The 1153433-nt window shown below is 40.0% G+C and overlaps 3 protein-coding genes and 1 non-coding gene across 11 annotated transcripts; 2 read left to right on the top strand and 2 right to left on the bottom strand.

The window, feature by feature from the left end:
* The first annotated feature begins 306649 nt into the window (after positions 1-306649).
* NALF2 (NALCN channel auxiliary factor 2) lies at positions 306650-352108 on the top strand. Its single transcript, XM_049872765.1, has 3 exons — positions 306650-308413; positions 348558-348729; positions 349139-352108. Exons 1-3 carry the CDS (start codon positions 307559-307561, stop codon positions 349522-349524), a joined length of 1413 nt encoding a protein of 470 aa, XP_049728722.1. The 5' UTR covers positions 306650-307558; the 3' UTR covers positions 349525-352108.
* A 137688-nt stretch (positions 352109-489796) lies between these two features.
* EDA (ectodysplasin A) lies at positions 489797-1127488 on the top strand. Of its 8 annotated transcripts, none has more exons than XM_049871681.1 (8): positions 489797-490484; positions 974497-974602; positions 1110671-1110694; positions 1115666-1115845; positions 1117613-1117647; positions 1118563-1118614; positions 1121331-1121446; positions 1123262-1127488. In XM_049871681.1, exons 1-8 carry the CDS (start codon positions 490101-490103, stop codon positions 1123511-1123513), a joined length of 1149 nt encoding a protein of 382 aa, XP_049727638.1. In that variant the 5' UTR covers positions 489797-490100; the 3' UTR covers positions 1123514-1127488. The 8 variants fall into 8 exon arrangements, 7 of the variants coding, with proteins under 7 accessions (XP_049727638.1, XP_049727637.1, XP_049727639.1 ...); XM_049871680.1 differs by having other exon boundaries at positions 1121331-1121452; XM_049871682.1 differs by having other exon boundaries at positions 1121322-1121410.
* On the bottom strand, positions 863613-863704 carry TRNAS-AGA (transfer RNA serine (anticodon AGA)). Its single transcript has one exon. It is a non-coding gene; the product is annotated as a tRNA-Ser (tRNA).
* A 2317-nt stretch (positions 1127489-1129805) lies between the features above and the next one.
* Positions 1129806-1138898, bottom strand: LOC126068762 (acyl-CoA wax alcohol acyltransferase 2-like). The gene is given in 11 exon segments (XM_049871474.1): positions 1129806-1129960; positions 1130180-1130236; positions 1130239-1130310; positions 1130313-1130377; positions 1130953-1131045; positions 1131229-1131452; positions 1131700-1131770; positions 1132338-1132466; positions 1132748-1132909; positions 1136781-1136892; positions 1138791-1138898. Coding segments are annotated over 11 exon segments (1248 nt in total).
* Positions 1138899-1153433: the final 14535 nt, after the last annotated feature.

Genomic DNA, 1153433 nt, shown 5'->3' with positions numbered 1-1153433 from the left:
AGGGCTCCAGTAGCATGGGGTATGTAGAGATATTCCTTCTAAAGTGTACAGTAAGTTATTGCATCTCTTCCCTCCCACAAATGAAAAAAAAGACACAACCCCTAGTGAACCTCTTTGGATTTTGGAGGCAACATATTTCTCATTTGGATGTGCTACTCCAGCCTAGGAAAACCCTGGTGGCATAGTGGTTAAGTGCTACGGCTGCTAACCAAAAGGTCGGCAGTTTGAATCCGCCAGGCACTCCTTGGGAACTCTACAGGGCAGTTCTACTCTGTCCTATAGGGTCGCTATGAGTTGGAATCGACTTGATGGCAGTGGTTTAGTGGGTTTACTCCAGCCTATTTACCAAGTGATTCGAAAAGCTGCTAGTTTTGAGTGGGGCCTAGAACAAGAGAAGGTTCTGCAGTAGGTTCAGGCTGTCATGCAAGTGGCAGTGCCACTTGGACCATATAATCCTACTGATTCCAAGGTGCTTGAAGTAACAGTGGCAGACATAGATGCTGTTTGGTGTCTTTGGTAGGGCCCTATTGATGAATAACAGTGCAGACACTCAGGATTTTGGACCAAAGCTATGCCATCGTCCTGTGCAGTTATCTACTGTCCTTTTTTTATTATTGTGCTTTAAGTGCAAGTTTACATTTCAAGTCAGTTTCTCATACAAAAACTTATACACACATTGTTACGTGACACAAGTTGCTCTCCCTACAATGTGACGCCACACACCTCATCTCTACACTGTGTTTCCTGTGTCCATATAGCCAATGCCTGTCCCCTTCTGCCTTCTTATCTCACCTGTGGACAGGAGCTGCCCATTTAGTCTTGTGTATCTACTTGAGCCAAGAAGCACACACTTCACCAGTATCATTTTGTGTTTTATAGTCCAGTCTAATCTTTGTCTGAAGAGTTGGCTTCGGAAATGGTTTTAGTTCTGGGCTAAAAGAAAGTCGGGGGCCATGTCTTCTAGGATCCCTCCAGTCTTAGTCAGACAACCAAGTCTGGTTTTTTCACTACAATTTGAGTTCTGCACCCCACTTTTCTCCCACTCCGTCAGGGACTCTCTGTTGTGTTCCCTGTCAGGGTGGTCATTGGTGGTAGCTAGGCATCCTCTAGTTCTTCCAGTTTCAGGGTGAATGGGGTCTCTGGCTTATGTGGCCCTTTCTCTAGGGCTCATATCTTCCTTCTGTCTTTGGTGTTCTTCATTCTCCTTTGCTCCAGGTGGGTTGGAACCAATTGATGCATCCTAGATAGCCACTTGTTAGCTTTTAAGACCCCTGATGCCACTCACCACAGTAGGCTGTAGAACATTTTCTTAATAAACTTTGTTATGCCAGTTCACCTATATGTCCCCTGAAACCATGGTCCCCAGACCCCCACCCCTGCTACTCTGTCCCTCAAAGTGTTTGGTTGGATTCAGGAAACATCTTAGCTTTTGGTTTAGTCCAGTTGTGCTGATTTCCCCTGTATTGTGTGTTGTCCTTCCCCTCATCTAAAATAATCCTTGTCCACTATCTAGTTAGTGAATACCCCTCTCCCTCCCTCCCCGCCCTCATAACCATCAAATTACATTTTCTTCTGTGTGTAAACCTTTTCCTGGGTTCTTATAATAGTGGTTTCATACAGTATTCGTCTTTTTTTAAAAAAAAATACTGTATGCCACTGACTAATTTCACTTAGCATAATGCCTTCCAGATTCATCCATGTTATGAGATGTTTCACGGATTCATCGTTGCTCTTTAACATTGCATAATATTCAGTTGTGAGAATATGCCATAATTTGTTTATCCATTCATCCATTGATGGGCACGTAGGTTGTTTCCATCTTTTTGCTATTGTGAACAGTGCTGCAATGAACATGGGTGTGCATATATCTATTTGTGTGAGGGCTCCTATTTATCTAGGATATATTCCAAGCAGTGGGATTGCTAGATTGTATGGCAGTTCTTTCTAGCTGTTTAAGGAAGCACCAAATGGATTTCCAAAGTGGTTTAACATTTTACATTCCCGCCAGCAGTGTATAAGTGTTTCAGTTTCTCCACAACCTCTCCAACGTCTATTATTCAGTGTTTTTTGGATTAATGCCAGCCTTGTTGGGATGAGATGGCATCTCACTGTAGTTATGATTTGCGCTTATCTAACGGCTAATAATGATTGTGAGGGTTTCCTCATGTATCTGTTAGCTGCCTGAATGTCTTCTTTGGTGAAGTGCTTGTTCATATCCTTTGCCCATCTTTTTATTTGGTTATTTGTTGTTGAAGTTTTGCAGTATCTTGTAGATTTTAGAGCTTAGACACTGACTGGGTTTGTCCTAGCCAAATTTTTTTTCCCCAGGTTGTAGGTTGTCTTTTTACTCTTGTGGTGAAGTCTTTGGATGAGCATAAGTGTTTGATTTTTAGGAGCTCCCAGTTATCTAGTTTCTCTTCTGGTGTTTGTGCATTGTCAGCGATGTTTTGTATTCTGTTTATCCCATGTATTAGGGTTCCTAGTGCAGTCCCTATTTTTTCTACTATCATCTTTATCGTTTTAGATTTTATATTTAGGTCTTTGGTCTATTTTGAGTTAGTTTTTGTGCATGCTGTGAGGTATAGGTCTTGTTTCACTTTTTTGCAGATGAATATCCAGTTTTGCCAGCACCATTTGTTAAAGCGACTGTCTTTTCCCCAATTAACTGACTTCAGGTCTTTGTCAAATGTCAGCTGCTCATATGTGGATGGATTTATGCCTGGATTCTCAATTCTGTTCCATTGGTCTATGTATCTGTTGTTTTACCAGTACCAGGCTGTTTTGACTACTGTGGTGGTATAATAGCTTCTAAAGTCAGGTAGAATGAGACCTCCCACTTTGTTGTTCTTCTTCAGTAATGCTTTGCTTATCTGGGGCCTCTTCCTTTTCCACATGAAGTTGGTGATTTTTTTCTCCGTTTCATTAAAAAATGACTTTGGAATCTGGATCGGGATTGCTTTGTATCTATAGATTGCTTTGGGTAGAATAGACATTTTCAGAATGTTGAGTCTTCCTATCCATGAGCAGGTATGTTTTTTCACTTATGTAGGTCTCTTTTGGTTTCTTGCAGTAATGTCTTGTAGTTTTCTTTGTGTAGGTCTTTTATGTCTCTGGTTAGATTTATTCCTAAGTATTTTATCTTCATTTTTTTTTATTTTATCTTCATGGGGGCTATTGTAAATGGTATTGATTTTGTGAATTCGTCTTTCATGTTCTCTTTGTTGTAGAGGAATCCAACTAATTTTTGTATATTTACCTTGTATCCTGATACTCTGCTGAACTCTCTATTAATTCCTTTAGTTTTCTTGTGGATTCTTTAGGGTTTTTTGTGTATAAGATCATATCTGCAAATACAGATACTTTTACTTCTTCCTTACAAATTTGGACGCCCTTTATTTCTTTTTCTGGCCTAATTGCTCTGGCTAGGACCTCCAGCACAAAGTTGAATAAGAGTGGTGATAAAAGGCATCTTTGTCTGGTTCCCGTTCTCAAGGGGAATGATTTCAGACTCTCTCCATTTAGGATGATCTTGGCTATTGGCTTTGTATAAATGCCCTTTATTATGTTGAGGAATTTTCCTTCTATTCCTATTTTGTTAAGACTTTTTGTCATGAACAGGTGTTGGACTTTGTCAAATGCCTTCTCTGTATCAGTTGATAAGATCATGTGGTTCTTGTCTTTTGTTTTATTTATGTGATGGATTACATTGATTGTTTTTCTTATGTTGAACCGTCCCTGCATCAAAAAAACCAAACCCACTGCCATCGAGTCGATTCCGACTCATAGGGACCCTATAGGACAGAGTAGAACTGCCCCATAGAGTTTCCAAGGAGTGCCTGGCGGATTCGAACTGCCAACCTTTTGGTTAGCAGCCGTAGCACTTAACCACTACACCACCAGGGTTTCCTGCATAAAAAAATTTTTTTTTCTGGTATTAATTCCACTTGGTCATGGTGAATTATTTTTTTGATATGTTGTGGAATTCTATTGGCTAAAATTATGCTGAGGATTTTTGTATCTAAGTTCATGAGGGATATTGGTCTGTAATTTTCTTTTTCTGTGGTGCAATCAGCTGGTTTTGGTATCAGGGTTATGCTGGCGTCATAGAATGAGTTTGGGACTATTCCATCCTTTTTTGTGCTCTGAAATACCTTTAGTAGGAGTGGTGTTAACTCTTCTGTGAATGTTTGGTAGAATTCTCCAGTGAAGCCATCAGGGCCAGGGGTTTTTTGTTGTTGTTGTTGGGAGTTTTTAAATTACCTTTTCTTTTTTTTAAATTAAGTGAAAGTTTACAAATCAGGTCAGTCTCTCATACAAAAATTTACATACAGCTTGCTGTACACTCCTAATTGCTTTCCGCCTAATGAGGTAGCACAGCCTTCCCTCCACTCTCTCCTCATGTCCCTTCGGGCAGCTTCTGGCATCCTCCACCCTCTCATCTCCCCTCCAAACAGGAGATGCCAACCTAGTTTCATGTGTCTACTTGAGCCACGAAGCTCGTTCTTCACTAGTATCATTTTCCATCCCATATTGCAGTCCAATCCCTGTCTGAAGAGTTGGCTTTGGTAATGGTTCCTGTCTTGGGCTAACAGAAGGTCTGGGGACCATGGCCTCCAGGGTCCTTCTAGTTCCAGTCTGACCATTAGGTCTGGTCTTTTTATGAGAATTTGGGGTCTGCATCCCACTGGTCTCCTGCTCCCTCAGGGGTTCTCTGTTGTGTTCCCTGTCAGGGCAGTCATTGGTTGTGGCTGGGCACCATCTAGTTCTGGTGTCAGGCTGATGTAGTCTCTGGTTTATGTGGCCCTTTCTGTCTCTTGGGCTCATAATTACTATGTATCTTTGGTGTTCTTCATTCTTCCTTGCTCCAGGTGGGTTGAGACCAATTGATGCATCTTAGGTGGCCGCTTGCTAACGTTTAAGACCCCAGATGCCACTCTCCAAAGTGGAACACAGAATGTTTTCTTAATAGATTTTATTATGCCAATTGACTTAGACATCCCTGAATCTATGGTCCTCAAACCCCCACCCCTGCTACACTGGCCTTTGAAGCATTCAGTTTATTCAGGAAACTTCTTTGCTTCTGGTTTAGTGCACTTGTGTTGATGGTTAATTACCTTTTCAATCTCTTCTTTTGTTATATGTTTATTTATTTTTTCTACCTCTCTTTGGTTAGTTTAGGTAGGTAGTGTGTTCCTAAGAAATTTGTGCATTTCCTCTAGGTTTTCAAATTCGTTAGAGTACAATTTTTCATAGTATTATGATTCTGTTAATTTCAGAATCATATCACTATTGTGATATTGCCCACACCATTTTTTAGTCAGATTACCTGCTTTGTCTCCTGTTTTTCTTTTGTCAGTTTGGCCAATGTTTTATTGATTTTCTTGATCTTTTCATAGAACCAGCTTTGGGTCATGTTAACTCTTTCAATTGTTTTTCTATTCTCTATTTCATTTAATTCTGCTCCAATTTTTATTATTTACTTTGTTCTAGTGCCCAAGGGCTTCTTTTGCTGCTCTCTTTCTGTTCAGATTAATGCTTTGATTTTAGCTCTTTCTTCTTTTTGGATGTGTGCGTTTATTGGTATAATTTGACCTCTGAGCACTGCTTTTGCTGTATTCCAAAGGTTCTGGCAGGATGTGTTTTCATTCTCATTTGGGTCTGTGAATTTCTTTATTCCATTTTTAATTTATCTATAACCCGGTAGTTTTTGAGCAAGACATTGTTCAGTTTCCATGTGTTTAATTTTTTTCCTTGCTTTCTCTGTTGCTGATTTCTACTTTTATGGCTTTATGGTCAGAAAACGCACTTTGTAATGTTCCAGTGCTTTGGATTCTGTTAAGGCTTGTTTTATGGCCTAATATGTGGTCTATTCTGGAGAATGTTCCATGTGAGTTGAAAAAGAAAGCATACTTGGCTGCTGTTGGGTGGAGTGTTCTGTATATGTCTATGCAATCAAGTTGGTTGATCACAGCATTTAGATCTTCCGTGTCTTTATTGAGTTTCTTTCTGGATGTTCTGTCCTTCACTGAATGTGGTGTGTTGAAGTCTCCTACTATTATTGTGGAGTATCTTTCTTTTCAATGCTGTTAGAGTTTGTTTTATGTATTTTGGAGCCATGACTTTGGGTGTCTATATAGTTATTATGGTTATGCTCTCCTGGTGTATTGACCCTTTAATCATTATATAGCGTCCTTCCTTATCCTTTGTGGTGGATTTTACTTTAAAGTCTATTTTGTCAGAAATTAATATTGCCACTCCTGCTCTTTTTTGATTGTTGTTTGCTTGGTTTATTTTTTTTCTATCCTTTGAGTTTTAGTTTGTGTCTTTAAATCTAAGGTGTGTCTCTTTTAGGCACCATATAGACGGATCATGTTTTTTTATCCATTTTACCACTCTCTGTCTCTTTATTGGTACATTTAGTCCATTTACATTCAGCTTAATTATTGACAGGTATGAGTTTAGTGCTGTCATTTTGATGTCTTTTTTTATCATGTCATTGACAGTTTCCTTGTCCCACTTAATTATTCTGTGCTGAGTCATTTTTCTTTATGGTATTTTCTTTTCATCTTTTTCATTGTTGTTGATTTTGTATTTGCTGACTCTTTATGTTTTTCTTGTTTTTTTATTTTGATGTGTAGGATTGTTAGTTTCCTTTGTGGTTACCTTAATATTTACCCCTAGTTTTCTAAGTTTAAACCAGTCTTTTATTTCTTTATATCGTCTTGACTTCCTCTCCATATAAAAGATCTATGACTACATGTTTTAGTCCCCGTTTTTTTTGTTTTAATGTTGTCATCTTTTACAGAATGAGTTCTCTGTTTTCCTATTTTCAGTGCTTCAGTTTTGAATTTTTTTTTATTTCACTATCTGGGTTGCTATCTGGCTGCTGTGCCCTGCATTTTAGTCTTGGGTTATTATCTGATGTTATTGATTTTCTAACTGGAGGGCTTCCTTTAGTATCTCTTGTAATTTTGGTTTGGTTTTTCCAAATTCCCTAATCTTCTGTTTATCTGGAAGTTTCTGAATTTTCCCATCATATTTGAGAGACAGTTTTGCTGGATATATAATTCTTGGCTGGGATTTTTTTTTCCTTCAAGGCTTTGTATGTATCATCCCATTGTCTTCTTGCCTGTATGGTTTCTGCTGAGTAGTCCGAGCTTCATCTTATTGACTCTCCTTTGTAGGTGACTTTTAATTTATCCCTAGCTGCTCTTAAAATTTTCCCTTTATCTTTGGTTTTGGCAAGTTTGATTATAATGTCTTGGTAACTTTACTTTGGGATCTACCTTGTGTGGGGTTCAATGAGCATCTTGGATAGATATCTTCTCATCTTTCATGATATCAGGAAAGTTTTCTGCCAACAAGTCTTCAACAATTCTATCTGTATTTTCTGTTATTGCCCGCTGTTCTGGGACTCCAATGACTTGTAGATTATTCCTCTTGATGGAGTCCCACATAATTTTTAGGTTTTCTTCATTTTTTTTTAAATTCTTTTATCTGATTTTTCCTCAAATATGTTGGTGTCAAGTGCTTTGTATTCTATCTCACTCATTCTGAGTTCCATTGCCTCAATTCTGCTTCTATGACTTTCTGTTGAGTTGTCTAATTCTGAAATTTTACAGTTAATCTTCTAGATTTCTGTTTGCTGTCTCTCTGTGGATTCTTGCAGCCTGTTCAATTTGTCATTATGCTCTTCTCTGATCTTCCTAAATTCCTCTATTGCCTTGTCTGTGTGCTCCTTGGCTTGTTCTGCCTTTTGCCTGATCTCCTTCTTAACATCTTAAAGAGTTTCTATATTAATCTCTTGTATCCTACCTCTGGTAATTCCAGGAAGTTATTCTCATTCAGAGGATTTCTTGAAGCTTTGTTTTGGGAGCTTACTGAAGCCATCATGGTCAGCCTTTTTATGTGACTTGATATTGGCTGTTGTCTCTGAGCCATCATTAAGTTATTGTATTTGTTTATTTTATATTTGCTTACTGTGACCTAAGTTCTTGTTTGTTTTGTTTTGATATGCCCAAATAGGGTGCTCGTGTGAGCTGGTTTGATTATTGGTGCCTTTGAAACTCTAATGTCCTGTCACCAGGTGGTTAGAGCTGTTACTAGGTATGTGAGCCCAGGAGTCCATTTACTTTTCTTGTATGGATTCTGCTCAGGTGTTCAGGTAGTTGGTCATCAAGTGTGTGGGGTAGGCTCTCACCTATGGTTCTGGACAGACAGGGGTGATTGGTGTAGGCACAGGTGTCTGGCTGCAGTAGCGGGTCACAGGCTGAGTAAGACAGGGTATTGACTGCTGCCCCTGAGTGCTGGGAGGAAAGAGTGTCCTTGTTCCCTACAGCATGTAAACGGGTGGGTTTTGTACCTGGAGTATGGGCACCCAATGCTGTTGGCTGTAAGACTGGGAGGCACTGCTTTTTCTTGGATCCCTGTCATGGTGACTAGGTGGTGTGGGTAGAGCCACCAGTGCTTAGGACCCTGATGTGGGCGGGTAAGGACCCTGCTTAATATGCAGAGTGTTGTTAAGTGTCACGAACTTGCCACAGCTGTTGAATTGGGCACATACAGGTCTCTACAAGGGTGAAGGCATTCAAAGTTTGTGTACCCCTTATGCCTGTGCCTTAGCAAAGGAGCTGTGCCTGCCCAGAGTTCCTGGCTTAGGGAAGCTGGCACATTATTTTTTCCTTTTTGTTAATTTGTTCCCTCTCCAAGGCCAGGAAAATGGCTTAGGGTGGATGGCCAGTCCTACTTCGGGCCCAGGGGACACAACGATCTTTGAAGCTGTCTCAGACCCAGTGTGGAATAGGAAGGGGGCAGGTTAATGGGAGAGAAGTGTTTCCCAAATGGGTGTTTTCTTGATCAACGCGGTAGATTAGATGCATGTATTTATCATTTGCTGATTTAGCGCCACTTTTCACTTATTTTGGAGGTGTGAGTGGACTCTCCACTGCTCAGTCTCTCCCGATGTGGAAAATACGTCCTGAACACCATTGCTTCCCTTACCGCACTCGTGCCAGCAAACCCAGCCTGAGGGGTGCCGGTTCCCGCCAGGTCAGGTCTGGCAACTCGTTACTGCTTCTGAACTGCCTCTCCCTCCCCCTGTGGCTCAGTCCAATTCCTCAACTTTGCCTTTGATGTTCAGGGCTCCTAGATTGGCATATATAATTGATTTCCTTGTTTTGGGGGGATTTTTGTTGTAAGAGGGACCATGGAAAGTGTCTGAGTACTCCACCGTCTTGGCCCCACTCCCTCTACTCTCCTTTTGAGAAACAGTTTTTGCATTGTTACTGGGCGTCAGTGGAGACTGAACACTTAACCATGTGCCAGCAAGTCACCATGTGTCCTGAGCTGCCCATCATGAACTGAGTATTGTCTGACCCACAGAGGCGTAAATTTGGACATGCACAGCAGCACTCCATCATTAAATGGAAGTAGTACATACTAGACTGGGTACGAGCAGGACCTGAAGGCACAAGTAAGTTGCATGAGGAAATGGCCCACATGCCCATGGTCTCCACTCCTGTCACATTACCTTCCATCTCCCAGTCTGCACTTATGGCCTCATAGGGAGTTCCTTATGATCAGTTGACTGAGGAAGAGAAAATTTGTGCCTGGTTTACAGGTGGTTTCACCCAATATGCAGGCACCACTCTAAAGTGGTCAGTAGCAGCACTCCAGCCCCTTTCTGGGACCTCCTTGAAGGACAATGGTGAAGGAATATCCTCCCAATGGGCAGAACTTTGAGCAGTGCACCTGGTTGTTCACTTTGTTTGGAAAGAGAAATGGCCAGATGTGCAAATGTACACTGATTCATAGGCTGTGGCCAATAGTTTGACTGCATGGTCAGAGACTTGGAAGGAACATGATGAGAAAATTGGTGATAATAGGATATGGAGAAGAGGTATGTGGATAGACTTCTTTGAGTGGGCCAGAGAAGTGAAGATATGTGTGTTTCATGTGAATGCTCACCACAGGGTGGCCTCGGCAAAGGAGGATTTTAACAGTCAAGTGGATAGGATGACTTGTTTTGTGGAAACCTCTTTCTGTAGCCATCCCTGTCATTGCCCAATGGGCTCATGAACAAAGTGGCCATGGTGCCAGGGATGGACATTATGCCCTGGCTTAGCAACATGGGCTTCCACTCACTGAAGCCAAATTGGCTACAACCCCTACTGAGTGCCCAATCTGCCAGCAGCAAAGACCAACACTGAGTCCCCAGTGTGGCACCACTCCTTGAGGTGATCAGCCTGTAACCTGGTGGCAGTTTGATTACTTTTGACTGCTTCCATCATGGAAAAGGCAGTGTTTCGTTCTTATTGGGGTAGACACTTACTCTGGATCCAGATTTGCCTTCCTTGCACGCAGTGCTTTTGCCAAAACTAACATCTGTGGACTTATAGAATGCCTTATTCACCCTCATGGTATCCCACACAGCATTGCCTCGATCAAGGGACTCATTTCACAGCTAATAAAGTGTGGCAATGGCCTCATGCCCATGAAATTCACTGGTCTTCACATTTTCCCCATCATCCCGAAGCAGCTGGCTTGACAGAACAATGGAATGTCCTTGTAAAGGCACAAGTATGGTACTAGCTTGGTGGCAATACTTTGCAGGGTTGGGGCAATGTTCTTCAGGAGGCTGTATATGCTCTAAACTAATGTCCAATATATGGTGCTGTTTCTCCCACTCTTTTTTTTTCTTTTCTCCCACAGCCAGAATTCATGGTTTCAGGAATCAAGGGGTGGATATGGGAGTAACACCACTCACTACTACCCCTAGTGACCCACTCGAAAAATTTTTGTTTCATGCCCCCATGATCCTATGCTCTGTGGATCTAGAGGTCTTAGTTCCAAAGGTAGGAATGCTCCCGCTTGGAGACACAACACTGATTCCATTGAATTGGAAATTAAGAAAGCCACCCGGCCATTTTGAGCTCCTCATGCCTCTGGATCAACAGGCAAAGAGGGAAGTTACCATATTGGCAGCTGTGACTGATCCTGACTACCAAGGTAAAATTTGATTGATGTTGCATATTGGAGGTAAAAAAGAGTTTCTGAAATACAGGAGCTCTGTTACTGCATCTATTAGAACTACCATGTCCTGTGATTAAAGTTAATGGAAACTAAAACAACCTAATTCTGACATGACTACTAATGTCACAGACCCTTCGAGAATGAAGGCTCGGTCACCCCACCAGGCAAAGAACCGTGAGTAGCTGAGGAGCTTGCTGAGGGTAAAGGGAATATGGAATGGATTGTGGAAGAAGGTAGTTCTAAATACCAGTTATGACCACATGACCAGTTGCAGAAACAAGGACTGTAATTGTTATGAGTATTTTTACCTCAAATGTGTGCATCAAATATTTTTGTTTTCTTCACTTTTAAAATATAAGATGTAAACAGGGCTAATGCATTTTCAGTTGTATATGTTATTTGTATCATGTTAGGTGCAAGTATGACTTTATATTTGTCTTTATTCAAAGATTATGTATGGTTTAAGATGTGTACAGGTGACAAGTTGAGAAGGGGTAGGCTGTGATCTTTAAGGTTGTGTGTCAACTTGGCAAGGGCATGATTCTCAGTGGTTTCGCAGTTATGATGTATTTTGACAGTTGTATAATGATGCATTTACTTCCATGATGAGATCTAATATAATGTGATCGCCTCCATGATGGAATCTGCTGTGAGTAGCCAATCAGTTGAAAGGGAATTTCCTTGTGGGTATTGCCTGCATCAGTATAGGTGGACTTTCTGGCAAGGTACATGGGCTTTTACTTGCTCTGGATCCTGCAGCTAGCTCCTGTTCATCTGATCTGCAGTTCTTGGGACTTGAGCTAGCAGCTTACCTGCTGATATTGGAATTTGTTGGCCTCCATGATCTGTGAACCAGCAGTCTGCTGGGTTACTTGCCGACCTTGGGATTCATCAACCTCCGCAGCCTGTGAGCCAAGAACCTGCCAGATTACCTCCCAATCTTGGGATTTGTCGGCCTCTGCAGCCTGTGAGCCAGAGGCCTGTTTTCTGACCTGCCGATCTTGGGTTCGCCAGCCACTGCAGCTGCATAAGTCAGAAGAAACCTCTAGCCGGACCCATGGACTTGGGACTTTCCTGCCTCTACAGCTGCGTGAGCCATTTCCTTGATATAAATCTCTCTCTCTCTATACACACACACACACACACACACACACACACACGTAGATGCTTCACTGGATTTGCTTCTCTAGAGAACCCAGCCTAAGGCACAATCCATCATATTGAGTGTTTCTCTTGCCTTTGCTGGCCCTTCTCTTCTATGTCCTTCTCCAGCAATGGTCCCCTCCTGATGACGTGTCCAAAGTATGTGAGTCGAAGTCTCAGACAATATTTTGTGATCCATAGGGTTTTCTTTTGCTAATTTTCAGAAGTAGATTATCAGGCCTTTTTTCCCCAGTCTGTCGTCATTTGGAAGCTGTTTACCATGAGTAGCCCTGCTGGTGGTATTTGAAATGCCAGTGGCACAACTCCAGCATCACAACAACATACAAGCCACCACAGTACAATAGACTGATGGCCAGGTGCCCTGAAAGGTAGGTATTGTCTCTATTTTATAATTTATGAAATTGAGGCTCAAAGTTGGTTAATGAACTTGCCCAGCTAGTGAGAAGTAAGGCTAACATTCAAACCAATGTCTGATTCATTCCAAGGTTTATAACTTCTTACTGTATTCTACAAATGAATGTATGGTTAAAAGAATGAGAGAGAGAAATGAAAGAAAGAGAGAGAAGGAAAGAAGGAAGGAAGAATGAAAAAAACACAGACAGCCAACTCTTGAAGGGCCTTCAAGAAAATACTTGTTCTGAGGACAGATTGGTCTCAAGTGGCAGCTAGAAGCATCCAGATTGGAAAGAACAGAGGAAGTTAGATGTGTCTAGGTGGAGGGACCAGTCCCTGGAGAAGGACATCATGCTTGATAAAGTGGAGGGTCGGCGAAAAAGAGGAAGACCCTCAATGAGACGGATTGACACGGTGGCTGCAACAACAGGCTCAAACAGCAACAATTGTGCAGGACCAGGCAGTGTTTTGTTGTTTTTCACAGGGTCACTATGAGTCAGAATGGATTTTATGGCACCTAACAACAACAACAACAGGTGGTGGATGAGGCCGGACTCAGTTTTCCTCAGGCCCTGTGGGGTTGTCCAGGCTGGTGAGTGCCAGGTGAAGCTTGGGAGCAGGACCGGCTTCATGGATGTGAGCAGTCACACTGGGGTCCCATGCTTAGGAAGGTCCTGTGCTTGGCTTGATGCTCTGCTGTCGCTGTCTTAAAATTCTTACCAATTTTTGAACAAGAAACCCTGTATTTTAATTTTGCTTTAGGCCCTGCAAATTATGTTGTTGGTTCTACTTGGAGTTTTACTAAGTCTTGGAAAAATGGCCTGCCACCATGCTTCCTGGTCATTGGTCTTTCCCCGCAAACTCCATCACGCACAACCTTTGCTATAACCATAACCTGAGATGCCCCCACTTATAATATTCATGCCTTCAAATTCAAGCTATTTTCAAGACCCAGCTCAAATCACATCTCCTTCATGAAAACTCCCCTAAACACCACAGCTGACAGTGACCTTTCCCTCTAGACTCTCGTGTTGATACTACTCTTAAAGCATCTCTCAATTTTTATAGTGTCACAGGAATCAGACTTGGGATCAAATCTTATTTGTACTGCTTAATAGCCATGTGACCTTGGACCAGATATTCCTTCTCTGAGCCTCAGTTACTTCAACTATAAATTAGACTTAATATTAGCACCTACCTTATTGGATTGTTCTATGAATTAAACAAAACGTTACAGTGCTAACCAAAAAAAAAACCAAACCAAACCCAGTGCTGTCAAGTCGATTCCGACTCGTAGCGACCCTATAGGACAGAGTAGAACTGCTCCGTAGAGTTTCCAAGGAGTGCCTGGCGGATTCAAACTGCCGACCCTTGGGTTAGCAGCTGTAGCACTTAACCACTACGCCACCAGGGTTTCCTTATAGTGCTAAGTGCATTCAATAATAATTGTATTAACAACAATAGCAAAATGTGTCAGAGGGCTTTCTATGTATCCCCACAACAACCCTATGAGGCAGACACTATTATTATTATGCCCATTTATAGACGGAGAAACTGAGACACAACAGTTTAATAACTTGCCCATGTATCCCCACAACAACCCGATGAGGCAGATACTATTATTATTATGCACATTTATAGATGGAGAAACTGAGACACAACAGTTTAATAACTTGCCTACAGATAATAAGTGGCAAAACAAGGATTGAGAATCCAAGCAGTCTGACCCCCACCTCAACTTTAAAATTCCCTTTCTTTCATCCTCTCATCCTTATCTCCCTCCAGGCCTCGGGGGACAAAGTCCTGCTTTCTCAGGGCTGAGTGTCCCATCCCAGCCCAGCCCCACCAAAAGAGACTGCATTTGGTCCAAATCATGGGTGTTTTGTTTTGAAATGCTAATCATTTGTAAGTCAGGGGGAGCAAGATAGAAATAGATGCTTCTCTTTCCCTAACAGAAGCCTCCAGCGGGGCTTACCTGAAAGGATTTTTTTTCCCTTTCTTTTTCTTAGCCCAGAGGAGGGCATGGTCTTGTGTGGTCTCAAAGAGGTCTAAATAAAAGTAAACAAGGGCTAATTAAGAACCTGCTGGTTTTTTTTTTTTTTTTTTTTTTTGTCTTGCCAGGTGCACCCATCCCATTTCCTGCCTCTCTGCCTTACTTTCCACCATTCTGGCCTTGGATTGGTGACAGCCCAGTGATACCCCAGGGGAAATCTTAAGGGTGTCATGAAACTCTCCTCTAATTCTCTAAACAAAATTAATTTGGACCTGATTTTAGCTGAAAAATTAATGGAACCCATATCATTGTTGCCTGAGAGGGGTCAAGGAGAGGCATGCTCAGAAAATCTCCAGACAGCCAGAATTGTACACATAGGTGGCATGGAGAATTGAGGCAATTTACTGAATTATTAACCCCCAAACCACCTTGGCCCTATCTGGGCTGGAGACCACAGTCACCAAGCCATCCTCTGCAGGGATTTGTTCCTCAACTTCTGTTCCTCATCCCTGCAACCCTCCCCCCACCACCCCCACACCAAACACCAGAGGTTGAGGTCACACTCATAGGTTGCCACTAGCTGTCAAAACTCTCTTCTCTCAAAATGTGGAACAGAACTTCAAATTCTTCAAGAATCCAGACTTGCTGGACCCATTAAGTCTGGGGGAATCCCTGAGACTATTACCCTGAGAAACTGTACTCTATAAACCTTGAACTGAAACTATTCGCTGAAGTCACCTTTTAACTAAATACCAACTTAGCTCAAAAAGTAAAGAATCTCACCCTTGAGTACTGCATTTTATTATTATTTATTCTGACTCATGGTGACCCCATGTGTGTTAGAGAATTGTGTTGCTCCATACAGTTTTCTTTCCTTTCTTCATTTTCTTTTTTTATTTTTTCAACATTTTATTGTGGTTTGGGCAAAAGTTTACAGAGCAAATTAGTTTCCCATTGAACAAATTTATACATATTTTGTTTTGTGACATTGGTTCCAATCCCCTCAATGTGACACCACTCTATCCACTTCCTCTCTGGGTTTCCCGTTTCCATTTGCCCATCTTTCCTGCCCCTTCCTACCTTCTGAAATTTGTTTTTGGGTAAATGCTGCCTTTTTGGTCTCATATGGTTGATTGTTCTGAGGAGCACGTTCCTCGCGGGTGCTATTTTTTTAAATTGTACTTTAGATGAAGGTTTACGGAACAAACTAGCTCCTTATTAAACAGTTAGTACACATATTGTTTTATGACATTGGTTAACAACACCACGACATCTCAACACTCTCCCTTCTCGACCTTGGGTTCCCTATTACCGGCTTTCCTGTCCCCTCCTGACTTCTAGTCCTTACACCTGGGCTGATTTGCCTCTTTAGTCTCATTTTGTTTTATGTGTCTGTCTAATCTTTGGATGAGGGGTGAACCTCAGGAGTGACTTCATTACTAAGCTATAAGGGTGTCCAGGGGCTGTACTCTCGGGGTTTCTCTGGTCTCTGTCAGGCCAGTAAGTCTGTTCTTTTTTTGCTTCACCGGTGTTCTTGTTCACTTTATAGGCCTGTCTATTGTTTGGCTGAAAGGTGATCTCCAGGAGTGGGTTCAGTTCCAGATTTGAAGGGTGTCTAAAGGACATAGTCTCGGGAGTTCCATAAGTCTTTATCTGGTCTTTAAGTCTAATCTTTTTTATGAATTTGAATTTTGTTTCTACATTTTTCACCCACTCTGTCTAGGACCTTCTATTGTGATATTGATCAGAGCAGTCGGTATCGGTAGCCAGGCGCTATCTAGTTCTTCTGGCCTCAGGCTAATGGAGGCTGTGGTTCATGTGGTATTTTGGACTAATTGTTTCCTTGAGCCTTTGATTTTCTTCACTCTTCTTTGCTCCAGTCAGGGAGACACAATAGTTGTATCTTAGATGTCCCCTCACAAGCTTTAAGACTCCAGTTGTTAGTCAACAAAGTTGGATGTAGAACATTGTCTTTATGGACTATGTTATGCCAATTGACCTATATGTCCCCTGAGACTATGGTCCTAAGCCCTCAAGCCCAGTGACAAAGTCCTTCAAGGTGTTTGGTTATGAATAAGAAATTTTCATAATTTTGCCCCTTGTGTGCTCTACTATATACATGAATATATTTTCAGCACTTACAAATACGTATGTAGAAATATCCTCTGCCAAACCTATATACGCTCCCATATGCCACTCACACCTGTTCAGCTTATACATCTACCTATGTACCCACTCATAAGTTATTGTTTGTTGTTACTGTTATTGCAAGATTGTGTAAGTCATAGTATTTACTGTTGTTGCCTTTTACTCTTACATACCTGCCAGTGCCCTCCTTTGCCTTGGTCGGGTTGTACTACCATCCCCCTTATTGTGTATTGCCTTTCCTTTAACCCAAGTTAATAATGTCTACTATCTAGTTAGTGATTTTCCCTCCTGCCCCCTCCCATCCCTGTGTGTAAACCTTTTAGTAATAGAGGTCTCATACAAAATTTGTCCTTTTGTGATTGATTTATTTCATTCGGCATGATATCCTCCAGGTTCACCATGTCATGAGATGGTTTGCAGATTCATTGTTACTCTTTAACGTTTTGTAGTATTCTATTGTATGTATGTACAATAGTTTATTTATCCATTCACCTGTTGATGGGCACATGGGTTGTTACCATCTTTTTGCTATTGTGAATAATGCTGCAATGAACAAGTGTGTGCATATGTCTATTCGTGTCACAGCTCTTAATTCTCTAGAATAGATACCAAGTAGTGGGACAGCTGGATCATATAGTATCCTTATTTTTAACATCAAGGAAGTGCCATATAATTTTCCACAGTGATTGTACCATTTTACAATCCCATTAGCAGTGCATGAGAGTTCGTTTCCCACACATTTGCAAACATTTGCTGTTTTCTGTTTTTTGATCATTGCCATTATTGCTGGGGTGAGATGATATCTCATTGTTGTTTTGATTTACATCTCTTTAATGGCTAATGCCCTGGTGGTGCAGTGGTTAAGTGCTACTGCTGCTAACCAAAGGGTCAGCAGTTCGAATCCTCCAGGTGCTCCTTGGAAACACTATCGGGCAGTTCTACTCTGTCCTATAGGGTCACTATGAGTCGGAATCGACTCAATGGTGCTGTGTTTTTTTTTTAATGGCTAATGCTACCACTCGTCTGTCAGTTTGTCACACTGAACTGGCTTGCATGTTGCTGTGATGGTATGTCAAATACCAACAGGGTCATCCATGGAGGACACGTTTCAGTGGAGCTTTCAGAATAAGACAGACTAGGAAGGACCCGGTGGTCCACTTCTGAAAAAATTGACCAGTGAAAAGCTTATGAATAGCAGTGGAACATTGTCTGATATACTGCCAGATGATGAGCCCCTCAAATTGGAAGACACTCAAAACATGACTGGGGAAGAGCTACCTCCTTAAAGTACAGTCAATCTTAATGAGGTGGATATAGCAAAGCTTTCAGGATCACCATTTGCTGATGTGGCATGACTCAAAATGAGAAAAACAACTGCAAACATCCATTAATCATTGGAACGTGGAATGTACTAAGTATGAATTTAGGAAAATTGGAAGTCGTCAAAAGTGAAACAGAGGTGGGGCCATGGCAGCGGAATAGACAGACACTTCCGGTGAACCCTCTTACAACAAAAAAAAAGGACCCGAAAAAAAAGTGAAATGATTATATTGATGACAAGCCCTGAACATCAAAGGCAAAGTTAGAAAATGGACTGAATGGCAGGGGGAGGGAGAGACAGGTCAGAAGCAGAGAGGAGTTGCCGGACCTTAATTTCCAGGAGCCCTCATTTTTTTTTTCTCAGGCACCATCCCAGAGAGTGGTTGTGGTGGGCTGGTAGTTGCATTTGGTCGCAGTTTCCTCAGGGAGAAACAGCCAGCTGCACAGCCTACTCACACCTCCGGAACCAGAGAAGAATGGCGCTCTCGGCAAAAGCTAAGTACTTGCATGTATTTAATGGTGCCCCCAGCTGCCAAGACAGCTTCAGTGGCTGTCGATTTCCCTGGGCCTGAGATAGATCCTGCTGTGTGCTCTGAGCCATTCCCCTGGCCTTGGAGAAGGAATAAATTCACAACCGGGGGAAAAGATAATCTGCCAGCTCCACTAACCTGGGGAGCTCAGGACAGAAGCGGCTCCTGTCCAGGCAAAAATGGTCCATGGGCTTTGAATATCTTTCTCCCCTGCATGGATCTGTGTGGGCCTATGTCAGGAGAATAGGCCCTTGTTGGCAGATTACAACTGTTTCAGCTGTGTGGTAGAGAGGTGGGTGTTTGATGTTTGATGCCACTTTGCCTATTAAACAGGGTCCTTTTTTTTCAGCTACCCACATCAGGGGCCTATGGTCTGGTGGCTCCACTCGGGTCACCCAGCCACCTACGACTGGGATCAGAGGATAACTGGTACCTCCCAGTCTTTATAACCAAAAGCATTGGGTGCCCGTGGTCCATCTGCAGAACCCACCCACCTGTGCGCTCTAGGGAACAGGGATGCACTTTCCTCACAGGCACTTGGGGAACGGTTTTCAGCCCCCTGCTTTGTTCAGAGCATGACCCCCTGCTGCAACCAGATACCAGTACCTACACCAATCTCCCCTGCCCCTCTAAGACTGAAGGACAGAGCCTGTACCACACACTTGACGACCAACTACATGGATGCCTGAGCTGAATTCATACAAGAAAAGTGAATGGACTCCGAGGTTGATATACCTGATAACAACTCTAGCCATCTGGTGAAAGCATGTTAGAGGTTCAAAAGTGAAAATAAACAATTTAGCTCACTCAAGCAACCTATTTGGGCATATCAAAATGAAACAAAGCAAGAAGCTAGGATACAGTAAACAAACATAAAATAAACTAATATGATAACTTATAGATGGCTAGGAAACAATAGTCAATATCAAATCACATAAAGAAGAAGACCATGATTGCTTCAACAAACTCTCAGAACAAAGAATCTGGGGATCTTCTGGATTAATGTGCCTTTTTGGAATAATCAGATGAAGAATACAAAAGATCAACATAAAGAACTCTTCAAGACGTTAGGAACCAGATCAGGAAGGAGATCAGGCAATACACAGAACAAGCCAAAGAACACATAGATAAAGCAGTTGAAGAAATTAAAAAGGTTACTCAAGAACATAATGAAAAAAATTTTAATAAGCTGCAAGAATCCATAGAGAGACAGCAATCAGAAATTCAGAAGATTAACAATAAAATTACGGAATTAGACAACTCAATAGAAAGTCAGAGGAGCAGAATTGAGCAAGGGGAAGGCAGGACTGGTGAGCTTGAAGATAAAGCAACTGGCACCAATATATTTGAAGAAAAATCAGATAAAAGAATTTTAAAAGATGAAGAAACCCTAAGAATCATGTGGGGCTCTATCAAGAGAAATAGCCTACGAGTGACTGGAGTACCAGAACAGGGAGGGATAACAGAAAATACAGAGAAAACTGTTGGCGATTTGTTGGCAGAAAACTTCCATTATATCCTGAAAGATGAGAAGATATCTATCCAAGATGTTCATCAAACCCCACATAAGGTAGATCTCTTGCTAAAACCAAAGATAAAGAGAATTTTAAGAGTGGCTAGGGATAAATGAAAAGTCACCTACAAAGCAGAGTCAATAAGAGTAAGCTCAGACTACTCAGCAGAAACCATGCAGGCAAGAAGGCAATGGGATAACTTATATAAAGCATTGGAGGAAAAAAATTGCCAGCCAAGAATCATATTTCCAGCAAAACTGTCTCTCAATTATGAAGGTGATATTAGTACATTTCCAGATAAACCGAAGTTTAGGGAATTCGTGAAAACCAAACCAAACTACAAGAAATACTGAAGGGACTTCTCTGGTTAGAAAATCAATAATATCAGATATCAACCCAGGATTAGAACAGGGGACAGAGCAATCAAATGTCGACCCAGATGGGGAAAACACAAATATAAATCAAGACAAAAAATGCTCAGAACAGGGAAACAGTGATGTCATTATGTAAAAGAAGACAACATTAAAACAATAAAAAGGGACTAAGAGGTGTAGTCATAGATCTTTTATATGGAGAGGAAGACAAGACGATGTAAAGAAATAAAAGTTAGGTTTAAACAAAGAAATATAGGGGTAAGTATTAAGGTAAGCACAAAGGAGACTAAAGATCCTACTCATCAAAACAAAAGAAAAGAAAAAAATAGAAACTCAGCAGAAACAAAGTCAACAACAGAGGATAAGAGGAAAAAACAATATATAAACTACTCAGCACAAAAAATTCAGTGGGAAAAAGAAACTGTCAGCACCACACACACAAAAAAAGACATCAAAATGACAGCAGTAGACTCACACCTCTCCATAATTACGCTGAATGTAAATGGACTAAAGGCACCAATAAAGAGACAGAGAGTGGCAGAATGGATTAAAAAAACACTATCCATGTATATGCTGCCTACAAGAGACACACCTTAGACTTAGAGACACAAACAAACTAAAACTCAAAGGATGGAAAAAACTTTATCAAGCGAACAAGAATCAAAAAAGAGCAGGTGTGCAGTACTAATTACCGACAAAATATACTTTACAGTTAAATCCACCACAAGGGATAAGGAAGGACACTATATAATGATTAAAGGGTTTTATACCAGGAGGATATAACCATATTAAATATTTATGAACCCAATGACAGGGCTGCAAGATACATAAACTCTAACAGCATTGAAAAGTGAGATAGACAGCTCCACAATTATAGTAGGAGACTTCAACACACCACATTCGGTGAAGGACAGAACTACCAGAAAGAAGCTCAGTAAACACATGGAAGATTTAAATGCCACAATCAACCAATTTGACCTCATAGACATATACAGAACACTCCATCAAACAGCAGCCAAGTATACTTTCTCTTCCAGGGCACATGGAACATTCTCTAGAATAGACCACATATTAGGTCATAAAGCAAGCCTTAGCAGAATCCAAAACATCGAAACGTTACAAAGCATCTTCACTGACTATAAGGCCATAAAAGTAGAAATCAATCACAGAAAAACAAGGGTAAAGAAATCAAACACTTGGAAATTACACAATACCCTGCTTAAAAATGGCTGGGTTATAGAAGACATCAAGGATGGAATAAAGAAATTCACAGAAAACAATGAGAATGAAAACACTTCCTATCAGAACCTTTGGGACAGCAAGAACAGTGCACAGCGGTCAATTTATAGCAATAAATGCACGCATACAAAAAAAAGGAAGGGCCCAAATCAAAGAATTATCCCTACAACTTGAACAAATAGAAAGAGAGCAACAAAAGGAACCCTCAGCCACCAGAAGAAAGCAAATAATAAAAATTAGGGCAGAATTAAATGAAATAGAGAACAGGAAAACTATTAAAAGAGTTAACAAGACCAAAAGCTGGTTCTTTGAAAAAATTAACAAAATTGATAAACCATTGGTCAAACTGACAAAAGAAAAGCAGGGGAGGAAGCAAATAACCCAAATAAGTGATGAGATGGGCAATATCACAACAGACCTAATGGAAATTAAAAGAATCATATCAGATTACTGTGAAAAATTGTATTGTAACAAATTTGAAAACCTAGAAGAAATGGTTGAATTTCTAGAAACACATTACCTACCTAAAATAACACAAACAGGGGTAGAACAACTAAACAAACCCATAACAAAAGAAGAGTTTGAAAAGGTAATCAAAAAACTCCCAACAACAACAACAACAAAAAGCCGTGGCCCAGAGGGCTTCACTGCAGAGTTCTTCCAAACTTTCAGAGAAGAGTTAATACCACTACTACTAAAGGTATTTCAGAGCGTAGAAAAGGACGGAATACACCCAAATTCATTCTATGAAGCCACCATATCCCTGATACCAAAACCAGGTAAAGACATCACAAAAGAAGAAAATTGCAGGCCTATATCCCTCATGAACTTAGATGCAAAATTCCTCAACAAAATTCTAGCCAATAGAATTCAACAATATATTAAAAAAATAATTCACCATGACCAAGTGGGATTCATACCAGGTATGCAGAGATGGCTCAACATTAGAAAAACAATTAATGTAATCCATCCTAAAAATAAAACAGAAGGCAAGAACCACATGATCTTATCAATTGATCCAGAAAAGGCATTTGACAAAGTTCAACACCCATTCATGATAAAAACTCAACAAAATAGAAGGAAAATTCCTCAACATAATAATGGGCATTTATACAAAGCCAATAGCCAACATCACCCTAAATGTCTCAAGAGAGCCTGAAAGCATTCCCCTTGAGATCAGGAACCAGACAAGGGTGCCCTTTACCACCACTCTTATTCAATATTATGCTGGAGGTCCCAGCCAGAGCAATTAGGCTAGGTAAAGGAATAAAGGGCATCCAGATTGGTAAGGAAGAAGTAAAAGTATCTCTATGTGCAGATGACATGATCTTATACACAGAAAACCCAAAGAATCCTCAAGAAAACTACTGAAGAGTTCAGCAGATTATCAGGATACAAGATAAACATTAAAAAGTCAGTTGGATTCCTCTACACCAGCAAAAGAGCATTGAAGAGGAAATCACCAAATCAATACCATTTACAGTAGCACCCAAGAATATTAAATACTTAGGAATAAATCTTACCAGAGACATAGAAGACCTATACAAAGAAAACTACAAGACACTACAGCAAGGAACAAAGAGACCTAAATCAAAAAAAACCAAAACCAAACCCAGTGCCGTCAAGTCAATTCCGACTCATAGCCACCCTATAGGACAGAGTAGAACTGCCCCATAGTGTTTCCAAGGAGTGCCTGGCAGATTTGAACTGCCTGCCGACTTTTTGGTTAGCAGCCATAGCACTTAACCACTATGCCACCAGGGTTTCCAAAAGAGACCTACGTAAGTGGAAAAACATACCTTGCTCTTGGATAGGAAGACTTAACATTGTAAAAATGTCTATTCTACCAAAAGCGAGCTATAGATACAATGCAATCCCGATCCAAATTCCAATGACATTTTTTTTAATAACTTTTATTAAGCTTCAAGTGAACGTTTACAAATCCAATCAGTCTGTCACATATAAGTTTACATACATCTCACTCCCTACTCCCACTTGCTCTCCCCCTCTTGAGTCAGCCCTTCCAGTCTCTCCTTTCTTGACAATTTTGCCGGCTTCCCTCTCTCTCTATCCTCCCATCCCCTTTCCAGACAAGAGTTGCCAACACAATCTCAAGTGTCCACCTGATATAATTAGCTCACTCTTCATCAGCGTCTCTCTCCCACCCCCTGACCAGTCCCTTTCATGTCTGATGAGTTGTCTTCGGGGATGGTTCCTGTCCTGTGCCAACAGAAGGTTTGGGGAGCATGGCCGCCGGGATTCCTCAAGTCTCAGTCAGACCATTAAGTTTGGTCTTTTTATGAGAATTTGGGGTCTGTATCCCACTGATCTCCTGCTCCCTCAGGGGTCCTCTGCTGTGCTCCCTGTCAGGGCAGTCATCGATTGTGGCCGGGCACCAACTAGTTCTTCTGGTCTCAGGATGATGTAGGTCTCTGGTTCATGTGGCCCTTTCTGTCTCTTGGGCTCTTAGTTGTCGTGTGGCCTTGGTGTTCTTCATTTTCCTTTGCTCCAGGTGGGTTGAGACCAATTGCTGCATCTTAGATGGCCGCTTGTTAGCATTTAAGACCCCAGACGCCACATTTCAAAGTGGGATGCAGAATGATTTCATAATAGAATTATTTTGCCAATTGACTTAGAAGTCCCCGCAAACCATGTTCCCCAGACCCCCGCACTTGCTCCGCTGACCTTTGAAGCATTCATTTCATCCCGGAAACTTCTTTGCTTTTGGTCCAGTCCGATTGAGCTGACCTTCCATGTATTGAGTGTTGTCTTTCCCTTCACCTAAAGCAGTTCTTATGTACTGATTAATCAATAAAAAACCCTCTCCCACCCTCCCTCCCTCCCCCCCTCGTAACCACTAAAGTATGTGTTCTTCTCAGGTTTACTATTTCTCAAGATCTTATAATAGTGGTCTTATACAATATTTGTCCTTTTGCCTCTGACTCATTTCGCTCAGCATAATGCCTTCCAGATTCCTGCATGTTATGAAATGTTTCAGAGATTCGTCACTGTTCTTTATCGATGCGTAGTATTCCATTGTGTGAATATACCACAATTTATTTACCTATTCATCCGTTGATGGACACCTTGGTTGCTTCCAACTTTTTGCTATTGTAAACAGAGCTGCAATAAACATGGGTGTGCATATATCTGTTTGTATGAAGGCTCTTGTATCTCTAGGGTATATTCCCAGGAGTGGGATTTCTGGGTTGTATGGTAGTTCTATTTCTAACTGCTTAAGATAATGCCAGATAGATTTCCAAAGTGGTTGTACCATTCTACATTCCCACCAGCAGTGTATGAGAGTTCCAATCTCTCCGCAGCCTCTCCAACATTTATTATTTTGTGTTTTTTGGATTAATGCCAGCCTTGCTGGTGTGAGATGGAATCTCATTGTAGTTTTAATTTGCATTTCTCTAATGGCTAATGATCGGGAGCATTTTCTCATGTATCTGTTGGCTGCCTGAATATCTTCTTTAGTGAAATGTGTGTTCATATCCTTTGCCCACTTCTTGATTGGGTTGTTTGTCTTTTTGTGGTTGAGTTTTGACAGAATCATGTAGATTTTAGAGATCAGGTGCTGGTCTGAGATGTCATAGCTGAAAATTCTTTCCCAATCTGTAGGTGGTCTTTTTACTCTTTTGGAGAAGTCTTTAGATGAGCACAGGTGTTTGATTTTTAGGAGCTCCCAGTTATCGGGTTTCTCTTCATCATTTTTGGTAATGTTTTGTATTCTGTTTATACCTTGTATTAGGGCTCCTAATGTTGTCCCAATTTTTTCTTCCATGATCTTTATCGTTTTAGTCTTTATGTTTAGGTCTTTGATCCACTTGGAGTTAGTTTTTGTGCATGGTGTGAGGTATGGGTCCTGTTTCATTTTTTTGCAAATGGATATCCAGTTATGCCAGCACCATTTGTTAAAAAGGCTATCTTTTCCCCAATTAATTGACACTGGTCCTTTGTCAAATATCAGCTGCTCATACGTGGATGGATCTATGTCTGGGTTCTCAATTCTGTTCCATTGGTCTATGTGCCTGTTGTTGTACCAGTACCAGGCTGTTTTGACTACTGTGGCTGTGTAATAGGTTCTGAAGTCAGGTAAAGTGAGGCCTCCCACTTTCTTCTTCTTTTTCAGTAGTGCTTTGCTTATCCGGGGCTTTTTTCCCTTCCATATGAAATTGGTGATTTGTTTCTCTATCCCCTTAAAATATGACATTGGAATTTGGATCGGAAGTGCGTTAAATGTATAGATGGCTTTTGGTAGAATAGACATTTTGACTATGTTAAGTCTTCCTATCCATGAGCAAGGTATGTTTTTCCACTTAAGTATGTCCTTTTGAATTTCTTGTAGTAGAGCTTTGTAGTTTTCTTTGTATAGGTCTTGTACATCCTTGGTAAGATTTATTCCTAAGTATCTTATCTTCTTGGGGGCTACTGTGAATGGTATTGATTTGGTGATTTCCTCTTCGGTGTTCTTTTTGTTGATGTAGAGGAATCCAAGTGATTTTTGTATGTTTATTTTATAACCTGAGACTCTGCCAAACTCTGCTATTAGTTTCAGTAGTTTTCTGGAGGATTCCTTAGGGTTTTCTGTGTATATAATCATGTCATCTGCAAATAGTGATAACTTTACTTCTTCCTTGCCAATCCGGATACGTTTTATTTCTTTGTCTAGCTTAATTGCCCTGGCTAGGACTTCTAGCACGATGTTGAATAAGAGCGGTGATAAAGGGCATCCTTGTCTGGTTCCCGTTCTCAAGGGAAATGCTTTCAGGTTCTCTCCATTTAGAGTGATATTGCTGTTGGCTTTGCATAGATGCCCTTTATTATGTTGAGGAATTTTCCTTCAATTCCTATTTTGGTAAGAGTTTTTATCATAAATGGGTGTTGGACTTTGTCAAATGCCTTTTCTGCATCAATTGATAAGATCATGTGGTTTTTGTCTTTCGTTTTATTTATGTGATGGATTACATTAATGGTTTTTCTGATATTAAACCAGCCTTGCATACCTGGTATAAATCCCACTTGATCAGGGTGAATTATTTTTTTGATGTGTTGTTGAATTCTATTGGCTAGAATTTTGTTGAGGATTTTTGCATCAATGTTCATGAGGGATATAGGTCTATAATTTTCTTTTTTTGTAATGTCTTTACCTGGATTTGGTATCAGGGAGATGGTGGCTTCATAGAATGAGTTGGGTAGTATTCCGTCATTTTCTATGCTTTGGAATACCTTCAGAAGTAGTGGTGTTAACTCTTCTCTGAAAGTTTGGAAGAACTCTGCAGTGAAGCCGTCCGGGCCAGGGCTTTTTTTTGTTGGGAGTTTTTTGATTACCGTTTCAATCTCTTTTTTTGTTATGGGTCTATTTAGTTGTTCTACTTCTGAATGTGTTAGTTTAGGTAGGTAGTGTTTTTCCAGGAATTCATCCATTTCTTCTAGGTTTTCAAATTTGTTAGAGTACAATTTTTCATAATAATCTGAAATGATTCTTTTAATTTCATTTGGTTCCGTTGTGATGTGGTCCTTCTCGTTTCTTATTCGGGTTATTTGTTTCCTTTCCTGTATTTCTTTAGTCAGTCTAGCCAATGGTTTATCAATTTTGTTAATTTTTTCAAAGAACCAGCTTTTGGCTTTGTTAATTCTTTCAATTGTTTTTCTGTTCTCTAATTCATTTAGTTCAGCTCTAATTTTTATTATTTGTTTTCTTCTGGTGCCTGATGGATTCTTTTGTTGCTCACTTTCTATTTGTTCAAGATGTAGGGACAGTTCTCTGATTTTGGCTCTTTCTTCTTTTTGTATGTGTGCATTTATCGATATAAATTGGCCTCTGAGCACTGCTTTTGCTGTGTCCCAGAGGTTTTGATAGGAAGTATTTTCATTCTCGTTGCTTTCTATGAATTTCCTTATTCCCTCCTTGATGTCTTCTATAACCCAGTCTTTTTTCAGGAGGGTATTGTTTATTTTCCAAGTATTTGATTTCTTTTCCCTAGTTTTTCTGTTATTGATCTCTAGTTTTATTGCCTTGTGGTCTGAGAAGATGCTTTGTAATATTTCGATGTTTTGGACTCTGCAAAGGTTTGTTTTATGACCTAATATGTGGTCTATTCTAGAGAATGTTCCATGTGCACTAGAAAAAAAAGTATATTTTGCAGCAGTTGGGTGGAGAGTTCTGTATAAGTCAATGAGGTCAAGTTGGTTGATTGTTGTAATTAGATCTTCCGTGTCTCTGTTGAGCTTCTTACTGGATGTCCTGTCCTTCTCCGAAAGTGGTGTGTTGAAGTCTCCTACTATAATTGTGGAGGTATCTATCTCACTTTTCAATTCTGTTAAAATTTGATTTATGTATCTTGCAGCCCTGTCATTGGGTGCATAAATATTTAATATGGTTATGTCTTCCTGATCAATTGTCCCTTTTATCATTATATAGTGTCCTTCTTTATCCTTTGTGGTGGATTTAAGTCTAAAGTCTATTTTGTCAGAAATTAATATTGCTACTCCTCTTCTTTTTTGCTTATTGTTTGCTTGATATACTTTTTTCCATCCTTTGAGTTTTAGTTTGTTTGTGTCTCTAAGTCTAAGGTGTGTCTCTTGTAGGCAGCATATAGATGGATCGTGTTTCTTTATCCAGTCTGTGACTCTCTGTCTCTTTATTGGTGCATTTAGTCCATTTACATTCAGCGTAATTATAGATAAATAAGTTTTTAGTGCTGTCATTTTGATGCCTTTTTATGTGTGTTGTTGACAATTTCATTTTTCTGCATACTTTTTTGTGCTGAGGCGTTTTTCTTAGTAAATTGTGAGATCCTCAATTTCATAGTGTTTGACTTTATATTAGTTGAGTCGTTACGTTTTTCTTGGCTTTTATCTTGAGTTATGGAGTTGTTATACCTTTTTGTGGTTACCTTATTATTTACCCCTATTTTTCTAAGTAAAAACCTAACTTGTATCGTTCTATATCGCCTTGTATCACTCTCCATATGGCAGTTCAATGCCTCCTGTATTTAGTCCCTCCTTTGGATTATTGTGGTCTTTTACCTATTGACTTCCATGATTCCCTGTTATGTGTATTTTTTTTTATTTAATCTTAATTTGTTTTTGTGATTTCCCTATTTGAGTTGATATCAGGACGTTCTGTTTTGTGACCTTGTGTTGTGTTAATATCTGATATTATTGGTTCTTTGACCAAACAATATCCTTTAGTATTTCTTGTAGCTTTGGTTTGGTTTTTGCAAATTCTCTAAACTTGTGTTTATCTGTAAATATCTTAATTTCGCCTTCATATTTCAGAGAGAGTTTTGCTGGATATATGATCCTTGGCTGGCAGTTTTCCTCCTTCAGCGCTCTGTATATGTCGTCCCATTCCCTTCTTGCCTGCATGGTTTCTGCTGAGTAGTCTGAACTTATTCTTATTGATTCTCCCTTGAAGGAAACCTTTCTTTTCTCCCTGGCTGCTTTTAAAATTTTCTGTTTATCTTTGGTTTTGGCGAGTTTGATGATAATATGTCTTGGTGTTTTTCTTTTTGGATCAGTCTTAAATGGGGTTCGATGAGCGTCTTGGATAGATATCCTTTCGTCTTTCATGATGTCAGGGAAGTTTTCTGTCAGGAGTTCTTCAACTATTTTCTCTGTGTTTTCTGTCCCCCCTCCCTGTTCTGGGACTCCAATCATCCGCAGATTATCCTTCTTGATAGAGTCCCACATAATTCTTAGGGTTTCTTCATTTTTTTAAATTCTTTTATCTGATTTTTTTTCAGCTATGTTGGTGTTGATTCCCTGGTCCTCCAGATGTCCCAGTCTGCATTCTAATTGCTCGAGCCTGCTCCTCTGACTTCCTATTGCGTTGTCTAATTCTGTAATTTTATTGTTAATCTTTTGGATTTCTACATGTTGTCTCTCTATGGATTCTTGCAACTTATTAATTTTTCCACTATGTTCTTGAATAATCTTTTTGAGTTCTTCAACAGTTTTATCGGTGTGTTCCTTGGCTTTTTCTGCAGTTATCCTAATTTCATTTGTGATATCTTTAAGCATTCTGTAAATTAGTTTTTTATATTCTGTATCTGATAATTCCAAGATTGTATCTTCATTTGGGAAAGATTTTGCTTCTTTTGTTTGGGGGGTTGGAGAAGCTGTCATGGTCTGCTTCTTTAAGTGGTTTGATATGGATTGTTGCCTCCGAGCCATCACTGGGAAACTAGTTTTTCCAGAAAATCCACTAAAAAAAAATGCAGTCAGACCCCTATCAGAGTTCTCCCTCTGGCTCAGGCTGTTCGGATGTTAATGAAGCCGCCTGGGGAGGGTGGGGGAGGGAACAGAGAGATAGGAGAGTAGCACCTCAGAATATAGCCAGAGTTGCTTGTCTTGCTTGGAATGACTATTATATCTGAGATTCCCGCGGGCGCATCGCCTATGTGTGCTGGCTGTGTGGAGATTGCCCCCGGGGGCTCTGGCCCGCTGGAGTCACGGTCAGATCCTCCGCTTCCAGCCCCACTCCCAACGTCAAGGCTCCCCTACTGGGATGGTGCACTCTCGACTCCAAAATCAGTCACTGCCTCCCGGGGACTTCTCGTCCCTCCAGCCGCGTGGCCGTGCCGCCCCCGTGAACCAGGTGGGCCCCCTCCCGGGGTTAGTTCAGATGGGTGGAGCAGCTCCCCGTGCTTGTGCCGTGACCGAGAGTCCCGGCTGGGATGCTGTTCTCCCCGCTCCAATACCAGTCGCTGCCTCCCGGGGACTTCTCCTACCGGCTGCGTCCCACGCCACCCGTGCGACCCAGCTGGGCCCCTTCCCGGGGTTAGTTCAGGGGGGTGGAGCAGCTCTCCGTGTTTATGCCGTACCTGCATCCAGTCCAAATCCCGGCGAGACGGTTCCCTGGCTGGGACGCTGCTCTTCCTGCTCCAAGACCAGTCACTGCCTCCCGGGGACTTCTCCTACCGGCTGTGTCCCACGCCGCCCGCGGAACCGGCTGGTCCCCCTCCCGGGGTTAGTTCAGGGGGGTGGAGCCGCTCTCTGTGCTTGTGCCGTACCTGACTGGTACGCTGGCTCCAGGCTCTGGAAACAATCGCTGCTTCCCCGTATTAGTTCGCTCTCCGTCTCTAAATCTGTGTTTGTTGTTCAGGGTTCGTAGATTGTTATGTATGTGATTGATTCACTTGTTTTTCCGTGTCTTTGTTGTAAGAGGGATCCGAGGTAGCGTCTGCCTAGTCCGCCATCTTGGCTCCGCCCCCCTCCAATGACATTTTTTAATGAGATGGAGATACAAATCACCAACTTCATATGCAAGGGAAAGAAGCCCCGGATAAGTAAAGCATTACTGAAAAAGAACAAAGTGGGAGGCGTTACACTGCCTGATTGTAGAACATATTATACTGCCACAGTAGTCAAAACAGCCTGGTACTGGTACAACAATAGATACATAGACCAATGCAACAGAATTGAGAATACAGATATAAGTCTATCCACGTATGAGCAGCCAATATTTGACAAAGGCCCAAAGTCAGTTAAATGGGGAAAAGACCGTCTTTTTAACAAATGGTGCCAGCATAACTGGATTTCCACCTGCAAAAAAATGAAACAAGACCCATACCTCACACCATGCACAAGAACTAACTCAAAATGGATCAAAGACCTAAATATAAAATCTAAAACGATAAAGATCATGGATGAAAACATAGGGACAATGGTAGGAGCCCCAATACATGGCATAAACAGTATACAAAACATTACTAACAATGCAGAAGAGAAACTAGATAGTTGGGAGCTCCTAAAAATCAAACACCTATGCTCACCCAAAGACTTCACCAAAAGAGTAAAAAGATTACCTACAGACTGGGAAAAAGTTTTTAGCTGTGACATTTCCTATCAGCGTCTGATCTCTAAAATCTACATGATACTGCAAAAACTCAACTACAAAAAGACAAGTAACCCAATTACAAAATTGGCAAAGAGTATGAACAGGCACTTCACTAAAGAAGACATTCAGGCAGGTAATAGATACATTATACAGGTACATTAGCCATTTTTTTTTTACCCATTAGAGAAATGCAAATCAAAACTATAATGAGATTCCATTCTACTCCAAAAAGGCTGGCATTAATTCCAAAAAACACAAAAGCCCTTTGGGCCTTTGGTCGGGAGTTTTTTTAATGTTTGTTCAAATTTTCTGCCTTAGTTTGTGTTAGTTTAGGTAGGTAGTGTCTTTCTAGAAATTTGTCCGTGTCTTCTATGTTTCCAAATTTGTTGGAGTATAGTTCCCCAGTAAAGGGCGTTCTGTTATTATCCTTTTTATTTCAGTTGATTCTTTTGGAACATCAATGTTATGGATTGAATTGTCTCCCCCCGAATACGTGCGTCAACTCGGCTAGGCCATGATTCCCAGTACTGTGGGATTGTCCACCATTTTGTGATTTGATGTGATTTTCTTATGTGTTGTGAATTCTACCTCTATGATGTTAATGAGGCAGGATTAGAGACAGTTAAGTTAATGAGACAGGACTCGAGCTACAGTATTAGATTGTATCTTGAGTCAATTTCTTTTGAGATATAAATGAGAGAATCAAGCAGAGAAGATAGGACCTTCTACCACCAAGAATGAAAAACCAGGAGAGGAGCATGTCCTTTGGACCTGGGCTCCCTGCTCTGAGAAGCTCCTAGACCAGGGGAATTTTGATGACAAGGACCTTCCCCCAGAGCCAACAGAGAGAGAAAGTCTTCCCCTGGAGCTGGCACCCTGAATTGGGACTTCTAGCCTCCTGAACTGTGAGATAATAAATTTCTTTTTGTTAAAGCCACCCACTTGTGGTATCTCTGTTTTTTTAGATAACTAAGACAATCACCCATCTCATTTCTTATTTGCGTTATTTGCATCTTCTTCTTTTCATTTGTCAGTTTGGCCAGTGGTTGGTCAATTTTAATAATCCTTTCAAGGAACCAATTTCTAGTCTTGTTGATTCTTTCTATTGTTTTTCTGTTTCATTTATTTCTGCTCTAATCTTTATTATTTCCTTTCTTCTGGTGATTGTGGGCTTTTTTTGCTGCTCTTTTTCTATTTGTTGGAGTTGTAGGGTTAAGGTGTTGATTTTGGCTCTTCTTTCCTTTTTGATATGTGTGTTTATCACTATAAATTGACCTCTGAGCATTGCTCTTGCTGCTTCCCAAAGATTTTGGTATGTTGTGTTTTCATTCTCGCTTGAGTCTAGGAATTTTTTAATTTCATTTTTTATTTATTGTGGTTTTTAAGCAGTGTTATTCAGTTTCCATGTATTTGATTTTTTTCCCTTGTTCTTCCTGTTATTGATTCTTAATTTTATAATGCTGTGATCCGAGAAGATGCTTTGTATCATTTTTATGTTTGTAGATTTATTTAAGCTTGCTTTGTGGCCTAACATATGGTCTATTCTGGAGAATGATCCATGTGCGCTGGAAAAGAATGTGTACTGTGTTGTTTTGGGTGAAGTGTTCTGTATGTGTCTATGAGATCAGATTGGTTGGTTTTGTTGTTTAGATCTTCTGTATCTTTGTTGAGTTTCTTTCTGGTTGTCCTGTCCTTCATTGAAAGTGGTGTGTTAAAGCCTCCTACTATTATGGTGGAGCTGTCCATTTCTCTTTTCAATTTTGTTAAAGTTAGTTCTATGTTTTTAGGAGCTTTTTCAGTGATATATATTATGGTTATGGCCTCTTGTTGGATTGATGCTTTAATCATTATATAATGCCCTACCTTATCCTTTATGATGGATTTTGCTTTAAAGTCTATTTTATAAGAGATTAACATTGCCACTCCTGTTTTTTTTTTTTTTTTGGTTATTGTTTGCTTGATATTTTTTTCCCCATCCTTTGACTTTTAGCTTATTTTTGTCTTTGTGTCTCAGATGTGTCTCTTGTAGGCAGCATATTGATGGGTCATGTTTTCTTATCCATTCTGCCACTCTGTCTCTTGACTGGTACATTAAAAATCCATCTACATTCAGTGTAATTATCGATCGGTGTGAATTTATTGCTGTCATCTTGTTGTGCTTTGTGTGTGTGTGGTTCTGATGATTTCTTTGTTCCATATACTTTTCTATCTTGTGTTCTTTTTGTTTATGGGTTTTTTTTTTCAGTTCCTCTGTTGCTGTTGATTTTGGATTTACTAAGTCTTTAAGTCTTTATGACTTTTTTCTTCTGGTGAGAAGATTTGTTAATTTTCTTTTCGGTTACCCTGACATTTACTTTTAATGGCACTGGGTACTGGGTGGTATGTTTGCAAAAGGCTGTTCTATCTTGATATCTCCTTGACTTCCTCTCCAAATGGAAATTCTGTAACTACACTATTTATTTCCCTCCTTTCTATTTGAAGTCGTCATTGTTTACAGATTGATGTCCCTGGTTATCTATTTTCAGTCACGTAGCTTTATTTTATTTTTGAAAATTCTTTATATGGGTTGTTTTCCAGGTGATACTGTCATGTGTCTTAACCTCAGGTTGTTGTCTGATGTTGTTGGTCTCTGTCCGAGGACTCCCTTTAGTATTTCTTGTAATGTTAGTCTGGTTTTTACAAATTCCCTTAATTTCTGCTTCTCTGGAAATGTTTCAATTTTGCTATTACATCTGAGGAACAATTTTGCTGGATATATAATTCTTTTTTATAATTCTTGGTTGGCAATTTTTTCCTTTAAGGGTTTTATATATGTCTTCCCATTTCCTTCTTGCCTGCATGATTTCTGCCAAGAAATCAGAGCTTAGTCTTATTGGTTCCTCTCTGTAGGTAACATTTCGTTTTTCCCATGCTGCTCTCAGGATTCTTTCTTTGTCATTGGTTTTGGAAAGCTTGATTATGATACGCCTTGGTGATTTTCTTTTGGAGGTCTCTCCTATTTGGGGTTGTTGAGCTTCTTGGATGGGTGTCTTATCTTTCATGATATTAGGAAAGTTTTTGCCAGCAAATCTTTGCAAATTTTGTGTGCTTTTTTTTTGTCTCTTTCTGTTTTGGAATTCTGATCATATGTAAATTATTCCTCTTGATAGTGTCCCACATAACTCTTAGGCTTCCTTCAATTTCCTTCATTTTTTTTTCTGACTTTCCTCTAGCAGGTTGGTATCTAGGGATTTGTCCTCTATTTTGCTGATTCTGTCCTCCATGGATTCAATTCTACTCCTTTGTCCTTCCAACATGTTATCTATTTCTTAAATTATAGTGTTAATCTTCTGGATTTCTAGTTGCTGTTTTTGTACACTTTCTAATTGTTTATTTATTTTGTCATTTTTTTCTTGTATTGTTTTCCTGAATTCTTCTAGAGTTTTGTCTGTTTTCCTTGATCTCTCAGAGAGCCCAATATATAAGTATTTTGAATTCCTTATCAGGTAGTTCCATTACCATTTCTTCCTCAGGGAGGTTTCCTTTTTCTTTATTTTGATTACTTGCTGGCGCCATCTTGTCTTACTTCTTTAGGTGATTTGATATTGTCTGTTGTTTCTGAGGCATTAAGGTGTTATTACATTTATTAATTTTATGTTTATTGCATCCTGATTTCTTGTTGTTTTGTTTTGATGTATCCAGGCAGGTGGGACAGGTATGCTACTCTGGTCGCTAGTCTGGCCACACTAGAGCCCTTGCCACCTGTCTCCAGGTGGATGGGGTAGCAGATGGGTGTGTGATCACAGGTTTCTGTTTGCTGGTCTTGTGGGGCAGCTGAGGGTAGGTTGGGAGGCTGAGGGGACGTTGACTGCCATCTATCATTGGTCCAGTGGTGCAGGAGCAGGCAGTGGCACTCACCGACTGCACGAGGTGGCAGGTGCAGCAGGTGTGGCTGGCTAGTGGGTGCGTGGTCATTGCCTCCTGCTGGATGGTGGGGGTAAGTGGTGGGCGGGTGCTTGCACGGTCATGCTGCCACTGCCTCTCACACAATGGACGGAGTATGAATGATAGGCTGGCGTGCATTCAGTCATGCTCTTGCCACCCCTTGCCAGGTGGGGGGAGGAGGGGGGCATGGTAGGCGGGAGGAGGGGGGAGGGAGTGGTAGGCAGGCGAGCAAGAGATCACGCTGCCACTGCCTCTCTCTGAGCAGGTGGGGGGGGGGAGAGTGGCAGGCAAGAACATGCGTGGTCACACTGCTGCCACTTTTTGCCAGGACAGGTGGGGAGCAGGTCATGGGTGGGCACATGTGCTTGTGTACAGTTGGCACACTTCACCTTGTGTTGGGGGAGGGGCTGAGTGGTGGACAGGTGCGAGCATGATCACACTGCCTCCACCTCTCACTGGCAGGGGTAGGGGGTAGGGAGTGGTGGGTGGGCACATGTGCAATCATGTTGCCACTGCCTCTCACCAGGTCAGGTGGGTGCAGGTCATGGGTAGGCATGCATGTGTGCATGTGGTTGCTCCCTCACCAGTTGGGGGGAAAGGGGGTGAGTGGTGGGCAGGTGTGCATGTGATGCCTCTCTCTGGGTGGAATGTGTGGGGTCAGAGCTTGGCTGGATCAGTGGGCAGAGGGGCCAGGCAAGCAGCTGAAGCCATGTTGGGGCAGCCTGCCTCTGCTCGTCTGGGTCAGCAGGTGCAAGGGGCAGGCAGGCAGCCAGTGCTGTGCTGGGGTGGCCTGCCACCACTGGGCGGGGTCATCGGGTGGGGAGAGGGTGGTCGGTGGTCATTGGGGTAGGATTGGGAGGGTCTCTGGGGGGGAAAGGGGGTCGTACCTTCATCCTCGGCAGTTGGGGTTGCAGGGATGGGGTGTTCTGCAAATCATCATAAAGATGGCGGGAGGGGTAGCGTGCTACTCTGGTCACTGGACAAGAGTGCCTGAGCTCTTCCTGTTGGCTGCAGCCAGCAATCAGGACCTTATTTCACTCTGGGTATATCTACAGGTACTCTGTGGCCCTTTGGGAATTCCATTAAGTTGCCTTCTCTGTTCCTTACCCAGGATTGCTGCTGTCTTTGTCTCAAGATGGCTACGCCCTGCTAGGTTAGCTGGCAGGGCCCCTCTTCTCCATCTCTTCTCGTTTGCTCTTTTCAGTCGGTTTCTTCTTCCAATCAGTGTTCAGTCTAGTTCTTTATCCTGTCATTTGATGCTCAGGGTTCCAGGATTGTCTTCTGTATCTGTTTCATTTGGTTTCTCAGGTTGTTCCTATAGAGAGACAGTGTGGTGTGTTCGACTAAGCCGCCATTTTGGCTGCAAGTAACCCTGAGTACTGTACTCTTATAAAAAAATATCCATATGAAAGCAAATGGATGACAGTTACTCTAAAGTATAGATAAGAAGTCTGGGGGGGCACTGAGTCTAAGTTAATGGGAGTGAAACAACTAGAACAGAAATAATGAGAATATTGACACGATGTGAAGAATGTAACCAGTGTCACTGAACATTATGTGTAGAAACTGATGAATGAGAATGTGTTTGCTGTGTATATCTTCACTAAAAATACAATAATATATACATATATATTTTTAAAGCTCTCTTCTTTCTATAGGCAAGGAGATAATGAGAATCCATTCCACCTCCCAGAGTTCCCTTCTCTGTATGGTCCCAGGTTGTTATTTTTGTTGTTGTTTGTTGCTGTCAAGTCAATTCCAACTCCTGACAACCCAATGCATTACAGAGTAGAACTGCTCCATAAGGTTTTCTTGGCTGCGATCTTAATAAAAGCAGATCACCAGGCCTTTTCTTCCATGGTACTGATGGGTGGGTTCTAACCACCAACCTTTAAGTTAGCAGTCAGGAGCAAACCATTTGTGCCACCCAGGGACTTTGGTTCCAGTTTCAGATAGGCTATAAGAGAAATTTGCACAAGATTTGGAAGGTAAAAATGCAGCAGCAGTCGTTATGCTGTTAAGGCTGATACAGGGCATGAGGTGTTGCTAATGTTCACAAACATTATCATGTGCTGGCTCACCTCCCTGGCATGGGCCAGCGGTCAGTACCATAACCCTTCTAGCTCCCACTGGATCTTTTTCAGTTTTGAGTTCTGGTCCAGGGGTATGTGCAGCTCTGTGGCAAAGGATGCCAGCTTCTTCTGCAGGGTCATCCACATAGTTGAGGTTGGAGGTGGTGAGGGAAAGATATGGGTTCTAATTTTTCCCCACTCTCTCCCACTCCATGTCCAGCTTTTCTTCCTGACTTCCAGCCCTGCTGACCTATAGTAGCTTCAGTCCCACCACCAGATACAGAGGCCACAGCTTTCCATAGACTTCTTCCTCAGCACCTAAGATAGTGTAAATTCTAATCCCTGTAATAAATTTCTTCTTCCAGTGGTCTGGTTCCCTGATCAAACTCTAACTGTTATGATTTTCAATTAATGTTATTTTATTAGTATTATTAGATTGAGGATTTCCCAGGCTGGTACTAGGTCTTTGTAATCCACGTAAGTACCAAAGAGCCAACAGAGAATCTCTGAGTTGCTTTTGTGCTGTTTGCTGAATGGAAGAGCATCAAATGAAAGGAGCTGGATTTTTGACCAGTACATGCTGTGGTCCATTATGAGCTAAGTTCTAGAGAGGGCAGGATGGATATGCAAATGTAATTAGATGCAGTTAAATCTCTCCAGCCCAAGTGAATATAGAAAGCTAACAAATAAGTAACAACTACTAATGGCCGATGATAACAATAGCTAACACAGAGAACAATGTGTGTATCACCCCATTTAATCCTCACACTAGCTTCTGAGGCAAGAATGATCCCCATTTCCCAGGTAAGGAAATATGAACCTCAGATTCATTAAGTAGCTTTCCTGTGTTCACACAGAAAACAGAGCTGGGATTCCAAACGAAACAATCAGGCTCCACAGCCACACACCTACTGTAACAGCTGTTCTGCACGGGGACTCCCCTAGTGAGGGAGTCCCTGACATTAAGGGCAATGAAGAGTTAGGAGCAAACCCTGGTCCAAGGCTGCCAAGTGCTGTAAGAGCTCAGAGGCTGATGAGAAGGAGCCCTGGGCAGGGGATAAGGGTCAAAGGAAGCTTCCTGATGGGATCACAGGACCTGAAACAGACCTCAAAAACTACAGAGGACTGAGCCAATCCTCCAGGCTAGAAACCCCAGCCTCCTTCCTAACATGCCCTCTCCTTTGCCCTTTCTATTCATCTGTCACTGAGTTCTGTGAATGCTTCATCAGAAATGTCTTTAATAATTCTCCACTCCCCTACTTGCAACTTCACTGCCTCTGTTGGCCTTCAGACCTTCCTTAGCTCTGGCTTACCCCAGGCCCAGCCTCTTCCTCTCTGGTCTCCTGGCCTCCAGTCTTATCTGTTCAAATCCACAGTGGCTTCCTGAGCAATCTTTTCCAAACTCAGCTCTGGACATGACGTGGCTCTACTTGAGATCCTACAGTGCTGCACTACCTATTTGGGTCTGAAAAGATAAAATAATAACATTAAGACTGAACCAGGACAGAACATCTAGAAATAAACTCAACAAAGATACAGAAGAGCTAAAGAGCACAATCAGCCAACTCAACCTCATGGACATATATATTACACTCCACCCAACAGCTGCAAAGTACACATTCTTTTCCAATGCACATGGAACATTCTCCAGAATAAACCACATCTTAGGTCACAGGGCAACCCTCAACAAAATCCAAAACATTAAGATAATACAAAGTATCTTCTTTGACCACAACGTCATCAAGGTAGAAATTAACAACAGGAAGAGCAAGGAAAAAAAATCAATTACATGGAAATTGAATAACACCCTGCTTGAAAAACCACTTGGCAATAGAGGAAATCAGAGATGGAATAAAAAAATTCCTAGAATCAAGCGAGGATGAAAACACATCATACCAAAACCTTTGGGACACAGAAAAGGCAGTCCTCAGAGGTCAATTAATAGCAATAGATGCACACATCACAAAAGAAGAAAGGGAGAAAATCAAAATATTAGCTACAAAACTTGAGCTAATAGAAAGAGAACAACAACAACAACAAAAAATCCCACAGCCACCAGGAGAAAGGAAATAATAAAGATCACAGCAGAAATAAATGAAATAGGGAATAGAAAAATAATAGAATCAAGAAGACCAAAAGTTGGTTCTTTGAAAGGATCAACAAAATGAACAAACCACTGACCAAACTCACAAAAGCAAAACAGTAGAGGATGTGAATAACCCAAATTAGAATGAAATGGGGGACATTATAACAGACCCAACTGAAATAAAAAGGATCATAACAGAGTACTATGAAAAACTATACTCCAACAAATTTGAAAACCTAGAGGAAATGGACAAGTTTCTAGAGATACAATACTTACTCTAACTCAAAAGGAGATCTAAAATCTGAACAGACCCATAACAAGAGAAGGGATTGCAAAGGTTAAAAAAAAAAAAAACTTCCAACAACAACAACAAAAAGCCTTGGCCCAGATGACTTCACTGGAGAATTCTACCAAACATTCAGAGAGGAGCTTACATAAATACTACTCAAACTATTTCAGAATATAGAAAAGGAAGTGTCATTTCCAAATTCGTTCTATGAAGCCAGCATAACCCTGACACCAAAACCAGGCAAAGACACCAAAAAAAAAAAAAATTATAGACCAATATCTCTCACAAATATAGATGCAAAAATTCTAAACAAAATTCTAGCCAATACAATTCAGCATCATATAAAAAAAAATAATACACCACGACCAAGTAGGGTTCATAACAGGTATGCAAGCATGGTTGAACATTAGAAAATCAATCAAAGTAATGCACCACATAAATAAAAGAATCACATGATCATCTCAATCAACATAGAAAAGACATTTGACAAAGTCCAACACCCATTCCTGATAAAAACTCTCAATAAAATAGATATAGAAGGGAAATTCCTTAACATAATAAAGGGCATCTATAGGAAACCCTGGTGGTGTAGTGGTTAAGAGCTATGGCTGCTAACCAAAAGGTTGGCAGTTCGAATCCACCAGGTGCTCCTGAGAAACCCTATGGGGCAGCTCTACTCTGTCCTTTAGGGTCTCTATTAGTCGGAATCAACTCAATGGCACCTGGTTTGCTTCTGGGTTTTTGTAGAAAACCAACAGTCAACATCATTCTTAATGCAGAAAGGCTGAAAACACTTCCCTTGAAAACAGGAACAAGACAAAGGTGACCTTCATCACCACTCCTATTTAACATTGTGCTGGAAGTCCTAGATAGAGCAACAAGGCCAGAAAAAGAAATAAACGGCATCAAAATTGGCAATGAAGAAGTTAAACTGTCCCTATTTGTGGGTGATATGATACTATACATACAAAACCAAAAAGACTCCATGAGACAACTACTGGAACTAATAGAAAGACTCAGCAGATTAGCAGGATACAAGATAAACATACGAAAATCAGTTGGAGTCTTAAACACCAATAAAGAGAATGATAAAAAGGAAATCAGGAAAACAATAGCATTTATAATAGCCCCTAAAAAAATAAAGCACTTAGGAATAAATCTAACCAGGGATGTAAAAGACCTATACAAAGAAAACTACAAAACACTACTTCAAGAAACCAAAAGAGATCTACATAAATGGAAAAATATGCCATGCTCATGGATGGGTAGACTCAACATTGTGAAGATGACAATTGTACCCAAAGTGATTTACAAATACAATGCAGTTAATGAATCATTAACTTTATGTTGAAAGGGAAGAAGCCCCAGACAAGTAAGGCACTATTGAAGAAGAAGAATAAAGTAGGAGGACTCGCACTACCTGGCCTCAGAACTTACTACACAGCTATGGTAGTCAAAATAGCCTGGTACTGGTACAACAGAGACGTTGACCAATGGAACAGATTTGAGAACCCAGACACAAATCCATCCACTTATGGTCACCTGATCTTCGACAAGGGTCCGAAGACCCTCAAATTGGGGAAAACCAGTCTTTTTAACACATGGTGCTGGCAAAACTAGATGTCCATCTGCAAAAAAGTGAAACAAGATCCATACCTCACACCATATACAAAAACTAATCCAAAATGGATCAAAGACCTAAATATAAAACCAAAAACTATGAAGTTCATAGAAGAAAAAATAGTATCAACTCTAGAGGCCCTAATACACGGCATTAACAGGATACAAGCCACAACCAACAACACACAAACTCCAGAAGATAAGCTAGATAACTGGGATCTTCTAAAAATTAAACACTTATGCTCATCAAAAGACTTCACCAAAAGAGTAAAAAGAGAACCCCCAGAATGGGAAAAAATTTTGGTTATTACAAATCAGACACAGGTCTAATCTTTAAAATCTACATCAAAATCCAACACCTCCACAACAAAAGACAAATAATCCAATTAAAAAATGGGCAAAGGAAACGAACAGACACTTCACCAAGAAGACATCAATGTGGCTAACAGACACATGGGAGGAAAAGCTCTTGATCATTAGCCGTTAGAGAAATGCAAATCAAAACCACAATGAGATACCATCTCACCCGGACATTACTGGCATGAATCAAAAAAACAAGAAATAATAAATGTTGGAGAGGCTGCGGGATGACTGGAACTCTTATGGTGGGAATACAAAATGATACAACCGTTTTGGAAAACGATATGGTGCTTCCTTAGAAAGCTAGAAATAGAAATACCATATGATCCAGAAATTTCACTCCTAGGTATATATCCTAGAGAAACAAGAGTCATCACTTGAATAGACATATGCACACGCAAGTTTGTTGCGGCATTGTTCACAATAACAAAAAGATGGAAACAACCTAGATGCCCATCAAGAGATGAGTGGATAAACAAACTGTGGTACAGACACACAATGGAGTATTACGCAACGATAAAGGACAAGGACCAATCTGTGAAGCATCTCATAAGATGGATGAATCTGGAGGGTATTATGCTGAGTGAAATAAATCAATCACAAAAGGACAAGTATTGTATGAGGCAACTACTGTAAAAACTCATCAAAATGTTTATATACAAAAGGAAACAATCTTTGGTGGTTATGAAACCCGATGAATGGGTCTGTGCAAAGCGTGCAAGAAGCCAAACTCTCAGATGCTGTCTTAGACAGGAAGACTTTATTTTGCAGGCTAGCAAGCGGGAACTCAGAGGTCTTGACCTCAGATTGAGTTCCCTGATCTGTGCGAGCAATGTACGATTTATACTTATACATATTCATTTAGGGGTGGAGGGAAACTGTAGGCAGGATCAGAAGGTTTTACCTGTTCATAGTTTCTACTGATCATTTGTTATGAGGCAGGGCTAAGACCCTGCACAGAAGTGGCCGACAGGCCAAACGCTTTTGAAATGGGCTCGACTATTGTTAATAATGCATTTCACGTAATTTTGGTTCCTTGAAAAAAAAATAAAGTGCAATAATAAAAAAAAAAAGATTGAACCGTATGTAGTTGGGAGGGAAGATGGTGAGATTTCAGTTCACTTACTGTGATGATTAAGATTGTGTTTCAACTTGGCTGGGCCATGATTCTCAGTGTTTATATGTGATCACTCCCATAATTGAATCTGCTGTGAGTAGCCAATCAGTTGAAAGGGAGTTTCCTTGGGGGGTGTGGCTTGTATCCAAATATAAGGAGACGTTCTGGCTTTTTTGCTCACTCTGGATGCTGTGGCTGTCTCCTATTCGTCTGACCTCCGGTTCTTGGGACTTGAGCTATCAGCTTATCTGCTGAATTTGGAATTCGTAGATCTTCACAGCATGTGAGCAAGAGCCCTACCATCCGACCTGCCCCTGCAGCTACGGGAATCAGGAAAAGCCTCTATCCTGATCCATGGACTTGGAATGTTCCAGCCTCTACAATAGTGTGAGCCATTTCCTTGATATAAATCTCTCTATATATTTATACCCTTTACTGGTTTTGCTTCTCTAGAGAACCCAGCCTAAGACGCTTACTTATGTTGGATTCGTCATCAGGAAAGACCAATCACTAGAAAAGGACATCACGTTTGATGGAGATCAATGAAAACGAGGAAAACCCTCAATGAGGTAAAGTGACACAATAGCTATAACAATGGACTCAAATATACAAATGATTATGAAGATGGAACAGGACTGGACAACATTTTTTTCTGTTATACACAAGGTTGCCATGAGCTGACTTGGTAACTAACAGCATATGTAGTTGCCAATATTCCACCATTTTTGACCTACAAAAAATGGCAATTCCCTAGTGTTCATTTAATATTAGTAATAATAATAGCCAGTTTATTAAGCCCTTATACCATGTTAGAGGCATTGGTGGTTCAGTGGTAGAATTCTCCCCTTCCATTTAGGAGACCTGGGTTCAATTGCCTGCCAATATACCTCATGTGCGGCCACCATCTGTCTGTGAATGGAGGCTTGCATGTTGCCATGATGCTGAACAGGTTTCGGTGGAGCTCCCTGACTAAGGTGGACCAGGAGGAAAGGCCTGGCAATCTTCTTCCAAAAATCAGCCAATGAAAACCCTATGGATCACAACTGTCTGATCTACAACTGATCATGGGGATGGCAAAGGACCAGGCAGCATTTCGTTCCATTGTGTGTGGGGTCACTATGAATCGGGTGCGACTTGATGGCAGCTAACAACAACAACATACCATGTTAAGGCTAGACATATGCCTCCGAATATATCATTCATTCCCATAAGTTTTCCATTCTCTTCCTCCTCATGGTTTGTCTTCCTCTTTGGGCCTTTCTTTGTCTTTGCTTCTGCATGTTTTCCTCTGTATCTCCGTCTCACTCCCTCTGTTGCTGCCTCTCTCTGTTTCACACTCTGTCTCTGTCTACCTCCCAATGTTTCTTTCTCTCCATTTCTTTGTTTCTGTTTCCCCTATTCTCTTTCTATTTCTGTCTCTGTCTCTATCTCGGTTTCTCTTAAATGTCTTTGTTTCGGCATTTCTCCTCTCCCGTTCACTGTTTCCACTTTCTCTGTGTCGGCCTTTTATCCCTTCTTCCGTCTGGTCATCTATGTCTGTTTGTTCCTCTCCCTTTCTTCATGAGTGTGTGCATTTGTGCGTGTGTGTGTCCCTAATCTGCTTCCCAGCCTGCCAGGATGCTTGTGTCCTTAGGCCCTCTTAAGGCTGAGGACCAAGGCTGCCTTGCCAGAAGATGGGAGCACAAAATAAGCTGGAGGAGGAAGCTGGCTCTGAAGGGTCAGTACTGTTCTTGAGTCAGAGCATCATTGCAAAAGGAGTTCCAGGAGCTTGTGTCCTGCCCTGGGGCTGCAGAGTCACCCTGCCTGCAGCCAGCAAGGCAATTGGTGCAGATGGCAATGGCCCAGATGTAAAACCCAGCTGTGCAAATTAGCCGAAGGCCTGTAAGAAATTAGGCTGGATCTAAAAGAGATCAGGCTGTGGAAAAGAAAAAATGTTAGTTAAAAGCAAATATTCCTGCTTCCACCTCTGGGTCATAGATCACAGAAGAGAATCTTCAAGCCAGGAAGGACTTCAAGGGGCCATCTGGCTTGGCTGCACCTCCGAACAGGTCAGGCCCCAGCCAGTCAAGACAACGGCTATCTTTCCATCTTTCAAAAACACAGAGCAGAGATTTTGCAACTTGTTCTGAGGATGAATCCTTGCACTGTGAAGAAGTTTGAAGAAGCAGCCCTGGTGGCCTAGGGAGATCCCAGGCCATTGGAGCCACCTATACTGAGGCCCAAATATATACTCTGACCTCAAATCTGCTCCCTTCCAGTCTTGCACATGTCAGCACCCGGCTGAGCACTACCATCCACCTATATGGCTTTGGCCTGAGCACCCTCCTTTCTTTTCCTTACCCTCCATGTCCAGTCCATCAACAATCTTGACAGCTCCAACTCCCAAATGCATGCCCAATCTGACTCCTCTCAAAACAGCTACGCTTACGGCTGTGGCCCAAGCCGCCATCATGTCTGCCTAGACAGCTACATCCCTCTCACTAGTTTCCCCTGCCTCCACTCTTGCTCCCTACATCCCATTCTCCAAAGCAGCTGGAGAAATATTTTAAAAGGTAAAGTATATCACGCCATTCCTCTGCTCAAAAACCTCCTTTGGCTTCTAATCACACACCAAACCCCAAGCCTTCACTATGACCAGCGAGGCCTTGCGATGTCTAACTGCATCTCCTCTTCCTCACCCACTCTGCTCTAGCCACACTCTTCCTTGAACATACCAAGGTCACTTCCTCTTCAGGGCCTTTGTCCTTGCTTTCCCCTTTGCCTGGGATGTTCTTCCTGCAGATTTTCACATGGTACCCTCCCTCACTTCATTCCAACCTCTGCTCACAAGTCACCTCCTCCAAGAGGGCTGCTCTGACCATGCGAGCTAAAATAGCCCTTGCCTCACCCCGACCCCGCAACATTCTCAGTCCATAACCTTCCTTTATTTTTCTTCAAAGCACTTACCAAAGCTTGGCATTGTATTTTATATTTGATTATTGGTGCCTCCATCACTGTTTCCCCAGTGCTTAGAACAGTGTCTAACACTTGGTAAGTACTCAATGATTGTGGAATGAATGAACAAAATTCTGTCACTTATGCTGTGTGACTTTGGGCAAGTTACTTAATTCTTCTGAGTTTTAGTTTCCTCATCTCTAAGATGGGAAGAATTACATCTACCTTGTTGGATTGTGTTATGAATTGAATTGTGTCCCCCCAAAATATGTGTTGTAAATCCTAACTCCTATACCTGTGGTTATAATCTCATTTGGGAATGGGTTTTCTTCATTATGTTAATGAGGCAGCATTAGTGTAGTGTGTGTCTTAAGTCAATATCTTTTGAGACATAAATGAGCAGATTAAGCAAGCAGCAAGAAAACACAGATGGGGGAATATAGATGCCACACCACATGAGATCTCCAGGGAACCAAGAAACAGAAGCTGAAAAGAGAAATATCTTCCCCCAGAGCCAACACAGACAGAACGCCTTCCCCTAGAGCCAGTGCCCTGAATTTAAAGTTCTAGCCTTCTAATTTGTGAGAAAATCAATTTCTGTTTGTTAAAGCCACCCACTTGTGATATTTCTGTTTTAGCAGCACTTTTTTAGATAACTAAGACAGGTGGCAAAGAGTAAATGAATGTAATGATTACAGAGCCTAGCACTAGAACGTCCCTGGGTGGTCCGATCAGTTAAGCACTTGACTGAAAAGTTGGCAGTTCAAACCCACCAAGAGGCACCTTAGAAGAAAGACCTAGTGATCTGCTTCCAAAAGATTACAGCCTCGAAAACCCTATGGAGTGCAGCTCTGTTCTGTGCGCGTGGAGTCACCATGAGTTGGAATCAACTCCATAGCAACTGGCTGTTTTTTATTTAGCACTATAAATTACTCATTATTAAAATAACCAGTATACTTTCCACCCAGTTTTTCTGATCTGTCTTCAGCAGAATCAGAGAGCACCTGATCACGCTTCTCCAGTTCAAATAACCCCAATCCTATTCTCTTTGTGTGATGTTGGACACGGTGGTACATGGAGGCAAGGGATGAGTAGGGGTGGTGGTAAAAGAAGAAGCATGGGACCTCGAAGCCCACCCAGGGCAAAAATATGCTCCAAAGATGCTGCTTTTCCTCTACTTAGGGGCCATAAAAAGGTGGCTAGGGCCTCTGAGTCTGAGGTGCAAATCCCCTGAGGTTCCAGAAGAAGAAATTTCATTGCCATTAAGAATACAGGCTCTGGAGTCATACAGACTTGAGGTCTAATTCCAGACCTGCTGTGTGACTTTGGACAGTGGCTTAACTTCCTTGGCCTCAGCAACGGTGATCTAGCATCCTGCCAAGAGGAAGAAATGAGACAATGCATGTAAAGTGCTTAGGCTAGTGCCTGGCACGTGGTCAGCAGTTCCTAAATGGTAGCTATTATTACAAGTATCATGATCTCATCCATCCCCGTCTCCAGGCAGCTATGCATTCCAACCATTCTCCGGAGCTCTGGCTCAAACACTTTCAACCATCCCACCCTTTTGCCAAGGAAATTACCCCAGCTTCAGGCCAACTCCAGCACGCAGAGATTTTGCCCTGCATAGAGCAAAAGGCACCAACTTTCCTCATGCAAGGGGATCCTGGCTGGAGACACTGACCCGCTGGCTGGTACCTATGGACAAGAAGCAGAGATTCTTCTGCCTTTGTCTGAGCAGCCTGGTGTACTGGGAAGAGCCTGGTCAGTGGAAACCCATGTTCTATCTCATCTTTGCTGTTCAAACTTAGGCATCAGTGGATCTCTCTGAGCATCAGTGTTTCCAAAATGGGGTGATAATAGCTAGCACCAAACCCACTACGTTGTTGGGGGGATTAAACAAAACAATGCAGATAAAATACTAGGGAGAGAACGTGCTTATGAATTTTAATTGAGGGCCCATAGAGGCCAGATGCTCTTGGCAGAAAATTCTGCTGTCCCTCTCCTGGCTAGGGAGGCAGCTGCTCAGACTGGGTGAGGACTCTAGACACCCAGGTCCCCCAGGGTGTTTCTCTCCCTCAGAGGGCCCTGCCAGTACCTTTGCATTTCATCGTTCTTTCTGGATGGACCTCAGCAGTGGCCTGGCTTTCTGCTGGGAACGTGCTGGGAAAGTTCTCCACATTTTTTTTTAATTGTGCTTTAAGTGAAAGTTTTCAAATCAAGTCAATCTCTCATACAAAAATTTACGTACACCTTGCTACGTACTCCTGTTTGCCCTCCCCCTAATGAGTCAGCACACTCCTTCTCACCACCCTGTATTCCCCGTGTCCGTTCAGCCAACTTCTGTCCCTCTCTGCCTTCTCATCTCCCCTCCAGACAGGAGCTGCCCACATAGTTTCACGCGCCTACTTAAGCCAAGATACTCACTCCTCACCAGTATCATTTTCTATCTTAGAGTCCAGTCCAATCCCTGTCTGAAGAGTTGGCTTTGGGAATGGTTCCTGTCTTGGGCTAACAGAAGGTCTGGGGACCATGCCCTCCGGGGTCCCTCTAGTCTCAGTCAGACCATTAAGTCTGGTCTTGTGAGAATTTGGGGTCAGCATCCCACTGCTCCCCTGCTCCCTCAGGGGTTCTCTGTTGTGTTCCCTGTCAGGGCAGTCATCGGTTATAGCTGGGCACCATCAAGTTCTTCAGGTCTCAGAATGATGTAGTCTCTGATTTATGTGGCCCTTTCTGTCTATTGGGCTCACAATTACCTTGTGTCTTTGGTGTTCTTCATTCTCCTTTGCCCCAGCTGGGTTAAGACAAATTGATGTATCTTAGATGGTCGCTTGCTAGTGTTAAGACCCCAGACGCCACTCACCAAAGTGGGATGCAGAATGTTTTCTGAATAGATTTTCTTTTGCCAGTTGACCTAGACGTCCCCTGAAACCATGGTCCCCAGACCCCTGCCCCTGCTACTCTGGCCTTCAAAGTATTTGGTTTATTCAGGAAACTTCTTTGCTTTTGGTTTGTGCTGACCTCTCCTGTATTATGTGTTATCTTTCCCTTCACCTAAAATAGTTCTTCTCTACTATCTAATTAGTAGATAGTACTACTACTACTCTCCCTCCCTCCCTCCCCACTCTCGTAACCATCAAAGAATATTTTCTTCTGTGCTTAAACTATTTCTTGGGTTCTTGTAATAGTGGTCTCATAAAATATTTGTCCTTTTGCAACTAATTTCACTCAGCATAATACCTTACAGATTCCTCCACGTTTTGAAATGTTTCATGGATTCATCATTGTTCTTTATCGATGCGTAGTATTCCATTGTGTGAATATACCATAATTTATCCATTCATCCATTGATGGGCACCTTGGTTGCCTCCAACTTTTTACTATTGTAAACAGTGCTGCAATGAACATGGGTGTTCATGTATCTGTTTGTGTGATGGCTCTTATTTCTCTAGGATATATTCCAAGGAGTGGGATTGCTGGATCGTATGGTACTTCTATTTCTAGCTTTTTAAGGAAGCGCCAAATCGATTTCCAAAGTGGTTGTACCATTTTACATTCCCACCAGCAGTGTATAAGTGTTCCAATCTCTCCATAACCGCTCCAGCATTTATTGTTTTGTGTTTTTTGGGTTAATGCCATCCTTGTTGGAGTAAGATGGTATCTCAATGCAGTTTTGATTGGCATTTCTCTAATGGCTAATGATCCTGAGCATTTCCTCATGTATCTGTCAGCTGCCTAAATGTCTTCTTTGATGAAGTGCCTGTACATATCGTTGGGCCATTTTTTTAATTAGGCTATTTATCTTTTTGTTGTAGAGGTGTTGGATTTTCTTGTAGATTTTAGAGATCAAATGCTGATCAGAAATATCATAGTTTAACACTTTTGCCCAGTCTGTAGGCAATCTTTTTACTCTTTCAGTGAAGTCTTTGGAGGAGCATAGTTGTTTGATATTTAGGAGCTCCCAGTTATCTGGTTTCTCTTCTGCTGTTTGTGCCTTGTTAGTAATGTTTTGGATACTGTTTATGCCATGTGTTAGGGCTCCTAGTGTTGTCCCTATTTTTTCTGCCATGGTATTTATCATTTTACATTTTATATTTAGGTCTTTGATCTATTTTGAGTTAGTTTTTGTGCATGGTGTGAGGTATGGGTCTTGTTTCTTTTTTTTTTGCAGATGGATATCCAGTTATTCCAGCACCATTTGTTAAAGAGACTGTCTTTTCTCCATTTAACTGACTTTGGGCCTTTGTCAAATATTGGCTGCTCATATGTGGATGGATTTATGTCTGGATTCTCAATTCTGTTCCATTGGTCTATTATCTGTTGTTGTACCAGTACCAGGCTGTTTTGACTACTGTGGCAGTATAATAGGTTCTAAAATCAGATAGTGTGAGGCCTCCCACTTTGTTCTTCTGTTTCAGTAATGCTTTACGTATCTGGGGCCTATTTCCCTTCCATATGAAGTTGGTGATTTGTTTCCCCATCTCATCAAAAAATGTTGTTGGAATTTGAATCAGAACTGCCTTACATCTATAGATCGTTTTTGGTAGAATAGACATTTTTAGAATGTTGAGTCTTCTTTTCCATGAGCAAGGTATGTGTTTCCACTTATGTAGGTCTCTTTTGGTTTCTTGCAGTAGTGTCTTATAGTTTTCTTTGTATAGGTCTTTTATGTCTCTGGTAAGATTTATTCCTAAGTATTTAATCTTCTTGGGGGCTACAGTAAATGGTATTGATTTGGTGATTTCCTCTTCGATGTTTTTTTTGTTGGTGTAGAGGAATCCAACTGCTTTTTGTATGTTTATCTTGTACCCTAACAATCTGCTGAACTCTACTATTAGTTTCAGTAGTTTTCTTGAGGATTCTTTAGGGTTTTCTATGTATAAGATCATGTCATCTGCACATAGAGATACTTTTACTTCTTCCTTACCAATCGGGATGCCCTTTATTTATTCATCTAGCCTATTTGCTCTGGCTAGGACCTCCAGCATAATGTTGAATACGAGTGGTGATAAAGGGAATCCTTGTCTGGTTCCTGTTCTCAAGGGAAACGCTTTCAGTCTCTCTCCATTTAGGATGATGTTGGCTTTTGGCATTATTATGTTGAGGAATTTCCCTTCTAGTCCTATTTTGCTGAGAGTTTTTATCATGAATGGGTGTTGAACTTTGTCTAATGCCTTTTCTGAATCATTTGATAAGATCATGTGGTTCTTGCCTTTTGTTTTATTTATATGATGGATTACAGTGATTGTTTTTCTAATGTGGAAACATTCCTGCATACCTGGTATGAACCCCACTTGGTCATGGTGAATTTTTTTTTTTATGTTTTTGAATTCTATTGGCTAGAATTTTGTTGAGCATTTTTGCATCTAAGCTCATGAGGGATGTTGTTGTTGCTAGGTGCCGTCGACTCAGTTCTGACTCATAGCGACCCTATGCACAACAGAACGAAACACTGCCCGGTCCTGTGCCATGCTCACAATTGTTGTTATGCTTGAGCTCATTGTTGCAGCCACTGTGTCGATCCACCTCGTTGAGAGTCTTCTTCTTTTCCGCTGACCCTGTACTCTGCCAATCATTATGTCCTTCTCCAGGGACTGATCCCTCCTGACAACATGGCCAAAGTATGTAAGACGCAGTCTCGTCATCCTTACCTCTAAATGGAGCATTCTGGCCGCACTTCTTCCAAGACACATTTGTTCATTCTTTTGGCAGTCCATGGTATATTCAATATTCTTCACCAACACCACAAATTCAAAGGAGTCAACTCTTCTTCAGTCTTCCCTATTCATTGTCCACCTTTCACATGTGTATGATGTGATTGAAAATACCGTGGCTTGGGTCAGGCGCATCTTAGTCTTCAGGGTGACATCTTTGCTCTTCACACTTTAAAGAGGTCCTTTGCAGCAGATTTGCCCAATGCAATGCATCTTTTGATTTCTTGACTGCTGCTTCCGTGGGTGTTGATTGTGGATCCAAGTAAAATGAAATCCATGACAACTTCAATCTTTTCTCCGTTTATCATGATGTTGCTCATTGGTCCAGGTGTGAGGATTTTTGTTTTCTTTATGTTGAGGTGTAATCCATACTGAAGGCTGTGGTCTTTGATCTTCATTAGTAAGTGCTTCAAGTCCTCTTCACTTTCAGCAGGCAAGGTTGTGTCGTCTGCATAACGTAGGTTGTTAAAGAGTCTTCCTCCAATCCTGATGCCCCGTTCTTCTTCATATAGTCCGGCTTCTCAGATTATTTGCTCAGCATACAGATTGAATGGGTATGGTGAAAGAATACAACCCTGGCGCACACCTTTCCTGACTTTAAACCAATCAGTATCCCCTTGTTCTGTCCAAACAACTGCCTCTTGATCTATGTACAGGTTCCTCATGAGCACAATTAAGTGTTCTGGAGTTCCCATTCTTCACAGTGTTATCCATAGTTTGTTATGATCCACACAGTCAAATGCCTTTGCATAGTCAATAAAACACAGGTAAACATCCTTCTGGTAATCTCTGGCAGTTCCCTGTTGATATACTACTGGAGCCGTTTTTGAATGATCTTTGTTTGCATGCGATATTATTCTGTAATTTCCGCCTTCTGTTGGATCACCTTTCTTGGGAATAGGCATAAATATGGATCTCTTCCAGTCAGTTGGCCAGGAAGCTGTCTTCCACATTTCTTGGCATAGACGAGTGAGCACCTCCAGCGCTGCATCTGTTTGTTGAAACATATCAACTGATATTCCATCAATTCCTGGAGCCTTGTTTTTCGCCAGTGCCTTCAGAGCAGCTTGGACTTCTTCCTTTGGTACCATCAGTTCCTGATCATATGCCACCTCTTGAAATGGTTGAATATCGACTAATTCTTTTTTGTATAATGACTCTGTGTATTCCTTCCATCTTCTTTTGATGCTTCCTGCATCGTTTAATATTTTCCCCATGGAATCCTTCACTATTGCAACTCGAGGCTGGAAGTTTTTCTTCAGTTCTTTCAGCTTGAGAAACGCCGAGCATGTTCTTCCCTTTTGGTTTTCCAGCTCCAGCTCTTTGCACATGTCATTATAATACTTTACTTTGTCTTCTCGAGAGGCCCTTTGAAATCTTCTGCTCAGTTCTTTTACTTCATCAATTCTTCCTTTTGCTTTAGCTGCTCGATGCTCAAGAGCAAGTTTCAGAGTCTCCTCTGACACCCATCTTGACCTTTTCTTTCTTTCCTGTCTTTTCAGAGACCTCTTGCTTTCTTCATGGATAATGTCTTTGATGTCATTCCACAATTCACCTGGTCTTCGGTTACTAGTGTTCAATGCGTCAAATCTATTCTTGAGATGGTCTTTAAATTCAGGTGGGATATACTCAAGGTCATATTTTGGCTCTCATGGACTTGCTCTGATTTTCTTCAGTTTCAGCTTGAGCTTGGATATGAGCAATTGACGGTCTGTTCCACAGTCGGCCCCTGGCCTTGTTCTGACTGATGAACATCGTCTCTTTCCACAGATGTAGTCAATTTGATTTCTATGTGTTCCATCTGGCGAGGTCCACGTGTATAGTCGCCGTTTATGTTGGTGAAAGAAGGTATTTGCAATGATGAAGTAGTTGGTCTTGGAAAATTCTATCATTCAATCTCCAGCATTGTTTCTTTCACCAAGGCCATATTTTCCAACTACTGATCCTTCTTTGTTTTCAACTTTCACATTCCAATCACCAGTAATTATCAATGCATCTTGATTGCATGTTCGATTAATTTCAGACTGCAGCAGCTGATAAAAATCTTCTATTTCTTCATCTTTGGCCCTAGTGGTTGGTGCATAAATTTGAATAATAATCGTATTAACTGGTCTTCCTTTTAGGCGTGTGGATATTGTCCTATCACTGAGAGCGTTATACTTGAGAATCAATCTTGAAACGTTCTTTTTGACGATGAATGGAACATCATTCCTCTTCGAGTTGTCATTCCCAGCATAGCAGACTATAAGAAAAACTATATGATTGTCCAATTCAAAATGGCCAATACCAGTCCATTTCAGCTCACTAATGCCTAGGATATTGATGTTTATGCATTCCATTTCATTTTTGACGATTTCCAATTTTCCTAGATTGACACTTCGTACATTCCAGGTTCCGATTATTCATGGATGTTTGCAGCTGTTTCTTCTCATTTTGAGTCGTGCCATATCAGCAAATGAAGGTCCTGAAAGCTTTACTCCATCCACGTCATTAAGGTCGACTCTACTTTGAGGAGGCAGCTCTTCCCCAGTCATCTTTTGAGTGTCTTCCAACCTGGGGGGGCTCATCTTCCAGCACTATATCAGACAATGTTCTGCTGCTATTCATAAGGTTTTCACATGTCTGTCAGTTTGTCGTACTGTGGGAGCTTGTGTGTTGCTGTGATCCTGGAAGCTATGCCACCCGTATTCAGATACCAGCAGGGTCACCCATGGAGGATAGGTTTCAGCTGAGCTTCCAGACTAAGACAGACTAGGAAGAGGGACCCGACCGTCTACTTCTGAAAAGGATTAGCCAGTGAAAACCTTATGAATAGCAGCAGAACATTGTCAAGAGGGATATAGGTCTGTAATTTTCTTTTTTGTGGTGTCTTTACCTGGTTTTGGTATCAAGGATATGGTGGCTTCATAGAATGAGTTTGGGAGTATTCCATCCTTTTCTATGCTCTGAAATACCTTCAGTAGTAGTGGTGTTAACTCTTCTCTGAGAGTTTGGTAGAACTCTGCAGTGAAGCCCTCTGGCCAGGGCTTTTTTTTTTGGAGGGGGGGGAGTTTTTTGTTAACCTTTTCAATCTCTTCTTTTGTTATGGGTTTATTTAGTTGTTCTACCCTTGTTTGCGTTTTTTTTTTTTTACCCTTGTTTGCGTTAGTTTAGGTAAGTAGCGTGCTTCCAGAAATTCATCCATTTCTTCTCTGTTTTCAAATTTGTTAAAGTACAATTTTTCATATTAATCTGATATGATTCTTTTAATTTCAGTTGGGTCTGTTGTGATATCACCCATCTCATTTGTTATTTCAGTTATTTGTTTCCTCTCCTGTTTTCCTTTTGTCAGTTTGACCAACGGTTTATCAATTCTGTTAATTTTTTCAAAGAACCAGCTTTTGGTCTTGTTAACTCTTTCAATTGTTTTTCTCTTTTCTATTTCAGTTAATTCTGCTCAAATTTTTATTACTTGCTTTCTTCTAGTGCCTGAGGGTTTCTTTTGTTGCCCTTTTTCTATTTCTTCAAGTCATAGAGATTATTCTCAATTTTGGCCCTTCTTTTTGGACATGTGCATTTTTTGCTATAAATTTGACCTCTGAGCACTGCTTTAGCTGTGTTCCAAAGGTTCTGATAGGAAGTGTTTTCATTCTCATTGTATTCTATGAATTTCTTTATTCCATCCTTAATTTCTTCTATAACCCAGTCATTTTCAAATAGGGTATTTTTCAGTTTTGATATATTTGATTTCTTTTCCCTGCTTTTTCTGTTATTGATTTCTACTTTTATGGCTTTATGGTCAGAGAAGATGCTTTGTAACATTTATGTTTTGGATTCTGTTAAGGCTTGCTTTATGACATAATATATGGTGTATTCTAGAGTATGTTCCATGTGCATTGGAAAAGAAAGTATATGTGGCTGCTGTTGGGTGGACTGTTCTGTACATGTCTATGAAGTCAAGTTGATTGACTATGGCATTTAGACATTCCATGTCTTTATTGAGCTTCTTTCTGGTAGTTCTGTCCTTCACCGAAGGTGGTGTGTTGAAGCCTCCTGTTATTATTGTGGAGCTGCCTATCTCACCTTTCAATGCTGTTAGAGTTTATTTTATGGTATCCTGAAGCCCTGTCATTGGGTGCGTAATTATTTAATATGGTTATATCTTCCTGGTATTTTGTCCTTTTAATCATTATATATTGTCTTTCCTTGTGCTTTTTGGTGGATTTCATTTTAAAGTCCATTTTGTCAGAAATTAATATTGCCACTCCTGCTCTTTTGTGATTGTTGTTTGCTTGATATATTTGTTTTCCATCCTTTGAGTTTTCGTTTGTTTTTTGTCTTTAAGTCTAAGGTGTGTCTCTTGTAGGCAGCATATAGATGGATCGTGGGGTTTGATGAGCATCTTGGATAGATATCTTCTCATCTTTCATGATATTAGGGAAGTTTTCTGCCAATAAATCTTCAACAATTTTCTCTGTAATTTCTGTTATTGCTCCCTGTTGTGGTACTCCAATAACTCATAGGTTATTTCTCTTGATAGAGTCTCACACGATTTTTAGGGCTTCTTCATTTTTTTAAATTCTTTTATCTTATTTTTCTTTTTAAATATATTGGTGCCAAGTGTTTTATCTTCAGTCTCACTAATTCGGACTTCCATTTCCTCAATTTTGCTCCTGACTTTCTACTGAGTTTTCTAATTTTGTTATTTTATTGTTAATCTTCTGAATTTCTGATTGCTGTCTCTCTATGGATTCTTGCAGCTTATTAAATTTTTCATTATGTTCTTGAATAACTTTTTAAATTTCTTCACCTGCTTTATCTGTGTGTTCCTTGGCTTGTTCTGCATTGTGCCTGATCTCCTTCATGATCTCTTGAAGAGTTCTGTATGTTCATTTTTGTATTGTACATCTGGTAATTCCAGAAAGACATCTTCATCCAGAATATTCCTTCATTCTTTGTTTTGAGAGCTTGTTGAAGCAATCATGGTCTGCTTCTTTATGTGATTTGATATTGACTGTTTTCTCCAAGCCATGTTTAAGTTATTGTATTAATTTATTTTATGTTTGCTTATTGTATCCTAGTTTCTTGCTTTCTTTCTTTTTTTATATATGCCCGAAATGCTGCTTGAGTGAGCTAGCTTGATTATTTGTGCCTTTGAAACTCTAACGTCCTGTCACCAGATGGCTAGAGCTGATACCTGGTATATGAACCTAAAAGTCCATTCACTTTTCTAATATGAATTCAGCTCAGGGGTCCAGGTAGTTGGTTATCAAGTGTGTGTTACAGGCTCTGTACTGCAGTGTTAGAGGGGCAGGGGTGATTGGTGTAGGCACAGGTATCTGGGTGTTGTAGAGGGTCACGCTCTGAAGAAGGCAGGGGGCTAACAACCATCCCCCAAGTGTCTGTGAGGAAAGCGTGTCCCTGTTTCCTAGAGCACACAGGTGGGTGGGTTCTGCAGCTGGACCAAGGGCACCCATCGTTTGTTTTGTAGGGACTGGGAGGCACCACTTATCCTTGGACCCCTGTCTTGGGTGGCTAGGCGACGTGGGGGAGCCCACAGGCCTCAGGCCTGTGATGTGGGTAGGTGAGGACACTGTTTAATAGGCAAAGTTGTGTCAAATGTCAAAAACCCACCTCTCTACCACACACCTGAAACAGTTGAAGTCAGATTTCAAGCACATACACAGTCTGCCAACAAGGGCCTAATCTCCTGAAATGGGCTCACACAGGTCCATGCAGGGGTGAAAGGTATTCAAAATCTGTGGACCATTTGAGCCTGGACAGGAGCCTGTTCTGTCCTGAGCTCCTCAGGTTACTGGAACTGGGAGATTATCTTTTCCCCCAATTGTTAATTTATTCCTTCTTCAAGGCTGGAAGAATGGCTCAGAACACTCAGCAGGCCCTATCTCAGTCCCAGGGAAATTGACAGCCACTGAAGCCAGCTTAGGAGTTGGGGCATGGTAAAATAAATGCAAGTAGCAGTGGGTTTTTTAGTTAAGTTTTGCTGAGAGCACTGTTCTTCTCTGGTTCCGGAGATGTGAGTAGACTGTGAGGCTCAGTGTCTCTCCCTGAGGAAACTGCATCCCAAATGCTACTGCCAGCCCTGCTGCGGTCGCTCCAGAGGATCGTGTCTGAGGGGATCTGGTCCCCGCTGAGTCAGGTCCAGCAACTCCTTACTACTTCTGAACTATCTCTCCCTCCCCCTACTGCTCAGTCTGACTTCCTAACTTTGCCTTTGATGTTTAGGACTCCTAGCTTGTCATAAACATAATTGTTTGACTTGTTTTGGGGGACCTTTGTTGTAAAAGGGATCACCAGAAGCATCTGCCTAGTCCACCATCTTGGCCCCACCTCTGCTGCATAGTTTTATGAGGAAAGAATGAGATGGCCATAAAGAAGTAGACTGAGACAGGCCTTGGTCAGGTGATGGAAAAGGACAAGACTCCCTGCTCTGTGAACCTTTCTGGTCCTGCACCCCAAAGACTATAGTCATGCACCAGGAGAATGCCACAGCCAAAACTGCCCTTAAAGACCAAAGTCCACCCTACCCCATTTTACCAATGGGGAAGCTGATGCCTAGAGATGGGAAGGAAGTTATCCAAAGTCGCACAATAGTTGAGCTCTGTGAGTTATAGAACTATAGGGCTGGGAGACAAATATATTTTAGCTTTCCCACCAATCATGCTCTCAACAGTATCCCCAATGACAAGTGATTTTCAGGCTATAGCTCAAACACCTTCAAAAACAGATGCTTACTTCTACCCAAGTCAGACTTGTGTTTCTGGCCTCCTGGGGACAAGAGGGCTGGTTGAGAAAAGTCAGGCCCTCTTGGTTAGCAAGCCCTGAATGATCATGTTAAGGGCCATCTTATGGTATTCCTACAGAGAGTCCCGGGTAAGTCCTGCTTCTCACCAACCCTTATCCTCCCTTTTTCTCTGACCCTCCTTTGAGTACCTCTTCATTTTCCTCATGGCTGGAATTCTTCAATTAAAACAAAAAAGGATCTCTGTTTCCAGGAGCAGGCTCAATATATACTTTCTGAGCATCACTAACTTCTAAATGCAGCTGAATGGCTATCCTCCCAAATCCCCCTTTGGGCAGAGACTAGAAATGGAAAACTTTCAGGATCCTTTGGGTATTTGTGGGGCCTGCATCCAGTAGCTTGAATGCAGTCAGAACTCACAGCCCCACAGCTGGGCTAGGGGAGAAAAGTGTTCCAGAGCCCCTGGGACTCTGGAAATAGCACCTTCTGGCCCCACCTTTACCTGGAGAAGGACCCCTCTCTCCTTTCCCCCGGTTCCATCTCTAGAAGGCTAATGTCCCTTATCCCTGCTCCCCCACCTCTCCCCTACCAACACCTCAGTAACAAGGCCCATAGTCTGCTCTAGTCCAAACCCCTCCACCATTTTGTAGGTGGGAAAATTGAGGCCCAAAGAGGGGTTTAGTACTTCAATCCTCCTAAAAGCCTGCAGGAATGCTTCCCTCACTTCCACCCTCTCCTGAGTCTTGATAAGACCAACTGGCATACTTTGGGCACACTGTCTTACCTGACTCTGACATGCCTAGGGTTGGGAAAGGACTGGGGAAAGCTCAAGGCTTGGGCTCCAGGGAGGCCCTGCTAGTGGCGGTCCTGGTGATGATAACCATCATCATCAGAGGCCTTTCCTGTTTGTATTTGCCCATAGCCCATACTGTCATCCACTTGCTTGGCCACCATGACGGTGACATCAGTGCCAAGGGGCACACTAGGATCCATCCTAGCCCAGCCCAGCCTGCTAGGCTACCACTGCTCCTGGTGAACTCCCACTGATGCCAGGTCTGCCTCTGCAGCTGGTGTGAGATGGAGAGTAGCTGGCCTGTGCCCCTAGCCCACTCTTCTTGCCCTGTTCTGAGCTTCCTCCTCCACCTCCATCCTTTACTCATGGAACTTGCTTATAAATTCTGAAAACCCAAACTCCCATAAATTCTCAATTCATTCTGCAGATATTTCCTGTGTTGGGGTTTTCGGCAGTGTCTGCTGGTTTGAATTTCCCTCTTTATTTGCCCTGGGAGCACTATTACTCTCAACTTTAGCAGTTTTCCTGCTCTGTAGTCCTTGCCAGACTCCATCAGAGGAAGAGAAAATTGGTGAAAGAATAATAATTATTATTGTTATACATATATATTTCATTTTTTTCCCCCTGTAGGCCATGATGAGAATCTCAGGTGAGGGCTAGCAAGGAGATGGCTTCTTTAAGGACCTCAGGGCAGTGGGCTTGCCCTACTGGATCTTGGTGCTGTGCCCTCCTGATAAAGGCCTCTGCCAAAAGACCATCCCCTGCTAATCTGCCCAACTGTAGCCAGTTTTCCAGCAGCTTTCTTCCCACCAAAAGCTCCTGGCTCAAGTTCCCAAGTCTCCAGAAAGCCTCCATAAGCAAAAAGCTTGATTATTTCCCACCATATCTTTATGAGGCAGGGATTTTTTGTCCCATTTTACAGAGTAGGAGACTGGGCTCAGAAAGGAGAATTTAGTGGTCCAAGGTGATGCAACAAAAGTGGAATAGCTGGAATTTAAATTCAGTTCTGTCTGGCTCCAAAATCAGTACTTAATTCCACTTGACTACACTCTCTCCTCTGCCCCAAAGAACTTATTTTATGAGCTAGAGTATCTCACACTTAGAATCAAGTTGCCTTAGCCTGCTCTTTAGTTGTTCCAAGAGTCCATATGACTATATAGATTCTCAGAATTTGAGAACCTCACAGATCAATTAGTCTAAGAACTTAATACCACAGATGAGAAAACTAAGGCTAGAAAGGACATGCAGCTGACACGTAGCACATTAGTGATTTTCTTCATTAGATGTAAGCCTCTTGAGGACAGGAACCATGCCTTCCCTTACATTTCTTATACATAACCCTACACACACACACACACACACACACACGCACACACGACACTTGACACAGCATTCAGCATAGATAAATAAAAAACTATTCATTAAATGACAGCGACTACTGAGTGCCAGACACTTAAATAATTTACTTAACTGTCATAGTAACCCTATGAGGCCCAATTTCTAGGTGAGATAACTGAGGCTCAGAGATGGGAAGTGACTTGTCCAAAGTCGCATAGTAAGGAAATGGCAGAACCAGGATTAGGATCAAGAGTTCAACAGACTCTGGAACCCATGCTCTTTCCATCATTCCGTCCAGCCACTTTAACAACATAACAGCAGCAACAGCTACCACTTATTGAATGAATAGTACGTGTGAAGGATGGTGCTAAGTGCTTTATATGAATAATTTAATCTTTGCAATAACCCTATGAGGTTTCCTCATTTTACAGGTGACAAAATGGTGGTTTAGAAAAGCAGAGAAACTTGCCCAGAGCCAAAAAACTAGTGAGTGATTGAGCAAGATTGATTTAATTCAATGTTGATTTTAACCACTGGATAGGACCATACGAAACCATCTTTATCTGCAGATATTGATACTGTCATGTGTCAGTGGCTTTTCTGAGATTCCAGCAGTTTTCCAATATCACTTTTGTTGACTTCATGAAATCCTGAATCTTTTCCAATATTTGCAGTCTCACTTTGCAAACTGATTGGCACTGTATTTCCTCTTTACGGGCTGATGTTTATAATATCCAAGAATCAGAGAAGATTGATCTAGATGCTAGTGTTAATGTGGGAGGGATGCTGGAGTAATTTTATAATTGTCCAGTTCGTTAATGAATGTCTTAATGGTCTATTGCTTTCCTACCCAAACTTCTGACTGTAGGGACTTGGAAAATGAATGCTTAGATAATAAAGATGACCTCATACTACCTGAGTAAGCACTTGGCAATTAACAAGTAATTAAATAATTAAAAAAATAGCAAAATAGGAAAGCACTAGATTTACATCTCAGTTCTCTCACTTACTAGGTGTGTTACTTTGGGCAAGTTACTTTGCTATTTCATCTCATCGAACCTCAGTCATCTCATCTGTAGAATGAGAACATGGTAGTATTTTAACATCCTTTCTTCCACCCCAAATAATTAAGTTAATCCAATCATATCCTTTTCATTCCCCTTGCTAGTGATCGGTTCAGCAATGAACACGTGACTCAATCCTGATCAATGAGGCACAAGGAGAAGTCTACCTGGGGACCTCCTGGGAAAGGTTTCCTTCCTCCTAATGAGCCCCTGGATGGCACAAAGGGTTACTCACCTGGCGATCTGCTTCCAAAAGGTAACAGCCTTGAAAACCCTATGGAGTAGAGTTCTACTTTAATCATGAGTTAGAATCAACTCCATGGCAATGGATATTTATTTATTTTAATGAGACAAAAAGATAGTTTCTCTTCTTTCTCCAGACAATATTATGCCTGAAAGTGATGTTGGAACTGTTACATCCAGCAGAACAGCTAGATGGAAAGACCCAGGTCCCTGATGACATTGTTGAGCCATTAATTTTACCATTCCTGGAGCCCGCTCTACCTCTGGACTGCCCGTTATTTGAGATAAGAAATTTCCTAATTGTATGTCAACTTGGCTCAGCCATGATTCCCAGTATTGTGTGATTGCCCACCATTTTGTCATCTGATATGATTTTCCTATGTGTTGTAAATCTTACCTCTATGATGTTAATGAGGCAGGATTAGAGGCAGTTGTGTTAATGAGGCGGGACTCAATCTACAAGATTCGGTTGTATCCTGAGTCAATCTCCTTTGAGATATAAAAGAGAGAAGTGAGCAGAGAGACAGAGGGGCCTCTTTCCACCAAGAAAGCAGAGCCAGGAGAAGGGTGCATCCTTTGGACTCAGGGTCCCTGTGTTGAGAAGCTCCTAGACCAGGGGAAGATTGATGACAAAGACCATCCCTCAGAGCTGACAGAGAGGGAAAGCTTTCCCCTGGATCTGGCACCCTGAATTTGGACTTCTAGCCTCCTAAACTGTGAGAGAATAAATTTCTGTTTGTTAAAGCCATCCACTTGTGGTATTCCTGTTATTAAAAAAAGAAAAACAGACCCGTTGCCTTCAAGTCAATTCCAACTCATAGCGACCCTATAGGACAGAGTAGAACTGCCCCATAGAGTTTCCAAGGAGCACCTGGTGGATTTGAACTGTTGACCTTTTGGTTAGCAGCTGTAGCACTTAACCACTATGACACCAGGGTTTCTGCTCATCATCATAGCAACACACAAACCTCCGCTGACAGATGGGTGGTGGCTGCGCATAAGGTGCACTGGCCAGAATTCGAACCACAGTCTCCTGCATGGAAGGCGAGAATACTACCACTGAACCACCGCTGCCCTCATTCCTTATGCCCTTAGGTGCTAGAGCCAAGATTACATCCCTGGAAGCCTGCTCTAGGCCTGCACTCCTAACGACTAGTCTATGCTGCTTATGAAATGGCAGTGATAATACCTATCCTGTAGGATTATTGGGAGGATTAAATTAAACCAGATAATGCTATGAGATAGCATTAACACAAGTACATGACATCTAGTACTCAGAAGGTAAATAGTGGTAGATTTTGCCAGTCACATAGCTGTCATACCAGCGCTAAATAACTAAGACGTCATTTAAGCTAATTTGAGTCACGTTTTCTCTTACTTGCAGCTAAAAGCATCCTAATGGACACAAGTATTTATTTCACACATATTTTAGAATTAAATAAGATAATTCATAAAAGGCTTAACACAATGCCTAGCATATGCTTAGCACTCAATACATATTACTTTCAAGAACTTGGAAATGAAAAAAGTGCCTGCTTGTGATTTACTGGGGGTCTCTGTTAGTCTGTTTTAGAGAAGGGAAAAGGTAATAAATGTACATCTTCCCAGAAATTTCCATGGTTAATATTTTGCCAGGGTTGGAATAGGAAGAGCACTTTGGCCCACTCTATAACAATCAAGGGTTGATGTCCGTCTGAGTAATTGGATGAGTTTAGTGCAACTTGACTGTTTTGACACACCAGCTGAGTCACTAGCAAGGGACTGAAGAAATAAAGAAGTTAGCAAGTCTTCTGCCGTCTAGAAACTTCTCAGTCAGGACCTAGTGCATCTCTAAGAAGTTCCAGAGTTTTCGAAACAGGCCTCATTAGGAAGAATTTATAAAACTGGAATTTTTCAACCTAGGGAAGAGAAAGCTGGTCCTTCTCTAGAGTTCCCCATCTCAGAGAATGACACCACCACTCATTCAGAAACCAGTAGTCACATCTGAAGTCTCCCTCTCCCTCACCATCTTCCCCCATATATAGTACAACCCCAAGTCCTGTTAGAGAAACTCAGCAAAATAATAATTCCTTAAAGTAAGTGCTCAATAGGTGCTTGGCACATAGTAAGTGTTCAATAGTTGGTAATTGCTGTAATTATTATGAAACATACCAACCCCAGGACTGGCACCAAGCTATTCCCTTGGTTGCCTTGAGCATATTGGTACTGGTTGACATTTTCACATAAAGCTGAATTAAACAACAAAAAAAAAAGGAGGAGAAAAAGGAAATGGTATAATTTACAAAAATACAGGCAGCATAAAAACAATTCATCTGGATTAATCCCAGTGAAAAATCTGATGACCTTGGTGAGCTCCAAAACCTGTCTTTCGAGGTCACGGTACTCTCATTCTTGATGAGCTGACACAATCCTAAAGTCATCTTTGTCTAGTGTCTCCCCCAGTTTCCTGCCTGTCTCAGCCATGGGGCCTTCCAGACCCAGAAGCTTGTACTCTCATCTCATTCTAGTACAAATGACAATTTCCCAATCCTTCCATTTCCAACCTCCCAGTAGCTCTGGTTACTGAGACACACTAATCTCGTAGCTGATTGGCAGAGCCATGGGGATTAACACCCCTGAGCATCACAGAAAGAGGAGGTCTTTAGAAGTCTAGGATGGCAGCTCTACTTAGCAAATGATGTTGGTGCCTAGATCAGATCCCCTTTTCCAGCTGGTGCACCTATCCCCCAGCTGTTGCGTGTGCTACCACTAACAGCAAGACTTCAGAGACTTGTCCTTGACCAATGGGAGCCTCCTGATCCAGAGTTGCTTGGAAGGTTATACAGAGGTACAAAAGTCCAGCCCCTTCCCTCACGATGAGACAACTCTGTGGTATGACTTATGTTCCAGAGCCCCCACATTCAACCTGGATCAGGTCAAGGCTTTACTAGAGGTCAAATCCTTTCTTAGCTCCTGTGATCATTGAGGTTGTGTGTCAGCTTGGCTGGGCCATGATTCTCAGTGGTTTGGCAGTTATGATGTAGTTTGCCAGGCGTATAATGAAGTAATAACCTCCATGATGAGATCTGATATAACATGATCAACACCATGATGGGATCTGCTGTGAGTAGCCAGTCAGTTGACGGGGAGTTTCTTTGGGGGGTGTGACCTACATCCAGTGTGGGTGGACTTTCTGGCAAGGCTCGTGGGATTTTGCTTGCTCTGGATCCTGCAGCTGACTCCTGTTCATCTGACCTCTGGTTCTTGGGACTTGAGCTGGGAGCTTACCTGCCATTTTGCCTGTCAGTCTTGGGATTCATCAGTCTTCGCAGCCTGTGAGCCAGAGCCCTGCTGTCTGACCTGCTGATCTTGGGTTCACCAGCCCCTGCAGCTATGTTAGTCGGGAGAAGCCTCCAGCTTGACCCACGGGCTTGGGTGTTCTACCCTCTACCACTGTGTGGCAGTTGTTTGAAGAGAGCAAGGGGAAACTGCATGATTTAAAATCAAGATAGGTGTGTGTCAATGTTGTATCCTTTCACCATACTTATTCAATCTGTATGCTGAGCCAATAATCTAAGAAGCTGGGCTATATGAGGAAGAATGTGGCATTAGGATTGGTGAAGACTCATTAACAATCTGCAATATGAAGATGAACCAACCATGCTTGCTGAAAGTGAAAAGGACTTGAAGCACTTACTGATGAAGATCAAATACTACAGCCTTCAGTATGGATTACACCTCAACATAAAGAAAACAAAAATCCTCACAACTGGGCCAATAATCAACATCATGATAAATGGAGAAAATATTGAAGCTGTCAAGGATTTCATTTTAATTGGAGACACAATCAAGGCCCATGGAAGCAACAGTCAGGAAATCAGACGATGTATTGCCTTGGGCAAATCTGCTGTAAAAGACCTCTTTAAAGTGTTAAAAAGCAAAGGAGTCACTTTGAGGACTGAGGTCCATCTGACCCAAGCCATGATATTTTCAATCACCTCATATGCGTGGTAAAACTGGACAACAAATAAGTAAAACTGAAGAAGGATTGATACCTTTGAATTACAGTTTTTGGGAAGAATACTGAAAATACCATGGACTGGCAGAAGAACGAACAAGTCTGTCTTGGAAGAAATACAGCCACAGTGCTCCTTGGAATGGAGGGTGGAGAGACTTTGTCTCACATACTTTGAACATGTTATCAGGAGAGACCAGTCCTTGGGACATCATGCTTGCTAAAGTAGAGGGACTTTGAAAAAGAAGAAGACCCTCAATGGGATGGATTGACACAGTGGCTGTAACAATGGGCTCAAGCATAACAACTATTGTCAGGTGGCACAGGATCAGGTGCTGTTTTGTTCTGTTGTACGTAAGATTGTTATGAGTCGAAAATGACTCAAGGGCACCTAACGACAACAATGGCGTGAGCCATTTCCTCGATATAAATCTCCCTGTATATACATATTTATAAACTTACTGGTTTTGCTTCTCTAGAGAACCCAGCCTAAGACAGCTCCTTTGTTGTTAGTTGCCATTGAGTCAGCTCTGACTCATAGTGTCCTTATGTATAACAGAACACAATGTTGCATGGTCCTGTGCTATCTTCATGATTATTGGTATTTTGGAGTCCATTGTTGTGGCTATTGTGTTAATCCATCCCATTGAGGGTTTCCTTCATTTTTGCCCACCCTCTATTACCAACCATGATGTCCTTTTCTGGCAATTAGTCTTTCCTGATGACATGTCCAAAGTAAACGAGTCAAAGTCTCACCATCCTTGCTTCTAAGGAGCATTCCAGGTGAGTTTCTTCTAAGATTGATTTGTTTGTTCTTCTGGCAGTCCACTGTATGTTCAATATTCCTCACCAACACCATAGTTCAAATGCATCTAGGCCTCTACCCCTTCCCTACCTTGCTTTCCTGCCCCACTTGCAGGCTTTTGTAGAAGGGCAGGCCTTCAATAAATCATATGCCTTGAATCCCTGCCTCAGGCTCTGCTTCTAGGGAATCTGACTAAAGACATACATCCACTGTTGGAACTTGCATAAACACTTACTAGAGCAAGCCCCATTTTCCTCCTCAAAAATAGGAATGCCTCTTACAGGAATCCACATGTTCCAGGTCTAAAATAGAACCTAGTCTTAATCACACAGCAACCTAGACATGCACACAATCCACAGGAAGAAGGACAGGCTTTCTTCACACTACTACACTACTCTGCAGGCTCCTGGCTTCTCACAGTTGGATAAACTACTATAGTCAAAGGCGCCAAAGCAAGGACTCTGTCCTGAAGACGACTGATCAAAGGAATGGAAAAAGCAGATTTCTGAGGAGGTGGTGGAGGAAAGAAATGTTAAGAGATAGTCTGAGCTTCCAAAGCAGGAAGGATAATTCCTTGGGTCAATATCCTCTGAGTGCTATATACATATTTGGTAAATCAGTGGTAACTTGAAAAGATCTGGGAGAATGAAGGAGAGAAATAAGATTTGATTCAGTAGAGACAGACGTCCATCCATTTCAATACAAACTTTCTTTTAATCTATGACATCCATATGGTCTTGTCAGGACAAACTAGTATCATCCATCTCTTATACCTATAAGCCATCTGACAATCTTAATAGAACATTATACAAAGTATATGTTCAACAATGGTCTGTTAGAGCCATAACTGACATCTAGATTGGCCCTAAGAAAAGATTTCCTGACATTAGCAGGAAATTGTTCTGTGTTATCTAGTTGTCGGACCCCGATGGCACAGTGGTTAAGAGCTTGGCCGCTAACTGAAGGGTCGGCAGTTCGAATCCACCAGACGTTCTTTGGAAACCCTATGGGGCAGTTCTATTCTGCCCTATAGGGTCGCTATGAGTCAGAATTGACTCAACAGCAGTGAATTGTCTTTTTTTTTTTTAAAATCTAGTTGTGTTTGTTCTTAGGTGCCATGGAGTCAATTCCAACTCATAGGGACTCCATGGAACAGAGTAGAACGGCACCATAGGGTTTTCCAGGCTGTAATCTTTACAGGAGCAGATTGCCAGGTCTTTCTCCCATGGAGCCGCTGGGTCAGTTCGAACTACCATCCTTTCAGTTAGCAGCTGAGTGCTTAATTGTTATGCCACCAGGGCCCTTTTGTGTTATCTAGAATGATTGGTTAATGTCATGTTTCAAATAATGAAAACATGAACAATTCACCACCTTTACCAATTTTCAAGTGTTAGCAATTTGAGTCACAAAATCAATCTGGAAAGATAGTGTCTTAAAGAAAAAACTCCTTTACACCTAAACTTGATGTTTTCTGAATGCTTTATCCACTATTCATCATTGCCAGCTGTCTGCTTAACATTTGCTATTTGAGAATGCATCTCCTGTAAGTCTTTGATGGCCCTTCTTTGCTATTTTCTCCACCCTTCTTGTTATCCAATCCTGCATGGAACTAAGAATGATTGTAGTAGGAGGAATTTAGGTGAGACCTAAGGAATGACTTTCTGGTTTTAAAAGATGTGAGACACTGATAAAAAGTAGTGGACTCCAACCCACACAAAATCATAGATTCATGGAGTCTCAGGGTTGGATTGAACTTAAGGGGCATCCAGTTCAACCCCATATCCAGAGCTTGCACCTTCTCTGCAGCATTTCTACCAAGTGCTCATCTTGACCTTGTTTACATACCACCAGTGATAGGGAGTTTACCCTTTCTTAAGGCAACCAGTTTTATGACAGCATATCTTGGATTCTGAGAAACTGCTTTCTTGTACTGAGTCCAAATATGACTTTCTATATAGCTACCACTTCTTACTTCAGTCCCTTGGGTCCACACAACATGCCTGCCCCCTGTGCCCCTCAGAGATCTGAAATCTCTGAAGTCATGTCTCCTGAGCCTTCTTGTCTCTAAGCCAAATAGCTCCAACTCCTCCAGCAGTTCCTCTTGTGACTGGGTTTTAAGCCCCTCTCCAACCTCCTCACTCCCCTGTAGATGTGCACCAGTGTTCCCTCAATGTATGGGGCCTAAAACTGGACACGTAATCCAGGGGGCAGAGAAGAGCAAGGCTGTTACTTACTTCATTTGGTCTCTACCTCTGTTGTGTGACAATTTGTGTTTATTGGCACATTCCAAGTTCACAGTAGCTTTCAGGATAGTAGTTCTGTTTGGTGTTTCCTCTCAGTCCTCAGAAGGGCTTCCTCTGCTGGGGAGGTCAACTCATAACATTGGGATTTTTGAACCTGCTCTGTACCTGGCTTGGTAGTTGTGTGATCTTGGGTAAATGAGTCCAGCTATCTGAACCTGTTTTCTCATCTGTGAAATGAGGATTGTAAGTGTACCTATCTCACACAGTTGTCATGAAAAGTAAATGAGATAATGGATGAATAATGCCTGACACATGGCACGGATGGATAATGTCTGACACATGGCGAGAGCTCAGTGTATGTTAGCTGTCTTTCCCCTTCCTCATTTCTCAGCCCCAGGGCCTGGCTAACAGCTGGGAGCATCTCCAGGCCTGTGTGTGAAGAAGCCAATGGGTGGAGTGATAGGACAGTACCAGATGGCCCATATTTCTGGGAGCAATTCTAATTTCAAATATTCTGTTCTGTGATCAGATCTTGCATTAGACAGTTTGTCCTGATGTTTTAGTATGAAATATGTGGTCACTTAGAGATGCCCCAGCTTAGACCAGCAGGTCTGAGATGGCAGAGCTTGGGTCTTGGTCAGGAAACAATGCGTCCTCCTTATGTGATGAAATCAGGCAGCGATCATATAGAAAGTGGACAGCTGAGGTAGAAGAAAATCAAGGACTTCTCTTCAGCTCCATGATCCAGCCAGGCCCCTTTTTCATGTATCTAGTCCCCACTCTAAGGTAGGTGGGGCTTGGGCTAAGGGGGCAGTGCCCCCTCACAGTAGGCTGGCTGACTAGCCTTAGGTGAAGCCCTGGAGGGCAGGCCAGTGGCAAGGGGAGTTTGTCCAAATCCTTCCCCCACCTGCCTTTGAGGGCTCTGTTCCTTCCTGCTGTCTCCCTTCTCTTCTCCTCTTGTACCATCTCCCTGTACTAAGTAATCTATCTCTATCTCTGGGTCTCCCCCAGACTCTTTGAGTCTGTGGCAAGCTGTGGGTAGATCCTCTGATAGTTGTCCTGTATACTGTCCAAGGGGGGTTTTCTATGAAAGAACTGCAGCCTGGGAATCAGGGAAGGAATCAGGTTGGGAGTAGACCCTGCTTGATCGCAAACTTGCTGTGTGACTTCAAGCAAGTCACACCTTCTCTGAATCTCAGTGTCCTCAACTGTAACATGGAGCATTTGGACTAAGTGGCCTCTAAGGGTCCTTCCAGCTAGAAAGTTCCAGGATTTCAGCATGTTTGTGTATATGTATCCCACAGAGTCTGTACGTCTTTGTGTTTCTCTGAACTACCAGCTTATTTCTGCCTCTCTCTCTGCAGGTCCCCCTCTCTCTTAGGCTCTGTCCACTCCCCTGCCTCTTCCTCCTCTCCCTCTCAGAGTTTCTGTCCTGCCTTTCACTCTTGCTCAGGACACTGCTCTTCAGTAAACTCCCACTTGTTCTGGTTCTGAGTGCCCTGGGCCCCCCAGCTTGGTCTGCTCTGCCACAAGAGCCTCATATGCAATCAGGATACTAACCTGGCCAGCTTCAGGCCTGAAGAAAGGGGGCTGGGCTGGCCTACAGTCAAGGCCTAGGTTACCTACCGTGGTCCTCTGCTGCCACCTGTTGTTAGTCTGGAGTGACACTGCTCTGGGCGGCCTGGACCCACCGGGGCCATGAATGCTGCTTCAGTGAACAGGAATCCATTACACACAGTGTCCTGCCAGGCCTGATTTAAAGTTCATTCTGTAATCTGTCTTGTGCCCCCCCGGACCTGTCTCCGGTTTCCTTGCCTGTGAAATCGATGGAGGTTGTCTTCAGTTCTGGCAAACAGAGGTAGGGAGTGGAAGCCCCAGAGACACCTGCCATTGTATCCTGCCCCTGCCCTTGGCTTTGTGGGTGACCTGGGGTAAATTCCTCCCCCTTTATGGAGCCTGAAGTCTTTTGAAATGGATGATATGGGGAGACACAGTTGAGAGAAAAGGGGTAAGACAGATTCCTGTCTATTTCAGGCAGGCAGTACAGGGCTGAGAAGTTGGAAATGAACATACCCACTCAGTCTACAAACCTCTGGCCAGGCCACAACTCCATCTTTGCAGCCAAACTTTTCCATTAATTGGTCCACTTAATCACTTACTCACCCACTCGTTACACCAGGCAGCCGGGGGCTATGGGAAACAGCACTCAGCTGGCAATCAGGAGTCCTGCCTTCTCATCTCAGCTCTACCATTGGCTCCCCAACTGTGACATGAGGGGGCTGGGCTCCACCAAGGTTGTAGGTGCCCTGCCAAGCACGCTGAATGATGGAGCAATTACACATCCCCGGTCAGAGACCAAGGATCTCCTGCCTCATACCTCCCAGACTCCCTAGACCTCTGGCTGGCCTTTTCAAAACCCACCAGTAAGCAGGCCCTTCCTGAGTTCCCCCTTCCTTTCCCCAGGGAACTTCGCTGGTGCCAACTGTCGGGTCACATGACTGGCACAGAGGACTAGATGTTATCTAGCCCTGCCCATTTGGGTCTATGAAGCTCAGCAGTTTTTGGCACCAAGTCCTTTAGACTTCCTTCTGGCAATCGCAGTCCCAGAGTCCCTGGAGACTCATACTGGGGCCAGGATGAGCTGTCTAGAGCTAGTCTGAGTCAGACCCAGAGTCCCAAACTCTTCCTGCCTCAGGTTTGAGGCCATTGGAACCTTTGCTGCCCAGCAATTGGTATCTAAAACAAGGCCTCCTTTGGGTACAAAGAAGTCCAGCCTGGGGACTCATGGCCTCCCGGCCCAAGCGCTGCTTCCAGAAATGCTTAGCTGAGGTCAGGGCCCCAGACCTGCTGTGGTTTCTGTCATCCTGGCTGCTATTCCACTGGCAAAGTCCCGTGTGTGGAACTGCAAGCAGGTAGCAGCCTCCTGACTGAGGAGCTGCCTGGTGATGTCTGGGAGCTGTTCCTCATCTCCCCACCCCTGCAAGGCACCACCCCTCAGCCGTCCATCGGGGAGGTCCTGCCCACATCTGCTGCTAGCCATCACATCTGCAATGGATTACAGGGCTGGCCCTGGCTCAGGCTCATCCCAGATGTGGATTCCTCTGGAATGTGCCTTCTCTCTAATTGTCCAGCCTCTGCAAGGTCCTGGTCCCCCTCCTCTTTGTCCGCCTCTGTTGCACCCCAGCAAGCATGCTGGGCCCTTCCTCCTTTCCCACAGTTTGTGCCGGAACAGCCACAGCTGGGAACAGGGCCAGCTTAGTGGGGAGCCACACTCGCCTCCAGCCTGGCCCATGGCGCTGGGGAGCAGGAGGTTTCAGCTCAGCCACACACCCCCCTTTTTTTCCTGGGGCCAGGCACTGGAGGGCAGAGGGGGGAAACTCTGGAAAACACACTAGAGGTGAAAAAAATTGGCTCTGTAGTATAGGCTTCCCTAATCCCTGGCCCTTCCTGGGAATGCCATTAACCTCCCCAGCCTCACTGATGGAAAGAACAGTTCCTCCCTGGGCTAGGCCAGCTCCTTAGAGGCTCCCAAGTGACAGTCTGGCTGGGCAAAATGGTTTCCCCGGATCCCAACCAGCATCTTCATGCCTGGGCAGTTGCAACAGCCTCCAAAGTGGTGATGTGGGCTCCAGCCTCTCCCACTTTAGGCTGTCTCTTACTAGGGCCTTTGGAGAGATTTTCAAGACACGAATCTTAGCCCAGACTTTGGCTTTGAAACCTAGTTTTGCCACAGACTGGGCCTAGGCAAGTGACTTCACCTCTCTCCGTCTCAAAATCCTCCTTCATAAAATGAAGAGATCACCATCATTACTTCTGGCTGACATTTGTTGAGTGCTTAAATACATGCCAGGCTCTGTTTTAAACACTTTACATGTCTTACCTCAGAAAAGTCCTATGAGAAAGTGTTATTATTACTTCCATTTTACAGATGATGAAACTGAGCCTTTGAAAAGCTACAGCACATGCCCAAGGTCACACAGCCAGTGAGTGGTGAATCCAGGATTTGGACCCCAGGCTGACTGATACCTGAACCTGCAGACAAGAATTATTCCATTAACATAACCTAATATAATCTATATTATTATTAAAAATAATAATCTGATCATCTCCCTGTTCTCTAATAGCTCCTTATTACTTAGAAGATAAAGCTCAAATTCCTCAACATGACTTTTAAGGTCCTTCAGAATCTAGTTCTAATCCAATATCCTTTGCCCCAACCCCCCTTCACTCTAGCTATTTAGACCCCCATTTACCATTTCTTCCAATTTACATGTGATACCTCTGCCTGTGCACATTGTGGTTTTCTCTGCCTGGAATCCCTTTTCCTTGTATACTTGCTCTTCTCCTACTCATACTTCAAGATTGAGGGCAACCATCAACACCCCTCTAAAACTTTCCCAGACAGCTGATTCCTCTTCTGGTCAGCCATAGCATTTTGTCCATATATCTATTAGCATGCTTTTTACACTGTATCCCAATGCTCAAGTCTCCTCCCTCTCTTGGCCTCAGTATCCCCAGGGGATGGCTTCTGAGGACCTTTCCAGATTTGCCTTCCTATGACCTTGAGGTCAGTGTCTGAGTGAGCTCTAAACTGGATTTGACATCAGCCAACAGCTTGTTGTTATTGTGTGCCATCAAGTCAATTCATAGCAATCCTGTAGAACAGGGTAGAGCTGCCCCATAGGGTTTCCTAGGCTGTAATCTTTAAGGGAGCAGATCACCAGCCAACAGCTTGAGGAGAGTGAAAAGAGAAGAGAAAGAGATGGTTCAGGCAAGATCCTGAGCACTGATATCACTTCTCCCTTTCTCCCTGCCAAGCTTTTTTTCTCCCCCATCAAACCCTTCTTGAAAATCCATTTCCCTCAAATAGTCTTTTCTGCCCCTTTACCAGTACCATAAATGGATCACCCATTCCATAAAACTCCAACTGCAGGAACAACTCCCTCCATAAAATCTAGTTCAGGACAGATCAACCACTGTAGTTTGTTCTTTAGCTGAAGGCTACCCCAGCCAGGGATCTTGGCCCATGCATCTGTGTGTCTGTATGTTTGCCCATATTTCTGTTAGGATTGGAGGGTCCATGCCCAGAAAACTGACCCAGGCCAGAAGCCCCAGTTGGAAGCTCCAATCATGCCTCTGTATTAGAGTCCTTTCTTCTCCCAGACATGAACTAGAGAAAGAGCCAGGGTACGCCAGTCATTAGAGTACTTTTAGGGCTCATCTGGTCCATTGCTGCCCCCCACTTGTCCCTCAGTGGTGTAGATGGGGAACTGAGGCTTGGAAAACTTGTCCAAGGTCCCACAGATAATCAGTCAGAGGCAGACCTGAAAGTAGAGCTTTCTCCGCTAAACCCTCAATTCCCAATCTTCAATCCTTTATCTCAGGGTCATACACTGAACTGCTTTGGTTAGATTCAAGGATACAGCCTGAAAAATCCCAGTCCAGTCAAGGCTCTTTGGGCCTCCTTCAAATGCCTTTCCTCTAGGAAGCCTTCCCAAATTAGCCCTGTTCCCATTTTAACCACTTTTCCACTGCAAGTCTCCTCAGCATTTACGCCTCCACAGCACTCTAGGTGATGAGGGTGGCCTTGGTGCCCCTGCTTCCTCCTCTTTCACACGGCATGGGATATGTCCTTACTCTGGGTTGTGTCCCATCTCACCTTCTAAAAAAACTGACTGACTGACATCAGATGGACAGTTTGACTGACTGGCTTATTGCCTAGCTGGCCATGACTAGTTGACAGACCGAGGGACTGTCTGGCTGTCTGACTGACAGGCTGTCCTGCTAGCTAATAGAGACTGATGGTTGATGGACAGGCTGACTGACAAAGACATGACCTGACAGACTGATCAACTATGGAAAGACCAGCACACCAAGAAGGGGGACAACACATATTGAGAACTCCTCAGCAAGGCTTTTGCCAAGACACCTTCAGCAGCCTGTCACCAATGAGAATGAGAGGGAAGTGGTGGAGGAGTAGTGGGGGAGAGGGGCTAATGGAAACCAGATGTGCTGCTGGTGTGCCTCAGTGAGGGGACCCAGGCTGGGACCTGACCTAACTCCTGAAGCCAGGACATTCCTGGTGGGCACCTTGCAGAAAGGCAGGAAGGAACCAACAGGCTGGGCACATGGGGCACCTTGTCCTGAGCACGCTGAGCTTTATCTGGGCTTTCAGGAAGAGGATCCTCATCCTTCTCCCTGTCAAATGCTCCATCCAGTTGACGTTTAAAAATAATAGACCCTGTCTGGCTTTTTACAAAGTAACAGGGCCTTCAGTAGGTTCACAGAATTTTGAGCTGGTTCCTATTAAATTCTTTGCAACTGGAAGGCATTCCACTTTCCAGGCAAGCCTCTGTCATTTTATTGACAAGTGGAAGTGTGTTTGGGGGCTGCTTTCTCGTGTTTTCTAGGGTTGGTCATTTCATCCCCTCAGTGTCTGTCACTGCTGTCTTCCTGCACTCCTGGAAGGGGGCAAAGATACATATTGGAGAAATGAGCAGGGATTCCTTCCCTCCTTCCTTTTGAGCCTTCTCTAAAGAAGCCTATTTGCTCACAGGAGAAAAGACTCAGGCCTCATGGGTGAAAGCACTGGGTGAGCCTCTGAGAATCCCACTGCTCTCGACATTCTTTCTCAGGGACCAGACTGAGGCTGCAAGAGAGGCCCCTGGAATCTGGCAATACAAGGGAAGGAGGAAATTTTGCCTTCAGATTGCTGGGCCCATGGTCAGTCACACATAATTGCAGTCATAACAAACACATTTGAAGCTCACAGGCTTGTGCAAAACAATGTGATTAATAAGGAAAGACATAAAGCAAATTGGCACACCAGACAAGCGAATTGTTTTCAGGGTGATGGAGCCAACCGGAGGCCAGGCTTCCCTGCTGGCCACCTCACTCCCCACCCCACTCCTGCCCTACAAACTCCTGGGCTTTCCAACTTACCACCCCCTGGCAAGGGCCAGTTGTTACCCAGAGTCTAGAGAGAAGGAGGGATCAGGCCATGGGCAGTATTCAGTGAGGGACAACAGAAAGGACCTGGACTGGTAGTTAAGAGACGTGAGTTCTGGTCCTAGCTCTGCAATGGATCAGTTCTGTGGCGTTGGTGTGTTCACAGGACATACATTTCAGTGCAACATGAGGAAGAACTTTCTGATCATCTAGTCTGAGCTGACCAAAAAGAAGTAGCAAACTCCTACACTAGAGGTGTGAAAACAGAGCTTGGGCTTATCCCATCCTTTGGAATATTGTAGAAAGTGTTCAGGTATAAAATAGGGAAGTGGGGGAAGCCTTCCCATGTTGTGGTTCTATGGCTGTATGACCTTAGGCAAATCACTTGAATCGTCTGAATCTTGGGTTCCTCACTAGGAAAGAGAGAATAATTAAAAGCCTTGTCCCACCTCCCTCACAATGGTGTTGAGAGGCTAAAAAGAGAATATATGCACAGTGCTATAAGAAGGACTAGAGACCAATAAGGATGATTCTTGGTATCATCCAATTCCATTCAAATCAGATTCAGGGAGCCCCCAATCCAACACTATAGCTCCATCCCCTTCATGAATCAGCCTCTCCCCAGAATAGCATCCACACCTCCACTTTTCTAATAATCTCATTAAAAAAAAACTCACTTTCACTACCAGAGTACTACCAGTGCAGCCAAGAGAATTGTTAGGAAGGAAGTTGGTGGAGGAGGGGATGTTGGGTAGATGGCCAACAGCGGCCACTCTACTTGGGTCAAATGTTGCTCATAAGATGATTGCCATGGCTCTATTTCTACTTTTACCTTTATCTGAAGCTCCACTTGCCTTGGGGAATAGTGCCTGAACTTGCTGGAAATCTATTCCAGAAGGAAAGTCTTAGAGTAGCCACAGAGGAGTGAACCCTTTGCTGCCTGAGACTTACCTACTTCCAGCCTAAGGCTCCTTCATACTGGGTGGGGGCCTTCTCCACATCTAAGGTAAGGGTTTCCCGATCCCCACTGCCTTTAGTGTAGCTGCCAACCATCCCATATGTTTCTTTTTAGCTACTTCTGCGTCAACCACCAAGGGTTAAGTTTGGGCCTAAGACGTAGGCTCAGCTGCCCCAGGCTACCTCTGACCATTTGTTATAGCTTCCACTTCAACCCCCAGCACCAAGTATTTGTATCAACAGAGATAATTCCAGTCAGTTGTGGCAGAGACAGTCAGCTGTCCACTAAAGGTTTGTGCTTCTCTTTCATAAAAACAAAACCAAACTCGTTGCCATGGGGTCGATTCTGATTCACAGTGATCCTATGGGACAGAGTAGAACTGCCCCACAGGGTTTCCAAGGAGCAGCTGGTGGATTCAAACTGCCGACCCTTTGGTTAGCAAGCTGTAGCTCTTAACCACTATGCCACCAGCGGTCCTCTCTTCCATAGTATAGAGATTTTGCTGAAAACCAGCTGCCCACATAGAGACTACATTTCCCAATATCCTAGCATCAAAGCTGGGCCACATGACAAGTTTTTGGCAATAGGATGTGAACAAAAATGGTGTATATCGATTACAAGCTGAGATGGTTAAATATTAGGTGTGACTTCCTCACACTCTCTTTCCCTTCCCTTGCAATCTTTGGGACCTGTGTTAAAGATGGCAGCATTACAAGATGGATGAAACTGGGTCTCTGAATGACAATAGGGAACAGAGCATCCCCATCCCCACCCCTGAAAACCAAACTGGGCTGTGACATAAAAAAGTTAGCATTAAATTTTTCCTATGGTAAGCATTTGAGATTTCAGGGTTGATGTTGTAGCAGCTAGTCCATCCCGACAAATACCTTAAGGCAATCATGCAGCCTAGTGTTATCTCCTGTAGCCTGGTTGTGAGAGGCTCCAGCCAGCAGTGTTTGAACCACGCCTGATTCTTTGCAGGGCTTATAAGCTCCCTTCTTCATTGCCTGATGTCTATAGGTATCTAATCTCATAAAACAAACAAACAAAAAACAGAAGTTTGGATCCTGTTTCTGCCAGGTGGCCAAGAACTTGACATATGTTTCCCCAGCACTTCTCTCCTCCAAAGAACTTAGGCTAAACTCAATCACCAACAGTGGCTGAAGGATTGTGTGCCTTGAATTCACATACCATCTCATTGTGGGACCTTGCAAGCTCTCTAACATGCCTCCTTGTCATAGCCTCCAAGACATTTCTTCTAAAAAATCCTTTACATATTCAAGACATTTCTCAAACTCCTTCTCTCCCAGGAGGTGATCTGATGCACCTCACCTTCCTATAGCATCAAACCAAAAATCAAACCCAGTGCCGTCAAGTCGATTCCCACTCATAGCGACCCTATAGGACAAAGTAGAACTGCCCCATAGAGTTTCCAAGGAGCACCTGGCCAATTTGAACTGCCGACCCTTTGGTTAGCAGCCATAGAACTTAACCACTACGCCACCAGGGTTTCCTCCTATAGCATACCCAACCCCAAACCTCCCACAAAGCTTCAGAGATTTTGGTGCCTGGCAACATCCAACACAGGATGCATCCCTTGTTCTGTCACCTGTCCCAAGACCCTGTGTCCCACTGGCTCTTCCAATTAATTCTACCATGTCCGTCGGGGAATATGGAGGGCTTCATCTCTCCAGAAGCAATCTGATTGCCTTTAAAATTGTGTGTCTGTATCTGATTTCTTGAAGGAAATCTTGGGCTTGACCCAACCCAGAAGATTTCTAACACAAACAGAGCCCCATATATTTGGTGAAACACCCATTCCCAAACATGACCCTCCTCCAGGGACATTAGTGCTGAGGTCACAGGTGTCTCCACCACAACCCTCTCCTACTGGGAGGGGATCCCCAGGACCATTACTGCTGTGCTGCATTCACTTTGTCTCCTCAGTCCCAGGCTCATTCTACTAACAGTTTAAGAGTCACTCCTTGACTCAGTTCCATACTATGCTTTGTTTTGGGTCCGGCTAGACTCCACATCACACTTAAACAATCCCCGACAGGGCCTATCCCCTATAACATCAGAAGGGTGGGCTAGTATAAGTCCTTCATTTGGGGGGAAAGTCTTACTATTACCTGGTTAATAACACGCACAGAGTCCAGAACAGTGTGAAGAATACATCTCTACTCTCAGCTCCAGTTGCCTACAGAAATTTGAAGAGTGCCCCTTTTCCCTTCCCCCCTCTTGAATTAGCTCCTCTATAGGAATCAATGACCTCAACAAGACTTTGTTCTCCCCTTTCAAGGCAACCTATGGAGTTGCCCTCTCTTAGTGTCTTAAGGGGCCTTTTCTCTGAGACTCCCTCTTTCCTCCCTTCCCTGCCCAGGCTCATTGGCCTCTTAAGCTCCTTGTCCCCTGAAGATCTCATCCCTTCTCTTCCTTGGTGTTATGCTTGGGGTGTTAGTCATACTGTTCTATCTAGTTTGTCCCTGGATGGAGTAGAAAAGGCTTTGGACCCTTGCAGGTGGAAAGGGAGATGAAAGAAAATACCTTTCACTGGTCCATCTTCAGGGTCAAGCAATTACAAGACAATCAGGCCTTTCACACTGACAAGAATGACCGCTTCTTAGCATGCCCCCTGTGTTTAATGCTGATAAAAGAATCTCATACTGATTTTCTCCCTTTTGGCTGCATCACAAAAGGCCACTTTCTGTTATCCCAACTTGGTATGTTCCAGAACCCAGGAAGAGGGTGGAGTGGGGGGAACTCTTCTAATCACACTGGAGAACTTCTTTCATGAGGTATTCCCATGTGTTTCTTCTCAGCTTCTCCAGACTTCAACTCTGCCTCCCTCTCCATCATTCATTCATTCATTCATTCATTTATCAACAACTCACTGTGCCAGGCCCTAAGTAAGGTGCTGGGTATACAGAGGCAAGTAAGATGTGGTCCCCACTTTCAGGTTGCTCCCAGGCCTGTGGGAAAGACACAAAATGGAAACAGACAAGTACAATATACTGCAAACAGTGCTATGAAAAAGGAAGCAAAGGGGAATGTGGGGATACAAAGAAGGGTCACCTCACACAGACTGGCATAGTTAGAGAGGACTTCCCAGAGGAGGGGGCACCTGAGTTGAGGCTTAAAGGGTCTAGAAGGCAATCAGGCAGAGGTAACAGCTAGAGTAAATGTCTAGGGGGTGAGAATATCATGCCACAGGCAGGCGACTCTGTGTAGTTTAGTGTTGCTGGAACAGAAAGTGCAAGGCAGGGCACAGCAAGAGATGAGACTGGGAAGGCTGGCAGAAAGCAGGCTCAGGGGATCCTTGGGACCAATACAAGGAAGCTGGAATTTCACCTGGATCCTATAGCCCAAGGGTGGTGGTCAAATAACAACTGGAAGAACACACTCTGTATCCAGCCAGAATGAGGTAATGACCAATCAGAACAGAGGCTGGCTGTAAACTACCTATTTGGACCTGATGACTGGTGAGAGGAGGAGTCTCACCAAAGCGTTTGCTCCACATATGTCCCCAGGATTTGCCTAATCCTGTGGTGGAGGAGAAGACCTGGTTATAACTGAGATTACATTTCCCAGCAGTCTGGAGGGTGGGGATAAAAATCAGATTCAGGCTGATTGAATGAAAATAAGGAAGCTGACTATTTCTTGCACATCTAGGATTTTCAATATAACAGGGTAAGGCAGTTCCTAACAGGAGTTATACTGGCCTTGGTGTCCTCAGGTTCTCTGGGTTTGCCTAGTCGAACTAGTGTGAGGTGGGCTAAAACCTCTGGAAGCACCCGCAACCTTGCTCCTCTCCCTGGCTTGGTCATTCAATTAAATTATCAGAGTGCCCTCTGCTGGGCTGTGGGGGCCCCAAATGCTTACCAGATCAATTTCACATTTTTTCACCACAAGAGATTCTGCTTCCAGGTATGGCTGGCATCTCTCTTCCAACCCCACAGCACCTTCCTACAGACTCAAAGCCTCTTTTCAAATTTACAATCCTTGACAGGGGCAGATGACCCAGTAAGGAAGGTAAGCACGGGCTTACTTTTGCTTACTTACTAATCTGTAGTGAAATTGCTCACTACAGATGACCTGGTAAGCAAGGCAAGCACTGTGCTTACCTTGCCTATTAGATAATCCGCCCCTGCCCCAGGGCTAAGGATCTTGGAAATCAGCTTGCTGGTGTGCCTGTTGCCGGGCGATGCTCTGAGCTGAAGGATTGGCGTATAATTTCTGAGTTCTGGCCTTCTGCTGCTGACTTCATAACTGGGAGGGACCAGTGTCCAGGGGCAGAAAATCACAATTATAGAAGATATATGTGGTGGAACAGGCCACTTTGAGTCACTAGGCTGTGGGGAGCTGAGTGGGTCAATGGTCCTCCTCATTATGGAATGCCTGAGGTTGCCTCCGGTGTCCTGGTGTCCTGTTACACTCTCCGGCTGGTTTCGCACATGAGCTTGGTGAGCAGTACAAAGGGATATTTGCACCTTTTAGAAGCTCCTCCCCAAATGAGGCCATCACAGAAATGCAGATGCTAGAAAAGTGTTTAAGAGCACAGGCTTTGGAGTCAGACTGTCAGAGTTCAAAGCCCAACTCTACTACTTCCTTAGCTATACCAACTTGGGCAAGTTACTTAACCTCCTTGTGTCTCAGATTCCTTGCCTGGAAAAATGGGGACCACTATCTCTGTTGTTGTTGGGAGGATTAAATGAGTTAAGATGTATAAGAGCTTAGCACAGTGTCTGGAACATAGTAAGTACCCAATAAATAGCAGCTGTAACAAGGGGTACAAGGACAAGGGTGGTCCTATTTAAGGAATGGTAAGGACCGTTTTTGTGGAGAGATTATCTATGGGAAATGTGGCATAACGGCTTGAAGGGAAGGGGTCAGGGTTCTTCTTATAACATCTATCCCTATAGGAAGCTTGAGACTTGGGTGTATGTGTAGTGGTCCTTCTGGTTGCCAGGGCACAGCTTTTGCTCTTTCCCTTGGCCTCGTGTCTCTTATAAGAGAGTGCCACATCACAGGCATCTTGTCAGATATCCCAGACAAGCCAGGACAAAGAGGCCTTAGGAGTCCACAAGGCTGGTAAGGTCACACAGTTGTGGTGCTGGCTTCAGTCTTGCCAGGGGAAATTTGGTGTTGCTGGGATGATGCCTAAGGCCCTCTCTTCCTTCATTCACTTCTAGGCCTGTGGTGGGGTGATACTGGAATTCTGCCAGTGCCCAGCAGACAAAGGGGCTGGCCTGCTTCCGGTGCTGAGAGAAGCTTGCAAACTGCAGCTGGGACCCATCTCCATGACATTTCCCAGGTAGTCAATGCCCTGAGGCAGGAAGCCACTAGAGAGCTCTGAGTCCTCTGACTGACAGGTGTCAGCTCAGCAGTTCTGGCTTCCCCGCATGGTTAGAATCTGCGGCAGTAAAATCCCTGGGAATACAGGCCTGCTTCTTGGAAGTCTGCTGCTCTTCTGGGCTGTAATTGTTGCTGCTCAAGTCCACAAGCTTCCAAAGCCCTTCCAAGGTGGTCATGAACTCTTCTTTCTGATGAGTAATTATAACAATAACCATAATGATGGCAGTGCATTTATCAAACACCTCCTGGGATGGCAGAGGAGTTTTGTGAAAAGTGTGAGCTTTGAAGTCAGACAAACCCCAGTTCAAATCCATATGCTAACAATGTGTTTAACACATTTATTGAGATATAATTCACAAAGCAAACAATTCATCCATTTAAAGTGTACAATATAATAGTTTTTAGCACATTCACATTATCATGCAACCACCACCACAATTAATTTTAGAACATTTTCATCACCCCACTACCCCTGTTCCCAGAAGCTCCTGCAACCATTAGTCTATTTTCTGTCTCAAAGGATTAGCCTATTTTGGACATTTCATATAAATGGAATCATATATGGCCTTTGGTTTCTGGCTTCTTTCATTTAGAGTCATGTTTTCCAGGTTCATTCATGTTGTAGCATATATGAGTACTTCATTCTTTTTATGGCTAAATAATATTCCATTGTATGTATATACCATATTTTGCTTATTCATTCATCAGTTGATGACATTTGGGTGGTTTCTACCTTTTGGTTATTATGAATAATGCTGTATGAATGTATGTGTACAAGTCTTTTTATGGGCATGTGTTTTCATTTCTCTCCTGTATATACCTAGTTGTGGAATTGCTGGGTCCTATGGTAAATCTTTTTTTTTTTTTTATGGTAAATCTATGTTAAACCGTTTGAGGAACCACTAGGATGTTTCCAAATTAGCTGTGCCATCCTACATTCCTACTAGTAATGTCTAAGTGTTCCAATTTCTCCACATCCTTACCAACACTTGTTAATGCTTATCTTTTTTATTATAGCCATCCTAGTAGGTTGGGGAAACCCTGGTGGCGTAGTGGTTAAGTGCTACAGCTGCGAACCAAAAGGCTGGCAGTTCAAATCCACCAGGCGCTCCTTGGAAACTCTACGGGGCAGTTCTGCTCTTTCCTCTAGGGTCGCTATGAATCGGAATTGACTGGAAGGCAACTTTTTTTTTTTTTAGTAGGTTGGAGGCTTGAAGCTACCCAGAGGTGCTTTGGAAGAAGACCCATCAATCTATTTCCAAAAAATCAACCATCTAAAAACCCTGTAGGGTACAGTTCTACTCTGACATACATGAGTTGAAATAGATTCCATGGCAACTGTTTTAGTAGGTGTGAAGTGGGATCTCATTGTGATTTTGATTTGCATTTCCCTGATGGCTAATGATATTGAGCATCTTTTCACATGCTTATTACCCATTTTTAAATATCCTTTAGAGAAATATCTATTTAGATCCTTTGCCAGTTTTTTTTTTTTTTTAATTTGGGCTGTTTTTCTTTTTATTATTGAGCTGTAGGAGTTCTTTATATATTTTAGATACATGTCCTTTATCAAATTTTCTCTCTCATTCTGTAGGTTATATTTTAACTTTCTTGATGGTGTACTTTGAAGCCCCCAAATTTTTATTTTGATAAAGTCCAATTTATTTATTTTTCTTTTGTCACAATGCTTTTGGTGTCATATCTAAGAAAGCTTTGCTTAACCCAAGGTCGCAGAGATCAACTCATGTTTTCTTCTAAGAATTTTATTGTTTTGCTCTTATGTTTAGGGTTATGATCCAATTTGAGTTAATTTGTGTATATGGTGTGAGATAGGGGCCTTGCATGTTGATTTTCAGTTGCTCCGGCAACATTTGTTGATAAGTCTATTCTTTATTCTTTCCCCATCGAATAGTCTTGGCACTCTTGTTGAAAATCAATTGACCATAAATGCAAGGATGTATTTCTGGTCTCTCAATTGTGTTTCATTCATCTCAATGTCTATCTTTATGCCAGTGCCACACTTTCTTGATTACTGCAGCTTTGTAGTAAGTTTTGAAATGGGGAAGTGTGAGTTTTCAAAATGTTTTTCTTCAGTGTTGTTTTGACTATTCTGGGCCCCTTGCATTTCATGTGAATTTTAGGATCAGCTTCCTAATTCGTCAAAAAAAAGCCAGCTGAGATCTGAGATTTTGATAGGGATTAGATAGAATCTGTAGATCAATTTGAGAGTATTTACATCTGTCTTAGGCTGTGTTCTCTAAAAAAAAAAAAGCAAAATCAATAAAGCATATATGTATATATAGATTTATCTCAAGGAAATGGCTCATGTGGTTGTAGAAGCTGGAAGTCCCACGCCTGAGAGCCAGGCATCAGGCTGTAAACTTCTCCTGACTCATGTAGCTGCAGGGGCTGATAAACCCAAGATCATTAGGTCAGATGGCAGGCCACTGGCTCATGAACTACAGATGCTGATGAATCCAAGGTAGGCAGGTAAGATGGTAGGCTGCTGACTCACAGGCTGTGGAGGTTGATGAATCCCAAGATCAGCAGGCAATAGAGCAGACCAGTGGTTCTAGTCTCAAGAACTGGAGGTCAGATGACGATAGCAAGATGCAGGATCCAGAGCAAGCAAGCAAGCTTGCCAGAACATCCATATATATATTGGATGAAGGCCACACCACTGAGGAAACTCCCCTTACAACTAATTGGCTGATCTCATCAGATCACATCATGGAGGATGACTACATCATTACCTAATTGCCAAATAACATCATTACATAACTGCCAAACTACAACATTACATAATTGCCAAACCACTGAGAATCATGGCCTGGCCAAATTGATATACAACCTTAGCCATCATAGTCCACTCCTTGTCAACATGGCACCAGTACACATCTCCCTAAACTATACCAAATGTCTAAATAAGGACAATTGCAGCCATACTTGCACCAAACATGATACAACTAACATGCATACAACTGAAAACCTACTAGTGCTATTTACATCTTATATTTTATAAGTGAAGAAAACAAAAATATTTGATGAACACATATAAGGAAGAAATACTCATAACAATTACAGTACTCATTTCTGCAATTGGTCACGTGATCATAACTGATATTTAGAACTACCTTCTTCCACCACCCATTCTGTATTCCCTTTGCCCTCGGCAAGCACCTCAGCTGGTTGTGGTTCTTTGCCTGGTGGGGTGACCCCAAACCATCATTTCTGAAGGGCCTGGGACATTAGTAGTCATTTCAGAATTGGCTTGCTATAGTTTTCCATTGACTTTAATCACAAAGCATAGTAGTATTAAGAGACACCCTAAGGGAGTGTCTGTATTCCAGACATACTCCCTACTTTTTTTTACCTCCATAATGCAACATCAGTCTGACTTCCCCTTGGTAGTCAGGATCAATCACAGCAGCCAATATGATAATTCCCTTCTTTTGCCTGTTGATCCGGAGGCATGAGGAGCCAAAAATGGGCAGGTGGCATTCTTAACTTCCAGTTCAATGGAATCCATGTTGTGTCTCCAGGTGGGAGCATTCCTCCCTTTTGAACTGAGACCTCTAGACCTGCAGCACTTAAACTCGTGGGGACAGGAAGCAAATATTTTGTTAGTGGGTCATTAAGGGGTAATAGTGAATGATGCCACTCCTGTCTCCACCCCTTGATTCCTGGAACCATGAATCCTGGCTATGAAAGAAACAGAACCATACATTGGACATTAGTTTAGAGCATATAGAGCCTCCTGGAGAACACTGCCCCAACCCTGCAAAGTATTGCCACGGAGCCAGTGCCATAATAGTGTCTTTAGAAGGCCATTCTATTGTTCTATCAAGTTGGCTGCTTCAGGATGATAGGGACCGTGGTAAGACCAGTGAATTCCATAAGCGTGGGCCCACTGCCACACTTCATTTGCTGTGATGTGAGTCCCTTGATCCAAGGCAAAACTGTGTGGGATACTATGATGGTAGATAACACATTGCGTAAGTTCACGGAAGGTAGTTTTGGCAGACGCATTGCATGAAGGAAAGACAAATCTGGATCCAAAATAAGTGTCTACCCCAGTGAGAATGAAATGTTACCCTTTCCATGATGGAAGCATTCCAGTGTAATCAACGTGCCACCAGGTTGCTGGCTGATCACCTCAAGGAATGGTGCCATATCAGGGACTCAGTGTTGGTCTCTGCTGCTAGCAGATTGGGCAAGTAGCGGTGGCTGTAGCCAAGTCAGCCTTGGTGAGTGGAAGTCCACCCACGTTGCTAAGCCCATGCATGACCTCTATCCCTGCCACCAAGGCCACTTTGTTCATGAGCCCATTGGGCAATGGCCAGAGTGGCTGGGGAAGGAGGATGACTGGTTTCCACAGAATGAGTCATCCTATTCACTTGATTGTTAAAATCCTCCTGTGCTGAAGCCATCATTTGGTGGGCATTCACATGAGACACAAATATCTTCACTTCTTTGGCCAGTTCAGAGAAGTTTATCCACATACCTGTTCCCTATACCTCCTTGTCACCAATTTTCCAATTATGTTCTTTCCAAGTCCCTGACCATGGAGCCAATTCATTGACCGCAGCCCACGAATCAATATACGATCACACATCTGGCCCTTTCTCCTTCAAGGAAAGTGAACAACCAGGTACACTGCTTGAAGTTCTGCCCATTGGGAAGATTTCCCTTCACCATTGTCCTTCAGGGTGGTCCCAGAAAGGGGCTGAAGTGCTGCTGCTGTCCACTTTCAAGTGGTGCCTGCATGTTCTGCAGAACCATCTGTAAACCAGGCATGAGTTTTCTCTTCAACTGATTATAAGGAACTCCCCATGAGGCCATAGGTGCAGACTGGGAGATGGAAGGTAATGTGACAGGGGTGGAGACCATGGGCATTTGGGCCAGCTCGCAATGTAACTTACTTCTACCTTCAGGTCCTGCTCAGGCCCGATCTCATATATACCACTTCCATTTAATGATGGAGTGCTGCTGTGCACGTCCAACTTTATGACTCTGTGGGTCAGCAACACCCAGTTCATGATGGGCCGCTCAGGCTGCACAGTGACATGGTATCCTGTGGTTAAGCATCATTCAGTCTCTACTAAGGCCCAGTAACAAGCCAAAAGCTGTTTCTCAAAAGGAGAGTAGTTATCTGCAGAGGATGGAAGGGCTTTGCTCCAAAATCCTAAGGGTCTGCAGTGTGATTCACCAATAGAGGGTTGCCAAAGACACCAAACAGCATCTCTATCTGCCACTGACACTTCAAGCACTATTGGATCAGCTGGGTCATATGATCCAAGTGGCAGAGCAGCCTGAACCTGTTGCAGAGCCTTCTATTGCTCTGGGCCCCACTCAAAACTAGCAGCTTTTCAAGTCACTTGAAAAATAGGCCAGAGTAGCACACCCAAATGAGGAATACGTTACCTCCAAAATCCAAAGAGACCCACCAGGCTTTGTGCCTACTTTTTAGTTGTAGGAAGGGCCAGATATAACAACTTATCCTTCACTATAGAAGGAATATCTTAACATGCCCCACACCACTGGACCCCTAAAAATTTCACTGAGGTGGAAGAAGCCTGAATTTTTGTGGGATTAATTTCCCACCCTCTAGCACACAAATATTTTACTGATAAATTCAGAGTCATTGACATTTCTTCCTTGCTAGGTCCAATCAGCATAATGTCATCAATGTCACAGACCACTGTGACATCTTGTGAAAGGGAAAGGTGATCAAATTTCCTGTGGACTAAATTATGACACAGGGCTAGAGAGCTGATATACCCCTGAGGTAGGACAGGGGCCCTGCCAGCTGAAGGCAAGCTGCTTTTGGTGGTCCTTTGAAACATCTGTGGAGAAAAAGGCATTGGCCAGATCAATAGCTGCATACTAGGTGCCAGGAGATATATTAATTTTCTCAAGCAATGAATCCACATCTGGAACAGCAGCTACAGTTGGAGTCACCACCTGGTTAAGTTTACAGTAATCCACTGCTGTTCTCCAAGGTTCATCTGTTTTTTGCACAGGCCAAATAGGCGAGTTGAATGGGGATGTGGTGGGAATCACCACCGCTGCTTCCTTCAAGTCCTTGATGGTGGCAGTAATTGCTGCAATCCCTCCAGGAATGTATTGTTTTAGGTTGACTGTTTTCCTAGGTAGGGGCAGTTCTAATGGCTTCCACTTGGCTTTTCCTACCATAATAGCCCTTACTCCACTTGTCAAGAATCCAGTGAGGGGATTCCGCCAGTTGCTGAGTATATCTATTCCAGTTATGCATTCTGGAATGGGGAAATAACTACAGGATGGGTTTGAAGACCCACTGGACCCACTGTGAGATGAAACTGAGCTATGACTCTATCAATAACCTGACTTCCACATGTCCCCACTCTGACTGTTGGGCCACAGCGACGTTTTGGGTTTCCTGGGATTAGTGTCAGTTCACAGCCAGTATTCAGTAATCTTCAAAAACTGTGATTATTTCCTTTTCCCTAAAGAACAGTCACTCTTGTAAAAGGCTGTAGATTCCTTTGGGGAAGATTGGGTGAAAGGCTAACAGTATACATTTTTGGCAGGGTAAGGGGCCCTTCCTCAAGAAGGCCCAGACTCCCCTTCATTCAAGTGTTTGTAGGTCTTCAAATTGGGTCAAGTCTGGTAATTGATTGAGGGGCTGAGACTCTCTATTCTGGAGATTCAAATTAGACTGCCATTCATTTGACCTAGAATTCTGCTTTTACAGATCAAGTAAATATTTACTAGATTTCCCATCTAGTTCACTCCCAGGGACACCATGACTAAGTAGCCAACACTGTAAGTCCACATGAGTCAGACTATTCTGATTACTGCTTTGACTCTGCTGTCCATTACAGTAACCATGCCCACCTTGTCTTTGTCTACTGGGTACTACCACTTGGCCTCTACTACCACAGGGTCCAATCACAACTTAACAAATGGGAGTTTCTTTTATTATTCCTGTACTTAGCACTTTATTCATACACCTAGCAATTATGATTCATGATTTATTGCAAGAGTAGAGTCAATTATAAGATTTTAAAAAATTTTGTCTTACAGCCAACCAAAACATACTTGGAATCTAGAAAATGGCACAAACCATTTCTCCACTGTTGCCAGCTGATAGTTTTTTAGTCCATAGAGCCTGCCTCAGATGGGTGCATGGAAAGCTCTCATCCTTTGGTCCTCCTTCCTTCTTTTGTCACTCCTGTGCTCCATTTCCCACCCCCAGAGTCCTGGCCCCATCTTGCTACCACCTTTTATGGTCAAGCCTCCCAAGATCACTGGGAAAGGCTCCTGGCTCTAGAAGGACAGATGAACCTCCCATTCTTCAGAGGAAAGCACCTTCAAGACCAACATACCTTCTATTACTTCTATCTATCCTTTCCTCTGAAAAAAAGTCAATGCATTATTATGATAAATGACCTACTCCCCATCTCAGATGAAGATGGGGAGGAACAAATGAGTGACTTACCATGCAAAAAGACTCCCTCCCTTTTCACCAAGAGTGAAGATGATGAAGAATAAGCATCCTAGTGGAAGCCTTTGCACCCTACAAAGAAGAGTGTTGCTGCCTCCCCCTCCAGTGAGTTGGGACAGCCTGGGGGGGCGGAAGCAGGAGTCTCTGCACACCAGAAGCATTTAGAAACATGAGATATATTTTTCTTGAGCATACTCAGCTCACTTCAGGTCAGTCATCATGCTGGATTTCCCAACATCCTTTGGGGAGCACTGTCTCTGAATCCTTCATTTCAGACACTAAGAGTTCCCTCTACTCAAAAAACACTAGCTGCATTCTTGTCATAAAACACCTCCTGGTTCCACAGGTTTAAACTCTGACATGTCTGGACAACATTTTGTGAGAGGAGGCTTGCTGACTATTAGTGCTTTGGAGGGAGCTGCCCACTCCTGTCAAAGATTGAGGTAGTGGGGGTACAGAAGAAGATTGCGAAGTGAGTGGTTGCTCCCATCTACTCCCCCAGCAAATGACGCAGTGAACAATGAATAAAAACAAGCACAAACTGAGATCTCGGAACTCCAGACAGCAGCTGAGCAAGTGGAGAATGGAGGTGAGCCCAGCAGAGGGGGAGAGAAGGAACCTGGTCAACACAGAAACTGAGAGATCCTACCCACTAACATCGGGAGTATGAGCTCAGATCAGCTCTTTTGGGACAGAACTGGGTAACAACCCAAGCAGGGAACACAGAAAGGGAGCTTATCTGAAGAAGTTCTAGCCACATGTTTTTTTAAGGTGGTGCAAACTGGCCGCAGGAGTATGCAGGCTGTGCAAGTGGGAGAGGGTGAAGGAAGACCTTAAGGTATGAGAGTATTGTTGAACCTCCCTGAGGCCTGGAACAAAGGGGCACTAGGACCCGGAAGAGCTGCTAGGGCAACAGGACCAGGAGACCGTCTGGACAGACAAGCAAGCAGGCGGCTGCCCCCAGCAGGACACTTTGGGTACTGGCAAAGACTAAAAGAAACCCTGACAGTAAAGTCAGTCCCCACCTTGCACACCAGCTGAGGAATCCAGCAACCTCCCCCTCCCCATCAAGCGCATGTGTATTGAATCACGGAGGCCAAGCGTAGAAATCTCTTAAATAAACTGGGGAGGAGGGGAGGGAGCAGACCTAAGGATAAGAGTGCCATCTGGTGGTTCATAGGAGAAGATAGCAATCCTGCCGCCGCGGACATTCTATCTAACAGGGAACTAGAGGGGCTGAAGCATACTACCTCCTGGGGTTCCCCAGCCTATAAATCTTGGAGGGAGTGATCTGCTGCATCCTTCTACTGCGGAGTGGCTGGGTGTGGGCCCTGGCCTTTCAGTCCGCAACTGGAAAATCGAATGCTTCCCCACCAGGCCATCCAACCAGAAAAATTTCCCGCAATAAACAGAATAAAAAATTTAAGGAGAAGATTACAAAATGGCTCAAATTCAAAAAATAGTAGAAAACACAAAAGCACAAGAGAAGAAGGAACACTCAAAAGTAAAACATGAAGAAGAGGATATATCTCCTATGGAGGTCAGAAACGCAAAAAATCAATAATTTTCAGACTATAGCACTAAGCATGTTTAAAGACAGCAAAAAACAAACAGAAAACAAACTAGTGGCATTGAGGAAGTAAATGGAGGAACAAAATGAGAGAATCAACAAAAAATTTGAAAACATAAAAAAAGAGAACTGCTGGAACTGAAAAATAAAACATCTGAATTAGAAAAACCAAGATAAACACTCAACAATAGAGTCAAAGAAGCAGAAGATAGAGCATCTGAATTGCTGTTGTTGTTAGGTGCCATCAAGTTAGTTCTGACTCACAGAGACCTTATGTACAACAGAACGAAACACTGCCGGTCCTGTGCCATCCTCACAATCATTGCTATGCTTGAGCCCATTGTTGCAGCTACTGTGTCAATCCATCTTGTTGAGGGTCTTCCTCTTCTTCGCTGATCCTGTACTTTACCAAGCAGGATGTCCTTCTCGAGGGATTGATTCCTCCTGATAACATGTTCAAAGTACGTAAGGCGTAGTCTTGCCATCCTTGCTTCTAAGGAGCATTCTGGTTGTACTTCTTCCAAGACAGGTTTGTTCCTTCTTTTGGCAGTCCATGGTGTTATGATGGGATTGAAAATACCATGGCTTGGGTCAGGCGCACCTTAGTCTTCAAGGTGACATCTTTGCTTTTCAACACTTTAAATAAAGAGATCTTCCACAGCAGATTTGCCCAACGCTATGAGTCTTTTGATTTCTTGACTGCTGCTTCCATAGGTGTTGATTGTGGATCCAACTAAAATGAAATCCTTGACACCTTCAGTCTTTTTTCCGTTTATCATGATGTTGCTTATTGGTCCAGTTGTGAGGATTTTTGTTTTCTTTATCAGGATTTTTGTTTATCTGAATTAGAAGACAAAATAACTGAACTTATCAAGTCTCAAGAGAAACAAGAGAAAAGAAAAAAGATAAGCGAACAAACTCAAAGACAAATGTGGGATTCAATTAAGAAATCTAATATTAGAATTATTGGAATCCCAGAGCAGCACAACAATATAGGCATAGAATCAATTTTCCAAGAGATAATCAGAGAAATTTCCCAGACATGAGCAGAGAATCAAGCCTGCAAATATGGAATGTTACAAGAAACCGAATCAGAAAAGATGCAAAAAGATGTCCACGGATTTGGCATCTTGGACTACAGGCACCAAGGAACACAGACACGGAGTATGGAAGGCAACTTCATGGAGATTCCAACAGGAGGCAGAGCACCTAGTAATCAGGGAAACACACTTTCCCACTCCCCACCTTTCTTCCTGTACATGCAACGTATCCTAACAAAATTCTTGAAAACCAAAGACAAGGAGAGAATTTTGAAACCAGCCACAGAAAAATACAATTTAACATACTAAGGGTCTTTCAGATTTCTCCCCAGAAACTCCAGAAGCCAGAAGACAATGGAGTGACATATATAAAATACCAAACCAAAACAATTGTCAACCAAGAATATTTTACCCAGCAAAATTGTCATTCGAAAATGAGGGGGTAATCAAGATATTCCCAAACAAATAGAAGCTCTGGGAATTTGCCACTACCAGACTAGCTTTGCAAGTATTACTCAGGGGAGTACTCCAAATGGAAAGGCAAGAACATTGAGAAATAAGTACAAACTAAACCTATTGAATATAAGTTATATATTGATGTTAGTGAAGACACACCAACAGAAGTGTGGGAAGGAGGAGCATATCAGGAATACATTTATTATGTTAAGGTTGTATGTCAATAGTTATTCATATGCTAGATGCTGTAGTAATTGTAAGTCATGCAATGTAACATATGTGGTGACCACTAGGAAGAAATACTTCGGAGAAAAGAAGTAAGTTAACAGCAAGGCTCATCACAAGAAAGTACCCAAAGACAAACAAAAACAGAAAAATCAGTATAATAAACAAGATACTTAACACTTCAAAAACAAATAACAAAATGAGTGAGGTAAGCAATTCATTTTCAGTAATAACCTTAAATGTAAATGGTCTGAACACCTATGCAAAAGGCAGAGAGTGGCAGGATGGATTTTAAAAAAAGATCCATCTTTTTGCAGTCTATAAGAAACCCACTTTAGACACAAAATGACTGAAAATAAAAGGATAGAGTCTGGAGGCGGAGCCAACATGGCACTATGGACAGAAGCATCATGCTGTCCCTCCATAGCAAAGACCCAAAAAACTAAGTAAAACAGATACAAACGTCAGCTCTGGAATCCTAAGCACCAAATGAATGAATAAAGAACTCGATCAAGCACTGAATGGAATAAGAAACTGACAGAGAACAGAGAACAAAGAGAGCTACAGAGTGGAGGTCCCCTACCAGCTAACACACCACAGATTCTCCATCTTGGACTACAGCCACCAAGGAATGCAGACAAAGAGTACGGGGAGGCAACTTCATGGAGATCTCAACATGAGACAGAGCATCTGGTAACCAGGGATACACACTTCCCATCTCCCACCCTTCTTCCCTGTACATGGCTTCCGCTGCTTTCCAGTGGGCCGTGGTTGCTCTGTCAGGGAGACATCAGCTCACTGCCACCAGGATTCGCCATCTGGGACCTCAGTCACCTGGGCCTTGCACTGCCTCGGCCTATTCCTGACAGACTGATCACGCTGCCCGGTGAGAGACATCAATTCACCACCATACCAATTCTGCCCCTCCCCCAATGGTCAGCTCCCCCACCACCATATTTATTTTGTTATTCTTGTTGCTGTTTTCTGTTTGTTTGCTTATTGGTATCTACTCTTTCTTTCCCTTCTTTCCTTTCCTTTATCCCACCCTCCTAGCCCATGTGCCACCAACACACCTTCTCAACAGATGAAGCAGAACCACTTGACCAGAGAGCCACTGGCACACAGCCTTGCTGGGACTGTCCTGCCTCCGCCCACTGAATCTTGCCTCATAGCCATTTTATTTTCTTTCTTCTTTTCCTTCATTTTTTTCTTATTTTTTCCTTTTGTTTCTCTCTCTTCTTTCCCTTTCTTCTCTCATCCACAAAAATAAATACACAAACAAAAGGAATTCAGCACAGAAGAGTGCGAGAAACAAATGAAACATCAGCATCACAAAAAAAAACTATAAAATGACAGCAATAAACTTATAATCAACAATCACACTGAAAATGTAAATGGTTTAAATGCACCCATAAAGAGAGAGAGAGAGTGACAGAATGGATTAAAAAAAAAAAACAGGACCCATCAATATGCTGTCTACAAGAGACACACCTTAGAAACTAAGACGTAAATATATTAAAAATCAAAGGATGGAAAAAAGTACATCAAGCAAAAAACAACCAACGAAGACCAGGAGTGGCAATACTAATCTCAAATTAAATAGGCTTTGAAAGAAAATCAACCATAAAAGATAAGGAATGACACTATATAATGATTAAAGAGACAATTGACCATGAGGACATATCATAATAAATATCTATGCACCCAATGACAGGGCTCCAAAATGCATAAAACAAACTCAAACAGAACTGAAGATAAATTGATAGTTTCACAATAATAGTAGGAAACTTCAACACACCACTCTCCATAAAGGACAGACATCTAGAAAGAAACTCAACAAAGATACAGAAAAGCTTAAGAGCACAATCAACCAACCTGACGTCATAGACATATATATAGAACATTCCACCAAACAGCTACAAAGTACACATTCCTTTCCAATGGACATGGAACAGTCTCCAGGATAGACTATATCTTAGGCCACAAAGCAACCCTCAACAAAATAAAAAAAAAATTGAGATAATACGAAGCACCTTCTCTGATCACAATGCATAAAAGTAGAAACTAATAACATGAATGAGGGACAAAAATCAAATACATGGATACTGAAAAACACCTTGCTTAAAAAACACAGGGTAATGGAAGAAATCAAAGATGGAATAAAAAAATTCCTAGAGTCAAATGAGAATGAAAACACATCATAACAAAACTTTTGGGACACAGCAAAGGCAGGGCTCAGAGGTCTATTTATAGCAATAGATGCACACACCAAAAAAGAAGAAAGTGACAAAGTCAAAACATTAGCTATATGAGCCAAACAAATAGAAAGAGAACAGCCAAAGTAGCCCACCGCCACCAGAAGAAAGGAAATAATAAAGATCGAAGCAGAGATAAATGAAATAGAGAATAGAAAAAGAGCAGGAGCAAACAAAACCAAAAGTTAGGTTTTTGAAAGCATCAACAAAATCGTCAAACCACTGGCCAAACTGACAAAAGAAAAATAGGAGAGGATGCAAATTAACCCTAATAAGAAATGAAATGGGGGACATTACAACAGACCCAACTGAAATGCTAAGGATCATAACAGAGTACTACGAAAAACTATACTCCAACAAATTTGAAAACCTAGAGGAAAAGGACAAATTTCTAGAAACACACTACCTACCCAAACTAACACAAAATGAGGTCTAAAATCTGGACAGACCCATAACGAGAGAAGACACTGAAAATGTAAAACAAACAAACAAACAAAACCTCCCCCCGCAAAAAAACACTGGCCCAGATGGCTTCACTGGAGAATTCTACCAAACATTTGGAGAAGAGCTTCCAACAGTCACTAGTACTACTCAAACTATTTCAGAGCATAGAAAAAGAAGGCATGCTTCTGAATTCATTCTATGAAGCCAGCATAATCCTGATACCAAAACTAGGGGAAGACATTACAAAGAAAGAAAATTACAGACCAATATCTCTCATGAAGATAGATGCAAAAATTCTCAACAAAATTCTAGCCAATAGAATTCAGCATCATATTAAAAAAAAATACCCCACAAGCAAGTGGGCTTCAAACCAGGTATACAAGGATGGTTCAACATTAGAAAATCACTCAATGTAATCAACCACATAAATAAAACAAAAGAATCACATGAGCATCTCAGTCAACATAGAAGACATTCGACAAAGTCCAACACCCATTTCTGATAAAACCCTCAGTAAAATAGCTATTGAAGGGAAATTCCTCAATATAATAAGGGGCATCTATACAAAACCAATAGCGAACATCATTCTTAATGAAGAGAGGCTGAAAACATTCCCCCAAGAACAGGAACAAGACAAGGGTGCCCTTTATCACCACTCCTATTTAACATTGTGCTGGAAGTTCTAGCTAGAGCAATAAGGCAAGAAAAAGAAATAAAGGGCAGATAAATTGATAAGGAGAAGTAAAACTATCCCTATTTGCAGATGATATGATACTATATATAGAGTACCAAAAGGACTCCACAAGAAAACTACCGGAACTAAAAGAAAGATTCAGCAGAGTAGCAGGATACAAGATCAACATGCAGAAATCATTTGGATTCCTATACATCAATAAAAAGGACTACCAAAAGGAAATCAGGAAAGCAATACCATTTATAATAGCACCTAAAAAATAAAATACTTATGAATAAATCTAACCAGGGACATAAAAGTTCTATACAAAGAAAACTACAAAACACTACTGCAAGAAACCCAAAGAGACCTACATAAATGGAAAAACATGCCATGCTCATGGATAAGTAGATTCAACAGTGTGAAAATATCAATTCTACCCAAAGCAATCTACAAATACAATGCAATCCCTATCCAAATACCAACAGTATTCTTTAACAACATGGAAAAATGTATCATTAACTTTATGTGGAAAGGAAGGAGGCCCCGGATAAGTAAAGCACTATTGAAGAAGAGTAAAGTAAGAGAACTCGCACTACCTGATCTCAGAACCTATTATACAGCTACAGTAGTCAAAACAGCCTGGTACTGGTACAATGACAGACACATTGACCAATGGAACAGAATCAAGAACCCAGAAGTAAAACCATTCACCTACGGTCGTTTGATCTTTGACAAAGGACCAAAGTCTACTAAATGGGGAAAAGACAGTCTTTTTAACAAATAGTGTTGGCAAAACTGGAAGTTCATCTGTAGAAAAATGAAACAGGACCCATTCCTCTAACCATACACAAAAACTAATTCAAAATGGATCAAAGACCTAAATATAAAACCAAAAACTATAAAGATCCATAGAAGAAAATATAGGGTCAACAATATGGGCCCTAATACACAGCATAAATAGGATACAAAACATAACTAACAATACACAATTTCCAGAAGATAAGCTAGATAACTGGGATCTTCTAAAAATTAAACAGTTATGCTAATCAAAAGACTTCACCAAAATAGTAAAAAGAGAACTACAGACTGGGAAAAATTTTTTGGCTATGACAAATCCGACAAAGGTATAATCTGTAAAATCTATGGTAAAATTCAACACGTCTACAACAAAAAGGCAAATAATCCAATTAAAAATGGGCAAAGGATATGAACAGACACTTCACCAAAGAAGATATTCAGGCAGCTGACAGACACATAAGGAAATCCTCGCCATCACTACGTGTTATGAATTGAATTGTGTCCCCCCAAAATGTGTGTCAACTTGGCTAGACCATGATTCCTAGTATTGTATGATTGTCCACTATTTTGTGATCTGATGTGATTTTCCTATGTGTTGTAATTCCTCCCCCTATGATGTTAATGAGGCAGGATTAGAGGCAGTTATGTTAATGAGGCAGGACTCAGTCTACAAGATTATGTTGTGTCTTAAGTCAATCTCTTCTGAGATACAAAAGAGAGAAACAAGCAGAGAAACAGGGGGACCTTATACCACGAACAAACAAGAGCCAGCAGAATAGTGTATCCTTTGGACTCAGGGTCCCTGTGCTGAGAAGCTCCTCGATGGGGGAAGACTGATGACAAGGACCTTCCATCAGAGCTGACAGAGACAGAAAGACTTCCCCTGGAGCTGACACCCTGAATTCAGACTTCTAGCCTCCTAGCCCATGAGAGAATAATTTTTTCTTTCTTAACACTATCCACTTGTGGTATTTCTGTTATAGCAGTCCTATATAACTAAGACAGAATTTGGTACTGAGAGCTGGGTGCTGCTCTAACAGACGCCTAAAATGTGGAAGTGGGTTTGAAACTGTGAACGGGTAGAGGCTGGAAGAGTTTCCAAGTGCCTAATAGTAAAAGCCTAGATTGCCTTGAAGAGACTATTGGTGGAATCATGGATGTCAGACAATTCTTGTGAGGACTCAGAAGGAAATGAGGCGCGCTCTTACACTGGGGATGGCGCAGATGACAAGAAGCAGCAGCAGAGAAATGGCAGCAGCAGAGAAATGGTAGCAACAGAACCAGGAGACCAGCATGAGACAGTGCTGGAGCCGACCCATGGAGTGAGAGAACTGAGTGTCTTTGCCCATGAGGCTTCCTGGTGAAGTGGGGTGCCTATTGGCACTTATTAGTGGAGCTAGGTTTGTCAACCCAAGGAGCAAGAGAGCTAAGTGCCTTCCAGCAGAAGTTTACTGGTGGAGCGGGGTGCCTCAAGGCACTTATCGGTGGAGCTACAGAGCTTTGGAACACTTGCCCCAGCAGGGCAGGTGCAGTCAGTGAACTCCAAGGGGCTGAGAGGCCAATGAAGCAGAAGCTGAAGAGACAAGGTGCACAGGAAGCAGAGCTGCCTTAGTCTCAAGGGGTGGAGTTGTCACTCAGATGGACTAGGAAAATGGGGCTGCCTAAAGCCTAGACAGCAGAGTTGTTGTTCCAGTGGGCCAAGGGGCCTCCAATCAGAATCCAGAGAGTGTGGCCAATACCTAGAGCCTGGAGGGTAGGGCCATTGTGTAAATGGTCTCAGTGAACAGAGGATTATTTTCAAGCCTTGAGGGCTAATGTTGTGTGTTCTACTGACTTGCTTGGAACCTGTTATCCCTTCTTTTCCTTCAATTTCTCCCATTTGTAATGTAATTGCCTAGCTTCTGCCTCTTCCACCATTATACTTTGGAAGCAGATAATTCGTATCCTAAATTCACAGATGAAGAGGAATTTTGCAGAAGATGAGATTTTGGACTTGGAGTTGAATTAAGACTTTTGCTATGATATGATGTGGTGAATATGTTTTACATGTGGCAAGGATATGAATTTTGGGGGGGCCAAAGGGTAGAATGTTATGGATCGAATTGTGTCCCCCCAAAATGTGTCCATTTGACTAGGCCATGATTCCTAGTATTGTGTGATTGTCCAGCATTTTTGATCTGATGTGATTTTCCTATGTGTTGTAAATCCTACCTTTATTATGTTAATGAGGCAGGATTAGAGGGAGTTATGTTAATGACACAGGACTCAATCTACAAGATTAGGTTGTGTCTTAAGTCAGTCTCTTTTGAAATATAAAAGAGAGAAGCAAGCAGACAGACAGGGACCAGGATTCAGGAGAATAGCGTATCCGTGTGTTGAGAAGCTCTTTGACCAGGGAAGATTAATGACAAGAACCTTCCATTAAGCTGACAGAGAGAAAAAGCCTTTCCCTTGAGCTGGGACCCTGAATTCGGACTTCCAGCTGCCTACACTGTGAGAGAAAAAATTTATCTTCGTTAAAGCTATCCACTCGTGATATTTCTGTTACAGCAGCCCTATATAACTAAGACACTGGCCAACATTACTGGCATGAATCAAAAAAACAGAAAATAACAAATGTTGGAGAGGCTGCAGGGATTTTGGAACTCTTATCCACTGCTGGTGGTACAACCATTTTGGAAAACAATATGACGATTCCTTAAAATCTGTAAATAGAAATACCATACAATCCAGCTATCCCACTCATAGCAATATATCCTAGAGAAATATGAGCCATCACATGAATAAACATATGCACACCCATGTTCATTGCAGCATTATTCACAATAGCAAAAAGGTGGAAACAACCTAAGTGCCCATCAGCAGGTGAATGGATAAACAAGCTATGGTACATACACACGATGGAATACTATGCAACAATAAAGTACACCGATGAATCTGTGAAACATCTCACAGCATGGATGAATATGGAGGACATTATGCTGAGTGAAATAAGTCAATCACAAAAGGACCAACACTGTATGAGAGCCCTATTATAAAAACTCATGAAAAGGTTTACAGATAAAAAGAAACAATCTTTAACGGTTACTAGGGAGGAAAAAGCACTAACTAGGCAATAGATAAATGGTAAATTTGGTGAAGGGTAAGACAGTAGACAAGACTGGGGAAGTCAGCGTGACTTGTACAAGGCAATGTCATGGAAGCTTAATAGACACATCCAAACTCCCTCAGGGACAGAATTACTGGGCTGGGGACCATGGCCTCAGGGGATATCTAGCTCAATTGGCATAACAGAGTTTATAAAGAAAATGTTCTACATTCTACTTTGGTGAGTAGCATCTGGGTCTTAAAAGCTTATGAGTGGGCATCTAAGATACTCCACTGGTCCCACCCTGTCTGGAGCAAGGGAGAATGAAGAAAACCAAACACACAAGGGAAAGATTAGTCCAAAAGACTGATGAACCACAACTACCACAGCCTTCACCAGACTGAGTCCAGTACAGCTACAGGGTGCCTGGCTACCACCACTGACTGCTCTGACAGGGATCACAGTAAAGAATCCTGGATAGAGCTGGAGACAAATGTAGAACACAATTCTAAACTCACAAAAAAAGACCAGACTTACTGGCCTGACAGAGACCAGAGAAAACTCGAGAGTATGGCCCCTGGACACCCTTTTAACTCATTACTGGAGTCACTCCTGAGGTTCACCCTTCAGCCAAAGACCAGACAGGCCCATAAAACAAAATGAGACTAAATGGGCGCATCAGCCCAGGGGCAAGGACAAGAAGGCAGGAGGGGACAGGAAAGCTGGTAATGGGGAACCCAAGGTCGAGAAGGGGATAGTGTTGACATGTCATGGGATTGGCAACTAATGGCACAAAGCTATATGTGTATTAATTGTTTAATGAGAAATTAATTTGCTCTGTAATCCTTCACCTAAAGCACAATAAAAAATAAAATAAAAGGATGGAGAAAAATATTCCTTCCAACCAGTCAACAAAAAAGAGCAAGAGAGGCCATAGTGATATCAGATAAAATCAAAATCTGTTACAAGAGATAAAGAACATCACATAACAATAAAAGGATCAATTCAACAAGAAGACATAACAATTATAAATGTATATGCACTTAACTGCAATGCACCAAAATACGTGAAACAAATTCTGACTAATATGAAAGGGAAAATAGACAATGCCATAATATTAGCAGGGGACTTCAACACTCCACTTTCACTTATTGACAGAACATCTAAAAAGAAAATCACTAAAGACATTGAGAACTTAAATAAAATCATAAGCCAATTAGACTTAACAAAAACATATAGGACACTCAACCCAACATCAGAACAATACATATTCTTCTCCAGTGCATGGGGGTCATTTTCCAGAATAGACCATATGCTAGGTAACAAAACAAGTCACAACAAATTTAAAAAGATTGAAATCATACAAAGTATCCACTCAGACCATAACAGCATGAAACTTGAAATCAACAACAAGATAAATAAGGGGGGAAAATTACTTGGAAACTAAATAATACGTTATTAAAAATTATTGGGTTACACAAGAAATCAAAAGTGAAATTTAAAAATTCCTAGACTCAAACCAAAAATGAAAACACAACATATCAAAGCTTTTGGGACACAACAAATCAGTACACAGAGGGAAATTTACAGCAGTAAATGCCTACATTAAAAAAGAAGAAAGATCCAAAATCACTAACTTAAAGCAACAGCTTGCTCAAATAGAAAAGTAAGAGAAAAAGAAGCCAAAAGCAACCAGAAAAAAAGGAAATAATAAATCAAGGTGGAAACAAATGAATTAGAAAATAGAAAAACAATTGAAAGAGTTAACAAAACCACGAGTTAGTTCTTTGAAAGGATCAACAAAATAGACAAACTACTGGCTAAACTGACAAAAGAAAAAATCCAGAAGAGACAAATAACCAAATCAAAAAATGAAATTGGTGACATTACAACCCATCCATCAGAGATAAAGAAGATCATAACTGATTACTATGAAAAATTATACTCCAATAAATTTGAAAATTTAGAGGAAATAGACAAATTCCTAGAAACACATTACCTACTGTCTTAGTCATGTAGTGCTGCTATAACAGAAATACCACAAATGGATAGCTTTAACAAAGAGAAATTTATTCTCTCACAGTCTAGTAGGTTACAAGTCCAAATTCAAGGTGTCACCTCCAAGCAAAGGCTTTCTGTCCCTGTCTGCTCTGGAGGAAGGTCCTTGTCCTCAATCTTCCCCTGGTCAAGGAGCTTTTCAGGGGCAGGAACCCCAGGTCCAAAGGACACGCTCTGCTCCTGGTGCTGCTTTCTTGGTAGTATGAGGTTCCCAACTCTCTGCTTGCTTCCTTTTCTTTTTATCTCTTGAGAGGTAAAAGGTGGTGCAGTCCACACCCCAGGGAAACTCCCTTTACATTGGATCTGAGTAAGGGTGGTGTTACAATCCCACCCTAATCCTCTCAACATAAAATTACAATCACAAAATGGAGAACAACCACAGGATACTGGGAATCGTGGCCTAACCAAGTTAGTACACACATTTTTGGAGGACATAATTCAATCCATGACACCTACCCAAATTAACACAAACAGAGGTATAAAATTTAAACAGATCCAGCACAAAAGAAGAGACTGAAGATGTCATCAAAAAACTACCAACAATAATAATGAAAAACCCAGGACCAGATGGCTACACTGGAGAACTCTACCAAACATTCAGAGAAGCGTTGTCACCAATCTACTCAATCTCTTCAAAAACATAGAAGAGGGAGGAACACTACTGAACTCTTTCTATGAAGCCACCATAACCCTGACACTGAAACCAGGCAAAGAGATCACAAAAAAAGAAAACTACAGACCAATATCCCTTATGAACATAGATGCAAAAATTTTCAACAAAATTATAGCCAACAGACTAGAACAACATATCAAAAAATCATACACCATGATCAAGTGGGATTCACGCCAGGATTAAAAGGGTGGTTCAATATCAGAAAATTAATCAATGTAATCCACCACATTAAAAAAAAGGAAAAGAACCACATGATGATATACATTGATGCAGAAAAGTCATTTCCTGATAAAAATTCTCAGCAAAATAGGGATAGAAGGGAAACTCTTCAATATGGTTAAGGGCATATATGAAAAACCAACAACCAACATCATACTCAACAAAGAAAGGCTCAGAAATTTCCCTCTGATAATAGGAATGAGACAAGGATGACCATTATCACCACTGTTATTCAACATTGTACTGGAAGTTCTAGCCAGAGCAACAAGACAAGAAAGATAAATAAAAGGTATCCAAATTAGAAAGGAAGTAAAATTGTCACTATTTGCAGATGACATGATCCTGTGTATATATTAAAAAAAAAGACCCTTGCCGATGAGTTGATTCTGACTCACAGCGACCCTATAGGACAGGGTAGAACTGCCCCATAGAGTTTCCTAGGAGCACCAGGTGGATTCAAACTGCTAACCTTTTGGTTACCAGACGTAGCTCTTAACCACTATGCCACCAGGGTTTTTAATCCTATATATAGATGTGTTGTGGATTGAATTGTGTCCCCCAAAAATGTGCATATCTATTTGGCTGGGCCATGATTCCCAGTATTATGTGATTGTCCACCACTTTGTCATCTGAAGTGATTTTTCCATTTGTTGTAAATCCTGCCTCCATGATGTTAATGAGGGGGGATTGGCAGCAGTTGTGTTGATGAGGCAGGACTCAATCTATGGGACTGGATTGTGCCTTGAGCTGGTTTCTTTTGGGATATAAAAGACAGAAGTGAGCAGAGAGACAGGGGGACATTATACCACCAAGAAAGCAGAGCCGAGAGCACAGTGCATCCTTTGGACTCAGGGCTCCTCTGTGGAGAAGCTCCTAGTCTGAGGGAAATTGATGACAAGGACCTTCCTCCAGAGCCAACAGAGAAAGCCTTCCCCTGGAGCTGACGCCCTGACTTTGGACTTTTAGCCTACTTTACTGTGAGGAAATAAATTTCTCTTTGTTAAACCATCCATTTGTAGCATTTCTCTTATAGCAGCACTAGATAACTAAGACAAGAAGACTCTGAAGACTACACAAGAAAACTTCTGGAACTAACAAAAGAATCTAGCAACATTGCAGGATACAAGATGAACACACAAAAATCAGTTGGGTTCCTCTACACTAACAAAGACTACTCTGAAAAACAAATTAAGAAAACAATACCATTTACAACAGCCACCAAATCAATAAATACCTAGGGATTAACCTAACCGGGGACATAAAAAACTTATACAATAGGACTTATAAGACACTGCTACAAGAGACTAAAAAAGACCCTAAAAAGTGGAAAGACATCCCATGCTCATAGATTAAAAAAAAAAATAGTGAAAATGTCAATACTACCTAAAGTGATTTACAGATTTGATGCGATCCCAATACAAATGCCAACAGCATTCTTTACTGAAATGTAAAAACTAATGACCAGCTTCATATGGAAAGGAAACAAACCCCAAATAGCCAAAGCAATATTGAAGAAAAAGAATAAAGCAAGAGACCTCACACTCCTTGATATCAAAACATACTATACAACCACCATAATCAAAACAGCCTGGTACTGGTTCAACGATGTACTCATAGACCAGTGGAATAGAATTGAGAACTCAGAACTGAACCCAAACAACTGATTTTCAACAAGGGGTCAAAGTCCATCCAGTAAGGCAGGGACGGTGTTTTTAATAAATGGCTGGCAAAATTGGATATGCACCTGCAGAAAATTGAAATGGGACCCATACCTCACACAAAACACAAAAACTAACTCGAAATGGATCAAAGATCTAAACATCAAACTTCAAACCATAAAATTCCTAGAAGAAAACTATGGGACCTAATCGTCTGTAAAAATAGGAAAACAAGCATTACAACAAAGGCATGAATAGAAGAAGACAAAATAGATAAATGGAATCTCATAAAATTCATAAACTTCTGATCATCAAAAGACATTATCAAAAGAGTAAAAAGAGAATCTACAGATTGCGAAAAAAATCTTCAGAAAAGATATCAGATAAGGGTCTAATCCCCCAAATTTATGGAAAAATTCAACAACTCAACAACGAAAGATAAACAACCCCTTTATAAAATGGGCAAAGGACATCAACAGAACCTTCTCCAAAGAAGACATCCAAGCAGCCAACAAACACATCACAAGGTGCTCACGATCACTAGCCATTAGAGAAATGCAAATCAAAACTACAATGAGATACCATCTCACGCCTACTAAAACGGCACTGATTAAAAAAAAAAAAACAACAAATGTTGCCAAGGATGTGGGAAGATTGGAACCCTTATTCATTGCTGGTGGGACTATAAAATGTTACAACCACTATGGAAAATGATTTGGTGCTTCCTCAAATAACTAGAAATAGAGCTACCTTACGATCCAGCAATCCCACTGCTAGGAATATACCCTAGAGACCTGAAACTACTGACAAGACCAGATAAATGCATTCTTACGTTCATCACAGCTTTATTCGCAAGAGCAAAACAATGGAAACAACAAAAGTGTCCATCAGCAGATGAATGGATAAGCAAATTGTGGTATACACACACAATGGAATACTACACCACCATAAAGGACAATGATGAGTCCTTGTAACATGGATGGACCTGGAGGGCATAACGTTAAGTGAAATAAGTCAAACATACAAGGACAAATATTGTATGACCCCCGTTTTATAAGAAGACCAGGCCAAACCTGTGGCCATTGAGTTGATTCTGACTCATATTGACCCTATAGGACAGAGTAGAGCTGCCCCATAGGGTTTCCAAGGAGCAGCTGATGGATTCAAACTGCCCACCTTGTGGTTAGCAGCCAAGCTCTTAACCACTTTACCACCAGGGCTCTTTATAAGAAGATCAAAAAAAAATAAGAATAGATAAATATGAAGAGACCAACGTTCATTGGTGGTTACCAGGGAAAAGAGGGAAGGAGTGATGAGCACGCTTTAGAACTAACAGACTTGTTACTTTTGGTGATGGGAAATGTGGCTCCAAGCGTGGAAGTAGTGAACACAGCACAACCATAGTAAAGACGAATGTCTGAGCACAAATAGAAGGCTATAGACATAAGAGAATGCTGACAAATTGTGATAAATGTAACTAATGTCAATGAACAATTTATGTGAAAATTTGTAAAAAAATTCATTGAGGAATATACAATTTTGCAACGACTAAAAATATGTGTTTGGTTACATTGATCTATAAGTATGCATAAATATGTACAGGAAGACTTATATGGATAACTGTAGGCATATGTATATACATGTTTATATGTGCTGCATATATTTTCAAGTATAAAATAAAGCACATAGGTGGCACAGTTATGAATACTTCCTAGACACAACCAAACACCTCACGGGATTGGTCTACTGGGTTTGAGGGCTTAGGACCATAGTCTCGTGGGGCAACTCAGTCAATTGACATAATATAGCCCATAAAGACAATGTTCTACATCGTAGTTTGGTGAGTAGCATCTGGGGTCTTAAAAGCTTGCAAGCAGTCATCTAAGATACAACTGTTGGTCTCTACTCATCCAGAGCTAAAGGGAAAGAAGGAAAGCAAATACTCAAAGAAGAAACTAGTCTACAGAACCAATAATCCACACTAGCAACGGCATCACCTGCATCGAGACTGGAAGAACCAGATGGTGCCTGGCTCAAAAGTTGTCACGCACACCCCACTAGCCGTCCCATGTTCTCCTCTCTTCAGCAGCTTAGAGAATCAACAGCTAATCTAACCATTGTGATTATTGCCCAATTACTTTCCTTGAGGGGTGACAGTTGTTATGATGCATTATGTCAGTGGTTCTCAAAGCGTTGTCCCCATACCAGCAGCATCAACCTCCACCTAGGAACTTACTGGAAATGCGAATTCTTGGCCTCATCCCATACCTACTCAATCAGAAACTCTGGGGTGGGCCTCAGCCACCTGTATTTTAACAATCTCTGCAGGAGATGTCGATGCCCTTTGAGTTTGGGAACTATTGCATTATGGGTTCAGCTTCCGTTGCAACTTCCAGCTGCAATTTTTAAAGCGGCAAGCATCCTAACCAGTTTACTATCAGATACAGAATTACTCTCTAGCAGTAAAGTAACTTATGTCTAGCCAGGATTTTCAAATGTTACAGCAGAACCTTATCTATGAACAGTCATTTGGGTGCCTTATACAGGTGTCACAGTGTATTTCATTTGTGTGGGGTGCTGAGCTGACACCACCACCTGTGCATCAGCAGCTGGGGACTTGATCTTTAGCTTATCTGCAAACTGGCTGAAGTTCTGACCATCTGGGCCCTTGCCACTGATCCCAAATAATCAGGTAGGGCTCCCGTCCAAATGTTAGGCACACCCTCCCCCCATAGCTTTACGTGCATAGACTTCAAAGTCCACACACCTGCTGTTCTGTTATGGCTAGAGGGTCCACATCATGTTTATTAAAGTTCTTTTTCTTTTTAAATAATATTTCATTGTGTTTTGGGCAAAGGCTTACACAGCAGGTTATGTTCCCATTCAACAATTTTCTACACAAATTGTTCAGTGACATTGGTTACATTCTTCACAATGAGTGAACATACTCAATACTTCAATTCTGGTTGTTCCATCTTCATTAATTTAGTTTCCCTGCCATCTTACATTCTCATCTTTGTCTTGAAGTAATTGTTGACCACTTGGTCTCATATAGATGATTTTTGAAAGGAGCACAGCACTCAGGGGTGATATTATTTGTGAGCCAATCAGTTATTTAGCTAAAAGTTTACCTTAGGGGCTAGTTTCAGATCAAGGTTTAAAGAGTATCTTAGAGCGATAGTCTCGGGGAGTCCTCCAGTCTCAACTGGTCCAGTAAGGCTGTTTTTTTTTTTTTTTTTTTGGAATTTGAGGTTCTGTTCCACATTTTTCTCCCATTCTACCATGGTCCATCTATTTTGGCCCTGATCGGAATGGTTGGGAGTGGTAGCCAGGTACCATCTTGTTCTTCTACCCTCAGGGTAGATGCGTCTGTGATTCATGTAAACTATTAGTCCTGTAGACTAGTAATAAAATTCTTTAAATCTCTATTCAGGTGTTCTTTGGATAGTGATAAGGAGCATTTCTCACCTTTTGAGTCCTGCCAAATGAAACAGTTCTCCTAACAAGCACCTCTCAACTCTTTCTTGGGCAGAATGAATCCAAGTGAAAAATGCCTCCCAGAACACCTATGTCAACACGGATACTCTGATGCCAGGTAAGGCTCACTGGGTGTAACAAGTGGCACTGTACCAGTATGTTGCCCAGGTGATGACTATCTTATCCTAGAGAAAATAACAATAATAATAATTCTAGGAGTTTGGTAGGCTGAATCATTTCCGAATAGGTCACTTGGGTAAGCAATGATTTTATTGAATGCTTAGGATGCAGTTGCCACATTTTTCCAAATGTCCTTGATTATTTTGTCCAGAGAAACTTAATTAGTTCTACATTCATTCCCTCCCCCATGTGTCCAGTGTCATACATTGCCTCCAGTACCATAAGGTCATATTTCTGGAGTCATTCCTCCATCTTCTATAGTCCGTTCAAGGGCATTGTAGTGCCTTATGCAATACCCCATTTATTAAGGACACTTTGATTTTCCTGGAGCCTAGGACTCATGCTTAAAAAGGCAGCTCTCCCATTCCCCACCCTGAGTAGGGTTTATTCTCTTACGTCCTTACAGCCTGAAGCTCTAAATTGTGTCACTAAGATGTGCCTCCTTCCCACTAGAGGAAGTAAGAGTGGCTTAAATTGATGGAATTCATAGCTGCTCCGAGTACAGGCTGCAGAAGTAGCTTAGGCTTGGAGTCATGCCCTCCCAATTGAGGGGAGTAGCCTTTTTTCCATCACAGATGGCTTGTAACCCTGGGCTTAGTGACCACTAAGTGAGTTTCGTAAGATAGAGTCCCTACATCTCTGTTACTTACCTAATTGATAATTAATATTTCTAAAGCAGCCACCTAGTAGCATTTAATTTAGGAGTGTTAAGGATATATGCAAGGAGCCCTGGTGGGGCACTGGATTAAGCACTCGGCTACTAACTGAAAGGTTGGCAGTTTGAACCCACCGGCCACTCTGCCGGAGAAAGATGTGGCAGTCTGCTCCGTAAAGATTTACAGCCTTGGAAACCCTATAGGGCAATTCTACTCTGTCTTATAGGGTCACTAGGAGTTGGAATCGATTCGATGGCAATGGGTTTATGGAAAGACATGTGCTAGAGGGTCGATACCCTTCCAAACCTGGAAGAGTAAGAATTTATCCATGATTTTTCACTTCAGGCTAAAATCTCAACTTTTTCTAGTTATTTGAGTTGTATGCTTTATCCATCTGTTTTCAAACCTCCTTGTTTTCTAATAAATGTCTTTATGGCCATAACTTTATTTCTGAGACCAGCTTTGGCCACTTCCCACAGGTTTTGATAAGCAATGTTTCCATTACCATTGGCTTCCAAATAATTTGCAGTTTTCATTTTTATTTCCTTCTTAACACATGAATTATTTAGAATATGCTTTTAAATATCCAAATATATGGATATTTATGTTTCTATTTTTGATTTTTAAAATTTTATTTCATTGTGGTCAGTAAATATGGCCTATACGATATAAATTTTAAAAATGCAGCAAGACAATTTATATAAATATTTCACATGTATTTGAAAAGAATGTGTATTTTTTAACTGTTAGGTACAAAGTTTTACATCTATAACATAAATGCATACAAACTGTTTACATAATCAAGAGTGCTAATATTGTTAGTCAACACTTCTCTATTCTTAATTATTTTTTATCTAGTGATCTTTCCATTTCTGAGAGAGGTAAGATAAAGTCTCCCACTTTGATTGTGGACTTGTACATTTCTCTTTGTAAATTTTGCTTATATATTTTGAAACTACATAGGTGCATATGACTTTCTGCCTCCGTTACATATTCCTGGTGAATTGTTTCTTTAATCAATATGAAATTTCCCACTTTGTCCCTTATAATGCTATCTCATCTTCTACCAATAATGCGTACCGGCTTTCTTTTTGTTAGTATTTGCCTGGCATATCATTTTGTATTCCTTTATATTTTCAACCTCCTTGTGTCATTTTGTTTTAGCTGTTATTTAAACCTCTGTGATTTAATAAGTGAATTTAATCTCTCCACATGTATTTTGACTGCTGATATATTTCGGAGGTAAATCTGCCTTATTTTGTGGTTTCTATTCACCTTGATTTCTCTTTGTTTCTTCTGGACTAAAGAAACAGTTTTATTTTCTCATTATTATCTTTACTTATTTGAAACCTAAACATTTGGAAAGAAGGAAATGGGTGCTTAGAAAGGTGAAGTGATTATTGCAAGGTCACACAGTTTAGTGTTACCTTAGTGACTTTAAGTGACTTTGCCAAGATTAAAACTCAATTCTGACTGACTTCAAAGTCAACTATCTCAGATACTTTCTGTAATGAGGCAGAGTATAAAAAAAACTCAAAATCTGGGCTCTTTCTAATTTGGGTAATAACAGCTAACCTTAATTGAGAGCTATGTGTCAGGTACTTTTCAAAGAGCTTCTAATTTTCTGCACTTCACTGTCATCAGTTTGCACAGAAAGTAAGCACAGTGTATCTGTGAGTTATGCTGGTCAAGACTGCCCCCTACCCAGTAATAGAAGTATCCATCTGCTCTGCATGGACATAGCAGCCAAAGTGAGCTCATCTGCCCAAACACACTAGGTAATCTGTCAGTCTCCATCTGGGGAGTCATTCATTCTTTCATTTAACCAATATTAATTGAGCACCTGCTATGTACTATGCACTAGTCTCTTCCCTCTTGGAACTTACCTTCTAGTGGGGAAGGTAGTTAATAAATGAGAAAAAAGAGAGAAACATTAAGTTTTCAGATAGAGATAAATCCTATGAGAAAATAGAGTATAGTACTTTAGAGTGACCTGAGAGTGGGGATTACTTGAGATAGGATGGTCAGGTAAGGCTATCTATGGGAGAAGGTCTAGCTATACCTATATGTAGCCATATGTCATAGATATGTGTCTCTCTGTCTATATTAAGAGATAGTCAGAGAAGGCCTCTCTGAGAAGAGAACATTGGATCTGAGATCCTGACATTTCTTGTATATTCTCAAACTAGCCTGGCTAGAAGCCCAAAATCCATCTTCTGCTAGTTAACCCTAGAGCATGTGACATGCTCTGTCAGTAAGCTTAGCAGGCACACAAGCCAATTTATCTGCCTTGAAGGTACTTGGGATACTAACCAAGGACACAACCTTCCAGGACAGTAGGACTTCTCAATATAAAATACAAAAGAATTGTGTCTGCACTGAGATTTCAACTATCCCTCATGCTGATGTATATGTCAATGAGACAGCATGGTAGTGCTATTTACCAGTTATTTCTGGCTTTCCTCCTTCAGGCACATGGTAGAACTTCAGTTTCCTATGCCCTTTGAAGTTGGAAACCCCAGTGGCATAGTGGTTAAGTGCTACGGCTACTAACCAAAAGGTCGGCAGTTCAAATTTACCAGGCACTTCTTGGAAGCTCCATGGGGAAGTTCTACTCTGTCCTATAGGGTCGCTATGAGTCAGAATCAAAGTAAGAGATGGCCATATGACATGCTTTGGCCAATAAAAAATGAGCAGAATTAACATAGGTCACTTCTGGGTGGAAATTTTGATAATGAGTGATTGATTCATCAAGTTCCTCTTCCCTGATGCAGCAATCATTGAAATGGGCTGAAATGACACCTCTGTCAGTTTGAGTCTCTGACGACTATGAGGGGCAGAACCCTCAGCTGACCTGCAATGAACATGTAACACGAGCAAGAAATAAACCTTTGCTGTTCTAAGCAATGAGTTTTGGGAGTTGTTTGTTACTGCAGCATAACTTAGCCTATCTTTTTTTTTTTTTACTTTTTATTGTGCTTTAAGTGAAAGTTTACAAATCAAGTCAGTCTCTTACACAAAAACTTACATACACCTTGCTACATACTCCCAATTGCTCTCCCCCTAATGAGACAGCCAGCTTCCTCCCTCCACTCTCTCTTTTCGTGTCCGTTTTGGCAGCTTCTAACCCCCTCCACCCTCTCATCTCCCCTCCAGGCAGGAGATGCCAACACAGTCTCAAGTGTCCACCTGATCCAAGAAGCTCACTCCTCACCAGCATCCCTCTCCGTCTCATTGTCCAGTCCAATCCCTGTCTGAAGAGTTGGCTTTGGAAATGGTTCCTGTCCTGGGCCAACAGAAGGTCTGGGGGCCATGACCACCGGGGTCCTTCTAGTCTCAGTCAGACCATTAAGTCTGGTCTTTTTATGAGAATTTGGGGTCTGCATCCCACTGTTCTCCTGCTCCCTCAGGGGTTCTCTGTTGTGTTCCCTGTCAGGGCAGTCATCGGTTGTAGCTGGGCACCATCTAGTTCTTCTGGTCTCAGGCTGATGTAGTATCTGGCTTATGTGGCCCTTTCTGTCTCCTGGACTCATAATTACCTTGTGTCCTTGGTGTTCTTCATTCTCCTTTGATCCAGGTGGGTTGAGACCAATTGATGCATCTTTGATGGCCGCTTGCTAGCGTTTAAGACCCCAGATGCCACTCTTCAAAGTGGGATGCAGAATGTTTTCTTAATAGATTTTATTTTGCCAATTGACTTAGATGTCCCCTGAAACCATGGTACCCCAAACACCCGCCCCTGCTATGCTGGCCTTCAAAGCATTCAGTTTATTCAGGAAATTTCTTTGCTTTTGGTTTAGTCCAGTTGTGCTGACCTTGCCTGTATTGTGTGTTATCTTTACCGTCACCTAAAGTAGTCCTTTTATGTATTATCTAATTAGTGAACACCCCTCTCCCACCCTTCCTCCCATCCCCCTCCTGTAACCATCACAGAATATTTTCTTCACTGTTTAAACTATTTCTCAAGTTCTTATAATAGTGGTCTTATACAATATTTGTCCTTTTGCAACTGACTAATTTCACTCATCATAATGCCTTCCAGATTCGTCCATGTTATGAAATGTTTCACAGATTCACCACTGTTCTTTATCAATGCATAGTATTCTATTATGTGAATATACCATAATTTATTTATCCTTTCATCTGTTGATGGGCACCTTGGTTGCTTCCATCTTTTTGCTATTGTAACAGTGCTGCAATGAACATGGGTGTGCACATATCTGTTCATGTAAAGGCTTTTATTTCTCTAGGATATATTCCAAGGAGTGGGATTGCTGGATTGTATGGTAGTGAAGCACCAAATCGATTTCCAAAGTGGTTGTACCATTTTACACTCCCACCAGCAGTGTCTAAGTGTTCCAATCTCTCCACAGCCTCTCCAACATTTATTATTTTGTGTTTTTTGGATTAATGCCAGCCTTGTTGGAGTGAGATGGCAACCAAGGTATTGGCCCAGGACAGGAACCATTCCCAGAGCCAACTCTTCAGACAGGGATTGGACTGGACAATGGGATGGAGAGGGATGCTGGTGAGGAGTGAGCTTCTTGGATCAGGTGGACGCTTGAAACTATGTTGGCATCTCTTGCCTGGAGGGGAGATGAGAGGGTAGAGGGGGTTAGAAGGTGGCAAAATGGACACGAAAAGAGAGAGTGGAGAGAGGGAGCAGGCTGTCTCATTGGGGGAGAGCAACTGGGAGTATGTAGCAAGGTGTATATAAGTTTTTGTGTGAGAGACTGACTTGATTTGTAAACTTTCACTTAAAGCACAATGAAAATTAAAAAAAAAAAGAACTGAAATAGGATACAGATAAGACCTTAGGATTTGAGCTTCTGGTCCTCCGCATTCTCCATTGAGACCTCAGAACTTTACTTAAAGGAAAAGAATGGAAAAGATATGACTTTGGCAGAATTACTTAGCCTCAACCACTTCCTGTTTGGATTAATTTAGTCTTCTTGGGACAACTCAGAGGGTTGTTCACAAAGCTAGACCTGTGATATGTTTATGAATATGGGCAGGTGGTTAGTGGAACACAGCCTTCCGTTTATCTTTGGGGACCTTGTACCTTCAAATCAGTCTCAATCACCCATGGAGCATGTGGCCAGCAGCCAGTAATGGTGGTCCTTAGTGCTCTGGCTCTTATTTTCTCCCTTTCAGCTCTGCCTAGTTTTCTATTTGACTTTGTCTCCCATTTCCAATCTTGCTCTTACTCTTTGAACTTAATGACTGAACTTGACTTTCCTGGGTTTTTTGACCCTTAGCATTTACTAATTGGCTGTTGTCACTCCTGGGCACTACAAATTAACAGCAGCCACAACAATATTTTCCATTATTGAGCATCTATTATGTGCCAGACACTGTGATAAGCATTATCTCAATTAATTTGATTCTCACAACAGCCGTATAAATATTATTATAGTTTCCATTTTACAGATGAGAAAAATGAGGCTCAGAGAGGTTACAATTAGTGAATGACAGTTCCAGGATTCCAGTCAATTGCATCCCAGGCCTACCTAACACAAAAACCATGCTCTACCACCTCCCCATCCACCTAGCTCTGGTTTCTGGGCCTTAAACTACAGCAGCTACTCAACCACTGTCTATCTTCCCAAAGACACCCATCCCAGCCCTCACTAAAGGATCAGACACTACAGACACTTGAGACAGTTTGAGGAATCAATGCTGTTGTTTGGCTCATACAACTTATATACTGACTTCCCCAGCCCTTCTGAACCGTGGGGCAATAGTGGAGCTGGATCACATTCCGATTGACTGTCCAAACCTCACCTGACAAATGCTTCTAGTCTAGAAAAGCCCAAGTCATCTCTGGCAACATTGCCCCTGAGCCAATCCAACTGTATACCTGAAAGGCCAAAAATCCTTTTCCTAGGCTTGTGCCTGTCATCCAACTACACAGACCATCCAGGGGACATTCAGGGTCTTTGGGTTTGGTGGGATCATAGAGGTTCACACCCCATCTCTCTGTCTTTCCAGATTTTTGCTGTGATCTACACTACTGAGATGGGCTTGCCAGTACTGGCAGGAGGTTCTTTCTATTACAAGGGGCCCCTGAACCCTGGTACAGGGTACTTCCACCCTTGTGCTTGTGTAACTAGGAAGCTGACTGCGACCAGGATAAGCTCCACAGGATGTGAAAAAGAATTGCTCACCTTCAAGGAAGCTTATGATGCCTAGAAGAATGCTATGGGCAATCCCAGACCACAAGGTCAAAACACCACAGCCTGGAGCACCTTCCCCTTAGCCTACATCAGTGCATTTGGCCCTATTTGGAGATTTCAATTGCAGATAACCACTTGGCTGTGAGTTCCTCCTTCCTAAAATTATGGCAGAGCCCTGGTGGCACAGTGGTTAGGAGCTCGGCTTCTAACCAGAAGGCCAGCAGCTCAAATCCACCAGCTGCTCCTTGAAAACCCTGTGGGGTAGTTCTACTCTGTCCTGTAAGTTCTCTATGAGTTGGAATTGACTCAAGGGCAACAATCGCTTTTTTTTTTTCTTTTTTTAAAAGACACAGGAAGAGCAATGTGACAAGATATGGGATATTTTACAGCCAGATACCTGCACCATCAAAATAAGGTCCATGGCCTCCCAGAATATATCCCAAAGACTAGAAGAATGGGAGGAAAAAGGAGCTGCTGCACCAGAAGACCACAGCCCATTCCGTTGCAACAAGGGAAACCTTCAGGCATCTCAATCATTATAAAACCCTAACAGGCTACTGAGGTCCTTTTGGGCACTAGCTGTGCCTCTTAGGACTTCTGGTGGCCACAGATAAAGCTTTGTACCTTACCAAATGTTCCCATCCACAGAGGTTTACAAGTCAGGAGGTCATTTGGACTATTAAGGTACCATTGAGATCAATGGTGCCCTTTCTAAGAGGGAATACTCACCCTGTGATCTGCGTTGAACCTGACTCCCATCACAAGGCTGTAGGGAGTTATGGTAGTGATAGATACCCTCTTTATGGTGACGTACGTAATTCCTCGCTCCATAGTTTCATCTACCACAGCCATTGCTGCCTTGTTAAACAAGAACTTCAATTTTTTACTCTCAAGTATGTAGGTTTTACAGTCTTCAAAGCCCTCTCTGTCCACATTAGATTATCTACCACCCACTAACCACAAGCCAGATGATAGTCTGAGACCAACAGCAGGACCATAGAAAGGCATCTCCTGGTCTAGATATCACAACCACAACGAGGGTCCCACCTACCACCCCACCAAAAAGTCGCTAATAACTCCTTGTTCCACTCCACCCAGAGCATGCCCTCGCCTTGTAATTACAGGCTATACCCTCTGCTTTCTCAAACCACAGAGTACTACCACAGCTCCAGAACACTCAGGAAAACCTAACAGAATCTCTGTGTGGTACAGCAGGAAAGTATATGAAGCTCATAGAAACAGGCATCAAGCATCAGCCAAGGCTGGGCTTCTGGGAGACTGCAGTTCCACTCATAAGACTAAGGGGATAGTCCTTTAAGGCACTGGATCAGATATGACTTCTTGAGAAGCATCCATTGTGCAAGTCCCTCATTTAGTCATATCCTCTGGCACTAGGTTGTACCTACCACACTTTTGGAGATGGCACTTTTATTGAAGTGTGAAGAGTCAGGTTGTGGTACTTCAAGATGGGGGCCTGGAACACATTTCTCCAGCCACTTAGAAGGCTTCTGCTTCTGTGGAGGACCCACAGAAGCCTTGAACTTTCTTAAGAAACCCCAGTAAAGAAGAGCAGTTTGGTTAGAGAGAAAGGGCTATAAATTTGTGGGTACACCCTGCGATCCCCCACATCCTCCATGGTCCACAGGTCTGGCCTTCTAGAAATTAGAATAATGTGCTTGGAATTTTCTTACTCCCCCTCTCCTATCCTGAATGTTTTTCTCTAGATTCATCTAGAAATGGTGGCTTGAGGACCACATGGACAAGTCAAAGTTGGGATCCATCTATCTCCAGTCCTTCAACTCACAGGAAAATAATTGCTCAGAGTTCCCATGGGTGATAGGTCTGGGAGTGTATTAAGATATCATGGATGTGGTCCATCACATGGAGGATGCATTCTGCCTTTTGATTGGAGTGTTTAATGTATTCGCATTTAATGATATTATTGATATGGTAGGATTCACGTCTGTCATTTTGCTATTTGTTTGTATACATCTTATGTCTTTTTTGTTCCTTTGTTCTTCCATTACTGCCTTCTTTTATATTAAATATGTATTTTCTAGTTTAGCATTTGTTTTGTTGTTGTTGTTTTTAAGCTATTTTTTCAGTCATTTTCTTATTGTCTGATCTGGCCATTAAAATATGGATTTTAACTTAAAACAATCTAGTTCAGATTAATACTAACTTAATTCAAATAGTACATAGAAACTATATACTCCAATATATAGCTCCCTCCTAACTCCCTTTTTTTGTGATATTATTGTCATACAAATGACCTCTTTATACATTATAATCAAATTGAAACAGTTTTGTAATTACTGTTTTATGCAGTCACCTTTTAAGTTAGTTATGAGAGGAAAATATATATGTACATACTGTCTTTTATACTTGTTGTTGGATGCCGTCAAGTCAATTCTGACTCAGCGAAACTATAGGACAGAGTAGAAAAGCACACAAGTTTTCTTAGGCTGTAATTTTTACGGGAGCAGATTACCAGGTCTTTCTCCCATGGAGCCACCGGTGGGTTCAAACTGCTGACCTTTTGGTTAGCAGCTGAGTGCTTAAACATCGCCTCAGTAGGGCTCCTTCTTTTATACTTACCTACATAATTAACTTTGCCAATGCTCTTTATTTCTTCACATGGATCCAGATTACCATCTAACATACGTTCTTTTCAGCCTGAAGGACTCCCTTTAATATTTCATGTAGTGCATGTCTGCTGGTGACAAATTCTCCCAGTTTTTGTTTATTGTGAATATACTTATCCTTCATTTTTCAAAGATAGTTTTGCTGGATATAGGATTCTTGGTTGACACTCTTTTTCTTTCAACATTTTGAATATGCCATCCCACTGTCTCTGGCTTCCTTTGGTTCTAATGAAAATTTGGCTGTTAATCTTATCAAGGATCCCTTGTATGTGATAATTTTTTTTTTTTTTTGTCGTGCTGCTTTAAAGATTTTCTCTTTGTCCTTGTCTTCCATCAGTTTGACCATGATGTGTCTAGGATTGGATTTCTTTATATTTATTCTGCTTGGAGTTTGTTGAGCTTCTATAATGTGTAATGTTATTTTTCTGCCCTTTCCTCCTTCTCCCTTCTGTCTGAGACTACTATTATGTGTATGTTGGTACACTTGATGGGGTCCACCAGGTCTCTTAGACTCTGTTCATTTTTCTTCATTCTTTCCTCAAACTGGACAATCTTAAATCTTCAAGTTCACTGATTCTTTCTTCTGACAGCTCAGATCTGCTGTTGAGCTCCTCTAGTAAATCTTTCCTGCAGTTATTGTACTTTTCAACTCCAGAATTTCCATTTGGTTCTTTTTAATAATGTCTATGTATTTATTGTTCTCGTTGTTAGGTGCCATCGAGTTGGTTCCAACTCATAGCAACCTGATGTATGACAGAATGAAACACTGCCTGGTACTGTGCCATGTTCACAATCATTGTTATGCTTAAGCCCATTGTTGCAGCCACTGTGTCAGTTCATCTCATTGAGGGTTTTCCTCTTTTTCGCTGACCCTCTACTTTACCAAGCATGATGTCCTTCTCCAGGGACTGATCCCTCTTGATGATATGTCCAAAGTATGTGAGACGTACTCTTGCCATCCTTGCTTCTAAGGAACATTCTAGTTGTATTTCTTCCAAGAGAGATTTTTTTTTGTTCTTTTGGCAATCCAAGGTATATTCAATATTCTTCTCCAACATCACAATACAAAGGCGTCAATTCTTCTTTGGTATTCTTTATTCATCATTTACCTTTCTCACACATAGGAGGCAATTGAAAGCACCATGGTTTGGGTCAGGCACACCTTAGTCTTCAAGGTGATATCTTTGCTTTTCAACACTTTAAAGAGGTCTTTTGCAGCTGATTTGCCCTATGCAATGCATCTTTTGATTTCTTGAGTACTGCTTCCATGGGTGTTGATTGTGGATCCAAGTAAAATGAAATCTGTGAAATCTTCGATCTTTTCCCTGTTTATCATGATGTTGCTTATTGGTCTAGTTGTAAGGATTTTTGTTTTCTTTATGTTGAGGCGTAATCCATACTGAAGGCTGTGGTCTTTGGTCTTCATCAGTAAGTGTTTCAAGTTTTCTTTACTTTCAGAAAGCAAGGTTCTGTCATCTGCATAAAGCAGTTTGTTAATAAGTCTTCCCCCAATCCTGATGCCCCATTCTTCATATAGTCCACCTTCTCAGATTATTTGCTCAGCATACAGAGAGAATAGGTATAGTGAAAGGATACAACCCTGGTACACATCTTTCCTGACTTTAAACCACACAGTATCCCCTTTCTATTTGAACAGCTTCCTCTTCATCTTTGTACAGGTTCCTTATGAGCACAATTAAGTGTTCTGGAATTCCCATTCTTCGCAATGTTATCCATAATTTGTTATGATCTACACAGTCAAATGCCTTTGCATAGTCAATAAAGCACAGGTAAACATCTTTCTGGTATTCTCCGCTTTCAGCCAGGATCCATCTGACATCAGCAATGACATCCTTGGTTCTGCATCCTTTTCTGAATCTGGCTTGAATTTCTGGCAGTTCCTTGTTGATACACTGTTACAGCTGCTTTTGAATGAGCTTCAGCAAAATTTTGTGTGTGACATTAATGATATTGTTCAATAATTTCTGCATTCGGTGGAATCACCTTTCTTTGGAATAGGCATAAATATAGATCTCTTCCAGTCGGTTGGCTAGGTACCTGTCTTCCAAATTTCTTGGCATAGACAAGTGAGTATTTCCAATGCTGCGTCTGTTTGTTGAAACAGTTCAATTGGTATTCCATCAATTTCTGGAGCCTTGTTTTTCGCCAACACCTGCAGTGCACCTTGGACTTCTTTCTTCAGTACCATTGGTACCTGCTCATATCATACCTCCTGAAATGGTTGAATGTCAACCGGTTCTTTTTGGTATGGTGAGTCTGTGTATTCTTTCCATCTTCTTCTTTTTTTTTCCTTTATTTTATTTTATTCTTTATTGTGCTTTAAGTGAAAGTTTACAACTCAAGTCAGTTTCTCATACAAAAACTTATGCACACATTGTTATGTGACCCTAGTTGCTCTCCCTACAATGTGACAGCACACTCCTTCTCTCCACCCTGTATTTCCCATGTCCATTCAATCAGCTCCTGTTCCCCTCTGCCTTCTCGTCTTGCCTCTAGACAGGAGCTGCCCACATAGTCTCGTGTGTCTACTTGAGTTAAGAAGCACATTCCTCACCAGTATCATTTTATGCCTTATAGTCCAGTCTAATCTTTTTCTGAAGTGTTGGCTTTGGGAATGGTTTTAGTTTTGGGTCAACAGACAGTCCAGGGGCCATGACTTCTGGGGCTCCTCCAGTCTCAGTCAGACCATTGAGTCTGGTCTTTTTTACCAGAATGTGAGGTCTGCATTCCACGTTTCTCCTGCTCCATCAGGAATTCTCTGTTGTGTTCTCTGTCAGGGTGGTCATTTGTGGTAGCCAGACACCATATAGTTCTTCTGGTCTCAGGCTGATATAGTCTCTGGTTTATGTGGCCCTTTCTGTCTCTTAGGTTCATATTTTCTTTGTGTCTTTGGTGATCTTCATTCTCCTTGCTCTAGGTAGGTTGAGACCAACTGATACATCTTAGATGGCTGCCTGCTAGCTTTTAAGACCCCAGACACCACTCACCAAAGTGGGATAAAGAATGTTTTCTTAATACACTTTGTTATGCCAATCGACCTAGATGTCCCCTGAAACCATGGTCCCCACACCCTTGCCCCTGTTACTTTGTCCCTTGAAGTGTTTGCCTGTATCAGGAAACTTCTTAGATTTTGATTTAGTCCAGTTGTGCTGACTTCTCCTGTATTATGTGTTGTCCTTCCCTTCACCTAAAATCATTCTTGTCTACTATCTAATTAGTGAGTACCCCTCTCCTTCCCTGCCCACCCTCAGAACCATCAAAAAATGTTTTCTTCTGTGTTTAAACCTTTTCTTGAGTTCTTATAATACTCGTCTCATACAACATTTTCCTTTTGCAACTGACTATTTTCACTCAGCATAATGACTTCCAGATTCCTCCATGTTATGAGATGTTTCACAGATCCATCGTTGTTGTTTACCGTTGCGTAGTATTCCAGTGTGTGAATATACCAAAGTTTGTTTATCCATTCATCCATTGATGGGCATCTTGGTTGTTTCCATCTTTTTGCTATTGTAAACAGTGCTGCAATGAACGTGGGTGTACATATATCTATTTGTGTGAGGGCTCTTATTTCTCTAGGATATATTGGGATTGCTGGATCATGTGGTAGTTCTATTTCTAGTTTTTTAAGAAAGCGAAAAATCGATTTCCAAAGTTGCTGTACCATTTACATTCCCTCTAGCAGTGCATAAGCGTTCCATTCTGTTCACAACCTCTCTAACATTTATTATTTTGTGTGTTTTAGATTAATGCCAGCCTTTTTGGGATGAGATGATATCTCATCGTAGTTTTCATTTGCATTTTTCTAGTGGCTAAAAATGGTGAACATTTCCTCATGTATCTGTTAGCTGCCTGAATTTTTCTTTGGTGAAGTGTCTGTTCATATCCTTTACCCATTTTTTAATTGGGTTATTTGTCTTTGTGTTGTTGAAGTTTTGCATATCTTGTAGATTTTAGAGATTAGACGCTGATTGGATTTGTCATAGCCAAATTTTTTTTCCCAGTTTGTAGATTGTCTTTTTACTCTTTTGGTGAAGTCTTTGGATGAGCATAAGTGTTTGGTTTCTAGGAACTCCCGGTTATCTAGTTTCTCTTCTGGTGTTTGTGCATTGTTAGAAATGTTTTGTATACTGTTTATGCCATGTATTAGGGCACCTAGCATTGTCCCTATTTTTTCTCCCAAGATCTTTATCATTTTAGATTTTATATTTAGGTCTTTGATCCATTTTGAGTTAGTTTTTGTGCATGGTGTGAGGTATGGTCTTGTTTCATTTTTTTGTAGATGGACATCCAGTTGTGCCAGCACCATTTGTTAAACAGAATATTTTCCCCATTTAAAGGATTTTGGGCCTTTGTCAAATATCAGCTGCTCATAGGTGGATGACTTTATGTCTGAATTCTCAATTCTGTTCCATTGGTCTGTGTATCTGTTGTTGGACCAGTACCAGGCTGTTTTGACTACTGTGGCAGTATAATAGGTTCTACAATCAGGTAGTGTAAGGCTTCACACTTTGTTCTTCTTTTTCAGTAATGCTTTGCTTATCGAGGGCCTCTTCCCTTTCCATATGAAGTTGATGATTTGTTTCTCCATTGCATTAAAAAATGCCAGTGGAATTTGGATCGGGATTGTACTGTATCTATAGATCTCTTTGGGTAGAATAGACATTTTCATAATGTTGAGTCTTCCTATCCATGAGCAAGATATGTTTTTCCACTTATGTAGGTCTCTTTTGGCTTCTTGCAGTAGTGTCTTGTAGTTTTCTTTGTATAGGTCTTTTATGTCTCTGGTTAGATTTATTCCTAAGTATTTTATCTTCTTGGGGGCTACTGTAAATGGTATTGATTTGGTGATTTCCTCTTCAATGTTCTTTTTGTTGGTATAGAGGAATCCAACTGATTTTTGTATGTTTATCTTGTATCCTGATACTCTGCTGAACTCTTCTATTAGTTTCAGTAGCTTTCTTGAGAATTCCTTAGGGTTTTCTGTGTATAAGATCATATCATCTGCAAATAGAGATACGTTTACATCTTCCTTACAAATCTGGATGCCCTTTATTTCTTTATCTAGCCTAATTGCTCTGGCTAGGACCTCCAGCACAATGTTGAATAAGAGTTGTGATAAAGGGCATCTTTTTCTTTTCCCGATCTCAAGGGGAATGCTTTCAGACTGTCTCCATTTAGGATGATGTTGGCTGTTGGCTTTGTATAAATGCCCTTTATTATGTTGAGGAATTTTCCTTCTATTCTTATTTTGCTGAGAGTTTTTATCATGAATGGGTGTTGAACTTTGTCATACGCCTTTTCTGCATGCATTGATAAGATCATGTGGTACTTGTCTTTTGTTTTATTTATAAAACTGTATTACATTAATTGTTTTTCTGATGTTGAGCCATCCCTGCATACCTGGTATGAATCCCACTTGGCCATTCACCCTCATCCTTGAAGGTCATTTTCACAATATATAATATTCTTGTTTGACAGTTCTTTCTTTCAACACTTTAAATATGTCATTCCCTTGCCTTTGGTTCTCTAAGGTTTATGAGAAAAAATTGGCATTTAATCTTATTGGGGATCCTTTGTATGTGATTGTTCTCTTCTGTCTTGCTAATTTTAGGATTATCTCTTTATCTTTAGTCTTTGAGGCCTGATGATAGTATATCTTGGTGTGAAACTCTTACTTAGAACTAATTGAGCTTCTTAGATATGTAATTTTATATACTTCATTACATTTGAAAAGTTTTCTGCAATTATTTCTTCAAATATTCTTTCTGTTTCTTTCTCTGTCTCATCTCCTTTTGGGATTCCCATGATGTATATGTTGATTCACTTGATGTCCCATAATTCATTAAACTGCTCAGCAGTCTTGAAACTTTTCCCTTGTTGCTCTTCACCACACCCATAATTTCAATTACCTTATCTTCTAGTTCACTGATTCTTTCTTCTGCCAGCTCAAATCTATTGTTCAATCCTTCTAATAAGTTTCTCATTTCAGTCATTGTCTCTTTCACTTCCAGTATATCTTTTTGTATTCTTTTTATAGTGTTTATTTAAATTTCTCATTTCGTTCTTACATTATTTTTCTGATTTCCTTTATTCTTTGTCTGTGTTTTCCTTTAGTTCTTTGAGCTTGTTTGATATTGTTGTATTATATTCTTCCAATGTGTTCATTATTTGTACTTCCATAAGTATGCTGTCTCTTCCTTCATCTTGCTCATTTGGATAAGCCATCATTCCCATTTTGTGTGTGTGTGTCTTGTAATTTTTTGTTGAAGCTGGGTTATTAAAATTTTACAAGATGTTAGCTTTCTTAGTTCTCCCTAGTATTTGTTGTTTTTGGCAGCACTGTTTTCTGCAAGAAACCTCTAGGCAGGCAGAGCCTTCTGATTTTGCTGATCACTCACTGTCCCTCTTTGTGATAGTTCCCTCTCCCTCTTTGAAAGGTTGGAAAAGTCCAGACCAAAGCTTTAGTCTTTCAGCATCTCCCATACAGGACATAACATGACCTAATCTATCTGTCTACCAGAGTGCCCAACCTTCATTCTTTGGTTTTTGTTCTCTTCCCTGCTCTACTGTTTTTAAGTATTTTTGCGACTCCTGAAACTTATCAGGAAGCCCACACTGTATGAACCACTGGCAATGCTTGATGAAGACTTTTGTCCTCGTTTGTGAGGGTCTGTTTATCTCATAGCCAGAGATTCCCAAGTTTAGGCAAGCCTTGGGATGACTGAGATTGCAGCAGCTATAAGTCCTTCTCACCACAAGGGGGAGCAGTGGGCACAGCCTAAACAGACCACCACAGAAATCTGTCTTGTTAATTTTGGCCAGAACTCGGGGCCTTTCTCTATGCACAGGCAAACTGTGTGTTCCCTGGGGGAGTGGGCTTTACCATAGTCATCAGTTTTCATGCCCCATTGCAGCCAAGTGGAAGTGTGCTGTTCCAGGAAGGAGAGGAGAGGTGTGGGACAAAGAACTAGATTTGGACTTTTATATCTGTTTTTTTGAAAACAGCCTTAGTAATTAAGGTGTTCTTTGTCTTTCTAATGGAAACCCTGGTGGCATAGCGGCTAGGAGTTTGGCTGCTAACCAAAATGTTGGCAGTTTGAATCCACCAGGCACTCCTTGGAAATCCTGTGGGGCAGTTCTACTCTGTCCTATAGTATCACTATGCGTCAGAATCAACTCAGTGGCAATGGGTTTGGTTTTTGGTTTTTTTGTCTTTCGAAAATAGCCAGACAAGTAGGGGCTATGCAGGCCCCACACCTGGAGAACTTGATTCAGTCAATCATGCATATTCATTGATACCCCAATGACTAGGAGGCTCTGGCCCTTGGAGCCCTCTCTTTGGGGCCTCCTGAATCAGTGAGAACATCCATGCATGGGAGAGGGAGTAGCATGTCCCTGGGGACAATGGAGGTCCTATGCCAGAAACTCTCCCAGACCTTGCTTGATGCATCTCATTGCTTACATCCTTTCCAGTTATAATAAACGGGTAACTGTAAGTATAGGTAATAGTCTCCATGAATTTTGTTATAGAGAATTAATGAACCCACGGGGCAATGAGTCAGCAAGCGTTGGCAGCACAGTCAATTTTTGTAGATCCAGCACTGGATGGCTGGGTGATACGGAAAGGCTGCATGGGCAGTCGATGAAGAAGGATAGAGTCCTTCCAGCTTGTAAACTAGTCCCAGGGGACTAGAGAGAGAGGGACACCAGTTGGTGTGAAGTACAGAGGGTCGTGCAGACTTCTGAGCCTACAGCTGGTCCCTAGTGACCTGGCCTTGGGTGGTTGGGAATGAAGTCTGATTGAACTCTGGGTTGTTAGGGTCTGAGAGTTTTTGCCACAGAAGTGGCTGCTGATAAGGAATGGAAATGTGGGAAGGTGGAAATTGGATTCATGCTGATCCCTGGCACTCAGTTAGTGATAATGGTAGGATTTGCCCACCTTACCTGTTTGTTAGCATCACTAGTGATGACAGTGGGCAAAAGCACTTCTCCTACCGTATGGGGCTCATCATTGACTTGGGTCCATCTGCAGAGGCTTGCTGCTGTCCACTAATTCAGAATCTCTCTGGGCTGGGCACATATTTCTTGTTGATCTTTTGTGGAGTGTTGGCAACTTAGACCTGCTCACACCACCATCTTCCCATAATCCCTATAGAAAATTGGAGGTAGGGTTTTGTTCACAGAGCTGAGCTTGAGTCAAATCAAATAGCTACAACACCCTGGAATGGATATTTTCCAGGGAGCCACTAGTTCAGTCAAAATACTCTGGGTATGAGGATTTTAAAGGCACTCCAAAAGCGGTCAGTCCTCTCCATAGGCTGTGAGGCTAGCTTTTCAGGGCTACCACACCATTGAGCTGGGAATGGAAATAGCCCCAAATTAAAACACCATAGACTCCACTGTTCTTACTGAGATTCAGAAGTTTTTCTTGGATAGATGCTTTCCAGTTCTTTCTGTGTGTTCTGTGCCTTTGGTTAATTACCAGAGTTTTTAAATGGTTTATTTTTATTGTACCAGTATTTGTATTGCCTTTGTGGGATAGCAGGTTCACTGAGGTCCTCACTCAGCCATTTCAGAAATCAATTTCCTATGTCTCATCCTTTTTATCCAACGCGCAAAGTTACTTAGTATGCATGTACCATAGTTATCTATACCCCTTTTCACAGACATTTGTTTCATGATTACAAAGCAGCAAAAGGACATATTTATTCCTCTTTGTGCATGTATGTGAATAAAGTGGTATTCTGAGGTCAAAGAGTAAGCACTTTTTTATTTTATATAAAAAAATTATATATACTGCTAAATTGCTGTACTAATTTATATTATAAATTACAGCATAAAAAATTTGTATTACAAATTACAGCATATTAGTGCACAATTCTCCCTGTATCCTTTCTAACATCAGATATTACCAATATTTTAATTTTTGCTGATCTGATGTACAATCGTTTATATTACATTGTTGTTTTAATTTTCATTTCCCTATCAGTGAGTTTGAGCAACTTTTCATATGTTTATTAGTAATCTGTGTTTTCTCTTTTGTAAATAATTTGTCTAATTCTCTGTTGGACTATTTGTCTTTTTTGTTGATTTGTAAGAGACCTTTATTTATTTTGGATACATATCCCTTTTAATGTTGTATACATCATTACTATTTTCCCTATTCTGTTGGTTTTCTTTTATTTTATTTATAATGTCTTAAACTGTACATTTTAAAAAATTGTAATGCAGTCAACTTTATTAAGCTTTTCCTTTAGGACTTCCGTATTTTGTCTTTCTGAAGAAGGCCCTCTGTCTTAGTTATCTAGTGCTGTTATAACAGAAATACCACAAGTGGATGGCTCTAACAAACAGATGTTTATTCTCTCACAGTCTAGTAGGCTAGAAGTCTTAATTCAGGGTGCCAGTTCCAGGGGAAGGCTTTCTCTCTCAGTCGACACTAGATGAAGGTCCTTGTCATCAATCTTCCCCTGCTCTAGGAGCTTCTCAGCAAAGGAAGCTTGGGTCCAAAGAACATGCTCTGCTCCCGGTGTTGCTTTCTTGGTTGTATGAGGTTCCCTGGCCCTGGGCTTCCAGTGGAACAGCAACTTTGCTCCCTCAGTTCTGGGCAGCCTCATTCTCCTAGTCCATCTGAGTGGTGACTCCACCCTTTGAGGCTGAGGCAGCTCTGCTTCCTGTGCTCCTTGTCTCTTCAGCTTCTCCTTCCTGGTTCCTTGGCCTCTCGGCATCTTGAGCCTCACCACCCATGTCTGCCCTCCTCAGGTAAGTGTTCCAAATCCCTTTAGCTCCACTGATAAGTGCCTGGAGGTACCCCACTTCACCAGTAAACTTGGGCCAGAAGGCACTCAGCTCTCTTGCTCTGTATGTCAGCAGCCTAGCTCCACCGTTAAGTGCTCAGAAGGACCCTACTCCTCCAGGAAGCCCCCTACCAAAGGCATTCATCTCTCTCAATCCGTGGCTTGGCTCCAGTGCTGCCTCACACTGGTCTCCTAGTTCTGCTGCTGCCATTTCTCTGCTGCTGCTTCTCACCGTCTGTGCCATCTCCAGTGTAACAACTCTCCTCGCTTCCTTCTGAGTTCTCAACAGAATTGTCTTTGATGTCCATAATTCTACCAACAGTCTTTTCAAGGCAATCTAGGCTTTTATTACTAGGCAGTTTAAAACTCTTCCAGCCTCTATCCATTCACAGTTTCAAATTGCTTCCACATTTTAGGTATCAGTTAGAGCAGCATCCTACTCTCCTGGTACCAAATTTCTTAGGCTGGGTTCTCTAAAGAAGCAAAATCAATAAAGCATATAAATATATATATGAGAGATTTATGGCTCACGTGGTTGTAGAAACTAAAACGTCCCAATTCTGTGGGTCAGGATAGAGGCTTCTGATTCTCGTAGCTGCAGGGGCTGGCAAACCCAAGGTTGGCAGGTCAGAGAGCAGGAGTCTTGTTCACAGGCTGTGAAGATCAACGAATCCCGAGCTCGGCAGGAAAGACTGCAGGTAAGCTGCTAGCTCAATTCTCAAGAACCAGAGGTCAGATGAACAGGAGCCAGCTGCAGGATCCAGAGGGAGCAAAAGCCCATAAGCCTTGCCAGAATGTCCACTTATATTCAATGCAGGTGACACCCCCAAGGAAACTCCCTTTCAACTGATTGGTGGCTCACTGCAGATCCCATCATGGAAGTAATCACATTATATCAAATCTCATCATGGAAGTGATCACAGCATCATACAACTGCCAAACCACTGAGAATCATGGCCCAGCCAAGTTGACACACAACTTATCACACCCTCTCTACCCTTAAGATTATAAACAAATTTCCTTTTGTTAGCTTTAATCTTTTATAGCTTCATCTGTTTACATTTTGTCCTTTAGTCTAACTAGAATTAATTGACATATCACGTGAGTTACAGATTTAACCTAATTCTTTTCCAAATGGATGAACAACTGGCTCAACGCCTTTACTTGAGCAGTCCATCTCTCAGCACAAATTGCCACTTGCATTATACACAAAATTTCCAGAAGTACGTGAATTTGTTTCCGGACTTTTATTCTGTTCCACATTAATCTGCTCAGCTATTCCTATACCAATTCCACACAATTTTAATGAATTAATTAAATTAGTAGGCTGTAAGTCTTTCTTCTAACTCCTGCTTATTAACATTTATCATTATTCATTTCTAAATAGTTTGCACTTTTCCTTTTGATTTAATCTTGCACCCAGTATTGCCAGTAAGAAGTCTAGTGTCCTTCCCATATCTTTGTGGAAAATCTGTTTTTTTCTCTCTGGAATATATTAGGATTATTTTACTTCTTTACATTCTAAAATATCACCAGAATATTTGTATCTGTCAGCATTCCAGCAGGAAACAGATGGCACACTTAGAAGAGGTAATTGAAGAGAGTGTAACGAAAGGACAATTTATAAAGGTATGGGATGACTTAAGGGGAACAATAAAGGATGGTGAACCTTTCAGGGACTAGAACTAGCAAGAAACAGTTATCAGCTGTAGGCCTGAAGAGGCAAGGGCAAAGAACTACTTTTGAAATTGGTGAGACCTGTAGCTATGTGCCATTTTTTCTTTCTGGAGTCCTGGTGAGGCAATGGTTAAGCCTGACTGCTAACAAAAAGGTCAACAGTTCAAATCTACCAACTGCTCCTTGGCAAACCTATGGGGCAGTTCTACTCTGTCCTATAAGGTCATTATGAATAGGAATCAACTTGAGCAACAGGTTTTGATTTGGTAGCTATGTGAGAGGGACTTCCTACCAGGAACTGTGACTTAGGAAGAGTAATGCAGTCATTGCTCAACCATGGCTCAGTTGGAAGGGAGCTAGGGAGATATACACCCTGACCTCTCTGTTCTCCTTCTCTCTAATCTCCTGCCATTGCCTTTCGCTAACTAAACCCAAAAAGAAGCTAGAAGGCAAAAGAGCCCCATTGATACATTCCATAGTGGTCAGCCTCCAGGTACATAGAGCAGGATGGAGAAGGATGATCTGGTAGTGCCAGATGCTATGATTTAGCACATTATAGTGAATAAATAAGGGAAAAGAAAAAAAAAACGCACTATTGTTTGCAGAAGATATTATTATCTACATGTTTTTGTTGTGGTTAGGTGCTGTTGAGTCAATTCCAACCCATGAAGCAACCCTACGTATAACAGAATGAAATGTTGCTTGGTTTTGACTGGCTAATTTTTTTTGTTTTCAAAAGCAGATCACCAGGTCCTTCCTCTTAGTCTGTCTTAGTCTGAAAGCTCTGCTGAGACTTGTCCATCGTGGGTGACTCTGCCGGTATTTGAAATACTGGTGACATAGCTTCTGGCATCACAGCAACATGCAAGCCACCACAGTTATGATAAACTAACAGACAGGTGATAGCATTGTCTACATAGTGTACCAAAATAAGAAGGTTGAGAGAAGACCAGGATCAGGGTGGAGATAAGGAGGCCATTACGTTTCTACGGCCTGGGGTTCTGGTTCCAGGAAAGATGGACTCAACACATTCACTCTACCCTTTTTCTCCCACTGAATGCAGCTATGAAACATGTACAGAATACATGGGACAGCTATTTGAAAATTATGAATAATAAATAGCCCTTAAATTGGAGGAAGAAGACTAGAATTCAAAGTAGCATCAAGGTGGTGATAAGTTTACCATTTTGTTTCCTCTGGTATCCTCCAGCCTGGACTCAAGGCAGCCCCAAAACTCAGAAGTTGGTTTCAGTGCAGACAGAGTGATGTCCAGGAAAGGCCCTTTAGTTCAGGATTCAGGATTAGCAAAGAGGCCTCCTGGAAGCCATAGTGATGCCAGTGGAGGCCTGCAGTCTCTTAAAACTCTTAAGGAGGGGATCTCTTTCTATGATCAAAGGTACTGTGATGTCAAGATGGTGGAGTAACCTCCATTGCTTTTTTTTTCTCTCTGTCATGCCACAATTGAGCTCCAGATACAGACATAGTCATGGGAAGTACATGGCAGAGTGGGATAAAGTCCCAGCTTTCTGGCTGGAGTACCAAAAATGGGAGCCCAGGGAACTGGAAAGTACTGAGGAAATTGCAGAGAGGGAACAGTTCAGGAATGCAACTGTATAAAATTGTTTATGTACTCCTGGGCTAACCCTCAAGTTGTGAATGCGTGAACCCAATACTAAACAAAGTGTCAAAGCTATATCACACAAACATTAATTTTAAAAAAAGCAAGAGTGACTATATTAAAATCAGAAAACGTAGACCTCAGAGCAAAGAAAGTTACAGATATAAAGAGGAACTAAATGTGCATGCAGCTAACAATAGAGCCTCAAAATACATAAAGCAAAAACTGATATTATAAGACATTGAGAGGAGAAATACACAATTATAGTTGGAAAATTCCACACTCCTCTATCATTAAACATTAAATCAGCAAGGATAGAAGAAATGAACAACACCATCAACCAAGTAAATCAAACTGATATTTATAGAGCACTGCACTCAAAAGCAGCATAATACATATTCTTTCCAAGTGCTCATGGAATGAGCATTCACCAACATGTACCATATCCTGGATCATAAACAAAGGGTTAACAAATTTAAAAGAATTAAAATTAAACAATGTTCTCTGAATACAACGGAAATCAATAAAAGAGAGAGAACTGAAAATTTTACAAATGCTTGAAAATTTGAAAACACACTTTTTAAATAATGCATGTGTCAAAGAGGAAGCCAAGGAAAATTAGAACACAATTTAAACGGAATGAAAATAAAACACATTAAAGTTTGTGGGCTTCAGCTAAAGTGGTACTCACTGGGCTATTTATAGCATGAAATGCTTCTATCAGAAAAAAAGAAGGTCTTAAATCAAGTAATCTTTCACCTTCTGACTCGTAGCCACCCTGTAGGACAGAGTATAACTGCCTCATAAGGTTTCCAAAGAGTGGCTGTTGGATTTGAACTGCTGAACTTTTGGTTAGCAGCCCAGCTCTTAACCACTGCACCACTACTGTGTCACCATGAGTCGGAATCCACTTGACAGCAATGGGGTGGGGGAACGGGTAAGCTTCCACCTTAAGAAACTAGAAAAAGAAGAGCAAAATAAACTCAAGCCAATCAGAAGGAAGGAAATGAGGAAGTAATAAAGAACAGAAACCAGTGAAATTGAAACAGGAAAGCAATAGAGAAAATCAATAAAAAACAGAGGCTGAGTTTTTTTTTTAATATCAATAAATTGATAAACCTCTAATAAGACTGGCAAACAAAAAAGGATAGAAGACACAAATCACCGATAGCTGGAATGAAATATGGGCTATTATGGGTATTAAAAGATAAAAAGAGAATATTATTGTTATGGATTGAACTGTGTCCCCCCAAAATGTGTGTCAACTTGTCTGGGCCATGATTCCCAGCACTGTGTGATTGTCCACTATTTTGTCATCTGAGGTGATTTTCCTCTGTGTTGTAAATCCTACCTCTATGATGTTAATGAGGCAGGATTAGAGGCAGTTATATTAATGAGGCAGGACTTAATCTACAAGATTAGGTTGTATCTTGAGTCAATATCTTTTGAGATATAAAAGGAAGAAGTGAGTAGAAACAGGGGGACCTCATGCCACCAAGATTAAGGAACCAGGAGGGGAGCACATCCTTTGGACCCGGGGTCCCTGTGCTAAGCTCCTAGACCGGGGAAGATTAATGACAAGGACCTTCCTCCAGAGCAAACAGAGATAGAAAGCCTTCCCCTGGAGCTGGTACCCTGAATTCGGACTTCTAACCTCCTAGACTGTGAGAGAATAAATTTCTCCTTGTTAAAGCCATCCACTTGTGGTATTTCTGTTGTAGCAGCACTAGATAACTAAGACAACTATGAACAACACAAGAAGACCTGGTGGCACAGTGATTTATGCACTTGGGTGCTAACCATATGTCGTGGATTGAATCATGTCCCCCCCAAAATGTGTGTATCAATTAGGCTGGGCCATGGTTCCTGGTATTGTGTGATTTTCCTATGTGTTGTAAATCCTGCCTGTATGATGTTAATGATGGAGGACAAACAGCAGTTGTGTTAGTGAGGCAGAACTCAGCCTACAAGATTGGATTGTCTCTTGAGGCAGTCTCTTGAGATATAAAAGAAAGAAGTGAGCAGAGAGACAGGGGGACATCATACCACCAAGAAAGCAGTGCCAGGAGCAGAGCACGTCCTTTGGACCTGGGGTTCCTGCAGAGAGAAGCTCCTAGTCAGGGGAAACATTGAGGAGAAGGCCGACAGAGAGAGAAAGTCCCCCCAGGAGCTGATGCCCTGAATTTGGACTTTTAGCCTACTTTACTGTGAGGAAATAAATTTCTCTTTGTTAAAGCCATCCACTTGTGGTATTTCTGTTATAGCAGCACTAGATGACTAACACACTATGGTGTGAATGCTTCTTGTGAATGCTGGTGAGAGTCATGATTATGCTTGAGACATGGCCTATAAACTTTCAGTGATAGCCGCTAAGCCCCAAGCTTGTCTGTATGTCCTTGATCTCTTGGGGGTTTACTAAAGACCTTTCGTCCACTATCGACTAAACCACGGGTTCCCAAAAGTCAATTGCACCAGAAGTCTTTTGAAAAAATTAATCCGTGCCCCCATCCCTAGAATTTCTGATCAAGAGGTCTGGGTGAGGCCTCCACATTTGTTTTTTTGTTTTTGTATTTTGTTTTGTTTGTGTCTTAGTCATCTACTGCTGCCATAACAGAAATACCATAAGTGGATGATTTTAATGAAGAGAAATTTATTTCCTCACAGTAAAGTAGGCTAAAAGTCCAAATTCAAGGCATCAGCTCCAGGGGAAGGCTTTCTCTCTCTCTATCAGCTTTGGAAGAAGGCCTTGTCCTCAATCATTCCATGGTCGAGGAGCTTCTCAGGCACAGGGACCCCAGGTTCAAAGGATGCGCTCAGCTCCTGGTGCTGCTTTCTTGGTGTTATGAGGTCCCCAACTCTCTGCTTGCTTTCCTCTCCTTTTATCTCTTGAGAGATAAAAGGTGGTGCAGGCCACACCCCAGGGAAACTCCCTGCACATTGGATCAGGGATGTGACTTGGTAAGGGTGATACAATCCCACCCTAATCCTCTTTAACATAAAATTACAATCACAGAATGGAGGACAACCACACAATGCTGGGAATCACGGCCTAACCAAGTTGATATACACATTTTTGGGGGGACATAGTTCAATCCATGAAAGTTTATTTGTTTTTAGTTCTCAGTCATTCTGAAGTATGGTAAAGTTTAGAAAATACTAATCTAGATCTCTTAATCAGAAATTTATGTTCAAATTCCAAGCAATCAAAATACTCATTTCCCTGGTTTGATCTGCAGGTGGTACTGTTATAGTATTCCAATATAACTCAGACCAAGAGCTGAAGGAAGATCTAGTTTGGGGAGAAAATTAATATAAATTCAGGGTCCTAGATCTTACAAGAATAAAAGCTATCATCCTTTAGATGATAGAACAATGGAAGTTAGCTCATAGCTGAAAGGCATAATTTGGTCCTTATGTTACCTCCAGGTGGATCTGAAATGCCATTTTCTACTCTTCTGTAACTCAAGCAAGGCTATATGTAGGTACCCAACAGGTCATAAATACCTGGGTTCCTCCTATAACAACACTGCTTTTAACCATTAGAGAACTGCCATCACCTAAAATTTCTTCTCTTTTACAAAAAGGGCCAGTGCTCAGCACAGGAACTGAAGACTTGATGAACCTCTGCCATAGATTTATACGTGGAGTCCTAGAGTCTGGGCTTCTGAATCAGAGAGTGAGAATATTCACTTTTCAAGGATGAACAACCTGACTACATGACCCAAGAATCAATTGAAGGTCTCATACTGGACAAAAATTTCCATCTCCTGTTCTGAAGGTGACAATTCAGGTAGGTAACTATTTATTTGGCAAGGTGGATTATCTGGCCACAAGCCTGGCCCAAAGTTCATGTCGGCAGTACTTATCAGCAGTGAAGTTCAGGGTTCCAATTGCTCCAGGAGATGATAAATTTATAGGTCTCACATCAAGCAGAGAGTGGTGTATATCACTATGATGGTTAAGCTTGTGTGTCAACTTGGCTGGGCCATGAGCCTCCGTAATCACCTCCATGATGAGATCTGATATAAGTAGCCAATCAGTTGAAAGGGCGTTTCCTTGGGGGTGTGGCCTACATCCAATGTATATGGACTTTCTGGCAAAGCTCATAGGCTTTTGTTCACTCTGGATCCTGCATCTGGCTTGATATCATCTCACCTCCCGTTCTTGGGACTTGAGCCAGCCACTTGCTGCATTGCCTGCTGATCTTGGAATTTGTCAGCCTCCATAGCCTGTGAGCCAACAGCCTGACATCTTACCTGCCAATCTTGGATTCATCAGCCCCTGCAGCTACGTCAGTCAGGAGAAGCCTCCAGCCTGATGCTTGGCCCATGGACTTGGGACTTTCCAGCCTCTACAACCACATGAGACACTTCTCTGATATAAATCTCCCTATATATACATACATGCGTACACTTCACTGGTTTTGCTTTCTAGAGAGCCCAGCCTAAGCCAATTACTTAGCTCTGAGTTGTAAGATGAGCGCTTCATGAGTATAGGTGCCTTCAGAAGTAAAAGTTTTCAATAAAGCAGAGCTTCCCAAACTGTGTGCTACAATGCAGATATTAATCCCCTCAGCCTTAGGTGTCTGAGCAGAACCTGAGGCAGCGAGAGCCTGAGCCAACTACTTCTGATCATAAGAAGTCTCCATTTACCACACTGTGTTATACAAATGTTATCATTTTCTATGTGTGCCATGGCATGAGAAAGGTTAGGAAGTTCTGCAATAAATTCTGTCGAGACTGCACCAGGCCTAGGCCAGGTTTAATAGCTGGGCCTATTGGATCCAATTCCCCAATGTTCTCCAATACTAACCTAGATCTCTTAATCAGAATTCTAGATTCAAATTCCAAAGACCATCAACGCATTTGTTTTAATTGGGTACCACCACCCACCCACACAATGTACACACCTTAATTTAAAAATGCTTTATTGTTAAAAATGCTAATCATCATCTGAGCCTTCAACAAGTCGTAATCCTTTTGCTGGTGGAAGATCTTGCGTCGATGTTGATGGCTGCTGACTGATCAGGGTGGTAGTTGCTGAAGGTTGGGGTGGCCGTGGAAATTTCTTAAAATAAGACCACAATGATGTTTGCCACACCGATTGACTCTTCCTTTCACGAAAGATTTCTCTGTAGCATGCAATGCTGTTTGATAGCATTTTACCCACAGTAGAACTTCTTTCAAAATCGGAGTCAATCCTCTCAAACCCTGGCACTGCTTTATCCATTAAGTTTACGTAATATTCTAAATTCCTTGTTGTCATTTCAACAATGTTCCCAACATCTTCACCAGCAGTAGATAACATCTCAAAAAAACACTTTCTTTGCTCATTCGTAAGAAGCAACTCCTCATCTGTTAAAGTTCTATCATGAGATTTCAGCAATTCAGTCACATCTTCAGGTTCCACTTCTAATTCTAGTTCTGTTGCTATTTCCACCATATCTGCAGTTACTTCCTCCACTGAAATCTTGAACCCCTCAAAGTCATCTGTGAGGATTGGAACCAACTTCTTCCAAACTCCTCTTACTGTTGATATTTTGACCTCCTCCCGTGAATCAGAAATGTTCTTAATGGCATCTAGAATAGTGAATCCCTTCCAGAAGGTTTTCAATTTACTTTGCCCAGACTCATCAGAGGAATCACTATCTGTGGCAGCTATAGCCTTACAAAATATATTTCTTAAATAATAAGACTTGAAAGTTGAAATTGCTCCTTGATCCATGGGCTGCAGAATGGATGCTGTTAGCAGGCATGAAAACAACACTAATCCCCTTGTACATCTCCATCAGAGCTCTTGGGTGACCAGGTGCACTGTCAATGAGCAGTAATATTTTGAAAGGAATCTTTTTTTCTAAGCAGTAGTTCTCAACAGTAGGCTTAAAATATTCAGTAAATCATGTTGTAAACAGATGTGCTGTCATCCAGGCTTTGTTGTTCCATTTACAGAGCACAGGCAGAGTAGACTTAGCAAAATTCTTAAGGGCCCTAGGATTTTCGGAATGGTAAATGAGCATTGGCTTCAACTTAAAGTCACCAGCTGCATTAGCCCCTAATGAGAGGGTCAGCCTGTGCTTGGCAGCTTTGAAGCCAGGCCTTGACTTCTCTCTAGGTGTGGAAGTCCCAGACGGCATCTTCATCCATTATAAGGCTGTCTCATCCACGTTGCAAATCTGTTGTTCAGTGCAGCCCCTTCATCAACTATCTCAGTTAGATCTTCTGGATGACTAGCTGCAGCTTCTACGCCAGCACTTCCTGCTTCACCTTGCACTTTTATGTTATGGAGACAACTTCTTCCCTTAAACCTCATGAACCAAACCTCTGCTAGTTTCAAACTTTTCTTCTGCAGCTTCCTCACCTCTCTCGGCCTTCGTAGAATTGAAGAGAGTTAGAGCCTTGCTCTGGATTAGAGAATGTTGAGAGAATGTTGTGACTACTCTGATCTTCTACCCAGACCACTAAAACTTTCTCCATGTCAGCAATAAGGCTGTTTCGCTTTCTTATCATTCGTGTGTTCACTGGAGTAGCATAGTATTTTTAACTCCCTTCAAGAACTTTTTCTTTACATTCACCACTTGGCTAACTGTTTGCCACAAGAGGCCTAGCTTTTGGCCTATTTCAGCTTTTGACATGCCTTCCTCACTAAGCTTAATCTTTTCTAGCTTTTGACTTAAAATGAGGGATGTATGACTCTTCCTTTCACTTGAGCACTTAGAGGCCATTGTACGGTTATTAATTGGCCAATTTCAATGTTGTTGAGTCTCAGGGAATAGGAGGGCAAGAGGAGAGAGAGAGAGACGGGGGAACGGCTGGTCAGTGGAGCAGTCAGAACACACACAACATTTATTAAGTTTGCATCTTACATGGGCGCTGTTCATGGCACCCCCAAACAATTACAATAGTAACATCAAAGATCACTGATCAGCATGACAGATATAGTAATAATGAAAAAGTTTGAAATAATGCAAGAATTACCAAAATGTGACACAGAGACACGAAGCGATCACATGCTGTTGGATAAATAGGGTTGCCATGAACCTTCATTTGTAAAAAACACAATATCTGCGAAGCAAAATAAAGCAAAGCACAATAAAACAAGTATGCACTGGAAGTTCCAGCCGGGTCAATTAGGCAAGAAAATGAAATTAAAAATCCAGACTGGAGGGGAAGAAGTAAAATAATCTCTATTTGGAGATGACATGATCTTGCAAAGAATTCACAGAAATCCTAAAGAATTCACTAAAAAACTATCAGAACCAATAAAGAAGTTCAACAAGGTTGCAGGAAGCTTCAAACGGGACAAGGGATGGTAGTGGTGTTTCCTGCCCCTCCCAGGTACCATTTCCATGGAATGAGACAATCCAGACTCATAAAGGCTCTTTCTGTCTTCCTGCAAGCCCTTCCTCTGCCTCAACTTTCCATTGCCCCTTTATGAAAAGTTTGAAGGATTATATTCTCAGATCCTGTGTGCTCTGTGAGCTGTGTCTGGCAAACCAATCTGCAGACAGAGTGTAGTTATCTTAGAATAAGGAATCAAGACTCCGTAAATACATCCTTTCATAAGCTTTTGTATTCTCACTTCCTCTCTCTGGTTTTGTTTTTCACTTGAATTCCTAGCACATTTCCTTTTGAGAAATTCCAATATTGTCTCATCTGAACCAAGGGGAACAGATTTGTCTACATCTCAGCTTCTGCAGGGCTAGCTTGGGAGGTCAGAGGTCCCTTGAGGCTAGGTGTGGGAGTGGCTGCAGCCAGCACAGCTGGAGATACTGGGAACCATTGGAACTGTGCAGATTTTTTTTTTTGAACGATGGCCTAAGATATTGGAATGATAGACTCTTGGCTGAGTCTCAAGTGCATCTCACTAGGGAAGAATGTGGTTGCCTGGAGACTTGCTGATCTGATCAAGATGACTTTAACTGGAAATTGGGGCGGAGGGGGGAACACGCCTGTATCAAACTATAAGGCCAGATACTATAGACAACAGCATGCATGTCAGAGACAGGAGAATAATAGGAGAAAATGACTTGGAAGGAAATTGGGAATGACGCTTCTAACCTCAACTGTCAATATGCCAGTGAGAAGAATAACAGCAGAAAACAAAGCAAATTGAGATTTTTAACACAAAAAGCTAAAAAAAAAAAAAACCAAAGATATCAGAAAGACTTGAAGGAAAGGGATTCACAACTGAAATATACTCATGGGAATTTCTAAAGACATGAATCTGACAGAAGTTACCCACTAGTAAGAAGGGGGCTGTTTGCCCATCTGCATCAGCTTTGTAGCCTTGTTGGGGTCAGGTTAAGAACGAAGAATCAGGGGAGGGAGTACTAGGGGAAATTAACATGAACTCTAAGAATTGTGAAAATTCATCACGTGCTCATTCATTCAGGAAATATTTATTGAACTCCTACTATGTGCTATACATTCGTGATAGAGCAGTGAACAAGTCAGACATGGCCCCTGCTCTTATAGAAGCTGATGGTGAGGGTAAAAACAGTTGCTGTAGGGTCAATTCCAATTCATGGCGACCTCTTGTGTGTCAGAGTAGAACTACACTCCATAGGGTTTTCAATGGCTAATTTTTTGAAAGTAGATCACCAGGCCTTTCTTCCAAGGCACCTCTGGGTGGACTCAAACCTCCAACCTTTTGGTTAGCAGCCAAGCACATTTATACTACCCAGGGACTCTGATAGACAATAAACACATAAACAAGTAAATTAAGAAGATAACTTCAGGTAATGAAAAGAGTCATGAAGAAAATAAAACAGACAGTGGATGGAAGGAAAGACTATTACAATTTGGGTAGTCTTGGATGTCCTATCTGCTGAGATGACATTTGAGCTGAGATATGAACAAAGTGAGGAGGTGAGCCGTACAAAAATCTGAGGGAAGAGTATGCAGGCAGAAAAAACAACAAAGGACATGCAGCTGGAACAAGCTTGGTCTGTTGGAGGAAATGGAAGATGACCATTATCTCATTTTTGGTACCCCCAGAACGTGAGACAAGGATTTGAGTGCAGGTAGTTTATTGGGAGATGTAGGGAATACCAGTAGGGAGGGCAGTGGAGAAGTGACACAGGAAAGGTAAGGCAGCCGGTAAAGGGCGTATTAATATGCCAGCTACACAGTGGGTGACAGGCTTAATACCTCAGGGAAACTCTGGGAAATGGAGCCAAATATATGTCTCAGAATTACCCTACCCAAGAGGTGAGAAAGTTGAAGTTCTTATATTTCAACTACCAAGAATCATTAGTTGATGTCTGTTCCTCATGAACAGAGGAAAGCTTCTCAGCTTTCAGAAAAAGCAGCCAGACACAAAGATGCAGATACTAGTCACTGGAAGGTGGAAGTGCACTGAAATACCAAAGCTAAGGGAATTGAGAAGGTAATGACAGCATCTGCTATAGCTAGGAATCCTGGAGCAGAGGCAGAGAAAAGGCAAGCTGGAGGGTAAACTGGGGGCCCAATCACCCAGAGTCAAGGTCTGTTGCAAACTAGTAATCCATAGAAGTGTTAGATTTGGCCTGCACAGTGTTTTCTCTTGTTTTTGTTTGTTTTATTTTATTTTTGTTTTTCAATTGCCAACAATTAAAAATCAGGAGATTTCACATATAAAGCTAGATTTCTAGTTCTCTTAGAAAAAAATCAAAAGATCTAACAACGGTAGATCCTTATTTGGCAAGGTGACAATTTATTGGAACTGAGTAGTACATGTCCCACTTAGAAGTGTCATGTGTTTTCCAGTTAACGAGTCCTCTCCGACTTTTTAATCAATAATCTAAGGCATTGCAGGCCATCATAAGGAGTTAGCGTTTCATTCTAAGAGCATGGGAAGGTTTTAAGCAGGGGATTGATGCAATCTATCCACTCTGTGTGCAGAAGGAGTTAAGAGTAGAAGCAGGTAGACAAGTAAGGAGGATGTTGTAGTAGCCCAGGCAAGAGATGATGGAGTCTAGGAAATTGGTTACAGTGGAGATGAAAAGCAGCGAAGGAATTAACCATATAATTTGGACTGGATTTACCAGGGCGTGCTGAAGTAGGGAGTGAGGGAAAAGGATGCATCTAGGATTATACCCAGATTTCTGGTTTTAGTGTATGTGTGTATAGTACTACAATTCACTGAGATGGGGAAGGTTGAGGGAAAAATCAAAAGTTCTCTTTTGGATATAGTACATTTGAAATGCCTGTTAGATATCCAAGTAAAAATGCGATATCCAAAATAAGCACAACCTGGACAAGGCAAGGTCATGGCAGCTCCATTAAAAATAAAAACCAAACCCAGTGCTGTCAAATCGATTCCGACTCATAGCAACCCTGTAGAACAGAGTAGAACTCCCCCATAGGATTTCCAAGGAGCGCCTGGTGGATTTGAAGTGCCGACCTTTTGGATAACAGCCAAACTCTTAACCACTATGCCACCAGGGTTTCCTGTAGCTCCATAGACACATTCAAACTCCTGAGGGACTGAATTGCTGGGCTGAGGGCAGTGAGGACCATGGTGTTGGGGAACATCAAGCTCAATTGGCATAACATAGTTTGTAAAGAAAACTCCAAAAGAAAGGCCAGACTTGCTGGCCTGACAGAGACTGGAGAAACCCTGAGAATATGGCCCCCAGACACCCTTTCAGCTCAGGAATGAGGTCACTCCTGAGGTTCACCCTTCCGCCAAAGATTGAACAGGCCCAGGGAACAAAACAAGACTAAAAGGGGCACACCAGCCCTGGGGCAGGGACTGCAAGGCAGGAGGGAACAGGAAAGCTGGTAATAGGGAACCCAAGGTTGAGAAGGAAGAGTGTTGACATGCCGTGGGGTTGTTAACCGATGTCATACAATAATGTGTGTACTAACTTTTTGATGAGAAACTAATTTGTTTTATAAGCCATCATCTAAAGTACAATAAAAATATAGATATTAGGAGCTCGGGGTGAGGTCAGGGCTGGAGACATGAATTTGAGAGTTTTCAAAATATAGAAATGGAACTACACCTTCCATTTCTAGCAATATTGTGTACGAGATATTGTGAAAATAACTTCCTCCTACAAAACTCCTAGAAATGCTGGATAAAAGATAGCAAATATGCTTTTAAATACATTACTGAGCTTAAAAGGAAGTAAGTGAATCCCTAAGAGCCAAAAGAAAGAGCTGAGTTTAAGTGAAGAGCACTGGGCTAATGCTGTTTTATCAATGCCCTGGAAGTAACTGCTAATTACTAACCTAGTAGAGTTTGAGCCTTGTTTTGGTTTGTTTATTTGGGCCTTCTTTTATTATGGGAGGAACCCTGGTGGCGCATGAGTGAAGAGCTCTGCTGCTAACCAAAAGTTCTGCAGTTCAAATCCCCCAGCCACTCTTTGGAAACCTTATGGACAGTTCTACTCTGTCCTATAGGGTTGCTATGAGTCAGAATTGACTCCCCAGCAATGGTTATTTTTTGTTTATTTGTTTTGGTTTTTTTTATTATAGGGGGGGAAGGGTAGAGACATGCCACCAAACATCACATTTATTATCATAAAAAAGGCCCTATCATGATGAAGGAAACCCTGGTGGTGTAGTGGTTAAGAGCTATGGCTACTAACCAAAAAGTCAGCAGTTTGAATCCACCAGGGATTCCTTGGAAACCCTATGGAATCGACTGCACAGCAACGGGTTTGTTTTTCATTTTGTTTTTGGTTTATCATGACGAAAAAGTTTTGGAAATAAAGAGTGGTGATGGCTGTGTGACACTGTGAATATAATTAATGCCACTGAATTATACTCTTATAAATGGTTACAATAGCAAATTTTATATTACATATATTTTATCATAATAAAATGAAAATGCTCTATGCAGTTTCGTCTCTTGGATTTACTTTTAACATCATCTATATTTTATTACATAATTAATCAGCTTTAAAGTAAAACATCAAAAACTAAAAAACAACAAATAATTTAATACTAAAATATCAATGACCTCTCATGACTTATTTTTCCATATGCAAACCTAGAACCTAGAGCACACTCATATTTCTATTTTCCAATCCAATTTTTTTACTAATTTTTATTGAAGTACAACATCCCCAAAACCAAACCTGTTGCCATCGAGTTGATTCTGATTCATAATGACCCTATAGGACAGAGTAGAACTGCCCCATAGGGTTTCCAAGGAGTGGCAGTTGGCTTCAAACTGCCGACCGTTTGGTTAGCGGCTGAGCTCTTAACCACTGTGTCACCAGAGCTCCAAAGTAAAACAGAAAAATGCACATGTCACAGATGCATGGCTCAAGGAATTTTCAAAAATGAGCACACCCATGTAACCAGCACACAGATCAAGAAAAAGAACGTTAATCAGCGTCTCAGAAGCCCCACTCCCACCTTAACACTGTTCCCAGTCACTATCTTCTCAATGTAACTATATCCTAACTTCTAACATCATAAATTAATTTTATCTGTTTTGAAATTTTATAAAATAGAATCATATTATATGTACTCTTTTTGTTTAGCTTTTTTCACCAATATTGCATTTGTGAGATTCATCCATGTTGTTGGATGTAGGTATATTTTATTCATTCTCATTGCTGTATAGTATTCCAGCATATGACTATACACAATTTATATACCCATTCTACTGTTAATAGATATTTGGATTATTTCCAGTATGGGCTATTATAAATGTTGTTAGTTGCCGTCAAGTAAGCTCCAACTCATGGCGACCTTATGTATAACAGAACAAAATGTCTGATCCTAAACCATCCTCGCAATTGTTGGTACGTTTGAGCCCATTGTTGCAGCTGTTGTGTCAATCCATCTCACTGACCCTCTGCGTTACCAAACGTGATGTCCTTTTCCAGCAGTTGGTCCCTCCTGATGACATGTCCAAAGTAAATAAAATGAAGTCTTGCCATCCTTGCTTCTAAGGAGCATTCTGGCTGTACTTCCTTCAAAACAGATTTGCTCATTCCTCTGGCAGTCTGTAGTATATTAAATATTCTTCAACAACACCACAATTCAAATGTGCCAATTCTTCTCTGATCTTCCTTTTTCACTGTCCAACTTTCTCATGCATATGAGGCAATTGAAAATACCACGGATTGGGTCATTGGCACACCTTAGTCATCAAAGTGATACTTTCGCTTTTTAAAAATTTAAAGAGACCTTTTGCAGCAGATTTGCCCAATGCAATACAGGTAGTCCCTGACTTACACCATGTTCGAGTTATGACGAGCTGCACTTACAACTGTCCTTTATATATATATAAAATTGCTAATATGTACTACATACTATGCTGCAGCGTGTAATTTTCTGATGTTATCATTCTCAGATGTTCACTCACAGATGTTCAATGCTATGATTTACGTTCAAAACACTGCTGTAAAGTAGGCTCTGGCAATAATAATGAAAACTAAAAAAAAATGACGTATTTGACTTAAGTCAGAACCTATTTACAATGGAGTCTTTGGAATAGAATCCTGTCATAAGTAGGGGACTACCTGTATGTCTTTTGATTTCTTGACTGCTGTTTCCATGGGCATTGGTTGTTGATCTAAGTAGAATGAAATCCCTGAGAGCTTCTATTTCTTCACCTTTTATCATGATGTTGTTTATTGGACCAGTTGTGAGGAGTTTCATTTTCTTTATGTTAAGGTGTAATTTGTATTGAAGGCTATAGTCTTTGACCTTCATCAGTAAGTGCTTCAATCTGTCTTCACTTTTATTACAAATAAACCAAAACCAAACCAAGCCCATTGCTGTCAAATCGATTCTGACTCATAGTAACCCTATAGGACAGAGTAGAACTGCCCCATAGGATTTCCAAGAAGTGGCTGGTGGATTCAAAATTCCGATCTTTTGGTTAGCAGCCATAGCTCTTAACCATTGCACTACCAGGGCTCCAAATAGTGTTAGTATAAACATCATCTTTTACACGTCTTTTGATGAACATATATACGTATTTCTGTTGGGGGTATATCTAAAAGTGGAATTGCTGGGTTTTATGATATGCGTATACTGAGTTTAGTAGGTAGTGCCAAACAATTTTCCAAAATGGTTGTACAAATTTACCCTCCCGCCATCAGTGCATTTGTAAGAAATAATACAGAGAGATCCTGTGTAGCCTTTATCCAGTTTCCGCAATGGTGACATCTTGCATAACTATAATACAATATCATAACCAGGATATTGACATTGAAATAACACACCAGTCTTACTCATATTTCCTCAGTTTTACTTATACTCGTGTGTGTGTGTGTGTGTATTTCACTCTATGCAATTTGGTCGCAAGTATAGTTTCATGTATTCAGCACCACAGTTAAGCTATAGGACAATTCCATCACCATAAAGATCACTTGTGTTGTCCTTTTATAGCTATTTCCACCTCCTACCACCCTCCTTTCCCATTTCTCATCTCTGGCAACCACTAATCTATTTTTCATGTCTATAATTTTGTCATTTCAAAAATGTTATATAAATGGGATCATACAGTACATAACCTTTAGCTTTTTTCACTCAGCACAATTCCCTGGATATTCATACAAATACTTGTGTTTGTTAATCGTTTGCTCCTTTTTATTGCTGAGTAGTATTGCATGATATGGATGTACCACAGTTAGTTGTTTAATCATTTACCCATTGAAGAACATTTGAGTTTTTTTTTTTTCCAGATTTTGGCTATGTTAAATAACACCATGAACATTTGCGTACAGGTTTTTGTGTGAACACAAGTTTTCTTTTCTCTGGAATAAATGCCCAGGGGTCTAACTGCTTGGTCACGTGGTAGTTGCATGTTTAGTTTGATAAGAAACTGCCTAACTATTTTCCATTGTGGCTGTACCATTTTACATTTGCACTAACAATGCATAAGGGATCCAGTTTCTGCACCCTGACCAGCACTCCATGTTGTCATTATTTTTTTATTCTAGCCATTCTGATAGGTGTGTGTGGGTCAAAGAACTTGGTTTGGCCCTTTGACTCTGATTTCTGAAAATAACCTGGACAATCAAGATGACTTTATTTTCAAAAATAGGCAGCCAAGTAGGGGCTACACAGGCCCCACACCTAGTGAACTAACTTCAGGAAGGAAAAAAAAAAAACTTCAGGAAGGGGGGGGTGTGTAATTCAATCATGCATATTCATTGACTGGATAGATCATAACTATGCATTACGGCCCAAGTCATGCATATTCATTGAGGTTCTAATGAATAGGGGACCTGGGACCTTGGAGAGCTCTCTTTTGAGACGTCATGGATGGCTGAGAACATCTACGCACAGGAGAGGGTGAGGCAAGTCCTTGGGGACAATGGAAGCCTCGTGGTGCCATGGTGCCAGGACTTCTGCCAGACCTTGCCTTGTATCCCTTCTGGTTATAGTAAATGGATAACTGTAAGTATAGGTAATCTCCGTGAGTTCTGTGAGTCATTCTAGTGAGTTATCAAACCCACCAGGGGCAGTGAGAGCCAATAGAAAGGCTGGTGTTCGCCTATTTGGCAGGGGCTTGAAGGACAGAGTCCTAATTTGTGGAGATCCAACTCTGGGTGGTTAGGGTCAGAGAAAGAAAGTGCCATGTGGGTGGCTGGTGTTAGAATTATGAACTGGGAAAATTGGGAAGTGTTATCCTCACATTTTGGAAATTTTATTGGCTTATTCATACAGTGTGTAATGATATTTTATTATGGCTTTAAGTTTTCATTTCCCAAATGGCTAATGAGTCTGAACATCTTTTCATGTGCTTCTTTTTCATCTGAATAGCCTCTTTGGTGAAATGTGTCCTCTTATCTTTTGTATGTTTTCTAATTGAATTGTTCGCTTTTGTACTGTTGAATATTGAGAGTTCTTTATATAATCTAGATGCTAGCTCTTTGTCAGAGATACCATTTGTAAACATTCTTTCCCAGTCTGTAGCTCATCTTTTTATCCTCTTAACAGGGTCTTCTGCAGATTGGAAAATTTTAATTTTGAAGAAGTCCAATTTATAATTTTTTTCTTTTATTGATTTGCTTTTGGTGTTATGTTAAAGACTCTGCACCAAACCCTAGGTCCTGAAAATTTTCTCCTATGTTTTATTCCAATCATATTATAGTTTTGCATTTAAATCTATGATCCATCGTGTGTTATTTTTTATAAGGTGCAAGGTGTAGGTTGAGGTTCATTTTTTTGCCTATGGAAGTCCAGTTGCTCCAGCACCATTTGTTGAAAAGACTGTCCTTATTCCATTGAATTGGTTTCACATCTTCATCAAAAATCAATTGGACATAGGTGTAAGTCTATTTCTGGGTTCTTTATTCTCTTTCAATGATATATGTGTCTATTCCTTTGCCAATACCACACTGTCTTGATTACTATAGCTATATAACCAAACAAACCTGTTGCCATCGAGTTGATTCTGACTCATAGCGACCCTGTAGGACAGACTAGAGCTGCCCCATAGAGTTTCCAAGGAGTGGCTGGTAAATTCAGACTGCTGACCTTTTGGTCAGCAGCTGAGCTCTTAACCACTGCACCACCAGGGCTCCATAGCTGTATAGTGAGTCTTAATATTGGGTAAAGTGATTCCTCCTGCTGTATTCTTCTTTTTCAAGATTGTTTTAGCAATTCTAGGTCCTGTGCCTTTCCATATAAATTTTAGAATAAGTATGTATATATCTGCAAAAAAAAATCCTTCTGATATTTTTATTGAAATATTGTTAAATCTACAAATCAGTTTGGGAAGAATTGATATCTTTGTTGAGTCTTCCAACTCATGAACATGGTATGTTTCTCTGTTTACTTAGGCCTTCTTTGATTTCTTTCATTGGCATTTTGTAGTTTTCAATATACAGATCATGTACATGTTTTAAGTGCATAACTATTTCCTTCTCTCTGGAGTGATTGTAAATAGTATTGTGTTTTCATTACAGTTTCTACATGTTCATTGTTAGTATATAGATATTCAATTGATTTTTGTGTGTTGAACTTGTATTCTGTGACCTTGATGAACTCACTTATTAGTTCTGAGAATTATCTTTTTTGCAGATTTTTAGTGCTTTCTATATAGACAGTAATGTCATCTGCAAATAGGGACAATTTTATATATTCCTTTTCAATCTGTATGTGCTTTATTTCATTTCCTTGTCTTATTGTGCTGGCTAGAACTTCCAGTACTATATTGAATAACACTGGTCAGAATGGCCATCCTTGCTTTGTTCCTGATTTTAGAGGGAAAACATTCTGTCTTTCACTATTAAGTATGGTGTTAGCTGTAGGTTTTATGTAGATACTCTTTATCAAGCTGAGATAGTTTCCCTCTAGTCCTAACTTGCTGTCGGTTTAAAATCATAAATGGGTGTCAAATTTTAGAAAATGCTTCTTTTGCATCAATTGATATGATAATATGAGTTTCCTTCTATAGCCTATTATATGGTGGATTACTTTGATTGATTTTGGAATCATGGACCAGGCTTGCATCCTTGGAATAAGCCTCACTTAATCTTAGTGTATAATTCTGTTTATAAATTGTTGAATTTAGACTACTAACATTTTGTTGAGGATTTGTGTCTCAGCTCATGAAAGATATTGATTTGTAACTCCCTTGTCTTGTCCTGTCTTTGTCTATTTTTGGTATCAGGGTAATAGTAGCCTCATAAGATGAATTGGTAAGTGTGCACCCCTTTTCCATTTTCTGGAAAACATTGTGTAAAATTGGTGTTCATTCTTTTTTAAATGTTTGGCACAATGATCAAGTGAAACCATCTGAGCCTGCAGATTTCTTTCTCAGTTTTTTAATTAGATTAAAATTTATTAATAGTTATAGGACTATCACATTATTTATTTAATATTGGGTGAGTTGTGGCAGTTTGTGGTTTTCAAGGAGCTGGTACATTTCTTCTAAGTTGTTGAATTTATGAGCACAAGGTAGCATTCCCATAGTATACTTTTAACAGCTTCAGGATTTATATTGATAACCCATTTCATTCCTGATTTTAGTGATTTCTGTCCTGTTTTTATTCTTATCAGTCTTTCTAGAGGTTTATCAAATTTATTGTTTTTTTTTAAGAATTAGATATCTGTTTCATTGCATTTCTCTACTGTTTTCCTGTTTTAATTAATTGATTTCTGCTCTGTAATCGTTAAGGTTGTGTATCAAATTGGCTGGATCTTGATTCTCAGTGGTTTACAGTTATGATGTAGTTTGGAAGTTGTATAAAGATGTAATCACCTCCATAATGAGATCTGACATAATGTGATCACATTCATGAGGGGATCTGCTGTGAGTAGCCAATCAGTTGAAAGGGAGTTTCCTTGGGGGTGTGGCCTGTATCCAATGTAGGTGGACTTTCTGGCAAGGCTTGTGGGCTTGTGCTTGATCTGAATTCTACAGCTGGCTCCTGTTTCATTTGACCTATGGTTCTTGGGATGTGAGATAAGAGCTTACCTGCTTCTTGCCTGTCACTCTTGGGATTCATCAGTCTGCACAACCTGTGAGCCACAGTTCTGCTTTCTGACCTGCTGATCTTGGGTTCACTAGCCTCTGGAGATATATCAGTCAGGAGAAGCCTCCAGCCTGACCCATGGGCTTCGGACATTCTGGCCTCTAAAATCACTTGGGCCATTTCCTCGATATAAATCTCTCTCTCTATACATATTTTTATGCTTTCCTGGTTTTGCTTCTCTAGAGAACTCAGCCTAAGACATTTGGTATTGAGAGTGGTTCTAGATAAACAAAATTGTAAGGATAAGTTTTCTCAATTGGTTCTTAAGTCTGGTTAGTCTTAAAGATGTTGATGGCTCTGCTTCTGGTAATAAAGATGGCACTGCTAATCCATGGCATGAAGTGGCAATAGAAATACACAAATATTACCACCAATAGGCTAGGTATTGGTGAGAGGTGAGGCTCAGGTTGACCGCATGTTTGGTAGTTTTCTACAATTTTGTCATAATGAAAAGTATAACGAAGCTGGTTGGTTGGTCCTACTTTCGCTAGACAAACTTGTGAAAGAAAGAGATGAGATCAGGGCTTCAAAGTCAAAGCTTAAGCACTGCATAAACCACCTCAAAGTTTCCACTTGTGCCTTGAAAGAAAGCCTTATTTCTTGTAGTAACAGAGCAGATATTGCCAAAAAACAAACACAGGGTATTATTGTAAAAGTGGCTGAATTACAACACAAACTGAATTCCCAATCTTGAGAAGTGTCTGAAGTTAAAGTGAGGGCATTGATTGGGAAGGAATGGGATCCTGAAACTTGGGAAGAGGGCATATGGGCAGATACTCAGGAAGCTGGGTGCGCTGAGCCCCTAAATTCTGTTGATTCACTCCTGCCAACAGGACCAGCCCTTTCACTCCCATCTGCAGAGATTGCTCCATCTTTGTCTGCTAAATCACTCTTCCCAGTAAAGCCATTACTCTCTCCACCCCCAACTGATGAGATTAACTCAACTGTGTCTGAAGAGATTTTGTCAGAGTCATTGCCTGGGGCATTGCCGCAGGCAGATGCCTTACAGGACACTGTTGAATGTTCTCAAAGCGCATCTCCACCACCTACTTTGGCTGTTAGACCTATAACTAGACTTAAGTCCCAGCGAGCCCCAAAAGGTAAAGTACAAAATGTGACCAAAGAAGAGGTACACTATACTCCAAAAAAGAATTGTTTGACTTTTCTAATATGTACCAACAGAAACCTAGGGAACATGTGTGGGAATGGCTATTAAGGGTGTGGGATAATGGTGCAAGGAACAATAAGGATGGATCAGTCTGAATTTATTGATATGGGCCCACTAAGCACAGATCTTTCATTCAAAGTTTCATCTCAAGAGGTTAGGAAAGAATCTAATCGTTTATTTGGTTGGGTAGTTGAAGCATGGATTGCGTGGTGGCCTGAAGTAAAAGAAACTGAAGTACCAGACCTGCCTTGGTATACTGTAGAAGAAGGCATCCAAAGGCTTAGGGAAATTAGCATGTTAGAGTGGATTTATCAGGTTCGACCCACAGATCCACACATGAGTGCCCAGAGGACACACCTTTTACCACAACTGTGGGGAACAAATTTGTGAAGGGAGCCCCAGCATTCTTGAAGACTGCTGTGATTGCTATTTTATGTAAGTCAGATTTGACAGTGGGAACTGCCCTAACTGAATTAAGACACCTAACTACAATGGAGCTGATTGGACCCTCCAGTAGTAGGGGCCATGTGGTGACACTCAATCGACAAAGACAAGGTGGAGTAGTTACTGTAATGGAAAGCAAAGCCAAAGCAGTAATCAGAATAGTCTCACTCATATGGACTTATGGCATTGGCTACTTAGTCATGGTGTCTCTAAGAGTCAAGTAGATGGGAAATCTATTAAATATTTACTGAATCTGTGCAATTGGAAGAATTCTAGGTCAAGTGAACAGCAGTCTAACTCAAATCTCCAGAATAGAGAGTTTCAGCCCCGCAATCAATTCCCAGACTTGACCCAGTTTAAACACCCACAACCCCTTCAATAAAGGGGAGGCCAGGTCCTCTTGAGCAAGGACTCCACCACACTGCCGAAAACTTATACTGTTAATCTTTCACCCAGCCTTCCCCAAGGGGTCTACAGCCTTTTACAAGAATGACTGTTCATTGGGGAAAAGGAAATAATCAGACTTTTGGGGGATTATTGCATACTGACTGTGAACTGGCACTAAATCCATGAGATCCACAATGCCACTGTGGCCCACCAGTCAGAAAGGGGGGAAGTGGAACTCAGGCTATTAATGGAGTATTAATAAACTGACCTCCAGTAGGTCCATTTGGGTCCCCAAACCCATCCTGTAGTTATTTCCCTAGTTTCAGAATGCATAATTGCAAAAGATTTACTTAGCAATTGGCAGAACGCCCACATTGGATCCCTGAAAAGTGGAGTAAGGATTGTTATGGTATGAAAAGACAAGCAGAAGCCATTAGAACTGCCCCTTCCTAGTAACCCCAAAACGATACTGCATTCATGAAGGGATTGCAGAGATCACTGCCATCATCAAGAATTTGAAGGATGCAGGGGAGCTGATTCCTACCACATTCCCCTTCAACTGGCCCATTTGGCCTGTGGGGAAAAACAGATGGATCTTGGAGAAAAACAGTGGATTATTGAAGATTTAACCAGGTGGTAACTCCAATTGCAGCTGCTGTTCCAGGTGTAGTTTCTTTGCTTGAGCAAATTAATACATCTCCTGGTACCTGGTATGCAGCTTGGATCTGATCAATGCCTTTTTCTCCATCCCTGTTTTGAAAGACTACCAGAAGCAGTTTGCCTTCAGCTGGCAAGGTCTTCAGTGCACTACCTCAGGGGTATTATCAACTGTCCAGCCGTATGTAATAATTTAGTCTGCAGGGAACTTGATTACCTTTCCCTTCCACAAGACATCACACTGGTCCGTTACATTGATGCCTTTACGTTGATTGTTCCTAGTAAAAAAGAAGTGTGATTGACTCTGGGCTTATTGGTAAGACATTTGCATGCTAGATCATGGGAAATTAATCTGACAAAAATTCAGGCACTTTTCCACCTCAGTGAAATTTACTGGTGGGGGCATGTCTACATATTCCTTCTAAAGTGAGGGATAAGTTATTGCATCTGGTCCTTCCAACAACTAAAACAGAAGCACAATACCTAGTGGGCCTCTTTGGATTTTGGATGCAACATATCCCTCACTTGGGTGTGCTACTCAGACCTATTTATCAAGTGACTTGAAAAGCTGCTAGTTTTGAGTGGGGCCCAGAAAAAGTGAAGGCTCTGCAACAGGTTCAGACTGCCGTGCAAGCATGTCTAATACTTGGGCCATACAATCAGCTGATCCAATGGTGCTTGAAGTGTCAGTGGCAGATAGAGATGCTGTTTGGGGCTTTTGACAGGCCCCTATTGGTGAATCACAGTGCAGACCCTTAGGACTTTGGAGAAAAACCCTGCCATTCTCTGCAGATAACTACTCTCCTTTTGAGAAACTGCTTTTGGCTTGTTACTGGGTCTTAGTAGAGACTGAAGGCTTAACCATGGGCTACCAATTCACCATGTGGCCTAAGCTGCCCATCGTGAACTGGGTGTTGTCTGACCCACAGAGTCATAAAGTTGGACATGCACAGCCGCACTCCATCATCTAATGGAAGTGGAATATACCAGATCAGGCCCAAACAGGACCTGAAGGCACAAGTAAGTTTCATTAGCAAGTGGCCCAAATGCCCATGGTCTCTACTCCTGTCACATTACCTTCCATCTCCCAGTCTGCACCTATGGCCTAAGGGGGGTTCCTTATGATCAGTTGACTGAAGAAGAGAAAACTCGTGCCTGGTTTACAGATGGTTCTGTGCGATATGCCAGCACCACTCGAAAGTGCACAGTGACAGCGCTGCAGCACCTTTCTGGAACTCCCTGAAGGGCAGTGGTGAAGCAAAATTCTCCCAATGAACAGAACTTTTAACAGTGTACCTGGTTGTTCATTTCCTTGGAAGGAGAAATGACCAGATGTGCAATTGTATACTGATTCATGGGCTGTGGCTCGGTGGTCAGGGACACTGAAAGAATGTGAGTGGAAAATTGGAGACAAGGAGGTATGAGGAAGAGGTATGTCAATAGACCTCTTTGTATGTATCAAAGAAGTGAAGACATTTGTGTCTCATGTGAGTGTTCACCAAAGGTGACCTCAGCAGAGGAAGATTTTAACCATCAAGGGGATCAGATGACACATTCTGTGGAAACCAGTCATCCTCTTTCCCCAGGCACTCCCATCATTACCCAATGGGCTCATGAACAAAGTGGCCATGGTGGCCGGGATGGAGATTATGCATGAGATCAGCAACATTGACTTTGACTCACCAAGGCCGACTTGGCTACAGCAACTGCTGAGCGCCCAATCTGCCAGCAGCAGAGATCAACGCTGAGTCCTGGATATGGCACCATTTCTTGAGGTGATCAGGCAGCAACCTGGTGGCAGGTTGATTATTGGACCATTTCCATCATGGAAGGGCAGTGTTTTGTTCTTATTGGAATACACTTACCCTGGATATAGATTTGCCTTCCCTGCATGCAACGCTTCTGCCAAAACTACCATCCGTGGACTTACAGAATGCCTATCCACTGTCACGGAAAACCCCTCAAATCAAGGGGCTCACTTCACAGCAAATGAAGTGTGACAATGGGCCCAGGCTCATGGAATTCACTTGTCTTGCCATGCTCCCTATCATCCTGAAACAGCTGGCTTGATAAAATGATGGAATGGCCTTCTAAAGACACAATTATGGTGCCATCTAGGTGGCAATGTCTTGCAGGTTGGGGCAATGTTCTGCAGGAGGTTCTATATGCTGTAAACCAGCATCCAATATATGGTTCTGTTTCGCCCATAGCCAGGATTCATGAGTCCAGGAATCAAGGGATGGAAATGGGAATGGAACCACTCACTATGACCCTTAGTGACCCACTTGAAAAATTTTTGTTTACTGTCCCAACAATCCTATGCTCTGCAGGTCTAGTGGTCTTAGTTCCAAAGGGAGGAATACGTCCACTTGGAGACACATCACTGATTCCATTGAACTGGAAGTTAAGAATGCCACCTGGCCACTTTGGGCTCCTTAGGCCTCCGGATCAACAGGCAAAGAAGGGCATTACTGTACTGGCTGCTGTGATTGATTCTGATTACCAAGAGAAAATCAGATTGATATTACATAACAGAGGTAAACAAGAGTATGTCTGGAATACAGGAGATCCCTTAGGGCATCTCTTAGTACCACCATGCCCTGTGATTAAAGTCAATGGAAAACTACAGAAACCCAATTCCAACATGACTTCTAATGGTCCTGAACCTTCAGGAATGCAGGTTTGGGTCACAGCACCAGGCAAATAACCATGGCCAGCTGAGGTGCTTGCTGAGGGCAAACGAAATACAATATGGGTGGTGAAAAGGGTAGTTCTAAATACCAGTTATGACCACGTGATCAGTTACAGAACCCAGGACTGTAATTGTTATGAGTATTTCTTCCTTGTATGTGTGCATCAAAACATTTTCTTTTCTTCACTTATAAAATATAAGATGTAAACAGGGCTAGTGCTTTTTGTTTTCCTCCTTTTTATTGTACTTTAGATGAAGATTTACAGAACAAACTAGCTTCTCATTAAACAGTTAGTATGCATATTGTTTTATGACATTGGTTAATAACTCCATGATGTGTCAACACTCTCCCTTCTCGATCCTGGGTTCCCTATTACCAGCATTCTTGTCCCCTCCTGCCTTCTAGTCCTTGCCCCTGGGCTGGTATGCTCCTTTAGTCTTATTTTGTCTTGTGGGCCTGTCTAATCTTTGGCTGAAAGGTGAACCTTGGGAGTGACTTCATTACTGAGCTAAAAGGGTGTCAGTGGGCCAAACTCTTGGGGTTTCTCCAGTCTCTGTCAGGCCAGTAAGTCTGGTCTTTTTTTGTGAGTAAGAATTTTGTTCTACATTTTTCTCCAGCTCTGTCCAGGACCCTCTATTGTGACACCTGTCAGAACAGTCAGTGGTGGCAACTGGGCACCATCTAGTTGTACTGGACTCAGTCTGGTGGAGGCCATGGAAGTTGTGTTCCATTAGTCCTTTGGACTAATCTTCCCTTGTATCTTTAGTTTTCTTCATTCTTCCTTGCTCCCGAAAGGGTGAGACCAGCGGCGTATCTTAGATGGCTGTTCAAAGGCTTTTAAGACCCAGATGCTACTCACCAAAGTAGAGTGTAGAACGTTTTCTTTATAAACTATGTTCTGCCAATTGAGCTAGATGTTCCCTGAGACCGTGGTCCCCACCACCCTCAGCCCAGCAATTCGGTCCCTCAGGGAGTGTGAATGTGTCTGTGGAGCTTCCAGGACCTTGCCTTGCACAGGTTGTGCTGGTTTCCCCAGTATTGTGTACTGTCTTATCCTTCACCAAAGTTACCACTTATCTATTGCCTATTTAGTGTTTTTCCATCTCCACCGCTCCCCCCCTTGTAACCATCAAAGATTTTTTCTTTTTGTGTAAACCTTTTCATGAGTTTTTATAGTAGAGGCCTCATACAATATTTGTCCTTTTGTGGTTGACTTATTTCACTCAGCATAATGCCCTCCAGATTCATCCATGTTATGAGATGCTATGCAGATTCATCATCATTCTTTATCGTGGCATAGTATTCAATTGTGTGTATGTACCACAGTTTATCCATTCATCTGTTGATGGGCATCTAGGTTGTTTCCATCTTTTTGCTATTGGGAATAATGCTGCAATGAACATGCGTATGCATATGTCTTTTTGTGTGACAACTCTAGGATATATTTCTAGGAGTGGGATTGCTGGATCATATGGTATTTCTATTTGTAGCTTTCTGAGGAAGTGCCTTATTGTTTTCCAAAATGGTTGTATCATTTTGCATTCCCACCAGCAGTGCATAAGATTTCTGATGTCCCTGCAGCCTCTCCAACATTTGTTATTTCCTGTGCATTTTGATTCATGCCAGTAATGCCAGGGTGAGATGAATATCTCATTGTGGTTTTGATTTGCATTTCTCTAATGGCTAGTGATAGAGAGCATTTCCTCATGTGTCTGTTAGCCTCTTTGATGTCTTCTTTAGTGAAGTGTCTGTTCGTTTCCTTTGCCCATTTATAATTGGATTGTCTTTTTGTTGTAGAGGTGTTGGATTTTCCTGTAGATTTTAGGGATTAGATCTTTGTCTGATTTGTAATAGCCAAAATTTTTCTCCCAGTCTGTAGGTTCTCATTTTACTCTTTTACTGAAGTCTTTTGATGAGCATAAGTGTTTAATTTTTAGAAGATCCTGGTTATCTAGCTTATCTTCTGGAGTTTGTGTGCTGTTGGTTATGGTTTGTATCCTGTTAATGCCGTGTATTAGGGCCTCTAGTGTTGATCCTATTTTTTCTTCTATTATCTTCACAGTTTTTGGCTTTCTGTTCAGGTCTTTGATCCATTTTGAATTACCTTTTGTGTATGCTGTGAGGAATGGGTCCTGTTTCATTTTTTTGCAGGTGGACATCCAGTTTTCCCAGCAATATTTGTTAAAAAGACTGTCTTTTCCCCATTTGGTGGACTTTGGGCCCTTGTCAAAGATCAGGTGATTGTAGGTGTGTGGATTTACATCTGGGTTCTCAATTCTGTTCCATTGGTCAGTGTATCTGTCCTTGTACCAGTACCAGGCTGTTTTGACTACCATAGCTGTATAGTAGGTTCTGAGGTCAGGTAGTGTGAGTCCTCCTACTTTATTCTTCTTCTTCAATAGTTCGCTACTTATCGGGGGCTTCTTCCCTTTCCATATAAAGTTAATGGTTAGTTTTTCCATCTCTTTAAAGAATGTTGTTGGTATTTGGATCTGGATTGCATTGTATTTGTAGATTTCTTTGGGTCAAATTGTCATTTTCACAATGTTGAGCCTACCTGTCCATGAGCATGGTATGTTTTTCCATTTATGTAGATCTCTTTTGGTTTCTTGCAGTAGTGTTTTGTAGTTTTTTTTTTTTTTTTTGTATAGGACTTTTACATCCCTGGTCAGATTTATTCCTAAGTATTTTATTTTTTTAGGGGCTATTGTAAATGGTATTGTTTTCTCAATTTTCTTTTCATCATTCTCTTTATTGGTGTACAGGAATCCAGCTGATTTTTGCGTGTTTATCTTGTATCCCGCTAACCTGTTCAACATTTCTACTAGTTCCAGTAGTTTTCTTGTGGAGTTGTTTGGGTTTTCTACATACAGTATCATAACATCCACAAATAGGGACAGTTTTATTTCTTCATTACCAATTTGGATGCCCTTTATTTCTTTTTCTTGCCCTATTGCTTTAGCTAAGACTTGGAACACGATGTTAAATAAGAGTGATGGTAAAGGGTATCCTTGTCTTGTTCCTTTTCTCAAAGGGAATGTTTCAGCCTCTTTCTATTGAAAATGATGTTGGCTGTCAGTTTTGCTTTAGCTAAGACTTGGAACACGATGTTAAATAAGAGTGGTGGTAAAGGGTATCCTTGTCTTGTTCCTTTTCTCAAAGGGAATGTTTCAGCCTCTTTCTATTAAAAATGATGTTGGCTGTCAGCTTTGCATAGATGCCCTTTATTATGTTGAGAAATTTCCCTTGTATAACTATTTTTATTGAGAGTTTTTATCAGGAGAGGGTGTTGTACTTTGTCGAATGCCTTTTCTGCGTCAATTGAGATGATCACGTGATTCTTTTCTTTCCTTTTATTTGTATGGTGGGTTACATTGATTGATTTTCTCACGTGAACCATCCTTGCATACGTGGTATGAACACTACATGGTCATGGTGTTATTATTTTTTTTTGATATGATGCTGAAATCTATTGACCAGAATTTTTTTTTGAGAGTTTTTGCATCTATATTCATGAGAGACACTGCTCTGTAATTTTCTTTTTTCTGTGGTGTCTTTGCCTGGTTTTGGTATCAGGGTTATGCTGGCTTCATAGAATGAATTCAGAAGTATCACTGCCCTTTTTTTCCATGTTCTGAAATAGTTTGAGTAGTACTTGTCTAAGCACTTCTCTGAATGTTTGGTAGAATTCTCCAGTGAAGCCATCTGGGCAAGGGCTTTTTTTGTTGTGAGTTTTTAAAAAAAAAATATTGTTATTATTATTTTTTCAATCTCTTCTCTTCTTATGGGTCTGCTCAGATATTCAACACCATTTTTTGTTAGTTTGGGTAGGTAGTATGTTTCTAAAAATTTGTCCATTTCTTCTGGGTTTTCAAGTTTGTTGAAGTATAGTTTTTAATAATCTGTTATGATCCTTTTTATTTCAGTTGGGTCTGTCATAATGTCCCCATTTCATTCCTTATTTGGGGTTTTTTGTGTCCTCTCTTGTTTTCTTTTGTCAGTTTGGCCAGTGGATTGTCGCTTTTGTCAATCCTTTCAAAGAACCAACTTTTTGTTTTGTTGATTCTTTCTATTGTTTTTCTATTCTTTATTTCATTTTTTTCTGCTTTGATCTTCATTATTTCCTTTCTTCTGGAGGCTGTGGCTTTTTTAAAAAAATAATTTTTATTGTGCTTTAAGTGAAAGTTTACAAATCAAGTCAGTCTCTCACACAAAAACCCGTATACACCTTGCTACACACTCCCAATTACTCTCCCCCTAAAGAGACAGCCCACTGTCTCCCTTCACTCTATCTTTTTGCGTCCACTTCACCAGCTTCTAACCCCCTCCACCCTCTCATCTCCCCTTCAGGCAGGAGATGCCAACATAGTCTCAAGGGTCCACCTGATCCAAGAAGCTCACTCCTCACCAGCATCCCTCCCCAACCCATTGTCCAGTCCAATCCATGTCTAAAGAGTTGGCTTCGGGAATGGTTCCTGTCCTGGGCCAACAGAAGGTTTGGGGGCCATGACCACTGGGGTCCTTCTAGTCTCAGTCAGACCATTAAGTCTGGTCTTTATGTGAGAATTTGGGTTCGGCATCCCACTGCTCTCCTGCCCCCTCAGGGGTTCTCAGTTGTGTTCCCTGTCAGGGCAGTCATCGGTTGTAGCTGGGCACCATCTAGTTCTTCTGGTCTCAGGATGATGTAGTCGCTGGTTCATGTGGCCCTTTTTCTCTCTTGGGCTCATAATCACCTTGTGTCCTTGGTGTTCTTCATTCTCCTTTGATCCAGATGGGTTGAGACCAATTGATGCATCTTAGATGGCCGCTTGCTAGCGTTTAAGATCCCAGACGCCACTCTTCAAAGTGGGATGCAGAATGTTTTCTTAATAGATTTTATTATGCCAATTGACTTAGATGTCCCATGAAACCATGGTCAGGGGACGCTGCTACGCTGGCCTTCGAAGCATTCAGTTTATTCAGGAAACTTCTTTGCTTTTGGTTTAGTCCAATTGTGCTGACCTCCCCTGTATTGTGTGCTGTCTTTCCCTTCACCTAAAGTAGTTCTTATCTACTATCTAATTAGTGAATGCCCCTCTCCCATCCTCCCTCCCTCCCCCCCTCGTAAGCACAAAAGAATGTTTTCTTCTCCGTTTAAACTATTTCTAGAGCTCTTATAGTAGTGGTCTTATACAACATTTGTCCTTTTGCAACTGACTAATTTCACTCAGCATAATGCCTTCCAGGTTCCTCCATGTTATGAAATGTTTCACAGATTCCTTACTGTTCTTTATCGATGCGTAGTATTCCATTGTGTGAATATACCATAATTTATTTATCCATTCATCCGTTGATGGGCACCTTGGTTACTTCCATCTTTTTGCTATTGTAAACAGTGCTGCAATGAACGTGGGTGTGCATATATCTGTTCATGTAAAGGCTCTTATTTCTCTAGGATGTATTCCAAGGAGTGGGGTTGCTGGATCGTATGGTACTTCTATTTCTAGCTTTTTATGGAAATGCCAAATCGATTTCAAAAGTGGTTGTACCATTTAACATTCCCACCAGCAGTGTACAAGTGTTCCAATCTCTCCACAGCCTCTCCAACATTCATTCTTTTGTTTTTTGGATTAATGCCAGCCTTGTTGGAGTGAGATGAAATTTCATTGTAGTTTTGATCTGCATTTCTCTAATGGCTAATGATTGTGAACATGTCCTCATATATCTGTTAGCTACCCGAATGTCTTCTTTAGTGAAGTGTCTATTCATACCTTTTGCCCATTTTTTCATTGGGTTATTTGTTTTTTTGCAGTTGAGTTTTTGCAGTTTCATGTAGATTTTAGAGATCAGGTGCTGATCAGAAATGTCACAGCTAAAAACTTTTTCCCAGTCTGTAGGTAGTCTTTTTACTCTTGTGGTGAAGTCTTTGGATGAGCATAGGTGTTTGCTTTTTAGGAGCTCCCAGTTATCTAGTTTTTCTTCTACATTTTTATAATCTTTTGTATACTGTTTATGCCATGTATTAGGGCTCCTAACGTTGTCCCTACTTTTTCTTCCATGATCTTTATCGTTTTAGATTTTTTATTTAGGCCTTTGATCCATTTTGAGTTAGTTTTTGTGCATGGAGTGAAGTATGGGTCTTGTTTCATTTTTTTGCAGATGGATATCCAGTTATGCCAGCACTTTGTTAAAAAGACTGTCTTTTCCCCCATTTAACTGTTTTGGGGCCTTTGTCAAGTATCAACTGCTCCTATGTGGATGGATTTATGTCTGGATTCTCAATTCTGTTCCATTGGTCCATGTATCTGTTGTTGTACCATTACCAGGCTGTTTTGACTCCTGTGGTGGTACAATAGGTTCTAAAATCAGGTAAAGTAAGGCCTCCCACTTTGTTCTTCTTTTTCAGTAATGACTTATTTATCCGGGGCCTCTTTCCCTTCCATATGAAATTGGTGATTTGTTTCTCCATCTCATTGAAGAATGTCATTGGGATTTTGATTGGAATTGCATTAAATGTATAGATCGCTTTTGGTAGAACAGACATTTTTATAATGTTAAGTCTTCCTATCCACGAGCAAGGTATGTTCTTCCACTTATGTAAGTCTCTTTTGGTTTCTTGCAGAAGTGTACTGTAGTTTTCTTTGTATAAGTCTTTTACATCTCCGGTAAGATTTTTTCCTAAGTACTTTATCTTCTTGGGGGCTACTGTAAATGGCATTGATTTGGTGATTTCCTCTTCGATGTTCTTTTTGTTGGTGTAGAGGAATCCAACGGATTTTTGTATGTTTATCTTATATCCTGATACTGTGCTGAACTCTTCTATTAGTTTCAGTAGTTTTCTGGAGGATTCCTTAGGGTTTTCTGTGTATAAGACCATGTCATCTGCAAATAGAGATACTTTTATTTCTTCACTGCCGATCTGGATGCCCTATATTTCTTTATCTAGCCTAATTACTCTGGCTAGGACTTCCAGCACAATGTTGAATAAGAGTGGTGATAACGGGCATCCTTGTCTGGTTCCCGATCTCAATGGGAATGTTTTCAGGCTCTCTCCATTTAGGGTGATGTTGGCTCTTGGCTTTGTATAAATGCCCTTTATTATGTTGAGAAATTTTCCTTCTATTCCTATTTTGCTGAGTTTTTATCATGAATGAGCGTTGAACTTTGTCAAATGCCTTTTCTACATCAATTGATAAAATCATGTGATTCTTGTCTTTTGTTTCATTTATGTAGTGGATTACATTAATTGTTTTTCTAATGTTGAACCATCCCTGCATACCTGGTATGAGTCCTGCTTGGTCGTGGTGAATTATTTTTTTTTGATATGTTGTTGAATTCTATTGGCTAGAATTTTGTTGAGGATTTTTGCATCTACGTTCATAAGGGATATAGGTCTATAATTTTCTTTTCTTCTGGTGTCTTTACCTGGCTTCGGTATCAGGGATATTGTGGCTTCATAGAATGAGTTTGGCAGTATTCCGTCCTTTTCTATGCTCTGAAATACCTTTAGTAGTAGTGGTGTTAACTCTTCTCTGAAAGTTTGGTAGAACTCTGCAGTGAAGCCATCCGGGCCAGGGCTTTTTTTTGTTGGGAGTTTTTTGATTACCTTTTCAATCTCTTCTTTGTTATGGGTCTATTTAGTTGTTCTACCTCTGTGTTAGTTTAGGTAGGTAGTGTGTTTCTAGGAATTCATCCATTTCTTCTAGATTTTCAAATTTGTTTGAGTATAGTTTTTCATAGTAATCTGATATGATTCTTTTAATTTCAGTTGGGTCTGTTGTAATATCACTCATCTTATTTCTTATTTGGGTTATCTGCTTCCGCTCCTGTTTTTCTTTTGTCAGTTTGGCCAGTGGTTTATCAATTCTGTTGATTTTTTTTAAAAAAACAGCTTTTGGTCTTGTTAATTCTTTCAATTGTTTTTCTGTTTTCTATTTCATTTAGTTCTGCTCTAATTTTTATTATTTGTTTTCTTCTGGTACCTGTAGGTTTCTTTTGTTGCTCTCTTTCTATTTGTTCAAGTTGTAGGGATAATTCTTTGATTTTGGCCCTTTCTTCTTTTTGGATGTGTGCATTTATTGATATAAATTGGCCTCTGAGCACTGCTTTTGCTGTGTCCCAAAGGTTCTAATAGGAAGTGTTTTCATTCTCATTGGATTCTATGAATTTCTTTATTCCATCCTTAATGTCTTCTATAATCCAGTCTTTTTTGAGCAGGGTATTGTTCAGTTTCCAAGTGTTTGATTTCTTTTCCCTGTTATTGATTTCCACTTTTATGGCCTTATGGTCAGAGAAGATGCTTTGTAATATTTCAATATTTTGGATTCTGCTAAGGCTTGCTTTACGACCTAACATGTGGTCTATTCTAGAGAATGTTCCATGTGCACTAGATAAGAAAGTATAGTTGGTTGCTGTTGGGTGGAGTGTTCTGTATATGTCTACGAGGTCAAGTTGATTGATTGTGGCATTTAGATCTTCCGTGTCTTTATTGAGCTTCTTTCTGGATGTTCTGTCCTTCACCAAAAGTGGTGTGTGGAAGTCTACTACTATTATTGTGGGGCTGTCTATCTCACTTTTCAATGCTGATAGTTTGTTTTATGTATCTTGCAGCCCTGTCATTGGGTGCATAAATATTCAATATGGTTATATCTTCTTGGTGTATTGTCCCTTTGATCATTATATACTGTCCTTCCTTATCCTTTCTGATGGATTTAACTTTAAAGTCTTTTATTTTGTCAGAAATTAATATTGCCACTCCTGCTCTTTTTTGATTGTTGTTTGCTTGATATATTTTTTTCCATCCTTTGAGTTTTAGTTTTTTGTGCCTCTAAGTCTAAGGTGTGTCTCTTGTAGGCAGCATATAGATGGATCTTGTTTTTTAATCCATTCTGCCACTCTCTGTCTCTTTATTGGTGCATTTAGTCCATGTACGTTCAGGGTAATTATGGATAGGTATGAATTTAGTGCTATCATTTTGATGTCTTTTTTTGTGTGTTGTTGACAGTTTCTTTTTCCCACTTGATTTTACGTGCTGAGTAGATTTTGTTTATACATTGTCCTTTCCTCATATTTCTTGTTGATTTTGTTTCTGCTGAGTCTCTGTTTTTCTCTTGTCTCTTGTTTTGATGAGTAGGATAGTTTGTCTCCTTTGTGGTTACCTTATTATTTACCCCTATTTTTCTAAATTTAAACCTAGCTTTTATTTCTTTGTATCGCCGTACCTTCCTCTCCATATGGAAGGTGTATGATTACGTTTCTTAGTCCCTCTTTATTATTTTAATGTTGTCTTCTTTTTTATAGTAACTTTGCTGTTACCCTATGTTGGGCTTTCTTTTTTTTTTTAATCTTGCTTTGTTTTTTTTGGATTTCCCTGCCTGGTTTGACTTCTCTTTGCTCTGCCCAGTGTTCTAGTCTTGGGTTGATACCTGATATTATTGATTTTCTAACCAAAGAACTGCCTTTAGTATTTCTTGTAGCTTTGGTTCTGTTTTTACAAATTCCCTCAACTTGTGTTTGTCTGGAAATGTCTTAATTTCATCTTCATATTTAAGAGACAGTTTTAATGGATATATGATTCTTGGCAGGCAATTTTTTTCCTTCAATTTTTAGAATATGTCATCCCATTGCGTTCTTGCCTGCATGCTTTCTGCCGAGTAGTCCAAGCTTATTCTTATTGGCTCTCCTTTGTAGGTGACTTTTCTTTTATCCCTCGCTGCTCTTATAATTCTCTCTTTATCTTTGGTTTTGGCACACTTGATTATATGTCTTGGTGACTTTCTTTTAAGATCTACCTTATATGGAGTTTGATGAACATCTGGCATAGATATCTTCTCATCTTTCACGATATCATGGAAGTTTTCTGCCAACAAATCTTCAACAATTTTCCCTGTATTTTCTGTTATCCCTCCCTGTTCTGGTACTCCAATCACTCGTAGGTTATTTCTCTTGATAGAGTCCCACATGATTCTTAAGGTTTCTTCATTTTTTTAAATTTTTTATCTGATTTTTCTTCAAATATTTTAGTGCCAAGTGATTTATCTTCGAGTTCGGAAATTCTAGCTTCTACTTGCTCAATCCTGCTCGTCTGACTTTCTATTGAGTTGTCTCATTCTGTAATTTTATTGTTAATCTTCTGAATTTCTGATTGCTGTCTGTCTATGGGTTTTTCCAGGTTATTAAATTTTTCATTATGTTCCTGAATAATCTTTCTAATTTCTTCAGTTGCTTTATCTGTGTGTCCCTTAGCTTGTTCTGTGTATTGCCTCATTTCCTTCCTGATGTCTTGAAGAGTACTATGTATTAAACTTTTGTATTCTGCATCTGGTAATTCCAGGAATGCACTTTCATCTAGAAGATCCCTGGATTCTTTGTTTTGAGAGCCTGTTGAGGTGAGCATGGTGTGTTTCTTTATGTGACTTGATATTGACTGTTGTCTCGAGCCATCTATAAGTTATTGTATTAGTTTATGCTTGCTCACTGTGTCGTAGCTGCTTGCTTTGTTTTGTTTTGGTATACCCCTATGGGTTGCTTGAGTGAGCTAGCATGATTATTTTCGCCTTTGGAGCTCTGGTGTCCTGTCCCCAGCTGGCTAGAACTATTATCAGGTATATCAGTCTAGGAGTCCATTCAGTTTTCTTGTATGAATTCAGCTCAGGTTTCCAGGTAGCTGATATCAAGTGTGTGGAACAGGCTCTGTCCTACAATCTCAGAGGTGCAGAGGTGATTGTCATATATACCGGTATCTGATTGCAGCAAGGGGTCATGCTCTGAACAAGGCAGGGGGCTGAGAACCAACCCCCAAGTGTCTCTGAGGAAAACGTGTCTCTGTTCCCTAGAGCATGCTGGTGGGTGGGTTCTGCAGAGGGACCATGGGCACCCAAAGTTTTTGGTTGTAAGGGCTGGGAGGTACCAGTTATCTTTGGACCCCTTTCACGGGTGGCTGGGTAACCTGAGTGAAGCTACCAGTCCTTAGGTTCCTGATGTGGGTAGGTGAGGACCTTGTTTAATAGGCAAGGAATGTCAAATGTCAAACACCGACCTCTCCACTGCACAGCTGAAATGGCTGGAGTCTGCCAACAAGGGCCTATTCTCCCGAAATAGGCCCACACAGGTCCATGCAGAAGGGAAAGGTGCTCAAAGTCCACACACAATTTATGCCTGGACAGGAGCTGCTTCTGTCCTGATCTCCCCTGATTAGTGGAGCTAGCAAATTATCTTTTCCCCCAAATGCAAAATTTTTCCTTCCCCAAGGCTGGGAGGATGGCTGTAGGTGTTCAACAGAGCCTTTCTCAGGCCCAGGGAATTCAGCTGCTGAAGCCGGTTTGCGGGTGCAGAGGCACATTAAAATATACGCAAGTACTTAGCTTTTGCTGAGAGCGCTGTTCTCCTCAGGTCCCGGAGGTGTGAGTAGGCTGTGTGGCTAGCTGCTTCTCCCTGAAGAAACTGCCGCCAAATGCTAGTACCGGCCTGCCACCGCCACTCCAGGAGTGTTGCCTGTGGGCTCCGTGTGATTCAGGTCCAGTAACTCCTCTCCATTTCTGATCCGTCTCTTCCTCCCCCTGCCCCTCGGTTGATTTTCTAAGCTTGCCTTTGAAGCTCAGGGCTCCCAGCTTGTCACAAATATACTTGTTTCACTTGTTTTTTCGGGTCTTTGTTGTAAAGAGGGCTCGCCGGAAGCGTCTGTCTATTCCACTGTCTTGCCTCTGCCTCTGTTTCATGTATTTTAAGGCTCTGGTGTTGGTGTGTGCACATATGGGATAACTATGTCTTCTTGGTATATTGATCCTTTTTTTCATTATGTAATATACTTTTTTGTCTTGTAATTTTCTTTGCTGTAAAGTGTACTTTAGCAAGTATTAATATACTACTGCTTTTTATGTTTGCATGATATATCTTGTACTTTCAACCTACCTGTGTCAGTGAATTTGAAGTAAGTTTCTTATAAACAGTAAATAATAAGGTCAGGGTTTTCTAAGCCACTATGCCAATTTCTGCCTTTTAATTGGTGAAATTAGACCACTAATATTTAAGGTAAGCATTGATATGTTTGGGCATATATGTGCCATTTTATTATTTGTTTCTGTTTCCTATTTTCCATTACTCTGTTTCTTGCTTTCCTGTATGTTACCTGAAAGCCCTGGGTGGTGCAAACGGTTAAGTGCTCAGCTGCTAACTCAAGATTGGCAGTTCAAGTCCACCCAGGGGGGCCTCAGAAGAAAAACCTGGCAATTACTTCCAAAAGATGAGCCACTGAAAACTCCATGGAACACAGTTCTACTCTGACACACATAGGGTCGCCATGGGTTAGAATCAATTAAGTGGAAACCGTTTTGTTTTGTTTTATATTCACATTTTTAAATTGTGTTTTAGGTGAAAGTTTACAGTGCAAATTAATTTCTCATTCAAAAATTTATACACAAATTGTTTTGTGATATTGGTTGCAATTCCCACAATTTGTCAGCAGTCTCTGTCTTTCCCTTTACACCCCAGCTTTCCCATGTCCTTTTGTCCATGTTTCCTGTCCCTTCTTGCCTTCTCATCTTTCCTTTTGGGCAGGTGTTGCCCATTAGCTTTCTTACCCTTCATTGAACTAAGAAGCACATTTCTCACGTGTGTTATTGTCTGTTTTATAGGCCTGGCTGAAAGGTAGACTTTAGGAGTGGCTTCTGTTCTGGGTTAGCGGTGTGTCCAGAGGCCATAGTCGCAGTTCCTCCAATCTCTGTCAGACTAGTAAGGCTGGTCTTCTTTTGTGAATTTGAATTTTGTTCTACATTTTCTCCCACTCTGCCCAGGACCCTCTATTGTGATCTCTGTCATAGCTGTTGTTAATGGTAGCCTGGCAGCATCTATTTCTTCTGGGCTCAGGCTGATGGAGACTGTAGTTCATGTGGTCCCTCAGTCCGCTGGACTGAGATTTTCCTTGCACCTTTGGTTTTCTTCCTTCTCCTTTGCCTTAAAAGTGATGGGACCAATAGGTGTATTTTAGATAGCTAATTGCAAGCTTTTAAGATCCCAGATGCTGCTCACCAAAGTAGGATGTAAAACATTTTCTTTATGAACTATGTTATGCCGGTTGAGCTAGATGTCCCCTGAGACATGGTCAGTTGTGCTGACTTTCCCTATATTGTGTGTTGTCTTTCCTTTCACCAAAGTTAATTAACACTTATCTACTATTTTTTTACTATCTAGTTAGTGATTTCCCCTCCCAACCCCACCCCCATAACCATTAAAGATTTTTTTTTCTGTGTGTAAATCTTTTCTTTGGTTTTTATAACAGTGGTCTCATACAATATTTGGCCTTTGTGTTTGACTTATTTCACTCAGCATAATGCCTTCCATTTCATCCAAGTTGTGAGATGTTTTGCGGATTCATCAATGATCATTATTGTTGAGTAGTATTCTGTTGTGTGTATGTACCATAATTTGTTTATCCATTAATCTGTTGATGAACACTTAGGTTGTTTCCATTTTTGCTATTGTGAATAATGCTGCAATGAACGTGAGTGTGCATATGTCTATTCATGTGATGGCTCTTATTGCTCTAGGATATAGTCCTAGGAGTGGGATTGCTGGATCATATGGTATTTCTATTTCTAGCTTTTTAAAGAGGCACCATATCGTTTTCCATAGTGGTTTTACCATTTCACACTCCTACCAGCAGTGAATAAGAGTTCCAATATTCCCACAACCTCTCCAACTTTTGTTACTTTCTGCTTTTTTTTTTTTTTTTGATTCATTCCAGTAATGTCAGGGTGAGATGATATCTCATTGCAGTTTTGATTTGCATTTCTCTAATGGCTAATGATCATGAGAATTTCCTCATGTCCCTGTTAGCTGCCTGGCTGTCTTCTTTGGTGAAGTGTCTGTTCATATCCTTTGCCCATTTTTTAACTGGATTATTTGTGTTTTTGTTATTGTGGTGTTGAAGTATTCTATAGTTTTAGAGGTTAGACCCTTGTAGGATGTCGTAGTCAAATTTTTTTCCCAGTCAGTAGGTTCTCTTTTTACTCTTTTGGTGAAGTCTTTTGATGACCATTAAGTGTTTAATTTTCAGGAGCTCACAGTTATCTAGTTTATCTTCTGGTGTTTGTGTATGGTTAATTATGGTTTGTGTTGAATTTATGCCATGTATTACGGCTCCTTACGGCTCCTAGCATTGTCTCTAATTTTTCTTCCATGATCTTTATCATTTTAGGTTTTATAATTAGGTCTTTCCTCCATTTTGAGCTAGTTTTGTGTATGGTGTGAGGTATGAATCCTTTTTCATTATTTTACCAATGGACAGCCAGTTTGGCCAGGGCCGTTTGTTGAAAACACTGTCTTTTCCCCATTTAATGGATTTTGTTCTTTTGTCAAAGATCAGCTGACCATACGTGGATGGATTAACATCACTGTTCTTGATTTTGTTCCATTTGACTAGTGCCTGTCGTTGTACCTACTGCTACCAGGCTGTTTTGACTATTGTGGCTGTATATTAGGGTCTGAGGTCAGGTAGTGTAAGGCCTCTTACTTTGTTCTTTTTCTTCAGTAATGCTTTGCTTATCCGGGACCTCTTGCTTTCCATATAAAGTTGGTGATTAATTTTTCCATCTCAATAAAGAATGCTGGTGGTATTTGAATCAGGATTGCATTATATCTATAGATGGTTTGGGATAGGATTGACATTTTCACAACGTAGCAGAGCCTTCATATCCATGAGCATAGCATGTTTTTCCACTTATGTACGTCTCTTTTGGTTTCTTATAGTAGTGTCAGATTTATTCCTAAGTATTTTACCTTTTTATGGGCTGTTATAAATGGTATTGTTTTCTTAATTTCCTTTTTGAATTGTCTTTGTTCCTAATTTCCTTTTTGAATTATCTTTGTTCCTAATTTCCTTTTTGAATTGCCTTTGTTGCTGTATAGGAATCCAACCGACTTTTGTATGTTGATCTTGTAGAAGATCAGGTGACCATAGGTTTGTGGATTTACATCTGGGTTCTCAATTCTGTTCCATTGGTCAATGTGTCTGTCGCTATACCAGTAAAAGGCTGTTTTGACTACTGTAGCTGTATAGTAGGTTCTGAGGTCAGGTAGTGTGACTCCTCCTACTTTTTTCTTCTTCAATAGTGCTTTACTCATCTGGGGCTTCTTCACTTTCCATATAAAGTTAATAAGTTATTCCATCTCTTTAAAGAATGTTGTTGGCATTTAGATCTGGATTGCACTGTATTTGTAGATTTCTTTGGGTAGAATTTTCATTTTCACAATGTTGAATCTACCTATCCATGAGCATGTTTTTCCATTTATGTAGATCTCTTTTGGTTTCTTGCAGTAGTGTTTTGTAGTATTCTTTGTATAGGTCTTTTACATCCCTGCTTAGATTTATTCCCAAGTGTTTAATTTTTTAGGGGCTATTATGAATGGTATTGTTTTCCTGATTTCCTTTTCATCATTCTCTTTATTGGTGTATAGGAATCCAACTGATTTTTGTACATTTATCTTGTATCCTGCTACCCTGCTGAATCTTTCTATTAGTACCAGTCGTTTCCTTGTGGAGTCTTTTGGGTTTCCTATGTATAGTATCATACCATCAACAAATAGGGAGAGTTTAACTTCATTACCTATTTGGATGCCCTTTATTTCTGTTTCTTGCCTTATTGTTCTAGCTAGGACTTCCAACACAATGTTAAAGAGGAGTGGTGATAAAGGGCATCCTTGTTCCTGTTCTCAAGGGGTATGTTTTCAGCCTCTGTCTATTAAGAATGATGTTGGTCATTGGTTTGCATATATCCCCATTATTATGTTGAGACATTTTCCTTCTAAAAAAAAAATTTTTTTTCTACACGTGTTTTATTGAGAGTTTTTATCAGGAATGGGTGCTGGACTTTGTTGAATGCCTTTTCTGCATCAATTAAGATGATCATGTGATTCTTTTCTTTCTTTTTATTTCTGTGGTGGATTATATTGATTGAATTTCTAATGTTGAACCATTCTTGCATACCTGGTATGAATCCTACTTGGCTGTGGTGTATTATTTTTTTGGCTATGATGCTGAATTCTATTGGCTAGACTTTTGTTGATAATTTTTTTCATCTATATTCATGAGAGACATTGGTCTTTAATTTTTTTTTTTTTTTTGTGGTGTCTTCGCCTGGTTTTGATATCAGGGTTATGCTGCCTTCATAGAATGAATTTGGAAGTATCACTTCCTTTTTTATGTTCTGAAATAGTTTGAGTAGTACTGGTGTAAGCTCTTCTCTGAATGTTTGGTAGAATTCTCCAGTAAAGCCATCTGGGCCAGGGCTTTCTTTTGTTGGGAGTTTTTTAAATTACCTTTTCAATTTCTTTTCTTGTTATGGGTCTGTTCAGATCGTCATCATCATTTTGTGTTAGTTTGGGTAGGCAGTGTGTTTCTAGAAATTTGTCTATTTCCTCTAGGTTTTCAAATTTCTCAGAGTATAGTTTTTCATAATACTCTTATTTTTTATTTCAGTTGTGTCTGTGTAATGTCCCCCATTTAATTTCTTATCTGGGTTATTTGCATCCTCTCCTGTTTTTCTTTTGTCAGTCTAGCCAGTGGTTTGTCAATTTTGTTGATCCTTTCAAAGAACCAACTTTTGGTTTTGTTGATTCTTTCTATTGTTTTTTCTCCTCTCTATTTCATTTAGTTCTGCTCTGATATTTATTATTTCCTTTCTTCTGGTGGCTGTCAGCTTCTTTTGCTGTTCTCTATTTGTTCAAGTTGTGTAGCTAATGTTTTGATTTTGTCCCTTTCTTTTTTTTTCATGTGTGCATCTATTGCTATAAATTGACCTCTGAGGACTCACTTTGCTGTGTCCCAAAGGTTTTGGTATGATTGTTTTCATTCTTGTTTGATTCCAGGAATTTTTTTAATTCCATCTCTGATATCATCTATTACCCAGTGGTTTTTAAGCAGAGTGTTATTCAGTTTCCATGTAATTTTTTTTTCCTTACTCTTCCTGTTAATTTCTACTTTGTTGGCATTGTGGTGAGAGAAGATACTTTGTATTATCTCAGTGTTTTGGATTTTGTTGAGGGTTGCTCTGTGGCCTAAGATGTGGTCTATTCTGGAGAACATTCCACGTGTGTCGGAAAAGAATGTGCACTTTGCAGCTGTTGGGTGGAGTGTTCTATATATGTCTATGAGGTCAAGTTGGCTGATTGTGCTTTGTAGCTCTTCTGTATCTTTGATGAGTTTCTTTCTAAATGTTCTGTCCTTTACAGAGAGTGGTGTGTTGAAATCTCCTACTATTATTGTGGAACTGTCCCTTTCAATTTTCAGTGCTGTTAGAGTTTGTTTTATGTATTTTGGAGCCCTCTGATTGGGTGGTCAGATATTTATTATGGTTAAGTCTTCATGATGGATTGCATCTTAATCATTATATAGTGTCTTTCTTTGTGTTTTATGGTGGATTTTGTTTAAAAGTCTATTTTATCTGAGATTAGGATTGCCACTCCTGCTTTTTTTGGTAGTTATTTGCTTAATGTATTTTTTCCATCCTTTGATTTTTTAATAAATTTATGTCTTTGTTTCTGAGGCGTGTCTCTTGTAGACAGCGTATTGATGGATCATATTTCTTTATCCATTCAGTGACTCTGTGTCTCTTTATGGGTGCATTTAAGCCATTTGCATTCAGTGAAATTATTGATAAGTGTGAGTTTATTGCTGTCATTTCGTAGTGCTTTTTTTTGTGGTGCTAACATTTTCTTTGATCCTCTTACTCTCCTGTGCTGCGTTCATTTTGTTAGCAGATTCCTTTTGTTTTTATTGAGACTTTATGTTTTTCTTCTTTATTTTGATGAGTAGGTTTGTTAACTTTCTTTGTGGTTACCTTGAAATTTACCCTTATCTTCCTAGGTTTGAAACAGTCTATTATTACTTGGTATTGCCTTGCCTTCCTCTCCATTAGAAATTTCTATACCTACACCATTTATTCTCTCTTTTATTGTTCTGACATTGTCATCATTTACAGATTAATCTCTCTGGTTCCCTGTTGCAATTCTTTTGGTTTTGGATACTCCTTGAGAGTTCATTTCCTACGTTGGTATCGGGCTGGTACAATCTTGACTCCTAGATTCAGGTTGTGTTCTGATATTGTTTGTTCTCAGATCGAAGGACTCCCTGTAATAATTCCTGTAGGTTTGACTTGGTTTTTACATATTCCCTTAATTTCTGTTTATCTGGAAATGTCCTAATTTCACCACCATATTTGAATGAAAGTTTTGCAGAATATATTATTCGTGGTTGGCAATTTTTTTCTTTCAAAGTTTTATATATGTCATCCCATTGCCTTCTTGCCTGCATGGTTTCTGCCAAATAATCAGAGTCTTCTTGTTTCTCCTCTGTATGTGACTTTTTGTTTTTCTCGAGCTGCTCACAGGATTTTTTCTTTGTCTTTGGTTTTAGAAAGTGTGTTTAGGATATGCCTTGGTGTTTTTCTTTTGGGATCTATCCTATTTGGGTTTGTTGAGCTTCTTGGATGGTCAGCTTTTCAGCATTCATGATATTAGGGAAGTTTTCTGTCAGCAATTCTTCAATGATCCTCTCTGTGTTTTCCTTTTTCTCGCCCTGTTCTAGAACTCCCATCACTTGTGAATTTTTGCTTTTGATTGCATCCCACATAATTCTCAGGGCTTCCTCATCTTTCTTTGTTCTTGTTTCTGATTTTTCCTTAAACAGTGTTGTAGCCAAGTGTTTGTCTTCTATTTCACTGATCCTGTCTTTCATCATTTCAAACCTGCTCCTCAGCCCTTCAATGACTCTGTCCATTTCTGAAATCTTGTTTATCTTTTGGATTTCTAATGGTTATTTTTGTATGATTTCTAGTTGTGGATTTATTTTGGCATTTTGTTCCTGTCTTATTTTCCGGAATTCTTCCTTTTTTTTTTTTGTTCTGGCTTTTCCATGAATTTGTCTGGCTTTCCCTTGAATTTGTCTATTTTTTCCTCATTTTTTCTGTTTTTTGCTTCAACTCTTGGATAGCTCTGGATATTAGAGATTTGAATTCCCTGTCAGGTAGTTCTAGTGCTTTTTCTTCTACTGGAAAGTCATCTGGTGTTTTATTTTGGGCACCTACTGGAACCATCCTGTCCTTTTTTAAAAAAAAATATGTTTTGATATTGTCTGCTGTCTTTGGGACATTCAGTAGTTATTTTCTTCCTTTCTTGATTATAGATTTGTTCGTTTCATCCTGTTTTTTTGTTTAATTTGATTATGTCTGAGCAGGCGGGCTGTGTGTTCTTTGTTGTTTGCTCATCTGTAGTCATGATACTTTTCACCTCCTTGTCCAATGAGTGTGGCCAGTTACTCAGCTATGGTGCAGCAGGGCTGGTCCAGCTGAGGGGGAGGGGATGGGATGGGTTGATTTTAATACGTACTATGGCCGACAGGGTGGGCCAGGAATCAGTGTTAGGCAGGTTCTGGTAGGCAGTGCCTCTTCTGCTCAGAGGTGTGATGTTCAGCGCATGGTGCAGATAGGCAGGATAGAGGGGGAGGTTGCGATGCATGGAGGTAATATGGGTATGGGAAAGAGGAATGAAAACAAAAGCCAAAAATAAATGAACAAAGGGAAAAAATAATGCAAAGAGAGCTTGCCATTTGAGTGGAGAGATGAGAAACCAAGAAATGGAGAAAAGCAAAAGTGAAAAAAAAGGGGGGAAAGAAAAAAGTAACTAGATGAAAAGAGGAAAAGAAATGCCCCCAATGGTCTCACCGGTGCAGTCTCAAAGACCAAAGAAGTCTCCCAGACTGCACAGTATAGCCTGGCTAGAGGGGGTATAGATATCACACAGCACCAGGAATTCAAGAGACAGGAAAACAAGGTAAGTATAGACAGGTGAGAACTGAAAAATGAAAAGAGAAAAGGAAAAAGAGAGAAGAAAAAAGAAAGAAAGAAAAAGAAATGCCCCCAGGGACCCCTCCTATGCAGCTGCACAGATTGGAGGAGTGGTTTCTAACCCGTGAAGTGCAGCCCAGCTAGAAGGGGCTCCAAAGTTTTAAAAGAGAAAGCAAACAAAATAGAACAAAGCAAAACAAAATAACCCAAAAAAAAAAAACACCAGGGATCTGACCAACATGGTGTCGTGGGCCAGGGGAGTGGTTTCCCAGTCAAGCGGGGCTTCACAGCCTTTCAAGAAGAAGCAAAGATGGCACACAGAGCCAGGTGTTTGAAAGAAAGGAGGGGTAGGTGGTGGGTGGCATGGAAGAAACCAAAAGAGACAGAAAGAAGTTACACCAGCTCAGGGACCCGGCCAGTGTGGGTGAGGTGCATCCAAGCTGCTTGGGGTGGAATCAATTGCCTCCTGCCCAAGTGACTGCAGCTGGCGGGAAGCAGAGGAGGCCAAAGGGTGAGGGGAAGAATGGTGGAGATAAAAAAAGTGTATATCACTCCTTACTGGGTCCTCTGTCTCCTGCTGGGAGCTTTGTGAAGCTACTTTCCTGTATTCCCTGTCCTCTGATCTAAAAAAAAAAAAAATTTTTTTTCCTGATTTACAATGTGGGTGGGGTGAATCCAAGTGGCACAGACACTGCGCTTCCCAGCCAGCCAAGCCACCACAGCCAGCCAGGAAGCTCAGAGGTAGAGCAGCAGGGAGAAGATGGGGGGCGGGAAAGTGTGTATCACTGGTTCCCAGGTGTTCTGCCTCCTGCTGGGAGCTCCGTGAAGTTGCTTTCCCGTGCTCCCTGTCAGCCAATCTCTGACAGGAGTCCAAGAGGGCGAATCCCTTCTGCATTAACTGATAAGGAACTTCTGCACGTATCTGTCCACACTCTCTGTCCTCTGTCAGTTTCTTATTCCATTTGGTGTTTGGTTGAGTTCTTTATCTCTTCATTTGACACTTTGGGTTCCAGGAATGACGTTTGTCTCTATTTTACATAGTTTTTCAGGCCTTTGTTTTTTTTGCTGTGGAGGGAGGGTGTGGTGCTTCTGTCTATGGCGCTTTGTTGGCTGGAAGTCCTTGTTCTTCTTTTTTGATGTGTGTGTTTATTGCTATAAATTGACCTCCGAACACTGCCTTTGATGTGTCCCAAAGTTTTTGGTATGATGTGTTTTCATTCTGATTTGATTCTAAGAAATTTTTGATTCCCTCTTTGATTTCTTCCATTAGCCAGTTGTTTTTAGTAAGGTGTTGTTCAGTTTCCACGTATTCAAATTTTTTTATTCCTTGTTCTTCATGTTACTGATTTCTACTTTCATGGCATTGGGATTAGAGAAGATGCTTTGTATTATTTCTGTTTGGGATTTTATTAAGGGCCGCTTTGTGGCCTAAAATGTTAGCTATTCTATAAAATGTTCCATGTGTGTTGGAAAAGAATGTGTACTTTCCTGCTGTTGGGCCGACTGTTCTATACATATCTATGAGGTAAAATTGGTTGATTTTGGCCTTTAGATCTTTTGCATCTTTGTTGAATTTCTTTCTGGATGTCCCATCCATTACTAACAGCAGTGTGTTGAAGTCTCTCACTAGGATTGTGGAACACTCTGTTTCTCTTTTCAGTGCTGTTAGAGTTTGTTTTATGTATTTTGGAGCCCTGTCATTGATTGCGTAGATATGTATTGAGCTTACATAGGTTGGTATCTGACTGATGCTGTACTGCGTCCTAAACTCCAGTTGTTGTCTGATGTTGTTGGTTCTCTAACCAAAGAACTCCTTTTAATATTTCTTGTAAATTCGGTTTGGTTTTTACTAATCCCTTATTTTCTGTTTATCTTGGAATGTCCTAATTTCACCATCGTATGTGAGAGTTTTGCAAGATATATTATTTGTTTCAAATTTGCTTCTAAACCTTCTATTGAGTTGTCCATTTCTGAAATTTAGTTATCTTTTGGATTTCTAGTTGCTGTTTTTGTATGATTTCTAATTGTTTATTTATTTTGACTTTTTTCTTGTATTATTTTTCTGAATTCTTCTATAGCTTTGTGTTATTCTTGATTTTGACTATGTTTTTTTCTGTTTCCATATTTTTTTCTGTTTTTTCCTTGGTTTTGTCTGTGTTTTCCTTGATCTCTTTCCTAACCTCTTGGAAAACCCTAAATATTAGTTCCATATCAAGTAGTTCCACTGCCTTTTCTTCTACCAGAAGGTCATCTGGTGGGGTGGCAAATGGGGCTAGATGGGAAGGAGAAAGAAAAGGAAGACAGGGGAAAAATGGCATGGTAGGAGGCAGCAGGTCGGGGTGGGGTGAATCCAGGGTGATCATAGGTCAGTAGCTCTCTAGTCGATCAGCACAGTGTTGCCCATCAGGAAGGGGTGGGGGTGGCATATGGGCTAGGTGGGAGGAAAAAAGAAAATGGTAAAAAAATGGCACCACAGGAGCTGGTGGGTGGGGATGAGGTGGACCTAGTGTGATAGCACGTCAGTAGCTCTATAGGCAAGCAGCACAGCTTTACCCATCTGGAAAGGGTGGGCATGGTACATGGGGCTAGGTGGGAGGGAGAAAGAAAAGGAAGTAAGGGGAAACAAAAGAAAAAATGGCATGGTAGGAACTGTCAGGTTGGTGAAAGGGTGGACCCAGCGTGATGGCAGGCCAGTAGCACTCTAGCCAAGCGATGCAGCATGGCCCGTCAGGAAGTGGGTGGGGGTGGCAAATAGGGCTAGGTGGGAAGGAGAAAGAAAAGGAAGGTAATGGAAAAAAAATAAAAACATGGCACAGCAGGAGCTGGCAGCTGAGGGTGGGGCAGGCCTGAGCAATAGCAGGCTGGTAACTCTCTATCTAAGAGGCACAGCATTTCCCATCAGGAAGGAGTGAGGGTGGCATATAGGGCTAGGTGTGAGGAAGAAAAGGAGGAAAAAAATGGCAGGACAGGAGCCGGCAGGTGGGAGCTGGGCAGACCCAGAGTGACGGCAGGCTGGTAGCTGTCTAGCCAAGTGGCACAGTGCCTGTCTGGAAGGGGTGGCATATGGGGGTAGGTGGGAGGGAAAAAGAAAAGGAAGAAAGGGGGGAAATGGTGGGGCAAGAACCAGCAGGTGGAGGTGGGGCAGACCTGGGCTGATGGCAGGCCAATGGCTCTCTAGAAGAGTGGCACAGCAATGGCCCATCAGGAAGGGCTGGGGGTGGCATATAGGGCAGAAGGATGAGGAGTGGGAAAACATGTTCCTCTCGTTACCAGGTGCTCCGTCTCTTGTTGGGAACTCCGTGAAGTTGCCTTCCCCTACTCCCTGTCCTAGGTCATTTCTGGCTGTACTCCAAGATGGTGAAGCTGTCCTGTGTTAGTCGGCAGATGTCCTCTACTCTGTATCTCTCCTCATTCTCTGTTTTCTTTCATTTTCTTTTTCCATTTGGTGTTTGATCTAGTTCTTTATCTCTTCATTTTATGGTTAGGGTTCCAGGATTGATGTTTGTATTTGTTTTACTTAGTTTTTCTGGTCTTTAATGCATCTGTTAGGGTGCCATGTTGGCTCCACCTCCCTGTTTTGTTTTTAAGTGTATCAGTTTGAGTAGTTATCTTACTGATTTCTCTTGGCATTGCAATATATATATATATATATATATATATATATATATATATAACTTATCAACATTTTATCACTTTAAGTAGTATCAACATTTTACCACTTTAAGTAGTATCAACATTTTACCACTTCAAGTGAAGTGTGGAAATTTTACTCCTATTTATTCATATTTCTTCCCATCCCCACTTTTAAATATCATCACCTTGAATATCAAATGGTGCTAATTTTTGTTTCGATCATCAAAGATGATTTAGAAAACTCATAAGGATGGTTTATTGTATGTTCTTTCTTCCTTCCTGCTGTTCTAAGAGTTCTTCTTTTATCATTTTCTTACTGTTTGAAGAACTTCCTTTAGTTATTCTTTAACAGGAGGTGGGCTAGTGACAAGTCTTTTCATTGTCTTTTACCTGAGAATGTCTTTATTTCTGAAGGATAGTTTCACCAGATATAGAATTTACAGTTGATAGCTCTTTTCCTTCAGCACTTGAAAAATGTTCTACTTCCTTGTGGTCTCCATGGTTTCAGATGAGAAATCTGCTATACTTGAACTGATGTTCCCATATAGGTAATGTGTCATTTGTCTCTGGCTGCTTTCAAGATTTTTTTGTCTTTGGTTTTCAGAAGTTTAATCGCGATATCTCTCTGTATGAACTTTTTTTGGGTTATCTCTTGTGAGGTTTGCTCACTTTCTTGAAAGTTTGCAGCCATTATTTCTTCAAATACTGTTTTTCCTTTCTTTCTGGGACTCTGTTGTTATGAACGATGGATTATTGTTATTGTCCCATAGGTATATGAGTCTCTGTTAATTTTTTCAAGTCTATTAGTTCTCTGTTGTTCTATTTACTGGTCCTCAAGTTTACCGATTCTATCCTCTGTCATCTCTACTCTATTATTTAGCCAATCTATCAAGTTTTTACTTTCTGTTATTGTATTTTTTAGTTCTATAATTTCTATTTGGTTCTTTTTTTTAAAATAACTTCTATTTCTTTAATGAGATTTTCTATTTTTCCATTTGTTTCAAGAAAATTGTAATTGCTTGTTGAAGTATTTTTATGGTGGCTGCTTTATTCTTGTCAGATAATTCTAACTTTTGATTCAACTCAGTGTTGGCCTTGTTTGATTTTCTTTCCTTATTCACACTATGGTCTTCCTGGTTCTTGTTATGACAGCTGATTTTTTTTTATTGTATCCTAGACATTTTGTCCATTATGTTAGGATACTCCGAGAACTATGTAATTTTTTTTTTTTTTTTAGCAGGCAGTCATCCTGTTTAGATATAGCACACAAGTCCTGTTCTACCTTTGTGGACTCTGGTTCCAATGAAAATTTGATTTTCATAGACTTTGTATCTGGTGCTGTGGGGGCTCCCACTGGTCTCTGCAGGTGATGACTGAGTGGAAGAAGGAATTTCCACAGGGTGTCCCATGAGGATGAAGTGTGCTTCTTAGGTCACACTGTGGTGAGATCCCCCTTGCTGATGCTACCCAGCCACCAGTTTCTCTTGGTGGGGCAGGGGAGTGTGAGGTCTAACAGAGAGAGATCTTCTCCTGGCTGTTTATTGTCAGTGGATCTCCTATTTGATCTCCCCTGCTGATGCTTCCTTTTTCACCTGGGGGATTATCATTGGGATTCCTATTCTATTGAGGGGAGGGAAAGGAGCCTACCTATGCCATATGAACTGTGTTCTGTTACTAGGTTGGGAGTCAGTAGACACTAGGCGTGGGTAGCCTTCTTCTTTTGAGTTAGAGATCATAAAATGTCCTGTTGCTATGTTTTTCCTCAAGTCCTGGGGTCTGTAGCCATTCCACCTTTCTCTTTCCATTATTCAGAGTTCTTTGATTGTCTCTTGCATTATTTCCTGAGTTTATCTTTGTACTTAGCAGGGAGGAACAGGGAGAAATGAGTCCATGCCATCTTGTCCAGGAGAAATAGGTCTATGCCATCTTATCTGGACCAGAAGCCCCCATTTCTTTTATTTTAATAATTTTTTTTTTGAGATTCTCCATCTGTTTGGTCATTACAGCCATCTTTTCGTTTCTTATTTATGACAACTGCTTTAAATCCAATTCCTACATATGAGTTTAAAGTACAAATTCCAACATATGGGTTATCTCAAGTTGGTTTATATTGACTGCTTTTTCTTTTGAAATTGGGTCATATTTTTCTGGGTTTTTTATGTCTACTAATTTTTTTTATTTTATATTTGACCTTGTGGATTACGCAATGTAGACATGGTAGATTGTTTTATTTTCCTCAGAATAGTGTTTATTTTTGTACTAGTGGGTTGATAAATTACTGGTTGATAACACTGAACTCATGGGGGATTGGTTTTACACTTTGTTAGGGTAGATCTGTTTCAATTTTGCCCTCAGTCTTAGGACAAGTCCCTTCATCTTTGGACACAGTCTTTACTCATAAGTCAAGGGCCTTCTGGGGTTTCAGCGGAAAGCTTGAGATATTTACCAAGCCCCTTTTACTTGGCATTACTCAAATTCTTAACTCTAGATCCTCTGCAGTGGGTGGGCAGCAGCTGAAATCTCTCTTTTTTTTTAACCTTCTAGCTGTTGCTTTCTGCCAGATCCTTGAAGTCCCCCCCATGCACATGAAGTTCAGGCTCTCTCCACAGTTCCCTTTTTTCCAGACTTCTCTCCTCAATTTCCAACCACTCTGGTAGGTCTGAGCACTGTCCTCTGACACTTCAAATGAAAAATAAGGCAATTTTCTGCTTAAATTTCAGCTTACTTGTGATACAAGCACTGGGGACTTCTTTCAGGGGTAAAAGCTATGGATCTCAACCAGTGAGATTAACATCTTTAAAGGTCATATATCTTTCAGTTTCTGCCTTTTTTGGTTCTATTTCCAATACGTTCGAATAGTTGGAGTTTTTTCAAATAATAGTTTAAAAAATATTTTGTCCAGAGTTTGTAGTCGTTATCTTGTCCAGAGTTTGTAGTCGTTATCTGTGGGAAAGTTAGTTAGAGACAACATATTCTGCCATTATTGGAACCAGAACTCCTCCCGATCCTCTCTTTTAACTCAGAGCCTCATGATTTCTGATCTAGGCTATTGCATAGACTCCATACTGGCTTCCCTGCCTTGAGTCTCATGCTCCTGTAATCCACACTATGTACTGCTGCCAGAGTGATTTTTTGAACATGGGAATCTGATCTTGGTATCCTCTGATTACAATTCTTTAGTACCCCTCCTTGCCTAATATATGCAGGATAAAGTCAAAATTCTTCATCATGACTACGTTACTGCCTACCTCTTCAGTTTTATATTTGAATAACTGCTCATCGCCTTGAAATTTATGCTGTAACCATAAACTGAATTACTTGCAGTTTCTCTAATATGCCATGCTATCTTGCTTTGGGGTCTTTACACATCACTCCTCTCCTTGATACTAAAGTGAAAAAGAATTGAAGAGAACATACTGTGATGATAATGATAACAACTAACATTTATTGAGTGCATTCTATGTGCCAGGCACTGTGCTAGGTGCTTTCAATGTATTTTCTTATTTACTCCCAGGCACTGTGCTAGGGTCTTTCAAAGTATTTTCTCATTTAATCCTCACAACAACTTTATGAGGTAAATACCTTTGTAATCTTCACTTTACAGATGAGAAAAAATGTGGCTCAGAGATGTTAAATGATGGAGCAAGGCTATGAAGTTAGATATAAAATATTGCTCTATTTTCTCCCACTCAAGAAAAGTACACTTATAGGATTTGGAAATGAAAGAACTAAGATCATCCTTGAGAGTTAAACTGTTGAATATTAACAGAGATATGCAAAGCCACTTTAATAAGACAGAATAGCTACCTTGCCAGAAAGACTTCACTGTAACCTGATGGAAGTCATAGGCGTACCTAAGAAATAATATGTCAAACAGAAGGGTAGTTCTTCAATTATGGATGCATACACAGAAAGGACCAGAGACAAAAATGAACAGCTCCCTCCAGCCATTTTCCAGGGAATATGGTGCCCTCCCTGTCCCAGGGATTTAACCCTGATAACGAGCATATTTAATGTGGAGAAGAAAACTCCCGGTTTTCTTGGCCATTTGTTCTTACATGTTTAAATCATACAACTAGTTCCCTTTTTTCTTATTCCATGCACACTAAACAAGCTTCTGATTATAATTTTGACTCCATCTGCTCCTTGCCTATCGGTAAGAGAATACACAGGTAAGGTTTACATGCATGTCTTGCAACCAAGAGGAAAACCAGCCTAAGAGAATACGCTGAGGATGGCATCATGCCTAGAAGGAATGGCAGAGAAAAAGATAGAAATATCCTAAGTCCTACATGACGCTATAGAGCCATGGAATTAAGAAGTCTGGAACATTCCCTGTCACTAGAGTTCTTATTATGGATAAGAAAATACATGTTCTTTATTGTTTAAAACAGTCAGGTTAGGGCTTTTCTGTTATGTGCTGCTAAAAGCAACACAAGTTATAGAGTGAGCCAGGTGCCAATGTCTTTAATGAATATAGGTGAAGGTGCAGGGGCAACTACTGGGATGCTGCTAACTGACAGCAGTGAGAAGGGAGAGGGGTGGTATTATTGATGGCAGGAGTTTCATGAGCAAACATTTTTATACAAAGATTGGTGAGTAATGGCCTGTAAGTGAAAATGGAGAGCAAGAAGGACACCTACCTCACATTCCTGATGTATAGAGTATGAAAGAAAAGCCACTCATGGAAGAAGTGCTATCCTGAGGGGCCATCTAGATTGTAGTTACCAAATCACACAAAACCAGTTGCCATGGAGGTGATTCGGACTCATGGTGACCCTGTATGTTACGTACAGAGTAGAACTGCTCCATAGGGTTTTCTTGACTGTAATCTTTACAGAAGTAGATCGCCAGGTCTTTCTTCACACTCCACTTGGTGGGTTCGAACTGTCAGCCTTTAGGTTAGTAGTTAAGCGCAAACTGTTTGTGCCATCCAGGAATCTAGATTGTAATTACAGCAGGAGGTTAAAGGAATGTTTCAAGAAGAGGTTAATGATATATATGGAGGATTTTGCTAATCACAGAGTGTGAGTTCCAGAGGGCACAGCAGAAGGGTTTAGGCTGGATGAAAAGAGAGGAGGAGTGCAAGGTCTGGTCAGTTAAGAGGAAGTATAGAATAAGAGGAAGTATAGAGCGTCTTGGTGATAATGAATGCTATGCTAGGCATTACCTGTTCGCTTTCAGATTCATTCCCTGCTCTTTTTATATAAATGATGCTACTCAAATGTCCTTGCCAAATGGTTTTGATTAATAAGAAACACTGGCAGAAGATTGAAGTATGGAAAGAAGTATAAGCCAGGGTATTTCTCCCCCTTTTCCCTTCGGGGGCGATTTTCTGTCAGTGGCTACATCTTCCTCCATAGATTCGGCGCCCCACTGGACGTCTCCTCCGTCATGATCCCAAATCCCACAAGCTGGCCTTGTATTTACCTCTTCCTTATTTTTGTGTACATCCATTGCTAGCGATGGTAGAGGCTTCCTGTTGTGCCACCTCCTGCTTGGCTTTTCAGCTCTTCCATAACCTGTGTTATCAGTTCCTTATGTTCAATTTCCTCTGTTTTAAATGTATGTTGTTGTTAGGTGTTGTCGAGTTGGTTATGACTCCTATGTACAACAGAATGAAACATTGTCTGGTCCTGCACCATCCTCACAATTGTTGCTCTGTTTGACCCCATAGAAAGAGTTGTTTATATTTTCCTGTCTTGACTCTGATACAAGTGCCTACAGTGGCTTTCATATCTGACTGTGGCTGGCACTGCACCCTTTCCAAAAACCATGTTAGACATTGAATACAATGTTTTAGTCCTGGAACTCCTGCCACATGGATTAGCCATGGTCTCTCTGACTTTACTTTCATAGGGAGTGCAATGGTTAAGGTTGTGTGTCAATTTGGCTGGGCCATGATTCTCAGTGGTTTGGAAGTTACAGTGCAGTTTGACAGTCATGTATGATGTAATTTGGTAGGTATGTAACGATGTAATCAACTCCACAATGACATCTGCTATGAGCAGACAATAAGTTCAAAAGGGGCTTCCTTGGTGGTGTGGCCTGCCTCCAGTATAAAAATGGATGTTCCAGCAAGACTTTCCCTCTGGATTCTGCATCTGGCTCAACATCATCTGAACTCTGGTTCAAGGTACTTGAGCTAGCAGCTTAACTGCCAATCTAGGGATGCATTGGCCTCCACAGCCTGTGAGCCAGGGCCCTACCATATGACCTGCCATTCTTGGATTCATCAGACCCTGAAGCTATATGAGTCAGGAGAAAAATCCAGCCTGATGCCTGACCTGTGGACTTGGGACTTGCCAGCCTCTACAACCATGTGAACCATTCCCTTGAGATAAATCTACTCTCTCTCTCTCTCTATATATATATACATATGAACATACATATATACATAGACAAATATTTGTCTATACATAGATATTTTAAAAATCCGCTGCCGTGGAGTCAATTCTGACTCATGGCAACCCTGTTGGACAGAGTAGAACTGCCCCACAGGGTTCCCAAGGAGTGACTGATGGATTCAAACTGCCGACCTTTTGGCTAGCAGCTGAGCTCTTAACCACTGTGCCACCAAGGATCCATATATTCATACATACGTATATATATATATATATACATGCATATACACATGCATATATATATATATACATGCATATACACATGCATATATATATATATATACATGCATATACACATGCATATATATATATATATATAAGATTGTTGTTGTTGTTGGGTGCCGTAGAGTCAGTTCCAACTCATAGAGACCCTAAGTACCATAGAACGAAACACTGCCTGGTCCTGCACCATGCTCACAATGGTCTTTATGCTTGAGCCCATTGTTGCAGCCACTGTGTCAATCCGTCTCGTTGAGAGTCTTCTTCTTTTCCACTGACACTGTATTTTGCCAAGCATGATGTCCTTCTCCAGGGACTGACTCCTCCTGACAACAAGTCCAAAGTATGTAAGACATACTCTTGCCATCCTTGCAAACCCTGTTGGCATAGAGCTACAGCTGCTAAACAAAAGGTCGGCCATTCAAATCCACCAGGAGTTCCTTGGAAACTCTATGGGGCAGTTCTACTCTGTCCTATAGGGTCACTATGAGTCGGAACTGACTTGACTGCAACAACATATATATGTATATATATATACACACATACATACATATGTATATATATGTATGTTCACTGGTTTTGCTTCTCTAGAGAACCCAGCCTAAGACCTCTGGTACCAACAGTGGTTCTGTTCTTGTTGTTGTTAGGTGGCTTAGAGTCAGTTCCGACTCATAGTAACCCTATGCATAACAGAACGAAACACTGCCCGATCCTGCGCCATCCTTACAATCATTGTTATGCTTGAGCTCATTGTTGCAGCCACTGTGTCAATCCACCTCGTTGAGGGTCTTCCTCTTTTCTGCCGACCCTGTACTCTGCCAAGCATGATGTCCTTCTCCAGAGACTGATCCCTCCTGAAAACATGTCCGAAGTATGTAAGACGCAGTCTCGCCATTCTTGCCTCTAAGGAGCATTCTGGCTGCATTTCTTCTAAGACACATTTGTTCATTCTTTTGGCAGTCATAGTATATTCAATATTCTTCACCAACACCACAATTCAAAGGTGTCAACTCTTCTTCGGTCTTCCTTATTCATTGTCCAGTTTTCACATGCATATGATGTAATTGAAAATACCATGGCTTGGGTCAGGTGCACCTTAGTCTTCAGGGTGACATCTTTGCTCTTCCACACTTTGAAGAGGTCCTTTGCAGCAGATTTGCCCAATGCAATGCATCTTTTGATTTCTTGACTGCTGCTTCCGTGGGTGTTGATTGTGGGTCCAAGTAAAATGAAATCCTTGACAACTTCAGTTTTTTCTCCATTTATCATGATGTTGCTCCTTGGTCCAGTTGTGAGGATTTTTGTTTTCTTTATGTTGAGGTGTAATCCGTACTGAAGGCTGTGGTCTTTGATCTTCATTAGTAAGTGCTTTAAGTCCTCTTCACTTTCAGCAAGCAAGGTTGTATCATCCGCATAACACAGGTTGTTAATAAGTCTTCCTCCATTCCTGGGGCCCCGTTCTTCTTCATATAGTCCAGCTTCGCATATTATCTGTTCAGCATAGAGATTAAATAGGTATGGTGAAAGAATACAACCCTGACGCACGCCTTTCCTAACTTTAAATCAATCAGTATCCCCTTGTTCTGTCTGAACTACTACTTCTTGATCTATGTAAAGGTTCCATGAGCACAGTTAAGTGTTCTGGAATTCCCATTCTTCAGTGTTATCCATAATTTGTTATGATCCACACAGTTGAATGCCTTTGCATAGTCAGTAAAACACAGGTAAACATCCTTCTGGTATTCTCTGCTTTCAGCCAGGATCCATCTGACATCAGCAATGATATCCCTGGTTCCACGTCCTCTTCTGAAACCGGCTTGAATTTCTGGCAGTTCCCTGTTGATATACTGCTGCAGCCATTTTTGAATAATCTTCAGGAAAATTTTGGTTGCATGTGATATTAATGATATTGTTCTATAATTTCCACATTCGGTTGGATCACCTTTCTTGGGAATAGCATAAATATGGATCTCTTCCAAACAGTTGACCAGGAAGCTGTCACCCATATTTCTTGGCATAGACGAGTGAGCACCTCCAGCACTGCATCTGTCTGTTGAAACATCTCAATTGCTATTCCATCAATTCCTGGAGCCTTGTTTTTTGCCAATGTCTTCAGAGCAGCTTGGACTTCTTACTTCAGTATCATCGGTTCCTGATCATATGCCACCTCTTGAAATGGTTGAATATCGACTAATTCTTTTTGGTGTAATGACTGTGTGTATTCCTTCCAGCTTCTTTTGATGCTTCCAACGTCCTTTAATATTTTCCCCATGGAATCCTTCACTATTGCAACTCGAGGCTTGAATTTTTTTCTTCAGTTCTTTCAGCTTGAGAAATGCTGAGCATGTTCTTCCCTTTTGGTTTTCCATCTACAGCTCTTTGCACATATCATTATAATACTTTACTTTGTCTTCTCGAGAGGCTCTTTGAAATCTTCTGCTCAGTTCTTTTACTTCATCAATTCTTCCTTTTGCTTTAGCTGCTCGACGCCCAAGAGCAAGTTTCAGAGTCTCCTCTGACATCTGTCTTGGGCTTTTCTTTCTTTCCTGTCTTTTCAATGACCTCTTGCTTTCTTCATGGATGATGTCCTTGACGTCATCCCACAACTCATCTGGTCTTCGGTCACTAGTGTTCAATGTGTCAAATCTATTCTTGAGATGGCCTCTAAATTCAGGTTGGATATACTCAAGGTCATATTTTGGCTCTTGTGGACTTGCTCTGATTTTCTTCATTTTCGGCTTGAACTTGCACATGAGCAATTGATAGTCTGTTCCACAGTCGGCCCCTGGCCTTGTTCTGACTGATGATATTGAGTTTTTCCATCGTCTCTTTCTACACATATAGTTCATTTGATTTCTGTGTGTTCCATCTGGCAAGGTCCATGTGTATAATCACTGTTTATGTTGGTGAAAGAAGGTATTTGCAATGAAGAAGTCATTGGCCTTGCAAAATTCTATCATTCGACCTCCAGCATTGTTTCTATCACCAAGGCCATATTTTCCAGGTACTGATCCTTCTTCTTTGTTTTCAACTTTTGCATTCCAATCACCAGAAATTATCAATGCATCTTGATTGCATGTTTGATCAATTTCCGACTGCAGCAACTGATAAAAACCTTCTATTTCTTCATCTTGGCCCTAATGGTTGAGGTGTAAATTTGAATAATAGTCTCATTATCTGGTCTTCCTTGTAAGCGTGTAGATATTGTCCTATCACTGACAGCGTTGTACTTCAGGTTAGATCTTGAAATGTTCTTTTTGACAATGAAGGCAACACCATTCCTCTTCGAGTTGTCATTCCCAGCACAGTAAACTATATGATTGTCTGATTCAAAATGGCCAATACCAGTCCATTTCAGCTCACCAATGCCTAGGATATTGATGTTTATGCGTTCCATTTCATTTTTGATGATTTCCAATTTTCCTGTATTCATCCTTTGTACATTCCATGTTCCAATTATTAATGGAAGTTTGCAGCTGTTTCTTCTCATTTTGACTCACACCACATCAGTAAATGAAGATCCTGAAAGTTTTCCTGCATCCACGTCATTAAGGTTGACTCTGCTTTGAGGAGGCGCTCTTCCCCAGTCATCTTTTGAGTGCCTTCCAACCTGGGGGGCTCATCTTCCGGCACTATATCAGACAATGTTCTGCTGCTATTCATAAGGTTTTCACTGGCTAATGCTATTCAGAAGTAGACTGCCGAGTCCTTCTTCCTAGCTTGTCTTAGTCTGGAAACTCAGCTGAAACCTGTTCTCCATGGGTGACCCTGCTGGTATCTCAATACCGGTGGCATAGCTTCCAGCATGACAGCAGCATGCAAGCCGCCACAGTATGACAAACTGGCAGACACGTGGACAGATGGATTCTGGCAGAGAGCAGAGAATACCAGAAGGGTGTTTACCTGTGTTTTATTGACTATGCAAAGGCACTCGACGTTGTGGATCATAACAAATTATGGATAACATTGAGAAGAATGGGATTTCCGGAACACTTAATTGTGCCCATGAGGAACCTTTACATAGATCAAGAGGCAGTTGTTTGGACATAACAAGGGGATACTGATTGGTTTTAAGTCAGGAAAGGTGTGCGTAGGGGTTGTATCCTTTCACCACACCTAGTCAATCTGTATGCTGAGCAAATAATCCAAAAAGCTGAAGTATATGAAGAAGAATGGGGCGTCATGATTGGGGGAAGACTCATTAACACCCTGCATTATGCAGATGACACAACCTTGCTTGCTGAAAGTGAAAAGGACTTGAAGCAGTCACTAATGAAGATCAAAGACCACAGCCTTCATTATGGATTGCACCTCAACATAAAGAAAACAAAAATCCTCACAACTGGACCAATGAGCAACATCATGGTAAATGGAGAAAAGATTGAAGCTGTCAAGTATTTCATTTTACTTGGATCCATAATAAACACCCACGGAAGCAGCAGTCAAGAAATCAAAAGATGCACTGCAATTGGGGAAATCTGCTGCAAAGGACCTCTTCAAGGTGTTGAAGTGCAAGGATGTCACCCTGAAGACTAAGGTGAGCTTGACCCAAGCCATGGTATTTTCAATCACATCGTATGCATTTGAAAGCTGGACAACGAATAAGGAAGACTGAAGACTGAAGAAGAGTTGATGCCTTTGAATTGTGCTGTTGGCGAAGAATGTTGAAAATACCATGGACTGCCAAAAGAACGAACAAATCCGTCTTAGAAGAAGTAAAACTAGAATGCTCCTTAGAAGCAAGGATGGACATGTTGTCAGGCGGGATCAGTCCCTGGAGAAGGACATCATGCTTGGCAAAGTAAGGGGTCAGCAGAAAAGAGGAAGACCCTCAATAAGGTGGATTTACACAGTGGCTGCAACAATAAATTCAAGCATAACAATGATTGTAATGATGTCACAGGACCGGGCAGTGTTTTGTTCTGTTGTGCATAGCATCGCTATGAGTCGCAACCACCTCGAGGGCACCTAACAGCAATTGTGCAAGGAACATAAAGTTGGATCAGCATTTATTTATTGATATGGGCCCAGTAAGCACTGATCCTTCATTCAAAGTTTCAGCTCAAGAGGTTAGGAAAGGATCTAATACTTTATCTGATTGGGTCACTGAAGGACAGATTACGCAAGGCCCTACATTAAATGAAGTTGATCTACCAGACTTACCTTGGTATACTGTAGAAGAAGGTATCCAAAGGCTTAGGGAAATTGGCATGTTAGAGTGTATTTATCAGGTTAGACCCACTGACTCACACATGGAGTGCCCAGAGGACACAGCTTTTACCACAACGTTGAGGAACAAATATATGAAGGGAGCACCATCATCCCTGAAGATGGCTGTGATTGCTATTTTATGTAAGTCAGATTTGAGAATGGGAACTGCCTGACTGAATTAAGATACTTAAATACAATGGGGCTTATTGGACTCTGTGGTAGTAGGGCCCAAGTGGTGGTGCCCAGTTGACAAAAAAAGGTGACAGTGGTTAATGTAATGGACAGTGGAGTCAAAGCAGTAATCAGAATAGCCTGAATTGTATGGACTTATGGTGTTGGATAATTATTCCCAGTGTTCCTAGGAGAGAACTAGATAAAAAACCTACTAAATATTTACCTGATCTGTACAAGCAGAAGAATTCTAGGTCATTGAGTGGCAATCTAACTGGAATCTCCAGAATAGACAGTCTTGGCCCCTCAATCAATTCCCAGATATAGTGAGTTTAGAGACCCACAGCCTCTTGAATGAAGGGGAGACTGGTTACCCTTGAGAAAGGATGCCTTTATACATCCAAAAATGTACACCGTTAATCTTTCTACCAGCCTTCCCCAAAGGGATCTATGGCCTTTTACAAGAGTGACTGTTCATTGGGAAAATAGACATCACCAGACTTTTGGAGATTATCGGGCACTAGCTCTGAACTGATGCTAATTCCAGGAGACACAAAACACCACTGTGGCACACCAGTCAGGATGGGGTGTACAGAGATAAGGTAGTTAATGGAGTCTTAGCTAAGGTTCATTTCACAGTGGATCCAGTGAGTCCCCAAAACCATCCTGTAGTGATTATCCCAGTTCTAGAGCACATAATTGGAATAGATATACTCAACAACTGGCAGAACACCCACATTGGATCTTTGAAAAGTGGAGTAAAGGTTATGATGGTAGGAAAAGCCAAGTGGAAGCCTTTAGAACTTCCCCTACATAGGGGAATACTAAACCAAAAGCAATACAGCATTCATGAAGGGATTGAAGGGACTAGTGCCACTATTAAGAACTTGAAGAATGCAGGAGTCATGATTCCCACCACATCCCCATTCAACTTGCCTATTTGGCCTGTGCAAAAAATATGATGGATCTTGGAGAACAACAGTGGATTATTATAAACTTAACCAAGTGGTGACTCCAATTGCAGCTGCTGTTCCAGATGTGGTTTCATTGCTTGAGCAAATTACTACATCTCCTGGTAGCTGGTATGCAGCTATGGATTGGGCCAATGCTTTTTTCTCCCTACCTGTTTCAAAAGACCACCAGAAGCAGTTTGCTTTCAGCTGGCAAGGCCAGCAATACACCTTCAGTGTCCTACCTCAGTGATATATCAACTCTCCAGCCCTATGTCATAATGTAGTCTGCAGGGACCTTGATCACCTTTCCCTTCCAAAGGACGTCACACTGGTCCATTAATTGATGACTTTATGTTGATTGTTCCTAGTGAAAAAGAGATGTGACTGACTCTGGCCTAATTGGTAAAACATTTGCATGCTAGAGGGTGGGAAATTAATCCCCAAAAATTTCAGGCACCTTCCACTTCAGTGAATTTCTAGAAGTCCAGTGGTGAGGGCATGTCAACACATTCCTTCTAAAGTGAAGGATAAGTCATTGCATCTGGCCTCTCCACAACAAAAAAGGAGGCACGATACTTGTGGGCCACTTCAAATATTGGATGCAACATATCCCTCACTTGGGTGTGCTACTCTGACCTATTTATCAAGTGACTCAAAAAGCTGCTAGTTTTGAGTGGGACCAGAACAAGAGAAGGCTCTTTAACAGGTTCAGGCTGCTCTGCAAGCCACTCTGCCACTTGGGCCATATGATCCAGCTGATCCAATGGTACTTGAAGTGTCTGTGGTAAACAGAGATGTTGTTTGGAGTCTTTGGCAGCCCCCTATTGGTGAATCACGCCACAGAATCTTAGAATTTTGGAGCAAATCCCTGCCATCCTCTGTAGATAACTACTCTCCTTTTGAGAAACAGCTTTTGGCTTTTTCCTGGACCTTAGTAGAGACTGAATGCTCAATTATGGGCCACCTAGTCACCATGTGGGCTGAGCTTCCCATCATTAACTGGGTGTTGTTGACCCACAGAGCCATAAAGTTGAACATGCATAGCTGCACTCCATCATTAAATGGAAGTGGTATATGCAAGATAGGGCACGAGTAGTACCAGAAGGCATAAATAAGTTACATGAGGTGGGGGCTCAAATGCCCACGTTCTCTACTCCTGTCACATTACCTTTCCTCTCCCAGTCTGTACCTATGGCCTTATGGGGTGTTTCTTGTGATCAGTTGACTGAGGAAGAGAAAACTTGTGCCTGGTTGACAGACGGTTTTGCATGACATGCAGTCACCACACACAAGGTGATGACGGCACCACTGCAGCTCCCTTCTGGGACCTCCCTGAAGGACAGTGTCAAAAGAAATCCTCTCAATGGGCAGAACTCCAAGCAGTTCACCTGGTTGTTCACTTTCCTTGGAAGGAGACATGGCCAGACATGTGTACTGATTCATGGGTTGTGGCAATTGGTTTGATGGGCTGGTCAGTGACTTGGAAGGAACATAATTGGAATATAGGAGACAAGAAGATATGGGGAATAGCTATGTGAACAGACCTCTCTGAATAGGCCAAAGAAGTGAAGATATTTGTGTCTCATGTGAATGTTCATCAAAGGGTGACCTCAGCAGAAGGGAATTTTAACATTCAGTTGGATAGGATGATGTGTTCTGTGGAAAGCAGTCATCTTCTTTCCCCAATTACTCCCATCATTGCTCAATGGGCTTATGAACAAAGGGACCATGGTGGCAGGAATGGAGGTTATGCCTGGGCTCAGCAACATGGACTTCCACTCACCAAGGCCAACTTGGCTGCAGCCACTGCTGAGGGCCCAATCTGCCAACAGCAGAGACCAATGCTGAGTCCCCAATATGGCACCATTCCTTGAGGTGACCAGCCAGCAGCCTAGTAGCAAGTTGATTACATTTGACCACTTCTATCATGGAAAGGGCATTTTTATGTTCTTATAGAAATAGACACTTACTCTGGATACACGTTTGTCTTCTCTGCGCACAATGCTTCTGCCAAAACTACCATCCATACACTTACAGAATGCCTTACCCAATGTCATGATACCCCACACAGCATTGCCATGGATCAAGGGACTCATATCACAGCAAATGAAGTGTGGCAGTGGGCCCATGCTCATGGAAATGTCTGATCTTACCATATTCCCATATTTCCCATCGTCCTGAAACAGCTGGCCTGACAGAACTAGAGAATGGCCTTCTAAAGTCACAGTTATGGCACCAGCTAGGTGGCAATACCTTGCACGATTGGAGCAATGTTCTCCAGGAGGCTTTATGCGCTTTAAACCAGAGTCCAGTATATGTTGCTATTTCTCCCATAGCTAGGATTCATGGGTCCAGGAATCAAGGGGTGGAAATGGGAGTGGCACCACTCCTTATTACCCTTAGTGACCCACTCACAAAATTGATGCTTCCTTTTCCCGTGACCCTATATTCTGCAAATCTAAAGGTATTAATTCCAAAGGGACGAATGCTCCCACCGAGAGAGACAACACTAAATACATTGAACTGGAAGTTAAGAATGGCATTAGGCAACTTTGGGATCCTCATGTCTAAGGATCAGAAGGCAAAGAAGAGAGGTACTGTATTGGCTGGTGTCTTAGGCTGGGTTCTCTAGAAAAGCAAAACCAGTAAAGTGTATAAATATATATATAGAGAGAGAGAGAGAGATTTATATCAAGGAAACAGCTCACGCGATTGTAGAGGCTGGAACTTCCCAGGTATGTGGATCAGGATAGAGGCTTCTCCTGATTCACGTAGCTGCAGGGGCTGGCGAACCCAAGATCTGCAGGTCAGAGAGAGAACTCTTGCCCACAGGCTGTGAAGATTGATGAATCTCAAGATATACGGGTAAGCTGCTAGCTCAAGCCCCAAGAACCAGAGGTCAGAGGAACAAGAGGCACTTGCAGTTTCCAGAGCAAGCCAAAAACATTGGCAAGGCAAGCAGGAAGGAAGTAGGTGGCAGAGGGTGGAGAGATGAAGGCTGAGGGGGTGGTGAGCTGCCACAGGCTCTGCTCCTGCTGATACCACTCAGCAGATTCCATCATGGGGGTGATCACATATCAAATTTCAACAGGGAAGTGATCACATCATTATAAAACTGCCAAAACACCGAGAATCATAGCCCAGCCAAGTTGACACACAATCTTAACCATCACAGTATACCCCTTGTTAACTTGGCACCTACACACATCTCCCCAAACTATACATAATATTTGAATAAAGACAATTACAAAGTCATACTTGTGCCTAACATAATACAACTACAAACGAAAACACACTAATCCCGTTTACGTCTTATATTTTATAAGTGAAGAAAACAAAAATATTTGATGCACACATACAATTATTTCTTCCACCACCCATTCCATATTCCCTTTGCCCTCAGCAAGCACCTCAGCAGGTCGCGGTTCTTTGCCTGATGGGGTGAGCCAAACTTTCATTCCTGAAGGATCTGTGCCACTAGTAGTCATGTCGGAATTGGGTTACTGTAGTTTTCTGTTGACTTTAATCACAAGAAATTGTAGCACTAAGAGATGCCCTAAGGGATCTCCTGCATTCTAGACATACTATTCTTTACCTCCATTATGTAATTTCAATCCAATTTCCTCTTGGTAATCAGGATCAATCACACCAGCCAGTATGGCAACTTCCTTATTTGCCTGTTGATCCAGAGGCATAAGGAGCCCAAAGTGGCCAGGTGGCATTCTTAGCTTCCAGTTCAATGGAGTCAGTGATGTGTCTCCATGTGGGAGTATTCCTCCCTTTGGAACTAAGGCCTCTAGACCTGTAGAGCATAAGGTCACGAGGACAGGAAGCAAAAATCTTGCGAGTGGGTCACTAGGGGTAATAGTGAGTGGTGCCACTCCCATTTCCACTCCTGGATTCCTGGACTCATGAATCCTGGCTATGAGAGTAACAGCACCATATATTGGATGATGGTTTAGAGCACATGCAGCCTCTTCTAGAACATTGCACCAACCCCGCAAGGTATTGCCACCTAGCCGGCACTGTAATTGTGTCTTTAGGAGGCCATTCCATCATTCCATCGAGCCACCTGCTTCAGGATGATGGGAAACATGGTAAGAACAGTGAATTCCATGAGCATGGGCCCACTGCCGCAGTTCATTTGCTGTGAAGTGAGTTCTTGGTCAGAGGCAATGCTGTGTGGGATACCATGACGGTGGATAAGACATTTTGTAAGTCCATGGATAGTACTTTTGGCAGAAGCGTTGCACGCAGAGAAGGCAAATCCACACCCAGAGTCTCTGTTCCAGTAAGGACAAAAAGCTGCCCTTTCCATGATGGAAGTGTTCCAATGTAATCAATTTACCACCAGGTTGCTGGCTGACTACCTCAAGAGATGGTGCCATATTGGGGACTCAGGGTTGGTCTCTGCTGCTAGCAGATTGGGCACTCAGCAGTGGCTGTAGCCAAGTCAGCCTTGGTGAGTGGAAGCCTGTGGTGCTGTGCCCATGCATGATGTCCATCCTGGCCACCATGGCCACTTTGTTCATGAGCCCCTTGAGCAATGACAGAAGTAGCTGGGGTAGGAGGATGACTGGTTTCCACAGAACGCATCACCTTATCCACTTGATTGTTAAAATCATCCTCTGCTGAGGTCACTCTTTGGTGAGCATTCGCATGAGACAAAAATATCTTCACTTCTTTGGCACATTCAGAGAGATCTATCCCACATAACTCTTCACCATAAATCCTTGTCTCCAATTTTCAAATCATGTTCCATCCATGTCCCTGACCATCCAGCCAAACCACTGGCCACAGGCCATGAATCATATACAATCACACATCTGGCCATTTCTCCTCCCAAGGAAAGTGAACAACCAGATGCAATGCTAGAAGGTCTGCCCATTGGGAGGATTTCCCTTCACCATTATCCTTCAGGGAGGTGCAAGAAAGGGCTGTAGTGCTGCCACTGTCCACTTTCAAGTGGTGCCTGCATGTCGTGCAGAACCATCTGGAAACCAGGCACGAATCTTCTCTTCTTCGGTCATCAGATAATAAGGAACTTCCCATGAGACCATAGGCACAGACTGGGAGATAGAAGACAATGTGACAGGAGTGGAGACCATGGGCATTTTGGCCACTTCCTCGTGAAACTTACTTGTGCCTTCAGGTCCTGCTCAGGCCCAGTCTCGTATATACCACTTCCATTTAATGATGGAGTGCTGCTGTGCACGTCCAACTTTATGACTCTGTAGGTCAGACCACACCCAGTTCACGATGGGCCGCTCAGGCTGCATGGTGACTTGGTGCCCCATGGTTAAGCATTCAGTCTCTACTAAGGTCCAGTAACAAGCCAAAAGCTGTTTCTCAAAAGGAGAGTAGTTATCTACAGAGGATGGCAGGTCTTTGCTCCGAAATCCTAAGAGTCTGCATTGTGATTCACCAATAGGGGCCTGCCAAAGACTCCAAACAACATCTCTGTTTACCACAGACACTTCAAGTACCATTGGATCAGCTGAATCATATGGCTAAAGCGGCAGAGCGGCTTGCACAGAAGCCTGAACCTGTTAAAGAGCCTTCTCTTGTTCTGGTCCCACTCAAAACTAGCAGCTTTTCAAATCACTTGATAAATAGGCCAGAGTAGCACATTCAAATGAGAAACATGTTGCCTCCAAAATCCAAAGAGGCCCACTAGGCATTGTGCCTCCTTTTTTTGTAGGAGTAGCCAGATGCAATAGCTTATCCCACACCAGTGGACCTGTAGAAATTTCACTGAAGTGGAAGGTGCCTGAATTTTTGTGGGATTAATTTCCTACCCTTTAGCACACAAATGTTTTAACAAGAAGTCCAGAATCACTCACACTTCTTCCTTACTAGGTCCAATCAGCATAATGTCATCAACTCAATGGACCAGCATGATGTCTTGTGGAATGAAAAGATGACCAAGGTCCCTGGGGACTAAATTATGACACAGGGCTGGAGAGTTGATGTAGCCCTGAGGTAGGCAAGTGAAGGTGTATCACTGGCTGAAGACAAACTGCTTCTGGTGGTCCTTTGAAACAAGTATGGAGAAAAAGACATTAGCCATATCAATAGCTGCATACCAGGTACCAGGAGATGTATTAATTTGCTCAAGCAATGAAACTACACCTGTAACAGCAGCTGCAGTTGGAGTCACCACCTGGTTAAGTTTTCGATAACCTACTGTCATTCTCCAAGATCCATCTGTTTTTTTTGTACAGGCCAAATAGGCGCGCTGAATGAGGATATGGTGGGAATCACCACCCCTGCATACTTCAAGTCCTTGATGGTGGCAGTAATTTCTGCAATTCCTCCAGGAATACAGTAATGCTTTTGGTTTACTATTTTCCTGGGAAGGGGCAGTTCTAATGGCTTCCACTTGGCTTTTCCTACCATAATAGCCCTTACTTCAGTTGTCAGGAATCCAGTGTGGGTGTTCTGCCAGTGGCTGTGCATATCTATTCCAATTATGCATTCTGGAACTGGGGAAATCACTACAGGATGGGCTCGGGGACCTACTGGACCTACTGTGAGATGGACGTGAGCCAAGACATATGCTCCCATTCTGACTGGTGGGCCACAGTGTTGTTTTGGGTCTCTTGGAATTAGTGTCAGTTCAGAGCCAGTATCCAGTAATCCCCAAAAAGTCTGATTTTTTCCTTTTCTCCAATGAAAAGTCACTCTTGTAAAGGACCATAGATCCCTTTGGGGAAGGCTGGGAGAGAGACTAACAGTATAAATTTTTGGCAGTGTATTGGAGTCCTTCCTCAAGGGGACCCAACCTCCCCCTTCAGTCAAGGGGTTGTGGGTCTAAACTCACTCAAGTCTGGGAATTGATTGAGGGACCAGGACTCTCTAATCTGGCAATTCGAGTTAGACTGCTGTTCACCTGACCTAGAATTCATCCATTTGTACAGATAAGTAAATATTTAGTAGATTTCCTATCTATTTCAGCCTAGGGACACCATGACTGACTAGCCAACACCATAAGTCCATACAAGTCGGACTATTCTGATTAGTGCTTTGACTCCGCTGTTCATTACTGTAACCACGCCCACCTTGTCTTTGTCAGTTGAATGCCACCACCTGGTCCCTACTACCGCAGGGTCCAATCAGCCCCATTGTAGTTATGTGTCTTAATTCAGTTAGGGCCTTTCCCACTGTCAAATCTGATTTACATAAAATAGCAATCACAGCAGTCTTCAAGGGTCCTGGAGCTCCCTTCATAAATTTGTTTCTTACAGCTGTAATAAAAGCTGTGTCCTTTGGGCATTCTATGTGTGAGTCTGTGGGTCTAACCTGATAAATCCACTCTAGCATGCCAATTTCTCTAAGCCTTTTTTTTTGGATAGCTTTTTCTACAGTATACCAAGGCAGGTCTGGTATATCAACTTGATTTAGTGTAGGCCACTGAGTAATCCGTGCTTCAGTGACCCTACGAAATAATCTGTTAGATCCTTTCTTAACTTCTCAAGCTGACACATTGAATGAAGAATCTGTGCTTAGTGGACCCATATCAATAAACTCAGACTGATCTATTTTTATGTTCCTTGCACCATTATCCCACACCCTTAATAGTCATTCCCACACATATTCTCCAAGTTTCTGTTTTGTACATATTAGAAAAGTCAAGGAGCTCTTTTAAAGTGTAGCATACCTCCTTCTAGGTCACACTTTGTACTTCACCTTTTGGGGCTCACTGGGACTTAAGGCTAGCTATAGGTCTTTTTTTTTTATAGGTCTAGAAGCCAGAATCAGTGTGGAATTGTTTTGAAAGCATTCAGTATTGTCTTGTAAAGCATCTGCCTCAGGCGATGCCCCAGGCAATGACTCAGCCAAGGGCTCTTTAGAGGCAGATGGGCTAGTGCTAATCTCATTAGATGGGAGTGGAGGGGCTAATGGTTTTTCTGGGCAGGGTGGTGTAGCAGACAAACATGAAGTAATCTCTTCAGATGGGAGTGGTTCTTTCGGCAGGAGTGATTCAATGGAATTTAGGGGCTCAGTGTCTCCAGCTTTCTGATTATCTGCCCATATGTCCCCATCCCAAGTTTCAGGACCCCATTTCTTCCCAATCAATGCCCCTACTTTAACTTCAGACACCTCTTGAGGTTGGCAATTGAGCTGGTGTTGTAGTTAAGCCACTCTTACAGTAAGACTCTGGGCTTGGCTTTCGGTAATATCTGCTCTGTTACTACAAGAAATAGGGCTTTTTTTCAAAGCACAAGTGAAAGCTTTCAGATCATTTATGCAGCACTTGAGCTTTGACTCTGATGCCCTGAGTGCATCTCTTTCTTTCACCAGTTTGTCTAGTGAAAGTAGGACCAACCAACCAGCTTCCTTATACTTATCATATATGCAATCACCCAGAGCCTCGCTTTTCACCAATACCTGATCTATTGGTGGTGATATTCAGCATATTTGAATTGTCACCTCACGCCAAGGATTAGCAGTGCCTTCTTTACTACTGGAAGCAGAGTCATCAACATCTTTAAGACTAACCAGACTGGAGAACCAATTTAGAAAGCTCATCTTCACAATTTTGTTTCTCTAGAACCACTCTCGGTACCAAATGTCTTAGGTTGGGTTCTCTAGAGAAGCAAAACCAGTAAAGCGTAGAGAGAGAGAGAGATTTATATCAAGGAAACAGGTCACGCAATTGTTGAGGCTGGAACGTCCCAAGTTTGTGGATCAGGATAGAGGCTTTCAGGGGCTGGTGAACCCAAGATCAGCAGGTTGGAGAGCAGGGCTCTTGCTCACAGGCTGTGAAGATTGACGAATCCCAAGATTGGCAGGTAAGCTGCTAGCTCAAGTCCCAAGAACCAGAGGTCAGATGAACAAGGTGCTGTTGCAGGATCCAGAATAAGCCAAAAAACTTTGCAAGGTGAGCAGGAAGGAAGTAGGCAGCAGAGGGTGGAGAGATGAAGGCTGAGGGGGCGGTGAGCCACCACAAGCTCTGCCCCCACTGGTTTCACTCAGCAGATTCCATCACGGGGGTGATCACATATCAAATTTCAACAAGGAAGTGATCACAATATTATACAGCTGCCAAAACACTGAGAATCGTGCCCCAACCAAGTTGACTCACAATCTTAACCATCACAGCTGGTGTGATTGATCCTGGTTACTAAAGGGAAACTGGATTGATATTACATAATGGAGGTAAAGAAGAGTATGTCTGGAATACAGATCTTTTAGGATGTCTCTTAGTGCTACCATGCTTTGTAATTAAAGTCAATGGAAAACTACAGCAATCCAATTCTGACATGAATACTAATGGCCCAGACATTTCAGGAATGAAGGTTTAGGTCACCCCACCAGGCAAAGAACCATGACTTGCTGAGCTGCTTGCTGAGAGCAAAAGGAAGACAGAATGGGTGGTGGAAGAAGTAGTTCTAAATACCAGTTCTGATCACGTGACCAATTGCAGCATTTATTAAATTTATTTAATATTTATTAAATACAATTGTAGTATTTGTTCCTTGTATGTGTGCATCAAATATTTTTGTTTTCTTTACTTATGAAGTATAAAATGTAAGTGGGATTATTGTATTTTCTGTTGTATGCATGTTAGTTGTATCATATTAGGCACAAGTATGACTTTGTAATTATCTTTATTTAGAGATAGTGTAGTGTATAGGTGAAGGAGATGTGTACAGGTGCCAAGCTGACAAGGGGTGGACTGTGATGGTTAAGGTTGTGTGTCAACTTGGCTGGTCCATGATTCTCAGTAGTTTAATAGTTCTGTAATGATTGTAGTTTGGCAGTGTTGTAATGATGTAGTTTGGCAGCTACGTAATGATGTGATAAGGATGTAGTTATCCCCCATTTTGTGATATAATGTAATCCCCTTCATATTGTGACCTTCTGTGATCAACCAATCAGTTGTAAGGGGAGTTTCCTCAGGTTTGTGGCCTGCATTCAATATATATGGATGTTCTGGCAAAGTTGACTGGATTTTGCTCATTCTGGATCCTGCACCCATCTCATCATCTGACTCCAGTTCTTGAGACTTGAGCCAGTGGCTTGCCGTATTGCCTGCCAGTCTTGGAATTCATCGGCCTCTGCAGCCTGTGAGCCAGCAGCCTGTTGTCTCACCTGCTGATCTTGGGTTTGTCAGTCCCTGCAGCTATGTGAATCAGAAGAAGCCTCCAGCCTGATGCCTGACCCACAGACTTGGGACTGGCCAGCCTCTACAACCGTGTAAGCCATTTACTTGAGGTAAATCTCTCTTTCTCTCTCTCTATACACAAATATGTGTACATGCATGTAAAACATATATGTATGTATATAAGTTTGTATATATAAACCTATTGCCATAGAGTTGATTCCAACTCATTGTGTATATACAAACACACGTACACGTCACTGCTTTTGCTTCTCTAGAAAACCCAGCCTAAGATGTCAAGCTAGCTCAGTCAGCTAGCGCCAGTAATCTGCTGGATTGTCATCAAATTCTCAAAACTGGACATGATAACTCTGACCCACTGGCCATGCCAATACTTAATTATAGTTTTACACACTTGGGGTAATGATTTTCCTCCATATCTCTGATCTAAGCTGCCTAAGTAAAGGTCTTGCGCCAAGAGCATTCGCTGATAAGGAGGCTGGGAATTGGGTTGCTTTCTATCTTCCAGTTCCTTCTCCTTATGAGAGAAGTCTTTCCCCTGTTCTGAGCACACACGGTAACTTTCTCTGTCTCTTGTACATGCACAGGCACCATACAGCACCTGGCCAAGCCTACTTTTATATCTGTTCCCTGCAACACAAGAGGGGGAGCATGCCAGATTGTAACAGCTGGCCTGAGGGGTGGATTGAAGGGAAAACAGGCTTTGAGAGGCCGAACATAAGCACCCTCATGTGGTTCACTACTGTTTGTGGAGTCATTCTTATGTAAGCCCCTGGCTTGCAGCCACTGTTGTCCACTACCTCTATAAAACCTCTGCCTTGCCAGTGCTGGGTATGGAAATCTGCTTTGGTCCCACAGCTGCCCAGTACTTGGCCTTACCTGTAAACCTCCCTGATGAACTCCTTCACTGCCACACTGGAACTTCCTACCTCTTTGGTTTCTCGGTGCCCTCCATTTTTGGAGGCAAATTTAAAGTTATTGGTCCATGCCTGGACATACACCCAGTGCTATGGTAAATGCTAGTGCTATTGCCAGAAGAGCTATCCATGTTAGACTATGGTGTCCAACTAACTTCCCTACTTATCCCTCGGTACCCTGTTTTTCCCTTTCCTATGTTTGGACAAATCATGAAGTTACTTATAGTGATGGACGCCCTATTCCTTTTGTTGGCAATGGCTGAAATGAAACAGCCTGAGCAGATTCTTGTAATTATGAGAATTAAGATGCCCCAATTTGCCCCCGTTTAAAGGAAAAATCAGAGTTAGGTGGATTGTCCATTTGTAGCAGCTCTCTTACTGAAAAATGGCTTGAAGAAGCAAGCCAGGCTATCCCTTTCCCTGATATTCAAACTGGAACAGGAACAATTTGTGTACCCCTAGGATATGTACATCTTACAAAGGGGATCCACTTATTTAAAGGAAGAAGATCATATTTAACCTTATACTTGGTTACTACTCTGCCTAGATGTATGGAGCATATATGACCAACGTACCTTAGGGACTCTTGTGGTTCCTTTAAACTACCATTTCTATGATGAAAGCACACATTGGACTAATGATTTGAAACTTCTTACCAGAAAAAAAGAGAAGCTAGTAACAACCCTGTAATGGATAAACCCAGAGATGGATGGGCATTTCTCTGAGGTTTTTTTTCACTTGTTGGTTTCCTTGAACTTGAAAAATCTATTCAAAATTTATGCATCAGGATGTTGCAGATAACTAGTGGCCTTGATGATAGCATAGAAGCTCAACAACAGTCCTTAAATTGCTCTTGATTTCCTTTTAGCCCAACAAGGTGGTGTATTTACAGTTGTTAATATCTCTTCTTGCTCTTGGATAAATACTTCAGGAAAAGTAGAACAAGACTTTAAGCAGGTAAACCAAAAGGCAACCTGGCTTCATGTACCCCCTATGTCTGATTCACCCTTCCTTGGCATTTTAGCTGATTACCTAAAGGTGATGGATCATGGATTTGATCCATATTATTTACTGGTCTACTAACACTTCTTGCTGTAAAAATTGTTATTGGACTATTCAAATGTTGTGTGAAGTGTATGACTAATGTTATTACTCAGAACACCAATTTAATGCCTATGAGAAAAATAATGTACATCGACAACGTTCATGTTTCAAACGGATTCAAGCTTACTCCCTGAAACAGAGCACTTAGATGCCAGGTTATTCCTCCAATGTCGCCAAGCCCCACACAGACCCTAACGACTAGACCACAAGAAGCACGAGGCAAAAATTACAGCATGGTGAAGACATTGGATGGTGCCTGGCTACTTTTCACATCTGTAGTATCTGGGGTCTTAAAGGCTTGTTAACCAAGTAGCCATCCAAAACAACCACCTGGAGCCGATGTGCAACAAGGCACTCTTTTTATTAGTGGTCAATGAAACAATCAAAGAATTTCTCTCAGAATTGTTGATCAGAAGGGGAGAATGTGTAAGCGTTCCAAAAATGACATGCCTCGCATGCCTAGGGTGACTGGCTCAGGTATAGGCCCGACTCCATTTTGTGGCTTCTCCTTCTGCATTCCTGAAAATGTAACCCTGACTTCTTCATATGTATATGGCCCTGGGCCTCTGGCTGGGTAGAAAGAGCAGACTCACTTCTTCCCATTCATATGCATATTGATCTTGGACCTCTAGCTGGGCAGAACCAGCAGACCCAGGCCCCCTATCAATCAGCTTGTGATCCCCTTGCAAGCATGCACTTCCACAATTATGTGAGTGTAACCAAGCCCCTTAAACCACATATACTCTGTTAACTAGTTCCAACCAAAGCCCCACTTTGAGCTATCCCGTCTTCCACTTTACCGATTGCTCTCCTATCAATCAGAATATTTTAAGCTAAGTTCCTGATTCAACCCTATAACTCTGCCTGTGTGACTGAAGCTTTTCAGAGTGCTGATTTTCACTTTGTGAGAACCAGTGTGTCCCTGGCTCAAGCCGCCTTTGCTCTCAATAAATCTCTTTACTTTCATTTTAAACAGAATGCAAGCTGTCACTCAATGACATGAAAATTTAGAATATTTAAACCAACTTTATTTCAACTGTAATTATGTTTTGTGGTATAACCAAAAATAAATGAATAAATAAAACCTGTTGCTGTCAAGTCAACTCCAACTCATAGCGACCCTATAGGACAGAATAGAACTGCCCTGCAGGGTTTCCAAGGAGCGGCTGGTGATTCCAACTGCTGACCTTTTTGGTTAGCAGTCAAGCTCTTAACCATTGTGCCACCAGGGCTCTGTTTTGTGGTATATAGGCTTAAGAATAATTTCCTAGAGTTTTAGGTACTTACTGATATTAAATTGAATTAAAGGACATTCATTATAATTTACATTTATATACTTTTGCTTTTTATGCCACAGAAAGAATGTATCTATCTATGTATATCTATATCCATATCCATTTATCTATCTGGGTTTGGTAATAAATGCATCATTTTTGCCACTTTAAAAAGTTATACTATGAGAGATATGTGATAAAGACAGTAAGTTTTAAAAAACAGAATTTTATAAAAGGAAATTTTATTTCATAAGATCAGCGTTTTTATACATCTTGGCTAAAGTTTAATGGGTTGATTTATGAGATTTTTAAAGAGCTTTAATATCAAGGAGTATATAAAAAATTGGGTTTCTCTCTGTTAAAGTGACAAATTTTTCTTTAATTACTGGACTAAAGGTGGTAAATGGTTAATTTCTGTATAATCTGCCTAAAAGGCAAAGGTTCTGGTCGTCATGAAAATAAGTTGAGTTCATCATGTTCTTGAAAACCAAGCCTCATGACTTAAAAAAAAAAAAGCTATGGTTTTTACTTTTAAAATCTTTTATTGTCACTTTGGTTAAATAGCTATCTAAGTATTGTTTCTAAGGAACTTTATGATAAACTCCTGACAACTTTGAAACTCATGAAAATCCACAAGAGATTTGCTTCTGGCTTTACAGGAGAAAAGTGCTCGAAATAAAAAGGTTCATTTAATGTGTTGTGAGTTACATGAAACGTGTTGTGAAATCAAGAGAAGAGTTTAATTTTCACTAGGTTAAAAATTTGTGTCAGTCAGAAAACCTCCCTGACATCATGAAAGATGAAAGGATATCTATCCAAGATGCTCATTGAACCCCATTTAAGATTGATCCAAAAAGAAAAACACCAAGACATATTATCATCAAACATGCCAAAACCAAAGATAAAGAGAAAATTTTAAAGGGAGCCAGGGAGAAAAGAAAGGTTTCCTTCAAGGGAGAATCAATAAGAATAAGTTCAGACTACTCAGCAGAAACCATGCAGGCAAGAAGGCAATGGGATGACATATACAGAGCACTGAAGGAGAAAAACTGCCAGCCAAGGATCATATATACAGCAAAACTCTCTCTGAAATATGAAGGTGAAATTAAGATATTTACAGATAAACACAAGCTTAGAAAATTTGCAAAAACCAAACCAAAGCTACAAGAAATACTAAAGGAAATTGTTTGGTCAGAAAACCAATAATATCAGATACCAGCACAACACAAGGTCACAGAACAGAACATCCTGACATCAACTCAAATAGGGAAATCACAAAAACAAATTAAGATTAATTAAAAAAAATGCTCAAAACAGGGAATCATTGAAGACAATATGTAAAAGATCACAATAACCAAGAAGAGGGACTAAATACAGGTGGCATAGAACTGCCATATGGAGAGGGATACAAGGCGATATAGACAATACAAGTTAGGTTTTTACTTAGAAAAATAGGGGTAAATAATAAGGTAACCACAAAGAGGTATAACAACTCCATAACTCAAAATAAAAACCAAGAAAAACGTAACAACTCAGCAAACATAAAGTCAAATACTATGAAAATGAGGATCTCACAATTTACTAAGAAAAACGTCTCAGCACAAAAAAGTAAGTGGAAAAATGAAATTGTCAACAACACACAGAAAAAGGCATCAAAATGACAACACTAAACACTTATTTATCTATAATTACGCTGAATGTAAATGGACTAAATGCACCAATAAAGAGACAGAGAGTCACGGACTGGATAAAGAAACACGATCCATCTATATGCTGCCTACAAGAGACACACCTTAGACTTAGAGACACAAACAAACTAAAACTCAAAGGATGGAAAAAAATATATCAAGCAAACAATAAGCAAAAAAGAAGAGGAGTAGCAATATTAATTTCTGACAAAATAGACTTTAAACGTAAATCCACCACAAAGGATAAAGAAGGACACTACATAATGATAAAAGGGGCAATAGACCAGGAAGACATAACCATATCAAGTATTTATGCACCCAATGACAGGGCTGCAAGATACATAAATCAAATTTTAACAGAATTGAAAAGTGAGATAGACACCTCTACAATCACAGTAGGAGACTTCAACACACCACTTTTGGAGGAGGACAGGACGTCCAGTAAGAAGCTCAATAGAGACACGGAAGACCTAATTGCTACAGTCAACCAACTTGACCTCATCGACTTCTACAGAACTCTCCACCCAACTGCTGCAAAGTACACTTTTTTTTCTAGCGCACATGGAACATTCTCTAGAATAGACCACATATTAGGTCATAAAACAAACCTTTGCAGAATCCAAAACATCGAAATATTACAGACAACAAGGCCATAAAAGTGGAAATCAATAACAGAAAAATTAGGGAAAAGAAATCAAATACTTGGAAAATGAACAATACTCTCCTGAAAAAAGACTGGTTATAGAAGACATTAAGGAGGGAATAAGGAAATTCATAGAAAGCAACGAGAATGAAAATACTTCCTATCAAAACCTCTGGGACACAGCAAGCAAAAGCAGTGCTCAGAGGCCAATTTATATTGATAAATGCACACATACAAAAAGAAGAAAGAGCCAAAAGCAGAGAACTGTCCCTACAACTTGAACAAATAGAAAGTGAGCAACAAAAGAATTCATCAGGCACCAGAAGAAAACAAATAATAAAAATTAGAGCTGAACTAAATGAATTAGAGAACAGAAAAACAATTGAAAGAATTAACAAAGCCAAAAGCTGGTTCTTCGAAAAAATTAACAAAATTGAAAAACCATTGGCCAGACTGACTAAAGAAATACAGGAAAGGAAACAAATAACCTGAATAAGAAACAAGATGGGCCACATCACAACAGACCCAACTGAAATTAAAAGAATCATATCAGATTATTACGAAAAATTGTACTCTAACAAATTTGAAAACCTAGAAGAAATGGATGAATTCCTGGAAAAACACTACCTACCTAAACTAACACAATCAGAAGTAGAACAACTAAATAGACCCATAACAAAAAAAGAGATTGAAACGGTAATCAAAAAACTCCCAACAAAAAAAAGCCCAGGCCCAGATGGCTTTACTGCAGAGTTCTACCAAACTTTCAGAGAAGAGTTAACACCACTACTACTAAAGGTATTTCAAAGCATAGAAAATGACGGAATCCTACCTAACTCATTCTATGAAGCCACCATCTCCCTGATACCAAAACCAGGTAAAGACATCACAAAAAAAGAAAATTAGAGACCTATATCCCTCATGAACATAGATGCAAAAATCCTCAACAAAATTCTAGCCAATAGAATTCAACAACATATCAAAAAATTAATCCACCATGACCAAGTGGGATTTATACCAGGTATGCAAGGCTGGTTTAATTTTAGAAAAACCATTATGTAATCCACCATATAAATAAAACAAAAGACAAAAGCCACATGATCTATCAATTGATGCAGAAAAGGCATTTCTCAAAGTCCAACACCCATTCATGATAAAAACTCTCACCAAAATAGGAATCAAAGGAAAATTCCTCAACATAATAAAGGGCATCTATACAAAGCCAACAGCCAACATCACTCTAAATGGAGAGAGCCTGAAAGCATTTCCCTTGAGAACGGGAACCAGACAAGGATGCCCTTTATCACCGCTCTTATTCAACATTGTGCTAGAAGTCCTAGCCAGAGAAATTAGGCTAGACAAAGAAATAAAGGGCATCCGGATTGGCAAAGAGGAAGTAAAATTATCTCTATTTGCAGATGACATGATCTTATACACAGAAAACCCTAAGGAATCCTCCAGAAAACTACTGAAACTAATAGAAGAGTTTGGCAGAGTCTCAGGTTATAAGATAAACATACAAAAATCACTTGGATTCCTCTACATCAACAAAAAGAACATAGAAGAGGAAATAACCAAACCAATACCATTCACAGTAGCCCCCAAGAAGATAAAATACTTAGGAATAAATCTTACCAAGGATGTAAAAGACCTATACAAAGAAAACTACAAAGCTCTACTACAAGAAATTCAAAAGGACATACTTAAGTGGAAAAACATACCTTGCTCATGGATAGGAAGACTTAACATAGTCAAAATGTCTATTCTACCAAGAGCCATCTATACATACAATGCACTTCCGATTCAAATTCCAATGTCATTTTTTAATGTGATAGAGAAACAAATCACCAACTTCATATGGAAGGGAAAGAAGCCTCGGATAAGCAAAGCATTACAGAAAAAGAAGAAAGTGGGGGGCCTCACTCTACCTGATTTGAGAACCTATTATACAGCCACAGTAGTCAAAACAGCCTGGTACTGGTACAACAACAGCCACATAGACCAATGGAATGGAATTGAGAACCCAGATATAAATCCATCCACGTATGAGCAGCTGATATTTGACAAAGGCCCAGTGTCAGTTAATTGGGGAAAAGATAATCTTTTTAACAAGTGGTGCTGGCATAACTAGATATCCATTTGCAAAAAAAAATGAAACAGGACCCATACCTCACACCATGCACAAAAACTAACTCCAAGTGGATCAAAGATCTAAACATAAAGACTAAAACGATAAAGATCATGGAAGAAAAATAGGGACAACCCTAGGAGCCCTAATACAAGGCATAAACAGAATACAAAACATTACCAAAAATGACGAAGAGAAACCCGATAACTGGGAGCTCCTAAAAAATCAAACACCTATGCTCATCTAAAGACTTCACCAAAAGAGTAAAAAGACCACCTACAGACTGGGAAAGAATTTTCAGCTATGACATCTCAGACCAGCACCTGATCTCTAAAATCTATATGATTCTGTCAAAACTCAACCACAAAAAGACAAACAACCCAATCAAAAAGTGGGCAAAGGATATGAACACACACTTCACTAAAGAAGATATTCAGGCAGCTAACAGATACATGAGAAAATGCTCTCGATCATTAGCCATTAGAGAAATGCAAATTAAAACTACGATGAGATTCCATCTCACTCCAACAAGGCTGGCATTAATTCAAAAAACACAAAAGAATAAATGTTGGAGAGGCTGCGGAGAGATTGGAACTCTTATACACTGCTGGTGGGAATGTCAAATGGTATAACCACTTTGGAAATCTATGTGGCGTTATCTTAAACTGTTAGAAATAGAACTACCATACAACCCAGAAAATCCACTCCTCGGAATATACCCTACAGAAATAAGAGCCTTCACACAAACAGATATATGCACACCCGTGTTTATTGCAGCTCTGTTTACAATAGCAAAAAGCTGGAAGCAACCAAGGTGTCCATCAATGGATGAATGGGTAAATAAATTGTGGTATATTCACACAATGGAATACTACGCATCGATAAAGAACAGTGACGAATCTGTGAAAGATTTCATAACATGGAGGAACCTGGAAGGCATTATGCTGAGCGAAATTAGTCAGAGGCAAAAGGACAAATATTGTATAAGACCACTATTATAAGATCTTGAGAAATAGTAAAAACTGAGAAGAACACATACTTTTGTGGGTACGAGGGGGGAGGGAGGGAGGGTGGGAGAGGGTTTTTTACTGATTAATTAGTAGATAAGAACTGCTTTAGGTGAAGGGAAGGACAATACTCAATACATGGAAGGTCAGCTCAACTGGACTGGACCAAAAGCAAAGAAGTTTCTGGGATAAACTGAATGCTTCAAAGGTCAGCGGAGCAAGGGCTGGGGTTTGGGGACCATGGTTTAAGGGGACTTCTAAGTCAATTGGCAAAATAATTCTATTATGAAAACATTCTGCATCCCACTTTGAAATGTGGCATCTGGGGTCTTAAATGTTAACAAGCGGCCATCTAAGATGCATCAATTGGTCTCAACCCACCTGGAGCAAAGGAGAATGAAGAACACCAAGGTCACACGATAACCAAGAGCCCAAGAGACAGAAAGGGCCACATGAACCAGAGACCTACATCATCCTGAGACCAGAAGAACTAGTTGGTGCCCGGCCACAACCGATGACTGCCCTGACAGGGAGCACAACAGAGAACCCCTGAGGGAGCAGGAGATCAGTGGGATGCAGACCCCAAATTCTCACAAAAAGACCATACTTAATGGTCTGACAGAGACTAGAGGAATCCCGGCGGTCATGGTCCCCAAACCTTCTGTAGGCCCAGGACAGGAACCATTCCCGAAGATGACTCATCAGACGTGAAAGGGACTGGACAGTGGGTAGGAGAGAGATGCTAATGAAAAGTGAGCTATTTGTATCAGGTGGACACTTGAGACTGTGTTGGCACCTTCTGTCTGGAGGGAGGATGGGAGGATAGAGAGAGTTGTAAGCTGGCAAAATTGTCACGAAAGGAGAGACTAGAAGGGCTGACTCATTAGGGGGAGAGCAAGTGGGAGTACCGAATAAGGTGCATATAAACTCATATGTGACAGTTTGACTTGATTTGTAAACGTTTACTTGAAGCTCAATAAAAGTTAATTAAAAAAAAAATTTTGTGTCAGTGTCTCTTATGTTTTGCCTGACATTAGGCAGCAAAGATTCTTGGTCGCAGTTTTAACTGGCAATTCACATAATTTGCCTATGGAGTTTATTAATATTCAGATGTTCAGACACTTGATAATCTTGGTAAATTCTTGATATGCTATTTTGTTATACCTGTAATTCTTTGAAAATAAGGTTAATCATTGTGTTTAGAGATATTTTGCCTTAAGTTTTTTTTTAATTGACTTTATTTTGCTTTGCATTATTTTACAATGAGTTCTTCTCAGGTTTTTTATTTATCGGTAATAAGTTAACCATGGCCATTTTACGGTTTTGTCATCTACAGATAGTTTTTACTTTGCTGACTCCTTGAAATCACTTGGCCAGAGTATTTCAACCAAAAATGGACTATATCAGAAACTCACGGAAAGCACCCTACCAAGTAATGTTGGTCACCCACTGCGCAGTTAACCTCAAGGGAGTCAAACGTTGGGTCCACATCTCTCAACTCAAGTAAGCCGCCTCCATCCACCTGGACTGCAATTCCAACAGATGACCTCAAGATAAAACTTTCTCGAAGTCACTCAGAAACAGACAGTCTTCAGATGTAGACAACTTTCCCAAGACCAACAGGAGAAGTAACCCAATAGACGTTTTAAACATTCCTTTGATAGTAAATAAGTTCATTGTGTTTCTTTGCCTAACTCTGCTTGTATTTAAAGCCCAGACATGGAGGGACAACGCTTTTGTTAGATTAGTCCAGGCAGTAGCTTCAGCAGGAAATTTGATGGATTGTTGGATTTGCAACCCTTTCCCCATTCAATACATTCTACTTCAGAACTTTTAGCTTTACCCATCTAGAATCACAGTGGAATCGCAAACGCCACTGTCAACTCGACCATCCAAGTAACTTGTAGAATTCAAATTACACTCGGTTGTTGTAGTTGTTAGGTGCCGTCGAGTTGGTTCTGACTCATAGTGACCCTATGTACAACAGAATGAAACACTGCCCAGTCCTGCGCCATCCCCACAATCCTTGCTATGGTTGACCCAATTGTTGCAGCCACTGTGTCAATCCATCTCAATGAGGGATTTTCTCTTTTTTGCTGACCCTCTACTTTATAAATCATGATGTCCTTCTCCAGGGATTGATCCCTCCTGACAACATGTACAAAGTATGTGAGATGCAGTCTCGACATCCTTGCTTCCAAGGAGCATTCTGGTTGTACTTCTTCAAAGACAGACTTGTTTGTTCTTTTGGCAGTCCATGGTGTATTCAATATTCCTCGCCAACACCACAATTCAAAGGCGTCAGCTCTTCTTCAGTCTTCCTTATTCACTGCACAGCTTTCACGTGCATATAAGGCAACTGAAAACACCATGGCTGGGGTCAAGTGCACCTTAGTCTTCAAGGTGACATCTTTGCTTTTGAACATTTTAAAGAGATCTCGTGAAGCTGATTTACCCAATGCATTGCATCTTTTGATTTATTGGCTGCTGCTTCCACGGGTGTTGACTGTAGAATCCAAGTAAAATGAAATCCTTTACAACCTCAATTTTTCTCTGTTTATCGTGATGTTGCTTATTGGTCCAGTTGTGAGGATTTTTGTTTTCTTTATGTTGAGGTGTAATCCATAGTGAAGGCTCTGGTCTTTGATCTTCGTCAGTAACTGCTTCAAGTGCTCTTCAATTTGAGCATCTAAGGTTGTGTCATCTGCATACTGCAGGTTGTTAATGAGTCTTCCTCCAAACCTGGTGCCCTGTTATTCTTCATATAGTCCAGTTTCTTAGGTTATTTGCTCAGCATACAGATTGAATAGATACGGTGAAAGGATACAACCCTGACGCACACCTTTCCTGACTTCAAACCACACAGCATCCTCTTGTTCTGTTCGAACAACTGCCTCTTGATCAATGTACGGATTCCTCATGAGCACAATTAAGTGTTCGGGAATTCCCATTCTCTGCAATGTTATCCCTAATTTGTTATGATCCACACAGTCGAATGCCTTGTTGTTGTTGTTAAATGCCGCCGAGTCGGTTCCGAGTAATAGCGACCCTATGTACCGCAGAATGAAAGAAACACTGCCCAGTCTTGCGCCATCCTCACAATCATTGTTATGCTTGAGCCCATTGTTGCAGCCACTGTGTCAATCCATCTAATCGATGGTCTTCCTGTTTTCCACTGACTCTGTACTTTACCAAGCATGATGTCCTTCTCCAGGGACTGATCCCTCCTGACAACATGTCCAGAGTACGTAAGACACAGTCTCTCCATCCTTGCTTCTAAGAAGCATTCTAGTTGTACTTCTTCTAAGACAGGCTTGTTCGTTCTTTTGGCAGTCCACGGTATATTCAATATTCTTCGCCAACACCACAATTCAAAGGCGTCAATTCTTCTTCGGTATTCCTTATTCATTGTCCAGCTTTCACATGCACATGATGTGATTGAAAATACCATGGCTTGGGTGAGGCGCACCTTAGTCTTCAGGGTGACATCTTTGCTCTTCAACACTTTGAAGAGGTCCTTTGCAGCAGATTTGCCCGATGCAATGCGTCTTTTGATTTCTTGACTGCTGCTTCCATGGCTGTTGATTGTGGATCCAAGTAAAATGAAATCCTTGACAACTTCGGTCTTTTCTCCATTTATCATGATGTTGCTCATTGGTCCAGGTGTGAGGATTTTTGTTTTCTTTATGTTGAGGTGTAATCCATACTGAAGGCTGTGGTCTTTGATCTTCATTAGTAAGTGCTTCAAGCCCTCTTCACTTTCAGCAAGCAAGGTTGTGTCATCTGCATAACGCAGGTTGTTAATGAGTCTTCCTCCAATCCTGATGCCCCATTCTTCTTCATATAGTCCAGCTTCTCATATTATTTGTTCAGCATACAGATTAAACAGGTATGGTGAAAGAATACAACCCTGACGCACACCTTTCCTAACTTTCAACTGAACGATGTCCCCTTTTTCTGTTTGAACACTGCCTCTTGATCAACATACAGGTTCCTCATGAGCACAGTTGAGTGTTCTCAAATTCCCATTTTCCTCAATGTCATCCATAATTTGTTATGACCCATACAGTAGGATGCCTTTGCACAGTCAATAAAACACAGGTAAACATCTTCCTAGTATTCTCTCCTTTCAGTCATAATCCATCTGACATCGGCAATGATACCCCTGGTTCCATGTCCTCTTCTGAATTCAGCCTAAATTTCTGGCAGTTCCCTGTGGATATACTGCTGCAGCCACTTTTGAATGATCTTCAGCAAAATTTTGCTTGTGTGTGATCTTAATGATACTGTTCGATAATTTCTGCATTCAGTTGGATCACTTTTCTTGATAATGGCCATAAATATGGATCTCTTCCAGTCAGTTGGCCAGGTAGCTGCCTTCCAAATTTCTTGGCATAGATGAGTTAGAACTTCCAGCACTGCATCCGCTTGTTGAAACATCTCAATTGATATTCGGTCAATTCCTGGAGACTTGTCTTTTGCCAATGCCTTCAGTGCAGTTTGGAATTCTTCCTTCAGTACCATCAGTTCCTGATCATATGCTACCTCTTGAAATGGCTGAATGCCGACTATTTTTGGTATAATGACTCTTTGTATTCCTTCCATCTTTTGATGCTTCCTGCATTGTTTAATATTTTCCCCCATGGAATCCTTCACTGTTGCAACTCGAGGCTTGAGTTTTTTCTTCATTTCTTTCAGCTTGAGAATCGCCAAGTGTGTTCTTCCCTTTTGGTTTTCTATCTCCAGCTGTTTGCACACGTCATTATAATACTTTACTTCATCTTCTCGAATCACCCTTTGAAATCTTCTGTTCAGCTCTTTTACTTCATCATTTCTTCCTTTTGCTTTAGCTGCTCGACTTTTGACAGCAAGTTTCAGAGTTTCTTGTGACATTCATCTTGGTCTTTTCTTTCTTTCCTGTATTTTCAATGACCTCTTGCTTTCTTCATGTGTGATGTCCTTGATGTCATTCCACAACTCATCTTGTCTTCAGTAATTAGTATTCAAGGCATCAAATCTATTCTTGAGATCATCTCTAAATCCAGGTGGGATATACACAAGGTTGTATTTTGGCTCTCGTGGACTTGCTCTGATTTTCTTCAGTTTCAACTCGAACGTGCATATGAGCAATTGATGGTCTGTTTCACAGTCAGACACTGGCCTTGTTCTGACTGATGATATTGAGCTTTTCCATCATTTCTTTCCACAGATGTAGTCGATTTGATTCCTATGTATTATACCTGGTGAGGTCCATGTGTATAAAAAAAATATAGTCACCATTTACGTTGATGAAAAAAGGTATTTGCAATGAAGAAGTTGTTGGTCTTGTGAAATTCTATCATGCGATCTCCAGCATTGTTTCTATCACCAAGGCCATATTTTCCAACTACTGATCTTTTTTCTTTGTTTCCAACTTTCACAATCCAATAATCAGTAATTATCAATGCATCCTGATAGCATATTCGATCAGTTTCAGATTGCAGAAACTGAAAAAAATCTTCAATTTCTTCATCTTTGGCCTTAGTGGTTGGTGCATAAATTTGAGTAATAGTTGTATTAACTGTTCTTCCTTGTAGGCATATAGATATTATCCTACCACTGACAGCGTTGTACTTCAGGATAGATCTTGAAATGTTCTTTTTGACGATGAACGCAACACCATTCCTCTTCAAGCTGTCATTCCCAGTATAGTAGACAATATGATTGTTCAATTCAAAATGGCCAATACCAGTCCATTTGAGCTCACCAATGCCTAAGATATCGATGTTTATGCCTTCCATTTCATTTTTGATGACTTCCAATTTTCCTATATTCATCTTTGTACATTCTATGTTCCGATTATTAATGGATGTTTGCAGCTGTTTCTTCTCATTTTGAGTCATGCCACATCACCAAATGAAGGTCCCAAAAGCTTTACACCACCCATGTCATTAAGGTTGACTCTACTTTGAGGAGGCAGCTCTTCCCCAGTCATCTTCTGAGTGCCTTACAACCTGGAGGCTTGTCTTCCAGCACTATATTAGACAATGTTCTGCTGCTATTAATAAGGTTTTCACTGGTTTTTCTTTTCAGAAGTAGACTGCCATGTCCTTCTTCTTAGTCTGTCTTAGTCTGGAAGCTCAACTGAAACCTAATGGCTTTTTTTTTAATGGCTAATGGCTAATGATTGAGAGCATTTTCTCATGTATCTGTTAGCTGCCTGAATATCTTCTTTAGTGAAGTGTGTGTTCATATCCTTTGCCCACTTTTTGATTGGGTTGTTTGTCTTTTTGTGGTTGAGTTTCGACAGAATCATGTAGATTTTAGAGATCAGGCGCTGGTCTGAGATGTCATAGCTGAAAATTCTTTCCCAGTCTGTAGGTGGTCTTTTTACTCTTTTGGTGAAGTCTTTAGATGAGCATAGGTGTTTGATTTTTAGGAGCTCCCAGTTATCTGGTTTCTCTTCATCATTTTTGGTAATGTTTTGCATTCTGTTTATGCCTTGTATTAGGGCTCCTGGGGTTGTCCCTATTTTTTCTTCCATGATCATTATCGTTTTAGTCTTTATGTTTAGGTCTTTGATCCACTTGGAGTTAGTTTTTGTGCATGGTGTGAGGTATGGGTCCTGTTTCATTTTTTTGCAAATGGATATCCAGTTATGCCAGCACCATTTGTTAAAAAGACTATCTTTTCCCCAATTAACTGACACTGGGCCTTTGTCAAATATCAGCTGCTCATAGGTGGATGGATTTATATCTGGGTTCTCAATTCTGTTCCATTGGTCTATGTGGCTGTTGTTGTACCAGTACCAGGCTGTTTTGACTACTGTAGCTGTATAATAGGTTCTGAAATCAGGTAGAGTGAGGCCTCCCACTTTGTTCTTCTTTTTCAGTAATGCTTTGCTTATCCGGGGCTTCTTTCCCTTCCACATGAAATTGGTGATTTGTTTCTCTATCCCCTTAAAACATGACATTGGAATTTAGATCGGAAGTGCGTTATATGTATAGATGGCTTTTGGTAGAATAGTCATTTTGACTATGTTAAGTCTTCCTATCCATGAGCAAGGTATGTTTTTCCACTTGAGTATGTCCTTTTGAATTTCTTGTAGTAGAGCTTTGTAGTTTTCTTTGTATAGGTCTTTTACATCCTTGGTAAGATTTATTCCTAAGTATTTTATCTTCTTGGTGGCTACTGTGAATGGTATTGATTTGGTGATTTCCTCTTCGGTGTTCTTTTTGTTGCTGTAGAGGAATCCAAGTGATTTTTGTATGTTTATTTTATAACCTGAGACTCTGCCAAATTCTTCTATTAGTTTCAGTAGTTTTCTGGAGGATTCCTTAGTGTTTTCTGTGTATAAGATCATGTCATCTGCAAATAGTGATAACTTTACTTCCTCCTTGCCAATCTGGATACCCTTTATTTCTTTGTCTAGCCTAATTGCCCTGGCTAGGACTTCAAGTACGATGTTGAATAAGAGCGGTGATAAAGGGCATCCTTGTCTGGTTCCCGTTCTCAAGGGAAATGCTTTCAGGCTCTCTCCATTTAGAGTGATATTGGCTGTTGGCTTTGCATAGATGCCCTTTATTATGTTGAGGAATTTTCCTTCAATTCCTATTTTGGTAAGAGTTTTTATCATAAATGGGTGTTGGACTTTGTCAAATGCCTTTTCTGCATCAATTGATAAGATTATGTGGTTTTTATCTATTGTTTTATTTATGTGATGGATTACATTAATGGTTTTTCTGATATCAAACCAGCCTTGCATACCTGGTATAAATCCCACTTGGTCATGGTGAATTATTTTTTTGATATGTTGTTGGATTCTATTGGCTAGAATTTTGTTGAGGATTTTTGCATCTATGCTCATGAGGGATATAGGTCTCTAATTTTCTTTTTTTGTAATGTCTTTACCTGGTTTTGGTATCAGGGAGATGGAGGCTTCATAGAATGAGTTAGGTAGTATTCCGTCATTTTCTATGCTTTGAAATACCTTTAGTAGTAGTGGTGTTAACTCTTCTCTGAAAGTTTGGTAGAACTCTGCGGTGAAGCCGTCCGGGCCAGGGCTTTTTTTTGTTGGGAGTTTTTTGATTACCGTTTCAATCTCTTTTTTTGTTATGGGTCTATTTAGTTGTTCTACTTCTGAATGTGTTAGTTTAGGTAGGTAGTGTTTTTCCAGGAATTCATCCATTTCTTCTAGGTTTTCAAATTTGTTAGAGTACAATTTTTTGTAGTAATCTGAAATGATTCTTTTAATTTCATTTGGTTCTGTTGTGATGTGGCCCGTCTCGTTTCTTATTCAGGTTATTTGTTTCCTTTCCTGTAGTTCTTTAGTCAGTCTGGCCAATGGTTTATCAATTTTGTTAATTTTTTCAAAGAACCAGCTTTTGGCTTTGTTAATTCTTTCAATTGCTTTTCTGTTCTCTAATTCATTTAGTTCAGCTCTAATTTTTATTATTTGTTTTCTTCTGGTGCCTGATGAATTCTTTTGTTGCTCACTTTCTATTTGTTCAAGTTGTAGGGACAGTTCTCTGCTTTTGGCTCTTTCTTCTTTTTGTATGTGTGCATTTATCGATATAAATTGGCCTCTGAGCACTGCTTTTGCTGTGTCCCAGAGGTTTTGATAGGGTATTTTCATTCTCGTTGCATTCTATGAATTTCCTTATTCCCTCCTTAATGTCTTCTATAACCAGTCTTTTTTCAGGAGGGTATTGTTCATTTTCCAAGTATTTGATTTCTTTTCCCTAGTTTTTCTGTTATTGATTTCTGGTTTTATTGCCTTGTGGTCTGAGAAGATGCTTTGTAATATTTCGATGTTTTGGACTCTGCAAAGATTTGTTTTATGACCTAATATGTGGTCTATTCTAGAGAATGTTCCATGTGCGCTAGAAAAAAAAGTATACTTTGCAGCAGTTGGGTGGAGAGTTCTGTAGAAGTCAATGAGGTCAAGTTGGTTGATTGTTGTAGTTAGGTGTTCCGTGTCTCTATTGAGCTTCTTACTGGATGTCCTGTCCTTCTCCGAAAGTGGTGTGTTGAAGCCTCCTACTGTGATTGTGGAGGTGTCCATCTCACTTTTCAATTCTGTTAAAATTTGATTTATGTATCTTGCAGCCCTGTCATTGGGTGCATAAATATTTAATATGGTTATGTCTTCCTGATCAATTGTCCCTTTTATCATTATATAGTGTCCTTCTTTATCCTTTGTGGTGGATTTAAGTTTAAAGTCTATTTTGTCAGAAATTAATATTGCTACTCCTCTTCTTTTTTGCTTATTGTTTGCTTGATATATTTTTTCCATCCTTTGAGTTTTAGTTTGTTTGTGTCTCTAAGTCTAAGGTGTGTCTCTTGTAGGCAGCATATAGATGGATCGTGTTTCTTTATCCAGTCCGTGACTCTCTGTCTCTTTATTGGTGCATTTAGTCCATTTACATTCAGCGTAATTATAGATAAATAAGTTTTTAGTGCTGTCATTTTGATGCCTTTTCATGTGTGTTGTTGACAATTTCGTTTTTCCACATACTTTTTTGTGCTGAGACGTTTTTCTTAGTAAATTGTGAGATCCTCATTTTCATAGCGTTGGACTTTATGTTAGTTGAGTCGTTACGTTTTTCTTGGCTTTTATCTTGAGTTATGGAGTTGTTATACCTTTTTGTGGTTACCTTATTATTTACCCCTATTTTTCTAAGTAAAAACCTAACTTGTATCATTCTATATCGCCTTGTATCACTCTCCATATGGCAGTTCAATGCCTCCTGTATTTAGTCCCTCTCTTTGATTATTGTGATCTTTTACCTATTGACTTCCATGATTCCCTGTTATGTGTATTATTATTATTATTTTTAATTAATCTTAATTTGTTTGTTTTTGTGATTTCCCTATTTGAGTTGATATCAGGACGTTCTGTTTTGTGACCTTGTATTGTGCTCGTATCTGATATTATTGGTTTTCTGACCAAATAATATCCTTTAGTATTTCTTGTAGCTTTGGTTTGGTTTTTGCAAATTCTCTAAACTTGTGTTTATCTGTAAATATCTTAATTTCGCCTTCATATTTCAGAGAGAGTTTTGCTGTATATGTGATCCTTGGCTGGCAGTTTTCCTCCTTCAGCGCTCTGTATATGTCGTCCCATTCCCTTCTTGCCTGCATGGTTTCTGCTGAGTAGTCTGAACTTATTCTTATTGATTCTCCCTTGAAGGAAACCTTTCTTTTCTCCCTGGCTGCTTTTAAATTTTTCTGTTTATCTTTGGTTTTGGCGAGTTTGATGATAATATGTCTTGGTGTTTTTCTTTTTGGATCAATCTTAAATGGGGTTCGATGAGCATCTTGGATAGATATCCTGTCGTCTTTCATGATGTCAGGGACATTTTGTGCCAGGAGTTCTTCAACTATTTTCTCTGTGTTTTCTGTCCCCCCTCTCTGTTCTGGGACTCCAATCACCCGCAAGTTATCCTTCTTGATAGAGTCCCACATGATTCTTAGGGTTTCTTCATTTTTTAAAATTCTTTTATCTGATTTTTTTTCAGTGTTGATTCCCTGGTCCTCCAGTTGTCCCAGTCTGCATTCTAATTGCTCGAGTCTGCTCCTCTGACTTCCTATTGCATTGTCTAATTCTGTAATTTTATTGTTAATCTTTTGGATTTCTACATGCTGTCTCTCTATGGATTCTTGCAACTTATTAATTTTTCCACTATGTTCTTGAATAATCTTTTTGAGTTCTTCTACTGTTTTATCAGTGTGTTCCTTGGCTTTTTCTGCAGTTTGCCTTATTTCGTTTGTGATGTCTTGAAGCATTCTGTAAATTAGTTTTTTGTATTCTGTATCTGATAATTCCAGGATTGTATCTTCATTTGGGAAAGATTTTGATTCTTTTGTTTGGGGGGTTGGAGAAGCTGTCATGGTCTGCTTCTTTATGTGGTTTGATATGGACTGCTGTCTCCGAGCCATCACTGGGACACTAGTTTTTCCAGAAAATCCGCTGACTGGTACGCTGGCTCCAGGCTCTGAAAACAATCACTGCCTCCCCGTATTTGTTCTTTCTCCGTCTCTAAATCTGTGTTTGTTGTTCAGGGTTTGTAGATTGTTATGTATGTGATCGATTCACTTGTTTTTCCGAGTCTTTGTTGCAAGAGGGATCCGCGGTAGCGTCCACCTAGTCCGCCATCTTGGCTCCGCCTGTTCCATCTTCTTTTGGTGCTTTCTGGGTCATTTAATATTTCCCCCGTGGAATCCTTCAGTATTGCAACTCAAGGCTTGAATTTTGTCTTCAGTTCTTTCGGTTTGAGACATGTTGAGCTTGTTCTTTCCTTTTTGTTTTCCATCTCCAGGTCTTTGCACATGTCATCATAACACTTTACTTTGTCTTCTCAAACCACCCTTTGAAATCTTCTGTTCAGCTCTTTTACTTCTTTTCTCACTTTCACTTTAGCTACTGGATGTTCAAGAGCAAGTTTCAGAGTCTCTTGTGACATCCATCTTGGTCTTTTCTTTCTTTCCTGTCTTTTTAATGACCTCTTACTTTCTTCATGTATGATGTCCTTGAGGTCATTTCACAACTCATCAACTCATCTGATCTTCGGTCATTAGCGTTCAATGGGTCAAATCTATTCTTGAGATGGTCTCTAAATTCTGATGGGATATATTCAAGGTCATACTTTGGCTTTCGTTGACTGTTCTGATTTTGTTCAGTTTCATCTTGAACTTGCATATAAGCAATTGATGGTCTGTTTCACAGTCAGCCACTGGCTTTGTTCTAACTGATACTGAGCTTTTCCATCGTCTCTTTCCACAGATATAGTACATTTGATTCCAGTGTATCCCATCTGGCGAGGTCCACATGTATAGTTGCCATTTATGTTGGTGAGAAAAGGTATTTGCAATGAAGAAGTCATTGGTCTTGCGAAATTCTATCATTTGATCTCTGGCATTATTTCTATCACGAAGGCCATATTTTCCAACTACCTAGCCATCTTTTTTTTTTATCCTTCTTCTTTGTCTCCAGCTTTCACATTCCAATCACCAGTAATTATCAATGCATCCTGATTGCATGTTCAATCAATTTCAGACTGCAGAAGCTGATAAAAATCTTCAATTTCTTCATCTTTGGCCTTAGTGGTTGGCGTGTAAATTTGAATAATAGTTTTATTGACAGGTGTTTACCAATATTTCCTTGTAGAGAATTAGTTTCTAGGTGTGTGGATTTTGTTCATGACACTAGATATTCAGGCTATATTTCTTGCAGGATACTAAATCTATATATTAATTTAGCCAAATTAACCAAAACCATGATTGCATTATATGATGGGTATATTTTTCTCAACCAATACTTCATAAATCTGCTGCAAAAGACCTCTTTAAAGTGTTGAAAAGCAAAGATGTCACCTGAAGACTAAGGTGCACCTGACCAAAGCCATGGTATTTTCAATTGCATCATATTTATGTGAAAGCCGGACAATGAATAAGGAATACTGAAGAATTAACGCCTTTGAATTGTGGCGTTGGTGAAGAGTATTCAATATAACATGGACTGTCAAAAGAACGAACAAGTCTGTCTTGGAAGAAGTACAACTAGAATGCTCTTTAGAAGCAAGGATGGAGAGACTGTGTCTTACGTACTTTGTACATGTTGTCAGGAGGGATCAGTCCCTGGAGAAGGACATCATGCTTCGTAAAGTACAGAGTCAGCGGAAAAGAGGAAGACCCTTAACAAGATGGATTGACACAGTGGCTGCAACAATGGGCTCAAGCATAACAATGACTGTAAAGATGGTACAGCAGCGGGCAGTGTTTCATTCTGTTTTGCATAGGGTCGCAACATACCAAAAATTGATATGGTATAAGGAGTGAGACATTGATCCAGCTTTATTTATTTTCTAAATATTTAGCAAGCTGTCCCAATAGTGTTTATTGAATATTTTTTCCCCAGTAAATTGAAATGACTCTGGTATAACACAATCAATTCCACATTTGGGTTTATTTCTGGATTTTCTATTCTGATTCTATTGTTGTATCCCTCTCTTCCTGAGGTAGTGCTACAGTACAATACTTTAATTATTGTAGCTTTGTAAGAAATTTTAAAATCTTCTCATTAGTTTTCTTTTTCAGAATTTACTTGCTATTTGTTAATATTTATTCTTCCATTTAAACTTTAGAATAATTTTATAAAGCTCCAAAAATTTAAAACAACTCCCAAAAGTCTTAGAATTTTCGCTGGGAATGTGTTTAATTTATAGGTTATTTATGAGAGAACAGGCAGCTTTTACATTATTGAGTCTTCCTATCTAAGCACAATGTATATTCCTCCATTTATTATCTTCTTTTATGTTCCTCAGTAGAGTTTTGTACTTTTCTTCATACTAGTCTGTACTTTTTTTGGTTAAATTTATATTCCTATGTATTCTATGATTGCTATTGATAATTGATTTTTTTTAACTGTCATATTTTCTAATGTTTATTGTTGGTATATATGAAACTATTGATTTTTGCATATTTATTCTGTAACTCAGCACCTTACTAAACTTTTCTTACTCTTTTTAATGCTTTTTCAGCCTATTTTCTTGGGTTTTCAAGGCATACAACCATATTGTTTTCAAGTAATTATAATTTGGTCTTTTTAATATTCACATCAGCATATTTTATCTGTTTTAATCACACTGAGTAGTGTTCAATGATAGTGAGGATAGGGGTCATCTTTCTCTGGTCCCTGACTTTAATGGGAATGCTTCTGATGTGTTGCTATTACAGTGAATTTTATTGTAGCTTTGACATACTACACTCACTTTTATTTTCCATCATGTTAATAAAAAGTACTTTATATTCCTACTCTACTAGGATTTTTTTAATTAATAGGAATGGAGTGCATACATTTTTGGCATCTATCAGGATAATCGTATGGTTTCTCCTTTGACCTATTAATATGATGAATTATATTAGTATGCAGCCCAGATTCCCAAAGCTCATCAGCTATCACTTTAATGAGATTACATCTACTTTTACCACCCAAATTACATTATATCAGGACACTAGCCCAATTGTCAGAAAATAACACTCTCTTTCTACCTCAAATATTCCCACAGTATTTCTGAGAGGTCCCAGGATCCATGTGTTATCAAAAAGAGTCCCTCGTATTATTTTGCTCTAGGTTTTCCATCATGCTCCAAGCTTCTGCTATTGACCCTTAGGAGGATTCTAGTCCTCTGGGCTACTGTCATTCTGTTATTGGAAGAGGAAATTTTTTTTTCATTCTGCCTAAAGGATGAGACACTAATTCCCCACAACACATCTGAAACCAGATGTATCAGTTAGGATTAGGTTTGACTACAGTAATAAAAAGTTGAAAAAGAGTGGCTTAAACAAATGAGAATTCATTTCTCTTTCATGTAAAAAAGCCTAGATGAGACTCAGGCTCTAGGGTAGCCAACATTTCCTGGTTTTCCTGAAACTGTCCAGTTTTAAAACTGAAAGTCCTGCATCCTGAGAACTCCCTCAGTCCTGGGCAAACTGAAACGGATGATTCCCTTGCAAGGGTCCTCTCATTTTCTGCTCCATCAATCCTAGGATGTGGTGTTCATCCTTATGGTCCAAGATGACTTCTGAAGTGCCAGTCATCATGTCCATATTTTAAGCAGCAGAACAAAGGTAGAGAGGAAGGACTTGTCCACTTCCATTTAACAAAAATTCCTGTAAATCCCACATAACATTCTGATTATAGCTCCTTAACCATAACTTAGTCAGATGACCACCTGTAGCTGAAAGAGAGGTTATGAGATGTATTTTAGCTAGGAAGCAGTGTGTGGTTCTTTCGAGAGACGAGAAAATGGATATTTGGAAGGGAAGTAGCACTCTCTACCATACCAGGCTGTAACTTTAACAAGACTTGGCTAAAGGTTCAGGAATAGTGGAAGGGAACTACAACATTAGAACAATTTACAGTCACTATTAAAAAAAAATCCATTACTGTCGAGTTGATTCTCACTCATAGCAACCCTATAGGACAGAGTAGAACTGCCTCATAGAGTTTCCAAGGTGCACTTGGTGGATTCAAACTGCTAACCTTTTGGTTAGTAGCCGTAGCACTTAACCACTATGCCACCAGGGTTTCCACAGTCACTACATAGGCCCAGTGTAATCTTAGGGTTATCCACTTGGGCCAGGTACTGCCTTGCTCTCTGCCTTCCTTCACATTGATAGTGGAAGCTCTCTCCCTCAACTGAAAACCACGTGTGATGGTTAATTTTATGCATCACCTTAGTTAGGCTACAGTTCCCAGGAGTTTTGTCAAAAACTAGACTAGCTGATGTTCCATAACATAATCTAATGCAATGTAATGTAATCGCTTTTCATAATGTAATGTAATGCTATCAATCAATCAGTTGAAAGGGGACTTCCTTAGGGTGTGGTCTGCCTTCAGACTATAAATAGATATTTTAACAGAACCTGGGCTCTCTCTCTCTCAACTATCCACTTTTCCTGTCATCTGACCTATAGGTCTTGGGATGCAAGCTTGGTGGATTCTGAAGTCTACCTCCTGACGTATAGGTTTTGGACTTGTCATTCCCCCACAATCCCATGATCCAGCAGGAGTCTCCAGCTTGTCATCTGACCTATAGACTTTGGACTTTCCAGCCTCCACAACTGCCTGAGCAACTGCCTTGAAGCAAATTTCCTCTCTCTCCCCCTCCATATATATATAAAGGTGGAGGAGAGAGAAAGGAGTCCTGGTGGCACAGTGGTTAAGCACTTGGCTGCTAACCAAAAGGCCAGTGGTTTGAGCCCACCAGCTGCTCCATGGGAGAAAGATGTTGCAGTCTGCTACCATAAAGTTTACAGCCTTAGAAGCCCTATGGGCAGTTCTACTCTGATTGATAGGGGTCGCTATGAGTCAGAATTGAGTCCACGGCAATGGGTTTGGGTTTCGTCTCACTGGTTCAATTTCTCCAGAGAACACTGACTAAAATACCATGCCACAGAGTTAGAGCTAAATCAGCCTCAAACTCAATAGAGAAGAAAGTTTTCCTCCACTCCTGTCTAAAGCCCAAATCCCAAGCCTTTCTTATCTGCCCCACAGTTGACCTCTTCCCAGAATAAGATATCATGAGAAATACCCATTATCTTCTGGAAAAGCTGGTCTGACACTTCTGTGTGGTCTGGCCCTATGTCCCCAAGGAGACAAGACAATCATAAAATAGGATGACATCAACACATTTCCCAAAGCCTGGGTCTTAAATAACACAGAGCGTTTTTTTTTTTTGTTGTTGTTGTTGTTATGGGACACCAAGAGCTTATTCTAGGTAAAGCTACAATTGGATCAATCAAGGTTTTTTGTTTGTTTTTGTTTTTTAATTTTCTTTTCTTTAAGGTTACAAAAAGTCTTGGGATCCAGTTTCACATATGGTCATATATCAGTCAAATCCAGTCAGGAAAGCAGAAACCACTGTAGAGATTTCCCTTTTCTGTTACCATTTCATGATCCCTTTGCTTTTAGCCAGTACCCATAAGGTGATTCAAATGTTTATCCCTGAGACCTCTGATCCCTTGGTGAGCCTTCTTGTATGAGATTACATCAGTTTTGGCCAGGGAATATGGTAATATGGAGAAGTTCTCTGGGTTCCTTAAAACCCCTCCTCTCCTATTGTGGAGAAGCAAGCCTAACTAAGGATCTATTGCTCCAGCCAACCGTTAATCTTGTTTTTTGTCTGATTGTCCAGTGGCATGAGGAGCCCCATCCAACCCACATGGAATTCAGCAATTGGTTGGTTATTATAAAATCAGACATGTTAGGCAGACACAAAATGCAAATGCACTATAATTTCCTTTGACAATTTTTTTAAATGGGGTTTTCCTAGCTGCCTGAAATAGTTTCTGAAATGAGGCAGGGATAAATAAATAAGTTTGCATACATGTGTATATATGCATTAATATATGTACCCATACGCACACCCCATTGAAACAGAAACCTCCAACCAAGGGTTAGAGACTGCTTTGTCCCTAGAGTATCCAGACTCCTGGTACTTCCTCCCCTGCATGTAGTTCTTCAGCTGAGGGCAATTATCTCAAGTAGGAAAGAGAACTATTAACAATCAAGACTACCAGTGCAGTGATTAAAAGAAAGGACTCTGGGGTCAAACTGCCTGCAATCAAATACAAGCTCTACCACTTCCAAACTGTATGATATTGGACTAGTAACTTGATAATTCTATGCTACAATTCTCACATATGTAAAATGGGATGATAATAATATCACCTTACCTCACAGGTAAAGTATTTAAAGCAGTGTCTTGGAATAGTGACTATTATCTATTTTTAAAATTACCTTGAGTGCCCTTCTTCTCAATACACCACTGTCCATTTCATATAAAATATTTTTTAATTCATGACAATCTAAAATGCCTAAATTGCAAAGGTGCTGAAAATTAAATTGCCATTGGAAACAAAACCCACAAAAGTAGGCCAGGGGTGGGACTTCCTGCATGATAAGTGAGGAGCTCTGTGGACCCACTCCCAGGCAAAACTTGTAAAAATTAACTTTTTAATTATTTAAACATGGGAGGAGCTTGAAGACATTATGTTGATTGAAGTAAGTCAACCACAAAAGGACAAATATTGTATGACCTCACTTACATAAAAAGACAAGAACAGGCAAATGTATAGAAACCGAAGTTTCTTAGAGGTTATCAAGGCTAAGTGGGAGGGGGAAAGGAGGAGTTATTGCTTATGAATCACTGAGTTTCTGTTTATGGAGATGGAAAATTTGTATTGAGGGCAATGGCTACATAGCCGATTAATGCAATTGATGTCATTAAGTTGTACACCTGTAAAAAGTAGACTTAGCAAATGATATGATATATATTTTTGCAACAACAACAGGAAAGACCAACTGCTGCGGCTGCTTATATACAACCAAACAGCTCATGGGATTTGTGTCCTTGGTTTAGAGGTTTAGAGTCATTCTTTTATGGGGCATTCCAGTTAATTGGTCTAATATTGCTTTTAGTGCTTCTTTTCTACCTCCTGTATCATTGCATAGTGCCTGGGGTCTTAAAAACTTGCAAGCATTCGACCAAGTCACCACAGTTGACCTCTATTCACCTGGAGCAACAGAGGAAGAAGAGTCAAGAATAGGACAAAGAAATGGAATGTGTGGCTAGTTGCCTTTATAAACAACTGCAACCTTTGCCATGAGACCAGAAATGGGTGGTGCCTGGCTATCATTACTGAACCTTTTGATCAAAGATTCTATAGAAGAATCCTGATCAAAAGGGGGTACATGCAGAATAAAATTTCAAATTCCCTTGGAATCCAGACTTTCTGAAGCCATTGAGGCTGGATGAACCCCTGAAACTATTACCATGAGATAATCTTCAAACCTTAAACCAAAAATATTCCCTGAAGTCTTCTTTAAATCAAACACTAGTTTAGCTTAATTAGTAAAAAAAAAAAAAAAAAAAAAGTCTGCTTTGACAATTGTAATCTTTTAAAGAACTATCTATATGGGATCGAATTGACAACAGCAACTGAAAAAGTTAGGAAGCTTAGGCAGAGCAAGTTTATGTTAATGGAGGGGGAACAATTTGGAAATGTGGGTGAAGAATGGTTGCACAACTTGAAAAATGTAATCAATGTCACTGAACCATACATGTATAAATTGTTGAACTGATGTCCGTTCTACTGTGTATATTCTCAACAACAACAAAAATAAATGACTTAAAAATTATTTAAAATCTCTGGATATGGTGTGAAGAAGATCCAGGAAATGAAGAAACATCTATTCAAAAAAATCTAAAATTCAGTAAAAACAGTGAAAGCCTGTGTATTTGAATGAAGACTGCTTCCTCCCTCTTCCTTCCAAGCTCAATGAGACAGAAAGTCCACTCTTTGATGTGGTGAAAAACAGGTGAAATTGTTCCCTACAGATTAGTAAGTAAGCACAAGTAAGCCCGGGCTTACCTTGCTTATTGGGTAATCTGTCCCAGCACTGTGTCAATTCATCTCGTTGAGGGTGTTCCTCTTTTTCACTGACCCTCTACTTTACCAACCACTGCGGGGGAGGGAATAGACTTCACTAAAATAATCCAGCCAGTATCTAAAGAGGTAAACAGGCAAAAAATAATAATAAGCCCCAGAGGAAGGGGGGTGCCAGTACCCAGAGTCAATACATTATCTAAAATGTTCAATAACCAACAAAAAATTATGAGACATGAAAAGAAATGAGAAAGTATGACCCATACTCTGAAAAAAAAAAGCATATAACGGGAACTGTTACCTGAGAATGACCAGATATCAAATCATCCATAACCTTCCTTACTGCCGTTGTGTAGTACCAAATTAATTTCCCCTTGGTAATCAGACAAAGATTTCAAAATAGCCATTGTAAGTATGTTCAGAGAATTAAAGGAAAACGTGATTAAAGAAATAAAGGAGAAAGTGACATCAGAAAGGTGGTGGCACAAGCAGCTCCATGCTCCCATCCCCTGACAGAAACACAGATACACACACAAACTAAGCAGAATCTGGCAGAACCAACTTTGTCAGGAAGCCTGAGAACAAGTCAAAGGTTTACTGCAAGTAACTGAGTGATGACTCAAGAAAAAGATGACTTAGTAATGATAGGAAGGCTTTGATATTCTATGGGCGTTTGTCCCACACTTCCTCAGCTTGGTGCGTCATCTTAAAGTGGTGGCAAACCAAATTCCCAGAAAGGGACATTGGCGCCTGGATCCAGAAGGAACAGAGCAGGCCTTATTCACAACTTATTATGTGCGTCTGTTCTAATCTGTCTAGAGGCTACCTGAAAGATTGATGCAAGGTGTTCATCTCTGTTTTGCCTACCTCAGAATTCAGACAGTGCAGAAAAACATCTCTGAAAAACTATAACTTCCTGCAGCCAACAGGGACTAAATAATAACATTGAGATGTACAATAGAAGCCTGAAGACAGGGAAGAGAAACTGGGGAAAGAGTTTCTTTGGGATATTAGGGCACTCAAAAACACTTGTTTATACAGGGGAATTTAGACAGTCACATTCATGCCCAGGGCAAGAGGGATGCTCACAAAGTACTGGAGAAGACCCTAAAGTTTCACCTCAGACTGATCTCTAGACTCTGTGCAAATGCCTGGCACAGAGTCAATGTGCAAGGACTGGGAGAGGGAAAAGAAAAAAAAAAACCCAGGAAGTGGGGAGATCTGACTTTCAGAGTTGCCACATTATGATATTAAAATGTCCAATTTTCAACAATAAAACAAAAGAGAAACCAAAAAACAGTAAAGGACAGTACATTCAAAAGAAGAAAATAATGTGAAGTAAACCATCTGTCAGGAACCCTAGAAAATGGACTTACGAGACGAATACTTTAAAACAACTGTGTTAAATACGCTCAGAGGGCTAATGGAAAACACAGGGGAAGAAAACTAAAGGGAAACATGAAATAAACATGCATAAACAAAAGGGGAATAGCAAGAATGAGAAATTACAAATAGGAAACAAATCACACACACACAAGGCTGACTATTATTAAAATACACACACACAGAAAATAACAAGTGTTAGTGAGGATGTGGAGGAATTGGAACCCTTGTCCACTGCTAGTGGGAAGGTAAAATGGTGCAGCAGCTGTGGAAAAGTTTGACAGTTCCTCAAAAATGTAAACAGAAATACCATATGACGTAGCAATTCCAATCCTAGTATATATATCTGTCTTAGTTGTCCAGTGCTGCTATGACAGGTATACCACAGTGGATGGCTTTAACAAAGAGAAATTTATTCTCTCACAGTGTAGGAGGCTAGAAGTCTGAACTTAGGGCATCAGCTCCAGAGAAAGGCTTTCTCTCTCTGTTGGCTCTGGAGGAAGGATCTTGTCATCAATCTTCCCCTGGTCTAGGGGCTTCTCCACACAGAGATTCCAGGTCCAAAGGACACACTCTGCTCCTGGCACTACTTTCTTGGTGGCATGAGGTCCCTCTGTCTCTCTGTTTGCTTCTGTTTTTTATATCTCAACAGAGATTGACTTAAGACACAATCTAATCTTATAAACTGAGTCCTGCTTCACTAACATAACTACCTCTAATCCTGTCTCATTAATATCATAAAGGTAGGATTTACAACACATAGGAAAATCACATCAGATTACAAAATGGTTGACAATCACACAGTACTGGGAATCATGGCCTAGCCAAGTTGACACACATTTTGGGGGGACACAATTCAATCCATAACAATACCCAAAAGAACTGAAAACAGGGATACAAAAACATATTTGTACATCAATGTTCATTGCAGCATTATTCACAATAGCCAAAAGGTGGAAACAACTCAAGTGTCCATCAACAGATGAATGGATAAACAAAACATGGTATATACATACAATGGAATGTTATTCAGCCACAGAGAGAAACGAAGTTCTGATACATGCGATGACATGGGTAAACCTTGAAAACATTATGGTAAGTGAAATAAGTCAGACACATAAGGACAAATATTGTATGATCCCACTTACATGAAATATCTATAATAGGCAAATGAATAGAGAAAAAAGTAGGTTAGTGGATACCAACAATGGCTGTGGGAAGAGGGCGTTAGGGAGTTATTCTTTGATGGGTACTGAGTTTCTGTTTGGGGTGGTGAAATAGTTTTGGAAATAAATGGTATTGTAATGTTTGCACAGCACTGTGAATGTAATTAATGTCATGGAATTGTATAACATCATTAAAATAGCAAATTTCATTTTATGTATATACATATAAATAGCCACAATAAAATAAAAAAAAATGATAAAGCAACCAAGCAGAAACACTGAAAATGAAAAAGTACAATAATTGAAAAGAAAAATTCATTGGAGGGAATCAAATGCAGATCTGAGCAGGCAGAAGACAGAATTCACAAATTTGCAGATAGGACAATTGAAATTATCCAGCCTGAGGAGAAGAAAGAAAAAAGAATGAAGAAAAGTGGACACAACTTAAGGGATCAACATGTGAAGAGGACCAACATACACATTTATGAGAGTTTCAGAAGAAAAAATAGAAAGGGGCGGAAAAATATTTGAAGAAACAATGGCTGAAAACTTCCAAAATTTGACAAAAGACATGAGTATACACATCAAAGAGCTTCATGAACTTCAAGAAGGATAAATACAAAGATATCCACAAGAAGACAAATTATAATCAAACTGTAGAAAACCAAAGACAATCTTGTAAGCAGCGAGAGAGAAGTGACTCATCACATACAAGGCCCTCAATAAGACTAAGCAGTTATTTCCCCTCAGAAACTACACAGGCCAGAAGGCATATATATTTAGAGTGCTGAATGATGAAGATGATATGTTTAAAGGAAAAAGAATAATATATCTGAAGTGCTGAAAGAAAAGAACTGTCAATCAAGAATTCTATATCATGCAAAACTGTCCTTCAGAAATGAGTACAGAGTTAAGGCATTTCCGGATAAACAAAAGCTGAAGGAGTTTCTTACCACTATACGTGCCATACAAGAAATGCTAAATGGAGACTTGCAGGTTAAAATGAAAGGTCAGTAGGAAACACAAAGTTGTATGAAGAAAAAACGATTCCTGGTAAAAGAAAACATAAAGGCCAGTTTCATTGTATTTTTGGCTTGTAACTCTACTTGTTATGTCTTACAGTTTTAAAAGACAAATGCATTAAAAATTATAAATTTATATTATTCATCACATTATGTGTAAAGTTGTAATTTGTGACAACAACAAAAAGGAGGTGGGACAGAGCTGTATAGGAGCAGAGTTTTATATACTATTGAAGTTAAGTTGGTATTATATCAAATTAAATTATTATAAATTTAGGATTTTAAATGTAATTCCAATGGTAAAAATAAAGAAAATACCTTAAAATAGGCACAAAAAGAAATGATAGGGAAATCAAATGTTTCTCTACAAAAAATCAACTATACACAAAATAAGGCAGTATTGGATGAAATGAGGAACAAAAAAGGTATAAGAAGCAGAAAACAATAAGTCGTTCCCTACTGATGATTACTTTAAATGCAAATGAATTAAACTTTCCAATAAAAAGACAGAGATTGGCACACTAGATTAAAAAAAAAACAAGATTCAACTACAGACTGTTTAAAGAGACACACTTTAGCTTCGAAGACACAAACAGGTTAAAATTGAAAGAATGGAAAAAACATTCCATGCAAATAGTAAATAGAAGAGAGCTGGCATAGCTAAATCAATACCAGACGAAATCAACTTTAAATAAAAATCAGTTGCAAGAGACAAAAATGGACATTATATGATAAAAGCGTCAATACATCAAGAAGATATAACAATTATAAATACATATGCACTTAACAAAAGAGCCCCAAAATATATGATGCAAACATTGACAGAATTGAAGAAATAGACAGTTCTACAATAGTAGTTGGAGTCTTCAATACACCACTTTCAATAATGAAAAGAATATATAGACAGAAGATCAACACAGAGATAGAGTACTTTAACAAATCTATAAAACAACTGGACTTCACATACACATATGTAACACTCCAACAAACAACAGCAGAACGCACAGGCTTCTCCAGTACACGTGGGTCATTCTCCAGGATAGACCGTATGTTAGGTCATAAAACAAGTCTCCGTGATTGTGTGTGTGTGTGTGTGTGTGTGTGCTTTAGGTGAAAGTTTACAGCTCAAGTTAGTTCCTCATTCAAAAATTTATACACATATTGCTTCGTGACATTGGTTGCAATCGCCACAATGTGACAGCACTCCCCCTTTCTACCGGGGTTCCCTGTGTCCATTAGTCCGGATCCTGTTCCTTCCTGCCTTCTCGTCCTGCTTTTGGGCAGGGGTTGCCCATTTGGTCTCGTATATTTGATTAAACTAAGAAACATGTTCCTCACGTGTGTTATTGTTTGTTTTATAGGTCTGTCTAATCTTTGAAAGGTGGGCTTCAGGAGCATTTCAGTTCTGAGTTAACAGAGTGTTCGGGGGTCATAATCTCCAGAGTTCCTCCAAGTCTCTGTCAGACTAGTAAATCTGGTCTTTTCTCGTGAATTTGAATTTTGTTCACCGTTTTTCTCCTGCTCTGTCTGGGACTCTCTGTTGTGAGCCCTGTCAGAGTGGTCTGGGATGGTGCTGGGCACCATCTAGTTCTTCTGGGCTGAAGGTGGTGGATGTTCTGATTGATGTGGTCCTTTAGTGCTTTGGGCTAATATTTTCCTTGTGTCTTTGGTTTTCTTCATTCTCCTTTGCTCCAGACAGGATGGAACCAACAGATGTATCCTAAATGGTCACTCGCAAGCTTTTAAGACCCAGACTCTACTCTCCAAAGTAGAATGTAGAACATTTTCTTTATGAACTGCGTTATGCCAATTGACCAAGTAGTCCCCCCACCCCGCCTGAGACTATGGTCCCCAGGCCCAGCAACTCCGTCCCTCAAGGTGTTTGGATGTGTCTAGGAAGCTTCTATGCCTTTCCTTTGGTCACCTCAAGCTGACTTTCCTTGTATTGCGCATTGTCTTTCCCTTCAAAGTTGACACTTGTGTACTATCTGCCTCTCCCTACCTTCATAACCATCAAAGAATGTTTCTTTTTGTATGTGTAAACCTTTTCTTCAGTTCTTATAATAGTGATTTCATACAATATTTGCCCTTTTGTTACTGATTTATTTCATTCAGCATAATGCCCTCCAGATTCATCCATGCTGTGAGATATTTCAAAGATTCATCATTGTTCTTTATCATTGCATAGTATTCCATTCGTGTGTATGCACCATAATTTGTTTATCCAATCATCTGTTGATGTGCATTTAGGTTGTTTCCATCTTTTTGCAGTTGTGAATAGCGCTGCAGTGATCATGGATGTGCATATATCTATTCTTGTGACTGCTCTTATCTCGCTGGAGTACATTGCTAGAAGTGGGATTGCTGGAATTTACGGTATTTCTATCTTTTTAAGGAGGTGTCATACAATTTTCCATTGCAGTTATATCATTTTACATTCCCATCAGCAGCACATAATAGTGCGAAACTCCCCACAATCTCTCCAACATTTGTTGTTTTCTGGGTTATTATTATTATTATTATTATTAATGCCAGTATTGTGGGGGGTAAAATGGTATCTCATTGTAGTTTTGATTTGCATTTCTCTAATGTCTAATTATCACGAACATTTCTTCGTGTGTCTGTTAGCTGCTGAATGTCTTCTTTGCTGAAGTGTCTGTTCATATCTTTTGCCCATTTTTTAATTGGATTATTTGTTGCGGAGATGTCTAAGTATTTTGTAGATTTTAGAGATTACAACCTTGTCAGATATGTTGTAGCCAAAAAATTTTTTCTGAGTCTCTAGGTTCTCTTATTACTCTCTTGGTGAAGTCTTTGGATTAGCATAAGTGTTTAATTTTTAGGAGCTCCCAGTTATCTAGTTTATCTTCTGGTATTTGTGCATTGTTAGTTATGCTTTGTATACTATTTATACCATGTATTAGGGCCCCTAGTGTTGTCCCTATTTTTTCTTCCATGATCTTTATTCTTTTAGGTTTTATATTTAGGTCTTTGATCCACGTGCCCCACCCCATGGTGTGGGATCCTGTGGCCCTGCTCCCTCCTTCCAGCCCTGCCTTACTGAACCACCCCCTCCATCCCTCTGTATGGGACCCTGAGAGCATGTTGGGACCGTGGCAGGTGGAAGAGTGAGGTGGCATGAAGGGCTGTCTTTGCCGCAGCTCCTGGACCTGCCTCGTGGACCTGGAGGGGCTCAACATTTGGCACCTGTGGCGGCCAGGGGTGAAGGCCCTGCTGCAAATGATCGAGGTGGTGGAGGACAACTACCCTGAGACCCTGGGCCGGCTGCTCATTGTGCGGGCCCCCCGTGTCTTCCCTGTGCTCTGGACACTGGTAAGAGCGGGAGCCGGGGCTGCGTCCCCCTCTGGTGGAAGCTGATGATGGGCAGGGGGGTCCCTCTGTGAGCTGCCCTGCCCCTTTGTCCCATTTCATTTCTTTTTTGGGGGGGTGGACTTTAAAAATCTGATATATGATGGGGTAATTAATTTACCCTAACACGATCTTGTTTGTCAGTACATTCTCACTTCTTTCTCTTTTTTATTTTTTTGTTGCTGTCGAGAATATACACGGCAAAATGTACACCAAGTTTCTACATGTACAATTCGGTGGCACTGATTACATCCTCTGAATTGTGCAACCATTCTCACCTTCCTTTTCTGAGTTGTTCCTCCTTCATTAACATAAACTCACTGCTTCCTAAGTTTCCTATCTAACCTTCCCAGTTGGTGTTGTCCCTTTGATCCCATATAGATAGCTCTTAAAAGAGCATAATGCTCAAGGCAGTTTTTTTTTTATTATTATTATTTAGGTCCTTGATCCATTTTGAGTTAGTTTTTGTGTATGGTGTGAGGTATGGATCTTGTTTAATTTTTTTACAGTGGACATCCAGTTTCATCAGCACTCTTTGTTAAAGAGACTGATTTTTCCCCCCATTTAACACACTTTGGGCCTTTGTCAATTATCAGCTGCTCATTGTCTGTGTGTCCATTGTAGTACAGTACCAAACTGTTTTGACTACCGTGGCTGTATAATAGATTCGATGATCAGGTAGTGTGAGGCTTCCCATTTTATTCTTCTTCTTCAGTAATTCTTCCCTTTTCACATAAAGTTGATTATCATCTCGTTAAAGAATGCTGTTAGAATTTGGATTGAGATTGCACTGTATATGTAGGTACTTTTGGGTAGTATTGACATTTTCACAATGTTGAATCTTCCTATCCACAAGCATGGTATGTTTTTCCACGTATGTAGGTCTCTTTTTGTTTCTTGCAGTACTGCTTTGTAGTTTTCTTTGTATAGGTCTTTTTTTTTAGCATTTTTTAAATTGTACTTTAGATGAAGGTGTACAGAACAAACTAGCTTCTCATTAACAGTTAGTACACATATTGTTTTATGACATTGTTTAACAACCCCACGATATGTTGACACTCTCCTTTCTCAAACTTGGGTTCCCTATTACCAGCTTTCCTGTCCCCTCCTGCCTTCCACTTCTTGCCCCTGGGCTGGTATGCTCCTTTAGTCTTGTTTTGTTTTATAGGCCTGTCTAATCTTTGGATGAAGGGTGAAACTCAGGAGTGATTTCATTACTGATCTAAAAGGGTGTCTGGGGCCATACTCTCAGGGTTTCTCCAGTCTCTGTCAGGTCAGTAAGTCTGCTCTTTTTTTTGTGTGAGTTAGAATTTTGTTCTACATTTTTCTCCAGCTCTGTCCAGGACCCCTCTACTGTGATCCGTGTCAGAGCAGTCAGTGGTGGTAGCTGGGCACCATCTAGTTGTACTAGACTCTGTCTGGTGGAGACTGTAGTGGTTGTGATTCATTAGTCCTTTGGATTAATTTTTCCCTTGAGTCTTTAGTTTTCTTCATGTTCCCTTGCTCCTGAAGGGGTGAGACCAGTGGAGTACCTTAGATGGCCACTCACAGGCTTTTAAGACCCTGGATGCTACTCACAAATAATCCAAAGTAGAATGTAGAACATTTTCTGTATAGACTATGTTATGCCAATTATGCTAGATGTTCCCCGAGACCATGGTCCCCGCAGCCCTGAGTCCAGCAATTCAGTCCCTCAGGGAGTTTGGGTGTGTCTATGGAGTTTCCATGACCTTGCCTTGGAGAAGTGGTGCTAGCTTTCCCAGTATTGTGTACTGTCTTACCCTTCACCAAAGTTACCACTTATGTATAGTCTATTTAGTGTTTTTCCATCCCCATCTCCTCTCTCCCTTGTAACCATCAAAGACTGTTTCTTTTTGTGTGTAAACTTTTTCATGAGTTTTTACAGTAGTGGTCTCATAAATATTTGTCCTTTTGTGATTGACTTATTTCACTCAGCATAAAGCCCTTCAGATTCATCCATGTTATGAGGTGCTTCGCAGATTCATCATTGTTCTTAATCATTGTGTAATACTCCATTGTGTTTATGTACTAGAGTTTATCCATTCATCTGTTAAGGGGCATCTAGGTTATTTCCAACGCTGCAATGAGCATTGGTGTCCATATGTCTATTCGTGTGACGACTCTTATTTCTCTAGGATATACTCCTAGAAGTTGGTTCACTGGATCATATGGTATTTCTATTTCTATCTTTCTAAGGAAGTGCCCTATCATTTTCCAAAATGGTTGTATCATTTTGCATTCCTACCAGCAATGCATAAGTGTTCCGATCTCCCCGCAGCCTCTCCAACATTTCTTATTTTCAGTTTCTTTCATTTTTTTTTGATTTGCACCAGTAATGCTGGGGTGAGATGGTATCTAATTGTGGTTTTGATTTGCATTTCTCTAATTGCTAGTGATCGCGAGCCTTTCCTCATGTGTCTGTTAGCTGCTTTAATGTCTTCTTTGGTGGTGTCTGTTCATTTCCTTTGCCCATTTTTTAATTGGATTGTTTGTCCTTTTGTCGTAGAGGTGCTGGATTTTCCTCTAGATTTTAGAGATTAGACTTTTGTCTGATTTGTAATAGCCAAAAATTTTTTTTCCCAGTCTGTAGGTTCTCTTTCTACCCTTTGGTGAGTCTTTTGATGAGCATAAGTGTTTAATTTTTAGATTTTTTAGAAGATCCCAGTTACCTAGCTTATCTTCTGAAGTTTATGTTTTGTTGGTTATGGTTTGTATCCTGTTAATGCTGTGTATTAGGGCTTCTAGCATTGATCCTATTTTTAATTCTATGAACTTTAAAGTTATTGGTGTTATATTTAGCTCTTTGATCCATTTTGAATTAGTTTTTGTGTACGGTGTGAGGTATGGGTCCTGTTTCATTTTTTTGCAGGTGGACATCCAGTTTTGCCAGCACCACTTATTAAAAAGACTGTCTTTTCCCCATTTGATGGATTTTTGGCCCCTGTCGAAGATCAGATGACCATAGGTGGATGGACTTACATCTAGGTTCTCGATTCTGTTCCACTGATCAATGTATCTGTTGTTGTACCAGTACCAGGCTGTTTTGACTACCGTAGCTGTATAGTAGGTTCTGAGGTCAGGTAATGGGAGCCCTCCTACTTTACTCTTCTTCAATAGTGCTTTATTTATCTGGGGCTTCTTCCCTTTCCATATAAAGTTAGTGATTAGTTTTTCCATCTCTTTAAAGAATGCTGTTAGTATTTGGATCAGGATTGCATCGTATTTATAAATCACTTTGGGTAGAAATGTTGGGAGTTTATTTTTTTGCTGGGAGTTTTTTTTTATTATGTTTTCAATTTCTTCTCTTGTTATGGGTCTGTTCAGATTTTCAACATCATTTTGTGTTAGTTTGGGTAGGTAGTGTGTTTCTAGAAATTCCTCCTTTTCCTCTAGGTTTTCAAATTTGTTGGAGTATAGTTTTTCATAATACTCTGTTATGATCCTTTTTATTTCCATTGGGTCTGTTGTAATGCCCTCCATTTCATTCCTTATTTGGGTTATTTGTGTCCTCTCCTGTTTTTCTTTTGTCCATTTGGCCAGTGGTTTGTCAATTTTGTTGATCTTTTCAAAGAAACAGCTTTTGTTTATGTTGATTATTTCCATGATTTTTCTATTCTCTATTTCATTTATTTTTGCTCTGATCTCTATTATTTCCTTTCTTCTGGTGGCTGTGGCCTTTTTTTTTTTTTTTTTGCTGTTCTCTTTCCATTTGCTCAAGTTGTGTAGCTAATGTTTTGATTTTGTCCCTTTCTTCTTTTTTGATGTGTGCGTCTATTACTGTAAATTGACCTCTGAGCACTGCCTTTGCTGTCTGTGTCCCAAAGGTTTTGGTATGATTTATTTTCTCTCTCATTTGATTCTAGGAATTTTTTATTCCATTTCTGATTTCTTCTACTACCCAGTGGTTTTAAAGTGGGGTGTTATTCAGTTTCCATGTTATTTATTTATTTTTTTTCCTTTCTCTTCCTGTTGTTAATTTCTACTTGGATGACATTGTGGTCAGAGAAGATACTTTGTATTATCTCAATGTTTTGGATTTTGTTGAGAGCTGCTCTGTGGCCTAAGATGTGGTCTATTCTGGAGACCGTTCCATGTGCATTGGAAAAGAATATGTACTTTGCAGCTGTTGGGTGGAGTGTTCTATATCTATGTATGAGGTCAAGTTGGCCGATTGTGCCCTTTAGCTCTTCTGTATCTTTACTGAGTTTTTTTTTCAGATGTTCTGTCCTTTACCAAGAGTGGTGTGTTGAAGTCTCCTGCTATTATTGTGGAACTGTCTATTTCTCTTTTCAGTGCTCTTAGTTTATGTATTTTGGAGCCCTGTCATTGGATGTGTAGATGTTTATTATGGTTAAGTTTTCATGATAGATCATCCCTTTAATCATTATACAGTGTCCTTCTTTGTCTTTTATGGTGGATTTTGTTTAAAAGTCTGTTTTACCTGAGATTAGTATTGCCTCTTCTGCTCTTTTTTGGAAGCTGTTTGCTGGATATATTTTTTCCATCCTTTGATATTTGGTAAATTTACATCTTTACTTCTATGGCGTGTCTCTTGTAGACAGCATATCGACAGACCCTGATTTTTATTTTTATCCATTCTGTCACTCTCTGTCTCTTTATGGATGCATTTAGACTGTTTACACTTAGTGTAATTATTGATAGATGTGAGTTTATTGCTGTCATTTTGTAGTGTTTTTGTGGTGCTAATGTTTTCTTTGTTCATCTTACTCTCCTGTGCTGAGTTCCTTTTCTTTGTGGATTCTTTCGTTTTCATAGGTTTTTTTTTTTTTTTAGTTGAGACTTTATGTTTTTCTTCTTCATTTTGATTCATAGGTTTGTTAACTTTCCTTTTGGTTACTTTGAAATTTACCCTCATCTTCCCAGCTTTGAACCGGTCTACTATTACTTGGTATCACCTTGCCTTCCTCTCCGTTAGAAAGTTCAATACCTACAGCATTTATTCCCTCTTTTATTGTTCTGACGTTGTTGTCATTTACAGATTAACCTCTCTGGTTCCTTGTTGTAACACTTTTGGTTTTTGATAGTCCTTGAGAGTTCATTTCCTAGGTTGGTATCTGCCTGGTATAATCTTGCATCCAAGATTCAGGCTGTGGTCTGATGTTGTTTGTTCACAAACTGAAGGACTTCCTTAAATAATTCTTGTGAGTTTGGTTTGGTTTTTACATATTGCCTTGATTTCTGTTTATCTGGAAATGTCCTAATTTCACCATCATATTTGAATGAAATTTTTTTCCAGGATATATTATTCTTGGTTAGCAATTTTTTTCTTACAAGGTTTTATAAATGTTGTCCCATTGCCTTCTTGTCTGCATAGTTTCTGCGGAATAATCAGAACTTAGTTGTATTGTTTCCCCCCATGTGTGACTTTTTGTTTTTCTCAAGCTGCTGTCAAGATTCTTTCTTTGTCTTTGGTTTTAGTGGGTGTGATTATGATACACCCTGGTGATTTTCTTTTGGGGTCTATTCTATATGGGGTTCGCTGAGCTTCTTGGATGGTCAGCTTTTCATCTTTCATTACATTAGGGGGAAGTTTCTGTCAACCATTCTTCAATGGTCCTCTCTGTATTTTCTATTTTCTCCCCATTCTGGAAATTCAATCACTTGCAAATTTTTGCTTTTGATTGTATCCCACAGAATTCCCAGGGTTTCTACATTTTTCTTTGTTTTTTGATGTTTCCTGAAACAAAGTTGTAGCCTGTGTTTGTCTTCAATTTCACTGATCCTAGCTTCCATTGTTTCAAACCTGCTCCTCAGCCTTTCTATGACACTGTCCATTTCTGAAATCTTGTTTATCTTTTGGATTTCTAATTGTTGTCTTTGTATGATTTCTAGTTGTGAATTGGTTTTGGCATTTTTTCCTGTGTTATTTTCCTGAATTCTTCCATTTTTTTTTGTCTAGCTTTTCCAGAAATTTGTCTATTTTTTCCTCATTTTTGTCTGCTTTTTGCTTCAACTCTTGAATAGCTCTGAATATTAGAGATTTGAATTCCCTATGAGATAGTTCTAGTGTTTTTTCTTCTACTGGAAAGTCAGCTGGTGTTTCATTTTGGATGCCTACTGGAACCATCCTGTCCTGTTTTTTTTTATATGTTTCGATGTTGTCTGCTGTCTTTGACACATTCAGTAGTTATTTTCTTTGTTTATTGATCGTAGATTTGTTTGTTTCATTCTGTGTTTTTGTTTTATTTGGTTATTTCTGGGCAGGTGGGCTGTGCGTTCTTTGCTGTTTCCTCATCTGTGGGCACCATAATTTTCACCTCCTTGTCCAATGTGCATGGCCAGTCACTCAGCTATGGTGCAGCAAGGCAGGTCCAGCTGAAGAGGAGGGGCTGGGATGGGTTGTTTTTCGCACATACCAGGGCTGACAGGGCAGGGTAACAGTCAGCACAGGGCAGTTTCCGGTAGCCCATGCCTGTGTTGCTCGGGGGTGTGATGTTCATGGTGCAGGTAGCAAGAAGGAAGGGGGAGGCTGTGATGTGTGGAGCTAAGATGGGTATGGGAAAGAAGAGAGAGAGGAGAGAGAAACAGGAGCCAAAAAACAAAAAACAAGTATACAAAAAAAATGGAGTGCTAATGGAGCAGGTGGTCTGTCTCCTGCTGGGAGCTCCATGAAGCTACTTTCCCATATTCACTGTCAGCCACTCTTTGATATGCATGGGGCAAATCCAAGTGGCACATAGCCCACAACTCTTGGCAGGCCAAGTGACTGCAGCCAGCTAGAGAGTGGCAGAGGCCAAACAGGCAGGAGAAGGTTGAGGGGCGGGAAAGAGTATATCACTGGTTTTTAGGTGCTCTGCCTCCGGCTGGGAGCTCTGTGAAGCTGCTTTACCTTACTCTCTCTCAGCAGTTCTCCGACAGGAGTCCAAGATGCTGAATCTGTGCTGCATTAGCTGATAGGGAACCTCCACTCATATCTTTCCTCGCTCTGTGTTCTGTCAGTTTCTTATTCCATTCAGTGCTTGGCTGAGTTTTTTTTATCTCTTCGTTTGATGCTTAGGGTTCCAGGACTGATGTTTGTCTCTGTTTTACTTAGTTTTTTAGATCTTTGCTGTGGAGGGAGGGCATGGTGCTTCTGTCTATAGTGCCATGTTGGCTCCACCTCTTTATAGGTCTTTTATGTCCCTGGTTGGATTTATTCCTAAGTGTTTTATCTTCTTGGGGGCTATTCTAAAAGGATTGATTTGCTGATTTCCTTTTTGAAGTACAGAGTTTTGTATGTTAAGCTTGTATCCTGATACTTTGCTGACATCTTCTATTCATTCCAGTAGCTTTCTTGTGGATTCTTTGGGGTTTTCTGTGTATAAGGTCATATCATCTGTGAATAGGGATAGTTTTACTTGTTCCTTACCAATTTGAATGCCTTTTGTTTCTTTTTCTTGCCTTATTGCTCTAGCTAGAATTTTCAGCGTGATGTTGAATAAGCATGGTGATAGACAGCATCCTTTTCTGGTTCCCATTCTCAAGGGGAATGCTTTCAGTCTCTGTTTAGAATGATGTTGGCTGTTTGTTTTGTACATGTTTTTATTATGTCAAGAAATTTTCATTTGTTCCTAATTTGCTGAGAATTTTTATCAGGAATAGGTGTTGGATGTTGTCAAATGCCTTTTTTGCATTGATCATGTGATTATTTTCTTTTGTTTTATTTGTGTGGTGGATTATGTTGTATGATTTTCTAATTTTGAATCATCCCTGCATGCCTGGTATGAATCCCACTTGCTCAATATATTTTTTTAATATGCTGCTGAATTCTATTGGACAGAATTTTGTTGAAAGTTTTTGCATCTGTGTTCATGAGGATATTGGTCAGTAGTTTTCTCTTTTTTGTGGTGTCTTTGCGCTTTGGTATCAGGGTTATGCTGGCTTCACAAAATGAATTTGGAAATATTCTTTCCTTTCCTATGCTCTGAAATAGTTTGATTAGTATTGTTGTGAGCTCTTCACTGAATGTTTGATAGAATTCTCCAGTGAAGCCGTGTGGGCCAGGGTTTTTGTTTTGTTTTTTGGGGGGGAGCTTCTCATGTCTTCAATCTCTTCTTTTGCTATGGGTCTGTTTAGTTTTTTTACCTAACTTCGTGTTAGTTTAGGAAGGTAATGTGCTTCCAGAAATTTGTCCATTTCCTCTAGGCTTTCATTTTATTGGAGTACAATTATTCATAGATTTCTATTATGATCCTTTTTATTTCAGTTGGGTCTGCTGTGGTATCACTCATCTCATGTCTTATTCAGGTTGGTTGTTTCCTCTCCTGTTTTTCTTTTGTCAATTTGGCCAGTGGTTTTGGGATTTTGTTGATGTTTTCAAAGATCCAACTTTTGATCTTGTTGATTCTATTGTTTTTCTGTTCTCTATTTCATTTGCTTCTGCTCTGATCTTTAGTATTTCGTGTCTTCTGGTATCTTTACAATTCTTTTGCTGCTCTCTGTTCAAGTCATACGGTTAATGTTTTTATTTTGGCCTTTTCTTCTTTTTTCTTTTTTTTTTTCAATGTTTTCTTCATAGACTTTATTATGTCAATTGACCTAGATGTCCCCTGAAACCATGGTCCCCAAACCCCCGCTCCTGCTATGCTGACCTTTGAAGCATTCCGTTTATTCCAGAAACTTCTTTGCTTTTCATTTAGTCTAGTTCTGCTCACCTCTCCTGTATTGTGTGTTGTCTTTCCTGACACCTAAAGTAGTTCTTATCTACTATCCAATTAGTGAATAAACCTCTTCCATCCTCCCTCCCTCCCTCCCTCCTCTCATAACCATCAAAGAATATTTTCTTCTCTGTTTAAACTATTTCTTGAGTTCTTATAATAGTGGTCTCATACAGTATTTATTCTTTTGCAACTAATTTCATTCAGCATAATGCCTTCCATGTTATGAAATGTTTCGCAGATTCATCAGTGTTCTTTATCAATGCGTAGTATTCCATTGTGTGAATATACCATAATTTATTTATCCACTCATCCATCGATTGGCACCTTGGCTGCTTCCATCTTTTTGCTATTGTAAACAGTGCTGCAATGAACATGGGTGTGCATATATCTGTTCGTGTAAAGGTTCTTATTTCTCTAGGATATATTCCAAGGAGTGGGATTGCTGCATCATATGGTACTTCTATTTCTAGCTTTTAAAGGAAGCACCAAATCAATTTCCAAAGTGGTTGTACCATTTTACTTTCCCACCAGCAGTGTATAAGTGTTCCAATCTCTCCACAGCCTCACCAACATTTATTGTTTTGTGGTTTTTGGATTAATGCCAGCCTTGTTAGAGTGAGATGAAATCTCATTGTAGTTTTGATTTGCATTTCTCTAATTTTTTTGTTTGTTTTAATGGCTAATGATCATGAACATTTCCTCATGTATCTGTTAGCTACCTGAATGTCTTCTTTAGTGAAGTGTCTGTTCATATCTTTTGCCCATTTTTTAATTGGGTTGTCTTTTTGCAGTTGAGTTTTTGCATTATCATGTAGATTTTAGAGTTCAGGCACTGATTGGCAATGTCATAGCTAAAACCTTTTTCCCTGTCTGTAGGTAATCTTTTTACTCCTTTGGTGAAGTCTTTGGATGAGCATAGGTGTTTGATTTTTAGGAACTCCCAGTTATCTAGTTTCTTTTCTGCATTGTTAGTAATCTTTTGTACTGTTTATGCCACGTATTAGGTCTCCTAACATTGTCCGTATTTTTTCTTCCATGATCTTTATTGTTTTAGATTTTATATTTAGGTCTTTGATCGATTTTGAGTTAGTTTTTGTGCACAGAGTGAGGTATTGGTCTTATTCTGTTTTTTTGCAGATGGATATCCAGTTATGCCAGCACCATCTGTTAAAAAGACTGTCTTTCTCCGTTTAACTGTTTTGGGACCTTTGTCAAATATCAGCTGTTCATATGTGGATGGATTTATGTCTGAATTCTCAATTCTGTTCCATTGGTCTAAGTATCTGATGTACCAGTACCAGGCTGTTTTCACTACTGTGGCAGTATAATAGGTTCTAAAATCAGATAGAGTAAGGCCTCCCACTTTGTTATTCTTTTTCAGTAATGCTTTACTTTTCCTGGGGCCTCTTTCCATTCCATATGAAGTTGGTGATTTGTTTCTCCATCTCATTAAAGAATGTTATTGGATTTTGGATTGGAATTGCATTAAATGTACAGATCACTTTTTGTAGAACATTTTTATAATGTTAAGTCTTCCTATCCATGAGCCAGGTATGTTTTTCCACATATGTAGGTCTCTTTTGGTTTCTTGCAGAAGTGTACTGTAGTTTTCTTCGTATAAGTCTTTTACAACTCTAGTAAGGTTTATTCCAAAGTACTTTATCTTTATCTTCTTGCGGGCTACTGTAAATGGCATTGATATGGTGACTTCTTTGATGTTCTTTTTGTTGGTGTAGAGGAATCCAATTGATTTTCGTATGTTTATCTTGTATCTCAATAGTCTGCTGAACTCTTCTATTAGTTTCAGTAGTTTTCTTGAGGATTCCTTAGGGTTTTCTGTGTATAAGATCATGTCATTCTGCAGAGATAATTTTACTTCTTCCTTGCAAATCTGGATGCCCTTTATTTCTTTGTCTAGCCTAATTCCTCTGACAAGGACCTCCAGAGCAATGTTGAATAAGAGTGGTGATAAAGGGCATACTTGTCTGGTTCCCGTTCTCAAGGGGAGTACTTTCAGACTCTCTCCATTTAGGATGATGTTGGCTGTTGGCTTTGTATAAATGCCCTTTATTATATTGAGGAATTTTCCTTCTATTCCTATTTTGCTGAGAGTTTTTATCATGAATGGGTATTGAACTTTGTCAAATGCCTTTTCTACATCAATTGATAAAATCATATGGTTCTTTTGTTTTATTTATGTGATGGATTGCATTAATTGTTTTTCTAATATTGAACAATCCCTGCATACCTGGTAGGAATCCCACTTGGTCATGATGTATTATTTTTATGATATGTTGTTGAATTCTCTTTGCTAGAATTTTGTGGAGGATTTTTCCATCTACGTTCATGATGGATATACGTCTGTAATTTTCTTTTCTTGTGGTGTCTTTGCTTGGTTTTGGTATCAGGGATATGCTGGCTTCATAGAATGAGTTTTGGGGTATTCCGTCCATTTCTATGCTCTGAAATACCTTTAGTAGTAGTGGTGTTAACTGTTCTCTGAATGTTTGGTAGGACTCTGCAGTGAAGCCGTCCGGGCCAGGGCTTTTTTTTGTTGGGAGTTTTTTAATTACCTTTTCAATCTCTTCCTTTGTTATGGGTCTATTTAGTTGTTCTACCTCTGTTTGTGTTAGTTTAGGTAGGTACTGTGTTTCTAGGAAATTATCCATTTCTTCTAAGTTTCAAATTTGTTAGAGTACAATTTTTCATAGTAATCTGATATGATTCTTTTAATTTCAGTTGGGTCTGTTGTAATATCACCCATCTGAGTTCTTATTCGGGTTATTGGCTTCCTCTCCTGTTTTTCTTTTGTCAGTTTGGCCAATGGTTTATCAATTTTGTTGATTTTTTTGGAGAACTACCTTTTGGTCTTGTTAATTCTTTCAATTGTTTTTCTGTTTTCTATTCCATTTAGTTCAGCTCTAATTTTTATTATTTGTTTTGTTCTGGTGCCTGTGGGTTTCTTTTGTTGCTCTCTTTCTATTTGTTCAAGTTGTAGGGATAATTCTTTGATTTTGGCCCTTTCTACTTTTTGGATGTGTTCATTTATTGGTATAAATTGACCTCTGAGCACTGCTTTCGCTGTGTCCCAAAGGTTCTGAAACGATGAGTTTTCATTCTCATCACATTCTATGAATTTCTTTATTCCATCATTAATGTCTTCTATAATCCAGTCTTTTTTGAGCAGGGTATTGTTCAGTTTCCAAGTGTTTGATTTCCGTTCCCTGCTTTTTGTGTTATTGATTTCCACTTTTATGGCCTTATGGTCAGATAAGATGCTTTGTAATCTTTCAATATTTTGGATTCTGCTAAGGCTTGCTTTATGACCTAATATGTGGTCTATTCTAGAGAATGTTCCATGTGCACTAGAAAAGAAAGTATACTTGGTTGCTGTTGGGTGGAGTGTTTTGTATATGTCTATGAGGTCAAGTTGGTTGATTGTGGCATTTAGATCTTCCATGTCTTTATTGAGCTTCTTTCTTGATGTCCTGTCCTTCACCGAAAGTGGTGTGTTGAAGTCCCCTACTACTACTGTGGAGCTATCTCACTTTTCAATGCTGATAGTTTGTTTTATGTATCTTGCAGCCCTGTCATTGGGTGCATAAATATTCAATATGGTTATATCTTCTTGGCATATTGTCCCTTTAATCATTGTATAGTGTCTTTCCTTATCCTTTCTGATGGATTTAACTTTAAAGTCTATTTTGTCAGCAATTAATATTGCCACTCCTGCTCTTTTTAGATTGTTGTTTGCTTGATATATTTTTTTCCATCCTTTGAGTTTTAGTTTGTTTGTGTCTCTAAATCTAAAGTGTGTCTCTTGTAGGCAGCATAGAGATGGATCTTGTTTTTTAATCCATTCTGCCACTCTCTGGCTCTTTATTGGTGCACTTAGTCCATTTACTTTCACCATAATTATGGATAAGTATGAATTTAGTTCTATCATTGTGATGTCTTTTTTGTGTGTTGTTGACAGTTTCTTTTTCCCACTTGATTTTATGTGCTGAGTAGATTATCTGTATATATTTTCCTTTCCTCATATTTGTTGCTGATTTTGTCTCTGCAGAGTCTCTATTTTTTCTTGTATTTTGTTTTGATGAGTAGGATAGTTTGTCTCCTTTGTGGTTACCTTGTTATTTACTCCTATTTTTCTAAATTTAAACCTAAGTTTCATTTCTTTGTATTGCCATATCTTCCTCTACATATGGAAGGTGTATGATTACATTTCTTAGTCCCTTTTTATTGTTTTAATGTTGTCTCCTTTTATATAATAACATCACTCTTGCCCTGTTTTGAGTTTTTATTTTCTAAATCTTGGGTTTTTTTTTTCCCCCGTCTCGGTTGACTTCTGATTGCTCTGCCCAATGTTCTAGTCTTGGGCTGATACCTGATATTATTGATTTTCTAACCAAGAACTCCCTTTAGTATTTCCTGTAATTTTGGTTTGGTTTTTACAAATTCCCTGAAACTTCTGTTTATCTGGAAATGTCCTAATTTCACCTTCATATTAAAGAGACAGTTTTGCTGGATATATGATTCTTGGCTGGTAATCTTTTTCCTTCAGTTTTTTAAATAAGACAACCCATTGCCTTCTTGGTTTCTGCCGAGTAGTCCGAGTTTATTCTTATTGGCTCTCCTTTGTAGATGACTTTTTGTTTATCCCTAGCTGCTCTTAAAATTCTCTCTTTATCTTTGGTTTTGGCAAGTTTGATTATAATATGTCTAGGTGACTTTCTTTTAAGATCTACCTTATGTGGAGTTTGATGAGCATCTAGCATAGATATCTTCTCATCTTTCATGATATCAGGAAATTTTTCTGCCAACAAATCTTCAATAATTCTCTCTGTATTTTCGGTTCTCCCTCCCTGTTCTGGTACTCCAATCACTCGTAGGTTATTTCTCTTGATAGAGTCCCACATGATTCTTAAGGTTTCTTCATTTTTTTAAAAATTCTTTTAGGTGATTTTTCTTCAAATATATTAGTGCCAAGTGATTTATCTTCAAGTTCAGAAATCCTGCCTTCCACTTGCTCAATCCTGCTCCTCTGACTTTCTACTGAGTTGTCTACTTCTGTAATTTTATTGTTAACCTTCTGAATTTCTGATTGCTTTCTGTCTCTGGATTTTTCCAGGTTATTAAATTTTTCATTATTTTCCTGAATAATTTTTCTATTTCTTCAGTTGCTTTATCTGTGTGTTCCTTGGCTTGTTCTGCATATTGCCTCATTTCCTTCCTGATGTCTTAAAGGGTTCTGTATATTAAACTTTTGTATTCTGTATCCATTAAATTCAGGAATGCACTTTCATCTAGAAGATCCCTGGATTCTTTGTTTTGAGACCTTTAGAGGTGATCGTGGTCTGTTTCTTTATGTGACTTGATATTGACTGTTGTCTCCAACCCATCTATGTTATTGTATTAGTTTATGTTTGCTTACCGTGTCGTAGCTTCTTGCTTTGTTTTGTTTTGATATGCCCAAGTGTGTTGCTTGAGTGAGCTAGCTTGATTATTTTCACCTTTGAAGCTCTGGTGTCCTGTCCGCAGATGGCTAGAGCTGTTATCAGGTATATCAGTCTAGGAGTCCATTCACTTTTCTTGTATGAATTCAGCTCAGGTTTCCAGGTAGCTTATCATCACGTATGTGGTACAGGCTCTGTCCTACTGTCTTAGAGGGCAGGGGTGATTGTTGTAGGTAACAGTACCTGGTTGCAGCAGGGGGTCATGCTCTGAACAAGGCAGGGGGTTGAGAAATGATCCCCGAGTGTCTCTGAGGAAAGCACATCCCTGTTCCCTAGAGCATGCCAGTGGGTGGGTTCTTCAGATGGATCATGGGCACCCAATGTTTTTGGTTGTAAGGACTGGGAGGTACCAGTTATCTTTGGACCCCTGTCATGGGTGGCTGGGTGACCTGAGTGGAGCAGCCAGTCCTTCGGCCTCTGATGTGGGTAGGTGAGGACCCTGTTTAATAGCCCAAGAAATGTCAAACATCAAACACCCACCTCTCCACTGTACAGCTGAAATGGTTGGAGTCTGCCCACAAGGGCCTATTCTCCTGAAACAGGCCCACACAGGTCCATGCAGACGGGAAAGGTGCTCAAAGTCCACAGACCGTTTATGCCTGGGCAGGAACCGCTTCTGTCCTGAGCTCCCCCGGGTAGTGGAGCAAGGAAATTATCCTTTCCCCCAAATGGAAATTTTTTCCTTCTCCAAGGCCAGGAGGATGGCTCTAGACACTCAACAGTGCCTATCTTAGGCCCAGGGATTTCAGCTGCTGAAGCTGGGTTGGGGGTGGGGGTGGGGCATGTTAAAATAGACTCAAGTACTTTGCTTTTGCCCAGAGTGCTGTTCTTCTCTGGTTCCAGAGGTGTGAGTGGTCTGTGTGGCTGGCTGCTTCTCCCTGAGGAAACTGCGGCCGAATGCTAGTATCAGCCTGCTGCCGCTGCCGCCACTCCAGGAATGGTGCCTGAGGGCTCCCTGCAATTCAGGTCAGGTAACTCCTCTCCGCTTCTGAACCGTCTCTTCCTCCCCCTGCCCCCCCTTTGTTTTCTAAGCTTGCCTTTGATGCTCAGGGCTCCTAGCTAGTCATAAATATACTCATTTCACTTGTTTTTCAGGTCTTTGTTGTAAAGAGGGCTCGCGGAAGCATCTGTCTATTCCGCCATCTTGGCTTCGCCTCTTCCTTTTCTTCTTTTTTGATGTGTGTGTTTATTGGTATAAATTGACCTCTAAGCACTGCTTTTGCTGTGTCTCAAAGGTTTTGGTAAGATGTGTTTTCATTCTCATTTGATTTCTTCTATTACCCAGTAGTTTTTAAGCAAGGTGTCATTAAGCTTCCATATATTTGATTTTTTTTTTCTTTGCTATTTCTGTTATCGACCTCTACTTTTATGTCATTATGATCAGAGAAGATGCTTTTGTATTATTTTGGTGTTTTGGATTTTGTTGAGGTTTGCTTTGTGGCCTAAAATACTGTATATTCTGGGGAATGTTCCATATGCATTGAAAAGAACGTATACTTTGCTGCTGTTGGGTGGAGTGTTTTGTGTTATGTTTATGAAGTCAAGTTGGTTGGTTGTGGCATTTAGATCTTCTGTATCTTTACTGACTGTCTTTCTAGATGTTCTGTCCTCCACCAAATATGGTGTGTTAAATTCTCCTACTATTTTTATGGAACTGTCTATTTCTCTTTTCAATGTTGTTAGAGTTTGTTTTATGTATTTTGAAGCACTGTCATTGGGTGCATGTATTTTTTTTTATGGTTATGTCCTCTTGGTCTTGGTATATTGACCCTTTAATCATTATATAGTGTCCTTCTTTACCCTTTATGATGGATTTTGCTTTAAAGTCTATTTTAGCAGAGATTAATATTACCACTCCTGCTCTTTTTTGGTTATTGTTTGCTTGATATATTTTTCCCACCTTCTGAGGTTAAATCGTTTATGTCTTTGTGTCTAAGGTGTGTCTCTTGTAGACAGCATATAGATGGATCTTTTTTTTCTTAATCCATTCTGCCACACTGTCTCTTTACTGGTCATTTAGGTCATTTACATTCAGTGTAATTATTGATAGGGATGAGTTCACTGCTGTCATTTTGTTGTTTTGTGTGTGTGTGTGTGTGGTGTTGCCAGTTTCTTTGTTCTGCTTAATTTTCTGTGCTGAGTTATTTTTGTTTATGCATTTTCTTTTCATTTCTTTCATTAAAGTTGGCTTTGTGCTTCCCGAATATTTATATTTTTCTTCTTTTTTATTTTGATGAAGGGGTTTGTTAGCTTCCTTTGTGGTTACCTTGAAATTTACCTTTATTTTTCTAAGTTTAAATCAGTCTTTTATTTCTGGATATCACCTTGACTTCCTCCCCATATGGAAGTTCTATGACTACACCATTTATTCCCTCCTTTTTGTTTAGATGTTGGCATTGTTTACATATTGACATCTCTGGTTCCCTATTTTCAGTCTTCCAGCTTTGCTTTATTTTTGAGAATTCCCAGTCTGGGTTGGTATCTGGATGATCTGTCCTGTGTCCAGGTTTTGGATTGTTGTCTGAAGTTTTTCATTCTCTAATTGGATGATTCCCTTTCGTATTTCCTGTAACTTTGGTCTGGTTTTCACATATTCCCTTAATTTCCGTTTATCTGGGAATGACCAAATTTCTCTGTCATATTTGAGAGATAATTTTGCTGGATGTAAAATTTATTTATTTATTGTGCTTTAGGTGAAAGTTTACAAATCAACCAGTCTCTCATACAAAAAGTTATGCACACCGTGCTATGTACTCCTACCTGCTCTCCTCCTAATGAAACAGCACATTCTCCTCTCCACCGTGTATTCCCCATGTCCATTCAACCAGCTCCTGTCCCCCTCTTTCTTTTCATCTCGCCACCAGACAGGAGTTGCCCACATAGTCTGAAGTGTCTACTTGAGCCAAGAAGCTCACTCCTCACCAGTATCATTGTCTATCTTATCTGGTGTTCATATATATTATATATAATACATATGTATATATATATATTTTTTATATGTATATATATATACATATATATACAGTGTTTGTATATTGTTAGTAATGATTTGTATACTGTTTATGCCATGTATTAGGGCTTTTAGCATTGTCTCTATTTTTTCTTCCATGATCTTTATCATTTTGAATTTTGTATTTAGGTTTTTGATTCATTTTGAGTTAGTTTTTGTGCATGGTGTGAGGTATGGGTCTTGTTTCATTTTTTTGCAGATGGATATCCAGTTATGCCAGCACCATTTGTTAAAGAGACTGTCTTTTCCCCATTTAACTGACACTGGGCCTTTGTCAAATATTAGCTGCTCATATGTGGATGGATTTATGTCTGGATCTCAATTCTGTTCTATTGGTCTATGTATCTGTTCTTGTACCAGACCCAGCCTGTTTTGACTACTGTGGCAGTATAAGAGGTTCTAAACTCAGGTAGTGTGAGGCCTCTCACTTTGTTCTTCTTTTTCAGTAATGCTTTACTTTTTTTTTTTCTTTACTTATCTGGGGCCTCTTTTCCTTCCATATAATTTTGGTGATTTGTTTCTCCATCTCATTAAAAATGTGACCGGTATTTGGATTGGGATTGCATTGTATGTATAGATTGCTTGGGGGTAGAATAGACATTTTTACAATGTTGAGTCTTCCTCTCCACGAGCAATGTATTTTTTCCACCTATGTGGGTCTCTTGGTTTCTTGCAGTAGTGTCTTATAGTTTTCTTTGTATAGGTCTTTTATGTCTCTGGTTAGATTTATTCCTAACTATTTTATCTTTTGGGGGGCTATTGTAAATGGTATTGAGTTGGTGATCTCCTCTTCGATGTTCTCTTTGTTGGTGTAGAGGAATCCAACTGATTTTTGTGTGTTTATCTTGTATCCTGATACCATGCTGAACTCTTCTATAAGTTTCAGTAGTTTTCTTGAGAATTCATTTAGTTTTGCTGCATATACGGTCATGTCATCTGCAAATAGAGATACCTTTACTTCTTTGCCAGCTTGGATGCCCATTATTTATCTAGCCTAATAGCTCTGGCCAGGACCTCTAGTACAATGTTGAATAAGAGTGATGATACAGGACATACTTGTCTGGTTCCAAATCTCAAGGGGAATGCTTTCAGTCTCTATTTAAGATGATGTTGGCTATTGGCTTTGTATAAATGCCTTTTATTATGTTGAGGGATTTTCCTTCTTTTTCTGTTTTGCTGAGACTTTTTATCATGAATAGGTGTTGGACTTTGTCAAATGCCTTTTCTGCATCAATGGACAAGATCATGGGATTCTTGTCTTTTGTTTTATTTGTGTGATAGATTACATTGATTGTATTTCTAATGTTGAACCATCCCTGCATAAACCAAACCAAACCCAGTGCTGCCGAGTTGATTCCGACTCAGAGCGGCCCTACAGGACTGAGAACTACCCCATAGAGTTTCCAAGGAGTGCCTGGCAGATTTGAACTGCCGACCCTTTGGTTAGCAGCCGTAGCACTTAACCACTATGCCACCAGGGTTTCCCATCCCTGCATACCTGGTATGAATCCCACTTGATCATGGTGAATTATTTTTTTGATATGTTGTTGAATTGTATTGGCTAGAATTTTGTTGAGGATTTTTGCATCTAAGTTCATGGGGGATATAGGTCTGTAATTTTCTTTTGTTGTGGTGTCTTTACCTGGTTTTGGTACCAGGGTTATGCTGGCTTCATAGAATGAGTTTGGTAGTATTCCGTCCTTTGCTCTGCTCTGAAATACCTTTAGCAGTAGTGGTGTTAACTCTTCTCTGAAAGTTTGGTAGAATTTTCAAGTGAAGATGTCAGGGCCAGGGCATTTTTTGTTGTTGTTGTTGTTGGGAGTTTTTAAATTACCTTTTCAATCTCTTCTTTTATTATGGGTTTATTTAGTTGTTCTCCCCTGTTGTTGTTATTTTAGGTAGGTAGGCAGTGGGTTTTAGTGGGTTAGTGTGTTTCTAGAAATTTGTCCATTTCTTCCAGCTTTTCAAATTTGTTAGAGTGTTGTGATATTGCCCATCTCATTTCTTATTCGGGTTATTTGCTTCCTCTCCTGTTTTTCTTTTGTCAGTCTGGCCAATGGTTTATAGATTTTGTTAATCTTTTTAAATAGCCAGCTTTTGGTCTTGTTAACTCTTTCAATTGTTTCTGTGGTCTCTATTTTATTTAATTCTCCTCTAATTTTTATTAGTTTTTATTATTTGCTTTCTTCTGGTGCCCGAGGGTTTCTTTTATTGCTCTCTTTCTATTTGTTCAAGTTGTAGGGATAATTCTTTGATTTTGGCCCTTCTTTTTGGATGTGTGCATTTATTGATATAAATTGACCTCTGAGCACTGCTTTAGCTGTGTCCCAAAGGTTCTGATAGGGAGTATCTTCATTCTCATTGGATTCTATGAATTTCTTTATTCTGTTCTTGATTTATTCTATGATCCAATCATTTTTGAGCAAAGTGTTGTTCAGTTTCCATGTGGTCGATTTTTTCCCCTGTTTTTTCTGTTATTTATTTTCTGGTTTTATGGCTTTATGGTCAGAGAAGATGCTTTGTAGTATTTCAATGTTTTGGATTCTGTTAAGGCTTGCTTTGTGGCCTAACATGTAGTCTATTCTAGAGAACATTCCATGTGCATTGGAAAAGAAAGTATACTTGTCTGTTGTTGGGTGGCATGTTCCATACATATCTATGATGTCAGGTTGGTTGATTGTGGCATTTAGCTCTTCCGTGTCTTTATTGAGCTTCTTTCTGGATGTTCTGTCATTCACTGACAATGATTCATTGAAGTCTCCTACTACTATTGTGGAACTGTCTATTTTGCTTTTCAATGCTGTTAGAGTTTGTTTTACATATTCTGAAGCCCTGTCGTTGAGTGCATAAATATTTAATGTGGTAATATCCTCCTGGTATATTGTCCCTTGAATCATTATATAATGTCCTTCCTTATCCTTTGTGGTAGAGTTAACTTTGAAGTCTGTTTTGTCAGAAATTAGTATTGCCACTCCTGCTTTTTTTTGATTGTTGTTTGGTGGATATATATTTTTTCCATCCTTTGCATATTAGTTTGTTTTTGTCTGTAAGTCTAAGGTGTGTCTCTTGTAGGCAGCATACAGATGGATTGTGTTTTCTTATCCACTCTGCAACTGTCTGTCTCTTTATTAGTGCATTTAGTTCATTTACATTCAGAGTGATTATTGATAGGTATGAGTTTAGTGCTGTCATTCTGATGTCTTTTTGTATGTGTTGTTGACAGTCTCTTTTTTCCCTTTAGTTTTTCTTTGTAAATTGTGTATCCCCCTTTTTCATTGTTGTTGATTTTGTTTTTGCTGAGTGTTTATGTTTTTCTTGTATTTTACTGTAATGTGTAGGATTGTTAGTCCCTTTGTAGTTACCTTATTATTTACCCCATTTTTCTAAATTTAAACCTAACTTTTGTCTCCTTATATCACCCTGATTTCCTTTCTATATGAAAGATCTATGACTACTTTATTTAGTCCCTCTTTATTGATTTAACATTGCCATCTTTTACATAATGACATTGCTGTTTCCCTGTTTTAAGCATTTTTTTATCTTGATTTATTTTTGTGATTTCCCTGTCTGGGTTGATATCTGCTTGCTCTGTCCTGTGTTCTAGTCTTGGGTTGATATCTGATATTATTGATTTTCTAACCAGAGAATTCCCTTTAGTATTTCTTGTAGTTTTGGTTTGGTTTTTACAAATTCCCTAAACTCCTGTTCATCTGAAAATGTCCTAATCTCACCTTCAAATTTGAGAGAATTTTGCTGGATATATGATTCTTGGCTGGCAATTTTTTTCCTTACAGGCTTTATATATGTCATGCCATCGCCTTTTTGCCTGCATGGCTTCTACCGAGTAAAAAAAAAAAAAAGAGTAGTCCTAGCTTATTCTTATTGACTCTCCTTTGTAGGTGACTTTTTGATTATCCCTGTCCATGTTTAAAATTTTCTGTTTATCTTTGGTTTCTGTAAGTTTGGTTATAATATGTCTTGGTGACTTCCTTTTCAGATCTACCTTGTATGGGGTTTGATGAGCATCTTGGATAGATATCTTCTCATCTTTCATGATATCAGGGAAGTTTTCTGCCAACAAATCATCAACAATTCTCTCTGTATTTTCTGATAGAGTCCGACATGATTCTTAGGGTTTCTTCATTAAAAAAAAAAAAGCTTTTATCTTATTTTTCATCAAACATACTGTTGCCAAGTGTTTTATCTTCAATCTCGCTAATTCTGATGCTCATTTCCTCAATACTGCTCCACTGACTTTCTACTGAGTTGTCTAATTCTGAAATTTTTTGTTAATCTTCTGAAGTTCTGATTGCTTTCTCTCTATGGATTCTTGCAGCCTATTAAATTTTTCCTTATGTTCTTGAATAACCTTTGCAATTTCCTCAACTGCTTTATCTGTGTGCTCCTTGGCTTGTTCTGCATTTTGCCTGATCTCCTTCCTGACAACTTGAGTTCTGTATATTAATATTTTGTATGCCACATCTGGTAATTCCAGGAATACATCTTCATCCAGAAGAGTTCTTGATTCTTTGTTTTGGGAGTTTGTTGAAGCAGTCATGGTCTGCTTCTTTATGTGATTTGATATCGACGGTTGTCTCTGAGCCATCTATAAGTTATTGTATTAATATATTTTATGTTTGCGCATTGTGTCCTAGCTTCTTGCTTTGTTTTGTTTTGATATACATGAATAGGCTACTAGAGTGAGCTAACTTGATTATTGGAGCCTTTGAAGCACTAATGTCCTGTCACCAGATGGCTAGAGCTGTTAACAGGTATATGAGCCTAGGAGTCCATTCACTATTCTTGTATAGATTCAGCTCCGGTGTCCTGATAGTCAGTCACCTAGTGTTTGCTGCAGGCTCTCACCTATGATCTTATAGGAGCAGTGGTGATTGGTGTATGCACAGGTTTCTGTTTGTAGCAGAGGGTCACTCTCTGAGGACGGCAGGGGGCTGAAAACCTTCCCCCAAGTGTCTGTAAGGAAGGTGCATCCCTGTTCTCTAGAGCACACTGGTGGGTGGGCTATGCAGCCATAACATAGGCATGCAATGCTTTTTACTATAAGGACTGTGAGGCACCACTTATCCTTGGACCCTTGTCGCGGGTGGCTAGGTGGCATGGGTGGAGCCACTAGTCCTCAGGCCCCTGAAGTAGGTAGGTGAGGACCCTGTTTAATAGGCAGAGTGGTGTCAAAATTCAAAAACCCCGCCTCTCCACTGCACAGCTGAAATGGTTTCAATCAGACCTCAAGCACATTTACCCTTACAATTAAATAGCCAGATCCTATCTGCTGAATTGGGGCCATCTGTGTCCATGCAGGGGTGAAAGACATTCAAGTCTGTGGACTACTTGTGCCTGGACAGAAGCCACTTCTGCTCTAAGTTTCCAGATTAGGGGAGGTGGAAGATTATTTTTCCCCTGTTTGTTAATCTGTTCCTTCTCCAAGGCTGGGAGAATGGCCCAGGGAGCACAGCATGACGTATCTCAGGCCCCAGGAAATCAACTGTCACTGAAGCCGGCTAGGGCAGAGGGAGAAGGGATCAGAAAGACGGGAGAGAGTTCTTTCAAAAGGAGGCGCTGTTAGATTGTGTGTGTTAGATATGCACTGTAAATTACACAAAATCACTTACGTTGTGTTAAGAGTGCCATTTTATTCTGCATCCCACTTTGAAGTGTGGTGTCTGGGGTCTTAAATGCTAACAAGCGGCCATCTAAGATGCATCAATTGGTCTCAACCCATCTGGATCAAAGGAGAAAGAAGAACACCAAGGTCACATGATAACTATGAGCCCGAGACAGAAAGGGCCACATGAACTAGAGACTTACATCATTCTGAGACCAGAAGAACTAGATGGTGCCTGGCCACAACTGATGACTGCCCTGACAGGGAGCACAACAGAGAACTCCTGAGGGAGCAGGAGAACCGTGGGATGCAGACTCCAAATTCTCATAAAAAGACTAGACTTAATGGTCTGACTGATACTAGAAGAATCACAGTGGTCACGGTCCCCAAACCTTCTGTTGCCCCAGGACAGGAACCATTCCCGAAGACTACTCATCAGACATGGAAGGGACTGGACAATGGGCTGGAGAGAGATGCTGATGAAGAGTGAGCTACTTGTATCAGGTGGATTCTTGAGACTGTATTGGCATCTCCTGTCTGGAGGGGAGATGGGAGGGTAGAGAGGGTTAGAAACTGGCAAAATGGTCACGAAAGGAGAGAGTGGAAGAAGGGAGCAGCCTGACTCATTAGGGGGAGAGTAAATGGGAGTATGTAGTAAAGGTGTATATAAATAAGCTTATATGTGACAGACTGACTTGATTTGTAAACTTTCACTTAAAGCACAGTAAAAATTATTTTAAAAAAAAGAGTGCCGTTTTATCTCAGATTCTGGATGTGTGCATACATTCTGTGCACTGGCTAGGCCCTGCTGTGGTTGTGGCAGGATATCGGGGCTGCGTCACCTTGCTTACCTTCTTTTGCTAAAGTAACCATGTCCTGAATGCCACCACCAGCCCCACTGTGGTCATGCCAGGGGATCAGGGCTGCGCCACTTCGCTTGCCTTCTTTTGCTGAAGCAGCTGCGTCCGGAACTCTACCACCAGCCTCACCACAGTCGCGCCAGTGGATAGGGGCTGAGACACTCCTGCCGAGTAAGGTCCAGCAACTCCTCACTGCTTCTGCAGCATCTCTCCCCCCCTCCTGTCATTCACTCTGATTTCTTAACTTTACCTTTGATGTTCAGGGTTCCTAGCTTGTCATATATATAATCTATTCACTTGTTTGTTGGGTCTTTGTTGTAAGAGGGACCATCTGACTACTCGGCCATCTCGACCTCGCCCATCTGGATATATAATTATTGGCTGGTAATTTATTTCCTTCAAGGCTTTATATATTTCATCTAATTACCTTCTTATTTTAAAAAAATTTCATTGTACTTTAAGAGAAAGTTTACAAATCAAGTCAATCTCTCATACAAAAATTTATATACACCTTGCTATACACTCCTAGTTGCTCTTTCCCTAATGAGACAGCACACTCCTTCCCTCCACTCTCTATTTTCATGTCCATTCGGCCAGCTTCTGACCCCCTCTGCTCTCTCATCTCCCATTCAGACAGGAGCTGCCCACATAGTCTCATGTGTCTACTTAATCTAAGAAGCTCACTCTTTTCCAGTATCATATTCCATAGCCCAGTCCAATCCCTGTCTGAAGAGTTGGCTTTGGGAATGTTTCCTGTCTTGGGCTTACAGAAGGTCTGGGGACAATGAACTCTGGGGTCCCTCTAGTCTCAGTCAGACCATTAAGTCTGGTCTTTTTATGAGAATTTGAAGTCTGCATCCCAATGCTCTCCTGCTCCCTCAGGGGTTCTCTGTTGTGTTCCCTGTCAGGGCAGTCATTGGGTTGTAACCAGGCACTACCTATTTCTTCTGGTCTCAGGCTGATGTAGTCTCTGGTTTATGTCGCCCTTTCTGTCTCTTGGGCTCATAATTACCTTGTGTCTTTGGTGTACTTCATTCTCCTTTCCTCCAGGTGGGTTGAAACCAATCCATGCATCTTAGATGGCCACTTGCTAGTGTTTAAGGCCCAGAAGCCACTTTCCAAAGTGGGATGCAGGATGTTTTCTTCATAGATTTTATTATGTCAATTGACTTAGATGTTCCCTAAAACCATGGTCCCCAAACCCCCGCCCCCGCTACGCTGGCCTTCGAAGCATTCAGTTTCTTCAGGAAACTTCTTTGCTTTTGGTTTAATCCAGTCGTGCAGACCTCTCCTGTACTGTGGTTGTCTTTCCCTTCACGTTAAATAGTTCTTATCTACTATCTAATTAGTGAAAACCTCTCTCCCTCCCTCCCCGCTTTCATGACCATCAAAGAATATTTTCTTCTCTGTTTAAACTATTTTTCGAGTTCTTATAATAGTGGTCTCATACAGTATTTGTCCTTTTGGAACTGACTAATTTCACTCACCATAATGCCTTCCAGATTCCTCCATGTTGTGAAATGCTTCATGGATTCATCATTGTTCTTTATCAATGCATAATATCCCACTGTGTGAATATACCATAATTTATTTATCCTTTCATCCATTGATGGGCACCTGGGTTGCTTCCATCCTTTTGCTATTGTAAACAGTGCTTCAGTAAACACGGGTGTGCATGTATCTGTTCGTGTAAAGGCTCTTATTTCTCTAGGATATATTCCAAGGAGTGGGATTGCTGGATTGTTTGGTACTTCTATTTCTAGCTGTTTAAGGAAGCACCAAATCGCTTTCCAAAGTGGTTGTACCATTTTACATTCCCACCAGGAGTACATAAGTGTTCCAGTCTCTCGAAAATCTCTCCATTTATTACTTTGTGTTTTTTGGATTAATGCCAGCATTGTTGGAGTGAGAGGAAATCTCACTGTAGTTTTGATTTCCACTTCTCTAATGGCTAACGATCGTGAGCATTTCCCTGTCTGTAGTTTTTTTTTTTTTTTTTAGGTAATCTTTTTACTCTTTCGGTTAAGTCTTTGGATGAGCATAGGTGTTTGATTTTTAGGAGCTCCCAGTTATCTAGTTTCTTTTCTGCATTGTTGGTAATCTTTTGTATACTGTCTACGCCATGTATTAGGGCTCCTAGTGTTGTCCCTATTTTTTCTTCCATGATCTTTTTCATTTTAGATTTTATATTTGGGTCTTTGATCCATTTTGAGTTAGTTTTTGTGCATGGTGTGAGGTATGGGTCTTGTTTCATTTTTTGCAGATGGATAGCCACTTATGCCAGCACCATTTGTTAAACAGACTGTCTTTTCCCCACTTAACTGAATTTGGGCCTTTGCCAAATATCAACTGCTCATATGTGGATGGATTTATGTCTGGATTCTCAATTCTGTTCCATTGGTCTATGTATCTGTTGTTGTGCCAGTACCAGGCTGTTTTGACTACTGTGGCGGTATAATAGGTTCTAAAATCAGGTACAGTGAGGCCTCCCACTTTGCTCTTCTTTTTTCAGTACTGCTTTACTTATTTGGGGCCTCTTTCCCTTCCACATGAAGTTGGTGATTTGTTTCTCCATCTCATTAAAAAACGTCATTGGTCTTTGGATCAGAATTGCATTGTATATATAGATCGCTTTTGGTCGAATAGACATTTTTACAATGTTAAGTCTTCCTATCCATGAGCAAGGTATGTTTTTCCACTTATGTAGGTGTCTTTTGGTTTCTTGCAGTAGTGTCTTGCAGTTTTCTTTGTATAGGTCTTTTACATCTCTGGTGAGATTTATTCCTAAGTATTTTATGCTCTCAGGGGCTACTGTAAATGGTATTGATTTGGTGATTTCCTCTTCAATGTTCTTTTTGTTGGTGTAGAGGAATCCAACTGATTTTTTTCATGTTTATCTTATACCCTGATACTGTGCTGAACTCTTCTATTAGTTTCAGTAGTTTTCTTGAGGACTCTAGGGTTTTCTGTGTATAAGATCATATCATCTGCAAATAGAGATAATTTTACTTCTTCCTTGCCAATCTGGATACCCTTTATTTCTTTATCTAGCCTAATTGCTCTGGCTAGGACCTCCAGCACAATGTTGAATAAGAGTGGTGATAAAGGGCATCATTGTCTGGTTCCCAATCTCAGGTGGAATGCTTTCAGATTCTGTCCATTTAGGATGATGTGGGCTGTTGGCTTTGTATAAATGCCCTTTATTGTGTTGAGGAATTTTCCTTCTATTCCTATTTTGCTGAGAGTTTTTATCATGAATGGGTGTTGAACTTTGTCAAATGTCTTTTCTGCATCAATTGACAAGATCTGGTATTTCTTGTCTTTTGTTTTATTTATATGATGGATTACACTAATTGTTTTTCTAATGTTGAACCATCTCTGCATACCTAGTATGAATCCCACTTGGTCATGGTGAATTATTTTTTTGGTATGTTGTTGAATTCTATTGGCTATAATTCTGTTGAGGATTTTTGCATTTAAGTTCATGAGGGATATAGGTTTGTAATTTTCTCTTTTTTTTTTTGGTGTCTTTACCTGGTTTTGGTATCAGGGATATGCTGGCTTTATACAATGAGTTTGGGAGTACTCGGTCCTTTTCTGTGCTCTGAAATACCGTTAGTAGTAGTGGTGTTAAGTCCTCTGGGAAAGTTTGGTAGAACTCTGCAGTGAAGCCATCAGGGCCAGGGTTTTTTTGTTTGTTTGGATTTTTTTCATTACCTTTTCAATCTCTTCTTTTGTTATGGGCTTATTTAGTTGTTCTACCTCTGTGTTAGTTTAGGTAGGTAGTGTGTTTCTAGAAATTCTTCCTTTTCTTCTAGGTTTTCAAATTTGTTAGAGTACAATTTTTCATTGTAATCTGATATGATTCTTTTAATTTCAGTTGGGTCTGCTGTGACATCGACCATCTCATTTCTTATTTGCGTTATTTGCTTCCTCTCCTGTTTTTCTTTTGTCAATTTGGCCAATGGTTGATTGATTTTGTTGATTTTTTCAAAGAACCACCTTTTGATCTCGTTAACTCTTTCAATTGTTTTTTTGTCCTCTATTTCATTTAATTCTACTCTACCTTTTATTATGTCCTTTCTTATGTTGCCTGAGGGTTTCCCTTGTTGCTCTCTATTTGTTCAAGTTGTAAGGATAATTCTTTGATTTTGGCCCTTTCTTCTTTTTGGTTGTTTGCATTTATTGATATAAACTCACCTCTGAGCACTGCTTTAGGTGTGTTCCAAAGGTTCTGATAGGAAGTGTTTTCATTCTCCTTAGATTCTACGAATTTCTTAATTCCATCCTTAATGTCTTCTATAAGGCAGTTGTTTCTATGTAGGGTATTGTTTAGTTTCCAAGTGTTTGATTTCTTTTTCCTGCTTTTTCTGTTATTGATTTCTACTTTTATGGCCTTATGGTCAGAGAAGATGCTTTGTATTACAATGTTTGGATTCTGCTAATGCTTGCTTTATGACCTCATACGGGGTCTATTGGAGAGAATGTTCCATGTGGGCTAGAAAAGAAAGTATACTTGGCTACTGTTGGGTCGATTGTTCTGTATATGTCTATGAGGTCAGTTTGGTTGATTGTGGCATTTAGATCTTCCGTGTCTTTATTGATCTTGTTTCTGGATGTTCTGTCCTTCACTGAAAGTGGTGTGTTGAAGTCTCTTACCATAATTGTAGCGCTGTCTGTCTCACTTTTCCATGCTGTTAGAATTTGTTTTATGTATCTTGAAGCTCTGTCATTGGGTGCATAGATATTTAATGTGGTTATATCCTCGTGGTATATTGTCCCTTTAATCATTATATAGTGTCCTTCCTTATCCGTTGTGGTGGATTTAACTTTAAAGTCCATTTTGTCAGAAATTAATATTGCTACTCCTGCTCTAAAAAGATTGTTGTTTGCTTAATGTATTTTTTCCATCCTTTGAGTTTTAGTTTGTGTCTCTAAGTCTAAGTTGTGTCTCTTGTAGGCAGCATATACATGGATCATGTTTTTTTATTCATTCTGCCACTGTCTGTCTCTTTATTGGTGCATTTAGTCCATTTATATTCAGCATAATTATGGATAGGTATGAGTTTAGTGCTGTCATTTTGATGTCTTTTTTTGTGTGTTGTTGACAGTTTCTTTTTCTCACCTAATTTTTTGTGCTGAGTAGTTTATCTTTATATATTGTCTTTTCCTCTTATTCGTTGTTGATTTTGTTTCCTCTAACTATTTTTTCCTTGTATTTTATATTGGTGAGTAGGATTGTTAGTCTCCTTTGTGGTTACCTTATTATTATTTACCTGATTTTTCTAAGTTTAAAGCTAACTTTTATTGCTTTATATCGCTTTGTCTTCCTCTCCATATGAAAGATCTATGACTACATTTCTTAGTCTCTCTTTATTGTTGTAATGTTGCCTTCTTTTACATAATAACATCTCTGTTTCCCTGTTTTGAGCATTTTTTAAATCTTGGTTTATTTTTGTGATTTCCCTGTCTGGGTTGACTTCTGATTGCTCTGCCCAGTGTTCTAGCCTTAGGTTGATACCTGATATTATTGATTTTCTATCCAGAGAACTCCCTTTAGTATTTCTTGTAGTTTTGGATTGGTTTTTACAAATTCCCTGAACTTCTGTTTGTCTGGAAATGTCCTAATTTCACCTTCATATTTGAGAAACAGTTTTGCTGGATATATGATTCTTGGCTGGCTATTTTTTCCTTCAATGCTTTATATAAGTCATCCCATTGCCTTCTTGCCTGCATAGTTTCTGCTGAGTAGTCGAGCTCATTCTTATTGGCTCTCCTTTGTAGGTGACTTTTCGTTTATCCCTAGCTGCTCTTAAAATTCTCTCTTTATCTTTGGTTTTGGCAAGTTTGATTATAATATGTCTTGGTGACTCTTTTAAGATCTACCTTATGTGGAGTTTGATGAGCATCTTGGATAGATATCTTCTCATCTTTCATGATATCAGGGAATTTTCTGCCAACAAATCTTCAACAATTCTGTCTGTATTTTCTCTTATCCTTCCCTGTTCTCATACTCCAATCACTTGTAGGTTATTTCTCTTGATAGAGTCCCATGTGAATCTTAAGTTTTTTTTCATTTTTTGAATTCTTTTATCTGATTTTTCTTCAAATATATTGGTGCCAAGTCCTTTACCTTCAATCTCACCAATTCTGCCTTGTACTTGTTCAGTTCTGCTCCTTAGACTTTCTGTTGAGTTGTCTAATTCTGTAATTTTATTGTAAATCTTCTGCATTTCTGATTGCTGTCTCTCTATGGATTCTTGCATCTTTATTAAATTTTCATTATGTTTTTGAATAACCTTTTTAATTTCTTCAATTGCTTTATCTGTATGTTCCTTGGCTTGTTCTGCATATTGTCTAATCTCATTCCTAATCTCATTCCTGATATCTTGAAGGTTCTGTATATTAATATTTTGTATTCTGCATCCGGTAATTCCAGGAAGGCACCTTCATCCAGAAGATCCCTTGATTGTTTGTTTTGAGAGCTTGTTGGCATGATCATGGCCTGCTTGTTTATGTGATTTGATATTGACTGTTTTCTCTGAGCCATCTTACTGTATCCTAGCTTCTTGTTTTGTTTTGTTTTGATGTGTCCAATTAGGTTCCTTGAGTGAGCTTGATTATTTTCTCCTTTGAAGCTCTAACGTCCTGTCACCAGGTGGCTAGAGCTGTTACCAGATATATCAGCCTAGGAGCCCATTCACTTTTCTTGTATGGATTCAGCTCAGGTGTCTAGGTAGTTGGTCATCAAGTGCGTGGTACAGGCTCTGTCCTACAGTCTTAGAGGGGCAGGGGTGATTGGTGTGGGCACCGGTATCTGGTTGCAGCAGGGGGTCATTCTCTGAACAAGGCGGGGGGCTTACAACTGTCCCCCAAGTGTCTGTGAGAAAAGCGCATCCCTGTTCCTTAGAGTGCACAGGTGGGTGGGTTCTGCAGATGGACCATGGGCACCCAGTGCTTTTGGTCGTAAGGACTGGGAGGTACCAGTTATCCTCAGACCCCTGCTGCGGGTGGCTGGGTGACCTAAGTGGAGCCACCAGTCCTTAGGCCCCTGATGTGGGTAGGTGAGGACCCTGTTTAATAGGAAAAGTCATGTCACACATCAAACACTCACCTCTCCACCGCACAGCTGAAACAGTTGCAGTCTGCCAATAAAGGCCTATTCTCCTGAAATAGGCCCACACAGGTCCATGCAACAGGGAAAGGTATTCACAGTCCACAGACCGTTTATGCCTGGACAGAATTTACTTCTGTCCTGAGCTCCCCAGTTTAGTGGAGCTGGCAGATTATCTTTTCCCCCAATTGTGAATTTATTCCTTCTCCAAGGCCAGAAGAATGGCTCAGAGAGCCCAGCAGGGCCTATCTCAAAAAAATCTCAAGCCCAGGGAAATCAACAGCCACTGAAGCCAGATTGGGGGTGGGGCGCACGATAAAATATATGCAAGTAATTAGCTTTTACCGAGAGCGTCGTTCTTCTCTGGTTCCGGAGGTGTGAGTAGGCTGTGTGGCTGGCTGTTTCTCCCTGAGGAAACTGCAGCTGAATGCTACCACCAGCCCATCACAGTCGCTCCTGGGGAATGGTGCCTGAGGATTTCTGACAATTCGGTTCTGGCAACTCCTCTCCGCCTCTGAACCATCTCTCCCTCCCCCTGCCACTGAGTCCATTTTCTAACTTTGCCTTTGATGTTCAGGGCTCCTAGCTTGTCATAAATATAATCATTTCACCTGTTTTTTCAGGGTTTTGTTGTGAGAAGGATCATCAGAAGTATCTCACTACTCCACCCTTTTGGCCCTGGCCCTTTCTAATTGCCTTCTTGCCTGCATGGTTTCTGCTGAGTAATCAGAGCTTAGTCTTATTGGTTGTCCTTCGTAGGTGACTTTTCATTTTCCCTAGCTGCTGTCAGGATTCCTTTTTTTTCTTTGGTTTTGGCAAGTTTGATTACAATATGTCTTGATGACTTTCTTTTGGGGTCTATCCTGTATGGGGTTCTTTGAGCTTCTTGGATAGATATCTTCTTATTTCATGATATTAAGGAAGTTTTCTGCCAGCAAATCTTCAACATTTCTCTATGTGTTTTCCATTATCCCAGCTGTATGGAATACCAATCACTCATAGGTTTTTCCTCTATATAGTATCCCACATAATTCTTAGGCTTTCTTCATTCTTTTTTTTTCTGATTTTTCCTCAAATTGGTGTCGTGTTTATCTTCAGTCTCACTAATTCTGACTTCCATTATCTCAATTCAGCTTCTATGATCTTCTGTTGAGCTGTCTAACTGTAAAATTTTATTGTTAAACTTTTGGATTTCTAGTCGTTGTTTTGTATGGTTTCTAGTAGCCTATTTACTCTCATTTTGTTCAGGTGTTGTTTTTCTGAATTCTTCTGTTGCTTTTTCTGTGCGTTCCTTGGTTTTGTCTGTGTTTTCCCTGATCTCCTTATTGATCTCTTGCACAGCTCTGTATATTAGTCTTTTGAATTCTTTATCAGGTAGTTCCATTGCCTTATCTTTCTCTGGAAGGTTTTCTGGGTCTTTATTGTGGTTGCTTGCTAGAGCCATCTTGTCCTGCTTCTTTGTGTGATTTGATACTAACTATTGGAAGCCCTGGTGGCGTAGTGGTTAAATGCTACAGCTGCTAACCAAAAGGTCAGCAGTTCAAATCCACCAGGTGCTCCTTAAAAACTCTATGGGGCAGTTCTACTCTGTCTTATAGGGTCACTATGAGTCGCAATTGACTCGATGGCAATGGGTTAATGGGTTTTATTGTCCCCAAGGCATCAAGATGTTATTATATTTATTTATTTACTGTATGTTTGTTTACCATGTCCCGAATTTTTGTTTTGTTTTGTTTTGATATATACAAGTGCTGGGTTTGCATTCTACTATTGACATTAATCTGGCCCTGTTGAAGCTCTCACCTACTGACTCTTTAGGTAGGTGGAGCAGCTACTATGTGTGTGAGCCTGTGACTCTGTTAACTGTTCTTGTGAGGCTCCTGAGTACTTAGGTGGTGAATTTTATGAGGTGATGTACCTGTCCTGCTGGTTACCTGGTCGCTTGTATAGTGAGTGTTCTCCCCGGTCATTGGGTTGGGTGTGTGCGCTCTACCACTTGCCAAATGGTTGAAGTGAAGATGACTGGGTCTTCAGTTACTGAGTGTGTGGTGCAGAGACTCTCATCTACAGTTCTGGGTGGGCAGGTTCTCAGGCCCTCATCATGGGCAGCTGGAAGCAGTGGGTGGTACTACTGGCCCTTAGGCCCCTGGTGTGGGTGGTTGAGGCTCCTTCTTAGGGGGCAGGGTGGTGTCGAATGCCACAGATCTGCAGCTCCCACTTGGATGCTGAAGATGAAAATGGGCTTCAGCTGGTAACTGCCTGTCTAACGCCAAAGTGTACTTGCTATGCTGACTCAGCCAGCAAGTCACTGTGCAGGTAATCAGAAGCAGTGGAGGGTGCAAAGGAGCCGGTGCCTTCAGACCAGGACCAAGAGTTCCTGGCTTAGTGGGCATGGTGGGGTTGAATGCTGCCAGACTGGTCTTGGAGTTGGGAGGGGTGCGAGTGAGGTGTAGGGAGTGCTCTTCAGCCCGTGAGGCTCTGTTGAGGGGGGCTGGGCTGTGGTATGCATGGTGGATTGGGAGCCTACGCTTAACTTTTTCAGGTCTGGTATCACTCCTGTTTGATTCTAGAAGTACATGCAGCTTAGCTGCACTGGATGGGGTGTGTTTCAGCGTGGGATGCTGCTGCTTGCCTCAATATGTCTGTGCTGTGCAGGTTCAGCTAGCAGGATGCCAGCAATCTGGTGATCCGTAACTCCCCACTTCCATTGTTTTTGAATTGTTTCTCCTTCCACCTGTTGCTCAGTCCAATTCTTCAGTTTTGTCGCTGGTTCTCAGGGTTCCCAGATTGTCATATATATCTAATTTGCTTGCTTTTTGAGATCTTTGTTGTAAAACGGATGACACGAAGCGTCTATTTTGCCATCTTGGCCCCTCTCTCAATGAATTTTCAGAAAATGAAATAATTCAAAGAATCTTCTCCAACCACAGTGGAATGGAACTAAAAATTAATACATAAGGAAATTTACAAATATGCAGAAATTAAGAACACACTCTTAAGAAATTAATGGGTCAAAGAAGAAATCATAAAGGAAATTAGAAATACTTAGAGACAAATGAAAATAAAATCAAAGCCTACCAAAATATGGGATACAGTGAAGGCAGTACTCAGAAATTTAAAGCTATAAATACCTACATTAAAAAAGAAGAAAAATCTCAAATAAATAACCTAACTTTACACCTTGAAGAGCTAGGGGGGGAAAAAAAAAGCACACTAAATCCAAAGGTACCATAAGGAAGAAAATAATGAAAATTAAAGAGGAGACAAATAAAAGAGAATAGAAAAAAAAATGCAGAGAATCAGCAAAACCAAAATATTGGTTGTTTGAAAAGATCAATATAATTGACCAATCTTTACATTGATTGACAAAAAAAAGAGATAAGATGCAAATAACTAAAATTAGAAATGAATATGGGGATATTACTACTGATCTTAAAGAAATTTAAAAAAGGGTTATAAAAGAATACTATTCTATGGTATTAAACAATTGTATGTCAACAAATTAGACAACCTAGATAAAATGGATAAATTCATAGAAACACACAAACTACCTAAACTGACTGAAGAAGAAATAAAAAATTTCAAGGCACTGGTGGTTCAGTGGTTAAGCATTCGGCTGCTACCAAAAGGTTGGCAGTTCAAATCTGCCTTGGAAGCCCTGTGGGGTAGGTCTACCCTGTCCTGTTGTTGTTAGATGCCATTGAGTCGGTTCTGATTCATAGAGACCCCATGCACGACAGAATGAAACACTGCCCAGTCCTGTGCCAGCCTTACAATCGCTGTTATGCTTGAGTCCATTGTTGCAGCCACTGTGTTAATCCATGTTGTTGAGGGTCTTCCTCTTTTCCGCTGACCCTGTACTCTGCCAAGCATGATGTCCTTCTCCAGGGACTGATCCCTCCTGACAACATGTCCAAAGCATGTAAGACGCAGTCTCACCATCCTTGCTTCTAAGGACCATTCTGGTTGTACTTCTAAGACAGATTTGTTCATTCATTTGGCAGTCCATGGTATATTCAATATTCTTCACCAACACCACAATTCAAAGGCGTCAATTCTTCTTTAGTCTTCCTTATTTGTTGTCCAGTTTTCACACGCATATGATGCGATTGAAAATACTGTGGCTTGGGGCAGGCGCACCTTAGTTTTCAATGTGACATCTTTGCTTTTCAACACTTTAAAGAGGTCCTTTGCAGCAGATTTGCCCAATGCAGTGTGTCTTTTGATTTCTTGACTGCTGCTTCCATGGGTGTTGATTGTGGATCCAAGTAAAATGAAATCCTTGACAGCTTCAATCTTTTCTCCATTTATCATGATGTGGCTTATTGGTCCAGTTGTGAGGATTTTTGTTTTCTTTACGTTGAGCTGTAATCCATACTCAAGGCTGTGGTCTTTGATCTTTATTACGAAGTGCTTCAAGTCCCCTTCACTTTCAGCAAGCAAGGTTGTGTCATCTGCATAACGCAGGTTGTTAATGACTCTTCCTCCAAACCTGATGCCCCATTCTTCTTCATATAGTCCAGCTTCTTGGACTATTTGCTCAGCATACAGATTAAATAGGTACGGTGAAAGGGTACAACCCTGACGTACACCTTTCCTGATTTTAAACCACTCAGTATCCCCTTGCTCTGTCCGAACAACTGCCTCTCGATCTATGTACAGGTTCCTCATGAGCACGATTAAGCATCCTGGAATTCCCAGTCCTTGCAATGTTATACATAATTTGTTGTGATCCACACAGTCCAATGCCTTAGCACAGTCAATAAAACACAGGTAAACATCCTTCTGGTATTCTCTGCTTTCACCCAGGATCCATCTGACATCAGCAATGATATCCTTGTTTCTCCATCCTCTTCTGAATTCATCCTGAATTTCTGGCAGTTCCCTGTTGATATACTGCTGCAGCCGCTTTTGAATGATCTTCAGCAATATTTTGCTTGCGTTTTATATTAATGATATTGTTCTATAATTTCCACATTCGGTTGGATCACCTTTCTTGGGAATAGGCATAAATATGGATCTCTTCCAGTCAGTTGGCCAGGAAGCTGTCTTCCATATTTCTTGGCATAGATGAGTGAGCACTTACAGTGCTGCGTCCATTTGTTGAAACATCTCAATTGATATTCCATCAATTCCTGGAGCCTTGTTTTTCACAAATGCCTTCAGTGCAGCTTGGACTTCCTCCTTCAGTACCATTGGTTCCTGATCATATGCTACTTCTTGAAATGGTTGACTGTCAACTAATTCTTTTTGGTATAATGACTCTGTGTATTCCTTCCTTCTTCTTTTGATGCTTTTGCATCGTTTAGTATTCTCCCCATAGAATCCTTCACTATTGCAACTTGAGGCTTGAATGTTTTCTTCAGTTCTTTCAGCTTGAGAAACACCAAACGTGTTCTTCCCTTTTGGTTTTCTATCTCCAGCTGTTTGCACATGTCATTATAATAGTTCACTTTGTCTTCTAGAGCCACCCTTTGAAATCTTCTGTTCAGCTCTTTTGCTTCATCATTTCTCCCTTTTGCTTTAGCTGCTGGACGTTCAAGAGCAAGCTTCAGAGTCTCTTCTGACATCCGCCTTGGTCTTTTCTCTCTTTCTTGTCTTTTCAATGACCTCTTGTTTTCTTCATGTCTGATGTCCTTGATGCCATTCCACAACTCATCTGGTCTTTGGTCATTAGTGTTCAATGCATCAAATTTATTCTTGGATGTCTAAATTCAGGTGGAATATACTCAAGGTCATATTTTGGCTCTCATGGACTTGTCCTATAGGGTTGCTATGAGTTGGAATCAGCTTGACAGCAATGGGTTTTGTTTTTTAGTAACAAGTGAAGAGATTGAATCAGTAACCAAAACCTCTCAACAAAGAAAAGTCCTGCACCACATGGCTACGCTGGTGAATTCTACCAAACATTTAAAGAAGAATTAATCCCAACCCTTCTCAAATTCTTCTATAAAATAGAAGAGGAGGGAACACTTTCTAGCTTATTCTATGAGGCCAGCATTATCCTGACATCAAAGCCAGATAAAGGCACCATGAGAAAAGACAATTACAGACCAATATGCCTTATGGATATAGATGCAAAATTCCCCACAAAAATCTAGCACACCAAATCTAACAGCATATTAAGAGGATTATACAGCATGACCAAGTGAGATTTATCCCAAGAATGCAAGGGTGGTTCAACATAAGGAACTCAATCAATGTAATACACCACATTAACATAACAAAGGAGAAAAGCCACATGATCATCTTGATTGATCCAGAAAAGCATTTGAGAAAATCTAACACTCTTTTGTAGTAAAAATACTCAGGAAACTAGGAATTGAAGGGAAAATCCTCAACACGATAAACGGCATTTTTGAAAAACCCACAGCTAACACCATACTTAATGGGAAAAGACTGAAATCTTTTCCCCTAAGATCAGGAAAAAGACAAAGATGTCCATATTCAACACTGCTATTCAACATTGTGCTAGAGGTTCTAGTCAGGGCAATTAGGCAATAAATAATAAATATATAAAATAAAAGTTATCCAAATCTAAAAGGAAGAAGTAAAACTGTCCTTATTCACAGATGAGATGATCCCATACATAGAAAATCCCAAAGAGCCACAAAAAGTCTACTGAAGCTAATAAGCAAATTCAGCAATACTGCAGGGTAAAAGAGCAATACACAAAAATCAATTGTTTCTGTACACCAGCAATGAACAAGCTGAAAAGGAAATTAAGACTACAATCGGATTTACAATATTATCTAAATGAATAAAATACCTAGGAATAAATCTAACCAAGGAGGTGAAAGACTTGCACACTGAAAATTATAAAACGCTGCTGAAAGATATTAAATAAGACCTAAGTAAATGGAAAGACATCCCATATTCATAGTTTGGAAGATTTAATATTGTTGAGATATCAATTCTACTCAAGGCAGTCTATAGATTCAACACAATCCCTACCAAAAGTCCAACAGACTTTCTTTGCAGAAATGGAAAAACTGGTTCTCAAATTCATACAGAATTGTAAGGGGCCCTGAACAACCAAAATAATCTTTGAAAAGAAGATCGAGGTAAGAGAACTCACTCTTCCCAATCTGAAAACTTACTACAAAGCTAAAGTAACCAAGACAATGTGGTATTGTCATAAGGATAGGCATATAGATAATGGAATACAACTGAAAGTCCAGAAATAAACCCATGTGTCTATAGACAATTATTTTTTAACAAGGGTGCCAAGTCCATTCAATGGGGAAATAATAGTTTCTTCAACAAATGATGCTGGGACAACTGAACTGCCACATGCAGAAGAATGAAACTGAACCCCTACTTCATACCATATATAAAAATTAACTCAAAATGGATCAATGATGTAAACATAAGAGCTAACACCATAAAACTCTTAGAAGAAAATATAGATGTTAATCTTCAAGACCTTGTATTTGGCAATGGACTCATAGATACAACACCTACAGCACAAACAACAAAATAAAAATATCAATAAATGTACCAAAGGAAATTAACAAAAAATGAGGAGGCAACCAACAGAATGGGAGAAAATATTTGGAGGCCATATATCTGATAAAGATTTAATAACCAGAATACATAAATAACGTCTACAACTCAACAACAAAAAGACAAGCAACCCAAATTAAAAATGGACAAAAGACTTGAAAAGACCTTTCTCCGAAGAATATATACAAATGGCCAATAAGCACATGAAAAGATGCTAGATGTCATTTTCCATTAGGGAAATCCAATCAAAACTACAGTGAGATGCTCCTTCACACCCATTAGGATGGCTATTACCAAAAAAACTAACAAATGTTGGCAGGATGTGGAGAAATCAAAATCTCATCCATTGCTGGTAGAAATGTAATATGGTACAGCTGTTATGGGAAACAATTTGGTGGTTCTTCAAAAAGCTGGACATAGAATTACCATATAACCAACCAATTTCACGCCTAGGTGTATACCCATAAGAATGAAAAGCAGGAACTCAAACAGATACTTGTACAGCAATGTTCACTGATGCATTAATCACAATAGCTAAAAGGTGGAAACATCCCAAGTGTCCATTAACAGATGAATGGATTAACAAAATGCGATACTATGTATTATTACTCAGCCATAAAGAGAAATGAAGTTCTGATACATGCTTCAACATGGATGAATCTTGAAAACATTATGCAAGTCACATAAGCAAAAGAAACAGTCAGCAAAGGCCATATACTATATGATTCCATTTATATGAAATGTCCAGAATAAGCAAATCCATAGAGACAGTAGATTAGTGGTTGTCAGGGGCTGGGAGAAATGGGGAATTAAGAGTGATTACTTAATGGGTATGGAGTTTACTTTGGGGGTGATGAAAATGTTCTGGAATTAGATAGTGGCGATAGTTGCACAGCTCTGTAATGAAAAACTAGGTTGTTCTTTAAACCTTCATATAAAGTACAATAAAAAAATTAATTTGAGATGTATCATAAAGATTAAAATTGTAAAGCTTCTAGAAGAAAAGTTAGAATATCTTCACAATCTTGGGATAGCAAATATTTCTTATAGAAGGCACAAAAGGTCCTAAGCATAAAAAGAAAAAATAATAAATTGTACTTAAACCAAATTACACTTTCTGATCACCAAAAAGCATCCCTAAAAACATAAAAAGGTAAGCCCCAGACTGGGAAAAATATTCTCAATAGATTATGTGAGAAATGACTTTTATCCTAAAAATATACATACACAAGTCTCCTACAAATTAGTGGTTTTCAACTGGTGGGGGGTATTCTACTGGCATCTAATGGATAGAGCCCAGGGAGGCTGCTAACCATCCCACAGTGCACAGGACAGCCCTCCACAACAAAGAATTATCTGACCCAAAATGTCAACAGTGCTGCTATTGATAAACCCTTTTATAAATCAATAACAAAAAGACAAACAACCCAATTTTAAAATGGGCAAAGGACTTGAATAGATTTTTCTCCAAAGAAGATATACAAATGTCCAATAAGCACAAAATAAGATGCTCAACACCGTTAGTCATTTTTTTTTTAAAGTTACCTTTGACTTCAATTCTGACTCATGGTGACCCCAGGTATGTCAGAGTAGAACTGTGCTCCATAGTATTTTCAAGGGCTATGATCTTTCCTGATCACCAGGTCTTTCTTCGAAGGTGCCTCTGGGTGGACTAGAACCTCCAAACTTTCAGTTAATATCCGAGTGCTTAATTATTTGTACCACCCAGGGACTCCAACCAGTAGTCTTGGGTTGATTCTGACTCCATTAGTCAGTAAGGAAATGCTAATCAAAACTACAGTGATACACCACTTCACACCCATTACGATAACTATAATAAAATAAAATGGAAGATAAATGTTGTCCAGGATGTAGAGAAATCAGAATCCTGGGCTGTGAGCCACCTCTGACTTGCCACAGCTACCTGGCAAAGGGCAGTAGAAGCTGAGTCATGGTCCCTGGGTTGACTTTAAGGTATACTTGGACAGGTCATGGGCTCAGATGGGTGCTTGGGGATTTTAGAGACTTCAGGTTGGTGATTTTGAGCCTGAGAACGCTCTGAGAGAAATCATCCCCTTCCTGGTATCTTGAACCCCTTTCTTCCCCCTTCTAGTCCCACACTCCCAAAAGAGCTCTGAGGTGGGGAGTCTGGATGCAGTCCAAAGTGGGGCAGCGGCACCTCCCTGTCATGGCCAGAATCTCACCAGTCTCAGGACTCGGCCAAGTTGTGTCCTGCTCCTGTTTCCTGAGAGAATCATGTTCCTGGAAGCACCGCAGAAAGGGTGGGGGCGGCTGTAAGGAGCTGAGAAAAGTGGCTAGTAAGGCTGAGGTCTAATAGCCTTTCTTCAGAAGTCACCTCAAGTGAAGAAAAGTAACCTCAGTTACCATGGGGGGGCAGCAGAGGCCAATTTACAGAAGCCAGAGCCTAAAAGTCAGGAACTCCTGGGTTAAAATCTGTTTGGGCTTGTCCATCCAGAGTCAACTCAATCCCTACCGTACCACCTCCCTGTAGGTCAGTACAGATCTGGCCCAATGAAGAAGAGAGGAACTGTCCAAAGAGCAGTCAGAGAAGCCAAAGAAGAGGAAAAGCTCCAGGATAGTAGAACAACCTTGGGGGCTCAAAGTGACACAACAGTGAAGTCAAAGCAAGGTAGTGGAGGATGGCAGTGATTTGCATATAATACAGTTCAGTCCTTATTGTGTAAACATAAATTCCTCCCACCCCGACTCTCACACAGATAAATTCTCCCTCATTTTTTATATTCTAAGCTGAGCTCTCCCAGTTTAGAATTCCTGCTCAGAACAGTTGCTTCAACTTCTGCTCCAGATCATCCAGCAATACATTTTTTCCATGTTCACCATGCTAGCTTCTTTGGCCAGGAAGAGACATCTTCTTATTTTTACGATTCATGAACTCAGGATATCCAAATATTATACGAATGAAATGCAGAGATTCTGGAAAGAGTTTCAACCTTCCCCTGGGTACACCAGAGGGGTGAGTCATAGGTGATTTCTTGGGAAACAGTTCATGGCTGGTAACCAGGGCTAGCTTGATTAGTTACTAAACTCAGAGGACATTGGTCATCCAAGTTCTGCAAATGAGCTGAAAGCCAGGAGCACTTCTGTAGGATGGGGTCTTACTGGGGGAGTTCAGAAGTGAACTGAGACTTTAGATCAGAAAGTGGCAGAGAGCTTGTTAACTAACATATAAGAGATGTGTCAAAATGGCATCCGCTCTGTAGAGACCACATGGCAGACAGAGTAAACAGGCCCAGATATGAGTTTAGACCAACTAGTGAAGGTGCTGAGCTTCTTTGAGGAATGTACTACAGAAGCCTTATGTGTCTTTCCTCCTAAGCTCCCAGACCATGTCCCAGGTTCAGACCAACTCCAAGAGATCTCCTGGCTTCCTTATTGCAGGCTTAGAGACTCAGCCTCCTTTCCTTTCCTCTCTAAATCTATCCTGTTGTGTAGAGGACAGCTTTCATTTGGGCTGGCCAAGGAATGAGATAAGTTGTCCTGGCACTCCCTACAAAACAAATCTAAAGAAAACCCTCAGATAAAGGGTTCTACTGACCACACCAATGCAAAACAGAGCAAATGTAACAAAAGCAACACATCAAATTTGCACTGTAAACTCTCAACTAAAATGCAATTAATAAAAAAAAGCAACACATCATACACACTAGGTTTGGTGAATTGTTACAGTGGAATAAACGTAAAATGGCAAAGACTATCATTTTCCAAAGTTCCTTGATACCTGAAGGTTGGGTTCTAGCTCCTGACTCCCTTCTGAGATGGCCACTGGCTTTTTCCCTCTGCTTTTCTTATCCTGAGAGAAGAGATCATTTCCCCTAATACCTCCCACACCCTTCCAACCCTTATCTTAAGCAAGGGCATGCAGGCCCCCTTTCTCTGCATGGGTAATTTGTAATTCTGAGGATGTTCAGCCTGGGGAGGGGAGCACTACAAGCCTCTACTCCACACAGAAATGTTCCAATCTGGGAATTTCCTCCTAGCAGGGAACCAGACTTAAAAACCTTCTGGTGAATGTGTCTCAATCAACAGAACAGACCAGAAAGAGATCAGGAGAGATGAAAAAGGGAATGTTTATTCTGTCCTACAATGAACCATTCAAGGGGTACTCACATGTATTGAGGGCCGTGGGTGAGGCACTTTAGAGCCATCATGATGTTTCACCTATACAAAAAAAAATACCCTGTGAAGTAGGTATTTTTTCCCATTTTACTGTTGCTCAGAAAGGTCACTGTGCTAGGAAGTGCTGGAATGGGATAAGAACCAGGCCTGCCTGACTCCAAACTCTATACTGCCTCTGTTACCAATGTACTGCTTCCTGAAGATGGTAGGAGGTTTGGGACTTTGAGAGCCATAGACAAGACCCTACAAGGCCTATTGAAACAGGCAACTTCTAGGTCATTGTACCATGACCCAAACCACAGGAGGGGAAATGCAGGTCCCCCACGGGTAAGGCGGCTACAGAGCTAAAGGACAGCCCATGCCAGGGTATGACACCCCCCCACCCGCCCCCAGAAATCAGTTCAGGAGCAGGTTGTGGGAGGGGCTGAGTGGGAAGCCTAAGAGTTCAGGAAACTCAGGCCTCCCTTGGGTCAGAATTCCCAGGTCATGCATGGATCAGCATCCAAGGTGACTCTGACTCTTATGTTCAGCCCAGTTCTGTTTTAAGACCTCTTCTGAGTTGTGGTGAACAGAGCCCCTTTCCTGCTCACTAGGCAGCTGCTTCAATCACAATAAGACAAAGCAGCAGAGAGGAGCTTTCTGGCCTTTACAAGCAATCTGCACCAGATCCCAGACCAGGAACTTTTTGGCCAAGGCCCCATCCTGCCTGGAGGGCTGGCTCCAAGGAGGATCTGAAGAGCAGTGCTTGAGGTGCCCTATCTTCCCACTGCCAGCTGTGAAATCTACCTCTGTCTCTATCGGTATGTAGGTCTCTTGCTAACCCATGAGAAAGTATCCAGTGAGTCAAGAAACTAACTCCCTTGTTAGAAGAAGCCCATAGCCTTCAATGTTTATTACTAAAGAGGGAACTTCCAAGGTGGAGGAAGTTGTGGTCACACACACCCCAACTTTGGCCCTTTGAATCTCTCCTTCCCACATAGGGGCCCAGGTTTCACTCTAACCCTATCACTGTCACTTCCTTGGTAAAACAGGAATTTTACTAGTATCTCCCAGATTGGGCAAAGAAGACCTTAGGAAGGAAGGTGCGCAGAAGGGAAGCTGTCATTCCCAGTATCCCCACAGTGGGCCCCGTGGCAGGGCTCTGTCTCTCTTTTATTGCCCCTGCCACCACATACTCTGCCTCAGGCATGTACCACTCTCTTTTTAACACTCAGACCTGAGAAGGCCACAAAGCCCATCTTTGGTTTTCCTTGGGCACAGTAGAGGCAGAAGGAAATATCTGTACAAATAACTTCCTGAAGCACTCTGGCAGAAGTACAGGGCCGTGCCAGAAGCCCAAACATCCCGGTCTCTACAGCATGAAACTCTGAGCTAACTGTCTTGGGATCACATGCTCAGTCTATAATACATCCAGTCTCCAAAGCATCAGAGGCCTGGCTCCTTCTCTCTCTGCCCCCAGTTTGTGTTCACAGGGCAGGCATTTCTTACCTCCCACCTCAGGTAGCAAGTGTTTGAGGTCTGGGTTTTCTCCCCAGCCAGTACCAGAGAAAACTGAGTCTCAGACCTCCATGAGGCCTCACTCTTAGTTTTGGTTCTTTCTCTGAGGAACACATTTCTTTTCCAAGTGATCCTCAGGGCTCTATGGTGATTGATACCATTTATTATCCCACCACTCATATGAAATACTACCCCCTACATTGAGAGGCATGGTTTTGATCTTTATAGGCCCCGCAGTCTGACAAAACCTCAGCTTTACAAGACATTCAACATCCAAACACCAAGAGTTACTCATATACAGTATAACAAAGAGCTGATTCTGTCACAGATGGCACATCAATTTTCTGTACTGTGTATTGTGAGGGCTTGTACTCAGCCCCAAAATAACAACCTTTATTAAAAACTTCTTGGATACAGCTGGGGCACTTCTATCCTTGCTATGAGAAATATGAGGCAATAACTTTACATTTAAGCAGGAAAGATGAAAATTAGAAACAAGGTTCCCAATGAAAGATGGAACCAAGAGAGCTTCAGAAGTTATAGAACCTCTACCCCATGGCAATCTTTAATATAGGAAAAAATATCAGTCCTCCCTCAATAATAGATTAGGAGAGAAGCTTCTGTTGGAAGGGAAGGAAATGAATGAGGTGATCTCAATGGGGCTAGGATCCTAAAATGATTTCTTCTATGGCTTTTCCATCCCTGAGAATGTCTTAATCCCCTTTTTTCAAGCCACCCTCTCTATGCAACAAGCCCTAGAATCACAAAGCCTTTGGCAAAAGCTTTAGAGATCATCTAGTCCAACTCTTATTGGCTATCTCACCACAAGCAGTCATTCAACTCCTGCTTAGGTATCTGCCTGAATACCTTTATTGAAGGAAATCCACTACCTGTGGAGGCAGCTATGAGGAAGCGACCCTCTGTTTCTACATGTTGAGTTTTACATTTGGTATTAAAGTACAGTCATGCTAGCAGGGTCATCAAGGTAAAATCACACCCTGAGATGGGGTGGGGATGGCCTCAATTGAAGAATCTATCCATTCCCTCATTAATTCATTCAACAAATACTGAGCACTTATGTGCTAGACACTGTGCATGATGCTAAAGAAACAGGGAGGAACAAAACAGACATGGTTCCTGCTCTGGTAGAGTTTAGAGTGTAATGGGAGAAACAAAAACTAGCCAAATAATCACACAAATAATGATGAAGATGCAACACAGATAAGGGCAATGAAGAAAGGAAGACAGTTCTATGAGACATATAACAAAGGAACAGGACCTAGCCTGTACTCACTGGTCAGGGAAGCCTTCCCTGAGGAAGTGATGCTGAAACTGAGATCTGAGTATTAAGTAGGATTAGCCAGGCAAAGCAAATGGGGGTGGGGGAGGAATTGGAGAGTGTTCCAGGAAGATGAAACAGCATGTACAAAGGCCCTGTGGCCTAGGAGGCATGGCACATTTGAAAATGAAAGAAGGTCAGTGTGGCTGGAGCACAGAGCATGAGGTATAAAGTGGTGTTAGCTGAGGCTGGAGAAGTCAGCTGAGGTTAGGCCTTGGAGGACCTTTTAGGCCACATTAAAGATTCTTCTTCCTTTTAAGGATAATAGGAAATTATTGAAGGTTTTTTTTTTTTTAATACAAGGTGATAACATGATCAAATTTAACTTTTGACATCACTCTGGCTGCTGTGTAAAGAATGGATTGAGGGATCCAGCATGGATGTGCAGAGACCAGTATAATGTAATAGATCAAATGATAGTAATGTGGACAAAGTGGTGGCTATCAGTGTAATTGGAAAGATGTGGATGGACTAAGAGACATTTAAGATGTAAAATAAATAGAGCTTAGTGATGGACTGGATATGAGGTATGAGGGAAAGAGGGTGATAAGGATGACTCCTGGGTTTCTAATTTGCGTAACTGGGTAGTCTCACTGAAAAGGGGGAAACTAGTAGAAAACCAGATCTGAGATAGGAGATCATGGGTTTGGTCTTGGATATATCGAATTTGAGTTGTCTTCCAGGCATCTAAATAGATATATAAATATGAGATAAATACCATGGGCATGGATGAGATTTCCTAGGGAGAGTATAGTGTGAGAAGAGAAGGCAGCCTTGAGGAACTCCAACACTTAAAAGCCAGTTAGAGAAAATGAGCCCAAAGGAGACCAATAAGGAGTTGTCAGAGAGGTAGAAGAAAAACAAAGAAAGGATGTTAATGGAAGAAAGTATCTCAGTAAAGAAGAAGTCATAAATAATATCAAATGCTGCTGAAAAGTCAAGTAAGATAAGGGTTGAAAGCATCCTTTGGATTTAATGACATTGGGTATCTTAGTAAAAGCACTTTCAGGGTAGTGATGGAGGAAGAAGCCTGATTGAAGTGGGCTGAGAAGTGAATGTAGACAACTCTTTTGAGAAGTTTATTGGGAAAGGGAGAAGAGAGATTCAGTGATAACTGGAGAGGAATGCGGGGTTAAAGGGAAGTCATTTTAAGTTGGGACTTAAACATGTTTACCTGCAACTGAGAAAGATCTAGTTGAGAGAAAGAGGTTGAACACATAGGGGAGATAGAAGATAGTTGATAGTGTAGGGTTCCTGAGACAGTGGGAAGGGTTAGGCTACAAAACACCAGTGAAAGGTGGCCCCCATGAGAAGAAAGGATACCACCTCTCCTGTTACAGGAGGAAAATCCTACAGAGGATGTAGATTAGGTAGTATGTAGATACGGTAGCTGGAAGTGGAGTCCCTGCCTGATGCTTCAATTTTCTCAGTGAAGTAGGTGATGAGGTTATCTGCTAATAGTGAAAGGATGGGGCACAAGAGTTGGAAGTTTGAGGAAAGAGTGGAGAAGATTTGAAATAGTCATCCTGGAGTGTGAGAAGTACTAAAGAAACCTAGTACCTAGTCAGATTGTGGAAACCCTGGTGGTGTAGTTGTCAAGAGTTCAGCTGCCAGAGGGTGGGGCCAAGATGGTGAAGTAGTCAGACGCTTTTGGTGGTCCTGCTTACAACAAGACAAAAAAAAAACAAGTAAATCAATTATATATATGACAAGTTAGGATCCCTGAACATCAAAGGCCAAGTTAAGAAACTGGACTAAGCGGCAGAGGGAGGGAGAGATGGTTCAGAAGCAGTGAGGAGTTGCTCAGTGGGAACCAGCACCCCTCAACCACGATCTCCTGGCAAGACTGTGGTGAGGCTGTCAATAGCATTTGGGACGCAGTTTTCTCAATAAGCGTGAGTGGCGCAGGCCTGATTCCCTGGTGAGACCATGGTGGAGCTGGTGGTAGTGTTCAGGACGTGTTTTCCATAGCCAGAGAGAGCAAGTGGCACAGTCTACTCACGCCTCTGGAATCAGCGAAGAACAGCACTCTCAGCAAAAGATACGTGCTTGTATCTAATTTACCGTGCAGATCAAAAAGCACCCCTTTTGAAAGCACTTTCTCCCAATTATCTGATCGCTCCTCCCTCTGCTCCAGCCCCCGAGCCAGTTTCAGTGGTGGTGGACTTCTTTGGGCCTGAGGTAGGTCCTGCTGCAAGCCCTGAGCCATTCTCCTGGCCTTAGAGAAAGAAAAATTAACAAAGGGGGAAAAAATAATCTGCCAGCTCCCCTAAGCTGGGAACTCAGGGCAGAAGTGGCTCCTGTCCAGGTACAAGTGGTCCATGGTCTTTGAATGATTTTCACCCCTACATGGACCTGTGTGGGCCCATTTCAGCAGCTTAGGCCCTTGTTGGCACTGTGAAACAGTATATGTGCCTGAGGTCTGTCTTCAGCTGTTTCAGCTGTGTGGTAGAGAGGTGGGTTTTTCACATTTGACAGCACTCTGCCTATTAAGTAGGGTCCTCACACACTAACATCAGGGGCCTGAGGACTGGTGGCTCTACTCATGCCACCTAAGCACCCGAGATAGGGGTCCAAAGATAAATGGTGTCTCCCAGTCCTTATAGCCAAAAGCATTGAGTGTCCATGGTCTGGCTGCAAAGCCCATCTACCTGTGTCCCCTAGGGAACAGGAATGCACTCTCCTCACAGACACTTGAGGGATGGTTATCAACCCACTGCCTTACAGTGTGACCCCCTGTGGCAACCAGATACCTGTGCCTATGCCAATCACCTCTGTTCCTCTAAGACTGTAGGTGAGAGCCTACCCCACACGCTTGGTGACTGACTACCTGGACACCTGAGCTGAATCCATACAAGAAAAGTGAATGAACTCCTAGGCTCATATACCTGGTAACAGCTCTAGCCATCTGCTTACAGGATATTAGAGCTTCAAAGGCACCAGCAATCAAGCTAGCTCACTCAAGTAACCTATTTGAGCATATCAAAACAAAACAAAGCAAGAAGCTAGAAAACAGTAAGCAAACATAAAATAAATACAACAACTTATAGATGGTTTGAAGATAAGTCAATACCAAATAACATAAAGATACAGACCATGATTGCTTCAACAAGCTCCCAAAACAAAGAATGAAGGAATCTTCCAGATGAAGATATATTCCTGGAATTCCAAAAGTAGAATACAAAAGTTAATATACAGAATTCTTCAAGAGATCAGGAAGGAGATCAGGCAAAATGCAGAATAAGCCAAGGAACAGACAGATAAATCACTTGAGAAAATTATGAAGGCTATTCAAGAACACAATGAAAAATTTAATAGGATGCAAGAATACATAGAGAGACAGCAATCAGAAATTCAGAAGATTAACAATAAAATTTCAGAATTAGACAACTCAATAGAAATTCAGAGGAGCAGAACTGAAGATAAAACACTTGGCACCAATATATTCAAAGAAAAATCAGATAAAAGAATTAAAAAAAATGAAGAGACCCTAAGAATAATGTGCAACTCTATCAAAAGAAATAACCTATGAGTGATTGGAGTACCAGAACAGAGAGGAACAGAAAATACAGAGAAAATTGTTGAAGATCTGTTGGCAGAAAATTTCTCTGATATCGTGAAAGATGAGAAGATATCTATCCAAGATGCTCATCGAACCCCACACAAGAAAGGTCCCAAAAGAAAGTCACCAAGATATAATAATCAAACTTGCCAAAACCAAAGATAAAGCGACAATTTTAAGAGCAGCTAGGGATAAACGAAAACTCACCTACAGAGGAGAGTCAAGAAGAATAAGCTTGGACTACTCAGCAGAAACCATGCAGGCAAGAAGGCAATGGGATGACATACATAACATCTTGGAGGAAAAAAATTGCCAGCCAAGGACCATATATCCAGCAAAATTGTCTCTCATATATGAAGATGAAATTAGGACATTTCTGATCAACAGAAGTTCAGGAAATTTGCAAAAACCAAACCAAAACTACAAGAAAAAATAAAGGGAGTCTTCTGGCTAGAAAATCAATAACATCAAATAACAACCCAAGATTGGAGTGCAGAACACAGCAACCAGATATCAACCCAGATAGGGATATCACAAAAATAAATCAAGATAAAAATATGCTCAAAACAGGGAAACAGTGATGTCATTACGTAAGAGATGACAACACTAAATAAGGAGGGTCTAAAAAATATTGTCATAGATCTGTTATATGCAGAGGAAGTCAAGGCAACATAAACAGATAAAAGTTTATGTTGGAAAAACAGGGGTAAATAATAAGGTAACCACAAAAGAGACTAACGATTCTACACATCAAAATAAAATACAAGAAAAACATAAAGACTCAACAAATAACAAAATCAACAACGAATAAGAGGAAAAGACAATATAAAGAAAAACTATTCAGCACAAAAAATTAAGTGGAAAAAAGAAACTGTCACTAAAACACAAAAAAGACATCAAAATGAAGCACTAAATTCATAGGTATCCATAATTACACTGAACGTAAATGGACTAAATGCACCAATAAAGAGACAGAGAGTGGCAGAATGGATTAAAAAACATGATCAGTCTATATGCTGCCTACAAGAGACATATCTTAGACTTAAAGGCACAAACTAAAATTCAAAGGATGGAAAAAATGTATCAAGCAAACAATAATCAAAAAAGAGCAGGAGTGGCATTATTAATTTTTGACAAAATAGACTTTGAAGTTAAATCCACCACAAAGGATAAGGAAGGACACCATAAAATGACTAAAAGAACAACATACCAGGGGCCAACTGTGGAACAGACCATCAGTTGCTCATATGCAAGTTCAAGGTGAAACTGAAGAAAATCAGAGCAAGTCCATGAGAGCCAAAATATGACCTTGAGTATATCCCACCTGAATTTAGAGACCATCTGAAGAATAGATTGGATGCATTGAACATTAGTGACCGAAAACCAGACGAATTGTGGAATGACATCAAGGACATCATACATGAAGAAAGGAAGAGGTCACTGAAAAGACAGGAAAGAAAGAAAAGACCAAGATGGATGTCAGAGGAGACTCTGAAACTTGCTCTCGAACATCCACTAGCTAAAGCAAAAGGAAGAACTGATGAAGTAAAAGAACTGAACAGAAGATTTCAAAGGGTGGCTAGAGAAGACAAAGTAAAGTATTATAATGACATGTGCAAACAGATGGAGATGGAAAACCAAAAGGGAAGAACATGCTCGGCGTTTCTCAAGCTGAAAGAACTGAAGAAAAAATTCAAGCCTCAAGTTGCAACAGTGAAGGATTGTATGGGGAAAATATTAAAGGACGTTGGAAGCATCAAAAGAAGATGGAAGGAATACACAGAGTCAATATACCAAAAAGAATTAGTCAATGTTCAACCATTTCAAGAGGTGGCATATGATCAGGAACTGATGGTACTGAAGGAAGAAGTCCAAGCTGCTCTGAAGGCATTGGTGAAAAACAAGGCTCCAGGAATTGATGGAATATCAATTGAGATGTCTCAACAAACAGATGCATCGCTGGAGGTGCTCACTCATCTATGCCAAGAAATATGGAAGACAGCTTCCTGGCCAACTGACTGGAAGAGATCCATATTTATGCCTATTCCCAAGAAAGGTGATCCAACCAAATGTGGAAATTATAGAACAATATCATTAATATCACACACAAGCAAAATTTTGCTGAGGATCATTCAAAAAAGGCTGCAGCAGTATATTGACAGGGAACTGCCCGAAATTCAGGCCGGTTTCAGAAGAGGACGTGGAACCAGGGATATCATTGCTGATGTCAGATGGATCCTGGCTGAAAGCAGAGAATACCAGAAGGATGTTTACCTGTGTTTTATTGACTACGCAAAGGCATTTGACTGTGTGGATCATAACAAATTATGGATAACATTGCGAAGAATGGGAATTCCAGAACACTTAATTGTGCTCATGAGGAACCTTTACATAGATCAATAGGTGGTTGTTCGGACAGAATAAGGGGATATTGATTGGTTTAAAGTCAGGGAAGGTGTACGTCAGGGTTGTATTCTTTCCCCAAACCTATTCAATCTGTATGCTGAGCAAATGATACGAGAAGCTGGATTATATGAAGAATGGGGCATCAGGATTGGAGGAAGACTCATTAACAACCTGCATTATGCAGATGACACAACCTTGCTTGCTGAAAGTGAAGAGGACTTGAAGCACTTAGTAATGAAGATCAAAGACCTCAGCCTTCAGTGTGGATTGCACCTCAACATAAAGAAAACAAAAATCCTCAAAACTGAACCAATGAGCAACATCATGATAAACGGAGAAAAGATTGAAGTTGTCAAGGATTTCATTTTACTTGGATCCACATCAACAGCCATGGAAGCAGCAGTCAAGAAAGCAAAAGATGCATTGCATTGGGTAAATCTGCTGCAAAAGACCTGTTCAAAGTGTTGAAGAGCAAAGATGTCACCCTGAAGACTAAGGTGTGCCTGACCCAAGCCATGGTATTTTCAATCATGTCATATGCATGTAAAAGCTGGACAATGAATAAGGAAGACTGAAGAAGAGTTGATGCCTTTGAATTGTGGTGTTGGTGAAGAATATTGAATATACCATGGACTGCCAAAAGAACGAACAAATCTGTCTTGGAAGAAGTGCAGCCAGAATGCTCCTTAGAGGCAAGGATGGCAAGACTGCGTCTTACATATTTTGGACATGTTGTCAGGAGGGATCAGTCCCTGGAGAAGGACATCATGCTTGGCAGAGTACAGGGTCAGCAGAAAAGAGGAAGACCCTCAATGAGGTGGATTGACACAGTGGCTGCAACAATGAGCTCAAGTATAACAACGATTGTAAGGATGGCGCAGGACCGGGCAGTGTTTCGTTGTGTTGTGCACAGGATCGCTATGAGTTGGAACCGACTTGATGGCACCTAACAACAGCAACAACAACATACCAGGAGGATATAACCATATTAAATATTTATGCACCAAATCACAGGGCTTCAAGATACATAAAACACTTCCTATCAGAACTTCTGGGACACAGCTAAAGTAGTCCTCAGAGGTCAATTTATATCAATAAATGCACACATAGAAAAAGAAGAAAGGGCCAAAATCAAAGAATTATCCCTACAACTTGAAGAAATAGAAAGGAACAAAAGAAACCCTCAGGCACCAGAAGAAAACAAATAATAAAAATTAGAGCAGAATCAAATAGAGAACAGAAAAACAATTGAAAGAGTTAGCAGGACCAAAAGCTGGTCCTTTGAAAAGATTAACGAAATCTACACACCATTGGCCAAACTGACAAAAGAAAAACCGGAAAGGAATCAAATCACCCAAATAAAAAATGAGATGGATGATATCACAACAGACCCAACAGAAACTAAAAGAGTCATATCAGATTACCACGAAAAATTGTACTCTAACAAATTGGAAAACCTAGAAAAAATGGACAAATTTCTCAAAACACATTATCTACCTAAACTAACAGAAAAAGAGGCAGAACAACTAAACAAACCCATAACAAAAGAAGAGATTGAAAAGGTAATTAAATAAAACTCCCAACAACAACAACAACAAAAACAGCCCTGGCCCTGACAGCTTCACTGCAGAATTCTACCAAACTTTCAGAAAAGAGTTAATCCACTACTACTAATGTTCTTTCAGAGCATAGAAAAGGATGGGATGCTTTCAAATTCATTCTATGAAGCCTACATTTCCCTGATACCAAAACCAGGTAAAAATACCACAAAAAAGAAAATTACACACCAGTATCCCTCACGAACTTAAATGCAAAAATACTCAACATAATTCTAGCCAATAAAAAAAAGAACTCAACAAAATATCAAAAAAATAATTCACCATGACCCAGTGGAATTCATACCAGCTGTTTTTTTTTTAATGCAGGAATGGTTCAGCATTAGAAAATCAATGTAATCCATTACATAAATAAAACAAAAGACAAGAACTACAAGATCTTATCTATTGATGCAGCGAAGGCATTTGACAAAGTTCAACACCCATTCATGATAAAAACTCTCAGCAAAATAGGAATAGAAAGGAAATTCCTCAGCATAATAAAGGGCATTTACATAAAGCCCACAACCAACATCATCCTAAATGAAGAGTCTGAAAGCATTCCTCCTGAGAATGGGAAGCAGACAATGATGCCCTTTATCACCACTCTTAGTCAACGTCGTGCTGGAGGTTCTAACCAGAGCAATTAGGATAGATAAAGAAATAAAAGCCATCCAAATTGGTAAGGAAGAGGTACAAGTATTTCTATTTGCATATGACATGATCTTATACACAGAAAACCCTAAAGAATCCTCAAGAAAACTATTGAAACTAATAGAAGAGTTCAGCAAAGTATCAGGATACAAGATAAACAGGAAAAATCAGTTGGATTCTTCTACACCAACAAAGATAACCTCTAGAAGGAAATCACCAAATCAATACCATTTACAGTAGCCCCCAAGAAGATAAAATACTTAGAAATAAATCTAACTAGAGACATAAAAGACCTATACAAAGAAAACTATAAGACATTACTGTACAAAACCAAAAGACCTATGTAAGTGGAAAAACATACCTTACTCAGGGATAGGAAGACTCAACATTGTAAAAATGTCTATTCTACCCAAAGTGATCTATAGATACAATGCAATTCCAATCCAAATTCCTATGACATTTTTTAATGAGATGGCAAAACAAATCACCAACTTCATATGGAAGGGAAAGAGGCCCCGAATGAGTAAAGCATTACTGAAAAAGAAGAACAAAGTGGGAGGCCTCATACTACCTGATTTTAGAACATATTATACCACCACAGTAGTCAAAACAGCCTGGTACTGGTACAACAACAGGCACATAGACCAATGGAACAGGATTGAGAATCCAGACATAAATTCAACCACATATGAGCATATGATATTTGACAAAGCCCCAAAGTTAGTTAAATGGGGAAAAAGAGTATCGCTTCAACAAATGGTGCTGGCATAACTGGATATCCATCTGCAAAAAAAATGGTACAAGACCCATACCTCAAATCATGCACAAAAACTAACTCAAAACGGATCAAAGATCTAAATATGAAATCTAAAGATCATGGAAGGAAAAATAGGGACAATGCTAGGAGCCCTAATACATGGCATAAAAAGTGTACAAAACATTACTAACAATGCACAAACACCAGAAGAGAAACTAGATTACTGGGAGCTCCTAAAAATCAAACACTTATGCTCATCCAGAGACTTCACCAAAAGAGTAAAAAGATTACCTACAGACTGGGAAAAAGTTTTTGCCTATGACAAATCTGATCAGCTTCTGATCTAAAAAATCTACATGATACTGCAAAAACTCAACAACGAAAAGACAAATAACCCAATCAAAAAATGGACAAAGGATATGAACAGGCACTTCACCAAAGAAGACTTTCAAGCAGCTAACAGATACATGAGGAAATGCCCATGATCATTAGCCATTAGAAAAATGCAAACAAAAACTACAATGAGATACCATCTCACCCCAACAAGGCTGGTGTTAATCCAAAAAGCACAAAATAATAAACGTTGGAGGGGTTGTGGAGAGACTGGGACACTTATACACTGCTGGTGGGAATGTAAAATGGTACAACCACTTTGGAAATCAATTTGGCACTTCCTTAAAAAGCTACAAATAGAAGTATCATATGGTACCATACGATCCAGCAATCTCACTCCTTGGAATATATCCTAGAGAAATACGAGCCTTTACACAAACAGATATATGCACACCCATGTTCATTGCAGCACTGTTTACAATAGCAAAAAGATGGAAGCAACCAAGGTGCCCATAAACAGATGAATGGATAAATAAATTATGCTATATCCACATAATGGGATACCACGCAATGATTAAGAACAATGATGAATCCGTGAAACACCTCATAACATGGAGGAATCTGGAAGGCATTATGCTGAGTGAAATTAGTTGCAAAAGGACAAATATTGTATGAGTCCGTTATTATAAGAGCTCAAGAAAAAGTTTAAACACAAGAAAATATTCTTTGATGGTTATGAGGCTGGGGAGGGAGGGAGAGAGGTATTCACTAACTAGATAGTAGACAAGAACCATTTTAGGTGAAGGGAAAGGCAACACGCAATACAGGAAAGGTCAGCACAACTGGACTAAACCAAAGGCACGGAAGTTTCCTGAATACAACCAAATGCTTCAAAGGCCATAGTAGCAGGGATGAGGGTCTGGGGACCATGGTTTCAGGAGACATCAATGTCAATTGGCTTAACAAAATGTATTATAAAAACGTTCTGCATCCCACTTTGCTGAGTGGCGTCTGGGGTCTTAAACGCTAGCGAGCAGCTGTCTAAGATTCATCAATTGGTCTCAACTCACCTGGAGCAAAGGAGAATGAAGAACACCAAAGTCACAAGGTAAATATGAGCCCAAGAGACAGGAAGACCACATAAACCAGAGACCACTTCAGCCTGAGAATGGAAGAACTAGATGATGCCTGGCTACAACTGATGACTGCCCTGGCATGGAAAACAACAGAGAATCCCTGAAGGAGCAGGAGAACAGTGGGATGCAGACCTCAAATTCTCATAAAAAGACCAGACTTAATATTCTGACTGAGACTAGGGGGACCCCGGAGGTCATGGTTCCCAGACCCTCTGTTAGCCCAACACTGGAACCATTCCCGAAACTAACTCTTCAAACAGGGATTGGGCTGGACTATAAGACAGAAAATGATACTGGTGAGGAGTGGGCTTCTTGGCTCAAGCAGACACTTGAGTCTACGTGGGCAGCTCCTGTCTGGATGAGAAGACACAGGGGGACAGAAGTTCGTTGAATGGACACGGGGAATACAGGGCGGAGAGGAGGAGTGTGCTGTCTCATTAGGGGAAGAGCAGCTGGGAGTACATTGCAACATGTGTATAAGTTTTTGTATGAGAGAGTGACTTGATTTGTAAACTTTTACTTAAAGCACAATAAATTAAAAAAAGAGTTTGCTAACAAAAAGTTCAGCAGTTTGAATTCACCAGGCATTCCTTGGAAACCCAATGGGGCAGTTCTACTCTGTCCTATATGCTATATGATTCCTTTATGAGTTGGAATCCTCTTGACAGAAACAGGTTGTTTTTTTTTTTATGGGTTTAGTCACATTGTTTAGGCAGTGTTGAGGATTCAACTGAGATTGGTGATTTATAGTGGAGCAGATTGAGTTTATGATGATGGGAGTAGGTGGCTGAAGTATAATGGAAGAAACAAGGAAGATTAGGAACTAGGAGCCTCAGGCAATGGCTACATTGTCAATATGAACACTGGAGTGCCTTAGGATGATGACAGGACTTGAGGTGTGGGTGAGGTGGGGAAGAGAAGCCAGTGAGACAGAAATCAAAGCCTTCAATGAGAAAAGGGGGTTACCAGGAGGTTTTGACACGACAGCAATGAGGAGGAGTAAGTGGTATGTCAAAATTACATGTGTCTCGGAGGTGGGACCAAGGTGGCAGAATAGACAGATGCTTCCGGTGAGCCCTCTAACAACAAAGACCCAAAAAAAAAAACAAGTGAAACGAGTATATTTATGACATGCTAGGAGCCCTGAACATCAAAGCCAAAGTTAGAAAATGAACTGAGTGGCAGGGGGAGAAGAGACAGTTCAGAATCAGAGAGGAGTTACTGGACCTGAATCGCCGGGAGCCCTCAGGAACCATTCCCGGGAGCGGCTGCAGCGGGCTGGGGCTGATACTAGCGTTTGGCCACAATTTCCTCAGGGAGAAGCAGTCAGCCACACAGCCTACTCATACCTCCAGAACCAGAAAAGAACGGCGCTCATGGCAAAAGCTAAGTACTTGTGTATATTTTACTGCGTCCCCCACCCCCAAGCCGGCTTCAGCAGCTGTTGATTTCCTGGGGCCTGAGATAGGCCCTGTTGAGTGCCTAGAGCCATCCTCCCAGCCTTGGAGAAGGAATAAATTTGCAATTGGGGGAAAAGATAATTTGCCAGCTCCACTAACCAGGGTAGCTCAGGACAGAAGCGGCTCCTGTCCAGGGATAAAAGGTCCGTGGACTTTAAGTACCCTTCCCCCCTGTACGGAAATGTGTGGGCATATTTCAGGAGAATAGGCCCTTCTTGGCAGACTACAACTGTTTCAGCTGTGCGGTGGAGAGGTGGGTGTGTTTGATGTTTGACACTGCTTTGCCTATTAAACAGGGTCCTCGCCTACCCACATCAGGGGCCTAAGGAGTGGTGGCTTCACTCAGGTCACCCAGCCACCCAAGACAGGGGTCCAAGGATAACTGGCACCTCCCAGTCCTTACAGCCAAAGGCATTGGGTGCCTATGGTCCATCTGCAGAACCCACACACCTGTACGATCTAGGGAACAGGGACATGCTTTCCTCAGAGACACTGGGGGGATGATTCTCAGGCCCTGGCCTTGTTCAGAGCATGAACCCCTGCCGCAATCAGATACTGGTACCTACACCAATCACCTCTAAGACTGTAGGACAGAGCCTACACCTGAGCTGAATTCATACAAGAAAAGTGAATGGACTGATACACCTGATAACAGCTCTAGCCATCTGGAGGCAGTACGTCAGAGCTCCAAAGGTGAAAAAAGTCAAGCAGCTGACTCAAGCAACCCATTTGGGCAAAACAAAACAAAGCAAGAAGCTATGATATAGTAAAACCAAACCAAAAAAACAAACTAAGCAAACATAAAATAAACTAATACAATAACTTATAGATGGCTCGGAGAAAACAGTCGATATCAAGTCACATAAAGAAACAGAACATGATCGCCTCAACAAGTTCCCAAAACAAAGAATCAAGGGCACTTTTAGATGAAAGTGCCTTCCTGGAATTACCTGAGGCAGAATACAAAAGTTTAATATACAGAACCCTTCAAGACATCAGGAAGGAAATCAGGCAATACACAGAACAAGCCAAGGAACTCACATATGAAGCAGTTAAAGAAATTAAAAAGGTTATTGAGGAACATAATGAACAATTTCATAAGCCAGAAAAATCCACAGAGAGATAGCAATCAGAAATTCAGAAGATTAACAATAAAATTACAGAATTAGGCAATGTGATAGAAAGTCAGAGGAGCAGAATTGAGCAAGTGGAAAGCAGAATTTGTGAACTTGAAGATAAAGCACTTGGCACCAATATATTTGAACAACATTCAGACAAAAGCATTGAAAAAAATGAAGAAACCTTAAGAATCATGTGGGACTCTATCAAGAGAAATAACCTACAAGTAATTGGAGTGCCAGAACAGGGAGGGAGAACAGAAAATACAGAGAGAATTGTTGAAGATTTGTTGGCAGAAAACTTCCCTGATATTCTGAAAGATGAGAATATATCTGTCCAAGATGCTCATCGAACTCCACGTAAGGTAGATTTTAAAAGAAAGTCACCAAGACATATTACAAACTTGCCAAAACCAAAGATAAAGAGAGAATTTTAAGAGCAGTTAGGGATAAACAAAAAGTCACCTACAAAGGAGAGTAAATACCAATAAGCTCAGACTATTCGGCAGAAACCATGCAGGCAAGAAGGCAATGGAATGACTTATAACAAAGCATTGTTGGAAAAATTTGCCAGCCAGGAATCATATATCCAGTAAAGCTGTCTTTCAAATGTGAAGGTGAAATTAGGACATTTCCAGATAAACAGAAGGTTAGGAAAATCAAAAAAAACAAACCAAAACTACAAGAAATGCTAAAGGGGGGGTCTTTGGTTAGAAAACCAATAATATCAGGTATCAACCCAAGACTAGAACACTGGACAGAGCAATCAGATGTCTACCCAGACAGGGAAATCACAAAAATAAATCAAGATAAAAAAATGCTCAAAACAGGGAAACAGCGATGTTATTATGTAAAAGAAGACAACATTAAAACAATAAAGAGGGACTAAGAAGTGTAGTCAAAGATCTTTCATATGGAGAGGAAGACAAGGCGATACAAAGAAATAAAAGCTAGGTTTAAATTTAGAAAAATAGAGGTAAATATTAAGATAACCACAAAGAAGACAAGCTATCCTACACATCAAAATAAAATACAAGAAAAAAATAGGGACTCAGTAGAAATAAAATCAACAACAACGAATATGAGGAAAAGACAATATATAAAGATAAACTACTCAGCACAAAAAATTAGGTGGGAAAAAAGAAACTATCAACAACACACAAAAAAAGACATCGGAATGATAGCACTAAATTCATACCTATCCATAAATTATACTGAATGTAAATGGATTAAATGCACCAATAAAGAGACAGAGAGTGGCAGAATGGATTAAAAAACACGATCCATCTATATGCTGCTTACAAGAGACACACCTTAGACTTAGAGACACAAACAAACTAAAACTCAAAGGATGGAAAATAATATATCAAGCAAACAACAATCTAAAAAGAGCAGGAGTGGCAATATTAATTTCTGAAAAAATAGACTTTAAAGTTAAATCCATCAGAAAGGATAAGGAAGGACACTATATAATGATTAAAGGGACAATATACCAGGAGGATATAACCATATTAAATATTTATGAACCCAATGACAGGAGTGCAAGATGCATAAACCAAACTCTATCAGCATTGAAAAGTGAGATAGACAGCTCCACAATAATAGTAGGGGACTTCAACACACCACTTTTGGTGAAGGACAGGACATCCACAAAGAAGCTCAACAAAGACTCGGAAGATTTAAATGCCACAATAAACCAACCTGACCTCATAGCCTTCTGCAGAACACTCTATCCAACAGCAACAAAGTATGCTTTCTTTTCTAGTGCATGTGGAACATTCTCTAGAATAGACAACATATTAGGTCATAAAGCAAGCCTTAGCAGAATCCAAAACACTGAAATATTACAAAGCACCTTCTCTGACCATAAGGCCATAAAAGTGGAAATCAATAACAGGAAAAGCAGGGAAAAGAAATCAAAAGTTTGGAAACTGAACATTACCCTTATCAAAAACGACGGGATTATAGAAGACATTAAGGATGGAATAAAGAAATTCATAGAATCCAATGAGGATGGAAACACTATTAGAACCATTGGGATACAGCAAAAGCAGCACTCAGAGGTCAATTTATGTCAATAAAGGCACACATACAAAAAGAAGAAATGGCCAAAATCAAAGACCTATCCCTACAATTTGAACAAATAGAAAGAGAGCAAGAAAAGAAACCCTCAGGCACCAGAAGAAAGAAAACAATAAAAACTAGAGCAGAATTAAATGAAATAGAAAACAGAAAAACAATTGAAAGAATTAACAAGGCCAAAAGCAGGTTCTTTGAAAAAAATTAACAAAACTGATAAATCATTGGCCAAACCGACAAAAGAAAAACAGGGGAGGAAGCAAATAACCTGAATAAGAAATGAGATGGGCTATATTACAACAGACCCAACTGAAATTAAAAGAATCATATCAGATTACTATGAAAAATTGTACTCTAACAAATTTAAAAACCTAGAAGAAATGAATTCCTAGAAACACACTACCTACCTAAACTAACACAAACAGAGGTAGATCAACTAAATAGACCCATAACAAAAGAAGAGATTGAAAAATAATCAAAAAACTCCCAACAACAACAACAAAAAAAGCCCTGGCCCTGAAGGCTTCACTGCAGTTCCAGTAAACTTTCAGAGAGTCATTAACACCACTAGTACTAAAGGTATTTCAGGGCATAGAAAGGATGCAATACTACCAAACTCATTCTATGAAGCCAGCATATCCCTGATACCAAAACCAGGTAAAGACACCACAAAAAAAGAAAATCACAGACCTATATCCCTCATGAACATTAGATGCAAAAATCCTCAACAAAATTGTAGCCAATAGAATTCAACAACATATCAAAAAAATAATTCACCATGACCAAGTGGGATTTATACCAGGTATGCAGGGATGGTTCAACAGTAGAAAACCAATTAATGTAATCCATCATATAAATAAAACAAATGTCAAGAATCTCATGATTTTATCAATTGACGCAGAAAAGGCATTTGACAAAGTTCAACACCCATTCATGATAAAACCTCTCAGCGAAATAGGAATAGAAAGAAAATTCCTCAACATAATAAAGGACATTTATAAAAAGCCAATAGCTAACATCATCCTAAATGGAGAGAGTGTGAAAGCATTCCTCTTGAGATCGGGAACCAGAAGAGGAAGCCCTTTATCACCAACTTCTATTCAACATTGTGCTGGAAGTCCTAGCCAGAGCAATTAGGCTAGATAAAGAAATAAAGGGCATCCAGGCTGCCAAGGAAGAAGTAAAAGTATCTCTATTTGCAGATGACATGATCTCATACACAGAAAAGCCTACAGAATCCTCAAGAAAACTATTGAAACTAATAGAGGAGATCAGCAGAGTATCAGGATACAAGACAAACATACAAAAATCATTTGAATTCCTCTACACCAACAAAAAGAACATCGAAGTGGAAATCACCAAATCAATACCATTTAGAGTAGCCCCCAAGAAGATAAAATACCTGGGAATAAATGTTACCAGAGATGTAAAAGACTTATACAAGGAAAACTACAAAACACTTACACTTACGGTATTCTCTGCTTTCAGCCAAGATCCACCTGACATCAGCATTGATGTCCCTCATTTCACATCCTCTTCTGAATCCAGCTTGAATTTTTGGCAGTTCCCTGTTGATGTACTGCTGCAACTATTTTGGAATTATCTTCAGCAAAATTTTACTTATGTGTGATATTAATGATTGTCTTAGTTATCTAGTGCTGCTATAACAGAAATACCACAAGTGGATGGCGTTAACAAAGAGAAGTTTATTCTTTCACAGTAAAGTAGGCTAAAAGTCCAAATTCAGGGCGTCAGCTCCAGGGGAAGGCTTTCCCTCTGTCAGCTCTGGAGGAAGGCCCTTATCCTTGATCTTCCCATGGTCAAAGAGCTTCTCAGATGCAGGGACCCTGGTTCCAAAGGATGCACTCTGGTCCTGGTGCTGCATTCTTGGTGGTATGAGGTCCCCAACTCTCTGCTTGCTTCTCTTTCATTTTATCTCTTGAGAGATAAAAGGTGGTGCAGGCCACACCCCAGGAAAACTCCCTTTACATTGGATCAGGGATGTGACCTCGTAAGGATGTTACAATCCCACCCTAATCCTCTCTAACATAAAATTACAATCACAAAATGGAGGACAACCACAGAATACTGGGAATCATGGCCTAACCAAGTTGATACACACATTTTTGGGGGGACATAATTCAATCCATGACAATGATATTGTTTGATAATTTCTGCATTCCACTGGACCACCTTTCTTTGGAATGGGCACCTATATGGATCTCTTCTAGTCAGCTGGTCAGGTAGCTATATTCCAAAATTCTTGGCATAGACTAACGATTGCATCCAGCCCTGCATTCATTTGTTGAAACATTTCAGTTGGTATTCCATCAATTCCTTTACCTTGTTTTTTGCCAAAGCCTTCAGTACGGTTTGGACTTCCTCCTTCAGTGCTGTTGGATCTTGACCATATGTTATCTTCTGAAATGGCTGAATGTTGACCAGTTATTTTTGCTACTGTGACTCTGTGTATTCCCATCATCTTTTTTGATGCTTCCTGAATTGTTCAGTATTTTGCCCATCCAAACCCGTTGCTGTTGAGTCAATTTCGACTCATAGCAACCCTATAGGACAGAGTAGAACTGCCCCATAGGGTTTTCAAGGAGCGCCTGGTGGATGTGAACTGCCGACCTTTTGCTTAGCAGCTGTAGCTCTTAACCACTACACCACCAGGGTTTCCTTTTGCCCATAGAATCCTTCAATATTGCAACTCAAGGCTTGAATTTTTTCTTCAGTTCTTTCAGCTTGAGAAATGCCTAACATGTCCTTCCCTTTTGGTTTTCTAATTTCAGGTTCTGGCACATTTCATTACAATACTTTACCTTTGAAATCTCCTGTTCATTTCTTTTACTTCATCATTTCTTCTGATCACTTCAGCTACTCTATGTTTCAGAGTCTCTTCTTACATCCATTTTGGTCTTTTCTTTCTTTCCTGTCTTTTTAATGAACTTTTGCTTTTTCATGTACGGTATCTTTGACGTCATCCCACAACTCGTCTGGTCTTCGGCCGTTAGTGTTCAACGCATCAAATCTCTTCTTGAGATGGTCTCTAAATTCAGGAAGGATATACTCAAGGTTGTACTTTGGCTTTCATGGACTTGTTTTAATTTTCTTCAGCTTCAGCTTGAACGTTCATATGAGCAATTGATGGTCTATTCCGCAGTCTGCCACCAGCCTTATTCTCACCGATGATATTGAGCTTCTCCATTGTCTCTTTCTACAAATGTAGTCAATTTGATTCTTGTGTTTTCCATCTGAGGAGATCCATGTGTATAGTCACCATTTATGTTTTTGAAAAAAAGGTATTTCCAACAAAGAGGGCATTGGTCTTGCAAAATTCTATCTTGCAATCTCCAGTGCTAATTCTATCACCAACGCCTTGTTTTTCAACTACTGATCCTTCTTATTTGTTTCCAACTTTTGCATTCCAATCACCAGTAATTATCAATGCATCTTGATTACGTTTGACCAATTTCCAGACTGCATAAGTTGGCAAAAATCTTCGATTTCTTCATCTTTGGCATTAGTGGTTGGGACATAAATTTGAATAATAGTGGCCTTAACTGGTCTTCCTTGTACGCATATGGACATATGGATATTATCTTGTCACTGACAGCGTTCTACTTCAGGATAGATCTTAAAATGTTCTTTTTGACAATGAATGTGACACAATTCCTCTTTAATTGGTTATTCTTGGCATAGTGGAAACCCTGGTGGCACAGTGGTTAAGTGCTACGGCTGCTGAACCAAGGAGTTGGCAGTTCAAATCCACCAGGTGCTCCTTGGAAACTCTATGGGGCAGTTCTACTCTGTCCTATAGGGTCGCTATGAGTCGGAATCGACTCGACGGCACTGGGTATGGTATGGGTATGGTATGGGTATGGTATGGTATGGTATGGTATGGTATGGTATGGTATGGTATGGTATGGTATGGTATGGTATGGTATGGTATGGTATGGTATGGTATGGTATGGTATGGTATGGTATGGTATGGTATGGTATGGTATGGTATGGTATGGTATGGTATGGTATGGTATGGTATGGTATGGTATGGTATGGTATGGTATGGTATGGTATGGTATGGTATGGTATGGTATGGTATGGTATGGTATGGTATGGTATGGTATGGTATGGTATGGTATGGTATGGTATGGTATGGTATGGTATGGTATGGTAGACCATATGATTTTTCCATTCAAAATGGCCAATACCAGTTCATTTCAGCTCACTAATGCCTAGAATATCGATCTTTATGTGTCCCATTTCATTTTTGACCACTTCCAATTTTCCTAGATTCATTTTTCATACATTCCATGTTCCAGTTACTAATGGATGTTTGCAGCTGTTTCTTCTCATTTTGAGTCGTGCCATATCAGCAAATGAAGGGTCCTGAAAGCTTGACTCCATTCACGTCATTAAGGTCCACTCTACTTTGAGGCAGCAGCTCTTCCCCAGTTGTATTTTGAGTGCCTTTCAACCTGAGGGGTTCATCTTCCAGCACTATATCAGACAATGCTCTGCTGCTAGCTAGAAGGTTTTCACTGGCAAATTTTTTCAGATGTAGATTGCCAAGTCCTTATTCCTAGTCTGCCTTAGTCTGGAAGCTCCACTGAAACCTGTCCACCATGGGTGACCCTGCTGGTATTTGAAATACTGGTGGCATAGCTTCCAGCATCACAGCAACACACAAGTCGCCACAGTACAACAAACTGATAGAAGAGCAGTGTCCATATGACACAGTTCTAGCCAAAGAAATTTAAGTGGCTATTTTTTTATTACTAGGAGAGTGTTCCATTCTGAATAAAAAGGCAAAACCTCTCTGGAAGCCCCTTTGCCCTTAGCCTTCTTGCCCCTTCACTCTTTCTCCTTCTTCCTGTCTGGAATACGGACATGAGGCCTGGAGTTGCAGCAACTATCTTGTGACCATCAGGTCAGAAGTATGTGGATTAAATTCTACACTCTAAGGATGGTTAATATTAAAAGCCAGGGTCTTGATGGCATCACTGAAGTGCCATGCCAGCCCTGGACCATCTATCCAGTGAATTTTTGTTTCATGAGACAAATAAACCTCTATCTGTTTAAGCCACTATTGTAGAGATGTGTAGCACTCCTAACTGGATATAGGGAAACCCTGGTGGCTTAGTGGTTAAGTGCTACAGCTGCTAACCTAAAGGTCAGCAATTCAAATCCACCAGGTACTCCTTGGAAACTCCATGGGGCAGTTTTATTCTGTCCTGTAGGGTTGCTTTGAGTTGGAATCGACTCGACGGCAACGGTTTTTTTTTGTAACTGACACAGGGTTACAACATAAGAAAACTGGGAATCCAAGTGGAGAGCAAAACATGACTATAGGAATCCAGAAGGAGATGATATTTAGAAACACAAGTAAGCAATTGGGAGAATTGGGTCACCAGGTTTCAGCTGCCAGGTTGGGGTTCAAGGTCAGGATTCCCTTCCTAGATGATGGACTAAAATAGCATGACTGGGCCTAGGCCTTGACAGGGGGCTGATGTACCAGGCCGGATTTCTGACTGAGGGACTCATACACAAGCCATGAGACAGAAGGCCAGGGATCAGAATTGGGCAATGAGGTAGAGGCCCAGTGGAAACTTAAGATCAGACTGAGACTAACAGCAAAGGGACTACTTGATGCTGAGTTCCAGCATGCAGGCTTGGGTAACTTCAATTCTTCCTGTTTTAGGACCGGCATAGCCTGAAGGTGGAAGGAAAGTTACCCTGGTGGTGCAGTGGTTAAGCACTAGGCTGCTAACCAAAAGGTCTGTGGTTAGAACCCAGCAGCCTCTCTGCTGGAAAAAGATGTGGCAGTCTGCTTCCATTAAGATTTAGAAAACCAAAATCCAAACCCATTGCCTTCAAGTCCAACTCATAGTGATCCTACAGGACACAGTAGAACTGCCCCATAGGGTTTCCTAGGCTGTGATCTTTACAGAAGCGCATCTTTATGGAAGCCACATCTTTCTCCTGCAGAATGGCTGGTGGGTTCAAACTGCTGAAATTCCTATTAGCAGCCAAGTGCTTTAACCACTGTGCCACCAGAGCTCCTTCCCAAAAGATTACAGCCTTGAAAATCCTATGGGCAGTTCTACTCTGTCCTGTATGATCTTTACGGGCCAGAATCAACTCGATGGCAATGGGTTTGGTTTGGGTTTGTGCAGGGAAGAGGAGGGCAGAGGGTGGGAACCGGGTTGGGTCTGACAAGCTTCAGCTCAAGCTGTACTTCAGCCATCCTGACATTCTGCTTAAAGGGTTTTAGATTCATCCTTAATTGCATGCCCTTCTTTCCATCTTTTGCCTATGACCTTTTTAAAATCTGAGCTTACCAGAAAGCTCCCTCTATATCCACACTGGTCTCTAAATGGCTCCCACTTTTTCTTCTTGCTAATTGTCAGAATTTTACCGTGAATAATCACCCCCTTTCCCCTCCTCTCCGAGTTGTCTTTTCCCCACCCCACCACACCTTCCCACCCAATCGGAAGGCACTCTGTCTCTCTTCCTGGGCAGTCTGGGTCTTTAGAAGTGATCCAGTTTGATCCTCCTGCTTTATCCTCTGCTGATCTGGGAGCAGGTAGAAATAAAGGGTTGGGAGGAAGGCTGTCCAGGACCCATCAGCTACCCTAATCCCCTCCACATCTTGGCAATTTTGCTCCAGGGGCCAGATTAGATGTCAATATCTTCCCTTCCCCCATCCGAATTTCTTATGTCATCTAGAGTGAGAGAATGAGAGCCTCCTCAGACTGCTGGTGTGCTACCACCTCTTCTTTGTGTGTAGCAGGTACTGTGTGGAAAGTTATTGTTATATTGTGCTCCCGTGATAAATGGACCTTTGTGAGACACTTTTCACCCTGTATGTGCCGGGGGAGAGGGAGGGAGACTTGCCTGGCTGACTTCTCACAGAAGACTCCAGAGTTGCTCAGAACTAATAGCCTAGGCCTGGCAGGCTGCTCTTTCATTGGCATTCAAGAGTGTCAATCACTGTGGCCCTGCAAATCATCTCTGAACTAGGTATCTGGTAAGCCATTAGCCTTCTTTGTTAAAATAGAACACTGAATCTTCCAAGGACTAAACAAAGGATGGCCCTGGAAAGACAATTCCTAGGTGGGCAGGGGCAGTCATGCCAGTATCACTGACCCAAACCCTTTGGTTTTATACTTCTTCTTTAAGTCCTGTCTCTACTTTATTCCTTACATCTAGGCCAGTCCCAAATTCCTTCAATTTCACCTCTTTCATATCTCTCCCATGTACATCTCTTCTCTCTACCCCCACTGCTGTTCCTTTTGTTCAAATCCTCAACATCTCTCACCTGAATTACTAACTCATCTTCTAACCAGGCTCCCCACCCTCCAGTCTCACTCTCTCCAATTCAGTCTCCATCCTGCAGCCAGAACAATCTTCTAAAAATACAAATCTGAAAGATTAATCTAAAGGACTAATGGACCACAACTACCATGGCCTCCACCAGACTGAGTCCAGTACAACTTGATGGTGCCTGGCTACCATCACTGACTGCTCTGACAGGGATCACAATATAGGGTCCCGGACAGAGCTGGAGAAATATATAGAATGAAATTCTAACTCAAAAAGAAAGACCAGACTTGCTGGCCTGACAGAGACTGGAGTATATGGTCTCTGGATACTCTTTACAGCTCAGTAATGAAGTTATTCCTGAGATTCTCTCTTCATCCAAAGATTAGACAGGCCCATAAAACAAAAAGAGACTGAAGGAGCACACCAGCCCAGGGGCAAGGACTAGAAGGCAGGAGGGGCAGGAAAGCTGGTAATAGGGAACTCAGGCTAGAGAAAGGGGAGTGTTGTCATGTCGAGGGGGTGTTAATCAATGTCAGAAAACAATATTTGTACTAACTGTTTAATGAGAAAAAAATACGTATCTGATCATGTCACCTCCTGCTGAAAAACCTTTCAACCCCTTTAGTGGCTCCCTATTGCCCCTGGGTAAAGTCCAAACTACTTAGCATGGCACCCAGGGCCCTTCATGATTTGGCTCCTGCTGAATCCTCAGCCTCATTTTTGGCAGTGTTCCCACTTCACACTTAGTCACAATAAAGTACTTTGTAGGCTTCTGAATATGCCATGCTTGCCTTTGCTTCTAGATCTTTTCTTATGACCTTACCTCTGTCTGGGACATCCTTATCACATACCATCTTCTCAACTATCTGCTTAGCCAACTTCTACCTACTTCTCAAGACTCCAGCTAACTCCCTCAGCCCAAGGCACATATTTTACTCATGTCTATATCTCTCGCCTAGTACAGCTCTTGGAACATAATAGATCCTCAACAGATGTTTGCCAAATAAATGAATTAATGAATACCCCAATTCAAGTGGCTGTTTGTAAAACCATCTCTAAGGGCAGCTGGTGGAGTTGATTGTTTCCTCCTTCTCTGGGAGGGAGATGTCTCTTCAATCTTATGCTTATTGCACTGTGTTGCAATTCCTTCTTTAACATATCTGCCTTCCTAATTCAACAGTGAGCGTCTTGAGGCGAGGGGCCATATCTGCTTCACCTCAGTATCCTGCCAAATTCCCAACACAGTGTTTGGTCCATAATGAATGAATAAGCCCCCCCCGAATGCCTGACAGTTTTGTCCCTTGTCTCATTTCCCTCCATGCCCCTCCCCACAAACTCTCACCACCAATACAGCCAAAGTGTCACACTCGAGGTTTCACAAACATGCAAGGCTCCTCTCCATCCCTGAAACTTTTCACCTATATTCCTCTTACCCAAACGTGTCATTTCTTTAGGAATCAGTTCAAATTCTCCCTTTTCCAGAAACCTTTCACGCACCACCCGCGCTCCACCTCTGAGTAGTGTTAGTGATTTCCAACCATCTCATTTAACCCTCAGCAACTCCTCATGAAACCCAGGAAAAAGCCAAGACTCAGAGAGGCAAAGGCCTCTCTCAAGAGTTCACAACATGTTCAATGGTAGAACTATTACCAGAACCCAGTCCTCAGTCCACAACTCTTCCCATTAACCTATATGTCTTGTCTCTTCATATAGACTGTGATTTCCTGTAAGGCAGGACTGTGTCTTCCACCCTTCTATTTCTCCAGGGCTTTACAGGAAAGTTAAGAAAGCTCTAGAGCAAGGCTGCCTGTGTTTCTATCCTGGCTTCACAGGTGACTAGTTGTGTGACCTTAGACAGCTAAACCATTCTAAACCTCAGCTTCCTCATATGTAAATAGAGATAACAGTAATAGCTATCTCATGAGATTGTTGTGAAGGTTAAATGAGATAATGCATGTGCCTAGGCAAGCAATAAAGGCTATTTTCTGTTATCGTCATTATTCTTAATATTAACAAATCCTTGTTGGCAATGATTGATTAAAGATTGTAATGTGGCAGTTACTGGAAGTGAGAGGGAGTGAAGAAAGGAAGTAGACAACTAGACCAGTTTTAAATTTGGAGGAGTCCAAACAAGGTTAGTGGCGCGGCAGGGTGTTTGTACGTCTGAGTTCCTAGTGCCATATGACTGTGAGGGCCCCAAGCACATGGTTCCATCCTGGCGGTGCAGCTTCACCAACTCTCGCTCAGCTATTCTCAGCAGCCTGTAGGGGGAGCCAGGAAGCTAGGACGGCGGGAAGGAGTTGGGGGGGCTACTGGAAATCTAAGGGCAGGAACAACACGCCACCACTACTACCCATCTTAGCCCCCAGGCTTGCACCCTCCAGGGCACTCTCCACGCTCAGTGCTCTACCACAGCTCAGCGGGAGCTGTCCTTCAGCACCAGGAGCCGCCTTAGCCTCGGGCAGGACAGTGAAGGAGACAGTAGAGTTGGGGACAAGGGACTGGTCCGATCGGCAGCCGGCTCCAGCGTCTCCTAGTCACAGGGACGGGGGAGGCGACTCAGGGATGCAGCGAGACTCTACGGAGCTGCCTCCTGCCTCCTAGAATCAGCCTTATAAGTCCCCTAGCCCTTGGCGGGAGTGAGGGGCAGCTCTCAGGAGGCAGGCTGGCGCCTGGGCTGGCGGGGGAGGAGGAGCGCAGAGGCCTGGAACTCAGCGTGTGGCGTGTGCACGCGGGGAGCAGGCGAATGAACGGAGGCGCTGAAGTGAATGGAGTTGGGGGTGGACCGAAAACATCCCCAAACAGCACAGGCTGCGGGGGTGCGGGGGGGCGGGGGGGGGAGTCCTGAGGCGCAGGCGCAGTTGGGGCCCCAGTCCGGCTCCCTCCTCCTCTCTGTGCCTGTTTCTCCGCCCCGCTCTCCCTCAAATACACTCACACACGGGCTCAAGGTGTTCTCCGCACAGCGGAAGATGGCGACAGACTGAGCGGGCATGGCCAGCAGGAGCCACCGGGCCGTGCAGCTTGGCGGCTGTAACAGCAGTGTGAAAGAGAAGCGGAAGCGAGAGGCGCACTAAGTAAAGCCCGGCGTACGCGTCCGGCGCCTGTGGCGCCGCCGGGAGCCAGGTGGCCCCCCTGAGCCGGAACTCCGGGAGCAGCCGGCGCGGCGAGGGAGCTGAGCCTGCCCGGGACTGGCCCAACGCACGGCCGGAGCGCGAGCGAAGCCCTAGGAGCTGGGCGGCGGACAGGCTGACTGGCCTAGGAGGGCGCGAGATAGGCAGGGAGCAACACGGAGCGCGCAGCAGGCGGGCGGACCGGCTGGAGAGGAGCGGCGCGAAGCTAGCGAGCGGAGCGGAGCGCGGAGGCCGAGCCGGCACCGCGGCGCTGAGGGGGCGCAGAGCAGCGCTGAGCCGAGACGGCGGGAGCAGAGTGCAAGCCCGGCAGCCGCCGGCGCGGAGTGGAGTGGCGAGGAGCCGACAGGAGCTGAGGGGCCAGACACTATGAGGAGTGCTGCACCGCAGCCGCCACCGCCCCAGTGCCCCGCACCGCCCCCCGCTGGGACGCCGGGCAGCGCCTAGCGGGCGGGGCGGCAGCGCCCGGGCTGCAAGCAAGGGAGCGCAGGAGGGGCGAGGGGACCGGACGAGGGCACCCAGCGACTCCGGCCTGAGCGGGACCCCGGACGGGCCGGCCTGCATCACCATGCGGCCCCCGAGGTAGAGCCTGGACGGCGCCGAGGAGCGCGGAGCGGCGCGCATCCCGCCCGCCGGAGAAAACCGTCCGGCCTCGCGCCTGCCTCCCCACTCCAGCCCGGATCCCCCTGAAATATGTTCAGGGGCGCTTGGATGTGGCCCGGGAAAGACGCCGCTGCGCTGACTATTTGCTGCTGCTGCTGCTGCTGGGCTCCCAGGCAGAGCGACAAACCTTGCGCCGACTCCGAACGGGCGCAGCGATGGCGACTGTCCCTAGCGTCCCTGCTCTTCTTCATCGTGCTGCTCGCTGACCATTTGTGGCTGTGCGCGGGGGCCCGGCCCCGGGCCAGGGAGCTGAGCAGCGCCATGCGGCCGCCTTGGGGGGCTAGCGGTGAGCAGGAGCCTGTGCCTCCCAGCGCTGTGCTGCCTTTGCCGTCGCCGCCTGGCGAGCCCATCCCGCCCCTGGGTACCTGCGGCCCCAGATACAGCAACCTGACCAAAGCCGCCCCCGCCGCCGGCAGCGGGCCGGACTGCGGCGGCGTCTCCGAGCCCATGGGGCTGGACGCAGCTTGCGCCAAATTGCAATCTTTGCAGAGACTTTTCGAACCGACTACTCCAGCCCCTCCTCTGCGGCCCCCCGGCTCTCCTCGTGCCCCGGCCGAGTTCCCTTCCGCCCAAAAAAACTTGCTCAAAGGCCACTTTCGGAACTTCACTCTCTCCTTTTGCGACACCTACACTGTCTGGGACTTGCTGTTGGGCATGGATCGCCCTGACAGCCTGGACTGCAGCCTGGACGCTCTGCTGGGGGACCTGCTGGCCATGGTGGCCAGTCCGGGCTCTGGGGCCTGGGAGGCATGTAGCAACTGTATCGAGGCATACCAGCGGCTGGACCGACATGCTCAGGAAAAATATGATGAGTTTGACCTCGTGTTGCATAAATACTTACAAGCAGAAGAGTACTCAATTCGGTCCTGCACGAAAGGTTGTAAGGTAAGAACTGGCGTCCGCGACCAGAGTGACTGCCTCAGCGGCGGCAGCAGTGACAATGGGACTGGGAGAAAAAAGGTGGTTTCTCCCCCTACCAGCCCATCCCCCCACCCGCGCGGTTCTTGGTGCAGCTCTATGAGTGCCACCCTGGGACCCTCCCCACAAAAGGGGCCTCAGGGATTCAGGTCAGGTAACCACCTGACCAACTTCTATTAATTCCGGGTTTGGGCACCTTACAGCTGGGGCTTCCTGACGCCCTGCCTCCACATGTAAGGTGGGAGGGGTCACAGGGCCGGGGCTGGCAAAGGGGTGGAAAGAGGGATTGAGTTCCTTCAGCCTCCATTCTCAGCCAGTTGTGCCCCCTTCTTTTTCTGGACTGGAATTGAGAGCCCTGTAGGGGCCAGGGGACTGGCTGGTGCAGGAGGAAGGCCAATGGGGGAGAGAATATTTGGCAAACTAGCACTCACTGCGTTGGCTCCTGCCAGTGAGGGGTGAGAGGAGGGGTGTTCCTGGTGGTGGGGAACACCACACTGTTGACCTTATACAACCTGAGATTGACTGGCCAGAGCCCAGGCAGGTGGAGCCCAAGAGTGCCTGTATCTTCCCAAGGAGGGAACCTGCTGGCTCCTCTCCCCTGCCAGAAGAAGCTGGGGCTAGAGCACAGTGGCCTGTGGGAAGGCCATTAAAGGGTACATCACAAATCTCCCTCCCCAGTGCCTTCCCAGTGCCCTGGGATGGCACTGGAAGAAAGGCTGGGCTTCTGGCTGCTGGGGACATCCAAAAGAGAGGCAGCTGCAGAATGGCCTTCCTAGGGCAGAGCTGAGTGTTAAGAAACTTCCTGACCCCCAGCAGGGTCATTCTGGACAGTAGGTGGATGGGGGCTGGGGTAATGTGGGATGTGGTGCTACTGCCCTGTTTGCCCAGCCGAGCCATGTGGCCTGCCTTTGGCAGGAAAGGGAACAGCAAGGTCAAAGGGTCAAGTGACAAGGAGACCAGTGGCCTTACACAGCCTCGAGCTTGGGGCTAAGAATTGGAGAGGGAGACAGTTGCCTCCAAGCCTAGCTCGTCTCCATCCAAAGCTTTGGGGAGGGGCAGAAAATGTCTCTTCCTATCCAGCACAACCCCTGTGGGCTTCTGTAGGGCCTCCATGCTCTTGGTGAGCTCCTAGGGATTTGGGGCAGGAGGTTGGGGAGAGAAAGGGTAGCTCCTTGCTCCTGACTTCACTTTCCCTTCTCCTTTTCCTGTTCTCGTAACCTACCAGTCTCCCTCCCGCCTCCCTCAGCCTCAGCTGACTCACTGCCTCACTCACACTACCAAATGAGATATTCCATTTCTTAAAGGTGTACAAACAGACAGACACACACATTGCCATACACCACCCCCCCCGGGCAAAGTCACACACAAAGAGGTCATCACACCCACAAACAGTGCCATAGAGGCAGACACCCTGTCACACATATGTACACCTCCTCATGGTGTCACAGACATGCAGACAGAAGTACTGTCACATGAAGAAAGACACAGTTTGTCATATAGAGGTACACACTCTCGATGTCAGTCCCAGACATATACACCCAGTAAGAGCAGAGAGACATAGTCCACTAGTAGATGGAACAAAGGATGCCTGTCTTTTATGACCCTCCCTCTGACTCCATGGCCCTGACTGGGTTTTTTTCTCAGTCACCTAGATGAATGAGATCACACCACAACTTTCCCGTAGGGTTTGCTTCATGTTATATTCAGCTCTAAGCTCTGATCCCCCACTAAATAATAATCCTTCACGTTGATTGTTTTTACCAAGCAGTTTGATGTAGGAGAAAGACAAAGGATCTCTCAGAGTCAGGAGTCCTTTTCACCTCTACTGCTTGTTAGCGGTGTGACCTTGGGCAAGTCACTTCACTTCTCTATGCTTTTCTTTCCCCATTCATAAATGCTTGCTGTGCCCACATCCTGGGTCTTGTGAGATTCAAATAAGAAGAGGTGGTTGATAGTATTTTGTAATAATAAAATAACACCTGAAATTGATGAAATGTTTCATGGTTTTCAACCCCTTTCATATACATTTTGAGATGACAACTGCCCCAGACAGCGCCATTACCCCCATTTTACAGATGAGGAAACTGATGTGCGGGAAGGGTCAGACAATTTGTACCAAGGTCATTCAGCTCATGAGCAGTAGTGCCAGCACTCAAACCCATGTGTTCTGGTGCTAAGCCCATGCTTTTGCCATGGCCCCACATCAAATTCTCAATGGCCAGGGCCCTCCCTCCTCCCTCCTCCCCTTTGTCTCCTAGTCTCTCTCAAGAGAACTCCTCTCTTGCTGTCTGCTGTGCCAGGAGAAGGGGAGTACCAACTCCACAGCTCTCTTCCTGGCTTTCCCACTGCTCTTCCTGTGTCCTCTCCCTCAACTGAGGCCCAGACCTACAGGGCTCTCAAATCCAGCTGTATTAAAGGCCACTATGGGAAAAAGACAGTCCTGCTCTCCTCTGTCCTGCAGCCCCTTCTCTCTTCAGCCCCTCACCTCACCTCCCTCCCAGGCATTGTTGCCTTCTTCATCCAGACCTGAGCCTGCCTCTGGGCTCCAAGCCCTTCTGTCCAGCCTCTGCCCCAAGTGGGACCCTTTGGAGATGAAGCCCATCCTCAGAGATTCTACTGGGTGGAGAGTCCACAGCCACAGGCCAGGATGAGGAGGCTTCCTGTACTTCTGGAAACCTAGGCTAGTGCCTCTGCTCCAGGGCCAGGTGACCTCTTCCTCCCAGGGACCTGTCCTAAGTGCCTCAGTCACATCCTTTCTGGGCAGCCCCAGAAATTCTTCTCTTCCTTTGCAATGTCTGCGCCTGTTTTGGGCCACGCAGGACCCTACGAATCATACCTGTCCTCACTGCTGCCTGTGACACCTCCCAATTTAGTACCAGCTGCAACATTTTCTTAATGTGCGACTGACTTCCTCTCACACAGCAGGGCAATGTTAACTTAGGCAGAACCAATGCCCATCCCCACCCTGGCCTCTCCCAACCCCTGGGTTCATGCCCCCCTCCTCCCTTATTGCCCGGTGGACACTCCCAAGCCCTACCCCCGCTGTGGCCCTCCTAGCCCTTCTTAGGATTACTGCTGGACCATTGGGGTTTCTCCCCCACAGCTCTTCATCCTCCCAACCTGCCATGCCCCAGCCTTGCTTCTGATTGCCTCTTACCCTCACTTCTGCCTCTTTCCTGCACTAAATTCAGAACATTCAGACTGGGGAGAGTGGTGGAGATGGGAACAAAACTTTGACCTCTTCTCTCACAGCTCTTAATCCAAGAAAGGATAGAGGCCCAAGGGAAGGACAGTTCTCAACTCTCCTTTCAGCATAGGGTCTCATCAATAGAGGTTAATACTCAGGAGGGATATGATAATTCTACTCTATTTTGTCGTGGTTCTGGGTCTCATGCTGACGAGGTTGGGGAGGAGGCTGCAACCCACTTCACAGGAGAGATAGTTGAAGGAACAGGGGCTCTTTTATATGAAGAAGAGGAGTCTGGGGAGGATGTGATCTCTGAATTCAGACCTCAGAAGAGCTGTCATGTTGAAAAACAAGAGGTATGTCCTGCTTGGCACCAGAGGGACTTCAGAGTCAGAAAATCTTGAGTTCAAACCCAGGTCTTTTATTTATTACCTGTGTGACCTTGAGCTAGAACTCCAACTTTCTGAGCCTCATTTTTCTCATCTGTAAAATGGGGCTAATGCATTGTAACATCTCTTTGAGGTCATTATTAATGAGATGTCTGCACAGCACCTAAGTCTGGCACCTCAGAGGTGCTCAGTTAACACTTATTTCCTGTCCCTTCTTCCAGAGAGGGAGAAGACTGCCTTAGGAGGAGGTGTGCTTCTGTTTCCAGGAAATGACTGGGCTGATATGGACCGACCCCTGGGAGAAATGCTGTATAGGTGACTCTAATACCAGATTAAAGGAGGAGTTGAACCAAGTGGCCCTTGAGGTCTGTTTCAGCCCAGAGTTTAGTCCTGTAAACAGAGCCTGCTTCCTGAACAGCAGTATTGGATGGGGAAGGCTGGGTAAGGTTGGGCCTAACACCCACACACTGGAGGGGGCGCTCTGCACTATGCCAGAACCAGTGCCTTGCCGTCTGCCCGTACACGCTGGGGCCCTGCTCTTCCTCCACTCAGGCTGGCAGCTGTTTCTGCCTCACTGCCTTCCTCTCTCCTCCCACCTGCCACAGCTTTCCTGCCAAGCAGGACTCCTCGGCTGAAGCTGGGTATGAGAGGTGCTGAGAGCAAGGCGCTCAGGACACGGGGCATAGGGCAGGAGCCCCAAGTTGGCCAGTGGCCCTGTTGTCACCCAGGCTCAAAGGCAAGGAGCAGTGCCCTGTGGACAGCCTTCCTGACCCAAGATCTTTGTAGCCAGAGAAGGTGCCCTGGCCCCTGTTTAGGGGTGGAGGAGGCAGTAAATAAATGGCTCCTGGGAACCATGGCATGGCTCCCCTAGAGGAGGAGCCTTTAGATCCACAGAAGTTCATCTCCTCATCACCAAGGAATGTGAGGACAGGGCCCTGGTAAGGGGAAGGAATGAGAGATCCTGAAGCAGGGACAGAGGATATAGTGAATGAAACATGGAAGTAGGAAAATGTCCTCATGCTATTCACACCACTCCTAACTCCCTCACCCCAAACCTGACTCAACCCTGCCCTCACTCTTACCCTTATATTCCTCCCAAATTTTAGCCCACACGCAACAGCCCTCGTCCACATACCAGCAACCCCATAACATTCCCAGTCTTCTACTGATCACCCTAGACCACATTCTACATCTCACTCTCTAATCCTTACCCCTAAGCTACACTCCTTCCAACCCCCACCTTTCTCAGCAGCTACCTCCACCCACATTCAACTCTTATCCTAGGTCTGGTACTACTCTTTGCCCAACCCACACCCAAACCTCCTCCTACCCCAAACCCTTACCCTATTTTCCATACTCCCTCCTTTTCCAAACCTTACCTTTTCTTACCACACGCCCCACTCCCCCCCACTCCACTTCCTCGCCTCTTCACTTTTCACCCAAACACCCCTCTTGGCCTTTTCTGCTCATCCTTTCCAATCTTTATTCCGTTCCCATATCTCTCCCATTCCCCTTTCCCACATCTCACCCCAGGTCCTTCTCCCTCCCATCTTGAAACATCACCCCACTCTCCATGTCTCACTGCCTCTCCCTCAGACAACTAACCCCTCCCAATTTACTTCTCCCCCTCCCACTCCACTTCCTTCTCATCCCACTATCATCCATATTCTACCTCTCACCCTGGGGCAGATTATCCAATAAGCAAGGTAAGCAGTGGCTTACTTGTGCTTACTAATCTGTAGTGAACAATTTCACATTTTTCACCACATCAAGGATTCTGCTTCTAGGTATTGCTGGTATTTGTCTCTCTCCCAACCCCACAGCACCTTCTTACAGAATCAAAGTCTCTTTTCAAATTTACAGTCCCTGACAGGGGCTGATGATTCAGTAAGCAAGGTAAGGGGCTTACTTGTGCTTACTTACTAATCTGTAGTGAACAGTATCACATGGGTTTCACTTTGAAGTGGCGTGGTGAAATCCATGTGAAATTGTTCATCACAGATTTGTAAGTAAGCACAAGTAAGCCTGTGCTTACTTATTGAGTAATCCACCCTACCCCTTACCGACTCCTTTCCCCATACTACACACACTCTTTCACCTATCTCTGCCCTTATTCCCACTCCTAATTCCTGTTTGCCCTAGCTTCTCTCCCTATTCCTCACACCCCCTCTCTTCTGACAGCCCACACCTTTTCCTCTTACTTCACTCCCTTCTTCCCACTTCTCAGCCCACACCCCCGGCCCTTACCCCACACTCTTCCCCACTTTTATCCTATTCGTTTCACTCTCCCTTCCCACGCCTACCCACTCCCCACCCTGCTTCTAACAGTTGGACACCCCCATCTCACGTCCCACTCCACTCTCCTCACCTCCCACCTCTCGCCTCACACCCCTTACCCCATATCCCACATCCCTCTCTGCCTCCTTTCCCTTTATCCCCCTGGCACTGCACCTTATTCCCTCAATACCTCCATACCTCCTCACCTCACATCCCTCACACCCTACTCACACTTACCTCCATTATTCCCCATACTGCCTCTTGCCCCCTTTTTATCTTCTGGTCATCACTTCTCCTGTCCCATTTTCTCCCCTTCTTCCTGTCTGTGCCCTCTTTCTCCTCTCTCCTTTCTCTCCTCCACCCTCAGAGTGGACATGTGTATGTGTGCATGCACACATATTCAGACACCTAGACACACACTCACAGACACACATCCCCCAGTCTTCTTCATGGCTACTTCTCATCCTTTCCATAGGCTGGTACCTGACTACTATAGTCACCATAGCAACAGGAACTTCCAGGAAGGCTACACTGGTATCTCCTGAAGGTGGAGGTGGGGGGACTTAGGTGGAGGAAGGGAGCCTAGCAGCCTCCCACCTAACATCATAGTCTGGCTGGAAGAGTCTACTGAACAATGTGGATGTGGGAGTTGATAGTGAGAGACAGTGGGAGGGAAGGGGAGACAGTGGGCGGGTAAGTTGAAAGGAGAGTCAAGAATCTCTGAACAGAGCACAAGCATGAGAGGGTGCTTCTAAGCCAGTGGGTGCGTGTGGGTACCCTCCCCAGGACTCAGCACCTCAGGGGAAGGATACATCCATACTTCTGTGTGTGGGTGGGGATGTAGGCCAACACCTCAGGCTAGGGGATAGTTTTCCCTAGAAAAACTCCCTGAGGGCAGTTCTTTTGTGCTCCTGCCCCCCTAGGCTCTTTACCAGCTGTCTGCACAAACATGCCATCCTCATCTTATTTCTCAGCCACACGCAGAATCCAGCTGCAGTTCCAAGAAAGCACAGCTGCTGCCCCCAACTCTCCCCCAGCCCGTCCTTGCAGCTGGCTCTGAGGTTGGGCCCCAGCCACCTAGACCAGCAGTGCAGGAGGGTACTTGCTGAAAAGCCATGTGCAGCCATGGCTTCTGGAGAGTCTGGACAGATCTGGGCCCCCAAAAGCACCGTTCTCCAATGCTGGCCTTGTAGTTCTTTGGGAAATGGGTACGTTTGTGTTCTTGTGGTTACAGGCACAGAGACCAGAGTGAGTACAGGTGGCCAGGGATGTTGAACCAGCATTTCTCCCTGGGCATAAGAGGGGGTTTAGAAAAGCCTGAATGTTTGAGACCTGAGGCAAGTAGGTACTTAGTGGGGCTAGCTGAGGCTAGTTCTAGGGAGAGAAGGAGTTACTGCAGAGCGACAGGGACTGCCAAGGGCTGAGGCGCCAACTCGAATGGATTCTGGAGAAAAGCTGGAGGCTGAGCCACAAGTCTCCAGGCCAGAAGACAAGGCAGGCTGTCTCCAAGAGGAAAGGGAAAGGGAGAACAAAACTGCAAGCTTTTGAGTGCCTGGGAGAAGACAGGGGCTTTATATATGTCCTAACAGTTATTCTAGGAGGGGGTACTATTTTTATCCCCATTTTACAGATGAGGCAACTGAGGCTTAGCAAAGGGAAGTGACTGCCCAGGCCACATAGCTAAAAGGGGAGCTGGGATTCAGGCTCAGGTCTGTCTGATTTCAGAGCCTGTGTTCTTTCCCCACTGCACAGATGTATAAAGAAAATGTTAATAATCTCCTCCAGCTATCAGAGGCAATACTGGCGTGAGAGACTGGACTGACTGGAGGGGAGGTCCAGCAGAGTCTATTGCCAACTTGTAGGGGGTACCTGGAGTGGCTTAGACCCAAAGTGGGCACCTACCAATGTCCTCTTTGTTCAACATCCCGGTCTCTTGCCCTTGAGACCCAGTGACAACCATCAGTATCTTCCTAGGATAGAAACAGGTATTTGCTCCCTCCTTTATCTGCAGGCTTCTACAAAGGAAATGGGAGGAGCTGGCCTCCTCTTGCCTTCTTCCTCCAGTCTAGAGGTTAGGTATATCGGTTATATATTCAGCCCCAATCAGCCCAATGAGCATAAAAGGAAGGATCAACCTGGGCAGGAGGCCTAGTGCATACCTTAGCCTGGCCTGGCATCTGTTGGTACAGCTGGAAGAGAAAACAAATGCAGTGAGACCTTGTTGCTCCAGAGCCTGCTGATGCCTGGCCTGGGGTTTGGAGGCCCAACTCTCATGCCAGGGTTTAGGCCAGCCCCTGTCCCTGGACTGTTTAGGCTTCTCTTGGGGGTGGAATAAAGTGCTAACCCACCAGGTCCTGTTTTGGAGGAGAAAGATTGGTGGTTGTGGGCATTCCCATTGTTTCCTGCCTTTGGTTTTAAGCAGACAGCATGGCTGACTTGCTGATCTATGAAAGGTAAGGATGTCTGTCTAGTATTGAGCTCAACTAAAACTTCCAACCAAGTTAATCCATCAGAATTATTATAGACTTGGAATCTTTTTAAAATACTTTTTTTCCAATTACCAAAAAAAAAAAGTCTTTGAGAAATGTTGGAAAATAGAAATATAACAAGAAAAAAAGTCCCAGAGACACTCTTAAGGTTATAGTGTATTTTCTTCTAATTTGGTTTTCTGTGACTATATACTTTTACTTAGTTGAAACCATAGTTTTTTATCCTGCTCTTTTTAACTTACTGTTACACTGAGTATATTGCCATGTAATTAGATATTCATAAACATCATTCTTAATGAACGTGCAATATTCCATCACAAGACTATAATTAATTTTTTCCTTATTTTTCTACTTTACTGAGGTTTCTTTTTTAAAAAAAAAATAAACAAGGGATTTGTTGGGGAAAATATCTGTGAAAGAAAAAGAAAAGGGAGCAGAAGAAGATGGAGAGAGACTTCAAACAGTGATGAAGGTATAAGCTTGTAAAGAGAGAATGAAGGAAGGAGGGTTGGGTAGGAAGAGTCTCTGATGGTGGCTCAGTCCCAAAAAAGTTTTGGCCAGACCATGGTGAGTCTTTGATCCAAAGTCACCCATTAAAGGCATCCTGAGTCTTGCAGGAATGGACCTACATTAGTGCCCTGTGTGATTCAAACACTATGGTGGGTCCCTAAGGGCATCTACTGGGCTGTTGATCAGTTATGCTCCCTGCAGAGGGTCTGAGTGTTGCTTTCTCACAGCCGCCACAGCTCTTCTATTGAGTTTTGTAATCTGCTGTTCATTTTCAGGTTTTCTTTTTGGTTCTTTATAGATCTACAAGTTTTTGTTTCCATTCTGGTTATTTTTGCCCATCATTTTATGCTGTTTTATGGATGTTATCACTGAGACTTCTTGGCATGCCTATTTTTAAATCTTGCTCAGATTGTTCCAATTTCTTTTCTTTCATCAGGAGTATATCTGGATTGTTAACATTGTTGTTCCTTTTCCTGAGTTTTTAAAATCTCAAAATAATGCATGCTCATTGTACCAAATCTAACAAGAGAGAGGTTTATAAAGAAAACATTAATAATCTCTCTATACCCTTCCCTGCCCTCAGGTCACCAATGTTGATGTTAGCAATTTGGTAGATATCTTTCCACCCCTTCTCTGGGCTTGCATAAACATTTAGACACAGAATGACTTTTCTTTTCCTTTGTTAACATACAAATGGGAGTATAAACATTATTCTGCAGGATCAACTTTTGGAACTACATTTATAGAATCAAAGGGTATTAACCATTTTAAGGCTCTTGATACATATTACCAACTTTCTTTCCAGAAGGATTATTCTAGTTTATACCTTCACCAAAAGTGTAAGGCTGCCTATCTTACCACGCCTTTCTAGCATTGGGTATTATCATATTTTTAATGCTTTACTAATTTGGTAGTTGAAAAATGGCATAGCACTGGCTTTTAATTTGCATTCCTTAAGTCAAACATTTTTTTCTTGTTTATAAGCCATTTGTATTGCCTGTTTTATGAATTGTCTGTTCATGTCCTGTGGGTTTTTTTTTTGTTTGTTTACTCTATTAAATGTTTTAATGATATTAGCCCTTTTCTGATCACATCTATGGAAGATTTTTTTTTCCATTTCTTTAAATCGTAGAGCTGAAAGGAGGAAATGAGAAAGAAAGGAACTATCTCAGGCACTTTACATAATAACAAAAAAAATTGCCGTCAAGTCAATTCTGACTCATAGTGACCCTGTAGGACAGAGTAGAAGTGCCCCATAGGGTTTCCAAGGCTGTACATCTTTACGGAAGCAGACTGCCACATCTTTATCCCATGGAATGGTTGGTGAGTTCCAACTGCCGAGCTTTTGATTAGTAGCCAAGCACTTAACCACTGTGCCAGCAGGGCTCCTTTGCATACATCAATCTTGATTGATTCTTACATCTACATTCTGAGGGGCATTTATATTTATCCCCATTTTACAGAGGAGAAGACAGCCTCAGAGAGGTTAAGTGACTAGCTGAAGGCCATCCAGCTAGTAAGAGTTGGAGCTGGGATTTGAATCCAGTTGAAATCCAGGGATTTGAATGCCAGGAGAAAATGATACTACCCAATATGTACTAATATAATTATACTAAATGTAAAACTTTGTGCTAGTTGCTTTACAGACATCATTTACAGAAATGTAAGGATAGTTACTCTTATTATCTCCATTTTGCCGATGAGGAAAGTGTGGATCAGAGAAGTTAAGTAACTTCCCTGAGGTTTCATATCTGGTATGAGCAGACCTGGAATTTGACCAAAGGACTGTTTGAGTTTAAAGATGTTTGAACCTGTCTTCCCACCATACATGCTCCTTCCCTAAAACCAAAAACCAAACCCATTGCCATCGAGTTGGTTCCAACTCTAGTGACCCTATAGGATGGAGTAGAACTGTCTCATAGGGTTTCCAAGGAGCAGCTGGTGCATTCACACTGCCAACCTTTTGGTTAGCAGCCGAGCTCTTAACCATTGTGCCACCAGGGCTCTGCTCCTCCCTGGGGACTATCTGTATCCAAATTGAGGCCCAGTGAAGGAAAGTACTTTGCCGACAGTCACATAGCACATTAGTGGCCCACTCCCTGCCTCCATGTAGGCAATTTACCCAAGGTGACACATCTAGTTAGTAGCAGAGCTAGAATCTGAACACAGCTTTGACTAACTCCTCATCTGGCTGGAGCAAAGGCTTCATGATTAAGAGCACTTATGGAGTAAGATGGGGAGAAGGAACAATTAATTAGGTGGAGCGCACAGCTACCTTGTGACCTTTCTAAAGAAATGAACTGTAGCACTGGAGTCTTCCAGGGCAAAGCTTCTGGAGAAGCCCCTTGATGTTAAGACATACCTGGATCAGGATAACTCATGACCTAAGGCAAGAAGATCTTTCTACTAGGACAGTAGCCCTCCCTTCACTAATTGCCATAGATTAGAGCAAGAATAGTGAGCCCCAGGCTCTAGATAGAAACCGGTGTGTTTGGAAGAAGCAGAGCAGTGTTCACCTCTTCTCAACCAGGACTTCGAACCCATTCATTCCTGTTTGAACCCCTGTGAGAACCTGCAGTTCTTACAAGTTCTCAGGTGATGCTAATGCTGCTAGTTACGGACCAATTCTGAGAACTCTAGTAAAGCAGTGGTTCTCAAGATTTACTATACATAAGAATCATCTGACCCTAATAAATATCTATGTATAAACCACAACAGTGCTATAAAATAAATAAAACAAACTCTAAAAACACTGAAAAGAGAAATAGTTTCACAATAATAGTAGGAGATGTCAACACGTCACTCTCAGTAAAGGACAGAACATCTAGAGAGAAATCAACGAAGATACAGAAGATCTAAAGGCCACAGTCAACCAACTTGACCTCATAGACATATATAGAACATTCCACCCAACAGCAGAAAAGTATACATCCTTTTCCATCACACATGAAATATTCTCCAGAATAGATGACATTTTAGGCCACAAAGCAACCCTCAATAGAACCCAAAACACTGAAATAATACAAAGCATTCTCTCTGATCACAACACCATAAAGTAGAAATCAATAACAAGAAGAGCAAGGAAAAAGAATCAAAAACATGAAAACGGAGTAATACCTTGTTTAAAAATAACTGGGTAATAGAAGAAATCAAAGAGGGAATTAAGAAGTTCCTATAATCAAATGAGAATGAAAATACATCATACCAAAACCTTTGGGCCACAGCAAAGGCAGTGCTCAGAGGGCAATTTATAACAGTAAATGAACACATCAAAAAAGAATGGACCAAAATCAAAACATCAGCCCAACAACCTGAGCACATAGAAAGAGAGCAACAAAAGAAGTCCGTAGGCACCATAAGAAAGGAAATAATAAAAATTAGAGCAGAAATAAATGAAATAGAGAACAGAAAAACAGTAGAAAGAATCAACAAGACTAAAAGTTGGTTCTTTGAAAAGATCGACAAAACCAACAAACCATTGGCCAAACTGACAAAGGAAAAACAGAAGTGAATAACCCAAATAAAAAACGAGATGAGGGACATTACAACAAAACTAACTGAAATAAAAAGGATCATAACAGAGTATTATGAAAAATTGTACTCCAACAAATTTGAAAACCTAGGGGAAATGGACAAATTCTAGAAACAGACTACCTCCCTAAACAAACACAAAGTGAAAAAATCTGAACAGACTCATAGCAAAAGATGAGATTGAAGAGGTTAAAAAAAAAAAAAACCTCCCAACAGCGGCAAAATAAATAAATAAATAAATAAATAAATAAGCCCTGGCCCAGAAGGCTTCAGTGGAGAGTTCTACTGTTCAGAGATGACTCACACCAGTACTGCTCAAACTATTTCAGAGCATAGGAGAGGAAGGAATACTCTTGAATTCATTCTATGAAGCCGGCATAACCCTGATATCAAAGCCAGGCAAAAACACCACAAAAAAAAGAAAATTACAGACCAATATCTCTCATGAATATAATTGAAAAAATTCTTAACAAAACTCTAGCCAATACTACCACCAATGACCACCCCATAGCAAACACAACAGAGAGTCCCTGACAGAGCAGGAGAAAAGTGGGGTGCAGAACTCAAATTCTAGTAAAAAGACCAGACTTAATAGTCTGACTGAGACTGTAGGAACCCTGGAAGACATGGACTCTCTCTTAACCCAGAATTAAAATCATTCCCAAAGCTAACTCTTCAGACAAAGATTAGACTGGACTATAAGACACAAAATGATACTCATGAAGAGTGTGCTTCTTTGTTCAAGTAGATACATGAGACTAACGGGCAACTCCTGTCTGGAGGTGAGATGAGAAGGCAGAAATGGACAGGAGCTGGTTGAATGGTCATGGTAAACCCAGGGTGGAAAGGAGGAGTGTGCTGTCACATTATAGGGAGAGCAACTAGGGTCACATAACAATGTGTGTATAAATTTTTGTATGAGAAACTAATTTGAGCTGTAAACTTTCATCTAAAGCACAATAAAAAAAATTCAAGCAAACAGAATTCAGCACCATATCAAAAAAGGAATACACTGTGACTAAGTGGGATTCATACCAAGTATGTAAGGCCGGCTGAACATTAGAAAATCAATCAACATAATCTACCACATAAATAGAACAAAGGAAAAAGATCATATGATCATCTCAATTGACACAGAAAAGGCATTTGATAAAGTCCAACACCGATTCCGGATAAAAACTGTCAATAAAATAGGACTAGAAGGAAAATTTCTCAACATACTAAATGGCATCTATACAAAACCAACAGACAACATCATTCTCAATGGAGAGAGGCTGAAAGCATTCCCCCTGAGAATGGGAACAAGAACAAGATGCCCTTTATCACCTCTCCTATGTAACATTGTGCTGGAAGTCCTAGCTAGAGCAATAAGGCAAGAAAAAGAAATAAAGGACATCAAAATTGTAAAGGAAGAAGTAAAACTATGCCTTTTCACAGATGATATGCTACTATACATAAAGAATCCCAAAGATTCCACTCAGCAGAGTAGCAGGATACAAGATCAACATACAGAAATCAGTTGGATTCCTCTACACCAACAAAGAGAACTACAAAAAGAAAATCAGGAAACTAATACTATTTAAAATAGCCCCTTAAAAGATAAAATACTTAGGAATAAATCTAACCAGGAATGTAAAACGTACACAAAGAAAACTACAAAACACTATGGCAGGAAACCAAAAGAGACCTACATAAATGGAAAAATATATCATGCCCATGGATAGGAAGATTTGGCGTTGTGAAAATGTCAGTTCTACCCAAAGTGATCCACACAATCTGAATACCAGCAGCATTTTTTAATGAGATGGAAAAGCTAATCACCAACTTTATATGTAAAGGAAAGAGTCCCTGGATAAGCAAAGCATTAATGAAGAGAAGAACAAAGTGGGAGGTCTCGCACTACCTGATCTCAGAACCTACTATACAGCCACGGTAGTCAAAACAGCCTGGTACTGGTACAACAAAAGACACATAGACCAATGGAACAGAATGGAGAACCCAGACATAAATTCATCCACCTATGGTCAGCTGATCTTTGACAAAGGGCCTAAGTCCATTAAATGGAGAAATGACAATCTTTTTAACAAATGGTGCTGGCAAAACTGGAAGTTCATGTGTTAAAAAAAAAAAAGAAACATGACCCATACCTCGCACCATACACAAAAACTAACTCCCAAAGTGGATCAAAGACCTAAATATAAAACTTTAAATGATAAAGATCATAGAAGAAAAAAAATAGGGACTACTCTAGGGGCCCTAATACGTGGCATAAATAGAATAGAAACTATAATTAACAGTGCACAAAAACCAGAAGATAAACTACATAAATGGGATCGCCTAAAAATCAAACACTTATGCTCATCAAAAGACTTTACCGAAAGACTAAAAAGAGAACCTACAGACTGGGAAAAAGTTTTGGCTATGACATATCTGACAAGGGTCTAATCTCTAAAATCTAAAAAATACATCAACAAAAAAAGACAATTCAATTTAAAAATGGGCAAAGGATATGAACAGACCCTGCACCAAAGAAGACATTCATGCGGCTAACAGACACATGAGGAAATGCTCAGGATCATTAGCTATTAAAGAAATGCAAATCGAAACTACAATGAGATACCATCTCACCTCAACATTAGTGGCACTAATTAAAAAAAAAAAACAGAAAATAACAAATGTTGGAGAGGTTGAGGGGAAACTGGAAGCCTTATATACTGCTGGTGGTATAGTACAACCACTAGGGAAAGCAATATGGTGCCTCCTTAAAATGTTAGAAATAGAAATATCATACAACCTAGCAATCCCAGTTGCAGGAATATATCCTAGAGAAATAAGAGCCATCACATGAATAGACATACGCACACCCAAGTTCATTGCAGCATTATTCATAATAGCAAAAAGATGGAAAGAACTTAAGTGCCATCAACAGATGAATGGATAAACAAATTATGGTCTTGTATACTTGACCAAGTATATGAGACCAAATGGGCAACATCTTCCCAAAAAGCAAAGACGAGAAGGAAGGGACAGAAAAACTGGATGAATGGATATGGGGAACCCTGGATGGAAAGGGCAAGGGGGAAAGTGCTGACACAATGCAGGGATTAATTCCAATGTCACAAAACAATTTGTGTATATATTTTTGAACGAGAAACTAATTCGCACTGTAAAATTGCATGTAAATCACAATAAAATAAAATAAAATTTTAGGATAAAAAAAATTGATAGTGTATAGAGAGAACCCTAAAGACTCCACAAGAAAACTACTGGAACTAATAGAAAGATTCAGCAGAGTTGCGGGATACAAGATAAACATACAAAAATCAGTTGGATTCCTATACACCAATAAAGAGAACTCCGAAAACGAAATCAGGAAAGCAATACCATTTATAACAGAACATAAGAAAATGAAATACTTAGGAATAAATCTAACCAGGGACGTAAAAGACCTATACAAAGAGAACTACAAAAGACTACTGCAAGGACTGGACCAAAAGCAAAGAAGTTTCTGGGATAAACTGAATGCTTCAAAGGTCAGCAGAGCAAGGGCGGAGGTTTGGGGACCATGGTTTAAGGGGACTTCTAAGTCAATTGGCAAAATAATTCTATTATGAAAACATTCTGCATCCCACTTTGAAATGTGGCGTCTGGGGTCTTAAATGCTAACAAGCGGCCATCTAAGATGCATCAATTGGTCTCAACCCACCTGGAGCAAAGGAGAATGAAGAACACCAAGGTCACACAATAACTAAGAGCCCAAGAGACAGAAAGGGCCACATGAACCAGAGACCTACATCATCCTGAGACCAGAAGAACTAGTTGGTGCCCGGCCACAATCAATGACTGCCCTGACAGGGAGCACAACAGAGAACCCCTGAGGGAGCAGGAGATCAGTGGGATGCAGACCCCAAATTCTCATAAAAAGACCAGACTTAGTGGTCTGACTGAGACTAGAGGAATCCCGGCAGTCATGGTCCCCAAACCTTCTGTTGGCACAGGACAGGAACCATTCCCGAAGACAACTCATCAGACATGAAAGGGACTGGACAGTGGGTAGGAGAGAGATGCTGATGAAGAGTGAGCTAATTATATCAGGTGGACACTTGAGACTGTGTTGGCATCTCCTGTCTGGAGGGGGGATGGGAGGATAGAGAGAGTTGGAAGCTGGCATAAGTGTCATGAAAGGAGAGACTGGAAGGACTGATTCATTAGCGGGAGAGCAAGTGGGAGTACGGAGTAAGGTGTATATAAACTTATATGTGACAGTCTGACTTGATTTGTAAACGTTCACTTGAACCTCAATAAAAGTTAATAAAAAAAGACTACTGCAAGAAAACAAAAGAGACATACATAATGGAAAAACATACCATGCTCATGGATAGGTAGACTCAACATTGTGAAAATGTCAATTCTACCCAAAGCAATCTACCAATACAATGCAATTCTGATATGAACACCAACAGCATTCTTTAATGAGATGGAAAAACTAATCATTAACTTTATATGGAAAGACAAGGGACCCCAGATAAGCAAAGCATTATTGAAGAAAAAGAACAAAGTAGGAGGCCTCATACTACGTGATCTCAGAATCAACTGAACAGCCCTGGTAGGCAAAACAACCTGGCACTGGTACAAAAACAGACACATCGACCAATGGAACAGAATTGAGAACTCAGATGTAAATCCATCTACCTAAGGCCACCTGTCCTTTGACACAGGCCCAAACTCCATTAAATGGGAAAAAGACAGTCTTTTTAACAAATGATGCTGTCAAAACTGGATGTCCATCTTTAAAAATATGAGACAGGACCCATACCTCACACCATACACAAAAGCTAATTCAAAATAGATCAAGCACCTAAATATACAAGCAAAAACTATAAAGATCATGGAAGAAAAAATAGGGTCAACACTAGAGTCCCTAAAATACAATAAAAAGACAAATAATCCAATTAAAAAATGGGTAAGGGATATGAACAGACATTTCACCGAAGAAGACGTTCAGGTGGCTAATAGACACATAAGGAAATGCTCGAAATCACTAGCCATTAGAGAAATGCTAGTCAAAACTACCATGAGATACCGTCTCACCCTGACATTACTGGCATGAATTAAAAAACAGAAAATAACAAATGCTGGGGAGGTTGCAGGGAGATTGGAACTCTTATGCACTGCTAGTGAGAATGCAAAATGTTACCACCATTTTGGAAGACAATACGGCCCTTCCTTAAAAAGCTAGAAATAGAAATACCATATGACCCAGGAATCCCAATCCTAGGAATATATTCTAGAGAAATAAGAGCTGTCACAGGAATAGACATATGCACACCCATATTCATTGCAGCATTATTCACAATAGCAAAAAGATGGAAACAACCTAAGGACTCATCAACAGATGAATGGATAAACAAAGTATGGTACGTACACACAATGGAATACTACACAGTGATAAAGAACAATGATGAATCTGCGAAACATCGCACAACATGGATGAATCTGGGGGCATTATGCTGAGTGAAAGAAGTTAATGACAAAAGGACAAATGCTGTATGAGACCACTATTATAAAAACACTTGAAAATGTTTCCACACAGAAAGAAACAATCTTTGATTGTTATGAGAGAGGGCAGGTATGGGAGGGAAAAACACTAACTAGATAAAACTAGATAGACAGTAGATAAGTGGTAACTTTGGTGATGGGTAAAACAGGACCCAATACTGGGGAAGTCAGCACAACTTGACCAGGGCAAAGTCATGGAAGCTTCACAGACACATCCAAACGCCCTGAGAGACCGAGTTACTGGGCTGAGTCTGGGGACCATAATCTCAGGGGATATAGCTCAATTGGCATAACATAGTCTGTAAAGAAAATGTCCTACATCCTACTGTGATGAGTAGCTACTGGGGTCTTAAAAGCCTGCGAGCGGCCATCTAAGGTAGATCTACTGATCCCATTCCGGTTGGAGCAAAGGAGAATGAAGAAAACCAGACACAAGGGAAAGTTAGTCCAAAGGACTAATGGACCATGACTACCGCAACCTCCACCAGACTGAGCACAGAATAACTAGGTGGTGCTTGGTTACCACAACCAACTGTTCTGACAGGGATCACAACAGAGGGCCTTGGACAGAGGGGGAGAAAAATGTAGAACAAAATTCAAATTCACACACACACACAAAAAGACCAGGCTTGCTGGTCTGACAGAGACTGGAGAAACCCCTAGAATATGGCCCCCGGGCACCCTTTTAACTCAGTACTGAAGTCACTCCTGAGGTTTACCCTTCAGCCAATGATTAGATAGGTCTATAGGGCCAAAAAGAATACACATCAGGGATGCGCATCATAGTTCAATCATGTATAGGAGACTCATGGGCACAACAGCCCAAAAGTGAAGAGGAGAAGGCAGGAAGGGACAGGTAAACTGTACGAATGGAAACAAGGAACCTAGGGTGGCGAAGTGGAGAGTGTTGACACATCGCAGGGTTGGCAACCAATGCCACGAAACAATTTGTGTATTAACTATTTAATGAGAAACTAAAAATTATTAAAAAAAAAATTACAGCCGGCGGGGGCGGGGGTGGAGAATCACCTGGGGAACTTGTTAAAATGTAGATTCTGACTGAGTATATCTGGGGTGGAAATGCAAATTCTCAGCAGGGGTTTGAACCAGAATGAACAGGTTCAAAGCCCTGTTTTAACAATTCCATCTCCCAGGTTGTGTGTGTGTGTTTAAAGGAAAGAAGGAAGAGAGTGTTTTGATGAGAGAATGGAAATGATCTTTTGTATCCCCTTACTCATATGGGGAGTGGGCTAAATAGACTTATTTCAGAAAGGCACCCTCCCAGACCTAGAATTCTCTCCCCAACTTGACCTGAAATTCTATCAAAAAGAGATTCGTTTGAGGAACAAGCTAGTTACTTCAACAGTGTTGTTCAATTGGAGGGACCATCCCAGGGGCCAGTATAGTGTATAAGAGCTTGAACCTGGTTTCAGATTCCATTTTGAAATCTGTCTTCTCTGTGGAATAGTTGTTGAGACCTCCAACGTGTTTTAATCTCTCTTGGAACCTCACTCTCCTCACCTATGAAACTAAGAAAATAGGGTCTTTATGAGGCTTAAATGACGTACCCCATGCTAATCTCTTAAAAACAGTGCCTGCGAGATGGAAAGCGCTCAAAAAATGCTAACCACCATTATTATTGTTAGCTGTGTGGTCCTCGGCAAGTTAAACTCTCTGGGTCTCCTGAAGGAGCTGTGGTGGTGCAGCGGTTAAGTGCTGGGCTACCAACTGAAAGGTTGGCTGTTCGAACCCACCAGCCACTCCAAGAGAGAAAGATGTGACACTTTGCAGTCTGCTTCCATAAAGATTACAGCCTTGGAAACCCTATGGCGCAGCTATAACTCAGAATGGACTCGAAGGCAGTGGGGTTTTTTTGGTTTGGGTCACCCTGTCTTCATCTGTAAATAGCTGGCCCCTACCTCAACGGTGGCTATCAGGTGCTTAGAATACAGCCTGGCATGTAGTAAGCACTTTTTTTTATTATAGGGTCGCTATTTTTTTTTTTTAATATAGCACTATGAGTCCGAATCAACTCGGCGGCAGTGGGTTTTTGGGCTCATTATTATTCGCACCTTAATTGTGTTTAATTCAAATGATTGCTTAATTCCCAACTGAGATTGATAACACTAGAGCGGGCTCCTTAGGGAATGGAGAGGAAGGTTCTTTGGGACAAGAGGTGAAGTACCTGGGGTACAGGTGGGCTGTTAGGAGCCAGAAGGCAACTGGAGAGATTCTAGTGAGTGAGGGCACAAAGACATGCATAAATGGGCGGAGGGGAGGGGAGAGGCAGAGAGGGAGATGGAAGGACTCCAAAACCTTGATTCACCTCACTCCTAATCCCCAGAGACCCAGCACAGCTAACAGTCATCTTTTATCAGGTCCCTGTTCTCTCCAGCCTCTCATCTGTGTAGCAAAGCATGGCGTTTGGGGAAGGAGGTAAGATAAGTGCAGGGAGCTGGTTTCATGGTGATCCTTGCAGAAGGCTGGAGATTGCTTCCTGGGCCTGGGCCCAGAACTAGCTGTGTGTGGCAAACAGGTGTGCCTGGCAGGAGGGAGGGGGGGAAAGTGGGATTTTATGCTGTGCACGTCTGTGTGCAGCTCAAAGAAAGCAGTGGTTGTCACTGTCACAGTGGCACCATTCCTGAGGTAGCTTGCACAGCCATGGCACAGAAGCCTCCAGAGCTCCCCTCCTCTCATCTTAGCTCCTTTCTCTCTGGCTGTGGGACCCCTTATTAGATCCGTTGGCCCAAGCCCATGGGCAAGCCAGTGATGATGGAGCAGATAAGCCAAGGCGGGGCAGTGTGGAACTGAGTCTGGTAAGGTTGGTCAGGTCAAATCTTGGGGATTTTGTTTTGTTATTTGTGAGGTTCATGGCTGCAGATCAGTTTATGTTTTTATTTTAATTTTCTCAAAGTAATATGTTTTTAATTTTAGGAAACATGTACAAGTGACAAGAATAGATAAATAGATCGATAGATGATAGATAGTGTCATGGATTGAATTGTGTCACCCTAAAATATGTGTCAGCTTGACTAGGCCATGATTTTGTCATCTGATCTGATTTTCCTAATATGTTATAAATTCAACCTCTATGATGTTAATGAGGTGGGATTAGCAACAATTATGTTAATGATTCAAGACTCAGTTTACAAGATTAGGTTGTGTCTTAAGCCAGTCTCTTTTGAGATATAAAAGAGAGAAGCAAGCAGAGAGACAGGGGGACCTCATACCACCACAAAAGTAGTGCCAGGAGAAGAGCGCATCCTTTGGACCCGGAGTCCCTGCTCTGAGAAGCTCTTAGTCCAGGGGAAGATTGATGACAAGGACCTTCCTCCAGAACTGATGGAGAGAAAGCCTTCCCCTGGAGCTGAGCCCTGAATTTGGACTTCTAGCCTACTGGACTGTGAGAGAATAAACTCCTGTTTGTTGAGGCCACCCACTGGTGGTATTTCTGTTATAGCAGCACTAGATAATTAGGATAGGTAGATAGATATAGATACATGATATGGAGATATATATATAGATCAATGCTTATAATTAAAACAGGAGTAGCGCTTTATTCTACCTGAGTCTCACTCTTCAGAGTTACACACTTCCAACTCTCTTAGTTGTTTCTTCTGATATTTTCTTCGACATTTCTAAATGACATGCCAGTGCTGCTATTTCTTTTTTTTTTAATTTAGTACTGCTATTTCTTGATTTTTTGTTTTGTTTTGTTTTAAATATCTATTGACTTTTTATGAGCAACATTATATGGGCACACGTACTTACCTCCCCTCACATGGCTAATAATGACCTATCATAATTTCTGATTTTAACAATATTGCATGTTTACATTATTAGGATTATAAATACTGTTCACAGCCGAATCATTTAGAATATTGTGATTACATTTCCTTTCTTGGACAACTTATTTTCCCTGGAGTTAATTATTGCCTCTTTTTTCTGTTTACTTGGTTTTTTACGTACTTTTCATTAATGCATCACCTGTTTCTCCATCAGAGCTATAAAATGTCATGCAAATACATTACATAAGCCATCGCTTCCACTTTTTTCTTGGACTCTTTACCTTGCTCCAGTCTGGGCTAGTTGCGGGAGGCTTGGTTTTCAAGTACTTGGCAAGCACGTTTTATATACCCAGCTCCGTGTGAGACCTTAAGGGCTATGCACAGATAAGTACGATACAACCTTTATCCTCAGGGAACCTACAGTCTCATGGGTGCTTAATTTATACAGCTGTCTCACCAGAGGGCTTAGGCTTGGTGCTGTGATTTTGACCTGGGCTGTGTCTTAGATCTCACACTCCAGGTAGACCTCTCTGTCTCCATCTTCTAAGAGTTACCAGAAGAATATGACTGTGGTCCTCCAAAGAACAAATGTGATCTTAGGCTGCATTACCAGATTAAGATTGAGAGAGCTGATACTTCTGCTCGACTCTGTGTTAATAAACCCTATCTGGGAACTTTCTGGGGGAACTTTGTTCAGTTCCAAGGAGCCCTGGCGGTGAAGTGGTTAAGAGCTCAGCTGCTAACTGAAAGGTTAGTGGTTCAAACTCACCAGCCACTCCGTGGGAGAAAGATATGGCAGTCTGATTCCAGTAAAGATTCCAGCCTTGGGAACCCTCTAGGGTGCAGTTCTACCCTGTCCTATAGGGTCACTATGTGTTGGAATCAACTTGACAGCAATGGTCTTTTTGGTTTTCCAAGGAACACAGAAAAATAGGAACTTATCTGAATGTGAGCAACCATGGGAAGAGAAGACTGGAAACTACATCCCAGGAGAGATAGTCGAAAGAACTGGGAACATTTGGCTTCTTGAAAGAGTAGTCTACACACAGCTATCTATATTCCCTTTTCAATTTACTACAGTCTGGTTTCTGCTCCCACTGTTCCACTGAAACTGCTCTCAGCATGATGAGAAAACAAAAAAACCAAACCGCTTGCCACTGAGTTGATTCCAACTCATGGCGACCCTATAGGACGGAGTAGAACTGTCCCATAGGGTTTCCAAGGAGTAGCTGGTGGATCCGAACTACCAACCTGTTGGTTAGCAGCTGAGTTCTTAAGCCACTGCACCACCAGAGCTCTCACCATGATGAGCAAACCAAAAACCAAACCTGTTGCTGTCAAGTCGATTCTGACTCATAGCGACCCTATGGGACAGAGTAGAACTTCCCCGTGGATTTGAGCTGCCGACCTTTTGGTTAGCAGCCAAGCTCTTGACCACTGCACCATCAGGGCTCCGCTGTGATGAGACTGCCTTCTAATTGTCAAAGCCAGTATATCCCATCCCTGTCCTTATCTGTTGACCACTCCCTATTCTTTGAAACTGTCTCCTCCCTTAATTTCCAGAACACACTGTTCTCTTCCTCTCTATTTTCTTTTAAACTACTTCTTCATATTCCTTAGATTCCCTTCCTCCAAAAGACCAAACCAAACCCATTGCCGTTGAGTCAATTCTGACTCATAGCAACCCTATATAGGAGAGAGTAGAACTGCCCCATAGGGTTTCTAAGGCCGTAATCTTTACAGGAGCAGACTGCCAGGCCTTTCTCCCATGGAGTGTCTGGTGGGTTCACACTGCTGACCTTTTGGTTAGGAGCCAAGCACTTAACGACCTGCCTTTAAATGTTAGTGTTTTGCAAGGATCCACTGCTGATCCTTTTCTCTGTCTACCCACTCTCCCTAGGCAATCTTATCCACTTATTTGGCTCCCACTACTGTTGTATCACTCAGGGTGAACTAGGTTATGCTGTGGTAATGAACAGCCCCCAAATCTTAGAGGCTTAACACAACAAAAGGTTATTTCTTGCTCATGATACACGTCCAAAACAGGTCAGCAGCGGGTCTCTGCTCATGACAGTCACCAAGAGACCCAGGATAGTAGAGGGCTCATCTCAACACTTCTTCCATAGTCAGCAGTAGAGGGAAGAGAATATGGAAAATCATACAGCAGCTCTTAAAGCTTCACCCCAGAAGTAATCCATCTCATTTCAACTCGCGTTTCATTGGTGGCCAAAGTAAGTCACGCAGCCATGCATAACTTCAAAGAGTGTACAGAAGTGTAGTCCTACTATGTTGTGATGACTAACACGTGCTCTGAAACCTGATGACTCACAAACCTTTATTTCTATCCTGGACCCTTTCCCTGAGCTCAGGTTATTATGTACAACTGCCTCCTGGAATTTCCACCTAGCTGACTCACATGTACTTCAAAGTCAACATCACCAAAAACTGAATTTATCTTCTTCACCTCTAAATCTACTGCTCCTCCTGTTTTCCCTGCTTTCATGAAGGAAGCTACTGTTCATCCAGCCATCCATGCCAGAAATCTGAGAGCCATCCTGAACTCTTTCCTCACCCGTAATCTCCACATCATTAGTAATTCTGTTGATTCTGCCTCTTTAACATGTCTTCTCACATTGACCCCTTCCTCTTCCTTTCTTAACTACTGCTGCTGCCTTAGTTGAGATTCTCGTTGTCTCTCAGATTGTTTCAATAGTCTCCTAACTGGTCTTGAAGTCTTTGCTCCATTGTCCACACTTTCAGACATAAGCCTGAAAATTTAGTCATGAACGTGATAAACCAAAATAAACCAAACCCGTTGCCGTCAAGTTGATTCCGACTCATAGAGACCCTATAGGACAGAGTAGAACTGTCCCAGAGAGTTTCCAAGGAGCGCCTGGTGGATTTGAACTGCCAACCTCTTGGTTAGCAGCCGTAGCACTTACCACTATGCCGCCAGGGTTTCCATGAAGGTGATCGTGATCTTTAAGTAAGCAATTATGTAAAACCCTTTCAAGGCTCCGCACTGCCTATAGAATGAAGCCCAGCCCTTCCTCTGCATTCAGAGCATATGGTAATATAGCCACAGCCTCCCTCAGCAGCTTTGTCTCCATCATGCCCACTTTTGCACCCTCTGTCTACCGACAGTGCCTGAACTCAGCAGTATTTCACACCTCCAGGCCTTTACGTGTGCTGATTCCTTTGCCTGATGTGCAGTTAGGCCCTTCCTTTGCCACCTAGTGAACTTCTATTCATTTTTCTAAGCCCAACTCAACCCTTTCCTACTCAGAAATGTTTTCCTGCCCTTCAGCTCTCAAAGCATAGTTTATCACTCCTCCCTTTATGCCACCACTATACCAAGTACATACCACTTATCACAGTGACTTATAATTGCTTGACATGCTTGTCTCCACTGTTTCTTGAAGACAGCAATTTTGTCTTACCCATTTCTGTCATTCATAGACCCCAGCACAGTGCCAGGCACTGATAAGATGCTCACAAAGTGTCCATTGCATGAACAAATGAATGGAAAGAACAGATTCAGGGACGTCTACAAATACCTACAGGACTGACATGGGGTATAGGAAGCATACTGTTCTGTATGTCCCCACAAGAGCTAGTAAGAGGCATTATCTCAGCTCAGAAGAAGGAAGAACTTCTTTAACTGTTAGAGTTGTCTGAAGATAGGAGAGAGTGAGCTTACTATGACAAGAAGTATACAATCAGAAGCTGGGTAATGTTTGGCAGTGATGTTGGAGTGGAAATTCCAACGGCAGATAGGGAGATGGAATGATGACTCTTACTCAAGGACCCTTCCATTCTGGAGCAATCATGAACCTGACTCCTCTGCTCACCTGATTGACATGGATCATCTAGCCCCATTGAGAGCTGTTCCTGCATTAGGGACACTGCTTCTCCACTGACCAGGCCACTCCTAGCCAGACCGGGCCCACCCAGCCACTGGCCTTTGAGCAGACTACCTAAGAGGCTTGGAGGTGAGAGGACCCTCTGGAACCATGCTGGCTCTAGGTTCTTACTCACCCCTCTAGCCATCTTCCTTACTTTTCCTCCAGGCCAGGACACTTTGACTCATGACTGCTTATTCTGAGAAGTAGGACAGATGTTGCTTATTTTTATAGCCACTTAAGTAAAGCCTTATCATCCACCTGGATTTGCCCTGTAATGCCTTTAATCCCAGTCTGGCCGTGCACACCCAATGAACTACTGCTGCCCCCAGAGTTATGTCCACGATCTCTTCCTGGGGTGGGGAGACTGACTTTTTTAACCTTACCCCGTTCTGATCCAACTCTTTGAAAGCTCAGAGTTGGGAATCAGAGCATGTGGCTCCTTTCAGACCCCGCCCAAGGAAGACCCTCACAAAATTCTAGGTGTGCTGATGGATGCAGTGCAATGCGGTATTGAAATAGAGGTCAGGGTACCTGCCTTCTTATCCTGGCTTTGTAGTTGATTTCTTGCATGCCTCTGACTTAGATAAGCATTCCCCTTATCTGGGCCTCAGTTTCCCCATCTGTAAAATCCAGGAGCAGCAGAGGTTACTAGATGTGCCATGGCATCTGTGGACGGTGGGTCTCATTCCCAAGCCCAGCCTAGATGCTGCTTTGCCTTCACAGGCTCTGCAGCTATGGTTTCTGGCCAAAGGTCCCAGGGTGTATTAAGAAGACAAGAGGCCCTGAAGAGATCTGTAGGGAGAATTTGGATGGGGAAACAGGCCCTAGGGAAGGAAGGAAGTTAGAATCCAAGAAGGAAACTGCCTACTTCCTGGCTGGTAAGAACCGAAATGAAGCTCAACTCTCTGAAGGGTTTTCCAGCCCAAAACCAAGGGGTGCAGGATGGCCTCCTCTTTCTAAACTCTCTGGCCCTGAGCCCTGGCTTTGGTGTGTGTGAGTGTGCACGCATGCACATAGCACCCTGAGGGCCAGAAGTTAGGCACTTCTTTCCAGAGGAGAGTAGGAATGAAAACTCCCTGACCAGGGTTGCAAGCCAGGGAGCTGGAGGGTGATGCTTTCCAGATCCTCCCACTCCTTCCTGAACTGGCAGATGCAGAGCCCAGGAGGGGCTCGGATCCCTCACATTTTGCCCTCTCCCATTTCAGGAGTTGCTCAGCAGGCCAGCTGGGAGGAGGGATGGGCTAGCCTTCCCAGCTTCCTTTTTGGGTTAATTGGTGTTCCCTCTAGTTATTCCCTGCTTTCTTCCCCTCCCAGTTTCCATAGTAACTAGGCTGTAGCAGACAGAACTTGATTGAGCCCAGCGGTGGCTGGGCTGAGGTGGGAAAGGGGGTCCTGTAGGAAAAGAAGGGCACTGCCAGGTTGGGGCTTCCCACCCCTCTCATCCTTTGCCGCTACCTCAAGTGTCCTGGATGGTTAAACTCAGAGGACAGAGCATGAATGGAGAAGCCCTTTCTGCTAGCGCAGGAGTTTAAAGAGCCTGAAACCCCAGAGCAGGCTTGGTTCTCTTAAGCTCTCATCCCCCACCCACATCCTTGTGTCCTGTCCCTGAGTTTAGACATTGCAGTAGCTGATAGGATTGTTCAATAGGAAGAGCCCTGGTGTTGGAACCAGGAAACCAGGTTTCAGGTCCTTCCCTCTACCACTATTTTAATGTGTCTGTAGACAAGTCCTTTCCCCCTTTCTGGTTCTCAGTTTTTCCATCTATAAAATTATGAAGTAGGACTCAGCTGATGGTTCTCAAGCCAGGCAGCGTATTAAAATTACCTGAGGTAATTTTCAAAATTATAGATGGGTACGCCCCACCCACAAGGATTATGCCTCGGTTCAGGGACGGATTACCCAATAAAAAAGGTACACACAGATCTGTAGTGTACACTTTTACTTGGTTTGGTTTTCCTTCTCCTGGGACTGGTCCCTCCTAATAACATGTGCAAAGTACATGAGATAACGTCTTGCTATCCTTGCTTCTAAGGAGCATTCTGGCTGTACTTCTTCCAAAACAGATTTGTTCGTTCTTCTGGCAGTCCGTGGTATATTCAATATTCTTCACCAACACCGTAATTCAAAGGCATCAATTCTATTCATTTTCCAGGTTTTGCATGTATATGAGGCGACTGAAAATACCGTGGCTTGGATCAGGGGCACTTTAGTCTTTAAAGTGACATCTTTGCTTTTTAACACTTTAAAGAGGGTTTTTTTTTGGCAACAGATTTGCCCAATGCAATACGTGCGCACCTTGCTTACTGGTTAACCCTCCCCTGATTTAGTTGACCTGGGGTATGATATGGGCCAGGTAAGGATATTTTTTTAAAGCTTTCTGAGTGATTCTAATATATAGCCAGGGTTGAGAAACTGTAGAGCAAAAGATCTCCAAGGGTTTTCCAACTCTGACTGTTGACTGGTTCTGAGACATTTTTTCCTTTTCCCTCCATGGCCTACCTCCAGCAAGCCCCACAGCTCTCCTAACCCTGGCTGTCATGGCTCTTCCCAGATCCTTGTAGATGAGTGTCCAGACTCCCTGTGACTGCCCAAACAAACCAGCTGCCTCTGGTTCATTCCTAACACCAATGAGACTGGGCACGATACCTGGGCCTATCTAGGGAGCAGGTTCTGTAGAGCCTAAGGTGAGTTTGTTACCTAGGTGGTAGCACTGAGTGCCAGGCCTTTCACCTGAGAAAGGACCCCAGGCCACCTCTGAAGCAGCTGGGCCAGTAGTGGCTTCAGCTGGCCATCATGGGGCCAAGGAATTGGATTACCTCCCAGCCCCATGTCACTCTTCTTCCTCCATTCCCTTCATTAGCTCCTTGCCTATTCCTGCTTCACCACCCACAGGCCTGGTGTCCTCCCCAGGCAATCTGCTCACCCACTTGTTGCCATGGTGACTCTGGCTGGGGGTGTGGGGACTGAGGGGGGTCGTCTAATTAAGGAGAAAGGCCGCTCTCCCACTGTGAGGCCACCCCTCTCCCCTCCTCTGCCCCCCAGCCTTCCTTCCCCCTCTATTAGCAGATGAACAGGAGTGCTCAGCCACTGTAGCCTGCTCTTAGGCTAATTGCAGGTGCCTGGAGAGAGGCAGGAACTCCACTGGGGTCTCCTCACCTAGGAGCAGGAACACTGAACTGAGAGAGACCAGGGAAAATCCCACAGGGGCCTCTAGTGCAGCTGTGGAAGGTGGGATGATCCCATCCAGCATGGGGCGAGGGTTGAGGCAGGCTGCAGAGAGTTGGGCCTCATCTTGGCACTCTGGGGCCCAAAAGGTGGACGGGGTGTTCTGAGGTGCTGGGGCCCATTTTTTTCTCTTACCTTCCTTCTACTCTCTTATCCCTCTTTCTTCACCCTGCTTTCTTACACTTCCCATATTTTCCCCCTGCCCTTATTTCTTCTTACTCCACCCCTGCTCACTTTTACCCTCATCCTTCTTACTTCCTCTTTCTTACCTGCTTCCTTACTCCTCTTCTTAACAGCCTCATCTTATAAAACCCCCTTTTATTTCCCCTACCCTCTCTTATCCCTCTACTCTTTTTTACCTTGATTTCTTTTACTCCCACCCTAATCTCATATCCCTTTACTTCCTTTACATCTCCATCTCTCTTAATTACCTGCTCTTTCTCCCCAAACTTGTTTTTTCCCACTCCCCTATTACCACCTATTACTGCCGGAAAAGCCTGGTGATGTAGTGGTTAAGTGCTACGGCTGCTAACCAAAAGGTCAGCAGTATGAATCCACCAGGTGCTCCTTGGAAACAGTATGGGGCAGTTCTATTCTGCCCTATAGTGTTGTTATGAGTCGGAATTGACTCGATGGCAACAGGTTTGGTTTTTTGGTTCTATTACCACCATTTCTTACCTTCCCAACCTCCTGCTCTTTCTTATCCTCTCTCTTATACATCTCCTCTTTTACTCCCTTACCCTGATGCCGTGCTCTCTTACCCCCTCACTACTGCCTCTCATCCCTTAGTCCCCTCTTACCAACCTCTCTCTTACTGTCCCCCTTCCACCTTCCAGCTCTCTCTTACCCTGCCTCTTACTTTGTTCTTTTTACCCCACTTATGAGTCAGAATCAGCTCGATGGCACTGGGTTTGTTTGTTTGTTCTCTCCTTTCTTTTGCAAAAGAGTTTGCAAATAATTTCACTTCTAGAAATGTGTATAAGTAAAATTTCACACAAGTGTGTGATATATATGTACAAAGATGTTCAATGAAGCATTGTTTATAATAGTGAAAACATGAAAATAATGCAAATGTCCATCAACAGATTGGTACACTTTCCACTCCATTCATACAAAATCATTCTCTATTCTCTTAGCCACTATTAATGTGCTCACCTCCATGCCTTCACATAAGCTGCTGTCTCAGCCTGAAATGCTCTTTTGGCTCATCTCTGCCCGTACCATCTGTCTTAGTTATCTAGTGCTGCTATAACAGAAATACCATAAGTGGATAGCTTTAACAAAGAGAAATTTATTCTCTCACAGTCTAGGAGGCTAGAAGTCCAAATTCAAGGTGCCAGCTCCAGGGGAAGGCTCTCTTTCTCTGTCGGCTCTGGAAGAAGGTCCTCATCATCAATCTTCCCCTGGTCGAAGAGTTTCTCAGTGCAGAGATCTCAGTTCCAAAGGACATGCTATGCTCCCAGTGCTTCTTTCTTGGTGGTATGAGGTCCCCCTGTCTCTCTGCTCACTTCTCTCTTTTATATCTCAAAAAAGATTGGCTAAAGACACAACCTAATCTTATAGATTGAGTCCTGCCTCATTATCATAACTGCCGTTAATCCCGCCTCGGTAACATCATAGAGGTAGCACTTACAACATGTAGGAAAATCATATGAGATGAAAAATGGTGGACAGTCACACAATACTGGGAATCATGGACTAGCCACATTGACATATATTTTGGGGGGACACAATTCAACCCATAACACTATCTAAATCTACTTTGAGTTCAACTCTTATCCCCTCAGTAAGTCTTTCCCAGCTTCTCTACTTGCTGCTTTTCAATGGTTCTCAGTATGACTTCTTCTATAGTATAGATCATATTCTGCCATAGATTCAAGTTCAGTGTCTTCCCACAAAACTGGAATTTTCTTGAGAGTAGGGACATGTCCTCATTTACTTGTCCTGCTCATTCAATCAACAGGTGTTTTTTTCTTTCTTTCTTTTCTTCTGGTATGCTCTGCTGAGCACACAGTGGTCAATAAGACAGACCTATGTCTGCTTTCATACATCTTATATTTTAGTAAGTTTGACAGAAGAAAAAAACAAGAATGCAGACAAAGTAATACCTGTGGTGAAGAAGTAATTATGGGAAAGGTAATATTTAAACTGAGACCTGAAGGATGAGAAGGACCCAGCCATGACACAAGTGCAAGGAAGCATATTTTATGCCAAGGGAACAGCATTACTAAGGCCCTGGGGTGGGAAGTAGTAGGGCAAGTTCAAGGAAAAGAAAGAAAACTTCTGTGTGTGGAGCAGGGTGCACTTAAGGGGAGAAGTAGAAAATGAGGTTGGAGAGAGAGGCAGGTACAAGTTATGCAGGAGCTTGATTTGACCTGGTTGCATTTTGAGATCACTCTTACTACTACGTGGGCAATGGTTTGGAAAGAGCAAGAGCTGAGGTGGGGAGGCCATATAGGAGATTGTTTTCCACATGAGAGATGATGATGGCATGCACAAAGGTGGGAAAGTGAAGATGAAGAGAGGTATGACAGGATTCAAGATGTATTTTGTAGCTAGAATTTACAGGCCTTGCTGATGGACTGCATGTAGGGGTGCAGTGAGAGAGAAGAATGAAGGCTGACACCTAGATTTCTGGCTTGAGTACCTGGGTAAATGGTGGTATATTTATGAAATGGTCAAGACTTGAGTGTGGGAAAATATTTGGAGTAAAAAGTCAAGAACTACATTTTTCAAACTTTGATTTATGTTAAATTTGAAATTAAGGGAATTTATAAAAACTAGACCAAACTTACAAGAAATGTTAAAGGCAGTCCTCCAATTAGAGAACCAACAATATTAGACAACAATCCAAGATTATGACACTTATGACACAGGAAAGATCAACCAGATACCAACCCAGATAAGAAATTCTCAAAAACAAACAAAAAAGTTAAAAGACTGAAATTAGGGAACAAGAGATATCAATATGTAGACGATGACAACATCAAAACAAAAAAGAGGGAATAAATGGTGCAGCTATAGAACTTCTATATGGAGGGGAAGTCAAGGCAATATCAAGAATAAAAGACTGGTTTAAACGTAGGAAAATAAAGGTAAATTTCAAGGTAACCACAAAGGAAACTAACAAACCTGCCCATCAAAATAAAAAAGAAGAAAAAGACACAGTAAACACAAAATCAACAATAATGAAAGAAATGAAAAGACAATCCATAAGCAACAAGAACTCAGCACAGAAAATTAAGCAGAATGAGGAAACCATCAATCCCACAAAAAAAAATGACAGCAGTAAAATCATACTTATAATCACACTGAATGAAAATGGCTTAAATGCATCAGTAGAGAGACCGACCGTGGCAGAATGCATTAAAAAACACTATCTATATACTGTCTACAACAGACACACCTTAGACACAAAGACATAAACTAAAACTCAAAGAATGGAAAAATACATCAAGCAAACAATAACCAAAACAGAGCAAGAGCAGCAATAATAATCTCTGATAAAATAGCCTTTAAAGCAAAATCCACCATGAAGGGTAAGGAAGGACACTATATAATAATTCAAAAGTCACTACACCAGGAGGACATAACCATAATAAATATATATGGATCCAATGACAGGGCTTCAAAATACATAAAACAAACTCTAATAGCATTGAAAAGAGAAATATACAGTTCCACAGTAATAGTAGGAGATGTCAACACACCAGTTTCAATGAAGGAAAAAACATCTAGAAAGAAACTCAATAAAAATACAGAAAATCTAAATGCCACAATCAACCAACTCAACCTCATAGACATATACAGAACAGCCACCCAACAGCAGCAGCAAAGTATACATTCTTATCCAGTGCACATGGAACATTCTCCAGAATAGACCACATCGTAGACTACAAAACAAGCCTCAACAAGGCAAAACATTGAAATAATACAAAGCATCTTCTCTGATCACACTGCCATAAAGATAGAAATCAATAACAGGAATAGCAAGAGAAAAAAAATCAAATATATAGAAACTGAAACAGGAGTGGAGCCAACACGGCACTATAGACAGAAGCACCACACTGTCCCTCTACAGCAAAGACCTGAAAAACTAATTAAAGATAAAAACATCAATCCTGGAACCCTAAGTGTCAAATGAGGGGATGAAGAACTCAGCCAAGCACCAAATAGAATAAGAAGCTGACAAAGAACAGAGAAAGAGTAGAGTACCAGCTAATGTGGCATGGACTCACCATCTTGGACCCCTCTGCCACCAAGAACTGCAGACAAGGAGTATGGAAAGGCAGCTCCATGGAGCTCCCAGCAGGAGGCAGAGCATCTGGTAACCAGGGATACATGCTTTCCTAAGCCCCAACCTTCTTCCCTCTGCATGGCCTCTGCTGCTTTCTCACATGGCCAGAGAGAAGTCAGCTCCTTGCTGCTCAGATCAGCTCCGCCCCCACCAGCTGGCTCCTTCATTGCCATTTTTTGGTTATTGTTGTTTTGACTTCTTTTTGTCTCCTCCTCTCTCACCTCCTTCCTTTCCCTTCTCCTGCCCAGCTGGTTCTGTGTGCCATCTGTGCTCCTTCTTGACGGACAAGCCACACCACTCAGCTAAGGAGGCGCTTCCTTGGTCTGCGCTCCCACGCCAGTGGGCTCCCTCAGGGCATTTTTTTTTCTCGGTTTCTTGACGCTTTCTACTTTCCTTTCCTTTCTCCCACCCACCTGGCCACGTGTGCTGTCTCTGCCACTTTCTGATGGGCTCTACCACACCACTCAGCCAGGGAGCCACCGGCACACAGCTTCCCCAATCTGCACTGCCATGCCAGTGAGCTCTCTTGGGGCATTTTTTTTTCTTTTTCTTTCTCAGTTTCTTGTCTCTCTATACCTTCCTTCCTTTCCTTTCTCCCGACCACCTGGCCACATGTACTGTCTCTGCTGCTTATTGACGGGCTGTGTCACACCACTCAGCTGGGGAGCTGCTGGCACACAGCTTCCCCAATCTGCACCACCATGCTGGTGGGCTTCCTCAGAGGATTTTTTTTTCTTTTCACAGTTTCTTGTCTCTCTTTACCTTCCTTCTTTCCCTTTCTCCCAGCCACCTGGCTGCATGTGCCATCTCCACGGCTTTTTGATGGGCTGTGCCACACCACTTGGCTGGGGAGCTGCCCATACCAGTGGCGCACTTGGGGCATTTTTTTTCCTTGGTTTCTTATCTCTCTCTACCTTCCTTCCTTCCCATTCTCCCAATGCCTGGCTGAGTGTGCCTTTTTTTTTTTTGGTTTCTTATCTCTCCCTTCATTCCTTCCCTTTCTCCTGTGTGCCATCTCTGCCCCTTCTTGATGGGCTGTGTCACACAGCCCAGCTAGAAAGCCACCAGCACACGGCTTCTCTGAGTCCATGCGACTCCACCAGCAGGGTCCCTCAGGACCTTTTTTTTTTCTTTTGGCTTCTTTTTTTCTCTCTCCTTTCTCACACCCATTCAGCTCCACACATCACATCCTTCTCCTTCCCTCCTGCCTATCTGCACCACACACAGAGCTGCATCCCTGAGTGGCACAGGCACAGACCACCAGACCCAGCCCTACACTGCCCCCCAACCCCGCCCTGTCAGCCACAGTACATGCTGCAAATGACCCATCCCCACCTCTCCCCCTCCACTGGACCTGCCCTGCTGCACCTTAGCTCAGCAACCTGCCCTGTCCACCTAGACAAGGCCATGAGAAGTATCGTGCCCACAGACGAGCAAACAATTTTTGGCTATGACAAATCTGACAAAGGCCTAATCTCTAAAATCTACAGAAAAATCGAACAGCCTCTACAACAAAAAGACAAATAATCCAATTAAGAAATGTGTAAAAGATATGAACAGACACTTCACCAAAGAAGACATTCCGGTGGATAAAAGAGACATGAAGAATGCTTGTGATCACTAGCCATTAGAGAAATGCAAATCAAAACCACAATGAGGTACCATCTCACACCAACATTACTGGCATGAATCAAAAAAACAGAAATTAACAAATGTTGGAGAGGCTGTGGGGAGACTGGAACTCCCACTGCTGGTGGGAATGCCAAATGGTATAACCATTTTGGAAAATGATATGGCATTCCTTCAAAAGCTAAAAATAGAAATACCATATGATCTAGCAATCCCACTCCTAGGAATATATCCTAGAGAAATAAGAGCCATCACACGAATAGACATATGCACACCCATGTTCACTGCAGCATTATTCACAATAGCAAAAAGAGGGAAACAACCTAAGTGCCTATCAACAGATGAATGGATAAACAAGCTATGGTATACTACGCAACGATTAAGAACAATGATGAATCTGTGAAACATCGCACAACATGGGTGAATCTGGAGAGCATTATGCTGAGTGAAATAAGTCAATCACAAAAGGACAAATATTGTATGAGACCACAATTATTAAAACTCTTGAAAAGGTTTACACACAAAAACGGAAGCAAGCAGAGAGTTGGGGGACCTCATACCACCAAGAAAACAGTGCCAGGAGTGCAGCGCATTCTTTGGACCCAGGGTCCGTTTGTGGAGAAGCTCCTAGTCTGGGTGAATGAAGATTGATGAGAAGGCCGACAGAGAGAGAAAGCCTTCCCCTGGAGCTGACGCCCTGAATTTGGACTTCTAGCCTACTAGACTGTGAGAAAATGAATTTACCTTTGTTAAAGCCATTCACCTGTGGTATTTCTGTTATAGCAGCAGTAGATAACTAAAACAGAATTTGGTACTGAGAAAGTGGGGTGCTGCTCTAACAGATACCTAAAATGTGTAAGTGGTTTTGAAACTGAATGGATAGAGGAGAGGAAGCGGCAGAGGACCAGCAGCAGCAGAGAACCTGCAGCAGCAGAACCAGGAGACCAGCGTAAGACGGCGCTGGAGCCAACCCATGGAGCGAGAGAGCTGAGTGCCTGTGTGCAGGAGGCTTCCTGGTGGAGTGGGGTGCCTCCGAGCACTTATCTGTGGAGCTACAGAGCGTTGGAACACTTGCCCCAGCAGGGCAGATGCTGGCATGAGGCCCAAGGAGCTGAGAGGCCAAAAAACCAGGAGGCAGAAGCTGAAGAGACAAGGAAGACAAGAAGCCAATTTGCTTCAGTCTCAAAAGGGATGGCCAGGACCTCTGGGGTTTCCAAGGGTGGAGCCATGGCCTCTGGTATTTCTAAGGGTGGAGTCACCATGCAGACAGACTAGGAGAATGGTGCTCCAAAAGCCAAGAGAGCAGAGTTGTTGTCCTAGTGGGTCTGGAAGGCGGAGCTGAAGCCCAGGGCTGAAGGGCCCCCACTCAGAATCTGGAGAGTGTGGCCAGTACCTACAGTCTGGAGGGCAGGGCCATTGTGCAAATTGTCTCAGAGAACAGAGGATTATTTTCAAAGCCTTGAGGGGTAATATAATGTGTTCTGCTTACTTGCTTGGTGCCTGTTATTCCTTCTTTTCCTCCAGTTTCTCCCATTTGTAATGGAAATGTCTAGCTTGTGCTTGTTCTGCCATTGTACTTTGGAAGCAGATAACTTGTATTTTAGATTTCACAGTGAGAAAGAATTTTTGGATTTTGGACTTGGAGTTGATTTAAGACTTTTGCTATAACATGATGGGGTAAATATGTTTTACATGTGGCAAGGACATGAATTTGAGGGGCCAAAGGGTGGAATGTCATGGATTGAATCGTGTCCTCTCAAAATATCTGTCAACTTGGCTAGGTCATGATTCCCTTGTACGATTGTATGATACAAGATTAACAAAAAATCAGTTGGATTCCTTTACACCAACAAAGAGAACTTTGAAAAGGAAATCAGCAAATCAGTACCATTTACAATTGCCCCCCAAAAGATAAAATATTTAGGAATAAATCTAACCAGGGACGTAAAAGACCTATACAAACAAAACTGTAAAACACTACTGCAGAAACCGAAAGAGACCTACATAAATGGAAAAATATGTCATGCTTATGGATAGGAAGACTCAACACTGTGAAAATATCAACTCTACCCAAAATGATCTACAGTTATAATGTAATCCCAATCCAAATTCCAACAGCATTCATTGATGAGATGGAGAAACTTAAGAACCAACTTTATATGGAAAGGGAAGTCGTCCCAGACAAGTAAAGCTTTATTGAAGAAGAAGAACAAAATGGGAGGCATCACATTACCTGATCTCAGAACCTACTATATGGCCATGGTAGTCAGAAGAGCCTGGTACTGGTACAACAGGCACATAGAACAATGGAACAGAATTGAGAACCCAGATGTAAATCCATCCACCTACAGGAAGCTAATATTTGACAAAGGGTCAGAGTCCATTAAATGGAGAAAAAAATCAGTACCTTTAACAAATGGTGCTGGCATAACTGGATATCCATCTGTAAAAAAAAAAAAAAAAGAAAAGAAACAGGACTCATACCTCACACCATACACAAAAACTAACTGAAAATGGATCAAAGACCTAAATATAACACCTGAAATGGTAAAGATCATGGAAGGAAAAAATAGGGACAACGCTAGGGGTCCTAATACATGGCATAAATATGATACAGACCATAACTAACAATGCACAAACACCAGAAGATAAGCTATATAACTGGGAGCTCCTAAAAAGTAAAGACTTATGCTCATCAAAAGACATCACCAAAAGAGTAAAAAGGGAACCTCCAGACTGGGAAAAAATTTTAGGCTACAACATATCTGACATAGGTCTAATCTCTAAAATCTAAAACACACTTCAACAACAAAAAGACAAATAATCCAATTAAAAAACGGGCAAAGGATATAAACAGATTCTTCAAAGAAGACATTCAGGTGGCTAACGGACACATGAGAAAATGTTTGTGATCATTAGCCACTAAAACCCCCCAAAAAAAAAAACTGCAGTCGAGTTGATTCTGACTCATAGAGACCTTATAGGACAGAGTAGAACTGGCGCATAGGGTTTCCAAGGAGCACCTGGTGGTTTTGAACTGCTGACCTTTTGGTTAGCAGCCATAGCTCTTAACCACTACACCACCAGGGTTTCCCATTAGTCATTAGAGAAATGCAAATCAAAACTACAACGAAATACCATCTCACTCCAGCAATACTGGCACTAAAAAAAGAAAATAATAAATGTTGGAGGGAGATTGGAACTCTTATGCACTGCTGGTGGGTGTGTAAAATGGTACGACTACTATGGAAAACAATACAGCTGTTCCTTAAAAATCTAGAAACAGAAATATCATACAATCCAGCAATCCCACTCCTAGATACCCAAAGAAAAATAAAAGCCACCGCACGAATAGACATATGCACACCCATGCTCATTGCAGGACTGTTCACGATAGCAACAAGATGGAAACAAGCTAGATGCCCATCAACAGATGAGTGGATAAATAAATTTTGGTACATATGTACAATGGAATACTATGCACTGATAAAGAACACTGATGAATCTGTGAAACATCTCACAACATGGATAATCTGGAGGGCATTATGAGGAGTGAAATAAGTCAGTCACGGAAGGACAAATATTTTGTGAGACTACTGTTACAAAAACTCAAGAAAAGGTTTACACACAGAAAAAAAACTTTGATGGTTACAAGGGAGGGGAGGTATGGAGAGGGGAAATCACTAGAGAGTAGACAAGTGTCAACTTTTGTGAAGGGAAAGACAACACACAATATAGGGGAAGTCAGCACAACTTAAAAAAATAATAAATTTGAGATGCCCCTGAAATACCAAAGTCCAAGCAATGCTTTGTTGCTTGGGGATTGATTTGACAGCAGCACCACCACCAGCCCCCCCATGCTACCACCCACCATCATCACCTCACTTTGGGAAAGGCCACTGTGGACTTTCATTGCCGAAGTCCATGTTCACAGTAGAGTTATTTGTATTTTAATATAAATGTTTAAATTAAGCTTAGGAAACTGTGACAGAGCACTTCTAAGACCATATTGCTCAGTGTTTCCTGTAGCAGAATGACCTGGACCCTTGTTCAAAATGCAGATTCCTGGGCCCATCTCAATCCTTTTTAAGCTGAACTGGATGGAGACATCTGCATGTTTAACAATTGTCCCAGGGGACTCTGAGAACCATTGCTGTGAGGAGCATCTATAGACCTAGAAGTTACCCCTGAAGATGCCAGGGCTGGATGTGGGCAGGGCTCTAACCAACCTTATACATGAGAAGTACCTGGGCATCCTGTTAAAATGCAGATACTGACTTGGCAGGTCCGAGTCAGGGCCCGAAGTTCTGCATTTCTAACAAGCTCCTAAGTGACGCCTTTGCTGCTGGTCTAGGACCACACTTTGAGTAGTAGCAAGGGACTAGATCAGTGGTTCTCGAAGGGTGAAATTTTGCTCCTCAGGGGACATTTGGCAATGTCTGTAGACATCTGTTGGTTGCTACAGATGACGGTGGGGATGCTCCTGGCATCTGGTGGGTTGAGGCCGGGGACGCTGCTCAGTATCCTACAATGCACAACACAGCCCCCGCAACAAAGAATTATCTAGCCCAAGATGTCAGTAGTGCTGCTGCTGAAAAACTCTGGGCTTGATGATAGCCAAAGAGTATGGGGCAGGGAACCTTGCTTATCCAGGCACCAGCGCCTGGTAGGTGTAGGCTAGATGAAGGACAGGAAGCATACTTGTGAAGATATAATGGAAATGTTCCAAATGAAACACAGCAGTGTCTGTGGTGTGTGCTCCACACCAGGGCTAAAGCCAACAGGACAGAGCATGGATTAGGGAGAGCTTGAAGGCACATGTGTTGCCTGGTAAGGCAGATTACTGTTTTTATTAAAAATAACCCATCACATTTGAATTGCATTTTAGAGTTTACAAAACATTTTCATATGCGTCATATTATTTGATCCACACAACACCCTAATGAGATAGAGCAAGGGTTATTCTCCCTATCTCTTTCCTGAATTTGGAAACTTAACACCATCAGCCAAATAAATGTTTATTGAATTGAATGGAACTGAAATTCACTTCTGACGTATGAGTAATTTTGTAATTTTGCCAAGTAACTGATTCTAAGTCTTGGGTGACTACAGATCAGGGACTCAGGAATCCTGGCTATGAGATGGGAGATCTTACGGTAGGATATAGTGGCCTTGACCCAGACCCTGCCTTATCTTCACCCCCTGGATCCTGGGCTTGGGCTGGGAGGCCCCCTGAAAGATTGCAAGTACACCCCCTCCTCATCCCTCTTCTCTGAGGTGGGAAGGGACTGGAACCTGGGCTGATGCTCTTTCCTCTCCCCACAGGCTGTCTACAAGGCCTGGCTGTGCTCAGAATACTTCAGCGTGACCCAGCAGGAATGCCAGCGCTGGGTGCCCTGCAAGCAATACTGCCTGGAGGTGCAGACCCGGTGCCCCTTTATACTCCCTGACAATGAGGAAATGGTGTACGGAGGGCTCCCTGGCTTTATCTGTACAGGTAAAGGCAGGGCACTTGGGAAGAGGGAGGAAGCCAGGGGCCCAGGGCAGGCACCAGTCAAGGGAGTGGGAGCAGGGAGGACAACAGGGGAGTTAGGTTAGAAGAAGGTTAAGTGGCGGGAGGAGTGGGCAGGGAGGGCCTCAGGTTGGGATAGGGCCGAGTGGAACAGGGGAATGGCCAAAGTGGCCATCTCTACCCAGAACATGCCAAGCCAGGTAGTCCTCATGGAGAAACTAGCTAGGGTCTCAGGGAGACAAGGGTCCAGAAAGGGAAGGTACTGAATGGCAGGGGGAAAAGATCCTTGGGCAGGACTACCTGTACAGTCCTAGCTTTGAAAATCTCCTCTCCAGGTAAGGCATAACCATCAGTCCCCTGAACACCCTACCACACCTCCCTTATCCATTGGCAGGGTTGCTGGATACTTCGCCGAAGCTGCCAGAAGCCAAGTGCTGTGACGTACAGTGGGTCTCCTGTGAGTCGGAGAAGAAGAAGTCCAAGGAGTCTGAGGCCCCCAAAACCCACCACCAGCAATTCCACCACTCCTATTTCCACCACTATCACCAACAGTACCACCACTACCACCCCCGCCATGACCCCCCAGGCCGCATCAGCCACAAGCCCTCCCTCCTGCCGGTGTCTGGGGGCTCCCGCCTCAGCCCCAGCAGGATCCGGCTCTGTGTCCTTGTTCTCATGCTCCTCCACACCATGGTGACCTTCTCCAGCAACCAGGATGGTGGGGGACTGGGGCTGGAGGCACTGCCTGCCCTAGAAGAGGGCCTAACACGGGAAGAGTGACAGCAGGGAGGGAGGACAGACCTCCACCACACACTGACATTAGCTCCAGCCCCCCCAGGTGGGAGGGAGGGGGCTCCTCCCATGGGAGGTGTAAGACCAGGTTGGGGGCTATAGGAAATGGGGGACTACACATCCCCCCAACCTACCCCCACCCCAAAAGCAGCTCCAGCAGAGTGGGCAGAGGGCCCCAGGGTGCCACAAAACCCATCCAGGAGAAAAAGGCAAGAGCAGCAGGCACCCCCGCCCAGGGCCCCATCTATGGGGCTTAGCAAAAAAAAAAGGGGTGAATAGGGGCTGGAAATGGCTACCCCTGCTGAGAGCCCTGATCCCAGATAAGAAGGCTGCTCACCCAGCCTTGGCCCTGCAGGGAATGTTGGGGGGCACAGAGGGGAGATGCTCTTTACCCCCTCCACATTCCTTTTGTTGCCAAGATCCTTAATTCTCTCCTGCCCATATCCCTATAGGCACCGGCAGACAGTGCAGTGCCCCTCCTCCCACTTCAGCACACCTCGCCCAGCGTGGAGATGAGGTGTGCACAGTTGGAGCTAGCCTGGGGCCCCAGTTAAGCTGTGCCCCTCCATCCTAGTCAGTGGGGGGTAGGAATGGGGTGCAGAATGAGTGGTGAGAGAAAGTGGAGATGAGGAAGGTGGAGACGAAAGGAGAGATGTGGACAGAGGGCTTGGAGAGAGGAGATATAGCCAAACAGGCTATTGCCACCTGGCTTTGGGAAGGTGGGTGATCAGTGTTGAGGCAGGCTCAAGGACAGCTCACCAAGTCAGAGAAAGTTGCATACGGAGCCCTCTGGGGAAAGAGCGTAGGAACTGAGTTGTTGGGCCTTGAAACAGAAGGCTGAGGATACATGGCCAGACTGCCGCTATCTGAAGGGCCATTATTTTACAGAAGGTGCACATACTCCCAAGGGGCCTCTCCTTCCGTGGAGATCTTGGCCTTGAGGCCAAAAAAATTTCCATTTCTGATCTCCATGGGGAGGAGGGACTTAAGTCCAAGTGGGTCAGGCCTAGCCTGGGTCCCCATACTCCTCCATCTTGTCCTAGCCCAGGCCTCCATGAAGGAGAACCTGGGGGCATCGTTCCAGAGCTCTCCAGAGATGAACCTCCCCCTGTCCCTGTCCCTGTCCCTGTCCCTGTCCCTGTCCCCAGCCTACCAAAGAGTATTCCTTCCTCCCCATCCCTGGCCCCATGGATTACTATCCCAATTGTGGAACAACCAGACTCCTCCTTAACCTGTAGCAAGTCCCCTGCTCCAGCCACCCCTGGCCCTTGCTAGAGAAAGTCCACAGACTGGCAAGAAGACCCTTTGGAAAAAGATAATGTGCTGATGCCTCTTGGTCGAGAGACTTGAACTCTTCAATCAGGCTAGAGGGCTGTACAAGAAAAGAGGCATCAAGAGCCCTTTGGGGCCGTTAGTCATTAGCCTTGCCCTGGTGTACTAGGAGGTGGAGATCACATTGCCTGAGACATTTAAAAGCCAGTGGGAGCAAATGAGTTGCTATGACTCGGAGTCGACTCAAGGACAACAGGTTAGGAGCAAATAAGAAAGGGAGTCAGAACTCTGTTCCCGGGATAAGCCAAGGGGCTTTCAGTACCAGAAGGGCCTGTGTCCTTCTAGGATGTGATGTCAGTGAGTTAAGGGAAAGGGCTGGGCCTGGAGCTGCATTAGCGTGAAGCCAAAAGGGGGGTAGGGAGGGGAGAGCTGGAATTGGTTGACTGAGGGATGACTGGGAGACCTCCCTAGTAAAGGAAACCATTCTAGGGCTTCAGCTGGGTCCCAAATAGGCTTAGCGAATCTGGGGAGTCCTTCCTTTTCAGTTTTCTCATTTTCCACAGTGTGCCCCCCTGCCCTTATGCCCTGCCAACACACTCTGGTATTTTGGCCCTCAGCACTTGGGGCCTAGCCACATACCCTATTCTTAGAGTGCTCTTTTTAGCTGGGGAAGGGAAGAAATGCTGGCTCCTTCCAGAGATGCCTATATTTAAGTAAAGGGGCAGGTGCTTAGGCTCCAGGGAGACCCTAGGTACTGCCTTCTAACTCCTGCATCCTCAGGAGAGGAAAGGGACTGGGAAGTAAAGGGACACCTGTACAGCCCCAGGGAATGGACCCTTGAAGACTCCCATCCTCTCTTCCCCCTCACCAAGTGCCCAGGAGACCCCTGGCTCAGACCAGCCCAGGGCCTTGCCCAGTGGCAGGGGAAAGGGGCACCACACTCCACCTCTAAGTCATTTGACTGTCCCTATCTACACCATCACCCAGATCACCACCTATCCAGCTGCCCCTCCCCTCCGCCACAGGCAGCAGAGCTGGACAGCTTTCTTATGCCATTTTCTATACTGTGCTTCATGAGTAGGACTTTCTTGCACTAGTTCCTATGATTGAGTCTCCAAGCTGGTTTCCAAGTAGTCCCCCATTCCTCCCTCCATTACCTGCCTATGATTTAGTTGTCTCTGCCCTCCTTCTTACCCCTGCCTCTGTGTTTCGGTGAGAGTCTGTATGTGTACTGCTTTCTGTTTTGTTGCATTGTGGGGCAGAGGCCTCTCTGCTCTTCTTTAATCCCATAAAGAAATAAATGGTAAAACTTGATGATATCCTCCGTTCATGGCTTTGGTCTGTGGAGTCCAGCTTGTTGCCCTAGGAAACAGTCTATGACTTAGGGAGTGGGTGAGAGAGAGGATGTTGACCCTGTGCCCTGCCCCCTTTTGGCTCAAATCTCAGAAAAAAAAAAGAATAACCTCAGTAATAGGCCATTATAGACAAAGGATCACAAGCTTAACCATCTGCAAGGAGCAGGCAAATAACTATAAATGAGTAAAGGGGGCCAGGCTGGGGGCAAGTACAGACTCAAACAAAGTAACTGGTGAGAACTGCACAGCACATGCCCCTTTTAAAGGGGGAAGCTTAAGCCCAGTGTTGTCTTGTGGGAATGTGGGCTCAGTGTTGCCAGATCTGCTGATTCAAGGAAGGTCAAAGACTAAGGATTTTTACGTGAAACCTGCTTAATTCCTAAATGTTAGCTCCAGTCTGGAAAAAAAAAAGCTGTATGGGCTGAACATGTCTGCTGGCCCCACGTGGCCTTGGGGGCTACCAATTTTCCACCTTTGTTGCAGCCTTTGGTTCTAGTCTACCAGCCTCATCTCTCCTACACCCCTCACCAGCTCCATCTTTCCACCACAGGACAGAAGGGCACTCAGGAAGAACTGCTGGAGGGGCAGCAGAAAGAGCCTTCCACCACTACCACCTTTTTCGTATAAATAGGGGGACGGAGAGGATGATTTAGAAGGGAGTCTGGTGTCCTGACTGAGCTGTTGAATTACTTTGCCATGAAAACATGAGCTCCCAAATTTCCCCAAAAGCAGATAGCATGGAGGGTTAAGGGCTTGAACTCTGAAGCCAAACTGTATGATTCAAAGTCTAGCTCCACCATTTCCTACTTATATGACCTTGGACAAGTTCCCTTACTTCTTTGAGCCTTAATGTCCTCATCTGTAAAAAGGGTTATTGTGTGAATTAAATGATGTATGTAAAGCATTTTGCACAACATCTGGAACAAAGGAGCACTCAAATGTTGATAATTATTATTACCATCATTTACTCAGTCTTCTCTTTCTTTCACTCCCACCTGAAATGGTCACCAAGGGCTGTCAATTCTACCTCTGTAATCTGTGTCGAATCCTTCCCCTCCTTCCCATCCCCACTCCCACTAAGCTGCTTCAGGCCCGCAGCAGTTCTTGCCTGGACTACCACAGTAGCCTAATAACTAATTTCCTGATCCAATTACTCTGACCCCAATCCATCCTCTACCTAGCACAGTGCCAGGCACTTAGGAGGCACTCAACACTTTTTTCTTTTTAAATAATTGCTGCCATGGTTGATTTTCCTAAAGTATACATCCATCCTCCTAAAGTGAACATGTTGCAGCCCTGCCCAAAATCATTCAGATGGTTCCACATTGTCTATATAGAACAGTGTAAATTTCTTAGCATGACATTCAAGGAAGGCCCTTTGCATTTGGATCTTATCCTACCAGTCTGATCTTCCACCCTAGGCACACATGCACTCATTCCTAGCCACATTTCACTATTGGCTGTTCACTGAAGGAGCTTTGCACCTTCTCATTTTCCCACCTTTGCTCACATTGTTTCTTTTGCCTGCAATATCCTCTCTCCATCTCTGCCTTACCTTGTTTTCAAAGTCCAGCTCAAATGCCACTTCTACTATGAAGACTTCTACTTTCCCCCTTTCCCAAGCTGCAAACAATCTTTTCCTCCTCTGTTTCTGTAACACTTTGCACCTTAATTGTGGTACTTATTACATTCTGCCTGTATTTGACTTATTCATTCATTCCAAACATACTTACTAAGCAATTACTGTATGCCCAGCATTATAGTGGGTGCTGGAAATACAGCAGTAAATGACAAGCACATTATAGATCCATGATATAGTATGACTTTATACATCATTCAGCAACCATAATATGCTCACTCTTACATTAGAGTTTTTGCCCGTCCATGAGAAGGAAGCCAAGCTCTCTTGGCTTCGGACATAGGAAAAACAGGTGAGAGACTGGACATCCCCCTGTATCCTGCTACACAGAAGAGCAAAGGGGGTTACCTGTCTACAGTGCTAAGGGAGCAAAGGGCACAATGGCCTTGCCAAAGACATTGCCCTTTGACTCCTGGACTAAGCTACCACTGCTCCGAAGGTGCTTTTCTGGGCTCCCCTCCTCTATGCTGGCCCATGCCCTGGTATTCTCACTTCAGGTCAGGTACAACTGCAGGTAGCCTCAGACCCAGTCTCAGCCCATGCAAGGAGAGATATTGGCAGTGGTTCACACCCCTGGTAGTGCATCCGAATCTTCTGGAGAGGTTTAGCTCTGGCCCCATCGGCAGAAATGCTGATTTAATTAGTCTGGGTTGGGGTCCCAGCTTCCAGATTGTTTAACAAACTCCACAGTTGATTCTAATGTGCAGCCAGGATTGACAATACTGGATGAAAAGATTTCTGGGGCTACATGAAGTCCTTGTTATTTAAGGATAAGTGATACTAGAAAAAATACCACTTAAAATGAATCCACTTGAAATGGGGACCAATATTTCATAGTGAAGAGTGCGTGTGTGTGTTGGGGGAAAGGCTTGACTGAGAATTTATCTTGAAAAACAGAATTGAAAATGTGGAAAATATTTTATTTTAAATTTAAGATATGTAAGTAGTAATTTCAAATATGCATGAATTCTTAGAATGAAAAAAGAATGACTTGAGCATGAAGGGATAATTTTCCTGACCAAGGCACAGAAGAGGAAGCACAATATTGACTTTGTCAGAACAGTCATAAACACGGTTTTTGTTTTGCTTTGTTTTTCCAAAATCAGAGAGCTTCTTCAGTTTTCCCAAGGACCTCTTGTAATCCTTTGAGAGTTAAATCATTCTCTCTGAAGCCTTGATCCTGTCATTACCCTGGTCAATTTTCTCTTCTGTCAGTACGTGTTAATGGTCTATCTCTGCCAAATCCTTATTTATCAAGGATTTTACACATGCCATTAGAGGCTGTCTCCAACATCACTTTCATTGACTTCATGAAACTCTGAATCTTTTTCAAGACCTGTCATTTCATTCTAAAATTTAGTTGCATGGTGTAATACTAACAGTTAACAAGAGACTGAAAAAGACCTTGGCAAAATGGGTGTGGATAAACAGCTAAGTTTAATTAGGGTGTTAAGTGACGGAAGGAGCCCTGGTGGTACAGTGGTTAAGCATCTCCACTGCTAACCAAAAAGTGTTTGGTTCAGTCTGCTTCCATAAAGATTACAGCCTTGGAAACCCTATGGGGCAGTTCACCTCTGTCTTGTAGGGTTGCTGTGAGTTGGAATTGACTTGATGGCAACAAGTTTTTTGTTTGTTTGTTTATAAGTGAGGGGAAGGTTTTTGTAGCGACTCTAAATAGTGAATATTTTGTACTATGATAACTTTTGCCTTTCTACTCAACTTTATAAAGTCCCTTTTACTTTCTGGCTTTTAATCTGTTTTATCTTTAAAATGAAGGTATAGGATTAGGTGTTGTTACAAAAATTAAATAAGTCAATTTCAGTGAAATAATATCTGTAAAAGCTTTGGGCAATGAGCACAATTCCTGGCATAGATGAGAAACTCTGTAATTCCTGCTTTTACTTCTCTCCCAAACATTTTTAGATTCTTAAGAGACACTGAGGGGAAAAGAAGGGAAAAGGGAGAAGTCCATCAGAACAACTAGAAAGACCCTGAACGTCTTCCCAGGCAAAAGTTTCTGTCCTACTGTCATTACCTCCTGTCAAACTCATTGTGGAGGGTCACTGAGATTTATTCATTAAACACTGAGCTATTAGACAAACTGCTTAGGGATGGGAGGTGGGAATCCAAAAATCAGATATGGAATCTGCCCGCAAGAAGCTTCTGGGCTGGTTGGGGGAGAAAATGCATTAACAGAAATCACTCAAAAGCCATTCAGAATCTGACCATTTCTCCCCATCTCCATTGTCACTACCTAGTTCAAGCCACCATCAACCCGCTCCTGTACCACTGCAATGGCCTTCTAACTTGTCTCCAAGCTCCCAGCCTTGCCCCCCACAGAGTCCACATTCCAACAGCAGCCAGAGTGATCTTTTAAAAATGCAAACCAGATCTTATCTCGCTCCCGCTCAAACCCTCCAATAGCTTCCCATCTCAATGAGTATAGAATCCAAACTCCTTACGATGGCCCACACAGCCCTATGTGACCTTCCACTTGCCTACCACTCCAACCTTACTCAATGCAATCCATTATCCTCCAGCCACCCTGACTTATTTCTTTTCCTCTAATGTACTGAGCTTGTTCCTATCTCAGGACCTTTGTACATGCTGCTCCTCAGCCTGAAATGCTCTTCCCTCAGATTTTTGTAAGGCTGGCTCCTTCTCATTATCAGGTGTCAGCTCAAATGTCACTTTCGCAGGTAGGTCTTCCCTGACTGTGTATGAGAGTGCTCTTCTTGCCCCAGATACTCTATCACATGACCCTGCTTTTTATACAACCGTTATTTGTAACTATTTGAAACTATATTGTTTATACCTTTGTTTTGTTGTGCATTACCTCTCTCTTCATTTGAAACAAGGACCTTGTTTGTCTTGTTCACTATCTCCCCAGTGCCTCAATACATATTCGCTGAATGAATGGATATGAATGGGTGAGTGGTGTAGGATGTGTGGAGTGGGTGGCAAGAGATGACGCTTGAAAGTAGCCTGAGGTCAAAGCATGGAAGACCTCGAAGGTCAGGCTAGGGAATTTAGGCTTTATATAATGACCCATTGGGAGCCATGGAAGGTTGTTGAGCTTGAGAGGAATATGAGCATCTGACCTGGAATTAAGATTCATCTAGGACGGACTGGCGGGTGAAGTGAATGGAGATCCTATGTCCCCCGCCTTCGCACACCTTTCCTTCTGGGCTCTCCTCCAGTGCCCTGTTTGACCCAACTCCTATACTCTTCTGGGAACACGAAGAGCCCTTGAATGCCGGTCCCTGCCACCGGACGCTGGGTGGCGCTGTGGCTCCTCCTACCCGGGCTGGAGGCGCCGGCGGGGCGGAGGCGCAGCCGCTGAACCCGGTCTGGCACAGGGGTCCATTGGCGCATGCTGAGCAGGCTCTTCCTAGTCCCCCCCCTTTCTCCACTTCGCGCGCTTCCCCCTCACCCTGGCCCGCCGCTGCCTTCTCCCTCCGCCTCCGGCTGTCCTTGGTTTTCAGACCGGCTGGGCCAAAGTGGGGCCAGAGGCTGGAGCGGGAGGCGAAGGGGGAGGAAGGCTGGGGCGGGGCGTGGGAGGGACTGGTGCCGGCTGGTGCCCTCCCTCTTCAGACTATTCAGGCCTCGGGCCTCCCTGGACCCTAGGAAGGAGACAGAGCTACCACAGCGCCGCCTCTGAGCTCATCCACCGCCCGGTCCAGCCAGGCCCAAACCAAAGGGAGGTCGGAGCTGCAGGGGCAGCCTTTTGGTGAAGAGGGATCAGCACCATTAAGGGGTCAATTCACCATTCATGCTAACAGACCTGCCTTTCCTCCGGGCCCCTGGAGCAAGAAGCTCGTTTTCTGGGACCCCTCCTTTGGCCCCTTCCACTCTTACCGTGTATCTCAGATATTCTACATATTCTCCCATACTCATCCCTCCATTCTCACTGCTGTTTTCTGCCCAGATCCTCATTACCTCCCAATTGACCTCCCTGCCTCCAGCCTCCCGCCTTTCCAGCCCAGACTCCCTCACACAAGGCCTGGAGCCTTCTGAAACACTGGCCTGGAGTCTTGCCCTTGTAGTCACTCCTGTTGCTTGGAAAAATCTAAAGCTGGATTTCAAGGCCCTTCACACTCTGACCTCACCATTTTGGCCGAGGCTCCTCAACTCACATCCAGAGTAAGGCCTTCCTCTGGTGACCTGCCCTGAGTAGAAGAGGAGTTAGAATGGGAACTGAACACTCGTTGGGACTCTGTACAGAGCTCCATAGGCATCTATTTCAACAGCATTAACTCATGATCACGGACTGTCACAAGACTGGAGAGATGCAGAGAGCACAGCACCTGCCTTCCCTTAGAGTACTACTGGAGCACATCCATGCTTATTCCTTTGCTCCCTCTCTTCTCCCCCACCCCCATCTGTCCTTCTCTGTTGCCATCTCACTAATCCTTCATCTCCCTGTCCTCCCTTCCCTGTCCACCTTGACCCCACCATCCCCTCTTGGTGAAAACATGAAGCTTATGCTCAACCATGCTTTCACAAAGTGGTTGATGACATGCATGACCAGGTTTCTCAGTAATGTTTGTGTTTTGCTCTTAGCAGTTGCATTTTATTTATTTCTTTTCCCAGGGGAGCCTAATATTCACAGATTCTAAGACTATAGGTAGCTCTTCATTAGTAAAAGATTAAAGATTCCTATATGGAATTTAGCCTTGATGAACACATCACAAAAACATGTAAATTAACATAGAAAAACATGCAAGTGAACAGGAAAAATGGACAAAAGCAGATTTATTGGCAAGCAAAGCACCGATGGTTAAGTTCAGGATGCCCTGGGTCCTTAATTCCAGAAATCAATGCTCAGGGTTGACATCACTCATTCATGGCTTCAGAAGTGGCTTGGTGGAGCAAGAGTCTAGGATCAAAGACACAACCCTGAGAAGGGTGGGATAAGAGGAGGAGATAGCTCATCTTCCCTGGCTCCATCTCAGGGCAGATTCTCCTGGGAAATGACAACTTCCTGCCCCCATCCAACAAGTTCTACTGCTAAGAATATCCTCTTGTATTTGTACCACACATCTACCTTGTGATCCTCACAATAACCCTGTGCAGTAGGGATTATTAGTTTGGGTTTCCAAATGAAGAAACTGAGGCTCGAAGAGGTCATAAGACCCACCCAAAAACACAGAGCAGAAGGTCAGGGCCAGAAGTCAAGAATTCCAACTCCAAGGCCATTTCTAACCTTTCTACCCACAGTTTCATGATCTGTTGACTCAAAGCCAGGCCAACTGGACCCGGCCCTGTACCCTCACATATTCTCAAGAGCAATTGAAAAAGAAGACAATGTGACTAAGAAGAAGAAAGGGCTTTCACCTGACTCCTGGGTCATGCTGACATCTGGCATGGGTCTGAATGATGGCAGGAGGCTCACTCAGTGTTGAGGCTTACAGGGCCATTCGAGTGACAACCAGCCTCATGCTACCAAAAATCAAACCAAACCCATTGCCATCGAGTTGCTTCCGACTTATAGTGACCCTATAGGACAGAGTAAAACTGCCCCATAGGGTTTCCAAGACACACCTGGTGGATTCGAACTGCCGACCTTTTGGTTAGCAGCCAAACTCTTAACTACTACACCACCAGGGTTAGAACCCCTCTAAAGCAGAGATCTCCAACCAGGGCTCCCCAGAGGCATTTTGTTTAGCTTGGCAATGTTGGTCTGTGGCAGTGTTTCAATCTGAGTTCGGTTCCCTCAATACGAGGCTGTATGATGTAGTCATTAAGAGTATGGCCTGGGTTTGAATCCTTGTTCTGTGTGACTCTGGAACGTTTACTTAAAATGTACCTCACTCTGATCATCTGTAAAATGGAGGTAAGCAGTAGTACTCTACTTCATAGCGTTACAGTGAATATTGAGTTAGCATATCTAAAGCACTTAGAACAGTGCCTGACACATGATGATTTATGAGCGTTTACTGTGGAGCCCTGGTGGCACAGTGGTTAAGGGCTTGGTTACTAACCAAAAGGATGAATGCACTGACAGATTTCAGACAGTAACCAAGAGCTATAGCCCTTGATTTTAAACCATTGATTTAATCAAAACAGCCCTATAATTCTTATTTATTCACTTTATAATAAGGTAAATGGCATAGATATGAACTCATAAAACAAATTTATACTAATAAAACACTGCTTTTAATCTGTTTTACATAGTAGGATTCTCTGTAAGTCCCCACTCCCCCACCTTGTTTGACAGAGGAGGAAAGAGACCCAGAGAAAAGTAAGGACTTGCCCAAGGACACACACCCTGGCAGAAGTAGATCATGGCCCAGAAGCAGAGCCCTCTGGCAACCCACCCTAGGCTGCGGCCACTACATACGCTTCCTAAACATTGAATCCAAAATCTTAAGAATTGAGTTGAAAAAAAAAAAAAAAGACTGTATGTCCCAGAATACTTTGGAGTTCAGTCAGCCCAACAAGCTACCATTTTCTCCATCATATGACCTTCTTACAGGGCCTGAGCTTTGAACATGCCCAGATCTAGGCTTCTGTTTGTCAGAGGCACCACCCTGCTGCTTGCTCTGTTCTCTGGGACTTCCTGGGATTCCCTAAGGCCTGGGCCAGGAAAGCCAAAGTTTATTACTTGCTCAACATGGCTTGAATCCCAGAGGCCTGGGTCTGAGCTCTGAGCCTCTTGCTTGCCCTTCCTGGGAACTCACATGCCTTATTCCCACCCATTCCGCCCCCTCTCTCCCACATGTTCACCCTTTAAACCCTCATTTGCTGCCATTCTTGTGGGCCCTCCCCCTTAGTCACCACTCTCCCTGAAACCACTACTACTGCCTCAGACATCTTGCCTTTTATCTTACCTCAGAAGCCAAGTCCTCAGGTCCCTTAATTGTTCAGGTTGCACTTTTCTGAACTCTCTCCAATTGAGCTCCATGAATTGTAGGTAATTGAACTGTCTCGCTCAGGTTACAAGCCCCTGGGGCAGTGTCTTCTTGGTCTGGTACAGCCCTGCCCGGAAAGCAGGGGGATGGGGCACAGAGGAAGCCAGCCTAGGAGTCTGGCCCTGACCCCTGGGGAAAAGGCCCAAGGTCACAGTGCAGACATGCCTCCACCCTCAAGCTTTGCAAACTTTAGTCCTGCTGCCTACCCTGGTCCTCGTAGGTCAAAGGCTGAGAGAGGGACCAACCCTTCTCCACCAACAATATTGGCAGCAATAGTCTGATATGTAAAGTGATTTTTCAAATACTGTCAAAGACCTCTGCTTGGGAGCACTTAAGTGAGTCACTAGTGAAAAGTTAGGTGCTTATCGGGAAAATTCAGATTGGGAAACTTGCCACTCAATGGGAATACGCCATTTCACATAACATCTTTCCAGAGAAGTATATGCTGCCACCCATCTTGGGAACTCCTTAAAAAGTTGACTTGGCCACACCCCAGGGAGATGTATTAATTATTGCTCTAAGGGGTAGTTAAAGCAAGGAGGGAGGGGCTTAATGCAATAATGTTTTGCTCCAGACTCAGGACTCCCACCCTGCCCACCATGTCATTACTCCCCATTGCCCTCCACTGCAGTGGGCCAGGGCACATCCTAGAGCAGCACTTTGGCCATTCTCCCTGGACATGGGAGGTGCCTCCCCACCCCATCACCACTAAGGTCATGCTTCATAGGTTCAGCCCCTTCTGCTTCCCACTATGTCAAAAGTTATTATCACTGTCCACGAAACCTCCTGAAGGTCCTAGAGCCTACCATCATACCCTCAACGCCTATCATGGGGCCTGTTGTCGTTGTCAGTTGCCGTCAAGTCAACTCAAACTCATGGCAACTTTATGCACAGTAGAGTGATATTTTGCTGGTCCTGTGTTATCCTATCACCAGTATGTTCAAATCCATCACTGTGGCTATTGTGCCAATTCATCTCACTGACGGTCTCCCACCAAACAATATTCTCCACCAGCAATTGTTTCCTCCTGATGACATGTCCAAAGCAAGCAAGTTGGACAATATTCTGTCGTGATCCATAAGGTTTTTATTGGTTAATTTTTGGAAGTAGATCTCAAAGCCTTTCCTCCTAGTCTATCTTAGTCTGGAAACTCCACTGAAACCTGCCCACCATGGCTCACCCTGCTGGTATTTGAAATACTGGTGGCATAGCTTCCAGCATCATAGCCACACGCAAGCTACCATAGTATGACAAGCTGACAGATGGGAGGCTGGTGCATACTAAAGGTCTGTTGAGTAAATGAATGAGTACAGTAATCACGATATTAATTCTTCTATGATTTAGACTTCTACAGAATCTACCTCCTTCCTTCCCTTGTGGAGCTAACATCACAGAATTTCCAAATGGGAAATGACACTAGGAGGTCATATTGTCTATTCTCTTACCTCCACTTGAGACTGCATCCAAATGATCCCAAATAGAATGTTTTTAAGAATTCCATAAAATGAGTCTGAAAGGGAAGCAGTTAGGCTGTAGATGAAAGAGCATCCAAACTTGGAATCAGAAGACTAGTTATGAGATCTGCTCTTGGAATCATTAGCTAAAACCTAAATTGCAAGGGAGGAAATGAAGCTGGAAAATAGGAATGGACTTTATAGGCCATGCTAAAGAGTATTTTTATGTCCATTCACTCAATAAAACTTTATTGAATGCCTACTATGGGCCAGGTACTACTGTAAGGGACTTACATCACTCTGGCTGCTGGGAGGAAGCAATCACTGAAGAACAAAACTGAAGACAAGTTGGGGGACTGTATTACAAGTTGTGGTGAGAGATAAAGACCTGAACAAAGGCAGCAGAAATGGAGAGAAGTACACATTTGAATAAGGAAGCTGGACAACGAATAAGGAAGACTGGAAAAGAACTGATGCCTTTGAATTATGGTGTTGGCAAAGAATATTGAATATATCATGGACTACCAGACGAATGAACAAATCCGTCTTGGAAGAAGTACAGCCAGAATGATCTTCAGAAGAGAGGATGGTGAGACATCATGTCACTTATTTTGGACATGTTATCAGGAAGGATCAGTCCCTGGAGAAGGACATCATGCTTGGTAAATAGGGGGTGAGTGAAAAAGAGGAAGACCCTCAATGAGATGAATTGACACAGTTGCTGCAGCAATGGACTCAAACATAGCAATGATTGTGAGGATGGTGCAGGACTGGGCAGTGTTTCGTTCTGTTGTACATAAGGTCGCTATGAGTCGGAACTGACTCAATGGCACCTACAACAACAACAACACATGTATTAGAAAGCTCTTTAGGAAGTAGAACTGATAGGATTTGGTGATTTATTGGATGTGGGGGTTTAGGGAGAAAGGACACTCTAGATGACTAAACCTGGGTTTCTGGTGTGAGAGACTGGGTAGATAATGCTATCATCAATACAGATGAGGAACACAGGACTATGGTTTCACAGTTTGATGGAAACGGGTTCAGGAAGATAACGAGCTCAGTTTATGACATGTAAAATTTGAGGAGGACTAGAAGGAGAAGGACATACCTAATAGATAGTTGGATATATAGATCTAGAGCTCAGGGGGTCCTCATTATAAGGCTATAGTATAAGGAGTATAAGGAGAAGGTACAGAAAGAGAAGAGATGAGGGCTAAGGATAGTACTTTCAAATTTTCCAACTTTTAAATAGAAATAAGAGACTGTAATGCATCAGTGAAGACTGAAAAGAACCAGTCAGTCAGAGATATAGGAGATGAGCCACGGTAGGGGAGAATCATGAAAGCCAAGGTAGGAAAAAGGTCCAAAAGGCAGAAGTGGTTAGCACAGATGATGTAGAGAGGGGTTCCAATAAAGGAAAGATTTGGAAATGTTCATATGGATTCTGCCCTGACCATTGCCCATGCAGTTAGTAGAGCGGTGGAAGACTGGTAGCCGTGGGTTGAAGAGTAAATGGGAGGTAAGGAAATGGAGACAATGAATTAGAACACTCTTCCAAGAAACTTAAATAGATCAAACAAATTAACATGGTTACTGAAGGAAAATGCAAGTGCTAGAGAGAATTTTCAAATGATGGAAGAGAATATACACACATATATATCAGGGGAAGAAGCTGGCAGGGGTTGGAGATTCAATCAAAATAACAGGATTCACAATACAAAAAGAATTAGCCTTGTTCAGGAAAAGGAACATTTCCTTTCAGAGCAAGAAAGGAGTAAAGGACAACAGGGATGTTAATAAGATTGTAGTTATGAAAGGGGAGCTCATACCTCATAGCCTGTACTGAAAAGAGGACGAAGGTTCAAAATAGTGGCTAAAGGAAATGGGAGAGAAAGTTGAATAATAGAAGTGAGAGGATAAAGTGTTTAGAAACCATCTAAAATTAGAAACCATACATTTGTAGTACTATCCATCTGAATGGCATACAGTTTTTCTCCATAAGTTCTAGTAAAGCAGCAATGTTGTTGTTGTTAGATGCCGTTGAGTCAGTTCCAACTGACAGCGACCCTATGTACAACAAAACGAAACACTGCCCTATCCTGCGCCATACTCACAATCGTTGTTATGCTTGAGCTCATTGTTGCAGCCACTGTGTCAATCCACCTCATTGAGGGTCTTCTTTTTCGCTGACCCTCTACTTTACCAAGCATGATGTCCTTCTCCAGGGGTTGATCCCTCCTGATAACGTGTCCAAAGTATGTGAGACATAATCTCGCCATCTTCTCTTCTAAGGAGCATCCTGGTTGTACTTCTTCCAAGACAGATTTGCTCACTCTTTTGGCAATCCATGGTATATTCAATATTTGCCAGCACCACAATTCAAAAGCATCAATTCTTCGGTCTTCCTTATTCATCGTCCAGCTTTCTCATGCATATGAGGAGATGGAAAACACCACGGCTTGGGTCAGGCCCACTTAGCCTTCAAGGTGACATCTTTGCTTTTCAACACTTTAGAGAAGAGGTCTTTGATTCCTTGACTGCTGCTTCCATGGATGTTGATTGTGGATCGAAGTAAAATGAAATCCTTGACAACTTCAATCTTTTCTCAGTTTATCCTGGTGTTGCTTGTTGGTCCAGTTGTAAGGATTTTTTTTTTCTTTATGTTGAGGTGTAATCCATACTGAAGGCTGTGGTCTTTGATCTTCATCAGTAAATGTTTCAAGTCCTCTTCACTTACAGCAGGCAAGGTTGTGTCATCTGCATAATGCAGGTTGTTAATAAGCCTTCCTTCAATCTTAATGTCACATTCTTCTTCATATAGTCCAGCATCACGGATTATTTGCTCAGCATACAGATTGAATAAGTATGGTGAAATGATACAACCCTGACGCACACCTTTCCTGACTTTAAACCACGCAGCATCCCCTCCTTCTGTTCGAACAACTGCCTTTTGATCCATGTACAGGTTCCTCATGAGCACAATTAAGCACTCCAGAATTCCCATTCTTTGAAATGTTATCCATTATTTGTTATGATCCACACAGTCGAATGCCTTTGCATAGTCAATAAAACACAGGTAAACATCTTTATGGTATTCTCTGCTTTCAGCCAGGATTCATCTGACATCAGCAACGATAACCCTGTTTCCACATCCTCTTCTGAATCCAGTTTGAATTTCTGGCAGTTCCCTGTTGATATACTGCTGCAGCCATTTTTGAATGATCTTCAGCAAAATTTTACTTGGGTCTGATATTAATGACATTGTTCAATAATTTCCACATCCGATTGTATCACCTTTGTTAAGAATAGGCATAAATATGGATCCCTTCTAGTCTGTTGGCCAGATAGCTGTCTTCCAAATTTCTTGGCATAGACGTGTGAACACTTCCAGCACTGCATCCGTTTGTTGAAACATCTCAATTGGTATTCTGTCAATTCCTGGAGCTCTGTTTTTTGTAGTGTCTTCAATGCAGCTTGGACTTCTTCCTCCAGCACCATCGGTTCTTGATCATATGCTACCTCTTGAAATGGTTGAATTTCGACCTCTTCTTTTTGGTACAGTGACTCTGTGTATTCCTTCCATCTTCCTTTGAAGCTTCTTGCATTGTTTAATATTTTGCCCATAGAATACTTCAATATTGCAACTCGAGGCTTGAATTTTTTCTTCAGTTCTTTCAGCTTGAGAAGTGCCAAGCTTTTTCTCCCTTTTTGGTTTTCTATCTCCAGGTCTTTGCACAAGTCATTATAATACTTTACTTTGTCTTCTCAAGCCACCCTCTGAAATATTCTGTTCTGCTCTTTTACTTCACCATTTCTTCCTTTCTCTTTATCTACTTGTTCAAGAGCAAGTTTCAGAGTCTCTTCTGACACCTACTTTGGTCTTCTCTTTCTTGTCTTTGTAATGACCTTTTGCTTTCCTCATGCATGATGTCCTTGATGTCATTCCACAACTTCTCTGGTCTTTGGTCATTAGTGGTTAGTGCATCAAATCTATTCTTGAGATGGTATCTAAATTCAGGTGGGATATACTCAAGGTCATACTTTGGCTCTCATGGACTTGTTCTAATTTTCTTCAGCTTCGACTTGAACTTATGTATGAGCATTTGATGGTCTCCTCCACAGTCAGCCCCTGGCCTTGTTCTGACTGATGATATCGAGCTTTTCCATTGTCTCTTTCCACAGATGTTGTCGATTTGATTCCTGTGTATTCCATCTGGTGAGGTCCACATGTATAGTCACCATTTAAGTTGTTGAGAAAAGGCATTTGCAATGAAGAGGTCATTGGTCTTGCAAAATTCTGTTATGCGATCTTTGACATCGTTTCTATCACCAAGGCCATATTTTCCAACTACCAATCCTTCTTCTGTGTTTCCAACCTTCACATTCCAATCACCAGTAATTGACAACGCACACTGATTACATGTTCGATTGTACCTAACCCGAAAGGTGGGTCCTTGTCCAGCACGCTCAGACTTGCCAATTATCTGGACACCAGTCTTTGAGAAAGAGAAAGTAACTTTATTGCAATGCGCAGATCAAGGAGCCATGAGGAAGTTCCTCAGATCCGGGCTCCCCAAGCTACAGGAAAAAAAAAAAAAAAGCAGGGCTTATATGTGATTCGGGCAGCAAGATGGCGGCCATGCAGGTGTTCTGGGGAGGGAAAACTCTAGAAGGTGGCCAGGAAACAGGAGGTGACTGGTTCTTGCTGGATCTCTCACTTCAAAATAGGGTCTGGGTGATAATTTTCCTTCTGATTCATTCCTCCTGTTGTTGCGTCCTCCATTGAGGTCAATTAGCAGCCATAGTTGGCCCTTCTGTGCATGCGGGGCAGGACAAATCTGATTTGGGCTAATTTAAAGACTAATGGAAATTTACTGACATTAGGCGGGTCAGGTTACATGATCAATTTCAGACTGCAGAAGTTGGTAAAAATCTTCAATTTCTTCACCTTTGGCCTCAGTGGTTGGTGCATAAATTTGAATTTTAGTCATATTAACTGGTCTTCCTTGTAGGCATATGGATATTATCCTATCACTGATAGTGTTGTACTTCAGGATAGACCTTGAAATGTTCTTTTTGACGATGAATGCAACACCATTCCTCTTCAAGCTGTCATTCCCAGCATAGCAGCCATGTGATTGTCTGATCCAAAATGGCCAATACCCGTCCATTTCAGCTCACAAATGTCCAGGATATCGATGTTTATGCATTCCACTTCATTTTAGAAAATTTCCAATTTTCTTAGAGTCATACTTCGTACATTCTACCTTCCGATTATTAATGGATGTTTGTAATTGTTTTTCTCACTTTGAGTTGTGCCACATCAGCAGATGAGGGTCCTGAAAGCTTGACTCCATCCGTGTCATTAAGGCGGACTTTACCTTGAGGAGACAGCTCTTCCCCTGTCATATTCTGAGTGCCTTCCAACCTGGGGGGCTCATCTTCTGGCACTATATCAGACAATGTTCTGCTATTCCATAAGGTTTTCACTGCCTAATTCTTTTCAGAAGTAGACTGCAGGGTTCTTATTCTTAGTCTGTCTTAGTCTGGAAGCTCAGCTGAAACCTGTCTGCCATGTGTGACCCTGCAGGTATTTGAATAACGGCAGCAAAGCTTCCAGCATCACAGCAACATGAAACCCCACGCCCCCCCCCCGCCCAGTATGACAAACTGACAGACACGTGGGGAAAAAGAGCAATGGAGGCAGATTATCAGCTTGATTCAGAGTTTGGGGTTTGGAAGTTAAGTGAAACACGTGGGCAAGAGTGCTTGGGTGGTGAATCTACTGGTGAGAGAGAATTCATAAAAATGATCAACTGTGGGGGTCAGAATGGGTTGGGAAAGAAGCAAGGATGGCGGATATGCCAGTAAATTAGGAGAAAATGGTGGACTCAAGTACTGGAAATTGTCATGAGATGGAAGAGGAACCTGAGTAGGGAAGTATGAGAGCTGGAAGACTGTAGTGGGACTCTTGGGATATCAGAATTCTGAGATAGTGAGATTGTAGGTGATGTCAAGGTCAAGGTATGACCATGAACTTGGTTTTCTGAAGTATAGTAGAAGTGAAAGGAGTTCCTGGGTAGTGCAAACTGTTATGCACTTGGCTACTAACCAAAAGGTTGGCAGTTTAAGCCCACCCTGAGGCATCTCAGAAGACAGGGCTGGTGATCTGCTTCCAAAAGGTTGCAGCCTTGAAAACCAAACGGAGCACAGTTCTACTCTAACACACGTGGAGTTGCCATGAGTCGGAATCAACTCATCAGTAACTAACAACAATAACAGTAGAGGTAACAGTCTTTAGAGTTGAGGATGTCAAGGAGCTGAGATGCTAGAGCATTTGTTCTCAATCCTGGCTTGCAGTGGAGGTAGCAATGGAAACCTTAAAAGCCTCTGTCACAATCCTAGTTCGTTAGAATCGCTTAGAGGCTTTCAAAAATGCTATGTTCCAGCCCCACCCCCAGAGATTCAGATTTAATTGGTTTGAATTGGTCCCAGGCATAAGTACTTTTTAAAAGCTTCCCAAGTGATTGCAGGTCAAGAACCGCTCGGCTGCAGAAATGGATGGAGTCATCTACATGGATGTTGAAATCAGCCAGTGTGACAACAGGAGCTGGGATGAATAAATATATAAGCTAGGGAGGATCAAAATCCTCTGAGAATGTGGGCGGGGGGGAGGATATAGGGTGATAATACCAGATGAATGTTGAAGGAGGAAGGGGTTTTACATAATAGTGGAGAGCAGTGGTCTAGAAGCAGCTACAAGGATTTAGGTGATGCTGACCCTACTTTAAGGCAATGTGCCAGTGGGATGTAGGAAGAGGAGCTTGGCTGTAGGGGAAGTGTTGTATCTGTGAAGAGCCTGATTTTAGTAGTTAGCGCAGGAGGTATAGGGTGCATTCTGAGAAGAGGTTGAGAGTGTAGGGGAGTTTACTTACCATGCAGTGGTATGTCCAGAGCACATATTGGAAGCAGGGATGTCACACCGCACAGCTCCAGAAATGCCATTCACATTGGGAATCACGGGGCTAGTGAAGAAAAAGTCCAGGGCAGTTTGGGGGTGAGGGAATAAGAGAAAGTTTGTGAACAGATGAGACTTCTGTGCTTCAACTTATTCTTCTTGCTTTAGGTTTTTGTTTGGCTTCGTGAAGAGTTATATAACAAACAAGTTCTGGATTCAATTCATTTCAAGCTGTCCTCTTCTAATGGCTTTCCCTTCACATTTCTTAATTCACCTTTTCTCTTGAATTTTTCTTGACTTTCTTGGCCACTTATTTATTATAATCTCATATTGTGATCTAGCTTGACAAGACACACCTATGACTTGTTGCTCACCATGATACCTTCCATTCAAAAGTCAAAGAGTCAACCCAGGCCCTCTATGGTAGTGGCTAGTCTACAGATTCAGGGAGGCTGTTTAGGGCCTTAGGCTACGAGGCTCTAGTTGGGCATTCTCTTCTGTAAGCCTAATTCTTTCAGATAGAAGGGACATGGTAAAGGTCTCAGAGAGAAGGGCAGAGGGACAGGAGGAGAGCTAAAAGAAGTCATAGCTACCTTCTCAACTTTAGGCCCAAACAATGCTTATTTGCTGAATGTAAGTGACAAAACACTGACTCCAATGAAAGTTAGGAAATAGGTTCCAAGATAATTGGCACTTCCTATATTAATTGGAAATCCTGGTGGCATAGTGGTTAAGAGCTACGGCTGCTAACCAAAAATTCATCAGTTTGAATCCACTGGGTGCTCTTTCAAAACTCTATGGGGCAGTTCTACTCTGTCCTATAGGGTTGCTATGAGTTGGAATCAACTCGATGGCAATGGGTTTGGTTTGATTTGATTATATTAATTGGGCCTAGGACAAGCCTTCTGTGCTGAGTTAGCTAATCTGGGCTCTATTGTCAAAGAAAGGCTCATGTAAGAGTGTTCTTCTCTCACCTCATCCATTCTTCACCTCACCATCAGAGCTCTTCAGTACAGAGTGATAGCACTGTGCCCAAACACTGGGAAGGAACAGCCAAATCATGTTTTGCTTGGGCCTTGACATACTTACATGCACCCATACCCACTGTCAGCTCCCTGTAGAATTTTCCAAACCAGCAAATCCCTACTTGGACAAGATCCTAGGGCTAGACAGTCTAAAACACAGAAAGGGAGTAAGGGGTGTGAATAGATGTTCCCAATCTACCCCAATCTATAGTAGGCAGAATTTTAGAATGACCCATTATATAATCCTCTCCTCTTGAGTGTGAGTGGGACCTGTAAATATGATGGGATATCACTCCCATGTTTATGCTACTACATGGAAAAGGGGATTTTTTTCAGAAGTATTAAGATCCAGAGTCAGTTGACTTTGAGTTCATCAGAAGAGAAATTATCCTGGGTGGGCCTAATTTAATCAGGTGAGCCCTTAAAAGAAATAAGAAGCCTTTTCAACAAATGTGCTGGTACAACGGGATAGGCAAAAAAAAAAAAAAAACACAGAAACTTGTTCTAAACCACACTCCTTATACAACAATTAATTCAAAATGGATCATAGATTTAAATGTAAAACTGTAAATCTTTTAGACAAAAAAAAAAAAAGGAGAAAAATCTTCTGGACCTAGGAACTGGTGATGAGTTCTTAAACTTGACATGAAAAAACTAGAGAAAAAAATTGATAAATTGGATTTCATTAAAATTAAAAGCATTTTCTCTGTGAAAGAGCCTGTTAAGAGGAAGAAAAGACAAGCTACAGAGTAGGAAAAAATATGTGCAAACCATATGTCTGACAAAGGGCAAGTATCTAGTATATATAAAGAATTCTCAAAACTCAACAGTGAAAAAAAATCTGATTAGAAAATGAACAAAAGGAATCGAGACACATTTCACCAAAGAGGATCTACGAATGATAAATAAGCACATGAAATATATATTCAACATTATTAGCCATTAGGGAATGACTAATCAAAACCATCAATTCAAATGTTTAAAAAAAATAGTGACAACACTAAATGCTGGCAAAGATGTGGAAAAACTGGATCACTCATACACTGCTGGTGAGAATGTAAAATAGTTCAGCCTCTCTGGAAACATTATAGCAGTCTTTACAAAGCTTACTTAATCATATGAACTAGAAATTGCACTCTTGGGCATTTATCTCAGAGAAGTGAAAACTTATGTTCACACAGAAGTCTGTACATGATTGTTCACAGCAGCTTTACGTGTAATAGCCAAAACAGAAAACAACCACAATATCCCCCACTAGGTGAAGGAACAGTTTGTCATACTCAGGTGTTTTGTGTGTTGCTGTGATAGTGGAAGCTATGTCGCCAATATTCCAAATACCATCAGGGTCAACCATGGTGGATGGGTTTCAGCAGAGCTGACAGACTAATAAGAAGGACCTGGCAGTCTGCTGAAAAAACTGGCCAGTGAAAATCTTATGAATAGCAGCAGAGCACTGTTACAGTGCCGGAAGATGAGCCCCTCAGGTTGGAAGGCATTCAAAATATGACTGGGGAAGAACTACCTCCTCAAAGTAGAGTTGACCTTAATGCTGGTGTAGCATGACTTAAAATAAGAAGAAATGGCTGGAAACATCCATTAAAAATCAGAATGTGGAATGTATGCAGTATGAATCTAGGAAAATTGGAGTAGTCAAAAATGAAATGGAACACACAAACATTGATATCCTGGGCATTAGTGAACTGAAATGGACTGTTTTTGGCCATTTTGAATAGGACAACCATATGTTCTGGTATTGATCATTTTGAATCAGACAATCACCTGGTCTACTATGCCAGAATGACAAATTGAAGAGGAATGGCATCACATTCATGGTAAAAAGAACATTTCAAGATTTATCCTGAAGTACAAGGCTGTCAGTGATAGGATAATATCCATAAGACTACAAGGAAGGCCAGTTAATATGATTATTATTCAAATTTATGCACCAACCACTAATGCCAAAGATAAGGAAATTAAAAATTTTTACCAAGTTCTACAGTCTGAAACTGATCAAACATGAAATCAAGATGCATTGACAATTACTGGTGATGGGAATGCAAAGGTTGGAAACAAAGGAGAAGGATCACTAGTTGGAAAATATGGCCTTGGTGACAAAAACAACACCAGAGATTGCATGATAGAATTTTGTAAGACCAATGATTTCTTCATTGCAAATACCTTTGTTCAACATCCTAAACAGCAACTATACACGTGGACCTCACCAGATAGAAAACACAGGAATCCAATCGACTACATCTTTGGAAAGTGATAATGGAAAAGCTCAATATCATCAGTCAGAACAAGGCCAGGGGCTGACTATAGAACGGACCATCAATTGCTCATATGCAAGTTCAAGTTGAAGCTGAAGAAAATTAAAACAAGTCCACAAGAACCAAAGCACAACCTTAAGTATATCCCATCTGAATTTGGAGACCATCACAAGAATAGATTTGACACACTGAACACTAATGACCAAAGACCAGACGAGTTGTGGGATGACATCAAGGACATCATACATGAAGAAAGCCAAAGTTCATTAAAAAGGCGGGGAAGAAAGAAAAAACCAAAGTGGGTGTCAGAAGAGACTCTGAAACTTACTCTTGAACATAGAGTAGTTAAAGCAAACGGAAGAAATGATGAAGTAAAAGAGCTGAACAGAAGATTTCAAAGGGTGGCTTGAGAAGACAAAGTATTATAATGAAATGTGCAAAGACCTGGACTTAGAAAACCACAAGGGGAGAACATGCTTGGCATTTCTCAAGCTGAAAGGACTAAGAAAAAAATTAAAGCCTCAAGTTACAATTTTGAAGGATTCTATTATGGGTGGTGGTTGTTGGTATGGGCAAAATATTGAACGACGCCAGAAGTATCAAAAGAAGATGGAAGGAATACACAGAGTTACTCCACCAAAAACAATTGGTCAACGTTCAACCATATCAAGAGGTAGCATATGATCAAGAACCAGTAATATCAAAGGAAGAAATCTAAACTGTACTGAAAACATTGAGAAAAACAAGGCTCCAAGAACTGACAGAATACCACCTGATATATTACAACAGACTGGAACAGCACTGGAGGTGCTCAGTGATGTATACCAAGAAATTTGGAAGACAGCTAACTGGCCAGCTGACTGGAAGAGATTCATATTTTTGCCCATTCCAAAGAAAGGAAATCCAACAGAATGCAGAAATTATCAAATAATATCATTAATATCACACACAAGCAAAATTTTGCTGAAGATCATTCAAAAGCAGTTGCAGCAGTACATCGACAGGGAACTGATAGAAATTCAGGCCGGTTTCAGAAGAGGACGTGGAACCAGGGATATCATTGCTGATGTCAGATGGATCCTGGCTGAAAGCAGAGAATACCAGAAGGATGTTTACCTGTGTTTTATTGACTATGCAAAAGCATTCAGCTGTGTGGATCGTAACAAATCGCAGATAACGTTGCAAAGAATAGGAATTCCAGAACATTTAATTGTGCTCCTGAGGACCTGTACATAGATCAAGAGGCAGTCATTTGACCAGAACAAGGGGATACTGCATGGTTGTAAGTCATCAAGGTTGTAACCTTTCACCATACTTATTCAATTATATGCTGAGCATATAATCTGAGAGGCTATACTAAATGAAGAAAAATGCAACATCAGGATTGATGGAAGGCTCATTAATGCCCTGCGATGTGCAGATGACACAACCTTGCTTGCTGAAAGTGAAGAAGGCTTGAAGCACTTACTGATGAAGATCAGAGACAACAGCCTTCAGTATGGATTACACCTCAATATAAAGAAAATGAAAATCCTCACGACCAGACCAATAAGCAACATCATGACAAATGGAAAAAAGATTGATGTTGCCAAGGATTTCATTTTACTTGGATCCACAATCAACATTCAGGGAAGCAACAGTCAATACATCAAATGATGTATTGCATTGGACAAATCTGCTGCAAAAGATCTCTTTAAATAAGTATTGAAAAGCAAAGATGTCACTTTGAGGACTAAGGTGCACCTGACCCAAGCCATGATATTTTTGATCGCCTCATATGCATGCAAAAGCTGAACAATGAGTAAGGAAGGCTAAAGAAGAATTGATGCCTTTGAATTACGGTGTTGACAAAGAATACTGAATATACCATGAACTGCAAGAAGAACGAACAAGTCTGTCTTAGAAGCATTACAGCCAGAATGCTCCTTGGAAGCAAGGATGGCAAGACGTCATCTCATGTACTTTGGACAGGCTATCAGGAGGGACCAGTCCCTGGAGAGGGACATCATGCTCAGTAAGGTAGTGGGTCAGTGAAAAAGAGGAAGACCCTCGACAGCGAGTGCAACAAGGGGCACAAGCATAGCAATGATTGTGAGGATGGTTCAGAACCAGGCAGTGTTTCGTTCTGTAGTACACAGGGTCACTATGAGTTGGAACTGACTCAACAGCACGTAACAACAAAAGCAACAGAGGAATGGCCAAAAAAATTGTGTCCATTTGTATCATGAAATACCACTCTGCAATAAAAAAGGAATGACCTATTGATACACACAAACATTTGGACAGATCTCAAGGGCATTATGCTGAGTAAAAAAAAAGCCAATCTCAAAAGGTCACATACTGTATGATTCTACTTACATAAATGTTTTGTAATACTCTCAAAATGACAAAATCAGCATTGGGGAACAGAATAGTGGCTGTCAAGGCTTAGGGATGGGGAAGAGAGGAATAATGGATGTGACTATAAAGGAATAGCATGAGGAGATCTTTGTACAAATGGAACAGTTCTTTATCTTGAATGCAATGGTGGCTACACAAATCTCCACGTCTGATAACATGGCGTAGAACTATACACACAATTGTGTCTATGTCTAGTTCCTGAATCTGATACTGTACGGTAATTATATAAGATTTTTTTTAATCATTGGGGAACAGTGGATAAAGAATAAGTGGAACCTCTGTGCTATCTTTGCAAATTCCTGTGACTGTAATTATTCAAAATAAAAAGTTAAACATTAAAAAAGAGATATAAGAAGCCACTGCAGACATTATTTTTCTGGCCTTAAAAAGTAAAAAACATGTTATAAAATGCTTATGGTAGGGACCATGTGGCCTCTAGTAACTGCGAGTAATCCCTGTCTGACAGCTAGCAAGAAAATGAAGGACTTTAGTTCTATAATCACAAGCAAATGAATTTTGCCAACCACCATGAGCTTGGAAGAGGACCTTAAGCTTCAAGTGAGATAGCAACCCTGACCGACATCTTGATTTCAGCTTGGTGAGACTCTGAGCAAAGGGCCCAGGTAAGTTGTGCCCAGACATGGAAATCATGAGATGATAAATATGTGTTGTTTTAAGCTACTTTGTGGTCATTTGTTATGCAGCAATAGGTAAGTAATATGCAGTCTAAGTGTGACAGGCCATTAAACAACTTGGAAATTTGTTTCCAGGGGCCATAGTTGAGAACTTCATGTTCTGACAAAAGAAATCAGGAATATTGGGAAGGAGGAGCCAGTCTTGGAGTTGAAACAAATGCTCAGGGTCTTTCCTAAAAAATATGGTTTTCGGGTCAGAGTTTTGAATTGCCTCCAAGCCAACCCAGCTCTGCTGGCTGCTTGACCCTGCAGTCAGCTGACATATTCCAAATATGCTATTCACAATCACAAATGAATTGCACATTGATGGCACTTGCTCTGTTTCTTGCTGTAGATTTTTTAACCCTAGCTAATTCTCCTCGTAGCCTGCCTGGCCCACCTGGGGAGATAGCCTTGCATCCATGGCCCCAGCTGATTCAGCAGCCTTATCCAATTCACTGGCAACTGCATCAAGCCAGCCTGGGCCTCAGAAACTGGCTCTTTCTCCCTTTCTTCTAGGCCCCAAAACAGGGGCTGATAGGACATTCAGGCTGGCTTTCAGTGAATGCCAGAAAGGTCAAAGACATAGAGCAGGATTGCACAAGTGGGGCTGGGAGTTTTGTCTCAATGTTGGTTTCTGCTGCCACGTGTCATGGTCACACTCTGCTTTGCCAGCATTCACAAATGTTATTCTAGTTCACGTGGGCAAGGCTGGGGAGAGGTGGGAGCGAGAGCTGCTTCGTTATGCCCTCATAGATTTGATCAACCTCATTTTCCAGTCTTGGAAGGTGGTACAATATAGTAGAAAGAGCATGTTTCCTTATATTGGTTATGAGGTCTTGGGGGAAGTCGTTTAAACTCTCTGAGCTTCAGTTTCCTCATTTGTCAAGTGAAGATTAAAATACATATTTCTCAATAGTGTTATCAGAACTAAATGAAATAACGCATGTAAAAGCACCTATCAGCATAGTGGCTAGTTAATAAATATAAGTAACTTTCACCACAGGATCTCTCAGGCCAGTACCCTACCATTCACCCCCACCAGGTCTAACGCATGCTCTGGCTACTACACACTAAGCTCCTTTGTTCTGGGTGGGAGACAGCAATACTCAACATCACTGAATTGGAATGTGGTAGGCAGAACTTCTAGGAATGGTCCCCAAAACTCCATGCCTATTTCCCAGAACCTGTAAATGTGATAAAATATCACTCTCATGGTTACGTTACGTTACGTTACATTATGTTGGTCTGGTCTGGTATGGCATGGCATGTTGTTATGGGATGCTATGTTGTTATGGGATGCTATGCTATGCTGCGCTGTGCTGTGCTGCGCTGCGCTGTGCTGTGCTGTGCTGTGCTGTGCTGTGCTGTGCTGTGCTATGCTATGCTATGTTATGTTATGTTTTGTTGTGTTATGTTATATGGCCCAGTTGACTTTAAAAGGGGAGATTATCTGGGTGGGCCTAATATAATCATGTGAACCCTTAAAAGCAGAGAACTTGCTCTAGCTGGTGGCAGAAGAGAGATTTTAAAGCTTGAGAAGGAGTTGACATGCTGTTCTATTTTGAAGATGGAGGAGGGCTTGTGAGAAGCAATGCAGGTGACCTCTAGGAGCTATCACTGGTCCCCAGCTGACACCTAGCTAGAAAACAGGGACCTTAGACCTACAGCAGCAAAGAACTAGCCTCCAGATAAGAGCCCAGGCCAGCCAAAAGCTTGATCTTGACCCTGTGAGATCCTGAGCAGAGAACCCAGAAGCACCCAAGAGACTTTCGACTGAAGAACTGTGAGCTAATAAGTAGGAATTGTTTTAAGCTGCTTCTTCTAGTGCTAAGCTTATATTAATGTGTTATGGCAGCAATAGAAAACTAATACAGAGGTTTTGGAATTTTAGTTATATGAAGAGGCACTATCTCAAGCCCTAGAAGTTTGTTGCTATGAGCTTTATTCATTTAGATGTTTATGCATGTACTTATTCAAGGTACTCATTGAGTGCCTCCTATGTGTCAGACACTGTGCTAGACTTTGGGGATACAGTAACCAGCATAGATAGACCTGTGAAACTTACAGCCTAGTCCAGGGCAACATTCCTTCCCTCTGGCCGTGTCTGGAGGCCATGACCTGGGTGGGCACCTACCCTCCAACAGAGAATTCTGACCTGCTATCAGGGTCCCCTTGGCCCCACCCAGAACCCAAGTGCTCAGTGACATTCCATAATGGTTATGATGGGAGTGACAGAAAGGTACAAGCTGGGCAAATCTCTCCAAGGTCCAGAGCCTGGGCACTGCCGTTCTGCTCTGTAGCATAAGGACACTCCTCAGAGGTGTTTTGGGGGGTTGGGCAGGGCTCTCAGCATCTTGGGAAAGTCTGAGATCCAGATAAATTGATCATCTTGTCTGGGCTTCTGGAAGAATGGGGAAGGGGGGGGAAAGTGAGTGTTATCTAGGGCCATTTTCAGGGTTCATAGTGGGCATTTGGAAGGGAAGGCCAGAGAGGGAGGGCACATAGTTAGAAAAGGACTTGGAGGGGTTTAGGAAGGGAGCTGTGGGCAATGAAAGACTGGCAAGAGATGGCAGAGTTGCACAGGGAAGAAGGGCAAAAGCCCAGGCTTAAGAAGCAAAAAGAGTTGGAGTAGGATTTCCAGAGTAGAGAGGACAGGAAGTGAGAGGTTCCAGCCTGGCCAAGCTCAGGTCTTCCCTCAGCAGCTGAGAGGCTGGGTGGAGCCCAGGCTTTGGAGACCCAATCTCTCTTCCAGGCCCTCCTGGGCAATTCTGGGGGGAAGTGCTAGGGATGGGGTCTGGGCCAGCTCAGCTCTCTAGCCCCTTAGCAGCCCTTCCTAACTCATTGGTAATCTGTTTACGTGTTTGTTTGCAAGGCTGGTTTCTACTTCAGTGAAGGGAGGAGGGGTTGGCTCCCTGCCTAAGCCCCCAGCTCTGAACTGAACTCCCCTACAGGCTGGGCTGCCTACTCCCTGCCCCGTTTGGCTGACTTTCCACTACCCTCTCTGTTTTTACTTTGGCCTCGGACTGGCGTACAAGAAGTTCTGGGGTCTGGTCCTCTGGGACTGGCCAGGGAAGCAAAGGGCTCTGGTTCCCTAAAGGCACAGACATCTGGGGTGGGGGCGGGGTGGGTCTGGGCAGTAATTCAGGCTCCATAGGAGCCCTGAGAAAATCAAACTGAAATCCTGCCCAGGGAAATCTGCAGTTGTCCAACAAGAGCTTCACTTTAATACATGTGGCAATTTTTTTGCTGCTTTTATTCAGACTGCTGCAGCTGCAGAAGGAGAGGCCCATGAAGGGGACAGTGATACTGCAGCAGGGTGGCAGAGTATAGAGAAGGTAAAGGATGGGTTGCCACTGAAGGCAAGAATCTAGCAAGGGGAACTGGAAGAGATGCAGGCAGTTGGGGTGTGGGAGAGGAAATACTCAGAAATGCGGGACTGTGTTTGAAGTGAGAGAGGAAGGGGAGGGGCAGTGGCAGCCTAAGAGTGGGATGAGAGCCTGACTGGGGTGGCACATGGTATGGATGATAGAGGCAGAGGCAGAAGAAGGAGGGTATGAGAGATCAATCCTTTTACTATGAATGGATATTGTCTGTTACTGTAACTCAGCATGTGAAGAATTTTTCTATTGCAAAAGTAGAGAGATAAAATTCTGGAAAGTCATTCCCAAGAATAGCTCTTTCACCCCTACTGGTCCATATAGGCACCATTTACACTTTCCGCCTCTGGGGTTTCTGCGGAGGCTCTTTTTTTTTTTTTTTTTTTTTTTTTACCACTTATAGTATGTGCTGGTGTTGGGGGTGGGAACTTACGTAACTGCTTTAAACAGAACGAAGTTAGTGGGTGCCGTATTTCTGGATTGAGAGGTTATTGTATGAGGGGCTGCATCCTGGAGGAATGATTGTGTATAACTTTTGTCTCTTTGGGCTTGTGTACAGTGAAATAAGGCTTATAAGTATATTTACTTTTTCCTGTGTATTGTTGGGAAGATGTGGTTTTGGGGGTTAGGTAATATTAAAGTGAATAAGTTATTTTCAGGTACAGTACAGGGTAAGCACGTGTCCTTGACATACTGTATCACCACAGGTACATGTAAGTACCACTTACGTTTTTCAGCTCTCGGGCTTCTGAACAGCAAGATAAGTCTTGCACGTATATTTACATTTTCCAGTGTGTTATTGGGAAAGTGCGGTTTTCAGGATTAGGTGATATTCAAGAGAATAAATTATTTTTAGGCATAATACAGTGTAAGCATGTCTGGCTCCAGCAGATTGGATAACATTCACCTGTCAAGAAACCAGAAGGTGACGCAGAGAATGCAGCACTAAGAACAAGCAGATTTGAACAATTATGTTCAGCCAGTGCAGGGTGCTTTTATGTGTTACTTCATGTTTTCAAAAGTTTCATTCAATAAAATAAAATTGCTAAGATAAAGTGATTTTTTCCCTGCCTCATTCCATCTATCCTACCTCTGGAACACACTGGTACATATGTGTACCATATAATATTTATAAAAATCCATCATACATAACAAAAAATTACCAATACTCAATGATTCAGCATGCATTCCTTTAGTGAAAACAACATTACATGACAAAAAAAAATTACAAAAATAATTCGATAATGAAAGGGATAGGAGAGGGGCACCTGAATGAATCATCAGAGAAACTCTGGGGAAGTGGGTAGAGTTCATAATCAGAACTGGCAAAGGTCTGATGATTCATTGGGCTCAAGACCTGTCAGTCATCTCTACTCTGCCAATGGACTGAGAACTGGAGGTGTCCCTCAGCCAAGACACTGGAACTCAGTGAGTGCTACAATACGGGAAGAATACAGAGTTTTGAAACAGGAAGAGACAGGGAGTCCACTATATCCCTTTGAAGGGAGCTGACCTGTACATAAAAGTGGAAAGGACCTTGTGATCATCTAATCCAACCTCTTTATTTTACACATAAGGAACTGGAGCTTAGAAAAGGTAAATAATTTGTCCAAGGTCACAGAGTTATGTTAGTGAAATAGGCAGGCAGATAGGCTACTGAAAGAGGCCACATGGGCTACTAGAGACAACAGCCTCAGGTATTAGCCTAGATTAAAAAAAAAAAAAAACCTGAACCAGTTGCCATCTAGTTGATTCTGGCTCATGGTGATCCCATGTGTTGCAGAGTAGAACTGCTTGACCTTTCAAAAGCAGGTCTCCAGGCCTTCCTTCCAAGGTGCCTCTGGGTGAGTTCTAACCACCAACCTTTTGGTTACTAGTCAAGTGCTTAACCTTTTGTGCCAACCCAGGGACTCATATTAGCCCAGATAGGGTCTGAAAATACTTAGCAAACATAGTGCCACTTCTCATTCTTGCACTGGTGATTAAAAAAAAAAAAGTTGCTGTCAAATCAATCTGACTCATAGCAACCATATAGGACAGAGTGGAACTGCCCCCATAGATTTTCCAAGGCTGTAATCTTTATGGAAGCAGACTGCCACATCTTTCTCCCCCGGAGCAGCTGGTGGGTTTGAACCACCAACCTTTCTGTTAGAAGCCAAGCGCTTAAACACTGCATCACCCAGGGCTCCTTGTACCTGTGGTAACCCATTGTTGTCGAGTTGATTCTGACTCATAGCGATCATCTAGGACACAGTAGCACTGCCCCATAGGGTTTCCAAGGAGCAGCTGGTAGATTCGAGCTGCCGACCTCTTGGTTAGCAGCTGAGCTCTCAACCACTACACCACCAGAGCTCCTGTACCCGTGGTAGACATTGTTAATTGATCACCGTACCCCCAACTCAATGTTAATTCTACCTCACAGTCCTTCTTAACAGAATACTCTAGGCAGCCACTACCAATATATCAGCACTGACATGGAAAATGAAATCAGTTTGTATTTTCAGGTCTAGAAGAGCAGCTCTATGTCACAGAAGGGTAGAACTAGTCCTAATATCTAAGTGGTTGGATGTCATTATTTAACGTTTTTTTATTGTAAACAATGGAAGAAAGAGTTGACCTCAGTAAGGGCAAGAACCAGGACTTCTTTCTAGACCTAAACAGTAGACACTTGTGGCCCTTTTTTGCTAGAGCACTGCCACTTATGGGACTCAGGTTCAATGACTGGCTCCCAGGCTTTGGATCTCCTGATACTGGCTTCAGATTCCCTGGAGAGAAAAGCTTATTGGACCAACTTGAAACAGTTTTAAACTAAACTCTGGAATAGTAAATGATGGAGGAGGACAGGATCATATACCATAGGACAAACTTCATCACTGCACCTATGAATTGGGGCATTTCTATTGAAGACAGTGTCAGTTAAGACACTTTCAGCTACAATTAATAGAAACCCCATCAAAAAATGACAAGCTATGAGGGAAATTCGTTATTTTATCAATAAGATGTTCAGGGGTTGGGATTTCTGGGATTGGTTAAACCATCACCAAGGACCCAGTGTCTTAGTTATCTGGTGCTGCTGTAACAGGAATACCACAAGTGAATGGCTTTAACAAAGAGAAGTTTATTTCCTCACAGTAAAGCAGGATAAAAGTCCAAATTCAGGGCATCAGCTCCAGGGGAAGTCTTTCTCCCTCTGTCAGCCTTCTCATCAATGTTCCCCCAAACTAGGAACTTCTCTGTACAGGGACCCTGGGTCCAAAGGACACGTTCTGCTCCCAGGACTGCTTTCTTGGTGGTATGAGGTCCCCCACTCTTGCTTGCTTCCCTTTCCTTTTGTCTCTTGTAAGATAAAAGGTGGTGCAGGCCACACCACATTGGATCAGAAATGTGACCTTAGTAAGGGTAATACAATCCTACCCTAATCCTCTTTAACATAAAATTACAATAAAAAAATGGAGGACAACCATACAATACTGGGAATCATGGTCTAACTAAGTTGACACATATTTTTGGGGTACACAATTCAATCCATGACACCCAGCATATTTGCATCTGTTAACAAAGAGGTTTCTATCCCAGAGAGGCTTCAGGGACCCCAAAGGGGACGAGGAGAAACAGGCTAGGGTAAAGGTGGGCTTTCCAGAGACCAGAGCCATACAGGCCTCTAAGAGGAGTTATAGAAATATCTGCTAGGCTTCCTAACTGTTATAGGCTGGCTTGAAGTACAAGAAAGGTTTCTTTAGGGGTAGATAAGGAAGTGCTTTCCTTGCCATGGGACTAGGGACTAGGATAGTTCTCTCAGGGGCCAGAAAAGCTACTTAGGACAAGTGTAGAATTTCCCAGGGCCAGGAGGTAATCTGGCAACACCTCCCCCCACCCCCAAAGCTAAATTAATAAAGCAGGCTCTGGAATGGACAGAGAATCCCACCAACCCTAAGGTGCACCTACCAAAATCTTTCCAGGCAATGAGTCTGAATAGAGTGGTCGAGCATCCAGCTGAGAGGAAATTGAGGCCAAGAATGGGAATGGGGGTTGGGTACCCTATAAATTGTGCCCATCAGTGGGAATATCTGAGTTCTATTAGGAAAAGAATCAGTCTTCTGTAAAATTATTTATTTCTAGGGTTTTGTAATTGTAAAAAATTTTTGTGTCCCCTCAGCTTCTGAAGAAAGTTCCTTTTGAAAATCCCCATCTTGTCTTAGATTTAAGTGTAAAAGCCTTTGGCTACAGAAGGGTCAAGACGACTACGAGGATTATCAAGTTCCCAGAAGGGAGGGATGGAGGTGGTGGTGATAGACCTAGTTGGAGTCTTGGGATGAGAAAATAGAACCCAGGTAAATCAAGAGGTAGCATTTCTATTAGACTTAAAGGTCCTTCTTGGACTTTTCCCTCATGGAGAGGGAATGTAGATGACTGTACTTTGTAGTTTAGAACATTATTTTAGAGCTTCAGGCCTGAAGGCAAGATGGAGACAGTGAGGATTCAGGTTTTAAGGAAAGACTACCCTTAAAAAAAAAAAAAAACCCTAGAGGGAGTTAATTTTTCTTTCCCCCTTCACCACTGCCTCTGCCTTTGACTGTATATGTGAAATTGTGCAAGTTACCTAATGTAGTAGAGCTCTGGTTTCTTCATTTATAATGTAAAGATTCCAGGTACACCTATTGTGAGGATTAAATGAGATAATATAAAAAAATACTTAATAAAGTTCCTGGCCCAAAGCAGATGGTAAAATAGTCAATAAATTTAGTAAAGACACTTTTTTTCGCCTTGCTTCAGTGTACATATATATACATAGAGAGAGAGAGCGAGAGCCTTGGTAATGCAAACAGTTAAGCATTCAGCTGCTAACTGAAAACTTGGTGGTTCAAACCTACCCAGCAGCTCCATGGGACAAAGACCTGGTGATCTGTTTCCATAAAGATTACAGCCAAGACAACCTCATGGGGCAGTTCTATTCTGTCACACGGGGTCACTGAGTCAGAATCTACTCAATGGCACATAACAACAGCAAGAACAACAACATATATATTTTAGGGGCTGGGCCTTCAGAGATGAAATGATATAATCCCTGCCCTGAAGTATCTTGCAGTGTAGAAAAGAAGATAGCTAAGGAAACATCATTTACAAAGGAGTCTCTAGTAAAGATATATATGTACAGGCTCAGTGGGAATATGGGGAAAATAAGGCCACAGTCTACTTGAGGAAAACAGGGAAGACTTACCTGAAGAGTTAGCATTCAATCTGGGCCCTGAAGGATGAGTAGGAATTTGCTCAGTGGACAAGCATGGAGAGGGTCTTTGGGGTAGATGAAACAGCATATGCAAAGACAAAGGTCTGAGAGGGCATACTTAATTCAATATTGCTGGATCATTACATATGACCATATCAGGCAAAGAAGGTGAATTGAATGCAGTAGTCTGGGACATCTTACTGAATAATTCGAAGCAGGAAAATGGCTTACTATGTTATCAGTAATATTTAGGATGGTTTGGAGGGATGTGAAATTAAACATTAGATGAAAGACTATTAACTATTTGGGACAAAACAAAAAACAAAAAAACCAAACCTGTTGTGGCCGAGTCGATTCCGACTCATAGCACCCCTATAGGATAGAGTAACACTGACCCATAGGGTTTCCAAGGAGCAGCTGGTGGATTTGAACTGCTGACCTTTTGCTTAGCAGGTGAATGCTTAATGTTGTTGTTGTTGTTAGGTGTTGTCGAGTCGCGTCCGACTCATAGTGACCATATGTCCAACAAAGATACAGAAGAGCTAAATGCCACAATCAACCAACTCGACCTCATAGACATACACAGAACACTCATTCTTATCCAATGCACATGGACCATTCTCCAGAACAGAACACATTTTAGACCACAAAACAAGCCTTAACAAAATCCAAAACATCAAAATAATACAAAGTATCTTCTCCGATCACAATGCCATAAAAATAGAAATCAATAATAGCAAGACAAAAAAAAATCAAATACATAGAAACTGAAAAACAGGAGTGGAGCCAACATGGCACTATAGACAGTAGCACTATGTTGTCCCTCTACAGCAAAGACCTGAACAACTAAGTAAAAGATACAAATGCCAATCCTGGAACCCTAAACATCAAATGAAGGAATAAAGAACTCAACCAAGCACCAAATGGAATAAGAAACAGAGAACGAGGAGAGCTACAGAGTGGAGGTCTCCTATCAGCTAATGCGGCCTGGACTCACCATCTTGGACCCCTCAGCCACCAAGAACGGCAAACAGGGAGTACGGGAAGGCACCTTCACAGAGTTCCCAGCATGAGACAGAGCACTCAGTAACTAGGGATACATGCTTTCCCAGCCCCCTACATTCTTCCCTCTGTGAGGCCTCCACTGATTTCCTGTGGGCTACAGTTGCTTGGCTGGGGAGAAGCTGGTGCCTTACTGCTCAAATTGGCCATGCCCCCACCGGCTGGCTCCTTCAGTGCCTTTTTTTTTTTTTTTTTACTTCTTTTTGTCTCTTCTCTCTGTAACCTCCTTCCTTTACTTTCTCCTGCCCAGCTGGCGCCATGTGCCATCTCTGCTCCTTGATAGGCAAGCCACACCACTCAGCTAGGGAGCCACTTCCCCGGTCTGCACCACCATGCCAGTGAGCTCCCTCAGGGCATTTCTTTTCTATTTTTTTTCTCAGTTTCTTGTCTCTCTCTTCCTTCCTTCCTTCCTATCCTTTCTCCCAAACACCTGGCCACATGTACTTTCTCAGCCACTTATTGACGGGCTGTGCCACACTGCTCCACTCAGGAGCTGCAGGCACAGAGCTTCCTGGTCCTCACTGCCACGCTGGTGGGCTCTCTTGGGGTATTTTTTTTTCTCAGTTTCTTGCTCTCTCTTCCTTCCTTCTTTTCCTTTCTCCTGACCACCTGGCTGCATGTGCCATCTCTACCATTTATTGACAGACTGTGCCACACCGCTTGGCTGGGGAGCCACCAGCACACAGCTTCCCTGGTCCATGCTGCCATGCCAGTGGGCACACTCTGGGTGCTTGCTTTTTTTCTTGGTTTCTTATCTCTCTATCTTCCTTCCTTTCCATTCTACTGACCACCTGGCTGCGTGTGCCTTTTTTTTTAAATTACTTATCCCTCCCTTCATTACTTTTCTTTCTCCTGCCCACCTAGCCATGTGTGCCATCTCCACCCCTTCTTGATGGGCTGTGCCACACTGCCCCACTTGAAAGCCACTGGCACGTGGCTTCCCTGGGTTCTCGCCACTCCACTGGCAGTCTCCCTCAGCACCATTTTTTTTTTGCCTTCTGGTTCTCTCTCTTCTTTCCCACACCCACTTAGCTCCACACATCACATCCTCTCCCTTCCCTCCTGCCTATCTGCACCGCACACTGAGTGCTGCACCCACCAGTGGCACAGGCACAGACCACCAGACCCCACCCTGCACTGCCCCACAGCCCCACCCTGTCGGCCCCAGTACATGCTACAAACGACCTATCCCTACCTCTCCCCTTCTGCAGGACCTGCCCTGCTGCACCATAGCTGAGCAACCTGCCCTGTCCACCTAAACAAAATGGTGAGAAGTATCATGCCCACAGATGAGCAAACAACAATTTTTGGCTATGACAAATGCAACAAAGTTCTAATCTCTAAAATCTTCAGGAAAATCCAACACCTCTACAACAAAAAGACAAACAAACCAGTTGACAAATGGGCAAAGGATATCGCCTTAGTTATCTAGTGGTGCTATAACAGAAATACTGCAACTGGATGGCTTTAACAAACAGAAGTTTATTCTCTCACAGTCCAGTGTAGGCTAGAAGTCCAAATTCAGGATGTTGGCTCCAGGGGAAGGCTTTCTCTCTCTGTTGGTTCTGGAGGAAGGTCCTTGTCACCAGTCACCCCTTGGTCTAGGAGCACCTCAGGGCAGGAACCTCAGGTCCAAAGGACACGATCTGCTCCCGGCACTGCTTTCTTGGTGGTATGAGGTCCCCATGTCTCTCTGCTCGCTTCTCTCTTTTATATCTCAAAAGAGATTGGCTTAAGACACTATCTAATCTTGTAGATCTCATCAATATAACTGCCACTAATACATCTCATTATATCATAGTGATAGGATTTACAACACATAGGGAAATCATATCAGATGACAAAATGATAGACAATCATTCAGTACTGGGAATCATGACCTAGCCAAGCTGACAGATATTTTGGGGGGACACAATTCAATCCATGACAGATATGAACAGACACTTCACCAAAGAATTCATTCAGGTGGCTAAAAGACACATGAGGAAATGCTCACGATCACTAGCCATTAGAGAAATGCAAATCAAAACCACAATGAGATACCATCTCACCCTGACATTACTGGCATGAATAAAAAAACAAATTAACCGATGGTAAAGACTGCACAGACATAAAGGACATATAATCACTAGACCACGAGTTCCTCCAGTGAAAAGACCACATACTATTCATTTTCCATATATCCAGCTTCCAGTAGGAGACCTGACACAATGTAACTGACCAATTGACTCATTAAATTAATGAATGAAGCAAATGGATATTCATTAAAAACTTTACAATTGTGTAAAAGTTGGAAGATAAGAGAAATTAGATTTCAATGGTAGAGGGATAAGGAAGTGAGGAAGAGGAAGGATAGTAAAAGTTTCTGGTTTAGTTAAGGACAGCCTAGTTTGTGTGTGTGTATATGTGTTAGGAGTCCCGGTGGCACAATGGTTAAGCACTCAGCAGCTAATGAAAGGTTGGTGGTTCAAACTCACCAGCTGCTCTGTGGGGGAAAGATGTAGCAATCTGCTCCTGTAAAGATTTTGATTCCGACTCATAGCGACAATGTATGACAGAGTAGAACAGGTCCATTGGGTTTCCAAGGCTGTAATCTTCACAGAAGCAGACTGCCACATCTTTCTCCCATGGAGCAGCTGGTGGATTAGAACCACTGACCTTTCAGTTAGCAGCTGAACGCTTAACCACTGTACCACCCAGACTCCTTACAGCCTTGGAATCCCTATGGGGCAATTCTACTCTGTCCTGTATTGTTGCTATGAGTCAGAATCGACTGGATGGCAATGAGTTTGGTTCTCTTTTTCTTTTTTTTTTTAAGTTTGTGTTGCCAATTCAAGCCAGGCAGGAACAATACCTGAGCAGAGCTGGCCTACTCTGAGGCCTTAGGGAGTAATGGGCCTAGGGAGAAGCAGAGGGATGTGCCCAATCCACAGGCGTTCCAATACAAACATCTGAAAACACTGCCCAAGGAACAAAAAACTGCAGGCCCTATGTGGCCTAAGGGAATTTGACCTTTGGGAAGGCTTCTTAAATCTGAGATGTTAGAATTAAGGAAGAAAGTTTGTGAGTTGTGAGGGGTGTGCATTCTAGGGTCATGTTGGGGCAGATTCTTAGAGGAAGGGGGCTTTGAGTAAGGGACACTGACAAGCTAGCCAAGGGAGAAAGAAGAGACTGGAGAAGTGAGGTTAGCTGGAGCTGCCAGGAAGGAGACAATGTCCCAGCAAAAGAACAATGAGAAGCCACCCTAGGGGAAAGAGAATTTGTCACTCCCTCCATTGAATTCTGATACCACTTACCCTGCTGCCTTAGTCATCTAGTACGGCTATAACAGAGATACCACAAGTGGATGGCTTTAACGAAGAGAAATTAATTTTCTCACAGTCTAGTAGGTTACAAGCCCACATTCAGAGTGTCAGCTCCAGGCGAAGGTTTTCTCTCTTTCTCAGCTCTAGAGGAAGGTCCTTGTCCTCAATCCAAAGGGTCCAAAGGGTGTGCTCTGCTCCTAGTGCTGCTTTCTTGGTGGTATGAGGTCCCCTGCTCTTTTGCTTCTCTTTCCTTTCATCTCTTGAGAGATAAAAGGTGGTGCAGGCCACACCCCAGGGAAACTCCCTTTACATTGGATCAGGGAGGTGACCTGAGTAAGGGTGGTATTACAATCCCACCCTAATCCTCTCAACATAAAATTACAATCACAAAATGGAGGACAACCACACAATACTGGGAATCATGGCCTAATCAAGTTGATACACATATTTTTGGAGGATGTAATTCAATCTATGACACACATAGCATGATAGTAATTTGCTGAAGTGCTTGTCATACCACTAGGCTGTGAGCACAGGCCCATATTGGACTCTTGTGTGCATGTGCCCTGATGCCCTGCACAATGATTGCAGACTGAATGAATGAGTGGATGAATGGATTATTGAATGAGAGGAGGAAGTGTATTTAATGTGATAGGCAGTTTAGGAAACTATCCAAAAGAAGAAAAAAGCTCTATGTGAGAGAATGTTTATTGCAGCATTCATTACCTGTAATAGTGAAAAAATTGGAAATACGTAAATGATGGTACATCCACTCAATGGAATATTATGTGGCCATTAAAATGATTAATATGAAGACCTTGTAGCAACACAGGAAATGATTACGATATAATGCTAAGTGACACAGACAGAATACAAAGTTGCATCTATGCTGTGATTATAAGTATGTAAAAATGATATATGCATATGGCCAAGCTGTGAAAAGGGGAGCATAAAAAGTCAAAACTGATGAGTTGGAGTGTCAGGATTGTCAGTCATTTAGTTTTTCTTTTCTTTTGATTTATGTTGATATTGTTTATGTCATTACAGAGAAAAAAGTAAAGTTGGTGGGTGGGAGGCAAATTAAAACATGAACTTTAAATTTGGACTGAGAGGGCTGGTTCCAGAGACAGGGATTCCTACAGATATGAGGTTGCCAGGTGAAAGAAGACTGGAGCTGGAGCTAGGGCTGCTAGAAGGGATGTAATTAATGTCTGCCTGGCATCTACTTATGCAAGCCTGTGACCTGGGCAGGTTGTACCTGCACTGTACTGGAGAAAACAGGGAATTTGAAGTCAGAAGACTGAAGTTCTCCTGCTTATCAATTGTGACCTTAGGCTAGTTGGAAACCCTGGTGGCATAGTGGTTAAGAGGTATGGCTGCTAACCCAAAGGTCAGCAATTCGAACCCAGCAGGCCCTCGTTGGAAACTCTATGGGGCAGTTCTACTCTGTCCTATAGGGCCACTATGAGTCAGAATTGACTTGACAGCAACTGGCTTGTTTTTTTGTTTTTTTTAGGCAAGTTTATTAACCACTCTGAGCCTCAGTTTTATCACCTGTAAAATGGAGCTAACAGTCTTTACCTCACAGAGCTGTGAGGATTAAGTGGAAAAGAATGTATACGAAAACCTTCTGTAAATGACGAAGCCTAAACAGCTATAGAGGGTTATTATCATCATTATAGTTATCATTATGTCTCCCAACTTGAACCGGAATTCCATCCATAAGAGATCTATTTCAGTAACAGGAAAAAACGTCTGGAAAAGTTTTAAAGGAGAAGCTATCAGTCATTCAAGAGTCAGCATAGCCTGGCCCAGTGGTTCGCAATTCTGGATCCTAGTAAAATCACCTGGGAAGTTTTTTCTTTTAAATGATGTCCATGCCCCGCCCCTAACCAATAAAGTCAGGATTTCTGGAGGTAGGGCTCAGGCAGGATTAATTTTTTAAGGCTCCTAATTTGCAGCTAAAGTTGAGATCCACTGGCAAAATAGGCTCTGAAGCAAGATAGACTTTGATTCAAATTCCAGATTTCGACTTTGGAGAAGTCCCCTTACCTTTGAAATGGAAATAACAATGGTACATTCCTCACATGGTCGTGGTGAGAATTAAATGAGTTAATACATGTAAACCACTTTAGTACAGTTCCTGACACACAGTAAGTGCTATGAGGTGTTAGCTATTTTTGCTGTCATGTGTAGGTTCTGCTCCAACCCCATCCTGAGTGACAAACCCTGACCCTAACAGGTGAAATAGAAGGTGCAGCACAGCATTTGCCTTATTATCAGTCTTGCTCTGACTTTCTAACCCCAGGTTCCCAGTTGCTGGCCTTTTTGCCTAGATGTAACACCTTCAGTTTGGATATCTGACACATGACTTTTACAGCTGGCCCTTCTTAATGAAAATTAAGCATCCCCCTGAGGTCTCACATGCCTATTCCTCTTTTCATCACAGCCAGGTCTACTGTGTGCTATAGACTGGTCTTGATTATTGGGTAAACCTTGGCTTCCAGACTCTGTCAGTTAAACCAAATCCCATTTACCCTCTTTCATCTGAGCCTTCCCCCATGAGATTCCACCCAAAGTGAATCTTGATTTCTGAAGCATTTCTGAAAAGGAAAAAAGCTACGTTTGTACACTGTCTTCCTGGAACAAAGGACATAGATAAGTGACTCCAGATTTCTTACCTAATGGGGAAGTGAGAAAGTAGTAGAAGGAGGCCAGGCATGTGTCTTCACTGTGGGTAATCTGCATTGGTGACAGAACATCCACAATAACAGAAAATGTTTTGTACTCCGTATCAATTTCTTACGGCTGCTGTAATAAATTGCCACGAACTTAATGGCTTAAAACAACAGAAATTTATTCTCTCACAGTCTGGAGGCCAGAAGCCTGAAATCAGTATCACTGGGCCGAGTGGCTGCAGGGCCACACTCCCTCCAGAGGATCTAGGGGAGAATCTGTGGCTCCTTGCCTCTTCCAGTTTTTGGTGGCAGCCTGCATTCCCTCACTTGTGGCTGCATCACTCCAGTCTCTGCCTCCATGGTCACATGGCTTTCTCCCTTCTCTGTGTGTGTTATAATCTTCCTCTGCTTCCTGCCTTATAAGGATACATGTGGTTGCATTTAGGGCCCACCTGGATAATCTTTTTTTTAATCTAGGCTAATCTTCCCAACTCAAGATCCTTAATCACATTTGCAAAGTCCTTTTTCTTGCCATATAAGGTAACATTCACAGGTTCCAGGAATTAGGACATGGATATCCTTTAAGAGGCCATTATTCAGCCTTCTACACACTCCAAGATGTTTTCTCCTTTAATTCCCCTCAGGTCCTCTGCCTTGTCCCCTTCTGCCTGAGAAATGAGGCCATTCAGGCTTTGTGAATTTTGTTTTTGTCTTTTCTGTATATGTTTATGGTCTATTTGCTGTCTATTATTCATTTTGATGGCCTCTGCAGAGTCCTGTTCACCTAGTGGCCTGGGAATCCCAGCATTCTTATGAGAGATTCCCTGTCTTTGGCGGTGTGGAAATAGGCCTTGCTGGGGGCAGGGTTTGAAGAGACTGAGTGGTTTGTTTCTCTGGAGTTCATTCGACAGTTGCTGCCCTGGAGCTTCCTTCCCGTGCCTGAGTCCCAAGCCCTACATTTTAGATTCAGCTGCTTCCTGTTAGTACCCACTCCTTAGATATAGTCCACTTTGTATCATGCACTGGTGCCACTATGCTGTGGATTAAAAAAAAAAAGATAATAGCAGGGAAGAAAGAAAAGTAAGCACGATTCCAATGCAGCATGCTGAATGGGATACTAGGAATCTTAAGGTGTTATAAGCCCACAAAGGGAGGTCCCTAATCCGGATCGGAGATGTATGTTGGTGGCCAGGAATGGCTAAGGTGCCTCAAATAGAAGGTCTATATCACTTAACGCTAAATCTCCCTGCCCCAAGATACTCTAGGGCATAGTACATATATAGGAGTTAGTGCACTTGGATTGGAATCCCGGCTTTCTCATTAGATTGCTGCATGACTTTAACTGATTAACTTCTGAGCCTCAGTTTTCTCTTGTGCTAACACTGAGAAGAGGGGACTTGATATAATAGTTATATTAGTGAGCTGTTGTGAGGGTTCAATGAACAGTGTACAGGTAGTCCCTGCATTATGAATGAGTTCTGTTTCTAAATCTGCCTTTAAGTCGAACTTGTATGTAACTCAGAACAGTTAGGTATGGTTTGTAACTGACATTAGTTGTATCAAATGTTTAGTAGTTAGTCAAATGTTTGTCTTAGTATATAGTATATAGTGTACTTTTCTATGCATAAAAATATTAAAGAAATGCTTCCAGATACACTAAAACATTTTAATATAATAATACATTAATAATAATAATAATGTTATGATGTGTGTTACAAAGTAGCACACATTTGTTATTATAAATCATTGTATATAACTCTAATTTTTAATATAATAGGCTTTATGGGGGTTGGTTCATGACTGCGGGTTGTAAGTTCAATGTCCATAACCTGGGGACTGCCTTATGTGAAAGGCTTTATAAAATATAAAGTACCATAGCCTGCTCTAATTGTTGTTCTTAACCCGCCACTCCACTTTCTTCCTTACTTTCCTACTCTCCAGCTTCCTACAGGCTATCTCATGTTAATCTTTTATTTTAGCAAATTCAATCCTGATTCTTTCACTGTTTCATGACTCATCTTTGCTCTACACACAGAAGGGAACAATTCATTTCTCACCTATTGTTCTCCTTCCGGTCAATCTCTTGCCAGTTATACATTAACATTTACAAACAACCATTTATAGAGAAACGCTCCTTGTTTATCAGCCTTCCAAATTTATGTCCAGTCTAGACAAAACTTCTCTAGTGAGTTCTAGCCACTCATTTGGTCAACAAATATTTATTCAGCAGCTACTTATACCAGGTACTATGTTAAGCACTAGGGGTATAAGTTAGAATAAGACAGCTCTGATCTCTGGCCTCACAGTCTCATGGAGGAACCAGACAAGTAAACAAGTGATTCCAGTTTAGTGTGAAGGTACCACTAGATGAAAGCACAAAGTTTTGTGAGAGCAAATGAAGGGACAGGGTACTCAGATTTTGTGGGTGGGTGTAGTTAAGAGAGGTCTCCTGGAAGAAACGACATCCCAGAAGAAGTGATCTCTAAGATGAGGCCTAGCAGATGAGTAGAAATTAATGAGGTTGTGTGGAAAGTTTGCAAGCCAAAAGAATGGCATCTATTTTGGAGGAACTGAAAGAAGTTTAGTATGGCAGGGGCATTGAGTGAGGAAGGGTGTGGGGAGTGGAGAGTAATAGAAGATAAGGCAGGCAAGAATGACAGTAGCTGGATTGTACTGGTCCATATTCTAAGCTGTGTTTTGACTTTACACCCAGGGAAATGGGAAGCCATTGAAGAGTTTTCAACAGTTACATATCATATTTGCATTAACAAAAATCCTTCTCACTCATGTATGGGAAACAGATTGGGGGAGGGCAAGAATCAGATGCAAGGAAACCAGTAGGGAGGCTGATGCAGGGATACAGATGAGAGATAATGGTGGCCTGGATAGGGTGATGGCAGTGGGGACGGAGTAAGTTGGAACAATGCAAGAGACATTTAGGCAGTAAAATTGATAGGCTTAGTGATTGATCAGATTCGGTGAATAATGAGGAAGGAGTTACCACACTCAGGTTTCTGATTTGACCAACTGATGGATGGCAATGCCATGCATTGAGATAGAGACGACTGAAGGAGGAGCAGGTGCAGCATGGAAGAATATAGTAAATTGGGTTTTGAACATGTTGATTTTAAAGTGTCTGCAAAACATCCAATTAGATACATGGATATATAAAACTGCAAATCAGGAGAGAGAAAAATGTGAAAGTCAACTGAATAGGAATGGTCATTGAAGCCATGAGGATGGCTAGGATGGCCCAAAGACATTGTGTAGAGAGAGATGAGAAGAGAGGCTGAAGACAGCCCTGAAGAACCCATCTTTAAGGAACAGAAAGACAAATAGGAGCATAGGATCTGCCTAATAGTAAATGCACAGTAAACATTGCTGAATAAATGAAAGGAGACTGAAAATAAGAGGCTAGAGAAGTAAGAGAAAAATCAAGATAGTATGCCATCATATTGCAGATATAATTAATCCTCCTTGGGATGGAAAAAGAGGAGAGACAAGGATTCAGAGGGAAGGTCAGGCGTGAGCTAAATTGTGAAGGATGCCTAGGAGTTTACCAGGAAGATAAGGAAGGAAAATTTCATTTCAAGAAGAATAAAGAACATGTTCAAAGGCTCAAAAACATAAATGGTCATGGCCTACACAGACAAGATTATCTGATTTACTATACAGGTGCCTTAATTTCCTTTTAGGTCCTGTATTCATAACCAAGGGGACCTAGGTGTGAGATAGTAAACACATTTCATGCTGCCCTTCAATTTGAGTGGTAGTGATTGCTTGGAGTGATATGTTGAGAAGGTACCTGAGCCCACAAAGGGACTCAATGGTAGAGTGCCATAACTGATTACCAATGCCTACCACGGTAAAGAAGTTGTAGTACATGTGTCATGTGTTTGACATCCTGGCCTATACTTTTCCCTTTTGCTTTCATTTCTCCTTCACCATCTGAACCCTTGGGTGTAAGGATGGAGTCTCAGCTGATCATGAATTGGCAACTCTTATGAAGGATATAGTCTCCAGGAGAGAATAAATATTTACTGAGAACTATCCTCTAGGGATTCTATATAGAATATATTGTTCCTTTAGCCACAGACTTCGTTGTGTTGAACCAATGGAGGAAACCCCAAGTTTTGGGCTCCGTGTTGAAAGAAAATATGACTACTTTTATCCCCAGAATATGGAAAATGTCTAGATTTAACTATAAGGTACTAGCATACAGTAAAAGGGTCTGTTAATTGTGATCCGGTCCTTTTCTTTCTTTTTTTTTAACCTTAGTTTATGCTGTGTTTACTGACTCAGTGAGCACAGGAAAAGGGCAGCTTGCTCTTATAAAATCTTACAAATCATACAAGTGTAGTCAGCACAGTTTAGCACACTTTTTCTCACACAGTAACTACTCGAAGCTTATTTTGTGTCTCCGCTCTTATTTATATGTATTCTTCAACTCTCTATTCCTGCAAAACCCTCCATATGGGTTGTAATTCTCACAGCAGGACTGTTATAGATATTGTGTGGTGAAGGTCTTGTTATATGGCAGAACTTCAGTGGGTAGTGAAAAGGGCTTACCTAAATCCTCATAGAAGGCTCTTGGGCCAGTTCTGGGGGACTCAAGGTAGCAATCACTCATCTTTAGAAAACTGGCTATGAGCTAGGTAATTGTTGCAAGCCAAACACCAGAATTGAAAGTGTGAACCCTTTCAAGGCCTGATAAATTTCAAGCAGCAGAGTGGTATTTTTAGCAGCTGCTAGTTGGAAATTCCACCACTTGTCTGTCAGTTTGACATACCATGGTGGCTTGTGCCCTACTGTGATGTGAGAAGCTATGACACAGGTATTTCAAATACCAGTAGGGTCACTCATGGTGTACAGGTTTCAGCGGAACTTCCAGACTAAGACAGACTAGCAAGGAGGACCTGGCGGTCTACTTCCAAAAAATTGGCCAGTGAAAACCTTATGAATAGCACCAGAACATTGTCTGATGTAATGCTGGAAGATGAGCCCATGTCTTAGTCATCTAGTGCTGCCGTAACAGAAATACCACAAGTGGATGACTTTCACAAAGAGAAATTTATTTTCTCACAGTCTAGTAGGTTAGAAGTCCAAATTCAGGGCGTCAGCTCCAGGGGAAGTCTTTCTCTCTCTGTCGGCTCTGGAGGAAGGTCCTTGTCCTCAATCTTCCCCTGGTCGAGAAGCTTCTCAGGCACAGGGACCCCATGTCCAAAGGAAGCGCTCTGCTCCTGGTGCTGCTTTCTTGGTGGTGTGAGGTCTCCAACTCTCTGCTTCCCTTTTCTTTTATCTCTCGAGAGATAAAAGGTGGTGCAGGCCACACCACAGGGAAACTCCCTTTACCTTGGATCAGGGAAGTGACCTAAGTAAGGGTGGTATTACAATCCCACCCTAATCCTTTCAACATAAAATTACAGTCACAAAATGGAGGACAATACTGGGAAGCATGGCCTAACCAAGTTGATATACAAGTTTTTGGGGAGACATACTTCAATCTATGACGTTCCATCCTTTGGCCCCCAAAAATCACATCCTTGTGACATGCAAAAGATTCATCCCACCATATCATAGCAAAAGTCTTAACTCCAAGTCCAAAATACAAAAATTCCTCTTCATCTGTGAAATCTAGAATGCAAGTCATCTGCTTCCAATGGTACGATGGCAGAACAGGCACAAGCTAGACATTTCCATTACAAATGGGAGAAACTGGATGGAAAGAAGGGATAACAGGCACCAAGCAAGTCAGCAGAACACGTTACATTAGCCTTCAAAACTTTTCAAATAGTTCTCTGTTCTCTGAGACAATTTATACAATAACCCTGCCCTCCAGCCTCTAGGTACTGGCCACACTCTCTGGATTCTGAGTGGAGACCTCTCAGCCCTGGACTTCAGCTCCGCCTTCCAGGTTCCCTGGGACTGCAACTCTGCTCCCTCAGCTTTAGGTGCACCATTCTCCTAGTCCATCTGAGTGGCAATTCTACCCTTAAAAACATCAGAGCCCATGGCTCCCCACTTTGTAACCCCTGAAGTCATGGCCATACCTTTTGAGACTGAGGCAGCTCGGCTTCTTGTGTTGTCTCTTTAGCTTCTGCTTCCTGGTTTCTTGGCCTCTCAGCTCCTTAGACCTCACACCCGCATCTGCCTGCTGGTGTAAGTGTTCCAAAGCTCTGTAGATCCACTGCTAAGTGCCCAGAGGCACCCCACTCTGCCAGGAACCCTCCTGCACACAAGCACTCAGCTCTCTCACTCTGTGGGTCAGCTCCAGTGCCATCTTGTTCTGGTGTCCTGGTTCTGCTGCTATTGGTTCTGTGCTGTTGTGGCTTCTTCACCAATGTAGGTTCTCTGCTGCACTGGTCCTCTGCTGCTGTTGCAACTCTATTCATTCACAGTTTCAAAACCACTTCGCAGCACCCCACTCTCAGTACCAAATTCTGTCTTAGTCATCTAGTGCTGCCATAACAGAAATACCACAAGTGGATGGCTTTGACAAAAAGAATCTATTTTCTCACAGTCTAGCAGGTTGCAAGTCTAAATCCAGGGCGTCGGCTCCAGGGAAGGCGTTCTCTCTCTGTCAGCTCTGGAGGAAGGGCCTTGTCCTCAATCTTCCCCTGGTTGAGGAGCTTCTCAGGTGCAGGGACCCATGCCCAAAGGACACACTCTGCTCCTGGTGCTTCTTTCTTGGTGGTGAGAGGTCCCCAGCACTCTGCTTGCTTCCCTTTCCTTTTATCTCTTGAGAGATAAAAAGTGGTGCAGGCCAAACCACAGGGAAACTCCCTTTACCTTGGATCAGGGAGGTGACCTAAGTAAGGGTGGTGTTACAATCCCACCCTAATCCTTTCAGCATAAAATTACAATCACAAAATGGAGGACAACCACTCAATACTGGGAACCATGGACTAACCAAGTTGATACACACATTTTTGGGGGGACATACCTCAATCCATGACAGCCGCTCGTGATGGAAGGCACTCAAAATATGGCTGGGGAGGAGCTGCTTCCTCAAAGTAGAGTTGACCTTAATGACATGGATGGAGTCAAGCTTTCGGGACCTTCATTTACTGATGTGGCATGACTCAAAATGAGAAAAAAACAAAAACAAAAAAACCCTATAAACATTCATTAATAATTGAATGTGGAATGTATGAATTATGAATCTAGCAAAATTGAAGGTTGTCAAAAATGAAATGGGACACTTGAAGATCAGTATCCTAGGCATCAGTGAGCTGAAATCGACTGGTATTAGCCATTTTGAATCAGACAATCACATGGCCTACTACGCTGGGGATAACAAATTGAAGAGGAACAGCAACACAGACGTTCATCATCCAAAAGAACTGTTCAAGATCTCTCCTGAAGTACAATGCTGTCAGTGATAATATCCATATGTCTACAAAGAAGACCAATTAATATGATTAGTACTCAAATTTATGCACCAGCTACTAATGCCAAAGATGAAGAAATCGAAGATTTTTACCAATTTCTGCGGTCTAAAATTGATCAAACATGCAATCAAGATGTATTCATAATTACTGGTGATTGGAATGCAAAAGTTGGAAAGTATGGCTTTGTTGATGGCAGAGATAAACAAAAAAAACCCCAAACCCAGCGCCATCAAGTTGATTCCGACCCATAGCAACCCTATAGGACAGAGTAGAATTGCCCCATAGAGTTTCCAAGGAGCGCCTGGCGGATTCGAACTGCTGACCCTTTGGTTAGCAGCCGTAGCACTTAACCACTATGCCACCAGGCAGAGATAGCAGGATAAAATTTTGCAAGACCAATGAATTCTTCATTAGAAATATTTTTTCTCAATAACGTAAACGGCGACTATATACTTGTTCCTAGCCTGATGGAATACACAGGAATCAAACTGACTACATCTGTAGAAAGAAGTGATAGAAAAGCTCAACATCATCAGTCAGAACAAGGTCAGGGTACAGCTGCACAACAGACCATCAATTGCTGCTATGCAAGTTCAAGTTAAAGCCGAAGAAAATTAGAACGAGTCCATGACAGCCAAAATACAGCCTGGAGTATATCCCACCTGAACTTAGAGACCATCTAAACAATAGATTTGAACTGTTGAACACCAATGACCAAAGGGGAGATGAGTTGTGGAATAACATCAAGGACATCATACATGCAGAAAGAAAAGGCCATTAAAAAGACAGGAATGAAAGAAAAGACAAAAATTGATGTCAGAAGAGACTCTGAAACTTGCTCCTGAATGTAGAGTAGCTAAAATGAAAGGAAGAAATGATGAAGTAAAAGAACTGAACAGATTTCAAAGGGTGACTCAAGGAGACAAAGTAAAGTATTATAATGAAATGTACAAATACCTGGAGTTAGAAAACCAAAAGGGAAGAACATGCTTGGCATTTCTCAAGCTGAAAGAACTGAAGAAAAATTTCAAGCCTCTAGTTGCAATAGTGAAGGATTCTATGGGCAAAATATTGAATGACACAGGAAGCATCAGAAGAAGATGGAAGGAATACACAGAGTCACTGTACCAAAAAGAATTAGTCAATGTTCAACCATATCAGGAGGCAGCACGTGATCAAGAACCAATGGTCCTGAGGGAAGAAGTCCAAGATGCACTGAAGGGAATGGTGAAAAATAGGCTCTAGGAATTGACGGCATACCAATTGGATATTTCAACACTGGAGGTGCTCACTTGTCTATGTGAAGAAATTTGGAAGACAACTTCCTGTCCAACTGACTTTAAGAGATCCATATTTGTGCCCATTGCAAAGAAAGATGATCCAACAAAATGCAGAAATTATCAAACAATATCATTTAATATCACACACAAGTAAAATTTTGCTGAAGAGCATTCAAAAGTAGTTGCAGCAGTACATCAACAGGGAACTGTCAAAAAATCAAACCAGATTCAGAAGAGGACATGGAACGAGGAATATCAATGCTGATGTCAGATGGATCCTGGCTGAAAGCAGAGAATACCACAAAGATGTTTACCTGTGTTTTATTGACTATGCAAAGGCATTCAACTGTGTGGGTCATAACAAATCCTGGATAACATTGTGAAGAATGGGGATTCCAGAACCCTTAATTGTGCTCATGAGGAACCTGTACATAGACTAAGAGGCAGTTGTTTCAATACAACAAGGGGATACTGAATGGTTTAAAGTCAGGAAATGTGTGTGTCAGGGATGTATCATTTCACCATACTTACTCAATCTGTATGCTGAACAAAAAATTGAAGGAGGTGGACAATATGAAGAAGGCAGCAACAGGATTGGAGGGAGACTTATTAATAACCTGTGATATGCAGAAGACACAACTTGCTTGCCGAAAGTGAAGACAACTTGAAGCACTTACTGATGAAGATCAAAGACTACAGCCTGCAGTATGGGTTCCACCTCAGCATAAAGAAAACAAAACTCCTCACAACTGGACTGATAAGCAAAATCATGATATATATAGAAAAGATTGAAGTTTCCAAGGATTTCATTTTACTTGGATCCACAATCAGTGCCCATGGAAGCAGCAGTAAAGAAATCAAATGACATGGTGCAATGGGAAAATCTGCTGCAAAAGACCTCTTTAAAGTGTTAAAAAGCAAATATATCACTTTGAGGGCTGTGATGGTTAAGATTGTGTGTCAGCTTGGCTGGGCTATAATTCTCAGTGCTTTGGCAGTCGTATAATGTTGTGATCACTTCCCTGTTGAGATTTGATACTTGATCACCACCATGATGGGATTTACTGTGAGTGGTACTGATGGGAGCAGGGCCTGTGGTGAGTTACTGCCCCGTCAGCCTTCATCTCTCCGCCCTCTGCCACCTAGTTCTTCCTGCTCTCCTTGCTGGGGCTTTCGTTTGTTCTGGATCCTGCAGCTGGCTCCTGTTCGTCTGACCTCCGGTTCTTGGGACTTGAGCTAGCAGCTTACTTGTGGTCTTGCCTGCTAATCTTGAGATTCATTGATTTTCACAGCCTGTAAACAACAGCTCTGCTCTCCAGACTGCCAATGTTGGGTTCACCAGCCCCTGTGGCTACATCAGTCAGGAGAAGCTTCTTTCCTGCCCCACAGACTTGGGATGTTGCAACCTCTGAAAACCATGCAAGCCGTTTCCTTGGTATAAATCTTTCTCTTTCTCTTTCTATATATATATATATATATTATATGCTTTACTGGCTTCACTTCTCTAGAGAACCCAGCCTAAGACATTTGGTACTAAAGAAACAAAATTGTAAGGATGAATTTTCTAAATTGGTTCTTAGATCTGATTAGTCTTAAAAATGTTGATGACTCTGCTTCCAGTACTTAAGAGGACACTGCTAATCCATGGCGTGAGGTGGCAATTCAAATATGCAAAATATCACTACCAACGGATCAGGTATTGGGAAAGACAAGGCTCTGGGTAAATGCATCAACAATACCTTTCTACAATTTTGTCATAATAAGAAAGCTTGTTGATTGGTCCTACTTTTCACTAGACAAACTACTGAAAGAAAGAGATCAGATCAGTGCTACAGAGTCAAAGCTCAAGCGCCACCAAATGACCTCAAAGAGTCCACTGATGCCTTGAAAGAAAGCCTTAATTCTTGTAGTAACAGAGCTGATATTGCTGAAAAACCAAACCCAGAATCTTATTGTAAGAGTGACTGAGTTACAACACCAACTCAACTGCCAACCTCGAGAGGTGTCTGAAGTTAAAGTGAGGGCATTAACTGGGAAGAATTGGGGTCCTGCAGCCTAGGATGGGGACATAGGGGCAGATAATCAGAAAGCTGGAGACACTGAGCCCCTAAATTCCATCGAATCACTCTGCTAACAGAACTATTAGCCCCTCCACTCCCATCTAATGAGATTAACCCAGCTGCATCTAAAGCACCTTTGTCTGAGTCATTGCCTAGGACATTGCCTGAGGCAGATGCTTTACAAGACAATGCAGAATGTTCTCAAAACTTTCCTCTCTGATTTTGACTTTTAGACCTGTAACTAGATTTAAGTCCCAGCAAGCCCTAAAAGGTAAAGTACAAAGTTTAACCCAGGAGGAGGTATGCTACGCTCCCAAAGAACTGCTTGACTTTTCTAATATGTACAAACAGAAACCTGGGATATATGTGTGGGAATGGCTATTAAGGATGCGGGACAATGCTGCAAGGAACATAAAGATGGATCAGTCTGAGTTTATTGATATGGGCTCACTAAGCACAGATTCTTCATTCGACATTCCAGCTCGAGAAGTTAGGAAAGGAGCTAATAGTTTATTTGACTGGGTCGCTGAAGCATGGATTATGCAGTGGCCTACACTAAATCAAGTTGAAGTACAAGACTTGTCCTGGTATACTGTAGAAGAAGGTATCCAAAGGCTTAGGGAAATTGGCATGCTAGAATGGATTTATCAGGTTATATCCACAGACCCACACATGGAGTACCCAGAGGACAAACCTTTTATCACAACTGTGGGGAACAAGTTTGTGAAGGGAGCCCCAGCATCCCTGAAGACTGCTGTGATTGCTATTTTATGTAAGTGAATTAAGACACCTAACTGAATTAAGACACCTAACTACAGTGGGGCTGATTGGAGTCTGTGGTGGTAGGGGCCAAGTGCTGGCAATCAACAAAGGCAAAGTGGGCGTGGTTATCATAATGGACAGCAGAATCAAAGCAGTAATCAGAATAGTCTGACTCGTAAGAAGTTATAGCATTGGCTAGTTAGTCATAATGTCCCTAGGAGTGAAATAGATAGGAAACCTACTAAACATCTACTTGATCTGTACAAGTGGATGAAGTCTAGGTCAAGTGAACAGCAGTCTAAGTCGAATCTCCAGAATAGAGAGTCATGGCCCCTTAATCAATTCCCAGACTTCAGCAAGTTTACAGACCCCTTGATTGAAAGGGAGGTTGGGTCCCTTTGAGGAAGGACTCCAATACACTGCCAAAAACATACTATTAATCTTTATCCCAGCCTTCCCCAAAGGGATCTACAGCCTTTTATGAGAGTGACTGTTCACTGGGGAGAAGGAAACAATTACACTTTTGGGTGATTGCTGGATACTGGCTCTGAGCTGGCACTAATTCCAGGAGACCCAAAACATCGCTGTGGCCCACCAGTCAGAGTGGGGGCATATGGAGGTCAGGCTATTAATGGAGTCTTAGCTTATGTCAGTCTTACAGTAGGTTCACTGGGTTCCCGAATCCATCCTGTAGTGATTTCCCCAGGTCCAGAATGCTTAATTGGAATAGAAATACTCAGCAACTGGAAGAACCGCTACACTGGAACCCTGACAAATGGAGTAAGGGCTATTATGGTTGGAAAAGCCAAGTGGAAGCCATTACAACTACTCATACCTAGGAAAATAATAAACCAAAAGCAATATTGCATTCCTGGAGGGATTGCAGAGATTACTGCCACCATCAAGGACTTGAGGATGCAGGGGTGGTAGTTCCTACCACATCCCCATTTAACTCACCTATTTGCCTGTGCAAAAAAACAGATGGATCTTGGAGAATGACAGTTCATTATCAAAAACTTAACCGGGTGGTAAACCCAATTGCAGCTGCTGTTCCAGATGTAGTCTCATTTCTTGAGCAAATTAATACATCTCCTGGTACCTGGTATGCAGCCATTGACCTGCTTAAATGTCTTTTTCTCCATACCTGTTTTGAGGACCTTCAGAAGCAGTTTACCTTCAGCTGACAAGTCCAGCAATGCACCTTCAGTTGCCTATCTCAGAGCTATATCAACTCTCCAGTCCTATGTCATAATTTAGTCCAAAGGGACCTTGATCACCTTTCCCTTCCACAAGATGTCACATTGGTCCATTACATTGATGACATTATGATGATTGGACTTGGTAAGAAAGAAGTGCCAATGACTCTGGACTTATTGGTAGAACATTTGCCTGCTAGAGGGTGGGAAATTAATCCCATGAGAATTCAGGCACCTTCAACTTCAGTGAAATTTCTAGGGGTCCAGTGGTGTGAGGCATGTCCACATACTCCTTCTAAAGTAAAGGAAAAATTATTGTATCTGACTTCTCCCACAACTAAAAAGGAGGCACAGGGCCTAGTGGACCTCTTTGGATTTTGGAGGCAACATATTCCTCATTTGGGTGTGTTACTCCAGTCAATTTACCAAGTGACTCAAAAACTGCTAGTTTTTTTTAAATAATTTTTATCGTGCTTTAAGTGAAAATTTACAAATCAAATCAGTCTCACACAAAAACCCATATACACCTTGCTACATACCCCCAATTGCTCTCCCCCTGACAAGACAGCCCTCTCTCTCCCTCTGCTCTCCCTTTTCGCGTCCATTTCACCAGCTTCTAACCCCCTCCACCCTCTCATCTCCCCTCCAGGCAGGAGATGCCAACATAGTCTCAAGTGTCCACCTGATCCAAGAAGCTCACTCCTCACCAGCATCCCTCTCCAACCCATTGTCCAGTCCAATCCATGTCTGAAGAGTTGGCTTCGGGAATGGTTCCTGTCCTGGGCCAACAGAAGTTCTGGGGGCCGTGATCACTGGGGTCCTTCTAAAAACTGTTAGTTTTGAGTGGCATCCAGAAGAAGAGAAAGCTCTGAATCAGGTTCAGGCTGCTGCGCAAGCTGCTCTGCCACTTGGGCCATACTCTCCAGCCAAACCTGTGGTGCTGGAAGTGTCAGTGGCAGATAGAGATGCTGTATGGAGACTTTGGCAGGCCCCCACTGGTGAATCAGTGCAAACCCTTAGGATTTTGGAGCAAAGCCCTGCCATCCTCTCCAGATATTCTCCTTTTGAGAAACAGCTTTTGGCTTGTTACTGGGCCTTAGTAGGGACTGAAGGCTTAACCATGGAACACCAAGTCACTATGAGGCCTGAGCTGCCCATCATGAACTGTGTGTTGTCTGACTTAGTGTCATGAAGTTGGATGTGGAGAGCAGCACTCCGTCATTAAATGGAAGTGGTATATATGAGATCGACCCCAAGTAGGACCTGAAGGCACAAGTAAGTTGCATAAGGAAGTGGCCCAAATGCCCATGGTCTCCATTCCTGTCACATTACCTTCCATCTCCCAGTCTGCACCTATGGCCTCATGGGGAGTTCCTTATGATCAGTTGACTGAAGAAGAGAAAACTCATGCCTGGTTTACAGACAGATCTGCATGGTATGCAGGCACCATTTGAAAGTGAACAGAGGCAGCACTACAGCCCCTTTCTTGGACTTCCCAGAAGAAGAGTGATGAAGCAAAATCCTCCCAATGAGCAGAACTTTGAGCAATGCACCTGGTTGTTCACTTTCCTTGGAAGGAGAAATGGCCAGATGTGTGATTGTATACTGATTCATGTCCTGTGGCTGATGGTTTGGCTGGATGGTCAGGGACTTGGAAGGAACATGATTGCAAAATTGAAGAAAAAGATTTATGGGGGAGATTTGGATAGACCTCTCTGAATGGGCCAAAGAAGTGAAGATATTTTTGTCTCATGTGAAAGCCCATCAAAGGGTGAACTCAGCAGAAGAGGATTTTAACAATCAAGTGGATAGGATGAAGCATTCTATGGAAACTACTCATGCTTTTTCCCCAGTTACTCCCGTCATTCCTCAATGGGTTCATGAACAAAGTGGCCATGGCGACAGGGATGGAGGCTATGCATGGGCCCAGCAACATGGACTTCTACTCACCAAGGCCGACTTGACTACAGCCACAGCTGAGTGCCCAATCTGCCAGTAACAGAGACCAACACTTAGTCTTTGATATGGCACCATCCCTTGAGGTGATCAGCAGCAACCTGGTGGCAATAGACACTTACTCTGAATGTGGGATTGCCCTCCTGCACGCAATGCTTCTGCCAAAACTACCATCCACGGACTTACAGAATGCCTTATCCACTGTCATGGTATCTCACATAGCATTGCTTCTGATCAAGGGACCCCACAGCAAATGAAGTGCAGCAGTGGGCCCATGCTCACGGAACTCACTGGTCTTACCATGTTCCCCATCATCCTGAAGCAGCTGGCTTGATAGAACAAAGGAATGACCTCCTAAAGACACAATTACAGAGCCAGCTAGGTGTCAGTACCTTGCATGGTTGGGGCAATGTTCTTCAGGAGGCTGTAAAAAAGCCCAGTGCTGTCTATGCTTTAAACCAGTGTCCACTATATGGTGCTGTACCTCCCTTAGCCAGGATTCATGGATCCAGGAATCAAGGGGTTGAGATGGGAGTGGCACCACTCACTATTACCCCTGGTGACCTACGTGCAAGATTTTTTTTAATTGTGCTTTAGATGAAGGTTTACAGAACAAACTAGCTTCTCATTAAATAATTAGTACACATACTGTTTTGTGACACTGTTTTCCAACCCCACAACGTGCCAACACTTTCCCTTCTGAACCTTGGATTCCCAATCACCAGATTTCTTGTCCTCTCCTGCCTTATAATCCTTGTCCCTGGGCTGCTGTCCCCCTTTAGTCTCGTTTTGTTTTATGGGCCTGTCTAATCTTTTGTTGAAGGGTAAACCCCAGGAGTGACTTCATTACTGAGATAAAAGGGTGTCCAGGGGCCATAGTCTCAGGCTTTATCCAGTTTCCGTCAGGCCAATAAGTCTGGTCTTTACTTGTGAGTTAGAATTTTCTTTTATATTTTTCTCCAGCTCTTTTTTTTTTTCTGTCCAGGACCCTCTATTGTGATCCCTGTCAGAACAGACAGTGGTGGTAGCTGGGCACCATCTAGTTGTTCTGGGCTGAGTCTGGTGAAAGCTGTGGTAGTTGTGGTCCATTGGTCTTTTGGACTAATCTTTCCCTTGTGTCTGGTTTTCTTCATTTTCCCTTGCTCCGATGGGGTGAGATCAGTGGAGTATCTTAGATGGCTGCTCACAGGCTTTTAAGACCACCAAAGTAGTATGTAGAACATTTTCCTTATAAACTATGTTATGCCAGTTGAGTTAAATGTTCCTTGACACGATGACCCCACAGCCCTCAGCCCAGTGATTCAGTCCCTCAGGGAGTTTGGATGTATCTATGGAGCTTCCATGACCTTACCTTGGACAAGTTGTGCTGGCTTCCACGGTATTGTGTACTGTCTTACCCTTCACCAATGTTACCACTTATCTATTGTCTATTTAGGGTTTTTCCATCCTCACCCCTCCCCTACCTCGTAACCATCAAAGATTGTTCCTTTTTGTGTGGAAACCTTTTCATGACTTTTTATAGTAGTGATCTCATACAGTCACCAAGCCCATATTTTCCAACTACCGATTTTTGATCCTTCTGTTTCCAACTTTCGCATTCCAATCACCAGCAATTATCAGTGCATCTTGATTGCATGTTCGATCAATTTTAGACTGCGGAAGTTGGTAAAAATCTTAAATTTCTTCATCTTTGACCTTGGTGGTTGGTGTGTAAATTTGAATAATAGTTGTATTAACTGGTATTCCTTGTAGGCGTATGGATATTATCCTATCACTGACAGTGCTGTACTTCAGGATAGATCTTGAAATGTTCTTTTTGACAATGAATGTAATGCCACTCCTCTTCAAGTTGTCATTCCCAGCATAGTAGACCATATGATTGTCAGATTCACAATGACCAATACCAGTCCATTTCAGCTCACTAATGCCTAGGATATTGATCTTTATGCATTCCATTTCATTTTTGATGACTTCCAACTTTCCTAGATTCATAGTTCTTACATTCCAGGTTCCAATTATTAATGGATGCTTGCAGCTGTTTCTTCTCATTTTGAATCATGCTACATCAACAAATGAAGGTCCTGAAAGTGTGACTTCATCCACGTCATTATGGTGGACGGTACTTTGAGGAGGCAGCTCTTCCCTGGTCATCTTTTGATTGCCTTCCAACCTGAGGGGCTCATCTTCTAACACTATATCAGATGATGTTCATAAGGTTTTCACTGGCTAATTCTTTCCAAAAGTAGAGCATTGGATCCTTCTTCCTACTCTGTCTTAGTGTGGAAGCTCAGCTGAAACCTGTCCTCCATGGGTGACCCTGCTGGTATTTGAATACCAGTGGCATAGCCCCCTGCATCCCACCAACACATAAACCTGCACAGTACAGCAAACTGATAGATGTGTGGAAATGATGCTGTAGATTGCATGATTGAATTTTGCAAGACCAACAACTCCTTCATTGCAAATACCTGTTTTCACCAACATAAATGGTGACTATACACATGGACGTCACCAGATAGAATACACAGGAAACAAATTGACTACAACCGTGGAAAGAGATGATGGAAAAACTCAATATCATCAGGCAGAATGAGGCCAGGAGCCGACTGTGGATCCAACCATCAATTACTCATAAGCAAGTACAAACTAAAACTGAAGAAAATTAGAACAAGTCCATGAGAGCCAAAGTATGACGTTGAGTATATCCCACCTGAATTTACAGACCATCTTAAGAATAGACTTGATGCATTGAACACTAATGACCGAACACCTCTCAAGTTATGGAATGACATCAAGGACATCATACATGATGAAAGCAAGAGGTCATTAAAAAGGCAGGAGAGAAAGAAAAGACCTAAATTGGATGTCATAAGAGACTCTGAAACTTACTCTTGAATATCGAATAGCTAAAGTGAAAGGAAAAAATGATGAAGTAAGAGTTGAAAAGAAGATTTCAAAGGGCAGCTGGAGAAAACAAAATAAAGTATTATAATGACATGTGCAAAGAACTGGAGATGAAAAACCAAAATGGAAGAACATGCTCTACATTTCTCCAGCTTAAAGAACTGAAGAAAACAATTCAAGCCTCAAGTTGCAATACTGAAGGATTCTATGGGGAAAATATTAAGTGACGCAGGAAGCATCAAAAGAAGACAAGGAATACACAGATTCACTATACCAAAATGAATTGATCGACGTTCAACCATTTCAGGAGGTAACATATGATCAGGAACCGATGGTACTGAAGAAAGAAGCCCAGGCCACACTAAGGGCATTGGTGAAGAACAGGACTCTGGGAATTGACGGAATACCAGTTGAGTTGTTTCAACAAACAGATGCAGCACTGGAAGTGCTCACTCACCTATGACAAGAAATTTGGAAGACAGCTACCTGGCCAACAGACTGGAAGAGATCCATATTTATGTCTATTTTCAAGAAAGGTGATCCAACCAAATGAGGAAATTATTGAACAATATCATTAATATCACATGAAAGTGAAATTTTGCTGAATATCATTCAAAAGTGGCTGCAGCAGTGTTTCAACAGGGAACTGCCAGAAATTTAAGCTGGATTTAGAAGAGGACGTGGAACCAGGGATATTATTGCTGACTCCAGATGAACCTTGGCTGAAAGCAGAGAATACCAGAAGGATGATGACCTGTGTTTTATTGACTATGCAAAGACATTCAACGGTGTGGATCATAACAAATTATGGATAACATTGCAAAGAATGGGAATTCCAGAACACTTAATTGTGCTCATGAGGAATCTGTACATAGATTAAGAGGTAGTTGATCCAACAGAACAAGGGGATACAGCATGGTTTCAAGTTAGGAAAGGTGTGCATCAGGGTTGTATCCTTTCACCATACCCATTCAATCTGTATGCTGAGCAAATAATCCGAGAAGCTGGACTATATGAAGAACAGGGAAATAGGATTGGAGGAGACTCATTAACAACCTGCATTATGCAGATGACACAACCGTGCTTGCTGAAAGCGAAGAGGACTTGAAGCATTCAATGATGAAAATCAAAGACCACAGCCTTCAGTATGGGTTACATCTCAGCACAGAGAAAACGAAAATCCTCACAAATGGGCCCATAAGCAAAATCATGATAAACAGAAAGGAGACTGGGGTTGTCAAAGATTTTATTTTACTTAGATCTACAATCAACACCTATGGAAGCGGCAGTCAAGAAATCAAAAGACACATTGCATTGGGCAAATCTGCTGCAAAAGACCTCTTTAAAGTGTTGAAAAGCAAAGATGTCACCTTGAGGACTAAGGTGCACATGCCTCATATGCATGCGAAAGCTGGACGGATGAGTAAGGGAGACTGAAGAAGAATTGACACCTTTGAACTGTGGTGTTGGAGAAGAACATTGAATATACCATGGACTGCCGAAAGAACGAACACATCTGTCTTGAAAGAAGTACAACCAGAATGCTTCTTAGAAGCAAGGATGGTGAGACTACATCTCACATACTTTAGACATATTATCAGATGGGATCAATCCCTAGAGAAGGACATCATGCTTGGTAAAGTAGAGGGTCAGTGAAAATGAGATGGGCTGATACAGTGGCTGCAACAATGGATTCAAGCATAGCAACAACTGTGGAGATGATGCAGGACTGGGCAGTGTTTCGTTCTGTTGTGCATAGGGTCGCTATGAGTCGGAACCGACTCGAAGGCAACTAACAACAACTCATACAATATTCCCCTTTTCTGATTGACTTATTTCACTCAGCATACTGCCCTGCAGATTCATCCATGTCGTGAGATTCTTCACAGATTCATCATTGTTCTTTATCATTGCATAGTACTCCCATTGTGTGTATGTACCATACTTTGTTTATCCATTCATTTGTTGATGGGCACCTAGGTCGTTTCCATCTTTGTGCTATTGTGAACGATGCTGCAATGAATTTGGGTGTGCATATGTCTATTCATGTGATGGCTCTTATTTCTCTAGAATATATTCCTAGGAGTGGGATTACTGGATCATATGGTATTTCTATATCCAGCTTTCTAAGGAAGTGTCATACCATTTTCCAGAATGGTTGTACCATTTTGCATTCCCACCAGCAGTGCATAAGTGTTCTAATATCACCGCAGCCTCTCCAACATTTGTTATTTTCTGGGTTTTTTTACTTTTTTATTTTTGTCAGTAATGCTGGGGTGAAATGGTATCTTATTGTGGTTTTGATTTGCATTTCTCTAATGGCTAGTGATGGCAAGCATTTCCTCATGAGTCTGTTAGACGCTTGAAGGTCTTCTTTGATGAAGTGTGTTTTCATTTCCCTTGCCCATTTTTGAATTAGATTATTTGTCTTTTTGTTGTAGAGATGTTAGATTTTCCTGTAGATTTTAGAGATTAGACCTTTGACAGATTTGTCATAGCCAAAATTTTCCTCAGTCTGTAGGTTCTCTTTTTACTTTATTAGTGAAGTCTTTTGATGAGTATTAAGTGTTTAATTTTTAGAAGATCCCAGTTATCTAGCTTATCTTCTGGAGTTTGTGTGTTGTTAGTTATGGCTTGTACCCTGTTAATGCCATGTATTAGGGCCTCTACAATTGATCTTATTTTTTATTCTATGATCTTTATAGTTTTTGGTTTTATATTTAGGTCTTTGATCTATTTTGAATTAGTTTTTGTGTATGATGTGAGGTATGGGTCCTGTTTCATTTTTCTGCAGATGGATATCCAGGTATGCCAGCACCATTGTTAAAAAGACTGTCTTGGGAGCACAACAGAGAACTCCTGAGGGATCAGGAGAACAGTGGGATGCAGACCCCAAATTCTCATAAAAAGACCAGACTTAATGGTCTGACTGAGACTAGAAGAATCCTGGTGGTCATGGTCCCCAAACCTTCTGTTGGCCCAGGACAGGAACCATTCCCGAAGACAACTCATCAGACATGGAAGGGACTGGACAATGGGTTGGAGAGAGATGCTGATGAAGAGTGAGCTACTTGTATCAGGTAGACACTTGAGACTGTGTCGGCATCTCCTGTCTGGACGGGAGATAGGAGGGTAGAGAGGGCTAGAAACTGGCAAAACCATCGTGAAAGGAGAGACTGGAAGGAGGGAGTGGGCTGACTCATTAGGGGGAGAGTAAGTGGGAGTATGGAGTAAGGTGTATATAAGCTTATATGTGACAGACTGACTTGATTTGTAAACTTTCACTTAAAGCACAATAAAAATTATTTTTTTTAAAAAAGACTGTCTTTTCCCCCATTTGATGGACTTTGGGCCCTTGTTGAAGATCAGGTGACCATAGGTAGATGGATGTACATCTGGTTTCTCAATTCTGTTCCATTGGTCAGTGTGTCTGTTCCTTGTACCAGTACCAGGCTGTTTTGACTACCGTAGCTGTATAGTAGGTTCTGAGGTCAGGTAGTGCGTGTTCTCCTACTTTATTCTTCTTCAATATCCAGGGCTTCTTCTCATTTCATATAACATTAATGATTAGTTTTTCCATTTCTTTAAAGAATGCTGTTGGTATTGGAATCAGGATTGCATTTGTTTGTAGATTGCTCTGGGTAGAATTCTCATTTTTATAATGAGCATGATATGTTTTTCCATTTATGTAGATATCTTCTGATTTCTTGCAATAGCATTTTGTAGTTTTCTTTGTATAGGTCTTGTACATCCTTGGTTAGATTTATTCCTAAGTATTTCATTTTTTAGGGGCTATTTTTTTAATAAATCATGTTGTTTTCCTAATTTCCTTTTCATTGTTCTCTTTGTTGGTGTATAGGAATCCAACCGATTTTATGTTTATCTTGTATCCTGCTACTCTGCTGAATCTTTCTATTAGTTCCAGCAGTTTTCCCATGGAATCTTTTGGTTTTTCTATGAATAGTATCATATCAAATAGGGACAGTTTTACTTCTTCATTACAAATTTGGATGCCCTTTATTACTTTTTCTTGCCTTAATCCTCTAGGTAGGACTTCCAGCACAATGTTAAATAGGGGTGGTGATAATTGCCTCATATGCATATTAAACCTAGCCAATGAATAAGTGAAACAGAAGAAGAATTTTCACCTTTATGGTGTTGGCGAAGAATATTGAATATATAGTGTACTGCTAGAAAAATGAACAAATCTGTCTTGGAAGTACAGACAGAATGCTTCTTTAGAGGCAAGAATAGCAAGGCTTGGTCTCATGTACTTTGGACATGTTACCCAGAGGGACCAGTCCCTGGAGGAGAACATTATCCTTGGTAAAGTAGAGGTTCAGTGAAAAAGAGGAAGACCCTGGATGAGACGGATTGACACAGTGGCTGCAACAATGAGCTCAAGCATAAGAATGATTGTGAGTATATGGCAAGTGACCGGGCAGTGTTTCGTTCTGTTGTATATAGGGTTGCTATGAATTGGAACCAACTTGATGGTAGCTAAAAACAATAACAACATGTCTTTTGTTAAGATTGGTATGTTTTGGGCCATTATTTCTTTGAATACTTTTCTTCCCTTTGCTCTCTCTCTTCTCCTTTTGAGATACCCATAATGCATATGTTGGTCTGTTTGATGGTCCCTTAGGCTCTATTAACTTTTCTTTATTCTTTTTGTATTCTAATCCTCAGACTGGATCATTTCAATCATCCTTGCTTTAAGATCATTTATTCATTCTTCTGCCAGCACAAATCTGCTGTTGAGCTCCTCTAGCAAATTTTTATTTCAGTTATTGTACTTTCCCACTTTGGGATATATGTTTGGTTCCTTTTTAAAATTTCTGTCTCTTTATGAATATTCACATTTTGTTTATACATCATTTTCTTATTTTGTTTACTTCTTTTTCCATATGTTCTTTTAAACCTTTGAGCACATTTAAGATATTGTTTTAAAGTCTTTGTCCAATAAGTTCATTGTCTGGGCTTCCATAAAAATGGTTTCTGTCGGTTTATTTTGTTCCTTTCCTGTTTCCTTGTATGCCTTTTAATTTTTTTTTTGTTGAAAAATGGATGTTTGAATATCATAATGTAACTCGACAGTGAGATTCTTCCTTTCCCCTGGGTTTACTATTTATTATTATTATTAAGGCTCTAGTAGTCCACTGATTTATTGACTTTTCCAAATTATTTTTACAAAGATTGTATTCCTTGTTTTGTGTGGTCACTAAAGTCTCTCTTCCTTTAGGTTTTGTTCAGCCAGTGTATTCAGAGAGGTATCCGTCAATGTCAGGAGTGTATTGAAGTTTCTCTTAATTAAATGTTTGCTTAGTTGCTGTAAACCTTTGAGTATATTCCAGAGTTCTCACATGGTATGAGTCTCTGCTTTTTTTAATGTTTCTATTAAAACAAAAGCCAAACCAAACCCAATGCCATTGAGTTGATTCCAACTCATAGTGACCCTACAGGACAGAGTAGAACTGCACCATAGAGTTTCCATTAAGGGACAGAAAATCTGAGCTGTGTAGTCAAAGCAATTGTCAATAAGTCAAACAAAGCAGGAAGACTCATACTCCCCAATCACAAAAGATACTATAAGGCTATAGTAATCAAAACAACCCAGTCCTGGTATGTTAGAATTATAGATCAATGGAATAGAATTGAGAGTCCAGAAATAAACGTGTACATTAATGGTCAACTGATTTTTGACAAGGGTACTGAGTCTGTTCAATAGGAGAAGGAATACTTTCTTTAATAAATAGTGCTGGGAAAACTGGATTTCCACCTGCAAAAGATTGAAGTTAGACACATACTTCACACCATATATGAAAAATTAACTCAAAATGGGTCATGGAACTAAATATAAGGAATACAGCTCCTAGAACAAAACATAGAGGTAATACTTCAGGATATGGCTTTAACAGTGTATTCTTAGATATGACACCAAAAGCATGAGCAACAAAAGACAAAATAGATAAATTGGACTTCATCAAAATGAAAAAGTGGGGCGGAGCCAAGATGGCGGACTAGGCAGACACTACCTCGGATCCCTCTTACAACAAAGACACGGAAAAACAAGTGAATCGATCACATACATAACAATCTACGAACCCTGAACAACAAACACAGATTTAGAGACGGAGAACGAACTAATACGGGGAAGCAGCGATTGTTTCCAGAGCCTGGAGCCAGCGTACCAGTCAGGTACGGCACAAGCACAGAGACCTGCTCCACCCCCCTGAACTAACCCCGGGAGGGGGACTAGCCAGTTCCACGGGCGGCGTGGGACGCAGCCGTTAGGAGAAGTCCCCGGGAGGCAGTGACTGATCTTGGAGCAGAAAGAGCAGCATCCGAGCCGGGGAACCGTCCCGCAGGGATTTGGACTGCACGCAGGTACGCCATAAACACGGAGAGTTGCTCCACCCCCTGAACTAACCCCGGGAAGGTGACCAGCCGGGTCGCGCGGGCGGCGTAGGACGCAGCCGGTAGGAGAAGTCCCTGGGAGGCAGCGACTGGTATTGGAGCGGGGAGAACAGCGTTCCAGCCGGGACACTCGGTCACGGCACAAGCACGGGGAGCTACTCCACCCATCTGAACTAACCCCGGGAGGGGGCCCACCTGGTTCACGGGGGCGGCACGGCCACGCGGCTGGAGGGACGAGAAGTCCCCGGGAGGCAGCGACTGATTTTGGAGTCGAGAGTGCACCGTCCCAGTAGGGGAGCCTTGACGCTGGGCGTGGGGCTGGAAGCGGAGGATCTGACCGTGACTCCAGCGGGCCAGACCCCCTGGGGGCAATCTCCACACAGCCAGCACACATAGGCGACGCGCCCGCGGGAATCTCAGATATAATAGTCATTCCAAGCAAGACAAGCAACTCTGGCTATATTCTGAGGTGCTACTCTCCTATCTCTCTGTTCCCTCCCCCACCCTCCCCAGGCGGCTTCATTAACATCTGAATAGCCTGAGCCAGAGGGAGAACTCTGATAGGGATCTGACTGCTGTTTTTTTTTAGCGGATTTTCTGGAAAAACTAGTTTCCCAGTGATGGCTCGGAGACAACAATCCATATCAAACCACTTAAAGAAGCAGACCGTGACAGCTTCTCCAACCCCCCAAACAAAAGAATCAAAATCTTTCCCAAATGAAGATACAATTTTGGAATTATCAGATACAGAATATAAAAAACTAATTTACAGAATGCTTAATGATATCACAAATGAAATTAGGATATCTGCAGAAAAAGCCAAGGAACACACTGATAAAACTGTTGAAGAACTCAAAAAGATTATTCAAGAACATACTGGAAAAATTAATAAGTTGCAAGAATCCATAGAGAGACAACATGTAGAAATCCAAAAGATTAACAATAAAATAACAGAATTAGACAACACACTAGGAAGTCAGAGGAGCAGACTCGAGCAATTAGAATGCAGACTGGGACATCTGGAGGACCAGGGAATCAACACCAACATAGCTGAAAAAAAATCAGATAAAAGAATTAAAAAAAATGAAGAAACCCTAAGAATTATGTGGGACTCTATCAAGAAGGATAACCTGCGGGTGATTGGAGTCCCAGAACAGGGAGGGGGGACAGAAAACACAGAGAAAATAGTTGAAGAACTTCTGACAGAAAACTTCCCTGACATCATGAAAGACGAAAGGATATCTATCCAAGATGCTCATCGAACCCCATTTAAGATTGATACAAAAAGAAAAACACCAAGACATATTATCATCAAACTCACCAAAACCAAAGATAAACAGAAAATTTTAAAAGCAGCCAGGGAGAAAAGAAAGGTTTCCTTCAAGGGAGAATCAGTAAGAATATGTTCTGACTACTCAGCAGAAACCATGCAGGCAAGAAGGGAATGGGACCACATATACAGAACACTGAAGGAGAAAAACTGCCAACCAAGGATCATATATCCAGCAAAACTCTCTCTGAAATATGAAGGCGAAATTAAGATATTTACAGACAAACACAAGTTTAGAGAATTTGCAAAAACCAAACCAAAGCTACAAGAAATACTAAAGGATATTGTTTGGTCAGAGAACCAATAATATCAGATATCAGCACAACACAAGGTCACAAAACAGAACGTCCTGATATCAACTCAAATAGGGAAATCACAAAAACAAACAAATTAAGATTAATTAAAAAAAAAAATACACATAACAGGGAATCATGGAAGTCAATAGGTAAAAGATCACAATAATCAAAAAGAGGGACTAAATACAGGAGGCATTGAACTGCCGTATGGAGAGTGATACAAGGCGATATAGAACAATACAAGTTAGGTTTTTACTTAGAAAAATAGGGGTATATAATGAGGTAACCACAAAAAGGTATAACAACTCTATAACTCAAGACAAAAACCAAGAAAAACGTAACGACTCAAGTAACATAAAGTCAAACACTATGAAAGTGAGGATCTCACAATTTACTAAGAAAAACGCCTCAGCACAAAAAAGTATGTGGAAAAATGAAATTGTCAACAACACACATAAAAAGGCATCAAAATGACAGCACTAAAAACTTATTTATCTATAATTACCCTGAATGTAAATGGACTAAATGCACCAATAAAGAGACAGAGAGTCACAGACTGGATAAAGAAACACGATCCATCTATATGCTGCCTACAAGAGACACACCTTAGACTTAGAGACACAAACAAACTAAAACTCAAAGGATGGAAAAAAGTATATCAAGCAAACAATAAGCAAAAAAGAAGAGGAGTAGCAATATTAACTTCTGACAAAATAGACTTTAGACTTAAATCCACCACAAAGGATAAAGAAGGACACTATATAATGATAAAAGGGACAATTGATCAGGAAGACATAACCATATTAAATATTTACGCACCCAATGACAGGGCTGCAAGATACATAAATCAAATTTTAACAGAACTGAAAAGCGAGATAGATACCTCCACAATTATAGTAGGAGACTTCAACACACCACTTTCGGAGAAGGACAGGACATCCAGTAAGAAGCTCAACAGAGACACGGAAGATCTAATTACAACAATCAACCAACTTGACCTCATTGACTTATACAGAACTCTCCACCCAACTGCTGCAAAATATACTTTTTTTTCTAGCGCACATGGAACATTCTCTAGAATAGACCACATATTAGGTCATAAAACAAACCTTTGCAGAGTCCAAAACATCGAAATATTACAAAGCATCTTCTCAGACCACAAGGCAATAAAACTAGAGATCAATAACAGAAAAACGAGGGAAAAGAAATCAAATACTTGGAAAATGAACAATACCCTCCTGAAAAAAGACTGGGTTATAGAAGACATCAAGGAGGGAATAAGGAAATTCATAGAAAGCAACGAGAATGAAAATACTTCCTATCAAAACCTCTGGGACACAGCAAAAGCAGTGCTCAGAGGTCAATTTATATCAATAAATGCACACATACAAAAAGAAGAAAGAGCCAAAATCAGAGAACTGTCCCTACAACTTGAACAAATAGAAAGTGAGCAACAAAAGAATCCATCAGGCACCAGAAGAAAACAAATAATAAAAATTAGAGCTGAACTAAATGAATTAGAGAACAGAAAAACAATCGAAAGAATTAACAAAGCCAAAAGCTGGTTCTTTGAAAAAATTAACAAAATTGATAAACCATTGGCTAGACTGACTAAAGAAATACAGGAAAGGAAACAAATAACCCGAATAAGAAATGAGAAGGACCACATCACAACAGAACCAAATGAAATTAAAAGAATCATTTCAGATTATTATGAAAAATTGTACTCTAACAAATTTGAAAACCTAGAAGAAATGGATGAATTCCTGGAAAAACACTACCTACCTAAACTAACACATTCAGAAGTAGAACAACTAAATAGACCCATAACAAAAAAAGAGATTGAAACGGTAATCAAAAAACTCCCAACAAAAAAAAGTCCTGGCCCGGACGGCTTCACGGCAGAGTTCTACCAAATTTTCAGAGAAGAGTTAACACCACTACTACTAAAGGTATTCCAAAGCATAGAAAATGACGGAATACTACCCAACTCATTCTATGAAGCCACCATCTCCCTGATACCAAAACCAGGTAAAGACATTACAAAAAAAGAAAATTAGAGACCTATATCCCTCATGAACATTGATGCAAAAATCCTCAACAAAATTCTAGCCAATAGAATCCAACGACACATCAAAAAAATAATTCACCCTGATCAAGTGGGATTTATACCAGGTATGCAAGGCTGGTTTAATATCAGAAAAACCATTAATGTAATCCATCACATAAATAAAACAAAAGACAAAAACCACATGATCTTATCAATTGATGCAGAAAAGGCATTTGACAAAGTCCAACACCCATTCATGATAAAAACTCTTACCAAAATAGGAATTGAAGGAAAATTCCTCAACATAATAAAGGGCATCTATGCAAAGCCAACAGCCAATATCACTCTAAATGGAGAGAACCTGAAAGCATTTCCCTTGAGAACGGGAACCAGACAAGGATGCCCTTTATCACCGCTCTTATTCAACATCGTGTTGGAAGTCTTAGCCAGGGCAATCAGGCTAGATAAAGAAATAAAAGGTATCCGGATTGGCAAGGAAGAAGTAAAGTTATCACTATTTGCAGATGACATGATTATATACACAGAAAACCCTAAGGAATCCTCCAGAAAACTACTGAAACTAATAGAAGAGTTTGGCAGAGTCTCAGGTTATAAAATAAACATACAAAAATCACTTGGATTCCTCTACATCAACAAAAAGAACACCGAAGAGGAAATAACCAAATCAATACCATTCACAGTAGCCCCCAAGAAGATAAGATACTTAGGGATAAATCTTACCAAGGATGTAAAAGACCTATACAAAGAAAACTACAAAGCTCTACTACAAGAAATTCAAAAGGACATACTTAAGTGGAAAAACATACCTTGCTCATGGATAGGAAGACTTAACATAGTAAAAATGTCTATTCTACCAAAAGCCATCTATACATTTAACGCACTTCCGATCCAAATTCCAATGTCATATTTTAAGGGGATAGAGAAACAAATCACCAATTTCATATGGAAGGGAAAGAAGCCCCGGATAAGCAAAGCACTACTGAAAAAGAAGAAGAAAGTGGGAGGCCTCACCTTACCTGACTTCAGAACCTATTATACAGCCACAGTAGTCAAAACAGCCTGGTATTGGTACAACAACAGACACATAGACCAATGGAACAGAATTGAGAACCCAGACATAGATCCATCCACGTATGAGCAGCTGATATTTGACAAAGGACCAGTGTCAATTAACTGGGGAAAAGACAGCCTTTTTAACAAATGGTGCTGGCATAACTGGATATCCATTTGCAAAAAAATGAAACAGGACCCATACCTCACACCATGCACAAAAACTAACTCCAAGTGGATCAAAGACCTAAACATAAAGACTAAAACGATAAAGATCATGGAAGAAAAAATTGGGACAACCCTAGGAGCCCTAATACAAGGTATAAACAGAATACAAAACATTACCAAAAATGATGAAGAGAAACCCGATTACTGGGAGCTCCTAAAAATCAAACACCTATGCTCATCTAAAGACTTCACCAAAAGAGTAAAAAGACCACCTACAGATTGGGAAAGAATTTTCAGCTATGACATCTCCGACCAGCGCCTGATCTCTAAAATCAACATGATTCTGTCAAAACTCAACCACAAAAAGACAAACAACCCAATCAAGAAGTGGGCAAAGGATATGAACACACATTTCTCTAAAGAAGATATTCAGGCAGCCAACAGATACATGAGAAAATGCTCTCGATCATTAGCCATTAGAGAAATGCAAATTAAAACTACGATGAGATTCCATCTCACACCAGCAAGGCTGGCATTAATCCAAAAAACACAAAAGAATAAATGTTGGAGAGGCTGTGGAGAGATTGGAACTCTCATACACTGCTGGTGGGAATGTAAAATGGTACAACCACTTTGGAAATCTATCTGGCGTTATCTTAAACAGTTAGAAATAGAACTACCATACAACCCAGAAATCCCACTCCTCGGAATATACCCTAGAGATACAAGAGCCTTCATACAAGCAGATATATGCACACCCATGTTTATTGCAGCTCTGTTTACAATAGCAAAAAGTTGGAAGCAACCAAGGTGTCCATCAACGGATGAATGGGTAAATAAATTGTGGTATATTCACACAATGGAATACTACGCATCGATAAAGAACAGTGACGAATCTCTGAAACATTTCATAACATGGAGGAACCTGGAAGGCATTATGCTGAGCGAAATGAGTCAGAGGCAAAAGGACAAATACTGTATAAGACCACTATTATAAGATCTTGAGAAATAGTAAACCTGAGAAGAACACATACTTTTGTGGTTACGAGGGGGGGAGGGAGGGAGGGTGGGAGAGGGTTTTTTATTGATTAATCAGTAGATAAGAACTGCTTTAGGTGAAGGGAAAGACAACACTCAATACATGGAAGGTCAGCTCAATTGGACTGGACCAAAAGCAAAGAAGTTTCCGGGATAAAATGAATGCTTCAAAGGTCAGCGGAGCAAGCGCGGGGGTCTGGGGAACATGGTTTGCGGGGACTTCTAAGTCAATTGGCAAAATAATTCTATTATGAAATCATTCTGCATCCCACTTTGAAATGTGGCGTCTGGGGTCTTAAATGCTAACAAGCAGCCATCTAAGATGCAGCAATTGGTCTCAACCCACCTGGAGCAAAGGAAAATGAAGAACACCAAGCCCACATGACAACTAAGAGCCCAAGAGACAGAAAGGGCCACATGAACCAGAGACCTACATCATCCTGAGACCAGAAGAACTAGTTGGTGCCCGGCCACAATCGATAACTGCCCTGACAGGGAGCTCAGCAGAGGACCCCTGAGGGAGCAGGAGAGCAGTGGGATGCAGACCCCAAATTCTCATAAGAAGACCAAACTTAATGGTCTGACTGAGACTGGAGGAATCCCGGCGGTCATGCTCTCCAGACCTTCTGTTGACACAGGACAGGAACCATCCCTGAAGACAACTCATCAGACATGAAAGGGACTGGTCAGCGGGTGGGAGAGAGACGCTGATGAAGAGTGAGCTAATTATATCAGGTGTACACTTGAAAATAAAAAAAAAAAAAAAAAAAATGAAAAAGTGTTGTCCATTAAAGAACTTTATCAACAAAGTGAAGAGACAACCTAGAGATTGAGAGAAAATGCTTAAGAATCATATAGCTGATAAGGGTTTCATATCTAGCATATAAAGAACTCTTAAAACTCAACAACAAAAAGACAAATGACCAAATAAAAAACTGCACATGCAAAGATGTTGAACATCACTAGACGTTCCAACAAATCTGAAACTCGTTGCTACCGAGCAAATTCCGACTCATAGCAACCCTATACGGCAGAGTACAACTGCCGCATAGGGTTTCCAAGGAGCAGCTGTTGGATTCAAACTGCTGACCTTTGGTTAGCAGCCAAGCTTTTAACCACTGCACCACCAGGGCTCCTCACTAGTCATTAGGCAAATGAAAATCACGACCCCAAGAGGGATCACTTTACTCTCACTAAGATGGCAATGACTAAAAAAATAGAAGACAATAGGTGTTGGTGAGGACGTGGAAAAATTGAAGCCCTCATCCATTGCTAGCTGGACTGTGAAGTGGTACAGCCACTGTGGAAAACAGCTTGGCAGTTCCTCAAAAAGCTAAACATACCATATGATCTAGCAATTCCAATCCTAGGTATATGTCCAAAAGAACTGAACATAGGAATGCAAACAGATACTTGCACAGCAATGTTCACTGCAGCAGTATTCACAATAGCCAGAAGGTGGAAACAACCTACATGCCCATCAAGAGGTGAATGGATAAAGTGTGGTATATACATATAATGGAATATTAGTCATAAAGAGAAATGAAGTCCTGATACATGCTACAACATGGGTGAACCTTGAAAACATTAAGCTGAGTGAACTAAGTCAGTCACAAACGGTTAAATACTGTATGATCCCACTTAAATAAAGTATCTAGAATAGGCAAATGTATAGAGAGCAAAGTTTATTAGTGGTAACCAAGGGTGAGAGGGAAGGGAGAATCATCGTTTAGAGAGTATTGACTTTTCATCAAGGTGACAGAAAAATTTGGGAATCGATAGTGGTGATGATTGCACAACACATTGAACATAATTAATATCACTGAACTGTACATGTAAACGTTGTTGAAATGCCAAACGTTTTTTATATATATCACAATAAAATAAAGGTGTGGGTCAGGTGCTCCTCCTTGCTGCTCCAGATCATCTATAATTAATCATACTACAACATCGTCAGATTGTATTGTATTTGCCTGTTCACTTGACTGTAAGATCCATGATCAAAGGAATTCTGTTTATCTTGTTAAACAGTTGCGTCTCCACTGCTTTTTAAAGTGTCTGATACATAATGTTGATCAATAAATATTTGTTGAAGAAATGATGAGCTTACATTTTGCTTCTAGTAATGGGAGACTAATTTGGAGCAAATTTCCAAATGAAAACAAGTGGCCAAAATAATGTATGTTTGATGGCATAAAAGATCTAACACGACAATGAGGAAGTATATGTCGTTGTTGTGTTGTTAGGTGTTGTCGAGTCAGCTCCGACTCATAGCGACCCTATGCACAACAGAACGAAACACTGCCTGGTCCTGAGCCATCCTTACGATCGTTGTTATCCTTGAGCTCAATGTTGCAGCCACTGTGTCACTCCACCTTGTTGAGGGTCTTCCTCTTTTCTGCTGACCCTGTACTCTGCCAAACATGATGTCCTTCTCCAGGGACTGACCCTCCTGACAACATGTCCAAAGTATGTAAGATGCAGTCTCACCATTCTTGCTTCTAAGGACCATTCTGGTTGTACTTCTTCCAAGACAGATTTGTTCATTCATTTGGAAGTCCATGGTATATTCAATATTCTTCACCAACACCACAATTCAAAGGCATCAATTCTACTTCGGCCTTCCTTATTCATTGTCCAGCTTTCACATGCATATGATGTGAGTGGAAATACCATGGCTTGGGTCAGGCGCACCTTAGTCTCCAAGGTGACATCTTTGCTCTTCAACACTTTAAAGAAGTCCTTTGTAGCAGATTTACCCAATGCAATGCATCTTTTGATTTCTTGACTGCAGCTTCCGTGGCTGTTGATCGTGGATCCAAGTAAAATGAAATCCTTGACAACTTCATTCTTTTCTCCATTTATCATGATGTTGCTCATTGGTCCAGTTGTGAGGATTTTTGTTTCCTTTATGTTGAGGTGCAATCCATACTGAAGGCTGTGGTCTTTGATCTTCATTAGTAAGTGCTTCAAGTTCTCTTCACTTTCAGCAATCAAGGCTGTGTCATCTGCATAACGCAGGTTGTTAATGAGTCTTGATGCCCCATTCTTCTTCATATAGTCCAGCTTCTTGTATTATTTGCTCAGCATACTGACTGAATAGGTATGGCGAAAGAATACAACCCTGACATATATCTTTCCTGACTTTAAACCAATCAGTATCCCCTTGTTCTGTCCGAACAACTGCCTCTTCATCTATGTAAAGATTCCTCATGAGCACAATTAAGTGTTCTGGAATTCCCATTCTTTGCAATGTTATCCATAATTTGTTATGATCCACACCGTTGAATGTCTTTGCATAGTCAATAAAACACAGGTCAACATCCTTCTGGTATTCTCTGCTTTCAGCCGAGATTCATCTGGCATCAGCAATGATATCCCTGGTTCCCACAAGCTCTTCTGAAACCAGCCTGAATTTCTGGCAGTTCCCTGTTGATATACTGCTGCAGCCATTTTTGAATGATCCTCAGCAAAATTTTGCTTGCGTGCGATATTAATGATATTGTTCTATAATTTCCACATTTGGTTGGATCACCTTTCTTGGCAATAGGCATAAATATGGATCTCTTCCAGTCAGTTGGCCAGGAAGCTGTCTTCCATATTTCCTGGCGTAGACGAGGGAGCACCTCCAGCGCTGCATCCGTTTGTTGAAACATCTCAATTGATATTCCATCAATTCCTGGAGCCTCGTTTTTTGCCAATGCCTTCAGAGCAGCTTGGACTTCTTCCTTCAGTACCATCGGCTCCTGATCATATGCCACCTCTTGAAATGGTTGAACATCAACTCATTCTTTTTGGTATAATGACTCTGTATTCCTTCCATCTTCTTTTGATGCTTCCTGCGTCATTTAATATTTTCCCCATAGAATCCTTCTCTGTTGCAACTTGAGGCTTGAATTTTTTCTTTATTTCTTTCAGCTTGAGAAACGCCAAGTGTGTTCTTCCCTTTTGGTTTTCCATCTCCAGCTCTTTGCACATGTCATTATAATACTTTACTTTGTCTTCTGGAGACGCCCTTTGAAATCTTCCGTTCAGTTCTTTTATTTCATCAATTCTTCCTTTTGCTTTAGCTGCTCGACATTCGAGAGCAAGTTTCAGAGTCTCATCTGACATCCATCTTGGTCTTTTCTTTCTTTCCTGTCTTTTCAATGACGTCTTGCTTTCTTCATGGATGATGTCCTTGATGTCATTCCACAACTCGTCTGGTCTTTGGTCACTAGTGTTCAATGCATCAAATCTATTCTTCAGTTGGTCTCTAAATTCAAGTGGAATGTACTCAAGGCCATGTTTTGGTTCTCGTGGACTTGCTCTGATTTTCTTCAGTTTCAGCTTGAGCTTGCATATTAGCAACTGATGGTCTGTTCCACAGTTAGCCCCTGGCCTTGTTCTGACTGACGATATTGAGCTTTTCCATCGTCTCTTTCCACATATGTAGTCAAATTGATTTCTGTGTGTTCCATCTGGTGAGGTCCATGTGTATAGTTGTCATTTATGTTGGTGAAAGGAGGTATTTTCAGTGAAGTTGTTGGTCTTGCAAAATTCTATCATTTGATCTCTGGCATTGTTTCTATCACCAAGGCCATATTTTCCAACTACTGATCCTTCTTCTTTGTTTCCAACTTTCGCATTCCAATCGCCAGTAATTATCAATGCATCTTGATTGCATGTTCAATCAATTTCAGACTGCCACAGCTGATAAAAATCTTCTATTTCTTCATCTTTGGACCGAGTGGTTGGTACGCAAATTTGAATAATAGTATTAACTGGTCTTCCTTGTAGGCGTATGGATATTATCCTATCGCTGGCAGCATCGTACTTCAGGATAGATTTTGAAATGTTCTTTTTGACGATGAATGCAACACCATCCCTCTTCAAGTTGTCATTCCCAGCATAGCAGACTACATGATTGTCCTATTCAAAATGGCCAGTACCAGCCCATTTCAGCTCACTAATGCCTAGGATATCGATGTTTATGCATTCCATTTCATTTTTGGATGATTTCCAATTTTCCTAGATTCATACTTTGTATATTCCATGTTCTGATTATTAAAGGATGTTTGCAGCTGTTGCTTTTCATCTTGAGTTGTGCCACATCAGCGAATGAAGGTCCTGAAAGCTTAACTCCATCTGCGTCATTAAGGTCAACTCTACTTTGAGGAGGCAGCTCTTCCCTAGTCATCTTTTGAGTGCCTTCCAACCTGGGGGGCTCACCTTCCAGCACTATATCAGACAATGTTCTGCTGCTATTTGTAAGGTTTTCACTGGCTAATGGCTTTCAGAAGTAGGCTGCCGGGTCCTTCTTCCTAGTCTGTCTTAGTCTGGAAGCTCAGCTGAAACCTATCCTCCATGGGTGACTGTGCTGGTATCTGAATACCAGTGGCGTAGCTTCCAGTATCTCAGCAACACGCAAGCCCCCACAGTATGACAAACTGACAGACACGTGGGGGAAGAAGTACATAGCCACAAAAAAGAATAAAAAGAAAACTCAGACAGGGAGGTTTTCTCCTAAGACTGATTACAGATCAGTCAGTTGAGTGGGAACAGAGCTTTTGCTAGACTCTTAGAATTCAGGGCCTGTCAAGGATAGAAAACCCTAAAAACTCTCCGGACTTTGAGTTCACACCTAGAAGGGATGTACACTAAACAGAAGGGTAAACCATAAATTAAAAAGCCTTCACAAGAATTAAAGGTCAGCTTCAAACTATTTAAATGTTTATTTTTATTAATGTGATCTGGGGTTGCTAGTGTCCTTAACCACCATCTAGAAGTCGTCATAAATCCTTTCTGGATAAGGATAACATTTGAGGCCTCAGATAATTTCTAGTATAATTTTTCATTTTCAGTGTCTAACAATCAAAAATAACCAGGCATATGAAGAAGCAAGGCAAAGTGATAGAAAAGCAATAAAAATTATACACAATAGAAATATACCCTGAAGGACTGAAATAATGAAGTTACCAGACACATATTTTCCAGTAATTGTAGATTGTGATTTTGCTTAAATATTTTTTTTATAGGAAACGCTACCCATGTCTTTTTTTTTAATTAACTTTTATTAAGCTTCAAGTGAACATTTACAAATCCAATCAGTCTGTCACATGTAAGTTTACATACATCTCACTCCCTTCTCCCACTTGCTCTCCCCCTATTGAGTCAGCCCTTGCAGTCTCTCGTTTTGTGCCAATTTTGCCATCTTCCCTCTCTCTCTATCTTCCCATCGCCCCTCCAGTCAAGAGCTGCCAACACACTCTCAAGTGTCCACCCGATTTAATTAGCTCACTCTTCATCAGCATCTCTCTCCCTCCCACTGACCAGTCCCTTTCATGTCTGATGAGTTGTCTTCGGGGATGGTTCCTGTCCTGTGCCAACAGAAGGTCTGGGGAGCATTGCCGCCGGGATTCCTCTAGTCGCAGTCAGACCACCAAGTATGGTCTTTTTATGAGAATTGGGGGTCTGCATCCCACTGATCTCCCGCTCCCTCAGGAGTTCTCTGTTGTGCTCCCTGACAGGGCAGTCATCGATTGTGGCTGGGCACCAACCAGTTCTTCTGGTCTCAGGATGATGTAGGTCTCTGGTTCATGTGGCCCTTTCTGTCTCCTGGGCTCTTAGTTGTCGTGTGACCTTGGTGTTCTTCATTTTCCTTTGCTCCAGGTGGGTTGAGACCAATTGATGCATCTTAGATGGCCGCTTGTTAGCATTTAGGACCCCAGACGCCACATTTCAAAGTGGGATGCAGAATGTTTTCATAATAGAATTATTTTGCCAATTGACTTAGAAGTCCCCTCAAACCATGTTCCCCAGACCCCCGCCCCTGCTCCGCTGACCTTTGAAGCATTCATTTTATCCCGGAAACCTCTTTGCTTTTAGTCCAGTCCAATTGGGCTGACCTTCCTTGTATTGAGTGTTGTCTTTCCCTTCACCCAAAGCAGTTCTTATCTACTGATTGATCAATAAAAACCCTCTCCCTCCCTCCCTCCCTCCCCCCTTCGTAACCACAAAAGTATGTGTTCTTCTCAGTTTTTTCTATTTCTCAAGATCTTATAATAGTGGTCTTATACAATATTTGTCCTTTTGCCTCTGACTCATTTCGCTCAGCATAATGCCTTCCAGATTCCTCCGTGTTATGAAATGTTTCAGAGATTCGTCACTGTTCTTTATCGATGCGTAGTATTCCATTGTGTGAATATACCACAATTTATTTACCCATTCATCCGTTGACGGACACCTTGGTTGCTTCTAGCTTTTTGCTATTGTAAACAGAGCTGCAATAAACATGGGTGTGCATATATCTGTTTGTGTGAAGGCTCTTGTATCTCTAGGGTATATTCCGAGGAGTGGGATTTCTGGATTGTATGGTAGTTCTATTTCTGTTTAAGATAACGCCAGATAGATTTCCAAAGTGGTTGTACCATTTTACATTCCCACCAGCAGTGTATGAGAGTTCCAATCTCTCCGCAGCCTCTCCAACATTTATTATTTTGTGTTTTTTGGATTAATGCCAGCCTAGTTGGTGTGAGATGGAATCTCATCGTAGTTTTAATTTGCATTTCTCTAATGGCTAATGATCGGGAGCATTTTCTCATGTAATTTTTTGCTTAAATATTTTTTATTGTGCTTTAGGTGAAAGTTTACAGCTCAGGTTAGTTTCTCATACAAAAATTTATATACACATTGTTATGTGAGCCTACTCGTCATTCCTGTAATGTGACAGCACACTCCTCCTTTCCACCCCAGATGTCCTGTGTCCATTCAACCAGCTCCTATCCCTTTCTGCCTTCTCATCTCACCTCCGGACAGGAGCTCCTCATTAAGTCTCATGTATCTACTTGAACTAAGAAGCACACTCTTCACGAGCATCTTATAGTCCAGTCTAATATTTGTCTGAAGAGTTGGCTTCTGGAGTGGTTTTCGTTCTGGGTTAACAGAGAATCCGGAGGATGTCTTCTGGGGTTTCTCCAGTCTCAGTCAGACCATTAAGTCTTTGAATTTGTGTTCTGCACCCCACTTTTCTCCTTCATCATCAGGGACTCTCTGCCTGTTCCCTGTCAAAGAGGTCATTGGTGGTAGCCAGGCACCATCCAGTTCTTCTGGTCTGAGGCTGATGGCGTCTTTGGTTTATGTGGCCCTTTTTGTCTCATTGGCTAATATTTTTCTTGTTTCTTTGGTGTTTTTCATTCTCCTTTGCTCCAAGAGGGTAAGGACCAGTTGATGCATCTTAGATGGCTGCTTGCTAGCATTTAAGACCCCAGATCCCACTCTCCAAGATGGGATGCAGAATGTTTTCATAATAGATTTTATTATGCCAATTGACCTAGATGTCCCTTGAAACCATGGTCCCCAGACCCCTGCCCCTGCTACTCTGGCCTTCGAGGCATTCAGTTTATTCAGGAAACTTCTTTGCTTTTGGTTTAGTCCGGTTCTGCTGACCTCTCCTGTATTGTGTGTTGTCTTTCCCTTCACCTACAATAGTTCTTATCTACTATCTAATTAGTGAAAAGCCCTCTCCCTTCCTCCCTCCCCACTCTCGTAACCATCAAAGAGTGTTTTCTTCTCAATTTAAACTATTTCTGGAGTTCTTATAATAGTGGTCTCATACAATATTTTTCCTTTTGCAACTAATTTCACTCAGCATATTGCCTTCCAGATTCATCCGTATTATAAGATGTTTTGAGGATTCATCGCTGTTCTTTATCATTGGGTAGTATTCCATAGTGTAAATATACCATAGTCTGTTTATCCATGCGTATGTAGATGGGCACCTAGGTTGTTTCTGTCTTTTTGCTATTGTGAACAGCGCTGCAATGAACATGGGTGTGCATATATCTATTTGTGTGAAGGCTCTTATTTCTCTAGGATATATTCCAAGGAGTGGGATTGCTGGATCGTATGGAACTTCTATTTCTAGCTTTTTAAGGAAGCACCAAATAGATTTCCAAAGTGGTTGTCCCATTTACATTCCCACCAGCAGTGTATAAGTGTCCAGTCTGTCCACAACTTCTCCAACATTTATTATTTTGTGTTTTTTGGATTAATGCTAGCCTTGTTGGGGTGAGATGGTATATATATCACTGTAGTTTTGATTCACATTTCTCTAATGGCTCATGATCATGAGCATTTCCTCATCTATTTGGTAGCAGGCTGAACGTCTTCTTTGGTGAAGTGCCTGTTCATATCCTTTGTCCATTTTTTAATTGGGTTATTTGTCTTTTTGTTGTTGAAATTTTGCAGTATCTTGTAGATTTTAGAGATTAAACCCTGATTGGATATGTCATAGCCAATTTTTTTTCCCCAGTCTGTAGGTTCTCTTTTTACTCTTTTGGTGAAGTCATTGGATGAGCATAAGTGTTTCATTTTTAGGAGTTCCCAGTTATCTAGTTTCTCTTCTGGTGTTTGTGCATTGTTCATTATGTTTTGGATACTGTTTGTGCAATTTATTAGGGCTCCTGGTGTTATCCCTATTTTTTCTTCCATGACCTTTATCGTTTTAGATTTTATTTTTAGGTCTTTGATCCATTTTGAGTTAGTTTTTGTGCATGGTGTGAGGTATGGTTCTTGTTTCCCTTTTTTGCAGGTGGATATCCAGTTATGCCAGCAGCATTTGTTAAAGAGACTGTCTTTTCCCCGTTTAACAGACGTTGGGCCTTTGTCGAATATCAGCTGGTCCTAGGTGGATGAATTTACGTCTGGAATCTCAATTCTGTTCCATTGGTGTACATATCTGTTGTTGTACCAGTACAAGGCTGTTTTGACTACCATGGCAATATAATAGATTCTAAAGTCAGGTAGTGTGAGGCCTTCCACTTTGATCTTCTTTAGTAATGCTTTACTTATCTGGGTCTCTTCCCTTTCCATATGAAGTTGCTGATTTGTTTCTCCATCTCATTAAAAAATATCATTGGAATTTGGATCTGGATTGCATTGTGTCTGTAGATTGCTTTGGGTAGAATAGACATTCTCACAATCTTGAGTCTTCCTATCTGTAAGCAAGGTATATTTTTCCACTTATGTAGGTCTAAAAGAGTTTCTTGCAGTAGCGTCTTGTAGTTTTCTTTGTATAGGTATTTTATCTTCTTTAGGGCTATTGTAAATGGTATTGATTTGGCGATTTCCTCTCAGAAGTTCTTTGTTGGTGTAGAGGCATCCAACTGATTTTTATGTAAGTCTTCTTTTTTTCTATTAGTTCCATAGTTTTCTTATGGATTCTTTGGGGGTTTTCTGTGTTTAAGATCATATCATCTGCAAATAGGGATACCTCACTTCTTCCTTGCCAATTTGGATGCCCTTTATTTCTTTTTCTAGCCTAATTGCTGTGGCTAGGACCTCCAGCACAATGTCGAATAAGAGTGGTAATAATGGCATCCTTGTCTGGTTCCTGTTCTCAAGGGGGCTGCTTTCAGACTCTCTCCATTTAGGACGATGTTGGCACTTGGCTTTGTATAAATGCCCTTTATTATGTTGAATTTTCCTTCTATTCCTATTTTGCTGAATTTTTATCATGAATAGGTATTGGACTTTGTCAAATGCCTTTTCTGCATCAATTGATATGATCGTGTGGTTCTTGTCTTTTGTTTTATTTATATGATGGATTACATTGATTGTTTTTCTAATGTTGAACCATCCCTGCATACCTGGTATGAATCCCACTTGGCCATGGTGAACTATTTTTTTTGGTATGTTGTTGAATTCTGTTCACTAGAATTTTGTTGAGGATTTTTGCGTCTAACTTCATGAGGGATATTGGTCTGCAATTTTCTTTTTTTTTTTTTTTTGTGGTGCCTTTACCTGGTTTTGGCATCAGGGAAATGCTGGCTTCATAGAATGAGTTTGGGAGTATTGCATCCTTTTCTATGCTCTGAAATACCTTTAGTAGTAGTGGTGTTAACTCTTCTCTGAAAGTTTGGTAGAATTCTCCAGTGAAGTTGTCAGGACTAGGGCTTTTTTTTGCTTGGGAGTTTTTAAGTTACCTTTTCAATCTCTTCTTTTGTTATGGGTTTATTTAGTTGTTCTACCTCTGTGTTAGTTTAGGTAGGTAGTGTGTTTCTAGAAATTTGTTCATTTCTTCTAGGGTTTCAAATTTGTTAGAGTACAGTTTTTCATAGTAATCTGATATGATTCTTTTAGTTTCAGTTCAGTTTATTGTGATATTGCCCATCTCACTTCTTATTTGTGTTATCTGCTTCCTCTTCTGTTTTTCTTTTTTCAGTTTGGCCAGTGGTTTATTGATTTGCTTAATCTTTTCAAAGAACAAGCTTTTGGTCTTGTTAACTCTTTCATTTGTTTTTCTGTTCTCTATTTCATTTAATTCTACTCTAATTTTTATTATTTGCGTTATTCTAGTGCCTGAGGGTTTCTTTTGTTGCTGTCTTTCTATTTGTTCAAGTTGTAGGGATAGTTCTTTGATTTTGGCCCTTTCTTCTTTTTGGATGTGTGCAATTATTGATATAAATTGACCTCTGAACACTGCTTTAGCTGTGTCCCAAGGGTTCTGATAAGAAGTGTTTTCATTCTTATTGGATTCTATGAATTTCTTTACCCTGTCTTTAATTTCTTCCATAACCCAGAAGTTTTTGAGCAAGGTGTTGTTCAGTTTCCATATGTTTGATTTCTTTTCTCTGTTTTTCCTGTAATTGATTTCTACTTTTATGGGTTTATGGTCAGAGAAGATGCTTTGTAATATTTCGATGTTTTGGATTCTGGTAAGGCTTGGTTTATGTCCTAATATGTGGTCTGTTCTAGAGAATATTCCCTGTCCATTGGAAAAGAAAGTATACTTGGTTGCTGTTGGGTAGAATGTTCTGTATGTCTATGAGGTCAGGTTGGTTGATTGTGACATTTAGCTCTTCTGTGTCTTTACTGAGCTTCCTTCTGGATGTTCTGTCCTTCACTGAAAGTGATGTGTTGAAGTCTCCTAATATTATTGTGGAGCTGTCTTTCTCTCTTTTCAATGTTGTTAGAGTTTGTTGTATGTATCTTGAATCCCTGTCATTGGGTGTGTATATACTTAATACGGTTATATCCTTCTTGTATATCATCCCTTTAATTATTATATAGTGTCCTTCCTTATCCTTTGTGGTAGATTTAACTTTAAAGTATATTTTGTCAGAAATTAATATTGCCATTCCTTCTCTTTTATGATTGTTGTTTGCTTGATATATTTTTTCCATCTTTTGAGTTTCAGTTTGTTTGTGTCTTTAAGTCTAAGGTGTGTCTCTTGTAGGCGCCATATAGATGGATGGTGTTTTTTAATCCATTCTGCCACTCTCTTCTTTTTATTGGTGCATATAAGCCATTTACATAATTATTGATAGGTATGAGTTTTTTTTAGTGCTGTCATTTTGATGTATTTTGTGTGTGTGTGTTGGTCACAATTTCTTTGTTCCACTTAATTTTCTGTGCTGAGTCATTTTTCTTTATGTATTTTCATCTTTTTCATTGTTGATTTTGTATTTGCTGAGTCTTTATTTATTTATTTATTTTTGATGTGTAAGTTTGTTAGTTTCCATTGTGTTTACCTTAAAATTTACCTCTATTTTTCTCACTTTAACCCATTCTTTTATTTCTTGATATCGCCTCAACTTCCTGTCCATATGAAAGATCTGTGACTACATTATATAGTCCCTCTTTTTTGTTTTAATGTTTTGATCTTTTGCATATTCATATCTCTGTCTCTCTATTTTCAGTTTTATCACTTTGATTTATTTTTTTTAACTTCCTTATCTGAGTTGATATCTGATTGTTTTGTCTCATGTTCTAGTCTTGGGTTGTTATTTGATGTTACTGATTTTCAACTGGAGGACTCCCTTTAGTATTTCTTGTAATTTTGGTTTGGATTTTACAAATTCCCTAAATTTCTGTTTCTCTGGAAATGCCTTAATTTTGACATTACATTTAAGAGATAGTTTTGCTGGATATATAATTCTTCCTGGCTATTTTTTTTCCTTCAAGACTTATATATATTATTCTTCTTTGCATGGTTTCTGCTGAGTAGTCTGAGCTTAGTCTTATTGACTCTCCTCTTAGATGACTTTTCTTTTATCCCTAGCCACTCTTAAAATTCTCTCTTTATCTTTGGTTTTGGCAAGTTTGATTATAATATGCTTGATGACTTTCTTTTGGGGTCTACCCTGTGTGGGGTTTGATGAGCTTCTTGAATAGATATCTTCTCATCTTTCACAATACCAGGGAAGTTTTCTGCCAACAAGTCTTCAACAATTCTCCCTGTATTTTCTGTTATTGTTCCCTGTTCTGCTATTCTAATCACTCATAGGTTATTCCTCTTGATAGAGTCCCACATAATTCTTAGGGTTTCTTCATTTTTTAAAAGTATTTTATCTGATTTTTCCTCAAGTAAGTTGATATCATGTGCTTTATCTTCAGTCTTACTAATTCTGACTTCCATTGCCTCAACTCTGGTCCTATGACTTTCTCTTGAGTTGTCTAATTTTGAAATTTTATTGTTAATCTTCTGGATTTCTGTTTGCTGTCTCTCAGTGGATTCTTGCAGCCTGTTAAATTTGTCATTGTGCTTTTGTACAACCTTATGAAGTTCCTCTATTGCTTTCTCTGTGTGTTCCTTGGCTTGTTCTGTGTTTTTCCTGATCTCCTTCCTGGTCTCTTGAAGACCTCTGTATATTAATCTTTTGAATTCTACCTCCAGTAATTCCAAGAAGTTATCCTCCTCTGGAAGATTTCTTGGTCCTTTGTTTTGGTGATTTGCTGGAGCTATCATGGTCTGCCTCTTTACGTGATTTGATATTGACTGTTGTCTCCAAGCCATCAATAAGTTATTATATTCATTTATTTTATGTTTGCTTACTGTGTCCTAGCTCCTTGTTTTGATATGCCCAAATAGGCTGGTCGTGTGAGCTAGTTTGATTATTGGTGTCTCTGAAGCTCTCATGCCCTGTCACCAGGTCGTTAGAGCTGTTACTAAGTATGTGAGCCCAGGAGTCTGTTTCCTTTTCTTGTGGGTTCAGCTCAGGTGTCCAGGTCATGTTTCCCCTAGAGCATGGTGCAGGCACTCACCTACAGTCTTGGGTGGACAGGGGTGATTGGAGTAGGCACAGGTATCTGGCTGCAATAGGGGGTCATGTGCTGGGCAACGCAGGGAGTTGATGGCTGCCTCTGAGTGTCTGGGTGGAAGGCGTGTCCCTGTTCCCTAGAGCACATAGGTGAGTGGGTTTTGTAGCCAGATTATAGGCGCCCAGTGCTGTTGGCTCTAAGGGCTGGGAGGAACCACTTATTCTTGGACCCCTATTGCAGGTGGCTAGGAGGAGTGGGTGAAGCCACCAGCCCTCAGGCCCCTGATGTGGGTAGGTGAGGACTCTGCTTAATGGGCAGGGCAGTGTCAAATATCACCAGTGAATCTGCCACTCCCTCTTAGAGATGATGCTATTGAAAACAGCCTTCAGGTATATAGCCTGTTGTTTGTGTTAATGAGGGCCTACACTGTTGAAATGAGCCCACACAGGTCTAGGTAGGGGTGAAAGGCATTTAATGTCCTTGGACCCTTTATGCCTGTGCCTAGGCGAACAGGCTGTGCCTACCCTGAGTTCCCAGCTTAGGGGAGCTGGCAGATTATTTTTTCCTGTTTGTTCATTTGTTCCCTCTCCAAAGCTTGGAGAATGGCTCAGAACATGTGACAGATCCTACTTCCAGCCCAGGGGTTGCAGCAGTCACTGAAGCCAGACTGGGACCTGAAGTGGAGCACAGAGGGAGATAGGTAAATGGGAGAGAGATACTTCCCAATGGGAGGAAGGTTTTTTTTTTTTTGATCCACACTTTAGGTTAGTAGTTTGTACTTAACTTTTGCTGATTGAGCACCGCTTCTCACTGGTTCTGGACTCTTGAGCAGTCTCTTCACCACTCAGTATCTCCTGACGTGGAAAACACATCCTGAACACTACTGCTTGCCTCACCCCGGATGCCCAGCTAGTCCAGTCTGCAGGGTTCTGGTGCTGGCTAGGTCAGTTCTGGCAACACCTCGCTGCTTCTGGCCCATCTCTCCCTACCCCTGCTGCTCAGTCCAACTCCTCAACTTTGTCTTCGATGTTCAGAGTTCCTAGATTGTCATATGTAATTGATTCATTTGTTTTTCTTGGGTCTTTGTTGTAAGAGGGACCATAGAAAGGTTCTGACTACTCTGCCATCGTGGCCTTGTCTCCCCAAAATTGTGAAAAATAGATGAACCAAATGGAAATTCTGGAAAAATAAAAGATGTATAATAAGTGAAATTAAGAACTCAATGGATGAGTTTAACAGAAGATTAGACATAGCTGAAGAAAAAATTGATGAATTGCAAGAAAGGTCATAAGAAAATATCAAGAATGAAGTACAGAGAGAAAAGGGAATAGCATATAGAGAAATGTGTATAAAAGAGATATGGGATACAGTGAAAAGTTCTAAAATAGGAAGTAACTGAATCCCAAACATAGTGAGAGAGAATAGGGTAGGAATAATATTTGCAGAATATTATAAAGAAATGTGCAAATACCTGGAGTTAGAAAACCAAAAGGGAAGAACATGCTTGGAATTTCTCAGGATGAAAAAACTGAAGAAGAAATTCAAGCCTTGAGTTGCAATACTGAAGGATTCTAAAAGGAAAATATTAAACAGTGCAGGCAACATAAAAAGAAGATGGAAGGAATACACAGAGTCACTATACTAAAAAGAATTGGTCGATGTCCAACCATTTCAGGAGGTAGCATATGATCAGGAATGGATGATACTGAAGGAAGAAGTCCAAGCTGTACTGAAGGCATTGGTAAAAAACAAGTCTCCAAGAATTGACAGAATACCAATTGAGACGTTCCAACAAACAGATGCAGTGCTGGAAGTGCTCACTTGCCTATGACAGGAAATTTGAAAGGCAGCTACATGGCCAACCAACTGGAACAGATCCATATTTATTCCTGTTTCAAGGAAAGATGATCCAACCAAATGTGTAAATTATCGAACAATATCATTAATATCACATTCAAGTAAATTTTTGTTGAAGATCATTCAAAAGTGGCTGCAACTGTGTATCTTACAGGGAACGGCCAGAAATTCAAGCCAGATTCAGAAGAGGATGTGGAACAAGGGATAGCATTGCTGATGCCATGGATCCTGGCTGAAAGCAGAAAATACGAGAAAGATATTTACCTGTGTCTTACTGACTATGCAAAGACATTCAAGTGTATGGATCAAAACAAATCATGGATAACATTGCAAAAATGAGAATTCCAGAACACTTAACTGTGCTCATGAGGAACTGTACATAGATCAAGAGGCAGTTGTTCAAACAGAACAAGGGATACTGCATGGTTTAAAGTCAGGAAAGGTGTGTGTCAAGGTTGTATCCTTTCACCATACCTATTCAGTCTGTATGCTAAGCAAATAATCCAAGAAGCTGGACCACATGAAGAAGAACAGGGCATCAGGATTGGAGGAAGACTCATTAACAACCTGCATTATGCAAATGACACAACCTCGTTTGCTGAAAGTGAAGAGGGCCTGAAACACTGATGAAGATCAAAGACCACAGCCTTCAGTACGGATTACACCTCAACAAAAAGAAAACAAAAATCCTTACAACTGTACTAATAAGCAACACCATGATAAATGGAGAAAAGATTGAAATTGTCAGGATTTCATTTTACTTGGATCCATAATCAACAGCCATGGAAGCAGCAGTCAAGAAATCAGATGACGCATTACATTGGGGAGATCTGATTCAAAAGACCTCTGTAAAGTGTTAAAAAGCAAAGATGTCACCTTGAAAACTAGCGTGTGTCTGACCCAACCCATGATGTTTTCAATTGCCTCATATGCATGCACAAGCTGGACGATGGATAAGGAGTACTGAAGAAGAATTGATACGTCTGAATTATGGTATTGGTGAAGAATACTGACTATATCATGGACTGCCAGAAGAATGAACAAGTCTGTTTTGGAAGAAGTACAACCAGAATGCTCCTTAGAAGTAAGGTTGGTGAGACTACAACTCACATACTTTTCACATGTTATCAGGAGGGATCAGTTCCTGGAGGACACCATGCTTGGTAAAGTAGAGATTCAGTGAAATAGAAGAAGACCCTGGATGAGAAGGATTGACACAGTGGCCAGAACAATGGGCTCAAGCACAACAATGATTGTGAGGATGGCGCAGGACTGGGCACTGTTTCGTTCTGTTGTACATAGGGTCACTGTGATTGAGAACTGACTCGAGGGCACCTAACAACAACAACAATATTTGAAAAGGTGATGGCTAAGAATTTTTCAGAACTGACAAAAGATATGAAACCACATACTCAAGTACTATAAACTGAAATGAACATAAATATAAATAAAACCACACGTAAGTACAACATAGTAAAATGGACATAAGCCAAAGACTATGAGGAAAATCAAAAGCAGCAAAATAAAAAAAGCATATCACCTTCTATGGAGCAACTATAAGAATGGAAGCTGATTTCCTGGAAGAAAGAATATAATCCACTAGGTAATGTTCAAAATTTTCAAAAAAGAAAAAAAAAAGATAACCTAGAAACCTATACTCAGCAAAAATATCCTTCCAAAATGAAAGAGAAATAGACATATTTTCAGACAAACAAAAACTGAAAAAAAAATTATCACCAGCACATGTACACTAAAGGAAATATTAAAGCGTGTTGTTCAGGTAGAAAGATTTTTTTTTTGATGGAAGCTTAGAGATGAAAAAAGGAATGAAGAGTAATGAAAAGGGTTAACATAAGTGGAATCTAAATGAATATTTACTATACACAACAAACCTAATATCTGGTGTGGATTTAATTATTGTTGTTAGGTAGTGTTGAGCTGATTTTTGACTCATAGAGACCCCATGTGACACTACTGTCCCATAGGGTTTCCTAGGCTGTAATCTTTATGGAAGCAGATTGCCAGGTCTTTCTCCTGCAGAGCTGCTGTGTGGGTTCAAGCCACCAACTTCTGGGTTAGCAGCCAAGAGCTTAACCATCGTGCCACCAGGGGTCCTTGGATATAATTATAGAGTTAATTTAATTACAAAACGACAATTGCATGTCGTTGATGGGGGAGAATGAACTTAAAAGTATTCTAAGGTTCATGCCTTATATAGGAAGATTTCAAAGGACTAATTTATTGCTCAGCTGCTAACCAAAAGTTCAGCAGTTCGAATCCACCAGCTGCTCTTTGGAAACCCTATGGGGCAGTTCGACTCTGTCCTATAGAGTTGTATGAGTCAGAATGGACTGGACAGCAATGGGATTAAAGACTTAGACAATCTAAGTAGGCTGGTTAGAGGGTGGGCAGAGCAAGATGGCAAAGTGAATGGACACTCCCATCTACTCCCCCAGCAACAAAGACACTGAACAACTAATGAAAACACGAACAGACTGAGATCTCAGAACTCCAGATAGCAGCTGAGGAAGTGGAGAACTGAGGTGTGTCCAGAAGTGGGGGAGAGGAGGAATGGGGTCAGCACAGAAACTGAGAGATCCTACCTGCTAACATCAGGAGTGTGAGTTCATCACAGCCATTTTGGGATGGGACTGGGCAACAATCCAAGCAGGGAACATGGAAAGGGAGCTTATCAGAAGATGCTCTAGCTGAATAATTTTTATGGTAGTGCGAATTTGCCATGAGAGCTCACGGGCCATGAAAGGGGGAAGAGCCAAAAGAAGACCTTAACGCTGTGTGAGAGTACTGTTGAATGTCTCTGAGCCTCTAAACTAACAGGCATTAGGACCAGGAAGAACTGCAAAGGTGACAGACTGAAAGGCAAGCAGGAGGTAGCCCCCCTCCCCAGGACACCATGGGTAGCAGGTGTGCCAGTGCAGGGGAGCTGGTAAGGGAAAGGCTAAAAAAAAAACTTCATCATCACCATAGTAAAGTCCATCCCCACCTCGCACACTAGCAGAAGTGTCCAGTGAAGCCTTTCCTCCCCCATGCATGAGTATTGAATCCAAGAGACCAAGCGTACAGGCTTCTTGAATTTTCTCTCAATAAACAGAATAAAAAATTGTAAAGAAAAGATAACAAAATATCTCAAATTCAACAAAAACTTGCAAGAAAACACCAAAGCACAAGAGAAGAAGGAATACTCAAAAGCAAAACATGAAAAATAGGAAATCTTTCCCCAAGGAGGCCAGAATAATGCAAAGAATTGACAATTTTTGGACTATGGTGCTAAATACCTTTAAAGAAAGCAAAAAATACACTGGTGAAGTTCATGAAGCAAACAGAGGAACACAATGAGAGACTGAACAAGGAATTTGAAAACATAAAAAAGAAAAAGAATACTAGAGAACTGAAGAATAAAACGTCTGAGTTAGAAAAAGCAAAAGAAACACCCAAAAATAGAACTGACCAAGCAGAAGGTAGATTATCTGAATTAGAAGACAAAATATTTGAACTTATAAATCGCAAGAGAAACAAGAGAAAAGAACAAAGATAAGCGAACAAACCCAAAAAGAAATGTGGGATTCAATTAAGAAATCTAACATTAGAATTATTGGAATCCCAGAGCACCACCACAACAATATAGGCATAGGAACAATTTTCCTTAATCACAGAGAATTTCCCAGACCTGTGCAGAGAACCAAGACTGCAAATACAGGAAGCTACATGAACTCCAATCAGAAGAGACACAAAAACATCAGCTCTGCAACATATCCTAATAAAATTCTTGAAAAACAAAAACAAGGAGAGAATTTTGAAAGCAGCAAAAGAAAAACACAATTTAACATACCAAGAGTCTTTCAAAAGAATAAGTGTGGCTTTCTCCCCAGAAACTCTAGAGGCCCAAAGACAATGGAACGACATGTATAAAGTACTGAACCAAAACAATTGCCCACCAAAAATACTTTACTCAGGAAAAGAGTCATTCACAAATGAGGGAGTAATCAAGATATCCCCAAACAAACAGAAGCTCTGAGAATTTGCCTCTACCAGACCAGCTGTGCAAATATTACTCAAGGAAGTACTACAAACGGAAAGGCAAGAACATTAAAAAATAAGTACAAAATAAATCTATCGAATATAGGTTGTACATTGATGTTAATGGAGACACATCAACAGAAATGGGGGAAGGAGGAGCATATCAAGAATGAATTTATTATATTAAGGTTGTATGTTAACAATTATTCATATGCTAGATGCTGTAGGAATCGACTTGATGGCACTGGGTTTTTGGGTTGGTAGTAATTATGTCGTTGTCTTAGTCGTCTAGTGCTGCTATAACAAATTCCACAAGTTGATGGCTTTAACAAAGAGAAATTTATTTCTTCGCAGTAAAGGAGGCTAAAAGTACAAATTCAGGGCATCAGCTTCAGGTGAAGGCTTTCTCTCTCTGTCGGCTCTTGGTGGTATGAGGTCCTCAACTCTCTGCTTGCTTCCCTTTGCTTTTTATCTTTTGAGAAATAAAAGGTGGTGCAGGCCACACTCCAGGGATATCCCCTTTTCACTTTCAGCAAGCAAGGTTGTGTCATCTGCATAACACAGGTTGTTAATGAGCCTTCCTCCTATCCTGATGCCCTTCTCTTCTTCAAATATTGCATGAGACCACTACTATAAAAACTCATGAAAAGATTTACACAGGTTTGCTGTGAGTCAGAACCGACTCCACGGCACCTAATAGCAAGTTGTTTTCACCTTTTGGCTCTTGTGAATAATGCTGCTATGACCATTGGTGCACAAGTATCTGAGTCCCTCTTTTCAATTCTTTTGGGTATCTACCTAGGAGTGGAATTGCTGGGTTATAAGGTAATTATGGAAACCCTGGTGGCATAGTGGTTAAGTGCTAGGTTGCTAACCAAAAAAGTCAGCAGTTCGAATCTACCAGGCGCTCCTTGGAAACTCTGTGGGGCAGTTCTACTCTGTCCTATAGGGTCCTATGAGTCAGAATCGACTCGATAGTAAGGTTTAACTCTTTGAGGAACCCCCAAGCTGTTTCCCACAGTGGCTGCACCATTTTTACAGTCCCACCAGCAATGCATGAGGGTTCCAATTCTTCATATCCTTGTTGACACTTGTTATTTTACACTTTTTGATAATAGCCATTATCCTGTGTGTGAAGTGATATTGTGGTTTGGATTTGCATTTTCCTAATAACTAATGATGTTTAACATATCTTCATGTGCTTTTTGGCCATTTGAGTATCTTCTTTGGAGAAATGTCTATTCAAGTTCTTTGCAAATTTTTTTTCCATTTCATTTTTTCTTACGCCAATTGAGCTAGATGTTCCTCAAGACCATGGTCTCCACAGCCTTCAGCCCAGTAATTTGGTCCCTCAGGGAGTTTAGATGTGTCTATGGAGCTTCCATGACCGTGCCTTGGGCAAGTTGTACTGGCTTCCCCAGTATTGTGTACTGTCTTACCCTTCGCCAAAGTTACCATTTATCTGTTGTCTATTTAGTGTTTTTCCATCCCTACCCCTCCCCTCTCTCTTAACTACCAAAGATTGTTTCTTTTTGTGTGTAAATCTTTTCATGAGTTTTTATAATAGAGGTATCATACAATATTTGTCCTTTTGTAATTGACTTATTTCACTCAGCATTATAATGCCCTCCGGATTCAACAATGTTGTGAGATGCTTCTCAGGTTTGTCATTGTTCCTTATCATTGTGAGTACTCCATTGTGTGTATGTACCATAGTTTGTTTTTCCATTCATCTGTTGATGAGGCATTTAGGTTGTTTCCATCTTTGTGCTATTGTGCACAATGCTGCAATGAACATGGGTGTGCATGTATCTATTCATGTGATGGCTCTTATTTCTCTAGGATATATTCCTAGGAGTGAGATTGCTGGATCATATGGTGTTTCTATTTCTAGCTTTTAAAGGAAGGGGCATATCTTTCTCCAAAATGGCTGTACCATTTTGCATTCCCACCAGCACTGCATAAGAGTTCCAAGATCCCCATAGCCTCTCCAACATTTGTTATTTTTCTGTTTTTATTATTATTATTCATGCCAGTATTGTCAGGGTGAGATGATAACTCATTGAGGTTTTGATTTGCATTTCTGTAATGGCTAGTGACCACGAGCATTTCCTCATGTGACTGTTGGCCACTTGAATGTCTTCTTTGATTTGTGTCTGTTCATAGCCTTTGCCCATTTTTTAATTGGATTATTTATCTTTTTGTTGTAGAGGTGTTGAATTTTCCTGTAGATTTTAGGAATTAGAACTTTGTTGGATTTGTCATAGCCAAAAAATTTTCCCGAGTGTGTAGATTCTCTTTTTACTCTTGGTGAACTCTTTTGATGAGCATGTGTTTAATTTTTAGAAGATCTCAGTTATCTAGCTTATCTTCTGGAGTTTGTATATTGTTAGTTATGCTTTGTATCCTGTTAATGCCATGTATTAGGGCCTCTGGTGTTGATCCTATTTTTTCTTCTGTGATCTTTATAGTTTTGGGCTTTATATTGAGGTCTTTGATCCATTTTGAGTTAGTTTTTGTATACGCTGTGAGGTATGGGTCCTGTTTCATTTTTTTTTTTTTGCAGAAGGACATTCAGTTTTGCCAGCACCATTTGTTAAAAAGATTGTCTTTTCCCCATTTGATGGACCTTGAGCCCTGTGGAAGATCAGGTGACAGTAGGTGGATGGATTTACATCTGGGTTCTCAGTTCTGTTCCATTGGTCAATGTATCTCCCATTATACCCATACCAGGCTGTTTTGACTACCTTAGCTGTATAGTAAGTTCTGAGGTCAGCTAGTGCAAGTCCTCCTACTTTCTTCTTCTTCTTCAATAGTGCTTTACTTATCTGGGGCCTCTTCCCTTTCCATATAAAGTTAATGATTAGTTTTTCCATCTCTTTAAAGAATGCTATTGGTATTTGGATTGAGATTGCATTGTATTTGTAGATTGCTTTGGTTAGAATTGACATTTTTACAACATTGTGTCTACCTATCCATGAACATGTATGTTTTTCCATTTATGTAGTTTTCTTGCAGTAGTGTTTTGTAGTTTTCTTTGTATAGGTTTTTCACATCCCTGCTTAGATTTATTTCTAAGTATTTTATTTTTTGGGGGGCTATTATAAATTTTGTTGTTTTCCTGATTTCCTTTTCATCATTCTCTTTATTGGTGTATAGGACTCCAACTGTTTTTTGTATGTTTATCTTGTATCCTCCTACTCTGCTGAATCTTTCTATTAGTTCCAGTAGTTTTCTCGTGGAGTCTTTTGGATTTTCTATGTGTAGTATCATATCATCCAGAAATAGGGACCGTTTTACTTCTTCATCACCAATTTGGATGCCCTTTATTTCTTTTTCTTGCCTTATTGCTCTAGCTAGAAATTCCAGCACAGTGTTAAATAGGAGTGGTGATAAAGGGCATCCTTGTCTTGTTCCTGTTCTCAAGGGGGATGTTTTCACCCTCTCTCCATTAAGAATGATGTTGGCTGTTGGTCTTGTATAGATGCCCTTAATTATGTTGAGGAAATTCACTTCTATACCTATTTTATTGAGAGTTTTTCAGGAATGGGTGCTGAACTTTGTGGAATGCATTTTCTGCATTGACTGAGATGAACATGTCATTCTTTTATTTATGTGGTGGATTACATTGATTGATTTTCTAATGTTGAACCATCCTTTCATACCTGGTGTGAATACCATTTGGTCATGGTATATTATTTTTTTTCATGTCATGCTGAATTTTATTGGCTAGAATTTTGTTGAGAATTTTTGCATCCATATTTGCCTCATCAACTTTCTGCTGTATTTCTGCAATAGTCTCCTAAGTGGGCTCCATGCCTTCAGTCTCTGCCCCATGTAGACCACCCTCCAAACACTGCCACTGTGTCAATTTTCCTAAATCACCACTTTGTATATACCCTCTCCATGCAAATGTCATCAAAGATCTCAAAATTACCAAAAAATTAATTTCAAACTTATTAATATGGTATACAATATTAAGAGCAGCTAACATTTGTATGGTACTAAATGCTAAGAATATTCTAACTGCTTTTTTATATATTGAATGTTTTAATCCTCAAAAGAAACCTTTTAGGTGGTGATTGCAATCATCATCCCTATTTTACAAAAGAAGAAAGTGAGGCAGTAGAGGTCTTAGAAATTTCCTAAGGCCACAGAGCTATTAAGTAGAAGAAATGAGATTCAAATCCTGGCAGTGTGGCTCCAAAGTCTGTGCTTTGAAACTACCTCATGACATTGTCTCTCTACAATGCCTTTCACCATCCACTAATTTAATGACCTGTAATCTTATCACTTTATCATCACCACCCATGCACCTACATTCTAGCCACCTCAAGCCAATTGCTGTTCCCTGAACACACCATGTCCTTTCACATATCTGTTCGTTTTCACATGCTGCCCTCTCCATGGACTGTTCTCACCACCAGATGTGCCTACCAAATTTGTTTGGCAAACTCCTGGTCATCGTTCTTTTTCAGCTTTTTTTTTTTGCTAAAATGTAAATCTAATTCTGCAGTTCATGACTTCCCCTTCAATGAAACCCCACTGCCTCTAGGAAAAAAAAACATATATATATATATATATATGCTCAGTGTAAACAATGTATAAGAGAAAGTTACGAACAGGCTAGAGTAAATTAGAAAGAAATGGAAACACAAGAATAAACTGCTACCTTTGTCACTTAACTCAATTTTTTTAAACACTGTATAATTAAATTTGAGCTTTTCTTTCTCTTTGAGAAAAAAAAGTGGGAAATGGTTCTTAAAATCACGTTTAACTCTTTATTAGACTGATTTCTCCAGTCTGGAGTTTCAACAAATACTTATTGAATACCCATTACGTGCCAGGAACTGTTCTAGGTGCCAGGAATATAGTGGTGAATGAGACAATGTCTCTGCGCTTGTGAAGCTTATATTCTAGTGTAGGGGCACAGACACTAAACCCATAGAAAAACAGATACCTCAGTTAGCTTCAGGTAGTGAAGAAAATAAAGCTGGGTAAAATGGGATAGAGAGTGACTTGGTGAGTGTTCAGGGAAAAGAGTATTTTCACTTTTGTGGCCATGGAAGGCCTTTCTAAGAAGATAACATTTGAGCTGAGATCTGATAAAAGGAGGCTTTGCAGTTCTAGCTGTCAGTCTCTGCCTGTCAGAGACTTGCCATTTGTAGGAACTGAAGCTCTTTAACCTTCACAGTCAGCCTCACCCAGGCCCTGTCAAGTCTGAAAATATATCAGGAGTTTCTTCCCACTGGTGACTGAAGCTCAGAATTTTTCTGATGCCCTAATCACATGAGTTGCGTGTCTGAGGAAAGCCCTAGTCTGAAGAACTGGGTTTCACTCATTTGAGACATATTTATGGAATACAAATCTGTGTCAAGGATTATTTTAAGCGTTGAGGATACAGCAGTGAATAAGAAAAAGGCCCCTACTTTCATGGAGCATCTAGTAACTTCTGTGGTGGTTGCTGGTTTAAACTCCACTTTTCTGCACCAGCCTAGCACTTGCCTAGTCTCTCTCCTTAGGTTAAGAGGGGAGACTCATGATTAACCAGCTGTGACTTGAATCCTCTTTAAACCATATCAACTCCCGGAATCTAGAAACTTCCATCCAAATTTCTGTGATTACTGCCACTACAAAAATATTATTCTTTTGGGTCCCAGACTCTAAACTGACTTTCTAAACCAGTGAAAATCAGACCTGAATTAGATCCAGCCCCCTGGACCCTGTGACATGAACTTTTGGTCATCTCTTTTCTTCAGGTTGGGCTCCCTTCTCCTCAGTGCTGCCTGCCAGTCTGCTCTGTCCTCTCTCCCTGTTGAGATCCCAGCATGCCTGCTGTGGTTATGATACTGATTCCCAGAACTCTTTCTAGCTTGCTTGCTCATTGCCTTATGATCAAAGCTAAATGAAAACAAAGAAGATGGAGGATGCTGTGCCTGGATCAGCAGCCTCTGGCAAGTGAAAGGTTCCTTCTAATCAGGAAGAGGTTGCTCTGGCAACCAGACTTCTCACTTCTAACTTACTCTAATCCCTCTTATCAACTGCTATTACAACTGAATGAGTTTTCTTTCCTGAGACAAGTTTCTCAACCATTTTACAACCTGCTTCAGGCCTCTGTGGCACCAATTAGCCTTTTCTTAAAGGGAACAAATTCTTTCTCTTTCTGAATGCTTGCAGCAATTATTTCAGTGCTTATTACATGCAAGGCAGTGCACTGGACCTTAGTGGGAAATAAGAAGATGAAAATATAGCTATGGTGTATGAGACAGAGCATTGGATTTGGAGTCAGAATACCTAGTATTTTAAAATAATTTTTAAATTTATAGAAGTCATGTCTAAAAGCTAAAATAGCACATAGAAGCATACATTGAAAAATAAAAGTGCTCACCTCTCATTCCTATTTCTTACATGTATGTAATAATTTTTCTTGTGTTCCTTCCAGTAATATATGAGCATCTATGTCTTTCTTGGAAGCCCTGGTGGTGTAGTGGTTAAGTGCTACGGCTGCTAACCAAAGGGTCGGCAGTTCGAATCCACCAGGCGCTCCTTGGAAACTCTATGGGGCAGTTCTACTCTGTCCTATAGGGTCGCTGTGAGTTGGAATCGACTCGACAGCACTGGGTTTTGGTTGGTTTATGTCTTTCTTATGTTTTCTCCACAAACAGGATCATTACTATACTTATTATTCTGCTATTTGAATTTTTGCATTTCGCATTTGAAATTAAGCATTTTCTATATCGCACATATCCATTACATTCTCTTTTAATGATTGCATAGTATTCTGTTGTATGGATAACTACATTTAAGCAATTCCTTATTGCTGACTAATTATATTATTTGCATTCTTTTCTATTACAATGAATTTACAATAAACATCTTGACACACATATTTTGGTAGAAGCTCCAGTATTTGTGTTGCATAAATTCTTAGGTGTGAAACTGTTGGGTCATAGATGTGCATATTTAGAACTTTAAACATTTATTGCCAAATTGATCTCCAAAGCAGTTGTGCCAATCTATCATCTTGACAACAGCATATGAGATTGAGTGTTCCTCAGAAAAACCTGGTTTGGAATCCTATTACTTTCTGGTAATGTGATTTTGAACAAATTACTTAACCTGGTTAAGCCTCCATTGCCTTCTCTGTGGAATAGAGATGAGAATGTCTTGATAATGTCTTCCTCACAGAATTGTTAGAATTAAAATTGAATAAGATACCTTCAAAAGGTTAAACACAGAGTTATCATATGACCCGGCAATTCACTCCTAGGTATATACCCAAGAGAAATGAAAGCTTGAGTCCACACAAAACTTTGTACATGAATATTCATAGCAGCATTATTCATAATAGCCAATAAGTAGAAACAACCCAAATGTCTATCAATTAATGAATGGATAAATGTGAAATGAGATTTGAAATGTATCCATGCAGTGAAATATTATGGTAATCAAAAAGAATGACGTACTCATACATGCCACAACATGAATGAACCTTGAAAACATTATACTAAGTAAAAGAAGCCAGTCACAAAAGACCATTTATACCAAACAGCCAGAATAAGCAAACATATAGTGAGAGAAAGCAGATTAGTAGTTGCCTCAGGCTGAAGGGGGTGGGAAACAACAGGGATGACTGCTAATTGGTACAGAGTTTTGGGGGAGACTGATGAAAATATTCTAAAATTGATTTTGATAATGGTTGCTCAGCTTCATAATACACTAAACATCATTGAACTGTATACTTTAATTGGATGAGTTGTATGGTATATGAATTATATCTCAATAAAGCTCTTATACAAGAAAATATTAAATAAGATAGCACTCTGAACTTCCTCTCCTACTTGAAATGATCCCTCCAAAAAATCCAGAATAAATATAGGAAACAAGGGTTTTCAAGACATTGGCTATAAAGAAAAAAAAAAAATTTTTTTTTAAATTAGGCAATGAAAAATAAGGAACAAATGAGGTGAGCCCTATGATTGACCCTGCTTACTGCCATGAGAGAGTTTCTAGGCCACTAGGTAAGGAAGGGGAACCCAGGTGATCCCAGCACACTCCTTGAGCTGAGGGAATGGAGCTGAGAGTCCAGGAAGACTAAAGCAGCTAGAGTTCCCAAGACAAAGTACTGAAGAGGCGCAAGTTATAAAAAAGAAAAAAAAAAGAGAACCCCTGAGAACTGCATAAGTTCCCCCTCAAGTATTCAGCAAAGCACTGATCATTACATGCATATTAGAAAGCTACACAAGACCAGGGAAAAAGCTATCCAAAAGGACTAAAGGGTATACTACCTGGCATTCACATGGGGCCAGGAATAATGCCTGCTCCCGCTAGCCAGAATGACGAAACTCATAATTCACAAGGCATTGGGTGGAGTGCTTGGGAAGGTCTCGCCTCAGTAACAGAAAATAATTAGCCCTAAACCGAGCACTGTTCCAGACTCATCTAACAAATTGTAAAAGCAAGACCTCAAAGGATCAAACCCCTTCCAAGTTTATGTCCCTCAGCAAACTTCAAGAAGATTTATAGAAATACAAAAAAAAATATTAATTTCATCTGACAAGGTGAAATTCACAATGCCTGGCATTCAATCAAAGATTACCAAGGCATGTTAAGCATTATGCTTTTTTAAGAACTATATATGGAATCAAGAAGGAGCCCTGGTGGCACAGTGGTTAAAGTGCTCAACTGCTAACCAAAAGGTTGGTTGTTTTAACTCACCAACTGCTCCATAGGCGAAAGATATGGCAGTCTGCTTCTGTAAAGATTTACAGCCTTGGAAACTCTATGGGGCAGTTCTACTCTGTCCTATAGGGTCTCTATGAGTCAGAATTGACTTGACAGCACTAGGTTTCTATATGGGATCAAAAACACAACAGTAACTCAAAAGATTAGATAGGGAACTTAGGGGACAGTAAGTTTATGTTAATGGGAAGAAACAATTCAGAAAAGGAGGATTAGAATGGTTGCACAATTTGAAGAATGCAATCAATGTCACTGAATTGTACATGTAGAAATTGTTGAATTGCTGTATGTTCTGCCGTGTATATTCTCAACAACAACAAAAAATAAAATTAATTTGATTACTAAGCATGCAAAGAATCAGGAAAACATGACCCATAACTAGGAGAATAATTAATCAATTGGAACCAACCTAGAACTGACACATGTTAGAATTAGCAGAGAAAAACACATTAATAAGTTTATTATAACTGTATTACATATGTTCACAGAGTTAACTAGAGATGTGTTGCTGTCTTAGTTGTCTAGTGCTGCTATAACAGAAATACCACAAGTGGATGGCTTTAACAAAGAGAAATTTATTTCCTCACAGCAAAGTAGGCTAAAAGTCCAAATTCAGGGCATCAGCTCCAGGGGAAGACATTCTCTTTCTGTCGGCCTTCTCATCAATGTTCCCCCAGACTAGGAGCTTCTTCACACGGGACCCTGGGTCCAAAGGATGCGCTCTGCTCCTGTGTTTCTTTCTTGGTGGTATGAGGTCCCCAACTCTCTGCTTGCTTCCCTTTCCTTTTTTTTTTTTTAATAATTTTTATTGAGCTTTAAGTGAACGTTTACAAATCAAGTCAGTCTGTCACATATAAGCTTATACACACCTTACTCCATACTCCCACTTACTCTCCCCCTAATGAGTCAGCCCTTCCAGTCTCTCCTTTAGTAACAATTTTGCCAGTTTCTAACCCTCTCTACCCTCCTATCTCCCCTCCAGACAGGAGATGCCAACACAGTCTCAAGTGTCCACCTGATACAAGTAGCTCACTCTTCATCAGCTTCTCTCTCCTACCCATTGTCCAGTCCCTTCTATGTCTGATGAGTTGTCTTCGGGTTCCCTTTCCTTTTTATCTGTTGAGTGATAAAAGGTGATGCAGGCCACACCCCAGGGAAACTCTCTTTACCTTGGATCAGGGATGTGACCTCGTAAGGGCTTTACAATCCCACCCTAATCCTCTTTAACATAAAATTACAATCACAAAACAGAGGACAACCACACAGTACTGGGAATCATAGCCTAACCAAGTTGACACATATTTTGGGGGGACATAATTCAATCCATAACAGTTGCTGTTATTGTTGGTTGCTGTTGAGTCAGCTCCAACTCATGGACACCACATGTACAACAGAACAAAATGTTCTCCAGTCTAGCACCATCTTCATGATCATTGGTTTGCTTGAGTCCATTATTACATCTGCTGTGTTTGAGGCTCATCTTCCAGGAATGTATCAGACAATATTCTACTGTGATTCATAGAGTTTTCATTGGCCAGTTTTCTAAAGTAAATTGCCAGATCTTTCTTCCTAGTCTGTGTTAGTCTGGAGGCACTGCTAAAACTTGTCCACCATGGGTTACCCTACTGGTGTTTGAAATACTGGTGACATAGCTTACAGCATCATAGCAGCATGCAAGCCACCATAGTATGACACACTGACAGATGGGTGGTGGAACTGCAGGCATAAAAGATATAAAAAAGAGTCTAATCAAACTTCTGGAGATGAAAAATACAATATGTGAGATGAAAAATACTCTGGATCAGATTAGCAACAAATTAGGATTTGCAGAAGAAATGATTAGTACATATGAAGGCATATCAATAGAAATTACCCAAAATGAAACACACAGAGAAAAGAGGATTAAAAAAAAATGAGTAGGGTATCAGTGAGCTGTGGAACAACCTCAAGCAATGTAACACATGTGTAACTGGAGTCCCTGAAGGAGGGGGCAAAAAATATTTGAAGGAATAATGGCCCAAATTTGATGAAAAAAAAGTGTAAACCCAGAGATCTAAGAAGCTCAACAAACTTCAGGAAACATGAACAAAGCCACACCAAGGCACATCAAAATTAAATTGCTCAAAACCAGTGATAAAGAGAAAATATTTAAAGCAGCCAGAGGGGAAAAAATAAACAGATTGCACACAGAGGAAAATGCTAACAGCAGCCAGGAAAAAAAAAAAAAAAAGACATATCACATTCAAAGGAACAAAGAATGAGATCAGGCTTTTCGTCATAAAAATGTAAGCAAGAAAACAGTGGAGCAACATCTTTAAAGTACTGAAAGGGAAAAAAAACTGAATCTAGAAATCTTTCCATGTAATGTCTTCATCTGGCTTTGGTATTAGGGTAACACTGGCCTTATACCACGAGTTGGGAAGTACTCCCTCCTTTTCTATTTTCTGGAAGAGATTGTGTACAATCAGCATTATTTCTTCCTTAAATGTTTGGTAGAATTTGCAAGTGAAATCATCTGAGCCTGGGAAGATTTTAACTGCAAATAAAATTTCTCTAACAGGTATTTGACTATTCAGCTTATTTTGAGTGGGTTTTGGCAATTTGTATCTGTCAAAGAATTGGTCTGTTTCATCTAAGGAGTCAAATTTATGGGCATAAAGTTGTTCATAGTATTGCTTTATTTTACTTTCAATGTCTGAGGGGTCAGAAACCACTAAAAATAACAAAACAAAGAGTTATAGCCAATAAGCAAAAAAAAAAAAAAAGTTTGGACTTGCTTGGTGCCCATGAACCCTTTCCCTCCAATTTCTCCTGTTTGAAATTGAAATGTCTACCTTGTGCCTGTCCCACCATTGTACTTTGGAAGCAGATAACTTGTATTCTAGGTTTCACAGGTCCACTGATAGAAATAAATTTTGCCCCAGAATGGAACACACCCAGAGTCACACTTGATTTCGATAATTCAGAAAATGAGATTTTGGACTTAGAGTTGATGCTGGAATGAGATCAGGCTTTTGGGATGATGTGAAATGGTGAATGTGTTTTGCATATAGGAAGGGTATAAATTTGGGAAGGCCAAAGAGTGGAATGTTATGGATTGAATTGCGTCCCCCCTAAATATGTGTTAGAATCCTAACTCCTATACCTGTGGATGGAAACCATGGTGACATAGTAGTTAAGAGCTACGGGTGCTAACCAAAAGGTCATCAATTCGAATCCACAAGATGCTCCTGGGAAACCCTATGGGGGCAGTTCTACTCTGTCCTATGGGGTTGCTATTGGTTAAAGGCAGAAGGATGGGAAAAATATACCTTGGAAACCCTAGTCAAAGGAACCTGGAGTGGCTATATTAATATCAGAAAAAGTAGATTTTAGAGCAAAGGATGTTACTAGGAATAAAGCAGGTCATTTAATAATGATAAAAGATTCATCAAGAGGAAATAAGATTCCTAAACATACCTAATAAAAGAACTTCAAAATATAAGAATGCAATCAATGTCACTGAATTGTACGTGTAGAAACTGTTGAATTGGTGTATGTTCTGCTGTGTACATTCTCAACAACAACAAAATAAAATTTAAAAAATTATTTTTAATGATAGAAAATACCCTGATAGAATTGTAAGGAGATATAGACAAATTCACAATTCTTGTTTGAGGTTTCAATGCCCCCTCTTAATATTTGATAGGACAAGTAGAAAATCAGTAATGATATAAATTTGAACAACATTATCAACAAACTTGACCTAACTGATATTTACGAAACACTCCACACAACAAAAGAATATGCTTTCTTTTCAAGTTTACGTGGAAGATTTGTCAAGATAGACCATATTCTGAATAATAAATTTTTTAAAGAATTTTAAGAATACTAAAAGTGTTCAAGCCATACAAAGTATGTATCCTGACCATAATGCAACTAAACTAGAAATCAATAATAGAAACATACCTGAAAAAATCCCTAAATATTTGGAAGCTAAATAACACACTTCTAAATAACCCATTAGTCAAAGAAGAAATCTAAAGGGTAATTAGAACATATTTTTATTTGAATGAAAATGAAAGCACAGCATATAATATTTGTGGGATGCCACTAAATCAGTAAACGGGGAAATTTATAGAACTAAAACATCTATATTAGAAAAAAACAAAGGTTTAAAGTGAATGATCTCAGCTTCCGCCTTAAGAAACTAGAAAAAGAACAAATTAAGCCCAAAGTAAGCTGAAAAAAAGGAAAAAATAAATAATAATAAAAATCAGAGTGAGAATCCCACCCAGAGTGAGAATCAGTACATAGAAAACAGGAAAATAATAGGCAAAAATCAATGAAACCAAAAGGTGATCCTTTGAAAAGATCAATAAAACTGAAAAGCCTCTAGCCAAACTGACCAAGAAAACAAAGAGAAGACATGCATTACTAATATCAGAAATGAGAGCAGTGACATCACTACAGATTCTGCAAATATTAAAAGGATAATTAAATATTATGAACAACTCTATGCCTATAAATTTGACAATTTAGATGAAATAGATTATTTGAAAGACACAAACTATCAAAGCTCACAAGAGGAAAATTAGGTAACTGAATAGTCTTATATTTATTAGTGAAATTGAGCTTGTAGTTAAAAACCTTCCTACAAAGAAAGCACTAGGCCCCAGATGGCTTCACTGGTGAATTCTAACAAAAATTTAAGGAAAAAACCGTATCAATTCTATAGTAACTCTTCCAGAAAATTGAAAAAGAGTATTTCCCAACGCATTACTCTCGTAGCAAAACATTTTCTCCCATTTGTGCTTGCTTGCCTCTGTGCCTGATTTGCTCATTTTATATCTCAAAAGTGGTTAGGTTTAAGGCACACCGTACGCTGATATGACCTCATTAACATAACAAAGAAAATCCTATTCCCAAATGGGATTACATCCACAGGTATAAAACCCTTTGCCCTTGAATCAATTCCAACTCATAGCGACCCTGTAGGACAAAGTAGAATTGCCCCATAGGGTTTCCAAGGCTGTAATCTCTATGGAAGCAGGCTGTCATATCTTTCTCCTGCAGAGCAGCTGGTGGGTCCAACCGCTGACCTTTCGGATAGCAGCTGAACATTTAACCACTGTGCCACCAGGGCTCCTTATCCAGAGTTATAGGGGTTAGGATTTATGACACATTTTTGGGGGGGAGGGGCACAATACAATTCATAACCAAACCAAACCAAACCTGTTGCCATCGAGTCGATTCTGACTCATAGCGACTGTATAGGACAGAATAGAACTGCCCCCCATACAGTTTCTGAGGAGCGCCTGGAGGATTCAAACTGCTGACCTTTTTTCTTAACCACTATGCCACCAGGGTTTCCACAATCCGTAACAGATGGGTCGTAATCCAATCTGAGTGGTGTCCTTCTAGAAGAGGAGAAGAGATATAGACAAAGAGTGGCCATGTAAAGACGCATTTATATAAGCCAAGGAATGCCTAGGGCTTCCAGAAGCTGTGAGAGACAAGAAAAGATCTTCCTGTGCAGAGGGTGCATGGCCTGGCTGACAAGTTGTTTTGGACTTCTAGCCTTCAGAACTGTGAGACAATAAATTTCTGTTGTAAATCACCCAGTTTATGGCATATTGTTATGGCTGCCCTAGAAAACCATACACCATGCAATAGGATGCTCTTCAGCATTAAAAGAAATAAACTCTTGATAGATGCTACAACATGGATGAATCTAAAAATAATTGTGCTGAAGTGAAAGAAGCCATACAAAACGTTCATAGTGTGTGATTCCATTTATGTAAAAATCTAAGAAATGCAAACTAATGTATAATAACAGAAAACAGATCACTAGTTGCCTGGGGACTGGGGACTGGGCTGAGTTGGGAAGAATTACAAACGGGCATGAGGAAACTTTCAGGGGTATGAATATGTTCATTACCTTAATTGTGGTGGTGTATACCAAAACCAAACCAAATCCTTTGCTGTCGAGTCCATTCTGACTCATAGCGACCCTATAGGACAGAGTAGAACTGCCCCATAGAGTTTCCAAGGAGTGCCCGGTGGATTCGAACTGCCGACTTCTGGTTAGTAGCCAAGCTCTTAACCACTACACCACCAGGACATATATATGTCAAATTGTATACTTTAAATATGTGTAATTTTATTATATATCAATAAAGTTGTTAAAAAATTAAATGATACTAGCAAGGATTTTTTTGTTAGAGATAGACAAGATTTTGTAGACAAAGGCAGATTTTATTCTAAAATTTATATGGAAAGGCATAGTCCCGAGAATTGCATAAGCAATCCTGAAAAAAAGAATAAAGTGGGAAGAATCACTGTACCCAATATTAAGGCCTACTATATAGCTAAGGAGTCCTGATGGTGCAGTGGTTAAGAGCTTGGTTATTAACCAAAAGGTCAGCAGTTCAAATTCACCAGCTGCTCATTGGAAACCCTATAGGGAAGTTCTACTCTGTCCTGTAGGGTCGCTATGAATTAGAATAGACTCCATGGCAATGGGTGTTTTTTTTTTTTTTTTTTTTTTTTTGGTATATAGCTAAATACCAGTCCCTGGAGAAGGTCATCATGCTTGGTAAACTGGAGGGTCAGCAAAAAAGAGAAAGGTCGTCAACGAGGTACATTGACACAGTGGCTGCAACAAAGGGCTTGAACATAGCAACAACTGTGAGGATGGCACGGGACCAGGCAGTGTTTCATTCTGTTGTACATAGGGTCACTATAAGTCAGAACCAACTCGACAGCACCTAACAACAACAGCATATAGCTAAAGTAGGAGTCCCTGGGTGGTACAAACAGTTAAACACTAGACTACTAGCAAAGAGGTTGGTGATTTGAACCCATCCAGAGGTGCCTTGGAAAACAGGCCTGGCAATTTGCTTCCAAGAGGTCACAGCCTTGGAAACCCTATGGAGCACAGTTCTACTCTGACACGCATGGGGTCACCATGAGTCGGAATCAACTTGGCGGCAATTTTTTTTTTAACAACATACAGCTAAAGTAAAGTTGCATGATATTGGCAGAGAGATAGACACATAAATCAGTACGGCAAATTAGAGAATCCAGAAAGAGACCCACACAAATATGTTCAACAAATTTTCGACAGAGATGTAACACTGATTCAATGGAAAAAGCACAGCCTTTTCAAGGAATGATGCTGGAGCAATTGAACATCCCTGGACAGAAAAATTAACCTTGATCTAAACATCACGCCTTAAACAAAATTAACTCCAAATGGATCACAAACATAAGTGTAAAATGTAAGCCTATAAAATTTTAGAAAAATAGGAGAATATCTTTGGAATACAGGACTAGGAAAGAAGTTTTTAGATATGACACAAAAAGCATGATCTATAAGGGGAAAATCTGACAAATGAACCTCTTCAAAACTGAAAACTTTTGTTCCCCGTTAAGAGAAAGAAAAGACAAGCTACAGACTGGGAAAAAATATTTGCAAACCACATATTTGAACAAAGACTTGTATCTAGAATATATTAAAGAACTCTCAAAACTCAACAGTATAAATACAAAGAATCCAATTAGACAACGGGCAAAAACATGAAGACACATTTCATCAAAGAATGTATTGTTTTTGTTGTTTGTTGTTTTTTTAGGTACTGGCCAGTGACTCACAGCAACACTATGTACAACAGTTCTGTGCCATCCTCAGAATTGTTGCTATGTTTAAGCCCACTGTTGTAGCCATTGTATCAGTCCATCTCATTGAGGGTCTTCCTCTTTTTCACTGACACTCTACTTTATCAATCATGATGTCTGTGATCATTAAGGTTGCAGTCATATGATGATGTGATAACTTCCATGATGAGATTTGATATAATGCTATCACCTCCAAGGTGGGATCTGCTGTGAGTAGCCCATCAGTTGAAAGGCAGTTTCCTTGGGGGTGTGCCTTGCATTGAATGTAAGTAGGCTTTCTGGCAAGGCTTAGGGGGTTTTACTCGCACTGAATCCTGCAGCTGGCTCCTATTAATTTGACCTCCAGTTCTTGGGACTTGAGCTAGCAGTTTACCTGCCATCTTGCCTGCTGATATTGGGATTTGTCAATCTTTGTAGCTTGTGAGCAAGAATCCTACTGTCTGACCTGTCAGTCTTGGGTTTGTCAGCCCCTGCAGCTACGTGAATCAGGAGAAGCCTCTATTCTAACCCATGGACTTTGGACGTTCCAGCCTCTACAATTATGGGAGCCACTTCCTTGATATAAATCTCTCTCTAGATATTTATATGCTTTACTGGTTTTGCTTCTCTAGAGAAGCCAGCCTAACATATTTGATAACAAGAGTGATTCTAGAGAAACAAAATTTTAAGGATGAATTTTCTAAACTGCTTCTCAAGCCTGGTTAGTCTTAAAGATGTTGATGACGCTCCCTCAAGTAACAAAGAAGGCACAACTAATCCATGATGAGAGGTGGCAATAGAAATATGCCAAATATCACCACCAACAGATCAGGTATTGGTGAAAGGTGAGGCTTTTGACAATACCTTTCTACAACTTTGTCATAATGAGAAGTATAAGCAAGCTGGTTGGTTGGTTCTACTTTCACTAAACTAAGTGGTAAAAAAAGAGATAAGCTCAGGGCTTCGAAGATCAAGCACCACATAAACGACCTCAAAGTTTCCATTTATGCCTTGAAAGAAACTCTTATTTCTTGTAGAAACAGAGCTGATATTGCTGAAAACCAAACCCAGAGTCTTATGATAAGAGTGGCTGAATTTCAATGCCAACTCAATTTCCAAGCATGAGTGGTGTCTGAAGTTAAAGTGAGGACATTGATTGGGAAAAATGGCATCCTGAAACTTGGGATGGGGACCTATCGGCAGGTAATCAGGAAACTGGATACATCAAATCCCTAAATTCTGTTGAATCACTCCTGCCAACAGAACCAGCCCTGGCACTTCCATCTAAAGAGATTACTCCATGTTTGTCTGCTAAACCATCCTCCCCAGTAAAACAATTAGCCCCTCCACCCTCATCTAATGAGAATAACCCAGCAGTGTCTAAAGAGCCTTTGTGTAAATCACTGCCTGGAGCAACGCCTGAGCAAGACAATGCTGAATGTTCCCAAAACACATCACCAGGACTGATTTTGGCTTCTAGACCTATAAATAGACTTAAGTCCCAGTGAGGTCCAAAAGGCGAAATACAAAGTTTGACCCAGGAGAAGGAATGCTACATTCCAAAAGAACTGCTTGATTTTTTAAATAAGTACAAACAGAAACCTAGGGAATATGTGTGGGAATGGCTATTAAGGGTGTGGGATAATGGTGCAAGGAACATAAAGATGGATCTGTCTGAGTTTACAGATATAGGCCCACTAAGCACAGATTCTTCATTCAATACTCCACCTCAAGAGGTTAGGAAAGGATCTAATAGTTTATTTGACTGGGTCGCTGAAGCATGGATTACACTGTGGCTTACACTAAATCAAGTTGAAATACCAAACCTGCCTTGGTATACTGGTATCCAAAGGCTTAGGGAAATTGGCATACCAGAGTGGATTTATCAGGTTAAACCTACAGACTTACACAGGTAGGTCCGGTGGGTCCCTGAACACATCCTGTAGTGATTTCCCCAGTTCCAGAATACATAACTGGAATAGATATACTCATCAACTGGCAGAATCCCCTCATTGTATCCCTGACAAATGGGGTAAGGGCTATTATGGTAAGAAAAGCCAAGACGAAGCCATTACAACTACCCCTACCTAGGAAACTAGTAAACCAAAAGCAATATTGTATTTCTGGAGGGATTACAGAGATTACTGCCACCATCAAGGACTTGAAGGATGCAGGGATGGTGGCTCCCACCACATCCCCATTCAACTCACCTATTTCACCAGTGCAAAAAAACAGATGGTTCTCGGAGAATGACAGTGGATTATTGAAAACTTAACCAGGTGGTGACTCCAATTACAGGTGCTGTTCCAGATATGGTTTCATTGCTTGAACAAATTAATATATCTCCTTGTAGTTGGTATGCAGCTATTGATCTGGATAATGCCTTTTTCTCCCTACCTGTTTTGAGGGACCACCAGGAGCAGTTTGCCTTCAGCTGGCAAGGCCAGCAAAACACCTTTACTGTCCTACCTCAGAGCTACATCAACTCTTCAGCCCTATGTCATAATTTAGTCCAAAAGGATCTTTATCACCTTTTCTTTCCACAAAATGTCACACTGGTCCATTACATTAATGACATCATGCTTATTGGATCTAGTAAGGAAGACGCGTCAATGACTCTGGACTTATTAGAAAAACATTTGCGTACTAGAGGGTGAGAAATTGATTCAACAAAAATTCAGGTGCCTTCCACCTCAGTGAAATTTCTAGGGGTTCAGTGGTGTGGAGCATGGCAAGATATTCCTTCCAAAGTGAAGGATAAGTTATGGCATCTGAGTCCTCCCACAACTAAAAAGGAGACACAACACCTAGTGGTCCTCTTTGGATTTTGGAGGCAACATATTCCTCATTTGGGTGTGCTACTCCAGCCTATTTATTAAGTAAATGGAAAAGCTTCTAGTTTTGAGTGGGGCCCAGAACAAGAGAAGGCTCTGCAGCAGGTTCAGTCTGCTGTTCAAGCTTCTCTACCACTTGGGCCATATGATCTGTCTGATCCAATGGTGCGTGAAGTGTCCGTGGCAGATAGAGATGCTATTTGGAGTCTTCGGCAGGCCTCTATTGGTGAATCACAGGACAGACCCTTAAGATTTTGGATCAAAGCCCTGCCATCCTCTGTAGATAGCTACTCTCCTTTGAGAAACAACTTTTGGCTTGTTACTGGGCCTTAGTAGAGACTGAATGTTTAAGTATGGGCCACAAAGTCACCATGTGGTGTGAGCTGCCCATCATGAACTGGGTGTTTTCTGACCCACAGAGCCATAAAGTTGGACATGCACAGCAACACTCCACCATTAAACGGAAGTGGTATATACAAGATTGGGCCCAAGCAAGACCTGAAGGCCCAAGTAAGTTACATGAGGAAGTGGCCCAAATGCCCATGGTCTCCACTTCTGTCACATTACTTTCCATTTCCCAGTCTGCACCTATGGCCTTATGGGGTGTTCCTTATGATCAGTCGACTGAGGAAGAGAAAACTCGTGCCTGGTTTACAGATGGTTCTGCGCAATATGCAGGGACCACTCAAAACTGGGCAGTGACAGCACTACACTCCTTTCTGGAACCTCCCTGAAGGACAGTGGTGAAGGGAAATTCTCCCAATGAGCAGAGCTTTGAGCAGTGCACCTGGTTGTTCACTTTCCTTGGAAGGAGAAATGGCCAAATGTGCAATTGCATACTGATTCATGGGCTGTGGCCAATGATTTGGCTGGATGGTCAGGGACTTGAAGGAACATGATTGGAAAATTGGAGACAAGTATTTATGGGGAAGAGGTATGTGGATAGGCCTCTCTGCATGTGCCAAAGAAGTGAAGCTATTTGTATCTCATGTGAATGCTCATCAAAAGGTGATTTCAGCAGAGGAGGATTTTAACAACCAAGTAGATAGGATGATGTGTTCTGTGCAAACCAGTTATCCTCTTTCCCCAGCAACTCCTGTCGTTACTCAATGGACTCATGAACAAAGTGGCCATGATGGTAGGGATGGAGGAGAAGCATGGGCTCAACAACATGGACTTCCACTCACCAAGGCCAACTTTGGCTACAGCCACTGCTAAGTGCCCAAATTACCAGCAGCAGAGACCAACACTGAGTCTCCAATATGGCACCATCCCTTGAGGTGATCAGCCAGCAGCCTAATAGCAAGTTGATCGCATTGGACCGCTTCCATCATGTTCTTACTGGAGAAGACACTTACTCTGGATACACATTTGCCTTCCCTGCATGCAACACTTCTGTCAAAACTACCATCTGTGGACTTACAGAACGCCTTATCCTCCATCGTGGTATCCCACACAGCATTACCTTGGATCAAGGGACTCACTTCACAGCAAATGAAGTGCAGCAATGGGATTATAATCATAGAATTCACTGATTTTACCATGTTCCCCGTCATCCTAAAGCAGCTGGCTTGATAGAATGATGGAATGGCCTTCTAAGACACAATTAAGGCACCAGCTAGGTGGCAATACCTCACAGGGCTGGGGCAATGTTCTCCAGGAGGGTGTATGTGCTCTAAATCAGTGTCCAATATATGGTGTTATTGCCACATTGGCTGGTGTGATTGATCCTGATTACCAAGAGCAAATTAGATTGATATTACATAATGGAAATAAAGAAGAGTATGTCTGAAATGCAGGAGATTCCTTAGGGTGTCTCTTAGTACTACCATGCCTGTGTTAAAAGTCAATAGAAAACTACAGCAACCCAATTATGACATTACTAATGGTCCAAGCCCTTCAGGAATGAAGGTTTGGATCATAGCACCAGGCAAAGGATCATGACCAGCTGAGGTGTTTGCTGAGGGCAAAGGTATCGGTGGTGGAAGAAGGTAGTTAGTTCTAAATACCAGTTACAACCATGTTCCAGTTGCAGAAACAAGGACTGTAATTGTCATAAGTATTTCTGCCCTGTATTGTGCATCAAATATTGTTTTCTTCACTTATAAAATATAAGAAATAAGCAGGGCTAGTGCATTTTTTTTAGTGCATATTCAGTTGTATGTGTGTTTCTTGTATCATGTTAAGCACAAGTATGACTTTATAATTGTCTTTATTCAGAGATTATGAATGGTTAAGGAGATGTGTACAGGTGCCAAGCTGACAAGGCATGTACTGTGACCATTAAAGTTATGTGTCAACTTGGCTGGGCCATGATTCTCAGTGATTTGGCAGTTATGATGTAGTTTGGTAGTTGTATGATGATGAGATTTGATTTAATGTTATCACCTCCATGATGGGATCTGCTGTTTGTAGCCAATCAGTTGAAAGGGAGTTTCCTTGGGGGTGTGGCCTGCATTGAATATAAGTAGACTTTCTGGCAAGGCTCATGGGCTTTTACTCCCATTGGATCCTGCAGCTGGTTCCTGTTCATCTGACCTCCTGTTCTTGGAAATGCTGCTAGCAGCTTACCTGCCATCTTGCCTGCCGATCTTGGGATTCATTGATGTTTGCAGCCTGTGAGCAAGAGCCCTACTGTCTGACCTGCTGCTCTTGGGTTTGCCAGCCCTTCGGCTACGTGAATCAGGAGAAGCCTCTGTCCCAACCCACGGACTTGGGACATTCCAGCCTCTGGAATTGCGTGAGCCACTTCCTTGATATAAATCTCTCTATATATTTATACACTTTATTGGTTTTGCTTCTCTAGAGAACCCAACCTAAGGCAATATCCTTCCCCGAGGACTTGTCCCTCCTGATAGCACGTGTAAAGTAGGTGAGACAAAGTTTCATCATCCTCACTTCTAAGCAACACTCTGGCTGGACTTCTTCCAAGACAGATTTGTTCGTTGTTCTGGCAGTCCATGGTATATACAATATCCTTTGCCAATACTGTAATTCAAAGGTTTCAATTCTGGTTGGGTCTTCCTTATTCATTGTCCAGCTTTCACATGCATATGAGGCGATTGAAAATACCATGGCTTTGGTCAGGCACACTTTAGTCCTCAAAGTGACATTTTTGCTTTTGAACACCTTTGAAGCATTAAAAGGTTTTTTGCAGCAGATTTGCCCAATACATCATTTGACTTCTTGACTGCTGCTTCCATGGTGCTGATTGTGGATACAAGTAAAATGAAATCCTCAACAACTTCAGTAGTTTCTCCACTTATCATGATGTTGCTTATTGATCCAATTGCAAGAATTTTTGTTTTCTTTATGTTGAGGTGTAATCCCTACTGAAGGCTTTAGTCTTTGATCTTCATCAGTAAGTGTTTCAAGCCCTCTTTTCTTTCAGCAAGCAAGGTTGTGTCATCTGCATAAAGCAGGTTGTTAATGAGTCTTTCTCCAATCCTGATGCCCTGTTCTCCCCATAGTCCAGCTTCTCAGATTATTTGCTCAGCATACAGACTGAGTAAGTATGGTGAAAGGATACAACTCTGACACACACATTTCCTGATTTTTATCCATGGATTATTTCCTTGTTCTGCTCAAATGACTGCTTCTTGGTCTATGTAGAGGTGCCACATGAGCAAAGTTAAGTGTTCTGGAATTCTCATTCTTTGCAGTTTTATCCATAATTTGCTATGATCTACACAGTCAAATGCCTTTGCATCATCAATGTAACACAGGTAAACATCTTTATGGTATTCTCTGCTTTCAGCCAAGATCCATCTGACATCAACAGAGATATCCCTCATTCCACGTCCTCTCTGGAATAAGGCTTGACTTCCTGACAACTCCCTGTCAATGTACTGCTGCAACCTTAATTACTGGTGATTGGAATGGGAAAGTTGGAAACAAAGAAGAAGGATAAGTAGTTGTAAAATATGGCCTTGGGGATAAAAATGACCCCAGAGATCGCATGGTAGAATTTTGAAAGACCAATAACCTATTCATCGTAAATGCATTTTTTCAACAATATAAATGGCAACTATACACGAAAAAAAAATTTTTTTATACACATGGACCTCACTAGATGGAATATGCAGAGATCAAATTGACTATATCTGTTTTTTTTTTTGTGAGAAGAGATGATGGAGAAGTTCAATATCAACTCAGAAAAAAAAGGCCAGAGACCAACTGCAGAACAGACTTTTGATTGTTCCTTTGCAAGTTCAAGTTGAATCTGAAATAAAACAAGTTCACAAGAGTTGAAGTATGACCTTGAGTATATCCCTCGTTAACTTAGAGGCCATCTCAAGAGTATATCTGACACACTGAACACTAATGACTGAATACCGGATGAGTTGTGGGATGACGTCAAGGACATCATACATGAAGAAAGCAGAAGGCCATTAAAAAGACAGGAAAGAAAAAAAGACCAAAATGGGTGTCAGAAGGGACTCTGAAACTTGCTCTTGAACATAGAATAGCTAAAGTGAACAGAAGAAATGATGAAGTAAAAGAGCTGCACAGAATATTCCAAAAGGTGGCTCGAGAAGGCAAAGTAAAGCATTATCACGAAATGTACAAAGACCTGGAGTTAGAAAACCAAAAGGGAAGGACATGCTTGGCATTTCCCAAGCTGAAAGCACTAAAGAAAAAATACAAGCCTCGATTTGCAATATTGAAAGAATCTATGGGCAAAATGTTGAACAATGCAGGAAGCATGAAAAGAAGGAATACAGAGAGTCACTGTACCAGAAAGAATTGGTTGGCATTCAACCACTTTAGGAGGCAGCATATGATCAAAACCGATGGTGCTGAAGGAAGAAATACAAGCTGCACTGAAGGCATTGGCAAAAAACAAGGCTCCAGGAATTGATGGAATACCAATCGAGACGTTTCAACCTATGGATGCAGTGCTGGAAGCATTCACTCATCTATGGCAAGAAATTTGGAAGATAACTATCTAGCCAGCCAACTGGAAGAGATTCATATTTATGCCCATTCCAAAGAAAGGTGATCCAACAGAATGCGGAAATTTTCGGACAATAACATTAATATCACATGGAAGTAAAATTTTGCTGAAGATAATTCAAAAAGGTATACAGATTGCAAATGAGCACATGAAAAGATGTTCAACATCATTAAACATTAAGGAAATGGAAATCAAAACCACAATGAAATACTGTGACACCCATCTGTATGGCGAAAAGAAAAAACAGTGACAAAACCAAATGTTGGTAAGCATGCAAACAAATTGGATCACTCACGCGTGAAATGTGTGTAAAATGGTATAGCCGCTCTGGAAAACAACTTGGCATTTTCTTATAAAATTAAACTTGCAATGCCATATATAACCCAGCAATTTCACTCCTGGGCATTTATCCCTGAGAAATGGAGACTTGATTGACAAAAAAACCTGTCCATAAGTGTTCATATCAGCTTTATTTGTAATAGCTAAAATCTAGAAACAACCCAGATACCCTTCAATAGTTGCACAAACTGTGGTACATCTTTACCATGAAATACTATCCAGGAATTAAAAAGGAACAAACTGTTGATACAGCATATGCAGCAACTTGGAGGAATCTCCATGGAATTATGTGAATGAAAGAAGCTAACCCCACAAGGTTATATACTGTCTGATTCCATTTATATACCATTCTTTAAATTACAAAATTATAGAAACGGAGAACAAATTGGTGGTTGCCAGAGCTTAGAGATAGGATGGGGGGGTGCATATTGGAAGATGGTAGGTGTGGTTTTAAAAGGGCAATATGAGGGATCCTGTGGTGATGGAACTCCTCTGTATCTTGACTGGTGTTGGACACACAAACCTATGTGATAAAAATGCACAGAAGGAAATACACACACACATACACAACTGAGTCCAACTAAAATGGGGGAAATACTATGATGGGTGCATTGTATCAATGTCAATATCTGATTGTGATATTATACTACTTTTCTGCAAGATGTTACCATTGGGGACGTTGGGAAAAGGGTGTATGGGATCGCTTTGTATTATTTCTATAATTGCACATGGATCTACAATTATCTAAAAAATAAATGTTTAATTAAAAAATCCTACCTAAAACAACTTGAAAAAATTAACTTATGTAAAAGCATCTGGCTCATTTTACATACTTAGCAAACATTCAGAAAAAGTCGTTATCATAACAAGTCATTCATTTAATAATTTATTTGACACATATTTTTTGAGGGCATAATACATGTCAGGAACTCTTCCAGGCCCTGGGTTATATGGTGATGGACAAAATAAAAAAGATTCCCATCCTCATGGAACTTACACTCCAATGAAGGCAGCTGTTAGTAAACCAAAAGGCAAACAAACAATTAAAATTACTAGTTTTGGTAAGTTCTCTGAAGGAAATAGGCAGAATGCTATAATAGAGAACAACATCGGTGAACCTCCTTTTGATAGAGTGACCTAGGGAGGCTTCTCTGAGGAGGAGATGTTGAAGCTGAGAATTGAAGGTGAGAAGGAAGAAGACGGACATGTAGAGAGATGAAGGTGAAGGGGTTGGGAGTAGAGGGCAATAAAAGGTGGTACAACATGTGCCATAGCCCTGAAGCATGAAAGAAGTTGCATGGGGAAGGAGGGAGGAGAAAGAAGATAGCTAATACAGAGGGAAAGGAGATGAGCTTAGAGATTTAGCTAAGATCAAGACTATGTAGTGTCCTATGTTGTTGTTGCTGTTAGGTGCCGTCGAGTTGGTTCCGACTCATAGCGACCCCATGCACAACAGAACGAAACACTACCCGGTCCTGCGACATCCTTACAATCATTGTTATGCTTGAGCTCATTGTTGCAGTGTCCCATAGGCAGTGGTAAACCCTGGTGGTGTAGTGGTTAAGTGCTATGGCTGCTAACCAAAAGGTCGGCAGTTTGAATCTGCCAGGCACTCCTTGGAAACTCTACGGGGCAGTTCTACTCTGTCCTATAGGGTTGCTTTGAGTCAGAATCGACTCGACGGCAGTAGGTTTTTTTTTTAGGCAGGTAGACAGTGGTGAGGGCTGGATTTTATTCTGATTGAAATGGAAATCATTAGAGGATTTTAAGCAGAGAAGTACCATGATTTACTTCACATTTTAAACAAATTATACACACTGGTATATAGGCAGAAAAAGGATGAAAGGGCCAATTTGAAGGTTGTTGCAATCATTCAGTCAATCAAGGGATGGTGGTTTGGCCTACGGTAGAAGGGATTTACCTATTGACTTTGGTGAGTGAAGAAATGCCAATGTCGTGGATACTTTAAGGTTTCATGCTAAAATCTCAGATAGAAGAGCTGATGTTGAATGGGTAGCAGCAAGTATCTTCAGATGGTATTTTCCAGCAAATGGCTGGAAATCTAGAGAGCAGAAGGGACCAAAGATATAGATATGGGAGTCATTGTCATTGAGGGTATGACTGAATGTAAGGGAATAGATGACATCACTAAGGGAGAAAGAGAGACAAGAAAGGACCAAGGGCGGACTTTGGGGGAGCACACGTACTTATTTTATTTTTCTGTTAAAAATGACCTTTAACACTTCACCAAAGAAGACATTCAGGTGCCTAACAGATACATGAGGAAATACTCAAGATCATTAGCCATTAGAGAAATGCAAATCAAAACTACAATGAGATACCATTTCACCCCAACAAGGCTGGCATTAATGCAAAAAACACAAAGTAATAAATGTTGGAGAGGTTGTAGAGAGATTGGTGCAACCACTTAGGAAATTGATTTGGCACTTCCTTAAAAAGGTAGAAATAGAAGTACCATATGATACAGCAATCCCACTCTTTGGAATATATCCTAGAGAAATAAGAGGCTTCACAGGAACGGATATATGCACACCCATGTTCATTGCAGCACTGTTTAAAACAGCAAAAAGATGGAAGCAACCAAGGTGCCCATCAGCAGATGAATAGGTAAATCATGGTATATTCACACAATGGAACACTACGATAAAGAACAATGATGAATCCGTGAAACATTTCATAACATGGAGGAATCTGGAACATTACGCTGAGTGAAGTTAGTTGCAAAAGGACAAATATTATATAAGACCACTATTATAAGGACTTGAAAAATAGTTTAAACAGAGAAGAAAATATTCTTTGATGGTCACGAGAGCAGGGAGGGAGGGAGGGAGAGGGGTTTTCACTAATTAGACAGTAGATAAGAACTACTTTAGGTGAAGGGAAAGACAACACACAATACAGGCAAGGTCAGCACAACTGGACTAAACCAAAGGCAGTTTCCCGAATAAACGAAACTCTTCGAAGTCTGGAGTAGCAGGGGTGGGGGTTTGGGGACCATGGTTTCAGGGGACATCTGAGTCAATTGGCATAATAAAATCTATTTAGAAAACATTGCATCCCACTTTGGAGAGTGGTGTAATTACAAGTATGTAAAATCATTTATGCCCACTGAAGGTAATATTCAGAAAGAGAAATCTGTTCATGTGATGAAATTACAGGTGTAGTTATGATTTTAAAATGTTCTTTATTACTGATATATCACCTTCAAATAAGCACTTAATAACTAAAAAGTAACTATTATGTCCTCTGGGAAAGGAATATTTATTTTCACAGCTGCTTAAAATAAATGCTTTCTATATCCCTTAGTATGGATTACACCTCAACGTGAGGAAAACAAAAATCCTCACAACTGGACCAATAAGCAACGTTATGATAAACAGAGAAAAGACTAAAGTCAAGGATTTCATTTTACTTGGATCCACAATCAATGCCCTTGAGAACAGCAGTCAAGAAATCAAACGATGTTGTGGGCAAATCTGCAAAAGACCTCCTTAAAGTTTTCAAAAGCAAAGATGTCACTTTGAGGACTAAGGTGCACCTGACCCAAGCCATGGTGTTTTCAGTCACCTCATATGCATGTGAAAGAAGGCAATGAATAAGTAAGACCGAAGAAGAATTGACACCTTTGAATTATGGTGTTGACAAAAAATATTAAATATACATACCATGAACTGCCGGAACAATGAACAAATCTGTCTTGGAAGAAGTACAGCTGGAGTTCTCCTTAGAAGTGAGGATGGTGAGACTTCGTCTCACATACTTTGGACATGTTATCAGGAGGGACCAGTCACTGGAGAAGGACATCGTGTTTGGAAGAGGGTCAGCAAAAAAGAGGAAGACCCTGGACGAGATGGATTAACACAGTGGCTCAAACATAGCAACAATTGTGAGGATGGTGCAAGACCGGGCAGTGTTTCATTCTGTTGTACATAGGGTCGCTATGAGTTGGAACTGACTCGATGGCACCTAACAACAGCAACAAAATTGCTGAGTAAACTTAAATGGAGGTATGGAGGGAATCCTAGTCAGCTGGAATGCTCAACTTCTTCAGCACAGAAGATAGAGGCATTCAGCAGCAATATTCTAGCTGTCACAGGCACATTTTCTTGGGCACCTCCTTTAGCAACACCCCTTTTTTCTCCTTTCCCTATTCCAGGATTAGAAGCAGATGGCAGTAACTGGTAGATCTGGAAGGGCAGCCCAGGAAGAGAAGAGATTCTAATATTAGGCTCCTAGGTGTTGTGTTCGATGGCACTAGATGATGATGATATAGGTGTTGTGTTAGGCCAGTACTTGTTTCATTTATTTATTTGCTTTTAAATTATGTCAGCAACTGTACTCCATGACTCGATGGCACTGGGAACTCCATGAAAGAAAATAAAAAAAGAAACCATTTTCATCTATAATTCCACTGAACTCAATTGTTTTCATGTACCTTTCTTTTTTTTAAAATAATTTTTATTGTGCTTTAAGTGAAAGTTTACAAATCAAGTCAGTCTCTCACACAAAAACCCATATACACCTTGCTACACACTCCCAATTACTCTCCCCCTAATAAAAAAAAAATTTCTTTTTTTTAATTAGACAGCCTGCTCTCTCCCTCCACTCTCTTTTCCTGTCCATTTCACCAGCTTCTAACCCCCTCCACCCTCTCATCTCCCCTCCAGGCAGGAGAGGCCAACATAGTCTCAAGTGTCTACCAGATCCAAGAAGCTCCCTCCTCACCAGCATCCCTCTCCAACCCACCGTCCAGTCCAATCCGTGCCTGAAGAGTTGGCTTCGGGAATGGTTCCTGTCCTGGGCCAACAGAAGGTCTGGGGGCCATGACCACCGGGGTCCTTCTAGTCTCAGTCAGACCATTAAGTCTGGTCTTATGAGAATTTGGGGTCTGCATCCCACTGCTCTCCTGCTCCCTCAGGGGTTCTCAGTTGTGTTCCCTGTCAGGGCAGTCATCGGTTGTAGCCAGGCACCATCTAGTTCTTCTGGTCTCAGGATGATGTAGTCGCAGGTTCACGTGGCCTTTTCTGTCTCTTGGGTTCGTAATCACCTTGTGTCCTTGGTGTTCTTCATTCTCCTTTGATCCAGGAGGGTTGAGGCCAATTGATGCATCTTAGATGGCTGCTTGCTAGCATTTAAGACCCCAGACACCACTCTTCAAAGTGGGATGCAGAATGTTTTCTTAATAGATTTTATTATGCCAATTGACTGAGATGTCCCCTGAAACCATGGTCCCCAGACCCCTGCCCCTGCTACACTGGCCTTCGAAGCATTCAGTTTATTCAGGAAACTTTTTTGTATTGGTTTAGTCCAATTGTGCTGATCTCCCCCGTACTGTGTGCTGTCTTTCCCTTCACCTAAAGTAGTTCTTATTTACTATCTAATTAGTAAATCACCCTCTCCGACCCTCCCTCCCTCCCCCTTCTTGTAACCACAAAAGAATGTTTTCTTCTCAGTTTAAACTATTTCTCAAGTTCTTTTAATAGTGGTCTTATACAATATTTGTCCTTTTGCAACTGACTCATTTCACTCAACATAATGCCTTCCAGGTTCCTCCATGTTATGAAATGTTTCACAGATTCCTCACTGTTCTTTATCGATGCGTAGTATTCCATTGTGTGAATATACCATAATTTATTTATCCATTCATCCGTTGATGGGCACCTTGGTTGCTTCCATGTTTTTGCTATTGCAAACAGTGCTGCAATAAACATGGGTATGCATATATCTGTTCGTATAAAGGCTCTTATTTGTCTAGGATATATTCCAAAGAGTGGGATTGCTGGATCGTATGGTAGTTCTATTTCTAGCTTTTTCAGGAAGCGCCAAATTGATTTCCAAAGTGGTTGTACCATTGGACATTCCCACCAGCAGTGTGTAAGTGTTCCAATCTGTCCACAGCCTAACATTTATTATTTTGTTTTTTTGGATTAATGCCAGCCTTGTTGGAGTGAGATGAAATCTCATTGTAGTTTTGATCTGCATTTCTCTAATGGCTAATGATTGTGAACATTTCCTCATATATCTGTTAGCTGCCTGAATGTCTTCTTTAGTGAAGTGTCTATTCATATCTTTTGCCCATTTTTTAATTGGGTTATTTGTCTTTTTGTGGTTGAGTTTTGGCAGCATTATGTAGATTTTAGAGTTCAGGCGCTGATCAGAAATGTCATAGCTAAAAACTTTCCCAGTCTGTAGGTAGTCTTTTTACTCTTTTGGTGAAGTCTTTGGATGAGCATAAGTTTGATTTTTAGGAGCTCCCAATTATCTAGTTTTTCTTCTACGTTCTTTATAATGTTTTCTATACTGTTTATGCCATGTATTAGGGCTCCTAACGTTGTCCCTATTTTTTCTTCCATGATCTTTATCGTTTTGGATTTTATATTTAGGTCTTTGATCCATTTTGAGTTAGTTTTTGTGCATGGAGTGAGGTATGGGTCTTGTTTCATTTTTTTGCAAATGGATATCCAGTTATGCCAGCACCATTTGTTAAAAAGACTGTTTTTTCCCCATTTAACTGTTTTGGGGCTTTTGTCAAATTTATGTCTGGATTCTCAATTCTGTTCCATTGGTCCATGTTATCTGTTGTTGTACCAGTACCAGGCTGTTTTGACTACTGTGGAGGTATAATAGGTTCGAAAATCAGGTAAAGTAAGGCCTCCTACTTTGTTCTTCTTTTTCAGTATGCCTTATTTATCCAGGGCCTCTTTCCCTTCCATATGAAATTGGTGATTTGTTTCTCCATCTCATCAAAGAATGTCATTGGGATTTGGATCGGAATTGCATTAAATGTATAAATCACTTTTGGTAGAATAGACATTTTTATAATGTTAAGTCTTCCTATCCACGAGCAAGGTATGTTCTTCCACTTATGTAAGTCTCTTTTCGTTTCTTGAAGAAGTGTACTGTAGTTTTCTTTGTATAATTCTTTTACATCTCTGGTAAGATTTATTCCTAAGTATTTTATCTTCTTGGGGGCTACTGTAAATGGCATTGATTTGGTGATTTCCTCTTGGATGTTCTTTTTGTTGGTGTAGAGGAATCCAACTGATTTTTGTATGTTTATCTTGTATCCCGATAGTCTGCTGAGCTCTTCTATTAGTTTCAGTAGTTTTCTGGAGAATTCCTTAGGGTTTTCTGTGTATAAGATTATGTCATCTGCAAATAGAGATACTTTTATTTCTTCCTTGCCAATCTGGATGCTCTTTATTTCTTTATCTAGCCTAGTTGCTCTGGCTAGGACTTCCAGCACAATGTTGAATAAGAGTGGTGATACAGGGCATCCTTGTCTGGTTCCTGATCTCAGTGGGAAAGTTTTCAGGATCTCTCCATTTAGGGTGATGTTGGCTCTTGGCTTTGTATAAATGCCCTTTATTATGTTGAGAAATTTTCCTTCTATTCCTATTTTCTGAGAGTTTTTATCATGAATGAGTGTTGAACTTTGTCAAATGCCTTTTCTACATCAATTGATAAAATCATGTGATTCTTGTCTTTTGTTTTATTTATGTGGTGGATTACATTAATTGTTTTTCTAATGTTGAACCATCCCTGCACACCTGGTATAAATCTCACTTGTTCATGGTGAATTATTTTTTTGATATGTTGTTGAATTCTGTTGGCTAGAATTTTGTTGAGGATTTTTGCATCTACATTCATGAGGGATATAGGTCTATAATTTTCTTTTGTGGTGTCTTTACCTGGCTTTGGTATCAGAGATATGGTGGCTACATAGAATGAATTTGGTAGTATTCCATCCTTTTCTATGCTCTGAAATACCTTTAGTAGTAGTGATGTTAACTCTTCTCTGAAAGTTTGGTAGAACTCTGCAGTGAAGCCATCCGGTTCAGGGCTTTTTTTTTTGTTGGGAGTTTTTTGATTACCTTTTCAAACTCTTCTTTTGTTATGGGTCTATTTAGTTGTTCTACCTCTGTTTGTGTTAGTTTAGTTAGGTAGTGTGTTTCTAGGAATTCATCCATTTCTTCTAGGTTTTCAAATTTGAGTAAAGTATTTCATAGTAATCTGATATGATTCTTTTAATTTCAGTTGGGTCTGTTGTAATATCACCCATCTCATTTCTTATTCAGGGTATTTGCTTCCTCTCCTGTTTTTCTTTTGTCAGTTTGGCCAATGGTTTATCAATTTTGTCAAGTTTTTCAAAAAACCAGCTTTTGGTCTTGATAATTCTTTCAATTGTTTTTCTGTTTTCTATTTCATTTAGTTCAGCTCTAATTTTTATTATTTGTTCTCTTCTGGTGCCTGCGGGTTGCTTTTGTTGCTCTCTTTCTATTTGTTCAAGTTGTAGGGATAGTTCTTTGATTTTGGCCCTTTCTTCTTTTTGGATGTGTGCATTTATTGGTATAAATTGGCCTCTGAGCACCACATTTGCTGTGTCCCAAAGGTTCTGATAGGAAGTGTTTTCATTCTCACTGGATTCTATGAATTTCTTTATTCCATCCTTAAAAAAAAAAAAACACTATTCCATCCTTAATGACTTCTATAATCCAGTCTTTTTTGAGCAGGATATTGTTCAGTTTCCAAGTGTTTGATTTCTTTTCCCTGCTTTTCCTGTTATTGATTTCCACTTTTATGGCCTTATGGTCAGAGAAGATGCTTTGTAATATTTCAGTGTTTTGGATTCTGCTAAGGCTTGTTTTATGACCTAATATGTGGTCTATTCTAGAGAATGTTCCATGTGCACTAGCAAAGGAAGTATAGTTGGTTGCTGTTGGGTGGAGTGTTCTGTATATGTCTACGAGGTCAAGTTGTTTGATTGTGGCATTTAGATCTTCCATGTCTTTATTGAGCTTCTTTCTGGATGTCCTGTCCTTCACCGAAAGTGATGTGTTGAAGTCTCCTACTATTGTTGTGGAGCTGTCTATCTCACTTTTCAGTGCTGACAGAGTTTGTTTTATGTATCTTGCAGCCCTGTCATTGGGTGCATAAATATTTAATATGGTTATATCTTCTTGGTGTATTGTCCCTTTAATCATTATATAGTGTCCTTCCTTATCCTTTCTGATGGATTTAACTTTAAAGTCTATTTCGTCAGAAATTAATATTGCCACTCCTGCTCTTTTTTGATTGTTGTTTGCTTGATATATTTTTTTCCATCCTTTGAGTTTGTTTGTCTCTAAGTCTAAGTTGTGTCTCTTGTAGGCAGCATATAGACGGATCACGTTTTTTAATCCATTCTGCCACTCTCTGTCTCTTTATTGGTGCATTTAGTCCATTTACATTCAGGATAATTATGGATAGGTATGAATTTAGTGCTAACATTTTGATGTCTTTTTGTGTGTGTTATTGACAGTTTCTTTTTCCCACTTGATTTTATGTGCTGAGTAGATATTCTTCATATATTGTCCTTTCCTTATATTTGTTGTTGATTTTGTTTCTGCTGAGTCTGTATTTTTCCCTTGTATTTTATTTTGATGAGTAGGATAGTTTGTCTCCTTTGTGGTTACCTTATTATTTACCCTTATTTTTCTAAATTTTTAACTAACTTTTATTTCTTTGTATTGCCATATCTTCCTCTCCCTATGGAAGGTGTATGATTACATTTCTTAGTTCTGCTTTATTATTTTAATGTTGTCTTCTTTTATATGATAACGTTGCTATTACCCTGTGTTGGGCTTTTTTTTATCTTGCCTTTTTTTTTTTTTTTTTTGGATTTCCCTGTCTGGGTTGACTTCTGGTTGCTCTGCCCAGTGTTCTAGTCTTGGGTCGATACCTGATATTATTGATTTTCTAACCAAAGAACTCCCTTTAGTACTTCTTGTAGTTTTGGTTTGGTTTTTACGAATTCCCTCAACTTGTGTTTATTTGGAAATGTCTTAATTTCACCTTCATATTTAAGAGACAGTTTTAATGGATATATGATTCTTGGTAAGCAATTTTTTTCCTTCAATTTTTTAAATATGTCACCCCATTGCATTCTTGCCTGCATGGTTTCTGCCGAGTCGTCTGAGCTTATTCTTATTGGCTCTCCCTTGTAGGTGACTTTTCTTTTATCCCTCGCTGCTCTTATAATTGTCTCCTTAACTGTGATTTTGGCATGCGTCATTATCATATGTCTTGGTGACTTTCTTTTAAGATCTACCTTATGTGGAGTTTGATGATCATCTTGGATAGATATCTTCTCATCTTTCACAATATCAGGGAAGTTTTCTGCCAACAAATCCTCAACAATTTTCTCTGTATTTTCTGTTATCCCTCCCTGTTCTGGTACTCCAATCACTCATAGGTTATTTCTCTTGATAGAGTCCCACATGATTCTTAAGGTTTCTTCATTTTTTTTAATTCTTTTATCTGATTTTTCTTCAAATATATTAGTGCCAAGTGATTTATCTTCGAGTTCAGAAATTCTAGCCTCTACTTGCTCAATTCTGCTCCTCTGACTTTCTATTGAGTTATCTAATTCTGTAATTTTATTGTTAATCTTCTGAATTTCTGATTGCTGTCTGTCTATGGGTTTTTCCAGCTTATTAAACTTTTCATTATTTTCCTGAATAATCTTTCTGGGTTCTTCAGTTGCTTTATCTGTGTGTTCTTTGGCTTGTTCTGCATATTGCCTCATTTCCTTCCTGATGTCTTGAAGGGTTCTGTATATTAAACTTTTGTATTCTGCATCTGGTAATTCCAGGAATGCACTTTCATCTAAAAGATCCCTGGATTCTTTGTTTTGAGAGCCTGTTGAGGTGATCATGGCCTGTTTCTTTATGTGATTTGATATTGACTGTTGTCTCCGAGCCATCTATAAGTTATTGTATTAGTTTATGCGTGCTTACTGTGTCGTAGCTTCTTGCTTTGTTTTGTTTTGTTATACCCCTATGGGTTGCTTGAGTGAGCTAGCTTGATTATTTTCGCCTTTGGAGCTCTGGTGTTCTGTCCCCAGCTGGCTAGAGCTGTTATCATGTATATCAGTCTAGGAGTCCATTCAGTTTTCTTGTATGCATTCAGCTCAGGTTTCCAGGTAGCTGATATCAAGTGTGTGGTACAGGCTCTGTCCTACAGTCTTAGAGGGGCAGAGGTGATTGGCGTATATACCCGTATCTGATTGCAGCAGGGGGTCACATTCTGAACAAGGCAGGGGGCTGAGTGCCAACCCCCAAGTGTCTCGGAGGAAAATGCGTCTCTGTTCCCTAGAGGGTGCTGGTAGGTGGGCTCTGCAGAGGGACCATGGACACCCAAAGATTTTGTTGTAAGGACTGGGACGTACCAGTTATCCCTGGGCCCCTGTCGCGGGTGGCTGGTTGACCCAAGTGGAGCCACCAGTCCTTAGGTCCCTGATGCGGGTCGGTGAGGACCTTGTTTAATAGGCAAAGCAATGCCAAACGTCAAACACCCACCTCTCTACCGCACCACTGAAATGGTTGGAGTTTGCCAACGAGGGCCTATTCTCCTGAAATAGGCCTACACAGGTCCATGCAGAAGGGAAAAGTGCTCAAGGTCCACAGACGGTTTATGCATGGACAGGAGCCGCTTCTGTCCTGAGCTCCCCCAGTTAATGGAGCTAGCAAATTATCTTTTCCCCCCGGTTAGAAATTTTTTCCTTCCCCAAGGCCGGGAGGACGGCTCCAGGTGCTCACCAGGGTCTATCTCAAGCCCGGGGATTCAGCCGCTAAAGCCAGCTTGAGGGGGGGGGCGCAGTTAAATATATGCAAGTACTTAGCTTTTGCCGAGAGTGCCCTTCTCCTCAGGTTCCGGAGGTGTGAGTGGGCTGTGTGGCTGTTTGGTTCTCCCTGAGGAAATTGCGGCCAAACGCTAGGACTAGCCCACTGCCGCCGCCACAGCCACTCCGGGAATGGTCCCTGAGGACTCCCCGCGATTCAGGTCAGGAAACTCCTCTCCACCTCTGAACGGCCTCTTCCTCCCCCTGCCCCTCGGTTCTTTGTCTAAGCTTGCCTTTGATGCTCAGGGCTCCCAGCTTGTCACAATATACTCATTTCACTTGTTTTTTCGGGTCTTTGTTGTAAAGAGGGCTCCACGGAAGCGTCTGTCTATTCCGCCATCTTGGCTCCGCCTCCTCATGTACCTTTCTTATAATCTTCCTCTGGAAATACGTTTTTATGTAGTTACAATGAAAATGGCTATATAATCGTGTGTTCTATTTTTGTCTCTTAAAGTAATTGTGTTTAGACTTTTCTATGTTTCCTGCAGTCCTCAGAATTATGATTTTTATTGCCCACATAATATTCATTCAGTCTATGTGTCATAGTTTACTTAACTACTCTTACTTTGTTGGACATTTGGCTGTTAACATTTTCTGAGATTATATGTAACTGCATTTTAAAATATATTTGCATATATGTTTTTTTTTCTGTCTTTTGAATGATTTCCTTATGACAAATTTTCGGGGGTGGAATTTCTACATGAGAGGGCATGAATATATTTTATGACTTGTGATATATATTGCCAAATTGCCCTTCAAAAGAATTATCCTAAGTTATCCTGCTGCTGAAAAAGCATGTGGGTGCGTTTCCATCTTCTCCCTCTGAGCAAAACCAACATTGTGTTTGATAACTTTTGCTACTTTATTAAGTATAAAATGGTATCTTTTTATAGTTCCTTAGTACCATGGTTGAACATGTTAAATCATAACATCTAAGAACCAGAAGGAATCTTAGATCTGGGATTAGAACTCGTGGCTCCTGACTCCTAGTCCAGTGCTTTTTTTTTTTTTCACTGTCTGTGTTTTCTTGTATATGAATTATCTGTTTCATGTCTTTTGCAGCTGCCTAATGGTGTGGCTTGTTGTTAGAGGGCAGGGGAGGGGGAATGGGACAAGTACCAAAAGTTCCTAAAGGGTTCAGGTTACCCCTGCCATATGTTGCTCTTCCACACTATGAAGAGATGCCAGGATGCCAGTCATCTCCAAACTATTCAATAGAGGGATGAGAAAAAAAGGAAGCTGATGAAAACTGCAGAAAGATGGAGAAAACAGTCAGTGAAAAGACTCAAGCTTGCTTTTGATTTCTGGACCTCTACTGGTTTTCAGGCGTACATAAAACCCAAAGGTGTACACTTAATTGAAAATCAGTTACACCATATGCAAAGTGCTAGAAAAATTGGCAGAATTCTTCACAATCCTCCTTAATGTGTTCCTGAAGTTTCCCAGTGGGCCTGCTCGTGGGGATTGTATTTACTCATACTTTGTTGCCAGGCAAGAATCAAGGTGTTATATTTCAACCAGATGTCCTGAGCTCAGCTCTGCAAGAAAGAGTAGCAAAGGGAGACATGTGTTTTCCTTTACACAGACCTTCTCAAGCCATCACCAGCTTCTTTCAGTCTCATAGACGGATCTCTCCACTTGTCATGTTTTCCTGCTCCTGAGACTTCGGGAAAGCCACCCTTGGTTTCTTTAATCCATCTTGTGCATTACTAATTCTAAGCATCAAATTACACCTTCAGCAGATTTCTTCCTCCCTGACAAGGGCCCTGAAGATAACTGGACCTGTTGTTGCTGTTAGGTGCCTTGGAATCTATTCTTACTCATAGTGACCCTATATGACAGAGTAGAACTGCCCCATAGGGTTTTCTAGGCTGTAATCTTTATTTTATTTTTTTAATCTTTATAGGAGCAGATCACCAGGTCTTTCTTTGTCCCACAGAGCCACTGGGTGGGTTGGAACCACTAATCTTTTTGTTAGCAGCTGAGTGCTTAACTGTTGCACTACCAGGGGCCTACTGACCTTTAAAGCAGTCTGATTGCAACAGTTGTTTCTAGTATCAGGGAAAATCGTGAAAGACTTTGAATGGGCAAAAAAGGTTAGTGGATGTCCAGACTCTGTACCCTTCTGGGTTATCTATGTATTTCATTGGCTTTGAGCTATTTAACAACTCTATAAGTTATAGAAACTGATATTTTATAGTAATGCAAAAGATTTTTACTCATAAAAAGGAAAATGGATTTGTCTAGTGTAATGCAATTGGTATTGCCCTGTGGATATTGACTAGTTTTGCATCTATTTGAAAATTATTTCCAGCATTCCTGATTGCCTGTAGAAGTCTATTGAATTCTCCTTTGAACTAGTTGTAAAATCCTCCTGTTCCCCTCATTAATTAATGAGTCAAATAGAATCTTTAACATGTGCTTCTTTTATATTTGTATGAGAGTCATGATTTTACCTTTTTTTTTTATTAAAAAAAGATCCTTTAACGCTAGCTGGTCTTTCTGCAGTGGCTTTTAGGTGCCAACGGGCTTCTCCTTTTGACTTTTTGTCTGAACCCCAGGCATTTGGCTCTGTTCACCATGATATTCTCAATTTTAAGTTTTTTTTTTTTGAAGGAGAATTCAAAATGACAACCCTATTTAGATATAACTTCAACCAATGCTTCCTCCAGCCAGCTTTTCCCAGAATTCTGTTCTCTAGCCTCCCCCAAAAAAGTTTTGGAAAGAACAATTTACTTTGACAGCAAATTTGGCCCCATCAGAATCTGCAGAAAGAAGCTCTCTGACTTGTCCAGAGTATGTTTGGAGGTCGGAGCTTCTCATAAGTCAAGTGGTAGACTGCAAGTAAATTTTGACCTTTCCAACTCTACAATTTTATGTAGAAACCATTTGTATGAGAACTTTGTGTTTCTCATTCAAATTTCAAAATTTTAAGAGTTTATTTACAGGACAGTTTGGCAACTCCTTTTTCAAAAATAAATGTTACTAATTAAAGAATCAAGGTCAGTTGAACAGAGCCTTTTGGTGGTAGAATTCTGAAATAGTGCTGATAAGATAAAGATTTGTACTTAGCAGATTGAATACGGTAATGAGACTGGGTAAAATGGAGGACTACTCAAGGCAAAGTACAAACCAGCAAAATTATTGGGGTAGGGGAGTGGTAGGGAGTGGGGCTATAAGTCAGAAGCAAGGCTACTAATTTCCAGTTTCAAGTTTTTGGCTCAGCAGATGTAAAACAAAAGTGTGTTTTTAAAATGCTTTAAGATGGTTAGGTATAGATACATAAGCTAGTGACTCGGGAGAAAGGAGAGAGGAGCAATTGATTCTAGACCAGCTCATTGATTAACTTGATGGGCGTGATTCTTGGCATTTCTGGGCCTCAAATTCTTTATCTGAAAAATGGATGGGTTGGACTAGGTGGTCTACAAAGAGCCCTCCAGTTCTGACCTCTCGAATCAGTTGTAGAGACTGAAAAAAGAAAATGGGCACGTCTTTTGGGACTCTGGAAGTTAAACAAAGTAGAGCTTAGCTAAATTACGGGTGTCACATTTGGCCTTGCATGTGTAAAGCCTTTGAGCCCAAGGGCCCAAGTTCTGGTTGGGTAGTAGTGACACTGAGAGGATCATGCAACTTGTCTGGGCTGCCAGCTACTTCCCTCTCAGTAACCAGCTTCCTTTCCTAAGCAGTTTGGCACTTCCTAAGGGCAACTTCTTTCCATCAGGCATGACTTGGTGTCTTAACTCCTGCTTCTATGGACCCTGCTTTCTGTTTTTAGGTAAAGCTTAGCTTCTAGTCTCCTTGAAATGAATCAGTTTGTGAAAACTCATTCTTCAGTAGCCATTGCTGTAAAGTGCATTTCAGTCAAGCAAAGCCTATATGCCCAGTATTAACTGGAGATAGGTTCCTACAGGAAAAATAAAATATCTAAATTGACTGATTCGAACTTGTATGAAAAGAAGGGTTAAGATGGTGGTCAGGTCTGTTACAGGTCTATGGTGTTCTAGATATGGCCTCCTGGATATTCACTCACTGGTTCACACCGTTCTCATAAGTTCTATGAACTATGAGTGCCTATAGCCAGTGCTCAATTACTATTGGAAAAGTGGAGGGATGAATGAATGAACTAATGAATGGACAAATGAAAGAATCAAATGAACAAGTGAAAGAAACAAATCCTGCTGGCAAGTTTTCACTGAAACTATTCCTTTGCAGTAGCACTTCATGGATCCCCTCTTCCATTGTGCATACCATTTCTCCTTGACTCCACCCACTGCTGTCGAGTCAATTCTAACTCATAGCGACCCGTAGGGTTTCCAAAGCTGTGAATCTCTATAACAGCAGACTGCCACAGCTTTCTCCCACAGAACCACCGGTGGTTTTGAACCACCGACCTTTTGGTTAACAGTCGATCACTTTAACCACTGTGCCACCAGGGCTCCTTCTCCTTGCCTCTACTTCATACAATTTCCTGGTTCTCTCTTTTCTGCTGTTAGAATTTTCTTATTTAGTTTTGTTGTTTGCGTGGTTAAATGCTTGGATGCTAACCAAAAATTCAGGAGAAAGTTCTGTCAGTCTGCTTCCATAAAGATTAAAAAAAAAAAAAAACTTTTTTTTTTTACAGCCTTGGAAACCTATGGGGCAGTTCTATACTCTGTCCTACACGGTCACTATGAGTCAGAATTGATTCAATGGCAATGGTTTTAATTTGGCTTGGCAGCAGTATCACACCTTCCCAATAAACTGTAAGATCACGTTGGGATGATGAAAGGGTACCACCATCTAACATCTAATAAACTCCAACTTGAAAATTGTAGAAAACTTATTTTTTGGGTTTCTCAGTGTACAAAATAAGTTGGGCACAATGACATAATGGAAGTAATGTGGGCTTATCTATCAGGACAGACCTGGATTTGAATCCTGACATTATCATTTACTAGCTTGGGGAGTTTAGGCATGTTACTTCACTTCTCTAGGCCTGTTTTTATTTGTTTGTTGTTTATTGGGAAACATGTAGGAAAATGAGAAATTTACCTTGTAAGGTTGTTCCTGGAGATTAAATGAGATCAACATATGTAACTTTGCCTAGCATAATGCCTGGCATATAGTAGGTCTCAACACAAAGAAGATATTATCTTGATACCTTATATTTGTGTAGCATTTTACATTTTATAAGGCATCATCTCATACCATCTCTTACTTGTCCTAATTATATCTTTTCAATTTGGAGTTTGGGAAAGTTATTACGAAGCTAGAGTCTTCTAAGTCCTGTCACAGGTTGCTTATTACAGAGCCAAAATTGAAGCCTAAGAGTGACTGATTCCCTGTCCAGGGCTCAGATCCTTAGGATCTGTTCCCTAACTCATGACCAGGAAATGCATATTATGGGCACAGTCAAGAAACTCTTTGTCCAGACCAGCTCAGGCAAAACTTAAATGTAATGGATAAATATGGCAGTTTTAGTAATAAAAAGAACCTCAGGCTAAGAGTTGGGTATCCTGACTGTGTGTCCTTGCATAAATCATTCTGCCTCTCTAGGCTTCATTTTCCTCCTCTGTTAAATGAGGGCAAATGACCACTGTACCCATCACGCATAGTTGTTTAGAGGATGTGAGAACTCATAATGGCACTGTCATGGATTCTCTTAGAGTCTTACTCTGCCAAAACTGAATCTGAAATCTCACTGTGGTCCTCATGTGACATGTAGCAATGTCTCTGTGGAATACAGTCTGTGTTTTCAGGCCACGTGGTGGCCTGAACAGTGGGGCTGACACACACGTTGCAGGGGACACAGATGCAAATGACATTCAGCCTGGAACAAGGTTTTCTATTTTTGAATGAAAAATTCCCCTCACGAAGTGAGAGCCTTCCCATATGCTCAGCCACCCATGAGTAGCCAGACTTTATTGTAATAACGAATATTCCATGCTAAGGTTGTGCTCCCTTACAGGAAAAAAAAATTCTCTTTTCTTTGCTTCTTGGATTTCTGCAAACATTTCTATGTCCACTGTGGCAACAGTCATTTCCTCCAGCAAGTAAAAAGCTGGCTGCTGTTCCCCCTTCCTTAGTGTGTGTTTTATTTTATTTTTTTCTTAAATAGTCCTAGTAGCCTTGCTTATATATTTGTGCTCAATATTTTATTTTACTCTGTTTTCCACCTAGAGCAGTTTTATTCCTTCCGTCAAACTGAGACCCGTTATGCCTTCAAAACCCTGCTTAAAATTCATTTCTGCAGTCTTCAATCCGTTAACAAATATTTGGTAGGCACCTGCTTGAGGCAGGCCCTAAGACGGGGTCTGGTCCCTCAAGAAGCATTAGCTATAAGCTTGGGAAACGAGACCCACACACTGGGTGTGTGTTGGGGGGGGCGGAATTAACAATTCTGAGTGACTTGTGCTGAATGTCAGATGAGTTGTATAGGCAATGAATGTCACGGTGAACAGTGCTGTGGGCAGGCAAGACCAGAAGGGGAAAATTGAGCTGGGCCTTGAAGAATGTGCTGATTTCAAAGGGGATGGGGAAGGGTATTGAAAAGAGGAGGGATAGTAAGGTCAGCAAGGTAAAGAGGCAGGAGTGTGGATGTTTGTTCCTGGACCATGAGAGCCGCAGTTATGCAGAGGTTAGGTGGCTTGAAGCCAGATTGGAGGGCCTTGGATGGTAAGCTAAGGAGTTAAGCTACTAGTCTGTGGTCAATGGAAAGCTATTAAGGATTACTATATGGGAGGATGACGTGGTGGGACTCATATTTAAGCACATTTTTTCTAATCATAGTATGCACAATAGCCTTGGAAGTAGGGCAAAATGATGGTGGTGGCAGCAACCAGGCAGGAAGGAGAATAAATTCTGGCTTCCACCTGGTTTATCACTCTGTCACTCAAGAAATCTCACAAGTCTCTGTGTGTCTAGCTTTTGAAGCTGAAATTTGGGAAATTTTGTATCTATCTGCCAGTAGCTAGGAGGTAAAATTGATAACAGAGCATAAAATTTTTGAGCCAGTCAGAACTTAGTTCAAATTCAGACTCTACTACTTAGTTGCTACGTGAATTTTGGCTAGTCATTTATCCCCTTTAAGCCTCAGTTTCCTCATCTGTGAAATTCGGATAATACCTCACATAGAAGTTAATGAGAAAGACTGGTGCACAAGAGATAAATGTGGAACAAGTGTTTTCCTTCCTTCCTTCCTTCCTTCCTTCCTTCCTTCCTTCCTTCCTTCCTTCCTTCCTTCCTTCCTTCCTTCCTTCCTTCCTTCCTTCCTTCCTTCCTTCCTTCCTTCCTTCCTTCCTTCCTTCCTTCCTTCCTTCCTTCCTTCCTTCCTTCCTTCCTTCCTTCCTTCCTTCCTTCCTTCCTTCCTTCCTTCCTTCCTTCCTTCCTTCCTTCCTTCTTTCCTCCTCTAGTTAGCTGTGTAATCCTGAGCATATCTTTCTCTGGGGGAGTTACCTCTATAAAACAAGAAGGCTTTCCCTTCCCAGTTCACCAAGCTAGAAGAAAAGCCTTACTTATGCAGTAACACATCTGTCCAGTCCTCCTTTCTCCTTCTTTACTCTATTAGGAGAGGAATACATTCATTCCATCAATGAACATTTATTGACAGCCTATTATTATGTGCCAGGAGTCCCTGGATGACTGAAAGGTTGGTGGTTTAGGTCTACCCAGAGGCACCTTAGAAGAAAGGCCTAGCTATGTACTTCTGAAAAATCAGCCATTGGATACCCTATGGAGCACAGTTCTATTCTGACACACATGAGGTCATCATGAGTTGAAATGGACTGGACAGAAACTGGTTATTATGTGCCATGCACTATTTCTGGTCCTGTAGATAAAGCAGTGAACAAAAACCAAGAAAAATTTCTACTCTTGTGGAACCGATATTCTAGTTGTGGCTGCAGAGGAGTTGCACAATAAACAAACAAATATACACTGTCTGATGGCGATAAGACAAATACAGCAAAATAAGAGGACAGAGAATGATGAGAAATTGGTCAAGGAAAGGTTCTCTGAAAAGGGAACATTTAAGAAGAGGCCTGGAGGAAATGAGGAAGAAGTACTACAGGCAGGAGAAAATTCAAGTAAGAAGACCCTTAGCAAGTTCAAGGAACAACAAAGAGGCCAGCGTGTCTGGTAGAGTGAGCAAGGAGAAGACTGGTAGGGGAGGCCAAGGAAAGGACTTGGAGTGAGATGGAGAGTTATTGGAGGATCTGGAGCAGATGAGCTACAGGATCTGACTTACATTTTGACAGAATGCCTCTGACTACAGGCTTGATGTTGTGTGCGATTGAATTGATACCGATTTATAGCAACCCTATGTGACAGAGGAGAATTTCCCCATAGGGTTTCTTAGGCTGTAATCTTTACGGAAGCAGACTGCAGAATGCCACATCTTTCTCCCATGGAGCAGCTGGCAGATTCAAATCACCAACCTTTCAGTTAGCAGCCCAGCGCTTAACCATTGTGTCACCAGGGCTCCTTCTACAGGGTAGGGAAGGACAAAGTATATCTATCTGATGGAAGTGGAAATTGAAAGGAGGAAGATAGATATATGGGTTAAGAGTTCAGGGGAAGGTGGTGGGAACATATAGGCCTTATCCCAAACTCTAAGGATGCAAAAAATGGGGCAGTTTTTGGCAAGGGCAAAGTAGGTAGATGCTTTTCTGTGTTTCTGCCATGTTCTTGAGTATTTGTATGTTTTTCCTCTCATCTCCTTTTGACGAAAGGCTCCTGGACAGCAGGGACTAACATTTACTATGCATTTATTATGTGCCAGACACTTTCACTTATAGCATCTCATTTAATCATAGCTAGATTAAAAAAAAATAATATTGTCATCTCCATTTTCCAGATGAGAAAACTGAGGCTCTCTGCAAGACAGGTAAAACTCACTTGTCCTAGGTCACACAGCTGGTAAGTGAATAAGCTAAGATTCAAACCAGGATCTAATCCAAAGTTTATATTCCTTCCAACTATCTGTTTAACATTAAGTGGATCAGAGAGTCAACTCTGTGATCTCTATGTCAATTATTTGTTCTGCAGATTAACCAGAGCTAAGAGGTACTGTATTTCAAAGCAGTTTCTGCCCAACTCCCTAACATATTCCACTCAATTGATGGGTATTCAGGGTCTTCAGTTTAGCTGACTTATTTTAATATTAAGCCCAAATTAGAAAGGAAAACTTGATGGGGCAGAAAGGCCAATGAGTTACTATAAACCAATTATATTTGAATTTCTGGATTACTTACTTTTCTGGATTATTCACAACCACTATGGTAGCATTAGTTTTATTTCTTTTGCATAGTGCTATACAGTTTGTATACAACAGGTGCTTCTTAAGTGATACTGACAGGTATCCTTTAGCCCAGTTCCCTTTTTGGAATTCTAGGTAGTCTAGGTTACCATAGCAGACTTCATGCCCTATTCATTTGATAAACAATACTGGTGCCTGCTACGTCATAGGTGCTCTGCTAGATACTAGTGATACCCAAATAAAAAGAACACCGTTCTTACCATCAAGGAACAGCTCAGGATTTAGTAGGGAGAGAGCCATGTGAAAAATTAAAAATACAATATAGTAGGTGATATCATTGAGCTATGCTCAAGGTACAATCTGTTTGGAGTGGGCTGTGGAGCCCAGAGGGAACATATGAGTTGATTCTTGAAGAATTTATAAGGTTTCCAAGGTGGTGATATTCCTGACAAAGAAAAAAGCTTGTGAAAAGGCACAACTGTGACAAAGCAGTCAACTAATTTAGTATCGTGGGAGCATGTGTTCCCTGTAGGATGGTGGAAGATGAGGTTGGAGAGGCAGTTTGAGACCAGATTATGAGTACCTTGTAGGTCACGCTAAGGAGTTGAGATCTTGTCTCCTGTATTACAGGGGTCAGACAAAATAAGTGAGTGACAAGGACAATATTAGAGAGAAGAGGAAGGAGATGGGGGTGGGGCGGGTGACTGTGGAATTTGATAGCCTGTGTTTGTATCAAGGGGTCAGTTCTAGCTGAATGCAGCCATAAGGGAATGTGGACACTCTGGGCTTATTTATTTGTTTCTTTAAACAGAAACAGGAAATCTGGATTTTTTTTTTAATGTGAAATGTCCTGATTTCTAATTTTTTTTAATTCAAACTTTTAGCCAACGCTGCATCAAACACAACACAACAATTTGCTGGATGTAGCCTGCGGGCTGTCATTTTAAGACCTGTGGTGTAGGTAATGGGGTACTTATGGAAGCATAGACACTAACTGTGGAAACACTTAAAAAAATGACCATGTACATTCCTCACTGGATTGCCCCAGACCAACAATTCTACTGCATATAAAAACATATGTTCTTCCTCTGGGGGCTGTTGAGTTGAGCAAAGTGAGGCACAAGGTCAAATACAACCCCCAGGGCTTCTGAGGAGGATGGTGCAACTCAGGGTCTCAGTTAAGCTGTTAAAAACCTGATAGAACATGGTAAACTGAGACCAGTATGGCCCCTGAGCATGACCACCACCACCAGAGATGGCTTCATTTGTCCCCTTTTCATTTTAGGGGAAACAGGGACAGCCTCTTTGAACTGTGTACGCAACCAAGTCAATATAGTCAGTTACAACACAAATAAAAGACAATGTTATAGCTGTTCAAAATCCTCATTTTACAATTGGAGAAACTAAGGCCCCCAAAAGCACAGTGACTTGCAAATTAGTGGCTATGCCAGATCTCCTGACTCCTAGTCTAGCATTATTTTGAATAATCCTGGGCTGTGATAATTAAGGTAAATCAGCCTGGCAATTTCCCCAGCAGCTGGAGTTCCTGGACTGGACAAGCAGGACTTGAGAGCAGCTGTTAAATGTTTTTTTGTTTTTTTTCCTGTCTGTATAATGAAACCCTGGTGGTGTAGTGGTTAAGAGCTATGGCTGCTAACCAAGAGGTTGGTAGTTTGAATCCACTAGCTGCTCCTTGGAAATCCTATGGGGCAGTTCTACTCCGTCCCATAGGGTTACTATGAGTTGGAATTGACTCTGCAGCAGTGGGTTTTTTTTTTTTTGGTGTAATGATGATATTCTTTGAAAACTTTATATTTCATGGGTTAAGGTTAATGAGAGGACACAAAGATGTTGTTGAAGCACGGAAACCATTCACAAAGTGTGTGGAAGAAAAGTTGGCTGTGGCTGAAATATTTAAGACCTATGGTCTCTGTGCTTTCTGGACTGACCTCCCACCAGATGATTTTGGTTTAGTTTTGTTGTTTTCCTTTTGTCTCTCTTCTATTTTACCGCTATTTTTCTCTCCCTCCCACCAGTCTAGGTTATAGGTCTTCCCATCCACACTCCTGGGCATTGTTGAGCCTCCTTGGTGGCATTCGTGATGGCTTTGTCATATCACTGAAACTGAGAATTACTTGCTTCTCAATTAATAACATGGGAATGGGATTGCAAGGTGACCAAGAAGCATGAATATTTCCTTTCTACGGTCATTAAAAAAAAAAAAACAAAACTTTCTTTTCCACCACGGTCATTTAGCTCTCTATAATCTCCAACTAACTGTTGTTAATTATGACTTTTGATTTAACTAATCCTTTACAATCTTCATATCAGGATCTATTGTTCTGACATCTGCCCACTTTTTTTGTTGTTGCCTTGAATCCTTTTCCGATTGGTGCAGCTGTTAAAGATGCTGCAGTTGCAGCAGAGTACATCTGGAACATTTGGCTGACTTGTTGAACTTCCCCTAGGGACTGCTCCAGGGGAAGGAGAGGAGGGGTGGAGGGGCCAGAACAGTTGCCTGCAAACAGAGATGCCAGTACTGTCTGGCCATTCTGTGGACCACCCTTGTAAAAATCAACCTCATTCTGGCTCTCAGTTTCCCAATTTGCTCATTGAAGTCACGTGTTCTCCACTGAAAACTCCTGCTGCAACTGAAGAAGAGAAACTATTCTGGTTGTGAATTCTCTTATATAGCACTTTTTACGAAGTAAAGGGATTTTATACATGTTTGCTGAATTAACATATAAGAAATCTTAGGGGACTGGTTTGACCTTCAGGGGGCAACATCACTTCAGTCCTGCCTGGCACAGGTCACCTTCTTCCTCACTTAGATTGAGCCCCCAGACTCAGTCCAGGAGGGAGGCTGCCTGAGTCACACCCCATTCCCACTCCCTTTGGCTCCCAGGCTCCCGACTCTTCTTTTCTTCTGGCACGCCAGTGGATTACAAACACAGCAGACATGGTTTCATTCCAAACCCAGAACTGTTTTAATTAGTTTAACCTCTGTTAAACGCTTTGAAGTTCGAAAGTAACAGATAAGTGCTGAATGATGTTATTAAAAACTAAAGTTAATTGCAAGCATTTCTGTTAATCCTCGTTTCTGCCTTCTTTTCTTTGCTCTCCTCTTTTTCCCCCAAGGTTCCCAAATTCTTCTCAGCCTTCCCCTCCTTCCTTCTCCCCCGTACTGGCGCTAAAGGGTTAAATAGGGGTGGAGTCCAGGGATGAACGACAGCGGCAGTAACCTACCCGTACCGGGAAAGCGGGAAGAGCTGGGTGGGGCTGCCAGACAGAGGCTAACCCACACGCCTCCAGGCCCCGCCCCGCGGTTTGAGGCGCCGGTGGAACGACAGGGGGCGGAGCACCCAGACTTGGCGGGACGGGTGGTTGGGCGTACCAGCAGCCCCTTGAGGGATGGGGCGGGGTCGGTCAGGGCCTCCTCCTTCACTCCTTCGGCGGGCAGAGCCGCCCCTCTCTCCCGCCCCTCCTCCTCTCTTTCCCACCCTTAGGAGTGGAGCTGCACATGCGGCTGCTCCTTGCTGTGTCCCGCCCAGCCACCGACGCACAGGAACGGGTCCCTGGAGCCCCCAGCCGATGGCAGGACAGTAGCCGCCTGTCAGGGGTCCTGAACGGTTGAGGCAGACGCGACGGCTCCTGGGCCTCAGAGAGTGTGTGTCTCCGGAGGCCATGGGCTACCCAGAGGTAGAGCGCAGGGAACTGCCGCGCCAGCGGGGAAGCCAGGGCTGCGGCTGTCGCGGGGCCCCTGCCCGGGCCGGCGAAGGGAACAGCAGCTGCCGGCTCTTCCTGGGTTTCTTTGGTTTTTCTCTGGCCCTCCACCTGCTGACGTTGTGCTGCTACCTAGAATTGCGCTCCGAGTTGCGGCGGGAACGGGGAACCGAGACCCGCCTTGGCGGCCCCAGCACCCCTGGCACCTCTGGCACTCTGACCAGCCCCAGTGGCCTCAACCCTGACGGTCCCATCATCCGCCACCTCGGGCAGTCGTCTCCTCAGCAGCAGCCGCTGGAACCCGGAGAAACCACACTCCCTCTCGACTCCCAGGACGGGCACCAGGTGAGTCACCTAGGAGGGGCGGCGGCAGCAGAGGCCCCCTTCCCTTGTGGATAGGGCGGGGGCCCTCCACCACAGGGCCCTGGGAGGACTCTGCCACCTCGAGCCAAGTTAGAGGGCAGGACCAGGAAGGGGGCAGGCCAATGAGGGGAGGGGTTGCCCCAGGGCAGGTTGTTCTAGGTCCCCGGCCCAGCTCACCCAGACTCTATGAATCCCTTGAATTGGCAACTCCGTCCGGTGCCTGCCTCTGCCGCCCCCGGCTACGGGCTACCTCAGGGAAAGTTGGCAACGCTCTGGCCCGGGCCGCGGAAAGGAGGTGCCCGCGCTGCCCCTCTGAAGGGTTAAGCGCGAGCAGCTTGGCCCCCTGGTCTTGGTGAGGTTCTCTGCCCACGGTGCTTGTTTTTTCGTGTCCAGGGCTGGTGGCAGCACTAGTAGACTCTCCTTTGGAGTTGGAGGTATAAACAGCTGTAATAAACGCTCCACGCCCGTTGAAACAACAGTTAACTGTATTTTCAGCGCGGGGTCATTGTGCGCTGACCAGTCGTGGGCTTGTTCACACTTACCTGCAACTTGAGACTGAAAGCCTGGTGGCGTAGTGGTTAAGTGCCACAGCTGCTAACTAGGAGGTCGGCAGTTCGAATCCACCAGGTGCTCCTTGCTGTTCTATTCTGCCCTATAGGGTCGCGATGAGTCTGAATCAACTCGACGGCAATGGGTTTTCTTTTTTTGGTTTGTCCTCAGTGCTCTAGTGAGGATTAGCGCCCCTGAGGAATCCTGGTAGAAACATGCGGTCTTGTTAAACTACTTTTGAAGAGCAATTTAAGAAAATCTATGGAAATAAAACTCACCCTTTGCATGCTATTTCTAGCTTTTTTTGGGGGGTGAAATGGGGGAGGTGGGTGTGAAGTGTCGTCACTATTTCTAGCTTGAGAACAGGAATTTATTGATGGGATAATTTCTCAGGAGTAGGGTCGCTGTGAGTCGGAATCAACTCCATGGCACACAACTACAGCCTCTCAAGAGCAGTTTATTTATATTCTATCTTTATGGTGTTTGTGCCCTGATTAGCAAACTTTGGTGTTTGTTTTTTTTTTTTTACTTTCTCTAGCTCTTTATTCAAGTAAACTTAGTATAATTAAAGTATTGTCTCAATGTCTATGTTTTGTCTTAATAGGGAAAGCATCCAAGGATCTTTTTGAGGTGGTTAAAGAATAGCGAATTTGTACCTCTTGAGGAAGAGGGCAAGTTGTGCAAATAAGTTCCTTGAGGTTGGGGAGGCAGGCCTTCTATATTTACTGCCACATTCAAAGTAATTGTCATAACTCTGTAAACATTATTTGTGCTAATTTGACCACCTAGCCAAAGTTGTACTCTATAGCCCATCCCATTGCCTTTGAACGACTCTATAGAGGCATCATATTTATAATACTGTAATGTTAAGACTGACACATTTTTTACATTGCACATTGAAAAGTTGCCCTGAGCCTTGAAATGTCTTGCTTGCACACTCCAACTTATATAACAGCTTATCAAAGAAGGGAATCAGCAAACATGCTTCTCATACTTGAAACTTTAAACAGTGTGACTAAATGATAATTAACTAGGATTTTGGCTCCTTTATCTACCCATCCCCCCTACCAATGCCCAGCAGAAATATTTAGCAGCTGAACAATGAAATTCTGTGGAAAGATGAGGGAATTCAGCTTCTTTAGTCAAATGTGGCCAAACATTTTTTGGCATTCAGAATGGAGAGACACATCTTTAAGGACTGAGGTTAACAGAACAGCTGTACTCTAGGGCTTTTGTAATGACATGGGACTATCACAGGTGTGTAATGGAGTTTCTTGCCTGCTTTTTGCATGGCATTTTAAATTGCTCTGTCAGGTTTAAACACTGATTCCTATCTTCTGTCCTTTATTCTTTCTGTTTTAATGTTTTTGAGCAGTAGAAGCAAGCACACTGGCTGTTTATATTTATTGACATCAACTGGAGTCGATGTTTTTTTAGAGTTACGTGGGGCCATATGAATCAATTTTATTTGATCCTCTAGGAGGACATGTTAGGCCCTGGGTGAGGAGTGACTTGGTCAAGGTCACCCAACCAGGGCGACAACTAGTATGGAAGTTGATCTCCTGACTTGCAGTTCAGTGTTCATCCCCCTATGGCATACTATCTCCTGGGGACTCTTTTCGAAGGGGGAGTGGAGGTACATAGTAGATTTTTTACAAAGTAGAGGGCTCAGATCTGCACCATTTTCTTCTACTCTACCTACGTTTTGACCAGACTAAATTTAACCATGTATTTCTTATTCTTCCTTCACTTTCAGGAAAATTGGAGTACACTTTGAAGGAATTTTAGCCCAGATTCAACTTAAGTTTATTTTGAAATGTTAGCTTTAGTATACAAAAAGAAAAACAAATGGAAAAGTTTATTGGCTATTAGGGTAAAATTGATACTGAAGCACATCTTGGGTAAAATTTCTAGTGCCCTGGTGCACCCTCTGCTGGCTTTGCAGGGACATTTAATTGCAGTATCTGCTGACAGTCAAGATTCTACAGTTGTGCTGACAGACAGATTTTGATTCATAAATAAGGAAGTAAACAGCCTTGTGGGATTTGGCCACGTAAGTCATATTTTTATATTTTAGTTTTTCAACACAAACAGCTGCTGTTACAGCAACTCTTGGATGGAGAGGGAAAAAGATAAAAATATGCACCCTTTAATGGGCAGTACATTCAGGTTTCTCACCAGTATATCTGCAAGAGGTGAAGGCAAGTTGATGAGAATAAACTGCAGGAAGGTATCATGAGACCAACTGGGCAGAATAGTCAGAGGCATTTCATTGTGAACACATGTAAGTCTATGCAGTTAGGCAAAAGTAAACATATGCATACTTAAGAGATGAACTACAAAAGTAAACATATCCATGGTTATGAGATGGTGGGCTCTTGGCTCTCAGTTACAACTCAAAAAAGGGACCTAGAAATCACTATAGATGTATGTATGTTATCCTTCAATTAAAATAAATAAATAAAAGGATGCAGAAGGGCAGTCAGGATACATAGCAGAGTGATCACCAAAGTTGCCCATGAGAAATGTTGAAAAGTCTTCCCCAGTAGTGGAGACACAGTTGCTGATAACAAGTGACAGGGTTATATCAGATCTTCTGGAATTATATGTTTCCTTTAGCTAGAGCAACCATGTACCTGTAGACTTACCTAGATACTTGATGGAGATGATCTCAGTGGCTAGTTATATCCCATCAGTCCCCAACTTAGACAATACACAATATGATTGTTAGAGTGAAAAAATAAAAATTAAACTCACTGTTGATTATTCTGTATAGAAGTTTGCCCATTCGTGATTGTGGTCCTCAAAGGCCAAGAATATGGTGAGTGTCATCAGGAAGGGTGTTGAAAACACCAAAAGAAAACCCTTGTATTTTCTATGTAAAAGACTGAAAGTGGATTTGCATTCACAATTATACGGGAAATTTTGGTGACTACGCCTTAAGAAAAACATAACAGCTAATAAAAGTCCCCAGAAACCCAATTTTATGATCAAAAGGGTAAAAGGACTTCCTAGTTGTTTTTTCAGTCTGAAGAGAGGTAGGTTGAGAGAGGGAAATGATCAAAGGATACCAAACCATAAGAAAGATGAGTAAGGTTAGTATATTGGTAAAATTTAACAATTCAGTTCAATAAATAGAATGCTTGCTATGTGCCAGGCACTATGATAAATTATTTTAATGCTTGACAGATTGTTTTTTGGGGGGAGGGGGAAATAAAGGTAGTATCTCATTAACTCATTGCCCCAAGAGATAATCTAAAGTGAAATTCTAAGGTTTAAAAAATTTTTAGAAATGAAAGTATGGGCTGCCTCCTTTTTCCATGAGACCAGAACTGGGTGGTATCTGGCTACCATTACAGAATGTTTTGTTTTTAATATTTTATTGTGCTTTAGGTGAAGGTTTACAGAGCAAAATAGTTTCCCACTCAACAATTTGTACACAGAATGTTTCAAGATATCGATCAAAGTCTGCTCAGTGTGTCAGCACTCTCCTCATTTTTGCCCTGGGTTCCCTGGTACCTTTCTTCGGTCAGGTTTTCCTACCTCTTCCTGCCTTCTCGTCTTTGCTTTTAGGCAGATTTTGTCCTTTTGGTCTCATATTATTAACCATTCTAAGGAACTAATTCCTCTCAGGTGTTATTATTTATTTTGTAGGCCTGTCTATTGTTTGACTGGGAGCTGGTCTACGGGAATGGCTTCAGTTCCATGTTAGAAGGGTGTCTTAGGGCCATAGTCTTGGGGGTTCCTCCAGTCTCTATCAGACCAATAAGTCTGGTCTTTTTTTATGGATTGATTTTTGTTCTACATTTTTCTCCCACTCTGCCTGGGACCCTTTATTGTGATCCTGGTCAGAGCAGTTGGTAGTGGTAGCTGGGCACCATCTAGTTCTTCTACTATCAGGGTCATGTAGGTTGTGATTCCAATAGTCCTTTAGACTAATTGCTCCCTGAGTCTTTGGTTTTCTCCACTCTCCTTTGCTTTGATTGGGACAAGACCAACAGTTGCATCTTAGATGACTGTTTCTAAGCTTTTAAGACCCCAGACGCTACTTAGTAAAGTAGGACGTAGAACACTGTCTTTATGAACTGTGTTAAGCAAATTGACATAGATGTCTCCCGAGTCAGTGGTCGTCAGACTTCAAGCCTAGTAACTTTGCCCCTTGATGTGTTTGGTTATGTCTAGGAAGTTTCCATAACCATGCCCCTTGTGTGTTCTATTGTTTATATTAATATACTGCAGCATGTACAAATGTGTATGTAGTAATATCTGCAACCCAATCTATATCTGCAGGTGGGTGTGCTCCCTTGCACCCTCCCACTCTTTTTTTTTTATCATACCTCTCTACCTATATATCCATTTGTAGATTGTTTGTTAATACTATTGTTGTAGGGTTGTCTATGTTATGGTAATTACTGTGATTGCCCTTTATTCTTGCATTCCTCTCAGTGCCTTCTTTTGTCTTGGTTCTGTTGTGAGGATTTCCACCTTATTGTGTAATGTATTTATTTCCCTTTACCAGTGTTAACACGTGTCTTCTTTCTGGTTGGTGATTTTCTCTCCCTCCCCCTCCCATCCCTGGTAACCATCAAACAATTGTGTGTGTGTGTGTGTAAAACCCTTTTCTTGATTTTGTATAGTAGTGGTCTCATATAATTTTGTCTTTTTGTGATTGACTTATTTCACTCAGCATAATGTCCTCCAAGTTCATCCATGTTGTAAGATGTTTCACAGATTCATCCCTGTTCTTTATCATTGCATAGTTGTCCAGGCATGGGTCAGTAATGTGAAACTTGCCTTCAAAAATGGAGGGTTCTGAGAGACCAAAGAAAGTGGCGAGAAACTCCAGTGTGGTAGCAGAGGAGTTTATTAGGGAGACTTACAGATGAGGCAGTCCTGGGCAGCTGCAGGACCACAGCAGATCTCTGCACCCCACAGTGGGAGGGCAGAAGTTTTACAGTGGCTGTGGACAATAATGGCTACATGCTAGGGATTTATATAAGGATGACTTAGCAAACTGTACTGAACTAGTGGACCACATGAGGGTGCTCATGCTTGGCCTCTCAAAGCCTGTTTCCCCTTCAGTCCACCCCTCAAGGCTGGCTCTTACAATCTGGCACCCTCCCCGACTTGTGCTGTAGTGCAAGAGACCCCGTTTCCTCCCTGCCAGGAACAGAGATAGAAGTGGGGTTGGCCAGGTACCATACGGTGCCCGCGCATGTACAAGAGACAGAGAAAGTTACTGTGTGCCCAGAACAGGGGAAAGCCTTCTCTGATAAGGAGAAGAAACTGGGAGAGAGAAGGTGACCCAATTCCCAGCCTCCTTATCAGAGAATTCCCCGGGCTCAAGGCCTTTACTTAGTCAGCCTGGATGGGAGGCATAGAGGCAAACCATTCCCCCAACAGTTCACCCCCCAGACTCCCATCAGGGTGCCAGAAAAATAAGCTAAGCAGTACCAAGTCCTGGTTTGTCCATGTGGCCGTTGAGCTGCATGTCTGTGGTTTGGTGTATAACTCTGGTGGATGTTATATTTGTGTATCATTTGAGGCAGCATTTAATGAGGGTTACTAGTAGGAGTACCCTCAGCAGATTGATCAGGCCTATTTGTAGGAGAAATCCCAACCAGCTACCCCAGTTGTGGTTTAATCTAAGCCAACTGAATAGATCAAAGGGCTGCATTTGTCCAGTCCTGTGTATGTATAACATGTCCTGATTAATTTATATAAAAACAGCCTATATCTCCCAACATAGCACATTACATAAACAGTACACATTTCAGTACAAGTAATACAAAAGCTCCCTTTCTCAGCACAACTGAACAAGGTATTACCATTTCAAAAAAAAAAAAAGCACCAAACCTGTTGCCTTCCAGTCAATTCCAACTGCTAATTCAGACTTGGTGTAGTCATTCAATGTACACTGGACCACCTGGTCATATTCTGCAAGTTCTCCATATCCAGAGTAATGTCAAACCCAGTCTTAAAATACCGTTCTCAGAGGGAAACCATCCTGTCCTGTGCCATTTAAATTTTTAACACACAGATAGAAATTTCCTTCTAAAGTTGGAGCACTTCCCACGGACAGGTTTTATATTTTAACAAATGTTTTCCATGAGTAATGGACTTGACTGTATTCAATTACCACATGATCTCCTCAGTACACCAGGTTACACATTCAGTTGGTACACGAGGTATCCTCCTTGTTGACAGATCAGCTGGAACAATGCGGGGAGATGTCTTGTCATCTCCGTTCAAGTGTTGACAGAGCCAACAATTGGTTCTGGTTGGTAGCTCTACCAAAAGCCTGTGTTGTTAGGGCTCATGGATGAGCGGTCTGTCCATCATTGTGAGATAGCCTGGGAGGAAAAAGTGACAACATTAACAATTCCCCCCTCCCTCCCCTATCTCCTGTGGGACTTGAGGTGAAAATTGCCCGGGTATTGCCACTCAGACTGTCTGTCCTAGTCTTGAGGCAGTGACCTCTGTGGGAGCTCAGATATTTTTTTAAAATAATTTTTATTGTGCTTTAAGTGAAAGTTTACAAATCAAGTCAGTCTCTCACACAAAAACCCATATACACCTTGCTACACACTCCCAATTACTCTCCCCCTAATGAGACAGCCTGCTGTCTCCCTCCACTCTCTCTTTTCGTGTTCATTTCGCCAGCTTCTAACCCCCTCCACACTCTCATCTCCCCTCCAGGCAGGAGATGCCAACATAGTCTCAAGTGTCCACCAGATCCAAGAAGCTCACTCCTCACCAGCATCCCTTTCCAACCCACTGTCCAGTCCAATCCATGTCTGAAGAGTTGGCTTCGGGAATAGTTCCTGTCCTGGGCCAACAGAAGGTCTGGGGGCCATGACCACCGGGGTCCTTCTAGTCTCAGTCAGACCATTAAGTCTGGTCTTATGAGAATTTGGGAACCCAGATATTTTGTCAGGAACAGTTGTATACAAAAGAAACACATTTTATAGAATGGACAGTTTGATGAAACATATGGTGCAAAGGAGAAATGCCCTTGCATGGCACTGCTGCACTGAGACCCCAGACTGCCTGCCTGAGATGTGTAGTTCAGTCCCCTTCCATCAGCCATTCCATTGATGTCCTCAGTCACCCCCATGGCTTGAGGGTGATATAGAGTGTGAAGAGTTCATTCAAGATCCAGTGGAAGCCTCCGTATAGGATAAGAGGCCCTGATGTGATTTACCTTCAAGAACGCCCTGGCCTGTTGGCTCAGGAATCTGTCCCTGGACAGGTTTTAGCCTTGGCCACGGTCTCATAGGCAGGTCAGCTTTTCTATGCTGTCTGGTGTTTTCCGATGACAGTGGCAGTCCATGTGTATAGGCACAGTCTAGGATGGTATGTGAATCTCCATGGGCTGCCCTCTCTTAAATCCAGGAGGTGGTCGGTTGTAAGAGTGGTCTGCTCAGTGGTTGTTTTTCCCTCTCAGTGTAGGGGCCTTTCTGGTGACTATCCACACAAGTAACAAAAGCTTATTAGGAGTATAACTGATTTTTTTTTTTTGCCCAGATGTCTCATCCCCATGGGGGTTTGCTTTATATGTCAGTCTGAGAGTTGACAGTGGCCAGATCAAATGGCCAGGCTATTAGCTATAGCCTATGTCATAGTTTCTGTGTACACCACTAAAAATAGCCCTAATGGCAGCAATTCCCCTCAGGGCTTGGAGGCAAAAGTTTACAAAGGTACATTAATACATCAATATCATCAATACATATAATTAGGGGTTTGTAGGGGTCCTGAAGGGACTTAGACATAGTCAAACTTGGTCAGGGGTCACAATGATGGTGACCTCAGACCCAAAAGTTTTCCTCATTTTGCTGCCAGGTGTTATAGAGATCACAGTCATCTGTGCAATGGTACCTAAATACCCAAGACATACAATTTTTTCATTTTCTCATTGAACTTTAATTGTAACATAAGGCCTTTGGTCCTCCTTGGTGACAGAGGGACCTAGGCTTAATTCTCGGTTTTAATTATTTCTGGAAGTCAGATAATCTGGGCAAAGTTGGTAGAACCCTCAGTCATTTGTGGAGCCACACCGCCACCATACCAAGTACAAGCATGGGTTCAGCCCAGCTGCCTGGTAACATGGAGGTGGGCCCTCCTATTTTAGTTTTCCCCTTACTATTATAGCTGTGACTATGTTGTTGCTCAGTTATCTTGGTAGGGGCAGTTATCAGAGGATTCCAGAGAGGGCCTTTAAGGTCTCTTAAAGGCTGCTGAACACAAGCTATCTTGAAGGGCTTTTTGCTCCTTTTTTTCCCTGCTCTTTTAACTCTTGCTTTGTGCTGGGTGTTACAGTGTGTTCTCAGTTCCAGGGACCTGCTCAGCCCTGCCAACTATCTCCAGTCCTATTGTTGGAGGGCTTTGAGCAATGGCTAGGGTATTTTTCCCCTAGCCCTTGAATCCCCCATCTTTACAAACCTGCAGGTGAATGTTTCTGGTTGCTCATCCTGTTCATGGATGCGGCTGCTCAATATGTCAGCTGTGACCACACACGACTGCCACATATCTCTTTTTCACTGTAACTCTTTCTGCAAAGCTGTCATGTGCACTTCAACAGCTAGCTGGGCTTCAGTGGTCAGCCAAACAGCTCAGAGCAGCAGCCCTCTCACAGCCACTACCACTCTTCTAGCTTCTCTTCCACACTTACGAAGGTGCATGTCTGCTCACAACCGGGCTATGCCACTTGGCATTTTCAGGGCATGCCCATACTCAAGCAGTGGTCCACAAGTATCAAGTATACGGGCCAGACCTCCCCACACGGAGGTCACTGGCCAACCTGGGATTTCCCTTGCAGAGACCTCACTCCCATTCATGATTTCCTTGGTCTCCTGACTGGCTCACCAATTGTGTAGGCATGGACCAGTAGTATGAAACTTGCCTCCAGAAATGGAGGGTGCCGAGAGACTGAAGAAAAGTGGGCATCTCCAGTGTGGTGGTGACGGAGCTTATTAGGGAGACTTACAGATGAGTCAGTCCTAGGCAGCCACAGGACCAAAGCAGATCTCTGCACCCCACAGAGGGAGTGTAGAAGTTTTATAATGGCAGTGGACAATAGTGTCTACACGCCAAGGGCTTACATAAGGATGACTTAGCAAACTGTAGTAAACTAGTGGGCCACATGAGGGTGCTCATACTCGGCCTCTCAAAGCCTGTTTCCCCTTCAGTCCACCCCTTGAGGCCAGCGTTTGCAATAAGACATGCTCCCCATCTTGTGCCATAGTACGAGAGACCCCGCTCCCTCCTCTCTGGGAACCGATAAGATATAGAAGTGGGGTTCACCAGGTGCCATATGCTGCCTGTGCATGTGCAAGAGACAGAGAAAGTTACTGTGTGCCCAGAACAGGGGGAAGGCTTCTCTGATAAGGAGAAGGAACTGTCAGAGAGAAGGTAACCCAATTCCCAGCCACCTTATCAGAGAATGCTCTGGGACCGAGGCCTTTATTTAGGCAGCTTGGATAGGAGGCATAGAGGCAGACCATTCCACCAACAGTAGTATTCCATTAGGTGTGTGTACCACAGTTTGTTTATCCATTCATTAGTTGATGGGCACGTAGATTGTTTCCATCTTATTGCTGTTGTGAATAGTACTGCAATGAACATGAAACTGCATGTGTCTGTTCATGTTACAGCTCTTAGTTCCCTGGGGTATATGCCTAGGAGTGGAATTACAGGATCATATATAGGCATTTCTATTTCTAGCTTTTTAAGGAAGTGCCACACTATTTTCCATAGTGATTGTACCATCTTACATTCCCACCAGCAGTATGTAAGAGTTCCAGTCTCCCCACAACCTCGCCATTATTTGTTGTTTTCTGATCACTGCCTGTTTTGATCAAAGATTCTATAGAAGAATCCTGATCAAAAGGGAGGAAATGCAGAACAGAATTTCAAATTTTCATGGACTCTAGACTTTCTGTAGTCACGGAGGCTGGATGAAGCCCTGAAGCTATTGCTCTGAGGTAATCTTTAAGCTTCAAGCCAAAAATATCCCCTGAAGTCTTCTTAAAACCAAACAGTAGTTTAGCTTACCTAGTAAAAAATGTGTAAAATGGCAGGAGTAGTAGTATCAGGGTCATCCGAACCTGTCTAACTTCCTGGGGGACAATGAGAATCACTATCAGCACAAAGCTGATTCCACTGAGGTGGCGGTCAGACATACCTCTACTCTCCAACCTTTTTACCAATTCTGACACCAGTCATCCTTCCCATAGCGCTCTCTGCTTCCCTGCTGGATTCGATAATCCGTTGCATTGGCCACACAGAACTCACAGACCATACTTACAGTTAAGTGGTTTATTAAGGAACAGGGTACAACTTGGGATCAGGATTAACAGGCTACAACTCAGGAATCAGGATCAGGAGGCATGTATGCAGTCTCTCTTCTTCAGTGCAGGACAGCTCTCTTAGCTCCTTTTGGCCCCCTGAGGACAGGCTCCTCTCAGCCCCCTCAGGACAGGCTTCCTCTGCCACGGGGCACCTTCCAGGCCTGTTGTCACTGGCTCTGCCACTGGGCCCCTTGCTATCTTTAGTGTTACAGCTCTTGACCAGCATTACAGCTTTTAGGAGGTTCCTTGCCTCCTCTCTCTCTCTGCTTCTCCCTGCTTCTTTCCTTATGCTTCTTTCTGCTGCTTCTCTTCTTGCTTCTCTCCGACAAACCTCTGTGGGGCTGGCTGGTTATATACACAAACTCCTTGTCAGTTTCAAGGCATGGCACTCCCACCAGGGAGTGACCAGTCCCCTCTCAAGAAGCCACAGACACTTCGTTTGCATAGGAGGCACAGTCATCAACTGTGCCTACCACAACTCGATTTATTCACATAATCTATTGACCAATCTCAGCAAGGTGCATACCAATCTCAGGGCAGGCTGCAGCCCAGGACCAGACAAAAGGTATCAAACCAAGTTATTTACAGTTTACCCAGGAAATGTCAATCAACCTGGCTAAAAGTCATAAACCCTCTGGGGTGGAAAACTAGGGCAAAAGTAACTTCTCAGGGCTTAGGGGAAAAAAATCTCTCAAGCTGTTTTTCCAAAGAACTGAGGTGAAAGGCCACATAAAGGAACACATTTCATCACAGTTGGCCTTAAGCATTATGCTCTTTTAAGAACCATCTCTGTAGGGTCAAATTGACAACAGCAACTTGAAAGATTAGATAGAAAACTTAGTATAACTAGATTGGCCATTAGTAAAGTTGAAAATATTAGTGTGTCCAGACTTGATATTATTTACATTAAGGCTGGTTAAAGAAAATGACTAGAAGTTAGTTGGTTAAAGGTCAGCATAATGAATAAATCCAAGGAACTTTTTAGGGGAGTGGTACCCAGATAAATCTATTTTCTGTACGTTTAAGTCTAGACTTTCCGGTGTGACATTCAAGGTTTTGATCAACTGGATCACTTATATCCACCTCATTTTCTCTCTCACTAACTATGCCTGCAACCCACCCACCATATCCATATCCTGTCTTGAATCATGCTTTAGTTGTTACTGCTGAATTGTTGTTGATAACTATTGTGTCTTTATATTAGAGCTCCTCAGAAATCTGCATTCTTTATTGTCTTTCTTCACAGTGCCTGACACAGTGCTGGTTACATTAAGGTACTCAAATAATTGTTGAGTTGAATATTATTTTGGGACTTTGGAAATGTTCTGTAAAAACAAAGACATTTTCTTTTGTGTAACAGGCCTGTTTTCCTTAGGTCACGCTAAGCCCATGAACCATCAGCTATGCTTAGGTGAGTAAATAGTTCTACTGCTAATGTTTCACTGGTTTCTAGAATCATTAGAAAAAAAAATGGAGAAGAACCCTAACCACATGGATCATCTCCCAGTTTTGTACCTCATCTCTAAGATGGTGCAAAAAGCTTTCTGTAATGTATTGTTTGATGTTTTGTTTTATTTGCTTTTAGGTTACGTATCTCTCTCTTAGATCATGCGGAAAATAATCTGCAATTTATCTGTAACTACCTTATAGAGAAGATCTCTTTATACTAGAGAGTTTTTGAAGCCATTTAATTCCCAAGAATATTACTAAGACAATCTTCTTGTCTTGTTGCAGTGTGGCCCTCATAGAGGACCATCTTTATCTGATTTCTCTGTAAACAGCACCTAGTTCTTAATTTCTTTTAAAAAGTTTTCTATTGTTGTATAACACACGTGGAAAAAGGACACAAATCACAATTGTACAACTTGAATTATTATAAAGTTAACATACTCAGATAACCAGCACCCAGATCAAGAAATAGAACATTGCTAGCACTTCAGCACCCCTTTATGTCCCGTCTCTATCACTATCCCAGCCTCCCTTTCCAAAGTTAATGACTATCCTGACTTCTAACATCATTAACTAGTTTTGTTCATTTTGAACTTACATAAATGAAATCAAACAGTTTGTGCTCTCTTGTGTCCATTATTTTTGCTCAACACACTCTTTATGATATTAATCCATGTTGTTGAATGCAGCTGTAGTTTTTCATTTATATTTTTGTTCATTTGATTTTTCTTCTACACTTTTCTCCTGCTCTGCCTGGGACCCTTTATTGTGACCCTGGTCAGAGCATTTGGTGGGGTAGCTGGGCACCATCTAGTTCTTCTGATGGAGTCCCTGTTTTATGTGGCCCTTTTGTCTCATGGGCTAATATTTTCCTTGTGCCTTTGGTGTTCTTCATTTTTCTTTGCTCCAACTGGGTTGGAACCAATTGATGCATCTTAAATGGCCACTAACAAACTTTTAAGACCCCAGATGCCACTTACCAGAGTGGGATGAAGAACATTTTCTTAATAAACTTTGTTATGCCTATTGACCTAGATGTCCCCCAAAACCATGGTCTCCAGACCCCTGCCCCTGCTACTCTGTGCCTCAAAGTGTTTGGTTGTATTCAGGAAACTTCTTAGCTTTTGCTTTAGTCCAGTTGTGCTGACTTCCCCTGTATTGTGTGTTGTCCTCCTCTTCACCTAAGGAGATTCTTGTCTACTATCTAGTTAGTTTATTCCCCTCTCCCTCCCCATCCTCGTAACCATCAAAGAATGTTTTCTTCTGTGTTTAAACCTTTTCTCAAGTTCTTAAAATAGTGATCTCATACAATATTAGTCCTTTTGCAACTGACTCATTTCACTCAGCATAATGCCCTCCAGGTTTATCTGTTGTGAGTTGGTTCATGAATTCATCATTGTTCTTTATCATTGTGTAGTATTCCATTATGCATACGTACCATAATTTTTTTTATCCATTCGTCTGTTGATGGGCACCTAGGTTGTTTCCATTTTTTCATATTGTGAACAGTGCTGCAGTGAACATGGGTGTGCATATATCTATTCATGTGACAGCTCGTAGTTCTCTAGGATATATTCCAAGAAGTAGGATTGTTGGTTTGTATGGAACTTCTATTTCTAGCTTTTTAAGGAAGCACCAAAATGATTCCTGAAGTGGTTGTACCATTTTACATTCCCACCAGTAGTGCATAAGTGTTCCAGTCTCTCCGCAGCCTCTCCAACATTTATTATTTTCTGTTTCTTGGATTAATGCCAGCCTTGTTGGGGTGACATCATATCTCATTGTAGTTTTGATTTGCATTTCTCTAATGGCTAATGATCGTGAGCATTACCTTGTGTATCTGTTAGCTCTCTGAATCTCTTCTTTGGTGAAGTGTCTTCATATGCTTTGCCCATTTTTTAATTGGGTTGTCTTTTTGTTGTTGATTTTTTGCAGTGTCTTGTGGATTTTAGAGATTAGATCCTTATTGGATATGCCATAGCCAATTTTTTTTCCCAGTCTGTAGGTTCCCTTTTTACCCTTTTGGTGAAGTCTTTTCACGAGCCTAAATGTTTGATGTTTAGGAGCCCCCAGTTATCTGGTTTCTCTTCTGGTGTTTGCGCATTGTTAGCTATGGTTTTAGATCAAGAGGCAGTTGTTCAGACAGAACAGGGGATACTGAGTGGTTTAAAGTCAGGAAATGTGTGCGTCAGGGTTGTATCCTTTCACCATACCTATTCAATCTGTATGCTGAGCAAATAATCCGAGAAGCTGGACTATATGAAGAAGAACGGAGCATCAGGATTGGAGGAAGACTCATTAACAACCTGCATCATGCAGATGACACAACCTAGCTTGCTGAAAGTGAAAAGGACTTGAAGCATTTACTAATGAAGATCAGAGACCACAGCCTTCAGTATGCATTGCACCTTGACATAAAGAAAACAAAAATCCTCACAACTGGACCAACAAGCAACATCATGATAAACGGAGAAAAGATTGAAGTTGTCAAGGATTTCATTTTACTTGGATCCACAATCAACAGCCATGGAAGCAGCAGTCAAGAAATCAAAAGACGCATTGCATTGGGTAAATCTGCTGCAAAGGACCTCTTTAAAGGGTTGAAGAGCAAAGATGTCACCTTGAAGACTAAGGTGCACCTGACCCAAGCCATGGTATTTTCAATCACATCATAAGCATGTGAAAGCTGGACAATGAATAAGGAAGACCAAAGAAGAACTGACGCCTTTGAATTGTGGTGTTGGTGAAGAATATATAATAGACTATTTTTTTTTTTATGGACTGCCAAAACAGTGAACAAATCTGTGTTGGAAGAGGTACAACCAGAATGCTCCTTAGAAGCAAGGATGGTGAGACTGCATCTTACATACTTTGGACATGTTGTCAGGAGGGATCAGTCCCTGGAGAAGGACATAATGCTTGGCAAAGTACAGGGTCAGCAGAAAAGAGGAAGACCCTCAAAGAGGTGGATTGACACAGTGGCTGCAACAATGAGCTCAAGCATAATGATTGTAAGGATGGCGCAGGACCAGGCAGTGTTTCTTTCTGTTGTGCATAGGGTCACTGTGAGTCAGACCTGACTCAATGGCACCTAACAAGAACAACAACAGTTATGGTTTGTATTTTGTTTGTGCCATGTATTAGGGTTCCTAGCATTGTCCCTAATTTTTCTTCCATGATCTTTATCATTTTAGATTTTATATTTAGGTCTTTGATCCATTTTGAGTTAGTTTTTTTAAATGGTTTGAGGTATGGGCCTTGTTTAATTTTTTTTGCAGATGAATATCCAGTTATGCCAGCACCATTTGTTAAAGAGGCTGCCTTTTCCCCATTTAATGGACTTTGGGCCTTTGTCAAGTATCAGCTGCTTATAGGGGGATGAATTTAGGTCTGGATGGTCTTTGTGTCTGTTGTTGTACCAGTACCAGGCTGTTTTGACTACTGTGGTGGTATAATAGGTTCTAAAATTAGGTAGTGTGAGACCTCCCACTTTGTTCTTTTTCAGTAATGCTTTACCTATCTAGAGCCTCTTCCTTTTCCATATGAAGTTGGTGATTTGTTTCTCCATCTCATTAAAAAAATGTCATTGGAATTTGGATCGGGATTGAATTGTATCTGTAGATTGCTTTTGGTAGAACAGGCATTTTTACAATGTTGAGTCTTCCTATCCATGAGCGAGGTATGTTTTTCCACTTGTGTAGGTCTCTTTTGGTTTCTTGCAGTAGTGTCTTGTAGTTTTCTTTGTATAGGTCTTTTACGTCTCTGGTTAGGTTTATTCCTAAGTATTTTATATTCCTGGGGGCTATTGTAAATGGTGATTTCCTTTTTGAAGTTCTCTTTGTTGGTGTAGAGGAATTCAACTGGTTTTTGTATGTTTGTCTTGTATCCTGATACTTTCCTGAAATTTTCTATTAGTTTTAGTAGTTTTCTTGTGGATTCTTTGGGGTGTTCTGTATATAAGATCATATCGTCTGCAGATAGGGATACTTTTACTTCTTCCTTACCAATTTGGATGTTCTTTATTTCTTTTTCTTGACTTATTTCTCTGGCTAGGACCTCCAGCACAGTGTTGAATAAGAGTGATGATAAAGGGCATCCTTGTCTGATTCCTGTTCTCAAGGGGAATCCTTTCAGACTCTTTCCATTTAGGATGATGTTGGCTCTTGGCTTTGTATACATGCCCTTTATTATGTCAAGGAATTTTGCTTGTATTCCTATTTTGCTCAGAGTTTTTATCATGAATGGGTGTTGCACTTTGTCAAATGCCTTTTCTGCATCAATTGATAATGATCAATGACCTTTGATGTTACTATTGTAATTGTTTTGGGGCATATAAGACGGTGAACTCAGTCGATAAACATTGTGTATGTTCTGACTGCTCTACTGACAGTCCATTCCCCTGTCTCTCTCCCACTCTTTGGGCCTCACTATTCCCTGAGACATGATAATATTAAGATTAGGCCACTTAATAACCCTACGGTGACATCTGAGTGTTCAAGTGAAAGGAAAATTTGCACATCTCTCACTTTTTATCACAAGCTAGAAATGATTAAGGTTAGTGAGGAAGGCACATTGAAAGCTGAGATAGGCCGAAAGCTAGGTCTTTTGCGTCACTTAGCCACGTTGTGAATGCAAAGGAAAATTTCTTGAAGGAAATTCAAAGTGCTACTCCGGTGAATACGTGAATGATAAGAAAGTGAAACAGCCTTATTGCCGATATGGAGAAAGTTTTAGTGGTCTGGAGAGAAGATCAAACCAGCCACAATATTCTCTTAAGCCAAAGCCTAATCCAAAGCAAGACCCTAACTCTCTTTAATTATGTGAAGGCTGAGAGAGGTGAGGAAGCTGCAGAAGAGAAGTTTGAAGCTAGCAGAGGTTGGATCATGAGGTTTAAGGAAAGAAGCCACCTCCATAACGTGAAAGTGCAAGGCAAAGCAGCAGGTGCTGATGTAGAAGCTGTAGCAAGTTATCCAGAAGATCTAGCTAAGATAATTGATGAAGGTGGCTACACTAAAGAACAGATTTTCAGTGTAGTTGAAACAGCCTTATATTGGAAGAAAATGCCATCTGGGACTTTCATAGCTAGACAGGAGAAGTCAGTGCCTGGTTTCAAAGCTGCAAAGGACAGACTGACTCTTTTGTTAGGGGCTAGTGCAATGGGTGACCTTAAGTTGAAGCCAATGCTCACTAACCATATGAAAATCCTAGGGCCCTTCAGAATTATGCTAAATCTACTCTGCCTGTGTGCTATAAATGTAGCAACAAAGCCTGGATAACAGCACATCTATTTACAACATGGTTTACTGAATATTTTAAGCCCACTGTTAAGATCTACTACTCAGAAAAAAAAGATTCCTTTCAAAATATAACTGCTCATTGGCAATGTACCTGGTCACCCAAGAGCTCTGATGGAGATGTACAAGGGGATTAATGTTTTCATGCCTGCTAACACAATACCCATTCTGCAGCCCATGAATCAAGGAGTAATTTTTTGACTTTCAGATCTTATTAAGAAATACGTTTCATAACGCTATAGCTGCCGTAGATATTGATTCCTCTGATAGATCTAGGCAAAGTAAACTGAAAACCTTCTGAAAAGGTTTCACCACTCTAGGTACCATTAAGAACACTCATGATTCATGGGAGGGCGTCAAAATATCAACATTAACAGGAGTTTGGAAGAAGTTGATTCCAAGTCTTATGGATGACTTTGAGGGGGGTTCAAGACTTCAGGGGACGAAATAAATGCAGATGTGGTGGAAATAACTAAGAAGTATAATTAGAAGTGGAGCCTGAAGATGTGACTGAATTGCTGCAATCTCATGATGAAACTTTAATAGGTGAGTAGTTACTTCTCGTGGATGAGCAAAGAAATTGGTTTCTTGAGATGGAATCTACTCCTGGTAAAGATGGTATGAACATTGTTGAAATGACAACAAAAGATTTAGAATATGACATAAACTCAGTTGATAAAGCAGGAGCAAGGTTTGAGAGGATGGAGTCCAATTTTGAAAGAATTTCTACTGTGGGTAAAATGCTATCAAACAGCATTGCGTGCTCTAGAGAAATCTTCTGTGAAAGGAAGAGTCAACCAATGCGGCAAACTTCATTGTTGTCTTATTTTAAGAAATTGCCACAGCCATCCCATCCTTCAGCAACCACCGTCATGATTCATCAGCAGCCATCAACATCGATCCAAAATCATCCACCAGCAAAAAGATTACGACTCACTGAAGGCTCACATGATGGTTACTATTTTTTAGCAGTAAAGTATTTTTAAATTAAGGTATGTACATTGTTTTTTTTAGACATAATGGTATTGCTAACTTACTAGACTACAGTATAGTGTAAACATAACATTTACATACATTGGGAAACCAAAAAATTGGTGTGACTTGCTTTATTGTGATATTTGCTTTATTGCGGTGGTCTGGAACTGAACCCACGGTATCTCCAAAGTGTCCTTTTATAATTTGTAACACTGAACCTTTTTTATTCCTGATGTTGGTTATTAGTGCACAGTCTCTTTTTTCTTGGTTAATCTTGCCAATTTTATTAGTTGATCCTCATTATGGATTGTTTGTTTTCTATTTCATTAATTTCTGCTATTATTTTTTCCTTTTAGATTTTCTTATTTCTACTTTCTTTGGAAAAAAAATTTTTTTTTGGATATAATTTGATTTTTTTAAAAACAAAATCTAGCTTCTTGAGATGATGCTTAGATTATTCCTGTTTTTCAGTATGTGCACTTTACAGTATCAGTTTTTGTCTAAGAACAGTTTTTAGCATGTCACATAAGTTTGAATATGTTGTATTTTCATTATTCATTTCAAAATATATTCTGATTTCCATTGTGGTTTCTTCTTTGGCTATTTTTAAGTTTGTTAATTTTCAAATATGGTAATTTTCTAGTTGTCCTTTTGTTATTGATTTACAGCTTAGTTCCAGTGTGATTAGAGAACATCTTTGTATAATTGAAACTATTTCAAATTTATTGGGGCTTGCTTTGTGGCCCACCATATAGTCAATTTTTATAAATGCTTTGTGTGTAGTTGAAAAATAAGTGTTCTGTAATTGTTCCATGCAGTGTTTTTATAATTAAAACAAGGTCAAGCTTGTGTTGTTCAAACATTTTGTGTCTTCTTAACTTTTTGTCTACCCTATTCTATCAATTGCTGAGATAGTTGTGTTAAAAATCTCCCCTGATTATTGTGTATTAATCCATGTCTTCTTTTAGTTCTGTAAATTTTTGATTCATGTATTTTGAGATCATGTAATTAGGTGAATACAAGTCTAGAACAGTTATATCTTCCTTTTGAATTTAACCCTTTATTATTACAAAATATTTCTATTTATCTCTAGTAATGATTTTTTTTAATGATTTTTACCTTAAAGTCTACATTGTCTGATATTAGTATAGGTACTGCAGCTTGCTTTTGGATACCATTTGCACGGTATATCTTTCATCTTTTTAAATTTTACCCTTCCTATCTGTTTTAAGTGCATGTCTTGTGAACAAACTTTTTTTTTTAATCCAGTCTATCTCTTTTAACTGACAATTTAATCAGTTTTCATCTAATGCAATTAGTGGTATATTTGGCTTTACATACACCATCATACTATTTGCATTCTATTTGTGTGGTCGTTCTATGTACCTTTTCTCTCTTCATTGCCTTCCTTTGGATTTTTTCTATTCGATTGTTTTTTTTTTTTTTACCCTTTGTTAACTTGGTAGATATGCTTTTAGTGGATATCCTAAAGATTAAAGCATGCATTGTTGACTTACTATAGTCTAATATAAACTGGTTCTTTGAACTATTCCTATCCAATGCACGAACCTTAGAATACTTTTAAGTCCATCCTCCCCCTGCCAACTACATATGCAATTGTCATTTTGTAATTAAATTATCTCTAAAAAAATTTTTTTTTGCTTTTATAATTAAGTCCAAGGAGCCCTGGTGGTGCAACGGCTAAGCTCTGGGCTGCTAACCCAAAGGTTGGTGGTTTGAACCCACATAGCAGCTCTGCAGAAGGACCTTGCGATCTGCTTCCATGAAGATTACAGCCTAGGAAACCCTATGGGAAAATTCCACTCTGTCACATGGGTACATTGTGAGTCCAAAATCAACTCCATGGCACCTACCAACAACAATAATTAAATCCACACAAAATATTATTATATTGTTGTGTGTAGTAAATATTCATTTAGATTCCACCTATGCTTACCATTTTCCTCACTCTTCATTCTTTTTTTTTTTTTTTATCTCTAAGCTTCCATCTGAGATCATTTCCTTCTACCTGAACAACACTTTTTAGTATTTCCTTTAGTGTGCATGTGCTGGTGATAATTTTTTTTTTTTTTAGTTTTTGTTTGTCTTAAAATATGCCTTTATTTCTCTTTCATTTTGGAATGACAGTTTCACTGAGTATAGATTTCTAAGTTATCTTTTTTTTTTTTTAATTTTGAATGTATCATACCATTGCCTACTGGATTATATTGTTTCTGCCAGGAAATGAGCTTCCATTCTTATAGTTGTTCCTTTGGAGGTGATGTGCTTTTTTATTTTACTGCTTTTGATTTTCTTCATTGTCTTTGGCTTATGTCCATTTTGTTACGTTTTGCTTGGGTGTGGTTTTATTTATATTTATCTTCATTGCAGTTTATAGTTCTTGAATATGCAGTTTATAGTACTTGAATATGTGGCTTGATGTCTTTTGTTGCTTTTGAAAAATACTTAGCCATTAGCTTTTCAAATATTATGTCTACCCTATTTTTTCTTGGAAACCCTGGTGGCGTAGTGGTTAAGAGCTACCACTGCTAACCAAAAGGTCGGCAGTTCAAATCCACCCTATGGGGCAGCTCTGCTCTGTTCTATATGGTAGCTATGAGTTGGAATTGACAGCAATGGATTTATTCTCTCTCCCTATGCTTTTTGGGATTCTGTTACAACCTATTTTAGAACTTTTCACTGTATCCGATATCTCTTTTACACACCTTTCTCCATATAGTAATTCACTTTTCTCTCTGCACTTTATTCTTGATATTTTCTTATGACCTTTCTTGAAATTCATTGATTTTTTCTTCAGCTATGTCAAATCTTCTGTTAAGCTCATCTGTTGAGTTCTTAATTTCACTTATCATACATCTTTTGTGTTTCTAGAATTTCCATCTGGTTCTTCTTTTTTTCAATATTATCGAGTTCTTTGTCAAAATCACAATCTTGTCTTTTCTTTCTTTGAATATTTTAAACACAATTACTGAAAAATATATATCTGGTAACTCCATTATCTCAAATCCTTGAGGGTATATTTCTGTTGTGTATAATTCTTATTGATTTTCTATCACTTTGCCTTGCTTCTTCATATGCCTGTTATGTTTGATTGAACGTTAGACATCGAATATGAAAAATTATACTAGAAATTATCTGAGGTCTCAAATGTTATCTTTATCCAGAAAGGATTTATAATGACTTCTAGAAGGTAGTTAGGTGCACTAGGAATCTCAAATCACCTTAATACAATGCTACGTTGAAATAATTTGAAGCCGACCTTTAATTCACGAGAAGGCTTTTTAATTTATGTTTTACCCTTCTGTTTAGTATATATCCCTTCTAGGTCTGAACCCAATGTCTGGAGAGTTTTCTAGGGCTCCCTATCCTTGACAGGCCCTGAATTCTAATTTTTGTCCCCTTAGTCCTAGGAGTCTAGTAAAAGCTCTGCTCCCACTCAACTGACTTTTCTGTGATAAGTCTTAGGAGAAAAACAGCCTTTCTGAGTTTTCTTTTTATTCCTTTTCATGGCTACATAATTCTTCATTGCTTTGTTACATCTTAGATGCCATCAAACTATATTATTTTGTCCTACTTGTTGTTTTCTGTTGGAAATTTGTTCCAAATTACTTACTCTTCCATTACTAGAAGCAAAATAAGCTCATCATTTCTTCAGCAAATATATATTGAGCACCATTATGTATGTATTAGACACTTTAAAAAGCAGTGGAGACGCAACTGTTGAACAGGATACAGAATTTCTGTGATCACGGAGCTTACGGTCTTAAGAACAGGCAAATACGATACAATGTGACGATGTTGTAGTATGATTAATTACAGGATGATCTGGAGCAGTAAGGAGGAGCACCTGACCCACACCTTTATTTTATTGTGGTAAATATATAACAAAACATTTGGCATTTCAACATTTTTTACATGTACAATTCATTGGTATTATGTTCAACATGTTGTGTGCTGTTTCCAAATTCTTCTGTCACCTTGATTAAAAGTCAGTATTCTCTAAACAACGATTCCCCCTTCCTTCTCACCCTTGGTTACCACTAATAAATTTTGCTGTCTGTACATTTGCCTATTCTAAATACTTTATATAAGCGGGATCCGACAGTATCTGCCCTTTTGTGACTTACTTCACTCAGCATAATGATTTCAAGGTTCATCCATGTTGCAGTATGTATCAGGACTTCTTTTCTCTTTATGGCTGAGTAATATTCCATTGTATGTATATACAACAATTTGTTTATCCATTCCCCTGTTGATGGGCATTTAGGTTGTTTCCACTTTCTGGTTATTGTGAATAGTGCTGCAGTGAACATTGCTGTACAGTTCTCTGTTTACATTCCCACGTTCAGTTCTTTTGGGTATATACCTAGGGTTGGAATTGGTGGATCATATGGTAGTTCTATGCTTAGCTTTTTGAGGAACTGCCAAACCGTTTTCCACGGTGGCTGTACCATTTTACAGTCCCACCAGCAATGGGTGAGGGCTTCAATTTTTCCACATTCTCACCAATACATGTTGTTTTCCATTTTTTAAATCACAGCCATCTTGTGGTTTTGATTGTGTCCTATAGGGTCACTATGAGTCAGAATTGACTTGATGGCAACAGTGTTTTTTTTTTTAATGACTAGTGAGGAGCCCTGGTGGAGCAGTGGTTAAGAGCTCAGCTGCTAACCAAAGGAAACAGGCCAAAGGAACTACATCTGTTGTCCTCCAAGGGAAGAAAAGGACCATCCATAGAGCAGCTCAGATATCAGCAGAACTGTTGGAAGGAGCAAGGGAAGCAGGGCAGTCTCAGTTTCAAAGGGGGGGCCGTGGCCTCGTGGATCTCAAATAGTAGGGTCACAGCCTCCTAGGTTTCAGAGAGTTGGATCTTCACCAACGGATTTCTGCCGTTGAGGTATACCAGGGGGATAAGGCTGCCACCCCAAACTGAGGGGACAGGGCTGTCATGCCCAAGACAAAGAAGAATATGGCCTGCTAGGCCTGAGGGGGTGGGGTTACCACTCAGTTGGACTAGGAGAATGGGGCCACCCAAAGTCAAGGGAGCCAAGTTGCCATCCCAGTGAGCCTGGGAGGCAGAGCTGAATCCCAGGGCTGAGGGGCCTCCACCCAGAATCCAGAACGAGTGCCCAATAACTAGAGCCTGCAGCACAGGGCCATTGTCTGGATGGTCTCAGAGAACAGAGGATTGTTTTCAAGCCTCGAGAGCTAATGTAATTTGTTCTGCTGGGTTTTGAAGTTGCTTACTGCCCATTATTCCTTCTTTCCCTCCAATTTCTCCCATTTGTAATGGAAATGTCTACCTTGTGCCTGATCTATCATTGTACTTTGGAAACAGATAACTTGTATTCTAGATTTCCCAGGTTCACAGATGAAGAGGAATCTTGCCCCAGGATGAAATATGCCTAAAGTCTGATACATATTTGATTTAGATGCTTCAGAAGATGAGATTTTGGACTTGGAGTTTATTTAAGACTTTTGCTATGATGTGATGTGGTGAATGTGTTGTACAAGTGGCAAGGACATGAATTAAACTAGATAACTGAAACACTGAGATATCAGTTTTTCAACCACCTCCAGATCTGTTATAATATACACCCTGACCTGTCCACTAGTAATATCTGCCATGTTTATTTCAGTGCCAGAGATCAGGACCCTTCCCAGTTTACAGAAGAGTCATGTGTTGGCTGGGGGTATGGCTGTGGGTTCTTTACAGCCCTCCATCTGCCATGCTGGGAAGAGGAGGGGAAAGACAGTGGAAAAAGATTTTCCTACTGGTCGATTTATACTTAATCTTCATTCAGTTTGCCGTTCCTTGCTGTGGTCACGTGGTCAACTTTCCAGTGTTCTTGCGTGGATGACTTATAGACGTTTAGTTGCTTTTGTTGGTGTTAGTGTGAGGACCATTGGGTTCTTAGACCTGTTCACACTATCATCTTCCCAGTATTCCTGACCCACACTTTTGAAATCAAGGAACACTTTCTGGATAAAACATCTTCTGATCTTTAACTTGAAATCTAAGTAAGAATTATATAGACTAGTGTAGGCAAAAGGCGCAGTATGTGGAAAGCCCTGGAGGTCAGAGAAAGCATGGCATATTTAGGGAACAGGAAAACCAGTTTCTATAAAACTACAGTTATCAAGACAGTGTGCTGCTCTCATAAGGATAGGGATATAGATAAATGGAACAGAAGTGAGAGTCCAAAGATAAATCCTCACAGTTTTGGTCAATTGATTTTTTTATTATTTGATTTTATTTTTGATGAAAATATACATAGCAAAACTCACTCCCATTCCACAGTTTCTAGATAAAATGATTAGTGACATTGGTTACATTCTTCTTATTGTGTCAGGATTCTCATTATTTCTATACTGTTTCACTTCCATTTTCTTAATCCCCCCACTTCCCAATCTTCTCATCTATGCTTTAAAATAGCTGTTGACCATTTGGTCCTATTTGGATAATTTCTTTGTCTTTTTTTAAAAGAAGTGTAATACTCAAGAGTGACAGTCTTTACTCTTTGGGCTACAGTGTTACTTAGTTTAAAAGTGACCTCAGGGGATAGTTTCAATTCAAAGTTTGAAGAGAAACTCAGGGCCATAGCCTTGGGGACTCCTTTAACCTCAGCAGGTCTAGTAAGTCTGATTTTTTTTTTTAAGAATTTGAAGTTCTGTTCCACGTTTTTCTCCATTTTTTTAAAATCAGGATTCATCTATTGTATTCCTAACCAGAATGTTCAGTAGTGGTAGCTGGGCACCATCTAGTTCCTCTGGTCTCAAGGTGGAGGAGGCAGTGGTTCATGTAAACAATTAGTCCTGTAGTCCAGTTCCTTCTATGATTCTTGGATTTCCTTCTTTCTCTCTTGTTTCAGATGAATAAAGACCTATAGCTTAACTTAGATGGCCACTCATAAGCTTTCAAGACCCCAGACACTACTCACCATACTGGAAAGTAAAACATAAACTTTAAAAGAACTATATTATGCCAATTGACTGGATTGTCCCACGAGACCATGGCTTTAAGCCTCCAAACAAAGAGAATTATTCCCATAAGGTGCTTGGTTATGTCTAACTAGTATCAACATCTGTAACCACCACCTTTTTATGGCTGTTGTGATTGTTGCAAAACCATGCACACCCTAGCATTTGCCCATTCATCCCCTTTCCATATGTAAAGCTTATAGGCATCAGTTACATCAGACATGCTGTGCAAACTTCACTCATATCCAATGCCACCTTTCTCATTTCTATAAACAAAAAATGACTACTACCTAGGGAGTACTTATCTCCCCGGCACTAATGAACTTGTCGTTGTTGTTAGGTGCTGTCGAGTCAGTTCTGACTCATGGCGACCCTATGCACAACAGAACGAAACACTGCCTGGTCCTGCGCCATCCTTACACTTGTTGTTATGCTTGAGCTCACTGTTGCAGCCACTGTGTGGATTGCCACCTCGTTGAGGGTCTTCCTCTTTTCTGCTGACCCTGTACTTTGCCAAGCATGATGTCCTTCTCCAGGGACTGATCCCTCCTGACAACATGTCCAAAATATGTAAGACGCAGTCTCGCCATCCTTGCTTCTAAGGAGCATTCTGGTTGTACTTCTTCCAAGACAGATTTGTTCATTCTTTGGCAGCCCATGGTATATTCAATATTCTTCGCCAACAGCACAATCCAAAGGTGTCAATTCTTCTTCAGTTGTTCTTATTTATTGTCCAGCTTTCACATGCATATGATGCAATTGAAAATACCATGGCTTGGGTCAGGCTCACCAGAGTCTTCAAGGTGACATCTTTGCTCTTCAACACTTAAAAGAGGTCCCTTGCAGCAGATTTACCCAATGCAATGTATTGTTTGATTTCTTGACTGCTGTTTCCATGGCTGTTGATTGTGGATCCAAGTAAAATGAAATCCTTGACAACTTCAATCTTTTCTCCATTTATCATGATGTTGCTTGTTGGTCCAGTTGTGAGGATTTTTGTTTTCTTTATGTTGAAGTGTAATCCATACTGAAGGCTATGGTCTTTGATCTTCATTAATAAATGCTTCAAGTCCTTTTCACTTTCAGCAAGCAAGATTGTGTCATCTGCATGATGCAGGTTGTTAATGAGTCTTCCTCAAATGCTGATAGCCTGTTCTTCTTCATATAGTTCAGCTTCTCAGGTTATTTGCTCAGCATACAGATTGAATAGGTATGGTGAAAGGATTCAACCCTGACGCACACCTTTCCTGAGTTTAAACCAATCAGTATACCCTTGTTCTGTCCCAACAACTGTCTCTTGATCTATGTAAAGGTTCCTCATGGGCACAATTAAGTGTTCTGGAATTCCCATTGTTCGCAATGTTATCCATAGTTTATGATCCACACAGTCGAATGCCTTTGCATAGTCAATAAAACATAGGTAAACATCCTTCTGGTATTCTCTGCTTTCATCCAGAATCCATCTGACATCAGCAGTGATATCCCTGGTTCCATGTCCTCTTCTGAAACCGGCCTGAATTTCTGGCAGTTCCCTGTCGATACACTGCTGCAGCCATTTTTGAATGATCTTCAGCAAAATTTTGCTTGCGTGTGATATTAATGATATTGTTCTATAATTTCCACATTCGGTTGGATCACCTTTCTTGCAAATAGGCATAAATATGGATCTCTTCCAGTCAGTTGGCCAGGAAGCTGTCTTCCATATTTCTTGGCATAGACGAGTGAACACTTCTAACACTGCATCAGTTTATTGAAACATCTCAACTGATAATTCCGTCAATTCCTGGAGCCTTGTTTTTCGCCAGTGCCTTCAGAGCAGCTTGGACTTCTTCGTTCATTAGTTTCTGTATATGTACCTATTCATCTTTTTTTTTTTTTGATTGACTTATTTCATTCAACATAAGGTCCTCCAGGTACATCTACATTGTAAGATGTTTTGGGAACTCGCTTTTCTTTATTGCTGAGTAGTAATCCATCGTATAAGGGTAAGTAAAAAAGCACTGCTACAAAATCATAAAACCCCAGTGCTGTCGAGTCAATTCTGACTCATAGCCACGCTTAGGACATAGTAGAACTGCCCCACAGAGTTTCCAAGGAGCGCCTGGTGGATTCGAACTGCCAACCCTTTGGTTAGCAGCTGTAGCACTTAACCACGAAGCCACCAGAGTTTCGAATCATAGAAAATCATACAAAATTATAGAAAGTTCTATTAAACAAAAATATAAAAATGTGAAGCTATTGTTTCTCGACATATCTTCCATCTAGGTCTATACCCATCTGAAGGCAGTGTTCCCACCTCTCTAACCCTTCCTGATGAATTCTGCAGCCTTTGATTTATACCATATCAAAACAGTGGTTTTGGCATCCTTGAGGGACTCAAATTGTGTTCCTTTTAAATTTTCTTTGAGTTTTGGGAACAAAAAAAGTCTGAAGTGGTAAGTTCAGGGCTGTAGGGCCAATGGGGTAAGGTTTCCCAGCAAAATTCTCATAGGATAGCCCTTGCTACCCTTGAAAAATGAACAGGTACATTGTCATTATGGAAAAAATATCCCTTGATGCAACTTTCCTGGCCTTTTTCTCACCAATACAATTTTCAGTTTTCTTAAAATGTCTTCATAATAAGCCCCTGTGAGTGTCCCATGTCCTTTGAGAAAATCTATCACGATTACCCCTTTGGGAAGAGGCCCCGGATAAGTAAATCATTACTGAAAAAGAAGAACAAAGTGGGAGGCCTCACACTACCTGATTTTAGAACCTATTTTACCGCCACAGTAGTGAAAACAGCCTGGTACTTGTACAACAGCAGATGCATAGTCCAATGGAATGGAATTGAAAATCCAGACGTAAATTCATCCACCTATGAGCAGCTGATATTTGACAAAGGCCCAAAGTCCGTTAAATGGGGAAAAGACAGTCTCTAACAAATGGTGCTAGCATAACTGGGTATCCATCTGCAAAAAAATGAAACAAGACCCATACTTCACACCATGCACAAAAACTAACTCAAAATGGATCAAAGGCCTAAATATAAAATGATAGAGATCATGGAAGAAAACAATAGGGACCACTTTTGAAACCCTAATACATGGGCATAAACAGTATACAAAACATTACTAACAATGTACAAACACCAGAAGAGAAGCTAGATATCTGGGAGCTCCTAAACATCAAACACTTATGCTCATCTAAAGACTTCACCAAAAGAGTAAAAAGAGAACCTACAGACCGGGAAAAAAACTTTGGCTATAACGAATCCGATCAACATCTGATCTCTAAAATCTACAAGATACTGCAAAACCTCAACAGCAAAAAGACAAATAACCCAATTAAAAAGTGGACAAAGGATATGAACAGGCACTTCACCAAAGAAGACATTCAGGCAGCTAACAGATACATGAGGAAATGCTCACAGTCATTAGTCATTAGAGAAATGCAAATCAAAACTACAATGAGGTACTATCTCACCCCAACAAGGCTGGCATTAATCCAAAAAACACAAAATAATAAATGTTGGAGAGGTTTTGGAAGGACGAACACTTATATACTGTTGATGGGGATGTAAAATGGCACAACCACTTTGAAAATCAATTTGGGACTTCCTTAAAAAGCTAGAAATTGAAGTACTATACGATCCAGCAATCCCACTCCTTGAAATATATCCTAGAGAAATGAGTCCTGTCACAACAATAGATATACGCACACCCATGTTCATTGCAGCACTGTTTACAATAGTGAAAAGCTGGAAATAACCAAGGTGCTCATCAACAGATGAATGAATAAACAAATTATGGTATATTCACACAATGGAATACTACACAATGGTAAAGAACAACAATGAATCCATGAAAGGTCTTATAACATGGAGAACTCCTGAAGGCATTATGCTGAGTGAAACTAGTTAGTCTCAAAAGGACAAATATTGTATGAGACCCCTTTTCTAAGAACTCAAGTAAAGGCTTAAACACAGAAGAAAACATTCTTTGATGGTTCCGAAGGTGGGGAGGGAGGGAGATATTTACTAATTAGATAGTAGACAGGAATTATTTTAGGTGAAGGGAAGGGCAACACATAATACAAAGGAAGTCAGCACAACTGGACTAAACCAAAAGCTAGGAAGTTTCCTGAATACAACCAAACACTTCAAGGGACAGAGTAGCATGAGCGGGGGTCTGGGGACTATGGTTTCAGGGGACATCTAAGTCAATTGGCATAACAAATTTTATTAAGAAAATATTCTGCATCCCATTTTGATGAGGGGCATCTGTGGTCTTAAAAGCTAGCAAGCGGCCATCTAAGGTACATCGATTGGACTCAACCCTCATAGAGCAAAGGAGAATAAAGAGCACAAAGACACAAGGAAAATATGAACCCAAGAGACAGAAAGGGCCACATAAACCAGCGACTCCAATCAGCCTGAGACCAGTAGAACTAGATGGTGCCCAGCTACCACCAATGACTGCCCTGACAGGGAATACAATAGAGAATCCCTGATGGAGCAGAAAAAAAGTGGGATGCAGACCTCAAATTCTAGTAAAAGATCAGACTTAATGATCTGACTGAGACTGGAGGGACCCCAGAGCTCATAGCCCCTGGACTCTCTGTTAGCCTAAAATTAAAACCATTCCCAAAGCCAGCCCTTCAAAGATTAGACTGGATTATAAGACATAAAATGATACTGGTGAGGAGTGTGCTTCTTAGCTTAAGTAGACACGTGAGACTATGTGGGCAACTCTTGCCTGGAGGCGAGATGAGAAGGCAGAGGGGGACAGGAGCTGGTTGAATGGACACGGGAGATACAGGATGGAGAGGAGTGTGCTGTCACACAGTAGGGTTAACAATGTGTGTATAAGTTTTTTGTATGAGAAAGTGAACTTGAACTGTAGACTTTCACTTAAAGCGCGCGCGCACACACACACACACACACACACACACAAACGATTAGCCCTTTGTAATACCCCAAAACAGTCACCATAACCTTCTGAGTGATCTTCCCTCTCTTGGCTCATCTTTGGGGTCTTCCCAACTTTCCTTAAAATAATGATCCATCTAAAAACTGTTGCTTCATGTGGGGCAGCATTCCCATAAACTTGTTTCATAGCTTCACTGATTTGGGACGATGTTACCACAATTTCGTGAGTTAGAGCCACCTGCCACAAACAGCCAATTCTTGAGGCAGGGATGAGGTGGGTAGCAAGAGCTTTATTGTATATTGGTATACAGGGGACAGGGGGAATGATCTCCTCTTAAACCTGTCTCCCCCAGCTGGAAACTGGCTGAAGTCTTTATAGAGCAAAATCATGGATTTCAGGAACTTGTGAAATGTCATTCTCTCCTGGGGTGGTTTCGGTGATCATGGTCCCAAGGTATTATCTCGTCTGCCCAGGGGGTGACTGGCACCGTCTTAGTCACTGGTCATAAGACTTTCTTAGGCTTAGATCATATCATTTGTTTTCTACAGTCTGAAAAGGGCATTAGTCATTAGTAAAAATTTAACAAGGAAAAAGGAACTGAGCAGTAAAATTACATTTAGAGGCAGGAAGAGAAGAAAATGGTGCGAGCCTTGTTTAGGACACGACCAGGTAACCTGTTCCACTGTCCACTTGAGTTTTTTTAAAAATTTGATACTAGTCCTGACCTCAAAATTTTTGTTTTGGCATGGCACAAAAGTGTCCTTTTTTTTTTTTTTTAAAGGCATCCTAACGAGACTAAGACAAGTGTATCACTGACAGAACTTCTCTGCAGCCATTCACTGATTGCAGAGACATGTTTTAACATGTTTTATTTGGAATACACCTGTGCACTATGAACTGGAACCCTAGTAGCAATACTTTTTGACTTACCCTCATATGTATGTTCCACACTTTACTTATGCATTCATCCATTGATGGACACTTAGGTTGTTTTCATCTTTTTGTTATTGTGAATAGTGTTGTAATGAACATAGGTTCATTACATGACATTACATAGACATTACATGTCTGTTCATGTTACTTCAATTAGATCCCTAGGGTATATAACCAGGAGCAGTCAATTAATTTTTGATAAAGGTACAAGAACAGTTCAATTGAGAAAAGGTACTCTGTTCAATAAATATTGCCGAGACAGATATAAACATGCAAAAAGATTAACTTAGACCTTCACTTTACACAGTATCCAAAAATGATCTCAAAGTAGATCACAGCCAATAAGCATAAGAAAAGATGCGCAGCATCATTAGTCATTAGGGAAATGCAAATCGAAATCACAATGAAATGCCACTTCATACCCACTAGGATAGCTATTATTTTAAAAAAGAGGAAAGTAACAAGTGTTGAACAGGATGTTGAAAAATTGGAACCTTCTTCCATTGCTGGTGGGAAGGTAAAATGGTGCAACCACTGTGGAAAACAGTGTTGTGGTCCCTCAAATTACCATATGACCCTCAATTCCACTCCTATGTGTATACCCAAAAGAATTGAAAGCAGGGACTCAAACAGATACTAGTACAATAATGTTCATAGCAGCACTATTCATTAGTTAAAATGTGGCAAGAACCCAAGTTCCCATCAACAGATAAATGGACAAACAAAATGTGGTAAATAATATAGTGGAATATTATTTAGCCGTAAAGGGAAAAGGAGTTCTGATACATGCTACAACAGGGAGAAACGTTGAAAACAGTATGCTTAGTCAGACACAAAACAGCAAATATTGTATGATCCCATTTGTATGAAACATCTAGAATAAGCAAATGTCTAGAGACAAATTTAGATTAATCTTTTCTGGGGAATGGAGTGAGGGAGGAATGGGGAGTTATTTCTTAATGGGTACTGAGTGTCTGGTGGGAATGATTAAAAAGTTTTGGAAATAGATAGTAGTGTTAGTTGCACAACATTGTGAATGTAATTAATGTCAGTGAAATGTACACTTAAAAATGGTTAAAATGGTGAATCTTGTTACATGTTATGGATTGAACTGTGTTCCCCGACAAAGGTATGTTGAAGTCCTAATCTCTGTACCTGTGAATGTGACCTTGCTTGGAAATGGAATTTTTTTCTGTTATCAGTTAATTTAAATAAGGTCATTCTGGAGTAGGGTGGGGCCTAATTTTAATCCTTTCTAAGTAGTGTCTTATAAATGGGAGAACAAACATGGAAACAGAGTCATATATGGGGAAGATACTGTGTGAAGAGACATTTACATGCAGCAAAGGAGCATCAAGGATTACTGTCAGAAACCAGACGCGAGGAGAGAAATTCTTCTCTCAAGGTGCTGAGAAGGAATTCACTTGGTTGAGACCTTCATTTGGATTTCTAGCCTCAGAACTGTGAGAAAATCAATTTCTGTTCCTTAAAGCCACCCTTAGTGTTATTTTGTTATGGCAGCCCTAGGAAACTAAAACACAGTTTGATACCAGAGAATGGAGGTGATGCTCTAACAAATACCTAAAAATAGAAGTGCCTTTGGAACTGGAAAATGGGTAGAGGTTGACAGAGTTTTGAGATGCGTGATAGAAAAAGCCTGGGTTGCCTGGTAGAGACTGTTGTTAGCGTTATGGATTTAATAGGTGATTCTGATGTGAGCTCAGAAAGAAGTGAGGGTTGCTGTGGGGGAAAATTTTATTGTCGTGAACAGAATGTTGTTAGAAATGTGGATTGTAAATGTACTTCTGGTGAGGCCTTAAAAGGAAATGATGAGCATGTTTTTGATCACTGGAGGAAAGACAATCCTTGTTATAAGGTGACAAAGATCTTTGTTGAATTATGTTCAAATATTTTGTGAAAAGTAGACTTGTAAGTAATGAGCTTGGATATTTGGATGAGGAAATTTCTAAGCAAAATCTTTAAGGGGCAGTCTTGTTTCTCCTTGCTGCTTATAGTAAAATGCGAGAAGAAATAGATAAACAAACCGGAATTTGAAGATTTGCAGAATTCTCAGCATATCCATATCGTGAAAATGAAGAAAGTGCACTCTGGGGAGGACACTAAAAGTTTGACTAGACAACCATTTGCTGAAGAGATTGGACATGTGACTTATGGACCCAATCAATGATCTCAGTAGAAACGCTCCCTGTTAGACTGAAGAGAACAAAGATGGGATGAAATGAAGGAAAGCTGTCTGATTCCTGGGAATCTATAGACAGGAAATGGGACACTGAAGCTACTTGGCTGTGAACACCTGTTGTCCTTTAAGAAAAGGAAAGATGATTTGGGGAGTAGTCCAGAATCCAGCAGAACTGATGGCACAAGCCCTGAGAATGGGGTCACTGTTTCCTCAGTTTCAAAGAGTGAGGCTTGAATTCCAGGGGGTGGTGCCACTGCCCTGGTGGGCCAAGGGAACAGGGCTGAGAGGGTGGGGCTACCATCCTGGTGTATCTGTTTAAAAGGAGAAAAAAGCCACTGCCCAGTGTTAAGTGGGTGGGGCCACTGTCCAGGTAGACTGGGAGAATGGAGCCACCCATGGTAAAGGGGGCGGGGCCACCCATGGTAAAATGGGCAGGGCCACCATCCCTATATACTGGAAGGATATGGGGTGCATGGCTAATGCCCAGGACTGAGGGGCCCCAGCCCAGAGGGCAGGACCACCTCAGAGAAGTGCCTGGAGAACAGAGCCTTGAAATCTAATAAGATTTGCCCCGTTGATTTTTGGACTTATTTGATACCCATCACCCCTTCTTTTCCTTCAATTTCTCCCTTTTGGAATGGTGGTGTCTACCTTATACCTGTCCCACCATTTTACATTGGAAGCAGATAACTTGTGTTCTAGGTTTTACAAGTCCACAGATACAGAGGAATTTTTCCCTAGGATGTATCATACCCAGAGTCTCACCCATACCTTATTTAGGTGACTCAGAAGATGAGATATTAAACTTAGAGTGGATGCTGGAATGGGTCAAGACTTTTGGAGATGCCGGGATGGGATGAATGTATTTTACATGTGGGAAACACATTAATTTTTTTAGGCTAGAGGGTGGCGTGTTATGGATTGAATTGTGTTCCCCAAAAAGATATATTGGAGTCCTAACTCCTGTACCTGTGAATGTCACCTTGTTTAGAAATAGTTTCTCTTTTGTTATTGGTTAGGTTCAATGAGGTCCTACTGGAGTAGGGTGGATCCTAATCCCAATCCCTTCTGAGTGGTGCCTTAGAAAAGAAGAGACATGGAAACAGCTTCATATTCTAGGGGAAGATGCCATGCAAGGCTATACCTACAAGCAGCAAAGGAATGCCAAGAATTGCTAGCAGAAACAGAAGCTACGGGAGAGGCACAGAACAAGGCCCCGAGAAGGAATTGATACAACCAAGATCCTGATTTGGACTTCCAGCCTCCAGAAATGTGAGAAAATAAATTTCTGTTCTTTAAAGCCACCCACTTTGTAGTATTCTGTTACGGCAGTCCTAGATAACTAAGACATATATTTTACCACACAATAAAATTTTATTTTAAAAAAGGATCATAGGCTTAAATGTAAAACCCCAAATATTAAAACTTTTAAAAGAAACATAGGAGAAAATGTTTAGGACCTTAGATTGGCAAAGATTTGTTAGATAGAAAACAAAAAACATGGTCCATAACAGAAAAAAAAATAAGCAGGACTTCAACAAAATAAAAACCTTTTGCTTTTCAAAATAAAATATTAAAGTGAAAATACATGCAATAGACTAGGAGAAAATATTTGTGAAACACATATCCAATAAAGAATTTGTATCCAGAATTTATAAAGAATGCTTCAAGCACAGTAATAAAATGACAAACAAACCAATAAAAAAATGGGCTAAAGATATGAACAGCCATTTCACCACAGAAGATATATGAATGACTAACTGACACATGAAAAGACGCATAGCATCATTATTCACCAGGGGAATGCAAATTAAAACTACACTCACACTCACACTCACTAGGATGAGTATAATCAAAAAGAAAAGTGGAGATGTGAAGAAATGGGAACCCTCGTACATTGGTGGTGGAAATGTAAAATGGTGCAGCTGATTTGGAAAAGTTTGGCAGTTCCTCAATAAGTTAACATTAGAGTTTAGCACCCCCCCCCAAAAAAAAAAAAACCAAACAAACCCTTGCCATTTAGTCGATTCTGATTCATAGCGACCCTATAGGACAGAGTAGAACTGCCCATACGGTTTCCAAGGCTGTAATCTCTACAGGAGCAGATTGCCACACCTTGAGAGTTAGCATGTTGTTGTTGTTGTTAGGTGCCGTCGAGTCGGGTCCAACTCATAGCGACACTATGCACAACAGAACGAAACACTGCCCGGTCCTGAGCCATCCTTACAGTCGTCGTTATGCTTGAGCTCATTGTTGCAGCCACTGTGTCAATCCAACTCGTTGAGGGTCTTCCTCTTTTCTGCTGACCCTGTACTCTGCCAAGCATGATGTCCTTCTCCAGGGAATGATCCCTCCTTACAGCATGTCCAAAGTATGTAAGACTCAGTCTCGCCATCCTTGCCTCTAAGGAGCATTCTGGCTGTACTTCTTCCAAGACACATTTGTTCGTTCTTTTGGCAGTCCATGGTATATTTAATATTCTTCGCCAACACCACAACATGAAGCCGTCAATTCTTCCATCTTCCTTATTCATTGTGCAGCTTTCACATGCGTGTGATGTGACTGAAAATACCATGGCTTCGGTCAGGCACACCTTAGTCTTCCAGGTAACACCTTTGCTTTCCAACCCTTTAAAGAGGTCCTTTGCAGCAGATTTACCCAATGCAATGTGTCTTTTGATTTCTTGACTGCTGCTTCCATGGCTGTTGATTGTGGATCCAAGTAAAATGAAATTCTTGACAACTTCAATCTTTTTTCCATTTATCAAAATGTTTCTCATAGGTCCAGTTGACCCTGACGCACACCTTTCCTTACTTTAAACCAATCAGTATTCCCTCGTTCTGTCTGAACAACTGCCTCTTCATCTATGTACAGGTTCCTCACGGGCACAATTAAGTGTTCTGGAATTCCCATTCTTCACAATGTTATCCATAGTTTGTTATGATCTACACAGTCGAATGCCTTTGCATAGTCAATAAAACACAGGCAAACATCCTTCTGGTATTCTCTGCTTTCAGCCAGAATCCATCTGACATCAGCAATGATATCCCTCCTTCCATGTCCTCTTCTGAAACCGGCCTGAATTTCTGGCAGTTCCCTGTCCATACACTGCTGCAGCCGTTTTTGAATGATCTTCAGCAAAATTTTGATTGTGTGTGATATTAATGATATTGTTCTATAATTTCCACATTCTGTTGGATCACCTTTCTTGGGAATCGGCATAAATACGGATCTCTTCCAGTCAGTTGGCCAGGAAGCTGTCTTCCATATTTCTTGGCAAAGACAAGTGAGCACCTCCAGCGATGCATTTGTTTGTTGGAACATCTCAAATGATATTCCATCAATTCCTGGAGCCTTGTTTTTTGCCAATGCCTTCAGAGCAGCTTGGACTTCTTCCTGCAGTATCATCAGTTCCTGATCATATGCCACCACTTGAAATGGTGGAACATTGACTCATTCTTTTTGGTATAATGACTCTGTGTATTTCTTCCATCTTCTTTTGATGCTTCCTGCGTCATTTAATATTTTCCCCATGGAATCCTTCCCTATTGCAACTCGAGGCTTGAATTTTTTCTTCAGTTCTTTCAGCTTGAGAAACGCCAAATGTGTTCTTCCCTTTTGGTTTTCCATCTCCAGCTCTTTGCACATGTCATTATGAGACTTTACTTTGTCTTCTCCAGATGCCCTTTGAAATCTTCTGTTTAGTTCTTTTACTTCATCAATTCTTCCTTTTGCTTTAGCTGCTCAATATTCGAGATCAAGTTTCAGAGTCTCCTCTGACATCCATCTTGGGCCTTTCTTTCTTTCCTGTCTTTTCAGTGACCTCTTGCTTTCTTCATGTATGATGTCCTTGATGTCATTCCACAACTTGTCTGGTCTTTGGTCTCTAGTGTTCAATGCATCAAATCTGTTCTTCAGATGGTTTCTAAATTCAGGTGGGATGTACTCAAGGTCATATTTTGGCTCTCGTGGACTTGCTCTGATTTTCTTCAGTTTCAGCTTGAGCTTGCTTATGAGCAATTGATGGTCTGTTCCACAGTCGGCCCCTGGCCTTGTTCTGACTGATGATATTGAGCTTTTCCATCGTCTCTTTCCACAGATGTAGTCGATTTGATTTCTGTGTGTTCCATCTGGCGAGGTCGGTGTGTATAGCCACCGTTTATGTTGGTGAAAGAAGGTATTTGCAATGAAGGAGCCATTGGTCTTGCAAAATTCTATCATTCGATCTCTGGCATTGTTTCTCTCACCAAGGCCATATTTTCCAACTACTGATCCTTCTTCTTTGTTTCCAACTTTTGCATTCCAATCACTAGTAATTATCAATGCATCTTGATTGCATGTTTGATAAATTTCAGATTGCCACAGCTGATAAAAGTCTTCTATTTCTTCATCTTTGGCCCTAGTGGTTGGTGTGTAAATTTGAATAATAGTCGTATTAACTGTTCTTCCTTGTAGGTGTATGTATATTATCCTCTCACTGACAGCGTTGTACTTCAGGATAGACCTTGAAACATTCTTTTTCACAGTGAATGCAACACCATTCCTTTTTGAGTTGTCATTCCCAGCAGAGTTGACTATATGATTGTCCATTTCAAAATGGCCAAATACCAGTCCATTTCAGCTCACTAATGCCTAGGATATCAATGTCTATGCGTTCCATTTCATTTTTGACAATTTCCAATTTTCCTAGATTCATACTTCATACATTGCAGGTTCTGCTTATCAATGGATGTTTGTAGCTGTTTCTTCTCATTTTGAGTCATGCCACATCAGCAAATGAAAGTCCTGGAAGCTTTACTCCATCCAAATCATTAAGTTCTACTCTATTTTGAGGAGGTAGCTCTTCCCCAGTCATCTTTTTGAGTGCCTTCCAACCTGGGGGGCTCATCTTCCAGCACTATATCACACAATGTTCAGCTGCTATTCATAAGGTTTTCACTGGCTAATGCTTTTCAGAAGTTGACTGCTGGGCCCTTCTTCCTAGTCTGTCTTAGGCTGGAAGCTCAGCTGAAACCTATCCTCCATGGGTGACCCTGCTGGTATCTGAATACCGGGGGCATAGCTTCCAGCATCACAGCAACATGCAAGCCCCCACAGTACGACAAACTGATAGACATGTGGGGGAGAGTTAGCATAGGACCCAATAGGCGTAAAGATGGATGAGTGAGCATGTCCAGCACTGCATCCGTTTATTGAAACATCTCCATTGATATTCTATCGATTCCTGGAGCCTTGTTTTTCCCCATTGCCTTCAGTGCAGTTTGAACTTCTTCCTTCAGTACCATCAGTTCTTGATCCTATGCTACCTCTTGAAATGGTTGATTGTTGACTAATTCTTTTTGGTATCCTAGGGATTAGTGAGCTGAAATAGACTGATATTGACCATTTTCAATCAGATAGTCATATGGTGTACTATTTCGGAAATGACAAATTGAAAAGGAATGGCGTGGCAATCATCATCAAAAAGAACACTTCAAGAACTTTTGAGTACAAGAAATTTTAAGTACAATGCTGTCAGTGATAGGATAATATCCATAAGCCTACAAGGAAGACCAGTTAATACAACTATTATTCAAATTTACGTACCAACCACTAAGGCTAAAGATGAAGAGATTGAAGATTTTTACCAACTTCTGCAGTCTGAAATTGATGGAATATGCAATCAGGATGCATTGATAATTACTGGTAATTGGGATGTGAAAGTTGGAAACAAAGAAGGATCACTCTTTGGAAAACATGGCCTTGGTGATAGAAACGATACCACAGATTGCATGATAGAATTTTGCAAGACTAACGACTTCTTCACTGCAAATACCTTTTTTCCACAACATAATTGGCGACTATACACATGGACCTTGCCGGATGGAATACACAGGAATCAAATCGACTACATCTGTGGAGACAATGGAAAACATCAATATCATCAGTCAGAAGAAGGTCAGGGGCCAAATAGAGAACAGACCATCAATTGCGCATATGCAAGTTCATGCTGAAGCTGAAGAAAATTAGAACAAGACCATAAGAGCCAAAGTGTGATCTTGAGTATTTCCCACCTGAATTTAGAGACCATCTAAAGCATGGATTTGACTCCTCAAACGCTAATGGCAGAAGACCAGAGTAGTTGTGGAATGACATCAAGGACATTATACATGAAGAAAGCAAGAAGTCATTAAGAAGACAGAAGAGAAAGAAAAGACCAAGGTGGACCTCAGAAGAGACTCTGAAACTTGCTCTTGGACGTCGAGTAGCTAAAGTGAACAGAAGAAATGATGAAGTAAAAGAGCTGAGCAGAAGATTTCAAAGGGTGATTTGAGAAGACAAAGTATTAAAAAGACATGTGCAAAGACCTGGAGTTGTAAAACCAAAGGGGGAGAACATGCTCAGTATTTCTCAAGCTGAAAGAACTAAAGAACTAAAGAAAAAATTCAAGCATCAAGTTGTGATAGCGAAGGATTCTATGGACAAAATATTGAACAATAAAGGAAGCATTGAAGGAAGATGGAAGGAATACGCAGAGTCACTGTACCAAAAAGAATTGGTCGATGTTCAGTCATTTCAGGAGGTAGCATATGATCAAGAACCAATGGTACTGAAGAAGGCCAAGCTGTACTGAAGACACTGGCATAAAACAAGACTCCAGGAATTGACGGAACACCAACTGATATGTTTCAACAAACAGATGTAGCACTGGAAGTGCTCACTCATCTATGCCAAGAAATTTGGAACACAGCTACCTGGCCAACTGACTGGAAGAGATCCATATTTATGCCTATTCCCAAGAAAGGTGATCCAACCAAATGCGGAAATTATCGAACAATACCACTAAGATCACACACAAGCAAAATTTTGCTGAAGATCATTCAAATGTGATTGCAGCAGTATATCGACAGGGAACTGCCAGAAATTCAAGTCAGATTCAGAAGAGGACATGGAAGGAGGGATATCATTGCTGATGTCAGATGGATCCTGGGTGAAAGCAGAGAACACCAGAAGGATGTTTACCTGTGCTCTATTGACTATGCAATGGGATTCGACTGTGTAGATCATAACAAATTATGGACAACATTACTAAGAATGGGAATTCCAGAACACTTAATTGTGCTCATGAGGAGATTGTACATAGATCAAGAGGCAGTTGTTTGCATAGAGCTAGGGGATACTGAGTGGCTTAAAGTCAGAAAAGGTGTGCATCAGGGTTGTATCCTTTCACCATACTTATTCGGTGTGTATGCTGAGCAAATAATCCCAGAAGCTGGGCTATATGAAGAAAAGGGCATCAGTATTGGAGGAAAATGCATTAACAACCTGCAATATGCAGATCACACAACCTTGCTTCCTGATAGTGAAGAGAACTTGAAGCACTTCCTGATGAAGATCAAAGACTACAGCCTTCAGTATAGATTACACCTCAACATAAAGAAAACAGTAAACCTCACAACTGGACCAATAATCAATATCATGATAAACTGAGAAAAGTTCAAAGTTGTTAAGGATTTCATTTTACTTGGATTCACAATCAACACCTATGAAACAGCAGTCAAGAAATCAAATGAGGCTTTGCACTGGGCAAATCTGCTGCAAAAGATATCTTGAATGTGTTAAAAAGCAAAAATGTCACTTTAAGGACTAAGGTGCCGCTGACCCAAGCCACAGTGTTTTCAATTGCCTGATATGCATACAAAAGATAGAGAATGAATAAGGAAGACCAAGGATGAATTGATGCCTTTGAATTATGGTGTTGAAAAAGAATATTGAATATACCATGGACTTCCAGAAGAATGAACAATTCTGGCTTGGAAGACGTATAGCCAGGATACTCCTTAGAACCATTGATGGCGAAACTACATCTCACATACTTGGGACATGTTATCAGGAGGGATCAGTTCCTGGAGAAAGACATCATGCTTGGTAGAGTAGAGGATAAGCGAAAAAGAGGAAGACACTCAGTGAGATGGATTGTGACACAGTGGCTGCAACGATGGGCTTAAGCATAGCAATGATCATTTCAATGGCACCGGACTGGATGGTGTTTTGTTCAGTTGTACATAGGGTTGCTATGAGTCTGAACTGGCTTGAGGGCACCTAACAACAACAACAATCTTTGGTCGAAGGGTGAATCTCAGGAGTGACTTCCATACCAAGTTTAAAGGGTGTCTGGGGGCCATACTCTTGGGTTTCTCCAGCGTCTGTCAGACTAGTAAGTCTTGTCTTTTTTTGTGAGTTAGAATTTTGTTCTACATTTTTCTCCAGCTGTGTCCGGGACCCTCTATTGTGATCTCTTTCAGAGCAGTTGATGGTGGTAGCTGGGCACCAGCTATTTGTGCTGATCTCCGTCTGGTGGAGGCTGTCGTAGCTGTGGTCTCTTAGTCCTTTGGACTAATCTTTCCCTTGTGTCTTTGGTTTTCTTCATTCTCCCTTGCTCCAGACAAGGTGGGACCAGTGGAGTATCTTAGATGGCCATTCATAAGCTTTTAAGACCCCAGGCGCTACTCACCAAAGTAGGATGTAGAACATTATCTTTATAAACTATGTTATGCCAGTTGAGCAATATGTTCCCCGAGTCCATGGTCCCCAGCCCTCAGCCCAGTCATTTGGTCCCTCAGGGAATTTGGATGTGTTTATTTATTAAGTTTCTACGACCTCGCCTTAGTCAAGTTGTACCGACTTCCCCAGTGTTGTGTCCTGTCTTATCCTGCACCAAAGTTACCACTTACCTATTGTCTAGTTAGTGTTTTTACCTCCCCATACCTCCCCTTCTTTATAATCATCAATGATTGTTTCTTTCTGTGTGTAAACCTTTTCATGAATTTTTATAAGTGGTCTTATACAGTATTTGTAGTTTTGTGATTGACTTATTTCATTCAGCATAATACCCTCCAGATTCATCCATGTTACTAGATGTTTCACAGATTCATCTTTGTTCTTTATTGTTACATAGTATTCCATTGTGTGTATGTACCACAGTTTGTTTATCCATTCATCTATTTATGGGCACTTAGGTTCTTTCCATCCTTTTGCTATTGCGAATAATGCTGAAATGAATGTGAGTGTGCGTATGTCTATTCATGTGACAGCTCTTATTTCTCTAGGATATATTCCTAAGAGTGGATTGCTGAATCATATGGTATTTCTATTCCTAGTGCCATATCATTTTCCAAAATGGTTATACCATTTTACATTCCCACCAGCAATGCATAAGAGTCTAGTCTCTCCAGAGCCTCTCCAATGTTTGTTATTTTCTGTTTCTTTCATTCCTGCCAGTAATTTTGGGGTGAGATGGTATCTTATTGTAGTTTTGATTTGCATTTCTCTCTCTTTTTTTTAATGGCTAGTAATCCTGAGCATTTCCTCATGTGTGTGTTCATATCCTTTGCCCATTTTTAAATTGGATTATTTGTCTTTTTGTTGTAGAGCTTTTGGATTTTAGAGATTAGACTTTTGTCAGATTTGTAATAGCCAATTCTCTTTTTCCCAGCCTTCAGGTTCTCTTTTTACTCTTTTGATGAAGTCTTTTGAAGAGCATAAGTATTTAATTTTTAGAAGATCCCAGTTACCTAGCTTATCTTCTGGCATTTGTGTTGTTAGTTATGGTTTGTATCCTCTTAATGCCATATATTGGGTCCTCTAGCATTGACCCTATTTTTTCTTCTTTGATCTTTATAGCTTTTGGTTTTCTATTTAGATCTTTTATTCATTCGGAATTAGTTTTTGTGTATGGTGTGAAGTATGGATCCTGTTTCATTTTTTTTTTTAACAGATGGACATCCAGCTTTGTCAGCACCATTTGTTAAAAACAGTGTCTTTTCCCCATTTAATGGACTTTGGGCCTTTGTCAAAGATCAGGTGATCATAGGCAGATGGATTTACATCTGGACTCTCAATTCTGCTCCATTGTTCAATGTGTCTGTTGTACCAGTACCAGGCTGTTTTGACTACTACAGCTGTATTGTAGGTTGTGAGGTCTGATAGTGTGAGGCCTTCTATTTTATTCTTCTTCAATAATGCTTTACTTATTCGGGGCCTCTTTCCTTTCCATATAAAGTTAATGATTAGTTCTTCCATCTCTTTAAAGAATGCTGTTGGTATTTGGATTGAGATTGCATTGTATTTGTAGATTGCTTTAAAAAAATTTTTTTTTTGGGTAGAATTAACATTTCCACAATATTGAGTCTATGTATCTATGAGCATGGAATGTTTGTCATTTATGTAGGCCTCTTTTGGTTTCTTGCAGTAGTGTTTTGTAGTTTTCTTTGTACAGGTCTTTTTTGTCCCCGGTTAGATTTATTCCTAAGTATTTTATTTTTTTACGTGCTATTATAAATGGTATTGCTTTCCTGGTTTCCTTTTCATAGTTCTCTTTATTGGGAAATTACAGCATTCTTTAAGGTTACTAAAAATCATTCAAGTGTACACAAGATTTGGCAAATTCTATGGCATGTGAATTATATCTGAATAAAGTCGATACTTTTAAATAGTGTTTGGCAAGTAGAAAGAAGATTGTCAATAAATGTCTGAAGATTGTTGGTGTTTCTGGGTATGATGCCTATCTTTAGTGGGAGAGTATCTTTAAGACTTTTCATGCAAATTATCCCTGAACCTGTTCCCCCCTAATGTATGCATCTAGTGCCCCAATCTAGAATCAATTCAATCAGAAGTTCAAGGGATGGGGGTCTAGTCATGTACAGTATGAAAAATCTCTGTTGGTGATTCTGGTGTGCATTCCAGGGTGAAAATCTGTTATTTATGGAATTTGGATCGGTTGGTATGGTTAAACCTAGGGTGCACATTTCACCTCATGGCTACTTACAATGGAATGGGTGTGAAGTAATCAGGAATCTTGGCCCAGAACAATCTCTCTCCTTCTCCCTCTCTCTCTCACTGTCACTTTCATTCTCTCTGGTAGAAGCATCTAGTTCTTACTAGATCCTGCTTAGAAATCTCCCCAGAATAATAGAGTCGAAATGTATTATACAGATCATCTATTTGCAGTGGTTCTTAACCAGGGGTGCATTTTAGTCTTACCTGAGGAACTTTTTTAAAGCATACATGTCCCTGGCCACACCTAAGCACTTATCATCAGTCTATACAGTAGGACTATGAACACATACATTTTGGGGAAAAAAAGCTTCTCAGATGATACGGATGCTCATCCCTATTTAAGAACTACTGCTCTAAAGGAGGAGCCCTGGTGGTGTAGTGGTTAAGAGCTATGGTGTGCTACGGCTGCTAACCAAAAGGTCAGCAGTTCGAATCCACCAGTTGCTCCTTGGAAACGCTATGGAACAGTTCTCCTCTGTCCCATAAGGTCGCTATGAGTCAGGATCAACTCAATTGCAATGGGTTTTAACGGGCTCTAAAGGAAGAAGGAAGAAAGGACACCCTGGTGGTGTAGTGGTTAAGTGCTACAGCTGCTAACCAAAAGGTCGGCAGTTCAAATCCACCGGGTGCTCCTTGGAAACTCTATGGGAGCAGTTCTACTCTGTCCTATAGGGTTGCTACGAGTCGGAACGAGTCGGGTTTTTAAAGGAAGAAATAAAATAAACAGTATAATGGAGATAACATTTGGTTTCCTGTGCCTGGCTTTAGCTGCCCTGTCATGGATCATTAGGTTTTTATCTCCTATGATATTGGGACTACCTTTGAAGATCACTGTTTCATAAGCTTAGGTAGTAGTGAATGCTTAATGAACATATCCGTGGAATACCATTTGGAAAATTAATTCATAAACTCTATGACTTTTGGCATGAGAAGGGTTGGATTTCAGAAAACTCTGATACACAGTTCCTCAACAAGGTGATAATGCTATGTACTTGGAATAGTCCAGGGATGAAGGTGGTTCCCTGTCTTTTGTGGCTTCCTGGGAATTGGTCTGCTGCTGACTGCTGGAGCCATTTAAAAATAATGGGCTGCTGAGTAATTATCTCCGTGCACATCCACCTGTGAGTGGGCCTGCACTTCAGAGATGAAGAGTAATTTTTATTGGAGGGATGGCATATAGTAGTGGTTGAAACTAAACAGCCACAATGAAATTGATTTTCAAAGGGAGATTACTTCTGAATTTTATTTTGTGGTTCGTTGATTGTTATTCTTATTTCATTCTGCCACACCAATGGCCTGCAAGGGGAAAGAAACCTTGAATATTAGTAGAGTTTTGGATTGATCCACAAAACTCCATGGCTAGAATCATTGAATGCTTCTAAAGCACTTTGTTCTCTGTAGTCTAAATGCTTAGGTTGGGGGAAACTCTGAGGTTTTCTTAGGAAAAGGAAGGAGCTTAACACCTGTCACAGCTAGTTAAACTGAGGGGAAGAAAGAAGAAAGCTAGAGTTCAGGAGTTCCCTCAACTCAGCTACCCCTTCCTTGAGTCCCTGTTATGCCCAAGACACAACGCTAGTGTGGATTCTAGTTCTCAAAACTGATTTAGCCAACAAAGAATCAACCAAGGAGTACAAACCTACCTCGTTCTTAATGACATTAGACAAATCCTTCTGGTACAGTTTGTTTCTGCCTGGATTTCCAGCTGACATCTTTCCCTTCCCTCCTCCACACCAAATTTTACAAAATTAAACCCTAGTTTAATTTTCTCAATCACTCAGGCATAAAACATTGGAGACACTTTTTTTTTTAATTTTCCCTTTCCTTTGCTACTCATATTTAGCATTCAATTGCCAAGTTGATTCATACTTGGTGAAATTGGTTCATACTTAATAATGTCTCTTGTATCACTCACTCCCTTTCTTTCTAGTCCCACTGCTACCACCTTGGCTATGTTTTGATTAGATGATACTCAGATCCCTCCCAACCAAGAAAATCTGTAATTCCACCTACCTTCTTATTACTTCACTCCTGCAGTGGTTATCCAGCTATTGTTGTTAGGTGTCATCGTTTCTGACTCATAGCAACCCTATGTACAACGGAACAAAACATATGCTTGAATCCATTGTTGCAGCCGCTGTGTCAATCCATCTTGTTGAGGGTCTTCCTCTTTTTTGTTGACTGATCTGTTTTACCAAGCATGATGTCCTTCTCCAGGGACTGGTCCTCCTGATAACATGTCCAAAATATGTGAGAAGAAGCCTCGCCGTCCTTGCTTCTAAGGAGCATTCTGGCTGTACTTCTTCCAAGACAGATTTGTTCATTCTTCTGGCAGCCTATGGTATATTAAATATTTTTTTACCAACACCATAATTCAAAGGCATCAGTTCTTGTTCAGTCTTCCTTATTCATTGTCCAGCTTTTGCATCTTTTAATTTGTATGCCATCTTTGGAGAAATGTCTATGCAAATCCTTTGCCCATTTTTAATTGAGTGTGTATTTTTATTGTTGAGTTGTAAGAGTTCTTTATATATTCCAGATACTAGACCCTTATGAGAGATACGACTTGCAAATATTTCCTTCCATTATGTGGGTTGCAATTCTTTATTCTTGAAATGCTCTCCTCTTTTGGTTTTTGTGACAATGGCTCTATTATTTTTCTTTTTTTCCTACCTCTCTGGCTGTTCCTTTTCAGGTTCTTTTAGAGGTTTCTCTCTAGCTCATCTCTTAATGTTGGTATTTTCCAGGTCTATAAGCAGCCCTAGTGCCCAATAGTTAAATGCTTGGCTGCTAACCAAAAGGTTGGCAGTTTGAACCCACAGCTGCTTTGAGGGAGAAAAGACCTGGTGATCTGCGCCCATAACGATTTCAGCCTGGGAAGCCCTATGGGAAAGTTCTGCTCTGTCCTATAGGGTTTCTATGAGTTGGAATTGACTCTATGCCACACAACAACAACATACCCTTGGGTCTTTCCTCTTGTTACTCTGTATATTTTCCCAGCACAACCTCTTTAAAACACATGGCTTTAAAATTTTTTTTTTTTATGTGAGATGACTTTGAAATCAAGATCTGTAGCCTAGACCTCTTTCCCGTGCTCCATGCCTACTGAGCTCCAGCATAATTTCTATTGGAAATTGTCACTTCAGTGTCCCGTAGACAATTTAAAATCAAGTTATCCTAAACTGTGTTTGTCTCCTCCCCACCTCAAGCCTGCTCCTCCTCCCCACCTCAAACCTGCTCCTCCTCCCCTGTTCATTAGTCTCAGTGAGTAGCACTGTGGTCCATTTACTTATCTAAGGCAGAAATCTAGGAGTTGTTCTAGATTCCTTCTCACTCCTCCACCACATTTGAACACCAAATATTATAGATTATACCTCTTTAAAGTATGTTCAGTCTATCTTATCATTTTAGTACCTACTTCCTCGAATGCCATTACCACCCTGGTTTAGTTTACCTTCTACTTTTTTACAAAACTCAGTTCAAGTGTTTCTACTCCAGAAAACTTTCCCTGCTAATTCTGAAACAGAGGCTGCAAAAGACCTCTTTAAAGTGTTAAAAGCAAAGTTGTCACTTTAAGGACTAAGGTGTGCCTGACCCAAGCCATGGTATTTTCAGTTGTCTCATATGCATGCAAAAGATGAACAATGAATAAGGAAGAGCAAAGAAGAATTGATGCCTTTGAATTATGGTGTTGGTGAAGAACATTGAATATACCATGGACCGCCAGAAGAATGAACAAGTCTGTCTTGGATGAAATACAGCCAGAGTGCTCCTTGGAAGTAAGAATGATGAGACTTCATCTCACATACTTTGGACATGTTATCAGGAAGGGCCAGTCCCTGGAGGAGGACATCAGGCTTGGTAAAGTAGACAGTCAGCAAAAAAGAGGAAGACCCTAGACAAGGTGAATTAACACAGTGGCTGCAACAGTGGTCTTGTGATGGTTAAGATTGTGTGTCGACTTGCCTGGGCTACGAATCTCAGTGTTTATATATGATCACGCCCATGATGGGATCTGCTGTGAGTAGCCAATCAGTTGAAAGGGAGTTTCCTTGGAGTTGTGGCCTGCATCCGAATATAAGCAGATGTTCTGGCTTTTTGCTTGCTCTGGATCCTGCAGCCACCTCCTGTTCATCTGACCCCTGGTTCTTGGGACTTGAGCTATCAGCTTGCCTGCCAATCTTGAGATTTGTTGATCTTCACAGCCTGTGAGCAAAAGCCCTGCTCTCTGACCTGCCCATCTTGAATTTGTGGCTACATGAATCAGGAAAAGCCTCTATTCTGATCCACAGACTTGGGATATTTCAGCCTCTACAATCGTGTGAGCCATTTCCTTGATATAAATCTCTCTCTATATATATATATACACACTTTCCTGGTTTTGCTTCACTAGAGAACACAGCCTAAGACATTTGGTACTGAGAGTACTTCTAGAGAAAAAAAAATTGTAAGGATGTGTTTTCTAAATTGGTTCTCAAGTCTGGTTAGTCTTAAAGATGTTGATGACTCTGCTTCCAGCAGTAAAGAGGGTACTGCTAATCCACGGTGTGAGGTGGCAATACAAATACACAAAATACCACCACCAATAGATCAGGTATTGGTGAAAGGCAAGGCTCTGTGTGAACACGTGTGATATCTTTCTACGGTTTTTTCAGAATGAGAAGTATAAGAAAGCTGGTTGGTTGCTCCTACTTTTGCTAGACAAACTGGGAAAGAAAGAGATGCTCTCGGGGCTTCAGAGTCAAAGCTCAAGGGCCGCATAAATGACCTCAAGGCTTCCACTTGTGCTTTGAAAGAAAACCTTATTTCTTGTAGTAACAGAGCTGAAATTGCCAAAAGCCAAACCCAGAGTCTTATTGTAAGAGTGGCTTAATTACAATGCCAACTCAATTGCCAACCTCGAGAGGTGTCTGAAGTTAAAGTTAAGGGCATTGATTGGGAGAAATGGGATCCTGAAACTTAGGATGGGGACATATGGGCAGATAATCAGGAAGCTGGAGGCACTGAGTCCCTAAATTCTGTTGAATCATTCCTGCCAACAGAACCACTCCCGTCTGAAGAGATTACTTCGTGTTTGTCTGCTAAACCACACTGCCCAGAAAAATCATTAGCCCCTCCACTCCCATCTAATGAGATTAGCCCTAGCCCAGCTACCTCTAAAGAGCCCTTGCCTGAGTCATTGCCTGGTGCATTGGTGAGGCAGATGCTTTACAAGACAATGTTCTCAAAATAATTCCACACTACAGATTCTGGCTTCTAGACCTATAACTAGACTTAAGTCCCAGTGAACCCCAAAAGGTGAAGTACAAAGTGTGACCCAGAAGGTGGCACACTCCAAAAGAGCTGCTTGACTTTTCTAATATGTACAAACAGAAACCTGGGGAATATGTGTGGGAATGGCTATTAAGGGTGTGGGATAATGGTGCAAGGAACATAAAGATGAATCAGTCTGAGTTTATTGATGTAGGCATACTAAGCACAGATTCTTCATTCAGTGTTTCAGCTGGAGAAGTTAGGAAAGGATATAACAGTTTATTTGGTTGGGTTGCTGAAGCATGGATTATGAGGTGGTCTACACTAAATGAAGATTAAGTACCAGATCTGCCTTGGTATACTGTAGAAGAAGGTATCCAAAGTCTCAGGGAAATTGGCATGCTAGAGTGGACTTATCACGCACAGACCCACACATGGAGTTCCCAGAAGACACACCTTTTACCACAATTGTGAGGAACAGATTTGTGAAGGGAGCGCCAGCATCCCTGAACACTACTGTGATTGCTATTTATGTAAATCAGGTTTGACAATGGGGAAGGCCCTAACTGAATTAAGGCACCTAACTACAATCATTGCTATGAGTCGGAATTGACGCGACGGCAACAGATTTGGCTTTTGGTTTTAACCAAAATCAGGCTGATTGGACCCCATGGTAGTAGGGGTCAAGTGGCTGCATTCAATCAACAAAGACAAGGTGGATGTGGCTACTGTAATGGACAGTAGAGTCAGAGCAGTAATCAGAATAGTCTGACTCATATGGACATATGGCATTGGCTACTTAGTCATGGTGTCCCTAGGAGTGAAATAGAAAATCTACTAAATATTTACTTGATCTGTACAAATAGATGAATTCTAGGTCAGGTGAATAGCAGCCTAACTTGAATCATGGTCCCTCAATCAATTCCCAGATTTGAGCAAGTTTAAAAACCCACAACCCCTTGAATGAAGGGAAGGCCGGGTCTCCTTGAAGAAGGACTCCAGTACATTGCCAAATATTTCTTCTGTTAATCTTTCTCCCAGCCTTCCCCAAAGGGATCTATGGCCTTTTACAAGAGTGACTATTCATTGGGGAAAAGGAAATAATCAGAATTTTCCGAATATAAGCAGATGTTCTGGCTTTTTGCTCTCTCTGGATCATGCGGCTGCCTCCTGTTCACCTGACCTCCAGGTCTTGGGACTTGAGCTAGCAGTTGCCCACCAGTCTTGGGATTCATTGAACTTCACAGCCTGTGAGCAGGAGCCCTACTCTCTGACCTGCTGATCTTGGGTTTGCCAGCCCCTGTGGCTATGTGGGAAACCCTTGTGGTGTGGTGGCTAAGAGCTACAGCTGCTAACCAAAATGTCAGCAGTTCGAATCCACCAGGCTCTCCTTGGAAACTTAGGCAGTTCTACTCTGTACTATAGGGTTGCTATGAGTCGAAATTGACTTGACGGCAATGAGTTTGGTATTTTGGTTTGGGGGCTGTGTGAATCAGGAGAATCCTCTATTCTGATCCACGGACTTGGGATGTTCCAGCCTCTACAATTGCTTGGGTTGTTTCCTTGACATAAATCTCTCTATATATATATTTATATACTTTACTGGTTTTGCATCTCTAGAGAACCCAGCCTAAGACAGGGCTCAAACATAGCAACGATTGTGAGGATGGCACAGAATCAGACAGCGTCTTGTTCTGTTGTGCATAGTGCAGCTATGAGTTGGAACCAAATCGAGGGCACCCAACAACATATAATTCTCTACTAAACTGCCTTCTCTGATAAACTGAGGTTCTTCCCTCCTAAACCCTGTCTTATACGACTTTACCTCCTCAGTACCTAGCATGATCAAACTTTTTTTCTTCTTCTTGCTTAATTTTTTTCAAACTCCCCATTCCTTCTTCCTTCATCCCCAGTAAGCCACTATTCTTCTTTTGTCTCAATGAATTTACCTATATCGATATTTCATATAAGTGGGATCATGCAGTATTTGTCCTTGTGTTTCTGGCTTATTTCACATAGCATAATGTTTTCAAGGTTCATCCAAGTTTTGGCATGTATCAGAACTTCATTTCCCTTTATAGCTGAATAATACTTCATTTTATGTATCTGTCACCTTTTGTTTATCCATTCATCTGTTGATGAGCACTTGTGTTGTTTCCACCTTTTGGTTATTGTGATGAACATTGATGTACATGTGTCTGTTTGGGTCCCTGCTTTCAGTTCTTTTTGGTATATGCCCAGAAGTGGTATTGCTGCATCATATGGTAATGATGTGTTTAATTTTTTGAAGAACTACCAAACTGTTTTCCACAGTGGCTGCAACACTTGTTAGTTTCCTTTTTTTTTTTAATAGCCATCCTGGTGGGTGTGAAGTAGTATCTCATTGTGGTCTTGAAGGACAAAACAGAGACAGGCACTTTGCTTTAGTTCTTTAGGTAGTCACTAGAGTGATTCAAACAGGCAAAAACCATACTTTGTTAATAAAGTATGTTCTACTCATTCCAGAAACAGGGTCCAAGATCCTAAACCTGACATGCAGCTGCCACTTCTAGCTGGGCAGGGGTAGTGCTCAAACCAGTATATTAAAACAAACGTAGTTTCATACTCTTCCTACTGTTCTGCAAGCGTCCACCCAGCTGCCATTATTTCTTGACTGTTCACCAGGGTTCTGACATAGCTGGTACTATCATTTTCTGCCTATTTTTGTCTTTCCTGTGGGAGGATGGGAGTGTGTAGTGTCTTACTCCACCATCTTAGTTCTGGTATCAGTGCTCAAACCTTCAAAGGAAAGAATGAGAATGTAGTGCTTTATTATGAGTCTTCAGGCAGGATAATGCTCAAGGAAACTGTTCTTTCTAGCTGTTCTAGCTTTTTTGTTATTATAGCTGTCCACTTATTGATAGGATTGTGATCTTGGTGGGATCTGGACTTCTGTGAGGTGAACAAAAGAAGGTTAGTTGTGTTATGTCAGACATGCCATCTCGCTTTCTCCATTATGCTCCAGTAGAGTGTTGCAAGGTTATGACAGTGTCATAAATGGGATGAGGGGTTGGGAGGACAGGACAAACAGACTTTTTAATCAATATTTTTGGCATGGCTCTGGGAGATCACACAACAGTGGAGCTGAACAGAATTTGAATAGACTATATGATCCTGGCCCTTCTGGCCTTAAGCAGGTGAATCTAAAGTATTCGTGAGAAATGGTTGCTGAAAAGTCCCTAATTATCTCATTGAGAAGAATATCCAATGATGATGGGAAGAAAAAGTACAAGTAACACACGTAAAAGTGAAAAAATTATGTATGCCACGGAGTCTACAGGTGTACTTCAATATAGAGAAGAGATACGTTAGAAAAAGACTAAGTTGCAAATCCATAAAAACCAAACCAAACCAGACCCATTGCTGTTGAGTTGTTTTCAGCTCCTAGACATCCTATAGGGCATAGTAGAACTGCCCCATAGGGTTTCCAAGGCTGTAAATCTTTAGGGAAGCAGATTTTTCTCCTGCGGAGTGGCTGGTGGGTTCAAAGCAATGACCTTTTGGTTAGCAGCCAAGTGCTTAACCATTGCACCACCAGGACTCCTTAAATCTATATACAAAACCTTGTTTTTTTCATTGCCTTTCATTAACACATGGGAGGTTTCATTCCTGAAAATAAGCCTGGACTCCAGTGTGATCGAGAAAAGCAATATTTCATGGATATTTTAGGAAGGGTTATAATAAATTGGAGTGTTGGCTTTGAGTCAGTCTGATAAGGGTGAGGGTTTGAATCTCACCTCACCCTTATCAGTTGTGTGAGTGTGAGAATGCTACTTAACCCCTCTAAGCCTCAGTTTCCTCGTCTGTAAAATGGATACTATAAATTATACCCACTATTGCAGTCACTGCCAGTTACCTACCCAACATTATGTGTCCCTAAACAGAATAGCAGTTCCTTCCAACCTGACAGATCCCAATATTTTTTCATGTATCTGCCTCCTCTTCATGTCTTGTGCTTAAGTGTAAGCTGGCTGGTGCAAATCTAGGAAGTGAATCCTGATTGGCTGTGGTGATTAAATCAGTAATAAATATGTAAAACCCTAGCAATGTGTTTGCATTGTCCTATAAATGGTGACTATCGTGTGGATTTATGAGTTCCTATGTCTTCATGTGGCACAGAGGTTAAGAGCTCGGCTGCTAACCAAAAAGGTCGGTAGTTCTAATCCACCAGCCACTCCTTGGAAAGTCTACGGGGCAGCTCTACTCTGTCCTATAGGGTCGGTATGAGTCGGAATTGACTTGATGCCAGTGGGTTTTGTTTTGTTTTGTTTTGGATGTCTTCAAGGACAGGCTTAATCATAATGCAAAGTAGACTTTAGAGATGCAAGTCTTGGTATTTAGGGGACAGTTGGTCCAGGATATGTGAACAAAGAAAATTTAAAAAGAAATATTAAAATAAGGAATTCTGGAAGCTTCAGAAACTGGAGACAAGTGGCCATTAGACAAGGTTGTACTGTGCTTATTAGAATGATAAGGGTAAGGTGACAGGAGCCAAGGAAGGAGTGAGACCTTTATTTGGGGAGGGCAGGGCAGTACTTCGGATTGTGGGTCCAGGAGATATATTTTGAACTTAATTCAAGGATAAAACCTATAGGTCAAATAGAGAGATCCTGGCTTCCTAGCCTTCTCAGCAGTTATTCCTTACTGTGCTAAGCACACATTCAGTGCTCAGAGAACTGAGCACTTTATCCGATGTGGAGTCAAAGGAAAGAAGGAATTACAGGGTAAAAGACTCTTACGTTGCTCCTAGGATCTGGGCTAAAGGAGTGAGCCAGCTGCCTTGGGAAAGACCCACATCTTATAGATGAGTTAAGCTGCTTTGCTTCAGGCTGTTTAATTTATGAGGTTGTGTTCTGTAACTGACTATGGATATAAAATCTGCAGACAGAGGTTGGATCATACCGTTGTAATCAGGTTTTGCATTCTAAGTGGAGGATGGTGGAGAGCTAGTCTACATGGTACTACATAGACTTTGGAAAAGGAAGTCAGGGTTCGAATCCCAGCTCTGCTATTTACTACTAGCCTTCTCCATTTCCTCATTTACGCAATAAACATAATAAGTGATCTACTCTATAGAGTTAGGAGAATTATAGAGGCCATGCATACGAACCTTATAACACTGCGCTTGGTACATAGTAAGTGCTCACTAAATGTTAGCTATTATTATTACTAGAAGTAGTAGTAGTAATAATAGTATTTTAATCATTATTGTGCTGTACTGAAGAGATAATAAAGAATTAAAGGGGGAGATGCTTGGTCAATCTTAAGAGGAGGAAATTCTTAGCTATTTTGTGGTGATGATGGTGACAGTGAAAAAAGGCTACCAAAAGTGTAAATGCCTAGAGAGCCTTCTCATGGGCACCTGAATTTCATCGCAGTTCCAGTATTAGGTAACATTTCCCCATTTATATGAGGCTTACAACTACCATACAGGGTTTAGCTTAAAAACGTTTTCAGTGCCTTAATACTTTAGGCTCTTCCTCTCCTTCTAAAATATCGATACAAATCAAACCCCCCAAAATTACCTGAAAACTCTATTTTACATTCTTTCTTAAGAAATACTGTAGATTCCCCTCCCAAGAATGCCTACACTTTGCCAATGAATTAAACAACAAAGGGAAAGAAAAAAAAAAAAAGAAAAAGAAATAATTTTGTTGTACCAGAAACAGCTGGTGTTTCCATATGATGGATCCATGGCATTCAAGCAAAAGCAGTTCATGAGTAGTTCAATACTTGGAATCTGACTGTTTGCTAAAAAAAAAAAAAAAAAAAACTAGTCGTAGATTAGGAAAACTCAAGCAACATGTGTTAACTCCAGCTTGAGGGATTTGTTTTAAAAAGAACTTCCCGATAATCATCTACAGTTGAGTTAGCTATTTTCCCATTTGTAGTAAAGGTTTTTGTTCAGTCTGTTTCATTTGAAATTGGTCTTCAGAAATGCATTTGGGGCTTGATAACTGTGTAAATGATTTTCTCAAATAGCATTCTGATGATGCCAAGTGCTCTGTGTGCTTTTTATGACTTCACCACAATTCTGCATTTGAACCTGTATATGCTGAACAAAGCTCTCTCTGAGCTAGTCTAGGCAGGAACTACTGGACACTGTACTATAGTGGGTAAAAGTTGGAGTCACAGACCTGATCTTGAATCTCAGCTTTACTACTTAACTGAGCAATAATCTATGAGTTACTCAACCTCTCTGATATCTGTCCATGTAAGCTTCACGAGGGCAAGAATTTTTGTCTTTTGTTTACTGCTATATTCCTAGTATTTAGACCAATCAATCAATAATTGAATAAAATCAATAAATTCATTGTTAAATTATTGAGTAATAAACTTCCTCTGATGAAGCTGTTGTAAAAGTTAAATAAAATAATATATGTAAAGCTTTTAGCATACTGCCTGGCACATAGTAAATGTGTATGAAATGTTAGTTATTTTAAATATTCACATTAATTATGTAACTTCTATGAATAAATTAAGTGGTGAATATAAACTGATACTTTACTTGGGTGGATCCCTCTTCTGATACAAGGTATGGGTATGGAGTTACCTTGAATTGAGTGGCCCACAATCAGGGGGCACACGAGAACTCAACACAACCATCTTCCATACTCCTAAATTGCTGAGGTTGATTCTCTTATTTCTGGAACTCCAGAGAAAAAGGCTGGATGAACATCGCTACTGGGATGCCAAAGGAGAAAATGAGGAGTTTAGGGTAAAGTAGGGAAAGGAGAGCAGGCATCTGGGAGGTGCCTCTTTAGGTCTGAAAGGAACAAAATTGGTGTTACCACAATGCCATAACATTTTTGCAGGAATGCCAGGCCTGGAAGGGAATTAGAGCGATTTTGATTGTTGAGGGTCTACCATGTGCCTAGTGCCAACCATTGGAATAAGGGATTTACACATGTTCTAATTCAGTCTTCACAGTTTCCCTGCAAAGTAGGTATTATCCCCATTCTACAGCTGAGGAAACAGGCACAGAGATTAAATAACAGTGAATAGCAGAACTAGGATTTAAACTCAGGTTTTTCTTGATTCCAAGGCCTGAGATCTGAAGCAACATAGATTTTATTTAGCTTTCTTGTCAAATTCCAACCCTTCTGGTAAGTGTGAGAATAACTAATGCAAATATTTGGTGTCGTGTAATGTCTTTGTTTTTTGTTTTTTATACGTAACTGCTATGCCCTTGCATTATTGTTTGTTCTGTTCTATTGTTTTAATTGGCAAGTTTGAGGTCCCATAGGTGCTTGCAAGCAGTTTTTCTAAGAAATGTAAAATTTTCTAGTTTATAAGCCTATGCATTTTTATAATTTGTAGTAGCAATTATAAAATGCAGTAGCAGTTATGTATGCCATTTTTAGTTTGTTGCATTTGGCAAGATCTGTGATGGGATGGGTGGTTGGGAGAGGTGTGAGAATATATATGTATATATGTATGTGTGTATGTGTACATAAGACAATAGTGGAAATTTTCTAAGTTGGGAAAATGGACAAGAGATTGGAGAAGACAGGTTTAAATTTCCCAGCAAAAATAATGGCATTTTGGGATTAAGTCTTGGATCAGTTTGTTTCACTCTGCTTCTAAGCTATACTATTTTTTGCAAAATTCATAATGGCAGAAAATATGGCTAGTTCGTCAAAAAGTCATTATCTTTTGCGTGAATTGACACGAGGAGGTATCTTCTCTACCATTGGTGCCATCTTTATAGGAGAAGGGTAGGCCGTTGCTTAGATGTATGCATGTGTATATGTAGCAGGAGTTATGCTAGGACTCTCAGTTGAAAGGGTGGATGCCTTCTTTCTACATCATGAGAGGACAGGAGCTCGGACTGTACAGCTGAACTGCATGGTTTTGAATCTGTTTTGACATTAGCTTTGTGACCTTGAACAAGTTAATTAAGGAAACTGAGGCTCAGAGTTTATTTGAAAAATGAGAATAATACCTAACTTATAGGGTGGTTATGAGAATAAAATAATACATGTGAAGAACTTAGAAAAGTTCCTGGCTCACAGAAAATGTTCAATAAATGTTAGCTGTTGTGGTTGTTATTGTTGATTGCTGCTGTTATTATTACTGTTATTAGTAGTAGTAGTATAGATGTTACAGACTGAAAATGAGTGGGGAGGCAATGCCATACAGCTGCAAAATTTTAGCTTTTGAGGCTGTAAGGCCTGGGTTTGATTACTGCTTTCACTGTTTACCAACTCTGTGACTCAAAGCTTACCTGACTGTTCCTTTATTTGTAAAATAAATAAAATAGTATTAATGCTTACCTTACAGTAGTATTGATGATTCACAATTTGGAGGTTATTGACCTTGATAAGAGCAGCTCCAGTAGCATGGTGGGGAACAGTTTTAAGATGGGAGATAATAGAGTATGTTTGTAAATGCCTGGGGATAATCTATACAAAAGGAGAGATTGATGATGCAGGAGAGAGACATGGGATAACCAAAGAAGTAAGTTTTTGAGAAGGGAGGAGAGAAAATGGAAAGTTTGGCCTTTGAGAGGGAGAGGATGAATTCATCCATTATACAGGGGGAAAGAAGAGCATATGTGCACAGATGGAGGTCAGCTGGTAGATCTGATGATGGGAAGAGGAGGGAGTGCCCACCTCTGATGGTATACTTCTCAGTGAAGTATGGGGAAAGATCATCAGGGGAGAGGGCAGAGGAGAGTGTTGTGAGGGGTTTGAAGAGAGGAAAAAGATATAAAATAGTTGTTCTGGAAAGGTGGAAAGTAGGCTTGATAGAGAAAGGTAGTGGATTTCAAACAGGCTGCAGCACTGAGTACCTGTTTAAGGTCTGTGATCATGAATTTAAATGCGACCTCTCATCAGGGTTGCGTGATTTCCTTCAGCAATATTCAACCGCTCAGGTACAAATTCAGAGCAGGTAAATGGTCAAATTTATCCAGACTTAAGGACTTGCCAGACTAGTCTATCCACAGAGGGGAGAGACAAGGAAATCGAGGAAGTGATTATAATGGCAGACCATTAAACATATTGGATAAGGAAGAAGAAGACAGGAGGAGTTTGAAGGCAGTGAGAAAGTGGTAGGCTCAATATACTTGAGTCTTGATGTTATTATTCATTCATTTACTCGTTCAACAAATATTTATGGACCACATACAGTGTGCCAGGAATTGTTCTGGGTACTGGGGAAACAAAGGTGAATAAAAACAACATGGTTTCTGCTTGCATGGAGCTTACATGTAATTGGGGGAAGCAGACAATTAAAAATGAAAAAATTAACAAGAAAAATATCAATGTGATTAAGTGCTATGCAGAGCATTAAATTAGGGTGTGATAGATGAGAACTGGGAGTCCCTGGGCAGTGCAACAGTTAAGTGCTTGAGTACTAGCTGAAGGGTTGGCAATTAGAATCCACCCAGAGGTGATTCAGAAGACAGGTCTGGAGATCTGCTTCCAAAAGGTCACAGCCTTGAAAGCCCTGTGGAGCAGTTCTACTCTGCACACATTGGGGTTGCCATGATTTGGAATTGACTTTATGGCAACTAACAACAGATGGGAACTGAGTGACTACTTAAATTGGAATGGTCTGAGAAGGCTTCAGAGAGATAATTTGAGCAATTGAACTGGTAGGGTGGAAGTTTTAGTTGAAGAATTGGAATTTCAATTAACATTTCAAGGTGTGGCAGCTTCTGGTAATAACAAGATTTAGACCGTGCTTGTGGGAATGGATGGCTTAGGTGGTGTGGAAGAAAGGGTCATTGGAGACAATAAGAAGGTTATGGAATGAAGAGGGGAAAGTGGTTCATGCAGATAGTGAAGTAGCCAAAAGTAATGAGATCAGCTGGGTGAAAAAGACTGTGTTGGGAATAAAATCTCCAGTAAAAGGGTAAGAGTGAACCACTGCTATAGATCAAGGTTTCTCAACCTTGGCAGTATTGAAATTTTGGGCTGGATACTTCTTTGTTGGGTGGGTGGGGGAACTGTCTTATGAGTTACAGGATGTTTAATGGTATCCCTGGCCTCTACCCACTAGATGCCAGTAGCACCTTCCTCCCCACAGCTGTGAAAATCAAAAACGTCTCTAGACATTGTCGAATGTCTCCTGGGGACAAAAATCTCCCTGGTTGAGAAACCACTGATATAGGTGTTAGCAGTGACAAGGAGAAGCTGTTATAAGCAAAGAGTTTGAGCCTCAAAGAAGCAAAGGGTTTTGCAGTATGGAGTGGAGTAATCCTCTGGGTGTAGTAATAGGGGAAACAAAGAAGACTCCATCTTTCTACCTTGTAGTATGTAGGGTAAGCAGTCTTCATTTGAGAGAACTCCAAGGGAAGTAATGTCTTTAGGGGCCAGCCAGGTTTCCATTAAACGAGGGAAGAGGTATTGGGAATGTTCTGAGGAGAGGTTGAATGCTTATTTCTTCATTAGAATGGATAGATTAGTATTATATAGTCTATTTATACATACAATTTGCATGTACAGGCTTTGCAATATATTTTAGAAAGTGTTCCCCATAAAAACATGTTTACACTTCTCAAAATCCACTCAGAAAAAATGAAATGAAAGGAGCAAAGCTTGAGAGGCACAATATTTAGATGCAGGGTGGCCAATAGCAGAGACCAAAACCAAACCAAACCCACTGCCGTTGAGTCGATTCTGACTCATAGCGACCCTATAGGACAGAGTAGAACTGCCCCATAGAGTTTCCAAGGAGCGCCTGCTGGACTCGAACTGCCAGCCTTTTGTTTAGCAGCTGTAGCACTTAAACACTACGCCACCAGGGTTTCCAATAGCAGAGAGGAGAGTCTAAATTTGAGGAAATAAAATACTTGATAAGAAGTATCCATATACATTTATTTTATAGTAGGTATTTTTTTTATAGCATTATAATGCCCAACATGTAATAAAACTGAACTTGTTTTTCCATGGGTTTTTTAATGGCTTAGTTTATAAAAGGCTTTATAGAAACACTTTTAATATGACTTTTTCAATGGAACTTAATAGGAAATAAATTTCTCTTTTAAAATGTTCTCTTTTCATTGCTTGCCCTAGAACAACTATGTTGGGCTAGAAAATGAATACAGTGGTTGTAATGTTCAGGCATATAGCACTTGTCTCACAATAAAAGTGCAGTAAATGATTGGGGAATGAAGTCTAGGATTGAAGCCTTACCAATTGTAAAGAAATAAGTGTATCCTGCTCTCAATGGTGTTTCATTAATTTTTGCTACATGATCTAATTTGTTTCTGAATCCCCTCCGAGATGAATGAAATACTGGTGAAATATCAAATACGTCCAGCTGCAAAGTAGGTTGTATGAACTAGGTTCTCCTCTAGGGTTAGCAGTAGTCTGGTGTGTGTTGACAACTAACAGCCAAACCAAATGTTCGACATTTGCCCAAAAGCAAAGATGAGAAGCCAAGGAGGGAAAGGGCAGCTAGATCGATGGAAACAGAACAAACAGAATGGAAATAATGAGAATACTGGCACGTTGGAACTAATGGCACGGAACAATTTGTATAAAAATTGTTCACTGGAAACCTAATTTGCTGTGTAAACTTTCACGTAAAACACAATGAGAGACTATTAAAAAAAAAAAAAAAGAAGAGCGAACTGCTGGAAGAAGCCAGCAAACTAAGGAAAGCATAAGGGAGGTAGTGATTTACTTTGAGAAGGGACAATGAGGGAGAAGTGGAAGGAAGAGCCTTTACTGAGCACCTATTAAATTCCAGGCATTATGCATTAGGTGCTAAGGGATATATATACGTATATATATATATGACATTGTTTCTGCTCTGAAGAGACCTAATCTAGGTCGGGAGATAGACAAGTAAACTGTTAGTAGAATGCTGTAGGGTTGTGGCAGAGGGATTTGAACATTCCATATGGAGGGAAGAGCATATGTAAAATCGTGGAGACATAAAATAACCTGTCACATTTGGGGAACTGAAGTAACTGTGCCTAGAGTTAAGGAGGAATGTGATGCAGTGGTGGATGGAGCTAGAAAGGCCTTGTATGTTAGCTGAAGTAGTTTCAACTCTTTGGGAAGCCACTGAAGGATTTTAGGTGCAGCGGTTAAGCGTTCGGCTGCTGACTGAAAGGTCAGCGGTTCTACCCTCCAGCTTTTCCACAGGAGAAAGATGTGGCAGTCTGCTTCCGTAAAGATTACAGCCTTGAAAACCCTATGAGGTAGTTCTACTCTGTCCTACAGGGTCACCATGAGTCATAATCAACTCGATAGCAATGAGCTAGTACTGTGATCATATTTGTATTTTAGGTGACTATGACAGATGTATGAGGAATGGATAGACTAGAGGGAGGAAAGACTAGAACTAGAGGCCAGTTAAGATAACTGAAATATGAAAGGAAGAAGTGATAAATGGCCTGACTAAAGGTACTGAATGGAAGGAGGGCAGATTCAGATGTTATTAAGATAGTAGTGTCTGCATGGTTTAAAATCAGGAAGGGTATGAGTCAAGTTGTATCCTTTCACTACATTTATTCAATCTGTATGCTGAGCAAATAATCCAAGAAACTGGACTCTATGAAGAAGAATGCAGCATCCGGATTAGAGGAAGACTCATTAATAACCTGTGATATGGAGCTGACACAACTTTGCTTGCTCAAAGTTAGAGCAAGGATAGCTGGACAAGGTTGAGGTCTTAACTGAACAGAAGTTGGAATCTAGAATACATGTGGAGAGAACAGCTTTAGGTAAGAAGGGGGAGCAACTAAGAGGAGTACATAGGTGTAGACAAGTGTGTGTAGGTGGCCAAAGAATCTGTTGTAATTTAATCTTTCTAACAATTCTGTGAGGTAGACATTATCCTTCTTTTTCAGGTAAGAAAACAGAGAGGCTGTAATGTGTCTAAGGTCACATAGGTAGTGATAGAATTAGCATTTGTCTAAGGTCAGATTAAGTGGTGATAGAGCCAGCATTTGAATCCTTGTCTGCCAGAGTCCATTGCCAGTTTTCTTCCCACTGTCCCACTTTCCCACAGCAGAAGAGAATGGAGCAGCAGTAAGGAAGATGGCATAGGGTAATGGTTGTCAGGAGGAGCTGGTAGCCACAGGAGCCTTAACTGCATTCTTCACTTTTTTTTTTTTTGGTTCATTGTTGTCAGAGTCCCACAAAGAATTCAAGGGGTTAATATAAATATAGTAAAATAAATATAAATATAAATATAAATATAAATATAAATATAAATATAAATATAAATATAAATATAAATATAAATATAAATATAAATATAAATATAAATATAAATATAAATATAAATATAAAGACTGATGGACCAGAAAAGATAGAAATTATAATAGACAACATAGAATTGGGGGAAAAGGGATGTAGTATAGGTAAGGGCACCATTAGAACAGCAGGAACATATTTTTAGTGAAGCTAAAAAAAAAAAAAAACTTTAAAATTTCTCAATATATTTCATATGTGACTTCACAATCTTTCATCTTGCCTATTTTAGTAGGCTTCTGGCTTAAAGACTCCCAATAGAAGTAGCTTTACTGCTCAAAAAGTTCAACATTCCTTTTTTTTTTAATGGAAAAATGTGAGTACAATCTGCTATGTATTATTTATTGCATACACTCACAGACACACACACACGCCAAAAAATTCAATGCTAGATATTATTTGTAGAAACACAGATATACTGTAGAAATTGGAACACAGGCATGGAACTGATAAACACAAAAACCAGGAAAGTCGTGACCTCAAGGGAGGAACTACAAGAGAAACTGGAGAGAGTTACTTTTCCTGTAATGCTTTATTCTTTATAAAGCAGGCAAACAAACAAAAAAGGCTATCTAAGGCGAAAATGACAAACTCTTAAGATTTATTAAAACTTTTTTTATTGGTGGGTATACTGTTATATTTTTTCCTATGGGTTTTTTTTTCTGTGCTTAAAGTATTTTGTATGTGTGTGTGCTTTAGGTGAAAGCTTACAGCCCAAGTTAATTTCTCATTCAAAAATTTATACATACATCGTTTTGTGATATTTGTTGCAATCCCCATAGAGTGACAGCATTCTCCCCCCTATCCACTCCAGATTCCCTATATCCATTCTTCTAGTTTCTGCCCCTTCCTGCTTTCTCTTCCTGCTTTTGGACAGATGCTGCCCACTTGGTCCTATATATTTGACTGAACTAAGAAGCATGTTCCTCACATGTGTTATTTTTTGTTATATAGGCCTGTCTAATCTTTGAAAAGTGGGCTTCAGGAATGGTTTCAGTTCTGGATTAGCAGAACTTCCGGGGGCCATAGTTTCAGGGATTCCTCCATTCTCTGTCAGACCTGTAAGTGTGGTCTTTTTACAGGAATTTGAATCTGTTCTACATTTTCCTCCTGCTCTGTCCAGAACTCTCTGTTGTGATCCCTATCAGGGTAGTTATTTGTGGTAGCCTGGCACCATCTTGTTCTTCTGTTCTCAGGCTGTTGGAGTCTCTGGTTCACGTGGTCCTTTAGTCCTCTGGGCTGGTATTTTCCTTGTGCTCTTCATTCTCCTTTGCTCCGGGTGGGATGGGACCAATAGATACATCTTAGATGGCCACTTGCAGGCCATCTGAATGTCTGTTAGCTGGCTGAATGTCTTCTTTGATGAAGTGTCTGTTCAAATCCTTTGCCCAGTTTTAATTGGATTATTTGCCTTTTTGTTGTTGAGGTGTTGCAGTATCTTGTAGATTTACAGATTAGACACTTATCGGATATGTCATAGCCAAAAGTTTTTTCTGAGTCTGTAGGTTCTCTTTTTACTCTTTTGGTGAAGTCTTTTGATGAGTGTGTTTGATTTTTAGGAGCTCCCAGTTATCTAGTTTCTCTTCTGGTGTTTTTGCATTGTTAGTTATGGTTTGTATACTATTTATGCCATGTGTTAGGGCCCCTAGCATTGTCCATATTTTTTCTTCTATGATCTTTATCATTTTAGATTTTATATTTAGGTCTTTGATCCATTTTGAGTTAGTTTTTGTGTACGGTGTGAGGTATGGGTCTTGTTTAAATTCAGGAAAGGTGTGTGTCAGTCAGGGTTGTATCCTTTCACCATGCTTATACAATCTGTATGCTGAGCAAATAATCCAAGAATCTGGACTATAGGAAGAAGAACACGGCATCAGGATTGGAGGAAGACTCATCAATAACCTGCATTACGCAGATGATACAGCCTTGCTTGCTGAAAGTGAAGAGGACTTGAAGCACTTACTGATGAAGATCAAAGACCACAGCCTTCAGTATGGATTATACCTCAACATAAAACAAAATCCTCACAACTGGACCAATAAACAACATCATGATAAATGGAGAAAAGTTGTCAAGGATTTCATTTTACTTGGATCCACGAAAGAAATCAAACGACTCATTGCATTGGGCAAATTTGCTGTAAAAGACCTCATTAAGGTGTTAAAAAGCAAAGATGTCACCTTGAAGATTAACATGCGCCTGACCCATGGTGTTTTTAATCACCTCACATGCATGCAAAAGCTGGGCAATGAATAAGGAAGGTTGAAGGAGAATCAAAGCCTTTGAATTATGATGTTGATGAAGAATATTGAATATACCATAGACTGCCAAAAGAACAAACAAGCCTGTCTTAGAATAAGTACAGCCAGAATGCTCCTTAGAAGTGAGGTTCGTGAGACTTCATCTTACATACTTTGGACATGTTATCAGGAGGATCAGTCCCAGAGAAGGACATCATGCTTGGTAAGGTAGAGGGTCAGTGAGAAAGAGGAAGGAACTCAAAAAGATGGATTGGCACAGTGACTGTGACAATGGTCTCAAGCATAGCAACAATTGTGAGGATGACACAGGACCAGGCAGTGTTTCTTTCTGTTGTACATAGGATCGCTATGAGTTGGAGCCCACTTGACGACCCCTAACAACAACGATCTAGTTATAGTTATGTAAGCACCATTTGTTAAAAAGAAAAAAAAAAGGGACTGTCTTTTCCCCATTTTATGGACTTTGTCAAATATTAGCTGCTCCTAGATGAATGGATTTACATATGGGTTCTCAATTCTGTTCCATTGGTCTATGTGTCTGTGGTTGTACCAGTACCACGCTGTTTTGACTAATGTGCCTTTGTAATAGGTTCTAAAATCAGGTAGTGTGAGGCCTCCCACTTTGTTCTCCTTTAGTAATGCTTTACTTATCCAGGGTCTTTTCCCTTTCCATGTAAAGTTGATGATTTGTTTTTCTATCTTGTTAAAAAATGCTGTTGAAATTTGAATCAAGATTGCATTGTATCTGTAGATCACTTTGAGTAGGATTGATGTTTTCACAATGTTGAGTCTTCCTGTCATGAGCATGGTATATTTTCCGTGTATGTAGGTCTCTTGGTTTCCTGCAGTGGTGTTTTGTAGTTTTCTTTGTATAGGTATTTTACATCCCTGGTTAGAGTTATTCCTGTATACTTTTTTTTAAAACCGGTAAGTGGTTTATTAAGGAACAGGGTACATCTCTGGATCAGGATTAACAGGCTACAACTCAGGATCAGGATTGGGAAGCATGTAGGCAGTCTTCCTTCCTTAGTGCAGAATAGCTCTTTCAGCTCCTCTCAGCCATGCAGACCTCCTCTCAGCCCCGAGGACAGGCTTCCTCTCAGCTCTGAGGACAGGCCTCCTCTCAGCCCCCTCAGGACAAGCTCCTCTTGGCCCTGTCGCCTGTTACCACCGGCTCTGCCACTGGATCCTTTCCAGGCCTCTTGCTATCTTCAGTGTTACAACCCTTGACCTGTGTTACAGCTCGTTTAGGAGTTCCTTGCCTCCTCTCTCTGTCTGTTTCTTCTCTCTTCTTTCTTCCTTCTGCTTCCTGCTGCTTTTCTTCCTGCTTCTTTCTGTCTGAAAAACCTCTGTGTAGTTGGCTGCATACAACTCCTTGTAGATTTCAAGACTTGGCCTCTCCCAGTGGGGGGCCCACAAACTGACCAATCTCCTCTTGGTAGGCCACAGACACTTCATTTGCATAGTCTATTGACCAATCCCTGCAAGGTACATACCAATCACAGGACAGGCTGCAGCCCAGTACCAGCCAATAATAAGTATCCGACCAAGCTGTTTACAGTTTATGCAGGAAATGTCAGCCAACCTGGACAAAAGTAACAAACTCTCTGGAATAAAAAGCTAGGGCAAAGGTAACTCGTCGGGGCTTAGGGGAAAAAATCTCTCAAGCTGCTTTCTGAAGCACCAAGGCAAAAGGCCACATAAAGGAACTCATTTCACTACAACCCTCTAGATAATGGGTGGCCTCTTCTCTCTTCAGGGACTTGTAGTTCACCTGTCCTTTCCTCTGTAATCTCAATTCGTCTTCAAAGTAGTGAAACTCAATGTGTGGTAAATTATACGTTTGTTTGCTGATTGATTACACTACTGGGTAAAGTAAATGGATTTCAGTCTGTATATTTATTTATTTTACTTTTTCATCTCTAATTGGGGAAAAGCACAGTTCCCAGGTGAAAATTTCAGATTGAGTGCAAGAGAAGAGTGGAGATTGGCATCGTCCATGGAGGTCAGCAGGGCCTTTCTTCAGTTGTCCTTGAAATCCCTACAAGCGAAGAAAAGCTGCTGGTCTAGCTCGCTGCCTCTTACTTCTTGCCTTCATTCAAAGATATGAAGGTGGACTTTGTGGGTGCCGTGGTGGGGAGCCTAGCTGCCCCTCTATCTGCATCTGTGCCTTCAGAAGCTCCTTTTGCTGAAGACAGTTTGAGTCCTTCTTCCTTGCCACTCTTGCTATACTACATCCTTTTCCTTTCCCTTCTATGCACAGGATCTTCTCCCTAACAACCCTCCCTCCTGAAATTGGTGTCTGTTCTTCCTCCTCTCTCTTTATATTACTCTTGCCATTCCCAGTGCTGGCCATTCCTGTCCTGGAGCCCTCTGATGACAGCCTCAGGCCACTGGGTCATCTTTGTTCTTCAGCCAGCAAGACAGAAGGATTTCAGGGCAAAGAAGCAGCGCAGACATAGGAAAGCTGCTAGAGGACTCTGAGGGGACTTTATCTTTTTTTGAGTCAGAATTGACTTGATGACAACAATTTTTTTGTTTGTTTTTGTCTTCTTGGGGGCTATTGTAAATGGTATTGATTTGGTGATTTCTTTTTTGAAGTTCTCTTTGTTGTAGAGGGATCCAGCTGATTTTTGTATCTTGTATATTGATTCTTTGCTGAAACCTTCTATTAGTTCCAATAGCTTCCTTGTGAATTCTTTCGTGTTTTCTGTATATAAAATCGTATCATCTGCAAATAGAGATAGTTACAACTCTTCCTTACCAATTTGGATGCCTTTTATTTCCCTTTCTTGCCTTATTGCTCTTGCTAGGACCTCCAGCGCAATGTTGAATAAGAGTTATGATAAAGGGCATCTTTTCTCTGGTTCCTCGTCTCAAGGAGAATGCTTTCATCTATGACCATTTAGAATGATGCTGGCTGTTGGCTTTGTATAAATGCCCTTATTATGTAGAGGAATTTCCCTTCTATTCCTATTTTGCTTAGAGCTTTTGTCAGGAATGGGTGTTGGGCTTTGTCAAATGCCTTTTCTGCACTGATTGATAAGATCATGTTGTTCTTTTGTTTTATTTATGTGGTGGATTACCTTGATTGATTTTCTAATGTTGAACCATCCCCACATACCTAGTATGAATCCCACTTGGTCATTATATATATATATATATTTGGTATGCTGTTGAATTCTATCGGCTAGAAGTTTGTTAAGGATTTTTGCGTATATGTTCATGAGGGATATTGGTCTGTAGTTTTCTTTTTTTAAGGTGTCTTTGCTATCAGAGTTATGCTGGCTTTATAAAATGAGTTCGAGAATACTCCTTCCTTTTCTATGCCCTGAAATAGCTTTAGTAGTATTGGTGTTAGCTCTTCTCTGAAACTTTGATAGAATTCTCCAGTGAAGCCTTCTGGCCCAGGGCTTTTTTTTTTTTTTTTTAATTACCTCTTCAATCTCTTTTTTTTATTATGGGTTTGTTTAGTTTTTCTACCTCGGTTTGAGTTAGTTTAGGTAGACAGTGTGTCTAGAAATTTGTCCATTTCCTCTAGGTTTACATATTTGTTGGAGTACATTTTTTCATAGTCCTCTGTTATCCTTTTTATTTCAGTTGGGTCTATTGTGAATCACTCATCTCGTTTCTTATTTGGGTTATTTGCTTCCTCTCCTGTTTTTCTTTTGTCACTTTGGCCAATGGTTTGTCTGTTTTACTGTTCTTTTCAAAGAACCAATTTTTGGTCTTGTTAATTTTTTCTATTCTCTATTTCATTTATTTCTGCTTTAATCTTTATTATTTCCTTTCTTCCGTGTCTGAGGGCTTCTTTCACTGATTTCTTTCTATTCATTCAAGTTTAGGGTTAATGTTTTGATTTTGGCCCTTTCTTCTTTTTTATGATGTGTGTGTTTATTGGTATAAATTTTCCTTTAAGCCCTGCTTTTGCTGTGTCCCAAAGGTTTTGGTAAGATGTTTCATTCTCATTTGATTCTATGAATTGCTTTATCCATCCTTGATTTCTTCTATAACCCAGTAGTTTTTAAGCAAGGCGTTGTTCTGTTTCCATGTATTTGAATTTTTTTCCTTCCTTTTTCTGTTATAGATTTCTACTTTTATGGCATTATGATCAGAGAAGATGCTTTGTATCATCTCGATGTTTTGGATTCTGTTAAGGCTTGCTTTGTGGCCTAAAATGTGGTCTATTCTGGAGAAATGTTCCATGTGCATTGGAAAAGAATGTATATTTTTCTGCTGTTGAGTGGAATGGTCTGTATATGTCTATGAGGTCAAGTTGGTTCAACGTGGCGTTTAGATCTTCAGTATCTTTATTGAGTTTCTTTCTAGATGTTCTGTCCTTCACCAAAAGTGGTGTGTTGGTCTCCCACTATTATTGTGGAGCTTTCTATTTCTCTTTTCAATGTTGTTAGAGTTTGTTTTATGTATTTTGGAGCCCTGTCATTGGGTGCATATATATTTACCATGGTTATGTCCTCCTGGTGTACTGATCTTTTAATTATGTAGAGTCCTTTATCCTTTATGGTTGATTTTGCTTTAAAGTCTATTTTATCAGAGATTAATATTGCCACTGCTGCTCTTTTTTGGTTGTTGTTTGCTTGATGTATATTTTTCTATCTTTTGAGTTTTAGTTTGTTTGTGTCTTTGTGTCTAAGGTGTGTCTCTTGTAAGCAGCGTATAGATGCATTGTGTTTTTTTAATCCATTCTGCCGCTGTCTCTTTTCTGGTGCATTTAGGCCATTTACATTCAGTGTAATTATCGATGGGTGTGTGTTTACTGCTGTCATTTTGATTTTTTTTTTCATGGTGTTGACAGTATATTCTGCTTAATTTTCTGTGCTGATTTCTTTTTGTTTATGTATTTTCTTTTCATCTCTTTCATTATGTTGATTTTGTGTTTCCTGAGTCTTTATGTTTTCTTCTTTTTCATTTTGATGGGTAGGTTTGTTAGCTTCCTTTGTGGTTACCTCAAAATTTACCTTTATTTTTCTAAGTTTAAACTGATCTTTTATTTCTTGATATCGCCTTAAATTCCTCTCCATATTGGAATTTCTATGACTACAGTGTTTATTCCCTCTTTTCTGTTTTGACAGTGTTGTCATTTACATATTGACATCTCTGGTTCCATATTTTCAGTCTTTAAGCTTTGATTTGTTTTTGTGAGTTCTCTATCTGTGTTGATAACTGGTTGATCTGTCCTGTGTTCTAGTCTTGGGTTGTTGTCTGATGTTGTTGGTTCTCTAACCATAGGACTCCCTTTAATGTTTCTTGTAATTTTGGTCTGGGTTTTACAAACTCTGTTAATTTCTGTTTATCTGGAAATGACCTAATTTTGCCATCGTATGTGAGAGGCAATTTTGCTGGATATATAATTCTTGGCTAGCAGTTCTTTCCCTTCAAGGTTTTATATATGTCATCCCATTGCCTTCTTGCCTGCATGGTTTCTGCTGAATAATCAGAGTTTAGTCTTACTGGTTCTCCTTTATAGGTGATTTTTTGTTTATCCTTGGCTGCTCTCAGGATTCTTTCTTTGTCTTTGGTTTTGGCAAGTTTGATTATGGCATGTCGTGGTGATTTTCTTTTGGAGTCTATCATGTATGGGGTGTGTTGAGATTTTTGGATAGACATCTTCTCATCTTTCATGATGTTAGGAAAGTGTTCTGCCAGCAAATCTTAAACAACTCTCTCTGTGGTTTCTGTTATCCTCTCTATTCTGGTACTCTGATCACTTGTAAGTCTTTTCTCTTGATAGTATCTAAGAGGAATACTTGGATACTACCTGGGTTATCAGTCACTGAGTGTGTGGTGGATACTCTCACCTATGGTTCTAGGTGGGCAGGGCTATGTGGGGGTGTTTGGAGCAGGCACAAGTCTCTTGTTGCAGTTGGGGGTGATGTGTGGGGCAAGTCAAGGGGTTGATGGCTACCCCCAGGTGCCTGGATAGAGGGTGTATCCCTTTCCTATATAGCCCAGTGCTGTTGGCTGGAGGGATTGGGAAGCACCAATAATTTTCAGACCCCTGTCATGGGTGACTAGCTGGAGTGGGTGGTACCACCAGCCCTCAGGCCCCTGGTGTGTGTGGGTGAGGCACCTTCTTAGGTGCCAGGATGATGTGGAACATCACAAAATTTGCAGCTCCTCCCCTGACTGCTGCAGGTGAAAATGATCTTCAGGTGTATGCCCTGCTTTTTTACGCTAATGAGGGTGTTTGGAGTTGAATAGGCCCACAAGGGACTGAGCAGAGATGAAGGGCACTGCAAGTCCATGGACCCCATATGCCAGTGGCTGGACAAAGGGTCAGGGCCCCCTGACCAGCCCTGAGGTTCCAGGTTTAGAGGAGATGGGTTGTTGAATGCTGCAGGAATGGTGTCGGAATGGGATGGGGGGTGGGTGAGGGGAAGGAAGTGCTTCTAAGCTGTGGCATTCCAGGGGGAGAGAGGCTATTTTACCTGCACGTGTGGTGGGTTGAGAGCTTGCATCTAACTTTCACAGGTCTGGTGTTGCTCCTGTTTTATTCTGGAGGTGAGTGCAGATCTGCTGCTGCTTGGCTGCACCAGATGTGGTGGGCCTCGGCTTGGGCTGTTGCTGCTAACTTCAGCATGTGTACACTGTGCAGACCCGGTTAGCAGGGTGACAGCAATCCCACAATCTGTAGTTCCCCTTTTCTGCTGCTTTTGAATTGTTTCTCCTTCCACCTGCCACTCAGTCTGATTCTTCAGCTTTATCTTTGATGATTAGGGTTCCTAGATTGTCGTATATATTTGATTCACTTGTTTTTTCTGGTCTTTGTTATAAGAGGGACAGGAAGTCTTTGACTGTTCTGTTATCTTGGCCCTGATTCTCCTACTGACTTCGGTTTCTAGTTTAGCTTTCAAAGAGCTTGAAATTCCTCATTTTTGTCCTCACAACAAAAAAGAGCTGGAAAACTGAAAATTAACAAGTCTTATGAGATCTCAGAAGAATTGAAAATTGAGAATCCATCAAAGAATTGAGGTTATATGGCCAACTGCTGCCTTGAATGGAGATACAGGCACGTGCTTAAATTATCCCAAATAAAATTAGCTTTGTTGTTGTTAGGTGCCGTTGAGTAGGTTCCAACTCATAATGACCCTATGTATAACAGAACGAAACACTGTCCAGCCCTGCATCAATCTCATGATCATTGTTATGCTTGAGCCCACTGTTGCAACCACTGTGTCAATCCATCTCGATAAGGGTCTTCCTCTTTTTCACTGACCCTCTACTTTACCAAGCATGATGTCCTTCTCCAAGGACCGGTCTCTTCTGACAACATGTACAAAGTACATGACATAAAGTCTCGCCATCCTTGCTTTTAAAGAGAATTCTGGCTGTACTTCTTCCAAGACAGATTTGTTCATTCTTTTGGCAGTCCATGGTATATTCAATATTCTTTGCCAGTATCAGAATTCAAAGACATCAACTCTTCTGTCTTCCTTATTCATTGCCCAGCTTTCGCGTGTGTATGAGGCAATTGAAAACACAATGCTTGTGTTGGGCACACCTTAGTCGTTAAAGTGACATCTTTGCTTTGTAACATTTTAAAGAGGTCTTTTGCAGCAGATTTGCTCAATGCAAGGTGTCATTTGATTTCTTGACTCCCGCTTCCATGGGTGTTGATTATGGATCCAAGTAAAATGAAACCCTTGACAACTTCATTATTTTCTCTGTTTATCATGATGTTACTTATTGGTCCAGTTGTGAGGATTTTTGTTTTCTTTCTGTCGAGGTGTAATCCATACTGAAGGCTGTGGTCTTTGACCTTCATCAGTAAGTGCTTCAAGTCCTCTTCACTTGCAGCAAGCAAGTTGTGTCATCTGCATAATGCAGGTTATTGATGAGTCTTCCTCCAAGCCTGATGCCATGTACTTCTTCATATAGTCCAGCTTCTTGGATTATTTGTTCAGCATACAGATTGAATAAATATGGTGAAAGGATACAACCCTGACGCACACCTTTCTTGACTTCAAACCACACAGTATCCCCTTCTTCTGTTCTAAGGACTACCTCTTGATCTATGTATAGGTCCCTCATGAGCACGATTAAGTGTTCTGGAATTCCCATTCTTTGCAGTGTTATTCATAATTTGTTATGATCCACACAGTCAAATGCCTTTGCGTAGTCAATAAAGCACAGGTACACATCTTTCTGGTATTCTTCACTTTCAGCCAAGATCTACCTGACATCAGCCATGATAGCACTCCTTCCACATCCTCTTCTGAATCCAGCTTGAATTTTTGGCAGTTCCTTGTCGATGTACTGCTGCAACCGCTTTTGAATGATCTTTAGCAAAATTTTACTTGTGTCTGATATTAATGACACTGTTCATTAATTACCACATTCTGTTGGATCACCTTTCTTTGGGATGGGCACAAATATGGATCTCTTCCAGTTGGTTGGCCAGGTAGCTGTCTTCCAAATTTCTTGGCAAGATGAGCAAGCACTTCTAGTGCTGCATCCGTTTGTTGAAACATCTCAATTGGTATTCCGTCTATTCCTGGAGCCTCATTTTTCGCCAGTGCCTTCAGTTCAGCTTGGATGTCTTCCTTCAGTACCATCAGTTCCTGATCATATGCTACCTCTTGAAATGGTTGAAAGTTGGCCATTTTTTTTTTGGTATAGTGACTCTGTGTATTCCTTCCATCTGCATTTGATGATTCCTTCGCTTCCTCATTTAGTATTTTCCCCATAGAATCCTCCAGTATTGCAACTCAAGGCTTGAAGTTTTTCTTCAGTTCTTTTAGCTTGAGAAATTCCGAGTGTGTTCTTCCCTTTTGGTTTTCTAACTCCAGGGCTTTGCACATGTCATTATAATACTTTTTCTTCTTGGGCCACCCTTTGAAATCTTCGGTTCAGCTCTTTTACTTCACCATTTCTTCCTTTCGCTTTAGCTCCTTGACCTACAAGAGCAAGCTTCAGAGTCTCTTCTGACAACCGTTTTGGTCTTTCCTTTATTTCCTGTCTTTTTAATGACCTCTTGATTTCTTCATATATGATGTCCTGATGTCATTCCACAACTCATCTGATGTTTGGTCATTAGTGTTCAGTGCATCCAATCCCTTATTGAGATTGTGTCTAAATTCAGGTGGGATATACTCAAGGTTTTTTTTTTTATATATATATATACTCAAGGTGTACTTTGGCTCTCATGGACTTGTTCTAATTTTCTTCAGCTTCAGTGCGAACTTGCATATGAGCAGTTGATGGCCTGTTCCACATTCGGCCCCTGGCCTTGTTCTTAGTGATGATGTTGATGTTTTCCATCATCTCTTTCCACAGATGCAGTTGATTTGATTCCTGTGTATTCCATCTGGAGAGGTTCATGTGTATAGTTGCTGTTTATGTTGTTGAAAAAAGGTATTTTAAACGAAGAAGTCGTTATTCTCACAAAATTCTATCATGCTATCTTCATCATCATTTGAATCACCAAGGCTATATTTTCCAACACCAATACTTCTTTTTTGTTTCCAACTTTTGCATTCCAATCACCGGTAATTATCAGTGCATACTGATTGCATGTTCCATCAATTTCAGACTGTAGAATTTGGTAAAAATCTTGAATTCCTTTAACTTTGGCCCTAGTGGTTGGTGTGTTAATTTGAATAATAGCCAAATTAACTGGTCTTCTTTGTAAACTTATGGATATCATCCTATCACTGACAGCATTGTACTTCAAGATAGATCTTGAAATGTTCTTTTTGACGATGAATTCGATGCCATTCCTCTTCAAGTTGTCATTCCCGGCATAGTAGACCATGTGATTGTGTGATTCAAAATGGCCAGTAGCAGTCTATTTCAGCTCACTGATGCCTAGGATATTGATGTTTATGCATTTCATTTCATTTTTGACAAGTTCCAGTTTTCCTGGACTCATACTTCGTACATTCTATGTTCTGATTGTTAATGGATATTTGCAGCTGTTTCCTCTTATTTTGAGTCCTGCCACATCAGCAAATGAAGGTCTTGAGAGCTTGACCCCCATCCTCATCATTAAGGTCAAATCTACTTTGAGGATGTGACTCTTCCCCAGTCATATTTTGAGTGCCTTGCAACCTGAGGGACTCATCTTCCAGCACTGTATCAGAGAATGTTCTGCTGCGATTCATAAGGTTTTCACTGGCTAATTCTTTTCAGAAGTAGACCACCAGGTCCTTCTTCCTAGTCTGCTTTAGTTTGGAAGCTCAGCTGAAACCTGTCCACCGTCAGTGACCCTGCTGATATTTGAATAACGGTGGCATAGCTTCCAACTTCACAGCAACACGAAAGCCCCTATAGTATGACAAACTGACAGGTGCTTGGGTGGAGTTAACTTTAGCCCGAAGCAAATATATGTGATTAATTGCATTTTGCCTTCCAAATAGCCCATTCTTTTGTCTAGCTGCTTGGTGCCCAGTTGATTCCCAAGGCCTTAACCTTAACTGCATGCCCATTACTTCCCAAACAGTATTGATTCTCTCACCCTCTTCCCTTCCTTTCTTAACTCTTTCAAGGGAAGTTCATCATTTTTGTTTTCGACCTTTTGCTTCTGGCCTCTATGGAGCTGGTCCAGGAAATAATTTTAGAATTAACTGCTTAAACTTCTTCATAGCCCTATTGAGCTAGTGCTAGTTCATATCTATCTTATACATGTGTATCAAACTTTAGAGAATTTAGTAACACTATAATCATAGAAACAGCTTTCATTTCATATGAACTATTAGAAAGAAAAGTCCGTATTAGATATTTGTATAGCACTCTTGGGTATAAAAGCGATTTCTGGTATTCATTCACTTAAATATTCATGAACTCCTACTATGAGTGAGACCAAATGCTAGAGATACAGTAGGAGACAATACAGTAAAGGTCCTTGCCCTCAGGAATCTTATGTTTCTATGCGCACACCTTATTATTGTGTAGGGAGAGCACCATTACCTTCCTTTCCAGATGAGGAAAATGAAGCTTAGATTACTCAGCTAGTACTAGAAGCCAGGTTTTCAGAGCCCCAGTTTTGTCTTCTATACTGTACAGTTTACTTATTAGCATGTTAATACCTGCCTTTTGTGATCACTGCTGGATATATTTGAAGGTGTTTTGACCAGGCATTTTCCCTATGCTCATGAATCCAGTTGGAAAGGGAATATCTTAAGAAAGTTCTCCAACATTATTTACACTATTAGAGTATATACTGTACTTTGTGATTGAAATTATGCTTCAAAAGTTGAGGAGGGTGAAAGGGAGACCAGCCTAAACACACACAACAAAACACTTGTTCCTCTGTCCCATGATTCTAGTCTCCATTATTGACCCTGTCCTAGGAGCCCACTCTGCTTCTCTGCCTCACTTTAGGTGATAATCTATTTCATAAACCACTGATCTCCTTGCCCACTATCAAAACTATTGCTGATTCAGGCAGAATTATCCTTATGAATATAGCACTATGCCTTCCTCTTCTAATTTCCCTAGCCCACCATTTGCCAAATAAATGCCTTACCTGCTTTCAGGTAGTTCAGCAGTACTCCAGGAAATCTTGGACTACAGCTGACCTCCCAAATCACACCTTTCCAGCAAATGACCAAAGCCTATGTCGAGGCACTTTCGAACCTCTGATGCTCCTTAGCTAAGTCCTATCAATTTGATCTTCATGGACTCTCAGTCTTAACCTTTTCTATTTCTACTGCTGCCACTCTAATTCAGGTTCCTTGCATATACCCTCAACTCCTTTACTCCCTCTCACTTTTTTTTTTTTATTCACTTGGCAAAATCACAATCGTACTAACTTCCTGGCTACTTGGTGCTTGTACCTCTGCAGTGTAATGTGGCCAAAGCAAAGCACACGACCACACTGTCTGGTGTCAATTTGAATTCTAATTTAGACCCTTAATGCTGTTCTCCCAGTCCAGTCACTCCCTCCCTTTTCTGGGAGAATATTTCACACCTCCTCTCTCCTCAAACCCCAGCACCATTCCCCCTACCTCTCTCAGATAACTTCCTTTCCTATATTTGCATAGTTTTTTTTTTTTTTTTTTACTTAAGAGTTTACAAGAAAACTGGTGGCGTAGTGGTTAAGTGCTACAGCTGCTAACCAAAAGGTTGGCAGTTTGAATCCACCAGATGCTCCTTGGAAACTGTCGCTATGAGTAGGAATCGGCTCGATGGCAATGGTTTTGGTTTTTGCTTTCAAGTGCCTTTTCTGATTTAATCTCTCTCCTCTTCTTCCCTGGGAAATTGCTAGTTTCAGCAGCCTTCTTCTTTAGAGCAAATGACTTGGTTTTTTATTTGTTTTTAGCAGCTAGTTCCCCTGTCTCGGCTCAGAAGTCCTCACCATATACTACAGTGACCAATCTATGCTTGTATTTCTCATCCTGAAAAAGGAGGATCCTCAAACCTGCTATTTTCACTCACAGGAACATTGTGTGAACAGTTGCTTGTACTCTGACCTTTCTAAATCTTAGGGTACAAAGAAATGAACTTGCCATCAACATTCTTTGTTAGATTAGTGTACAGTACTACAAAAGATTACCTCCTTGGACTAAAAACTCAGTGATTATTTTTTTGGCTCCAAAGTGCAGTTTGAGAGTCAAGAAAAATGCCGTTTGTATTGTAGCCTACACTAACATCGACTTAAATATTAGTGTGCCTTGTTTTGCTATATCTTCATGTATTAACATTGAATTTTCACAGCAAAAGATAAAAATAAGCTTTAATTTTCTAAAAGTTTTCCTTTGTTTACTAAATGAGTCATCACAGGGTTCCTTTTAGGTACACAGAGTATATTTTAAATGACTTGACTGATAGAAATTCAGCTTATACTATTTTTCAGGAACATACCTTTTGTGTAAAATGAGCTACACTTGTACAGGCAGGCCCTAATTTTCACCATAGTGATGTTCCTGGAAACCACATCAGAAAATGGATCATATTTTCCCACAGGAACACTATTAGAATTGGGGGTTGTGTTCCTGACCAAAGACTCAGTATCAAATAAAACATAGATATGATCAACAATGTGTCATAAAGGCAAAGCTATGTTGTTGTTACTGTTAGGTGCCATCAAATTGGTTCCGACTCAAGTGACCCTATGTACCACAGAACAAAATGCTGTCCGGCTCTGTGCCATGCTCACAATCATTGTTATGCTTGAGCCCATTGTTGTAGCCACTGAGTCAATTCATCTCATTGAGGGTCTTCCTTTTTTCTACTGATCCTGTACTTTACCAAACATGATGTCCTTCTCCAGAGACTGATCCCTCCTGACAACACATCCAAAGTATATGAGACTCAGTTTCACCACCTTGCTTCTAAGGAGCATCCTGGTTGTACTTCTTCCAAGACAGATTTGTTCGTTCTTTTGGCAGTCCCTGGGATATTCAGTATTCCATATTCAATATGTCAGTTTGTATGAAAAACTGACAGACACCTGGGGGAAAGGCAAAAATATAGTAATTATAAATTTCTAGTCATTTACGATAGTTAAAAATTATGCTCCAAGTCCCATAAAAATGGACATAAATATTGTATATACAATCATTATTCAAGAGATGCCAATGCACTATAAAGTGTACATAAAGTACTTAAATACAACCCAACTGTATAATAAACTTTGCCTAAATTAACCAGCTAGCCACAAGAAATCTATTTTTAGCAATAAATTAATAATTGCTTTTTCTATTTTGTGATATAGACATTCTTGTGGAGTTGGGGCAGTGGATGATTTAAATGATCTAACCATGGCTTCCAAACCTGGCAGCACATCAGAATCACCCGAGGAGCTTTAAAGATGCAGATTTCTGGGCTTGATCCTCAGAGATTCTGTTTCAGTAGGCCTAGGGGCTCCAGGAATATGTGTATATATATTTAGAAACTCCTTGGTGATTTTGATGCATGGTCAAGTTTAGAAGACTAGGCATGGTTGGGCCTCTATTTTTCTTTCCACTCTCTTTGCTTTTTTCAGCAATCTGATACAATCAGAATCATTCTACTGACCTTAAAATTTGTGCAAGTAGTAGGTTTAATATATGTTTCTGGTATGCATGTGGCAGGTGGACAATGAATAAGGAAGACTGAAGAAGAACCGATACCTTTGAATTATGGTGTTGGTGAAGAATATTGAATATACCGTGGACTGCCAGAACAACAAACAGGTCACTCTTGGAAGAAGTACAACCAGAATGCTCCTTAGAAGTGAGGATGGCAGGAATTGTTCTCATGTACTTTAGACATGTTATAAAGGAGGGACCAGTCCCTGGAGGAGGACATCATGCTTGTTAAAGTAGAGGGTCAGTGAAAAAGAAGAGGACCCTGAAGGAGATGGATTTACACAGTGGCTGCAACAGTAGGCTCAAACATAGCAATGATTGTGAGAATGGTGCAGGACCAGGCAGTGTTTCGTTCTGTTGTACATAGGGTTGCTATGGGTTGGAACTGACTTAACGGCACCTAACAAGAACAATAAATGCTGTTTTGAAATTTGAAAAACATTTTAACAAGTCAGAACTAATTCACTTTTCTTTACTCAAGCGCTCCTACCTAACCCTTTAGTTTGGGCAGCTCAATCTAGCTTCAAATAGTCTCAGGGCCTATCTTAGGAAGTGATAGTTTTTTGACAGCCATCTTCACTGTTGATTGGAAAGCAGTAAAAATTGCTAGTCTTGAGTGCTCTGTGAAGGCAAAGACTAGATCTTACATAGCCTTTATTCTCTCCCATAAATCCTAACACACATAGTAGGAGCTCAGTAAATATTTACTGAACAATGAATGATAGCACCTCTCCCAGTTGAGAAGACAAGCATAAGATGGCGTTTCCTGGCTACTGCTGCTCTGTTTGCTTTTGAGAAAATCCTTTCTTCGACACATTGCATTCACGAGACCTGAAATGTAACCTAAATTTTATTACCATAGCATGTAGACCTGGGAGGGCACTTAGATAAGGTTATGCAGCTCTTTTTCAGATGAGGAAACTGAGGTCTAGAGAAGAGGAAGTGCTTTGTTTAAGGTTACCATGCCAAGGTTTTTTTTTTTTTAATGTGTTTTATCCTTTTTCATTTAGCAAAAATATCTACTATGTGCTGGCCCCAATGAGCTAATGGTCTGTTTTCTCTATGAAATAAGAGGCAAGGTCATTTTCTGAAAGGAGATGGAGCTGGGCAATAGCGCTCTGGAGGTTTGAGAAGAGAGTGGAGAAAGTTTGATAAAGTGGTTGCTGAGAGTTAAAAAAAGTATACTGACCAGAGAAACACACAAGATTGGTGAGCAGTGTTCAGGATCCTGCTACAAGTAATGATTTTAAGTCTATATACTGAGACCAATCTGCCTGTTGTGTGAATTTGCTCCAAAATCATTTACTGGATACATACACAGACAAAGTGGATAGTAGGAATGATCAGAGGTTGGAATTTCATTGTTATTGTTGTTGGCTGCTGTGGAATTGGCCTCCGATTCATGGTGACCCTGTGCACATGGAACAAAACAATGCCCAGTACTGCACCATCCCCATGATCGGTTGCAGATCAGACCATTGCTATCTATAGGGTTTTCACTGGCTGATTTTTGGAAGCAGGTTGCCTAGTCCATCTTAGTCTGGAAGCTCTGCTGACACCTGTTCAGCATCACAGCAATATGCAAGCCTCCATTGACAGATGGGTGGTGGCTGTGCGTGAGGTGCGTTGACGAGAAATTGAACCTGGATCTCACTCATAGAAGCCAAGAGTTCTACCACTGAACCACAATGCCTCAAGGGCTTTGGCTAGATGAGTACAAAATCATTACCATGATCAATAAAAACAACAGCAACATCATCGTACTGCAAAAAGAGCAGGAACGCATGACCGATAAGCAAGGTATGCATGGGCTTACTAACTAATCTGTAGTGCACAGTTTCACAGGGGTCTGTGATAAAACCCATGTGAAACTGTGCACTACAGGTTAGTAAGTAAGCACAAGTAAACCCGTGCATGCCTTGCTTACTGGTTAATCCACCCCTGGGCAAGAGAGTATTTTGGTTTTGGCAAGAGCGTTATCACGGTAATTCACCATGGAACCTAAGCTGGATAAGAAGGGAAGTGAAAAAAATTCTGATGAATGGGGAGAAAGTAGAGGAGAAGAGGTCAGTGAAGTGGAGGTCTTGATGAGCTGAAAGAATGATGATTGTGGGAGTAGTTGAACCAGCAACTTGGAAGGTTGTGGTCAGGGAATGCTTTGTTTAAATTAGTAATTATGGAGATGGAGCGGTAAAGGGTAATGCTAACTTCCAAGGTGTGGAGAATGGATAACTGACATGGAGTGGAAGAAGGTCACTGGAGATGAGTAGGTTAAGGAACTTAGAGGCCAGAGTATTAGTGCAATACCACACTTTCATTAAATTATCTTCCTTTTAAATAGTAGTAAAAATATACTCCACACCCAGGCAATTTTTACTCTATTCAAAAAAATCATTTAGAATCTAAGTTACTGGGTGGGGTGAGGTGAATACATTCTGTAGTCTGAGGCAGTCGCAAGAGCTAATAATGTTCAGTAACTATTTTCTCTACGTTCAATAGTTTTACTATGAAATTTATTGTCTGAATCAAGCTCTTTTTTTAGGTGGAAGATGGAATCTTTATTAGTGTTCACAAGAGACACTTTTAAATGTCATCTCTAGGACAGCTATTTTAGGCTATTCAAAGTCCATTCTCCAAGGACTTTAAAGAGCCCTGAATGGATATGTTAAATTACTTGTTGCGTTAAGAAAGATATGTGAATTTTCAATGTCTCTTTCTTTGCTTTGTCTTCACACAAGCTGAGGTTTCCTCTTCTAAAAAGTATTTCCTCAGCTCTGCTACCCCCTCAAGAGACTCTCTCAACTCTCTTCTTCCTTTCATTGATATAAATATTCACTTTTATCACTTTTTATTGAAAAGAGCTATACAATATTGGGGAGCCCTGGTGGCGCAGTGGTTAAGAGCTTGGCTGCTAACCAAAACGGTGGCAGTTCAAATCCACCAGCCGCTCCTTGGAAACCCTGTGAGGCAGTTCTACTGTGTCCTATAGGGTCGCAATGAGTTAGAATCAACTCGAAAGAAATGGGTATACAATATTGGAGAGAAAAGGTAGCCATAATCCCACCACTATAACATACAGCTTTTGTCATTTGGAAGTATTACTTTTCTCTGTTTGCATACCTAAATACATTTTTCCCCCACAGTTTTAATTATAGACTAACTCCTATGAGGGTAAGAGGCCTGACTGTCTTGTTTGCCACTGTTACACCTAGCATGTGTCTGTCACATAACGAGGGGCTCCATAATTAAATGCTAAATGAATAAACAGTGTATCTTTTAAATGTATCTTTTACTTTTTTCTATTTAACATATTGATCATTTCCCAATTTATTTATATTCTTTATAATATTTTTAAAACATTTTGTTGTATTAATACATCATAAATTACTAAACTATTTTCCTATACTTGGTTATTTCAAGTAGCTTACAGTATTTTACTATTACTGACAACCATGTAATATGCATCTTCCTGCATCCATGCATTTGTTTACTTTTTTCTTTTGTTAAACCATTTTTTTAAGACAAATTCCGAGGAATGGGATTAACTAGACAAAAGGATATGAACATTTTTATCCTGTTCAGCTTTTTGAAAGAATTGTATGCATTCTGCCTTCATATCCTGACTCCTTCCTTAAGTACCTTGAACCTTGGCTTCTGCCCTTACCACTTCAGTGAAACACCTCTTTCAAAGGCCAACAGTGGTTTCCTAATTGCCAAATCAGCCTGCTTATTCTGAGTTCTAAGAAACTGCTTGACTTCTCTGGAACATTTAGTACTAATTACTTCCATTTTCTTGAAACTTTTCTCTCTTGGCTTCATGACATGATGTTATTTTCGTTCCATTCCTACCTCTCTGATTGATTTTCTTCCTTGCAGCCCCTGAAAGTAGCCTTTCCCAGGGTTCTGTCCTATTCCCCCTCCCAACACTTAGCATCTCCTGAAAAGTTATCTCTAGCCCTGATCACTTTTTTAAGCTCCAGACTTGCATTGCTTGGCCTTCCATTAGTGTCCCATACCATATATTCATGCCTAAAAATGAATTAATTTCCACATCCCCCAGATCAGTACCCCTTAGCTATTCTGTTTCTGGTAATACTACTGCATTCCTGGATATATTATGGAGACATTTTGATCTTTTCTCCTTCCTTGCTCCATCCATTCCATCAGTTGCCCAATTATATAAATTCTACCTCTTCAATTTTATTTTTTTACCTTGTTTTCCATGCATTCATTCATTCATTCAACAAATATTTATTGTAAACTACCTTGTGCCAAGCTCTATTTAAGACACTAAGGATATAGCAGTGAACACAGATAAAATTTTGGCCATCATGGAACTAGTGGAGGAAGACACACAAACAAATAAGTAAAATATATAGCATGTCAGATGATGAAAAGTTATATGGAGAAAAACTAAGGAAGTGGGATAGGAAAGATCGGGAGAGGGTGTGTGTGTGTGTGTGTGTGTGTGTACGCACACAGTTTTAAATGGGATAGTCCAGGGAAGCTGAGAAGGTGACATTTGAATAAAGATTTGAAGGAGGTGAGGGGAGAACCATAGAGATACTGGAGAGGGAAGGGGAAACATTTCAGGTAGAAGGACTAGAGAGTGTAAATGCCCTGAGATGAGAAAAAATTTAGTGTTTACTGAAATAGCAAAGTGGCCAGTGAGGCTGAAACAGAGTGTATGAAGGGAAGAGTAGTAGGAGATGCCGTCAGAGAGGTGAAGGGAGGGGACCAGATCATGTAGGGCTCTGTAGGCCGTTGCAAGGACTTTAGCTTTTTACTATAAGTGAAATAAAAAGTCATTGGAGCGTTTTGAGTCAAGGAGCAATCTGATTGGACTTGTTTTAATAACAGGATAAGTCTGGTTCCTTGGTTGACAATGGACTGTAGCGAGGCAAGGGTAGAAGCAAGTGGTGAAAGGTTGTTGGATTCTGGATTTACTATGGATTGGATGTGGGATGTGAGAGGAAAGAGAGGAGTCAAGGATGATTTCAAAGTTTTGACCTGAACTAGAAGAATGAGTCCATCAATTACTGTTATACACGTACATGCGTATGTATGTGTGTGTGTGTGTGTTTAATCTCTTCATTTCTTGGAACTTTTATATCTATATTACATTTATTATGTTATATGCCTTAATTACTTTTCACTGGGCTGTGTCAATAGTCTTAATAAAAGTTTAATAGTAAATTTGATCTTCTTTCCTGGCCTTTCTCCTCACATTCCTGTTAAAAATAATCAAAATTCACCGAAATTTGAACATAAGGTGTATTCTGAGCAGTTATTCTATATGCATATAGGGAGGCCGTTTTGATTCCAGGAAAAACAAATGGCTAGAAGAATCTAGGTGCAATGGGGCTTGAGAAGAGGAGGGAGAAATATAGAAACTCACCGTAGGCTAAATGAACTTATATGTAAAGCACTTAAAACAGTGTCTGAGACACGTTAAGTGCTTTAATGTGTTAACTGTTATTTTTGTTTTTACTCTTACTATTTTTGTTCATTCTCTCTCTGTGTTCCCACTGTAATGTTAGCTCCAAGAGAGTAAGGGTTTTTGTCTATTTTGTGCACTGCTCTATCCACAGTGCCTACAACAGTACCTGGGACATAATAAATACACCGTAAATATTTGTGAAATGAATGATTACAGTTTTCTCAGCCTGAGATGTTTACTGCTGCTGCCTCTTCCCCCTACCCACTTTCCCTCCTAAGAACCTGTCCAACCTTTAAGGATCATCATGAATGCCATTTATTCCCTGGAACCCTTTGTGATTTTGCAGCCCTTCTCCCCAAACTAAGTTTAATCTTTAATTTCTTTGAACTTCCATAGTTTCCTGTTTATGCTTTCCCTACATCCCTTACCTTTCTCTGCCTTTCATCTTAGTCATTTGTGTCTAGTCTTGCTTACTAGATTGTAAGTTCTTTTTTTGTTTTGTTTTTTGTAAACAATAATATTATTGTACTTTAGATGAAGGTTTACAGAACAAACTAGTTTCTCATTAAACAGTACACATACTGTTTTATGACATTGATTAACAACTCCATGACATGTCAACACTCTCTCTTCTCGACCTTGGGTTCCCTGTTACCAGCTTTCCTGTCCCTTCCTGCCTTCTGGTCCTTACCCCTAGGCTGGTGTACCCCTTTAGTCTCATTTTGTTTTATAGGCCTGTCTAATCTTTGGATGAAGGGAATGTTTATAAATTTAACTTTAAAATGTGTTTGGCATACACGCAGATGCCATCTAAAAAATAGCATACATTTAATATGATACTAACATGAGTAATAATTTGATATAATGCTAACATAGCAAACGTCCAAAATATACTGGAAATACTAATTTTTATCTAACATGAAAAATTTTAATTTGTGTATCAAGTGAGTTTTGTTTTTTATTGTCTGTTGTGTGGGACACAGTGCTTGATATTACTTTATATATGCTAATAAATGCAGCATATATATATATAAAACTCACATATCCTGTTTGAATGCATAAGCAGAGGAGGGGGCACCACAGATTATCAATGTTTAGGGCCCTCACATGCCTTAATCCGGCCCTGGTGAAGAGGTCCCCTCCTTCTGTGAATGGCTCAGTGTGAATGCTTCCATTTGGATGGCAGGCAGGAAGTGGTTGCTTGATGGTGTGTGTTGGGTGGTGGTAGGGAGGGGAGAAGGTATGAATTCAGGGGGGTGTGTTGCAAGGCAGCCGTGGCTCTGATGAGGTTCTGCAGATGGTCAGTCCTCCTGCTGGGAACACCTCCATCGGTGGGGGTGGTCTCCTCGAGGTCTCTGCAGCAGAGATTTTCTGCCCTATTGGCCCCTCCTCTCCATCATTATAGTCCTCCCCTGACACCTGGGGCTGGGATTGTGAGGACACCAACTGCAAATGGAGGGGAGTCCTGTGTGCTGAGTGCAGCCAGTCACAGCTGGAGGCACTTCACACATCTCTCCTCACCTTTCCTGAACCACACAGGTGGCAAACCCAAGGGTTAGGATCACAGAGCTTTTTTTTTTTTTTTAAATTTTTATCGTGCTTTAAGTGAAAGTTTACAAATCAAGTCAGTCTCTCATACAAAAATTTATATACACCTTGCTATATACTCCTAGTTGGTCTCCCCCTAATGAGACAGCACACTCCTTCCCTCCACTCTCTATTTTCGTGTCCATTCAGCCAGCTTCTGCCCCCTCTGCCCTCTCATCTCCCATCCAGACAGGAGCTGCCCACAGAGTCTTATGTGTCTACTTGATCCAAGAAGCTCACTCCTCACCAGTATCATTTTCTATTCCCATAGTCCAGTCCAATCCCTGCCTGAAGAGTTAGGCTTTGGGAATAGTTCCTGTCTTGGGCTAACAGAAGGCCTGGGGATCATGGCCTCCAGGGTCCTTCTAGTCTCAGCCAGACAATTAAGTCTGGTCTTTTTATGAGAACTTGAGGTCTGCATCCCACTGCTCTCCTGCTCCTTCGGGGAGATTTTAAGTTCTTAAGGCACGAACCTTGTCTTACTCATTTTTATATTCCCTGTAGTGTCTAGTATAATGCCTTGACATGGTAGATGCTCAATAAACATTTGCTGATTGAATTGAATTAAATTTGTTCTCCTATTTGTATACTTACTTTTTATGAATTTTCAGATTTCTCAGTAATGCTTCCACAGTATTAAATCTCTATGCAATTTATTTCTTAGGTATTGTAAATTTTCAAGCTTAGAAAGATCATACTTTTTTATCTGAAGTTGCAAAAGTAAATTTGTCTTAACCAAATCTTGTTTCAACTGCCTAAGGATCTTGTACCAGTTCATAAACTTGTTCTGAGTGTATGATGGTAGAGAGGTGGTTTATCAAATATGATCGCATATGAATAGAAGTCAGTGATCTGTTAACCTTACCTAAGAACGAGGATGGAGAATTTGTGTAAAGTGCTGTGTTTTTGTTGTTAGGTGCCCTTGAGTCAGTTTTGACTTATAGTGACCCTATGTACAACAGAATGAAACACTGTCTTGTCCTGCACCATCCTCACAATCATTGCTATGTTTAAGCCCATTATTGTACCCACTGTGTCGTATCAATCCATCTCCTTCAGGATCTTCCTCTTTTTCACTGACCCTCTACTTTACCAAGCATGATGTCCTTCTCCAGGGACTGGTCTCTCCTGATAACATGTCCAAAATACATGAGTTGAACGCCATCCTCACTTCTAAGGAGCATTCTGGCTGTACTTCTTCCAAGACAGCATTCTTCTGACAGTCCAAGGTATATTCAGTATTCTTCACCAACACCATAATTCAGAGGCATCAATTCTTCCTTGGTATTCCTTATTTGTTGTCCAACTTTCACATGCATATGAAAAAATAAAATATGAGGCGATTAAAAATACTATGGCTTGGGTCAGGCGCACCTGAGTCATCAAAGTGATGTCTTTGCTTTTTAACACTTTAAGGAGGTCTTCTGCAGCAGATTTGCCGAATGCAATGTGTCATTTGATTTCTTGACTGCTGCTTCCGTGGGCACTGATTGTGGATCCAAGTGAAATGAAATCCATGACAACTTGATCTTTTTTCTGTTTATCATGATGTTGCTTATTGGTCTAGCTGTGAGGATTTTTGTTTTCTTTATGTTGAGCTGTAATCCATACCGAAGGCTGTGTAGTCTTTGATCTTCATCAGTAAGTGCTTCGAGTCCTCTTCTCTTTGAGCAAGAAAGATTGTGTCATTGGCTGTTAACGAATCTTCCTCCAATTCTGATGCCCTGTTCTTCATATAGTCCAGCTTCTTGGATTATTTGCTCCGCGTACAGATTGAATAAATATGGTGAAAGGGTATAACCCTGATGCATACATTTCTTGACATTAAACCATGCAGTATCCCTTTGTTCTGTTCGAATGACTGCCTCTTTGTCTGTGTTTTATTGATTATGCAAAGGCATTTGACTGTGTGGATCATAACAAATTATGGATGACATTAATTCCAGTACACTAATTGTGCAGATACAGTATGTGTCACAAAATCCATACAGAGTGAAATACAAAGCTCATACACTTTATAGAGTTAACTCCTCAAATTCTCACTTATAATTTATTTTACTGGTATTTATGCATAAATCATGGTTATCAAATTTCCTAGCCAATTGGAGAGGCAATGTAGAACTTTTAGAAGGGCTCATAGAAGACAGAAGCAAGAAGGAGACAGAAAAACCAAAAAACAGATCAAGGACACACAGCAGTATGGGCCCATTTAATGTAGGTGCTAATACATTTATATTACTTAAATAGGCTTTGATGACATTAAAGTATTGTAACATACTACAGTAATTGGTGCTCATAATAATGACCCAAATTAATCAAGAGATGATTAAATCATGATCATCCACCATATTCTATTTATGAAGATAAGCCGTGGATATTAAGTATTTAGATTTCCATCTAAAAGTTTAAATTAAAAATGGTTTGTGTATAAAGTAGTAAACCTTTAATTATCTGGACAGTTTGGCTAACTCATTCCTGAGAGATTCTGAATAATCAATTTTTTCCTACATTCCATATTACCTTCCTGTTTAGGTCTCTCTAACTAGGATTGAAATACAATGGTAAGGCAGTATGAGGCAAGCAATGACAGGAAAGAAAAAAAAAAAGAAGAGTAGCTGTTGAGGCTGCTTATGTACCAAACACCTCATGGGATTTGGTTCATTGGTTTGGAGGTTCAGGATCATGGTTTCGTGGGACATCCCAGTTAACTGGCCTTGTACCATGCTTAATACTTCTGTTCTACCTCCTAGTTTGTTGTGTAGTGCCTGGGGTCTTAAATGCTTACAAGTAGCCATCCAAGTCACAACAATTGGTTTTATTTGCCTAGAGCAACAGAGGAAGAAGGAGAATCAGGAGTAGGAGGAGAAAATGGGGTGTTTGGCTAATTACCTCCACGAACAAACTGCCTCCTTTGCCATGAGACCAAAAGAACTGGATGGTGTCCACGTACCAATACTGGACATTTTGACCAAAGATTCTATAGAAGAATCCTGATCAAAAGGGGGGAAAATGTAGACCAGAATATCAAATTGTCATGGAATCCAAACTTTCTGTAGCCATGTAGGCTGGATGAACCCCTGAAACTATTACCCTGAGATAATCTTTAAAGTTGAAACCAGAAATATCCCCTGAAGTATTCTTCAAACCAAACAGTAGTTTAGCTTAATTGATAAAGAATGCCTGCATTGAGCATTGTGCTCTTTCAATATCTATTAGTATGGGATCAAATTGACAACAGTAACTCGAAAGGTTAGGAAATTTAGGGAAAAGTGAGTTTATGTTAATGCAAGAGGAGCAACTCAGAGAAGGAGGATGAGAATGGTAGACCAACTTGAAGAATGTAATCAATGTCACGGAATTGTACACGTAGAAATTGTTGAATTGGTGTATGTTCTGCTGTGTATATTCTCAACAACAATAAAAATAAAAAATGAATTGTTCATTCACACTACATTTCTAATAGGATATACTATTATAGAAGAGATGCTTACTGATTGAAATGCTGTTTGCTTCATCATGTTCATGTTTTATTTTAAAAGGAATGCCATTTTTTTTAGCTTTTCTCATTTATTCAGTGACTGCTGCCTGGAATTTTATTCGATGTTGTATAGCTAGAAATTGACAGAATCCTAAAGAGGGTATCGGTTTGAATGAGGTTGGATAAGAACTTAAAGCTTTTTAGCCTTTGAAGTGAAGATAGGAAGAAGTCTGTTTTTGAAGATTTTTAATTTTAAAGCTCTTGGTTTTGTTTTAATTCATTTATATATGAATGCAGGAACAGAGCAGCAACTAAAGTCTGGCAATGTTTGTTACTTGTTTAACTTTATTCTGAAAACTTACATCTTCCTAAATGTCTTTATAGTGACTACCCAGGGAGAGAAAGAACCAAGAAGATTTCCTGAAATGGAACCATTTTACAACAGATGTGTTTTTGAATAATGGAGAAACTGAAAATTTAATTTTGAAAGTACTGCTGTACTAAACAGCCCTTATATTTGGAATAAATTATTCAACTAATTTTTTATTCTCCCTGGGAACCAGTTAGCAAATATCTTTTGTGTCGTAGCGAGATTATAGCAAATGATTTCATGGGAACATTTATTCAAATGTTGTATTTTATTAACCAATAATATCTGGTCCTTTATGATATGGAACCTAACAATAAATGTTTGAATAAATGGGTTTAGGACCTATGTATTTTGGAAGAATTGTTTTCAAAACTTGGATTAACTATGATATTCAGAATTAGCATCTTAGGTCATCTAACAACACAATGTAAAATTCAAGATACGGTGAAATATACTTTAAAAAATTAAGACCTTAAGCAAAATATTTTAGAAAGAAACTTCCTTATTTTTCAGAATAAAATAAAAATTTCTAGCATCCCCACTCATATTTTTTCCAATATTTTGTCCCCTTGAGAAAGGCAGAAGAGGGTTTTTTTTACTGTGGCCAATGCATATCAGGATTTGTTAACCTCTAAAGCTAAACAACCAAACCGAAGTCAGTTCAGGATGTGGTATGTTACGTAAATGTAGTATGTTGTACAGCATTACAAGCTTCTTATAATCTCTATAAATAGTGTCTTAGCATCATTAATTTACTTAAAATAATAATAAGCCCATTACATATTAAAATCAATAGCATTTTTAATGAAAAAACAGGTATAATTTCTACTGTTTCATGAAGAACATTTTTGGGTGAAATTTTTTTGCAAATGCATGGTGGTAAAGAATGCAATGATCACATGTAGTTCGGTGCATCTGGCTTAATCCATGCTAAAGTGCCAGCAGTTTTAACCATCACTATTTTTCTTTTTCTCTTAATAATAGCTTTATTGAGATATAATTCACATAGCATACAATTGACCTTTTTAATATATACAACTCAGTGTTTTTTAGTATATTCACAGATTTGTGCAACCATCACCACAATCCATTTTAGAACAACAAAAAGAAACCCCACAGCCATTAGCAGTCACTTCCCACTTCCTCCCTTAGCCAGCCACTCCTGACCCCAGTCCCTGGAAACTGCTCTACTTTTAGTCACTATAAAAAAAAAAAATAGATCGGACTATTCTGCACATTTCATCTAAACTGAATCATACAATATGTGAACTTCCATGTCTGGCTTCTTTCATGTACCATAATATTTTCCAGGCTCATCCATGTTGTAACATGAATCAGTACCTTGTCCATTTTTAGGGCTGTATAATATTCCATTGTATGGATATACCATTTTGTTTACCTACTCATCAGTTGACGGACAGTTGGGTTGCTCCTGATTTTTGGCTGTTGTGTATAGTGCTTCTATGGACATTTGTGCACAAGTTTTTGTTTGAATGCCTGTTTTTAATTCTTTTGTACACCCAGAAGTGGAATTGCTGAGTCATATGGTAACTCTGTTTATCTTTTTGAGGAACCACCTACATTAAACAAGAGGCACAGTGGCCAAATCCCACCTTCATTTCTAACTGTGTGGTAAGGATCAGCATGAATCCAATTCCCAAAGTATGGAAATAGACCCAGTCCTCACCTTTCCACTTCTCCATCCATTCTCACTGCTCACAGAGCATACTCTGTTCCTTGCTAGCCACCCAGAGCTGGGTCAGACCACCTGCCCATGCTGCATTTCTCAGACCCTGGCCACTGAGAACTAGGTCAGAGCTCACAAGTTAGAAGGACACCTTATTTCAGACTGCCAAATAGGCAGACACCAGCCCCTGCTGGTTCTCACTGTTCCTGCGGGTTTCTTAATTTGCTGGAATGATTCACAGAATCTCACAGAGAGTACACCATACTTCTGGCTACAGCTTTATTACAAACAAGATGGAAACAAATGAAGAGATGTATAGGGTGAGGTCTGGGAGAGGCCCAGCACAGAGCTCTCAAGTCCCAAAGAGGGACGCGTTAATCTCTCTTTGCATGGTCACCGGCCAGGAAACTCCATCTGAGTCTTAGGGCTCAGGTCAGCCTCACCACATGACCATGATAGATTATATCATGCCTCTTGAGGCTTAGTCAGCATTGTGGTCCCCAGGTGGTCCCTCTTGATCTGGTCAGCCCGCATTCATTAGCCCCAGGTGTTGGGATGGCTTGAAAGAACCAAGAACAAAAGCTAAATTTCTTTCTGTAAGGTGATTCCACACCTGGCACCACCAAACTGCTTTTCAAAGCAGCTGCACCATTTTACATTCCCACCAGCAGTGTATAAGGGTTTCAATTTCTCCACATCCTCTCCAACACTTGTTATTCTGTGTCATTATACTAATATAGCATTCAGAGAGACTCTGTAAGTTTGGAGAACTAATAACAGAGTGCAAAGCAATGGCCAAGAGTTGGTTGCTCCCCGTAAAGCCCAACTTGGTCAAGGTAAACCCTTTTCATGGATGTTTTCTAGTCCTCCAGCTTGTTTCACAAGAATTTGCCATATAATATAATGGCAACAACCAAGAACTTTATTTGGTAGAAATTGCCTAGATCTTTTTTCTAAAAACTAAATGTAACCTAAATGTAAAAGCTCAAACTATAAACCGTTACAAGAAAATATAGGAGTAAATCTTTGTGACATTGGGTTAGGCAGTGGCCACTTGTGTATCTTCTTTGGGGAAATGTCTATTCAAATCCCTTGCCCATTTTAAATTATTTGTCTCTTGTTGAGTTGTAAGAGTTCTTTATATATTCTGGATAGTAGATCCTTATCAGAGACATAATTTGCAAATATTTTCTCCCATTATGTGGGTTGTATTTTCACTTTCTTGGTGGCATTCTTTGATGCACAGGAGTTTTTAATTTTGATTAAGTCCAATTTATTTTTCTTCTGTTTCTAGTATCTAAGAAACCACTGCCTAACCCAATGTCACAAAGATTTACTCCTATATTTTCTTGTAACGGTCTATAGTTTGAGCTTTTACATTTAGGTTACATTTAGTTTTTACATTTACATTTTGATTTAATTTTTCTGTATGGTGTGAGGAAAGGTTTAAACTTCTTTCTTTTGCATGTGGATGTCCAGTGGTCCCGGCACCATTTGTTGAAAAGATTATTGTTCTCACCATTGAATTGTCTTGGCAACCTTGTCAAAATCATTTGACAATAGATGGGTATCTGGATGGGAGCCCCAGTGGTGCAGTGGTTAAAACGTTTGACTGCTCACCGAAAGGTTGGCAGTTTGAACCCACCAGCCACTCCACAGGAGAAAAGTGTGCCGGTCTGCTCCTGTAAAGATTACAGCCTTGGAAACTCTGTGGGGCAGTTCTGCTCTGTCCTATAGGGTCCTTTGGCCATAGATGTGAATCTGGGTTACTGTACTTCTCTAGTAATTTTTTTTACAAAATGTTAGTAGCTATTACAGCAAGGGCTTTACACTTTTCCCTTGGATATATAAAACGATAAATTCTATAAGATATAATTTATTTATGTAAATGACTGTCATTTCAGCATTCGAGTCACCAAAGGTCAAGCAAGGGACCCTCCTTTCTTCAGGGTAAGATTCAGGAGCAGTGCTGCTTCTTGAAGTAGTAAAAACTTCCCCGGCACCTAGGCTCCAATCCTAGCCAAAATGTGGACCAAAGTGAATAGCAAAATGGCTTTTACTGCTATGGTATTTCTCTTTCAGTTTTTCAAATGGACGAAAGAAAGAAAGTAAAAAGATCTAGGTAATTTCTACCAAATAAGGTTCTTGGTTGTTGCAATTATATTATATGGCAAATTCTTGTGAAACAAGCTGGAGGACTGGAAAACATCCATGAAAAGGGTTTACCTTGAGTAAGTTGGGCTTTACGGGGAGCAACCAACTCTTTGTCATTTCTTTGTACTCTGTTATTAGTTCTCCAAACTTACAGAGTCTCTCTGACTGTTATATTAGTATAACTTTTAGGAGGTGGCCCGAGCATATGCAGTAGTGTGCATCGGAAAAGCGCCTCTTACTTCCAGTTTAGCCATGCCCCTTCACGGATTAAAGTAGGATCTCGTACGCTGAAAATCTGCTGAAATTGTTTATTAGCTCTAGTAACATTTTTGTGGATTCTTTGGGATTTTTCATATATAGCACCATGTCATCTGAGAATAAAATAGTTTTACTTTTTCCATTCCAGTTCAGATGCCTTTTATTTCTTTTTCTTGCCTGTTTGCTCTGGCTATAACTTCCAGCAAAATGTTAAATAGCAGTGGTGAAAGCAGGAATCCTTATCTTGTTCCTGATAATAGGGGGGAAGTGTTTACTCTTTCACTGTTGAGTGTGATGTTAGCTGTGGATTTTTCATAAATGCCCTTTATTACATGAAACACCAGTGGTGTAATAGTTAAGAGCTACGGCTGCTAACCAAAAGGTTGGCAGTTCCAATCCACCAGCCACTCCTTGGAAACCCTATGGGACAGTTCTCCTCTGCCCTGTAGGGTCACTATGAGTCAGAATCAACTCGACGGCAATGGGTTTGTTTTTTTGGCTTTATTACGTAAGGATGTTCACTTCTATTTCCAGTTCTCTTCGTGTTTTCATCATGAAAGGGTGTTCGACTTTGTCAAATGGCTTTTCTGGGTCAAGAGATGATTATGTGTTGTTTTTCCCCCTTCGTTCTATTAATGTACCTACCCTTCGTTCTATTAATGTAGACCACTTTAATGCAGAACTTTTATGTTTAATGTAGAACATAATTTGGTAGAAATTACCTAGGTCATCATTTTTTTGTCCATTTAAAAAATTAAAAGAGAAATACCGTGTTCCTCCATAGCAGTAAAAGCCATTTTCCTGTTCACTTTGGTCCACTATTACATTGATTGGTCCTATTATCCTATTATTCCTGGGATAAATCCCACTTGGTCAAGTTGCATAATCCCTTTAACATGTTGTTGGGTTTGATTTGCTAATATTTTGTTGAGGATTTTTGCATCTGTTTTTATAAGGGATATTGGTCTGTAATTTTCTTTTCTTGTTATATCTTCATCTGGCTTTGGTATGAGGGAGATGCTGGCCTCATAGAATGAATTAGGAAGTGTTCTTCAATTTTTGGAAGTGTTTGAAAAGAATTGGTGGTGATTATTTAAATGTTTTCACTGGCTAATGCTTTTCAGAAGAAGACTGCTGGGTCCTTCTTCCTAGAATTCCAGAACACTTAATTGTGCTCATGAGGAACCTTTACATAGATCAAGAGGCAGTTGTTCGGACAGAACAAGGGGACACCGAGTGGTTTAAAGTCAGGAAAGGTGTGCGTCAGGGTTATATCCTTTCACTATACCTATTCAATCTGTATGCTGAGCAAATAATCAGAGAAGCTGGACTATATGAAGAAGAACGGGGCATCAGGATTGGAGGAAGGCTCATTAACAACCTGCATTATGCAAATGACACAACTTTGCTTGCTGAAAGTGAAGAGGACTTGAAGCACTTACTAATGAAGATCAAAGACCACAGCCTTCAGTATGGATTGCACCTCAACATAAAGAAAACAAAAATCCTCACACCTGGACCAATGAGCAACATCATGATAAACGGAGAAAAGACTGAAGTTGTCAAGGATTTCATTTTACTTGGCTCCACGATCAACAGTCATGGAAGCATCAGTCAAGAAATCAAAAGGCGCATTGCATTGGGCAAATCTGCTGCAAAGGACCTCTTTAAAGTGTTGAAAAGCAAAGATGTCACCTTGAAGACTAAGGTGTGCCTGACCCAAGCCATGGTATTTTCAATCACATCATAAGCATGTGAAAGCTGGACAATGAATAAGGAAGACCGAAGAAGAATTGATGCCTTTGAATTGTGGTGTTGGTGAAGAATATTGAATATTGAATATACCATGGACTGCCAAATGAACGAACAAATCTGCCTTGGAAGAAGTGTGGCCAGAATGCTCCTTAGAGGCAAGGATGGCGAGACTGCATCTTACATACTTCGGACACGTTGTCAGGAGGGATCAGTCCCTGGAGAAGGACATCATGCTTGGCAGAGTACAGGGTCAGCGGAAAAGAGGAAGACCCTCAACGAGGTGGATTGACACAGTGGCTGCAACAATGAGCTCAAGCATAACAACGATTGTAAGGATGGCTCAGGACCAGGCAGTGTTTCGTTCTGTTGTGCATAGGGTTGCTATGAGTTGGACCCGACTCGACGGCACCTAACAACAATGACAACATTTAAAAGTTTGGTAGTTTTCACCATGTGGTTCAAGACTTTTCTTTATTGTGAGGTTTTTGATTACTGATTCCATCCCTTTACTCGTTACAGATCTGGTGAGGTTTTCTATTTCCTCTTGAATCAGTTTACAAAATTTGTGTGTTTCTAAGAGTTTTTCCATTTCATCTAGATTATCTAATTTGTTTTTGTACAGTTTTTCATAGCATTCTCTTATAATCCTTTTAAGTTCTGTAAGGCCAGTGGTAATGTCCTCATTTTAATTTATTCAGTTATTTGCATCTTCTCCTTTTTTTTTCTATTTCAGTCTAGCTAAATGATTATTAATTTTATTGTTTTTTTTTCAGAGAACCAACTTTTGGTTTAATTGATATTCTCTATTGTTCTTGTCTCTTTTTATTTCTGCCCTGTTGTTATGTACTGTTAAGTAGATTCCAACTCATAGCGGCCCAGTTGGACAAAGTAGAATTGCCTCCTAGGGTTTCCTAGGCTGTAATCTTTATGGGAGCAGATCGCCAAATCTTTTCTGCCAGGGAGCGGTTGGTGGGTTTGAACCATCGACTTTTTAGTTAGCAGGTGAATGCTTAACCATTGTGCCACCAGGGCGCCTTATTTCTGCCCTAATCTTTATTAATTCATTCCTTCTGCTAGCTTTCAGTTTAGTTTGTTCTTTTTTTTTTTTAATTTCTTCAAAGTGTAAAATTAAGTTTTTGATTTGGGTTCTTTCTTCCTCTTTAATGTAGATGTGTACGGTTATAAATTTCCCTCTGAGAACTGCTTTCACTGCATCGCATAAGTTTTGGTGCATTGTATTTTTATTTTCATTTATCTCCAAATATTTAATTTACCTTGTGATTTCTTCTTTGACCCATTGGTTGTTTAGTAGTGTGTTGTTTAATGTCCACATATTTGTGAACCTTCCAGTTCCCTTCTGTTATTTCTTTCTAGCTTGATTGCACTGTGGCCAGAGAAGATACTTTCTGTGATTTTGATCTTTCTAAATTTATTGAGACTTGATTTGTGGCCTAACATATGGTCTGTCCTGGAGAATGATCCATAACTATGGGAGATGAATGTGTATTTTGTTGTTTTGGGGTGGAATGTTTATATATATATATATCCATTAGTCCTAGTTGTTTTATAGTGTTGTTTAAGTACTCTATTTCTTTTTTGATATTCTGTCTGGATATACTATCCATTATTGAGAGTGGGGTATTGAAGTTTCGAACTATTATTGTAGAACTGTCTGTTTCTCTCTTTAATTCTGTCAGCATTTGCTTCATATACTTTGGGGGCTCTGTTGTTAGGTGCATATATGTTTACAATTGTTATATTTGCTTGATGAATTGACCCTTTTATCAATATATAACATCTCTTCATTACTTGTAACAGTTTTTGACTTCAAAGTCTATTTTCTTTTTATTTTTTATTGAGCTTTAGGTGAAAGTTTACAGCCCAAGTTAATTTCTCACACAAAAATTTATGCACATATTGTTATGTGACCTTAGTTGCAGTCCCTATAATGTGACAGCACACTCTGACCTTCCACCGTGAGTTTCTTGTGTCCATTCAACCAGTTCCTGTTCCTTCCTGCTTTCTCATCCTGTCTCTGGACAGGAACTGCCCATTTGGTCTCATGTGTCTGCTGGAACTAAGAAGTATACTCTTCTTGAGTATTATTTTATGTTTTATACTGCAGTCTAAACTTTGTCTGAAGAGTGGGCTTTGGGAATGGTTTTAGTTCTGGGTTAACAGAGCATCCAAGGGTCATGGCTTAGGGGGTTCCTCCAGTCTCAGTCAGGCCATTAAGTCTGGTCTTTTTGCGTTAATTTGAGTTCTGCTCCGTACTTTTCTCCTGCTCCATCAGGGACTCTCTCTGTTGTGTTCCCTGACAGGGAAGTCATTGATGGTATCCAGGCACCATCTAGTTCATCTGATCTCAGGCTGATGAGTCTCTGGTTTATGTGGACTTCTTGTCTCTTGGAATAATATTTTCCTTGTGTCTTTGGTGTTCTTTATTCTCCTTTGCTCTAAGTGGGTTGGGACCAATTGAGGTATCTTAGATGACCACTCACAAGCTTTTAAGACCCCAGACACCACTCACCAAAGTGGAATGCAGAACATTTTCCTAATAAACTTTGTTATGCCAGTTGACCTAGAAGTCCCTGAAATCATAGTTCCCAGATCCCAGCCCCAGCTACTCTGTCCCTCAAAGTGTTTGCTTGTGTTCAAGAAACTTTGGAAATGATAGTGGCATAGTAGTTAAGAGCTACAGCTGCTAACCAAAAGGTTGGCAGTTCAAATCCACCAGGTGCTCTTTGGAAACCTTGTGGGGCAGTTCGAGTCTGATAGGGTCGCTATTATTTGAAATCGACTCGACAGCAAAAGATGTGGTTTTTTCCTTTTTTACGCCAATTTACATAGATGTTGCCTGAAACCATGGTCCCCAGACCCCAGCCCCGGCTACTGTGTCCTTCAAAGTGTTTGGTTGTGTTCAGGAAACTTCGTAGCTTTTGCTTTAGTCCAGTTGTGCTGACTTCCCCTGCATTGCGTGTTGTCCTTCCCTTCACCTAAGAAGGTTCTTGTCTACTATGTAGTTAGTTAATTCCCCTCTCCCTCCCTTTTCACCCTTGTAACCAATCAAAGAATGTTTTCTTCTGTGTTTAAACCTTTTCTTGAGTTCTCGTAATAGTGGTCTCATACAATATTTGTCCTTTTAGGACTGAGTAATTTCACTCAGCATAATGCCTTCCAGATTCCCCCATGTTATGAGATGTTTCAGGGATTCATCATTGTTCTTAATCATTGTGTAGGATTCCATTATGTGAATATACTATAATTTATTTATTCATTCATCCATTGATAGGCACCTTGGTTGTTTGCACCTTTTTGCTATTGTGAACAGTTCTGCAGTGAACATGAGTGCGCATATATCTATTCACGTGACGGCTCTTATTTCTCTAGGATATATTCCAAGAAGAGAGATTGCTAAATTGTATGTAACTTCTATTTCTAGCCTTTTGAGAAAGCATCAAATTGATTTCCAAAGTGGTTGTACCATTTTACATGCCCAGCAGCAGTGCATAAGTGTTCCAGTTTCTCCCCAACCTCTTCAACATTTATGATTTTGTGTTTTTTGGATTAGTGCCAGCCTTGTTGGGGTGAGATGGTATCTTATTGTAGTTTTGATTTGCATTTTTCTAATGGCTTATGATTGTGAGCATTTCCTCATGTATCTGTTAGCTGCCTGAATGTCTTCTTTGGTGAAGTGTCTATTCATATCCTTTGCCCATTTTTTAATTGGGTTATTTGTCTTTTGTTGTTGAGATGTTGCAGTATTTTGTAGATTTTAGACATTTAGATTTTGTAGATTTTGTAGATTTTAGAGCCAAAATTTTTTTTCAACAGTTTGTATTTTCTCTTTGTACTCTTTTGGTGAAGTCTTTTCATGAGCATATGTGTTTGATTTTTAGGAGCTCCCAGTTTTCTAGTTTCTCTTCTGGTGTTTGTGCATTATTAGTTATGGTTTATATTCTGTTTAGCCATGTATTAGGAGTCCTAGCATTGTCCCTATTTTCTTCCATGATCTTTATTGTTTTAGATTTTATATTTAGTTCATCGATCCATTTTGAGTTATTTTTTGTGTGTGGTGTGAGGTATGGGTCTTGTTTCATTTTTTTGCAGATGGATGTCCAGTTATGCCAGCACCATTTGTTAAAGAGACTGTCTTTCCCCCAATTAACGAACTTTGGGCCTTTGTCAAATATCAACTGCTCATAGGTGGATGAATTTACATCTATATTCTCAACTCTATTCCATTGGTCTATGTATCTGTTATACCAGTACCAGGCTGTTTTGACTACTGTGATGGTATAATAGGTTCTAAAATCAGGTAGTGTGAGCCCTCCCACTTTGTTCTTCTTTTCAGTAATGCTTTACTTATCTGGGGCCTCTTCTTTTTCCATATAAAGTTAGTGATGTTTTTTCTCCATCTTATCAAAAAATGCCATTGGAATTTAGGTTGAGATAGCATTGTATCTGTAGATCGCTTTGGAAGAACGGACATGTTCATAATGTTGTCTTCCTGTCCGTAAGCATAGTATGTTTTTCCACTTATATAAGTCTCTTTTGGTTTCTTGCAGTAGTGTGTTGTAGTTTTCTTTGTATCGGTTTTTTACATCTCAGGTTAGGTTTATTCCTAAGTATTTTATCTTCTTGAAGACGATTGTAAATGGCACTGATTTGGTGATTTCCTTTTCAAAGTTCTCTTTGTTGGTGTGGAGGAATCCAACTGACTTTTGTGTGTTTATCTTGTATCCTGATACTTTGCTGAAATCTTCTGCTAGTTCCAGTAGTCTTCTTGTGGATTCTTTAGGGTTTTCTGTGTATAAGATCATATCATCTGTGAATAGGGATACTTTTACTTCTTCCTTACCTATTTGAATGCCCTTTATTTCTTTTTCTAGCCTAATTGCTGTGGTGGCTAGAACCTCCAGCACAATGTTGAGTAAGAGTGATGATAAAAGGCATCCCTGTCTGATTTCCATTCTCAAGGGGAATGCTTTCAGACTCTCTCCATTTAGGATACTGGCTGTTGGCTTTGTATAAATGCCCTTTATTATGTTGAGGAATTTCCCATCTATTCCTATTTGGCTGAGAGTTTTTATCACGAATGGGTGTTGGGCATTGCCAAATGCTTTTTCTGCATCAATCGATAAGATCATGTGGTTTGTATCTTTTGTTTTATTTATGTGATGAATTACATTGATTGTTTTTCTAATGTTGAACGGTCCCTGCATACCTGGTATGAATCCCACTTGGTCATGATGAATTTTTTTTGATATGTTGTTGAGTTCTACTGGCTAGAATTTTGTTGAGAATTTTTGCTTCTTTGTTCATGAGGGATATTGGTCTGTAATTTTCTTTTTTTGTGGTGTCTTTACCTGGTTTTGGTATCAGGGTTATGCTGGCTTCATAGAATGAGTTCAGGCGTATTCCGTCTTTTTGTATGCTCTGAAATACCTTTAGTAGTAGTGGTGTTAACTCTTCTCTGAAAGTTTGGTAGAATTCCCCAGTGAAGCCATCAGGGCCAGGGCTTTTTTGTTGTTGTTGTTGGGAGGTTTTTTTTTGTTATCTCTTCAATGTCTTCTTTTGTAATGAATTTATTTAGTGTTTTTAACTCTTTCTGTTAGTGTAGGTAAGTAGTGTGTTTCTAGAAATTTGTCCATCTCCTCTAGGTTTTCAAAGTTGTTGGAGTGCAATTTTTGATGATATTCTGTTATGATCCTTTTAATTTATATTGGGTCTGGTGTGTTATTGCCCATCTCATTTCTTATTTGGGTTATTTGCTTTGTCTCCTGTTTTTCTTTTGTCAATTTGACCAATGGTTTATTGATTTGGTTGATATTTTCAAAGTACCAGCTTTTGATCTTCACTCTTTCAATTTTTTTTTCTGTTCTCAATTTCATTTATTTCTGCTCTAGTCTTTATTATTTCCTTTCTTCTGATACCCCAGGGCTTCTTTCACTGCTCTCTGTTTGTTTGAGTTGTAGGGTTAATGTTTTGATTTTGGCTTTGTCTTCTTTTTGGTTGTGTGCATTTACTGCTATAAATTAACCACATCAAAGTTCCTGGTAGGATGTGTTTTCATTCCCATTTGATTCTTTGAATTTCTTTATTCTGTCTTGGGTTTCTTCTGTAGCCCAGGTCTTTTTGAGCAAGGTGTTTTTCAGTTTCCATGCTTTTTACTTATTTATTTTTTTCTTGCTCTTTCTGGTATTGATTTCGACTTTTCTGGCTTTATGGTCAGAAAAGATACTTTGTAATATTTTGATGTTTTGCATTTTGTTAAGGCTTGCTCTCTGGGCTAATATGTGGTCTATTCTGGAGAAGATTTCATGTGCATTGGAAAAGAAAGTATACTTGGCTGCTGTTGGGTGGAGTGTTTTGTATATGTCTATGTTTTTTTTTATGAGGTGAAGCTGGTTGAGCTTCGTTCTAGATGTTCTGTCCTTCACCAAAATTGGTGTTTTGAAGTCTCCCACTACTTTTGTGGCGCTATCTGTTTCTCTTTTCAATGCTGTTAGTGTTGGTTTTATGTATTTTGGGGCCTTGTCATTGGGTGTATATATATTTATTATGGTTATGTCCTCCCGGTATATTGACCCTTTAATCATTTTATAGTGTCATTCTTTACTTTTGTGGTGGATTTTGCTTTAAAGTTAATTTTATCAGAGATTAGTGTTGCCACTCCTGCTCTTTTTTGATTGTTGTTTGCTTGATATTTTTTTTTCCATGCTTTGAGTTTTCTTTGTGTCTTTGAGTCTAATGTGTGTCCCTTTTAGGCACCATGTAGATGGATCATGTTTTCTTATCTTCTGACACTCTCTGTCTCTTTATTGGTGCATTTAATCCATTTACATTCAGTGTAATTATCAAAAGTAATGGGTTTAGCATTATCAGTTTGATTTTTTTTTTGTGGTGTTGACAGTTTCTCTGTTCCACTTAATTTTCTGTGCTGTGTCATTTTTATGTCTTTTCTTTTCATTGTTGTTGATTTTGTATTTGCTGTGTCTATGTTTTTCTTCTTTTTTATTTTCATGGATAGATTTGTTAGTTTCCTTTGTGGTCACCTTAAAATTTACCTCTGTTTTTCTAAGTTTAAGCCAGTCTTTTATTTCTTCATATCACCTTAACTTCCTTTCCATATGAAAGTTCTGTGATCAGAAATCTTTATGTCTGTATATAAATTCAAGTATATAGGCTTTCATTTCAAGCTAGATGACTCCCTTTAACATTTCTTGTAGGGCGCATCTAGTAGTAATGAACTTCCTAGTTTTTTTTTTTTTTTAAAACGGGAATGTTTTAATTTCTCCCTTACTTTGAAAGACATTTTAGCCATATGTAGAATTCTTCATTGACAGTTATTTTCTTTCAGCTGTTTAAAAATATGTCATGACACTGACTTCTGGTCTTCATGGTTTCTAATGAAAAAACATCTGTTAATCCAATTGAGAGTCTCTTTTTGTATATGATGAGTTGATTATCTCTTGGTGCTTTCAAGAGTCTTTGTATTTGGCTTTTGACAGTTTGATCATAGCGTGTTTTGGTGTGGATGTCTTTGGATTTATCCTACTTTTATGAGCAACCTTGTATAATACTTGAGCTTCATGGATGTGTAAATTCATGTCTGTCATAAAATTTTGGAAGTTTTCAGCTATTATTTCCTCAAATATTCTTTCTGCCTCTTTCATACTCTCTTCTCCTTCTGAGAAGGAACCTTGATGGGACAGTGGTTAAGTGTTTGGCTACTAACTGAAAGACTGGCAGTTCAAACTGTTGTAGAGCAAAAATGTCAGAGTTTGGTTGAATTTAAAGTAAAGAGTTTTTATTGAGAGGCAAGACAATTCATAAGTTGGAAATTATAAAGTACAAAGGGTTTTGAACTAAGTGAATGAGGAGGACATAAAAACGAGGGAATTTTTATAAAATACAAGAAACTTTAGTTAAAAAAAAGATTTCAGTGATTTGTTGGCATTTAGGTAATAGTTATAAAATTGGGTGAGGGTACATTTGATTGGTAACAGATTGTGTACATTTTTAAAGTTGTTTTTTAAAAGTTACAAAAAAATCATTAAATTGGGTACATCTGGCTTTGAAACAATCATGAGACCCTCCTCGTGTGACTATAGGGAGGACATGTGTAATTCTGAAGTTTATCTTGAGTAAGCATTTGTTCTGAGAGTTGTTTTGGAACCAGTTCTCTGGGAAGGGTGTAAGCAAGTGAAATACTTAGAGCAAACAAAATCACATTGTTCTTTAAAATTGTTTACCAAGTAATTTTCTCAGGGTACACTGGAGAGTTACAAAAATGACAGGCTGTATTCTCAATGTAAAAGTTACTTTTAATTCAAAATGGAGTTCTAGCCTCAGATCTTAGCATAGCCACCATCTCATGTCAGGAGTCCTACATTAATTTGGGGTCCTCTTACTCAGTCCCCCCTTTTGATCATGAATCTTATTAGAAGGAGATTCCTTGATCACATTTTAAGTTTTTACCTTGCTGGGCTAGGAGTTTTATTTTTTGGGTGAATTGATTTTTTTTTTCTGAGTACTTGCAAAGGAGTAACTTGTTTTCAGCAAGTTCTTTTCTGTTGGATGGCAGTCTATTTAGACATTTAAGACCCCAGACACTGTAATTAGACAGCTGGGCACTATTGGATGTTAAATAGTGGATTGGAAGAGTAAGATAAGAGACCTTATCTGACATGATGAGGAGGCCGAGCCTATGGTGAGTAGTATTTTTTTAAGTCTATATTTTTTTCTGTACGAATGGAGTTAGTAGCTTGTTTGAATGTATTAGACATACATTTTATACAGCATTTGATGATAGAAATGGAACAACAATGAGTATAATTAAACCAGTTTGTAAAACAGAATGAAGTCAAGATCCAATGCCTTTGAGTAACAACAAAAGATGTTTAAAAAGAGAGAGTTGGACATAGAAGAGATAGAATGAAGCCAAGTGCCTTTTTGGCAGATTTGTTTAATATCTTGTTTTACTTTCCCTGAAGAGTTTATTTAGGTACAGCAGGAGGTGTTGGCAATGGCACAGATTCCTTTTTGTTGAGCAGTAATTACAAGAGGATATTAAAAAATGTTTTAGCAGATTGCATGAAATTTGATTTTATAATTTTGGGAGGAGCCGCTTATTTCTGATATTGTTTGCTCCTGGCAATAAAGGCATTTGAACCTCAGTTTAAGTTTTTTAGTGAGTTCAGCAGTTCAGACAGGGGTTTTATTTAACCTCCTTTAACTGAGACAGCTGGATCCAAGTTTTAACTTCCTGTAATTAAGCAGCACAAGGGTTAGTGAGAAGGAAAAAGTAGGGTTTCTTTTCAGCAGGGTTTTAATGAGTTTTTTGTTTATTTTTTAAAATATATATATTCTTCTGGGGAGGTGTTAAGTAGGTTTTTGGATTTTAGTCTTTGTTTATTAAAGGTTTTTTTTAAACTGTGAAAAATAGTTTTTAGAGTTTTGGTTTAAAGATTGTTAGTATAAGTAACATAGGGAAGGCCACTCAGTTTTGAGGTATTCTTTTTTTTTTAAGTTATTTTAGTATTTAGTTTTTGAGTCCACGGACAGAGTTATTTAAAGTATTTTGAATATATTTAGCTAGAATTTTGGCATGTGCTATAACACTTTTTAATTCTATCTGAGGTACAAAAATAGAAGTTAAGTGATTACACTGTTGAAATATGGGTTTGGACTAACAAGGGAAAAATGTTTTTTGATATTTAGCCAATAGAATATTGAATATTAGCAATATTTTATAAAAAGCTAATAATAAATTTTTTTTTTACTTAGCTTGATGTAGTTAATTTTGATCCCATGCAATTCTGGAATAATAGTTTGAAAACTCCATCAGCTTTTGCATGAGAGTTTTAGAAATTTTGATTTAGTTCAATTGTATTTACATTTGAAACATTGTAGTCCTTTTTATAAGTTTGACATAATTCATTTTTATTGAAATATTTTGGTTAAGTGGAGTAAAACTTATCTGCAGATGACAAACTTAATATGGTTATGATTAATTTATAATAATAATAATACTTTTTAAAAGTGACGATAGGAATTAAATTACAAGACTAACGCAAAGCCAAATAAAGTTAATTACAAAAATTTAGACTAAAATATTTTTAATATAATGATTAACCTTATTTTTAAAATGCTTTAGATATAACACATAAAAGTCTTGAGACATAATATGCCCTATTTTGTGACATAAAAGAGCCTATAAGCTTTAATTATAATGCATATTTATTAATTTAATCTGATATTAATAATTTACCTAAAGACCTTGGAAATTATTTTAAGTTTATATGCCATAAAACATAATAACTGTCAAAATAAAGCTTGTTAAAATAATTTAGATTTTTATTTAACCTTTACTGTTTTTGTCTGCATTCCATTTTTCTTTGTTTTAAAAGTTCTTTACCTAGTTTGGGAGGGATTTTTTAAAGCCTTTCCTAGAGCAGTGTGAGTCTTAGAGGCTTATTATTAAGAAATAATTGGTTAATTTTAATGTATTTACATATATTTAAGCTGGCAAAGCATTTCAAAAGACAAGGAGCAATTAAATTATTTTCTTAAATTTTTATTATTTTTTGGTAAGCAGTTTAGCCTTTTTTGTTTCAATTTTTTTATTTTCATTAATTGTTGATATTATAAAAGTCTTTTTAAATTGAATTTATCAAAATTAGAGTCATTAACCTTAAGAAGGGCTTTTTACTTTGTTTTTTTGTATTGTTTGTTCTCATTGTTGAGGACTTAGAAGGCTGTTAAAATTTTCCCAGTCATGTAAGCCTTCTATTTTTTGTTATTCTGGAATTAATAAAAATTACTTCTGTTTTTAAAAATGAAACCCATTTTATATACTAAAAAAAAAACCTATTTAACTTAAAAGGCTTAGAAAGGTTTTGCTTCTAATCTTTTGTTTTTAAGGTTGACATAAACATGAAAACCATTGTTAGAACAAATTTATTTTTATTGATTTCTGGGGCTATTGCAATTGTTTAATTTATATAAGAGCTTATTTGTTATTAAACCAATTAGAGCAGATTTTTTATGAAATATTGTAATTTAATTTACAATACCATCCAGAGGCAGGAAATTATTATATTTTTATGATCCTTTTTTTGTATGCTTTATTGGATCTTTTAGAGAAGCAATTTAAAAATAATGTATCCTTTTAAGGCCTTGTTATGCTAATTAAAATGAACAATTTATTCTTTTTTAGTGTACTTTTTAAATATATTGGTTTATATTAAAGTCTTTTAGAGTAAGAAGCAGTTTTTCTTGGGAGAGAAAAGAACTGAGAATTTTAGAAAGCCCCATAGAAACCACCAGCCATAAACTTTAACTTGATACAGAAACTCAGACAGAGTAGAATTTAGAGCAGAGGAAATCTTTTAAAACAAACCAAAATAAAAAGGCGACATAAATTTATTGGTTTTTGAGGTCAGCTTAAAAAAAAAAAGTTAATGCAATACCATACAACACAATTTATTTTCCCAAAGTGATTACTGAGATTTTCAGTTACTTTAAGTATATTTAGCTTCTAGTGTTTTTGAACATGAACCCTAAACCAGCATCACAGCAGGGGGAAATCCAGGCTCATTTATTAAGGAATTAAGAATTAGGTTGTAACTTTGGTTTCCCAGAGTCAAATAAAATTCTCAGTAGGGAGTTATCTTCTGGTATTTCTTTGTAACCTGGTTTTATTTCTTCCGAACTTAACTCATTTTGCCTCCTAGAGACCTAGTTTTTTTATTTTAAAATACACTAGTCTCTCTAATTGGTAAGTATTTTAAAGTGGCTACTGATTTCTTAAATTGCTTTTGGTCAGGTGATACTAACTAGGAGCTGCCACCTCCCCTGAAAATTTTACAAAACAGGTCAGAAGCCGCCACCTCTCCCTGCGAATTGGCATTACTTATTTTCTTGCAAGATGTGGTGATTCCCACCCAACACTGAAAATAAAAGCGGGGCACTATTCTCTATTGCCTTGGAGGAAAAAAGCCTTGTGGAGCACTACTTTTGGTTTTCTCAGTGTTACAAAAACCTAGAGGGGAATGCTGAGGGATTTGGACAGTGTTTTGCTTGGACCAATGTGTACCTTTGTTTGCATCAGTGTTTGCTTGTGGGCGACAGGCAGCCTAGTGCTCTGTTCTGTTTCACAAGCATCTTATCCTGTCACAGGGATCTTTAATGCTCGTGATATGCACTGGTGACCACCGCAATAGCTTTTACTCATTGACTTGTGCCCGAATTTTACAGTTTATAGTCACCCGGAGCTCTTTGAAAGTAGAATTACCTCCATAGCTGCCAAGATTTTGAGGATTAGAATAACGTCCATCCATACAAAATTGTGCACCAATCCTAGGAGAAATTAAAGAGAAAACAACTCCAGACAAAAATGAAAGAGAAAGTAATCCTTAATAAAACTCAGAGAACTCTATGCAAAGAGAGTGGAGTTCGGATCCAAGAGGGGGCTTACCTGAGGTGACTCCTGTGGAGGTCCGGGGAAGCAGCAAGGCAAGATGCTTCCGCTGCTACCAAAGCCCTAGTTCCTGAGCCTCCTGGGAATCACTCCAGCAGCTCTCCTTTGGACCCAACTTCTGACATCAAGAAATGTAGAGCAAAGATGGCAGAGCCTGGTTGAAATTAAAAATGAAGAGATTTTATCAAAAAGCAAGGCAATTTGCAAATTTGGAATCCCAAGATCCAGAGGGTTCTGAACTAAGTGATTTGAGGAGGAGATAGTCCAGGGAGTATTTATTAGAAAATACAAGGAAATTCATTAGAAAAAATTCAGTGATTGGTTATCATTTAGGTAATGGTTGCAAAATTGGGTGAGGGGACATCTGATTGGTAGGAGATTACATTTGTTTCTAAAATTGTTTTTTAAAAGTTACAAAGTAATTATCAAATCAGGTACATCTAGCCTTGAAACAATCATGAGACTCTACTTGCATGACTGCAGGGAGGACATGCATAATTCTTAAGTTTGTCTTGATTAAGCATTTGTTCTGAGAATTATTTTGGAACTCGTTCCCTGAGCAGGGTATAAGCAAGCAAAACCTTTTAAGCAAACAAAATCATGTGTTCTCTACAATTGTTTACCAAGTAATTTTCTCGGGGTACATTGGAGAGTTACAAAACTGACAGGCTGCATTCTCAAAGTAAAATTTACTTTTAATTCAAAATGAAGTTTTAGCCTCAGACCTTAGCATAGCCACCATCTCATGTTGGGAGTCCTAAATTAATTTGGGGTACTCTTACACACAGAACCTACCAGCCTCTCCATGGTAGAAAGATGTGGCAGTCTGATTTTGTAAAGATTTACAGCCTTGTAAACTCTATGGGGCAGTTCTACTCTGTCCTATAGGGTCAATATGAGTCTGAATTAACTCGACATCAATGGTTTTTTTTTTTTCTCCTTCTGAGACACCTATTATATTTATGCTTGTAGTTTTCTGATGTCTCACAGACTCTTAGGTTCAGTTTTTTCTTCGTTGTCTTTCTGCTCTTTTGACTTGATAATTTCAATTGTCTTCAAGTTCATGGGTTCTTTCTTGTGCCAGCGCAAATCTGCTGTGGAACCCCTCTAACAAATTTTTCATTTCAGTTATTGTACTTTTCAGCTCCAGAATTTCTGTTTGGGCCCTTTTAAAAATTTTTATCTCTTTGTTGATGTTCATTTTGTTCATATATCATTTTCCTGATTTCCTTCATATTTTTGCCTATGTTTCCTTTAGCTCTTTGAGCATATTTAAGACATCGTTTTTAAACTTTTTGTCTAATAAATCCAGTGTCTGGGTTTCCTCAGGGATGGTTTGTGTCATGTGGGCCATTCTCCCCCCCCCCCTTTTTTTTTCTTTTAATAGGGCTTCTGATTCTTGTTGTTGATGAACAGTGAATATTTGAATATTATAGTACGGTAAATTTGGAAAGAAGATTCCTCCCCTCCCCACAGTTGCTCTTATTTTTGATTGTTGAATGCTGTAGTAGTCTGTTGGTTTAGTGACTTTTCCAAACTAATTTTTTTTTTTTTGGTATCTTTGTCACGTGTGGTCACAGAAGTCTATGTTCCTTTAGTTTATGTTCAGCTAGTGTTTTAGCAATGATTTCCTTGAATGTCAGCATCTAGAACAAAACAGAGACAAACGATGATACAAACAAAAATACCTCACCTAGTCTTTGCAGATTGGCTTTTTGCTGGAGCTGTCCTTGAAAACCTAGTGAGCTTACACTGAGCTTAGAGAGATCAGTCTGAGGTGAAAGCTTGGGGTTTCCTTGCATCTTTTCTGAGCATACATCTTGCCCTGGGTATGTTGTGGCTTTCTAAATTCCTCCGTATACATGGGTGCTTTTGAATGCCCTAATTTCCTAAGGATACTCCCTGCTTGGCTTTTCCTCCCAGGCCTGCAATCTATTGTATGTCTCAAGCACCCTCTTTTGCCTACAGGTTGATCATTTGCCTTACACTGTTTTTGAGGGATGCCTGCTACTTTTCTTCTCTGAGTGAGTTCTGAGATAGGCAAAAAAAGCAATGAACACCTTACATCAGTCTTGCAAGTAGACACCAGATAGGTTAGAAGAAAGAAAAACAAATTAAAAAAAAAAAAGGTCTGCTCTGCTCACTCTGGGACCAGGGTTTAGCATTCCACACTAGAAACATGGGCTGTTGTCTTTAAAAATGCCTTCAAGACAGGGAGGGGGTGGGCACTGGCAAGTAAAAAAGTCAAAAGGCTTTCCTATCATTTTAAGTTGCCTTTTCTTGATTTAATGTTCTCTTGGTTACTGTAAACCTTCGACTGTTTTCAAGTGTTCTGACAATTTCTGCTTGTTTTCAACATTTCTGAGGGGAGACAGGAGCTCTGTACTACTTACTGTGCCTTCTTGCTGACATTGCTTGCTCTTTTTGTGTGTGTGTGTGTTGTGTGTGTGTAGTAAGTTTTGAAATAAAAAGGTTTGATTTCTCTAGCTTTGTTCTCATTTTTCAAGATTGTTTTGGCTATTCTGTGTCCCTTGAATGTTCATATGAATTTTACGATCAGCTTATCGATTTCTGCAACAATGTTAGCTGGGATTGTGGTAGTGATTGTGTTGAATCTGTGCATCAGCTTGGGGGGTATTGCCATTTTAATCATATTAGGTCTTCTGATCTATGAACATGGGATGCCTTTCCATTTATTTCTGTTTTCTTTAATTTCTTTCAACAATGTCTTGTAGTTTTCATTGAATCCATTTTGCAGTACTTTTGCCAAATTTATTATTATTTTATTTTTTTGATGTCATCGTAAGTGTAATTGTTTTCTTAATTACATTTTGTATCGTGCATTGCAAGTGTAGACTTACAACTAATTTTTGTATATTGACCTTGTATCCTACAACCTTGCTGAGCACACCTATTAGCTCTAGTAATGTGTGTGTTTGTAGATTTCTTAGGATATTATTTATGCGGTATCACTTCATCTGTAAATAGACATAGTTTTACTTCTTCCTTTCCAATATGGATGGCTTTAATTTCATTTTCATCCCCAGTTGCCCTAGTTTCAGCCTCCAGTACAATGTTGCACAGAAGTGGCAAGAGCAGATATCCTTGTCTTTTATATGTTTTTAGGGGAAAAGCATCCATTTAGTATGATGTGGGTTTTTCATAGGTGCTCTTTATCTGGTTAAGGACCTTCCCTTATATTCCGAGTTTGTTGAGTGTTATCATCACGAAGGGGTGTTGGATTTTGTCAAACATTTTTGCCTACTCTTTTTGTATTTAATGGTGAATTACATTAATTTTCTGGTGTTAAACCAGCCTTTCATTCCTGGCATAAATCCCATTTGGTCATGGTGAGTCATCTTTCTTTTTTTTTTTAATTGTGCTTTAAGTGAAAGTTTACAAATCAAGTCAGTCTCTCATACAAAAACTTATACACACCTTGCTATGTACACCTAGCTGCTCTCCCCCTAATGAGACAACACGCTCCTCCTCTCTACCCTGTATTCCTTGTGTCCATTCAACCAGCCCCTGTCCCCCTCTGCCTTCTCATTTTGCCTCTAGACAGTTCAGTTGTATTCAGGAAACTGCTTGTGGTTTAGTCCAGTTGTGCTGACCTCTCCTGTATTGTGTGTTGTCTTTCCCTTCACCTAAAATAGTTCTTGTTGACTATCTAATTAGTGAATACCTCTTTCCCTCCCTCCCCACCCTTGTAACTGTCAAAGAATATTTTCTTCTGTGTCTAAACTTTTTCTTGAGTTCTTATAACAGTGGTCTCATACAATATTTGTCCTTTTGCGACTGACTAATTTCATTCAGCATAATGCCTTCCAGATTCCTCCATGTTATGAGATGTTTCACGGATTCATCATTGTTCTTAATCATTGTGCAGGATTCCATTATGTGAATATACCATTATTTTATTCATTCATCCATTGATGGGCACCTTGGTTGTTTCCATATTTTTGCTATTGTAAACAGTGCTGCAGTGAACATGGGTGTGTATATATCTGTTCATGTGAAGGCTCTGATTTCCCTAGGATACTTTCCAAGGAGTGGAGTTGCTTGATCATATGGTACTTCTATTTCTAGCTTTTTAAGGAAGTACCAAATGGATTTCCGAAGTGGTTGTACTATTTTACATTCCCAACAGCAGTGTACAAGTGTTGCTGTCTCTCCACGACCTCTCCAACATTTTTTAATTTGTGTTTTTTGGATTAATACCAGCCTTGTTGGGGGGAGATCATATCTCATTGTAGTTCTGATTTCCATTTCTCTAATGGCTAATGATCTTGAACATTTCCTCATGTATCTTCTAGTTGCCTGAATGTCTTCTTTGGTGAAGTGTCTGTTCATACCCTTTGCCCATCTTTTAATTCTGTTTTTTGTCTTTTTGTTGTTGAGTTTTGCAGTATCATGTAGATTTTAGTGATCAGGCGCTGTTCAGAATTGTTGTAGCCAAAAACTTTTCCCCGGTCTGTAGGTAATCTTTTTACTCTTTTGGTGAAGTCTTTGAGCATAAGTGTTTGACTTTTAGGAGCTCCCAGTTATCTAGTTTCTCTTCTGGTGTTTGTGCATTTTTAGTAATGTTTCGAATACTGTTTATGCCACGTATTAGGGCCCTTAGCATTGTCCCTATTTTTTCCTCCATGATCTTTATCGTTTCAGAATTTATATTTAGGTCATTGATCCATTTTGAGTTAGTTTTTGTGCTTGGTGTTAGGTACGAGTCTTGTGTGTCATTTTTTTGCAGATGAATATCCAGTGATGAAAGCACCATTTGTTAAAGAGACTATCTTGTCCCCATTTAACTGACTTTGGGCCTTTGTCAAATATCAGCTGCTCATATGAGGATGGATTTATGTCTGGATTCTCAATTCTGTTCCATTGGTTTATGTATCTGTGGTTGTACCAGTACCAGGCTGTTTCGACTACTGTAGTATGTTCTAAAATCAGGTAGTGTAAGGCTTCACACTTTGTTCTTCTTAGTAATGCTTTAATTATGCAGGGTCTCTTTCCCTTCCATATGAAGTTGGTGATTTGCTTCTCCATCTCATTAAAAAATGTCATTGGTATTTGTATCAGGGTTGCATTGAATCTGTAGATCACTTTGGGTAGAATAGACATTTTCACAATGTTGAGTCTTCCTATCCATGAGCAAGATATGGTTTTCCACTTATGTAGGTTTCCTTTGGTTTCTTGCAGTAGGGTCTTGTAGTTTTCTTTGTATAAGCCTTTTACATCTCGGGTTAGATTTATTCCTAAGTGTTTTACCTTCTTGGGGGCTATTGTAAATGGTATTGATTTAGTGATTTCTTCTTGGAAGTACTCTTTGTTGATGTATAGGAATCCAACTGATTTTTGTATGTTTATCTTGTATCCTGATACTCTGCTGAACTCTTCTGTTAGTTTCAATAGTTTTCTTGAGGATTCCTTAGGGTTTTCTGTGTGTAAGATAATGTCATCTGCAAATAGAGATACTTTTATGTCTTCTTTTCCAATTTGGATGCCCTTTATTTCTTTTTGTAGTCTAATTGTGCTGGCTAGGACCTCTACCACAATGTTCAATAAGAGTGGTGATAAAGGACATCCTTGTCTGGTTCCTGTTCTCAAGGGGAATGCTTTTAGACTCTTTCCATTTAGGATGATGTTGGCTGTTGGCTTTGTATCAGTGCCCCTTATTTTGAGGAATTTTCCTTCGATTCCTATTTTGCTGAGAGTTTTTCTCACAAATGGGTGTTGGACTTTGTCAGATTCCTTTTCTGCATCAATTGATAAGATCATGTGGTTCTTTTGTTTTATTCATATGGTGGATTACATTGATTGTTTCTCTAATGTTGAACTATCCCTGCATACCTGGTATGAATCCCACTTGGTTATGCTGAATTATTTTTTTGATATATTGTTGAATTCCATTGGCTAGAATTTTGTAGAGGATTTTTGCATCTAAGTTCATGAGGGATATGAGTCTGTAGTTTTCTTTTTTTTTTGTGGTGTCTTTATCTGGTTTTGGTATCAGGGAAATGCTGGCTTCCTAGAATGAGTTTGGGAGTATTCCATCCTTTTCTATGCTCTGAAATACCTTTAGTAATAGTGGTGTTAGCTCTTCTCTGAATGTTTGGTAGAATTCTCCAGTGAAGCCATCAGTGCCAGGGTTTTTTTTGTTGGGAAATTTTTAATTACATTTTCGATCTCTTGTTATGGGTTTATTTAGTTTTTCTACCTCTGTTTGTGTTAGTTTAGGTAGTTAGTGTGTTTCTAGAAACTTGTCCATTTCTTCTAGTTTTTCAAATTTGTTAGAGTACAATTTTTCATAGTAATCTGATATGACTCTTAATTTCAGTTAGTTCTGTTGTGATATCACCCATCTCATTTCTTATTCCAGGCATTTGCATCGTCTCCTGTTTTTCTTTTGTCAGTTTGGCCAATGATGTATCAATTTTGTTAATCTTTTCAAAGAACCAGCTTTTGGCCTTCTTAATTCTTTTAAATTGTTTTTCTAGTCTCTATTTCATTTGATTTTGCTCTAATTTTTATTATTTGCTTTCTTCTGGTGCTCGAGGGTTTCTTTTGTCGCTCCCTTTCTATTTGTTCAAGTTGTGGGGATAATTTTTTTATTTTAGCCCTTTCTTCTTTTTGAGTGTGTGCATTTATTGCTGTAAATTGACTTCTGAAGACTGCTTTAACTGAGTCCCAAAGATTCTGATCGGAAGTGTTTTCATTCTCATTTGATTCTATGAATTTCTTTTTTCCGTCCTTAATTTCTTCTATAACTCAGTCATTTTTATGCAAGGTGTTGTGGAGTTTACATATGTTTGATTTCTTTTTCCTGGTTTTTCTGTTATTGATTTCTACTTTTTTGGCTTTATGGTCAGAGAAAATGCTTTGTAATATTTCGATGTTTTGGGTTCTGTTAACACTTGCTTTATGACCTAATATGTGGCCTATTCTAGAGAATGCTCCAAGTGCATTGGAAAAGAAAGTATACTTGTCTTCTGTTTGGTGAAGTGTTCCGTATATGTCTATGAGGTCAGGTTGGTTGATTGTGACATTTAGATCTTCCATGTCTTTATATTGAGCTTCTTTCTGGATGTTCTGTCCTTCGCCGAAAGTGGTGTGTTGAAGTCTCCTGGTATTATCGTGGAGCTATCTTGCTTTTCAATGCTGTTACAGTTTCATGTATCTTGAAGCCCTGTCACTGGGTGTGTAAATATTTTATACGGTAATATCCTCTAGGTGTATTGTCCCTTTAATCATTATGTAGTGTGCTTCCATATCCTCTGTGGTAGTACGTGATCTGCACAGTAAATTAGATACGAGGACTTATTTTTTGCTGAGAGTGCTGTTCTTCGCTGGTTCCAGAGGCATGAGTAGTCTCTGTGCCATTGGCTCTCTTTGGCTAAGTAAACCACGTTCTGAATTCTACCACCAGTCCCGCTGTGGTCATGCCAGGGCATCGAGGCTGAAGGGCTCCGGTTCCCACTGATTCAGGTCTGGAAACTACTTGCTGCTTCTGAACTGTCTCTCACTCCCCCTGTAGCTCAGTCTGATTTCTTAACTTTACCTTTGATGTTCAGGGCTCCTAGCTTGTAATATATATAACCAATTCACTTGTTTTTTCGGGTCTTTGTTGTAAGAGAGACCACTGGAAATATCTGACTACTCTGGCATCTTGGCTTTTCTCCCCCCCCCCTTTTTTATATACATATGTGTTCCTTGATTCCATTTGCTAGTGTTTTGTTGAAGATGTTTGTGACTATATTCCTAACAGATAATTTGTCTTTTTTTTAATTTTCTTGTGATATCTTTATCTGGTTTTATTATCAGGGTAATACTGACCTCATAGAATGAGCTGGGAGCTGTTCTTTCCACTTCTATTTTTGGGAAGGGTTTATTAAGGACTGGTGTTAATTCTTCTTTAAATTTTTAAATGTTTGGTAGAATTTACTAGTGAAGGCATCTGAGCCTAGGCTTTTCTTTGTTTATTTCTTTGTTTTTTTAATTACTCAGTCAATCTCTTTACTTTTTATATGTCTATTCAGATTTTCTATTCTTGAGTCAATTTTGGTAGTTTGTGTCTTTCTAGGAATGTGTCTATTTCATCTAAGTTATCTAATTAGCTTAAGTATGTTTCTTCATAGTATTCTCTGAAAATCATTATATCTGTAAAGACAATAGTAATGATCTTTCATTCCTGATTAGTAATTTGACTCTTTTTTTTCTTGTTCAATCTATCTAAAAGTTTGCAAATTTTGTTGATCTTTTTAAAGAATATAAATAGGATTTTAAGCAGGGTAATATGAAATTAATCATAGGAGCGCAGCTAAATAACCCCTACATGATGTCCTTGCTACCAGTGAGACCTTGGTCTGATGTTTCTTAACCTATTGGAACCTCAGTTGTCTCATCTTTAAAATGGTATAATAAAGACTTGTCTCACTGATTTATCTTGAAGATTAGGTGAAATAATATGTAAAATCTCTACCACAAAGCCTGTTCATGGTAGAGTTTTTATAAATCCCAGTATCTTAATTTCTGCACAAATATACTGACCTCAGGTTTACTGCATTATTCTTTGGTTAATTTAACAAATTAAACATTAGAAATTTCTTCTCTTTTTAAGAAGTCTGATAATCTTCTTTTTTGTCTACCTACCATAGAACCAAGATAATATTCCTTTTTACTAAGATTTAGGAACACAACCAATTTCTGAATATATTTAGGAGGAACAAAGATACTATGATATTAATTGTAGATGAGCCTAAAAGCAAAAATGTGTATACAATAAAATATACTTTTATTGTTTTCATCTTTCCCCCCTCAATAGTAATTTTATTTTCCTATTAAGTATCTGTAGTGATAATTTCCATCTTCTTGAATTATCATTCCTAATATCACTTTTTTTTAATATAACTTTAACATTTCTGAGAGACAATTATGACCTTCTAATGAACTATCTTGAACTTTACAATAATTCAGCACTGTTTACATAAAGAATAAGAAGCTCTAAAAAGTATTGAAACTCAAATTGTTTTATACATTATTCAGGTAAGGAAAAATATCTCTGATCTACTTGTAATCTTTTTTATTCATGTCTACGTTCTGTAATTAGTATTTGCATTCTTTTTACTGAGCATCTTTTGGCTGAATTTCTTGATTATCTAGTGCTGCTGTAACAGAAATACTACAAGTGGATGGCTTTAACAAAGAAGTCCAAATTCAGGGTGCCAGCTCCAGGGGAATGCTTTCTCACTCTGTTGGTTCTGGGGGAAGGTCCTTGTCATCAATCTTCCCTTGGTCTAGGAGCTTCTCAGCATAGGATCCTCAGGTCCAAAGGATGCACTCTGCTCCGCGTGCTGCTTTCTTGGTGGTAGGAAGTCCCCACATCTCTCTACTAGCCTCTCTCTTTTGTCTCTCAAAAGAGATTGACTCAGAAGAGAATATTTTCCAAAAGCGTGCATCCTCATTGCTTGCCAGTAATTTGAGGAAATAAGAACATTTTTTCTGCCAAACTTTGAGTCAGTCAAGACTGGCATAGGAATTGAATGTTATTGTCATATATTTAAACTGGGTATATGCTCACCAAATTTTGTGATTTTTCTAAATCTAAGTATACAGAGCATATATTTTTCATTCTTGTAAGACAAGAAAGATTCGATGGTACCTCACTTCACATGTGCCAGGCCAGCTGCTGTAACATGTAACTCTAACCATTTTCATGAACCCTATCACTGGCTTCACATTGAGGATGAAGTACATAGCTGGATAATTAGATTGCAAAGTGGGGTTATAGCTAGGTTGTGATAGGGACTCTGTAGCCCAGCCTGGCAGAAGTAAATCACAAAATATAAGCTTTGCACTGGAAAGCACTCCATACTCCCAGGGTCCGTGTCAGTAGAGTTCCCACCTCTCATCTGAATAATTTTCCAAGTCCAACCAGAAGACATTTTTCCCCATGGGATACTGACAGCAAAGGCTCCTGAATGGATGAGAATAATTCATTTTCAAGACCTCTGTCTTAGCTAACTTATGCTCTTATGATCTTAGGCAAGTTATTCAACTTCTCTGGGTTTCATTTTACATGCATACAAAATGTGGGTGGTGATAACAAGATTGTTTTGAAGATTTAATAAGATAATGCTTGTAAGTACTTAACACTAGTACTTAATGCCCAGCTCATTGTAAAGAATCTAAAGTAACCTTTCTCCTATGACCCTTCTGGGTGTCACTACTGGCCCATTAAAACTTTCTTTCCCTGCATTTGAAATTTCTGATTTTGGACTATTTGACCGTGAATATGGTTTAATTTTAGTTTTTTTATTTGGATAAGTTACTACTGGGTGCAGTGGGTGGTTCAGTAGTAGAATTTTCACCTTCTATGTGCGAGATCTGGATTTAATTCCCAGTCAATATACCTCATGTACAGCCACCACCCATAATGCTGAACAGGTTTCACTGGAGCTTCTAGACTGAGGCAGACTAGGAAGAAAGGCCTGACAATATGCTTCTGAAAATCCATCGATGAAAATCTTATGGATCACAATGGACAGATCTGCAACCATTCATGGGGATGGTGCAGGTCTGGGCAGTGTTTCTTTTCATTGTGCTTGGGGTCACCATGAGTTGGGGGCTGACTCTGTGGCAGCCAATAGCAACAATGAGTTACTACGGCTAACAAACCATGTTTGTCTATCCTTCCCTATGCTAGCTCTGCCATTTTTGGTCTGCTTTATTCTGGTTTCTGCCTAGCCTATGCCTGTGTTAACTTATATATCACCACCAGCTTCTAGAATACTGTTGTGTCCCAGCAAGTGTTCAATACTTGTCTGGACTGGAACAAGCCCACCTCGGCCAGGCTAAATGATAACTTACCAGGAAAAGTAGACCCTGCTCTTTGGCACAGTGTTGTGATGGCAGAAAATGGATCCCAATAGATGAAGAGGCTATCGGATTATAATAGACTTACTTCTGCTTTGGTGATATTACCAAAGTATGTTTATGGCCTTACAGTCTCTTATAATTGGGAGATATTTTAAAGATTACCTAGTTCCATTCAATAAGAAGTTCTCTGCATTTTTACAAATGAGAAAACAGACTCAGAGAGATTAACTTGCACAAGTTCACATAGTTAAGAATTGACACATCCAGGTTTCAAACACAAATCTGACTCCAGAACTGCATTCCTCAGTACACTATAGTGACTCTCATTCATGTACTGCTAGTATTCCTGAAAGATTGTTCTGTTCTGTATTCTTTTTTTATTTTTCTTGTGCTTTAGATGAAGGTTTACAGAGCAAATCAGTTTCTCATTAAGTAATTAATACACATATTGTTTTGTGACATTGGTTGCCAACCCCATGACATGTCAACACTCCACTTTTTGACCTTGAGTTCCCCTATTACCAGCATTCCTGTCCCCTCCTGCATTCTCATCCTTGCCCTTGAGCTGGTGTGCCCATATAGTCTCATTTTGTTTCATGGTCCTATCTAATCTTTGGCTGAAGGGAGAACTTCAGGAGTGACTTCAATACTAAGTTAGAAGAGTATCCGGGGGCCATACTTTCTGGATTTCTCCAATATGCCGGACCAGTAATTCTAGTCGTGTGTGTGTGTATGTTTGCATATGTGTGTGTGAGAATTTTGTTCTACATTTTTCTTCCTGTCTCTCAGGGACCCTGTGTTGTTATCCCTATCAGAACAGTCGGTGGTTGTAGCTGGGCACCATCTAGTTGTGCTGGACTCAGTCTGGTGGAGGCTGTGGTAGTTGAGGTCCATGGTCCTTTGGACTAATCTTTCTCTTGTGTCTTTGGTTTTCTTCACTCTCCCTTGCTCCTGACAGGATGGGACCAGTGTAGTATCTTAGATGGCCGCTCATAAGCTTTTAAAACCCTAGATGCTACTCACTAAACTAGGATGTAGGACATTTTCTTTATAAATTATGTTTGGCAATTGAGCCAGATATCCCCCAAAACCATGGTCCCCAGCCCTCGACGCAGTAGCACAGTCCCTCAGGGAGTTTGGATGTGTCTATGGAGCTTCTATGACTTTGCCTTGGTCAAGTTGTGCTGGCTTCCCCAGTGTTGTATACTGTCTTACCCTTCACCAAAGTTACCACTTATCTATTGTCTATTTTTTCCCTCCCCACTATTCCCCTCCCTCGTAACGGTCAAAGATTTTTTCTTTTTGTGTGTAAACCTTTTCATGAATTTTTATAGTAGTGGTCTCCTATAATATCTGTCCTTTTGTGATTGACTTATTTCACTCAGTATAATGCCCTGCAGATTATCCATGTTGTGAGATGTTTCACAGATTCCTCATTGTTCTTTATGGTTGCCTAGTATTCCATTGTGTGTATGTACCATAGTTTGTTTATTCATTCATCTGTTGATGGACACTTAGGTTGTTTCTGTCTTTTTGCTGTTGTGAATAATACTACAATGAACCTGGGTGTGCATATGTCTATTTGTGGGACAGCTCTTACTTCTCTAGGATATATTCCTAGGAGTGGGATTGCTGGATCATATGGTATTTCTATTTCTAGCTTTTTAAAGAAGTGCCTTGTCATTTTCCAAAATGATTGTGCCATTTTGCATTCCCACTAGCAGTGAATAAGAGTTCCAATCTCCCTGCAGCCTCTCCAACATTTGTTATTTTCTGTGTTTATAATTTGTGCCAGTAATGTCAGGGTGCGATGCTACCTCATTTTGGTTTTGATTTGCATTTCTCTAATAGTGATTGCAAGCTTTCCTCATGTGTCTGTTAGCCTCCTCAATGTCTTCTTTGATGAAATGTCTGTTCATATCCTTTGCCCAATTTTAATTGGATTATTTGTCTTTTTGCTCTGGAGGTGTTGGATTTTCCTGTAGATTTTAGAGATTAAGACTTTTTCAGATTTGTCATTTCCAAATTTTTTTTCCCCAGTCTGTAGGTTCTCTTTTTACTCTTTTGGTGAAGTCTTTTGATGGGCATAACTATTTAATTTTTAGAAGACTCCATTATTTAGCTTATCTTCTGGTGGTTGTGTATTGTTAACTATGGTTTGTATTTGTTTATGCTGTGTATTAGGGCCTCTAGCATTGACCCTATTCTTTCTTCTATGATCTTCATAATTTTTACTTTTATATTTAGGTCTTCGATCCATTTTGAATTAGCTTTTGTGTATGGCGTGAGGTATGGGTCCTGTTTCATTTTTTTGCAGATGGGCATCCAGTTTTGTCAGCACCATTTGTTGAAAAGACTTCCTCGTATGATGGGCTTTGGGCCTTTGTTGAAGATCAGGTGACCATAGTTGGGTGGATTTACATCTGGGTTCTCAATTCTGTTCCATTAGTCAGTGTGTCTGTCATTGTACCAGTACCAGGATGTTTTGACAATCATAGCTGTATAGTAGGTTCTGAGGTCACATAGTGCAAGGCTTCCTACTTTGTTCTTAAATAGTGCTTTACTTTTCCAAGGTCTCTTCCCTTTCCATATATACCTAATGCTTTGTTTTTCTATCTCTTCAAACAATGCTGTTGGTATTTGGATTGGGATTTCATTGTATTTGTAGATAGTTTTGGGTAGAATTGACATTTTCACAATGTTGAGTCTACCTATCCATGAGCGTGGTATGTTTTTCCATTTAAGTAGTCTTTTTTGGTTTCTTACAGTAGTCTTTTGTAGTTTATTTTTGTATAGGTCTTTTACATCCCTGGTAAGGTTTATTCCTAAGTATTTTATTATTTTTTTAGGTGCTATTATAAATGGTATTGCTTTCCTTGGTATCCTTTCTGTAGTTCTCTTTATTGGTGTGTAGGAATCCAACTGATTTTTTTAATATAATTTTTATTGTGCTTTAATTGAAAGTTTACAAATCAAGTCAGTCTCTCACATAAAAACTTATATACACATTACTACATACTCCCAATAACTCTTCCCCTAATGAGACAGCCCGCTCTCTCCCTCCACTCCTTCTTTTTGTGTCCATCTCGTCAGCTTCTAACCCCCTCCACCCTCTCATCTCCCCTCCAGACAGGAGATGTCAACATAGTCTCAAGTGTCCCCCTGATCCAAGAAGCTCATTCCTCACCAGCATCCCTCTCCAACTCATTGTCCAGTCCAATCCATGTCTGAAGAGTTGGCTTTGCGAATGGTTCCTGTCCTGGGCCAACAGAAGGTCTGGGGGCCATGACCACTGGGGTCCTTCCAGTCTCAGTCAGACCATTAAGTCTGGTCTTTTTTATGAGAATTCGGGGTCTGCATCCCACTGCTGTTCTGCTCCCTCGGGGGTTCTCTGTTGTGTTCCCTGTCAGGGCAGTCATTGGTTGTAGCCAGGCACCATCTAGTTCTTCTGGTCTCAGGATGATATAGTCGCTGGTTCATGTGGCCCTTTCTGTCTCTTGGGCTCGTAATTACCTTGTGTCCATGGTGTTCTTCATTCTCCTTTGCTCCAGGTGGGTTGAGACCAATTGATGCATCTTAGATGGCTGCTTGCTATTGTTTAAGACCCCAGACGCCACTCCTCAAAGTGGGATGCAGAATGTTTTCTTAATAGATTTTATTATGCCAATTGACTTAGATGTCCCCTGAAATCATGGTCCCCAAACCCCTGCCCCTGCTACACTGGCCTTCGAAGCATTCAGTTTATTCAGGAAATTTCTTTGCTTTTGGTTTAGTCCAGTTGTGCCGACCTCCCCTGTATTGTGTGTTGCTTTTCCCTTTACCTAAAGTAGTTCTTATCTCCCAGCTAATTAGTGAATACCCCTCTCCCAACCTCCCTCTCTCCCTCCTCTTGTAACAACAAAAGAATGTATTCTTCTCAGTTTAAACTATTTCTCAAGTTCTTATAATAGCGGTCTTCTACAATATTTGTCCTTTTGCAGCTGACTAATTTCACTCAGCATAATGCCTTCCAGGTTCCTCCATGTTATAAAATGTTTCACAGATTCCTTACTGTTCTTTATTGATGCATAGTATTCCATTGTGTGAATATACCATAATTTATTTATCCATTCATCTGCTGATTGGCACCTTGGTTGCTTCCATCTTTTTGCAATTATGAACAGTGCTGCGATAAACATGGGTGTGCATATATCTGTTTGTGTAAAGGCTCTTATTTCTCTAGGATATATTCTGAGGAGTGGGAATGCTGGATCGTATGGTAGTTCTATTTCTAGCTTTTTCAGGAAGCGCCAAACTGATTTCCAAAGTGGTTGTACCATTTTACATTCCCACCAGCAGTGTATAAGTGTTCCAATCTCTCCATAGCTTCTCCAACATTTATTCTTTTGTGTTTTTTGGACTAATGCCAGCCTTGTTGGAGTGAGATGAAATCTCATTGTAGTTTTGATCTGCATTTCTCTAATGGCTAATGATCGTGAACATTTCCTCATGTATCTGTTAGCTACCTGAATGTCTTCTTTAGTGAAGTGTCTATTCAAATCTTTTAACCATTTTTTAATAGGGTTATTTGTCTTTTTGTGGTTGAGTTTTTGCAGTATCATGTAGATTTTAGAGATCAGGCGCTGATCGGAAATGTCATAGCTAAAAACATTTTCCCAGTCTGTAGGTAGTCTTTTTACTCTTTTGGTGAAGTCTTTGGATGAGCATAGGTGTTTGCTTTTTAGGAGCTCCCAGTTATCTAGTTTTTCTTCTGCATTCTTAATAATGTTATGTGTAATGATATGCCATGTATTAGGGCTCCTAGCATTGTCCCTATTTTTTCTTCCATGATCTTTATCATTTTAGATTTTATATTTAGGTCTTTGATCCATTTTGAGTTAGTTTTTGTGCATGGAGTGAGGTATGGGTTTTGTTTCATTTTTTTGCAGATGGATATCCAGTTATGCCAGCACCATTTGTTAAAACGACTGTCTTTCCCCCATTTAACTGTTTTGGGGCCTTTGTCAAATATCAACTGGTTATATGTGGATGGATTTATGTCTGGATTCTCAATTCTGTTCCCTTGGTCTATGTATCTGTTGTTCCAGTGCCAGGCTGTTTTGACTACTGCGGTGGTATAATAGGTTCTAAAATCAGGTAAAGTAAGGCCTCCCATTTTGTTCTTTTTTAGTAATGCCTTATTTTTCCGGGGCCTCTTTCCCTTCCACATGAAGTTGGTGATTTGTTTCTCTATTTCATTAAAGAATGTCGTTGGGATTTGGATCGGAATTACATTAAATGTATCGATTGCTTTTGGTAGAATAGACATTTTTATAATGTTAAGTCTACCTATCCATGAGCAAGGTACGTTTTTCCACTTATGTCTCTTTTGGTTTCTTGCAGAAGTGTACTGTAGTTTTCTTTGTATAAGTCTGTTAAATCTCTGGTAAGATTTATTCCTAAGTTTATTTTATCTTCTTGGGGGCTACTGTAAATAGCATTGATTTGGTGATTTCCTCTTCGATGTTCTTTTTTTTTGGTATAGAGGAATCCAACTGATTTTTGTATGTTTATCTTGTATCCCAATACTCTGCTGAACTCTTCTATTAGTTTCAGTAGTTTTCTGGAGGATTCCTTAGGGTTTTCTGTCTGTGTATAAGATCATGTCATCTGCAAATAGAGATACTTTTACATTTTCCTTGCCAATCTGGATGACCCTTATTTCTTTATCTAGTCTAATTGCTCTGGCTAGTACCTCCAACACAATGTTGAATAAGAGGGGTCATAAAGGGCATCCATGTCTGGTTCCCTATCTCAACGGGAATGCTTTCAGGTTCTCTCCATTTAGAGTGACGTTGGCTGTTGGCTTTGTATAAATGCCCTTTACTGTGTTGAGAAATTTTCCTTCTATTGCTATTTTGCTGAGAGTTTTTATCATGAATGTGTGTTGAACTTTGTCAAATGCCTTTTTTGCATCAATCGATAAAATCATGTGATTCTTATCTTTTGTTTTATTTATGTGGTGGATTACATTAATTGTTTTTCTAATGTTGTACCATCCCTGCATACCTGGTATGAATCCCACTTGGTCATGCTGAATTATTTTTTTGATATGTTGTTGAATTCTATTGGGGTAGAATTTTGTTGAGGATTTTTGCACCTATGTTCATGAGGGATATAGGTTTATAATTTTCCTTTCTTGTGGTGTCTTTATCTGGTTTTGGTATCAGGGATATGGTGGTTTCATAGAATGAGTTTGGTAGTATTCCGTCTTTTTCTATGCTCTGAAATACCTTTAGTAGTAGTGGTGTTAACTCTTCTCTGAAAGTTTGGTAGAACTGCAGTGAAGCCATCCAGGCTAGGGCTATTTTTGTTGGGAGTTTTCTCATTACCTTTTCAACCTCTTCTTCTGTTATGGGTCTGTTTAGTTGTTCTACCTCTGTTTGTATTAGTTTAGGTAGGTATTGTGTTTCTAAAAATTCATCCATTTCTTCTAGGTTTTCAAATTTGTTTGAGTATAATTTTTCACAGTAATCTGATATGATTCTTTTAATTTCAGTTGGGTCTGTTGTAATATCACCCATCTTATTTCTTATTTGGGTTATTTGTTTCCTCTCCTGTTTTTCTTTTGTCAGTTTGGCCGGTGGTTTATCAATTTTGTTGATTTTTAAAAAAAACCAGCTTTTGGTCTTGTTAATTCTTTCAGTTGTTTTTCTGTTTTCTATTTCATTTAGTTCAGCTCTGATTTTTATTATTTGTTTTGTTCTGGTGCCTGTGGGTTTCTTTTGTTGCTGTCTTTCTATTTGTTCAAGTTGTAGGGATAATTCTTTGATTGTGGCCCTTCTTTTTGGATGTGTGCATGTATTGATATAGATTGGCCTGAGCACTGCTTTTGCTGTGTCCCAAATGTTCTGATAAGGAAGTGTTTTCATTCTCATTGGATTTTCTGAATTTCTTTATTCCATCCTTAATGTCTTCTATAATCCAGCCTTTTTTGAGCAGGGTATTGTTCATTTTCCAAGTGTTTAATTTCTTTTCCCTCCTTTTCCTGCTATTAATTTCCACTTTTATGGCCTTATGGTCAGAGAAGATGCTTTGTAATATTTCAATGTTTTGGATTCTGCTAAGGCTTGCTTTATGACCTAATATGTGGTCTATTCTAGAGGATGTTCCATGTGCACCAGAAAAGAAAGTATAGTTGGTTGCTGTTGGGTGGAGTGTTCTGTGTATGTCTATGAGGTCAAGTTGGTTGATTGTGGCATTTAGATCTACCGTGTCTTTATTGAGCTTCTTTCTGGATGTCCTGTCCTTCACCGAAAGTGGTGTGTTGAAGTCTCCTACTATTATTGTGAAGCTGTCTATCTCACTTTTCAATGCCGATAGACTTTGTTTTATGTATCTTTCAGCCCTGTTATTGGATGCGTAAATATTTTATATTATTATATCTTCTTGGTGTATTGTTCCTTTAATCATTATATAGCGTCCTTCTTTATCCTTTCTAATGGATTTAACTTTAAAGTCTATTTTGTCAAAAATTCATATTGCCATTCCTGCTCTTTTTTGTTTGTTATTTGCTTGATATATTTTTTTCCATCCTTTGAGTTTTAGTTTGTTTGTGTCTCTAAGTCTAAGGTGTGTCTCTTGTAGGCAGCATATAGACGGATCATGTTTTTTAATCCATTCTGCCACTCTCTGCCTCTTTATTGGTCTGCTTAGTCCATTTACACTCAGGGTAATTATGGATAGGTATGAATTTAGTCCTATCATTTTGATGTCTATTTTTGTGTGTTGTTGACAGTTTTTTTTTCCCACTTAATTTTATGTGCTGAGTAGATTATCTTTATATATTGTCTTTTCCTCCTATTTGTTGTTGATTTTGTTTCTGCCGAGTCTGTATTTTTTTCTTCTTATTTTGATGAGTAGGATAGTTTGTCTCCTTTGTGGATTCCTCATTATTTACCCCTATTTTTCTAAATTTAAATCTAACTTTTATTTCTTTGTATCGCCGTATCTTCCTCTCCGTATGGAAGGTGTATGATTACATTTCTTAGTCTGTCTTTATTATTCTAATGATGTCTCGTTTTATATAATAACATCGCTGTTATCCTGTTTTCAGATTTTTTTTTTAATAATCTTGCTTTATTTTTTTGGATTTCCCTGTCTGGGTTGACTTCTGGTTGCTGTGCCCAGTGTTCTAGTCTTGGGTTTATACCTGATATTATTGATTTTCTAACCAAAGAACTCCTTTTAGTATTTCTTGTAGTTTTGGTTTGGTTTTTACGAATTCCCTCAACTTGTGTTTATCTGGAAATGTCTTAATTTCACCTTCATATTTAAGAGACAGTTTTGGTGGATATATGATTCTTGGCAGGCAATTTTTTTCCTTCAGTTTTTTAAATATGTCATCCCATTGCCTTCTTACCTGCATGTTTTCTGCCCAGTAGTCCGAGCTTATTTTTATTGGCTCTCCTTTGTATGTGACTTTTCATTTATCCCTCGCTGCTCTTATAATTCTTTATCTTTGGTTTTGGCAAGTTTGATTATGTCTTGGTGACTTTCTTTTAAGATCTATGTTATGTGGAGTTCGATGAGCATCTTGGATAGATATCTTCTCATCTTTCAGAAATCAGGGAGATTTTCTGCCAGGAAATCTTCAACAATTCTCTCTGTATTTTCTGTTATCCCTCCCTGTTCTGGTAGTTGAATCACTCATTGGTTATTTCTCTTGATAGAGTCCCACATGATTCTTAAGGTTTCTTAATTTTTTAAAAATTCTTTTATCTGATTTTTATTCAAATATATTAGTGCCAAGTGCTTGATCTTCGAGTTCCAATATTCAAGCTTCTACTTGCTCAATTCTCCTCCTCTGACTTTCTATTGAGTTGTCTACTTCTGTAATTTTATTGTTAATCTTCTGAGTTTCTGATTGCTGCCGGTCTATGGATTTTTCCAGCTTATTAAACTTTTCATTATGTTCCTGAATAATCTTTCTAATTTCTTCAGTTGCTTTATCTGTGTGTTCCTTGGCTTGTTCTGCGTATTGTCTCATTTCCTTCCTGATGTCTTGAACAGTTCTGTATATTAAACTTTTGTATTCTGCATCTGTTAATTCCAAGAATGCACTTTCATCTAGAAGATCCCTGGATTCTTTGTTTTGAGAGCCTGTTGGGGTCATCATGGCCTGTTTCTTTATGTGACTTGATATTGACTGTTGTCTCCGAGCCATCTATAAGGTGTTGTATTAGTTTATGCTTGTGTACTGTGTCGTCGCTGCTTGCTTTGTTTTGTTTTGGTATACCTCTATGGGTTGCTTGAGTGAGCTAGCTTGATTATTTTCACCTTTGGAGCTCTGGTGTCCTATCCCCAGCTGGCTAGAGCTGTTATCATGTATATCAGTCTAGGAGTCCATTCAGTTTTCTTGTATGCATTCAGCTCAGGTTTCCAGGTAGCTGATCATCAAGTGTGTGGTACAGGCTCTTTCCTACAGTCTTAGAGGGGCAGGGGTGATTGGCGTATATACCCGTATCTGATTGCAGCAGGCGGTCACACTCTACATAAGGCAGGGGACTGAGAACCAACCCCTGAGTGTCTCTGAGGAAAGCACTTCCCTGTTCCCTAGAGCGTGCAGGTGGGTGGGTTTTGCAGATGGACCATAGGCAAAAAAAAAAAATTTTGGTTTTAAGGACTCGGAGGTACCCGTTATCTTTGGACCCCTGTCGTGGGTGGCTGGGTGACCTGAGTGGAGCTCCCAGTCCTTAGGTCCCTGATGTGGGTAGGTGGGGACCTTGTTTAATAGGCAAAGCAATGTCTAACATCAAACACGCACCTCTCCACCGCACAGCTGAAATGGTCGAAGTCTGCCAACAAGGGCCTATTCTCCCGAAATAGGCCCACACAGGTCCATGCAGAAGGGAAACATGCTCAAAGTCCATGGACGGTTTATGCCTGGATAGGAGCTGCTTATGTCCTGAGCTCCCCCTGTTAGTGGAGCTAGCAAATTATCTTTTCCCCCAAATGCAAATTTTTTCCTTCCCCAAGGTCAGGAGGATGGCTCTAGGTGCTCAACAGTGTCTATCTCAGGTGCAGGGAATTCAGCTGCGGAAGCCGGTTTGCAGGTGGTGGGGGGCATGTTAAAATATACGCAGGTACTTAGCTTTAGCCGAGAGTGCCGTTCTTCTCAGGTTTAGGAGGTGTGAGTTTATCTTGTACCCTGCAACAATGGTGACTCTTTCTATTAATTCCAGTAGTTTTCTTCTGGAGTCTTTTGGGTTCTGTAGTATTTTAGTATACTATCATAAAAAAAAAAATTTTTTTTTTTTATATCGTCTGCAAATAGGGACAGTTTTACTTCTTCCTTACTAATTTGGGTGCCCTTTATTTCTTTTTCTTGCCTTATTGCTCGAGCTGGGGCTATCAGCACAATGTTAAAATAGGAGTGGTAATAGAGGGCACCCTTGTCTAGTTCCTGTTCTCAGGGGGAATGTTTTCATCCTCTCTCTGTTGAGAATGATGTTTTATTATGTTGAGGAATTTCCCTTGTATGCCTATTTTATTGAGAGGTTTTATCAGGAATGGGTGATAGAATTTATCAAATGCCTTTTCTGTGTCATGAGATAATTGCATGATTCTTTTGTTTTATTTATGTGGTGCATTATGTTGACTGATTTTCTAATGCTGACCCATCCTTGCATGCCTGGTATGAATCCGATGTGGTAATGGTTTATTATTTTTTTATATGGTGCTGAATTATATCGGCTAGAATTTTGTTGAGAATTTTTGCATCTATGTTAACGAGATATATCAGTCTGTAATTTTCTTTTTTTGTGGTGTCTTTGCCTGTTTTTGGTATCAGGCCTATGCTGGTTTCATAGAATGAATTCAGCAGTATCTTTTTCTATGTTCTGAAATACTTTGTGTAGTACTGGTGTAAGCTCTACTCCGAATGTTTGGTAATATTATCCAGTGAAGCCAGCTGGGCCAGGGTATTTTTGTTTGTTTGTCTTGGGGAGTTTTTTTTAAATTACCTTTTCATTCTCTTCCTTTGTTATAGGTTTGTTCAGATTTTCAGCTTCATTTTGTGTTAGTTTGTGTAGGTAGTGTGTTTCTAGAAATTTTCTGTTTCCTCTAGATTTTCAAATTTGTTGGAGTACAGTTTTTCATAGTACTCTGTTATGATCCTTTTTATTTCAATTAGGTCTGTCGTAATGTCCCCCGTTTCATTTCTTATTTGGATTATTTGCTTCTTCTCCTGTTTTTCTTTTCTCGATTTGGCCAGCAGTTAGTCAATTTTGTTGATCTTTTCAAAGAGCCAACTTCTGGTTTTGTTGATTCTTTCTGTTGCTTTTCTATTCTTAATTTCGTTTATTTTTGCTTTGATCTTTATTATGCGCTTTCTTTTGGTGGCTGTGGGCTTCTTTTGCTGTTCTTGTTCTGTTTGTTTGAGTTGTGTAGGTATTATTTTGATTTCATCCCTTTCTTCTTTTTTGATGTTTGCATCTATTGCTATAAACTGACCTTTGAGGACTGCCTTTGTTGTGTCCCAAAGGTTTTGGTATGATGTGTCTTGATTCTTGTTTCATTCTAGGAACTTTTTTATTCCATCTTTGATTTCTTCCATTACCCAGTGGTTTTTAAGCAGAGCGTTATTCAGTTTCCATATGTTTGATTTTTTTCTTTGCTCTTCCTGTTGTTTTATTCTACTTTGATGGTGTTGTGATCACAGAAGACACTTTGTATTGTCTCAATATTTTGCTTTTGTTGAGGGTTGCTTTGTGGCCTAAGATGTGGTCTATTCTCGAGAAGGTTCCACGTGCATTGGAAAAGAATGTGTATTTTGCTACTCTTGGGTGGAGTGGTCTGTGTATGTCTATGAAGTGAGGTTGATGGATTGTGGGGCCTTTAAGTCTTCTGTGTCTTTGCTGAGTTTCTTTCTGAATGTTCTGTCCTTTACTGAGAGTGGTGTGTTGAAGTCTCCTAATATTATTGTGGAACGGTCAATTTCTGTTTCAGTGCTGTTAGAGTTTGTTTTATGTATTTTGGAGCCCTGTGACTGGGTGTGTAGATATTTATTATAGTATGTCTTCATGGTGGATTGTCCCTTTAATCATTATATACTGTCCTTCTTTGTCTTTTGTGGTGGATTTTATTTTAAAATATATTTTGTCTGAGATTAGTATTGCCATTCGTGCTCTTTTTTGGTAGCTGTTTTCTTGGTATATTTTTTCCCATCCTTTGATTTTTAATATATTTGTGTCTTTGCTTCTAAGGTGTGTCTCTTGTGACAACATATCAGTGGGTCCTGTTTTTTAATCTCTTCTGTCCCTCTTTGTGTCTTTATGGGTGCATTTAAGCCATTTGTGTTCAGTGTGATTATTGATAGGTGTGAGTTTATTCCTGTCATTTTGTAGTGCTTTTTTTTTTTTGTGGTGCTGATGTTTTCTTTGTTCCTCTTACTCTCCTGTGCTGAATTCCTTTTGTTTGTGGGTATTTTTTTGTTGTTGTTTCTTTCATTATTGTAGATTATGTGTTTACTGAGACTTTATTATTTTTTTTCTTTATTTTAGTTTGATGAGTAGATTTGTTAACTTTCTTTGTGGTTACCTTGAAGTTTACCCCTATGTTCCTAAGTTTAAACCAGTCTTTTATTACTTGATAATGCCTTGTCTTCCTTTGCAGTTGAAAGTTTTATGCCTACACCATTTCTTTCTTCTTTTATTGTTCTGACGTTTTGCCATTTACTGACTGACCTCTCTGGTTCCCTGTTGTAAGTTTTTTTTCATTATGTTGTATCCTTGAGATTTAATTCTGTAGGTTGGTATCTGGCTGATGCTATCTTACGTCCTACATTCTGGTTTTTGTCTGATGTTGCTTCTATAACTGAAGGACTGCCTTTAATAATTCTTGTAAGTTTGGTTTGGTTTTTTCATATTCCCTTAATTTCTATTTCTCTGGAAATGTCCTAATTTTGAGAGTTTTGCAGGATATTCTTGGTTGGTAGCTTTTTCTTTGAAGATTTTTTGTGTGTCATTCCTTTGGTTTCTTGACTGCATGGTTTCTGCTGAGTAATCAGAGCTTACTGTTTTCCCTTTATACATGACTTTTTGATTTTCTCAAGCTGCTCTCGGGATTCTTCTTTGTCTTTGGTTTTAGGGAGTTTAATTATGATTCGTATTGGTGTTTTTCCTTTGGGGTCTGTCCTATATGGGTTTTGCTGAGGTTCTTGGATGGTTTGTCATGATAATAGGGAAGTTTTCTGTTAGCAAATCTTCAATAATCTCTCTGTGTTTCCCAGTTTCTCTCCCTGTTATGGAACTCCATTCACACATATTTTTGCTTTTGATTGTATCCCACATCTTTCTCAGGGTTTCTTCATTTTTCTTTGTTGTTTTATCTGATTTTTCCTGAAACAAAGTGGTATCCAAGAGTTTGTCTTCAGTTTCCCTGATTCTATCTTCTATTGTTTCTAATTTGCTCCTAAAACCTTCTATTGCACTGTCCATTTCTGAAATCTTGTTGTTTATCTTTTGGATTTCTAATTGCTATTTTTGTATGATTTCTAGTTTATTACAAATTTATTTTGACATTTTGTTCCTGTATTATTTTCCTGAATTATTCCATTGTTTTGTCCACATTTTCCATGATTTTGTCTGCATTTTTCTTCATCTGTTGAAGAGCCCTGAATATCGAGTTTTGAATACCCTATTAGGTAGTTCCAGTGCCTTTTCTTGTAGCAGAAGGTCATCTGGTATTTCATTTTGGTAGCTTTCTGGAGCCATCCTCTCCTTTTTTTTTTTTTTAAATATGTTTTGATATTGTCTGGTGTCTGTGGGATGTTCAGGAATTATTTTATTCACTGTTTGATTGTAAATTTTATTGTTTTGTTCTGCTTTTTTGTTTTATTTTGTTATGTCTAGGCAGGCAGGCTGGGTGTGTTTTGTTGCCTGCTCACCTGTGGGCACAATACTTCTCACCACCTTGTCCAGGAAGGCAGGACTAGTTACTCAGCTATGGTACAACAGTACAGGTCCAGCATATGTGGAGGGGTGAGGATGAGTAGTTTCCCACACAGACTGGGGGCAATGGAACAGGGCTGGGATGCAGTGCAGGAATGTTTCTGGTGGGCATGACACTCATTGCATGGTGCAGATGTGCAGGATGGAAAGGAGAGGATGTGGTGTGCAGAGCTAAGTAGGTGGGTGAAAGAAGAGAGAGAAACAAAAGCAAAAAGAAAAAATGGCAAAAATGAAGTTAAGAAAATAAATAAAATGAAAAAAAAATGTAAATAAAATGGCAGCTCACTAAAATAGGGGCAGGGTAGTCCTGACAAGGATGTGTGCTGGTGCTCTCTAGCCAAGCAATGTGGCTTGGCCTGTTCAGAAGGGGTGTGAATGGCACACATAGGTAGGTGGGTGGGAGAAGAAAAGGAAAGAGGGGAAAGAGAGAAGAAACCAACAGTCAAACAAACAAACAAATAAAAACTACAGCAACAACAACAACAAAATGTGTTGGTGGGGGAACTGGCCATTGGAGGTGGGGCATAATTGGGGTCGTGGCAACCTGATGACTCTCTTGTCAGGTGGCATAGCATGGCATGGCCCATCAGGAAGGGGTGGGTGCAGCGCAGGGCCTAGGTGGGAGGGAGAAGGAAAAGGGAGAAAGGGAAATAAAAATAAAAATATGGCACTAAGGGAGCCAGCCTCTGGGGGTGGCACAGACCCAGGAAGGCTGTGTGTCAGAGTCTCTCGAGCCAAGCAGTACAGCAAAGCCCACCAAGAAGGGATGGATGCTGGTGGATGGGAGAAAGAGAGAAGAAACAAATGAACAAAACAAACAAACAAAATATATTAATAAATAAAATGGCACTGAGGGAGCTAGTGCAGACTCAGGGAGGCCTCGCACAGTGACTCTCCAAACAAGCTGTGCAGCACAGCCCCTCTAGAAGGGGTGGGGTTGGTACACAGGGCTGGGTGGGTGGGAGAAAGAAAGGAAGGAAAGGAGAGAGAGACAGAAGGGACAAAAGAAAAAAGCAAAGAAACCAAAAAAAAATCACAGTCTGTCAAGAAGGGGGGGAATGGCACATGGGGCTAGCTGGGGGGCAGAAAGGAAAGAAAGGGGGAGAGAGGTAAGCAACAAAAAAAGCCAAAAAATAAAAAAAAACAAAGAAACAACAAATCGCAGCCCATCAAGACAGGGAGGGGATGGGACACAGAGCTAGCTGGGCAGCAAAAAGCAAAGGAAGAAAGGGAGAGAAAGAGAGAGAAACAACAAAAAATAATAAAAAATCAAAAAACAAACAAAAATACAAAGCAAACAAACAAAAAAATGGTATGAAAGGGGCTGCCTAGTGGAGGCAGCACGGACCCTAGAGGGAGTGAGCTGCTGTCTCTCCAGCCGAGCGACCGTGGCCTGCAGCCCATTGGAAAGCGACAGAGGCCTCATACAGGGAAGAACGGTGGGGGACAGGAAAGCACGTGTCTCTGGTTACCAGGTGCTCTTTGTCCTGTTGGGAGCTCTGTGAAGTTGCTTTCCTGTCCTCCTTGTCTGCATTCCTTGGTAGCTGTAGAGCAAGATGGCAAATCCTTGCCACGTTAGCTGGTAAGGGACCTCCACTCCATAGCTCTCTTTTCTCTCTGTTCTTTGTCAGTTTCTTATTCCATTCAGTGCTTGATCTAGTTCTTTATTCCTTCATTTGATGCTTAGGGTTCCAGGGTTGACGTTTGTTATCTGTTTTACTTTTTGGGTCTTTGCTGCACAGGGATGGCATGGTCCTTCTGTCTATATTTCTGTGTTTGCTCCACCTCTCTGTATTCTTGTTGAAATATCTTCAAGAATGGTCAGTTTACTATTTTCTTGAGACAGTTCTTTCCATTATTTGACAAATTTAGTAGCTGGTGGGGAAGATATTGAGTTAAAATCTGCTTCTTTGTAACAACAAAATCATGGAGTATTAGAGTAGGTGGGACATGGAAATAGCCTAGTTCATTCCCTTCATTTTTATGGTTGAGAAATTCCAACCCAGTGAAGGGAGATGAACAAGATTACATGGAGCTTCCAGAAATTTTGTCTTCTGGAGCTTGACAGAATAACTCTGTTCTATACGCTTCAGATCAGTACTATTAGTATTGTGATAATCCTAAATTGCTTAGAGACACACAAGAAATTAGCATAGCAGAATATATTTATTGTGAATAGATATGATTCAAATCAGGCAGTGTCATCCGAACATCTCGGGAAGGTTCTCTGAAGAGGGCACAATGAAAGTGGGTTATATAGGCCACTGTTTTGTTAATTTTTCTATAGCTAGTGTCAAAGCATTGCATTGGGTAAATCTGCTGCGAAGGACCTCTTCAAAGTGTTGAAGAGCAAAGATGTCACCCTGAAGACTAAGGTACACCTGACCCAAGCCATGGTATTTTCAATCACATCATATACATGTGAAAGCTGGACAATGAATAAGAAAGACCAAAGAAGAGTTGATGCCTTTGAACTGTGGTGTTGGCGAAGAATATTGAATATACCATGGAGTGCCAAAAGAATGAACAAATCTGTCTTAGAAGAAGTGCAGGCTCCATAGAGGCAAGGATGGCGAGACTGCGTCTTACATACTTCGGACACGTAGTCAGGAAGGATCAGTCCCTGGAGAAGGACATCATGCTTGGCAGAGTACAGGGTCAGCGGAAAAGGGGAAGACCCTCAACGAGGTGTATTGACACAGTGGCTGCAACAATGAGCTCAAGCATGACAACAATTGTAAGGATGGTGCAGGACCGGGCAGTGTTTCGTTCTGTCATGCATAGGGTCGCTATGAGTCGGAACCGAGTCGACGGCACCTAACAACAACAACAGTGTTGAAGCACAGGGCAGGTTACAGAAAGTAACCAAGGATATGCTATACATCCTAAAACAGCCTTTAGTCAGATCCTGGAGTTCCTGCTTCTAAAACAGCCTTTAGTCAGATCCTGGAGTTCCTGCTTCTCGAAGCTGGTTGCACATAGATAATTTTTCAAAAAAACCCAATGCCTAAGGCAAGATACTCTCTGCTAAGCTGCTTACTAAGCTATTGGTTTGATCTGAAGGTGACTCCAGGGAACCAGTTCCTTCAAGGTTCAAAAGGACATCTAAGGACATTCAGAAATCTGGATTCCAGCAGAATCAAAATGATTTTGTTAATCTTTAAGATAACTTTTATGTTTCCTCTTAATCTTACCTCTATGAAAAATATTCCCAGTTTTTTCACTCCTTCCTTGTATTAATACTTTTCAAAATTTTCAGAACTCTACTTGTAACCTCCTCTGAATTGTTCATGTCCTTCTTTAAAATGGAGCACACAGAACTGGATCCCATACTTTAGAGACTGTATATACAGCAGAGAATACAGTGGAATTATGCCCTTCTGTAATCTGGTCATTAAACTTCTATTATTATGAACTAAGATTGCTGTAGACTTTTCTTTTAAGCAGCTGTGTCATGTTTTGGGTGCACATGAAATTGTGGCCATCTAAAACCTTAAATCAAAGAAACCACCTTTGAGACAAGAGGCATTTATGAAATCATGGTTCTGAACACTGATACAGGAATTGTTTTCTTCAGCTTTGTATCTCTGCATGCTAGTTTCATCAGTAATCTATTTGCTTAGAGACTGCTTATAGACTTATTGGAAACATGAAATGGTATTTGTAATTGTGTATTAGACAATTATACCTGCATACCTATATTTGATTGGTTACTTTTTAAACACCAATGTTTTCCACATTTGTGATTCAAATCTTGTTTAGGTGGAAGAGCTTACAGACCTTAAAATTCAAATGGAATTGTGAAATTAATCTTTATCTGAAGCCCAGGTGATGAGAGGCTTTTTTTTTTCCCCAAGCAAAACTAATAATACTCCTGAGTTAAATGAAAATGGTTTAACCTGGAAGCCAAGAGCATGTTGCTTCCTCAGTGCTGCTTTCTTTCTCCTCCCTCCAAGAGGAAGAGGGAGGGCATCATAACCTATGGGGAAAGGCTGCGGGAGCCAGAGCAACTGGAGTCAGATCCTGGAGTTCCTGCTTCTCGAAGTTGGCTGCACATAGATAATTTTCATAGATAGATAATTCTTCAGGGCTGACCTGAACAATATTGTTAAAGGAAAAGAAATTTCAGAAAGAAGAGAGAATCAAATTTTATTGGAATTTGGACACCTTTACTAGTCCTTGGATGATTGGGGATAGACCTTCAAGGAAAAGATCTTGAAGAATAAGGGAAGCAGTAAGGAATGAACCCTCTTTCCACCACTCTTTAGAGGATGTAAGAATTATTTTGTTACATTAACATTTTAGGAAACCCTGGTGGTGTAGTGGTTAAGTGCTACAGCTGCTAACCAAAAGATTGGCAGTTTGAATCCACCAGGCGCTCCTTGGAAACTCTATGGGGCAGTTCTACTCTGTCCTATAGGGTTGCTATGAGTCAGAATCGACTCGACGGCACTGGGTTTGTTTTTTTTGGTAACATTTTAAGACATAAATACTTGCTCATTGCAATATATAGAAAAACTGTCATTTGCAAACATTCAAGATTTTTTTGCCTTTGAAAAACCTTAGCTCCATAGACTGCACTTTCTGAATCTCAATTTTCTTATGTATAAAATGAAGACAATAAGAGTATGTAGAATGCTCCTTTGCTTCCTGTTATAGACTGAATTTTGCCTTTCAAAAATATTTATTGGAATACTAATCCCTATACTTGTAGATGTAATCCCATTTGGGAATGAAATTTTCTTTGTTATGTTAATGATCTCGTGTCTGTGTAAGGTGTGTCCTAAACCTAATCACTTTTGAGTTTTAAGGAGCAGCATACACACAGAGACAAGAAGCATAAACAGCAGAGGTGGTGGTGGCCTAGGGGGATAGGAGCCATGTAGAGATCTCCAAGGAACTGAGGAACACTGGGACTACAGAAGCTGAAACAAGGATCTTCCCCCAAAGCCAACAGAGAACGTTCCCCTACAGCTGGTACCCTAAATTCAGACTTCTAGCCCCCTAAACTGTGAGAAAATAAATTTCTGTTCTTTAAAGCCACTCACTTGCAGTATTTCTGATACAGCAGCACTAGCTAAGACACTTACTTCCCAATCACCCCAAGTGGAAAGTCGTCTGCCTCCCCACTTAACTCTTTTAGTGCCTTAAAGTACTCTTAGTACCTCATATACTTATGTGTATATGTGTTTGATCTTCCCTACTGGATTATAATCTCCTTGAGGCCAGGGATTAGTTGAGTTTTCATCTTTTTTGACTCTCCTAGTTCCTGCCCTAGTGCTTATATTTTTAATATTTTTAAATATTTACTGTAATAATTTTAGTGACCTTCTTTAAATCATGATTCTATCTCATCTTTTTCTGATAGAACAGTGGGAATTTATTCAGGCATAAGGATAGCATGAGCAAGCAATAAGTAGACAAAGAGAATGAAAAGAGCAAAATAAGTGTACTTGACATAAGAGAAGATTCAAGTTAGGATTCACACAAAAATGAAAACTTAAGTGGACCGTTTAAAATTTAGGCAGAGAAACATTAATGACTATTTCAAGAAGTCTCAAAGGGCTGAGTGAGATTACTCTTAGTAATAAATTGTTTGATTATATATGGTAACAGTCCTAGGCAGGAGAAGAATTAGAAGAGATGGGGCAGTGAGAAGTCAATTATCAATGTGAGAAAGCATTTAAGTCATACTTTTAAAAATCTTTGTTAGTTAATTACTGAGAGTTCTATTTCAAACATTTTATTGTGGTTTGGGTGAAAGTTTACAGAGCAAATTAGTTTCCCATTAAGCAATTTATACACATTTTTTTCATGACATTAGTTGCAATCCCCTCAAAGTGACAGCACTCTACCCACTTCCTCCCTGAATTCCATGTTTCCATTCGCCCATCTTTACTGCCCCATCCCACCTCTGAATTTTGTTTTTGAGAAAATGCTGCCCTTTTGGTCTTGTATGGTTGATTGTTCTGGGCAGCACGTTCCTCACAGGTATTATTGTTCATTTTATAGGCCCGTCTATTGTTTGAGTGAAAGGTGATCTCTGGAAGTGGGTTCAGTTCTAGGTTTGAAGGGTGTCTAAAGGCCATAGTCCCTGTTCCACCAGTCTCTATCAGACTAGTACGTCTGGTCTTTTTTATGAATTTAAATTTTGTTCTACATTTTTCTCCCACTCTGTCCAGGACCTTCAGCTGTGATCCCAATCAGAGCTGTTGGTTATTGGTAACCGGGCACCATCTAGTTCTTCTGGTCTCAGGCTAGTGGAAGGTTTGTTTCATGTGGTCCCTTAGTCCTTTGGACTAATTGTTTCCTTGAGATTTTGATTTTCTTCACTCTTCTTTGTTCTGGACAGGAAGAGATCAACAGTTGTATCTTAGATGGCCACTCACAAGCTTTTAAGACCTCAGTCACTACTCACCAAAGTAGAATATAGAACATTGACTTTATGGACTATGTTATGCCAATTGGCCTAGATGTCCCCCAAGACTGTGCTCCTAAGCCCTCAAGCCCAGTGACTCTGTCCTTCGAGGTGTATGGTTATGGCTAGGAGGTTTTTATAACTATGTGCTCTACTATATACATGGATACACATTTGCAGCACATGCAAATGTATATGGAGAAATATCTTCTACCAAACCTATATATACTCCTGGGTGTACTCCCATATGCTATCCCACACCTGTTCAGCTTACATGTCTATCTATGTATCCAGTTGTAATTTATTATGTTATTACTGTTATTGGAGGATTGTGTATGTAATAGTATTTTCCGTTGTGGACTTTTACTCTCGCATACCTCTCATTGTCTTCCTTTGCCTTGGTCATGTTGTGCTGACTTCCCCCATATTGTGTATTGTCTTTCCTTTTGCCCAAGTTAATACATGTCTACTATCTAGTTACTGATTTCCCCTCCCACTCTCTCCCATTTTTGGTGACTACCAAAGAATGTTTCTTTCTGTGTGTAAACCTTTTCTTGACTTTTTATAATAGTGGTCTCATACAGTATTTGTCCTTTTGTGATTGATTTTTTTCACTCAGCATAATGTCCTCCAGGCTCATCCGTGTTGTGAGATGTTTTGAGACTTCATCATTGTCAGGGATCGAATTATCTCCCCACAAAAATGTGTGTATCAACTTGGTTAGGCCATGATTCCCAGTAGTCTGTGGTTGTCCTCCACTTTGTGATTGTAATTTTATGTTAAAGAAGATTAGGGTAAGATTGTAACACCCTTACCAGGTCACATCCCTGATCCAATGTAAAGGGAGTTTCCCTGGGGTGTGGCCTGTAGCACCTTTATCTCTCAAGAGATAAAAGGAAAGGGAAGCAAGCAGAGAGTTGGGGACCTCAGACCACCAAGAAAGCAGTATCAGGAGCTGAGCACGTCCTTTGGACCTGGGGTCCCTGCACCTGAGAAGCTCCTCGACCAGGGGAAGATTGAGGACAAGGACCTTCCTCCAGGGCCGACAGAGAGAGAAAGCCTTCCCCTGGAACCGATGCCCTGAATTTGGACTTTTAGCTACTAGACTGTGAGAAAATAAATTTCTCTTTGTTAATGTCATCCACTTGTGGTATTTCTGTTATAGAAGCACTAGATGACCAAGACAATCGTTATTCTTTAATGTTGTGTAGTATTCCATTGTGTGTATGTACCACTGTTTGTTTAAACATTTATCCCTTGATGGGCACTTAGGTTGTTTCCATCTTTTTGCTATTGTGAATAATGCTGCAATGAACATGAGTGTGCATATATCTATTCATCTCATGGCTCTTATTGTTCTAGGCTAATTTTTATATACCTAGTAGTGGGATTGCTGGGTCATATGGTATTTCTATTTCTGACTTTCTAAGGAAGCACCATACTATTTTCACAGTGGTACCATCTTACATTCCCACCAGCAGTGTATGAGAGTTATAATCACGCCACACCCTCGCCAGCATTTGTTGTTTTCTTTTCCTTCTTTTGATCATTATTACCGGGATAGGTGACATCTCATGGTTATTTTGGCTAAGGATTGTGAGCATCTGTTTATGTATTTGCTGGTTGCCTGAGTTTCTTTTTTGGTAAAGTTCATGTCCTTTACCCATTTTTTAATTGGGTTGTTTGTCTTTTTGTAGTTGAGGTGTTGGAGTTTTCTATAAATTTTAGAGATTAGTCTCTTGTCAGATATGTCATTTCCAAAAACTCTTTCCTAGTCTGTAGGTTCTCTTTTTACTCTTTTGGAAAAGCCTTTTGATGCACATAAGTGTTTAAATTTTAATAGCTCTTAGTAATCTAGTTTATCTTCTGCTGTTTGTGCATTTTTAGTTATGTTTGGTAGTCTATGCCATAAATTAGGGTCCCTAGGTTTGCCCATATTTTTTCTTCAATGATCTTTAGGTTTTACATTTAGGTCTTTGATTCATCTTGTACTGGTTTTTGTGTATTGTGGGAAGTATGGGTCCTGTTTCATTTTTTCACAGATGGACATCCTGTTTTTCCAGCACCATTTGTTAAAGAGACTATCTTTTCCCCATGTAATGGACTTTGATCCTTGATCAAAGATCAGCTGACCATAGGTGAACGGATTTACATCTGGGTTCTCGATTCTGTTCCATTGGTCTATGTCTGTCATTGTACCAGTAGCAGGCTGTTTTGAATACCGTGGCTGTATAGTAGGTTCTGAGATCAGGAAGTGTGAAGCCTTCTACACTGTTCTTCTTTTTCAGGAGTGCTTTGCTTATGCAGGGCTTCTTTCCTTTCCATGCAAAGTTTGTAATTAGCTTTTCCGTATCATTAAAAAATGTTGATGGAATCTGGATTGGGATCTCATTATAACTATAGATCGCTTTGGGTAGTATTGACATTTTCACAATGTTAAGTCTTCCTATACTGAAACCCTGGTTGCCAAGTGGTTAAGAGTTCAGCTGTTAATCAAAAGGTCAGCAGTTCAAATCCACCAGGCACTCCTTGAAAAACCTATGGGGCAGTTCTACTTCCTCATAAAGGATTGCTATGAGTTGGAATCAACTCGATGGCAATGGGTTTTTTTATCCATGAGCATGGTATATTTTTCCATTTATGTAGGTCTCTTTTGGTTTCTTCTTATAGTATTTTGTAGTTTCCTTTGTATAAGACTTTTGCATCACTAGTTAGGTTTATTCCTAAATATTTTATATCTTCACGGGCTATTATAAATGGTATTGATTTCCTGATTTCCGTGTCGGAGTTCTATTTGTTAGTGTATAGGGATCTGATTGATTTTTGTATGTTGATCTTGTACCCTGCTATCTTGCTGAATTTGTCTCTTAGTTCCAATAGCTTTCTTCCTTTTTTAATTCTTTTTTTATTGTGCTTTAAGTGAAAGTTTACAAATCAAGTCAGTCTGTCATACAGAAATTTATATACACCTTGCTATGTACTCCTAGTCGTTGTCCCCCTAATGAGACAGCACATTCCTCCTCTCCACCCTGTATTCCCCCTGTCCATTCAGCCAGCTCCTGTCCCTCTCTGCCTTCTCATCTGCCCTTCAGACAGGAGCTGCCCACATTGTCTCATGTGTCTACCTGAGCCAAGAAGCTCACTCCTCACCAGTATCATTTTCTGTCTTACAGTCCAGTCCATTCCCTGTCTGAAGAGTTGGCCTTGGGAATGTTTCCAGTCTTGGGCTAACAGAAGGTCTGGGGACCATGACCTCTGGGGTCTCTCTAGTCTCATTCAGACCATTAAGCCTGGTCTCCTTAAAAGAAGTTCGAGGTCTGCATCCCACTGTTCTCCTCCATCAGGGATTCTCTGTTGTGTTCCCTGTCAGGGCCCTCGTCATTTGTAGCCAGGTACCATCTAGTTCGTCTGGTCTCAGGCTGATGTAGTCTCTAGTTTGTGTGGCCCTTTCTGTCTCTTGGGCTAATAATTACCTTGTGTCTTTGGTGTTCTTCATTCTCCTTTGCTCCAGGTGGGCTGAGACCTATTGATGCATTTTAGATGGCCGCTTGCTAGCGTTTAAGACCCCAGACACTAGTCACCAAAGTGGGATGCAGAATGTTTTCTTAATACATATTGTTATGCCAATTGACCTACAGGTCCCTGGAAACCATGGTCCCCAGACCCCCACCCATGCTACTCTGGACTTCAAAGCATTTGGTTTTGTTTAGGAAACTTCTTTGTTTTTGGTTTAGTCCAGTTCTGCTGACCTCTCCTGTATTGTGTGTTGTCTTTCCCTTCACCTAAAATAGTTCTTGTCTACTATCTAATTAGTGAATACCCCTCTCTCTCTATCCCTCCCCACCCTCGTAACCATCAAAGAATATTTTCTTATGTGTTTAAACTGTTTCTTGAGTTCTCATAATAGTGGTCTCATATAATATTTGTCCTTTTGCAACTGACTAATTTCACTCAGCATAATGCCTTTCAGATTCCTCCACGTTATGAGATGTTTCACGGATTCATCATTGTTCTTTGTTGTTGTGTAGTATTCCATTCTGTGAATATTCCATAATTTATTTATACATTCATTTGTTGATGGGCACATTGGTTGCTTCCATCTTTTTACTATTATAAACAGTTCTACAATGAATATGGCTGTGCATGTATCTGTTCGAGTAAAGGCTCATATTTCTCTAGGATATAGTCCAAGGAGTGGGATTGCTGTATCCTATGGTAGTTCTATTTCTAGCTTTTTAAGGAAGCACCAAATTGATTCCCAAAGTGGTTGTACCATTTTACATTCCCACCAGCAGTATATCAGTGTTCCAGTCTCCCCACAATCCCTCCAACATTTATTATTTTGGATTCATTCCAGCCTTGTTGGAGTGAGATGGTATCTCATTGTAGTTTTGATTTCCATTTCTGTAATGGCTAATGATTGTGAGCATTTCTTCATGTATCTGTTAGCTGCTTGGATGTCTTCTTTGGTGAAGTGGCTGTTCATATCCTTGGCCCATTTTTTAATTGGGTTATTTGTCTTTTTGTTGTTGAGTTTTTACAGTATCATGTAGATTTTAGAGGTCAGACGCTGATTGGAAATGTCTTAACTAAAAACTTTTTCCCAGTCTGTAGGTAATCTTTTTATTCTTCCAGTGAAGTCTTTAGGTGAGCATAGGTGTTTGATTTTCTGGAGCTCCAAGTTACCTAGTTTCTCTTCTGGTGTTTGGGAATTGTTAATAATGTTTTGTATACTGTTTATGCCATGTATTAGTGCTCCCAGCATTGTCCCTGTTTTTTCTTCCATGATCTTTAATGTTTTAGATTTTATGTTTAAGTCTTTGATCCATTTTGAGTTAGTTTTGGGGCATGGTGTGAGGTATGGGTCTTGTTTCATTTATTTGCAGGTGGATATCCAGTTATGCCAGCACCATTTCTTAACAAGACTGTCTATTCCCCATTTAACTAACTTTGGGCCTTTTATAAATATCAGCTGCTCTTATGTGGGTGGATTTATATCTGGATTCTCAATTGTGTTCCATTGGTCTACATATCTGTTGTTGTACCAGTATTAGGCTGTTTTGACAACCGTTGAGTTATAATAGGTTCTAAAATCAGGTAGTGTGAGGTCTCCCGCTTTGTTCTTCTTTTTCGGCAATGCTTTACTTATCCAGGGCCCCTTTCCCTTCCATATGAAGTTGGTGATTTGTTTCTCCATCTCATTAAAAAATATCATTGGAATTTGGGTTGGGATTGCATTGTATCTATAGATCAATTTGGTTAGAGTAAACATTTTTACAATATTGAGTATTCCTATCCATGAAGAAGGTATAGTTTTCCATTTAAGTAAGTCTCTTTTGGTTTCTTGCAGTAGTGTCTTGTGTAGGTCTTTTATGTCTCTTGTTAGATTTATTCCTACGTATTTTATCTTCATGGGGATATTGTAAATGGTATTGATTTGGTGATTTCCACTTAGATGTTCTCTTTGTTGGTGTAGAGGAAACCAACTAATTTATGTATGTTTATCTTTATCCTGATACTCTATCAGTTTCAGTAGTTTTCTTGAGGATTCTTTAGGGTTTTCTGTTTATAAGATCATGTCATCTGCATATCGAGATACTTTTACTTCTTCCTTACCAGTTTGGATGCTTTTTTTTTTTTTCTTTATCTAGCCTAATTGCTCTGGCTAGGAGCTCCAGCACAATGATAAATAATAGTGGTGATAAAGGGAATCCTTGTTTGGTTCCTGTTCTCAAGAGTAATGCTTTCAGGCTCTCTCCATTTAGGATGATGTTGGCTGTTGGCTTTGTATAAATGCCCTTTATCATGCTGAGGAATTTTCCTTCTATTCCTATTTTGCTGAGAGTTTTTATCACGACTTTGACAAATGCCTGTTTTGCATCAATTGATAAGATCATGTGGTTCTTGTCTTTTGTTTTATTTATATGATGGATTAAATTTATTGTTTTTCTAATGTTGAACCCTCCCTGCATACCTAGTATGGGTCCCACTTGGTAATGGTGAATTATTTTTTTGATATGTTGTTGAATTCTACTGGCTAGAATTTTGTTGAGAATTTTTGCATCTCAGTTCATGAGGGATATAGGTGTGTAATTTTCTTTGTGGTGTCTTCACCTGGTTTTGGTGTCAAATTTATGCCTGCTTCATAGAATGAATTTGGGAGTATTCCATCCTTTTCTGTGCTATGAAATACCTTTAGTAGTAGTGGTGTTAACTCTGAAAGTTTGGTAGAACTCTCCAGTGAAGCTGTCAGGGCCAGGGCTTTTTTTTTTTTTTTTTTGGTGGGTGGGGGGTGAGGCTTTTAATACTTTTTCAATCTTTTCTTTTGTTACGAGTTTATTTAGTTGTTCTACCTGTGTTTGTGTTAGTTTAGGTAGGTAGTATGTCTCTAGAAATTTGTCCATTTCTTCTAGGTTTTCACATTTGTTAGAGTACAGTTTTTCATAATAATCTGATATGACTCTTTTAATTTCAGTTGGGTCTGTTGTGATATCGTTCATCTCATTTCTTATTCGGGTTATTTGCTTCCTCTCCTGTTTTTCGTTTCTCAGTTTGGCCAATGCTTTATCGATTTTGTCAATTTTTTTAAAGAACTAGCTTTTGGTCTTGTTAACTCTTTCAATTGTTTTTCTGTTCTTTATTTCATTTAATTCTGCTCTAATTTTTATTATTTGCTTTCTTCTGGTGCCTGAGGGTTTCTTTTGTTGCTCTCTATTTCTTCAAGTTGTAGAGATAATTCTTTGATTTTGGCCCTTTCTTCATTTTGGATGTGCTCATTTATTGCTATAAATTGACCTCTGAAGACTTGCTTTAGCTGAATCCCGAAGATTCTGATAGGAAGTGTTTTCATTCTCATTTGATTCTATGAATTTTTTTCTCCATCCTTAATTTCTTGTGTAACTCATTTTTTTTTTTTTTTCATTCTTGAGTAGGGTGTTGTTCAATTTCCAAGTGCTTGATTTCTTTTCCCTGGTTTTTCTGTTATTGCTTTCTACTTTTATGGCATTATGGTCAGAGAAGGTGCTTTGTAATATTTCGATGTTTTGGATTCTGTTAATACTTGTTTTATGACCTTATATGTGTTCTATTCTAGAGAATGTTGCATGTGCATTGGAAATGTAAGTATACTTCACTGCTGTTGGGTGGAGAGTTTTGTATATGTCTGTGAGGTCACATTGGTTGATTGTGGCATTTATATCTTCCGTGTCTTTATGGGGCTTCTTTCTGGATGTTCTGTCCTTCACTGAAAGTGATGTGTTAAACTTTCCTACTATTCTCGTGGAGCTGTGTATCTCACTTTTCAATGGTGTTAGAGTTTGTTTTATGTATCTTGAAGCCCTGTCGTTGGGTGAGTAAATAATTAATATGATTATACCCTACTATTTTTTTTTTTAGTACATTGTCCTTTTAATCATAATATAGTGTCCTTCCTTATCCTTTGTGGTAGATTAAAGTTTAAATTCTTTTTTTGTCAGAAATTAATACTTCCGCTCTTGCTGTTTTTTGATTGTTGTTTTCTTGATATATTTTTTTCCGTTCTTTCAGTTTTAGAGTGTTGTGTCTTTAAATCTAAGGCAGTTCTCTTGTAGGCAGCATATAGACGGATCGCTTTCTTTTTTAATCCATTCTGCCACTGTCTGTGTCTTTATTGGTGTGTTTATTCCATTTACATTCATCATAATTATGGATAGGTATGAGTTCCATGCTCTCATTTTGATGTCTTTTTTTTTGCATTTTCTGACAGTTTCTTTTTTCCACTTAATTTTTTGTGCTGAGTAGTTTTTCCTTGTATATTGTCTTTTTCTCTCTTTTGCTGTTGTTGATTTTCTTTTTGTTGTGCTTTTATGTTTTTCTTGTGTTTTATTTTAATGTATATAATTGTTACCTCCTTTATGGTTGCCATGATATTTACCCCTATTTTTCTAAGTTTAGACCAAACTTTTATTTCTTTATATTCCCCTGTCTTCCTGTCCATATGAAAGATCTATGTCTACATTTTTTAGTCCTTCTTGACTGATTTAATGTTGTCTCCTTTCACATAATGACATTGCTGTTTCCCTATTTTGAATTTTTTTTTTAAATCTTGATTTATTTTTGTGATTTCCCTATCTGGGCTGATATCTGATTACTGTGTCCTGTGTTCTAGTCTTGGGTTGATGCCTGATATTATTGGTTTTCTAACCAGAGAACTTCCTTTAGTATTTCTTGTAGTTTTGGTTTGGTTTGGTTTTACAAATTTCCTAATCTTCTGTTTATCTGGAAATGTCCTAATTTCGCCTTCATATATGAGAGTAAGTTTTGCTGAATATATGATTCTTGGCTGGCAATTTTTTCCTTCAGTGCTTTATATATGTCATCCCATTGCCTTCTTGCCTGCATGGCTTCTGCCAAGAAGTCCGAGCTTATTTTTATTTGCTTTCCTCTGTAGGTGACTTTTCGTTCATCCCTGGCCACTCTTTAAATTGTCTGTTTATCTTTGGTTTTGGCTCATTTGATTGTAATATGTCTTGGTGACTTTCTCTTGAGATCTACCTTATGGGGGGTTCAATGAGCATCTCAGATATCGTCTCAGCTTTTACGGAATCAGGGAAGTTTTCTGCCAACAAATCTTCAACAATTCTCTGTGAAAATTTTTCTGTTATCCCTCCCTGTTCTTTTACTCCAATCACTCAAAAGTTGTTTCTCTTGATAGAGTCCCACATGTTTCTTAGAGTTTCTTCATTTTTTAAAAATCTTTTATCGATTTTTCTTCAAGTATGTTGGTGCCAAGTGTTTTATCTTCAATCTCACTAATTCTGACTTCCATTTCCTCAATTCTGCTCCTCTCGTTCTCTTGAGTTGTGTAATTCTGAAATTTTATTGTTAATCTGAATTTCTGATTGCTATCTCTCTATGGATTTTTGCAGTCTATCAAATTTTTCATTATGTTCTTGAATAACCTTAATTTTTTCAACTACTTTTTCTGTGTTCTTTGGCTTATTCTGCATTTTGCCTGATCTCTTGAAGAGTTCTGTAAATTAGTCTTTAGTATTCTGCCTCTGGTAATTCCAGGAAGTCCTCTTGGTCCGGAAGATTTCTTGATTCTTTGTTTCGAGAGCTTGTTGAAGTGATCGTGGACTGCTTCTTTATGTGATTTGATATTGACTGTTGTCTCTGAGCCATTTACAAGTTTTTGTGTTAATTTATTTTATGTTTGCTTATTGTATCCTACAGGGTCACTATGACTCGGAATTGACTCGATAGCACTGGGTTTGCTGGGATTGTATCCTAGCATCTTGGTTTTTTTTTTGTTATTCCAAAATAGGCTGCTTGAGTGAGATAGTTTGATTATTTGTGCCTTTGAAGCTTTAACGTCCTGTCCCCAGATAGTTAGAGCTGTTACCAGGTATATGAGCTTAGGTATCCATTCACTTTTCTTGCATGGATTCAGCTCAGGTGTTCAGATAGTCAGTCACCAAGTGTGTAGTTCAGGCACTGTCCTACAGTCTTAGAGGAGCAGGGGTGATTGGTGTAGGCACAGGTATCTGGTTGCAGCAGGGAGTCATGTTCTGAATAAGGCAGGGTGCTGACAACCATTCTCTGAGTGCCTGTGAGGAAAGAGCATCCCTGTTTCCTGGAACACACAGGTGCTTTTGGTTGTAAGGACTGGGTGGCACCGCTTTTCCTTGGATCCCTGTCACTGGTACCTAGGTCACGTGGGTGGAGCCACCAGTCCTCAGGCCCCTGATGTTGGTAGGTGAGGACCCTCTTTAATAGGCAAAGCAGTGTCAAACATCAAAAACATGTCTCTCCACCACACAGTTGAAACAGTTAAAATCAGATCTCCGGTACATACACCGTTGAGGTCTGCAAACAAGGGCCTAAGCTCCTGAACTGGGCCCACACAGTCCATGCAGGGGTGAAAGGTATTCAAAGTCTGCAGAGCATTTATGCCTGGATAGGACCCACTTCTGTCCTGAGCTCCCCAGGTTTCGGGAGGTGGCAGGGTATCTTTCCCCCCTTATTTATTTATACTTTCTCCAAGGCCAGGAGAATGGCTCAGGGTGTGCAGCAGGACTTATTTCAAGCCCAGGCAAATGGGCAGCCACTGAAGCTGGCTTGGGGGTTGGGGGCACGGTAAAATAAATGTAATTAGCTTTTGCTGAGAGTGCAGTTCTCTGATTTTGGAGGCGTGAGTAGACTGTGCAGCTCACTGTCTCTCCCTGAGGAACTCGTGTCCCAAATGCCGCCCACCCTGCCACGGTTGTAGCAGGGAATTATGCTTGAGGGGCTCTGGCTCCCACCAAGTCAGGTCTGGCTACTCCTTGCCACTTCTGAATCATCTCTCCCTCCCCCTGCCACTCAGTCTGATTTCCTAACTTTGCCTTTGATGTTCAGGGCTCCTAGCTTGTCATATATATAATCGTTTCACTTGTTTTCTCTGGTCTTTTTTGTAAGAAGGATCACTGGAAGCATCTGACTACTTCGCCATCTTGGCCCCACCTTATTCAATCTCCAATAGCTTTCTTGTAGAATCTTTGGGATTTTCTATATATACGATCATATCTGAAAATAGGGATAGCTTTACTTTTTCCTTACCAATTTGGATGCCTTTTATTTCCCTTTCCTGCCTTACTGCTTTGGCTAGGACTTCCAGTACAATGTTGAATGAAATTGGTGATAAAGGGATATCCTTGTCTGGTTCCCATTCTCAAGGGGGAATGCTTTCAGTCTCTCTCCATTGAGAATAATCTTGGCTATTGGTTTTGTATGTGGTTGTTATTAAGTGCCATTGATTCAGTTCCAACTCATAGCTACACTATGTACAACAGAATAAAACAGTGCCCGGTCCTGTGCCATCCTCCTAATCATTGTTATGCTTGAATCTGTTATTGCAGCTACTGTGTCAATCTATCTCTTTGAGGGTCTTCCTCTTTTTCACTGTCCCTCTACCTTACCAAGCATGATGTCCTTCCCCAGTTGCTAATTCCTGGCAACTTCAATCTTTTCTCTTTATCATGATGTTGCTTGTTCTTCCAGTTGTGAGGGTTTTTTATTTTCTTTATGTTGAAGTGTAATCCATACTGAAGGCTGTAGCCTTTAACCTTCATCAGTAAGTGCTTGAACTCCTCTTCACTTTCAGCAAGCGGGGTTGTGTCTTCTGCATTATGAAGTTTGTTAATGAGTCTTCCTCCAACCCTGATGTCTTGTTCTTCTTCATGTGGTCTAGCTTCTTGGGTTATTCGCTCAGTATACAGATTGAATAAGTATGGTAAAAGGATACAACCTTGATGCGCACATTCCCTGACTTTAAAACACGCAGCATCCCCTTCTTCTGTTTGAATGACTGCCTCTTGGTCTACGTACAGGTTCTTCATGAGCACAATTAAGTGCCCTGGAGTTGCTATTGTTGGTAATGTTATCCATAATTTGTTGTGATTCATGCAGTTGAATGCCTTTGCATAGCCAATAAAAGAAAGGCAACCATCTCTGGTGTTCTCTGCTTTCAGCCAGGATCCATCTGACATCAGCAATGGTGTCCCTCATTCCGCATCCTCTTCTAGATCCAGCTTGAATTTTTGGCAGTTCTCTGTCTATGTACTGCTGCAGTTGCATTTGAATGATCTCCATCATTATTTTACTTGTGTGTGATGTCAATAATATTGTTCGATAATTTTCGCATTCTGTTGGATCACCTTTGTTTGGAATAGGCATACATGTAGATCTCTTTTAGTCAGTTCGCCAAGTAGCTGTCTTCCAAATTTCTTCCCATAGACAGTCTTTTCTATTTTTCCTGTCTTTTTAACGTGCTTTCTACATGTATGATGCCCTTGATATCATTCCACAACTCTTCTGGTCTTTGATTATTAGTGTTCGGTGTGTCAAATCTATTCTTGGGATGATCTCTAAATTCAGGTGGGTTATACTCAAAGTCGTATTTTGGCAGTCATAGACTTGTTCGAATTTTCTTCAGCTTCAACTTGAACTTGAATATGATCAACTGATGGTCTGTTCTGCAGCCTGCACTGACCTTGTTCTCACTGATGATATTGAGCTTTTTCATCTTCTCTTTCCACAGACGTATATGATTCCTGTGTATTCCATCCAGTGAGGTCCACGTGTATAGTCACCATTTATGTTGTTGAGAAAAGTTTTTTCCATTGAAAAAGTCAATGGTCTTGGAAAATTCTATCCTGCAATCTTTGGCACTGTTTCCATCACCAAGGCCATATTTTCCAAGTACCAATCCTTCTTTTTTGTTTCCAGTTTTCACATTCCAATTGCCTGTAATTATCAATGCATCTTGATTGCATGTTTGATCATTGTTAGACTGCAGAAGTTGATAAAAATCCTCATTTTCTTTATCTTTGCCCTTAGTCGTTGATGCATAAATTTGAATAATAGTCGTATTAACAAACTGAGAGACGTGTGGGTTGGTTTTGTGTATATGCCCTTAATTATGTTCAGTAATTTCCCTTCTATTCCTATTTTGCTGCCAGTTTTTATCAGGAGTGGGTGTTAGATTATGAAATGCTTTTTCTGCATCCATGGATGTGATTATGTGGTTCTTTTCCTTTGTTTTATTTATGTGGTGGATTAAGTTGATTGATTTTTCTAATGTTGAACCATCCTTGCATACCTGGTATCAGTACCACTTGGTCATGATTTTTTTGATATGTTCTTGGACTCTACTGACTACACTTTTGTTTAGAATTTTTACATCTCTCGATGGCACTGGGTTTTTTTTATTCATGAGGGATATTGGTCTTTGCCTGGTTTTGGTATCAGGTTATGCTTGCTTCATGGAGTGAATTTGGGAGTGTTTCTTCCTTTTCTATATTCTGGAATAGTTTGAGTAGATTTTGTGTCAGCTCTTCTCTAAATGTTTGGTAGAATTCTCCAGTGAAGCCATCTGGGCCAGGGCTTTTTTTTTGTTGTTGGAAATTTTTTTTTTATGACCTCTTCAATTTCTTCTCTTGTTATGGGTCTGTTCGAATTTTTTTTTACCTCAGCTTCCGTTAATTTATGTAGGTAGTGTATTTCTCGAAATTTGTTCATTTCTTCTAGGTTTTCAAATTTGTCGGAGTACAGTTCTTCAAAGTATTCTGTGATGATCCTTTTTATTTCAGTTGGTTCTGTTAAAACATCACCCTGGTGGCATAAGTGGTTAAGAGCTATGGCTGCTAACTAAAAGGTCAGCAGTTTGAATCCACCAGGAGCTGTTTGGAAACCCTACTGTGTCCTATAGGATTGCTATGAGTTGGAATCGACTCAGTGGCAATGGGATGTCATTTTTATTTGTGTTATTTGCATCTTCTTCTTTTCCTTTGTCAGTTTGGCCAGCAGTTTGTTGAATTTATTAATCCTCTCAAAGAACCAACTTCTAGTCTTGTTGATTCTATTTTCTTGCTTTTCTTTTTCTGTTTGTTGGAGTTGTAGTATGAAGGAGTTGATTTTGGGTCTTCTTTTTTGATGTGTATATTTACTGCTCTAAATTGACCTCTGAGCACTGCTTTTTCTGTGTTCCATAGATTTTAGTATGTAGTGTTTTCATTCTCATTTAATTCTAGGAATTTCTTAATTTCTTTTATTATTCAGTGGTTTTTAAGCAGGATGTTATTTTGTTTCCATGTATTTGATTTTTTTTCCTTGTTCTCCTGTTATAGATTTCTAATTTTATAGCTTTGTGATCTGAGAAAACGCTTTCTATTACTTTGATGTTTTTAAATTGATTGAGAATTGCTTTGTGGCTTAACATTATGGTCTGTTCTGGAGAATGATCCATGTGTGCTGAAAAAGAACGTGTACTGTGTTATCGTTGGGCGGGGTGTTCTGCATACGTCTATGAGATCAACTTGGTTGATTGTGTTGTTTATATCTTCCGTATCTTTTTTGAGTTTCTTTCTAGTTGGTCTCTCCATCAAAAGTGGTGTGTTAATGTCTCCTGTTATTGTGGAGTTGTGTATTTCTGTTTTCAGTTCTGCTAAAGTTTGTTTTATGCATTTAGGAGCTCTTTCAATGGGTCTGTACACATTTATTATGGTTATGCCCTCTTGTTGGATTGAGCATTTAATCATTACATAATGCCTTTCCTTGTCTCTTATGCTGGTTTTTCCCTTAAAACAAAAAAACAAACAAAAAAAAAACGACCAAACCCATTGCCCTCAAGTTTATTCTGACTCATAGCGACCCTATATGACAACGTAGAACTGCCACATAGGTTTTCCAAAGAGTGGCTCGTGGATTTGAACTGCTGACCTTTTGATTAGGAGCTGAGCTCTTAACCACTGTGCAACCAGGCCTTAAAGTCTATTATATCAGATTAATATTGCCACTCCTTCTCTTTTTTGGTTTCCATTTGCTTGATATATGTATTTGTTCTGTCCTTTGATTTTTTTAGCTTATTTTTTAGCTTTGTGTCTAAGGTGTGTCTCTTGTAGGCAGAATATTGATGGGTTATGTTTTCTTATCTATTCTGCCACTCACTGTCTCCAGACTGGTGCATTTAATCCATTTACATGCAGTGTAATTATCATTAGGTATGAATTTACTGCTGTCATTTTGTTGTGCTTTTTTGTGGTGTTGATTTCTTTGTTCTGTATTCTTTTCTGTGCTGCATTCTATTTGTTAATGGATTTTCTTTTCATTTCCTTTGTTTTGTTGATTTTGTGTTCACTGTGTCTCTACGATTTTCTTCTTTTTATTTTGGTGAGCATTATTAGTTTTCTTTGTGTTTACACTGAAATTTACTTTTACATTCCTAAGTATAAAATAGCATGTTATAGTTTGATATTGTCTTGACTTCCTCTCCCTATGGAAGTTGTGTAACTACACCATTTATTCCCCCTTACTATTTTTAAGTTTTTGTCATTTACAGATTGATGTCACTTGTTACCTGTTTTCTGTCCTGTAGCTTTATTTTATTTTTTTAATTTTTTTTTTTTTATCTGGGTTGGTATCCAGGTAATGTCATCTGTCTTAATCTTAGGCTGTTGTCTGAAGTTGTTCTCTGTCTGAAGGACTCCCTTTAATATATTTTTTAAGGTTGTTCTGGATTTTAAAAATTCCCTTAATTTCTGTTTATCTGGAAATGTCCTAATTTCACCACTGTATTGGAGAGACAATTTTGCTGGATATATAATTCTTGGATGCCAATCATTTTGTTTCAGGGTCTTATATATGCCATCCCATTGCCTTCTTGCTGGCATGGTTTCTGCCTAGAAATCAGAGTTTAGGCTTATTGATTCCCCTTTGTTGGTGACGGTTATTTTTCGCCAACTGCTGTTAGGTTTCTTTCTTTGTCTTTTTATTTGGAAAGTTTAATTATGATATGTCTATATTACTTTTTTTGACATCTGTCTTTTTTGGGGTTTGTTGAATTTCTTGGATGGATAGCTTCTCGTCTTTAACAATATTAGAGAGGTTTTCTGCCAGCAAATCTTCAAAAATTCTCTCTGCTTTTTTTTTTTTTGTCTCCTCCTGTTCTGTAATTCCGATCACATGTAAATTATTCCTCTTGATAATGTCCCACATAAGTCTTAGGCTTTCTTCATTTTTCTTCTTTTTTTTTCTGATTGTTCCTCAAACAAATTAGTGTCAAGGGATTTGTCCTCTATTTCACTGATTCTGTCTTCCATTGATTCACTCCTATTCCTATGTTCTTCCACTGCGTTATTTATTTCTGAAATTTTATTGTAATCCTCTGGATTTCTAGTTGCTGTTTTTTGTATGGTTTCTAATTGTCTATTTAACTTGTCATTTTGTTCTTTATTGTTTTCCTGAACTCTTCTAGAGTTTTGTCTTGTTTTCCTTCATGGCTTTCTTGATCTCTTGGAGAATCCTATATATGTCTTTCAGATTTATTATCAGGTAGTTCCATTAACATTTCTTCCTCAGGAAGGTTTTCTGGCACTTTATTTTGTTCACTTGCTTGAGGCATCTTGTCTTGCTTCTTTATGTGATGTGATGTTGTCTGTTTTCTTTGAGATGTTAAGGCGTTATTATACCTTTTTGTTGATGGTGTTTTTTTTTTTGCTGCATGCTGGTTTATTTATTTATTTTTTGTTTTGATATATCCAGGCTGGTGGGGCAGGCATGCTATGTTGTTCACTAGTCTAGCAGCACTGCAGAGTTCACTACCTGACTCCACGTGGGCAGGTTAGCAGTTGACAGTGTGGACGCAGGTCTCTGTTTGCTGATTGTGTGAGGTAGCTGAGGACAGGCTGGGCAGGTCTCAACCACAGTCTGTTGTCTGTCCAGTGGCAGAGGAATGGGCACTGGCACTCATGAGTGGGTGGGGCAGTGGTTGTAATGGGTGTGGCTGGCAGGTGGGGGTGCAGGAGTGTGCTCTCCTCTGCTTTCCTCAGGTTGGCGTGGTCACCAGATTGCTCCCATGCCATTTGGAGGGGCAGGTTGGTCAGCGGAGAGTGGGTGTGTGGCAGGCAGGATGAGTGTGGCCACTGGAGTTGTCCTGTGCTGCTGGGGGGGCAGGTTGGTGGAAGGGCTGTGAGGTAAGGTGAGCGGGGTTGCCAGAGTGACCTCCCACTGCTTGGAGGGGTGGAGTGGCCATATTGGCAGACATCTCTTAGTGATAGTTCTTGAGTGATCTATATATGTATAGCATAAGAAAAGCAGGGTTATCAACTAGTGCTTTGTAATTGTAAAAATGGCACAGTGGCCACATTTGACATCCTCTAACTTCAGGAGGGAGAGGAACATCAGACTAAGGCAGATTTCTATGAGGTAGAGATCAGACATACCTCCTTTTGCCAAACTTTTTACTAATTCTATCACCAGCTGTCCCTCCCATGGCACGCTATACTTCTCTACTAAGTTGGATAATTATTTGCAATGGCCATACAGAACTCACAGATAATAATCACAATTATGGGATTTATTAGGGAAGTAAATGGTTACAATTCTGTATCAGGAATGTTTTAGGTTACAGTTCTTTGGTTAGGACAGCTTTTCAACTGTGCCCTCAGGCAGGCCTCCCTCAGCCCCTTGGCCTGGCCTCTGCTCTGCTCAGGAAAGTGTTACACATTTCTTTGGCTCTTCCAGTAAGTGACTGGAGGCGCCCCACTCTGCGACTAAACCTCGGCCTGAAGGCCTTCAGCCCTCTCACTCTGTGGGTTGACACATCCACTGTAACGACCTTGCACTGTGGCCCGGCATTCCATCTTTTTCCATTTCATGCCAGTCTTCTGGTTCTGCTGCCACTGTTTCTTTGCTGCTGCTTCTCACCGTCTCATGTCGTCTCCGGTGTTCCAGCTCTCTGTCTCCATCTCCTGGATCTAGGAGGTTCTCAGCACAGGGACCTTGGGTCCAAAGGATGCCCTTCTCTCCCAGCTCTTCTTTTTGATGGTAGTGGGGTTCTCCCTTTCTACCTCTGGGATGGCTCATTATAAGCCTAGCTAATGGCAAAACTGACCCATCCCCTCGTTAGGGTTCCGTATACCTTATTTGCATGGTCCCATCCCCACAAGAGTGCCATACACATTATGTGGATTATTAGGAAGCTGTCCAATCCCCTTGGTTGGCCACAAGTACTTTATTTGCAGAGTCCCACCCAGTCATTGGTGGGAGTTAGAAGACCATGACAAGAAAGGGCATACAAAAGTGATCCGTTGCACCACAGTAAACAAAAAGCCTGGTTCTGCTACTTACTAGGTATATGAACTTGGCCGAATTACTTAATTTTGTTAAGCTTCATTTTCTTCTTCTGTAAAATGGGTTTTATAGTACCTATTACAGAGGATTGTTACAAAGATCAGATGAGGAAATGTGTGTCAAGTGATTAGCCAATGGTATAAGTGTTCAATAAACATTAATTGTTGCTGGTTGTGTTTTCATGAAGTTTATCTACAGTGGGCAGTGAAAAGCTGTGCTAGAGCAGGATGGTATTATAAGAGGTACTATGTCAGAGAGCTGGATGACATGAAAATAATGAAGTTTTACTGGGAGAAATTAGGTGAAAATATGATTATTGATAGTGTATTATAGCATATAACCTATAAAGTATTTTCCAGTACAGTATGTCATTTAGTCTATAATTCACATCAGTACACCGAAACCATTCTCTTGGAGATCTGATTTATTTTAGTAAGTGTGTGGGAAAGCCATTGTTTGATAAAGAAGCTTAAGCAGACGAAGAATACAGAGTAACTATTGCCACCCATCTCCCACCTACCACTCAACCTGGTCCCCATATCCTTAATCCCTTTGGTTGTAAGGGAGTTGATTTTAGTCAATATGTTCCCTGAGAATGTGATGAGTACATTCACATTTTCTCTTGCTCCCATTTTTGTCACCCATGAACAACCTTTACTCTTTTGAGCAGCACTTAAATGGAGCAATGTTTCAGTTTATGTGTGGTGTACAGTCTTTAAGGTTTCGGTTGAAAACTTCAATTAAACTACAAGAAAGTAATCAGGAGTATAATTGAGCAGGTGGCACAAATTTGTTCAATCTGTTTTTGAGAAAACAACTAGTTTTTAAGTATTAAATCAATCTCAGGGTCACTGTTTCATAGGGTGGGAATAAGGGAGGCGAGAATGCATAGGTTTTCTGAAGACATCTGAGGGTACAAGCCCTGCCTCTAATATGGCTAATTCCAATGGTGAATAAAAGAACCTCTTCGTGGTTGCATCCAGAAAAATTGGGAAGCTTGTCGTCATTTCTACTGTGATGTGACTTCAAAGAACCGGTTTACTTCATCTTGTATGTGTGTTGTGGTATATAGGAATATTTCAGACTAGCACATAACAAGGAATTTTAGGGTTTGAGATTAAAGTCTAATGTGTACTATATGCAGAGGCATAATTTCTATTAGGTATTGATCTTGTATATAAGGCAAAACTGGGCATATGTATTTAGCATAGGATTCTTATTTGAAAAGATTTACTTTTTTCCTTTTACAAAAATGGACGCCAAAATCATCAAAAATCTCTGGGTTGGAATGTACATTAAAAATCTTCCAATTCAACTCTTCATGTCCTTTGTCCACCACTTCTACAGTATCTCTATCAAATGGTCATCATTCTAGCCTTGAAAGTTGTCAGTACTGGAGAACTTGCCCTCACCGGATATAGCCCATACCATTTGCAGGCAGTTCTAGTTGTTACAAAAGACTTTTTTATTTAAAATTCTCTTCAGGTGGCTACCCTGTGCCTGCCCTCCACAAAATCATAATCTGTCTTCCACATGACAGCTATTCGGATGGAAGACATATATCATGCTCCCTGAATTGTGCCCCCTCTCCCTCACTCAGGCCCAGGGGAAAAAAAGAGGATCCCAGAAACTGGGGATTGGTCAACCTCAAGTCCAACCAAACCTGGATCTTCTCCTTGGCAAGGAACAAAACAAAGTTTTCTCATTCTAGTGGAAGTAGGCTAGGGACGGATAGGGAGCAACAAATTAAAATGATAAATCTAGAAATGTCAGATGGGAATAAATACAGAAGAAAATGTGAGGGGTATAGAGAGTGACTGTGGTAGGTGGGATTTGCTGTTTATTTTACCAGCTCAAGGAAGGCCTCCTTGATAAGGTAAGACCTAGGAGAAATGAGGGAGAAGACCATGCATATACTTGAGGGAAGAACGAACCAGGTAGAGAGAAGAGCATGTGCAGTGCTGTTCAAGTTTAGAATGTGTTTGATATGTTTGAGGAATGGCAAAGATGCTACTGTAGCAGAAGCAGTGGTAAGAAATATGGTTAGAAATCATGGTGATTCATTGACCTTTCAGTTAACTCAAAGCTCTTGAACATATGCTGCTGTACTTGTTCAATTGTAATTTTGGATCTTTGTGAAGGAATTTGTTCATATCAAATTTTATTGTGTTTTATTATAGCCAGTGTAGTCTGTTAATTCCTGGTCCTGGCCATCCAAATACTAGCTATACCTCTGGGCTTCAAGCCAACAACAGATTCAATCAACCTGCTTTCTTTTTACTATTCAAACAATCAATTAAATAGGTTGAATGGGATGGGGTCTCTTAATTAGTATTTGGCTAGGGGCTTTTGCTTGACATTTAATCTGTAAATCAGTACTTTGAGTATGGTATTTCAAATAATTACCGGTTGTCTCAGGTCTACTGGGTCACCTTTTTTTTGGCTCTTTTTGTAAGGCTGTCATGAGACACTATAAATACTATCCTATATCAGGATAAGAAAACAGCTATAGTATTCACCTGATCCAAAAAGTTAATATTTTGTTAAATAAGAAGAGGGGTTTTGGGAGTGACTTTTTTCTTATTTCTTTATTTGTTATTGTGGTAAATTTATAGATAACACAACATTTGCCACGGTAAAAATTTTTACAGGTACAATTTAATGACATTAGTTATGTTCATTTTGTGCAACCATCACCACTGTTTCCACATTTTCCCATTACCCATAAGAGGAGCTCAGTGCCCCCAAATGAGTGACTCCCCGTTTTCCCTCCTGTGATGGTTAAGGTTGTGTGTCAACTTGGCTGGGCCATGATTCTCAATGGTTTGGCAGTTGTGATGTAGTTTGGAAGTTATGTAATGATGTAATCATCTCCATGATGAGATCTGCTATGAGCAGCCAATCAGTTAAAAGGGAGTTTCCTTGGGGTGTGGCCTGCATCCAATATATGTGGACTTTCCTGCAAAGCTCTCTGGTTTTGCTTGCTGTGGATCCTGCATCCAACTTGTCATCATCTCACATCCAGTTCTTGGGACTTGAGCTAGCAGCTTACCCACCAATCTTGGATTCATCAGCCTTCGCAGCCCATGAGCTAGCAGCCTGCCATCTGACTTGCCGATGTTGGATTCATTAGCCGCTGCAGCTACATGAGTCAGGAGAAGCCTCCAGCCTGATACCTGACCCACGGACTTGGGACTTCCCAGCCTCTACAACTGCTTGAGTCATTTCCTTGAGATAAATCTCTCTCTCTATATATATATGTATGTATACACTTTGCTGGTTTTGTTTCCCCAGAGAACCCAGCTTGAGATGCCTCCTCCCACCCATCCCCGGTAACCACTAATAAACTTTGGCCTCTATACATTTACCTATTCTAGATATTTCGTACAAGTGGGATCATACAATACGTTGTGACTTATTTCACTTAGCATAATGTTGTCAAGTTTCATCAACGTTGTTGTATGTAATAGGATGTCGTTTCTCTTTATGGCTGAGTAATATTCCACTGTATGTATGTACTAAAAAACCAAAACCAAACCCACTGCTGTTGAGTCGATTCCGGCTCATAGTGACCCTATAGAACAGAGTAGAACTGCCCCATAGAGTTTATAAGAAGCGCCTGGCGGATTCGAACTGCTGACCTCTTGGTTAGCAGCCGCCATAGCACTTAACCACTATGCCACCAGGGTTTCCATGTATGTACTACATTTTCTTTATCCATTCATATGCTGATGGACATTTGGGTTATTTCCACCTTTTGGAAATTGTGAATAATGCTGCAGTGAATACTGATGTACAAGTATCCATTTTTATTCCTGCTTTCAATTCTTTTGGGTATATATCTAGGAGTGGAATTTGTGGGTGATATGGTAATTCGTTTTATGGGAATTCTATGTTTAACTTTTTGAAGTGTTTTCTACAGTGGCTATACCATTTTACAATCTTACCAGCAATGGATGAGGGTTCCAATTCCTCCACACCCTTGCCAACGTCTGTTCTTTTCCACTTTTTTGATCATAGCCTTTATAAGTGAGGGCGAAGTAATATCTTATTGTGGTTTTGATTTGCATTTCTCTAATAACTAATAGCATTGTACATCTTTTCATGTATTTGTTACCACTAGAGGATAGCTTTAACAAACAGAAATTTATTTTCTTACAGCTTAGGAGGCTACAAGTTTGAATTCAGGGTGCTGGCCCTAGGGGAAGGCTTCCTCTTTCTGTCGGTTCTAGAGTAAGGTCCTTGTCTCTTCTGAGCTTCTGCTCCTGGGAAATCTTTATGTGCCTTGGCATCTCTCTTCCCCATCTCTGCTTCCTAGCTTTCTTGTTTAATGTCTTTTATGTCACAAAAGAGACTGACTTAGGACACACCCTATACTAACCTTATCTCATTAAAATAACAAAGAAAACCCATTCCCAAATGGGATTATAACCACAGATGTAGGGGTTAGGATTTATAACACATATTTTGGGGGGGACACAATTCAATCCATAACATTGGCCATTTGTATTTCTTCTTTGGTGAAATGGCTGTTGAAGTCCTTTGCCCTTTTTTGATTGGGTTGTTAATCTTTTTCTTATTAAATTGTAGGAGTTCTTTATATATTCTGGATATTAAACCCTAATCAGATATATCAGATAAATTTTTCTCCCAGTCTGTAGGTTGTCTCCTTACTTTGTTGATAAAGTTCTTTGATGAAAAAAAAAGTGGTTTTAATTTTGATGAAATCTAATTTATCTGTTTTGTCTTTTGTTGCTGGTGCTTTTGATGTCATATCTAAGAACCCATTGTTAAGAAATAGGTCCTGAAGTATTACCCCTACATTTTGCTTTAAGAGTTTCATGGTTTTAGTTCTTAGATTTAGGTCCATGATCCATCTGGAGTTAATTTGTATATATAGTGTGAAGTATGAGTCTGGTTTTATTGCTTTGCATGTGGGAACCCAGTTGTCCCAGCACCATTTATTAAAGAGACTATTCTTTCCTCCACTGAATGGACTTATTACCCTTGTCAAAAATCCGTTGAGCATAGATATACTAGTTTATTTCTGGACTCTCAATTCCATTCCACTGGTCTATATTTCTGTCATTATACCAGTATCGGGATGCTTTGATTACTGTAACTTTACACAGACAGTCCCTAGGTTACGAATGTCTGACTTACAGACAACTCGTACTTAAGAACAGACTGCCATAAAGCCTATTATTTAGATTTTTTTTACTTAAATACATACAATGGTTCATAATAACAAGGGCACACACTACTTTGTCACACTTATGAAAACATTGCTTGTTTTGGAAGTGTTTCTTAAGTGTTTTATATGCATAGAAAGGTAAAATATATAACTATGTAACTATATACTAAGGGAAACATTTGACTAGCTGTTGCTATTCTCCCATATGTACCTGTTCTTACTTACCTACAAATTAAAATCAAAGACAGATTTAGGAACAGATCTTGTTTGTAACCCAGGGACTGCCTGTAGTATATTTTGAGATCAGGAAGAGTGAGTCCTCCTACTTTGTTCTTATTCGAGATTGCTTTGGCTATTTGGTGCCCCTTGCAGTTCCATATGAATTTGAGGATTGGCTTTTCCATTTGCAAAGAAAACTGTTGAAATTTTGATGGGAATTGTGTTAAATCTATAGATTGCTTTGGGTATTATTGACATCTTAACAACATTAAGTCTTTCAATCCATGAACACAGAATGTTCTTGTATTTATTTCCACCACAGCCAGTTGCCATTGAGTCAATTCCAACCCATGGCGACCCATGTGTTTCAGAGTAGGACTGTGCTCCATAGGGTTTTCAGTGGCTGTGACTTTTTAGAAGTAGATTGCCGGGACTTTCTTCCGAGATGCCTGTAGGTAGATACAAACCACCAATCTTTGGGTTAGTAGCTGAGCGCTTAACCATTTGTGCCACCCTTTCTCTAATTTCAGCAATGTTTCATAGTTTTCAGTGTACAAGTCTTTCACTTCCTTGGTTAAATTTATTCCTAGATGTTTTATTCCTTTAGGTGCTATTGTAAATAATAACGTTTCTTTAATTTCCTTTTCTCTTTGTTCATTGCTGATGTATAGAAATCTAACTGATTTTTGTGTGTTGACCTTGTATCCTTGCACTTTGCAGAATTCATTTAAGCTCTAGTACCTTTCTTGTGATTCTTTGAGATTATCTATATATAGGATCATACTATCAGCAAGAAGGTATAGTTATACTTCTTTCTGATTTGGATAACTGTCACTTCTTTCTTTGTTTAATTGTTCTGGCTAGGAGTTTCAGCACAATAATATTGAATAGCAGTGGTAAGAGTGGCTCCCTTGTGTCGTTCTGACCTTAAGTGGAAAGCTCTCAGTCTTTCTTCACTGAGGATGGTGTTAGCTGTGGGTTTTTCATAAATGCCCTTCATCAGATTGAAGAACTTTCCTTCTATTCCTAGCTTGTTGATTGTTTTTATCATGAAAGGGCATTGAATTTTGTCAAATGCCTTCTCTGCATCTATTGAGATGATCATGAGATTCTTTTCCTTTGTTTTACTATGTGGTGTGTTACATTGATTCCTTTTCTAATGTTGAAGCACTGTTTCATTCCTGTGATAAATCCCAATGACCATGTGGTATAATCCTTTTAACATGGTGTTGGATTCCGTTAGCTAGTATTTTGTTGAGGATTATTTGCATGTTTTCTTGTGTTGTCTTTGTCTGGTCTTGATATCAGAGTAACGCTAGCCTCATAGAAAAAGTTAGGAAAATTTCCCTCCTCATCTATTTTGTGTAAAATTTTAAGAAGGATTTGGTTCACTTCTTCTATAAATGTTTGGTAGAATTGTCCAGTGAAGCCATCTGTTCCCAGACTTTTCTTTGTTGAGAGGTTTTGGATTACTGATTCAATCTCTTCACTTGTTTTGGGTTTGTTGAGATCTTCTATTTCTTCTTGAGTCAATGTACAAACTTTATGTGTTTCTAGGGATTTGCCCATTTTTTCTGGGTTATCTAATTTGTTGGCATGTAACTGTTCATAGCATTCTCTTATCTTTTTTTTTTTTCTTGTAGGATCGGTTGTAATGTCCCCACTTTCATTTCTGATTTTTAGGTATTTGCATCTTCTCTTTCTTTGTCATATAGCTAATGTTTGTCTATTTTATTGACAAGTTTATTCATTTATTTTGGAAAAAAAAAACAACAACTTCTGGTTTCAGTAATTCTCTCTATTGTTTTTGTGTTCTCTATTTCACTCTGGTCTCTTCTTTGTTATTTCCTTCTTTCTGATAGCCTTGATCCTTGTGTGCTGTTCTTTTTCTAGTTCTTCCAGTTTTAGAGTTAGGTTATTGATTTGGGATCTTTTTTCTATTTTAATGTAGGTTTTTTTTTTTTGTTGTTGTTGTTATAAATTTCCCTCTGAGCACTGCCTTCACTGTGCCCTGTAAGTTTTGGAAAAAAAAAGTTTTGGAATGATCTTTTATTTTTTGACTCTAAGTATTTTCTTGTTTATCTCTTGATTTATCGCTTAACTCATTAGTTGTATAATAATGTGTTGTTTAATTTCCACATATTGTGTATTTTCCAGTTTTCTTTTTGTTATTAATTTATAATTTTATTTTACTATGATGAGAGAAGATGCTTTGTACAATGTCAATCTTTTTTAATTTATTGAAATTTGCTTCGTTACCTAACATATATTCTATCCTATTGAATGGTCCATGTGCACTGGATATATATTGTGCTGTTGTTGGGTGGAGTGCTCTCTATATATCTGTTAGGTCTAGTCTAGTTGGTTTATAATGTTGTTCAGATCCTCTATTTGCTTATTGATTTATCAAGATATTCTGTCCATTATTGAAAGTGGTGTGTTGAAGTCTCCAAATATTATTGTAGAACTCTCTAATTCTCCCTTCAATTCTTTCAGTGTTTGCTTTATATATTTTGGGGCTATGATATGAGGAGCATATGTAATTCTTATATCTTCTTGATGAATTGGCTTTTTATCATAATATAGTATCCTTCTTTTTCTCTTACAGCAGATTTTGGGTTAAAGTCTGTTTTGACTCATATTAAAATTGCCACCTCAGTTCTCTTTTGGTTACTATTTGCCTGAAATTTTTTTTCTATCCTTTACTTTCAACCTATTTGTACCCTTGGGCTTAGTATATGTCTGTTGTAGACAGCATATAGCTGGATCATCTATTTTTATCTGTTCTTCCACTTTCTACCTTTTGATTGGTGCTTTTAGTCCATTTACATTCACGGTTACTACAGTTAAGGAAGGACTTCTGCCATTTTGCTGTTGTTTTTGAGTCTTAAACCTTCTTTGTCTCTCATTTCCAATTGTCAACTTTTATATTAAGTTGATTTTTTTTCTAGTAGTGAATTGTTTTGATTCCCTTCTTTCCTTTGCGAGTATTTTTAGATATATTTTTTGTGGTTACCATGAGGATTACATTTAACAGCTTATATTTATAATAACCTGGTATAAATTAATACCAACTAAATGAATAATTTCTTTTATGGGTTTCAGCACAAAGCTGGTTCCTATAAGGCAGAAGTTAAAGATGTCCCAAATGTCCAATTTTTCCAAACTGCTGTATCACTCCATCATCTCTAACATCAACTATTCCTCCTGCCCTCAGCACTCTCCCTCCTGTCTTTGGGTTCCATAATTCTCTGCAACATCTCACAGAACTCTTGAACCATATCAAGGAAATGGCTCACACAATTGTGGAGGCTGGCAGCCCCAAATACGTGGGTCAGGCATAGGCTTCTCTTGACTCAAGTGGCCACTGGGTCCGACAAACTCAGATCAGCAGGTCAGGTGACAGACTACCGGCTCACAAGGCTGCAGAAGCTGGCAAATCAGGTGAGATGACTGCTGGCCCATGGGACTGTGGAAGCTGGCGAATCCCAGGATTGACAGGTCAGATGGCAGGCCACTAGCTCAAATTCCAAGAACAGAGGTCAGATGATGACACAGGATCTGGGTGCAGAAAAAGACCCCTGCCAGAACACCCGCATACATACCTTGGATGCAAGCCACACCCCAAGGAAGGGCATAACTTGAGCAAGGATGGAAATTGAGTCATGCCTTCCTTCAAGTCTGTGATTCAAGGTACACCTCACACTAATCCTGCCTCGTTAACATATAGAGGGTAAGATTTACAGCACATAAAATGGAGGATAATTAGGATAATTATATCAGATCACAAAATAGAGGGTAACCATACAATACTGGGAATCATGGCCTAGCCAAGTTGACACATAACCCCAACCATCTGAATGATTCCTCTTAGCATATTTTGTAGGGCAAGTCTAGTAGAACTCTCTCAGTTTATCTGGTAACGTCTTAATGTAGCTCTTATTCTTGAAGGACAATTTCACCAGAAATAGTATTCTTTGTTGACAGTTCTTTCCTTTCAGCTCTTTAAATATGTCATTCCACTCCCTTGTGGATTCCAAGATTTCTGAGGAGAAATTGGCACTTAATCTTATTGCAGATATATTGTATGTGACTGTTTGTTTCCCTCTGCTTTTAGGATTTTCTCTTTAGTTTTTGAGAGTGTGATCATAAAGTGTCTCAGTGTGGATCTCTTCAGGTTTATCCTAGTTGGAGTTCGTTTAGCTTCTTGTATGTGTAGATTCATGTTCTATGTCAGACTTGGAAAGATTTCTGCCATTATTTCTTCAAATATTCTGTTTTTTTCTTCTTTTGGGATTCCCATGATGCGTAGTTAGTTCTTTTGGTGCATTTCCATTAGGCTCCACTCAGCAGTCTTTAGCCTTCTCTCTTGTTGCTACTCAGTCTCCATAACTTTGATTACCCCATCAGATCACTTATTCTTTTTTTCTGCCAGCTCAAATCTGTTCTTAAATTCTTCCACTGAATTTATTTCAGTTATTGTGTCTTTCACTTCCAGTATTTGTTTGTTTTTTTTATAGTGTCTGTCTCTTATATTCTTGTTTTGTTCATCATCATTTTCTTAATATCCTTTAGTTCTTTTTTTGTCTTCAGTTCTTTGAGCTTGTTTAATATTGTCGTATTATATTCTTCCAATATGTTCATCATTTGAGCTTTCCTCTTCTTTATTAATATTGTTCTAGCTATTCTAGGGACTTTGCCTTTCCATGTGAATTTTAGAATAAGCTTGTTTATATGTATAAAAAAATCTTTTGAGGTTTTTATAGGAATTACAATAATCCTGTGGATCATTAGGGGAGAATTGACACATTTTCATTGTGGTCCTCCAGTATATGAACACAGTGTGTCTCTGTGTCTTTTTAAGACTTCTTTGATTTCTTTCATCGGCATTTTGTAAATTTCAGCATACGCATCCTATGTGTGCATAGGTTTTTCATTTTATTTTGAGTGGTTGTAAATGGTATTGTGTTTTTAATTTAAATTTCTTTGTGTTCATTGTTAGTGTGTAGAAAACCAGTTGAATTTTGTGTACTGATCTATTGTCCTGTGACTTTGTTAAACTCACTTATAGTTTCTAAGAGTAGTTTTGCAGATTTTTTGAGATTTTCTACATAGACAATGTTATGGATTGAATTGTGTTCCCAAAAAATGTGTGTTGTAAGTTCTAGCCTCTATGCCTGTGGTTATTTTTTTTTTATGCCTGTGGTTATAATCCCATTTGGGAATGGGTTGTCTTTGTTATGTTAATAAGACAGCATTAGTGTAAGGTGTGTCTTGAGTCAATCTCTTTTGAGATATAAAAGAGATTAAACAGGAAAGCTAGGAAGCAGAGATAGGGGAAGAGAGATGTCAAGCCACGTGAAGATTTCCCATGAGCAGAAGCTCAAAGAGACAAAGTTCTTCCTCCGAGCTGATAGAGAAAGCTTTCCTCTAGAGCTGGCACCTGAATTCAGGCTTCTAGCCTCCTAAACTGTGAGAAAATAAATTTCTGTTTGTTAATTGTGATATTTCTGTTATAACAGCACTAGATAAGTAAGGCAGACAATCATTTTCTCTGAAGATAGAGAGTTTTCTTTGGTTTTTTCCTATCTGTATGCCTTTTGTTTCTTTTTCTTGCTTTATTGAACTAACTGAAACTTCCTATGCTATGGTGAATAAGAGTGTTCAGAGCTTGTATTCTAACCTTGTTCCTATCTTAGGCGAAAATATTCAGTTGTTCACAATTAAGTATGATTTTTGCTGTAGGATTTTTGTAGATGCTTTTTTTTATCAAGTTGAGGTAATTCTCCTCTATTCCCAATTGCATGGAGTTGCTTTTATGAATAAATGTTGAGAACAAGTATTCTTGTTACTACCTTAGTGGGAAAATATTTAGTCTTTCACATGTAAGTATGATGCCAGCTGTAGGATTTTTATAGATGCTTTTTATCAAGTTGAGGTAATACCCTCCATTCCTAATTGCTAGAGTTTTTTCTTAATGAATGTTATATTTTATCAAATATTTTTCTGTGGTATTTGTTATGATCATATAGTTTTTATTCTTCAGCTCGTTGATGTGGTGGATTACATTGACTAATTTTCAAATGTGGAACCAGCCTTGCATACCTGGAATAAACCCCACTAAGTCATGGTATATAATTTTTTACGCATTGTTGGATTCAATTTGCTAATATTTTGGGGACAGTTTTCATGTAAGTAAAATTACAAATTGAATGTCTTCGATGGCTATAAGAATATTCAGATTGTCCATTTCATTTAGCTGAGTTTTGGGAGTTTGTGGTTTTCATGGAATTGGCCCATTTATTCTCAGCTGTCGTATTTATGAGCTAAAGTTGTTTGTAGTATTCCCTTATTATTGTTTTAATGGCTGTAGGATCTGTTTTGTTATCCTGTTTCACTCTTGACATTGATGACTTGTGTATTCTGTCTTATTTTTGTCAGTTTTGATAGAGGTTTGTCAATTTTATTGTATTTTCCCCCAAAGAACCAGCTTTTTCTTTCAATGACTTTATTATTTTCCTCCTTTCAATTTTATTGATTTCTGCACTTATTTCCTTCTTTCTGCTTGTCCTGGGTTCATTTTGCTCTTCCTTTTTTTTTTGTTTTTGTTTCTTGGGGTAGGAGCTTAAGTTATTGGCTTGAGACCTTTTCTAATTTCTCCTGTCAGCATTTAGTACTATATGTATTTCCCTCTTAGCACTGCCATAACTGTGTTTCAAAAATTTTCAATACTGTTATCATTTTTCACTCAATTCTATTTTTTTTAATTTCCATTTATATTTTTATTTAACCTATGGATTATTTGAAAGTGTGATGTTTAATTTCCACATATCCAGAAATCTCACATTGTCTTTCTGTTATTGATTTCTGGTTTCATTCCGTTATGGTCAGAAAACACACTCTGTATAATTTCAATTTGTTTAAATTTGTTGAGGTTTGTTTCTTGGTCAGAATAGATTGTTTTGGTGATTGTTCTATGAGCACTTGAAAAAAAATGCATATTCTGTGGTTAAATGAAGTGTTCTATATGTGGCAATTAATCCAGGTTGTGTTTTTCTGATTTTCTATACCCTCGTTAATTTTCTGTCTTATAGTTCTATCAGTTGATGAGTACGCGGGCTCTTCAAGTCCCTTACCATAATTCTGGATTTATCCATTTCTGCATTTAGTTCTTATCAGTTTTTGTTTTATGTATTTTGAGACCCTGTTGATTGTCGTGCACATATTTAGGATTGCTATGTCTTCCTGGTAGATTGATCCTATATCATTATGTAGTATCCCTCTTTGTAGTAATTTTATTTGCTCTGAAGCTGTCTTCATTTTTTAGTGCTGCTGTAACAGAAATACAACAATTGCATGGCTTTAACAAACAGAAATTTATTTTCTCACAGTCTAGGAGTCTAGAAGTCTGAATCCATGTGCCAGCTCCAAGGGAAGGCTCTCTCTGTTTGCTCTGGGGGAAAATCCTTGTCTCTTTCAGCTTCTCTTCCTCAGTCCCTTGGTGATCTCCATGTGGCATCAGTCTTTCCCCATTTGTGCTTGGTTGCTTCTGTGCCTAATCTGCTTTTTTAATATCTCAAAAGTGATTGACTTAAGACACACCGTACACTAGTATGACCTCATTAACATAAAAAAGAAAACCCTATTCCCAAATGGGATTAAACCCACAGGTGTAGGGATTAGGATTTACAACAAGTATTTTGGGAGACCATGATTCAATCCATAACAGAAGCTTACTTCATGTATTATTAGTATACTCACCTTTGTTTTTTTAATGTTTTTATGGTATTTTTTCACAAGTCATTTTACTTTTAAACTACTACATTGTTGAATTTGAAATGAATTTATTGTATAAGTGAATAATTTTAAAAATTACTCTGCCCATCTCTGTCTTTTGATTGGTATATTTAGACCATTTACACTTGGAAAAAAAAAACCTGTTGCGGTCGAGTTGATTCCGACTCATAGTGACCCTATAGGACAGAGTAGAACTGCCCCATAGAGTTCCCAAGGAGCGCCTGGTGGATTCAAACTGCTGACCTTTTGGTTAGCAGCTGTAGCTCTTAACCACTGTGCCACCAGGGTTTCCATTTATGCTTAAGGTAACTATTAATATATTAGCGCTTCAGTCTGCGATTTTATTATTCATTTTTGGTTTCTTTCCTCTGGTTCTTGTTTCTCTATTTCTGTTTTCTTGCCTTTCTGTGGGTTACTTGAACATTTCTAGCTTGATTTATTTATGTTTTCATTAATTTATATATGTGTTTTTTGTAGTGGTTCCTCCGGGAATTACGATATACACATGTGACATAACAGTCTACTGGTATCAACATTTTACCACCTTGAATGATGTTTGGAAGCATCACTTACCTTTATGACTCTTTACCTTCCACTTGTTTAAGTATTGTTTCGAGTATCAGATGGTGTTATAATTTTTGTTCAATCATCAAATAAGATCCATAAAATTCATAAGGAAAAAAAGGATAGTCTATTGTTTGTACCTATATTTCTGCTCTTTCCATTGTTCCTTCTTCCTTTCTGATGCTTCAAGATTTTCTATTATCGTTTCCTGTGGTTTGAAGAACTTATTTTAGCCATCTTTAATGATAGACCCCCCAAGTGTCTGTCAGTTTGTTGTACTGTGGGGGCTTATGTGTTGCTGTGATGCTGGAAGCTATGTCACCGGTATTCAAATAACAGCAGTGTCACCCATGGCAGACAGGTTTCAGCTGACTTTCCAGACTAAGACAGACTAGGAAGAAGGACCCAGCAATCCTCACAACTGGACCAATAAGCAACATCATAATAAATGGGGAAAAGATTGAAGTTGTCAAGGAGTTCATTTTACTTGAAACCACAATCAACACCCATGGAAGCAGCAGTCACAAAACCAAAAGGCACATCACATTGAGCAAATCTGCTGCAAAATGCCTCTTTAAAGTGTTTAAAAGCAAAGATGTTACCTTGAAGACCAAGGTATGCCTGACCCAAGCCATGGTGTTTTTAATCCCCTCCTATTTTTTTTTTTATGCATGTGATAGCTGGATGATGAATAAGGAAGACTGAAGAAGAATTGATGCCTTTGAATTGTGGTGTTGGAGAAGAATACTGAATATACCATGGACTGCCAGAAGAACAAACAAATCCGTCTTGGAAGAAGTACAACCAGAATGCTCCTTAGAAGCAAGGATAGCGAGACTATGACTCACAGATTTTGGCTTTGTTGTCAGGTGTGATCAGTCCCTGGAGAAAGACATTATGTTTGGTAAAGTAGAGGGTCATCTTAAAACAGGAAGACCCTCGATGAGATGGATTGACACGGTGGCTGCAACAATGAGCTTAAGCATAACAACGATTGTGAGGATGGCGCTGGACCAGGCAATGTTTCGTTCTGTTGTACGTGAGGTTGCTATGAGTCAGAACCAACTCGACGGCACCTAACAACAACAACAAATGATAGGCCTTGTAGGATTATCTTTTTAAGTTTTCCTTCACCTGAGAATGTGCTTCTTTCTCCTCACTCCTGAAGGATAGTTTGACTGGATATGGAATCCATGGTTGACAGTTCATTTCTTTCAGAACTTGAAAACTGTTGTGCTACTTTCTACTGGCCTTCATGGTTTCAGAATAGAAACCCTCTGTCTTTTGAATTGGTGCTCCCCTATGGAATGTGTTGTCTCATCATGGCTGCTTTCAAGATTTTTTTTTCTTTTGTTTTCAAAGGTTAATTATGATGCATCTTAGCATACATTTTTTGAATTTATTCTTTTTGGAGTTTTGTCAACTCCCTGGATCTGCATCTTTTGCCAAATTTTGCAGTATTTCAGCTATTATTTATTTCTTTGAATACTCATTCAGCCCTACATCTTTTTTACCTCTCTTTCTGGGACTCCAATGATATGAGTTTTGGATTTTTTGTTACTGTCCCAGGAGTACCTGAGGGTTCATTTTCTTTTCATTCTTTGTTTTCTCTATTGTACAGATTAGGTTAATTTTGTTGTTCTGTCTTCAAGTTCAGTGATTATATGCTCTTTCATCTCCATTATACTATTGAGCCCAACCAGCAAATTTTTTAAATTTCTGTTGTTACATTTTTCAGTTATATAATTTCCATTTGATTCTTTTTTATATCTTGTATTCATTTGCTGAGATTTTCTATTTTTTCATTTGTTTCAAGAAAACTTATAATTTCTTTTTGAAGTATTTTTATGATGACTGTTTTAAAATACTTGCCAGATTATTCCAACATCTGATTCACTCAGTGTTTGACATGAGTCGATTGTCTTTTTTCCTTCAAGTTGTTATTTTCTTGGTTATTGGTATCATGGGTAATCTTTGATTGTATCATGGACATTTTTTCTGTTAGGGTAGGAGACTCTTGGTCCTATTTAAATCTTTTATTTTAGCAAGCAGCCACCTTCATTAGGTTTAGTATGTGGGTTTTAGCCTACGTTTGTATGTTGTGGTTCAAATGGCAGTTTAATTTTTAGAGCTTTTGCAGTACTATTTTGGTCTGCTTGGTATCTAGTCCCGCTGCCACTCCCACTGGCTCTTGCTGGTGATGCCTGAGTAGACTGAAGGGATTTCTCCAGGCCTGCCACTGGGTGTCTATGACTGAAGAAGGTGTATGGCGGGATTTCTCTACCAGTACCCCTCCCCCTGACTGCCTCAGTGTCTCTGGTGTGGGGCAAAGAGTCTTGGTTACATGGGATGAGGAGGCTTCCTAGAACTGGGCCACCTGTTGTGACTTAAGTCCTATTTCTAGTTCAGTCTTCCCTCTCAGTATCTCTGGGTGGCAGTGGAGACTCTTGTGCCCATGGAACAAGGAGGCTTCCCAGACCAGGCCACCTGCCATAGCAGGGTCTCTTCTGCTGGCTCTGCTTGCTAGCCTAGGGTATCTCAAGGTGGAAGAGGGAATTCTCAGGTTTGGGAAGGAAGGCGAGTGCCTCCCCTGGCTGCTTATTTCTGGCAGGACTCCTGATTAATCCCCGGTGGTGTAAAGGTTGTCTGATGTTGTCAGAGGTATTTCCATTCAATTCAAAGGAGGAATGAGTCTTCCTGGGTGCCCATTTGCTAGGGTGGAAGATCTGGAAACACCAGGGTCTGAGTGACCTTTTTCTATTGGGTGGAGGGATGTAAGATGTCCTGCTGCTGTGCTGTTCTTTTAGTCTAGATTTTCTTTTTACCACCATTCAGAGTTCTCCTTTGATTATGTCTTATGCCAGTTCTAGGGTTTGTAGTTGTGTTTAGTGGGGAGGAGAAAGGAAAAATGCCATCCAGTCCAAACCAGAAGTCTTCCTTTTTTTTTTTTTTTAAATAATATGTTCTATGAAACTCGCCTAGAATTGAGGTTAAATTCACCAGCTTGCAGACATGGCTTTCTTTTTGAAAACCAAGACTGCATTTGCTTCTCTCCAGATTTCTGTATCTTTCTTATTATTCACAATTTTGTGTAGATAGCAGCTTGGAAATCGTAGTCCAAGGTCTTTTCAGTATTCTGGAATGTGATTATTCCAGGACAGGAAAGGAGCTAAATGCTTCTTAATCTCTACTTGTCTCTCTGTTTTTATTTTCTGTCTACTAATGTTTGTAGTGCCCTTTCTTGTCTTTCCAGTTTTCTTTAACAGTGGGCACACAGATGCATAGATGTAAAATAGGAATTCAGTAGTTTTTCTTTCTCTTTGCCACCTAACATTACAGTTTTTATTGCTGACTGCAATTTGAAATCCCTTTTTGATTTCATCAGAATATCTTTTTATGATGTTTAGGTCATTTCAGACTTTGACCTTTTTGGTGTTTTGCAAGTACATTTCAATTTTCATTGTTTACATTGGTTATATGCCCTTCATTACATCAGTAGAGTTATGTGTACCAAGAAGAGTCAGACTTGAGTTTAAATTTCACCTCTATGTCTTACTAGCTATGTGATTTGGGATTGGTTATTTAATCTCTGAGCTTCCATTTCCTTGTCTGGAAAATGAAAATAATAATAAGATCAAAATTCATAGGATTTTTACAAGAATTAAATGAGATAATACACATTAAGCATGTAGCACAGTTCCTAACACAGAGTAAGCACTCAGCAAATGATATTGCTGTTATTATGTATTTTTAAAATCCAAAATTACAGACTACTTTTATATCAGTTTCTTTTGATACCTATTCTTTTGTTCTTTGTGATTGTACAGTCAGAATTTTATTTTTGAGAGTCTTCGAGTCATCTTATGTAAATTAAAATTATCAGGGAAGGAGACTGCATCTCTTTTAAATTGTGAAATTTCATCTAATTTAATTGCAACTGGTATTCTTATCCCACTACTGGTGATGGTCCTCTTACTGAGTAGTAAATGCAAATATTTCGCAGCTCTGTCTCTATGCAATTGATGTGTAGGTGTTAAATTAGCCTTTCTGGTTAGCCATCCATAAATATTTCAAAATACATACCTCAAGTGGGTACCCAGCTTGCTTCTACATGTTACAGAAATTTTTTGCTTGTTAGACATATCACATTATCGTAGTTCTTGCCTGTATTTCTTGCTGTATTTTAGAATAAGTTCTTGGTTATACTACATCAGTATGCTTCCCTGGTGAAAAATGAAGTTTACCAGACATTTAGTTTGAATTCTCTGAACAGGAACTGTATCTAATTTTATATTTTGTACAGTACCCAACCCATTGTAATTCGGGTATTTATCACTAATGAGTGTACCTAAAATTATACAGAAATTGTATGAAGATTAGCAAATTAACATCATTATGAGTTTATTTTAACTAACCTGTTTCTTCTAGTGTGTTTTTCCTCTGAATTAGAGTGGGTAATCTTTTTAATCTTGGTAAATTCTTTAGGTTTCATGTTTGATAGCTATAATTCTGGAACCTCCCAAAACTTTTTTGTTAGAGGCATGTTGGAATGTGTTTGAAATGTTTCTGCTGTAGTTCAGTTGCTTCTGGGCAGTATAATGTAATCTTAAGGGTCTGTGTTTTCTTCAGGCATTCAACCTTTACTGCTTTCTTCCTGTTCTTTTCATTTCCCATTCTTTCCCCTTGGTATAATGGAAATCCTAATTGTCGTTAGTCTTTTGGAGATGTTTGAAATTAAGGTCTTGTTAACTCCAATCCTCGAGTGTTCTAGCTTGTTTTTGAGGCACTGGTGTTATGGCCATATTGTAACTTTGATAATAATTTAGATTCTGCTATCATAAATCTAATTGAATAGCACAAGGTCTAATGTTTTCCTTCTTGGTATAATCCATTATGAAATGGTGGTGTACTGTGGCTTGATGCTTAACTTTCTCTATGAAATTTCATTGGTGAATTAATTCCCACCTATGGTTTATTTATATATTTGTGGAGTGTTCTTAGGAGTCCCTGGGTGGTATAAACAGTTAACACATTTGTCTGGTGTCTTAGTTATATAGTGCTGCTATAACAGAAATGCCACAAGTGGATGGCTTCAACAAAGAGAAATTTATTTCTTCACGGTAAAGTAGGCGAAGGCTTTCTCTCTCTGTCGGCTCTGGGGAAGGTCCCTGTCATCAATCTTCCCCAGTCAAGGAGCTTCTCAGCACAGGGACTCTGAGTCCAAAGGATGTGCTATTCTCCTGGCTCCTGTTTCTTGGTGGTATGAGGTCTCCCTGTCTCTGGGCTCATTTGCCTCTTTTACATCTCAAAAGAGATTGACTTAAGGAACAACCTAATCTTGTAGATTGAGTCCTGCCTCATTAACATAACTGCCACTAATCCCGCCTCATTAACATCATAGAGGTAGGATTTACAACACATAAGAAAATAACATCAGATGACAAAATAGTGTACAATCATATAATACTGGAAATCATGGCATAGCTAAGTTGACACACATTTTTGGAGAACACAATTCAATCCATAACATTCTACCCTTAGGCTCCTCAAAATTCATGTCCTTGCCACATGTAAAATACATTCACCCCATCGTATCATAGCAAAAGTCTTAATTAAACTTCAAGTCCGAAATCCAAAAATTCCTCTTCATCTGTCAAATCTGGAACACAAGTTATCTGCTTCCAAAGTACAATGGCAGGATGGGCATAAGCTAGACATTTCCATTACAAATGGGAGAAATTTGGAGAAAAAGAAGGCATAACAGGCACCAAGCAATGTAGCAGAACACATTGCATTAGCCCTCAAGGCTTGGAAATAATCCTCTGTTCTCTGATACCATTTGTATAATGGCTCTGTTCTCCAGATTCTGGGTGGTGGCCGCACTCTCCAGATTCTGAGTGGAGGTCCCTCAGCCCTGGGGTTCAGCCCCGCCTCCCATGCCACTGAAATGGCAACTGTGCTCCCTCAGCTTTGGGCGGCCCCATTCTCCTACTCCATCTGAGTGGTGACTCCACCCTTTGAGACTGAGGCAGCTCTGCTTCCTGTGTCCCATGTCTCTTTAGCTTCTGGTTCCTGATTCTTTGGCTTCTCAGCCCCTCGGGCCTCACAGCCTGTGTCTGCCCTGCTGGAGCAAGTATTCCAAAGCTCTTTAGATCCACCAATATGTGTCTGGAGGCACCCCACTCCACCAGTAAAAGTCAGCCAAAAGGCGCTCAGCTTTCTTGCTCCATGGGTTGGCCCCAGCACATCTCATGCTGGTCTCCTCGTTCCGCTGCTGCCATCTCTCTGCTGCTTCTGTTTCTCTGATGCTGATTCTCACTATCTGCACCGTCACTAGTGTAAGAACTCTCCTTATTTCTTTCTGAGTTCTCACCAGAATTGTCTTTAGTGTCCATAATTCCACCAACAGCCTCTTCAAAATAATCTAGACTTTTACTATTAGGCACTTTAAAACTCTTCCAGCTTCTATCCATCCACAGTTTCAAAACCACTGCCATATTTTAGGTATCTGTTAGAGCAGCACCCCACTCTCTCAGGACCAAATTCTGTCTTCATCACCTAGTGCTCCTATAACAGAAATACCACAAGTGGATGGCTTTAACAAAGAGAAATTTATTCTCTCACAGTCTAGGAGGCTAAAAGTCTGAATTCAGGGTGCCAGCACCAGGGGCAGCCTTTCTCTGTCTGTCGGCTCTGGGGGAAGGCCCTTGTCATCAATCTTCCCCGGTTGAGGAGCTTCTCAGCGCAGGGACCCCAGGTCCAAAGGACACACTATTCTCCTGTCTCTTTTGTTTCCTGGTGATATGAGGTTGCCCAGTCTATTTGCTCCGGAATTGGCTCTCATTTAAAGTTGACCAGTCCCCTTGGTGCACTACAATTACCCTATCACACAGTCCTGCCCAACCACCTGGGTAGGAATTACAAGACCATGGCTAGAAAGGCCACACAAAAGTAATCAATAGAATTCCTGGGGTAGTATAAACAGTTAACACATTTGGTTGGTAACTGAAAGGTTGGAGATTCAAGTTCACTTAGAAGTTCCTTGGAAGAAAGGCCTGGTGATTTACTTCCAAAAAATTAGCCATTGAAAACCTTATGGAACACAGTTCTGCTCTGACACACATGGGTCTCCATGAGTCGGGATCAAGCTTATGGCAACTGGTTAGAGTGTTCTTGAGTCCTTTTTGGGAATAAAGAATCATTTCGTAGTGGTTTCAGGTGTTTTTTAATTGATTGCACAATTGTATCCTTGCCAGCAGAAATACAGATGAAAGGAACTGAGCCCTGGTACCTGAACTGTAAATGATCCTTCTCTGGACTTTCACGGCCTACTGCTCTTTCCTTTTCTCCTCCATTAGCCAAACCCATGACTTTGCTTTTCTTAAAGAAACATATTCTGCTTTCTCTTTGTGCAAGACCCTCTTGCTTAGTCTGATTCCACATTGCACTGTGTGTATGGAATGCCCTCTCCTCTTTGTCTGCTGTCAGCTGGAGAGAGCTAGAAATCTCACTTCCTTCATTAAACTCTGCTGCCCTGAATGTCACAGAAGTGACAGCTTCCTGAGGCATAGATCATATAAACACTTCTTCCTGTTAGGTTATGTGGATGTTCAGTATTTTTATACTGCTGTCTTGGTAGCTGTGCAGAATAGTTATCTGTGTTGTCTGGCATCTTAGATTTTTAAATCCACAAAGGAGAGAAATCCTATCAGACTTACTAAGTTTTCAGTCTCATAAGTAAGTAGACATTTAATAGATTGCTCTTTAATGGCACTGTGATTTAGGGCATAAGTGGACAAAGGCTCTGTGAAAAATTAGAATTCCTGTTGTAGCTTGTTGAACTAATAGATAATTGGGTTTATGGGCTTAGAAAATGAGACTCAGGTATTCAACATTTTAATTCTTGGCCATGCAGAATCTACTACAGTGTTTTAGAAGTCTTAATTCTCTTTCTTATAAGCTAGTCAGGTGATTCAAAGACTTGACTTCATAGTTTAGAAATCGTTAGTATGCATGCTGCCTTTGAGTTTACAAGCCATTGACTGGAGGTCTTAAATTTCTATTGTTAAGCTTTCTGTGAATCTGACTGAGCATGTGGTGGACTTCTACTCTGGAAATGCCACTATCCATCAACTACTTAATTAAAAACTTATAGGACAGAGACAAAGCCTTCCGCAATCAGAACCGTGCCTTCATTTCTTCCTTTCTACCATACCCTATCACTGTTGCTCCAACAGTTCCAAACTAATAGCAATTTCCCACGCTCGGTGCCGTACCTTTACACATATAATGCTATCTCCTCTTAAAGTGCTCTTCTTCTGTCTCTAACCCCTTGTTCACCTGGCACCTTCTTGACCTACCTCAAGTGTATGCTATCTGTGAGCATTTTTCTGAACCCTGCACCAGACAAAAATCGTTACTTCCATTTCTACTCTCCCATGTAGCGTCTTCAACACACCTTTAGTTTTCAACACTTAAGCATTGTATTTTAACCACTTGTGTTTGCAGTCCTACTCTCACCCTCGAAGATAGAAGTTGTTTGTTTTCTCAGAGTCTTGTAGAGTTGTTAACACAAACCATGTGTTTAGTAAATGTTGGAATGAATAAATGAGTGAACCAAAAGTAGGCATGTCAATGTAATTAGAAACCACAGCAGTGAGAACTTCTGCTTCCAGCTTTGAAAGACTAATTTGTGTCAGACCAACTATCCCTCAAGAAGTACTAGAAAAGCTGGATAAAATTACAAAAAAAAAAATCCATTTGAAGGCATCGGAGAAATACCAACACAATCAAGGGCCAAAATCCCAGAGAGAAAAGAGATGCATTGAGGGAAGCCCAACATTCTGTGCTACATTTCTAGTCAAGGCTTTTACTAATGTAAATGGTATGGGTAGAGAGACTGAGAAACCAAATTGAAATTAGTACCTAAGAAGCAGAGACACTGAGCAGCAGTTTCAACAGTCTCACAATGCTGTAGATACAAAAACTAGAGTTCAGGGCTACCACAATAATCAGGACTTGAGGGTCTGAGATGCCAGAGAAAAGGAAAGTACACTGAGTTTAGTGATATTTTATACTACATTTTCCCTTAAGACATTTGCTGATTTCTAAGTGGTACAGAGCAAAGAAGTTGAGAAGTTGAGCAGAAAGTGGCAGATAAGAAGCTGAGTAGCTAAGCAGAGCTTTAGCAATTTCACAGTGCTAGAGAGAGAAACATTGGAGGTCAGGGTCTGCCAAAGAAAAGAAACTCTGGCAATTACCCCAGGTTTTCAGCTAGGAACCCCAAAGGGCTAAACTTTAGAAGTAAGGATGAACTGGTAAAATCCTTCACAAAGACTAAACTGCAACTTAAATTGAGCTCACTCTCAGGCAAGATAAAGGTGGTCTATCTGTTCCTTGCCACCTGCCAGAAGGAAAAGTAAATCTTGTCTGGAGGAAAATAACATCATCCAGAACACCTCTGATTTTTTAATATACAATGTCTGGCATTCAAAAAAAAAGTTGCTAGACCTCACAGGACTGAGAGAACAAACAGACAATAGAAAGACCTTGATAGGTGATTGAGACATTAGAGTTAGGAGACTGAAACTTTAACAATGATCAATATGTTCAAAAATGGTCTCTAAATTCAGGTGGGATATACTTAAGGTCATAACTTGGCTCTTGTGGATTTGTTCTAATTTTCTTCAACTTCAACTTGAACTTGCATATGAGTAATTGTCTATTCCATAGTTGGCCCCTGGCCTTGTTCTGACTGATGATATTGAGCTTTTCCATCATCTCTTTCCCACAGATGTAGTCAATTTGCTTCCTGTGTATTACATCTGGTGAGTTCCACGTATATAGTCACCGTTTATGTTGTTGAAAAAAGGTATTTGCAACGAAGAAGTTGTTGGTCTTACAAAATTCTATCATGCGATCTCTGGCATTGTCATTTCTATCACCAAGGCCATGTTTTCCAACTACCAATCCTTCTTCTTTGTTTCCAACTTTTGCATTCCAACTGCCAGTAATAGTCAATGTGTCTTGGTCGCATGTTTGATCAATTCCTGACTGCAAAAGTTGGTAAAAATCTTCAATTTCTTCATCTATGGCCTTAGTGGTTGATGCATAAATTTGAATAATAGTCGTATTAGCTGGTCTTCCTTGTAGGCATATGGATATTATCCTATCACTGACAGCATTGTACTTCAGGATAGATCTTGAAATGTTCTTTTTGACAATGAACACAGTGCCATTCTTCTTCAAATTTTCATTCCTGGCATAGTAGACCATATGATTGTCTGATTCAAAATGGCCATTACCAGTCCATTTCAGCTCACTAACGCCTAGAATATCTATGTTTATTCATTCCATTTCATTTTTGATGACTTCCAATTTTCCTAGGTTCATACTTCTTACATTTCACATTCCTAGTATTAATGGTTGTTTGCAACTGTTTCTTCTCATTTTGGGTCATGCCATATCAGCAATTGAAGGTCCAGAATGCTTAACTCCACTCACATCATTAAAGTTGACTCTCCTTTGAGGAGGCAGCTCTTCCCTAGCTGTATTTCGAGCCTTCCAACCTGAGGGGCTCATCTTCCGGCAGTATATCAGACAATGTTCCTCTGCTATTCATAAGGTTTTAACTGGCTAATTTTTTCAGAAGTAGACTTCTGGGTCCTTCTTCCTAGTCTGTCTCTGCCTAGAGGCTCCGCTGAAACCTGTCCACCAAGAGTGACCCTGCTGTTGTTTGAAATACCAGTGGCAAAGCTTCCAGTATCACAGCAACATACAATCCACCACAGTATGACAAACTGACAGACACATGGTTGCATACTAATTACCGCAGACCAGAAGAATTGTGGAATGACATCAAGGACATCCTACAAGAAGAAAGCAAGAGGCCATTAAAAAAACAGAAAATAAAGAAAAGGCCAAAATGGATGTCAGAATAGACACTGAAAGTTGTTCTTGAACATCGAGTAGCTAAAGTGAAAGGAAGAAATGATGAAGTAAAAGAGCTGAACAGAAGCTTTCAAAGGGCAACTCAAGAAGACAAAGTAAAGTATGATTATAAAGACGTGCAAAAACCTGTAGATAGAAAACCAAAAGGGAAGAACACATTCAACGTTTCTCAAGCTGAAAGAACTGAAGAAAAAAACTCAAGTCTCAAGTTGCAATATTGAAGGATTCTATGGGGGAAAATATTAAACAACACAGAAGTATCAAAAGAAGATGGAAGGAATACACAGTCACTGTACTAAAAAGAATTGGTTAATGTTCAACCATTTCAGGACACAGCATGTGATCAAGAGCCAGTGGTACTGAAGGAAAAGGTTCAAGATGCACTGAAGGCATTGACAAAAAACAAAGCTCCAGGAATTGACGGTATACCAATTGAGATGTTTCAACAAAATGATGCAGCGCTGGAAGTGCTCACTTCTCTATGCCAAGATATTTGGAAGATAGCTACCTGGCCAACTGACTGGAAGAAATCCATATTTTTACCCATTTCAAAGAAAGGTGATCCAACAGAATGCAGAAATTATCGAACAATTATCATTAATATCAGACACAAGTAAAATTTTGCTGAAGATCATTCAAAAGCGGTTGCAGCAGTACATCGGCAGGGAACTGCCATAAATTCAAGTCAGATTCAGAAGAGGACGTGGAACAAGGGGTATCATTGCTGATGTCAGGTGGATCTTGGCTGAAATCAGAGAATACCAAGAAGATGTATGCAAAGGCATTCGACTGTGTGGATTGTAACGAATTACGGATAACATTTCGAAGAATGGGAATTCCAGAATACTGAATTGTGCTCATGAGGAACCTGTAGATAGACCATGATTTAAAGCCATGAAAGATGTATGTCAGAGTTGTATCCTTTCACCATACTTATTCAGTCTGTATGCTGACCAAATAATCCGAGGAGCTGGACTATATGAAGAACGGGACATCAGGATTGGAGGAAGACTCATTAACAACCTGCGATATGCAGATGACACAACCTTGCTTGCTTAAAGTAAAGAGGACTTGAAGAACTTACTCATGAAGATCAAAGACTACAGCCTTCGGTATGGATTACACCTCACCATAAAACAAAAACCCCACAACTGGGCCAATAAGCAACATCATGACAAACAGAGAAAAGATTCAAGTTGTGAAGGAATTCATTTTACTTGGATCCACCACAATCAATGACCACGGAAGCAGCATTCAAGAAATCAAATGATGTGTTGCATTGGGCAAATCTGCTGCAAAAGACCTCTTTAAAGTATTAAAAAGCAAATATGCCACTTTGAGGGCTAAGGTGCTCCTGACCCAAGCCAAGGTGTTTTCTATTGCCTTATATGGGTGTGAAAGCTGGGCAATGAATAAGGAAGACCAAAGAAGAATTGATGCCTTTGAATTTTGGTGTTGGGGAAGAATTTTGAATATACCATGGACTGCCAGAAGAACGAATAAACCTGTCTTGGAAGAAGTACAGCCAGAACGTTCCTTGGAAGCAAGGATGGCAAAATTTTGTCTCACATGCTTTGGACATGTTATAAGGATGGACCAGTCCCTAGAGAAGGATATCATGCTTAGTAAAGTAGAAGGTCAGCAAAAAAGAGGAAGACTCTCAATGACATGGGCTGACACAGTGGTTGTAACAATGGCCTCAGGCATAACAATGATTGTGAGAATGAATGGTGCAGGACCTGGCAGTGTTTCATTCTGTTGTATACAGGGTTGCTATGAGTTGGAACAGACTCAATAGCACCTAAAATATATGTTCAAAAAGTTTGACAAGATGGAGAATTTCAGCAAAGAACTAGATTCTATATGAAAGAAGTCTCAGAACTGAAAAATATAATAACTAAAATTAAATACTTGGTAGGTGAGTGTAACAGCAGATTAGACACAGCTCAGAAGAGGCTACATCTAGCTTAGGAGAGAGATAATGAACTGGAAAATCAGACTGAAGAACAAAGTGAAAAAAAGATGGAAAAGACAAAACATGTAAACAACTTATTGACTTCATTTTAATACATTTGTTGGGAAGCCACACAAACATCAATTCAGCTTGTATAGTGGAGAGAAAATAGATTTATTCTGGGTGCCATCAGTGCTTCTTACTCTTTTACTGACTGAAGTTGGATCAGTGCCTCTATGAGACTCAGTTTCCTCATTTGTAGTAGGAGGACAATAACACATACCTTACAGGGCTGTTAAGAGAATTAAATAATGCATGCGAAAGTGCTTTGTAAACTACAAAGCCACACACATGATAGTATTTGATTTCTGTTGTGCATAATATACATACACTTAAGACATTTGTAGTATTTTGAGCAGTCTTTTAGAGTCAACAGATGCCCTAAAAACTCTTCAGGGTAAAACCCTATTCCATTCATTGCTGTGTATACTTGGTAAAAAGGGAGGGGTGTTTGCTGTGCTGAGAATTGTCCTGTCATGCCTCATTTCACCATCGCTGTCAAAAGTTAAATCTTTTTCTTTAAGATTGTTGGGATTTTTTTTTTCTGTTACTAAAGCATTTCATAAAAATATATCTTGTTTGGGTATGTTAAAGAGTTTTTTTTCTGGCAACTTATATTTTTGTTTTATTGCTATTTTTCTAATCCATTCTCTTCTGTTATTAGTTGCCATCAAGTGGCTCTGACTCAGAGTAACATTACGTGTAACAGAACAAAATGTTTCCCCATCCTGGGCCATCCTCACGATTGCTGATATATCTGAATCCACTGTTGCAGCTATTGTGTCTGTCCATCTCTGAAATGGTTTCCCTCTTTTTTATGCTGACCAAACGTTACCAAATATAATATTCTTTTCCAGCAATTGGTCTTTTCTGATACGTGTCTAAAGCAAGCAAGATGAAGTCTCTTCATCCTCGCTTCTAAGGAGCATTATGCCTATACTTCCCCCAAGTCTGATTTGGTCATTCTTCTGGCGGTCCATGCCATATTCAATGTTCTTCACCAACACGGCAATTCGAATGAGTCAGTCCGTCACCAGTCTTCCTTTTTCATTGCCCAGCTTTTGCACGTGTATGAGGCAAATGAAAATACCATAGCTTAGGTCAGGTACACCAAAGTGACATCTTTGCCTTTTAACACTTTAAAGAGGTCCTTTTGCAGCAGATTTGATCCAAGACAGATGAAATCCTTGACAACTTTAATTTCTTCATCATTTATCATGATGTTGTTTCCTGGCCCAGTTGTAAGGATTTTCATTTTCTTTATGTCCAGGTGCAATCCATACTGAAGGCTATAATATTTTACCTTCATCAGTAAGAGCTCCAAATTGTATTCATTTTCTGTAAGCAAGTTTGTCTCATCTGCATTTAGCAGGTTGTTCATAAGCCTTCCTCCAGTCCTGATGCCACATTTTTTGTATAGTCCAGCTTCTAGTAGTAATTGCTCAGCATATAGATTGAGTAATTAAGGTGAAAGGATACAACCCTGGCACATACCTTTTCCAATTTTAAACCACACAGTATCCCTTTGTTTTGTTGGAGCGACTGCCTCTTGATCCCTGTACACGTTCCTCATGAGCACCATCAAGTGTTCTGGAATCCCCATTCTTCATAAGGTTATCCATAATTTGGCGTTATCCACATAGTCGAATGCCTTCACATGGTCAATAAAACATAGGTAAACGTTTTTCTGATGTTCTCTGCTTTTGGCCAAGATCCATCTGGCATCAACAATGATATCCCTCATTCCACATCCTTTTCTGAATTTGGTTTGAACTTCTGCAGTTTCCCTGTTGATGTATGGCTGCAGCTGTTTTTTTTTTTTCCAATTTATTGTTGTTGTTCTTAGTGATCATCAAGTCAATTCCAACTCATGGCAACCTCACGTCTTGCAGAGTAGAACTGTTCCATAGGTTTTTTTTTTAAATTAACTTTTATTGAGCTTCAAGTGAACGTTTACAATTCAAGTCAGTCTGTCACATATAAGTTTACATACATCTTACTCCGTACTCCCACTTGCTCTCCCCCTAATGAGTCAGCCCTTCCAGTCTCTCCTTTCGTGACAATTTTGCCAGCTTCCCTCTCTCTCTATCCTCCCATCCCCCCTCCAGACAGGAGATGCCAACACAGTCTCAAGTGTCCACCTGATATTATTAGCTCACTCTTCATCAGCATCTCTCTCCCACCCACTGTCCAGTCCCTTTCATGTCTGATGAATTGTCTTCGGGGATGGTTCCCATCCTGTACCAACAGAAGGTTTGGGGACCATGGCCGCCGGGATTCCTCTAGTCTCAGTCAGACCATTAAGTATGGTCTTTTTGTGAGAGTTTGGGGTCTGCATCCCACTGATCTCCTGCTCCCTCAGGGGTTCTCTGTTGTGCTCTCTGTCAGGGCAGTCATCGATTGTGGCCAGGCACCAACTAGTTCTTCTGGTCTCAGGATGATGTAGGTCTCTGGTTCATGTGGCTCTTTCTGTCTCTTGGGCTCTTAGTTGTCGTGTGACCTTGGTGTTCTTCATTCTCCTTTGCTCCAGGTGGGTTGAGACCAATTGATGCATTTTAGATGGCCGCTCGTTAGCATTTAAGACCCCAGACGCCACATTTCAAAGTGGGATGCAGAATGTTTTCATAATAGAATTATTTTGCCAATTGACTTAGAAGTCCCTTAAACCATGGTCCCCAAACCCCCGCCCTTGCTCCGCTGACCTTTGAAGCATTCAGTTTATCCCAGAAACTTCTTTGCTTTTGGTCCAGTCCAATTGAGCTGACCTTCCATGTATTGAGTGTTGTCCTTCCCTTCACCTAAAGCAGTTCTTATCTACTAATTAATCAATAAAAGAACCGTCTCCCTCCCTCCCCCCCCCATAACCACAAAAGTATGTGTTCTTCTCAGGTTTACTATTTCTCAAGATCTTATAATAGTGGTCTTATACAATATTTGTCCTTTTGCCTCTGACTCATTTCGCTCAGCATAATGCCTTCCAGGTTCCTCCATGTTATGAAATGTTTCATAGATTCGTCACTGTTCTTTATCGATGCGTAGTATTCCATTGTGTGAATATATCACAATTTATTTACCCATTCATTCGTTGATGGACACCTTGGTTGCTTCCAGCTTTTTGCTATTGTAAACAGAGCTGCAATAAACATGGGTGTGCATATACCTGTTTGTGTGAAGGCTCTTGTTTCTCTAGGGTATATTCCGAGGAGTGGGATTTCTGGGTTGTATGGTAGTTCTATTTCTAACTGTTTAAGATAACGCCAGATAGATTTCCAAAGTGGTTGTACCATTTGACATTCCCACCAGCGGTGTATAAGAGTTCCAATCTCTCCGCAGCCTCTCCAACATTTATTCTTTTGTGTTTTTTGGATTAATGCCAGCCTTGTTGGTGTGAGATGGAATCTCATCGTAGTTTTAATTTGCATTTCTCTAATGGCTAATGATCGAGAGCATTTTCTCATGTATCTGTTAGCTGCCTGAATATCTTCTTTAGTGAAGTGTGTGTTCATATCCTTTGCCCACTTCTTGATTGGGTTGTTTGTCTTTTTGTGGTTGAGTTTTGACAGAATCATGTAGATTTTAGAGATCAGGCGCTGGTCGGAGATGTCATAGCTGAATATTCTTTCCCAGTCTGTAGGTGGTCTTTTTACTCTTTTGGTGAAGTCTTTAGATGAGCATAGGTGTTTGATTTTTAGGAGCTCCCAGTTATCGGGTTTCTCTTCATCATTTTTGGTAATGTTTTGTATTCTGTTTATGCCTTGTATTAGGGCTCCTAGGGTTGTCCCTATTTTTTCTTCCATGATCTTTATCGTTTTAGTCTTTATGTTTAGGTCTTTGATCCACTTGGAGTTAGTTTTTGTGCATGGTGTGAGGTATGGGTCCTGTTTCATTTTTTTGCAAATGGATATCCAGTTATGCCAGCACCATTTGTTAAAAAGACTATCTTTTCCCCAATTAACTGACACTGGTCCTTTGTCAAATATCAGCTGCTCATACGTGGATGGATTTATATCTGGGTTCTCAATTCAGCTGTTTTTTTTAAAATTATTTTCATCAAAATTTCACTAGCAGTGATATTAATGATATTATTCGATAATTTCTGCATTCAATTTGTTTGTCTTTCTTCGGAATGGGCACGAGTCTGTATCTCTTCCATTCAGTTTTCCAGGTAGCTCTCTTCCGAATTTTTTTTAAATTTATTTTTATTGTGCTTTAGATGAAGAGTTACAGAACAGATTAGTTTCTCACTAAACAATCATACATATATTGTTTTGTGACATTGGTTGCCAACCCCACGACATCTCAACCCTCTCTCCTTCTCAACCTTGGGCTCCCCATTTTCATTCATCCAGCTTTACTGTCCCCTCCTGCCTTCTCCTCCTTGCCCCTGGGCTGGTGTGCCCATTTTTTTTCTCCAATATATGTTTGAGCTACTTGTATTATTGTTTGTTTCATGGGCCTTTCTAGTCTGTGGCTGAAAGGAGAACCTCAGACAGGGCTTCAGTACTGAGTTAAAAGGGTGTCCGGAAGCCATACTCTCAGGGTTTCTCCAGTGTCTGTCAGACCAGTAAATCTGGTCTTTTTTTGTGAATTAGAATTTTGGTGTATGTTTTCTCCAGCTCTATCTGGGACCCTCTATTGTGATCCTGTCGGAGCAGTCAGTGGTGGTAGCCAGGCACCATCTAGTTGTTCTGGACTGAGTCTGGTGGACACTGTGGTACCTGTGGTCCATTAGCTGTCTTCCAAATTTCTTGACATAGGTGAATAAGTGCTTCAAGCATTGCATCCATTTGTTGAAGCATTTCATTTGGTATTCTGTCAATTCCTGGAGCCTTTTTTTTTTTTTTTACCAATGCCTTCAGTGTAGCTTGAACTTCTTCCTTTAGTACCAGTGGTTCTTGATCATATGCTACCTCCTGAAATGGCTGAACACTGACCAATTCTTTTTGGTACAGTGACTCTGTGTATTTCTTTCATCTTCTTTTGGTGCTTCCTGTGTCATTCATTTTTTGCCCATAGAATCCTTCAGTATTGAAGCTCAAGGCTTGAATTTTCTCTTCAGTTCTTTTAACTTGAGAAATACCAATTGTGTTCATTTTTTTTGGCTTTCTAACTCCACATCTTTGCATTATAATACTTTATCTTATCGTCTCCAATCAACTAATTCAACAAACATTTGTTGATGCCAGACACTGTGCTAAGTGCTTGTGATAAAAGATGAGTCATAGAGAATTAACGGGAAAGTTAGATGCCTAAATAATTTGGATGCAGTGATATTAGTACTATAGGAGAGGCATGAGAGCGGAGAAGAGAGATCACCTGTGCCTGTGGTGCCACCAAGGTGACATTTGAACTAAGTGTCTAATGATTGGTAAAAATATATTGTGAAGAAGGGAAGATGTGCATTTCAGGTAGTGAAAATGATATGTACATGGGCACAGGAGAATTAAAAGATTTGATGTATTCAGCTATCAAAGGTAGTTTGGCATTGCTAGGATGTAGGATATGGGGCAAGAGAAGGGGGTTGAGTGATAGATATAGCTGGAAAAATTAGCAGGTCTTTAACTTATAGGGAAAAGGAATAGGAGTAATCATGAGGGATTTTAAGCAGGATAGTGGCATAATAACTTTTTAATTGATAGATAATTGACAGTGGTGTAGAAAATTTACTGGAGAGAAGTGAGAAGAAAGGTAGGGAGATCTGTTAGGAGGATGTTGCAATAGCTCGTGATAAATTATGAAGGCCTGAACTAGGGTAGTAACAGTAGGGATGGAGAGTAGAGCACAGATTGAGAGGCATAGCAGAGGTAGGAGATAAAACACATCCCTAGTCCTTGGTGTAGAGGTTTTCTCTAATAAATAAATGGATGGTTTGTATCTATTGTTCTCTCTTATTACTAAACTGAATACTACATAGAATACTTCCATTGGGTAAATAGGTGAGGACTTAGTGAGGGAGCCAGAGCAAATACAGAGAATATAAGAACATATGCAAAAAATGTGTGAGCAAGTAATATGAACACAGGTAGGTGGACACTGATGTAGAGGTGCTGAGGATTTGATGAAGTGACTAATTGGATCTGGGTGAGTTTGGTCAGGGTGGATATCCTTTGATGACTATTTTACGGCTTCTCTTCTTTCCTTAAATCTGTATCATGTCTTTCCTCTTCACTCTCAGCTCCATGTTTCTTCTTTCACTGAGAAAATAGAAAGCAATCAGCAATGAACCTCCAAAAAATCCTACCCCCACACTCATTCACCTACCTGCATTTGTGCCTATTTTCTCTATCTTATCCTGCTTTATTTTTCTTCATATCACTTATCACTATTTGCATACTTTTCATTTATTTATTTCTTTACTATATGTCTCTTCCCTTTAGAATGAGAGAGCTCATTGAGGGTGGGGATTTTGTTGTTGACTGCTGTCTCCACTGTACCTAGATGCATTAGGTGCTCCATAAATATTTTTGAATGCATAAATGAACTAATTGATGAATCCATCCTGGAGGAGATGAATCCTTAGGAGGATTTCCAAAGCATGAAAGGATAAGACTTGGTAGAAAAGAGGGGGAAGGACACTCCAGACAGAGGCAGTGTCATTTAGCAAGAATGAGCTCCTGAAGTTTGGGGATAGCAAGCATATTGTCTTACTAGTATGAAATGGCAGCTGGGATGTGAATGGAAGTTGTAGCATTATCTTCTTGCTTTTAAAATTCTATCTAGTCTTCAAACCCTTAAACCCTACCTCTCTAGGGCCTTGCTTGACACTACCAGTCTTCATTTTATAGCTACATTGTTAATTCCTTGGGGGCAGGGACCCTAGTTAAGTCTTATGTACAAAATAAGTGCTAAACAAGTATGTAAATAAAAGGTCTACATTTTATGACTTTTGATCAGTGGGCCATACTGAAAAATATGTTATTACGCTCAGCCTACCCCCTTCGTTGCTTTATGTAAGGTAATAAGCTACTGGATAAATAAGCACTAACCCTCAGATATCAATTTTCGGACTTTATACTGGGAATACAGTCATATATGTCAGAACTTATCAAATTATTCACTTAAAATGTGTGAATTCTACCACAGATAGTCCCTGACTTACGATGTATTAGAGTTACAACCCACCACACTTAAAACCATGTTTTGTATTTTTTCGTACAGCTTATAGTTAGTAATATGTACTATATACAGTGTTGCAGTATGTAAGTTGCTGATGTTACCATTCTCAGATGTTCACTTGCAGATGTTCAAAGATCAGATTTATAAAGACACTGATAATAAAAGGTGAAAATAATGGAAACTAAAAAAAAAGAAGTATTTGATTTATATAAGAGCTGACTTACAAAGGAGTCATCAGAATGGAACCCAGTGATAAGCTGGGTGCTACCTGTATACGCTGATCTTATTTAAATATTTAGTAGAATTCTCCCGTAAAACCATAACGATAAATTCAATTTAATTAGTAGACACAAAACTATGCAGGTTGTCTGTTTCTCCGTGAGTTAGTTTTGTGGTTTTCTATCTTTCAAAGAATTGGATTAGTTCATCTGAGTGTTGAATTTTTGGACATAGAGAGTTTTTCAGAGTATCCCATTTTGTCTTTTTAATGTCCAAAGAGTGTGTAGTGTTAGCCCTACTTTCATTCCTGATATTGGTAATTTGTGTATTCTTTCATTTTCTCTTGGTCTGCATCTTAGGTATTGAGTAATGCTATAACAGAAGTACTACAAATGGGAGACTTTAATAAACAAATTTATTTTCTCATAGTTAAGAGGATAAAAGTCCAAATTCAGGGTGCTAGCTCTAGGGCAACGCTTTCTCTCTCTGTCAGCTCTGGAGGAAGGTCCTTGTCTCTTTTTGAAGTTCTCTTTGTTGGTTTAGATGGATCCAACTGATTTTTGTGTTTATCTTGTATCCTGATACTTTGCTGAAATCATCTATCAATTCCAGTAGTTTTCTTGCAAATTCTTTGAAGTTTTCTGTGTATAAGATCATAACCCAAAACCCAGTGCCGTCGAGTTGATTCTGACTCCTAGTGACTCTATAGGACAGAGTAGAACTGCCCCCATAGAGTTTCCAAGGAGCGCCTGGCAGATTCGAACTGCCGACCCTTTGGTTAGCAGCCATAGCCCTTAACCACTACGCCACCAGGGTTTCCAAAGTTGATATGACATAAGATCATATCAACTGCAAATAGGGATACTTTTACTTCCTCCTTACCAATTTGGATGCCTTTTATTTCTTTTTCTTGCCTTATTGCTCTGGTTAGGACCCCCAGCACAATGTCGAATAAAAGATTAGTGATAAAGGGCATCTTTGTCTGGTTCCACTTCTCAAGGGGAATGCTTTCAGTCTCTATCCATTTAGAACGATGTTGGCTGTTGGCTTTGTATAAATGCCCTTTATTATGTTGAGAAATTTCCCTTCTATTCCTATTTTGCTGAGAGTTTTTATCATGAATGAGTGTTGGACTTTGTCAAATTCCTTTTCTTCATCAATTGATAAGATCACATGGTTCTTGTCTTTTGTTTTATTTATGTGATTGATTACATTGATTACCTAATGTAGAATCATCCATGCATTCCTGGTTGGAACCCCATTTGGTCATGGTGAATTGTTTTACATTCCCACCAGCAGTGTATAGGTGTTCCAATCTCTCCACAGCCTCTCCAACATTGATTATTTTGTGTTTTTTGGATTAATGGCAGCCTTGTTGGAGTGAGATGAAATCTCATTGTAGTTTTGATTTGCATTTCTCTAATGGCTAATGATCCTGAACATTTCCTCATGTATCTTTTAGCTGTTCTAGAGAATGTTCCACGTGCACTAGATTGGTTGCTGTTGGGTGGAGTGTTCTGTATATGTCTATGAGGTCAAGTTGGTTTATGTGGCATTTAGATCTTCCGTGTCTTTATTGAGCTTCTTTCTGGATGTCCTGTCCTTCACCAAAAGTGGTGAGTTGAAGCCTCCTACTATTATTGTGGAGCTGTCTATCTCACTTTTCAATGCTGACAGTTTTTTTTTAATGTATCTTGCATCCCTGTCATTGGGTGCATAAATATTTAATACCATTGTGTCTTATTGGTATATTGTCCCTTTAATCATTTTATAGTGTCCTTGCTTATCTTTTATGATGGATTTAACTTTAAAGCCTATTTTGTCAAAAATTTATATTGCTATTCCTGCTCTTTTTTGGTTGTTGTTTGCTTGATATATTTTTTTCCATCCTTTGAGTTTTAGTTTGTGTCTCTAAGTCTAAGGCGTGTCTCCAGTAGGCAGCATATAGACGGATTGTGTTTTTTTATTCATTCTGCCACTCTTTGTCTCTTTATTGGTGCATTTAGTCCATTTATATTCAGCGTAATTATGGATAGGTATGAATTTAGTGCTATCATTTCAATATCTTTTTTTGTGTGATGTTGACAGTTTCTTTTTCCCACTTAATTTCATGTGCTGAGTAGCTTATCTTTATATATTGTCCTTTCCTCATATTCATCGTTGTTGATCTTCTTTCTGTTGAGTCTCTATTTTTTTTTTTTGTATTTTATTTTGTTTTGTCCGATAGTTTGTCTCCTTTGTGGTTACCTTATTATTTACCCCTATTTTTCTAAATTTAAACCTAACTTTTATTTCTTTGTATTGCCTTGTCTTCCTCTCCATATGGAAGATCTATGACTACATTTCTTAGTCTCTCTTTATTGTTCTAATGTTGTCTTCTTTTACATAATAACATCGTTGTTACCCTGTTTTGAGCGTTTTTCTAAATTTTGAATTTTTTTTTCCCTTTCTGGGTTGACTTCTGATTGCTCTGCCCAGTGCTCTAGTCTTGGGTTGATACCTGATATTATTGATTTTCTAACCAAAGAACTCCCTTTAGTATTTCTTGTAGTTTTGGTTTGGTTTTTACAATTTCCCTAAACTTCTGTTTATCTAGAAATGTCCTAATTTCACCTTCATATTCGAGAGACAGTTTTGCTGGATATATGATTCTTGGTTGGCAATTTTTTTTCCTTCAATTTTTTAAATAAATCATCCCATTGCCTTCTTGCCTGCCAAGCTTATTCTTATTGGCTCTCCTTTGTAGGTGACTTTTTGTTTATCCCTAACTGCTCTTAAAATTCTCTCTTTATCTTTGGTTTTGGCAAGTTTGATTATAATATGTCTGGTGGACTTTCTTTTGACATCTATCTTATGTGGAGTTTGATGAGCATCTTGGATAGATGTCTTCTCATCTTTCACGATATCAGGGAAGTTTCCTGCCAACAAATCTTGAAAAATTCTCTCTGTATTTTCTGTTATCCCTCCCTGTTCTGGTACTCCAATCACTCGTAGGTTATTTCTCTTGATAGAGTCCCACATGATTCTTAGGGTTTCTTTGTTTTTTAAAATTCTTTTATCTGATTTTCTTCAAATATATTAGTGCCAAGTGCTTGATCTTCAAGTTCAGAAATTCTACCTTCCACTTGCTCAATTCTGCTTCTCCGACTTTCTATTGAGTTGTCTACTTCTGTAATTTTATTGTTAACCTTCTGAATTTCAGATTGCTGTCTGTGGATTTTTCCAGCTTATTAAATTTTTCATTATGTTCCTGAATAATCTTTTTAATTTCTTCAATTGCTTTATCTGTGTGTTCCTTGGCTTGTTCTGCATATTGCCTCATTTTCTTCCTGATGTCTTGAAGGGTTCTATATATTAATCTTTTGAATTCTACCTCTGGTAATTCCAGGAAGGCACTTTCATCTAGAAGATCCCTGGATTCTTTGTTTTGAGAGCTTGTTGAGGTGATCATGGTCTGTTTCTTTATGTGACTTGATATTGACTCTTGCCTCAGAGCCATCTATAAGTTACTGTATTAGTTTATTTTATGTTTGCTTACTGTGTCTTAGCTTCTTGCTTTGTTTTGTTTTGATATGCCCAAATGGGTTGCTTGAGTGGACTAGCTTGATTATTTTCACATTTGGAGCTCTGACGTCCTGCCCCTAGCATGCTAGAGCTGTTATCATGTATATCAGTCTAGGAGTCCATTTACTTTTCTCATATGAATTCAGCTCAGGTGTCCAGGTAGCTGATCATCAAGTGTGTGGTACAGGCTCTGTCCTACAATTTTAGAGGGGCAGGGGTGATTGGTTTAGGTATTGGTATCTGGTTGCAGCAGGGGGTCACACATTGAGTAAGGCAGGGGGCTGAGAATCATCCCCCATGTGTCTCTGAGGAAAGTGTGTCCCTGTTCCCTAGAGTGTACACATGGGTGTGTTCTGCAGATGGAGCATGGGCACCCAATCTTTTTGGTTGTTTAAGGACTGGGAGGTACCAGTTATCTTTGGAACGCTGTCGCAGTTGGCTGGGTGACCTGAGTGTAGCTGCCAATCCTTAGACCTCTGATGTGGATAGGCGAAGACCCTGTTTAGTACGCAAAGCAATGCCAAACATCAAGCACCCACCTTTCCGCTGCATAGTTGAAACAATTGGAGTCTGCCAACAAGGGCGTATTCTCTTGAAATAGGCCCACACATGTCCTTGCAGAGGGGAAAGGTACTCAAAGTCCATGGACCGTTTATGCCTGGATAGGAGCTCCTTCTTCCCTGAGCTTCCCCGGTAGTGGAGCTGGCAAATTACCTTTTTCCCCAATTGCAAGTTTATTCCTTCTCCAAGGCCAGGAGGATGGCTCTAGGCAGTCAACGGTGCCTATCTCAGGCCCAGGGAAGTCAGCAGCTGAAGCTGGCTTGAGAGCGGGGGGCACGGTAAAATATACACAAGTACTTAGCTTTTGCCAAGAGAGCCATTCTTCTCTGGTTCCGGACGTGTGAATCGGCTGTGTGGCTGGCTGCTTCTCCCTGAGGAAACTGAGGCCGAACGCTAGTACCAGCCCACCACCACCGCTCTGGGAATGGTGCCTGAGGGCTCCCCGCAATTCAGGTCCAGTATCTCCTCTCCGCTTTTGAACCGTCTCTTCCTCTTCTTGTCCCTCAGTTCATTTTCTAAGCTTGCCTTTGATGTTCAGGGCTCCTAGCTTGTCATAATATACTCGTTTCACTTGTTTTTTGGGGCCTTTGTTGTAAAGAGAGCTCGCCGGAATTGTGTGTCTATTCTGCCATCTTGGGTCCCTAATTCTCTAATTTTTTTTTTTTATTCCGCCCTGATTTCTTTGATAACCTAATAGTTTTTGAGCAGGGTGTTGTTCAATTTCCACGTATTTGATTTTTTTTTCCTTGCTGTTTCTGTTACTGATTTCTACTTTTATGGCTCTATGGTCAGAAAAGATGCTTTGTATTATTTCAGCGTTTTGGATCCTGTTAAGGCTTGCTTTGTGGCCTAGTTTATGATCTATTCTGGAGAATATTCCATGTGCATTGGAAAAGAAAGTATACTTGGCTGCTGTTGGGTGGAGTGTTCTGTATGTCTACGAGATCAAGTTGATTGGTAGTGGCATTTAGACCTTTCCTGTCTTTATTTGGTTTCTTTCTAGATATTCTGTGCTTCACCAAAAGTGGTATGTAGAAGTCTCATGTTATTATTGTGGAAATGTCTATTTCTCTTTTCAATGCTGCCAGAGTTTGTTTTATGTATTTTGGAGCCATGTCATTGGGTTCATATATATTTGTTATGGTTATGTCCTCCTGGTGTGTTGACCTTGTAATAATTATGTAGTGTCCTTCCTTATCCTTTATGGTAGATTTACTTTAAAGTCTATTTTGTCAGAGATTAGTGTTGTCACTACTGATCTTTTTTGATTGTTGTTTGCTTGATATATTTTTTTCCATCAAAAACTCAAAGGAGTTTTAGATTGTATCTTCGAGTTAAGCTGTGCCTCTAGTAGGCAGCATGTAGATGGAACATGTTGTTTTATCTATTCTGCCACTCTCTGTGTCTTTATTGGTGCATTTAGTCCATTTACATTAGTGTAATTATGGAGAGGTATGAGTTTAGTGCTGTCATTTTGATGTATTTTTTTTGTGTGTGTGGTGCTGACAGTTTCTTTGTTCCACTATATTTTCTGTGCTGAGTCATTTTCTTTATGAATTTTCTCTTCATCTTTTTTATTACTGTTGATTTTGTGTTTGCTGAGTCTTTATGTTTTTCTTCTTTTTTTATTTTGATAGGTAGATTAGTTAGCTTCCTATGTGGTTACTTTAAAATTTACCTTTATTTTTCCAAGTGTAGACCAATCTTTTATTTCTTGATAAGGCCTTAACTTTCTCTCCATATGGAAGTCCTATGACCACACTGTTTATTCCGCCTTTTTTTTTTTGTTGTTTTGACATTGTCATCTTTTACACATTGACATCTCTGTTTCCTTATTTTCAGTCTTTTAGCTTTGACTTGTTTTTGCGACTTCCCTGTGTGGGTTGATAACTGGTTGTTCTGGCCTGTGTTCTCTTCTTGGGTTGTTGTCTGATATTGTTTGTTCTCTAACCAGAGGACTCCCGTTAATATTTCTTGTAATTTTGGTTTGCTTTTTGCAAATTCCCTTAATTTCTATTTATCTGGAAATGCCCTAATTTCAACATCGTACTTGAGAGGCTGTTTTATTGGATATATAATTCTTGGCTGGCAATTTTTTACCTTCAAGTCTTCTTATATGTCATCCCATTGCCTTCTTGTCTGCATGGGTTCTGCTGAGTAGTCAGAGTTTAGTCTTACTGATTCTCCTTTTTAGGTGACTTATCATTTACTCTACCTTTGTCTTTGGTTTTGGCAAGTTTGATTAGAATATGTCTTGCTGACTTTCTTTTGGGATCTACCCTGTGTGGGGTTCATTGAGCTACTTGTATAGTATCTTCTCCCTTTGCATGATATCAGGTAAATTTTCTGCCAGAAAATCTTCAACAATTCTCTCTCTGTTTTCTGTTATTCCCCCCTATCCTCGTACTTCAATTTCCACTTACTTGTAGATTCTTCCTCTTGATAGTGTCTCACATAATTCTTAGGCTTTCTTCATTTTTTAAATTATTTTTTCTTAGTTTTCCTCAAATAAATTGGTTTCAAGGGATTTATCTTCAGTCTCACTAATTCTGACTTCCATTGCCTCAATTCTGCTCCTATGACCTATTATTGATTGTCTAATTCTGAAATTTTATTATTGATCTTTTGAATTTCTAGTTGATGTCTCTCTATTGTTTCTAGCAGCCTGTTAAGTTTTTCGTTCTGTTCTTGTATTGTTTTTCTGAATTCCTCTATTGCTTTGTGTGTTCCTTTGCTTGGTCTGAGTTTTGCCTGATCTCTTGGAGACCTCTGTATATTAATCTTTTGAATTTTATGTTGGATAAATCCATGACCATATCTTCACCCAGAAGGTTTCCTGGCCCTTTATATTGGCCACTTGCTGGAGCCATCTGGACCTGCTTCTTTATGTGATTTGGTATTGCCTGTTGTCTCTGAGCCATCAATAAGTTATATTTATTTATCATATGTTTGTTTACTGTTTCCTAGCTTTTTGTTTTGTTTTGATATGCCCAAGTAGACGGGGCATTTAAGCTGCTTTGGTTATTGGCATCTTTGAAGCCCTCATATCCTGTCTCCAGGTGGTTAGAGCAGCTACTAGGTATTGAGCCCAGGAGTCTGTTCACTTTTCTTGTGCAAGTGTGGCACAGGTGTCCAGGTCGTCGGTCACTGAATGTGTGGTAGAGACTCTCACCTACAGTCCTAGATGGACTAAGCTGCATAGGGATGTTCAGAGCAGGCACAGATATCTGGCTGCAGCAGGGGGTTATGTGTGGAGCAAGGCTGGGGGCTGACAGCTGCACTTGGGTGCCTGAGTGGAGAGCATGTTCGTGTCCCCTAGAGCACATAGAGGGGTAGGTATTGCAGCTGTACCTTGGGCACCCGATGCTGTTGGCTGGAGGGACTGGGAAGCACCACTTATTCTCAGAACCCTGTCATGAATGACTAGATGGAGTGGGTGGTACCACCAGCCCTCAGGCCTCTGATGTGGGTGGGTGAGGTCCCTGCCTAATGGTTATGGCAGTCTCAAATGTCACAAATCTGCAACTCCCCTTTGTCTAGTGCAGTTGAAAATAGGCTTCAGGTGTATGCCCACTTGTTTTATACTAATTAATGCATGCAGTGTTGAATTAGCCCACACAGGTCTAGGCAGGAGGAAAGGGCATTGTTACTCCATGGACTCCTTATGCCAGTGCGTAGGCAAGGGGACAGGGCCTCTTGATCTACCCTGAGTTCCTTGCTTAGGGGGTATTGCTTTTTTAAAGCCGTGAGGCTGGTTTGGGTGTAGATAGCCCTGAATTCAGCTTAGAAAGCATGGCAGTTGTTGAATACTGCCAAACTGGTGTCAGAGCAGAGCAAGGTAGGGGTGGGTGAGAGGAAAGAGGCACTTCTCTGTCTTGAACCTCCTGGAGGTGGAGGAGTTATTTCGTCCCCATATGGTAGGTTAAATGATTGCAATTAACTTTCACAGGTCCAGCACTGTGTCCACCTGGCTCTGGAAGGTTGTGCAGACACACTGCTGCCTGTCCTCACCTGTCATGGTGAGACTCATCCCAAACGCTACTGCTTGCCCATGTGCATTGGCCAACCTCGCCAGCAGGCTGCTGGCAACCTTGCGACTGGTGCTTCTTCACTGCTTTTGAATTGCCTCTCCTTCCCCCTGCTGATCAGTCTGACTCTTCAGCTTTGTCTTTGATGATCAGGGCTCCTAGATTGTCATATATAATCGATTCACTTGTTTTTTCAGATCTTTGTTATAAGAGGGATGACGGGAAGTGTCTGACTATTCTGCCATCTTGGCCTCACCTTGCTAGAAGGTTCTTAACAACAAATCAATTTTATAATAGGTACAAGTCTATTCAGGTCATCCATTTCTTTTTCATTGAGCTTTGATAATTTGTGTCTTTCAAAGAATTGGTCCATTTTGTATAAAAAAAAAGAAGTTATTTTTATTTTGTGTAAGTTGTCAAATTTATAGGCATGAGACTATTGATAATATTCTCTTATTATCCTTTTAATGTCTGTGGAGTTAATACTGATGTCCTGTCATTCTTAGCTTTGATATTTTGTGTCTTCTCTCTATTCTTCTGGTCAATATGGCTATAGGTTTATTAATTTTATTATTCTTTTCAACGGACCTTTTGGTTTGATTGAAAACAGAAAAGTAACAGTGACAAATAATTAAATTGATTTCTGCTTTTATGTGTTTTCTTTCTTATGCTTCAGATTTAACTTACTCTTCTTTCTCTATTGTTTACGTTGGAAGCTTAGATTACTAATTTTAGTCCTTTCTTTTCTTCTAATATAAGCATTTAATGATATAATTTTCATAGTCAGCACTGCTTTAGCTACGACCCAGAAATTTTGATATGTTGTGTTTTCATTTTCATGCAGTTGAAAATATTTTAAAATTTCCCCTGAGACATTGACTTGGATTATTTTTAATTTCCAAACATTTGGGGATTCTTTAGCATATCATTCTGTTATCGATTTGTAGTTTAACTCTATTGTGGTTAGAGAGCATACTTTATATGATTTCAATTCTTAAAATAATCACTGAGGTTTATTTTGCGAACTAAAATATTATCTAATTTGGTGAATGCTCCATGCGCACTTGTAAAAAACTTCTCATGCTGTATTGTATCGTTTTGTGCTTGTCAATTAGATCAAGTTGGTTAATAGTGATGTGCGTTTCTATATACTTACTGATTTTCTGTCTACTTGTTTATTCATTGTTGAGAAAAGTATTAATATCTCCAAATATAGGCACAGCCAAGATGGTGGACTAGTCAGACACACTAAGCCACCCCACTGCAACAAAGACCCAAGAAACCAAGTAAAACAGAGATGTCAATCCTGGAGCCCTGAACATTATATGAAGGTACAAAGTGTTAGATTGGAAGTTACTGAGAAGAAGGAACTGGAACTGACAGAAAACAGAGAAGGAATAGAGATATGGAGTAGAGGTTCCCAAGCAAATGGCATGACTCAGTGTGGCTATCTTTGAATAAAACCAACAACCCCACATGCAGAAAGGCACCACCATGGAATTCCCAATAGGAGAAAGAGGTACAGCTCCCACACCTCCAGGCTAAGTAAGACCATGTTGGCTGGCTGCAACTCAAGGAAGAGCCCGGAGTCTCCCACTTGGTAACCACTGAGGCATACTCCTATGACCCCCATCCCTCTGGTGAACAGCAGCTATAAGCACCACCACAACCCCAACTGGTGAGAAATAGAGTACCAACCCATCCTATTGCCCTCTTCCATCTAGCCGCTTTTCTTGCCCTCATCCCCCCTATTTCTCTTCTCTGCCCTGCTGCCCAAAGGGGACTTGGCCTGGACCCCAGGTCCTATGCTGCCAGCTACAGACACCTCCCACTGCCCAACCCTGCCCAGATCCAGCCCCCGACATGGATGATGCTGCAGACAAATGAGCCATCTCTGCCCTTTCTCCCCCCTGTTGGACCTGTCCTGCCTCACCATAGCTGAGTGACTGGCCCTGCACACCAGGATGAGGTGGTGAGAACTATTGTGCCCACAGACAAACAAGCAACGAAGAAAGCCTGGCCCACCCTCCCGTACATAAACAAACCAAACAAAAAAGCAGGAAAAAAAAAAAAACCCTACAATCAATAAGTAAAGAAAATAATACCTGAATGTCTCAGAGACAGCACACAGTATCAAAACATATTTTTAAAAAGACAGGACAAGATTTCTCCAGTAATCAACCATAATAAAGCATCAGTTGACCTTCCAGCAGAAGAAAAGGCACTGGAACTACCTGATAGGGAATTCAAAAGTCTAATATTCAGAGCTGTCCAAGAATTTAGGAAAGAGATCAAGGAAAACAGACAAAATCATGGGAAACACAGACAAAAACATAACCAAAATCAAGGAAAACACAGACAAAGCAATATAAAATTTCAGGAAAATAATACAAGAACAAAATGTCAAAATAAATCATTAGAAGTCATACAAAAACAGCAATTACAAATCCAAAAGGTAAACAACAAAATTTCAGAAATAAACAATGCAATAGAAGGTTTTAAGAGCGAATTTGAAACAACGGAAAACAATCAGCAAAACTGAAGACAAATCCATGGATGTCACTTTGTTTGAGGAAAAATCAGAGAAGAGGATTCAGAAAAATGAAGAAAACCTAAGAACTAGGTGGGATACAATCAAGAGCAAAAATCTGTGCATGACTGGAGTTCCAGAAGGAAACAGAGTGACAGAATGGATTAAAAAACATGACCCATCACTATGCTGTCTACAAGATCTAAAGGCCACAGTCTTGACCTCATAGACATATATAGGAGACTTCACACAGCAGCAACAAAGAATAAATTTTTTTCAATGCACATGGAACATTCTCTAGAATAGACTACATCTTAGACCACAAAGCAACCTTCACAAAAATTCAAAACATTGAGATAATACAAAGCATCTTCTCTGATCACAATACCATAAAAGTAGAAATTAATACCAAAGAGCAAGGATAAAAAATCAAATACATGGAAAGTGAATAACACCTTGCTTAAAAACCACTGGGTATAGAAGAAAACAAAAATGGAATGAAAAAGTTTCTAGAATCAAAAGAAAATGAAAACACATGATACCAAAATCTTTGGGACACAACAAAGGCAGTGCTAGGAGGTCAATTTATAGCAGTAGGCACACACATCAAAAAAGAAGAAAGGCACAAAATTGAAATGCTAGCCCTACAAGTCAAACCAATACAAAGAAAACAGCAAAAGAAGCCCAGAGCCACCAGAAGAAAGGAAATAAAACAGATCAGAGCAGAAATAAATGAAATAGAGAATAGAAAAACAAAAAAGGAATCAACAAAACCAAAAGTTGGTTCTTTGAAAGGATCAACAAAATTGAGAAACCACTGGCCAAACTGACAAAAGAAAAACAGGAGAAGCAAATAACCCAAATAAGAAATTAAATGGGTGGCATTACAACATACTCAACTGAAATAAAAAGAATCATAACAGAGTACTATGAAAGACTGTACTCCAACAAACTTGAAAATTTAGAGAAATCGACAAATTTCCTCAAACGCATTACCTACCTAAACTAACACAAACTGAGGTAGAAAATCAGAACAGACCCGTAACAAGAGAAGAGATTGAAAAAGTAATTAAAAAAAAAAAAAAAAACCTCCTACCAAAAAAACTGTCCTGGCCTAGATGGCTTCACTGGAGAATTCTACCAAACATTCAGAGACGAGCTCGCACTAGTACAACTCAAACTATTTCAGAACACAGAAGAGGTAGAAAGACTTGCAAATTCATTCTATGAAGCCAATATAACCTTGATACCAAAACCAGGCAAAGACACCACAAAAAAAGAAAATTACAAACCAATATCTCTCATGAACATAGATGCAAAAATTCTCAACAAAATTCTAGCCAACAGATTTCAGCACCATAAAAAAAAAGTACCACTACGACCAAGTGGAATTCACACCACGTATGCAAGGATGTGTCAACATTAGAAAGTCAACGTAATGCACCATATAAATAAAACAAAAGAAATCACATGATCACCTAAATCAATGCAGAAAAGGCATTTGATAAAGTCCAACACCCATTCCTGATAAAAACTCTCAATAAGACAGGAATTGAAGGGAATTCCTCAACATAGTAAAAGACATCTACACAAAATGAACAGTCAACATCATTCTCAGTGGAGAGAGGCCGAAAACATTCCTCCTGAGAATGGGACCAATACAAAGATGCCCTTTATCACCACTCCTATTTAACATTGTGCTGAAAGCCCTAGCTGAGATATAAGGCAAGGAAAAGAAATAAAAGGCATCCAAATTGGTAAGGAAGAAGTGAAACTATCCCTATTCATGGATAATACAACTATATATAGCAACCCTATGTACAACAGAATGGAACACTGCCTGGTGCAGTGCCATCCTCACAATTGTTAGTATGTTTCAGCTCATTGTTATAGCCACTGTGTCCATCTATCTTGTCAAGGGTCTTCCTCTATTTGCCTGATCCCCTACTTTACCAAGCACATTGTCCTTCTTTAGGGACTGGTCCTTCCTGATAACTATACATAGAGAACGCTGAAGACTCTATAAGAAAACTATTTGAACTAATAGATTCAGCAGAGTAGCAGAATACAAGATAAATATACAAATATCAGTTGGATTTCTATACACCAATAAAGAGAACTACGAAAAGAAAATGAGGAAAGCAATACCATGTACAATAGCCCCTAAAAAAGTAAAATACTTCAGAACAAATCTAACCATGGATGTAAAAGACATACATAAGGAAAATTACAAAACACTTCTACAAGAAAGCAAAAGAGACCTACATAAATGGAAAAATATATGTGCTCATGGATAGGTAGAAACAAATTTGTGAAAATGTCAATTCTACCCAAAAGCAATCTACAAATACAGTGCAATAATGATCCAAATACCAACAGCATTCTTTAACAAGATGGAAAAACTAATCATTAACTTTATATGGAAAGGTAAGAGGCACTGGATAAGTAAAGCATTATTGAAGAAGAAGAACAAAGTAGGGAACCTTGCACTACCTGACCTCAGAGCCTACTGTACAGCTATGGTAGTCAAAACACCCCATGCATCTGTCAGTTTGTTGTACTGTGGGGGCTTGTGTGTTGCTGTGATGCTGGGAGCTATGCCACCGGTATTCAAATACCAGCAGGATCACGCATGGAGGACAGGTTTCAGCTGAGCTTCCAGACTAAGACAGACCAGGAAGAAGGACCTGGCAGTCTACCTCTGAAAAGAATTAGCCAGTGAAAATCTTACGAATAGCAGTGGAACATTGTCTGATATAGTGCCAGAAGATGAGCCCCTCATATTGGAAGGCACTCAAAAGACAACTAGGGAAGCACTGCCTTCTCAACGTAGAGTTGACCTTAATGACGTGGATAAAGTCAAGCTTTCAGAACCTTCATTTGCTGATATGGAACGACTCAAAATGAGAAGGAACAGCTGCAAACATCCATTAGTAATCGGAACCTGGGATGTATGAAGTATGAATCTAGGAAAGTTGGAAATCGTCAAAAATGAAATGGAATGCATAAACATCAATATCCTAGGCATTAGTGAGCTGAAATGGACTGGTATTGGTCATTTTGAATTGGACAATCATATAATCTGCTATGCCAGGAATGACAACTTGAAGAGGAATGGTGTTGCATTCATTGTCAAAAAGTACATTTCGAGATCTATCCTGAAGTACAGTCCTGTCCGTGATAGAATAATATCCATATGTGCCTACAAGGAAGACCAGTTAATACAAATATTATTCAAATTTCTGCACCAACCACTAAGGCCAAAGATGAAGAAATTGAAAGATTTTTACCAACTTCTGCAGTCTGAAATTGATCAAACATGCAATAAGGATGCAGCGATAATTACTGGCGACTGAAATGCGAAAGCTGGAAACAAAGAAGAAGGATTGGTAGTTGGAAAATATGGCCTTCATGATAGAAATGATGCCGGAGATCACATGATTGAATTTTGCAAGATCAACAATTTCTTCATTGCAAATACCTTTTTTCACCAATATAAACAACCTTAACAACCTGCATCATGGAGATGATGCTTGCTGAAAGTGAAGAGGACTTGAAGTGCTTACTGATGAAGATCAAAGACCACAGCCTTCAGTATGGATTGCACCTCAACATAAAGGAAACAAAAATCCTCACAACTGGACAAATAAGCAACATCATGATAAACAGATGAGATTGAGGTTGCCAAGGATTTCGTTTTACTTGGCTTCACAATCAACACCCATGGAAGCAGCAGTCAAGAAGTGAAAAGATGCATCGCATTGGGCACACCAGCTGCAAAAAAACCTCTTTAAAGCTTTGAAAAGCAAAGATGTCACCTTGAGGACTAAGGGACTCCTGACCCAAGCCGTGGTGCCTTCAATCACTTCATATGCATGAGGAAGCTGGACGATGAATATGGAACACTGAAGAATTGATGCCTTTGAAATGTGTTGCTGGCAGAGGATATTGAATATATCGTGGACTGCCAAATGAATGCACAAATCTGTCTTGGAAGAAGTACAACCAGAATGCCCCTTAGAAGCAAGGATGGCAAGACTACATCTCACATACTTTGGACATGTTGTCAGAAGGGATCAGTCCCTGGGGAAAGACATCACGCTTGGTGAAGAAGAGGGTCAGCGGAAAAGAGGAAGACCCTCAAGGAGATGAATTGACACAGTGGCTTCAACAATGAGCTCAAACATAGCAACAATTTTGAGGATGGTGCAGGACTGGGCGGTATTTCATTCTGTTGTGCATAGGGTCGCTACGAGTCAGAACTGACTCTACAGCACCTAACAACAACAATAGTCAAAACAGCCTGGTACTGGTACAATGACAGACACGTTGGCCAGTGTAACAGCACTGAGAATCCAGATGTAAATCCGTCTACTTACGGCCACCTGATCTTTGACAAAAGCCCGAAGTCCATTAAATGGTGGAAAAGACAATCTTTTTAACAAATGTTGCTGGCAAAGCTGAATGTCCATCTGTTAAAAAAAAAAAAGAAACAGGTCCTATACCTTACTAAAAAAAAAAAAAAATACCTTACTACATACAGAAAAACCAATTCAAAATGGATCAAAGGCCTAAATATAAAACCAAAAGCTATAAAGAACATGAATAGGGTAAACACCAAAGAAAGAAAATTAGGGGCTCTAAAATATGGCATAAACAGGATATAAACCGTAATTAACAACACATAAACACCAGAAGATGAGCTAGCTAAATGGGATCTTCTAAAAATTATACACTTATGCTCATCAAAAGACTTCACCAGAAGAGTAAAAACAGAACTTACAGACTGGGAAAAAATTTTTGGCTATGACATATCTGACAAAGGTCTAATCTCTAAAATCTATAGGAAAATCTAATACCTGTACAATAAAAAACCAAATAATCCAATAAAAATGGGTAAAGGATATGAACAGACACTTCATATTCAGCCGAGTAGCAGACTCATGAGGAAATGCTCACAGTCACTGGCCATTAGAGAAATTCAAATAAAAACTACAATGAGATACCATTTCATCCCAACATTATTGGCACGAATTAAAAACAAAACAAAACAAATGTTGCAGAGGTTGTGGAGAGATTGGAACTCTGATGCACTGCTGGTGGGAATGGTACAACCAATTTGGAAAACAATATGGCACTTCCTTAAAAAGCTAGAAATAGAAATACCATACGATCCAGCAATCCAACTCTTAGGACTATAAACCCTGAAAAATAAGAGTCATCACAAGAATAGATATATGCACACCCGTGTTCAATGCAGCATTATTCACAATAGCAAAAAGGTGGAAACAACCTAAGTGCCCATCAACAGATGAATGGATAAACAAACTATGGTATGTACATACAATGAAATACTATGCAACAATAAAGAACAAAGATGAATGCGAAATATCTCCCAACATGGATGAATCTGGAGGACATTATTCTAAGCGAAATAAGTCAATCACAAAACGACAAATACTGTGTGAGATCACTATTATAAAAACACGTGATAATGTTTCCACACAGAAAGAAACAATCTTTGGTGGCTAAGAGGGAGGGGAGACATGGGGAAGGAAAAACACTAACTGGATAGTAGATAAGTTGTAACCTTGGTGAAGGATAAATACTGGGAAAGTCAGCACAACCTGACCAGGGCAAAGTCATACAAGCTTCACAGGTATAACCAAATGCCCCAAGATACCAAACTACTGGGCTGAGGGCTGGGGACAATGGTCTCAAGGGACATCTAGCGCAATTGGCATAACATGGTCTATAAAGAAACTGTTCAAAATCCGACTGTGGCAAGTAGCATCTGGGGTCTTTAAAAGCCTGCAAGCAGCCCTCTAAAATACATCCATCTACTGGTCCCACCCTGGCTGGAACAAAGGAGAGTAGAGACGACCAAAGACACAAAGGAAAGATTAGTCCAAAGGACTAATGGACCACAACTACCACAACCTCCACCAGACGCAGCCCAGAACAAGTAAATGGCATCCCGTTACCACCAACAATTGCTCTGGCAGAGATTACAATAGAAGGTATCATGGATTGAATTGTGTCCCCCCAAAATATGGGTCAACTTGGTTAGGCCGCGATTCAGAGTATTTTGTGGTGGTTCTCCATTTTGTGACTGTAATTTTATGCTAAAGAGGATTAGGGTGGGATTGTAACACCTTTACTAAGTTCACATCCCTCATCCAATGTAAAAGGAGTTTCCCTGGGATGTAGTTTGCACTGCATTTGTCTTACAAGAGATAAAAGGAAAGGGAATCAAGCAGAGAGGGAAACCTCAGACCACCAAGAATGCAGCACCAGGAGCGTAGAATGTCCTTTGAACCTGGGGTTCCTCCAGAGCCAGCAGAGAGAGAAAGCCTTCCCCTGGAGCTGAAGCCCTGAATTTGAACTTCTAGCCTACTAGACTGTGAGAAAATAAATTTCTCTTTGTTAAAGCCATCCACTTGTGGTATTTGTGTTGTAGCAGTCCTACATAACTAAGGCAGAATTTGGTACCAAGAGTGGGGTGCTGCTGTAACAGATACCTAAAACGTGGAAGTGGTTTGAAACTGTGAGTGGACAGTTCTCCTCAAAAGGAAGTGAGGAGAACTGCTAACACCAGTGAGAAGGAGCAGCACAACCAGGAGACTAGTGCCAGACAGTGCTGGAGCCAACCCACGGAGTGAGAGAGTTGAGTGCCTTTGCACAGGAGGCTTTCTGGTGGAGTGGGGTGCCTCCAGGCCTTTATCAGTGGAACTACAGAGCTTTGGAACACTTGTCCCAGGAGGGCAGACGTGGGCATAAGGCCCAAGGGGCTGAGAGGCCAAGGAACCAGAAAGCAGAAGCTAAAGAGAAAAAGAACACAGAAAGCCAAGCTGCCTCAGCCTCAAAAGGTATGGCCAGGACCTCTGGGGTTTTGAAAGGGTGGAGCCATGGCCTCTGGTGTTTTTAAGGGTGGAGTCACTGCTCAGGTGGACTAGGAGAATGGTACGCCTAAAGCTGAGGAAGCAGAGGTGCTGTCCCAGTGGGCCTGGAAGGTAGAGGTGAAGCCCAGGGTCTAGAGGCCTCCACTCAGAATCTGGAAAGTATACCCAATACCTAGAGTCTGCAGGGCAGGGCCATTGCGTGAATGGTCTCAGAGAACAGAGGATTATTTTCAAGGCTTGAGGTCTAATGTAGTGTGTTCTGCTGACTGGGTTGGTGCGTGTTATCCCTTCTTTCCCGGCAATTTCTCCCATTTGTAATGGAAATGTCTAGCTTGTGCCTGTTCTGCCATCGTACTTTGGAAGCAGATAATTTGTATTCTAGATTTCACAGATGAAGAGGAATTTTTGGATTTTAGACTTGGTGTTGATTTAAGACTTTTGCCATGATATGATGGGGTGAATGTGTCTTACATGTAGGAAGGACATGAATTTTGGGGGGCCAAAGGGTGGAATGTCATGGATTGAATTGCGTCCCCCCAAAATATATGTCAACTTGGCTAGGCCATGATTCCCAGTATTGTGTGGTTGTCCTCCATTTTGTGATTGTAATTTTATGTTAAAGTGGATTAGGATGGGATTGTAACACCCTTACTAAGGTCACATTCCTCATCCAATGTAAAGGGAGTTTCCCTGGCGTGTGGCCTGCACCACCTTTTATCTTACAAGAGATAAAAAGAAAGGGAATTGAGCAGAGAGGGGGACCTCAGATCATCAAGAAAGCAGCACCAGGAGCAGAGTGTGTCCTGTGGATCCGGGGTTCCTGCACTGAGAAGCTCCTAGTCCAGGGGAAGATTGATGACACGGACCTTCCTCCAGAGCCAACAGAGAGAGAAAGCCTTCCCCTGGAGCTGAAGCCCTGAATTTGAACTTCTATCCTACTAGACTGTGAGAAAATAAATTTCTCTTTGTTAAGGCCATCCATTTGTGGTATTTCTGTTATAGCAGCCCTGGATAACTAAGACAGAACGTCCCGAACAGAACGGGAGAAAAATATAGAACAAGATTCAAATTTACCAAAAAAAAGATGAGGCTTGCTGGTCTGACAGAAACTGGAGAAACCCCAAGAATATGGCCCCTGGACACTTTTTAAGTCAGTACTGATGTTACTCCTGAGGTTCACCCTTCAGCCAAAGATTAGACAGGTCTCTAGGGTCACTAGGAAACCCTGGTGGTATAGTGGTTAACAGCTACAGCTGCTAACCACAGGTCGGCAGTTCGAATCCACCAGGCACTCCTTGGAAACTCTTTGGGGCAGCTCTATTCTGTCCTGTAGGGTTGCTGTGAGTCAGAATCGACTGGACCACAATGGGTTTGGTTTTAGTTTTTTGTAGGGTCACTATGAGTCTGAATCGACTCAAAGGCAACAGGATTGATTTTTGTTTTTTTATAGAGCAAATATAACACATGTGAGGAACCTGCTTTGTAGTTCAATTCATGCGTAAAGATCAATGTGCACACCAGCCCAAAAGCAAAGATGAGAAGGCAGGCAGCAACAGGAAAATTGAATGAATGGAAACAGGGAAACTGAGGTGAAGAAGGGGAGAGTGTTGACACATAGCATGGTTGGTAACCAATGTCACAAAACAATTTGTGTACTAACTGCTTAATGAGAAACTAATTTGCTTTATAAACTTTCTCCTAAAGCACAATAAAAAAAAAAAAAACTCCAACTATAATTGTGGATTTTCCTGTTCTTTTAGCTCTCTCTATTTTTTCATGTATTCTGAAGCTGTTATTACTTTTGAGGATTACATATTATATTATGTTATGTTATTTTATTACACTTTGAGGGTTGTGACCACTTCCTGGTGAATTGACCACTGTATTGTTCTGTAATGTCCCTATTTATCCCTAGTAATATTCCTTATTCTGAAGTCTATTTTGTTTTGGATTCATATAGTCACTTCGGCTTTATTTTGATTAGAGTTTGCATGGTATATCTATATCTATATGTATCTATATATGTATTTCCTTTTACTTTTAACTCATATGTGTCTTCATATTTAAAGTCAGTTTCTTATAGATAACATATAGTTGTTTTTCTAACTATTTTGACAATCTCTGTCTTTTATTAGGTGTGCTTAGATGATTTACACTTAATGTGATTATTGATATTTGATTTTGGTCTACCATTTTATTATTTGCTTTTTGATTGTCTCCTTTGTTCTTTATTCCTCTCTCTCATTTTCTGCTTTCTTTTGAGAATATTAGAATGTTTTTAATAGTCCTTGTTAGTCTATCTATTGGTATTTTTGTTTTATCTTATATTTGTATTCGAGTCCTTGCACTACGGATTACAATCCACATTCCTAATATTTCACAGTCTAGAGTTAATATTGTATCACATTAACTAAAATGTAAAAGCCTTACCTTTTAATGGATCCATTTACCCTGTTGCACTTACCTTTATGCTATAATTATTGTATTTATTATATCTACATACATTGAAAATTTCACCACGCCATGTTATGTTTTGCTTTCAATAGCTATGTATATTTTAGAGAACTTAAGAGAGTAATTCTTTTTCTATATTTACCAGATATTTACCATTTCTGTTGCCCTTCCACTGTTCCTGAAGATCTAAGTTTCCTTGTGATATCATTTCCCTCCACCCTGAAGAATTTCCTTTCAAGCATATCAGCTGGTGATGAATTCTCTTAGTTTTCATTCATCAGACAATGTCTTTATTTTGCCTTCATTCCTGAAGGTTATTTCACTGAATATAGACTTCAGGGCTGACAGCTTTATTTGTTCAGCAATTTAAATATGCTTTTCTATTGTCTTCTTTTTTTTCTATTGTCTTCTTACCTCATGGTTTCTTATCAGAAGCCCACAGCCTTTGAATCTTTGTTCTACTATATGTATCATTTTTAAAGTTGCTTTCAAGATTTTTTAAAAAACTCCTTGTTTTTCACCACTTTGTTTATGATGTACCTGGGCATAGTTTGCTTTGAGTTTGTCAGGTTTGGGGTTAGCCTGAGCTCCCTGAACCTGTAAACATACCTGTTTTAGTTATCTAGTGCTGCTATAAAGAAATACCATGAGATGATGGCTTTAACAAACATAAATTTATTCTCTCACAGTTTAGGAGGCTCAAAGTCCAAATTTAGGGCACCAGCTACAAGGGAAGGCTTTCTCTCTCTGTTGGCTCTGGGGGAAAGTCCTTGTCATCAATCTTCCCCTGGTCTAGGAGCTTCTCAGTGCAGGGACCCTGGATCCAAAGGATGCACTCCCCTTCTAGCTCTTCTCTGCTCACTTCTCTCTTTTTTACCTCAAAAAGTTGACTCAAGATACAACCTAATGCTGTAGATTGAGTCCTGCCTCGTTAACATAAAAGCTTCTAACCATGCTTCATTAACGTCATAAAAGTACCAAAATACCATTGCCCTCAAGTCGATTCAGACTTATAGCAACCCTACAGGACAGAGTAGAACTGGCTCATAGGGTTCCAATGAGTGCCTGGTGGATTCGAACTGCCAACCTTTTGGTTAGCAGCTGTAGCACTTAACCACTGTATCACCAGGGTTTCTATTAACATCATAGAGGTTGGGATTTACAACACATAGGATAGTCATATCAGACCACAAAATGCTGGACAACCACACAATACTGATAATCGTGCCCTAACCAAGTTGACACCCATTTTGGGGGGACACAATTCAATACATAACAACAGCTTTCACCAAATTTGAGAAATTGTCAGTCATTTTTTCAAGTGTATCTTCTATACCCATCTACCTCCTTTCCTTCTGGGATTCCAGTGACATGAATGTTAGAACTTTTGATGTTCCACAGGCCTCTGAGTATCTGTTAATCTTTTCCAATATTTTTTCCTCTTTGTTATTTATATTAGATCATTTTTATTGATCTATTTTAAAGTTTACTTACTCCTTTCTATTTTAAAATTTCTGATCTTGTATTATTTGTTTCTAAAATTTCTGTTTCCATTTTGTAGTTTCAATTTTTCTGCCAAACTACTATCTTTCAACTCATTTTGAGTGTGTTTATCTTTACTATGTGGAGCATAAGTATAATAGCTGTCTATTAGTTTTCTATTGCTGTGTAATAAATTACCATGCACTTAGCAGCTTAAAACAAAACACATTTAGTATCTCACATTTGCCATGGGTCATGAGTCTGAATGAGTATCACCTTGCTGGGTCTTCTGCTCAGGGTCTCACACAAGTACATTCAAAATGTCACCTGGGCTGCAGCCTCACCTGGAGATCAGGGTCTTCTTCCAGACTCTCAAGGTTGTTGGCAGAATTCAGTTTCTTGAAGCTGCAGGTCTGAGTTCTGCCTACAGTTCCCTACCACGTGGCCCTCTCCATGGGCAGTTCATATCATAGCAGCTTGGGTCTTCAAGGCCAGCAAGAGAATCTTTCTTCCCAGTCTGCTAAGACAGAGTCTGATGTAGTGAGAAACCTGTGAGAGCCAGAAGTCAACAGGATAGCCTTGTTTTTCCAGGTCACCGGTAAGTTTTCCACCTTTGACAGGGTGCAGTCTTACCGCTTTATTTACTCTCTATTAAGAATACTACGTCATAAACACTCAGTATTTCTTTTTGATTTTATAGGATTGGAAAAGAAACTGAACCATTTTTTACAATTTGCATGTTTATTCAAACTATGAACAGATGCGTGCATATACTATTCAAACAAAGATATGGGTAAATTTTACTTTTTAATAAAAAACATCTAACATCAACTGCTTAGTTTGTTTTGATTTTTTGATGAAATTATTGAAGCAAATTTTTGCATCCATAGCCTTATTAAAAAACTCTTGGTCTCCTTTAACTTTTCCAAATTCCTTCAAAGCTTTTATATAGCTGAAAACTTATGTTTGACTTGAAGGCTCAGGCCCTTCTCATGGTAGGTCTTCATCATCACCCACTTTAGATGGCGAGTCCACAGTTTCTTGCAGGTTTACATTTTGTGGCAGTTTCTTTGTTAATATCAATGTAATATGCAGCACTAACCCTATTTTCTGAGACACCAGTATAAATGTCATTTATCGAGTCCCGAATCTATCTGACGTTATCAGGCTTGATAGCTGTTTCATTTTGTATACTCTCTCCACTTCCAAATAACAAGCCATAGTTCTCACGCGTTTTCTTATGGTTTCTTCTTTAATCATTTTGTTTGATCACTTAAGAACGGAAATCACGTCAAGGACACTGATTTTCCCTAAAATCTCCAATGCCATCTTGCACATCTCAATGTTGGCAATCACTTTTTGAAGCAATAGCTTCCTGTAGTTTACTTTAGTATTTTGGATAATGCCATTTTTCAGAGGTTGTAGGACTGACATCATGAATGGGGGAAAAATTAATTTAATATTGGGCAGGAACAGTGAGCAATGACAAGTAGTATTGTCAATGAACAAAAGAATGCTTCAATTTTGTTTTTTCATGCTTTGTTGAGTTTATTTAAAAACTCTCTGTAAATTGCTCCCATCATCCAAGTTTTTTATTCTATTTCCATTCTATTGAAAGCTGATTAGTTCTGATATTCTTGAAGCACCATGGTTTTTCGCTCTTTCTGATTTCCCATGGTTTTTCAAATGTCCTTTTTGCAAATGTGTCAACAGGATGGTAAGCCGCTCTTTCGAGAACCAAACCCGTGAGCATTTTCCCCCCTTCATTTTCAGGGTCCTGTTAGGCATTGCCCTGTAAAATAAAGCAGTCTCATTGGCAATTGCAATGTCTTTGGGATCATATCCCCTTGTGATCTCTTTTAATTTTGTGAGCCAGTTTTCAACGTCTTTGTCAACCTTATTTGACTCTCCACAATCTACACTGCCAAGTGATTCCAGGTTTTTTATTGAAGCTATGAAGCCACCCACTAGGTGCTGAGAATCCATCAATTTTTAAAAGGTTTGCCGTTTCCTTTGCCTTTCCTTGCAGGTTGGGTCCTGAAATATGGACATTTTTGGTGGAGGCTTGAAGAAACCACTCAAAAACAGATTTGTTGATTTCTGCATAGTTTCCATCCCTTTTTTCATGTTTATATCGGTGCTGCTTATGTATTTTCCAATTAAAGGAACTCTAGTGACACAGTGTGGAGCCCTGGTGGCGCAGTGGGTAAGAGTTCAGCTACTAACTGAAAGGTCAGCAGTTCGAATCCACCAGCCACTCCTTGGAAACCCTATGGGGCAGGTCTACTCTGTCCTATAGGATCACTATGAGTCAGAATCGCCCGGACAGCAATGGGTTTGGTTTCAATGGGTCTGGTGGTGCGGTGATTAAGTGCTTGGCTGCTAACCTAGAGGCTGGCATTTTAAACTGACCATTCACTCTGCATGAGGAAGATGTGGCAGCCTGCTTCTTTAAAGATTTACAACCTTGGAAACCCTATGGGGCAGTTCTGTTCTGTCCTATAGGGTCAGTGTGAGTTGCAACTGACTGGATGGCAATGTATTCTTTTCTTTCATAACTGAATAAATTTGTGTTTGCAGCACTTGAACTTAATTACAGCTTTCTCGACGGCCTTTTCAGTTACCATTTTGACAATGTCAAATTTTTCTTTCGGAGATAAATTTTTCACTGTCTTGTCCATGACTGTGAAGGAATAACCTTTTTTAAAGAAGGAAAGAAAAAAATAAATAAGTTCTTATAAAAATTAAGGAATTTATGATCTCAAAAAACCTAAATATCTCAAACAAAATGAAAACTATTAATATCATTATATAGTTAAGTTAGCATATTTCAGTAAAATATTTAAGAAAAAACTGCATGAGAAAAAATTTTTTGCTTTTATATACATGTTGCACGTGTTAAGTGAGGAAATGCTTCTCTAATTTGGGGGCAAAACAAGAGATTTTGAGGAAAAGAATTTTAAGAAAATGAAGGAGTGGATTTTGAAAATTGTAATAACATGTATCAAAATTACAAATAAAATTACAAATAGCTAAAGTAAAAACTAAAAATTAAAGATAAGGAGAAGAGTAAAACCTCTCAAGACAAAAGACTATGTTTTGTTAGATTTTTTAAAATCTTTTTGTGTGTGTGTGTATGTGCACTTTAGGCGAAAATTTACAGAGCAAATTAATTTCTCATTAAACAGTTAATACACAAATTCTTTTGTGACATTGGTTGCCAACCCCTTTATTTTATTTTTTTAGAAGATTTTTTTAAATTGTGCTTTAAGTGAAAGTTCACAGTTGAAGTTAGTTTCTCCTACAAAAATTTATACACGCATTGTTATGTGACCCTAGTTGCTTTCTCTACGATGTGACAGCACACTCTTCCTTTCAACCCGGATGTCTTGTGTCCATTCAACTAACTCCTGTCCCTTTTTGCCTTCTCATCTCGCCTTTGGACAGGAGCTGCCCATATAGTCTCATGAGCTAAGAAGCACTATGTGAGTATCATTTTATGTCTTATACTCCAGTCTAGTCTTTGTCTGACGAGTTGACTTCAGGAATGGTTTCCGTTCTGGGCTAACAGAGTCCAGGGGCCATGTCTTCCAGGGTCCCTCCAGTCTCAGTCAGACCATTAAGTCTGGCATCTTTACTAGAATTTGAGTTTGGCACCCCCGCTTTTCTCCTGCTCCATCAGGGACTCTCTGTTGTGCTCCCTGTCGGGGCAGTCATTGGTAGTAGCAGGGCACCATCTAGTTCTGGGGTCAGGCTGTTGGAGTCTCTGGTTTATTGTGTGGCCCTTTCTGTCTCTTGGGCTCATACTTTCCTTGTGTCTTTGGTGTTCTTCATTCTCCTTTGCTCCAGGTGGGTTGGGACCAATTGATGTATCTTAGATAGCCTCACTAGCTTTTAAGACCCCAGATGCCACTCACCAAAATGGGATGCAGAACATTTTCTTAATAAACTTTGTTGTGCCAGTTGACCTATATGTCCGCTGAAACCATGGCCCCCAGACCCCTGCCCTGCTACTCTGTCCCTCGAAGTGTTTGACTGTATTCAGGAAACTTCTTAGCTTTTGGTTTAGTCCAGTTGTACTGACTTCCCCTGTATTGTGTGTTGTCCTTTCCTTCACCTAAGATAATTCTTATCGTCAGAATCAACTCGACGGCACTGGGTATCTAATTAGTGAATATCCCTCTCCCCCCGCCCCCCACCCTTGTAACCATCAAAGAATATTTTCTTCTGTTTGTAAGTCTTTTCTTGAGTTCTTATAATAGTGGTCTCATACAATATTTGTCCTTTTGCAACTGACTAATTTCATTTAACATAATGCCTTCCAGATTCCTCCATGTTAGGAGATGTTTCACGGATTCATTGTTATTCTTCATTGTTGCACAGTATTCCATTGTGTGACTATACCATAATTTGTTTATCCATTCATCCATTGATGAACACCTAGGTTGTTTCCGTCTTTTTGCTATTGTAAACAGTGCTGCAATAAACATGGGTGTGCATATATCTGTTCTCCAGTGAAGCCATCTGGGCCAGGACTGCTTTTTGTTGGGGGTTTTTGTTATTACCTTTTCAATCTCTCCACTGTTATGATCCTTTTTATTTCAGTTGGGTCTGTTGTAATATCCCCTATTTCATTTCTTATTTGGGTTATTTGCTTCCTCTGCTGTTTTTCTTTTGTCAATTTGTCCAATGGTTTGTTGATCCTTTCAAAGAACCAACTTTTGGTTCTGCTGATTCTTTTTATTGTTTTTCAATTTTGTATTTCATTTATTTCTGCTCTGATCTTTATTGTTTCCTTTCTTCTGGTGGCTGTGGGCTTCTTTTGCTGTTCTCTTTCTATTTGTTCGACTCGTAGGGCTAACACTTGAGTTTGTTCCTTTCTCCTTTTCGATGTGTGTGCCTATTGCTGCTACAAATTGACCTCTAAGCACTGCCTTTGCTGTGTCCCAAAGGTTGTGGTATGATGTATTTTCATTCTCATTTGCTTCTAGAATTTTTTTTATTCCATCTTTGATTTCTTCTATTTTCTAGTGGTTTTGAAGCAAGGCGTTATTCAGTTTTCACATATTTGACATTTTATCCTTGTTCTTCCTGTTATTAATTTCTACTTTTATGGCATTGTGATCAGAGAAGATGCTTTATCTTATCTCAAAATTTTGGATTTTTTTGAGGGTTGCTTTATAGCCAAAGTTGTGGTCTATTCTGGGCAATGTATACTTTACTGCTGTTGGGCGGAGTGTTCTATATATGTATATGAGGTCAAGATGGCTGATTGTGGCCTTTAGATCTGTATCTTTGCTGAGATTCTTTCTAGATGTTTTATCCTTTAACGGGAGTGGCGTGTTTGTTGAAGTCTCCTACTCTTATTGTAGAATTGTCAATCTTTCTTTTCAGTGGTGTTAGGGATTGTTTTATGTATTATGGAGCCCTGTCGTTTCATGCATAGGTATTTATTATGGTTATGTTATCGTTGTGGATTGTCCCTTTAATCCTTATATAATGTCCTTACTTCTCTTTTATGGTGGATTTTGCCTTAAAGTCTATTTTATTTAACATTAGTATTGCCACTCCTGTTCTATTTTTGGTTGCTGTTTCCTTGATATATTTTTTCTATCCTTTGATATTTCGTATATTTATGTCTATGTGTCTGAGGTGTGTTTCTTTTAGATGGCATATTGATCGGTCATTTTTTTTTAATCCATTCTGTCACCATCTATCTCTTTACAGGGGCATTTAAGCCATTTACATTCAGTGTGATTATTGATAGACGTGAATCTATTGCTGTCATTTTATAGTGCTTTTGTGTGTGTGTGTGTAGCTGACGTTTTCTTTGTTCCTCTTACTCTCCTGTGCTGAGTTCCTTTTGTTTGTGAATTTCTTTTTGTTTCCTTTGTTATTGTAGATTTTGTGTTTACTAAGACTTTACGTTTTTCTTCTTTATTTTGATGAATAGGTTTGTTAACTTCATGTTTACCTTGAAATTTACCCTTATCTTCCTAAGTTTGAGCCAGTCTTTTATTAGTTGATATTGCCTTGACTTCCTCTCCATTGAAAGTTCTATACCTACACCGTGTATTCCCACTTTTATTGTTCTGACATCATCATTTACAGATTGATGTTTCTAGTTCCCTGTTTTGAATCATTATTTCTGTTTTATCCTTGAGAGTTCATTACCTAGGTCGGTATTTGGCTGTTACTGACCTGTGTCCTCGATTCAGGTTGTTGTCTGATGTTGTTGGTTCTCTAACCGAAGGACTCCCATTAATAATTCTTGTAAGTTTGGTTTGGTTTTTAAAATTCCTTTAATTTCTGTTTTTTTTGCAGATGTTATCGTTTTACCATCATATTTGAGAGAGAGTTTTAGCAGGATATATTATTTTTGGTTGGAATTTTTTTTCTTTCAAGGTTTTATGTATATCATCCCATTACCTTCTTTCCTGCATAGTTTCTGACATGTCATCAGAACTTAGTCTTATTGTTTCCCTTTGTACGTGACTTTTCATTTTTCTAGAGCTTCACTCAGGATTCTTCCTTTGTTTTTGGTTCTGGTGAGTGTGATTATGATATGTCTTGATGACTTTCTTTTGGGGTCTATTCTATATGGGGTTCATTGAGCTTCTTGGATGGTCAGCTTTTCATCTCTCATGGTATTTGGGAAGTTTCCTGTCAGCAAAACTTCAATAATTCTTTCTTCGTTTCCCATTTTCTTCCCCTGTTCTAGAACTCTGATCACACACAGATTTTTGCTTTTGATTTTAGGCCACATAGCTTTTAGGGTTTCTTCATTTTTCTGAATTCTTTTGTCTGATTTTTCCCCAAAGTGACATACATGGATTTGTCTTCAGTTTTGCTAATTCTGTCTTCCATTGTTTCAAATTTGCTCCTGAAGCCTTCTATTGCATTGTCCATTTCTGAAATTTTGTTGTTTATCCTTTGGATTTCTAATTGCTGTTTTTGTATGACTTCTAATTGTATATTTATTTTGACGTTTTGTTCTTATATTATTTTCCTGGATTTTTCTATTGCTTTATCTACTTTTTTTTTAGCTACGTTTTTCTTGATTTTGGCTGTTTTTGATGGTTTTGTCTGTGTTTCCCATGTCTGCATTTTCCTTGATCCCTTTCTAATCTCTTGGAGAGCCCTGAATATTATACTTTTGAATTCCCTATCAGATAGTTCCAGTGCCTTTTCTTCTGCAGGAAGGTCAACTGGTGATTTATTCTGGTTGCTTACTGGAGCCCTCTTGTCCCATTTTTTTAAAAAAAAATATGTTTTGATATTGTGTGCTGTCTCCGAGACATTCAGTCATTATTTTCTTTGTTTATTGATTGTAGGTTTGTCTGTTTGTCCTGCTTTTTTGTTTTGTTTGGTTATGATTGGGTTAGTGGGCCAAGCGTGCTTTGTTGCTTGCTCCTCTGTGGGCATGATAGTTCCCACCACCTTGTCCTGGTGTGCAGGGCCAGTCACTCAGCTGTAGTGCAGCAGGGCAGGTCCAGCAATGGGTAAGTGGCAGAGATGGCTCATTTATCTGGAGCATGAACCAGGCCGGGGGGTGGAGAGAGGCCATGGCAGTCGACGGGGGTGGTCCCATGCTGATGGGGAGGGGTCCAGGGTCTGGGCTGGGTACCCTCGGGTTTGTGGTGGGTGATGGTGGGGCTCCAGAGCCACTGAGGAGGTGCCTGTGTTCATGGCCCTGTTCTCTCATGGCCCTCAGGAGCCAGTGGGAGGGGCCTGGGTTTTAGGCCGGGTTTCCTCAGGGCAGTGACAGGTGGCCAAGTGGTCTGGAGCCAATGGAGAGCAGCCTAGGGCCCAGGCTGGGTCCCCTCAGGACCATGGCAGGTGGCCAGGTGTGTCCAGAGCCAGTAGGGAGTGGCCTGGGCTCCAGGCCAGGTCTGCTCAGGGCAGTGGTGGGTGACAGGGGCATCCGGAGCCTGCAAGGAGGGGCTTGGGGTCTGGGCCTGGTCCTCTCAGAGCTACAGTGGGTGGCAAGAGGGGCCTGGAGCCAGCAGGGAGAGACCTGGGGTCTGGGCCAGGTCCCCTTTGGGCTGTGGCTGGCGGGGCAGAAGAAAGTGGTAGGAGGTGGTAGTGAAGGCAGGGGCAGAGGGGATTAGATGGAGGACGGCAACAGAGTGGGTTGATACTGTGATTCCCTGCAGACAGGGTTGCCGGGATAGGGCAATTATAGCCACCGTTCACCAAAGGGGTGGAGGTTGTAGGAGTGTGCTCCTGTGATTACCGGGTGAGAGAATATGGACTTCCCCTTCCAGCAAAGTGGTCTTACTTCGTCCTGGGTGTGTCTGAACCATACCCCTATCTCCTATTGGGAATTCCGTGGAGGTGTCTTTCTGCATGCAGGGTTGTTGGTTTCATTTAAAGATGGCCACGCTGAGTCATGCCATTTGGCTGGGAACCTCCACTCTGTATACTTATTCCTTCCCCATTTTCTTTGCGTTTGTTCTTCTTCTCACTAACTTCTGATCTAATACTTTATCCCTTCTTTTAAGGTCCAAGATTCTAGGACTGGCAACTGCATCTGTTTTACTTGGTTTTTCGGGTCTTTGTTGCAGCAGGATGGTTTAGTGCATGTGACTAGTCTACCATCTTGGCTCTGCCCTGCTAGATTTTAGTGAAAATAAAGGAATTTATTATCTCTTGTCTTCTTCCAAACTTATGGATGTTGTTCTTCGCTGGAAAAAATGTATAGAAAAAAACCACAAACTAAAAAGACAAAAACGTAAAAAATAAATGTACTCAGAGAACACTAGCAATGCATAGTACGCACTCAGACACAGGAACAATGCATTTCGCAGGTTCCAGTTTTCAGAGTATTTATTCGGCTGAACCAGTCATTTTAGTTCACTTGGATCCACAGTCAACACCCTTGGAAGCAGCAGTCAAGAAAAGACACATTGCATTAGACAAATCTGCTGCAAAAGACCTCTCTGAAGTGTTGAAAAGCAGAGATGTCACCTTGAAGACTAAGGTGTGCCTGACCCAAGCCATGGTGTTTTCAATCACCTCATATGCATGAGAAAGCTGGATGATGGATAAAGAAGACCAAAGAAGAACTGAAGCTTTTGAATTATGACGTTGGTGAAAAATATTGAAAATACCACGGACTGCGAAAAGAATGAACAAATCTGTCTTGGAAGCAGGACAATCAGAATGCTCCTTAAAAGCAAGGATGGCGAAACTACATCTCACATAATTTGGACATGTTATCAGGAGGGATCAGTCCCTGGAGAAGGACATCACGGTTGGTAAAGACAAGGGTCATCAAAAAAGAGGAAGACCCTCAATGAGATGGATTGACCCAGTGGCTATAACAATGGGCTCCAGCATAAAAATCATTGCGAGGATGGCACAGGACTGGGCAGTGTTTTGTTCTGTTGTACATAGGGTCACTATGAGTCAGAAATGACTTAACAGCACCTAACAACAGCAACAACAATCGTTTTAGTGGAAAATATTCGAGTTTTCCTTCTTTGACAAGTTTTCGCCTTACACATGTTCTGGCTTTTGCAGGTTTTACTGTATAATGTAACACAATCACAGAAGTGAAATCTCATCACTTTTGCCATGTAACGTAACCTGGTGGATTTGAACTGCTGACCTTTTGATTAGCAGCCGAGCTCTTAACCACCGCCACCAGGGTTCCTTATTTATGAGAGTGACATCCTTTGCCGTATTGTGTTGGTTGCAAGCAAGTCACAGGTCCTGCCTACACTCAAGGAGAGAGGATTAGACAAAGATTTGGATATGAGGAGCAGGTAATCATCATGGAGTTCTCATAGGATCTGTCTGGTACAAGTTGCTTTCAAGTCTTTGTCTGATAATTCCAACATTGAATTTGGCATCTGTTGATTGGCCTTTCCCTTTAGAATTTATCACATTTTCCTGGTTCTTTGTATGTTGAATAATTTTGGATTGTATCATGGACATTGTGAATGTTATGTTTTGTAAACTATGGGTGATATTATAATCCTCTATAAAGAATATTTTTAGAAGGCTGTCAACCAAGTTAGGTTCAGACCACAAGTTTTGTCTTGCCTTCTGTGGCAAGGGTTCTAATCTCAATTAAGCTTTCCAAGTCAACTGTTTTATTTCTGTCCTGTATGTTTGCCACTCAGGTGTTTGTCTGAGTGTTGAGTGTTTGTTTAAATTTTAGTTTAGTCCTCGAAGTTTTGGTATGGTCTTTTGTGTCTTTCCTGCACACACAGTTTAGGACTGAGAATGGGACTTGTGTGGGCTCACACACAGAATTAGGGAATTCTGTTCTCTAGCTCTTTCCTCTCTAGAATCCCATTCACATTCTTGAGCCTGTGGGTGCCCCCTATCCTGTTTCCTCTTGCCGAAAACATATGGTGTCCCTTGGAGTTTTGGATGCTCATGTAACCATCACTATAAAAAACAAACAAACGGACAAAAACAAATGAACTCCATGACTGGGGTTTACTCTGTGGACGATGCCACTAGAGAAAAGAAAAACAAACAAACAAACAAACAAGATTACACCCCACACTTTTTGGCTCACAGGGTCACCAATTCTTGGTTGCTGTGCCCAGTAATACAAGGTTTCGTTTAGAATTTTCACCACTCGTGCCACTGCTCTGCCATGCAGCTCTGCAACTAGGGCCTACCATCAGGGAAAATATGCAATAGAAAAGAAAAATAATATATGGGATACTCACCCCAATGTAGGTTCCTTCTCTAAGTTTTTTATTTTAATCTGTTATTAGTATGTTTTTATTGTAGTGAATATACATGTAACAAAACATTTTCTGTTTCAACATTCTTCATATGTACAATTCTGTGACATTAATTATGTTTATCATGTTGTTCAGCCATCATCATTATCTGTTTCCAGATTTTTCTATTACTCTTAAGAGAACCTCAGTGTTACCTATTCCCCTCCCTTCTGCCCAACCCTGGTAACCACACCACTAATAAACGTTGGTCATTATGTTTATACACTTGCCTATTCTAGATCTCTCATATAAGTAGGATCAGCAGTATTACTCAGCCATAAAGATAAATGAAGTCCTGAAACAAGCTACAATGTGGATGCACCTTGAAAGCATTATGCTAAGTGAAATAAGTCAGTCATTAAAGGACAAATATGTGATTCCTTCCCTAAGTTTTAACTCCTCTCCGCAATCCAGTTGCTTTCTCTCCTCCACAATCCACCTGATTTTGGTTCTTTCAGTAGTCTTTAGGTTCTTAATTTTTGTAATTTGTCCAATATTTTTAGTTGTATCAGCAGGAGAGATAGGCTGTATTGGGCTTACTGCATCTTGGCCAAAACTGGAACTCATTCTTTTTTCTAGTACACTGTCTTTATATTTCAAGTGGATTTCTTGCAGAGCATTCAGTTGGATTGTGCTTTATTTCTATTCAATCTGACAGCCTTTGGCTTTTAATTTGGATGTTTAGAGCATATTCATTTAATGTAATTATGGATATGTTTGGGTTTAAATCTACCATTTTGCTATTTGTTTTCTATTTGTTCCGTCTGCTCTCTATAGTTCTTTTTTACTCTTTTTCTTGCCTACTTTTATTTTTGTAGTAATTAATTTTTCTTATATTTCTATTTTATATCCATTACTGGAGCCCTAGTGATTTTTTTTTTTTTTAGTGATATAGCAGTTAAGAGCTAAGACTGCTAACCGAAAGGTTGGCAGTTCAAATTCACCAGCCACTTCTTGGAAACCCTATGGGGCAGTTCTCCTCTGTCCTATAGGGTCGCTATGAGTCAGAATCAACTCGACAGCAACAGGTTTTTTAAATTGACTTATTATCTCTACTCATTTGTTTGATATTTTAAGTAGTTGCACTAGGTTTAGGACTTATCACAGTCTACCTTAAAATAATAATATACTACCTCACATCTATTCTAAGAACCATACAATGATATACTTCTGTTTTGCTGCTCCTATCCTATGTGCTATTCTCATACATTTTACTTCTACATATGCATTGTTGTTGTTTTTTTTTGCTTTAAAAAGTCATTTATCTTTTAAGAAGATTTTTTTTTAATGATAAAATGTCTTTTAAATTTACCATTTATGGCACTCTTCACTCATTTATGTAAATCAAAGTTTGCTTTTTGTATCATTTCCTTCTGCCTGAAGAGCTTCCTTTAAAATTTCTTAGAGTGTAGGTCAGCTGGTGATAAATTCTCTCAGCTTTTGTTTGCCTGAAAAGGCTTTTATTTAGCACTCAATTTTGAAAGATAATTTCACTGGGTAAAGAATTCTAGGTTTACAGATTTTTCTTTCATCATTTTAAAGATGTCACCCTATTGTATTCTGAATAGCGTTGTTTCTGATGAGATGTCTGTTCATACCTTTGTTTCTCTATGTACTATGTCTTCTTTGGATGCTTTTAGCATATCCTTTTTATCACTGATTTAAGAGAATTAGATTATGTTGTACCTTACTGTGGCTCTGTTTGTATTTATCCTGCTTGAGGTCTGTTGACCATGGATCTTCAGGTTTATGATTTTCAATAAATGAGGAATTTGGGGGCTATTATTTCTTCACATAATTTTTTTCTGTTTCCTGCCTTCATCTTCTGAGAGTCCACTGCTTTCTTTCACATTAAATGAAGATTTTCCAAATAACATTTTAATTCCTTTAATGATTTTTTAACTTTTTTAAAGTTTTTTTTTAGTGGTTGCTCTAGGGGTTGCCATATACATATTAATTTATTATAATCTACTTCCTATTTTTATTAACTTAATTCCAGTGAGATACAGACATTTAACTCCTGTATAGCTCTATTGCCTCCTTCCCCTTTTATGCTACTATTATTGTACATATCTTTAAAAACAGCTTGGGGACAGTGTCTGATCTCCTCCAACCCCACAAGGGGGAAGGAGAACCAAGATCAACAGCACAGGGCTGACTCCCATCAGGTGGAGGCCAGACAAGCCTCCTCTCTCCACCATGCTTACTAATTCTGACACCAACTGTTCCTCCCACAGTACTCTACTGGGTTCAGTAATTCATTGCAATGGCCACACAGAACTCATGACCATACTCAAGATTATGGGGTTTATTAGGGAAGTAACAGTTACAATTCAGGCTCAGAAGCACTCAAGATACAGTTCTTCCATCATGATAGCTTCTTTTCAGTTGTGCTCACAGGCATGCTTCTTCTCCCTGGCCCTCAATCTCTGCCCATAGCCACTCAGCTTTCTCTCTCCATGGGCCAGGAAGCCTACCACACCATCTCCTGCTGCTGGCTCTCTTCTGTGGGGTCTCTGCACTGGGGTCTCCCCTGCTGGTTTCTCCTTCTTGGTGGTGGGCTCCTCCTCTCTGCTCTGAAATTGGCTCTCTTTTAAGGCAAAACTGACCAATCCCTTTGGTAGGCCACAACTACCCTATCACACAATTACCTGGGTGGGAGTTACAAGACCATGACTAGAAAGTAATTAATCATACCAAAATATTACATTTATACATGTTACAAACCCAGGAATACATTTTTATATTTATTACCTTATATAATTTATGTCTTTTGAAGAAGCTAAGAGAATAAAGGAGAGCAAGAGAATACTTACAGAGTTTATTACATTAGTCTTTGTATTACTATTATCTTTTTTTATTTCTGTACATTCGATTTACCATCTGGTGTCACTTCCTTAGTTTGATGAAGCTTTGCTCTCATCCAGCTCCCCTGTGCTGTTATTGTCACTTTATTACATTTCTATATGTTATAGCCCCAAAATACAATTACATATATACAATTGTTTTTAAATTAGTTAAGAGAAGAAAGGAGAAAAATATGCATTTTGCTCTCTTTTATAATTATATAATTAACTTTACCGGTGCTCTGTGAAGGAGCCCTGGTGGCGCAGTGGTTAAGCACTCAGCTGCTAACCGAAAGGTTGGCAGTTCGAACCCACCAGCTGCTCCATGGGAGAAGGATGTGGTCGTCTGCTTTCATAAAGATTTACAGCCTTGGAAACTCTGTGGGGCACTTCTACTCTGTCCTACAGGACCACTGTGAGTCCGAATCGACTCGACAGCAATGAGTTTGGTTTTGAGAGTTTTTTTGGTGCTCTGTGTTTCTTTGTGTGGGTTCTGATTGCTGTGTGGAGTTACTTTCTTTCAGCCTGAAGAACTTTCTTAGCATTTTCCTATAAAGTGACTCTGCTAACAATGAATTATCTTGTAATTATTTATCTGGGAATATATTTATATCCCCTTTGTTTTTGATTAATAATTTGATTCTTGGTTGATAGTTTTTTTGTTTGTTTGTTTTGTTTTCTTTCATCACTTTGAATGTATCATTCCACTGCCTTTGGCCTCTTGTCTCTGATGGAAACTCAGATGTTATTTATTGGGGTTCTTTTGTGATGAGTCATTTTTCTCTTGCTGCTTTCAAGATTTGAACTTTATCTTCTAGCGATTTTTCTACGATATGTCTGGGTGTGGTTCCCTTTGCCTTTACCTTTCTTGAAGTTTTTTGAGCTTCTTATATATGTAGGTTAATTTTTGTCTTTGTTTTGTTTTTAAATTCAAGTTTGGGAAGCTTTCAGCCACTATTTCTTTTAACACTTTTTCTGCCCCTTTCTCTCTCCTCTCCTTCTGGTATTCCCATGCATGACATGTATATTGGTGTGCTTAATGGAGTCCTCACATTGCCCTGAGGCTCAGTTCATTTTTATTCCCCCTGTTCTTTGAATTGCATAATCTGTTGATCTTTCTTCAAGTTCTCACATTCTTTCTTCTGCTTGTCAGATCTGCTGTTGAGTCCCTCTAGTGAATTTTTCATTTCAGTTATTGTAATTTTCAACTCTAGAATTTCCATTTGGAGATATATATATATATGTATAAAACCAAAGCCATTGCTTTCAAGTTGATCCCAACTCATAGAGACCGTATAGACAGAGTTGTATATATGGAGCCCTGGTGATGAAGCGGTTAAGAGCTACGATTGCTAACCATAAAGTTGGCAGTTCAAATCCACTAGCCACTCCTTGCAAATCCTATGCGGCAGTTCTACTCTGTCCTTTATTGTTGCTATTGAGTTGGAATTGACTTGACGACAATGGGTTTATATATATATATATTTCCTATCTCTTTATTGAGATTCACTATTTAATGAGACATGTTCATCATAGCTTCTTTTACTTCTTCAACCATGATTTACTTTAGTTTCGAACATGTTTCTAATAGCTGCTTTGAAGTCCTATCAAAGACAGTTTTTATTGCCTACTTTTTTTTTTCCTTTCCTGTTTTTATACTTTTTTTTCTTTTTCCTTTACTGTTTCTTTGCATGTCTTGTAATTTATTTTTTGTTGAAAACAAAGAGAAAGAGAATAGCAAAAGAAGCCCTCGGGCACCAGAAGAAAGAAAATAACAAAAATTAGAGCAAAATTAAAGGAAATAGAGAATGGAAAAACAATTGAAAGATTTAACAAGACCAACAGCTGGTTCCATGAAAAGATCTACAAAACTGATAAACCACTGGCCAAACTCACAAAAGAAAAACAGGAAAGGAAGTGAATAACCTGAATAATAAATGAGATGTGCAATATCACAACAGACCCAACTGAAATTAAAAGAAAACAGAATACTATGAAATATTGTACTCTAACAAATCTGAAAACCTAGAGGAAATGGACAAATTTCTAGAAACACACTACCTACTTAAACTATTACAAACAGAGGTAGAACAACAAAAAAAAAACCCTATAATAAAAGAAGAGTTTGAAAAGGTAATTAAAAAACTCCCAACAAAAAAAAGCACTGGCCCTGACAGCTTCACTGGAGAATTCTACCAAACTTTCAGAGAGGAGTTAATACCACTACTACTAAAGCATAGCATAGAAAACAATGGAATACTCCCAAACTCATTCTATGAAGCCAGCATAACTCTGACACCAAAACCAGGTAAAGACAGAGCAAAAAAAAGAAAATTACAGACCAATATCCCTCATGAACTTAGATGCAAAAATCGTCAACAAAATTCTTGCCAATAAAATTCAACAACATATCAAAAAAATAATTCACGATGACCAAGTGGGGTTCATACCAGGTGTGCAGGGATGGTTCAACATTAGAAAAGCAATCAATGTAATCTATCACATAAATAAAACAAAAGACAAGAACCACATGATCTTATCAATTGATGCAGAAAAGGCATTTGACAAAGTTCAATGCCCGTTCTTGGTAAAAACTCTCAGCAAAATAGAAGGGAAATTCCTCAACATAATAAAGGGCATTTAGAAGCCAACAGACAACATCATCCTAAATGAAAAGAGTATGAAAGCATTCCCCTTGAGAACGGGAACCAGACAAGGATGCCCTTTATCACTGCTCTTATTCAACATTGTGCTGGAGGTCCTAGCCAGAGCAATTAGGCTAGAAAAGGAAATAAAGGGCATCCACATTGGTAAGGAAGAAGTAAAAGTATCTCTATTTGCAGATAATATGATTTTATACACAGAAAACCCTAAAGAATCCACAAGAAAACTACTGGAACTAATAGAAGACTTCAGCTAAGTATCAGGATACAAGATAAACATACAAAATTCATTTGATTCTTCTAAATAAACAAAGAGAACATCGAAGAGGAAATCACCAAATCAATACCATTTACAATAGCCCCCAAGAATATAAAATACTTAGGAATAAATCTAACCAGAGATGTAAAAAACCTGTACAAAGAAAACTACAAGACACTACTGCAAGAAACCAAGAGACCTACATATGTGGAAAAACATACCTTCCTCATGGACAGGAAGACGCAACATCGTGAAAATGTCTATTCTACCCTAAGTGATCTATAGATACAATGCAATCTTGATCCAAATTCCCATGACGTTTTTTAATGAGATGGAGAAACAAATCACCAAATTCATATGGAAAAGGAAGAGACCCCAGATAAATAAAACATTACTGAAGAAGAAGAACAAAGTGGGAGGCCTCACACTACCTGACTTTACAACCTATTATATCGCCAGGGTAGTCAAAACAGCCTGGTACTGGTACAACAACAGATGCATAGACCAGTGGAGCAGAATTGAAAACGCACACATAAATTCATCCACTTATGAACAGCTGATATTTGACAAAGGCCCAAAGTCCGTTAACTGGGGAAAAGACAGTCTCTTTAACAAATGGTGCTGGCATACTGGATATTAATCTGCAAAAAAATGAAACACGACCCATACCTCACACCATGCACAAAAACTAACTCAAAATGCATCAAAGACCTAAATATAAAATCTAAAATGATAAAAACAACCCCTTAAAAAAGGTCTAAATTTAATTAGATCAGATGGGGGGGAATTTATGTCCCATGACATTGTGGCAAACAGTAAAGCATCCAGCTGGTTAGCATGATACCATCAGAGAAAGAAACAGAGAGCCCTGATAAAACCACTGTCATCCCAAGGTATCTGTGTCCTCTGAGGAGCAACGTCAGAGGCTTCACACTGTGGGGGAAACAGACTTCACTAAAATAGTCCAGTTAGTCACTAAATACATAAACAAACAACAAATCCCAGATTTTTTTTTTGAAGGGGGGATATCAGTATCCAGAATTGTTACAATATATTATTGAGATGCTTTGACTTTGGCCCTTCTTTTTGGATGTGTGCATTTATTGCTATAAATTGATCTCTGAGCACTGCTTTTGCTATGTTCCAAAGGTTCTGGTAGGAAGTGTTTTCCTTCTCATTTGATTCTATGAGTTTCTTTATTCCATCCTTAATTTCTTCTGTAACCCAGTGGTTTTTGAACAAGGTATTGTTCAGTTCCCATGTGTTTAATTATTTTTTTTCCTTGCTGTTTCTGTTATTGATTTCTACTTTTATGGCTTTATGGTCAGAAAAGATGCTTTGCAATATTTTGATTTTTGGGATTCTGTTAAGGCTTGCTTTATGGCCTAATATGTGGTCTATTCTGGAGAATGTTCCATGTGCTTTGGAAAAGAAAGTATACTTGGCTGCTGTTGGGTGGAGTGTTCGGTATATGTCTGTGAGATCAAGTTGGTTGATTGTGGCATTTAGATCTTCCATGTTTTTATTGAGCTTCTATCTGGATGTTCTGTCCTTCACCAAAAGTAGTGTGTTGAAGTCTACTACCATTATTGTGGAGCTGTCTATTTCTCTTTTCAATGCTGTTGGAATTTGTTTTATGTATTTTGGAGCCCTGTCGTTGGGTGCATAAGTATTTATTATGTTTTTTTTTTATGTCCTACTGGTGTATTGGCCCTTTAATAATATAGTGTCCTTCCTTATCCTTTGTGGTGGATTTTACTTTAAAGTCTATTTTGTCAGAAATTAATATTGCCACTCCTGCTGTTTTTTGGTCGTTGTTTGCTTGATATATTTATCCGTTCTGCCTCTCTCTGTCTCTTTATTGATGCATTTAGTCCATTTACATTCAGTGTAATAATTGATAGGTATGAATTTAGTGCTGTCATTTTGATGTCTTTGTGTGTGTGTGTGTGTGTGTGTGTGTTTCGTTGACATTTCTTTGTTCCACTTAATTTTGGGGGCTGAGTCATTTTTCTGTGTATATTTTCTTTACCTCTTTTTCACTGCTGTTGATTTTGTATTTTTTGAGTCTTTATGTTTTTCTTTTTTTTTTTATTTTGATGTGTAGGATTGTTAGTTCCTTTGTAGTTACCTTAATTTTTACCTCTATTTTCCTAAGTTTAAACCAATCTTTTATTTCTTGATATCGCCATGACTTCTTCTCCATATGAAAGATCTAGGACTACATTTTTTAGCCCCTCTTTTTTTTAATGTTGTCATCTTTTATATATTGTCATCTCTGTTTCCCTGTTTTGAGCATTTTGGCTTTGATTTATTTTTGTGATTTCCCTATCTGGGTTGATATCTCGTTGCTCTGTCCTCTATTCTAGTCTTGGGTTGTTATCTGATGTTATTGGTGTTCTAACCGGGGGACTTCCTTTAGTATTCCTTGTAATTTTGGTTTGGCTTGTGCAAATTTCCTAAACTTCTTTTTATCTGTAAATGCCCTAACTTCTCCATCATATTTGAGAGACAGTTTTGCTGGATATATAATTCTTGGCTGGCAATTTTTTTTTCCTTCAAGGCTTTATGTATGTCCTCCCATTGCCTTGTTGCCTGCATGGTTTCTGCTGAGTAGTCTGAGCTTAGTTTTTATTGACTCTCCTTTTGTAGGTGACTTTTCATTGACCCCAGCCGCTCTTAAAATTCTCTCTTTATTTTTGGTTTTGGCATGATCGATTCTAATATGTCTTGGTGACTTTCTTTTGGGATCTACCTTGTGTGAGGTTCAATGGACTTCTTGGATAGATATCTTCTCATCTTTCACAATATCAGGGAAGTTTTCTGCCAACGAATTTTCAACAATTCTCTCTGTATTTTTTATTACCCCTGCCCCCGTTCTGGTACTCCAGTCACTCGTAGGTTATTCCTCTTGATAGAGTCCCACATAATTTCTTAGGTTTTCTTCATTTTTTTAAATTGTTTTATCTGATTTTTCCTCAAATATGGAGGTATCAAGTGCTTTATCTTCAATCTCCCTAATTCTGACTTCCCTTGAGAGGCTGGAGGTGTTTTACAGTGCCTAGTGGTTAATAGCTCAACTGCTAAGCAAAATGTTGGCAGTTCAAACCCACCAGCAGCTCCTCAGAAACCCTATGGGGCAGTTCTACTGTATCCTATATGGTCACTATGAGTCGGCATCAACTCAACAGGAGTGGGTTTTAATAATAAAAGCCTAGATTGCCTTGAAGGTACTGTTGGTAGAATTATGGACATCAAAGGCAATTCTGATGAGGGCTCAGAAGGAAGTGAGGAGAGCTATAAAGTCTTTATTGTCTCAGAGAATATATATGGCACCAGCAACAGAATGTTGATAGAAATGTAGACATTAAATGTGTTTCTGGCGAAGCTTTAAAAGAAAATAATGAACATGTATTCAGACAATGGAGGAAGGGTGACACTTTTTATGTCATGGCAAAGAACTTGTCTGCATTATGTTCAAGTGTTTGGCGGAAGGTGGAACTTGTAAGTGATGAGCTTGGATATCTGGCTGAAGAGATTTCTAAGCAAGACCTTAAAGCGGCCGTATGGTTTCTCCTTGCCACTTATAGTAAAATGAGAGAGAAAAGAGATGGACTTAAAAATGAACTGTGCAAAATGAAAACAGAACTTAAAGATTTGAAAAACTCTTGTACGAACTAAGGACACGTGTCCTAAAATGTTCTCCAAGGAGGTGACTACACAATCTTTTGTTAAAGAGATTGAGCCGTGACCGATGGATCTAACCAACTACCACAGCAGAAAACCCATCAGCTCATACTGGTGGGGACCAAGAAAGAATGAGACGAGAGAACCCTGTCTGCCTCTTGGAATTCTGCAGGCAGAAAACAGACCAGAGGAGCTACATCTGTTGTCCTCCAAGAAAAGCAAAGGACTGTCAGTGTAGAAACTCAGATATCAGCAGAACTGTTGGAAGGAGCACCAGAAGCAGGGCCTTCTCCGTTTCAAAGGGTGGGGACATGGTCACCTGGATCTTAAATAGTGGGGTCGCTGCCTCCTAGGTTTCAAAGAGTTGGATCTTCACCAACTCAGTTCTGCCATTATGGCGTGCCAGGGGCATTAGACCACCACCTAAAGCTGAGGGAGTGGGGCTGTCATGCTCAACGGGCAGAAGAACAGGGCCTGCTGGGGCTGAGGGAATGGGGTCGCCACTCAATTGCACTAGGAGAATGGGGCCCTACAAAATCAAGGAAGCCAAGTTGTCATCCCAGTGGCCCTGGGAGTTGGAGCTTAAGGCCAGGGCTGAGTGGCCTCCACCCAGAATCCAGAGAGAGTGGCTAATACCCAGAATCTGGAGGGCAGGGCCATTGCCCAGGTAGTCTCAGAGAACAGAGAAGTATTTTGAAGCTCTGAGAGCTAATGCAATTTGTTCTGCTGGGTTTTGGGCTTGCTTGGTGCCTGTTATCCCTTCTTTCCCTCCAACTTCTCCCATTTGTCATGGAAATGTTTACCTTGTGCCTGATCTCTCACTGAACTTTGGAGACAGATAACTTGTCTTCTAGATATCACAGGTTCACAGATGACGAAGAATTTTGCCTCAGAATAGAATATGCCTAAAGTCTCACCCATATTTGATTTAGATGATTCAGAAGATGAGATTTGGACTTGGAGTGGATTTAAGACTTTTGGGATGATATGATGGGGTGAATGTGTTTTACATGTGGCAAGGATGTGAATTTTGGGGGACCAAAAGGTGGAATGTCATGGATTGAATTATGTCCCCCTAAAATATGTGTTTTAAATCCTAACCTCTATGCTGGTGCTTTTAATTCCATTTGGGAATGGGTTGTCTGTGTTATGTTAATGAGATAAGATTAGTGTAGAGTGTATCTTGAGTCAACATCTTTTGAGATATAAAAGAGATTAAACAAGCGAGCAGAGCACAGATGGGGTAAGAAAAATGTCAGGACACATGGAGATCTCCAAGGAGCCAGGAAGCAGAAATTGAGCCAAGGACCTTCCTCCACTGCTGACAGAGAGGGAAAGCCTTCCCTTAGAGCCAGTGCTCTGAATTTGGACTTCTAGCCTCCTAAACTGTGAGAAAATAAATTTCTCTTTGTTAAAGTCATCCACTTGTGGTATTTCTGTTATAGCAGCACTAGATAACTAAGACAGAGGGCCTCTTTGAGAAGATACCATTTAAACTGAAACTTATAGATGAGCAGAATTTAGCCACATTAAGAGCAAAGGTGCAAGACCAATGACTTCTTCATTGCAAATACCTTCTTTCACCAACATAAACGGCAACTATACACATGGACCTCACCAGATGGAACACACAGAAATCAAATTGACTACATCTGTGGAAAGAGACGGTGGAAAAGCTCTATATCATCAGTCAGAACAAGGCCAGGGGCCGACTGTGGAACAGACCATCAAATGCTCATATGCAAGTTCAAGCTGAAACTGAAGAAAATCAGAGCAAGTCCACGAGAGCCAAAATATGTCCTTGAGTACATCCCACCTAAACTTAGAGACAATCTGAAGAACAGATTTGATGCATTGAACACTAGTGACTGAAGACCAGATGAGTTGTGGAATGACATCAAGGACATCATCCATGAAGAAAGCAAGAGGTCAATGAAAAGATAGGAAAGAAAAGACGAAGATGGATGTCAGAGGAGACTCTGAAACTTGCTCTCGAATGTCGAGCAGCTAAAGCAAAAGGAAGAATTGATGAAGTAAAAGAACTGAACAGAAGATTTCAAAGGGCGTCTGGAGAAGACAAAGTATTATTATGACATGTGCAAAGAGCTGGAGAAGGAAAACCAAAAGGGAAGAACACGATCGGCGTTTCTCAAGCTGAAAGATCTGAAGAAAAAATTCAAGCCTCAAGTTGCAATCATGAAGGATTCCATGGGGAAAATACTAAATGACGCAGGAAGCATCAAAAGAAGATGAAAGGAATACACAGAGTCATTATACCAAAAAGATTTAGTCAATATTCAACCATTTCAAGAGGTGGCATATGATCAGGAACCGATGGTACCGAAGGAAGAAGTCCAAGCTGCTCTGAAGGCATTGGCGAAAAACAAGGCTCCAGGAATTGATGGAATATCAATTGAGATGTTTCAACAAATGGATGCAGCGCTGGAGGTGCTCACTCGTCTATGCCAAGAAATATGGAAGACAGCTTCCTGGCCAACTGACTGGAAGAGATCCACATTTATGCCTATTCCCAAGAAAGGTGATCCAACAGAATGTGGAAATTATAGAACAATATCATTAATATCACACGCAAGCAAAATTTTGCTGAAGATCGCTCAAAAACGGCTGCAGCAGTATATCGACAGGGAACTGCCAGAAATTCAGGCCGGTTTCAGAAGAGGACGTGGAACCAGAGAAATCATTGCTGATGTCAGATGGATCCTGGCTGAAAGCAGAGAATACCAGAAGGATGTTTACCTGTGTTTTACTGACTATGCAAATGCATTTGACTGTGTGGATCATAACAAACTATGGATAACACTGCGAAGAATGGGAATTCCAGAACACTTAATTGTGCTCATGAGGAACCTTTACATAGATGAAGAGGCAGTTTTTCAGACAGAACAAGGGGATACTGATTGGTTTAAAGTCAGGAAAGGTGTGCATCAGGGTTGTATTCTTTCACCATACCTATTTAATCTGTATGCTGAGCAAATAATCCGAGAAGCTGGACTGTATGAAGAAGAATGGGGCATTAGGATTGGAGGAAGGCTCATTAACAACCTGTGTTATGCAGATGACACAACCTTGCTTGTTGAAAGTGAAGAGGACCTGAAGCACTTTACTGAAGATCAAAGACCACAGCCTTCAGTATGGATTACACCTCAATACAAAGAAAAGAAAAGTCCTCACAACTGGACCAATGAGCAACATCATGATAAATGGAGAAAAGATTGAAGTTGTCAAGGATTTTGTTTTACTTGGATCCACAATCAACAGCCATGGAAGCAGCAGTCAAGAAATCAAAAGACGCATTGTGTTGGGCAAATCTGCTGCAAAGGACCTCTTCAAAGTGTTGAAGAGCAAAGATGTCACCTTGAAAACTAAGGTGCACCTGACCTAAGCCATGGTATTTTCATTCGCATCATATGTATGTGAAAGCTGGACAATGAATAAGGAAGACAGAAGAAGAGTCGACGCTTTTGAATTGTGGAGTTGGCGAAGAATATTGAATATACCATGGACTGCCAAAAGAACGAACAAATCTGTCTTGGAAGAAGTACAACCAGAATGCTCCTTAGAAGCAAGGATGGTGAGACCGTGTCTTACATACTTTGGACATGTTGTCAGGAGGGAGTCCCTGAAGAAGGACATCATGCTTGGCAGAGTACATGGTCAGCGAAAAGAGGAAGACCCTCAACGAGGTGGATTGACACAGTGGCTGCTACAATGGGCTCAAGCATAACAATGATTGTAAGGATGGTGCAGGACCAGGCAGTGTTTCGTTCTGTTGTGCATAGGGGTCGCTATGAGTCGGAACCCACTCGACGGCACCTAACAACAACAACGAGCAAAGGGAGAAAAATTGTTCCAGGTAGAGGAAAAGTCATGTTGAAAGGCCCTGAGATGAGGAAGAGTTTGGCCTTTCTTAGGAAGCAAGGGAAAGCATGAATGGTATGAGAAGTTGGCAGAAGCCAGATCATGCAGGTTGGTATTTTAGACCATAAATAAGGAATTTGTTTAGATTTTATTTTGAGTGTAGTGAGAAATCATTAAATGGTTTCAGTCAGGAGTGCAATTGATCAGACTGTGCTTTAACATTACTGCCTGTAGAGTAGACAATGAATTGTAGGAAGTCAAGAATGAAAGACTAGTTAGGAAGCAATAGGGTCCTGTATTAGAATGGTAACAGTAAAGATAGAAGTGGAAGGATTTTGGTTATAGTTTGAAGATAGTCAACAGGATTTGTTGATGGTTTTGACGTGAGAGTAGAAGAAAGGAAATAATTAGAATTATCTCTCCTTCCTAGCTTTAGTAGCTGGGTAGCTCAAAATGGGGTGTTGGAAGGGTAATTGTTAGCATCAACACCTGGGACAGTGACCTGTAAAAGGAGAAGCCTGGATGAGACTAGTAGAGCCCTGGGATTGATAGTTTAACAGCAGTCAACTCAGCAGCTGTCATGCTGGTAATGAGGGCAAGTACAGGAGGAGGGACATAACCCATTGTAGGAGACTGAAGATGGTAATCTGCTCAGCCCACTCCCTTGGTTGGGACCAGTTAGCATATGCAGAAGAGACTCTACCTGGTTCAGGGAAGAATGAGAAATCCCAGAGTTGCAGGATTTGGGGGCAAGTGATTGATGTTCTAGTCTTCATTGTGATCCAGATACCTTGATTTTACCCTCAGATTGATTGGATCCAAAGAAACACTTGTTAAATCCCTGGAAATAAAAGCCACACTCTTGTATTTATAAAAGAGGATTGACTAGGTAAAACTATGAGAAATAAGGTCATTTGCAAAGTCCTATTTCTGCCAACTCCTCCCCGTAATGCCCCAGGGAAGTACAAACTTTATTACTAAGGACTGCACTGAAAATAAAAAGGCCTTCCATGTGATATGCGGTAAGAATGCATGTAAACAAAGGGTATATGCTGTTGGTATTGCCTTTAAAAAATTATAGCTTTAGTATTATTACATTTCTTTAAAAAAGGAAAGCAGAACATCTTTAGGATAATTGCTAAACCAACAACCGTCATTTGATTTTTTTCTTTGTGAAGACAGCATAGTATAGTGGGGCTTTTGAGCCAGACTGCCTGAGTTCTAATCTCTGCTCTACCACTTACTTGTAGTGTGGTCTTTGGGCAAGTTAGTTAACCTTCTCTAAACCTAAGTATTTTTCATCTATAAAATGAGGATAATAGTACCTCTCTTAGTTATCTGGTGCTGCTATAACAGAAATGCCACAAGTGGGTGGCTTTTAACAAACAGAAATTTTTTCTCTCATAGTCTAGGAGGCCAGAAGTCCAAATTCAGGGCACCAGGTCCAGGGGAAGACTCTCTCTTTGTTGGCTCTGGGGAAAGGTCCTTGTGATCAATCTTCCCCTGGTCTAGGAGCTTCTCAGTTCAGGGACCCCGGTTCCAAAGGACACGTTGTGCTCCTGGCACTTCTTAGTGGTATGAGGTCCCCTTGTCTCTCTGCTCATTTCTCTCTTTTATATCTCAAAAGAGATTGACTCAAGATACAACCTAACCTTTTAGATTGAGTCCTGCCTCATTTACATCATAGAGGTATTACAACCCATAGGAAAATTACATCAGATGTCAAAATGGTGTACAATCACACAGTACTGGGAATCAAGGCCTAAGATGACACACATTTTGGGGGGACACAACAATTCAATCCATAATAGTACCTCTCTCATGAGCTTATTTTGTTGATTAAGTATGTTGATATTTATAAAGTGCTTAAAACGGTATCCATGTTAGTGTTTGTTAAATAAGATAAAAATAAATAAGAACTTGGATAGGAGGCTAATCAAAGAAAGTAAGACTGGCCCTTGTTAAATAAGATAAAAATAAATAAGAACTTGGATAGGAGGCTAATCAAAGAAAGTAAGACTGGCCCAGAATACTGGATCCCTGGCTAGAGTAGGTAGGATAAAGAAAGGAGTGTGAATGGGAGTAGAGACATGGGCTTAGAGGCGGTCTGGTGGTGCAGTGGTTAAGTGCTTGGCTGCTAATCAAAAGGTCAATGGTTTGAACCCACCAGCCGCTCCATGGGAGAAAGATGTGGCTGCCTGCTTATGTAAAGATTACAGCCCTGGAAACACTATAGGGCCGTTCTACTCTGTCCTATAGGGTCACTATGAATCAGAATTGACTTGATGGCAATGGGTTAGAACTGGCTCGAAAGTGGGGGCGAGGAGTGCTTGTTATTACTTGATCATTCTCTTTCTGCCTGCAGGACAGGAGCCAATATAGACCTCTTTAGAATTCAAGACCTAGAGGCAGGTGAAGGATGATCCCTAGATTGTCTGAGAACACTAAACTATGTACAAGGAATATAGATAATTCCCTGTTGGCATAAGGTATAATGGGATATTAGTCTCTGAAAGCCACTGTTTTTCCAAAGCTAAATATGGCTCCCAATGTGTCCTTTTACAAACTATTCCCCTCACTGAGATTTCTCCTCCTCCTCCTTCCTCTTCCTCTTCCTTTTCTTTCTCCTCCTCTTCCTTCTCTTTTTCTTCCTTTTCCTCCCCTTCTCTTCTCTTCTCCTTCTCATCCTTCTTCTGCCCCCCCTTCTTCTTTTTGGTTATCACTTTTGTCAGAAGAATGAGTGAAATAAAAGTTCTTTCTCTTATTGTTTACCTTTCTCCTAAAGAAGAGACTATAAACTCTTCATTGCATACATAATGTGTATTTTTCCTATTAACCAGGACATTTCCCCCTCCCTCCCATTTTGTTCCAAGTATTCCCATCCAATAGATTTATAATTACATTCTTTATATATTAGAGTTTTTACCAAGTGGTCCTTTATGAACATCAAATGGCAAAAGTAGTCACCTGTGGATGGATCAGGTTAGTAATTATAAGCAGCACATTTATTTCATCTGTGTAGTGCAGCAGAATTGAGGCCCCTTTTAGAGTTATAGGCCTGTATTGGTTTGGGGAGCTCTCATCGATCTTCCTGCCTCTAGGCTCAACTTTACTCAAGCCTTTCTGGAAAGATGAATTTCTATTTTTACAGGGCCCTTGGGAATGAAATTTTGTAACCTCCTTCTAAGTTATTTCTGTGTTTAAGGCTTTCATTGTCAGGACATTTTTTGTTTTAAATGAGTAAAATCCCATTAGAAAGATAATTCCATCCACTTTTGGATGATCTATAGTAATGGTGCTTTGTTGCACTGACTATAGTAGACTACATTATTTCAAATAAACCTCTACAAGCAAATCTTTTTTCTGGCCTCAATTCAGTAACAGAGAGCTTATAATACAAATATTTGATTTTGTTATGTTTGCTTTGTGGGGGAAAGAAGAGGACAAAACTGTGGAAGAGATGTGCGAGGTTTGCTTTTATAACATTTCCTCTTTGCTGGTAGGTCCCGATCACTTACTGATTTACTTTTAAAAGTGTGAGGTGAGCTCTGATTTCCCATTTCTATGGGTTGGAAATGTGATTTCTAGCAGTACATTAAGTTTTGAAAAAAGAAATTCTATGCGCATCAGAGAAACAGGAGGGTTGGTTGCGGGAGGATCAATTAATGATGAACTCTTACCTGTATTTAACACGAGTCCCTAGTCACATTCCAGGTGTCTTTTGGTCCTTTTGATTTTCTCATTCTTCTGAATATATCCCACGGCAGATGCAGTCAGACTAAGCAGAAGCCATTTAAACTATATTTCTGTAGTAATTAAAGTGGAAGCTACAATTAGCTGACTTAGGTTGGTCAGGTGTGATAACTTGTAGTTAACATTTTGTTTAGCCAAATTTATTTCAAGCTTAAATGTTAGTTGAAATCTCCCTCTCTTTGAAGAGTATTGATTGCATGATCCTAACTGTTCAATGTTAAACCATCTTAACCCAATATATCTCTTTTAGGAGGCGAAAGGTTATCATCGGGCATACATTAAGGACTTAATGTAGTCCATACTGCTTTCTTTATAACTAAAAGGTATTTTAACTTCATCCTAACAGATGCTGTACTAGCTGCTTAGCAGTAACATGTTCTTTTTTTATTGTGCTTTAGATGAAGGTTTACAAACAAACTAGCTTCTCATTAGTCAGCACACATATTGTTTTATGACATTGGTTAACAACCCCATGGCATGTCAGCACTCTCCCTTCTCGAGCTTGCATTCCCTATTACCAGCTTTCCTGTCCCCTCCTGCCTTCTAATCCTTGCCCCTGGGCTGCTGTGCCCCTTTAGTCTCCTTTTGTTTTATAGGCCTGTCTAATCTTTGGCTAAAGGGTGAACCTCAGGAGTGATTTCATTACTGAGCTAAAACAGTGTCAAGGGGCCATCCTGTCGGGGTTTCTTCAGTTGTCAGGCCAGTAAGTCTGGTCTTTTTGTGTGAGTTAGAATTTTGTTCTACATTTTTTTCTTTTTTTTTAAATTCTACCTCAGACGAAGTTTTACAGAACTAGCTTCTCATTAAACAGTTAGTACACATATTGTTTTATGACATTGGTTAACAACCCCATGACATGTCAACACTCCCACTTCTACACCCTGGGTTCCCTATTACCAGCTTTCCTGGCCCCTCGTGCCCACAAGCCCCTGCAAATGGGCTGGTGTGCCTCTTTAGTCTCGTTTTGTTTTATGGGTCTGTCTAATTGTTGGCTGAAGGGTGACTCTCAGGAGTGACTTCATTACTGAGCTAAAAGTCTGTCCAGGGGCCACACCCTTGGGGTTTCTCCAATCTCTATCAAGCCAGTAAGCCTGGTCTTTCTTTGTGAGTTAAAATTTTGCTCTACGTTTTTCTCCAGCTCCGTCTGGAACCCTCCCCTGTGATCCCTGTCAGAGCAGTCAGTGGTTGCAGCCAGGCCCCGTCTAGTTGTACTGGACTCAGTCTGGTGGAGGCCGTGGTAGATGTGGTCCATTAGTCCTTCGGATTAATCTTTCCCTTGTATCTTTAGTTTTCTTCATTCTCCCTTGCTCCCAAAGGGGTGAGACCAGTGGAGTATCTTAGATGGCCGCTCACCAGCTTTTAAGACCCCAGACACTACTCACCAAAGTAGAATGTAGAGCATTTTCTTTATAAACTATGTTATGCCAATTGAGCTAGATGTCCCCTGAGACCATGGTCCCCACAGCCCTCAGCCCAGCAATTCGGTCCCTTAGGGATTTGGATGCATCCATGGAGCTTTCATGACTTTGCCTTGTACAAGTTGTGCTGGCTTCCTCAGTCAGCAATAACATGTTCTTAAGGAAAAAATCTTACACGTTTAATTCTGCCTGGAGGGGCACTGCAAAGGACTGTGAACAGAAAGCTGAACTTTCATAATAAAGCCATTGTGGATATTTGTGTCAAGATGTCATTTTAATAATCCAAATGTTAATCATTCTGACCTAACTTGTCACATCGTGTTTTATTTTATATTAGCCACACATCTCAGGAATGCTCAGTAAGAGGTGGTGGTGATAGAATCTACACCTGTCTTGGTATGTTTACACTGGGAGGTATTGATGGGAGTTCAGCATTGTGCAAAGACCTCCATAAGGACTCAGTCTCTTTATAGATTATATTCTTTATGTGGCTGCAGATACGAACTTAACAGCATCTTTTGGCTATGGAGTCATCATTCTCAAATGATTTGTTAAATTTTTATTGTGTATCTCTCAGAAATGGGTTTTTTATTGAAATGTATCTTTGAAAGAATGCCGTGCTAAATAATTCATGTTTCTAGTCCTCCAATTCTACAACTACTGTATGCTCTTAGAATTTTAGGAGACTACTTGTAAACGTCAGATGCAAGTTTGAAAAGGTGCCCATCTTCATCTGTATACACAAAGAGCAAGGGTCAAGCATAAGCCAAAAGTTTCACTGGGGTAGAGGCTAAGACTACTGCCCGTGAGTTGGAAGAAACAGGGGACTTGGATGAAATGTTCCATGGCGTAGACTAGATTGTTCTAGAGAGAAGGTTTAGTGTTACGGTATTACCTCTTTATGTTCTTAGAGCCATTTTGACAATCACAGTTTATGGATTATCCCAGTGTGTTTGCTTCTCCCTCTTCCTGTTGCCCATATTTGGGATTTTTAACTACTGTTGAGCACTGGAAACAGCATTTATACTAAGCAAGCATTGTTTTTATTGTGTTTTAAGTGAAAGTTTAGAAATCAAGTCAGTCTCTCATACAAAAGCTTATACACACCTTGCTATGTACTCCTAGCTGCTCTCCCCCTAATGAGATAGCACACTCCTTCTCTCCACCCTGTATTCCCTTTGTCCATTCCACCAGCTCCTGTCCCCTTCTGCCTTCCCATCTCGCCTCCAGACAGGAGCTGCCCACATAATCTCCTGTGTCTACTTCAGCCAAGAAGCTCACTCCTCACCAGTATCATTTTCTATTTTAATAGTCCAGTCCAATCCCTGTTTGAAGAATTGGCTTTAGGAATGGTTCCAGTCTTGGGCTAACAGAGGGTCCAGGGACCATGAACAACAGGTTCCTCTAGTCTCAGACCATTAAGTCTGGTCTTTTTATTAGAATTTGAGGTCTGCATTCCACTTTTCTCCTGCTCCATCAGGGATTCTCTGTTGTGTTCCCTGTCAGAGCAGTCATCTGTAGTAGCCAGGCACCATCTAGTTCTTCTGGTCTCAGTCTGATGTAGTCTCTGGTTTATGTGGCCTCTTCTGTCTCTTGGGCTCATATTTACATTGTGACTTTGGTGTTCTTCATTCTCCATGGCACCAAGTGTTCGAGACCAATTGATGCATCTTAGATGGTCCCTTGCTAGCTTTAAAGACCCCAGATGCCACTCACCAAAGTGGGATACAGAATGTTTTCTTAATACATTTTGTTATGCCAGTTGACCTAGATGTCCCCTGAAACCTGGGTCCCCAGACCCCAGTCCCTGCTACTCTGGCCTTCGAAACGTTCCATTGTATTTAGGAAACTTCTTTGCTTTTGGTTTAGTCCAGCTATGCTGACCTCCCATATACTATGTGTTGTCTTTCCCTTCACCTAAAATTTAAAATAGTTCTTGTCTACTATCAAATTAGTGAATACCGCCTCCATCCCCACCCTTGTAACCATCAAAGAATATTTTCTTCTGTCTTTAAACTTTGTATTGAGTTCTTATAATAGTGGTCTCATACAATATTTGTCCTTTTGCAACTGACTAATTTCACTCAGCATAATGCCTTCCAGATTCCTCCATGTTATGAGATGTTTCATGGATTCATTATTGTTCTTAATTGTTGTATAGTAAAAAAAAAAAATTTATTCCATTATGTGAATGTACCATAATTTATTCATCCATTCATCCATTGATAGGCACCTTGGTTGCTCTTTTTGAGATTGTAAATATTGCTGCAATGAACATGGGTGTGCATATATCTGTTCATGTGAGGGCTTTTATTTCTCTAGGCTATATTCTAAGCAGTGGGATTGCTGAATAATATGGTAGTTCTATTTCTAGCTTTTTAAAGATGTGCCAAATCAATTTCCAAAGTGGTTGTACCATTTTACATTCCCACCAGCAGTGTATAAGTGTTCCAGTCTCTCCACAGCTTCTCCACCATTTATTATTTTGTGGTTTTTGGGATTAATGCCAGCCTTGTTAGTGTGTGATGGTATCTCATTGTAGTTTTGATTTGCATTTCTCTAATGACTAATGATCATGAACATTTCCTCATGTGTCTTTTAGCCGCCTGAATGTCTTCTTTGGTGAAGTGCTTGTTCATATCCTTTGCCCTCTTTTTAATTGGGTTGTCTTTTTGTTGTTGAGTTTTTGCACTGTCGTGTAGATTTTAGAGATCAAATGCTGATTGGATTTGTTGTAGCCAAAAACTTTTTCCCAATCTTTTTACTCTTTTGGTTAAAGTCTTCGGATGAGCATAAAGTGTTTGATTTTTAGGAGCTCCCAGTTATCTGATTTCTCTTCTGGAGTTAGTGCATTTTTAGTGATGTTTTGTATTCTGTTTACACCATGTATAAGGGCTTCTAACGTTATCCCTGTTTTCTTTTCCATGCTCTTTATCGTTTTAGATTTTATGTTTAGTTCTTTGATTCACTATGAGTTAGTTTTTGTGCAATGGTGTTAGGTATAGGTCTTGCTTCATTTTATTGCAGATGAAGATCCAGTTATACCAGCACCGTTTGTTAAAGAGGCTGTCTTTTCCCCATTTAACAGACTTTGGGTCTTTGTCAAATATGAGCTGCTTATATGTGGATGGATTTATGTTTGGATTGTCGATTCTGTTCCATTGGTCTAGGTATCTGTTGTTGTACCAGTACCAGGCCATTTTGACTACTGTGACGGTATAATAGGTTCTAAAATCAGGTAGTGTGAGGCCTTTCGCTTTGTTTTTCTTTTTCAGTAATGCTTTACTTATCCAGGGTCTCTTTCCCTTCCATACGAAGTTGGTGATTTGTTTCTCTATCTCATTAAAAAATGTCATTGGAATTTGGATCAGGATTACATCTTATCTATAGATCAATTCGGTTAAACATTTTTGCAATATTGAGTCTTCCTACCCATGAGCAAGGTATGTTTTTCCACATATGTAGGTCTCTTTTGGTTTCTTGCAGTAGTGTCTTGTGTAGGTCTTTTATGTCTCTGGTTAGATTTCTTCCTATGTATTTTATCTTCATGGGAGCTATTGTAAGTGGTATTTATTCAGGGATTTCCACTTCGATGTTCTCTTTGTTGGTGTAGAGGAATCCAACTGATTTATGTGTGTTTATCTTGTATCCTGATACTCTACTGAACTCTTCTATTACTTTCAGTAGTTTTCTTGAGGGTTTTCTGTGTATAAGATCATGTCATCTGCAAATAGAGATACTTTTACTTCTTCCTTACCAGTCTGGATGCCCTTTTTTTCTTTATCTAGCCTAATTGCTCAGGCTAGGACCTCCAGCAGAATGTTGACTAAGAATGGTGATAAAGGGCTTCCTTGTCTGGTTTCCATTCTCAAGGTGAATGCTTTTAGACTCTTTCCATTTAGGATGATGTTGGCTGTTGGCTTCATATAAATGCCCTTTATTATGTTGAGGAATTTCCCTTCTATTCCTATTTTGCTAAGGGTTTTTATCATGAATGGGTGTTGGACTTGCCAAATGCCTTTTCTGAATCAATTGATAAAATGATGTGTTTCTTCTCTTTTTTTATTTATGTGATGGATTACATTGATTGTTTTTCTAATGTTGAACCATCCCTGCATACCTGGTATCAATCTCACTTGGTCATGGTGAACTATTTTTTTGAGATGTTGTTGAATTCTATTTCCTAAAATTTTGCTGAGGATTTTTGTGTCTAAAATCATGAGGGATATAGGTCTGTAATTTTCTTTTTTTATGGTGTCTTTACCTGGTTTTGGAATCAGGGAAATGCTGACTTCATAGAATGAGCTTGGGAGTATTCCATCCTTTCCTATGCTCTGAAATACTTTTAGTCGTAGTGGTGGTAACTCTTCTCTGAAAGGTTGTAGAATTCTCCAGTGAAGCTTTCAGGACAAGGGCTTTTTTGTTGTTGTTGGGAATTTTTTAATTAGTTTCTCAATCTCTTCTTTTGTTATAAGTTTATTTAGTTGTTCTACCTCTGTTTGTGTTAGTTTAAGTAGGTAGTGTGTTTCTAGAAATTTGTCCTTTTCTTCTAGGTTTTCAAATTTGTTAGAGTACAGTTTTTCATAGTATTCTGTTAATGATTCTTTTAATTTCAGTTGGGCCTGTTGTGATATCACCCATCTCATTTCTTATTTGGGCTATTTGCTTCCTATCCTGTTTTTCTTTGGTCAGTTTGGCCAATGGTTTATCAATTTCGTTAATCTTTTCAAAGAACCAGCTTTTGGTCTTGTTAACTCTTTCAATTGTTTTCTTTTTTTTATTTCATTTAATTCTGCTCTAATTTTTATTATTTGCTTTCTGCTGGTGCCCAAGCATTTCTTTTGTGGCTCTGTATTTGTTCAAGTTGTAGGGATAATTCTTTGATTTTCGCTTTTTCTTCGTTTTGGATGTGTGTATTTATTGCTTTAAATTGACCTCTGAGCACTGTTTTAGCTGTGTCCCAAAGGTTCTGATAGAAAGTGTTTTCATCCTCATTGGATTCTATGAATATCTTTATTCCATCCTTAACGTCTTCCATAAACCAGAAGATTTGAGCAAGGTGTTGTTCAGTTTCTATGTGTTTGATTTCTTTTCCCTGCTTTTTCTGTTATGGATTTCTACTTTTATGGCTTTATGTTCAGAGAAGATGCTTTGTAATATTTCATTGTTTTGGATTCTGTTAAGGCTTTCTTTATTACCTAATATGTGGTCTATTCTAGAGAATGTTCCATGTGCATTGGAAAGGAAAGTATACTTGGCTGCTGTTGGGTGGGATGTTCGGTATATGTCTATGAGGTCAAGTTGGTTGGTTTTGGCATTTAGGTCTTCTGTGTCTTTATTGAGCATCTTTCTGGATGTTCTGTCCCTAACTGAAAGTGGTGTGTTGAAGTCTCCTACTATGATTGTGAAGCCATCTATCTCTCTTTTCAGTGCTGTTAGAGTTTGTTTTATGTATCTTGAAGCCCTGTCATTGGGTGCATAAATGTTTATTATGGTTTTACCTCCTGGTATATTGTCCCTTTAATCATTATATAGTGTCCTTACCTATTCTTTGTGGTATATTTTACTTTAAAGTCTATTTCGTCAGAAATTAATATCACCACTCTTGCTCTTTTTTGATTGTTGTTTGCTTGATATATATTTTTTTCCATCCTTTGAGTTTTAGTTTGTTTGTATCTTTAAGTCTAAGGTATGTCTCTTTTAGGAAGCATATAGATGGATCATTTTTTTTATCCATTCTGTCGCTCTCTGTCTCTTTATTGGTGCATTTAGTCCATTTACATTCAGTGTAATTATGGATAGGTATGAGATTAGTGCTGTCATTTTGGTGTCTTTTTTGTGTGTTGTTGACAGTTTCTTTTTTCCACTTAATTTTTTGTGCTGAATAGTTTTTCTTTATATGTTGTCTTTTCCTCTTTTTCATTGCTGTCAATTTTTTTTTTTTTTTTGCTGAGTCTTTATATTTTTCTTGTATTTTATTTCAATGTGTAGGATTGTTATTCTCCTTTGTGGTTACCTTAATATTTACCCCTATTTTTCTAAATTTAAATCAAACTTTTATCTCTTTATATCTCCTTGACTTCCTCTCCATATGAAAGATCTATGACTACATTTTTTAGACCGTCTTTATTGATTTAATGTTGTCATCTCTTATATAATGATATTACAAGGCAGGGGACTGACAACCTTCCCCCAAGTGTCTGTGAGAAAAGCCTGTCCCTGTTCCCTAGAGTGCACAGGTGGGTGGGCTCTGCAGCTGGACCATGGGCACCCACTGCTTTTGGCTGTAAGAACTGGGAGGCACCAGTTATCCTTGAACCCCTGTTGGGGGTGGCTAGGTGGTGTGAGTGGAGCCACCAGTCCTCACGCCCCCGATGTGGGTAGGTGAGGACCCTGCTTAATAGGCAGAGCAGTGTCAACTATCAAAAACTCACCTTTCCACCACATAGCTGAAACAGTTGAATTCAGACCTCAGGTACATACACCATTGAACTGTGCGAACAAGGGCCTAAGCTGCTGAGGTGAGTCCACACAGGTCCATGAAGGGGTGAAAGGCGTTCAAACTCCGTGGACTACTTGTACTAGACTGGGGCCACTTCTGCCCTGACTTCACAGCTTAGGGGAGCCAGCAGAGTATTTTTTCCCCATTTGTTAATTTGTTCCTTCTCCAAGGTCAGGACAGTGGCTCAGGGCAGGCAGCAGGACCTATCTCAGGCCTAGGGAAATCAATTGCCACTGAAGCTGGTTCAGGGGCTAGGCCAGAAGGAGGAGGGATCAGATAAATGGGGGAGAGTTCTTTCAAAACGGGTACTTTTTGATCTGCATGGTAAATTAGACGCAAGTACTTATCTTTTGCCAAGAGCACCGTCCTTCACCGATTCTAGAGATGTGATTAGACTCTGTGCGGGTCGCTCTATCTCGCTGAGGAAACCATGTCCCAAATGCTACCACCAGCCCTGCCGTGGTCATGCCAGGGGATTGGGCCTGAGGGGCACCGGTTCCTGCCGAGTTCAGTCTGGCAACTCCTCACTGTTTCTGAACCATCTCTCCCTCCCCCTGCTGCTCATTCTGATTTCTTAACTTTGCCTTGATGTTCAGGGCTCCTAGCTTGTCATAAAAAACCCACTTGTCATATATATAATCAATTCACTTGTTTTTTTTGTATCTTTGTTATAAGAGGGACCACTGGAAGTGTCTGAATACTCTGCCATGTTGGCCCCACCTCCAACAGCAAGCATTTTTTGAGCAAATGTATAAAAACAAACTTAAAGGGACAAGTTTGTTAAGAAAAAAAAAAGACGACCACATCTTTACCTTTCCATGTGGATAATCATGAAAACATTTGCTGAAGTTGGGGATTTTGTATTATATCTGATTTCTGGTTCCACACAAGAATTTATGTACTGTCTGATGTTTTTCTTCCAATGTATTTTAATTTTTAAGTTTACTTCAAGTCATTAAATATTTGCATTTGTTGAAGAATGTTGTTAGCTGTCATCAAAAAAAAAATTTTTTTTGTCATCAAGTCAGTTCCAAATCACAGTGACCCTATGTACAACAGAATCAAACACTGCCCAGTCTTGCACTATCCTCAAAATTGTTGTTATGCTTGAGCGCATTGTCATGGATTGAATTATGTCTCCCCAAAAATGTGTTTATCGATTGCACTGGGCCATGATTCCCGGTATTGTGTGATTTTCCCATATATTGTAAATCCTGCCTCTATGATTTTTTTTTTTTGATGATGGTAATGAGGGAGGATGGGCAGCAGTTGTGTCTGTGAGGTAAGACTCAACCTACAAGGCTGGATTGAGATATAAAAGAAAGAGGTGAGCAGAGAGACAGGGGACCTCATACCACCAAGAAAGCAGTGCCAGGAGCAGAGCACGTCCTTTGGACCTGGTGTTCCTGGGCAGAGAAGATCCTAGTCTGGGGGAAGATTCATGAGAAGGCCGACAGAGAGAGAAGGACTTCCCCTGGAGCTGACATCCTGAATTTGGACATTTAGCCTTCTTTACTGTGAAGAAATAAACTCTTTGTTAAACCCATCCACTTGTCGTATTTCAGTTATAGTGGCACTAGATAACTAAGACACTTATTGTTGCAGCCACTATGTCAGTCCATCTCATTGAGGGTCTTCCTCTTCTTTGCTAACCCTCTACCAATCATGATGTCCTTCTCCAGGGACTGGTCCCTCCTGATAATATGTCCAAAGTATGTGAGACAAAGTTACACCATCCTTCCTTCCAAGACAGATTTGTTCATTCTTTTGGCTGTCCATGGTATATTCAATATTCCTTGCCAACACCAGAATTCAAAGGTGTCAATTCTTCTTCAGTCTTCCTTATTCATTTTCCAGCGTGTGAGGCAATTGAAAACACCATGGCTTGGGTCAGGTCCACTTTAGTCCTTAAAGTGACATCTTTGCTCTTTAATACTTTAAATAGGTCTCTCGCAGCAGATTTTCCCACTGCAATATGTCGTTTGATTTCTTTTTTTTTTATTGTGCTTTAAGTAAAAGTTACAATTCAAGTCAGTTTCTCATACAAAAACATATACACACATTGTTATGTGGCCCTAGTTGCTCTCCCTACAATGTGATAGCACACTCCTCCTCTCTACCCTGTATTTCCCATGACCACTCAACCAGCTCCTGTCCCCCTCTGCTTTCTCATCTCACCTCCGGACAGGAACTGCCCACTTGGTCTCATATATCTACTTGCGCTAACAAGCACACTCCTCACCAGTATCATTTTATGTCTTCTAGTCCAGTCTAATCTTTTTCTGAAGAGTTGGCTTCGGGAATGGTTTTAGTTTTGGGCTAACAGAATCCGGGGGCCATGTCTTCGGGGTCCCTACAGTCTCAGTCAGACGATTAAGTGTGGTCTTTTTACTAGAATTTGAGTTCTGCATCCCATTTTTCTCCTGCTCTGTTAGGGCGTCTCTCTTGTGTTCCCTGTCACGGCAGTCATTGGTGGTAACTGGACGCAATCTAGTTGTTCTGGACTCAGGCTGATGGAGTCTCCGGTTTATGTGGCCCTTTCTGTCTCTTGTGCTAAAACTTTCCTTGTGTCTTTGGTGTTCTTCATTCTCCTTTGTTCCAGGTGGGTTGGGACCAATTGATGCATCTTAGATGGCTGCTTGCTAGCTTGTAAGACCCCAGATGCCACTCACCAAAGTGGGATGCAGAACATTTTCTTAATAAACTTTGTTATGCCAATTGACCTAGATGTCGCCGGAAACCATGATCCCCAGAGCCCCGTTGCTGCTACTCTGTCCCTCAAAGTGTTTCGTTGTATTCGGGGAACTTCTTAGCTTTTGGTTTAGTCCAGCTCTGCTGACTTCTGTGTTGTGTGTTGTCTTTCCCTTTACCTAAAATAATTCTTGTTGTCTACTATCTAGTTAGTGAATACCCCTTTCCTTTCCTCCCTACCATCATAACCATCAAAGAATGTTTTTTTCTGTGTTTAAACCTTTTCTTGAGTTCTTATAACAGTGATCTCATATAATATTTGTCCTTTTGCAACTAATTTCACTCAGCATAATCTGCCTTCCAGATCTCATCCGTTATGTTTCACAGATTCATTGTCTTTTTTTATCTTGCCCAGTATTCCAATGTGTGAATATATCATAATTTGTTTATCCATTCATCCATTTGTTTCCTTCTTTTTGCTATTGTGAACAGAGCTGCAATGAACATGGGTGTGCATATATCTATTATTGTGAAGGCTCTTATTTCTCTAGGATATATTCTGAGGAGTGGGATTGCTGAATTGTACGGTAGTTCTGTTTCTAGCTTTTTAAGGAAGTCCCAAATTGATTTGCAAAGTGGTTGTACCATTTTACACTTCCATCAGCACTGTATAAGTGTTCCAGTCTCTTCACAAACTCTCCAGTATTTATTATTTTGTGTTTTTTTGGATTAATGCTAGCCTCTTTGGAGTGAGATGGTACCTCAATTGTAGTTTTGATTTGCATTTCTCTAATGGCTAATGATCGTGAGCATTTCCTCATATATCTGTTAGCTGGCTGAATGTCTTCTTTGGTGAAGTGCCTGTTCATATCCTTTGCCCATTTTTTAATTGGGTTATTTGCCTTTTTGTTGTTGAGGTTTTGCAGTATCTTGTAGGTTTTGGAGATTAGATGCTGATCAGAATTGTCATAGCCAATTTTTTTTTCCAAGTGTGTAGGTTGTCTTTTTACTAGTTTGGTGAAGTCTTTTGGTGAGCATAAGGTTTGATATTTAGGAGCTCCCAGTTACCTAGTTTCTCTTCTGGTGTTTGGGCATTGTTAGTAATGTTTTGTATACTGTTTATGCCATGTATTAGGGCTTCTAGCATTGTCCCTATTTTTTCTTCCATGATCTTTATCATTTTAGGTTTTATATTTAGGTCATTGATCCATTTTGAGTTAGTCTTTGTGCACAGTGTGAGATATTGTTCTTGTTTCATTTTTTTTACAGATGACTATCCAGTTATGCCAGCACCATTTGTTAAAGAGACTGTCTTTTCCCCAGTTAACGGACTTTGTGCCTTTGTCAAATATCAGCTGCTCATCAGTGGATGAATTTATGTCTGGATTCTCAATTCTCTTCCATTGGTCTGTATATCTGTTGTTGTACCACTACCAGGCTGTCTTGACTACCATGGAGATATAATAGATTCTAAAATCAGGTAGTGTGAGGCCTCCCAGTGTGTTCGTCTTCAGTAATGCTTTACTTATCCGGGGCCTCTTCTCTTTCCATATGAAGTTGGTGATTTGTTTCTCCATCTCGTTAAAAAAAGTCATTGGAATTTGGATCAGAATTGCATTGTACCTATAGATTGCTTTGGGTAGAATGGACATTTTCACAACGTTGAGTCTTCATATCTATGACCAAGGTATTTTTCCACTTATGTAGGTCTCTTTTGGTTTCTTGCAGCAGTGTCTTGTAGTTTTCTTTGTATAGGTCTTTTATGACTCTGGTTAGATTTATTCATAAATATTTTATCTTCTTGGGGTCTATTGTAAATGGTATCGATTTGGTGATTTCCTCTTTGACGTTCTCTTTGTTGGTGTAGAGGTATCCAACTGATTTTTGCGTGTTTATCTTGTATTCTCATACTTTGCTGAAGTCTTCTATTAGTTTCAGTAGTTTTCTTGTGGATTCTTTAGCATTTTCTGTGTATAAGGTCATATCATCTGCAAATAGATGTACTTTTACTTCTTCCTTACCAATCTGGATGTCCTTTATTTCTTCTTGTAGCCTAATTGCTCTGCCTAGGACATCCAGCACAACGTTGAATAAGAGTGGTGATAAAGGGCATCCTTGCCTGGTTCCCGTTCTCAAGGGGAATGCTTTCAGACACTCTCCATTGAGGATGATGTTGGCTGTTGGTTTAGTATAAATGCCCTTTATTATGTTGAGGAATTTTCCTTCTTTTCCTATTTTGCTGAGAGTTTTTATCATGAGTGGGTGTTGGACTTTGTCACATGCCTTTTCTGCATCAATTGATAAGATCATGTGGTTCTTGTCTTTTGTTTTATGTGATGGATTACATTGATTGTTTTTCTAATGTTGAACCATCCCTGCATACCTGGTATGAATCCCACATGGTCATGGTGAATTATTATTATTTTTTGATATGTTGTTGAATTCTATTGGCTAGAATTATGTTAAGGATTTTTGTGTCTAAGTCCATGAGGGATATTGTTCTGTAATTTTCTGTTTTTGTGGTGTCTTTGCCTGGTTTTGTTATCCGGGTTATCTTGGCTTCATAGAATGAGTTTGGGAGTATTCCATCCTTTTCTATGCCCGGAAATACTTTTAGTAGTAGTGGTGTTAACTCCTGTCTGAATGTTTGGTAGAATTCTCCAGTGAAGCCATCAGGGCCAGTTCTTTTTTTGTTGATGTTGTTAAGGGTTTTATTAACTACCTTTCCAATCTCTTCTTTTGTTACAGGTTTGTTTAGTTGTCCTACATCTGTTTGTGTTAGTTTAGGTAGGTAGTGTTTCTAGAAATTTGTCCGTTTCCTCTAGGTTTTCAAATTTGTTAGAGTACAACTTTTCATAGTATTCTGTTATGATTCTTTTAATTTCCGTTGGCTCTGTTGTGATATCGCCCTTCTCATTTCTTATTTGGGTTATATGCTTCCTCTCCTGTTTTTCTTTTGTCCGTCTGGCCAGTGGTTTACCGATTTTGTTGATCTTTTAAAGAACCAACTTTTGGTCGTGTTAATTCTTTCGATTGTTTTTCTGTACTCTATTTCATTTAATTCTGCTGAAATGTTATTATTTGTTTTCTTCTGGTGCCAAGGGCTACTTTTGCTGTTCTCTTTCTTTTTGTTCGAGTTGTAAGGTTAATTCTTTGATTTTGACCCTTTCTTCATTTTGGATCTGTGCATTTATTGGTATAAATTGACCTCCAAGGATTGCCTTTGCTGTGTCCCAAAGGTTCTAGTAGGATATGCTTTCCTTCTCATTTGATTCTTTGAATTTCTTTATTCCATTCTTAATTTCTTCTGTAACCCAGTAGTTTTTGGAGCAAGGTGTTGTTCAGTTACCACGTGTTTCATTTTTTTTTTCCTTGCTAGGTAGGTTAGATGCATGTGCTTATCTTTTGCCAGTTGAACACTGATTCTGGAGGCATGAGTAGACTCTCTGCTGCTCAGCCTCTCTCAATGTGGAAAACAAATCTCAAATGCCACTGCTTGCCTCACCGCTGGCACTAGCCGATCACAGCCTCCAGGGTGCCAGTTCCCACTGGGTTAAGTCTGGCAAATCCTGGCTGTTTCTGTACCATCTCTCTGCCCCGTTGCCGCTCAGTGCTACTCCTCAACTTTCCCTTTGATGTTCAGGGCTCCTAGGTTGTCATATGTAATCAGTATTTTTTTGTAGTCTTTGTTGTAAGAGGGACCACAGGAATTTTCTGACTCCTCTGCCATCTTGGCCCTGCCTCCATTTGAATTCTTGACTGCTGTTTCGTTGAGTGTCAATTGTGGATCCAAGTAAAATGAAATCCTTGACAGCTTCAGTCTTTTCTCCTTTTATCATGATTTGCTTAAGATCCACTTGTGAGGATTTTTGTTTTCTTTATGTTGAGGTATAATCCGTACTGAAGGCTGTGGCCTTTGATCTTCATCCATAAGTCCTTCAAGTCCTCTTCTCTTTCGGCAAGCAAGTTGTTAATGAGCCTTTCTCCAATTCTGATGCTACGTTCTTCATGTAGTCCAGCTTCTTGGATTATTTGAATAAGAATGGTGAAAGAATACAATCCTGATGCACACCTTTCCTGACTTTAAACCATGCAGTATCCCTTTGTTCTGTTTGAACGACTGCCTCTTGGTCTGTGTACAGGTCCCACATGAGCACAATTAAGTGTTCTGGACTTCCCATTTTTCTCGATGTTATCCATAATTTGTTATGATCCACACAGTGGAATGCCTTTGCATTGCCAATTAAACACAGGTATACATCTTTCTGGTATTCTCTGCTTTCAGTTAAGATCCATCTGACATCAGCAATGATTTCCCTCGTTCTACATCATATTCTGAATCTCGTTTGAATTTCTCCCAGTTCTTTGTCAATGTACTGCTGCAACTGCTTTTGAGTGATCTTCAGCAAAATTTTACTTGAGTGTGATATTAATGTTATTGCTCAATAATTTCTGCATTCTATTGGATCATCTTTCTTTGGAATGGGCACGAATATAGATCTCTTCCAGTCGGCTGGCCAGGTAGTTGTCTTCCAAATTTCTTAGCATAGATGAGTGAGCACTTCCAGCGCTGCATCCTTTTGTTGAAACATCTCAATAGGTATTCCATCAATTCCTGGAGCCTTGTTTTTTGCCAATGCCTTCAGTGCAACTTGGACTTCTTCCTTCAGCACCATCGGCTCTTGATCATATGCTACCTCCCAAAATGGTTTGAAAATCAACCAATTCTTTTTGGTACAGTGACTCTGTGTATTCCTTCCATCTTCTTTTGATGCTTCCTGCATTGTTTAATATTTTCCCCATAGAATCCTTCAATATTGCAACTAAAGACTTGAATTTTCTCTTCAGTTCTTTCAGCATGAGAAATGCCAAGCGTGTTCTTCCCTTTTTGTTTTCTAACTCTAGGTCTTTGCACATTTCACTATAATACTTTACTTTATCTTCTTGAGCTGCCCTTTGAAATCTTCTCTTCAGCTCTTTTACTTCTTCATTCCTTCCTTTTGCTTTAGCTACTCAACGTTCAAGAAGAAGGTTCAGAGTCTTTTCTGACACCCGTTTTGGTCTTTTCTTTCTTTCCTGTGTTCTTAATGACCTCTTGCTTTCTTCACGTATGATGTTCTTGATGTCATTCTACAACTCACCTGGTCTTCAGTCATTAGTGTTTCATGTGTCAAATCTGTTCTTGAGATGGTTCCTAAATTCAGGTAGAATATGCTCAAGGTCATACTTTGGCTCTCCTAGACTTGTTCTAATTTTCTTCAGCTTCAGCCTGAACTTGCATATGAGCAATTGATCATCTGTCCCGCAGTTGGCCCCTGGCCGTGTTCTGACTGATGATATTGAGTTTTCCATTGTCTTTTTCCACAGATGTAGTCGATTTGATTCATGTGTATTCCATGTGGTGAGGTCCATGTGTATAAAAAAAAATAAAAGTCACCATTTATTTTGGTGAAAAAAGGTATTTGCAATGAGGAAGTCATTGGTCTTGCAAAATTCTATCATGCAATCTCTGGCATTGTCGTTTCTATCACCAAGGCCATATTTTCCAACTACCAGACCTTCTTCTTTGTTTCCAACTTTTGCATTCCAATCGCTAGTAATTGTCATTGCATCTTGATTGCATGGTTGATCAATTTTAGACTACAGAAGTTGTTAAAATTTTTTAATTTTCTCATTTTTGGCTTCAGTAGTTCATGAGTAAATTTGAATAATAGTTGCATTAGCTGGTCTTCCTTGTAGGCATATGGATATTATCCTGTGACTCAGATGATTGTACTTCAGGCTAGATCTTGAAATATTCTTTTCGACAATGAATGCAATGCCACTCCTCTTAAATATGTCTATGTATACACACCACATGATTATCTGACTCAAAATGTCAGGTTCAGTTCACTAATGCCTAGGATATCAATGTTTATGCATTCCATGTCATTTTTGAATCTTCCAAATTTCCTGTATTTGTACTTAGTACATTCCACCTTCCTGTTATTAATGGATGCTTGCAGCTGTTTCTTCTCATTTTTGAGTTGTGCCACATCATTAATGAATGTCTTGAAAGTTTGACTCCATCTATGTCATTAAGGTCGACTCTAGTTCGAGGAGGCAGTTCTTCCCCCATCGTATTTTGAGTGCCTTCCAACCTTATGGGCTCATCTTCCAGTACTTTTTCAATGTTCCGCTGCTATTCATAAGGTTTCCACTGGCTAATTTTTTCAGAAGTAGACTGCCAGGTCCTTCTTCCTAGTCTATCTGAGTCTGGAAGCTCAGCTGAAACCTGTCCATCCTGGTTGATCCTGCTTGTGTTTGAAATACCAGTGGCATAGCTTCCAGTATCGTAGCAACACACAAGCCACCACAGTATAACAAACTGACAGACATGTAGGGAATTGAAAAATAGGATTACTCAATAATTCTGCATATCTTAAGTTTTCATTCCCCTCTATTTGTACCAGGAAATTGATGATTTTGTTTATTTATTCATTTATTTACCAGCATTGTTTTGATATATAGTTGTAACCTGTACTAGTTGGAATATACTCAATTCCAGAAGGACTAGTGTTGGTTCTTCTCTGTACAGCATGAGTGACTAAGATCATCTGTAGTTTAGCCAGGAGGAAAATGGCTTTTTGTTTTCTCTTTGTAGCAGCCCTTTGACAGTATTTAATTTGATACTGTTATCTGCAAGAAATAGAATAAAACTGGATGAAGCATGTATATTCAGATGTGTGGCTGACAGCACTTCCGAAAGCAGAAAGTGCTAATATTTTTACTTGAAAGAATCCTGGAAGAGAGCCCCCAAACGATCCACAGAAGAAAAATGATGCCCAAGTGAAGTCACATGAATCGGTGGATAATTCCAGTGAAACCCAGGAAGAACAGCATTAGTGTTAGTCTATAAGTATACACAATGCTTTACAATAGGTTGATTGCACTAAACAAAGAAGAAAATCCTTTCTCTGAGGATCTTACAATCTAAAGATACAAGTTGGTGCAGTACAATATGGAATGAGAATAATAAGTGATCCCCATGGTGGGTGGTCTTTATAGCTGAAACACTGCAAAAACAAGTGCTTTTTTGGAACAGCGGAGGTGAAGTGGGAGTGGCCCAGGCGTGCAAAAAAGTGGAAGGCTGTCCTTTTGGGGCTGGGGAGTGCAAAGAAAGAAATGAGAGCTGGGTAGTATGTCTGAAAAGAGGCTGAACACAAAAATGGGTAGAGATCAGATTGACATTGGCATGGTAGAGCCTGGTGATTTAGAAAACAAGGTAAAATGCCAACAGAGGAAGATTTAGAGAGGACAAACAACATAAAATAAGACTCTGTAATACAGCAATTACCACATCTTTAAAATCCCAGATCTGGAGAATACTGCTTGCAACAGCTTCTTGTCAGTATGAATGGCTTCACCATCAGAGGATAAAAAAGCCCCTAATGGTTCCAGTGAGATACTATATGTGAAAGTGATTTGTAAGCAGCAGAGCAGTACAAATGTAAGTCATTGTCATATTCTACTTAGCTTTACCTTCCTTAAATGTTTGTTTGGTGAAATATTTTAAGACAAAACATTAGCAGCAGAACTTCCTATTTTCAGAGATGTTGTCAGAGACAGGTTTGTTATCGTCTTTTATCTGATTCCATGTTAGCTCATTACAAGCTCTCATAGTAAATGTTCTCCAAAGGGCTCTCTCTACTTCCCTTACAATTGAACTAACACTGATGTTCACATCAGTGACCATATCCTTATTCTCGTTCCTGCCCTTTCTCTTACTACCCAGGCTTTTTCCACCTGCGTTCATATAGTCATGTATTTTATTTGGTCTCAGAATATCATTTTATACTCTGCCTACAAGGATTTGAGTTGGCTTACTGAGAAATATATACAAAACAGTATTAATAAATTGACAAAAAATAGGTATGAAAGGAAAATAAATATTAAAACTAAAATGAAGCCAAGGTTGGAAGAACTAGATGGTACCTGGCTACAACCGATGACTGAGAGGGGTATTCACTAATTAGATAGTAGACAACTATTTTAGGTGAAGGGAAAGACAACACACAACACAGGAGAGGTCAGCACAATTGGACTAAACCAAAAGCGAAGAAGTTTCCTGAATAAACCGAACACTTCGAAGGCCAGTGTAGCAGGGGCAGAGGTTGGGGACCATGGTTTCAAGGGCCATCTAGGTAAACTGACATAATAAAATCTATTAAGAAAACATTCAGACAGGAATTGGACTGGACTATAAGATAGAAAACGATACTGGTGAGAAGTGAGCTTCTTAGATGAAGTAGACACATGAGACTATGTGGGCAGCTCCTGTTCGGAAGGGAGATGAGAAGGCAGACGGGGACAGAAGCTGGCTGAATGGACACGGAAATACCGGGTGGAGAGAAGGAGTGTTCTGTCTCATTAGGGGGAGAGCAACTAGGAGTATATAGCAAGGTATATATGAATTTTTGTATGAGAGACTGACTTGATTTGTAAACTTTCACTTAAAGCACAATAAAAATTTAAAAAATAAATAAAATAAAATAAAATAAAATAAAATGAAGCCAGAGTAAGGTCAATACACCAAGTATATAGTAATTGAGGCCTTTATGGTTGTGCTCTAAATTTCACTCTGAGCTTCTTAGCAGGCAGATCAAGGGGGAAAATATTAGTTATAGGATTTGCAGGTGTCCATAGGGTAAAAATGAACAAATTTCTTAGAGGTAGCATAATTTCCTTGAGATCTGGGAGTTTTTATAAATGCCAATTTTATGAATTTGAATTTTATCCTGAAGGCAGTGGGAAGCCAGTGAAAGCTTTTGATTCATGGAATGACATACACAAAGCTGTATTTAGAGCAGGTATAGGAAAGCTTGAATGAGTAGGGGAATACTAGATATAGGAGAACCAGTTAGAAATGAGGATTTAACTAGTCTTGACATGGTATATTACAGAAAATAGAAAGAAAGGGAAAGCTATAAGGAAGGTTAGGAAGACGGACAGGGTCACTGCTTAATACAAATGGAAAGGGAGGAATCAACAATGCCTGTAATGTTCAGGTTTAGCTAGAGTGTTGATACCATAATTCCTTGCAAATGTAAGAGGATATATTAAAGTAGAAAGCCCAGAAGATTATGAAAAAGCTAAGACAACTGATATGGTTTCTTATTCTCATTTTGGAAAAAGGAAATGGAGAGCTACCATTTGTTTAGCACTATGTGTGTGAGTGTATATACATATACGTAGATATCTATGTACATATATATGTATATATTTCACTTTCTATTGTGGTAAAATATAACAAAATTTGCCATTTTAACCATTTTTAAGTGTACAATCAGGTGGCATTAATTACATTCACAATGTTGGGCAACCATCACTGTTATCTATTTCCAAAACTTTTTAATCGCTCCAAATTAAAGCTCTGTACCCCTTAATCAATAACACCCCGGTTCCCTCCTTCCCCCCTCCACCCCTGGTAACCACTAATCTACTTTCTGTCTCTATGTATTTGCCTGTTCTAGATATTTCATATAAGTGAGATCATACAATTTGTCCTTTCATGTCTAAGCATACTGTTTTCAAGGTTCATCCATGTCATAGCATGTATCAGAACTTCATTTCTCTTTAAAGCTGAATAATATTGTGTTGTATGGATATACTACATTTGTATACTCATCTGTTGATGGACACTTGGTTTGTTTATACCTTTGGGTTATTATGAATAATGCTGCTATGAACATTGGTTGGAAACCCTGGTAGCATAGTGGTTAAGAGCTATGGCTGCTAACCAAAAGGCCGGCAGTTAAAATCCACCAGGCTTACAAGTATCTGTTTTAGTCCCTGCTTTCAATTCTTTTGGATATAGACCTCAGAGTGGAATTGCTGGGTTATATGGTAATTCTGTGTTTAACTTTTTGAGGAGCCACTGACCTGTTTTCCACAGTGACTGCACTGTTTTACATTCCCACCAGCAATGCACAAGGGTTCCAGTTCTCCACATCCTCTCCAGCATTTGTTATTTTTCCTTTTTTGATGATAGCCAGCCTAGTGGGTATGAAATGGTATGTCTTTGTGGTTTTGATTTATTTGCATAGTAATTTATATTTTATGAAGTGCTTTTACATACAGCATCTAATTTTCCCCTCATGGGACAATCCTGTGAGGGAAGTAGTAGTGTCCACATTTTACAGAAAAATGTCTGAGACTTAATGATTAACTGATGCATCTAAATCCACATACTCGTAACTGCCTTGTCCCTCCCACTCCCCCCGCTCCCCGCCGCCATTGTACCACAGTGCCTCAAGAAGGCTTTCTGCATGAAGCTGTGGGTGTGATGATACCAGGGGACAAAATCAAGGCAAGGATAGAGTTTTAACATCATTGTCAACATCAGGTTTTTTTTTTTTTTTGCTTTGCTTTGCTTCGCTTTACTACGATTGTTACATACAATTATTATGAATAGGACTGCTTGCCCCTACACTAAATATCCCCAGATGGCTATGCTTTTAACATTTCATGTCTGCTTTTATAGTTCTTTAACCTCTTCCACTATTGTCAGCTGATACTACTTGATGTATCTAGCAGCTCCCCTACTCCTAATCAATTGTGCCTTGGAAACCAGATAAATATGCTTGTTACTTTTAGACACAATTTTAAGAATGACTGCGCATTGAGTAAGGACCTAAGAAGTTCTCTTATGAGAACTCAACCCTAACGTTATGTTCTTAGGAGTAAAGAACATCTTTCAGTTTGATCATTCTTAGAACGTATTTTTTAGCTGTCTTCTAGGTTGTTGGCTAATTCTGTATAGTTGCAGTGCTGGATAAATTACCTAGAAAGGTGAGATGTTGGTATATATGTCCAGTAGGTAACCCCTTACCTTTACTTTTCAAAAACGGATGCTATCGATGGTGACAAGGGACTATAACAATACTTTACAAACAGGGTGGAGCCATGGCGGCATAGTGGTTAAGAGTTTGGCTGCTAACCAAAAGGTTGGCAGTTCAAATCCACCAGCCTCTCCTTGAAAACCCTAGGGGGCAGTTTTACTCTGTCCTATAGGGTCGCTATGAGTTGGAATCGACTCAACGGCAATGGGGTTTACAAACAGGAGGTTGTGATTTTTGTTGTTGTTGTTGTTAGTTGCCATCAAGTCAGTTCCAACTGTAGCAACCTTATATATAACAGAACAAAATGTTGCCCAGTCCTGTGATCCATAGGGTTTTCATTGCCTAACTTTTGGAAGTAGATCACCAGGCCTTTCTTCCTAGTCTTTCCTAGTCTTGAAGCTCTGATAAAACTCATCCACCACAGGTGACCCTGCCAGTATTTGAAATATTGGAGGCATAGCTCCCAGCATCATAGCAACATGCAGGCCACCACAATACAACAAATGGACAGATGGGTGGTAGTGTGAATTTTTACTGAATAGAAATCTAGTTGTCAAAGGTTTGAAGTGACTGCCCAATCTCTTTTATCCTAGAATGACTTGCAACTCCCAGGCCCACATCCCCTCTGTTGGAAAAGATTGCATATATTCCCTTTTGTCTCTAATAAGTCTTCCTTCCCTAAACTGCTAAGAAGCTTCCAGCCAGCACTCCCCTGGTTCACTTTTCCCCCCTGTGAGGGAGGCTTTTAACAAAGACCTCTTGACTATCCACAAGAGGCATTATTCCTGTAGAAAGTGCTGCACTCTTCAGTGTCAAACTCATGTCTCCAACTGGCTGAATAAAGCATTTTGAGACATTTAGTGCAGTGTGCATAATTCAGGTGTGTGTACTTTGGACAGCCAGGGCTTCAAAAGTACCCAGCCCACCTCCAAACAGAAATGGTATTCTTTCCAAATTTACTTTTCAAAGTAATTTTTAAGATGATGCAAATCAGTAAGTGGTCAATACATTCATTAAGCCATCTGAATGGAGTGGAAATGAGAGAAAAGGAAGGGGAAAAGGTGATTTTACTTCACTGTCTGCTGAAATATGAAATTAATAAAAGTCAATATCATTATAGCTCAGCAAGGTCAATAACTAAAACGTTGCTAGGTAATATAATATTCTTCATAGTAATGGGAAAGGATAGTGTTTATTTCTTAGCACAGGAAGTTAGTAAGGGGCTACTTTTATTGTTAGCTAGAAATACATGTCGCCTTATGCACAGAAAAAATGGCTATGACTTTGGATTAGTTGCTGTCTATGGAAAATACAGTTGTGATATTAGCCACTTATGCCTCTGAATTGTGCTTTGGGAGGAAGTTTCCAATTTGATGCTTTTTGGAGGGTCCTTTTAGCATTCATGTCTCAAGATAAAATTTACAAGTATGGTTGGTAGGATACAACTCCTGGTGCCCTTGCATAAATGCATTTAAAGTATGAAAATATTTTCTAGAAATAGACAGGGCAACCAGGCGTTGATGGGAACAAAGCCAATTTCTTAGAAGCCTCTTGGCCTTTCTTTAATGGTTCACCTATTTTGCATGTGACCATGTCAGTATATCCATTTTAAACTGACCTTTCAGAAAGAAATTTACTTCCTATTTTTTGGCTTTTGTATCTAAGTGTCTATTACAGGAACATACATTGATGGGCATTCAAAAGTCTCTGATGAGAAGTTTACTGGTGAATGAAAGTGTTTTCTAAAGGGAGCAAATTGTATGCTATCTAAAGATACTCAGATTTATCAATTTGGAAATATTGCACTGCAACTGAAGTATCCAGATTGAATGGTAAGCTATGAATTATGCCTACAGAATGCTGCAACTGCTCCCTTATGTGACCTCAACATTGGCATTATAATGAAGGTGAATTATTAAACACTAAAATAACCTCACTTACTGAATAAAAAATCAGCGACTTGGTGTGTTATGTTTGGACCTCATTACACAGCATGATTTGGAGTTTTCTGTCCACTGCATAGGTTAACTTTAGTGCCTTGTGGATAAAAAGGATACAGCAATGAGTGACTAGCAGGAATAAGGTTTAAAATAAACAAATGAGATTTGAGGCTTTAGATAATTTTTTCACTCTTTTTTTTAAAAGTATTTTTTAATTTGTTGTTGTTGTTAGGTACTGTCGAGTTGATTCCAACTCATAGTGACCCTGACGCACAAAACAACGTGCCATCCTCACAAATGATGCTATGCTTGTGCCAATTGTTGCAGCCACTGTGTCAATCCATCTCCTTGATGGTCTTCCTCTTTTTCGCTAACCTTCTACTTTACCGAGCATGATGTCCTTCTCCAGTGACTGATCCCTCCTGATAACATACCCTAAGTATGTGAAATATAGTCTCACCATCCTTGCTTTTCAGGAGCATTCTGGTTTTACTTCTTCCAAGACAGATTTGTTTATTCTTTTGGCATTCCATGGTATATTCAATATTCTTTTCCAACACCGCAATTCAAAGGTGTAATTCTCCTTCTTCTGTCTTCCTTATTCATTGTCCAGCTCTCACATGCATATGAGGCGAATGAAAACACCATAGCTTGGGTCAGGCACAACTTAGTCCTCAAGGTGACATCTTTGCTTTTCAACATTTAAAGAGGACTTTTGCAAGCAGATTTGCCCAATGCAATGCATCTTTTTGATTTCTTGACTGCTGCTTTCATGAGTGTTTATTGTGGACCCAAGTAAAATGAAATCCTTGACAACCTCAATCTTTTCTCTGTTTATCATGATGTTGCTTATTGGTCCAGGTGTGAGGATTTTTATTTTCTTTATGTTGAGCTGTAATCCGTGCTGAAGGCTGTGGTCTTTGATCTTCATCAGTAAGTACTTCAAGTCCTCTTCACTTTCAGCAAGCAGGGTTGTGTCATGTGCATAACACAGGTTGTTAATGAGTCTTCCTCCAATCCTGATGCCCCGTTCTTCTTCATATAGTCCAGCTTCTCAGATTATTTGCTTATCATATAAATTGACTAGGCATGGTGAAAAGATACAACCCTGGAACACACCTTTCCTGACTTTAAACCATCCCCTTGTTCTGTTCGAGTGATTGCTTCTTGATCCATGTACAGATTCCTCATAAGCACAATTAAGTGTTCCAGAATTCCCATTCTCCATAATGTAATCCATAATTTGTTATGGCCCACACAGTCGAATAGCATAGTCAATAAAACACAGGTAAACATCTTTCTGGTATTCTCTGCTTTCAGCCAGGATCCATCTGACATCAGCAATGATATCCCTGGTTCCACATCCTCTTCTAAATCTGGCTTGAATTTCTGGCAGTTCTCTGGAGATATTAATGATAATTGATGTGATATTAATGATAATTTCTGCATTTGGATGGATCACCTTTCTGGGGAATAGGCATAATATGATCTCTTCCAGTCAGTTGGCAAGGTAGCTGTCTTCCAAATTTCTTGACATACACAAGTGAGCACTTCAAGCTCTGCATCCAATTGTTGAAACATCTCAATTGATATTCTGTCAATTCCTGGAGTCCTGTTTTTTAGCAATGTCTTCAGTGCAGCTTGGACTTCTTTCTTCAGTACCACCATTTCCTGGTCATATGTTACCTCCTGAAATGGTTGAACGTCAACCAATTTTTTTTGGTATCACGACTCTGTGTATTCCTTCCATCTTCTTTTGATATTGCCTGCGTCGTTTAATATTTTCACCATAGAATCCTTTGGTATTGCAACTTGAGGCTTGAATTTTTTCTTCAATTCTTTGAGCGTGAGAAATGCTGAACATGTTCTCTCCTTTTGGTTTTCTATCTCTAGGTCTTTGCACATGTCATCATAATACTTTACTTTGTCTTTTCAAGCTGCCTACAAAATCTTCTGTTCACCTCTTTTACTTCATTTTGCCTTTTGCTTTTGCTACTCGATGTTCAAGAGCAAGTTTCAGAGTCCCTTCTGACATCCATTTAGGTCTTTCCTTTCTCTCCTGTCTTTTTAATTACTTTTTGCTTTCTCCATGTATGATGTCCTTGATGTCATTCCACAACTCATCTGGTCATTGGTCATTAGTGTTCAACACATCAAGTCTATTCTTGAGATTGTCTCTAAATTCAGGTGGGATATACTTGAATTACATAGAATCAAATTGACTTTTTCAATCTATACTTCTCTGAATTTTGACACGTGTATAGATTTGTGTAACCACTGGCACAATCAGGACACAGAACACTTCTAACACCCCTGAAAACTTGCTCTGGGTGTTTGTTTTTTGTTTTGGTTTGCTTCTGGGTTTTTTGTTTTGTTTTTGCCTTTTAAAACAATTTTCATTGTGGTAAAATATATATAACATAACATTTGCCACTTTAACCATGTTTAAGTGTATAATTCAGTGACATTAATTATATTCACAATGTTGTACAACCATCATCACTATATATTTCTACAACTTTTTCTTCAATCCAAAAAGAAACTCAGTACCCATTAAGCAATAATTCCTGATTCCTTCCCTTCTCCCACACCATCCTCTGGTAATCTCTATCTACTTTCTGTCTGTATGAATTTGGCAGTTCTAAGTAACAAACTCCCTCAGTTTTTGTTTACCTGGTAATGTCTTAATTTTGCCCTCATTCTTGAAAGATAGTTTTTCTGGATATAAAAATCTTGGTTGACAGTTTTCTTTCAGCACTTTAAATATGTTATCCCACTTCCTTTTGGCCTCCAAGGTTTCTAAGGAGAAATTGTACTTAGTCTTAAATAGTATCCCTTGTATGTGACAATTAACTTCTCTATTGCTGCTTTTAAGATCCTCTCTTTCTTCTGTTTTCAAGAGTTTCACTGTATGTTCCACTTACACTATTTAGTCCCAGATGTCTAAGAATGGGCACAGCCTTCAGGCATTGCTTTCAACTCCCTTTCCATCCCACATGATCTCAGAGGTAAGTCACACTGAAGGGAGCATGAACACTCCAGTTCAGTTTTTTGAGCAGCTGCTGGACAGATCAGAATACACACACGCATACACACAATAGTCTTCTCTGCACACTACAGAGAAGTCTGCACACTACAGAGTCAAAGATGAAGCCCCATCTCTGAGAGTATGGGCCATGGTCTGTGGCACATCAGCTGAGCCAGGAGAAGGATGGACCTAGGCAGAAGGAAAAAAAAAAAAGTTTTCATACTTCTTAAAAGTTGCTTTTTTGGATTCAGTGTTTGCTTAGTTGCTGCAACCCTCTAATTGCCTTTTAGACTTATTAGAGTTGGCCCTACAGATTTCTATTTGTTTTCCTTGTTGATCGTGTGTGGGGAACAAGTGTAGACCTTCTCACACTGCTGTCTTCCGGGAGCCACTCCTTCATTTCTGATGGACAGTTTTGGTGAATATTGAATTCTTGGGCGATGGTTTCTTCCTTTCAGCACTTTAAATATGTCATCCCACTGCCTTCCTGGCTGCCGTGGTTTATGATGAGAAATAGGCTGTTAATCCAATTGAGTGTCTCTTGTACATTTTACATGTTGATGTGCTTCTCTCTTGCTGCTTTCAAGATTCTTTCTTAGTCTTTGGCTTTTGATAGTTTGATTATATTGTGTCCCGGTGTGAATCTCTGATTTTATCATACTTGGAGTTCACTGAGTTTCTTGTAGTGTAGATCCATGTCTTTTGTCAGAATTGGGAAGTTTTGGCCATTATGTCTTCAAGTATTCTTTCTGCCCCTTTCTCTTCCTCTAGGACTCTCACAATGCATATGCTGGTGTCCTTAATGGTGTCCCAAAGATCCTTTGGGCTTGGTTCAACTTTCCTCATTCTTTTTTCTTTCTTCTCCTCAGACTGGATAATTTTAATTGTTCTATCTTCAAGTTTGATGATTTGTTCTTCTGCTTGCCCAAATCTGCTGTTGATCTCCTCTAGGGAATTTTTCATTTCAGTTATTATACTTTTCAGCTTCAGAACTTCTGTTTGGTTCTTTTTAATAATTTCTATCTATTTATTGATATTCTCATTTTGTTTATACATCATTTTTAATTTCCTTTATTTTTTGGTCTATGTTTTCCTTTAACTCTTCGAACATATTTAAGACAGCTGTTTTAAGGTCTTTGGCTAATAAGCCCAACCTGGGCTTCCTCAGGGGTGATTCTTGTTTCTTTATTTTATTCCTGTGAATGGGCTTTCCCTTTCTGTTTCTTTGTATGCTCTGTGACTTTGTTGTTGTTGAAAAGTGGACACTTGAACTTTTTTTGTGGTAACTCTAGAAATACAATTCTCCCCCATTCCTAGGTTTACTATTAATTTTTTTGATTGTTGAATGCTGTAGTAGTCTGTTGGTTTAGGGACTTTTCCAAACTACTTTTGCAGAGGCAGTATTCTTTATTGTTTGTGGTCACTGAAATCTCTGCTCCTTTAGCTTGTGTTCAGTTAGTATTTTGAGAGAGATTTTCTTGAACACGAGAAAGTAAAACAAAACAACCAAAAAAAAAAAAAAAAACCAAACCCATTGCCATCGAGTCAATTCTGACTCGTAGCGGCCCTATAGGACAGAGTAGACCTGCCACATAGAGTTTCCAAGGAGTGCCTGGCAGATTCCAACTGCTGATCCTTTGCTTAGCAGCCGTAGCACTTAGCCACTACGCCACCAGGGTTTCCAATGAAAACAACAGCACCAACAAAAGCACCCCTGCCAGTCTTTGCAGAATGGCTCTGTGCTTGCATATTTATTCAACACTTAGCCAAGTTTACACTGAGCCAAGAGATCAGCCCATGGTAAAAGCTTAGGTTTTTTTTTTTTTTTGCTTTTTTTCTGTACATGCATCTTACCCTTGGTATGCACATGGCTTTCTAAATTCCCTGATTGTATTAGTTTCCTAGGGTTGTTGTAACAAAATACCACAAATGGCTGATTTATAAGAACAGAATTTATTTATCTCACAGTTCTAAAGGCTAGCAGTCCAAATCATGGTGTCATCTGGGCCATGTTCTCTCTGAAGGATCTAGGGAAAGATCCTTTCTTGTCTCACCTGGCTTCTGGGAGAACCAGACATTCCTTGGCTTTCAGCTGCAGCATAATTCCATTGTCATATTGCCATATTCCCTGTCTCTCTCTGTGTCTCATCTCCTTTTTTATAGTTCACCAATCAGATTGGATTAGTACACACCCTACTTGGTATGAACTCATGTTAACTGATAACATCTTCAAAACCCCTAGTTCCAAACCAGGTCACATTCACAGGTTAGGACATACAAATAAATTTTGGGGGATACAATTCAACCCACAATACTGGTGTAAATGGGTGATTTTGAATGCCCTATTTCCCAAAAGGTCCCTGGGTGGTGCAAATGGTTTGCACTCAACTACTAACCTAAAGGTTGGCTGTTTGAACCCACCCAGCAGCACTGCAGAAGAAAGTCTTGGTGATCTGCCTCTGTAAAGATTACAGCCAAGAAAATGCCACAGAGTAGTTTTGCTGTGTTACACATGGAGTCACCAAGAGTTGGAATTGACTTGACAGCAATCGGTTTTGTTTTGGTTGATTTCCCAAGGAAATTCTCTCCCTGGCATTTCCTCCCAGGCCTTAGGTATGTCTCAATTGTACTCTTTTGCCCTAGATGGCTATGGATTGATTGTTCACCTTATGGTGTTTTCTAGCAAAATGTCTGCCATTTTTCTGACCTGAGTAAGTTCTGAGCAGGGGTGGATTACCCAGTAAGCAAGGTAAGCACGTGCTTAGGGCATCAACAAAACAGGGGCATCAGTTGTCCAAAGCAAAGACCTATGGATGTCAAGCAGACAGGACACAAGGAAAAGCAAGTGCCACAGTGGAAGGGAACTGGCAGGGCACTAAATGAAACTGATGCCAGCTCCAGTGCATGAGAATGTGCCAACTGGAAATAAAGTTCACACGGGGTCACCAGGGCACCCACGTGCAAAGTTGTTTAATCTATGAGGCCCCTACCGCTTCAATACGTTCATTGACATCTGTCTCCTTTGGGTCCCCTCCAGTGCAATTTAAACTCCTTATCTTGCCAGATCTCTTCAGAATATACTATTTCTTTCAAATAACAAGAGGTGGGAGTGGGCCGTCGAGTCTAACTCTTGTTACATTCACCCAATATGCAACCGGATCCAACATGAGCGGTTACTGGGCAAAGATAGATTATATTAATAGATAACAGGTCTCTGATCCATTTTGAGAGAACTGTCTTGTATATCCACATCTGCTGATACAGCAACTCCAGCCAGGAGGGCCAGCTATACTCTTTGCCATGATACAAACACAAGGATATGCTCTCCAGTCCCAGATGGTGCACAAAAATGAAGGAATTGAATAAATTGAACATTGCAATGGATTCAGTCTAGTTACTTTTTAAATGTATAGCATTTACATACAGTTATGTAACTAAGTTTTGTAAACAATAGTGATCGTAACTTTAACTTTAAAATATGTTTGACATACACACGGACACAATCTGACATAAATTTAATATAATATAATGCTAACATGGGTAATAATTTAATATAATACTAACATAGCAAACATCCAAAAAATACTGAAAATATTAATATTTACCTAACACAAAAAATTTTAATTTCTGGATCAAGTGAGTTTCATCTTTTATTGTCTGTTGCATGGGACACAGTGCTTGATAGTACTCTACCTGTACTAATAAATGAGGTATTAGGCACATTAAGAGAATGCAAAATTCAATATTTATTTATTCATTCATCTTCCAAGAAAGAAACAAAGGGCATTTAACAAAACACTGCATTTGTATTTTATCAGAATATTTACATGTCTCTGTGTAAGGAAACCGAAAAATTCATTGAGTAAATAAATGAATATTTAGATAATAAAAATTATATCATTGTGTTTTATTTTCGATTTCACTTCAGACTGACTTTTTAAAAAATGTTTGATGTTGTTATGACTCGCAAAACAGACTTACTCGTTGAGAAGTGGAGCTATTGTTACATCAATTATGTATGTATCTCTTAATATGGGAGTTGAACAATTGCACAAAAAAATAAAATGTACATTTTATAAATTTTGAATACGATAACAATTATGTTTTCCTTTTCATTTTGGACCCATTGGGTATGACCGTACATTCAGTTCTCTCATGTGAATCACATAAGATCATGCCAGCTGTACTATAATCAAGTGATTCGTGATGTATTTGATCCTTTCCTGCTCAAAGCCAACCAAAATGCGCCTTCAGATTGAGCAGACCCTTGTATTTGTATCATGCTCTTTGCAATCATTCTTGTCCCTGTTGGGTGTCAGTAGGAGTCCAATGAACTGTGAAGATGCAGCATTAAAGGATGGAAAGTGAGTGCATATGTTTTTAAACATTATTTCAAGACAAAAAACGCTTGTGGAGATCTGTGAAGGGCCCACCAACAAACATCGTATGAGAAATTAATGAAATTATTTCTGACTGCCTTGTAAGTACTAATTCTTTTGACTGGAAAAAATTCAAGCCTCGAGTTGCAATAGTGAAGGATTCCATGGGGAAAATACTAAATGATGCAGGAAGCGTCAAAAGAAGATGGAACGAGTACACAGAGTCACTGTACCAAAAAAGTATTAGTTGACGTTCAGTCATGTCAGGAGGTAGCTTATGATCAAGAACTGATGGTACTGAAGAAAAAAGTCCAATCTGCACTGAAGACATTACCGAAAAACATGGCTCCAGGAATTGACCAAATACCAATGGAGATGTTTCAACAAAAGGATGCAGCACTGGAAGTGGTCACTTGTCTATGCCAAGAAATTTGGAAGGTAGCTACCTGGCCAACCAACTGGAAGAGATCCATATTTGTTCCAATTCCCAAGAAAGATGATATAACTGAAGGCGGAGATTATTAAACAGTATCATTAATATCACACACAAGTAAAATTTTGCCGAAGATCACTCAAAAGTGATTGCAGCAGTACATCGACAGGGAACTTCCAGAAATTCAAGCCGGATTCAGAAGATGATGTAGAGCCGGGAATATCACTGCTGATGTCAGATGGATCATGGCCGAAAGCAGAGAATACCAGAAGGATGTTTACCTGTGTTTTATTGACTATGCAAAAGCATTCGACTGTATGGATCATAACAAATTATGGATAACACTTAGAAGAACGGGAATTCCAGAACACTTAATTGTGCTCATAGATCAAGAGGTAGTCGTTCAAACAGAACAAGGGAATATTTCATAGTTTAAAATAAGGAAAAGTATGCATCAGGGTTGTACCCTTTCGCCATACTTATTCAATCTGTGTGCTGAGCATATAATCCGAGAAGCTGGAGTATATGAAGAAGAACAGGATATCAGTATTTGAGACTCATTGACAACCTGCGTTATGCAGATGACACAACCTTGCTTGCTGAAAGTGAAGAGGACTTGAAGAATTTACTGATGAAGATCAAAGACTGTGGATTACACCTCAACATAAAGAAAACAAAAATCCTCACAACTGGACCAATAAGCAACATCATGATAAATGGAGAAAAGATTGAAGTTGTCAAGGATTTCATTTTACTTGGATCCACAATCAAGACCCATGGAAACAGCAGCCAAGAAATCAAACGACACAATGCATTAGGCAAATCTGCTGCAGAAGACCTCTTTAAAGAGTTAAAAAGCAAAGATGTCACTTTGAGGACTAAGGTGCTTCTGACTTCTGACTCAAGCCATGGTGTTTTCAACTGCCTCATATACAAGCGAAAGCTGGGCAATAAATAAGGAAAACTGAAGAAGAACTGACGCCTTTGAATTATGGTGTTGGCAAAGAATATTGAATATGCCATGGATTGTCAAAAGAACGAACAAATCTATTTTGAAAGAAGTACAGCCAGAATGTTCCTTAGAAGAGAGGCTAGCAAGACTTTGTCCCACGTACTATGGACTTGTTATCAGGAGGGACCAGTCCCTGGGGAAGGACATCATGCTTGGTAAAGTGCAGGGTCAGTGAAGAAGAGGATGACCTCAATGAGATGGATTGACACAGCGGTTGCAACAATGGGCTCAAGCATAACAACAATCATGAGGATGGTGCAGGACCTGGCAGTGTTTCATTCTGTTATACACAGGGTTGCTATGAGTTGGGACCAACTTGATGGTAGCTAACAACAACATCCCAGACATGAAGAGCAAAATTACATGTTCCAAATCAATTTTTTTACTTACTAATTTTCAAATATAATTTTATGTGTTAATGTGCAAATTCAAATGTCAATTTTGTTTTATAATTTTTTGTTTAAATTATTCAAATTTGTTTGCTAAGGTAAGTCCAAATTTAAAAAGTGACATAATAATTGCCATCCAGGTAATATGAAATGGCAACAACTAAGTGTAGCAGTAAAACAAAAGCTCACAGAAAAAAGAAAAGGATTTGTGAATTCCTAAAGATGATTCCAAAATTAACTTCCTTTTTAAAATGTAATGAATCCGCAGAGACTTCTTCCATTGAACCCTCGAGTTTAATGGGTGCAAATCATTGTACTAGTACCGCTAGTGCTGAAATTACTAATAGCAAAATGAATATAACAGAATTTCTTCCAAATTCTGCATCTATTCCTTCCTGTAGTAAAAGAAAAAATTAATAACGGTGTAGAAAGTGAGACTATTTTAGAATCTGATATTATCACATCTGCAGACCCCATAAATAACGGAAATACATATCCGGCTTTCTGGAATAACTTTTTTTTTAATGGTGTAAATTATTGGTTTGAAAGAGGGGCAAGTGACTATCAAGATCACAGTGGACCATTTGAAAAATTGTGTCGAAAATTTCTGGATGCTAAACAAACGAGGATCTGTAGCCAGAATATATTTCCAGGGTGCAAAGCTAATGGTGAAAATTATAAGACGAAGCGGCTACTGTATTCTCCATCGGTCACCTCTGTATATTCTTTCATTTGCAAAGTATTCAGTCCTAAATCGTTTAATTCTCAATTTGCTATGGATGGATTTAGTGATAGGTGCAACTTGAATATGACTGATAAACATGAAAACAGTTCAATTCACAGAAATTGTATGTTGTCATATTTAAACCGAAGACATGGTTTTGCCTTATCTCATCAACTGGAAAAACAAATTAATGAAGAACATCAGTATCGGAAAGCCGTTTTCAATGCGTTGTTGCTGTCATTGTAACAATCGCTAAATGTGGACTATCTTTTCAAGGAAGACATGAAATGTTTGGGTCCCCACAAAATGGAAATTTTGGAGTTTTACTCGAACTTGTTGCTAAATTTGATTCATTTTTAACGGGTCACATCTCAAAATATGGTAACACAGGAAAGGGCAACCCACTGTATATGTCTAAAACAATATGCGAAGAATTAATAATCAGTGATAAAGTTCAATGAACTATTTTCATTGAAATACGTATAGCTCGATATTTCAGTTTGTCTGTAGAATCCACTCCTGATCGTTCTCATACAGATCAGCAAAGTATTGTCTGAAGATACCTATCTCCAGCAGATGGAAAACCCGTCAAGCGATTTATCACATTTACCAGCTTAAGTTATACCGGTGAAGAAATTGCAAATCAAGTACTTCGTTATATATGTGAAGTTTGCAAAAGTGATTTTTCTAAGTGCAGGGGGCCAGTTCTATGACAAAGCTGACAGTGCGTCAGAACATTATAAAGGCGTGCAACAGAAAATTTTAGAATGTAATGAATATGCCTTTTTCATACCATGTGCTGCACATTCACTTAATCTTGTAGGATGTAGCACAGTAGATTGTTTTCCAGAAGCAGTTGATTTTTTTTCCTACTGTTCATTCGCTCCACAAATTTTTGCCACCTCTGCTCATCGATGGGCAGTTCTGAAAACATATTTAGCAATGATCAACTATTAAAATGTCTTTCTAATACACATTGGGAAGCACAAGCTAGAGCAATGAGTGCAATCCTAGAATTGTATATTCAGATTCTAGACGCCTTAGAAAATATTGCTGAAAACCAGACACAAAAGGGAGACACCAAAAGAGAAGCTGAAAGCATTAGCAACAGGATGCGAACACTAGAGTGTGTATTTACGTTGGTTATTGGGAATAATATATTGCAGCATTTTTATCAGCCGAGTCAACTCTCCAAGATTCCGAAGGCACAGATCTGTAGCAGTCATTAACAGGGTACTTACATGATTTAAGGGAAGATTTTGAAAACACAGCAGAACAAACAGTTGGCATTGTTTGCTCCAAATACTGATTATCAAGCAGTTCACTGTTACAGAAGCATTAGAAAGAAACAAGTAAACGACAGAAGTGCTGCAGAAGCGCCATAAAGTGACAGAGACCAATTTCACATAACCACATACTACACCATCGTTAACACACTTGAATCTTGCATGAAAAGAAGGGCAAAATTGTGTGAAGTTCTTTCAAATAGAATTTTCCTTCTTAAACAATGTGGATATACCTGGTGAAGAATGCATAGGGGCACTCTAGAAATTAGTGCAGGCTTATCCTGATGACTTAAATACGAACCTTTACAGAGAAATGTGACAATTTCATTCTCACATGACAACTAAGTTTTCAGATTCAGGAAAGACAAATTTTACTCGTGTAGGCTTGTTTTGCTTTTTGAGGCATGTATGATTCCATAAAAACCTGTTGCCGTGGAGTTGATTCCGACTCATAGCAACCCTATAGGACAGAGTAGAACTGCCTCACAGGGTTTCCAAGGAGAGGCTGGTGGATTTGAACTGCCGACTTTTTGGTTAGCAGCCAAGCTCTTAACCACTGCACCACTAGGGCTCCATAATGTTTCCGTAATAGAAGATAAAATCCAATGAGTATTTTCCAATGTTGAAATTGCTCTATGTGTATTCCTAACTTAAATGATCACAAACTGCACAACAGAATACTCATTTTTGTCCCTAAAAAGACTCAAAAACCCCTAGCATACAACAATGATTAAAAAAGACTTAATTCATTATTTTTATTATGTATGGAAGTAGATATTGTTCAGCAGCTTAACTGTGACGAAATCATTGAACAATGTGTAAGAGCAAAGAATAGTTTTTTTTTAAATTATAACGTGTTAGAGATGAAAGACCTATCTAAAAATAAAATATAGTACTTTGTTGTAGTAGTTGTTTTCTGATCATTAAATTTTCTTTTATAACATCTTTTCATTTGTTCATTTATAATTATAGCATTTATTATGAAAAAAACGTCAAAATTGAAGTATGAGCCATTTAATGCAAAATACGTGAAAGTCAGTATTTTATTGTAGGAGATCAACAGAACTTAACATTGATTGTTGAAACAACTAAGTACTCTGACTCACTTTCTTTGTTGCAGAATATGTGGAATATTCTTTTTGTAGAAAATGTGGTATATAGTATAGTGCAAATCTTAGTACCCCACATCCACGAAAGATTTTATAATCCAGTTCGTCTCATTCTACTAAAATGGCATACACCCCTTTTGTATTCAATTGCTAATACTGTAGTTGCATAAAAAGAAGTTACATCATGGATAGCTAAGACACACACACACACACACACACATATATATACATGTATATATATAACTCATATATCCTGTTCAAATGCATGGTTAAGCAGAGGAGGGAGCACCACAGGTAATCAGTGTTTAGGGTCCTCACATGCCTTAATCTGATCTTGGTTCTGAGGAAGGCAAAACAGATATGAGAAACTCGCATCAGTCCTTCAGTCTGAAAAGTGAAAATCAATAATTTGTTAATAAGATCTGCTCTGCTTCCATCCAAGACCAAGGACTATGATCCCACGTTGGGAACGTGAATTGCTATTTCAAGCCATCCACCAAGCCAGGGATACAGACAGTAAAAAATCTACCCATCTTTTCTATCATTTTTAAGTTGCCTTTTTCTTGATTCAGTGTTCACTTGGTTGTTGTAAATCTTTGAGTTTTTCCAGAATTCTGACATAGTCGGTTCTGACAGTTTCTATTTGTTTTTTCAATGTTTCTGTGGGGAAATGGAAGCTTGGAGCTGCCTACTCCACCACCTTTTCACTGAAGCTTTACATTTTAATTGCATTTCATCTGTCAACTGCACTGAACTTTACTTTCTTTAGAAAACTAGACTAACACTGACCTGCCAGTATCTTTGGGGAGACTCTGCTCTTATAAATCTTGATTTGGCGTCAGTAAATATAATAGGGACAATGATGACCTATCCAGAAAGGGAAAGATGGCCAGAAGAGACAATTTTTTGAACTGAAAAGAGAAAGGATAATGAGATTAGACCAAAAGAAACTTAATATTCCTCCTTCCCTTTTTTCTTTGCCACCACCTTGGTCTGGAGCCCTGGTGATGCAGTGGTTAAGTGATATGGCTGCTAACCGAAAGGTTGGCAGTTCGAGTCCACCAGCCACTCCTTGCAAACCCTTATGGGGGCAGTTCTCCTCTGTCCTGTAGGGCCACTATGGGTCAGAATTGACTCGATGGCAACGAGTTACCTTGGTCTAGCACTGAAACTTGCTCATAGATCTTTTTCTTCCCCATTTCATCTTTCTTAAAACCTTACCACCCTTATCCATTCCTTACTTTTTATTTTCTGCATCCTACTGGAAATTCCCTATTAAGGTAAATTGTTAGTAGTTTTCCTTTCTCTCTCTCTCTCTTTAATATTTACTACTTTTTTCCTCCTTACCTTTCTTTAATGATGTCATCCAAATAAAACCTTTATCAGATAATCTTCTCTCCCATATTTTTATAAAGAGACTATATTATACATAACTGGAGCTGTGATAATTTTGTTTCTCTAAGAAACAACATTCTCTGGATGACATCTCTATCACTCTGACACCTTGTCATCTAAGATAGCATTCCAGGGTATTAATAATCTTCTCAATGGTTAGCATGAAATTCTCAAGTCAAAATAAACTTCAAGTCACTTTAACTTAAAATGATTTGGATAAAATCTGTAAGTCAAACTGTAATATACATATCACTGCCTATAAATTAAAAATTGATGCTTTGGAACAATGGTTTTTCAAGTATGTCATTTCTCGAGGAACCCCACCCCTACAAGATTCTGTCAACACCCCACCCTAAAGAAAGGAACAATAATTTATCACCAAACAACCAAAATTCTGGTCTCCCCTATTCCTTCCCACCAAAAATAAATAAATAAATAAAGGTTGTAAGAATGTAACAAGAGTGACATAGATGAGAAGGGAGCTAGCTTACCCATTCATTTGTTTTCATCCTTTTATTCAACAAATATATATTGAGGAGTTGCTATATGCCAATATTGTTTTATATAAGGGTCCTTTGGTGGAGCAAACAATTAAGGCCTTTATTTCTAACCAAAAGGTTGGCAGTTTGAACCCACAGAGGCACCTCAGAAAAAAGTCCTGACAATCAGCTTCTGAAAGGTCACAGCCTTGAAAATCATATGGAACGCAGTTCTACGCTGCAACTCATGGGGTCGCTATAGATCTATATAGACTCTACAGCAGCTGTTTTATTTATCATCTACCTTGTTTTCCTAAATATAATGTTCTGTAATTTGAAAACATCCATTCTTTAGTGGTAAGTAAACTATGGTTGAATTAGGCTAACCTTCAGTTCCGTTGGTAGCAAATGAAATTATTTAGTACTAGGTAATTTGGATGACTATGAAGTATAAGGTTCTTGTTCTCCCACTCTAGGATGTGTCTAGCCTGCAGAATCTTACCCATCATTCATAACCATCATTCATGTTTGTGAAATTGTACTTCTAGTTGTTTCCAATATCTTGACCTTATTTTTTTAACCTTTTTAAAATAATGATAGATTCATGGGTAGTTGCAAAAATAGTAAAGAGAGATCTACTGTACCCTTCATCCAATTTCCTCCATAGGTTACATTTTACATAACTGGAGTGAAATATCAAAACTAGGAAACTGACATTGGTATAATGTGTGTGTATAGTTTTTTGCGATTTTATCACACGGGAAAATTTGTGTAACTACCACCACAATCAAGATATGAAAGTATTCCAGTGCCACAAAGATCTCCCTCTTGCTACCTACCCCTTTAGTGTCAAAGCCACTTCTATCCAACTCCCACTATCCCTACCTCTTGACAACCACAACACATAACTTTGCCATTTTAAGAATGTTTTATTAAATGGAATCATACGGTATGAAATCTTTTCCCTGAGTATAATACCCATCCAAATTGTTGTCTCTATCAATAGTTTCTGCATTTGAATGCAGAAATTATCGAACAATATCAACATCGTATCACACACAAGCAAAATTTTGCTGGAGATCATTCAAAAGCGGTTGCATCAGTATATCAACAAGCAACTGCCAGAAATTCAGGCCGGTTTCAGAAGAGGACGTGGAACCAGGGATATCATTGCTGATGTCAGATGGATCCTGGCTGAAAGCAGAGAATACCAGAAGGATGTTTACCTGTGTTTCATTGACTATGCAAAGGCATTCGACTGTGTGGATCATAACAAATTATGGATAACATTGCGAAGAATGGGAATTCCAGAATGCTTAATTGTGCTCATGAGGAACCTTTACACAGATCAAGAGACAGTTGTTCCGACAGAACAGAGGAATAATGATTGGTTTAAAGTCAGTAAAAGTGTGCGTCAGGGTTGTATTCTTTCACCATACCTATTCAATCTGTATGCTGAGCAAATAATCCGAGAAGCTGGACTATATGAAGAAGAACGGGGCATCAGGATTGGAGGAAGACTCATTAACAACCTGCATTATGCAGATGACACAACCTTGCTTGCTGAAAGTGAAGAGGACTTGAAGCACTTACTAATGAAGATCAAAGACCACAGCCTTCAGTATGGATTGCACCTCAACATAAAGAAAAGAAAAATCCTCACAAATGGACCAATGAGCAACATCATGATAAACAGAGACAAGATTGAAGTTGCCAAGGATTTCATTTTACTTGGATCCACAATCGACACCCGTAGAAGCATCAGTCAAGAAATGAAAAGATGCATTGCATTGGGCAAATCTGCTGCAAAGGACCCCTTTAAAGTGTTGAAAAGCAAAGATGTCACTTTGAAGACTAAGGTGTGCCTGACCCAAGCCATAGTATTTTCAGTCACATCATATGCATGTGAAAGCTGGACAGTGAATAAGGAAGACTGAAAAAGAAATTGATGCCTTTGAATTGTGCTGTTGGTGAAGAATATTGAATATACCATGGACTGCCAAAAGAACAAACAAATTTGTCTTGGAAGAAGTACAACCGGAATGCTCCTTAGAAGCAAGGATGGTTACATTGCATCTTACATGCTTTGGACATGTTGTCAGGAGAAATCAGTCCCTGAAGAAGGACATGATGCTTGGTAAAGTAGAGGGTCAGCGAAAAAGAGGAAGACCCTCAACGAGATGGATTGACACAGTGGCTGCAACAATGGGCTCAAGCATAACAACGATTGTAGGAATGGTGCAGGATGGGCACTGTTTCTTTCTGTTGTGCATAGGATCACTATGAGTTGGAACCTTCTCGATAGCACCTAATAACAACATCAATGGTTTGTTCTTTTTATTACTATTATTCAATGATATAGATGTACCACAGTTTGTTTAACCTGTTAAGCCTGTTTAGACCTGTGAAAAGGCATTTGGGCTGATTCCAGTTTTTGGCTATTACTAATGAAGCTGCTATGAACGTTTGCACTTTTAATGTAATTATTAATATGTTAGGGCTTAAGTCCGCCATTTAAATTTTTGTTTTCTGTTTGTTCCAGTTTTGATTTTTTGTTTTGTTTTTCCTGTCTTTCTATGGGTTGCTTCACAATAGTGTTTTTGTGTAGGAAACCCTGGCGGCGTAGTGGCTAAGAGCTACAGCTGCTAACCAAAAGGTCGGCAGTTTGAATCCACTGGGCCCTCCTTGGAAACTCTATGGGGCAGTTCTACTCTGTCCTGTAGGGTTGCTATGAGTGGAATCAACTGGACAGCAGCGGGTTTTTTTTTTTTTTTAGCAGATGTCCTTGTGTAGCTTTTAAAAAGGTTGCTCTAGGTATTAAATTTTACATACATAACTTATCACAGTCTACTGGTGGTAACATTTCACCAGTTTGAGTAAGGTGTAGAAACCATACTTCTTTATGTCCTTTACCTTCCCCATTTTTAATATATGGTTCTTGTTATCACTGGGTGCCATCAAGTCAATTCCAACTCATAGCAACCCCATGTGACAGACTAGAACTGGCCCATAGAGTATTCTTGGCTGTAACCTTTATGGAGACATATCGCCAGGTCTTCCCCCACCCCCCAGAGCCGCTGGGTGGGTCCGAACTGCCCGACCTTTAGGTTAGCAACCGAAGGCTTAACCGTTGTGCCACCAGGGCTCCTTAGTTTTAAATATTTCCTCTACATACGTTGAGAACCACATCAAACAATGCTATAATTTTTGCTTTATCTTTCAAATGAAATTTAGAAGACTCCTGAAAAGAAAGGCCTGTTTTACTTTCCCATATTTTCGTTTCTGTTGTTTTTCTTCCTTCCTGATGTTCTTCTATCATTTCCTTTTGTTTCAAGAAGTTTCTTTACCCATTCTTTATAGATAGTTATTACTGGTGACAGGCTGTCTTAGTTTTCCTTCTTCTGAGAATGTCTTGATTTCTCCTTTCACCTTGAATTTCTAAAGTACATTTTTGCAGGATATAGAATTTCAGGTTGACAGCACTGTTCTTCCAGTACTTGAAATATATTGTGCACTTCCTTGTGGCTTCCATGGCTTCTGATAAGAAATACACTGTCATTTAATTTGTTTTTTCCCTATAGGTAAGACGTCATTTCTCTGTGGTTTTCAGAAATATGACTATGATGTGTCTTGATGCAGAGTTCTTTGGATTTGCCTTATTTGGGGTTCTCTCAGCTTCTTGAATCTGTAGGTTTATATCTTTTGCCAAATTTGGGAAGTTTTCAGCCACAATTTCTTAGAGTACTTTTACAGCCCCACACTTTTTCTCCTTCTGGGGCTTAGATGACACAAATGCCCTATTTAAAAATCCCTAGTCAGTTCTTTAATTCTAATATCTTTTTCATCTCAGTGTTGGTGTCTGTTAACTGTCTTTTCTCTTTCAAGTTGAAGTTTTCCTGTTCTTGCTATGATGAGTGATTTTCAGTTGTACCCTGAACATTTTCAGGCCTCCTCTGACATTGAACCTGTGGGGGAAGAGGGATGCTTCCTGGTTCCTGCCAGGTGAGGCTGGATATCTAGTTTCCCCTTTCAATTTCTCTTGACACTCTGGTGGGGGAGAAGATGTCTCATTAATGATAAATAGAGGTAGGAGTTCAGGCTCCCCACTAGGCCTCCTCTGATACCACTGGTGGGGAGGGAGAGAAGTGTCTCCTTACCACTGGGTAAGGGTGAAAACCCGGGCTCCCTACATGGTGTCTATCGACACCATGGAAGGGGGCCTCATTACTGCTAAGTGGGGATGAAAGTCCTAGCTCCCTACTCAGACTTCTCTATCAACACCCCAGTGGGTAGAGGCCCCTCTTTACATCTGGGTAGGGTGGGATTCTAGGCTTCCCACTTGGCCTTTGCTGAAGGTGATAAGGTTGGGACCACATATGTTTCTACGGTGTTGGGTATAGTAGGGAGGCGATTGTCTAAAAGTTTTCTATCTTTCTAGTCTGCTGTTTTCCTGATTCTTGACTAAAATGAACCAGCTTTTCTTGGGTCTTGATGTTAACCACTAAGAGATCCTTAAACATAGTAACATAATTGAAAGCAACATTGTGATTAAGTTGACTGTATCATATTGTCTTTCTTGCAGTTTTTTAACAGCTTTAATGATATGTAATGGACATACAATAAAGCACACATATTTAAAGTGTACAGTTTGATGTTCCCATCCATCAACAAAATCAAGATAACAATTGTATCTATCACCACCACAAGTGTCCTTGTGCTACTTTGTATTCACTCCATTCGCCACCTGATTACCTCCTCCTCCCCCAAGCAACTCCTGATGTGATTTCTGTCACTACAGATTACATTCAAGATTGCATATTCTTAATGTTCAATGTATTCATATAGTCTGAACTCTTCATCTGCCTTCTTCCACTCAGCATAATTTTTTATATTCATCCATTTGGTTATGTGTATAAATAAGTAGTTCATTCCTTTTTTATTGTTGAGTAGTATTACCTTGCATAGATATATGATACTTTGTCCTTTTACCTGTTGGATATTTGGCTTGTTCCCACTTTTTGGCTTTTACAAATAAAGCTGCTATGAACATTAATGTACAAATGTTTCTGTGGACATATGCTTTCATTTCTCTTAAATAAATGAATGGTGAAATGGCAGCGACATATGGTAGGTAGAAACTGCCAAACTGTATTACAAAGTTTGCCCTTTCACCACAGTGTATGAGAGTTCCATTTGTTCTACATCATTGTCAACACTTGGTATTATGAATCTCTTTAATTTAGCTATTCTAGCGGGTGTGTAGTATTATATCATAGTGGTTTTAATTTGCATTTCCCTAATGCCTAAGGAAGAATCCCTGGTGGCACAGTGTTTAAAGAGCTCAGTTGCTAATCAAAAAAGGTCAGTGGTTCAAACCCACCAGTAGCTCCACAAGAGAAAGATGTGGCAGTCTGCTTCCGTAAAGATTTATAGCCTCGTAAACCCTATATGGAGCAGTTAGTTCTAGCCTTGTCTTATAGGGTCGCTATGAGTCAGAATCAACTCGATGGCTGTGGATTTTTTGGTAAATGACTAATGATGTTGAAAATATTTTCTTATGTTTTTTGCCATCTGAATATCTACTTTGGTGTCTTTCAAATATTTCTCCCATTTTTATTAAGATTTTTAAAATTATCTTATTACTGAGTTATAAGAGTTCCTATATATTCTAGGAGCCTTTGTGATGCAATGGTTAACTTTTCAGCTGCTAACCAAAAGACTGGCAGTTCGAATCCACCAGCCACTGCTTGGAAGCCATATGCGGCAGTTCTACTCTGTCCTTTAGGGCCACTATGAGTCAGAATCGAGTCGACAGCAACAAGTTTGGTTTGATTTTATATATTCTAGATACAAGTTCTTTATCAAGTATATGTTTTGCAAATATTTTATCCCTGTCTGTGGTTTTCCTTTATATTTTTATAATGGTGTCTTCTGAAAGGCAAACTTTTTAATGTCAATGAAACCCAGCTATTGATTTTTCTCTTTTATAATTAGTGCGTTTATATCATATTTAAGAAATCTTTGTCAAACCCAAGGACATAGATTTTCTCCTATGTTTTCTACTACACATTTTTAAATTTTAGCTCTTACGTTTTGGTCTGTCATCCATAAAAAAAATGACTTAATTTTTGTATGTGGTGTGTAGTAAGGGTCAAGTTTTTGTTTTGTTTTTTAATATATTTCAGCACCATTCTTTGAATAAACTTTCCTTTCCTCATTCTATTACCTTGGGAAGGTCTGTCTTCACACAGTAACATACTGTCTTGATTACTGCACCTTTACATTAAGTCCCAAGCAAAGTAGTATGAGTACTCTAGCACTGTTCTTTTTCACAATTTTTTCTACTATTCTAGGTGTTATACATTCCATTTCCATTTTAAAATCAAACTGTCAATTTATACAAATAATTCTTCTTATTTGAGTTTAATTTGTTATTCTTCTACCACTTCCTTAACATGAAAGCTGAAGTCTTTGAGCACTTTCTTGTTATTTTCTAATATAGGTATTTAGTGCAATAAATTTCCCCCTAATTATTGATTCTGACGTGTTGTATATTCATCACCATTTAGTTAGAAGTCTTTTTCTAATTTGATTTCTTTTTGGACCATGGATTAGTTAGAAGTGCGTTATTTGATTTCTGAATACTAGATTTTCCAGATACCTTTCTGTTCTTGATTTGTAATTCCTTTATGGTGAGAGAACATACTTTGTGTGATTTGAATCCTTTTAAATGTATTAAGGCTTACTTTATGACCCAGCATATGATCTATCTTGGTAAATGTTCCATGAGCAGTTAAAAGACTGTGTACTCTGCAGATGCTGTATTGAGTGTTCTATAAATATAAGTTAATTCACTCCGGTTGACAGTGTTGGTAAAGTCTTCTCTCTCCTTACTGATTTTCTCTCTACTTATCCTATCAATTATTGAAGGAGGAGTAATGAAATATCAGATTATAGTTTTGCATTTGTCTTTCTCTACTTGCAGTTTTGTGAGTTTTTTCTTTATATATTGTGAAGCTCTGTCGTTACATGCATGAGCATTTAGGATTGTTATGTCTTCTTTATGAATTGACCACTGTATCATTATAAACAAATCATAAGGTTTTCACTGGCTAATGCTTTTCAGAAGTAGACTGCCACATCCTTCTTCCTAGTCTGTCTTAGTCTGGAAGCTCAGCTGAAACCTGTCCTCCATGGGTGACCCTGCTGGTCTCTGAATACCAGTGGCATACCTTCCAGCATCACAGCAACACTCAAGCCCCCACAGCACTACAAACTGACAGACATTGTCTGATATAGTGCGGGAATATGAGCCCCCCAGGTTGGAAGGCACTCAAAAGATGACTGGGGAAGAGCTGCCTCCTCAAAGTAGAGTCGACCTTAATGACGTGGATGGGGTAAAAGCTTTCAGGACCTTCATTTGCTGGTGTGGCATGACTCAAAATGAGAATAAACAGCTGCAAACATCCATTAATAATCAGAACCTGGAATGTACGAAGTATGAATCTAGGAAAATTGGAATTCGTCAAAAATGAAATGGAATGCATAAACATCAATATCCTAGGCACTAGTGAGCTGAAATGGACTGGTATTGGCCATTTTGAATTGGACAATCATATAGTCTACTACGCTGAAAATGACAACTCGAAGAGGAATGGTGTTGCATTCATCACCAAAAAGAACGTTTCAAGATCTATCCTGAAGTACAACGCTGTCAGTGATAGGATAATATCCATATGCCTACAAGGAAGACCAGTTAATGCGACTATTATTCGAATTTATGCACCAACCACTAGGGCCAAAGATGAAGAAATAGAAGATTTTTATCAGCTGCTGCAGTCTGAAATTGATCGAACATGCAATCAAGATGCATTGATAATTACTGACAATTGGGATGCAAAAGTTGGAAACAAAGAAGAAGGTTCAGTAGTTGGAAAATATGGCCTTGGTGATGAAAACAATGCCAAAGATTGAATGATAGAATTTTGCAAGACCAACGGCTTCTTCATTGCAAATACCTTCCTTCACCAACATAAACGGCGACTATACACATGGAAAAAAAATTATTTTGTACATATGGACCTCGCCAGATGGAACACACAGAAATCAAATTGACTACATCTGTGAAAAGAGACGATGGAAAAGCTCCATATCATCAGTCAGATTAAGGCCAGGGGCTGAGTGTGGAACAGACCATCAATTGCTCATATGCAAGACCAAGCTGAAACTGAAGAAAATCAGAGCAAGTCCATGAGAGCCAAAATATGACATTGAGTATATCCCACCTGAATTTAGAGACCATCTCAAGAATAGATTTGCCGCATTGAACACTAGTGACCACAGACCAGACGAGATGTGGAATGACATCAAGGACATCATCCATGAAGAAAGCAAGAGGTCATTGAAAAGACAGGAAAGGAAGAAAAGACCAAGATGGATGTCAGAGGAGACTCTGAAACTTGCTCTTGAGCGTCGAGCAGCTAAAGCAAAAGGAAGAATTGTTGAAGTAAAAGAACTGAACAGAAGATTTCAAAGGGCCTCTTGAGAAGACAAAGTAAAGTATTATAATGACACGTGCAAAGAGCTGGAGATGGAAAACCGAAAGGGAAAAACACGCTCGGCGTTTCTCAAGCTGAAAGAACTGAAGAAAAAAGTCAAGCCTCTAGCTGCAGTAGTGAAAGATTCCATGGGGAAAATATTAAACGACGTTGGAAGCATCAAAAGAAGATGGAAGGAATACACAGAGTCATTACACTAAAAAGAATTAGTTGATATTCAACCATTTCAAGAGGTGGCATATGATCAGGAACCGATGGTACTGAAGGAAGAAGTCCAAGCTGCTCTGAAGGCATTGGCAGAAAACAAGGCTCCAGGAATTGCTGGAATATCAATTGAGATGTTTCAACAAACAGATGCAGCGCTAGAGGTGTTCACTCGTCTATGCCAAGAAATATGGAAGACAGCTTCCTGGCCAACTGACTGGAAGAGATCCATATTTATGCCTATTCCCGAGAAAGGTGATCCAACCAAATGTGGAAATTATAGAACAATATCATTAATATCACACCCAAGCAGAATTTTGCTGAAGATCGCTCAAAAACGGCTGCAGCAGTATATCGACAGGGAACTGCCAGAAATTCAGGCCAGTTTCAGAAGAGGACTTGGAACCAGGGATATCATTGCTGATGTCAGATGGATCCTGGCTGAAAGCAGAGAATACCAGAAGGATGTTTACCTGTGTTTCATTGACTATGCAAAGGCATTCGACTGTGTGGATCATAACAAACTATGGATAACATTGGGAAGAATGGGAATTCCAGAACGCTTAATTGTGCTCATGAGGAACCTTTACACAGATCAAGAGACAGTAGTTCCGACAGAACAGGGGAATAATAATTGGTTTAAAGTCAGTAAAAGTGTGCGTCAGGGTTGTATTCTTTCACCATACCTATTCAATCTGTATGCTGAGCAAATAATCCGAGAAGCTGGACTATATGAAGAAGAACGGGGCATCAGGATTGGAGGAAGACTCATTAACAACCTGCATTATGCAGATGACACAACCTTGCTTGCTGAAAGTGAAGAGGACTTGAAGCACTTACTAATAAAGATCAAAGACCACCACCTTCAGTATGGATTACACCTCAACGTAAAGAAAACAAAAATGCTCACACCTGGACCAATAAGCAACATCATGATAAACGGAGAAAAGATTGAAGTTGTCAAGGATTTCATTTTATTTGTATCCACAATCAACAGCCATGGAAGCATCAGTCAAGAAATGAAAAGATGCATTGCATTGGGCAAATCTGCTGCAAAGGACCTCTTCAAAGTGTTGAAGAGCAAAGATGTCACCCTGAAGACTAAGGTGCGCCTCACCCAAGCCATGGTATTTTCAGTCACATCATATGCATGTGAAAGCTGGACAATGAATAAGGAAGACCGAAGAAGAGTTGACACCTTTGAACTGTGGTGTTGGTGAAGAACTTTGAATATACTATGAACTGCCAAAAGAAGGAACAAATCTGTCTTGGAAGAAGTGCGGCCAGAATGCTCCTTAGAGGCAAGGATGGCGAGACTGTGTCTTACATACTTTGGATATGTTGTCAAGAGGGATCAGTCCCTGGAAAAGGACATCATACTTGGCAGAGTACAGGGTCAGTGGAAAAGAGGAAGACCCTCAACAAGGTGGATTGACACAGTGGCTGCAACAACGAACTCAAGCATAACGAGTGTAAGGATGGCGCGGGACCGGGCAGTGTTTCGTTTTCTTGTGCATAGGGTCGCTATGAGTTGGAATCGACTCGATGGCACCTAACAACAACAAGAACAACAACATCATTATAAAATGATCTTCTTTTTCTGTGGTTATAGTCTTTGCTCTAAAATCTACATTTTTCCATTAATATAACCACTCCAGCTTTATTTTGATTAGTGTTAGCATGGTATATCGTTTTTTCATCCTTTTGCTTTTAGGCTATTTGTGTCTTTATATTAATGTATGTTTTTTTGTAGGCAGCATATAGTTGCCTTGCTTTTTTTTTTTTAATCCAATCTGACAGTTGCTACCTTTCAATTTAAGGGTTTGGGCCATTTACATTTAACGTGATAATTGATGTGGTTAGGGTTATATCTGTCATGCTGTTACTTCCTTTCTATTTCTCTCATCTGTTCTTTGTTCCCTTTCCCCTTTTTCTTCCTTCTTTTGAATTATATGAGTATTTTTGTGTTTCTATTTTATTTCCTTTGTTGGATTATTGACTGTAACTCTGTTTTGTCACCTTAGTGGTTTTTTAGGATTTATAGTCTATGCAATAAGAAAAAAAATTATGTCATTACTCATATGATTACCGTTTCTGATGCTCTTCATTCCTTTATATATAGATCCATATTTCCATCTATATCATTTTACTTTTTCTTGAAGGATGTCCTGTAACATTTCTTATACTGTGGGTATGTTGATGATGAATGCTTCCAGCTTTTATATTTCTGAGAAAGCCTTTATTTCACTTTTTAAAATTATAAGGTAATCTCTTTATTTTGAGATAATGGTATAAAACCAAACCAAACCCACTGCCATCGAGTCGATTTTGACTCATAGTGACCCTATAGGACAGAGTAGAGCTGCCCCATAGAGTTTCCAAGGAGCACCTGGTGGATTCTAACTGCCGACCTCTTGGTTAGCAGCCATAGCACTTAACCACTATACCACCAGGGTTTCCGATAATGATATATTCATATGCATATGTAAGAAAAAATACAGAGAGATTCTATGTACCCTTTATCTAGTTTCCCCCACTGGTTACATATTGCAAAACTGTAGTACAATATCTTAACAAGGATGTTGACATTGATACAGCCAAATATAGACCAGTTCCAACATCAGAAGATCTATTGTGCTGTCCTTGTATAACCACACCCACCACTGGTCCCCCATCCATAACCCATAACAATCAGTAATCTGTTCTCCATCTCTATAATGTTCTCATTTCTAGAATGTTATATAAAAGGAATCATATAATATGATTCCTTTTGAGTTTGGCTTTTTTCACTCAGCAAAGTTCTCTGGATATTCATCCAAGTTGTTGTGTGTACCAATAGTTCATTCCTCTTTATTGCTGCAAACTGGTTACCCATTCACACATTGAAGGACTTGTGGTATGTTTCCAGTATTTTACTATAATGAATAAAAGTGATTTTGACATTTGTTTACAGGTATTTGTGTGAGCATGGGTTTCCATTTCTCTGAGATTTTTGCACAAAAATTCAGTTGCTGGGTCATTCGGTAGTTGTGTGATTGGTTTTATAAGAAACTGCCAAATAGTATAACCAAGACACTTGAAAGCTGTGACACAAACAGACACATGTATACCAATATTCATTGCAACACTATTCAAAATAGCCAAAAGGTGGAAACAACCTAAATATCCAGCAGTGGATGAATGGGTAAAGAAAATGTGCTCCATTCATACAATGGAAAACTACTCAGTCTTAAAGAGAAATGACATCCTAATACATACTACAACATATATGCACCTTTAAAACATTGTGCTAAGTGAAGTAAGTCAATTACAAAAGGATAAATGTTATATTATCTCACTTATATGAAATGACAAGAATAGGCAAATGTATAGAGAACAAAATTTATTAGTGGTTACCAAGAGGTGGGACAGAAGCGGAAGGGGGAGCCATTGTTTAGGAAACAGTGAACTTCTGTTTTGATGATGGAAAATTTGGGAATGATTATGAGTAATGGTTGCATGACGTGATTAATATAATTGATATCACTAAATTGTACACCTGAAAAATTTCAGTTGAATTGACAAATGTTGTGTTATATTTTACAACAAGAGAAGAAACTGCCAAATTGTTATCCAGAGCAGCTGTCCATTTTACATTCCCACCAGCAGTGTATAAGTGAGCCAGTTTCTACATATCCTCACCAGCACTTGTGGTTGTCACTATTTTTATTTTGGCCATTCTGATTAGGTGTGTACTGATATTTTATTATGGTTTTAATTTGCATTTTCCTAATCGCTAATAAGGTTGAACACCTTCCATGTGGTTATTTGCCATCTGTATAGCCTCTTTGCTGAAATATCTATTCAGGTCTTTTACCCACTTTCTAATTAGATTTGTTTTTAACGTTGAGTTTTCAGAGCTTTCTTTTTGTATTATATATGTTGTTGTTGTTATTAAGTGCCATTGAGTCAGTTCTGACTCATAGCGACTGTATATACAACAGAACGAAACACTGCCCAGTCCTGTGCCATGCTCACAGTCCTTGCTATGTTTGAGCCCATGTTGCAGCCACTGTGTCAATCCATCTCCTTGATGGTCTTTCTCTTTATTGCTGTCCCGCTAACTTACCAAGCATGATGTCCTTCTCCAGGAACTGGACCCTCCTGCTAACATGTCCTGAGTATGTGAGATGAAGTCCTTGCTTCCAAGGACTACACAGGCTGTATTTCTTCCCAGACAGACCTGTTCGTTCTTCTGGCAGTCCACCGTATATTCAAGATTCTTTGCCAACACTGTAATTCAAAGGCATCAATTCTTCTTTGGTCTTCCTTTTTCATTGTCCAGTTTTCATGTGCATGTGAGGTGATTTAAAATACCATGACTTACATCAGGCACACCTGACTCCTTAAAGTGACATCTTTGCTTTTTAACACTTTAAAGAGGCCTTTTGCAGCAGATTTGCCCAATACAATATGTCATTTGATTTCTTGACTCCTGATTCCATGGGTGTTGATTGTGGATCGAAGTAAAATGAAATCCTTGACAACTTCAATCTTTTCTCCATTTATCATGATGTTGCTCATTGGTCCAGTTGTGAGGATTTTTGTTTTCTTTATGTTGAGGTGTAATCCATACTGAAGGCTGTGGTCTTTGATCTTCATTAGTAAGTGCTTCAAGTCCTCTTCACTTTCAGCAAGCAGGTTGTGTCATCTGCGTATTGCAGGCTGTTAATGAGTCTTGCACCAATCCTGATGCCATGTTCTTCTTGGTTTTGATTCTTTGTCAAAAATCAGTTGGGCCATAAAAAGGAATGAAATATCTCTAGATGCTACAACATAGACGAACCCTGAAAACATGTTAGGTGAAAGAAGCCAGATGCAAAAGGTCACATATTATATGATTCCATTTAGGAAATGTCCAGACTAGGCAAATGCATAAAGACAGCAGATTAGTGGCTTCCAGAGTCTAGGTTGAGGGGAGAACGTGGACTGACTGCTAATGGGTACAGGGTTGTTTTTTTGTGTGTGTGATCAAAATGTTCCACAATTAGATACTGGTGATGGTTCTACAAGAATACATATACTAAATACCTAAAAAAAAAGAATTTTAAGGTATGTGAATTATATTTTAATAAAGATGTTATTTTTTAAAAAACTAGTTGGGCATCTTTTTGTGGGTCTATTTCTGAGTTCTTTCTGTTCCATTCATTTATGTATGTATCCCTCTGCCAACGCCACACAGTAAGGCGTTAGTAGGCATTTTTTAGATGTTCTTTATCAAGTTTAGGCACTTCTTCTCTATTTTTACTTGCTGAGTTTTTTTTTCCATTAATAGGTTTTGGGCTTTGTTAAATAATTTTTGTGTCACTTGTTATGATCATATGCTATTCTTCATTATCTTGTTGGTATTGTGGATTACATTTATTGATTTTCAAATATTCAACCAGCCTTGCATAGCTGGAATAAGGCTTACTTCATTGTGGTATTTAATTATTTTTCTATATTTTTAGATTTGATTTGCTAATTTTTTTCATAATGAGTTAAAATTTACAGAGTATAAAATACAGCATGGTAACCATTTTAAAAGGTACAATTTAGTGGCTTGTAGTAAATTCACAATGTTGTGCAACTATCACCACCATCTAATACCAGAACATTTTCATTACCCACACTAAGAAACCCTGGACCCATTAAGTAGTCATTCCTCATTTGCCTTTCTACCTAACCTCTGTTCTTGTTGTTAGGTGCTCTGATTCGTAAGGAACTTATGTATAACAGAACTCAACATTGCCCAGTCCTTAGCCACCCTCACAATCATTGCTATATTTGAGCCCATTGTTGTGCACAGCCCCAAGCAAACACTAATTTGCTTTCTTGTCTCTATGGATTTGCCTGTTTTGGACATTTCATATAAATGGAATCATGCAGTATGTGGCCTTTTGTATCTGGCTTCTTCCACTTAGCATATTGTTTTCAAGATTCATTCATGTTGTAGCATATATCAATAGTTCGTTCCTTTTTATACAAGAATAATACTCCATTATATGGATATACCATAATTGTTTATCTATTGATAAATGTCCATTGGTAGACATTTGGGTTGCTGCCTTTTTTTTTAGTATCATGCATAATGCTGTTCATGTACATTCATATACAATTTTTTGTTTAAACATCAGTTTTCAATTCTTTTGATATATACCTAAGAGTGGAATTCATTACTGGGTCATATGGTAATAACTTTTTTCAGGAATCACCAAACTGTTTTCTACAGTGACTGCACTATTTTATATTTATACCACCAATACATGAGAGTTCCAGTTTCTCCACATCCTCAACAACACTTTGTACTTTCCTTTTTTTAATTATAGTCATCTTAGTAGGCATGAAGTTATATCTCATTATGGTTTGATTTACATTTTTCTAATGATGTTTAACATGTTTTTATGTGCCTGTCGGCCACTTGCGTATCTTCTTTGGAAAACTATCTATTCCAGTCCTTTCCTCATTTTTTTCCTAAATTTTATTTATTTTGTTGTTGTTGCTGAGAACATGCACAGCAAAGCATACACCAGTTCAACAGTTCCTACATGTACAATTTAATGACATTGATTACATTCTTTGAGTTGTGCAACCACTCTCATCCTCCTGAGTAATTCCTCCCTCCTTAACATAAATTCACTTCCCCACAAGGTTCCTGTCTAAACTTTCAAGTTGCTATTGTCATCTTGGTCCCATATAGATATTCTTAAAAGAGCACAATGGTCAAGGCCGGACTTTTTTTTTACTAGTTAAGCTAAACTATTATTTGGTTTTAAGATGACTTCAGAGGATATTTTTGGTTTAAGGTTTAAAGATTATCTCAGGGCAATAGTTTCGGGGGTTCATCTGCTTTCCATGGCTCCAGAAAGTCTGGAGTCCATAAGTATTTGAAATTCTGTTCTGCATTTTCCCCCCTTTGATCAGGATTCTTCTGTGGACTCTTTGATCCAAATGTTCAGTAATGGTAGTTGGACACCATGCAGTTCTTCTGGTCTCATGGCAAAGGAGGCAGTTGTTCATGGAGATAATTAACCACATATTCCATATCCTCCTCCTCTTCCTGATTCTCCTTCCTCTGTTGTTCCAGGTGAATAGAGACCAACTGTTGTGCCTTGGACGGCCGCTTGCAAGCTTTTGAGACCCCAGGCACTACACAAAGAACTAGGAAATAGAAACAGAAGCACTAAACATGGTATTAGGCCAATTAACTGGGATGTCCCATGAAACCATGACCCTAAACCTCCAAACCAAGGAACCAAATCCCATGAGGTGTTTAGTTGGACATAAGCATCCTCAGCAGGTACTCTTTTTTTTTCTTTTTTGTCCTTGTAAATATCACACAATTTTTGCCAATTCAACTTTTTACAGATGTACAACTTATTGACAGCAATTACAATAATCAGCTGTGCAACCCTACCTTTAATCTATGTGATTTTTCCACCACCGTTAACCCCCTTTCTCCCCTCCCTCCTGCCCCTGGTAACCACTAATAAACTTTGATCTCTGTACATTTGCCTTTTCATGATTTTTTACTTAAGTGAGGTCATACAATATTTGTCCTCTTGTGATTGGCTTATTCCACTTGACATAATGTTGTCAAGCTCCATCCATACTATAGCATATATCAAGACTTCATTTCCCCTACTGGCTGACTAGTATTCCATTGTATGCATGTACCACATTTTGTTTGTCCATTCATCTCTTAATGGGCATTTAGGTTGTTTCTACCTTTTGGCTATTGTGAATAGGGCTGCAGTGAACATTGGTGATTTTTTAATTACGTTGTCTCTTCGTTGTTGAGTTTTAATAGTTCTTTATGTATTCTTGTTACTAAACCATTTTCAGATATGTGATTTCAATATTTTTCCATTTTGTAGGTTGTCTTTTCACTTTCTTTTTCTTAAATGACTTAATAAGGTGAAATTCACATAATATAAAATGAACCATTTTAAAGTTAACAATCCAGTAACATTTAGTACATTCACAATGTTTTGCAACCACCCACCAAACCCACTGCTGTTAAGTCAATCCCAACTCATACTTACCCTGTAGGATAGAGTAGAACTGCCCCATATGGTTTCCAAGGCTACAAATCTTTACAGAAGCAGACTGCCACATCTTTCACCCATGGAGTGGCTGGTGGGTTCGAACCAGCAAATGTTCAGTTAGCAGCCAATCACTTTAACCACTGCACCACCAGGGTTCCTTTTTTCAACCATACCTCTATCTAATTCTAAAACATTTCCAGTACTTCAGAGTAAAACCTTACCCATCGGTCAGTTTTTCCTCATTTTCTTTTCCCCCCAGCCACTGGCAATCGCCATTCAGGTTTTCTCTCTATAGATTTTCTGGATAATTCATATAAATGGAATCAAACATTATGTGACCTTTGTGTCTGGCTTCTTTCCCTTAGCACAATGTTTTGGAGGTTCATCCACATTGTAGCATATGCCAGTACTTCATTCCTTTTTATGGCTGAACGGTGTCCCATCGTTTGTACTCCAATTTGTTTATTCATTCATTTGTTGATGGACATTTGGGCTGTTTCCACCTTTTTGCTATTGTGAATAGTGCTGCTGTGAGTGTGCAGTTTTCAGTTCTGTGGCATACATACGTAGGAGTGGAATTGCAAGGTCATATGGTAATTCTATGTTTAACTTTTTGAGGAACTGCCAAACACTTTTCCACAGCAGCTGAACCATTTTACATTCCCACCAGCAAAGCATGAGGACTCCAATTTCTCCACATCCTCACCAACACTTATTATCCATTTTTCTGATAATAGCCATCCTAGCAGGTGTGAAGTGGTATCTCATTGTGGTTTTAATTTGCATTTTCATAATGACTAATGATATTGAACATCTTTTCATGTGCTTATTGTCCATTTGTATATCTTCTTTGGAAAAATGTCCCTTTAAGCTCTTTGTCCATTTATTAATTTTTTTTAATTGAGTTGTTGGAATTCATTATATAGTCTGAATATTAAACCCTTATCAGATATATGATTATCAAATATTTCTCCCACTCTGTAGATTGTCTTTTCACTTTCTTAATTGTGTCCTTTGATGCACATTTTTAATTTTGATGAAGTCCAATTTATCTATTTTTTCTAGTGTTGCTCATGCTTTTGGTGTCATATCCAACATCGTGAAGATTTACCCCTATGTTTTCTTCTAAGGGTTTTATTTCTTATATTTAGGTCGTTGATCCATTTTGAGTTGATTTTTGTATATGGTGTGAGGTAAGGCTCCAACTTCATTCTTTTACATGTGATTATTCTGTTTTCCCAACATTCTTTGTTGAAAAGACTATTCTTAGCCCATTTAATGGTCTTGGCACCTTTGTCGAAAGTCGATTGACTGTAGATGTATAAGTTTATTTCTGGACTCTCAATTCTATTCCTTTGACATATGTGTCAGTTCTTATGCTGGTACACACAGTTTGGATTACTCTAGCTTTGTAGTAAGTTTTGAAATCAGGAAGCATGAGTCTCCCAACTTGTTTCTGTTTTGCAAGATTGTTTTTGCTATTCAAGTCCCTTGCAGTTCCTATGAATGCTGGGAACCATTTGTCCATTTTCATCAAAGAAGCTGTTGGACAATGAAGAACAATGATGAATCCATGAAACATAACATGGAGGAATATGGAAGGCATTATGCTGAGTGAAATTAGTCAGTTGCAAAAGGACAAATATTGTATGAGACCACTATTATAAGAACTCAAGAAGTAGTTTAAACAGAGAAGAAAATATTCTTTGATGGTTAAGAGGGTGGGGAGGGAGGGAGAGGGGCATTCGCTAATTAGATAGTAGACAAGAACTATTTTAAGTGAATGGAAAGACAACACACAATACAGGAGAGGTCAGCACAACTGGACTAAACCAAAAGCAAAGAAGTTTCCTGAATAAACTGAACACTTTGGAGGCCAGAGTAGCAGGGGCAGGGGTCTGGGGACCATGGTTTCAGGGGACATCTAGGTCAATTGACATAACAAAATGTATTAAGTAAACATTCTGCATCCCACTTTGGTGAGTGGCATCTGGGGTCTTAAACGCTAGCAAGCAGCCATCTAAGATGCATCAATTGGTCTCAACCCACCTGGAGCAAAGGAGAATGCAGAACACCAAAGACAAAAGGTAATTATGAGCCCAAGAGACAGAATGGGCCACATAAATCAAAGACTACATTAGCCTGAGACTAGAACAACTAGATGGTGCCTGGCTACAACCAATGACTGCCCTGACGGGGAACACAACAGAGAACCCCTGAAGGAGTAGAAAAGCAGTGGGGTGCAGACCTCAAATTCTCATAAAAAGACCAGAATTAATGGTCTCACTGAGACTAGAAGGACCCCGGAGGTCCTGGTCCACGGACCTTCTGTTAGCCCAAGACTGGAGCCATTCCCAAAGCCAACTCTTCAGACCGGGATTTGACTGGACTATCAGACAGAAAATGATACTGGTGAGGAATGAGTTTCTTGACTCTCGGAGACACATGAGACTATGTGGGCAACTCCTGTCTAGAGGCAAGTTGAGAAGGCAGACGGGGACAGAAGCTGGCTGAATGGACACGGGGAATGCAGGGTGGAGAGGAGGAGTGTGCTGTCTCATTAGGGAGAGAGCAACTAGGAGTACATAGCAAGGTGTATATAAGTTTTTGTATGAAAGACTGAGTTGATTTGTAAACTTTCACTTAAAGCACCATAAAAAATGTTTTTTTAAAAAAGAAGCTGTTGGAATTTTTATAGGGATCATATTGAATCTGTAGATCAATTTGAGGAGTATTTCCATCTTCGCTATAATAAATCTTCTAATCCATGAACACAGGATGTTTTTCCATTTCTTATGTCTTCTTTAACTTTTTTTTTTTTTTGTAGTTTGAATTGTATAAGTCTTGGATCTCCTGAGTTATATTTATTCCTAAGTATTTTATCCTTTTTGATGCTGTCATAAGTGGAATTGTTTTCTTAATTTCACTTTTGAAATGTTTGTTGCCATTGTATAGAAATAGAACTGATTTTTATATTTATCCTGTATTCTTCAACTTAGTTAAATTTGTTACTTCTAATAGTTTTTTGGAAATTCTTTGGGATTTTCTGTATATAAGACTGTGTCATCTGTGGATACAGACAATCTTAATCCTTCCTTTCCAATTTATATACCTTTTATTTATTTTTCTTGCCTAATTACCATGTATAGAACTTTCAATACAATGTTGAATAGCAGTGGTGGAAGTGGGCCTCCTTGTCTTGTTCCTGATCTTAGTAGGAAAGCTTTCAGCCTTTCACTAGTGAATATTATATTAGCCGTGAGTTTTTTGTAGATGCTCTTTATAGGACTGAGGAAGTTCCTTTTTATTCCTAGTCTGTTCAATGTTCATGAAATGGTGTTGGAGTCTGTCAAATGCTTCTTCTGTGTCAGTTCAGGTGATCGTGTATTTTTTTTTCTTCGTTCTGATAATATGGTGTATTACATTGAGTGATTTTTGTATGCTAAACCACCCTTGCAACCCTGGGATAAATGCACTTAGTCATGGTATATAATCCTTTTAGTTTGCTTGTGGGATTGATTTGTTAGTATTTTTTTGAGGATTTTTGCATCTATATTTACAAGGGATATTGGTCTGTTTTCTTTCCTTGCAGTATCTTTATAGTTGGTATTAGGGTACTTAGGGCCTCATAGAATGAGTTAGGAAATATTCCTTCCTCTTCTTGTTTTTGGAAGAGTTTGGCAGGATATATGTTAATTCTTCTTCAAATGTTCGGTAGAATTTATCAGTGAAGCCCTCTGCACTGGGGTTTCTCTGTAGGAAGTTTTAAAAGTACTAGTTCAATCTCTTGTTAGAGTTCTATTCCAATTATCAATTTTTTTCTTCAGTCAGTTTAGGTTGTTGTTGTTGCTGTTAGGTTCTGTTGAGGCGGTTCTGACTCATAGTGACCCTATGTACAACAAAACTAAACACTGCCCAGTCCTGTGCCATTCTCACGATCGTGGCTGTGTTTGAGCCCAATGTTGCAGCCTCTGTGTCAGTCCATCTCCTTGAAGGTCTTCCTCTTTTTTGCTGTTAGGTTCTGTTGAGGCGGTTCTGACTCATAGTGACCCTATGTACAACAAAACTAAACACTGCCGAGTCCTGTGCCATTCTCACGATCGTGGCTGTGTTTGAGCCCAATGTTGCAGCCTCTGTGTCAGTCCATCTCCTTGAAGGTCTTCCTCTTTTTTGCTGGTCCTCTACTTTACCAAGCATGATGTTCTTCTCCAGGGACTGGTCCTTCCTGATAATGTGTCCAAAGTACATAAGATGGAGTCTTGTCACCCCACTTCTAAGGAGAATTCTGGCTGTACTTCTTCCAAGGTGAATTTGTTCTTCTGGCAGACCATGTTATATTCAATATTCTTCGCAGCACCATAATTCAAAGGCATCAATTCTTCGGTCTTCCTTATTCATTGTCCAGCTTTCGCATACATATGGGGTGGCTGAAATTATCATGGCTTGGGTCAGGCACGACCTAGTCCTCAGAGTGACATCTTTGCTTTTTAACACTTTTATGAGGTGTTTTGTATCAGATTTGCCTAATGCAATACATTGTTTGGTTTCTTGGCTGCTGCTTCCATGGGTATTGATTGTGGATCCAAGTAAAATGAAATCTTTGACAACTTCAGCACCTTCTCCGTTTATCATGATGTTGCTTATTGGTCCAGTTGTGAAGATTTTTGTTTTTCTTTATGTTCAGGTGTAATCCATACTGAAGGCTGTATATAGTCTTTGGTCTTCATCAGTAAATACTTCAATTCCTCTTTACTTTCAGCAAGCAAGATTGTGTCATTGTCATCTGCATACTGAGTGTTGTTAATGAGTCTTCCTCCAATCCTGATGCCACATTCCTCTTCATATAATCCAGCTTCTTGGCATATAGATTGACTAAGTATCATGAAAGTTTACAACCCTGACACACACCTTTCTTGATTTTAAATCATGCAGTATCCGCTCGTTCTGTTCAAACGACTGCCTCTTGATCTATGTACAGGTTCCTCATGAGCACAATTAAGTGTTCTGAAATTCCCATTCTTGGCAATATTTTCTGTAATTTGTTGTGATCCACACAGTTGAATGCCTCTGCTTTTGGTAAGATCCATCTGACATCAATAATGATGTCCCTTGTTCCACGTCCTCTTCTGAATCCGGCTGGAATTTCTGGCATTTCTCTGTCAATGTACTGCTGAAACTGTTTCTTAATCATCTTCAGCAAAATTTTACTTGCGTGTGATATTGATGATCCAAAAAAACCAAATCAAACCCACTGCCGTCAAGTCGATTCCAACTCATAGAGACCCTATAGGACAGAGGAGAACTGCCCCATAGAGTTTCCAAGGAGAGCCTGATGGATTTGAACCTCCAACCTTTTGGTTAGCAGCCGTAGCACTTAACCACTACACCACCAGGGTTTCCGATATTGATGATATTGTTCAATAATTTCTGCATTCTGTTGTATCGCCTTTCTTTGGAGTGGGCACAGATATGGATCTCTTCCAGTCGACTGGCCACTTAGCTGTGAGTTATTGTCAGAAATTACTTCATTATACATTGCGTGCCCATCAAAATGGAGTTATAATTATTGGTTTATATAACTGGATTTTAACTCATATAGGAGAAAAAGAGAAGCTACAAACCAAAAAAATACATTAATACTGGCTTTTATATTTACCTATGTAGCTGCCTTTACCACTGTGCTTTATTTCTTCATATGGCTTTTTATTGTCCTCTCATTTCTACCTGAAAGACTCCCTTTAGCATTTCTTATATGACAGGTCTGCTAGAAATGAACTCCCTCAGCTTTTGTCTATTTGGAAATGTCTTAATTTCTCCTTCATTTTTAAAGGATAGTTTTACTGGATATGGAATTCTTGACATTTTTTTTTTGTCTTCCAGTTCTTTATATATATCGCTCCAATGCCTGCTGGCCTTCATGATTCCTGATGAGAAACCAAATGTTAATGTTATTTGAGGATTCCTTATGTGTGAGAAGTTGCCTCTGTCTTGCTACTTTCAAGAGTGTCTTTGACTTTTGACAGTTTGTTTGAAATATTTTGTGATGTAAATCACTGAGTTTATCCTACTTGGAGTTGTTTGAGCTTATTCGGTGTGTAGATTCATGTTTTTCTTCAAATTTGGGATATTTTTGGTCATTATTTTTTTCAAATATTCTTTCTGTCCCGAAACTCTCATTATGTGTATGCTGGTGTGCTTAATTGTACTATGCAGGTCTTTTAGGCTCTGTTCGTTTTTCTTCATTCTTTTTTTCTTTCTACTCCTCACATTGGTTAATCTTAACTGACCTATCTGTAAGTTCTCTGATTATTTCTTGTGCCTACTCAAATCTGCTGTTGAATCCCTGTAGTGAATTTTTTATTCCAATTATTGGACTTTTCGACTCCAGAATTTCTGTATGGTTTCTTTTTATAATTTCTATATCCTTACTGATATTCTCTATTTGGTAAGACATTGCTCTTGTGTTTGGTTTTTTGTTTTTGTTTTGTTTAAGTTCTTTGTCCATGGTTTTCTTTAGTTCACTGAACATATTTAATACTGCTGCTTTGAAGTCTTTAGATAGTAAGTCCAATGTCTGGACTTTCTCATAGGCAGTTTCTATTAATTTCTTTTTTCCCCCGTGTTTGGGGCATGCTTTTTTGTTTCTTTGAGTGCCTCATATTTTTGTTGTTGTTGAAAACTGAGCATTTTGAATATTATATGTGGCAACTCTGAAAATATATTCTTCCCCCTTCCCAGGATTTGTTTTTACTGCTTCTTATAAGTTTTGTTGTTCGTTGCTTTAGTGACTTTTCTCAACTAATTTTCTAACATCTGTGTTATTTGTCAAGTGTGGTTACTGAAGTCTCTAATCTGTTAGCTTAGCTGGTGATTCAACAGAGATTTTCTTAAATACCTGGAAGCAAAAAACAAACAAACTAAAAACTGAACTCCTAGTCTTTGCAGATGGGCTTTGTGTGTGTGTTGTGGCACGCCTTCAACTCTCAGTCAGGTAGTTACAATTCTGCCTTAGATTTCACTTTCTGCTTACATAGATCCTGGTAGTCAACTAGAGGTGAGAACTTAGGGCTTTCCAGGTCTTTTTTGAGTATGGGCCTAGTCCTGGGCATACATATGGCTTCCTAGATTCCCAGGAATATGTGGGCGCTGTTCAAAGCCCTTATTCCCCAAGGCATTGCCTCCCCCAGCCTTTCCTTTAAAACTTTTTGGTTTGTCTGTTGTTTGCCCCAACTGCTTTCCCATCTCTTGGTCTTCAAATATTTCTGACAATTGTACCCTTTTCTCCAAGCAGCAGCCTCTGCCCTGGGAGGATTCTGAGTTAGGCAAAATAAGCTCAAGCCCTTTGTTCCGGTCCAGGGAGCCACCAGACAGGTCAAAACAACCACAGTTCTTTGTAGATAGGGTCTATTCTGATCCTTCCGGTACTAGGAACCTGTACTGGGAATGTGGGCTGTTATGTTCAAGGCTGCTCCTGAGCTGGGGGCTTTGGGTAAGTTAAAATGCCACAAAGCTTTCTTACTGCGATTCAATTTTTTTTTTTTTCGTTTGTTTGTTTGTTTTTCCCCTTAGAAGCATTCACTTGGTTACTGTAAACTTTTGATTAGTTTCCACGGTTTCAATAAGATTTATTCTGACAGATTTTGTGAGTTTATTCACTGTTTTTGTGGTGGGATGGTCTTTAGTGTACCCTACTCCACTGTTTCTACATTCCTGCTAATATATTTTTGAGGATTTTACATGTATATTCCTAAGAGATAGTGTACTTTCATTCTCTGCCTTTGGAATTAGAGTAATACTGGACTCATACATACAGTTGGGAAGTTTTCCCCCTTTTCTGTTTTTCTGAATGAGATTTTGTAAAATTGGCATTAATTCTTCTTTAGATGTTTGGTAGAACTTGCCTGTGACATCATCTGGATGTAGACATATCTTTTTTGGGAAGTGTTTAATTATGACTTCTATTTCTCTACGACTATAGGTCTGTTATAGGTCTGTTCAGTTATCTTTGTCATCTTGGTAGAGTTTTGGTAGTTTGCGGTCTCTGAGAAAGTGGTCCATTTATTCTAAGTTGTTGAATGAATCAGCATAAAGTTGTTTATAGAATTTTCTTATTATTCTTTTAATGGCTGCAGTATCTGAAGTGACATTCCATGTTTCATTCCTGGTATTGATTTGTGTCTTGTTTATTTTTAGTTTTGTTAGTCTTGCTGGAGGTTTATCAATTTTATTGATTTTTTTCAAAGAACCAGCTTTTTGTCTCATTCATTTCTCTAACGTTTTGGTATTTTCAATTTCATTGATTTCTGCACTTGTCTTTATTGTTTCCTTCCTTCTGCTTTCTTTGGATTCATTTTGTTCTTTTTCTGGTTTTTTTGATGTGGAAACTTAGATTGATGATTAGATACATTCCCTCTTTTCTAATGTAAATATTTAGTGCTATAAATTTCTATTTATCTCTACTTCAGCTTCATCCTACATATTTTTCTCTGTTTTATTTTCATTTTTGCTCAGTGTCATGTACTTTTTCCTTTGATACCTACTTTTTCACCCATGAGTTATTTAGAATGTGTGTTTACTTTCCAAGTGTTTGGAGAATTTCCTGTTGTCTTTCTGTTACTGATTTCTAGTTTGATTCCATTATGGTTGGAAAATATGCCCTGTAAGATTTCAATTTGTTTAAATTTGTTGAGGTTTGTTTTGTGACACAAGATTTTGCATATCTTGGTGAATGTTCAGTGGGCACTTGAAAAAAACATATGCATTTTGCTGTTGTTGGGTGAAGTGTTCAACATATGGTCAATTAGATCTTGTTGGTTGGATTCGTTTTTCAGATCTTCTATATCTTTGCTGAGTTTTTGTCTCTTAATTCTGTCAGTTGCTGAGAGGGAGATGCTTAACTCCCCAACTATAATTTAATTTAAGATTTGTCTATTTCTTCTTTTACCTATAATGATTTTTGCTTCATATATTTTTAGGTTCTCTTGTTTGTGTGAACACACTTAAGATGCCATGTCTTCCTGGTGGATTGATCCCTTTGTTATTATATAATGTTTCTCTTTGTCTCTAGGAATTTTTTTTTCTTGCTGTAAAACCTATTTGATATTAATATAGTCGCTCCTGCTTTTGTTTTGGAATTAATGTTTACATGACATATTTTTTCCATCCTTTTCATTTATACATACCAATGTCATTGAATTTGAAGTGAATTTTTTGTAAACGGCATGTAATTGGTCGTTTCTTAAATCCAATATGCTAATGTCTAATTTTTAGTTGCTACGTTTAAACCATTTACTTTTAAAATAATTATTGATATTTTTTTAGCTTAATTTGCTGTTTTATTATTTGTCTTCTGTCTCTGTTTCTCATTCTACTGTTTTTCTTTTCTTGCTTTAACATTTTTAAAAATTCCATCTTGACTTTTTATAGTGTTTTTGAGTGTATGTCTTTGTACAGGTTTTTGTATAATGGTTACTCTGAGTTTTACAATATACGTACAGTCATGCATTGCTTATTGTCTATGATATGTTTTGTGAAATAGCATGTTATGTGATTTGGACACTGTGCAAACACTTGGGTCCATGGGGCACAGCGCTGCTAGGTGCACGAACTGCGGGGCTGCTGTGCAGTGCATGGCCCAGACAGCTCCCACTGAGGATGCCTCAAGCAAGTGCTTGGCCCGGTCCCACCCAGCACACAGCCCCGCAGCCCCATGAAGGTCAAAGCGGGGAGGCTCCAGGCACAGCTTGGGCAGCAGGGAAGCAGTCTTGGCAATCTGGCACCCACACCCTAGTGAGGCCCCATGGTGCCTGCTGACCTTGGGTGCTTGGAAGCAGGATTGGGCACTCGCCTCTTCCAGTGATAGGGTCGCCTGTTCCACGGGTGGAGGGTGGTGAGGGGCACACTTGCTGCTGAGTTGGGTTATGGGCATTCCCTGGAGGGCATGCCACAGACCATGGACATATATGTGGTCAGGTGTTGCCCAAACAGATGTTATGTGGTACATGACTGTATATAACTTTTTCATAGTCTACTGGCATTACTGTTTTTACCACTTTGTGTGAATTGTGGAAAACATATTTCTATGTAGGTAGTTTTGCCTCCCCCCTTTAAATATCATTGTCTTGACTATCAGATGGCATTATAACTTCTGTTTCAAACATTGAATATGATTTATAAAACTCAGGAGGACAATAGTCCATTGTATGTATCCGCATGTATGCTCTTTTCTTTGTTCTGTCTTCCTAATGCTCCAAGATTCTATAAGTCATTGCAGCAAATTATTGAACCCAAGAGGGATAGCTGGAGCCAGAAGGTCAGAAAGTAAGGGTGTCACTCACAAGCTTACAACTGGCATCCTGAAAGGGTAGTGGGAAAAGAGTCCTGAATTTGTGCTCAGCAGGTCAGAAGGCTGGGGTGTCATGTGGACTTCCCAAACTTGCTGCTGACATCTGCCTATTTGTCAGTCTGAAGGATGGTATCCTTTTAACTTATGAGCTCTGACCTAGCTCCAGATGGTTAGGGTCAGGGAGAGAGTGCCATGGAGGTTGCTGGCGATGAGGATGAAGAAGTAGGAATGTGAAAACTAGGTCAATTTCCACATCTGGGGGATTGGATCCTTATCATGCAGCGGGATTTCTGCTTGATGTGGGGAAGAAACAAATGTACCTGGGCCTCCTTCTGTTGCTTATTTGGACGTCAGAAAAGCCGGTCCTAGGTTGCATTCTTCTGTTAAATGTGACACCATAAGATGCCCTGCCGCTATGCTGTTCCTGTAGTCTTAGGGTCCCTAACCAGTCCACCTTCTTCATTATGCCTTTCAGAGTTCTCCTTTGGTTGTCTCTTTCATTATTTCCAGGGTTTATAGTTATACCTTGCTGGGAGTAGCAGGTCGAAGTGGATCTATACCATTTTGTCTGGACCTTTGCCTTTATTTTTGAAAGATAATCTTCCTGGATATAGAATTCTAGTGTGATAGGTTTTTTTTTTTCCTTTCTTCCTTCCTTTCAGTTTTTAAAGATGTTGCTCCACTGTCTTGTTGCTTGCATTTTTTCTTGTATAAAGTCTCCTGGTGTTCTTTGATCTTTTTGGATCTCTAGGTTTATACTTTAAAAAAAATCTCTTTTCTCTCTGCATTTCATTTTGGTTAGTGCTACTGCTATGTGTTCTTATTTACTGATATTTTCTTCCGCCATTTCTATTCTGTCGTGAATAACATCTAGGATATCTTTCACCTCAGATATTGTGGCTTTATCTCTAGAAGTTTGAGTCTTTAAAAAAAATTCATATCTCTTTTCTTAACTTCATGAACATAATACATTTAAAATAACTGTTTTAATGTCCTTGCGTGTTAACTCTAACATCTTTGTCAGATCTTGACCAGTTTTGATCAATTGCTTATTGATCAGTTTTGATTGATTGCTTATTGTCCTAATTGTTGTTTGGGTTTTCTTGCCTACTTTATGCTTGGTCATCTTTGATTGTATGCAGACATTGTGAATTTTTATTTTCTTAGGTGCTGGATGTTTTTGCATTCCATAAATATCCTTTACCTTTGTTTTGGGGTACAGTTAAGTTACTAGGAAACAGTTTCATCCTTCCAGGTCTTGCACTGAAGATTAGATGAATGGGTTCAGAGCAGTGCTCAGTCTAGTGCTAATATTCCCTACTTCTGAGGCAACATCCTTGTACACACTCAATGCCTCATTGAATTTTGACTTTTTCCATTCTTTCTGGTACAAACATACATTATTCTTGGTCCTGCGTGATTGATCATTAGATACTGTTTCCTCTAATCCTTTAGATGATTTCCCACCCCCCCCCCGCCCCGACCTAGCATAGTTTCCTCACATGAATGTGCTGATCAGTACTCTACTGAACACTCAAATGTGACCCTTTTCAGGTCTCCAAGGTTTTCTTTCTGTGCTGCTCTCTCCTCTTTGCTACTCTGTCTTGTGAACTTTAGATACCCTTAGTCTCCTCAAACTCCCAGCTCTGTCTCCTCAACTCAGGGAGTCTGCAGAGTGCTGCCTGAGATCTTTCTTCCTGCCCTGCAGCCTGGAAACAATCCATTGGGCTCACTTCATTTGTTTCCAGGCTCTCAGGTATTATTCTCCTTTGGTACCTAAGGTCCAATGTCTTGAAAAGCATGTTTCATATACTTTATGTGAGTTTTATGTTTTTATTTATTTCAGGTTGGATAGAAAATCTGTTTCCTGATACTCCATCTTGATCAGAAATGAAACTCATTTTATTTTAAATTATAAATTTCTACTGGTAGCTAAGAGGCATCTCTCACTCCAGAGAGGTCCCAGAACTTTCACTGCCTCAAGTTTTTTAGCCATAGCCTATTCAAAAAGTTAGATATACAAATATAATAGGGAGATCAAGTAATCATCTTAGCCATTCTCTTTTTTAATTTTAACACTATGTAACTGGAAATCTTTGTGCTTCTGCAAATCACCCCTCAAATTACTTTTCAGTGTTAGACAGAAGCATTAAGGAATGTTTTGTAAAATGGAGTGATTTGTCCTTCTACCCCCTGCCCACAATAAGGATAAGCTCTATCCATCCTACTTCTCCTAGTAAAGTATTATGGCTCCATAATCCCTGAATTTAAACCATTAAAATGTATCATTTGTATCTGTATTCTGAACCATCTTTTGAGATTCACTTAAGTTTACTGCCACTGTGAAATATTACCTTTTTTTTTTTATTAGTCTTTTCTAAACTCAGATCACTGAAATTTCAAACAGAACTCCCATGCTTCCAACATTGACAGATAAGTTTGGGCTCACCTCAGCCATGTTGTTCGTGTTCAAGTATAGACTTTGATAATATCCCATCTCAGTCATCATTTTTCAAAACTAAAAGAGACCTAATTTAGCAAAGTTGCAGGGTACAAGGCCAACAAACAAAAATCAGTTGGGTTTCTATACATGAGCAATGAGAAATCTGAAAAGGAAATTAGGAGAATGATTCCATTTACAATAGCATCTAAAAATAATAAAATACATAGGAATAAATCTAACCAGGGATGTGAAGAACTTATACAATGAAAACTATAAGAACACTGCTGAAAGAGATTAAAGAAGGCTTAAATAAATGGAAAGATATTCCATGTTCATGGGTTGGAAGACTTAATATTGTTAAGATGTCAGTACAACTCAAAGTGATCTATTAGATTCAATGCAATCCCAATCACAATTCCAACAGCCTTCTTCACAGAAATGGAAAAACTAATACTCAACTTTATGTGGAATGACAAGAGGCCATGAATAGCTAAAGCAATGTTGAAAGAGAAGAAAATGGAGGGGGACTCATTTCTTGATTTTAAAACATATCATACAGCTACAGTAATTGAAACAGCCTGGTACTGGTATAACAATAGACACATCGACCAATGGAATGGAACTGAGAGTCCAGAAATAAACCCACACATCTATGGTCAACTGAATTTTGACAAGGGTGCTAAGTCTATTCAATGGGGAAAAAAGAGCTTCTTCAATAAATAGTGCTGGGAAAATTGGATTTCCACGTGCAGAAAAATGAAACAGGATACATGCCTCACACCATATAGAAAATCAAATTAAAAATGGGTTAAATGCCTAAATGTGAAAACTGAAACCATACGATTCTTAGGATAAAATGCAGGGGCAATGCTGTCAGGCCTAGCTTTTAATAATGGGCTATCTAATATATAACAAAAGCACAAACAACAAAAGATGAAATAAATAAATGGGATCTCATAAAAATTAAAAACTTTTGTTCATCAAAAGACTTTACCAAAAAAGTGAAAAGAAAAGTACGACTTTTGCTTTCTACTCATCTTGACCAAAAGAGAAAGAAGGAAACCAAAGACTCCAAGAAGAAACTAGTCTATAGGATAGATAGTCTACATGAAGAAACTAGTCTATAGGACAAAAACTAGCCTATAGGACAAACAGTCTACATGAACTACAGCTTCACCTACCCTAAGACCAGAAGGACTCAATGGTGCCCAGCTACCACTATTGACTATTTTAATCAGGGCCACAGTAGACGGACCCTGATAGAATGAGAGAAAAATGTGGAAGAGAACTTAAAATTCCTTTAAGAACAAAAACAGACCTACTTCACTGGTTGAGACTGACCGACTCCCTGAGACTATTGCCCTGACATACGCTTCAAACCTTGAACCAGATTAACCCCTGAGGTCACCTTGTAGCTAAATAACAAATTAGCTCAAAAATGGTGAATATCATGCGTAAGTACTGTGCTCCTTTAAAAAAATCGCCTATGTGAGACCAAACAGTCAACAATTTAAAACATTGATGAGAATGTAAGAGGGCTGGGAAGCTAGATTATTAGAAATGAACAACCAGAATGGAAATAATGAGAATGTTCACACATTGTAAAAAACGTAACAATGTCACTGAATAACTTGTGTAGAAATTGTTGAATGGGTATGTAATCTGCTGAGTAAACTGTCACAGAAAACACAATGAAATATTATTTTTAGCAAAAAGGGAAAAGACAACCTACCAACCAGGAGAATATCTTTGGAAACCATATATCTGATAAGAACCTAATGACGAAAATAAATATAAAAATTTGACAACTTAACAACAGTAAGACAAATAACCCAATCATAAAATGGGCAAAGGTTTTGAATAGACATTTCAACAAAGAGGACATTCAAATGGCCACTAAACACGTGAAAGGATGCTCAACGTCATTAGCCACCAGAGAGATGCAAATCAAAACCACAATGAGATACGATTTCACTCCCACTAGGATGGCTAAGATTTAAAAAAATAAATAAATAAACAGAAAATAACAAATGTTGCCGAGGATGTGGGGCAATTGGAGCCCTTATTCATTGCTGGTAGGAATGCAAAATGGTACAGCCATTGTGGAAAACTGTGGTGGTTCATCAAAAAACAAACATAAAATAGAACTACCATATGACCCAGGATTTCACTCCTAGGTATATACCCAAAAGACTCGAAAGCAGACACTCAGATACTTGTATACCAATGTTCATTTCAGCACTATTCACAATAGCCAAAAGGTGAAAACAACCTAAATGCACATCAGTGGATAAATGGGTAAACAAAATGTGGTACATACATACATACAAAGGAATACTACTCAGCCAGTAAAAGAGATGAAGTCTTGATAAATGCTACAATATTGGTGCAGCTTTAAGACATTATGCTGAGTGAAACAAGTCAGTCACAAAAGGACAAATATTGCATGACCTCACTTATATAAAAAGACAATAACAAGCAAATGCATACAGACCAAAGTTTCTTAGTGGTTACCATGAGTAGGAGGGAGGGGAAAGGGAGGAGTTTATGGTGATAGAAAATCGCATTAAGGGTAGGTTGCACAGCTGATAATGCAATTGCTGTCAATAAGTTGTACACCTGTAAAAAGTTGAATTGGCAAAAGTTGTGTGATAGACATATTTACAATGATTAAAAAAAAAAGAGTAACTGCCAAGGCTGCTCATGTCCAGCTAAATACCTCGTGGGATTTGGTTCCTTGGTTTGGAGGTTTAGGACCATGGTTTTATAGGACATCCCAGTTAATTGGCCTAATATTGTGTTTAGTGCTTCTGTTCTACCTCCTAGTTCACTGTGTAGTGCCTGGGGTCTTAAAAGGTTACAAGCAAACATCAAAGGTACAATAACTGGTCTCTATTTGCCTTTTTAAAAAAAAAAATTTTATTTGCCTGGCACAACAGAGGTAGAAGGAGAATCAGGAATAGGAGGAGAAAATGAAATGTGTGGCTAATTATAGCCATGAACAACTGCCTCCTTTGCCATGAGACCAGAGCTAGATGATGCCCAGCTACCACTCCTGAACATTTTGATTCAAGATTCTATAAATGAATCCTGATCAAAAGGGGGGAAATGCAGAACAGAGTTTCAAATCATCAGGCAACTAAATAAACCCTGAAACTATTGCCATGAGATAATATTTAAACTTTAAACCAAAAATATACCCTGAAGTCTTCTTAAAACCAAATAATAGTTTAGCTTAACTAATAAAGAATGTCTGCCTTGAGCATTGTGCTCTTTTAAGATCTATCTATATGGGATCAAATTGACAACAGCAACTTGATAGATTAGGTAAGAAACTTAGGGGGCAGTGAGTTTATACTAATGGGAGAGGAAAACTCAGAGAAGGAGGGTGAGAATGGTTGCACAACTCAAAGTATGTAATCAGTGTCACTGTATTGTACATGTAGAAATTGTTGAATTGGTATATGTTCTTCTGTGTGTATTAACAACCAAAAGAAAGTAATTTATAAAAAAAAAAAAAACAACTAAAGAGATCTCACTCATCCTTATAATCTATTATTATCATACGGCAATCTTCCCTTTTGTGCCCATACTAATGTTTTAAATAGTTTCTCTATTTCCTTTCTATTTTAAGGCATGGAAACCCTAGTGGCGTAGTGGTTAAGTGCTATGTCTGCTAACCAAAAGGTCAGCAGTTTGAATCCACCAGGTGCCCTTGGAAACCCTATGGGGCAGTTCTACTCTGTCCTGTAGGGTTGCTGTGAGTCAGAATCAACTTAACAGCAGTGGGTTTGTTTTTTTTTTTTTTTTTTAAGGTAAAGCCTCCAGAGCTACACATATTTCATATGTAAAACATTTATGTAACGGTATGGCAGAGAAAGGAGTCCTGGTTGCGCAGTGATTAAGCACTCAGCTGCTAACTGAAGGTCAGTGATTTGAACCCACCGTCCTCTCCAAAGGAGAAAGAAGATTCTGTGATCTGTTCCCATAAAGATTATAGCCTAGGCAACCCTATGGGACAGTTCTACTCTGTCCTATAGGGTCGATTTGAGTTGGAACCAACTGGACGACACACAATATCAACACCAATGACAGAAGAGAATAATGTCCCTATTTTTGCCCTTCTTGAATATGCCCAGTACTTTTTTTTTTTTTTTTTAGATAAAGCAACATATAGGTTTGATGTCTTAGGGCAATATTCTCATGTTCCTTTTTTGGCTTATACACATTAACTCAGACCACATCACATTGTGAGTTATTTATATCATTATTCACCAAATTCATTCCATTATCTATGTAAAGCCTCACTTAATTGGTATAATTTATTTATGTGAGTTTAATTTTTATAATTTGTGGCAAAATCAACAAATCACAATAAGATTGCTTTAATTAACACTGAAATTTGAGATACAGAGATTATAGATGATAGTTACTTCCTACATCAATCTCAATATCCGTTCTATGTCTATTTTTTTTTAATGCACCAAAAAAAAAAACAAACAAAAAAACCCAAACCCAGTGCCCTCGAGTCAATTCCGACAGGATGGAGAAAATCCTGATTCATGTAGATAAATAACTCTAAATAGCACAGGTTTTTAATATGTTACTCCATCTTGATCAAAAGTGAAACTGTCATATTGTTCCAAGTTATAAACTTCTACTGGTACTAAGAGAAATCTTTCACTCCAGAGACTTCCCTGAACTTTCATTGCCTCATGTTCTTTAGCCATAGCATAGTTGAAAGGTTAAATGTACAAATATAACAGGGAGATCAAGCTAATCATCTTGGCCATTCTCTTTGTTCATTTTTCAATGAACAGAGGTTTTATACATATATATAATATTTGCCATTCTGACCATCTTCAATGTATAATTCTGTGGCATTAATCACATCGACCACCCTCCACCTCCAAAATTTTTTCATCACCCCAAACAGAAATGCTGCACCCACTAAACAGTAGCTACCTATCCGCCCCCTGCCCGCCAGCCCCTGGCAACCTTCCATCTACTCTGCAGTCCATTTTATGTGGAAACATAAAATATTTTTCATTTTGTCTGGCATATTTCACTTATCATATTGTTTTTAAAGTTTATCCATGTTGTAGCATGTATCAGCCTGTTCATAGCTGAGTAATATTCTTTAGGGTATATACCTAGGAGTGGATTTTCTGTATTATATATACTAACTCTGTATTTAACTTTTTGAAAAACTATCAAACTGCTGTTTTTCAAAGATGCTTCACCATTTTAAGGAGACCTGGTGGTGCGGCGGTGAAGCTCTTAGCTGCTAACCAAAAAGTTGGCAGTTCAAACCCACCAGCTGCTCCATGGGAGAAAGATGTGGCAATCTGCTTCCATAAAGATTACAGTCTTGGAAGCCCTATGGGGCAGTTCTGTGCTCTCCTTTAAGCTCACTATGAGTCGGAATCAACTCGACAGCAATGAGTTTGATTTTCTACCATTTTACATTCCCATTAGGAATGGATGAGGATTCCAATCTCTCCACATTCTGTCCTCTCCAACACTTGTTATTTTTTATTTGTTGTTGTTGTCTGTATCACCATCTTAATAGGTGTTAACTGTTACCACACTTGTGGTTTTGATTTGGATTTCCTTAATGACTACTGGTTTTGAGCATGTTTTCACGTGCTTATTGGACACTTGGATATCTTCTTTGAAGAAATTCCTATTCAAGTCCTTTGCCCATTTTTTAATTGGGTAGTTGTCACTTTGAGGACTAAGCAAAGGTGTCACTTTGAGGACTGAGTTACGCCTGACTCAAGCCATGGTATTTTCAATTGCCTCATGTGCTTGTGAAAGCTGGACAATGAATAAGGAAGACTGAAGAAGAATTGACACCTTTGAATTATGGTGTTGGCAAAGAATATTGAATATACCATGGACTGCCAAAAGAACATACAAATCTGTCTTGGAAGAAGTACAACCAGAATGCGCCTTACAGCCTTCTTGTCATGTATTTTGGATATGTTATCAAGAGGGACCAGTCCCTGGAGAAGGGCATCATACTTGGTAAAGTGGAGGGTCAGTGAAGAAGTGTAAGACCCTCAATGCGATGGACTGACACAGTGGCAGCAACAATGGGCTCAAACATAACAATTGTGAGGATGGCGCAGGACTGGGCAGTGTCTTGTTCTGTTGTACCTAATGGTCACTGTGAGTTGGAACCAACTCAACGGCTCATAACAACAACAAGTTTGTCTTTGTGTTGTTGAGTTGTTAGTTACATGTGTTATAGAGTAGAGCTACTCCATATGGTTTTCTTGGCTGTAATCTTAATGGAAGTGGGTCACGAGGCCTTTTCTTTCATGGTACTGCTGGGTGGGTTTGAACCAGCAACCTTTAGGTAGTCAATTGAGTGCAAACCATTTGCACCACCTGGGGATCTTGTTGAGTTATAGGAAGGAGTTCTTTGTGTATTTTGATTATTAAACCTTTACCAGAGATATGATTTGCAAATATTTTCTCCCATTCTGTGAGTTGTCTTTTTACTCTCTATAGTGTTCTTTGATGCACAAAAGTTTTTTTTTTTGTTTTAATAAAGTCCAGTTTATCTATTTTTTCTTTTGTTGCTTATGCTTTTGGTGTCATATATACGAAACCATTGCCAGATTCCAAGTCAAGAAAATTTGTTCCAATATTTTCTCCTAAGAGTTTTGTAGTTTTAGCTCTTAAATTTAGGTCTTTGATCCATTTTGAGTTAATTTTTGCCTATAGTGTAAGATAAGGGTCCAACTTCATTTTTTTTTGCATGTGATATCCAATTCCCCAATACCATTTGTTGATGAACCTGTTCATTCCCCATTTAATGGTCTTGACACTCTTGTTGAAAATCAATTGACCATATACATGTTGGTTCATTTCTGGGCTTTCAGTTCTAGTCTATTGATCTTTATGTCTATCCTTATGCCAGTACCATGCGGTTTTGTTTTTAATTTAGGATAATTTTTATTATTTTGCTCCAAAGTGCTTTTTAAAAATTAATTATCTGTATAATAAAATTATTATATAAATTTTGAGGCAACACAATTATGCTACCAGATTACTTTTCATACTATTTTTATTACTGTAGCTTTATAGTAAGTTTTAAAATAAGGAAGTGTGGGTCCTCCAATTTTGCTCTTTTTCTGTATTGCTTTGGCTATTCTGGGTCTCATGAAATTCCATATGGCAACAGATTTTAATAGCTCCTCTTGTACTCATAGATTATTCTTTAGTTAACTTATCCGATGCTTAAGAGCAGTAGGAAACTTTTGCTTTGAATTTGGATCATTAACGATATCTGGTAAGTGCTCACATTCCTTAACAAAAATATAAGAGAAATATCCGAAACTCACAATAAGTGCGTAAACTATAATGCAATATATTAAAGTCTTCACTTGTTATTTTGTTGTTTTACAAGTGACTTTTATGACATGGCTAAGGCATATGCTGAGCAGATATGTACAGGCTGAATCCAGTGCCAGGCAAGGTTTAGGAGCTTAAACCATAGTAGTGTCCTTGTTTTAAAATTTTATATAACAGAAATAAAAAAACATAGCCCTAAATAAGAGGGGAGCTGTGACCTGACTGATCACAAATAGGATTTAAATATATGCACAGAAATGACAGGACTTGATTTATTCTGAGATCTGAACAAACACTAGCTGACCTGCTAAAACAAGTTAATGAGTAGGTTTTTCAGCATTATATATTTGGTTTATAATATAGTCAGGCATTTGTGTTGATAGATCTTATTTTTATTACAGTTTTTGAAATATTTAAATATATATTTTTAATGATTTTCTCATTAAATTTTGGCAGAACCCCTGAAACACCTCTATATCCTAGAGTTCCGGGAATATAGTTTTAAAACCATTCAAAATCTAAGTATTTATTATTTTCCTCTGGCTAACATATTCCTCAGGTGTGTTGGTCCTCTAAAAAAAAATACTTTTATGAACCTTTCTCCAGTAGCTTATGGCTATGGTTTCTGTTGATCCTCTTTTGTTTTTTCAAAGGCTTCATAAACTTGCCAAGTATGGAGGTTAAACTTGCTAGTTTGTGGTTCTGTAGAGATCTCTAATGAACGTTGGAGATAGATGATTGATTATTTTGTTAATAATACCTTAGCCCTTTACTACAATGGCCATAAATCATGCCAAGTTGTGCCTTTATAAAGAGTAATTTTGATGTTTCACCTGTGCTTCTTTAAAATTCTTGGATGAATGTAACCCAAATGAATTTAGTTATATATAGTTTGTCATTTGGGGCTTATGAGTTACCACCAGTGGACTTAGAACATCTAAGATGTCTGTTTCATAAGACAGTTTGCAAAGTAAAGACTATCTTAATATCCCCTAGGAAAGTACTGAGTCAAAGAATTTATTTAATCTCTCTGATAGTCCTTTTTCTCTTCACAGTTTATCTTTTCACCATGATCTTCAAGTGTATCACTTCTTTGTATGTCATGTGGAATGACCAGAGCCATAAACTGAGCTAGACTACATTATTTTACTTGTGATGATATATAAGTTTTATGGGGAAAGAGAAATTTTGTGAAATTGCCCTTCAAATTATTAAAATTATAAGTTCAAGCATAGCCATTTCCATACAACATAGTTTTAGAATATTGAAGATAAATTAGTATTTCAGAACACTTTGCTGAAAATGCATGTGGATGTTAAATATGTAATATATGAAAGCAAACTTTCACTTTTCCCTGTTTGTGAATTAAATTATATGGGCCTCCAGAGACGAGCTTTCTTGTAGATTGATTCCTCTTCACATGATTTATGATTACTGTCATAAGACACACTGCTGATTTTTTTTGTAACAAAGTCTAAATTCCTATTCTAGTCAAATCTGTAATGATTGCATTGAGTTGAGTTTCTGAGGGTTTATCTTTTAATTTGAATCTTTTGTATAATCTTGAAAGTGCAAGTTTTTCCCAGTGCTATTTACATTTGATTATAACAGTATAATACAAAAGTCTAAGTTAATATACAGGGGTTTTAGAAATGCTGACAAGTAGATACACTCCTAAATATAGTTGAGATTTTCATCAAACATTTATATTAAAGATGGTGAGCCAAAACTACAGATAAATAATAGGAAGCACAGTTTTGCTATTGGGTCCCAATAATATTGATTGAGAAACATATAACTAGAGGCAGGTGAGCCAGACTCCTGAACAGGGATAAACAGTGATCTGAAACTCATACCACTGAAGGTTTACAGTCTGAATGCCAGGAAGTACTTGTTAAATGTTTCCTCCATGATCTATTAAGGCAGTTCTGGCTTTTGAGTGCTCTTTCATTATCCTTTTAATAAAGCACATGCTAAATAAACCTTCTAAAACTTCTTGTGGTAAACCATAATTATATCTTATAGTTTTTGTCAATTGGAGAGTTCACTAGATTTTTGTGCTGGCTATTAAATACAATTATCATTGGTACAAAGAAGAAAAGGTCTGGCTGTTCATCTCCCTTTACTTTTGAATTGCACTTTGGGTAGCCTCCTGTTGGAAATCAAATCTTTCTAATTCAAGTTTTCTTAGCAATGAAATGAGAAAAACAATGAATGACCTATAAATCTTTAGAATGATGGGGAAAAATATTTCCCTGGAATATTGTGACCCAACCCTCTACCTTAGGGTCAGTAAACATTTTCTGTAAAGGGCCAGATAGTAAGTATCTTGGGCTTTGTGGGCCATAAGGTTTCTGTTACAACTACTCAACCCTACTGTTATAATGCAAAAGTAGGCATAAAAAAAAATTAGGCATAGACAGTATAAAAATAAATGAGCATAGCTGTGTTCCAATAAAACTTTATTTACAAAAACAGGCAGCAACATGCCTGTAAGGAAGAAATACTAATGGCCAACAAGACAGGAAAAGATGCTGAGCATCATTAGTCGTTAGACACATGCAAATCAAAACCACAAAGAGATACCACTCACACCTATTAGGATGGCTATAATAAAAAAGACGGACTATAACAAGTATTGGTGAAGATGTGGAGAAATTGGAACCCTCCTACACTCCTGGTTGAAATGTAAATGGTGTAGTTTGGTTGTTCCTCAAAAAATTGGGCATAGAATTATCATACAGCCTAGCAATTCCATTCCTAAGTATTACCCAAAAGAATTGAAAACACATATCCAAACAAACCCACGTACATGAATGTTCAAAGTAGCACCATTCACAATAGCCAAAAGATGGAAACAACCCAAATATCCATCAATATAAACATACAAAATGCATATCTAGCCATGCAATGAAATATTATTCAGCTATAAAAAGAAATGAAGTACTGATGCATGCAACAGTTTTTTGAGCATGAACCTGAAAAACATTGTGCTAAGAAATTGTGCTAAAAAAAACATTGTGAAAGAAATCAGACACATAAGGTCACATGCTGCATGATTCCATTTATATAAAATGTGTCGCTGGCAAATCTATAGAGACAGAATGTATATTAGTGTTTGCCAGGGGCTTTTTTTTTAAGGGTGTTAGAGGGGAATGGGGAATAAGCGCTAGTGGGTACATGGTCTCCTCTGGGGGTGATGAAAATGCTTAGAACTAGATGATAGTTGCACAGCATTGTGAATGTAGTGCCACTAAATGCCACTTTAAAATGTACTGTACACTTTTTAAAATTTTATTTTGTTGTTAAGAATATACAGCAAAACATGCATCAATTCAACCATTTCTACATGTACAATTCAGTGACATTGATTACATTCTTCAAAGTTGTGCAACTATTCTCACCCTCTTTTTCTGAGTTGTTCCTCCCTCATTAACACAAACTTAGTCCCCTTAAGATTCTTATCTAATCTTTTGAGTTGCTGTTGTCACTTTGCTCCCATATAGATAGTTCTTAAAAGAGTATAATGCTTAAGGCAGACATTTTTTACTAATTAAGCTAAACTTTATTGTTTGGTTTTAAGAAGACTTCAGAGGATATTTTTGGTTTAAGTTTTAAAGATTATCTCAGGGCAATAGTATCAGTGGTTCATCCAGTCCCCATAGCTCCAGAAAGTCCGTATTGCATGATAATTTGAAATTCTATCCTGCATTTTCCCCCTGTGAATCAGGACTCCTCTATAGAATCTTTGACCCACATGTTCAGTGATGGTAGCCCGGCACCATCCAGTTTTTCTGGTCTCATGGCAAAGGAGGCAGTTGTCCATGGAGGCAATTAGCCACATATTCTATACCCGCCGCCCATTCCTAACTCTCTCTCTTCCTCTTTTGCTCCAGGTGAATGGTTACTTTTATGATATGTGAATTTCAGCTAAAACAAAACAAAACAGGTGGTTGGCCATAGTTTGCTGGCCCCTGCTCTATGTAATACACAAATACTTTCCATATTCTACATGTACAAATTCTCTTCTGATTTCATTTTGGTTGCTTAAGAATGTATCATAGAAGTAGTAGTAGAAAGCCTTATTGGCCATGATGCAACTTTACTACTAAGAAGATAAGTCATGAAACACCACATTTTTTCAGTCTCTGAGGGCTTTCTCAGTTACTTTAGTATGTATGGATCAAAGAGAAACAAAACTTGCGGTTACCGGTCTTCATCAAAAATATTTATTAAACTATATATATATATTTTTTTATATAAGTATATAGGAGCCCTGGTAACACAATAGTTCAGCGCTTGGCTGCTAACCGAAAGCTCTGCGGTTCAAACCCACCAGCTTCTCCATGGAAGAAATGACCTGGTGATCTGCTTCTATAAAGATTACAGCCTAGGAAACCCTATGGGGCAGTTCCCTGTCATAAAAAGTTGCCATGATTCGGAATAGATTCAACGGCACACAACAACAACAACATATATGTGTATGTATACATATATGTGTGTGTTTGTGTGTGTGATGCATTGTTCAAAAATAATTCTATACATAACCTTTAGTCTCCATAGTGTTTATAATGGAAGACACAAACATTAATAAAGCATATACAAGTGAAATCCTATATGTGCACACATATGGTGAATGTAGATAATATAAATATTATTTCTAAGAGTATTTACACCTTTATTCTATAAATCAGTAGTCAACAAACTATGGCTGTTAAGCCATATCCAACCCACTGCCTATTTTTGTAAATTACTTTTTCTAGTAACAGTGTTATTGAGGTGTAATTCGCATACTATACAATTCTTCCATATTAAAGTGTACAATTCAGTGGTTTTTAGTATATTCACAAAGCTATGCAACCATTATCACAATCAGTTTCAGAACATTTTTATCACTCCAGCAAGAACATGTGTACCCATTATCAGTCACTCCCCATGTCCCCCTAATGTCCCCAGCCCCTGGTATACGCTGATCTATTTTCTGTCTTTATAAATTTGTCAGTGATAGACATTTCATATAAGTGGAATCACACAATATGTGGTTTTTTGTTACTAGCTTCTTTCACTTAGCATAATATTTTCAAGGTTCATCCATACTGTAGCACATATCAATGCTTCATTTCTTTTTATTACTTAATAATATTTGATTGTGTGGACATACCACATTTTGTTTAACCATTCACCTGTTGATGGACATTTGGATTGTTTCCACTTTTTGATTACTATGAATAATGCTGCTATGAACATTTATATACAAGTATTTTGGGGACATATGTTGTTTTTTCTCTTGTGTGTATATCTAGGAGTAGAATTTCTGGGTTGTATGGTAACTCTATGTTTAACCTTTTTGAACAACTTCCAGACTGTTTCCAAGATGGCTATACTGACGTTACCACCAGCAGTTTATTTAGGGTTCCAATTTCTTCACATCCTCCCCAGCACTTGTTCTTATCTGTTTGTAAGTAAAGTTTTATTGGAACACTGCCATACTATACATTTGTGAATTCTGTATGGCTACTTTCACACTTTAACAGTGAAGTTGAATAGTGACAGAGACAGTATGGTCTGCAAAGCCCAAAATATTTACTATCTGCCCTTTTTTAAAAGAAAAAGTTCACCAAAACCACTGCTTAGAGGTATTCTTATGAAGTTGAAGTTTATCATGTCTTGAATGTCTTAGTGAAGTTTGTTAATTGGAGGAATTCTCTAGTATACTCATTTATGAGTCTCCAAAGTGGCCTATACAGAAACCTATAGTTGCTTAAAACAAAGTATATCTGTGTATAAGCGGTATCCAAGATATTCAAATTATTTCTGTTAGAAATTTCATGATTAAAAAAAGAGAACACGATTCATTGTTATAGTCTATCATCAAAAGCTTCGTGGCAAGTAGTAGATATACCAGAAAGGTAAGTACAGTATCGAAACATTAGATGCCAGTAAATATGATGTCCCAGAACATGTGAAATATGTATGTAGGAGTCTTGGAACATGGGGGAGGGGAGAACTAAGTTTGTAAGGCAGGAATGGTGTAGGGAGGGAGTTTGGAGGGAAAAGACATGCTCAACAGATTTTTGAGGATGAGACAGGTGCTAAATTTTAGAAAAATCTACTATGTTCACTTTGTTTCCAGAAGGTACAGCCAAGCCTGGCTTGCTTTCCACTAAAGCCCTTTGCTGTCGAGTTGATTCTGGCTCATAACAACCCTATAGGACACAGTAGAACTGCCCTATAAGATTTCCAAGGAGCTGCTGGTGGATTCAAACTGATGATCTTTTGGTTAGCAGCCTTACTGAATGTTGACTAGGATGGTTGAAGATATGGAGAACTGGTATCATGACCTTTCCTTTTTTGATAAGGGAAAAGGACTATAAATGAAAAGTGCCACCAAGATAGGAATGGAGGTGGATGGGGGGAAGAATAGAAAGGTGAGTCAGTCACAGAGAATCTTTGATTTTTGGATCCCCCATCAGTTCTGTTTACCTTCAACTGACTGTGAACAAATAACATTAAATGTGCTAGAAAACATTAAACAGCCATTAAGGAGACTTGGCCTGAAAGGAGGGGAGGGACTAAGGAGCCTTGCCCAGAAGTTATTTTGGTCTTGTGTGGCCACACAAATACGTGTAACTTAACAACTGTGTTCAACTATGAGGCACACTAGCATTTCTTTATTATTATTATTATTATAAAGTTGTACTTGTTTTAAACAAGGCCAATTTCATTGTGGGGGAGCTTTATTCCTGGAGGATCTGCTAACCACAGCATCCCAGTGTTGGAGTTCTGTTTTAAATATATTGAAAGAAATCACAGCCCTAGGCTAGGGAGCAAGCCAGTAAAGCATATGATTCCTGGCTTGTTTGTTATGAATTAACAGGTAAGATCTTTGAAGCCAATCCAGAACTGGGAGACTGAATAACTTGACGAAGCATCTAAAATATAACATGTCTAAACTCTCAAACTATTACCAGAGCAAAACCACGTGTATATATACACACAAAATGAAAATAGATTTGAGTGACTGATATAGGATACTTTCTCCTTCACTCACTTGTACTCAGGACTATTTCATGTATAGAATCAATCAAAGCCACGTCCACAAATTATTTTCATTGATAATTCACCAGGCCACAGGGATAGTCATATTATTCAGAATCTAAGTCTTACTTTGATAATTGTTGTTGTTAGGTGCCATCGACTTGGTTCCGACTCATAGCGACCCTATGTACAACAGAATGAAACACTGCCCGGTCCTGCACCATCCTAAAAATTGTTGTCATCCTTAAGCCCACTGTTGCAGCCATTGTATCAATCCATCTCATTGAGGATCTTCCTCTTTTTCACTGACCTTCTACTTTACCAAGCATAGTGTCCTTCTCCAGGGACTGATCCCTCCTGACAACATGTCCAAAGTATGTGAGATGTAGTCTCGCCATCCTTACTTCTAAGGAGCATTCTGGTTGTACTTCTTCCAAGACAGATTTGTTCATTCTTTTGGCAGTCCATGGGATATTCAATATTCTTCTCCAACGCCACAATTAAAAGGTGTCAGTTCTTCTCCAGTCTTCTTTATTCATATGATTCAGTCGCGTATGATGCGACTGAAAATACCATGGCTTGGGTCAGGCGCACCTTAGTCTTCAAGGTGACATCTTTGCTCTTCAACACTTTAAAGAGGTCTTTTGCAGCAGATTTGCCCAATGCAATGCGTCATTTGATTTCTTGACTGCTGCTTCCATGGGTGTTGATCGTGGATCCAAGTAAGATGAAATCCTTGACAACTTCAATCTTTTCTCAGTTTATCATGATGTCGCTTATTGGTACCGTTGGTATGGTTTTTGTTTTCTTTACGTTGAGGTGTAATCCATACTGAAGGCGGTGGTCTTTGATCTTCATCAGTAAGTGCTTCAAGTCCTCTTCACTTTCAGCAAGCAAGGTTGTGTCATCTGCATAACGCAGGTTGTTAATGAATCTTCCTCCAATCCTGAGGCCAAGGTCTTCTTCATATAGTCCAGTTTCTCAGATTATTTCCTCAGCATACAGATTGAATAGGTATGGTGAAAGGACACAACCTGACGCACACCTTTCCTGACTTTAAACCACACAGCATCCTCTTGTTCTGTCTGGACAACTGCCTCTTGATCTATGTACAGGTTCCTCGTGAGCACAATTAAGTGTTCTGGAATTCCCATTCTTCACAATGTTATCCATAATTTGTTATGATCCACACAGTCGAATGCCTTTGCATAGTCAATAAAACATAGGTAGACATCTTTTAACTTTAACTTTGATAGTTATGGAGTGTAAATGTATCTTTAGTCAATAAAAAAAATTATAGCATAAGCAATTAATATCAGTATGTCAGAGATAAATTTTTTTTTTTGCCAGAGATAAGTGCAGTTAAAATGAAACACAGTGGGGCTGAGAGACAGGTACACTATGGCCATTGGAGTTAAAAGTGGAAGCAAAGCAGTGAAGTATTTCTCATTAGACGAAATAAAGATAGTTTCCTGGAGGAGTTGGAAATTTTCTAACAGTCTGAATGACAGCAGAGATATTTTATGTGCCAGGATGGGGAATGTAATCTGGTCTTGTTTCTTAGCAGAACCAGAGGTAGCAGCAAAATAAAAGGATTTATGAAATAAGCAGAGAGAATGGGAGACAAGTCATCTCAGATTCCTTGGAGAATGTTTTTCTAATGAATGCTCTGGACCAGCTGTATCAATTTCCTCCCTACCCTCCTTCCTTAGTACCTTACAGTATAGCAACCAACCACTCTCACCATTCTATTAAAACCATTGTCAGTGTAGCTTCAGACTTAATTCCCAAACACATTGCCTTTACTCAATCCTCATTCTTCCCTACCTCTTGAAATATTTGGTGTACCTTCTCAGAATTGTTCCTTGTTCTCCATGATGCTGTACCATCTAATTTTTCTACTTTTTAAAAAATGTTCCTTCTGTATCCCTGTTTTTCTATTTTTTCGTCTTACTGATGCCTTACATGGTAAAAGCCTTTGGCTTATTGCTCCTTTTCTGTATTTATTCCCTTGTAAGACTATCCACTTTTCAGGTTCCAATTATATAGTCACTTGTCAACGCCTCAGAAAGTAGACAGGTGATCTACTAATACAGTTAATGTAGTTTAACATACTAAGTGGCTGATGGCAAATCTTTCTTAAATGAAGAGGGGGAAATTGAGGCAGAGAGGCACTTTGTGATTTGGTAAGTGTCAAAATAACATATTAATGTTGGCCCTAACTTGAATTTAGATATCTGATTCCCAGACCTGTTTAGGACCTTTTAGAAGATATTTTCCCAGGTTTACTCCCTCAGTACATCTTGAGCATCTTGAGCACTTTTAGTCTCAGTATGATGGCTGCCTAAGGAAATTATCCTTAACCAACCCTAATAGCTCAGATTTGTATGTATTCACACAGGTTTGGTAAGTGAAATATATATAAAGGAGGCCTAGTAAGTCAATAGGACCTCTTTGAAGAGAAGAAATTTTTAAGTCCTCTCTTGTCAAGAGTGGTATGTGTACCTCTGTGAGAGATAATGTGTTCATATCCTACTTTTACCCATTAACTTGCTTTGCTACTTGGTTTATTTAATCCTAGCTCAGTTGATAGCACATTAATCAAAAAGTAATATCCAGCGCATGAGCAGCTCAGTAACTGAAATAGCCTGCTACCAAGAATCCCAAGATACATGTAACATACCTTGTATATTTATCAAAACTATTTTGGCCAGAAAGTATAACAAAACAAAGGGTGAATCACTTGACAACCAGCTTCTTCTTTTTTTTTTTTTTTTTAATAACTGGCTCATATTCATTCATTCATTGCTCAACATGTATTCACTGCTTTTTTAAAAACTTTATTGCGTTTTAGGCGAAAGCTTACAGCACAAATTAGTTTTTCATTCAAAAACTTATATGCAGATTGTTTTGTGATATTGGTTGCAATCCCAGCAATGTGTCACCACTCTTCCCCTTTCTTTTTCCACCCTAGGTTCTTTGTGTCCAATCCTCCAGCTTTCCTGTCCTTTCCTGCCTTCTCTTCTTTGCTTTTGGGCAAGTGTTGCCCATTTGGTCTAGTATATTTGATTGAACTAAGAACCACATTTCTCAAGTGTGTTATTGTTTTATAGGCCTATCTAATCTTTGGATGAAAGGTGGACTTCCAGAGTGGCTTTAGTTCTGAGTTAGCAGGATATCTGGGGGCCACAGTCGCGGTGATTCCTCCAGTCTCTATCAGGCCAGTAAGTCTGGTCTTTTTTTGTGATCATGAATTTTCTTTTACATTTTTCTCCCGCTCTGTCCAGGACCCTCTACTGTGATCCCTGTCAGAGCAGCCAGTGGTGGTAGTCGGGCACCATCTAGTTCTTCTGGGCTCAGGCTGGTGGAGGCTGTCGTTCATGTAGTCCATTAGTCCTTTGAACTAATGTTTTCCTTGTGTCTTTGGTGATCATCATTCTCCTTTGCTCTGGACAGGATGGGACCAACAGACTTATCTTAAATGGGCACTAGAAAGTTTTTAAGACCCCAGAAGCTACTCACCAAAGTAGGATGTAGAACTTTTTCTTTATGAACTGTTATGCCAATTGACCTACCTAGATGTCCCCCTGAGACTATGGTCCCTAGCCCTCAGCCCTAGTAACTCAGTCCCTCAAGGTATTTGGATGTGTCTAGGAGCTTCTTTTTTTTTTTTAGGAGCTTCTATGACTTTGCCTTGACCAAGTTGTACTGCCTTCCCCTATGTTGTGTGTTGTCTTTCCCTTCACCAAAGTTAAATTGTCTACTATCTACTTAGTGATTTCCCTTCCCCACCCTACCCTTTCTCGTAACCATCAAAGATTGTTTTTTTCTGTGTGTAAACCTTTTCTTGGATTTTTATAATACCGGTCTCATATAATTTATCCTTTTGTGATTGACTTATTTTACTTTGCGTAATACCCTCCAGATTCATTCATGTTGTGAGATGTTTCACAGATTCATCATTGTTCTTTATCATTGTTTAGTATTCCATTGTGTGTATGTACCATAATTTGTTTACCATTCATCAGTTGATGGGCACTTAGGTTGTTTCCATCTTTTTGCTATTGGAATAACGCTGCAATAAGTGTGGGTGTGCATATATCTATCCGTGTGACAGGCCTTCTTCCTCTAGTATATATTCCTAGGAGTTGGGATTGCTGGATCATATGGTATTTCTATTTCTAGCTTTTTAAGAAAGTGCCATATCGTTTTCCATAGTTGTCATACAATTTGACATTCCCACCAGTAGTGCGTAAGAGTTACGATCTCCTCGCAACCTCTCCAATGTTTGTTATTTTGTTTTTTGCTTTCTTTTTCAGTGCCAGTAATGTCAGGGAGAGATGGTATCTCATTGTAGTTTTGATTTGCATTTCTCTAACAGCTAATAATTGCAAACATTTCCTCATGTGTCTGCTAGCTGCCTGAATGTCTTCTTTTGCGAAGTATCTGTTCATATCTTTTGCCCATTTTTTAATTGTTTGTTCTCCTTTGTTGTTGAGGTATTGAAGTATTCTATAGATTTTAGAGATTAAACCCTCGTCAGATATGTTGTAGCCAATTTTTTTTTTTCCAGTCTGGAGGCCCTTTTTTTTATTCTTTTGGTTAAGCCTTTTTATAAGCATTACTGTTTAATTTTTAGGAACTCCCAGTTATCTAGTTTATCTTCTGGTGTTTGTGCATTATTAGGTATGATCTGTATTATACTTATGTCATGTATTAGGGCCCCGAGCATTTTCTCTGTTTTTTTCTTCCGCGATCTTTATCGTTTTAGATCTTTGATCCCCTTTGAGTTATTTTTTGTGTGTAGTGTAAGGTATGGGTCCTGTTTCATTTTTTTCACAGATGGACATACAGTATTTGTTTTGTTTTGTTGTGTTGGGTGTGTGTGTTTTAATTGTGCTTTAGGTGAAAGTTTACGGCTTGAGTTAATTTCTCACACAAAAACAATTTTTTTCTCTCCTTTTTTTACTGTGCTTTAGGTGAAAGTTTACAGGTCAAGTTAATTTCTCATACAAAAATTTATACACATATTGTTATGCAACACTAGTTGCAATCCCTATAATGTGAAAGCACACTCTCCTTTTCCACCCCAGGTTTCATGTGTCCATCCAACCAGCTCCTGTCCCCTTCAGCTTCTCCTCCTGCCTCTGGACAGGGCCTGCCCATTTTTTTTATGTGCTTGAACTCAGAAGCACACTCTTCATGAGTATTATTTTATGTTTTATACTCCAGTCTAGTCTTTGCTTGCTCGACTGTGGGCACAACAGTTCTCACCACTTTTTTTTGTCCTGGAGAGCAGGCAGCAACAAACAGGGCTAGCCCACTTCACTGTATACTGGTTTGGTGAGGTAGCTGAGGGCAGACTGGGCAGGAACTGTCTTCCTCCTGATGTTGGTTCAGCTATGTGGGAGCGTTTACAGCCCCTTGCCTGATAGATGTGGGAGTGGGGGGTGGGAAGCGGTAAGGGCTTTCTTCTCACTATTCAGTAGCTGGTCAAGTGGTGGGAGGGGAGGGGCGGTGCAGGCCTGGTGCAGTGGCAGGCCTGAGCAGGGGATGCTCTAGCTGTGGCTGCACAGTGAGGACTGATGAGGTTGGGGATTGCCATACCTGGCTAGGTTGGGGGAAGAAATAAAAGAGAGAGAAAGAAAAAAAAGTACAGCCAGTGGATGCGGGTAGGTCAGACCCGGGGGCAGGCAGGAAGGGGGAGAGGTGGTGTATTGGCCTAGCCAGGAGGGAGGAAGAAAAAGAAAAAAAAAGGGAAAAAAAGAAAAATGGTATGGCAGGCGCTAGCATGTGGGGCAACGCAGACCTGTGCTGATGGCTCTTTAGCTGCAGTGTGCATGGCCTGATGGGAACGGGTAGAGGTGGTGTATGTGGCTAAGTTGGAGGGAAGAAGAAAAGGAAGAAAGGGGAAAAAGAATGGTGCAGCAGGAACCGGCAGGTGGGGGGTAGGGCGAACTCGGGGTGGTGGTGCACCAGTGGCTGTCTATCCAAGGCAGCGTGGTGTAGCCCAGCAGGAAGGAGTGGGAGTGGCATAAGGGGCTAGGTGAGAGGGAGAAAGAAAAGGAGGAAAGGGAGGAAAAATATGGTGTGGTGGGAGCTGACCAGTGGGGATAGGAGTTAACCAGGGTGGTAGCAGGCCAGTGGCTCTCAACCTGCAGTGGTGCACTGTGGCCTAGAAGGAAGGGGTAGAGGTGGTGTGTGGAGCTAGGTGGGAGGGAGAAAAAAAAAAGAAAGGGGAAAAATGGCATGACAGAAGCTGGCAGGTGAAAGCAAGGCAGTCCCTGGCTGGTGCCGGGCCTGTGGCTCTCTAGCCAAAGCAGAGCTGCACAGCCCAGCAGGGAGGCATAGAGATGGGGTACAGGGCTAGGTAGCAGGAAGAAAGTGAAAAAAAGGCACAGCAGTGCTGGCAGATGGAGGCAGGGGGAACTCAGGCTGGCAGTGGGCCTCTAGCTCCCTACCAACGGCGGTTCAGCGTTGCTTGGCAGGATGGGGTAGAGGTGGCATACAGGGCTGGTTGTGAGACAGAAAGAAAGGGGAAAAATGGCGTGGCAGGAGCCAGTGGGTGGGGGTTGGGTTGGGGTGGACCGAGGGTGAGGGCAGGCCAACAGCTCTCTAGCCAAGCGGTGTAGCATGGCCCATCAGGAAAGGGTAGGGTGGCATACAAAGCTAGGTGGGAGGGAGAAAGAAAAGGAAGACGGGGATAAGAAGGCACAGCAGGAGCCGGTGGATGCGGGCAGAGTGGACTTGGTGTGACAGCATACTGGTAGCTCTCTAGCCAAGCAGCGTGGTGTGGACCAGCAGAAAGGGCTTGGGGTGGCATATGGGGCACAAGGGCTAGGGGTGGAAAAGTGTGTTTCTCTCATTACAGGGTGCTCTGTCTCCTGTTGAGAGCTCCATGAAGTTGCCTTCCAATACCCCCAGTCTGAAGCCATTGCTGGCTGTGCTCCAAGATGGCATCACTGTGCCATATTAGTTGGCACAGGCCCACCACTCTGTATGTCTCCTAGCTCTCTGTTTTCCTTCAGTTTTTTCTTCCATTTAATGTTTGGTCTAGTTCTTTGTCCCTTCATTTGATGCTTAGGTTTCCAGGATTGACATTTGTATCTGTTTTACTTAGTTTTTCAGGTCTTTGCTGCAGAGGGACGGCATGGTGCATCTGTCTTGGGTGCCATATTGGCTCTTCCTACAACCAAATTTTAGTTCTTGTTGTTGTCAGCTGTTTGAGATGTTGCAGATAACATGTTTAACACGAACTGGTACCAGACTCTCTTCTTGGAATAAGTAGAGAAAAGCTTCTAGATGATCTATTCTACCCTATAAAATTTAAATATAGCACTGATGCCAGCTGTTCAACTGCAGCTTAGGACACTTCATAAAATTTGTTCGATGAATCGTAAATTTTGGCAGCCAGTAATTTTCTTGAGACATATTTTTTGTTCTTTCAACAAATGTCCAAAATTTGTGTAATTTTTTTACATGTACACTCCCCAAAACAGACAACTGAAATAGTTGTGGTAAATGAAATACAGTGATCTGCTTTCCATTTGAATAAAATATTGCCCTGTGAAGGACATATATGTTTGTAATTAACTTATGACAGGGAAGATGCATCTCCTTTAAGATTTTTTACTTTTTATTATTGAAAATTCAAACTTACACACAGAATAGTATAATGGGCCCCCTCCATACATAAATCCATACTAACCTTCAGTAACTACCAACCCATGGCCAATTTTTATGCAAAATTTGAATTTCGTTGTTGTTAGTTGCTGTTAAGGTGGCGCCAATTCATGGTGACCCCATGTACAGCAGAACAAAACATTGCCCGAACCTGTGCCATATTTACAGTCGTTGGTATGCTTGAGTCCATTGCTGCATCCACTGTGTATTTGAAGTGTCTTCCAACCTAGGGGCTCACAGAACTGTACTGAACAATATTCTGTTGTGATCCGTAGGGTTTTCATTGGCTAATTTTTAGAAGTAGATTACCAGGCCTTTTCTTCCTAATCTTTCTTAGCCTGGAAGCTCCACTGAAACTTATCCACCATGAGTGATCCTGCTGGTGGCATAGCTTCCAGCATCACAGCAACACACAAGGCACTACAGCATGACAAACTGACAGATGGGTAGTGAAATTTTAATTTACAAAATTGGAAAATTAATTATGGACTGTATTTACATCTAGGAGTCTTTGGGTAGTATAAACAGTTATCACACTCAGCTGAAAACCAAAATTTTGGCAGTTTGATTCAACCCAGAGGAGCTTTGAAAGAAATGCCTAGCTGATCTTCTTCTGAAAAATCAGCCACTGAAAACCTTATGGGGTTGCCATCTGTCAGAATAAAACTCAACACCAATTGGTTTAACCGGTATTTATATCTAAGAACTTGATATAATGTAGAAATAATTTGGGAAGGCCTGGGGATAGGAATATTAACCAAAAAAAAAGTATGTATTGATTCTAAGCCAGATTTTAAGTGCTTTCCTTATGTTAAATACTTAATTCTCACAATACTCCATTTTGTGGAAACTTTTATATTATTACAATTTTACAGATAAAAAGCATCTAAGGCAGAGAGAGGCAAAGCAACTTGCCCAAGGCATACACCTTGTAAGTGACTGACTTGGAATTGGATCCCAGGAAATCTAGTTCCAAAATCAGTGCTCTTAAAAACTACAAAAGAGATGTCTTAGGCTGGGTTCTCTAGAGAAGCAAAATCAGTAAAGCATATAATATATAGAGAGAGATTTATATGAAGGAAATGGCTCACACAGTTGTAGAGGCTGGGACATCCCAAGTCTGTGGGTTAGGATAGAGGCTTCTCCTGATTCATGTAACTGCAGGGGCTGGCAAATCCAAGATTGACAGGTCGGAGAGCAGAGCTGTTGCTCACAGGCTGTGAAGATTAATGAATCCCAAGATCGGCAGGCAAGGCTGCAGGTAAGCTGCTAGCTCAAGTCCCAAAAACCAGAGGTCAGATGAACAGGAGCCAGCTGCAGGATCCAGAATAAGCAAAAGCCCGTAAGCCCTGCCAGAGCGTCCGCCCACACTCGATGCAGGCCGCTTGGCCAATGAAACTCCCCTTCAACTGATTGGCTACTCACAGCAGATCCCATCAGGGGGGTGACCACATATCAGATCTCAATAGGGAAGCAACCACATAACATGATTGCCAAAACACTGAGAATCATGGCTCAGCCAAGTTGACACACGATCTTAACCATCACAGTCCACCCCTTGCCAACTTGGCACGTGTGCACATCTCCTTAAGCCATACATAATCTCTGAATAAAGACAATTATAAAGTCATACTTGCACCTAACATGATATAATGAATACACATACAACTGAAAATGCACTAGCCCTGTTTACATCTTATATTTTATAAGTGAAGAAAACAAAAATATTTAATGCACATGTACAAAGCAGAAATACTCATAACAATTACAGTCGTCGTTTGTGCAACTGATCGCATGGCTGTAACTGGTATTTAGAACTACCTTCTTCCACCACTCATTCCATATTTCCTTTGCCCTCAGCAAGCATCTCAGCTGGTAGTGGTTCTTTTACTGGTGGAGTGACCCAAAACTTCATTCCTGATGGGTCTGGGCCATTAACAGTCATGTCAGAATTGCGTTGTTGTAATTTTCCATTGACTTTAATCACAGGGCATGGTAGTACTAAGAGACACCCTAAGGGATCTCCTGCATTCCGGACATATTCTTCTTTACCTCTGTTACATAATATCAATCCAATTTCCTCTTGGTAATCAGGATCCATCACACCAGCCAATATGTTAACTCTCTTCTTTTCCTGTTGATCCACAGGAATAAGGAGCCCAAAGTGAACAGGTGGCATCCTTAGCTACAAGTTCAGTGAAGTCAGTGATGTCCCTCCAGATGGGAGCATTCCTCCCTTTGGAACTAAGACCTCGAGACCTGCAGAGCATAAGGTCACAGGGACAGAAAGCAAAAATCTTGCAAGTTGATCACTAGGGGTAATAGTAAGTGTTGCCACTCCCATTTCCATCCCTTGATTTCTGCACCCATTAATCCTGGCTTTGGGAGACACAGCACCATATATTGGATGCTGGTTTAGAGCATATACAGCTTCCTGGAGAACATTGCCTGAACCCTGCAAGCTACTGCCACCTAGCTGGCACTATAACTATGTCTTTAAGACACCATTCCATCCTTCTGTCAAGCCAGCTGCTTCATGATGATGGAGAACATGGTAAGACCAGTGAATTCCATGAGTATGGGCTCACTGCTGCACTTTATTTGCTGTGAAGTGAGTCCCTTGATCCGAGGCAATGCTGTGTAGAATACCATGATGGTGGATAAAGCATTCTGTAAGTCCACGAATGGTAGTTTGGCAGAACCGTTGCATGCAGGGAAGGCAAATCCATATCCAGGGTAAGTATCTATTCCAGTAAGAACAAAACGCTGCACTTTCCATAATGGAAGTGGTCCAAGGTAATCAACTTGCCATCAGGTTGCTGGCTGATCACCACGAGGGATGGTGCCATATCAGGAACTCAGTGTTGGTCTCTGCTGCTGGCAGATTGGGCACTTAGCAGTGGCTGTAGCCAAGTCAGCTTTGGTGAGTGGAAGTCCATGTTGCCGGGCCCATGCATAACCTCCATCACTGCCACCATGGCCATAGCTGGCTAAAGAGGATGAGTGATTTCCACAGAACGTGTCATCCTATCCACTTGTCAAAATCCTCCTCTGCTGAGGTCACCTTTTGGTGAGCATTCACATGAGACACAAATATCTTCACTTCTTTGGCATGTTCTGAGAGGTCTAGCCACATACCTCTTCCCCATACCTCCTTGTTTCCAATTTTCCAATCATGTTCCTTCCAAGTCCCTAACCAACCAGCCAAACCATTGGCCACAGCCCATGAATCAGTATACAATCACACATCTGGCCATTTCTCCTTCCAAGCAAAGTGAACAACCAGGGGCACCACTCTAAGTTCTGCCCATTGGGAGGATTTCCTTTCGCCACTGTCCTTCAAGGAGGTCCCAGAAAGGGAGTGTAGTGCTGCCGCTATCCACTTTCAAGTGGTGCCTGCATATTGTGTAGAACCAACTGTAAACCGGGCACAAGTTTTCTCTTCCTCAGTCAACTGATCATAGGGAACTCCCCATGAGGCCATAGGTGCAGACTGGGAGATGGAAGGTAATGTGACAGGAGTGGAGACCATGGGCATTTGGGCCACTTCCTCATGCAACTTACTTGGGCCTTCAGGTCCTGCTTGGGCCCAATCTCATACATACCACTTTCATTTAACGATGGAGTGCTGCTGTGCATGCCCAACTTTATGACTCTGTGAGTCAGACAATACCCAGTTAGTGATGGACCCCTCAGGCCGCATGGTGACTTGGTGTCCCATGGTTAAGCATTCAGTCTCTACTAAGGCTCAGTAACAATCCAAAAGCTATTTCTCAAAAGGAACATAGTTACCTGCAGAGGACGGCAGGGCTGTGCTCCAAACTCCTAAGGATCTGTGCTGTGATTCACCAATAGGGGCCTGCCAAAGACTCCAAACAGCATCACTATCTGCCACAGACACTTCAAGCACCATTGGATCAGCTGGATCATATGTCCCAAGTGGCCGAGCAGCTTGCACAGCAGCCTGAACCTGTTGCAGAGCCTTCTCTTGTTCTGGGCCCCACACAAAACTAGCAGCTTTCCAAGTCACTTGATAAATAGGCTAGAGTAGCACACTCAAATGAGGAATATTCTGCTTCCAAAATCCAAAGAGGCCCACTAGGCATTGTACCTCTTTTTAGTCATGGGAGGAGCCAGATACAATGACTTTTCCTTCATTTTAGAAGGAATACCTCAACATGCTCCACACAACTGGGCTCCCAGGAATTTCACTAAGGTGGAAGGTGCCTGAATTTTTGTGGGATTAGTTTCCCATCCTTTAGCATGAAAATGTTTTACCAATAAATCCAGAGTCATTGACACTTCTCCCTTACTAAGTCCAATCAGCATAACGTCATCAATGTAATGGACCAGTGTGATGTTTTGTGGAAGGGAAAGATGATCAAGGTCCTTGCATACTAAATTATGACTTAGGGTGGGAGAGTTGATGTAGCCCTGAAGGTGTATTGCTAGCCGTGCTGGCTGAAGGCAAAATTCTTCTGATGGTCCTTCGAAACAGGTATGGAGAAAAAGGCATTAGCCAGATCAGTAGCCGCATACCAGGTGCAAGGAGATGCATTAATTTGCTCAAACAATGAGACTACATCTGGAATAGCAGCTAAATTGGAGTCACCACCTGGTTAAGTTTTCAATAACTCACTGTCATTCTCCAAGATCCATCTTTTTTCTGCACATGCAAAATGGGCGGGTTGAATGCGGATGTGGTGGGAATCACCACCCCTGCATCCTTCAAGTCCTTGATGGTGGCAGTAATCTCTGAAATCCCTCCAGAAATGTGGTATTGCTTTTGGTTTACTATTTTCCTAGGCAGGGGCAGTTATAAAGGCTTCCATTTGGCTTTTCCTACCATAATAGCTCTTACTCCATTTGTCTGGGATCCAATGTGGAGGTTCTGTCCGTTGCTAAATACGTCTATTCCAATTATGCATTCCGGAACTGGGGAAATCAGCACAGGATGGGTTTGGGAACCACTGGACCTACTGACTTCCATATGCCTCCACTCTGACTTGTGGGCCATAGTGACATGTTGGGTCTCCTGGAATTAGTGTCAGTTCAGAGCCAGTATCCAGTAATCCCTGAAAAGTCCAATTACTTCCTTATTCCCAGTGAATAGTCACTCTCATAAAAGGCAGTAGATCCCTTTGGGGAAAGGTGGGAGAAAGATTAACTGTATACATTTTTGTCAGTGTATTGGAGTCCTTCCTCAAGGGGACCCAACCTCCCCTTCAGTCAAGGGGTTTTGGGTCAGTAAACTCGCTCGTATCTGGGAATTGGTTGAGGGGCCGTGACTCTCTATTCTGGTGATTTGAGTTAAACTGCTGTTCACTTGACCTAGAATTCATCCACTCGTACAGATCAAGTAAATATTTAGTAGATTTCCTATCTATTTCACTTCTAGGGACACCATGACTAAGCAGCCAGCATCATAAGCTCTTACGAGTCAGACTATTGTGATTACTGCTTTGACTCTGCTGTCCATTACAGTAACCACGCCCACCTTGTCTTTGCTGATTGATTGCTGCCACTTGGCCCCTATCACCATGGGCTCCAATCAGTCCAATTGTAGTTAGGTTTTTTGTTCATTTAGGGCAGTTCCCATTGTCAAATCTGACCTACATAAAATAGCAATTACAGCAGTCTTCAAGGATGCTGGAGCTCCCTTCACAAGTTTTTTCCTCACTGTTGTGGTAAAAGATGTGTCCTCTGGGCCCTCCATGTGTGGGTTTGTGGGTTGAATCTAATAAACCTACTCTAGCATGCCAATTTCCCTAAGCCTTTGAATACCTTCTTCTACAGTATACCAAGGCAGGTCTGGTACTTCAACTTGATTTAGCATAGGCCACCACGTAATCCATGCTTCAGCAACCAGCCAGATAAACTATTAGATCCTTTCCCAACCTCTCAAGCTAAAACACTGAATGAAGAATCTGTGCTTAGTGAGTCCACATCAGTAAACTCAGACTGATCCATCTTTATGTTCCTTGCACTATTATCCCACACCCTTAATAGCCATTCCCACACATATTCCCCAGGTTTCTTTTGTACATAGTAGAAAAGTCAAGCAGTTCTTTCAGAGTGTAGTGTACCTACTCCTGGGTTACACTTCGTACTTCACTTTTGGGGGCTTTCTGGGACTTAAGTCTAGTTATAGGTCTGAAAGCCTAAATCGGTGGGGAAATGTTTTGAGAATATTCACCATTGTCTCGTATAGCATCTGCCCCAGGTGACATCTCAGGCAATGACTCAGACAAAGGCAGTTTAGATGCAGCTGGGTTAATCTCATTAGATGGGAGTGGAGGGGCTAATGGTTCTGTTGGCAGGAGTGATTCAACAGAATTTCGGGGCTCAGTGTCTCCAGCTTCCTGATTATCTGCCCATATGTCCCTATCCCAGGTTTCGGGATCAATGCCCTCAGTTTAACTTCAGGCACCTCTTGAGCCTGGCAGTTTAGTTGGCATTGTAATAAGACTCTGGATTTGGTTTTCACCAATATCAGCTCTGTTACTACAAGAAATAAGGCTTTCTTTCAAGGCACAAGTGGAAACTTTGAGGTCATTTATGCAGCACTTAAACTTTGACTCTGAAGCCCTGAGCTCATATCTTTCTTTCACCAGTTTGTCTAGCAGAAGTAGGACCAATCAATCAGTTTCCTTATATTTCTCATTATGATAAAATTGTAGAAAGGCATCATCCATGCAATCAATCAGAGCCTTGTCTTTCACCAATACGTGATCAATTGGTAGTGATATTTTACTTATTTGAATTGCCACCTCACACCACGGATTAATAGTGCCCTTTTTACTGCTGGAAGCAGAGTCATCAACATCTTTAAGACTAACCAGACTTGAGAACAAATTTAGAAAATTCATCCTTACAATTTCGTTTCTCCAGAACCACTCTTGGTACCAAAATGTCTTAGGCTAGGTTCTCTAGAAAAGCAAAACATAAAGCATATAATTATATATAGAGAGAGAGATTTATATCAAGGAAATGGCTCGCACAGTTGTAGAGGCGGAAACATCCCAAGTCCATAGGTTAGGATAGAGGCTTCTCCTGATTCACATAGCCTCAGGGTCTGGCAAACCCAAGATCAACAGGTCAGAGAGCAGGGCTGTTGCTCACAGTCTGTGAAGATCTACAGATCTCAAGATTGACAGGCAAGACTGCAGGTAACCTGCTAGCTCAAGTCCCAAGAACTGGAGATCAGATGAACAAGAGCCAGTTGCAGGATCCAGAATAAGCAAAAGCCCCTGAGCCCTGCCAAAACATCTGCCCACACTCGATGCAGGCCGCACTCCCAAGGAAACTCCCCTTCAACTGATTTGCTACTCACAGTGGATCCCATATGGGGGTGATTACATATCAAAGCTCAAAAGGGAAGTGACCACAACATTACACAACTGCCAAAACACTAAGAATCATGGCTCAGCCAAGTTGACACACAATCTTAACCATCACAACAGATAGGTTAGAGAAAATAAATGTGATATCCAATTGAAGGTGAATCAGAAATGAAAGCTCTATTTTGTGAAATTATAATGTATGCCAATAGACAAATACTAACATTATAGAAATCTCATTAACATAACTTTTCAAGGCTATATCTGTTTCACTGTATAAAGTCATACTGTAGCTTCGACAGGAGCCCAATTGAGATAGCAGAAAGCCTCTGCTATAAGGTTTATTTTGTAGTCTGTATTGCATCATACCGTATCATCTTTATCAGTTAAGATCCCTTTGGCAACAAGTAACAGAAAACCCAACTCCAAGTGGCTTTTACAGTAGGGCTCTGTTATCTCCCATAATACAGCAAAATCAAATGGTTCTAGGGTTAGACAATTCTGAAGCATGATGATGCTACCAAGGACCCCGATCTTTTCCATCTTTCTCTTTTACCTGAATGTTGACTTTTGTTCTTGAGCTTTTCCCCTAATGATTGAAATTTTTTTTGATATCATGTCCTTACACAGTTGTGTCCAAAGGTAGTGTGTTGGGGATCCCCAAAACCCACCCCCAGGTTCAATGATTCACTAGGAGAACTGACAGGACTCAGAATATAGTCGTGTTCATGATTATGATTTACCACAGTGAAAGGACACAAAGCAAAATCTACAAATGGAAAAGACACATAAGGCAAATTCCAGAGGAAACCAGGTGCAAGCTTCCAAGATTCCTCTCCCAGTGGAGTCATACAGTGTGCACTTAATTCCCCCCAGCAACAAAAATTCAGGAACATGTGTTAAACATGTTAAATGTTTCTGTCCAGTGAAGCCCATTAGAGACTCAGCACCCAAGGTTTTTGGCTACTAACTGAGTGGTTGGTGGTTCAAGTCCATCCAGAGGCACCTCAGAAGAAAGACCTGGGGACCTACTTCCCAAAAAACCAGCCATTGAAAACCCTGTGGAGCACAGTTCTCTGATACACATGGGGTTGCCATGACTCAGAGTTGGCTCCACAGCAGCTGGTTTGGCTTGGTTTTTGGTCAGGTAGGCGCCCTCTACCTGCCTGTACTAAAGTTCCAGACTCCCAGAGGAAAAGCAGGTGTGCAGCATGGGCCACATTGTTCATAGAAACAAGGAGCCACTTTATCGGTTGGAGAATGAATTGTTGGAACACTCCCAAAATCCAAGCTCCCAGACGCCAGCCAAGGGCCAACCTTGTAAGCAGGCTTTTCCAAGAATAACAATCTCGGGCTTGCTATGTTAACTCTGTTCTACACAAGCTAGGAAGAGCAATTTCTTTTCATACGTTTCTCTTCATGTCAAAGGAAACACTTTCTCACAAGCTGCCTGGAAGACATTCCCTTAAGTGCCATTTGTCAAGATTGGATCACTTGCCTATACCATAGCTGCAAAGGAGGTCAGAAAGGCCTTGTATATTTTCATGGAAGGCAGGTTTTACCAGCAAGGAAAGGGCAAGGAGACTGGGGTAGAGAAAGACAACCAGTAGTCTCAGCCAAAACATCTTTGCAAAGACCTTGGTAAAGAATTCACTCTTTGCGCATATCATTCTCACATTTATTAACTGAACAAATACTTATTGAATGCTTCTCAGCCTGAAATGAGTAGGAGTTAAGTAAGCAAAAAAGGGAGTAGCAAGGAGAGATTCTGGGCAGTAGAAACAGCCTATGCCAAGACTGTAGTATAAGAAAGCATGGTATATTCAAGGAACTGAAACAAGACTGCTGTGGTAAGCACAGAGAATAAGAGGAAGAGTGTTTAAGAAAAACCAACTAGGTTTGCAATGTATTCAGGGGCCTGCAGAACCTTGTTAGGTCATGGTGAGAATTTTGACCTTTAGCTTAATAGCGATGGCAAACCATTGAAGGGTTTTAAGTAAGTGTTAGGAGACCACAGCCTTCGGTATGGATTACACCTCAACATAAAAAAAAAATTCCTCACAACTGGACCAATAAGTAACATCATGATAAACAGAAAAAATATTGAAGTGGTCAGGGATTTCATTTTTCTTGGATCCACAATCAACACTCATGGAAGCAGCAGTCGAGAAATCAAACATTTGCATTGGGCAAACCTGCTGCAAAAGACCTCTTTAAAGTGTTGAAAAGCAAAGATGTCACTTTGAGGACTAAGGTGCACCAGACCCAAAACCAAAACCAAACCAAATCCATTGCCGTCGAGTCAATTCCAACTCATAGCAACCGTATAGGACAGAGTATAACTACCCCATAGAGTTTCCAAGGAGCGCCTGGTGGATTCAAACTGCTGATCTTTTGGTTAGCAGCTGTAGCACTTAACCACTACGCCACCAGGGTTTCCATTCCAGCTGCTGAGGAAAACAATTTCTGACCCCTCCACTGCCACCCACCAGTGTCACATCATCTGTGTTTTTTTTCTTTTTTTTCATTCGTGGCACTTACCAACTTTGTAGTTTTTTTCATTCATTTGCCATGATATTTTCAATCGCCTGATATGCATGCGAAAGCAGGACAATGAAAAAGGAAGACCAAAAAGGAATTGATGCATTTGAATTATGGTGTTGGCAAAGAATATTGAATATACCAGGACTGCCAAAAGAACAAACAAATCTGTCTTGAAAGAAGTACAGCGAGAATGCTCCTTGGAAGTGAGGGTGGCGAGACTTATTCTCACAAAGTTTGGACGTGTTATCAGGAGGGACCGGTTCCTGGAGAAGGACATCATGCTTGGTAAGGTAGAAAGTCAGCGAAAAAGAGGAAGACCCTCGATGAGATGGATTGACACAGTGGCTGCACCAATGGGCTCAAACATAGCAATGATTGTGAAGATGGCGCAGGACCAGACAGTGTTTCGTTCTATTGTACCTAGGGTTGCTATGAATTGTAACCAATTCTGTGGCACATAACAACAACTAAGGGGGGGACTGTGATCAGCTTCACATTTAAAAAACTCTTTTAAAGTTTTTGTTTGGAAATATTTAAACTCAATAATTTCCAAAAAGAGTACAGGGAGTTCTAGTGTACTCATACACCCATATTCTTCAAGTGATAATATCTTACATAACTATTGTACAATTATCAAAACCAGGTAATTGACATTGTTGAAATAGTATTAACTAAACTATAGGCCTTGTTTATATTTCACTGGTTAGCTATGATTTGTTTTTAATAATTTTTATTGTGCTTCAAGTGAAAGTTTACAAATCAAGTCAGTCTCTCACACAAAAACTTACATACACACCTTACTACATACTCCCAATTACTCTCCCCCCAATGAGACAGCCCGCTCCCTCCTTCCACTCTCTCTTTTCGTGTCCATTTTGCCAGTTTCTAACCCCCTCTACCCTCCCATCTCCCCTCCAGGCAGGAGATGCCAACATAGTCTCAGGTGTCTACCTGATCCAAGTAGCTCACTCCTCATCAGCATCCCTCTCCAACCCACTGTCCAGTCCAATCCATGTCTGACGAGTTGTCTTCGGGAATGGTTCCTGTCCTGGGGCAACACAAGGTCTGGGGGCCATGACCACCGGGGTCCTTCTAGTCTCAGTCAGACCATTAAGTCCGGTCTTTTTATGAGAATTTGGGATCTGCATCCCACTGTTCTCCTACTCCCTGAGGGGTTCTCTGTTGTGTTCCCTGTCAGGGCAGCCATCGGTTGTGGCCAGGCACCATCTAGTTCTTCTGGTCTCAGGATGATGTAAGTCTCTAGTTCATGTGGCCCTTTCTGTCTCGGGCTCATAGTTATTGTGTGACCTTGGTGTTCTTCTTTCTCCTTTGATCCAGATGATCTCAGGATGATGTATTCTCTGGTTCATGTAGCCCTTTCTGTCTCTTGGGCTCATAATTACCTTGTATCCTTGGTGTTCTTCATTCTCCTTTGATCCAGGTGGGCTGAGACTCATTGATGCATCTTAGATGGCCTCTTGCTATCGTTTAAGACCCCAGACGCCACTCTTCAAAGTGGGATGCAGAATGTTTTCTTAATAGATTTTATTATGCCAATTGACTTAGATGTCCCCTGAACCCGTGGTCCCCAAACCCCTGCCCTTGCTTTTCTGACCTTCAAAGCATTCAGTTTATTCAGGAAACTTCTTTGCTTTTGGTTTAGTCCAGTTGTGCTCACCTCCCCTGTATTGAGTGTTGTCCTTCCCTTCACCTAAAGTATTTCTTATCTACTATCTAATTAGTAAATACCCCTCTCCCGTCCTCCCTCCCTCCCCCCTCTCATAACCACAAAAGAATGTTTTCTTCTCAGTTTAAACTATTTCTCCAGATCTTATAATAGTGGTCTTATATAATATTTGTCCTTTTGCAACTGTCTAATTTCACTCAGCGTAATGCCTTCCAGGTTCCTCCATGTTATGAAATGTTTCACAGATTCCTCACTGTTCTTTATCGATGTGTAGTATTCCATTGTGTGAATATACCATAATTTATTTATCCATTCATCCATTGATGGGCACCTTGGTTGCTTCCAGCTTTTTGCTATTGTAAACAGTGCTGCGATAAACATGGGTGTGCATATATCTGTTCGTGTAAAGGCTCTTATTTCTCTGGGATATATTCCGAGTGGGATTCCTGGGTTGTATGGCAGTTCTGTTTCTAGCTTTTTGAGGAAGCGCCAAATTGATTTCCAAAGTGGTTGTACCATTTTACATTCCCACCAGCAGTGTATAAGAGTTCCAATCTCTCCGCAGCCTCTCCAACATTTATTATTTTGTGTTTTTTGGATTAATGCCAGCCTTGTTGGAGTGAGATGGAATCTCATCGTAGTTTTAATTTGCATTTCTCTAATGGCTAATGATCGAGAGCATTTTCTCATGTATCTGTTAGCTGCCTGAATATCTTCTTTAGTGAAATGTGTGTTCATATCCTTTGCCCACTTCTTGATTGGGTTGTTTGTCTTTTTGTGGTTGAGTTTTGACAGAATCATATAGATTTTAGAGATCAGGCGCTGGTCTGAGATGTCATAGCTGAAAATTCTTTCCCAGTCTGTAGGTGGTCTTTTTACTCTTTTGGTGAAGTCTTTAGATGAGCATAGGTGTTTGATTTTTAGGAGCTCCCAGTTATCTGGTTTCTCTTCGTCATTTTTGGTAATGTTTTGTATTCTGTTTATGCCTTGTATTAGGGCTCCTAGGGTTGTCTCTATTTTTTCTTCCATGATTTTTATCATTTTAGTCCTTATGTTTGGGTCTTTGATCCACTTGGAGTTAGTTTTTGTGCTTGGTGTGAGGTATGGGTCCTGTTTCATTTTTTTGCAAATGGATATCCAGTTATGCCAGCACCATTTGTTAAAAAGACTATCTTTTCCCCAATTAACTGACACTGGGCCTTTGTCAAATATCAGCTGCTCATATGTGGATGGATTTATATCTGGGTTCTCAATTCTGTTCCCCTGGTCTATGTGTCTGTTGTTGTACCAATACCAGGCTGTTTTGACTACTGTGGCTGTATAATAGCTTCTCAAATCAGGTAGAGTGAGGCCTCCCACTTTCTTCTTCTTTTTCAGTAATGCTTTGCTTATCCGAGGCTTCTTTCCTTTCCATATGAAGTTGGTGATTTGTTTCTCTATCACCTTAAAAAATGACATTGGAATTTGGATCGGCAGTGCATTGTATGTATAGATGGCTTTTGGTAGAATAGACATTTTACTATGTTAAGTCTTCCTATCCATGAGCAGGGTATGTTTTTCCACTTAAGTATGTCCTTTTGAATTTCTTGTAGTAGAGCTTTGTAGTTTTCTTTGTATAGGTCTTTTACATCCTTGGTAAGATTTATTCCTAAGTATTTTATCTTCTTGGGGGCTACTGTGAATGGTATTGATTTCGTGAATTCCTCTTCGGTGTTCTTTTTGTTGATGTAGAGGAATCCAAGTGATTTTTGTATGTTTATCTTATACCTGAGACTCTGCCAAACTCTTCTATTAGTTTCAGTAGTTTTCTGGAGGATTCCTTAGGGTTTTCTGGGTATAAGATCATGTCATCTGCAAATAGAGATAATTTGACTTCCTCCTTCCCAATCCGGATGCCCTTTATTTCTTTGGCCTAATTGCCCTGGCTAGGACTTCTAGCACAATGTTGAATAAGAGCGGTGATAAAGGGCATCCTTGTCTGGTTCCCGTTCTCAAGGGAAATGCTTTCAGGTTCTCTCCATTTAGAGTGATGTTGGCTGTTGGCTTTGCATAGATGCCCTTTATTATGTTGAGGAATTTTCCTTCAATTCTATTTTGGTAAGAGTTTTTATCATAAATGGGTGTTGGACTTTGTCAAATGCCTTTTCTGCATCAATTGATAAGATCATGGGGTTTTTGTCTTTTGTTTTATTTATGTGATGGATTACATTAATGGTTTTTCTGATATTAAACCAGCCTTGCATACCTGGTATAAATCCCACTTGATCATGGTGAATTATTTTTTTGATGTGTTGTTGGATTCTATTGGCTAGAATTTTGTTCAGGATTTTTACATCAATGTTCATGAGGGGTATAGGTCTGTAATTTTCTTTTTTTGTAATGTCTTTACCTGGTTTTGGTATCAGGGAGATGGTGGCTTCATAGAATGAGTTGGGCAGTATTCCATCATTTTCTATGCTTTGAAATACCTTCAGTAGTAGTGGTGTTAAGTCTTCTCTGAAGGTTTGGTAGAACTCTGCAGTGAAGCCGTCTGGTCCAGGGCTTTTTTTTGTTGGGAGTTTTTTGATTACCATTTCAATCTCTTTTTTTGTTATGGGTCTATTTAGTTGTTCTACTTCTGAATGTGTTAGTTTAGGTAGGTAGTGTTTTTGCAGGAATTCATCCATTTCTTCTAGGTTTGCAAATTTGTTGGAGTACAATTTTTCGTAATAATCTGATATGATTCTTTTAATTTCATTTGGTTCTGTTGTGATGTGGTCCTTCTCGTTTCTTATTCGGGTTATTTGTTTCCTTTCCTGTTTTTCTTTAGTCAGTCTAGCCAATGGTTTATCAAGTTTGTTAATTTTTTCGAAGAACCAGCTTTTGGCTTTGTTAATTCTTTCAATTGTTTTTCTATTCTCTAATTCATTTAGTTCAGCTCTAATTTTTATTATTTGTTTTCTTCTGGTGCCTGATGGGTTCTTTTGTTGCTCGCTTTCTATTTGTTCAAGTTGTAGGGACAGTTCTCTGATTTTGGCTCTTTCTTCTTTTTGTATGTGTGCATTTATCGATATAAATTGGCCTCTGAGCACTGTTTTTGCTGTGTCCCAGACGTTTTGATAAGAAGTATTTTCATTCTCGTTGCATTCTATGAGTTTCCTTATTCCCTCCTTGATGTCTTCTATAACTCAGTCTTTTTTCAGGAGGGTATTGTTCATTTTCCAAGTATTTGATTTCTTTTCCCTAGTTTTTCTGTTATTGATTTCTAGTTTTATTGCCTTGTGGTCTGAGAAGATGCTTTGTAATATTTCGATGTTTTGGATTCTGCAAAGGTTTGTTTTATGACCTAATATGTGGTCTATTCTAGAGAACGTTCCATGTGCGCTAGAAAAAAATGTATACTTTGCAGCAGTTGGGTGGAGAGTTCTGTATAAGTCAATGAGGTCAAGTTGGTTGATTGTTGTAAGTAGGTCTTCCGTGTCTCTATTGAGCTTCTTACTGGATGTCCTGTCCTTCTCCGAAAGTGGTGTGTTGAAGTCTTCTACTATAAATGTGGAGGTGTCTATCTCACTTTTCAGTTCTGTTAAAATTTGATTTATGTATCTTGCAGCCCTGTCATTCGGTGCATAAATATTTAATATGGTTATGTCTTCCTGATCAATTGTCCCTTTTATCGTTATGTAGTGTCCTTCTTTATCCTTTGTGGTGGATTTAAGTCTAAAGTCTATTTTGTCAGAAATTAATATTGCTACTCCTCTTCTTTTTTGCTTATTCTTTGCTTGATATATTTTTTTCCATCCTTTGAGTTTTAGTTTGTTTGTGTCTCTAAGTCTAAGGTGTGTCTCTTGTAGGCAGCATATAGATGGATCGTGTTTCTTTATCCAGTCCAAGACTCTCTGTCTCTTTATTGGTGCATTTAGTCCATTTACATTCAGCGTAATTATAGATAAATAAGTGTTTAGTGTTGTCATTTTGATGCCTTTTTATGTGTGTTGTTGACAATTTCATTTTTCCACATACTTTTTTGTGCTGAGACGTTTTTCTTAGTAAATTGTGAGATCCTGATTTTTGTAGTGTTTGACTTTATCTTTGTTGAGTCGTTACGTTTTTCTTGGCTTTTATCGTGAGTTATGGAGTTGTTATACCTCTTTGTGGTTACCTTAATATTTACCCCTATTTTTCTAAGTAAAAACCTAACTCGTATTGTTCTATATTGCCTTGTATCACTCTCCATATGGCAGTTCTATGCCACCTGTATTTAGCCCCTCTTTTTGATTATTGTGATCTTTTACATATTGACTTCAATGATTCCCTGTTATGAGCATTTTTTTTAATTAATCTTAATTTGTTTTTGTGATTTCCCTATTTGAGTTGATATCAGGATGTTCTGTTTTGTGACCTCGTGTTGTGCTGATATCTGATATTATTGGTTTTCTGACCAAACAATATCCTTTAGTATTTCTTGTAGCTTTGGTTTGGTTTTTGCAAGTTCTCTAAACTTGTGTTTATCTGTAAATATCTTAATTTTGCCTTCGTATTTCAGAGAGAGTTTTGCTGGATATATGATCCTTGGCTGGCAGTTTTTCTCCTTCAGTGCTCTGTATACATCGTCCCATTCCCTTCTTGCCTGCATGGTTTCTGCTGAGTAGTCTGAACTTATTCTTATTGATTCTCCCTTGAAGGAGACCTTTCTTTTCTCCCTGGCTGCTTTTAAAATTTTCTCTTTATCTTTGATTTTGGCAAGTTTGATGATAATATGTCTTGGTTTTTTTTTTTTTTTTGGATCAATCTTAAATGGGATTCGATGCGCATTTTGGATAGATATCCTTTCATCTTTCATGATGTCAGGGAAGTTTTGTGTCAGGAGTTCTCCAACTATTTTCTCTGTGTTTTCTGTCCCCCCTCCCTGTTCTGGGACTCCAATCACATGGAAGTTATCCTTCTTGATAGAGTCCCACATGAATCTTAGGGTTTCTTCATTTTTTTTAATTCTTTTATCTGATTTTTTTCAGCTATGTTGGTGTTAATTCCCTGGTCCTCCAGATTTCCCAGTCTGCATTCTAATTGCTCGAGTCTGCTCCTCTGACTTCCTATTGCATTGTCTAATTCTGTAATTTTATTGTTCATCTTTTGGATTTCTACATGTTGTCTCTCTATGGATTCTTGCAACTTATTAATTTTTCCACTATGTTCTTGAATAATCTTTTTGAGTTCTTCAACTGTTTTATCAGTGTGTTCCTTGGCTTTTTCTGCAGTTTGCCTTATTTCATTTCTGATGTCTTGAAGCATTCTGTAAATTAGTTTTTTATATTCTGTATCTGATAATTCCAGGATTGTGTCTTCATTTGGGAAAGATTTTGATTCTTTTGTTTGCGGGGTTGTAGAAGCTGTCATGGTCTGCTTCTTTATGTGGTTTGATATCGACTGCTGTCTCCGAGCCCTGAGTCTTATCTTGTTTTGTTTTCTTTCAATATACGTGGATGGGCTACTAGATTGTGCTGTCTTGTTTGTTGTAGCCCTTGACTTACTTATGACCTATTACCAGCTGGTTTGAGCTGTTGCCAGATATATATGCCTAAGTCTATTCACTATTCTTGAGTAGAATCTGATTTTGGGTCATTCAAGTGTGTGCTGCACCCTAACACCTATCCACCTCGAGAAGTAGTGGTGATAGTTGTGTGCACCAGATTCTATTAGCAGCTTGGGTTCACCCTCCAGGGGGGCAGGATGCTGACAGTCTTCCCCCAAGTGTCAGTGAGGTGGGTGTGTCTCTTTTCCTATAGCACCTTGGTGGGAGGGCACTGCAGCTGTACCTTAGGCCCCCAATGCAAGTACCTCTACTGATTGGTAGGTGTCACCCTCCTTAGAACCCTAAGGCAAGAGGCTAGGTGGTCTGGGGGAGCTTCAGCCCTCAGTTCCCTGTTGTGGGTCAGTTAGGGCTCTGTTGAATAAGCAGAGATATCAGACCTGGGAAACTTGTTTTTCCAGAAAATCCGCTAAAAAAAAATGCAGTCAGATCCCTATCAGAACTGCCTTTGGATTATAACCGCCACCTTGTTCCCTGTAAGGATGGAAGTCCGAGATTTGGATCATATATGCTTGGCTGTAGCTGGTTCTGTGTTTTTAGTCCAATTAGGGATGGATTTTTGGTCCCTAGGTTTTTTGTGGTTCCTTCTCTCAGGCCGGAAGAATGGGTTAGGAAAAGACCAAAAGAAAAAAAAAGGGGGGAAAGCAAAGCCACCTCGGAGCCAGAGCCATTCTCCCTCTGGCTCAGGAAATTCCAATGTTAATGAAGCTGCCTGGGAAGGGTGGGGGAGGGTTCAGAGAGATAGGAGAGTAGCCCCTCGGAATATAGCCAAAGTTGCTCGTCTTGCTTGGAATGACTATTTTATCTGAGATTCCCGAGGGGCGTGTCACCTACGTGTGCTGGCTGTGTGTAGATTGCCCCCGGGGGTCTGGCCTGCTGAAGCCCCAGTCAGATCCTCCGCTGCCAGTCCAAAGCCCAGCGTCAAGTTTCCCCTGCTGGGAAGCTGCACTCCCGGCTCCAAAATCAGTCGATGCCTCCTGGGGACTTCTCCTCCCGCCAGCCGCGTTGCCGCGCCGCCCCCACAGACTGGCTAAGCCCCCTCCCGGGGTTAGTTCAGGGGAGTAGGGCTGCGCCCCGTGCTTGCGCCGTGACAGCGCCCGGTCAAAAGTCCGGCGCCAAGGTTCCCGAGCTGGGACCCTGCACTCCCGGCTCCAAAACCAGTCACTGCCTCCTGGGGACTTCTCCCACCAGCCTTGTCGCCACGCCGCCCACGCGGACCAGCCTGGCCCCCTCCCGGGTTCAGTTCAGGGGGGTAGGGCAGCACCCCTTGTTTGTGCCGTCACAAGATTTTTGAGTTCAGCTTCCCTGGGCCCAGAAGCCCAGCGCCAAGGTTACCTGACTGGGACGCTGGCTCCAGGCTCTGAAAACAGTCACTGCTTCCCCATATTTGTTCGTTTTCCGTCTCTAAATCTGTGTTTGTTGTTCAGGTTCGTAGATTGTTATGTATGTGATCGACTCACTTGTTTTTCCAAGTCTTTGTTGCAAGAGGGATCCAAGGTAGCGTCTACCTAGTCTGCCATCTTGGCCCTGCCTCCCAACTGATTTTTGTATGTTTATCTTGTAACCTGATACTCTGCTGAACTCTTCTCTTAGTTTCAGTAGTTTTCTTGAGGATTCCTTAGGGTTTTCTGTGTATAAGATCATGTCATCTGCAAATAGAGAGCTATGAATTTTTAAAAGGTCCCTTTGACTGCAGTGTAGAGAATGGATTGAATGATGAGAGTATATGTGGGGAGACCAGTGAGGAGGTTACTGCAGTAGATGAGGTGAGATGACAGTGGCTCAGACTAAGGTGGTTGCAGTGAAAATGCTGAAAATTAGATTCAATAATTAGGAGGTAAAATAAACAGGACTAAGTGATTTATTAGATGTGATGTTAAGAGAGAAGTCAAGGATGACTTCTTAGTTTCTGGATTAGAGAACTAGAGAGAAGGTGGTGCTATTCACTGAGATAAGAACTAGGTTTGTGGGAGGAAGATGAACAGCTTACCCTTGGATAGATAAATAGAGCTGTTAAGTAGGCAGTTGAATGTAAAACTCTGAAGCTGAGAAGAGGGGCTACATAGTAGCCTATAGTATAGACGCATCATGACTTATTTAATAACCCTTTCCTGTTAGACATCAGAATTTTTTCCAAATTTTTCCTCTTATAGTGCTTCAGTGAACATACTTGTAGCTAAATCTTTGTGTACATCCTTAATTTACTCCTCATTATAAATGTGTAGAAATTAAATTTCTGGTCAAAGAGCATGCATATCTTATTTTTAATTCTAATTTGTCAAATCCTAAAATTATTTCAATCCTGTATGCTTCTCTAAATCATTAGAAATATAATCAGATGCCCTATTAATAGTTTTAAACAGGAGTACTTGATGTGGAAGAATTTGAGACCTTCTGGTGCACTGTAATATTGTTGTTAAGCAGTAAGAGACATCATAATCAATCAAAAAGTTGGTGGTGCCATCTTTGGAATCAGTGTGTCCCCAAGCATGGAACAAAGTTCAATATTCTAAGATACACTACAGCCTGGTCAATAATTAAAAGAAGCTGATAAAATTATGCAAAGGGAAGTAGCATCTGAAGTTCTATCAGCCACTAATATATGGCATCAACATGTTATGATAGTAACCGTCTTAATGTATTCCTCACCACATTTTTTATTTAAAATTTTAGAGAATTTCTCCACTTTTTTAGAAAAGTAAATTGTGTTTCTGTAGAATTCGTTCCATACCTAACTTTTGCTCTTCCTTGAAGCAAAGCATGTTTGAGAAGTTACTCTTAAAGAGAGTAATAAAGTCTCATATTTTCCTTGACCTTCTGCGCATTTACCATGCCAGAGCCATGTTGCATCTGAGAGTAGTGGAGGAGACTCTTTTGGAAACTTGGAAAGTCATGTGCAGTTCCATATTAGATCCAGAGAGTGCCTTGTTCAGCAAGTCATGTGAGTTCATACCTATTATGTTTCCCTCGTTGGCCAGAGCAGAGTTTGACATCTAAGTAGAATGAGGAAACTTTCCTGTGTGCAGCAATGGAAAGAGCATTAAAAAAAAAAAAAACTTTCAAACTTTTGGATAAAAGTACAGGGAAATGTATTTATTGCATTGGAGTAGGAAAATTCTTAACCTAAACCAAGGCTCAAACATAACATAAAAAATCGATAAATTTGACACATTAAAATTTCTGATTATCAGAGAGGCGGGGCCAAGATGGCAGACTAGGTGGACGCTACCGCGGATCCCTCTTGCAACAAAGACTCGGAAAAACAAGTGAATCGATCACATACATAACAATCTACGAACTCTGAACAACAAACACAGACTTAGAGACGGAGAACGAACAAATACGGGCAGACAGCGATTGTTTTCAGAACCAGGAGCCAGCGTACCAGGCAGGTGACCTTCGGAGCCCGATCTGGGGCAGAGCCCAGGGGAGCAGATGGCACAGACAAGGGGCCCAGCCCTACCCCCCGAACTCATCCCGGGAGAGAGCCTAGCTGGTTGGCGCGGGCGGCGTAGCGGCGCAGCCGGTGGAAAAAGCACCCGGGAGGCAGTGACTGATCTTGGAGCGGGGAGAGCAGCATCCCAGCCGGAGCCGTCCCGCCGGGAGTTTGGCGGGAAGCGGGCATGGCGCGAGCGTGGGGATCAGCTATATTTCCCTAAAGCGACCCCGGGGACGGGCCCAGCCATTCGTGTCGGTGACGCCCACGCAGTTCGCGCGAGCAGTGCGGCGCACCGGAGGGAGAAGTCCCCGGGAGGAAGTGACAGGTCTCCGAGCGGGGAGAGCAGCGTCCCAGCCGGGGAGCCGCCCCACTGGGATTTTGGCGAACGCGGGCGGGGCGTGAGCGCGTTCCCCTGAATAGACCCCGGGGGTGGGCCCAGCTGTTCGTGAGGGCGACGCCCACCCAGTTCACGCGAACGGAGCGGCGTGCCGGAGGGAGAAGTCCCCAAGCGGAAGTGACTGGTCTTGGAGCCGGGAGAGCAGCATCCCAGCCGGGGAGCCGTCCCCCCGGGATTTTGGCGGACGCGGGCGGAGCGTGAGCACGGGGATCAGCTCTATATTCTGAGGTGCTACACTCCTAGCTCTCTGATCCCTCCCCCACCCTCCCCAGGCGGCTCCATTAACATCCGAATACCCTGAGCCAGAGGGAGAATTCAGATAGGGATCTGACTGCATTTTTTTAGCTGATTACCTGGAAAAACTAGTTTCCCAGTGATGGCTCGGAGACAGCAGTCCATATCAAACCACATAAAGAAACAGACCATGACAGCTTCTCCAACCCCCCAAACAAAAGAATCAAAATCTTTCCCAAATGAAGATACAATCCTGGAATTATCAGATACAGAGTATAAAAAACTAATTTACAGAATGCTTAAAGACATCACAAATGAAATTAGGCTAACTGCAGAAAAAGCCAAGGAACACACTGATAAAACAGTTGAAGAACTCAAAAAGATTATTCAAGAACATAGTGGAAAAATTAATAAGTTGCAGGAATCCATAGAGAGACAGCATTCAGAAATCCAAAAGATGAACAATAAAATTACAGAATTAGACAACGCAATAGGAAGTCAGAGGAGCAGACTCGAGCAATTAGAATGTAGACTGGAACTTCTGGAGGACCAGGGAATCAACACCAACATAGCTGAAAAAAAATCAGATAAAAGAATTTTAAAATATGAAGAAACCCTAAGAATCATGTGGGACTCTATCAAGAAGGATAACTTGCGAGTGATTGGAGTCCCAGAACAGGGAGGGAGGACAGAAAACACAGAGAAAATAGTTGGAGAACTCCTGACACAAAACTTCCCTGACATCATGAAAGATGAAAGGATATCTATCCAAGATGCTCATCGAACCCCATTTAAGGTTGATCCAAAAAGAAAAACACCAAGACATATTATCATCAAACTTGCCAAAAACAAAGACAAACAGAAAAATTTAAAAGCAGCCAGGGAGAAAAGAAAGGTTTCCTTCAAGGGAGAATCAATAAGAATAAGTTCAGACTACTCAGCAGAAACCATGCAGGCAAGAAGGGAATGGGACGACGTATACAGAGCACTGAAGGAGAAAAACTGCCAACCAAGGATCATATATCCAGCAAAACTGTCTCTGAAATATGAAGGTGAAATTAAGATATTTACAGATAAACACAAGTTTAGAGAATTTGCAAAAACGAAACCAAGACTGCAAGAAATGCTAAAGGAGATTGTTCGGCCTGATGACCAATAATATCAGGTACCAGCACAACACAAGGTCACAAAACAGAACGTCCTGATATCAACGCAAGTCAAATAGGGAAAGCACAAAAAGAAACAAATTAAGATTAATTCTAAAAAATAAATAAATAAACAAAATAATACACATAACAGGGAATCATGGAAACCAATACATAAACGATCACAATAATCAAAAAGAGGGACTAAATATAGGAGGCATTGAACTGCCAGATGGAGAGTGATACAAGGTGATACAGAAGGATACAAGTTAGGTTTTTACTTAGAAAAATAGGGGTAAATAATAAGGTAACCACAAAAAGGAATATCAATTCCATAACTCAAGAAAAAAGCCAAGAAAAACGTAACGACCCAACTAACATAAAGTTAATCATTATGAAAATGAGGATCTCACAATCTACTAAGAAAAACGTCTCACCACAAAAAAGTATGTGGAAAAATGAAATGGCCAACAACACACATGAAAAGGCATCAAAATGACAACACTAAACACTTATTTATCTATAATTACGCTGAATGTAAATGGACTAAATGCACCAATAAAGAGACAGAGAGTCACGGACTGGATAAAGAAACACGATCCATCTATATGCTGCCTACAAGAGACACACCTTAGACTTAGAGACACAAACTAAAACTCAAAGGATGGAAAAAAATATATCAAGCAAAGAATAAGCAAAAAAGAAGAGGAGTAGCAATATTAATTTCTGACAAAATAGACTTTAGACTTAAATCCGCCAGAAAGGATAAAGAAGGACACTATATAATGATAAAAGGGACAATTGATCAGGAAGACATAACCATATTAAATATTTATGCACCGAATGACAGGGCTGCAAGATACATAAATCAAATTTTAACAGAATTGAAAAGTGAGATAGACACCTCCACATTTATAGTAGAAGACTTCAACACACCACTTTCGGAGAAGGACAGGACATCCAGTAAGAAGCTCAATAGAGACATGGAAGACCTACTTACAACAATCAACCAACTTGACCTCATTGACTTATACAGAACCCTCCACCCAGCTGCTGCAAAGTATACTTTTTTTTCTAGCGCACATGGAACATTCTCTAGAATAGACCACATATTAGGTCATAAAACAAATCTTTGCAGAATCCAAAACATCGAAATATTACAAAGCATCTTCTCAGACCACAAGGCAATGAAGCTAGAAATCAATAACAGAAAAACTAGGGAAAAGAAATCAAATACTTGGAAAATGAACAATACCCTCCTGAAAAAAGACTGGGTTATAGAAGACATCAAGGAGGGAATAAGGAAATTCTTAGAAAGCAACGAGAATGAAAATACTTCCTATCAAAACCTCTGGGACACAGCAAAAGCAGTGCTCCGAGGCCAATTTATATCGATAAATGCACACATACAAAAAGAAGAAAGAGCCAAAATCAGAGAACTGTCCCGACAACTTGAACAAATAGAAACTGAGCAACAAAAGAACCCATCAGGCGCCAGAAGAAAACAAATATTAAAAATTAGAGCTGAACTAAATGAATTAGAGAACAGAAAAACAATTGAAAGAATTAACAAAGCCAAAAGCTGGTTCTTTGAAAAAATTAACAAAATTGATAAACCATTGGCTAGACTGACTAAAGAAAAACAGGAAAGGAAACAAATAACCCGAATAAGAAACGAGAAGGACCACATCACAACAGAACCAAATGAAATTAAAAGAATCATTTCAGATTACTACGAAAAATTGTACTCTAACAAATTTGAAAACCTAGAAGAAATGGATAAATTCTTGGAAAAGTACCACCTACCTAAACTAACACAATCAGAAGTAGAACAACTAAATAGACCCATAACAAAAAAAGAGATTGAAACGGTAATCAAAAAACTCCCAACAAAAAAAAGCCCTGGACCAGACGGCTTCACTGCAGAGTTCTACGAAACCTTCAGAGAAGACTTAACACCACTACTACTGAAGGTATTTCAAAGCATAGAAAAAGACGGAATACTACCCAACTCATTCTATGAAGCTACCATCTCCCTGATACCAAAACCAGGTAAAGACATTACAAAAAAAGAAAATTATAGACCTATATCCCTCATGAACATAGATGCAAAAATCCTCAACAAAATTCTAGCCAATAGAATCCAACAACACATCAAAAAAATAATTCACCCTGATCAAGTGGGATTTATACCAGGTATGCAAGGCTGGTTTAATATCAGAAAAACCATTAATATAATCCATCACATAAATAAAACAAAAGATAAAAACCACATGATCTTATCAATAAAAAAAAAAAATTCTATAGATGCACAAAAGTCATTGGACAAAGTTCAACACCGATATATGATAAAAACTCTTACCAAAATAGGAATTGAAGGAAAATTCCTCAACGTAATAAAGGGCATCTATGCAAAGCCAACAGCCAATATCACTCTAAATGGAGAGAACCTGAAAGCATTTCCCTTGAGAACGGGAACCAGACAAGGATGCCCTTTATCACCGCTCTTATTCAACATTGTGCTAGAAGTCCTAGCCAGGGCAATTAGGCCAGACAAAGCAATAAAGGGCATCCGGACTGGGAAGGAGGAAGTCAAATTATCTCTATTTGCAGATGACATGATCTTCTACACAGAAAACCCTAAGGAATCCTCCAGAAAACTACTGAAACTAATAGAAGAGTTTGGCAGAGTCTCAGGTATAAGATAAACATACAAAAATCACTTGGATTCCTCTACATCAACAAAAAGAACACCGAAGAGGAAATCACCAAATCAATACCATTCACAGTAGCCCCCAAGAAGATAAAATACTTAGGAATAAATCTTACCAAGGATGTAAAAGACCTATACAAAGAAAACTATAAAACTCTGCTACAAGAAATTCAAAAGGACATACTTAAGTGGAAAAACATACCCTGCTCATGGATAGGAAGACTTAACATAGTAAAAATGTCTATTCTACCAAAAGCCATCTATACATATAACGCACTTCCAATCCAAATACCAATGTCATATTTTAAGGGGATAGAGAAACAAATCAGTAATTTCATATGGAAGGGAAAGAACCCCGGATAAGTAAAGCATTACTGAAAAAGAAGAAGAAAGTGGGAGGCCTCACTCTACCTGATTTCAGAACCTATTATACAGCTACAGTAGTCAAAACAGCCTGGTACTGGTACTACAACAGGCACATAGACCAATGGAACAGAACTGAGAACCCAGATATAAATCCATGCATGTATGAGCAGCTGATATTTGACAAAGGACCAGTGTCAGTCAATAGGGGAAATGATAGTCTTTTTAACAAATGGTGCTGGCATACCTGGATATCCATTTGCAAAAGAATGAAACAGGACTCATACCTCACACCATGCACAAAAACTAACTCCAAGTGGATCAAAGACCTAAACATAATGACTAAAACGAAAAAGATCATGGAAGAAAAAATAGGATCAACCCTAGGAGCCCTAATACAAGGCATAAACAGCATACAAAACATTACCAAAAATGACGAAGAGAAACCAGATAACTGGGAGCTCCTAAAAATCAAACACCTATGCTCATCTAAAGACTTCACCAAAAGAGTAAAAAGACCACCTACAGACTGGGAAAGAATTTTCAGCTATGACATCTCAGACCAGCGCCTGATCTCTAAAATCTACATGATTCTGTCAAAACTCAACCACAAAAAGACAAACAACCCAATCAAGAAGTGGGCAAAGGATATGAACACACATTTCACTAAAGAAGATATTCAGGCAGCCAACAGACACATGAGAAAATGCTCCCGATCATTAGCCATTAGAGAAATGCAAATTAAAACTACGATGAGATTCCATCTCACACCAGCAAGGCTGGCATTAATCCAAAAAACACAAAATAATAAATGTTGGAGAGGCTGCGGAGAGATTGGAACTCTCATACACTGCTGGTGGGAATGTAAAATGGTACAACCACTTTGGAAATCCATCTGGCGTTATCTTAAACAGTTAGAAATAGAACTACCATACAACCCAGAAATCCCACTCCTCGGAATATATCCTAGAGATACAAGAGCCTTCACACAAACAGATATATGCACACCCATGTTTATTGCAGCTCTGCTTACAATAGCAAAAAGCTGGAAGCAACCAAGGTGTCCGTCAACGGATGAATGGGTAAATAAATTGTGGTATATTCACACAATGGAATACTACGCATCGTTAAAGAACAGTGACGAATCTCTGAAACATTTCATACCATGGAGGAATCTGGAAGGCATTATGCTGAGCGAAATTAGTCAGAGGCAAAAGGACAAATATTGTATAAGACCTCTACTATAAGATCTTGAGAAATAGAAAAAACGGAGAAGATCAGATACTTTTGTGGTTACAAAGGGGGGAGGGAGGGAGGGAGGGAGGGAGGGAGAGGGTTTTTTATTGATCAATCAGTAGATAGGAACTGCTTTGGGTGAAGGGAAAGACAACACTCAATACAAGGAAGGTCAGTCTAATTGGACTGGACTAAAAGCAAAGAGGTTTCCGGGATAAAATGAAAGCTTCAAAGGTCAGTGGAGCAGGGGCTGGGGTCTGGGGAACATGGTTTGAGGGGACTTCTAAGTCAATGGGCAAAACAATTCTATTATGAAAACATTCTGCATCCCACTTTGAAATGTGGCGTCTGGGGTCCTAAATGCCAACAAGCGGCCATCTAAGATACATCAATTGGTCTCAACCCACATGGAGCAAAGGCAAAGGAAGAACACTAAGGTCACACGACAACCAAGAACCCAAGAGACAGAAAGGGCCACATGAACCAGAGACCTACATCATCCTGAGACCAGAAGAACTAATTGGTGCCCGGCCACAATCGATGTCTGCCCTGTCAGGGAGCACCACAGACAACTCCTGAGGGAGCAGGAGACCAATGGGATACAGACCCCAAATTCTCATGAAAAGACCATACCTAATGGTATGACTGTGACTAGAGGAATCCCGGAGACAATGCTCCCCAGACCTTCTGATGGCACAGGACAGGAACCATCCCCAAAGACAACTCATCAGGCATGAAAAGGACTGGTCAGTGGGGGGCAGAGAGATGCTGATGAAGAGTGAGCTAATTAAATCAGGTGGACACTGGAGAGTGTGTTGGCAACTCTTGACTGGAGGGGGGATGGGAAGATAGAGAGAGAGGGAAGACGGCAAAATAGGCACGAAACGAGAGACTGTAAGGGCTGACTCAATAGGGGGAGAGGAAGTGGGAGAAGGGATTAAGATGTATGTAAACTTACATGTGACAGACTGATTGGAATGGTAAATGTTCACTTGAAGCTTAATAAAAATTAATTAAAAAAAATTTCTGTTTATCAAAAGACACTATCAAAATGTGAAAAGAAAAAAAAATCCAAAAAAGACAACCCACAAACTGGGAGCAAATATTTGTAACAAATACAATATCCAAAATATTATTACCCAGAATATATAAAGAAATTCTCAATTTAGAAAAAATAAAGGCCACCCATTAGAAAAACTATTTGAACAGGCAGTTCACGGAAGAGGAAACATGAACGACCAATAAACATGAAAAGATTATCATTTTCGCTAGTAATCAGGGAAATGCAAATTACCATCAAGTTAACATTTCAGCCTATCAAATTTGAAAAAAAAATTACCAAGTCTGATATTTTCTACACTGCTGGTGGGAATGTAAATGGGTGCAACCACTTGGAAGAACAATACGGCAATATGTATTAAAGCTGAAGATGTGTATAACCTGTGACCTAGTGCTTTTACTCCTAGGTGAATTCCTCAAGAGATTCTCTCATGATAAATTGGGAGACATGTACAATAATATATATTATAAAGGTGCATTGTTTATAATAGCAAGAAATTGGAAACAACTTAAGCCTCATGAACAGGGAAATAGATAAGTTATGGTATATTCATACAGTGGAATACTATAGAATAGATGAAAATGAATGAATTAGAGCTATATGAATCAATATAGTTGAATATAATAAACACAGTTTTGAACAAAAATAGCAAGTTGAAGAAGAATATACATATATAATGAAACAGTTTATATAAAGTTTAAAAAAAATCCTGAAGAATTCCATATATTTCTTAGAGGTATATACATTTTATGTAGGTGTATATAGAAATGCATTGAACCGCCATCCACTGCTGGTGTTAACGCAAAATGGTACAGCTGCTGTGGCGGTTTTTCAAAACATTGAAAGTAGAACTACCATATGACCCAACAATCCCAATCCTAGGTATACACCCCAAAGAATTGAAAGCAAGAACACAAACAGAAACCTGTATACCAGTGTTCATTGCAGCACTATTCACAATAGCCAAAATGTGAAAACAACTCAAATGTCCAAAACCAGACGAATGGATAAACAAATTTGTACATGCACACAAAGAGAAATGATGTCCTGATACATGCTACAACATGGTTGAACCTTGACGACATTATGCTGAGTGAAATAAATCAGTCACAAAAGGGCAAATATTGTATGACCCCACTTACATGAAATATCTAGAATAGGCAAATGCGTAGACATCAAAGTAGATTAATAGTTACCAGGGAGGACAGGGAGGAGGTAAGGGGGAGTCATTGCCTAGGAGGCTATAAGTTTCTGTTAATGGTGGTGGAATAACTTGGAAAAGCACAGCCACCACCCATCTGTGGGTGGAGGCTTGCATGTTGCTATTATACTGAACAGATGTCAGCAGAGCTTCCAGACTAAGATGGACTAGGAAGAAAGGTCCCATTCTTCCAAAAATCAGCCAATGAAAACCCTAAAGATCACTGTGGTCCCACACACAATCCATCAGGGGAATGGTACAGGACTGGGCAGTGAACTGTTCCATTGTGCATGAGGTCGCTAGGAAACAAGGGCTGACTCAGCAGCAGCTAACAGCGACAACAACGATTGCACAACATGATGACTGTAATCAATGTCACTGAATTATATACGTAAAAATTGTTGAACTGGCAAATGTTTTGTTCTATATTTTTGCCACAATGAAAAAAAATGAATGGAAATAATAAATACAAAATTCAAGGTGGTAGTTAACTGTTGGGCAAAGAAAGGAGAGGTGATCAGGGATGGGGGACACAATAGAAATTTAACTGTGTGTTGGCAAAGATTTATTTCTTAAGTTCAGTGGTAGGTACATGGATTACTGTTCTTTGTGACTTTTTATAAATTTTAAACATTAAAAATATTCTTTTGAAGAGCATTAGATTGGATTTGGAGTCAAAAGATCCTAGTTTGACACTAACTAGCTGAATAATCGTAGGCAAGTCACTTCTTAAGAGAGAAATGAACAGATTTTATGACTGCAAAAGTTGGGAATATTTAAGCTCATTGTCAGACTATAAGATGTACTTGTCAATGACTGTCTGGCAGTATCTGTGTTTTTCTGTTTCACCTACATTAATTAAAATAAAAAGAAAATTATGATTAAAGGCCACAAAACACTAAAATAAAACATTTGCAGTATCAGAAACCTTGCCTTTGATCTAACACATACCTGACCACATTGTGTTTAAATTGTCTTGCGTTTGTTTTTCTATCCCTGGCTGCAGTGATATCTTGTAGACAGGCGATGGGCCTACAAATAGAAGGTTCTGGATGTTTGAGAAGCAGCTACCTGTACTTAAAGGACCTGAAGCAAGCAAACCTAAGTGATCAAAGGGAGAATTCAATAGTTGCTGTATGTTTTCTTTGGGATGTTAAGATTTATGTGGATGGCTGAAATAGTTATGTACAGCTGATCAAGAGGTACTAATATATCTGAGATGCATCCATATCAACTCTTCTCTGAGCATTCCCTGTATTAAAATGTGTTTTGTCTTTTAGCATTTGAAAAAGATGATTCAAGGGATGGTATTTTTTCAGAACTTGTTTTATAAAAATAGTTCACATAGCATCACTGAATTTGGATTGCTCTTAATCACCACTGTCCTAACTTATATTTGAGAAAGGGTGTGCTTTACTTTCTAATATTCATTTGACAAAAAATAGATAAGATTTGATTATTTATTTTAAAATATACAACTCAAAGGATTATAGATGTCAGAGTTGGAAGCATAGGGTTATTCCATCTGATGAGAAAGCTGAGGTTGTGATTTAATCATTGCCTACATATCCGTGAAATATTATTACAAAAAGATGCCAACCAGTTGTTCCTCCTCTTGAGAAGAGAAAGCTAAAAGAAAAAGGCTTAAACTACGTTGAGAGTGATGAGGTCAGACATAAGAAAGAAGTGCTCAGTAATGGGGTTTGTTAAGTACTAGAACTGTCAACTAAGGGAGATAGCTGAATCTCACTCCCGGGAAAAACCTTATGAAATAGTATAGACAATCATCTGACGTGATTGGCTAGGGGAATGACTTTTATTTAACTAATTGGCCCATAGGGCTCCTTCTAAACTTGGATTCTGTGAAAATAATTTAATTGGAACCTGTTACCAAAATAAATATGTAGTTATGAGTACTAGGTAGAATTGTTTAATAAGTTTATAGTAAATGTCCAAGAAGTTGGCAAGAAAATTAGAATACCCTGGGGCCTCACTATAATGTTGTCATAGAATCTTCATTATTGATGTTGTTGTTGAAGCTAGACCATTAATCTAACAGATGAGGGGACTGAAGATCAGAGATTAAGTGACTTGCCTAAGGTCATAAAATGGCACTTCCAGCACTAGAATCTAGCTCCATATTTCTATTCCTGGCTCAGAGCTTTCTATCTCATCACCCTTGTGACCTCGGGCTTTCTGTTCTGGCTCTGCTTTGAGATGTAGCTGCCTTTGTTGTTACTGTTGTTGTTGAGAATATACACAGCAGAGCATACACCAATTCAACAATTTCTACATGTACAATTCAGTGACATCGATTACATTCTTTGAGTTGTGCAACATTCTCACCCTTCTTTTCCAAACTGTTCCTCCCCCGTTAATATAAAGTCACTGCCCCCTAAGCTTCCTATCTAACCTTTGAATTTGTTGTTGTCAATTTGATCCCATATAGATAGATCTTGAAAGACCACAATGCTCAAGGCAGGTATTCTTTACTAGTTAAGCTAAACTGTTGTTTAGTTTTAAGAAGATTTCAGGGGATATTTTTGGTTTAAGGTTTAAAGATTATCTCAGGGCAATAGTTTCAGGGGTTCATCCAGCCTCCATGGCTCCAGAAAGCCTGGATTGCATAACAATTTGAAATTTTGTTCTGCATTTCCTCCCTTTTGAGACATGATAAGGCTGCCTTTTGAAACATCCTAATTCTCCCAAGATAAGTGCTAGACTAACTTAATGTCAAATTTTGTGCTGTATCAAAATAGAGTTACAAGAAGTGTAGGAGAAGCTTCAAGAACCCTGAAATTAGGAGACTGGCTTTATCTGCCTCTGGAGGTGACTGGGCAGTTAACTATAGTCACTTAACTACACTCAAAGAGACATATCTGCTTGCTTTCACTACTGAATCAACAATGCTTGGCACAGAGAAAATACTCAAATATCTATTTGATCTGTTGAATGAATGGATATGAATAAAATTAACCTTCTTTATTATTAGTCAGACATAAATTGTCACACTGGACCACTGGCTATTTGTAAAACTTGGCACATCCTCTCTTTGTTTTTCAAAATGCATTCCCAAGATAACTTTTTTTTTACCCTCTTTGCTTAGAAAAATTAAACTCAACTAAACATTCTCAGGTAGGATCTTCCATGTTGGTTTATCTCTTATGGTAGAGTCAAATTCAGTCTAATAATTAATAATGTGTTGTGCAGTTAAACTCAGCACCAATACAAAATGCTCTAATTAAGCGACAAAGTTACTTGATGAAATTAAGTAGCTGTAGTCCCTACTTGCAGTGTAACTCAGAAAATCCTGATCAGGACATGGTATATGTGTAGAATGACCTGAACCTACACAAATGACAAATAGATGTCCTAAATTGTTTACATGCATGTGTTTGGTATGTAATAAGCCCTGATATATAAATACCTAGTATACATTAGTATACAAAGTTCTGAATTTAATGATAAATAAACCGAGGCTTAAGTTACAGCATGTCTACCATTTATTAGGCATTATGCTGGAGGCTCTCTATATTTTTTCTGATGTTCACAACAATCCTATATTATAAGCATTATCCTCAATATACAGTCAGGGAAACAGGCTTAGAGAAGTTACGTAGTCTACCCGCTGTCACACTGTAAATAACGCATGTTGTAAACAAAATCTATTCTTGAAATGATGTCTAAATTCAGGTGGGATATCCTCAAAGTTGTACTTTGGCTCTCATGGACTTGTTTTAATTTTCTTCAGCTTCAACTTGAATTTGTGTATGAGCAACTGGTTGTTCCACGGTCAGGCCCTGACCTTGCTCTGACTGATGATATTGAGCTTCTCCATTGTCTCTTTCCAGAGGTAGTCAATTTGATTCCTGTATATTCCATCCATCGAGGTCCATGTGTCTAGTCACCATTTATGTGGTTGAAAAAAAAGTTTTTGCAATGAATAAATTGTTGGTCTTGCCAAATTCTATCATGCAATCTCCAGCATCGTTTCTATCACCAAAGCCATATTTTCCAACTATTGATCCTTCTTGTTTCAGCTTTCGCATTCCAATCACCAGTAATTTTCAATGCATCAGACTGCAGAAGTTGGTAAAAAAATCTTCAGTTTCTTCACCTTTGGCAGTAGTAGTTGGTGGGTAAATTTGAATAACAGTCGTATTAACTGGTCTTCGTTGTAGTCGTATGGATATCATTCTGTCACTGAGAGCATTCTACTTCAAGATAGATCTTGAAATGTTCTTTTTGATGACGAATGTGATGCCATTCCTCTTCAATTTGTCATTCCAAGTATAGTAGACCATATGATTTTTCCGATTTAAAATGGCCAATATCAGTCCATTTCAGTTCACTAATGCCTAGGATATGGATCTTCAAGCATTCCATTTCATTTTTGACAACTTCCAATTTTCCTTGATCCATACTTACATTCCACATTCCACTTACTAATGGATGTTTGGAGCCATTTCTTCTTGTTTTGAGTTATGCCACATCATCAAAAAAAAAGGTCCTGAAAGCTTTACTCCATCCACGTCATTAAGGTTGATTCTACTTTGAGGAGGCAGCTCTTCGGCAGTCCTGTTTTCAGTGTCTTCCAACCTGAGGGGCTCATCTTCCAGCACCATGTCAGATAGGGTTCCTCTGCTATCCGTAAGGTTATCACTGGCTAATTTTTTTTTCAGAAGTAGATCACCTGGCCCTTCTTCCTAGTCTATCTTAGTCTGGAAGCTCTGCTAAGAGCTGTTCACCACGGGTGACCCTGCGGATATTTGACATACCGGTGGCATAGCTTCCAGCATCACAGCAACACACAAGCAACCACAATACAACAAACTAGCAAACTAGGAGCAAAATTATATAAATAAGGAGAATTTAAAATCTCTAACACATAATATCTTAAGAGGATTTAATCCACCCAATAGGCAAATTTAAAAATGTAACATGTATATTTGAATGGCTCTTATATGAGATGCTGTTAAAGAAGAAAAAGAATGCCATATATGAGTAGAGTTAAAGTGAGTGGGACAGATAAGTGTTGTTGGAAGCAAGAGAAAAAAAAGGCTATAGGCTAGTGTACAGTCTGGGAAAAAGCTATGAAGGTGATTGGAGTTGAATTCATCCCTTGATACTGGGTAGGATATGGATTACTGGGAGAGGGCACACTAGACACCTCTGCCATGTTTCAGAAACACAGTAATTTCAAATTGTGGAAGTTAGAAGGGAGATAATTGATTTCCTAGCTTTTGCCTCTGCTGTCACAATTATTCTATCCAGAGTAGATAGTGTGAGATGGGTTGGAGAGTTATTTCCTAGACCTGATCTTGCTTGTGTCTGCCTAGCTACCACTTCTAATGCCATACACTTTCGAAGTACAACAGTACCTTAGAGATCATCTGGTCTACTTCCTTCATTTAGTAGATTAGGAAGCAGGCTCCTGTCACAGATTAGGTCAGAGAGCCATCAGTGCCTACCCAACTGATCACTTACAGGGAATACTCACAGAGGTATCATTTAAAGAAAGAAGTGGTGGTAGGAAAAGGGCTTGCGTATGTCAGTGTAAAGAAAGTGAACTTTGTAATCAAGCCCTGATTTCCCAGACCTGAAACTTCCAGGACCTTTAGTAAATAACTTAGTATCTCTGAGCTTAAATTTCCTCAAGTGCAAAGTGAAACTAAGAAAAACACTTCCTTTACAACTGGGTAATAGGAGTAGATGAGATTATGAGTGTTTCGTAGTAAAAATACTTTGTACGTTATGAAACCTTATACAAATGCAAGTTGTTGCCTTGACAGGATACACCAAAAACAACAACAAAAAAACAAATTGTACAGCCAGCAACAGCAACTGTGCTGTTCTTAGAGTTGTATATTGGCTTGGCTTTCTTTCTCATCCCTATTTTGTTATTTTTTTTATGTCATTTTGAGGAACCCACTTCAAATAGTATTTGTTTGTTTTGAAGTGTATAAGTAAATTTCAGTAGATAGTGTTATGAAAAAGGCTTAAGAGTGTCATATAGCTGAGGAGAATTTCAGAATTCCAAGAGTTAGAATCCATTTTTTTGCCTTTTAGTTGCTCTGCAGGGGGTGAGATCAACCCCCTATCCAAAATTGGACTTGGATGTTGAGACTGATGACATCACACGTGTACTAACAGAGTATGAAAAGGTTTATTACTCACATAATGAGGCTTTCTGGGGAGAGCTGGACAGGCTCCCAAGCTGGTCTATAATGGCTTGAGAAAAGGGAAGGGTGAGTGGCTTTGGTTTTTATTGCAGTTAGGGTTTGGTGTTGGGGTGAACGTTCCTGTGCTGGCTGGGGTTTACATGGTTTGGTTTTAACTTCTCCACCAGCACCAAGGGAGGCAGTGTCCTGGCATTCTTATCAGCTTGCCAACATGTAGAAGAAAAAGGGGAAGGGAAATGGTGAGGCCTGAAAGGTGTCAGTGGCCAAACAACAAAAATGGAGTCAGACTATTACAATTCACCTCTGATGTTTGATTGACAGTAGAAATGTGTCATATTTTACTTAATTGAATTTGAACTTCTTTACATAAATTATTATGGCATTCTATGAGGCTTGTAGCTTGAGGCCAGTAAGGGAAATAAAAGTTCTATTGAATAGCTTTCTCAAGTGCCCAGCATTGTACACTGTGTGAAGTGAAACATGTGCCTTGGTCATTATCAATACTGTTTAGAACTCCAAAGGAGGTAAAAAGTGTCTTGTTGAAGCCTTGTGTTGTGGCTTTAGTGTGTACAAAGACATGTGTGACCTTTTGAGTATCTGTAAGGCAAAAGACTCTCGTAGTTCTTTACCCCAAAGAGGGCAATCTTGAATAAGGAATTGTCGTTATTGCCATTGGCCTGACCAGACAGCCAGACCATTGGCAATGTCCCAAGATTCTCTAAATTTGTGCAGATGGGGCCAATTGTTAGCTAGGGTACCCAGTGCTAAGACAACTGCCTGAAGCTCAACCATTTGTGCTAACTCTTGGAAACGAACAGCTCTCCAGCAAGCTCCCTCATGTGTGATGGTGGTGCTGCTGTCTGCAAAGTATACAAGCTCCCTTTTCTGATTAATCAATTCATCCCAAAGGCTCCCTAGATGGTCAGTGGGTCCAGGAGAGGGGTGACCTCCTTCATCATCATGGCCTCTGGCAAGGGACCAAGGCCAGGGGATACTTTCTCTTGTAGGTAGGATATGCTAGAGGGCCCAGATTTGGCTTTCTCTTGTAAATACCATTTTCATTTCAATAAGGAAGCCTCTGGTGTAGCAAGGCCTACAGGGTTCTGCCTCCCATGATCCAAGGCATAATGGATAGCTGAGTACAGAAAGACAGAGACTTAGGGCCTGTGAGAGCCTCTGTCTCCAGAAGGGCACAGAACGGTATGGGGCTGAGGATGGCAGTTTTTTGCACCAGAGGCCTATGTACAACTTATGATTATGATGGATGGTCCAGAGACTACACGAGGCAGGGGAGGAAGTTGCTAAAGCTTCCATAGTGAAAGAGTCTCTGAGGGCACTAACAGGAGTACCTGTAGATTTTAATTTGGACAGATTCTACAGCCTTTTGTTGGAAGGGATCCCATCTAAGGTGGGCCGATTTGTAAGTAGCAGCATCAGTAAAATTCGTAAATGAGGAATACATTGCCTCCAAAACCCCAAAAGGACTAAAAGATGTTGAACTTGTATGTCCTTAGTGAGTGTGTCAAATGAATTTCCTCAGAAGAAATTGTCATCAATGTAATGTCATACCTGTGCTCCTGGAGAAAGGTGGATGCAGTTAAGATCTTGCCTGCAAAGATTGTGTGCAATGGCAAGGCTCCCATGGGTAGCCTGGTAAAGGTGTATTTTGTCCCTTTGAAGGTGAAGGCAAGCTGCACTTGAGAAGCTATAGAAATAGGCGCTGAATAGAACATATTAACCAAATATACAAAAGCAAAATACTTTCTAGTTGCTGGTTGGATGGGAAGTCCCTGGGTGGCACAAATGGTTAAAGGCTCAACTACTAACTGAAAGGGTGGCAGTTTGAACCCACCCAGAGGTGCCTCAGAAGAAAGACCTGGCAATCTGCTTCTGAAAAGTGGTAGCCTTGAAAACTTTACGGAGCACAGTTCTACTCTGCAATAAATGAGTTTGCCATGAGTCAGAATTGACTCAAGGGAAACTGGTTTGGGTTTTTTTTTTTTTTGGTTGGTTGGATGGATGGACGGATGGAATCAGTAATTTTATTATTAATACGGGAACCTTAATCAGGGGTACCATGGCATTACCAGTTACTGTTGATTCGATTCTGACTCATGCCAACCCCATGTATGTCAGAGTAGAACTGTGCTCCATAGGGTTTTCCATGGGTGATTTTTCAGAAGTAGATTTCCAGGTCTACTTGGACTCAAACCTCCAACTTTTCAGTTAGCAGCCTAGCATGTTAACCATTTGCAACACCCAGGGATTCTACCATGGCAGTAAGGTTGTAGTAATCTACTGTTAAATGCCATTTATTTTTATCAGGTTTGAGCATTGGCCTGTTAAAGGGGAAGACAGCAGAAATAATGGCCCCTTCCTTCAGTGCTCCATAGGGTTTTCAATGGCTGATTTTGGGGGAAGAGGATTACAAGGCCTTTCTTCTGAGGGGCCTCTGGGTGGACTCAAACTTCCAACCTTTCAGTTAGCAGCCAAGTGTGTTAATTGTTTGTTTGCACCACCTAGGGACTCCAGGTCTTGTATACAAAAAAAAAAAAAAAACCCGTCTTGTATAAAAAAAAAATTTTTATACTGGATATTAATTCCTGTAGGCCTTGTTTTAGTCTATATTGAGCCACATTAACTATTTTAGCCAGGAGGGGGGCATGGTGTCCCATTTTGCCAAGCTTATTGTAAGTGCCAAAGACTTAATTTCATTTCAGTTTATTACTATTTGGGTCACAGCATCAATGCCTACTATGGAATCTTTTAAGTCAGTGGGTGCTATGGGGAATTTAGGCAAGATAAGGTGAGGCATACCTGTTTGTCCTCTATTTCTATGTTTGATAACTAGTGGGATCTCCAGGTATAACTGGAACCGCAGTATTGATTAGCAAACCATGAAGGTTTGCCAATTGGTGCATCTCAGTAGATATTAAAATTATTTTAAACCTATGTCGTAAAGGTATAAAAACTAATTGGAACCCTTTTATCTTTCTATTGTGTAAATTGTTTTAGTAAATTTTGGATTTCCAATTGGGTCAAATCGCAGACCCCTGTTTTAGTTTTTTGTTTCCTCCTCCTCTATTTTTTTTTTTTGTTTTATTTTTGTTTTGTGATTACTGAATATACTTTGGGGAGGGGGATTCTCTCTACCCTGCTCATATTTATAAATTTCTTCCTCCAGAGAGTACCAATTCAATATCATCAGGGTTAAGGGCCTGTTCCATTGTGATTGTTGCCTTATTGGATTTAAGGACTCTAGGCTTTAGTCGGGTTTGATTTAACCCCTTGGCATGCTGACAAGCTATGGCACTCAATCAAACTCAGCATCTTTGTCCTTTTACAGTTGTCCAATAGATGTAATGGTATCCTTTGGTCCTTTAAAAAAGGTAAGAGTAAAGCATTCACAACTTTATATAAAGGTCTGTGCCACAGGGTGTCATGGGTGTCTCTCTCTATAAGTCTTTGGATCAAGATCTTTTTTTTTTTTAAGATGATGTAGGTGGCAGCAGTAGCAAAATCATGTCATAGGGTACTAGTGAGACACCTGAATTTAGGAGTATGAACTTCAACATGCCACATGGTGGCTTCTCTTCCTAAGTGACCACTCAGTGGACCTGTATATTGCACAGGATATAGTCTGTCACCTGAGTGCTTTGTAGAATGGAGCCAATGCCTCATTAAGACATTGCATCCATCATGGTTTATGCTGGAATCAAGACACATGATTCAATCCAAAACACACAGATAGGCCTGAGCCAAGACACATCACCCTATTTTAAGGAGGGCCCCAATCTCATGCTCCTTTCCCTGAATGTCAATTACTCAAACTCCTGACTTAAAAAAAAAAAAACCAAACCCATTGCCGTTGAGTCAACTCTGACTCTGTAGGACTGAGTTAAACTTCCCCGTAGGGTTTCTAAGGCTGAAATCTTTATTGAAACAGGCTGCCACACCTTTCTCCTGTGGAGCGGATTGTGCATTCGAACCGACAACCCTTTGATTATTATCCAAGTGCTTTAACCACTGTGACACCAGGGCTCCTTACTTAGGTAGGTTAATTCTAAATAAGCCTCGGTAGGGTTTGGTAAATGCAGGACAATGCAGCACAACTCAAAGCACAAGCTCACCAGCAGGAAACAGCACAACTCAAAGTGCACCCTAACCAGCAGGCAGCAGAGCCAGTTAGCAAGCCAAAAGGCAAGAGAAGAAAGACCCCCAGGTGGTGATTGTTGTCTCCTGGACATCCTACTCACAGAGCCAGTTGTCTTGTGGTTTCCCTACAAGGGATGGAACCAATTCCCCCACCCAAAATGTGGTTGGAATGTCAAGACTGATGGCACCACATGTGCACCAAGAGGGTACAAAAAGGTTTATTACTGACAGAATGAGGTTTCTGGGGATAGTAGGGCTGGGTCCCAAGCCTGTCTGAAATGGCTTGACCAAAGGAGCAAATGGTTTTGATTTTTATTGTGGTTAGGTGGTAGGACTGAGATGAAGGTTCCTGTGCTAGTTGGGGCTTACATGGTTTGAACTTCCTCGATGACACAACACAAAGGAAGTACCTGAACCTTCTTATCTGCTTGCCCCAATGTGAGAGGGGTCGGTCTTGAAAGCTGCCGTACATCATACATCATACATGTACATCAAAAATTGAATCAGATTCTTCATATCCAAACTCCCTGAGGGATGGAATTGCTGGGCTGAGGGCTGAGGGGACCATGGTCTCTGGGAACATTTAACTCAATTGGCATAACAGTTTATGAAGAAAATGTTCTACATTCTACTTTGGTGAGTGGCATCTGAGGTCTCAAAAGCCTGTGAGCGGCCATCTGAGATACTCCACTCGTCTCACCCCTTTAAGAGCAAGGAAGAATGAAGAAAACTAAAGATAGAAGGGAAGATTAGTCCAAAGGACTAACAGACCACAACTACCACGGCCTCCACCAGACTGAGTCCAGTACAACTATATGGTGCCCGGCTACCACCACTGACTGCTCTGATAGGACTCACAGTAGAGGGTCCCAGACAGAGCTGGAGAAAAATGTGGAACAAAATTCTTGCTTAAAAAAAAAGACCAGACTTACTTGTCTGTCAGAGACTGAAGAAACCCTGAGAATATGGCCCTCCGAGACCCTTTTAGCTCAGTAATGAGGTCACTCCTGAGGTTCACCTTTCATCCAAAGATTAGACAGGCCCATAAAACAAAACGAGGCTAAAGGGGCACACCAGGCCAGGGGCAAGGACTAGAAGGCAGGAGGGGACAGGAAAGCTGGTGATAGGGAACTCAAGGTTAAGACGGGAGAGCTTTGACATGTTGTGGGGTTGTTAACCAGTGTCATAAAACAATACATGCACTGTTTAATTGTTCTGTAAACCTTCATCTAAAGTACGATAAAAAATTTGAGTCAAATTCTTTATTATAATTTTTGTCTGTAAAAATAAATTACGGTGCCACCAGTAGAAAGTAAAGTAGAAGGTTACTAGCTAAACAAAGAGGGTTAGAATGAAAAGGAAAACATGTCTAATTTCTAAAAAAAAAAAAACTACTAGCGTTTTTTAACACACTGATTTCTTCTTAAATCAGTGGGCCTTCTTTCTGCTGTTATATTGAAAATTAAAATGTAGTGGTGATATTTATTTTCCTTCCACTATGTAATTTATTTTCAGGCATCCTATGTAGCTTTAATATTATGCTTTATTCTGAAAATCTATGGTTTTACTTCTAAAGAGTTCTTATCTTAGAATAAAGCCAATTATTGCCTTATAAAAGCTGAGATCTCTGGTCTGAGTCAGTGGACTTGCATTTTCTACAACAAACTAATTGTGCTATCTTGGGCAAATCATTTCATCTGTGCCTCAAATTCTTCATCTGTAATTTTGTTCATCTAATAAAAGGCTTTTAAGTGTCTTCTATGAGATAGGAATTGAACAAGGTACTAAGGATGCAAGCTGAGTAAGATCTCACAGTCTAGTGGGGACACAGATGTCTGCAATTACAATATAGTACAGTAAGTGTCATGACAGAAGTGTGCACAGGGTCACAGGTACTAGGAATAGTGATTATGTGGATAATACCTTTCCTGTATTCCTCAATATGAGTGGAATAAATTGAGAGCAACCTTGTTAAAGTACTTTGAGGTGTATAAAGCAAAACAAAAATGCAGATAGATGTTCTGCTTTCTTTCATCTAATATATTCATTTTGAGCTTAAATACTTAGAGCTTTTGGTACTCTTAAAATATAGTTTTGGAATTTGAATGACCTTAGGGCAGTATTTGATATATTTCTAATTAGGATTCATTTTTACTTTCTAATGATCTTTTTATTTTAATGATCTTATTCTCCAGCTTACAGAACTGTGTGTTCCTCTTACCCTAATGGATGAGTGCTGCTGAAGCAAATGACACAACTGTGCAGATTGCTAGTACTATAAAATTATGGTCTCTAAAGACCTCAACTGGGCCTTTAGTGCACCATTTAACAATCATTTTATGTATCCTTAATTATTTTTTATCCCGTTCACAGTGGCTGCCGACCCAATCCCTTACCACCTTTCTCATGACCATCATTCCATGCATCCTCCAAGATACAATCCCTGCCAACCTCACAGTCTGACCTCCTGTCATTTTCTAAGACAACAGTTATGCCCCAACCCCACCTATCTATTGAGTGGGCCAAGTCATTTTTGGTCTGTATACCTTTGCACATGGAATCCACCCCTACACCAGACTTAAATAACTTCTTTTTTTGTAAGACCCAGCTCATATATCTCCAGCTTTGTGAGGCCTTGTTTGGCAGCCCAGGTATATCTGGCCCTCCTTCCTTTGCACCACTGCTAGAGATAGTATTTTCTGCTATTATAGAATTTATCATACTTCATTCCATTTGTTTATTTTTATAATTGTCTCCTCTAATAAACTGTGAAGTCCTAGACAGCAGGGACTATCTAATTTACCTTTGAATTCTCAATACCTAATATACTGCCTGGCACAATCCTAAATATTTATTGAGAGACAAAAAGGAAGGAATCAACATAAATATTAAAAAATATACAGCTTCTTTGAGAACACAAACCACTTTTTTCTTACTTTTGATTTTCTAAGTTAACTTTCAATGACATACACTTGTTTCCTATTTCTCTCAACTTTTAAGAAAAATTTCTTTCCATTTACTTTTTTTCATGGCAGATGCTGATTTTTTTTAAAAAAAACGAATTTCAACGAGACACTGAACACCATCTGTGCTTTCAGGTCTAGGTAAAAACCTCGGGCTACTTGAGAATAGGAGCTCTGTACTAGGAGTTTCCCAGGCTGATGGTGATTATTATTCTACAAATATGCCTTGTATTGTCCCACTTTGACACAAAAATGTATACAACTTGTCCCATAACAAATTATAAAGTTTATTTTTGTTTGAGCACCTCAACAAAGAAAAAAAAAATGAAGTGTTAGAGTTTGCTTCTTTTGGCCCATGAAGATTACTTTTATGGTAAAAGATTGTTGTTGTTGTTGTTAGTTGCTATTGAGTTAACCCGGACTCATGGCAACCCGATGCATAGTGGAAGGAAACACTGCCCAGTCCTGCACCATCCCCATGATCGATTACGGATTGGATCATTGTGACCCATAGGGTTTTCGTTGGTTGATTTTAGGAAGTAGATTGCCAGAACTTTCCTCCTGGTTTGTCTTAGTCTGGAAGCTCCACCGAAATCTGTTCAGCATCATAGCACCACACAAGCCTCCACTGACAGACAGGTGGTGGCTGTGCATGAGGTGCATTGGCTGGGAATTGAACCCAAGCCTCCAACATGAGAAAGAGCTTTCTCTTTCTAGGAGGCAACAATTCTACCACTGAACCACCAATGCCTCATAGTAAAAGATACCACCACAGAAAAAGCAAGTGATCGGGGAACGTGTGCATGTATACCCACACATTTACGCTATTATGCAGCAGCCTATAAAAAAAAAAAATTTCTGCATCTGAATTTCTCTTCAAACAAAATAAACTAAAATTCCAAACACATTTTACTTCTGACTTGGAACTAACTCAGGGACTACTTCTATAAAAAAGACATGGAGAAAATGGAGTATAAAAGGCCTGGGTTTAAATAATGGTTGTACCACTTACTAGTTGTGAGACCTTAGGCATAGCATTTATCCCTTTAAGCCTTAGTTTCCACTCTGGAAGATACTACACGGGAATGTTGGAAGTAAGTAAATGAGATAGTATATGCAAAAATTACTAATCCAGTGCCTGGAACTTAGTGATATCCAGTGAATGTTATTTGAATTCTCACTTCTTCAGCGGGAACAACTGAAACAAAAATAGAAAGAGAGAGAATGATTGAAGCAGACGGTGAAAAGCAAAGAGGTATGGAAACGGAGTAATAATTATGTGAATGGCACTTCCGTGATTCTCTGAGTCAAAAATACCTGTCTAAAGTCCAACACCCATTCATGATAAAAACTCTAAATAAAATAGGAATAGAAGGAAAATTTCTCAACATAGTAAAGGGCATCTATAGAAAACCAACAGCCAACGTAATTCTTAATGGAGAGAGGCTGAAAACATTCCCCTTGAGAACAGGAACAAGACAAGGATGCTCTTTACTACCACTCCTATTTAGCATTGTGCTGGAAGTCCTAGCTAGAGCAATAAGGCAAGAAAAAGAAATAAAGGGCATCCAAAACTGGAAAGAAAGAAGCAAAACCGTCCCTATTTGCAGATGATATGGTACTATACGTAGAGATCCCTAAAGACTCCTGATAGAAAGATTCAGCAGAGTAGCAGGATACAAGAAAAACATTAAAAAAATAGTTTGATTCCTATATACAAATAAAAAAATATATGAAAAGGAAATCAGGAACACGATATCATTTATAATAGCCCCTAAAAAAATTAAATACTTAGGAATAAATCTGACCAGGGATCTAAAAGACCTATACAAAGAAAACTACAAAACACTACTGCAAGAAAGCAAAAGAGGACTACATAAATGGAAAGACATACCATGCTCATGGATAGGTAGAGCCAACATTGTGAAAATAACAATTCTACCCAAAGCAATCTGCAGAAACAATGCAATCCCAATCCAAGTACCAACAGCATTTTTTAAAGAGATAGAAAAACTAATCATTAACTTTATACAAAAAAGGAAGAGGCCCTGAATAAGTAAAGCAGTGCTGAAGAAGAAGAATGCAGGAGAACTCGCACTCAGAAACTACTATGCAACTATAGTAGTCAAAACAGCCTCGTACTGGTACAACAACAGATAAACATTGACCAGTAAAACAGAATAGAGAACCCAGATGTAAGTCCATCAAATGGGGAAAAGACAATCTTTTTAACAAATAGTGCTGGGAAAACTGGATGTCCACCTGCAAACAAAACTCGAAACAGAACCCATACCTCACAGCACACACAAAAATGAATTAAAAATGGGTCAAAGACCTAAATATAAAACCAAAAACTGTAAAGATCATAGAAGAAAAAATAGGCCAACTCTAGAGACCCTAATACATGGCATTGACAGGATATACACCATAACTAACAACACACAAACACCAGAAGATAAGCTGAATGACTGGAATCTTCTAAAAATTAAACACGCACATCAAAAGACTTCACCAAAAGAGTAAAAAGAGAATCTACAGACTAGTAAAAAAAAAATTTGGCTATGACAAATCCGACAAAGGTCTAATCTCTAAAATCTACAGGAAAATCCAACACCTTTACAACAAAAAGACAAATAATCCAATTAAAAAATGAGCAAAGGATATGAACAGACATTGCACCAAAGAAGACAATCAGGTGCCTAACCATTAAAAAAAAAAAAAAATCAGAGAAATGCAAATCAAAACCACAGTGAGATACTGTCTCACCCCGACATCACTGGCAAGAATCAAAAAAACAGAAAATAACAAACTTTGGAGAGGCTGCGGGAAGATTGGAACTCTTATGTACTGCTGGTAAACCAAACCAAACCAAGCCCTTTGCCTTCGAGTCGATTCCGACTCATAGCAACCCTATAGGACAGAGTAGAACTGCCCCATAGAGTTTCCAAGGAGTGCCTGGCGGATTCGAACTGCTGACCCTTTGTTTAGCAGCCAAAGCACTTAACCACTACGCCACCAGGATTCCTGTGTACTGCTGGTGGGAATGCAAAATGGTACAACCATTTTGGAAAACAATATGGTGCTTCCTTAAAAAGTTAGAAGTAGAAATGCCATATGATCCAGCAATCCCGCTCTTAGGAATATATCCTAGAGAAATAAGAGCTGTCACATGAATAGACATATGCACACACATGTTCATTGCAGCATTATTCACAATAGTAAAAAGATGGAAATAACCTAAGTGCCAGTCAACAGATGAATGGTTAAACTATAATACATACAATGGAACACTACCCAGAGATAAAGAACAATGAGGAACCTGCGAAACATCTCACAACACGGATGAATCTGGAGAGCATTATGCTGAGTGAAATAAGTCAATCACAAAAGGACAAATATTGTATGAGACCACTACTATAAAAACTCATGGAAAGGTTTACACATAAAAAGAAACAATCTTTGATTGTTACAAGGGAGGGGAGGGAAAAACACTAACTAGACAATGGGTAAGTGGTAACTTTGGTGAAGGGTAAGACAGTAGACAACACTGGGGAAGCCAGCATGACTTGACCAAGGCAAGGTCATGGAAGCTCCATTAAAAAAACAAACAAACAAAAAAACCATTGCCGTCAAGTCAATTCTGATTCATAGTGACCCTATAGGACAGAGTAGAACTGCCCCATATGGTTTCCAAAGGAGCTCCTGGTGGATTTGAACCGTAGACCTTTTGGCTAGCAGCCGTAGCGCTTAACCACTATGCCACCAGGTTTTCCAGAAGTTCCATAGACACATCCAAATTCCCTGAGGGACCAAATTACTGGACTGAGGGCTCAAATTACTGGACTGAGGGCTAGGGACCATGGTCTCAGGGCACATCTAGCTCAGTTGGCACCTGCTCCTGAGACCATTTATGAAAGTGATTTTTATGGAATTTTTTCCCAGGGTCTAGTGAAACTACCCACCTGCTTACCTTGGCCTTGTCCTTACTTCATTGATCACTAGTCATGCTTCTATTATTTTTCCTCCTAACTTCAATGATTTTTAAAGATAATTTCATCAGTTATAATGTGGATGCTACTAACATTGAACGACACTTTTCTTTTCATAAATTTTGTAAAAGAACTTTTTTTAGTAAAACATTTAGTTTGCAGGACCCCATGTTATAGTTTGCCATTACTTTATTTTCTGTATTTGACAGTATTGCCTACTGTATTTCGAGCAGGCTTTTTGATCAGTTAGTACTGAAAATAACAGGCAAGTGTTTTCATTGTTCCCAATCTTCCTGCTCTTTTTATCCCTATATTCTTTTTTCTTTCTTCCTGACTTTTCATCTTGCTCTTTCTCAATACATTTTTTCCTATTTATCTTTAAAAAATATTTTCTTGTTAATGTGCCATAAGTTGTCATTTATAAAACTGTTTCTATCAATAAATGACTTCTTGAATTTACTACAAATTTTAATTGAATTATTCAAAGCCAGCATGGCTCCTTGTTTCCTCCCAAAGACAAAAAGCTGGTCATGCCCACACCTGCTAATCTGAGCCTTGGATTCTTGCTCCTTTGAAAGCCACAAAGTAGTGTTCAGAAAAATTTGTGTTTTTTTTCTGAATTCCAGAATACTGGCTGCTGATTATTAGGCAAGTTAGGCATATATTGTGTATGTCATCATTAAGGCTGTTAGAGCTCCAAGTATAAGAAATCCTGGAAGCTGAAAAAAGTGACCCAAATCTCCATAAACCTCAAAATATTAAATTTCCTTAACCATTATTTGCATAGATGTCATGTAAGAATGCCCTTGAAAATCAATAAATTCAAAGAAAAGCAATATTTGTATAATAAGTGACTTTTAACCAATGAAAAAGATAGCAAGTACAGTAATTGATGGTGTATCTTTTGCATATCCCATGGAAATGCTGCTTGAAATACTACGTTGGACAGTATTGGTTGAATATGAAATAAGCTTGCAGAAATGATCAAGTAGCTACTTAGATATCAAATTCTAGCCTCTGGTGAAACATTCTGAGACCTTGAATGTGGAGGTATGTTTGTAGAGCAGCTTTTCTCGAACTTCGCTTTTCAGAATCCTAGTGTAGCAAAAGATATAAATAGTTTGACTTGAGGGGAGTAGAGCATTTCCAGAGACAAATAAGTATGGGGAATACCACATACTGTATTTCCTCCTTGGATACTTATATACGAGTTAATATAATAAAGGCAGTTTTAAAAAATGCCTGTTATTTACCTTTATTTTGCTTATTGCTTCCAAAACTTATTTGATGAGAGATCATTTTATCATGAGCCAACTATTAGAGTCTTATGAGACGATAATTTTTCTCAGGGCACAGTTTGAAAATTTTTGTTTTATAATAACCTCCAAAATCCATTAGCTGGCTAAGCCATTCTGTTAAATGCTCTAATTGGAAATCTGCCATATCTTTACTTTAGGCAGTTTGATAACGTATCTGATGTTCCTCATCAGTGAACTGGAAAAATAAAGTCTAGACAACAGTCAGTAAACTGTTGAATCAAAGACCACAGTTAGAGTTATGGCTCAGTCCAGCTCTCCATTCCTTATCTCTACAGTCAGTCCGTGGTGCTGCTGCCATACAACCACTGGGCCACTACAACAAAACCTGTCTTCTGGCTTTTATTTTGAACTCTTTTGTTTTGACTGTGTCATGAGATTGGTAACTTTCCGTTATGTTAAAGATTAGTTGAATTACCTGCTATCGTTTAAGAGACTCATCGTTGTTGTTGTTAAGTGCCATTCAGTCGATTCCAACTCGTAGCAACCGTATAGGACAGAGCACAACTGTCTCGTGGGGTTTCCTAGCCTGAAATCTTTACGAAAGCAGACTGCCATATCTTTCTCCCACGGAGCCACCAGAGAGTTCAAACTACCAACCTTTCGGTTAGTAGCCGAGCACTTTAACCGCTGCACCACCAGGGCTCCTTAAAAGACTCATTAACCAGTGTTAAATAAAGGCTCATTGAAACATTTTTTTTAATGGAGTTGTAACAATTTTCTATAATTGTAAGGCAGCTTTTTTTTTTTAAAGACCATCTTTCTCTCTCTATTCTCCAGGGCGCATATGAATAAATCCTGTTTCTGCTCACACTATAACATGCTACAGAGAGTTGTGTATGTAACAGGCAGCTCAATTGAAAGTCAATACCTACAGTCCAAAGTGTCTGCCCTTGTGGTTCATGAATGGTAGTGGAAATACCCACTCACAAGGAAATGTAGATTTGTGAAAGCAAAGGAACATCCAAGGGAATTGGTGGTATCCAGGGAATTAATAAGTAGTCCCCTTTACCATACACTGTTGAAATGTGCTGTGGTAGGACCTAGTGCTGCATGGATTCCATATGTTGTTATGCCAAGCGATCTCCCAGGGGGATCTTGGGGCTCAGGAACTTATCCCAATATGATCTTACCATTCCATCTTTAAGTTGGCCTTTCCATTTTAGAGCTTGACATTGGTGGCACATTTCAGACTTCGTACGAATGTTGGATTCGAGGGGGGCTCCTCTTTGAAACCACTGTTGCTTTTCTCTGCCACAGTGTCTCAACACTGTAAGGAGGATCACTCACTTTTGGCAGCCAAGCATCTCCTCTTACTGAACTTCAGAGTCTACTTTATGGTAAAGAACAGACTCTCCCTTTCAGTAAGGACATGGCCTTACTGAACAAGAGGATGCAGGCTTGCACTTTGTGTGGTCAAACATTCCTTAGGTTAGGAATCAGGCTCAGTTGCCCTTGAAAGAGCATACCACCTTTTCAGTCAACTACCAAATGATTTTCACATTATATACCTCTTTCATTCGCCCTTAGAAGAGATTATCTCTCATGTTTGGCCCTTACGTGATTATTCCTTTCAGACTGACTTTCAGAGTTTCAAAATTATCATTTGTTTTTCAGTTTTTACCAATCTGGACTTTTTCATCTTTGAAATGGCATTTTCTAGTTCTAATATCTTGAGAGTATCCACAATGAAAAAAATTAAGTTCAATAATGTAAATATTTAGAAACACCTCCTATTCATATTATGACAGATATAGAAATTGTAAATTTCTGAACTCAATCAAAATTTTAAATGAGATGCATCCAAAGTGAATTTTATGAACCCCCAACCTGTATTTTAAGTGAGACCATCCAATTTTGTTGAATTATTTGAATTTCTCTCTAGCTGTTTTCAATAGTACGGTACAGGCAGAAAGTTACTTTTACTCATAGAGATTAAGTCCAAATGGCTTTAAAGCCAATCATCAAACCACTTTAGGCATGCTCATTTTCCTTCACTTCTGTTGCTCTTCTATCCTCCCCTCTTAGGGAAATGCATTTATTTATCCCTTTATCTCTTTAACCTACACCCACAGTTGAACCTTTCCAAAAGCTGTAAATTGGGCTTGAAACTTCATACCCTAAATCCTTCAGCTTCTTCCTTTCGTTTATTCAGGAAGTTCTTGAAATCCCACACACACATTTTATCAGGTGGCCTTAGATAACTAATTGATAGAAAGATCGTGTACCCTTTGCCTCCCTCAGTCTAAAAAGTACTGGAAGGCTTGACCTTAACTTGTCACACCATAATATGTACTTATGCTTCTGCCTAGTCAGAAGAATAATATATTATTTCCTTTTGAAAATATTCTCTTCGATACTCAGTTGTCTATATGCTCTTCATGACCATCCTTCATAAGTTTCTCCCTTACTTTTTAGGAAGGAAATCAAACTCCTCTGTTCAGTATCCCACAAATGTGGACTACTGATGAAGACTTGTATGTGATGGGTGGTAGGGAGGGAAAGGAAGCCAACTCTGGCATCGAGAATTGGTGATCAGCCAGATAGTTAGTTGAAGAATGGCATTATCAGCTAAGGTTGGGGAGCAACGTGTGAAAGAATTGGATGTGAGTCCAAAACTGTTTTAGAGTTAGAGTGGACCCACTCTCTATATAGAGCTATGACAGTGTTTAACCTGTTGAATTTACTTATTGCTATTTTTTTTTTATCTTGCATAAAGCTCTTCAATAGCTGGTCTCTGCAGTTAGAATATATTCTAACCTCCCTTCCATCAACTTGTATCCCTGAAGGCACAGTAGTTAAGAGTTCAGGCTGCTAACCAAAAGGTCAGCAGTTCGAATCCACTAACTGCTCCTTGGAAACCCTACGGGCAGTTCTACTCTGTCCTATAGGGTTGCTATGAGTCGGAACCAACGCGACGGCAATGGGTTTGGTTTTTTTGGTTCCATCGACTGTAAGATCCTACCTACCTCTATAATCTCATTTGGTACTATGCTGCATTGCATTCAACTGTGCTCCAACCAACTAGCCTTTTCTTTCTTTTGCTCAAATTTGCCAAGATCTTCCCTACTTCAGGTTTCATTCTCTCTCTTTCCTTTGCCTGGAAACTCTTCACCAAACTTATGCATGGCTGCCTTAATTCTCCTCTTTCAGGTCTCGGCTCACATATTACCCTCTCAGAGAGGTCTCCAAACCCACTGTTTTCTGTTTATTTCCTTCATAGAAATTATCATGTTTAATTTGTTTTTTTGTTTACTCGTATCAGTCTTGCCCAACTAGAATGAAAGAAGGATCTTTGCTTGTCTTATTTACCTTCGTATCTCCAGAACATAGAACAGTGCCTGGCATATGGTAGGAGCCCAAAAAGTATCTGTTAAATAAATGAATGAATGAAATGAAATTAGTGCAATGTAGAAAAGCATATAGGAAATAACCTAAATGTCCAAAAATAGGAAAATGATATAGTGCATTTTATTTTATTAAATTCAATATAATCTTTTTTAGCTATTGTGGATAACAGGAATAGTAGGCAGGAATCTGAATATTTTTGTTAGAATAAGCAAAAAATGAAGATTATAATAATAACCTATGATGAAATATGTATACATATGGTGGCATAATGGTTAAGTGCTACGGCTGCTAACCAAAGGGCCGGCAGTTCGAATCCGCCAGGCACTCCTTGGAAACTCTATGGGGCAGTTCTACTCTGTCCTACAGGGTCACTATGAGTCGGAATCAACTCGACGGCACTGGGTTTGGTTTGGTTTTTTGGTACGGGCAATAAAAGGAATTTTGTGTGGGGATGGTGAGATCAGCTATTTTTTCCTGAATTTTGGTATGTATTAGTGTTGTTTTCATAACAAAAACAATCAAATAATGTATCTAGGAGTCTAGATGGCCAAAAGAATTATCAATGGATGAACCTTGTTACTATGGAGAATAGTGCTGGAAAACAGCAAAACAAATTAAAAAAATCCTTATTAGAGTGCCAAGATTTGTGCTCCAAATTTTGTCTTGAGGGATATGGACGACTTGGAGAGATTTAGGAGAGTTGGGATACAGAATTATTGAAAAACCACTAAAGAAATTCATTTTGTTTTTCAGGCCAAATAGCTCTACATATAACCTCCATTGAAAGGTGAATAAACAGCAGAGGACCCAACTTATAGTAAATTATAGAAATAAAATTTTGGAGATGAATGTCTTTTTTTTTAATTGTACTTTAAATGAAGGTTTACAGAACTAACTAGTTTCCCATTAAACAGTTAGTACACATCTTGTTTTATGACATTGGTTAACAACCCCATGGCATGTCAACACTCTCCCTTTTGGACCTTGGGTTGGAGACGAATGTCTTAAAGGCAATGAATATGTAACAAAAGGGGCTTGTGGTATCTCTTACCTAGGACAGCCCTTAATAACAAGGCGTCTAGATGATTGCCTTTTATGCTAAGTATAGTTTCACCTGAAGGCAAGGAAAAGGATAGGTTTTCCAAAGGATTCTTTCAGTTTTGTCATTCTGCTTCTCTGTCTTTGAGAAAACAAAAAAATGTTTTTACCATCTACTATACAGACTCTAATTCTTTTAGCAATTGTTTACTAAGCATCTACCTTGGAGATTGTAAGGTGAGGAATAAATATGATGCATATGATGGGTGCAATGACTTAAAGAAGCTTAAGGGTTAGTAAGCTACATTGGATAAAAAAAATGAACAAAGGAATATAATTTCTACTAAGAAAAAAAATAAGATGTAACCTCTACAGACCACCCCAACAATCCTTCAACACTCCAAATTTGCTACTCTTTTGTAGAGACTTGAATTTTATTCTTTATTCTGTATTTGACCATTTCCCTCTTTAGAGATATTCACCATATATTTCATTTCTTTATATAAAATATTTCTTGACCAGTGCAGTACAGTGGAAAGAATACTAGATTTGGAGTTAAGAGATCAGTTTATCCATTCCAATTTTGCTCAGCATTAGCTGGGTAACTCAGTTGCCTTATCTGTACAATAAGAATGATAAGACTTGCCATGCTTTCTTCATATAAGACAAGGACTTTGTATACTATAAAGTGCCATATATATGGGATGGCATTATAAAGACTGCTAAAGTAAAGAAGAATATAAATGAGACAAACTGCTTGAAGAAAAAGAGAAGTCTGATGGATGTAAAATATAATGAGAAAGAAATGTAGATTATAGTGAATTTTTAACCTACCCTTTTACAGTTCTCAGGCATCAAGGACAGATCTCAGGCCCAATTTTGACCCAACTGAGATGGAAAATTTGGAAAGAGGATGAGAAACCTTCAAATATTCTCATGTTCTTTGAAAGATAGGATCTGAAAAATCTTATTGACTGGTGTACTGGATTGAATGTTATTGTTGTTGGGTGCCATTGAGTCTAGTCTAACTCATCGCAACCCTATATGACAAGGTAGAACTGCCCCATACGGTTTCCTAGGCTGTAATCTTTATGGAAGTAGATTACCAGGTCTTTTCTTCCATGAATCTGCTAGTGGATTTGAACCTCCCACCTTTTGGTTAGCAGCCAAGAGCTTTAACCATTGTGCCACCAGGGCTCCGACTAGGTTGAATACTGTTCCCCAAAAATTCATGTCCACCCGGAACCTATGAATTTTACCTTATTTGGAAATAGTGTCTTTGCAGATGTAATCAAGTTAAGATGAGGTCATACTGGATTAGAGTGGGCCCTAAATATAGTAAAACCGGTGTCCTTATGAGAAAAGGGAAAGTTAGAACCAAAGGCACACACAGAGGGAAGACTATGTGAAGACTCAGACACCAGTGGGAGAAGAACATGTGAAGAGGGAGGTAGGAATTGGAGTGTTGGAAGCCAAGGATTGCTCGCAATCACCAGAAGCTAGGAAAGAGACAAGGAAGGATCCTACCCTAGAGCTGTCAGTGAAAGTGTGGCCTGCTGACAACTTGATTTTGGACTTTTAGCCTCCAGAACTGTGAGAGAATAAATTTCTGATGTTCTAAGCTAGCTAGTTTTGTGCTTTACCCGTGTTTTATTGACTATGGAAAGGCATTCGACCATGTGGATCATAGCAAATTATGGATAGTGTTGTAAATAATGGGAATTCCAGAACACCTGTAGATAGACTAAGAGGCAGTTGTTCGAACAAAGCAAGGGGATTCCGCATGGTTTAAAATCAAGAAAGGTGTGCATCAAGGTTGCAACCTTTCATCATACTTATTCAATCTGTATGCTGAGCAAATAATCTGAGAAGATGGACTATATGGAGAAGAATGTGGCATCAGGATTGGTGGAAGACTCATTTAAAAAAAAAACCCATTGCTGTCAAGGTGATTCTGACCCATAGTGAATGATTCGTTAACAACTTGCAATATGCAGATGACAAAACCTTGCTTGCTGAAAGCGAAGAGGACTTTAAGCACTTACTGATGAAGATCAAAGATTACAGCCTTCAGTATGGATTTTGCCTCAACATAAAGAAAACAAAAATCCTCACAACTGGACCAATAAGCAACATCATGGTAAAGGGAGAAAAGATCAACATTGTCAAGGATTTCATTTCACTTGGATCTATAATCAATGCCCACGGAAGCAGCAGTCAGGAAATCAAACAACATATTGCATTGGGCAAATCTGCTGCAAAAGACCTCTTTAAAGTATTAAAAAGCAAAGATGTCACTTTGAGAACTAAGGTGCACCTGACCCAAGCCATGGTGTTTTCTATCACCTCATATGCATGCGGAACTTGGACAATGAATAAGGAAGACCAAAGAAGAATTGATGCCTTTGAATTACGGTGTTGGTGAAAAATATTGAATATACCATGGACTGCTGGAAGAATGAATAAGTCTGTCTTGAAAGAAATACAGCCAAAGTGCCCCTTGGAAGTGAGGATGGCAAGACTTCATCTCACATACTTTGGGCATGTTATCAGGAGGGACCAGACCCTGGAGAAGGACATCATGCTCGGTAAAGTGGAGGGTCAGTGAAAAAGAGGGAGACCCTCGAAGAAATGAATTGACAAAGTGGCTGCAACAATGAGCTCAAACATAACAACAGTTGTGAGGATGGCGCAGGACTGGGCAGTGTTTCATTCTATTGTACATAGGGTTAGCTATGAGTCAGAACCAACTTGACGGCAGCTAAAAACAACAACAGTTTGTGCTACTTTGTTTCAGCAGTCCTAGGAAACTGATATAATTGATGTCAATACTTTCTGACTTCTGAAAAATCCAAATGGATTTTGGATAGCCTATTTTATAGAAATGGTGGGAAACTTTCACAAGGACATTGTTGTGTTGATCTTCTAGTAGAAATCAAGCTGTTTGGATTTCTGGTGCAGAGTTAATGCTCCCAAGCAGAATGGGTTTTCTCTGCCTTGGCAGAACCACCTAGTACTCTTAGATGTTGTGTACCTATCCCTTATACCTTAGCTTTGACTTGTGTTGGGAAAAAATTATGAGCCTGAAGACTCACTATAACCCCAGTCCTCATGAACCTAGCAGAATAAATTTTGTATTACAGGCCCCTATCCCTCAACAGCTTTTGGTTGGATCTCTGAAAACTCTACATATGTTCTCCTTATGTAGACATTTGTTTAGAACACTCCACATCTGCTTTTGTCTTCAAGGTCCCACAAGCACAATTCATTCAATGCTATATAAAAATGGCATGAAATGAGGATGATGAAACCTGCTGTAACTATGACCATTGAGTTCCTTCCCGCCACCACCTGACATAATCGCATCAGCTACAGTCTAGTTCCACTCATTGCTTCCCAGGAGTGACCTCAGCATAAGTATATTTCTCCTCTTCAGGCTTAAATTTGTTTCTCATGGAATGTGTAATTAAGTCTTGATGAGTTGAGAAGAAAATGAGGGAAAGGAAAATAAGTAATTATCACCAGTTAGTAACCTCATAAACTTAGCTTTTCATGGGACTTCTAAAATAACATGCACAATGTATTCAAATATAGCTGTTGTCTCAGAAACTCCAGACATATTTGAGCTCCAGTTGAAATACAGTTGAATAGGAAAAAGCATTTTCAGTTTACATCTTTAATTTGAAGCAGACTTTGCTCCGATGGTAGTTCAATTGCAGATAACTTTTCATATCTAGTTTTGTTACAGTTGGTGGTAGTGATGGTCTTTTTAACACAGATATATTTGATTCTTCGATACATTTTTCATAAATTTGGATAACTGGAAAACCAGTGAGATTGGTGTCTGTTCCTTTGTGGATTTTCAGGATACTTTCTGTGGGGCAGTTCTACTCTGTCCTATAGGGTCGCTATGAGTCAGAATCGACTCGATGGCACTGGGCTCTGGGTTTCTTTTCTTTGATGTACTTTTGTCTCCCAGCACCTAACTATAGCTTCAGCCTTACCTGCGAAAGCTTTATCTGTCAAATAGTTGACATCCTAATGAGGAAAAACAATTAGCAACCTTAGGTATTATTTCTGTTAGCCTTCTTTTGCTAGGGCTGATGGGTCAGCCTTTGGCTTTGATCAAATCTATTAGCTCAAGAAGTTGTGAAACTCTTTCCTTAGTATAGTGTGGTGATAGCCAGCCTCTGAGATGGTTCCTGCTTATCCCTGTCTCCTGATATTAATACACTTGTGTTGTTTCCTCCCATAATCAATAGGGATGACCTGTGTAACCAATAAGACATTGTGGAAATGAAAAAAAAATGTGGAAATGATGCAGTGTAATTTTCAAGGCTAGATCATATAAAACATTGAGGTTTCCAGCTTGCTCCCTCTTGGAACTTGTTCTGGGGAAAGCCAGCTGCCATGTCATGAGGGCACTCAAATAGCCTATAGAAAGCTCTAGAACTGAGACCTCCTACCAACATCCAGAAAAGATCTGAGGCCTTCTGCCAACAACCAGCTGAGTAAACCATCTTAAACTTGAATCTTCCAACCCCAGTAAAATCTTCAAATGACGGCAGCCCCAGCTGATATCTGAATTACAACCTTATGAGAGATCTTGAAGCCAGAACCAACTAGCTAAGCTGCGTCTGAATATCTGACCCCATAAACAACGTGAAATAATGAATGTTTGTTGTTGTTTTAGGACACTAACCTTTTGGGTTATTGGTTAGCTGTAATGGATAACTAATAAAGGAGTCAAGGTTTGTGAAATTCAAACATGATCTGATTTGCTAATGAGTAGACTCAAGGTAGAAATTTTTAATGAACAGTTTTTTGAAAAAACAGTCATCCTTATAATCAGAAGGCTAAAGAGAAATATAATTCATGAAATCTCCACTTTTTGTTCATGTTATTGTTTGTTTATTCATTCTAAAAAAACAAACAAACAGACAAACCCATTGCCATCAAGTCAAGTACCGACTCACAGTGACCCTATAGGACAGAGTAGAACTGCCACATAGGGTTTCCAAGGCCATAAATCTTTTCAAAAGCAGACTGACTGCCACTGGTGAGTTCAAAATGCCAACCTGTCTTAGTGGCTGGGTGCATTAACCACTGCACCACCAGGGCTCCTTTTATTCATTCTACCAGTCACAAAAAAAAATCTGAGAAGGGACTGCCAGTGTTAGAAACAAACAAATGTGTCCCCTCTTCCTTGGCTTGACTTGTTAGTATTCAGAAGGAATACAGATTTGTTCCCATATTGCCAAATAAATAAGTCCTGGGACTATTCTCAGGAAAACCTGGTGGGGTAGTGGTAAGTGCTATGGCTGCTAACCAAAAGGTTGGAGGTTCAAATCCACCAGATGCTCCTTGGAAACTCTATGGAGCAGCTCTACACTGTCCTATAAGGTCACTATGAGTCCAAATCGACTCGACAGCAATGAGTAGGACTATTCTCAAGAACAACAACAAAAATAAAATAAATTATTAAAAAAAAAAAAAAGATTCGGGTAGGGGTAGTGCTTTGGAATCCATCAATACCAACCTCAAACTTCATTGTTCCCTCACTCTTACCTAATGCTCACTGCAAGAATAAAGGAAAACATAGAGACGGAAAGTAGATTAGGGGTTACCATGGGCCAGGGGGAGGAAGGAATGGGAGTTACTGCTTAATGCATGCTGGCTTTCTGTTTGGGGTGATGAAGAAGTTTTGGAAACAGCAGTGATGGTTGCACAACATCGTGAGTGGGATTAATGCCACTGGATTGTACACTTGAAAAGGGTTAAAATGGCAAAGTTTATGTTGTATATATTTTTTTATATTTTATTACAATAAAAAAGGATGAAGAAAGGGAACAGAAAATTTTAAGTAGGTGAGGCAGAGACTAAAGTAACTTTTTCAAATGCTAATGAAAGTCAGTAGGTACTTTTCGGACAATTGTTTGAAATGGAAATCACCCTGTGGAATAAGGCATGAGAAGGAGCACTGGTGCTGCCCCTGCTAACTGAAAGGTCAGCAGTTTGGACCACCAGCTGCTCCATGGGAGAAAGATGTGGCAGCCTGCTTCCACAAAGATTACAGCCTTGGAAACCCCACGGGGCAGTTCGACTCCATCCTGTAGGGTCGCTATGAGTCAGAATTAACTCAGCAGCAACGGGTTTGGGTTTTTTTGTTGTTGTCTTTGTTTTTTTATTGAGTTTGGAAGAATGAAGTGGGACCCAGGGCTGTGATGAGAGTTACTGGTGTTTATTGAGAGGTCCAACCCAGAAATAATGCAAGTACCTTTCTAGCACCAGTGAGAAAGGCTCTTGAGGACACTTGCCCCTCAGTGGCCTGTACTTTGACATACTAGACATTTGGACTAGTGTGATTTCCTAAATATTGGGGCAAATGAAAAATGGCTGCCTACTTTTTTATTTTTTTAATTAACATACAGTAAAATTTACTGTTTTTGTACAGTTTATTGAGTACGTATAGATTCGTGTAACTACCACAACAATCCGAATACAGAGCAGTTCCATCATCCAAAAAATATCTTTTATATTACCTCTTTGTAGTCACACCTTCTTCTTTCCCCTTTTCCCTAGCAACTACTAATCTGTTCTCTATCACTATAGTTTTGTCTTTTCAAGAATATTATATAAATATATGTAAATACATAAACAGAGTATGTCCTTTGACACTGGCTTCTTTCACTCATTATAATGCCGTTCAGATTCATATGACTTGATGCATGTATCAATAGCTTGTTCTGTTTTTGCTGAATAGTATTCCTCAGTATGTATGTACCACAGTTTGTTTACCCGCTCATACATTGATGGAAATTGGGGTTGTTTCCAGTTTTGGTTAATTATGAATAGAGCTACTATAAATTTTTGTGCGTGGGCTTTTACGTGATCATTAAAAAAAAATTGCCATCTAGTTGATGATCCCAATTCATACCGACCCTATACGACAGAATAGAACTGCCCCATAGAGTTTCCAAGTAGCACCTGGTGGATTCAAACTGAGGACTTTTTGGTTAGCAGTCATAGCTCTTAACCACTGCACCACCAGGGTTTCCTATGTGAACATAAGTTTTCATTTTTCTCTATGATAAATACCTAGGAGTGAAATTGAATACGTTAAGTCTATGCTTTACTATATAAGAAATGACAAACCGCTTTCTGGATTGGCTGTGCCAGTTCACGTTACTGGCAGTAATTTATGAGAGATTCACTTGTTCCACATCATTGCCAGCACTTGGCATTGTGGGTTTTTTTTTTAATATTAGCTGTTCTAATATGTGTTTAGTGGTGTCTAATAGTGATCTTAATTTACATTTCCCTAATAGCTACTGATTTTGAACATCTTTTCATATCCTCAAAGCCTGTTTTTTATTTTGCAAATAAGGACATTTAAAAATTTAAACATAAAAAGACATTTGAACATCAAAAAAGTAGATAAATGTAACTTCCAGAAATACTCATCACATTGTCTTGATAATTCTCATTTTTTTTTTAATTTATTGTGCTTTAAGGGAAAGTTTACAAATCAAGTCAGTCTCTCATACAAAAACTTATACATATCTTGCTGTGTACTCCTAGCTGCTCTCCCCCGAATGAGACAGCACACTTCTCCTCTCCACCCTGTATTCCCCATGTCCATTCAACCAGCTCCTGTCCCCCTCTGCCTTCTCATCTCCAGTCCAGACAGGAGCTGCCCACGTACTCTCATGTGTCTATTTGACCTAAGAAGCTCACTCATCACCAGTATCACTTTCTATTTTATACTCCAGTCTAATCCTTGTCTAAAGAGTTGGCTTCAGGAACGGTTCCAGTCTCGGGCTAACAGAGGACCCAGGGACAATGACCTCTGGAGTCAATCTAGTCTCAGTCAGACTGTTAAATCTGGTCTTTTTACGAGAATTTGAGGTCTGCATCTCACTGTTCTTCTGCTCCATCAGGGATTCTCTGTTGTGGTCCCTGTCAGGGCACCATCTAGTTCTTTCCGTCTCAGGCTGATGTAGTCTACGGTTTATGCGGCCCTTTCTGTCTCTTGGGCTCATATTTACCTTGTGTCTTTGATGTTCCTCATTCTCCTTTGCTCCAGGTGGGTTGAAACCAATTGATGCATCTTGGATGGCCATTTGCTAGCTTTTAAGACCCCAGACGCCACTCACCAAAGTGGGATGCAGAACATCTTCTGAATACGTTTTGTAATGCCAATTGACCTAAATGTCCCCTGAAACCACGGTCCCCAGAATCCTGTCCCTGCTACTCTGGCCTTGGAAGCGTTAGGTTGTATTCAGGAAACTTCTATGCTTTTGGTTTAATCCAGTTGTGTTGACATCGTCTGTATTGTGTGTTGTCTTTCCCTTCACCTAAAATAGTTCTTGTCTACTATCTAGTAAGTGAATACCCCCTCCCTCCCTCCCCAGTCTTGTAACCATCAAAGATTATTTTCTTCTGTGTTTAAACTTTTTGGGTTCTTATAATAGTAGTCTCATACAATATTTGTCCTTTTGTGGTTGACTAATTTCACTCAGCGTAATGCCGCCTTCCAGATTCACCCATGTTTCACGGATTCATCGTTGTTCTTTATCGTTGCACAGTATTCCATTCTGTGAATACACCATAATTTATTTCTCCATTCATCCATTGATGGGCACTTTGGTTACTTCTATCTTTTTGTTATTGTAAACCATGTTGCAGTTAACATGGTGTGCATGTATCTATTTGTGTGAGGACTCTTATTTTCTCTAGGATATATTCCAAGAAGCAGGATTGATGGATCATATGGTACTTCTATTTCTAGCTTTTTAAGGAAGTGCCAAATCTATTTCTTAAGTGGTTATACAATTTTACATTCCCAACAGCAGTGTATAAGTATTCCAGTCTCTCCACAACCTCTCCAACATTTATCATTTTGTGTTTTTTGGATTTATATCAGCCTTGTTGGGGTGAGATGTTATCTCATTGTAGTTTTGATTTGCATTTCTCTAATGGCTAATGACCGTGACCATTTCCTCATGTATCTGTTAGCCGCCTGAATGTCTTCTTTGGTGAAGTGCCTGTTCATATCCTTTGCCCTTTTTTTAATTGGGTTATTTGTCTTTTTGTTCTTGAGGTTTTGCAGTATCTTGTAGATTTTAGAGATTAGACGCTGATCACAATTGTCATAGCCGAATTTTTTTTTTCCCAGTCTGTAGGTTGTCTTTTGGCGAAGTATTTGGATAAGCGTAAGTTTTTGATTTTTAGGAGCTCCCAGATATCTAGTTTCTATTCTGGTGTTTGAGCATTGTTAGTTATGGTTTGTATCCTGTTCCTGCCATGTGTTAGGGCTCCTAGGATTGTCCCTATTTTTTTCTTCCATGATCTTTATTGTGTTACACTTTATATTTAGGTCTTTGATCTATTTTGAGTTACTTGTTGTGCATGGTGTGAGGCATAGGTCTTGTTTCATTTTTTTGCAGATGGATAACCCATGATGCCAGTAATATTTGTTAAAGAGAATATCTTTTCCCCATTTTACAGACTTTTGGCCTTTGTCAAATATCACCTGCTCATAGGTGAATGAATTCACATCTGGATTCTCAATTCTGTTCCATTGGTCTATGTATCTATTGTTGTACCACTACCAGGGAATTTTGACTACCCTGGCGGTATAATCGTTCTAAAATCAGGGAGTGTGAGGCCTCCCACTTTGCATTTCTTTTTCAGTAATGCTTTACTTATCCGGGGCCTCTTTCCATCTCATTAAAAAATGTCATTGGAATTTGATCAGGATTGCATTGTATCTATACGTTGATTTGGGTAGGATAGACATTTTTAAAATATTGACTCTTCCTATCCATGAGCAAGGTATATTTTTCCACTTACAAAGTCTTCTTTAGGTTTCTTGCAGTATTGTCTTGTAGTTTAATTTGTATAGGTCTTTTACGTCTCTGGTTAGGTTTATTCCTATGTATTTTTATTTTATCTTCTTTGGGGCTATTGTAAGCGGTATTGATTTGGTGATTTTCTCTTCAACATTCCCTTTGTTGGTGTAGAGGAATCCAACTGATTTATGTATGTTTATCTTGTATCCTGATACTCTGCTGGACTCTTCCATTAGTTTCAGTAGTTTTCTTGAGGATTCTTTGGGGTTTTCTGTATATGAGATAATGTCATCTGTAACTAGAGATAGTTTTACTTCTTCCTTACCAATTTGGATGCTGTTTATTTCTTTATCTAGCCTTATTGCTCTGGCTAGCACCACCAGCACAGTGTTGAATAAGAGTGGTGATGAAGCACATCCATGTCTGGTTCCCAGTCTCAAGGAGAATGCTTTCAGAGTCTCTCCATTTAGGATGATGTTGGCTGTTGGTTTTGTGTAAATGCCCTTTATCATGTTGAGGAATTTTCCTTCTATTCCTATTTTGCTGAGAGTTTTTATCATGAATAGGTATTAGAGTTTGTCAAATGCCTTTTCTGCATCGATTGATAAGATCATATGGTTTTTGTCTTTTGTGTTATTCATACGATAGATTACATTGATTGCTTTTCTAATGCTAAACCATCCCTGCATACCTAGTATGAATCCCACTTGGTTGTGGTGAACTGTTTTTTTGATATGTTGTTGAATTCTATTTGCTAGAATTTTGTTGAGGATTTTTGCTTCTAAGCTCATGAGGGATATTGGTCTGTAATTTTTTTTGGACTGTCTTTAGCTGGTTTTGGTATCAGGGAAATACTGGCTTCATAAAATGAGTTTGGGAGTATTCCATCCTTTTCTATGCTCTGAAATACCTTTAGTAGTAGTGGTGCTAACTCTTCTCTGAAAGTTCTCTGCTCTAGTGAAGCTGTCAGGGCCAGGGATTTATTTTTTTGTTGGGAGTTTTTAAATTACCTTTTCAATCTCTTCTTTTGTTATGGGTTTATTTAGTTGTTCTACCTCTGTTTGTGTTAGTTTAGGTAGGTAGTGCGTTTCTAGAAATTTATCCATTTCTTCTAGGTTTTCAAATTTGTTACGGTACAATATTTCACAGTAATCTGATATGATTCTTTTAATTTCAGTTCGGTCTGCTGTGATATTGCCCAGCTCATTTCTTATTTGAGTTACCTGCTTCCTCTTCTGTTTTTCTTTTGTCAGTTGGCCAGTGGTTTATCGATTTTCTTAATCTTTTCAAAGAACCAGCTTTTGGTCTTGTTAACTCTTTCAATTGTTTTTCTGTTCTCTATTTCCTCTAGTTCTGCTCTAATTTTTATTATTTGCTTTCTTCTGGTGCTCTCTGGGTTTCTTCCGTTGCTCTCTTTCTATTTGTTCAAGTTGTGGGGATAATTCTTTGATTTTGGCCCTTTCTTCTTTTTGGACATGTGCATTTATTGCTATAATTTGACCTCTGAACACTGCTTTAGCTGTGTCCCAAGGGTTCTGATAGGAAGTGTTTTCATTCTCATTGGGCTCTATGAATTTCTTTATTCTGTCCTTAATTTCTTCTATAGAAGAAGTTTTTGAGCAAGGTGTTGTTCAGTTTCCATGTGTTTGATTTCTTTTCCCTGCTTTTTCTATTATTGGTTTCTACTTTTATGGCTTTATTGTCAGAGAAGATGCTTTGTAATACTTCGATGTTTTGGATTCTGCCAAGGCTTGCTTTATGGTCTAGTATGTGGTCTATTCTAGAGAATGTTCCCTAGAGAATGGCTGCTGTTGGGTAGAATGTTCTGTATATGTCTATGAGGTCAGGTTGGTTGATTGTGCCGTATAGATCTTCTGTGTCTTTTTTGAGCTCCTTTCTGGATGTTCTGTCCTTCACCAAAAGTGGTGTGTTGATGTCTCCTACTATTTTTGTGTAGCTGTCTATCTCTTTTTTCAGTGCTGTTAGAGTTTGTTTTATGTATCTCGAAGCCCTGTCGTTAGGTATGTAAATATTTAATATGGTTATATCTTCCTGATATATTGTCACTTTAATCATTGCATAGTGTTCTTCCTTATACTTTGTGGTGGATTTAACTTTAATGTCTATTTTGCCGGAAATTAATATTGCCACTCCTGTTTTTTTTTTCATTGTTGTTTCCTTGATTTATTTTTTTTCCATCCTTTGAGTTTTAGTTTGTTTGTGTCTCTAAGTCTAAGGTGTGTCCCTTTTAGACAGCATATAGACAGATCATTTTTTTTTATCCATTCTGCCTCTCTCTTTCTCTTTATTGGTGTATGTAGTCCATTTACATTCAGTGTAATTATGGCTAAGTGTCAGTTTTGGGCTGTCATTTTGATGTCTTTTTGTGTGTGCGTTGTTGACCGTTTCTTTTTTCCTCTTAATTTTTTGTGCAGAGTCGTTTTTCTTTTTATATTGTCTTTTCCTCTTTTTCATTGTTGTTGATTTTGTTTTTCCTGAGTCTTTATGTTTTTCTTGTATTTTATTTTGATGTGTAGGACTGTTAGACTCCTTTGTGGTTACCTTATTATTTGCCCCGATTTTTCTACGTTTAAACCAAACTTTTATCTCTTTATATCACCTTGACTTCCTCTCCATATGAAAGATCTTTGACTACACTTTTTTGTCCCTCTTTATTGATTTAATGTCATCTTTTACATAATGAAATTGCTGTTTCCCTGTTTTGAGCATTTTTTTGTCTTGATTTATTTTTGTGATTTCCCTATCTGAGTTGATATCTGGTTGCTCTGTCCTGTGTTTTAGTCTTGCGTTGTTATCTGATGTTATTGATTTTCTAACGAGAGGACTCCCTTTAGTATTTCTTGATCTTTTGGTTTGGTTTTTGCAAATTCCCTAAACTTCTGCTTATCTGGAAATGTCCTAATTTTGCCTTCATATTTGAGAGACAGTTTTGCCTGATAGATGATTCTTGGCTGGCAATTTTTTTTTCCTTAAAGGCCTTATATGTCATCCCATTCATTGCCTTCTTGCCTGCATGGTTTCTTCTGAGTAGTCCGACCTTAGTCTTATTGACTCTCCTTTGTAGGTGACTTTTCATTTATCTCTAGCTGCTCTCAAAATTCTCTCTTTATCTTTGGTTTTGGCAAGCTTGATTATAATGTGTGTTGCTGACTTTCTTTTGGGATCTACCTCTTGTGGGGTTCAACGAGCATCCTGGATAGATATCTTCTCATCTTTCGCGATATTAGGGAAGTTTTCTGCCAACAAATCTTCAACAATTCTCTCTGTATTTTCTGTTCTCCCTACCTGTTCTGGTACTCCAATCACTTGTAGGTTATTTCTATTGATAGAGTCCCACATGATTCTTAGGGTTTCTTCTTTTTTTTTAATTATTTTATCTGATTTTTCTTCAAATATATTTGTGTCCAGTGTTTTAAGTCTCAATAATTCTGACTTTCATTCTGCTCTTCTTTCTACTGAGTTGTCTAATTCTGAAATTTTATTGTTAATCTTCTGAATTTCTGTCTGATTGCTGCCTCTCTATGGATTCTTGCAGCCTATTAAATTTTTCATTATGTTCTTGAATAACCTTCTTAATTTTCTCAACTGCTTTATCTGTGTGTTCCTTGGCTTGTTCTGTATTTTGCCTGATCTCCTTCCTGATCTCTTGAATAGTTCTGTATATTAATCTTTTGTATTCTATCTCTGGTAATTCCAAGAAGACTTCTTCATTCAGAAGATTCCTTGAGTCTTTGTTTTGGGAGCTTGTTGAAGCAATCATGATCTACTTCTTTATTGTTATTGACTGTTGTCTCTGAGCCATGTGTAAGTTATTGTATTAATTTATTTTATGTTTGCTCACCGTGTCCTAGCTTCTTGCTTTGTTTTGTTTTGATATGCCCAAATCAGCTGCTGGAGTGAGCTGGCTTGGTTATTGGAGTCTTTGAAGCCATAATGTTCTGTCACCAGATGGCTAGAGCTGTTACCAGGTATATGAGCCTAGGAGTCCATTCACTTTTCTTGCATGGATTTAGCTCAGGTGTCCAGATAGTTGGTCACCAAGTGTGTGGTGCCAGCTCTCACCTACAATCTTAGAGGAGCAGGGGTGATTGGTGTAGGCACAGGTATCTGGTTGCAGCAGGGGGTCACACTCTGAGCAAGGCAGTGGGCTGACATCCTCCCCTGAGCGTCTGTGAAGAAGACATGTCCCTGTTCCCTAGAGTGCACAAGTGGGTTGGCTTTGTAGGCAGACCATGGGCACCCAATGCTTTTGGCTGTAGGACTGGGAGGCACCACTTATTCTTGGACACCTGTCATGGGTGGCTAGGTAGCATGTGTGGAGCCACCAGTCCATGGGTGGCTAGGTGGCATGGGTGGAGCCACCTGTCCTCGGGCCCCTGATGTGGGTAGGTGGGGACCTTGCTTAATAGGCAGAGTGATGTCAAACGTCAAAAACCCACCTCTCCACAGCAGAGCTGAAATAGTTGAAGTCAGACCTCAGGCACGTACACCATTGCACTATGCCAACAAGTGCCTAAGCTGCTGAAATGGGCCCACGCAAGTCCACACAGCAATGAATGTCATTCAAAGTCCACAGACTGTTTGTATTTAGACAGGAGCTGCTTCTGCCCTGAGTTTCCAGCTTAGGGAGCTGGCAGATTATTTTTCCCCTGTTAGTTAATTTTTTCCTTCTCCAAGGCTGGGAGAATGGCTCAGGGCATGCAGCAGGATCTATCTCAGGCCCAGGGAAATTGACTCCCACTGAAGCCATCTCAGGTGCTGGGGCAGAGTGAGGAGGGATCAGATAAATGGGAGAGAGTTCTTTCAAAACAGGTGCTTTTTGATCCACACAGTAAATTAGATGCAAGCACTTATCTTTTGCCAAGATCATTGTTCTTCGCTGATTCCAGAGGCGTGAGTAGACTCAGTGCTGTTTGCCCTGTCTTGCTGTGAAAAACATGTCCTGAAGGCCACCACCAGCCCCACTGCAGTCACACCAAGGGATCAGAGCTAGGGGGCGCCAGTTTCTGCCTAGTCAGGTTTGGCAACTCCTTGCTGCTTCTGAACCATCTCTCCCTCCTGCTGCTGCTCAGTCCGATTTCTTAACTTTGCCTTTGATGTTCAGGGCTCCTAGCTTGTCATATATACAACTGATTCACTTGTTTTCTGGGTCTTTGTTGTAAGAGGGACCACTGGAAGTGTCTGACTACTCCACCGTCTTGGCCCTGCCCCACTCATTCTCATTTTATCTCAGGCACATTGACAGTTGATTGTGAATCAGCATTGATCTGCTGACCAACCTTTCGGTGCCCCTATCCAGGACCAGCTCTTAAGGCATCAAGATTATTGTACGAATGCATGGGTCACTGTAGTCAACTTCTAACTAGTCTCTGCCTCAATTTGCCTTACTGATGGGTCCTATTAGATAAATCTTCATTGACTCTATATGATTTACGAGACCACACACAAACTTTCTGACATAACGCTGAGTTCCTTCATAATTTCTCTCTGCCTCCCACCATTCCTTCTACCTCTCTGCTTTTCCAGCAACCCCACTTACTTTACTGTCCTCCATGGAATCCCAGTTTCATCTTTCATCTGGAGTGTTTGCTCTATTTCATCAAGCTTACTCAAATCCTATTTATTTTTCAAGCTATAATTTTTTTTTTTTTTATAACTCGGTGTTTCACAGAGCATATTCTGGGAAACACTTGTATTAAAATAATCTGGAATGTTTATTAAATGTAAACATTCCTGGGCCCTGTTCTGACCTTACTGAATTTAGACTCTCTAGAGATATGGAGCAGTTCTACTCTGTTGTTTAGGGTCACTATGAGTCAGAACCAACTCGATGGGAATGGATTTTTTTTTTTTTTTTGGTTTAGGGATGGGCCGCAGGAATCTGCATACGTGTCCCATATATTATCCTTAGGCACAGCTGAGTATGAGAACCCTTGGTGAAACTATCATGTGTGACTCCCAGTCCGTGGTGATTTCACCCGCTTCTGAAAAACTATAGAACTCTCTTCCTATTTAAATTTGATTGTAGCACTCATTCTGGCATTTTATCTATTATTTTATATCATGTTTTAAATGTTAAGTATATTTTAGTATGTAAGCCACTTAAGAGTAGAAATTCTCTTCATACCCTCTTTAATGTGTAGCATAATATGCACATAAAGTCTCAATATATATATACTTACTGAACTGAGCTAAAGAAAGTAAATCAAAGAGAGAATGTAAGAGTTGATGAGTGAGACAGAAAGAGAAGAGGCAGTGAAAGAGAAATCAAAGTGTGAGTGTGTGCTCGCACACACACATACACACACATTTCCTTATTGTTTAATGGAATCCTATATATATTTTTTCACTTGTCTTGCTCACTCCTAGACTTTGTCTCTTTTCTGTTCTCTGGCCCTTTGTTTAAATAAGGACAGGTTACATATAGATACATAATAGCTAGAAGAAGTCATTTTATATGCAGTAAATTAAACCAAATTTAGATGTCTGTAAATGAAGGCAAGTGTGTCTTCGTATTTCTTTCACTGCCTCTTCTCTTTCTGTCTCACTCATCAACTCTTACATTCTCTCTTTGATTTACTTTCATTAGGATGTACTGGGTTTAATTTACTGCATGTGCCTTCTGGGACTGGGACCCACACACCTTCTTTTGCATATAGGTACTTAATATGTGTTAGAAACTTGGTGAAATATGAAGACGCACTCACCTTCACTTGTAGTCATCTAAATTTGGACATATTGTTTCCATTTTCTCTGCTACTAGAGCTTTGAGATGATTTGAGGAGAGCAACAATTGTTCCTAATCATTTTTTCAAAAGCATAGTTACTCTCTGAACAATGATGATGTAAGACATTGGGAATCTTGCCTTTGATTTCAAATATTTTCTACTCCCATTGCTAAATTAATTTAAGCCTTTGAACATCCTATTGATAATTTTAAAATATCTTAAATATGAAAGAGTGGTGGTATATCTCTGCTGTTATAATGTTTTGAATAGCCAAGCATGATTGTCCCTGAGACATATGTTTGTGCCACTTGCCCCCCAGTGCTGTTACTTATACCATCAAAATTTCCTATATTATCTTCTTTTCCTGCTCAGACCCTTCCCGTTTTTCAAGTTCCGCAGTAATTCCCAACTCCTCCACGAAGCGCACTGTTACCACTTCAGCCCATAAGGATTTCTTCCTCCGGTGAACTCTTCGTACTTCCTTGTCAATAGTTCTCATTTCACACTTAACATATAGATTGTCTAGAAGCACACTATTTTCTTGTTGTTTCTCTCTTTTAATTTTCTATGGATAAATGTCTTGTGAGCTAGCCAAAATTCTTCGATATTAGGGACCTTTCTTTGAATACTTTTATAGCACTGAAGAAATGAATGGATGAAGAATTAGGTAGTTGTAGCAATACACTGATCTTTATAGAGATGATTGTTGCTGATGAGAGCTTGTGGAGAATGCTGCAAAGGTAGTTTCTTAAAGAGAAACCAGTGCAACCAGTTGCCTTTCTTAAAAGCAACCAGTGTAAAAATAAATTTTATATATAGGCATTTCTACTGGGATGTGACTTACAAATAACTTTAAATAATGTATGTTTTTCATTCCATACTTGTTTTGTAAATGTATTCATAATTTGCAGTGAATAATGAGAGTGTGATTGAGGCCACATCATTACTTGACCTGCATATTGATGCATGGCAGGAATGGCAAAACTGCTCATTTCGGCTGTGTTTGCAATCAGTATTAATTACTATGGCTGAATCCATCATGTGATGAATCCCATTGATGGTCAAGATAACCTTTAAAAAACAGATGGCCAGTGCCTTGGTCTGTTGGTTTCACACATATGGATGTGGTTTTATATTTTGAAGGACAGGATGTCAGTGTACAACATTGCTGTGACTTATTCGTAGAATAGGTCTGTTTCAGAGGGTACCTGTATACTTTTTTGCCCTTTTACAAGGTCTAAAGGAGTGTAGTGGCAGTGTAGTTGTTAAGTGCTACAGCTGCTAACCAAAAGGTTGGCAGTCCAGATCTACCAGGCACTCCTTGGAAACTCTATGGGGCAGTTCTACCCTGTCCTATAGGGTCGCTATGTGTCGGAATCAACTCGACATCAGTGTGTGTGTTTGTGTGTGTGTGTGTGTGTGTGTGTGTGTGTAAAGGAGCAGGAATAACTTGAGCTTCTGTCATCTCACATTCCCTTTGGTTCAGCAGCCATTTATTCAAACTGGAAACCTAGGCATCACCCTTAGTTCTTCTCTCTCTCTGACTCATTCAATACAATCAAGGACCAAGTCCTCTACAAGCTATCCTCATAACATCTCTTGAGTCCATCCATACTGTACTCCCTTCCTTACTGCTATTGCCTTGTTTTAGGTTTTCCTATCTCACCAAGATTAACGGTTGTCCTGCCTATAGTCTCATCTGCCTCCAATACATCATCCATACTCCTGTTGGAGGAATCATGTTATTACTGCTTAATATGCTTCCATGGATCCCATTGCTTACATGATAAAATCTAGTCTTTAGCATGGCATCCAAAAAAAATAATAAATAACTTCCCATTATCTGCCTAACTTTCCAGACTCATCTCTGGAAGATCCCATTTGTATTCTCCAACAACATTGAATTAGAACTTCCTGGATATGCCATTCTGTTTTATGCCTCCATGCCTTTGCACACACTGCTCTTTATGCTTGGAATTTCCTTCTTTATCCTACCATCCTACCTCATAAAGGATCTGAGCAAGCTCTGTTTCCTCTTTAAAGCTTTTCCTGACCACCTTAGGTAAAAATGAACACCTCTCTCTTCTGTGTCCCGGAAACCCTGGTGTTGTAGTGTAGTTAAGTGCTACGGCTGCTAACCAAGAGGTCGGTAGTTCGAATCTGCCGGGCGCTCCTTGGAAACTTTAAGAGGCAGTTCTATTCTGTCCTATAGGGTCGCTATGAGTCAGAATCGACTCGATGGCAGTGGGTTTTTTTTCTTCTGTGTCCCCACTACTCCATATATATGCTCTCATGTTAGCACCTGTAAGATCAGTATTGAGTTATTTGTTTATATGTCTGACTTCTCCAATTTAGACTAGAAACTTCTTAAGGGCTCGGACTATGTCATATTCCTCTTTTATGCTCAGCCCCTTGCATAACACCAGGCCCATACCATAGTAAGCACCCAATAACAGTGTTTTAATGATTGAATGCTTGACAGTCCCCTTTAGTAAGTTTGGTTCATAACTTTTACAGCTCCTTTTCTGAAAGAGATAGAATTCCTTTTGAATTGTTGGCATTCTCAGATGGAAGCAACTAGAGATAAGAAGTCCTCACCCTGCTCAGTTTCTACACTTATTTTATTATCTTTTCTATTTGTGCATTTAAAATTTTCTATATTTTATTGATAAGTTCTAACTTAATAATTTAACCAGATTCCATTGAAAGTCCAATTAAATAAAAGCCAATTTAATAACATACATTATAGTTTTTGCCAGTAGTAATTGGTGTGTTCACCTATGTGTGCATCTGTTATTTTTCAGCTCTCACTTATTTGTTAATTAGGTTTAAAGCTGTGGTACCTTGTACACATTGGTATCACATCCCACATGGAAAAGCCAATCCTCAGTGAAAAGATATGATGTAAATCTTGTGACTCTATTGAATGAAAAGATTTCACTCACATCTTTCCACTTGCTTGGCTAGTTCTGGAAACTTTTATTTTTCCCTTTAATACAACTGAAATGTAAGTAAGGCAAGGAGCAGTGCATGACCTAGATTCCTATTGTTCAACACTGTGATTCTCAAACTATGGTCCATGGACCAATGGCATTATCATCACCTGGAAATTTGTTAGAAATGCACATTCTGAGGTCCCACCCCAGTCCTACTGAATCAGAAACTCTGGAGTGCGGGTCAGCAATATGTATTTTAACAGGACCTCCAGATAATTTTGATGCACGCTAAAGTTTGAGAAGCACTGGTCCAACAAAACTGGAGCTCAGAAGTCCTGGGTATGTAGTTGACTGCCCTGCCACCTCCTCATTCTGGAATTAATTGTTCTGTGGACATGTTATATCCTACAGAAAAACTTCTTAGTGGTATTCTGTCATTATGCAGAACTGAAGATCAAGGAAAATCTTTGTGTGCCTTTCTTCATGGAGAGAAGGAAACCTGGCATTATAGTAAACTTGAATGTCTACAGAAACTCTCCCAGTATAGATAAGATATTAAAAAAAACACACACCTTTTAAAATACATGGCTAAGCTGGCCTAGAAGGAAAGCCAGAAACAATGAGACACCACAAATATAGAGCAGCAAACCAGAGATAAGTGAGCTACTGTGTTGACACTTGCCTGGTTTTATCTGCTGATCTCTGTTGGCCTTGAGCCCAGGTTTTAATGGGCCACTCATGTTTGGGATAAGGAGATAAAGCTTGTGACCTGAACAGAGTAGGTCAGATTGTAGATCCCCAAATAAAGCATTTCCAAAGGGTAATGAGCTTATTGGGCAAACTAGGGGAGAAAATGCTTTACAGGTGGAGGTAATGGAAATACTTGTCTATCTGAGTCTTGGCTGTAATTGGAGTGGGGAAAAAAGATTCTCTACAGATTTCCTAATAAAAAGCCCACACTCAAAAAGGTTTAGGGCTAGAATTCACACTACTTTGTGTGACTTGAAAAACCCCAAACCAAAACTTTAAAAGATGTCCCGCATTGTTAATGCCTTCAACTACCTGACATATACAGTGCAAATCATTTTTGAAAGATCTCATTTAAACATTGGCTTCAAAGAATTCCCACAGATGAAGTTCCCATGAATATACATTTGCAATAAAAAATCACAAAACTTATGTGAAAATAAGCCATTATAAGTGACTAAGCAGAAAAATGAACTGCAAGAGCACACCTCCAAAGGTAACAGATATAGGAATTAATAGATACAGATTATAAATAAGCTAAGTTTGTTTAATACGGTTAAATTAAAGAAGGCATTTAAAGTATGATGAGTGTACAGGAGACTATCAAATGTAAGCAGGAATATTTGAAAAAAGAACCAAGTAGAATTTCTAAAAATGAAATATGTAATTATTGAAATTAGAAACTCAATAGATCAAATAGATTAGACACAGATGAAGAGAGAATTAGGGTACTGAATAAATTATAAAGATTGTAACACAGAAAACAAAAACATGGAAAACATGACAGATTAATAAACATGGAGGATCAAGTGATAAGGTCTATCATGCTTAATTGGAGTTTCAGAGGGAGGAAATGAGGACAAGGCAATATTCAAAAAGATAGTGGCTAAGAATTTTCTGGTATTGATGAAGAGTACCAATTCTCAGATTTAGGAAGCCCAATAAATTCCAATGAAAAATAATAATCCAGATTTAGACACATTGTAGTGAGAGTATGAAACTCCCAAAACAAAGAAAAGCTCTAAAAATCAGCCAGGCAGAAAAGACAGATTACGCTTAGAAGGATGATAGTTGAAGTCGACTATAATGACAGCTGCCTGACAGCCACAGTACAAACTAGACAACAATGGAATAGTATCTTCAATAGTTTAGAACAGGGGTCAGCAAACATTTTATGTAAAAGACCAAGTTATAAATATTTTAGATTTTGTGGACCACATACAGTCTGTGTTGTATATTTGTTGTTTTTTGTTTGTTGTTGCTGTTCCTTGAGTGTTAAAAAAAAACATTCTTAGCTCAAGGGCCATACAAAAACAGACTGCAGGTCATAGTTTGCTGACCCCGACCTATGAGATAACTGTCAAATGAAAATTTATTCCCACTGAAACTATCAAGTGAAGTAAAGATGTTTTCAGGTATAGAACTGAAAAAACTAAAGAAACTTGCAAAAAATATACTTCACAAAAGAGGAAAATGATCCCAGAATCTAGATTTGAGATATAAGAGAGAGCGTGAGCAAAGAAAAATTAAACATGCGGGTAAATCTAAACAAACATTGACTGTATAAAATAATAATGATGTCCAATCTATTAAAGAAAAACTATATAGAATGAAAACGTTGTTGTTGTTAGGTGCCATTGAGTCAGTTCTGACTCATAGCTGCCCTATGTACAACAGAACAAAACACTACCCAGTCCTGTGCCATCCTCACAATCATTACTATGTTTGAACCCATTGTTGTAGCCACTGTGTCAATCCATCTCATTGAGGATCTTCCTCTTTTTCTCTGACTCTCTGCTTTACCAAGCATGATGTCCTCCTCCAGGGACTGATGCCTCCTGATAATAAAAATACCAGACAATAATAAGATATAAGTTAGTAAAGGATGATCTATATTCATTGCATTGTTAAAGAATAGATTACATTTAAAGCTTAAATTAAATATACATGCTGAAATTTCTAGGGTAAACGATAAAGGAAAAGAAATATAGTAGACAGCTTTCAAAGCAGTAGAGAAAATGGAGTGAAGGGGGGGATCCTCAATCCACAACAATGGCAAAAGGGAGTTGGAAAAAAATATATGTATATAAAAATATAAAGCACAAAATTAGATGGCATGCTGATAATTACAGTGAATGTAAATGGACTAAATTCTCTGATTAAGGGACAAAATTGTCAGGCTTTAAAATGTAAATTCAGAAATATGCTATATACAAGAGTCCCAACTAAAACATAATGATACCAGAAGGTTAAAAGTAAAACAATGGAAGGCAAGTACAATAAAAAGAAAGCTAAGATAGCTGTATTAATATCAGACAAGGCAGACTTTAAGGCAAAAAGAATACACTAAGCATAAAATAAATTCTATATGTATATAAAAAGAATACAGTATGTTTTTGGTTAAGCATGGTAGATTGACAACGTGTTTCTGTCATTTAGTGGAGTTTTGTGAGATACAGGACTTAAAATTATAAGAATCCATAAGGACAAAGATAGCAGGTGAATAAACATCAATTCATGAGGGAGCTCAGTACATTTTGAATAGAACAGAAAGAAGATACAGGAGTGTGTACTAGTTATCTATTTCTACATAGCTAATTACTCCACAAGTTAGAAGCTTAGAGTAACACTTATCTCACATAATTTCTGAGAGTCGAGAATCTGAGATTAGCTTAGTTTGGTGGTTCTGGCTCAAGGTTTCTCATGAGGTTGCTGTCAGGAAGACTACAGTCACCTGAAGGCTTGAATGGGGCTGGAGAATCTCTTTCCAAGATGGCTCACTAACATGGATGTTTTTAGGAGCCCTCAGTCCTCACTGCATGGGCCTGTCCACAGGCTGCTTCAGTGTCCTCATGACATGGCAGCTACTTCCAGCGCAAGTGATCCAAGAGGAAAAGCAAGAATGAAGCTGCGATGCATTTTATGACTTTATCTCCAACATTGCACACCATCATTTCTGCTTTATTCTATTCATTATAAGCAAGTCATTAAGTCTAGCTCACACTCAAAAGGAGGGAAATTAGGCTTCATCTCTTGAAGGGAGGAGTATCAAAAAAAGTTGGGGACATATTTTAAAACCATCACAGAGTGGTAACTGACTTAGCAAGGTAAAGTAACTACAATATAAAAGCCTACAAAATGAGGTACTCACTAGAATGAACCAATTTGCCTGGCATAAGAGATTTGTGACTTTCAAGCACTAAGTCCTGCAAGAACCAGGGGTGATATGCAGTAATTAAAACAGTTGACTTGATTGAAAATCCTTATATATAGCAGTTGAAGTTTGAGCTCTCTTCTCCCCCAAAACACACCACACCACCAGCAGCACCACTACCAATAAAGAGAATGAAGCTCCTGCACAGTAGGAGAATAGAGGATTCCTGTCTTAGGAAATTTAATGGTCCTAGAGAAAAGACTTCCAAATATTAGTATTTGGGCCTCCCCCAACCAAATAATCAGCTTGCTTCCAATGACCCTGCAATACAACCTACCCATTGACAAGTCCTAACAATGCACACACAACTTTGAGTCGGATTTTTAATGACTCATTCTTAAATATGAACACTATAGGCAAAGATTACTAGATAATTGTGGGAGCCTCAAACACTAAATATAGGCTAAACAAGTCACAGTTTCATATAACATTCCAGTTAATTAGCCTAATAACATATTTAGGGTTTCTGTTCTACCTCCTAGTTTGTTACATAAGCCTGGAGTCTTAAAAGCTTGCAAGCGGCCCTCCAAGGTACAGCAATTAGTTTCTATTTGCCTGGAGCAACAGAGGAATAAGGAGGAAATGGAATGTGTGACTAATTGCCTCCATGAACAACTGCCTCCTTTGTCATGAGACCAGAAGAACTAGGTGGTGCCTGGCTACGATTACTGAACATTTTGATCAAAGATTCTATAGAAGAATCCTGATCAAAGGGGGACAATGTAGAACAGAATCTCAAATTATCATGAAATCCAGACTTTCTGGAACCACAAAGGCTAGATGAACCCCTAAAACTATTGCCTGAGATCATCATTAAACCTTAAACCAAAAAGATCCCCTGAAGTCTTCCTAAAACCAAACAATACTTTAGCTTAAGTAGTAAAGAATGTCTGCCTTGAGCATTGTGCTCTTTTAAGATCTGTCTATATGGGATCAAGTTGGCAACTGCAACTAAAAGATTAGATAGAAAACTTAGGAGGAATTGAGTTTATATTAGTGGCGGAAGAATGACTCGAAAAAGGAGGGCGAGAATGGGTGCACAATTTGAAGAACGTAATCAATGTCACTGAATTGTACATGTGTTCAGTTGGTGTATGTTCTGCTGTGTATATTCTCAACAAAAAAAATAAAATAAATTATTTTTTAAAATAGGCTAAACAATAGCCAAACAGAAATGAGGAAACTGGAAGAAATAAACAGTGAAGAAAACAGAAGAAAAATAAATTCTCTCTCTCTGTCTCTCATACATGCATACATACATATTCTGAGCAAAGGGAAAAAAAGGGTATAATTGTGTACTAGCTTCTTGGCTCTGTGATTTGGTATCTTTTATTATTTTTATAAAATTTTAAAATTTTCAGCTATTATCTTTTATAATATTTGTCCTGGCCCATTCTTTCTCTCCTTTTTCTTCTGTGATCCCAACTACATGTATATTAGACCTGTATGTTGTGCCACAACTCTTTAACATTCTGTTCTGCTGTTGTTGTTTCATCTTTGTTCTCTTTGGTTTCAATCTGTGTAATTTCTATTGCTTTATATTCAACTTCACTAATGATTTGATTAAAGCCATTTTTCATCTCTGTTGCTGCAGTGATGTGATATATATATATATATATATACACGCATTGCCGTTGAGTCAATTCCAACTCATAGCAACCTTATATGACAGAGTAGAGCTGCCCCATAGGGTTTCCAAGGAGTGGCTAGTGAATTCAAACTGCCAGTGAATTTGAACTGCTGACCTTTTCATTAGCAGCCTAAGCCCTTAACCACTGCACCACCAGGGTTCCATATATATGTGTCCATTTCATTCTTTCATATAGTTTCCATCTCTTTGCTGAAATTACCCATCTATGCATGCGTATTGTCTACTTTTTCCAGTAAAGCACTTAACCATTTTTAAGTCATAGTTATTTTAAACTCCCTGTCTGTTGTTTCTCTCATCAGAACCTAGTTCTATTGACTGTTTTGATTCTTGACAATGGGTTGTGTTTCCTTCCTTTTATGTGTGTGTTTTTGTGTCTCATAAGTTTTTATTGAATGTAGACCTTGTGTGTAGAACAGCTTACCATAAACAACCATTGTCATAAAAGTTAGGACAATTATCTCTATGTTCACTATACATTTACCAATCAAAGATTTTAATTGTTGCTATGGGTATTGTTAAATTATAAAGAACTGTTTCTATTGAAGGATTCTAGTTCTGTGCTGTGCTTGGCTAATCTTACAGAATTATGACCTTTTCATGTTAATTTTATTTCAAATTTAGTTGAACACAGAACTTACAGTGTCAAAATAAATCCTTTAGATGTGGTGGTAAAAATAATGTGAGCTTTACTGAAAACCAAAAAACCCATTACCATTGAGTCAATTCTGACTCATAGTGACCCTATAGGACAGATTTAGAACTGCCCCATAGGTTTTCTAAGGAGCGGCTGGTGGATTCCAACTGCTGACATTTTGGTTAGCAGCCGAGCTCTTAACCACTGCCACCAGAGCTTTACTGAGGAGTAACTAAATGTAAAGTGACATCTGTGCTGAGAAGGTTGCATGACCTTAGCTGCTATACTTTACATTTGAAAAAAAAAAAACAAATAAAAAAATTACTAAGTTTGAGATATACGTACATGAAACGTTTCCATTTTCTTTTTGTCCATTAAAAAAAATTGAGGCATAATGAACATACTCCATCAGGTGCTCCTTGGAAACTCTATGGGGCAGCTCTACTCTGTCCTATAGGGTAGCTATGAGTCAGAATTGACTTGATGGCACTGGGTAATGAACATACTATATAACTCACCCCTTTAAGGTATATAGTTCAGTGGTGTTTATTATATTCATAGAGTTGTGCAACTATCACAACAACTTAATTTTAAAACATTTTCATTACCTCAAGAAGAAACTCCATACCTATTAGCAGTCACTCCCCATTCCCACCCATCCTCTAGCCCGAAGCAACCATTAATATACTTTCTATCTCTCTAGATTTGCCTACTCTGCACATTTCATATAAATGTAATCAACCAATATGTGGTCTTTTGTTATTGGCTTCTTTCACTTAGCATAATATTTTCAAGGTTTATCTATGTTGTACCATGTATCAGTACTTCACTATTTTTTATTGCTGGATAATATTCCAAAGTATAGATATACCACATTGTATTTATTCATTCATCAGCTGATGGACATTTTCATTGATTCCACTTTTTGGCTATTATGAATAATACTGCTATGAACATTCATATAGAAGTTTTTGCATAGCCATATGCTTTCATTTCTCTTGTGGGTATATACCCAGGAGTAGAATTGGTGGATCATATGGTTACTCTATTTTTAACTTTTTGAGGAATTGCAAGACTGTTTTCCAACGTGACTGCAACATTTTGCATTACCACCAGCAATGTTTAAGGGTTCCAATTTCTTCACATCCTCTCCAACACTTATTATGGTCTGTATTTTTATTATAGCCATCCTAGTGGATGTGAAGTGGTATCTCATTGTGGTATTGAATTGTATTTTCCTGAGTAATGATGCTGAACATCTTTTCATGTATTTATTAACCATTTGTATATCTTCTTTGGAGAAACATATATTAAAATTCCTTAACCACTTTTTAATTTGATTGTGAATTTATTATTGATTTGTAAGAGTTCTTCATACGTTTTAGATAGAAGTCCCCAAGTGTATGATCTGCAAATATTTCATCCCTATATGTGGATTGGCTTTTCACATTCTTGATGGTGTTCTTTGAATAACGAAAGTTTTTACTTTCGAAGAAGTCTAATTTATCTAGTTTTTATTTTCTTGTTTGTGCTTTTGGTGTCACATCTAAGAAGCTATGGCCTAACCCCAGGTAATGAAATTTTATTCCTATGTTTCTTCTTGGAGTTTTATCATTTTAATTCCTGAATTTAGGTTTATGATCTACTTTGAGTTAGTTTTTGTGTACGGTGTGAGGTAGGGGTCCAACTTAATTATTTTGCATATGCATATACAGTTGCCCCAGGACCGTTTATTGAAAAGGCTATTCTTTTCTTATTGAATTGTCTTGGCATCCTCTTCCTTGTCCTTAAATTTGAACTGAGTGTATGAGGTATGGGTTGTTAGAAAAGGACGGGGAGGAACTCTGGTGACTCAGTGGTTAAGAGCTGAGCTGCTAAACAAAGGTCAGCAGTTAGAATCCACCAGCCACTTCTTGGAAACCCTATGGGGCAGTTCTACTCTGTCCTGTAGGGTTGCTATGAGTTGGAATCAACTCAGTGGCAAAGGGTTTTAGAAACTAAGCTTTAAGCTCTTTCTCATGAATATAATATGGTAATAAACTTGATAAGATATTGTCTGACTACAAAGTATTGGGGGGGTAATTTTTCACATTCTTAGAAATTGTTTAGCTCCACTATCTGCAAATATATGCCACATGTACGCTTCTTGGATAAATACTTGCAAATGTGAGTATGCAAAAGTCAACTGAGATTTTGAGTGCTTTTTCTGCTTACCAGGATCATTTCAGGTGTGAATGTCTTTTGCCAGATATGAACTAATACTACATTCTATTTCAACTTCTTTTTCTTATGCAATTAGGCTTTTAGGACATTGAAATGATGCAGATAAAGAACACACTTCCTGAGGTTTATTTTAATAGAAAAGTTTCTGACCTGTCAGTCAATTTTGAACAATCCCCAAAAAGAGGTATTTGCTATGAGTCCTCCTTTAGAAGTGAACTTAAAAAAAAAAAGTCACACAATTACAATTATCTCAACAGAGGCAGAGACCAAAAAAATCTTCCAGCTTTAAGAAACGTATTTCAAATGCTAGGATAAACCAATAGAAACGTAGAAGACATGAACTATAAAAAACATTAAAGATCATCTAATATTTAGCTCACAAATTTAGTTTTTTCAACATGCAGTGTTTCAAAAATTTACTTTCCCCTTTTTTTAAAATAGGGATATTTCAAATATAAGTTTAAATTTCAAACTTTCTCCAAAACCTGAAAGCTCTGGCAATCCTGGGCCTGCATTCACACATGGTAACAGTGGACAGGAACTCAGGAGTCAGGAACTGACTCTTCAGGTCACCATTCCCTATTTTCCCTATTTTCCCAAGATGCCAAGTTTCATTTCCATTAATCATTACACATGAAGTCCTTGGGTGGCGCAAATGGTTAAGTGCTTGAATACTAGCCTATAAGGTTGGAGGTTCAAACTCACGCAGAAGCACCTCAGAAGACAGACCTGGCGACCTGTTTCTGAAAGGCACCATAGGGTTTCCAATACTCCTTGGAAGCTAGGATGGCAAGACTTCATCTCACGTACTTTACAAATGAGGCAATTATCAGGAGGGGCCAGTCCCTGGAGAAAGACACCGTGCTTAGTAAGGTACAGGGTCATTTAAAAAGAGGTCGAGAATTAACTCAACGACTTAGAACAACTAAAATCATTACACTTACACTTGTTTTTCATGCAGCAGCCCAATTCGTTTATTTATGTTACCTTCCTGAACCCTCATATCTAATCTAATACTTGCCCCCTGTAATAGTTTCCCAGGACTGCTGTAACAAATAACCAGAAACTTGGTGGCTTAAAACAACAAAAATTTATTCTCTCACAGTTCTGGAGGCTAAAAGTTTGAAATCAAGGTGTCAGCAGTTTTGGTTTCTTCTGGAGCCTCTGAGGGAAAATTTATTCCATGCCTTTCCCCTAGCTTCTGGTGACTGCCAGCAATCCGTGGTGCTCCTTGCCTTTAGATACACCCTCCAAATCTCTGGCTCCATCTTCCAACTTTCATCTCCTCTGCATCTGTATGTCTCAAATCCCCCTTTACCTATTTCATATAAAGATACCTGTCATTGGGTTTAGGGCCCACCCTAAATACAGGAAGGATCCCTAGAGGCACACTGGTTAAATGTTTGGCTGCTAACTGAAAAGCTGGCAGTTTGAACCCTCCAGCAGTTCAGTGGAAGAAAGATGTGGCAATCTGCTCCAATAAAGATTGTTGTCGTTGGCAGGTGCCATTGAGTCAGTTGCGACTCATAGCAACCCTATGTACAACAGAACAAACGCTCTCAGTCCTGTGCCATTCTCACAATCATTGCTGTTTGAGCCCATTGTTGCAGCCACTATGTCAATCCATCTCATCCAGGGTCTTCCTCTTTTTCGCTGACCCTCTACCTTACCAAGCATGATGTCCTTCTCCAGGGACTGGTCCCTCCTGATAACATGTCCAAAGTATGTGAGACAAAGTCTCACCATCCTCATTTCCAAGGAGCATTCTGGCTGTACTTCTTCCAAGTTAGATTTGTTCATTCTTCTTGCAGTCGATGATATATTCAATATTCTTCGCCAACACCATCATTCAAATGTGTCGATTCTTAGTCAGTCTTCTTTATTCATTGCCCAGCTTACGCATGTATATGGGGCAATTGAAAATCATCGCTTCAGTCAGACATACCTTAGTCCTCAAAGTGACATCGTTTCCTTTCAACACCTTAAAGAGGTCTTTTGCAACAGATCTGCTGAATGCAATATATCATTTGATTTCTTTGCTGCTTCCATATGGGTGCTGATTGTGGATCCAAGTAAAATGAAATCCTTGACAACTTCGGTCTTTTCTCTGTTTATCATGATGTTGATTGTTGGTCCAGTTTTGAGTTTTCTTTTCTTTATGTTGAGGTGTAATTCATACTGAAGGCTGTGGTCTTTGATCTTCATCAGTAACCGCTTCAAGCTCTCTTCGATTTCAGCAATCAAGGTTATGTCATCTGTATAACATAGGTTGTTAATGAGTCTTCCTCCAATGTTGATGCTGCATTCTTCTTCATATAGTCCAGGTTCTCAAATTATTTGCTCACCATACAGATTAAGTATGGTGAAATGATACAACCCTGATGCACACCTTTTCTGATTTTAAACTATGCAGTATCCCCTAGCTCTGTTTGAATGACTGCCTCTTGGTCTATGTACAGGTTCTGCATGAGCACACTTAAGTGTTCTGGAATTCCCATTCTTCACAATGTTATCCGTAATTTGTTATGAACCACACAGTCGAATGCCTTTGCATAGTCAATAAAACAAAGGTGAACATTTTTCTGGTATTCTATGCTTTCAGCCAGGATCCATTTGACATCAGCAATGATATCCCTATTCCACGTCCTCTTCTGAATCTGGCTTGAATTTCTGGCAGTTCCTTGTCAGTGTACTGCTGCAGCCGTTTTGGAATTATCTTCAGCAACATTTTACTTGTGGGTGATATTAAACGATAAATTATTCGATAATTTCTGCATTCTGTTGGAGCACCTATCTTTGGAATGGCTACAAATATGAATCTCTCCAGTCAGTTGGCCAGGTAGCTGTCTTCCCAAATTTCTTGGCATAGATGAGTGAGTACCTTGTAGTGCAGCATTCGTTTGTTGAAACATCTCAATTGGTATTCCATCAATTCCTGGAGCCTTGCTTTCCACCAATGCCTTCAGTGTAGCTAGGAGTTCTTCTTTCAATGCCATTGGTTCTTGATCATACGCTACCTCCTGAAATGGTTGAACGATAACCAATTTCTTTTGGTACAATGGCTCTGTGTGTTCCTTCCATCTTCTTTTGATGCTCCCTGTATTGTTCAATATTTTACCCATAGAATTCTTTAATATTGCAACTCGAGGCTTGAAATTTTTTCTTCTGTTCTTTCAGCTTGAGAAATGTTGAGCGTGTTCTTTCCTTTTGATTTTCTAACTCCAGGTTCTTGCACATTTCATTATGATACTTTACTTTGTCTTCTCAAGGTATCCTTTGAAATCTTCTGTTCAGCTCTTTTACGTCATCGTTTCTTCCTTTTGCTTTAGCTACTCTCCATTGAAGAGCAAGTTTCAGAGTCTTCTGACATCCATTTTTGTCTTTTCTTTCTTTCCTATCTTCTTAATGACCTCTTGCTTTCTTCATGTATGATGTCCTTGATGTCATTCCACAACTCACCTGGTCTTCTGTCATTAGTGTTCCATGTGTCAAATACATTCTTGAAATGGTCTCCAAATTCAGGTGGAATATATTCAAAGCCATATTTTGGCTCTCATGAACTTATTTTAATTTTCTTCAGCTTCAACTTAAACTTGGATATGAGCAATGGATGGTGTATTCTGCGGTCGACCACTGGCCTTGTTCTGACTGATGATATTCAGCTTTTCCAATGTCTCTTTCCACAGATGTAGTCACTTTGATTCCTGTGTTGTCCATCTTGTGAGGTCCACATGTATAGTCACTGTTTACATTTTGAAAAAAGGTATTTGCAATAAATAAATCGTTGGTCTTACAAAATTCTATCATGCAATTTCTGGTGTCATTTCTATCACCAAGGCCATATTTTCCAACTTTGATCCTTCTTCTTTGTTTCTCACACTTGCATTCAAATCACCAGTAATCATCAATGCATCTTGACTACATGTTTGATCAGTTTCAGACTGCAAAATCCAAACCAAAAACCAAATCCAATGCCATCTAGTCTATTCTGACTTCATAGGGTTTGCAAAGAGCAGCTGGTAGATTTGAACCTCAGAATTTGGTAAAAATCTTCAGTTTCCTCATCTTTGGCATTAGTGGTTGGTACGTAAATTTGAATAATAGCCGTATTAATTGGTATTACTTGTAGGCATTTGGATATTATCCTATCACTGAAAGCACTGTACTTCAGGATGGATCTTGAAATGTTCATTTTGAAGATGAATACCACACCTTACCTCTTCAGTTTGTTGTTCCTGGCATAGTAGATCATATAATTATCTGATTCAAATAGCGAATACCTGTCCCTTTCAGCTCACTAACGCCTGGGATATCAATCTTTATCTGTTCCATTTCGTTTTTGACAACTTCCAATTTTTCTAAATTCATTTTTGTATGTTCCACGTTCCCATTATTCATGGATGTTTGCAGCTGTGTCTTCTCATTTTGAGTCCTTCCACATCAGCAAATATAGGTCCTGAAAGCTTTATTCCATCCACTTCGTTAAGGTTGACTCTACTTTGAGGAGACAGTTCTTCCCCAGTCGTATTTTGAGTGCCTTCCAATCTGAGGGGCTCATCTTCCTGCACCATGTCAGACAATGCTCCACTGCTATTCATAAGGTTTTCACTGGCCAATTTTTTCAAAAGTAGACTGCCAGGTCCTTCTTCCTAGTCTGTCTTAGTCTGGAAGTTCCACTGAAACCTGTCCATCATGGGTGACCCTGCTGGTATTTGAAATACTGGTGGCATAGGTTCCAGCATCAGAACAACACACAAGCCACCATAGTACGACAAACTGACAGACAAGTCATGGCCCATAAAGATTACAAGCTAAGAAACCCTATAGGGCAGTTCTACTCTGTCCTGTAAGGTCTCCATGAGTCAGAATCTACTAGATGGCAGTGGGTTTGTTTGTTTGCTTGCTTGCTTGCTTGTTTCTAAATCCAGGATGATCTCTTCTCAAGATCCATAGCTTATTTACATTTGCAAAGATACTTTCTCCAAAGGTTCTAGGAATTAGGACTCCTGCATATCTTTTTGGAGGCCACTATTCAACCCACTACACCTCCGTTCTACAAATAACAAAACTGAATCCAAGATAGGTTGTTATTGTCCAAAAACATACAACTGGTTTGTAACACAGAATTAATTGAAGAACCCTAGTCTCTTGACTCCCAGATGAGTGTTCTTTGCACTATGTTCCTATTTCACTTCTGACTAGGTTACGTGCCAAATAAAATATGAAATAAACAGAAATGATAAGAAGTTCCTTCTATCTCTCTATTGCTTTGCAATTTTGCTTGTGATTTTGTCTGATGGAGACCTTTAAAAGATACAGTCCCTTTGAACGTTTTTGTTACCATCTATAGAACCAAAAAACCCAAAACCAAACCCACTGCTGTCCAGTCAATTCCGACTCGTAGCGACCCTAGAGGACAAAGTAGAACTGCCCCGTAGAGTTTCCAAGGAGCGCCTGGTGGATTCAAACTGCCGACCTTTTGGTTAGCAGCCATAGCACTTAACCACTACGCCACCAGGGTTTCCCATCTATAGAAGCAGCAGATATTAGTAAAGAAACCAGTTACGTGCTAATTTAAAAGCTATCTGAAGAAAATATTTTTTTTTTAATTCAAGTCCCAGCTCTGCTACTATCTTGCTGTGTGACCTTTGATAGATCTCCTCATCTTCTCTGGGCTTCAATTTGCTCATTGTAAAACAAAGAGGGTGGACCAGATGATTTCTAAGGTCCCCTTCAGCTCCAACTTTCTGGGATTCTGTTTTTGCACAATTATTCTAAATGTAGCTAGTCAGCCACACTGAGGTTCAATTATCCAGCTAAGCTTTCTGGAATTGTAGCTTCCAGAAGAAAAAATAGTCTATTCCACCACCACTGCTTTTTTGGTAGGGGTACTTTATGTTTGGTTTCCTTTGGTCAGAATAGACTTCTACTGAGCCATCAAGACTTCTCCCCTAACCCCTTCTTTGCTGCATTCCTTGACTTCCCCACACACATAATAATGCTCACTTACACACCCTTGTTATCATTTTCCTGCCCCAGTCTATAGCCATTGAAGAGCAAGACAACTGCCAGACCAAGATATTAAAGGCTGGCAGTATGAATTTACCAAGTTCTCCTTGGAGACTCTACGGGGCCGTTCTACTCTGTCCTATAGGGTCGCTATGAGTGGGAATCGATTCGATGACAATGTGTTTGTTTTTTTGGTTTTGGGTATACTGCTACTTTAGTTTGTTTTATTTGTACCTTTAATCTGATTATCTGGGACAAATTTGTCAGAAATATGAAATTAGATATTTTAAAACTATATTTACTTATATTTTCCTATACTTACTCCACTCCATAACTCACATTTAGAAAAGAAAAAAAAACTAAAGGGTTTTCTGCTTAACTTCCTATCACTTTTCCATTTTATACATATGTTTTTTCATCCTTGCTTTGAAATGTTGTGTGTACTGTGGAGTTGATTTTGACTCCTAGCTACCCCATGTGACAGAGTAAAGCTGCACCATAAAGTTTCCTAGGCTGTAATCTTTACAGCAGCATATGGCCAGATCTTTTCTCCTGCAGAGTGGCTGGTAGGTTTGAATCACTGACCTTTCAGTTAGCAGCAAAGTGCTTAACCATTCCACCACCAGGGTACCTTCTCTTTGAAATAATAGGGTCCCCCCCACCAAGTTAAATGCACTTGACCTTGCCAGGATAGACAAAGGATTAAAATCAAAGGAACTTCATTTTTTTTGTTGTTGTTGTCGTTGGCACCATCTTGAGATCTGGGGTGGAGAAAAAAAAAATTAGCACAAATTTATGTGCTCCCCTTTCTTACCCGTCTTTCTTCTTTTTTCCTACAGTAGGAATTCAAGACTATTAGACCCCTTGTTATACACCCCTCCCTTAACCATCCTTCCCCCCTCAAATATATACTAGCATTGAACTGCTGCTGTAAAAACTGCCTGAGTTTTCTTTCTTTAACCACAGGTATTTAAGCTCAAACCTTGGAATTTGAAATCCTGAACCTAAATATACCTTTTCCTAACTTGTAAATATTCTCCCTCTGTTGTTCAGAAACTACACTACCTTTTTAGAGTGAAATATCAAAAGAGAACTAGGAGAAATTTTAAGTTATAAAATGCAGGATCTGTGCGTTCAAAAGGTATATTAAAATTAGGTGTACTCTTCTATTTAATCCTTGAGGGTTCTACTTTTACTTCTGGCAAAAACTATTTGTTCTCGACATTCAGTTAGTTACCTCAATGGACCAGAAATATTCTTTCCTCTCTCCTCTCTAAATCACCAATTGTTTGCTTCTTGAGAGATAGGTGTTTAAGGCCATAATGCATTTCTTCAAATGAGGCCCCTTGGGTAACATAGCCCTCATGTCACCTCTACCAATTAAGTTGTCTGTCTGGTTAGGTCATTCATTGTGGAAACATGAGAGGGACAAGGATTCATCCCATACTACTTCTAACACAGCATGTCAGAGCTTGATACTATTGTCACAGTCTTAATGATTTTGACTTAACAGGAGATAGGAACATAGATTAAATTTGATTGGTATGAAGGAGGTGGGGCAAAGAGGGCAAATTAGTCAGTTGCTTCCTGTGGTCCCTCTTACAACAAAGGCCTGAAAAAACAACTGAATCCATTATATGTGATAATGTAGGAGCCATGAACCTCAAAAGCAAAATTGAGGAATTGGACTGAGCAGCAGGGGGAGGGAGAGACAGTTCAGAAGCAGCGAGGAGTTGCCAGACATGACCCGTAGGAAACAGCACCCTGCAGGCCAGATCGGCTGGTGTGCATGGTGAGGCAAGCAGTGGTGCTTGGTACCTATTTTCCACATCAGGAAAGACTGAGCTGTGGAGACTCTGCTCAACCCTCCAGAACCAGGGAGAAGCAGAGCTGAATTGGCAAAAGTACGTGCAACTAACCTACCGCGCAGATCAAAAAACACACCCTTTGGGAAGAACCTCTCTCCCATTTACCTGCTCCTTCCCTCTGCACTGGTCTGGGCTGGCTTCAGCAATTGCTGCATGCCCTGGGCCAGAAGTAGGACCCATCCCATGTTCTGAGCCATTCTCCCAGCTTTGAAGAGGGAACAAATTAGGAAAAAAGAAAAAAAATATGCCAGCTCCCCTAAGCCAGGAACTCAGGGGCAAGCACAGCTCATTTGCCTAGGCACAGGCATAAGAGGCCCACAGACTTTGGATGCCTTTCACCCCTGCGTAAACCTATGTGGGCCCATTTCAACAGTGTATGCCCTTGTTAGCAGAGTACAACAGGGTATATACCTGAAGCCGAATTTCAATTGTATCCGCTATATGGTGGAATGGTAGGCTCGTAACATTTGACACCACTCAGCCCATTAAGCAGGATCATCACCTACCCACATCAAGGGCCTGAGGACTAGTGGCTCCATCCCTGCCACCTAGCCACCTGTGACAGGTGTCCAAGAAAAAGTAGTGCCTCCCAATCCTTACAGCCAACAAGATTGGGTGCCGTAGTCCAGCTGCAAAACCCAGCCTCCTAAGTGCTCTAGGGAATAGGGACACACTTTCCTCCCAGACACTCAGGGGCAGCTGTCAGCCCCCTGCCTTAGTGCATGACCCCCTACTACAGCCAGATACCTGTGCCCACTGCAATCACTCCTACCCATCCAGGAATGTAGGTGAGAGTCTGCACCACACACATGGTGATCAACTACCTGGACAACTAAGATGAATCCATACAAGAAAAGTAAATGAACTCCGGGGTTCACATACCTAGTAACAGATCTAAACACCTGGTGACAAGACATGAGAGCTTCAAAGGGGCCAATAATCAAACTAGCTCATTCGAGCAGCCTATTTGGGCATATCAAAACAAAAACAAGAAGCTACGACACAGTAAGCAAACATAAAATAAATATAATAACTTATTGATGGTTCGGAGACAATAGTCAATATCAAATCACATAAAGAGACAGACTATGATGGCTTCAGCAAGCATCCAAAACAATGATTCAAGAAATCTTCCAGAAGAAGAGAACTTACTGGAATTACTGGAGGTAGCATTCAAAAGATTAATATGCAGAGCTCTTCAACAGATCGGGAAGGAGATCAGGCAAAATGCGGAACAAGCCAAGGAACACATGGACAAAGCAATAGAGGAACTTAAGAAGGTTATGCAAGAGCGTAATGACAAATTTATCAGGCTGCAAGAAACTGTAGAGACACAGCAAATAGAAATTCGAAAGATTAACATTGAAATTTCAGAATTACACAACTCAACAGAAAGTCATAGGAGCAGAATTGAGGCAATGGAAGTCAGAATCAGTGATATTGAAGATAAAGCACTTGATACCAACTTGTTTGAAGAAAAATCAGACAAAAGACTTTTAAAAAATGAGGGACCATGATTTCAGGGCCCATCGAGGTCAATTGGCATAACAAAGTTTATTAAGAAAATATTCTGCATCCCACTTTGGTGAGTGGTGTCTGGGGTCTTAGAAGCTAGTGAGCAGCCATCTAAGATGCATCAATTGGTCCCAACCCACCTGGAGTAAAAGAGAATGAAGAACACCAGAGACACAAAGAAAATAAGATCCCAAGAGACAGAAAGCGCTGTATAAGCCAGAGACTCCATCAGCCTGAGACCAGAAGAGCTAGATGGTGCCTGGCTACCACCAATGACTGCCCTGACAGGGAACACAACAGAGAGTCCCTGAGGGAGCAGCAGAAGAGTGGGTTACAGAACTCAAATTCTAGAAAAAGACCAGACTTAATGGTCTGACTGAGACTGGAGGGACCCCAGAGAACATGGCCCCCAGAGTCTGTGTTAGCCCAAAACTAAAATCGTTCCCGAAGCCAACTCTTCAGACAAAGATTATACTGGACTATAAGACAAAAAATGATACTTGTGAGGAGTGTGCTTCTTAGCTCAAGTAGATTGTATGGGCAGCTCCTGTCTGGAGGTGAGATGAGAAGGCAGAAAGGGACAGGAGCTGGTTGAACGAACAGAGGAAATCTGGGGTGGAAGGGAATAGTGTGCTGTCTTATTATAGGGATAGTAACTAGGGTCACATGACTATGTGTCTATAAATTTTTGTATGAGAAACTAATTTGAACTGTAAACTGTCACTTAAAGCCAAAAAAATTGATATGATCTCAAACTGGACATGATTATGGAGGTGGAAATATGTATAAGGTCATATTTTTTAATAAACAATTTGGACTACGTGAGATAATAAAGCAGTGATTTCTTTTTCACACTGTTTTCTAAGCAGCTCTGTAAGTTCCTGATTTGGAGGATGGCCACAGAACTCCAGTTTTCCCCTCTAACTCATTTCATCTGAAAGTTCTACTTTTTGTGCTTTAGAAATTTAGCTTCAGTTTAATAGTTTTTTTGAGGAAAAATTTCCTTGGCTTTTAAAAAATCTTTTAAAATTCTATGAGAGAATTTCTTCCAGATTTGTGAATATGCTTATATAAAAAACCTTAGGTATATAACATAAAAATGTGTTATTATTTATTTAAAGAATTTTTTATTGAAAAGAAAAAAATTGGAACTGCCCTAATTGCAGTTTCTATTTTATTTAATAATTTAATGATCTGAACCAATTTCCTTTTCCCCATCCTTGTTTTCAGCAGTCGGAATAGCAACTGTCACCGTGTTGCCTGATGTATCTAGAGCCAGGCTCTGACAGAGACAGAACTCCTTTGCTTTCATCTCCTCTTTGCAATTACTAAGGCTTTCAGCCGACATTTGTACTCCTGTAGCTTGGTGGTTGCCACTCTTCTGTGATTTTTAAGTGCTGTCCTCTATTATGAAGTATAGTCCTGAAGAGAGGCTATTGTGTAGTGGGGATAGAACTGTTGAGCTCTAGTGGATGGTTCTTTTTTTTTAATAACTTTTATTAAGCTTCAAGTGAACATTTACAAATCCAATCAGTCTGTCACATATAAGTTTACATACATCTCACTCCCTACTCCCACTTGCTCTCCCCCTCTTGAGTCAGCCCTTTCAGTCTCTCCTTTCTTGACAATTTTGCCGGCTTCCCTCTCTCTCTCTCTTCCCATCCCCCCTCCAGACAAGAGTTGCCAACACAATCTCAAGTGTCCACCTGATATAATTAGCTCACTCTTCATCAGCGTCTCTCTCCCACCCGCTGACCAGTCCCTTTCATGTCTGATGAGTTCTCTTCGGGGATGGTTCCTGTCCTGTGCCAACAGAAGGTCTGGGGAGCATGGCCGCCGGGATTCCTCTAGTCTCAGTCAGACCATTAAGTTTGGTCTTTTTATGAGAATTTGGGGTCTGTATCCCACTGATCTCCTGCTCCCTCAGGGGTCCTCTGCTGTGATCCCTGTCAGGGCAGTCATCGATTGTGGCCGGGCCCAAATAGTTCTCCTGGTCTCAGGATGATGTAGGTCTCTGGTTCATGTGGCCCTTTCTGTCTCTTGGGCTCTTAGTTGTCGTGTGACCTTGGTGTTCTTCATTTTCCTTTGCTCCAGGTGGGTTGAGACCAATTGATGCATCTTAGATGGCCGCTTGTTAGCATTTAAGACCCCAGACGCCACATTTCAAAGTGGGATGCAGAATGATTTCATAATAGAATTATTTTGCCAATTGACTTAGAAGTCCCCGCAAACCATGTTCCCCAGACCCCCGCACTTGCTCCGCTGACCTTTGAAGCATTCATTTTATCCCGGAAACTTCTTTGCTTTTGGTCCAGTCCAATTGAGCTGACCTTCCATGTATTGAGTGTTGTCTTTCCCTTCACCTAAAGCAGTTCTTATCTACTGATTAATCCATAAAAAACCCTCTCCCACCCTCCCTCCCTCCCCGCCTCGTAACCACAAAAGTATGTGTTCTTCTCAGGTTTACTATTTCTCAAGATCTTATAATAGTGGTCTTATACAATATTTGTCCTTTTGCCTCTGACTCATTTCGCTCAGCATAATGCCTTCCAGGTTCCTCCATGTTATGAAATGTTTCACAGATTCCTCACTGTTCTTTATCGATGCGTAGTATTCCATTGTGTGAATATACCACAATTTATTTACCCATTCATCCGTTGACGGACACCTTGGTTGCTTCCAACTTTTTGCTATTGTAAACAGAGCTGCAATAAACATGGGTGTGCATATATCTGTTTGTATGAAGGCTCTTGTATCTCTAGGGTATATTCCCAGGAGTGGGATTTCTGGGTTGTATGGTAGTTCTATTTCTAACTGTTTAAGATAACGCCAGATGGATTTCCAAAGTGGTTGTACCATTTGACATTCCCACCAGCAGTATATGAGAGTTCCAATCTCTCCGCAGCCTCTCCAACATTTATTATTTTGTGTTTTTTGGATTAATGCCAGCCTTGCTGGTGTGAGATGGAATCTCATCGTAGTTTTAATTTGCATTTCTCTAATGGCTAATGATCGAGAGCATTTTCTCATGTATCTGTTGGCTGCCTGAATATCTTCTTTAGTGAAATGTGTGTTCATATCCTTTGCCCACTTCTTGACTGGGTTGTTTGTCTTTTTGTGGTTGAGTTTTGACAGAATCATGTAGATTTTAGAGATCAGGCGCTGGTCTGAGATGTCATAGCTGAAAATTCTTTCCCAATCTGTAGGTGGTCTTTTTACTCTTTTGGAGAAGTCTTTAGATGAGCATAGGTGTTTGATTTTTAGGAGCTCCCAGTTACTGGGTTTCTCTTCATCATTTTTGGTAATGTTTTGTATTCTGTTTATACCTTGTCTTGGGGCTCCTAGGGTTGTCCCAGTTTTTTCTTCCATGATCTTTATCGTTTTAGTCTTTATGTTTAGGTCTTTGATCCACTTGGAGTTAGTTTTTGTGCATGGTGTGAGGTATGGGTCCTGTTTCATTTTTTTGCAAATGGATATCCAGTTATGCCAGCACCATTTGTTAAAAAGGCTATCTTTTCCCCAATTAATTGACACTGGTCCTTTGTCAAATATCAGCTGCTCATACATGGATGGATCTATGTCTGGGTTCTCAATTCTGTTCCATTGGTCTATGTGCCTGTTGTACCAGTACCAGGCTGTTTTGACTACTGTGGCTGTATAATAGGTTCTGAAGTCAGGTAAAGTTAGGCCTCCCACTTTCTTCTTCTTTTTCAGTAGTGCTTTGCTTATCCGGGGCTTCTTTCCCTTCCATATGAAATTGGTGATTTGTTTCTCTATCACATTAAAATATGACATTGGAATTTGGATCGGAAGTGCGTTAAATGTATAGATGGCTTTTGGTAGAATAGACATTTTTACTATGTTAAGTCTTCCTATCCATGAGCAAGGTATGTTTTTCCACTTAAGTATGTCCTTTTGAATTTCTTGTAGTAGAGCTTTGTAGTTTTCTTTGTATAGGTCTTTTACATCCTTGGTAAGATTTATTCCTAGGTATCTTATCTTCTTGGGGGCTACTGTGAATGGTATTGATTTGGTTATTTCCTCTTCGGTGTTCTTTTTGTTGATGTAGAGGAATCCAAGTGATTTTTGTATGTTTATTTCATAACCTGAGACTCTGCCAAACTCTTCTATTAGTTTCAGTAGTTTTCTGGAGGATTCCTTAGGGTTTTCTGTGTATATAATCATGTCATCTGCAAATAGTGATAACTTTACTTCCTCCTTGCCAATCTGGATACCTTTTATTTCTTTGTCTAGCCTAATTGCCCTGGCTAGGACTTCTAGCACGATGTTGAATAAGAGCGGTGATAAAGGGCATCCTCGTCTGGTTCCCGTTCTCAAGGGAAATGCTTTCAGGTTCTCTCCATTTAGAGTGATATTGGCTGTTGGCTTTGCATAGATGCCCTTTATTATGTTGAGGAATTTTCCTTCAATTCCTATTTTGGTAAGAGTTTTTATCATAAATGGGTGTTGGACTTTGTCAAATGCCTTTTCTGCATCAATTGATAAGATCATGTGGTTTTTATCTTTTGTTTTATTTATGTGATGGATTACATTAATGGTTTTTCTGATATTAAACCAGCCTTGCATACCTGGTATAAATCCCACTTGATCAGGGTGAATTATTTTTTTGATGTGTTGTTGGATTCTATTGGCTAGAATTTTGTTGAGGATTTTTGCATCAATGTTCATGAGGGATATAGGTCTATAATTTTCTTTTTTTGTAATGTCTTTACCTGGTTTTGGTATCAGGGAGATGGTGGCTTCATAGAATGAGTTGGGTAGTATTCCGTCATTTTCTATGCTTTGGAATACCTTCAGAAGTAGTGGTGTTAACTCTTCTCTGAAAGTTTGGTAGAACTCTGCAGTGAAGCCGTCCGGGCCAGGGCTTTTTTTTGTTGGGAGTTTTTTGATTACCGTTTCAATCTCTTTTTTTGTTATGGGTCTATTTAGTTGTTTTACTTCCGAATGTGTTAGTTTAGGTAGGTAGTATTTTTCCAGGAATTCATCCATTTCTTCTAGGTTTGCAAATTTGTTAGAGTACAATTTTTCGAAATAATCTGATATGATTCTTTTAATTTCATTTGGGTCTGTTGTGATGTGGTCCTTCTCGTTTCTTATTCAGGTTATTTGTTTCCTTTCCTGTATTTCTTTAGTCAGTCTAGCCAATGGTTTATCAATTTTGTTAATTTTTTCAAAGAACCAGCTTTTGGCTTTGTTAATTCTTTCAATTGTTTTTCTGTTCTCTAATTCATTTAGTTCAGCTCTAATTTTTATTATTTGTTTTCTTCTGGTGCCTGATGGGTTCTTTTGTTGCTCAGTTTCTATTTGTTCAAGTTGTAGGGACAGTTCTCTGCTTTTGGCTCTTTCTTCTTTTTGTATGTGTGCATTTATCGATATAAATTGGCCTCTGAGCACTGCTTTTGCCGTGTCCCAGAGGTTTTGATAGGAAGTATTTTCATTCTCGTTGCTTTCTAAGAATTTCCTTATTCCCTCCTTGATGTCTTCTATAACCCAGTCTTTTTTCAGGAGGGTATTGTTCATTTTCCAAGTATTTGATTTCTTTTCCCTAGTTTTTCTGTTATTGATCTCTATAGTTTTATTGCCTTGTGGTCTGAGAAGATGCTTTGTAATATTTCGATGTTTTGGACTCTGCAAAGGTTTGTTTTATGACCTAATATGTGGTCTATTCTAGAGAATGTTCCATGTGCACTAGAAAAAAAAGTATATTTTGCAGCAGTTGGGTGGAGAGTTCTGTATAAGTCAATGAGGTCAAGTTGGTTGATTGTTGTAATTAGATCTTCTGTGTCTCTATTGAGCTTCTTACTGGATGTCCTGTCCTTCTCCGAAAGTGGTGTGTTGAAGTCTCCTACTATAATTGTGGAGGTATCTATCTCACTTTTCAATTCTGTTAAAATTTGATTTATGTATCTTGCAGCCCTGTCATTGGGTGAATAAATATTTAATATGATTATGTCTTCCTGATCAATTGTCCCTTTTATCATTATATAGTGTCCTTCTTTATCCTTTCTGGCGGATTTAAGTCTAAAGTCTATTTTGTCAGAAATTAATATTGCTACTCCTCTTCTTTTTTGCTTATTGTTTGCTTGATATACTTTTTTCCATCCTTTGAGTTTTAGTTTGTTTGTGTCTCTAAGTCTAAGGTGTGTCTCTTGTAGGCAGCATATAGATGGATCGTGTTTCTTTATCCAGTCTGTGACTCTCTGTCTCTTTATTGGTGCATTTAGTCCATTTACATTCAGCGTAATTATAGATAAATAAGTTTTTAGTGCTGTCATTTTGATGCCTTTTTATGTGTGTTGTTGACAATTTCATTTTTCCGCATACTTTTTTGTGCTGAGGCGTTTTTCTTAGTAAATTGTGAGATCCTCATTTTCATAGTGTTTGACTTTATGTTAGTTGAGTCGTTACGTTTTTCTTGGCTTTTATCTTGAGTTATAGAGTTATAGAGTTGTTATACTTTTTTGTGGTTACCTTATTATTTACCCCCTATTTTTCTAAGTAAAAACCTAACTTGTATTGTTCTATATCGCCTTGTATCACTCTCCATATGGCAGTTCAATGCCTCCTGTATTTAGTCCCTCTTTTTGATTATTGTGATCCTTTACCTATTGACTTCCATGATTCCCTGTTATGTGTATTTTTTTAATTAATCTTAATTTGTTTGTTTTTGTGATTTCCCTATTTGAGTTGATATCAGGACGTTCTGTTTTGTGACCTTGTGTTGTGCTGATATCTGATATTATTGGTTCTCTGACCAAACAATATCCTTTAGTATTTCTTGTAGCTTTGGTTTGGTTTTTGCAAATTCTCTAAACTTGTGTTTGTCTGTAAATATCTTAATTTCGCCTTCATATTTCAGAGAGAGTTTTGCTGGATATATGATCCTTGGCTGGCAGTTTTTCTCCTTCAGTGTTCTGCATATGTCGTCCCATTCCCTTCTTGCCTGCATGGTTTCTGCTGAGTAGTCTGAACTTATTCTTATTGATTCTCCCTTGAAGGAAACCTTTCTTTTCTCCCTGGCTGCTTTTAAAATTTTCTGTTTATCTTTGGTTTTGGTGAGTTTGATGATAATATGTCTTGGTGTTTTTCTTTTTGGATCAATCTTAAATGGGGTTCGATGAGCATCTTGGATAGATATCCTTTCGTCTTTCATGATATCAGGGAAGTTTTGTGTCAGGAGTTCTTCAACTATTTTCTCTGTGTTTTCTGTCCCCCCTCCCTGTTCTGGGACTCCAATCACCCGCAGGTTATCCTTCTTGATAGAGTCCCACATGATTCTTAGGGTTTCTTCATTTTTTTTAATTCTTTTATCTGATTTTTTTTCAGCTATGTTGGTGTTGATTCCCTGGTCCTCCAGATGTCCCAGTCTGCATTCTAATTGCTCGAGTCTGCTCCTCTGACTTCCTATTGCGTTGTCTAATTCTGTAATTTTATTGTTAATCTTTTGGATTTCTACATGTTGTCTCTCTATGGATTCTTGCAACTTATTAATTTTTCCAGTATGTTCTTGAATAATCTTTTTGAGTTCTTCAACAGTTTTATCGGTGTGTTCCTTGGCTTTTTCTGCAGTTATCCTAATTTCATTTGTGATATCTTTAAGCATTCTGTAAATTAGTTTTTTATGTTCTGTATCTGATAATTCCAGGATTGTATCTTCATTTGGGAAAGATTTTGATTCTTTTGTTTGGGGGGTTGGAGAAGCTGTCATGGTCTGCTTCTTTAAGTGGTTTGATATGGATTGTTGCCTCCGAGCCATTACTGGGAAACTAGTTTTTCCAGAAAATCCGCTGCGTCCAGTCCAAATCCCGGCGAGACAGTTCCCCGGCTGGGACGCTGCTCTTCCTGCTCCAAGACCAGTCACTGCCTCCCGGAGACTTCTCCTACCGGCTGTGTCCCACACCGCCCGCGGAACCGGCTGGTCTCCCTCCCGGGGTTAGTTCAGGGGGGTGGAGCAGCTCTCTGTGCTTGTGCCGTACCTGACTGGTACGCTGGCTCCAGGCTCTGGAAACAATCGCTGCTTCCCCGTATTAGTTCGTTCTCCGTCTCTAAATCTGTGTTTGTTGTTCAGGGTTTGTAGATTGTTATGTATGTGATCGATTCACTTGTTTTTCCGTGTCTTTGTTGTAAGAGGGATCCGAGGTAGCATCTGCCTAGTCTGCCATCTTGGCTCCGCCCCCTGGATGGTTCTTTTAATGTGATATCACACCATCCAATAAGCCACAGAGGAATGCACTGAAGGGAAATATTTGAGAACCACTTCCATTCTTCTCCAGCAGTACTGTTCATCATGGGGATAGAATTAGTTCTGTGAGAGACACACAATTAGGGTACATCTGGCAGGCTAGATTTGCTGCTAATGACCTCACCAAATGGTCCATGTTAATCATAAAAAAAAAAGTGGCCATCAAGTCAGTTCCGACTCATAATGACCCTATAGGACAGAGTAGAACTGCCCCATAGGGTTTCCAAGGAGCAACTAGTGGATTCAAACTGCCAACCTTTTGGTTAGCAGCCAAGCTCTTTACCACTGCACAACCAGGGCTGCATGTTAATCATAGCAACCAGCAGTTGTTTACCATTGCTCCAGGTTGCCATTTGCAGAAGTCTTTGATTGTTTGGTAATGAACTGTCCTTAGCCCAACTGCTGACCTCAGGTCTGTTTACCACAGGAGATGTTTTCAGAATCACACTAGTCCTGGTAGCATAACACAAAATTCTGAAAGACCATGTTGTCTAAGTGTTGGAAGTTCCAACTATTATAGGTTACATATATACATGTAAAATTTCTTAAGTGTTCTTACCCACTCTATTTATGAATTCCTTACAATTAAATAGCATTTTGCATTCTCCAAAATACTTTTGCATATGTTTTTGTTTAATTCTTACAATAGCCCTGTGTGTGTTTCTAAACTCTTAGCCTACTACTTTTTCCTGTTACACGCCAGTTATATTTGTTACAGAGGCAGTGTGTTTTAATAGAACCAGGATGTCTGGATTTGAGACCCAGACCTTTTATTACTTCCTAGTGATGTGATCTTAGAGAAGTTATTAAACCTCTCTGTGCCAAGGTTTTCTCATCTGAAAAATGGAGATGATAATAGTACCTACCTCAGAGGATTGTTGTGAGCATTGTTGTTGTTAGTTGCCGTTGAGTCAATTCTGACTAATGGCAACCCCATGTGTGCAGAGTAGAACAATTCCATAGGATTTTCAAGGCTGTGACCTTTTGGAAGCAGATCTCCAGACCTGGATTCCAATACACCTCTGGGTGGGTTCGAACTACCAACCTTTCAACCAGTAGTCAAGCACTTAACAGTTTGTGCCACCCAGAGACTTCTGTTGTGAGCATTAAATGAGTTGCTATATGGAAGGTACGTGGAACAATGCCTTTAATAGTTTTATGTTAGTGTTTGCTGCTATTATTACTTTTGTTATTATCGTCCTTGTAATAATGAGCAGCAGCATTATTATATAGCATGGTGGTTAAGATCTCAGTCTTCAAAGTCAGGCTTCCTGGATTCAAATACAGGCTGCACCACTGACTAGCTGTGTGACCTTGGACAAGTTACTTCACCTCTCTGTGCCTCAGTTTCCACATACATAAAATGCTGTCACACTAGGCTGCTGTGACTATTAAATTAGTTAATCCATGTAAGTTTAACCCAGTGTTTGGTGTATAGAACCCCATTTCCCTTATTCATAATATCTTAGCTACAACCTCAGATCCATGAGGCGATTGCATGGCAGTTGTGTATTGTATACGGCATATGTAATTCATCAGTCCTTTAGAGTTTCATTGCACAAGCCAGTGATTTAGTTGTCATGATAGGAATATATTTGTCATATAAAAGCTATTTTTGGTCAGTCAGTGTAGCATAGTGAAATGAGCATACACTGGAGATCTGGCTCTATTTCTGAATGGCTTTCCAAGTGAAATTCTGGAGCCTAGAGAAATCACTTTAGCAAGAGTAAAAAATAATCACTTCCCAGTCACCCTCTTTTCTCTCTGCCTGCTTATGCGTTGATACTGCATTTTTCAGCCAGTGAGGTAGGTCTATAGTGGCAAGACAGCGTAATATCATTATATTTAGGGACCAAAAAATGTTTCCGGTTTGTAATTTTTTCCATTACTGTACTAGAAGTCAGTTGGAAAAATGAGATTTATTTAGCAGTTATTTTAGATGTAACTGTGCTAGACCCCATTTATTAAGCACTTAAAGGAAATCCTATGTACAGATTCACAGGCAAACTCTCAGTTCATGGGGTAATTTTATTCCAAAAGATCATTTCTAGGTTGGTTGTTTGGTACTTGTCTGTTTTCCCATAGAAATGATGTTATTACAGTAGGAAAGTCTTCCTGTTAACCCACACAGTTGGATTTAACCTGTGAAAGGACTAAATACTGCACATGCAGTTCATAAATCATGGGTGAGAATGTTGTGTCAATACTAGTAATTAAAACAAAAATATAATTGAATAAGAAATAGTACCTTGGATGCTAAAACATTATAATAACAGAGTTAATTACAAGTTGAGGAGATAGATGGAGTCTTTGAGAGAGTCTTTCTAAAGAGCATTTCTGGGCAATTTTAATGGCCATTAGACGTTGATATCACAGGTTTTATGTCTAATTTCACTTCAGAAAGGATGGCTTTACTTTTCTTTGATACAGGTGTCTCATAACATTGCTCTTAGAACTATCAGCAATGATTACAGTTATTTAGAGTTCACAAATAGAACAAAAGGACCAAGAGAGGCTTTCTTGAGGTAACTGGGCAAGAGAAAGGGGAAGAAGGAAAAGTGTAAAGGGAAGGTATGGGTCTCTGTGAGAGTATGCTATTGTTTAAGGTGAAACTGACCACTGCAAATGATCAAAGAAGAGAAGTGGGGAGTCCAGCTTGTGCACAGGATCCCAGTGGAAAGAAAGACAGTAAGAAGATTTCTGCGATGCCCCGGCACCTTTTTAACTTCTATTCACACATTCTTTCTATACCGCAGTTCTTTTTATGTATCCTATCTCCCAGTGCTACACTAGCTTTTGGAGAACTTCTTATTCACATCTCCTCTTGCAACAATACCTAGCACTAAGTAGGTGCTGAACACACTGTATACTGACCTGAAATCAAATAGATCTCATAGCCAAATCCATTAGCTTTTTATTTGACTAAGGCATTAAAAAGCAATAAAATTGTGCCCTCAACTTGAATAATACTAGTATTTGCCACCATTGAATTCAGAATTGTGATGGCACAAATAGAGAACAGAAAATCTCTGCATGAATTGTCTGTTTGGTTATAGACATATTCTCTTCTCCCTCATTTCATGGATGACACCTTTACTTTAGCTCCTCTTTCTCCATCTCCTTGCCTTGGAGTGAGGTCGGGTCAAACAGACTTTTTGAAGACTCTAAACATGGAACTTAGGGGACTCCCTGATTGACAAACTCTCTGGACACAGATTTTACAGCTTCCCTCAGTAACACATAGCAACATGCTGGTTCCTAAGAGGTGGTGCAGTTTGACTATTGGTTCTTGTTCTTCCTCTCTTGCTTTTGTTCTGTTTGACCCCTTCTCTGATGCACTCCTGCTAGAGACAAAGCTACATGCTGAACCGTAAAGAACAGTCTGTAATGAAACAACAAGCTGCTCCCAATTTTAAATATTACGTGTTGGGACAAGGCAGAGTTCCTTTTCCTCTAAAGCTGTAACATTAAAAAATTTTTGTTTGATATTTAGTTACTTCACCTGGCAGTTTAACAACTGTTGATGTTTTAATTGCTTCTTTAAAGGGTTTCATCTACATTTCTAGGTTTATTTTTATTTTACTCTGAAGGAATGTCAAGATTAGCCATTACTTTGCCCAGTGAGTTACCATTGCAAGATCTTGGAGTAAAATCCATTAATTACTGGAGCTGGTAACTTAAGACCCTGCTGAGAAACTTGGCAGTTTCGCTTTTCATGAGGAGCCATCTCTTCCTGAGCTAGCAATCATTTATTGTTCTGATTTAATTTTAAGCGGGTCTTGTACCATCAAGACTCTGCTTTGTTCCCTTGGAAGAGATTGAGGTTATTCTGTTCTAGGTGAAAGAAGAATCTTAAGTCACTCTTAACTCAGACAAATGCACAATTCTAGGATGTGACTAAGAAAGACAGTGAAGTAAAAATCCCTTAGGATCTTACTTCATTTTTATTTGTCTATTTGTAAATCTACTTCCAGGACCAAATAGAATGCTTTGTTGACATGCTACTTAATGTGTAACCAGCTGGCCATTTGAATTCTCTGAACAAAACTACTTAGATTCAAAGTGTTTTAGAGATGAAAGTGTCCTCTGAGATCATCTAGTCCAGCCGCCTGTAAGGGCTTTAACTTGTATCCATTAATTAAAGGAGGGCTGGCTGAGCTCTCTTCATTGCTCATTTGTTATACATCCTTTGAATTATTCTCATCAAGAAATGTTTATTAAGTGTTTACATGCTGAACCCAGTCTGAGGGAATTTGCTTCAGAAGGCATGGCTCTTGGAGTTTTCGAGCCTCCATGCTAAAGCCAACAACACTGGCATACCACATATTGACTCACATTTTCTCTTCTGAAGTTTCTTTACACTTCTCACCTCCCTCCCCTCTGACACACATTTCAAGGATATTGAAACAAATATCTTAATTTTTTCTTAATTATTTCTCTTTATTTTTCTGTTCTGAAATAGCTCTGCCAGATGAGGCTTCCTTTTGCAGGACATGCATTACCCTTGTCATAGAAGATCAAGGATTAAATGAAGGAGCAGTCAACTAACTGATTGAGGAAGGGGCACTGGCTACGACTGTTGGGGAGAAGTGGGCTTAAGTGCTGGGTGTATTATTTGACTTCTCATTACCTTTTCTTGCCTTTACCCTAGCTTTCCTGAACTGGGTATAAACAACCTTTTTGGGAAATGGAACCAATTACTAGTTCAGCTATTTGGTTCCTCCTCTGAAATTAAGAAAGTGCTTAAAATCCAGAAACTTCCAAAAGAAGTTCCTGACTTTTTCTCCTGGTCAATTCCTATGCCACTGCACTGGGCTTAAGTTCAGCATCTTCTTTGGGCTGTGATTTTAAGATTGTAAATCTGAAATATTTTCTTCTTGGCATCCTTCCTCAATAGGTTGGCACTCAGACATTGAGAATTTAAGACAGTGTTACCCTGTGAGGAATTTCAGTGTAAACTATTGGTAGTTATAAAATTATAGGTTCACAGAATAGTGTTAGCACCTGTTCTTGCCAGTATCAGTTTAACCGAGCCTCTGTCTCTGTTGATGTACTACTCATCTTAGCCCTTCCAAGCCCAAGGTTTTTATTTTCATTTATTTATATTTTTGCTTGACTTCCCTAGACTGACTGTAAGCTCCATGTGGGAGAAGACTGTCTTCTCCACTGCTATAAACCTGTATATCTCACATGCCTAACGTAATGCTTAGCACATAGAAAGTTCTCAATAAATATTTGTGACTGGCTTAAGCAGTCTCTAGTCTTATCCTAGTTCTTATCCTAATTTAGCCTTTGGCTCAATTATGCCTCATTATTGATGAAACAAAGTCCTCTATGCCCTTCTGTTTTAGAGTACAGACCACACCCCAGCAGCCATCATCTACTTTCCTATTTCTAGCAGTAATATTTCTCTTATCACCCACTCTTTGAAACTCTTCAAGTGCCCTCTTCTCTCACCAGATTTCTCTCTTAACTAACCATCCTCCTTCATTTCTGACTCATTCTTTCCTTTATTTATTGTTCACTGTTGTTTCAACATTGCCTGGGTTCAAAACATTACACGCAGTGTACCATCTTTGCAGTCAGCCTTCTACTTGATCTCCAACAGAGTACAAATTTACATTTATACTTGTATTTGTATAAAAAGTATCAACTCCTTTCTACTCCACAGAAAGACTATCCCAAGTCATAAACAATGGAGAGGATATTTGGAGCACAAGGACACAAAGAAGCAGGATAATTTCATTTTTTTTAAAGGCAATTTTAAAAATATCACATTGAGGTGATGGTGTGAAAGTACTTTCCTGAAGTTAAATTTGCAAGTGTCTGCCTTCTTCTTCTTTCCTTTGGATATCATGCTGACACATTTGCCATTTGAATTGGATTTTGTGGAGCTTTTGAATTTGGAGTGGTGGCATGGAATGCTGTGGCTTACAGAATTTCTTTGTATTGTTGCCTCCTGAGAGCCAGGATGATGGGATATATTCCAGTGGTGCTGTCTATATTCCTAATCTTCAGTGAAAATTGACAACAGCAGCATAAAGTCAGGTTTATTGGCAAAAAAAAAAAACAGATCGTTGGAGAGTGAGTTCTACAGTATTTATGTAGAAGAGAAAATAAATACTTTTAGATAAAGGTAATATCTTATTCTTTGCCATATTTCCACACATACCTTAAAACATTCAATAAGTATACGGCAAAGTTGAAATTGTTGCCTTGATGAAAATTTCATTTCTTAGGATGTGGAATAATTCAAGCAAGGAATTGCTACTCTGGTCTTAATTCTGAACAGGAAGGAAAAACTGGTTGGTGAGACAGTAATGGTAGGAACCTTAGGAAAGAGTGAGCATGTCATCTTAGAGTTTGTAATAACAAAGGAAGGAAATGCTGTTTATGGTCCCACATCTATTATTATAGGCTTTAAAAAAAAGATTTCAAAAATTAGAGGAATGGGTTAACAGTGAGGGAAAAATTACATTGATTAAGGGTACAGTTGCACAGCCAATTAATGTAAGTGCTATCAATAAGTAGTACACCTGTAAAAAGTTGAATTGGTAAAAGTTGTGTGATAGGTATATTTACAGCAGCATCAGAAAAAAAAAGAATAGCTAAGACTTAACATTGTAAAAATGTCTATTCTACCAAAAGCCATCTATATATACAATGCACTTCCGATCCAAATTCCAATGACATTTTTTAATGTGATAGAGAAACAAATCACCAACTTCATCTGGAATGGAAAGAAGCCCCAGATAAGTAAAGCATTACTGAAAAAGAAGAACAAAGTGGAAGGCCTCACTCTACCTGATTTCAGAACCTATTACACAGCCACAGTAGTCAAAATAGCCTGGTACTGGTACAACAACAGACACATAGACCTATGGAACAGAATTAAGAATCCAGATACAAATCCATCCACATATGAGCAGCTGATATTTGACAAAGACCCAGTGTCAGTTAATTGGGGGAAAAGATGGTCTTTTTAACAAATGGTGCTGGCATAACTGGATATCCATCTGCAAAAAAATGAAACAGGATCCATACCTCACACCATGCACAAAAACTAACTCCAAATGGATCAAAGAACTAAACATAAAGACTAAAACGATAAAGATCATGGAAGAAAAAATAGGGACAACGTTAGGAGTCCTAATACAAGGCATAAACAGAATACAAAACATTACTAAAAATTATGAAGAGAAACCAGATAACTGGGAGCTCCTAAAAATCAAACACCTATGCTCATCTAAAGACTTCACCAAAAGAGTAAAAAGACCACCTACAGACTGGGAAAGAATATTCAGCTACGATATTTCCAACTAGCACCTGATCTCTAAAATCTACATGATTCTGCTAAAACTCAACCACAAAAAGACAAACAACGCAATTAAAAATTGGGCAAAGGATGTGAACAGGCACTTCACTAAAGAAGACATTCAGGTGGCTAACAGATACATGAGGAAATACTCTTGATCATTAGCCATTAGAGAAATGCAAATTAAAACTACAATGATATTCCATCTCACTCCAACAAGACTGGCATTAATCCAAAAAACACAAAAGCATAAATGTTGGAGAGGCTGTGGAGACATTGGAACAATTATACACTGCTGGTGGGAATGTAAAATGGTACAACCACTTTGGAAATCAATTTGGCGCTTCCTTAAAAAGCTAGAAATATAACTACCATACGATCCAGCAATCCCATTCCTTGGAATATATCCTAGAGAAATAAGAGCCTTGCTCTGAGCATCTTCACTCTGTAAGAATGTTTATTAGAAAAGGACAAATATTGTGTTAGACCACTATTATAAGATCTTGAGGAATAGTTTAAACTGAGAACACATTCTTTTGTGGTTACGAGAGGGGGAAGGAGGTGGGGAGAGGGGTATTCACTAATTAGATAGTAGGTAAGAACTACTTTAGGTGAAGGGAAGGACAACAGTCAATACATGGGAGGTCAGCACAACTGGACTAAGCCAAAAGCAAAGAAGTTTCCTGAATAAACTGAATGCTTCAAAGCTCACTGAAGCAGGGGCAGGGGTTTGGGGACCGTGGTTTCAGGGGACATCTAAGTCAATTGGCAAAATAAAATCTATTAAGAAAACATTCTGCATCCCACCTTGAAGTGTGGCATCTGGGGTCTTAAACACTAGCAAGCAGCCATCTAAGATGCATCAATGAGTCTCAACCCACCTGGATCAAAGGAGAATGAAGAACACCAAGGATACAAGGTAATTACGAGCCCAAGAGACAGAAAGGGCTACATGAACTAGACACTACATCATCCTGAGACCAGAAGAACTAGATGGTGCCCAGCCACAACCCATGACTGCCCTGACAGGGAACACAACATAGAACCCCTGAGGGAACAGGACAGCAGTGGGATGCAGACCCCAAATTCTCATAAAAAGACCATACTTAATGGTCTGACTGAGACTAGAAGGACCCCAGTGGTCACAGTCCCCAAACCTTCTGTTGGCCCAGGACAGGAACCATTCCCGAAGACAACTCATCAAAAATGGATTGGACTGGACAATGGGTTGGAGCAAGATGCTGATGAGGAGTGAGCTACTTGCACCAGGTGGACACTTGAGACTGTGTTGGCATCTCCTGTCTGGAGGGGAGATGGGAATGTAGAGAGGGTTAGAAGCTGGCAAAATGGACACAAAAAGAGAGAGTGGAAGGAGGGAGCGGGCTGTCTCATTGGGGGGAGAGTAATTGGGAGTATGTAGTAAGGTGTATATAAGTTTATAAGTGAGAGACTGACTTGATTTGTAAACTTTCACTTAAAGTACAATAAAAATTATTAAAAAAAAAAAAAAAGAAAAGCTATCGAGGCTACTTGTGTACAACCAAACACCTCATGGAGTTTGGTTCTTTGGTTTGGAGGTTTAGGGTCATAGTCTACTTCCCAGTTAATTGGCCTAATATCCTGTTTACTGCTTCTATTCTTCCTCCGAGTTGGTTGCATAGTGCCTGGGCTCTCAAAAGTTTCCAATCAGTCATCCAAGGTACAACAATTGCTCTCTATTTGCCTGGAGTTACAGAGGAAGAGCGAGAGTCAGGAATAGGAGGAGGATATGAAATGTAAGACTAATAGACTCCATGCCTCCTTTGCCATGAGACCAGAATAACTGGATGGTGCCCAGCTACCATTACTTCTGCAGAAGAATCCCAATCAAAAAGAGGGAAAATGCAGATTATGTTCCTAATCATCAGTGCAAATTGACAGCAGCAAATTCTCATGGACTCCAGGCTTCCTGGAGCCAGTGAGCCTGAATAAACCACTGACACTATTGCCTGGAGATAATCTTTAAACTTTAAACCAAAAATATCTCCTGAAGTCTTCTTTAAACCAAATAATAGGTCAATATATTTAGTAAAGAATGTTTACCCTGAACATTGTGCTATTTGAAGAACTATCTGTATGGAATCAAATTGACAACAGCAACTGAAAAGATTAGATAGGAAACTAAGGTGACAGTGAGTTTATATTAATGGAGTAGGAACAATTTGGAAAAGGAGGGTGAGAACTGTTGCACAATTTGAAGAATGTCATCAATGTCACTTGTACATGTAGAAATTCTTGAACTGGTATATGCTCTGTGTATATCTTCAACAACAACAAAAATAAAATGAAATAATTTTTTAAAAAAAATTAGGGGAATGAAAGATGAATATGTCCCCCTTGTCCTGGGATACTACATTTTCAAAATTATCGAATTTCTGGATAGTAGAGAAGGGGGCATCTAAACTAGTGATACTCAAATGTTCTTCTGTCCCAATACACACCAGAAGGGACATGACACATGCCCAGTAAGAGCAGCTTACTCCAGAAGCTACAAAACACACATCACAATTTGTAGAGAGCCATGTGTAGTTTGAAACACCACCCAAAAGGGTATTCTCCCTTCCCTAGTCCCTACACATGCATCATTGATCTGTGTGACTACGCAGGAAGTTCTTTGATAAGTCCAGATGTGACAAGATAAAAGGAAGACCGTAGAACCAAGTACACATTCTAAAGAACGTAATTCTAAGAAAAGTGTCAGGAAGGGCAGAGCCTTGTAAAAATGGCTAAGAACCACTGAACTTGTGTATATACATTCTATGAGTATATACTATCTGTATAAATCTGTATGTATATACATTCTATGATACCATGATACCGTGATACTCTGTATTGGCAGTTTTTTTTTTGTCAAAATCATAATTCTCAAGAGAAAACTCATTAGCTCCTAAAAGCTTTTTCCTCTAAATGTTTATTTTCCCTCCTCGCATACCTTTCCTCTTTCTTTCCTTCCCCTGTACCCACCTGAGGTAAGCTAAATTATTGCACCTAGAGTGATAACCAGAGCCCTATTTGATTATACTTTCTGCAAAAGATTGTTTGTGCCATCTGAACTAAGTATAAATACACTTGTTTTTTTCTTTTGTATGTAAATGTTTTGGAAAAAAAAACTTCACAACCACATTTTTAAAGGGATAAGTCAATATTTATTTCATCAAAGTAATATACTGCTCTGTCTCCACCAGTCACCCAATGAAATATTCTGTCTTATGGAAGTATTAAGCACTGTTTTGTACTCTAGAATGTCACCTGAAAGATTAAGGATATAGTCCAAACATTAGTATCCCTTATTGAACCATTATGAATTTATCTCCTGTCTACAAATGTACATAACTTCTCTTGAACCTCTTTGTTTGTTTTGTTTGTTTTACCCATTTCTATTTCCAGCCTAAATCACTTCTTAGTATAATGATGATAATGAACTCACAAACCTTGGGTAAAGAGGTGTATATTTTGCTTGATACAAATGTTTAGTATTGTTGCAATATCTCTTTTAAGTGAATAATTCAACAATTATTGAAGTTATTCAGCTGTTATTGAGCCCCTACTTCCATACCCATCACCTTTGAGGCATTAATCCAGATTTTAGCTTTGGTTTTCAACAGAATCACTGTGATGTACCTAAATAGATATGTGTGTGCATGTGTGTGTGTGTGTTTTATTCCTGCTAAGGGTTTACTATATTTCTTGAATCTATAAATTTATATTTTTTACCAAATTTGGGGAAATTTTTACCATTTCTTCAAATATTTCTCTGCCCCATTTTCTCTCTTCTTCTGAAATTCCAATTACATATACGTTAGACCTTTTGATATCATCTCACAGGTCTCTGAGGCTCTGCTATTTTTTTATGATCTTTTTTCTCTCTATTGTTCAGATTGGATAAACATCTATTGATCTATCATCAAGTTCAAAAGGAACCCTGGTGGCTCAGTGGTTCAAACCTACCAGCCACGCTCTGTGGGAGAAGTGGCAGTCGGCTTTCAAAAAGATTTACAGACTTGGAAACTCTATGAAGCAGTTCTACTCTGTCCTATAGGGTTGCCGTGAGTCAGAATCGACTCTATGGTAATGGGTTTGGATTTTTTTTTTTAACCATCAGGTTCACTGGCTATTCTGTCATCTCCATTCTGCTGTTAAGTTCATACAGTGAGTTTTTATTTTTGATATTGGAATTTTCTGTTTTGAAATTTTCGTTTGGTTCTTTTTTATAGTTACTATTTCTTTGCTGACATTTCCTGTCTTTTCACTAATTACAAGTATATTTTTCTTTATGTCCTCGAGCATAGTTACAATAGCTGCTTTAAAATCCTGGTCTACAGATTTCAGTGTGTATATCATTTCAGGGTTAGTCTCTGTTGACTGTATTTTCCCTTGAGAGTGGGTCACATTTTTTTTTTTTTTTTTTGTATGTTGAGTAATTTTGGATTGTATACTGGATATTATAGAAGATATGTTGTAAAGACTCCGGTTTCTGTTATGTTCTTCCAAAGATTATTATTTTTTTAAGCAAGTACTTAACTTAGTTGAACTCAAACTGCAAACCCTATGTCCCCTACAGTGAGAGACAACATAAATCTAAGTTCAGTAGTTTTAGGTTTAGCTTGGGTGCTTGTAATCTGCCCTGCACATGCATGATTCAGGGACCAGCCAAAGATTCAGACAGGGTTTTTGTGCAGAATGTGGGGTTCTCCTTTCTGGCTCTCTCCTTTCCAGGATTCCACCCCCCTCACTTTCTAATGGCTGTGGTTGTCCATGAGTGGACTCTGTCCTCAGGTCTTCAAGCCAGTGAGACTGCCAATTACTATCTGAGTTTTAACCACCTTATTCAGTGCCAAACACTGTTTTAAAAAATGGAAAAGTAACCAGTTTCCCTTTAAAATGTCACCTCCCTTCTCATATTTGCCATCTGTCTACTTTTGCTTATTCTACAGTGCCTTTAGGTAGTTCTTTTTGTTTGTTTGTTTTTTCTATTTTATCCAGGAAAACCCTGGTGGTGTAGTGGTTAAGAGTTCGGCTGCTAATCAATAAGTCGCAGTTCAAATCCACCAGGTGCTCTTTGGAAACCCTATGAGGCAGTTCTACTCTGTCCTACAGGGTCGCTATGAGTTGGAATCAACGGCAATTTTTTTTATTTTATTCAAAGATTATAGTTGTTATATGCAGAAGGGTTGGTGAGACAACAGCTTACTTGGCCATGACCAGAAGTAGAACAGTCTGCAATGTATCTACACACCCATTTTAGAAGAGGGGACTGAGGTTCAAAAAGGTTAAGTGACTTTCCTAATGTCATTTGGCTAGAAAGTGAAAGATCTACAGCTTAAATCTGGGTTTTCTGACTCCAAATCCAGAGCATCTCTATACGTAACTTTTAAATATCACTAATTCTCTTCTTCAGGCATCATTCTGCCATATGGAAGAGTCTTGGTGATTGTTTTATATCTCCTCATGTAATACCTCTTCCTCCTATCACTTTAATTAGTTTTCCCTATAGATGTTTACGAGTCGGAATCAACTCGACAGCAGTGGGTTTGGTTTGGTTTTTTATAGATGTCTACTAAACATTTTCCAACTTCCTGCTAATGTCCTTTAGGTTCCCACTATATTTTAGCGGTGGATTTCATTGCATAAAAGGAAAGTGTCTTTTGCCTTTCTTTTCAAATGACCTTTCTGAATAATGTCCATCATCCTCATTGAATAGTTTATGGTACTCTTAGATATCATATCTGTGTTAAAAGTACAAGCTCAGAGACTGTAATCTTATATAACTCAGATGATTCTACTCCTAGATATGTTACCTTACCCACCCTCATAATAAATTTTACCTTTTCTACCCTTTCATAAATCTCATTAGGCCTTTCTTTTTTTTAATATTTCTCTGCTGTTGTAGCATCTTATACAGAGAGAACTTTGTGTTGTCTACAGTTTTAATTCCATACTCTTCCGAATCTTCAGCAAAGATGTTAAGATAGGCTGTGTGACATAGTAAATAGAAAGAGTATCACGCCAGGTGTATATTTATGCAAAACTTATTTTCTGAGTGCCTACTCTACAGTAGGCAATTTGGTGGGTGCTGGAGATATAATAGTGAGCAAAACAGATATAGTGCTTGCACTCCTAGGGCTTTTATGGTCTAATGGAAAAATCAGACAACAAAACAAGCAATAATATAAATAAAACTAAGTATGGACATTGGGGCGTCCCTGAGTGGAAAACAGTTAAGCACTCAGCTACTAACCAAAATGCTGGAACTTCCCAGAGGCACCTTGGAAGAAAGACCTGGTGATCTACTTCTGATAAATTAGCCATTGATTCTACTCTGACACACATGGGGTTGCCATGGGCATGGGTCAGAATAGACTCAACCCCAGCATTTTTTTAATAGACCACACTTAGCCTATCTGTGATAGAGAAAGGCAGAGGAGGCCCTTTAGAGAAAGACAGATTCTAATCCCAGTTCTGCCACTAACTTGTATGACTTCCTTGTCATTTTCCCTCTCTTGACCTCAGTTTTCTCGTAAGTAATATGAAGTTTTGAGGTAAACTAGGATTCAGTGTACTTTCCAATTAGTTAATTCTTCAGACTCCATAACCAAAAAAAAAAAAAAAACTGATTGCCATCGAGTCAATTTTGACTCATAGCAACCCTATAGGACAGGGTAGAACTGCCCCATACAGTTTCCAAGGAGAGCCTGGTGGGTTTGAACAACCGACCTTTTGGTTAGCAGCCGTAGCTCTTAACCACTCCACCACCAGGGTTTCCTCAGACTTTATATTGAGATATAAATACCATAGAAACAGATTTTGGAGTTAGATCTGTGGGGTTTATTTTAATTGTGGCAAAATATATATAGAACAAAACCCTTGCCATTTTAACCATTTTTTAGTGTACAATTCAGCACATTAATTATATTAATTGTGTTGTGAAATTATCGCCCCTGTCCATTTCCAAATGCTATGCTTTTCATCACCGTAAACAGAAACTTAGTACCTCTCAAGCAATAGCTCTGCATTTTCCCTACCGCCATCCCCTGGAAACCACTGATAAACTTTTGTCTCTATGCATTTGCCTATTCTAGATATTGAATATAAATGGGATCATACAATATTTGTCCTTTTTCTTTTGACTTATTTCATTTAGCATAATATTTTCAAGGTTCATCCATGTTGTAGCATGTATCAGAACTTCTCATTTTTATTTATGGGTGAGTAATATTCCATTGTATATATACAAAAAACCCATCACCATCAAATCAATTCTGACTCAGATCGACCCTATAGGACAGAGTAGAACTGCCCCAGAGGGTTTCCTAGGCTGTAATCTTTACCGAAGCAGCCTGCCCCATCTTTCTCCCGGGGAGCAGCTAATGGTTTCAAACCACCAACATTTTGGTTAGCAGCCAAGCGCTTAACCACCATACCACCAGGGCTCCTCTTGTATATACCACATTTTATTTATCCATTCATCTCTTGATGGACACTTGAGTTGTTTCTTCCATTTGGCTATTGTGAATAATGCCGCAATGAGCAATGAATGTACAAGTATCTGTTTGATTCGCTGCTACCAATTCTTTTGGCATATACCTAGTAGGAGAATTACAGGCTCATATGGTGATGTTATGTTTAAGTTTTTTGAGAACCACCAAACCCGTCAGCAATGCACGTGTGGTCCAATTTCTCCACATCTCGCCAACACTTGTTATTTTCCAATTTACTGATAAGAGCCATCCTACTAGGTGTGAAGTGGTATCTCATGGTTTTGATGTGCATTTTCCTAAAGACTAATAATGTTGAGCATCTTTTCATGTGTTTACTGGCCACTTGTATATCCTCTTTGGAGAAATGTCTGTTCAAGTCCTTTGCCCAATTTTTTTTTTATTTTTATTGTGCTTTAAGTGAAAGTTTACAAATCAAGTCAGCCTCTCATACAAAAACTTATACATACCTTGCTGTATAACCCTAGCTGTTCTCCCCCTAATGTGACAGCACACTCCTCTCCACCTTGTATTCCCTGTGACCATTCAACCAGCTCCTGTGCCCCTCTCCCTTCTCATCTTGCCTCCAGACGGGAGCTGCTCACATAGTCTCATGTGTCACCTTGAGCCAAGAAGCTCACTCCTCACCAGTATCATTTTCTATCTTATAGTCCAGTCCAATCCCTGTCTGAAGAGTTGGCTTTGGGAATGGTTCCAGTCTTGGGCTAACAGAAGGTCTGGGGACCATGACCTCTGGGGTCCTTCTAGTCTCAGTCAGACCATTAAGTCTAGTCTTTTTACAAGAATTTGAGGTCTGCATCCCACTGCTCTCCAGCTCCACCAGGGATTCTCTTTTGTGTTCTGTGTCAGACCTTTGCCCAATTTTTAATTGGGTGTTTTGTTTTTGAGTTGTAGGAATATTAAATCCTTATCAAATATATGATTTCCAAATAAGTTTTCCCTTTCTGTAGATTGTCTTTTAACATTCTTGATAATGTCCTTTGATGCACAAAAGTTTTTTTAATTTTGATGAAATCCGATTTTTTTTTCTTTTGTTGTTCATGCTTTTGGTGTCATATCTAGGAATCCATTGTCAAAAACTAGATCCTGAAGCTTTACCCTTATGTTTTCTTCTAAGATTTTTATGGTTCTAATTTTTTTTAATTCTTATATCTAGGTTACCCATTTTGAGTTAACTTTTTTATTTTTAAAATTGGTGTGAGATGTGGGCCCGATTTCATTCTTTTGCATGTGGAGATCCAGTTGTACCAGCACCATTTTTTCTTCCCCAGCACTATTTGCTGAAGTGACTATTCCTTCCCCATTGAATGGACTTAGCACCCTTGTCAAAAATCTAGTGATAATAGACATATGAGTTTATTTCTGGGCTATCAATTCTATTCCATTGGTCTATATGTCTATCATTTGGCCAGTACCAAACTGTTTTGATTACTGTAGCTTTAAAATACATTTTGAAATAGGGAAGTGTGAGTTCTTCTACTTAGTTCTTTTTCAAGATTGTTTTGGCTATTCAGAGCCCCTTGCAATTCCATTTGAGGATTGATTTTTCCATTTCTACAAAAAAGGTTGTTGGAATTTTTACAGAGATTGCATTGAATCTATAGATTTTTGAGGGTAGTATTGACATATTAACAATATTAAGTCTTCCAATCCGTGAATACAGGACGGTTTTCCATTTATTTATGTCTCCTTTAATTTCTTTCAGCAATGTTTTATAGTATTCAGTGTACAAGTCTTTCATCTCCCTGGTTAAATTTATTCCTAGGTATTTTATTTTTCAAATGCTACTGTAAATGGAATAGTTTTCTTATTTTCCTTTTTATATTGTCCATTACTGGTGTATAAAAATATATTTTATTTTCTGTATTGACCTTGTACCCTGTGACTTTGCTGAATTTATTTATTAGCTCTAGTACCTTTCTTGTGGATTCTTTGAGATTTCCTGTATATAGGATCATGTCATCTGTGAATAGAGATAATTTAACATCTCCCTTGCCATTTGGATTCCTTTTTCTTGCCTAATTGCTCTGGCTAGAACTTCCAGTAAAATATTGAATAGCAGTGTTGAAAGCAGGCATCCTTGTCTTCCTTTTAGGCATATGGATGTTATCCTATCACTGACAGTGTTATACTTCGGGATAGATCTTGAAATGTTCTTTTTAATGATGAATGTGACACCGTTCCTTTCAATTTGTCATTCCTGGCATAGTAGACCATATGATTGTCTGATTCCATTTCAGCTCACTAATGCCTAGGATATTGATCTTTATGCATTCCATTTCATTTTTGACAACTTCCAATTTTCGTAGATTCATACTCCATACTTTCCACATCGTGATCATTAACGGATGTTTGCAGCTGTTTCTTCTTAATTTGAGTCATGCCACATCAGCAAATGAAGGTCCTGAAAGCTTTACTCCATCCATGTCATTAAGGTCGACTCTACTTTGAGGCGGCAGTTCTTCCCCAGTCATCTTTTGAGTGCCTTCCAACCTGAGGGGCTCATCTTTCAGCACTATATCAGACAATGTTCCGCTGCTATTCCTAAGGTTTTCACTGGCCAATTTTTTTTAGAAGTAGACTGCCAGGTCCTTCTTCCTAGCCTGCCTTAGTCTGGAAGCTCTGCTGAAACTTGTCTACCATGGGTGACCCTGCTGGTATTTGAAATACCGGTGGCCTACCTTCTAACATCACAGCAACACACTAACTACCACAGTATGACAAACTAACAGACAAGTGGTGGTTACAGCCCAAATGCTCCTTAGAGGTGAGGATGGCAAGGCTTCATCTCACATACTTTGGACATTATCAGGAGGGACAAGTACCTGGGGAAGGACATCATGCTTGGTAAAGTAGAGGGTCAGAGAAAAAGAGGAAGACCGTCAAGGAGATGGATTGACACAGTGGTTGCAACAATGGGCTCAAGCATAATGATTGTGAGGATGGTGCAGGATCAGGCAGTGTTTCATTCTTTTGTACATGGGGTTCGCTATGAGTAAGAACCAACTTGACAGCACCTAAAAACAACAACAATCCTTGCCTTGTTCCTGATCTTAGGGGGAAAAGCTTTCAGTCTTTCTTCGTTGAGTATGATGTTAGCTGTATGTTTTACATAAATACGTCTTATCATATTGAGGGATTTTCCCCTCTATTCCTAGCTTGTTGAGTGTTTTTTATCACGAACGGGTGTTGGATTTTGTCAAATGCTTTTTCTGCATCAGTTGAGATAATCATGTGGTTCTTTTCCTTTGTTCTATCAATACGGTGTGTTACATTGATTAATTTTCTAATGTTTAACCACCCTTGCATTCCTGAGATAAATCACAATTGATCATGGTGTATAATCCTTTTAATATGGTGTTAGCTTCAGTTTGTTAGTATTTTGTTGAGGATTTTTGCATCTATATTTATAAGGGATATTGGTCTGTACTTTTCTTGAAGAGTCTTTTTCTATTTTTCATATCGGGTAATGCTGGCCTCATCAAATAAGTTAGGAAGTGGTCCTTCCTCTCTATTTTTGGAAGAATTTGAGAAGGATTGGGGTCAATTCTTCTTGAAATGTTTTATAGAATTCTCCAGTGAAGCCTTCTGGTCTGAGGCTTTTCTTTATTGGAAGATTTCGGTTGCTGATTTGATCTCTTCACTTGTTATGGGTCTGTTGAGATTTTCTGTTTCTTCTTGAGTCAAGTTAGTGAGTTTATGTGTTTCTAGGTATTTGTCCATTTAGTCTAGATTATCTAATTTGTTGGCATACAATTGTTCTATTCTCTTATGATCCTTTTTATTTCCGTACCATAAGTAGTAATGTCCCCATTTTCACTTCTGATTTTAGATGTTTGCATTTTCGCTCTCTCTCTCTCTTTTTTTCTTTGTTAGTCTAGATAAGAGTTTGTCAATTTTATTGATGTTTTCAAAAAAACCAACTTCTGGGTTTTTTGATTCTTTCTATTATTTTTCTAATCTCTATTTCATTTATCTCCACTCTGATCTTTATTATTTCCTTCCCTCTGATAACTTTTGGCTTAGTTTGCTCTTTTTCTAGTTTCTTAAGCTGTAAAGTTAGGACACTGATTTGAGATTTTTCTTCTTTTTTAATGCAGATATTTACCTCTGTCAGTTTCCCTCTGAGTACTGCCTTTGTTGCATCCCCTGAGCTTTGGTATGTTGTGCTCTCATATTTGTTCATCTCTAGCTATTTTCTGATTTCTTCTTTGACCCATTGGTTGCTTAATAGTGTGTTATTTAATTCCCACATATGAATATAATTTTCAGTTTCCTTCTGTTAGTTGATATTTAGTTTCATTCCATTGTGGTCAGAGAAGATACTTTATCTGATTTCAATCCTTTTAAATTTATTAAGACCTGTTTTGTGACCTAAAATATGGTCTATTTTGGAGAATTGTCCATGTCCACTGTAGATGAATGCATATTGTGCTGTTGTTGGTACACCTGAATTTGATACCCTTTCTGAGCCCCAATTTCTACATCTACAAAATGGAAATAATAACTACTTCAAGATGCTGTGGTGAGAATTAAATGAGATCAGATACAGAAGGCTGATTAACAGAAAAGCTACAGAATAAACTTGTACCATTTTTCCTTTATGCATATTTCAAGGAATGGTAAGTAATTTAAAGCATTATCTTCATATAAAAACATATTTATTATAAAGTAGAACACAAAGTTTATGTGAATTTTTAAGATAAAACATTTTTTTCTATTTTGTTGTATACCCGCAGACATCATCAATAGCCTCTTCTGTTCTTATGGATACTTTCATAGAAAATTTTAAGAAGCACTGTATGAAAATACTTAGTATGGTACTTGGTGCATAATAGGAACTCAATAAATGATAGACATCACTATCAACATAGATTTGGGGAGTGCTCATCATTTACTATTTTCCATCTAGACCAGTCTCCTTTGTATAAAAAAAAAAATTCTCTCCTAGTCCCACAACTTCTGTTTTAACTTATTTTTATTTTTAAGCAATCTTTGGTGTGTGCGATCTTGAAAAAAAAACCTTTTGAATACCCGAATAAATTGCATTCATTGGTTTCCTATTGACCACATCCTTATTTACCGCCTCAAAGAACTCTTGTAAATGAATCAAGACATGATTTCTACTCACAGAAAATGTGTTCCCTTTATCCAATGGGTTATGTTGCTATTTACATAATTAATCTCATATAGATTGAGGTGTTTGAACTTAAAACTAAGAGACTATTTCAGAACCTTAGTAAGCTTATAAGGCCCAGCTTCTACTGTTTGTGCTAATAAGTAAAGGGATATCATGAGTAAATATGATTCACAGGTAATCCTCAGACCTTCCTTAACCTTTTGTTTGAACACATTTCCTCATCAGAAACTACATGCCAGAGAAGGAAAATTGACTAATTTCACTTTTTTCTTCTCTATCAAGACATCCCAGATTAACTCTATCCCATGCTAATCACCCCTTTACTCCGAATTCCCCTGCCACTTAGGTTTTCAATTTTTTTATAATTGCATTTTTAATGAAATATTTTTAAGCCAGTCTAGGGCTTTCATGTTCCTTGTGTTTTAATACCCACAAAAGATCACAAACCTCTATATGAGCATGAAATGATTTTTAGGTATATATATGTATATATAGGTCACTGTGAGTCGGAATCGACTCAATGGCACTGGGTTTTATATATATATAAATTAATGATGGTAAGTAGTTATGGAGATGAATTAGCCCCATACTGAGTTATTTCCCAAAATCAAGAGTGGACTAACTCATCATTTCTGCTAAGGAAGCTGAAAACATACTGAAAGTGAAAGGCAACTTGAACTCTGGAAAGAAATCATTATTCTGAAATAATCTGCTTTAGTGTGAAGTGACATTTCTTCAAGAAATGTGTTACCTTTTTCCTATAAAGAGAGCTTGCACTCCTTTAGCAGTAAAGTGAGTTAATTCCCTTTCAGTTTTGTCAAAGCCTTTTCTAAACTCCATCTTAGTTTCTCCAGTGAAGGCAATCAACTCTGGCGGTATCTGTACACACAGGTTGATTTGAAAAATTCTCTGAAAGATTTAAACATAGGGTTCTTTTGAAAGTAACTGGTTGGATTCAATCTAAATAGATTTTTGACAGATCCTTGTGGCATTTTTGACTGGTTAACAGCAGGAACTGTAATAGATTTTGTAGTCTAGCAGGAGTTGAAACTTGAGAAATGGCCACTGATGGTGAAAACCCATAGCTGGAAGATAATTAACCATTTGGAGCACTAGAAAATAGGGCAGAAAAACCACTGTTAAGTTATTATATTTTTTTTGTCCCCATTACAAAATGTCCTTGGGTGCACTTACAAACACATTGATACCAAATATAACTAGGATCACACCTGGGCTATTCAGTTTCTCCAAGCTCATTAACTGGAAAGATATAGATTAATTGGAGGGAGTTCAGAGAAGAGTAACAAAAATGATTAAGGGGTCAGAGTGATTGATTTATGAGCCAAGATTAAAACAATTTTGTGTACTCAGTTTAGCTAAGTGATGACTAAGAGGGAGGAGGGTAGGGACACAACTGTCTGAAGGGTGTAAATATTGAAGAGAGAAGAGAATAATTTACTATGCAACATGAGAATATAACTAGGACTAATAAGCTGTAATTACCCTGAGGAATAACAGAATAAATATTTTAGAGAAACTCAGAGCCATGAAACTGCCAATTTGTTTCTCAAGAAGACAGTGACAGACATTCACAACCCTAGTTTCATCCGGATTAAAAAGTATATAGTGTGAAATAATCATCTGATGCCAGTAAGCTTCCTATTCCCCCACTGCATTTTACATTATTATGGCACATTTCAAGTCCAGCCTAATACACAGGTCTATGTAATTTTGTCTTTATCAACACTGGTGAGTCTTTCAATAGTAGCCGTATAAGACCCCTTCCTTTTAGATTCACTGTGAATTTAATTATGAAGCACCAGAATAAGGGATCAAATCCAGAGATGAGAAAATCTTGGGTTTTGCCTGGAATTATAAACAAATCTAAAGTCGTAGTGTTTGTGTTTGGAATCTCCAGTAATAAACTTCCAAATTGTATTTCATATCTAGAGAAGTTCGATCTTAACATGTCTGAAGAAAAAAAAAATGACAACAAAAATAAATCTTTGTAGACTTCGCGATTTGTGTAAACTTTGGAATGTGGTTCTTCAGAAAACAAATTAGTCTGTGGGTAACTGCAGGCTAAGTTATTTGGCTAATTCATATTGTCCTGTCATGACATTCCAGAGCATTGCTGTTTAACCTTGCCAGATAAGATTTTGCATGTCACTGTAGTGAAAGCAGCTTCTTTTATATGCATACTTTTCTCCTTTTTCTTTGCATTTTTGGGATCTTCCTAGGGTGATCCCATTTTGGAAAAACATTTTTCTTTTTTTTTCGTCACCATTGTCTTGACAAGTTCTTCTGGTTTTGTCTTAGGTTACATACTTCTTTGTCCACTTTTTTCATCTAGGTAAATAATGTCTTAATACAATATTTTATATAAACTTTTTGTTTTAGGATAGTTTTAGATTTACAGAAAAGTTGTGATGATAGTACAGAGTTCCCATATACCCCACTCCCAGTTTTTCCGATTATTGATGTTTTACCTTAGTTTGATACATTTGTCATATCAAGTGAATCAATACTGATAAATTATTATTAACTAAAGTTCATACTTCATTCAGATTTACTTAGTTTTTACCTGATGTCCTTTTTCTGTTCCAAGGCCACATTACATTTAGCCATCATGTCTCCTTAGGCTTCTCTTGACTGTGACAGTTTCTCAAATTTACCTTGTTTTTGATAACCTGGGCAGTTTTAAGGATTACTGGTCTGATATTTTGTAGCATTTCCCTCAGTAGGGATTTTTCTGGTATTTTTCTCAGGAAGGTACATACTGTCAACATGGCTTATCACTGTTGATATTAACCTTGATCATCTGTCTTAGGTAGTGTTTGTCAGGTTTCTGCACTGTAAAATTAATGTTTTCCCCCTTTTCATACTGTAGTCTTCGCAAAAAAGTCACTATGCACACCCCCACTTAAAGAATGGGAGGTTATGCTCCACCTTCCTGAGGGCAAAGTATCTGCACAAATTATTTGGAATTTTTCTGCATGGGAGATTTGTCTATTCTCATCCACTTATTAATTTATTTAATCAATAATTTATATATAACTGTATTGATATGTTGATATTTATTTTTTACCTTGGGTCATAATCCAATACTACTTTATTTTATTGCTCAAATTGTTCAGCTTTGGCCACTGAGAATTCTTTCAGTTGGCGCCTGTGTCCCTTTGATATACCCCTGATGTTGTAGAAATTTGTTTGTTCGTTTTTTTTTTCCCCCAGAACTTCCTTACTTTCTGGTAAAATAAGATGCTCTAGACTCATCTTGTGTATTTCCTGCCCCAGCCCTAGAAATAGCCATTTCTCCAAAGAGTTCTGGTCCCTTTAATTGTAGAATGATATTAGAAACCAAGATCTGAGTGCTAAGTGTGCTCATTGCTACTGGAATGTCATTGCTTCTAGGCCTTCTCAACTGAGAAGAAACTGCATGCATGTATCGAAAACCAAACTTGTTACTGTTGAGTCAATTCAGATTCACAGTGACCCTATAGGACAGAATAGAACTGCCCCATAGGGTTTCCAAGGAGCAGCTGTTGGATTTGAACTGCTGACCTTTTGGTTAGCAGCCAAACTCTTAACCACTGTGCCACCAGGGCTCCATATGTATATATACTAGCCTGTATATGTACACATGTCCATAAATATTTTGAAGCGTTAGCATCTGTATCTATATTAAGCTAAACATGAGTTCATAATGATGTCTCCAACTCTATGGATCATTCTAGTCTTCGGTGCTTGCCTGTAATTTCCCATCCCTATCACCATCCATTTTACTTAATCATCAGATTTCAATATACATGTATAGTGGCTTCAGAATTGTTAACCCATACCACTGTGGAAACAGCTTTATCAACTAGAGTACAGTGCTTAAGTACAGTTACATTTGCCTTTAGTCTTACAAACTCTACTCATTCCCAAGGTTTTTTAGGTCAACCTTTTTCCTCCCACCCACTTCGCTGAGATTGTTTTGTATACACGTAATATAGTTATAATCTTTTGTCACATTCTGCATTCCATCCTGAGATCCCATGACTTCCTAAATGATTTTTAAATTTTTACATACATTAAGGTTCACTATTTGTGTTATATGGTTCTATGGGTTTTGACAAATTCATAGTGTCATGTATACACCATTACAGTATCATGCAAAATAGTTTCACCATTCTAAAAATTCTCCTGGCTCCACCTATTCAACACTCCCTTCCCCTACCCTCATCCTCACAAACCTCTGGCAACCACTGATCATTTGTTTACTGTTTCTATGGTTTTGCCTATTCCATAATGTCATATAAATGGAATCATTTAGTATGTAGTCTTTTCACACTGGGATTTTTTCACTTTGCAATATGTATTTTAGATTCGTACATGTCTTTGTGTAGCTTGATAGTGCATTTTTTGTATTGCTGAATATTATTATTCCATTATAAAGATGTACCACAGTTTTATTTATCCACTCACCTATCAAAGGACATCTTGATTTCTTTTGTTGTGGCAGTTATGAATAAAGGTGCTATAAACATTCATGTGTTGGCTTTGTATGGAAATAAGTTTCAAATTACTTGAGTAAATAGCTACAAGCGTAGTTCTCTGGGCCATATGGTAAGACGGCTTAGCTTTGTAAGAGTCTTCCAAACTGTCTTCCAAAGAGGCTGTACCATTTTGCATTCCCACCAGCCATGAATGAGAGCCTGTTGCTCTGCATCATCACCCAGCTGGTATTGTCAGTTCTTTTTTTTTTTTTCATTATGATAGGTGTGTAGTGGTATCTCATGGTTGTTTTAATTTGTATCTCCCTAATGAGAACCTTGCCTAATTTTGATTGGATAAAGCCTATAAATGTTTTAAACAGTGTTTTTTGTTTTACTGACCAATTCTCCCTTCATTGGAATTGAGGGAGAATGTTTATAAAGTATTAGGCTTTATTTATTTTGGGGAGTAAAAGTGTTTAAAATTCAGGCTGCTACTCATATGAATCCTCTCCGAGCCCCAGTTTCTTTATCTACAAAGCAGAGATAACATTTCCTTCATGTAGCTCACAAATTAGAAGCATTAGCTAAAAAATTCTCAGATGGTACCACTTTGTCAATTCCAAAATGCTATATAATACAAAGATGTATTGTCATTAAGTATAAAAAAAAAAATTTTTATCTGGAAGCCTCCCTTCTTCCTGCCTCCATCAGATTCTGCCAGTGAGTTTTTACGTATTACACTGTTCCGTATCAGTATTTTACTTCTTCAGAATTTTCCACCCAAGTTGACTTTCTTTGGAAAGTCCTTAGTCTCCAATAAACAAAGTCATGATCCTTCCATAGTAACTTTCCTTCTCAATCCAAGTACAGTTGTTCCATAGCTCTAAACTTATTATGACTATAGTCCATTTACCTCCCTATCCAACACACAGTCCTCTATTACAATCATCGTATCAGTTAAGGTTTATGTTCAGAAAACTGAAACCAAGCATTAAGAAACTTACTACAGGGAATTAGGCTTTCACAAAAGGGAATTAGATATTTACAAAATTATTGTGGAAGGTTGCCATTGGACTTTTTGTTACAAGATCATAACGCTATAGCTGCAGTAAAGACAGAAAAAACTATTTCTATGACTACTACCCATGCCACCACATACCCAAATGGCTGGTGGCTAGGGAGGGGAATATTCAGCCTGTCTTAGGCAAAAATACCAATAGCTTAGATGGGAAGTATTTTAAATAATTATGTAGTATTATTAACCACCTTTCCAAATTGGAGTATGGTCATGGAAATAAATCAAATCGATTTTAGTTTGTAAAATTTTTCTATTAGATGACAATGTTATGCATTTTGGTTTCTTTTTATATTATATTTAAAGTAATTTCAGAGATAGGCTATATTTGTGTTTTTCTTATTCCCTTAGTTTATTTTGTAACTCATCCTGGGTTTGTAATTGATTCCAAAGGCAATATCCCTTTAACCTGAGTGTTAGGAACTCCTAGGAACCCCACCTTCAATATCTCTTTTTTTTTTTTTTAGGAAGACTATATTTGTAAAAATGTATTAAGCCTGATTCTTCTCAGAAAGCAAATGTGACTACATTTCTTTTTTCCCAGTTGGTAATAAAACTTTAAATAAATTTTTAAAAAAATCAGGCTGCTACATTTTTATAAAAGTATAGATTTCTTGTGCTTCTGTTTTAATCAGCTATGATATAGGCAAAGACAGCATCTGCTGAAGTGAATGCTAAGTCACTGGTGGCAGAGAATCAATCCCATGTGATTCTTGTGCAGAAAGTAGAGGGAGTTTTATTTATAAGCAAGATGCCTGTAAGAAACTTTTTTCTGGATGTATCCAGAGCTTCACTTTATACTCCCCTCCCTCACCATATACACACACCACTTTCAACCCTTGCCACCTGAACACGGAGACAGCATTGAGGAAGACTAAAATGTACTCGGAACATATATGTGACATGCTTAGTTCTTGCTTAGGACCAGGTAACCAGAGTGATTAATTCCTTTTCCCATCATGATGTGACTGGCATATGTATAATTCCTTCCAAAAGCATTAGTTGCGTCTTATTTTGATTGCCCTTTAACATTAACTTAGATCTGTCCTCTCTGCGTATACCCAGTGCTGCCATGTTGCCCCTGTCTCTCCCAAGCTGAAAACTTGGCTTTACTCTTTCAATTGGATTGCATCCTACCCACTCTATGTGCCATTCCTTCACGGTCACACTAGGTGAAAAAAGTTAATTGGTTAAATCAATTTTATATGTTAGTGGGCAAGAAAGCAACTAACACTGAATATCTACAATGCACTTTCGTGCACGTTCTCATTTAATTCACACAACACCATGAGGTGAATGCTATTCCCATTCTAGATGAGAAAATTTACGGGTAAGTGGCTTGCTTTAATACTTTTGCTCATGCTATTGCCTCTGCCTAGGATGCTCCCTCAGTTCCACCTCTATCTAGCAAGTTCCTACTGAACATTCAGAAGCGACTTCAGATGTTACCTTTCTAGATGGTGGTTTCTGATACTTGCCGTTGGATAAAAGCCATCATGCTAAACTGTGACTGTGTTGAGGGCAAGGACCATATCTTCTTGATATTTGTATTCCTAGTGTATTCCATGGTATCTTTTGCATTTCACAGTAGTGTATCAGTCAGTGTCCACTGAGTTAAGTGATTTGGGAATCTCTGGAAATGCAGGTATTTTTTGTGTGTTGCTGTGGGGTGGGTGGGTTTTGGACCATTTGAGTGAATTTGTTCAGATAAATGCTGAAGCTTGGGGAAGCAAAAGTAAAACATGGCGATAACTATAAGTGAAGCCCGCATAGATGTTGAGGCAATGATTTTCAGAATGAAGACAGTGCTTACCGTATCTATATTTTTTTCTTTTTGGAGACAAAAAAAGATCTACTTTTCTCATAATGTAAACTACCAAAAGTAAAGTTTGATAAAACCTATTTGGCTAGTGGTTATGCACAGAATATAACTGTAAACCAGGGATACATCCTTGGGAAGGGGGTTACCATCAAAAAGAGGGACTGAATAAAATGTTTAACATTTATTTATCAAAGGGGTTAATGAGTTAAATTTTTAAATAGTTGAAAAACACTGAAGTAGAAACTCAGGAAAATTTTGGTAGCCTAATATCCTTTACAAAAAACAAACTCCTTGGTGTTACATATATTTGTTGTAACGTAATGTGACCTTTATTGGCAAGAAATAATGCAAAACTGGTCTAATCAGTTCTCAAGCAGGATATGGCAGCACTTTCCCTACAACTAGGTACCAGCTGATGAGAGATAAGTTCTCTGATTATTATTTTAACAGTTACCAAGTCAAAATGAAAATTCTGACTGGCAGGCGCTTAAGGATCTCAGTACTAGCATAATTTCTCACATTATATTTTGCTTAGAACTGGACTCTGCATGGTCTCGGTTCAATGTCAATTCAAGACCCCAGCAAGATACTGTACAGCTGACTTGATTTGGCAAAGAAACGTGAGAACTTGTTTAAAGCTATTAAAAGCATTCTTACTGAGTTTAGGCAGTGCTAGATGGGACTTGGCTCACTCCGGAGCTGGGGTAATCAGAGAATGAGCAAATGTTAATTTAGGTCCTTAGGCAAGTCCCTAGGCAAACACACAAGCTTTGAAGTGAGAGTATTTCTAATTGCTTGCCTAACACCTGATTGACATGATTCTGAGGTTAGGCAATTACCCTAAGAAACTAATCCTAGCTGATCGTTTACTATGGACCCTCAGCTCCTTCACAGAGAGGTGTGTTATATAGGCTGGTAGTGGTCTACCGGAGTCCAAGGTGTATATTCCTGAAATGAAAATTCTACTCAGAGTTAAAGGAAAATATTTCATATATTTAAACAAACTCATATATGTAATGGAATAAAATGTAAAATTCCTCTAACATAGAAGACATCAAAGAAATTTTAAGACTTAAGTCTGTCCCTCCCCACTCCTGCAAGGTGGAGGGGGTTGAGAAGTGTGGGTAAAAACTTAAAAAGCAGTGCTTTAAGTTATGGAAACCCTGGTAGTGTAGTGGTTAAGTGCTATGGCTGCTAAATAAGATGTCAGCAGCTCAAATCCGCCAGGCGCTCCTTGGAAACTCTATCGGGTAGTTCTACTCTGTCCTATAGGGTCTCTATGAGTCGGAATCGACTAGACGGAAGTGGGTTTAGTTTTGGGTTTTGAAGTTATGGCTACTTTTGTGGAATGCCCTTCCCTCTCAGCTCTGCCCAGTAGTCTCATGTGGACTTCTCAAAAGTAAGCTCAAAAGTCATCCTCCCAAGCCCCTAACCCAAGCAGAATAAGTCCTTCTCTCTTCTGTGTTTCTGTTGATGTTCCTCCATGACCTACTATGGCATTCATCCCATTGATGTGATTAGTTGTTTATCTGCCCACTAGATCAAGCATGAGTCTCTGAAGGACAGGGTCTTCAAGATTATTTATATCCCCAGTACCTTACATAATATTTGACTAGAGCAAGTATTCTGTGGTCCTCTCCTAATGGTCTAGTTGAAGTCACAGAATGTAAAACTAGGTTGTCTTAGTTATCTAGTGCTGCTATAACAGAAATACCATAAGCAGATGGTTTTAACAAACAGACATTTATTCTCTCACAGTTTAGGAGGCTAGAAGTCCAAATTCAGGGTGCCAGCTCTATGGGAACGCTTTCTCTCTCTGTCGGCTCTAGAGGAAGGTCTTTGTCATCAATCTTCCCCTGGTCTAGGAGCTTCTCAGACAGGGACCCCAGGTCCAAAGGATATGCTCCAACCCTGGCTGTTCTTGCTTGGTGGTAATGAGGTCCCTCTTTTCTTTGCTTGTTTCTCTCTTTTATATTTCAAAAGAGATTAACTCAAGATACAACCTAACCCTGTAGATTATGTCCTGCCTCACTACTATAACTGCTTCTAATCCTGCCTCATTAACATCATAGAGGTAGGATTTACAACACATAGGAAAATTACATCAGATCACAAAATGGAGGACAACCACACAATACCAGGAATCATGGCCTAGCCAAGTTGACACACACTTTTGGGGAACACAATTCAATTTGACACACATTTTGGGGGGATGTAATTCAATCCATAACACTTACTGAGTTGTCGTCAAATTTTATGTCAGTTATGCCTTAATTTTTTTTAAAGAATGGATAAAAATCATTATGATTCACCATACTAACAGGCTCAAAAAATCACATGTTCATATCAATTAATACAGACAAAGGGTCCAACAAGATCAAATACCAATTCATGATTAAAAAAAAAAAAACTCTCAGAAAACTAGTAGTGGAGGGGAACTTCCTCAACCTAATGAAGGACATCTACAAAAAACCTACAGCTAACATCATACTTTATAGTGGAAAAAATGGACATTTTCCCCCTGACATCAAGAACAAAATAAGGATGTCTGCTCTTGATATTTTTATTCAACATTATGCTGGAGGTGCTAGCCAGTGCAACAAGGAAAGAAAAAAATAATAAAAGGTAGCCAGATTGAAAATAAGTAAAACTATTAAAAAAAATTTTTTTTTTATTTATACGGAAACAATTTGATCATCTACGTAAAAGTCACAAGGGATCTACAAAAAGTATACTACAACTAGTAGCGAGTATAGTAAGATCAGAGGAATCAGGAACACTGTTGGAAAAATTTAAATTTTCAATGCCATTCATAATAGCATCAAAAATATGAACTATTGTTAAGATGTTGTATTGATCTATAGGTTCAACCCAGCCCCAATAGAAATTACAGCAGAATTTTTTGTAAAAATTGACAAGCTGATTCTAAAACTTATCTGGAAAGACAAAGGACCTGAAATATGCAAAACAACTTTGAAAAAGAACAAAGTTTGAAGGTTCACATTACCTGATTTCAGGGCTTATTAGGAAGCTACAATAATCAAGACATATTGTCTTGTCTTTAAATGAAGATAGACAATAGATCAAAAAGCAGAATAGTGAACCCAGAAAATGACCCACACACCTCAGGTCAATTGATATTTGAAAAGGTGTAAAGGTGGTCTGATGGAGATGCTAGAACATTTGGACATCGTTATACAAAACAAAACACCTCAATTAATACCTCACACTCTATACTTTTTTTTTTTTACTCTATACAAGGAAACCCTGGTGGTGTAGTGGTTAAGAGCTACAGCTGCTAACCAAAAGGTCAGCAGTTCAAGTCCACCAGGCACTCCTTGAAAACCATACGGGGTAGTTCTACTCTGTCCTATAGTGTTGCTATGAGTTGGAATCGACTCAAGAGCAATGGGTTTTTACTCTATACAAAAATTAACTCAAAATGGATTATAGACCTAAATAAAAACTATCAGGAAAAGATTATTTTAGTTCTCACACTAAAAACATGACCCATAAAAGAAAAAAAATGATAAATTGAAGTTCATCAAAATTGAAAACTCTGTTCTTCATAAGGAAACCATTGTGGCATAGTGGTTAACTGCTACAGCTGCTAACCATTGTTAAGACAACTTAAAGATAAGCCACAGATTGGAAGAAAGTATGTGTCTGCGCGCGGGCCCGCGCGGTCGGACCGGCCGCCGGGCTCCCCCTCCCGGCGGCCGCCCGGCCGCAGCGGGGCGCGGCGCGGAGCCCCCCGGCCTGGGGCGGAGGCCGGGGGAGAGACGGGGGGAGGGCCAGGCCCCCCCCACGGCCGCTCCCCGCGGGCCCGCCGCCACGAACCGCGGCGGACGGGCGACCCCCCTAGGTTACATATCTGATCAAAGAGTTGTATCTAGAATATATAGCGAACTCTTAAAACTCAATATTAAGAAATAAACAACTCAATTAAAAGCTCCCTGAGGGACCAGATGACTGGGCTGAGGCCTGGGGACCATGGTCTCGGGGTACATCTAGCTCAATTGGTATAACATAGTTTATAAAGAAGATGTTCTACATCCTATTTTGCTGAGTAGCATCTGGGGTCTTAAAAGCTTCTAAGTGGCTGTCTAAGATACACCACTGGTCCCACCTGTCTGGAGCAAGGGAGGATAAAGAAAACCAAAGGCACAAGGAAAAGATTAGTCCAAAAGACTAATGGAGCATAACTACCACAGCCTCCACCCGACAGTCTAGCACAACTACATGGTGCCCAGTTACCACCGCCAACTGCTCTGACAGAGAATGCAATAGAGGGTCCCGGACAGACCTAGAGAAAAACATAGAACAAAATTCTAACTCACAAAAAAAAGACCAGACTTACTGGTCTGACAGAGACTGGAGAAACTCCAAGGGTATGGTCTCCGGACACCCTTTTAACTCAGTACTGAAGTCACCCCTGAGGTTCACCATTCAGCCAAAGATTAGACAGGCCCATAAAAGAAAACAAGACTAATGGGCACACCAGCCCAGGGGCAAGGACAAGAAGGCAAGAGGGAACAGGAGAAGTGGTAACGAACCCAAAGTCGAGAAGCAGAGAGTGTTGACATGTCATGGGGTTGGCAATCAATATAACAAAACAATATGTGTATTAATTGTTTAATGGAAAACTGATTTGCTCTATAAACATTCATTTAAAGCACAATAAAAAATACATAAATAAAGATTTGAACAGACACTTCACCAATAAAGATACATGAAAAGATACTCAATGTCGTTGTTGTTGTTGTTAGGTGCTGTCAAGTTGGTTCCAACTTATAGTGACACTATGTACGAAACACTTACTGGTCCTATGCCATCCTCACAATCCTTGTTATACTTGAGACCATTGTTGCAGACACTTTGTCAGTCCATTTCATTGACAGTGTTCCTCTTTTTTGCTGACCTTCCACTTTACCAAGCATGATGTCTTTCTCCAGGGGCTGGTCCCTCTTGATAACATGTCCAAAGTATATGAGGTTAAGTTTTGCCATCCTTGCTTCTAAGGAGCGTTCTGGCTGTACTTCTTCCAAGATACATTTGTTCATTCTTCTGTCAGTCCATGGTATATTCAATATTCTTCACCAACACCATAACAAAGGTATCAGTTCTTCTTCAGTCTTCCTTATTCCTTGTCCAGTTTTCACATGTACATGAGGAGATTGAAAACACCATGGCTTGGGTCAGGCGCATCTTAGTCCTTAAAGTGACATCTTTGCTTTTTAACACTTTAAAAGATATCTTTTGCAGCAGATTTGCCCAATGCAATGTGTCCTTTGATTTGTTGACTTCTGCTTCCGTGGGCGTCGATTGTAGATCCAGGTAAAAGGAAATCCTTGACAACGTCAGTCTTTTCTCCATTTATCATAATGTTGCTTATTGGTCCAATTGTGAGGATTTGTGTTTTCTTTATGTTGACGTGAAATCCATAATGAAGGATGTGGTCTTTGACCGTCATCTGTAAGTGCTTCAAGTCCTCTTCACTTTCTGCAATCAAGATTGTGTCATCTGCATATCATAGGTTTTTAATGAGTCTTCTTCCAACCCTGATGCCACATTCTTCTCCATATAGTCCAGCTTCTCATGTTATTTGCTCAGCATACAGATTGAATAATTATGGTGGAAGAATGCAATCTTGACACACACCTTTCTTGACTTTAACCCACACAGCATCCCCTTGTTCTGCTCAAACAACTGCCTCTTTATGTGCAGGTTCCTCACGAGCACAATTAAGTATCCTAGGATTCCCATTCTTTGCAGTGCTGTCCATAATTTGTTATAATCCACACAGTCGAATGCCTTTGCACAGTCAATAAAACACAAGGTAAACATCTTTCTGGTATTCTCTGCTTTCAGCCAAGATCCATCTGACATCCCTTGTTCCACATCCTCTTCTGAATCCGGCTTGAATTTCTGGCAGTTCCCTGTTGATGTACTGCCACAACTGCTTTTGAATGATCTTCAGCAAAATTTTACTTGTGTGTGATATTAATGATATTGTTCAATTCTTTCCACATTCTGATGGATCACCTTTCTTCAGAATGGGGACAAATATGGATCTCTTCCAGTCAGTAGGCCAGGTAGCTGTCTTCCAAATTTCTTGGCATAGATGAGGGAGCACTTCCAGCACTACGTCCGTTTGTTAAAAAACATCTCAGTTGGTATTCTGCCAATTCCTGGAGCCTTATTTTTTGCCATTGACTTCAGTGCAGCTTGTTCCTGATCATATGCTACCTCCTGAAATGGTTGAACGTTGACCAGTTCTTTTTGGCACAGTGATTTCATGTATTCATTCCATCTTCTTTTGATGTTTCCTGTGTTGTTCAATATTTTGCCCATAGAATTCTTTAATATTGCAACTCGAGGCTTGAAATTTTTTCTTCTGTTCTTTCAGCTTGAGAAATGTTGAGCGTGTTCTTCCCTTTTGATTTTCTAACTCCAGGTTCTTGCACATTTCATTATAATACTTTACTTCGTCTTCTCTAGGCGTTCTTTGAAATCTTCTGTTCAACTCTTTTACGTCATCATTTCTTTCTTTTGCTTTAGCTACTCTCCATTGAAGAGCAAGTTTCAGAGTCTCTTCTGGCATCCATTTTGGTCTTTCTTTCCTGTCTTTTTAATGACCTCTTGCTTTCTTCATGTACGATGTTCTTGATGTCATTCCACAACTCATCTGTCTTTGGTCATTTGTGTTCAATGTGTCAAGTCTATTCTTGAGATGGTCTCTAAATTCAGGTGCAATATACTCAAGGTAGTACTTTGGCTCTTGTGAACTTCCTCTAATTTTCTTCAACTTCAACTTGAACTTGCATTTGGACAATTGATGTTCTGTTCCACATTCGGCCCCTGACCTTGTTCTGACTGATGATATTGAGCTTTTCCATGGTCTCTTTCCACAGATGTATTTGATTTGATTCCTGTGTATGCCATCTAGCGAAGTCCACGTGTATAGTCGCCATTTATGTTGTTGAAAAAAGGTGTTTGCAATGAAGAAATCATTGGTCTTGCAAAATTCTATCATGCAAGACTGGCGTCATTTCTATCACCAAAACCATATTTTCTAACTGCCAGTACTTCCTTGTTTCCAACTTTTTCTTTTCAATCACCAGTAATTTTTAATGCATCCTGATTGCATATTTGATAAATTTTCAAACTGCAGAAGTTGGTAAAAATCTGCGGTTTCTGCATCTTTGGCCTTAGTGGTTGGTGCGTAAATTTGAATAATAGTCTTATTAGCTTGACTTCCTTGTAGGCGTATGGATATTATCCTATCGTTGACAGCGTTATACTTCAGGATAGGTCTTGAAATGTTCTTTTTGACAATGAACATGACCCCATTCCTCTTCAATTTGTCATTCCCAGCATGGTAGAACATATGATTGTCCGATTCAAAATGGCCAATACCAGTCCTTTTCAGCTCACTTATGCCTAGGATATTTATGTTTATGCACTCATTTTCATTTTTAATGACATCAATTTTCCTAGATTCATACTTCATACATTCCGCGTTCCAATTCTTAATGGATGTTTGCAGATGTTTCTTCTCATTTTGAGTCCACATCATTAGTCCTTAGGAAAATGCAAATTAAAACCACAATGAGAGATGACTACACACCTATTAAGATGACTATAATTAAAAAGACTGACCATACCAAGTTTGGATGAATACCTGGAGCACCTGGAACTCTCGTACACTGTTGGTGTGAATGTAAAGAGATACAGCCACTTTACAAAAGTTTGGCAGTTTCTTATAATACACACTTACCATATTATCCAGCAGTTCCACTCCCAGGTATTTCTTAAGAGAAATGAAACCATTCATCCACCGAGGACTTATACATCAATGTCCATAACAGTTTTATTTGTAATAACTGAAAGCTGGAAACAACCCATTTTGTCCATCAAAGGGTGAATGGATAAACAAACTCTGGTACATTCATACAATGGAGTACTAATCATCAATAAAAAGGAATTAGCTATGACTACATGTTACAGTGCTTGTGATTCTCAAAATAACTGAAAGAAACATGAGGATATGCTTATGAAAGAAACCGGATAAAAAGAGTGTGTATTGTGTGATTCTATTTATATAAAATTCTAGAAAATGAAAAATAGTCTATAGTGACAACAGAGAGGGTATCAGAGATGGGGGTGAGTGGGGAGGGATTATGAAGGGCCAGGAAGAAGCTTTTGGGGGTGATGGATATTTCATTATTTTGATTGCGATGGTGGTTTCACAGATGTACATACATACATCAAAACTTATCAAGTTGTGCACTTAAATATGTGCAGTTTTTAAATAATTTAGAGGTGAAATTCACTTAACATTAAATTAACCATTTAAAGTAATTCAGTGGCATTTAATATATTTACAATGTTGTGCAACCACAGTCTCTAATTCCAAAACATTTCCACCGCTCCAAAGTAAAACCCCTTACCCATTAAGCTTCTCCCCACTCTTCCTCTCCCACCGGCCCCTGGTAACCACCAATCTGCGTTCTGTCCTCTATAGCTTTATCTATTCTGGATATTTCATATAAATGAAATCATACAGTATGTGACCTTTTGTGTCTGGTTTCTTTAGCTTAGCACAACATTTTAGACATTCATCCATGTTGTGGCATGTATTCTTTTTTATGGCTGGATAATATATTGTGCATATATATGACAATTTGTTTATCCATTCATCCACTGATGGATGTTTGAGCCATTTCCACTTTTTGGCTATTATGAATTATGCTGCTATGAACATGCATATATATTATACATGTACTTGTTTTAGTACTGTTTTCAGTTCTTTTGAGTACATACCTAGGAGTGGAATTGCAGGATCATAAGGTAATTCTATTTTTAACTTTTTGAGGAACTGCCAAACTGTTTTCCACAGTCACTGAGCCATTTCACATGCCCACTAGTAATGTGCAAAGGTTCCAATTTCACTGTATCCTCACCAACACTTGTTATTTTCCTTTTTTTTTTTAATAGTTGCCATCCTGATGGGTGTGAAGTGGTACCTTATTGTGGTTTTGATTTGCATTTCTCTAAATACTAATGATGGTGAGAATCTTTTCATGTTTTTGTGGCTATTTGTATATCTTTTTGGAGAAGTGTCTATTCAAATCCGTTGCCCATTTTTTAATTGAGTGTTGTTGTTGTTCTGAGTTATAAGAGTTTTTTATATATTCTACATACTAGACCCTTATTGGAAACCCTGGTGGTGTAGTGGTTAAGTGCTATGGCTGCTAACCAAAAGGTAAGCAGTTTGAATCCACCAGGCGCTCCTTGGAAACCCTATGGGGCAGTTCTACTTTGTCCTATAGGGTCTCTATGGGTCAGAATTGATTTGACGGCAATGGCTTTGTTCATACATCATTTTCCTGGTTTACTTTAGTTCTTTGTACACAGTTTCCTTTAGCTCTTTAAGCATAGTTAACACAGTCTTTGTCTAGTAAAGTCCAATGCCTGGCCTTCCTCAAGGACAATTTCCTTCAATTTATTTTTTTCCTTTTAATGAACCATACTTTGCTGTTTTTTTGTATGCTTTGTGATTTTTGTTGAAATGTTGATTTTTAAATATTTAAATGTGATAATTCCGGTGTTTTAGTCATGATTCTCTAGAGAGACAGATATATACATAGATGTATGTGTGTATACACACACACACAGAGGAAGAGAGATTGATTGGCTTACTTAAGGGGATTGGCTCATGGGATTGTATGGGCTGGCAAGTCCAAACTCCATAGGTCAGGTGACAACTGGATACTCCTTCTGGCTCACAAGATTGTGGGGAGGCTTGCAATTCCAAAATCCATAGGTCAGCCAGCAGGCTAGAGATTTCTGTAAGCTCATGGACCAATATCCATAGGTTAGGCAATGGAAAGAGTGCAAGAGTGAAGAGAGAGAGTGAGTTCTGCCAAAATATCTATTTATAGTCTGCAAGGAGGACACATCCTAAGGAAACTCTCTTTTCAAATGATTAATTGATTACATTAGATGACATTATGGAAGGTAATTACATCACAGTACAGTACATCACATTACAGCACAGTACATTACGTGACATCACCAACAACTAGACTAGTGCTTTGACAAACTTCTGTGAACCATAGACTAGCCAAGTTTACACATAAAATTAATCATCACATCTGGATAGCAGATTCTTCCTCTTTCCTAGAATTCACTGTTCTTGATTATTGATGACTGCAGTTGTTCATTTGTTTCATGACTTCTCCAAACTATTTTTTGTAAAGACTGAATTTCTTGTTGTGTGTGGTCCTTTATCTTGTGTTCAGTTAGTGTTTTGACAGAGATTTCCTTAAACTCCAGCAGCTAGTAAAAAAGTCTCCCTTTCTTAGAGGATTGGGTCTGTGCCCAGACACTCATTTAACACTTACCCAGGCCACTTACAATTCTCTGTTAGCCTTCACTTCCTGCTTTCATTTAGCCCAGAGATCAGCCAGCAGTGAAAGTTTAGGATCTTCTCAATTCTTTCCTGAGGCTGTATCCTGTCCTGGACATGTCCGTGGCTTTCTAAATTTCCGCTTTTGAATACCCTAATTTCCCAAAGAAACCCTCTCCCCAGCTTTTCCTCCAAGGCTTTACACGATCTATTTTATATGTCAACCATAACTTTTTGCCCTAGGTGGCTGCCAGTTTTTCATTCACCTCACAGTGTTATTGAGCTGTGCCTGCCACTTTTCCACCCTGAGTGCATTCTGAGCTATGCAAAAGAGAGATGAGCACCTTCTTCAGCCTTTCAGGTAGCCCCCAGAAAGGTTGGAACAGACAAGCACAATAATCTGTGAATAAGGTCTGCTCTGCTCCCTTCAGAACCAGGGACCAGATCCCACACTGGGAATGTGGGCTGCCATCTTCAAGATTGCTGCCAAACTGGGAAGGGGTGGAGCAAGGGTAAGTAAAGATGCCACAAAGCTTTCCTTCTGTTTTTAAATTGCTTTTTTTTTTTATTCACCATTTTCTTGGTTGATGTAAACCTTTGACTGTTTTCCAGAGTTCCAACAAAGGTGGTTCTGACAATTTATGCTTGTTTTTTTGATGTTTCTGTGGAGGGACGGACATTTGGAGATGCCTACTCTGCCATTTTGCTGGTGTCCTATGCAGTTTATTGTATGTGTATAAAGGCATAAAAAATAGTCAGTCTCCATTGTTGAGAATGAAACTGGTTATAACTCAATCCCATAGTATGTTTTGTGTTTCAGTGGTTGTAAGAGAAAAGACATAGGGTTTGGGGTCAGGGATTGAGGGAAACAGACAAGTTGGATCGTAGAGACAGGAGCTATGCTTAATGATCCCTTGCCAGCATCCTTTTTCAGGTGAGGGTTATCAGATACTGGTTTGAGTTTTGTAGTGGCAAAGGAAATTTTCTGTTTCAAGGTTCCTGGTTGATTTTAAAATAGCCATATGATTAATTTCATTATTATATCTTATGAAGTAATATATGCACATGGTTTATGAACTGTATGTATAAAAGTTTACAATTTAAGTGGTTGTTCACTACTGCAGCCCTCCCTACCTCCAGCCCTAATCCTCTAAAATTGTTATTTTTAACTCTTTTTACTGTTCCTGTTTAGTTCTTCTGGTGATTGTTTCCATGTATACTGTTATTTCTTGTCTTATTCATTTTATATGTTATTTATTACCTTTCTGCTGTAATAAATGAGGCCTTATATAACTTATACCACCTCTCTTTCCAATGCAGTTATCATTCTTTTTAGTTCCTTTCTTGGTTTGTTTGTTTAATGTACTTAGACCTATTTGTAAGATGAGGCTATTAGTTCCCTGCTTTTCTTTTTATCTCTCACCTCTTCTACATACTAATATTTGTCATTTGTGCTTTTAACTTTTTTTATTGCCAAGAAACATAACATTTATGTTTTGTTCTATATCAATAATTAAGTGTCCTGTGATTTTGTATATTGGTGGTTCCCGAAAGTTGAAAATCAGTATACAGTGTTTATATTATTTGACTATTTAAAATTATTCTCTCTCTGCCAAGTGTTATTATGATAACATTATATTTTTTGATTTGTATAACTATTTGTTTTTTTACTGGATTTTCTAATTGCCTTTATTTTTTCCTTGCACTGTCTGCAACATCCATAAGTTTATCTCATTTCATAATGGTGGATGAAGTCTTCAGCCCCCTCTCCCTCTTAGTCCTGGGTGCCTTCCCTGGAGCCTTTCTTTCATCGTCTTACTTCATTTCAGACTGAGTGCCCCTTAGGCTTACTGTGCAGCTGTCATCCTTGGACTTACTTTATTAGCCTCTAAGTTTAGGACCACTTCTTTTCAGAATCCAGCGTGTATCTCTGTCTTTCTTTACTCTCTCATTTTGCTGGAGTACATCTTTAAGCAACTTCCTAAGAAAAGCAATGTGATAGGTAAACTTAGAGTCTTTGCAATTTGAATGTCTTTCTTTTGCTATCTAACTCAATTGATAGTTGGCTAGAAACAAAATTATCATTTCAAAATAATTTTTCCTTAAAATTCTGAAGGCATTTCTCCACCATACTCTAACAGCCAGTATTGTTGGTGTTTCTTTAACTGTTAATGTTTTTCTATTTGGGAGTTTTTAGGATCTTCTCTTTATCGTTCATGTTCTGAAATTTTGTAATATGTCTAGGGGTTGAGCAAAATGAATAGCTACCCCAAATATGAAGCCTTCCAGTCAACAACCCCTACTCATGTATATAGAGCCATTATTCTGGGAGACCTTTAAATCCCAGAACGTCTAGGGCATTAATGCCCACACTGGCTACCTGAATTCTTATCAGACTACTTGTTTAATCTCTTTAGAGAAGAAACCTCTGATTTTTTTTAATGCCTTAGTACTAAATACTTTAATACTAAGAATTCTACACATGGGAGTGAAAGATGATTATTAAATATGCAGACTTCCAGTAAATTTCTCACATTTCATTCTCACCCTTCCTTACTTGGCGTTTCCAAGTTCCAAACCTCTCTGGGGGCCTACAAGGAAGACCACAGGAAGTGGATAGGTGCTGACTGATGAAGAAGGTAAGAGAAAATGACAGAGAGGGTTTATAGCACCTGTCCACTTCCTGTCTTTCAGAAAATATTGAAAACTCTTTTGTGCTGATTCTATCATTCTCTTCATTGTACCTTTTTTTATTTGTTTAATGTCATTTTAATTGAGTCTTGGGAGAAGAAGACTAACAGTTTGGTTAGTCAGCTATCTTGATCCAAATGTTTAAATACTTGTTAAATTTTAAAGTTTATTAGGATTTTCTAGAAAATATTTGTAATTAAGAGCAATCAGCTATGAACTTTACAAACCTGCATTGTTTACTCATTAGGAGAAAGAGGATTCATTAGGGTTAAAACTCTGTGGAAAGAGACTAATAGACATCGATGAAATCTAATTCTCCTTTGCTCCATGGAAAGATGGCTTTAGTCCCTAAAACTAACAAACAATGGATATGCATAAAATTCAGTCTAATGAATAGGATGTTTTGCTATACTTCCATTCATTGGTCTATATTTTATCCTAATTTCTTTTTGAGTGGGTAGCTCTGTTAAGATGCTATGGGAAATTTTATGAGACAATACTCAGTAGGAGCCTTTCTTCACTCAGTGTCATGGTCATAAGCAAGAGTCAGGAATTTTCCTCTGAGAAAATAACATTTCGATAGAAACATGCTAATGCTGGAATCTAATCAGGAGCCATATTGAAATATTTCTTTCTCAGTTTTACAGCTACTGAAGCAGAATTGGTCTGCCATGATGTCATATAACCAGTTGTTTACCTCAAGGGAGGCCCTGGCAACACTAGCACAAGAAGCACTAAAATGCCAAGTTAACTGAAACAGCATTACAACTAATCTCACAGTGAAATGGTCTTCCCAGCCTTTCAGTTTTCTTACCACTCCTTTTCTGTACTTGGTGATTTTAGTTTTACACTATGTAAAGTTCTGAACTTGTGTCCCAGGCGCTTTACTGTTTTCTCCAATGGTTTGAATTTCGGGCATTTATTCTGGGCTGAATCTCTTCTGCATACATCACCATTGATTAACCTGCCTGCCCCTTGCCTAAATTGATACCTGTATCTTAAATTTGCCTTTGAATTCAACCCGTACTGTACTTATCCTATCCTGCCTCACCCACTTTCTATACTCATGTTTCTGTGAGTCAATCCTGCATTAATGGTCCACTGGCCACATACCTATGTTCAGATCCTTGTTATTCACCCAACCCCATGGGTCTGTCTGGACCATTGATTGTTTCTAGCTTTTGTTTCATCATATGAGCCCTAGTTATAACAGCTGAGCTCTTGTCTACAACATATTTCAACATCAGTTTAAACTGAATATGACTAACTCATCATTCCCTAAAATTCTTTTCACTACCTAATTTTTCTACAATATTTGGAACATTATTGGCCTCTCAGAATCAATAGTCATCTGTTTCTTAATTTGCTTTTTACCTGTATCTTGTTTCTCCCCCAAGACTTGTTCTGACTGTTGCAACTCTTTTGTCAATTTTATTCTTCCTCCATACCTGTTCTTGAACGTTGTGGTCAAATATGGCTTGGAGGTAGTTTATGTGGTTTAGGTCTCCACTGGGAACCAGAATGGTCTCATAGAATGCTAATGATGATAAAAATTTTGGACAAGCAAAAAGAAAAGCCTAGTTTAAATTAAATGGATTGCACAAGCAATCTCATTTTGGTCATAGCACTACTCTAGCCTGCATTAGTCCATCTTTGTAAAGGTAAACTGCAACATTCTTATAAAATTTTCAAGGGTCATTTATTTGAACTAACATTTTCTGAATTCAGAGCTCAGGGTTGGCTGGAACTGGTTTTACCCCAGCTCTGCTATAGGTTCTCTAGGTATGTTATAATTTATAAGCTGATTCTACTCACAAATGATGACAGCCTATATTGATTTCCAGGTATTACAAGTGGAAGTGTATGTTTTTCTCCTTATGTGTCAAAGTGCTTTTCACTTTGGAGGGATGGGGAATTGCAAATTAAAGAAGCAGACACTCCCAAGGGAAGGGAGTGACATCGAGTTTACATTGTTGCCCTTCTTCTTATTCAAATATATCACTACTGATTTCACCCACACTTGTGGGGAGCAAAGGCTAAAATGTTCAACCAAAAGTCCTTTCTACATGGCATACATACAGGCTGCTTTTTGATTTGTGGCTGCAGCTGCTATTTGTAGACACTGTCACTGTCTGTATTTCTGTGTTCAACTTGTGGTCAGCTGAAAGCCTTTGCTCAAAGAGTTTCCAAATTCCAAATTGCTGCATTCCAAGCTGGTCTCTGCTGCTCTTTCCCCTAGCAGCCCACAGCTATGTCATGCTATTTGAAGCTATGCTTTTTAGTACATCTTTTGGAGTATCTTATGCCACCCCTGCTTGTGGTTATGCCACAAAGTTCACCATACCAAAGATGCTTGGATATCCTTCTGTCATTACGTCTCTTTTATGTACATGTCAGCAATCAACATTGCTTTAATGCTGATAGACCAGCTGACTTCCAGAACATTAGTAGTGGTGGCCTTTTCTTGATATTTCACATTAAACATGACCGTGACAGTCCATGTCAGATGAGATAGATGTAGCATCTGTGGTGGGTGAATTTCAAAGTTATACAAAAACTGGACATACTTGTATTGTCCATTGATGAGAATCAGCTTGTATTCAGTAAGCTTTTATTTTTCTAGCTCTGTTCTGGTATTCGGAAGAGAGCTAAGCCTAGGGCGTAGGAATCAGAGACATGGTCCCATACTCCCTTTTTGCTTTGGAAGTTGTATGTTTACAACTCACTTTTTATGTTGATGTGAATTTTAAACAGATTTCACCTTGTCCAGAGGACAAGTTCACACAGGTTCTAAACCAATAAATGTACCTACTCTTGAAGAGCTTCCTACTTATTTGGGGAAGAAAAATCCATATAAAAGGTACATGTTGTTGTTGTTAAGTGCTGTCAAGTTGGTTCCGACTCCTACCAACCCTATGCACAACAGAACAGAACACTGCCCAGTCCTACGCCATCCTCACAATCATTGTTATGCTTGAGCTCATTGTTGCAACCACTGTGTCAATCCACCTCGTTGAGGGTCTTCCCCTTCTCTGCTGACCCTGGACTCTGCCAAGCATGATGTCCTTCTCCAGGGACTAATCCCTCCTGACAACATGTCCAAAGTATGTAAGATGCAGCCTCACCATTCTTGTATCTAAGGAGCATTCTGGTTGTATTTCTTCTAAGACAGATTTTTTTATTCTTTTGGCACTCCATGGTATATTCAATATTCTTCGCCAACACCACAATTCAAAGGTGTCAATCCTTTGGTCTTCCTTATTCATTGTCCAGTTTTCACACGCATATGATGTAATTGAAAATACCATGGCTTGGGTCAGGCGCACCTTCATCTTCAAGGTGACATCTTTGCTCTTCAACACTTTAAAGAGGTCCTTTGAGGCAGATTTACCCAATGCAATGCATCTTTTGATTTCTTAACTGCTGTTTCCATGGCTGTTGATTGTGGATCCAAGTAAAATGAAATCCTTGACAACTTCAATCTTTTCTCCATTTATCGTGATGTTGCTCATTGCTCCACTTGTGAGGATTTTTGTCTTCTTAATGTTGAGACGCAATCCATACTGAAGGCTGTGGTCTTTGATCTTCATCAGAGAGTGCTTCAAGTCCTTTTCACTTACAGCAATCAAGGTTGTGTTATCCGCATAATGCATAATAAGTCTTCCTCCAATCTTGATGCCCCGTTCTTCTTCATATAGTCCAGCTTCTCGGATTTTTGTTCAGCATACAGATTAAATAGGTATGGTGAAAGAATACAACCCTGACACACACCTTTCCTGACTTTAAACCAATCAGTATCCCCTTGTTCTGTCCGAACAACTGCCTTTTCATCTATGTAAAGGTTCCTCGTGAGCACAATTAAGTGTTCTGGAATTCCCATTCTTTGCAGTGCTATCCATAGTTTGTTATGATCCACACAGTCGAATGCCTTTGCATAGTCAATAAAACACAGGTAAACATCCTTCTGGTATTCTCTGCTTTCAGCCAGGATCTATCCGACATCAGCAATGATATCCCTGGTTCCACGTCCTCTTCTGAAACCAGCCTGAATTTCTGGCAGTTCCCTGTCAATATACTGCTGCAGCCATTTTTGAATGATCTTCAGCAAAATTTTGCTTGCATGTGATATTAATGATTAAAAACCCAGTGCTGTCGAGTTGATTCCGACTCGTAGTTACCCTATAGGACAGAGTAGAACTGCCCCATAGAGTTTCCAAGGAGCGCCTGGCAGATTCAAACTGCCGACCCTTTGGTTAGCAGCCGTAGGACTTAACCACTACGCCACCAGGGTTTCCATATTAATGATATTGCTCTATAATTTCCACATTTGGTTGGATCACCTTTCTTGGGAATAGGCATAAATGTGGATCTCTTCCAGTCAGTTGGCCAGGAAGCTGTCTTCCATATTTCTTGGCATAGACGAGGGAACACCTCCAGCGGTGCATCTGTTTGTTGAAACATCTCAGTTGATATTCCATCAATTCCTGGAGTCTTGTTTTTCACTAATGCCTTCAGAGCAGCTTGAACTTCTTCCTTCAGTACCATCGGTTCCTGATCATATGCTACCTCTTGAAACGGTTGAATGTCGACTAATTCTTTTTGGTATAACGACTCTGTGTATTCCTTCCATTTTCTTTTGATGCTTCCTGGGTCGTTTAATATTTTCCCCATAGAATCCTTCACTATTGCAACTCAAAGCTTGAATTTTTTCTTCAGTTCTTTCAGCTTGAGAAATGCCGATCGTGTTCTTCCCTTTTGGTTTTCCATCTCCAGCTCTTTGCACATGTCATTATAAAAGTTTGTCTTCTCAAGACGCCCTTTGAAATCTTCAGTTCTTTTACTTCATCAATTCTTCCTTTTGCTTTAGCTGCTCGACATTCGAAAGCAAGTTTCAGAGTCTCCTCCGACATCCATCTTGATCTTTTCTTCCTTTCATGTCTTTTCAATGACCTCTTCCTTTCTTCATGTATGATGTCCTTGATGTCATTCCACAACTCGTCTGGTCTTCGGTCACTAGTGTTCAATGCGTCAAATCTATTCTTGAGATGGTCTCTAAATTCAGGTGGGATATACTCAAGGTCATATTTTGGCTCTTGTGGACTTGCTCTGATTTTCTTCAGTTTCAGCTTGAACTTGCATATGAGCAATTGATGGTCTGTTCCACAGTTGGCCCCTGACCTTGTTCTGACTGATGATATTGAGCTTTTCCATCGTCTGTTTCCACAGATGTAGTCAATTTGATTTCTGTGTGTTCCATCTGGTGAGGTACATGTGTACAGTCACCATTTATGTTGGTGAAAGAAGGTATTTGCAATGAAGAAGTCATTGGTCTTGCAAAATTCTATCATTCGATCTCTGGCATTGTTTCTATCCCCAAGGCCATATTTTCCAACTACTGATCCTTCTTTGTTTCCAACTTCTGCATTCCAATCACCAGTAATTATGAATGCATGTTGATTGCGTGTTCGATCAATTTCAGACTGCAGCATCTGATAAAAATCTTCTATTTCTTCATCTTTGGCCCTAGTGGTTGGTGTGTAAATTTGAATAATCATCGTATTAACTGGTCTTCTTTGTAGGCATATAGATATTATCCTATCACTGACAGCGTTGTATTTCAGGATAGATCTTGAAATGTTCTTTTTGACGATGAATGCAACAGCATTCCTCTTCAAGTTGTCATTCCCAGCATAGTAGATTATATGATTGTCTGATTCAAAAGGGCCAATACCAGTCCATTTCAGCTCACTAATGCCTAGGATATCGATGTTTATGTGTGCCATTTCATTTTTGACAATTTCCAACTTTCGTACTTCGTACATTCCAGGTTCCAATTATTAATGGATGTTTGCAGCTGTTTTTTCTCATTTTGAGTCATTCCACATCAGCAAATGAAGGTCCCGAAATCTTTGCTCCATCCACGTCATTAAGATTGACTCTACTTTGAGGAGGCAGCTCTTCCCTAGTCATCTTTTCAGTGCCTTCCAACCTGGGGGGCTCATCTTCCAGCACTGTATCAGACAATGTTCTGCTACTATTCATAAGGTTTTCACTGGCTACTGCTTTTCAGAAGTAGACTACCAGGGCCTTCTTCCTAGTCTTTCTTAGTCTGGAAGCTCAGCTGAAACCTGTCCTCCATGGGTGACCCTGCTAGTATCTGAATACCAGTGGCATAGCTTCCAGCATCACAGCAACACGCAAGCCCACACGGTACGACAAACTGACAGACACGTGGGGGAAAGGTACATATGGTTTGATAAATATTAGGTGATCCATGTACCCCACAACTGAGAGGTAAGAAAAGCCAGAGATAGAGCTGGTCTGTAGTAAAATTTCACGCTAATGCCACATTATGGTAATTTATCCAAAGAAAGATATTTTTTTTTCTTCTGCTTAGCAGTCACTTGAATCGTTAAACAGTGATTTTTAAGTCAAACTGCCTAGGAACCAGGATTCAATTACTACTTTTTAACTCCATGTGATGAAAAAGGTTGGTTGTGCGTAGCTTCAGGTTTTAGTGCATAACTTCAGTCATCTTCAGACATATCTACAACAAGTAGTGTCAATCCTTGGCACTGACAACTAAGATGTCCCAGGTGCCAGTTTCCTTTGACATTTGGGCTAATTGTTGTCACCACCTCCCACCCCACTGGTAGCAGCTCCCATGGGGTACTGTGAGAAATGTTGAATGTTGTTTTGTTTGCTCACTCTCAGGAGCTGGCACACTCTGTTCAGCAACCAGCATGTGCTGTGCTTCCCTTTTTGTCCCACTACTTTTAAAACTCTACTACTTCCTGTTATGTAGTGCTATCATTGCACTGCAAAGAAACTCAGGGTTGTTTACATGTTGTCTGTGTATACTAAAAATGATGTCTAGTTCAGTGACTTCCATATGGTTAGACCTCACTGTTCAGCAAACAACAATGCCTCAAGTGACCTTCTCTAGACCTTTTGTTGATAATCAGAGAGTGTTAAATATTTTTATAAGATTGGAAATATGTTTGATGCCAGCTTCTGTATTCATTTTATTTCCTGTCATCCGTCAAACGAATTTGGACAACCCTACTTCACTCATTGGTACTGGGATGCTCACATCTTGCTATGGTGGAATCACTTGGAGGTTTTGTTAAATGTCTCATGACATAAATGCTTTTATTTTACTTACCATTCCCAGCTTATTGCTGATGGGTGGTGGTAGTGATGATAGTAGTTACAATAAGAAAATAGATTATTCAAGAGTATTAGAAAAGAGAGGTAGGTCCAAGATGGCAGAATAGTCTGATGCTTCATGTGAAAAAACAAGTGAATTGGATATATACGACAATCTAGTAATCCTAAGCATCAAAGACAAAGCCAAAGAATGAGACTGAGCCACAGATGGAAGGAGAGAGAACTCAGAAACAGCAGAAACAGGGAATTATGGGTAATCAGTGTCCTGGTAGCTGAATCTGCACAGCATAGACATATTGAGGCAAGCAGCAGCATCCCAAGCCAAAACTCACCCCATATGGTGCAGCCAAACAGCAGCGAGTCTGCATGCACCTCTAGAACCAAACACGAGTGACACCAGAGCTGCGAAAGTTCAGTACAAGCTCCCAACCCACCATGCACACCACAACCCTTCCCTCACAGGAGCTCCAGGGCCGAAGAGCACTCCCTTCCCTTTATTCACCCCCCTTCCTGCTCGGACACCAGTCCAGGGGCATTCAACACTGCCAAGCCCCCTAAGCCGGGAACTCATGCCCCAGTCCAGATGCACCAGCCCCTTAGCCCAGCCCCTGGCATAGGGGGTCCACAGACTTGCAGCACCTTTCACCCCCACCAATCACCCATACCAGTGCCTTGTTAGCTGACCCAGCATGGCACGTCCTCATTAGGACAAAATTACAGGGTTCCCAGCCAAAGCCCATTTTCACCTATAGGAGCCAAGTGAGAACTGCAGATCTATGGCATTTGACATTGCCCTGCCCCCTAAGAAGGGGCCTCAGCCCCACACCAGGGGCCTGAAGGCCAGTGGTACCACCCACTCCATCTAGCTACCCTGAGAACCAGTGGTGTCCCCCAATCCCTCCAGCCAATGGACCCAGGTGCCCAAGGACCAGCTGCACTACCCCCACTACTATGTGCTCTAGTGGATGGGGCATGCCCTCCATCTGGGCATGCAGGGGCAGACTACAGCCTCCTGCCTTGCCCCCTACATTACCCCCCACTGAAACCAGAGACCTGTGCCTGCTCTGAACAGCTCCACCCAACCAAGACTGTAGGAGAGAGTTTCCACACCACATACTTGTTGATCGACAACCTGGGCACCTGCACCCTGACCAACTGGCAAGCAGCAGAGCACACATACAATATCCAACCCAACAGCCAGGGATAACATGCCTGGATCCATAGCCAGGTGACCACCAGGGCAGATTCATCACCTCACCAAAAATGCTGCCTTCATCCAGAGCAACCCTACAAAACAGTGAACAGACTCCCAGGCTCGCACACGTAGTAGCTGCTCTGCCCACCTGGAGACAGGAGGTGAGAGCTTCAATGTGGCCTGATTAATGACCAGAGTACCACACATGCCCAGCCCACTTGGACATATCAAAGCAAAACAAAGCGGCATTTCAGGATGCAGTAAACAAACATACAATAAATAAATAAATATAATAACTTCTTGATGCCTCAGAGACAGCAGTCAACATCAAATAATATAAAGAAGCAGGACAAGATGGCTCCAGCAAGTGACCAAAATAAAGAACCAGAAAACCTTCTGGAGGAAGATAAGACAATAGAACTACCTGACAAAGAATTCAGACAACTAATATATAGAGCACTCCAAGAGATCAGGAAAAACACAGACAAAACCAAGGAAAACACAGACAAAGCAATAGAAGAATTCAGGAAAGTAATACAAGACAGGGAAAAAAAGAGGATTTAGCCATTTCAATCTACATATAATGAAATGGTTGTGGGGGATGAACAATACAGCAGCTTCTCAAATGATGGTTCAAGGACTACCTACATCAGAATCCCCTAGTGAGCAAGTCTAAAAGTGAGATTCTAGGGTACTGCCTCAGGCCTACTCAATCTAAACCTGGAGATTGGGAGTCCTTTTATTCTTCATTTAACGCCTTATGATTAATTTCCTATAAATCATCTAGTACAATCAAGTACATTAGCCATGCAGTATAAAATGATTTAGATTTATTCTATGTCATGGTAAAAGAAAAAAAAGTATCAATAGTTTTGTAGGCGTAGATATTAGGGAAAAAAAATGTAGCAATGTCTAGAGAATCACTAGCAATAGTGGATGTATCCCTCATGTCTCATTGTTAACTAATTGTTTCCAGCTGAGATCCCTGTAATCTGCATGTATTGTTTACCATTTAATTTTACTATAGAAAACAAGGGTATAATCACTTAATAAAGTGTAAAGAATCAGATTTTTTCCCCTTGGGCAGCCAACATTCCTGATGTTCTTCCCTTGAGCAATAGGAAAGCAATACTCTGAAAGACACCTGTTTTGTTCATATTCTTCGACTTGCCTCTGGAAGCCATTCTAATGAATTCAAAACTCAAAATAGAATTCCAGCATTTCTGTTTGAGCATCAACTGATTTTTGTCTTTTTTTTTTCCCCCTTCTAATCGAGACTCAAATAAATACAAGCACTGTAAATAGGGGTCCTCTTTCAATTTAAGCAGTGTTTTGTGTTGTTTTCGTCTGGTTTTTATTGAGAAAATAAAAACTATTTTAAAAACCATTTTCATATGCAGGCAGTCTCCTTCTAAGCACTTGACTTATGAATGTCCCATACTTATGAACAGTCTCTCTTGAGGGACTTTGCACTGCTCCTATTACCCGTGGAAGCTGGAGTTGTTTCTGCTGTCCGCAGGGTTTCTCTCTTAGCCCTCCTCTTCTGGGAGTTCCCACAAGCCCTCATCAGACACTTTGACACAGTTAATGTGTGAGTACCTTCTACTGTCACCACTAGGACATGAGAAGCTGTTGTAGCCCCTGCCAGAGCATCCTTGCAACCAGCTCCTGTCCCCCTCTGCCTTCTCGTCTTGCCTCCAGACAGGAGTTGCCCACATAGTCTCATGTGTCTGCTTGAGCCAAGAAGCTCACCACTCACCAGTATCATTTTCTGTCTTATCATCCAGTCTAATCCTTGTCTGAAGAGTTGGCTTCAGGAATGGTTCCAGTCTTGGGCTAACAAAGGGTCCAGGAACCATGACCTCCAGAGTCCCTCTAATCTCAGCCAGATCATTAATTCTGGTCTTTTTACGAGAACTTGAGGTCTGCATCCCACTGTCCTCCTGCTCCATCAGGGATTCTCTATTGTGTTTTCTGTCAGGGCAGTCATTGGTGATAGCCGGGCACCATCCAGGTCTCAGGCTGATGGAATCTCTGGTTTATGTGGCCCTTTCTGTCTCTTGGGCTCATCTTTACCTTATGTCTTTGGTGTTCTTCATTCTCCATTGCTCCAGGTGGGTTGAGACCAATTGATGCATCTCAGGTGGCCGCTTCCTAGTGTTTAAGACCCAGACACCACTCACCAAAGTGTGATGCAGAACGTTTTCTTAATACATTTTGTTATGCCAATTGACCTAGATATTCCTTAAACCATGGTCCCCAAGCCCCCGCCCATGCTACTCTGGCCTTCAAAGCATTCCGTTGTATTCAGGAAACTTTTTTGCTTTTGGTTTAGTCCAGTTGTGCTGACCTCTCCTGTATTGTGTGTTGTCTTTCGCTTCACCTAAAATAGTACTTGTCTACTATCTAATTAGTGAATACCCCTCTCCCTCCCTCCCTACCCTCATAACCATCAAAGATAATTTTCTTCTGTGTTTATAATATTTCTTGAGTTCTTATAATAGTGGTAAGACCTTGCTTTTGACAATGGATGCTTAGATATGACACCAAAAGCATGAGTAACAAAAGAAAAAAGTTGATAAACGAGACTTCACCAAAATTTAAAACTTTGGTGCATCAAAGAACTTTAAGAAATTGAAGAGACAACCTACAGAATGGGAGAAAATATTTGGTAACTATATGTCTGATAAGGGTTTAATATCCAGAATGTATAAAGAACTCCTACAACTCAACAACAAAAAGACAAACAACCCAATTAAAAATTGGGCAAAGGACTTGGGTAGATATTTCTCTAAAGAAGATATACAAATGGCCAGTAAGCATATGAAAAGATACCCAATGTCATTGGTCACTAGGAAAATGCAAATCAAAACCACAATGAATACCACTTCACACCCACTAGAATGACTATTGTCAGAAAAACAAAATAATAAGTGTTGACAAGAATGTGGGGAAATTGGAACCCTAGTGCATTACTTGTGGGAAGGCAAAATAGTGTAGGGGCTGTGGAAAACAGTTTGGTGGTTCCTCAGAAAGTTGAGCATAGAACTACTATATGACCAAGTAATCCCAATACTAGGTATATATCTAGTAGAAATGAAAACAAGAACACAAACCAAAACCTGTACACTAATATTCATTTGTAGTATTCTTCACAATAGCCAAAAGGTGGAAACAACTTAAATGTCCACAAACAGATAAATGGATAAACAAAATGTGATATATACATGCAGTGGAATATTATTCAGCCATAAAGAGAAATGAAGTTCTGATACATGCTGCGACATGGATGAACCTTGAAAACATCATGCTGAGTAAAGTAAGTCAGATACAAAAAGGACAAATATTGTATGATCCCACTTGTATGAGATATCTAAAATAAGCAAATACACAGAGATAAAAGTTTATTAGTGGTTACCAGGGAGGGAGGAATGGGGAATTATTACTTAAGGCATACTGATTTTCTGTTTGGAGCAATGAAAACATTTTGGGAATAAGTTATGGTGACAGTTGACAACATGGCGAATATAATTAATGTCATTGAATTGTACACTAAGAAATGGTTAAAAGGGCCAATTTTTTGTTTTCTATATTTTACCACAATAGAATTTTTAAAACCATACTCACTGCCTGTTTATTCAGTATATATACATGACTCTGATCAGTGTTAACTAGATGTTAAGCCTGTAGCAGATTATAACCAGCCAATTTGAAGGTACTGGAAAAGATGTCACAGGTAGGTAAAGTGAAATCTGATAGGTTGACAACAAGGTAAAAGACAAAAAAACAGAACAAAACAAAACATTCAAAAGCAGTTTAAAAACTCAAAAACCAACCACAATGAAACACTACTTCACATATCCCAGAATGACTACAATTAAAAATACTGACAATACCAAGTGCTGGTGAAGATGTAGAACAACTGGAACTGTCATACATTGCTGGTGAGTGTATAAAATGGCAACAGTCACTCTGCAAACAAGTTTGGCAGTTTCTTCTATAATACACTTACCATACAACCCAGCAGCTCCACTCCTAGAAAAATGAAAACATGTCCATAAAAAGACTTGTACATGAGTGCTTACATGAGCTTTATTCATAATAACCCCAAACTGGAAATAAGCCAAGTGTCCATCAACTGGTGAATGCATAAAAAATCACGGTAGAGCCGTACAATGAAATATAATTCAGCAATAAAAAGGAATGAACTACTGCTACATGGAACAGCATGGATGAATCTCACAGACATTGTGCTGAATTAGAGAATCCACACATAAAAGAACACATGTTATATGATTCCATTTATGTGAAATTCTAAAACAGGGAAAACTAAGCTACAGTGATAGAAATCAGAACAGTGCTTTCCTCTGGAAGGCTGGAGCATGACTGGAAGGGGCATGAGGTAAAATTCTGGGGTGACAGAAATGTTATGTATATTGATTGGGTAGTGATTACAAAGGTGTGTACATTTGTCGAAACTCTTCAGCTGTATGTTTAAAATCTGTGCATTTTATTGTATGTAAATTGTATCTCAAGTAAAGTACAAAAATTTTAAAAGGAAAAAAAAAAGTCCTTCAGAGGATCTCCCTGCTGCAGGATAAAGTCTGAATACCTTAGCATGACCTGGCCCTTATTTATTATCCCTTGGTTCATTTTTCACCATTTCTCCCCACTCCAGCTACTTATTCTAAGCTACTTGCGTTTCCAGAAACTGCTTTTCCCTTTTTCCTCTGAACCTTAAAACACAATGCTCCCTCTGCCTGGAATAAAGTTTCTATTTCCCATTTATCGTCGAATCCTAGACATCCTTCAGGACTCACAGAGGTAGCACTTCCTCCAAGAAGGCTTGTCCATTCCCAGTCTATATTAGGTGTACCTCCTCTTGCTCCCAAAGTACCTTATGCTTCTTTCTAGCAAAGCATTTATTAGTCTGTAATATAACTGCTGTGATTTAAAACAAAACAAAAACTCAAAACCATAGTGGAATGGGACCATTTAATGTGCAGTCAGTAGTCCTCCCATGTTCAGTAATTTCTGAGTTAAATAATATAGACTAATTTCTATCAAAAATAGCTGAACGAAGTTATCAAGAAAACTCTACCATCCAGAATGACTTATTCTCCTAGAGTTGCAAATGATTGAGATTTTATTGTAAACAGCAGTTTAGTTTTATACTATTATTAGTATTGTAGCTTATTTATATCATAGGTTAAATAACCTTCTGTGGGTTTATCTGGAAACCTAGTCAGACTTTATCATGTTGATTCTATGGAGAAATGCATTTTACATTCCTATCAAATGACTCAAAAATACTACTCAGTTGAACCATGTGAAATTGCTGATATTCAACCATTTTTGACGTATGAAAGTAGCAGTTTCATATGGTTCAACTTAAATGAGTTTTGGAATACAACCCTATTGGTAAGTTGGAGATTACCTCCATTTATTAATTTTATATTTAATACATGAATATATTAAATATCCTGTAAGATGCTAATCTTGTACATTAAGACTATTGGGTATAATTGTTCCATGTAGACCGTAAAACACAGGATTTGGAAGGGAGCTTGTACACAGTGTTAGGGCTTTTTTGGGTCCTACCCATTTTGTCCCAAGTTAACAGACATGCAGCAGACAGTTATACATGAGGACCTTGGAATTGCTCATATTTTGAACAGATTCATTTGTTCTTCTTTCTTAAGCCTCAAACTCTCTAACCAGTCCATTTTTAAGATGAATTTTAATAATAATAGTAATAAAAAATAGTAATAGCTAACATTTATTATGTGCATATTACATGCTGGATACTATGCTAACTAGTCGAGCAAAGAACTATCAGTATCCCTATTTACACATACGGAAATTAAAGCTTAAGTAACTTGTCCAAGGTCACACAGCTAGTAAGTGCCAGAGTTGGAATTATAATCAATGTTCATCTTCGTACCGTACCGTCTGCTGTTTACCTCAAGCACATTTTTTTACCACAATGAAGCACTCATTCTGAAAGATTATGATTCAATTCAGTGAGTATATATTTAAGCTATGATTATCATTGGTGAAACCAGGCTCATTCACATATAAAACATTAATGTATTTTTGTATTATTATGAGAGAGCATCATAAAACATTAGAGGACCAAATACCAAAATGAGTTCCCACAAGTGCTGTAGAAGTCTAGGACAGGGAGGGAATAATTTTGGACTTTGTCATGACTAACTCCCAGGAAAGAATTGGCATAAATTTTACCCCAGTTTTGGATGCACAGCATTCTGGGAACAACCCAAAAGTTCAGCATAAATAGGAATGTGGCAAAAGCAGGGGTGTATAATAATGAAGTCCAGGACGGAGCAGCAAACTCAATTGTAATTCTGAGTGGGCATCATTTGTATGTGAAGGAAGTTAGAAATCAGTGGCTAGGCTCTTTGAACCCCAGAAATAAATGGAGAAATGGGACTTGCAGGATGACTCATTATCTATTCAGAATAGAAGAGAGGGAATTCAAAGATGAACCAAGATTTTATGCCTACATGATTCGAATAATAATAGTATCAAAAATAAAAGAATTTGCACAGTGTAGGGGAAGATAAGCCCAGACTTCCAAAAAAAACCAAACAAACCCACTGCCATCTAGTGAATTCTGACTCTCAGTGACCCTATAGGACACAGTGGAACTGCCCCATAAGGTTTTCAAGGCTGTAAATCTTTACAGAAACAGACTGCCACATCTTTCTCCTGTGGAGTGGGGTTCAAACCACCGATGTTTCAGTTAGCAGCCCAGAGCATAACCACTGTGCCACCCAGTATCCTTGCTCAGACTTTTTTTTTGTTTTGTTTCTGAAAAGCATTTAATAATATTGGAAATGTTACCATGTAAAATTAAAATAGTAGGATAGATAGCATAATCCCAATTTTATAATTGCAAAGATGAAGATGAGTTTGTGGTTTTATTTTCTTTGTTTTGCATTACTATTTTCTAAATTCCCAACAATGAATATGCATTACTTCCATTAGCACAAAAATATGTACTGTTTTTTAATGAACCAACTTTGGAAAGCTCTTCAGCCATAAGTGCTCCACCTTAACATACAGCTACTCTATGACTGACAGTTCTACTCCTAGCCATATACTCAACAAAAAATGCACACATGTGTTCATCACATTTTATATTTTAGAACTTAAACACCTGGAAATGATGCAAATGCCCAGCCACAGTAGAGCGTTGCTCAGACTTTTGACACATTGAATTTAAGGTGAAGGTAGCCTGTCTACACTAAACTAGCTTTTTTTGTGTGTTGGTTATGACTGACTGCGATCAACCTTTGACTCATTGACTTGTTATTTTTACAGATGACTCTACTGAATTTCTTCTTCCCTGAAAAAAAGCCATATTCTGAAGAGGCAAGTAGGAGTATTCACCGCAATAAAAGAAGCAAAAGCAGTGAAGGAGCAGATGGTAAGTCGACTCAAGTGATTCCTCCTTTATCACTCCTCAGTTATCTGTTACTTAGAGTACCCTCTGAGAAAGCCCTTCCTAAGCTGCTTCACCATCTCATGCATTGTCAACAGACCCAAGGTCACAGAAGAAGGGTTTTCCAGACTACCAATCAATCCAAGAGCCATAGTAGCATTTGTATCTCTCAAGATTACCATTTGTATGGACCTCATCTTTCCTGGGGACATCCTACATCTACTAAGGCCACCAAGAGGATTCAGTCTTATTCTTGGAATTGATACAGAGTTGTGCCATGCTGGTACTTAACATGATGTGTTAATTCCAGTGATAAAAGTATCAATGTTGGTATCAGCTACCATGCCCAAATCTGAACTAGACTAGTTTGTAAGTCCTTTGAGTGCAGAGGTTCATTTCTCTTTTTGTATCCACAGAATCTAGCCTAGTACCTGGAACATCACTGGTATTTGTAATATAAGTTGATGATGTCAATTGTTCCTTCAGCTAGATGATGATGGGCCAATAGAAGCCATCCCTATTGCAGATGAAACAGATTTGAGTTAACTAGCAATGCAGTCTGTGGGGACACAACAAAATGTTGAGCTAGCTCCTGGGCAGGCCTTTGAATCACTCTGATATTTCAGTATTGCTCTGTCGATTGACAGAATGCTATCTGTTTGGCACAGGAGTTTGTAGAATGCATAGATAGCTCTGGGCTGCTGAAAAGCCATCTGGACTCAAAGACAGCATGTCTCTGGCTACATCTGCCAATGATATGTGTCTGGGGGGTTACAAAGCAATACTACTTTATAAGGAAGAAAATGAGATTTTTAAGCTGACATTTGTCAATGTGAATGAAGGCAAATGATGGACGCACTTCCAGAAGGCATGAGCTACTGAAGAGACGGTACCAGTTCTTTGTCAATAGGGGCAAAAAGAAGTAGAACCAGATGAAGTCTGAAACAGAGCTCAGAACAAGGACCCTGTAATAATTTTTAAAAAAGAACAGAGCGGTAAGATAGGTGGAACTTTCTTGTCAGTGGATGTGGCAGCAGTTTGAGCCTTTGAATGGAGAACAGGACCAGTGGGGCAATTCTCTGGAGCAGACACTTTGCATACAATTGATGACCAAGTTTAAGCCTAGGAAATGTGATTCATGAAGTAAAAGACACCCAGTTTTCACATATTACTTGTAGCCAGTTTTCTGGAAGTCTTCTGCCTGTGTGGAAGCTGGGAGCTGAGAGGCATGATTGGACCTTTCCTAATCACTCCACTCTCTGACACATGTAGGTCTCTTCCCCTGAAGCTGCTCCCAGTACCACCAAATATTTCATAATCCCTTGTCGCTAAGGACAAGAAAGGTGGTAAGAGCAATGTCACCTTCTATAGTGGGCACGGCCTTCCCTTCTTCTTCCTTAGAGTGTTTGTTCTGTCTTGATACAAAACAGTTTTTCTCTCCGGTCAAGGCCAAAACCTCTCATTAATTTTTACTACTTCTTATCTAAGTCTCTCCTGATGTGATACTTTTTCAAGACTAATCACTTTGTACCAATGCCAAGTTTCTTGTGCAATCCCAGGTTGGTTTTTGTTTGTTTGTTTGTTTAATCATTATAGCTGGGAGGAATTCAGGAACCCTTAGAGTTAGGAGTATACAATGCCTGAGGGATCCGGGCATTTGATTGGATTTCCAGCCTTTCACCTGGGAGGCTACAGAACCACTTCTTTAGATGTGGTGGATTGTATAGAATCCAAATCTCCATTTATTTTGTACCATTCCTGTTGCTCTGCTGAATGTGTGCTATATTCATTCAATACATTCATCAAATATTTACTGAGTAAACACAGCAGTGTATATAATACTAGAATGAAAGCACCATAAGGGTATTGGTGTTTGTTTTGTTTACTTTTACATCCTCACTGCCTAGAAAAGGACCTGGTGTAATGGCCCCTCAATAAATATTTCTTGTTGTTGCCTTCAAGAAGCTTAACTTCCAGTGCAAAGAGACAGACAATAAACAAAGTTGCTGGTAAATAAGTGCTGTAAAGAAAAATAGCAGGGAAAGAAAGAAAGAGAATGATGGTTGTACTGTAAGGTGATCAAGGAATGTCTCTTTGATAAGGAGGCATATGAGAAGAGACATGAATGAAATGAAGGTGTGAGCCACCTGACTATCTGGGGGAAGAAGAAACAGCAAACGCAAAGGCTCTGAAGCAAAGGAATGCTTGGTATGTTCCGGGAAAGTCAGTGTGGCTGGGAGGAAAGTGAGCAAGAGGGAAAGGGAAGGAGATGAGGTTAGAGAGCAAGATGCAGTCTAGGGCCTTGTAGGTCAAGGTAGAGGCTCTGGCTTTTACTCTGGGTGAGATGGGGAGTCATTGGACAATTTTGAGTAGAGGGGTGACAGGATCTGACTTTGTTTTAACAGGTTTCCTTTGGCTGCTGTATTGAAAACAGCTGCAGGGAGACAGGGACAGAAGCATGGAGACCCATTAGGAGACTGTAATTATCCAGGCAAGAGGTGAAGGTGGTTTAGGCCAGGGTGGATGGTAGTAAAGAGTGATCAGATTCTGGATGGATTTTGAAGAATTGCTGACAGGCTTTTCTGATTGTTTAGGTAATGGGTATGAAAGACAGAAAAGAGCCAAGAATGACCCCATGGTTTTGAACACAGTTTTGGACAGTTTTAGTTTTAGGAACTAAACAAACAAAATTGACATCGTCTGAGCTGGAGAAGAACAGAGGAGGAATAGATAGGGGAATGTGGAGAAGGAACCAAGAATTCAGTTGAACATGTTAAATTTGAAGTGCCTATAAGACAGCCAAAAGGATATATTAAAGAAGTAGCTGGATATATAAATCTGCTGTATATCACTGTGTCCCAAGGCAATGAATCAACTCTGTTTTGTTCAAATAACGGACTTCCTGAATCCACCAGCTGCTCCTTGGGAACTCTATGGCGCAGTTCTACTCTGTCCTATAGGGTCACTATGAGTCAGAACCAACTTGACAGCAATGGGTTTTTGGTTGTCATTTAAGAAATGAGTCAGTTTGTAAACTGTTCTGAGCAGAGAAAGAAGTAGGATGATGGGATAAGTAGATCAAAGTAGAGTGAGTTGAGGCCAAAACTTTTTTAAAAAAGAAAACTATACCAAGAGGAAAAATAAATAAGTTATGATAAAAATTTAGCTCTCTGGGTCAGGTTTGCAACACAAGTGTCAAAAAAGAAGTTGTTTACCTCGAACAGTTAAGAATATGACAAAGATTTCAGGAAGAAAATATTTCTCAAAGGTCAAAATAGAGACAAGTTTAAAAGGGAGCAGAAAAATCAGTTCTAGTTCCTTATATAATTTTCCTGATCTGTTACTATCTTTTAATTTCACTTCGGTTCTCCAGACTTTATTATTATTTGATAAGCTTTCCAGGCACTACCAGAAGGAGTGCAAAGATGAATAAAGCCCTCAGAGAAGCTTACAGTTTAGTGAGGGAGCAGATACGTGGCAGGTAAAATGAAGCAAAGATAGGGTGAAAGTGTTGAATGTGGGTTCTGGAGTTTTACCTAATACTGAGTGTGGTAGAAGGTACTCAGACATTTGTTAAATGAATGACCTAACGAACAAATGGGGGGTGGGGGAGTCTAGATTTTTCATCCAGGAACTATAGATATTAAGCTTGATGATCTCCACTAATCCCTGTGGGATAAAAAAAAAAAATTAACAAGTAGTTCAAGAACACTTAGGAAAAGGATGGGAGATGGTGATCCTTAGGAGCCCGAATAGGTTCACCAAGAATAAACCAAGCTATGGAAGCCTGTTTTCCTGTTTTGATCAGACTACTAAACTCATCCATTAGAGGCATTATCATAGGCATAGTCTATCTTTCCTTAAAAAAAAAAGTCAATGGAGAAAATACAGATAAACCAAAAAAGGAGAATAAAATCACAGTTGCACCACCCAGAGATAAAAAAAAAAAAAATCCGTGGCTATTTCCAGGGCATATCCACTCTTTCTGACCAATCTTTTAAGAATGTTTGGACTGATCTCAATTTATCCATTTGAATTATTCTATAAATGAAGGCATTGGACTAGCTTAAGACTTCTTTAAGTGTTAAAAAACAAAGATGTCACTTTAAGGACTAAGGTGAGCCTGACCCAAGCCATGGTGTTTCCAATCACCTCATATGCATGTGAAAGCTGGACAATGAATAAAGAAGACTGAAGAAGAATTGATGCCTTTGAATTATGGTGTTGGTGAAGGATATTGAATATACCACACACTGCCAAAAGAATAAACAAATGTATCTTGGAAGAAGTACAGCCAGAATGCTCCTTATAAGGAAGGATGGAGAGACTTCGTCTCACATACTTTGGACATGTTATCAGGAGGGACCAGTCCCTGGAGAAGGACATCATGCTTGGTAAAGTAGAGGGTCAACAAAAAAGAGGAAGCCCCTCAACAAGATGGATTGACAGTGGCTCCAACAATTGGCTCAAGCATAACAACAGTTATGAGAATGCATGGGACCGGGCAGCATTTTGTTCTGTTGTACCTAGGGTTGCTATGAGTCAGAACCGACTCGACAGCACCTAACAACAACAACACAACAAGCTTAACCAAACACAGGGTTAGTGCCCCTACAATATAAATCCTGACACTTCATATCTTCAGCTCTTAGAAAACAAATGAAGTTCTTTTTTGTTTGTTTAACTACACCTCTACCTTAAATTCACTTCTCCTGTCAAATTGGGTGGAAGGATTCCAGATACAGTTTTCAAGTTCTTTTTTGCTAATTATATGAGTCCTTTTGGTTGTTTTTGTGGGCTCTGTGAGTCACAATGGTTCCAGAAACCTGTACCAGAATTTCCTGCTGAGGCCCATCCTTGTGATGTGTTTCTGAAGTAGTAACAGGCCTAGGTGGCTTGCTTGGTCATCTCCTGCAGGGTACTCCAGAAATCTGCAGAAATTTATTTTCCAATTAGAATGAAAGATAGAATATATTCAGTAGTCATGAGATCTTAGAATCAGATAACATGAATCCAGAATTCCCAATGAGGTAGTTTCCATATTTTACAAGTATTATTATAAAAAAAAATCTGTTTTCAGGAATCAATCAAAATCTCAATATCTCCCCACCTCCACCCTCCACTGTGTTCCTGAATAAAAGTGCAGCATGATATAATAGAAAAGGTACCAGACTGAGTCACAAGTTCTAGATCTCAATCCTTACATCACTGCCATTTTCCCAGCCATGTGACCTTGAAGGAATCACAATCCCCCTGAGCATCAATTTCTTTGTCTGTTAAATGAGGGTAATTATCTCTGCTTAACTCATACAGTTGTTGTAATGATCAAAAGTATTAATGTATGCAAAAGCATGCCAGAAATTAAGTGCTATTACTCTGTTCTCTCTGGAAAATGAACATAATAGCATGAACTATAGCCTTCAGTGTGGATTTCACCTCAACTTAAAGAAAACAAAAATCTCACAACTAGACGAAAAAGCAACATCATGATAAACGGAGAAAAGATTGAAGTTGTCAAGGATTTCATTTTACTTGGATCCACAATCAATGCCCATGGAAGCAGCAGTCAAGAAAACAAAGGATGCATTGCATTGGGCAAATCTACTGCAAAAGATACTTTTTAAAGTATTAAAAAGCAAAGATGTCACTTTAAGGACTAAGGTGCGCCTCACCCAAGCCACAGTGTTTTCAGTCTCCTCTTATGCATGTGAAAGCTGGACAATGAATAAGGAAGACCAAAGAAGAATTGATGCCTTTGAATTATGGTATTGGAGAAGAATATTGAATATACCACAGACTGATAGAAGAACGAACAAATCTGTCTTGGAAGAAGTACGGCCAGAATACTCCTTAGAAGCAAAGATGGCAAGACTTCATCTCACATACTTTGGACATGTTATCTGAAGTGACCAGTCCCTGGAGGAGCATATCATGCTTGGTAATGTGAAGGTCAGCAAAAAAGAGGAAGATTCTCAAGGAGATAGATCGACAATGTGGCTGCAACAATGCACTCAAGCATAAGAACGATGACGAGGATGGCACAGGATCAAGCAGTGTTTCATTCTGTTGTACCTAGGGTTGCTATGAGTCAGAACCGACTCGATGGCACCTAACAACAACAACAAGCGTGGCTTCCCAGGCATTTTAAACACTCATATGCATTAATTTACGGATAACATTTATAATTTCTGCAAAGATGCCCTCTTTCAGCTTGATTGTCCTTTTTTGTGCATGCCCATGAGAAGAAGACTCCAATTCTCAAACTGTGGTCTACCTCACCACAACAAATGATCACATCTCCGCATTTCTCTGTGTCACTCTTTCAATCTGTCTGTGTAGGTGTGTCTCTTTTTGTTGGTATCTCTAAAGTTTTACTTGGAAATTTTTCTTCTTTGTAGTTTTTTTACTTCTGGACAGATTTAAAAACTTTCAGAAAAGTTAGTATTCTTTTGTACTATTATAAAAGGGTAAAGGGGGAAAACAAATAAGATTGAAATATATACTTCATCTTTCACTTCTTAAAAATAATAATGAAATAAGGCATAGCTCCTATTAAATGATACAGACAAACACAGAAGGCTATGACCTCAAAGAAAACAGACTTTCTGCCTGACCAAATATTAGCACAAATTAAGAATTGCTCCCATTCTAGTGTTGCTCTTATAGTTATTACCTTTCAGTGAGTTATTACTGTTTGGTATTACCAAATGAGAGAAACCAAAATCATTTTGAGAGCTTATAAAGTTTCAGGGGCTTGTTCACAAGGAAAAAGTAAAGCTTCTGAGGACTCACCTTGTGTGTAGAATTGAAAAGGATTGCTGATTTCAGATGTAGACTCCCTAAAGTGTCCTGCTAGTCATGGACGTCAACAGCTTAAGTGCTATCTTACTTATCTAGTGCTGTTATAACAGAAATACCACAAGTGGATAGCTTTTGCAAACAGAAATTTATTCTCTCACAGTTCAGGAGGCTAGAAGTCCAAATTTAGGGCCCCAGCTACAGGGGAAATCTTTCTTTCCCTGTCAGCTCTGGGGGGAGGTCCTTGTCATCAAGCTTCCCTTGGTCTAGGAGCTTCTCAGTGCAGGGATCCCAGGTCCCAAAGGATACACTCTGCTGCTCGCTCTTCTTGCTTGGTTGTAATGAGGTTCCTCTTCTCTCTACTGGATTCTCTCTTTTATATCTCAAAAGAGATTGACTCAAGATACAATCTAATCCTGTAGATTGAGTTCTGCCTCATTAACCTAATTGCCTCTAAGCCTGCCTCATTAACATCATAGAAGTTAGGATTTACAACACATAGGATAATCACATCAGATCAAAAAATGGTGGACAACCACACAATATTGGGAATCATGGCCTAGAAAAGTTGACACACATTTTGGGGGGGACACAATTCAATCCATAACAGGTGCCTATAGCAGAACACTGTGGAGAGTAGCTTCACATCAAATAAGACACTAACCTGTTGCCATCAAGTTGATTCCAACTCATAGTGACCTTACAGAACAGAGTAGAACTGCCCCATAGGGTTTCCAAGGCTGTAAATATTTACAGAAGTAGGCTGCCACATCTTTCTCCCATGGAGAGTAAGCTAAAACATCTTAGCTTCCTTATATTCCAAAATGTCCCTTAGAGCCACATTTTCATTGATGGAACTAATCCTTCAGTAAATTATCTCAGAAGGCCGTCACCACTGGCACTTGGTTAATAAGCATCTTCAAAATATCAATTACTTGTAAGACATTGTATCATATTCTGTAGTTGGTATAACCACCAAATTCCTGTCCTCAGTCAGTACCTAATGCCTAAAGTGAACTGGGTATAAAGGTTAATTAAAGATTAGACTGCTTAAAAAATATTTATAGGATTTTTTTTTCAGTTACAAAATGAATACATACCTCATTGTAACAGATACAAGCAATACATACTCACATAAGGTAAAATGTTAACACTCCCCCCCACACACACTAAATAAGTGCTATAAAGGTAAGACATATTTAAAGAATATCTTACTTGCCTAAACAGTACTTGGTAAACAGGCTCCACTGACCTGAGGTTCACTAAAGGCCTTTTCACTCTGTCTCGCTCTCTCTCGAGTTCCTTCTAGTTATTTGTTTCTAAATGTTAGGAAAAGTGGTGAACTCTAAGCCAAGAAATTTGGATTCTGGTCCCAGCAATGCCATTAGCAGTTACACTAGCAGTCTGACCTTGGACGAGTCTTACTTCACTTCTCTGATCTTAGTTTCTTCTGAAGTGTTGGGCCAGAATTAGTAATTCTCAACTAGGGTGTAGGAGATTGTAAATCATCTAAGGAGTTTGAGAAAACTATAATGAGATAGGTACTATTACTGACAAAAGTATATTATGGCACAGTGGCTGCAAGAATGTGCTCAAACATAGCAATGATTGTAAGGATGACACAGGACTGGACAGTGTTTCATTCAGTTGTACGTAGGGTTGCTGTGATTCAGAGCCAACTCAACAGCACCTAGCAACAACAGATGTATTAGGATGAGAAAAAGACATTAAACCACTAGAATAGATGATCTAAGTGTTTCCTTCCAATTCTGATAAAATTTTCTCCTAACTATTCCTGATTTCTAATATATAATGTTAATAGCTAGGTGAGTTTTAGCCAATCAGAGAGTGCTTGGATGATGAAATATTCAGGGTTTTAATTTGAATGATCAAATAAACCTTTCATTAGCATTCATAGAGAGGCTCAGTAAGGATTAAGAGCATACAAATGGTCTCAAGACGGGAAGGCTAAGAAGGTTAATCTGTTAGTGAAGTGGCGAACTCCTTTCTGTGTGGCTCCTCAAAATATCACAATCAGATGTAGGTGTGTAGGCAGAAGAGAATTGGGATAACCTAACTGTCCATTATTTGAGAACTGACTAAATAAATTATGATAAATCTGTAACTGGTAACCATGGTTGCTCTGAGAAAGAGAACTGAGTGTTTGAGGTTGGGCTGAGGAGGGAGTTGACTTAAATTCCATGCTTTGGTATCTTTTGAATTGTATAACATGTGCATGTACTACCCATTTTAAATAAATAAATGAAATTTAATTTAAAAAATGAGCATGATATGCCATTTTTCTGCTGATCACCAAATGCATTAGCAACAATGTAATAACATTTTATGCTAATAAGAAAGTGGAGAAACTCATATTCCTAGAGCTAATATAAATTGTTATAACTCTTTTGAATATTAATCCAACTCTCTAGTAAAATTAAACATTAGGATACCTTGTTCCAGCATTCACAGTTTTGGGAATCTATCCTACAGAAATAAGAATACCCATACATAAGGATGTTCATTAATGCACTGTTTTAGTGTTGAAAGGAGGGATAACTTTAATATGTATCAATAAAGAAATGGTTGAATAAATTATGACATAGCCATACTATTGAATAGTATGTAGCTGTTAACAGAAATGAGTTAGAGCTATATGTATAGGTCTGAAGGAATAGCCATGTTCTATTGCTGGGTGGATAAAGCACGTTTCAGAGGAGTGTGTATAATATGATCCCATTTTCATAAAAAGATAACAGATTTTAAAACACTGAAAAGTTTATATATATATATATATATATACACACACATAGAAACAGGTCTGAGAAGGAAAGATACCAAACTGTGAATACTGATTACCTCGGGGGAAGAGGACAAGGAAGTTGGATAGGAAAGGGATAAATATTAAGTGGTTCTTTACATGGTTTTGTATTTTTTTTACTTTTAATAAGCATGTACAATTTGTAAAAATGTAATAAAGAAAAAAGTGGATAAGATGGGAAGGAAAGGAGGTGGGGCTAAGATGGTAGAGTAGTCAGACACTTCCTGTGGTCCCTCTTACAACGAAGACCTGAAAAACAAGTGAATCAATTATATATGACAATCTAGGAGCCCTGAACATCAAAGGCAAAGTTGAGGAACCAGATTGAGTGGCAGCGGGAGGGAAAGACAGTTCAGAAGCAGCAAGGAGTTGCCTGACCTGACCCGGCAGGATCCAGCACCCTGCAGGCTGCATCCAGTGGTGTGCGCAATGAGGTAAGCAGTGATGTTTGGGATGTGTTTTCCACATCTGGAGAGACTGAGCAGCAGAGGGTATACTCAAGCCTCCAGAACCAGTAAAAAGTGGCACTCAATTGGCAAAAGATAAGTATATGCATCTAACTTACCATGCAGATCAAAAAACACCCCTTTAGGAGACACTTCTCTCCCATATACCTGTTCCCTACCCTCTCTGCACTGGTCCCAGGCTGGCTTAAGGGATTGCCACATCCCCCAGGCCAAAGTAGGACCTATCACACACCCTGAGCCATTCTCCCAGCCTTGGAGAGATAACAAATTAACAACAGGGAAAAAATAATCTGCTAGCTCCCTTATGCTGAGAACTCATGGCAGAAATACCTCCTTTGCCTAGGCACAGGCATAAGCAGTCCACAGACTTTGAATGCCTTTCACCCCTGCATAGACCTGTGTGGGCCTATTTCAACGGCATAGGCCCTCATTAGCACAGTACAACAGGGTATGTACCTGAAGCCTAACTTCAACTGTATCAGCTATATGTTGAAGTGGCAGGTTTGTGACATTTGACACCACTCTGCCCATTAAGCAGTGTCCTCACCTACCCACACCCGGGGCCTGAGGACTGGTGGCTCCACCCATGCTATGTAGCTACCCACAACAGGGGTCCAAGAGTAAGTGGTGTCTCCCAGTCCTTACAGCCAACAGCATTGGGCGCCCATGGTCTGGCAGCAAAACGCACCCACCTACATGCTCTAGGTAACAGGGACACAATTTTCTCTGAGACACTGAGGGGCAACAGTCAGCTGCCTGCCCTGCTCAGCACGTGACCCCCTACAGCAGGCAGATACCTGTGCCTACACCAATCACCCCTGCTCATGTAGGACTGTAGGTAAGAGACTGCACCACACACTTGGTAACTTACTACCTGGACACCTGAGCTGAATCCATACAACGAAAGTAAATGGACTCCTGGGCTCCAATACCTAGTAACAGCTCTAACCACCTGGTGACATGACATTGGAGCTTCAAAGTCTCCAACAATCAAACTAGCTCACTTGAGCAGCCTATTTGGGCATATCGAAACAAAACAAAACAAAAAAGCTAGGACACAGTACAAAAACATAAAATAAATACAATAACCTATTGATGGCTCAGAGACAACAGTCAATACCAAATCACATAAAGAGGCAGCCTATGATACCTTCAGCAAGCACCCAAAATAAAGACTCAAGAAATCTTCTGGATGAAGAGGACCTTTTAGAATTACCGGAGGTAGCCTTCAAAAGATTAACATACAGAGCTCTCCAAGAGATCAGGAAGGAGATCAGTCAAAATGCAGAACAAGCCAAGGAACACACACACGAAGCAGTAGAGGAACTTAAGACACTTATACAAGAGCATAATGACAAATTTAACAGGCTGCAAGAATTCACAGAGAGACAGCAAATAGAAATTAAAAAGATTAAAAATAAAATTTCAGAATTAGACAACTCAACAGAAACTCGTAGGAGCAAAATTGAGGCAATGGAAGTCAGAATTAGTGAGATTGAAGACAAAGCACTTGACACCAACTTATCTGAGGAAAAATCAGAAAAAAAAAGACTTAAAAAAATGAAGAAACCCTAGGAATTCTGTGGGACTTTATTAACAGGGATAACCTACAAGTGATTGGAGTATCAGAACAGGGGTGGATAACAGAAAATACAGAAAGAATTGTTGAAGATTTGTTGGCAGAAAACTTCCCTGATATCATGAAAGATGAGAAGATATCCAAAAAGCTCATCAAATTCCACATGAGGTAGATCCCAAAAGAAAGTCACCAAGACATATTATAATCAAACTTGTCAAAACCAAAGGTAGAGAATTTTAAGAGCACCTAGGGATAAAGGAAAAGTCATCTACAAAGGAGAGTCAATAAGGGTAAGCTTGGACTACTCAGCAGAAACCATGCAGGCAAGAAGGCAATGAGATGACATATACAACACCTTAAAGGAAAAAAAATTGCCAGCCAAGAATTATACATCCAGCAAAACTGTCTCTCAAATATGATGACAAACATAGGGCATTTCCAGATAAACAGAAGTTTAGGGAATTTGTAAAAACCAAACCAAAATTACAAGAAATACTAAAGGGTGCCCTCCAGTTAGAAAATCAATAACATCAAATAACGACCCAAGACTAGAACACAGGACACAGCAACCAGATATCAATCCAGATAGGGAGATCACAAATCAAAGATAAAATGTTGAAAATAGGCAAAAAGAGACTTCAATATGTAAAAGATGACAATATTAAAACAAAAAAGAGGGACCAAATAATATAGTCATAGTTCTTTCATATGGAATGGAAGTCAAGGTAATAACAAGAAATAAAAGATTGGTTGAAATTTAGAAAAAATAGGGGTAAATATTACGGTAACCACACAGCAAACTAACAATCCTACACATCGAAATAAAAAACAAGAAAAACAAAAAGACTTGGCAAATACAAAATCAACAGGAATGAAAAGGATGAAAAGAAAATACATAAAGAAAAACAACTCAGCACAAAAAAATTAAGGAAAACAAAGAAATTGTCAACAACACACACACACACACAAAAACAAAAAAATGATGGCACTAAACTCATATATCAATAATTACACAAATAGCAAATGGACTAAATATGCCAATAAAAAGACAAAGAGTGGCAGAATGGATTAAAAAAAACCTGATCCATCTATATGCTGCCTAAAAGAGACACACCTAGGCTTAAAGACACAAGCTAAAACTAACAGGATGGAAAAAAAAATACATCACGCAAACAACAATCAAAAAAGAGAAGGAGTGGCAATATTAATCTCTGCCAAAACAGACTTTGAAGTAAAATCCCCCACAAAGTATAAGGAAGGACACTATATAATGATTAAACGGTCAACACACCAGGAGGACATAACCATAATAAATATTTATGCACTCAATGACAGGGCTCCCAAATATATAAAACAAACTCTAAGAGCATTGAAAAGACAAATAGACAGCTCAACAGAAATAGTAGCAGACTTCAACACACCACTTTCGGTGAAGGACAGAATATCCAGAAAGAAGCTCAACAGAGACATGGAAGATCTAAATGCCACAATCAACCAACTTGATCTCATAGACATATGCAGAACACTCCATCCAACAGCAGCCAAGTGTACTTTCTTTTCCAAAGCACGTGGAACATTCTTCACAATAGACCACATACTAGGCAATAAAGCAAGGCTTGACAGAATCCAAAGTATCTTTTCTGACCAAGAAGCCATAAAAGTAGAAATCAATAACAGAAAAAGCAAGGAGAAAAAATCAAACACGTGGAAATTGAACAACACCTTGCTCAAAAATTACTGCGTTAAAGAAGAAATTAAAGATGGACTAAAGAAATTCACAGAATCAAATGAGAATGAAAACACATCCGACCAGAACCTTTGGGACACACCAAAGGCAGTGCTAAGAGGTCAATTTATAGCAATAAATGCACACATCCAAAAAGAAGAAAGGACCAAAATCAAAACAGTAACCGGACAACTCCAACAAATAGAAAGAGAGCAGAAAAAGAAGCCCTTACGCACCAGAAGAGAGCAAACAGTGAAAATTAGAGCAGAATTAAATGAAATAAAGAATAGAAAAACAATTGAAAGAGTTAACAAGACCAAAAGCTGGTTCTCTTAAAAGATCAACAAAATCGATAAACCACTGGCCAAACTGACAAAAGAAAAACAGGAGACGAAGCAAATAACCTGAATAAGAAATGAGACACGCGATATCACAACCCACCCAACTGAAATTAAAAGAAACATGACAGAATACTACAAAAAATTGTTCTCTAACAAATCTGAAAACCTAGAGGAAATGAACAGATTTCTAGAAACACACTACCTACATAAACTAACACCAACAGAGGTAGAACAACTAAATAAACCTATAACAAAAGAAGATATTGAAAAGGTAATTAAAAAATTCCCAAAAATAAAAACCCTGGTCCTTAGGGCATCACTGGAGAATCCTACCAAACTTCCAGAGAAGAGTTGACACCACAATTACTAGAGGTATTTCAGAGCAGAGAAAAGGATGGAATACTCCCAAACTCATTCTATGAAGCCAGCATAACCCTGACACCAAAATCAGGTAAAGACACCACAAAAAAAGAAAGTTACCAGATCAGTATCCCTCATGAACACAGATGGAAAAATCCTCAACAAAATTATAGCCAATAGAATTCAACAGCATAACAAAAAGATAATTCATCACGACCAAGTAGAGCTCATATCAGGTATGCAGGGATGGTTCAACATTAGAAAAATAATAAATGTAACCCATCACATAAATAAAACAAAAGACAAGAACCACATGATCTTTTTTTTAAAGTTTTATTGTGTTTGAAGTGAAACTTTACAAATCAAGTCAGTCTCTCATACAAAAATTTATAAACGCCTTGCTATATACTCCTACTTGCTCTCCCCCTAATGAGACAGCCCACTCCTCTTCACTCTCTATTTTTGTGTCCATTCAGCCAGCTTCTGACCCCCTCTGCCCTCTCACCTCCTCTCCAGACAGGAGCTGCCCACGTAGTCTCATGTGTCTACTTGATCCAAGAAGCTCACTCCTCACCAGTGTCATTTTCTATCCCATAGTCCAGTCTGAACCCTGTCTGAAGAGTTTGCTTTGGGCATGTTTCCTTTCTTGGGCTAACAGAAGGTCTGGGGACCATGACCTCTGGGGTCATCCTAGTCTCAGTCAGACCATTAAGTCTGGTCTGTTTACAAGAATTTGGGGTCTACATCCCACTGTTCTCCTGCTCCCTCAGGAGTTCTCTGTTGTGTTCCCTGTCAGGGCAGTCATCGGTTGTAGCCGGGCACCATCTAGTTCTTCTGGTCTCAGGCTGATGTAGTCTCTGGTTTATGTGGCCCTTTCTGTCTCTTGGGCTCATAATTACCTTGTGTCTCTGGTGGTCTTCATTCTCCTTTGCTCCAGGTGGGTTGAGACACATTGATGCGTCTTGGATGGCTGCTTGCTAGCGTTTAAGACCCCAGAAGCCACTCTCCAAAGTAGGAGGCAGAATGTTTTCTTAATAGATTTTATTATGCCAATTAACCTAGATGTCCCCTGAAACAATGGTCGCCAAACCCCCTCCCCTGCTTCGCTGGCCTTTGAAGGGAAGAACCACACGATCTTATCAATTGATGTGGAAAAGGCATTTGACAGAGTCGAATGCCGATTCATGATAAAAACTCTCAGCAAAATAGGAATACAAGGGAAATTCCTCAACATAATAAAGGGCATTTATGCAAGGCCAACAGCCAACATCATTCTAATTGGAGAGAGTCTAAAAGCATTCCCCTTGAGAACGAGAACCAGACAAGGATGTCCTTTATCACCACTCTTATTCAACATTGTGCTGGACGTCCTGACCAGAGCTATTAGGCTACAGACAGAAATAAAGCGCATCCAAGTTGGTAAGGAAGGAGTAAAATTATCTCTCTATGCAGATGATATGATCTTAAATACAGAAAACCCTAAAGAATCCATGAGAAAACTACTGGAACTAATAGAAGATTTCAGCAAAGTATCAGGATATAAGATAAACATAGAAAAATCAGTTGGGTTCCTCTACACCAACAAAGAGAACTTCCAAGAGGAAATCACCAAATCAATACCATTTACAGTAGCCCCCAAGAAGATAAAATAATTAGGAATAAATCTAACCAGAGACATAAAAGACCTATACAAAGAAAACTACAAGACACTACTGCAAAAAACCAAAAGAGACCTACATAAGTGGAAAAACATACCTTGCTCATGGATAGGAAGACTCAACATTGTGAAAATGTTAATTGTATCCAAAGCGATCTACAGATACAATGCAATCCCGATTCAAATTCCAATGACATGTTTTTTTCAATTAATTTTTATTGTGCTTTAAGTGAAAGTTTACAAATCAGGTCAGTGCCTCATAAAAAAATTTACATACACCTAGCCATACAGTCCTAATTACTCTCCCTTAATGACATAGCACAGTTCTTCCCTCCACTCTCTTTCCTTGTGTCCATTTCGGTAGCTTCTGGCCCCCTCTGCCCTCTCATCTGCCCTCCAGACAGGAGATGCCAACATAGTCTCAAGTGTCCACTTGATCCAAAAAGCTCATTCTTTACCAGTATCATTTTCCATCCCCTATTCCAGTCCAATCCCTGTCTGAAGAGTTAGCTTTGGGAATGGATCCTGTTTTGGGGTAACAGAAGGTCTGGGGACCATGGCCTCCGGGGTCCCTCCAGTCCCAGTCTGACCATTAAGTCTGGTCTTTTTCGAGAATTTGGGGTCTGCATCCCACTGCTCTTCTGCTCCCTCAGGGGTTCTCTGTTGAGTTCCCTGTCACGGCAGTCATCAGTTGTGGCCAGGCACCATCTAGCTCTTCTGGTCTCTGGTTTACGTGGTCCTCTCTGTCTCTTAGGCTCATAATTACCTTGTGTCTTTGGTGTTCTTCATTCTTCCTTGCCCCAGTTGGATTGAGACCAATTGAAGCATCTTAGATGTCCGCTTGCTAGAGTTTAAGACCCCAGACGCCACTCTCCAAGGAGGGATGCAGAATGTTTTCTTAATAGATTTTATCATGTCAATTGACTTAGATTTCCCCTGAAACCATGGTCCTCAAACCCATGCCCCTACTATGCTGGTCTTTGAAGCCTTCAGTTTATTCAGGAAAACTTCTTTGCTTTTGGTGTAGTCCATTTGTGTTGACCTCTCCTGTATCGTGTATTGTCTTTCCCTTCACCTAAAATGAAACTTATCTACTATGTAATTAGTGAATACCGCTCTCCCTCCCTCCCCGCTCTCATAACCATCAAAGAGTATTTTCTTCTCTGTTTAAACTGTTTCTCCAGTTCTTATAATAGTGGCCTTATACAATAATTGTCCTTTTGCAATTGACTGATTTCATTCAGCATAATGTCTTCCGGATTTCTCTGTTATGAAATGTTTCATGGATTCAGCATTGTTCTTTATCAATGCATAGTCTTCCATTGTGTGAATGTACCATAGTTTATTTATCCATTCATCTATCGATGGTCACTTTGGTTGCTTCCATCTTTTTGCTATTGTAAACAGTGCTGCAATGAACATGGGTGTGCATGTATCTGTTCATGTAAGGGCTCTTATTTCTCTAGGATATAGTCCAGGGAGTGGGATTGCTGGATCCTATGGTAGTTCTATTTCTACTTTTTTAAGGAAGCACCAAGTCGATTTCCAAAGTGCTTGTACCATTTTACATTCCCACCAGCAGTGTAGAAGTGTTCCAGTCTCTCCACAACCTCTCCAACATTTATTATTATGTGTTTTTTTGGATGAAAGCCGGCCTTATTGGAGTGAGATGGAATCTCATTATAGTTTTGATTTGCATTTCTCTGATGGCTAATGATTGTGAGCATTTCCTCATCTGTTAGAAGCCTGAATGTCTTCTTTAGTGAAGTACCTGTTCATATCCTTTGCCCATTTTTTAATTGGGTTTTTTGTCTTTTTGTGATTGAGTTTGAGCAGAATCATGTAGATATCAGAGATCAGGTGCTGATTGGAAATGTCATAGCTAAAAAAATTTTTCCGAATCTGTAGGTAGTCTTTTTACTCTTTTGGTGAAATGTTTGGATGAGCATAACCCAAAAAATTCATTCTCATTGGATTCTATGAATTTCTTTATTCCCTCCTTAATGTCTTCTATAACCCAGTCTTTTCTGAGCAGTTTCCAAGTATGTGATTTCTTTTCCCTGGTTTTTCTGTTACTGATTTCTACTTTTATGGCCTTATGTTCTAAGAATATGCTTTGTAAAGTTTCGATGTTTTGGATTGTGTAAAGGCTTGCTTTATGACCTAATATGTGGTCTATTCTAGAGAATGTTCCATGTGCACTAGAAAAGAAGGTATATTTTGCAGCTATTGGGTGGAGTGTTCTGTATATGTCTATGAGTTCGAGTTGGTTGATTGTAACAGTTAGATCTTCTGTGTCTTTATTGAGCTTCTTACTGGATGTCCTGTCCTTCACCAAAAGTGGTATGTTGAAGTCTGCTACTATAATTGTGGAGCTGTCTATCTCACTTTTCAATGCTGTTAGAGTTTGTTTTATGTATCTTGCAGCCCTGTCATTGGGTGCGTAAATATTTGTTATGGTTGTATCTTCCTGGTAAATTGTCCCTTTAATCATTATATAGTGTCTTTCTTTATCCTTTGCGGTGGATTTAAGTTTAAAGTCTATTTTGTCAGAAATTAATATTGCCACTCCTGCTCTTTTTTGATTGCTGTTTTCTTGATATATTTTTTTCCATCCTTTGAGTTTTAGTTTGTTTGTGTCTCTAATTCTAAGGTGTGTCTCTTGTAGTCAGCATATAGATGGATCATGTTTTTTTATCCAATCTGCAACTCTCTGTCTCTTTATTGGTGCATTTAGACCATTTACATTCAGCATAATTATAGATAGGTATGAGTTTAGTGCTGTCATTTTTATGCCTTTTTTATTAACTTTTATTAAGCTTCAAGTGAACGTTTACAAATCCAATCAGCCTGTCACATATAAGTTTACATACATCTTACTCCATACTCCCACTTGCTCTCCCCCTCTTGAGTCAGCCCTTTCAGTCTCTCCTTTCGTGACAATTTTGCCAGCTTCCCTCTCTCTCTGTCCTCCCATCCCCCCTCCAGACAAGAGTTGCCAACACACTCTCAAGTGTCCACCTGATATAATTAGCTCACTCTTCATCAGCATCTCTCTCCCACCCGCTGACCAGTCCCTTTCATGTCTGATGAGTTGTCTTCGGGAATGGTTCCTGTCCTGTGCCAACAGAGGGTCTGGGGAGCATGGCCGCCGGGACTCCTCTAGTCTCAGTCACACCATTAAGTATGGCCTTTTTATGAGAATTTGGGGTCTGCATCCCACTGATCTCCTGTTCCCTCAGGAGTTCTCTGTTGTGCTCCCTGTCAGGGTAGTCATCGATTGTGGCCGGGCACCAACTAGTTCTTCTGGTCTCAGGATGATGTAGGTCTCTGGTTCATGTGGCCCTTTCTGTCTCTTGGGCTCTTAGTTGTCCTGTGACCTTGGTGTTCTTCATTTTCCTTTGCTCCAAGTGGGTAGAGACCAATTGATGCATCTTAGATGGCCGCTTGTTAGCATTTAAGACCCCAGACGCCACATTTGAAAGTGGGATGCAGAAAGTTTTCATAATAGAATTATTTTGCCAATTGACTTAGAAGTCCCCTCAAACCATGTTCCCCAGACCCCCACCCCTGCTCCGCTGACCTTTGAAGCATTCATTTTATCCCGTAAACTTCTTTGCTTTTGGTCCAGTCCAATTGAGCTGACCTTCCATGTATTGAGTGTTGTCTTTCCCTTCACCCAAAACAGTTCTTATCTACTGATTAATCAATAAAAAACCCTCTCCCTCCCTCCCTCCCCCCTTCGTAACCACAAAAGTATGTGTTCTTCTCGGTTTTTACTGTTTCTCAAGATCTTATAATAGTGGTCTTATACAATATTTGTCCTTTTGCCTCTGACTAATTTCGCTCAGCATAATGCCTTCCAGGTTCCTCCATGTTATGAAATGTTTCACAGATTCCTCACTGTTCTTTATTGATAGGTAGTATTCCATTGTGTGAATATACCACAATTTATTTACCCATTCATCCGTTGACGGACACCTTGGTTGCTTCCAGCTTTTTGCCATTGTAAGCAGAGCTGCAATAAACATGGGTGTGCATATATCTGTTTGTGTGAAGGCTCTTGTATCTCTAGGGTATATTCCGAGGAGTGGGATTTCTGGGTTGTATGGTAGTTCTATTTCTAACTGTTTAAGATAACGCCACATAGATTTCCAAAGTGGTTGTACCATTTTACATTCCCACCAGCAGTGTATAAGAGTTCCAATCTCTCCGCAGCCTCTCCAACATTTATTATTTTGTGTTTTTTGGATTAATGCCAGCCTTGTTGGAGTGAGATGGAATCTCATCGTAGTTTTAATTTGCATTTCTCTAATGGCTAATGATCGAGAGCATTTTCTCATGTATCTGTTGGCTGCCTGAATATCTTCTTTAGTGAAATGTGTGTTCATATCCTTTGCCCACTTCTTGATTGGGTTGTTTGTCTTTTTGTGGTTGAGTTTTGACAGAATCATGTAGATTTTAGAGATCAGGCGCTGGTCTGAGATGTCATAGCTGAATATTCTTTCCCAGTCTGTAGGTGGTCTTTTTACTCTTTTGGTGAAGTCTTTAGATGAGCATAGGTGTTTGATTTTTAGGAGCTCCCAGTTATCTGGTTTCTCTTCATCATTTTTGGTAATGTTTTGTATTCTGTTTATGCCTTGTATTGGGGCTCCTAGGGTTGTCCCTATTTTTTCTTCCATGATCTTTATCGTTTTAGTCTTTACGTTTTAGGTCTTTGATCCACTTGGAGTTAGTTTCTGTGCATGGTGTGATGTATGGGTCCTGTTTCATTTTTTTGCAAATGGATATCCAGTTATGCCAGCACCATTTGTTAAAAAGACTATCTTTTGCCCAATTAACTGACACTGGGCCTTTGTCAAATATCAGCTGCTCACATGTGGATGGATTTATATTTGGGTTCTCAGTTCTGTTCCATTGGTCTATGTGTCTGTTGTTGTACCAGTACCAGGCTGTTTTGACTACTGTGGCTGTATAATAGGTTCTGAAATCAGGTAGAGCAAGGCCTCCCACTTTCTTCTTTTTCATTAGTGCTTTTTTTTTTTTTTTTTTGCTTATCCGGGGCTTCTTTCCCTTCCATATGAAATTGGTGATTTGTTTCTCTATCCCCTTAAAATATGACATTGGAATTTGGATCGGAAGTGCATTGTATGTATAGATGGCTTTTGGTAGAATAGACATTTTGACGATGTTAAGTCTTCCTATCCATGAGCAAGGTATGTTTTTCCACTTAAGTATGTCCTTTTGAATTTCTTGTAGTAGAGCTTTGTCGTTTTCTTTGTATACCTCTTTTACATCCTTGGTAAGATTTATTCCTAAGTATTTTATCTTCTTGGGGGCTACTGTGAATGGTATTGATTTGGTTATTTCTTCTTCGGTGTTCTTTTTGTTGATGTAGAGAATCCAAGTGATTTTTGTATGTTTATTTTATAACCTGAGACTCTGCCAAATTCTTCTATTAGTTTCAGTAGTTTTCTAGAGGATTCCTTAGGGTTTTCTGTGTATAAGATCACGTCATCTGCAAATAGTGATAACTTTACTTCCTCCTTGCCAATCCGGATACCCTTTATTTCTTTGTCTAGCCTAATTGCCCTGGCTAGGACTTCAAGTACGATGTTGAATAAGAGCAGTGATAAAGGGCATCCTTGTCTGGTTCCCGTTCTCAAGGGCAATGCTTTCAGGTTCTCTCCATTTAGAGTGATATTGGCTGCTGGCTTTGCATAGATGCCCTTTACTACGTTGAGGAATTTTCCTTCAATTCCTATTTTGGTAAGAGTTTTTATCATAAATGGGTGTTCAACTTTGTCCAATGACTTTTCTGCATCTATAGAATTTTTTTTTTATTGATAAGATCATGTGGTTTTTATCTTTTGTTTTATTTATGTGATGGATTACATTAATGGTTTTTCTGATATTAAACCAGCCTTGCATACCTGGTATAAATCCCACTGGATCAGGGTGAATTATTTTTTTGATGTGTTGTTGGATTCTATTGGCTAGAATTTTGTTGAGGATTTTTGCATCTATGTTCATGAGGGATATAGGTCTATAATTTTCTTTTTTTGTAATGTCTTTACCTGGTTTTGGTATCAGGGAGATGGTAGCTTCATAGAATGAGTTGGGTAGTATTCCGTCTTTTTCTATGCTTTGAAATACCTTCAGTAGTAGTGCTGTTAAGTCTTCTCCGAAGGTTTGGTAGAACTCTGCAGTGAAGCCGTCTGGTCCAGGGCTTTTTTTTGTTGGGAGTTTTTTGATTACCGTTTCAATCTCTTTTTTTGTTATGGGTCTATTTAGTTGTTCTACTTCTGATTGTGTTAGTTTAGGTAGGTAGTACTTTTCCAAGAATTCATCCATTTCTTCTAGGTTTTCAAATTTGTTAGAGTACAATTTTTCGTAGTAATCTGAAATGATTCTTTTAATTTCATTTGGTTCTGTTGTGATGTGGTCCTTCTCGTTTCTTATTCGGGTTATTTGTTTCCTTTCCTGTTTTTCTTTAGTCAGTCTAGCCAATGGTTTATCAATTTTGTTAATTTTTTCAAAGAACCAGCTTTTGGCTTTGTTAATTCTTTCGATTGTTTTTCTGTTCTCTAATTCATTTAGTTCAGCTCTAATTTTTATTATTTGTTTTCTTCTGGTGCCTGATGGGTTCTTTTGTTGCTCAGTTTCTATTTGTTCAAGTTGTAGGGACAGTTCTCTGATTTTGGCTCTTTCTTCTTTTTGTATGTGTGCATTTATCGATATAAATTGGCCTCTGAGCACTGCTTTTGCTGTGTCCCAGAGGTTTTGATAGGAAGTATTTTCATTCTCGTTGCTTTCTAAGAATTTCCTTATTCCCTCCTTGATGTCTTCTATAACCCAGTCTTTTTTCAGGAGGGTATTGTTCATTTTCCAAGTATTTGATTTCTTTTCCCTAGTTTTTCTGTTATTGATTTCTAGCTTCATTGCCTTGTGGTCTGAGAAGATGCTTTGTAATATTTCGATGTTTTGGATTCTGCAAAGGTTTGTTTTATGACCTAATATGTGGTCTATTCTAGAGAATGTTCCATGTGCACTAGAAAAAAAAGTATATTTTGCAGCAGTTGGGTGGAGAGTTCTGTATAAGTCAATGAGGTCAAGTTGGTTGATTGTTGTAAGTAGGTCTTCCGTGTCTCTATTGAGCTTCTTACTGGATGTCCTGTCCTTCTCCGAAAGTGGTGTGTTGAAGTCTCCTACTATAAATGTGGAGGTATCTATCTCACTTTTCAATTCTGTTAAAATTTGATTTATGTATCTTGCAGCCCTGTCATTGGGTGCGTAAATATTTAATACGGTTATGTCTTCCTGATCAATTGTCCCTTTTATCATTATATAGTGTCCTTCTTTATCCTTTGTGGTGGATTTAAGTCTAAAGTCTATTTTGTCAGAAATTAATATTGCTACTCCTCTTCTTTTTTGCTTATTGTTTGCTTGATATATTTTTTTCCATCCTTTGAGTTTTAGTTTGTTTGTGTCTCTAAGTCTAAGGTGTGTCTCTTGTAGGCAGCATATAGATGGATCGTGTTTCTTTATCCAGTCCGAGACTCTCTGTCTCTTTATTGGTGCATTTAGTCCATTTACATTCAGCGTAATTATAGATAAGTAAGTTTTTAGTGCTGTGATTTTGATGCCTTTTCATGTGGGTTGTCGGCAATTTCATTTTCCACATACTATTTTGTGCTGAGACGTTTTTCTTAGTAAATTGTGAGATCCTCATTTTCATAGTGTTTGACGTTATGTTAGTTGAGTCATTACGTTTTTCTTGGCTTTTATCTTAAGTTATGGAGTTGTTATACCTTTTTGTGGTTACCTTATTATTTACCCCTATTTTTCTAAGTATAAACCTAACTTGTATCCTTCTATATCGCCTTGTATCACTCTCCATCTGGCAGTTCAATGCCTCCTGTATTTAGTCCCTCTTTTTGATTATTGTGATCTTTTACCTATTGACTTCCATGATTCCCTGTTATGTGTATTATTATTATTTTTAATTAATCTTAATTTGTTTGTTTTTGTGATTTTCCTATTTGAGTTGATATCAGGACGTTCTGTTTTGTGACCTTGTATTGTGCTGGTATCTGATATTATTGGTTTTCTGACCAAACGATATCCTTTAGTATTTCTTGTAGCTTTGGTTTGGTTTTTGCAAATTCTCTAAACTTGTGTTTATCTGTAAATATCTTAATTTCGCCTTCATATTTGAGAGAGAGTTTTGCTGGATATATGATCCTTGGCTGGCAGTTTTTCTCCTTCAGTGCTCTGTATATGTCGTCCCATTCCCTTCTTGCCTGCATGGTTTCTGCTGAGTAGTCTGAACTTATTCTTATTGATTCTCCCTTGAAGGAAACCTTTCTTTTCTCCCTGGCTGCTTTTAAAATTTTCTGTTTATCTTTGGTTTTGACGAGTTTGATGATGATATGTCTTGGTGTTTTTCTTTTTGGATCAATCTTAAATGGGATTCGATGAGCATCTTGGATAGATATCCTTTCGTCTTTCATGATGTCAGGGAAGTTTTGTGTCAGGAGTTCTTCAACTATTTTCTCTGTGTTTTCTGTCCCCCCTCCCTGTTCTGGGACTCCAATCACCCGCAAGTTATCCTTCTTGATAGAGTCCCACATGATTCTTAGGGTTTCTTCATTTTTTAAAATTCTTTTATCTGATTTTTTTTCAGCTATATTGGTGTTGATTCCCTGGTCCTCCAGATGTCCCAGTCTGCATTCTAATTGCTCGAGTCTGCTCCTCTGACTTCCTATTGCGTTGTCTAATTCTGTAATTTTATTGTTAATCTTTTGGATTTCCACATGCTGTCTCTCTATGGATTCTTGCAACTTATTAATTTTTCCACTATGTTCTTGAATAATCTTTTTGAGTTCTTCAACAGTTTTATCAGTGTGTTCCTTGGCTTTTTCTGCAGTTTGCCTTATTTCATTTGTGATGTCTTGAAGCATTCTGTAAATTAGTTTTTTATATTCTGTATCTGATAATTCCAGGATTGTATCTTCATTTGGGAAAGATTTTGATTCTTTTGTTTGGGGGGTTGTAGAAGCTGTCATGGTCTGCTTTTTTATGTGGTTTGATATGGACTGCTGTCTCCGAGCCATCACTGGGAAACTAGTTTTTCCAGAAAATCAGCTAAAAAAAATGCAGTCAGATCCCTATCAGTGTTCTCCCTCTGGCTCAGGCTATTCGGATGTTAATGAAGCCGCCTGGGGAGGGTGGGGGAGGGATCAGAGAGATAGGAGAGTAGCACCTCAGAATATAGCCAGAGTTGCTTGTCTTGCTTGGAATGACTATTATATCTGAGATTTCCGCGGGGCGCGTCGCCTATGTGTGCTGGCTGTGTGGAGATTGCCCCCGGGGGGTCTGGCCCTCTGGAGTCACGGTCAGATCCTCTGCTGCCAGCCCCATGCCCAACGTCAAGGTTCCCCTACTGGGACGGTGCACTCCCAACTCCAAAATCAGTCGCTGCCTCCCGGGGACTCCCCGTCCCGCCAGCCGCATCTCCGCGCCGCCCTTGCGAACCAGCTGGGCCCCGCCCCCGGGATCAGCTCAGGCGAGCGGAGCAGCTCCCCGCGCCTGCGCCGTGACCATGTGTCCCGGCTGGGACGCTGTTCTCCCCGCTCCAAGACCCGTCACTGTCTCCCAGGGACTTCTCCCACCGGCTGCTTAGCCACGCCGCCCAGGGTCAGTTCAGGGGGGTGGAGCAGCTCCCCACGCTTATGCCGTGCCTGAGCCCCACCAAAATTCCGGGGGGATTGCTCCCCGGCTGGGACGCTGCTCTCCCCACTCCAAGACCGGTCACTGCCTCCCGGGACTTCTCCCACCGGCTGCGCCGCCACGCCGCCTGTGCGAACTGGCTGGGCCCCCTCCCGGAGTGAGTTCGGGGGCCAGGGCTGGCCCCCTTGTTTGAGCCATCTGCCCCCCTGGGCTCTGCCCCAAATCGGGTGCCGAAGGTCACCTGACTGGTAGGGTGGCTCCAGGCTCTGAAAACAATCGCTGCCTCCCCGTATTTGTTCGTTCTCCGTCTCTAAATCTGTGTTTGTTGTTCAGGGTGTGTAGATTGTTATGTATGTGATCGATTCACTTGTTTTTCCGAGTGTTTGTTGCAAGGGGGATCCGCGGTAGCGTCCACCTAGTCCACCATCTTGGCCCCGCCTCCCTTTATGCCTTTTTTTATGTTGTTGACAATTTCATTTTTCCACTTACTTTTTTGTGCTGAGAAGTTTTTCCTTGTAAATTCTGTGTTCCCTTTTTTCATTGTAGTTGAATTTATCTTTCCTAAGTCCTTATGTTTATCTTGGTTTTTATTTTGAAGTATGGAATTCTTAGTTCTCTTTGTGGTTACCTTAATATTTACCCCTATTCTTCTAAGTATAAACCTAACTTGTATCACCCAATATCGCCTTGATTTCCTCTCCATATGGAAGATCTATGCCTTCTGTATTTAGTCCCTCTTTATTGATTATTGTCATCTTTTACGTAATGACATCAATGATTCCCTGTTTTGAGCATTTTTTTATTAATCTTATTTTATTTTTGTGATTTCCCTATCGGTGTTGATATCAGGGTGTTCTGTTCTGTGTCCTTGTGTTGTGTTGATATCTGATATTATTGACTTTCTGACCAAAGAATTTCCTTTAGCAATTCTTGTAGCTTCGGTTTGGTTTTTGCAAATTCTCTAAGCTTGTGTTTATCTGTAAATGACTTAATTTCGCCTTCATATTTGAAAGAGAGTTTTGCTGGATATATTATTCTCAGCTGGCAATTTTTCTCCTTCAATGCTCTCTATATGTCATCCCATTGCCTTCTTGCCTGCATGGTTTCTGTCGAGTAGTCTCAACGTTTTCCTATTGATTCTCCTTTGCAGGTGACTTTTCATTTATCCCTGGCTGCTTTTAAAATTTTCTCTTTTTCTTTGGTTTTGGCAAGTTAGATGATAATATGCCTTGGTGATTTTCTTTTGGGATCTACCTTGTATGGGTTTGATGAGCATCTTGGATAGATATCCTTTCATCTTTCACGATGCCAGGGAAGTTTTCTGCCAACAGATCTTCAACAATTCTCTCTGTATTTTCTGTTATACCTCCCTGTTGTGGAATTCCAATCAAACACAAGTTATTCTTCTTGATAGAGTCCCACATGATTCTTAGGTTTTCTTCATTTTTTTCATTCTTTTATCTGATTTTTCTTCAAATACATTGGTGCCAATTGCCTTATCCTCAATCTCCCCAATTCTGCATTCCAATTCCTCAATTCTGCTCCTCTGACTTCCTATTGAGTTGTCTAGTTCTGTAATTTCATTGTTAATTTTTGAATTTCTGAATGCAGTCTCTGTATGGATTCTTGCAGCTTATTAAATTTTTCATTATATTTGTGAATAATCTTTTTAATTTCTTCAACTGCTTTATCTGTGTGTTTCTTGGCTTTTTCTGTACATTGGCTTATTTCATTTCTGATGTCGTCCCTGATGTCTTGAAGCATTCTGTATATCAGTCCTTTGTATTCTACATGTGGCAGTTCCAAGAGTATATCTTCATCCGGGAAGGATCTTGATTCTCTGTTTTGGGGCTTTGTAGAAGCAATCTTGGTCTGCTTCTTTACGTGATTTGATATCGACTGTAAACCCTGGAGGCATAGTGGTTAAGTGCTACGGCTGCTAACAAAGGGTTGGCAGTTCGAATCCACCAGGCGCTCTTTGGAAACTCTATGGGGCAGTTCTACTCTGTCCTATAGGGTCACTGTGAGTTGGAATCGACTTGACGGCACTGGGTTTGGTTTTGGTTTTGTTGTCTCTGAGCCATCTATAAGTTATTGTAATAATTTATTTTGTATTTGCTCACTGAGTCTTATCTTATTGTTTTGTTTTGTTTCAGTATACCCAGATGGGCTACTAGGGTGCTTTAACTTGATTGTTGGAGCCTTTGAAGCACTTATGTCCTGTTACCAGACGGTTAGAGCTGTTACCAGGTATATGAGCCTATGAGTCCGTTCAGTATTCTTGAATAGAATCAGCTCAGGTGTCCTGATGGTTGGTCACCTTGTGTATGGTGTAGGCTCTCAGCTACTGCCTTAGAGGAGTAGTGGTGATGGTTGTATGCACCAGTTTCTGGTAGTAGCATGGGGTCACCCTCTGAGGAGGGCAGGGTACTGACAGCCTTCCCCCAAGTGCCAGTGAGGAAGGAGCATCTGTGTTCTCTAGGGCGCTCTGGTGGGTGGGCTCTGCAGCTGTACCTTAGGCACCCAGTGCTTGTACCTGTAAAGACTGTTAGGCACCACTATACTCAGACCCCTTTTGCAGGTGGCTAGGTGGTGTGGTTGGAGCCTCAGCCTTCAGGTCCCTGCTGTGAGCAGGTGAGGGCTCTGTTTAATAGGTAGAGGGGTATCAGATCTCCAAAACCTGCCTCTCCACTGCTCAGCTGAAACAAATACAGTCAGACCTCTAACAGAATTGCCTTTGAATTGTAATAGCCACCTGGTTCCATGCAGGGGTGAAAGCCAAAGACTCTGGATCTCTTATGCTTGGACTAGAGTTGCTTCTGTTCTTATCTTCCAGTTTAGGGAAGTTAGGAAAGGATTTTTCCCCTGATTGTTAATTGCTGCTTTTCCCAGGCCAGGAGAATGGTTTAGAAAAAAGCAGAGCACTTTTATCTCTGGCCCAGGGTATTCAAATGTTAATGAAGCCAGCGGGGGCAGGGAGGGAAGGGATCAGATAGATAGGAGAGAGTAGTGCAGTAGAATAGACAAAATCACTTATCTTGTGTGGGGAGGGCTGTTTTATCTGAGATTCCAGAGAGGTGTGTAGCCTGTGTGCACTGGCTAGGTCTCTGCAGAGATTGCCCCATGGGGTAGGGCTGCCTTGTCTCAGGAAGCCACTGTCAGCCCCGCTGCACTTGTGCCAAAGCCCGGCACCAAGGGATCAGGTCTGGGGCACTGCGTGCCAGGCTCCGGAACTAGTCACTGCTTCTGTGTGGTCTCTTGTTCCCCTCAGTCAGGTCGGTGTGTAGCCTGTGCGTGCTGGCTGGGTCCCTGCTGAAATTGCCCTGGGGGGGTAGGGCTGTGTCCTGTGCTTGCCTTGTCTCAGGAAGCCACCATCAGCCCCACCACACTGGCACCAAAGCATAGCACCAAGCGATCAGGGCTGGGGTGCTGCACGCTGGACTCCTAACTAGTCCCTGCTTCAGCGCGGTATCTCACTCCTGTGTCACTCAGATCGATTCCTTAGTTCTGTGTTTGATGGTCAGGGTTCATAGATTGTCAAGTATGTAATCGATTCACTTGTTTTTTTTGAGTCTTTGTTGCAAGAGCGTTCAGTGGAAGCTACTGCCTAATCAGCCATCTTGGTCCCGCCTCCCCAATGGCATTTTTTAATGAGAAGGAGAAACAAATCACCAACTTCATATGGAAAGGGAAGAGGCCCCAGATAAGTAAAGCATTACTGAAGAAGAGCAAAGTGGGAGGCCTCATCCTACCTGTTATTAGAACCAATTATACCACCTTGGTAGTCAAGACAATCCAGTACTTCTACAACAACAGGTACATAGACCAATGGAACAGAAATGAGAATCCAGACATAAGTTCATCCACATATGAGCAGCTCATATTTGACAAAGGCCCAAAGTCTGTTAATTGGGGGAAAGACAGTCTCTTTAACACATGGTGCTGGCATAACTGGATATCCATCTGCAAAACAATGAAACAAGACCCATACCTCACACCATGCACAAAAACTAACTCAAGATAGATCAAAAACCTAAATATAAAATCTAAAACGACAAAGACCATGGAAGAAAAAATAGGGACAACACCAGGAGCCCTAATACATGGTATAAACAGAATATAAACCATAGCTAACAATGCACAAATACCAGAAGAGAAACTAGATAACTGGGAGCTCCTAAAAATCAACCACTTATGCTTAGCCAAAGACTTCACCAAAAGAGTAAAAAGACAACTTACAGACTGGGAAAAAAATTGGCTACAACAAATTGAATCAGCTTCTAATCTCAAAAATCTACAAGGTACTGTAAAACCTCAGTAAGAAAAAGACAAGTAACCCATTTAAAAAATGGGCAAAGGATCCCACTTTGGAGAGTGGGGTGTGGGGCTTTAAACGCTAGCAACCGGCCATCTAAGATGCAGCAATGGTTCTCAGCCCACCTTGAGCAAAGGAGAATGAAGAACACCAAAGACATAAAGTAATTATGAGCCCAAGAGACAGAAAGGGCCACATAAACCAGAGACTACATCAGCCTGAGACCAGAAGAACTAGATGATGCCCAGCTACAACCAATGACAGCCCTGACAGGGAACACAAAGGAGAACCCCTCAGGGAGCAGGAGAGCAGTAGGATGCCAACCCCAAATTCTTGTAAGAAAAACCAGACTTAATCGTCTGACTGAGGCTAGAAGGACCCCAGTGGTCATGGTCCCCAGACCTTCTGTTATCCCAAGACAGGAACCATTCCCAAAGCCAACTCTTCAGGCAGAGATTGGACTGGACTATGGGATAGAAAATGATACTGGTGAAGAGTGAGCTCCTTGGATCAAGTAGATGCATGAGACTATATGGGCAGCTCCTGTCTGGAGAGGAGGTGAGAGGGCAGAGGGGGTCAGAAGCTGGCTGAATGGACATGAAAATAGAGAGTGGAGGGAAGGAGTGTGCTGTCTCATTAGAGAGAGAGCAACTAGGAGTATATAGCAAGGTGTATATAAGTTTTTGTATGCTAAACTGACTTGATTTGTAAACTTTCACTTAAAGCACAATAAAAAAATTTTTTTTAATTGGCAAAATATATGAACAGGCACTTCGCCAAAGAAGACATTCAGGCAGCTAACAGACGCATGAGGAAATGCTCGTGATCATTAGCCATTAAGAGAAGTGCAAATCAAAACTACAATGAGATTCCATCTTACTCCAATAAGGCTGGCATTCATCCAAAAAACACATAATAATAAATGTTGGAGAGGTTGTGGAGAGACTGGAACACTTATACACTGCTGGTGGGAATGGAAAATGGTACAACCACTTTGCAAATCAATTTGGCACTTCTTTAAAAAGCTAGAAATAGAACTACTGTACAATCCAGCAATCCCACTCCTCAGAATATATACTAGAGAAATAAGAGCCCTCACACAAATAGATATACACACACCCATGTTCACTGCAACACTGTTCACAATAGCAAAAATACAGAAACCACCTATGTGTCCATCAGTGGATGAATGGGTAAACAAATAATGTTATGTTCACACCATGGAATACTATGCAATGATAAAGAACAACGATGAATCCGTGAAATATCTCATAACACGGATGAATCTGGAAGGCACTATGCTGAGTGAAATTAGTCATTTGTAAAAGGACAAATATTGTATGAGTCCACTATTGTAAGAGCTCAAGAAAAGGTTTAAACACAGAAGGAAACATTCTTTGGTGGTTACAAGGGTGTGGAGGGAGGGTGAGGGGTATTCACTAACTAGATTGTAGACAAGAATTACCCTAGGTGAAGGGAAGGACAACACACAATACAGGGGACATCAGCACAACTGGGCTAAACCAAAAGCTAAGAAGTTTCCTGAATACAACCAAACACTTTGAGGGGCAGAGTAGCAGGGGCAGGGGTCTGAGGACCATGGTTTCAGGGGACATCTAGGTCAATTGGCATAACAAAGTTTATTAAGAAAACGTTCTGCATCCCACTTCAGTGATTGGCGTCTCGGGTCTTAAAAGCTAGCAATCAGCCATTTGAGATGCATCAATTGGTCCCAACTCACCTGGAGCAAAGGAGAATGAAGAACGCCAAAGACACAAGGAAACTATGAGCCCAAGAGACAGAAAGGGCAATATATCGGCCTGAGACCAGAAGAGCTAGATGGTGCCTGGCTACCACCAATGACCACCCTGACAGGGAACACAACAGAGAATCCCTGATGCAGCAGCAGAAAAGTGGGGTACAGAACTCAAATTCTAGTAAAAAGACCAGACTTAATGGTCTGACTGAGACTGGAGGGACCCCAGAAGACATGGCCCCCAGACTCTATGTTGGCCCAAAACTAAAACTATTCCCAAAGCCAACTCTTCAGACAAAACTTAGCTTGGAGTATAAGACGTAAAATGATACTTTTGAGGAGAGTGCTCCTTAGCTCAAGTAGGTAAAAAAAAAATGCTATGAGACTAAATGGGCAGCTTTTGTCCAGAGTGGACAAGAGAAGACAGAAAGACACAGGAGCTGGTTGAATGGACATGGAAAATCCGAGGTGGAAAGGAGGAGCACACTGTCACATTATAGGCAGAGCAACAGGGTTACGTGACAATGTGTGTATAAATTTTTTACGAGAAACTAACTTGAACTGTAAACTTTCACTTAAAGCACAATAAATTTTAAAAAATTGGGAGGAAAATGAACTGGAGGGGGCATAAGGAGGACAAAGTAGGCAGTTAGGAGGCTGCTGCAGTGATACACATATGGAATTATGGTGGGTGAATTCAAGTTGCAGCAACAGAGACAGAAGTAGATAAATTTAGTTAACAGGAAAAAATAGAGCTTGGTGATTTGATTGAAGAGAGAAAAAGACGTGCCAAGGAAGCCACCCAGGTTTCTCACAAGGTGCTGTACTATTCACTGCAATAATGATCACATTATTTATTATTGTATCTCTCCTCTAGTGCATGGCTTAGAATATATTAAGAAGTTAATTAATATTTGAAGAATAAAGGATCAAACAAATGAGTGCTGTATCAATATCAAGGGAATTCTTCCCTGTCTTAGTTATCTAATGCTGCTGTAACAGAAATACCACAGTGGATGGCTTCAGCAAAGAGAAATTTATTTCTTCACAGTAAAGTAGGCTAAAAGTCTGAATTCAGGGTGTCAGCTCCAGGGGAAGGCTTTCTCTCTCTGTCGGCCCTCTCATCAATCCTCCCCCAGACTAGGAGCTTCTCTGCACAGGGACCCTGGGTCCAAAGTACACGCTCTGCTCCTGGCACTGCTTTCTTGGTGGTATGAGCCCCCCCACCCCCATCTCTCTGCTTGCTTCTCTCTTTTATAGCTCAAGAGATTGCCTCAAGACACAGTCAAGTCTTGTGGAATTGAGCTCTGCCTCACTAACACAACTGCCACCCATCCTCCCTCATTAACATCATAGAGGCAGGATTTATAACATATAGGAAAATCATACAATACTGGGAATCATGGCCCAGCCAAATTGATACACACATTTTTGGGGGGCCATGATTCAATCCATCACACAGCTCCTTGAGTGAACCTAGTACTGCAGTACATTAGATCAGCTGTTTAGGGTCTGGCCTTACTGAATTCTGTACGCCCCAAACCAGGGTTCTAACCAACGTATGCTATTTGTCAAATGGTTACTGGAAAGAAGGTTGCTTTGTGCAGACCTATTTCCATATAGCAAAACAACTTGTAGGCCTGGCCTGCTGCCAGAAAGTTAGTACAGGTAGTCCCCAACTTACAACGGGGTTCCGTTAGGGCGACTCCGTCATATATTGGCTCTGACATAAATGGAAAACCTTTTTCTTTTCTTTTTTTTAGTTTTCATTATTATTGCCTTTTATTATCAGTATCCTTATAAATATGACTTTTATGTATCTTTGGAAGTTGGCAACATTACATATAAACTTACAGATATATTTTAATATGTACATATTAATGAGAAGATGTACAAAAAAGAGACAATTATAAGTGTGGTTCATTGTAACTCAAATATGTCATAAGTCGGGGACTATCTATAGTTTCATTTTTATAGATAAAATTCAGCACATCATTATCTTATGTTGTGACAGAAGAGCAGGAAGAAGATTGACTTGGTAATTCGTTATGTTCTGATGCTAATCTGTTTAGGAATATGATTTCTAAAAAAGTAAATAGAAAAAGAATTTCTCCTGATAGCTGCATGTTCTCTCCTGAGAGTATGCTCCGTTATTATAAATACAGCAATTTGATTCTCTCCTTGAATTTCAGATATATTTCATCTCTCAAAAAAAAAAAAAAAACTAAGCTGAAATGATTAGATTTAAAAGTACGAATTATGTGCTTCCAAAAATGAAATTTTGTATTTTAGGTCACACATTTAAACATATATTTTGTTCAAAAGAAAAAACACACTTCTTACATGAATTGTAAAGTCATCAGTTTGTATAGTGCATTATCTTTACAAGTCACCTCCAAATCTCTTTAAAAACATAAATTTACATTGTAACCTATTTAAAGAAGGGTATATTTGTGGTAGAAATATTTTATCTCAGGTTTTGTTTTCAAATTTCAGTTCAGCATTTTGAGTCTAATCTGTTCTCCTCATCCCCTAGCATAACACGTAAAATCCAAAAGCTATCAGAAGCAAGGCCAAAATTTAGTGGGAGCTTAAGCTTCCAGTGCATGGATGAAACACAAGAAAAAGTATTCAGTCAATATCAAGAAGCAAGTTTTCTGACCCTCAGTTTATCTCTGAGATAGCTTGGGGTAAGGAAAGAGCATAGAATTTAAAATCACACAGACCTGATTTCAAATCCTAGCTCTCTTCCTTTAAAGTTTTGTGGCCTTAGGCAAGTCATGTAACCTTTCTGAGCCTAAGTTTCCTCATTATATAATGACGGTAATGATATTTCCTTCAATAAGGTACTGTATTAGAGATAATGTAAAATGCCGAAGCCAATGCTGGCACATAACAAGTACTCCATAAATGGTAATTATTAATATCAACTGTAAAATGAAAATAGTACTAATACCATCTATTTCTCAGGTTAAGGCAGAATAAATGAGAAGACTTTTCTCAAACATCACAATCTTCTATCTACTTGATAGCTGAGAAAAGAAAATGTCCTGCTTATCTCACAGAACTGTGATGATCAAAAGAGGTAATAAATGTAAAAACACCGAGAAAAATATAAAGTGCTCCTCAAGCACTTTAGCTCATCTGTATTTTAAATAGGGCTTATCTTGGGAGTTCCCTTTTTGTTCTCACACCAATAAATTAAAACAATTAAAAAATAAAAATTGTATATCGCAAATGACCGTTACTATTGATAATTTAACCATGCCATCTGATTTTGACCATCCTGCAGAAATATAGAGAAAGTAAATTTTGAAAATGAAATATAATCATTCTCAGTAGAACCCAATTATTTAGAGGTATTTTATTTGGCAACCTCAAACAGCCAGAACACAACCTAGAACCTCAAAGGAAGGGAAGATGGAAACTCTATGATCTGGGAGCAAAATCTCAATCCACTGAGACCTTTCACTCTACCACAGAAAGGGAGGAGTAATGCCATCCTCACTAAGCCTTTCAATTTAGTGCTGTATATAAAATAAAGGTTGCTGATGTAATTAGTTGTCTGACAACCAATTAGAAAGGGGAAAGGGGTCTCCTAGATGTGAGAAAACTGATACCCTAACAAGGGACATTTACCAGTATGAAAAATAGAAGAATTGTAAAAATAGAATAATTAGGAAAGTGAAATCATTTGGGAGCATTTAATGTACAGGTACAAGTTTCCCTTAATTCATGCTAAGGGTCTCACTGTATGATCCAGTGAGAGATGTTCATAGTGATTGTCTGCCATGTTGAGACAGGAAAGTTTCAAAACATTTTAGAATTTTTCCATCAGATTTCAAAGCTTGCTGTTTGTGGAGTAAGCTTTAAAACCAAAAAATCTGTTGCCATTGAGCTGATTCTGACTCATAGCAACGCTGCAGGACAGAGTAGAACTGTCCCATAGGGTTTCCAAAGAGCTGCTGACGGATTCCAACTGCCAACCTTTTGGTTTGCAGCCAAGCTCTTAACCACTGTGCCACCAGGGCTCTGGAGAAAGCTTTAGTTGCCAGAAAACTCATTTCAGTGGAACCTCTTGTATGGTGCCAAATAAGCATGAGGTGTTAAACTATGCATAAATACACTAGATGAAGAGTATGTAGCATTGTAATTGAAAGAAATCTGAGGTAGAGTATTCAAGCCAATTCTAATAGAAGCTGTTTAAAATATGTAATACATTTAAAAATATTTTGAGCAGATTTTTAAAAATTGGAATGTTGTTGTTGTTAGGTGCCATCGAGTCAGTTCTGACCCATAGCGACCCTAGGTACAACAGAACGAAACACTGGTGCTGCACCAGCCTCGCAATCATTGCTGTGTTTGAGCCTGCAGTTGCAGCTACTGTGTCAATCCATCTTGTCCAGGGTCTTCCTCTTTTTTTGCTGACCCTGCAAGCATGATGTCCTTCTCCAGGGACTGGTCTTTCCTGATAACATGTCCAAAGTACATGGGATGAAATCTCTCCATCCTCACTTCCAAGGAGCATTCTGGCTGTACTTCTTCCAAGTCAGACTTGTTCATTCTTCTGGCAGTCCATGGTATATTCAATATTCTTCACCACCACCACGATTCAAAGGCATCAATTCTTCAGTCTTCCTTATTCGTTACCCACAGCTCTTGGGACTTGAGCTAGCAGCTTACCTGCAGTCTTGCCTGCCAATCTTGTAATTTGTCGATCTTCGAAGCCCGTGAACAAGAGCCTTGCTCTCTGACCTACCGATCTTGGGTTCGCCAGCCCCTGCAGCTATGTGAACCAGGAGAAGCCTCTACCCTGACCCACAGACTTGGGACACTCCAACCTCTACAACCGAGTGAGCCATTTCCTTGATATAAATCTCTCTCTATATATACTTATACACTTTACTGGTTTTGCTTCCCTAGAGAACCCAACCTAAGACACCATTCTTTGCAATGTTATCCATAATTTGTTATGATCCACACAGTCAAATGCCTTTGCATAGTCAATAAAACTCAGGTAAACATCTTTCTGATATTCTCTGCTTTCAGCCAAGACCCATCTGACATCAGAAATCATATCCCTCATTCCTTGTCCTCTTCTGAATCTGGCTTGAATTTTTCTGGCAGTTCCCTGTTGATGTACTGCTGCAAATGGTTTTTAATTATCGTCACAAAATTTTACTTGTGTGTGATATTAATGATATTGTTTGATAATTTCTGCATTCTGTTGGGTCACTTTACTTTGGAATGGGCACAAATATGAATCTTTTCCAGTTGGTTGGCCAGGTACCTGTCTCCAAATTTCTTGGCATTCACAAGTGAGCACCTCCAGTGCTGCAACCATTTGTTGAAACATCTTAGTTGGTATTACATCAATTCCTGGAGCCTTGTTTTATGCAAATGCCCTCAGTGTGGCTTAGACTTCTTCCTTCGGTACCATCAGTTCTTGATCGTATGCTATCTCCTGACATGTTTGAATGTCAACCAAATCTTTTTGGTAAAGTGACTCTGTGTATTCCTTCCATTATCTTTGGATACTTCCTGTATCATTCAATATTTCACCTGTAGCATTATTCAATATTGCAACTCAAGGGCTTGAATTTTTTTTTCTTTTTTTTTCTCCCCCCCCGCCTCGTAATCACGAAAGAATGTTTTCTTCTCAGTTTAAACTATTTCTCAAGTTCTTATAATAGTGGTCTTACACAATATTTGTCCTTTTGCAACTGACTCATTTCACTCAGCATAATGCCTTCCAGGTTCCTCCATGTTATGAAATGTTTCACAGATTCCTCACTGTTCTTTATCGATGCATAGTATTCCATTGTGTGAATATACCATAATTTATCCATTCATCCGTTGATGGGCACCTTGGTTGCTTCCATCTTGTTGCTATTGTAAACAGTGCTGCAGTAAACATGGGTGTGCATATGTCTGTTCGTGTAAAGGCTCTTTTTTCTCTAGGATATATTCCAAGCAGTGGGATTGCTGGATCATATGGTAGTTCTATTTCTAGCTTTTTGAGGAAGCGCCAAATCGATTTCCAAAGTGGTTGTACCCTTTGACATTCCCACCAGCAGTGTATAAGTGTTCCAATGTCTCCACAGCTTCTCCGACATTTATTCTTTTGTGTTTTTTGGATTAATGCCAGCCTTGTTGGAGTGAGATGAAATCTCATTGTAGTTTTGATCTGCATTTCTCTAATGGCTAATGATCCTGAACATTTCCTCATATATCTGTTAGCTACCTGAATGTTTTCTTTAGTGAAGTGTCTATTCATATCTTTTGCCCATTTTTTAATTGGGTTATTTGTCTCTTTGCAGTTGAGTTTTTGCAGTATCATGTAGATTTTAGAGATCAGGCGCTGATGAGAAATGTCATAGCTAAAAACTTTTTCCCAGTCAGTAGGTAATCTTTTTACTCTTTTGGTGAAGTCTTTGGATGAGGATAGGTGTTTGATTTTTAGGAGCTCCCAGTTATCTAGTTTCTCTTCTGCATTGTTAGTAACGTTTTGTATACTGTTTTGCCATGTATTAGGGCTCCTAACATTGTCCCTATTTTTTCTTCCATGATCTTTATCATTTTAGATTCCATATTTAGGTCTTTGATCCATTTTGAGTTAGTTTTTGTGCACGGAGTGAGGTATGGGTCTTGTTTCATTGTTTTGCAGATGGATATCCAGTTATGCCAGCATCATTTGTTAAAAAGACTGTCTTTTCCCCATTTAACTGCTTTGGGGACCTTGTCAAATATCAGGTGCTCATATGTGGATGGATTTATGTCTGGATTCTCATTTCTGTTCCATTGGCCCATGTATCTGTTGTTGTGCCAGTACCAGGCTGTTTTGACTACTGTGGCGGTATAATAGGTTCTAAAAGCAGGTAAAGTAAGGCCTCCCACTTTGTTCTTCTTTTTCAGTAATGCATTATTTATCTGGGGCCTCTTTCCCTTCCATATGAAATTGGTGATTTGTTTCTCCATCTCATTAAAGAATGTCATTGGTGTTTGGATTGGAATTGCATTAAATGTATAGATCACTTTTGGTAGAATAGACATTTTTATAATGTTAAGTCTTTCTATCCACGACCAAGGTATGTTCTTCCACTTATGTAAGTCTCTTTTGGTTTCTTGAAGAAGTGTACTGTAGTTTTCTTTGTATAAGTCTTTTACATCTCTGGTAAGATTTATTCCTAAGTATTTTATCTTCTTGGGGGCTACTGTAAATGGCATCGATTTGGTGATTTCTTCTTCGATGTTCTTTTTGTTGGTGTAGAGGAATCCAACTGATTTTTGTATGTTTATCTTGTATCCTGATAGTCTACTGAACTCTTCTATTAGTTTCAGTAGTTTTCTGGAGAATCTCTTAGGGTTTTCTGTGTATAAGATCATGTCATCTGCAAATAGAGATACTTTAACTTCTTGCTTGCTAATCTAGATGCCCTTTATTTTTTCTAATTGCTCTGGCTAGGACTTCCAGCACAATGTTGAATAAGAGTGGTGATAAAGAGCATCCTTGTCTGGTTCCCAGTCTCAATGGGAATGTTTTCAGGCTCTCTCATTTAGGGTGATGTTGGCTGTTGGCTTTGTATAAATGCCTCAAGGGCTTGAATTTTTTCTTCAGTTCTTTCATCTTGAGAAATGCTGACTGTGTTCTTCCCGTTTGGTTTTCTAACTCCGGGTCTTTTCACGTTTCATTATAATACTTTACTTTGTCTTCTCAACCTCCCCTTTGAAATCTTTTGTTCAGCTCTTTTACTTTGTTACTTCTTCTGTTCCCTGCAGCTAATCTATGTTCAAGAGCAAGTTTCAGAGTCTCTTCTGACATCAGTTTTGGACTTTTCTTCCTTTCCTGTCTTTTTTAATGACCTTTTGCTTTCTTCATGTATGATGTCCTTGATGTCACCCCACAATTTTTCTGGTCTTTTGTCATTAGTGTTCAGTGTGGCAAATCTATTTTTGAGATGATCTCCAAATTCAGGTCAAATATACTGAAGGTCATATTTTGGTTCTCATGGGCTTGTTTTTATTTTCTTCAGCTTTTACTTAATCTTGCATATGCGCAGTGGATGACGTGTTCCGCAGTCGGCCCCTGGCCTTGTTCTGACTGATGATATTGAGCTTTTCCATGTCTCTTTCCACAGATATAGTCAATTTGACTCCTGTGTTTTCCACCCTGTGTGATCCACATGTATAGTTGCCATTTATGTTTTGAATAAAGGTATTTGCAATGAATAAATCATTGGTTTTACAAAATTCTATCATGTGATCTCTGGTGTCGTTTCTCTCACCAAGGCCATATTTTCCAACTACAGATCCTTCTTCATTTCCAACTTCTGCATTCCAGTCACCAGTAATTATCAATGCAACTTGATTGCATGCTCGATCAATTTCAGACCGCAGAAGTTGGTAAAAATCTTCAATTTCCTTATCTTTGGGATTAGTGGTTGGTGCATAAATTTGGATAATTAATGCAGTTGTATTAACTGGTTTTCCTTGAAGGTATGTGGATATTATTCTATCACTGACAGCGTTGTACTTCAGGATACATCTAGAATTATTCTTTTTGACAGTGAATGCAACATCATTTCTCTTCAGTTTGTCATCCCGGGCATAGTAGATCGTATGATTGTCTGAGTCAAATGGCCAATACCCGTCCATTTCAGCTCAGTAATGCCTAGGATACTGATGTTTATGCGTTCCATTTCATTTTTGACAACTTTCAATATTCCTAGATTCATACTTCATATAATCCACATTCTGATTATTAAGGGATGTTTGCAGCTATTTCTTCTCATTTTGAGTCATGCCACATCAGCAAATATAGATTCCTAAAGCTTGACTCCATCCACATCATTAAGGTCAACTCTATTAGAGAAGGCAATTCTTCCCCAGTCGTATTTTCAGTGCCTTCCAATCTGAGGGGCTCATCTTCTGGCACTAAATCAGACAATGGTCTGCTGGTATTCGTAAGTTTTTCACTGGATAATTCTTTTCAAGAAGTAGACCACTGGGTCCTCCTTCCTAGACTGTCTTAGTATGGAAACTCAGCTGAAACCTGTCCACCATGGGTGACCCTGCTGGTATTTGAATGCCAGTGGCATAGCTTCCAGCATCACAGAAGCATGCAAGCCCCCACAGTATGACAAACTGACAGATATGTGACATAAAAATTCAAATAACAATCAAATATTCTAAACATAAAAATAACCCAGGATATAATTTAATACTTCCTGATACAAGCTGTATATTGGAATCTTACAGGACCTTAAAAATATCACTTATGAGTATTAATTATTAGTCAAAACTGTACATGTAAATGTTGAAGGTCAGACTGATTCTGATCTCTCCCACTTACCAGTCGTTTAACTTGAGGCTTGTCAGCCTTGGCATCATTTCACAAGATTGCTGTAATGAATAAAATGATTTATGTGCAAGTGCTATATAAACTGTAAAGTAATATACAAATGTGAAGTCTTATTTGTCCTAAATGTTGAATACAGAAAAAAGCATGGTTTAAGAGTTTATTGGTTTGGGGATTTCAAAGAAATAGGGGGTTACAAGAACACCAAAGACCTAGTTATGTTTAATCTATTACAAAACATTGACATAAGGTAGCAACCATGGCAGCAGATCTTGCTGGTTATAGCCCCTTGCCTTTTTTTCAAGCCAGCCCCCTCCTGGACTGTCTTCTTACCTCTTCACTTCTAATCCTCATCTATCCTTTCATAATCTACTTCTGGGCTTTGTTCATGGCTGTCTTAATTACCCAGTGATGCTATAACAGAAATGGCACAAGTGGGTGGCTTTAACAAACAGAAATTTATTTTCTCACAGCTGAGGAAGCTAGGAGCCCAAATTCAGGGCACTGGCTGTAGGGGAAGGCTTTCTGTCTTTATTGGCTCTAGGGGAAGGTCGTTGTCTCTTTTCAGCTTCTGTTCCTGGGTTCCCTGGCAATCTTCATGTGGCGTGTATCTTCCCCCATCTGCTTGAAGCCTTGATGAACCTTCATCCAGATGGCTCATTTTGTGTACATTCTTCCATTTGTATACTTAAGATACTTAAATTTTCTAGGTCCTTTTCATGTGCTTCTCTCATCTTTCCAGCTAGATTAGTGGATAGGGATCCCTTCTACCTCAGTGTGGCACCTAGCACCTTAACTAGAAAATAGTTAAGTAGTTAATGAGTGCTGCAGATTGAAAGAATGTACTACAGACCCATGCTAAAGCAATTCTAACATACCCCTCTTCTAATAGACCACCACCCGTCTGTCAGTTTGTCATATTGTGGTGGCTTTTGTGTTGCTGTAATGCTGGAGCTATGTCACCAGTATTTCAAATACCAGCAGGGTCACCCATGGTGGGCAGGTTTCAGTGGAGCTTCCAGACTAAGACAGACTAGGAAGAGAGGCCTGGTGATCCTACTTCCAAAAATTGTGGAAAACCAAACCCATTGCGTCAAGTCGATTCTGACTCATAGCAACTCTACAGGACAGAGCAGAACTGTCCCATAGTGTTTCCAGGCAGCAGCTAGTGGATTTGAACTGCTGACCTTTTGGTTAGTAGCTGAACACTTAACCACTGTACCACCAGGGCTCCCATGAAAATCTTATGGATCACAGCAGAACACTCTTAGACTCGCTTGCTTTGGACACTTCATCAACAGGGATCAATCATTGGTGAAGCAGAGGGTCAGCGAAGGGAAGGGAGATCCTTGGTGAGATGGATTGGCACGATAGCTACAACTGTGGACTTGAACATGCCATCAATCGTGAGGATAATGTAGAACCAGGCAATGTTTTCTTCTGCTGTACTTAAGGTCACCGTGTGTCGAAGTCGACTTGACGGCAGCTATGTACCTATCTATCTATCTGTCTGTCTATCTATCTATCATCTACCTATTTATCATCTATCTTTTTAGTAGAGAAAACTACATTTAAAAGATCTTAAGAGATAGGCAGTAGACAATGCAGATATCAATGAAGCCATGAGCAGTTGTATATAATAGCAAATAGTGATAGCTCATTGAGAGACTAAGGGAAAGAGTTGTTATTAGGGCCAACCTATGGGCCCTTTCCAATTATATTCCTGTTCCATAGTAATATTCCTGTCCGCAAACAACTTCTTGAAAGGCCAATACTGTATAATATACATAATGTTCCATTTTCACATTTAAATACAAATGAAGAAATAAAAATTAGATTGTAATTTATCATTAAGTATTTATTATCTTTCCCTCCATTCTCCAATTTTCAGCACTTCTCTGACCACTATAGTACAGCATGGCAGCTCTCAAACTTTTACTGGCGTAATACACTGATTGGATAACATTCACGTAAAGGACACCTTCTGCGGGGTCCCTAGGGTTCTGTGCATTTTTCTAGCACACTGGTTATAACTAGATTCATATTTTCCCTGCTCAAGAAAACCTACCAGAATGCAAATGAAAATGATACTGTTATAAAAATACCATTAAACCTGCTCCAGTTTTTTTTTAAATAAATTATTAGTGACCTTCATTACTTCATTAGTAGCAAGATATTTGCAACATACTTCAATACTTCAGTTGTAAATCACTGCGGCAGTGAAACAGACATTGAATTTCAAATTTAAAAACTTGGGTTCAAGTTGTAGGTCTGTCACTTACTTGCTTTGAAACTTTGCACTAGTTTATTGATCTCTGAGCTCATTTCCTGTAAACTGGCAATAATGGTAATACCAACTTCACTGGATTACTAAGGGAATTACAGCAACACACACAAAAAATAGCATAGCGTGCTTACGAAAATGCCTCAAAGGAGGAGGGCACAGTTGGCAAAAAAAATGTATGACACAAAAGTTATTTGTGTAAAAATATGGTAAATGCAATGTTATTTGAAAAACACATTTCAAAACATAAAGCCCTGGGCAAACAGGAGTTATACATCCCCATATGTTGTTGTTGTTATTAGCTGCCATGGAGTCAGCCTCCCACTCATGGTGACCCCATGCACATTGGAATGAAATTCTGCCCATGACTGACTGCAAGTGGAACCATTGTGATTCATAGGATTTTCATTGGCTGGTTTTCAGAAGTAGATTGCCAAGCCTTTCTTTTTTTTTTTATTGTACTTTAGGTGAAGATTTACAGAACAAACTAGTTTCTCACAAAACAGTTAGTATACATATTGTTTTATGACGTCTGTTAACAACCCCACAATAGGTCAACACTCTCCCATCCCAACCTTGGATTCCTATTCCCGGCTTTCCTGACCCTCCTGCCTCCTAGTCCTTGCCCCTTTAGTCTTGTTTTGTTTTATGGGCCTGCCCAAACTTTGGCTGAAGAATGAACCTCAGGAGTGACTTCGTTCCTGAGCCAGGGGCCTTACTCTCAAGGTTTCTCCAGTCTCTGTCAGGTCAGCAAGTGTGGTTTTTCTTTTTGAATTAGAATTTTTTCTACTTTTTACTCTGGCTCTGTCCGGGACGCTCCACTGTGATCCCTGTCAGAGCAGTCAGTGGTGGTAGTGGGGCACAATCTAGTTGCACTGGACTCCGTGTGGTGGAGGCCGTGGTAGTTGTGGTCCATTAGTCCTTTGGACTAAACTTCTTCTCGTATATTTAGTTTTCTTCATGCTTCCTTGCTCCCAAAGGGGTGAGACCAGTGGAGTGTCCTAGCTGGCTGCTCCCAAGCTTTTAAGACCCCAGACGCTACTCACCAAAGTAGAATGTAGAATATTTTCTTTATAAGCTATGTTAAGCCAATTCAGCTAGATGTTTCCCAAGATCATAGTCCCAAAGCCCTCAGCCCAGCAATTTGGTCCCTCAGGGAGTTTGGATGTGTCTATCATGTTTCCATGATTTTTTTTTATTGTGCTTTAAGTGAAAGTATGCAACTCAAGTGAGTTTCTCATACAAAAACTTACACATTGTTATGTGACCCTAGTTGGTCTCTCTATAATTTGACAGCACACTCCTCCTCTCCACCCTGTATTTCACATATCCCTGCAACCACCTTCTGTCCCCCTATGCCTTCTCATCTCACCTCCAGACAGGAGCTCCCACTTAGTCTCATGTGTCTACTTCAGCTAAGAAGCACAATCCTCACCAGTGTCATTTTATGTCTTATAGTCCAGTCTAATCTTTGCCTGAAGAGTTGGCTTCAGGAATGGTTTTAGTTTGGAGCTAACAGAATCCAGGGGCAATATTTTCTAGGGTCCTCCAGTCTCAGTCAGACCATTAAGTCTGGTCTTTATACTAGAATTTGAGTTTTGCACCCCACTTTTCTCCTCTTCCATCAGGGACTCCCTGTTGTGTTCCCTGTCGGGGCAGTCATTAGTGGTAGCCCACACCGTCTAGCTCTTCTGGTCTCAAGATGGTGGACTCTCTGGTTTATATGGCCCTTTCTGTCTCTTTGGCTCATAGTTTCCTTATGTCCTTGGTGTTCTTCATTCTCCTTTGCTCCAGGTGGGCTGGGACCAATTGATGCATCTTAGATGGCCACTTGCTAGCTTTTAAGACCGCAGACGCCAATCACCAAAATGGGATGCAGAACATTTTCTTAATAAACTTTGTTATGCCAATTGACCTAGATGTCCCCTGAAACCATGGTCCCCAGACCCCCACCCCTGCTACTCTGGCCCTTGAAGTGTTTGGTTGTATTCAGGAAATTTCTTAGCTTTTGGTTTAGTCTAGTTTTGCTAATGTCCCCTGTATTGTAAGTGTTGTCCTTCCCTTCCCCTAAGATAATTCTTGTCTACTATCTAGTTAGTGAATAAGCCTCTCCTTCCCTCCCCACCCTCATGACCATCAAAGAATGTTTCCTTCTGTGTTTAAACGTTTTACTGAGTTCTTATAATAGTGGTCTCATACAATATTTGCCCTTTTGCAACTGATTAATTTCACTCAGCATAGTGCCTTCCAGATTCATCCATGTTATGAGAGGTTTCACTATCATTGCATAATATTCCATTCTGTGAATATACCATAATTTGTTTATGCATTCATTAGTTGATGGGCACCTAGGTTGTTTCCATCCTTTTGCTATTGTAAACAGTGCTGCAGTGAACACGGGTGTGCATATATCTATCCGTGTGAGGGCTCTTATTTCTCTAGGATATATTCCAAGGAGAAGGATTGCTGGATTGTATGGTAGTTCTATTTCTAGATTTTTAAGGAAGCGCCAAATTGATTTCCGTAGTGGGTGTACCATTTTACATTCCCACCAGCAGTGTATCAGTGTTCCAGTCTCTCCACAACCTCTCCAACATTTATTATTTTGTGTTTTTTGGATCAATGCCAGCCTTGTTGGGGTAAGGTGGTATCTCATTGTAGTTTTGATTTGCATTTCTCTAATGGCTAATGATCGTGAGCATTTCTTCATGTATCTGTTAGCCGCCTAATTGTCTTCTTTAGTGAAGTACCTGTTCATATCCCTTGCCCATTTTTTACTTGGGTTGTTCATCTTTTTGTTGTTGAAATTCTGCAGTATCTTGCAGATTTTAGAGATTAGATGCTGATTGGATTTGTCGTAGCCAAAATTTTTTTCCCAGTCTGTAGGTTGTCTTTTTAGTCTCTTGGTGAATTCTTTGGATGAGCATAAGTCTTTGGTTTTAGGAGCTCCCAGTTATCTAGTTTCTCTTCCGGTGTTTATGCATTGCTAGTTATGGTTTGTGTACTGTTTATGCCATGTATTAGGGCTCCTAGCTTTGTCCATATATTTTCTTCCATGATCTTTATCATTTTAGACTTCATATTTAGGTCTTTGATCTATTTTGAGTTAGTTTTTGTGCATGGCATGAGGTATGGGTCTTGTTTCATTGTTTTGTGGATGGATATCCAGTTATGCCAGCACCATTTGTTAAAGAGGCTGTCTTTTCCCCATTTAACTGACTTTGGGCCTTTGTCAAATATCAGCTGCTCATATGTGGGTGGATTTATGTCTGGATTCTCAATTCTGTTCCATTGGTCTATGTATCTGTCTTGACTACCATGGAGATATAATAGGTTCTAAAATCAGGTATGTGAGGCCCCTCAGTTTGTTCTTCTTCAGTAATGCTTTACTTATCTGGGGCCTCTTCCTTTTCCATATGAAGTTGATAATTTGTTTCTCCATCTTTTTAAAAAATGCCATTGGAATTTGAATCGGGATTGCATTGTATCTATGTCTAGCTTTGGGTAGAATAGACATTTTCACTATGTTGAGTCTTCCTATCCATGAGCAATGTATGTTTCTCTGCTTATGTAAGTCTCTTTTGGTTTCTTGAAGTAGTGTCTTGTAGTTTTTTTGTACAGGTCTTTTACGTCGCTGGTTAGATTTATCACTAAGTATTTTTTCTTCTTGGGGGCTATTGTAGATGGTATTGATTTGGTGATTTCCTTTTGGAAGTTCTCTTTGTTGGTGTAGAGGAATCCAACTGATTTTTGTATGTTTATCTTGTATCCTGATACTTTGCCGAAATCTTCTATTAGTTCCAGGAGTTTTCTTGTAGATTCCTTGGGGTTTTCTGTGTATAAGATTATATCATCTGCAAATAGAGATACTTTTACTTCTTCCTTACCAATGTGGATGCCCTTTATTTCTTTTTCTAGCCTAACTGCTCTGGCTATGACCTCCAGCACAATGTTGAATAAGAGCGGTGATAAAGCGCATCCTTGGCTGGTTCCTCTTTTCAAGGGTTATACTTTCAGACTCTCTCCATTTAGGATGATGTTTGCTGTGGACTTTGCATAAATGCCCTTTTTTACGTTGAGGAATTTCCCTTGTATTCCTATTTTGCTGAGAGTTTTTATCATGAAGCAGTGTTGGACTTTGTGAAATGCGTTTCCTGCATCAATGTATAAGATCATGTGGTTCTTGTCTTTTGTTTTATTTATGTGATGGATTACATTGATTGTTTTTCTAATGTTGAACCATCCCTGCATTCCTGGTATGAATTCCACTTGGTCATGGTGAACTATTTTTTTGATATGTTGTTGAATTCTATTGGCTAGAAATTTGTTGAGGATTTTTGCAACTAAGTTCATGAGGGGTATTGGTCTGTAATTTTCTTTTTTTGTGGTGTCTTTTTTTTTTACCTGGTTTTGGTATCAGGGATATGCTGGCTTCATAGAATTAGTTTGGGACTAGTCCATACTTTTCTATGCTCTGAAATTCCTTTAGTGGTAATGGTATTAAGTCTTCTCTGAAATTTTGGCAGAATTCTCCAGTGAAGCCATCAGGACTAGGGCTTTTTGTTGTTGTTTCAGATTTTTTAATTACCTTTTCAATCTCTTCTTTTGTTATAGGTTTATTTAGTTGTTCTACCTCTGTTTGTGTTAGCTTAGTAGGTAGTGTGTTTCTAGAAATTTGTTTCCTCTAGGTTTTCAAATTTGTTAGAGTACAATTTTTCATAGTATTCAGTTATGATTCTTTTAATTTCAGTTGGGTCTGTTGGATATCATCCACCTCATTTCTTATTTGGGTTATTTGCTTCCTCTCCTGTTTTTCTTTTGTCAGTTTGGCCAGTAGTTTATCGATCTTGTTAATCTTTTCAAAGAACTGGCTTTTGGACATGTTAAGTCTTTCAATTGTTTTTCTATTCTCTATTTCATTTAATTCTGCTCTAATTTTTATTATTTGCCTTTTTCTGGTACCTGAGGGCTTCTTTTGCTGCTCTTTTTATTTGTTCAAGTTGTAGGTTCAATGCTTTCATTTTGGCCTTTTCTTCTTTTTGAATGTGTGCATTTATTGCTATAAACTGACCTCTGAGCACTGCTTTGCTGTGTCCCAAAGGTTCTGGTAGGACTTATTTTCATTCTTATTTGAGTCTGTGAATTTCTTTATTCCATCCTTAATTTCTTTTATAACCTAGTAGTTTCTGAGCAAGGTGTTTTTCAGTTTCTATGCATTTAGTTTTTTTTTTTTCCTTGCTTTTTCTGTCATTGATTTCTACTTTTATGGCTTTATGGTCAGAGAAGATGCTTTGTAATATTTTGATGCTGTCAATTCTGTTAAGGCTTGGTTTGTGGCCTAATATGTGGTCTATTCTGGAGAATGTTCCATGTGCTTTGGAAAAAAAGTATACTTGGCTGCTGTTGGGTGGAGTGTTCTGTATATGTCTATGAGAACGAGTTGGTTGATTATGGCATCTAGATATTTTGTGTCTTTATTGAGCTTCTTTTTGGATGTTCTATCTTTCACTGAAAGTGGTGTGTTGAAGTCTTTTACTATTATTGAGGAGCTGTCTATCTCTCTATTCAATGAGTTTGTTTTATGTTTTGGAGCCCTGTTGCTGAGTGAGTAAATATTTATTATGGTTATGTCTTTCTGGTGTAGTGACGCTTTAATCATTATATAGTGTCCTTCTTATCCTTTGTGGTGGATTTTACTTTAAAGTCTGTTTTGTCAGGGATTAATATTGCCACTCCTGCTCTTTTTTGATTGTTGTTTGCTTGATATATTTTTTTTCCATCCTTTGAGTTTTGGTTTATGTCTTTATGTTTAAAGTATGTCTCTTTTAGCCAGCATATAGAGGAATCATGTTTTTTTTATCCATTCTGCCACTCTCTGTCTCTTTATTGGTGCCTTTAGTCCATTTACATTCAGCGTAATTATTGATAAGTATGAGTTTAGTGCTGTCATTTTGATGTCTTTTTTGTGTGTGTTATTGGCAGTTTCTTTGTTCCACTTAATTTTTTGTGCTGAGTTATTTTTCTTTATATATTTTCTTTTCCTCTTTTTCCTTGCTGTTGATTTTTTATTTGCTGAGTTTCATGGGTTTTTTTTTTCTTTTTATTTGGATGTGTACGGTTGTTAGTTTCCTTTGTGGTTACCTTAATATTTGCCCCTATTTTTCTAAGTTTCAACCAATCTTTTATTTCTTTATATCGCCTTGACTCCCTCTCCATTTGAAAAAATCTATGACTACATTTTTAGTCCCTCTTTTCTGTTTTAATGTTGTCCTGTTTTGCATAATTACATCTCTATTTCCCTGTTTTGAGCATTTTAGCTTTGATTTATTTTTGTGATTTCCCTATCTGGGTTGATATCTCGTTGCTCTGTCCTGTGTTCTAGTCTTGCGTTATTGGTTTTCCTACTGGAGGACTCCCTTTAGTATTTTTTGTAGATTTGGTTTGGTTTTTGCAAATTCCCTAAACTTCTGTTTATCTTGAAATGCCCTAATTTCACCATTGTATTTGAGATACAGTTTTGCTGGAAATATAATTCCTGGCTAGGAATTTTTTTTTCCTTTAAGGCTTTATATGTCATCCCATTGCCTTCTTGCTTGCATGGTTTCTGGTCAGTAGTTTGAGCTTAGTCTTATTGACTCTCCTTTGTAGGTGACTTTTCATTTATCCCTAGTAGTGGGTGATCTTTATCTTTAGTTTTGCAAGTTTAATTATAATCCGTCTTGGTGACTTTCGTTTGGGATCCGCCTCCTGTGGGGTTTGATGAGCATCTTGGATAGATATCTTCTCATCTTTCACGATATCAGGGAAGTTTTCTGCCAACAAATCTTCAACAATTCTCTCTGTATTTCCTGTTATCCCCTCCTCTTCTGGTACTCCAATCACTCATAGGTTATTTGTCTTGACCAAGTCCCACAGAATTCTTAGGGTTTCTTCATTTTTTTAAAGTCTTTCATCTGATTTTTCCTCAAACATGTTGGTGTCAAGCGTTTTATCTTCAGTCTCACTAATTCTGACTTCCATTGCCTCAGTTCTGCTCCTATAACTTTTTATTGAGTTGTCTAATTCTGAAATTTTATAGTTAATATTCTGGATTTCTGTTCTGTATGGATTCTTGCAGCCTATTAAATTTGTCATTATGCTCTTCTCTCATCTTCTTAAGTTCCTCTATTGCTTTCTGTGAGCTTCTTGGCTTGTTCTGCATTTTGCCTCATCTCCTTCCTGATATCGTGATGAGTTCTGTATATTAATCTTTTGTATTCTACCTCCAGTAATTCCAGGAAGTTCTCTTCATCTGGTACATTTCAGGATTCTTTGTTTTGGGAGCTTACTGAAGCCATCATGATCCGCCTCTTTATGTGATTGGATATTGACTATTGTCTCCAACCATCAATAAGTTATTGTATTTATTTATTTTATGTTGGCTTACTGTGTCCTAGCTTCTTGTTTTGTTTTGATATGCCCAAATAGGCTGCTCAAATGAGCTAGTTTGATTATTGGTGCCTTTGAATCTCCAACATCCTGTTACCAGGTGGTTAGAGCTGTTACTAGGTATGCGAGCCCAAGAGTCCATTTACTCTTCTTGTATGGATTCAGCTCACGTGTCCAGGTAGTCGGTCACCAAGTGTGTGGTGCAGGGTCTCACCTACAGTCCTAGACAAGCAAGGGTCATTGATGTAGGTGCAGGTATCTGGCTGCAGTAGGGGGTCACACACTGAGCAAGGCAGAGGGCTGACAAACACCCCTGAGTGTCTGTGAGTAAAGCTTGTGCCTGTTCCCTAGAGCACGCAGGAGGGTGGGTTTTGCAGCCAGATTATGAGCATCCAAAGCTGTTGGCTGTAAGGACTGGGAGGCACGACTTACCCTTGTACCCCTGTCATGGGTGGCTATGTTGTGTGGGTGGAACCACCCGTGCTTAAGCCCCTGATGTGAGTAGGTAAGGACCCTGCTTAATAGGCAGAGCAGTGTTAAATGTCGCGAACCTGCCTCTCCACCATATAGCTGAAACAATTGAAGTTAAACTTTAGGTATATACCCTGTTGTATTGTGCTAATGAGGACCTAAGCTTTTCACACAAGTCTATGCAGGGGTGAAAGGTGTTCAAAGTCCGTGGGCCCCTTATGCCTTTGCCTAGGCAAAGGAGCTGTTTCTGCCCTGAGTTCCCAGCTTAGGGGAGCCAGCAGATTATTTTTTCCCTGTTAATTTGTTCTCTCTCCACGGCTGGGAGAATGGCTGAGGGCACATGATGGGTACTACTTCTGGCCCAGGAGACCCAGCAATCTCTGAAGCCAGCTTGGACCCAGTGCAGAGTGGGAAGGGGGCAGGTATGTGGGAGAGAGGTTTTTCCCAAAGGGGTGTTTTTTGATCTGCACGGTAGTTTAGACACATGCACTTATCTTTTGCTGATTTTTGCTGATTCTGGAGGTATGAGTAGACTCTCTGCCACTTGGTCTCTCCCGATGTGGAAAATACATCCTGAATGGCACTGCTTGTGTCACTGCTGGCACCAGCCAATCCCAGACTGCAGGGTACTGGTTCCCACCAGGTCAGGTCTGGCAACTCCTTGCTGAACCATCTTTCCCTCCCTCTGCTACTCAGTCTGATTCCTCAATTTTGTCTTTGGTGTTCAGGGCTCCTAGATTATCATGTATAATAGATTCACTTGTTTTTTCAGGTCTTTGTTATCAGAGGCACCACAGGAAGTGTTTGGCTACTCCACCATCTTGGCCCAACCTCCTTCCAGGCCTTTCCTAGTCTGTCTTAGTCTGGAAGCTCTACTGGCACCTGTTCAGCATCATAACAATACACAAGCCTCCATTGGCAAACGAATAGTGGCTGTACGTGAGGTGCATTGTCCAGGAATCGAACCCATGGAATGCAATAATTCTACCACTGAACCACCGCTGCCCCTGCACCTGTTTAATTATTTTCCTCGTTGCCAGGCCCTTAGCTCAAGCCCTGAACTATTGTCTTCTTCCTGACCTTAATGTAAATTTCTCAGCCCCTCTTCCTTCAGAATTATTCCCTTGTAGTTTACCCAGCTAACAGTCTCAGATTCATGTTTTTTTTTCCATTAGAACCAACTACACTATACTAATCTGTAGCTCCTAGAGGTTATTCTTACTATGGTCATAGTGATGAACTTTAATGCCGCCTGAGGCAGGAAAAAAAAATCTTACTTATCTTAGAGTTGTCCATCTTTCCCCCACCCTCAGAGAATGCTTTGATATATACTCAAATTCAAGCTCTTCTCTTGCCTTCCTTGTACCTCCAGTACATACCCACACATGGCCCAGTGCAGAAAGACAGCTTTGGGGGTACAGGGGAAAGGGATTGACCAGCAAAAACAGGACAAGAGTGAATGGCCTAGAGAAGACAGGACCTGATTTCTCTAGGATGTGTTGATATTCTTAACATTTGTATGGGAACCTTCATCAGTTATTGTTGTTGTTAATTGCCATCAAGTTGGCTCCATCTCATGGTGACCCCACACATGAAAGAACAAAACATTTCCCAGTCCTGTCGCATCTTTGTGATTCTTGGTATGTTTGAGTCTATTGTTGTGGATATTGTGTCAATCCATCTCATTGAAAGTTTCCCTTGTTTTTGCTGATAATCTACTTTACCAAACATGATTTTCTTGTATAGTAATTGGTCTTTCCTGATTACATGTCCAAAGTAAGTGAGCCAAAGTCTCACCATCCTCACTGCTAAGGAGCATTCTGGGTACATTTATTCTAAGACTGATTTGTTCATTTTTCTGGCAATCCATGGTATATTCAATACTCTTTGCCAACACTACAATTCGAAAGCACCAGTTCTTCTTCTGTCTCCCTTTTTGATTGTCCAGCTTTCACATGCATACAAGGTGATTGAAAAGATCATAGTTTGGGTAAGGTGTGCCTTAGCCATCAAAGTGACATCTTTGATTTTTAACACTTTAAAGAAGTCTTTTGCAGCAGATTTGCCCAATGTAATACCTTAGTTGATTTCTTGACTGCTGCTTCCATAGACATGTATTGTTGATCCAAGTCATCTGTTAGTTCGTCCTACTGTGGTGACTGTGTGTTACTATGATCCCGGAAGCTAGGCAACTAGTATTTCAAATACCAGCCAGGCATCCAGGGCAAACAATGTTCAGTGAAGCTTCCAAATTAAGACAAAATAGGAAAAAAGGCCTTGCAATCTACTTCCCAAAATTAGCCAATGAAAACCCTATGGATCAGAATATTGTCCAGGATTTTGACTTGCTTACTTTGGACATGTCATCAGGAGGGATCAATTGCTGGAGGATATCATGTTTGGTAAAGTGGAGGGCCAGCAAAGGCAAGGGAAACCCTCAATGAGTTGAACTGGCATAATAACTACAACAGTGGACTCAAACATACCAATGAGCATGAAGGTAGCATAGTGTTTCATTCTGTTATACATGGGGTCGCCTTGAGTTGGAAGTGTTTCAATGACAACTAACAACAATATAGCCACTGTACTGTTCTAAGATTTAACCCCACATGTTGCATCCCAGTAGAGCAAAACAAGATTGGAAAACTAGGACAAAATGCCACTCACAGTGTTTCCTGGGCCTCCACAAGCAGCTCCATCTCTACCAGTTGCTCCTCCTACTCGTTCTGACCCATATTGGAGCTCCCTCTGCCTTATCTCCGATACCCTTCTCCCTCATCCACTAATTAGTTGTCTTGGTTGGGTGAGAATGAAGCCCCTTCAATTCCTAAGTCTCTATCCAAAAACTGTTATGTGTATACAACAGGAGAGTTGTACAAGAATATACAGTAGCAAAATCTAACAACCCAAATGCCCAACAACAGGGTACAGTATGGATGCACTATGATATATTCATGCCATAGAATATTAAACAGCAGTCAACCAATGAACTGCAGCAACACTGAGTGATATGGATGAATCTTACCAATATAATTTTAAGTGTAATAAAATTAAATCCCAAAATATTAAATACAGCATAATACCCTTTATAAAGTTAAAAACAGCTAAAATTTTTTAAAAGACTTTTAGGAATAAATGTAAATGTGATACAATTACAGGAAAAGAAAACCAAGGGAATGATGAATATGGGCTTCGGGATAGAAGTTACCTTGAGTAGGGAAGAGGTAGGGAGTTAAAAGTAAGGAGGACCCATATAGTTGGATAAGGTTTTTGACAAAGTCCTAGCTTTTGTTTTGGGTGATAGGTACTTACTGCATTGTTTTAAAAAACTTGATAAATAAATAAAATTGCCCACATGCAGACCAGTGTGAATTGAGATATGCTGTAAATGTAAAATACACACCAGATTTCAAAGACCTAATATCAAAAAAGAAATGTAAAAGAATATCTAGTTAATACATATTTATACTGATCACATGTTAAAATTATAATATTTTGGAGATATTGGGTTAAATAAAATATAATATTAAAGTTAATTTTATCTAATTCTTTTTACTTTTTTACTGTGGCTAAGAGAAAATTTAAAATTACATATGCGACTCAGATTCTTGGCTCACATTATGTGTCTATTGAACAGTGGTGCTATAATACTATAACACTGGACTTTGTATGTATAACTAGTTGTTTTCAGATGTAAAGCTATTTTGTTTGTCTTTTTAGACTTAATGCTTACTTTTTATTTTTGATTCCTAGACCTTTAAAGTTTTAATGAATACAAAATACATGCTTCTTCTAAAAAAACTAAGCATTAGAGAAATTTACCATATAACACAGTGAAAGTAACACTACAATTTCAGTTCCCAGATATTCTCACTATTAACAATTAAGTGAATGTTCTAGGTGTTCTTTGTTGCTTTCCTCTGACACCAGAGAAGCAATGGAAAGTTATGACTTGTGTGTGTGCCAAGCAGAGAGCTAAAGCAGTGATTCCCACCTCTAGATTTATAATACTCTGTTGTTAGCTTCATATGGAGCCCTGGTAGCCCAGTAATTAAGAGCTTGACTCCTCACCATAAAGGTCGGCAGTTCGAATCCACCAGCCACTCCTTGGAACCTATGGGACAGTTCTACTCTGTCCTATGGGATCACTATGAGTCAGAATCAACTCGACGGCAACGGGTATTATCAGCTGAATTTTGGATTTTTTTCCCCTGGCTGAGTCTCTTTCCCCCCTCTCCAAGAAATGTGCCATTTGGCAAATAATTTTACTAAAAAGCTAAAGTAAACTGAAATTAGCATTTCAAGAATTTCCTAATACCTCTTGGAAAAAAAAAATCAGAGACCAGATGGGATATTATAAAAGTAGAAATAAGAATCACTGTTTCAGTGTATTGATCTCCAACAAAGTGCCTGATCATTTTTCCCAGTGGGTCTGAAGCAGGCTTCTGATGGAAGTGTAACGATCTGGAGAAAACAAGATGCATCCATTTCTCTTTAGTCATAGGCTTCTCTCTATCCAAAGGAAGTGGTTTAATGGAAGTGGTTGTAAAGGGAAAAAAATCCAAAGGTCAGATTTGGATTCTGTGCTAGATTTTGAAAATTTTCTTGCCAAATTGCCTATATAAAAATAATTAATAGAGGAGTAGCCAATCTTTTCCTCCAAGCCTCAGGTTAAGAGCTATGGAGATTATAGAAGCTATTTTACTTTGTTCACATTATTTATTGATAAAGTTAAAGATTTTGAATGCATCTTGGAACAGACACCAAACAGTTTGTCCTTTTTTTTTTTTTTTTTGCCTCCATTCACTAAAATATATTCTTCATGCAACAGCATATTCTTAGGAAACATACCAATGAATTTTTAAATTATATTCTATATGATCCCAGTCCCTGCACCAGCTGAGACCTGCAAGAGAAAAATAAATACAAACTGCTCTCTTGCTGCTATTCTGATTAGGATCGCTTTCCTTTCCCTTCTGTAGGGAAATGGCTGGCTTTAACTAGGCATTCCAACCAAGGATTTTCTGAAACTCTTCTTTTTAAATGATTGTTCAAAGCTATCCCTGCTCCAGGAAGTTTTCTCCAGTCAATCCTATCTACTCTTGAGTCAATTGCCATTTTTCTTCTAATATAACCCTCTCTATACCTCAATTCCAATTTATTTGTCTATTTCTGTCACATTTGTTTACCTTGCTTCCTCATTTCATTAGATAGGTAGTTCCTTGAGGTAAGAGACCATGTCTAGGTCTAATTACAAAATAATATAAGATACATGTTCAGAAAATACTTATTAACACAATTATTACTTAGAACCCATTTGTCCAAAACTCTGCCTATGTTTATCTTATTCATGCCTTTGTTTAAAAACCATAAATGCAATTTGAATTGGCAAATATTGGGTTATATATATTTTTTACAACAATTTTTAAAATGCTATGAATACACATGATGCAGTGAACTTCAGAGATCACAATTGGAGCTAGAAATACAAATGGACAACTTGAAAGTTTTATATATTAATGTGAAAAATTAATGCATCTTTTCACATTTTAGTTTGCTTTTATTATATAAAAATGTGTCCTGTTTACAGAGTACTTATATGACCTTATTTATTGAGTAGAATGGTAGATTAGAGAAAGTATTAGGTTGGAAATTAATCTAGAATTCAGATTTAGTTCAGCCACTAACTAGCTGTGGGACTTGAGTCAAACCTCTTTTCAATTTCTTGGGCAAGGGTATTGTAGGATCAATAGGTCAGAAATATATCAGGAAGTACTTTGTAAATTAAAAAAAAAAATTAAACACCATATAAATCTGAAGTTCCTCAGATGTGATTACATTTGCATTTCCAAGATTCACAGGGACATTCATTTCCTATTAGCTTCCCTTGTAGTTTGAGGATGTGGCCACAAGGTGCTTTGGCTTTTGTCAGTATAGTAAAAAGAAAAAAAAAAAAAAAAAAAGCTAGCCTTCGGACACAGTTGCAGTTTATTTGAGAAATAATATTAGCTCACTTTCCTCTTTTTCAAAACTTAAAATTGAACATTTCATTAAAATAGCTAAACATAGCAATATAAATATATTACATATGATAAAAAAAAAAATTCCAGACCACCTTAGTAGTATGTTGTGACATCATTGTTAACTGTTATAATCGTCATTATTTTCTTTTTTGAAAGCAGCTTTTTAATTATATAAAACATCCTCATCAGCACTTGTTATTGTCTGTCTTATTGATTATAGCCATCCCAGAGGGTGTAAAGATCCCTGAGTGGCACAGTTTGTGATCGGCTACTAAACTAAAGTTTGGTGGTTCGAACCCACCCCTGCAGCCCACGGAAGAAGGCCTGATGATCTGCTGCCATAAAAATTACAGCCCAAAAAACCCTACAGAGCACAGTTCTACCCTGTAACACACGCAGTTGCCATGAGTTGGAATCGACTCCACAGCAATGGTTTTTTTTGGTTTTGGTTTTTAGTGGGTGTGAAGTGAGATCTTACTGAGGTTTTGATTTACATTTTAAGTGCACGGTTTAGTACCATTAATTATATTCACAATGTTTTACAACTATGATCACTATTTCTAAGAATTTTCACCTTGTACCCATTAAGCAATAACTTCCCATTCTCCCCTACCCTAGCCCTTGATAACCACTAATCTACTTTCCGTCTGTATGCCTCTGTCTATTCGAAATATTTCATATAAGTGGGGTCATACAACATTTGTTCTTTTGTGTCTAGGTTATTTCACCAGTGTACTGTTTTCAAGGTTCATCCATTTTGTAGCATGTATCAGAACTTCATTTCTCTTTATAAATGAATAATAATCCATTGTATGGGTTTCCCACATTTTGTTTATCCATTCATCTGTTGATGACATTTGAGCTGTTTCCACCTTTTGGCTATTGTGAATGATGCTGCAATGAACATTGGCGTACAAATCTCTGTTTGAGTCCCTACTTTCTTTCTTTTTTTTCTTTTTTTTTTTTTTTTGCTGTATACCCAGAAGTGGGATTACAGGGTCATATGATAATTCTTGTCTTGGAAGAAGTGCAGCCAGAATGCTCCTTAAAGCAAGGATGGTGAGACAACGTCTCACAAACTTTGAACATGTTATCACGAGGGATCAGTCCCTGGAGAAGGACATCATGATTGGTAAAGTAGAGGGTCAGTGAAAAAGAGAAAGACCCTTAATGGGATGGGTTGACACAGTGACTGCAACAATGAGCTCAAGCACAGCAACAACTGTGATGATGGCTCAGGACCCGGCAGTGTTTCGTTCTGTTGTGTATGGGGTCGCTATGAGTCAGAACCAACTCAACAGCACCTAACAACAACAACAACATAATTCTGGAATGCTGGTGGCAGAGTGGTTAAGAGCTCGGCTGCTAACCAAATGTCGCCTTTCAAATCCACCATCCACTCCTTGGAAAACCTATGAGGCAGTTCTACTCTGTCCTATAGGGTTGCTATGAGTCAAAATCCACCTGACAGCAACGGGTTTGGGTTTTTTTTCTTTTATGATAATTTTATGTCTAACCTCTTGAGGAACTGCCAAACTGTCTGTCTTTTTATTGTTGAGTTCTTTATATATTCTGGGTCCAAGCCTCTTATAAAATATATGACTTATAAATATTTTCTCCCATTCTCTGGGTAGCCTTTTCACTTTCATTTACAACACAGATGTTTTAAATTTTTATGAAATCCAATGTATCTATTTTTCTTTTGTTGCTTGTGTTCCTCATTTTTTCTTTTTTAATGCTTATAACTTAGGAAAAGAAAAATCCAGGGTATGTTTTCTACTCCCCATATGATTTGATGTTCAGCCACAACTCAAGTGGCTCTATGATTTTGCTCTGATTTCAGATCTCCACAGCTTCTTTGACAATGGTGGTCTGCCTTTGCCATCTTAGTTTCTTCTCATACTTGGCTCCCTGCAGAAGAATTAGATGGTGTAAACTGAGAGACAAGAAGGCAGTATTTACTCTCTCTCACCCTTCTGTAGGGGCCTTTCCTTCCTGTCTTGCGGAAATTAAGTGAGATTATAGTCATATAGTTATGTCTCTGCCTTAACATCTAACCAATCTATACATGGCCTCTTCAATAATTCATTGAATTTTGCCTACAGAGACCTACTATAGTAAGCTCTCTGTAACACTTAGCTATGTTAGCCGTCAGGCCCTAGCAAGATGTATTTTTTCTGAATAGCTTAGTTACAGGGTACGTACCTCAGGAAAATAATTTGTCTGAACTGATTACTATAAAAGATCAAATTTCTACTAGATCAAAAATATTACACACTTAAATAAAAAACTTTTGATGACCTCTAAGGATCCTTTCAACCATGAAATTAATTTTAAGCAGGGCGTTGAAATTATTTCAAAAAATTATTCAACATATTTAGTTCATTTACTTCTGACTAAATAAAGCAAATGCTATGATAAAGACCTCCAACTATGTTGTATATATCACTACCATCTATTGCATTCCTACTCTGTTCCAGGCACTGTGCTAGGTGCTCATATAATCCCTACATCTGAGGTGGTGATTATCCTTATTTTACATATAGGCACAGACAACAACCTCAGTGAGGTTAAGTAATTCAAGAAGAGGCACAGGTAGTGAGAAAAGATAAGAGCAAAAGCAATGTCTTCCTTGTCTTATTTTGCCTCTCTGGGCAGGTATACATTTTGTCTTCTTGATGCTTCCGGACCTTATTTCTACCTTAAAGTATTCATGTTGACGTGATTCTTGGGCAGGCTGGGCTTTCGAGCTACTTCGCTGGAACCGTTTTCTAACCATGAACATTCCCTCAGGTTATAGAACATCAGCTCACTTTATTGTCTCTTGGTAGAAAAAGGTTAAAGTGAATTTTTTGAATGAAAGTTTAAAATATTGGTAAAGCTCTAAGACATATACCCACCTCCAAATTGCCATCTTAGTAGTTTCCATCTCTCTTTACCACTAGATACTTTAGGTCAGTTGGATAGGAAGCTATTGACAACGGTGTACAGTATCATTAATGGTTATGACTCAAAGTTTAGGTTCAATTTTCCCATTCCTACACCACAAAAAAAAAAATTGAACTGCCTGAACTGTAAAATAGAAGATAATTGATCAGGAAAAGTTTAGGTTGCATTGCAAACTTTTTTTCCCTTGTTTTGAACATCTTAGGCTTCTAGGGACTGGAGATAGTAATTATAAATAACAGAATTAGATGGCCATATCTTTCTTTTCCTGTTCCAAGTGAATGGTGGATTTTTGTCTCATAAGCTGTAGCATACATAACTACAGGCATTGAATTGAAGCCATGGAAGAAGCAGGAAACATTATATAGAAGTGGGAGAAACATTAGTTGAACACAGATATAATTGTCAGAGGTCAGTCACATTATCTAGAAGCTTTTTCAGATTTCTTAAGCACCAACTTTAGGTCCTCAGTTCATTGAATTCTTGTAACAATTCAGTGAAGTAAGATTTATTATTCCCATTTTCAGATAAGCAAACTGCAGCTCGGAAAGATTAAGTAATTTTCCCAAAGCAACACATATAATTAGTGGCACATGTAGGGATCGATCCGAGATCTTTTTGACTTCAAAATTCTACTACACTACATCCCAGCAACTTAGCAAGATCAAGCACTTACTTTTATCTTGAAACATGCAGTGCTATAACCAGCCTGGTGCTAGTAATGCAGTAGCATCTGAAGCATATTAATTCGGGGAGAGGGTAGGAAGTTGGGGAAATAGCCTTAAGGACCACAGAATGGAATCTAAGCAGAGGTTGTCAAGTGAATATATGAGCCTCTCTACTAAAGCCATGATTTTGAAATTGTATACTTTACACCAAGCATCCCAACAAGTGCAAGTCACTAGTTCTTAAGAGCTGAAAGTGTGAGTGTGGGAAAATGTTTCTATTGTTACTTTTGAGACTTGAAGGATCTGCTATTGCAACTCCCCAGGGGTCCCTACTACCACCAGTCTTACTTTAATTTAACAGTAACTGTATTTTGGTGTGTGTGTGAATGTAGAAGCTTATTTTAGGCACAGGAGCCAATGTTTCTCTGACACTTACATCTTTCTCCCAAGAAACACAAAGGGCTTTACAAACCCACGAAGGAGTAATGTATAGAAAAATAACTTGGTCTACACCAAAAGTCATTGGTTTAACATCCACAAATTTCCAGTGAAATTAGGAAAGACACATAAACTTAGTAAATCTTTATCTCTTCAAGTTTTCCAAGATACTCTTTTGCTATGGTTTATTCCTTAAATCATTACTACTATCAGAAATCTTCTTAGATATTTTAAAAAGTCCATTTCTAAGGATGTTGTATGCTCCACTCATTTTTTTCTTAAAAAAGAAAATAGGGGAACTTCTGGTTCCTCCAAGATGGAGAAACCCTGTTCCTTCCAAGTCCTCCCTCTTACAATGAAAAATCCTGAACATAACACAGCAAACAAGACTCCGAAAAGGGGAAGAAGAAAGATAAACTGCCTCAGAACTTGAGTAACAATGTAGTGGGGAGCTCTCTGGGTTTTCTTATGCCTCCCATATATTCTTTTTTTTTTAATTTTATTTTTTTGAACTTTAGATGAAGGTTTACAGAACAAACTAGTTTCTCATCAAACAGTATGCACATTGTTGTATGACACTGGTTAACAACCCCATGACATATCAACACTCTCCCTTCTCAACCCTGGGTTCCCTATTACCAGCTGCCCTGTTCCCTCCTGCCTTCCAGTCCCTGCCCCAGGTCTGGTATACCCCTTTAGTCTTATTTTGTTCCATGGGACTGTTCAATCTTTGGCTGCAGGGTCAGCCTTAGGCGTGGCCTCATTACTGAGCTGAAAGGGTGTCTGGGGGCCATATTCTCAGGGTTTCTCCAGTCTCTGTCAGGCCAGCAAGTCTGGTCTTCCTTTTTGAGTTGGAATTTTGTTCTATATTTTTCTCCAGCTCTGTCTGGGACCCTCTATTATGATCCCTGTCAGAGCAGTCAGTGGTGGTAGCCAGGCACCATCTAGTTGTACTGGACTCAGTCTGGTGGAGGCCGTGGTAGACATGGTCCATTAGCCCTCTGGACTAATCTTTCTCTTATATCTTTAGTTTTCTTCATCCTTGCTCCCGAATGGGTGAGACCAGTGGAGTATTCTAGATGGCTGCTCACAGGCTTTTAAGACCCCAGACACTACTCACCAAAGTAGAACGTAGAACATATTCTTTATAAACTCTGTATGCCAATTGAGCTAGAAGTTTCCTGAGACTGTGGTCCCCACAGCCCTCAGCCCAGCAATTCAGTCCCTCAGGCCCATGTGTCTATGGAGCTACCATGCGCTTACCTTGTACAGGTTGTGTTGGCTTCCCCAGTATTGTGTACTGTCTTACCCTTCACCAAAGTTACCACTTATCTATTGTCTGTTTAGTGTTTTTCCATCCCTACCCCTCCCCCCCTCGTAACAATCAAATATTGTTTCTTTTTGTATGTAAACCTTTTCATGAGTTTTTACAAAGTCGTCTCATACATATTTGTCCTTTTGTGACTGACTTATTTCACTCAGCATAATGTCCTCCAGATGCATCCATGTTATGAGATGCTTCACAGGTGCATCGTTGTTCTTTAGCATTGCGTAATAATACTCCACTGTGTGTATGTACCGCAGTTTGTTTATCCATTCATCTGTTGATGGGCATCTAGGTTGTTTCCATCTTTTTGCTAATATAAGCAATGCTGCAATGAACATGGGTGTACATGTATCTATTCATGTGACGACTCTTACTTCTTTAGGATATATTCCTAGGAGTGGGATTGCTGGATCAAATGGTATTTCTATTTCTAGCTTTCTAAGGAAGCGCCATATTGTTTTCCAAAAAGGTTGTATCATTTTGCATTCCCACCAGCAGTGCATAAGAGTTCCGATCTCCCTGCATCCTCTCCAACATTTGTTATTTTCTGTCTTATTGATTCGTGCCAGTAATGCCGGGGTGAGATGGTATCTCATTGTGGTTTTGATTTGCATTTCTCTGATGGCTAGGGATCGTGAGCATTCCCTCATGTGTCTGTTGGCTGCTTGAATTCCTTCTTTGGTGAATTGTCTGTTCATTTCCTTTGCCCAATTTTAATTGGATTATTTGTCTTTTTGTTGTAGAGGTGTTGGATTTTATGGTAGCTTTTAGAGATTAGACCTTTGTCTGATTTGTAATAGCCAAAAATTTTTTCCCAGTCTGTAGGTTCTCTTTTTACTCTTTTGGTGAAGTCTTTTGATGAGCATAAGTGTTTAATTTTTAGAAGATCCCAGTTATCTGGCTTATGCTCTGGAGCTTTTGTGTTGTTGCTTGTGATTTGTATCCTGTTAATGTCGTGTATTAGGGCCTCTACTGTTGATCCTATTTTTTCTTCTATGAACTTCATGGTTTTTGGCTTTATATTTAGGTGTTTGATCCCCTTTGAGTTAGTTTTTTTAAATATGATGTGAGGCATGGGTCCTGTTTCCTTGTTTTGCAGATGGACATCCAGTTTTGCCAACACAATTTGTTAAAAAGACTGTCTTTTCCCCATTTGATGGACTTTGGACCCTTGTCAAAGATCAGGTGACCATAGGTGGATGGATTTACATCTGGGTTTTCAATTCTCTTCCATTGTTCAGTGTATCTGTCGTTGTACCAGTACCAGGCTGTTTTGACCACCATAGCTGTATAGCAGGTTCTGAGGTCACGTAGTGCGAGTCCTCCTACTGTATGCTTCTTCAATGGTGCTCTACATATCCAGGGCTTCTTCCCTTTCCATATAAAGTTAAAGGTAAGTTTTTCCATCTCTTTAAAGAATGTTGTTGGTATTTGGATGGGTATTGCATTGTATTTGTAAATTGCTTTGGGTAGAATTGTCATTTTCACAATATTGAGTCTACCTATCCATGAGCATGGTATGTTTTCCCATTTATGTAGATCTCTTTTGGTTTCTTGCAGCAGTATTTTTTAGTTTTCTTTGTATGGGTCATTTACATTCCTGGTTAGATTTATTCCCAAGTATTTTATTTTTTTAGGGGCTATTTATTATAAATGGTATTGTTTTCCTGATTTCCTTTTCATCATTCTCTTTATTGGTGTATAGGAATCCAACTGATTTTTGTATGTTTATCTTGTATCCTGCAACTCTGCTGAATCTTTCTATTAGTTCCAGTAGTTTTCTTGTGGAGTCTTTTGGATTTTCTGAGTATCAAATCATCTGCAAATAGGGAGAGTTTAACTTCTTCATTACCAATTTGGATGCCCTTTATTTCTGTTTCTTGCCTTATTGCTCTAGCTAAGACTTCCAACAGAATGTTAAATAGAAGTGGTGATAAAGGGCATCCTTGTCTTGTGCCTGTTCTCAAGAGAAATGTTTTAAGCCTCTCTCCATTAAGAACAATGTTGGCCATTGGTTTTGCATAGATGCCCTTTATAATGTTCAGAAATTTCCCTTCTATACCTATTTTATTGAGAGTTTTTATCAGGAATGGGTGTTAGACTTTGTTGACTGCCTTTTCTGCATTGATTGAGATGATCACGTCATTCTTTTCTTTCCTTTTATTTATGTGGTGGATTATGTTGACTGATTTTCTAATGTTGAACCATCCTTGCATACTTGGCATGAATCCTACTTGGTCATGGTGTATTATTTTTTTTGATATGATGCTGAATTCTATTGGCTAGAATTTTGCTGAGAATTTACATCCATATTCATGAGAGATATTGGTCTGTAATTTTCTTTTTTTGTGGTATTTTTGCCCAGTTTTGGTATCAGGGTTATGCTGGCTTCATAGAATGAATTCAGAAGTATTGCTTCCTTTTCTATGTCCTGAAATAGTTTGAGTAGTACTGGTGTAAGCTCTTCTCTGAATGTTTGGTAGAATTCTTCAGTAAAGCCATCTGGGCTAGCGCTTTTTTTTGTTGGGATTTTTTTTTTTTTTACCTTGTCAATCTCTTCTCTTGTTATGGATCTGTTCAGATTTTCAAAATCATTTTGTGTTAGTTTGAGTAGGTTGTTTGTCTCTAGAAATTTGTCCACTCCCTTTAGGTTTTCAAATTTGCTGGAGTATAGTTTTTTCATAATACTCTGTTATGATCCTTTTTATTTCAGTTGGATCTGTTGTAATGTCCCCCATTTCATTCCTTATTTGGGTTATTTGCATTCTCTCCTGTTTTTCTTTTGTCATTTTGGTCAGTGGTTTGTCAATTTTGTTGATTCTTTCAAAGAACCAACTTTTGATTGTGTTGATTCTTTCTATTGTTTTTCTGTTCTCTATTTCATTTATTTCTACTCTGATCTTTATTATTTCCTTTCTTCTGGTGGCTGTGGGCTTCTTTTGCTCTTCTCTTTCTACTTGTTCAAGTTGTATAACTAAAGTTTTGATTTTGTCCCTTTTTTCTTTTTTGATGTGTGCATCTAGTGCTATAAATTGACCTCTGAGGATTGCCTTTGCTGTGTCTCAAAGGTTTTGGTATGATGTGTTTTCATTATCATTTGATTCTAGGAACTTTTTGATTCCATCTTTGATTTCTTCTATTATCCAGTGGTTTTTAAGCAGGGTGTTATTCAGTTTCCATGTAATTGATTTTTTTCCCTTACTCTTCCTGTTGTTGATTCCTACTTTGATGGCATTGTGGTCTGAGAAGACACTTTGTGTTATCTCAATGTTTTGAATTTTATAGAGGGTTGCTCTGTGGCCTAAGATGTGGTCTATTCTGGAGAACATTCCATATGCATTGGAAAAGAATGTGTATTTTGCAGCTGTTGTGTGGAGTGTCCTATATATGTCTATGAGATCAAGTTGGCTGATTGTGCTCTTTAGCTTTTCTGTGTCTCTGCTGAGTTTCTTTCTAGATGATCTGTCCTTTACTGAGAGTGGTGTGTTGTAGTCTCCTACTATTATTGTGGAACTGTCAATTTCTGTTTTCAGTGCTGAGTTTATGTATTTTGGAGCCCTGTCATTGGGTGCGTAGATGTTTATTGCAGTTAATTTTTCATGATGGATCATCCCTTTAATCATTATATAGTGTCTTTCTTTGTCTTTTATGGTGGAATTTGTTTTAAAGTCTATCTTATCTGAGATTAGTATTGCCACTCCTGCTCTTTTTTGGTAGTTATCTGCTTGATATATATTTTTTCCATCCTTTGATTTTTAATAAATTTACATCTTTGTTTCTAAGGTGTGTCTCTTGTAGACCACATATTGATAGATCCTTTTTTTATATCCAGTCTGTCACTCTGTGTCTCATTATGGGTGCATTTAGACCATTTACATTCAGTATAATTATTGGTAAAAAAAGAAAAAAAAATTGGTAGGTATGAGTTTATTGCTGTCATTTTGTAGTGCCTTTTTTTTTGTGGTGCTGACTTTTTATTTGTTCCTCTTACTCTCCTGTGCTGAGTCCCTTTTGTTCGTGGATTTCTTTTTCATTTCTTTTGTTTTTTTAGATTTTGTTTTTATGGAGACTTTACGTTTTTCTTCTTTATTTCGATGAGTAGGTTTGTTAACTTTCTTTTGTGGTTACCTTGAAATTTACCCTTATCTTTCTGGGTTTGAACCAGTCTATTATTACTATTACTTGGTATCGCCTTGCCTTCCTCTCCATTAGAGATTTCTATATCTATACCATTTATTCCCTCTTTTATTGTTCTGACGTTGTTGTCATTTACAGATTAACCTCTCTGGTTCCCTGTTACAATTTTTTTGCTTTTGGATAGTCCTTGAGAGTTCATTTCTTAGGTTGGTATCTGGCTGGTACAATCTTTCATTCTAGATTCAGGCTGTGGTCTGATGTTGTTTGTTCTCAGACCGAAGGACTCCCTTTAATAATTCTTGTAAGTTTCATTTGGTTTTTACATATTCCCTTAATTTTTGTTTATCTGGAAATGTCCTAATTTCACCATCATGTTTGAATGAAAGTTTTGCAGGATATATGATTCTTGGTTGGCAATTTTTTTTTCTTTCAAGGTTTTATATATGTCATCCCATTGCCTTCTTGCCTGCATGGTTTCTGCTGAATAATCAGACCTAAGTATTATTGTTTCTCCTCTATATGTGACTTTTATTTTTCTTAAGCTGCTCGCAGAATTTTTTCTTTGTCTTTGGTTTTAGCGAGTATGATTATGATATGCCTTGGTGTTTTTCTTTTGGAGGTCTATCCTATGTGGAGTTCGTTGAACTTCTTGGATGGTCAGCTTTTCATCATTCATGATATTAGGGAAGTTTTCTGTCAGCAATTCTTCAAAAATCCTCTTTGTGTTTTCCGTTTTCTCTCCCTGTTCGGGAACTCCAATCACTCACAAATTTTTGCTTTTGACTATATCCCACATAATTCTTAGGGTTTCTTCATTTTCCATCATTTTTTTTTCTGATTTTTCCTCAAACAAAGTTGTATCCAAGTGTTTGTCTTCAGTTTTGCTGATTCTGTCTTCCACCATTTCAAACCTGCTCTTCAGCCCTTCTATGACACTGTCCATTTCTGAAACTTGTTGTTTACCTTTTGGATTTCTAATTGTTGTTTTCAAATGATTTCTAGTTGTGAATGTATTTTGGCATTTTGCTCCTGTATTATTTTCCTGAATTGTTTCATTTTTTTTGATCTGTATTTCCCGTGAATTTGTATATGTTTTCCTCATGTTTGTCTGCTTTTTGCTTCAACTCGTGGATTGCTTTGAATATTAGAGATTTTAATTCCCTATCAGGTAGTTCTAGTGCCTTTTCTTCTACTGGAAGGTCATCTGGTGTTTTATTTTGGATGCCTACTAGAACCATCCTGTCCTTTTTTAATATGTTTTGATATTGTCTGCTGTCTTCGGGACATTCAGTAGTTATTTTCTTCATTTCTTGATTGTAAATTTGTTTGTTTTGTCCTGCTTTTTTGTTTTATTTGGTTATGTCTGAGCAGGCAGGCTGTGCATTCTTTGTTGTTTGCTCATCTGTAGTCACAGTATTTTCACCTCCTTGTCCAATGGGCAGCTATGGTGCAGCAGGGGAGATCCTTCTAAGAGGAGGAGCTGGAATGGATTGTTTGTAGCATGTAGTATGGCCAACAGGGCAGGCCAAGAATCAGTGCTGGGCAGGTTCCAGTAGCCTGTGCCTGTGCTGCTCAGGGGTGTGATGCTCAGTGCACAGTGCAAGAAAGAGGGGGGAGGTTGTGATGTGTGGAGCTAATAGGGGTATGGGAAAGAAGAGAGAGAGGAGAGAAAAACAGGAGCCAAAAACAAGCAAACAAATAAAGAAAAAATAAGATTGCTGAGGGAGGTTGCTGTTGGAATGGATAGATAAGAAATAGAGAAATGGAGAAATCAAAAAGGGAAAAAGAAAGAAAAAATAACTAGATGAAAATTGGGAAAAGAAAAGAAAACCCCCCAGGAGTCCCAGAGTCCCACCAGTGGGGCTGCTAAGACTGGGGAAGTGGCTCCCAGGCTGTGCAGTATAGCCTGTCTAAAGGGGGTATAGATGTCACACAGCACCAGGTATTCAGGAGACAGGAGAAGAAGAAAAATGTAGAGAGAGGAGAACTGAGAAATGGAGAAAGACAGAAAGGGAAAATGAGGGAGAAAAAAGAAAGAAAGGAGGAGGGAAAAAGAAAGAGAAATGACCCCAGGGGTCCCACCTACACGGCTGCACAGATTGGGGGAGTGGCTCCTAAGCAGTGCAGTGTAGCCTGGCTAGAAGGGGCTCCCAAGCTGCGAAAAGGAAAACAAACAAACAAAGCAAAACAAAAGAGAACAAAGCAAAACAAGAAGAAAAAAAAAAGCCCCAGGTCTCCCACCAGCATGGTATCGCTGGCCTGGGGAGTGGTTCCTCAGTTGTGCGTGGCTTCACAGCCTTTTAAGAAGAAACAAAGATGGCACACGGAACCAGGTGTTCCAGAGAAAGGTGGGGGTGGTAGGACACACAGAAGAAACCTAAAGAGACAGAAAGAACCAACGCCAGCTCAGGCACTGAGTAGGGCGAATCCAAGCAGCCTAAAGCCAAAGCAGTTGCCTCCCGGCCAAGAGACTGCCGCTGGCAGGAAGGTGGGGGTGGGGGGAGGAAGCGGGGTTAGAAAGCATATATTGCTCATTAGCCGGTGCTCTGTCTTCTGCTGGGCACTTCCTGAAACTGCTTTCCGGTACTCCCAGTCTTCCGATATCTGAAGTGGGTGGGGCGAATCCAAGGGGCATGGACACTGCACTTCCCAGCCAGCCGAGCCACCGCAGCCAGCCAGGAAGTGTGAGGTAGAGCAGCAGGGAGAGAATGGGAAGTTAGAAAGCGTGTAGCGCTGGTTACCGGGTACTGTCTTCTGCTAGGTGTTCCACAAAGCTGCTTTCCCATGCTGCCTGTCTGCCAATCCCCGACAGGAGTCCAAGATGGCAGATCCGTGCTGTGCTAGCTGATGGGGCCTTCAGCACCTGTCTCTCCTCTCTCTCTGTCCTCTGTCAGTTTCTTATTGCATTCGGTGCTTGGCTGAGTTCTTTATCTCTTCATTTGACACTTCAGGTTCCAGGAATGATGTTTGTCTCTGTTTTACTTAGTTTTTCAGGTCTTTGCTGCAGAGGCACAGCATCCTGCTTCTGTCTATGACACCATGTTGGCTGGAAGTCCCTCCCATATATTCTTGACAGGGCACTGCAAAAGCCTCCAATTAATAACTGCCAACAGGCACAGACCACAAAAAAAAAAAAAAAAACTCTAGGAAAAGCCTGTTCCTCACATCCAAAGGAAAGGGAGAAGGGTGGCCTAACAACAGAAAACTCCTGGAAATATGTGCCCTACTTCCATCCAACACCAATTGAAAAAGCCACAGCCCCCCTTGCAGTGGTTTCAGTAGGGCGTTGTAGGGAGTTGATCTTCCAGTCTGCTCTTTTACCCCATGAAAGCAAGTGGCATGCTCCTATTATACTGCTGGTGTAGTGTCCATGGGACCAAGAAGGTAGCTGATCTTCCATCCCCCATTCTGTGAAAGCAGACAGTGCTTCAATTCCTGTGCCAGAGTAACGTTAGCAAGGTCCAGTGTTGAGGTAAGCCTTCACATCCACCCAGCAGCAATGAGACTTTACAGTTAGGTGCAAGGCAGAGCTAGTCACCACTAGACTTCACCCTCCATCCCCATGTCAGTGGGCCCAATTGATAGTTGAGTCTCTACCCCCATCCAGCATCAGCAAGACTGAACAAAGGAGTGCATGACAGGGCTATTCAGCTCTCCACTTTTCCCCCATCCCTGGTACCAGCAAGGCTCAGTGGAAAGCTGAACCTACAAATCCACCTGGCAGCAATGGGACTAAAAGAAACAGTATGAATCAGAGCTAGCAGGCACCCCTGTCTCCCCTCTCCTGGTGGTGTCAGTAGGGCCTAGTAGGGAGCTGAACCTCCACCCTCAGCTTGCATCAATGAGACTTAACAAGGTCATAAGAGGCAGAGTTAGTTGACTCCCTGCCTCTCCCCCAACCATCCTCTGATGTCAGCAGGACCCAGCAGGGAGCTGAGCTTACACCTCAATTCAGAGGCAATAAAGCCATGTGAGTCAGTGCCCCACATCCACCAAGAAAGTATCAGCAGGGCCAAGGGGGTAACTGAACCTCCACCGTTTGTAAAAGAAAGTGTAAGTCAGTGGTCTACTTTTGCTGGGGTCGTATGGGCAGTGCAGAGCAGGAAGCCAAGTGTACATAAGCACCAAGCCCTTACATTGCACCTCAACATGGTGACCACCTGCTAAAAAAAAAAACAGGATTAAGTAGGATCCAGAGTTTCATAATATAATATCCAAAATCTCCAGATTACGTTCAAAAATCACTCATGAATGAGAAAACACAATCCAAAGACACAAACACTGAGATGAATCAGCTGTTGGAATTATCCAATAGGATTATAAAACATCCATAATAAAAATGATCCAAAAAGCAATCACAGATTCTGTCGAAACAAAGGAAAATGTACAAAATGTCTATAAAGAAATAGAAGTTGTAAAAAGGAACCAAATAGAAATTATAGAATTAAAAAATACAATAACAATTTTAAAAACTCAGCAGATGTGCTCAATAGTAAAGTGGAAATGACAGGAAATAGAATCAGATAACTTGAGGACAGATCAATAGAATTTACTCAGTCTGAACAACAGTAGGAAAACACAATGAACAGAACCAGTGGGACAATAACTGAAGATCCAACAGTCATGTCATTAGTGTCCAAGAAGAAGAGAGGAGAGTTATTGAAAGACGACTTGAAGAAATAATGGTTGAAAACTTCCTAAATTGGGAAAAACACTCTACTCGGATTCAAGAAGCTGAGTAAAACCCAAATGTAATAAACCACAGCAAGAAACATCATAATTAAACTTCTGAAAACTGAAAAAGAAAGAAAGAAATCTTGAGAGCAAAACAGTGCATTACTCCAACTCATAATGACCCTATAGGACAGAGTAGAACTGCCCCGTAGAGTTTCCAAGGAGCGCCTGGTGGATTCGAACTGCCAACCTTTTGGTTAGCAGCCGTAGCACTTAACCACTATGCCACCAGGGTTTCCACATTACTTATAGGAAATAACAATTTGAATGTCAATGAAATTCTTATCTGAAAACATGGAGGCAGGAAGAAAGTGGTATGTTTTTCAAGTTCTGAAAAAAAAACTGACAAACACGGATTCTATATCCAGAGAATCTCTTCAGAAATTAAGGGGAAATGAAGGAAAACTAAGGGTATTTTTTGCTAGCAAACCTACACTTAAAGATAGTTGAAGAAAATTCTATAAACAGAAATGATAACAGAGGAAGGCTTGAAACTCCGTAAAGAAAATAAATACATCTCAATCATAAAAATGGGGTTAGATATAACAGGCCATCCTAGTTCTCATGAGTTTTGTAAATAATTTTTAACAATTTTTAAAGGTATTTTTGTTGTTGAGAGTATAGACAGCAGAACATATACCAATTCAACAATTTCTACATGTACAATTCAATGACATTGATTATATTCTTCAAGTTGCACAACCACTCTCACTCTCCTTTCTGAGTTGTTCCTCCCCCATTAACATAAACTCACTGTCCCCTAAGCTCCTATCTAATATTTCAAGTTGCTGTTGTCAGTTTGATCCTATATAGGTGGATCTTAAAAGAGCACAATGCTCAAGGCAGACATTCTTTACTAGTTAAGCTAAACCATTGTCTGGTTTTAAGAAGACTTCAGGGGACATTTTTGACTTAAAGCTTAAGGTTTAAAGATTATCTCAGGGCAATAGTTTCAGGGGTTCATCTAGCCTCTGTGGCTTCAGGAAGTCTGGATTCCATGAGAATTTGTAAAAGTATTTCCTCTACATATATTGCATACCACGTAAATGGTACTATAATTTTTGCTTTAACCATCAAAGGTGACTTATGTGAGGGAAGGAAGTCTTGTAAATCATTTTTGATGGTTGAAGCAAAAATTATAACACCATATTATGTGGTACTCAGTGCGTGTAGAGGAAATACTCAAAGCAATATATACTTACATTGAAAAAGTGGGGAGAATACTCAATATCATTAGGCATCAAAGAAATGCAAATAAAAACCACAGTGAAATATAACTTCACACGCACTAAACTAGGGTGGCTATAATAAAAAAGACAGATAATAACAAGTGTTGGTGAGGATGTAGAGAAACTGGAACTCTCACACATTGCTGATCGGAATGAAAAACGATGCAGTCCTTTTGGAAAATAGTCTGGCAATTCCTCAAAATGCTAAACATAGAGTTACCATATGACCCAACATTTCTATTACTAAGTATATATCCAAAATAATAAAAAACAGCTATTTTAACAAATACTTGTACATAGATGTTTTTATCAGCATTATTTGTAAGTGTCAAAAATGGAAACAACCTAAATGTGATATATCCATACATTATTCAGTAACAATACTGGTATGTGCTATAACATGGATGAACCTTGAAAACATTATGCTATGTGGAAAAAGCCATTAACATATTTTATTATTCCATTTATCTGAAATGTCCAGAATAGGCAAATCTATAGAGACAGAAAGCAAATTAATGGTTCCCAGGGGCTGGGGGTAGGGAGAAATAGGGAGTTACTGCTAAAGGGTATGGAGCTTCTTTTTGGGATGATGAAAATGTTCTAAAATTGATAGTGGTGATGTTTGCACAACTCTGTGAATATACTAAAACCACCGAATTGCACATGTTAAATGGGTAAGTTTTATGGTGTGTAAATTATCTCGATGAAGCTGTTACCAAAAACAAAAACTGGGGAGGGTAAATGGACTTAAACAGAAGTAAAGTTTCCACACTTCACTTTAAGTGCTAAATCACCAGTTATCAGTAGACTGTAATAAATTATATAGGTATATTGTAATACCTAGAACAACCGCTTAGAAAATTGTACTAAGCAAAATACTCAAAAACACTATAATCTGGATAAACACCATTCACCTTGTGGAATCTACTGTAACCGTAGGTGTTGGAACCTCAGGAGACCAAAAGTGTCCTTTGAGAGCAAACCTTTCAGACCCAGCCTGTTTGAGTGTTATCAGTGCCACTCACGGTGGCAGGAATGAGATTTAAAGAGACGGAAAAAACAGAGGCCTAGCACGAACTCAAAGCTCATGGAACAAGGAGTTCCATGACATAAAGCAAACGTATCTGAGAGAGGAATGATGAAGAACAAGCATTTGTATGTTATGTGATTCTCACCAAAATATTTCAACCTTGACATCATGAGATGTATCTTGTCAATGTTCAAGTGAGGAGCCTTGGAGTGGATTATCAAGGAGGAAGTTCACATAAGGTAAAGAAACTGAGGATCAGAGTGGTTATGTATCTTCACTCCAAGCTTTGGGAAAAAGGGCTCTGTATCAGCAGCCAGATGCCACATGGAACAGTGGGAGAAGCACTGCACACAGCGCAGACCTAGCTTCCAGTCCTACCTCCACCGTGTCCTTCCTGAAACACCTTTGGAAATTGCCCCATCTCTCTGGATCTCAGTTTGAGCATTCATTGTTGAGAGGCCTTGTAGTGGTTAGGGGAATTGACTTTGGAGCCAGATATTTGGTGTTCAAATCTCAGCTCTGCCACTTACAAGTCAGTGAACTTTCTATGCCTTGGTTTTCCCATCTGTAAAATGGGGACAATATTAGTATCCACTAGGATTGTTTAATGATTAAATGAGTGTGTGGATGTAAATTTGTTAACACAAGTTCTGGCACACAGTAGGCACTATATAAGTATTTCCTGTTATTATTGATCATTTAATTCACTTAAAGTCTATTGAAAATCTACTATGTTTAAGGCTAAGAGGCTTGCTTCTGCACATCGACCTTCACAAAATTAAAGATTATTCTCATATCCCACTAAAAAAAAAAAACTATAAATAAATAAATATAGGATTCTTTTAAAATGTTCAAGTAACCCACAGGAACGCAATAAAGAGAAAACGGGAATGAGAAGTAGAGGAAACAAATAGAAAACAAATCATGTAATGGTAGCATTAAGCCCTAACATATCAATAATTAACTTAAATAGTCTAAATACACCAATGAAAAGACAGAAATGAGCAGACTGGATTATAAAATGGGAACCAACTATATGCTGTCAACAGGAAACTCATTTCAGACACAATGAAATAAGTAGGTTCAAAGTGAAAGTGGAAAAACATATACCATACAGAAATTAATGAAAAAGAAGGAGGAGTGGCTATAAAAATTAAGGATATCAAATAGTCAAATTCTGAGCAAGGAAAACTTTGAAAGACAAAGGGGGTCATTACATAATGATAAAAGAATCACTCCATCAGAAACACATAACAATCCTAAATGTATGCACACCAAACATCAGAGCCTCAAAATACATCAAAAAAAAAAAAAAGAAGAAGAAGAAAGAAACAAACAAATCCACAATTATAGTTGGGGACTCCAGTGGCCTACTCACAGCAATTAATAGAACTGTTAGACAGAAAATCAGCAAGGATATAGAAGAACTGAACAACACAATAAACTCACAAGATCTAACTGCCATATACAGAACACTCCACTCAACAACAGCAGCATATACATTTTTTTCAAGTGCCCATGGAACATTCACAAAGATAAATCCTATCCTGGGCCATAAAACACGCCTCGGTAAGTTTAAAATAATTGAAATCATACAGAGTATGTTCTGTGATCATAATAGAATTAAACTGGAAATCAATAACAGGAAACTCTTTAAATAGAAATTAAACAACACACTTCTAAATAATCTATGGGTCTAAGAGGAAGTCTCAAAGGAAAAAAATTTAAATACATAGAGCTAAATGAAAATGAAAATACAACATATCAACATAGGTGGGGTGCTACCTAGTGGGGCCCTGGTAGCACAGTGGCTAAGAGCTTGGGTGCTAACCAAAAGGTCAACAGTTCAAATCAACCAGCAGCTCCTTGGAAACCCTACGGGACAGTTCTGCTATGTCCTATGGGGTTGCTATGAGTCAGAATCGACTTGACAGCAATAAATTTGTTTTTTTTTTTTTTGTTTTGGGGGTGCTATCCATCTCCCAGGTAGCACAGTGGTTGAGCACTTGGCTGCTAACCGAAAGGTTGGCAGTTTGAACTCACCAGCCACTCCACAGGTGAAAAATGCCACAGTCTGCTTCCATAAAGATTTACAGCCTTGGAAACCCTATAGGGCAGCTCTACTCTGTCCGATAGTATAGAGTCTCTGTGAGGTGGAATCAACTCAACGGCAATGGATTTGGTTTGGTTTGGTTGCCTACTTCCCAGATCTTGACTTCTAATACCATTTACCAATAAAATGAATCAGGTATCCTTGAAGAAATAACTCATTCTAGGACTAGGGTTGGAAATAACAAGATGAGCCTGAAACATCTTTAGTATCAAAAATGCTCCAAAGAAAAAAAATGGGGTATATAAAAGAGACACAGGCAGCAACTAAAAGAGCTCCCAGTGGCCAAAGCCGGAGCAATCTGAACAGCAAAATAAAGTAGTGTTGGATTATAAACCAATGCATAAAATAAATGTCCATGAGTCCCTACTGATATAAATAAATGAGCAAATAACTAAATGGGGGAGAATAGGCAAATCACCCATGGAGAAGAATTTAAAATAATTTATGTAGGTATTCTATCCTCGAAGGTGGAATATAACTGCCCACTCCTTAAGTGTGGGCTGTGCATAGTGACTTCCTTTGAAAGAGTACAGTATGGAAAGGGGAAATGGGGGGGACAAAAGAGTAACTTTACAGTAGAGAAACCTGATAAACACTATTTCAACACCTCAGCCAGGTGATCAAGGTTCGAATCAACAGTGATAAGTCATGTTGATAGTATATACCCTTGATATGATGTGATGAGATTGACGTTTTATCTCTGTGATCTTTCTCCCAAAACCCACAACCTCAGTCTAATCACAAGAAAAATATCAGACGAATCCCAATTGAGGAACATTCTACAAAGTATCTGACCAGCAATCCTCAAAACTGTCAAGGTCATCAAAAAAAAAACATGGAAAGTCTGAGAAAATGTCACAGTCAAGATAAACCTAAGAAGGTATGATAACTAAATGTGATGTGGGATCACGGATGGGATCCTGAAGCAGCAAATATGGCATTAGGTAAAAACTAAGGAAATTTAAATTAAGTACAGACATACAGACATAGTTAAAAATAATATATCAATTTTTGGTTCATTAGGTGTAACAAATATAATATTAGCAAACGTTAATAATCAGGAAAACTGGGAGCTGAGTATATGGGAATTCTCTGTACTAGTTTTGCAACTTTTCTGAAAATCCTAAAACTATTCTAAAATAAGTTGATTTTTTTCTAATATGTGGGATGAAGTTAAAGCAGTGCTGAGAGAAGAATTTATAGCACTAAATACTTACATTTAAAAAGAGGAAAGATCTCAAAAAAAACAAGCTAAGCTCCCACCTCAAAAAGTTAGGAAAAGGACTGCAAAATAAGCCCAAAGCAAGCACAAGGAAAGAAATAATGCAGATAAGAATAGAAATCAATGAAATTGAAACACAAAAAGCAACAGACAAAATCAATGAAACAAAAACCTAGTTCTTAGAAAAGTTCAATAAAATTAACAAACCATTAATAAGACTGACAAGGATAAAAAGAGAGAAGACAAAAATTGGCAATATCAGGAATGCAACAGTATAACACCACAGATCCTGAAGCTATTTAAAGAATAATAAGGGAATAGTATGAACACCTTCATACACATAAATTCAACAACATAAAAGAAATGATCCAATTCCTTAAAAACCACAATGCCAAAACTCAACAAAGATGAAACAGACAATCAGAGTAGCCTTATAACCATTAGAGAAATTGAAGTTGTAACTTAAAATTCTTCCAAAAAGGAATCACCAGGCACAGATGGTTTCACTGGAGAACTCTATCAACCATTTTAGGAAGAGATTATGTAAAATTGATGTTAATTCTCCTTAACCAACTGCACCATCTCCTGCTGCTGGGTCTTTCCTGCCACCACTTCTCATCATCTTCAGGGTTACAACTGGCACTCTCTCTCTTTCTCTGTCTCCTGCTTCCATGAGCTTCTCAGCACAGGGATCCCGGGTCCAAAGTGCACACTCTCTGCTCCTGGCTGTTCTTCCTTGGTGGTGGTAGGATCCTCCTCTCTGCTCTAGATTTGGCTCTCTTTTGAGGCAAAACTGACCAAACCCCTTGGTGGGCTACAATTACATTACCATATAGTCCAGCCCAATCACCTGGGTGGGATTTACAAGACCATGGCTAGAAAGGCCACACACAAAAAAGTATTGATATTGCACCACAGGCAGTCTGCTTCCATAAAGAGTACAGCCTTGGAAATCAAACGGTGCAGTTCTACTCTGTCCTACAGGGTCACTATGAGTCAGAATCAAATTGACAGCAATGAGTTGGTGACACAATGCTTAAGCACTCAGCTGCTAACCAAAAGGTTGGTGGTTTGAACCCACCTAGTGCCTCCATGGGAGAAAAGTCCTGGCAATCTGTTCCTGTAAAAATTACAACCTAGAGAACTCTATGGGGCAGTTCTACTCTGTCACATGAGGTCACTGTGAATCAGAATTGACTCAGCAGCAACCAACAACAACAATTACCCTGATACCAAAGCCACACAATGACAATACTAAAAAAGAAAACTAAGGACAAATATCTCTCATCAAACTAAATGCAAAAATCCTCAAATGCTAATGAATCAGAAGACTTAATATTGTGCAAATGTCAATGCCGCCAAAAGCAATTTATAGATATAATGTGATCCCAATCCAAACCCCAACAACATTCTTTAATAAAACGGAAAAACTAATCTCCAACTCTATATAGAAAGGAAGGAGACTCCGAATAACTAAAGCAATATTAAAGAAGAAGAATAAATTAGGAGGCCTCACACTTCCTGATCTCAAAACTTACTATACAACCATGGTATCAAAACAGCCTGATACTGGTTCAATGATAGACACATAGACCAATGGAATAGAATTGACAGCCCAGAAGTAAATCCATCCATCTACAGGCAACTGATCTTCAACAAAGGATCAAAGTCCATTCAATGGGGAAGAAAAAATCTCTAACAAATAGTGTGGCAAAACTGGGTATCCATATGCAGAAAAATGAAACAGGATCCATACCTCACACTATCCACAAAAACTAACTCAAAATGGATCGAAGATCTAAATGTTAAAGCTAAAACTATAAAGTTCCTGGAAGATAACATAGGGTCAAAACTAGGGGACCTAATTTTCAGCAAAAATAGCCTATGAAACAAAGCTAAAAATGCACAAACAATAGAAGACAAATTAGATAACTGGGACCACCTAAAAATTAAATGCTTATGCTCATTAAAAGACTACCAAGAGAATAAAAAGAGAACCTACAGACTGGGAAAAAATCTTTGGCAACGACATATCTAAGAGTCTAATTTCTAAAATATATAGAAACTTCAACAACTCAACAACAAAAAGACAAACAATCCAATCAAATAGTGAGCAAATGACATGAACAGACACTTCCCCAAAGAGGACATTCAGGCGGCCAACAAATACATGAAAAGATGCTCGCAATCATTAGCCATTAGAGAGATGCAAATCAAAACTACAACGAGATACAATCTCACCCGTGTAAGAATGGCAATGATCAAAAAACAGAAAACAACAAATGCTGGAGAAGTTGTAGGGGGATTGGAACTCTTATACATTGCGGGTGGGATTGTAAAATGATACAACCACTATGGAAAACAGTATAGCACTTCCTCAGAAAGCTAGAAATAGAAATACCTTATGATCCAGCAATCCCACTCCTGTGTATATATCATAAAAAAAAAGCGATGATACAAACAGACATATGCACACCTACGTTCATTGATGCATTATTCACAATAGTAAACAGATGGGAAAAACCTAAGTCCCCATCAGCGGATGAATGAATAAACAAACTGTAGTACATGCATGCAATTAAATGCTACACAACTGTAAAGAATAATGAGGAGCCCATGAAACATCTTTTAACGTGATTGAATCTGGAGGACATTATGCTGAGTGAGATAAGTCAATCACAAAAAAATAAATATTGTATGGTCCCGCTATTATAGAAAATCAAGAACAGATTACACAAAGAAAGCAAAGTTCTTTGATGGTTACCGGGGATGGGAGAGACAGGGAGAGGGAATCACTTTCTAGATAGTAGACACTTAATACTTTTGATGATGGGAAACACAAGACCAAATGTGGGTGAAGTCAGCACAACTTGACCGAGGTAAATAAAAGCACTAAGAAGTACATGAGAAAAAGGGACAGTTTGGGTAAAGCTACAACACACACAATTTTGCAACAACGGTAAAAACAACCAAAAAATATGTGTGTGGCTACATGGGTTGATATGGCTGCACATATGTTTATAGAGTGGCATACATGAGTAAATGCATGTGCACGTATAGGTGTATCTGTAGGCATATGTATGATACATTTGAGTGTGCCTCATATGTATCCATCCACATATGTTACAAACCGTGCCGGGGCTCAGTTACAGAGGCTTTCTAGACGTATCGAAACAACTGGAGGGATTGGTTTTCTGGGTTAGAAGGCTTGGAACCATAGTTTCGGCAGGGGGGCAACTTAGTTAATTGGCATAATGCAGTTCACAAAGATAATGTTCTACATTCTAGATTAGTGAGTAGCATTTCCGGTCTTAAAAGCTTTCAAGCAGCCACCTAACATACAACTATTGGTCTCTATTCTTATGGAGCAAAAGAGAATGAAGGAATGCAGAGACTCAAAGAAGAAACTAGTCCATGGGACTAGTAGCCCACACAAACCACAGCCTCCTCCAAACTTAGACCAGAAGAACTAGATGGTGCCCAACTACCACTACTGATGGTTCTGACCAGGGACACACAGAAGGTCCCATATAGAATGGGAGCAAAATGTAGAACAAAACTCAATTTCCTAACAAAAAAAAAAAAGCTAGACCTACTGGACCGATACATACTAGAGGAACCCCCAAGACTATTGCTCTAAGATAACCTTTGAACGTGGATTTGAAGTTACTTCTGTAGGTCACCTTTCAGCCAAATAATAGATTGGCTTATAAAATAAACAGTATCACCTGTGAGTAATGTACTCCATTAAAAATTTAACTATATGATACCAAATAGTCAACATTTACCCAAAAGCAAAGATGAGAAGGCAAGGAGGGTAAGGGAAACTAGATCAGTGGAAAAAGAACCAACAAATGGAAATAATGAGAATGCTGACACACTGTAAAAATTGTAACCAATGGCATGGAACAATTTGTGTAAAAAATTATTAAACAGGAACCTAGTTTGCTGTGTAAACTTTCACCTAAAATGCAATAAAATATTATTAAAATTTTTTAAATTCTCAAAAAGCATTAGCAAATAGAATCCCAAAATGACTAAATGGAATTTATTCCAAACTTTATGCAACATTTTGAAAATCAATAAATTTAACGCTACATCTCAACAGGCTGTGAGGCATTGGTTGTTCAGTGGTAGAATTCTCACTTTCCATGTGGGAGACCCAGGTTCGATTCCCAGCCAATGCACTTCATGTGCAACCACTACCTGTCTGTTAGTGGAGGCTTTCAGATTGCTATGATTCTGAGAAGATTTCAACAGAGCTTACAGACTAGGAAGAAAGGCCTGGCAATCTACTTCTGAAAACCAACCAATGAAAACCCTATGGAAAAAAGAAAAGAAAACCCAATGAATCACAATGGTTCAATTTGCAACCAATCATGGGGATGGTGCAGGAACAGGCAGCATTTCATTCCATTGTTCATAAGGTTGCTATGAGTCAAGGATGACTCGATGGCCACTAACAAGACCAACATCAACAGATTAAAGAGGAAAGACCATATGATGATAACAATTGATGTTTAAAAAACATCTGACTAAATCCAAAACCCCTACTTGTGATAAAAATTCTAAGCAAATTAGGAATAAAGGGGAACTTCCTCAAATTATCAAAAGCATCTATGAAAAAAAAAACTACAGCTTATATAATACTTTATGATAAAAGGCTGATTTCTCCTTAAAATTGGAGCAAGGCAAGGACATTTGCTCTCACCACTCTTATTCAACATAAAACTGGAAGTTCTAGCCACAGCACTGAGGCAAGAAATAAAATAAAATGAATACTACTAGGAAAGAACAAAACAAAGCTATTTCTATTTGCAGATGATGTGACAGTCCATGTAGAAGCCCCCAAGAAATCTATCCCCCCAAAGAAAAACTCTCCTACAACTACCAAATTTTTTCGCAAATAAAGTGCACACATAAATAACGCACCCAATATACCCATATACCACACCTCAGAGGATAATGCACTAGGGGGTTGTGTGGATCACAAAAAACTTATAACATGCACATCATTTTGTGTAAAAATGTGGTAATACATAAGTTTAGCAAAGTTATATGATACAAGATCAACACACAGAGATCAATGACATTTCTGTATACATCTGGTAACAAATTAGAAACACAACCATTTACAATTGCTCCAAAAAAGCAGAAATAGCACATTTATTCATAATAGCCATATAATGGAAACAGCCAAAATGTCCTTCAACAGGTTAAACAAATTGATACCTCCATACCATGAAATACCACTCAGCAAAAAAAAAATTAACAAGCTATTTATACATTACTGTATACTATTAATGCATCTTAGATGAATCTCCAGAAAATTATGCTGAGTGGAAAACAAAGTGAATACCTAGAGGTCACCTAATATATGATTTTATTTATGTACTTTTTTTTATTGTGCTTTAAGTTAAAGTTTACAAATCAAGTCAGTCTCTCATACAAAAACTTATATACACCTTGCTGTGTACTCCTCATTGCTCTCGCCCTTATCAGGCAGCACTCTCCTCTCGTCCCCACCCTGTATCCCCCGTCCATTCAGCCAGCTCCTGTCCCCCTCTGCCTTCTCATTTCACCTCCAGACAGAAGCTGCCCGCATAGTCTCATGTGTCTAGTTGAGCCAAGAAATTCACTCCTCACCAGTATCATTTTCTGTCTTAGAGTCCAGTCCAATCCCTGTCTAAAGTGTTGGCTTTGGGAATGGTTCCAGTCTTGGGCTAAGAGAAAGTCCGGGGACCATGACCTCCGGGGTCCTTCCAGTCTCAGTCAAACCATTAAGTCTGGAATTTTAAGAAAATTTGAGGTCTGCATCTCACTGTTTTCCTGCTCCATCAGGGATTCTGTTATGGTCGCTGTTAGGGCAGTCATCAGTTGTAGCCGGGCACCATCTAGTTCTTCTGGTCTCAGGATGATGTAGTCTCTGGTTTATGTGGCCCTTTTCTGTTTCGGGCTCATAATTACCTTGTGACTTTGGTGCTCTTCATTGTCTTTGCTCCAGGTGGGTTCAGACCAATTGATAAATCTTAGATGGCTGCTTGCTAGTGTTTAAGACCCCAGATGCCACTCACCACAGTGGGATGCAGAAAGTTTTCTTAATACATTTTGTTATGCCAATTGATCTAGATGTCCCCTGAAACCACGGTCCCCAGACCTCCACCCCTGCTACTCTGGCCTTCAAAGTGTTCAACTGTATTCAGGAAACTTCTTTGCTTTTGGTTTAGTCCAGTTTTGCTGACCTCTCCTGTATTGTGTGTTGTCTTTCCCTTCACCTAAAATAGTTCTTGTCTACTCTCCGATTACTGAATACCCCTCTCCCTCCCTCCCCACCCTCATAACTATGTTTGATGGTTTAAACTATTTTCTGTTTAAACTATTTCTTGAGTTCTTATAATAGTGGTCTCATTCAATATTTGTCCTTTTGCAACTGACTAATTTCACTCAGCATAATGCCTTCCAGATTCCTCCATTTTATGTGATATTTCACAGATTCATTGTTGTTCTTTGTTGATGTGTAGTATTCCATTGTGTGAATATATCATAAATTATTTATCCATTCATCTGTTGATGGGCACCTTGGTTGCTTCCATCTTGTTGCTATTGTAAACAGTGCTGCAATGAACATGGGTGTGCATATATCTGTTTGTGTGAAGGCTCTTATTTTTTTAGGGTATATTGCAAGGACTGGAATTGCTGGATCATATAGGGTTGCCATGAGTTGGAATCGACTCGACAGCAGTGGGTTTGGTTTTGGTGGTTTTATGGTAGTTCTCTTTCCAGCTTTTTAAGGAAGTGCCAAATAAATTCCCAAAGTGGTTGTACCATTTTACATGCCCACCAGTAGTGTGTAAGTGTTCCAGTCTCTCCACAACCTCTCCAACATTTATTATTTTGTTTTTTGTATTAATGCCAGCCTTGTTGGAATGAGATGGTATCTCATTGTAGTTTTGATTTGCATTTCTCTAATGGCTAATGATCGTGAGCATTTCCTCATTTATATGTTAGCTACCCGAATGTCTTCTTTGAAGTGCCTGTTCATATCCCTTACATTTTTTAAGTGGGTTATTTGTCTTTTTGTTGTTGACTTTTTGTAGTATCATGTAGATTTTAGAGATCAGATGCTGATCGAATTTGTCATAGCCAAAAACTTTTTCCCAGTCTGTAGATAATCTTTTTACTCTTTTGGTGAAGTCTCTGGATGAGCGTAAGTGTTTGATTTTTAGGAGCTCCCAGTTATCTCATTTCTCTTCTGGTGTTTGTGCATTGTTAGTAATGTTTTGTGTACTGTTTGTGCCATGTATTAGGGCTCCTAGTGTTGTTCCTATTTTTTCTTCCATGATCTTTATCATTTTAGATTTTATATAAAGGTCTTTGATCCAGTTTGCGTTAGTTTTTGTACATGGTATGAGGCATGGGTCTTGTCTCATTTTTTTGCAGATGGATATCCAGTTATGCCAGCACCATTTGTTAAAAAGACTGTCTTTTCCCCATTTAACTGTTTTGGAGCCTTTGTCAAATATCAATTGCTCATATGTGGATGGGTTTTTGTCTGGATTCTCAATTCTGCTCCATTGGTCTATGTATCTGTTGTTGTACCAGTCTCAGGCTGTTTTGACTACTGTGGTGGTATAATAGGTTCTAAAATCAGGTAGTGTGAGGTCTCCCACTTTGTTCTTCTTTTTCAGTAATGCTTTACTTATCTGGGGATTCTTTCGCTTCCATATGTAGTTGGTGATTTGTTTCTCCAACTCATTAAAAAATGTCATTGGAATTTGGATCAGAATTGCAGTGTATCTATAGATTTTTACGATGTTGAGCCTTCCTATCCATGAGCAAAGTACGTTTTTGCACATATGCAGGTCTTTTTTAGTTTCTTGCGGTAGAGTCTTGTAGTTTTCTTTGTATGGGTCTTTTATGTCTCTGGTTAGATTTATTCCTAAGTATTTTATCTTCTTGGGGGCTATTGTAAATGGTATTGATTTGATGATTTCCTCTTTGACATTCTCTTTGTTGGTGTAGAGGAATCCAACTGATATTGTATGTTTGTCTTGTATCCTGGTACTCTCCTGAACTCTTTTATTGGTTTCAGTAGTTTTCATGAGGATTCTTTAGGGTTTTCTGTGTATAAGATCATGTCATCTGCAAGTAGAAATACTTTTACTTCTTCTTTACCAATTTGGATGCCCTTTATTTGTTTCTCTAGCCTAATTGCTCTGGCTAGGACCTCCAGTCCAGCCCAATGTTGAATAAGAGTGGTGATAAAGGGCATCCTTGCCTGGTTCCCATTCTCAAGGGGAATGCTTTCAGACTCTCTCCATTTAGGATGATGTTTGCCGTGGGCTTCATATAAATGTCCTTTATCATGTTGAGGAATTTCCCTTCTACTCTTATTTTGCTGAGAGTTTTTATCATGAATGGGTGTTGGGCTTTGTGGAATGCCTTTTCTGCATCAATTGATAACATCATATGGTTCTTGTCTTTTGCTTTATTTATGTGATGGATTACATTGATTGTTTTCCTAATGTTGAACCATCCCTGCATTCCTGGTATGAATTCCACTGGGTCATGGTGAGTTATTTTTTTTAATTTGTTGTTGAATTCTATTGACTAGAATTTTGTTGAGGATTTTTACATCTCAGTTCATGAGAGATATAGGTCTGTAATTTTCTTTTTTTGTGGTATCTTTACCTGGTTTTTGTATCAGGGATATGCTGGCTTCATAGAATGAGTTTGGGAGAATTCCATCCTTTTCTCAGCTCTGAAATACCTTTAGTAGTAGTGTTGTTAACTCTTCTCTGAAAGTTTGGTAGAATTCTCCAGTGAAGCTGTCAGGGCCAGGGCTTTTTGTTGTTGTTGTTGGGAGTTATTTAATTACCTTTTCAATCTCTTCTTTTGTTATGGGTTTATTTAGCTTTTCAACCTCTGTTTGTGTTAGTTTAAGTACGCAGTGAGTTTCTAGAAATTCATCCATTTCTTCTAGGTTTTCAAATTTGTTGGAGTACAATTATTCATAGTAATCTGATATAATGCTTTTAATTTCAGTTGGGTCTGTTTTGATATCACCTATTTCATTTCTTATTTGGGTTATTTTCTTCCTCTCCTGTTTTTCTTTTGTCATTTTGGCCAATGGTTTATCAATTTTGTTAATTTTTTCAAAGAACCAGCTTTTGGTCTTGTTTACTCTTTCAGTTGTTTTCCTGTTCTCTATTTCATTTAATTCTGCTCTAATTTTTATTATTTGCTTTCTTCTAGTGCCTAAGGGTTTCTTTTGTTGATCTCTTTCTATTTGTTCAAGTCATAGGGATAATTCTTTGATTCTGGCCCTTCTTTTTGTATGTGTACATTTATTGCTATAAGTTAACCTCTGAGCACTGCTTTTGCTGTGTCCCAAAGGTTCTGATCGGAAGTGTTTTCATTTTCATTGGATTCTATGAATTTCTTTATTCCATCCTTAATATTTTCTGTAACCCAGTCATTTTTGAGCAAGGTGTTGTTCAGTTTCCATGTGTTTGATTTCTTTTCCCTGTTTTTCCTGTTATTGATTTCTAGTTTTATGGCTTTATGATCAGAGCTGATGCTTTGTAATATTTTGATGTTTTGGATTCTGCTAAGACTTGCTTTATGACCTAATATGTAGTCTATTCTAGAGAATGTTCCATGTGCATTAGAAAAGAAAATATACTTGGCTGCTGTTGAGTACAGCATTCTGTGTCTGTCTCCGCAGTCAAGTTGGTTGATTGTGACATTTAGATCTTCCGTGTCTTTATTGAGCTTCTTTCTGATTGTTCTGTCCTTCACCAAAAGTGGTGTGTTGAAGTCTCCTACTATTATTGTGGAGCTGTCTATCTCGCTTTTCAGTGGTGTTAGAGTTTGTTTTATGTATCTTGAAGCCCTGTCGTTGGGTGTGTAAATATTTAATATGGTTATAGCCTCCTGGTATATTGTCCCTTTAATCATTATATAGTGTCCTTCCTTATTCTTTGTGGTGGCTTTAACTTTAAAATCTTTTTTGTCAGAAATTAATATTGCCACTCATTCTCTTTTTTGATTGTTGTTTGCCTGATATATTTTTCCCATCTTTTGAGTTTTAGTTTGTTTGTGTCTTTAAGTCTAAGGTGTGTCTCTTTTAGGCAGCATATAGACAGATTATGTATTTTTGATCCATTCTGCCACTCTTGTCTCTTTGTTGGTATGTTTAGTCCGTTTACATTCAGCGTAATTATGGACAGGTTTCAATTTTATGCTGTCATTTGTTGTCTTTCTTTGTGTTTTGTTGACAGTTTCTTTTTTCCACTTAATTTTTTGTGCTGAGTAGTTTTTCTTTATATATTGTCTTTTCCTCTTTTTCATTGTTGTTGGTTTTGTTTTTGCTGAGTCTTTATGTATTTCTTGTATTTTATTTTGTCATGTAGGATTTTTAGCCTCAATATTTACCCGTATTTTTCTAAGTTTAAAGCAAACTTATTTCTTTATATCACCTTGACTTCCTCTCCATATGAAAGATCTATGACATTTTTTAGACGCTCTTAATTGATTTAATATTGTCATCTTTTACATTATGGCATCGCTGTTTCCCCGTTTTGAGTGTTTTTTTTTTTTTTGTCTTGATTTATTTTTGTGATTTCCCTATCTGGGTTGATAGCTGGTTACTCTGTCCTGTGTTTCAGTCTTGGATTGTTATCCGATGTTATTGATTTTCTAACAGAGAACTCCCTTTAGTATTTCTTGTAGCTTGGGTGTTGTTTTTGCAAATTCACTAAAATTCTATTTATCTGGAAATGTCCTAATTTCACCTTCATATTTGAGAGACAGTTTTTCTGGATATATGATTCTTGGCTGGCAATTTTTTTTCTTCAAGGCTTTATATATGTCATCCCATTACTTTCTTGCCTGCATGGTTTCTGCCAAGTAGTCCGAGCTTATTCTTATTGACTCTCCTTTGTAGGTGACTTTTTTTGTTTATCCCTATCTCCTCTTAAAATTCTCCTTTTTATCTTTGTTTTTGGCAAGTTTGATTATAATATATCCTGGTGACTTTCTTTTGGGATCTACCTTATGTGGGGTTCAATGAGCATCTTGGATAGATATCTTCTCATCTTTCATGGTATCAGGGAAGTTTTCTGCCAACAAATCTTCAACAGCTCTCTCTGTATTTTCTGTTCTCCCTCCCTCTTCTTGTACTCAAATTACTTGTAGGTTGTTTCTTGATAGATTCCCAAATGATTCTTAGGGTTTCTTCATTTGTTTAAATTCTTTTATCTGATTTTTCTTCAAATATATTGGTGCCAGGTGTTTTATCTTCAGTCTCACTAATTCTCACTTCTATTTCCTGAATTCTGCTCCTCTGACTTTCTATTGAGTTGTCTAATTCTCAAATTTTATTGTTAATCTTCTGAATTTCTGACTGCAGTCTCTCTATGGATTCTTGCACCCTATTAAATTTTTCATTATATTCTAGAATAACCTTCTTAATTTCCTCCACTACTTTATCTGTGTGTTCCTTAGCTTGTTCTGCATTTTGCCTGATCTTCTTCCTGATCTCTTGAAGAGTTCTGTATATTAATCTTCTGTATTCTGCCTCTGGTAATTCCAGAAATACCTCTTCATCCAGAAGATTCATTGATTCTTTGTTTTGAGAGCTTGTTGAAGTGATCATGGTCTACTTCTTTACTGTTGTCTCCGAGCCATCTATAAGTTATTGTATTAATTTATTTTATGTTTGCTTATTGTATCCTAGCTTCTTGCTTTGTTTTGTTTTGATATGCCTAAATAGGCTGCTTGAGAGAGCTAGCTTGATTATTTGCACCTTTGAAGCTCCGACATTCTGCCACCAAGTGGCTAGAGCTGTTATTGGGTATATAAGCCTAGGAGTGCATTCGCTTTTCTTGTATGGATTCAGCTCAAGTGTCCAGGTAGTCACTCACCAAGTGTGTGGTGCAGCCTTTTACCTACAGTCTTCTAGGGTAAGGGGTTATTGGTGCAGACACAGGTATCTGGTTGCAGCAGGGGTCATGCTCTGACCAAGGCAGGGGGCTGACAACCATCCGCTGAGTGTCTGTGAGTAAAGCACATCCCAGTTCCCTAGAGTGCACAGGTGGGTGGGTTCTGTAGCCAGACCATGGGCACCCAATGCTTTTGGTTGTAATGACTGGGAGTTACTGCTTATCCTTAGAGCCCTGTCATGGGTGGCTAGGTGGCATGGGTGGAGCCAACAGTCCTCAGGCCCCTGATGTGGGTAGGTTTTTTGATGTTTAATAGGCAAGGTGGTATCAAACATCAAAAAACCCACCTCTTCACTACACAACTGAAACTGTTGAAGTCAGATCTCAGGCACGTACACCATTAACTTCTGCCAACAAGGGCCTAAGCTCCTGAAATGGGCCCACACAGGTCCATTCTGGGATAAAAGGCATTCGAAATCTGTGGGCCATTTGTGCCTGGACAGGAGCAGCTTCTTCCCTGAGTTGCTAGCTTAGGGGAGCTGGAAGATTATCTTTACTCCAACTGCTAATTTATTCCTTCTCTAAAGCTGAGAGAATGGCTCAGGGATCACAGCAGAATCTATTTCAGGCCCAGGGAAATCGACAGCCACTGAAGTCAGCTTGGGGGCTGGGGCCACTGTAAATTAGATGCACATAGTTATCTTTTGCTGAGAATGCTCTTCTTCTCTGATTCTGGAGGTATGAGTAGACTGTGCAGCTTGCTGTCTCTCCCTGAGGAACCTGCATCCCGAATGCCACCAGCCTTGCTGAAGTCGAGCCAGGGGATTGTGCCTGAGGGGCTCCGGTTCCCGCCAAGTCAGGTTCAGCAACTCCTCGCTGCTTCTGAACCGTCTCTTCCTCCCCTTGCTGCTCAGCCTGATTTCCTAACTTTGCCTTTGATGTTCAGGGCTCCTAACTTATCATATATATAATTGCTTCACTTGTTTTTTCGGGTCTTTGTTGTAAGAGGGATCACCAAAAGTATCTGACTACTTCTCCATCTTGGCCCCACCTCCTCTACGTAATGTTCTTGAAATGACAAAATTATAAAAATGGACAACAGAGTACTGTAGTATATAAAAACCAAAACGAAACCCGTTGTCGTTGAGTTGATTCCTACTCATACCAACCCTATAAGACAGAGTAGAACTGCCTCATAGAGCTTCCAAGGAGTGCCTGGTGGATTTGAACTGCTAACCTTTGGGTTAGCAGCCATAGCACTTAAACACTATGCCACCAGGGTTTCCAATGTAGTATATAAGAAGTCTTAATATCAGAGTGATTCCTTCTGCTTTATTCCTCTTTGCAAGATTCCAGGATCTTTGTCTTTCCATATGAAGCTTAGAATAAGTTTGGGATTTATTTAATTCTAAAAAAAAATTATTTCATCAGAATTTTGTAATTTTTAGCCTACAAGTCAATGTTAAGTCTAAACATAAGTATTTTATCTGAAAATAGGAATACTTTTATCCATTCCAAACTATTTCCCTTTATTTGTTTTTCTGCCTTTTGCAGTGGCTAGAACTTCCAGCAGTGAGTTAAGAGTGGTGAGAACAGACATCCTTGACTTATTCCCTATCTTAGGAGGAAATCATTCAATCTTCCACTATTAAGTATGATGTAAGCTGTAGATTTTTTGTAGGTGCAATTAATCAATTTGAGGATGTTGTCCTCTCTCTCTAGATGCTCAAAGTTTTTATCATGAATGAGTGTTGAACTTTGTCAAATGCTTTTTCAGCATCAATTGATGTGATCATTTGATTTGTGTTCTTCTTTACCCTATTGATATGTTGGATTGCATTAACTATAAAATTATGGACCAGCTTTACATCCCTGGAACAAAACCAACTTGGTCATGGTGTGTCATTTTTTTTTGTACATTGTTGGATCTGATATACAAATATTTTATTGAGGATTTTTTATGTCTAAGTTGATGAGAGATATTTATCCTTAATTTTCTCTTTTTTGTTAGTGTTTTACCCTCCCATGTAACCATCAAAGATTGTTTCTTTCTGTGTGTAAGCCTTTTCATGAGTTTTTATAATAGTGGTCTCATACAGTATTTGTCCTTTTGTGATTAACTTATGTCACTCAGCTAGTGCCCTCCAGATGCACCCGTGTTGTGAGATGTTTTGCAGATTCCTCATTGTTCTTTATAGTTGCATAATATTCCACTGTGTGTATGTACCATAGTTTGTTTATCCATTCATCTGCTGATGGGCACTTAGGTTGCTTCCATCTTTTTTCTATTGTGAATAATGCTGCAATGAACACAGGCGTGCATATGTCTATTCACGTGATGGCTCTTATTACCCTAGGATATATTCCAGAGTGGGATTACTGGATCATATGGTATTTCTGTTTCTAGTTTTTTAAGGATGTGCCATAATGTTTTGCAAAATGGTTGTACCATTTTGAATTCCTACCAGCAGTTCATAAAAATCCTAATCTCACCACAGCCTCTCCAACATTTGTTATTTTCTTTTTTTTTTATTAGTGCCAGTGAGACAGTATCTCATTGTAGTTTGATTTGCATTTCTCTAATGGTTTTTTTTTTAATGGTTAGTGATTGCAAACATTTCCTGATGTGCCTGTTAGCTGCCTGAATGTCTTCTTTGGTGAAGTGTCTGTTCATGTCCTTCGCCCATATTTTAATTGAATTATTTGTCTTTTTGTTGTAGAGGTGTTGAATTTTCCCATAAATTTTAGAGATTAGATCTTTGTCGGATATGTCAGTCCAAAGTATTTTTCCCAGTCTGTAGGTTCTCTTTTTGTTCTTTTGGTGAATTCTTTTGATGAGCATAAGTGTTTAATTTTTAGAGGATCCCAGTTTCTAGCTTATCTTCTGCTGTTTGTGTGTTGTTAGTTATGGTTTGTACCCTTTTATGCTCTATATTAGGGCCTCTAGTGTTGACCCTTTTTATTCTTCCATGATCTTTATAGTTTTTGGATTTATATTTAGGTATTTAATACATTTTTAATTCGTTCTTGTGTATGTTGTGAGGTTTGGGTCTTGTTTCATTAGTTTACAAATAAACATCCATTTTTGCTAGAACCATTTGTTAAAAAGACAGTCTTTTCCCCAGTTAGTAAAATTTGGGTCTTTCTCAAACATCAGGTGACTGTTGTCAGGTGCCATCGAATCGGATCTGACTCTTAGTGGCCCTGTGTACAACAGAATGAAACCCTGCATGATCCTGCGCCATCCTCATGATCATTGTTATGCTTGAGCCCATTGTTGAAGCCACTGTGTCAGTCCATCTTGTTGAGGGTCTTCCTTTGTTTTGCTGACCTACTTTACCAAGCATGAAGTCCTTCTCCAGGGTACCTCCTCATAACATGTCCAAAGTCTGTGAGACGTAGTTTCACCATCTTCGCCTCTAAGGAGCATTCTGGCTGTATTTCTTCCAAGACAAATTTGTTCATTCTTTTGGCAGTCCATGGTATATTCAATATTCTTCACCAACACCATAATTCAAAGACTTCAATTCTTCTTCAGTCTCCCTTATGCATTATTCATTTCCCACCTGCATATGAGACGACTGAAAACACCATGGCTGCAGTCAGGTGCACCTTAGGATATGAAGTGACAGCTTTACTTTTTAATACTACAAAGAGGTCTTTTGCAGCAGATTTGGCCAATGCAGTGTGTCATTTGATTTCTTGACTGGTGCTTCCATGGGTGTTGATTGTGGATCCAAGTAAAATGAAATACTTGACAACTTCAATCTTTTCTCTGTTTATCATGATGTTTCTTATTGGTCCAGTTGTGAGGATTTTATTTTCTTTTTGTTCAGGTGCAATCCATACTGAAGACTGTGGTCTTTGATCTTCATCAGTAAGCACTTCAAGTCCTCTTCACTTTCAGCAAGCAAGATTGTATCATCTGCATAACACAGGTTGTTAATGAGGCTTCCTCCAACCCTGATGCCACATTCTTCTTCATATAATCTTGTTTCTCAGATTATTTGCTCGGCATACAGACTGAATAAGTATGGTAAAAGTATACAACCCTGATTCACACCTTTCCTGATTTTAAACCATGCAGTATCCGCTTGTTCTGTTCAAATGTCTGCCTCTTAATCTGTGTACAGGTTCCTCGTGAGTACAATTAAGTGTTCTAGAATTCACATTCTTGGCAATGTTATCCCATAATTTGTTATGTTCCACATAGTCGAATGCCTTTGTATAATCAATGAAACACAGGTAAACATCTTTCTGGTATTCTCTGCTTTCAGCCAGGGTCCATCTGATATCAGCAATGATATCCCTTGTTCCACATCCTCTTCTGAATCTGGCTTGAATTTCTGGCAGTTCCTTATCGATATATTGCTGCAACCACTTTTGACTGATCTTCAGCAAAATTTTACTTGCATGTGATATTAATTATATTGTTCGATAATTTCCACATTCCATTTCTTTCTTTGGAATAGGCATAAACATGGACCTCTTCCAGTCAGCTGGCCAGATAGCTCTCTTCCACATTTCTTGGCATAGACAAGTGAGCACATGCTGTGCAGCATCCGTTTGTTAAAACATCTGAATTGGTATTCCATCAATTCCTGGAGGCCTTTTTTCACCAATGTGTTCAGTGCACCTTGGATTTCTTCCTTCAGTACCATCAGCTCTTGTTCATATGCTACTCCTGAAATGATTGAACGTTAACCAATACTTTCTCGTACAATGATTCTGTGTGTTCCTTCCTGGTGTTCAGTATTTTGCACATAGAATCCTTCACTACTGCAACTTGAGGCTTGAATTTTTTCTTCAGTTCTTTCAGCTTGAGAAATACCCTGCATGTTCTTCCCTTATGGTTTTCTAACTCCAGGTCTTTACATATATCATTATAATACTTTACTTTGTCTTCTCCAGCTGTCTTTTGAAATCTTCTGTTCAGCTCTTTTACTTCATCATTTCTTCCATTTGCTTTAGCTACTCGATGTTCAAGAGCAAGTTTCATAGTTTCTTCTGATATCTGTTTTGGTCTTTTCTTTCTTTCCTGTCTTTTTAATTACCTCTTGCTTTCTTCATGTAAAATATCCTTGATGTCATTCCACAGCTTGTCTGGTCTTTGGTCATTACTGTAAATGTGTCAAATCTATTCTTGAAATGGTCTCTAAATTCAAGTTGGATAAACTCAAGGTCATAGTTTGGCTCTCGTGAACTTTTTCTAATTTTCTTCAGCTTCGACTTGAATTTGCATGTGAGCAATTGATGGTCTGTCCCACAGGCGGCCCCTGGCCTTGTTCTGTCATGATATTGAGCTTTTCTGTCGTCTCATTCCACATATGTAGTCGATTTGATTCCTGTGTTTTCCATCCAGTGAGGTCCACATCTATAGTTGCCATTTATGTTGTTGAAAAAAGACGTTTGCAATGAAGAAGGCATTGGTCTTGCAAAATTCTATTATGCAATCTCTGGCATCATTTCTATCACCAAGGCCATATTTTCCAACTACTGATCCTTCCTCTTTGTTTCCAACTTTCACATTCCATTCATCAGTAATTATCAATGCATCCTTGTTGCATGTTCTATCAATTTCAGACTTCAGAATCTGGTAAAAAATCTTCAATTTATTCATCTTTGGCCTTAGTGGTTGGTGCGCAAATTTCAATAATAGTTATATTAACTGGTGTTCCTTATAGGTGCATGGATATTATTCTATCACTGACAGCTTTGTACTTCAGGATAGATCTTGAATTGTTCTTTATGATGATGAATATAATGCCATTCCTCTTCAATTTGTCATTTCCAGCATAGTAGACCATATGATTGCCTGATTCAAAATGGCCAGCCAGTCCGTTTCAGCTCACTGATACCTGGAATGTCGATGTGTATGTGTTGCACTTCATTTTTAACAATTTCCAGTTTTTCTAGATTCATACTTCATACATTCTAGGTTCTGATTATTAATGGATGTTTGCAGCTGTCTCTTCTCATTTTGAGTCGTGCCACATCAGCAAATGAAGGTCCCAAAAGCTTATCTCCATCCACTTCATTAAGGTCAACTGTACTTTGAGAAGGCAGCTTGTCCCCAGTCATATTTTGAGTACCTTCTAACCTGAGGGGCTTACCTTCTGGCACTATATCAGACAATGTTCCACTGCAATTCATAACGTTTTCACTGGCTAATTTTTTTCAGAAGTAGACCACCAGGCCCTGCATTCTAGGTTGTCTTAGTCTGGAAGCACAGCTGAAACCCATCCACCGTGAGTGACCCTGCTTGTATTTGAATACTGGTGATATAGTTTCCAGCATTACAGCAATGCTCAAGCCCCAACAGTATGACAAACTGACAGTTGTGTGGGGTCAAGTGACCGTGGGTGGCTGCATTTACATCTGGGTTCTCGATTCTGTTCCAATGGTAATTTTCTCTGTTGTTGTACTGGTACCAGGCTGTTTTAACTACCGTAGCTATATAGTAGGTTCTGAGGTCAGGTAGTAAAAGGCTTACTTTGTTCTTCAGCAATGCTTTCCTTTCAGAGAACCAACTTTTGGTTTTGTTGATTCTTTCTATTCTTTTTCTATTCTCTATTTCATTTATTTCTGCTCTGATCTTTATTTTCCTTTCTTATGGTGGTTGTGAGCTTGTTTTGCTGTTCCCTTTCTCTTTGTTCAAGGTGTAAAGATAATGTTTTGATTTTATCCCTTTCTTCTTTTTTGATGTGTGCATCTATTGCTGTAAATTGACCTCTGAGCACTTCCTTTGCTGTGTCCCAAATGTTTTGGTGTGATGTGTTTTCATTCTTGTTTGAATCTAGGAAGTTTTTTATTCTATCTTTGATTTCTTCTATTACTCATTGGTTTTCAAGCAACGTGTTATTCAGTTTCCATGTTTTTTTTTTCCTTGCTCTTCCTGTTATTAATTTCTATTTTAATGGTGTTGTGATCGAAGAAGGTGCTTTGTATTATCTCAGTTTTTTTTTATTTTGTTGAGAGTTGCTTTGTGGCCTAAGATGTGGTCTACTCTGGAGAACATTCCATTTGTGTTGGAAAAGAATGTGTAGTTTGCTGCTGTTGGGTGAAGTGTTCTATATATGTCTATGAGATCAAGTTGGTTCATTGTGGGCTTTAGATCTCCTGTATCTTTGCTGAGTTTCTTTCTAGATGTTCTGTCCTTTACTGAGATGGTATGTCGAAGTCTTCTACTATTATTGTGGAACTGTCAACTTCTCATTTTAGAGCTGTTACAGTTTGTTTCATGTATTTTGTAGCCCTGTCTTTGGGGGTGGAGATATTTATTATGGCTATGTCATCATGGTGGATTGTGCCTTTAATCATTATTTAATGTCCTTCCTTGTCTTTTATGGTGAATTTTGCCTTAAAGTCTATTTTATCTGAGATTAGTATTACCACTCCTGTTCTTTTTTGGTTGCTGTTTACCTGATATACATTTTTTTTTCATCTTTTGATTTTTAATATATTTATGTCTTTGTTCCTAAGGTGTGTCTCTTGCAAACAGTATATTGATGGGTCATGTTTTTTTATCCATTCTGTTACTCTCTGTTTCTTTACAGGTGCATTTAAGCCTTATACATTTTGGTGTGATTATGAATAGGTGTGAGTTTATTGCTGTCATTTTGTAGTGCTTTTTTTGTGTGCGTGTGTGATGCTGATGTTTTCTTTGTTTCTGAGTGCTGAGTTCCTTTTGTTTGTGGAATTTCTTTTTGTTTCTTTTGTTTTGTAGATTTTGTGTTTACCGAGACTTTATGTTTTTATTCTTTATTTTGATGAGTAGGTTTGTTAACTTTGGTTACCTTGAAATTTACCCCATCTTCCTAAGTTTGAACTAGTCTTTTATTACTTTTATTACTTGATATCACCTTGAATTCCTCTCCATTTGCAAGTTCTATACCTACACCATTTATTCCCCCCTTTTATTGATCTGATCTTTTTGTCATTTCCAGACTGATGTCTCCAGTTCTCTGTTGTAAATCTTTTAGTTTTGTTTTATCCTCAACAGTTCATTACCTAGGATGGTATCTGAATGATACTGTCCTGTGTCCTAGATTCAGGTTGTTGTCTGATGTTGTTGGATCTCTAACTGAAGGAGTCCATTTAATAATTCTTGTAAGTTTGGTTTAGTTTTCACATATTTCCTTAATTTCTGTTTATCTGGAAATGTCTTAATTTCACCATCATATCTGAGTGAGAGTTTTGCCGGATATATTATCCTTGCTTGGCAATTTTTTTTTTTCAAGGTTTTATGTATATCATCCCATTGCCTTCTTGCCTGCATGGTTTCTACCAAGGAATCAGAGCTTAGTCTGATTATTTCCTCTTTGTATGTGACTTTTCATTTTTCTTGAACTGCTCTCAGGATTCTTTCTTTGTCTTCTGTTTTGGTGAGTGTAATTATGATATATCTTAATGACTTTCTTTTGGGGTCTGTCATGGATTCAATTGTGTCCCCCCAAAATATGTGTCAACTTGGTTCGGCCATGATTCTCAGTATTGTGTGGTTATCTTCCATTTTGTGATTTTCCTATGAGTTATAAATCATAATTTCTGCCTGTGGTTAAAGAGGATTAGGGTAGGCTCTAGCACCCTTGCTCAGGTCACATCCCTGATCCAATGTAAAGGGAGTTTCCCTGGGGTGTGGCCTGCACCACCTTTTATCTTACAAGAGATAAAAGGAAAGGGAAGCAAGCAGAGAGTGGGGACCTTATGCCACCAAGAAAGCAGTGCTGGGAGCAAAGTGCATCCTTTGGACCCAGGGTCCCTGTGCAGAGAAGCTCGTAGTCCAGGGAAGATTGATGAGAAGGACAAGACAGAGAGAAAGCCTTCCCCTGGAGCTGACACCCTGAATTTGGACTTTTAGCCTACTTTACGGTGAAGAAATAAATTTATTTTTGTTAAAGCCATCCACTTACAGTATTTCTGTTATAGCAGCACTAGATGACTAAGACAGGATTTGGTACCGAGAGAGTGGGGTGCTATTCTAACAGATACCTAAAATGTGGAAGCAGCTTCGAATCTGTGAATGGATAGAGGGGCAGCAGCAGCAGAGAACTTGCAGCAGCAGGACCAGGAGACCAGTGCTAGACAGTGCTGGAACCAACCCACAGAGCAAGAGAGCTGAGTGCCTGTGCATGACCCATCAGAGGGATGGAGGCAGCACAGGGCCTACATGGGAGGGAGAAGGGGAAAGACAAAAAATAATAAAAATATGACACTGAGGGAGCAGCCCTGTGGGGGCAACACCCCAGGAGGCTGTGTGCCGGAGGCTTACTAGTCACATGGTACATCAGAGCCCATCGAGAAAGGGAGGGTGATGCACGGTGCTAGGTGAGTGGGATAAAGAAAAGGAAGAAAGGGAGATGAAACAACAAAAAGGAAAAAAACAAAAAAAATGACACCAAGAAAGTTGGCCTCTGGGGGTAAAAAAGACCCAGCAAGCCCGTGTGCCAGAGACTCTCTACCTGAGTGGTGCAGTAAGGCCTTTTGAGAAAGAGTGGGGATGGTGAGCAGGGCTAGGTAGGAGACAGAAAAGGAAGGAAGGTAGAGAGAGAGAAGAAACAAAAACAAACAAAAAAATATGGCACAGAGGGAGCTGACCAGTGGGGTGGCATGGACCCAGGAACACCATGTGCCAGTGGCTTTTTAGCCAAGTGGTACAACACAGCCCATTGAGAAGGGGCAGGGGCAGCACACAGGGCTAGGTGAATGGCAGAAAGGAAAAGAAGGAAGGGATAGAGAGAGAAGAAACAACAAAAAATAAGGCACTGAAGGTGCTGTCCAGTGGGGTTGGTGTGGACCTGGGGAAGGGGTGTGCCAATGGCTCTCCAGCCAAGCAGTGCAACAGTGCCTGTGAAAAGGGGTGGGGCAGCTCATGGGGCTAGGTGGGTGGGAAAAAAGAAAGGAAAGTGGAAGAGAGAAAGAAGTCAGAAAAAATATGGCACTGAGGGAGCCTGCTGGTGGAGGCAGCATGGACCCAGGGAGGCCATGTACCAGTGTCTCTCTAGCCACATGGTGTGGCACAGCCTGTCAAGAAGAGGAGGGACGGTACACAGGATTAGTTGGGCAGGAGAAAGGAAAGGACGGAAGGGCAAAAGAAAGAAGATGCAAAAAAAAAAAAAGCCAAAAGAAAACAATTTTTTTTAAATGGCACCTAAGGACCCAGTGGGATGAGGCAGACGGCAGGCAGCAGTGAGCTGATGTCTCTCTAGCTGAGCGACCATGGCCCATTGGAAAGTGGTGGAGGCCACATACGGGGAAGAAGGGTGGGGGTAGGAAAGCGTGTATCCCCAGGTGCTCAGTCTCCTGTTGGGAGCTCCCTGAAGTTGCCTTCCCATATTCCCTGTCTGCGTTCCTTGGTGGCTGTAGTGTAAGTTGGCAGATTCCTGCCACGTTAGCTAATAAGTGACCTCCACTCTGTTCTCTCAGTTTCTTATTCAGTTTGGTAGATGATCAAGTTCTTTTTCCCTTCATTTAATGCTTAGGGTTCCAGGGTTGATGTTTGTATCTGTTTTACTTAGTTTGTCGAGCCTTTGCTGCAGGGGGACAACATGGTGTTTCTGTCTATAGCACCATGTTGGCTCTGCCTCCACTTTGATTTCTTTTTTTCTCTTCTTTATTGTGAAAGTTTACAAATCAAGACAGTCTCTCATACAAAAATTTATATACACTTTGCTATATACTTCTAATTGCTCTCCCCCAAATGAGACAGCACACTCCTTCCCTCCACTCATTCTTTTAGTGTCCATTCGGTCAGCTTCTAACCCCTTCTACCCTCTCATCTCCCCTCCAGAAGGGAGATGTCAACATAGTCTACTTGATCCAAGAAGATCATTCTTCACCAGTATCATTTTCTATCCCATTGTCCAGTCCAATCACTGCCTGAAGAGTTGGCTTTGGGAATGGTTCCTGTCTTGGGCTTACAGAAGGTCTGGGGACCATGACCACCAGGTTGCTTCTAGTCTCACTCAGATCATTAACTCTGGCTTTTTTTTTACCAGAACTTGGGGTCTTATCCCACTGTTCTCCTGCTCCTTCAGGGGTTCTCTGTTGTGTTCCCTGTCAGGGCAGTCATCGGTTACAGCCAGGCACCATCTAATTCTTCTGGTCTTAGGATGATGTAGTCTCTGGTTTATGTGGCCCTTTCTGTCTCTTGGGCTCGTAATTACCTTGTGTCCTTGTTGTTCTTCATTTTCCTTTGATCCAGATGGGTTGAGACCAATTGATGCATCTTAGATGGCTGCTTGCTAGCGTTTAAGAACCCAGATGCCACTCACCAACGTGGGATGCAGAATGTTTTCTTAATAGATTTTATTATGCCCATTGGCTTAGATGTCCCCTGAAACCATGGTCCTCAAACCCCTGCCCCTGCTACGCTGGCCTTCGAAGCGTTCAGTTTATTTAGGAAACTTCTTTGCTTTTGGTTTAGTCCAGTTGTTCTGACCTCTCCTGTATTGTGTGTTCTCTTTCCCTTCACCTAAAATAGTTATCTACTAAGTAGTGAAAACCCCTCTCCCTCCCTTCCTCCCTGCCTCCCCCTTCTCGTAACCATCAAAGAATATTTTCTTCTCTGTTTAAACTATTTCTCGAGTTCTCATAATAGTGGTCTTATACAATATTTGTCCTTTTGCAACTGACTAACTTCACTCAGCGTAATGCCTTCCAGATTCCTCCATGTTATGCAATGTTTCATAGATTCATCACCGTTTTTATCGATGCATAGTACTCCATTGTGTGAATATACCATAATTTATTTATCCATTCATCTGTTGATGGGCACCTTGGTTGCTTCCATCTTTTTGCTATTGTAAACAGTGCTGTAATGAACTTGGGTGTGCATATATCTGTTCGTGTAAAGGCTCTTATTTCTTTAGGATATATTCCAAGGAGTGGGATTGCTGGATCATATGGTAGTTCTATTTCTAGCTTTTTAAGAATACACCAAATTGATTTCCAAAGTGGTTGTACCATTTTACATTCCCACCAGCAGTGTATCAGTGTTCCAGTCTCTCCACACCCTCTCCAACATTTATTTTGTGGTTTTTGGATTAATGTCAACCTTGTTGGAGTGAGATGGAATCTCATCGTAGTTTTTATTTGTATTTCTCTAATGGCTAACGATCATGAGTGTTTCCTCACGTATCTGTTACCTACCTGAATGTCTTCTTTAGTGAAGTGTCTGTTCACATCTTTTTCCCATTTTTTAATTGGGTTATTTGTCTTTTTGTAGTTGAGTTTTTGCAGTATCATGTAGATTTTGGAGATCAGGCATTGCTTAGAAATGTCATAGCTAAAAACTTTTTCCCAATCTGTAGGTAATCTTTTTACTCTTTTGGTGAAGTCTTTGGATGAGCACAGGTGTTTGATTTTTAGGAGCTCCCGGTTACCCACTTCCTCTTCTTCATTGTTAGTAATGTTTTGTATAGTGTTTAGGCCATGTATTAGGGCTCCTAACATTGTCCCTGTTTTTTCTTCCATGATCTTTATTGTTTTAGATTTTATATTTAGGTCAATGATCCATTTTGAGTTAGTTTTTCTGCATGGTGTGAGGTATAGGTCTTGTTTCATTTTTTACAGATGAATATTCACTTATGCCAGCACCATTTGTTAAAAAAGTGTATCTTTTCCCCATTTGGGCCTTTGTCAAATATCAACTGCTCATATGTGGATGGATTTATGTCTGGATTCTCAATTCTGCTCCATTGGTCTATGTATCTGTTGCTGTACCAGTACCAGGCTGTTCTGACTACTGTGGTGGTATAATAGGTTCTAAAATCAGGTAGTGTGAGGCCTCCCACTTTGTTCTTCTTTTTCAGTAATACTTTGCTTATCTGGGGGCTCTTTCCCTTCCATATGAATTTGGTGATTTGTTTCACCATCTCATTAAAAAATGCCCTTGGAATTTGGATCGGAATTGCATTGTATCTCTAGATCACTTTTGGTAGAAGAGACATTTTTACAATGTTAAATCTTCCTATCCACGAGCAAGGTATGTTTTTCCACTTATGTAGGCGTCTTTTGGTTTCTTGCAGTAGTGTTTTCTGGTTTTCTTTTTGTAAGTCTTTTACATCTCTGGTAAGATTTGTTGCTAAGTATTTTGTCTTTTGGGGGGCTACTGTAAATGGTATTGATTTGGTAATTTCCTCTTCGATGTTCTTTTTGTTGGTGTAGAGGAATCCTACTGGTTTTTGTATGTTTATCTTGTATCCTGATACTCTGCTGAACTCTTCTATTAGTTTCAGTAGTTTTCATGAGAATTCTTTAGGGTTTTCTGCATATAAGACCATGTCATCTGCAGATAGAGATACTTTTATTTCTTCCTTTCCAATCTGGATGCTCTTTATTTCTTTATCTAGCCTAATTGCTCTGGGTTGGACTTCCAGCACAATTTTGAATAAGAGTGGTGATAAAGGGCATCCTTGTCTGGTTCCCGATATCAAGGGGAATGCTTTCAGACTCTGTCCATTTAGGATGATGTTGGCTATTGGCTTTGTATAAATGCCCTTTATTATGTTGAGGAATTTTCCTTCTATTCCTATTTTGCTGAGAGTTTTTATCATGAATGGGTGTTGAACTTTGTCAAATGCCCTTTTTGCGTCAATTGATAAAATCATGTGATTCTTGTCTTTTGTTTTATTTATATGATGGATTACATGAATTGTTTTTCTAATGTTTAACCATCCCTGCATACCCACTGCCGTCGAATCGACCCTACAGGACAGAGTAGAACTGCCTGATAGAGTTTCCAAGGAGCACCTGGCGGATTCGAACTGCCGACCTTTTGGTTAGCAGCCATAGCACTTAACCACTATGCCACCAGGGTTTCCCATCCCTGCATACCTGACATGAATCCCACTTGGTCATGGTGAAGTATTCTTTTGATATGTTGTTGAGTTCTCTTGGCTGGAATTTTGCTGAGGATTTTTGCATCTAAGTTCATGAGGGATATAGGTCTGTAATTTTCTTTTTTTGTGGCCTCTTTACCTGGTTTTGATATCAGGGATATGCTGGCTTCATAGAACAAGTTTGGGAGTATTCCATCCTTTTCTATGCTCTGAAATACCTTTAGTAGTAGTGGTGTTAACCCTTCTCTGAAAGTTTGGTTGAACTCTGCAGTGAAGCCATCCGGCCAGGGCTTTTTTTTTTGTTGGGAGTTTTTTGATTACCTTTCCAACCTCTTCTTTTGTTATGGGACTATTTAGTTGTTCTACCTCATTTTGTGTTAGTTTAGGTAGGTATTCTGTTTCTAGGAATTCATCCATTTCTTCTAGGTTTTCAAATTTGTTAAAGTATAATTTTGCATAGTAATCTGATATGATTCTTTTAATTTCAAATGGGTCTGTTGTAATATATCACCCATCTCATTTCTTATTCGGGTTATTTGCTTCCTCTCCTGTTTTTCTTTTGTCAGTTTGGCCAGTGGTTTATCAATTTTGTTAATTTTTTCAAAGAACAGCTTTTAGTCTTGTTAATTCTTTCAATTGTTTTTCTGTTTTCTATTTCATTTAATTCTGCTCTAATTTTTATTATTTCCTTTTTCTGGTGCCTGAGGGTTTCTTTTGTTGCTCTCTTTCTATTTATTCACGTTGTAGGGATAATTCTTTGATTGTGGCCCTTTCTTCTTTTTGTATGTGTGCATTTATTGATATAAATTGACCTCTGCGCAATGCTTTCATTGTGTCCCAACGGTTCTGATAGGAAGTGTTTTCATTCTCATTGGATTCTATGAATTTCTTTATTCCATCCTTAATGTCTTCTATAATCTAGTCTTTTTTGAGCGGGGTTTCGTTTAGTTTCCAAGTGTTAGATTTCCTTTTCCTGCTTTTTCTTTTACTAATTTCTACTTTTATGTTCTTATGGTCAGAGGAGATGCTTTGTAACATTTCAATATTTTGGATTCTGCCAAGGGTTGCTTTATGACCTAATATGTGGTCTATTCTAGAGAATGTTCCATGTGCAGTAGAAAAGAAAGTATACTTGGCTGCTGTTGGGTGGAGTGTTCTGTATATGTCTATAAGGTCAAGTTGGTTTGATTGTAGCATTCAAATCTTCCGTGTCCTTATTGAGCTTCTTTCTGGATGTCTTGTCCTTAATTGAAAGTGGTGTATCAAAGTCTCCTACTATAATTGTGGAGCTATCTCACTTTTCAGTGCTGACAGAGTTTGTTTTATATATCTTGCAGCCTTGTCATTGGGTGCATAAATATTTGATATGGTTATATCGTCCTGGTATATTGTCCCTTTAATCATTATATAGTGTCCTTCCTTATCCTTTGTAGTGGATTTAACTTTAAAGTCTATTTTGTCAGAAATTTATATTGCCACTCCTGCTCTTTTTTGATTGTTGTTTGCTTGATATATTTTTTTCATCCTTTGAGTTTTAGTTTGTTTGTGTCTCTAAGCCTAAGGTGTGTCTCTTGTAGGCAGCATATAGACAGATCATATTTTTTAATCCATTCTGCCGCTCTCTGTCTCTTTATTGGTGCATTTAGTCCTTTTACTTACAGCGTAATTGTGGATAGGTATGAATTTAGTGCCGTCATTTTGATTTTTTTTTGTGTGTGTGTGTATGTTCTTGACAGTTTTTTTTCCCAGTTAATTTTTTGTGCTGAGTAGTTTATCTTTATTGTCTTTTCCTCTTCTTCGTGGTTGATTTTGTTTCTGCTGAGTCTCTATTTTTTTCTTATATTTTATTTTGATGTATAGGATAGTTTGTCTCCTTTGTGGTTACCTTAATATTTACCCCTATTTTTCTCAATTTAAACCTAACTTTTGTTTCTTTATATTACCTTGTCTTCCTCTCCATATGAAAGATCTGTGACTACATTTCTTAGTCCCTCTTTATTGTTTTAATGTTGTCTTGTTTTACCTAATAACATTGCTGTTTCCCTGTTTTGAGCATATTTTTATCTTGATTTATTTTTGTGATTTCCCTGTCTGGTTTGACATCTGATTGCTCTGTACAGTGTTCTAGTCTTGGGTTGATACCTGATATTATTGATTTTCTAACCAGTGAACTCCCTTTAGTTTTTCTTGTAGTTTTGGTTTGGTTTTTACGAATTCCCTAAACTTCTGTTTACCTGGAAATGTCCTAAATTCACCTTCATATTTGAGAGAAGTTTTGCTGGATATATGATTCTTTGCTGGCAATTTTTTTTCTTTCAATGCTTTATATAAGTCATCCCATTGCCTTCTTGCCTGCATGGTTTCTGCCGAGTAATCTGAGCTCATTCTTATTGACTCTTCTTTGTAGGTGACTTTTCATTTATCCCTAGCTGCTCTTAAAATTCTCTGTTTATTTTTGCTTTTGGCAAATTTAATTATAATTTGTCTTGGTGACTTTCTTTTAAAATCTACCTTATGTAGAGTTCAGTGAGCATCTTGGAGAGATATCTTCTCTTTTTCCACGATGTCAGGAAATTTTTCTGCCAACAAATCTTCAACAATTCTCTCTGTATGTTCTGTTTCCAGTTTGATTTCTTGACTACTGCTTCCATGGCTGTTGATTGTGGATCCAAGTAAAATGAAATCCTTGACAACTTCAATCTTTTCTCCATTTATCATGAGTTGCTCATTGGTCCAGTTGTAAGGATTTTTGTTTTCTTTTTGTTGAGGTGCAATCCATACTGAAGACTGTGGTTTTTGACCTTCATTAGTAAGTGCTTCAAGTCCTCTTCACTTTCAGCAAGCAAGGTTGTGTCATCTGTGTAATGCAGGTTGTTAGTGAGTCTTCCTCCAATCCTGATGCCCTGTTCTTCATATAGTCCAGCTTCTCGGATTATTTGCTCAGCATACCAATTGAATATGTAAGGTGAAAGAATACAGCCCTGATGCACGCCTTTCCTGATTTTAAACCAGACAGTATCCCCTTGTTCTGTTCGAACGACTGTCTCTTGGTCTATGTACGGGTTCCGCATGAGCACTGTGCTGGTAAGATTGTGTGTCAATTTGGCTGGGCCATGATTCTTAGGGCTTTGGCAGTTATATAATGTAATCACTTCCCTGTTGAAATTTGATTTGTGATCACTCCCACGATGGAATTATATAATGTTATCACTTCCCTGTTGAAATTTGATTTGCGGTCACTCCCACGATGGAATACCAGCAGGGGTGGGACCTGTGGTGGCTCACCGCCCCCTCAGCCTTCATCTCTCCACCTTCCACCACCTACTTCCTTCCTGCTCACCTTGCAAAGGTTGTTGGCTTGTTCTGGATCCAGCAGCTGTCTCTTGTCTGATGTCTGGTTATTGGAACTTGAGCTAACCGTTTACCTGTCCATCTTGGGATTCATCGATCTTCACAGACTGCAAGCAAGAGTCCTGTTCCCCAACCTGCCAATCTTGGGTTCCCCAGCCCCTGCAGCTATGTGAATCAGAAGAAACCTTGCAGTCTTGCCTGATGACCCTGGGGATTCCTTGACCTTCACAGCCTGTGAGTGGGAGCCCTGCTCTCTGACTTTCTCATCTTGGGTTCATCAGCTTCTGTGACTCCATGAATTGGGGAAGGCCTCTATCCTGATCCAAGGACTTGGAGTGTTCCAACCCCTACAATTGTGTGAGCTGTTTCCTTGATATAAATTTCTGTATATATATATTTGTATGCTTTACTGGTTTTGCGTCTCTAGAGAACCCAGCCTAAGACAAGCACAATTAAGTGTTCTGGAATTCCCATTTTTCGCAATGCTATCCATAGTTTGTTATGATCCACAGAGTTGAATGTCTGCATAGTCAAGAAAATACAGGTAAACATCTTTCTGGTATTCTCTGCTTTCAACCAAGATTCATCTGACATCAGCAATGATATCTCTTGTTCCATGTCCTCTTCTGAATTCAGCTTGAATTTCTGGTAGTTCCCTGTTGATGTACTGCTGCAACCGTTTTTTAATTATCTTCAGCAAAATTTTACTTGCATGTGATATTAATGATATTGTTCTATAATTTTTACATTCTGTTGGATCACCTTTCTTTGGAATGGGCACAAATATGGGTCTCTTCCATTTGGTTGGCCAGGTAGCAGTCTTTCAATTTCCTTGGCCTAGACATGTGTGTACCTCCAGTTCTGTGTTCATTTGTTGAAACATCTCAGTTGGTATTCTGTCAATTCCTGGAGTCTTGTTTTTTACCCGTGCCTTCAGTGCAGCTCTAAATATTATAATACACATACGTAATTTTTCACAGTCTTCTTACAGCAACAACTTAACTTTTCAAGTGACGTATTGAAACTTCATCTCTTTTTAGGTTCATTTAAACCTTCCCACTTTTTAAATATAACTGTCTCAAGTATTTCCTGTACTTATATTGAGTACCTCAACAGATATTGTTAATAATTTTTACTTCAGTTATCAAATATGATTTAATGAGATTATGATAGTTTATTAAATTTTCCCCTATTTTTACCTATTCCATTGTTCTTTTCTTCTTGACTCCAAGCCTTCTATTATCATTTCCTTTTTGTTTGGAGAGCTTCCTTTCACCATTTTTTAAGGGTAGGTCTGCTAGCAAGAGATTCACCTAATTTACCTTTGTCTGAGACTGTCTTTAATTCCCTTCATTCCCAAAGGTTAGGTTCAACCTGTAGTTGACAATTCTTTTCTTTAGTATTTGAATAATGTTGCCACTTCCTTCTGGCCTGCTTGCTGTCACATAAGAAGTCTCCTGACAATCGAATTGTGTTCCTTTATATGTAAGTATCATTTCTCTCTAGTTGCTTTCAAGATATTTTCTTTGTCTTAATTTTGATAACTTTAATTATGATGTTTCTTGGTGTGGATTTCTTTGTGTTTAGCTTATTTGGGGTTCACTCACCTTGTTGAATCAGTAGGTTTATGTCATTCACCGAGTTATCAGAAGTTTTTAGCCATTATTTCTTCTAATACTTTTTCAGTCACACTCACTTTCTCCTCTCTTTCTGGGCTTCCTGTGACATGAATGTTAACTTTTTTGTTATTGTTCCATAGGTCCTTGATGCTGTGTTCATTTTTTAAGTACATTTTCTCTCTGTTGTTCAGACTGAATAAATTCTATTCATTTGGCCACAAGCCCCCTGATTCTATCTTCTGTCATCACCACTCTACTATTAAGTCTATCTAGCAAGCTTTTTTTTTTTTGTTGTTGTTATTTTAACTTTTAGTTTTATAATTTCCATTTCATTCTTTTATATAACTTCTATTTCTTTGCTGGGTTTTTTTTTTTTTCCATTGGTTTCAAGAGAATTTTAAATCAATTTTTGAAGCAGTTTTATTGTGGATGCTTTAAAACATCTTTTAAATAGTTATAACATCTGATTCATCTCAGTATTGCACCAGTTGATTGTCTTGTCTCATTCATATTGTGATTTTTTTCCTGGTTCTTGGTTTTTTTTTTTTTTTTTTTTTTTGTATGACAAGTGATTTTTTAATTCAAACCTGGGCATTTTGGATGTTATTTTAGGAGATTCTTGATTTTACTTAAATATATTTTAGCAGGCAGTAGTCCTGTTTAGGTGTAGTGTGTCAGTTCTGGCCTACTTCTGTGGGCTGTAATTCCAAAGACAATTTAGTTTTCTGAGTTCTTGTAATGCTATTCTGGTCTGATTCATACTCTGACTCCACTTGAGCTCCTGCTGGACGCTTGCTGGTGCCACCTGTAGGGGCAGAAAATACTTCCATGGGCAAGCCAGTATTTTCAGGTGGGAGGTCAGGAATGCCGGACTTGTCAGACAAAGAACATTGTCCCTCACCTATTCTCCAGCTACCCAGAGCCAGTGGAATTTCCACTCTATTTCTGTTGATGCCTCCAGAGAAGGAAATCACCTAACAGGTCACCTTCTGCCACTAGGTGGAATACCAGAAGCCACAGACTATGTAGGGTCTTTGCCACTGGGTTTAAGGGTCTCTGAGCCACTTGCTGGAGGTCCAGGAGATGCTAAGCCTAGGTTACTTTCTGCCATTAAGTGGAGGTCTGGAAGATACCTGGCCTGGATCATCTGGTGCTTCTACATGGACGGCCAGGGGCTGCTGGGTCTGGGTGGAGGTTTGGGAGACACCTGGCCAACTAGCACTGCTGGTTCAGGAGGAGGGGCCCACCTGCTATCCCCTGGTGTAAGGCAGAGGATAAGATGACCTCCCAGGTTCCACTGTTGAAATCAGGTGCTCCTGCCACTGGGTATGTGTATGCTAAGTCCTTGCTTGGCTTCCCTTTTCCTGGTCCTTTGGCCAGAGAGAGCAGGCTTTTCTGTTTTTATTTTTGTCTATCCTTATTGGTGGTTCCAAGTTTCAGGCCTCTCCAGCACCCAGGATGGGATATATGGGAGATAAAAAGAAAACTCACCCACATGTAGTTCCTCAAGTCCTGAGGTCCCTAGCCAGTCCATCTTCTTTCTATCTTTCAAAGTCCTTTTATGATTGTCTGTTGAATTATTTCCAGCATATTTAGATGTATTTAAAGGAAAGGAGTCACCTTGTCCTGGAACCAGAAGCCTGATTTATACATTTTTAAATTGTGATAAAAGTTATCATGTTGTCTTTATCTTCCTTCAGTCTGCATTTTTCACTCAATATCGTGTTTTTGAGATCCATTCATTTTGATAAAAATAGATATAGTTTATTCATTTTAAGTAATGTAGAATTTGCAATTGTATGACTAGGCTGCAATTATCTATTCATTCTCCTATTGGTAGACAGTTAGGTTTCCGTTCCTCCCTATTACAAACAATGCTTCAGTGAATGTTCTTGTACATGTCTACTTTTGCACATGTGGGAGAGTTTATTTAGGTCTATGCCCAGAGTGGAATTGCTGAGTCATAGAATACACACAGCATCAACTTCATCAGATATTGCCAAATTGCTCTTCAAAATTGCTGTACCGATTTATACCCTCACCAACTTTTCCCCACACTAAGGTCATAAAGATATTCTCTGGTATTTGCTTCTAAAACTTTTTAAATAATGTTTTTCTCCAATTTAGGTCTTTAGTACATATCTGTAATTTATTTTTGTGTATGGTCTGAAAAAGAATGTAATTCTATTTTTTCCATATGAATAGCAAATTGCCCCAATGCCATTCATTGAATAGTCCTTTCTTTCCTCCATTTATTTGTAATTTCATATTTTACATTCCCTTATATGTCTAGGTTGACTCTGGAATTTAAAAAATAACTCCCCAAAATGAGATTAAAATATTGAGTTAAAGTGAAAATTTTTTATTAGGGGTCCCCCAAATAAAACCTTGACCTTAAGCCAACTTTCTACTAGGAGAAGACCTTTAAGAATTGGGGTAGAGATTAACATTGATTAAACATCTATTATGTATCAGAATGCAATCAATGTCACTGAACTGTATATGTAGAAACAGTTGAATTGGCATATGATTTGCTGTGTATATTCCCAACAACAAAATAAATCAATAAAAAGAAAACCCCTGTAGAACACACTTCTACTTTGACATACTAATTTTTTGTTTTGTTATGTTTTGTTTTTTGCCTGGAATACTTAGCACCATACTTTGCACGTGGCAGCAGTCAGTAAAATGGTTGTGAAATTAAAATAATATGGAAAAGGGCCATCAATATGACTAAAAGGATAGAAAGTTGGGTCTGGGGAGGAGAGGACAAAGGAGCTGGAATATATGAGACCAAAGAGAAGCGGACATTTCATGACTGCTTCTATTCCACAGTAACCCACCAGCCAGTGCTGCTGAGTCAATTCTGACTCATAGCGACCCTGTAGGACAGAGTAGAACTGCCCTCATAGAGATTCCAAGGAGAGCCTGGCGGATTCAAACTGCCAACCCTTTGGTTAGCAGCCATAGCACTTAACCACTAAGCCAAGTTATTTTTAAGGCTCAGACAAGTTTTTCTCCATTTCTGCAACCAACTGAACAACAGACAATGGGCTTAAATTGTAGCAAGAGCAACTTCCATTATATACGCAGAAGAATTTCTTGACACTGAAAGGGATTCACTGTTAGAAAAGGTTACAGCAGGAGGTTGCAAACCAGCCTTCCGTAACGTTCCAAACTCTTACCCCTTGTAATTCACAGGGGTCTAGCCACATGATCTCTTTCACCTCTGTAATTCCAGCTGCATCATGAGTCCTTAGAAACAAAACCTGGTATATAAAATCACTAATTATTGCTGTTTAAAATGCTAGTGATTTTAAAGGTTTTCTTTAAAAAGTTATAGTCAATGCTAGCATAAAACCATGAATAACACCAAAATATTTAACTGTCTATACAAACTTCAGAAACCCTGGTGGCGTAGTGGTTAAGAGCTACATCTGCTAACCAAACAGTCGGCAGTTCGAATCCACCAGGCACTCCTTGGAAACACTATGGGGCAGTTCTACTCTGTCGTATAGGGTTGCTATGAGTCAGAATTGACTCAACGGCAACGGGTTTGGTTTTGGTTTTATACAAACTTCTTCACGGTATCAAACAGAATGGGAGCAGATACAACTAGGCCAGAGCTTCATTAGGAGATAACAGATTTATTGGACTTACTCATTTAAAAAATTAAGATTATAAATAAGATATGCCAAAAGTCCTATAAAATTGCTGTGATGGTTAAGGTTATATGTCAACTTGGCTAGGCCATGATTTTCAGTGATTTGGCAGATATTATGTAATCATCCTTCATTTTGTGATCTGATGTGAGCAACCAATCTGTTGAAAGGGGAGTTTTCTTGGAGGTGTGGACTGCATCCAATACATATAGATGTTGTGGCAAATTGCTCCCTCTCTGGATCCTGCATCTGATTCATCATCCTCTGACCTCTGGTTCTTGGGGAATGAGCCAGCAGCCTGCCGTCTAACCTGCAGATTTTGGGATTCACCAGCTCCTGCAGCCCTGTGAGCCAGCATCCTTGTTTCTGACCTGCTGATTTGGGGTTCATTAGCCCCTGCAGTCATGTGGGTCAGGAGAAGACTCCAGTATGATGTCTCATCCATGGATTTGGGACTTGCCTCTACAACTGAGTGAGCCATTTTCTCTCACTGGTTTTTCTCTTCTAGAGAACCCAGCCTAAGACATTTGGTACTAAGAGTGCTTCTAGAAGAACAAAATCATAAGGATGAGTTCTCTGAATTGATTGTCAAGTCTGGCTAGTCTTAAAGGCACTGATAACTCTGTCACAGTAGTAAAGAGGGCACTGCTAATCAATGGCATGAGGTGGCAATGTAAACACACAAAATATCATCACCAATGGTTCAAATATTTATGAGAAACCAGGCTCTGGGTGATTGCATATTTGATACTTTTCTACAATTTTGTCAGAATGAGAAGTATAAGAGGCTGGTTGGTTGGTTCTGCTTTCACTACAAAGTGGTGAAAGAAAGAGATGAGCTCAGGGCTTCAGAGTCACAGTTCAAGCACTGCATAAAGCACAGGAAAGTTGCCACTTGTACCCTGAAAGAAAGTCTTATTTCTTATAGTAACAGCTGATATTGCCAAAAACTAAACCCAGAGTCTTACCGTAAGAGTGGCTAAATTACAATGCTAACTGAATTCCAAATGGTGTCTGAAGTTAAAGAGAGAACAGTGATTGGAAAGAAATGGGATCCTGAAACTTGGGATGGGGACATATGGGCAGATAATCAGGAAGCTGGGAACATTGACCCCCTAAATTCTGTTGAATCACTACTGCCAACAGAACCAGCCCTTTTACTCCCATCGGTTGAGATTCACCCAGCTGTGCCTAGAGATTCTTTGAGATATCGCCTGGGATGGTATCTGGGGCATTGCCTGAGGCAGATGCCTTACAAGACTTTGCTAAATGTCCCTAAGACCCCTGCCACCCATTTTTTCTTCTAGACCTATAACTGGACTTAAGTCCCAACCAGCCCCAAGAGGTGAAGTACAAAGTGTGACCCAGGAGGAGGTACACTACACTCCAAAAGAACTGCTTGATTTTTCTAATATATACAAACAAAAACCTGGGGAATATGGGTGCTAATGACTATTAACGGTGTGGGATAAATGGTGCAAGGAACATAAAGTCAGATCAGTCTGAGGTTATTGATATGGGCCCACACCCCACAGGTTCTTCATTCAACGTTTCAGCTTGAGAGGTTAGAAAGGATCTAATAGTTTATTTAGTTGGTTCACTGAAGCATGGATTAAGTGGTGGCCTACACTGAATCAAGTTCAAATGCCAGACCTACCGTGATATACTGTAGAAGAAGGTATCCAAAGGCGTAGGGAAATTGGCATGTTAGAGTGGATTTATCAGATTGGACCCACAGACCAAACCCACCCATGGAGTGCCCATAGGACACAACTTTCACCACAACCATGAGGAACAAATTTGAGAAGGCATCCTTGAAGACTGCTGTGATTGCTATTTTATGTAAGTCAGATTTGACAGTGGGAACTGCCCTAACTAAGACACCTAACTACAATGGGGCTGATTGGACCCCAAGGTGGGAGGGGCCAAGTGTTGGCACTCACGAGGTGGGTGTGGTTATCATAATGAACAGCAGAATCAAAGCAGAAATCAGAATAGTCTGACTCGTATAGATTTATGGCACTGCCTACTTAGTCATTGTGTTCCTAGGAGTGAAATAGATAGGAAATCTACTAAATATTTACTTGATCTGTACAAGCGGAATAATTCTAGGTTAAGGGAATGGCAGTCTAACTTGGATCACCAGAATAGAGAGTCACAGCCCCTCAGTTAATTCCCAGACATGAAACAATTTACAGACCAGGGAGGCTGGGTCCCCTTGAGGAAGGACCACACTACACTGCCAAAAATTTATACAGTTAATATCTCTCCCAGCCTTCCCCAAAGGAGTCTACGTGTTCACTGGGGAAAAGGAAATAATCAGACTTTTCAGGGATTACCGGACACTGGCTCTGAACTATAATTCTAGGAGACCAAAACGTCACTGTGGCCCACCAGTCAGAATAGGGGCATATGGAGATCAGGTTATTAATGTGTGTTAGCTCAGGTCCATCTCACAGTGGGTCCAGTGGGTCCACGAACCCATCCTGGAGTGATTTTCCCAGTTCCAGAATGCATAACTGGAATAGACATACTCAGCAACTGGCAGAACTCCCATATTGTATCCCTGACATGTGGTTGTTGTTGTTGTTAGGTGCTGTTGAGTCAGTTCCAATTCATAGCTACCCTATGTACCACAGAATGAAAGACTGCCAGGTCCTGCGCCATCCTTACAATCATTGTTATCTGACATGTGGAGTAAGACCTACCTATTATGGTAGGAAAAGCCAAGTGGAAGCCATTAGAACTGTGCCTACCTATGAAAATAGTAAACCAAAAACAACACTGCATTCCTGGAGGGATTGCAGAGATTAATGCCACTACCAAGAACTTGAAGGATGCAGAGGTGTTGATTCCCACCATATCTCCATTCAACTCGCCTATTTGGCCTGTGCAAAAAAACAGGTAGATCTTGGAGAATGACAGTGGATTATTGTAAACTTAACCAGGTGGTTACTCCAATTGCAGCTGCAGTTCCATATATGGCTTCATTGCTTGAGCAAATTAATACATCTCCTGGTACCTAGTATGCAGCTATTGATGAGGCCAATGCCTTTTTCTTGTTTCCAGTTTTGAAGGACCACCAGAGGCAGTTTGCCTTCAGCTGGCAGGGCCAGCAATACACCTTCACTGTCCTACGACTGTCCTATGTCAGGGGTATGTCAACTCTCCAGCCCTATGTCATAATTTAGTCTCTGCTTTCAGCCAAAATCCATCTGACATCAGCAATGATATCCTTCATTCCATGTCCTCTTCTGAATCTGGTTGAATTTCTGGCAGTTCCCTGTCGATATATTGCTGCAGCCGCTTTTTTAATGATCTTCAGCAAAATTTTACTTGCAGATGATATTAATGATATTGTTTGATAATTTCCACATTCAGTTGGATCAGTTCTTTGGAATAGGCACAAATATGGATCTCTTCCAGTTGGTTGGCCAGGTTGCTGTCTTCCAAATTTCTTGGCATAGATGAGTGAGCACTTCTAGCGCCTCATCAGTTTGTTGAAACATCTCAATTGGTATTCCGTCAATTCCTGGAGCTCTGTTTTTCTCCAGTGCCTTCAGTGCAGCTTGGACCTCTTCCTTCAGTACCATTAGTTCCTAATCATATGCTACTTCCTGAAATGCTGAACGTTGACCATTTCTTTTTGGTATAGTGACTCTGTGTATTCCTTCCATCTTCTTTTGATGCTTCCTGCATCGTTTAATATTTTCCCTGTAGAATCCTTCAGTATTGCATCTCGAGGCTTGAATTTTTTCTTCAGTTCTTTCAGCTTGAGAAACGCTGAGCGTGTTCTTCCCTTTTAGTTTTCTAATTCCAGGTCTTTGCACACATCATTATAATACTTTACTTTGTCTTCTCAAGCCACCTTTTGAAATCTTCTGTTCAGCTCTTTTACTTCATCATTTCTTCCATTTGCTTTAGCTACTCGATGTTCAAGAGCTAGTTTCAGAGTCTCTTCTGACATCCATATTGGTCTTTTCTTTCTCTCCTTTCTTCAATGACCTCTTACTTTCTTCATGTATGATGTCATTCCACAGCTCATCTGGTCTTCAGTCATTAGTGTTCAATGCATCAAATCTGTTCTTCAGATGATCTCTAAATTCAGGTGGGATATACTCAAAGTTGTATTTTGGCTCTCTGGACCTGTTCTAATTTTCTCCAGCTCCAACTTGAACTTGTATATGAACAACTGATGGTCTGTTCCACAGTCAGCACCTGGCCTAGTTCTGACTGATAATATTCAGCTTTTCCATCGTCCCTCTTTCCACAGATGTAGTCAATTTGATTCCTGTGTATTCCATCTGGTGAGGTCCATGTGTATAGGCGCTGTTTATGTTGTTGAAAAAAAGATATTTGCAATGAAGTAGTCCTTGGTCTTGTGAAATTCTGTGTATGTGAATGCAGATAGGTAGGTATAGCAAATATCTTTGTTTTCTTCCTTCCTTTATTCCATTAACCCCCATTGCCTTGGAGTCAATTCCAACTCATAGTAACCCTATAGGACAGAGAAGAACTGCCCCATAGGTGTTCCAAAGAGTGGCTCGTGGATTCAAAGTGCCGACCTATTGGTCAGCAGCTGAGCTCTTAACCACTATGCCACTGAGGCTCCATTACTTATTTTAAAATATAAGATGTAAACAGGGCTAGTGCATTTTTGGTTGTACATATGTTAGTTGTATCATGTTAAGTGCAAGTATGATTTATAATTGTCTTTATTTAGAGATTATGTATCGTTTAAGGAGATGTGTATAGGTGCCATGTAGACAAGGGGTGGACCATGATGGTTAAGGTTATGTGTCAACTCGGCTAAGCCATGATTCTCAGGGGGTTGGCAGATATTATGTAATCATCCTCCATTTTGTGATCTCATGTGAGCATCCAATCGGTTGAAAGGGAAGTTTCCTTGGGGGTGTGTCCTTCATCCAATAGATAGGTAAGTAGGTAGGTAGGTGGGTAGGTAGATTAGATAGATAGATAGACAGGCAGACAGACAGATAGATAGATGTATGTTCTGGCAAAGCTCTCCCTCTCTGGATCCTGCATCTGATTCATCATCCTCTGACCTCCGGTTCTTGAGATGTGAGCCAGCAGCCTGTCATCTGAACTGCAGATTTTGGAATTTGCCAGCTCCCACAGCCCCAGGAGCCAGCGTCCTGCTTTCTGACCTGCCATTTTGGGGTTCATCAGCCCCTGAAACCACATGAGTCAGGAGGAGCCTCCAGCCTGACATCTGACCCATTTGGGACTTGCCAGCCTCCACAACTGAGTGAGCCATTTCCTTGAAAACTCCCTCTATCTCTCTCTCTGTCTTTCTCTCTCTCTATCTCTGTGTGTGTGTGTATGTATATATATATATACACACATATATATGCATACATATGTATACACACACAAATATATATATATACACACACACACACACACACACATACACTTCACTGGTTTTGCTCTTCTAGAGAACCCACCCTAAGACAACTACTCTGGAAATGATCTTCCTGGAAAACCAAAAACCCTACTAGTGTTCTGAATATTCTTTTCAGAACTGAAAAAAATAATATACATCTGCAGCACTGTTTGAAACAATGCTTCTTTGAAATGGAGTTTATTCTGAGTGGGTGTGCATTCAGTAGCCACCCCCAAAGCCTCAAACACCTGGTCTCTTCCCAGAATGTAATCCACACAATCCCTTGAGAGAAGACATCATCACTATTTACAAATACAAGTGGCGTTACTATGAGTTACAGTTTTCTGGAAGTTTTCATGCATAGTTCGTGATTTTAAAGCAAAGAAATTCACATGAGAGTAAAATCACCAAGTATTAGTTCCATTCTGAAGGCTAGCGACTTGAGGAGAGCATCTCATTTGGCTTTTTCTATGTCTTTTCACTGCAACATATGTAAGTCTCCTGTTGAACCTCTCTGGTCCACTGTTGCCTCTAATGAAGTCATGTTCTGTGCTCAGGGCAGTAATATCCTCAGAAGCAGATGTCTCCCGTAAAGCATGACCTCATTCCTTGGAATGGGAAGAGTTAGCAGTAGATTGTTGGGGTAATGTGTGGGGGAATGGGTTTGTTTAGAAGTAATTTTCTTAAATAATGTATTCATCTTTTATATAAATTTCTATAAAATAAGCAAATGTAGTTTTTTGCTATTTTTTGTTAACCCAGGAGGAACAACCACTAGGCCAGAAGAAACAAAGCCCTCACAGAGCACAGACACTTCCATTCTGTTGTTTGTTAAGGACAGTGTGACAGATTTGAGTACAGAAGGATGAAACTTGGGACTTCCCAGATGTTAAATCTAGGCTCTGTATCAGACCCCACTGAATCACAGCCTAGATTTCAACAAGCACTTTATAACAGCCCTGGAGCTTAGATGAAATAAACTGAAGTACACAAGGAAAGTTACTGACCCAGGTGATCCCAGAAAATTAGGCAAGTAGGAGCATTGCTCGAAAAGGAAAGGGTAGAGGAAAAGAATGGACCAATTAGAAAGATGTAGCTTATAGCCAGTCCAACCTTGCTCAGGACTGGGCTTTCCAGGCCTTTCCTATCCTTTACAAAAGCAAACTTAGAGCAGTTCCTGAATATTTACTTCTCACATTATGAGAAGTATGCACAACATCCTGAGCTCTCTGATACCCTATAACCAGGCCTTTTAGTCACAGCCCTCATGTTCTAGAGTGTTCCTCGCTTCTGTTTGTGTCTATGCAGAAAGTGAGCACCTTAAGGAAAAAAGGCCTAAAGAGCTAATTTCCTAAAGACATAAGGCAAAGGCCTTTCCACAAACAGTATCACAAAGAAATATAATAAGCTACTTACCATCTGAGTCCAGTAACTAAGATTTGTAAATATAATCACTACATTCCCATATGAGGTATGTTTCAGTTATAGCTGTGCATTAAAAAATGAAGATATACCAATAATTCTGTAAATATTAATTGATGGTGATAAATACTGAAATTATATTTCCTTCCCCAACAAACACTTTAGTCACCTTGGCCAGCAACCAATCCTCCTCCCAAGAGCTCTTTAAACTTCATTCTTACCATAAAGCCTTTTCAGATCAAACTTCCCAGACTTTCTTACTTATGCTGCTTGAGCCAATCCATCCTCTCCCCTCCTTCCGCACCCTCATCTTTCACCCTTCCCACCTCCGATTCCTCTGGAGATGATAACATTGGTGCCTAAATGAAAGTAAGAGATCATGGACTTTTGTGAAATTAGTGTTGATGGGTGAACTGGCCCTCAAGGAAGTGCTACTAACTAGGAATAGCTATTACTTTTTTTTAATGGAAGTTATTGTACATTTTTTTCTACCCAAAACCCAAACACCCAATGACATCCTAAGGTGAAAAAGGACTTAGTCCCAATCAAGATATTAGGGAACAAACAGCTCCCATGTTCTATAAACTAATCCAAAGCATAGAAAGAGACAGAATGCTTCCCAGTTCATTTTATGAAATTGGTATAACCTTAATAACGAACTCTTCCAGAAATAGCGCCAAAAAGGAAACAAAATATTAATCTCCCATAAAAATCCAGCAAATAAAACCCTGCAATATATTTGAAGTATAATATATCATGACTAAGTAGGGTTTCTCCTGGGAATGCAAGGATTGTTCAGTAGTAGGAAATCTCTAAATATCACATCATGCCATGTGCTCAGAAGATATCAACCATGTGATCAGCTCAGATGCCACAAATGTCTTTAATAAAAACTGAACATTCTTTCCTGGTAATTCTTAGTAAACTAGGAATAAAGGGACATTCTTTAATATGATAAAGAATGTCTTGGCCCAATAAACAACAAAGTGTTTAATGGTAAATATATTAGACATCCCTGCCAAATCAGTAATAAGACAAAATTGTTCATTATAACTGCTAATGTTTAACATTACTCTTGAAGTTCTAGTGAATGCAATGAGGCAAGAAACAGAAATGGGATATGTAACTATTTGGGGAATGATACAAATGATCATTATTTAGAGATATGATTCTGCAGGGAGAAAATCCAAGAGAAATAATTTAATACACATTATAAGAGAGATCATCAAGTTGGCCAGGTCTTACATTTTTCTGTTCCCTGTGATACAAACACAGTACTTGCAATCTTGTGTTCAACCACGTATAAATTAAATATAATTGAAAGAATTAACTGAAAAAAAACTTTCTACAGGCGGCAAAGTCCTTCACATTCATTTCAGAATCTTGCTATGCCTTGCAATAATCATTATGAACATCAATTCATATTAGATGAAAGGCCTTGGTTATCTGAGTTTTCTGTTTTGCTGGCATTTTGATGAATGAAATTTATATGGTTAGGAAAATTTGCAAAGAAACTAATTATATTTATGGAGTGCCTAGAGACTATCTTAAACACGCTTCTTATGTTATATCGTACAATTCTTATAACAACAGTTATGTGCCCAATCTCCCTGCAAGAGAAAAGGTATTTGGAAGATCGAACTTCTGCTGAGTACAATGTGTAGAGGATGGCCAGTATGCAGCTACGAAAGCAGATACTGCATGGAGAACAGGGGTAACAATACTGAACATATAAAAGGCAAGATAAACACTTTAATGTTAAATAATAACCGCAGGTAAAGTCAGGTAGGTATAGCCTTCTTGGGGGAAAAAAAATTGGATTGGCTCTTTCTAAACCAAAATAGTGAACAGTACCTCAATCCTACAGCAGGCGCTAATATAAATGACTGGAGCACACACAAGCTGAACACCAGAAATCTTCAGCTTGTGCCATCAATGACTTAGGATGAGCCCCTTCTCTGATAAAAGGGATACCACATGCACAGCAGCACAATAGCTAGCCATCTTGCACTATTCTGGAACCCAGTCTAGAGCCATGTTGCATGTGGGTTTTTTTTTTTTAACTTAGAAATGAGTTCAATTTGAGGAATGTAAGTTTCAGGCTTGAGAAGACAAAGTAAAGTATTACAATGAAATGTGGAAATATCTGGAGTTAGAAAACCAAAAGGGAAGAACACAGTCAGCATTTCTTAAGCTGAAAGAACTGAAGAAAAAATTCAGGCCTCGAGTTGCAATATTGAAGAATGCTATGGACCAAATATCGAACAATGCGGGAAGCATCAAAAGATGACAGAAGGACTACACAGAGTCACTGTACCAAAAAGAATTGATCGATGTCCAACCATGTCAGGAGGTAGCATGTGATCAAGAACCGATGGTATTAAAGAAGTCCAAGCTGCACTGAAGGAATCGGCAAAAAACAAGGCTTCAGGAATTGACAAAAGTGAGATGTTTCAACAAACAGATGCAACTCTGGAAGTGCTCACTCATCTATGCGAAGAAATCCAGAAGACAGCTACCTGGACAACCAACTGGAAGAGATCCATATTTGTGCCCATTCCAAAGAAAGGTGATCCAACAGGATGTGGAAATCATCAAACAATATCATTAATATCAAACACGAGTAAAATTTTGCTGAAGATAATTTAAAAACGGTTGCAGCAGTACATCAACAGGGAACTGCCAGAAATTCAAGCCAGATTCAGAAGAAGATGAGAAATGAAGGATATCATTGCTGATGTCAGGTGTGTCTTGGCTGAAAGCAGAGAATACCAGAAAGTTGCTTACCTGTGTTTTACTGACTATACAAAGACATTTGACTGTGTGGATCATAACAAATTAAGGATAACATTGCAAAGAATGGAAATTCCAAAACACTTAATTGTGCTCATGCAGGCCTGTACATAGACCAAGAGGCAGTCTTTTAAACAGAACAAGGGGATGCTGTGTGGTTTAAAATCAGGAAAGTTGTGCATCAGGGTTGTGTCCCTTTACCATTCGTATTCAATATGTATGCTGAGCAAACACTCTGAGAAGTTAGGCTATATGAAGAAGAACGCGGCATCAAGACTGGAGGAAGACTCATTAACAACCTGAAATATACAGATGATACAACCTTGCTTGCTAAAAACAAAGAGGACTTGAAGCACTTACTGATAAGGATAAAAGACTACAGCTTTCGGTATGAATTACACCTCAACATGAAGAAAACGAAACTCCTCACAATTGGACCAATAAGCAACATCATGATAAACAGGGAAAATACTGAAGTTGTCAGGATTTCATTTTACTTGGGTTGACAATCAAAGCCCATAGGAGCAGCAGTCAAGAAGTCAAACGACGTATTGCATTGGGCAAATCTGTTGCAAAAGATGTCTTTAAAGTGTTAAAAAGTAAAGATGTCACTTGAGAACTAAGGCGTACCTGACCCAAGCCTTGGTATTTTCAATCACCTCATATGCATGCAAAAGCTGGACAATGAATAAGGAATATTGAAGAAGAATTGATGCCTTTGAATACGGTATCGGTGAAGAATATTGAACCGCCATGGACTGCCAGAAGAACAAACAAATCTGTATTAGAAGAAGCACAGCCGGAGTGTTCCTTAAAAGCAAAGATGGTGAGACTTTGTCTCACGTACTACTTTGGACATGTTATCGGAAGGGACCAATCCCTGGAGAAGGACATCATGCTTGGTAAAGTAGAGGGTCAGTGAAAAAGAGGAAGACCCTCAATGAGATGGATTGACACAGTGGCTGCAACAATGGGCTCAAGCATAGCAATGACTGTGAGCATGGCACAGGACCGGGCAGTGTTTCATTCAGTTGTACACAGAGTTGCGGCTCAACAGCCCTGAACAACAAAGTTCCAGGTAACAGGAATGCACTTAAGTGGCAATGTCATAATGGTAGTGGAGACATGGGCTGGGACTCAGGGAATATCATTCTCCATAAGGTTTGAAACCCTGAAAAGAAATGGACTGATGAGTGAGTATGTAGATAGAGAAAAGCAGGGACCTGAAGCCTAACCTTTGATATTAGTAGTATTAAGATTTCTGTCTATTCCTAGGAATATATCCTAGAGAAATAAGAGCCATCACACAAATAGACCTATGCATACCCATGTTCATTGCAGCATTGTTCACAAAATCAAAAAGATGGAAACAACCTAGATGCCCATCGACAGATCAATGGATAAACAAACTGTGGTACATACACACAATGGAGTACTACACAACGATAAAGAACAATGATGAATCTCCGAAGCATCTCACAACAAAGATGAATCTGGAGGGCATTATATTGTGTGAAATAAGTCAATCACAAAAGGACAAATATTGAATGAGACCACTACTATAAAAACTCATGAAAAGGTTTACGCTCAGAAAGAAACTCTTTGATGGTTTCAAGGGAGGGAAGGGGTAGGGATGGAAAAACACTAAATAAACAGTACGCAAGTGGAAACTTTGGTGAAGGGTAAGACAGTACACAATACTGGGGAAGCCAGCACAACCTGTACAAGTCAAGGTCATGGTAGCTCCATAGACACATCCAAACTCCCTGGAGGACCAAATTGCTGGGCTGAGGGCTGTGAGGACCGTGGTCTCAGGGAACATCTAGCTCAATTGGCATAACAGAGTTTATAAAGAAAATATTCTACATTCTACTTTGTTGAGTAGGGTCTGGGGTTTTTAAAGCCTGTGAGCGGCCATCTAACATACTCTACTCGTCTCACTGTGTTGGGAGCAAGGGAGAACGAAGAAAACCAAAGACACAAGGGAAAGATTAGTCCAACTACCTCAGCCTCCACCAGGGTGAGTCCAGAACAACAAGATGATGCCTGGCTACCACCACTGACTGCTCTGACAGAGATCACAATAGAGGGACAGAGCTGGGGAAAAATGTAGAACAAAATTCTAACTCACAAGAAAGACCAGACTAACTGGCCTGACAGACACTGCAGAGACTCTGAGAGTACGGCCCTCGGACACCCTTTTAGCTCAGTAATGAGGTCACTCCTGAGGTTCACCATTCAGCCAAGATTAGACAGGCCCATAAAACAAAACAGACTAAAGGGGCACACCAGCCCAGGGGCAAGGACTAGAAGGCAGAAGGGGATAGGAAAGCTGGTAATAGGGAACTCAAGGTCGAGGAGGGAGAGTGTTGCCATGTCGTGGGGTTGATAACCAATGTCACAAAGCAATATGTGTACTATTTGTTTAATGAGAAGCTAGTGTGTTCTGTAAACCTACATCTAAGGTACAATAATAGTAAAAATAAATAAAAATTTAAAAAAAAGATTTCTGTCTCTGTTATGTTAGCCTCTTTAAAAAAAAAAAAGGCCAAAGAACTATGCATGTATCTAAAGGGACCAATGGATATAATTTATTTAGACTTTCAAACAAACTTTAACTGAAATTTTGCACCAAAGGTTATTATGTTTTAAGTGGTGTCACTACGAAATTTAAGGAGCAATCTTACCAAAAGGACCTAAAAGCAAGGATAAAGCATAGTAATAAATACACATCTCGCTAAGTTCAAAACCATAAACAGCACAGTTTCTCTAATAGCTGCTTCTGGTTTTATTTAACATTCTTATATATGGCCTGGGTCAAAGAGTTTGCAGTGAAATCTCTAATTTCGCAAATTGATAAATTATTTAGTCCAAAGATCCATTCAAAGCTCTGCCACTTGCTAGCTGTGTGAACCCTGACAAGTTGCTTAGTCTCTCCTGTACTGTTTGTTCAGCTGTAAAATAATGGAATTGGACATAAATATCTCAGCTAGAAATTCTATAGCTTAGCTCAGTTTAGCTCCCCTCTCTGTCTATAACGAAACAACACATAATCAAGTTCTTTAGTTGATTAGAGCAATGTTAGAGAGTGACTATTAAAGGGTCAAGGACCAGAGAAAGCGATTGTTATACGGAATTATTCACTATACAGAGTTCATTGCAACCAGATTGGCAAAGCACTGTTTCTGCCAGCCATCTGCTTCAACATAAAAATAGCTTTTTTATACAGGACTGTACTTTATAATTGGATTTAACCCATGCCACAGATTTCTTAACTAATAAATTTATAGATCTCTTAATATAACATTTTGAAGCTGAGGTACATAAAATTTTGAGTAAGAGGTCACCTAATCCATACCTATATTAGGCAGGAGGAGAGAGAAATGCAGACAAGTTCAGTGATTCACCCAAGTTCAGAGAGTAAATAAGTCATAAAGCTATATCTCTGAACAATTAGTCCAGTTCTATTCTCACTACACTCAGTTCCTAAAGCAAGCAGAAATATGGCCATTTGAGTCCACAGACCAGACATGTTTTGAAACTGTTTTGGCAGCCCTATCAGGTAGGTATGTGACTTGATAATGATAGTGATGAAAAATTAAAGTGATGATTATAATTAATATTTATTGAGTGCCTATATGTGCTGGGAACTGTGCTAAGTACTGTGCATGATCTCATTTAATCCTCCTAACATACCTTGTGAGATAGATATTATTTTCCCAATTTTCATAGATGAATAAACTAATTCAGAGAAGTGAGGTAAACTTGCCCAAAGCCACACAGCTATTGAATGTTAGGAACAGAATTCAGAGTCAGATCTGAAAGATAACAAAACTCATTATCTTTCCACAAACAGTGTAACCCAGAACGCTAATTCAACAAGAGATAGGTATTTTGAAAAGAGTTGTATGGCCAGATAAGTCTGGGAAATACTGCGTGGTGCTACAGTGGTTAAGAGCTACAGCTGCTAACCAAAAGGTTGGCAGTTCGAATTCACCAGGCGCTCCTTGGAAATTCCATGGGGCAGTCCTACTCTGTCCAATAGGGTCACTATGAGTCGGAATCAACTCGAAGGCAACGGGCTTGGTTTTGGTTTTCTTGGAGAGTCACATTGTCCGTTAGCATATTAAAAGACCTGAGAAGTCTTCAGTGAAGAAACCTATTTATTTTTTTCTTAACACTGTGTTTATCAAACTCTTTTATTGTGGTAAAATAGGTATAACAAAAAATTTGCCACTTTAATCATTTGTAGGTGTACAATTCAGTGACATTAATTACATTGACCATGTTGTGTAACTATCACCATTATCTATTTCCAAAAGTTTTTCATCACCCCAAACAGAAATTCCGTACCCCTTAAGCAATAACTCCATGCTACCCCTTACCCCCAACTCCTGGTAACCACTAATAAGATTTTATATCTATGATTGCTTATTCCAGGTGTTTCATCTAAGTGGGAGCATACAATATTTGTCCTTTTTTGTATCTGACTTATTTCACTTAACGTTTTCAAGGTTCATCTATTACGTAACATGTATCAGAACTTTATTTCTCTTTATGGATGAGTAATATTCCATTGTATATGTACATGTGTATGTATATACACACCCCAGTTGGGTTCTTTCTGTTACCTGAAGTGGGTCCCACCCAGTGTGGCTTCTAGTCAATCAAAGCACACCAAGGTGAGGAGAGGGGAAGAGTGTTTATTGTGGGTGCATAAGCAAGGAGCAGAGAGAATGTTTCTTAAACTCTGCTCCTCAATTAGCTGAAAGCTTTGGCTTTTATACAGTTGTCTGTGGGAAAGCACATACACAGGCATGTGTGCAAGTGCAGAGTAGCTTTTGACATAGTATTTTCTTAGCATGTTCGACATTTTCTTAGCATGTTACAAAGATGGCATCTAACTCTGCCTTGGGGTGGTAGATTTACTATGCTAATGAGACCTTTGGGCGACCTTTAAGTCTTAGCAAGCTCAAGCTGGTTTAGAAGCAGGAACTTATCTTAGTTTTGAAAAACAGTCTGAAAGTCCATAGTATTCTTTTGTGGTTCTAATCAGGACAGAACAGAAACTATGTTAAGTTTTGGGAAGAGACTATACTTTTTCGGTTCAGCTGAGATATTTTGATACCTCAGCTGGGCCTTGCTATCATTTCCACCTTTTGACTATTGTGAATAATGCTGCTATGAACATTGGTGTACAATTATCTGTTTGAGTTCCTGCTTTCAAGTCTTTTGGGTATATACCTAGGAGTGGAATTGCTGGATCACATGGTAATACTGTGTTTAAGTTTTGAGTAACCACCAAACAGTTCTCCACAGCTCCTGCACCATTTTACACTCTCACCAGCAATGCACAAGGGCTCCAATTTTTCCACATCCTCCCCAACACTTGTTATTTTCTGTTTTTCTGGTAATAGCTACCATACTGGGTGTGAAGTGGTATCTCGTTGTGGTTTTGATTTGTATTTTTCTAATGGCTAATGACTTTGAGCATCTTTTCATGTAGTTATTGGCCAGTTGTATATTTTCTTTGGAGAAATGTCTCTTCAAGTCCTTTGCCCATTTCTTAACTGGGTCGTTTGTCTTTCTGTTGTTGAGTTGAAGGAGTTCTGTATATATTCTAGATGTTAAACCCTTATCAGGTATATGGTTACCAAATATTTTCTTTCATTTTGTGGGTTGTCTCTTCACTTTTTTGATAAAGTCCTCAGATATTATCTTAGTTATCTAGTGCTGCTATAACAGAAATAACCACAGATGGGTGGTTTTAACAAACAGAAATTTATTTTCTCACTTTAGAAGGCTAGAAATCCGAGGTCAGGGTACCAACTCTAGGGGAAGGCTTTCTTTCTCTGTCAGCTGTAGAGAAAGGTCCTTGTCTCTTTTGAGCCTCTGCTCCTGGGCAATCTTCATGTGGCTTGGCATCTCTCTTCCCCCATCTCTGCTTCCTAGCTTGCTTGTTTAATTTTTTATATCTCAAAAGAGAGTGACTCAAGATACATCCTGTACTAAACTTGCCCGTTAATTAACATAACAAAGATAATCCATTCCCAAATGGGATTATAACCACAGGAAGAGAGGTTAGGATGTACAACACATATTTTTGGGATACACAATTCAATCCATAACAGGTATCGTATCGATGACCTATTGTCAAAAATGAGGTCTTAAAGCTTTTGTTTTTGTTGTTGTTGTTAGGTGCCATTGAGTCAGTTCCAACTCATAGCAACCCCACGCACAACAGAACAAAACACTGCCCAGTCCTGAGCCATCCTTACAATCGTTGTTATGCTTGAGCTCATTGTTGCAGCCACTCTGTCAATCCACCTCATTGAGGGTCTTCCTCTTTTCCGCTGACCCTGTACTCTGCCAGGCATGATGTCCTTCTCCAGGGACTGATCCCTCCTGACAACATGTCCAAAGTATGTAAGATGTAGTCTCTCCATCCTTGCCTCTAAGGAGCATTCTGGCTGTACTTCTTCTAAGACAGATTTGTTCATTCTTTTGGCAGTCCCTGGTATATTCAATATTCTTCGCCAACACCACAATTCAAAGGTGTCAACTCTTCTTTGGTCTTCCTTATTCATTGTCCAGCTTTCACATGCATATGATGCGATTGAAAATACCGTGTCTTGGGTCAGGAGCACCTTAGTCTTCAGGGCGACGTCTATACTCTTCAACACTTTGAAGAGGTCCTTTGCAGCAGATTTACCCAATGCAATACGTCTTTTGATTTCTTTACTGCTGCTTCCATGGCTGTTGATTAAAGCTTTTACCCCCGTGTTTTCTTCTAAGATTTTTATAGTTTTAGTTTTTATATTTAGGTTATTAATCCATTTTGAGTTAATTTTCACATATGGTGTGAGGCATTGGCCCAACTTTATTCTTTTGCGTGTGGAGATCCAGTTGTCCCAACTCCATTTGTTGAAGAGACAATTCTTTCCCCCTTTGAATAAATAGACTTAACACCCTTGTCAAAAATCAATTGTCCATAAATGTATGGGTTTATTTCTGGACTCTTAATTATACTCTTCATTGGTCTATATGTGTATCCTTGTACCAGTATCAGACTGGTTTGATTACTGTAACTTTAAATTACGTTTTAAAATTGGGAAGTGTTCTTTTTCAAGGTTGTTTTGGCTCCAAATTTTTTTTTTTTAACCAAGAAAGCTTTTTTTTCCAAAAACATCTGTTAATATCACGTAGGACGCTGGTGCTGTCTAGAACATTTTAAAAACACTGCACTTGACCACACAACCTCCCATTCATCTTTCTGATCCACTTCAAATATTGTCTCTCTTAAGCCTGGCTTTTTTCATCTTAACCACTAAAGCAACCAAAGACTCTGTGTTGCAGGTTATTTCCTTAGCAAGAACACATACTTATCACTTTGGGAACATCTTTGGTAACACAAAAAACTTTAAGGAGAGAGACCATTAAACTTTTGAAATGTCAGCAGTTAATGGGGCTGTTTTAGTAGTGTCACAACCCCAGTAATATTTTTGAGTCTTTCCCTAACCAAGCCAGAAAAATTTCACAGCTGATAATAATGTAAGTTATATTTATGGAGCCTGAAGCCCAGGGGATGGGCTCCTGCTGCAAGGGCTGGGGAAGAAAGCCTTGGATGAACACAAGTTCTTCTCACCTCAGAAATACTTTGGAGATTGGGATGGGAAGGGATGTGGTGGGAATCAACTTGCACAGCCCTACCTTCTCTTGCCTTTTGGTCACACTTAGAGCAGATGTTGGAATTGCAATCTGGACTGTGAACATGGGCATTCCATGTGGCTCTCACTCAAAATTCTCTCTTCTTTGAAGCTAATGGCTTCTATCTTCCTCAAATGTATTGAGCCTGCCACACATATTTGTGCATGCAATTCTAATGGTGTAAGGTAGAACATGAAATAAACTCTTAAGATGCCAAAATTTGAAGATACAGACTACGTTTTTTAAAAAAAAAATAACAATTTCCAGTTCTATACCTCCTCATCCGCCAGCCTTTGCCTTTAAAATAAAAAACCAAACGTGTTGCCTTCGAGTCCAACTCATAGTGACCCTATAGAACAGAGTAAAACTGCCTCAGAGGGGTTTCCAAGGAGTGGCTGGTGGATTCAAACTGCCAACCTTTTGATTAGCAGCTGAGCTCTTAGCCACTATGCCACAAGAGCTTCTTCACTAACTAGCGCTTAAATGTTAGTGATGTACAGCTGTCTGATGCAACTCTCTATATAAAGAGAGGAAGGCATGAAACCTGGGAGCCTGCTACCTGTATAACCAAAGAACAAATAAAATTAAATTGGCATATATTGAATGCCTACTATATGCACAGCACTTTCACTTATTTAGCCCACAAAACAATTCTATAAATCAATAGAATTATGCCCATTTTACAAATGGGCACGTTTTGAGACTATTATTATTGATAGCCTTAACATTACTTGATTCAGTGGAAGGTGTAATTAATCTTCGTTCACATCCCAGCTCTACCATTTCCTTCAGTCACTCATTTATTCATTCAACAAAAGCTTTATTGAGCACCTACTATCAAAGAAATATTTTAGGCATTGGAGATACAGAGATGAATAAGACACAGAACTTGCCCTCAAGGAATTAACAATCTAGTAAGTGAGACTGTCGCATAATCGGAAAATTTCAATTTGATATGTGCAACAGTGTATTATAGGGACACAGAAGAATTGATACCTGACTGAATCTTAAAGGCTTTTGAGAGAAGGAGGGCCTGGAGAAGGGCATATCAGGTAGAGGGAATGGAATAAAGCAAGGTACAGAGGCAAGAGGCGTGCAGAAGGGGATGCAAAGGGGCTACACGCAGTTCAGTGTTGCTTTTAAACTAGTGGCCATTTTATAAATTTATTGTTAAGTTTTTAAAACACATCTAGAGTAACATTAACATTTCTGAAATTTCAGCTTACCTTAAAATACCTACTGGCTGTGTGACCTTGGATAATTTATTTAATTCGTCTCTTCATCTGTAACATAAGCATACTAATACCTACTTCGCTGGATTGTTTTAAGGTCTAAAATGTAAAGCAGCTAGCACAGTGCATTAAAAAACCTGTCACCGTTGAATCGATTCTGACTCATAGAGATCCTATAGTCAGAATCTACTCAACAGCAACGGGTTTTTCTGCATTGTTAGTACATAGTTCATATATATTCAATACGTGTTAGCTTTACTTATTATGTTGTTGACCTTCATCATGATCCTAAGCTTTGAATAGAGACAAAGTATATAGGGTTCCCATTTAGCAGATGAAGAATCAGAAAGAGAGGATCAGTTGCCCTATGGTCAGCTTGTGGTTGAGTCAGGACTAGAATCTGGCTATGCCTGCTGCTAACCCCCATGGCCCTGATTCTCTTAGAAGACCCTGTTTTCTTAATGTTACGTAGACAAGTTGTCTGCTTGCATTGATCAAAACATGTCAGATCTCAATTTCACTCCTATCAAAGCAGTCCCAGGGACTGTACAGATGTTTGTCTGACTCTGATGCATTTATGATTTTTGCCTGCAGAAATCATGGTTACAAATGATGGTCACAAATAGAGGAAATTGAAATGATATAGAAATGTAGCTTGTTGCCATAGAAACAGACATGTGACAGTGGTAGTGCTCTGGGTAGGTATGAATAAGGTTCTGAAGCATATAGAGAAAATAAATGAGTGTATCTAAAAGGTTCTAGAACGCAGCAGAGGTAACGGCTTTTGCTCGGAGTCAGGATGCTCACTTCTAGTACGGGATAGCTCTAGTTCCCTGGCATTTTCTCTCCAGAAGCTGAAAAGCTACAATGGGAAGCCCCAAGTGAAAGCAGTAGATGGGGTGGATATGGGCTTAGAATTCCACATTGAGGCTCATGAGAATTATTGACCAGCAATGATGAGCTATGTTAGAACAATAAGTAACTCTCATACTGCTAAGACAATGTACTCATTACCACTTGGGGGAAATGTCTTGATACAATCTAATGACAATCTTGTCCATACTTTTTCACCCTCATTTTTCCCCAAAGGATATGCCAAATGGCCATTTTGGGAAAAAAAAAAATAAAAATTTTAGTTAGCTCCCTACCTCACACTGTGTACCAAAATCTGTATCAGATGAACTATGTAGCTTTAAATATAAAAAAAATGAAACCATAAAAGAACTATGAAAAATATGAAGAGTTGCCTATATGATATTACATTAGGGGAAAACAAAGGCCAATATTTCTCAGTACTGTAGAAGCAAAAATCTTTCTAAAAAATAGAAAACTAAATCCAGCAACAATATATAAAAAATGATAATACATCTCAGGAAGTTTTACACTTAAAAAGAAATGGAATTTAAACTACACAAGATACTATTTCTCCCCATCAAATTGGCAAAATTTAAAAAGCATACTTTACCAGCAAGGCTGGGGGAACAGGCTCTGCCATATATTACTGGTGAGAGAGCAAAATGGTACAACCCTATGGAGCGAAGTATTGCAACATTTATAGCGTAACAGAATCGCATATGCACTAACTCTTTCCCAGGCAAACTCCCATTTCTAGGAATTTACCCTGGAGATTCTCTTCTGTAAATATTAAACAATCTATGGGTAAAGTTATTCATCGCGGTATTATCACAAAATATCGGAAACAACCTAAATGCCCGTGAATGAATAAACTATGGTACATTCCCCAATGAGTATTAGGCAGCTATAGAAAAGAATAAAGAAGCTCTCTAGAAACTAATATGGAATGATGCTACCTTTTGAATCATAAAAAAGGATAAATAAGAATATTAAAAAATTACATTAGGGAAGGCCAAACTAAGCATGGGAAACTCTGGTGGCACAGTGGTTAAGTGCTATGGTTGCTAACCAAAAGGTCAGCAGTTTGAATCCACCAGACACTCCTTGGAAACTCTATGGGGCAGTTCTGCAATGTCCTATAGGGTCGCTATGAGTCACAATCGACTCAACAGCAATGGATTTGGTTTTTTTTTTTTTGAACTAAGCATGACACTGAAGGCAGTGACTTAGGTTTAACTACACATAAGAAAAGCCTTTCACATCCTTTGACCCATCAATGACCCTTTCTAATAATTCATCCTAAGAAAATCTTTGGACAAGCGTATAAAGATGTATATATGTAAAAACATTATAGGGTTTACATATACCCTATAGCATAGGGTCGCTGTGAGTTGGAAGCGACTCAACAGCAATGGGTTTGGTTTTGATTTTTTTATAGCAATGTTTATAATAGTGAAAAATTGGAAACAACTTAAATGTCCATCAAAAATGATTAATTAAATACTAGAAGTCCCTGGGTGGTGCAAACAATTAAGTACTCAACTACCAGCCAATAAGTTCATTGTTTGAACCCACCCATAGGCACCTCAGAAAACAGGCCTGGCGATCTGCTTCCAAAAGGTCGCAGCCTTAAAGATCCTATGAAGAATTTCTACTCTGAGACATGTGGGGTTGCCATGAGTAAGAACTGACTTGACAGCAGCTAACAATAACAACAGATCCATAATAAGAATAATAATGTATAAATGTAGTTATTGATATGGAAAGAAGTTGTCAAACAATATTGATCCCATTTTGTAAAAATACATATTTATATGCACAGAAAATTTCCGGGTATGCATAAAAATATTAATAGTGTTTATTTGTGGGTAGTTTATTAAGCTTTTTTTCCTCATTGCTCCTTTTTTGAATGTATTTTTGTACACATATGCATGCATATGTATTTCTAGTATAAAAATAATAAGAGGTTTTTTGTTGTTGCTGTTTTGTTTTCTTTTGTTTTCCTGAGCTAGCCAGTATATTTTCTGAAGTCCCCTTCTTTGGTGTTTTCCTAACCAATCCTAAGTACTTTGAGGATAGAGTTGTGTTTCGTTATTTACTACGTTACCTTCCTTAGGCATGCTCAGTAAGGACCGATTGGCTGGTAATTGTCTGATTTCCTCAAAGCCTGCTTTGAAGGCCGATGTAACAGTGCTAAACCTTTAGCCAGCTGACACGGTCAGAAACTTGGCCAGGGCTAGCACAACTTGGCTGTGAGAGCAGTGTGGCTGTAAGAGCTGTCATCCCACTGCTCCCCCATGCTGTGTTGGCTGACGGGCTGGTAGCTGGCTGTTTGGGCTGGGCCTTTTCTGTATAAAACCTTTCCCAAACAGCTTTCATGTTCAAGAGGAGGACCCTCTCAGGTTGAGTTGCTGCCTGTTAGTAATATCTGTGTAGCTATACTTCCCTGCCAGAACCTCCATGAACATTCTCAAGAACTCTGCATGCTGTTAATAAAAATAAAGGATGTTGTTGTTGTTGTTGTTAGGTGCCGTCGAGTCAGTTCTGACTCATAGCGACCCTGTGTACCACAGAATGAAACACTGCCCGGTCCTGCACCATCCCCATAATTGTTATGCTTGAGCTCATTGTTGCAGCCACTGTGTCAATCCACCTCATTGAGGGTCTTCCTCTTTTCTGCTGACCCTGTACTCTGCCAAGCATGATGTCCTTCTGCAGGGACTGATCCATCCTGACAACATGTCCAAAGTACGTAAGACACAGTCTTGCCATCCTTGCCTCTAAGGAGCATTCTGGCTGTACTTCTTCTAAGGCAGATTTGTTCGTTCTTTTGGCAGTCCCTGGTATATTCAATATTCTTCGCCAACACCACAATTCAAAGGTGTCAACTCTTCTTTGGTCTTCCTTATTCATTGTCCAGCTTTCACATGCATATGATGCGATTGAAAATACCACCATGGTTTGGGTCAGGAGCACCTTAGTCTTCAGAGTGACATCTTTGCTTTTCAACACTTTAAAAAGGTCCTTTTTAGGAGATTTGCCCAATGCAATGCGTCTTTTGATTTCTCGACTGCTGCTTCCGTGGCTGTTGATTGTGGATCCAAGTAAAATGAAATCCTTGACAACTTCAGTCTTTTCTCCGTTTATCATGATGTTGCTTATTGGTCCAGTTGTGAGGATTTTTGTTTTCTTTATGTTGAGGTGCAATCCATACTGAAGGCTGTGGTCTTTGATCTTCATCAGAAAATGCTTCAAGTCCTTTTTACTTTCAGCAATCAAGGTTGTGTGTTCTGCTTAACGCAGGTTGGTAATGAGTCTTCCTCCAATCCTGATGCGTTCTTCTTCATACAGTCCAGCTTCTTGGATTATTTGCTCAGCATACAGATTGAATAGGTATGGTGAAAGGATACAGCTCTGATGTACACCTTTCCTGACTTTAAACCGTGCAGTATCCCCTTGTTCTGTCCAAAGAACTTCCAATCTATGTACAGGTTCCTCATGAGCACAATTAAGTATTCTGGAATTCTCATTCTTTGCAGTGTTATCCATAATTTGTTATGATCCCCATGTGTCTGTCAGTTTGTCGTACTGTGTGGGCTTGTGTGTTGCTGTGATGTTGGAAGCTATGCCACCAGTATTCAGGTATCAGCAGGGTCACCCATGGAGGACAGGTTTCAGCTGAGCTTCCAGACTAAGACAGACTAGGAAGAAGGACCAGGCGGTCTACTTCTGAAAAGCATTAGCCAGTGAAAACCTTATGAATAACAGCGGAACATAGTCTAATATAGTGCCAAAAGATGAGCCCCCTAGGTTGGAAGGCACTCAAAAGATGACTGGGGAAAAGCTGCCTCCTCAAAGTAGAGTTGACCTTAATGACATGGATGGAGTAAAGCTTTTGGGACCTTCATATGGTGATACGGCACAACTCAAAATGAGAAGAAACAGTTGCAAACAAAGTAAAGGACAGGCAACAAAAAAAAAAGGAAGAAGAAGACAAAGGACTGGGAGAAGAGGAAAGGAGAAAAAAAGAGGATACAAGAATGAAGATTCATGACCTTAAGTGCAGCACATTGCTAAAACCAACCTAAAACATTCCCTGCCCATGATAATACCTACTGTTGCACATGAAATCACTTTGCCAGGAAAATTCTCCACAGACATTGGTTTTTCCAGGGGCCTGTGCAAGCTCTAATGGCCACACTGGCGTTTTCCAGGTTAGAAACTTTACAGACCTCTGATACAGTCTGCTCTTATAGATAAAGATCATTCTGGGCTTGTTGCAAGAGTCAAATGAGATAATAGATTTAAATATGTTCTATAAATTATAAAATAATATACAAGTGGTTTATGTTCTTTTTGTAAGCCTGAGGCACTGACAGTGGTTTAATGTCATACAGTACTGTCTTCATGGGAGTTTGGAACAGATTTTAAATACCTGTATCTAAAGAAAGTCAAATCCATATACAAAAGAGAGATTTGAGACTCCTGGAGGCGGGGGAGGAAATGACTGTCTTGGAAAGACCTAAACTGTGTATATCTGGGGAGTGATTGTCGCCTAACTATATTAGAAAAGCTTTGGGTTTTCTGAGCATCCTCAATTGATAAGAATTGTTTTCTTTATAAGTAATCCTCAAGAAAATGCTTGTGTCATCACTACTGATGGAACTGTTGACACTTCCTTAAGTGCCCATCAACGTATGCTAAATTACAATGGGAGTGCATGTGCCCTCCACATAACTGAATTATAGTTGCACTGTTTTAATAGCAAATAAAATCATGATAGGGAAGTTACCAAAAAGTAAACTGTCTCTGCTCTGCTCCTTCTATGAAAATGACCCCTTTTTCCTTCCAGCTTCAACACATGAGACTTTATATCAGTTCTTCACCTGGATGCATGACTCTTCAATCTCAGGACTTGCAGAATTAATGGAATGCCGTCCTAAGGTTGTTGAGTTCTGCATTTTGGGGCATTTCATCTCTATGGAGAAGTACCCTCTCCCTCACTCCGAAGACTGAGGCTGAAAGATTTTTCTCCCCAGGGAAGAATCATCCCTGTAACTTTCTTGGCCTCAACAGTTAGGAAACAGACAAGGAAGTTTTGATAGTTGGGAGATACCTTGCCAAATGCCTGACCCTTGGCCAGGGTTTTCTCAAATTTACAATGTCTCAGGGCTCCGTCCTACTGACTATGTTAAAAAATAAAGATTTTTCTGTGAATTTCCAGTGACTTAATTTTCTATTTTCTTTTTTTTTTAATAGGTCCAGTTAAAAACAAGAAAAAGGGTAAGTTAAGCTCCTGATTTCAAATAATCACTAGAGATGTTCCCTGCCATGTGTTTTCTCAAATTAGAAGAAAACATCAAGGGAATAGGGCTTTTGTATTATACTCTTTCAGCATTGGTTGTCCGTTATTTTATTCAATCACATATGATCTTCTTGAGTATTGTAGCTTCCAAACAACAAAGAAGAAATAGAAGTTGTTTTTCATTGATGGCCCATGAAAAATAGCATTGCTTCTCTAGCAACATAAAAAAGTTGTTTTTTGTTTTTGCTTTTTCCTTGCTCCCTCCTCCATTCAGTTCAATTTACATCTCTTTTATTTGTCCTTACTCTTTTCCCATCCTTTCTCTTTTCTCCTTTTATTTTTCCCCTACTTTATCAAATCAGTGATCAGGTATAAATGGAGTCCTCAGATAGCTTGTAGAAACTATGTATACTACCTACTGAGAGATGACAATACCCTATTTATTGGCCTAGCAAGCTCTCCTTACTCTATTTCCCAAATGGCCTGGGAAGGTATTTCTTGCTTTGGGGTTTCAATATCATTTTCTCTGTGATGGAAAAAAAAAAAACTAGAGTATTATCCTGATCTTTCAGTCTTCAATAGAAGGAGCTTTTCGATCAATGGTTCCATTGTGCCATTGTTGGGTTAGTAAGTCCCCAGTGTTCTTGCAATGGGACTCACTCAAGTGCTTCTATAAGTGCTTGCTTACTTGAAGAAGAGGATCCAAAGATAGAACAAGTTTCAAGGTTAGGATTAGGTAATATAATCCACTTCTTAGGACTAAAAGAACCAATTATTAAACCAGTTTAAATGCCTATTTTTCTCTGGGTTCTGATCTGAGAAGAAGATAAAGTGAAACGAATGATGTTTCATTAAAATACTTTAAGTGAAATGACTCTATTAAGATTTCTGAAGCTTTATAGGGTATATTATCAGCCCCAGGCTAGGCCAAAGAGACCGGCTTCAGCTGCAGCCCACCACTTGTCTGAGCACTAGGGTACTCTGGTGTTTTGAGGTGCCATGGTCCATGTGGAATACCTATGTCCCTGTTGTAAAGAAGCTGAGGATTGGCCTGGACTCCTGAGGGCCTGTGCTGAGCAAGGTTGGAAAACAGCCATAGAGCTGGAGTGAGGAAACCTTTCTCCATGGGGCCCGGGCATTCACCACCAAGATATTCTGTATTTTAAGAAAGTGAATTTGATTTTCAAGCATGTAGGTTTTAACTCTTGTCACATCCATTTAAGACAGAAATTATAACAAGCCTCGAAAGCTCACTTGGCTTGGGCACGGATACCTTCTGCCCCTACCACAAGCCCAAGGGTGACTTCCCTCTTAACGGGTAAGCTAAGAGCACTTTCTAATTACAGCTACTCTTTTGTTCTACTGACTCATTTATCAGACAGTGAATAAGCATTTTATATTTGTCAGGTATTTAGCAGTAGAGAGATGAAGGAAAATGATCCCACCTTCAAAATTCTCCCAGCGTAGTTGGAATCATGCAAGTACATACAAATAATTACATTACAGTATATTTTTTAAATGCTATCATAGGAACATGTTCAGGGTGCTGTGGGAGCACAGAGAAGGAGCAAGTTGTTCTCCCAGGGGAAGTGAGGCAATGTATCACAAAGAAAGCAGCATTTGACCTAGACTTTGAAGAATGAGGAAAAAAGAGGAGCAAGGACAACCCCAGCAAAGAGAACAGCATTCTGAACTCTCAGAGGCATGAAAGAACAAGGCCTTTTTGGGAGGAACAGCAAGTAGATTTACCAGAGTATAGGGCATGTGTGTGATAGAGAGCAGCACCCAGTTGCAGTGTTATCCGGTGAGTGAGTACTGAGAGAACACAGTTGCTAATGACAGCGTAAGGCAATTATCTAGGCTAGAAGCTCTGAAGTTACAACTCAGAGATTCCAATGCCTCTGGCAGGGACTCAGATCACTGCCCAGCACTGCCACCTTGTGTACGGGCCATTACTGGGAGAAGAATGCACCCAGGCCTTAAACATTTACCATGGCTGAAAGTGATTTAGAAACCATTTAATACATATCTCCTTGGACATAGTAAATAGGCACATGCCTGAAGAGGTGCATTGAGTTTTTCACTTAAATTTCATCCTCTAATGGGATTTCCCCATCCCACAAGTTTCTCTCTCTCTCTCTTTCTCTCCCTCTTTCTCACTCTTACTCATTTACTTTTGCTTATTTTTTCGGCAATGTGAGCTTAGCTAAAAGGTTAGGGAAATGCCCCATTCATAAAGTTTAGTTTTGAAAGGAAAGTGTATATTCTTTCATCTAAGATTATTATAGTACAAAAGACTCTGGGCTTTTGCATCATGAAGTGCTCTGTGAAAGTAAAGAAATCTGGAGAAGGAATTCAATCCTCTAAAGTCATCCTCTTGGTCCAGGGATCATTGGTACATGCTCCTCTCTGGGCCCAAGTTTTGGTAAGTATGCAGGTGTGGGAAGCACACTTGCCTAAACCTGGTTGCTGATGAGCACAGAGGACCAGCTATAGAACTGGATCACATCAAGAGCTTTTTCCCAAATGCCTTCTAACATTTTCATAAGTGAACATTCTCTGTTTATACTGCAACCATTATTCTCTTTGACTGGAGGAGTTTCTGGCTGTAATTCTTCCAAAATTACATTAGCAAACGCAGGAGGCTCACATTCTTGAAGCTGAAGTTATGCTACCCACAGAACATCCTTTAGCTTGAAAATCACTGTTAAGCCTGGAAATGCTGGGACACAGGACAGCCTAATATGTACCATCCTCTGGGTCTACCCCACCTGGAGAATAATCAGGGAAAAGTAAGCCTTACAACCATGCTAGGTAAGTTTCCTGATTGCGGGGGGTCAGTCAGTCCTCTTTATGGAACCTCAGCCTTGGAAGGAAACTTAGAGAGATTATTGAGGCCAAGCTCATTTCACAGATAGAGAAACTAAGGCTCAGGGAGAGGAAGGGATTTGCCCAAAGTGCATTTGTGGCAGAGCTGGGGCTTACATCCTTATCTCTTGACTACAGATTCCATGTTCTTTCCACTACACTAGCTGTAATTGAAACTTGGGTGCTGAATAAGCCTGATTTGGAAGCTGCCCAAATCTGAACGGAGATGGTTTTCCTGTTCAGCATCTTGAAATAAGCTAGATCTAGAAACTGGGCAGATCCAATCTTCTGCTGCTAAATGCCAGGAGAACTCTAAACGTCACACCCCTAGGCCTTTAAGGCTACAGGGAGGGACTCTCCCCGGGAGGCATGCTCTCTGGACTCTGGACTTGCCTTTCCTTCCCAGCTGGGGAAGTGGCCCCACAATGACCCTGTTGTTTCATTCCAAGTGCAGATGTGGTTAGACATGGACAACTGGCTTCTTGAGTGGTGTTGCCATGAGAATTTGGTTTCTTGAACATAAGGCATTATTACTAAAGGAGGACTTGATAAATCAGGATGGGATTCTCCTGCCAAAGCATCTGGGGAGCAGAGAATCTGAGTCAGTAAGAAGATTTTTAAGTGAGACTTGAGAGGGTTGTATTTAAAATTAAGAAACTACCACAGATGAAGACACTGTGATGGAATCTGGTAAAAAGCCTTCCATTCCTGGTACCTCCACAAAACCGTAAGGACATGGTGAGGGGAGAAAGAAGATATCCACCTATGACCACCTGCAGTGCTTGAGTGGGGCTACACAAAGCAGAGGAAGTAAATAGGAGGAACTGGAGGTTTTGGTTTAAGACCACAGTTATGACCCAATTAAACATAACTAAATCCCAGTAGAAATATTGGAGGGGCTGGGATATTGGAATAGGAGAGCTGAGACTGTTCTGGAAGGATAGCAAGGAGGAAAGGGGGAGGAGTCGGTGGCTTGATTAATAATGCATTTGAGAATAGGGCCTCTGAGGAAAGATTCTGGTAAGCTGGATTTTTTAGCCTATAAAAAAGGAGGGTGATAGGTGACTTTGAGTATACGAGGGTTATTATATCTATGATGGTAACTATACTTCTGTATCGCCACAAAGAATAAAATAAGAGCTTAAACTGACACAGGAATGGATTTCAGTTAAATATATGGAAGCACTTCCTAACAGTGAGGGGTAATAAACACTGGAACATGTTACCAAGGGAGTTTTCAGAATTTCCTTTCCCAGAGGTCTTTAAAAATAGGATTTAGAGAGGTCAGCTGATAAAGCAAAACCTGTGCCCTCCTCCTCAGCTCCTCAGCTCTCTCTACTCTTTGCTTCCCCTTCCTCCTGTTCTCTCTCTCTCTCTCTTTCTGTCTCTGAATGCCTCTTCTTTCTCAAACTCTTTCCCATTCCTCATTCTCAAGTAGAATAGCCCCCATCCCAATCCCCACTCCCTATACATCCTGACTCCCTTAGAAAACCTCCCTGGAGCTGATGGGGGAGAGCACAGCAGAGCCTGCAGGAATGTTGTTCCTGAGGTCAAGCTATTCTCGTAGCTTCCTCTTGTTATCCACATCACATCTACCAAACTAGGTGGTAAACATAAGAGCCACACTCTTCAATAATAGCCCAATTCTAAAAAACCACAAAGTGACCCATATGTCTGGCCACTGGGCAGTTCTCATCCTTTGGACTCAGCTGAAATATAATCTCCTTTTTGAAGGCTTCCCTGACCTCTTCAGCATTTTGTCCTTGCTGTTAATGGAGCCCTTCTACTATACTGCCACCGTGTCTGTTTCCTCACTAGACTGTGAGCCCCTTGAGGGCTCCTTGAGGGCTATTTATTTTTATATCCTAAAACCTAGCTCAGTAAATGCTTATTGAATGAAAGAGGATAGGGAGAGTATAATTGTGTATGTGTGTGTGTCAAGTGTGATAAAATTGTCCAGCTCTTTAACAAGAGGAACTTCCAGAGGGCAGACTTTATGTCATTGGAATTCTGTAGAATTCCTGCCAGTATACTCCTAACAGTAAATAACTACAAATATAACCCTGAGTCTTGCTTTTCAGGAAAGAAGGCAGGACCTCCTGGGCCCAATGGCCCCCCAGGACCTCCAGGACCTCCAGGACCCCAAGGACCCCCGGGCATTCCAGGGATTCCTGGAATTCCAGGAACAACTGTTATGGGACCACCTGGTCCTCCAGGTCCTCCTGGTCCTCAAGGACCCCCTGGCCTCCAGGGACCTTCTGGTGAGTTCCTCTGTCTCTCTGCTCCCCTAGGCTTCTTACAAGTACTTTAGTAGAGCAGGCGTGTATGATCCTGAGACCCACTGCCATCAAGTTGATCCTGACTCATAGCGACCCTATAGGACAGAGTAGAACTGCCCCCATAGAGTTTCCAAGAAGCACCTGGTGGATTTGAACTGCCGACCTTTTGGTTAGCAGCTGTAGCACTTAACCACTACGCCACCAGGGTTTCCAGCAACCCTACAGGACAGAGTAAAACTGCCCATAGGATTTCCAAGGATCAGCTGGTAGATTTGAACTGCAGACCTTTTGGTTAGCAGCCGAGCTCTTAACCACTTCACCACCAGGGCACTTTCAAATGATGGAGATGGGGTTGGTGTGCAGATTTCCTAGGCCAGTATAGGGCTAGAAATTGAACAAACCAGTATGTCCTGGCCTGCTCTAACTTCTTGTTTGTACCAACCTGTCAAGAACAGGCCACCTGTCCTTGCCCCATCTCAACCCTTCCATCACAATCCCTCCCTGACTTTACGCTTCCCTGTTTTGGGCCTGTACGTGCCAGTAAACTCATATGAGCCAGACACAGAGGCTCTGAGAGTTCACTAGAATTCATGTGGAGCGTGGATTTGGTCTGCTCTGATTCCCAGCATCTTGCTGATGTTTGCATGGAAATAGACTGTGGGGAGGAATGTTGGGGATTGGACAAAATGATAAGCCTTAGAACGGTTTCATCCCATGAACTCTGATGTACCTTTCCCATAGAGGTAGATAAGGAGTTACTGAGTTGAAAGGAGTTGGAAACATGCAAGTCACTCAGGATGTATGAAGCAAACCTAGGCACCAAGACTGTCCTGTCTAGGAATCAAGTGCTTCTTGCATTAGATCCTTAACCCCACCATACTGCCCATTCAAACATCACTTAATCCTTCACATCTTTCCCCTTGAGTCTAGAAGGGCATCCAAAAGGTATGAATGCAGATCCATACCTGCCTAATTGGAGTTGACTGGAGTTGAACTGCCTGAGCTTATGTCAATTGTTATTTCTTTCCCCAACTGCTCTCCTCTATCTTTGGCCTTTAAGGAAATGGACTGTTTACAACTGATTTCCATAGGTCCAAGAATACTGAGCAAAACTCAGGTTCTTTGACTCATAGTTTAAACACAGGACTAATCAGTATCGCCATGGCTGTTGGCACAAGAGATGGAGTTAGGGATTTTTTCATCCAGTCATTCCCATTTCAAAAATATTGAGCACTTTCTATGTGCAGGAGACATATCACTAATGGTCCCTGTTTTCATGGAGTTTATGTCCTAGAGAAGAAGAGAATTAAAGAAACAAAATAATTACAAATGGTAATGGGCTCTATGAAGAAAATAAATCGAAAGGGAGCAAAAGGCTAAAGCACGGTGATAGAGAAGAAAAAAGCATTGTCTCAGGGGTGCACAGTGACAGGAATGCCTTCTTATCTATCTCCATGTGTGCCCAGTGGGGCTTGCCTTGGGACAGCATTGGCAAAAGGCCAGTTTCCCCGCTGGGTGCTGGAGCCACTAAAGATGCAGGCAAGGGACAGGAATGAAAAGGAAAGGGTATCTTCTCCCATCGCAGGGCTCTGCATTGTTCTCTGTCTCTCCTCAGGTACTCTCTTAACTGGAGAGTAAGCTCAGACAGGGCTGGTTGCAGACAGCAAGTTTCGCTGCCACTGTTTGCCTAGGTGGAGAGAAAGGAAAGTAGAAAGAGCATGCTTTCTGATTAGCCTGTCTATTTTGCAGGTGCTGCTGATAAAGCTGGAACTCGAGAAAACCAGGTTGGCTGGGGATTGCTTTCTTCCTGGGGAAGAAGGAAGGCCATAGTCTAGAGCTACCTTTGAGTTTGCTCCCTATTAAATCTGCTGAGGCTTTATTTTGTAAGAACACCCTGCAAATTCTGAGGTTTTTCACTCACAGTCTCCTCCCGTCTGTAGGACTAGAAAAGCTTTGCCCCAGGGCTTGCATTCAGCTAAGGGAACCAAATCTTGCCAGGGCCATTTTCTTCACTCCGCTGGAGACAGGGGTCGTGATATCTGAGCTCCGTAGGCAGCTGAAAGGAACTTCCAGACAGGCCTATTCACCTAGGCCTCTGACTCCCCAGATACTTTTTCAGCACTCAGACTGCCTGGAATCAGGAGCTTAGAAGTTTGAGAGATGTCCTTGAAAAACAGCCAGCCAGCTCCAGGCCAAGTCCAGCCTGGGCTTCTTTCTGCCTTAATAGCCTGGAGGGCTCCTCCCTAATTTGTCTCTACTGGCAGGTTCTGCTGCCTTGCCTTGTCTTATCTCAGCCTCCCTCACTACAGCTGTTTGGCCACAGTGAGAAATCTACACAGCTGCACAGTGCTTGATGGTTTGCAGGGAATTTTATATCCAAACCTCATTTGATCTTCAAACATCCCTGTGAAGGAGGCCGGACAGAGATTCTTATGATCCCCATTTTACAGTTGAGGAAATAAGGCTCCGAGGCATTACATTTGGCTGGGGCTACATAGCTAGGGAGTGGCAGAGCTACAAAATCATATTACCCTCTAGTAGAAATGTGTTCACTAGCATCCTAAGGCAGGGAAGAGGGATCAGAATTTGGATACAAAAGGAGACTAGAAACCAGAGGTGGAAACCTGAGAACCTGTGGCTAAGCAAGCAGCCATTATTCACCGTGACTACTATCCTCTCTATCCTTCTCATCCTCCCAGCCAGCTGTGGTGCATCTACAGGGCCAAGGGTCAGCAATTCAAGTCAAGAATGGTAAGAGTCAAAGTAGGCTCTCTCCCTAAAAAGGACTTCCCCCTCCCTCACCCCCAGCCTCCAAATAATCACCCAGCCTAGTTCTTCCCAAGACCCTGAGGTGCCCTTGGCATAGGGGGCCATTCACTACTCCATCCTTCCCTCTGCTGGCTGTCCTAAGTAATTGCTTGCACCGAGACCAACACCCAGATTGCATTTAGAATCACTGATGATGGAGCTGAAAGGAACTTGAGACATCATCTAGCCTGGGGAATTTGGAGTCATGGAGGTTATATTAGAGTCACCATGATAAACATTTACACAGTCCAAATTAGAGAAGGTAAAGCTACATAAAATTAAATTCTTGTCTGATGAGTCGCCACAGAAAATGGGGGGTGGGGCTTCTCTCTGGGTTGGGAGCATGTTAAAACCTCCAGGGAATATGAGATGCTAGTGTCTATCAAAAGGGAGAATGAGTTTAATAAGGTTCAGAAACACTTATTTAATGCAATCCCTGCATTTGTATGATGGGGAAACAGTCCCAGAGAGACTGGATAATACCATAATAAACCATACTGTCTTATGTTTGTATGGTACTTCAGAGTTTTCAACACTCTTTGTCTTATATTTCATTCAGTCCTCACAACAAACCCATGAGGTAGGTATTACCTCCTCTTTACCAAGACAGAATCTGAAGCTCATAGAAGTCAATTTGCCCAAGATTTCACAGTTGTTTAAGCTGCGATTGAAAAGTATTGCTGTCTGACTCTTCCCACTACACTATGCTACTTCAGTGACATGTATATACACTCCACTGAATGATTAGGTTTGTTTTCTTCCCCAAAGAGACTTGAACATTCATTAAAGAACAGAAGCTTTGAAATAATGTCCAGTCCCTAGGGTGGAAAACAAAACCTAAAATCCATGAACCCCCAGGAACCTTGAGAAGCAACAATCTAACCAAGATGCCAGATGCTTACAGAGCTTAGAATTGAGAGAAGGGACTGTGAGTGTGGAAATAGTAAATGAAGGTTAAGAAACCTGCTACACGGGGCTAGCTTCCAAGAGCCCAGTCAGTGCTGAACTGGCTATTCTGAGCTTCTCTAATGATTGGGCTTAGCTACTCCCCTAACTAACACCTGGTTGGTTGCCTGACTAATAGCTTCAGAAATGTAAATAGGAACAGAATGGCACCAAAACCCAAGCAGTCCTGCTGAGACCAGGTGCCATAGATTCTAGGGCATTGGGTGGGCCATGATCACCATCTGTCCAGGGTGGACTGAGACAGGATTTAGGCTTGTTTTTGTGTCTGAATGAGTGGCCTCAGCATTTATTCTGTGCCAGCAGTTGCGGATTTTGCCACCATTACCACATAACAAGATTGTTTCCAACCCCTTTGGGTCAATCCCTATTAGTAGCCTGGCTGACCTACCAGGAGCAGAAGTGAGGGAGTCAGGAGGGAGGATCTCACACAAAGCAGTCCATAGAAGTGGGAGATCCAGCACATCCCCTCCTAACTCCTATCCCATCTATGTATCACCTCTAGGAAAGATGACCACCTTTTCCAGAAGGCCTGTTTGCTCACACCTCAGAGAGACAGGCCTCCTGAGACTGGCCAAGCATGGACACTCAAGACATAATTTCTTGAGTGAACACTGGGTGGTTTAGAGAGGAAAAGGCCCCAAGGACTCTCTCCTCTCATGGTGGGAAGGAACACCCCTCTTCCTGCAGGTTAGACAGGGAGGTTCCCCTTGCCCCAACCCCATGCATGATGGTTCCCACTGTTCAGCCAAGGCAGTGTGAACACTTCCACCCTTAACTAGGGTGGGGATAAGAGACAAATGCTTTGCCAAGGGTGCCTCAGTTCCCCGAAACCCTCCTCTATCCCCCTGGATGCTTCTAGCGTGCCTTGCAGTTCATCCCCTACTCTCATAAAGATCCCTCTCACCTATGGTGCCTTGTTCTGGTGGGCACTCATTTTGGCTGCCACACTATCTGAATCACCCCTGATCCCTAAGGTTCTTCAGTTAGACAGTTTATTGTGCTGAGTGATTTTTCTGGGGACCCAGGAAGGCTTTCCAGAAAGGAGAGGGCATGGAGAAACCATGAAAAGGAATCGCTTAAGGGAAAAGGAGAAAACCCATGAACCTATGAGACAGAAGAGGGATTCAGGAGCTACAGCTGGGAGAGTAAAATTGAATAATAATACCTAGTCTGCCACTCAATGTCAGAATTTTGCCTGTACATACCCCAGAACAACGCAGAAGATAGGGTAGCATGCCCACCCTCCTCTTAAACCAAAACCAAGGCTGTAAATCACCACATCTCTCTCCTGAGGAGCGGCTGGTGGGTTCGAACCACGGACCTTTTGGTTAGCAGCCAAGCACTTTAACCACTGTGCCACCAGGGCTCGCCTACTCTCCTCTTACACCGCCCCCCAAAAAAAATTCCAGCTAGGAGGTGTTGGGTAAAGACCCTTCCAGATGGAAAGGTCAGGAAAGGAGGAGGACTGACAAGTAGACCTCAGGGGCCCTGAGGCAGGCCTGGCAGCTGCTTTACAAACAAAACACTTCCCTGCTTCCACATGCTAGTCTTGAAAGTTTGACCTTCTGGGCTGTCCAGGTTGCAGTAGGATGAGGTGGGAGTTGTGTAATGTTAACTAGTTCTTATTTCTGTTGCCCAGATCAGTCTGACATGTACTGAGTGATTGCCCTTCTCTCATACTGAGATCTTTCAGGTGGAGTGCTCAATGACTGGTCCCGCATCACAATGAACCCCAAGGTGTTTAAGCTACATCCCCGCAGTGGGGAGCTGGAGGTACTGGTGGACGGCACCTACTTCATCTATAGTCAGGTAGAAGTGAGTACGGTCTTAGGCCTAACTCTTCTTATGCCCAGAATGCAGATCCGGTGCAGGCCACATAGGGGCACTGTGGAGCCAGCCAAGACCAGCCAATGGCTAACTTCCTGCTTTGGCAGAGGGGGCTGGATGGGCAGGAGAGCACTGGGAGGGAGCTGAAAGGAGGAAAAAGAGAGGGGTTGCTTTGTTTTTTTTTCCCCAGTCAGATCATTGAAAAACTGAAAAAAGGTCCCTCCCATACACTGCTATCTATTCCCTCCTGCAGGGCCCCAGGCCTATGGCAGATGCCTCCTTGTTTCCCCTCTGAGCGGTTTGGTTCTACTGCCAAACTTTGTCTCAGTAGATTCTTTGAAAGTCATTTCCAGGTCCGCTGAGAACCCCACCCCACAACACTGCTAGCTGGGGCATTATAATGTGTAGTGCTCCTGCAGACTTTCTTTCCACCTCAGAAAGATTTCTGACTGTCTTTCCTTCCTCTTTCTCCCATTTTTTTTCCTGTTTTTCTGTTTCTCTACCATTCTTACCTCCTTTCTGCTGTTTCTCCCAGCCCTTTTCTCCCTCTGCTTTTGTCCTTTTCCTGCCCCGGCCCACTCCCCAGGTCTGCCAGTGCTCATTCATTTCTAACCCCAGTCATTTGCCTTTACTAGGGTGGCTTCTCAGAGCTAGAGGTAAATGAGCCTGAGGATGGGGCTTCTGTGGGGCAGGCAGCAAGCAGGTGATGGATAGAAGGATTACGAAACCAGCAGATGGGTCTCACAGGACAGTGGCCAGAGAAGGTGGGCTAATAAGCATTTACATCCTGGCATAACTTGGGGCCTGACCCAAGATATTATATGGCACCTGAGTATACTGCTCCCTTCTGAAGAGCCTGTAGAGGGAGTGGCCTTTCATAAAGTGATTTAAGGTGAGGAATGAAGGTCCTATGGGCTAAGCTCTATTTGGGGTGGGGGTGGGGTCAAAGCTTGAGTTGGGTTGTGATGGATAGGAGTAGTGAAGGGTGCAAAAATTAATTTTATGGGTCTAAAAGAGAATTGGGAGTGGCCTCAGGCCTTGGACACCATGCAGGCTGGAAAAACCACAATGAGGACAGGGCATTGAGTGTAGGTTAGTGCTTCTTTCTGGGAAAGAGGTGAAATTAGGGACCTGGACTTTGCCCTTCTTAATTCTTTATCTCATTTGGTGGATAGCTCCACATCTCTCTGGATCTGTTTTCTCAGCCTTCACACAAGATGGCCAAGGGGAATTGTGAGAATCTGTGAGAGCAGTTTAGCTGTGAGGGGTGAGGGATTAGGGAAGGGGCTCCAAGCTGAATGAGCTTCCCTTAAAGAGCTGCAGAAATGGCAAGTTGTTACTGGAACTTGCTAATCAGTGACTTCTAAGTTTATACATAAATACTCTTTGGGGCTTGAAACTGGAAGTTAATGTTCATTTGTTTCTGTAGCATTGATTGAACCCCTGATATGTACAGAGAACAGTGCTTCATGCCAAGACTGGGCAGGGTAAGAGGGAGAAGGGAAGGTAAAAGGGGGAATAAGGCATGGTTCTTGCCTTCACAGAGCTTACAACACATGTGTTATTGTAAGAAAGTTTTGCTCAGCCACTGGGCTCCATGGAGGGGGAAGGGGCAGTACATAAGCCTGTCATTCTGTCCTTCCTGTTGGCCAACTAGCACACCCTCAGGTGGCACTGCCCCCTTCACAAGGTATACTGGCAGCTCATCTGAGAAGGCCCTGTCTGTTCTCATCACAGGAGGGCCCCCACCCTCTCTTTCCTCTCTCCCCCAATCCCTTCTTGTTGCCTCTCACCCAGGTATACTACATCAACTTCACTGACTTTGCCAGCTATGAGGTGGTGGTGGATGAAAAGCCCTTCCTTCAGTGCACACGCAGCATCGAGACAGGCAAGACCAACTACAACACTTGTTATACCGCTGGTGTCTGCCTCCTCAAAGCCCGGCAGAAGATCGCAGTGAAGATGGTACATGCTGACATCTCCATCAATATGAGCAAGCACACCACCTTCTTTGGGGCCATCAGGCTGGGTGAGGCCCCTGCCTCCTAGATTCCCCCTGTTCTGCCCCTGCCCCAGGTTTGAAAGCCTGGACTCCCGGAGCCTCAAGTGCTGCTGTGGAGTGAGGTGTATTGGTGTTGCAGCTGCAGAGAGAAATGCCCCAGTGCTATTTATTCCCCAGTGACTTCAGGATGACAAGGCCTGCTTGACTTTCCAGAATGACCTTGAGTTAACAGGACAGTTGATGGAGCCCCAGAGTTTACATGAAGCAGAATCTTTTTCTTTGGCTCCTTGTTGACTGGCTTATGGCACGACTCTTCAACCCCAAGGTCCCTGTTGTCAGATTCATCATTCATTGCATTAAAGTGAGGGTCCAGGGCAGCAAGCAAGAGAAAGCAAAAGTGCACTCCGGACTCTGGAGTGAATATCTGACCCCAGGGGGGACTTCAGCCTTGGGGGCACACCAATAGCAAGCAGAAGCTGAGCAGCCCTGGCTCCTATCTTGAGTGGGAGCAGGGATAGGGGGTGAGGGGAGTGTTGCAACTGAAGGAGAGGGACAGGGAGGGGAAGAGCAGGTGCTTGTGGCCAAGACCAGAGAGAAAACGGCCAGTGGTGCATCCTCGGCAATGGAACCATTCTTGCTGCTCTGAGTTGAAGCTTCCAAGAGGGTCCAATGACTCTTCCCACCCAGACTGAGAGCCACATTGTAGGCAGCTTTCTGGGCTTTGGAGACAGGAGGTCTGCTCTTTTGAATAACTGCAGGGAATGGCTGTAAACATGCCTGCATCAGAACGTAAATCCATACTTGGGGCCACATGCCTTACACTTTGTTTACAGCTGTGCTGTATGCTCAGAAAATTCCCCAGGGTCCCTTCCCAATTGTTCCCTTCCCAGCCTGACTAGACCTCCTGTCTTCTTTCTCCACAGAGCCTACCTCTGTCTGAGACAGGTGCCTAACCTGGGACCTGTGTTTATGAGTCAGGGATACTCTTTAGCTTACTTGGACACAGAGAGAAATTTCCATTTATAAGCAACACAGATATTCATCTAGTGGAGTTGTGTCTGAGGGAAAAGCATTGGGCTGGATAACCTCCAGGAGTCCCTTCAAGTTCCAATATTTGCAACTTTTACAGACATCTGCCATAATAGCCTACTAAAACTCCCAATCCCTAGACTGCCCTGGGCATCAGCAAGTCAGAGCCTTTCTATGTGATCTAGAAAGGGCAAGCAGTGGGGGATAGGACAAAGAGTTTTTGTTTGTTTTTTCCAAGTTTGCTGCAACCCAAATGGTCATTAGCTCAGTCCTTATCTGAAGAGACAGCAGCTGATGCCCTACTGACCCTAGCTTCAGAAAGCCACCACAAAGCATAGTCACCACAGATTCCAGTGCTGCTGTCCTAGAATCCAGGCTCAGGAGACACCCACATCAAGGCATTGGGCAGGGCTCAGGTTCAGGTCCAAAGTCACCTTCCCTCCTACTTCAAGCTTCCCACCAGCTCATAAGATGGGCCTTATTTCTAACTGGGTCCTTACAGGATGTTCCTCTGCCTAGACCCAGCCTGGCTTCTGGGTGCTAGCTCCAGACCAAAGCTGGGAGGGCCAGCCTTGTACAGTCTGCTGCTCTTGCCCCTTAAACATGTTTCCTTTTGAAGAGAAGGGGGATAAGTTCCTTCGGGCAGCTAAAATCCACTAAGAACAACAGGTACTTACTTCTCAGCTGTGCTTTCCCTTTCTAAGCAACCACACTGCTTGGCCCTTCAAAGATCAGGGCAAGAGATGTTGGGATATGCCTTCATTGTCTGGTTGTTAATCATGGCCTTGCAACCCAAGATGAGGCAACCTTTATTTAGGCATATGCCTGGCCCCAATTCCTACCAAGTGCCTTGGACAGTCAGTCCTCAATTGTAGCAATTTTCCTCCTTAAAATTGGAAAGTACTTCCTCTTTTATTATTCTTCCTTCGAAGAAGGTAGGGCAGATAATAGTACAAATTCCATTATTTAGGTGAGGTTCAGAGGTTAAGTGATTTAACCAAGATCTCCCCAATTTAAGCCACAGACCTGGGGCCTTCAGCCAGGTCTGATTCCAAAGCTAGTACTATTCCATTACACCATAGCATTGTGTTGAATTTGGGGGTCTAAAGAGATCCAATAAAAGTGGTAATGTGGAACCAAAATCCTTATGAGTCTGATGGAGAAACCCAGAGATGACCGTTTTTATTCCTTGGTAGTGCCTGTTCTCTTGGCTTTCCAGGGGCACTGTGGCAAAAAAGCAGGATGTTTCTTTGGGAAACAGCCATCAGCCTTCAAGCCCTTATTCAAAAGGGTCTTCTTGGCATCATGTCCAGCCAGCAGGCTTCTAAACTAGTTGCTGTCAAGTTGTTTCCAACTCATGGTGACCCTATGTGTATCAGAGTAGAACTGTGCTCCATAGGGTTTTTGATAACTGATTTTTCTGAAGTAGATCACCAAGCCTCCTTCTGGGACACCTCTGAGTAGACTCAAACTGCCAACCTTTTGGTTAGCAGCCAAGCACATAAACCATTTGCACCACCCAGGGACTACAGCAGGCTTCTAGCACCCACAAAGCAGTTATCCCTCAGGCTCTTTCATCCATCTAACAAACCAGCAAATCATTGTCTATGGGGCCCCTGCTGTGGGCAATGTCCTCCTCTGGTTATCCTACAGATAGGTTCCGGAAGCTGGCCCACTTCGCACAGCTATTAAGTGACTCCTTTTCACTTCTACCATACCACAGAGACCTTCGTGCTGCCAGCATCTCTCAGGGGTGGAGAGAAGACTTAGGAGAGGACCGGTTCTAAAGCCAAAAGGGTGTGATAAGAAGGAAAAGGCTTCTTAATCGTGTCCCTAAAGGACATTTTGATACCCATTCTATTCTCCAGATGTAAAGCAAATTATGGGGGAAATAGGATTCCTATAGAATCCTTTATTCATTCAGAACCCTCAAAAGGAACCCTAGAGGGAAGGGGGTTGCTGAGGGAAGCAAGAGGTAGCTGGGGAGCTCTGTTGCAGCAGTTATTCACAAAGTGGTGAAGCAATTTGCTGATAAGATGATGTGGAAATAGATTTACAGTTTGGAATTATGCTGGCATGAGTGTGCCAGAGGGTCAAAGCTAGCATAGGAAACAAGACAAGAACATTTGTGGGCAAGCAAATGACAGAGGTTTGAAGGAGAATTAAGCAGAGGCCTTTTTGCCAGCTTCTTAGGCTTCAACAGCCAAAGCTGGCACAAATGGCAAATGTAGGGGCTGCTCAGCTACAAGGTCTCCGGAAAATGTAGTATTTGCCTTATTTCCCCCCTTCATTCATCCTGAGCCAAATTTCTTTTTCCTGAGCAGGAAAGGGCAAAGAACCCTGGAGTTGAACAAAGACTGATCCATGTATGGGTACATGTGTTTTATGTAACTTCTGGTGGATGCAAATAGATTCAGAGAAGTTCAGAGCTAGAAAGGCCCTTAGAGAGAATCTAGTCCAACCTACATTTTTATCTGATATGGCATTCTGCTTTGCTACTCATTTGGAAACTGAGGCCCAGGGAGGGAAAGTGACCTATCCAAGGTGGTGAACAAGCTTGAACTAGTCACCCTCCTGACTCAGTAGAGTAAGGGGTAGGGCCGTCCCTGCCCCACACAGGCCCCCTTCTCTTTTCTACCCACAGGCTTGAGGCTGGAAGTACTCAGGCCCCCCTGGTGCAGCCTCAGGCTCCATCCCTGCCTAGAGGCTCCTTGAGGCCATGTTAGCACAAAGAAGGAAACTGATTTTTAACTATAATCCATTTCAGAGCTCTCTCCAGGAGGGGTTGGGGTGTGTCATTTCTCTACTCCAGAAGCTTCCAGCTGGGATGGGGGGGTGGGCTTTGTTGAGAGAATGGCCTGGAATAGGCCCAATGCTGCTTTGGGGGTCAGCATCGAGTGTGAGATACTGTGTATATAAACTATATATAATGTATATAAACTGGGATGTAAGTTTGTGTAAATTAATTGTTTATTCTTTGCAAATAAAGCTTTTTTCCCCCTGTTCTTGAAATCAGTTTGAGCACTTCCTACATGCTGGGTGCTTCTTTGCAAGTGACAGCACACATGAGCTAGGGGAAGGACCAAGGCACCCATTTCTCAGGGGGGAACAGAAACAAAGTAGTCTGGATTTCCTGTCAGAGCATCCCACATCCTCTCTGTGCCCCAGAGCATATGCTCCCATCCCTATCACCTTCAACCTTCTATAACTGCATGCCCACTAGGCTAGATGTCCTTCCAAAAGGAACATGGTCCTGGGGCAGAGACGCATAGCATGAGGCCACCCTCTGCTTGAGACTGTGGTATATATAACAGATATTTCAGGCCTGGGCCCAAAATAGTATGGGTAGATGCAGCCTCCGGCTCCTCACCGCAGTGCCATCCTATTCTGCAGATGAGGAATCAATGCTCAAAGAGTTTAAGTAGCCCACCCAAGGTCACGCAACTAGTGTGTCAGCCTGGTCTGATTCCAAGTCCATTGGACTTTCCACTCTACCATGTGGCCTCCACCACTTTACATGGAGAAGCCATGCAGAGGCTAGAAATAAGGAAAAGACTCACGGAAAGATTGAAAGAACAGACAGTAGCTGAGGAACATGTAGCCCTAGAGAGTTCGGGGCACCTTTGACAACCCTGCAATTTTTGCCCCCATTGTATAGGTGGAGAATTTGGCACTTATGCAGCAATGTGCATGTGACAAATCTGAAATGACCAGGTGTACGTGGGCTGTGTGTTGGAGCCCAAGCTGGTCCTCTGGCTGCCTTAGGTAAAAGTGGTTTTCAAAAGGAAAACAGCCACGGAAAACCTGGAAACCATTTAAAAACACATTATGGGGGCTCAGAAAATGGGATCTCTGGCAAGAGGAAGTAACGGAGACAACAAAAAAGTGGACGTATTTCTTTGCCCCACTGTGTACAAATCATTACATGAGGCAGGTGCCCCAGGCAGATCCAGCAGACCACACTGTGGCAAATGCACAGGATGTTCTGGACTAAATTGACAAGTTTGATGCAGGTGAATCACTGGGACCAGACGACATTCACCCAAGAGGGATGGAACAGGGGAGCTGTGGGACAAATGGTGTAAGATGTCATTGCCAAAAGCCAAGAGACTGAGGGACTCACTGCTTAGAAAGAGAGTTCTTTATGGCTGCCTGAAGCTAGGCACCTCACTTCCACCCTGAGCAGGCTGGCTGAATCTCTGGCAAAGAGCAGAGTTATAGAGCCAGGTGAGTACAGACAAGTTGCTGGGGAAAAGACAGCCAGTCTCCTGGAGGGGAAATTGGGCCTAAACCTGATCCATTCTATTCGAGCTTTATGAGGCAGAAACTAAGTGTGGACTATGGGGTAGCAGGAGGTATCTATTATTTAAACTTTCCAAGGACTGTTGACAAGATCTTATACTGTAAACTTTCTTCTAAAAATTGAGTTGCCATGGAATTTAGGGCATTGTTTGTTCAGAGACAGGAAATGGACAAAATGGTCGGAAGAGAATAATTTTGTGTAGCTCTCTAGTTTACAAAGTTCAATCACATCTGATATCATTTGATTTTCCCAAGAGCCTTTAAGGTAAGCAGAAGAGGGATTATTAGTTCCATTTTACAGATGAGGAAACTCAGGTTCAAAGCTAACTGATTGCCCAAAGTCACATGACTTAAGGATGGTAGAACCTGAACTCAAAGACAAGTGGATCTTAAGGAATCCAGGCCTGCAAGAATCTCTGTGTCAGGAGATGGGACTGTTTGGGAGCTAGAGAAGAAAAGACATGCACAGGGATCCTGGAGCCCTCAACGCAGACTAGTTGGGGCACAAGCAGTATCAGAGATGGGCTTTTTATTCTGTCCATTGTTTTCCTCAATACAGGTGCTGAATGAGAAAGCATGTGTGAGGGGGCCTTCAGGATACCTCTCCCCTAGGGCCTTCCCTGCCACTTGAGGCTATCTCCCTTGTAGCCCAGTGGAACAGGGCAGAGAAGAGCTGGAAGGAGAGAGATGAAGGGGAAGGGAGGGGAGTGCAGAAAACAACCAAGTGGACAGCCCCTCCCCATCTTGTTGTTGTTAGGTGCAGTCAAGTTGGTTCCGACTCATAGCGACCCTATGTACCACAAAACGAAACATTGCGCCATCCTTACAACCCTTGTTATACTTGAGCCCATTGTTGCAGCCACTGTGTCAATCCATCTCACTGGGGCCTGGCCAGATCTTAAGGCCTGGTCAAATCTTGGCCTCCCCATCTTGAGGCTTGGCCAAATCAGTTTTGTCCTCCAGATTCACCAGTTCCACACCTTCTAGCCAGGCTTCTGGCGATGTCTGTCAAACCATCACCAGCTACTGGGTCTCTGACATGCCAAAAGTGATCTTATGCTGGTCAAACAGTTTGTGTAGGGCATCAATATAGAGTGCGTGGTATTTAGCGATAGTCTTCTGGCTTGGGTTCTCAATCTTGGGCAGTGGTAGAGGCTCCCCCACTGCCAGGGGGAACAGAGAAGGAAAAGGGAAAAGCATCAGAATACTTCACTCCTCAGAATGGGCCCCAACCCTCGAATCCAGGTTCTCCTCACCCTCACCCTCACCCCACCACTACCCTAGCCAACCTCTCTGCCTCTGGCACACCCAGAGCTCAGATTAGGCCTCAGAACTGGCTCATGTATCCTAAACCAAGGCTTCCCACAGAAAGGCCCACTCACCAATGGTGGTTACAGGCTGAGCGTAGAGCAGAGGGCCTCTGGAGTTCCTGATGAAGCGCGTCCACAGAAAGCACAAAGGTAGATATGTGCCATGCTCTGGAACCACTTCTGCAAGCAGTGGACAAAGCCTCAGGATTGAAAATAGGCTGATCATAGAAGTCTGTCTCCCCAAAGAAATAACTGGAGATTAGAGCCACCCTTCAGAGGAAAGGTGTGTTCCTTGAGGCCCAAAATGGTAGGGACCCAGCTGAAAGCCAGACATGCTGACTGTCAGTGGTCCCTAGGACTGCCTACAGTCTCCTCAGGCCCCAACCTAGCTGTACATAGGTCCAGGCTAAGTGGGAGGGTTCCACAGCCTACCCCAGGCTGCCTGTAGGGACAAAGCAGCAGCAAGCTAAAGGAAGCAAGCCCCAGACTCCTGTGAGCCCACAGGCCTGTAACCCTGGGAGAAAAGACCCAAGGGCTATTTCATTTGTCTTTCTTCCCTTTAACACACATGCTAAGTTTGGCTCTCTCTGAGATGTAATTGCAGCCAGCCCCCTTTTATAGAGTAACTGTGAGAGGTTAGTGAAAGGGAGAACAGGCTCAAGGCTGGCCCTCTAGCATTTCTTCCTAAGCAGAAATGCCTCCAGGCCCTCGCCCCAGCTCTACCCCAACCCAGAAATGGCTTTCCTCCTCTCTCTTTAAGGATACCATTTTCTCAAAACCCCCTCCTCCTTCCCTGTTAGGCTTTCGGAACCTCTCCTCCCAGCCTGGACCAGAGCTATCCTTACCCATGCCAAAGGGGCGTGTACACAAAGGCACTCTGATTCTTTAAGACCAGGGTGGTAGAGCCTGGCTGGTTGTATCTGCACTCTGCCAGGCCACTGACACCACGATGAGCAAACTTTCCTCCCTACTTCTTCAAAGGAGGGGAAGATCAAGGAGCCTCACATCAGGCAGGTGAGCCAGGGGTGACTTTTTAAGACCAGAGGGGATCACAGAGTTAGCCTTTTATCCATTCCCCCCACATCTCTCCCTTGGAGAATCATTTTTTTCTTTGGCTTTACCTCCTAGGAGCCAATTCACCTGCAGATATTGTATAGTCTCTGGGGAAAGGCAACCAGAAAAAGGCTCCCAGTGTGAGCATATAGAAGGTGAGGCCAGAAAAGATCTTGGAGAAGCCTGTGATCTCTGTGACAAAGTGGCCAAAGTAGGAAAGGGACACGATGCCATGAGGGTGACAGACAAGGATGTAGTTGTGGTTGGGAGAGATATCATGAGTCATCCAAAGCTGTGGAGGAAGATGGAGTCAGGAGTGGTCTAGCCAAGGAAGTGTGTTCCTCTTTTGCCTAGAGACCTCGAAGGGAAAGGGCTGCTATGTCCAACCATGCAGGTTGGATAATGTACAACTCCAGGGGGCGTGTCATTCACAAAGGCCTCAGTGTGAATGGCACCCTCCATCCCCCACCCTGACCCAACTGCTAGCACTGGAGTTGGGGCTGGTCCCTGAGTCTGAGTAGGAACCTGGGGATACTCACATTGAGAGGGAAGTAATCACAGTACCATTTCCACAGGTGCCAATGCCTCACACAGGTAAGCTGGCAGCCACCTGAAAACAGAGCCAACATAGCCAAGTTTTGCCCCACCCCCCATTGTCCTCTTCTGAGCCCTTTTGGGACTGCCACAGGGTATTCTCACCTCCTGCTGTTTCCCAGCTTCTTAAGTGACAACTAGGATGGAGCTATAGCAAGCCAGGGCCAACTTAGGACAAACCTAACTCTCTGCTTCACTAACTGCCTCTTCCCCAACTCACTCCAGTTCTGGTTTGGGCCTTTCTATCACCTTAACGGAAACCCTGATGGCGTAGTGGTTAAGTGCTACGGCTGCTAACTACAGGATCAGCAGTTTGAATCCACCAGGCACTCCTTGGAAACTCTATGGGGCAGTTCTACTCTGTCCTATAGGGTCGCTATGAGTCGGAATCGACTTGATGGCCCTGGGTTTTTTTTGTTTGTTTGTTTATCACCTTAATAGGACTGCTTTTCTCAGCTTCTCTAGCCCAGGGAATGCCAGCTGAAGAGCTGCCTGGGACATAGCCAGAATATCTCAGGATTATAAGGTGAGAAAAGGAAAGAGGTGATCACATGTGGCAACACAGCACCAGTAAGGCCCTTACCTCGCTCAAGGGTCTTCCAGTCAAAAGCCAGCCAGGTGAAAATGAACACAGTGATTGGCCAGTATGATGTGAACACCACCAGGTAGAGGTTGCCACAGGTCACATAGTGATTGCTGGAGGAAGCCCAGCCTAGAGTCAATGAATTGTGAACAGTCCCTCACCCTTACCCTCCCTCCAGAGTCCTGTCTACCCCAAGGTTTCATGCTGTCTCACTCATGCTCACTCAAAGCTCTCACTACCTCACCCCAGCACATGGCTCACATGCTCACCAAAGTAGGAATGGGTCATGATCTCATGAGGGGGACAAACTCTTCTCCTCCCTGGCCTTGGGAACCTGACTCAGGTCTTGAATGCAAGATGTTTTCCTCCCCACCTGTACTTAACACAGTAAGCCCTCTAGTCCCCAGGACCAGCTCCAGCAGGGCTGTGGGCTGCATCTGGAGTCTGTTTAATGGCAGAGAGCCAGTGGTGAGTCACAATGATCTGGTCATCAGAAGTTGGGGGTCCTGGAAAGATAGAACCAGGGACACTTTTCCTTCGATTCACGGTTTCTTCATATCGTCTCTGCGAAGCTATAGTGGAAGTAATACCAGAGAAAGAGAAGACCTAGCTTCAGTCAGGTTCAGAACACCCAAGACTGGCAAACAAGAAACAAGGGAAAATGTAAGATAGAATAGAATAAGGTACTGGAAGACTGTAGGGTGACATGTTAGGAAAGATTTAAGGAAGAAGAGAAGTCATATGGGGCCACACTCTCTTGGAATTATTACTGGACTCAGTTTTTAAAAGATTTGTAAGACTGTGAGAGAAGAGTGGGTCCAAACAAAGGTTAGAAAAGACAGAAAACACTTCAACTGAACATAGCAGATTGAACACAACTGTTTATCTTGACTCCTTGCTGGAGCTGCATAAAAAGTACCACGAAAAAAGTTTTAAAAGAGAGGTCCACAAGGAGAAACAGAATTAGAGAGGAGCCAATGGTGGATGAGAGATATGAGCAAAAATTTTGCATGCTGAAAAGTAGATGGAGAAGGGCTTAGAACAAAGAAAGTTTGTTCTGCAAACAGCAAGCTTGCTCTGCAAATCCCATCTGCAAGGGGATATGCCAACAAGAAGCAAGCCTGTTTGCACTGGAGAATCTAGGAAAGACTCAGAATTTGGAGGCACCAGGTGTCACAAAAGGCAAGGGTGAGGCACAGGACTAATAAACAGGAAGATTGATTGAATGACAAAGAAGTAGTTAGAGCCCAGGTTCCTCCTCTCCCCTGCACAACTGGATAATGGAAAGATTATTATCTAAACCAAATAGACTCTAGACTCAGATACTTACAGCAGGCGTGGCTAAGGTATACACAGCTAAACTGTTAATCAAATAGGAAGATAGAATAAAGACATTCCAGATATACACAAAACTCAAACCATTAGCTGTCAAGTCGACTCCAACTCAGAGAGACCCCATGTGCGTCAGAGTAGAACTGATTTTTCAGAAGTAGATCACCAGGCCTTTTTTCAAGGTGCCTCTGGGTGGATTCCAACTGCCAACCTTTTAGTTAGCAGCCGAGTGAGTTAACAGTTTGCACCACCCAGAGGCTCAGATATACACAGTCGCATAATTTGTCTCCCATGTCTCTTTCTAAGGAAACTATTGGAAGATGAGCGCCAACAACATGAGAGAGTAAGTCAAGAAAGAAGGCATGGGAGCCAGGGAAAAAAAGAGGGACCAACAAAGAAAGCGACATGGGCCGGGACTAGGATGAGGCAAGCAAGGTGCCCAGAGCACGGAATTTAAGGAGACAGTCCCCAAGTCATGCAAGTACTAACCCCACACTTACACAATCCTAAGAATGAGCACCTTCTTCAATTTTGCACCAGACCACCTGAAAGGCTCTGGAGGTGACAGCTGTGCATGAGGCCAGACTGTAACAGGAGGATGGATGGGGGCTCTAACACCAATGTCCTCAAGGAAAAAAAAAGAGGAGCGAGGAGACATACAATTCCTGATGTGTTTGTACATATTGAGAGATTAACGTATCTGTGAAGAGTTTGGGGATGAATTAGTGATAAGTACGTAGATGACTAAATAAATAAATAATGAGGCAATAACTCCAGGGAAAACAAGAAGTTGCACAAGAAAGGAAATGTAATCTTAGTACACCAAACAGCTCAAATTGTAAATAATATTTTCCTAGTCAAAGGACTCCCTGGGTAGAGCAAACAGTTAAGCGCTTGAGTACTAGCCAAAAGGTTGGCAGTTTGAACCCACTCAGAGGCACCTTGGAAGACAGGCCTGGTGATCTGCTTCCAAAAGGTCACAGCCTTGAAAACCCTATGGAGTGCAGGGGTATCAAAAATATCGAATACACCATGGACTGCCAGAAGAGCAATCAAATCTGTCTTGAAAGAAATACAGCCAGAATGCTCCTTAGAAGCAAGGATGGTGAGCCTTCATCTCACATACTTTGGACATGTTATCAGGAGGGACCAATCCCTGGAGAAAGACATCACACCTGGTAAAGAAGAGGGTCAACGCAAAAGGGGAAGACCCTCAATGAGATGGATTGACACAGTGGCTGCAACAATGGACTCGAACATAACAATGATTGTGAGGATGGCACGGGACTGGGTAGTGGTTCGTTCTGCTGTACATAGGGTTGCTGTGAGCGGGAACCAACTGGTTAGCACCCAACAACAACAATAACGACAGCAAAATATTTGTCATGGTAACTGGTTACCTCTGGGGAGTGAGATTAGGGATTGAATTGAGGCAGAAGAGATAACAGCCTAGTGGCTCCAGCCCTCCTACATTGGACCTGGCCCACGGAGGCCTTCAATAAACGGTCATTCTCCCTCCCCATGCCCCAGTGCTATATCAGCTCCTAGGCCTTGGGGACTTTTCTCTATCATGGGCACACAGTGGCAGTAGGGGTGTAAGTATAGGACAAGACCTCAAGAAAGATAATGGAATAGAACCCAACATCTTAAATCTTCCAGGTTAGAGCAGGATCTAGAGACAAGAATTAGTTACAGGTACCACAAGGCCACCAACTCTGGTTTCTGAGAATCCTGAAGCCAAGACTGAAGAAGAAAGGCAGCCTTGTTAACCAAGAGGAAGAACCCCGCGCTCAGGGAGGAAAACTGCTCTTCTTGAAGAATAGTCTCACCAAATACCAAACAGCCCTTTTGAAAAAGCAGATGGGCAAATGGTCCTCTCTGAAAAGCAGGTGACTAAGCAGACCAGCTCTGAAAAGACCAGTTCTGGCAGACTAACCTCAGATTTTTTGAGACCTGGAAGCTGGAGGGATGAGAGGGGTGGTAGCCCACCCCTCCAGCCAGGTCGGAGACTCAGCCCTTACTAAACAGAAAGAAGGCCTATGCCACAGGGTGGGGAAGTGTCCAAAAGTCCAGCTGGAGTCCTCATCCTCAGTAGGAGGCCATTCTGAGCTAGTCTCTTCCACCTTTTAGTCAGGAATTTTCACATATGCAGAAAGCCTAGCTTCCTCCTTGCTCCCTGGCCTAGCATATAACCCAGGGACATATCTATACCAAACCTCCCAGTCATTAGTGAGGGAGAAGATGCAAGAGGCAGAGAAAGGAACGCATATGCTGGAATCAGGCCCCCACGGGCTCATCTCCCCAAGCCCAGCTCCTCCACTTCCTAGCTGTGTGATCTTGGACAGGCCACTTATACTACATGTATCTCAGCTGCCTCATTTGTACAGTGGAGATTATTCTCCACATATGGTCTTAGAACAGTGCCTAGCAGGAAGAAAGTGTTCAATAGATGTTAAGTATTGTTATGTGAGTGTTAGCTATCATTCTGTGTGTGTAGCTATTCCTATGTATCACTACGCATAGTATTCGTTTCTACCTCATGAGATCGTCATGAGGCTAAAATGAAATAATAGGTGTGAAAGTACCTGGTACAAAGTAAGTGCCTAGTACATATGAATTACCTTCTCCTTCAAGGTCCCTTCCAGCTCTGATTGCCCACCATTCCTAGGGTTAATACTAATCTTTTCAGCATTGAGAGGGCCTGGCGCCCACCCCAAGCAGGCCTCTGAGCTCCCCATTCCCTGTCCTCTGGCTCGATGGTGGGTTGAGAGAAGGAATGCCCACCTTCTCTATTCACCGGTATGTCCCTGTGCCAACCCTAGGCTCCCGGGGCCTACCTGCATTCTTCATTGCCAGATATCTTACAAGGTCATTTTAGTTCATGCTCCTGCCTCCAGCCAGTACTCATCTCAACCACCAGGCAAATGAGAATTTTTTCCAGGTCCGCCTCCCACAGAGCTGGTTTACTTTAGCTCTTAGAACACAGTGGCCAGCACATAAGTAATTTTCACAAAGTGTTTGTGGTGTAGGTGTTCAAAAATGGGATGGACAAATGGATGAATCCCTCTGGATAAGAGGTTTTTCAGAGTCTCCCTCTGACACTGGACCAACTCTCTCCCACTGAAGGTTTGCTTGAGTCCCTGCAGTTGCAGATAAGCCTCGTTCCTCGGTTAGCCTCAGTGGAACTGCTCTCCACCTTCCGGAACATGCCTTCCGTGCCCCACTGTAGACCCAGGAGGGCCCACGATATACATCTGCACTCAAGACATGCACACACACACATATACACACACACCTGCATAGGTAAACATCCATATGTGAACACACATGCCCACATGTGCACACACATGCCCACATGTACACACATTCACACCTGCATAAGCACACACCCATATGTGCACACACATGCCCACATGTGCACACACAGATCCCATGATACAGCTTTGAGTTACACAGGTCAAAAACACATTTGTCAAAATTCAGTGAAAGAAGACTTCAGGGAATACTTTTGGTTTAAGGTTTAAAGATTATCTCAGGGCAATAGTTTCAGGGGTTCATCCAGCGTCCATGGCTCCAGAAAGTGTGGAGTCCATGAGAATATGAAATTCTATCCTGCAATTCCCCCCTTTTGATCAGATTCCTCTACAAGATCTTTGATCAAAATGTTCAGTAGTGGTAGTCAGGCACCATCTACTTCTGGTCTCACGGCAAAGGAGGCAGTTGTTCATGGAGGCAATTAGCCACACATTCCATATCTTCCTCCTATTCCTGACTCTCCTTCTTCCTCTGTTGCTCCAGGCAAATAGGGACCAATTGTTGTACCCTGGGTGGCTGCTTGCAAGCTCTTAAAACCCCAGGCACTACACAATGAACTAAGAGGTAGAACAGGAGCACTAAACACAGTATTAGCCCAAGTAACTGGGATGTCCCATGAAACCGTGACCCTAAACCTCCAAACCAAAGAACCAAATCCCATGAAGTATTTGGTTGTACATAAGCAGCTGCTCTTTTTTTTTTTTTTGTAATTATTATGACTATATCTAACACACTACTTTTGACAATTCAACTTCCTACAAGTGTACAACTTATTGACAAATGTGATTTCTCCATGCATGTACATGTGTGCATGTGACCTTTGTGTATGGGTATATACGTACAAATGAAAACACGTGTCTAGTGTCCATGGATAGCATCTCCAAGTATGTGTCTGTGTGCTGTGGGGCTGTGTGAGTATGAAAGCATCTAAGTCCAGCCAGGTGTGTGCTGCAGGCGAAATACATGGACACGTGAAAGACTGGAAGTATTTATTAATGCAAAATATAATTACTAAGGAAAAAAAAATTTTTTTTTTTTGTAAGGGCATAGTCTAAGCCAGGCACTGATCTAGGGGGCGGGATTATTTCAGTGAGCAGAGTAACCAAACAAACAAAAAATACCCTACCTTTGTGTAGTTTACATTCTGGTGGGGGAAGACAGACAATACAAATTAATTAATTAATTAGTATGCTATAATGTGATACCACCAGTTGCCCTCCTGTAGACTCTGACTCATGGCAACCCCATGTGTGTAGAATAGGACTGTGCTCCATAGTGTTTTCAGTGGCTGATTTTTCAGAAGTAGATTGCCAGACCTTTCTTCTGAGGCACCTCTGGGTAGATGCGAATCTCCAACTTTTTGGTTAGCAGCCAAGCATGTTAACCATTTGCACCACCTAGGGACTCCCATAACGCAATTAGTGCTCTGAGGCCCAAATGCCTTCACAGGGGAGTCTCATTGGTGAACACCTACCATGCACCCCGCCGTTGCCTGGGTACCTTCCCTATATCCAGCATTGTCCTATCCAGTTCTACAGAAAATATATGAAGGGTGTTGGCTGGAATGGTGGTTCTGTGAAGAGACTTGTGGGAAGTGAGGCTAGAGAGGGTAGCAGGACCAATCTCCAAAAGTCTGGACACTAGGATGAAGAGTTTGGATTTAATCCTGTGGGCACTGAGGAGGCAGGGTCAGCTTCTGAGCAGGGATGGTGACTTGTGCCAAATGCCACCTGAGGACAACTGTCAGGCATAGGGTGGCTGTCAGAGCCCAGGGGCCCAGCTGTCTCCATGATTGACAATGCTCACCTTCTCCTCTTGCAGGACCAGCTCTATCTCCACGTAGAGTAAGTGGATGGGCTCATGGGGGCTTTCACGGGCATAGAAAGGCCTGCTGGCCCAGACCTCTCTCCCCATTAGACTGAATTATTGTTTGGGGTAGGAGTAGCCCATCCCCCATTAGGATCCAGGCCTTTGTTAGGGAAACTTCCTGAGACAGTCCCCTATGGAGGAGCAAATCTCTGTGAACATTAAACACAGGTGGGAGGTGAGGGAGGAGAGGAGCCACAGGTGATGGCCACGATTCTGATTTTAGTCCTGGGTGGAGAGTGGGGATGAGGAATGCAGGAGGAGGAGCACTTCCTGCAGGGTGGGCGAAGCAACTTATGAGCTTAGTTTGGGCCACTATTTGTGAGAAGGGCCTGTGGGACAAGCAGGCCCTGTGAGGGCTAGTAAATCCAGCTGTAAGTTTCTAAAGTGTATTCTGCTACCTCTGGGCTTCCAGAGATTTGCCACAAGGGCAGTTTCAGGGGGATAAAGACGGGGAGGCTGAGCGGGGAACTCTGGACTCCCCACCCCCCACTTAAAACAGAGGACCAGCTCTCTTTTGATCTATTTATGATTGGAAGTCCATGAAAGATTGTATTTAACAAAACGATTCTCGGGAGTGGAGTAGAGGAAGAACATTCTGCAAGGCCCTGAGGGAGCCTAGCAGGAGAAGGATCTGCACATTCCTGCCAAGAAGAAGATGCCTCAGCTCAGCCCCAGCTGGGGGTGGGTCATAGGCCAAGTGCATGTGGCTGCGGAGACATTTCCAGGGACCACAGCCAAGGCAGCAAGAGGAGACTGGGGCCGGCCTGAAAAAGAGTAAGAGCTGCCTGCTAGAAAGAAAGATTGTCTGGGGTCTGAGTGGTTACTTCTTCCACTGATCCACTCCCAATGGGGTCCTCATGCATGTCAAGCCCAGCCTTGAGGATTTGTGTTGTTCTCGCTTCTTCATGTGTCTGTCCCCTGCATGCCAACTACTCATCCTGGCCCCCCGAGTCAGGGAGAATTTAGGGCAGGAACTGGGTCTTACTGTTCTCATATGTCCAGCCCCTAATACAGGCCACACAGTAGACACTCACCGATGTTTGTTAATAACATGTCTGAGTGAATGGAAGCCCGACTTGTGTGGCATTGGGGGATTTCCAAGGCTTGGTTTCCCCATGTGTAAACAGGAGGTAATGAGCTGTCCTTCTCAAACTTGTAAGAACTCAGAGAAGTGACAAATAGCAGTCGCTTTAGGAACTGTGAAATGATGTCCACGTTTAGGTTGTTGCTGTCACTGTCTGTAGATTAAGCGGAGGAGAGAGTGGCTTTTTGATTTTGATCAAAAATTCCATAGAAGAATTCTGTTCAAAGGGGGGAAAATGCAGAACATTTTGATCAAAAATTCTATAGAAGAATTCTGATTGAAAGGGGGGAAATGCAGAACAGAATTTCAAATTCTTATGGAATCCAGACTTTCTGAATCCATTGAGCCTGGATGAATCACTGAAACTATTTCTCTGAGATAGTCTTTAAACCTTAAACCAAAAATATGCCCTGAAGTCTTCTTTAAACCAAACAATAGTTTAGCTTAACAGTAAAGAATGTCTGTCTTGAGTATTGTGCTCTTTTAAAGAGCTATCTATATGGGATCAAATTGACAACAGCAACTCAAAAAGTTAGATCAGAAGCTTGGTGGGCAGTAAGTTAATGTTAATTGGGGAGGAACAACTCAGAAAAAGAGGGTGAGAATGGTTGCACAACTTGAAAGATGTAATCAATGTCACTAAATTGTACATGCAGAAATTGTTGAATTGGTGTATGTTCTGTGTATATTTTCAACAAAAAAATAAAAGAATTTTTTAAGTTAAAAAAAAAGAAGGGGACAGTTGTATGTGGGGAGAATGGAGGAGCACTGGGAAGAGAAGGCCCAGAACTATACTAACCTGCCCTGGGATGGACTACCCTCTGAGAAAGGGCGTCAGAGATTCAAGAACAAAATCAATGATAGTGTGAGCATTTGGAATATTCTAGAAGCTCTGTCTCTCCATCCCCACAAAGAAGGCCATGTGCCAAGCTGAGGTACCTGCACGCATCTTAACACCGAACAGAGAAAAGGTCAAGGCTATTTGGAGGTTTCCAGTCCTGAGTCTTATCACCCCCCTACCAATTATGGCCCCATCCCACCTGCGCAAAATCCCTGGATATTCTGGAGCTCAGAGACTGTCAGGGCTAGAAGGGTCCTCAGAGGCTTTTCATTCCAAACCAGTCAAAGGAGGATTCTTCTTCACCATAATTGAGCCCCCTGCCAGTGAAATCCTTCTTCCTACTCTCAGATCCAGGCCCCCACCCCCACTATTCCTACTCTACCACCACCATCATCAGTTGTCATAGAGTTGATAGTGACCCCACATGTTTCAGAGTAGAACTGCACTCCATAGGGTTTTCAATGGCTGTGACCTTTCAGAAGCAGATCTCCAGGACTTTCTACTTCTTCTTTTTTCAGCAGAACACACCAATTCAACCGTTCCTACATGTACAATTCAGTGACTTTGATTACATTCTTGGGTTGTGCAACCATTTTCACCTTCCTTTTCTGAGTTGTTTCTCCCCAATTAACATTAACTTACTGCCCACCAAGCTTCTGATCTAACCTTTTGAGTTGCTGTTGTCAATTCGATCCCATATAGGGGAAGGAGATGGACAGGAAAGGCCAAGCCCACACTTGACCATTTCTCCCAGAAGATTCACCCCTCCACCTCCAACCTCATGTCACTGGTGACTGTAACGGATCCCAAACTACCATGTGTGCTCATGTGGTTCCACAGTATATGCAAAGGGAGGATAAAGAAACTGCTCTGGGTACATAAACCATTAATGAGAAGAGCAGAGGAAGAAAAAGAGATTGGACCCAAGACAGGATACGAATCTCTATTCCTAAGCACAGTTGCAATTTTTCATGTATTTTTTTATAGTTCAGCAGTAATTTGGTTTTAGCCTTTCTTCTATTTGGCCATAAGCTCCTTGAGGTTAGAAATCTCTATTTTGCTCATTGTTATATCCGTAGTGCCTAGAGCAGTGCCTACTGGCTGAATTACTGAACAAATAAATGAATGAGCAAAGGTCAGAGATAGGAGCAGGGTCAGGAACAAGGTTGAGGTCAGTACAGAAATGTGGCCTGACCAGAGCAGGGAAAGCTTACGGCCTTCGAGCGCTAAGGGGCAGGTGGGAGATTGGCTTCCTGTTGCCCAGTTCCCCTTACCACCTTACATCCAACACAGCCTGGTGACGTAAGCCCTCCTCAGCAAGTGCTCAGGATAGAGTGATTCTCCAGATGCTGAGCCTGTTGGAGCTGTGAATGCAGGACATGATAGGACGATTTCCTAACACTGTGTGCTTTGTGTCTAAGTAGGATGACTTGAATATAATGGCTGGCGTTTGACAATTTCTCAACAGCCCTTGAACTCACTGGAAATCTCCCTCTGATGTGGCTAGGAACCCAGTCCAGTCAAACACTTAAAACACTTAGGGACCGTTAAAGTCGGAACTAACGAGGAGGCCGGTTACCATGGAAACTGCCACCCCTGGTGGCCTCTTAAGGGAAGAAAGAATGAGGGCGACAAAGTGGAAAAGGGCGGATTTGGGGGGAGCTGGAGCTGGAAGGTAGAGACTGGTGCATAGTGGAAGGAAGGAATTACTATTTATTACCAGCTTACCAGCTCCTTGGTGCCAGGCACTATGCTGAGCACTTGGCATACTTTTTTTTTTCTTTGTGTTTTAGGCAAAAGTTTCCCGTTCCATAGTTTGTACATAAAGTGTTTCATGACCTTGGTTTCAATCCCCACTATGTGTCAGCGTTCTCCCCATTTCCGCCCCAGGTTCCCCCTTTTCTTTTGTCATGATTTCCTACCCCTTCCTGCCTTCTCATCTTCGCTTTTGGGCAGATAATGCCCTTTCGATCTGTATAATTGATCGTTCTAAGGAATACGTTCCTCTCGGGTGTTATTTTTTATCTTATGGGCTTGTCTATTGTCCAGCTGGGATATGATCTCCCGGAATGTCTTCCTTTCTAGGTCAGAAGGGTATCTTAGGGCCAGAGTCTTGGGTGTTCCCCCAGTCTCTGTCTGGTCTTTTTTGTGAATTTCATTTTTTGTTCTACAATTTTCTCCTGCTCTGTCCAGGACCCTGTGTTGTGATCCCAGTCAGAGCAGTTGGTAGTGGTAGCTGGGCACCATCTAGTTCTGGTCTCGGGGTCAGGTAGGGTGTGGTTCATGTGGTTCATTAGTCCTTTGGATTAATTACTCCCTTGAGTCTTTGGTCTTCTTCACTCTCCCCTCACTCTGAATGGGAAGAGACCAATTAACTTTTAAGACCTCAGATACTACTCACCAAAGTAGGACACAGAACATTGTCCTTACATATTATGTTGTGCCAATTGACGTAGGTGTCCCCCAAGTCTATGTTTCTTTGATGTCTAGCCTAGGAGCTTCATCCTATGAGGTGCTTGGTTATGTCTAAGAGGTTTCCCTGACTATACCCTTTGTGTGCACTATATGAGCCACGCCTACAGCCATGTATGTACAGCTATTCGCAATCAAATCTGTATTTGCCAGTGGATGTGTTCCTTTATAGTTTCTCTCATCTCTTGGTGTATTTGTCCACCCATAAATTACTGTTTGTTAATACTATTGCTGCGAAATTGTCTAAGCTATAGTAGTTACTGTAGTTGCCCATTATTCTTGCATTCCTCTCAGTGTCTTCTCTTGCCTTGGTCATGTTGTACTATATTATGTATTGCCTTTCCCTCTACCAATATTAACTCATGTTTTCTAACTGGTAATTTTCCCTCCCTCTCCCTTCTGTCCCTGGTAACCATCAAATAATGTTTTTCTTTTTTTTTTTTCTTGTGTGTAAATCTTTTGTTGTTACTTTATGGTAGTGGTCTCATGCAATATTTGTCCTTTCGTGATTGACTTATTTCACTCAGCATAGTGTCCTCCAGATTCATCCATGTTGTGAGATGTTTCCTGGATTCATCATTATTCTCTGTCATTGCGTAGCACTCCATTGTGTGTGTGTACCAGTTTGTTAATCCATTCATCTGTTGATAGGCACTTAGGTTGTTTCCATCTTTTGACATTGTGAATAAAGCTGCAATGAACATGGGTGTGCATATGCCTATTCATGTGATAGCTCTTATTTCTTTAGGGTATATACCTACGGGTGGGATTGCTGGATCATATGGTATTTCTATTTCAAGCTTTTTGAGGAATGCCATATCGTTTTCCAAAGCAGTTGTACTATTTTACATTCCCATCAGCAGTGTATCAGTTCCAATCTTCCCACAACCACACCAACATTTGTTATTTTCTGTTTTTTTGATTGGTGCCAGTAATGCCAAGGTGAAATGGTATCTCATTGTAGTTCTGATTTACAACTCTCCAATAGCTAATGATTGTGTGCATTTCTTCATATGTTAGCCACCTAAATGTCTTCTTTGGTGAAGTGTCTGTTCATTCCTTTGCCCATTTTTAAATTGTACTGTTTTATTGTTTAGATGTTGATGTTTTCTATAAATTTTATATATTAGTCCCTTGTCAGATATGTTGAAGCCAAAATTTTTTTCCCAGTCTGTAGGTTGTCTTTTGACTCCTTTGGAGAAGACTTTTGTTTAGCATAAGTTTTTAATTTTTAGGAGGTCCCATTTATCTGGTTCATCCTGTTCTGTCCGTGTATTTTTAGTTCTGTTTGGCACTCTATTCAACAGTTGGCATACTTTTGATCATTACAGCCCCCTGCAAGAAAAGCATTAGTTCTCTTTCCCTTCCAACCTCACTGACTGGCAAAGCATACGCCATTAATCAGCAAGATGGCCTATCTCCATTCCCAGTGCTTCTTATTGGAAAAGGTAACCTTGAACTCCCTGCCATTGGGAGCAAGGGTAGGGATAGGAAGGGTGGTCGGCTTCAATGCAGAACTGGAAAAAGCACATTCAATATTATAATAACTATGGTTTCCTCAACACAAACTACAGACAGTAAAGCTCAACATTTGTAAGCTGGTTTTTCTGCACTTTAGGCCACAAAAACAAACTCACACAATAGTGCTTGATGTTCAAAGTGACCTGTCATCCCGCTGGCAGAAAGTGAAAAAGCAATCCTGTATTACAACAAAGAAGCAGGCTCTAAGTGACCATTTCTATCATACTATCAAAACCTAAAGGATGTCTCTCTCAGTATCAACATAATGGTCTTCTAAAATTACCATTGCTTTGATTCATTTTAAGTCATGGTATTTAATTTCTTTGAAAAAATCAAATGACAATAAGGGAAGGTGTGAAGTATTTCTGTTTATTTAATCTAAGATGGGAGAAGATGGAGTAGACATACTTTTCCTTATTCCATCTGCTAAGTATGACTAAAAAACCTGGATATTATAAATAAAACAAACAAAAGGAGACTCTGAAAGGTGGCAAGAAGGCAGACCACTAAGGTCTTCAGGACCAGATGAACAACATGGTGATGAGTCTCCTGGTTTTTTGTTTGTTTGTTTGTTTGTTTTTGCCACATATATCCCAGGCTTGGAGCTGAATAAGCTGGTAACCCAGAAATACCAACAGGCACGGAAAAGGAAGCCCCAACAAAAGCCCACTCTCTCTAGCCAAAAAAAAAAAGGAAAGAAACAACCTAGCAACACAGACAAATTTTAAATAATAACTGTTCTACACCAACCAAAACCAGAGAAAAAACTGTGGCCCCACCCCCACCATCAAAGGCTGAGTAGGTAACCTAGACTTCCACCCTCATGTGGCTGTAATAACACACTCCAACCACTCCTTTCCCACCCTCTCCACTGCTGAAGTGGTGTCAGAGAAGGCCAAGTACAGAGCTGGGGCTATCATCCTTACTTACCAGCAGATAATGATGCCCCCGCCCCACACACACACACTATGCCAGTGGAGAGAACATGGGGGGCTTAGAATTCCACCTCCATCTGGCAGTAATGAGGGGTTCCTCCCTCTCCCTGCTGAGGCAGTATCAGAGAATGTCTACTGGAGAGCCAGAACTTTTACCACTTCCCAGTGGTAACGAGGCCAGCCCCTCCTTCTGACTTGTCACCGGCGGCAGTAAGGAGGGGAGCAGTAAGAAGGCACTCCTAGCCCTCCCAGGCAGGGAGATATTAGTGGAGACCTAGTGTGCAGCAGGAACTCTCATTCCTGCCCAGCAATAACAAGGACCCCCCCACCTCAGGTATCAATGGAGGCCAAGTGGGTGGATTTCTACCCCCACCTGGTAGTAATGAAGTGACAATCCCCTCCCCATGCCAGTGGCAATGTTAGGGAGGCCAGCTAGAAGAGAAGGCTGAAATGAGATCCAGAGTCTTATGACATAAAATGCCAAAGTTTTAGTCAAATATCACTTGCCATACCAAGAACAAGGAAGATCTAAAACTGAATGACAAAAAACAACTGGTATATGCCAACACTGAGATGACAAAGATGATAGAATTAACTGACAAAGATTTTAAAGCAGCCATTCATAAAAAATGCTTCAATGAGCAATTACAAACATACTTGAAACCAATGAAAAAATGGAGAGTCTCATCAGAGAAGTAGAAAATACAGAGAAAAACAAAGTGGAAATTTAAGAACTGAACAATACAATAACCAAAATAAAAAAAAAAACTCAGTGGATAATCCAACAGCAGAATGGGAAGGACAGAGGAATCAGTGAATTTGAAGATAGAAGAATAAAAATTAATCGGAACCACAGAGAGAAAATAGACTAAAAAAAATTAACAGAGACTTAGGGACCTGTGGGACAACAACAAAGGATCTAACATTCATGTCACTGGAGTTCCAGAAGAAGAGAAGAAAGAGGGAGGGGCTGAAAAAGTATTCAAAGAAATTATGGCTGAAAACTTCCTAAATTTGGCAAGACAAACAAACCTACAGATCCAATAATCTTAGTGAATTACAAATGGGATAAACCTAAAGAAATCCACAAAAAGACAAATCATAGTCAAACTTCTGAAAACTAAAGACAAAGAAAAAAAATCTTGAAAGCAACAAAATAGAAGTATCTTACCGAAAAGAAAAACAATTCAAAAGACAGGATTTCTCTTGAGAAACCACGAAGGCCAACAAATGTGGCACAATAGCTATGACACGTATATTTTCACAACAACAACCAAAAAATGTGTATGGTTGCATATATATGTGTAGGTATGTATATGTGTGCATATACATTCATACATATATATAAGCACATAGGGGGCAGAGTTATGGACACTTCTTAGACATAACCAAACACCTTGGGGGATAGGTTTTCTGGGTTTGAAGGCTTAGGCTCATAGCCTCGTGGGACAACTCAGTCAATTGGCATAATATAGTTCATAAAGTTTATGTTCAGCATCCTAGTTTGGTAAGGAGTGTCCGGGGTCTTAAAAGCTTGCAAGCAGACATCTAAGATACAACTGTTGGTCTCTATTCATCTGGAGCAAAAAAGAAAGAAAGTAAACAAAGTCTCAGAGAAGAAATTAATCTACGGTACATTCTAATAGTCTACATGGACCATGGCCTCATCTACCCTGAGATCAGAAAACTAGATGGTGCCCGGTATTGGTGTTATCTAGGGTATTGCACCATTCCTGGGCATGTGGCACCACTGAGCAATTTCTGTTAACCTGGTATGGCCCAACATCCTTCCTCAAGCATGGTAGTGTGTTAATTAAAAAATTAATGAGCTTGACTTGCATATTTGAGCAGATATTGTGGTAAAGTTATCTAAAAAAGGGACATCAAATGTTTGGACAAGAGTGCAATTTCAGTGCTTGCCATAGGTGCCATTTTCTGTAGATACACCGCTGGCCATACTGAGTTAATAGAAACTGCTCAGTGGTGCCATGCACCCAGTGCTGATGCAATACCTGCCATACCCTAGTTATGCCTCTGGGCCTGGCTATTAATACCGACAATTTTGATCAGGTCCACAAAAGATGGATCCTAAGGGAACGGGAGAAAAATGTGGAACAGAACTCAAATTCTTAAAAGTCCAGACTTACTGGACTGGTTGAGACTAGGAAACTCCCTGAGATTATCGCCCTGAGATACCCTTTAAACACTGAACCAAAAGTATCCCCTTGTTGTTAGGTGCCATCAAGTTGGTTCCAGCTCAGCGACTCTATGTACAACAGAAAGAAACACTGCCCATTCCTGTGCCATTCTTACAATCATTGTTATGCTTGAGACCATTGTTGCAGCCACTGTGTCAGCCCATCTTTTATTGAGGGTCTTTCTCTTTTTTGCTGACCCTCTACTTTACCAAGCATGATATCCAATGTCTTAGGCTGTTTTCTCTAGAGAAGCAAAACCAGTAAAGCATATAAACATACATATATAGAGAGATATAGGGTCGCTATGAGTCGGAATCGACTTGACGGCAGTGGGTTTGTTTTTGTTTTTTTTTTTTTTTTTTGGTATACAGAGATTTATATCAAGGAAATGGCTCACAGGATTGTAGAAACTGGTAAGTCTCAAGTCCATGGGTCAAGCTGGAGGCTTCGCCTAACTCTAATAGCTGCAGGTGCTGGCAAACCCAAGATCGGCAGGTCAGACAGCGGGGCTCTGGCTCACAGGTTGCAGAGGGCAACAAGGTATACTTATTTCCCTTTTTGCTAAATAAGAAATTGTCTCATAAAATAAAGAATATCACCTATAAGAATTGTGCTCCTTTAAAAAACTATCTATAGAGACCAAATGGTCAACAATTACTCTAATGCAAAGATGAAAAGGACAGGGAAACTAGATTACCGGAAATGGAACAACAGAAAAGAACAGAAATAAAGAGAATGTTAACACTTTGTGGAAAATGTAACCAATGTCACTGAACAATTTGTGTAGGCATTGTAAAATGGCAACCTAAACAGCTGTGTAAACTTTCACTGAAAACATAACAAAACATTATTTTTTTTAAAAAAGATAAAAAGTGGCACGGTATTTTTCAAGTGCTTAAAGAAACGAATTGTGAACCCAGAATCCCATATCCATGAAAATATCCTCAAGAATGAACAGAAAATCAAGGAATCTCAGATGAAGAACGACTAGGAGAATTTGTCACCAAGAGACGTACCCTGAAAGAATGGCTACAGGAAGTTCTCTAAACAAACAAACAAACAAATAAACAAAGACAAAAGAAGAAATCCTAAAAAAGAACATCAGAAAGGAAGAAGGAACATGGTGAGCAAAAATATGGGTAAATACAACAGACTTTTTTCCTCCTCTTGAGTTGTCTAAATCATATTTGACGATTGAAGTTAAAATCATGAAATTGTCTGATGTGGTGCTGAATGTATGTAGAAGATATTTAAGACAATTAAGTTGCAGATGGGTAAGGGTAAAGGGATGAAAAGGGAGAAAAGCTTTCTATACTTCACACAAACTGGTAAAATAGCAACACCAGTAAACTATGATAAATTAGACATACATAATGTAATACCTACAGCAAGCACTAAAAAATGTATAAAAAGAGATACACCCAAAAACACTATCAATAAACAAATTAAATTCTAGAAAGGGTTCGAGTAAACCATAGGAAGGCAAGAAAGAGAAAACAGAAATGAATACAGAAAGAAAAAATAGGAAACAAAATAATTAAATGGAAAACTTAGCCCTAATATATCAATAAAAAAAAAATTTAATTACCTTAAATGTAAATGGTATAAATACAGCAATTAAGAGAGAGATTTCACAGCAAAGATTGTTGAAGATTTTGCTGGCAGAAAACTTCCCAAACATTTTTAAAGACAAAAAGCTGACCATCCAAGAATCTCAACTAACCCCATACAGGATAGACCCCAAAAGAAAGTCACCAAGACAGATCATAATCACACTTGACAAAACCAAAGACAAAAAAAGATTCCTGAGAGCAGCTTGAGAAAAAGGAAAAGTCACTTACAAAGGGGAAACAATAAGACTAAGCTCTGATTACTCAACAGAATCTATGCAGGCAAGAAGGCAATGAGATGATGTTATGGATTGAATTGTGTCCCCCCAAAATGTCTGTCAACTTGGCTAGGCCATTTTCTTAGTCATCTAGTACTGCTGTAACAGAAATGGATGGCTTTAACAAAGAGAAATTTATTCACTCACAGTCTAGGAGGCTAGAAGTCCAAATTCAGGGTACCAGCTCCAGGGGAAGGTTTCCTTTGAGTCAGCCCTGGAGGAAGGCCCTTGTCATCAATCTTCCCCTGGTCTAGGAGCTTCTTAGTGCAGGGACCCTGGGTCCAAAAGACATGCTACTCTCCTGGCTTTTGTTTCTTGGTGGTATTAGGTCCCCTATCTCTCTGCTTGCATCTCTCTTTTATATCTCAAAAGAGATTCACTCAAGACACAACCTAATCTTGTAGTTTGAGTCCTGCCTCATTAGCATAACTGCCTCTAATTCTGCCTCATTAATATCATAGACGTAGGATTTACAACACATAGGAAAATCACATCAGATGACAAAATGGTGGACAACCACACAATACTGGGAATCATGACCTAACTAAGTTGACAGATATTTTGGGGGGACACAATTCAATCCATGACATTCCACACTTTGGCCCCCCAAAATTTGTGTCATTGCCACATGTAAAACACATTCACCCCATCACATCATAGCAAAAGTTTTTTAAATCAACTCCAAGTTAAAAATCCAAAAATTCCTCTTCATCTGTGAAATCTAGAATACGAGTTATCTACTTTCAAAGTACAATGGTGGAACAGGCACAAGCTAGACATTTCCAATACAAATGGGAATAATTGGAGGGAAAGACGGGACAACAGGCACCAAGCAAGTCAGCAGAATACATTATATTTGCCCTCAAGGCTTGAAAATAATCCTCTGTTCTCTGAGACCATTTAGACAATGGCCCTGCCCTCCAGACTCTAGGTATTGGCCACACTCTCCAGATTCTGAGTGGAGGCCCATTGGTTCTGGGCTTCAGCTCCGAACTTCCAGGCCCGCTGGGATGGCAACTCTGCTCCCTCAAATTTGAGTGGCCCATTTTCCTGGTCCACCTGAGTGGCGACTCCACCCTTTGAGACTCCAGAGGCCTCGGCCTTACCCGTTGAGACTAAGACAGCTCTGCTTCCTGTGTTCCTTGCATCTTCAGCTTCTGCACCCTGAATTTGGTCTTCTAGCCTCCTAGACTGTGAGAGAATAAATTTGTTTGCTAAAGCCATTCACTTGTGGTATTTCTGTTATAGCAACACTAGATAACTAAGACAGATGACATATAAAATCTTGGAAAAAAAACTGGCAAACAAGAATAATATATCCTGTAAAATTATCTCTCAAATACTGTGGTGAAGTTAGAACATTTTCAGAAAGGCAGAAAATAATGAAATTTGTAAAAATCAAACCAAATTTGTAAGAAATATTAAAAGGAGTCCTTTGTTTAGAGAACCAGCAACATCAGACAACAACCGGAGTCTAGGACACAGGACAACATCAGTCAGATACCTAAATAGGTAAAAACTCTCAGTAACAAAACAAAGCTAAAAGACTTGAAACAGGGAAACAGAGATGGCAATCTGTAAATGGCAACATCAGAACAGTGAAAGGGGGAATAAACGGTGTAGGTATAGAACTTTCAAATGAAGAGGAAGTCAAGGTGATATCAAGTAATAAAAGACTGATTCAGACTTAGGAAGATAAGGGTAAATTTCAAGGAAAACACAAAGTTAACAAACCTACAGAGCAGAATAAAAAAGAAGAAAAACATAAAGTCTCAGTAAACAGAGAATCTATAATAATGAAAGAAAATCCACAAACAAAAGGGACTCAACACAGGAAAATAACAGGAACAAAGAAAACTTGAGCACCATAAAAAAAAAACACAATATGACAGCAATAAATTGAATGTAATCACAATCAATAACCCCACTGAATGTAGATGGCTTAAATGCACCTGTAAAGAGACAGAGAGTAACAGATTGGATAAAAAAGCACAACCCATCAATATGCTATCTACAAGAGACACACATTAGACACAAAGACATAAATATATTAAAAATCAAAGGGTAGAGAAAAATATCAAGCAAACAGTAATCAAAAAGGGCAGGAGTGGCAATATTAATCTCAGATAAAATAGACTTTAAGGGAAAATCAACCATAAAGGATAAGGAAGGACATTATATAATGATTGAAGCGACAACTCACCAAGAAAACACAACCTTAATAAATATCTATGCACCCAAAGACAGGGCTTCAAAATACATAAAACAAGCTCTGACAACACTGAAAAGAGAAACAGACAGTTCTACAATAATAGTAGGAGACATCAATATACCACTACCACTCTTGGTAAAGGACAGAACATCTAGAAACGAACACAACACAGATACAGAAGATCTAAAGGCCACAATCAACCAACTGGACTTCATAGACATATATAGAGCACTCCACCCAACAGCAGCAAAGTACACATTATTTTCCAGTGCACATGGAACATTCTCTAGAATAGACCACATTTTAGGCCACAGAGCAACCTCGATAAAATCCAAAACATTGAAATAATACAAAACATTCTTTCTGATCATAGTGCCATAAAAGTAAAAATCAATAACAGGAAGAGCAAGGAAAAAAAATCAAATTCATGAAAACTGAATAACGCCTTGCTTAAAAACCACTGGGTAATAGAAGAAATCAAAGAGGAAGAAATTTTAAAAATTCCTGGAATCTAATGAAAATGAAAACACATCATACCAAAACCTTTGGGACACAGCAAAAGCAGTGCTCAGAGGCCAATTTAAGCAATAAATGCGCACATCAAAAAAGAAGAACAGGACAAAATCAAAACATTAGCTTTACAACTTGAACAAATAGAAAGGGAGCAGCGAAAGTAGCCCACAGGTACCAGAAGAAGGAGATAATAAAGCTTAGAGCAGAAATAAATGAAATAGAGAACAGAAAAACAATAAGAAGAACCAACAAGACCAAAAGTTGGGTCTTTGAAAAGATCAACAAAGCTGACAAACCACTGGCTAAACTGACAAAAGAAAATAGGAGAGGATGCAAACAACCCAAATAAGAAATGAGATGGGGAACATTACAGCAGACTCAACTGGAATAAAAAGGATCATAGCATAATATTATGAAAAATTGTACTGCAACAAGTTTGAGAACCTAGAGGAAATGGACAAATCTCTAGAAACACAATACCTACCTAAACTAACACACACTGAGAGAAAAAATCTGAACGGACCCATAATAATAGATGAGACCAAAGAGACTTAAAAAAAAAAAACTAACAACAACAACAAAAAGAAATCCTGGCCCAGACAGCTTCACTAGATAATTCTGCCTAGCATTCAGAGAAGATCTCATATCAGTACTACTCAAACTATTTCAGAGCATAGAAAAGGAAAGAGTATTCCCAAGTTCATTCTGTGAAGCCAGCATAGCCCTGATACTAAAGCCAGGCAAAGATACCACAAAAAAGAAAATCACGGAACAATATCTCTTATGAATGCATATGCAGAGATTCTCAACAAAATTCTAGCCAACAGAATTCAGCTTCATATCAAAAAAATAATATACTACGACCAAGTGGGATTCACACCAGGTATGCAAGCATGGTTCAATATTAGAAAATTGA

This window comes from Elephas maximus, chromosome X (assembly GCF_024166365.1).
Source record: "Elephas maximus indicus isolate mEleMax1 chromosome X, mEleMax1 primary haplotype, whole genome shotgun sequence".
Taxonomy (NCBI): Eukaryota; Metazoa; Chordata; class Mammalia; order Proboscidea; family Elephantidae; genus Elephas; species Elephas maximus.
Note: the sequence above shows the minus strand (reverse complement) of the source record. Positions and strands in the feature narration are given on the sequence as shown.

Excerpts from the sequence above, each read along its gene's own strand:
- NALF2 (XM_049872765.1), top strand. The coding sequence starts at position 307,559 with ATGTTCAGGGGCGCTTGGATGTGGCCCGGGAAAGACGCCGCTGCGCTG. Across the intron at positions 308,414-348,557 it reads CCTGCACGAAAGGTTGTAAG|GCTGTCTACAAGGCCTGGCT; the intron begins GTAAGAACTGGC and ends CTCTCCCCACAG. Across the intron at positions 348,730-349,138 it reads CCCTGGCTTTATCTGTACAG|GGTTGCTGGATACTTCGCCG; the intron begins GTAAAGGCAGGG and ends ATCCATTGGCAG.
- EDA (XM_049871678.1), top strand. The coding sequence starts at position 490,101 with ATGGGCTACCCAGAGGTAGAGCGCAGGGAACTGCCGCGCCAGCGGGGA. Across the intron at positions 1,115,846-1,117,612 it reads TGGCCTCCAGGGACCTTCTG|GTGCTGCTGATAAAGCTGGA; the intron begins GTGAGTTCCTCT and ends TCTATTTTGCAG. Across the intron at positions 1,117,648-1,118,562 it reads CTGGAACTCGAGAAAACCAG|CCAGCTGTGGTGCATCTACA; the intron begins GTTGGCTGGGGA and ends TCATCCTCCCAG.